This window comes from Microcebus murinus, chromosome 15 (assembly GCF_040939455.1).
Source record: "Microcebus murinus isolate Inina chromosome 15, M.murinus_Inina_mat1.0, whole genome shotgun sequence".
Lineage (NCBI taxonomy): Eukaryota > Metazoa > Chordata > Mammalia > Primates > Cheirogaleidae > Microcebus > Microcebus murinus.
Genome location: NC_134118.1, coordinates 27,116,249 through 28,269,681, shown reverse-complemented (window position 1 = coordinate 28,269,681; position 1,153,433 = coordinate 27,116,249). Strand labels below are relative to the sequence as shown.

Below are 1,153,433 nucleotides of genomic sequence, written 5' to 3'. Positions count from 1 at the left end.
AGGTCAGCACTCTGAATGGTATCTTCACGGGTAGAGTAGCATGGGTACAATCTTATTGGGTGATCAACATGGAGATCAGCTGAAAATCCCTCCGTAGATTTATCATCTTTAATAATTTGGTAGCCATATTTTGGTATCATCTAAAGTTGGATTTTTAAAGCAAATTTTACTATCCTGAGGGAGAAAAAAATAATAAATTTGCTGTTCTAAAATGCTGTGATTTCCAGATTGAGTTCAAGGGGTCCTCTCAAAACCACTTCCAAGAAAAAGTGGACCCATTTTCCATTTATCTTTCTGAGCCACTTGTGAGGAACGAGCGACCTGGAAATCTATGCTAAAACAGGTTTATGATACCCTGAGAAGTACTTTCAAGTCATTAAATAAAAAGAATCCCCACTTAGGTTTGTGGCAATAATCTGGAATCACCACATACTGTACTGTAGAAAAACCACTGTACTGTAGAAATACAAAGATGAATTCCAGGGGTGATGAATGGCATCTAGACACAAGATCTCTATTCCTGTTCATTAAATACCTTTTGTGTGTGAGGAGTAGAATGAATGTGATCAACAGTACTGGCCTTCAGGGAGAGTGCTGTAATAGGGAAGATTATGCCATCAGTGACAATAAAATGTCATAAGGATTATGACAATGGAAATAGAACACTGTATAAAAACTGGAGTCTATTCTTATATTGTGTTGCATTCATGGACAGAAATAAAATTTTTGAAAGGGGCATTTCTAAGGGGCACTGCTGCTTGTCCACATTGGGAGCAGCATGAAGTGTCTATCAAGTCCAAATAGCTATGTGTGAAAGTATCTGGACATATCCTTTTGACTGGAACTTTATGAAAACTAACAAAGTATAAACTAGTGTAATTGAATCCACTTTTATAAGGGCAGTCTATGTATTCTGATTTTCTATAACAAAAATAAATTATTCCACTGTACAAACTTCCAGGTCCTCTACCCTAAGGAAAGAGAGAGATGCCTTAGCCAGTTAGGCCTGAGAGAAAGTCTCATTCTGGCCCTCACCTCCATTTCTCTCCTTCCAGAAACTTTTCTGGATGATTTTCCATGTTTCATTCGGTCCTTTCCTTTTCAGTTGTGCACATGGGGATTTTTTACTAGTTGTAGAATGTCCTTAAACTTTATGCTCAAATTTCGCTCTTTATCACAACATGCCTGGAATGAGCTCTGTAAAATGGAGACAGACCACTAAGTTTGTTAAGCTGAAGATAGTGCTGTATCTATTAGTGTAAAAGTAAGTGATCTCCTGTTTAGAGTCTAAACCAGAAATGAATTCCATCTTGGGCAAAAATATACATGCTAGACATTTTCCAGATGTTGAAGACCATCAAATGTTTCCTTTACTACTGGTTACAACTGTACCGAAGTTTTTCCTCAGAGCCATTTGAAACCCAACATTGTTTAGGCCAGTGTTTCTTTAAATTGAGGTCCAAAGATACATTCTTACAGATATAAAAATTTATAAAAAATTGAAAAGACATTTTCATAGAATGAAATTTTAGTCTCTTAACTCAATGCTTTCCAGACTGTGATCTGTAGATACATCTTGGGGGTCCATAACAGTTAGTTTTAAAATAGAGTTGTGTGTTACCAAATTTAAGAAACATTTATATAAGTTACACCTGCTCCATAAAGGGAGCAAGCCTTGAGAGGGACTCTCTCTCTCTCTGTGCCACATTTCCTCTTTCTTTCTCTTCAGATACTACTTTGAAAACACGATGAAAGTCATGGACCCTGTCTCCCAGAAAAATGTACATCTCACAGATTTTCAGTGGGTTCTGGAATACCAGGAAGCAAAAAATCCTAGGTTAAGAACTACAGAGTCTATTCTAAAGAACAGCAGTTTCCTAACCTAATATAAAAGATTTAATATTTCTTCTGGGCCCCAGGATCTTCTAATAATTGTCACTTTAGCAAGACTAGAAGTATTGCTGAGTAATGTGTGCCATCATGAATTTCTTCCATCTATCCTCTGTGACAACATTTCCCAAAGTGTGTTGTGTGCAGTAATGGCACAGGGAGGTGTTCTATAAAGAAAAACAATTACGGGAAGTAATATATTCCATAGTCCATTTATTAGATTAAAACATATGAAATTGTCATCTTGTAGGCAATTTTATATGGTTCAAACTAATACGATTTGTATCCATGAATAAAATTAATGCCTACAGCTATTTTCTTCTGCCCTTAAATACTTTTCTGCTCACAATCTTGCTAACCAGAATTCATTTGAACTTATGTTGTTGCCAACAAATATACTAGCAATTATACTTGGTCAAAAACAAAACTGATACTAAAGAAAATTAATCCTTTGCTTTGATTCGGCTACTAAGACAGCTTACATAATTGAGTCTGACAGTGCCAAATAATGTCTGAGATAAAACACTGCATGATACATAATCAAACATATTTGCAAGAACTGTGGGTTGGAGGAGAGCAAATGCTTCCCAGCCTCCTGTATGTCATGGGAGCACACAACAAAAGGTTTGAAGAGCTGCAATAACAGATTGTACGCACTACAGTGGCTATTGACACTGTGAACAACTTAACAGTCAGTACATCTCTACCATCAAAACACTACAGACCACCATCATCTTTTTATTACATTTTAATAGGGATTCTATGCTAATAGATTCTATCCCTTTATATCCTCTCTAATTTATTAATAGAGAGGATATTCTATCCCTTTATATCCTCTCTAATTTATTAATTCCCTGACTGGGTGATATCTCTTGTTAGAAACAATGTTTAGTTCATCTATCCTCAATATAAACAGAAGGTTTCTATCATATATACAAAGTCAGTTTGTTCTGTTTAGGGCATGGAGTAATGGGACTAAATATAAGGTAATGCAATGTAAATTTATTACCATTTCATCAACCTTATATGAGTGAAATTAAAGGTACTAAACAACTAAAATGTGCATAACAATTAAGCTTTGTACAAGCCTTCAAATATATGAGTTGATACATATATATAATACATATAATAGCATAAATATATACTTTTTATTGCATGTATAAAAAAGAATATTTGATATTTTTCTTCATTGCCTATTTTCATTAAGTGCCTTAACATTTGATACACAAATTTGTACCTCATTTCTAGAGCATAAAGTATTGTACATATTTAATCCACCAAGGACAACAATTTATCATTGCAAATATAGTCAAAAATGAGATGTAATCTCTTTGCTGCTAGTAGCTCAAAATAAGCGATTTGGTCTGATATTAAGGAGATATTTCTCAACTTTAATTTCAGCCACACTATATAGTAAATGTTTCCTTGGTTTTCTGGAACACAATTGCACGTAATCCATTTCCATACAGAATATTATCCATATCCTCACTTAGATCCATATAAATTGAGGGTGAGAATAGGTCACAATGAGAAGCAGAATAAGACTTTTGGAATATTGGCAATTTATCTGCAGAAAAGGACACAAATGTGTGTTTCTCTTTTTTTCATTTTTACCCTGAATGTATTAGATAATAAATAGTGTAGCTGCAATACTACCTGAAAATGAATTCTTGTAAATGATACAAATTTTTTACTTTTCATATTTTCCAGCTTGCATTCCACCAAAAGTATATATATATATTTAATATTTCAACCTCAAAGCCTATTACCATTGGTGTCAAACATGCAATATTAGAACAAGCATTTTACGAATATTGTGTGAACATGAATTAATTTCCTCTACAAAATATTTAACTAGTTTTTAAATTCTTCTTCTTTTTAAGGATCTAGTATTTAACAACACTTTCCCTAGCATCTACTTATACAAGTACATGACTATTTATTTTAAAAAATTCTAAATACCCTGAGCATGTAATGATTTGAGTAAAGTGTTTTCTCTAGCTTACTTTAGGTACATAGCAAAACAGATTGGAAAAGAGTAAGAAATAGACACAGAAGGAATTTCTTTTTCGCTTATATTCCCTGACTTGACTCATCAAGAGATGAAACGGATTGCGTTTTCTGCTACAATAGAGTTTTTTGGGAGGATCAAGATGGCGGACGAGAAACACTGCCAGAAAGAGTGTCTCTGCAGAAAAGACAGATTCTAGCAGAAATTAGAAAAAAGAAGCAAGAAAGCGAGCATACAGCAGACGAGGGCCGGAAGGAGGGGTACCTGAGGCCCCGGGAGACTCCACGGGATGAGGCTGTGGAGGAGAACTGGAAGCTGAGACCGCCAGAGCAGCCCGGAGACCAGCGGGAAGGGTAGGTGTATAAATCACCTTTCCCTCCCCCCCTGCATTTGGGACTGCTGGTGGGCTCCCCAGCGGGTGGAGAGACCTGCGGACAGCAGCCCACAGACGCCCGCCGCCAGCTAGCGGTGAGCCTGTAGCGGACACGGCACCAGGCTCCCAAATCCCTCAGGGCACCTCCGTGTGCACATTCACGAGCCGCGCAGCAGGCGCCATATTGCCTCCTCCTCCCCTACGCCGACCCTACCCGCGGCTGCCCAGAGAGACAATACAGCCACCAGCCGGAGGCACCTCCAGGGAACGGGACCTTCCCTTTTGGGACCCTACAGCTGACTAAGGGGAACTCAGACTGTGAGCTCCCTACCCGCCAGCCCTCCCAGGTGCTGCTGGCACAGTGTTCCCAGGAGAACGGTGCCGACTCAGAGGCTGAGAGACACAGACACAGCTTGGGCTCCCTGTGGGTGAATTGGGACTGGAACTCCTCTCCCTGGTGGGGATACAGTTTGAACTCTGGGACCCAGAGGTTGGACCTGCAGACCAGATCCCGTGCACCAAGGTCTAGCATTGCCCGGGGCACAGAAGGGATATTTGTGAACAGCCTGCTGAGGTGTGTGTGCCTCCAGGGGCAGATCAGCGTCCTAGAGGGCAACACTCCCCCCAAAGGGAGGCTGTACGCCCAGCCCAGGTGGCGTTCCTGCCCAGGGAACCTCCCTGCCAGCATCACAATCCGGGGAGGCCTGGTGACCTGTGGTCTGGCCTGCTGGCAGAGGCCCAGGAGTAGCTGTGGAGTTGGGGAGGGTGGAAAGAAGCGAGGCCCGCTCCAGACTGCGGGTCTCAGACAGCCCCAGCCCCACAAGCAGACTTTCTGGCTGAGTGGGACCATTCCAGCCCCGCCCTGACAGCTTTTCCTGGAAGCAGAGAACAGAACTTTGACCCCTGCTAACGGCATTGGTGGTGCCTGAGGGCAGGCTTACCCAACCCAGTTCCACCCAGAACAAGAGCTGATAACAGGACACAAAAACAACAGCATAGCCTGTTCCTCCAAGCAAGCGCCACCTACTGACAGGAACAGCATCCTGCACAGCCTTTTCATGGCACCCACTGACTCATTATACAGGGAGTGGTCGAATCTCACCCACAGACACCACCTAACGGCTCAGAAACTAAACAAGGCGTGTGAATACCCAAACAAAAACCTAAAGGAAAGAAACAACAACTGATTGAAATGGGAAGAAATCAGTGAAGGAACTCAGGAAATATGAAGACCAAACAGAAAACACACCCCCAAAGAGGAGCACCAGCCCCCTAGAAACGGACACCAACCAAAATCAGGCAACCAATATGACAGAAGAGGAATTTCGTATGTGGATCATAAGAACACTCACCAACCTACAACAACAACTCACTAACCAACACAAAGAAACCACAAAAAGCCTCCAGGACCTAGAAGAAAAGTTCACTAAAGAAATAGACACAATGAAGAAAAGTTTAACCGAACTCCTGGAAATGAAGAATCAATTCAGGGAACTACAAAATACAGTGGAAAGTCTCAAGAACAAGGTAGATCAAACAGAAGAAAGAATCTCAGAGCTTGAAGATAACACCCTCCAAATAAATAAAACCGTCACAGAGATAGAGCAGAGAAACGAGAGAAAAGAGCAAAGCCTACAAGAGATGTGGGATTATGTGAAGAAACCTAATGTGAGGGTCATAGGGTTACCAGAAGGGGAAGAGGACAACACACAAGAGTTGGACAAGTTATTTGAAGATATAATAGAGGAAAATTTCCCAGGCCTTGCTCAAAATCTGGATATACAAGTTCAAGAAGCTCAGAGGACCCCTGGGAGATTCAATGCAAACAGGAAGACGTCACAACATGCAGTCATCAGACTGACCAAAATATCAACTAAAGAGGCCCTTCTAAGAGCTGTAAGAGAAAAGAAGCAAGTGACATACAAGGGAAAGCCAATTCGAATAACACCAGACTTCTCTAATGAGATTTTACAAGCAAGGAGAGACTGGGGCCCCATTCTCACTCTTCTGAAACAAAACAATGCCCACCCTAGAATCTTATTCCCTGCAAAACTAAGCTTCGTATATGAAGGAGAAATAAAGACATTCTCAGACAAGCAAAGTCTCAGAGAATTCACCAAGACAAGACCAGCCCTACAAGAAGTACTCAAAACAGTGTTACGCACAGAACACCATAATAAAAACTCACGAATATAAAAACAACCAAAACCCAAAGATTAAAGGCCAGATAATACAATGGCTCAAGAGAGAAATCAAAGCAATAATATCCAACCCACCAGAATGAACAGTAATCTACCTTACCTATCAGTTCTCTCAATAAATGTGAATGGCTTAAACTCTCCACTCAAGAGACATAGGCTGGCTGAATGGATAAGAAAATACAGGCCAAGTCTATGCTGTCTTCAGGAAACACATCTAACCTGCAAGGATGCATATAGACTAAAAGTAAAACGGTGGAGATCAGTATTCCAGGCAAGTAGAAGCCAAAAGAAGGCTGGCGTGGCAGTTCTAATTTCAGACGATTTAGTTTTTAAAGCAACAAAAATAGTGAAAGACAAAGAGGGTCATTATATAATGGTGAAGGGCACACTTCAACAAGAAGAGATAACAATTTTAAATATATATGCACCCAACTTAGGTGCACCCAGTTTCATAAAGCAAACCTTACTGGATCTAAGCAAATGGATTAATAGCAACTCCATAATCACCGGAGATTTCAACACCCCACTGACGGCACAAGACAGATCCTCCAAACAGAAAATTAATAAAGAAATAATGGACTGAAACATAACCTTGGAACAACTGGGTCTGACTGACATCTACAGGACATTCTACCCAAAATCCACTGAATATACGTTCTTCTCATCAGCTCATGGGACATTCTCTAAGATTGACCATATCCTAGGACACAAAGTAAATCTCAAGAAATTTAAAAAAATAGAAATCATAACGTGTACCTTCTCAGATCACAGTGGAATAAAAGTAGAAATCAACCCTAACAGAAACACACATTTCTACACAAAAACGTGGAAATTAAACAACCTCCTACTAAATGATTACTTCATAAATGAAGAAATCAAGATGGAAATAAAAAAATTCTATACTCCTACACTGCTGGTGGGACTGCAAATTAGTTCAACCTCTGTGGAAAGCAATATGGAGATACCTTAAAGCGATACAAGTGAATCTACCATTTGATCCAGCAATCCCATTGCTGGGCATCTACCCAAAAGATCCAATGACACTCTACAAAAAAGACACTGCTCTCGAATGTTTATAGCAGCACAATTCATAATTGCAAGGCTGTGGAAACAGCCCAAGTGCCCATCAATCGAAGAATGGATTAATAAAATGTGGTATATATATACCATGGAGTACTATTCAGGTCTAAGAAACAATGGTGATATAGCACAACTTATATTTTCCTGGTTAGAGCTGGAACCCATACTATTAAGTGAAGTTTCCCAAGAATGGAAAAACAAGCACCACATATACTCACCAGCAAATTGGTATTAACTGAACAGCACCTAAGTGGTCACATAGGTACTGCAGTAATAGGGTATTGGGCGGGGGGAGGGGGGCGGGTATATGCATATATAATGAGTGAGATGCGTACCATCTGGGGGATGGTCATGCTGGAGACTCAGACTTGTGGGGGGAGGGGGGAATGGGCATTTATTGAAACCTTAAAATCTGTACCCCCATAATATGCTGAAATAAAAAAAAATCCTAAAAAAAAAAAAAAAAACTCAATAATGGAAAGTTGTATAAAAAACCCATAGAAAGCATCGAAACTAAACATATTGTCTTAAAATTTATAATGTAAATTTATAAAATTAAATCCAAATACTAAACATTATTGGAAGAAAATACATATGAATGACACATTATATCTGAGAGTCTATGTATCCCAAAATCAGTCTGATTATTATCTTAAGAAAAGTATCCTTATGTTTATACACTAACCTGGGGATTTTAAATACCACTTCTTCATATTTATTAAATAGCTCAAAATTATAGTAAACTAGAATTCAGATTCTACTCAGTTTTATTCATCAAATTGCCTGAATTTCTTTTTAATGTACTTGGTTGGTGTTCACCAGCTCTAAGCAAGCAACAAAAAAGTAGCACAAAAAGGAGGGGCGGGTAGAGGAGAGTGACAAATCACAATGTATTTGGGAAAAGAGGAAGAGAATGAGAAAGCATTCTATATTCCTCATTGCCCCCAAATAATGGAGACTTTTATACACAGGCACTGTGCCAATGCTTGTTACTTTCATCTTCCCTATGTCTCATTAGTAAATATTGATATCATAATTTAAGGTCGACTACTAATCATTTATCTACATAGAGGCAATGGATACATTTTGGTATTTATATGTAGGACTTAACTACATAGCTTTTAAAAAATGTTCCGCTGTGGTTTGAATGTCTGTTCCTTCCAAAACTCACATTGAAATTAAATTGCCCTTGTATTAAGAGGCGGGACCTTAAGAGGTGATTAGACCATGAGGGCTCCACCCTCATGGGTGGGATTGGTACCATTATAAAAGGGCGAGTTTGGCTCCCCATAGTTCTCTCTCACCTTCTCACATTCACCATGTGATGATGCAGCAAGAAGGCCCTCACCAGATGCTACACCTTGATCTTGGACTTCCCCAGCCTCCAGAACTGTGAGCCAGTGTATTTCTATTCATTATAAATTACCTAGTCTGTACTATTCTGTTATAGTAGCACAAAATAAACGAAGACATGTCCTGTAATAAGTTCTGAAACTTCATTCTATTCCAGGTTCCAACTAGATGGTCTTAACCCAGTTCCTCCAATATCTATTTCTAATAAGTAAAGAAATCATCCAATTACCATAGACCTCACTATCTTTTCTAAAAAAAAGAAAGGAAGGAGAGAAACAGTTATTCATTTTAATAAAAGAAATATATTAGCTTAGGCAGTGATTTATTTGCATGCCACTGTAGACATGCAAAGGCATTATCCATATGCAATCATGTGAATGCCAACCTACATTAATTTATTATAGGAAAAGGCTAAAATAAAGAATTCTCTATTTGAAGTAAGGAACTATGTGAGTAGAATATTTTAAGTATTTACCTTTATACTGGCTAAGTATTTAAAGATCTAGGGCCACATGATTTTAAAAGAAGCAACATAAGATTAAGTTGGGAATGATGATAGGTGCAGTATTTCTTTCTTACAATAAAGAGCTAGTTAGTGACTTAGTCCATTTGTGTTGCCATAGCAAAATACAACAGATTGCATAATTTTTAAACAATGTAAATTTATGTCTCACAGTTCTGGAGGCTGGGAAGTCCAAGATCAAAGTAACAGGAGGTTTGGTGTCTGGCGAGGGCTAAATCTGCTTCCAAGATGGTGCCTCATTGTTGCATCCTCCCAAGGGGAGGAGCACTGGGTCCCCACATAGTCAAAGGATTGAAGAGCAAGAGACCTAAGCCAGTTCTCTAGCCCTTTCATAAGGTACTAATCCATTCTTGAGTACAGAGCTCCCATGACTTAAGTACCTCCCAAAAGGCCCGCCTCTTAATACCACCATAATGGAGATTAAATTTTAACACATACATTTTTGAAAAGACACATTCGAACCATAGCAGTTGGGTTCCTTCTTTTAAACTCCAAAGATAGATGTCATTGACAAAATACTCCACTGACAGCCAAGTGAGATGCTAAGGATACAATTTAAGTAGCTACATTTTTCTCTTCTCCTTGTCACCAAGACCTACAACTTCACTGCTGCCACAAACAGTACTCCCCAAGTTCCAGATGAACCGCCAAGAGGTTGGAGCCGTATATTGCCCCTTAAATACCTGCAGACTATCTCCTGAAATTAACCACCTGAAGTACCTTTTAAAAATAGTTTTCTAGATCTGTCTCATACCTATGGAATTCATAACTGGAGGTAAAGTCTAATAATGTGCACTTTTAATAAACTATCCAAGTGATTTCTAGGTAGCCCAAAGTCTCAAAAATACTGAATTAAGCACATTCATCTCTTGGTGTCTATGGAGATTGGTTCCAGGACTCCCACTGATATCGAAATCTACAGATGCTCAAGACCCTGATACAAAATGGTGTGGAATTTGCATATAACTAGTGTCTATCCTCCTGTATACTTTAAATCATCTCTAGATTACTTATAATACCTACTACAATGTAAATGTTATATGGTTTGTATTATTTAGGGAATAATGAAAAAAATGTGCATGTTCAGTACAGGCACAATCATCCATTTTCTATTTTTCCAAATATTTTCAGTCCACAGTTGGTTGAATCCACACATGCAGAACCCACAGATCCAGAGGGCCGACTCTATAGAAAGGCAGGCAAATTGGACTGAAGTGGTAAAGATATCAACTTAATTGAAATGAGGGATCAAATAGTATAATTTAATTCTATGTTTCTTTGGATATTAAATATCCACTGTCAAACAGCATTACAGGCATACATTGTTTTACTGTCCCTCACTTTATTATGATTTGCAGATGCTGCAGTTTTACAAATGGAAAATCTGTGGCAACCCTATGTCTAGAGCAAGTCCCATGTGCTCATTTCCTATATGTGTCACATTTTGCTAATTCATACTATATTTCAAACTTTTTCATTATTATCATATCTATTTTGGTGACCTGTGATCAGTAATCTTTGATGTTTCTCTTGTAATTGTGACAGAGTGCCACCAACCACAACCATACAAGACCACGAACTCCACTGATAAATGTGTGTATATTGATTTCTCCACCAATGGCCATTCCTGTCTCCCTCATTCTTCTCAAGCCTCCCTATTCCATGAAGAACAATATTGAAATTAGGCCAATGAATAACCCTGTAATGTCCTCTGAGTGCTCAAGTGAAAGAGTCAAACATCTCTGACTTTAAATCAAATGCTAGAAATGATTAAGCTTAGTAAGTGCACCATGTCGAAAGCTAAAATAGGCTGAGTGGTAGGCCTCTTGAGGCAGTTAGCCAAGTTGTGAAGGCAAAGGAAAAATTCTTGAAGGAAATTAAAAGTGCTACTCCAGTGAACACACAAATGAGAAGAAAGCGAAACAGCCTTCTTGCTGACATGGAGAAAATTTGAGTGGTCTGATAAAAGATCAAATCAGTCACAACACCCCCTCTTAAGCCAACATCTAATCCAGAACCAGGCTCTAACTCTCTTCAATTCCATAAAGGCTGAGAAAGACGAGGAAGCTGCAGAAGAAAAGTTGGAAGCTAGCAGAGGCATAAGGTTTAAGCAAAGAAGCTGTTTCCATAACATTAAAATGCAAGGTGAAACAGCAAGTGCTGATGCAGAAGCTGCAGTAAGTTATCCAGATTTAGCTAAGATCATTGATGAAGGTGGCTACACTAAAAAAAACAGATTTTCAGGGTAGAAAAAATAGCCTTCTATTTAAATGCCATCTTAGACTTTCACAGCTAGAGAAGAAAAGTCAATGCTAGCTTCAAAGTTTCAAAAGCCAGGCTGATTCTCTTGTAGCTAAGGTAGCTGGTGACTTTAAGCTGAAGCCAATCCTTATTTACCATTCCAAAAATCCTACAGCCTTTAGAATTATGCTAAATCAACTTTGTGCTCTATAAATGGAAGAAGAAAGCCTAGATGACAGCACATGTTTACAAAATGGTATACTAAATATTTTAAGTCCACTGTTCAGAAAAAAAAAAGATTCCTTTCAAAATATTACAGATCAATGACAATGTACCTGGTCACTTGAGAGCTCTGATGGAGGTGTACAGATTAATGTCGTTTTCATGCCTGGTAACAAAACATCCACTCTGCAGCTCATAGATCAAGGAGTTGTTTTGTTTTCAAGTTTTATTATTTAAGAACTATTAATACATTTCATAAGGATATAGCTACCACAGAGATTCCTCTGATGGATCTGGGCAAAGTAAATTGAACACCTGGAAAGAATTTACCATCCTAGATGTCATTAAGAACATTCATGATTCATAGGAGGTCAAAATATCAACATTAACAAGAGTTTGGAAAAAGCTGACTCCAACCATCATGGATGATTTTTGAGGGTTTCGAGAACTTCAGTGAAGTAACTGCAGGTGTAGAAGAAAAAACAAGAGAACTGTAAGTAGAAGTGGAGTCCAAAGATATGACTGAGTTGCTGCAATCTCATGATAAAACTTGAGCCCATGAGGAATAAAGAAAGGGATTTCTTGAAATGGAATCTACTCCTGGTGAAGATGCTGTGAACATTGTTGAAATGACAACAAAGGGTTTAGAATATTATGAGGATTGATTCCAATTCTGAAAGAAGTTCCACTGTGAAGTAAAATGCTATCTAATAGTATCACTCGCTGCAGAGAAATCTCTCATGAAAGGAAGAGTTCATCGATGTGACAAACTTCACTGTTGTCCCATTTTAAGAAATCGCCACAGCTGCCCCAACCTTCAGCAGCCACTATCTTGATCAATCAGCAGCCATCATCATTGAGCCAAGACCATCTATCAGCAAAAAGCTTACCACACACTGAAGGCTCAGATGATCATTAGCATTTTTTAGCAATAAAGACTTTTTAAGTAAAAGTATGTACTTTTTTTAGACACAATGCTATTTAACACTTAATAGACTACAGTAAAGTATAAAGATAACTTTTACATGCACTGGGAAACCAAAAAATTCATGTGACTCACTTTATTGTGATAATTGCTTTACTGTGGTAGTCTAGAACAAGATCTGCAGTATCTCTAAGGTATGCCTATATCTAAGGTACAGAAACTTGATTTTTTAAAAATGCCACGGTGATTAGAACAGTTTAATGACTTACCATAACATCTTATTCTTCCCATTCTTGTAGAAAAAGATTTAGGGTTTTTCTTTTAGTGGTTTTAGATATTATCTCATCTCTTACAATATTCTACCAATCAGAAAAAGACTGTGCCATACCCTATGAAGGTAATTCTTAAAGAGAGTTACAAAAACATTCCATAAAAGAATAATGAATCAAGTACTTACATGATAAATTCAAGGTATACCAAGGCAGAGCCTCTCAAATTGTGTACTAAGAATTCTGCAGACTCCTCAGCTCAAGGGGAGGTGAAGTGAGGCCTCAGTGCAACCAGAGTTCATGGCCTTGTGCTAAGTGGTCTCCAGATTACCCCAAGGTGCCATATAAACATTATTTTCTAAGTATGTCAAGGAATGAAAGACTGGGAAGGAAAGTACTAATCTGAGAATTAGGAGAACTAGGTTCAACTCCTCTCCATCTCACTACCTGAATAACCGTAGTTAAATTGCTTAACCATTTTGGAACCCTTAGTTAAGCTCCTCATTTATTAAATGAGAACTAGTTTAGAGTATTTTGAAGGCCTCTTCTAGTTCTAAAACTCCATTAATTTCCCTTACAGTGACACTTCATGGTGTAAATTAATAGTCACTATTCATTTAATTAAAAACTCTAAATTCATTCAGTCATTCAATATATTTATTAAGCTCCTAGTCTGTGCTGGGCATGTGAGAATCTGGGAAACAGATATGGAAGACATAATCACTATATACATCTTATTATGAATAAATCCTTGCATCCCTTTAAAGGGGTTAAATAGTAAAACCTTCTGAACAGTGCCCAAATAATGGAAATCTGCAAAAATAATAGAAATTTGCTTATGCATAATGAATAAACATTTACTTTAGTTAAGTCAGAGTTTCTGACAATATATAAAGATTTCATCCTCTACACTCTTCACCTGCTTTAAAAAATCAGGGTTATTTAAATTTACTGGTAATTGCATTTATAATCAAAATCAATTTCCAAAGTATAAATTTATAAAAATACTTTATTTTAAAGACTCTCAACAGGACTTCAACATCTTATTTCCAGATTTACCAAGAAAATCAATGTGTACAATATATTTTAATCCATGATGAAACTTGTTCCATATCCATCATTATACATATTGTTTAACTGGGTGGAAGAAGGCATGGAGGCAAAGTTTTAATTAAATATTACATAATTGAATTTTCTCCCAAGAATTTGATTGACAAAGACTACAAATACATATCAATTTAAACTGAAGGAATCATTTAATATTTTACAGTATTTCTAAAAATCTAGCTCCATAATCACTTTTTCTTTAAAAAAAAAATCCTTAGCATATAATGTGAAAGTCCACATTTTTCTAGAAGTACATACATTCACCTAATAGTAATGTCCAAAATGAGAAGAATTACTGTCTCCAGAGGAGGGTGGAGGAGGCAGTGGGGGAGGGGGTGGGGGTGGCGGTAGGGAGTATGGTAAGTTAAGCAATGGATGAGGTGCCATGGTTGCTGCACCCCAACCCATGTTTACAGATGGGGGTGGGGGTGGTGGGGGTGGGGGCAGTGAAAAATTGTGCATGTCAAACATCGGAGGAGGAAAGGGGTATTGTGGTATAATAGGATTATCTTGTCTCTGAGGCGGAAATCTTGAAGTCTCCTGAGATACCGTGTGTTCTGAGTTATAAAACTGCTGGGGTGGAGGCCTACCATGGCAAGATCGAGGGTATCTACCCCTGCAAAATCCTCGTGTGAATTCTCTGTTGCGATAGCCTTTGGAATGCTCTGAAGCAGAGCTATGAGCATTCCAATTCTGATGTACTTCAGCAAAATCTTCACCTTTGAGCGGGAGAAAGAAAAGCATAAAAACAAAAATAAGGTCAATATATTAAAAAGCACTGTTTGAAATTTCAATAATGCCTTTTAACTTCCAGTGTATCTTATGGCAAGTTAAAAAATAAGGCTTGAAACGGTCAATTTTAAATGAATTGAAAAGGCAAAACTTAAAGCCAAAGGATCAGGAAAGAAAAGGCCCAGTAAGAGAGAAAACAATAGACAGTAGACAATATCTGCTCTACTCCAGCCAAATACCACAAAAGTAACTGTGGCACCATCCTACCCACATTCTCAAAGGCTGAGTAGGGAACCCTACTCAGACTTCTACCCTTGACAGGCAGCAATGAAGGACTTGAGCCCAGGGTAGTGTCAAGAGCAGGTTGAGCAGAACACCATTAACAAGGCCTCCTACAATGTCAGTAGAGACCACATGGGGAGCCCGGACCTCCATCTCCACTGGCAGCAACACCACTGTACTTCCTCCTTGTGCACTGGCGTGATGCCAGAGAAGACTGAATGAAAACAGGATTTTCATCTCTGCCCAATGGTGAGAAGGCCATCATCCTCCATTGGTGGACTCCACATGGAAAGCAGTGACAAGATACTCCTGTCCCTGCCAGGCACAAGCAAAGACCTGGTGGGGAGTCAGAACTTCTACCCTCACTCAGCAGAAATGAGGCAGCCCTTGGCCTCAGGTATTAACAAGATCTAAGAAGAAAACCTGGACTTTAATCTACCCTCTTCCTTCCCCTGCCAGAGTGATATTTAACAAAAACAACCAAACAAAAAAGCTGAAACATAAGATTTACATAAGATCAACAGCCTTGTAACATAATTTCCAATATATCTAGGTTTCAATCAAAAACCACTCATCATAAAGAGAACCAGGAAGATTTCACACTCAATGAAAAAGGAAAATCAACAGAAGTCAACACAAATATGTTAGAAGTAAGAAAAGGAGATTAAAGCACTAATAAAAATGCATTGACAAGCAATTATGAACATGCTAAACAGATTAAAAATAGAAAAAGTCTCAGCCAAAAATTAGAAGGTATAAAACAAAGAAAAAAATAAAATGTTAGGACTAAATATTTTATAATAATCAAAATAAAAAACTCAATGGAATAATTACTGAAGGAGAAGAACAAAGTTGGAGAATTGAGACTACTTGACTGCAAGACTTATTATAAAGCTATAGTAATAAGTACAGTGTCATATTGGTAAAAGAGAGACAAATAGATCAGGGATAGAACAGAGAGCTCAAAAATAGACCTGCATAAATGTAATCAACTGATCTTTAAGAGTAAAGGCAATATCATGGAGCAAAAGTAGTCTTTCAAAAAAAATGGTGCTGGAACAACTTGTCAGCCACATGTAAAAAAATAAATCTAGATAGACACAGACCTTAATGCCCTTTACCAGAATGTGAAATGGATCACAGACATAAATGTAAAATGAAGAATTATAAAACTCCTAGAAGATGACATAGGAGAAAATTTAGATGACTATGAGTTGATGATGACTTCTTAGACAGGACACCAAAGGCATGATACATGCATAGAAGTACCAATAAACACCAAAGAGGATATAAAGATAGTAAATAAGCATAAGAAAAGATACTCTGCCTCATATATCATTAGGGTAATGCACATTAAAACAATGAGATATCACTACACACCTATTAGAATTGCCAAAATCCCAAACACTGACACCACCATATACTGCTAAGAATGTGACACAACAGGTACTCTTGCTGGCAGGAATGCAAAATGGTACAGCCACTTTGGAAGACAGTTTGGTAGTCTCCTCCAAAACTAAATTTACTCTTACCATGCAATAGAGCAATCCTGCTCCTTGCTATTTACCCAAATGAGTTGAAAACATGTTTACACAAACACTTGGATGTTTTTATCAACTTTACTCATAATTGCCAAAACTTGGAAGCTATCAGGATGTCCTTGAGTCAGTGAATGGATAAACTGTGGTACAACCAGACAATGGAATAACATTAAGTGCTAAAAAGGAATGAGCTATCAAGCCATGAAAAGACATGGAGGAACCTTAAATGCATATTACTAATGGTAATAATTAATATTGGAAGGTGAGTGGAAAGGACACGGAGCTGATTTTGGGGGCAGTGAAACTATTCTGTATGACAGCATGATGGTAGACACGTCACACACATTTGTCCAAACCCATAAAATGTACAATACAAAGAGTGAACTCTAATGTGAATAAAGGACTTTGGGTGATTATGATGTATCAGTGTAAGTTCATCAACTATAACAAATGTACCACTTTAGTGAATAATGTTGACAATGAGGGAGGCTATGCAACATTTATGGGGGGAGAGGGTGTGAGGGTGTAAGGTATATCTATATTTCACTTAGTTTTGTTGTAAACTTAAAACTGCTCTGAAAAAAGTCTAAAAAAAAAAAAACGTCAATGAAGAGCTCAAAAAAAGAATGAAGGGAACAGAGGAGAAAAATCAGATATAACAATGGAAAATACCCACAGAAAATAAATTGGAAAAAATGTACAGGATTTGTATTCTGACAACTACAAACTACTACTAAAAGAAATCAAAGATCTAAATAAATAAAGATGGATATGATGCTCATGAAATATATGACTAAAAACAGTTGTCAATTCTCTCCAAGTTAATACACAGGTCTATCATAATTCCTATCAAAACCCTAGCAAGACTTTTTGTTGATATAAAGAAGATTTTGAAATTTATATCAAAAGGCAAAGGATTATTTTGAAAAAGAGAAATAAAATAGGAGGTATCACTCTACCCAATTTCCAGACTTTATAGCTATAATAATCAAGACCGTTGATACAGACACATAGAGCAATGAAACAGAATAGAGAACACAGAAATAGATCAACACAAATACAGCCGGCTGATTTTTCTTAAAGGTTGAAAAGAAATTCATTGCAGGAACTACAGCTTTTCAAATTGTGTAGGAACAATTAGAAATTCATAAACAAAAGAATAAACACTGACCTAAACCTCACATTCTATACAAAATTTAACTTAAAATGAATCATGAACATAAAATATAAAACAGAAGACTATGAAATTTTTAGGGAAAAAAAATAGGGGAAAGTCTTCCTAGGGTGAAGCAAAAAGATCTCAGACTCCATAAAAGAAAAACCTTATAACTTGGTCTTCCTCAAAACTAAAAACTTTTGTCTGCAAAAATCCCTCTTAAGAGGATGAAGAGACAAGCTATAGACTAGAAGAAATTACAAACAAACCATACATCTGACAGAAAGCTAGTATCAAAAATACATTTTTTAAAATTCTCCTAACTCAACAGTAAAAAAAGAGAAATACAATTAAAAAATGAACACATATATAACTGAAGAGGATATATAAATGCACACCATGAAACACTACTCTGCAATAAAAAGGAACTATTGATACATACAACATTCTGGGTGGATCTCTAGAAAATTAGTCTCAGTGGCAAAAGCCAATCCCTAATGGTAACCTATTGTATGACTTCATTTTTTTAACATTCTTGATATGACAAAATATATTATAGAAATGGACAACAGAATAATGGTAGCCATGAATTAAGGAGGGGTGAGAGGTAGGTAAGTGGCTGTGACTATAAAAAGGTAACATGAGAGAGCTCTCTGGTGATGGAACTGTTGTATATCTTGATTGTACAATGTCGATAACCTAGTTAAGATAATATACTACAAAGTTTTTAAAGATGTTGCCACTAGGGGAAAATGGGTAAAGGACATACATCATCTCTCCTATTATTTCTTACAACTGTATATGAATTTACAATTATCTCAACAAGTTTTTAAAAAGAAAAAGGGAATGCATGTTAAAAAAAATAGTGATTTAGGTGTTAATTAAGTACCATATTATAAAATTCTAAAAATGGTAGCAAATAGGTTTCTTACGAAAAAAGTACTGACAAGCATAAGTGACTCTAACAAGGCTTAGTTTGTCTGTAACCACTGGAAGCCACTTTTACATCCTTAAGCTCATAAAAGTACTACTGAATATTCCTTGTGACTCTCTTCCACCACATCCCATGCTGCATAATCCTCTGATGCCAGGAGGTAAACGGAGAGAACACAGATGTTTCCTTCAGTTTTATTATTGATGAACTTACACAGATGTAAATGAAGATAAAGAATAATTTCATATATTTGCATGTACTCACTTGACTCATTAAATTCAGATCTGAGTTTTTTCCGGCCTTGAATCTGAGATTTTTTCTTCTGTTTGGCTTCTTTTTCTTTTTCATCATCACTGAAATCCAAGGCCTTGCAGAGGAAAGTTTACAGAATTATGTTACATAGATTTGCCAATTCAACAGTACATATAATACTTGCAGGTGAGGAGAATAAGCCTATTATTAAATCGCTGACCCTGAAAAAAAGTTTCCCTTTTGGATAGTTAATATTTTCTGCATCTGGATTAATTGGACATGGGATTGACAGAAAAATAATGTATTTTTGATAAATGCCTAAAGACATTTAATTAACACAGATCTGTAATCAAGATTAGTACTCAAGGTTTTGTTTTTTGTTTGTTTTTTAAATTCCTAGAAAGTCTCACACAGGTTAACTTTAAAATGCCAATCTTTAACAACCTTCAGATATGGGTATTCGCTAACTAGAAGTCTGACTTCCAACTTACACTTAAGATTTATCATAGTGTCAGCTGCCAAAGGAAGGAATAGTCAGGACTAAGCAAATTACATACATTATCAGATCAATATAAAAACAGAATGTTCTATGATTCATTCATTCAAACCGTACACATATCCATTTTATATGCCAGGCACTGTTCTAAACACTTCACAGAATTCACTTTTTATAGGTTTACAGTGGTAAGTATTTTAATATAATTTTGGGTACACAATAAGGACTATAAATAAACAATATAAACAAAGAAAGGGTTTAAAAAATCATGGGGATGCTATTTAGATAGAACCACAGGAAAAGGCTTGTATAAGCAGAGGCATGCATGACCTGACTTCTAAGAGGAAATTATTTAAAATTACGAGTGGTAAAATGCACCCATAATTAAGATTTAGGATTCACTGTTATAGTACACACACAAAAAAAACAAGACTGCCATGATTTCTTATAATTCAGGCATTTTATTAATATTCTATTAACACTATAAAACAGATACTATGTTTCATATGAAAGTATATGAAAGCAGGCTTACTATGTATGCATGGGTACAAATTTAAAGAGAAGACATAAAATGTATATGAAAGTCTTTGTAGAGAATTTTTAGTATGGCCTTGCTAAAAATACATTCTATCAAATCATCCATGAACCAGGAAACCATATACCTCAGAATCTATAATCAAATTTGAAAATCAACCAATTTTAGTACTTTCAAATGCATGACTCTTTAATTCTAATCTTAATGTCCTAAGATTTTAGGACATTAGGACGTTAAATCTAGTATCTGACAGACATTAGAAAGTATTGAAATCAGACATAAGACATTTCTTTCTTTGAATGAGTAAACAGATAAACCAACAATACAACAAACAAGTCCTACAACTTAGTGCTCTGGAAACACGGTGCTGGACAAAGAGAAAGAAAGTAAAGGAAGACTTTTGGGTATGGATAACCAAAGATAAACATCTAATGGTGAGTTAACTATGAAAATAAGGGAAAGAAAATTTTCAGGGAGTGGGAATGATATGTGAAGAGACATGAAAGAAAAGTTAATAAATAACCTTACTGTGCCATTTTAAATAACTGGACATCATCTTAAGAGCAGGAGGAAGGAACTAAAGGATTTTAATTGGGAATAGTTTAGAGAGATTAGTAATATTCTGCTATTACTTCCTAAAATCAGAGAAAAATTCACAATTTTCTTGTATACAAATTAATTCAAATTTGCATTCATTAAATACATTTATTCAACCATACATTGCCTACTGGTATGTTAAAAATGGATATAAAGATGAATAAGATGCATTCTTAATTACTTTTTAGGTTCTTTATACAAGCCTAATGTTTTTATAGCACATAATTTCTCCCATTGTCTTTATGTAAGCTTCCTATTTTCATAGTGCTTTTTCTTTCAGTTTTAACCCCACAAATTCCAAATTCTAACCTATTATGAATACTAGGTAATAATTTTAGACTACAAAAGTTTATCAAAAAGTATTACAAAATTAAATCCCAACATATGTCATGATCCAGTCAGCTACCTGGAAAAAACAAATATGATGAAGCGCACAATATTTAATTTTGTAACTAACCTAAGCAAACCAATTTTATAAATGATTAACATTATCATAATTATAACTAATACTTAGGTCTAAAACAACATTAATGTATTAGAATACTTAGTTGTTACAACAGCTATGTTACAACATCTTTATGACCTTCTAAACACATTAAAAATACATACTTTTATCAGTAAGATGCTCTAAACATAACTGAGAATGTTAAATGAGTATTTGGAGCCTTAATGGAAATCACATAGATATACGGCATCACTTAGAAAACATAATCTCACTTCAATGTGGATACTAAGTTATTATTATAGGCTCCATTCACTAGTTAAGTGACTCATACCTGCATAAAACCCTGTAAGTGGGCATAAACCTGATTCATGCTTCAGCAAAACAATTAGAAACTAACAGACGATGATCTTCAGCATTGCTTGAAACATCTAAAATGACCAAAGTTAAATTTGTAAATATCAAAAATCTATAATACTGAAAAACTTTTATCAGAATAGCTGAGCACACTTGAAAAACTCTTATGTATAATAATATTTTTCCTTTATACTATATAAATTTACACTATTTTCAAGAAATGAATATACTCATTGCTATGATTTTGTAAAACACACACACACACACACAAACCCAGAATATCTGCTTAAACATTTTCATGGAAAGTTAACCAAATAATCCTAACTACTGTCTTGGTGACATGGACATAAAAAGAAAATCAAGAGGTCTCTTTTAGGAAGGTAATTATGCTATAAAAAATGTAGAGGTAGGGAGCTTCTAGAAAGGCAGTTTTTTATTAAAAGCACCATAATACTGATAAATGTCTTCATGTCCCATATAAGTTTACCAAATTAAATAAAATTTTTAAAAATAAAGACATCTGCTTTTATCAGACATGAACACAGTTGATAAAAATAGCAAATTATAAGGTAAATGATAAGCTGATAAATTATTAAAATGTAGCAAAATATTTCCTAAAATGATCAATCAAAAATTTTCATTGAAAGTCATAAAACAGTCATCTGGGAGAATGGCAAAACACACAGGCTAGGATAGGAAAAAGCAGTATCACTGCTGAGCAATAGTAACAACCTCTTTAAGGTCGAGAATGATGAATTTATAAGATTGAGACCTGCCTTACTTTCTAAAATACTATATAAAAAGACTTATACTTACATCTGGTGGTGGTTCCTGATCATTCTTCCATGATGCATCTGATCCCCTATCCCTAGGGGGAAGAGTGGGGAAGTCCAAGAAGTATTTATTAAGATTCTGTTAAGTGCTAACAACTTAATAGTATGGAAAATAATACAGAAGAAGACGTAAGCTCAACTTTTAATTTTGCAATATATAATAGCAAAAAATTAAAGACCATTTATGAGTCCTTTACCTTATTTCAAAAGACATGGGAAAATTATAAGAAAAAGACAAAATTTGGACACACATAAATATTAGGATTAGGGAACTAGAGAGAAGCCACAGCCATGATGTCCAGAGGAAAGTGGTCTGGCAGTTCTTCAGATTTTTACTTTTGTGATATCTCAAGTTTTCATAAAACTCAGTTCAACAAAACCTTATGCAATACCAATATAGCTCAGAAGCTGTTCCAGGTGCTACAGATGTAAAAATGAATATGAGGCACTCCCTCTTTGAAGATTTTGCTTGACAATAGAGATAACAACATGAATCCCTTTTTCCTCAATTTATCCAAGAAATATCAACAATTCATGAGTAACCAAGGCTAATTTCAACAGTGATTCTCAAAGCAGGGAGGGTAAAATAAATGCTAACTAGTTTGCAGAGGAGATAGAGGAACTTCAAAGATTCTGAAGAACAGTGTAATGATAGGCATTATGTGAAATGAGTAATTTTTGCTGAAAATTACTTTCGGTGGAAAGTTTACATTCTATGACCAATAAAAGTGCATATATATCTATTATGAGTATGATTACAATTTCTGAAAACTCGTTTAATCTTATCAATTTTATAGTTTCAGATAATGTATTTTCAATTACATTGAAATATTACAAATATTAGGACTAGATGTCTTCACTGCTTTAAACTAGATCTAAAAAATACATGAGATTCTCAGGAATTAATGCCATTAAAATCAATGTACAGATGTCAGTGCATTGGCACAGCATGAAAATCATTAAGTTTGTTTTTTGAATCAGAACTTTAACATTATATATGAGGTATTATCAATGATTTTGCCATCACTTAAAAAAAAAGTGCATTTCCTCAACTGTCATTTTACACCTGTGCATTAAACATAGCTCTAGTACTGTTTGCATATGACATCTCATGACCTGCAGTGCCCTTAGCCTGGAATTAAAGACATAGATAGGGAAAAGCGCCCCAACTAGTGCATCTACCACAGAAAATCAAAATCTACTCAAGGAAAGATCAAGCTACATTTGAAATGGCACTTTCAAACTTTTAACAAGACAGCAAGTACATGGGAAGCTAAGATTAAATTGCCTTATTAGAGACCGGCAAGCTGGAAAGGAGCTGAATTTCTCTACCATAAAGGCACAGTACTCCAATGAATTCCCATGACAAACATCAAAATTCAGTCTAGAACAGAATAGTCTTTGCTAGGTGGGGCTTCTGCAGGATAGGCCTAAATTCCCAATCCTTTGGTTTATTGTTACTTTTTTCCAGGAGAAGTGCAAATCAAAACCTAAGACTGCACCTATTATTTAAAATCTATTTAATAAATACATTTGGAAAACCTTTTCAAGTTCATCTCTTTTAAGCTAAAATATTTTATTGGTTAAAAGCTAAACATACAGCATATCCACAGCACTATCCAAATATTCAAAGCATAATGAAATACTACATATTATTTTAAAACATATTAAAATCTTTATTGCTTCATATCTATTTAATTCATCTTGCTTGTCAGAGTTATTTTGGAAAATTAACCTTACACAGTCTGAAAAATAACTTGGGCAAAATGTTCCTTCAGATAATTAGGTGGAGTCTTAAACATGAGTCTAATCAATCATCAGGACCAAAATTTTCATCTCTGAAATAATAAATAAAATTCAGAGACTTGATTTAATATGTAAGTGGTATACAAAGACCTTCTTATGCCACGCAACTGGGACCGGTACTTCTGACATAGTACCATAGCTACTGCTTACTGAATGAAGTTCCTTTGTATTTCCTGCCAAAATGCATTCCACAAAAATGCATCACCTATGTTTCAAGTTTCCAATAAAAGGAGAGCGTGAACTAATAGGAATTTGCATGTCAAACTAAGCATAAAGTCCTTTTGGATTTAAGATTCCCTACTCCTTCGCCAATCTTCGGCAGTCTTTTCCTCCACTTCTAATTTGACAATATTTTTAGTGGCTCATATTCGTTACACTTTTCAAAGTAATCAACTTACTTTTATTAAAAAAAAAATCTATTCCACTTAAACTCATGTCATGTTTATATGAAAAACTAAATTACATAATTATAATAACAAGTTCAACAGATATGAACAGTTCTAGAGCTAACACTTGGCAATATAACTAACACTTGAAAAATACACAATTAACTAGTGGGAGCACAAATAAACAGAAATACTCTTAGCCACATGACACAGGCTGGTTTGTTGGTTAGGTCAACCTCATACACCATGGCTTTATACACAATTTCTGAGGGACACATTTTAATTGTCTCTTCTATAAATTTATAAGCTACCTGAGATGTACTCATTTTCTTTTTCTCTCAAAAATTATAAAATTTCATTGAAGAGTTAAGACTATGAATTTTATTCAACGAAATGAATTTTATTCAACGAAAATTTTATTTGAAACCAAAATTTTTTTTAAAGTGGTAATACTATTAATAATATTGAGGTAGCATATATATAAAAGAAAGTATATAAGGGAAGAAACAATGAACTAGAATTCAGAAAATTTACATGGCTCAAATATGCTCCCAATGACTGATCATGTCATTTGGGGCAAAAGATACACAAGATATAAATGAACTCTTTGGAAGACAGATACCATTTAACTACTTAAGAAACTACTATCTCTGAGAATTATTCCTAAAATATAAAGGTTAGATAAATGAAGAACAACATATCAATAAAGTACTTACTGTTGGAGTTTTTCTGTGAATATATATTGGGTGAAGTCTTTCATTGATGGAGCAAAATACATAGTCTCCTTTATTTTAATACCTTTATTCTCAATATGATCTGAAGAATTAAAACGTAGCACATAAAATGGATGTGCAACAGGTCCAAATATCTCAAATATCTATAAAATATAAGAAACATAAAAGCTTCTTTTAACATATAAAGTAATTATTTGAAAAGGTAGCAATATTGTCTTTTAAAAAAAAACCACTAATTGCTAAAACAAGGTAATTTTGTCAGTGTTAGAGCAATAAAATATATTTTTATTTATATCTAAATCACGTTTATATACTTGAAGTCTTCCTATTTTGATTATAATGCATCTATAATCTAGAAAGGACATTCCAGATATCCTTCCTATGAATTTAAAACAACTGTGCCAAGTTTTTCCTTGCCAAATTCAAATCATTTTGGTGATACCAACTAGATACAAATTATATTTTTTTAAAAAAATTATTGCTAATTTAAGTTGTGAGGTATAAGGAAAGAATTACAATTGGTAACTTTTGAGAAATAAGATGCTATCTCCATTTGGAATCTTATGATAGGAAACATAAAAGCAAGCTTCCGGCTTCAAAAAGTGTTAAATCACTTCTTTTGCTGTTTCTACAAAGTGTTAAGATTTTTGTAAAATTAAACTATTTAAAAAGTAGATTTGAACTTGAAGTTACTTATTTCTAAACAAGCAAAGATGCTACAGTCTTTAACTTTTAAGTGAAAGAACTGTTTTCAGCACAGCCACATATTATTTGTTCTGAAAACGTTTTATAAATCATGGAACCTCTTAGTTTCAAACTCTTCTCAAAATAAACACCTGAATTTTAAAAAGTATGTTTTTGGTAATAAATACAAATATATTATAGAGACTAGACAATGGCCAATGTCAATGTAATTTTTTTCTAATCTTTCTTCTATTAATACATATTAATACATGGGCAAGCAGCTTCCTTTACATCTTACAAAACAGTATATATTCTATAGAAATATGCCTTGTGGAGGTTAAAGCAACTTCATTTTGGATGCTACACTAATCCACCCTTGTTCAGGGATTGCATCTAAGATTTCTACTTTATCTACTGTTAACAGCATGTCCTGCCCATAGGCAGATTCACATAACATTCTTGCCTTTCCCTAAGGGGTCAACTTCACTTGTCCTACACATTCCTCCCCCATGGTATACAAGCCATGGGTTCCAGGTGAAATAGTGCAGGGTTCCACCTCAGGGTCTTGCAGCCACCAGGGACAAGGCTTCTGTTCATAAGACCCTACTAAAGGTTTCTTCCTGAGAAACTAGATATGACAGCCTCTTTCTTCAGCCCTCAGCTTCCTCGGACTTTGAGGGTAGGTTTGCACAGACCTGCTCACCACGGAATATGCATATAAAAATTTTATCCAACTAATGTTTTATACTTGTTCTGTCATTTAAGAGGTGGATGTTAAAGTGTCCTTTCACTTGGTTCTAGTTCGTAATATTTATCATCTCTTATTCAAAAGCATTATTTTTCTACTAAAAGATCTCAGATTCCCATCATACAAAGAGGTTAACATATACTACCACTATAACACCATACAGACAGAACATAGGGTCTGTTGGGAAAAAAAGTAACAAGCAGAGAGGTAATAGAGTACATGCAGTCCCCCAAATTCTCATTCTATAGCATACGCTGGACTTAGATGTTCTGTCTGCAACATGGCAAAAATTACAGCAGCCTGGGCCTGCCAGAACCAGCAGGTACAAACAGGACTCCTAAAGTGAAGTAAAAGGGAAATGAACCTAGGTGTGATTGTTCCATTTTAGCTTTGTGACTTTTTAGTAAGTTTTCTCAGCTTTAAAATGGAGATAGTTCAACTTCCCTTGCACGATTTCAGTGAAATTACAAAGGTAAGGGATATAAAACATCACTGTGGCTATTATTGTTATTGAAGAGAAGAGGGAAAACAAAAGATATGCAATGGCTTGCTATTGAAGGTAAAACTAATTTAGTATCTAGCTAAGACATGCTAATAATCTAAAAGAAATTCAATTTCACATTCTGGTCAGTGGTTTAGTTAACAGATTCTATTAACCATTTTGGAGAATCATTTCAAGGTGCTTAGATTTATAATCAATATTTTTGAAAGACTTGTCACCTCTCAAATTTACAAAGCATTCATTCTATGTAAAGTTTAGAAATAGATTTAATTTTTGCCAGTAGGCTTATGCCATATAACTAAAGTTAGAGGTGTAAATGTTAATGACAGACAGCTGAATATTAATATTATTAGTCATACATAAGGTCCAAAAATTCACATGTAGTGGGAGATATTAAAAATATATCAGTTTAGAGATTTAATTACCAAAATGTTGGTTATTTTGAAATTCAAATTGCCTAAATTAGCTACTAAGGGAAAAAAGGCAACTGTCATGAAAATCACAAATAAAAAGAATCAATCAGCTTTAATACCTTCACTTCATATTCAGAAAATCAAGATATATGTTTCCCTTGCCTCTTCACCCCTCCTCTCTTCCTGGTACTATTTTCTTAAGGACAGCAAGAAATGTTTTGTTTTTGCCAGAGCAGAAAATTAGTTTCTCCTAAAGTACACCAACGAGCACAGAGAGCTACTCACAGCATTGTCATCTACTACTCATTTCCCATTACTTTTCTCTCTCCAAGATGAAGTCCCCACTCTCCAAGATGAAGTCCCCAACCCCTTACAAAGGTACTGGCAATAAATAGAGTCTGTAGCCACACCACAGTACTACTTCTTCTGAATCAAAAGTACTGAGACGCACATTTGTACCAAAAATACTAAACCTAGATATTTGAAAGGAAAAAAAGTATACTATCCTTCAATCACTAACAAGTCTTTTTTCTCCTCACGAACTTTCTCAAGAATTGCCAAAAAATATTAGCTCTAGACTCCAGTTAATTCTGCCACTAACTACTCTGCAATCCTAAGTGACTTACCACTCTTTGGTAAGCTTGCCTATCAACCTAAAAAACAAATGTAGGCAGAAAAAGGTGACAGAACCTAGATAAAAACCTGATCCCTTTCTAATGTGTGTTAGAATGGAATAGCAGGAAAAGGCAAAAACAGGAAAGGTTATGAGTTGACCCAATATCACTTAAAAGACTTGCTTTTTTCTGACTTACAAATTAATTATATCTCCTACAACAACAATAACAACAACAAAAGAAGCCAACTGTTGCTCATCTTGGGAAAGCTAAGGGGAAAAGCCCTTAGCTGCTTATCTTGGGAAAGCCAGTAAGTTGTTTCTCCAAAGATAATAGCTGGTTTCTTATTTGTTTGTTTGTTGTCAATCAGTACACATTTACTTGGCACATATAATTTACAAAGGACTGTACTAGGTACAGTGGGGAACACTGAGGTGAATATAGCTCTGTCCCTGTTGTCAGGAAATGAACACTTAGTATTTATATTCTTTTTTTTTTTTTTTTTTGAGACAGAGTCTCACTTTGTTGCCCAGGCTAGAGTGAGTGCCATGGCGTCAGCCTAGCTCACAGCAACCTCAATCTCCTGGGCTCAGCGATCCTACTGCCTCAGCCTCCCGAGTAGCTGGGACTACAGGCATGCGCCACCATGCCCGGCTAATTTTTTGTATATATATTTTTAGTTGGTCAGTTAATTTATTTCTATTTTTGGTAGAGATGGGGTCTCGCTCAGGCTGGTTTCGAACTCCTGACCTTGAGCAATCCGCCCGCCTCGGCCTCCCAAAGTGCTAGGATTACAAGCGTGAGCCACCACGCCCAGCTATATTCTTGATCTTAGAAGGTTTTATGTCTTCTGCTAACTGCTCAAAATTGCCTACATGCTGGATAAAGTGTATAGTTCTCCATATTAGGGATGGTCATACAAGGATATTCCATTACTAAGACGTTAAAAGGGACCCAACCTTATAGCTATTTTGTATATATATCCATAATTCCACAGAATGTGCTTACAATGACACTTCACTGCTGTCACTAAAATCTTTTTCAACGTGAAAAAGATTTCACACTGAGCTTCCACCTGAGGAAATTAAAGTCTAAAAAAAAAAGTACAACATTAGGAAAGAATTCTATATATTCTGACAACCATTAGGAAAGAATTCTATACATGTGTATTTAATGACTCACACAGAAAATAGTAATAAGCAATATTAAACCAATTTGCAGATAGCGACAAAGTACTGAAGGAAATCAAGAATGTACTAATAAAACTTGAGAGCTCTAGATTGCTCATCTACTAAAATTAATCAATGCTTCTGTTGATTGATAAGTCAGAAAACCAATCAACAACAAAAAGAATAACTTATAAGATTTGAGTTTTTTTTACAAACCTTTCCTGCAGCTTGTCGATCACTTCTAAAAATTACTGTCTCCTCATTAACTGGAGGTAGGTTAGTCACTGATTCAATTATTACTGAAAAATAAAACAAAATAGATTGCTTCAGGATTTAATCAGAAGAGAATGACTTTCTAGGCTTTAATTCCACATAAAATAAAATTTAAGGTGGGATTATATACCTCATAAACTATTCTTCTTCAGTAAACATAGTCTACTGGTTATCAAATAGTACTGAAAGAAGAACTGTATATATTTGTGGTTAATATATAATAAAAAGCTACAATCCTAGGAAAAAATAGTAAAACATAAAATCTCACAGAAAATTTAAATCACCCATTAAAGAGTCAACAAGTGCAAGCTGTGTACATTTTCTCAAGAAATCTTTACCAAAAATAGTATAATTACATTTAGCCATAAATTTCCTGTTAGAATTCTTTTCTACGAAGCATTGATTACTTACTGACATATGAAAAAGTTAAATTAAAGGTTTCACAAAGCATCTTCCTTTGAATAGATGAAGTAAAAGTGATAGAGCTCACAGTAATTTTTATCATTACATCAAATTCCCTCCTCAAAAAACATAAGCATTATCCCACTGGTCTAGCATAATCTCCAGTTCTTGTAAGTGCCACGAATGTTGAACAACTGACCTTCCACAATCATACACACACACACACACACACTTCTTAGAAATTAGAGCAACAAGGAAAAATATTCTGTTGTACAAACCTTTCCTGCTGCTTGTGTTACCTTGCACAGATAATGCCATGCCCACTTAGGGAATATGTTTATATTAGCTCAGATTATTAAAATTAATTCAAAGAATCTTTTTTGTATCCCAATTAATTTCAACAGTTAGTATTTCTAAGTTCTAAACATACATGTAAATTAACAGATCAAGGGTCAAGAATTTTTGAGTTAAATCTGCTTCTGGTATAGATGATGAGTACGGATTGATCATTACAGTATAATTACAGTAAGTACTAACAATTCATTTGCAATCATCACCTCTCCATAATACTGTCCCAGAAGAGTCAAATTACATTAAAGCTGAAAATCACCTAATCTCATACTCTCATCTTTTAGAAAGGTAAGATAACAGGACCCAAGAGAGCCCTTCTTAACACTAGCAGTTGGTCAATTTCAGACAGTCATCACCAGAACCTGGAACCCTAGTTCCTATGCTCTTCCTATAACATAAGTGACTGTGTTTTCACAGACTCATTCTCTTTCGACAATTAATTCTTACATGTCAGGTAATTTCAGGTAGATGGGTATACATAAACTCAAGAGTTTGTACCATATATTGATAAAAATGTTCAAAGGCTCTCAAAGTAATACTCTGAAAGAATGAACTAGGACAAGATAATTAATTCCATGCCATATCTCCACTTCTATCTAGATGGGTATTATCTCATTAGCCCCTTTCATCTTTAGGTTCTTATTTGAATTCATAGATTATTTTTGCCTAATGGACTAGTACTTATGTTTTATTTTTTTATAACTTGGTCCAAATGTTAGATATTCTAGGCTTTCAAAACACACAGTATGCAATAGTAGCAAGTGTTGATTTTGATTCATTCACTTTTTCTTATCAGGTTGAGAATTCTGTTAGTCTATTACAATGTGTTAGTCAATCCAGTATCTTTAAAAATCACTATTCCATGTATATTATATAGTTTACATTTAATTCCTTGAGAATTAACATTATGGCCTAAAATTTTTCTGTATATATCAAGTCTAATAAATGCTCAATGCATACTACATAATCGAGAAATTAGTTACCTATTTGATTTATCTATGCATACTATTAAACAACATAAGAGAACTCAGAAACTAGTAAATTATTACTTGGGAATCATGTAAAGAATTTTAATAATATGATTTTTGAAAAAACAGCTTAATCTGAATTTTGATTAATTGAAAAATTATAAAATTATGTAAGTATTAATTTTAAAAAATATTGATATGGACACCGCTAGGAAAAAATGTCAAAAGATAAAGTCCCATTTCTACTACAGATTCATTATACAACTGATATAAGAGCAAATAACTTCAATTATTCTGTGTTCCATAGGTCCTATAAACTAAAGGGGTTGGTGGGCAATCTGGATCCTTTAACAGTTCTAAAATCCTATGACTTGGTCAGTGTTGAGTTCTGTTATTATTAGGTGTGTCTTGCTATGAATTCATGGTACCTACATTAACTTCAAGGCTTCTCATAAACCTACCTCATATGTGGGGGATAAAGAAATTTAAAACATCCAGTTCTCACATAATCCAACAGCTTCATATTTCATGTCATTAATAACAGTGTTAAATTACGGAACTTTCTTAATTTACATGTTTATAAGATAGAATCAAAGGTTGTAGGCAGAATAACCCCCCCCAAAGATATCTGCCATCTAATCCCTGAAATATGTAAATATGTTACTTTACATTTAAGAAAAAGCCTTTGCATATGTGAATAAGGTTAAAAACCATAAGACAGGGGAAATTATCTTAAATTATACAGATAAGCTCAATGTAAAAAGTTCTTAAAAGGCCGGGCGCCATGTTTCACGCCTGTAATCCTAGCACTCTGGGAGGCTGAGGCGAGCGGATCACTCGAGGTCAGGAGTTCGAGACCAGCCTGATCAAGAGCGAGACCCACCTCTACTAAAAATAAAAAGAAATTAATTGGCCAACTAAAATATATAGAAAAAATCAGCCGGGCATGGTGGTGCATGCCTGTAGTCCCAGCTATTCAGGAGGCTGAGGCAGGAGGATCACTTGAGCCCAGAAGTTTGAGGTGGCTGAGAGCTAGGCTGACACTACAATACTCTAGCCCGGGCAATAGAGTGAGACTCTGACTCAAAAAAAAAAAAAGTTCTTAAAAGCAGAGAACCTTTCCAGATATGGTCAGAGAGAGATGTGATAATGGAAGAAGGCTCAAAGAGAAATGCTACATCATTCGCTTTGAGGATGAAAAAAGAATGCCATAAGCCAAGGAACATGGGCAGACTCTAGAGGCCAAAGGAAATAAGGAAGTGGATTCTCCCCAAGAGCCTACAGAAAGAAACATAGCCCTGCTAGACACCCCGATTTTAGCCCACTGAGACCCATTTAAGACTTACAGCTTATAGAATTGTAAGAAAATAAATTTGTGCTGTTGTAAATTACCAACTTTGTGGTAATTTGTTATAGGAGTATTACAAAACTAATATACCAAATCAAAGACATACCTTCTGGAGAAAGTATGTCAGTAAAAAGCAAACTTTTAAATTTGTATAAATAAATTATGTATCATTTGTATAAGTGAAAACTGAATTCTGCTCCTTCAAACTTAATGGCCATAAAATAAAATGTTATTATACACTTAAAGAAAATTTACTACATAAAGTCCCTGTCCTTGTGCATGATTAGATATAGGTAATTTTTATTTAAAAATTTACATACCTAGTTGTTCAATAATGCTTGAAACCACCCCAAGAGGCTTTAATTCAATATCTTCAGGCAGAATAATGGTGAGTTCTTCAACAGAAGGTAGCTCCTATAATATAAAAAAAACATTAATCTTCCTCGAGCTTCAATAATTTACCTTTAAAAAATCAGATATAAACTTCCCATTTAAAATGCAATACACATCTCTGAAGACATAACATTAAGTGCTTAGCCAGAGCAATCAGACAAATGAAGGAAATCAAAGGTAACTCAAATAGAGAAAGAAGAACTCAAACTATCACTCTTTACTGATGATATGATCTTACATCTGGAAAACCCTGAAGATTCTGCCAAGAGACTACTAGATTGATAAAGAAATTCAGCAAAGTCTCAGGTTATAAAATCAATGTACACAAATCAGTAGTAGTATTCCTATATGCCAACAATAGTCAAACTGAAAATAAAATCAAAGAACTTTCACAATAGCAAAAAAGAAAGTAAAATACCTAGGAATATATTTAACTAAGGAGTTGAAAAAACTCTACAGGGAGAATTATAAAACACTGAGGAAGGAAATAGCAGAGGACATAAACAGGTGGAAAACCATACCATGTTCATGGGTTGGCAGAATCAACATTGTTAAAACATCTATACTACCCAAAGTGATCTACAGATTCAGTGCACTCCCCATTAAAATACCAACATCATTTTTTGCAGATCTAGAAAAAATAATTCTATGCTTCATATGGAACCAGAGAATATTCCATATAGCAAAAGGAATCTTAAGCAAAAGAACAAATTGGGAGGCATCAATTTACCAGACTTCAAGCTTTACTACAAGGCTATAGTAACTAAAATAGCATGGTATTGGCACAAGAACAGAGACATAGACCAATGAAACAGAACTGAAAACTCAGATAAAAAAACCATCCTCATATAGCCATCTACTCTTTGACAAAGCATACAGAAACACACACTGGGGGAAAGAACCCTTATTTCATAAACAGTGCTGGGAAAATTGGATAGATACATGTAGAAGACTGAAATAGCATCCGCATCTCTCACAATCAACTCACGGTGGATAACAGACTTAAACCTAATGCATAAAACTATAAAAATTCCAGGAGAAAATGATGGAAAAAATCTTACAGACATCAGCCTAGGGAAAGAATTTATGAAGAAGACCCCAAAGGCAATCACAGCAACAACAAAAATAAATAAATGGGACCTGATCAAATTAAAACACTTCTGCATAGTCAAGGAAACTATCACAAGAACAAACAGACAACCTACAGAATGGGAGAAAATATTTGCATGCTACACATCTGATGAAGGGCTGATAACTAGAATCTATACAGAACTCAGGAAAAGCAGCAAGAAAATCAAACAAACTCATTAAAAAGTAGGCAAAGGACATGAACAGAAACTTTTCAAAAGAAGACAAATGAGCAACAAACACATGAGAAAATGCTCAACATCTCTAATCATTAGAGGAATGCAAATCAAAACCACAATGAGATATCTCTTAACTCCCATGAGAATGGCTTTTATCAAAAAGCCCCCAAACAATAAATGTTGGCATGGATGCAGAGAGACAGGAACATTCCTACACTGCTGGTGGGACTGCTAACTAGTACAACTTCGTGGAAAGTAATATGGAGATACCTCAAAGAGCTAAAAGTAGAATTACCATTTGATCCAGCAATCCCATTACTGGCCATCTACCCAAAGGAAAAAAAAGACATTCTGTCCAAAAGACATCTGCACTCAAATGTTTATACCAACACAATTCACAATAGCAAAAATGTGGAAACAACCAAAGTGTCCATCAATACATGAGTGGATTAATAAAATGTGATATATGTATACCATGGAATACTACTCAGCCACAAAACACAATGGTGATCTAGCAACTCTTGTATTATCCTGGATACAGCTGGAGCTCATTCAACTAAGTGGAGTATCACAAGAATGGAAAAACAAGCACCACATGTACTCACCATCAAATTGGTATGCATTGAACAACACTTCTGTGCACATATAGTAGTAACATTCATTGGGTGTCTGGCAGAAGGGAAGAGGATGAAGAGAATGGGCATATTCCCACCTAATGGGTGTGGTGCACACTGCCTGAGGGATGCACACGCTTGAAGCTCTGACTCAGGGGGGCAAAGGCAATATATGAAACCTAAACATTTGTACTCCCATAATATGCTGAAATTAAAAAAAATCTCTTTAATATTATCCTTTTTCAATGGTTACATGGAATTCTGATAGCATTTCTCCCACCTCCAACATCTCCCCACCTAAGTGACTCAATGGGTCTAGAAATTATATACCCTAAATCTAATTAGACTAAGAATACAGACATAAATACTATTCTAGACTTTTCCAATCACACTTGAAAAAAAAAAATGCTCCCATCCCCAAAAAGCTATTATTAAGGAATCCAGAGACATTCCATTTGAGGAGAAATAATTCTACTGGTAAGTATAATTTCTCCACAGAAGTTCTCTCTCAGCTATCTTGTTAATTTTGCTAATTAATTAACTAGACTATGATTAAACGGTAGTACATAAAAGTAGCAATCTCTTTTGGGGCTATGTGAAGAAGAGGTGAATGCCTGGCCTCTTCAGGAAAAAAGGAAATGATACCTATCAGTCAAACACTGAATTCTTGGAAACAGGATACAGGCTTCAGCCTGTAAAGTAAAGGTGCTGCCTGGTCCTTTCTCTATCTAGGTTAAAAATAAATTTCTTTATACCTAAAGATTTCTCTCTTCTGGACCAGCTGCATACTGTATCTCAGTTGCTATAGAAACTAGATATTGAAGTAGAAAAGAAGCTGAAGAGGCATCTAAGAATAAAACTGACCTTAGTCTTTAGATTAAATAAACAGAGCCTTCTGTTTTTGACCTTTGCCAAGTGACATTAACTCTCAGAAGGAAAGTTTTCTTTAAGAAGGCTTGAAAATACAAAGACCCTATCAATGGCATGGTAGGATTTAATTTGGGAGAAGGATAACTTTTGGAGAAATGTTGGAAAAGGCAGGAAAACTTAAATATTATAAAGTACACTGCAGATGAATGTATCATGAGTAATCAAATTCACCTCAGGGGAATTTAGACTAGGTTTTTAACAAAATCACTGAACCAAAGTTGATAAGCAGACATCTAAAATATACTTTGCTTCTGGGACATGCCATATTCTGATAAATGATTACTGACGAAGAGTCACACTAGGGTCTCAATCAACTTGATGCAGAAGAAAGTCAGCCACTTGCCTCTGCATGATTACTCTGCCTGGTGTTGGAGGAAATGATGTGTTTTATCTCTCAGAATGCTTTCAAAGAGAGGACAGCTACTTGCTAGTTTAATATGTTAAACATGAGAATCTTCCTCTTCACAAGACCATAGTTTGAAAGTGGTCCATGTATGTATCAGAACAGAGAAGGGAGTTCAGTTGTTACAACAAAGTGTTAAAAGAACATGTGACATTGAATAGGCCTTTTAATAGAAGTTCTTGGTTAAAGAAACCTCACATCTTGTTAAACAGAAGACTGGAGAACTATAATGTTGGAGAATTGTAAAGAAGAGGGCTTTACTGATATTTTAGAGGGCAGCTATGAAATGAGTCACACACTGATTCTGGTTCTGGAAGAGGTGCCTCTTACAAGTGGTGAATGACATTTGCTAATGAAGAAGTCCAGTGACAAAATCTGCTCCAATACCTAGCCAAATTATGGTAAGATATAGAGTAAAAATTGTCATTATGCTTGGACTTCTAAAGCTGATTAGTTAAATAAAGTCAGGAGTAGAAGAAAAGGCAGGGATGTCTCCAAGAAATAAAATGCTGTTATATCTTTTGGAAAACCTCTGAACTGGGTGGAAGGGAAGATCATATGTCCAAAATCAATGTTATTCTCAAATAAGTGCTATTTAACCACAACAAAAGACTCCAAGTATTATATTTTCTGTTACTAGGAATAAAGGTTCATGTAATATAATCTTTATGCTTTGACATAAATCTAAACTCTTACTGTTTTGGGTTTTTTTGTTGTCATTTGTTTAAAATATTAAAGTAATACAGGTTCCTGTTTTAAAAAAGGAAAAATTCAAGTAGTACAGAAGGATACAAAGTAAAAAGCAGGCCGGGCGCGGTGGCTCACGCCTGTAATCCTAGCACTCTGGGAGGCCGAGGCGGGCGGATTGCTCAAGGTCAGGAGTTCAAAACCAGCCTGAGCGAGACCCCGTCTCTACCATAAAAATAGAAAGAAATTATTTGGCCAACTAATATATATAATATAAAAATCAGCCGGGCATGGTGGCGCATGCCTGTAGTCCCAGCTACTCGGGAGGCTGAGGCAGGAGGATTGCTTGAGCCCAGGAGTTTGAGGTTGCTGTGAGCTAGGCTGACGCCATGGCACTCACTCTAGCCTAGGCAAGAAAGCGAGACTCTGTCTCAAAAAAAAAAAAAAAAAAAAAAAAAAAAAAAAAAAGTAAAAAGCAAAAATTCCCCTATCCTATTCTTTTCAACCATTCAGTTCCAAGCCCCATAGATAGCTATTGTTAACAATCTGTATATCTTTCAAATATATTATGTACATATAAACTTTACATTTCTAACTTTAAAATATTTTACTTAAATATCCATATTGGAATGCAAGGTATCCTTTTTACCCATCATATCCTACACATCGTTCTATACCAAAACATAAATATATATCTAGCTTTATTTAAACACTTACAACATTCCACTATATAGGTGTACTGTAATTTAACACACTAGTTACCTGACAACATTTATCTGCCCTTTTAAAGTTTTTGCTATTACACACAATGATATAACAAACATTCTTTTACATATATCTTTGTGTAACTCCTGTGATAAATTATTTCAAGTGGTCCTGCTAGATGAAAAGGTCTGAGCATTTTAAATTTTGACAGATACTGCTAATTTATTTTCAAAAATGTTACATCAGTTCACATGTAACAAAGTAGGAAACAAAGTATGAACAAAGTATGAAAGATTTTCCCATACCCTTGCCATTACTGAGAAGTAATTTGTTTGTTTAATTTTTTTGAGGCGGAGCTCTTGCCATGTTGCCCAGGCCGAACTCCTGGGCTCAAGTAATCCTCCCACCTCAGCCTCCCGAGTAGCTGGGACTACAGGCACATGCCACAGGGTCCAGCTTGACAAGTAAACTTTAAATCTTTGCCAGTCTGATAGGTATAAAATAGTATCTTGCTTTAACTTAAATTTCTTCATTAAATAAGGAAGACTGAAAATCCTTGCAGGTGTCCTAGCCATTTTCATATGTTCATGAACTGTTTGTGCATGTTTACATATTTTTCGAAAGGCTTATCTTTTATTAATTTATAAGATAACTTTAGATTTTTAAGGACATTTACTCTTTATCGGATAAGTAGCAAATATTCAATCCCTTGCCCCCAGCAGGTTTTTTACCATTTAAAACCTATTTAATGAAATTAGCCTAGTGTGGTGGCTTGCACCTGTAGTCCCAGCAACTTGGGAGGCTGAGGCACATGGATTGCTTAAGTCCACAAGTTCAAGGCTGCAGTGAGCTATAATCATGCCATTGCACTCCAGCTTGGGTGGACAGAGGGGGACCCTTTCTCTATTGAGGAAACAAACAAACAAACTTTATGTCACATTTAGAAAGGCCTTTCCTATACCAAGATTGTTTTAAAAATTCACTGATGTTTTCTTCACTTCTAGTCATTTTTAATATTTGCCTATTTGGTTTACTCACAATTTTATTCTCATATAAAAGTGAGGCAAAGATTGGCTTTATCTTTATCCAAATTACCAACCAGTTATGCACTTATGTTGTAGAATAATCCACCTTTCCCCCCACTGACTTGAAAAACAAACTTTAACCTGTACTAAATGCACTTACATATTTGAGGTTTTCTTATTTGAAATCTCCACTTAATTTCACTGATCTATTTCAGTGTCATTATTTAACAACTGTGGCTTTCATAACAGACTGAAATATTTGGGAAGAAGGGCTAGTTCCCCTATCAGCTCCAACAATATTTTTTTCCTTTGACTTTTTCTAACTGTACTCACGTTTATTTCACTAGATAAACTTTAGAGTCATTTTGTCATATTATTGCTACTAGTATTGATTTAGATCACATTTAATTATAGTTGTCTTTGTATAGGTCCTACATAAATGCTTAGACTTACTCCAAGCTATTTTACACATTACTTGCTATTATAAATTCCTACTTAATACATTTTATTGTTATTATAAATGGATTCTTTATAGGGTATTATTTGAACATAAGAAAACATCATGGTGAAATTTATTTCTAGTGATTTTCTTATGTATTCACTATGTAACCATATCTTCAAAAAAAGAAGTTGCCCCCCCCTTTCAACATTAATCATCATATTTTTCACTTTTCAAATGATACTGGTTTTCAGAACCTCAAGTGTCAATTAATGCCATTATTTCTATTAGGAATGTTTCAAATGCTAAGTATATTGATGCACTCTGATTAAAATTTCTTATTAATAAGATTAAGAAAGTATCCATCTATTCCTATTTTATAAAATTTTTTAAATCAGAAATGACTGTTGAACTTTATCATGTCTTTTCATCATTTTGACAACATGATAACATAGGTTTCTATAAGTTGATTAGTTTAGTCTACAGGGTCTGAAGAGGTCCTGATGTTCTGCTCCAAGAAGTACTATGAGACACCCACATGAAGATTAGGGAAGATATACAAAGCCATAATATTCATAGTGAGGCAGGGAGTCACGTTTATAGTCAAGAACAGAGTCTGGCAGGCCCCTTTAATTCCTGTTGTTACCTTGCTTTTCACCTATATATTATTAAAAGAATGAAAAATTTTGCCTACAAATGTGGAGGATATCTGATTTCATGTGAAATCAAACTTAGAGAAAAAATATACATACTGCTATCTTTGATCACCACATTTCTAATTCCAATCCTAGTACCTTATAACACAGGAATGTATATACAGTTTCCTCAGCATTCCTAAAAAAGGCCAATGAAGGCATTCAGCTGCTTGATAGTAACAGATCTACCTACAAAAGTGATGTGCATGCAATCTCTATCCCAAATACTTCACAGAACATAAAAAGTATATAAAGAACCAAATATTGTCCATAAAACATGTGAGAGACAAGAGCAACCAAGCTTGTACAATATGTTGAGAGCCTGTTACAGTTTGCCTGTGATAGTCCAGTTAAGTAAGCAGTATATATTTGTTTTGAGAATGACACATATTTCCCTTGACTGACAGATATTTCCCTTGACTGACAGTATATATTTATTTTGAGAATGACAGATATTTCCCTTGACTGAATCAAGAGAAAACAGAACTATTTTAAATGAGCATACTAAGAGAAGAGGATAAAAAGGGGAAAATTTCCCAAACTCCATAAATAAGAATTCACCTAAGAGATATGTTTTACATAAAAATTTCTAGTAGGTTCAAAGACACAAACTTTACTAGGTTCAAAGGGACAGATCTCTAGAAGCTTCAAAGGGGAACTTCCTTGGATTGCCATCTCAGAAGGGGAAATATATTAATAAAATTTTGTCTTGATGTACGGATGCCAAACCGCACCAACTCTTCCCTAACTACTAAATCTAAAGTACTGCACCACTACCAAGACCCCTAGGCATTCTTTATCAAGTTATCTCACTGTTTTTCTTTCTTCTGAACACATTATCATCTAACATTTTGTTTACAGGATTAACATCTATTTCCCTAACAAGACAATAAATCCAACCATAACTAGGACCTGGTTAGCCTTGCTGATTGCTATAGTACCCAAGAAGATAGCTAGCATACAGTAGGTGTCTAGTATATATTTATTAAATGAACTGACCTACCTCATCAGGCCATGCTAAACAAAAATCTCAGAAGCCATAGTCTTTTTCAGTCAGAACAAATATCAGATAATGAAAATATAATTCAATATATAAACCTCAAGGAATGAAAAAGACCTAAATCCAATCTTCCCAAAAATAAAATAAAAAGGGCAGGTTTCTAAGCTTAACTGCCTAGGACTACATACAGCCTCTGGTTTGCAGCAGCAAACATTATTATGATTACTAGATTAACACTTAGCTTCCTGATAACACAGCAGTTGCCCTTAGCACAAAGTGAGTAAATCTCCTCAGGCACATAATCTTCAAGGAAATAAAAATCAACTACTTTGCTTTTCCATGTGTGGGGAAAGGGTATGTACATGATCCAAAGAAGAAAAACACATAGACACACTCCAACAAGGGGAAAAAATGGCCAGAACACATACTGAGAGACATTATCCTTTTGACAGTGCACACAGGATATAAAGAATCAGAAGTAAAAGACATACTGATAAACTGAAAACATAGAAGGTCAAGGTGAGGAGGGAGGCCTTGGCTAGAAAGACCTTGTTCATCATATAGTGAGGAAAAATCAAGTATACTGAAAATAAAAAACAAGGCGGCGATTTAATGCAGGTTAAGAAGATTAAAGTATGAGACTGGATTACCCTACAACCATTGTGGAAAGGATGAATGGATGGAAAAGACTCTTTTTATTTTACTTATCCAATACTAGATACAAATTTAAATTTAATAAAAATTAAATCAATTAAAAATTCGATCTTCAGTGACACTAGCCACATTTCAAGTGCTCAATGGTTACAGTATCAAGATGGCATTGATATAGACATTCCCATCACTGCAGCACTGCTTTATATTCACACACATCAAAGGAATCCTCCATTATAAAACAAATAGCCAGGTATTAACAGCATCAATGTATTTCTAGCCATTAATACAGGCATAATTTTAAGACCACATTATAATATCATGCACTATATTACTATGAAAACTTATGGCTAACCTGAATACTATACTTAGGACATAAAGATTTATGATAAATCTATATTTTCATCTTGTTGTTTCCCAAAATTAAAAAATGAAACTAAAAGCCTGTTTTGGATGTATATTATCTGCAATTAGAGATAAATATCTATGCTATCATGTGTATAAAATTAATATTATAAATTTTTACTGATTCAAAAAGAACAGTACAAATAGTTTTTCTGGACATATTTATTCAATATTTCTATACATAACAACAAAGAGTAGGCAAGGAAAGGAAGAAAAATATTTCATTCACATCACCAACAAATGAAAAGGCTGCATGGAAATAAAAACCCCCAGACACATCACAGCATTTGGCAAATGAACTAAAATTCAACATACTAAAGAAATGCAATCATTCATTTCCTACACACTCCACAGTTTCAAGTTAAAGGATTTATTAAACAGGTAATATGATCCAAACGAACACAATTTTAAAAGGCTTACATTGGATGATATAATTGCCCTTCACCCTGACAAAATATGCTAATTATTATTATTCAGAACTAAATAATCAAAAAGTTCAAAAGACCAGATTCCAATGTTGCTATGCACATTTCCACAAATACTAAAAACACAGCAGTCTGAAATGTACCTATTAACTAGTTCTGAATGTGCTCCATCCAACGTATGTGACCTCAGGCAAGTTACTTTCTTTCTGGTATCTATTTTTTATCTACAAAAAGTAAGGAAAATGGGCAAAATTTCTAAATAGTAATACAAATGGCTAACAACACAATTTTTAAAAATGTTCAACTGCATGTAGTCAACTGCACATTAATATATATCATTCTGTGATAAGAGAATCTCGTAACTATGGTATTAAAGAAATGCAAGAGCCTAACCACACTTCTGAAATATCCATGAAAGACCAATTACTGTCTGTGGTTTATGAATATTATTATATTCTGATTCTCTACCATTGGTATGGCCTACAACATTACTCAGTTAAACCAAATATTCAAATGAATAGCACATAACATTAAAAATCTATCCAAGTAAAATTAACTTATAGACTTATCAGTCAAAAAATAGCTGTCTAAAACTTCCAGTGCAAAAGTGGAAGGAGTTAATTTGTCAAAAGTAGCCATTTGCAACGATGACACTTCATAGTTTATGATAGCCTTGACTTCGCTAGTTCTTTCGAAGGCTTAGTATTGTGCAAGAAAAAAATCAGTAATTTGATGATCTTCTAAGGCAAAATTATGTAAAGAAACTTGAATTGGATTTTCACTCATAAATATGGAAAATGAGCAGCACAGGGTGGTAGGGGAAGAAATCAAACATTCCAAATGGAAATTAATTCCTTTTGGTATTAGTTTTGAGAGAATTGAGAAAAGTGAGGAAGGTGGAATGATATTACCTGACCACTTTTCTCAGATTACCCAAGAACAGAGGATGACATGCATGTGGTAGCCAATTACCTGATGCTATTAGGTGAGCCTTCACTTTTCAGATATGGTTGGAAAGTAGGATCCAGTCCCTGGAGTACTGAGAGCCATGACTGATTTTTTTTTTTTTTCCTATAGCTGGTAAAACATATTGGGGGAAAAAAGTGGATTAGGTCTGTACACCTGTATGCTTTGCATCAACTATGACCATATTTAACATTTAGTCTAATTCATCAACTTCTCCAAGGAAAGTAATTTTACAACTTTCCATGGAACTCAGATTATTTATCACCAATAAGCACTAATGCCTTCATTAATTTCCCTATTGTATATGACACTAAACTTAGACTAGCCCATTAAATATTTTCACCTAAAAAATGAAAATTTTTTTGACACTTCTTTGAAGTGTCTTTAATATTTCTTTTAAATGAATACATTCTCATCCCGTTTTTCTCTAAAATTACGGTCACAGAAATAAAATGCATAAAAACACCTTCAAAAATTGACTCATATAAATATAAAACTGAAATAAAATTATATTCCAACTCAATAAGGAAAAAATCTGCAACAGTGAATATAACTTTAAGCATACTTTTTATGTTGAGGATTCCATATCCCATCAACTCTAGGACATAGGTTTTATATTACCATTAAGAAAAAAGCACTGCCAAGTAAAATGCCATAGATTATTAGCTCAAATTTTTAAGAAATGTTAAAAGGTGAAAAAAGTGTTCATTTGAGAATTGACAATGTTAGCTGTATGGAATGAATTAACAAACACTGCTTGATCCCCTTCTACGTAACTAACACTTGGAATACAACTGTCATGTGACAGACTTGGTCCTTTCCTTGGGAAAGTTCACATGCTCTTCACTTGTCATCTTTCTATAGATGTCCCCTTTCCAATCCATCGTTCAGTCTCAGTTCAAGCCATGAGGCCTTCCTTGATGACTGCAGTGCAAGTGTGTATGCTCACTCTCTACCTACATTACTCTCTAACAGACATTTGTCTTTATCCTCAAAAGCAATCAGTAGAATTCACTTATTAAAATCTACTGGGGAATGGGGGAATACAAAAAATGGAATCTTTCTACGTAATAAAAATTTCATATGTATATACACAGGACATATATGGATACTCTGCTGGATGAAACAGTATTTATTTGAAATTTAAGGAACCATTCATGCCTCTTGTAAGCTTTATTGAAATAATTTTGCACAATGAAGTAAAAATTTTTAACTTTTTAAAAAACCTGAATATTATTTTTTTAAGAACATCAAATATTAATGAAAAACTATCTCCTTTGAAGTATATAAGCCAATACTTAAATACCAGGCATTTTGACAAGAATGTTAATAAATGCCATCAGTATTCTAAAATAGAATGTAATAATTCCAAATACACCTATAGTCATAAATGAATAAGTTGAAAGAGGCCTGCATTTAGGACAAAACTTATAAGCAAGTTAGGTCTTGAAAATGACACATTCAATCAGTATTTATTACATGTAGATCAATGTGTAATTTTTCATAAATGATGGGAGATCCAACAATCATGAAATATTACACTGCAATGTCTAACCACTTGGGTGGCCCAGATAGTTCTATTCTTTCATGTTAGAATATTTTAGAATGTGTCTGCAATGCCAGGATCAGAAAAAAATACAGTGTACTCAACCTAACTACAAACTACACTTCTTTTATAATATAAAATAAGCAGTCTTCAAATTACAAAGGCTAAATTTCCCCAAGAACTGCCTACAAGCATTAAATTTTCTTCTTGGTTATGCTACATTATATGCCAAAATACATGATATTATCCCTACTTAAGTATTATCCATTTCTGATCCCCACAAGCACTGTACTGCTAATACTAAAATGTAATGTTAAACCTTTCAGGTTTTCAGAAGAGAAAACAATGGGCACTAATTTACAAAACTCATTTCTGATTAAATCTTAGTGTTCTTATGACTCGATATTTTCAATTACATTTGAGGTATGTGAATGAAGAGTTCAGGACATAAACTGCTGTGAAAATTTTTCAAAAAGAACCTAGTTTTGCAATTCACTGAAACACTGAATAAATCTTATGTGGTTTAACATAGTTCCAAAGCTATAAAATGTATGCTACTTGACAGTTACTGTGTAGGCTGTATATGAATCTTCTCAGCATTAAATAAGGATTTATGTTTAAAAGAATAATTCTACTTGGTTAAATTTAATATATAATTGTGACATTATGAAGAGAGACAATTAAGACCCTCCTCTCTCAATGCCCCTTTCACTTACTAATGCTTTTTGCACCCCCCCTTCACCACACCCCAACTTAAAAAAAAAAAAAAAATTGGGTTACAACCAAATCTTCTTAGGATGATAAGATTTGGTTATAACCCAATTTTTAAAAACTTGCATCTTTCTAAGGTTTAATTTTAAAAGAGCAATCAAAAAGTTACCTCATTGTAGATCCAATATACCTATAACTAAAGATCTGCATAGTTAGTAGTTAGATCACCAGGATCTAACTTTCCATAATGGAAAAGATTTAAACACATAGGCTCAGAGAGGCAACATCTTGCTTGAGGAGCAGACTAAATGGAGGTGAAAATTAAGCTCAGCAAGCCTGAATGACAATAAAAAGCTGCCTAGAAGATGACACACTTTAGAAAGAGGCTGGACAAAAACTAGGTTACACTGGGCATGTCTGTGTCCTACAGATCCCTGCAGGTCCAGCACAAAATCTAAAATTGGTTTTAACTATTTGGTACATTTTAATTTATGTAAAACTTTTAGCAAAGACAAGATGGATAGAATAGTTCATTAATTTTCTTCCAAATTTCACTAGGTAATTAAATTATTAGAACACATTGAGCTCCATTGAGCTAAATATACAACCCTTGCTGCCTAAGAGTCCAAGTGATATATCAGAAGTCCTGAGTAAAATGGCCATACCACACCACTAGGACTAGTTTCAACAAAAGAAGGAACACTTCCCAGGAGTAGATTGTCATTTTCCCAGGGAAAAAAAAAATCTAAGCTACTTAGCTTAGACCTGTCCCAAAAGTGAGCAAAGAAATATAACACTAATTAGCCAGTTCATGAGGAAGCTGAAGGTAAAAAGATACATGATAACTATTTCCAATTATTTCCCTCTTTCCCTCTAGAGTACAATTATTGCTGTCTACACAGCATCCCCTTCTGGAATGTACAGAATCCTCCCTTTCCTGCGAACAAGAACCCAGTCCATGTGGTTTATACAGAGCTGATACCACACCCAACCCCCCAGCCTCCTCATGATAAACACACATTCACACTCCCTTTCTGCCAACTGTCTCTGATACATTCCCACCCTCTCACACTAGCCCATGTGCTCTTTTTAAGTGTTCACTTTCCTACACATGCTCTCCTCACACTCTCCTACACATGCCCACACAAAGAGGAGTGACTATGTGACTCATGCCCAAGCAATCCAAATACCCATTCCACTGGCATCAATGATTTGTTCAAGGCTGTGAACTAGGCCCCAGGTAAGCCAGTAAAAGTCAAAAGTCATGGGACTTTCATATAAGAGTATCAGTGGCCAAACTGCCAGCCCTACTGAGCAATGGAGAAAGAAGCAGAGTTCAAAAGACATTAAGTACTTGTGACTCTACTATCCTTGGTATTCAGGACCAAGCCTTTCTTTTCTCTTGAACTTCAGAGTTGAAACCCTGAAGAAGTCCTAACATTCAGAATCCTAAATCAGAGATTCAGGGCAGACCACGGAACTTACTATTCCCGTAACTATCTCTAGCAGCAGAGTGGTATGAAGGACTAAGAATCTCTAATGAGTTTCCTTCCTAATCTTATAAATATTAAGTGAACAGCTAATTAAGAATACAAAATAAAAAATAAAGACTATAATTGCCTCTTCCATGCTTCTCAAAGATCTCTTAAAACTGTTACAAAAAGAACAGACCAGCCCACAGTTCCAAGTTTTAAAGCTTGACAACATTATTTCCCAGTAAAGTGGAATTTTCTGATGAGCCAAACATACATTCACATAATTCAATAGCACTTTTAGCAATTAAATGTATTTGTCTGCTTTATTTACTGTCTGTCTCCCTTTACTAGACACTATGAGAGCAAACTGGATTGGTCTTCTTTATAGCACCTGGCATATGGCAGGTGTACTATAATTTCTTAAAAGAACCAATAAATAAAGATACCTAGTAACACACTTATTCTATAATCTCATATTACTTCCAACTCAGAACCCATTATCTGTAAAGCACTCTACTGAGCATTATGAGAGTTAAAAGGTCAGTTATAAACTTAGTCCTCAAAGAACATGGCTCCTGGCCTCTTTCTGCCATAGATCCTTTTGATCTATTTTTGCATTAAATTTTAAGATATTCCCAAAGTAAGAATTCCAGATCTAGTAAGATAAATAAGACAACAACGAATACATATTTTTAAAAGTATTGTGGTCTTTTTCTTTCTTGGTTTTTATACTCTAAGAGGCAACTTATGTAGAAAGGTGATCAAGATACAGGCAAACAAGAGCAAACAAGTCTACTAATCCTTTTAGAAAACAATTATAATTTGGGAGCTTTTGTGTAAAAAGACCACTAAGAGATACTGACACATCTGTAGCATGAAAACATGAACCACTGATGAAGTGGCACATAAATCCAATGGTTTTCAACACATAAAACATAAGTGAGACAGGAAATTTCTTACTATAAGTAGCATAGAAAAAAAGAGAAATAATTAAGATTGGTAGAATCAAAACAGTAATGGAAAGAAATGCTGATGACCTGTAAGCTTTTACATTTTTTTCAAATTGTGCATTAAACTATCTCATCATTTTAAGTTTTACAGAATAATTATGATTAGTGATCACTGAATTTTAAAATGTATTAATAATAATTAAAAGTACATGGGGGAGGTGGAGGGAAAAACATATGGCAATATAGATTTTCCTCCTGGGTCATAGGTTTCAACCAGACTACCATCATCCTCCTAGGGACAGTTTACAATTTAAGAGAAAATAGCACCACAGGAGTCACTGCAAACCAGATTTATAAAGTGCAAATAAATACCATTCTACAATAAAATTTTCTCCAACTACAACAAAAACACTCCAAAATTTCAAGTAAATAGAAATACTAAAAGGCTCAACCCTTTGAATTTCATTTTTTGCTTCTCTAAATTCAATCAATTGAAAAGAAAATTTTCAAATTGCTATTCAGAAAAATTTTCTGACTTACAGACCAAAAAAAAGCACAGATGCAATCTACATAAGAATATCTTCTAGGGAAGATAAAAAATGGAAATTTCCAAACTGAGGTTGCTACCCTAGCAAAACAATTATCAAATGTCAGAGTCAGAAGCAACCTTAGAAATTATCCAGATCACTCCTCTTTCACATAACACCAGGGCATAGCAAAAGTATGCCCAGTAAGTTGAGAATGGGCTACAAATTTACAGAGTAGATATGGGCCAAATGAGATCAATATTAGTACCATAATATATTTTAAAACATGCAAATTAAACTTAACAAATAAATATAAGTACTTACATTAAGAAGTAACTCATTTTTTGTTTTAAGAGGAAGACTCTTGTTTTCTTTCTCCACTTGCAAATCATCATCTCCATCTGACAGTACCGGAGGAAGTGATATACAAGAGGAAGATGATGAGGAAGATGACGACGAAGATGATGAGGAAGAGGATGAGCTTGAACTATCTGAATCTATTTCACTGTAGGGAAGAAAAAGTTAAAAACTTAGCCCAGAATTATAATGGCTTTAAAATAAGATTATTCCACTAGAAAATATCAACTTTAACATGTTTACTATTCCTGTTCTAATTTGAAGCTGACTGTGGTATTGAGAAAGTAATCTTTAATCCACCAATGGCATTTATAAAATTCCTGCTATAAGCCAGATCCTCTTAATACAATAGCCTCATATATCATACGTCTATCTGAGTATAACTAAGCATGTGACAAATCACTGACAAAAGGGAGATCAGGGCATGGCACCTCCCTTAGTCACCAATAACCAAATCACTTAATTGCCAATAAAGCATTTTTCTCCTGTCTTCAGACAACTTGCTAACTCCTCAAAGCTACTAAGCATGTTGACCACTCTACTCTCTGAAAATTCCTTTGAACCTTGGCTTTCACAGAAATTCCTGTTACTAGTAACCCTCAGCTCAGTTTAAGTTTTGTTTGCTGGCTCCTCCTTCCAAACCTTTTTATGTGATATTTTTGAAGGTTCCATTCTCAGTTACTTTCTCTCCTCTCTCTGTACTCTTTGCATGGATAACCTCATCCACTCAATGATTTCAATCATTACACATGTGCAGATAAATTCCTAAATCTTCAGGCTTGCCATCTCTAAACTCCACTTCCATCCCTGACTACATACTGGCCACTTTTATATGAATGACCTATACGCATCACACTGGCAACAAGTTAAAAACAAGAAGAAAAAAGTGCATTCTCCTAACTGAATCTGCTTCTTTCCTTGAGTTCCTATTTTATTTCATTGTTGTTGTTTTTTGTTTTTTTTTTTTCAATCCAGTCACTATAGGTTGAAATCCTGGAATCATTCTGAGCTATTCCATTTTCACAATAATGATAAAATCCTATTTTCAGGTTGGTAAATATCAGTCCTATTCCACCTCTTCATCTCATTTCCACCGCCACCTATTTCCACTATGACTCTATTTAGGCCCTCATTTCCTACCAGCTTTTCTATAACAGTTGCATAACTGTGATGCCTATACTAGCCTCTCCTCATAACAATAACGCCTTCATTCCACTGCTATTACTTTCATCTTCTCAGGACCTTCCATCCTAAATCAGTTCATGCTCTTGTTTTTTTATCTTTTTTTTCAAATTACGACTAGACATTAGATATAAGGAAATTAATAATTTTGTGTGTGATAATTGTATTGTTTATGTAAGAGAAGGTTCTTGTTGAAAATGCATGCTGAAATATTTAAAGATAAAGTATTATATCATGATGTCTATAACTTTAAAATGGTTCAATAACATACATATATATGAAATCATAGTTGTAAAATGTTAATAAATGTTAAATCAAGGCAGTAGCTATATGGGTTTATACTATTCTTTCTATTTTCTATATAGTACCTCCTCGGAAGCCACCCCCTATCCACCAAAAGTAGATTTTACTTTCTTCCCCAGTTCCCACAGCACTTTATTCAAACAGCCTACTAGAGTGGCTGCTACTAGACTTCCTTGAAAATCATGTCTTCCCAGCTGAACTGTCAACAGCTTGAAACCAAAGACCACATATATGTATCAAAACATTGCCTAGCTAATACAGGCAAAAAGTTGTAACTCTTTTCACTTTTTCAAATATTTGGTACTTTCTGCCATCACCCACAAAGGTTCAGAAGTAGTGTCCTGACACTAAGTTGCCCACATTATTCTGACGACATATCCTGTCTTCTTTCAAAAACTGCCCCAAATCATCCACCACTTACTTCACTTTCCTAGTGAAATGAACTCTGAAATCCCACAAGATGATTATGCTGTAATCTTAATAATGCCAAGAAATCCTACCTGTTTAGTTGGCTCACTCCCCGCCCCCAGTCTAATTCATACTTTCTCCCTCACTCTCATCCTTCTCCACTCCTACTCTCAGCTGATGACTTCCTGAAAAAACTCGCATCTCCTTCCAGTGTTGTCTTATCTTGTTCACCTGTTCAGTATTCCTCATAACACTCAAATATTTGGTAGACAATGTTCAGTGTGACTTAGTAACATTTCACATGCTGCCATCCTCTCCTGCCAGAGGTTTCAAATTTAAAAGACACAAGGGAAGAAAAGACTCTCATAAAACATATGCAGAGTATAAACAATACTACATAACACTGCTTACCTAAGTCCATGAACACGTGTTTTCCACGTGTTTACAAATTAACATAGTTGTCAAGAACCAACTTTGAAACACACAAAATAATTCTTTTCCTGATCCTCAATAGGTTCAAAAAACAAGACCACACACTAAACTTAATGAAAGAAATTCAAACCTGACACAAAACTCAGTTATAACCACAAAGGTACATACCAACAGTAACTATGGAAATAATCTAAGATCCTCGGGTTTTCTATAGTCTAACTAAAAATGATACGATGCATACATAGAACCCTTAAGAATACCAAATTTAAGAAAGCGAGAACTGATAATTAAGTTCATATTCACAAAGCGATCAGCAAAGAAGGGCAGCAAGTAATGGGCGGTCCCAACTACACGTCAACACGTGTGCCCTGACCATCAGCAACCTCCCCACCTTCCAGGACCCACGTGAGCAACCCTGGGCTCCTAGGCCCTGGTTCCCCCCGCTGCCCCGGGACCCGTAGGCACCCGACCTGTCTGAGTCGGAATCCGAGTCCGAGGTCTCCAACGAGTCCGGGGTAAGCGCTGGTTCTGCGGCGCCGGGGCCGGTGACGCAGTCCCCGCAGAGCAGCGGTTGTGTCTGCGGCTGCTGCGGCGCGGGGGTGCCGCCGGCGGTAGCGCTCAGAGCAGGCTGCGGCGGCAGCTCCCCGGCAGGGTTAGCCTCCACGACCTGCCCAGTGTCCGGGGACCCTTCACACAGCTGTAGCGGCGGCTGGGGCCCAAGCGCCGGAGCAGAGCCCGGACATGGCACCGCTGGATCTTCGCCAACCCCAAGGCCGGTGCCATTGAATTTCAGAGTTTCCAGCTGAGCGGCGGCGGCCTCCACTACCTCCATTGCGCCGCGCCAGAGACCGAGTCGGCCTCAGGGTCTAGGTCCTCGGACAAGCCCAGCTTTCTTGTCGGGGAATAAAACAACCTCCGCAGCCCTGGCAGCGGCACCACGGCCCAACTTCCCGCGTTTCTCAGGTAACTACACGAGGAGATGGATCCAGAGACACGCCCCCGTCGCTTTCTCGCCGGCGCTTCCGGGAGAGCGTGTGACGTATGTGGCGCGACGGCGCGACGGCGCTCACCGAGGACTGGGACGGACGCTCAGGACTTTTTGGAAATCAGGACAGAGGAGGCCCTAAGGCTGTTGTTTCCCCTGCGTGGTCTGAACCATGTCTGTATACGCAAGGCCAGAAGGCCAGACTTCCTTATCGCCGGATCTAAGCCAATTCTGCTCGAAGCGCCAATGTAAAGCAGGAGTTATAAAACGGGAGATGCCTGAAGAATGCGAGGTTCTGTACCTCAGAAACTTGAGCCAGGAAGTTCATTAAAGTTAGTAATTTTAGTAACGTCATTAAAGTTAAATGAAGTTAGATTTATCAATCTATAGATAAATAGAAAGCACATTGACCACTCATTTCAAAAAAAATAACCACAACTATTCCATTTTTCTTTCCCCAAAGTACTCCCAAAATAGGGTAGTAATGGTGGATGGAATTTCGCTGCTTGTTGATGTTATGATAATGTCTGTATCCTAGTTGACACTGCGTCATAGAAAGGGTGGAGTGAGACTAAAATGTACTAACTTAGCCTGACACAATTAGTCTGAATTTTAAAGAGGACAAGAAAAAGTTCTTAGGACGGAGGAAGAGATCAGAATTCTCTGGTTTCCTATTAGATCTTAAATTTGACAATCGTAGGTACCATTTATTTAACACGCGTATGTTCCAAAGACTGTTAAAGATTTCATAAATTACTCACTGAGATGTTATTGTTTACCATACATAGTAGTAGACCTTCATAGAAATTCAAGACAAGTGTAATACATTGTCTATGGTATTTTAGGGAGCTACAATCTACTTCAATTTTACAATTGAAGTAAAAACGGTCAATGCCCAGGAGATAACTAGAAAGATATTTGAAATATGGAGTAGAAAATCCAAGTGCAGCAGCAATGATAAGTTAATTAGGACTGGTGGGCTATAGCATGGAAATCCTCAAAATGAAGCAGGAATTTAAATGAGATATTACAAATTCAGTGATTAATCAGAGCTCAGAGCTTCCAGCTAAAGAAACCTTTGTTCAGATGTCAGCTCTACCATTTCATTGTTGGTATAACCATGACCTTGAGCAGGTAACCTAACATACCTAAATCTCAATTTCCTTATCTGTAAAATAAAGATAAAAATACTATCTCATTTAGTTATGTGATCATTAAGTAAGGTTTTACACAGGAGAATGGCATGTCATACAGTGTGCAAAAATACTTGAAAAATAAAACAATGCATGAATTCATGAATCAAATGATATTTCATTGACAATGATCTTGCAGAGATATGCAGTATGGATTTGATGAGGGATGAAATTTGGGCCAAACTGAGTCTCTAGCCAGCCAAAAGTTTGTTGCATTTTTCCAGAAATTAGATGATAAAGATCTGAACCAGAACTAGAATCAATGAAGGAGAGTATAGAAAATCCCCAGAATCAGGAGATAAATTAAAATGCTCTAAATTTCTGACCAAGAAAACTAAAAGTCGATATTAGTAATAAAAATGGAGAAGTTAGAGATAATAAGTATGTGAAGTTGAATTTTAAGAAAAACCAGATAGTCAAATGAAAATGCCAATAGGCATTTGAAAATAAGAGGCTGAAATTCCACAGAAAAGTTAAGACCAGCAGCATGAATTTAGGGATAATTCAAATTTCTCTTCATTCAGTAATCATTGTGTGGAATAACTAAAGAGAGAGACAGTACTAGCAAAGTTGAGGAAGGTGTAGTATACTACTGAGACATATTGTGGCCATAAGAGTAATGATTGCTGTAAGGCCCACTCAAGCTTCTGGAAAGACTGATAATACATGTCACTTAGCAACATGATAAAACCTGGCTCTGGGGATTTTCAACCCTGTCCCAGGGATTTCCAGGAAATAAGGCCACTTCAGCACAGATGCAACTTTCATGAACCTTTATAAGAAAGCTTACCCTTACACAAATAGTTTAAAATTCCCTTTATGAAAGGACACCTGGTAACTGAGCCTGAACTAATACAGGTATAAGAAAGGGGGAAGGATCTCCCAACTCTGACAGTGGTCTTTGGATGGAGACTTTCCCAGTCAGTTATCTGACTTCCTGACTATATCTGGCCCATGCCACCAGCTTCCTCTCAATATGTGTCTTATAAGAGCTCTGCCAGAATAAACTATTTGAGCATCAGAATGTGCCTAAGACTCATCTTTGACTTGATTGGAACCAAAGGGAAGAAGTCATCCCTAGAAAAGCTGGTTAAACAGTACCAACCAAATCCCTAAACATGACAGAAGGCTTTACAGTGAGTGTGACATTTGATCTGGACCTTTAAAGAGTACCATGAATTTGTTAATCTGAGAAAACAGGAAAACTTCACAAGGGAGAATAAGTAAGATCATCTAATTTGCTCCTTAAAACCCTAAATATTTGTAAGTATACTTAGAATAAAATCCAGATTCCCTGCTTTGATTTTCAAAGCTCTGCCTGGTCTGGCTGCTACTTACTTACCTCTCCAGTTTAAATCTATTGCCATTTTCCTCATCCTTGTGACACATGCTCACTGGTCTTCCTGATCTTCCTTCAACTCACCAAGTTTATTCTTCACTGTTTCAGGATAGAGATAGCAGTACCTGTGCCTAGCTCTGACGTAGGTCACTATTTCACAATGGGTACTTTTCCTAAGTGCTTAAATGTTTCAAAATGTCCTGAATCTACCCACTTCCAAAGTCTGCCTCAGTACCTCATTATCTCTAACAGCTGCTTAACTTAGCCTAAAGTCTTTAGCCTAAGGCTAAATCTGAAAACATTTCTTGAAAGACTGAGTAGCTTATAAGATCACTATTCAAATTAAGAGACAATTTGCCTTGAACTAAATTATGACTTAAAAGCCATATTACATTTCAAAGTGAATATGTAAAACCTAAAAATATCATTTAAAGTGCAAAAATAAAGATTATGAGAAGAAAAACAGAATTTTGCAAGTTCACTATTCTATTAATATATATAGTAAAGGTTGTGAAATGTTACCAAAAAAAAATGAAAAATAATGCTGCTACCTAACTCTTAAAGCCATTTTCACAGTTTTGTAGTGCCTTGCTACTCAAATTGTGGTGGTAGATGAGCAGCTTCAGAATCACACAAGAACTTGTTAAAAATGCAGAATTTCAGGGCTTACCCCAGAATCAGAATCTGAATTCTGAATCAGAATCTTTGTTTTGTCAAGATTTCCCACATTATTTGCATGTGTGTAAGGGAAAATGCATTTGTATAGGCAACAGGTTTCTTAAGCCAAACTAAGATGACTGCCTCAGTGTTTTTTGCCCTACCCCCCAATCCCTGGCTAGCTGGCCTTCTGGGGAAGCATGAGTCAGCATACTTATGTAACCAAGGTGTTACCTACTGTGTGAACCCATGTGATCACGCTTTCCCATGGCATGTTGCCACTATTGTTCAGAGCCATATATAAGCACTCGCCATGTTCTCTGCCATGCTTTATGCCACTGCGGTATCACCCCCACCCCCACAATAAAGAGCATGTCTCACTTGCCCACTGCCACTCACCTTTTCTTCCAATTTCCAAAGCCTGCACAGGAGCACACGCTAGCCAAAGAACTTCCTCCTGACAATATACATTAAAGTTTAAGAAACTGCCTTAGTGGCTATGTGAGCATGGGAAACATCTGTAGGCTAGACTAGTGCTTGAAAGGTAAATGAAACAAAACCTTGTGTAAAAGATCAGTGAAAGTGCTGAGTCATTGAGTCTATGCTGAATAGACTGTTTACCTCCTTGTCTGTTGATACCTGTATATGGATGCCCCACAAGGACTTCAGATTCCCATGTCCACAGCTGATTTCAGCATATTTTCCCTCATAACTCTTTTCCTTTATTCCCTATTCTGGTAATGACACCATCATCTACCCAGTCACTCACAGTATACAAGTCCCAGCCTCACCAATTTACGGAGTGACTTAATCCAAGTAACTTAGTTTTCTCTGTCTGATATTCATTCATTCAATAAATAAATATTCACCAGGCACCAACTTTGTGTCAGGCACTGTCCTAGGTATTAGGAATAAAGTGATAAAAGAGAAAAGTCCCTTGAGCTCATGGAACGCACAAAATAAAATTTCAGTTTTAAACGAGCATGGTCACCACAGCTAAGCTCAGTAGACTGTTGAGACTGCATCAGTGCCAATCAAGGTGAAGGTTAGGAAATGAGGAAATTGGCATTGCCAATCCCCTATACATGTCAGGTTTCTTTCTTTTCATTTAAAGAAAAAACTTAGTGGAGGAAAAAATGAACACTAATAAATTGAAACCTGAGGACTTTTCTAGAAATGTCATTTCATATAGTCTTTGGTTTTGGTTTCCAAAATTTTTGCATTTAGGAATATTGATAGTTGTCACAGATTGATCTTAGTTTATTTCAATGTTTAAGACATGACTAGACAGATGTATAGTTCAATTAGAAGTGTGCAATGCCCTTGTTAGATGGAAATGAGATTTTCTAATATGTGTCACCTAGTGATTAGAAGCAGGTTCTATGACTATTTAGGTGAAGTGCTATTCCTATTTTTATATAATGCAGCACTAGGCTGAGTTGAGGTCTGATTTTTGCATTGTAGACTAATGTAGTAAGAAAAAGAGAGAGTGTAAGTGCTATTTTGGTACAAAACTGCCTGACATTTTACTGGACTAGTTTGAAAGTGTGGACAGAGAGCATACAAAAAAAATACATATATATATATATATATATATATATATATATATATATATATACCAAAAATGAGCCAACTGTTAGATACCTATAACTATACATGCTTCAATAAAGAAGTGAAGGTTTTCACTCCATCATGACTGAATAGTATGAAAGTTATATACCTCGTGCTGCCTAGTCTTCACTCACACTCAGATACTAAAGAGAGTAACTTATCTGACTGGAGAACTTGAGGGGAAAAAAAACCTGATCACAGTTGGTCCAGTACCTCTGGTTGCTCTTTAAGATCTGCCTACCAGCAGATGGTACATTCTGAGCTATCTTTCATTGTGCAATAATAGTAATAAGTGCAAATACATAAATAGAATTTACCATATGCCAGGCACTGTTCTGAGCTCTATATAAATGAATTTACTTCTCTCCACAGAACTTTTAAGTTGATATGTTATTATTCCCATTTTACAGGTAAGGGAACTGAGGCTCAAAGAGGTGTAGTGAGTTGCCTAAGGTCACACCTTTGGTAGATTTTTCTATATATTCCTCTAGAGAAGGCCTGAAGATTCTAGCTAATACAGTGACTGGGTGGACAAGTCTGTCTACTCTTACAAGTCTCTTTTGCTATAGATCCAAAACTATGTTCTCTAATCATTTTTATCAGTAGTTAAGGTAATATTGTTTTTTCCATCCATCTTTCGAGTCTTATTTCTAAATTGCTGCCTTATACTCTGGAGGCGAAGAAAGGATGTTATTTACTGACCCAAAAGTCTAGCATTTAGAGACCAGAGTCCAGGAATAGCAACATACATAGAAAATAAGTCTTCGGTGCTGAGTACCAACAGCTCACCCCTCCAAAAACAAATGACCGCTACACATGTTGCATTCTCCAAAGAAGATATTCCAAACTAATTATGTCCTATTGAGGTCCCTGCAGTGATGGAAATGGTCTATATCTGTGCTGGCTAGTGCAGTAGCCACTAACTAGCCACATTTAGCTACTAAGCAGTAGAAATGTGTCTAAGGCAATTAAGAAACTAAATTTTAATTTTACTTAATGTGAATTAATTTAAATTTGAATGCTTCTCCAGAAGAAGCCTTTCTGCCAATGCAGTGACCAGATGGGTATGTCTCTCTAGACCCAAAAGTTCATTTTGCTGCAGTAACTACTATATTAGACAGTGCCACTTCACACCTTCATCATCCTTCTCAGACTCCTTTTTATACTCCTTTTACTTTCATAAAATACACATTAGATTATGAACTCTCTCACCTTTCTGCCTATAGACTTTGAAACCTCATGCATATCTATTTTTACTACTAGCTCTTTGATCTGAAAAAGCAAGGGGTCCCTCCTACTCTAAGTCTAATTCTACAGCTGTGCTATGAATTTCATTTTTTCCTGCCTCCTCAGAGTCCTTTCTTATATATTTTCTCCCTCCGTCACCTCCATGTTAGAAGTGATTTTAACCAAAAAATATTCAGGGAAATGTTGGGCTGATCTACTTTCTCTTATGCTGGAAATTTTGTGATTCTGCGTTCAACATACTGTTCTCAGATATGTCAAAATATACAATACGTAATTTTCTAATATTTGAGTGCTCTTGAGAGTCGAAACCATAAACTTTATCTTAAAATGCACTGAGGACTTCGTGTACATTGCTGTTGACCCTTAAAAATGATGATCTATCTATTGTGTTAGATCATCCTCTGCTCCAAACACTAGAACCCTGTTTTTATGGCAGGCATTTTAAAGAGCCCTAACCACATTGTACCTGACTAAAAATACCAGTTGGTGTCAGTCTTTCCGGGACTCTCCAAAGCTCTCCAGGGCAAATGTACATTCCCACTGTCCATTGTAACTTGAGTAAAATCAGGTAGATCCAGATCCTTGAAGAATATCTCCAGAAAAACAAATTCTCTAGGCAGGATCACAAAGATACCTCTTTCCCTGGGGCCAGTATTATATACAACCAAAACTTCAGGACATGGTTTTAAAAGGATATTAAATCAATGAAGCATGAGAATACATGAGGTGTACATTGGAGGAAGTTTTAGATCACATGCAGAATTTTAAAGAAAACAGCTGAAACTCATTTACAAAGACCTCAAACTCCCTCACTCACATCAGGGTTATGGAAAAGTAGAAGAATGGAGGGGCACAGGATTTTACAAAGAAGGTTTTGGGACAGAAAGTTGGTGGATTACTAAGATTCCTGCTCCCTGCCTCAATTGTCCTTACCTCTTCTCTCTGCCATATTCCGTCAGCTTAGGAAGGACTGAAAAACGTGGAATGATAACAAGCTGGAAAAGGAGGAGAGATAGCAGGAAAGGGTAAAAAGGAAAAGGAAGACTACATTCTTCTTACCTTGATCAGAAGCCAGCTCAAAGAAGCCTTCAGCTGGGAGGAGGTGAGAAGATTTTATGTTGAAATCAAATTTAGAACTTTGACTATTTTCTAGGACATATTGCATTTCTGGCTTGAGACTATGTTTGCCACTTTAAAGGAGCAGATAAATTTTTCTTATCAAAGAGTGACCAGACAGATGATGTCATCGGAGCTGGATTTCATCCAAACACTGTCAGATGCTTCTGTTAAGGCAAGTGTTCATCATAGTCGTGGACAGCACTGCCTTTCATAGTTAAGAGTGTCCCATGTTAGACAATAAATTTTGTAGTCAGTCTGTTTATGGTTTTATATCTTATGGAAGCAGGTCGATTTTCAAAATGGTCAATTCCTCAGAAACCAAATGGCCAAATCACAATTTATCTTTTGCTTTTAACATTTGACTGATTTTCATTTTATTTTCACAACAGCCATAAAATATAGTACACTCGCCAAAAAGAAAATAAGAAAGAGAATGAGCAAAAAAGTTAGAGGGATTGGGTTTTTACAGACAGGATGAGGATTCCTCCCACTGGGCAGATTTAACGGAACAGCGGAAGACCAAAGAAAGCTGTTTTTTAGATGACATGGCATGAGTCCTCCATACTCAAAGCACCAGTTCCATAGTCATAATCCCCAGACTTTCCCAGCCATCTGCCTGCCGAGACCTGGAAGAGCTCCCCGCTGCGGCATACTCTGTCATCGGCAAGGCCAAGCACCCCAGAAAGCCTCACGGGAAAACATGCTTCTCTGACATCGGAAGGTAATTCAGGCAAAGGCACAAACTCCTGCACAGTAGAAGACCAGGTTCTTGACACACACCAGAGATGCGCTCATCACATTCTTAACCTAAAATCGTCTACTTTGTATATTAATCTTGTTTTTCTTCACTCTTTATTATGCATAACTGTTCTGGACATTGACTCATACCTCTGTCTCAAAAGTTCTGTCCCAAACCCATCCGTCACTCAGCTCCAGCGCCTGGCATAGGCCTCTGAGGAGCACTGCCAGGCCCCTGGCGCCTCCCCAAGCGCACTCCTACCCGGACATGCAGTGCAGCAAGCAAGGGAGAAGGGTGAGGGAACCTGTCCTTCCTGGCCAGCCTCCCGTAGGCTCTAGATTCCAGGTCAAAAGGGATCTCTGAGACACGTTAAACTGCTAGATCCAAACCATTTTACAGCTGCCCTTGTTTAACTCATTGTTCTTCTGGTAACCTCTTTGTAATTTTTTTCCAATACCATCTCATTAGACTTTGCACTCATTGTTATACATCTGTTTACACTTTAGGCCCTATTAAATGTCATCTTTTCATCCCACCTACACATCTCAGAACTACCTCAACTAATGCTGCTTCAGAATGTCTACTTACTCTCAAATAACCTGCACCCCAGGAGCGGATGGCAGCGCTGCAGGCAGGGCAGGCAGAGAGACTTGAGAGCAGATGGCTGCAAGAAACTGCAAGCGGTTTTGCAACTGCTGTAACACAGGGTGGATGCAAAGGTGCCGCGTTCGATACATTTCTTTCCATTTTATTTTTGTTTATTTTCAGTTCTATCTGAAGCCAGGGTTTATAGTCCCTTTTTTTTCTAAATCTTACTTTACAGGCCAATTTTGACTATGTCTTTCTATTTGTTCCCTATAATTCAATCTTGAAGTTACTAAAGTTGATTTTACTTTTCCAAGAAAAACATTTTCTTTTTAATAAAGCAATATGAAAGTTAAACAGAGGTCAATCAATAGTGGAATGGTTTCATGAAATACCCGATTAGAATGTAGCAGCTGTCATCATTTCCAATTTGGGAAAGAAGCAATAAAAACAGATGTTTTGTGGTTTGTTTGTTGGCTAGATCAGAGAAAATTATGTCCACACTGCTTTGTTGAGATTTACTGATGATTGAGGGAAAGCTCTTACGGGAAACAGTTTATTTTCCTCTGGATTCCAAATTCAAAGATGTCAAGGTCATGTGTAGTTCAAGTTTCTGAATTAAATGATGATGGCAATCAGTGGATTATTTATTGAATATGTTGCTGGAAAGGTAATACTTTAATGATAGAGTGAAGAAGAGGTCCTTTGGCCTAATTGGCCCTGGAGTTTTTTGATCAAAGACAATCTGGTGTTCTGATGGAAAGAGATAAGAGCTTTTCAGTATTTTTCAGGAATCACATGATTTACATACTTCCCAGCACTCCTGAAGCATGCCTGCAGATAAAAGCAGTGACCCTGCTTCCTGTCTGTCTGTTTTTCACCTCTCACCTGGGTAATGTCAATTTGAAGAAATATTTGTGGGTTTGTTTATTGCAAGCAGCATGATTCAACTATGTCCCAGCTTCTTCATGAGGTGATGAGTTTAAAACCATACTAGAACATTTCGAGCAGAGGATGAGAGAATATTGAAGTAAGTCATATATTGGGTTAGAAGGTGGATTGATGACTTCTAGAGCAGTGATCCCCCAATTTTTTTTGATGTGTGTGAATCTCATTACAAAATGATTTGGAAGTATGTACTCCCAGAATATGCAAATTCATTTACTTATTAATGATATGGATGTACTACCTTAATACTATATTAGATGCATTAAAGTTCACAACAAAACAAAAATTATAACGTGGTTAATTTTAGATGAACCTTTAGAAAAAAATAAAACACTCTTAACATAACTCAGATTTTAAAACAATACAAACTTTTAAATGAATGGTCCAAAAAACAGTTTTGCTCTTATTAAATACAAATTAGGCTTTGTTTTAAAATTTTTAGTTAATTTGATAAATATTTTCCAAACATACTTCAAAAAAATAATTATTTTCATAGAAATTGGCTGCTAATGAACTCTGTCCTGAGATCTAAGTAATTGCATATATTTTACAATTTTTTTGGTAGAAGACTTTTTTTCTAATTTTTTAAATTGGCAAATAAAAATTGTATATATTTATTGTAGAACATGATGCTTTGAAGTGTGTATATATTGTGGAATGGCTAAATCAAACTAATTAACATAAAACATATCAGTTTTAATAATTTAGTAAGAAAAATGTTATTGGATGTGCTCTGTTACTTTGAAAATATCATATTACCACTATTTGGTGCAGTAAATTAAAGACTTACCAGGCTCTAAATTAAGATTTTTAACCTTATTATAATGGAAAACATTAATAGAAAAGTAGAGCAAATACTAGAATAAACTCCTCTGTACTCTTCATCACTTTAATCACTATTAGTTGACAGTAATCTTGATTTTTCTATACCCTTACATTCCTTGTGAACACTGCCCTGGATTATTTGAAACATATTCCAGATATCATATAATTTCATCTATAAATAATTCATTATATTTTTAAAGATACCTATTTCTTAAATAAACCACAAAAGTATTAACACAGAAAAAATTAACAAAAATGTTTTAACATTGTTACACATTCAGGTACTATTCACATTTCTCTGTTATACTTTTTCAGCCAATTAAGCTTATTTTAATGCTTGAATTTAATGACTATGATAGCTGAAAAAGAGATTCCACAAAAACCTAATATAAACAGTTTATATATACATTTAGAATAAGTTAAATTATGAATGATTGTGGATATAAATGCATATTTTGAAGAGTCCCCTTGATAATTTAGAACATTTTTGCCCAATTTTACAAAATCTAATTGGACTTCCATTATTTTCACCTGAAATACAGTTAACAAAAGAAACAGAGATGGGCATAGAGATGTTTAGCTCAGCTGTGTTCTTGTTGCCTGCTTGCTTACTAGTATCACTGTCAAACCCTTGTTTCTTTGGAATAATCTTTTAAGCTTCTTATACGTATTGTGAGAGCTACTTTAGTTAAAACCAGGTTATATGTGCCACAAATCCACTTCGGGAACAGTTAAACTTTAGAGTGTTGCAATTAAACTTGTGCCCTCTGTGTTGTATAACTATCATTCTTTCCCCAGAATACCTCTCTTACTATAGGGAATCCTTGACTAATCTGAAAATAGAATTCCCAAGGGTAAGCCCATATATGTTGGTAAGGCTTTTTCCTCACCTAAAAATTCTTCTAATTAAAAAATGAACATAAATGGAAATTTTAAAACTTTCTTCCTACTCAGTGGATTGTCACCCTTTCTTGTAGTCCCCAAACCCATTTTTTTTTGTCACTGGAACTTCATGAGTCTATAAAGTCTCCACTTAGCTTTACCCTCAGTAGTTACTTTGGAATTGGCAGATCCTGGGTTCACCTCTCTGAACTTCCATTCTCTCTGGGATCTTGGTCTCACGAATCTGCTGTTTGTAAGCTTTCCTTTGGCTTCAAATAGATGTTATTTTATTTTATTTTTGTCCAGGACTTCTAGTTCTAAGTTAGGATTAGAATTATGGAAAATACTTTTTTTTAATAGGACCATAGAGAGTAATAACATTTGTTTAGTCTCTGTATCTTAGTGATCTGAAATTTCAGTCCTGTAGCAATTAAGTAGCAAATAAGGATTGGCCCAGAAATAGGATACATGCCTATTTTTTGGCAGTATACTAGAGATCTGAATTAGCTATTTTTTAACAATATGTTCTTTCAATTTTCACCAGACATCTCTAGTTGATATTATATGTACGAAGTTTGTTTTTGTAATTTTTCTCATAAACACCCATTCTGGTTAAGGCAGCAAAATTTTATGACATGTAACTGCAAAGGAGCCTGTGAAGTTAACTATAGCTCTGTGGTTAAGAAAGATCTGTAGGTGACATTTTTCTCTTTTAATATTCTACAGCTAGTTTATTCAATTTCATGATTATAGAAACTTTGGAAATAACCTTAATAATTTTACTTATTTTAGATGTCATTCCAGGGGAAAATGAACAAGCTTTCCAAAGTTGCTTTAAATAGATTCCAAACTCCTACAAAGAATATCTCCCCACCTTATCTGTGCCTTTTATATTCCCTAGATTATGCAAATAAATGCTTAGTAAGTACCTGATATATGCATAAGTGAATGAATGAATGGAAACAAAAGGCATTCTTCAGATTTTCAATGTTCTTCTGAAAATATGAAACCTCAAATTGATCACAATAATCCATCTGTGTTCTTATCATCATCAAGTGGGCAAAGGAACTAACTCTGAAATTCTGGGACATTTTTAATCAGAGAAAACTATTAAAAAGGACAGTATTGAGAATGCAAGTAATACAGTAACTCAGGTTAAAACGAGCAGATTGCCTGTGGTTCAAGCAGATATTTGCCTTCAGGACTTCAGGGCTTAAAATACTTTCCAGAGGTTTGCATATCTTAAATCTTTGCCAAATTAAGTTTTTATATTTTCATAATAATTTATTCTTTCTCTGGAATAGGATATTGCAGCTAGCGTCTTCCTACATTGTATATATGGAAAATGCAAAGATATACTAATGAATCTGACTACATTGAGAAAAATAAAAATTTGGGAAGCATTTAACGACTTCCACATATATCTTTCTTGAACATGGCAGAGCTGTTCGTTAATCAACATTGTATTATTTCTATATCAATGTTATCTTTTATTTATTACATTCTACCTACTCTTTAAAACCATCTTAAAAGTGATGAAAAAATAATGGATAATTAAAGAAGAGTATGTATCTTGGATTCTTTGATAGATGATATTTAGAGTGGCTGATTGTTTCTGTTTATTTAAATTTAATAGTGTTTATTTTAAAGGAGTTTTTTTTGTTTACTGTATTCAATAGCAATACTATAAACTAATTAAATTAGACTAACTATAGAAAATACTATAAATACTCTCTTTTTATAACAACAAATGGTGGTTCTATCCCCAAAAGGAAATTCTCCAACTAGATATTTTCTGAACATACAGCATCTAATGTTTAAAAAAATGGTTTTATTTGAACAATAACATTAAAAGGACAATGTTTGACAATGTTTATGTGAGTTCTTTTAGTGTTTTCTCAGAAAGTTTCATATGTAGAAAAGAAACTTCAGAGGTTTACCTTGTGTATGATCAATCTATTAAATTTATAATTTATTTTTGAGACAAAGTCTCACTCTATTGCCCAGGCTAGAGTGCCATGGCATCAGACTAGGTTACAGCAACCTCAAACTCCTGGGCTCAAGCGATCTCTCTGCCTCAGCATCCCTAGTAGCTGGGACTACAGGCATGGGCCACCATGCCCAGCTAATTGTTTCTATATATTTTTAGTTGTCTGGCTAATTTCTTTCTATTATTTTTAGTAGAGATGGGGTTGTGCTCTTGCTCAGACTGGTTTCAAACTCCTGAGCTCAAAAGATCTGCCCACCTCGGCCTCCCAGAGTGTGAGGATTACAAGCATGAGCCACCACACCTGGCCATAAATTTATAATTTTAAAACCCTGATATTTTCTTAAGCAAAGTTCACAACATAATTGTATTATTCACTTGTAAGACTAGTAAATTTTAATAACCACTTTCAAGAGACCTTTGGATAATATTTGGAACTGTTTAAATAGTTAAACACCTCACCATTTCAAGTTGCATTGATAAGTTTAATGTACTTGATTTCCTTCTTAATTTCAATTGTCTTCGAATGGATCTTGCCTGATTACTTAAATACCTCTTATAAATCTGATACATTGAATTGTTAAACATGGTAGACATAAAGTTCTTTCAGATGTCCTAATTCTTGGCAAAAATAATTTGGTAGTATTTTAACTTAAAAACCACAAGTCTAAATGAATTATCCAATTTGACATATTAAATTGATGTAAGAAGACTTGCATTCTAATTAACCAAAGTATGTACTTTTCTTCCAAACAGAAAAATATTAATTCTACTCTTCTGCTTCTCCTAAACCCTTAAATTCTTAATCCATTATGTTCCTGTGGTTAAAAGATGCATACCTATAAAAAAATAAAATCTAAATCAATTGACTCACTCATTCTTTCAACAGTTACTTCCTGAACACTTATCCTATGCCGGGCACTGTTCCAGGCACTGTGTACAACACAGTGAACAAGGCAGGGAAAGAAACTTGCTGTCATGGAACTTAAATTCATCAGGGAGAGAACTAATAGTAAACAAGATGAACAAATATAACTTATAGCATGCTAAAACTTAACACATGCTTGGAGAAAACAAACTTCAAAGGGGCCTAAAGTAATTTTAAATAGTGTTGCCAGAGAACTGAGGTTACTTATGATTGTAGATTTGAGTCCAGCAGGAAATCTGGATTTGCAAACATTCATAAACTTTGACCTCATGTCATCTGGGCCTCCCCGTTTGGTCACTAGCTTAGTGACTACAAAACTCATATAGAGACTAGTCTCACTGCTCATCTGACCTAATTTTCCTTTCACTCACAACAGTCTTGAACTCTCATCCAGGTGGACACTTCAGAGAATTTTGCACGTCTTTAGGATATGTAAAGTTGCCTCTTCTTGTGCTAAAGAATTCTGTCCATATTTTCCAGGACCTCTAAACTCTTATGGGTAGTTTAAAATGTTACTTATTAGACTTTTGAATATTTCATAGGCTTTGTCTAATTTGTGGCTACATTTATGAGATTATTCTACCTTCGGAAACATACAATTTTCTTTTTGAGAATGCACAAAATATAAATATTGCTTGGAATTGTACTAATAGATGTTTTTCCTGAGAAAATCTGTTTATTGCATTTACAAAATGGTACTGGAATATATTTAAAATGCTAATAATTCCCAAGAGTAATTATATTAGATTTGTGTAAACAAAAGATTGAGAATGGTTGCTAATTTATTTCTAAAAATTACATTAACAGATTTTTAACTTGATCTGGCCAATTTCATTGAAATGAGCAATACCTGCTCCCACTAATGGAAATTGATATGAGAAACAGTAAAAATTTTCCATGCATTAATTCAACAAAAAGAGTAAATTGCCAATATTTTAAGTGTATTTTTAAAGCTTGACAATTGACTTCTGTGTGACTGTAAGAAAAATACTAGTCATGCTTGATTAAAATTTGCTGATCACATTTAAGGAAGACATGATACAGAAATTAAATTAATAAAAATCTATATCACACATTAAATTGCATGGCTCGTGTGTATACGAGTGATGTCATAAGTTGATAAACTTATTTGATTTAAAGTTTTAAATAAAGGCATATTTGTGTGGCAGATGGAATATTAACTGTCTAAAGTAGTATCACAGTTATTCCTCCTACTCCCACTCCAAGACCTAAATTGCTTCAAGTAGTCAGAAGGAGGAAGTTGCTGGAGCTGGAAAAAGTTTCCCTAAGGCTAGAAGGAGAAAAAGCATATATGTTTTGTGAGTAGCTGGAATGGGGAGGTGATAGGGCCTTCAGAAGGAATAGCTAACTGGTACACCAAGGAAGGTTTGATTTGAAGCACTGGGGAATCCATTAATGACCATGACATGATTGACGTTATCAAAATGCTTTTCAAATGAATGAGTAAATATGAAAATGATGAAGCTATGGATGGGTAGCATGAGAACACAAAAGGAAGGGATTTCAGGTAAGATTTGACAGAGATGATACCTGAAGAAGTGGGCAACAAGTTTGGCATTGCAGGAAAATAGATCTGCTTAGAAAATTCTGGTAGTGATTGGTTTGGGGTTATAGAGTATAACTTAAAATGTGGAGAGAAGAGCAAAATAAAGTTTAAGAAATAGAAATTCATCATATCATAAATGCATTTTTAAGCCACCTTAAGGTTTAGTCCACATACAATGAGGAAGCAGCAAAGAATTTCAGCAAGGAAGTGACGTGCTTAGGTGGATGTGATATGGCACTGATTTGGAGGGTAGGATTGATGTAGCTAACACCAGATTTAGGAAAATCAGTCATTCGCTGATTTAACAAACAAGTGGCAAAATGTTTTGTTATCCATTAATCTGGAGTTTTGGAGTATATGCAAATTAGAAAACAGACATAACGAGCTCCCCGATCACCTACTTCTTCTATTCCTTTTATACTTGCATAGGAGCTATTTGATTCCTACCTGCAGTCTTACCCTTGGTCCAGGCCTTGGAAGCAAATCTGTTCATATACAGAAGTAACCAAGAAGGGAAATCTGAGATCCCAAAGTATTTAAAAACCAGGTCAATTTTGCTGTTCCTCTCCTCTGACTTCATGCCCTAAATTTACTAATCTGGCCATTGCCTCCTTCCTATAATCAAGCTCAAAGCTCTACCCATGTGTCTACTAAGATTGGGGCCATGTCTCATTGTTGCTAACTGTCCTATATATACACTACTATATATAGTAGTGATAGCTCTGCTATATATAACCTTTTTTGTGAATTAGAAAAACATATCCTCTCTGGAAAGAAACAGCTAAGGCTTAAGACTCACAGGATTAGAATTTAACCCATATTTACACCCTTGCTGGACACCCCTGTGTTGTTCACAAACTGTACAGCTATACATGTTGACTGTCCCTGAATCCTGTCAATTATCCCTGAACCTCAGCCTCATAACTCTTGTGTTGTTACTAGACTTCTAACACTGGATTGACCACCTGCCTGGATTTCCAACCGATACCTTCCTGAAACCCAGTAGAGCTCCTCTTGGCTGCTGGGGCAGTTTAGGATTGTAGGGAAAAAATGGTCTCAGTTCAAATTTCATTTTAGAAAAATATTTAACTTTTTTCAATTAGTTTGAGAAACTAACCATACATTAAGAGTTCAAGCTATCTATTTTTCTTTTACAAATTATTTATACATATTGTTATTAGAAAATTAATATTTGGTTTTATCATATAGATAAATTTCATTTATACTTAGTCAAAGTTTATACTATTTAATTTTCTTTCTCAGGAGTGCCACCTAAATTATAAATAAGGTATTCATATATTTATGGATTTCTTTCTGTAATCTTTATTCTATTCCATTGTCTATATATATATATTGTCATACCAATATCATGTTATACTAATTACTGTAGTTTTATAAGAGTTATTGATACATATATATGTGATATTTGTTATACACACACACACACACACATACACACATATATATCTTCTCTTTATTTATACTAATGTTTTGTGGGTTTTTACCTGAAGGTCTACTAGTATGATTTTAATATAGCTACTCAAACTTCCTTGTAAGTAATGTTTACCTGTTATAACTTTTTAATTTTTTTCCTTAACTTTTCAGTATTCTTATATTTTATGTGGATCTCTGATAAGCAGTGGATAGTTGACTTTGTTGTTGCTGTTGCCCCATAAAATAATCTTTTGTCCTTTAATTGGAGAAATTAGTTCATTTTTATTTAATTACTGATTTGAGTTTAAATCTATCATTTTGTTATTTTTTTCAATATTCACTTTATTTTGTATTTTTTTTATCTCATTTAGGTTAGTCAGTTGTTTCAAAAATACATGATTTAAGTTATCGTAGTAGGATCCCATCACTGAAATACAAAGAAATAGAGAAACTTTATCCCCAGAAATAGAGAATGTTAGCAAATATAAAAATATAAAAATTTTCTCTCAGAATTGGAGAAGCAATGGGTGGATAGCTGTTAAGGAGAAAAATCTTAAGAAAAAGTTATCATCTGTTCACTTGCAGTATTGCAGGGAGCAGGGGTCCTCAAACTACAGCCTGCAGGCCACATGCAGCCCGCCGAGGACATTTATCCCGCCCGTCTGGTGTTTTTCCGGGCAGCTGCCTGTCCTGTTTAGCATCCGACTCATCCTGGGCCCACAGTGCGCATGTGTGGAATGTGCGCCGCACTCTCCAATGGCCCTCCAACAGTCTGAGGACAGTGAACTGGCCCCCTGTTTAAAAAGTTTGAGGCCCCCTGGACTATAGGGACTTCACTTATAGCTGAAGAAATGTCCAAGGATCAGGGGTGTGGGGATTAAGCACCAAGCATTCTCCTTGATTCCTATAGTCATCAGGTATTTGTAGTAGTCAATTTGGGCTAAAAATAAAACAATATTACAATCACTATATCATATAACAACACGTGTTTCAAAACCACATAGATCAGCTTCAGTGGCTCTGCTTCTGAGGGGGCTCCACACCATAAATGTTTATTCTAGGGCCCAGGAAGCAGGAGTTGTGGCGGCTTTGGGAGAGCTCCAAATAGCCCAGCAGAATAAATGTAAATCACAGTGACATTTAAGATCTGGAGTAAGATTCATACACTGTCACTTTCTCCCACATTCCAAGGACCAAAATCAGTCACAAAGAGAAGGTCAACATCAAAGGGAAGGGAGGTATCCTCCTCCTCAAGAGGTAGGGGGTTAAAGAATAAATATTTGTGGATCAATGTCTAATTGATCTCAGGGTCTAACAAGAAAATGATTTGAAAGCACCCATAATTCTCCTTTGTGCTTTTTGGTTGTGTAGCAAAAATGTCATCTTTGGGCTTCTGTACCTTCTTATTTTGATCTTAATGAATCCTTAAATGAAATCTGGAAAATAGCTGGGTCCTTTCTTTATAACTTGGCCTATCATATATTTTGTAACTTGAAAAATATTTATATATGATTTTTTACTCCTTCCTGCCTCCTCCCACAACAGGGAATTATGTAGTGCTCTTCAGATGCAGGAAATGACTATTTTAATAGAGCAGTTTCAGCTAGGTTTCATCAAATGTAGGAATCTGTTCTTGGGCTTCAGGATGTTTGTCATTTGTAGTCTGAAATTTTACTATTGTGAAGTTTAATAAGCATTAGAATAGTAGAAAATCAGAATGTAAGCATAAGGATACTGCTTTCAATAATTTTATTATTTTTGAAATTAGAGAAACAAATTTCATTTCTAATGTATTAGAAATATTATCAAAGATAATAAGATGAAGGCACTTCCAAGAATGTACTCACATAAATAATAATGTATAACATTTTCTGCTTGCTAACCATATAAATATAAAAACCTATGCATAGGTTTTATGTCTAAGACCTCAAAATCACAGGCAACTAAAACAAAAGTAGACAAATGGGACTATATTAACCTAAAAGATTTCTGCATAGCAAAAGAAACAATCAACAGAGGGAAGAGACAACCTGTTGAATGGGAGAAAATATTTGCAAATTATACATTCAACAAAAGACTAGCATCCATAATACACAAGGAACTTGAACAACTCAACAGTAAAAAAAAAACTCATTAAAAAGTAGGCAAAGAAAATGAATCGATATTTCTCAAAAGAAGACATACAGATGGCCAATAGGTAGATAAAAGATGCTCTACATCACTAATTATCAAGGAAATGCATATCAAAACCACAATGAGATAGCATCGCACCTCAGTTAGAATGGCTATTATCAAAAAGACAAAAAATAACAGATGCTGGTGAGGATGCAGAGAAAAGGGAATTCTTATACACCATTGGTGGGAATGTAAATTAGTGGTCACTATGGATAATAAGCATGGAGATTTCTCAAAAAACTAAAAATAGAACTACCATATGATCCAGTAGTCCTACAACTGTGTATTTATTTCCAAAAGAAATCAGTATATCAAAGTGATACCTGCACTCCCATGTTGATTGCAGCACTAATCATGATAGCTGAGATGTGGAATCAACCTAAGCATGTAATGGATAAAGAAAATGTGTTATACATACACAATGGAATACTATTTGGCTGTAAAAAAGAATGAAATCCTGTCATTTCTGGTAATGTGGAACTGGAGGTCATTATTTTAAACGAAGCCAGTCAAGCACAGAAAGACAAATATCATATGTTCTCATTCATGTGGAATCTGAAAGAATGGATCTCATAAAAGTAGAGAGTAGAATGATAAATATTAGAGGCTGAGAAGAATGGGTATGTGGGAGGAGGAGATGAAGAGGTTAATGGATACAAGCATACAATTAGATAAAAGGTATAATTCCTGCGGCAGAGTGGAGTTACTGTAATTGACAATAAATGTGCATTTCAAAGCAGTTAGTAGAGAGAAATTGAAATGTTCCTAACATATAGTAATGATAAATACTTAAAGTGATGGATACCTCAAATACCCTGACTTGATCATTACGCATTCTATGCATGTAACAAAACATCACACATATCCCATAAATATGTAATATAAAATAAAAAAATTTAAAAGGAAAAAAGGAAAAGAAACTGATGCATAAAAGAAACACTTGAATTAAAAATGAATACAGCAAGATGTGCCTCCAAAAGAACATGAATAAAACAAAAACCTCCAGTCCATTAAATATATGTAGCAAAACAAAAGCATGCCTAAGATAGCAGAATATTGAAACAGCTATTACCAATGGTGAAAATTCCATCATTACCTAATATCTTCAGATAAAAGGAGTTCAACATAGGCACTTCTAAAGAAGAACTGAAAAAATGGATTTATGACAATACTTAAAATGGCATTATATTTTTTTAAAAATATAAAAGAACAAAACAAATTCAATGGGAATTTTAATGGGTTTGCTTGACCCAAAATGGCAAAGCATCATTGATGCTGGCAAGTCACAAGCAGCAAAGACACAACACGAATTAACCCCCTAGACAGAATTTCTTCTGTACAAAAGAAACTGAGAGCTTCAGAAAAAGAAATAAGAGAAATCCAATCTGTAAAACTTAAAAGTTTTAGAAGAAATAGAACGACAAGAAGGAAAGAAGGAAGGAGCGTAGGAGGAAAGGAAAGGAGGGAGGAAATCGATCGATAGAGCCAAGTAATTGGCAGCTTTAACTCTTCTGTGCTCTCATGGATTTTTGCTTTGTTATTGTTTTTATTCTGTGAGAATTTTTCTTTCTTTTTCTCTAAAAATAATGTTTCAAAAATATATTCAGCAGTTTGTATGTGCTATACTGGAAAGGTTTCTCTGAACACTTAAACTCTTTATTGCCGGAAATAAAAGTCCCCACTCATAAAAAACCTTTACCAAGTCTAGGACAGAAATGAGACTCTTAGATCACAATACAATTTTCCAAATCTTGTTGTTGGTGGTGATGGTCTAAGATGCTCAGTTTTTTCAAACTGAAGTTGTTTTTCCAAGATAATTTACTTACATAAGTTTTTAAAATATATTGTAATGCAAAAATATTCCCATTTTCTGTTTCTATGGTAGCATCCATTTTTTGAGGTAAGATGTGCTCCACAGGCAGCCTAGACTGTGGGGAAGGGCCGCGGGGCACAATGCAAGGAATTTCTGGAGAATTATTTAGTCAGTATTCAAATTTTATCCCACCCTGTTTAATTTTGAACCCCAAATTTATGGAGGTCAATACTCAAAATGCAAAGCATGCCTCATTCCCCGTTTGGGTGTGCCTTAAGGTCAAGATATGGAGGTTAGTGAACTTTCTTCACTTTCTTCTTACTGCTACCCCTTTTTCAAAAACTATAGCTTCTTCGAAGCATGTCTACTTGGATATACCGCCCACTAGCTTTCTTCATTTCTATCATGAACCATTTTCTAGGTCATTCTCCTTCATTCGCAGAAGACTTGAAATCCTTTCACAGTGATCGTTCCCAGAATAAATGTATTGGCCTCTCAGTTCTTTGATTTCATTATCTTCAATTTTCTGCCACATCTTTGCCAGCCGTTTCCATAGTTCCACTCTGCCCCAGCCCCTATCATTACCAGTAACTGCACCGTCGCAGAAATTTCTCCTTTAGAATCTTACACTCTAGCTTGTTCATTTAGCTCTAGTGGCCTCAACCAGTTCAATCACTCTAATAGTCCAATGTGCCCCAATTATTTTATGTCAGCCAATATACCTTTTTAATATCACTACTCTCTCCTTTCTCCAGTTTCCTCTTTATTCATGGTCAATGATCATCATATCACTTTCATACAAACACCCTCAAAATATTTTGCTTTCTCTCTCTCACATATACACTAAAAAAAAAGAAAAAAAAATCCCATCCTTTGTTGAACTCAGCTATCTTTATTCCATTTGCACCAGATCATTACAGGAGAAAAAAATATACTCACATAACTTGTGATTGAATGATGTTATAAAATCATAATATGTTATAAAAATCATAACTAAAGCCCTCAAACTGGTGTTCAAAAGTGCCCAGAAATCCTTTTATGTTTGGCTAGAAGTTTTACTTTCACTCCTTCTGAGCTATTTCATAACTTCTTCAAACTTCCCATACTCCTTTCTTCACTCCCTATAGTGAAGACCTCTCTTCACATTTTATTGTAAAATACTCAAAACCAGACATAATCAATAAATTAATACAGCCACATGCATCCACATTCAGATTGTGTCTTCCTTCCTGCTACAAAGGAAATGTGTGTTTCTGCTCCCTCAAAGAGGCCAACGCTACATAATGTTCTGGACCCTGGCTCCTCTTCCTTTCCCTCCTTCTCTTGCAGCAACTGCTGCCTATCTACTGGGTCCTTCTTACTTCCGTTAGCACACGTGTGCTACTTCAACATCACCGTCCCTTGACTCCATGTCCTTCTTTACCTTCCATCCTATGTGTCTGCTCTTCCTTTATCTCTTTCATTTCCTCCCTTTCCATTTATTTTTGAATGTACTCAAACTAGGCTTCTGTTCCCAACAAATTTACTGATATTGTTTTTGTCAAGGTCTCAAACAGTTTTCAAAGTTATTAAATTCAATGGCCTACATTATTCCTATCTTGATTGGGCTCTCAGCAGTTTTGGACGTTGTTGAGCACTCTCTGCTTCTTGAAATAATTTATTCTCTGCTTCGAGGACACAACTGTCTTTTGTTTTTCTTTTGCTTTCTACTTCACATGCAGTCTCAGGATCCTTTACAGATTTCGACTTCTCTAACTAACGTCTAATATTGGTGTTCTCTAAGCTGAAACTTGATTGTAGTTTTCATCTCTAAATACCCACTTTTTGTAAGTGATAGCTAGTTGCATGCCTTTATAAATGTTTTAAAGGTTAACTCTCACATTTAGATCTCTTATCTTGCCCTCTCCTCTAAGCTCTTGATTCATATCTAACTCCTAACTATGAATCTCCTTTTGTGTAATGTATTAGTTGGGGTAATATTATTGTCTGTTACAAACTAACGTTCCAAATTTCAGTGGCTTGATGTAAGAATATAAGTCCATTTTTCAGTTACAGAAATGGTGTTTCTTGAGGTTCTAAAGGCATCCTTTCTCTTGTTGGTGAGCTGTGTCCCAGACTCCTCTTTTCTTATGTTTCCACACATAGCTGATGCCTGAGCATATTCTGTCTTCAGTTGATGAGAAATCAAGAGTGGATTAAGCATTTGCATATCTTGGTCCCCTCTGCTCAGAATGATACATGTGTTCTCCATTATGTCATTGATGAGAAATAGTCAAATGGCCCCACGTGGATGCGATACAAGCTGGGACATATTATCTCTGGCTGAAAAGCTGCTCACCAGCACCAACTATGCTATGCTAAGGGCAATATGAATTTTAATGGACAGCTGGCAGCTATCTTTGCCATATTCTGCCTTTCTTCCTATCAAATAGGCATCCGAATCCTTTCTTCTCCCACACAAAATACAATCACCTGCTTTTTGAGGGAGTTGCAATACAGCTACTGCATCCAGCAAAGAGTCCAAGATCTCTGGGTAATGAATGATTCTCTCCAGCAGCAGTGGATGTGGCTCCCTGTGCTCTGAAAATAGATGAACTAAAAGAAAAGTTGTCTGACTACATCACCCCCTCAATGCTGAGAGTGGTGCAGTAGGGACAAAAAGGGCAACAAAAGCTCACATTCTAAAAATGGAAGCATGGGAGACATGGCAGTCACTGTTCCACAGTAGTGACGAAACCTTGAAGGGCAGGACCTGTGAGGTCCTTAACCAGGTAAGAGGAGAAAGACTGTGACTCTGCCTTCCGCAAGAACTCATCTGTTCATTGTTCTCTGCAGCCACTGTCTCCATAGCCCAGAACTTTCTTCTGAGATATCCTACAGTGTCCATTATCTTGATGGCCACATCTGAGGTGGATTTGGGGATATAAATGCCTCTTCTTGGGAGTATGCTTCCTGTGCAACCATTTTCTTATTCATGCAGGTTTGAGGACCCAATGGTTGCTTGAAAGCTCAGTGAGTCAAAGGTAGGCTACTGGTTTCTTTAGCAATATGATTTCTCAAAACCACGTAGGTTTCTGATCTATTTGTTTCCAGTTTCATTTTCCGTAACCATATCAAAGCTTCTCTTTTAGGCAGTAGTTCTCAGGTCAGCTTTATTTATTTTTTCCTTATTCAGTGCTTCTCTCTTTTAAAGTTATTTCTTTGAGGCAATCTGAAGCAATATGCTTGAATAACAAATCCATATCTTTAATGAGCCTCCACTGCTCAAGGGTTTTCAATCATAAGCGTGTTTGGTGTCTGCTGCAGTAGCTTCCTTCCCTCAATCCCAAAAGATCCTCTCTGGAAGCTCTTGACTTTCAGTTTTGCTTGCAAATTGGCCAATTTTCATCTAAACATATCCTTTTCTTTTAATACCATGCAAAACACAGCGAATAACAACCAACTCGTGTTACTAGCATGACTTTCCAATTATTTTTCCCTAGAGCAGAAGCTCTTAACCTTTCTTTCTTATGGATCCCTGTGGCAGTCAGTATACAGAATTCTACCGACTTGTTCTCAGAATTGTTTTAAATATATAAAGTAAAATGCAGATCAAAAAGAAAATAAACTATAGAGAAATACATTTATTAAAATATTTTTTAAAACTTGTAATGTAGTAATATGTGTGTCACTTTATTAATGTATCTAACAATGAGATAATACATTTAAAATAAAGATAAAATAAATTTCTTTTAAATATATTAGTGTAAGCTGTTGTTACTTGGCTTAAATAAAAGTATTAAACAGAAGATTGGCTTCTGGTTCATCTCCTTCCACATGTAGGAAACAATTTGTGTTTCAGTGGAAAACTGTACATCACTTATATATATAAAACATGCTTATGGGTTATCTGATCTTAGCCTTTCATTGTCTTTGAGCTATTCTATAATCCTTAAGTGATAGTAACTGTTAAACATGTAAATTCTGTTCTCTCTGGTAGAGATTTCACTGACTTTTTCAGCCTTCCTCCTGTCCCCACAAAACAGCTTTGCCACAGTTTTTAATTCCTTTCAGCATTTCCTTTACTCCATATGCATTAGTGCTTTTTTGACTTTTCCTTTGGACTGATTATAATATCTGCATGATTCCCTTATTGAATGAGTAGAATAAAATCTTTACCATCTGTTCAATTTTATATCTGTGCAAGAGTCATCACTTTACTTTTTTCCTAAAAATTATCTTTTAACACACATAATGATCAACACACAATTATAGATAGCAAACACTGGAAAGCAACATGAATGTCTGTGTCACAAATGATCACACGCAATTTACAAGGTGAAAAGTTGCCTGATGGGGTCACATGGGGGCCCTAGTGAGGGAAAGACACTTTACACCATATCTCACCTTCCTTTGGTCAGAACTAATGGTACCCTTCACCCAGATGAAATAGGGGGTGGGAAATCAGATCTCTGAGTTGGCAGCTACTTACCAGCAACAACTCTCAATATATAATGAGAGGAAGAATACTTAGTGAGCAGTAAATGTCTTGAGCAAGAATATATAACAATTAGTGGTCTTTACTTCATGTCATTAGTAGACATCTCAAACTTAATGCATTCCACCTAAGAACTAATGATACTTGTATTTAGTAAAACAAATGTCATTTTAAAGTTGGCAAATATTTTTTAAAGGTCTTCTCTTTATTTTTTGCCTTTTTTAAAAAAATTAACTTTGTCCAACCTGAATCAGTACTGAAGCATTAAAAACCTTCTGTTACATTTTGGTATAAAGAGATTACAGAGAGAAAGGCATACAGGTATGTCAAATTCTTAATAAATTTATGAGTGCTATAATTGTAGAGTAACATGTGACTACATAGCCAACTGTGAAATACACATAATCTTTGCAGCTTTATTTTTAGAGAAATCTTCCAATCTATGAGAATAAGTAGCAATGAGTCCCAGGTTCCATTATTATTCAGAACCATAATAAAGAATCATGTAAGGACAATTTCCCTACCTATACTGATCTTTTGTTTGATTAATACCCTAGCTATCTGTTTCTCTAATTATATATGAGGTCTGTCTGGAAAGTATCCAGCCATTGTTAATATAATGAGACCGGTTGTGTGACATCTATATACCTGGTAGCCAAGGAGAGTAGACTGGAATGTGCTTGAGTGAACAATGACAATGTCACTACAGTCATATCATTCATTCATCACAATCAAGTGGAATTCATCCCAGGGATGCAAGGATATTTCTATACAGCTTATTTTCATTTCTTTTACAATTTAAAAGAGTGTATTTAGCATTCCATTTTAGACAATGTAATAATCATGAAGTCTTTGAAAACTTTAAGGGGAAGCTAATCTATAATGAAGATGAACCCCTGGACCCCTTTAGTTATTTATAAGATTTTGCTAAACAATGTAGGTAAGGAAAAAGGCTAGTCTATATTCAGAGAAACGAAAGTTACACCTGCTTGCTTTTGTGACTAAAGTCTCACAGTCGCATTCCCTTAAGGCTCAAAATATTTTAAAGTTCCAACAGTCTAGATTTTGAATGACTTATTTTCATACCATATATGACAAACTGTCAGCTAGTATCATACCGAACAGGCAAATACTTTCACCACATTTTTTCAGTATAGTACTGGAAGTTCTAGCCAAAGCAATTAGACAAGAGAAAGAAATAAAGGGCATCCACATTAGAAAGGAGGAAGTCAAATTATCCTTGTTTACAGACTATATGATCTTATATTTACAAAAAGCCTAAAGACTCCACCAAAAACTATTAGAACTAATAAACAAATTCAGTAAAGATCCAGTATACAATCAACATACAAAAATAAGTAGCATTTCTATACTTCAACAACAAACAATCTGAAAAATAAATCAAGAAAGCAATCCTATTTACAATATCTACAAAAAAAACCCTTAGGAATAAAATTAATCAAAGAAATGAAACATATCTCTACAATGAAAACTGTAAAATATCAATAAAAGAAGCTAGAGATATCTCTTGTCCAGATCATTCTTAATCAGTGTTGTACAATACTCACATGGAGACATGGATTCCAAAATTCATTTGTACACTATCTGAGAGAGCTATGTCTAGAAAGATCTTGTTATTTGGGTCAAAACTTTAGAAATTGTCATATTAATATACAAAAGTGGTTGAATAGTGACAATTTCATATGTTCAGGCTGATAGCAAAGAAGAGTAGTGAGATGCCAATGTCATTGAGTATTTATTGAGCGCAAACTACCTGTCAGTTGTTTTTTTTTTACACAAGTGAGCAAAATAGTTCTAGACCTTACTAAAAATATCAATTAAATTAGCAAAAAATTTAATGCCTAATTACCAACTGGGCTAAACACTAAGAGACAGGAAGAGCTGGTGCTCATTATACACAGGGACCTGATTTATTCTGGGGATAGATTAAGAAAATTTGCTTGAGGGGGAGAAACTTGAGTTGAAATCTGAAAGTTGAATAGGAATGAATAAAGCTGGTGGGAGAGGGAAAGGGAAGAGGAAAGAAAGGGAAGAGAAAGAAAACAAAACAAAGTATAGGTAAGATAAAGGAAAGGAGATAGAGAGATAGGAAGGAATAAAAAGGAGAATCGTAGGTGTTAGAGAAAGGCTTTCCAGACAGGACCAATAGCACATGCAAAGATTCTAGATTCAGGAATATACATGTTGTGTTTGAGAGTCTGAAAAAGACTAGCATTTCTAGAGTAGAAAACTATCAAAGAGGAATAGTAGGGCTGGTTAAGGACTTTGAGTTTGGTGAGAAGAGTAGTGGGAAATTACTAAAAATGTTAGGTAGCTAGTGAGGGACACTGGCCCTACTGGGGACATAAGCAGGCACCTGGAGCAATTGCTACATCTGGGGTAGGAGGGAATGCCCTATGAACCTGCCAATCAGAACTTAGCAGGCCAACTGCAAAAGAATGCAGAAGTACAACAGGGTCTGGAAAATGTCCTAGAGTAACCTAAGGCTGATTATCATGTTGTTAACTGTCCATAAAAGTGGTTTAGTGGTGATGGATGAACCACAAGGAGGGCCCAATCCAGACAGGATAAAACAGGACCCCAACAATAATCAGAGCCCTTTTGTTACAACAGAGGAGTCTATTCACAGTTTTGTGACCAACATTCCCGGAGACAGCCAGCGACGTGCAGCACCTGGAGTTAGGGGGCGAGACTGAGAAATGAAGAGACAACAAAAATATGGGGACGGGAGGACGGAGTCCTTGGTGACTGCCGTGCCTCGTTTATTTCAGTTGCTATATTTATACAGATAGGAACAAAGGAGAAGCGAAATGCAATGGAACAGGTGGTACATGTCTTCATTAAACCAGAAAACACAACAGTTCTTTTTTTCTCAACCATGCGTCACTTTGATAGCCCTTTCCCTTGCTTAAGAAGTTTTCTAATCTACAACTTAACTTTCTTCTGATATCAATAAAGCTACAAATACTCAACTATGATCACTCAGACAGTTCAAGGAAAAGAAAACCCAAGCATAATTAACAATTCTGGGAAAGGAGTGTGCAGGGCTTGGTTGGGGTGGGGGGGGGGCTATAAGCTACGAGGGCTGTGTGCACAGGATTACTTCAGTGACCTTCTATAACTGCTACTGCTATCTCCAGCACCCTCCGTGAGCTAGAAGAACGCTCAAGAATGTCAGAGCTCTGAGTCAAAGTGCCAGGTGCTATGTCTCAAGGACCCCAGTGTTCCGGGCGGCAACCGCACTTTAACTCTCCCGTGTTCGGGACAGCTCCCAACACAACATATTTTGCTCTCACTCTGTAAACCTGTATCTTGACCTTGCTCTGTAAATCTATCTCGTCCTTCCTCAATAAACTTCATGTCATGCTTGCCTTGCTTTTGGTGTGTCTGGTCATTCTTTGGTCAAGAGCACACCAAGAACTGAGAACAGACAAGATTACCATCCCAAACCTGAACAAAAAGAGTTAGGGAATCTCATGATACCACTAAATGTATATTTTTGCTGCATTATGGGTGGACCTTATAAAATGGATTCTACTGTCCATTGGAATAGTGACATAAGAGTCAATCATTCCAGACCAAGGATTCAGGGTCCAATAAATCATAGAAATGACTAAAATGCATCTTAAATCAAAAGTGGAATACCCATAAGTCTTTGAATCTATTTAAATAGTAAATTTGTTCTACTTTTGTAAAATAAGCATATATGTGATATATAATAATCAAAATATTACAAATTATGTTAAATAATAGATTTTTAAAGTAAAATTATGACTCATAAAAATATAAAATGAAGAGGTCAAAGATTTTTTTTTAAATTTATTAATTGATGAACAACCAATTTCCAAGGAAAATTCAAAGAACCTTACATATATAGGCAAATAAGAAATTTGCATTACAAATAGATGAACAATGGGTCTATACACAAGCAATAATCAAGTTCATGTTACCTAACATGATAAATTTATATTTCTATATGAAAGAATCTTTACACTGTTATCTGTTACCCCATTAGTTACAGGGTTGTAAAATAGCATAATGACAATGAAAATATGAGAAAACCTGGAAGGGTATGTTAGAGGAACATATTTTTGGTCAACTTGAAAGTTTCAGGATTTTTTTCTATATGTGTGTGTACCCACACACATGTGCACGCACACACACATATAAAATGGTTTATAAAAATGGCTGCTCTAATGCTGTTCTAAAAGCTGCTCTACCTAATAATAGATTTGACCTAAAATGAATTATCTTATTTCTGGCAAAGCTCTGTGTGTTCCTGGAGCAATTCTTTTATCTGGAGGTAGATCAACCTCAGAACCTGTGATTCTAGACACATCTCAGCCCTGAATGACCCTGAGCAGAGAATCCAGTCACTCTGTGCAGGACTCCTGACCCTACAGAAAATGCAAGATAATAAATCTGTGTTGTATCAAGCTCCTGGTTTTGTGGTGAATTTTTATCCAGAATACAAAAGTTATATCAATACACATTGTATGATTCCATTAACATAGAATTCGAATCTAGGCAACACTGAATTATGTTGTTAGATGAGATAGTGGCTACCTCTGGGAAGTAGGATGGGAGCGTTAATTGGGTGGGGAGATAAGGGGCTTCTGAAATCTGATAATGTTCTATTTTTTATCAGGTGTGCTCATTTTGTGGAAATTCATTAACTTGTTCACTTAGGATTTGAGTTCTTATATGCATGTATAGTTCAATTAAATACCATTGAAGAAAAATATGGTTTTGCTTTTCTATGAGTTGAGAAAAGAACTTTAATCTGAGGAATGAAAGTCCTTTTAAATTATCAGGCCCAGGGAGACATTAAAATGAGACAGCACTCACATCCCACTCCCCCTTTTTCATCTCTTAAAACTACTTACTATGCCACAAATAGTTTTAAACTAACCCAGTCATGCCACACCGGACCCTAACCCACACACTGCAGCTTAACAATATATAATCAGTGTTATTTTTGTAAAACAGTAGAGAATTTCTGACAAACAACGTTGTATCAGCCTGTCCTTCCCACGCTTTTTTTTTTTTTTTTTTTTGGTTTTTAAAAACCTGCTTGTAAAAAAATGCTAAATGGAGCTCATATCCAGAGTTTCTTGGGTCAGAGTCTTCTAGGCAGCTGTCCTTAATTAGCTCAAGTAAATCGTAAGTCATATTTTATGTTTCAGCCTCTTCCTTATAGGTTGACAGAGTTTGTGTCTCTGATTTCCCTGCCAAAAACCCCCACAAAAACCTAATAATATCAACAAATATTGAATCCTAATGATGCGCCAGGCAGGGTTCTAAGGGCTTTCTATGAATTGACATGCTTTTATGTTTTAATTTTTATTTTAGCACAGTTTTTAATATAGAAATGTATTAATTTGTTAAGTTAAATATAAAAATATTTTCCCTTTGGAATATACTTGTATCTTGCCTAAGAAATCTTTCTTTACCCTGTAATGTTGTTAGAGTTAAGTCAACACAGAATTGATTAGACTACTTCCAGGAGCAAATAAAGTGTTTCCTACACATGATAATTAATGTAATATACTCTATTTTTTAAAGATAAGTACAAAGTCTTTGATGTGTATGAAAAACAGTTTCCACTTACACACAGAAACCCATAATCAAAGAATATTTTATTAATTATATTGAACCTGAGTTTTCCATTCATTTTTAATAAGTGACACCAGTTCTCAGCCCTAATATATAAGGACTTTATAATAAGATTAATCTTGGTCATAATAATGACATATTTTCTTATTAGAATTGTTTTTCTAGGTCAAATAGAATTTATTTGTAAATATCTAACAAGCCTCAATTATAAACTCAAGTATAAAGTATATGCTTATAATGGAATATTACTCAATCCTAAGAGATGACAGTGAGCTAGCACCGTTTATGCTATCCTGGATTAAGCTTAAGCCTGTAATACAAAGCGAGACGACACAAGATCTGGAAAAGGGGCTACACATCTACTCGCCATCAAATTGGCGAGTAGATGTGTAGGCGAGTAGATTTAGTACTGACTAAAACTATGGTGCTCAAAAAACAGTAGTGTTCAACAGGGATTTGGGGGGGGAGACCCACATCTTAAGGAAGTGGCAAGCATCGTGGGGGGGAAGGGATTACCTCTATCCCTTTTTAGGGAGAGGTAAAGATGTACATTGTAACCAAAATGTCTGAAAAAAAATCTGTAATTGGGAAGTGGGCAGGTGGAAGGGGGGAGGAGGGGAAGGGTATGTACTTACACAATGGGTTCAGTGCGCACCACCTGGAGGCTGGACACGCTAGAAGGTCTGGCATAGCGGGGTGGGGGAGAGGGGGCAGGGGCAAGATATGTAACCCTAACAATATTTGTACCCCCATAATATGAAGTAATAAAAAAAGGAAAAAATTCTAAAGAAAAAAAAGTATAACATATAAATGCGTGGTTAAGCTATCCATTCTTCTTGTGTAGTTCCAAGTTTATACTATTCTTAAGTAAAATCAAAAGCCGATTTATCCTTTAAAATATCCACTAATATCCTCCTGAAATTATCTCTAAACAATCACTTGTAGGCATAATGTACATATTAGAGAAAGCATAAAGTGGTGATTTCTAAGTGGACTCTGACATTGGACTCCATAACAACTAATTCCATATTCATAAATGCTTTAAAAATTATATCATTCTTACTAATATGGTACAGAAAGAATGCAGATGTTTAAGGAAAAACTTCTTATTCAAGGGCAGTCTTTGTCAACTTTCACTAGGTAAATGTTAATGTCATTTAAATATAACAATAGATTATTTAAGAATAGTATAGTAATGAAGTATATGATCATTTCCAAAGATATTTATTACATGAAAATATGAAGACTATTCCTTCAGTAGAACAAGAAGGAAACAAAAAAACTATAAATATAAAAGGAAGACTTTTTTGTTTTATTTGTTTATTATATTTTCCACACAAATATGTTAAAAGTTTTAATTTTCTTATGAGACCATTCTACAATCTGAGTTTTTTTTACATGAATGACAAATAACTTTTCTTAGTAATTGTTATTTTCTTGTTATGGTCTTAGTTTAAATGCTCTCTCAGTTGTTATTTAAAAGAATTTTAATTACTTTTTTGTGTTTTGAGTAAATAATATATTCCTTTGTTTAAAAATTCAAAAGCTATAAAAATGAATACAGGGAAAAAAATCACCTTCCCACTTCTGTTTCCAAGACCTCAATTCTTCTCCCTCTGGGCAATACAGTTCATTTCCTTGTGTACCTTTACAGAAATATTTTATGTGTATACAAGCAAATACATACAAATTATGTATAAGTGTGTGCGTGTGTGCATATATATATATATATGCACACACACACACACATATACTGTTACTCAGAAATGATCAGGCTATTTTTAACACTAACAATAAGCTCCTTAAGATGAGAATGAATATCTGATTCATCTTTTGTAATCTCTCCAGCAAGTGTGTGTGTGTGTGTGTGTGTGTGTGTATTCTGTAGTATATTTCTATTTCAGTTTTTTATTTTGCTTTTTAGATAGTAGTATATAGAGAGTAGAATTTCTTGTAGTAAATCCCATATCAGTACATAAAGCACTTTCCCATCTTCTTTCATGGTGCCATAATATTCCTTTGTATGAAAAAATAAATATATATATATGGTGTAATTTTTAACCAATCTCCTCTAGATGCATATATTGGTTGTTTTTGATAGCTTGCAATTATAATGTGCATATGATCATCAAAAGTGTTTTATAATTTTTGTTTTATTTATTAATAGCTAACTTCAATTGAGTACTTAGCACAATGTGATTTTAGAACAATGTGAAGTACTTTATACATATTATCTCATTCATTTTTCAAACTATGACAGCTGTACTTTTTAAATTCCTATTTTATAGATTAAAAAAATGAGTTTGCCAAAATTAAGAAAATAAGTAAGTAGAAAATTTAGTATCTGATTTCTGGTCTGTATGTCTTTAAAGCTTATTAACAGAAAATAATTCCATAAATATTTATTGACAACCTATATGTACACAATGTGCTGGGGCGATCACACAGATGAATCAGAACACAGACTCTCACCTTAAAGAGTTTATTGTCTATAAGGGTTAGAAACAGCTTGATCATTTCTGAATAACAGTAAGTCAATTAATTACAGTAGATTTCAATAAAGTGACTGACAGGTCAGTAACAAAGATATTCTGTGTACACAGAACTTAAAATTTAAAACCAAATTTTCAATTTCCATTTTATAATTTAAAGAGTACCAGATTTATAAAGAAGTAATTACAGTATATAATAAAACAGTATATAAAAAACAATTATAGTAAATAGAAAACACAGTTTGTAGAAATCTACTTCTATCTGAAATGTAGTCTTGGCAATTAATTTACTTCCCTCACTTTAGTTTTGCAGCTGTCTTTGAGGTTACTCAAGACTTCAAAGTTTGGCCATCATATTCCTCAACTAATGACTCCTGTAATTTGTCTAAATAAAATGTAAAAAATAAGGTAGAATTAGCACACAGGAGTGGTTTTAGTTTTTGGCCTTTGCACTGGCAACTGAATCAACAGATTTGACTATTAACATGCAGATTCATTGGCCCCAATCCCAACTTTTTGAAACAGAAAACCCAGGAATCTGCATTTTGGTAATTCTTACATACACAAGTTTTAGAACCACTGCACTGAGAGGAAGCAAGCTATAGGGATTTCTCATGACTTCTCTGTTCCCTCAGGACTTTAGAGACAAGCCAATGTGACAGAAGGTGCATGGCTTAAGCCTCTGTAACAGTGTGTTCTACACCTGGGCCTGCTACTTTGTAGCAGACTGATCTGCAAACACCAGGTTCCTCCTGTGCCAATGTGTCATTATGGGGTTAAGATAACACACGCAGACATTTTATCTCCTGCCATAAAAATCTATGACATTAATAATGTTAACCCCCCACTCTCAGAGTAGGTTAAATAGTATTATATTAAAATAAAACATATCCATTTCTATTTCCAACAGAAAGAGGAATGAACAAAAACTGTTCCAGGAAAGGACCAGATAATGTATTTATTAACTATTTGTAAATCTATAGCAGTATTAAATTCCAAGTTTTTAAAATTATCATGATTCTTAATTTAATAGTTATTACTTGTGTTACTTTTTCACATGGAAACAAAAATCCCATTTGCTTTTGTTGTTTAAAAAGGCACAAATTTCACAATATAAATTATTGCCTACTTTTTGATGCAATTGAGTTTCTATCAAGTTTCTGAAAGTCTTTTTGTTGTTGTTGTTGTTATTGAAGTATGTGCCTTGGGGATTATAGTATCTCTTGCTTTTTGTTTTAGAAAAGAAGCATGACTTAGTCTGAGATGTGCAACTCACATGATCTCAACCCTTGGAAAATTAAATGATTTTCTAGAGACATCGTTAAAGAATACTGACTGAAACAATTCCCGTTGGACACATTAATTGCTCTAGACACCAAAGCTACAAACTGTCAGAGTGAACAAATAATAAGATGAATTCTTTGGCTAGTTGCTCAAACTGGTCAAATCTCTGATGACTGAGTAGACAAATTTACAAATTGCATAAGCCTCTTATTGTTTGGGGGTCTCAAGATCCTCATGAAAAATGAACAGGATCAGGTAATGAAGGCCTGTTCAGAATTAGGGTTCTGTGGTGTGTCTGTTATCAACACCACCCGAAAATAGACATGTGCCAGCCAACAACAAAGGTTGAGAGGAAAAATAAAAAGGAGAGGTCTAAAACTATTAAGAAATGAAAGAAAACTGTGTAGCCAAAGTACTGTGTATTGCTATAACTAGGGTGTTAGGGTAGGGGGAGAGAGAGAGAGAGACAGGAAAAAGCAGAAAGTTTCATTTAAAGGCAGAATAGCCCAGTGGTGAAGCATGAGGCTTCAGAATCAGGTGCCTCTATAGAATTCCAGCTTTGCATTTTTAAGTCTCCGGCCTTGGGCAAGTGACTTAGGCACTCTGTGTTTCAGTTTCATTACCTGTAAAATGAGAACAGCACTAGACAGTGCTAGCCTTGTAGAAACACTCAAATATGATTATCATCAATAATATTAAATGGATCATAGAGTTGATGTTCAAAGTCACTCATGAACAGTTATCTGGCATGTGAGACAGTTGACAAATGATGGTTGAATTTAATTAGTGAGTGATTGAATGAATCAGTTAACATGTTTTTAGTATTTGTTATGATTGATACAACAATGGATGGATTTCTGTGTTATTTTTCTATTATTTTAAATTTGGAGTCACAGGCTCTTTTAATCTTTGCTCCAAAGGTTAGTCTACTATAACATTTGAAAATAAATTTACATATGAATTTTTAATAAATCTAGAATGGGATAAAAATGAAATGTATTTCCTTTCTTGATCTGCTTTATTCTTACCCAGAATTAAATTATGCATATATGTCAATATGGTTACTCTTAACTTTATTCCAGGATTATATAAACAAAAAGAAGTTTTTTAAATTCTGGCAAGATGGTTGGATCTATTATTCCATTTGGTTTAGCTTTTTAAGGTTTAACTCATAATCCAAGGGCCTTTAGGTAAATACATGACATTTAAAAAGTAGCTAATTAAACTAACGTGGATTGGTTACTAGAGATTGGGGAGGTGGGAGGAGATGATGAGGGGAAGTTGATTAACAGGTACAAAGTTATAATAAGACAGGAAGAATAAGTTCTGATGTTCTATTGCACAGCAGGGTAACTATGGTTAACAATAAGGCATTGTTTATTACAAAATAGTTAGAAAAAAAACTTTTGAATTTTTTCATCACAGAGAAATGATAAATGCATGAGGTGATGAATTAACTAACTATCCTGATTTTATCATTATATAGCATATACATGTATGGAAATATTTAATTATATCCCACAAATATGTATGATTACAATATATCAATTAAAAATTTAAAAATAAAATAAATTAATTGATTAATTAATCAATGTTAGATAGGTAAACTTGAGATTAACCAGGCAGGTTTTTTTTTTTTAATGAGACTATATTGTAAATCCTACATTTTAGTCTGTATAATTTTGCAGCTGAAACACATTGGTATTAAAATATTTCAGCAATCTGTTTCATTTGGAAAATTTTTAGTGGAATCCTAGGAAAAGGAAGAGTATAATCACATTGCTGCTTGTGGCTTGATTATATAGCTCTGCTGTGCAATTCAGAAGAGAAACAAGGAAAAATGAGATTGCTGCCAACTGATTCACATTTTTATTGTACTGGTCGCAGTTTTGTTAACACAGCAGTAACTCTACCATTATATGTCAGTATTATTTAATGACTAAGGGCTGAATTCATAGGTATTAAGGGATGAGACTGACAGGAATTCAAAATATCTATTTGGCATCAAGAGAATACCAAAAGAACATTGGCATGGCACCTACTCCTCCTTTCCAAGGACATAATCAAGAGATGGTTAGAGAACCCACACCACCCACAGTTCCCAGGTGGCTACAAAATAAATGGATCATTCATTATTGGAGAGTCTAGCAGAGTTTCATGATGTTTCAAACAAACTGTCCATGACTGTTTTTCAAGTTGAGAAACATCTAGTAGCTCATTCTTTGACATTTAAAAAAGAGACTAGTTAGATTATGTTCAAAGGAAGAAAGTAATCTAATGTGAGGGGGAGACAAACCAATTTCTATTGTTTTTGCTGCTACTGCTGCTGTTGTTTTTCCCTAGCTCTTGGCAAAGCAAATGTTTTTATTTTGAAATTTAGAGTGACTGTATCCTTTTCTTATATAAAAGTTATATAATTTGATTAATATGAATACAAGTTTAAAAGAATTATGGTTCCAGTATTTAATAGAAATTTGTTACAATTTTTTTGCCAAAGGTAATGTATTTCAGTCTGTTTACACATTTATTTGGTCAAGGGTTGATATATATATATATATATTTTTTTTTTTTTTTGAGAAAAGAGTCTCACTCTGTTGCCCGGGCTAGAGTGCCATGGCATCAGCCTATCTCACAGCAACCTCAAACTCCTGGGCTCAAGCAATCCTCTTGCCTCAGCCTCCCAAGTAACTGGGACTACAGGCATGTGCCACCATGCCTGGCTAATATTTTCTATATATTTTTAGTTGACCAATTAATTTCTTTCTATTTTTAGTAGAGGCGGGGTCTTGCTCTTTCTCAGGCTGGTTTCGAACTCCTAACTTTGAGCGATCTTCCCGCCTTGGCCTCCAAGAATGCTAGGATTACAGGTGTGAGCCATCGCACCCGGCCCATGGTTTGATAATTTTGACAGGCATAACTGGTTGTGATATAACAGTAGTAAGAGAAGAAATGTATTTATTTTAAAGTCAGTTACAGATAATTATATGGGAAATGGGATTGTAATAATCTGCAATGAATAAATGTAAGATAGTTGAAAAGTTAAAAAACATACCACATTCAGCACAAAAAATTTTTGACACAATATAAAAGTTTCCCTCTCTCTTCAGATCTATTCTGTATTCTCCAGTTCAATTGTTTTTCAAACAATAGCTTTGAAAATTATATGTGAAATATAATTCACATACCATAACATTTATTCATTTAGCAGTTTATACTGTCTTAAAGGTTGTGCAATCACTGTCACTACTGTGTAACTTCAGAACATTTTCATCACTCCCCCAGAAAACACTTACCCATTAGCCATCACCCAATTCCCTCCCGCACTCACTAGGAATCACTAATCCATTTTCTGTTTCTAAATGTTTGTTTATTCTGATATGTTATATAAATGGATCATAGAATATGTGGCCGTTTGTAACTGGCTTCTTTCACTTAGCATAATGTTTTCAACTTTCATCCATGTTGTAGCATATATCAATAATTCATTCATTTTTTTCACCGGATAATTTCATTGATTGGCAAATAATAATTCTATATATAAATAGAGCACATTTTCCATGCATTAATTGATAGACATTTGTGTTGTTTCTACCTTTGGCTCTTATGAATAAGGCTGCTATGAACAGTATGCATAGGTTTTGTGTAGGAATAAGTTTCCATTCTCTTGGCATATATCTAGGAGTGGGTGTTTCTGGATCTTATGATAATTCTATGTTTAACATTTTGAGGAACCCATAAACTATTACAATGCACCATTTTACATTCCTGCCAGCATTTTATAAGGGTTCTATTCTCCCACATCCTTGTTAACACCTGTTATTGTCTGTCTTTTTTATTTTAGCCATCCTGGTGATGTGAAGTGGTATCTCATTGCTATTTTGATTTGTATTTCCCTAATGACTAATGTTTTATGTGCTCATTGGACATTTCTATATCTTATTTTGTAGAGACATCTATGCAATTCCTTAGCCAATTTTTAAATTGGGATATTCATCTTTTTATTGTCAAGTTGTAAGTGTTCTTTATACATTCTGAAGACAAGTCAGATACATGATTTGCAAATATTTTCTCTAATTCCATGTGTTGTCTTTACTTTCTTGATGATGTCTTTTGAAAAGTTTTTGATTTTGATGGGGTTCAATTTATCTATGCTTTCTTTTGCAGTTCGTACTTTTGGTGTTATATCTAGAACCATTGTCTAATCCTAGGTCACAAAGATTTACTCCTATGTTGTCTTCTAAAAGTGTCGTAGTTTTAGCTCTTATATTTGGATCTGTAGTTCATTTTGAGTTAATTTTCATACATAGAATAAGATAGTGGTGCAACTTCATCTTTTGTAAGTGGCCGTCCAGTTGTCCCAGAACAATTTGTTGAAAAGATTATTCTTTCCACTGCTGAATTATCTTAAGTCTTATAAAAATTAATTTACCCATTAATTTAAGAGTTTATTTATGGGTGCTTAATTCTATTCCATTGATTTATAGATCTAGCCTTATGTCAGTATCACACTGTCTTGATTACTGCCTTTTTGTATTAAGTTTTGAAATCTGGAAGTGCAAGTCCTCTAACTTTGTTTATTTTTAGTACATATATTTTTTTAAAGTTCTGGGTCCCTTGCATTTTCATATGTATTTTAAAATCAGTTTTTCAATTTCTGCAAAAGAGTAGCAGGGATTTTGATAGGGATTGCATTGAATCTATAGATCAGTTTGGGGAATACTGACATCTTATTAGTATTAAGTCTTTTGTTCCATGATCATGGAATGTCACTCCATTTATGTCATCATCTTTAATTTCTTCCAACAATGTTTTGCTGTTTTTTTTTTTTTTTTGAGACAGTCTCACTCTGTTGCCCCAGCTAGAGTGCCGTGGTGTCAGCCTAGCTCACAGCAACCTCAAACTCCTGAGTTCAAGCGATCCTACCTCCTCAGCCTCCCCAGTAGCTGGGACTACAGGCATGCACCACTATGCATGGCTAATCTTTTTATATATATATATATGTTTAGTTGGCTAATTAATTTCTTTCTATTTATAGTAGAGATAGGTCTTGCTCTTGCTCAGGCTGGTTTTTAACTCCTGACCTTGAGCAGTCCTCCCGCCTTGGCCTCCCAGAGTGCTAGGATTAAAGGCATGAGCCATGACGCCCGGCCCCTCCAACAGTGTTTTATATTAATACTTTTCAGTGTGCAAATCTTGCACTTTTTTTGTTAAATTTATTCCTGAGTATTTTATTCTTTGTTATTATAGTAGACTGTTTCTTTAGTTTTATTTTTGGATTGTTCTTTACCAGCGTATAGAAATACAATCAGGTGTCGGGCAGGTGGGAGTGGGGATGGGTATATACAAACATAATGAGTGAGATGTGCAACGTTTGGGCGATGGTCAGGCTTGAAGCTCTAACTTGAGGGGGAGGGGGGCGTGGGCAATATACGTAACCTTAACATTTGTACCCCTATAATATGCTGAAATTAAAAAAAATACAATTGATTTTTATATATTGATCTTATATATTGTGACTTTGTTGAAAATGTTTATTAGTTCTAACAGTTTTTTAGTGATTTCCTTAAAATTTTCTATTTAAAGATAAAATCATCTGCAAATAGAGATAGTTTTACTTCTTCCTTTCCAGTCGGGATGCTTTTTATTTTATTTGTTTGCCTAATTGACCTCCAATACGATGTTGAATAAAAGTCAGAGCCGACTTATTTGTCTTGTTCCAAAATTTGGGATGAATGGATTCATTCTCTCATTATAACATATAAAGATTTATTGGGGAGGGACTTGTGCCTGCAATCCTCAGGGAGGGTGAGGAGGAAGGATTGCTTGAGGCAAGGATTTCAACCAGCCTAGGCACCATAGCAAGACCCATCCTCTCAGGAAAAGAAAAATTAATTAACAGGACATGGTGGCACTCACCTACAGTCCTAGCTACTAGGGAGGCTGGGCTAGAGGATCCTTTGAGCCCAGGAGGTCAAGGCTACAGTCAGCTAAGATGGTGCCACTATAATCCACCCAAGGCAACAGAGTGAAACTTTGTCTCTATAATAAATAAACAAACAAATAAATAAATATTTTAGCTGTGGATTTTTCATAGAGGGTCTTTATTAGGTTGAGGACACTTCCTTCTATTTCTAGTTTACCATTAAATGTTGTCAGAATTTTGTTAAATGCTTTTTTTGCATCTACTGAAGTGGTAATGTGGTACTTGTCCTCTGTTCTATTAATATGATATATTACAATGATTGATTTTTGTATAGTAACCACCGTTGCACTACTGGGATAAAGCCTACTTACTCATGGTATATGATTATTTTTACATATTGCTGGACTTATTGGTGTGTAGCTTTCTTTTCTTAGGATGCCTTTGTCTAGCTTTGTTATTGATGTAGTACTGGCTTCATAGAATGAGATATAAATTATTTTCTATTTATTTGTTTAATTTAAGAAGTTGTAGAAAATTGATGTTAAGATCTTTAAATGTTTGGTAGAATTTACTTGTGAAGCCATCTAGTCCCAGGCTTTTCTTTGTGGAACATTTTTTTATTACTAATTCAACCTCTCACTATAAGTTTATTCAGTTTGATATTTCTCTTGGAGTTAGTTTCATTAGGTTCTGTCTTTCTAGGCAGGTGTCCATTTCACTAAAGATATCTAATTTATACTGTACTATTGTTCATACTATTCCACTTTTGATTTATGTAAGGTTGGTAGTGATGTTTATTCTTTTATTTCTGATTTTAGTAATTTGAGTATTCTTTTTAATTTTCTCAGTCTAGCTAGAGGTTTGTCAGATTTGTTGATCTTTTCAAAGAACCAAATTTTAGTTCTATTTATCTTCTCTTCTTTCCTTCATTTTATTTATCTTTAATCTTTATCATTTCCTTCTGGTTTGCTCTTGGTTTAGTTTGCTGTATTTTCTGTAGTCACTTAAGGTAGAAGTTTAGGTTATCAATTTTAAATCTTTCTTGTTTTTGCAATAGAGCTACTTACAGCTGTAAATTTCTTTCTAATCACTGCTTTAGCCACATTTGGTAGGATTTACTATGTTTGTTTTGTTTGCATTTGTTTCAAAGTGTTTTCTAATTTCCTTTGTGAGTTCTTTTCTCACATATTGGCTACTTAAGACTATTGTTTAATTTTACATATTTGTGAATTTCCCAAATTTTCTCTGTTATTGATTTTTAATTTCATTATATTGTGTTTAGAGAACATACTTTCTCTGATTTTAATCCTTGTAAGTTTATTGAAACTTGGTTTTGGCCTAACATATATTGTTTCATGGAGAATAATTCATATGCCCTTAGGAAAAGTGTACTTTCCTGTTGTGTGCAGTGTTCTATAACGTCTGCTAGATCTAGTTGGTTTATATTGTTATTTAAGTTTCATATTTCATTTTAAGTTAGACATCATGTGTTAGATGTAAATAACTAAAAATCTCTCTATAGATATAGTGACTATTGCTAAAGGCTATTTAAAATAAGATTCTTCTAAAATGAAAAATTACTATATTAATCAGCAGCTTGGGCATTTTCTATAATTATCTTTGCTATGAATTTGTTCACATTTTCAACGTAAGAGTTTGGGTAGCAATTTTGAAGATAGATAAGAAAGACAAAAAAAGATGCAAGATTCACTATAATCTTGGACTTTATGACCAAAAAATTACTTTTCCTATATTTTTCCTTTTATTTTGTGCATCTGGATTAAAACTGTGACAGATTGCCTCACCCTTATTTTGATGACTCTTCTTATAGAAAAAATGGAATTCTTACCTAGAGTGTCCTTCTTGAACTTATTAGAACATAATGGAAAGATTTATTTATTTTGTTTGTTTGACTGTAACTATGTTTCCCTAGGAGGTTTCTGCCAGATATAGTGATACTTTTCAGATAACCACACTACTTCTCTCAAGTTTTAGACAGTAGACACCTAACTTTACTTTCCTTCAATTCCTAAATCCTTTAAGAAATATATGCCCACTCTTTCTGCCTCTGTTTACTTCAAGTCTCTTTGCCTGTTTTCCAATAGAACAAATAATATCAGACACTTATATAAAGCTGAAAATTTTCTATCCTGTTTCCAAATATTTAAAAAGTTGTAATAATTTGACATGTAATCAAAACGAATATGGGTGGAAGGAGGGATCTACATAATCCAAAGATAATGTCCACTTAACTTTGCTATGTCTTTTTCACTTTGGAAAAATTACTTTAAAAAAAATACAAATTTGCTTCGACTCTTGATACTATGAATACATTTATTTTAACCTGTCTACACTGCACCATGTCACCATGAGGAGTGGCAAAGACAAGAATTACTTTTTAGGGGGTGGTGCAGAGTTTACAGTGGTTAGTATCAGAAACTGATATTTCCACTGTACCAATTTCAAGCAGCCAGAGAAAACTTTTAATTGCCTGATAGAAAAATAGTCATCTGCATTATACTCATTTTACTTCTATTCCAGCATATAGATTGAGATCTGTCTATTTATTTGTCTAGGGAGTGTGAAGGGGTCTTATTCTGTCACCTAGGCTAAAGTGAAATGGCATAATCATAGCTCAGTTGCAGTCTCAAAGTCCTGGGCTCAAGCAATCCTCCTGGCTTAACCCCTTGAGTAGCTGAGACTATAAGTGTATGCCACTATATCCAGCTATTTTTTTTTTTTTTTTACTTTTTATAGAGATAGAGTCTCGCTCTGTTGCACAGGCTATTTTGAATTCCTGGCCTCAATCAATCTTCCTACCTCAGCCCCCTGAGTAGTTGACATTACAGGTGTATGCTGTTGCACCTAGTCGAGATCTACTTTGTTTTTAAAGCTTTATTCAGATATAATTACCATAATATAAAATCCACCTTTTAAAATATAAAATTTAGTAGGTTCTAATACATTCAGAGTTATAACACAACTCTGCTTTAACCTTCACTTCCTGTTTGTATAGAGCTTCAAGATCAGCTAAAGGTGAGAAATTAGGGCTTTCTCACAATTTCTCTGGGCAAGCCAATGGCTCTGTATATTTTCAGAATCTTCTAGATTCCCAGGAATATAGAGTTTTTCACACTTCTATATGGACGTCTAATTGCCTAGATTTTTGTTTAAGCTTTTTGGTCAACCTCTTATTAGTTCTAACTGATAATACTACCTTAGGCAGCTATGAGTTTAAACAGTTGCTGATGATTGATTTTAGCAAGAGCTTCAGGGCAAGGGCTGTTTGCACTGAATAAATTCTGAATCAGGACAAATATTGATTAGTTCTGCAAGTGTAGGTTTTCATAAAACTTCCAGACGGAACAAATAATGACAACTATCTGCGAATGGGACTCTTTAGGGCACTCCAACCAAACTTTCCCCTCCAGTCACTACTAGGCTGCTGGTTTTCCCAGCGACTCTCATTACCAGGCTGTTTGTTTTTAAGGCTGCCACAAAGCTGGAAATAGGGAAATTGAAACAGGGTATGTTAAATCACCACAAAGCTTATTCTTCTGGTAGTCATCCATTTTTCTTGAATCAGCACTCCTTAGACTGTTGTGTTTGACTAATTTCCAGAGTTCTGAAAAGGTAATTTTGTCAATTTTTGCCTGTGTTCTCATTGCTTTTATTGAGTTAGAGTTCCTTAATCCACTATTCTGGAAATGTTTCCTCAAACACTTCCTTTTAAAATAAGAGTTCTAATGAGTAAATAGAGATTTATTATATCAATCTTTTATAGTATAACTATATGCTCACAAGCTCCATTATTTGGTTTATAATTGATTCCCTAGTATGTTAAAATCAGAAATATATTTTCTGCTCTGTGGGAATAATTTAGAAATAAATTAGCAATCTGTTTTCAATATAACATTAATTACTTTTATTCTTATATAAATAAAATTATCTACCATAAAGACAAGATTAAATCTATAATCTTTAAATTTCAAGGGCAATATTACATTAGAAATAAAGGATCTTGTGATCATGTTGAGAAATACTAGATTTAAAATAAATAAAATAAAATAGATAATTGTCATTTCTGACCTGGCATCCAAACTTCTTTCCTATTTAGGGGAGATCCAATAGATGAAAGTCAGGATCTCACATCCCAGCACTGAAGTGTAAGGAGACCATATAGCCCAAGCTTTGTCAATCGAATGTTATTGCCTTGGGTCCTGAATGTGAAGGTAATGAGGCAAAGACAAAGAAGCTGAGACAAGACTACTTGGGGAGTAGTTGAATGTGGAACTATAATAATAAAGAGAGAGGCTACCTAATGTTTCCAGACACTGAAGTACTGGGGAAAGTTGGGAAGTGTTCAGAAATGTGACTGGAAGGGACCATCTATTTTGCAGTTTTCCAAATAAACTTATTTTATTTATTTATGTTAAATTTTGATCCTGTTATAGGCTTTTCACCAAACTTGACAAGTTCTTTGGTTAGAGGAATGAAAGTTCAAATCTTCCAGTTTGTAAAGGGGTTTGAGTTGTTCAGTATCTCATAAGAACTTCATGAGGAAAGAGAATTTAGCAAATAAGTATTATGATCAGGAATAAAGTATCAGTCACATGAAACTACTTTTTGTAAATCTTACCTTTTCCTATGACATTTATGAGACTAGTTCCTTATATCTTATTCAACTTACTCTGGTTCCATGATTCTTTCTAATACTTTCTTTGGTTTACCTGATCAATATCAATATTTTTGACCAAAGTTTAATTTTGGCTTAATACAATGAATTTTTATTGAACTTATAGCCATTATAGTGATATGATCAAGAACAGAATCATTAACATCATATAATTTATTACCTGTAGGTAGAGACATACAAAAATATGAATAAAACATAGATAGTAATTTACCACTTCTATAAATGAAGTGCAGAATCATAGTGGAGAAGAAACAGACTTCAGACTATGAAGACTTAGAAATAAATCTTGGAAAATGTGGTGATATTTTAGTAGACCTTAATGGACAAGTAAGATTTTTCTAAATTAGATTTGAGAAAAGAGGCGAACATGAACGTAACTGTATAATCAAAGAAAGAAGGTCTGAGTATGACCCAAAATTTATGTTAAGTTCATGACACATGAACAATAATAAAAATAATTAATATTTATGGAAGATATACTAAATACAGGGCATGGTTTTATTATTTACATACATTTTAGTGGATTAGCTGATTTAATCTTCATGAATCTATGAGGTAGGTACTACTTTTGTTGTTAGTCTGTTTATTTTACATTGAAAACAAAGATACACAAATAAATAAAGGACTTATTTTGGCAAACAAACTCTTAGATGGTCTCTTGTTTTCCCCACCTCCTTTTATGAGCATGGTGGAACCTGTACTTGCTTCTTGTCATCCCAGAGTATGGTGAAGGTGATGGGATGTCATTTCTATGATTGTATTACATAAGATGATATCTTTCATCTTGCTAGCAGACTCTCTATTGATTCTTTCTTGTGCTAGCTTTGATGAAGTATGCTGCCGTATGGAGAGGTCCACATGGCAAGGAACTCAGAGAAGCCTCCACCTAACAGCTAGCAAGAAACTGATTCCCTCAATCTAGTAACCTGTAAGGAACATGCTAATAGCCATGTGATCTTGGAAATGGATCATTGGATAGTATAGCCTCAGATGAGCCCCCAGTCCTGGCTGACACCTTGATCACGGCCTTATGAAAAATCCTGAAGCAGAGAACCCAGTTAAGTCATGTCCAGATTTCTTTTTCTTTTTCTTTTTCTTTGTTTTGAGCCATAGTCCCTCTCTCTGTTACCCAGGCTAGAGTGCAGTGGCGTCATCATAGCTCACTGCAACTTCAAACTCCTGGGCTCCAGTGATCCTCCTGCCTCAGCCTCCCAAGTAGGACTACAGGCAAGCATCACCATAGCTGGTGATTTTTTTCTATTTTTAGTAGAGACAGGGTCTTGCTCTTGCTCAGGCTGGTCTCAAACTCCTGAGCTCAAGTGATCCTCTTCCCTCTTTGGCCTCCCAAAGTGCTAGGATCACAGATGTGAGCCACCGTGCCCCGCCATATCCAGATATCTGACCCAGATAAATTGTGAGATAATTAGTGTGTTGTTTTATGTGGCTAAAACTTTATGGTAATTTGAAAGATAGCAATAGATAACTAACACACTTGCTCCAGATCGTACAAGTAGTAAGTTGAGGAATAAGGATATAAAACATGCCAACAGATGCAATTTTAGCTTTTCAAATTAGCATGTTTTTATTTTTTATGTTTTAGTGATCATTCCTCTAATACCAGTTTTGATTATAAAATTTGTTATGATAAAAGCCAAAATTAATGGATTATTTGAGAGTAAGATGTTTCTAATGGAATTATTAGGTATCCATTTGCATCTGTTGATAAATAGAGATTTCGAAGAGTATTCTGGGCTGGAGCAAGACTTGGACTGTACCTATAACTGGTATTAAGACAAAGAGAAGTTTGACTGAGGCCTTGGCTGTAGTCATGTGCATGGGAGGTGATGGGGCTTCTGATAATGGACTTGCTGTGAGAGGACTGACTGCATTTAGGACAATCATTCAGACTTTAAACAAGGCTCCAGAGTTGAAGTAAGTCAGTAGCTCAGAGTATAGCTCGGTGGCAGGTTCTATTGGCTCATTGTGCCTTGTGCAGACAAGGACAGTGTGGGAGTTGAAAGAGCAGTTTCCTTTGACTCTGCCATGCTCTGGCGCATAAGCAAACTCACTGTGGGACTCAGCTGAGTGTAAGACAGAGGATAAAATTTTTCTCACTTGGCAAGTGTGGTGAGGGAGCCCCAGCTTCATAGCACCAAGGCTCAGATAATTCCATCACCAGTGACATCTTTCCTGGGCAGCAGGAGCAGAAGTCCCTCTGTCTGCGAACCTGTTGGTTGCTGAGGCAGGGAGTCCAGCCAAGTGTGTTGTGGCAAGGACCAGCAAGCAGGACTCATCCATGTTGGTGTGGAGATGAGGATGGGAAAATTTGCAGTCAGGCAGATGAGGGTTTGGAGATTGGAGTGTCAATGAAGGTGTCACAATATTTCATGCGTAGGCTGAGGAAGCTGGGATATTTAGGTTACATAAAGCTTAAAGAAAATAAATAAGCTACGAAATATCACAGCCTAGTCACTCACTTGCCTATACAAAATGTCTCTTGTGTATATTGGAGATTACTTTCTGGAGAAAATTGTTCCTGAATATTTTATGCTGCCATAGAGTTATTTGAAAATACCAAGTAAAACCATGTAAATTATTCTTGAGAATGAATGTGCTCATTAAGTCCATCTACAGTCACTACTAATTAAGTGCCTCTTTGCAGAGAGGAGAGAGAGACAGACAGACAGACTACCGAAGGCTGAATAGATATGGAAATACTTCCATTAAGAAGTTTCAAACACACTGAACCATTCTGAAACCGATGACTTGATCATCGTATTTGTCAAGTTAATGCCTAAAGACTTTAGTATATCAAAGCTAGTGAAACATTTATGCAAATTTATGCATAAAAATAAAAAGCCCATATGTGCTTAGAGGAAGAGGTTTCCAGCCAAAATGCTAATGATATAACATAACAATATTTAGCATTTCTACTGATTTTAATTCAAAGAGCTCAAAATGTACTACAAATATATTATCTGCTAAATGAGAGTAAGCAATATTATTTTCCTCTGTTATACATTTCATGAGTGGCTACACTTTAATTGAACAAAAAATATATATATACATATATATATATATATAAAATAATAAAATATTGAAAAAGAAAACTCCCCAAAACACTTTTTAGGATTTTAAAACATCTCACTGATCTTGTTGAATCAAATGTATGATCAAAGCTGCATATAATTTTGAACATTAGAAATATTTTATTTTATTTTATTTATTTATTTATTTATTTTTTGAGACAGAGTCTCACTTTGTTGCCCAGGCTAGCGTGAGTGTTGTGGCGTCAGCCTAGCTCACAGCAACCTCAAATTCCTGGGTTCAAGCAATCCTACTGCCTCAGCCTCCCAAGTAGCTGGGATTACAGGCATGCGCCACCATGCCCGGCTAATTTTTTCTATATATATTAGTTGGCCAATTAATTTATTTCTATTTATAGTAGAGACGGGATCTCGCTCTTGCTCAGGCTGGTTTTGAACTCCTGACCTCAAGCAATCCACCCGCCTCAGCCTCTCAGAGTGCTAGGATTACAGGCGTGAGCCACTACACCCGGCCTGAAATATTTAAAGATGATCTTATTCTATAAGCATTTAAGATTTTACTGTATACACTATAATAAAAAAATTTTAAATGATGTGAATTCTAGGTTGTGTGAATAAAATATGATTGCTGCCTTAAGAGTTTACAAACTAATGAGGGAAATAAAATAAGTGAACGGCTCTAACATTAACCAGATGCTATGTGCTAACGAACTGTAAAGAAGGTGCCCTGAAGAAACAGAAGAAGGAGTCAGTATCTGTGATTGGCAGTGGAAAGGGCAATTGAGCCAGATTTTGAAGTTATATAGAACTTCCCAGGACTACATTGGAGGAAGTAAATTTGAGGGAAAATAAAATAATATTAAGGAAGCTAAGAAGCTAATGAAGGGGATCAAAATGTGTCACCCCAAGACATGTCACTTTTATACAAGAGTTATTTTGGGCTTAAGGCATTTGAGTTCCTAAAACGTCACTTATCTGCCTAAAAGCAGATGCTCTCAAAAGAAGTGGAAAGAACTCCATTGTCATAAATCACACCCTCCCAGGAGCACTTCTAATCTTTTCTTCTCAGAGACAGAAGTTGAGAAGTTGGCACCACAACCAAATACACATTGTCACAAGACTCTCATATCTCACATCTGTTCTCCTAAGAGCCTATTGATCTTTCTAAAAATTTCTTTGCTTTTCCATGAGTGCTCTTTCTCCCCCTCTTTTTACCGTACTAAATTAGTTATATAGACCCCAATTCCAACCACCCTTTGAGTTGCTCATCATTGGGTACTTCCATTTCTATCCATGATGCACATATTAATAAACATCTGTTTGTTTGTCACCTGTCTTTTGTCAGTCTAATTTACAGAAGCCCAGCCCAGGAACCCTAGATGGATAGAAGAAACAGAAAACTCTTCCTCCCCTGCACTGACCACCAGCCAGAATGTGCAATGCAACAGGTGGACCGGCCTGAAAATGCAGCCTGGTATCAGACAGAAGAAGGACTGTTTTCTTCAGGTCATAAGAAACAACTGAAGTGCTTTGAGTGTGACGGTGACAATATGTTTGGTTTTTGAATCTGTTCTCATAGATATAATATGATAAATCTGAGAGAGGAAATGCAGGAATAGAAGCAGTTTGGAGTGGGGAATGGCCATTTTAGTTTTGGACATGGAATCACAAACTGTTAGTGCAAGGTCTTAGAAGTTATTTCCTTAACTCGCACCCCCAAATCCCCCACCCTGTTTTTTTTTTTAACTCAAGAAACTGAAAACCCCAGATATAACCTAGTTATTTAATGTGCACAAATTGACACATCAGTTGTGTTGTTAGGTGCTGATAGGTTCCAGTGGAGACATCTAGCAGGAGGCTAGAAATGTGAATATAGACTTCATAAAAGAGTTGAGAGTAAGACCTATAGATTTGGGATTCTTTCTCAGAGTCAGTTGGGGGTGAGCAGATAGGCAAGAATAAGGGATGAGAATGAAAGATAAATTCTTCAATGAAAGGTAGCCACACAAGGCAAATAAGAAGGCATGACTCTAATCAATGAAAGCTACTTTGGTATAAAAGCTCTGAGGCTAGATTGAACAGCTCAAATATGAGCCCAGATGCTTTTCATTTCCTATAGTTTATTACCTAGGTGTTGAGACTAATAAATTCTTATTTAGACTTTTTTGAATAACATTGCATACATATTCTCATTTAATTCTCATAACAATTCTACACGGTAGGCACTTTTATTATTCCCATTTTATAGGTAAGCAAATTGAGGGAGAGAAAGTTTGAGGAGCTTGCCTCAAATCATAAAGTTAGTGAATGGCAAAGCTGGGTTTGCAGCACATTAATTCTTATACCTGGGACCCATCTTTTTAAATACAAGTCCCCCTACCTGTCAGTGCCTCTGTTCTTCCATTTTTCTTCTGATGGGCATTATATCTATGCTTATACCAAGACAGGAATCTTTTATATGGGAAAGATATAAAAGGAAAAGAAAATAAATATCATTTAATAAAACATATTTCGGTATTTTTCTATAGAAGAAATACAAAACATTCAATTTATCTTTTTATGTAAGGAACAAAACCCAAAAAACTTTGGTTATATTTTTAAATTTACTAATATGTTTTATTTCTGTATTACGGGCAGAAAAATAAATAAGAATAAAATGAAGAATACAAATGTGAAAAAGAAAGAAGAAAAGAGATTTAGAAAAACATAAACAGAAGAAACACTTGAAAGAGAAAAAAACAGACATAAGAGGAAATTTGAAAACTAAAATTCATGGAGCCTCTCCTGTGTACTAACTACTGCATACTGCGGATGCACTGGCTGGTTTCCCATCTAGACCAACTCCTACTTCCCCTGCTGTCACAGTTCGCCTCCTTATATAGAGACTAAAATTGTCAGATACTAACATTTCCAGGTACCTTTACACTATAACATGGGCTAGAAGGCCAAGACATACAGAGATATATGAAAATAAGCCAACCTTCCTGCTTAGCTGCAGTGGTGTGGCAGATCATGCCTGGCATCTCAGCAGCCATCTTGCATGATGGTTCAAGTCTAAGGATGAATGCCATCTGAAGAGAGTTATGAAAAAGCTTCCATTCATGACACTATGGAGCCACTAAATTAACCAACCTGATAGTTATCCAACCCCCAGTGTTCTTATCTAATAAGACAAGACATATATTCATTGCTTTAGCCTCTTTTAATTAAGTATTCTGTTTTTTGCAGTGAAAGGATTTTAATGACTACACATATTCATAACAAATATGCAAGGTAAACATCATCATTACATTTTATATTTAGGAAAATTGAGATTCAGAAAGGTTAAGAGACGTGTCCAAAGACATATCACTAGTAAATGGCTGATGGTGATTGGGAGCCCATAAGTCAATGAATCCAGTGTGCATGTTCAATGATGGTATTGAGAAGCAGAAATGGAAGGAAGCTCCATGAGTCTGAAATAGGGATAACTCAAGAAGATATGGCTATATTGTGGGTTTCCAAACCCTAACAGCTATTGCAAATATTGTTTAACCATGTTGTTCAAAGCTCTACACTTTAATACTTAAATATCTAGTGCTTACTTAAAATAATATAAGTGAGGCAGTTTACCAGAAGAAATCATTCTTTGAGCTTTCCTGTTCACTATTTCAGAGGGACATTCCTCAGTCTGCATGAAATCAGGTGAAGAGAAAGACCTGGCCCTGCAGACAAGTTCTCCACTACAGCTATTAAAATACCCTCACTAATGTCCATGGTTTTGTAGCACTTAAGATGTCTAAAGTGTTTTTTACCTAAATTAGCTCTCTTAAGAATCACTGAATAATAAGAGTGAGATAAAAATGAGGCATTAAGAAGTTAAAGCCCAGGGGCGTGAGAAAAAGGCAGTATTCTCACGGGATGCCCAGTGCCCTTTCAACATGACAAGTGTTACAAATGTCAAGTCCAAAATGGAAAATATTTTCAGTTATAATAGCCAGTTATATAAAATGCTTTTAAAGAAAATGATATTAAAAATAAACAATGGCCAAAAAACAAAAAGAAAAAAAATGAGAAGGAGGAAAAGAAAGAAATTCAAGATTGCAGTGAAATTTAAACAGCAGTAAGGAAGAAACAGATACCGAGGTGTCATCTGCAGAGAAGCGTGGTGGGTGACGGTGGTAGGGAAAGGCACTCTGGGTTAAGGTCAGAAGGAGTTGAGGAGAGAAAACTCTGGATAGCCCTGGAAACATATTTTTCTTTCCCCTTTTGGCGGTTTACACAAGAGTTGGCTTAGCTGCCGTTTGCAGAGAGACGAGGATTGGGATGATGTCAGCATCCCTGGCAGACAAGGTTGTTCCCAGAGCTTTCGGTGGGCAGACCCTGACCCTTGGTACACGTATTGCCTTGTGCTATTTCTGGAGGTCCATTGATGTATTTCCTGTTACTTAGGGAAACTAGATGTTCCCTAGCCTCGATGTTGCCCAGCCCATCTTAGGTAATCTGTAAATATGCAACACAGTATCTGAGTTGGACTCACTCTTACTCATTAGAGAGTTTCCCATGGTGTGTCCAGCTTCCTGTCCACCCCTCTGACCCAAACAGGCCCCTGTATGCTTATACCTTGCCCATGGCTCATACAGCACATCTCACTCCAGTCTATGCTGTAAACAAGAAACATTTAGGGGATTGCATGCACTCTGCTACTTCTCTGCCTGTAAGTTTTGCCCCAGTGAACCCTATGTTACGCCTGCACCATGTGGTCCTACTGTGTGTGTCTGTGATCCCTTTGCATGACACAAATAGTGGCAAAGAATAGATGACAACCATAATACAGCATAAAAGAGAAACAGAAAAATCTGAAAGCTAGCAAAATGGTCAACATGAGGCTAGTGCCTATACTGACAAGTGAAGCTTGATACTTGAGAGGAAGACGGAAAAGGATATGAACACAAATGATTAGCTTAAAAACTAATCCACCTCATATAACTCTAATTGTATAGTCTAAGATAAAGTTAGTGCCTCTCTATTTTTGTAGTAAATTTGAGCAGCTTTACTTGGTCCTTAATAACCAACCTCCCTTGAAGGAAGACAAAACAACGCCACTGTGTTAGTGATCTCACTATTTCTCTGATCTGTACAAATCCATTTATTAAATTTTTTGTCATCTCTTTGGGTGAAAAATTTGGTGGCAATCTCTCTAGCATCAACCAGGTATGCTCTGGAGCAGGGATGAGCTCCTGTTTAAATCAATGAAGAGGAGAGTGATTCTTTATTTCTTTCCTCAGACTTTATTTCTTTCCTCAGTGAGACAGTCATTGTACTCAGGAGGCACACACTCCAGTGGAGAAGACAGATGTTCAAAATCAAACTATCTGTAAGCCCAAGAAGGACAAGCCTTTACCAGAAAGTTATGCCAATGGAACATTCTGGAAGTTTGAAATTCAGAATGGTGCAGGGTGCTGCCTTATTTCCCCCCCTGGCTTATTAAATGACACAGAATCCACCTTAGTGTGTACTGAGGAGTCTTTCCTCATTATTCTGCCTCATCTCCTTCCTGGGCCTTTCACCTCCCTGCCTCCCTCAGGACCCTGCACTGTAGCCAATTCCTTCTAGTCTGTCCTCCTCCAGCCGATCCTAGGGAGAGTTAGTGGACACCCGCAGGTCCCTCAAGTCTCTTAGAAGGAAACACTTAGAAGAAAAATAACATTCTTTCTCATGTGAACTGCCTCCTGTTGCATAACTCTCTTGTGTCTGTTAACATAATCTTCGTCTTTTTGCTTTTGTATCAGAGGCACTTCAGAAGAAGGGGTTTGCAGTAGGAGAGGGGAGATATCACCGACCGTTACATGCAAATGTTTCATTGCAATTGGGATGAGCATCACGAGAGCAAATACCGTGGGGACCTGACCCGGTGTAGTGCATACTGTGGTGTACCATCTATATCCACTTTCAGGATGGAAGGACAGGTTCCCACAGTGCAGAGAATGCAGCCTTATTTGGAGTTGTCGCTATTCCACCATGGCAGCAGGGAGGAATATGATCGGCACTGAGGTCACTCACTTAAGCCCCTCTTGTTATTCCTCTGCCCAGTTTTGATAGACAGTGCAACAGCCACAGCCTGAAAGGGGTACAGATGCCTACTCAGGGATGAGTATATGTGTCACAACAACAGACTACTCACTGCTGAGATAGCCTAGGGTGAGGGAATTGCCAATGAACTATGGAGGAGGCAGGAAACAAATACTAAATGTAATCCTGAGGCCTGCAGAGGCACTAGTAACTATAGATTGTCCCTCTGATGAACCTACTCCAGGAAAAGAGAACCAGAACTTATACTAATGAGTGGATAAGAGTGGACACAGTGATTGCTTCAGTGTGCTGTTCTAATCCCTCTTCAGTATTGCAGGACCTATTTCCCTGGGGTTTTTCTAGTGCTGCTGGAACACAGCCCCAGCTCACAGCCTTCTTAGCAAATGGCCTCCACTGAAGACATTTGCCAACCCCAGGGTCACGCTCCATCCCAGCACAGCCTGCAATCCGTGCCCACTCATCTTGGTTGTGAGAAGGCCCTGCTCTCTCTCTCAGGTACAGGGCAACTCAGAAGGGGCATCCCAGCTTCAGAAATGCCAGGAAGGTCAAATGAAATTGTTGAAATATCATTACTGCTCAGCCTTTCTTTCTAGCCAATTCTGCTTCCTTCCCTTCACTTATTCTTGATGAATAAGAATAAACCAAAAGAAGGGGCTGGAACAGGTAATTCTAAGCAATGGTTCTAGATAGGAGAAATCTCCCATTCCCAGGGGACATTTAGCAATGTCGACAGACTTTTTTTTTTTTTTTCCAGTTGTTACAACTTGGGTTTGGAACCGGAACCTAGTTGTGGCTAGGAATGTTGTTGAACACCTGGCAGTGCACAAAGCAGCCATCCACACAAAAGAACTGTCTAGTCCACTCCAAAATGTTAATAGTGTTAGGGCTGAAAAACCCTGCCCAAGGGAATGGTGTATGGATATGCTCTGAAGTGGGAAGGAGCCTGGAACATTTGAGCAATTAGAAGCAGTCCAATGTGTCTGGAATACAGAGAGTAATGGAGCAGAGGGAAGGGCAGGAAGGATGCAAGTAGGTAATGTAAGGGAAGTTGCCTTTATATTAATGGAAAGCTGTTGAAAGTTTCTACACTAGGAACCGATATTATCAGATTTATGTTTTTAAGAAAATTTAGTCTGGCCATGGGTAGTGGACTAGAGGGAGGAAGAGAAGATGTCTAAATATCATGTGAAACATGATGGTGCTTTGGATTAATGTGATGGCAAAGGGGATGGAGAGAAGCAGATGGATCTAAGAGATATCTATGAAGAAGAAGTAACAAAACTTATAGATTGGCAAGACATCACAGTATCGGGTTTCAGTGCACGAGCTCTAGAATCAGAGGACATGGGCTCAAGTTCCAGCTTTGCCATTTAATAATTCTAGAGCCTTGAACTATTATATTTGCTGTCTGTGTTTCCTGGATTTTAGCCTGTTATGACCATGACATGAATTTAATTTTGTAAAGTGTTTAGGAGTGCCCAGTACATGGTAAATGCTACAGAAGTCTTCTCAAATAAACCAAATAATACAAAGACACAAGGGTGTCTCCAGAGGTTCTGGCTTTTCTGATTTTTTGTTGCCAGTGGATAATTATGCCATTCATTGAGATGAAGAACCAGGATGAGAGTCATTTGGTTTTGTTTTTCTCTGGAGGCTTCGTGGAGGGTGCAGGGTCATAGACAGGAGAGGGCTCTGTTCCAGAAACATTAGAGAAATGGAGTCGTTAACATGGTCAGAGCTGCTGAGATGTCAAGTGAGATGGAAGCAGAATTACAGGACAATTTTTACTAATGCATCCTGAATATATTCTAAAAAACTGAGGACTATATTAACAAAAATTGAATCATTTTACTCTTGCATAAACCAGGAACTACCAGTAATATTGCCTCCCAGCCTTGCATTGCAACAAATAAGCTGCTCTAGGTTTGGTTCATCTTCTTCCCAGACATAATTAAGCACGGCCTTAATAGTGATACAATTATCTTTCACCAGTTTGTGATATTTATTGTTACATGTCTGGGTTATCAAACTAAAGAAATTATACCAACAACATATTGAGAATTACATGAATACTGAACATAGTTTTAAGTCTCCATGTTAATGGTCTTGTTCTTATTAAGAAGCAATTGTTTTAATTTTCCTTTTCCTTCAGATATATAATCACGTTAGACTCTGCAAAATAGGACTGTAATGCAAAAAATTTTTTAAAACTGTGAATATTTCACCTGGGTGCTTGGAAGCAAATTTAAATTTGCAAAGTTGTCTGTCCATATGGAGACATGAAAGAAAGATAAATTTGAGGAGCAATTATCCAAAATTATAATGCTAAGAACTACATAAGTAGCCTAATTTAGCCTGAAATCTCTTAGCACAAAGAATTAATAATCCTTGTGATTTCCAACTGTTTATTTGGAGCTTGGTTTTTCAAAGCAAGGGGAAAAATTTACAGGAGCATTGTCTCTGGCAACATGTCCTATTTCTCTACTTCAACAAACACATTTGGCTAATTGCATGGACTATTTGACATTAATTTATTTTTTAAGTCATAGAAGGCTTAGGGAGCTTGTTTTATGTACTGCAACCCTAGAATAGAAAGAAAGAAAACCAGTTGTAAATTTGAAGTGTTAATTGGGTAGAGAAAAATAGAAATTGTTGTACTTGTATAAGAAGTGTAATTATGGAATTTTGTAAATTTACAAAAGGTGAAAAAGAGAAAATTGCTTTCAATGTTCCCTTGAGCATAAAGAGGATAGTCATTGCACAGGTCACTTACATCCTGATTTTGCGTAGATTTTATAGTTTAACAAGTGTTTTCATAAGCATTATCTTCCTTGGCCCTCAAAAGAACCTAAAGCTGCATGTGCTACAGGCATTACAGCTAGTTACTGCTATAATAAAGAACACTCAGATGTGAAGGTCATATTGTGAATCATGATGATAGGACACGTTTGAATTCCTCTAAAGGTAAGTCCTCTGACTCCATAGCCAGAACTATTTCACTCCATCCCAATTCCCATTGTGTGTGTGTTTTCTTCATTTGATTCAAAAAGCCTGGACCTTCTAATACAAGCCCAAGGACTTCATCAGGTTACAACCACCAACTGTACTTATATTTTTGGAAACATCCCAGAACTAAATGTACTGGCTCAGGGACAGTTCAAATTAAAGTCATTGTCATTATATTTTCAGATAATCTTTGTTTTTTCAAGTAACAAAGAAATTGTTTACATTTTCATTCCCCTTCCAGAAAGAGGTATCTACATTATACATGGGTACTTTTAGCCTGTCATGCAGTTAGTGAGTCATGGTGGCAAAATACTTCCTTATCAGCTGCATGAATTGAAAAACCTGTGCCTCAGGGTGGCCAGGTTACAGGCCTGACACTTGTAGCCCAAAGTCCCAGGGGTGAGATAATGATTATGGGTGGCTGAAGCCACTCTTATTTTTAGGGTCATTCGAAAAGCTTTCTATAAAGGGAAGGGACCATATGTCTTTCAACACTGCATATCTAAGCTGAGTATAGTGCCTGGAACAAAATATGTGCTTAGTAAATATTTGTTGAACAAATGAATAAAAGGGTTTAATCATCCCCAACAGGACTCCAGCACTCATAAAAGACTACGTAGCCTTTAGCATACAATTCAGAAATCACCTATTTAGTCAGTCAATACATGCATATTGAGTACTTTGTGTGCCATACTACTTACTGTAGACGTTGGGATAAATAAATGTAAAAGGCTCATTGAGTTTATATTCTAGTGGCAAGATGCAGAAATAAACAGGACAAAAAATTAAAATTAAAACATATAAACTGTTAGTGATAATACAAGTTAAGGGAAAAAAAAAGTCAAAAGGTGGGGATAAAGAGTATCGGATAGGGTTACATATAATTGGCAGAGTAGCCAAGAACATCTTTAATCTATGGAAACTATTGTTATCTCCACTTCATGATTTCAGCCACTAAACTGGATATCTTGAAATTCATACCCTTTTATATTGCATATTGCAGGCTTATAATTGAATGATGATTTTTTTACTAGGCACCATATACATACATGTCATAGAATTTGTCATCTAAGAACTTTCCTTTAAGTGCTACTCCCTAACAAGGTGAAGGTTTCATAGGACACACAATAACCATTAAACAGTCCCCTGATATTGGTGTCCAGATTAAAGCTTTAGAAGCTCACAGTCCCAAACAGAGAAACCAAATCCTTTGACAATGAGTGGAAATGGTTTAAAGGCTTCACAGAGAATGTTTCCAACATAGGAAATCAAGTTGTATAATTTTTACTTATTTTTTTTTTTATTTTATTTTTGAGACAGAGTCTCTCGCTTTGTTGCCCAGGCTAGAGTGAGTGCAGTGGCGTCAGCCTAGCTCACAGCAACCTCAAACTCCTGGGCTCAAGCAATCCTCCTGCCTCAGCCTCCTGAGTAGCTGGGACTACAGGCATGCGCCACCATGCCGGGCTAATTTTTTCTATATATATTAGTTGGCCAATTAATTTCTTTCTATTTATAGTAGAGACAGGCTCTTGCTCTTGCTCAAGTTGGTTTTGAACTCCGGAGCTCAAACGATCCGCCAGCCTCGGCCTCCCAGAGTGCTAGGATTACAGGCGTGAGCCGCCGTGCCCGGCCAGTTGTATAATTTTATCAGACAAAAAATTATTCTCTCATTTGAAAACCTTGGGCTTAAAAACAACTACCAAAAGAAATGAGGTTATAATCCATAGTTTTTTAAAGCTTAGTAATAATTATGTGAATATTATTATAATATCACAAACTGCATGAACCCACTTGTTGAGTCATTGTAATCAGTAAGAATGCTTTTGTGAGGCAAAGTTAGAAAATAGGACCTGAAAGGGAAACTCACAGAACACAGAAAAGAGCTATATGAAAACACTAATTTGGATAATTAAGGAAATAATACTTATTAGAAACAGATTTTAGGATTTAATATAATCATGACTAAAAATGAGGATAAAAACAGAGATGTCTTTTGTCTTTAAGCATGTATTATATTTTTTAGGGAGATAATAGTTGGAGATGTTTATTTTATAAGTAGTCTAGACAAGGGTTCTCCAAAGGTTTCAACAGTGTAATTCATTGGCTAAGAAAAATAAAATAAAATTAATCCTTGATCCCTATATACAAATATTTATTGTACTTTTTAATTTATATGTTAGGTTAAATCATATGAAATAATTGATATATAATCTATAAAAATGGCTATTTTATATGTTTTTATCCCATACTAGTATATCAAAAACATTATAGCTATGATTTTGAAGAAATAGTAAAAAATAAGCATTATGGGCAGTTTATTTCTCTTATATTCCAATGAATAGTCCTACAAATTGCATGGGTTTCTATTTTACATGTTTCTATCCCATACTAGTTTATCAAGAACATTATATATATATTTTTGAAGAATGGAGTGAAAAATAAGCATTATGGGCAGTTTATTTCTCATGCATTCCAATATATAGTCCTCCAAATTGCATGGGTTGCTTTATAGTCCAATGTACCAGACTATAAAACTTTAAATACAGTACAGTATAGCAGAAAGAAATAGTTCAGGCAAGTGAAATTAAGCATATTGCCCTCCTGGGTTTTTACTCATCCTCTTTTATGTCTATGGATCCTTCACTATCCAGTTCATATATATTGTCTCTTATAAGATTTCTTTGCTAATTAAAATCACTTTCCTAAAATCACATCTGCACTTACCTCTCTACCCTCACCTTTTTGTTTTGAGGAAGGGAGAGAAGACGGTGTCTGTAACACCTTTCACCTTTATATCACACTTTTGAAAAAAAATTAAGATTTTAACTTTCAACAATTTGTTTAATAATTTTGAAGAATTAGAAGAGTTCAGAATTTAAAATTTTAAAGTTCCTTCCTCATCATTGTATTTGTGGTTATTATGCAGTTTATTGTTTCCCTTAATTCAAGCTGTTTGATAAATTCACTTTGATCAGCATTCATGAATAGTATATAAAATACAAAAATAAACCTTTTGCAAATTTGTAAGAAAAAATGTGATCATATTATTTTTTAAAAGAATGTATACAATTTATTCATCTAATATTTATTGAGTATCTCTTATATGCCAAACACTATTCTAAGCATCTGGGTTATATATGTGAGCAGAGCAAAAATCCCTGCCCTCATGGAATGTGCATTTTGACAGGTAATTATTTTCAAGTAGATTTTAGTAATCTGAATTATTTAATGCCAGATGATATTTTTCATATTTTTCACAGAAGACTTGCTTGATAATAAACAAATTTTTAAATGGAATAAAAGAGACAAATCAGACACCTTACCAAGAGTCAGACTTCACTAAAAGTAAAAAAGTATAGTAAAATCATGTCAATAAGACTTCAACAAAATAAACTGGGTTTATGGAGCCACGAGTTAAAAAATGAAAAAGTATTCTTTAGTGCGGAACTGAACAGTATTTTAGAACATTTTCCCAGCAATCACAAATAGTATTATGAAGTCTTGGTAGGGACAGGAAATAAATTAGCAATGAAATATTACACTTAAAAGTCAGTGGACCATTCTAAAAATAACAAGGAAGTAGCAAGGGAACCTTTAAAATATCATTTATTGGGGATTAAAAACACTTGACATGCTTATTTTATTATGTCACAATGACAATGATCAGGGATTTAACTTGAGAGGAGTAAAATCAGCAAGAACAATTTTTTTAAAGAAAGAAGCTATATCACTAATAATTGCATAGCTTTTCACAAACAATAATTGGCAACAACATATATTTAAATGCCATAATATTATTCCAAATTCATTTCTAAACATGGCTGATTAAACAACAGGGAAGTGACCAGTTTTGTCAAAAATGTGTTCTTTGATAGTAATGTGATTTAAAATTTTGCGAGTTGAACTGAGAGCCAGTTATCTCTCTCTACTGGAAGAGCCCCTTCCTTGAAGACCTGTTCTTGAGTGTCTGAAAATCTAACTTCTCTAAAGACCCATAGCATGGGTAAAATCTACTGGTTAAAAATGACAGAGAGAGAGAGAAAGAGAGAGAGAATGCAGCATCTAAATCATCTTTTTTGAGACTTTCCCTGATTCCCCACCTGCCATCAGCTTCAATATCATCAATGCTATCCAACGATACTTATATAGATACTTCTCTTTAAACTCATCGTAAGTGGAAAATATCAAGTTGAAAATGCATTTAATACACCTAACTTATTGAACATCATAGCTTAGTCTAGCCTACCTGAAATGTGCTCAGAACATGTACATTGGCCTACAATTGGGCAAAATCATCTAACACAAAGCCTATTTTACAGTAAAGTGTTGAATATCTCATGTAATTTATTGAATACTATATTGAAAGTGAAAAATAGAAAGATGGTATGGGTATACTAAAAGTACAGTTTCTACTGAATGTGTATTGCTTTTGCACCATCGTAAAGCCAAAAAATTGTAAGGCGAGCTATCCTAAGTTGGGACCATCTGCACTTGAGCAGCAGTATCACAAACTGTGAAATAAATGTTTTTGTGTTCTGATGCTTCCACGTTGCAAAGAACTGTAGGGATGGTGGAGTTTATCTCTTCCAGTTCCAGTTTATAATAAATGATTGTCTTATCTTATTTTGGAAGGTTATTAAAGTTTCCCCTTCTTTTCAGCATGCAGCATTTTGTTTTTAGAGCAACTACTACAGGGTCTATAACTTTTTATCACAAGAAAAAAATTTTAAGAAGTTTTACTTCACTGCCTCTTCTTTCCTCTTAAATCTCTATGCATCACTCACATTGCAGCCTATATTCTGAACAAAGTGTTAAATAAAAAGAGTAGAGCCTGCCATGTTTATTTGGTATTCATTCTATTATACGTTTTGAAGTAAAATTTAAATTACAGATCTAGAATGATTGGGGCTTTTTGTCCAATGGAATTTTACTTACTGCTGAATCCCCTTCTTTATTACAAATTTATTTTAAAAATATGAATTCAAATATAAAAATTATGTGGCACAAAAGTTAATTCAACTCTTATTTTGTTAAAAGCCCTCGTGAATTAAAAGAAAAATCCTAGCTTCTGATATATCTGTTAATCAGCCAGTCCATTTACTAGTGAATGAACATTTCAATCTTAGAAGATGAAAAACAGGCAGAAAATTATGAATGAATTAATGAAGAGAATGTTCTAAAGAAAAAGTTGTATTTAATAGCAATTAAAAATGGAATTCTTTATTAAAGCTTCAGCCAAGATGGTACTCAGACTGCTATTAGCATATTAGGTAACATTTGGTTCTACTAGAAGTGATGTGCCCTCTGATAGCGTTAGAACTAAGTCCAATAATGACTCGTTTGTTATGGTTCAAAATAAATAGCATGCTTCTGCGAATTTATCTTGGGTTTACTGTTTAATAGCACTGCCTTAACAAATTTTATTTATACCATCACAATTTATATATTTTAAATTGAGTTGTTTTTCTTATAAATATCACCCACACGCCTTTTCACTCCATAAGGTGTTATTAAACTGCAAACATAGCTGCTTAAGAGAAGTAGGTTGACTTGAGTTGATGCTATTGAGCTCTTGAGTCCTAAATCCCTTTTACATGTTTTCCTTAGTTTTTTGTTTTTTTATGCTTACAAATAATTCCTCTAGGTTCTAATTTGTAAAATTAATCCAGCTAATTCACAAACAGTAGAAATACTTGGGAGACTGATGAAGTTTAATGATACCAATGGAGCAAAAAATCAACTTAGAGTGACAGTAGGTGCTGGCTGGTGTGGAATGATGCTCGCCAGAGCACTCAGCAGTCCGGGGCACGCTGATTTGACGGTGTGGAAACAGCAGGCACACCACGCAGAGAGGGGCGCAGCTGCAGAAGCAGCAGTGCTCAGAGTCGATGGCTCCAGTGTGTGCTGTGCAGCGGGAAATTTGCTGACCTTCCAGGAGATCCTTATTCCCTGAAGTGGCAGCAACTCCAATTGTCAGGATTATTTCTGGAATAAAAAAAAAAAAATGAGATATACAATGTAACCAAAATGTAAAAAAAAAAAAAAAGCCAAACAAAAAAGAAAAAAACAAAACTTTTTATCGGGTGGTGGGCAGGCGGGAGGCGGGAGGGGCGAGGAGGAAAGGGGTGTATGCTTTCATAACGTGTGTGGTGCACACCACCAGGGCATTGGACACATCGGGGGAAGGGAGGGGGGACAGGGACAATATTTGTAACCTTAACAATATTTGTACCTCCATAATATGATGAAATAAAAGGAAAAAAAATAAGTATAAACAAAGAAAAGGTAGTATCATACTGTGTGATACTTTATGTATAAGTAATTATGCTCCGTGATATTTTACAGCTCATTTAAACATTTTATGTGTTAATATCATTTTTAAATGCTGACTTCTAAAAAGCTGGCTGCATAATATGTTGGCACTTTGCTACCTCTGCATCCATTCTGGATTTAATGTACTTCAGAAATGCATTTGGAAGACATGGCTGCATATTTATTTCTAACATTTTTAATTGGTTATAGCAATTAAAAGTAATAGAGGCCGGGCGCGGTGGCTCACGCCTATAATCCTAGCACTCTGGGGGCCGAGGCGGGCGGATTGCTCGAGGTCAGGAGTTCAAAACCAGCCTGAGCAAGAGCAAGACCCCGTCTCTACCATAAATAGAAAGAAATTAATTGGCCAACTAATATATATATATATATATATATATATATATATAAAATTAGCCGAGCATGGTGGTGCATGCCTGTAGTCCCAACTACTCTGGAGGCTGAGGCAGCAGGATTGCTTGAGCCCAGGAGTTTGAGGTTGCTGTGAGCTAGGCTGATGCCACTCTAGCCTGGGCAACAAAAGCGAGACTCTGTCTCAAAAAAAATAAAAAATAAAAATAAAAAGTAATAGATACCATCAAATATTTAAAAAAATGATCAATGAAAGTGATGAAATACAGGCACATTCATATTTATTCACTGCCTAGTCAATAACAGGTGTTTTATCCTAAGAAAATCAAAGCTGAGGATTTTTTGTTTTTCTGTTTTTTAAAAAAAAATGGGTAAAGTGAGCAATGTGTAACTTAGGTGGACTGCTGAACAGAGCCATGACCTTCTACCTTGACCTTTTTTCAGATTCACATTTTATGATATTTATCAATTTGCCCTCATCATAGCCTCTGCTGCTTTGTGGAAAGTTATAAATAGAGTAGTTGATTAGCCTTACAAATATTGCAGGCCATTCTAAGACAATCTTATCCTGCAAACTCATCTCTAGCATTTAACAAAACAGAACAATACCAGCAAAATATGGCCTCCAAAACAAAATTCCTCAACTTTTGACTACATTCCCTCTTCTCCATTCTTTCATATTTTCATATGCTTCTTCAAATACTCAACTCAAATGGTTCTTCCTCATTTGAGTTTACCCTAAACTAACAAGCCAGCATTACTCTTCTCTCCTCAGTGTTCCTGAAGCTTAGTTTGTATTTCTATTATCATATTTATTTGTTTTTTAACTCTTTTTTTTAAAAAAAAATTACTCTTACAAAAATAATCAATGATCTAGCTTTAATAATACTCAAGGTCATCTTCATACCCATCTAACTTAAGGATTTTCCCAGTAGTTGATCCTATTCATCACCTTTGCTCTATATTTTTTATTGTAATTTTCTTTGGTCTCCATCTAATTTACCTAATTATGGATGTAACAAGTACACATTTGTAATAAGTGGCTCTAGGGACAATTATGTGGTAATTTTACTCATATATATCATATTAAAAAATCAAAATGAGGCATAAAATTGCCCTTGGCTAAAAGAGGAATACTATATACAAAATAAAGCATTGACTATATACTGGAATTTCCCAGATGATCTCCTAAAATTGCAGCAACTATAAAATCAATATCAAATTCTTGAGAAGCTGAGGTGAAACTCAAATAATACCAAACAGAAAGCAATTATCTGGTCTATAATAAGAACAAAAGAAAAAGAAAGAAAAAGGAAAGAAAGAGAGAGAGAGAGAGAGAGATAGAGAAAGAAAGAAAGAACGAACGAGAGAGAGAGAGAAAGAAAGAAAGAAAGAAAGAAAGAAAGAAAGAAAGAAAGAAAGAAAGAAAGAAAGAAAGAAAGAAAGAAAAAGAAAGAAAGAAAGAAAGAAAGAAAGATGGATGAAGGCTATAAGAGAAGACAACATGCCTGGGTGTGGTGGCTCATGCCTGTTATCCTAGCACTCTGAGAGGCTGAGGCGGGTGGATCGTTTGAGCTCAGGAGTTTGAGACCAGCCTGAGCAAGAGTGAGACCCCATCTCTACTAAAAATAGGAAGGAATTAGCTGGGCAACTAAAAATATATAGAAAAAATTAGCTGGGCATAGTGGCACATGCCTATAGTCCCAGCTACTTGGGGGCTAAGGCAGAAGGATCGCTTGAGCCCAGAAGTTTGAGGTTGCTGTGAGCTAGGCTGACGCCACAGCACTCTAGCCTGGGTAAGAGAGTGAGACTCTGTGTCAAAAAAAAAAGAAAGAAAAGACAAAACTTCCAAATCTTCTCATCTGTGTATAATGTTAGTGAAACCATAGTAGCTGTTTGTTCATAGTATAAGCAGTAGTCCCTAACCCTGAGAGGCAGCACTGACCCAGAAATATGTAAATGGGAAAAAAAGAAGAAAATAAACCTTTTGATATTGTTCCAAGTGGCATAGATATTAACTAAAGAAAGTAATTCCATTTATTTTGGAAATATAATTTTGATTCTGCCTATCAGCATGAATATTATAGATAATGGTTTTCTATTTTGGCACCAATGGCACACCATAGTTGAATAGTTTGTATGTGATCACAACTCATGACTTACAGAAATATTGTGGCAACATCTGTCACATCCCTGTACACTTCTTTATTCTTTCTTCAAATATTGCATCTTTGTATCTAGGGATTGAGGGTACAAGATGCAAACAGGTAAATATATATACTCTCAAGTGACCAACTTTGCTTCTAGGGGTAGAGAAAAAGCTGGGAAAAGTAGAAATAGCCTGAACTAGTTTCCAGAATAATTACAGTTTGACAAGTAGGTGGAGATGGGAGGGGAAAAAGAGATATTCCAGACAGAGGGAATAAATATGAAAGCCCGGAGGTGTGAAAAAATAGATATGGTCAGGCAGCTTTAAGTAGGAAAATTTTCCATTTTGCTGGAAAACAAAGTTTAAGGGAGAGAACTGCAATTAAGATAAGTTTGAAGATGTAGGTAGGAGTTAAGTATGGAGGATCTTGTACGTGAAACTAAGGAGTTACACTTTATCCTGAATGGCTAGTGGTTCTTCTTAGTATGAGTAAGAATGGCCTGGGAAGCTTGTTAAAATGCCCAACCCTGAAAAACTCAAATACTCAAATACCTTTAGTAGGTCCAGGGTTAGGTCCAAAAAGTCATTTTTAGCAAACACACTGGATAACATTTTTGCAGGTAGTTCTTGTTCGTAACTTAAGGAAACAGTCATTGTGGGATTGAGGCATTCTAACCAGAAGCACGGCACTCGGCAGGATCACTTGGGGTGGGGAAAAGAAGGAAATTAGAAACACTTGATTTGATTTGAAAACACATTTTTTTTTTTTTTTTTTTTTTGGTAAAACCCGTGATCTGGGATTAAGGAGACCTGGATTCCTGTTTTGGCTCCATCACTGACTAGTTATGTTTCTTCAAAGTAGTTGTCTAACTTATCTGACTCTCAGTTGCACCTTCTAAGTAGATAGGTAATAAGGTTAAAAATGCTTTAAAAATGTTTAGGCTACTCCAATGCGAATTTTATAATTATAAACTACACAAATGTTATGGGCTGACTGGACCAAGGATGTGACCAAAATTAGAGAATATGAAGTATGAGTGGATGCCAGCTAGTACTTAAGTTTATGTTCTTGAAAAAATTCCATCATTCCTTCCTAATCTGTAAATATCAATGTAGAGTTTAAGAAAAAAAAGAGCATAATTGTTTGTTCTGGTTAAAAATCAAGATGAACTTCTTTTCTCATTTACTTTATTATCTACGATCCATTTTTAACTGTAAAAGACACTCCTTTTAATGATTTGTAACATTTTTTTAAATGTTAGTAGTTTTGGTGTAATAGCTCTGAATGATTTATCAAGAGGAATGGAAAGAATATGTTCACCTCATTATCAATATTGCTTATCTTGTCTGAACCTTTGGCTCCTTTCATAGCTAGGTTGGTTGCCTGCAAAATACTGTTTCATTCAGGCCTTATCTGAATATATATGAAAATATCAAGAGACTGCTTTTCTTATGCCTAAATTAAATCCAGTCTCTTTATTTAAACATTTTTTTAAGGCACTGATGAAGTAAAATTGATGACTGGATTTTATTTATTTTTTTCTTAGAACAAGTGTTTAATATCCAGGTACATCAGTTTCTTTTCTCAGTTGTAAATAAATAAATGTCCAGTAATATTTTTTTTTTCAGCTGGCTGATTTGGTTATTTGAAGATCACGTTCATGGAGTTTAAGCCACAGGTTCTTAGAGCATATGAAAGGTGGAGGGGTTTTTTTTATTGTTGTTGTTGTTTGTTTGCTTGCTTTCTGTTTGTTTCAAGGCCACAGATTATAACCTGATTAGCCATCTTGCAAATGCATCTATTGGTTATCAGAAGAATTAAAACAAAAACACTGGTGAAACTAGCAAAAAACTTTTGCCATAATTTTTGAAACAGCCACTGACAGTATCCTTAATGAAGCTTGATGTTTGAAATTTAAATATAGGTTCTCAGACTCAAAGAAGAAAGCTATAATTAGAACTTCTTGGTGTTTTCCTAATGACTTGCTTACCACTACAAATTCAAAGAGGTAGTGCACCTATGTGCTCTTTGCTAGGGACTGTTACAAGCATTTTACAAAAATTATCTCATTGAATTACCCCAGTAATCCTATAAATGTGAATATATCTCAATTGTTTAGTTGGGGGCACTGGCACACAGAGGCATCAGGCAACTTCCCCAAGTTAGCATTAGTAGTTGGAAAGTAGACTTGGGATTCAAACTGAAGCTGTCTGACTCTAAAACCAGCACTTTTAACAATGTCTCACTAAACTGGATGAGTTTCCCTTAATTTGGACATGAACAAAAAGTATATTTTGTCATTCATTGATAACATGCAATTGCTTAGATTTTTTACTGACATGTAGAATTATCAGTTTCAATAATCTCTACAAAGGTAATAGCAGTAGGTTGTGAATCACATTCACTGAAAATATCTCTTTATTTCTTACACAAAAAGAGTAAAAGCTTTTTCAAATCTATATTCATACATGTTAAAACAATTCATTCAGGAGCCCATTTTTAAAAGTGGGAATTTAAATGGGTCTGTGTGGAATAAAGACCAGACCAGTGTTCTTATACAAAAATTGCTGGAGTAACTGGACTAAAGTCAAGAAGCCCTATTTTTTACACTAGCTCTACTACTAACCACCTGTGTGTTCTGAGGAAAGTGAATTAACCTCTCTTTTCCTTAGCTTTTTTTGTTTTTTTCCCCTTTATAATATTATAGGACTAGGCTAGGCAGCCTCCAAAATCCCTTTCAGCTGTAAAACTTTATGATTCCATAATTATGAATAAAAGGTATTGCCCATCCCTTGAGTTAAGCATAAATAATGGATCATCTCAGGTCTGAAAAATATGCTTTAATCTCTTATAACACCTCAGGCTCACAGTATCGCAGGAGAGCTACACCAATCACCTGTGGCTGCTTTGCTTCGATAGTTTATGAACAGAACTGGTTTGCATTAGATAACACACTCTTGTGCCGTGCCACTGTTGCCAAGATACAGTTTTGTAAATAAATGTCATTTTAAATATACATCCTGGTGTGGGGAGAAAGAAATGTGGAAAGCAGTTAGCCAAACATTTAAGGTACATCTTTTGAGAGGACTGAGATAAAACTTTGGGTACATTTTTTTAAAAGCCCACATTTGAGTGCATCCTACATTTATTCTTCTTTATACCGAAACTGGATGAAGAGAAGTTAAGGGCCTGGGGAAAGAGTGACCAAGTCTGACGCTAATAACAACGATGGGTTGGTTGTTCTGCAATCTTAGTGATATGGCCAGTTTGGAATGACACTGATGTTGTTGCTACAGAGCTTTGTAAGGATATTTTTTTCCTTGACATTTTTTGTCTGTCTTTTCACTTAAAAAAAAAAAAATTGGAGAGAATTTGACTGTTGCCACCCACAATGGATCCGCAAAGGCCTCATCTTAGGAATCACTATCAAAGACTGACAGGACTCTGACCAGACGCCGCTGTTCCAGAGTGCGGCTGGCGGCAGGCTGCCTCATACGGCTGACTGGGAACCTCGGTTCCCTAGTGCAGGGCTCTAAGCAGGAAGGGAGGGGCGGAAAAGCCTGTTGCTCTGGACAATTCCTCCATCACTCCCTGAAAACCCACCATTAGACACTCATGCCGTAAAGCCCCAGTGACTCTCCCTCCTCAGGAACCCCCGTGGAAATGTGTCTCCAGGAAGGAGGGGGGACAGTCACTGTAGCTTCTGCTTTAGCAGGGGATTTCTGGGCAACCGGCTGTCCACAGGAGAAAAGGGTGGTGGGGGATGAGGGGTCTAGAGGGTACCTTGGTTGCCAGGCAAGGAAGAAAAGGAGCTGGAAGTGTACTATAGGGTTTTGAAGTCAGATTTTATCTGCCTCAACTACTTTGCCCAGAGCCAGCCCAGCTGGCCTAGCTCCTCTCTGGCTTTGTGAATGAGGCCTGACCCGTTAGCCTACTTCACGTTGCTTTTATGACTCCAGACACAATTCTTGTCAGCCGCATTCAAATGATCAGCCTCTGCCTATCTCTTTCCTTCATTCCAAGTCTAAGCCAACTTGCCTGTGTATATTCAGGAAATATAACTTAATTTTGTGCTTACTAATCATAAGTCCTTAAGTGTGTGATAAGCTTCCATGAGGGCATTTAAAGCATCACCCTCAGTGTGAGATCTTGTTAGGTCTTCGAAACATCGACTGATTCTCGGAAGGACCACATTGAGAAAATGCTCCATCATCCACTCCCTCTCTGGCAGCAGCACATCAATCGGGAACTCGTCCACAAACAGCTCTTTTCCTTCCTCTCCAGGGGATCGCTGCCTTCTGTTATTATCATTGGCTATTATTAGTATCACATGTCCAACTTCCTCACCAGACTCCGAGGCCTCTGCAGTCACAGGCTGGACGTCATATGTGTAGTGTGACCTCTCCCCTCATCCCCAGCCAGGCCTCCTGGTTTTGCCCCAGTCTGTCCTCTTTTTCTTCCTTCCCTTCCCCCTAACCCAGGACCACTTACCCTTTTGTCCTTCTGCTTATCGCCCTTCTCCAGCTTGTGAAAATAAATAAATACATAGGAGAGAACAGTAAAGAAGTCACCCTGCTAGCAAAATAAATAGTTAACCTGGAAATTGCTGACATTTGGACTGCCTGATTACTGTAAGGACACAAATCATGCTCTTCTCTTGTATGTGCCCTGGAGAAAATGTTGAAAGAGAGCGTGAGGCTATGGGATTCAGAGTGTCTCACAGAAATGGAACAAAAACCAAAATGAAACAAGTGGCCAAAGAAAAATGAGGAAGGTATAGCCTGCCAAAAAGGGACACTAAAAAAGCAGGCAAACATCATGATGACAAACTCAGGAGTTTTAAATTGAACCATCTTCAAATAATTCTAGGATTCTAAAGATTGGAATATGTTATATATAGCCATTTCTTAGATTTTTTTCAATAAACCAAACTTTTGGGCTATGCAACTTTGAAAGGCAAAATGTTTGCGGGCCCCCATACCTGTCGTTGAGATGCTGCTCCACAGTATACTGATTTTGTGATCTTGGGTTTTTGAGCTCTCTGAACTTTATTTTCCTCATCAGGAAAGTCAAAATCAACTTCAAATAGTTGTTGTGAAGAATGAAAGAAATGAGAATGCAGACATAGCACAGCGCCTGGCACCTAGTTAACATGAAGCAAAGGATCACTGTTTTGTGTGCAACGTAATTAAATACTTATGGAGCCCTGTATGTGCCAGGCACCCTCTTAGTCACTATGTTCACATTGCTTCATTTAATATTTATATCACCCTGTGAGATAGAGATAATCATTTGCACATTTTTTCAGATGAAATAGTTGAGATAAAGTTAAGTCACTCACCCAAGGTTACACAGATGGTAGGTAGGAGAATTGGGATTCCGGCCCAGGCAATGGGCTCAAGAACCCACACTCTTAACTACTATTCTTTAAATAAATATGATTTCAAAATCTTAGAAATGGAAGATACTTTAGAAATAGTCCAGTACAACCCATCGTATATAGGTAAGGAAGCTGGGCTTCAGAGACTGGGTCAGTGTCACCAGGGAGTGACACTCTCTGTGACTGTCTCTGTGTCTGTGCCTGCAGCCTTGCTCTGCACCAAGAGAGCCTTCCTTACACACCACAGACTCTCACTGGGTTGTCCAAGCATTTTCAAGAGTGCAAACCAAAAAGCATTTGTTTTAAGAAAAGGTTTCTATATGGTTTAGTTTTATATAAACTAATAAAGTAAATTAAACCTGAACTGTAAGAATTTCATCTCATCTATAGCATTAGAATGAGTCCAGAAAGCAGAAGGGAACAGAGAAGAAAGGAAGTGAACAGAATTAAAGCTAATTTTGATTATTCACCATGTCTCCAAGTATGGGAAGGTGTGGCCGTTGGATTTTCATCCTGTCTGTCACTTGCTAGCACTTCATCTATATAAAGAAACAAAAGAGAGAGGACAGAAGCATTTACATTTTTGGATTCAATTTGCCTATGTGCAATTCAGGGGATGAGTGTTCAGTTCCCTTTGTTATTAATGGTCTCCAATTGGATATGTCCTGACACTACCAGAGTCTCTTATGAAGAGTAGCCCAGAACTGTGCCCACCATACAATCTTCCCCACAACTATCCTGGGATAGATGCAGTAGAGATGCAATTAATTCCTTTTGTTGAAGAGGAAGCTGAGGCTCAGAGAAGGAAAATGGCATACATGCTAAGTCCCTGCATTGACTTTTTTTTTTTATTTCAGCATATTATGGGGGTAAAAACATTAAGGTTACACACATTGCCCTTGCCTCCCCTGCCCCCTCAAGTCAGAGTTTCAAGGGTGTCCAACCCCCAGACGGTGGGAGGCAAAGATATAAAATGTAACCAAAATGTTAAAAAAAAAAAAAAACCAAAAAAAAAACATTTATCAGGTGTTGGGCAGGTGGGGGGGGGGGAGGAGGGGATGGGTATTTGCATTTTTGCATTGATATTTTGATGCCTACAATCCCTTGAAGAATAGTTTCACTGACCTCAACCTTTTTTCCTTTCTCTTGAGTGCAGCGGCCCATGGCCCGGAAACGTACTTACTTTGTATCTGCATCTGTCTCTGTATGGGTAGTCGGAGATGTACATTGGAATATGATCTCTACAGTGTTTGTCTCCATCCTACTGATAATAAAGTTGGAAAAATAATAGAGATGAGAATCATGCCTCCTAAAAAGAGACTTTTGAAGTTACAGAGTTAGAATATGTACTGACTGCAGACCCTGTCACCCCACGGGTTCTCAGTTGTCCATATGTATTCAGAGACTCAAAGGCAAACCCAGAGGCAAGCAGTCAATTATGTAATGACAGTAGAACTATGCACCAGGCCAGAGGTAAAGGTTAACAGGGAAGTTTTCAATTGCAACTTTATTATGTAGGTATATACCACAAACTAGACTTAACTCAAATTTAATCCACCCTCAGACCAAGAGGTTTGAATAACATCAGTTCAGCAAACCAGACAAATTCTCCTGATCAGAGGATGAAATTTCAGAGTAGCCTTCTCCTCCCTTCAGAATTCTGAACAGTTTTTGACACAATAGTTGCTTAGATACAGGTAAACAGTTGCTATCTGAGACAGCTTGTTAACATTCAAGATTGTTTGAGGTCTTTAAAATAGTTTTGCTGCAGTTTGACACGTTAATTATTTAAATAGTTTTTATGACATTTGCAGTATTTAGTGTATAGGCAAAGTTGCTTTGACAAGGACACTGCAAAATATTTAAAGCATTTTATTAGTATTTTGCTGACAGGTACTATGTGTCAGGAATTCGGGTAGGAAAGTGAGGGGATGGCTTGCCTTGTTTTAAGATGTCTGGGGCCTCAGCAGGAAAGGCTTGAATGTCTGGAGGTGATTCGAATGGCAGGGGACGGTGTGTAGGGTTTTCAACTGACATGTCTGTACCTGGGGTGGGAGGGCTTGAAGGCTCGGCTCAGCTGGGGCTGTCGACCAAGCACCTATACATGGCCTCTCCACAGGCTTAGACCAAACACAGCAGGGTGGCTGGGTTCCCTTGGGGAGCATCCTCAGAGCATTCTGAGAGAACCAGGTGGAAGTCGCATGACCTCTTCTGGCCAAGCCATCAAAGTCACATTGCATCACTCTGTCATGTTCCATTGGTTAAAGAAGTCACAAAACCTTCAAATTAAGGGGACATAGACTCTACTTCTTGTTGCCATGATTTTAAAACTGTCACAAGGTGCTTAACTAAATACACACTTCAAAGGTGAGCATTTCAGGGCTGGGAGGGGCTCTTCTATCTCTAACTCATGACTTCTCTGATTGTCACCATTACTAAGGCAACAGAAAGAGGAGAGTGCACAGTAAGCATCTGTAAAGAGGAGACCGGGAAAATGTCTAGTTCAGATTCTTTCATCTGCCATTAGCTTGAACTTAGATGGCCTCACGTCACCATAAAGGAGCCTGGGAGAATAGCATGTAGCTTTCATGTTGTGAAGGGACACATGTGCCTAGATAAATTTAAGGGATTCCATTACTGAAAGTAGGAAGTAGAGAAGGTATACTGGGAAGGTATACAGAGAGTCTCCGTCTGCCCCTCTGACTTCCTTCCTCCCCTAAATTACACACACACCCTTCTTTCTATTAATACTACACATCCTCCTTCTCCCCCTAAAAAAGACAACTCAAAATGTTACCCAATTTCTTCATGTGGCACAAAGTCAGGATTTCTGGGTAATAGTCTGTCTTCTCCATCAGGTCTGGCTTTGGCTTCTCCTATCTTGCAAACTGCAAACAAAAATCACGCAAAACGTGTGGATGGTAGAGCCTCAGAGTTGACCCTGGAAAACTCACTCCTGGCAGTTTATTATGAAAGGTAAGTAAACTGCTTTTTCAAAGTCTACTATTGTATGTTTTTTGCTTTACAGCGTATATCACAAAAGCACCTGGATTTCCTATATTTATTTTAGTTTTATATTTAGAGATGACTTCTTAAACAAGACTATGTATTTTAGCAATTTAGAATTCAATGAAGTAGAGCCTATTTTGCTTATTCTTATTTATCTTGTTCAATGATCTCAACAGAAGCTATAATGTGGAGCACAAAGGGAAGAGCAGATGGCCTAGAAAAAGGATCAAAGCAAATTTAGTTTTCATTCTTACTGTAATTGCCACTTCTCTCACTTTGAGATGAAAAAAATCATTATAGTTAGTTTTTTGGAAATTTCCTTACAGATTCAATGAAACCCAAGAGTGTTCTGAGATAAGGATTAGAAGGAAATTCTCTCATCCTTGCCCATCCTTTGTCCCATTAATTAATAAGGCCACTTAATAATCACATGTGTAATAAGTAGGTGAAGACTACATATTCACAAATTAATATCCGCAACTCCCACTCAACCCCTGATTCTCTAGGAACAATTCAGACATTGGTGACACGTGGCACATTTGCCAACTTATGTTTATTTTTTGGAAGTATTTGAAGGTTTCTTGGTTCTTTCTTTCTAAAGTCCTCTTATGTTTATTCAGATTACTTGTGTAAGGGATAGTCCTGTAAACTGGAGTTTGGCAAAATAGAACAGATTATTTTCATTTCAAAAATTGTCATTGAAAACCGTTTAGAAATGTATTAGTGAATCAGTGTTCCCATATGAAACCAATTCCAGTAATAAACCTTCCCAGAGCAATAGGTGGGTCTGTCCAGAGTCTGGTTACATAAAACAAAGCACCAAGGTGCCCAACAAGAGTGACTTATCCTAAAGGGAAAAGACCATCAAGGAGTATAGGCCAAGATCTGAAGAGAAGGGTGTTTCTGAATACAGTTCTCAGAAAGCTTTTTAGAATAGTCTCCATGAACTCAAATGAGTCCATAGCAAGGCAGTTAAATAAAAAATAGGAAAAAAAATAAATAAAAAAGAGCTGGGAAGTGTGAAGCACAGGTTTGGGTTTCGAATGTAAGATGATGCCAGTAGCACAGACATCAGCACCCTTCACACTGAACACCTGCAGTTGCTGCCTGGCCATCAGTGAACGTTCAGTAAGGGCCACCTTATGAGTTTTAGAGGCCCTGAGACTGAAAAGGTTAGGAAGATTTTCCCACATGAAAATTCAAAATTAATAATTTCAAATTGCTAAATCAATGTAAGAAAATATATTGTTTTCCATTCTTCCCCTTGAGTCTGAATGAGTCTTTGTAGGTTCGGTTTCCTGGAGACAGCAGATACTTGGCTTGTTTTGTTTTTTAATCCATTCAGCCAGCCCAAAGTTTTTGTTTGTTGTTCTTATTTCTCTGTTCTTTCTCTTCAAATGACTTTTTTTAATTCAAAGGTGTTATCGTCTAGCTCTGAAATTTTTTCTACTGCCTGATCTAGCCTACTCTTAAGGCTTTCCACTGTGTTTTGTATTTCCTTGAATAAATTTTTTATTTCCAGAAGCTCTGTTTGATTTTTTTAAATAACTTTATTTCTTTAGTGATTTTTTTTTCATTCATTTACTATATTGTTTTTGTGGTTTCTTTGTGTTGGGGTTCTTTTTTCTCTTGTATTTCATTGTGCTTCCTTATAATCCATTTTGAAATTCTTTATCAGTTATTTCCCTATTCTCATTTTGGTCGGTTTCCACTGGTACGGAGTTATAGTTTTCATTTGGGGGTGTCCCTTCACTCTGATTTTTCATGTATCCCAAGATCTTTTGCTGATTCCCTCTTATCTGGAGCAGTCTTTGCTTTTTATTTTTGGATTTTCTTTTTGTTTAGATAATGACACGCCCAGTTTAATCTCCAGGGATAGTAGGTGGTGCTCGTGGGTGAGACTCAACCACACCCTGTATGATGAGTCAGTAAATGCTGTAAAGGGCATGCAAATTGACCAAATTGTCAGAAGGTGGTGCTTGCCAGAAGGAAAAGCCGCAGTGCTGTTTCTGGGTTCTGTGACCAGCTCTAGTCTCTCAGGAGAAGCACTTAGAGGCTCCAGGTTGTGGGTTGGGGAGTGAGGTTGGGCAGGGCAGGCTCCGCCAAATCTGACAAGATATTTGTTTTAGCAGCTTCTAGGCAAAGCCACCAGAGAGGGGCTGTAGTGGTCTCACCCAATCACGTTTCCCCTCCTTGCCCCTGAGCACTGTGATCGAGGGGGGGGCGTCTGGGTTCTGGCCTATGGGCCTATCCCTGGGTTCCCAAAGATCAATCCCTGGCCATGCCAAGGAGAAACATGCTGGTCCCAATTTGCCCACCATCAAGCAGGTTTGTTGTCTGTCCACCTCAGGGTGTGCCCCACATTGGTGGAGTTGCCAGGCAACTGACACCATGAAGGGCTGGTGGGCAGGGAGGTCACAGCCCGAGCACCCCTCAGTCTGCTGCAGGAACCTAGAGGAAAGGCCCGAGCCTCATTCTCTGTGGAAGCCACAGAGTGGGGGCTCCATTGTTTCTCTCAGCTGCTGCAGGTGGGGGAGGGGAAGGGTAAAAGACGACTCTGGAAAGGTTTTAACCCACATTCTCTGTGGAAAGCTCTATGTGGTGGATGTACCAACAGAGAGGAGAAGCAGTTTCTGTGAGCCCTGGCTCAATTATCTCCCAGCAGCCATGGGTGGCACAGGGGAAGAGGAGGAAAAGAGTTTGAGTGGGAGAAAAGTAGCACTCTGGTCACTTCTGTCCCTCTCTCCAGAAGGCAGCCCACCCTGAGTGTCCAGACGCTGGGATTACTGGCTCCCATAGTTTGGGCCAGAGTTGGGAAATGTTTGTGTAGGAAGGAGCAAGATGAAAACTAAGGGGCTGAGGACCCGTGGGGAGGACAAAGGTGCATGATGGATGAGAAGCAATATGGTGCCTGCTACCTTGGCTTGGGGTGGTGACAGGAAGTGACCCTGAGGGCACCAGTTGCCTGGTGCTTCATCCTCACAAAGCTCCCAGTTCACTGGTGGCAGCAGCTTTTGGGCTTGTGAGGGTGGAAGAGCTCTCCAACAGCTCAGGAGCCCACTGACTGCCAGACTAGGGAGGGAGAAATAAGCCTCTCCATCTGCCCTTTCCATTGGACTCCAAGCCTCTCAGGGGTTGATCTCTGCCAATGCCCTGCTCCTTCATATTCTGCTCCTAAATCCAGGGGCTAGAAGTCCAAGATCAAGGTGCCAGCAAAGTTGGTTTCTTCTAAACATCTCTCCTAGGCTTGCAGATCCCTCCGTCCTTTCTATTCCATTACGTGCTCCCAAGGTAAAAAAATATAAATAGAAATTCTAATTTTGCCATAAAAACTATATTAATGAATTTTTTGAATAACAAATATCAAACTATGTATAGAAAAATTTCTGATGCCTTTTCTTTTGTTTAGTGACCTAATTATGTGCTTATCCTACTTACTGGGGACTCCAGCCTGGATTTAGTAATGGTCCCTTGAGAGGGGAGGGAGGTGGGCATTAGTACTCTTGTCACAGATTATCATCTTGCTCAAAACAAAGACTCCTGTGCCACCAGAAGCATCAGCAGAGACAGAAAGCACAACCAGGGCAAGCTGCAGCAGGGAGGAGTGCAGCAGGTACCCCAGATCGTCAGGAGAACTAGTTTACACAGCACATTTGGGAACCTGCCTGCCGCCTGTAAGAACTGTTCAAGAGGAATTTGTGAGGAGCCTAGAGTTTCTACAGAGCAGTTTAGAGAAGAGAGGAAAATGAGTTTTTAATAATATTGTGGTTCTATTTTTACTTCCAGATTGGCATACTCTGGGTTGCATCTATATAAATATGCATAAAATATGTGTGTGTGAAAGAAAATAAAGTATATTGAAAATAATGGAGTCTTGGTGATTGCAAGTCTTGAGGTACCATAATCAGAAATCTTTGAACACTGTATCATCCAGCAATCCCATTACTGGGCATCTACCCAAAAGAACAAAAGACATTTTATAAAAAAGACATCTGCACTCGAATGTTTATAGCAGCACAATTCACAATTGCAAAGATGTGGAAACAACCCAAGTGCCCATCAATACAGGAGTGGATTAATAAAATGTGGTACATGTATACCATGGAGTACTACTCAGCTATAAGAAACAATGGTGATATAGCACCTCTTGTATTTTTCTGGGTAGAGCTGGAGCCCATTCTACTAAATAAAGTATCCCAAGAATGGAAAAATAAACACCACATGTACTCACCAGCAAATTGGTTTCACTGCCCAACACCTAAGTGCACATATAGGAATAACATTTATTGGGTGTCAGGTGGATGGGAGGAGGAAGGAGGTGACGGGTATATACATACAAAATGAGTGCAATGCGCACCATCTGGGGGATGGACACGCTTGAAACTCTGACTGGGGGGGGCAAGGGCAGTATATGTAACCTAAACATTTGTACCCCCATAATATGCTGAAATAAAAAAACAAATAAATATAAATATATAAAAAGAATATGGAGGCAATTGCATTTAATGTGCTAAGTGCAATAATGCCTTACAAGTTATTTTCTCTTACATTCAATTTTCCATCATTTTGCTATTCTTATTATTCAGGGCAGCCAACAATATTTCTGTTTATTGTTAATAAAAATTTGAAGACGTATTAACATTTCAGTTCAACAAGCATGTATTGAGCACATACAATGTGTCAGGCAAAATTAATTAATTAATCTGAATCAAAAGTTTCAAGTCAAAAACAGAGAAATAGTATTATTTACCTCCTCCTCTCACTGCCAAATCCCTATTTGTGTATCTTGTGTTAGACAAAAGAAATAAGAACTGTGAAAAGATAATTTAGGAGAAGTATTACTCCCACTATGTGATGCTCAATTTAGCTTCTGGACTATAAAAATGACCTAATTCTTTCTCTTAATTTTCTAGATATTTATATGTTTTCTTCTGAATAATCAACAATTCTTTCTTAAAGCTTTGCTTATGTCTCTGTTTTCTTGAAATAAGCACTGCATTGAATATTACATATATTAAAATGTAACAAAGCAGCCTCTCACATCACTTTCTTTTTTACTTACATATATAGTATGTATTTGGTAAATTTATTCCTAACTGAAGATTTACTAAAAAAAAAATATAAAAGGTAAAAGTGACAAGGTATAATTTGGACGGTATGCAAGGGAAAAAATATAAGAGGATACTAAAGGCATATTTCAATCTATTTAATATAACTTCCCATATAATGCAGAACAATTAGGTACATCTTTTGGAGAAAACAGCCTGCAAACAAAGGAAAAAACCACCATGTAGCACATTTTGCTCCCAGGAAACCGCCCACACTTCTCAAATTGGAAATATATCCTTAGGGCATTTTTGCCAGAAATAATTTATTTTTTTCCATGTTCACATGTTCAAAGAAATCTTTCTCTTTTTCCCTCTACTTTGGAGGACAATTTATACTTATGAGATCTACTCCTGGTTAGGCTATGTTCTAATGCATTTTTTGGTTGGCAAAATACAAACTCAGTATTTATTATCTTTGGTCTCACAGAAAATTGGTCTAAGTGGAGTCAGGGAGTGTTGGCTAAAGATAACTTCTGCACAGTGACAGCCTTGGCTGCCAGGTCGTTATGTCCTCAGGCTGACTAACATGTCCTAATTCAGATTCCAAACTCCTGGGGGAGACAATAGAATGGGAAGAGCTAAGGTCACGCATCCATCTCTGCTCCATCCACTTATAGTGAAGGCTGGAGTTGGAGTGGGAGGCCTACAGCAGCACCCTAGAAACATGGCAGGTGTTGGGGAGTGTGGCTCTGGGCAGATAGGACCCCTCCAAAATTGTCTACTACAAGCTCTAATCCGGCCTTATTCATCAACATAGTAGAAAAGGATTCAGGAAAAGAAATTGTTTGAAAGAGATATGCTTAGGATGCAATTCTAAAAAAAGTTGTGGAATTGCTGTCCAGTTGGAGGACATGGTATTGTCGAAATGACAAAACAGAAAATGCAAAGGTATCCTGTCTCAGCTGCAGGCTAGGTAGCTAATCCTTTACCCCAGATCAAGGGAAGGCAGACTAGTTTGGATAACACCAGACCTCTCACAAGGCTCCAGCAATCTGAAATTTAAAAAATGATAGTTTCAGATAACTATGTTCTTCTACCATATTTTGCTGTGTTTTCCTGTGCACGATATCGGCACAGGTGGCCACAAGATACCATTTTTTCTATATTCAATCTTTGTCAGATAAGAAACACTGGATATAAGATGCTACCAAAATTTTACATGTTCCCCAAATGCTTTATTACTAGTGACAGATCCATAGTAATAGTATCACAAATTTAGTTTTTAATAAAGGTGATCACTATATTCTTAGTGGCAATATTGTATTCTATTTAATAAAAATTATAGAAAAGAAGAAAGGAAATAATTTATGCTTAACTATTACTTTTTAATAAATATTTTCAGCATGTAAAAATCTATAATAATATAGACAAACTTATTCTAAAATTTATGTGGCAAAGTATTAGCCTGTATTGCTACAGTAATCAAGACAGTATGGTCTTGGTGAAAGAATAGACATCTAGATTAATGTAAAGAACCCATTGATGGACCCACACAATATACCCAACTTATTTTCTAAAAATATGCATAAGCAATTCTGTGGAGGAAGGATAGTCTTAAAAAAATTGTTTTGTAATAATTGTACCTTCATAAGCAAAACAAAAACAAACATTGACCACTTTATACAAAACTAACTAAAATAGATCACAGACACAAAACTTTTTTAAAAAATGAGGCCATGCCTGGTGGCTCACACTCGTAATCCTAGCAATCTGGGAGGTCAAGGTGGGAGGATCACTTGAGCTCAGAAGTTCAAGACCAGCCTGAGCAAGAGAGTGAGATCCGTCTCTACTAAAAATAAAAAAATTAGCCAGACATGGTGGTGCATGGCTGTAGTCCCAGCTACTCAGGAGGCTGAGGCAGGAGGCTCGCTCAAGCCCAGGAGTTCGTGATTGCTGTGAGCTAGGCTGATGTCACTGATGGTACTCTACCCAGGGCAACAGAGTGAGACTCAGTCTCAAATAAATAAATAAAAATTAGGCAAAAATTTTCAAATTCTAGGAAAAGATTTCTTGACACCAAAAGGCAGAATCCATTGGAGGAAAAATTGATATATTGGACTTCATCGATATTGAAAACTTGTACCATGCAAAGGCATTCTTAAGAAGATGAAAAGACAGGTTACAGGTATTTGCAGGTCACAGATCTGACAAAGGACTAGTATTCAGAATATATAATTAACTCTGAAAACTCAACAGTAAAAAAAAAAAATAATCCAATTAGAATGTAGGCAAAAGAGATGAATAGACAGTTCACTGAAGAAGATACACAGATGGCAAATAAGCATGTGAAAAGATGCTCAACTTTATTAATCATTAAAGAAATACAAACCAAAACCACTACAATGAGATATCACTATAAATGTATCAGAATGGCTAAAATAAAAAATAGTGACAACGCCAAATGCTAGCAAAAGTACAGAGAAAATGGATCATTCCTATAATGCTGGTATGAATATAATACAGTATAGCCAATATAGAAAATAGATTGGCAGTTTCTTAAAAAACTAAATACTCAATTACTGTACTACTCACCAATTGCACTTTCAGGCATTGACTCCAGAAAAATAGGAATTTATGTTCGCATGAAAAACCTACATACAAATGTCCATAGAAGCTTTATTTATAATAACCCCAAGCAAGAAACAACCCAGATATACTAAAATGAATGCATGGTTAAACAAACTGTGTTACAACCATGCTAAGGAATACTACTCAATAGTTTTAAAAAGTGAACTATTGATACACACAACTTCGTGAATGAATCATCAGGAAATTATGCTGAGCAAAAAAAAATTCCAAATGATTGTTCATGTACTGTATGCTTACATTTATTTAATATTCTTGTAGAGAAAGAATTATAGAAATTAAGAAAAGATTAGTGGTTGTCAGGGCTGGGTAGGGGTCAAGGGAGCATGGGAGGGAAGTGGGTGAAGTTATAAAAGGGTTACATGAGGTATCATTGTGTGATGGAACTGTTCCATATCTTGACAGTGGCAGTGGTCACATAGACCTACACATGTACCCTATAAATTGTATATAACTAAACACACATATGCATATACACACATGGACACAAATAAATGCATTTAAAACTGGTGGAATCTGAATAAAGTTGATGGGTTGTTTCAATGTCAATTTCCTGGATTTAATATTGTACTATAGTTATGGTAAATGTTACCATAGAGAGGAACTAGATAAAGGTTATCCGGCATATCTCTGTGTCATTTCTTACAGCTGCATGTGAATTTCAATTATCTCCAAAAAATGTAAAAAAAAAAAAGATAAAACCCATTTCCTCAGGAGGAAATCCATAGGAATGTTCTAGTAGAAGAACACAGAAAGGACTTAATTTACAGTTTGTGACCTAAGGCACATTTATATGATAATCAATTATACATTCATAAACTGTATATCTTGTACCTAAAGTGAAGAAAAACCATCTCTTTGAATATATGTACGTTTCATTTATATTCAATAATATTCCTGGCCAAACAGTGAATTCTGTCTCCATTATTCATTACCACTTATTTTTCACGATAAATGAACAGAAAGTTTGGATCCTGGTAGTCATGCCTGGAGTCTCAGAACCTCACATTGGAAAAGAGAATTGACAATGGAATTATTTGCTCATTGATGAGCCTGCTTCTTCTCGTGTCAAGGGTCTAACTGATGATGGGCCAGGTGGTTCGTAATTTTTATTTGTTCTTTTAGGTCCTGAAGCAGTTCATGAAAAGTCTCCTAAGTTGGTGCATCTCTCAAAGATCTTTCCTAATTATTAGTAAATCATTTTAGTCTAGGATGGGGTGGAGGGAGGAAATAGTCTTAAAACTTCAAATTTTTTGTTTCAAAAGTGAACCAAGAAAAAGAAATGGAGATTTCAAAGCTCCAGACAGAGATGAATGCATTTAATTATTCTGGATTAGAAATCGAGGAAACCGTGGGAATGAGCGCCGTGGAACTGGAGGATTCTGAGTTTGTGCAGTGGGAGTGGAAGAGACAGTGGATGGAGGTAGGAAAGGACCCGATTATGTTGAGCATGAGTTCACTCCAGAGCAATGGGATTTGACTGCAGGGCTTTGATAGGGAGTTTGACACTATTAAATATGCATTTTAAAAAGATCACTCTATGGGAAGTTTGGATAATGAATGAAAGAAGGCCAAGAGTAGATGTGGAGATTTTTGCAGTAATCCTAGGAACAAAATGATAAGACAAAAATAAAGTGTGCTAGACTTCTGTATTGTGTTTAAGAACTTAGAAATGCTTAAAGATAATATAACTTAACAATCTTGCTCGTAAATCTACTCCTTTATGGTTAAATACTCAACTAAAAACGAATCCTTTATTTCACTTCTTTTAAGATTTTTGCAGACTGATGTGGTGATCCTTTGGTTTGTCCTGCTTTTTATAGAACTGTGCTTACATGGTACATTTGGCTGCATTTTAAGGGCATTTAAAACAGGCAGTATTTTAGAACATCATGTTAAAAAGTAGTATTTGTGAGATATTTTTGAAGCACGTGCATTTCATTTGTTACTCTGGGTATTCTTTGTTTTATCCTTGCGTACCTGACCAACAAAGAGATGTGTGCCTGAACCCTAAAATTAAAAGCATTTGTAAAACTGCCCTCATTTTCCTGTGTTTTGCTAATGTTCTACACTGAGAAATACTGTAAGAAACAACCGTGTGAAGCTCATTGATAAATTTATTATAAGGATATTGTTACAATTGTTTCTTACAATATGAAATGTCCTCTTTAAGAGAATCTTAAGAGAAATTGCTCACTGGTCTCAGTACAACCAGTGAATTTCTCCTGAAAATGGGTTGCTTTTATTTTATGAGCCCTAAATCATAAACTGTTTTTCCTACTAGAGACTTTCATGCCCCTTCTAACAAATGTACAGAAACTTCAGGAATAATTGTAATATTTTCTATAAAGGAAGGGAGTTTGAGTCTGTTTGGGCAGGGATTCCAGAGTCCTGACTGCCTGGAAAGTGACACAGAAGGAGCGGCATGGACTCCATGTGGGCATGTCCCATTGGCCCATGAATTTGTTGCCCTGGGAGTGGAGCACAGCTGGAAGGGTTAGTTCGCTTTAGTCAGAGCAAGACCTGTCAGCAGCCTCTTTCCAGAAGCTGAGGGGAATGAGTGCTTGAGTCCTGCAGGAGAGATCATCTGACTGGCATACCAAAGCATGCACCTTAGAAACAGGTCTATGCCAACATTTCTAAAATATCTCTTCAGTGACTGAGAAAAGGGGCTTTCTGGGCTAATATCTACATCTCGGAAAACCATGGCAAGATACCATTACTGAGTCAAATTCCCTTAGTGGAAATAAACCATTCCTGAAAATCTACAAGAGTTAGATTTCCTAATAGAAATCTGAAGCATTTCACTTCTTTATTTATAAATGCATTATTTGAATCCACTGATCTAGGTATTAGGAAAGTAATCTGGGGAAAAGGCCAGAGTATATGCCTTTTAAGAGGTAATTTGGGTTTAAGGAACAAAATTTATAAATCTTATAATAAGGTCAAGTGGGTATTAGTTTAAAATAGACTTCATGGGTATATTTAATCTGCTGAATGTGAATGCTTAGCCTGAGGTTCATATGCTAAGTTCAATGAGAAGGAGAAAAATAGTCCCTTCTGAATGGACAAGGATGAATGTAAATGATATGGCATAGGTCTGTGTTCACTAAGTGTGCTTTGTAAGTGTAAACTAAATTGTGTGGAGTGTCCAGCTCTACCAAGTGATTCAGACAGAGCAGGAAAGGCTAAGGCCATGAATAAGGATTTCTAAATAGCTCCAAAAAAGAAAAGTAGGGTCAAGTAAACCAGCCTTCTTAAAATTTTGAGATTAGAGACTCCTTGGAATTTTCTAACAAAAGCTACAGACTCTCTCTTGAAAAATACAAATGTACTAAAATGTTTATGTACACATTCAGGGAGCTCTGTCTCTCTGGAGATATCTCCATGGACTCTAACACTCCAAGGAGCCCAGATCAAAGCCTCTAATCATCCATTATCTTCCATTTCCAGTGTCATCATCTTAATTCAAGCCAATTTAAACATTTTTTTCCCCCTGAGCTGTGGTCTTGCTATCTTACTCAGGCTGGTCTTGAACTCCTGAGCTCAAGTGATCCTCTCATCTCAGCCTTCTGAATAGCTGGGATTACAGGCAAACACCACTACACCTAGTTTACAGCCAATTTTATAATACTCCTGGTCAATATTATTCTCTCCTAATTTCTTCTGTTGTGTTCATACTTTTTAGTGAATATGTCACTATCTACCTTAGGATTTTAAATACTTTTCCCTTTACTACTGAACAAAATATAAACTCCTCAACTCATTATTCAGACCTCTCTATGATTTTATCATAGTTTATCTGATCTCCCTCAAAATCCTGCTTTATTTCTCAGACATACATAATACAACTTTTCTATCTCTGTCCTTTTACAGAGTTGTTTTTGCTTGTAATGCCTTCCTTTCTATGCTCATTGAACCGAAGGCTCAGTTTAAACACCATCTACCCTTTAAAGTTGCCCTCTTATCTTTCCATACTCTATGGCATTGAGTTTATGTCTTCATATAGTATTTGGCATTATGTTTATTTATATTGTAGTCATTTATATCTATGATTTATCTGTTTTCAAGACAGCAAATGATTTGGGTTTGGAATGTATTTTATATGTCTTTTTTATTCACACTTATTTATTCAATAATTTTTTTTGATACAATCATGTTTTTGGTTCATGGCATAAAATTATTAGCAAATTATACATGGTCCTTTCTATCATAGATCATATAGCTAAATAGACAAAACACAGCAAAAAATTAGCAAAGACATAAATAATTACAAAATGTGAAATGCCATGAAAGAAGAAAACAGAGAGATCATTCAAAAAATAACAGGAAGGGAACCCACTTAGAATGATCAGGAAAGGCCTCCCCAAGTAAGAGACATTGAACTGAGAGATGCAGAACAATAGGGAAGCTGCTATAAGGAAAGCCTGGGAAAGAATATTCCAGAAGGAACAGCAAGAGGAAAACCCCTAAGATGAGAAAAAAATTCTTGGAATGTTCTAGAAATTGATTTAGGATCCAAGTGACTGAAACATAGTGAGTAAAGGAATTACCCCCAACATTGTTGTAGAGAGAAGCAGGGGCCAGATTACTTACGGCTTTGCAGTCCATGATAAGAACTTTGGATTTTACATGAAGTGTGGGGGATGCAGAAGAGACATAATTCACTTTGTATGTAAAAGCTCAAGTAGGCTTTTGTGTGGAGAATGAACTGAAGATTCAGGACACAGCAAAGAATCAGGAGAATTAGTTAGAAGGCTGATGCTCCGTTGAAGTAGTAGAGAGATGGGAGCAGCAATGGAGAAAGTGCACAGTTTTGCTTTGAGGTAAAATTAACAGGGAGTGGGAATGGATTTGAAATGAGGATGAGAGAAGGAAAATAACCCAGGACAATTTCTAAGAAACTAAATGATTAGTGATTAATTCCCAGCTTGTGGAAGAGAAATAGGCTTGAAGAATTAATAATTTAGTGTCTGACTTTTTTTAAAAAGTCACTAGAATATCCTAGGAAGATGATGGCTTCAAGATGACTCTGTTGACGTTCTTTCTCCACTCCAGTCCCTCTGCTAACTCATGACCTGCCAGGGGCAGCTGCTGGGGCCTGAGGACGGAAGGGCTGGAATGTGACAGCCAAGTCCCCTGGGATCCTCCCAGAGAGTGTTAGGTCAGATTTGTTCCCCTCAGGGTTGGACAAAAAAGAACATTGAGACTGGGAATTCTTGGAGGAGATCAGGCAGCTCTGAACTGACCCCAGAGCAAGGGGAAGACTGCTTCTGAGAGGACCTGGGCCTCTGCCCAACCTGTGGGGATCAAGTATGGGAGAAGACAAGTAGATGTTAGATACACAAACTGCAGTGTCTACGGTGGCGATGAATCTTGCATACACATACTCAATTTTGAATTAATAATGTTCTGTTATAAATGATGGTTCTTAAAATAGAAAGGCATATAAGGAGCCAGGCAGGGCACGGTGTGCCTGTAGTCCCAGCTACTCAGGAGGCTGAGGAAGGAGGATAGCTCGATCCAGGGAGTTCCGGGCTGCAGTGCACTGTGCCAATAGGGTGTCTACAGTTAGTTCAGAATCAATATGGTAACCTTCTGGGATCGGGGAACCACCAGGTTGCCCAAGGAGGGGTGAATCAGCCCAGGTTGGAAACGGAGCAGGTGGAAACTCCCGTGCTGACCAGTAGTGTGATCGCACCTGTGAACAGCCCCTGCACTGTAGCCTGGGCAAAATAGCAAGACCCCATCTCTTAAAGTTAAAACAAAACAAAACAAAAGAAAAAGAAAATACATGTAAGGCAAAAACTGATAAAACCAAGAATATATAGAGGTGCAAGTATATTCTCAGCTAAAATCTAGGATATCTAGAATTGAAAGGATCAAATCACCTTAGCAAACCCTCCATAACTGCACCGCTACTATCCTGTTGCAGAAAGCGAGGCAGAGAAAAAGAGCAAATATTAATAACTTTCCCAAAGTCACGTAGTAACTATGTGGTGGAGCTGATTTTTAAACTCTGGCAAACAAAACCAGGGTACAATTTGTTTACAGCGATAAAGCGGCCCCAGGTTTTTCAGTTATAACTGGTGGCCTTAGAAAGCAAGTCATCTGGTCTTGCTAAACCTGAGATGCATCACCTGCAAAGTGTGGCATGTGGATTAGATTATCCTTAGGGTCTCTTCCTGCTGCAACATTCCATGAGAAGTACATGTTACCATCCTGAAATAAACAAACATTATGTATTTGACACAGGAATTATGATCCATTTAGCGTTGATTCAATAAAATTAAAATGTTCCTAAATTAGGCTTTTTACCTTCTCAATTAAAAATAAAATTTAGCCATAATGTATAGCATTAAAAGAATTCTATCAACACTGACAATCTCTAAATGAACCAACATATAGAGGCTTTTCTTTTGTGGTTTAAGACTAACCTACTTTTTTTTTTTTATTTCAGCATATTATGAGGGTACAAATTTTAAAGTTTCAATAAATGCCCTTTCTCCCCCTCCCCCCACAAGTCTGAGTTTCCAGCATGACCATCCCCCAGATGGTGCACATCTCACTCATTATGTATGTATATACTTGCCCCCCCTCCCACCTGCCCAATACCCTATTACTGTGGTATCTATGTGTCCACTTAGGTGCTGCTCAGTTAATACCAGTTTGCTGGTGAGTATATGTGGTGCTTGTTTTTCCATTCTTGGGATACTTCACTTAGTAGTATGGGGTCCAACTCTAACCAGGATAATATAAGATGTGCTATATCACCGTTGTTTCTTAGAGCTGAATAGTATGCCATGGTATACATATACCACATTTTATTAATCCATTCTTGGATTGATGGGCACTTGGGCTGTTTCCACAGCCTTGCTATTATGAATTGTGCTGCTATAAACATTCGAGTGCAGGTGTCTTTTTTGTAGCGTGTCATTGGATCTTTTGGGTAGATGCCCAGTAATGGGATTGCTGGATCAAATGGTAGATCCACTTGTATTGCTTTGACGTATCTCCATATTGCTTTCCACAGAGGTTGAACTAGTTTGCAGTCCCACCAGCAGTGTAGGAGTGTTCCTCTCTCTCCGCATCCACACCAGCATTTATTGTTTGGAGACTTTTTGATAAAGGCCATTCTCACTGGAGTTAAGTGATACTTTCACTGTTTGCTGATGATATGATATTATATTTAGAAAACCCCAAAGATTCAACCAAGAAACTCCTGGAACTGATAAATGAATTTAGTAAAGTCTCAGGATTCAAAATCAATACGCAGAAATCAGAGGCATTCATATACGCCAACAACAATCAAATTGAGAACCAAATCTAAGACTCAATTCCCTTCACAATAGCAACAAAGAAAGTAAAGTACCTAGGAATATACTTAACCACGGAGGTAAAAGACCTCTACAGGGAGAACTATGAAACACTGAGGAAGGAAATAGCAGAGGATGTAAACAGATGGAAATCCATACCATGCTCGTGGATCGGCAGACTCAACATCATTAAAATGTCTATACTACCCAAACTGATCTACAGATTCAATGCAATACCTATTAAAATCCCATCAGCATTCTTCACAGATATAGAAAAAATAATTTTATGCTTCGTATGGAACCAAAGAAGACCCTGAATATCAAAAGAAATTCTAGGCAACAAAAACAAAACAGGAGGTATTAATATGCCAGATATCAAACTATACTACAAAGCTGTAATAACTAAATCAATCTGGTATTGGCACAAAAATAGGAATATTGACCAGTGGAACAGATGTGAGAATCCTGATATAAAACCATCCTCATATAGCCATCTAATCTTTGACAAAGCAGACAGAAACATACGCTGGGGAAAAGAATCCCTTTTCAATAAATGGTGCTGGGAAAACTGGATAGCCACCTGTAGAAGGCTAAAGCAGGACCCACACCTTTCACCTCTCACAAAAATCAACTCACGCTGGATAACAGACTTAAACCTAAGGTATAAAACTATTAGAATTCTAGAGGAAAATGTTGGAAACACTCTCCTAGATATTGGCCTAGGCAAAGAGTTTATGACGAAGTCCCCAAAGGCAATCACAGCACCAACAAAAATAAATAAATGGGACACGATCAAACTAAAAAGCTTCTGCACAGCCAAAGAAACAGTCATAAAAGTAAACAGACAACCTACAGAATGGGAGAAAATTTTTGCATCCTACGCATCCGATAAGGGACTGATAACTAGAATCTACTTAGAACTCATGAAAATCAGCAAGAAAAAAATCAAATAACCCTATTAAAAAGTGGGCAAAGGATTTGAACAGAAACTTTTCTTAAGAAGACAGAATGGCCAACAAACACATGAAAAACTGCTCAACATCTCTAATCATCAGGGAAATGCAAATCAAAACCACAATGAGACTAACCTACTTTTAAAAAAGAGGAATAATATCAAGAAATGTAAAATATGAAGCAGTATGAGGGCTTAGGTACCTAAATTGTATGTAAAATGGCCTAAATTAAATAAAAATATATTTAGCATTTAGTGAATTTTTTGTGATGCTGATAATGGAAATGAATCTACCTTGGCTTTCTGACAGTGATTAACTTAGGCTAAAAAATAAGCAAGTAGCAACAGACGGGCAAGACTAATTGCACATTAAGAATAGCAATTGATCATGGTATTAATAGGTCATAAAATAATGTATAATGACCTACTTAATAAACTTAATAAACTTCAAGATTTAGTGCATTATGCCTACTTAATAAACTTCAAGATTTAGTTTTTAAAAATTTATAATTTGGAAATAATTATAGTTTTATCAAAATTTTCTTTAACAAGTTTTCTTCAATATTTACATCATACGTGATTATTACACTATTTCAAAATTAGAAATTTGACACTGTGTGTATGGTTCTATGTCTTGAGAGTTAGTCTTGCACCTTAGAAAAATATACCTTCAATTCTTTATAATTAAAATGCGTTTACACCTATTCTTTTGGCTGAAATTTTTACTTTGGGCTAAAATTTTAACAGGATAAAGCTTGTTCTTGAATAATGGGCTTACTTCATGCTCCATATTTAGCACTGCTTAAGATATTTTCAGCATTAGCTAAATTATATCCTCATTTGTTCAACAGCCAGAAATTTATTCTATTTTTATAGGTAAAATTGCTGCAAAGAAAAGAAGTATTCGAGAAGTCCCTTAAAACATTTAAAAAATACAGTACTTGAGAATGTACCTACTGAAATCAGAACAGGTGTTTCAAATACGAACTGTTTTAAATCTACAGTTTTCTTTTCTTCTAGCTGCTCTTTAATCTTGTGTGCTTTAGCATTGTTTTTAATACTTTCTGTGGACACCCTGGTCTCCTGACAAGTCTATTAAGCTTATTTTATCCTTGTTGTTGGTCTCTGGCTCTGATGGAAAAGGCAATGTCTGAGTTCCCTCCACCACACAGAGAGGTTACCGACCCTAAGTGCCACGGTGGGACGTAGAAGGACTATAGGCATACCTTGGGAATATAGCAAGTTCACTTACAGATCACCACAGTAAAGTGAATATCGAAAAGAAGCAAGACACACAATTTTTTTGGTTTCCTAGGACCTATATTTTATATATAACCATATATAAAAACTATAATCACATTTATAGTGATACTGTAGTCTATTAAGTGTGCAATAGCATTATGTCTAAAAAACACATACCTTAATTAAAAAATACATTATTGCTAAAAAACGCTAACAATTATCTTAGCCTTCAGTGAGTCGTAATCCTTTTGCTGGTGGAGAGTCTCGCCTCGATGTTGATTGCTGCTGACTGACCGGGGTTGTTGTTGGCGAAGGTTGGGGTGACTGTGGAAATTTCTTAAACACAAAAATAAAGTTTGCCACAACAATTGACTTTTCCTTTCATGAAAGATTTCTCTGTTGCATGTGATACTGTTTGATAGCATTTTACCCACAGTAGAATTTCTTTTAAAAATTAGAGTCAAGTCTTTCAAACTCTGCTGCTTTATCAACTAAGTTAATATTAATATAATATTATAAATAATTTGTTGTCATTTCAAAAATGTTCGCAGAACCTTCACCCGTAGATTCCATCTTAAGAAGCCACTTTCTTTGCTCATCCATAAGAAGCAACTAATTACAGCAATTCAGTCACATCTTCAGGCTCCACTTCTAGTTCTCTTGCTATTTCTCCCACATCTGAAATTTCTTCCTCCACTGAAGTCTTGAGCTCCTCAAAGTCATCCATGAGGGTTTGAATCAACTTCTTCCAGACTCCTCTTAATGTTGATATTTTGACCTCCTCACAGGAATCACGAATGTTCTCAATGGCATCCAGAATGGTGAATCCTTTTCAGAAGGTTTTCAATTTACTTTTGCCAAATCTATTAGAGGAATCACTACCTATGACAGCTATAGCTTTACAAAATGTATTTCTTAAATAAGAAGACTTGAATGTCAAAATTATTCTTGATCCATGAGCTGCAGAGTGGATGTTGTGTTATCATGCGTGAAAACAACATTCATCTCCTTGTACATCTCCACCAGAGCTCATGGGTGAGCAGGTGCATTGTCGATTTTCAGTAATATTTTGAAAAGAATCTTTTTTCTTAGCAGTGTCTCAACAGTGGGCTTAAAATATTCAGTAAACCAGGCTGCAAATAGATGTGCTGTCATCCAGGCTTTGTTGTTCCATTTATAGAGCACAGGCAGAGTTGCATCATCCTAGGCCCTGGGATTTGGGGGATGGTAAATGAACATTAGCTTTAACTTAATGTCACCAGTTGCATTAGCCTCTAAGGAAAGAGTCAACCTGTTATTTGAAACTTTGAAGCCAGGCATCAACTTCTTGCTAGCTATGTCTAAGTCCTAGATAGCATCTTCTTCCAATAGAAGGCTTTCTCTTCTACCTTGAAAATCTGTTGCTTAGTGTAGCCACCTTCGTCAATATTAGCCAGATTTTCTGGACAACTTGCTGTAGCTTCTACGTCAACACTTGTTGCTTCACCTTGCACATTTACATTATGGAGATGTTTCTTTTTTCCTTAAACCTCATAAACCAAACTCTTCTAGCTTCAAAATTTTCTTCTGCAGCTACCTCACTTTTCTCCGCCTTCATAGAACTGAAGAGAGTTAGGGCCTGGCTCTGGATTAGGGAAATGTTGTGGCTGGTTTTCTCTTCTATGCAGACCATTCAAACTTTTTTCAAATCAGCAGTAAGGATGTTTTGCTTTCTTAGGATTCACGTATTCACTGGAGTAGCACCTTTCATTTTCTTCAAGAACTTTTCCTTTGCATTCACAACTTGGCCAGCTGTTTGGCATCAGAGGCCTAGTTGTGGCCTAGCTTAGCCTTTGACATGGCTTCCTCACTAAGCTTAATGATTTCTGCTTTTGATTTAAACTAAAATGTGTGACTCCTCTTTCCATTTCAACACTTAGAGGCTATTGTAGGGTTATTATTTGGCCTAATTTCAACATTGTTGTGCCTCAAGGAATAGAGGAGCCTGAAGAGAGGGAGAGAGATGGAGAAAAGGTGGAGCAGTGAGAGGAGACACAGCATTTATCAATTAAGTTCACAGTCTTACATGGGCGTGGTTTGTAGTGCCCCAAAACAATTACAATAGTAATGTCAAAGATCACTGATCCCAGATCACCACAGTAGGTATAATAATAATACTTAATAGTGTAATTTGAAATATTGTGAAAATTAGCAAAATGTGACAAGAGTGAGCACGTGTTGTTGGAAAAATGGACCCAATAGATTTGATAGACTCAGTGTTACCACAAACCTTCAATTTGTAAAAAACGTAATGTTTGTGAGGTGTCATAAAGTTAAATGCAATAAAACAAGGTATGCCTGTATGTTGCATTATAGAAAGGGCTCAGAAAGGGCTCTAAGTCCAATATTAGCACCAGTTCATATTGTGCTACTTAGATTTTGCTGAGTCTTTGTTTCCTTATCTAATAATGTAAGTTACAAATTCAAGGACTTCCAAGGCATTTTCTATTTTCAATTCAATAATTTCATGATTTTCCAATTCAGCCAGGGCATGCAAATGCCATCTTGTAGCCAGTGTTCTATAGTGTAGGATGTTAGCAGCAGCAACATAGTTCCATTTCTTTGAAAAGATGCAACTGAATGGTTGAATCATTAATGCTGACCTGGATGATGGACAAAAGAATCTTTTCAGCTATGACCATCTGGCTTAACCATGTCCCCAACCTTTGCACGCTCCAGGCTAGGCAGCCTTTGCCAGGCTGTGAGCTATGCCAGGACATGAACAGTAACAAATTGAAATTCCGCTGCTCAACTGCCAAAAATCTAAGATAAAGGATGACATGAGGCACAATGGAAAATGAGATTTGGTGTCAAACTTTGGTTTAAATCCTAAATTTTAATCCATTTCTTATCTTATTAGCTTGTATTTATAGATAGATAGGTGGATCAGAACTGAAAAATGAACAGGGTGGGTAAAATCTGGACAGAATTCTGAGAACAAGTACAGAGATAGTTTTCTCTATGCCTCATTTTGATCTACCTTGGTCATGGATTGGTAGAATCAACATTGTTAATATGTCCATACTACCTAAAGTGATCTACAGAATTAATGCAATCCCTATCAAAGTATCATCATCATTCTTTACAGATCTAGAAAAAATAATTCTATGCTTTGTATGGAATGAGAGAAGACATCTTATAGCCAAAGCAATCTTAACTAAAAAGAATACACTGGGAGGTATCAGTCAACCAGACTTCAATCTGTACTACAAGGCTATAGTAACTGAAGCAGCATTTGACTGGCACAAGTACAGAGACATAGACCTTTGGAACAGGACTGAGATTCCAGAGATGAAACCATCTACATATGGTAATCTAATCTTTGACAAAGTAGACAAAAATATACACTGGGGAAAAGAATCTCTTTTCAATAAGTGGTGCTGGGAAAACTGGATAGCTACATGCAGAAGATTGAAACTGGATCCCCACCTCACACCTCTCACAAAAATTAATTCAAGATGGATAACAGATTTAAACCTAAGGCATGAACCACCTTCTGGACAAAGGTGCTCATGACCCAGAAGTGTGATTTTCAGCCAGAGAGAAGTCAGAGGCCTGAGAGTGAACCCTGCCCTTAAAAAGTGAAATGAAGTGAGGATGACCTCAGAACAGGTGAGTATAAACAATGAGCACAAATAAACATCAGAATCACAGAACCTCAGATTTGGAGAAAGACTAAATGTGATGTGGTCCTCAATATCCTACAATATCCTGATCAGTGCTTGTCTACTCTCTAATTCAGTATGCCCAGTGGTGGGCAATTAATCATCTCCCCGAACAAACTTCTTAATTTTCCATCTTTCTAATGCATTGTTTTCTGTGGACTGTCATTATTATTTTTACATTTTTCTTGTGCAGTGGTTTGGGTGGGAAGTAAAAAAGAAAGAATGTAAGAAAAAACAATAGCAGCTCTTGCTGAAACATGGCCTAATGGTTTGACATTATCACAGTCTCATAAGTTTTATTTTCAAGAATAACCCCAGAAGCCATGAATTGCTATGGATAAGCAATTCGTTATGAACATTTCCTTTGGCCTTAATTTGAATTTTATCACTTTAGAAATAACTAATTTATATTCCTCAAAATTTCACATTATTGTGACCAAGTTCTGGAGAAATGCTAGAACAAGTGGTTTCTTTTTTATGTCTACTTCAAATACATAGTTTGATGTTTTCTCCAAACTCTTGCTTAAAGTGTGAAATTGTACTCACAGCTCTGGTAATGCTTCTTAAATTTCTTATTAAAAACAAAGTGCAGAAATATACTGTGTGGAAAAAACTAACTTTAATAAAAACAGCTGATCTTAGATAGAACCAGATTAGATAGAACCAGACAGTGTCTGTATATTTACAGCCTTTCAGCATAGTTAACGGGAATCATTTTTCTTTTTCCTTAAACTGGAGTGTTCTTTAGGATCACTCTCTCTTGCCTTAAATATGTAGGGCTTATATTTGAGGACAATCAGAACTATTTAAAACACAGTTACTGTATTCCATAAAAATAATTTGTGTTGTCTGCAACCCTACTGCTGTTATATCATTATATATATACATACATATATATATATATATATATATATATATATGATCATCTCTTTATTCACTCCAACTTCCTTTCTCTTTATCATGGTGTGTGCTTGGTCATGAATGATACCATTACATTTCTTTTTGTTTGCTAACAAAATGCCAACTAAGTACTATGCAGTGTTCCAGGAAAAACTTATACTTTCGTTTTTTTAAATATACATCCCCTTCTCTCCCCCCTACCTGCTTGATTTCCATTGAATTTTACTACCATATGTTCACATGAGTATTGATCAATTAATTTCAATTTAATAGTAAGTACATGTGGCATTTGTTTTTCCATTCTTGCAATACTTCATTGGGAAGGATGGTCACCAGTTCCATCTAGGTTGTTACAAAAGGTACTAGTTCACCATTTTTTAAAATAGCTGAATAGTATTCTATGGTATACATACACCACATTTGATTAATCCACTCCTGCATTGATGGGCACATGGGTTGTTTCCACATCTTTGCAATTGTGAATTGTACTGCTGTAAACATTGGAGCGCAAGTGTCCTTTTTATAAAATGTCTTTTTTTTTCCCTTTAGATAAATACCCACTACCATTTGCTGGATCAAATGGTAGTTCTACTTTTAGTTCTTTGAGGTAGCTCCATATCTCAAAGAGGTATGGAGGTTATACTAGTTGGCAGTCCCACCAGCATTGTATAAGTGTCCCCATCTCTTTGTGTCCATGCCAGCATCTGTTGTTTGGAGATGTTTGGATAGCAGCCATTTCCACTGGAGTTAAGTGATATCTCATTGTGGTTTTTATTTGCATTTCTTTGATGATTAGAGACAGTGAGCGTTTTTTCATATGTTTATTGGCCATTCATTCATCTATCTTCCTTTGAAAAGCTTCTGTGCATGTCTTTTGCCCACTTTTTAATGGATTGTTTGATTTATTGCTAATTTGCTTGAGTTCTTTGTAGATTCTGGCTATTAGCTCTTTATTGGATGTATAGCATGCAAACATTTTCTCCTATTCTGTAAGTTATCTATTTGCTCTATTGATTGTTTTCTTGCCTGCGCAGAGGTGTTTTAATTTAATTGGGCCCCATTTATTTATTTTAATATCTAATATAGTCAGTAGGAACTTTTTTCCATTATTCAGCTATTCAGTCTTTATACCCCAGAAATAACAAGCATTATTAATTTCTCCATATATGCAATTATGAAAGAGGGTTATAATGAGGTTGAAGGGTCTGTTAAGGAATCGTCCATTTAGGAAGTTAAACATATTTCAAGAGGAATATTTATATGTATTAGCCTAAATAGTGCAGATTACTCACAAAGTCATATAAAAAGACAGCCTACTAGTTGAATATGACTATTTTTTTCTAATTAAAAATTACTAAGTTTAAAATATGAAAATAGGGCAGTACAGAATTTGAGAGGGCAGGCTCTGGAGTCAGACAGTCTTAAGTTTGGATTTTGTCTTCATCATTACTACCTCTGCGACCATGAGCAAGGTGTTTGTATTTAAACCTAAGCATATAATTGTAAGCTTAAAGATAAGGCTAACAAGAATTTTAACCTCATTAAATTCTTGTGAGGAATACATGAGATAATACACACAAAATATTTCCTGTAGTATCTAACATATAGTAGAAACAAATATTGAGCACTATTACGTTATTGTTTAATCCTGCAGTCTAGAACTATTAATATATTAATATATTATGTCTGCTATATTTCAGACCAGGTGCACAGTACTAGAGATATGAGAATTTGAAGTTTCTGGCTGTATTGGTTCTTAAAATCTAGCAGAGAGGAGATAAACTTAAACAAACATCAGTATAATGTGAAAAGTGTCATGACAGAAGGACATGTGTACACAGCTTGGGGGAATCAAGGGGACACTGCAGATAAGCACAACATGGAGCTTTTAAATGACTGTACCATTGAAAGTCCTTCCATTGATGCAGAATTTTAGAAACGTGTCAGATCCTTTTTTTAGTTATACCAGACTCCCCACGGATAATATTTCTGGGAAAAAATCATGTGCTTCTAAAATCTACTACAATTTCTTCAGGCTGATAAGGATGCTATCTAGGCATTATTCTAGTGATTATCATTCAAAGCATTTCCAGAAGTGTCAGGAAATTCTATGGTGTCTCTTGAGACCCTTAGCTGATAGGAAGGAATATGTCATCACGTACAATATAGAGGTTTAAGTGTGGCCTCTGGAATCAGGATATGGGATTCAATTCTGACTCTTCCACAAGCACCAGTTTGCTGTGTGAAAAATACTCAGCTTCTCTACTCTTCAATTTCTCCCCCTATAAAATAAGGAGCAGAATGGGGCTTGTTTCATGAAATTTTGCGAGGATTATAGAAAATAACATATAAGGCCTTTTTAGATTTAAATGATAAATGCACGTTAGCTATTATCATACTTGATTGAAGAGCTAAAACCTGTCCTCATTACAGGAAAGTAATCATTTTTTATTTGGTTCGGTAGGACCATGACTCACTAATCAGAATAAGTCTCTTAGTGAAAAGGAACAATCTAGAAGTGTGGGAAAGAACACCTGTATTTGTTACATAGTTATTTTTTATATCCCTGGATGTGAAGGGTGAAGGATTCTGTAAGTGTCAAATAAGATAAGAGGATGGTTTCCATTTACATTGTTGTGATGGCTCTATCTTCTATGTGTTCATTCATAACATTCTTATTTAATGTGTAAATATTTTTTAGCCCTGACATAGTGTGTTCCTGGTTTTATGACCCAAATCTGTTGCCATGCTGCCCAGTTTTATATTTTATGTGTTAATAAGAATCCATTGCCTTACCCTTTTATTAGATTTTTCTTGTGAAAAGATTCATGTGGAAATCAGCCAGAGCCATAACAAGCTCCTTTCCTAATTACCCAAGACAACAAAGAAAGGAAGGAGCAGGGTCTTGCAAAGAAAGACATGTCATCCGCAGAAATATTAATAACAGACTCTGAACACAGGAAGTGGTGGGAGTGTAATTCATACGAAAATAAACACGCTGATTGATTAAAATCTCACTCACCATGCCTTGCTGCGGGCTCTTCACGGGTAGTTTCAGTAGAAGCAAAGCTGTGTTGTTATTCCCTGATTTCTAGAGATTACCATGTGCAGTGTTTTATTATAACCGAAAAAGCAGCTCCAGAATCACCAACCACCCCCCCCAACAAAAAAACCCATATTTGATGGTTATCAATACTTATACATATATTTACCATTTCAGCAGTAAACCAAACTTACATCATTTATCCTTTTCAATTCCTAACTCTGAATTATTACCATATTCAAATTTGATAGTAATAAACATTTTAGAAGAGGTTTGCTGCTTAAGCAGGCTTTTTAAAGCCTCTTCAATATTGTGAAATATAACACATACAAAAAAGTAAAAAGCATGATTGGAGAATATAAAGAATAATTATAAAGATAATACCAGTGGGAGAAATAAAATATTGTTACACTCCTAGAAGTCCTCTAAACCACTTTCTCTTCCACTCTCACTCCCTCCTTTCCTAGTTGGAGTAATGATTGCCTTGACTTCACAATAACCACTTTCTCTATTGTTTCCCAACTGTATACACAGCCCTAAAAATGTAGTTGAGTTTTGCATTTTTTTGAAATTCATATGAGTGGAATAATATAAAATGTCTTATTACTTGTTCTGGTTTCATTTATTCAATATCATCAGTGGAAGATGATTAGCTATTACTAGCTAATTCCAAACTGTTTTCCAAAGTATTTGTACCAATTTACTCTCCTACTAGCAGTGTATACAGTTCACACTATTGCTGTTTTGCTCAATCTTATAGGTCTGTAATAATATTTTATTATAGTTTAATTTACTTTTCCTGAATATTAATAATGTTAAACACCACTTATACATTAAGCAAAAATTTAAATTTTCTTTTTTTGTGAAGTTTCTGCTCAAATATTTTGCCCATTTTTTAACTGGGTTTTCTTTTTTCTCATTAGCATTTGTTCTAAAATCTGCATGCTAGCACTTCGTTATCTATTTTACAACATTTTTTTTCAATTCTGTTACTTATACTTTATTAATGGTGTCTTTTGATGAATAAGAGTTTTATTTTAATGTAGTCAAATTTACTAATTTGTTCTTAAATGTGCTTTTTTATGTATCATTTAAGAATTATTTTCCTAAACTCAAGGTCATGAAGATAGTCTTTTACAGTATCTCCTAAAAGGATTATAATTTTATCTTTTACATTTAAATCTATAACCCACCTGGAGCTGTTCTTTTTGTATGAGCTTAGGTAAGAGTACAATTTCTTTCTTTTTCTTTTCTTAAATCCAGGCATCATTTTTTCATATAAATAGCTATGTTGAAAAGACCACTCATTTTTGAGTAAAGACTCCTATTAGAAAAGACTCACTCATTTCTCTGGAGAGTAACCTCTGTCAATAGTAATAACTATGTATACCATGGAGTTCTACTCAGCCACAAAAAAAATGGTGATATAGCACCTCTTGTATTATCCCGGATAGAGCTAGAACCCATTCTACTAAGTGAAGTATCCCAAGAATGGAAAAACAAGCACCATATGTACTTACCATCAAATTGGTATTAACTGATCAACACTTAAGTGCATATATAGTAGTAACATTGATCGGATATCAGGCAGATGGGAGGGGGAAGGAAGAGATGGGTATATTCACACCTAATGGGTGTGGTGCACACCATCTGGGGCATGAACACGCTTGAAGCTCTGATTTGGGTAGGGCATGGGCAACAATATACGTAACCTAAACATTTGTACCTCCAGAATATGCTGAAATTAAAAAAATTTAAAAATAGTAGTAGTGACCATATAAACAGTGATGATAATGGTAGCAAATTTGGTGCTCATTTTATATCATCATTTGTTAAAATTTTTTATTGAGGTAAAATATACATATGTAAATCACTCTATTTACCATTTTTAAGTGTACAAATCAGTGGTAATAAATACCTTTATATTCTTTTTTCTCTTTCCTCTCTATGCCCCCTCCCCTTCCTCAGCCTGTAGTAACCACAAGTCTAGTCTCTATTTTCATGAAGTTCACGTTTTTTAGCTCCTGCATATGAGTGAGAACATGTGATATTTTCCTTTTGTGTCTAGCTTATTTCACTTAACATAATGGCCTCAAGTTCCATCCATGCTGCTGAAAATGACAGGATTTCATTCTTTTTTTTATAGCTGAATAATGTTCCATTGTGTATATATATCACATTTTCATTATCCATTCATCTGCTGATGGGCTATAAGCTCATTTTATATACTGAAATATACTCATTTAAGAGAAACTTAGATCTGTGTTTCTGTGTTCTCCTTTTCATTCCGTTGGTGTATTTGTCTATGTGTTTATTTATTTATTTCTGTATCAGTATTGTCTTCATTATTATAATTTTATATGTGCTTAAGATGTTTAAAGTGATTATAATATTAAAACATATTGAAATTATTATAGGACAGTAAGAAACTAGACATCCTTTTATGAAATTCCATAATTATTACTGGTCACTTGATGATCAGAATCATCATGTAATCTGTAAGCCGTTTAAATGTAGTTAAATTAAGAAGTTATTTTAAAAAGATGATGAGTAATTCTTGATGATCTAAGTCTAGTTTGAGAAGATAATTTATAATAATAAATCAGATGGGGAAGCAGTGGGGGCACATCAGCATAAATTGTGGAAGCTTTCAAAATTCACATATGACTGGTTAGTCCCAAGGAAGTCTTACAGGCTACATGTGTATTTTAAGAAAGCTCCATATATGATTCTGATCACCAGACATTTTGATAATTACTCCAAAGAGTCAAAAAATTGATTTTAAGTGCCAGATGCACCACTCATTTGCTTATGACTTTGAATATGTTACAGAAACTTTCAGTTCCTCAACTGTAAAATGGGGACAGATGACACCTACCTAAAAGGGTTTTTAAAGACTGGCAGGCATCAATAAATCTTACTTCTCATCCTCTTTTAGTCTTGGTTTTCTGATCTGTAAAATGGAGCTAATACTTATCTAGTATAAAGAGTTGTTAAAAGTACCTAAATAAAGAAAACTATATGAAAGTTGTTCCTTAACTGCAAAACTTTATTTATATATAAAGCATTTTTATCTAAAGACCTATGAGGTCAAGGAGGAGCTAGGGAACAAGGGATTTTACTTAGTACAAGGGATGACTCTAAACCTAAGGTATCTAGAGTCAGTTTCTAAGTGACAGTGAAAATGGCCTCTATGTTCCTTCTGAAGCACCATCCTCTTGTTGGTGTGGCTATTTGGCAGGCAACACAAATGGCAGTGGGAGAGGTGGACAATGATATTTCTTTACCCCCAATATCAAGTCAACCATGCCATGGGTCCCCCCAGTAAAACTCACTAGTAGTCTCTGCCTGCTTATTCTTCACCTGGTATACGTGGTTATTATTTGGAAGCCAAAGTGACTTAGACAGCAATTTGGAATGAAATAGCCTTTTTAAGCAACATTAGATGCAAGTCAAGATAGTGAAAAATAATAACTAGCTGTAAACCCACACAGATCTCCAAGAGAGCCTCTTCATCCTAACTAACAAACTAGCTTCTGTGCCCCAAGCTGATGGTTTGGATAAAAAAAAATTTTTGCTTCAAGCAAATGAAAGTGTATTGGGTAACACACATACCTATCACCTGCAAATTTCTAACTTACACAATAGACATCCTTAATAAAAATATCTTCCTCAATCAACCTAAATACATTTAACAAATTGCAGAGTCCCCAGCACTGTCCTAGGTGTTGTTCATGTACCAATAGCTGTGCTCAAGGAAGAGGCATTCCATAACTGATTGGACTTGGTATCAATAAGCTAAAAAGAAGCATGATTCTCAGATATGTTAATTATTTTTCTAGCACTGTGAGCATTAGCCAACATTTTGTTTACACTTATCTTTGATTACCGTTAGTTCCTTTCTTAACTAAAATGTTTCTAGTTCTTAGTGTTTAAAAATAACTTTTACATACGTAATGAGTGTGATGAGCACCGTCTGGGGGATGGTCACCCTTGAAGCTCTGACTAGTGGGAGGGGGGAAGGCAAGGGCAATATACATAACCTTAACATTTGTACCCCCATAATATGCTGAAATAAAAAAATTAATTAATTAATTAAATAACCTTTGAGTGGAATGCATAAATTATGTATAACATAGGCAAAGAAAAAACAAGCAAAAAACTGTAATAATTTTGTTGCATATGACATGGACAGATTAAGATTCTCCGTAATTCTTCCTGTCATGTAATAATAGTAACTCTAACTCACTTTTGAGGTTTAGTACAAGTGTCTTCTAGAACTTTCCTTCAGTCCTGTCTAAGCTAAGTATCTCGAAGAACACTGTGAATGTACATTTAAGATTACATTCCCCATATGCTACATGTTAAATGATATATTTCTGTATCTGTCTCCCCATTGAACTTAATGTCTGTTAAAAGTAAGGACAGTCTCATTTTACTGCTAGCGTCTTCCACAGAATATGGCACCGGCTGGGTTATTCATTAAATGTCAGTTGACTGAAACTCAACTGCTACTACTTTGTGGTGTAATCCATTCTTCCACTACTCAAGCTCTGAGCTGGATGAGCATATTCTGCTGAATAAAGACAGGATATTAATTTTTAACTTCATAGTCTGCCGTTTCTCTCTTATTGACCCTCCAGCCAAGAATACTGTATTAAACTGCTCAGAAACCCAACAAAGCTGGCTGGAAAGGGAACATTATCTCCAAACTACAGGAAGCATGAAAAAGAAATAAAAGAATCTCTTTAGAGGTATAAAGTCAGAAGTGTGAAGATGGCTTGGAAACCAGGAACAATTGAAATATTTTCAAAGCACTGAGTTTCAAAGTTCTGATTTACTCAAAAGGAAAATATCTGAATGAGACTATTTACTGTATACTAGCTTCTAATACATCAGCTTGCTTTATTTTTATCTTATATTTGGGTGACTTATTTGAAGACACTCTAGTAATGATGGGATATTTAGGGCATTATCATGGTTATTTAATTCTAAATTATATTTTCTCTCAGGATGTGATTTTTAAAGTTTTAGTACATTGTTTAATTATATTCACATTCATTTTCCCTAACGAAATACATTAATGGGTAAAAATATTGCCTTGAAAAACTTGCACCTTTTTTTCAAAATTATTTGTGTCCTTATTTAGCATTAAATATAGGCTAACCACAGTATCTTGAGACTGATTTTTTTTTAAAATAGATTACTTGTATGGATGTGCTCAAGCTGAAATCCATGTATGCAATTTTTAAAACTTCCATTTGGCTGTTAGTGGGAAGTGTAATATTTCAGTATTTAAGAAGACATGCTTTGGAGTCAACCTAGATGTGGGATTAAATTCACCTTCTGCAAACTACTGAGACTTTGGGGGTTGCTATGTACATTATGTCTTGTTATGAGGTGTTAAGTGCTCAATTGGTAGCTATTAGAATACTCTCTATGAATTAGTTTTTATTACTATTCACTTGATGACAAGGGATTTTTTTTATCTATAGGATTTCTTTGTCCACTTCCTAATTGGATATTTTCCAATTTAAACCTTTTATAGGAAAGACAGATCTCTGTCTTCCTTTTAATATTTACTAACTAGCAATTATTTCTATTTCCTTTAACCTCATCATAATTTTCTGGCCTTCTGTTGTTGTACAGTCCTCACTGAATGTGAATTTCATCCTGCATATAGAGTTTATTAGTTTGGCCAATTTGCTTTCTTCTCCTCTACTTCATTGATACCAATACACATTTATGAACATCTTCTGTTTCCAATTGCAAAATGTCTTTTATATGTCATTTAAATGTATTGTCCTTTTTGAAAATTAGGTGCATTCTCCTTGGCAGCTCCTCCATGCTAGCTGCTCCTGGCAACCTACCTCAGTCTTACATCTGTTGCAGCCAAATTTGCTTCCCATTGGTCACATTTTCAGCTTCTGCCCCAAGCTGGCCTTTCGTATGGCACAGGTTCTCTTTTATTTTGCTATATACATCTCTCCTTATTTTTTAGGATCATTATAGTATTTGTTGTAGGTAGAACATTTTATCTGCAAACAGTTCCTGGACCAGGTCTCCCCTTTCTACTAACTCATTCCTGGATTTACTTAAATAGAATCACAAAATTTCAGGGCTGATTATCTATCTTAGATGTTATTTAGTCTGATTTCCTTATTTTGCAAATGAGGTTGAGGAGGTCTACAGCCATTTGTATATAACAAACAACAAACGTTGCCTGTCCTTTCCTTCCAATCGCAATCATTCCTTGAAGGTGACAATTACATTTTATGCACAACCTCATGTATCTACAAAATCTTAATATGCTTTGGTGCTAAGAAAATAATTAATGCTATTAAAATTTTGATATAATTTCAGAGGCTAAATATCAAAACACTTTACGTGTAATAGGTGATTCTTCTTGTCAGTGCTTAAGACCAATGGCAGAGGGTGGCCTGGAACTTTTGCCTCTGCCATATTTCTATGTTTGTCCTCTGCCATCTGTTAGGCCTTTGGATAAACTTAATGTCTAAAAATGACAGTGTGTGTTCTATATAGCAAAGAGATCATGGATTTTGAGGTTGGACAGATCTGGTTTGAAATCTACCATTTTACTAGCTCATAGCTGTGGAAAACTCACTTAACCTCTCTAGGCTTTAACAAGGATGATAACACCAACCTGAAGTGAGAATTAGATACAAATTATAAGCACTTACCACATATATGCTCTGTAATTATCATCTTTTATTATTAAAGTTCATTGGATATAACTGGGAGAAATACTTGCATAGAGTGGATACAACAGTCTCCTAAATTGCCTTTCAGAGGAAAATAAGAAATAAAATGAAACTAATAGAACTAGAGGAAGTGTTTGATATTGATGCCCACTTATTATATTAATTTTTAAAAGATCCATAAAATATTAAAGCTCAAAATAAAAAAATAAAAGAGGTGGTGGTGGGGAGAACAAAGATGATGTTATGCCAAAGCAATAGTGAAGTTCAGCTTTTAAAGTCACACCTTACCTTTCCTTTCCTTTCCCTCCCTCCCCCCCTCCCTCCCTCCCTTCCTTTTCCTTTCTTTCTTTCCTTCTCTCTCTCTCTCTCTCTCTCTCTTTTTTTTTTTGTAATTTGGCAAAAGCATAATATTTTGCTTGATTACCTTTACTTACTTTTCCCACGAGTAGTTTTGTTTATGTGGAACATAGACAAGAATAGGAGAACGGTATGGTGCCATTTAATTACTCATTTCTGTTAGAGGCATAGGAAAAAAAAATCTATGGAAATTATAGTCAGATATATGTTTGAATCTTTTTTATTTAAATAGATTTAGTATGTACAAGTAATTTTGTGATAGATGGATGAATTGATAGTGGCATAGTTGGGGCTTTCAGTGTACTCATCACCCAAATAGTGTGCATTGTAGCTGATAGATAGGTTTTGATCCTCACCCCCTTCTCTTTCTCCTTTCTTCTGAGTACCCAAGTCTATTATACCCCTCTGTATGACCATTTATTCCCACCGCTTAGCTGCTTAGCTCCCGCTTATAAGTGAATACATGCGATGTTTGTGTTTCTGTTCCTGAGATAGTTCACTTAAAATAATGGCTTCCAGTGCCATCCAAGTTTCTGTGAAAGACATTATTTCATTATTTTTTATGGTTGAGTACTATGTTTTAATTTTATCACCTCTTGTTTAGAATATCATGAGATAATGGAGAAATAAAAGCATCTGGCAAAAGACCTTGAGTCAAATACACATTTTATGGTAAGGTTTCCAAGAGATGATTTTAATCAACAAATGTTTCTCTTCTATCTCCATTAGGAGTATAAGATGCAAATACGAAGTCTATCATGGATACAAGTCTGTTGATCTACGACATTAGCTCTAGGGGATATTTAGTGCATATGCAGTGACTGCATATAAGGAATTAATAGAGCAGTTTTCAACTTAGAAGAAGTTGAAGCATTGCACATAATTTCTCATTAATGGCAAACAGTAATTATCTGAATAATTTTGTTCTGACAAAGTTTAGGAGTGTTTAGAAAATGGGGGAGGAAATCTGTGCCACTACCAGTGGCACAAACCTTAGAGTCAGACACATGCAATTAAATTACTGTTTTGCCTTTTATGGAGTCAGTGAATTTGGAATGCTATTTAACATGTCTGGGCCTCAGTTTCCTTATCTGAAAATGAGAGTAGAGAGAGGACTTTGCAGACTTTTTTTGAGGGTCAAATGAGATATATGAAATTTCTGGTACATAGTAAGTGCTAAAATATTAGCTCCCTTCTGGTCTTCTGTAGATTTTTCTTCCCTGTAAAAATCACTGTGAAAATGAAGTTCAAAATTTTGATGGTAATTCAAATGTCTTTTATTCAATTTTCTCCTAAGAACTTACGTTTTAAAATTAAATTATGAAAAAAACCCACAGAATGAGACAAAATATATCTAATAAAAGACTAGTATTCAGAATATATAAAGAATTCTTACAACTTTAAAATAAAAAGATAAATAACCCAATTTAAAAAATGGGCAAAGGATTTGAATAGACATTTCTCCAAAGAAGATACATAAATGTCCATTAAACACATGACACTATGCTCAATGACATTAGTCATTAGAGAGATGCAAATCAAAATGACAATGAGGTGCCACTTCACACCCACTAGGATGAGCATAATCAAAATGACAGACAATAGTGGAGAAATTGGAACCCTCATACTGCTGGGAGGGAAGTAAAATGTGCAGCTGCTTTGGGAAACAGTTTGGCAGCTCCTCAAAAAGCTAAACATAGAGTTAGCAGACGACCTGGCAATTTAACTTCTAGGTATATATCCAAGAAAAAAGGAAAACATATGTCCACAAAAACTTATACATGAATGTTCATAGCAGCATTGTTCATAATAGTTGAAAAAGTAGAAACAACCAAAATGTCCATCAACATATGAATGGATAAACAAAAAATGGTGTATCTATACATTGGAAAATTATTTGCAATAAAAAAGAAATGAAACATTGATGCACATTACAACATGGATGAATCTTGTGAACATTATGCTAAGTGAAGTGAGGCAAGTCACAAAAGATCACATATTGCATTATTTTGTCTATGAAAATGTCCAGAATAGGCAAATTCATAGAGACAGAAAATGGACTAGTAGTAGTTGCCAGAGGGTGGAGAGAGGAAGGAATGAAAAGCGACTGCCCATGGGTATGGGGTTTCTTTTTTTCTTTTTCATTTTGTAAATAGACTATTTTTTAGAGCGAGTTTAAGTTCTCAGAAAAGGTACAGAGATTTCCCATTTGCCACTCCTATATGCACAACTTACCCACTATCAAATTCCCCACCAGAGTGGTACATTTGTAACATTTGATGAATCTACACTGACAAATTATTAGCTCCTGAAGTCCATAGTTTACATCAGTGTTCACACTTAGTGTTGTACATTTGATAGGTTTGGACAAATAAATAATGACATGTATCATACTGCTCTAAAAATACTCTGTGCTCTGCCTATTCATTTCTCATCTTCCTTACCACTGGAAAACACTGAATTTTTTTCCTGTCTCCATAGTTTTGCTTTCTCCAGAATATCATATAGTTGGAATCATATAGTATGTATCCTTTTCAGACTGGCTTTTTTCACTTAGCTGTACACTTTTACATTTTCTCCAAGTCTTCTCATAGTTTGATAGCTCATTTCTTTTAGCACCAAATAGTATTCCATTGCCTGGATGTACTACTGTTTATCTATTCACCTTCTGAAGGACTTCATGGTTGCTTCTAAGTTTTGACAAATATGAGTAAAGCTGCTATAAACATCCATGTGCGGGTTTTGTATAGACATAAGTTTTTAACTCATTTGGGTAAATATCAAGGAGTGTGATCGTTGGATCATATGGTACGAATATGCTTAGTATTGTAAGAACTTCCAAACTATCTTTCAATGTGAGTGTATTTTTCTAATTCCCACCAGCAATGAATGAGACTTCCTATTGTTTCCCATCCTTGCCAGCATTTGGTGGTGTTAGTCTTTTAGATTTTGGCTATTCAAATGGTATGTGACAGTACAATTTTGTTGTTTTAATTTTTAGTTCCCTAATGACATATGATGTTGCACAACCTTTCATATGATATTTGACATCTGTATAACTTCTTTGGTGAGGTGTCTGCTCAGGTCTTTTTCTATTTTTTTTAAATTGAATTGTACTTTTTCTTATTGTTGAGTTTTAAAAATTGCTTGTATGTTTTTGATAGCAGTCCGTTACTAATTATGCCTTTTAAAAATATTTTCTACAGGTCTGCAGCTTGTCTTCTCATTCTCTTGATTATGTCTTTCACAGAGCAGAAGTTTTTAATTGTAATGAAGTCCAGGTTATCAATTAATTCTTTCATGGACCATGCTTTGGATATTATATTTGAAAATTCATCACCACACCCAAAGTCATCTAGATTTTCTCCTATTTTATCCTCTAGGATTTTCATAGTTTCATGTTTTACATTTAGGTCTGTAATTGATTTTGAGTTAATTTTTGTGAAGAGTGTAAGATGTGTGGGTAGATTCATTTTGTTGCTTGTGGATGTCCTGTTGTTTAAGCCCCATTTGATGAATAGACTCTTTGTTCCATTTTGTTGCCTTAGTTCCTTTATCAAAGAGTGGTTGCCTATATTTATGTAGGTGTATATATGAAGTCTATTCTGTTCCACTGATCGGTTTGTGTATTCTTTGACCAATGTCACATTGTCTTGATTGCTATAGCTTTATAGAAGTCTTGAAATAGAGTAGTGTCAGTCCCCTGTCTTTATTCTTTTCCTTTAATTTTGTGGTTTTTATTCTGGGTCTTTTGCCTTTCTGTATAAACTTTAGAATTGGTTTGCCAATATCCACAAAATCACTTTCTGTGATTTTGATTAAAGTTGCATTGAATCTACAGATCAAGTTGGGAAGAAATGACATCTTCACAATATTGAGTATGCCCATCCATGAACAGAGAGTATCTCTCCATTTATTAGTTCTTCTTCAATAGCTTTTATGGAATTTTAGTTCTCTTTATATAGATCATTTTTAGAAAATTTACTTATTTTTATTTCAGTAGACTTAGGGAGTACAAATGTTTTTTGTCACATGGATGAACTGTATAATGCTGAAGTCAGGGCTGTGAGTGTATCCATCACCAGAAAAGTGTACATTGTAATACAATACAATGTAATACAATTGTACATTGTAATACAATAGGTATTGTAATACAGTAGGATAGGTAATTTTTTTATCCCTCACTCTTTTCTGTCCCTCCCTCCTTCTTAGTTTCCAATGTCTATTACACCACTTTGTGACCATATATACTTGCGGTCCCCAACCCTGGGTCACAGACCAGTACTGGTCCATGGCATATTAGGAATCAGGCCTCACAGCAGGAGGTGAGCCGCTGGTGAGCAAGAAGGGTCATCTGTATTTCCAACTGCTTCCCTTGGCTCACATCACCGCATAAGCTCTGCCTCCTGTCTGATCTGCTGGGGCATTAGATTTATATAGGAGCACGAACCCTACTGTAAACTGCGCATGCCAGGGATCTGGGTTGCGTGCTCCTTAAGAGAATCTAATGCCTGATGATCTGAGGTGGAGCTGAGGCTAGCGCTGGGAAGCGACTCTAAATAAAGATTATCATTAGAGGGAGGTTTGACTGCACAATAAATGTAATGAACTTGAACCATCCTGAAACCATCCCCCAAACCCCTAGTCCCTCGAAAAATTGTCTTCCATAAAACCGGCCACTGGTGCCAAAAAGGTTGGGAACCGCTGACATATACCAATTGTTTAGCTCCCACTTGTAAGTGAGAACATGCTGCATTTGTTTCTCTGTTCCTAAGATACTTAGAATAATGGTCTCCACTTCCATCCAAGTTACTACAAAAGATATTATTTTATTCCTTTTCATGGCTGAATAGTGCTCTGTGTGTGTGTGTGTGTATTTTCTTTATCTACTCATCAGTTGATGGGCACTTATGTTGGTTTCGTATCTTTGAAATTGTGAATTGTGCTGTGATAAACATACAAGTGCAAATGGTTTTATGTATTTACTTATTTATTTAATTAATTTTTTTCTTAGACCTTTTAAGGATGAATGCAGATGTCTTTCTGATATGATGACTTCTTTTTCTTTGGGTGGATACCCAGTAGTGGGATTGTTGAATTGAACAATAGATCTACTTTTAGTCCTTTGAGGAATCTCCATACTGTATTCCATAGAGGTTGTACTAATGTATGTTCCCACCAACAATGTGTCTTATCCGTATTTTGTTAGATTCATACCTAAGTATTTCAGTTTTGGTGGTGCTTTCATAAATGGTGTATTTAATTTCAAATACCACTTGTTCATTGCTGGTATATAGGAAAGTGACTGACTTTTCTTTTTTTTTTTTTTTGACACAGGGTCTCACCCTGTCACCCCAGCTAGAGTACAGTGGTGTCATCATAGCTCACTGCAACCTCAAACTCTGAGGTTCAAGCGATCCTACTGCCTAAGCCTCCCAAGCAGCTGTGACTACAGGTGCATGCCACCGTGCCTGGCTAATTTTTCTATTTTTTATAGAGACAGGGTCTCGCTTTTGCTCAGCCTGATCTTGAATTCTTGACATCATCTTTGCCTCCAAAGTGGAAGATTTATAGTCATGAGCCACCACGCCTAGCATGAGTGAATTTTGAATATTATCCTTATATCCCACAACCATGTCATAATTACTTATGATTACTGAAATATTTTTTTGTTGATTCTTTTATATTTTCTACATAGATGATCATGTCATCTGTCATCATTCTAATCAGTATATACTTTCTTTTCTTTTCCTTTTCTTGTTGCATTTGCTAGATGTCCAGTGTGATGTTAAAAAGGATTGGTGAGAGGAGAGATCCTTGCCTCGTTCTCTAACTTAGCGAGAAAGCTTTAAGTTTCTCGCCATAAAGTATGATATTAGCTGTGGGTTTTTTTGTAAAGGTTCTTTATCAAGTTGAGGAATCTCCTTTCTATTTATAGTTTGCTGGAACATTTTTGTCATAAATAAGTGTTGGATTTTGTCAAATGCTTTTTTTTGCATCTATTGATATGATTGTGTGATTTTTCTTTTTGGCTTGTTGATGTGATAAATTACATTAATTCATTTTCAAATGTTGAATCAGCCTTGCACATCTAGAATAAATTCCATGTCTTAGTCCATTTGTGTTGTTATTAAAAAAAAACACCTGAGGCTGGGTAATTTATTGTTAAAAGAGTTTTATTGGCTCATGGTTCTGCAAGCTGTACAAAAAGCACGGTGCCAGCATCTGCTTCTGTTGAGCTTCCACCGATGTTAAAAGGCTCAGGAGAGCAGGCATCACATGGCAAGAGGAGGGAAGCAAGACAGAGAGGGGAGGAACGTGTCAGGCTCTTGTGGGAACTAATAGAGCAAAAATTCACTTACTACATCCCAGCACCAGCTGTTCATGAGGGATCCACTCCCAGGATGTGAACACCTCCCACTAGGCCCCACCTCCAGCTTTGGGCATCAGATTTCATCATGAGGTTTAGAAGGGACAGATACTCAAACTATATCATCCCACTTGTCATGGTTTATAATTATTTTTATATTTTATCTGATTCAATTTGATAATATCTTATTGAGGATTTTTTGCATCTATGTTCATGAGCAATATTGTGTTCTTTTCTTATAATGTCTTTGGGTTTTGGCACTGGGGTAATGCTGGCCTCATAAAACGAGTTATGGAGTATTCCCTCTGCTTCTGTCTTCTGAAAGATATTGTGGAGAATTGGTATAATTTCTTCAACAAATATTTAGTAGAATTCACCATTGAACCCATCTGGACCTCCTCTATGACTGGGTCCCTCTGAAGTTTTTAACTCTGAAACTTGTCACAGATTTTCCTATCCAGGCACTGACGATTCCTGTGGAGATTCCTGCCTAGGGGTCCTTGCTCTGGTGAATTGTGATTCTTTGCATTGGGCCATTTCTCCCCAATTTTGGGGAAAGTCGTTTTTTCCCTCAGATGTCACTTCTCTGAAAGATCTAATAAGAGTTGTTGATTTTCAGTTGTTTAGCTTTTTACTTGTTAGGATAAAGTAACAATTTTCAAGCTCCTTACATGCCAAACCAGAAACCAGAATCTGGAGTTTCTTGTTGGAATAAGGAAAATGCCCTGGAATTAGATAGGGATGATGGCTGAACACCTCTGTGAATATTCTAAAAACCACTGAATTGTATACTATTAAAAAGTGAATTTTACAGTCTGTTAATTATATCATAATTATAAGAGAATATTAATAGAAAAAACTGGCCAGAAATCAAAATGACCCTCAAATTTTTCCTTCCTGATACCAAAACAAACAGAAGCTTAGGCAATGCTATTTTTACGAAAAGTAGCCCTGTAATAAAATATAGCTGTTTTAACTTTTAAAGGCTATGCCAAAAAACACAGACCATGATATAATGCTGCTAGGTGACAAGGGAATTGTGTGAGTCCCTCAGTTACTTTGCTTCAGTTTGATTTTGGACTTGAAGAAAAAGTTTTCACCTTTAACCCTTTTTGTTCTCTCCTAGACAGAATTCAAAATTTAGAAGTCAGGTAGATAGCAATTCTTGTTCTAAAACTCTACTCACAAATGGTGGGTTCGCAGCCTGTGAACTAGAATATGAAACATGTAAGGTAAAAAGAAGAAGAAGGTTCTTCTTCTCCAAAGAAGAAGGTTGATAGTAACTAGCCAGGTTTCAAAGCTCCAGTCACTTATTGGAAAAATGTTCCCAGAAGATGACTCAGGCATTGGCTGGGAAACTAGAAAAATTAGGGTTTGTGTAAACCTAAAGGTTAGAGGAAATAAAGACCTACGGGAAATGAAAAACAGCTTTACAGTGATAATCTTGGGTGGAACAAATTTGTGTCTCAATTCTGTGATTGTTCCCAAACCACCATGATTAGGAGTTTGCCTTAGACCTCAGAGGATAGCCTTGAAAATATCTATTTTTTAAAAATCTTTCTGAGATTGTTTACAATTGGAGCAGACGTGGACTACAGACAGAGTTATGAATGCCTCCATTAACAGGAAGATAGGAGAGGAAGAGGTTGGAGAATTCAGGCAGAGGCTGACATGTTGGAAAGGTTTTCAGAGTATGTTGGTTAAAAACTCATTATCATATTAAGACTCAGGAACCAAACTACCTGGATTTGAATACTTGTCCTGTCATTTACTGAGTGACATTGGGCAAATTAGTTTTCTTTTATGTGAAACAAGAAAAACAATACTTTACATGGTATTTTGTGGTAAGTGTACATATGTGATAGCTTTTATAAGAAGTTTAAAAATGAATAGCAATGAAGATAAACTCATTGGAGAATTATATAAGATATATATGTATGTGTGTGTGTGTGTGTGTGTGTGTTCGTATCCACTCAATGTATGCATGCAGGTGCACACATACAGTTACACCCACATATATTAATGAAAGAATCATAAAATGAAAGAAATTTGAGAAATCATATTAATTTGCTTAGGTAAGTCATGCCATCATTCTTCCAAGTTCAGATACTTAAGTCCAACATGTTTGGTGGGCCATGGAGATAAATAAAATATGGAGACTCTGAAAAAACTCAAGTCTTACTGAAAAACCACCTTAATTCCAGCATAATCCTTGACTGCCAAAGAAAGCAACCCTGGTTGTGAGAAAGCACCTAGCAGTGCCATGAACTCTGAATTGCAACGATGGCACAAGGCCAGACATTCTTGAACCCCAGCCTAAACCTGTCTCTTTCCACCACTTTTACCGTGTGTGTATATTTTCATTGTCAAAATAACTAAATTATTTGGCTATCAAGTTTTGAAATTACAGTATTATATATATTTCCTTGGGAATTGGTGGAATAAAATACAGTATAATATGTATTTGTATTTTCTTGAGAATTTGTAAAAATAAAGTGGGATGAGAATATCCAATTAACAGTAAAGAAATAAAACTAATGTGAATAATTAAATTATATTTTTAAGCTGAATTCTCTAATTCAGAAGGGGTATTATGGATACCCCTTCTAAATATAATGTTCATTTTCTCTCAGCTCCTCTACTTCATCCTGTTCTGCAGCTAAAATCAGAAAGAAGGTGAATGATACTGTTATGCCCTGATGTTGCAATTTGTAAAGAGACAAAAAAAATATTTTCTAAAACTGTATCCTAGATACAGTTCAGTGATTAGTTTAGTAGTTGGTTCTGTCTCTACTTCTTAGTTCATGGTTCATACAAATATTTCAACTTGAGCTTCACTTTCCTCTCCTGTGAAGTGGCAATAATACTAGTCACTATGTACTTAAGTACCTGGCATAGTATTTGGCACATATTTAGCTTAAAAATTCTAGTTAGTACCAATTTATTCCAAATTCATATAAACTACATTATAATTATACACTTGTATGAAACTATTCGTTGATTTTTGCTCTTGGGTTTAATAAATCCAATGGGCCAAGCATGGTGGCTCACACCTGTAATCCTAGCAATCTGGGAGGCCAAGGCAGAGGATTGCTTGAGCTCAGGAGTTCAAGACCAGCCTGAGCAAGAGCAAGACCACGCCTCTACCAAAAATAGAAAAAAAAAAATTAGCTATCTTTAGTGGCACTTTCCTGTAGTCCCAGCTACTGGGGGTTGGAGGGCTGAGGAAAGAGGATAGCTGGAGCCCAGGAGTTTGAGGTTGCAGTGATTTATGAAGACACCCCCACACATACTCTACCAGGGGCGACCAGCAAGGCCCTGTCTCAAATAAATAAATAAATAAGTAAACCCAATGGTTCCATAGTTCATGATTAATATGGTCATTTATTTCTTTTTGAACTCCAATGCATTTGTTGCTAATCCTAGACTTTACTATAGCTCACCAACATATTCGGATAAAATAGAAGAATTTGATACTCAGCTCATTATCTATGTGAAGTTGAAGAATCAGCAGCCTACACAGCTGAATGTAATTCTAGAAATGGTCTTCTCAGCAAATGTGCTGACAAAGAGGCACCTACGTATTAAGACTGCTCCCAAATAGCAATTTGTTTCCATAGTACCTAAGTGGAAAAAGACAGAATTTCCCAGTTGTTACCTAAAGCAGAAAAATATCAAATAGTTAAGAATTTCAGGTTTGGGTAAAGAAAAATAATTTTAAACATTAAAAGTTTTAAAATAGTTTTTCTTTATTCTGTTAACTAAAGGACATTCTTGGGCTATAATTTGATGTCATATTAACCTTCAATGTTAAAAGTTTTATATTTATTTGACTTACAAGACTGCTGATGCCAGTTCCTAAAATCCAAAATGTCATTTTTGCTTAGTTTAGGGATGAAAATATTATAATAAAAGAAGAAAACACCTTCTTAATAAAGGTTAACTCAGGAGAAAGAATCCAAGGAAACTTTATGATGTGAATTCTATATGATTATGAAAAGGAAATTAGGTCATTATTTATTCATTCTATTTGTTTTACACATTTTTTTGAAAAATGTCTAAATACCTGGCATTGTGCTGTATGTGAGACTGTCATGTGAGACAGTTGTTGCCTCCAAGAAGCTTACAATCTACTGAGGGAAAGAAACTGAGCCATCTGTGGTTGTACCACAAGATAGAAAATGTTTCCTTAGCAGGCACATACAGGATGCTGTGGGAACATCATGAAAGGGAAGTCACGGGACAAGAAAAAGCTAAAGAGAGAGACAAAAGAGACTCCTCAGCAAAAGCAAAAACAATTTTAATTTTAATAAAGTATCTGCCCCTCTGAAATCAAACACATTTAATACTCTGTATAATACACTGAAGGTATGTCTTGTTCTTTAAAATACCATTTCTCCAAATAATTCTGAGGCTCACTCATGATTGCAAGATACATGAAGTTAGGCATATTAACATGACACAACTATTCCATACTCTATACAGTGCGTTATTAAAAGGACACCACAAGTCACACAGATTATACAAGTTAACATGGGCTAGATGAAGTGTTCTCAGTTTTTAGGTATTTTTTCTTGCTAGCTGATGTGAGCATTCTTTTAACATTGTACCTTGGTGTCATCTGCTTTGAAAGACAGACACTGAAAGTTAAAAATGAATTACTGTATAGGCACTGCTGTATGGAAAATACAGGGTGTGATTCTATATACTGTAAGCTGATAAAGCTGGAAATGCCTTTTGAGTTACATGTTTATGCCAGAAAGCTGGATGAACACTGAACAGTCTGTAAAGAATAGAAAATCTCTTGACCACCAATTCAAAGGAATATAATTCAACAATGTGCCACAATACTAATTTACCTATTAAATTAACTACTTTGAGAAGCTTTGGTTGTCAGGTACCAAAATAATTTCGAAGTTAGAGGCCTTTCCCTCTTAAGTCCTGTCGGTGGCCCAATTCCTCATGATATGCATAGCTGAGAAACATTATTTATGCATGTTTACCTCAATTTTAGTGATAATCAATTAGGAGCAAAGTAAATCCTCTCTTAAAACTAAAAAAAAAAAAAAAGTAAATAATTTTTTAATGTCCTTTGGCCTCATATCCTGATCCTGAAAGCTGCTTTCGCATGCTGCCACCTTTGTAACAGACTAAAATGATGCCTATCATAAAATGGGGATGGCCCAATCTATTGATAATCTAATGAGGATGGCCCAATCTAATGAGAGTGTCAAGTGGCTAGTGCTTCTGAAGTCAGTTAATAGCAATACTTTAAAGACATTTCATTCCAATAAATATGGTATAAAAGTCTTTATATTGTATGTATGTATAAGTTCACAAAAAGCACTTTGAGGATGTCTGGTCAAAACTATTGCCAGACGATTCCACAACTCACACCTTTTTGTTCCAAATGCAATTATTACACCTATAACAAAAGCAGTATAAAGCAAGACAAGAAAATCTTGACATTTCTCAAATGCCTTCAACCCCATTCCATGGGAGAACAGGTTTTGAAAGTATGTTGCAGACTGTGCTTATTTTTAAACAGGTGTCTTCTGGGACCGTATTCTACAAACGGTTTCAGATTTTTTCATTATCGTCGTTGTTGATTTTTTTAAATGCAACTGGGCTTGCTTGCTTCAAAGAAGTCTTAGAAACATCCGTGTGCATGGTGGACATGGCTATTGTCTCATAGTCATCATCCCGAGACCGGAAATCACAAAAGTTAAAGAAAAACTGCAAGTCCCTCTGGAAATTTTTGTTTAGGAATCCATAAAATATGGGGTTGACACAGGTGGATATCATTGCTGTGAGGTGGCAGAGCAGGAACAACAGATTGTGGTTGCACGTAGCGATTATCTGATGGTTCCAGTCAAATACAGTGTTAAAGATGGTCAGAGGCAGCCAGCACACTGCGAACGCGACCACAATGGACAGCAGCATGATGTTGATTCTTTTGGTTTCACTAGACCTGTACTTATTGTCTCTCATCTTGTCCATCATGTTGTTTCTCCTTTTTAGGCGTATATATATCTACGGAGGGAAGAAAAATAAACGAGTTCAAATGGAACCACTCAATTAATGAGGAACTCTGTGGAAAGAAGAGAAAATAGAAATGATAGGGGAAAGAAGTTTTCTTACCTTGAAGTAACAAATAAATATAAAACAGAGTGGACCGAAATACTGCAGCACCAAAAGGAGAGTGGTGTAAGATAACCTATGAGAGTCCGACGGGAATCTATCAAAGCACACGTACTTGTCCTTGAAGGCATCGAGTGTTACATTCTGGAAGGGCTCATCAGTCAGTACTTGGTAGATCAGGAAAGGCAGAGAAGAAGCCACAGCAAGGACCCAAATCACACCAATACCTGCATAAGCATGTCTGTTATTTGGCCGCCACCCTCGTGGGTTGATTATCAACTGATGTCGTTCCACAGCAATGAGGACCAGAGAGAAAATGGACACAGTGATTGAAACACATTGCACAAAAGGATTCAACTTGCACATTGCCTCACCAAAGACCCAGTGGTCCATTAATGTGTAGACAAATGTGAAGGGGAGACACATGATGGCAACAAGCAAGTCTGAGAAGGAAAGGTTCACAATCAGGATGTTGGTGACATTTCTCATCTCCTTTTGTTTCAAGATGATTATGATCAAGGCCAGGTTTCCAGAGACCCCAAGAATGATCACAGCTCCATAAGCAAGAGCTAATGTAAATATCATGGCCAAGGGCAGATGACAATCATCATTTTCAAAAGCCAAAAACTGGGAATTCTTCTCTGAAAAATTATAGTGGACTGAATGATTTTCAACCTGGGAAAATAATGTTGAATTCATTTTGATTGGTTTGGTTGTTATAGATTATTTTAGAAAAATGGACAGTATGTTTCTTCAAAGCAGGTCAACAGTTCAGCTTATTCTTATTCCCCATATTGGAATCCATTTACCAAAATTATTCTGAATTCTTCATTCCCTTGAACTGAACAATCTGTGAAGAGAAAATGACCAATTGCATTACTAATTTTATTGAGGGCAGTCAAAATGAATTCTGACTCATAGAATTCTTTAAAGTGAAAACACTGAAATAAACAAAATGTGATCTCATAAACATCTTTCTAAAATAGCAGAAACAGTGCAAATATTCTGAATAAAGAAAAATTCTATAAAATTTTTAATTGGACTGGCTTACACATTGAATTTTAGAAGAACATGATAAGGAATATGGAAATCTCATGACCCAAGTCTTACATAAACAGTACTACCAGCACATTCCTAAACATTTGTAAGAATGTGAATGTATAACAAACCACTTAAAGCATATATTAAAACATAAGAAAATGTATGAAAGAAACAAAGTAAAACAAAAATACCTAATTCTTCCTTATATTACAGAAATGGAAGAATTAGTGTAGAGGTCAAGCTGTAGTGATAGGTCCACTGTACACAGGACTTTGTAAGGCAGACACCGAGCACAAGCATATTCAAAGGGAGATGATCGATACAGTGAAACATCAAAAAAAATTGCCATATGATTGCTGAAAGATCAAACAACATTTAATTTAAAAAATACTTAGTATAGATGTCTTTGTATGTCTTAATGGGTAGCATGTAGAATGTAGAGTACTAAGCTTAGAATTTACTTTGTCTAACTATACGAGCAAGTTACAAGTAGGACCAAGGGGTGCACGTTATGTTTTTTTTAACCACATTATTACGAGGAACAAAAGTTTAATCAAGTGGAATGAACTGCCTGCAAATCTAGCAAGTTCTCCCCACACAAAAAAGGTTATAGCCACTATATGAAAGACCACTTTAGAGAGTTCTTACATTGTGCAGAAGATTCTAACTTTAAGATTCTTTGATTGTATTAATATGTCAGAAACTTTCAAAGAATTTCTCAGGTTTTATTCATGTAAATATCCTCCCCCCCCCAGACTATATATGTATCCAATACAAAGTTCTAATTTTACTTATAATTTTGATTTTTCACAAAATTTTGTGTTATAAATATTCTTCTCTTGCTAATAAGACAAATCACAGACAACAGGCTTGTAGAGATTTAAAAAACCTTTTTTAAAAAAATGTCTCTAATTTCCCTAGATTACTAAGTAAATATATGATACGAGATTTCTTATGTTGTGCCTATGTTAAGAAACCAAATTGCATTTCTTTATTTCTTTTGTGAGAACAGAAAAAAAAAAAAATCCATGCAGATTTACTTGCATTGAAAGGAAGATAATAAATTTAATGAACAAAAAAATGCATTTGCCTTTTAAGTAATGCTTTTATGAACCTTTCCTGTAGTGTTTTTGCTTTCTAGAACAAGGGATATTTTTTATTTTGAAAACAGGATTTGGCTTTATAAAATTAAAGAGGAATAAAATTAAAGGTTGCTATCATGAAGTCAGAATAGTATTAAGGAATTGGTAATGGAATGATTTCAGGTGTGAATGTTATCAGAAATATGGCTCTCTCTCTATGCAACAACCTGTAATGACTCCCTCAAAGTTATGTGATAATCACACGTTTTCTCTCAAGAATTTCAAAGGCAGAGAGAATGATCAGTGACTGTCACTTAGGGTTTGAGAACAAATCTTAAAGAAGCAGATAATAATCTAAAATTCTTTGGAAATCTCTTACTTTCTTAAGAATTCAAGAACATTTAGCATCATACTTCAGATTCAAGTTACTGTAGAGATATTTAACATTACTTATCAGTTAATTATGAGTTTTTCTTCGTTATTGAAAGTAAAACTAGCAAAGCAGGAAAGTGTATCCTCTTTATCCTACGGCTTCTCATGGTTCCCTGTCACCAGGTACCACCAGGTGAATGACGATCCTGGTATGACATTCATGAGGGATGGATTACCGAGTACATTTCCCAGCCTGACTCTTGAAGAACTCTATATTAGGCCTCCCTTCCACTCTTTGCTCTAATAACTCCAACGTGAATACTCTGTTCTGGGCAAGCCAGTCTATTCCGATGCTACCAAATAGAGCCCTCTGCAAATCCACCCCTGCCATTCCTCTTGCTGGGTGTTCTGGTTTTCTCACCACCAATGCAAATTCTACCCAACTTTCAATGCGCCATTTACCCTTTTGGATCCTTAATTGGCACCTCTCAATTTTAAGATAATGTTTTTAACATTGTGTATCCTTGGACAAGTATACACATTGTGTATACCTGGTGGACATTGTGTATATTTCACAGTACCTTGAAAAGATTAGATTTAAAATAAAAATGTGTTGACTGATATAGTAGATATATGGGTGGAATAGTAGGTTCTTATGTAAATTAGTCCTAATATCAATAGTTCAATTCTATCATAGTCCTTTTACATGCAAAATATATGTTAATCACAAGTATCAATTCTATTACGCCAGGTATAGTGCAGAAAATGTGTGTAAAAAAAGGAATTGTTCCTGAAAGAACATTCATTCATCCAACAAATATTTATTTAACAATTATTTTGTGTTAGGAATGATTTTACTGGACAGAATGTGACCTTTTCACTGAGTTGCTAGTTCTAGAAAGAGAAGAAAAAATAAATTAGTAAAAGATATAGTATGCTAGATGATAATAAGGGGTATGGAGAAAAATAAAGCTCAGAATAGGGACTGGGATTGTTGGGAGCTGCAATTTATGACAGGCTGGTGAAAGAAAGCCTCTGGCTGCCTGGGAAGATGGCATGTGAATTAAGACCTCAGAGTAGTGAATAGAAAAGCCACACAAGTATCTCAGGGATTGCCTCCCATACGGAAAGAGCAAATTTAAAAGCTCTAAGGCTGGACTGTGCCTGTTGTGCTAAACAGCAATGAGAAGTAGTATAAATAAGCAAGAGACTAGTAGAAAATTAATTGGGAAAGCTAAGAAGAGCAGACAGTGACTGTGTAGAGCCTTGTTCTAATGGGACAATTTTTGCTTTTTACTGAGAGAGACAGGAAGTCGCTGGACAGTCTTTGGCAAAGGTATGAAGATATACATGACTTTTGTTTTAAAATTACTACTCTAGCTGCTGTTTTCAACATATTTAAGGGAAAGGGAAGTAGTAGGGAGATGCATTAGAAGGCTAGCACAATAATCCAGGTGAAAGATTATGGGGGCAGAGATCAAGGTGTTTGCCATGGAAAGGAAAAAAATATAAAATTTTATGTCCATTGAATGAATTTGGCAAAAATTGATACATACAGGAATTCGTGCAAACACTTATTAAATTATTGCAATGTATGGGCTACAAAGACAGCTTTCTTGCAGATGAGTTTAGTTAAACAAACTGAAACTCTATCCTGATACCTTTGAAGTTATAGTTGATAGACATGCCCTATGAGGAACAGCATTTTGCCTACTAAATAGAAGTTAACTTAGCTATACGGAAAATGTAAATTTCATTTTTTTTAAGTGTTTACAAGTCCCTTTTTCCAACTACACATTCAGTAGTCATTCCAGCTGAGTAAAACAGTTTTACATTGGATAAAATGTGTATTTTCGGTTTACCTTAGTATAATTTGAAGAAATAACTGTCAGAAAATAACAGTACTAAGCATTTACATACCTTATCTTGCAAAAGAAAACAATTTGATACCTACTATTCACATAGAGATTTGTAAAATAAACTATGCAACTATAGATACTATAAAAGCTAAAAACTGTTAAATCTCAGGATAGCTGTGATGTACATTTACAGCCAAAATAGAGACACCACAGAAACTCTTATTACCAGTTGGTAAATTAGCCTCCTTGCAGGAGGAAATTTCCTTTTCTTCCTTTCCAATTAGAATGGTTTAGCTTTTCACTGCTTGATGTTCTCAGTGCTGTTAGTACCTGAAAATACAGCTCTCTGGTTATAAACTGCTGCAGATAGTTTTTTACAAATACTCAAGACTGGCTGTTCACCTCATTTGTTTTGGAAAAGAAATGTCAGCCTTGTTACATACAGCCTCACGAAGTTCCTGCTAGCTTATCTAAATGAGTTACATAATTCCCTGTTACTTCCCATGGGGGAGGGCTTGCTCAACAGACAGCTGCCTTAGACAATGAGGAAAGACTCATAAAGCATTAACTGCTGAGAAGCATTCAGTCTTGAGTCAAGGGTGGGGAACTGAGCCAGACAGCTTTCTGCTTCTCTCTTGCTTTCTCAGGGAACCAGCCTAGGGGTCTTGGGACTGACAGCTACTGTTTTTCTATTTCAGTTCTGACGGAGACAAGCAAACTCTGCACTTGCGCGTCTGTCTGTGTCATCCTGCAAGTTAAGCTTTCTCACAGCATCCAGGCGGGCATGACAAATCAGTGAGTGCTCCAACTCCAACGTACATAGGTGTGTGTGTGTGTGTGTGTGTGTGTGTGTGTATAGTGAAACGTCGAAACACACTCTTTTTTTCTCCCCCCCTAGGTTTTTCCTGTGCTCAAGGACTTACCAAAGAATGAAACTGGAAGTGTTCAAATTCCCGCTGACACGCTTACCCACCCACCTATTACATATTGTATAACTAGGTGAACTGCTGGAAATTTCCCCTATTCCTGACCCGCTACTACACACACACACACACCTATCAAGGAACATCTCTACCGATGGCAAAACACATCCAAACCAACCAAAAGCAAACAAGCAGGGCCCAAACCCAAAGTCAGTTCTCTCTCCTTGGCCCAACATCGGACCTTAAAACATTCTCATCTCTCCAGTCTACCTGGGGACCAAAGGGACACCCTACTAAGCCACCTCCACCTCCTGTCGATCCCCAATCTCCAAACCCAGCCTTGCTCCATCATCACCGTTCTAAAAGACGGAGCTAAGGAGTTCCAAGACTGAAACTCCGAAAGAGAAAGGGCCCAGTGTGTCTACCTGGGCGCAGCGACAGACTGGAAGGGCCCAGCACAGGGGGAGCGGCTCGTCCGCACCGGGATGCGCGGAACCCACAGGTGTGAGGGGTGGGGAGCGTGGCTGGGGTCCACGGCCCCCGGGGCCCGCCCGCACCTCCTCCTGCTCCCAGCCCCGCACGTGCCGCGGGACACGGGCGGCAACGGACGACTCGCCGAACCCACCCTTCTCCGGCTCCTGCCAGCCGGTTACTCCGCGGAAACTCCGGCGCGGCCGCTGCTCCAGCCTGTTCCAGAAAAACGCGGAAGATGCGCGAGGTGCTGCTTAGACCAACAAGGGCACCTTCCCGACCCCTGGTCCCTTTTAAGCGAATGAGAGGAGAGGAAAACTTGGGTCCCCACCCAGGAACCCCCCAGGAGCAGGGCGTGGGGGAGCGCGCACTCCGGGTGGGGTGCCCCCTCCCTGCACAGCCGGCCCCCACTCCGGGCAGGGCCAGGAGGTGTCCGCTCGCTCGGCTGGGGCAACTCGCCACCTGCGCGCTGGGGACCGAACCGAGGGTGGCCGCGCGCCCCGCTCCGCTCCCGGAGCCAGCGTGGGCGCTTGCATCCTTTCCCTCCCCGTAGCCTCCTGCACCTCATCCCTGACAGATTTCTCAAAAGTCTCTTAAGAGGCATAAACTTGAAACTTACCCTCTTTTGCATTCGTCTTTTTCGCTCCGGGTTATTAAGGAGGGAAGGGTGGGAATGGAAAGGAGCAGAGAGGGGAAGCAAGACCTGCTGGTATTCCTCCTGCTCAAATCTTAAAGATTGATGAAGCTGGGAAGAGACGCCCCCTTAAAGCCGAACTCCACCTCAGCCAGGGACCACGTGACGGCGCCCCGCGAGCAGCGCCCGCGGCTCCCCCGCCCCCGACACCTCGCCTAGGTGTGCGCCCGGGGAGCGGCGCCCGGCGAGGCTGCAGGGAAAAGCGGCTGAACCGCGCATCTGCAGACGCACAGGCACCGCGCAGGGGAAAGAAGCGCTCGTCCCCCCAGTCCTCGACTCGGGAAGGCGACGCGGTCTCAGCAGGCTTCGCGAAGTCGGTGCCACCGGTTTCCTTTGTTTGCAGGTCAGCGCCCCCTCGTGGCCGCAGTCGTGCCCGCGAAAATGCGAGCGCCAGCCCGACCGAGAGTGGTCAGTTACTTACGTAGGAGAAGGGGCAGCATGAAATTCACCCCAGTAACGTCCCTGATACGGTTTTTGCTGTCTTTTGTGACTCTCAAGTATTTCTCAGGCCGGTGCCGAGAAGTTGTTTTCCTCAGTTTCCTTTGTTTATAGGCGAAAAAGAGAAGACCTTAAAAAAGTTAAAGTAGTGAATCTCAGAGGAGATTATCTGGCCTTTTAGCCCTCCTTAATTTCCCCAGAGAAAAAAATGCACTGAGTCAGATTTGTTCCCAGAGCCTGAGCTGCTTTTCAAGTCTTTTTAGAGGAGTGCGACGAACGGAACATTTCCCTGGTAGTAGAAAAGGGTCAATGCAATTTCCTCGGTGCTTAATCTACTGAATATTATGAAGAAAAGAATCGAATGTACACAGAGTACAGAGATGGTGGCAAACCATCGTGGTGCCCGATGATGATTCAGGCTGATTACTGGCACACCGATCTCAGGTGTTTTACATGCTTCTATTCTAGTTTGAAAAGTCAAAATTGTGTACATACGCACACCAGTGATTTATTTACTGGTGCAGAAAATGAGAACTTCTTTCAAAGCAAAGTGTTGAAAAATGAAAAGATTTTCTATTAAAAATAGAGAGCACTGCCTAGAGTATGCATAAAGGTTTCATTAGAAAACAATTCTGATCACATCCTGTCTTCAAACTGAAAACAAGATAATAGTCAGGAGCAGTGGCAGGTGCCTGTAGTTCCAGCTATTAAGGGAGGCTGAGGCAAGAGGATTGCTTAAGGTCAGGGGTTCCAGACCAGCCTGGGTAACATAGTGAGATCCCATATTAAAAAAAAAAAAAATTAAAAACATTAAAAATCCAAGATATACAGTAATTGCCTTCCACTGTTAAAACAATGTGTTCTTTTTCTGATTGTTAGGCTGAATAAACATATTTAAAGCTCAATATAAGATCATTTATTTATATGGATAGTGATGTATACAATCTCTCTTTTTTCCAGAAAAAATTTCTATAATATGTCAGTAGACATTTTGTATATAGTTTGAAAATGATTATAATCAAGAATTAAAATATCATGATCAGGTAATAAATGTACTGTGAGTGCATAATGGATACAAATATACATATAAAAATTCCACTATGGTTAAACAGAGTAAAATGACAGAACCTAACTGATATCATCCATATATATAAATATATTTATATTTTAACCAAAATTGAAAATATAAGTCACAATTTAGGAATTTCAACTCTTTTAAAGAGCAATAATTCACACTCATTTAGGTTTATCCTCCTCCTCTGTCTACTCATTCCCTAGTTTACTCATTCCCTAAGTCACATTCTGTTCTTAGGAGGAAGTTTTCCCCCATGGTTTTGATCATCAAATTGGCCATTTTTAGCCTGCTGCAAGAATTACAATTTAAATAATTTCTCTAATAAGAATATAGTTTTAAGTAAAAACATTTGCTATATCAGCAAATATTTTGGACTTGAGAATATAACTTAGACTCAGGTACTTTGCTTTCTGTATTTTCCAAGAATGCTAATAAAGGCCCATCTCCAAGGAGGCCTGAACTATTATGACCATTATGTTTAATCATTTTATTAACTTAATTTTTATGAAGTGTTCCCCCTAAGGCAAATCTTTAAAGCTGCATTCTTGAGTTATTAGTATCAAATACCACTCATTGCTCTCAAAGACTTTTTTCTATGTCAAATTTTGGACACAGAGAAGTTTTGAAATGCCTGGTAGCAAAATTATATAATTTTCTAGGAATATCATTTTCTAAGGATTCTTTTCAATGTGTAAACTAGAGAAATTAAGCATGGTGCAATGACCAAATACAACATAAGATTGTACTATTAATATAATGTGATCTTATGGGAGATTTGAGATAATTAATCTGAATTCCTCAGAAAATATGTGTTAAAAAGTTTTCTCATTTTCAAGATCATTTAGTTTTCTACTCTTAAGTGACCAGTCAGTTGCATATTCTCTTATTTGGGATTCAAACTAGATAAAATCTCACCTTTGCTATGGAGATAGAAATTTTTTGAATTCTGTATATTACTTTCTGAAGTTTCATAACAGACTGATCTATAAACCATGGAGAATTAAATTAATGACTTATTCTCATGTTCTCACAGGCAACAGTCTTTCTCTGTCTTTTAAACTGAGGGATAGGATCTACCCATTAAATCTTTGTAGATCTTAGTTTTATAGTCTAAAAAATGGAACATCTTTATGGTCTGTCTAGCCCAGCCTTTAAGTTCCATGATTCAATAATTGTCTAGATAAAAGTCTGTCACTATGCTTGCTGCTAGAATTTAAACACTGTAATTACTTCATTGGTTTCCTGATGAATTTCTGCTGCAAGGGTAAAAGTTTCTGAAATGCCACTAGACTCTGACACAGGTAAATTATCATAAATTATCATTCAGAAGAATCTTGATAGACATTAATACTACATGTGAAAACTAAAATGTAGATGATATTCATAAGGGGCAAATTCCACAAGGGTAGAACTTACAATAAAGCACGTTGATGAATCAGTTCATATTCTATGAATTGATTGTATAACATTTTTCCTTCTGTGACTCACCTACTTCATTTGTTTTTATCTATGATGCCCATGAATGTAAAATGCAACATTATTTTATGGACTACCAAGAAAGAAAAAATGCTTTCAGTAAAATAATGGCATATCATCAATTATAAATGAATCTTAGAGTATTCCAAAAATTTTTTTAAAAGTCCACACCTTAGAACCAATAAAATATAGTAGGTAAAGAGTTTTGATTAAATTAGTCAGTACAATCAAATAATCAATACAACCATTTTATTCAGTTGTCCTTTTGAGAGACTTAACTAGCAGAAAGCAGTGACAATTAATTTAGTTAAAATGTTAGTATACAAGTACACAAACAATTCAATGATCTCCCTTCTGTAGAAGATGCCAGATAAAATTTGTGGATTTGTTCTTGATTTAAAATAGGAATGCCCTTCAATAAAGTTCTCATTTGGTTACATAGGCTACATATTTCAGCACATTTTAAAAACCCTGTCAGAATAAGACTCTAGACAATTGAGATCTTAAAAATATTTAGTAAATATCCAAACATTTTCTCAGGACTCATATTGTCAGATACCCACTAGGTATTCAACAAAAGTATAATGTTATATTGAAAAATTTAACAAGTATTTATTACACAGTATCATGAATAGAGCTTTTCCATTGTCACTATTATTGTTTTTAATAATCATTATTACTATCCCTTCATGTCTCCTTTCAAACAGACAGGGTAGAAAGAGTGGGTGAGAAGGACAAGTATGAATATCACCCCACTGGACTTTTCATCATCTGTGACAAACATCTCTAACTGTTCACTTTGCCCCAATTCCCACTCCCTGCAATCTCAGGCTTGGTGTTAGATCCCTTTGCAACACAGCATTCCAGGTAGTCAGTATCAATAGATCAGACTTGGCTTAGGACATAAAGCTAAGATAGTATAATTTCCCCCCAAAAAAGGAGAAAGATTCCTTCTGTATATCTAAATAGTATCACAAACAGGCACAGGCAGAGGTGGTATGAATTGTTCCCAAGTATCACTTTGCCACGGTAAGTGTCCTCTCTCTTCATTCCTTTGTTTAAGATCTAGCCATTGCTTTTCTTTCCCAGATACAAATAGATCTAGAAGAAGGACAAATATCCAAGGATGGGCTATGGTATAAAATGACTCCCCTGAGCTCATGAGATTGTTTAGCTACCATTCTCTACTAGCAAGTATGTAGGTGAAAACTCAACTGTGCACATTACTGCAACTACAAATTCAAAACATTAGTCGAGCCTTATATATTAACGCAGAAATTCTTGGGCTTGGGTGACTTCCAATTTCTCTCCACTTAGAACCTATTTTGAAATTTCATCCCTTTCTCCCAGCCTCCTACCTCACACCCTCAGTCTCAGTGTATTCCTTTTCGAGAGGAGAAAAGGCCATCGGGTATTTACTCCCTAATTTTCATGTCCTTCATTTTGGCAGTGGATCCTCCAATCCAGCTCTTTCAACCCTGAGCTTTGAGTCAACCTAGCCCACTGAGTTTTCTCAGCTGAGGCCCTAAACACTATGGGACAGAGATGAGCCATCCCACTGTGCTCTTTCGAGGTACGGACTCACTCAATCCATGAGCGTAAAACCTATGAGTTGTTGTATTCCTTGAAGTGTGGGGGAGGTTTGTTACACAATAATAAAATAACTATCACTTCTCTTGGCTCATCACTAAAATAAAAACCAAAACAAAATTGCTCATCTCTTTCTCACAGTAACTCCCTTACCCGAGTAACATCTTCTCTAGCTTCTTCTCTTTCCTGGCTAGCTTCTCCTAATGAAGAATAAGGTACATTTACTGTCCTCTCATTTGTTCCTCAAGTATGGCCCACCCAAAACTGCTTCTTCCCAGGACACCAATGACCACAGCCAGTGCACACAATCCCGACTTGCTTATATTAGTATTTATTCTTTGTGTTGCACTGCACTCTCTTGAACCTCCACTCTTCTGGAATCTCTTTGTCCTTTGACTTCACTAACTCCACACTTCAGGTTTTTCTTCACTGGCTGACCGTCAGCAAGCTTCCCCAAGATCTATTATCTTCATCCATTTCTTAGGTATTTTTCTCCCTAGGATCCTGTTACATCAATGGGCCAGAGATGGCCCTATGTATTAGCCTAAAATGATTCCCATACTATTTACTTCTTCACAGCAGGGTAGGGACCTTAGCCCAAAGCCTGGTAGCACCAACTCAAATTCTCATACATCTAATCTCTTTAAATATAGTCAAAATAAATGTTATTTTTAACCATTTAGAGCCTACTTTTTTTACATGACCTGTGAAAATCCACCCAACATCTGCTAACCGTAGAGGAAACAAATCCAACAGCTGTAGAAGGGCCCAAACCACTGTTGCCTTTTCCAGTCCTCTGACCCAGAGGCTCCCCACTTTGCACTGAGTGGTGTCACCTGGACAGGTAAGTCCCCTTTCTATTTTCCCTTCCTGTCCAGAGTCCCCTAATTGTATCCCCTTCTGTGTGGCAGCTCCTAACTGCCATCTCTGGACAGCCTCTTGCTGTCATGCAACCCCTGTCATCCAACCCTGTGCAAGAGGCACCCAAACAAACCAGCCTTTTGTGGTGCTGTTTCTTCCCTGATCAACCCCCAAATCACCGAATTGACTAGAACAACTCAATCTCAATCTTTTCTTTTTCATTTTTAATGCATAATCATACCCTCTGCCATAGATTAAATCCTTGTATGCTCATAACCCCCAATCTCTATTCGAAGTGCAAATCCCTCTCAGGGTTTTTTCGCAAGCGTGCTTCTCCGCTCATGGACCTGGTCTCCATCATCAGCATCAGCCTTCTCCCTCAAGCCAGAACCTAGGAACTGTCCCAAGTATTCCCCTCTCTCATGTTCTCAAATCCAACTGGCCCCAGATTCCCACTGATTTTATCTCCTAAATATTTCTCACATGTGTTCTTTCACTTTTAGCAAGCTTTACTTATTTCTTTGCTAAATGGTCTCTGCCACCAGCTGCTTCTGCAACCATCAAGTCATGCCCCAGCTTAAATCATCTAATTGCTCCCCCTCCTGATCCCTAAGTAAAGTGCCAACATTGTCCTTTTTAACCAACATTTTCAGTATCATCCTCTACCTTACACGCTGCGGTAATACTGAGCCATTTGTACTTCTGTGAACATCAGACACTCAACTTCATGCTCCCGACCCACTTCTCATGCCCATGTCCTCTCCATCTGCCTGTTTAAAACTCACCAACCCTTCATATTTCAGCTCAAGTATCTTCTCAACTATAAAGCCCTCTCTTATATCCCTGTCTCTCCAACTCCCCTCACAGCCTGAGTTTGCATTCTTATTTCTATTCCTATAGCAAACTAGGTTTATTTCTAACATAGAACGTAACCCATTGTATTTCCATCAATTATCTATATGCCCAGATCTACTACACTGTGAGCTCTTGAAGATAGTGACTGTTTTTTATCACTTCTTTAAACTTGGTGTCTAGAATGATAGCTGGTGTATCATAAGATACTGAAGAAGTTTGTTGAAAGAGTGAAAAAATAGAAATGGGATAAGACTACCAAAATTTTGAATGTCCTACATCATGCCCATTTGTTCATCTCAAACATTAAAAAGTCCTCAGCATTTGTAGTTATAATGAGTTATTTCTATTTGTATGCATGTACATTTTATGTGGTTTGCTTATTAATACAATATACTTCTCTTGAAGATCTTTCTCATATTTTTAGACTTTCTTATGTGTTGGTTCTGCTTCCTTCATTAAGTATAAACTTGAATAATGGCCTCCTGCCTTTAAAAAGGTTTATAATATCTAGTAGAGGAGATCTGTCATATTATTTTCTACTTGCTGAAGAACATACTTTTAAAAGCTGAATTACCTGTGGGAATGATGAGAGTAAGAATATAGTAACAAGCATTTTTGAAGAGCACATTATTCAGCCATGACAACTTTTGATTCGGGCTTATACTTTGAACAGTTCTCTAAACATTCTTCTTTTTAAAAAGAACTATTTGAAACAAACCAACACACCAAAATAAATAAACTCTTTCCCTTTCATTTCCACTTAAATATAGTAAAGCTATGTTTAGACTTATAACTAGATTTAAAATATTAACCACAAAAAATCAGATAGGAAATGGAAACTTATTTTTTAAAAATATGAGAGGATATTTATCAAAACCATTTTTCAGAGGAGTTTTGATCTACAAAAGGAAAGGATTATGTTGCCTATGTAACAGATTTACATGTAAAATATTATGTGGCCAAAGGAATACATGTTCTCTCTCTCTCTCTCTCTCTCTCTCTCTCTCTCTCTCTCTCTCTATATATATATATATATATATATATATATATAGTGTTGCAAAACTTAAAAATAATATAATTAGATAATCAATGAATTGTTGGTATATTTTTTGACACCTACTTTTCGAAAAGAATGAAATATAATTATGTAGTTATTACCAGCTGCAGGGAAAAGAATTTGCCAGTAACAATGGGAAACTTTATCAATAGTGTTTATTTCTTTTTTTTTTAATATGGAGGGTACACAATGTCTATGATTATCAAATTTTTCTGATGATCCAAAAAGATTATTTTTATGCATAAGTTTGTAATCCATGCTCGTTAATGACACAAAGTCATAGGTATTCAGACCTCTAAGAGGGTTCCAGATCTGAGAGTCAAACATTTATTTTACAAAGAAAGTAAAGACTAAAATATTGAGTGAATTGTCTAAAGCCACACTATTAATTTGACATAAAGCCTGACTGCACAACAGGTGTTCTGATAGCGTCTATTATACAAATATGTGTGTGATGTGTGCTCATACAACTATACACATATGTATCACATATATGTGTATTTTTAACATAGGAATTTACTTTTAAAGAAGAATTGTACATTCTCTCTAGATATCAATCACTATATATTCAATGGTCTAATGGTTAAGGCATCAACAGAAGTGGTGATGATTAAGGAGCACAGTGTTTACCAGAAGAAGCCAATGAAATGTTTATGGTATCCCTGTAGGTTCTCAAAATTATCCTTCAGTTGCTTAGGAAATTGACTCTATGCATACAATACTTTGGGTTAACTTTTAAAAAAATAGCTTTTGTTTCATTAAAAAAATTGCATGCATGTCACAATAATAAAGTAGTTTCTCATTTTAAGTCCTAGATATTGGTATATATATATTAATAACAATTACTATTCCAGAGAAATCAATGCATCAGAGAATATCATAAAAATATTTTTGATAATGTACAGAAATGGTCCTTTCCACATCTTTTAAGTATTTAGCACTTAAATTTACTATGATAGAAAAAAATGGATAAAGAAACATTACTTTCAGCGAATACAATAAAAGTTTTCAGAGAAAAAAATACATAAAGTAACATAATACTATTTTCTCTAGTTTATTTACCCCACTGGTCTTATAACCTAATATAGCAAAATCACATATCATTTGAGATTATTTCCAAGCACTTCAGTAACTGTCCTCCACCAATGGTAGCTGTTATTAAAATGCAACAATAACTTTGACAAGACAACAATCATGTTCCTCAGCAAAATGTTACCCCAGGCATTTTTATGAGAGTGGTTTATTACTCAATTATTTGTCTTAGCAGTCCCAAGTGATCTTTAACTTTCACCTATACAAATAAGCTTTATTTCATAACTGACAACAAACCATGAAAACTGGGAAATAGCGAGTTTAATTTTGTAACATGCATAAAATCCAACTTAATTTCCCAAATGAGCATTTTACAAATAATGAGTAGGAAAAATACATAAAACAGAGGTGGACATTACTATTTCTGTTCCCAAAGATAGTACTACCCCTGCTTGAATGTTACTCCATAAAAGAAAAACAAAATTACTCTCTTATGGTCTACAAAGAGTGGTGATGATCAGTCTTAGAATCCTTCCTAGGAAGTTGAAGGGAAAAGCACTTTTATCTTTATATATTCTCTTTATGGAGCACATTGTTGAAATTTTCAAATGAAACTTCTTTCAAAACAAAGAACTCTTAATAATGAGATCACTCTATGTAGCCTTAATCCTTTATATTGTCATGTGTACTTAAAGAAAAAATTCTGACCTCCTATTTTGAGGCTTATATGTTTGTGGATTCAGAAGAAGGAAAAATGGGTAGGATAATCAGAATCTTCATTTCAGTATCCCCTTGACCTTTTATTTTCAATATTCTAATAACAGTTACTTCAACCTAAAGGTTCATATCATCAAAAGAAAAAAAAATTCATAGAAAAGAAAAAATAAAATTCATTTTGCATTTTTAATATGCAAAAGCCTGTAGCATAGACTAAATTTTAAAAGATAGTCCCAGTAGAGTTCATTTGAAAGTAGTTTTAAAGACAATGCCTATTTGAAGAAAACAGGTTAAGACCTCTGCCAGGGATGGAAGGATAGAAATTTATGTGGCAATGGTAATGTGTTAACTGTAGGGATCATGGAGTTAAGAAAGTCTACCAACTAGGCCTTGTTTTCTCAAGGTCATCCCTTCTTGACATTTCCACCTCTCCTTTCCTTCACTGTGGAATCCTATGGGCCTGCTCAGACTACCAACTGTGCCAAGCTGTTGGGGAGAATATGTTAGTATTTCAGAAATAAAACACAGAAAAATAAAATAAGAATTGTACTTACCTAAAAAGTATTTAAAATCTCTTGGATGACTTTCTAGCTGATGAAATGACACTCTAAACAGATCCCCTGAGTACTGAATGCTGAAATTCAGCAGAAAAGAGGCACAAGAATTTTTCTCTGACCTCTGGGGTAATAGCTGGTGATCCTTACCCCAGAAGTTAGATTTACAAGTCTCCCTGCTCCCAAGGGATACAGTCCTCTTGAGCTCACAGAGCGCCAATCCCACAAGACTGCACTCTTCAGAGGATGTTGTGACTACCACATAATATTTCTCAGTTTTGAAGTGTACCATAAATGCACCCTTTCTCATGGCACAGCTATGTCCAAAAACAATTTCACTCTCTCTCTCCCTCTCTCTTTCTCTCTCTTTCTCTCAGACACTCCTAAAGTACCTGCCACGCAATGATTAGCTAAAAATAAGGCAAACTTGTGCAATATAGATTTGGAAACATTAGGGCTCAAATTATGTTGAGGAACAAGAGGCCAGGTTTTTTCGTATTTGGGGCGTGGGACCTTTTATTTTTGCCTTTTATTTATTTATTACCTATGACAACTCTTTTTAGCCCCTAGTCATCTTTTAGTTGTTGAGTAGAGTTTCCTTTCAACCACACTCCTCAGCCCACGCCCCTTGCCCACACTGTCAGCTACTGCTTCTCACAGTGGGAATCAATCCCTTGTCCTATTCTGCAGGGCGCAACCCCACAGACTCCGTCGCGCCCCCTGAACGCCCAGGTCAACCTCCCCACCTAGAGTTCTTCTTACCTCAAAACGGTGCAAGAAAGAGCAGTGTCCTGTTTGTTTTTTTTATTTTGGGGGGAACAAAGAGAGCTTTGAGGCTTTTTGTCAGGAAGCCTAAGCACTTAGAGAGAAGCCCACCCAACACCCCTTCAAAACTTCCAGTCGCCACACAGGGCTGGGGGCGGGATCAAGTTTTGCCCGTTGAGGTAACTTGGTCACCCTGGAACCAGAGGCCAGGGTGATGGGAAGACACCCTAGGGCCCTGCGGCTTCTCCCTAGGGTCCCCAAACTGCAGCGTAGGTCCTGGGATGCTTCCGGCCGGGGCTCTGGGAGAGGCTGGCGCGGAGCACGCGCTCTGGAGCAGGGTCTCGGGGGTCCCCGGAGCAGTCACGTGTTCCCCGCAAGCGTCTAAAGCCCCCGCGGCTCCCCGCCCGCTCCTCCCCGCCGCCACCTCCTCCCCGCCGCCACCTCCAGGTCGGGCTTCTGCCGCCGCAGCCGCCTCGGGAGCAGGAGCGACCGCGGACGCGTGCCTGGGAGCCGAGGGCCTGCAGCGGCCGGGACGCCCCGAGGTACGGGCGTCGGCCCCTCCCCGCCGCCCCCGTCCGCGCCGGGCGGGCAGACCGAGGGGCCGTGGCGGCGCCCGCGCGGGCTGCGAGCAGCGCGGGGCTCCAGGAGCCCGCACCCTGTCTCGGGTCCCGGCGGGTTGTCGGGGCTCCCGGGAGGGCAGGGTGGGGAGGCCGGAGGAGGCGCGGCTGGAAAAATGGGGGTTAGGTTGGCGGAACCGGCGATCGTCAGGCGTGCAGGGAAAGCGGGAAGGGACTGGCTGAATTCTTCCGTGCCGCGCAGGTCCCTCCAGTCCCCAACTCACCCGGGGGGACAGGGGCGCGGCCGAAACCCCAAGGGATCCGCGCTGGAGCCTCGTCGGGAGCGGGGAGAGGGGGTGGACAAAGCGCCGCGCGCGGCCAGACGAGCCCTGGTGCAGCCCGGCCGGCGTCCGAGCCTGGGGACCCGGGGAGCGCGGAGGCCGGTCCGGGCCAGACCTAGGGGTCTCCGGCGAGCCCCGGGGCGCAGCTCGCGGGCGCCAGCCAGGCGTCCGGAGTCGCGCGGTCCCGCCGCGGACCCGAGGCCGGAGGCGGCTGCGCCCCTAGGTTTGCGCTCCTGTTGGCAAGGTGGCCTCAAGTGACAAATGGGAGCAATAACATACATCCGTAGAACTCGAATTCCAGAAACTGGAATTCTTGTTCTCAAGTTTACAAACCTTTTATCTTCTAAAGGAACTAAGGCATTTTGTTGGACCAAAGCTGAAAAGATTTTGCCACATAGACCATGGAAACAGCCTAAGGCTCTTTCAGCAGAATTTTGCAGCCCGAATGCAATTTAGATTTCAGATTTCTGAAAGGGAAGAGAAACTCTCGCTTAGAACTGGGAAGGGAGGGTGGTGCATCTTGTGTGTTTGTCAGCTAAACAGAGCTTTGTTTATCTTTCAAATACAGGTTTTACCGGATTCTGGCTTTAAGTATAAATGGTGGGAATATTTGGGAACATGAAATCTCGCCTGTGTTCCAGTATCATTATAATTGATAATTTATCATTGCTAGAGAAAAGAATTACACGTATTTTATTCTTTTGTGTGATTGGCATCTTTTGTGAGAAGAGTGATGTACATTTTCATGAGCTAGGAAATTATCCTAACAAAGAAACCTTGTTTAAATATATGTATCAGTATCTCAGTACCCTTTGAGTTCCCTGCATTGCCTCCTATTATTATTTTTAAGAATTATTTACTTTCTTAAAATACTTAAATTCTATCCAGAAGATTTCATTTGTCTAGGTGTCAGATATACACCTAATATAAGAAAATTCCAATAAATATTTACAGACACATTGCTTTATTAGAGTGGCCACAATTTAATGAAGAACTTTTCTTTTTCCACTTTTTTCTCAGAGAATTAAAGTTCATTGTCTCAGCCTGGAAATCAGGTGTTGGGAGATACAATTACATACAAAATAAAAGAAAAAAATATAGTAATTAGGTACAACAAAGTTTCACACAGTCCAGATCAGATTTCTTGTCAAATAGTATTCCATTTTTAAAACATTCTTTCTTTGGCTATATTTCATAATTTCTTAGTAATCTGAGTTGAAATAAGCTTCATGTGTCATTACTTTTATTATGTATAAACTACATAATAAATACATTACATAAAATGGTACAGTGTTCATAGTAGCACCTGTTGAATAGCAGAGAATTATTGAGCATTTACATTTCCAGCGTAGGTTTGCTTATTGTGTTTTTCAGGAAAAAGGAAGTGAAGGGGTAAGTTTAAAAAAATAAATTTTTCATTTTTTTTTTTTTCATTTCAGAGTTGTTACTCTACCTTAAATTTTCAAATTTAAAACAGAAGACCTAAATCTTTTTGGACAAGATTCTCCTAATATTTAAACTATTCCCTGGCTGCAAGGAGGCACTTTTACAAAAACTGCTTAACATGTCCACACCCCCTTTTCCATTTGCAATAGCTACTATTTAGTTGTGAGAAGAAACTATTCATTGGAGCAAAGATTGACAGAATGCTCATTTTGTGCAGAGTACCATATTAGGTCATGTGTGTGTGTGTTTGTGTGGTGGGGCTAGAGGGAGAGCAGGAGAAAGTTGACTACAGTCACAGCAAAATAAAATGAATAAATGAATGTTGAATGAATGAATAAATGCTAGGTGAGAGAATAAAAAGATAGTTTACTAATCGATGTATGAAGAGCTACATAAGTATTCATTATATTCAGCAACAGTGCAAGTGTCCATGCTGTAGTGAAAGAGTGTATCACTGGCAGTTAGGAGAATGCCATTCATTCATTCATTCATTATCCATTTAAGGCCTTTTATATCTCAATCTGTAGTTACTCACTGTATGACTTCGAATTAATCCCTCATAGGTATTCCTTGCATAGTACCTTGTATTATATTAGTCATCTTTATGTCATCAGAGTAGAACAGAGCACCTAGCATATTATATGTTCAATAAATGCTTATTGAATGAATAAAGGAACAACTACTTTTCTCAGCTATTTATTAATGAAAGGGTTCTGTCTTTTAAAATTATTTGTAAATTATTTGCTTTCTTAAAATACTCACATGATTTAGGGAATGAAAGAAATGTTCTCAGTTTTTCTCCTGTGTCCAATGAATACTCAGGATGGAATTTCCTTCATCTACTTGCTAAGGAGACAGTGGTTTTCATAATTTAATGAAGTCAATATTTATGTGCACATATTTAAAATAGAAATGTTTTAGTAACAAACTGCAGACCTACTTTTCATTTAAATAAAAACATATGTTGTAAATATTTTTGCAATTTTAATTTCATGTTTCTTATGTGATAGCCTTTATCAATGAAGATTAAATTAAAATTTTTAAGTGCTACGCTATCATTGTCTATGTGAGCGTCTTCTCCTCATTTAATTTTAGGGCCATTTAAAGCTTCTCTAATTTCAGTGATTCACTATATATGTGTATATAAACATGCATATGCACATATATGTGTGTACAAACACACATATAGTCATACTCTATCCTGAATTTGCTCATATTCCCAGTATGATTCATTTCTGTTATTCTGAAGCTGTGGAAATTAAACTATTTTTCTATAATGATTAGCAACAAATATTAACTTAGCATCCACTATGTATAATATACTCTATTAAGTATCATCACTACCATGAAAATAATTAAGACTTTCCCCTTAACTCCACTAGAATCTAATAGAGAGGTATGGACATATATGTTTTAGAAAATCTGAATGTTAGACTAAAAACCACATTTTTTCTATCACTACAAATTGTGCTGCATTTCCTCTTTCTTCAAGTTTTGGATAGCAATTTTACTCTTAGATAAGTGTCATCCACAGTTACATAACCTAAGAAAGCACAGAGCATTGTAGAAGGAGCTAATTTCTTTCTTGTCCTTGCCTTGGTAGTAGAATAAAAGGCAACATCTGACTTACCACAAAGTTAGGAGTAAAGGATTGATTTGAGAAAGTGAATCAAAAGAACAACTAAGCAGGATTATAGTGACAAATGGCCTATACATGTTATAGATATAAACAGGGCCATGAACAAGCTAGATCCAGCCAGGGGGTTATCAGAACTCAGGAAATTAGGCAGAAACATCAGTCAAAGCTGCTTTGATTAGAAGCTCACTGACCTATACAGGGTAGTTCCTGGGAAGCTATTTACTGGTAATATGATGAATAAGATGATTCAGTACGCCATGTGAGTCACTTTTGTACCAGTTATTCTTTTTCACTTGAGGCAATATCAAGATAAATTGGTTTTTTTGTTGTTGTTCTTTTGTGTGTGTTTTTTTTGAGACAGAGTCTTGCTCTGTTGCCAAGGCTAGAGTGCTGTGGCATCAGTCCTAGCACACAACAACCTTAAACTCCTGGGCTCAGGTGATCCTCCTGTCTCAGCCTCTTGAGTAGCTGGGACTACAAGAGCTCACCATCATGAGCAGCTAATTTTTTATTTCTATTTTTAATTGGCTGGCTAATTTTTTCTATTTTTAGTAGAGATGGGGTCTCACTCTTACTCTGGCTGGTCTCAAACTCCTGACCTCAAGCTATCCTCCTGCCTCGGCCTCCCAGAGTGCTAGGATTACAGGCGTGAGCCACCACGCCTGCCAAGGTAAATTGTTGGTTAGGATCTAAGAATGAATGAATATGATCCTGAGCTTTTGAAATAATTTATGTTTAAAAGGATTTAATTAGCTTCCAGAAAGTAATTCAGTCTACATAGAATCAATTGTAGAAATTGTGAGAAACTTTCAACGTTCCTCATAGCACAGTGATGATTACATCATCCTTTTTGAAACTTGCTCTATATAAAACTGAAGTTAAACTTATATATAATGAATGTGTGTACACAATAGGATTTCCTATTTGGAAATTTATTGGACCAGGACCTGTAAGTTCCTCATATATTGAAGATAGTAGTGTTTTCTATTAATTTAAATACTTATGTATTTTACAGCTTTGAGTATAATTATTTAACTATATGTCTAGAATAAGTAGAAAATGTATATCGATATATAGTAAAAGTGTTTTTTTAGCTACATATATATCAAGATCTCTCTAACAATGTATATTCATCAGAATTAATTAACTATTACTGTCTTGAGTTTTCCGTAGGAAATTCTTGTTAAAAAAAATAAAAGTGCTTATTTTTTCTAAGAGGAGGAGGGGTTCCTTTGTCTCCTCTTCTTGATATGTTATAAGCCAGCTGTCCTCAACCTTTTTGGCACCAGGGACTGATTTCATGGAAGACAATTTTCCCATGGACTGGTGGGGGGGTGATCTCTGTATGATTCAAGTGCGTTACATTTATTGTATAGTCAAACTTCTCTGCTAATTGGAATCTGTATTTGCAGCTGCTCCCCAGCACTAGCATCACCGCCTCAGCTCCACCTCAGATCATCAGGCATTAGATTCTCATAAGGATCACGCAACCTAGATCCCTCGCATGTGCAGTTTACAGCAGGCTTCATGCTCCTATGATAATCTAACGCTGCCGCTGATCTGACCAGAGGCGGAGCTCAGGTGGTGATGCAAGTCTTGGGGAGTAGATATAAATACAGATGACGCTTGGCTTGCTAGCCCACTGCTCACCTCCTGCTGTGCAGCCCAGTTCCTTACAGGCCATGGACTGATACCTGTCTGTGGTCCGGAGGTTTGGGACTGCAGTTGTAGGCACTTTAGTGCTTCATCTGGCAGTACCATCAAATCTCTAATATGTAGAGGCAAATAAGTAGTGGTATTGTGGTGTGGCATTAATTTAATTTGAAATGAAAAAAACTTATTTTGAGGAATTATATTAGTATCACTTCTACATTTAATTTTGAGATGCAATGTTTTCAAATTCATTAACTCTTTTTTTAGCTGAAGCATATATACAACTTATGAATTGAAAAATAAACAGGTGAATTTTATCTTTAAAAACACCAACAGCAAGCACTGCTGGCCATTCAGTGGTTGTCCTAATCCATGATAATCTGGCACATCTCACAAGACGGAGAACTGATCATGGAATGATTTTGTCATCCAGCATATGTCTATATAATCAACGATACAGCTTGATAAACATTTATTGAGTGCCTAGTACATACACCTATGTCCTGGTGTAGTGTTCTACACTTGAGGAGCTTAGATTTTGAACACTATCTAAACTAGATTATATTTAGTTCTCTAAGTTTTTGTTCAAATTTTGTATTCTCTCATAAATATTTATTTAACAGCTGTAGTGAAGTTACTATGTCATGTATAGTGATGGATACCACTGTGAGTAAGAGACAGTTTCTCCTTTTCCATTGCTAATAAATAAGGTACATAGGTAGACATTATAATTGCAATAAAAGCAGATTGTGACTTGTAGCGTCAGGCAACTATAAACAAAGCATTATGGGAGTTCTGGAAAGGGGATCACATCCAATTGAGTTGACCAGGGAACCCTTGAGGACAGATGACTTTTAAATTTGCCTTGTTTCAGGTAGAAATGGAAGGAATTCTTAAGGTAAGTTTACGTGACTACACTATGTACCAGGTATCTTGACTAGAAAATAATATTAATGAGCTATTATAAATTATGTATCTTGATGTTCTTATCGACATTTGCCTTTTCCTTTCTTCACATTATTTACCCACCCCAGAAATTTAAAAAATAAGATCAGCTACTTTAACACAAGTTAATTCAACACAGAAGTTATAGAATTAAACCGACTATAATTGTCATTGGCTGATATTTGCACTGCATTTGGAACCAACTAAAGACCTCACAAACTTTCTTAGATGATTAAAAAGGTGATGGGAACTAATTATAAGATTTAGTTTCCCTCTGAATAGATTAAAATGGTAGTGCAATTTTTTTCACATTGCTAACAAATGTCTTTTTATCTCAAGCAGGACTATAATATGGATTTAGAGCTCAAGGAGTATTATAACAAGACACTTTCTGCAGAGAATGATACTACTGCCACTCGGAATTCTGATTTTCCAGTCTGGGATGACTATAAAAGCAGTGTAGATGACTTACAGTATTTTCTGATTGGACTCTATACATTTGTAAGTCTTCTTGGTTTTATGGGGAATCTACTTATTTTAATGGCTCTCATGAAAAAGCGTAATCAGAAGACTACAGTAAATTTCCTCATAGGAAATCTGGCTTTTTCTGATATCTTGGTTGTGCTATTTTGCTCACCTTTCACACTGACTTCTGTCTTGCTGGATCAGTGGATGTTTGGCAAAGTCATGTGCCATATTATGCCTTTCCTTCAATGTGTGTCAGTTTTGGTTTCAACTTTAATTTTAATATCAATTGCCATTGTCAGGTATCATATGATAAAACATCCTATATCTAATAATTTAACAGCAAATCATGGCTACTTTCTGATAGCTACTGTCTGGACACTAGGTTTTGCAATTTGTTCTCCACTTCCTGTGTTTCACAGTCTTGTAGAACTTCAGGAAACATTTGGTTCAGCGTTGCTGAGCAGCAGGTATTTATGTGTTGAATCATGGCCATCTGATTCATACAGAATTGCCTTTACTATCTCTTTGTTGCTGGTTCAGTATATTTTGCCCTTAGTTTGTCTAACTGTAAGTCATACCAGTGTCTGCAGGAGTGTAAGCTGCGGATTGTCCAACAAAGAAAACAAACTTGAAGAAAAGGAGATGATCAACTTAACTCTGCATCCCTCCAAAAAAAGTGGACCTCAGGTGAAACTCTCCAGCAGCCATAAATGGAGTTATTCATTCATCAGAAAGCACAGAAGAAGATACAGCAAGAAGACGGCATGTGTATTACCTGCTCCAGTAAGACCTGCTCAAGAGAACCATTTGAGAACACTTCCAGAAAACTTTGGCTCTGGGAAAAGTCAACCCTCTTCATCCAGTAAGTTCATACCAGGGGTCCCCATTTGCTTTGAGATGAAACCTGAAGAAAACTCAGATGCTCATGAAATGAGAGTAAAACGTTCTGTCACAAGAATAAAAAAGAGATCTCGAAGTGTTTTCTATAGGCTCACCATATTGATATTAGTGTTTGCTGTTAGTTGGATGCCACTACACCTTTTCCATGTGGTAACTGACTTTAATGATAACCTTATTTCAAATAGGCATTTCAAGTTGGTGTACTGCATTTGTCATTTGTTGGGCATGATGTCCTGTTGTCTTAATCCAATTCTGTATGGATTTCTTAATAATGGAATTAAAGCTGACTTAATGTCCCTTATACACTGTATTCATATGTCATAGTTCTCACTGTTTACCAAGAAAAGAAAAAATATTGGAGTCATCTAAGATATATTCGTGATAACTATGTCTGTATAATAAATAGAAATTTTGTTAATATATGGAATTCAATTTATGTGAAAGAGTTCAGGATTTGAATGTCAGTTCATAATATATGGAAGATAATTTTAATATGATTAATTTATTTAATTGTAGAATCAGTGTCAATCTAATCTCTAGCTTTATTTTTAAAGATAGTATTATCTTCTATTTCATGTTGTCTTGTAACAAATGAATTGTATTTTTTGCTTAAAATAAAAGTTATATTTAACCAACTCAGTATTTTTGTCCAAGAATATAACAATAAGAAAAAATATTTTCTTTGAGAATATTTAATTTCAAATTTAAGAAATTTCTATTATCTATCTGTCTTCGTTTCTACTCCACAGGAGCTTCTTAATTTTTCTATTTTGAAAATACAGAAAACATTTAGTATGCCCAGAAAATCATAACTAAATGACAGAGGTATGCCCAAATTATGATTATAATTTAACATTGAGTACAGTTTTGAAATTCCTACAGGAAAATGCCCATCTCCTATTATTGGGAATTGGTCAAATTGTCATTGTAACTCCACTCTCCTAGTAATACACAATTAAATTAATTATTCTTAACCAAATAAGAATAGGTCTTAAATAATTTCTACACTTACACCACAATATTAAACTGTAACGCCTACAGTGCCTGCAGGAGTATAAGCTGCCTCCAACAAAGAATACCAACTGGAAGAAAATGAGATGATCAAGTTAACACTTCATCCAGCCAAAAAGAGTGTGCCTCACATGAAACTTTCCAGCAGCCATAAATGGAATTAATTAAACACTACCAAATGAAGGTTATTTTCATATACACTTTTTATAAAACATGAAGTGTAAATGGTATCCGTATTTCCAGTTATTAAATAATTTCACAGAATATTAAAATGTGCACACATAATAAAGTTAATTTTTTTGGTCGCAATGTAGAATGATTAATATACTTTATGCTATTTCAATACTGAAGTCTCATATGCTATCTTACTAAATTGTGATCAATTTTTCTCAATTATTAGAACTTTTTGTTTGTTTTAGCCAGTTTTTTAAAGAACTAATAAGTCTCTGAAAACAATTGAGCGTTTGCACTTAAGGCTCAGATATGCAAAATATCATTCCTATAACTGATTTAAACATTCCCCTGCATTGATTCCTGTTCATAATAAGGGAAAACAACAAAACAAACGAAAAGCCTTTAAGTTTGCAAGTATTAAACCTGGTAAATATTTAATCCATAAAAGTATAAAATTTATGGGGGCTTGCTTTCTGCCCTCTCCCTTTTCCTACACAAAGGAAATGGTTGTGATCTCATGCCCTAAGGAAAATATGTACACAAAGTGCCCCTGCTGGCTCCTACTGAACTCCCACTGAGAAGTAATGATCTTTCCTGGTCTCCATGTTATATCTGCGTCTGCCTCTGCTGTATAATGTATAGTTTGTTCTTAGCAAGGTTAAGACCAAAGGGTCCAGCCCCAGAATCCCCCACCTCTGCTGACAGCAGGACTTACCCTCTCATTGACTTAAAGTCTCATTGATTGGTTCTCAGCCACGTCCTCAGACCTCCCATTTGTTCCAAGCTTAGGCTGTCTAACTCTGTGGAGTCTTGCTATGCAGTGAGCAGCATTGCCCTTTGCCAACTCTGGGAACTACTGGGGAACTTTGCATTCATCACAGCAGGAGCTTATGAAACTCTACTCCACACATAGGGAACAAAGAATTGAGACAGGCAGCTTGGGTTTACTCAAGCCTTCTCTCTGCCCAGTATCTACACTATCTACTCTGTTGTGTCTACCTCATGTTGATACAATAGCACTCTCTTTCTCTGTTCTTTTTTATTGTTTTTGAATCAGGGTCTCACTCTGTTGCCCAGGCTGGAGTGCAGTAGCATGATCATAACTTCCTGCTACTTCTAACTCTTGGGCTAAAGTGATCCTCCTGCCTCAGCCTCCCAAGTAGCTGGGACTACAGGTGTGCACCACCATACCCAGCTATATTTTTAAAATATTTTTCACAGAGACAGGATTTCACTTGCCCAGACTGGTCTCAAACTACTGGCCTCAAGCAATCCTCCCGTCTTGGCCCCCTAAACTGCTGATATTATAGGTGTCAGCCACTGTGCCCAGTGTCAATCCTGTTTTAGACCTTTAGATTAAGTCTGGTCACAAGCCCCCTTAGTTTTTAGCTCCCCTCTAATCTATCTGGTGCTATATGAGTGTCTTTCCCAAGTTTTTATGTTATAGCAGATAGAAAAAGTAAAAAAAAAAACAACAAAAACTTGGGTAATTTTGCTTTTCTCTCTTTTTTTTCCCCCTCTCCTTTTTATTCTAAGGCTTCTCCTTCTACCTGTGCTCTGCACTGTGGCTTATATAGTAAAACTATCTTCACAACATCAAGGTTTGCTTTTGGAAAGGGAAGCTTTTGGGGATTTTTTGTTATTAAAACCTTTTCCCTCTTTCTCTTCCTCTTTGTCTCACCATGGACAAAATAAAAATTATAAAAAGAAAGAAAAATAAGTGTAAGCTGAAGACTGACCTCTCATTTAAAAGCAATAGGCATTTGCACTTTCACTAGGGCCATCAATTTTAAGGTTCAATGTTAGTGGCTGGAGGGGGAGAAAACTCATTGATAAGGGGCAATATAAATGCATAAGGAGATATTTTATCCTGTCAGAGTAACTTACAATTGCACATGTGCAATAACTGTCCAACTTCACAGATTTTATGGTTGTTGATAGATGAGTTTAGTTAACCTGGATAAACTAATTTGGGGCTCTTAAACTATTGAACTCAAAGGAAGCAATTTATCTTTCCTAACCAGAAATGAGTGAATGTTCTTAATAATAGGAAGTTGAGAGGTTTGGATGGGTTGGTGGATAGAAGTCATTAAGATTGGGATTATTGGTTTTAGAAGATTATTATAAATAATAATTTCTTCCATGGAGATTTGCTTAGTGACATAAACAATTTATGTTCATTCAACTATCCATTGCTCAAGGGCTGATTATCCAACTTTTTGTATTCTTTTCTGGCGTCTGACTTGATTACTTGTTCAATACCACCTCCAGAAAAGCATGGCTAGGGGAAATAAATAGAGATGAAATTATAAACAGTCAATCTCATTCCTTTTTCACAATTATTTTAAAATATTTAATTCAGGAAGAGATGTTAAATTGAGTTTTAATGATTATTTAAATTATTCTGCTAGCTATGTTGACTATTACTTTGAATAATAAAATACTAGATGGAAAAAAATTAAAAAAGAAAGCCTAGGAAAGCACAAAGAGCAACTAAAATAATTAAATGATAAATAAATGCATATAAGGATTATTTTATTTTATTTTATTTAGGATTATTTTAGTCCACAGATATTTGTTGAATATCTACTGTGTACCAGGAACTCTTCTGGGTGATTGGGATATATTAGCGAACAAAATAAGCTGAAAAGATCCCTGCTCATTTGGTGTTTGCTTTCTGGGAGGTGGGAGATCAGTGGCACGAGGTGAACGAGCAATAATCAATAAGAACAATGAAAAGTGAGCTATGTAGTAATGATGGAGTGTACAGATATATATGTAATGTCTCCTAAGGCTACTATTAGAAAGTACCGCAAGCTGGATGGCTTGAAACAACATAAATTTATTGTCTCACAGTTCTAAAGGCTAGAAGTCTGAAATCAATGTGTCTGCGGGGTCACACTCCTTCTGAAACCTGCAGGGGAACCTTCCTTGTCTATCCCTCGCCTCTGTGGTTGACCAGCAGTCTCTGGTGTTCCTTTCAGCTGTATCACTCCAATCACGTGCCTTTGCTGTCACATGATGTTCTTCTTGTGTCTCCGTGTTCAAATGTCCATCTTCTTATAGGGACACCAGGCATATTGCCCACCTCTACACCCATACTCCAATAGAACCTCATCTTAATTAACCTAGTTATATCTTCCATGACCCTACTTTCAAATTAAGTGACATTCTGAGTTCCTGGGCATTAAGATTTCAATTTTTTTTTTTGCAGGGAATACAATTCAATGCATAACAATATAATAATGCTTATTAGTAGTAGCTAGAGCTTCAAAACCATATACAGCAGGGTCAGAGCAGGTGTGCTGATGCAGGATGGGGAGAAGGGAGGGACGTATTTTCCAATGGGATGGTTTCAGAGCCCTCGTTCGTAAATTTTGTGCAAACACTTGAGAGAGGTGAGGAAATTAGCGGGGAAGAGAGCACTCAAGCAGAAGGAATAGACAATGCAAAGGCCCTGAAGTGACACTTTGAGTGTCAGAAGAACAGGAAGGAAATCACTGTAACAGAAGCGCATTCAACAAAGGGAAATGAGATAAGGAGCTGATTCAATAACAGTTCTCACAGGTCCTTGTAGGCATTTGTAAGGTTGTTGAATTTCACTCTTAGTAAAACGGGGAGCTATTGTGGATATTTACAAGAGATAGGACATGATCTGACTTACACTAAAGGGATCATTCTAGTTAGGAGAATAGACTGTGTTTCTCCGTCATATGATGTTAGCAACCATGGATGCTTAATAATGCATATATATATATATGTGTGTGTGTATGTGTATGTGTGTGTATGTGTATATTCACCAGGGTTGAAAAATGATGATGTCTTATTTTTCTTTTTCTTTTCTGTTTATCAGGTTAAATACATTAATAAAAAGATTCTCTCCTTTATCTATTTGGTTGCTCAATGGAACAATTCTTTTAGGAAAGATAGAATGAAGGTTTGATACTATGTCTTTATTTACTACTTATCACTTTATTTATACTTAAATCCATGAGTGATCAACTCATGGATTTAAACACATGTGATGGGTTTTGATTCATTGTCTTATGTCATTATTGTAGAGACTCAAATAGTTCCATCTTTGACCAGTGGGAGCACCTTCAAGCTGTCTCCAGATTATTTTAATTTTTTGGTTATTATCTACGAGAGGGTAAGGTCCAGTAGAAGCTACTTAATCACAATAAGAGAGCTCCATTATATACATTCTAAATCATAAATGATAATGAAAAAATTTGGAAGAATGAGAGTTTCTAAACCCTGGAATTTTAAGTTTCTCTTTTTGATGATAGTGATACAAGGATGTCAAGATATTACAATTATACTCTGTACATTATTTATGAAAATTCTTGTCCCTAGTATTCCATCCTAAATACAGGTCTACAATCCCTTATCTGTCATTACTGACCTGATCTGATCTAAACTTGCCGGAGCCAGCCGGCGACGTGCGGCACCTGGAGTTAGGGGGCGAGGCTGAGAAATGAAGAGACAACAAAAAGATGGGGACGGGAGGACGGAGTCCTTGCTGACTGCCGCACCTCGTTTATTTCCGTTGCTGTATTTATATAGATAAGAACAAAGGAGAAGCAAAATGCATTGGAACAGGTGGTGCATGTCTTCATTAAACCAGAAAACAAAACAGTTCTTGTTTCTTTTAACCTTACATCACTTTGATAGCCCTTTCCCTCGCTTAAGCAGTTTTCTAATCTACAACTTAACTTTTTTCTGATATCAAAAAAGCTACAAATACTCAACTATGATCACTCAGACAGTTCAAGGAAAGAGCACCCAAGCGTAATTAACAATTCTGAGAAAGGAGTGTGCAGGGCCTAGGGGGGCTATAAGCTACGAGGGCTGTGTGCACAGGATTACTTCAGTGACCTTCTATAACTGCTACTGTTATCTCCAGCACCCTCTGTGAGCTAGAAGAAAGGCCAAGGATGTCAGAGCTATGAGTTAAGGCGCCAGGTGCTGTGTCTCAAGGACCCCAGTGTTCCGGGCAGCAACCGCACTTTAACTCTCCCGTGTTCGGGACAGCTCCCAACATAAACTCACATGAGGCTAATTACAGTCTTTACATATACCACTTAGTAGGTATATTTATGCATTTTGCAGCAAAAATATTAATATTTATGATTATAGAAAGATATCCTAGACCATATTGAATGCTAAATAATATATAGCATAGATATCCATATAAAGATATATCAATATTTTTCTAAACACATCTGATCTCAGGGTTTTAGATAAAGGCTTGCGCATATAAAGTATATATATCTACCACTTACTTATCCTCATCAACCATGTTTCAGTAATTAATGTCTTTGACTATTCTTTTATCCTGTATGTATGTATGCATGTATGTATGTATGTATGTATGTAGGTGTGTCTTTAAAAGAAGTCACAGTAGATCTGTCACTCAATTATAAATTTTCTAGTTTTCACCTAGATCCAAAATTCATAGCCTTTTCTCAGATTTTAGTTTGGGAAACATAGTATCATTTAAACTTCCTAATCTTTGAGATAAGAGCTCTCAAATAGCAATAGTTTTTGTCTGGTGTGGCAACTCTGATTAGTCTTAGGTGCTTAGATACCATGTAGTAGGGGTTGTAAAGGCTCCTTTGGTCTCTGGAGGGAGGGGTTGGTATGAATGATGATTAGAGTCCTCTCTGGAGGGAGAGAAGCAAAATCAGAGTGGCACTGGTGTGGATCATGCTTCAGTTCATTCTCTTTTGACTAATCCAGATGCAATCTCTAGCCTCTCCCTCTTTAAACAATTGAATAGAAACTTAACAATTATAAAGCATTATATTAGTGATTAACATCATAAAAGTATGGAGTATTATTTTATCATCATCATTGTCATCATCAACAATGGAGGTTTATCATTTGCCCAACACACTGAAGACACTTCACGTGGATGATCTGGTTTGCATTCCTGTCTTCATGGACAGGCTACTTGGTATTGCCGTGGGCCAATGTTTCCCTAGTGTGTCCTCTAGAACTTCAGGTAGCTCATGGAAGTGTTCTGGACCACTGAAATCACTAAAGGCACTGATAGGTGCTGTTTAAATGTCTATTAAAATAGTATTTATTGCCTTGTCTCCCTTCTTTTAACAGAACAGTTTTGAGAGTTCTCATGAGCACATTGAGCCAAAGGTAGGGTGATTAGTGTAGGCCAGAGAGCCGGCTGGTGACACAACAAATTAGTTGCTAAAGCATTTAGCAGAACACTGTAAACAGGAGTGGTATTTTTGACCATTATGAAGTTCGTAATTATGTTAATACTTAGTCTTAGATTGTTTAATATGTACCACTGTTTCATAGGAATCATAAGGAGCACTGTGTTAAGCTACAAGTTAATGAAGAGGAAGAACATGGTGATATATCTGCAAATTGGTCTCAAGATGCTATTTGACAGCTTTAGAAATTACATTATCTAAATTAAAGTTTTATGTAGCATATTAACATATCTCTATACCTAATAAAAAGATTGTTTAAATGAGAAAATAATTGGGTCTCTTTAGTGTTTGATTTATTGGGAATAAAGATTATCCAAATCTCCAATAAAAATTAAGCTTTGGAGAGAAGTGCTCTACAAACAGAAGCCTACACATCATTTAGAATCAAAATGCAAAAACATTTTTTAAAGTTGAATTTATGCAGTCCAAAATGAAACAATTCCAAAAAGGTTATAAAAGCAAGTTTTGGGGTTTCTTTGGTATATTATTGACTTTATAAACATTTAGTTGCATATAAATCTATAGTTTAAAATGTACCTGCTATCAAAAACTACAATTTTTACTTGTGAATTTGTGAAATGATTCCAAGTTATTTTAAAGTAAGTTAAGGCCAAGTACAGTGGCTCACGCCTATAATCCTAGCACTCTGGGAGGCCAAGGCCAGTGGATCGCTCAAGGTCAGGAGTTCGAAACCGTCCTGAGCAAGAGTGAGACCCCGTCTCTACTAAAAATACAAAGAAATCAATTAGCCAACTAAGAATACATAGAAAAAATTAGCCGGGCATGGTGGCACATGCCTGTAGTCCCAGCTACTCGGGAGGCTGAGGCAGAAGGATTGCTTGAGCCCAGGAGTTTGAGGTTGCTGTGAGCTAGGCTGACACCATGGTCCTCTAGCCCAGGCAACAAAGCAAGACTCTGTCTCAAAAAACAAAAAAACAAACAAACTTAAGTATCATTTGCAAATGTAAAAAAAAAAAAAAAAAGAAAATCAAAATCTCTTTAGAGATATAGTGAATATTATTAAAGGTCATTTACCATCCCTCTTTCCCTAAATTTAAAAACAAAGACTATATTAAGCAGCAGCTTGGGAAGTCTCAATAGATACCTTTGTTGTGTATGCATACATTGTGCTGAGCTAAGAGTTTGGGCGGCAATTTAGGAGATAGGAAAGAGACAGGCAAAAGAGGTTCACTATAGTCTTGGACTTTAGTGACCGTTTATTCTTGGTCTTTGTTCAGGTCTGCTGACTTAGGCTTCCCACACTCAATACCGACCAGTTTGATATCCTCTTCCCTAGTTAGCCTGTCTCACCTCCCTTTTCTCCTAGAATTATCCAAGCATCTTTCAATGCATTTTTTCCTATCATTTTCCTATATCTTTACTTTTTTTTCTATTGTACATCCTGATTAAAACTACAATGTATTATCTTCTACCTTTACTTTAATGATTTTTTTAAAAAGGAGAGTGGGATTCTTATCAGAAAGAATGTCCTTTTTTGATTTATAAGAACATGGTAGTGGAAAGATTTGTCTTTTGTTTGAACCTAGCTCTGTTTTCCTAAGAGGTCTCTTGTCAGAAGTAGTGACACTTTTCAGATAACCATATTGGTCCTCTCAGGAATTATGCAGCAGACACCTGAATTCAGATTCTTTTTTCAATTCCCAAGTCCGTTAAGGAATGTATGTCCATTTATTTCTGCCTCTATTTTACCAAAACCTAAATTTCTTTGCTTCTTATATCCTATAATAAGACAGATCATTTCAGATACTTATACATAACTGAACTTTTTCCATCCTGTTTCTAACTACTTTAAAAGCTGTAGTAATTTGGCATGTAATCAAAAGGTATAGAGATGGGGGAGAGAGAAATGACATGGATAATCTAAACGAAATGTTTAGTTGACTTTAAGGAGGCCATGGGGTTTTCCCTAAGCCCCTGGGTAACGGTGGAAACCTTGGAATAATTGACTGCCTTTTGCCTGGTGGCCTTGAGGCCAGCCTGGATACATACTAGAAAATATCCTCTCTGCCACCTCTCTTTTGGGGAATATTATTCCATCCTGGATCAGTCAACCTGGAAACTACTGTTTCACCCACAGGATATCTAAGATCTGAAAGGTGTAGTCTGGTGGCAAACTTTTGTGCCTTCATTAACACTCTGCATTTCTCAAAATCATTTAAAGTCTGGCTTAGAATAACATGGACATCTTTCCAAGCCAAGTCATAGGCTACATACGAATGCTGGAATGTCCCTACATACTTATTAAGGTGATCAGTGTAGATTCCCAGATCCTGCTTTATTTGTTTTAGATCTACTAATCTAAAAGGCTTATGGACCAGGAGTGGTCCGAACTCCCCTGCTGCTTCCACCAAGGGCAGGAGCTGAGTTGCCTTTCCCCCTGGTGGAGGTACACACGGCACCACCATTTTTTTGTAGGGCCCCCTTTAGATCTCTCTGGGTGTGGGGGCAGCTCAGAACAGGTGAGAACCTGAGGAGGATCTCCTAATAGTCTTACTTGGCTCCAAGCATCCCTTGCACCACTAAGGATTTTCCCATAAATAAAAGAAAATTTGTATATATTGTATTTTGGCCTATTTTTCTTCCCTTTTGCAAAAGAGGTCCACTGTAAGATGATGAGGTGATTTAGAGTTCCATGTGGTGGCTGCTGATCTCTGCTGTCCAACCAGTACTGTGGCCAGGCGGTTGTGCAGAAGAAGATTAAACATTTTTTCTTCAGAGTGTCTGGATCAAACTTGTCCTGCTTTGAGGGAAAAAGGTAGGGGGAAAGGAAAGGGAGAGCCACTGGGATCTGTTAGAGCTAGGTGTCCCCAGGTAACAACCCAGGCCCTGCCGCCAAGGAACAAAGAGGGAAAGGGGAGAGGTTAGAGCTGGGTGTCCCCAGGTAACAGTCTGAACCATGTGGCCAAAGTACTGGTCCAGATGTCTCTTTTCTGATTCATAGGAAGAGAGGCTATGCCTGACCCCTGAAACCTAAGAGCCTCTCATTTTTTAAGTACCAGGACAGGATGTCTGTTTGTATAACGACCTGGTTCATCTGTACAAGCACCAGTGATTGGGTGGTCAACCACAATAAGGAAGGCACTTCCTGGGACAGAGTGAAAGAAACAGCTTGAAGGTGAAGGAGAAAGGCCTGATAAAACCAGGGGCATTGGTATTTAACTGAGCCCCACGAGAGAGAGATATGCTGGGGATAAACGCAGAAGTGATGTCTAAAGGCAACTGAGATCTGTTCGTGTACTGGCATGTCCACATGCTATATAAACCCTCAGTTCCTAAAAGGACGCTAACAAAGTAGACACTGACTGAGTCCCACTTTGCTTATTACTAGGCCTTCAAGTTCACTCTGAGCAAGTGAGCCAGGCACTAGATGGCTTAGTGCTGACAAAACCAGGGGAGGAAACATTGTTTAGCCTTGACCTGGGAAGGGGCCACAAGCATCCCATCATATCAGAAAGAAAAGTACACTGCCAAAACCAACATGAAGCCCAGAAATACAAAAGTCATAGCACAGAGCTCTCTTCCCTAAAGTGAAACAAAATGAAAGACTTGTCCCCTACCATGAGGGATACATGCCCAAACTTCTTATCACACACTCGGGTTTAGCCTCACGAACCCAACCATGCAGTCTGAGAAATAGCAAGGGTGGAAAAGCAAAAGCAAGTGCCAGCGCTCCTTCAAATGCTGACTGCAAGGCGGAAACATCCAAAGCAAGAGTGTTTTTATGGAGAAAGGTGAGCTGGCTGGCCTAGACGGAAACATCCCAGCCACAGCACTGAATATGTCGGGTTGCAATCTGAAATGTTGGTTTTTGGTGTGTTCATGGCCAAAGAAAGACCAGACACACCAAAGTAAGGCAAGCATGAAAATGAGGTTTATTGAGGAGAGAAAGATAGGATTATAGAGCCCGAGCAAGATATAGGTTTACAGAGTGTGATACATATGCCACAGATAATGACTGGACCTATTGTCGTAGCAAAAGAGAGAGAATGCTTGGTTACAGTCTGGGACTTGTTCTATAGTGTCCCGATAGGGACCTCCCTGTGGCTCAGATGTCATCATGGAACAATTTTGATAGGACAGTTGGGAGTTGTCTGACCCGAGTCTTAGTTCCCATGCAAATCTCCCATGAGCCTCTCTGGGAACCCATTTGGTTGGGTGGGGAAGGGTGATGAACCACAACGGCACCCACTTTTGTCCCTAGGAGACCTGGAATCCTTCGCTATCTACCTAACAAATCAATCAGCAAATGTTTATAGGGAAAAAGGCTTTGTTCATTACATTTTAAAGCTGTTCTGTTCATTTGAAAAACTGCAGTAGAGAATAAACCTGATCAGCTGGCAAAAAGAGGGTAAAAAAATTTTTTTTCTCTTACTAGCCAGGGATCCTGTCTTCCCTCTCTGTACAAGTCTGATTGATAAAAGTCACTGTTTGTCTGTTTTGATTGATGAGAGAAAAGGAATTTATATGATTAGTCTTAATGCAGCAACTTTTGGTACTTTGTGATACTGATTCTCATTTTTTTAAATCTTTTTTTTGTTTCCTCCCAGAGATAGGGTTTTCCCCTCTTGATCTATCTTTCTGCATTGTTTGTCATTAAAAGTCCCATTTGTAAGGTGCTTTTATCATCTCTATCTCAGCCTATTTCTGGGAGAATAAGGGGAGCTTTGTAATTGTTTGTTCTCTGAAGAAACTATTAATATGAGATTAAGTCACTTTAGAATAAATGCATCATTAGAAAGTTAATGGCCAAAAGATCCTTTAAATTAAAAGATGGATTTTAGAGATCTGTTAATCTAAACAATTGCCTTTTTGTATTAGTAGTAGAATTGGATTTAAAAAGGACACATAATAGGGTTATGGCTAGCTTTAAAATCTTTTTTGACAAATTAAAGAGCAAAGTCTGACTTTTCTAAAAGATAAAATTCCTTCATACGCTGTCCCTGTGGTAATGATACGGAAGCCAATTTACTTTGTAACCTAATAGTCAAAATGCTACACTTTCACTCTAACAGCCTGGGTTCAGTTCAGGGGATAAGTCAGCTTTGATTTGATGTAACTTTTGCCATTTAGTCTATGGACAACCTTTAATTTCCTGTTTTCTTCCACCTGCAAGACACACACAAGGCTTTTAGACTTTTATATGTCAATGGTCAGCTAAGAAACTGAGACCCTAGAAAATATGGCTGGATAAAAATGTGTGTTATACCTGGTTTATGGCTAGCTAGACTTCTCCTTTCTTTAAGCTGTTTTTGTGGCTTTTCTGGACCACATAAAAACTGTTTTCCACCTCTTTAGAGACATCTCTTGCTTCCTTGATTAAAATATAACCTTAGTTAATGTCCATTGGTTTCACTTAGAAAGGCATCTTTAGGTAAAAATTTCAAAAGCAAAAATATCGACTGTTTGTCCCAGCTAAAATCTGCTGTTTCTGATGGCTCAGACTCCTTAAGAAACTCAGGGGAGGGAGGAAAAAAAAATCACCACTCACCCCTCTTTCGGGGATCTTATGTTTTCCCTATTTTCCTTATGGAGTCTAAAAGGTTATAAGCAGGTTCCTTTCAGATATATAATATGCTCTTTTCTGTATCATTTTACCAGAAATTACTTTGTATTATAAAAAAAAAAATTAGGCTTAGTGTGTGTCATGGCTAGACAGAAATGACTGTGTTGAGGGAAACTAAATATACTATAAGAGACTTCTCCATTTCTTAGATCTTAGATTTAAAAAAAAAAAGTGTGGTTTAAACACTTAAAATATATACATATCTTTGTAAGAACAAGAAATATATTATAAAGATATTGCATAGCTCAGTCCCACTGCATATCTCTTTCCTTTTAGGGGGCCCAAGATTCAGCGCTACCTATTTAAATAAAGTTGGTCTCCTTATCAAGTCCCATGGTAAATTCCTGTGATTTTATATTGCCTTGGCATCCATTTTTGTCTTCCTCTAGCTTACTCAAACTCCTTCTTAAAGGGGCTTAGATTTCCTCTCTCTGTGCTTGAAAATGTTAATTAACGCCTTTTTCTTTTGAGACTTAATGAGGGCTTAGGCTATGTGTGACACAAGAGAAATTTTAGCTGTTCCACTCAATGCATGGTTTAAACCCAATTGTTCTTTTGAACTGATGAGTTTTGCCAGTCTCACAGCTAGAGTTTTAAAATTAAGACTGTAGGATCCTTGTATGCATATCGGTGTACCATAAATTAAGGAAATAAGCTCTAATGATTTTCAAGTTCATGTGACTTTAGTAATCTTTAATGAATAAAGACTAAAATAAAATAAAAGCATGCTCAAAATATGATTTAGATATTTTCTCCTGAATCTGTTGGGTTAAAACCTATCTTTGCTAGATGTTTTAAGGTCATAAAACTGCTGTTTCTATAATATTTTTAATATTTGTCTAGATTTGACTACAAGCTTATGGATGGTACTTGTGTAGTTTCAGAATTCTTTTCAATAATGTAAAATCTTAAAGTCATACTCTCTTAAAAAGGATAATCATAAAATGTCTGAGTCATTTATAAGTAAGTTAAAGTACTAAAACATTGAATATTAAACATAAGTTTATGTTTATATACTTTGACATCTTATTTTTATATAATATAGAAAGCTAAATATATTTAGATGTACTAATAAAAATTGGGAACTAATAATAGTTCAAAGTTACTTTAACTTTCTAGGTTTTTATTAAAAATAAGTGTTACTAAAAATTGACATTGTAATTAATAAATATAATAAACCACCAGATATTAAGAGAAGCAATTCTCTATATGAAATATGAAGAAAAACAATTGGACTTTTTTTTTTGGTAAAGAAAAGAGTTATAAGAAGCCATGGAAATGTGGTTTTAGAAAAATAATTTTACCTAATTCAAAGGTTTTAAAAATAATTTTAAATTAAATAAATAAATTTTATTTTATGTAAAAGTTTTTTAAAAATGGTAAAATTTTAAAAAAGGTTTATAGAAATCTTACCTTATGGTCAAATCAATTAAGATTAAATAGATCTGTTTATGAAGTTTTATTAAAATTAGCCTTAACATTTAATACACTAATGCAAAAATAAAAATTGATTTCCATTTTTAAATAAGATTTTCATATAATGTTAGTAAACATAATAAAAGATTTTGGTTCACCTTTTAAGTAAATGGGGGGGGAGAAAGAGAAGAGAGGACAGACATTTTTTATTTTTCAGATTGTCTTTATTAGGTCTTATTGTTTGGAAAACTGACTCTCCTCTCTATCACAAGGTAAATTTTTGCTTTTTAAAATCTTTGAATTATCACTTTAACTAAATAAATGACTGTTTTATAGTAACCTATAATTCTGTGTTACGACAATGTTTTATTACAACAAATATTTTAAATCTTTGATATTTGACAAACTTTGCAAAATCAAAATTCTAAATTCTGTCTTTTTGACCAAAAACTAGTTTTTTTAAATATTAGGACCACTGAAAGTCTAAGAGAAATGTATTAAGCTTATTTGGTATGTTAAAAACATACAGAAAGTTGTCAAATATAAAATGAAGTTTAACTTTCTTTGCGTTACATTTATATAAACATATTATTAAAAGGTGTTCAAAAATTATATGAGATTCCTTAAATTCTGATATGCTATGATATATGCTATCAAGAATTATGGTTATTATATTAAATTATTATATGCCACAAAAATAACCAAATTTCTTGTCAATTGTCTTTTAACCATGGCTATTCTAAGACTTTTTGTCATCCAAACACAATTATTATTTTACTTTAATTCTTCTGAAAAGGCAATTTTTAGCTTAATACAGTCCAAAATTTGCTTCTTTAAGACAATTTATAAGAAAGACTCTGACGAGTACTCTTAAATATGGGTTTCTACTAACTTTAGAAATCATACAATGTGAACTGAGTCCTGAATTCTTTCCTGGCTACAAGTCTCCAATGATGTTTTTCAACTCTTCTTCCATTTTTCTGACTTGAGCTCAGTGAAATTGCTACCGTCTTGTTCCCGGAGGCCGTACAAGCACAACTTGTGACATATAAACTCCAGGACAAACTGTTCCAAATGGTAACATTTGTTTTTCTGTTTAAAAGCTACTTCCACTTTAACTGAAGATGCTTCAAGTTTAACATCTAGAAACATCAGCCAGATGCTCTCTGGACTCTATAAAAACTGGTTTACTTTAATTAAAAAAAAAAAATTGATATGTTCGTGAGGATTGCCAACCCAACCTCAAACAGAACAAGAAAATTACATGAGATTGAACTAATTTTTTTGACCATTTGTTTCTGTTTTATAATGGAACAGAATTAGAGATGCTGGTTATTTTACCAAGGCTTTGACCGGAATGGCATATTTTCAGATAGACCCAGACCACTTTGAGGAAATAGGTTGACATTATAAGGCCAATAAAAGCCCTCTGGTAAAAAAAAAAAAAAAAAAAAAAAAAATACTGACCTAATACTACATCTATAACATTTCCTGATCTTTGGTAAGTAAAGAATGTCACTTTCTGACAGGTCTGGAAACCTCAAGCTACTTTTGACACCTGGAGAAAAGAGGAATTTACCCAATTTTTATAGGTATCTACAGGCAGTTAAATCCTTGGCTTGGCTTCCAAAACATTTAAGTAACCTAAAATTCCTTATGAGAAAAAAATTCCATCAAAGGCAAAGTGGCATTCTATCTGTGCTAGCTAATCCTCTTTATTTAAAATAAAACACCTGATATTTCTAGGACACCTAGATTAAACTCCCATCAAGACAGGAAGATAAAGGTGCCCTGTCTGCAAGAAGCTCTCCACTCACTGGTGGCAGCAGTCTCTGGGCTGGTGTCAGCAGGTTTCTCCAGCAGCTCAGGGGCCCACCAGCAGTCCGAGATGCAAGGGAGGGGAATTTTAACCACTCCACCTGCCCTTCTGGCTGGCCTCCCAGTCTCCTGCGGCTTTATCCCTCCTCCCAATACCTTTCTCCTTCCAGTTCTGCTCCACAACCTCTTCCCATGGAGTCTTCTATAGGTTCAGTCACCCTTCCTTCTGACCCTTATCCAATATATTTTTTTCTGTCGGTTTTGTTTTTTTCTCTTTCATCTAAAATTTCTCCTTCTTGCAGAGGTGCTCTGGCTGGTGGTGTCTCTCGACTGCCATCTTGCCTCTAGTCCCCTCTAAAATTTATTTCATGATATAACTAGAAATAAGAATTCACTTCTGAGCTCTTAGGGTATGTAAAATAAATACAAAGGGAGAGTTTTGCCTTTGTTCTTTTTCTCAAACCAAGCACGAGGCTATCCCAATCCTTGGAAAGAGGAGCATTCACTAATCTAATTGTTCAGAGCTCAGATTTTTGTTGAACCCTACTCTCTCAGTGAGAAAGTTTCCCTCGAAAGCTGAAATTTAGACTCCATATTGCCTCTGTTGCATCTTGCCTGTGTGGGCAAGTAGAACTGAACATGATCTAGCCTCTTGGTTTATGGCCTTTAAGTTCTCTTGAACATCCTCTTTCACTCCAGCAGGTGCAAACAAGAGGACAGGTTACACTGTGACCCACTGCCAGCATATATGAGCTTGCTAATTTTCAAGACACAGATTGGGCTAAGGCACAGAAGCACAGATGTCCATGTAGACCACGACCTAAGGGGCATGTCCAATTCAACTCAGACTTTACATGGAGAAACTTGTAGTGCCTACGGTAGGACTCAGATGATAGAACATCAGTCTTAATTCCTGCTAAGTCTGCTATTTTAGAGATATTTATAGTAGCACCCAGCTATTAAAGCAATTGGCCTTTTCAATCTTCTAGGGCTCAAAATCATAGGAATATCAGTCAGTTAAGAATGTAACTTTAAAAGCATCTCCATCCCAATAGCATTGTTTTCCTTTCCACCTCTCCCTTCATGCTGGTTAACTTTAATCTGAAGTTCTTTCTTTCATTAGTTTTTTAATAGCAGCTGGAAGAAGCTGGAAAACACTGGAGTTGTGGTGTTTCTTCACCATCATTTCCTTCATTGCTACAGTCCCAGCTGACACATGATCTCCTTTCCAAAGTGGGCAGAAGACGATGTCACCAAATAATTTACCATTGCGTAAGATGGGTTACTAACTTTCCCACTTGTAATATCTGATTCCTCATCACCCATTTATTTCTACCAAGACAATGTCACATTCTGGTTTTGTTACCTGTAGAAAACTTTTGAATACCAGTTTTTGTGTTGTTTAGAAGTGAATTTGGTTATGAGTAGAAAAAAACTAAATAACAGTAGGTAAAGTAAAATAAGTGTATATTTCTCTTTCATTTAAAGTTCAGAAGGTTGGAAAACAACTGTGAGTGGCTCTATTGTTTGATGATCTCAGGACCCGTTTTCTACTTCATTGTCCTGCTACCTCCTGGTATGGCATGGAGCCCTCATGTCATGTCCAAAGAAGGCAGCTAGAACTCCAGTCATCACGGGAACAAAAATCATAAGCCAGACTGCTTTCAGAAAAGACTGACACATGACTCTTCTGTTAATATCCGTGGTAGATTAGATTGCTGTGATGGTAGACTAGATTCACTACCCACCCCTCTTCCTGGGAGGAGTATATTTCCTTTCCCACTGATGTTGGACTTGGCCATGTGACTTGCTTTGGCTTCATAGTGGACAGAGAATATTCCTCTGCTCCTTGACTTTACTTTGACTATATGATTTTCTTTGGGCAGTGGAATATTAGTGGATGTGATATGAACAGAGGCTTCAACAGAGCCTATGTAGTTGGGCCTGTTCTCTAGAAACATGCCTTGGAGAACTGCTGGTCCAAGGAGAATGGGAGACACATGAAGCTGATCTAGACCTTGCCCACAGCTTATAGCCAAACCTAGTAAAATCTAGATCAGTCCCATATTAGTTGAACTCCAGGTTGCTTCACATATATGTGAGTAAGAAATGAACACATTGTAATAACCACTGAATTTTTGAGTGGCTTATTATACAACATTGTTTTGGCAATCCTATTAGCCAGAATTCAGTCTAATTATTAGTCCCTAAAGAGGCAAGTGAAAATTTTTTCAGCCATATACTCTTAATGGATAATCAGAGGTTTTTTTTCTTTTTTATTTATTTCAAGAAAATATGAGAGTACAAACATTTTGGTTGCATTTTATATCTTTGCCTCTCCCTAGAAAGAGTTAGAGGTATGCCCTTCCCCTCCACAATGCTCACCACATCCCTCAGATGTGGGTCTAACCCCACAACCCCCAAGGTAGAAGAGGATAATGGATACTGGCAATAACTAACAGTGTCTATTATAATTACCGTGTTTCTATAAGCATGTATCTTCCTTATTATTTAGATTTGAAACAGTGGTTGCAGTTGAGTGTTTTATAGGGGTAAGTGTGCCTGTCTTCTTTGGTGTTTTGAGGTCCAGTGGGACTGCTTTACTGTCATATGTTGAACATTGAGATACAGTCACCCTTGGTATCGATGTATTATATACACAATTTATTAAATATGATCATTATTATCTGAAATGCTCAATTTAACCAATAATATAACTAACAACATAAAAATGTTAAGCTGTGTCTTAATGGGAAGCTATTCATAAAAACCTGGATATATTTATATGTGAAATCATGTTTGAAACATCTCTTAAAACTGCTAGTTCCTGAAGTATTCATTTAGTCAAGTGATTTAAGTAAAAAACATTGAATTTAACATCGTTTTAAGAAGTGACCTATTAAATCTGCTGGCTTAGAGTCCGGAAGAGGCTCTAAATAGGAGTGACACAAAAGCCAATATTTGACTCATGATGCCTGGTTTTATCATAAGTGTATATGTAACAGCTGGAGAACACAATAAAGCCATAATATACTTTGATTGGGGCTCTCGATTAAAGCACAGAATTAGAGAAATCTAGTTTAGAGAAGAGAACTTAAATATAACTGTACAGCCCACCGCCTTGTTCCAGCAAAGCCCTGTGTGGTTTGAAATAAACTCCATACTTTTACAACCTGTCTTGGACAGACTCCCCTAGTGACAATCCTATTGATGAATGGACTAAAAAGAAAAAAGTGAAATGAAAAATTTGGAATTCAAAAGTATAGTTAGAGAAAGGGAGTTGAGAAACCTGTGGATCTTTAGTCTAATTAAGTCAGCTAGAAGGCTAACGACACCTGATTAGACTGAGACTACAAAATACATTAAGAATTGCAGCTGCCCAAAAAAGCTAAGCCCTCTTACTCCAAGAGACCTAGAATCTGCCAGAACCAAAATCATTTTATCTAGCTACATAGGCATTTTTAAATTTAGTAAGTATGTTTCCCTAATTATTCTTAATTATCAAAGGTTCCTATCCATCCTCATACATTTGACTTTCCAGATGAATTTTATAATTGATTTATAAAATAAAAAATATTGGGATTTTCACAGAAATTGCATCAAATTTAAAATAATTTAAAATAACAAATAGTTTGGGTAAAAATTGAGTCTCTCCTGCCAAGAATATGATATTTTCCTATATTGACACAATCTTCTGCAATCTCTGTCACTCCAAATAGGAACATCACCCAAGTGAAGATGCAGCGTGACTCTCGAAGAAGCCTCCTGGCTCACATGTTTTTGTTTGGTGATGGGGTGTATATTTACCTCTGCTGAGCTAATGCTGGTCAGTTGCAAAGTTGGTTGGGGTTTGCCATCTCCCCTTCACCTCCATTTAGTTTTGTGGGTTAAGAGTCTGGTAAAAAAGATGATGGTATATTTATGGGGCATTTTCCACCCTTGCCCCACATCACTACTCTTTGCTGTAGTGCAATTAAAATGTGTTTGCTTTACCTTGGTACGTCAGTGTAGCTTGGTGATGTCACAATTAGTATGATAATATTATTAATCTTAGAGATATAGCTAACACTTACTTTGACTATGGTAGTAAATGTCAGTACACCTAAAAATGATGCAGTCACCTTTATTTTGGGTTTTTTCCTGGGTTGATTCAGCCTGTAAAGTTTAATGGAAAGACCACAGGCTTTGGAGCAGCACAGGCCTGGATTGTGTTCTCACCACAGTCGTTCAAAAGATGTAACTTTGGCCCAAGGGACTTATTTCTCTGAACCTCAGTATCTTCATCTATTTAATAGGGATAAAAGCAACAATATAGGTACATAAGCATTGATCAAGATAAGACAAAAAATGGCTAGTATAATGTCCGATATGATGAGCTGGCCCCAAATAAAAGTTGTTTATTATTAATGGCAACAGCAATAATAAGATGTACCTAATAATGTAGTATGAGAAAATGACAAATCCTGGCTCAGGCTATGTAATCACACAGATGTGTATTTAAATCTTAGCTGCACCAATTACAAACTATGTAAATATACAGAATACATTCACACCTCTGCTAAGTTACTTAACACCTCTGAAAATAAGTCCCCACATCTACAAAGTAGAAAATAATACCAACTCATAGAGTTACAATGGAAATTAAATGAGATTCTGCATATAAGGAACTTAGCACAGTTTCTGGCACATAAGAAGCCTGCAGTCAAAGGTAGAAACTACTGTGTTATCACTGTTGTGAAACATTGTGAAGATTAAGTCAGCTGGGTATAGGAAGTTGTTAACAGGGCTCCACAGCTAGCAAGTACTAAAATTGTAGCAATTACCACCACTACTACCTCCACAACCAATGCAGCTAAAGATTGACTCAGCAATTTCAAACTTCTAAAGGTCAAAATTGACCAGATGATGACAATGAGTAAAGGATGTGTATATGATAAAAGAATTTCTGAACATTTCCTCAATCTCTGCACACTCACCTTCATCCTGTGGATTAACTCCCCATCGATAAACGTACCTTCTCAAAATGCTTTTGTTTTGTTCTGTTTTTTAAGTCCAGATGTAGAAACAAGATTTCATATGTTTATCATTTAAAAAATAGTACTTGGACATTTCTACAAACAAAATTGGCTAAGCAGGTGCTCTCCTCAAAGCCCAGCAAGACCATGACTATTACTACTTGGAAATTTGAAATATCTTTTCTCTTCAGCATCTTTAACCTGCGGGTGATTATATTGTCTGGGCTCCAGTAAGACTCCCTGCCTCTTATTTAATAATCTTGGACTTTCATTTTCTGAACAAGAGTGGACACACATCAATGAATTTCACCCATTAGGACACATTGAATTATTTCCCTTAGGAACAGCTAGATTCAGTATTTGAGAGACTCACAAAAGGCTTCTTCCTCTTTCCTGCTGTGAAACTAAATGTAGTCTCTATTAGCAGGAAGTTAGGAAAGGACTTACTCTTAGAATGATTGAAGGAAAGTGCATTGGTCCTTAAAAGAAACAACATGTCCCAGAGGACACAGAAATGCACAGTGAAAAGCGGGAGTTGTAGTTTATTTTTCTAGATCCTACCTGATAATCTGATTTATATTCCTTACTCATGATATGTCATATTATTTTCTTACCAGTATTTACTGGAATTAATCAGAAATATGGAGAAAAAGAGAAAGATTAAGATGAACTAGGTAATTGAACATTTGTTGCTCTATTTAATTATTGCAACAACTTAATGTAGTGGTATTTTTACTTTATTTATTTAGTTATTTTTTGAGACAGAGTTTTGCTTTGTTGCCCAGGCTAGAGTGAGTGCCGTGGCATCAGCATAGCTCACAGCAACCTCAAACTCCTGGGCTCAAGCAGTATCAGGATTTGAGACTCAGTTATCTAATGTTAAGGCCAGTGTTCTTTTTTTGTTCCATGCTATACTATCTTTTTTAAAAAACAAAACAAATGAACATACCAAACCTTCTATCTCCTTGCCCTAAATAAAATAACTTATTTTACTCACCTCTGCTTCTATAAGTATAATCAAATTCCCTGTCTGTCTAGATTCTTCTTGGTCCCTCTGAGCTTGCATTTCTTCCTTCTGGGTGTGGGGCAGGACCCTCTCTGGAATGGGGGTCTTACGGCCTACAGCCAAACAAGGTAGGTCAGAGAATTACTTTATGGCCAGTTTTTACACAGAATAATTTCAGGCTTTATGGCTGGCTTTTGGAAAAAGGGGTTCTGGCTTTTATGCCCTGCCTTGGGGCGGAGGGATTCTAGTTTCTAAGGCTAGCCTCGGGGAAGAATGAGACTGAGAGGCAGGAAGACAGGAGAAGAACTTTTGCTTCTGAGGCGTTCATTTGGGGGTACTGTTTTCTGAGCCTCACCACCAGTTTAAAATTCAACACAAATAAAATACTTTTTCTGATATTAGTAATAAACTTGGTTGAAAAGAGAAGTGGTGACAGGATGAGTAGTGTATAACTAGGAAATCTCCCAATTCTGGTTTCCTTTGGATCCTCTTATTTATTCATCTACTTTGCTAATATTCTATGATAACTGCAATTGTCCATCAGAACAGTCGCTTTCTTTTATTAGGATTTTTGGCTAATTCCAAAGGCTATTTGGAAATTCTCTATTCATCTCTTATAGTGGAGAATATTTATCAACTGTCCTTCTGGAGCCCTGCTTATTGTTCATAAGTGGCTGCTGCAATGATCCCTTTAAGAAGACCAGAAACCTGGATTGACAGTGGCAGTGAATACCAGCCAGGACTAAAAAGCACTGCAGCATCCCAGCATGATGCTGGTCCTCGCATCGGGGCAGGGGTGCCAGAAGAAGGCTTCTTTAACGATTTTCACTGAAAACAGAAATAAATCATTTACTTAATGATCTTTTTTAATTGCTCTTAATGCTGTGTTTCTCTATAGTCATGAACTTTTCTCCCCAATAGATTTCTACATAATATAGATGGCGATGTGGACATCTTTAACTAAAAATTTGCATTTGGTTTTGGACTTTGTCAATTTTTAAAATAGGATAAGGTACACAGAACCATTTTCATAATTGATTCTTTCTATAAGAAATATATATGATACAGATGTTTTGAGTGCCACTATTCTTCACTTGGAGAATATGTACTTTTCACGAAAGAAGAAAAATAAATTCCTCAGCTCCTTTACCAATGTTTTCAGGTGATTTTCCTCAGCAATAAACTTTATTTTAATGTCTCACAAAATAAATATTGAATCACACTTATTGCATAATTTTCATGATTTTTCTTTTTTGGCAAATCAGTTACCAACAGAGTTTTGAAAGTGTGTACCCACAGCATTTCAATTACATGCATCATGGCTGAAAATTAAGTATCTAGTTCAAAAGTTCAACAAGACCTAGATAAATCAGTTGGTTAGCATGAGGCCTATTGTTCAGTGTGGATGTTTTGTCTATTTGAAAAAAGAAAGCATCGACTATTATTCTATTAGAGTTTTCTTGTTTTTCTAGTACCTTTCATCTCAAATTGTTCTTGTGCTTTCACTTTTTAAAAAATAGTCCTGCTGGCTCTAGTTCACCTCTTTGGCTTCACAGCTTAAAGGAACTTTTTAAAGAAAGAGGTCACATATCACCCTAATAACCTGGTAGGAGAAAAGTGATGCATCCTAAGATATAATAAAGCAAAACAATCATCTGGCTGATTTATTAGATAGAGCTAGCCACCTCTTCTTAACTGGTCATGTTGTCCTGGTAAAACTTGAATAATGCCAGGTCTTAAAGGTGTTGGGAGTATTTCCTAAAAGCCTTATGTGCAATGGTAAGATCAGCTAATTATTCTTGGAAGAGTACAAGCTATTTTTTGTGTGTAAGTGGTGTTTGGCAAAAATTGAGTAACTATCAAAATACTCAGGCTGAATATGGATAGATACTGTTTGACAATTTATAAAACCATAGATATAATCTGGAAAAGGTTGCAAGTTGAATGATCATATTGCTATCTCAATATACACATGTCGATTCTTTTTGTTCATTATTGAAGAAAACACAAGAGGTCAGTTAGCTACACAAAGACATACTCACAAATAATACAAACATATCAGGTTTTCTTCTCTCTCGTCTCATTTGTGATACTGTGTCCCAGACATGTGTGGGTTTTCCCTCCAGGGAAGCCTTCTAGTCATGGATTAAAATTTTTTTGCTTTATCTTTTTTTCTGCAATTTCCAAATCAAGACTGGAGCCAAGAATTTTTGTACGCATCTATGCCAAAAGTACCAAAAAATGAGAAAGATTAAACAGAGCTATTAATTAAAAAGTAGAAACATTTATTAACATGGTATATGATATCTATTCCTATTTTCTTTTCTCTTTATTGTAAGATTTCAGCCTGGTCCAGAAAAAAAAAAGCAAACAAAGAAAATTCCAGGTAGATGAAAAAGGCATTTTAGATTTTTGACAACCATATTATTGCAAAGGTAGCAGGTACCAGCTCTCTCGTTGCTCTCTACCTAAATCATCCCAAAGTCATAATTGTCCAATTTTCTTCACACTATGAGTAAGATTATGTTATAGCAGAATCTCTGCTAAATTCCACCAGCAAATCACTTTGGCCAAAAGCTAAATGTACTCTTAACCACCATCTTATCTAAATAGCTTCATTACTGATGGAATACATTAGAAAAGGGGACAATGGGAGACTCTCAGAATTTGGTTTATTGAGAGTAAAATTTAAGAGTGAATGCCCATGTCCTTGCTTCTACAGTAATTACGTTCTGATTATCATGATGTGACAAGATGGAAATGCTAGGAGAAAAGATATTCACAAGAATTCAAGAACATAATAAATTTGAAATCAGCATGTAGAGTCTATGGTCTCTACAGTGTGAAGACTAATTGCATGAGCTGTCAGCATAAGGCATAGTACTCATTTTCTGCCTCTACTCACCTTCCCCAAGCCAATTTTCTTTTCTCTCCTATATTGGTGTCTTTTCTGTGTCTGATTCTAAAATATCCATAAAAAATATTAAATGATGGCTTAAATATTTTTCTGATAACTCTTATTATCAGGTTTCAATCTGAAATGTTCTTAGCACACTCATAGCTGAAGAATGACAGACATGCCAAAGTGAGGCAAGCAGGAAAATGAAGTTTATTGAGGAGAGAAGGATAGGATTATAGAGCAAGAGCAACATACAGGTTTACAGAGTGTGATAGATATGCCATGGGTGACTGGACCCATCGTGACAGCAAAGGGAGAGCAAAAGGAAGGGTGCAAAAGAAAAGGGCCTGCTTATTTTCTGTGTCTTGTTTTATAGTCCCTGGATTGGGACCTCCCTCATGGCTCAGATGTCATCATGGAACCACTTTGATTGGACAGTTGGGAGTTGAATTACTATGCATGCGGGTTGTTCTAGGTCAATTTCTGGACCTTATGTTTCCTATGCTGCTTAGCCCGTGAGCTAGAGAGTCCTCCGCATTCTGTTGCAGCTGGCATGCTAAGTTGATTGGCAGATTAGTAGGGTCTTCCCTCCTCCCTTAAATATGGCAGTAGCTCAGGGCAGTATTAGGGTGGAGCAGGGCCAAGATGGAGGCCTGGGGCCCATCCTTGTCCTTCTTCCCGGGTAGGGCAATAGTACCAAGGCAACAGCGCTCACTTTCATTCTTAGGAGACCTAGAATCTTTTGCTATCTACCTAACAATCCTATGCACTCTTTGCTTCAGGAAATAAAAAAAATTGTGGAGACAGGAACACTCTTACACTGCTGGTGGTACTGCAAATTAGTGCAACCTCTGTGGAAAAGAATTTGGAGATACCTCAAACAGCTAGATATAGAAATACCATTCAACCCAGCAATAGCATTGTTGGGCATCTACCCAAAAGAGCATAAGGCATTCTATGACAAAGACATCCACACGCTAATGTTTATGGCAGCACAATTCACTATTGCAAGATCATAGAAACAACCCAAGCATCCGTCAATTCAGGAGTGGATAATTAAAATTTGGTATATGCTCACAATAGAATACTACTCAATTCTAAGAAATGACAGTGAGCTAGCACCGTTTATACTATCCTGGATTAAGCTTAAGCCCATTATCCAAAGTGAGGTGACACAAGATCAAGAAAATGGGCTCCACATCTACTCGCCATCAAATTGGTACTGACTGATTAAAACTATGGTGCTCAAATGGCGGTAGTGTTCACCAGGGAATGGGGGAGGGGGAGATACACACATCTTAGGGTTGTGGAGAGCATTGTGGGGGTGGGGAGGAAGGGAATACCTCTAACCCTTCCTAGGGAAAGCCAAAGATATACAATGTAACCAAAAGATCAAAAAGGAAAAAAGAAAAAGAAAACTTTTATCAGGTGGTGCCAGATTGGGGGGGGGGAGAGGATATATACTTACAAAATAGATGTGATGAGCACCACCTGGGAGTTGGACACACTTGATGTTTTGACAAGGTGGGGGGCAGGGGGGGAATGGCAGGGGCAATATATGTAACTCTAACAATATTTGTACCCCTGTAATATGATAAAATAAAAGGAAAAAAAGGAGAGAAATAAGATTTACCAGACTACTTAGGAAAAGTTGCCAGATCTTATTATGGGACATGTAAAAATGGGACATGTTGCAGGCTTATCTAAGGACAATATTTGTTACATCCATGTCAATTTACTAGTGTCAGAGTATATACATACACATGTAATTTCAGGCTGAGAGAGTTGTACCTGGAGAGAAAAAATAAAACCCAGATAGAAAAAGAGAGGAAAAAAATATAGGTCAAACTGGAGCAATCACACTTGATTTGTTCCTAGGAGGCAAACACAGAATGCCAGGAAATCAAATGATAAAAATATAAGGAGTGATACCACTACACACCCATTAGAATGACCAAAATCCAGAACACTGACAACACCAAATGCTGGTGAATATGTGGAGCAACAGGAACTGTCATTCATTGCTGTTGGGAATGAAAAGTAGTATGGCAACTTCGGAAGACAGTTTGGTATTTTCTTACAAAACTAAACACATTCTTAACACGTGATCCAGCAATTGCACCCCTTGGTATTTACCTAAATGAGTTGAAAACTTATGTCCATGAAAAACCTGCACATAAATGTACCTAGATGTCCTTCAGTAGGTAAATGGAAATAAATTGTGGTACATCCAGACCATAAAATATTATTTAGCATTAAGAAGAAATGGGCTATCAAGTCATGAAAAGACATGGAAGAAACTTGAATGCATGTAATTAAGTGAAAGAAGGTAGTCTGAAAAGGTTACCTACTGTATGATTCCAACTATATGACACCAGAAAAGGCAAAACTACAGAGAAAGTAAAAGGATCAGTGGTTGCCAGAGGTTAGAAGGAAGAGAGGAGTGAATAAGCAGAGCACAGAGTGTATTTAGGTCATATGTAGGGTATATTTAGGACAGTGAAACTACTCTGTGTGATACTGTAATGGTGGACACATGTCATTATGTATTTTTCAACACCCATTGAATGTACAACACCAAGAGTGAACCCTAATGCAACAATGGACATTAAGTAATGATGATGTGTTATTGTAGGTTCATCATTATAACATATGTACCACTGTGGTGTGGGATTTTGACAGTGGGACAACTGTGCATATGTGGGAACAGGGACTTTATGGGAATCACTGTACCTTCCGCTCAATTTTGCTGTCAAGTAAAAACTGTTCTAAAAAAAAAAAGTCTGGCCGGGCGCGGTGGCTCACGCCTGTAATCCTAGCTCTCTGGGAGGCCAAGGCGGGTGGATTGCTCAAGGTCAGGAGTTCAAAACCAGCCTGAGCAAGAGCGAGACGCCGTCTCTACTATAAATAGAAAGAAATTAATTGGCCAACTAATATATATAGAAAAAAATTAACCGGGCATGGTGGCGCATGCCTGTAGTCCCAGCTACTCGGGAGGCTGAGGCAGGAGGATTGCTTGAGCCCAGGAGTTTGAGGTTGCTATGAGCTAGGCTGATGCCACAATACTCACTCTAGCCTGGGCAACAAAGTGAGACTCTGTCTCAAAAAAAAAAAAAAAAAAAAAGTCTGTTTAAAAGGAAATATATGTATATATATATATATAGAGAGAGAGAGAGAGAAAGAGAGAGAGAGAGTTATACAATGCTGAGAATGCAATTTTAAATCTTCAAATTTAAAAGAAACAACATAATCAGAAAGAGGGAATGGCTTTAGACACAGAGATGGGAGAGAAAGGAGTAGGAATTTTCCCCCTAAAGATAGATGCTTTCATAACTGATTGTTATCAAATATTTATTTGTTCTCTAAGGCCATGTGCATATCTGTCCTCAGTGCATTTTATTATATGTTACTGGATTGCTTCTTGTTCATTGCCTCATCTTCTTTCATGTTCTCTTGTAGTTTTCCATGTATTCACCCTGCTTTTAGCTTGGCTTGTCTGATTTCTATGTTCTTTCATTACGCCTATTCTCCAGCATAAAAGAAATGGTAAATACAAACTCTGAGACCTGAAGACTTGAGGCATGTGGCTTCCTGGAATAAATGTCTCATTACAAAACATTCATAAAAAGTCTTCAGTCCCAAATCAATTATAGCTTTAGGTTTCCAAGCACACAGACAAATATAGGAAACCACATTACATTTAAAGACAAAACTACAAATATAATTAATAGTTATTCTAGCATGAGAATATTTGTTGCTGCCTACTGTATTTGTCTCAGTGGAAAGACCAATTCATTTAATAGGTTATTCTTTTTAGAAAGCACTAAAATGTCAGCTGAACAGAGACCATGATAGGACATTATTCATTACATATATAGGAATAACTGACATTTCTTCTTTGCCCTCCCCCCACACACAAGAAAATGGAGATTTGACAGACTATTTTTGAAGAGTTGCCTATTTATTATAAGATCCTATTATAAGATACGTAGATGGGATATAATATCAGCTTGGCTAGGGATGATATTTGTTACATCTGCCAACGTGCTCCCTATGTGGTTGGTATGTGTAGAATATTCCATGTAACGTCACATCCTCCCTTCTCACTGGCTGCCGTGACTGCCTTGAGACGGCATTTGCAGGAAGGCAGCGGCATGGCAAAGCAGCGAATGATATCCACACGGGATGGAGTGAGAGTTGCTATAGGATTTTTCTAACACTTTACAGGCCAACAGAATAACTAAACAAACGCCTGTGCCAGGTGGTTAATCCTAGACGAAGGGAAGAATTGGAGACAGTCGGTAAAAACTACTCTAATGAGAAGCTTTAGTCTAAAGGACAGCATAGAAATGAGGCATGCCTAAGGGGGTTTATGGGATTGGAAGATGATTGATTTCAAAAATGAGAGAAATTACAGCAAAGTGGTGTGATGATGAGTACGATTGAGTGCGAGGGGAGAGATCACACAGGAGGAAGTTGAACGAGTTGTTGAAGCAATATCCTTGAGCAGATGAGAGTAAATGGGTTATAGCACATAAACGGAGGAGTCAGCCTTAGATAAAGTTGTATCTGTCAGAACAACAGGAAGACAGAGCATATATGGGCCAGACCCGGGCTGGCTACATACTTTGTGGTCAAAATGCAAAAGGAAAATGCAGGGCCCTGGCCAGGGGCAAGGAAGTCAGTATCTCCTTCCCAGGAGTTGGCTGCCCACCCATGGAGGATGGGTCCCTTAGTAAGGGTTCTCAGAGAAACAGAACCAATAGGATTCGCATGTGTGAGTGTATGTGTTTGTGTGTGTGTGCACGCAAGTGCACATAGTTATAGAAAGAGATTTATTTTAAGAAATTGGCTCATGCAATTATGGAGGCTGGCAAGTCCAAAATCTGCAGAGCAGCCACAGTCTGGCAATTCAGGAAGAGCCGATGTCATAGTTCACGTCCAAAGGCCATCTGCTGGCAGAATTCCCTCTTACTCATGGTAGGTCAGTTTTTTGTTCTGTTCAGGCCTTCAACTGATTGGAAGAGGCCCAGCCACATTATGTAGGGCAAGCTGCTTTAAAAGACTAATTTAAATGCTAATCACATCCAAAACACCTTCATGGAAGCATCCAGAATAATGTTTGGCCACATATTTGGGCACCTTGGCCCCACCAAGTTGACACATAAAACTAACCCTCACAATGAGTAACCCCTCCAGGAGGTTATAACCTTCTCCCTGAGATGTGCTCGGGACTGGGATTAGAAATGGGCAGAGGGGCTGGCCTAGTTGTCTGTTGGGTAAACTGAGCAGCTGCCAGACCAGCCATTGCCTTGCTTTATTTACCTCAAGATGTCACAGGGCGTGTGCCTGACCCTGACCCACCCTTCACCGGTGCCCAGGTCTTCCTGGCCTGGAGGGGGACAGCAGAATGCAGACCACCAGCCCAACACAACTTGCCACCCTAGGTGAAGGATGACAGCAGTGGGGGGGGGGTTGTAGGAATGGGGAGAGGAGAATAGGGAGGGGGAGGGGAAGGCTGGGACAGGGATTGAGTGGCAAAAAACCCATTTAGGGGAGGCAGAGAGGCACTGCCAGGCAGGCAAGACCTGTGAGCTAAATTTCCAAGCCCCTGAAAGCTGCTCCATTGTCTTATTGGACTTCACTTACAATGCAAATTCAGAAATAAAAGTACTAAGAATTATATTTTAAGATGGGGACCATAAGCATTAAACCCCAAGTGCAGGGCCCTTCTGAGTGTGGGTCCCTATGTGACTAACTGGCCCCACAGTCATGAAGTATCATCCAAATGAAGATAGATGTTTTATGGACCTTGTGGAATTCTGTTGATTACTTTTATTTTCTCAGTAGAATAAGGTTACCAACTGAGGAAGAAAGAGCTAGTGGTGGTTTCAGGGGACAGAAGAAAAAATGAAATCATTTAGAAAAAGAGAGAAGAAATGAACTAGATAAATGTATTTGGATTTCTGGGCAGCTCAAGAACCCCACTTGCATTTAAGTCACGAATTTATAAAAAGACCAAGCAGCAAGATGGTGTGATTTTCCTCAGCCATATTCAGATGTGTAGGTGCAACAGGATTATGTGACGAATTGGATTTAACCAGAATTGGAAATTTTTCCAAGCAAACATGATGAAGCAAAAGGGGGGCTAATGAGTTGAGCTTGTATGCAAAGAGGTGGTGAGAACGTTGGAACATGGCAAAAAAAAAAAGTCATAAATTTCTTAGTAAATTCCAGACACTTTGTGCCAAATAGATTACTTTTATTATCTCATTTAACCTTCAAATCATTATTTGATACTATATTTATTCATTTCATAGAACAATATTTGTGGATCACCTATTTTGTGCCAGACACTTTTCTGTAGCTATGGCCCATTCACAGAGAAGGTTGTATTTTAATGGAGCAGGAAAATAAAAATAGCCACAAATAAATGTACAAGAAAATTTTAAGTGGTAGAAAGTGCTTCGAGGACAACATAATTGAGTAAGAAAGTGGAAATTGACTGAGGTTGGAGAGGATATTAAATCAAATGGTTAGAAAAAGGTTTTCTGAGATGACAACTGAACTGCAAGGAGGACAAGACACACGCCAACACATAAAACTAATATGAACAGAAGATAAAGAGATAAGTCTTACATTCACAAGAGCAGCTGAAACACAGTTAAGCAGATGGGTGTCATTCACTATTTATACTGTGCCTACCATGTTCGTGTGAATGGCGCCCCCTAGAGATGTGCAGTGCACAACCTGCGCATACAATCCTAAATTAAAGGAATTTAACACAATGTAATAGTTTATATCCTAAGTAACATCTTTTCATGCATCTCCCTAACTCTTTAATGACCATTGTATTACAAAGTGGAAATAACATAAAACTGAGAATCAGAAAGTCCTGGCTCTAGTATTGTTGCTGATACTAATTATCAAGCTACTGAACATTTTTTTTTTTTTTTTTGAGACAGAGTCTTTCTATATTATAGTCCCTAGTAGAGTGCGGTGGCAACATCTTAGCTCACTGCAACCTCCAACTCCTGGACCAAGCAATCCTTCTGCCTCAGCTTCCCAAGTAGCTGGGATTGTAGACATGCAATTAGCCATTGCGACTGGCTAATTTTTCTATTTTTAGTAGAGACAGGGTCTTGCTCTTACCCAGGCAGGTTTTGAACTCCTGAGCTCAAGCAATACTCCTGCCTTAGCCTCTGAGAGTGCTAGGATTACAGGCATGAGCCACCATGCCCACCTAAACATTGTTGATTCTTTTTTTTTTTTTTCTCTAAACACCTGTGGTGATTTATGTCTAGCCTACAATTTCTTCCAAAGACCAAAGAGAAAACGTAGGTATTAATGGTTTATATACTAGAAACATACTTTCTAGACCTAAGGCATCATTATACAGATAATTTTTCTTGCTGCTTTTCTGTAATACATTTATTTTCAGATTATAATTAAGAAAAGTCAGTAAAGGATACAAGGGAAATGTTATCTCTGGCTGAAGATAGTATTGTGGAATATTGAAACAAGCACCATCATACACCAGCAAAAAGATTTTGCCCTGGAAAACTTTGCCCTAACTGTCTATGGGATGAGGTTAAAGATATTCACAGTAATTGATCTTTTTGTGAATGTGAGTCATGAGAAATGGAACTGCCCTAATGTACTAATGACTTAAAAGCCCATGAACTGACCAAAATACATACTTACACATGGGAAAGAACATTGTGGCCTTGCAGAGAACTGAGGTCATGGTGCCTACCTTGAAAAACACCAAAGTGGAACAAGTCTTATGGTCCTTTTTTTTTCTGTTTGTTTGAGGAAGGAAGTTTCATTAAATTAAATTGCTACTAAAATAAAAAAAAACTTCAATGAAAAATTGATATGAAGAAAGGGATTTAAAAGGATCGTGGAGGGGACAAGAATTCAAGAAAAGTAAAGAAAAAGAAGAGTTGATTTTAGAAGTAAAATGGTCACTCTAAATAAATCTCAGAACTTCCAGTAGTTGGCAATGACTGGAGAATCATCAGATATAATGGGGTAGCTGAAACCAGGGTTTTTTCCCTTCTGTTCCCTTAGTTTTTACCTCCTCCCTTGGGTTCTGTATTATTCCTACTGCCATCGTATGCTGGTCCCCAGAAACTCACCTTAGCACACCAACATCCTAGCCTTGATCTTTTAGCCTGGATCTAAACCCATGGAGCTTTAGTCTAAACTGGCACCTGTGTTAAATTTGGAATCTCAGAAGTGTTACTCCCACCAGGAAGGTATCACACTTGACATCACTGATGCTCATAATCCAAGCACGAGCTCCTAATTTCTCCCCTGACCCATCTATCATTTCTACTCTGCTTAACAGATCTTTCATTTACATCCTAAACCTCTTCACAGGATACTTCCTTTCCTGTTAAATTTAGGAGAAAACATCCTTCTCCAAAAAAATCTCATTTCCCATATCCATCTCAAGTGGAGGCTGTTCATCCCTCCAGAGTCCATATACCAAATATACCGATATCCCAAAGAGTGGAGGACTTTTAGCCTGAGTAAGATTAGAAGCCAGAGGATTTAGGACAGTGACATGACATAACCTGTTAAACATTTGGGAAGAGACACTCTGGATGACATAAGGGAGCAAGAATGAAAGCAAAAAGGAAGCTATTCCAATGATCTGGTTGATCAATAACAGATTCTTGGACTGAATGTTAGTGATAGAGATGGTGGAAGTTGGTGAGACCCTGAATATTTTTCAAAAGCAGAGCTGTCAGTTCTTGATGTTGAATTGGATAGAGATGTGTGAGAAGACTCCAGTATACTGTCAGTGTGTGTGTATGTGTGTATGTGGGGGCAAGTTCCCTAATTAGCTGGGTAAACTTATTGAGATGCAGAAGATTAGGAAGGGAAGAGGATTGCTTAACAGCAGTGGCGGGTAGAAATTCAAAAGTTCTGCTTTCCACATGTAAGTTTGAAATGCTAATTAGACATTTATGTAGAGACTGTCAAAACAAACAAAGAGAACACCTTGAATTTTCAAGTCTGGATTTAAGGGGAGAGGTGTGAGCTGGATAGATAAATTTAGCAGTTTCCTGCACAGGGGTATTTAAACCCATGAAACTGGAGGCTATCCAGAGAATGAATACAGCTAGAGAAAATTAGCAACGCAAATACGACACACACAAATGTAGAGGGCATGTGATAGAATGACAAAGGAGACTGAGAAGGAGTCACAGTGAGGCAGAGAGAACCAGGAGAGAATGGTATTTTGAGAACAAATGAAAACAATCTTCTCAAGCAGGAGGAAATGGTCAATTAATGCTGACAGGTCAAAATGAAGATAAAGTGACAGATATCTCCAGGAAATATTTCTTTGGATTTGAGGAGTTTCCAGTGTGGACAGTTCATTTCCTGCACTTAATTGAGAATTTTTAGGGAGCCCTGTCATTAGGAAAGTCAATATTTTCCCAGTTACCAAAGAACTCGTGTTAGATGAGAATCTATATAATAAGAACAATAACCAGCAATAGTAACAACAACAAAAGGATACATAATTAGGAATAAACAAAATAAGAAAAATATAGGTTTTGAATGAAAACAAAAACTTTATGGAGGGGTTGCTAAGGCAGGTAGAACAAGGGACTTCCAAAGATGTCTATATCCTAATTCCTGACATCTTTGAACAGATTACTTTCCATGGCAAAAGGGACTTTGCATGTGATTATGATAAGGATTTTGAGATAAAGAGGTAATTCTGGATTATTTGGGTAGTTCCAAAGTAATCACCAGGGTCTCATAAGAGGGAGGCAAGGATGTGGGAATCAGAGAAGGACATGCGACAATATAGGCGGAGGTCACAGGGGCATGGGTCTATGAGGCAAGGAATGCAGGCGGCCTCTGGAAGCTGGACAACATAAGCAATGGTCTCTCCCCTAAAGCCCTGTCAACTCATTTTAGCTCTCTGACTTTAAGAACTAGGTGATAATAAACTCTTAAATACTTTAAGCCATTATACTTGTGGTGATTTGTTGCAACAACGATAGGAAACTATTGTAGATTTTAGAAGACTTGAACTAATGGTAAGAAGTCCCTTATCATTCATAGAGATATATCTGTATATGCCTGGAAAGGTTTTGGGAAGGACTCCCAATTGAGTAGTAAAACTTGGAACAGCCTTAGGGAAAAACAGTTTACTTCATCTTTTATCCTCCTGTGCTGTTGGAATCTTTTTTTTTTTTTAAATTCAACATCTGCATGTATTACTTTTTATAAATTTTTTTAACATGCCCCCTGAGGGATGAAACTTGAACTGATTCGTTTCCAGTCATTGCACAAGGTGGTTTCACCCACCGTGAGTGAGGCAGAGTGCTTCTGCTCCTGCGGAGGACAAGAAACTTTGAGCAAAAAAGTAAAAAGTTGGTTTGTACTGATGCCCTTGAAGATAAGCAGTTATGCCTTACACTTTAGCATAGAAACATGCAAAACACAGACCCCGAGAGAAAACACGGCTAAGGTTTTCAAGATTTACCAGATACCCTGCAGTTCAAATAATAAGAAATCATCAAACGAGTATTTTCTTACATTTAGAAATTATAATAACTTTGAGGCAAATTTCATGTGTCTACTCATCAATGTTCATTTCCTCCTAGAAAAGGGATTGAAATCAGGGGTGGGGGAAAGAATGCCATCCAAGTTCATGAATAATTGCTTAGATAGAATTAGGATTTGGGTAGAGAACTGCTATTATTTAGTGTATGGCATTTTACTTGAATGACAAGTAGATGATGTGTGAAAAGGCATAAATGTGCTTGTTTAGCAAGCAGCGTGTTTTGTTTAATGCAAATCACTAAGACGTAAATCCTTTACGCAAACCTTCAGCATGTCCATTTCATTATAAAATGACACCACTGACAAAGAACAAAGCAATAACTGCGTGTATGACTAAGAAAAACAAGATGCAATCAACAGAGCTTTCCTATTTTGAAACAATAAAATAATTTTCAAAACTAATATTTGCTTATTCTGATAGACAGTTGTTTCCTGCTTTTCAGCTACAAACTATTCTGATTGCTGTCTATTCACTATTAGTCTAAATATTACTGTTCTTTCTCAGAAGGCCACACATATATGATAGCCTTTGCTTTTGTACTCTCATGTCTCCTCTGATTACTTCACTTTGGTTCCACATAACAAATTATATAGGATGGCACAAGACCTTGGTCTTTTTTTTTTTCTTTCAGGAAATGGGAGTACAAACATTTTGGTTACAGGTAATGACTTTACCTGACCCAAGCCAGGGCTAGAGGTGTGCCCTTCCCCCATACAGTGCATACCGCATAATTAGTTGTGAATGTACCCACCCTCAACCCTACATGTGCCTGACACCCAGAGAATATTACTACCATGTGAGCACCTTAGTGTTTGTCAGTTAGCACCAATTTGATGGTGAGTACATGTGGTGCTTATTCTTCCATTCTTGTGATATCTCACTTTGAAGGATGGGCTCAAGCTCTATCCAAGATAATATAAGAGGTGCTAGATCACCATTGTTTTTTGTAATTGAGTAGTATTCCATAGTATACATACATATACCACATTTTATTAATCCACTCATGGATTGAAGGGCACTTGGGTTGTTTCCACATCCTTGCAATAGTGAATTATGCTGCCATAAACATTCAAGAGAAGATACCTTTATTATAGAATGTCTTTTGTTCCTTTGGGTAGATGCTATCATTAGAGCAAATACACAACCTACAGAATGGGAGACAATATTTGCTTTCTACACATCCAATAAGAGGCTGATAACAAGAATCTATATAGAACTTAAAAAAACAATAAGAAAAAATCAAACAACCCCATCAATAAATGGACAAAGGAGATGAACAGAAACTTTTCAAAAGAAGACAGACTAATGGCCAGCAAATATATTTTAAAAAGCTCAGCATCTCTAATCATTAGGGAAATGCAAATCTAAACCACAATGAGATACCACCTAACTCCAGTGAGAATGGCCTGTATCAAAAAGCCCCCAAACAACAAATGCCTGCGTGGGGATGTGGAGAGAAGGAACACTCTTATGCTGCTGGTGGTACTACAAACTAGTACAACCCCTGTATAAAATAATTTGTAGATACCTCAAAGAGCTAAAAATAGAAATACCATTTGATCCAGCAATCCCACTACTAGGCATTTACCCAAAGGAAGACTTCAGTCTTATTCGAGAATATTGTTAATATAAATTTAAGCCAATTCATCAACTACTTCCTGTGTTCTCTAATTACCATTATTTTTAAATTCCAAAGCTTAACAATATTTCTAATACTTAAACATAATTTTGTCATTTTATCCTTATGCATTAAAATAAACCTTTCTTTCTACATAAAGAGTTTTAGAATATTTTAAAAAGTTGACCTAAAAGACTAGACATGCTTATTTTTAACACATAAACTGCCATGTGAGTTGTATTTAACCCATGCTCATTTAGAGCCTGGGGCCTTGTGAAGCAAAACCTGAGCAAAACCCTGCAGTTGGTTCATGAAAATCTTACTTGTTGATGTTCTTAACTTTCAAACTATTTATATGTATCCCATAATTTTTAAACAAATATGGTTTCAAGTTTAGTATTTTTCTTAATAGTATCATTCACTGCTAGTGTGATATTTAATTCTTCTAGGCAGAAATAAATCTTGTTAATGCAGCATTTATAAATTGTGCTATCTTCTTGTTCTGCCCACTAGAAACAATAGAATGTTGATAGCAATAGCCATTTGTGCTTCTTCCCATCTATGTATATATGGAATAAGTATCCTGTGTATAGTATAAGTCACTAAGCATAAATATTAAACAATTTAGAGTAGGGTTGACAGTTTAGAGTCCTCCACCCTAAGGAAACAGTGAAAACTCTAAGCTAGAAGTTATGGCTTCCACTCCAGCCAGCTTCATCTTCCATGTGTCTTCAGTTTTGCTTGTATCTGGTGTTGGAGCAGGGGATGGGGTATTATCTGTTCTTTTTACTCCATAGTCATTAGGCAACTCACAATCTATGGAGAGAGTAGGCGTTACTGTGTCTGAGGCCCATCAAATCAGCTTTCTGGGACTGTGAGCTCGGTCCTTCAAAGTGAAAAAGAGAAAAATAAGTCTTAGGTTAAGGCTCCTGATATGTGATCTTGAGTGAAGCGTATCATTGCCTTTCTTCAATCAGAGAGAAGTTTTGAAGCTACTTGACCATTCATTGTAACCTTAGATCTTTGTCTTTGAAGCTTTTGAAAAATGTAGTTTCTAATCTGTGATATATTCCCCATTTTATTAAGCACACAATTTTGTTATACTTCAGTCTTATCGAAATTTTAATCATAGTGATATTTGTTAATTTATTCATTCATGCATTCTATCAACAAACATTTATTTAATGTCTACCACATGGAAAACATTGTAATAGGCACTATGAATACAGAGTATATAGAGATAGACCAGGTTCCTGCTCTTATGAACTTTTTATTCTAATCAATTACAGACATAAAACAACTCTGCTTTGTTGGCCATAGTGATTCTCTCTGCTGGAGACTGCCTTGAACACTTGAGATGTTGAATATTTATGACTAGAGAGTAAAAGAAACTTCCTTCTGTTTACATTTCTTTTTGTTGGAAGCATCCCAAAGCAGGTTTGCTTGGTCCATGATGTGCTATGTAATTGAGTTAAGCAAATACTTCAGTACAGGCAATCTCCTCTTTGCATGCTTCTGATATGCATGAATTTCAGTTATCAAAGTTTAATTAAACACTACTAGTTTCCCAACAATACAATTCACATTTTGGTTACCATGGTATATTAACTGTGCATAATTACAGAAAGTACAAACTTCACTGCTAGCCCTTCAGTCCACATATTACTACTGAAATAACAGATATGCATCATGATCAATGACCAATCACACCACTGCCAAAGTCAGCTGGCGATTTGTCACTGCACATTTGTTATTTGGTTCATGCTCTGACAGCAAGGCAAGTAGGTGCATTGTCTCTTTGTCTCCCAGCAATAAACACAAATGATAGTTTACAAAAAATGGATAATCAAGAAAGGGATCTGTCCAATAAAGATGCAAGTACAGCAAAGAAACAAAAAGTGGTAATGCTAGGAGTGAAATTTAAATCAGCCATAAATGGAGTTAAAGAAGAAATAGCTAATTATAGAAATGTTGACACTGTCATGGTTTCAGAGAGTCTAGCTATGTAGCCAGAGAAACTTAGTACAGTGACCTATCAACACACATGAGGAAAGAAGTGTGGTGAAACATCCCAGTGGAAGTAATTCTAGCAACAAATTTCACATGAAAGAAACTCTCAGAGATATTTTACGACATTGAAAACACAAAGCGTAAAATGTCAAAAGTTGATCTGAATTTGGAAGGAAGTATAACAGTTTACAAAGGCATTAAAAAGATGCTGTCTTTGTATTTGTATCATTATACAATAAGAAGTTATTATATATTACAAAGAAGGCAAACACATTTTAAGCCACTCCTGATAAGTTTTTCCAAAGAAACAAAAGTCATTACTTCTTAATGTTTCTAATGTTTTAAATTACAGTGTATTACATAAATAAATATTAGTTTTACTAATTTTTCCATTTCTCTACATACTTATAACTGACAGTAAAAAATCATTTTATTGTTTTGATAAAAATTTATAAAGATCTCAGAACAATGGTAATTTTTCCCATTAATTAGTAAGACTGTCTTGCTTTGTTTCAGCTTAAAGTTATTTTCATGCCATGTACTGCAGGTATTTTCATGCCTGCACTGCCATGTAAAGTGGAGATGCCTGTAGTGTGTATATTACATCCCACTCTCTTCAAAGGGCCCATAATGCACTGGGGGGGGTGCAGGGGGGGGTTGGTCCAGGAATGGTTTAAGCACCGGCCATTGAACTCAGAGCTCATATTCCTCTTCAAGGACTAATGCACTGATGATGCTTCTCAGTCCTTCTGCAAAAACCATTTCATTGAGCAACCTCACCATTTTGGTAAGCATGACAAAATATGTCTTATCTGCAGGAAAAAAACATAGTGTTAAATGATTTTCCAGGCAATTCCTCAGCTCCTGTGCACATATAATTTTCAGAGGACCCATCTCAGCAGCTCTCTCAACATTTCCAGTTATAACTAAATACAGACGTGGACACTGCCTCAGCTAAGATCTTTGTTCTATAAGACAAACTAACATAAAAGAAAAGGTATTCAAATAACATGAAAATGAGCTAGAATCCCAGCTACCATTGCAGAAAAATTCTAGTAATATTTATTTTGAGAATAGCAGAAAAATATATGCATTTCTAGGTCCTAAGGCAAATGATCTTGATTTTTAAAATGCAGTAAAATTAAATAAAAAATATTGCCTCTTAGAAGAGATAGTCTATTCCTAATTTATCATGATTTGTATGTACATGTTGGGGCTCAGAAAATGACACCCTGAAGCATAGTGCTTTCATATACTGAGCACTTCAACTGAAGGACATTTGAAGGCTTCAGAGGCAGCTTCAGAACCAAGGTCTCTCTGATCTTCTCCCATCCTCCCATCTCTCATTCCTCATTCTCCCTGAAATGAGTCATAGAAACCAGAATTTCTCTTCCTCAAGATGGGTCATAGAAACTAGAACCCCTTTTCCCTAAAACATGCCATAAAACCTAGAAATGTTACTTTAATCTTTCCCTGCCTTTCTGTTTAGGAGCTGGCCATAAAGAAATTCTCTGACCTACCCTCATCTTAGCGTAGGTCATAAGGCCCTCATTCCAGATGGGTCCTGCCCATGCCTAGGAGGAATAAATGCTACAACAGAGACGCTGAGAAGAATCCCAATAGACGGGCTTGCTGGGTTCCCCTGCTCAGACTATAAGCATTGGATCATTCCTTTTTGTCCAATCACATTTCTGCGTGATTCTCCATGCTTCGTGGAACCAAATAATAAAAATAGACAGTTTTCCCTCAGTCTTTGTGTCTTCATTTATGAAGGCTCCTTGTCACATACAACTTTGATTATTTAACTTTGATTATTTAAATCTGTTATGCCTTTCTCTTGTTATCCTGTCTTTTGCTATATAAGTGTCAGCCATGACCTTTATAATGCGGAGGAAAGGTATCACATCCTTTGTTCCCTTACACACATTTGTATCACATTCTGAAATTTTTTTTTATCTTCCTGGTCACCACTTGGATACAGTTTATTTCTCATTTTCCAAAGTCAAAGCACTAAAGATAAAAGCATAAAATAAAAATAGAAAGAGAAAAACTATAATGTCTTTTTAATAACAATTTTTTGGTTTATTCTTTATACAATGAAGCAAAAGCAAAGTATTTGTTTTTTCTAGATAAAAGATAGTCACATAGTTCAACTTCTGACATTTTCAGAGGTATATCACAAGTCACTGCTTTGTTGAAACAGTCACATTTATTTGCTTGATTTTGAATCTGTATTTGGATGCGCAGCCTTGAAAAAGATTACGTACAAAACAATTTCCAAATGTGATTTGATGGCGGAGGTCACATATTTTAGCTTATGAGTCCTTGTGTCTCGCTGCTGTAGTTTGAGAGGCCTAGAAACAAACTGTGCCAAATGATGGTTGCATAAGTAAATAAACAAGGTCAGATCAGTTCAACAAAGCACCCAATTAACAGTGTAAGGATATTGAACACAGGTTCAATTATTCAGCTCCCATTTTTCAAAAGCAGAAGCTAGAAAAAACACAAGGCCTCAGGTTCACTCTCATTTAATATGGAGTCAAGAAATCCTTTTGTTAAATAGTAAATATTGTTATCCTGCGTCACAAGTAATAAAACATAAATCCAAATAAATGAGCTGTGCTTTAGATAATTCTTTTTTTTTTTTTTTTTTTTTTTTTTTTTTTTTGAGGCAGAGTCTTGTTCTGTTGCCTTGGATAGAGTATAGTGGTGCAATCATAGCTCATTGTAACCTCAAACTCCTGCGTTCAAGAGATACTCCTTCCTAGCCTCCTGAGTAGCCGTGACTACAGGCGCCAGAATACCTGGCTAATTTTTCTATTTTTAGTAGAGATGGGTCTCTGTCTTGCTCAGGCTGGTCTCAGACTCCTGAGCTCAAGCGATCCTCCCGCCTTGGCCTCCAGAGTGCTAGAATTACAAATGTGAGCCACCGTGCTCAGTCTGGGTGATTCTTTTAATGCTAATAATCTTCTGGAACTAGAGTAAAGAAGTATTTTGGATTAAATTATTAAATATCAGTAGAAGCACAAAAAATGTTAAAAGAAAAAAATCTGCCTAAAATTTGTGGGCAGTATGTATATTAAATAACTTCTCTGATTTTCAAATCAAAATTAAATTAAAATAAATGAAAACCTTTGTTTACTATAGCCAAATTCATTAAAATTTGGAACTTCCTTTGTTAACAACAGAATGTAGCTTAAACTAGAAGGACTCTGGGACACAGGGGTATTGAGAAGATCTAAACTCTTATCCCACCTTTGCCACTAATTAGCATTCTTGAAAAAACAAACAAAAAAAGGTAATATTCTTCACTGAGGACTTACTCCCTGGCATGCACTCTCAAGCTCTTTGTTCACACATCTCATTTAGTGCCTACAATAAACCTGTGAGATAGGAATCTTTATCTTTATATTTTAACCAGCAAGCAAAACTCAGGGCTTCCCAAAGCATGCAGACAGGTAGTTAGGGGTCAACCCCTAATTAAAGCCCAGATGCATTGGGTCAAAGAAAAACCAGAGTTGAACAATAGTTAAAACAGTAAAAACAGATGTTATTCAAGACTGTTACCACAGAGGCAAAGTGACCTCAGTATAACACTGGGCTCAATTCTGAATCCAGCATAGGCATGTGGGAATTTATAGCCAAGAAGTAGAGTGTGCGGCCACTGGATAGAAAACTACTGAGAGATGACATTAAGAATGAGGGAGGTTCTGTCCAAAATGTTCTTGCAGGATTCTTGCAGGAGACTGGCCTAGGTGATGAATTGTCACCTGGACAATGGTGAAACGTGAGGAACCTGATCAGGTATCAGGGGTGAGAGGTCCTTGCTAAACTGACTTAGCAGGGGTCTTGCTAAAACCGGATTTTATAAGGAAGTGCACAGATAAGCCTGGGAGAAGGTTCAGGAGCCTAACTGAAGTTTGGTCAAGCAAATAATCTTTGTCAGTGGCACTCTACAATCTGTGCTATTTCCCACATGCTAAACTTTGTTCCTACTCAAATAATCTAAAACACAGTGGGTTCCTTTTTCCTGTCAAATCAATTCTCTTTTAGCATTGAGGAATATCTCATTTCTCCCCCATGTTCTTTCCCCTGCATCATGTTGTCATCAATATTTTATGATCTTAGTTCAACATAGTTATCAGTGACTTTTTATAGTTTTATTTTACCCTAAAGATATTTTATAATCTGCTTCTGAGTATTAATAAGAAGGTCAATTGAGATAATCAGGGTATAAGTGTTTTGAAAATTTAAAAGTGATGGAAACACTGAGGTCATAATTATGCTTCCATCATAGAACACCAAAAAATTTGCTTTCCATACTTAGAATCTACTTCAGAAGAGTGTGTAGCCATAGTCTTCATTCCATACCAAGAAAATCCATGTTATAAAGACTATCTATACTGTGAGAAGCAGGAGGTCATCTGCTGAGAGTGTAAGGGCAAATGTAAATTAAAAATAGGAGGCTTAATTCTCTTGGTACAAAACAAAGGAAGATACCTCCCCTCTCCCTTTTCTTCAAGCATTTGCTTTAGAAAACTTGTAATTGTGACTGTATGTAAATCTTTTTAAAGCTAAGAAAGGCTCTTGCCAACTTTATGACCCAGAAATATCCTTTCTCAAGGACCTGGAAACCATCGTTTTGAAATGCAACCGTGAAGGGAGATACGTGCCCCATCTCCCAGTCTCTGTGGAGGGTAGGAGCTTAACGTCTGCTCTGAGTCGCAAAACTACCTCCTGTCATAAAGATATGAGACTTTATTTTCCCTTTGGATAAAGTCAATTAGCTGACACAGATGGTCACCTTAATTGCCAAGTGAATTTAGGATGAACCGTGTATGACAAATGGTGCTGTCAAGTCTTCTTGCTTGAGAAGTGGTTATGTTTATTCTAAGAACAGGTATATAATGGGTTGTAAGTGTTTCACTATGTAAAAGTGAGATTTCTTCTTATTTTGGCAATCTCTTTGCTGATCGCCGGGATACGCATCACATTCTGGTTTCATGTTTATTCAATAACACAATTCTATTCCTTCTTTTCTACTGTTACATAGAGGTTTCCAGAATTAGGAGGAGATTTTGTTTTTAATTCTATTTCCCCAACAAGAAAAAAATATATCTTCAAAGAATTAGAAGTGCTTATGAAATCTGAGTCTTGAGCACAATCAGAAAATGAGAAGTAGAAGGACAATAAGCAATGAACATTTTTACCAGTGGAAATTTGAAAAGATGTCTGTGACTCACTCATAAGAAGAATCCATTCTGAATTATTCTTTTTGGTATTAAAAAGGTGTGCTTTGTGCCCTTTCAGAAGAATATTAGTTCAACTTTTCTATAAAAGAATAGAATCACATGAATGGATGTATTGAGCATGGGAATATGAGGAATTACATACTTAAATGTTTAAAAGTGGTGATTGGCAGGATATATTAAGCTTGTATATCCTGCCAACCACCACTTTGATGTCATTGGTTCATGAATAAATAAACCAATGTTCATTGTCTAGCATCACAACCCACAGGATTTCTATTAAAATAAATGGGGAGGAGGCAAAGAAGTTTTGGAGACTGCGTACCATACCCTGGTTTAAAGGCTCATAGCATCTATCAGCATATTAAAAGGTATGAGATATCTTATAGTCAAGAAATTTGTTTCACTCGGTTTGATCTAAATTTTCCTAAAATTTGCAAACATTTTATAATCATTTCTTAATATCCCCAACAAAGCTAGGGTTCCACAGAAAACAGCAGTAGACTGAGGAGTCACTGAAGTTTTTTTTAAATATTAAAGCACACTCTATCAATGGAACATATTTTAGAAGTGCTGATTTAAGGCCAGCACTGAAAATTTAGATTTTCCCAATCCTTTTTTAAGAGTTTGGAGAAAAAAAAAGACATATTTGATCTGTTTGCGTTAGGGTTTAGCATGTGGCAACAGTGCAATTCAAGGTTTTTGTTAATGGGGATTAATGAGCACAGCTGGAAGTCTCTGTTAATCATTCGGAAAGAGTAATCTGTAGAAGTAGCTTTAAAAGTGCTTTTCTTTTTTCTGAATTTTTGGATTGTGCCTATTCTTAGGGAAATGAATTTTATGTTAATCCTTGGGAAGTAAAATTGACATAAGCCTTCTTTATAATTAAATGAATTATTTTTAATCAAATCTACAGCTTATGCAAGCATTTTCCCAACCCAAATAGTTAAAAAAATAAATTCCCTGTCTGCTGAGGTAAGTTGTTTCCCTGAAAGTCTAGTCTTCAGAGTGAGAACTGAAAGCGTCCACCCCTGTGTTCAACCTGGACGCAGAGAACTGAAACTACTATCCCACAAACACCTCTAATGACACAACGTTGCTATCCCATTGTCTTCATTAGAATTACCTTATTTTTTCTGGAGTCTCTTGCCCAAGCAAAGGGTTTAATTGTTCACTACAGAAACTTCCTGAAAGACCCATCAGCTCTTCAATGGAAAGCATCAAGACTTAGTTGAGCCTCACCTCAGAATTCTTGCCTTGCTCTTTCCTCCAATCCTGGGCTGTTGTATGATCATCCATACCTGATCCCAATCCCTGCTTTGAAAGACTCCTTAAACAAAACTTTCAAATTCGTGACAAATTTTAACTGTCTTTTTCATTATGGATTGAATTATGTCCCCCTTCCAAAATATATAGGTTAAAGTCCTAACTCCTAGTACATCATAAGTTAATCTCATTTAGGATTAGGGTCTTTACAGCAGTAATTAAGTTAAAATGAAATCATTCGGGTAAACTCTAGTCCAATATGACAGGTGTCCTTATAAAAATAGGAGATTTAAGAGGCAGACACACACAAGAACGCCCTGTGAACATGAAGGCAGAGATGGAGGTGATACATCTATGAGCTAAGGATGCCCAAAAATTGTCAGCAAATCATCAGAAACTAGGAGAAAGGAAGAGATCAGATTCCTCCTCACAGCCCTCAGAAAAAAAACAATCCTGTCTACACTTTGATCTTGGACCTCTAGTCCAGAGCTGTGAGGCAATAGACTTCTGCTGTTTTAGCCTCCCAGTTTGTGGTACTTTGCCACAGCAGTAGCCTTCTCAAACTAACACATCTTCCGCACTCCAAGACACTGCCAAGCTCTGAGGAGACAGGACTCCTACTGCAGTAAGCAGTAGACTCAGCCTTGCCATTCCAATCGGTTGTGCTGATTACATCTAAGGTGCCAGCATTCAGCCAGAGCCCACCAGATTTGCTGCTCATTTAAAGTTCTCAAGAAGAACTTTTGACTCAGATATCACGTTGTGAGTGATTAGTAATAGGAGGAATGTGCATGATTCTTGGGAATGCCCACAAGTTACAACAGCACTAAGGCAAGCGATGAGGCCAGAGGAATGGCCAGTCGCCAAGTATCTGGTGGGCTTGAGGCATGTTATGGAGTTTGGAATTTATCCTAGGAGCAATGAGAAATAATTAAAGGATTTAAATCAGAAGGGTAAAAAACAAAAAACAAAACCCTTCAACTCTGGGATAGTTACTATTAACTTCATTTTCTTATAATGTACCCTATGCCTGCATATATAAAGAAAAAGTTTTGCCTGAACTTAGAAAAACTGAATTATCATTATCTCTCTGTCTATCATCAACCATCTAACAACTCAGGCAAAAGTAAAAACCAGTCCCAGGTATATCAGATGACTCTAACTATGGCTCCAGTGAAAATGAGGACACCAAAGTCAGAGATGCATGTGAGCTGCATGAAAAAATTGTTTTGCACAAAATAATGCTGACAAAAGGGCTATATAAAAATTAATATTATTTTATATAAAAGTGTTTAACCATGTAAATTAATAAATTATATTAAATGATAATAAATTAGAGTATTTCATCTATATCTGGAAAAGATTACATATTAAGGTTAGCTAGAATATTAATATAGAGGGATCTTATCTTTGGGAAAATTGGGGATCAAAGGATCACCTTACATATAGGCATAAGCTATTGAAGAGTAGATAGATAAATAGAGAGACAGAGATATTAATAACAAATTCTAGCTGATTCACAAATTTACTCACCCTACTGTTTTGGTCCTTTATTTCTTTATATCAAATGGGACCTTCCTCTTCTAAATATAGAGTAGCAGGGAAAAAATTAAATTTAATCCAATCTGGCTGAAGATTTGTCTATTTAGATTTAACTTTGTTTCTTCCTGTAACTGCCAAGCCTTCCTGATTTTCCTACCCTTGCTCCTCCCAGAAATGTAGTGTCATGTTTGTTTGGGGCAGGGATGTACACAGCACCATGACACTGAGGGAGAGGAGAACCCAGCTTTCTGCCAACCCTCTAGGTACAGACACCCTGGTTGGTGTCTCTAGAAGTACAAGTGGCCCAGTCGTGTCCTTGAGTGTTCTGCTAGAATCTTCTATTAGCAGAACTAATGGTCTACACTTCCTCAGTTTGGTCATTTCTCTTATTCCTCTTTAATATTTGGCCTCACTTTGGATTTTGCTAACACTGAAGACCCATGGTGAACATGCTTTGGCCCTGGTGTATCACCAAATGAAAAATCAAGAATTACTGTTTCTCTAGTAAGCAATGAAACAGCCAAAAGATGGGCATGAAGAGGCAGGGGCCCAGGCCTAAAAATAAACCATGTTTAAATTATATCTTTAATTTCATAATAAACAAAAATTTGCTCTCAATACATTTAACAAAGGATACCTTTAGTAAATGGAATACTGGTTATGGAATAGCCGGCATGAACCTTTTCATGAAGGGAAATTCACATTACCAGGAGGCCAGCAAGGCCCACGGGGTGGAAAGGGGGCAGCATTAGAGAACAGTAGAACTGTGACGTCTATATTCGGAATAAAATTTGTTTTCAAAGTTCTGCTAAAGTGCCACTTCCCAGCCTCAGAACATGGAGTGACTCTAATCTCATCTACTTAGCATGCAAGTCTAGTTGCAAAGAGGTTCACTGAGGAATAAGAGTGCATCCGCTTGACCACTGATAAGTTTGCGTCGGTTGACCCAGAGGTGGTTGTTTGAGACTCCTTTTCAGAGTTGTACATTTTCAAACTAAAGAGTTGTTCAGTCTCATTAAAAGACTACAATTACATGCAAATCAAAAAGATTTGATCACATATTATGTAAAATAGTACCCTCACAGACATGCTTTGAAGGAGCATAATAAGGGTCTTTGCTCTCACTCCAGGAGGTTTAAGAACATTTTCATATTCTATGACCACACCTATTTCTAAAATAGTATATTTCAATAGATAACTTTCTTAGATAATCTGTTTTGACTTCCCCAATATTCTCAGTATTTAAACACATGAAAAACTATTATATTTATATCTAAGAAAGCTTTCAAAATTCTTTCATAAAACATGTTTAATAATTTTTAACGTGACTGAATGTTATTTCCTGATGACAGAAAATTTCCTGATGACTTTGTGTTGGGAAAGCACATAATTAGTGGCCGCTTTGAATCTGATACTCTCAAAGTAGATGGGAGCCTGGTTTTAGGAGGGGCCTGAATTGAGGCATGAAACGTTGCAGATGACGTGCAACATCACTCTGTCCTGGCTCATATCTCCAGTTCAAGCTTCTTTAAAATACGGCCTTTCTGAATTTTCTCCAAATCCCTTTGTATGTTTCTTTACTTTCAAATGATGTAAGAATAAAGTAAGGAGAAAAGGATGTCTTGAGTTAATGTAATTACCTTTACCCAAAAACCGTTTTCCAAATTCTGGTATTTCAGAACCTAAAATTCACAAGTGAACACCTGGAATGAAAACAGTGACAACATATACTTCCTACTCAAATATGTGCCTTGCTATAATATAGTAGGTGCTCAATAAATATTTGTTGAATGAATGAATGAAAACATTGTCTATGTAGGCTTATTCTAACTTATGGAACGCATATACTAATGAATTCTACTCTTCCTTGGCATATTTATAGCTCTGACTATGATCTTAGGATCTGATTCTTTAAGTGGATTGCTCTTCTAAATCTAGCACAGTTATAACATCACATAATCAAAAATGAGATCTTTTCTTGGTTTTTATTCCTTGCCAATATAATATTTACTTGGTGAGGAAACATTACTGATACTTAATTAAAAAGAAAGAAAAATCTGATTTTGTGAGTTTCCAATTAAGTGTACTAAAAATTTTAATGGAAATATCAAGTTGATGAAAGCTAAGAATTGAAATCCACAGTTTGTTTCCAAACAGCTTGTTAGATCTCCTCAATTCAGTGGAATAAATAAGCTGGCAAAGAAAATTTAAGCTTGTTATAAAGTCCAAAAATTACTGTATAGTGTGTGTGAGGGGACTATAGCAATGCTTCTAGACTAAAACTGCTCTTACATCAAATTTCACTGAAGACAGATTCAGCCTAATTCATAAGTATTTGAATTAGTATGATTGCAAGCTTTATTCAGGTCACTGAGGAGACTGAACTTATCTGTTTAGTGGGAAGGTCAACTGGAAGTTAATTAATTAAGGTGTGTTGAAAATGGGTTACATTGTAAGCTTCCATTTAGAATGTAATAGAAAAGAAAGATCCATAAGGTAAATATCAATGGGTAAGAGAAAGGATGCATCAGGATAGCATTGATTAAAGGTACATTTTTGTGAAGTGGGGAACAAATACATTTTCTGAGATAGATATATGCAGGATAGTAGGTGAGGAGATTTACTGGGACACAGCTTCAGGGGAAAAATGTCAATAGAGCAACAGCTGGTGCCCCCAAAGAACTGTAGTTGTAAATCTGACCATTGTTCTTCTTGTGTTTTTCCATTCACAACAGTCAAATGATGGTAAACTACCCACTTCCTCATAAGAGACAAAAGAATGTGGAAGTAAACTAAAACATTTATGAACTTGGCTAATCATAAGCAAGACAGACTCTTATCTAACATTTCACTCCATCAGTCTTAGCAACTGCCTGAAAGATGAAACTTCGCAAAAAAATTTTCCATTGCCTGATTTTGAGAAATTAACTGTTATAAATTTGAACAACTTTGTTATGAGCCTAGTATTTTACAATCATTCTTTTTATAATCTTTATGCCTCTAAGATCAACAATTAATAAATAATTATCACAAACTAAAACAGCTATTTATGCCTCTAAAAGAGTTTGTAGTATCATTCCAAATTAAAGTATTTAAATAATAAAGCCTGAGCGATAAAGCATAAGGAACTAATTGAATACTAATAGTTTGTGGCTATAATCATAACATTTAACTGTCTTACCCTGTTTTTCCTATTAAATATGGCATATTATTCCCACATTTTAGTAAAAAAAGTAAATTAGTAAAATGGGGGTGGATTTTGAGATAATACAAATTTATGAAGAACTGGAATATTTGAAATAGTTTGGAGTTAATTCCACATTCAGAAAGGAAATTCAAAGGATTGTTCTTAAAATTGAAACCACATTACAGCATAGGCTTTAGAATCAAAATAGAAATAGATTTGAATTCTTGCTCCACTATTTAATCACTGGGCAAATTTGCACATTTTATTTATTCTCATTGAGCTCCAGTCTAAAATGGGATATCTTATTGCGTTATGTAGATTAATATGGAGAAGATGTATTTAATATCATCATTATAAAGCTAGCCCCTAGTAAGCACTATATGGTAGCTATTATGTTTCTGCATTTAAAAGAGAGAAAGTTTTAGTTATTTTTAACACAACTAAACTCCAACAAACTTACTAAAATAACCAAACAAGGGGGAAATATTGTACATCTCATATATCTTAGCAAATTATTTACAGTCCTCTTGTAAAAATTATTTTTCAGTGTGTTAATAGCCTTTTGTAAAATATTAATATCTCCAAAAAGAATTTATCATTTTAAAATAACACTTATTAGCATCTTATGGAACTTAGGAGTACAAATAAAACAAATTTAAGAAAAGCTAATTCACGCCAGGCGTGGTGGCTCACACCTGTAATCCTAGCAGTCTGGGAGGCTGAGGTGAGTGAATTGCTCGAGGTCAGGAGTTTGAAGCCAGCCTGAGCGAGACCCTATCTCTACTAACAATAGAAAGAAATTAATTGACCAACTAAAAATATGTATACAAAAAAATTAGCTGGGCATGGTGGCACGTGCCTGCAGTCCCAGCTACTTGGGAGGCTGAGGCAGGAGGATTGCTTGAGCCCAGGAGGTTGAGTTGCTGTGAGCTAGGCTGATGCCATGGCACTCACTCTAGCCAGGGCAACAAAGTGAGATTCTGTCTCAAAAAAAAATAAAAAGAAAAGAAAAGATAATTCACAATATTTGGAACTCTATTTGCCAAGTATCACAAAAATGCTTTAATATATACGTAAATTATATAATATATACGTAATTATATATGTAAAATATATACATAATTTATATATGTAAATTATATACATAAGTATATATTATATATTATACTTTTATATATGTAAATCAATATATATGTAAATTATATACATAAATATATACATATATAATTACTTCATTATTGTTTTCAGTGACACTCTTGGAAGGAAAAAGATGATGGATTAAATGAGGTACATGAGAATGTTTGAAGTTATTAAAGTTTGGGTACATCCAAATAAGTCCAGTGAATGGATGTTCTACAAACGTATGAGCAAGATTTAGAGAACTCAGTTAGGGATGGTGTAATACCCCATGGCTGGCAAAACCAAAGAGCTGTTAGCATGGCTAGGCTTGAAGGTGCAAACAGACAGAGTAGAAATGGGAGAGTACAATTATGAACAGAACTACCCAAGGGAAGAGCACAACCAACCCAGAGTAGTCTTAAAAGAGCTGCAGGAATAAGTACCCAAACTTTAATAACGTCAAACCCTCCAGTATCCAGGTGGCACTGAAATCTATCAATGCAATTCATAATAGTCTTTTAAATATATCTCTTCCTAACTTTTTGAACTTCTAGAATATGGCTATAGTAACAATTTTTTTAATGTCTTTGATCGCTAATTCTAATATCACTGCCAGTTTTCATTGGTTAGTTTTTTACTCATTAAGGGTTCTAGTTTCCTTTTTTACATGCCTGGTAATCTTTGGATACCAGAAATTGTATGTGGGCTGAACAGTTCCTGTATTATTGATCATTAGTCAGGGATGCAGCAAAATTACTTGGAAATATATTGATCTTCTGAGTCTTGTTTTTATAATTCATTAGGCAGAACCAGAGCAGTATTTACTCAAGTATTTATTATTCTCCACTGTTGAGGCATTGAGGCAAGACCTTTATGAATAGTCTACTCAATGCTCCATGAATTATAAAGTTCCCATGCTGACTGGGAGGAGCAGGTGCTGTTTTCAGCTCTATGTGAGTGCCAAGCACTGTTCCCTCCAGTCCTCTGATGGTTCTTTCCCCAGACAAGGATAGTTTCCTCACATGCATACACAGGTCAGTACTACGCTGAATATGTAAAGAGGGGAAAATATGCAGAGCTCTATAGTTTGCTATCTGTGCAGCTTTCTCTCTCCCATACTCTGTCCTGCAATCCTGCAAACTCTATCCTCCTTGGTATGCCTGGATTCTCAGCTCTGTCTCTTCAATTCAGGGATTCTGCCTCATTCTCCTTGGATTTCCCTCCCTGGGACTCAGCCAGGAAACTCAGTATGGTAAGCTAGCACAATTATTGGGCTCACTCATTTGTTTGCTGTCTCCTAGAGCCACTATCCTTCTTTGACTGATATCCATTATCATGAAAGCCATTGCTTCCACGTAATTTGTCTAATTTTTTTTACTTGTTTCAAGTAGTAAGGTAAATTCAGTCACTGTTACTCCATTATGGTCAAAAGATAAGGTCTCTAGTGGGTATTTTAAAACTATGATTTTGTCCCTTGATTGTGTCTTATACCCTCCTCATCCCAAATGACAGAGGAACTGAAACATCTTTGTTTTTTTCTTTATTGTTTTCGGTTCCACTTTCCTATTAAATCTCAACATTTTAACCCGTTCTTTTTTCTCTCTTTCCCATTTACCTGGTGATGAGCTACAAATGAGGTACAAATATCGCTGATTTTTATTTTCTAGCAGCTAATGACCTTATATGAGTAGTTAATATTTTTTAACTACTCATTTTAACTACTCATATAAGGTAGCTAATGATTTTTATAATTTAGGTAAAGCACTGAATTATAAAAATTTATGTTCTCACTTAGTAGTGAAAGCTAAATAATGTGTACACATGGATGTAGAGAGTGGAATGGTAGACAATAGAGACGCAGAAGGGTGAGGGGGTGGCAGTGGGGTGAACAAAGAAAAATTACTTAATGGGTACAATGTACATTATCTGGGTGATGGATACCCTAAAAACCCTGACTTTACCACTATACAATCTATGCATGCAGCAAAATTGCACTTGTACTCGATAAATTTACACAGATAAAAATAAATTAATTAATAATATAAAAATTGAGCAAAGATAAATATTTTTAACATTGTGATATGATAAAGATAAAATTTAGCAAAGTTAATATGGCACATACACAGATAGATAGATAGATAACCATAATGTTATCGTGCTATGTGGCCATACCTCTGAAATGGAAAGGCACTCACATAAGTCAAATTGATATTACTTTTATTTGGTCAAATATAGTTTATCAAATTTGCTGTATTTTTTCTTCAATACTTCTGAATAGTGTTGTTGTGTGCAATTTGCTCTAATGCCACAGTCAACATAGTTCCCATTGTAGATATTGTGCATATATAGATCCTTGTCACAACACCAGAGTTTTCTATAGTCACCCATTTGCCCCCTGGCCTGAAGTACTCCCTTCCCTATTATATGATCTTCCCTGATTATCTTCAGCTGTGCATAAGAAAATAAAATTGGGTAGCATATTTAAAATCATATAGCTCTTAGGAAAAAATTTACATATATGTTACTACATTACTGATAAACATTTATGTTCTATATTTTTAAATAAACAGTAACTAACTATTCAATATTTCTGTTTAGAAAAACCTAATCAACATTAGGAACAATGATTTTTACATGTGGCTGAACGCTTGGCCAACTAATTTTATGGGTTTTAGCCTATGAAAGGGGAAAAAAAAAAACCTAAGAATACTTTCTGTTCTCTGTAATAAGCTAATTTTCCTTCAAATCACACTCTATAGGGGAGGGATGATTCATGTTTAACTTGACACTATCGTATGGCATCATTCTACTTGTACTATACAAAGCCGTTGTAAGTCCTGCTGTGGAGTGCTCACACCTTAGAGTAGGCTCTGCGTGAGGAGCATTGCTGCAGGCCTGCAACACCGAAGAGGTTCGTTGAATCAGAGCACACTTCCTCACACCCATTCACATTTGATTCTGCCGATGGAAACCCTTCCTGTCAGTTTTCCAGTCATCTTCTTCCTAAACCAGCCAGTAAGTGGGAGTCAGGAGGATCTCCGTCTTAACGTTAACAAGAAGCTGGGGAACCGGTATCCAAGAGAGAAGAATAAAATTAATTCTTTAATGCTCTGAAAATAGTTTCTCACTGTGAGATTCCTCCAACATAAGGCGCAGTCTGGGGGTGAGGCTGAAGGAAAAATGCTCCAAGGTTGGACAGGGAAATGAGTATCAATAAGTATGTGTAAATTATTTTTTCAGAGAAAGAATTTCCTATTTAGAAAATGTTAATTCTACTTTGTAGCAACCGGAAAACTAGATTTAGTAGGTATTAGGATTCATATCTGAGGTAATTCTAAAGCACATTTTTAAGATTCAAGCTAAGTGTTTTACCTAAGCTTCCTGCTTTATTGATTTCGACTCTAAGTAGCTGATGGTTATATATAGTTAGTGATTAGTTTGCAACACTGAGAGCTATATTCTTTTGATGGTATTCCTCGATTTATAATTGCCATCATCAGAATCATCAGGAAATAATTATTTTAAAAATGTATTTTCCTGGATTGCAATCCATACGCTGGGAGGGATGAAGAGGGACTTAGACATTCATATTTTTGAAAAGCACCACCTTTTTTTCTATTCAGTTTAAATTTTGAGAATTTATCCCCGAGGTTTCAACATAGCACATTAATTTTCTAAGAGAAACATAAGTTTTAGATCATTTTAAAAATCAGAAATCAAGCATTATTTCTTATGGCAAAATAAATAATAGTAAATTCAACATGAATGTTTGCTCAACTCAGATAACTGTTTCTACTTTTGAAATCTACTCTCATAAAGCAGCTTATTAGGTCTCTAATGCCCCCAAATCAGCACTGGATATATTCACCCATAAGGATTTGTTTCCCCAGTCAATCCCTAATTGTCTAGACTAACATAGCCATTCCCTAAATTTGTCTACTGCACGTATTTCTTCCTCTTAGAAACCATTACTCTCAGCCCAAGGCTCTCTCTGTAACTCTCATCAAACTCACCTACTTTGGCTAATAAAATAGGTTAAATAAATATTCTCTCAAAAGGCTGTGCATACATATGTTTCCCATTAAAATACAAAGCTTAACACAGCTTAATTGGTAGCACAGATTTTCATTTAAGAAATAAAATAAATTAGTTCTGTCAAGCATGAATCACTTTGCTAGGAGTAAAAAGAGTGATTTTGAAAAGTTAACTTGATAAATTTTCATCATACTAATTTGAAAGCCTCTCTCAACCTAAAATAAGTTTCTTCTCACCAAACCTTTCGAAAATGAGCCCTGCTGCCATCTCCACCACAAGTAAGATTTGTGTTTCTAGGCAACCTACTCTGGCTGTCGGGCTCACTTGGTTCACTTTTGGGAGCAAAAAATTGGGGGAGCAAAGAATTTGACACCGTGGTGGGATGTGTGGTACATGCTCTCTCCTTCCTTCAAGATGTCCCCTCTTAAGGTCCCAGGCACTCACCTCCAAGCGTCTGGGGAGATTGACTGCGGAGACTCCCGTGGCTGAGTTTCTCTACAGGAATTGTCCTTTCCTCATCCAAAGTTACACCCCTTTCCGAGGTCAGCCTTCATTCAATGACTGGGTGATGTGGGGTGCAAAGTCCCCACCCCCTTTGCATAACTGGAGACAAAACTGAAAGACCATGACTGTCTGTGGGATGTGTTGAGACTTTTATGGGGATTGCACTGCAGATTAATTCATTTCTCCTCTGCCCCACCTCCTGCCATCACTCACAGGTATTGATTCTGAGAGTACGTCTCAATAAACCTGCTGCACACAGATTATCTGTTTTTAGGGAAACCGGACCTAAAAGAGATATCATGTAATATCTGTAATTTTCAAAATAATTGCCCCTTTTGATAGTTGATAATTTTAAACATTAAAATGTCATATTAATAACCAAAATTGGATCATAGATCTAAATTTAAAGTCTAAACTTCTAGAACTTTTAGAAGAAAATCTTTGTAATTATGGGTTTTGCAAATATTTCCTATATGCAATACCAAAAATATAATCCATAAAAGAACAAATTAATAAATTACACATCAACAAATTTTAAAACTTCCCTTTAAAAGACACTGTTAAAGAAATGAAAAGATAAGCCCCAGACTAAAAAATAATCTTTTGTAAAGCACATATCTGATAAAAGTCTTTTATCCAGAATAAATAAAGAATTCTAAAAACTCAATAATAAGAAAATAAAGGACTCAATTAAAAAATGGGCAGAAGGTTTGAACAGACACTTCACCAAAGAAGCTATACAGATGGCAGACAAGCACTTAAAAAGATGTTCCACATCATTAGCACTAAGGAAATAAAAGTTAAAACTTCAATGAAGTATCACTACACACTTATTAAAATGGTTAAAATTAAAACGATTGGCTATACCAAGTGTTGGTGAGAATTTGGAGAAACTGGAACTCTCATACACAACAGGTGTGAATGTTAAATGGTGCAAACATTTTGGAAAACAGTTTGGTATTTTCTTGAAAGGTTAAACATACACTTACCATATAATCCATTCCACTCTAGGTACTTAAGAGAAAAAAATATATGTCTGTAAAAATACTTGTACATGTGTATTTACAGCATTTTTGTTTGTAATAGCCAAAAGCTGAAAACAACTCAAAGGTCCAGCAACAGATAAGCAGTTAAACAAATGGTGATATGCCCATAAAATGAAATGCTACTCAGCAATAAAAGGAATTAATTATTGATATGTATGACATGTATGAATATCAAATTAATTATATTGAGTGAAAGAGGGCAGACAAAAAGTTATATGGTATGATATACACTTATCATTTATATAAAATTATAGAAAATGCAAACAAATTTATAGTGTTACCAAACATCAGTTTTTGGCCTGGCGCAGTGGCTCATGCCTGTAATCCTAGCACTCTGGGAGACTGAGGCGGGAGGATCGCTCAAGGTCAGGAGTTCGAAACAAGCCTGAGCAAGAGCAAGACCCCATCTCTACTAAAAATAGAAAGGAATTCGTTGGCCAACTAAAAATATATAGAAAAAATTAGCCATGCATGATGGCACATGCCTGTAGTCCCAGCCACTTGGGAGGCTGAGGTAGGAGAATTGCTTAAGCCCAGGAGTTTGAGGTTGCTGTGAGCTAGGCTGACGCCATGGCACACTAGCCCGGGCAAGAGAGTGAGAGTCTGTCTCCCAGAAAAAAAAAGAAAACATCAGTTTTTGACTGGCAATTAAAGGGCAGCTACAAGAGAGGAATCACAAAGGGCCACAAGAAAATTTTTTTGGCTAATGGATATATTTATTCTTTTGATTGTGGTGATAGTTTCATGGGTATACACGTATGCCAAAACTTAACAAATCGTACAATACAAATACATGCAGCTTTTTGTATGTCAATTTTACCTCTGTAAAACTGTTCTTTTAAAGGCCATATTTAGCCCTACTTTCTGCTTCATAAAATGCATAATGATACTGAAAAAACATGAAGGAAAAATCCTGCCACTCTTGTGTTATGTATTGTTATGCTGGAAGAAGGTGAGAGATGTAATTTAGGGAGATAGATTGATCAAATATTGGAATAGCATGAAATGAAAAATTATGAGGTAGGCAAAAAATGGGTTTAATAACATATTGCATAAAGAATGGTGAAGATTCTGTAGCCTGGAAAAATATTCACAGATAAAATAAGCTATGAAATAAAATGTTCCTGCAAAAGGTGATCTGAATCCTCTGTAAAGGATCACTGAAACTAGAAGCACATTAATTCAGAGTCTCTTATGCAAATCAACCCTGAAAAATCTTACCCTTAACCAAATCAACCCTGAAAAATCTTATCATTCCTTTCTCAGAACATGATAGCTAGCTGAAGTAAGTGAGTATGGTGGACCTGGCTTCAAAGCTTCATTCTGGCCATTGTTAGCTAAATAAACATGAACCAATCTGAACCTCTCTAAACCATAGTTTTCTCATCTGTATAAAAAATGAGATTAAGAATACCTAACTCAACCCTGCTAACTGCCTGAGGGCAGGCTTACCCAACCCAGCTCCGCCCAGAACAAGAGCTGATAACAGGACACAAAATCAACAGCATAGCCTGTTCCTCCAAGCAAATGCCACCTACTGACAGGGACGGCATCTTGCACAGCCTTTCCACGGCACCCACTGACTCAATATACAGGGAGTGGTCCAATTTCAGCCACAGACACCACCTAACGCCTCAGAAACTAAACAAGGTTTGTGAATACCCAAACAATAACTTAAGGAAAGACACAACAACTGATCGATATGGGAAGAAATCAGCGAAAGAACTCAGGAAATATGAAGAACCAAACAGAAAACACACCCCCAAAGAGGAGTACCAGCCCCCTAGAAAAGGACACCAACCAAAATCAGGCAACCAATATGACAGAAGAGGAATTTTGTATGTGGATCATAAGAACACTCACCCAGCTGCAACAACAACTCAATAACCAACACAAAGAAACCACAAAAAGCCTCCAGGATATGGGAAAAGAAATAGACACATTGAAGACAAGTGTAACCGAACTCCTGGAAATGAAGAATCAATTCAAGGAACTACAAAATACAGTGGAAAGTCTCAACAACAGGGTAGATCAAACAGAAGAAAGAATCTCAGAGCTTGAAGATAACACCCTCCAATTAAATAAATCAGTCACAGAAATAGAGCAGAGAAACAAGAGAAAAGAGCAAAGCCTACAAGAGCTGTGGGATTATGTGAAGAAACCTAATGTGAGGGTCATAGGGTTACAAGAAGGGGAAGAAGACAACACTCAAGGGTTGGACAAGCTGTTTAAAGATATAATAGAGGAAAATTTCCCAGGCCTTGCTCAAAATCTTGATATACAAGTTCAAGAAGCTCAGAGGACCCCTGTGAGATTCAACGCAAACAGGAAGACGTCACGACATGCAGTCATCAGACTGACCAAAGTATCAACTAAAGAGGCCCTTCTAAGAGCTGTAAGACAAAAGAAGCAAGTAACATACAAGGGAAAGCCAATTCAAATAACATCAGACTTTTCTAATGAGACTTTACAAGCAAGGAGGGACTGGGGACCCATTCTCACTCTTTTGAAACAAAACAATGCCCAGCCTAGAATATTATTCCCTGCAAAACTAAGCTTCTTATATGAAGGAGAAATAAAAACATTCTCAGACAAGCAAAGGCTCAGAGAATTCACCAAGACAAGACCAGCCCTACAAGAAGTACTTAAAACAGCATTATGCATGGAACATCATAATAATAACCCACGAATATAAAAACAACGAAAACCCAAAGATATTAAAGGCCAGATATTACAATGGCTCAAGACAGAAATCATAGCAACAACATCCAACCCAACAGAATGATCAGTAATCTACCTTACCTATCAGTTCTCTCAATAAATGTGAATGGCTTAAACTCTCCACTCAAGAGACATAGGCTGGCTGAATGGATAAGAAAATACAGGCCAAGTATATGCTGTCTTCAGGAAACACATCTAACCTGCAAGGATGCATATAGACTAAAAATAAAAGGGTGGAGATTCAATATTCCAAGCAAATAGAAGCCAAAAGAAGGCTGGTGTGGCAGTTCTAATTTCAGACGATTTAGTTTTTAAACCAACAAAAGTAGTGAAAGACAAAGAGGGTCATTATATAATGGTGAAGGGCACAGTCCAACAAGAAGAGATAACAATTTTAAATATATATGCACCCAACTTAGGTGCACCCAGATTCATAAAGCAAACCTTACTGGAGCTAAGCAAATGGATTAATAGCAACTCCATAATCGCCAGAGATTTCAACACCCCACTGACGGCACGAGACAGATTCTCCAAACAGAAAATTAATAAAGAAATAATGGACTTAAACAAAACCTTGGAACAACTGGGTCTGACTGACATTTACAGAACATTCTACCCAAAATCCACTGAATATACGTTCTTCTCATCAGCTCCTGGGACATTCTCTAAGATTGACCATATCCTAGGACACAAAGAAAATCTCAAGAAATTTAAAATAATAGAAATCATACCATGTACCTTCTCAGATCACAATGGAATAAAACTGGAAATCAACCCTAACAGAAACTCACATTTCTATACAAAAACGTGGAAATTAAACAACCTCCTACTAAATGATTACTTTGTAAATGAAGAAATCAAGACGGAAATAAAAAAATTCTATGAAGAAAACGACAATGGAGAGACAAGTTATCAACTCCTCTGGGACACAGCTAAAGCAGTTCTGAGAGGAAAGTTTATCTCCATAAATGCCTATAACCAAAAGACAAGAAGATCACAAATAGACAATCTAATGAAACGACTCAAAGAGCTGGAAAAAGAAGAACAGACCAACCCCAAACCCAGCAGAAGAAGTGAAATTAACAAGATCAAATCAGAACTAAATGAAATTGAAAACAGGGAAGCTATTCAGGAGATTGATAAAACAAAAAGTTGGTTCTTTGAAAAAATAAACAAAATTGACACACCATTGGCTAAGCTAACGAAAAGCAGAAAAGAGAAATCTCTAATAAGCTCCATCAGGAACAAAAAAGGAGATATCACAACTGATCCCAAAGATATACAAGATACAATTTATGAATACTACAAAAATCTTTATGCACACAAACTAGAAAATGTGGAGGAAATGGACAAATTTCTAGAAACACACAGCCTCCCTAGGCTCAACCAGGAAGAAATAGATTCCCTGAACAGACCAATCTCAACAGCTGAAATAGAAACAGCAATTAAAAATCTCCCTAAAAAGAAAAGTCCCGGTCCAGATGGCTTCACACCCGAATTTTACCACACTTACAAAGAAGAACTAGTATCTATCTTGCAGAAACTATTCCACAACATCGAGAAGAACGGAAACCTCCCTGACACCTTTTATGAAGCGAATATTACTCTGATACCCAAACCAGGAAAGGATGCAACAAAACAAGAAAACTACAGACCAATATCCCTAATGAATATGGATGCAAAAATTTTCAACAAAATCTTAGCTAACCGAATCCAGACACTTATCAAAAAAATAATCCACCACGACCAAGTGGGCTTCATCCCAGGGATACAGGGATGGTTCAACATACGTAAATCTATAAATGCAATTCACCACATAAACAGAAGCAAAAACAAAGACCACATGATTCTTTCAATAGATGCAGAAAAAGCTTTTGACAAAATTCAACACCCTTTCATGATAGGAACACTTAAGAAAATAGGCATAGAAGGGACATACCTAAAAATGATACAAGCCATATATGACAGACCCATAGCCAACATCATACTGAATGGGGAAAAATTGAAATCATTCCCACTTAGAACTGGAACCAGACAAGGCTGCCCACTATCTCCACTTCTGTTCAACATAGTGCTGGAAGTCTTGGCTACAGCAATCAGAGAGGAAAATGGAATCAAAAGTATCCAAATAGGGGCAGAAGAGATCAAACTTTCACTGTTTGCTGATGATATGATATTGTATCTAGAAAACCCCAAAGATTCAACCAAGAAACTCCTGGAACTGACCAATGAATTTAGTAAAGTCTCAGGATACAAAATCAATACACAGAAATCAGAGGCATTCATATACGCCAACAACAATCTAATTGAGAACCAAATCAAAGACTCAATTCCCTTCACAATAGCAACAAAGAAATTAAAGTACCTAGGAATATACTTAACCACGGAGGTAAAAGACCTCTACAGGGAGAACTATGAAACACTGAGGAAGGAATTAGCAGAGGATGTAAACAGATGGAAATCCATACCATGCTTGTGGATCGGCAGACTCAATATCATCAAAATGTCTATACTACCCAAACTGATCTACAGATTCAATGCAATACCTATTAAAATCCCATCAGCATTCTTCACAGATATAGAAAAAATAATTTTACGCTTCGTATGGAACCAAAGAAGACCCTGAATATCAAGAGCAATTCTAGGCAACAAAAACAAAATGGTAGGCATTAACATGCCAGATATCAAACTATACTACAAAGCTGTAGTAATTAAATCAATATGGTATTGGCACAAAAATAGGAATATTGACCAGTGGAACAGATGTGAGAATCCTGATATAAAACCATCCTCATATAGCCATCTAATCTTTGACAAAGCAGACAAAAACATACACTGGGGAAAAGAATCCCTTTTCAATAAATGGTGCTGGGAAAACTGGATAGCCACCTGTAGAAGGCTAAAACAGGACCCACACCTTTCACCTCTCACAAAAACCAACTCACGCTGGATAACAGACTTAAACCTAAGGCATGAAACTATTAGAACTCTAGAGGAAAAAGTTGGAAACACTCTCCTAGACATCGGCCTGGGCAAAGAGTTTATGAAGAAGTCCCCAAAGGCAATCACAGCAGCAATAAAAATAAATAAATGGGACATGATCAAACTACAAAGCTTCTGCACAGCCAAAGAAACAGTCATGAAAGTAAATATCCTACAGAATGGGAGAAAATTTTTGCATCCTATGCATCCGATAAGGGACTGATAACTAGAATATACTTAGAACTCACGAAAATCAGGAAGAAAAAATCAAATAACCCCATTAAAAAGTGGGCAAAGGACTTGAACAGAAACTTTTCTAAGGAAGACAGAAGAATGGCCAACAAACATATGAAAAAATGCTCAACATCTCTAATCATCAGGGAAATGCAAATCAAAACCACAATGAGAGGCCGGGCGCGGTGGCTCACGCCTGTAATCCTAGCACTCTGGGAGGCCGAGGCGGGCGGATTGCTTGAGGTCAGGAGTTCGAAACCACCCTGAGCAAGAGCGAGACCCCGTCTCTACTATAAATAGAAATAAAATTAATTGGCCAACTAACATATATAGAAAAAATTAGCCGGGCATGGTGGCACATGCCTGTAGTCCCAGCTACTCGGGAGGCTGAGGCAGAAGGATCGCTTGAACCCAGGAGTTTGAGGTTGCTGTGAGCTAGGCTGACACCACGGCACTCACTCTAGCCTGGGCAACAAAGCGAGAGTCTGTCTCAAAAAAAAAAAAAAAAAAAAAAAAACACAATGAGATATCACTTAACCCCAGTGAGAATGGCCTTTATCAAAAAATCTCCAAACAACAAATGCTGGCATGGTTGCGGAGAGAGAGGAACACTCCTGCACTGCTGGTGGGACTGCAAACTAGTTCAACCTCTGTGGAAAGCAATATGGAGATACCTTAAAGTGATACAAGTGAATTTACCATTTGATCCAGCAATCCCATTGCTGGGCATCTACCCAAATGATCCAATGACACTCTACAAAAAAGACACCTGCACTCGAATGTTTATAGCAGCACAATTCATAATTGCAAGGCTGTGGAAACAGCCCAAGTGCCCATCAATCCAAGAATGGATTAATAAAATGTGGTATATGTATACCATGGAGTACTATTCAGCTCTAAGAAACAATGGTGATATAGCACATCTTATATTTTTCCTGGTTAGAGCTGGAACCCATACTACTAAGTGAAGTATCCCAAGAATGGAAAAACAAGCACCAGATATATTCTCCAGCAAACTGGTATTAACTGAGTAGCACCTAAGTGGACACATAGGTACTACAGTAATAGAGTATTGGGTAGGTGGGAGGGGGGAGGGGGGCGGGTATATACATACATAATGAGTGAGATGTGCACCATCTGGATGGTCATGATGGAGACTCAGACTTTTGGGGGGAGGGGGGAAATGGGCATTTATTGAAACCTTAAAATATGTACCCCCATAATATGCCGAAATTAAAAAAAAAAAGAATACCTAACTCAAGGTTTGTTGTGAATATGTATCTTTATGCATATGAAGGTTCTGTTTCATAGTGGGCATAAAACAAATGAAATAATCCCAGTGCAACTTTTTACCCTGGATAGTCAATACAGTGCATGATTTTTATATAACGTTGATTTTTTTCTCACCATAAGTGATCTGGCTGGGTGCTGTGGCTCACACCTGTAATCCTACCATTCTAAGGGGCCAGGGCAGGAGGATCACTTGAGTTCAAGAGTTAGAGACCAACCTGAGCAAGAGATAGATCCTGTCTCTACAAAAAATAAAAAAATTAGCCAGGCATGGTGGCACACTCCTGTAGTCCCAGCTATTAGGGAGGCTGAAGCAGAAAGATTGCAGGAGACTGAGGTTAGAGTGAGCTATGATGATACCACTACACTCTACATGGGGTGACAGAGTGAGATTGTGTCTCTAAAACAAAAACAAAAATAAAAACAAAAGCAAAAAACAAGTCATCTGAGGTCTCTCCAAATGGGGAAGACAGAAGGTAACAGTAGAGACTACAACTACTACTACTAAATATTCAACTTGAAAGTAATTCACATTAGTTTCTCTCACATTTCACTGGACAGAATTAGTCACGTGTCCTGACCAACTGCAAGAGACTGAGATATGTTCTCCTTCTGTGTGCTCAGGAGGGAGAGAACTGGGTTGGCTGAGCACTAATAATCACAGTATAGCACTGGGTTTATTTTTAAATGTCTGGAATGCCACTTAAAATGCATTATTTAGTACCATGCTTATTGTCCTGAACCAAAATGTACATAGCTTGTGTTCTCTAGCTCTTAATGAATCTGGATACTTGAAAAGAAAACGGTTGCTTTATTAAAATATACATTTAATCTATGCCTGGTAGAAAGAGATGCTGCTTTACTTTGCCCTGCTATATTTGCAGAGAACACATGGATCCACCTGCTTCTTACTGTCTCCATTGCTAACACTCAGGTGCATGGCCTCTGCATCACGTCTCATTAGAAAGTTTGTAACTGTAATCTAACTGATCATCCCACTTACACTTTTGTCCCCTAAAGTCCTCTATGCACAGTAGCCATGGTGACCTTTTAAAAATCTAAATCAGATCATGTCACTTCTCTGCTCAAAACCCTCCAGTTTCATTACACTTAGATTCAAATTTAAATTCTGTACTCTGGCCTATAGAATCCTGTGTATGTTTCAACCATGACATCATCGTCTCACAGCTGTCTACCTGATACACATGTGCAGGCATATGCACACACAGATGCACACACACACACACATACACACACACAAATATATGCCTCTCAGTCAACTCTTAGCCACAGTTGAAGGTACAGAAACTAGAAAATTAAATAAACAATTAGATATCTAGAATAGTTTTGTGGTCTTGGAAATTTTACTTACACTAAATTTTTAACACAGGGAAAAGGCTTATGTGTACATAAGTAATTAATTCATTAAGCTAAAATGTGTTGGTAAAGGATTGACAATATAGCTTTCCTATTGTTACTTACAAAACCCAAAAAAGTCATGTCACTGTAGCGGCATATTGGGGCATTTATTGCCATATGCCTCCCTGGAGCCACTATGGATACATTATAACCAGAATGGTGATGGTTTTAGTTGTGTATCTTATCTCATCTTATAAAGTAGGATATTGTATTTGTAAATTCTAAAGAGTTTCTTAGTGCTTGTCACTCGTAAAACTTCTGGGTAAAATACATCTGTTTTGTTTGGTGCCTGTTGTTTTATTTGTTATAATTTGAAGCATATTTCCTTGCTGGCAAATTTACTGGGCATTGTTAGAAAGAATTTTCAAGAGGACTCTTTGATGCATTTGAAAGTCTTTCCCAAAATATTCCAAATATTCCAAATAAAGTTTGCCTTGGCATAATCAGCTATCTTTTTAGACTAGAATAAATAGAATAAAAAACCACAGTTTATCTAAATCAGATCTACTTCAATAATAATAGGATATAAATACCTTTTAGTTCTCAGTAAACTCACTTCCCCTCCATAAAGCTTTCCTTCACTCCCCAAATGAAATGCTGCAATTTTCACATCATAACACTTGCCACACTTGTACTTGCATATTTAGTTTCTCTCTTCCAATGGACTAAAAGCTTCCAGAGATTAAGAACTTTGTCTTATTTGGGGCTGTATAGTTCTTAGCTAAAAACTTAAATGTAGTAGGTGGTCAAATTGAATGACTTAACAATTAAAAGGATATACATAACAAAACTGCCATTTTTACATGCTGTTAATAAAGATGACATCAACAGTATAAACTCTAAGTCTTTTCTATCACATATCTCAGTGATCTTTCTTTCCTTCAAAATCTTATTAGCAACTTCTATCTATACATTTAGTAATTTGTTTTTATTTAAATTTTTATGTTCTGGACTCCTCAATAGACTATAAATTCTTTGGGAACAAGAATCTTGTTTTATCTTGTGTTTGTTTGTATCCCCCAAAGCACCTATCTCTAATAAACATTATATATAATAGCTTTTCATATTAATAAATACTAGGCAATTGCTAGGTTGAGAGAGCAGTAACCATGGATAACAGATTTGGTTCAATCTATCGTCTAAGATAGAGTTTAGAGAGCAAAAAGAAAGCAAATTGGCCAGTTATCAGAGCTTTTGTTTAAAACATCACCTAAAAATATAGAACTAAGGCCATTTTCTACAACATGGGGTTCAAACCCCATGGCCACTGAATTAGCTAGAAAATTTTGGCCTAAATTAATTTATATTTTTCTTTCATGTATCAATTTATTTTGTTTATAGTCCTAGATTTATCCAGGAAAAAGGAGTTTCTTTTGTATAAATTTTTAGTAAAGAGAAGTGAAAACAGTAAAATGTCTTGATCTACCATCTATTTCACATAATTGCAACACCATTCACTAAAAACACACAGTGCCAATACTGCAGAAAAGGGATTAACATGAGGAGAACATTCACTTTTGAAAAAATGAACACGAAAATTAAAGAAAATTATGGTCAATATGAATCACATTTTTGAAATACAAATTTTGCCCCATGAAAAGCTGATTCATTTCAATTACCACAGTGAGCTAAGGAGAACATGAAATTGCCATGGATTGATGGTTTCACTTAGGGGTCAATTTTCAAACCAATAGACATATGTTCCCTTTTGTCCCTGTTCTTGTTAACATTTACGAATGGATTTACATCAAGTTTTAGGATATATAATCTCATTTTTTATCAGGAAGTGACATGTCCAGAAAACTAAAAGCAAATTGTACACCTCTGACGTATCTCCCCAAAGTAACTAGTTAATATAGAAACCACTTCAACTAAATGCATTTGTCTTGAGGTTGAGAAATGTGGCAGAGGCTGCTGGAAGTTCCTTAAAATTTATTGTCCTGGAGGGAGGAAAAAAATGGCAGATGAGTGGTGGCCTCCTGGCTCAGCGCTCCCAGAAAAGGAGGTGAAGAACTCGGATGGCTACACAAGAGTGGATCACTCCCCCACCCAGAATAGCATTGTGAAACTGCAGAGAAATAGTGTGGGCCACTCAGTACAGAAAAAAATTAAGGTGAAAGGGAGAAATGTTCACAAAGACTGAAGAGTGCAAAATATATAATAGGGAATAGAGTGTGGGAGGGCCATGCCCACTGGGCCAGCTGGGGCAGTGCAATCTGACCCACAGGAGGATGCCCAGCTCTTCCAGAGACCTGCACACACACTCAGACAAGGAGGTGCCTGAAGTGGTGCCAAGTCATGGCACGGGACGACAGGCTCTGTGAGAGGAGACAGTAGCAGGAATCACTTTGAACTTTCCGGCGCTCTTTACTGGGACAGCACCCCTAGCATCTGGGGCTTTTGCACTGAATGCGGTGGCAGCTGCCTGTTGACTTGGCCCACTGGATCAGCTGAGGTCATCTTATAAGAACATAACTCCAGGGCTTGCTCTCTGGGTCTGGGTGGCCACCAGCATTGGAGTTTGTGGACAGGGAAGGAAAAAACTATCTCTAGATAGATTCTGGCCAGAGACCTCAGCAATTGTACCAATTGACCCCTCCCATCAAAAGTAGCCTTCCAAGTGTGGTAAAAGAGCCCTGAATGACATATTAGCAGCTCCCCCTAGTGACAGATCAAGCAAACACAGATGCACACACACCCAGCTGCCATCTATGTTACCCTTACCATGCCTTAAGAAGGAACAGGATCCAAATAACCCCCAGAATGGCAAGGCCCCTCCCAAAGATCGGGCATTCATATGCCCCATCTGGGGAACGAGAGCCTACCACAGAGACATCAGATAACTAGCTCCTCCATGCAAACTACAATCAACAACAGGGAGGGTAACCCATAGCTTAACACAGTGCTTTTCAGCTCAAGCTATTAGAGGGCAGTGGAGTGATACCCACAAAAGTGATCTACCAGCTTAGAGCTTAAGCTGGGGGACCAAACTCACTAGTCTCAATTGGCAAGAAGTGAAGACAACAGGTGAGAGGTAACCCAACTTGCTAAAATACCCTTAAGGCAATATAGGACCAGAGTGAATCTCCCCAGCACTGTCAAGGAATGACCCTTTGGGATTTGGAGATAGGGCCATAAACCAGTCATAGCACCCCCAGTTCTCTACCAAGTAGCCTGATGAGAAAGAATCAGTGAAAGAATATTGGAAACATGAAGGATCAGAGATAAAAGTCAAAAGAAACCATAAGATCCCCACAATGGACAAGAACTTAAACTAAATGATTAAAATGACAGAGGAAGAATTCAAAATATGGATTGTAAGAAAACTCAATGAAATGGAAGAGAAAATGTAAACCCAACATAAAGAAGCCACAAGAAAAATATAGGAAATGAATGAAAAATTCTCTAAAGAAATTGAAGTTTTACAAAAGAACCAAACAGAAATACTGGAACTGAGACATTCAAGGAACTACAAAACACAGTGGAAAATCTTAAGAATAGGGTGGATCACATCAAGAAAAGAATCCCAGAGCTTGAAGACAATGCCTATGTGCTAAACAAATCAGATGAAGAAAAAGAACACAGATGTAAAAGACATAAACAAAACATACAAGAAATGTGGGATTATGTAAAGAAACCAAATATAATAATCATAGGCATCCTGAAGAGAGAAGAAGAAAATACAAAAGGGCTGGAAAATCTATTTCTTAGAATACTGAGGAAGACTTACCTGGTCTGGCCAGAAATCTAGATATCCAGGCACAGAAGCACACAAAAACTGGGAGACTCACTGTAAAAAGGCAATCACCACGTCACATAGTTATTACACTGGCCAAAGTAAATAGAAAGAGGCAAACCTTCAAGCAGTAAGACAAAAAACAGCAGATAACCTACAAATGAAAACCTATCAGGCTAACTGCAGACTTCTCAACTGAAACCTTACAAGCCAGAAAGAACTGGGAACCCATCCTCAACCTTCTAAAACAGAATAATGGCCAATCAAGAATTTTTTACCTGAGAAAACTAAGCTTAATTTATGAGGGAGACATAAAGACTTTCCCAGACAAGCAATCACTAATGGAATTTGCAAAGACCAGACCTGCACTGCAGGAAGTACTCAGACCTACATTATATACTGAACAACACAATAGACATCCACCAAAGTAAAATCACTCAGAAGTTAAAGTCCAGAACCTTGATTCCACAATGACTCAAGAGATAAAACAAAACAAAAAGAATTTATCAACAGTATGAACAGAAATCTAACCCATATACCAATTCTCTCAATAAATGTGAATGGCTTGAATTGGCCACTGAAGAGCCATGAACTGGCTGAGTGGATAATAAAACACAAGCCAAGTATCTACTATCTACAGGAAATGCATCTTATCCAGAAAGATGCTTTCAGGTGAAGGGGTAGAAAACAACCTTCCATGCAAATGGAAACCAAAAGAAAGTTGGGGTAGCTATTCTTATATCATATAACATAAGCTTTAAAACAGCAAAAGTAAAGAAAGACAAAGATGGTCCACTAAGATGTGGAAACAAACCAAGTGCCCACCAATACATGAGTGGATTGATAAAATATGGTACATGTATACTATGGAATGCTACTCAGCTACAAAAAACAATGGTGATCTAGCACCTATTATATTATCCTATAAAAGAGCTTGAGCCCATGCTTTGAAGTAAGCAATTACAAGGATGGAAAAACCAGCACCACATGTACTCACCATCAAATTGTGGCAATTCACCAATATTTCATTACCATACCTGTACCTTACAAGGTTTAAATAACACCATTTTGATACACTAACAATCCCAAATAAGCAAATTTGACATTAGGTAATAATAATGATAATGTTAAAAGTAGCTATCATACCACTTGTTACTTTTATACAATATAAATTTAATTTAATCTTCATATCAAGTTTGAGGTTGATATTATTAGATACATTTTACAGATGAGAAACTAAAGCTCAGAAAGAGTTACGTAACTTGCCCAAAACCCTACAAAAAGTAAGTGGTGGAACAAGGATTTGGACTCCAATGTTTAAGCTTTTATTTTTCTACTTTACCATTTCACGGCACAGGATATTGAGCACAATCACTCTGTCAATTTTCCTTGGGTGTTACTGTTTTATAAAAAATTACACATACTATCAGGATGCTAAGAAAATTTTGTATTGCTAAGGCATAACTGGACCCTTAAGTTTTTAACTTTGTATAAAATTTCTCTTCTAACTCAAGAAGAGAATAGAATAACATAATTTTTAATGATGGAAAATTGCCTTCAAAACTAAAATAATTACACCTTTCAAAATGTTAGAATTGTAAGGTAAAAATCCTTGGTTCTTCTACATCTACTGTGAAAACCACATCTGATATCATATCTATTTTTGTTGATAGATCAATAATCTGAATCTTTATCTTCAACTCTTACTTTTTACCTGGGTTTGATAATTCTAAGTATTTACAAGACAATTCCTCCTGGACATCATATTGAAATTGTTTACAGCTCTTAAAACACAAAATTTCCCCCCAAAATCGAGTGCCTGTCCTGATGTTACTATTTATGTCTCAAATGAAGGAATTGATTCCTCACTGTTCTGTGCCTTCCTGTTACTTACTTTGCACTTTATGTATACTACTTACCAAAAATTCATGAATTGTAGCTATTTTTATACACGATCCAACTCCCCTACTTGCTTGAAAAGTCTTTTTTGCATGTGTCCTTTGTTTAGAAGAAATTGATTTTAAAAATTCAAAGTTCAGTGATTTATTTAACCACAAATTTACTTTAAGAGATAGTGTCTTTTGAACTTGGTAGGAACCATAGCTTCATAGTCATCTTTACATTTCAAAAAATATCTAGTGTAGTGACCTGGATTTAAATAAGTCATGACAAAGGTCTGTTGAGTAATGAACCACAAATAAATACATTTACAAAGAACTCTAGCACTAATAAAAAAAACTCTAGTACTAATAGTACAAATTCTGAGACAAGAAATGGCAATTATCTGAAAGTAAAGTGCACATGTATCTAGCCCACTGGCAAGGAGTAGACAAAATCCATCTTACATTATGATTTGGGGAAATTTTTACTTATAATGTTCAGGTGATGACTAAGCATCCACCCAAACTATAGCTAATGTACAAAATGATCCAGACTGTAACACTTTACAAACATGGTATTTTATAATGACAGGAATTTGGGGAGACGAACAAAGAATAGTGAAAATGAGAACAATTGAATAAGTATTCTTCAGTGTTTATCCAGAAGTATGCAGATGACAGACACTCTTGCTTGTTTGACAGACATGAGTATTCAAATCATTTTTAGAAAAATGTTCTCAAAAGAGATGCAAAAGCAATTCTCCAGGCTTAATCAGGTAAAATTATTCATATCCCCTTGCTCAACCTTTTGATATTTTCTTTCATTTATTATTAGGTACCTTATTGCTGAGAATTAGGTAATGTAACTATTGGATTTGAATATTAGAATCACTGGAAGAAGTACAAGTATCATCCTCCATTGTAACAAATTTATTAGTATGCAAAGAGGCAGCTTGGTGTGGTATGTGCTGTAGGGTCAAAATTTATGTAAAATTCTGATTTTATTATTAAGAAACTATGTAATCCTTAAATAATTCATTTAATCTCTCTGGTTTTCATTTCCCTATCCGCAAAATGAAGAAATGGAACTAACATCCTTTATTGGTTTAAAAAAAATTGTGATTGAAAAGACTACATTGTTAAGTAGGACTCTTACCACAGCCAGGCAAGATCTTTTCTGGCAGGCCACATCTTTATTGTGATGAGGACATTCAAAGGGAAAACTAAAAGTTTCTTAAGAGGAATATGTTCTTAAAAGGTTTGAACCCATTTATTTCTTGCTTAAATGTATTTAATTTGAGTTTATGGTCATGGAAAAAATTTCTTCAGATAAAGTTTTTATTCAAAACAGTAAACTATCTCATGCTTACTGGACTGATACTGCTTCTAACAACGGCAATGTCCATCTGGTTTTCAAGCACAAATGACAACTGGAAGGAGCTGTGACAGCTGCCAAAATTGTGGTCTGTTTTCCTTCCCACATACTTCTTTTGGAAAAAAATAAGGAGTATCCCATTCATTTTAAGTAGAGAAAAGAAATCTGGTTCTGGATTTGACTTAGTATAAATCTCTGTTCTATTTTAGTATTTTCCTTGAGTTTTGATATATTCCAGGGTCATTATTAGAAATTTAATTCCATCATACTCTAGAATAAACTGAAATTTCTAGGTATTCTCAAACTAAGAACCAGAAGAAATTGAGTACATTGTATGAATTTTCTCTACTTTAAATAACTTTTCAACTCAGTTTGGATGATATAGATATCATACCTGAACAGCTCATTTTACTAGGCTATAGCATCAATTATTGGGGTAAAATAAGGACTATTAATAGAAGAAGATAGAAAGTTGAAATATGAATAAAAGGGAAGCCCAGAACATTTATAAACAATCCTTCCAGAAAGTATTTTCAAGAGGAAACTTCCTAATCAAATGATTTCTTTTTGATGGGCAAAAGCAATATGACTATATTCAGAAAAATTATAACTAGCAAACAGACTATTAATTCTTCATCTATTTTTGGCTGAGATCAATTTACCCCTAAATAAAATAACATTATAAAACTAGTAGGTCTTAGCCCCAATGTTATAAGCCAAATATGTCTCAACTGAAACCCAACAGCCAGTTAGCTACATACAGATAGGTTTTCATATAGATGCAAATGACATACATGAGTAACTTTATAAGTACAGCCATCAAAGAAGATTAAAAATTAACACCATTAAATTATTCATTTTTTTTTAGTGAAGACCCATTAGGAAATATTTGATTTAGAATTTTGTGTAGTGAGTAATAGGGAGTATTTAAACAAAAATGTCTATATTTTAATATACATTAATTGCAACTTAAAAACTATCTAATGAATATATATGTGTAACTACTTTGTCGATATCTGATTTAAACCAATACCAGCAAATGCTGTTAGAGGACATTTAATCAAAATCAAAATAGAATCATTGCTTCTCTTCCTTCAGTCATAGTGTTTTTAAATACTTCAATTATGAAACCAGTGAAATGCTAATAAATGTCTATGTATATATTTAGGAAAAAAATGTAATGTATATTTGCCCCAAACTTTATTAAGAAAGAAAGAATTTAAAACAACTTCTCTAGAAAAATGTCAGCAGAAAAGTTTGAGGTTTTTGACTTCTATGACAACTCAAGTATCCACCTTCATTATTAAGAAAATTGAAAACCAAATAAAACCATTTTGATTGATTTCAGTAACTGAAGATGTCCACCTGCTTGTAATTTCACATTCTTACATGTGTGGGTGGTACCATTATGGTACCAACATCAATGAGAATAGATAATGACATTGGCAAAATAAATAAAGACAGAGCAGTCTTTCAGCTAAAAGGATGAATAGAAGTTAGGGAAGAGATATGAACAAAGAAAAGCCAGAGAAGAAAAGAAGCTTGTGACCATGTACATCTAACACTTGCAGCTCGTGGATAATGTTTAGGGCTGTTCATTGATTCACTGATTCAACACTTTCCCATTCTGTAGGTTCTCAATAATTAGCCAGAGGGCTGCTTTTGTGACTTCTACATATTTTGTTTAAATTTCCAAAAAGTGTGTGCTCATCCTTGTGATTGCATTCCTTACTTCTTTAAATATTTCACACAAAGCTATTCTGTATCTGACAATCTCAATATCTGTATCCTACATCTGAAAATTTCAACATCATTGGTTTAAATCTATTGTTTCTGGGTTTTGTTGACTCACACTCGGTAGCTTGCCTTCTTCTCTGACTAGTGATGATTTATTTTAACCTGAAGCAATCTGACTGACCATTTTTCCTTCAAAAGCGAATTTAATCCCTTACTTTTGCCTCTAGGGAAACTGTAATATGCCTTTTCTCAGTGACTATAATTTTGTCTCCTTTTTTGTAAAACTTTTTCAATAAACATAAGTGTCTCAAATCAATTTCATTAATGCTGCCTCTCTCTCATTGTTGTCCCCTTGCTTGTCTCACAAAATACCACCTTCACAAGTGCCATCTGTGTGCACTTTATGTCTTCATCTCTTACCACAGCAACTCAAAGGCAAAGAATAAAAATCTGGTCACTTGAAGGAATGGAGTCCCTTTGAACATGTTCTGTTCCTAGTGAGATGGTTGCTCATATATTATTACTTTTTCAATTTCACCCAGAATCTTCAGTTTCTAAAAATATCCCATTTCTACAATCTAAACTAAACATTTAACCAAAAGTAGAAATAACATAAACAGAATTATTCCTATCAAGGATTAATCTAGATGATCTCAGGGTAAGGAGGGAAGAGAGCATTGGTTCTCTTGTTCAGGGCCTCACTGCGATTGGCCTCCCAAACAAGAGAAAATGGAGGATTGAAAGATGTTTTTCAAATTTGCAACAAAGTTTCTATGTATCATAAAAGATTTGCAAATTTTGTTCCTTCCATTTTTCACCTCTAGCACAGCAGAGATTCATTTAAAATTGATCACATATTTTAAACTTGTGTCAAATATCAAAAACATCATGGTAATATAGTTCCAATTAATATAGAAATTGAAGTTATAGTGATATTTGATTTATTTTCCTATTGCTAAGCATGTAGAATTGTACATTTGTGTTTTATTAATATATTTTTATCAATGCTTTTAAAAAATCATTGTTTTTATTCTATTTTTGTGCATTGATATCACCTACTCTCATCTTACTGACTGTATTTGCCCATCGAAACTGAGAAAGTTAGGGTCATGAATTTTGGAGATTTCTTCAAATTGTCACAAAATCTAAAGGATAAAATTTGTAGTCTTTTTCTGGGTCTTAAAAGAAACATGCAAGCAAAATCTTAGTTTATTTAAAATTATTCGAAAGTGTTCTTTGATGTTTAGTTTGAGATGATAGAAATTATACTCAAAAGTTATTGTACGCTGATTTAAAATTAGTTTAATTTTTTTAAATTTCAAAATATTAAGGGGTAAAAATATTTTTATTACATGGATACCTTTTATATTATTTAAGTCAGGGCTTTTACTATCCCCATCACCTAAATAGTGTTCATTGTACTCATTAGGTAGGTTTTTACTCCTCTCCTCCATCCTCTTCCTTGATTTCCTAGTACCTTTGCATCTCTTTGTGCCTGCGTGTGCCCTGCGATTAGCTCCCAATTACTAAAAAGTACATGTGGTGCTTGTTTTTCCATTCCTGAGATACCTCATTTAGGAAAATGGTCTCCAATTCAATGCTTTTTTGAGCAACATGAAATACACACTTAAGTGGGAACTCGGAAATTTTAATAGCAAAGATGTCTTGGGATAAAGGATGTTAACTATGTTGAACATACTTGCTTTGATTTGAAGTCCTTTAAAAAGTCTGAGAAAATGAACATCACTAGTAAACACCTCACACATATTTTCAAAAGAACTTTAACCCTAACAAAGCCTGTCAAAATTAGCATGCACATAAAGTGCCTGATAATCCCACGCTGCTCCATGGTCTTCAGAGGCTGCAGCAGGAATTTCTCCCACTTAGTCATGACTGCTAGCAAGAGAGCTGTGTAATGATTGTGGCTTGAAACATCTGTCAGGACTTTGGCCTGTTCTCCACCCCCACTTCCCATCTGGCTCTTCGTCTTTTACAAAGACACTTTGAAGTGTCTTTTTTAAGGTAGTGCTTTTTCTTCCTGAGTAAACTTAAATTGGTGGTTAACAATCTTTATTATGCATAGAGATCACCCTGTGACGGAGGCCCCTAGTACAGTAAAAGGGAGGGGGACAAGGAAACAAACAACAAAGAAGAGAAAAATAGGAAACTTTTAGGGCACTTGGGATCATCACTCTTACTTCTGTTTTCCATCAGAAACCAAGCCACGTACTTCCTTACTCTGCTACCGGATTCCCACACATTCCTGATGAAATCAACGTGCTCTTCAAGGCAGTCAGATTGCACACCTTTAGGACTCTGCTTCCTGTTGTCTTCATAAAACGAAGGAAAGTAAAGATGCATAAGATTTTCCTTTACAGTCAAACCATTTTCCAGGTCACAGATATGATGAGCACACTCAAAATCCACTCTTCTGGACTCAATTCTTTAACATGCACCTGAGTTTTAGTGTAGAGGTGAGAGTAGGAGCTTCTTCAGGTGGGACATCATGGTCTGGTCTGCTGCTCGTGCCACCATTTTCCAAAACTCAATTTGAAGTGCTCACTCCGAGATTCCGAATCACATTACTGAACAGATCCTCTGCTGACAGCATGATTTATAAACCTGAATTCCAATTGATTTATTTTGAATGGAGGAGAGACTAATATAATCCTGGCCTAATAGTTGGAGCCAACTATCTGAACAGGCTAGTCCTTTCCTGATAGTTATGGAAAACTTACAGAAAAATGTTGCTTCTTGAGCTAACTGTCATAACCTACTAGGTAGGATGTTCCAAAGGTGCATCTGTCAAGCTTAATACTTTCAGAAATTGTTTTTCTTTATATTAGAGATAGTTATGTCTAAACAACTGGTATCAACTGTTTAAAATCACAGCATTTCTCTGTTGTCACAGACCAATTTCCACTCTCCACACTACATTTTTTATATTTCTTATCAGTTAATAACATTTCTGTAATTACATCACTATCTTATGAACAGGGTAGAAGTTCAAAGGTTATACTTTAATCTTCTTTAGTTTCCAGAATCTGTGGCTTCCTGATCTTTTAATTTAATCAGTGAACGATTCACAAACATAATCCAGAACGAGTTATTTCTGGGAATCTATCTATAGTTTGTTGGTTCTTTTACTTTTTACTGAGAGTACAACTTATTTTCTCAATTTTTATTCACTTAATACAGACTTTATCTATGTGTCTAATCAATTCTTTGGGCATTTTCAACAAAATACAAAAATGGATAAGCTCATAAATGTGAACATACAGAATGAAGAAACCATTTGATTATTCACCATTTTAGGGATTTTGACATTAGCATCTGATATAAAAGAATGCAAAGGTTTTTCTACATTGCTAGGAAACTAATTATTTTTAGTAATAAAATAATCTTTGCAGGCCAGTATTATTTGAATGAAAGATAAACAAGGTTTTCTTTGAAAGTTTCTATACTAAATTCTACCATAGCCCATTTTTTCCCCAATTTAAAACATCATCAAAAAGTTTAACAGGAAGAGTATAAAAAATACAGGAAAAGAGGCAAGATACTTTACCTAAAATACTGATACCCTCTATACTACATCAGGAAGAAAGTACCTCTTGACTGTGTTACACTAACATGGTTTTTAAATTGTATAATATCAAGAATAAGGAATTATGATATGTAGGAAAGATCAGTGGCTTTGAAATAAGAACCTACTGTCTTCCAATAATTTTTGCTGTTATTGGGGTGGACTTGAGCTATTCACTATCTCTTTAATTCTTGGCTTGTGTGGCTATTACAAGTAGATGTTTTGATAAGTTGTCTAGAGATTGTAGATGATATGCATAAAATGATGAAATATTAATAATTTCCATGTATTTAGGGATTTATGAGGTTTTTATCACATTATTATAAGAATGTCTAACATATTATGGGTATTGAATGGGCATTATTTGTCATTATTTTCGAGAGCACCTTACTCTGAACAGGTATAGACATATAGACTCTTATTATATGCCTACAGTCACCAATAAAGACTATGATTGCATGCTTTTGGAAATATAATTAAAAGCTAACAAATAATTAAACAAAATTCCATTGGATAAAGTTAGATTGAGACTGGAATTTGAAAATAATGATGACTTATACTTGTGTCATGTTTCTAACTTTTCAAATAATTTTCAGATTAATTTAAAAAGAAATTTAGCCAGTAGGAATTGAGCTTTTGTTTCATGTCTAGCACCAAAATAATAGATGGATAGGGTAAAAAGACATATATAGTATAAGTCTTCCCAATAAATTACTTACAAGTGTGCTGAGAGATAATGGAGACATTTTAAACTCTAAGGGGAAAATGTAAGAAAGAAAATCAAAGAAAGTATGGAGAGTGATGGGGCCTGAAGATGGGTGAGATATGCAAGGGGGATGAGGATAAATAGGGCAGAGAAAGGAAAATCATGAGTGAAACCACGGAAGCAGGAAAGAGCACTGTAGATGTGGGGAAGGTGAGAAGACTGAGGTAGAAATGAGAGGATGGTTGGAGACCATCAGGAGCAGAGTTACAGTCATCATGGGGCCAGATGGTGGAGTGCTGCAGTGTTAAAATGACATGTCTGGTTTAGATCTGACAACAGAAACAACTAGGATGCTGGGTCTGACACTTCTTGGCTGTGTGACTTCTGGAATGCAGGCTGATCTCTTGGGCCTTCTGTTTCCTCATCTGTAATATGTGGAAAAGAATTCTTAAGTCAGAATGTTGCTGTGTATGCAGTATGGTCCTCAGAAGACTGTTGTTCACAAAAACAGTTCTTACAAGGAAGCGAAGGATCAGAAAGTTCTGATGCCTAGAGTGATGACTATAAGAGTTTTTCCAACATTTTCTTCTAAAATTCTTAAGGTTTCATACTTTAGGTTTAAGTCTGTTATCTACTGAGTTGACTTTTGTTGAGAGGTGTGGATCCTGTTTTAGTGTTCTACATGTAGCTATCCAATTTTCACAGCACCATTTATTGAATAGGGATTCTTTTCCCCAGGGTGTGTTTTTGTCTGCTTTGTCAAAGATTAGATGACAATATGAGGATGGTTTTATATCTGGATTTGCAGTCCTGTTCCATTGGTCTATGTCTGTTCTTGTGTGAGTACCATGCTATTTTAGTTACTATAGCCTTGTAGTACAGGTTGAATTCCTGTAAATTGATGCCTTCTGATTTATACTTTTTTGCTTAAGGTTGCTTTTGGTATATGGGATCTTCCCTGGTTCCATAAGAAGTGTAAAATTATTTTTTCTAGATCTGCAAAAAAATGATGCTGGTATTTTAATAAGAATTGCACTGAATCTGTAGATCACTTTGGGTAGTATAGACATTTTAACAATATTGATTCTATTGGGATCCATGAGCATAGTATGGTTTTCCATATGTTAATATCCTCTGCAATATCTTTTCTCTGTGTTTTGTAGTTCTCCCTATATAGGTCTCTCACTCCTTAGTTTAATATATTCCCAAATATTTTATTTTCTTTGATGTAATTGTGAAATATATTGCATCTTCCATTTGATTCTTGGTTTGACTGTTATTGGCATATATGAAAGCTACAAGTTTGTGTGCATTGATTTTGTATTATGAGATGTTGCTGAATTCATTTATCAGTTCCAGGAGTCTCTTGGTTGAATCTTTGAGTTTTCTAGCAAAGAATTTATGAAGATGACCCCAAAAGCAATCATAGAAACACAAAAATAAAGAAATGGAACCTGATCAAATTAAAAAGCTTCTGCACAACCAAGGAAACTATCACTAGAGTGAACAGATAACCTACAGAATGGGAAAAAATATTTGCGTGCTACACATCTGATAGAAGGATGATAACTATAATTTGTATAGAACTCAGGAAAATTCGCAAGAAAAAAATCAAACAACCCCATTAAAGAGTTGGCAAAGGACATGAACAGAAACTTTTCAAAAGAAGACAAATAGCCAACAAATATATGAAAAATGTTCAACATCTCTAATCATCAAGGAAATGCTAATCAAAACCACAATGAGATATCACTTATCTCCAGTGAGAATGACCTTTATCAAAAGTCCCAAAACAATAAATGTTGGTGTGGATGTGAAGAGATAGGAACACTCATACATTGCTGGTGGAACTGCAGACTAGTACAACCACTGTGGAAAGTAATATGGAGATACCTCAAGGAACTACAAGTAGAACTACCATTTGATCCAGCAATCCCACCATTGGGTATTTCCCAAAGGAAAAAAAGACATTCTATAAAAAAGACATCTACACTCAAGTATTTACAGCACCACAATTCACAATTGCAAAGATGTGGAAACAACCCAAGTGCCCATCAAACATGAGTGGATTAATAAAATGTGGTATATGCATACCATGGAGTACTACTCAGCCATAAAACAATGGTAAACTAATACCTCTTGTATTATCCTGGATGGAGCTGGAGCCTATTCTTCAAAGTGAAGTATCACAAGAATGGAAAAACAAGAACCCCACGTACTCACAATTAAATTGGCACTAACTGATCAACACTTATGTGCACATATGGAAGTAACATTCATTGAGTGTCAAGCAGGAGGGAGGAGGAGATGTGTAAATTCATACCAAATGGGCATGCTATGCACTCTCTAGTTGATGGACATGTGTGTAACTCTGACTTGGATGGTGCAAAGTCAATATATATAACCAAAGTGTTTGTACCCCCATAATATTCTGAAATGAAATTTTTAAATATCCAATGTTGTCATTTAAAAGCAGACTTGAGGCCAGGCGTGGTGGCTCACGCCTGTAATCCTAGCACTTTGGGAGGCCGAGGCAGGCGGATTGCTCAAGGTCAGGAGTTCGAAACCAGCCTGAGCGAGACCCCGTCTCTACCAAAAATAGAAAGAAATTAATTGACCAACTAAAAATATATATACAAAAAATTAGCTGGGCATGGTGGTGCATGCCTGTAGTCCCAGCTACTCGGGAGGCTGAGGCAGGAGGATCGCTGAGCCCCGGAGATTGAGGTTGCTGTGAGCCAGGCTGACGCCATGGCACTCACTCTAGCCTGGGCAACAAAGTGAGACTCTGTCTCAAAAAAAAAAAAAAAAAGCAGACTTGAAAATCAAATAAACAAATGACTTTGAAGAAAATCCTTAAAGTTGATTACCAAAAACTCTCTTGACTCTCAGCACTATGTCTCTTCCCTTAAAACACATTTATTTGCCAATTTTGCAAAATCCCAAATGCATATGGAGTAATTAGAAATCACTGAGCTAGTAAGAAATTGCAGAAAAAATAATTAAAACTTTCTATTATATTATTTTATATACTAAGATTATATTATATATTATTAATAACATATAAAGAATCACAAACCAAAATAAAGATTTAGGTGGGGAAAAACGATGTTAACTTTGCCTTTAACCTTGTTCAAATCATAGAATGATATATAAGCAATATGCTTAAAAAGATGAGGCAATTTATGTAAGATAATTGAATATTTGAGAGAGAACTTTCAAGCCATTTGAGCTGTAATAAGATTTCAAGGTTAAGGGTTATATTTATCATGTTAGAGGTCTGGCAAAGTCTAAGGGAACAGAGGAACTAATTTGCTTCACAAGGGTGAAATCAAGGACTTTCAAAGATTCTTTTTTACCATGTTGAGACTTATACTGTTCAGAGAAAAATATCTTTCAGGAGTTAAATGCTTTTCGTGTTCATGTGATTATCAAATTTTAAAAATCAAAATATTCATTCACCAGCAGGCACAGAATGATTATCATATGCAAAGAACTATACTAGGAGATGTGGGGAATTAATAAACACAAAAACAGCATGATTTCTACCTTCAGAAACCTACACTATGGAAGACAGAAGTCATCAGCAGAAATAACTGCATTATGAGGTAGAGCATGAAATATCATAAAAGAATAAGGCATGAGGGACAACTTAAGAGGAAGAAGTATTTTGGGGCCATGGTCAGTGGATCAGGAAAGGAGCACGACGAAAGTTGCTTGTGAGTAGACCTTGCAGTTTGGGTAGGATTGGAGCAGGTACATATTATTGCAAGAAGCATAGGAAGAAATTCACACCAGGGAGTAAAGTCAGTGTGAGAAAGACAACATTAACCATCACTGGTACCAGGCATTGTCCAGACTGATAATGAAGTGTATTGCCTGGGGAGTTAGGACAGCTATGGGAGTCTGAAGACAAGGCTGGAAAGGAAAGTTAAAGCTGGTTTGTGCCAGCGATTGCTAGCAGGTTGAGTAAGAAATATTTCCCAATCATGGTTAGTACCTACTCCAACCGAACATGCAAAAACCTTAACTATGCTATGTCAAGTGCTCCCCTGTCTGACCTGAATCGCACCTGCTCTGTGGTGAAGAAACAGACTCCACATACATAGCTGAGCCACACTCACGACTCCAGGTCCTTCAGGTATGAGCTGTAGGTAGGGTCTTTGTGAGCTTCTCCATTTTTAGCACATTGCCCTGCATGTGGTTTTAGAGATCTGTATCAAATCTTGAAGTTGTCTTTCAATTTGATCCTGTTTTCTATGAAGCAGACATTATTTGCAATATTTTTTATAAAATTGTAGCTGTTCCCTAATTCCAATGTAGAAAAGGCTTCACTTCCAGTTTTTAAGTTTTTTTTGGGGGGGGGAGGGTGTTTGTTTTATTTTGTTTATTTTTATTTTTATTGTATTTATTTGCACATGGAGTTTTTTCTTCCTTAAAAGTTCAGATAGGGGACTTAAACAAGTGTGCTCTACTTTGCCATTTTACCTGGAAGTCACATATCTTCTTCTTTGATTAAACTCCATAAGAAGTTGGGAAACAGTAAGCCTGTGGCTGAAATTTTATTTTATCAGCTCCAAAGCATAAAAGAGAATTTCTTTCTCAGTGTTACTGGTTATGGAATGAAGCACTCTCTGAATTTCTAAATTAAATTATATCAAACTTTCTTTACTCCCTCTACATCAGGTTAAGAGTTTTTAATATATTGCCTAATTAGCCCAGGAAGGAATTACTCCAACAATTGCAAAATTCAGTCCAACAACCTCAAGCTATCCAGTTCTTACCATTTCACAGTCAACCTATGCTATACCCTAATTTCCTTAAGAAGTACAGGTCTTAACACAATTTCTCACCTCAGGGAAGCACTCTGTCCTGTAAAGAAAAAGAAGTGCTGTTTCATTAGACCTGGTAGCATTTTCCAAGATTTTTATGATCTTCCCAGTGTGAAACTTCTTGGTAGCAACGTTAGCAACTGGAAAAAGAGAAAATATTTGGACTAATCCGAGACCCTTAAAGTAAACTCGTGGGAGCAAACTCCTGGCACCATTACTAAAACAGTGTGGAGTTATACAAGAAACCTAAAATGGTACAGCTAAGAGAGACTTTACAGATGATCATCCCTTTAAACTTTTTTATTGTGTAGCTTAAATCAGAGAAATTGAATAAACTGGCCAAGCTTGGCTGGAGCTAATTATTGAGGAGGCAAGACTAACACCCAGGCTACTGTGCTTATTTTAATGTCATCATTCACAACTCATGAGAGTAAAGGAATGAATGCATCCACCATTTGAACCGCCTCTTCCCTGGTGAATTCCCTACCAAAAAAAAAAAAATCAAACATCAGTTTTCTTAAAAGCCAAACATTTAAAAATGTTTGAAATATCTCTAAAAACCGTGTAAGCAATATAAAACTGGTAACAGTGGTTGCTTCTAGATAAGGGAACAGTTTGGCCAGGGTAGGAAGGGTGAGGAAAGAAATTGATTTTTGCTGTTTACAGTCAGCCTTGCTTAGCCACAGGCTCCAAACTCTTGGACGCCAGCAACTGCAGATCACAAAAACTAACAAACAAACAAAAACAATTGAAAATAACCATGTAACAATAAGAAATAATATAAATTTAAAAACAATACAGTATAGCAACTATTTACATAGCTTTCACATTGTATTAGGTATTATAAGTAATCTAGAGATGATTTAAAGTGTATGGGAAGAGCTGGAACCCATACTACTAAGTGAAGTATCCCAACAATGGAAAAACAAGCACCACATATACTCACCAGCAAACTGGTATTAACTGAGTAGCACCTAAGTGGACACATAGGTACTACAGTAATAAGGTATTGGGGAGGGGGGAGGGGAAAGGGGGTGGGTATATACATACATAATGAGTGACATGGGCACCATCTGGGGGATGGTCATGCTGGAAACTCAGACTTGTGGGGGGAGGGGGAGAAATGGGCATTTATTGAAACCTTAAAATCTGTACCCCCATAATATGCCAAAATAAAAAAATAAAAAAATAAAGTGTACGGGAGTAGCAGATCCCTATATTTGTAAACTCAAACCTCTACCAGGACTATAGACAGCAAGGAAGTTTGTGTGTGAAGACAGTGGTTTTATGCATTTTATGCATATAAACTAAAAATAACTTAAAAACTGTGATCATGCTACAAGGAAGACTGATTTTTTTTGTTATTTTCTCTACAGGAAATAACTGTAAAAAATAATTGTAATATGAAGAGCTGATCAAAAAGCATGCAGCCCAATAATGTAGGGATAAAAGTATTATGGAGGTATATCACACAGTTAAATAATTTAAAATATTGTGGAATCTGTGGATGCTACCTTATATAACTATTTTGAAAAGCAGGTGGAGTCTTTGCAGATATAATTAAATTATGGATGTTGAGATGAGATTAGCCTGGAATATCCAGGTGGGATCCAAATACAATGACATGTATCTTTATAAGAGGGGACAGAGGGAGAAGTGATTCACACAGAGGAGAAGGGGAGGGTGGTGCAGAGAGATCTGAAGATGCTGGCCTTGAAGAGTGGAGTGATGCAGCCACAAGTCAAAGAAAGCCGGCAGCCACCGGTTGCTGCAAGAGGCAAGGAACAGATTCTCCCCTAAGCCTCTGGAGGGTGCACAGCTTTGCTGACATCTAAAGTTTGGCCCAGTGATACCAATTTTGGACTTCTAGCCTCAGAACTGTAAGAGAATAAATTTCTATTGCTTTAAGCAAAATAAAGTATAAGGGAAGATGTGTAGTTATGTGCAAATACTACACTATTTCATGTACAGGACTTGAGCATCTTCAGAGTTGGCGGGGTGTGTTCTGAAACCAATATCCTGAGGACACTGATGGATGACTATCCTCATTTTATATCTTTTCAATTTTGTACTATATGACCAATTTTTTTCTTAAGCAGTTTTTCACTAACATGTTGATAGGTTAAAACTGCTAGAGAAAATGCATGTGTGTGTATGTGTGTGTGTGTGTGTATATATATACACATACATATATATGGAGAGAAAGAGTAAAATCATACCTGTGTACTTATTATGTGTCAGACATATTCTATGCATTATCTTTCGGTCTTCACATAGCACTGGAAGATTTATATGTGTTATGAGGTGGAAGATGTTAGAACACTGGTCTGTGATCCTTTCCTTTTTTCCCTTAATTAACTGGGGTACACCCCTGGGGAAATGTAAAAGGGCAAATGATCCAGTGTAATCTCCTTGTCAACATATTAACTGAAACTCCGAGTAAATAAACTCTGAGTTAATAATATTTGCCAGGAGGAGGATGTTTATCTATGCAATGTTTTTAAAAGGATGTTTCTGGTTAAGTATAATAAATTCCAAATCTATAGTTTTATAAGGCCTGGCTCTATGAAAAGTTCCCATAAACTGGACTATAAAAATGGGACATGCTGTGTGTAGTAAACCCACAATACCTTACTTTGAAACCTCATATATTATTAGGGATCATAAAGTATGTTTTTGATGCAGGAAGCAAGAACTTGGGGAGCCAACGTTAACATCCCTGAACTCCACCTGGGTTGTCAACAAACCCAATGTCCTCTTTTAAGTCTCTTCTTGCTTCAAGCTTTCTCAGAGGAAACTTACTAACGGGCAAACAGCTCTCTTCTTTTATGATGTTTTGCAAGTAGAAATTTTATTAGAGAGACCTATCTGCAAATGCGCACTCTTCTAATTATTTGTGAAAGAGAGAGAAAGGTAGTAGATAGAGGTGAGAAAAGACAGGAAGAAACTACGTAAGTGAGCACCTAGTGAAAGCTGACCATTCACGTCATCAAAAGACACTATTTGGTCTCCCAAAATACAAAAGGAGTAATATTTATTTGTGCATGGCTGGCAAAATCCAAATATTGAATTAAGACAGATAGATCATCACCGTAATTGCTATAGCTTATTAAATTCTTGTTTGAGAGGCTGTAGTGTTAATACATAAAAGTTTAGCCTTTGGAACCAGACTGAAGAGATTTGAGTGCCTGCTGTGCTGCTTATTAGCTGTGAACTTGGTCAGGCTAGTTAATTAGCTGTGCCTTATTTTTCTCATCTGAAACTGGAACAATATTATTAATACTTAGCACATAGAGTTGCTATGAGGATAAATGAGACAATACATATGAAGGACTTAGAAGCAATGCCTGGCACATAGTAAGTCCTTCATAAGTATTAGCTATTATTATTCTCAGTGTTACATTTGAGGTTCAAAAAGACAAACATCTTGCAAGACCTCTTGTGACAGAGTCAGCAATTCCAAGCCTGCTTTTCCCAAAACAATACGCTGCAGTAAAATATAGTTCTAATGGAAAGATTTTATAAATTTTTAAAATTAAAACTATGCTTTACATTCTCAGCAAGTGAATATTATACATGTATCTTTGTACCACTTTATGGAATATATCGTGGTTTCATTTTGTTTGTTGTTTTGCAGTTTGCTCTACCAAATTGTGATTTCAGAGCAGAACTGTGGTTCATTCATCTTCCCATCACCAGTGCCCGGCATAGTGAAGCAGTGATTTGTAATAATCTGGTAAATAGACACTAAGCACAGCAAGTAGTAATAAAAATACACTGTTAGGTTTATAATTTGTCTAATGCTTCAAATTATATTACTTGAATTTCTATATAATATGCAGTCACATTTGAGCATATCTTTGGTATAACATTGCCAAAAATTTTGATACTATTTAGTGTCAAATAAAAAGATATTTCTCAAATTGTACTTTCTTCATTCTGGCCATAACATTCTACTTAGCAAATGTCACTTATGACTCCCAGGAAAGTAACTTAGATATATCCTATTACTTTATCAAAGGAACATGTTATCTAGTGTCCAATAAGCATATCTTCCCAGGAATTGAGATCATGAATGCCTTAGCTATGTTATGATAATTTAACCAAGTCTGTGACTCTCCTCAGAAATAAAGAAATGAAAATAAACATGAAGATTCCTTTCTTTATAGTAAATGGTCTCAGTAAAAGAGAAAAACAGAACAGTAATGCAGCTGGTCTTATTAACATTATTCAGATATTCTAAAACTTGTTGAGGGCAACTTTGTTTTATGTAAATTATACAGGCACACACAGAAGACAGTTCTCCTAAATACTATAACATTTCAAACTACTAAACATGTTAGAGTGTTGACTTGTTGATTAATACAGGAAAACTCTGAGGAATGAGATGGCCACAATGTCAGTAAGGACAAGCTAACATGAAGTGTTTTGGGGCTGTAGTTCAGTATTCATATCACTATCACAGAACATTTTTTCCCCACAAATTACTCACTTATAATTAATATAATCATTAAGCTCTAATAGTGCTTAGGGGCTTTGACATGCAAAATCCATTCGTATGTGCCCTTTATGCCCATGAATCTACTTTCTTGCTTACACTATTGCACTTAGCCTCCAATTTCCTATTAACCAGAAAGATGTGCTTATTGAGTAATCAAAATATAAGTGGAATCTATGATTAGAAAGTTTAAGCAAACTGTGACTAAGTGGAACACACTGATTATTTTAAAGTGAGGCTAAAAAGAACTTTTAAAAGCTCTGCAAATCTCATCCTCAAATGACCTAATATTAGGGCGGGTGCGGTGGCTCATGCCTGTAATCCTAGGACTCTGGGATGCCGAGGCGGGTGGATTGCTTGAGGTCAGGAGTTCGAAACCAGTCTGAGCAAGAGCGAGATCCCGTCTCTACCATAAATAGAAAGAAATTAATTGGCCAACTGATATATAGAGAAAAAATTAGCTGGGCATGGTGGCTCATGCCTGTAGTCCCCGTTACTCGGGAGGCTGAGGCAAGGAGGATCGCTTGAGCCCAGGAGTTTGAGGTTGCTGTGAGCTAGGCTGACATCACGGCACTCACTCTAGCCTGGGCAACAAAGTGAGACTCTGTCTCAAAAAAAAAAAAAAAAAAAAAAAAAGGTCTAATATTAAGCATTCACTTGAGCATCAACATAGAATATTTTGGCCTACATTTTTGAGTTTTCAGTTACTGGAAGTATTAATCTTTCTCTAGTTAGCCAGTCATGTATATTTAGTATATGTATCTAGTTGTGTAGTTAATTATATTATTCCTGCTTATTTATTGAAGATGTACTATCAAAGAATAAAGTCCAGTAAATCTATGAAGGGTTTCTACTTTATTAGGTCAATTCTTTGGGTATAAAAATATTTTTGGAAGGTAAACTTTCAGCCTCCTATAAGCCTTTATAGCATATAACTCTTTTATTTTGGTTTGGATTGCAAGGACATAAGCTTGCTTACTATATGAAAATGTAAAGAAAATGTTATCGAATAAAACCCACAAATGATTAAACCATAACATATCCAAAATACATTTAGATAGTTCTTGTGCAGTAGGATATGCATATCTTATTATGCTAAATCAAATGCAGGCACTTAGACAACAGGTGTTACAAATCTATAGAAATCCTACTGCTTAAAAAATATTAAAATTAACAGGCAGGAAGGACAACATATCTTAATTTCAATAGCACAGAAGAATTTGTCACATGTCTATGAATATCTTAGCATCTAATGGTGAGAAAAATGAGCATTTCATAATACCTGCATAGACTTCTGATAAACAATGTCCACAGTCTATTTCACTTTTCAGTTAGCTGAATGATAGGAAAATGCAAATGCAATTGAAGAATTGTTGACTAATAGGTTGTACTGGTCAATGGGAATTATACAGACACACACACACACATACTCACAGACATACAAGTCATAAATCTTTTCTTTCTGCCATGTGTATATAGCAAGGGTTCTTAGGGTGTGGTTCAAGATCATGGGTAGAAAGAAAAATTATATTTTATTTTATGTTAACTTCTAACTGGAGTTTAGCACTCCTTCCAATTATTAATGTATAGAAAAACAAAACGAAACACCACACCATTAGCAGTACAATAGAAATCAGATATTTTCATTTCACTAAACAGCTGTTACAAATATTGCTGATGCCCCTAATTGCTTTGATGTTATTGTAGTTATTATTGGCCACTGCAATTATTATTTAATGCAGTAATTTGAAAAGCACATATATTACTAAAGCACATATTTGTTTTAAAATATTTTGATAATTATATTTCAGTATGATTTGCTTCCATCGTAACCTTATATATTTTACGAGTTGAGTTGGAAAACATTATTTTGAGAAGGAAACACTAGGCTTCACCAGATTGCAAAGGGGTCCCTGTGTGGAAGGTGGAAAAATAGCCCCTCAAAAACATCCATGCCCTGATTCCTAGAACCTGTGAATATCTTACCTCACATGGCAAAAGGGAATTTGCACATGTGATTGAGTTAAAGGTAGTGAGATGGGGAGTTTATTGTGGATTAGTTATCCAAGTGAGGTCAACGTAATCACAGGATCTTCATAAAAGGGGGCAAGATTGTCAGGAAAAGGAGATGTGACCGTGGAAGCCAAGGCTGGAGTGATGCCTTTTGAAGATGGAGGAAGGGGCTCTGAGCTGAGGAATTTAGGCAGCCGCTAGGAGCTGGAAAAGTCCAGGAGACAGACACTACACTGGAGCCTCCAGAAGATATGCAGCACCTTGACTTTGGCTCCTTGATACGCATTTCAGACTTCTGACCTTAAGAACAGATAATAAATTTGTGTTGTCTTAAGCCACTAAGTACATGATAATTGGCAACAGCTGTAGTAGGAAGCTAACCTACAATGGTATTAAAAAGTTGAGAACACCTGAAGGTGATGCTGACCACTTGTGATTACACTAGTAATATCCATTCTTCTATGACATACGAGAAATGATACAATATTTCCATAGAGGAACATGGTCTTGGTTAAATGGACTGTTATTAAGAACAAAATGCTTTGTTTCCTGGAAACATTTCAGTACCAAAACATTTTTAAGGTTTTAGTGCATTTATAATTGGCCTCACACCAAAAATAAGAGATGTGTTTGTTTTCTGCTATTTGGGAAAATGTTAACCTTTAAAATCTCATACTGTATATATATAATGCCCAGCATTTACACAAATGACATTCTTTACTCAAAGGCAATTGTTTCTTTCAGAAAGGAATTTTAAAGCCTTGATAATCATTTGAATATAATTATAGCGATTTTTTTCAGCTGGGAAAATTCCACAGAGCACTGATGCTGTATCTATATTCAGAATTGGAATAATTTATTGTAGGTAAACACTATGACCTGAGCTGCCCTCGTCACTCTTCCGAGTACAGAGGCCAATACTGATGAGGCTATATAATTAACATAAACCTGCACACACTACTTTGGAATGACATATTCCTTGTCCTCACCATATTGGTGTACTCATTATAAACCTATATTGGTTGATAAAATTGAAATATTGTTAAGAATATTATTTTAGGTTACTTTGCATAAAAATATACTGCTATTTTATCCATCTGCTGGTATAAAATAAAATCACCATTCTATAAAAACCCCTTGAAGAAATAGCATAATTTTGATAATGGGAAGGTCCTTGTTTTATGAGCTGGTGTCTTTGTGGAAACAGTTAGAAAACAATTCACTGATTTGTAAACATCATCTTCATAATGCTAGAGCTACCGTTGCAACGGAACTCATCTGAAATCACACTGTTCTGATAACTGGTTCCTGGCAGCCAAAGATTTTTTTTTTAATACAAAACATGGAAAGGAAATTACTCTTTAATGACATGGGTTAACTGTATGTGCATAAGCTTTGAAATCATTTCAATAAATCACAGGTTCCAATTGGTCTAGTGATGTAAGCCTTTTTGTATTCAAGGTAATTCAATAGACCCAAAGTGCACTGTATGAATTTTACTCAGATAAAAGCTTGATAATTTATATTCTTGTTTGTTTTTATGTCAGTGTGAGAAATCTGGTAGCCTTGGGAAATGTTTGTGTTCATGGCCGAATTTTCTAGTTTGTCTTTAAGGCTTGAGCAAAAAACCATATTATCAATGTTTATAAGACCATATTTGATCTTCTGTGCATAAGAATGCATCATTGCTCTTCATACAAATTATGAAAATTAAGCTCGCAAGGTCAAGCATGAGCTGTATCAGTCTGAACTATGAAGTACTGATGTCAAAAGTGATGTTAGTGATCAACCAATATCTTTGTTTTTACGGATTAGAAAACTGAAATGCACAGAGGTTAAGAGACTTCTTTGAAAAAGTTAGCATAGGCAAAATTAGACAGCACAGTTGTGATCACACATTCATTCCATTAGATAACATTGGTTTATTTTCAAATTAATTCAGTCCAATTGATTTCATTCAGCATAATCAAACATTATTTGTATTGCTATATTAATCATCACTCAAATATTGATAGAAACAAAAAATAAAAGGTATTATATACTTTGAGGAGAAATAAATATGTAAATAAATAAATTATATCAATTTGAGATTGGTGTCATGATATAAATAGTGGGGATTCAAAGACAAAGAAGCCAACTCAATTCAAGAGAATCAGTGAAGGCTTAACGGAAGAGTTAATTCCAGAATAGATACTGGTAAATTACACTATGCTGCCATGAAATTTTGAAAGGTACTCCTGTCTCCCAGTGTGACAGCTCCAAGTCAAGGATCACAGGTTGGCTACTGGGGTTCAGAATGGATTTTAGCCTCTCCACTGCCTCTGCATAACACTTTTTGGAAGAACACAACCTACTCAACTCCAAGTGTTGGTGTGGCTCTGCAGTCATTTTTCTGAATGTTTTATCTTCTTACAATAAATGAAACCTAATACCCTGGGGATAGTGCTGCTTTTGCATTTCTTTTAAAAAAGCCTATTTCACTTTCCTATCATTTGTGTATCCATTGAACTAGCACTTTTAACTCCCTTTAAGAACTTTTACTTTGCATTTACAACTTGGCTAACTGGCACAAAAGGCCTAGTTTTCAACCTGTGTTAGCTTTCAACATGCCTTCCTCAGTAAGCTTAATCCTTTTACTAGCTTTTCATTCAAATTGAGTGACATGCTACTGTTTCTTTCACTTGAATACTTAGAGGTCTTCGTAGGGTTATTAATTGGCATCATGTCAATATTGTTGAGTCACAAGGAATAGGGAGTCCTGAAGAGAAGAAGAGAAGTGGGGAAATGGTTGGTCAGTGGAGAGTCAGAATACGTACTACATATATTGATTAAGTTTGCCGTCTTATATGGGTGTGGTTTGTGGCATCCTGAAACAATTGCAATAGTAACATCAAAGATCACTGATCCCAAATGACCATAAAAAATATAATAATAATGAGAAATAAAAAACTGTGAAATATTGTGAAAAATACCAAAATGTGACACAGAGACATGAAATTATAACATGATGTTAGAAAAATGGTGTTGATAGACTTGCTTACTGCAGGGTTGCCACAAACCTTCCATTTATAAAAATGGCCATATCTGCAAAGTGCAATAAACCAAAGTGCAATAAAATGAAGTATGCCTGAGTATATATTTTTATATATAAATAAAACATGTAATATATAGTCTTAATATAGTCTTAATAATAGCCTTAATAGTCTTACAGCTAGTAAGTAGTGAAGTTTAAACCCGGACAGTGTGGCTACTTAAGATCTCTCAGCAGTAACATGCTACTTATACTTCCTAGCATATGTTAAGTTAATTGATACATTCAAGTCTAAAAGGTTTTCACATGTATGAAATATACTCTTCCCCTCATCTAAAATTACAATTCCCTTTCCTAATCTTTTTACTGCCTGCCTAACATCCAATTCCTGATATTTTTCACAATACCTTAAGCCATACTTCCAAAATACTACATAAACATATTATGTCATATATTAGATTAAACCACATGAAACTGCTAATATTTGACTGATTTTAACCTCCAAAAAGGCAATGTTATATGTATTAATTTAATATCTCTGTTTTGTGTATATTACTATAAATATATTATTCTCACTGAAGAAAGGCCTTAGTGTCCAAATCTTTTTTTATTTTAAATCTTTGTATCTCTAAAGCCTAGCAGAGTAACTTGTAGATATCCATTGGATAATTGCAGAATGTAGAAATAAATGAAGATACAGAGAAATTCCAAAGTTGAGAGCCAGATGAGGTGATTTAAAAAAGATAATAAACCAAAACACTTTATTTGAGGGTATGAAATTGAAGGTACAACTATCAGTAAATGATTTAGCTAAATTCTGAAAAACAGACATCAACATTGCTCATAAAATGTATCCTCCTATCGCTCTTTTAGGATTAAAGGTGCCCCCAAGTCTGGTGATTAATTGCTAAGTGATATATTTTCTATTTCAATTCCACAATATATAGTCATGCTCAATGATACAAGTCCAGAGGCAGCAGCAACTCTAAATGATTTGGAAATACGTTATCATACAACCTGGTTCAAGTCATTTTTAAAAAATGGGAAGTGATCTGAGGTTTAGTCTTATGAGTGCTTAGAAAGTGCACTTAAGATCAAAGAAGGACGATAATGAAAGGAAAGCTTTCAGCAGAAGGCTTTTAGAATGAAGAAAGTACCAGAGCTGTGTTGTGCCTTCCGCTGAGTGCACGCAGGGCTGAGGAGCAGTCTTTAAAAACATTGAATGTGTTGAACCTAAGGAAGGGTTATAAAGGTAAATGTAAGCCAGCACCAGCAGCTATATGCCATTCATTTTATGAAGGAGGAAATAAGATATAAGCTATAAAATGTTTACGATATAAGTGCAAAACTGGAAAGAGTCAACAATAGAAATAACTGATATCGTGGGTGTAAGTGACATTCTTAGACATGTAATTTGTAAACGGCATAGCTCACAAAAAAACCTCTGCAGTATCTCACGGACTGTCAGTGGATGACCTGGAACTTTACTCACCTGGGATCGATACTACCTTATCCCTTCTGATTCAGCTTTCCTCTATAAACTCAAATAGCATTATTATTTCTCACTACCTCAAAGCTTCTATGAAGTTCATTCTTTTCTTTCTTCTTAATTCAAACTACTCTTTCCTTTAATGCTTTTGACATAATTTTTCTGCCTTCATCTCTAAAAATTTTATAGCATTTGTTTTCCATTGATTTCTAAGCCTGAACCATGCCTCTGTCTCCACTAATTCTCAAAAGCCATTTGCAAAACCTATTATTCCTTTTTAAAATACAGTCTTTGTAGCAGCGAAAACTCTCAAAAGTCTTGTCATATATTACTGGCTTAATTTTCTCCCCACTGAGTCCATTCTTAACTATTGCAATCTGGCTTCTACCCTTCTCTTGCTATTTATTGCATCAGTTCTCTTGAAGGTTCTAGAGAAAAGAAGGGATAGTTAATGGAGCATGGTCTCAGAGAATACAAAAACTAATGGAAGCAAAGGAACTAGGTAAAATTAAGCCTTGAAAAGGGGAAAGCACTGTTGAAATTATGGAGCATCATGTGGAGAACAGAATGAAGAGAAAATCTTGGCCGAGCCATGTTCAGGTCAGAGTATTGCCTGTCACTATATAATGATGCTATATTGGGAAATAGTGCCATAGTATCTGATCTCTGTGGGACCCAGAAAAGAGAAGACCAAAGAGCCTTCATTGGAAATTCATGAACTACTTTATATTATACAACAAAGAGAAGTTACTATCACAGTAACTGCAAGTATGATATCTTATATGCATGTGGTAGAGGCTAAGCCTTTACTGTATAACTTCAGATATTTTGGTTGTGGTGAGTGTGCAGAAAGAAGTAAAAGAAAGAGATGGATATGAGCTATGTGAAGTATATAAACTGTGGATGAGAGACTTTAGTCTAAAGCAGGGGTCCTCAAATTTTTTAAACAGGCGGCCAGTTTACTGTCCCTCAGACCATTGGAGGGCCGGACTATAGTTTAAAAAAAACTATGAACAAATTCCTATGCACACTGCACATATTTAATTTGAAGTAAAAAAACAAACGGGCAAAAACACCCGCATGTGGCCTGGGGCCCATAGTTTGATGATGCCTGGTCTAAAGGCTCCATGTGTTTTAAAGCCTCTATTATTTGCTATCCTGAAGCTACATTGTAAATCATACAATGACAGGATAATTATTTCTAAGAGTTTTGATAAGTATTTCTCCTGAGGTTAAAACATATTATGGACAGTGAGGGCATTGACAATCCTCTAGAAACTTCCATAAAGCATGTAATTTCTTAAACATTGATATTAATAACATTTTACCTACACAAATTTAGGCTAGTGAAGGCTCAGTATCAACAACTATTCCCATGCAACTCTTATCAAAGTAATATATTAAATAAACTGAATTATTTATAGTATTTCTTTTTATAAGGTGAAAAACATTATTTTATTTTCCAGGAATCTTTTGGGATATATCAAATATTTTTAAGTGTAAAAGATATCCTTACATTTTAATTTTTTTATGTATTTAGAATCTGATTTTGGGAAGACAAAAATAAAGTACGTTAGAAGAGGACATTTGGATACTTGATTAAGATGGTGACGGATAAATAATACTTAGTTACCTATTTAATAAAAGTGATAATAAAATACTTTAAAAAATAGATTCCAAAATTGAAAAGAATATTAGCTTTTTTATTAATGAGAACATTTCTTATTGTGGGCAAAGGTATTAATATATAACCCAAGGAATAAGCAATTCTATTATAATTGAACAAATTTTTCTAGGATTTTATACATTTCATAGCTTTTTTTTCAGTGTTAGGTATAATAAATCAAGGCAAATAAAAATTTAATTTCCAAGTTGTATTCTTTATTATGCTTCTCTAACAATGCTATTTTGCTTAAAAATTATCTATATATCCAATGCTAATCTATTAATTACCTCAAATTTATATCAGTCCAGGTCTTTTAAGTTACCTAAAGATTTTGGAAATTATCTTTACACTGAAATATCACAAAATATGATTAGCCTTGAAACAACATTTATCAGAATAATTTTTCAATTAAGGTGAATAAAAATTTAGTTTTTCATTATCATAAACTTTATGTTAAAGTTAACTTTTGTGATCAGCAAATCTACTTAAGTTTAGGAAAAACAGACTAAAGTAGAATAAAATGTAAGCTTGTTTTGTAATTAACACGGACAAATCAGAAGACATAGCTTTTTTTACTAAACCAAAATTATTAAACTAGTCTTGTTTGTTTACAGATTTATCTTAATTAAGTTAGCTTGAAACCTTAGAACATCTATGAGTTAATTTTTGTAAGACATAAATTTTAGATCTAAAATATTTTTAAAAATATAATGTCTCTATTTCTTAAAAAATTAGGAATATTTGATATATATAAGCACTTATTTATTGCTGTATGTCCATCAAAATAAAATTCCTTTAATTTAAATGATCTATAATCTAATTTATTAAATCCCTCCTAGATAGGAGGATACTTTATACAATGAGAAATAAAAGATTTCTAAGCAAGAGATATGCAGACATAAATACACATGGATAGTTTATAGGTTCAGTTGTATAGTTTGGGCCACAGGTCAAGAGACACAACAGACAAGAGAAACAAAGAAGCTCACTTGTCCACATATCAAAAAGCTGTTCTTTTTCCTAGTTGGCCCCAACTTCTTAATTGATTTGAGATCAAGCTAGGCAAATAAGAACCACACAAAAGACTAGCAAAGCAGATTCCTCATAGTCTCTGTTATGATTTCTATATCCATTAATTCATTTATAGACATCACCCAGTGGTCACATCCGTGATCTCATCTGCTTCATCCACATGCATACTGTGCAGTAGTACTGAATTCTGCACTTGGTTTAATTCTCTGCTGCTGATGATGTGAAATTCTTAGTAGTTTTTTTCTTTTTCATTTTTATTTTTTGAGATGGAGTCTCACTCTGTTGCCTGGGTTAGAGTGCCAAGGCGTCAGCCTAGCTCACAGCAATCTCAAACTCCTGGGCTCAAGTGATCCTCCTGCCTCAGCCTCCCAAGTAGCTGGGACTACAGGCATGTGCCACCATGCCCGGCTAATATATATATATATATATATATATATATATATATATATAGTTAGTTAGTTAGTTTTCCAGCCAATTTCTTTCTATTTTTTAGTAGAGATGGGTCTCACTCTTGCTCAGGCTGGTCTTGAACTCCTGAGCTCAAAGTGTCCACCCACCTCAGCCTCCTGGAGTGCTAGGATTACAGCCGTGAGCCCTTAGTAGTTTTTAACAAAGGGTTTTGCACTTTTATTTTTGCATTCGGCCCTCATTATGTAGTCAGTCCTAGTTAATTTTTGTTTTCAAAATATCTTGTCAATGTTCAAACATCTATTTTATTGTAGAAACTTTAGAACAAGCTGTTTTCTCCTCACCACCCTATCCCTCCTTAGGCACCCTGCACATACACTTTTGGCATTCTGACTCATTCTATTTTAATTTGAGAAGAATTGACATTTTTATAACTTTTGAGCTTTTTCATCCTAGAACTTGGTGTGTTTTGATATCTATTGAGGTCTTGCTTTTTGTGCTTCAGCAAACTCTTATACTTTCTGACAAATACAGCTTATACTTTTGTTGTAAAAGAAGCTATTTATTCAATATCCATATGACGTCTTTACAAATTGCCACTTGAATAGCAAATTAAAATGTTTTCATGAGCCTGGCACACAAAAAATGTTTGTAAAAGAGATTTAAGAAAGTAGGCAGGGACATTGGAAAGGACACAGAGAAAAATGCAATTGTCTACAGGTGTTCTAATTCAAATTCAGTGTTAGAAAAAAAGAAATAAAAACTTTGTTGCTAGAATAGGATGAACTTTATGGGCTGGATTCATTCCTCAAGGCAGCAATTCACCATCTCTCCCTAGTACACATAGGCCCCCAATAAACTCAACCAGTGATCTTGAAAATATTTTTTTTTACATATTCCCATAAAATTTAAAGTTCTATACAATTTTAAGTTATTATTTTAAGGCTGTAGCTTCTGTCATATTATGGATATTGTCTTTTACAATAAAATTGTTATATGCTTTTTTAATATATCCAATTCCATTGGATATGGAACATGACATACCAAAAAAGCATATGACATACCAAATCTGAGAGGAATGAATTCATTCTGACTAAAAGAAGTGGGTTTTCTAAAGTTCGGGACACCATGCCCTACACTGGCCTCGATTGCAATACTGGTACATTTTGCCCTGCACCCGCACTTAAGAATTCTGCTATTAAGAGAGCAGTTTTTATCTAATTTTTGGAAATTATCATCAAAAAGAAGAGAAATTATTGAGTCAAAAGTAAATGTAAGGTTTACAATAGAAATACTAATTATTGTCTTTTAAATGCACTATTTATGTTGTAGAACCCTGAATATACCGAAGTCAGGTTAATCTAAATTTAGTAAGGACATGGTAGAAATGTGCACCATTAGAGATAATCAGGAATATCAGTGACAAGCAAACAGAGAAACAGTGTATCAGTGAGAACATATGGGAATCTTACATCCAAATGAAAAAAATGCACATACTTGTGTATTACACAGGAATTTTGTCACACATCAAAAAGACATGTCTCCTGTGAATCTAAAAAAATAGTAGGAAAAAAAATAAAACAATCTATTGGTCTTTTAGAAATAAATATGGAACTTTTAACTTCCTCTGTCTTGTCATGCAAAGTTTAATTTCATACTATGGGCAAAAGTGAATGAGAGTCTTTGCCAGCTTACTTTCCCTTAATGAGGAGACCAAAAGTGTTTTTAGTAATAATAAGTCTTGAACATTCCATTTCTAAAATTCATAAATGTGTGGGACATAGAGACTTGTCAGAACTTGTAGAATGGATAAGTAAGGTGCTGCTAACTTCAATATTTCTAACTGCTGTTCTTGGCTTTGCTTTCCCGAGACTCTCAGCAACAATGCTTTGACAATAGTTGAGGTATAGGATGAAAGAGTCTGTTAAACAAAAATTTTCATCATGCCACTATTCCAATCTATAATTATATCTTGAATTCAGAACCTATTTATATGGATTAAAGTAACTTTCTAATTGCAGGCTTTATCTTTACCAAACTTAGGAGGAGTAAGATAAGAAAGTCACAATAATTTACTGCTGGTTTACTGTTGTTTCATTAAAAGATGCTTTTTAGAGCCAATATTTTGAAATGTTCCTGTGCTTGGCACTGTGATGACATCACAACTGGCAATGACTAATATAATAACATTAAGAATGAGTGAGAAGTATGCCTTTCTTTTGAAAAGTAGAAGAGGGTCAATTATGAAAGAGCATATTGGAAAGGATCACAGGGTGTTCCCAGGCAGATCAATTTTAGATACAAAAACATGGGCTTAAAGATCTGGAAACAGATTCACTTAAAATCTTCCATGTCTACTTACCACTTGGAAAGTCTCCATTAAAAGAAAATATTAAGGGAGTAGTACACAGAGTAAGAGAAAATATTTGAAATACCTATATTCTAACAAAAGCATGTGTATCCAGTACTCATAAAAATCAATAATGTAAAACTATATGTGGTGGCTTATATCTGTAATCCCAACACTCTGGGAGGCCAAGACAGGAGGATCACTTAAGAACAGGAGTTCTAGACCAGCAAAACATGATGAATCTCTAAGAAAATTTTTTTTTAAAATTAGCAGGCCATGGCAGTATTTACCTATAGTCATAGCTACTGGGGAGGCTGAGGCAGGAGGATTGCTTGAACCCAGGAGTTTGAGGCTGCAGTGAGCTATGATTGTATAACCCCAACTTGGAAGACAGAGTGAGATCCTATCTCTTAAAAAAACAAAAACAACAAATAATAAAAAAAAAAAAATCTAAAGGCAAACAGCCTATAGACAAAAGACAAAACCAAATATTTATGAGACAGGAGTGCAATGTGAACTTTTATATTCTGATGTGAGAGTATAAATTAGTAGAATCACTATGGGGAAGACTGCAAGATTTAGCAAATGAAAATACAGAATACCTATATATGTAAACATATTGGACAATATATTCTAAATATGAAGATATGTATAGCCAACAACAAAGTAATCCTCTTTAATTTATGTAACCAATAAAAATGACTTAAGAGGTTTACCAAAATACTCGTGCAATAATTAACCCCCCAAATGAAGACAACCACATGTTCATCAATAATTTAAGTGGATACATTGTGATGTATTTATGATCCAAAATACTATACTTTCACCATACTATATTTTCACTTCATATTCTGTGGAGTCTGAGGTGAAAATAGTGGTTAACTTTGAGGAGGAAGGAGGAAGCAATCCATGGAAGGGGGCAAGAAAGTGGCTTATGGAGTGCCATAATGTCATAATTATTTCGTCAGCTATACGTAAGATGAATGAATTCACTTGGTGAAAATTAATTGAGCAGTGCAGTAATGATTTGTGTATTTTTGTTTGAATGCTAAACATCAAAACAGTTTATTAGTATTTTATTTTATTTTATTAGAGATGGGGTCTTGCTATGTTGCCCAGTTTGGTTTCAAACTCCTGGGCCCAAGTGATCCTCCTGCCTCAGCCTCCTTAGTAGCTGGGATTACAGGCATGAGCCACCACACACAGCTGAGGTTTTTAAAATTAAAAAATATATAGAAGGATTTGACATACATGAAAACAATACTATTCCATTCCTGTGAGGGTGAGTTGGTAGAAATAGATTTAGAGTATTCTAACATCCTTGCAGTGTCCAGAAAGAGGGTAAAAGTACCAATTAACCAAACCTGCAAATTTCTAATAAATAAATTTGACTTATATAGCAGACTGAATAGGATGGTTTTTTAATGTAATTAACATATATCATGTATTTGGTATTAATTCCTTAACTAAAAAGTAGATGCTATCAGAATAGTTCAGGAAGGGATGTTTAGTGCAGGTGAAAAGATGAAATAAAAATATACCTTTTAGAAGTTTAGGAATAGGTTACTACATATCTCAGTAATTTTCAGAAAATAGCTAACTTGGTCTAAAGGCAATTTCCCCATTCCATTGTCAGTCATTCTGTGTATAAATGGGAGCTTTGACACCTCAGTGGTGCTATAGAAACAGAGCAGGAGCTGACCATGAGGAGTCAAATATCCATAAGACTGAAAGACAAAAATCAAACCTGAGACACTAACTTAGCAGCATCTAGTACTCAGGGAAGTTTACATTATTGTTTCTTAGATGTACAGATAACATTGCCTCCTGAACTGATAAAAGGAGGTCAGGTACATATGCATTGGCTTGACTCACACAGAGGTGGCAGAACAAACCTGTGCTTGCTTCCATCTGTTCCTTATTTTCCCAGAAAGTGGTCACACTGGTAAAGCTGGGACTACAGTTTTGCTATTTTGCTGTATTTTATCCATATAAAGTTAGTATTTATACTTAATAAAAAAATCTATTGAAATGGGAAACATAATTTGGGGGAAATCAAATATAAGTGAGGTAAAGAGGTATAATGGAATTTAGGAATGTGTTTTAGAAACAAATAGACAAGTAATGTTTTCTTCCTTAGAGTAAGTTTCCTCATATGTAAAGATGGGGATAATAATAAAACATACATTTTAAGATTATTTTTAGAATTGTATTAGATAAATAACTTTAAATTCAGGCTCTACAACATACTGGCTACATGACCTTGGCTACTTAGGAATATAATAGCCTCTCTTCACTTTAGTTAGCTTCTTCATCTGTAAAATGAGAATAGAGTAGTATTTATCATTCATGTAGCAATATTCTTTAAAATACATAAGTAGTATCATATACACAGGTGTGTATATAAGCATGTACATCAGTTTTCATCCTCATCCTTAGTACACTTAGCTCACTTTTGAAATTGTTAATCTGTAATCCATAATACAGAGAATTTGTTAATCAACATTCATCAGAATAATTTTTCATTGGGGAAATACATTGTGTCCACGATATGAGTTTGACTAGAAATTATGTGCATATTGCTCTCCCTTTGAAGGCATAAAATAAAAGAATATGGAAAACCCAGAGTCTATTCTTTTAGAGCAGTGGTCTCCAGTCTTTCTGGAACCAGGGACCAGTTTCATGGAAGACAAATTTTCCATGGATTGGGGACCTGGGGGGATGGAGGTGGAGCTCAGATGGTGATGCGAGTGATGGGGAGCAGCTGTAAATACAGATTAAGCTTCCTTGTCAGCCAGCACTCACCTCCTGCTGTGCAGCCTCGTTCCTAAAAGGCCACTGACTGGTACCAGTCCAAGGCCAGGAGATGGGTTGAGGCGAGGCTTGGGAACCACATTTTAAAGGATCAACACCTCCAGGTCTGAAACTCTCTGTAGTCCTGTGTCTTCCACTTTATGGAATAATCCTGACCCAGCTAAATGGTTGGCTGTTTCTCCCTTCAGAATATCACTGATTCTAGAACTGATAATCAGTGGGTACATTATAGTACAGTCCTCTTGGTTCTTTACAGGCAGGGAAACTTCTGATTAGGTCATCATTCATTCTTAGTGGTAGATACCCATGCCATACTGGCTGTTGCTTAATTTTGAATTGTATGAATTCTGCTCAGGCCTATCTTGGAGCAAATGTTTTATTGTGTTTGTCAAAATGCCTGACAATAGAGAGTGGGGATTTACCTGAGTTTATAACACATTGCATAGTTGCTTTTTTGCCCTATCTTACAAATAAATGTTTGTATTTATATATTTTTCAGATTTTGGTCTAACAGCTTGCATTTATTCTAATGTATGCATTGTAATGAAGTTCTCTAAATTTCAGAAATACTTGCACATGTGAAAGAAAGATATAAATACAGAGATGAATCAACTTAAACTACCTTCCAAACTCTGGGAACATACAGCATCCCAGTTAAATAAAAGTGGCTTCTCTTCTGTCCCCCCACTCTCACCCCTTTTTTGTCTAAAACTCCAGCTAGCAAGTTAGGCTTGGAGAAAGGAAAAAGGATGGGAAACTGAAGGCAACAAGACACCATTTCCTGAGGGCACGCAGCTGCCAACTACAGTCCCTTACTTGAGTAAAGTAAAACGAAGTCTGAATTTTAGTGAACACTGAAGTACTACTTAATATATCAAGCTGAACACAATTTCATCACTGTATCCAGAGCAGATTTTTGTGACTTTAAGTATCTATAGACTCTCTGTTACCTAAGGGAGAATGGGAAAATCATGGGATCTGTCCAACTTTCCATTGAGAGCCACATTAATTTTACTCATTGAATACTTTTTAAAGGGAAAGAGGGAAACAAAAATAAAATTTTGTTTTAATCTTATCATGAATCATTTTTATTCAATGTGCTAGTTATAAAAATATTTCCATATTATAAATATTGAGTTTATCATAGATAAAAATATTGTACCAAGATTATGTTTCTTCTTCTTAGCATTAATATAAGCAGTGTGATTGCAGTGACTCAACTCTGGTATATATAATCACAAAATGGTTTTATTTTCCCACTAACTGCTATCATCTGTATTCTGTTAAAACCCCCTCTATTCCATCCATTATATATAAAGAATCCTTAATGTCGTCTCTAAATCTATAACACTTTCAGTCATTTCCAGTTATTAAAACAACTTCATTATACTAAAACTTAGCCACACATTTTTTAAAGCTACAATCTCCAAGTTCTCCCTCTCTCATAGATGCTTCAGTGAGAGTTGAGAAGGGCAGTCATTTGTCTCACAGATTTTCTCCATCCTTCTTCCCCATAGTTTCTCTAAATAGACTACTATTCCCTCTCTGTTGAACATCACTGCTGATCTATAAACTGAGCAAGGGTTAGGGCCAGCTGACCTTGACTGAGTGATTTAATAGCAAGTAGCTATTATAACAGTTGGTGGTCCCTTTCTGGGGGAGATTACATCTTTCTATTGTTCCCAAATTGCAGACATCCACAGAATTTCTGAGGCAAGGACCTCTTTACTGCTCAGTGTGATGGCCTCTGGCAAGCCTGCAACCTCCAATCTTGTTAACACTTTGTAGTCAAATATAGAGGTGGTCTTGAGGCCTGGACCTCAAAGGTTCAGTCCTTACAGTCTTCACATGGTTATACCATCACCCTCACCTCTCGCCAATGCTTTACCCCAGAGTTTGCAAACTTTTACTGTTAAAAAGTCAGATAGTAAATATCTTAGGCTTTGCAAATGCATACTATATGGTGTCCGTCAACTACTCACCTCTACTATTGTGGCTCCAGAGCAGCCACAGATGACAGACAACTGAATGTGCATGAGTGTTCCATAAACTTTATTCATGGACACTGAAATCTGAATTTCATATTATTTCAAGTCACAAAAATAGAACTCTTCTTCTACTTTTTCCAATCATTTAAAAATGTAAAAATCATTCTTAGCCTACAGTCATACCAAAACAGGTCGGAGGGTGGGGGATGGTGGTGCAGATTTTGCCTGCTACTTTTGTTTGCCAGTCTTCTCTATTTCAACCTTGTAACTCCATGGTCAAGGAAGCAAGCCCATGTCTAAATCAACATCCAACCTTGCAGTGAAATACCTACCTCCCCTTCCAGCAGTTAACCCCAAACCTTATGAGTGACTCTCCTTAGAGAACCCCTCCTCACCAATGTCAGTGAAGAGACTTAGTTCAGTGCCTCCTCCCCTCTCCTATGGGAAAGATGGAGGAGATGGTTTCTAAGAACAGTACACTCTTCCCTACTATCACAATGTCCCAGGACCGCTCTTACATATCACAATAGTAAAAGCCACAAAAACAGCGCAATACTTCTCAAACTCCAAAGGCAGGCCCTTTTTGATTGGGCCCTGGAGAATTTAACAATTCCTGTATAATTCAATAAACTTCAGGATAACTAAAACTGAATCAGTACTTCATATTACTGTTACATAATTTTAAAATCAGAAACATTGAGGCTTTTACTTTTTCTTTAAAAATATTAATTTTTTTCCCCCAAGCAGAGCCCTCAATTGAACTTTTCAGGTAGCTTAACATTGATGTTTTAAATAAGGTAAGATAATAAAACACCAGTGTCCTGATTCCTTTACTATCTCTGAGAGTCACAGAAATCAAATGACCTGGGAACCATTTACCACCTGAATGGCTGGTGTCCTTCTCAGATGATTGCCTGCAAGCATTTACTGCTGCAACCAGTAGGGCAGCTGCTGGTGGTCCATGGAATATCATTGGGTTCTCTCGATAATCTATTAATAATATACTTTCTTCAAGGCAAAACAAGGAACAGAACTCCTAAGTTAAAACACTGATCGTGTTGTTCATCAAACTACATCTCCACAAGCTTCAGCAGCATCAGTTAGCAACAGGATAATTTTTTCCCCAAGATTTTCATGGACACTTAAAGGATCTCAGCATAGTTTCAAGGGTAAAGAATATTCAGTATATCAAAATTTGGTATGAGTCCATTTTACTTGAAGAACTGTAGACATAAATCTCACCTGCTATTTCTTCTCTCTGAAGCTGATAGCCACTGGTTGTTAACTTGGGGAACAGAAACTTTGCAGGATTCTAAAGGCTTCCTCACCTTCCTACAAAAAATATAATTTCTGGTGGTCTTGGAGATTCCGTTAAACATTAAAAAAAAACAAACAAACAAAAATTCTCTGATCTACTATCATTATTAAGGTGTGTTTATGCATATTTGGTTGGAAACTGACTTTTGTACTCCCACATTCATGTAATAAAAGCTGAAAACTTTTATGCATACCCAGTAATGCACACCCAAATTATGACAAACAATTTTGTGTATTTTATCTATTTTACTGTGTTTCTGAATCAGTGTTATCTCTCTGTAAGGTATGAAAGATGTAAGGATGGAGACTCATTATTTATCAGATAAAATAATTGACTGATGTCACTAGATTTGAATGACTGTATTAGGAGATCCACAGTTACAGAAGACATAGTAGTAAATACAGCTGAATTGATTTTTGTTGTTGCCCAATGTGAGATAAATTTTTTTGCTTATTTGCATTTTCTAAATTTCACAATGATCCTATATGAACTGTCTTTATTTTTACAAATAACTTTTAAATCTTATGAAAAACATCAATTAATATGATCATTTTCCAAAAGAGGAAAACAGCTCAGAGGAAGACAAAAAAAAAAAAAAAAAGTAGCAAAATGAGTAGGCCTTGGTTTCTCTGATTCCCACACTGGTATTTTTGGGTCTCTATCACACCTTCTAAGATGACAATTGACAAGACAAATTGGTTATGCCTCCAAAGAATTTAATGAGGACACTTAATGAGGGTCATAAAAATAAGGAACTAATTACCTGACACAGACACAATCTGAGTGATTTTTATTTAGTTTGGAACCTTGAGTCCATTTGTAACTTACCTGACTGGTACTTCTTCCTCATACTCCAAGCATACAGTTTATGCTCTCAGCTAAAAGTTAAGGTGTGTGTGCTTAAGGAATGGCTTTCTAGTTCACATGTCATTCTCTAGTGATTTACTTCCAGCCCCAGCCTTTTTCCAGGTTTGCTGTTGGGGAACTTGCCTCTCTCTGCTTCTATTTAGATATAAGCTTCTTCCTTATCGAGGCTTTTATCAGGGAGAAACCAAATCCCGCATACATGGCATAAACTAAGCAAAGCAGCTGGTTTTTAAATACTTTATTACTCTGACTTTAGTATCCTTAGTAGATGAATACAATCAGGTTAGCAATCTGGTTTGGCCACCAAAATATATATATATATAGATAGATAGATAGATAGATAGATAGATAGATAAACATTTCTGAATCTTCACAAAAACAGTGTGCACAGTGTGCAAACTAGAATGTTATGTTTTCACGTAAGAGTTACTACAAGCAGTGTAGTACATGTGGTAAGGGTTTATCACTGCTGCCCTACAGGCTCTAAACTGTAGAGGGGAGATGAAAGGAAACTTCAGAGGAAATTCCAAGGCAACTGCAGTCAAATATTATCCTGAAAACTGGTGGTGCAGAATAGCATTATATGAGAACTCAATTTTGCTTTAAAACTCAGGGTATTGAAGTCTACAATTTAATCTACACTTTCTTAACTTACAAGGAAATCATACCCATTTAATAACATTACCTCTATATTGATCCCCAGCTCAGCCTATTATTTGTAGCCTTATCAGAAAGCTTCGTATGAAGTGGTTGTTTTATTTCCTATTATGTTACTTAAAATCATACAACCCACTTTAATGATTGAGAGTGACATTTGTATATACAGTCACAGATTAATAGAAAGGTAAACTTGAATTTCTGAATTAAGAATGAAGCAAGGAGTTAAATGGCTTTGCTTTAAAGGGAAAAAAGCACAACCACATAATTATAAAAGGATGGTTTTTGTAACAAGCATGAACTTAATATAAACATACTAGTGCTTTAAGACCAAAGCCAACAGGCTTGACTTTTTAAGAAATGAGCGTATTTTAGTTCATTAAAGTATACTTTACAGTCTCTATGATGTGTCTGGCACTGATTCCAAACATATCCAGCAGTTCACTAGGCTTCCCACTTCGAGGCAATCCTGACACTGCCAGCTGATGAACAACGATGTCGGGCTCCGTGGAGACAGCTGCGCATACAGCTTCTCCAATGCCACCTTCTCTGTAGTGGTCCTCCACTGTGATAACCCGGCCGCCTGTGGCTTTTGCACTGGAGATGATAGTGGCAACATCCAGGGGTTTAATAGTAAATGGGTCAATGACACAAATAGAAATACCTTGCTGAGAAAGGTATTCAGCAGCTGCTAAGGCTTCGTGTAGAGTAACTCCAGCTCCAATAACTGTGACCTTGTCATTGTCACTGTGGCGGACCACTTTGGCCTGTCCAATCTCAAAATTTTCTTGTGGGGTATAAATAACTTCAGTTTCTGGTCGGCTGGTCCTAATGAAACACATTCCTTTAGTATTGGCAGCTAGATAAACAGCATGCTCGGTCGAGACAGCGTCACTTGGATAGAAAATAGTGCAATTGGGAATGCTTCGGAATATGGCTAGATCCTCTAGGGCCATCTGGGAGGGTCCATCTTCACCAATGGATACTCCACAGTGGGAACCAATAAGGTTGATATTGGTTTGAGAGATGGCTCCCATTCGGATCTGATCAAATGCTCGGGTGAAAAAGGCAGCGAAAGTACTAGCAAAAACAATGGTTCGACCACGTGTGGCACAGCCCACTGCCACACTTACCATGTTTTGCTCAGCAATGAAACACTCTATGAAACGCTCAGGGTGTTCTTTCTTGAATATCTCAGAAAAGGTGGAGTTCTTTGTATCACTATCCAGAACAATAACTCTTTCATTTTCACGGCCCAGTTTAGCCAGAGCCAAACCATATGCTTTCCGAGTAGCTATCTTGTTGCCAACTTTATAAGCAGGTGGAGAGTTCATTTTTATATTCGTGATGCTGATTTGAGGTGAGTCCTCCACAGGGGGTTTCCAAATGGGATCCCCACTGGTCTGTATCTGACTTTCAATTAATTTGATAATTGCATCTGCTCTTTCTTTTGGCAGTGGCTTTCCATGCCAATTTTCAGCATCCTCGATATTTGGAATACCTCGACCCTTGAAGGTCTTGGCAACTATAGCAGTAGGCTTGTTCTTCACTTGTGTTGCCTGCCAAAAGGCTTGGCACAATGCTTCCACATCATGGCCATCCACTAAGTAAGTGTTCCACCCAAAGGCTTCACAGCGATTCTGATAGATGTCTGTGCAGTGCTCAAGGGGCGCGGTACCACTCTGTCCCAAGCGGTTCACGTCGAAGACTGCCACGAGATTGTCCAACTTGTAGTGGGACGCAAAGGCCAACGCCTCCCAGACAGAGCCTTCCGAGGCCTCGCCGTCGCCCATGAGGCAGAACACGCGGTAGCTGGCCTTGTCGAAGTACTTGCCGGTATAAGCCATTCCACACGCTGCACCTAACCCCTGCCCAAGGGATCCTGTTGCCACGTCAACAAACCGCAGCCGAGGGGTGGGATGTCCCTCCAAGTCGCAGTGAATTGTCCTCAAGTTCAGCAAGTCGGACTCACTGATGCCACCCACCTCTGCCCAGGCAGCATAGAGCACCGGGGCAGCGTGGCCCTTGGAGAGCACAAATCGGTCGTTGTCAGGGTGTTGTGGGTCGGTCTGTTTATACCTCATCGTGTGGAAGAAGAGGACGGACACGATCTCCGCGGCGCTGCAGCACGACGTGGGGTGCCCGGAGCTGGAGGCACACGTGGCCCTGATAGAATGGACCCGCAGGCGGTTGGCTGCATCTCGCAGCGCCTGCACGGTTTTCGCGTCTGGCTTGGCGTTGTCGGCCATGGCTGCGCCCTAGTCGGTTCCGCTGGACAAAGCCGCTGGGACGCCCCTCAGTGGCTCCGTCACGTGACCACCGCGCGCTTGCCCAGTCGGGAGAAAAGAGATCAGCAACACGAGGGTCGAGTGCGCATGCGCCATGGCCTTCATCACCAGACTCTGGAGCCAAAAGACGGGCAGGGGGCGGGGCCACTTGCGTGTGTCACGCGCTCTGTTTCCCTCTGCGAGTGAACGGTCCGTCCTTCCTCTCTCCACCACCAACTGAGTGGATTTTTAGTATTTACTTTTGCACTTGCATATTTAGTGTTGTTAAAAAATAATTAAATTGTTATACTTTTCCTTGTTATAAATTCAAAAAAGGACATTTTTATATTCTTGTATTATAGGAAACTATTTCTGAGATTGCATTTTTTGTGCATTAACACTATATTTGGGGGGAAAAAAACTTATCTGAGGCGTCTTCACTCTTTTATATCAGAATGTTAATAAAAAAGATCCAAAGTCACTTTCATTCTACCCAATATGGTGACACTGATCTCCACAAAGACTTCCTCAGAGCAACTAAAAATTCGGAACCTTAGACTTATAAACAGAAATACAATAATTTGACCAAACTTTACAGGAAGAATAAATCTAAAACCATTCAATGGCAGAATATCCAGAACTGCAAATTTTGTAAGTGTATTCTGAAGTATTGTGTTAAAATAATTAGAGGCCATTGGGCTCAGGCAACTCCAGCTCCCTAGGTTCCTACCTAAGCAAAGGGAAACCCAACACAATGGAAATCATAAAATGAAAACTTAAGCTTAACCAATCATCAACCACCAACTAACTAGGGACTTTCCATTGAAGTAACCCAAATAAGGCTACTGTTCCACTTTAACCTTGGAAGCAAGGCAAAGAAAATAATTAAGCCACCTTCTCAGGCCCCTTCAATGGGAGCTGTCAATTCATGAATCACCCAAATAAACTCTTTAAGATTTTAATGTGCTTCACGTTATTTTCTGACAACTGTCATTGCAAATAACTTTTCAAACAAAATTAATTTACTTACTTTAGTTACAAAACTAAATTTGTGCCACTGAACAACTCTAGCAGGCAAAGGTTATAGCTTGTCATTAACTAAAATAAAAATACAATGAGAGTACATCATACTCTCCCATGCCGAAATGTTCAACATCTTGGTTCTTGAGTAATAATTCTTAATCTTGGCTTTACATTAAAATACAGACGCTTAAAAAAAAAAATCAATGGCTGGGTTCCACCCCAGACAGATTGAATTTTAATTTCTGAAACTATAGTCTTGGAAACTATTTTTAAAGTGCATCCAATCCATTGATTCTAATGTATGTTAAGGTTAAGAACAGATAATCTGAAGATAGACCAGTGGTTTGTAACGTTAGTTGTACTTTAGAATCATCTGGGGAATTTTTTAAAAATCTCATGTTTTTTCTGCACTCTAAACTGATTAAATCAGAATTTATGGGCAATGAGTCTAGGCATTAGTAATTTTTAAGTCTCCCCCATATGATTTCAATGTTCAGTCAGGGTTATAAACAACTAACCCAGGGAATGTTGCTACTCTTTATGTTTATTGTCTCTTGCATTATATCTTAGAAAAATGTTTTAAATATTATTTGCTATTTCAACTAGTTCTAGCATTTTAATTTTTAAGGACATATATTAAAATAAATGGTAATTGTATGACACTAACGAGATTTTAGGACTTGCTGAAGGAATGTTGGAGTTGGACAGGTCCTTAAGAGGTTAGCTTGTATTCATCACTCCCTTTGCATATTAACGTTTGCTTTTTTTTTAGACAAATAAAAGGAGAGAAAATACAACCAGGTTAGATTAGGAATGGGGATAAAAAAGATGGGAATTAGAGAAAAAAAATGATAGTGTCATAATGGCAAACTACTAGGGACTAACAGGAAAGTAGTTAATATAACCACAGATAGTTGACTATTATTTTGACTAAAGAGAGCTCTAATAAATCCACCGGTGAACATGATAGTATAAAAATGATCTGTGAGTCAGAGTTCACATGAAAAAAAGATGGGAAAAATAGGAACTACTTAACATTTCTTTCCAAGTTCCCAAATTCTTCATTTCATTTAAAGTATTGCACCATTATTTCCTAAAGGATTAAATAGAAAATTTTTAACACTAGTAAAGATCAATTTTGTTAAGAAAAGAATGTGATCTTAAGATATTTAATACCCTAGATCATGAGTGTGAATTTCCCTCTGTCATTCTGTAAGATTGTGTGGATTTTTTATACTATATAGAAAATATTTGATAAATTATTTGTAAAATATTTATAAAGTGCTCTGAATTTTTTAAGGTATGTCTGGAAAGTTATCAATTATTAATTCAATATCAATATCAATTATTAATAATTATTTTCTTTAAGCACTTTAATCCTCTAAAATATATTTTTATTTTATATACAATCGAAACTATATAAATACAGGTTGAGCATCCCAAATCTGAAAATTTGAAACTCAAAAAGCTCCAAAATCTGAAACTTGTTGAGTGCTAACATGTTGCACAAAGGAAATGCTCATTGGAGCATTTCAGATTTTTGGATTTGGGATGCTCAACTGGCAAGTATAATGCCAATATTCCAAAATCCAAAATATGAAATATTTCTGGTCCCAAACACTTCAAATAAGAAATATTCACCTTCTATAAAGTATGCATAACTTGTTAATGCAAAATCAACCATTGTGGCTATGTACACAATTTACTCAGATAAATCAAGCAAAGACATGATACCACCTCTATCTTCCATATATAAAAGAGGCTATTATTAACAAAAGGCCAGCCAAAAATTTTAAGTCAGCATACCAGAAATGTAGTTGTCTTGGAAAAGTTCATTATTCATTTACAGGTTATTTTAGAAGTCAAGAAAGTTTTCTGCAAATAGGAAAAAATTATTTGTTTATTAATTTTGGTTTATCCACATGAAGTAAGGATTGGCAAATTCAAGTGCCTACTGGAGGTATTATGAGTGCATAAATGTCAAGTATAATAAAAGAGGGCTGCAGACTCGAGAATATAAGCTCACCTAAAGGCATTCAAAATTCAAAAACTTGTAAACGTTTTGTTGGACAAATAAAACTTACCATCAGTCTGCCAATTTTCACCTCTGATTTAAAGTGTATTTAAAAAACAACAATTTTTTGTTTTGTTTTTGTTTAGATTCTTTCACTCTAATTGTTTTCTGATAGAAAAATATTTATTGTAATGTGTACTATAAATGGAAATAACACCTAGCAAGTTCACTAATACAAGTAGCTATGGAGGGAACAATATAAACAGCAGGAATTGATAAGTGCAATTTCTGCTGGGCTACAGGGAAGGAAAAGCTCACAGTTACTGATTACTGCAACAATTTGGAAAAAATATGCATTTCACTATGTGAGGGTGAATAACATTTAGAAGTTGGGAACACTGAAGTTTTACTTATATTAATATCTTATCTAAACTTCTGAGTTTTGTGAAAATGGAATTATATAAAAGACACAAATGCTGCATTCATTTCTTGCTTCCATTGTTTAAATTTGGTTGGCTTTGTGGGTAAAGTATGGAGCAAGTGAGAATAAGACTCTTGTGTAAGGCAATTAATTTCCTGGAAAAAAAATGTGTTTTACCTTCCTGGATAATTGTTTTGAAAATTATGGGAGATGTGATAGCCTATCCTACTTTGTCTATAGTCCTTATTTTGAGGTGAGGGGTGGAGGGGGAAAAGACAAAGGCAGCAACATATATAGGAAATTTGGTCTACCTCCCAGTCCCAGGGGATAATCATAATTGATCTAAGACCAGTATCAGAATACCATTCCTCTTTGCTAGGAACCGAGGTCAGCATGTATTCCAGTTCTGGTTAATAAGATGTAAGCGGAATTCTGCTTCGGGTGGGACTAATTCTTATAAATGATTTTCTTCCTGGTAAACAGGAGTAGGTACAAAGAGAACTGTGGTGTCTCCTTTTTGTCCTCCTATCACTGCCACCACCACCAGAGCATGTGATGTTGGAGCCACTGCAGCCATCTTGTTACTATAATGCAACAAGCCTTAGAATGAAAGTTAACATGCTTAGTATGGTGGCATAGAAGGATAGAGCATTTGAATCCTTCATAACTTTGTAGATCCACAACCAGCCTTGGATCCAGATTCTTACAGACTTCTTGTTAAGAAAACACTGAATGCCCTGAGTGTTCAGCCAGGCCCCACTACTCTGGCTGGTTAGGATTCAAATGTTTCTCAACCCTGTGTGAGCTCTGGGAACTGTTTGGGTATTATCAGTCCCAAGGTGTCATTTGCCTGGCCTTGTAGAGGTTTACCTTAAGCAAGAGTATCCCTTTAAAGGTTTCTGGAGATCTTTGTCCAGGTTGTTTTCTGCTTGTGATTATTCTGCCTTCAAAATGCTAGCCAACATAGTCTTCCTGAGCTCCAATCTCTGTTCTCTCATCTACACAAGACTACCATGGGTTGTATCAGATGCTCTTCCCTGTAGCGCCGTAGGGGAAGTGTCTCCAGGGAGAAAGCCAGAAAAATGACATGTTTTCCCTCTTTCAGAGATCATAGTCCTGTGCCGCCTTTTTCTTGCTTATGCAAACCGTTGCCTTTGTATAGTTTTCTAGTTGGAGGGTAAATCTCATTCCAGCTACTCTACCATAACCTCATAACAGTATTTAGAAAGTTTTGTTACCGGGCATGGTGGTTCATGCCTGTAATCACATTTCTTGGGAGGCTTGAGCCCAGCAGTTTGAGATCATCCTGAGCAACATAGATGTTGTCTAAAAACAAAAAGAAAAATTTTGAATGTTTATACCTTATATTGAGCATATATTCTTCAGATAATTACAGCACAACCAGCACTACTTCTTATGTCTAAGACCCCTCTGACTCAAACATTTTCATTACCACTCTGACTTTAGAAAACTTTGGAGATTGGAATTCCTAACTACACCAATTATTATCTTTCTGTTATCATTTTTAAAAGATAGCACCCATGGTCTATTGAATTTTTACTTGTTAAGAACTATCAAAAATTCCACTGTTATGTTTAAATTTTGCAGAGAGATTTACTAGGGCCCTGATAAACACAAAAACCTTTTGCATTTGAATGATCTTATATTAAACTCTCCAAAACATATCAAATAACTACCTTTCTTCTTATAAAAGGTATATGGAACATTAACCTTTGCTTTGATGACTAATAGTCATATTATAAACACTAGCTACTGTGCTCTATTGAAATTCAATCAAATAAATCAAAGTAACTATTGAGAATGATGCCTGGAGAAGGTCATTTCAGCATCTTTGTTCAGAATGAATCTGTAATTTTTATTCTGTACTGTAGTGTATGTTTGAGGCTATGTGGCTGCCATAACGAAATGACAAAAATAAATAAAATAAAACAAAATAAAGGAAGTGGCTTAAACAAGATTTAGCTTATTTCTCCTTCATGTTTATTTCTCCTATTTCCCCTAAATGTTCAGAGAATGGTAGGAGGTCCTGGCTTGTCAGGCAACTCTGCTCAACAGGGTTTTATAGGGTCCCAGAATCTTTCTATCTTGTTGTTCAGTCATTGGCTCAGGTATTGCCTTCATCTGCAAAGCTGAAGCCAGAAACTGTCTTTTCCACTTGCCTCACCACAGAAAAAACAAAATTAGAAGGCAAGGAGCAATCCATTTCTTTTTTAGGAAGTGACCCAGAAATTGTAAACTTCACTTCTCATTTTCCATTGCTGAGAACTCATTTGCCTAGCCACATTCAACATTAAGAGAGATTGGGAAATGTAGCAGTATGTCCATTGCTCTGTTAAAACTTCATGTAGAAGGTTGTAATACTAAGACAAAAGGAAGAACCAATGTTGGTGGACAAGTCATAATTTGCATGTTAATCTCCATTAATCTGCATGTTAATTTGATATTTAACTTTTGGCTGTGCTGTGTAGACAAATAATCAAGGAACATTGTTTATTTATAGTTTTTTTTAAGTCCCAAACAGTTTATCTGCAAAGCAATGCTTTAAAGCCAAGGCAGATTTTTTTCATTAAATAGTAATGAATTACTCATTTCTTTATTGCATACTTGATACATAACAATCTTATGTAACACTCTACAGAGGAGTCAAAGATGATTCTTGCCCTCCAGACTGGACTTAAATCTAATACGGAAGACAAAGTAGATACACATATGATTATAGTCAGTGCTGATGGCTGCCAAGGATACTAGCAGAGCAGAGAAGAAGTGCTTACTCTCAGCTAGTATCTGCACTAGTGACCGGGAAGGTGTCAGTGAAGAGGTGATTTTGACCAAAGCTTTGTAGAATGGGTAGAATTTTGGCTGGAGTAAATATGAGAAGAAGTCAATGAACAAAGTTATAAGAGTGGGAAAAGAGAATTTCTAATCTGAAAGGAAGGAAAGATTAATTCTGAGAAACAGTGAGGGAGAAAGCAGGAAGACAGATTTTGAAAGTCCTTGAAACAGAGCCAAGTGGCTTGTTTTAGTGTTTCGTTTTGTTTTGTTTCATTGCTTTTGGGTTGATGGTGCAGTACAGTGGAAAATTTTTCATCATCTGAGTGTCTTGATTCCAGTACTGTTTTGGAAAATTTTTTTGGTAGTGTCAAGAAAGATAGATGGAGTTGTATAAAAAAAAATAATAATAATAAAGGTAGGGAAGATGAGGCTCTTGCAATAGTGTGGAAGTCAGATAATAAAAGACTGAACTAGAGAGTCCTTTATCTTGTTAGCTCCATAAAATTTTAAAAATGATAGTATTAAGCATCAAATTTAATGCAAGTAGGTGGAATTATTTGACAAGATTGAAAACAAGGAGTGAAGAAAAGCGAATATGCTTTTGTGAGTGTATTAGCTTGGCAGGTCTGTTGTAACAAAGTGCCACAGACTGGATGACTGAAACAATAGAAATGTATTGGCTCACGGATCTGAAAGTTAGAAGTCAAAATTCAACATATCAACAGGTTGGTTTCTTCTGAGGGTTTTGAGGAAAGGATTTGTTCCTCACCTCTCTCCTCCTTGACTAGTGGATAGCTGTCTTCTCCCTGTGTCTCCTCATCATTTTTGCTCTCTGCATATCTCTGTGTCTAAATTTCCCCATTTCATAAGGATACCAGTCATATGGGATGAGGGTGTGCCCAAATAACCTCATTGTGACTTGATTACCTCTGTAAAGACCCTATAAAGACTTCTGTAAAGACCTCCAGATAAGGTCACATTCTAAGGTACTAGAGGGTGAGACTCCAACATATCTTTTGGTAGGGATACAATTCAATTCATAACACTTGGCTTGTGGCAGCATAATTACAATCTTAATTGTTCTCCCAGTGTACATTTTTGTGTCCAAATTTCTTTTTTTAAGGGCATGAGTCATATTGGATTAGGGGCCCACCCTTCTCCAGTATAACTTCATCTTAGCTAATTATATCTGCAATGACCCTATAGGATCATTGGGTCCTTGACCCAAATAAAGTCACATTCTGAGGTAATGGGGTTAGGGCTTCAACATATGAATTAGGGTGGGGGGACACACTCCAACTCATAACAGTGAAGATTTACCTGAAGTATGCATTGCTCTCAAAAACTCAATACATTTTATAAGATCATATCACCTATTCATAAAGTCATGAAACTACCTAGGATATGAGGCTGAAAACTCCTTTTAAATATAGCAATGAGGAAACAAAAACATTGGCAAACTCCATTTTTATTGATTCTTCCTGCTGCTATGTATACACATGGTTAGGACAGGCTATCCTGAAACAAAATTTTAAGAAAGGTCTTAAGAATAACCAAAATTTCCCCTTTACTACTTCAAAGCTTCCCTTTATTGCCATCTTTCTTAAAAAGGAAATAAACAATTGCAGCCTAATCTCAATCATCACCCCTATCTTTTTGTTTGCATTAACATATCTCTAATACACAATAATCTTTGTCTACCTCATCCATCAAATTCAGCTTTTCTCAATCTTCCTTTTTTTTTTTTTTTTTTTTGAGACAGAGTCTCGCTTTGTTGCCCAGGCTAGAGTGAGTGCCGTGGCGTCAGCCTAGCTCACAGCAACCTCAAACTCCTGGGCTCGAGTGATCCTTCTGCCTCAGCCTCCCGGGTAGCTGGGACTACAGGCATGAGCCACCATGCCCGGCTAATTTTTTATATATATATCAGTTGGCCAATTAATTTCTTTCTATTTATAGTAGAGACGGGGTCTCGCTCTTGCTCAGGCTGGTTTTGAACTCCTGACCTTGAGCAATCCGCCCGCCTCGGCCTCCCAAAAGCTAGGATTACAGGCGTGAGCCACAGCGCCCGGCCAATCTTCCTTTTTTTAATTGGGATAAAAAGTTCAATATATTGTTTCGAAACGTTCAAACATTATGGAAGACTAGAGTAAAAAGTCCTTTCCTGAGTTTACCCACCTCAATCCTAATCTTGTAAACTATAAACAGTATGTTGTGAGTTCTTTCAGATCTTTTCTATGCATGAATGAGCATATACATGTCTTTATTCCATATTTTATTGTAAATAGGATTTATTTTGCACACTGTTTTATGACTCACTCTTTCCACTTAACACATCTACAGCATTTTTCCACATAGGTATATTAATACATTTTTAATAACTGTAGCAAATACTTTTCTATAACATTATTTAACTAATGTAGTGAGTTCGAGCGATTTAGGGGCTGAGCAAGGAAAAATATATGACCACGAGATGGCACTACTAGCACACAATTTATTTGGAGGAGCTTTGACAGATTTGCACGTGTGGAGGGGCAATCCTTCACAACGTGATGCTTTCCCCAGGGTAGGGTGCAGAGGCCACTACCTAGAAGGTGGGGAGAAGGGGATCTGAGGCGGAGTTTGGAGATGGGGCTTATGTGCCCAGGTGATGTCACTCAGCTGCATGGCAGGAGTCTTAGGAAGAGAACTCTTGGGGCAGTAGTGGCCCCAGCATCTACCTTATCTATGGTGTCTATGGCTAGCCTACGTTGGGTGCAGTTTCTCAGGGTATGAAAGGCAGGCAGGCTGTAAATGGGTAACAATCTGCCCTTTGGGGCTTTATTTAAAACAACTGGATGTGTAGAAAGTCGAGTTTGCCACCAGCAGGCTTTTGAGTTAACAAGCCCCAACCTTCTGTGAAGAACTACAGCCATCTCTAACTCATTTATGTGACGAGTATTAATAGCTCCCTATTGAAAGACATTTTACAATTCGTCTACAGAAAAGCCACAAACAGGTTAAAATAAAAATTACTAACTGACTTATACCATATACGACAAAAGTCTAATTTTATTAATATAACCAGGTCTCCTAAAAGTAAGAAATAAATAAATGAGCACAGCACTCCAAAATCAACCTTGAAAAACTACAGAAACAGGAAGAACTTGGCTATTGAAGTAAAATTACAATCGTGAGAAATCCCTGAGGAAAACGGAACCCGGTGAGCGATGAGGGTGGGAGGGGAGGTGGGGAACACAGCAGAGGCCTGAAGGGGAGACGTCTCTGGCAGCTTGGGAAGATCTGGAGACATTGTGGTTTTAGCTCTCGTCTCTTGTGCTTCTTAGAAAGGAAAAGTTTGTTGGCTTTCTAGTGTTGTGAGGCACTACCACAGGAGCACAAGGTTGGGCTAAAGTAGGAGCTGAAAGAAACAGGATCAGGATGAACAGGCCCTGGCGTATTCATGCCTCCACCTCTCCTGTCAGCAGGGGTTCTGTAATCTCTAGGACTCCCCTCTGAGACTTAATCCTTCCCTTTCTGCAAATTCTCCAAAAGAATGAAAAGGTGAGGATGCGCCTTTCACACTTCCCCAATACATATTGCAGAACAAGATAGCTGATTCCATCAGTGAAATAAATGTGATGCTACAGGTCCAAAGAAACTATATACCAGAGAAGAACAACTACTATAAAAGAAAGCGTTAAAAAATTAAATAACACTTGCCACATGAAGCAGATTTATTGGAACAGATGGACCATAAATAAGCACAATATATATTCAAAAGAATTAAGGAAGAATACTGATTATAAAGCAAAAGATAAGACATTGCTTTTAAAAACAACCATAAATACTATATTTTAAAAATAAAATAGTTGAAATGAAGACCACATTAGGTGGAATATGTAGCAGCATGATTACATCAAAGAACTAAATAGTAAACCAGAAGATCCAATTAAGAGCCCTCCCAGGGGGGAAGAAATGAATAAAGAGATGGAAAATACAAAAGAAGGACTATAACATAGGAAGGACAGAATTATGAATATCTGGATAATACAAACTCCAGAACGAAACTGAAAGGGGACACAGAGTACCAAAGAGATATATATGTATAATATATATATAGGGAAATACCAATACCTAGACACATATAGTGAAATTGAAGAAGAGCAAAGACAATAGCATTATTAAATAATTCTTTGAACGAAATTATAGCACCCACAAAGGAACAAAAATTAAATAAACATGAGTCTTCACCATAGTAATACTAGATTCAAAAGACAATGAAGTAATATATTCACGGCTTAAAAAAGTTAATGTATTTTACTGTAAGGTATAGCATATAAACATAAAATGCATAAAATGTAAATGTGAAGCATAAAGAGTAATTATGAAGCAAACACCAAGATAATCACCACACAGCTTAAAAACTATTTCTGGCCACCTATGAAATGTATCTTTAGAATGTGGTGTAATGGATTTTGCCTTATTTTTGAATTTTATATATTAATAAATGGATTTATACTGTAATTTTTGTTCATTGCTGCTTTTACATTACATTATAATTAGAAATTAATCCATGTTATTTAGCATAGTTATACTTTGTTAATTTCATTGTTACATAAAATTTAGCACAGTTTATTTTTCTATTCTTCTGTCAATGAAAAATTAGGGTTTTTTCCCCCTAATTTGGGCTATTATGAGCAACATTGCTATGAATAGCACTGCTATTGTGAACAACACTGCTATTCTTATATATGTATCCTGAGAGACACATGCTGGAGTTCTTCTAGGGCATAAACCTGGGAATGATACTACTGTCTAGATGTACACAGTTCGATATTATCTATAAAATAATATATTTTATAGATAATATCAAACTGTTTCCCAAAGTGGTTTAAAAAATTTGCTCTTTGAGATCAACAATAAGACAAAGATGTCCACTATCACTATTTCTAACCCACATTTTTATCATATTAAGGAATTACTCTTCTATTCTTATTTATGTGTATTAATAAAATATAAGAAATTTGGTAATTTTAACATGGGAAGATATTTGGATAAGAATTTAAAAAAAATGATTATGGGACTATTCAGGTTTTTCTATTCCTCAGTGTCAGTTTTGATAGTTTTTTTTTATTATTATTCCTAAGAATGTGTCCATTTTCTCTACATTTAAAAATTAAATAGCACACATCTGGTTATAATATCCTCTTATGTGTGCATAATTGGAACTAATATAACTTGTGTTAATTCTCATATTGATTAATTGGGTCTTCTCTTGATCTCCTTTAATGAATAATAAAATTTATCAATTTTATTATTCATTAAAAATACCCAACTTTTGGCTTTCCTGGTCTCCTCAATTGTAAATGTTTTTTCTATTTCAATAATTCCTGCTCTTTATTCTATTCTACCTTCTTTTTGAATTTATTTTATTGTTCTATTTTCTAACCTTTTGACATGTGGATGCTTAGTTTGTTAATTTTCAGTCTTTCTTCTTTTCTAATATTTATATTTAAGCCTCTAATATTTACACTAAAGGATGTCTAATAGTTGCACTAGAGGAATATAGACATTTTAGATGCATCCTGTAAGTCTGGATATTTAATATTTTTGTTACTGTTTATCTCAAACTATTTTCTTATTTCCATTTTGATTTCTTCTTTAATCCATGACTTATTTGGAAGCATAATTATTAATTTCTCAATATATGGAAAGTATCTAGATATTTTATTTGTTATTGATTTCTAATTTAATTACATGGTGGTCAAAGAACATTTTTATGTGCCTTCAATCCTTTCAGCTTTGTTTACACTTTCTTTCTGACCCAATGTATGATCAATTTTGTTAACTATCCTGTACATGTTTGAAAACACATGTATTCTTGTAAGCACTAGCAGCAGTATTCTGTATAGATTTGTTAAGTCAAATTGTGTTCTGGTCAAGTCTTCTAAGTCACTGGTGACATCTTATCTGATTGTACCACTAATTATGGAAAAAGGCACGTTGAAATTACTAGATGCATATGAATTTAAAATGGAAACCTTTTATCATTACAAAGTGGTATTTTCTATCTAGTATAATACTTTTTGACCTAAAGTATATTTTGTATAACATTAATATATCTATACCAGCATTCTTTCAGTTGGTATTTGCTTAGCATATCTCCTTCCATTTTTTATTTAAATTTTTCTATTCCCTTATATTTTAGAAAATATAAGCAGGATATAGTTGGATGTTTTCAATCTAATCTGACATACATATTTTTTAGTTTGGGGCAGTTAGTCCATAACTACTGTTTTATGGATTTAAATTTATTACCACTTAAAAAAATTTCCTTACTATTGAATCTTTCATCTTTTTCCTCCTTTATTTTCTTAATTTGAATTATCCATTTTTTAAATCATTCCAATTATCTTATTTTCTTGACTTGTGTGTAGCCTGTACAAACTTAAGTATCCTGTTTCTTTTAGTGGTTACCCTAGAAATTACGAATGTATTTTTATTGTATCAATACCTAATGTTAATCAATACTTAACGCTTATACACACAACACACAAATATATACACACATCTTAGTATATTTGTTAAAGTACAGAAAAATATCTTTAAGATGTCTCCAAATCATCTACATAGTTATGAGAGGGGGATGTCATATTGAAGAGGAAAAGCAGGGAGATTCATTCTGCTATCTCAGTGGTGGATGTCCACATTAAATTATTATGGAATATTAGCCATCATTATTGCTATTTTACTCTTATTCTGTACAATTCATTTTTGCATTCGATAGTGTATCAAACGAACATATACGGTGTATTTTGAATGTGTCCATAATCAATATTACTTAGGGATTGAATTTGAATGAGGAAAAAATGAAGTCTTTTATTTTTAAAACCCAACTAAAATTAAAAAATAAAAGTCTCAGGATAGATGGTATGTTGACTTGGTAATTTGAAATTTAGGAAAGGGGTAGGAACAGGTAAGAATTTTGTGATCAATAGAACAATTAGGAACTGCTAAAACAGCCAGAATGAGGGTTTAATGGTTAATAGATTTGCAGTAATATAGAACTCAGGAGGCTGATTTGCACTAGGCCAGACTTAGGGAATGGGATAGAGTGGGTCAAAGACGGCTTCACAGCAAGTGGTTAGAGAATGTAGCTAGGGTGTATGGTTTTTGTACCTTAGAAGCAATAGGTTATATCATACAGTTGTAGGCTATACCATGTAGGTTTGTGTAAGTACTCTATGATTTTAGCAAATACAATTGCCTAAGGATGCATTTTTAAGAAAGTATCCCTATCCTGAGACTACACTGTCGTCTGTCCACAGTATGTATTCCAGGGTAACCCTCAATGAGTGTGTTCACACAAAATATATTAATACTTTCACCCACTTAAAAGGCATGTGACAATACCTTGCTCCGCACACTCTTGATTACAATTTAAACTATTTTAAACAATGGATATATTCGTTGATTAAATGCATTTACTAGAACACACACATCTAGGCACACTCAAGTTCACTCTGCCTGGTACTTTTTCCCATGCCTAGTTTTCTCTCATAATTCAAGTCTCTGCTAAGTTATCGCTTTTAAAAAAGGATTTTAGAGACCACTACGTGTCGTGTATAACAACTTTCCGGCCCACCCCCTTCGCTTTATTTTCTTTAGAGTACTTATATTATTTGAAATGATATTTATTGATTTGTTTTTATATCTAACTTCCCAACCCCGAATATGAGCTGAGGGCAGTGATACTGTCAGAGTAGCCCCAAGGCCTGGCACATAACAGCATTCAGTAAATGTTTGTTGAATGAATACATTGTGTATGGGATTTTCACACGTACAGGTGAAACAAAGACTCTCATACCGTAAGAGAAGAACAGAAAAACTGGGTTGGAAGGGCCCTTGAAAATGAGCAAGGGGACTTTTCAGATGAAGAATCTAAGACCCAGTGGGGGAAAGGACGTGCCCAAGGTAAAGCAGTAAGGGGAGGAGCAGGGGTCGGGACCACCCGCCGCTCTAGCGCGCGGGCCATCTCAGCGCAGCCCTCCAGGCGGGGACCAGTTAGTTCCCCAGATGCGGGAGCCCCCAGAGGGAACCTCTTGTCTGAAGAGGCTGCTGTCTCTGGAGTCCTGCTCAAGAGACAGATGCCCAAGCTTTCTCTCTTCTCTGGAGGCCAGAACGCGAGTAGCCAGGAACGAGGAACACCTGCAAGCCGGGTTCAAAACCCCACCCTGCACTCAGCCCCCGGCCACGTTCAGCGGCCCGCAGCAGGCTCCCCACTGCGCCCCGCCAGCAAGCAAGGATGGTACGCCCTCCGCCGAGCGCTTGAAATCCGACGCGGCCAAAAAAACACGAGGTTTCAGTTTCCCGGGACGTTTAACAGATACGGACTCGCTCCTCCCTTTCCGGTAGAGTTTGTGCCGGCTGCTCGGGCCCCACGTGTGTTCTTCAGGGGTGCTCGCGGGAGTTGCTGGCGCGGCGGTTGGTGACCCTGCCCGGGTCCAGAGCGCGGAGGTGTTCCGTGGCCACGAGGACGTCACCATGGTGGGCCCCCTCCTGCTTCCCTGAACCCGCTCGGTTGATTAATTGGAAGGCTCCTGTCGCGGAGGCAGGCAGGGAGGGAAGTGTCTGGGGAACCGGGGCGAGGAGAGGATGCAAAGTGAATATTATTGGGCGGTGGAGCTGGGGTTGGAGTGCAGGGCGAAGCCAAGAGAGAGGCCCAGGTCCAGGGTCCGGACCTTAGACCCTTAGAGTTCTGTGTCTGAGTTAGTGCTCACTTGCTGCTCTGCCACTCTGCCTCGTGCCTAACTTCTTAGTAACTGCCCCCTTGGGTAGGAGTGGGAGTGGGCAACTCGCATCTTTGCGTCGCAGATGCTCACTGGTAAATGTATGTGGGAGTTCGGCAAAACTTTTGAGAGCGTTGGCCCCGCACTCCTGTGCCACTTCTGGCCTGTGTGTCCTCTGAATGAACTCAGTCACTTCTTCCTCTGCGTCCGTTCATAGCCCATTAGTGACCCATTCCTGCTCCCGATCCTGCCTCTTTGGTCACCCCACCCCCATTCCCGCCAGGTTAGTGAAGATTGTTTTTATTAAAAGTTGAGTAGTTACAAAAGTATTTATAAAGCACGTTTAAGTGTAAAGATAGGTAGTATAAGGACTCGCCTTTATCTGTAATGTAGTTTAAGAAATAAAGCAGCCTTTGAAAGCCTCTTTGTTCTCCTCTTTGAACCTGTGACTTTCAGGAATCCCTCAGAGGCAAACAGTATCTAAAATTTGTGTTTTATAGTTCCATTATTTTTCTTTATGGTTACTATATATGTTTGTATATATTCCAAAACACTATGTTGTTTCTTCACGATTTTTTTTCGGTTAATCATTATGTTCTTGAGACTCATTCTTGAATTGGAGCGTGTTTTAAATATTCATTATTCATTATGATCTCAAATATGATATCCTGGTCTTTGATGGAAGTATCATTTAATCACATTAATTTCATATTACTGTTCCAGGTATATCTAAATGGTGTTGCATGTGAAGGGAGTTCAAACTACACTACTACTCTTTTACTAGACTTATTGTCTACTTTTAAAGACAATATGTTTCTATAATTTACAAAAACAATTATAATGACAAATATCTTACTCTAACCTGTTACCTTTAAACTTTTCTTCCAAACTTTGGTTGGAACATTCTGACTGAAGTTAAAAGAATTAAAACCAATCGTGTTTTTCCTATAACTTATTTTTTAATGCTTTGCTTTTCATTTTCTATTTAGGTTTACTATTTTTTGCCATTAAAAAATAATGGTATGGAAGATAATTGTTATTCAACTCATGTGGGTTTTTGATTTTCAGTGTCTTGTTGCAAAGAGCGTTTGATTAATGGTATCCAGAAATATAGTGCAGTGGTGCAAGTATTTCTTGATGTTGGATCAAAATCATTACTGAACTATATTATTTCATACTAGTTTTCTTGTTTGGGGAACAAGGAGGATATTTTTATTTGATTCTCAAATTTAAACATTAACTTCCATATTATTTAGGTCGTAGGTTTATTTTGTAGCTTGGAAATTGAGAAATGTTTGGTAAATTCCTTGTCTTTTAGGTCTTAAATTATTTCCTCAGGGAGGCATTTTCCTATTTCTCAAAGTTAGTCAGAATGCTGAGCTTTCTGGCCATTTTCTGGCCAGCACTTACTAAATGAGTTATTCATGAGTTGACTAGATTGTAAACTCCATGAGGGCAAGTTCATGTCTGTTTTTGATCCTCGAGTTTCAGTACTTATTCTTGTACATGATATATATAGTGTGTGCTCAGTAAATTATTTTTTTCAATTAACAAATATTAGCATAAGGTTGGAGTGTGAAGAGTGGTAGCAGAATATGTGGGAGAAGAGGTTAATTGTTACTAGATATTACTGGGTGAGTCTGGAATAACAAAACAAGTTGAGCTAGATGTTAGAATCTCACGTGAGAGATAAGTCTGCATTAAAGAATTATCAAGATGTTTTCTTAATGTTACGAAGAGTATTGTTCATGAGCTATTTAAAAAATTATTTTTATATCAGATAGTTCATGCTGTTTTTTGAACATGCTTAATATTTTTAATAATAGCTCAGTGTACAGTACACAGTGGATGCTCAGTAAAATGCTTACTCAGGGCAGCATCCCACTTTATTTTGACATCTTTTAAATTATGATTTTCAGCCACATAGGACATATTTTCAGTCTTGAGCTGATATTGAGAGAACACACAGTGTACAATTAAATGACTGGGCAAGGCAGTATATTGGTAGGTGGTAAATGCTACCAAGAGATAAAGGTTACTAGAATCTGAAATGGTTAGTCTTGGATCCCTTCAAGGAGCAGTTGAACTTCACCTTTTAAGTGCTCCTTGAAGATTGTGTGGGGTTTAGAAAGGCTTACATCTGGAAATACTGGATCCCTTTTAGAAGCCCTAATTATTTGTCATTGACACCTGTCATTGGAGTCATATTTATCTGTTAAGCAAGGAATATGCACTAGGGTTCTTTACTAAAGAGTCAATGCAAAAAAATGTTCATATTCTCTTAATTAGTACATTCTATTCCATCATTGTCACTGGAGTTAAATGGCTTCATGCATGTGGTGCAATTTATAGTCGTGCCCCACCTAATGACATTTCTGTCAATGGGGCAGACCACGTATATGAAGGTGGCCTCATAAGATTATAACACTGTATTTTTGCTGTATCTTTTCTATGTTTAGACATGTTTAGATACACAGATGTGGTATAGTTGCCTACAGTAGATAACATGCTGGATGGTAACACGCTGTACAGGTTTGTAGCCTAGGAGCAATAAGCTATACCATATGGTCTAGATGTGTAATAGGCCTGCCATCCCCGACACCCAGGCTGCAGACCAGTACTGGTCCATGGCTCGTTAGGGACTGAGCCTGCAGAGGAAAAATTGTCTTCCATGAAACAAGCTGGAGTTGGGGTGGGGGAAATGGGGCAACAGCAGAAGGTGAGTTTAAGTTGCTCCCCTTTCCCATTGCTGACATCATTGCCCTAGCTCCACCTCTCCCCCTCCCTCACCCCCCAATCCCCATGGAAAAATTGGTCCCTGGTGCCAAAAGGTTGGGGACAGCTGGGTTACACCATCTAGGTTTGTGCAAGTACACTCTGATGTTTGCTCAACACACGGACTCACCTAATGATGCATTTCTCAGAAAGTATCCCTGTCTTTAAGTGACGCACAACTGTGTTTTGGTGTTTAAGTTATACTGTAAGCTTTCTCGTGATATGTATGGCTTTAGTTTTATACTTTTTAAAAGTATTCATATACCTTTATGTACCTTAAGTGTTTGATGGAATGATTGCTCCTTTAGGTTTCTCATTATACTTGATAGTCTAAATGTCATTGCTATCTCTAGTTGAGCCTAGACTCTGATCTTTTAGGAAAAGATCTTGTTATTTATGATTTTAACAGGAATATTTGAAACATATTAGCCCTGAAATAACTCTCTGTTGCTGTTTTTTGAAGGAACTATTTATGTGTTTTCTTCTGTTACTCTCAATTACGAATCCAAAGAATAGATTTTTAGACTGGATTTTTTAAAGTACTCACCAAAGATTGTAGGAAAGAGATACTTTTAATACAGGTTTTCTGATTGGAATATTTCTGTGGTGCCAGAGATTTTTCAGACTAGGCATAGCTATTCAAAACAGTTTGTTAGTTATTTTATTGGTAGGGTTTTACTTCAATTTTTCCCTGTTGAAGCATTTTTTAAAATTTTAATGTATTGAAAAATATGAAAATTTTGAAATATAGTAAATTGTATTGTGCATATTTCTGTGTCTCACATATTCATATCCTGCCTTGAGGCAACCTTTTCATGAATAAATTATTATAAGGAATCATAAACATCAGTTGAGTCAGAATGTAGGTTCAGTTTCTTTGTACCTTCTTTATACTAAGTCCAAAGGTTCTTTATTCCAGCTCTTCTAATGCCACGAGGACACTGTTGCACTCAAAAACTATCTAACAATTTCTTTTTCTAACAAAAGTTTTTAAGCCTTTAAAGGAAATTTTTTTTAGTCGTGTTCATAGTGCTGAAATGTCACAGCTACATATCATCAGTTTTTAAATTTTAGCAGCCTCAGAGAGTTTATCTTTTTTCCTCATGATTTTTGTGACCTTTTTTCGTTTTTTTAAAGCATTTTACTTGGTATACTATGAGGGATCAAGATATCTTTTTAAAAAGTGCACCTTTGCTTTATTTATTTATTTTTTTGTCTTGTATCAGTTATTGTCTATTTCTTTGTAATAAGTTAGCCTAAAATTCGGTGGCTTAAAACAACATTTATTATTTCACAGTTTCTTTGGGTGGGGAATCAGACATAGCTTACCTGGTTCCTTTGCCTCAAGGTTTCTCACAAGGTTGCACTGAAGTGGGGCTGTGGTTTCAAGGTACAGTTGGGATGGATCCACTTCTAAGCTCACTCACATGGTTCTTGGTGGGATTTAGTTTCTGGTGGACTGTTGGACTGAAGGCCTCAGTTCTTTGCGAGCTACTGTCTCATGGGCCTGTCCATAGGGCAGCTCACTACATAACAGCTGGTTTCCATCAGGGTGAGCCAAGTGAGAGCAAAAGAGAGAATGAGCAAGATGGAAGCCAGAGTCCTTTCTTTACCTAACCTTGCAATTGACATCTCATTGCTTTTGCCAAATGCTCTTCATTAGAAATGAGTCACTAGGTCCAGCCCACACTCAAAGGGAGAGGATTACATAAGGGCATGAATATCAGGAAGTAGACTTCATTGGGAGCCATCTTAGAGGCAGCCTGCCACATATTCTCAAAGTTTTAATTTGATTCATGTTTGCTGGGTAGAGTTTAAGCTCAGAACATCCTTTTCACTCCTCCCTTTCTCCACTCCATCCCCATTGTGTGCATAGAAACACACAGAAGAAATACATACACTTTGTTTTAGGATGGATTTACTTCTTATTCCCCTATACCTGTAACTAACCTCCAGTGACACTGTGTTTCAGACTGGGACATGTCTTCTCTGGGCAGGTTTATCAAAAAGTAAGCAGATGGGTGAGGCAACCAAAATATTTGTGCTCCCATAATATTCTGAAATAAATAGAAATGGATGAAATTCAGCTTCAATTAAATTAATGAGCAAATAAAAAAAGTAAGCAGAGGCACTCAATATTTGTTGAAAGAATGAAAACGTGTGAATGAGGAATTGGTGGTCATTTAAATTAATTCAGCCTATAAAGTCTTACAAAGGAAATGATTTGGAGCTATATCTTATCAAAGGACAAGTAAGGGAAAGGATTTTTGCAGGCAGTGAGTGGTAACAATGTAATCTAGAGAACTTATAAAACAGCATGGTGTGTTGTGGAATGGTGAGAAGTCATTAAGAATGGGGTGAAGGATCTTTTGTGGAGGGGCATGGGAAATATCGCTGGGGATAGATTGTTTTCCATGTTAAGACTTAAGGTCTAATTGTGAGACAGTGGAGCTCTTTAAGAAGGGGAAAGGGACTTTACTAAACGAGTGTTGTAGGAAGAGAAGCTCTGTGACTTTGTTGAAAAAAGGATTAGCAGGAAGAACCTAAAGGCCATTCTAATCATGAAAGATCACAAGAACTGAATTAAGGCATTTGACAGTAGTTTTCAAAAGAAGATTCTAGAGATACTTGGCCTTTTTGAAGATTAGGTATGTTAAGAGACTTCCAGCTGTCCCCTAATATATATTTTTTCTCTTATAGGTATTTTTTTTTAACTAATGAATAAAGATTATATTTACTAGTCTCCTTTATGTAACACTGACTAAATTTTGGTCAATGGATGTGAGCGGAAGAATCTGCAACTTCCTATATGGTACTCTAAAAGCAAAAGGCTATATATACTTTCTGATTTTTTTCCCTATTTCTCACTGGCTGGATTGTAGACCTGGTATTAAGCCATCTTGGACTACATAAGTTACAGCTAAGGATGGTACACAACATGATGGAAGGAGCCTGGATCCCTGAGTGCTTTAGTGGAGCAGAGCCTTCAGCTCCTACTTTTAAGAGGAGAGAACTGAACTTTGTCTGGATTAAGCCATTATTATTTTGGGTTTTTGTTGCAGAGCACCAAACCTGATTTCTAAATAATATAGGTGAGATAATTTAGGTAAGATATAGGATTATATAGGAATAAAAAATTACTGAAATGTCTAGTTTGGAGGACTGAATGAATTATGACCTAGTTAACTGGCATAAAGCTTGAGTGAGAAAGTAATTTGTTCCCTGTTGGATGTGCTAGTTTTGAGATGGCTTCTATTATTTTCTCTGTTTCTAATTTGCACAGGCCATGAGCCCAACTTTTATTTTGTTTGATTCACTGATCACTCTGTTCCACATGCAACCTCTACAGTCCAACTCCCACTAATGACCTGTGTTCCTTCTGTCCCCTTAATCTTCTAAACTGTGACACAGATTTCTGGCCCTGAGTCTCTTTGCTACTTTGAAGATGGAAGAGTTGAAGAGCTGAGTTTATTGATCTCTTCTGTGCCTTTTTGTACTCTCTTATATCATGGGAGAGTAGTTCCAAATATATCATTTCTATTATGACCATGGAAACAAAGACTTAAAATTATTTAACAAGTCTGGTTTATCTCCTGATTTCTTATGCAGTATTTCTGGCTCAGTGCATTTTTGTTATAGTAATGTTTTTAAAATTCATTTTTAAAGAAAATTTTATGACTGGAGTCACTTATATATCCTACTATGTGTTTTTGTATTTTTTAGCCTAAAGTACCAAAAGGAAAAAGTGCAGGACGGGAAAAAAAAGTCATCCATCCATATAGTAGAAAAGCAGCTCAAATTACAAGAGAGGCCCACAAACAAGAAAAGAAGGAAAGGTAAGTATCTTTTCATTGTTTGTATTACACATTGGTAAAAAGCCTTTTATACATTTATCCTTCAAACATACATCCTTCCTCAATATTCTTTTCCTCTCGTTAATAAATGTTTGCATGTGTTCTATGTGCTAAGAGTAAAACTAAACAAGATCTCTACTCTTACAGAGCTTACCTAAAACAGATAAATAAATTTAAATAGCAGTTTGTAATCAGTGTAATGAAAAATTAAAAAGGGTTATAGGATTGAGAGTGAAAAAGAGGTTTGTTTTACATAGCATAGTTATGGAATGCTTCTCTATAGAAGTTACATTTGAGCAAAGAGTTGAAAAATATGAGGGAGTGAGCTATCCTGATATATGTATTGGGCATATAGGTTAAAGTACCTATTAGATATATAATAGGAGATGTAGCCTAGGCAGTTGGATATGTTGGGTCTAGTATTCAGAGAATAGGTTAGGGATGTAGACACAAATTTGGGAGCCATCAGTATCCATATGGGATTTCAAACTGTGAGACTGGGTAAGATCACCTATGATTAACTGTATAGAGGAGAGAGAAGGAAGGCAGCAGTTGAGTCCAGAGACCCTCCACTGTTTAGATGTTGGGTGGGACAAGGAGGATTCCACAAATGAGACTGAGAAGGAGGAAAAAGAAGATGGTATTTCAAAGATTCCTGAAAATCAAGTGAAGACCAAATAAAAATTGTCATTTTGACTATTTTAGAATAATTCTGCCATTTTAATGAATGTTAAATGCATTTACACGCTAGCTAATGGAAACTGGCACTTTCATTGTTACATGATGACTCCTTGCTTAAGACAAACCATATTTAGTAAAGGTTAGCTGTTTCACAATGATGTGGCTAGAAGCTTTCTGGAAGAGAATAATCAAGTGTTGTGATAGCATAGTCCTATTTTCTTTCTTTTTGGGGGAGGTATCTTTTTTTTTTTTTTTTTACATAAAGGTTGATTATGATGATATAGCAGTGTTGCTTTAAAATGGTAATTTTTCAAACTTCAGGTATTTGTGTATCATTTTCATGATTTTGTTATCTTTTTAACATGATTTACTACTACTATGATTGTGCAATTTCTTTTATCACCTACACCAGTATTTCATAAACTTTACAGGAGACACACCTGTAGGGCTCATTAAAACTGTTCCAAGCCCTAGAGTTTTATATTCTCTACATTTTTGAGGTAATGCTGATTTTTTTTTTTTTTTGCTTGTGTTTTAGGGACTACGCTATGAGAACCACTGACCTGTACTATTATTTAGTTTCCTTTAAATACCATTTTTTAAAGAGGAGACATTATATCTCTGTTAAAATCAAGTAGATACTATTACCTGCCCTGAATGGTCTGAGCCTGAGAAGTCCTTTTGTGTTATTCTTGGTGAACAGATTTGGCAAAGGTTGGAAGATTTGCAAGATAAACTAAATTTTATCCTTACTATAATGTGAAAGAATCAAAGGAAAGTGGAGTAAGGGGAAGCAACTTCTTACCACTTGATTAAAGATTGTTTAATTCTGTGCCTATGAACTACTTAATGACCTTAATTGGTTTCCTAAGGCACAGTGGTAGCTAGTTTATACTTTTCCACAGAACTGAGGATTCTTTGTACCATTTCCTGGGGTTTCTTTTTAGGGAGAAGGGGGGGTATTTGTTAGGGCACTGTGCCTTTTGACAAGTGGTGGAGGATATAAATCCAGACTTTCTGAGTTGATCAGGTTGATGCTTACTGATGGCCTCAGTTTAGTTAAAGATACTGCAGAAGTGAATAACAAAGTTAGAGTAAAAGTTCAAACATGTTCTTCATCTTAGGACTCATTCATAGAAACTATGAATGGAAACTGGGACGGGCATGTTGCAAACAGTGAACAATTTACAGGCAGTGAATGGCTATTCTGTATGATATGATTTTAGCTTTATTTTATGATTTCTCAGCATAGCAACATTTTGGCAAAGAATTCTAGATACCAAATGAAAACGACACAGTCTGGAAAATTGACAAAGGAAACTAAGCTAGATGGATAAGAATCTAGAAAACAACTGCTTTTGAGAATTAATGTTGATGTCACTTCACTTAAAGAATTGATTCTCTTTAAAAATCAAATTCACACATTGTCTGCTTTAATAAGAATTTTTCCATACAGTGGCTACCACTGTAGTTGAGGCTCCCATTGAGTCCGTTGAGAACTATGGCAACTTCTAACTAGATTCTTCCCTCCAGGCTTACTTGAAAGGAATGAATTCCTTTCCAACCATTCTCCACCTTATTATGAAGTGTTGTTTTTTTTTTTTTTTTTTTTTTTTTGAATCAACTTTGAGGTATAAGTAACATACAATATAATGGACACATTTTAAGTGTGCATTTTTTGGGTTTTGACAATTGCATACATCGGTATAACCACCATGATCAATAGGTAGTACAATGTCATCTTTTAAAAAAATTCCCTTGTGTGTCTTCCCAGTCAATCAATCCTTATCATTTGCCCCTGGCCTCAGGCAGTCACTAATTTGCTCTTTTATTTGATAGGTGGCATTTATCTTTCTTACTGTTTCATATAAATGGAATCATTCTGTATGTAGTCTTTTGTGCCAGCTTCTTTCATTTATCATAATGTTTGTGAGATTTATCCATGTCATTTTATGTATTAGTTGTCCATTCCTTTTATTATGAGTATTCTGTGTATGGATATGTGGTTTGTTTATTCACTGTTGATGATCATTTGTATTCTTTACAGTTTTTGGCTGTTATCAGGGGTCTCCAACCTAAGGGACTAGCTACCTATTATTATGAAAAATTTTATTGGAAAACATTTATGCCTGTTCTTTTTGTGTTTGCCATGACTGCTTTCAGACTGTAATGGCAGAGTTGAGTAATTGTGAAAGATTACATAGCCCCCAAAGCCCAAAATGTTACTATGTGACCACTTAAGAAAATATTTACCAACCCCTACTATTATGAATAGTATACGTGAACATTCATGTACAGATGTTTGTGTGGACATATATTTTCATTTTTCTTTCATTTCCTAGAACTGGAATTGCTGGGTCATATGATAGATTTTTGTTTGAGTGTATAAGGAATTAAGTTTATAAGAATTGCTGGTTCAAAAGTGGTAGTACCATTTTATATTTTCATCAGAATGTAAGTTATATTTACTACATACCCACTCGAACATGTTTTGTTAGGTTTGTTTTTTTTTTAACTTTAATTTCAGCCTATCTAGGAGATATATAGTGGTATCTTAGGGTGGTTTAAATTTTCATTTCTTGATGACTAATGTGTTGAGCATCTTGTTATGTGCTTATTGGTCATTTATATATGTCTTTGATGAAGAATCTATTCAAATCTTTTTGCCCTTTTTAGCACTGGGTTCTTTGTCTATTAGGTAATAAAAACTGTATAGGTAATAAAAACTGTATATTCTAGATATAAGTTATTAGTTATTTGTATTATGAGTGTTTTTTCCCATTCTGTGGCTAAAAAGGTTTTTTGTAAAAAAAAAAAAAAAAAAAAAAAAAGGCTTCATTTTATTTCTCCAGTTTTCTAGTTGTGTAAAATGGGAGGGTGGTTTGCTTATTACTCCTTTATGAATAAAAGCCATGTGTACTTTCCCTTTATACAAAGCCTTCTCCTTTAGCCAAGAGTTTTTTTTTTTTTTTCCCATTCCCATGTTCCCCATCCTCTTTTTTTTTTTTTTTAATCCTGAATAACTTCTCTGAATATTCAGATCTCACCTCAAAGGTTACTTGCTCTGGAACACCTTCCCAAATCCTAAAAAGTCCTAGAGGTGCTTTCTAAATATGCTTTTGTGGCTTTCTATGCATCTCCATGTTTGCCCTCTAGATTTTAAGCTTTGTTGGGACGGGACAGTAGCTTATTATGTTCATTGCTAGAGGCTAATGTGAAGTCTGGCAAAGACTAGGTATCCAAAGAGCTCTTCAATGAATAATTATTTTAGACTATCAATAATAGGAGGCATATATTACCTACAGTCTTTCTGAGAACAAATAGGTTTTTAATTTTATTATCAAATTTATGAAAAGTAATCATCCTATGTTATTAAAGTTTAAGAGATGACAGTAATGCATTTTAGTCTTAGTGGCAATCTTCTAGAAGATATGCATTATTCTTGTGCACTGTATTTTGCATATTATACAAAACCCATCTGAACATTCATAATCCTATTAAGCTTTTGGTTTTGTTTTTGAAACTAGCTTGTTCTATAAACTTCCTTTAATTATTGAAGAACTAAAAAAATTTCTGGTAACATTTTGTTCTGATCATTTAAAAGAGAAGCATTGTATTATGTATAAAAGATTGAACCTTGAATTAAAGGTTTTGGGGTAGTTTTTCTTGTTTTGACAGATTTTTAAAGCTTGCTTTGGAAATTTTCTAATATGTACATGCCTTTTCTTCCAAGATTGAAGAATGACAAGGCCTTGCGTCTCAACGTTATTGGTAAGTGGGTTTCACTTATTGAAATTCTGGCTAGAGTATATGAATTTCTGCCCTATACCAATTTTTATGTTTATTTGCCTAGCGAAATACTATGTTTATCAAAGTGAATTTTCTTTACCAGACTAGATTAAGATGAAACAAATCAATCATTAAACTTTTGGAATAAACAATGTTAATGATTTCTAGCTTGGGTTTTCAGAAATTGTTTATATTTAAACTACCTACCTGTCTACACAAGTATGTATCCATCCATACATCTATCTATACAGTTTAATTCTAACTCCCTAGCTTTTAGGATTATGTAATATTATAGCTTAAGTATTATGGAAAAAACAATTCATATTTACTGATATGAATACATACATCCTCAATGTCTATCTCAGTGTCACAGTCTCTTTTTGGGGGGTCAGATTTATTGTTAGTAAATTTTTACTGACAAGTCTAAGATTTTAAAATACTATTAGGCTTTATTGCTAAAATTAAAGATATTTGAACCCTCATCTCTAATGCTTCATTAGGTAATAGAAAAATATTTCTAAACAGGATATTGGTATGCTGTAATATTGAGATATCTAACTGAAAGTGACCCTGATCATTAGATTTATTTGTAAGAATGAATTCTCTTGGTTCTTGGATAATATTTCTCAATCCCTCTTTGCACATTATCTAGCAGCTCTTGTGTGCTTAATGTACTTACTAACTTTGGGGACCTGGATAGTTTACTTAACCTCTCTCATCTGTAGATGGGGATAATAATAGTGCAAATTTTCATAGGAGTGTAAAGCTATTTATATCGTGTTTGCAGCTTATTAAATGTTCAGCAAATATCATTTTTCATCATTAATCATTTATGTTTTTTTTTTTTAGACAAATTCTGTCCTTTGCTTTTTAAATACTTAGAACTTCATGTTCTGTTACAGTATTCTTTTTTCTTTTTCTGCATCCATATTGGATAAGAAATACATACAAAAGAGCATCCCTCCCACCTCTGTCTTTCCCCTAAATTAAAATGTGACAGTTTAATTTCTGACAGACTGGTTTAATTAGCTTTGAGCCCACACAAGATTTTATATTTAACATTGAAATAAATTTTAGTTCTGTTTTAAACACATCAATGTTGAGAATTATAATAAATACCTCTTTGCTCAAGTGATGGCTTGTGGTGCTAAACTATCTTGGTACTTCTTATTCATAGGTGAAAAACTTCAGTGGTTTCAAAATCATCTCGATCCCCAAAAAGTGAGATATTCAAAGAAAGATGCTTGTGAATTGATTGAAAGGTAAACCCTGGGCAATATTATGAGCAAAGAGTCAGGAAAGGTAATTCTCCAACCTGGTTCCTTAAGAGACAGAGCTCTGTCCTGCATTTGCAGAAGAGCAAATGGGCTTTGTTAGCAGAAGGACTGGATTTATATAATGGCTTAGCTACTTTAGTAGGTTTGTAACCTTACTGGGCCTTAGAGTGGTAGTTAACCCAGTTTCTTGGAATCAGGAAGGCATTCCTGGAGAAATACCTAAACTGGCACCTGAAAGGTAGGGATTAGCAGATCCAGGTAAGGTAATTTGAAGAGTATCTAGTCAGAACAATATCTAAAAGGCCCCAAGGTGAGAGCAAAGAGAACATATTTAATGATCTGCCCAACATCTAATATGACTGAAATAACAAGTTTAAGAAAGAAAGTATAGCAGGTACAGTAAGTGACAACCAGCTCATGTAAGACCTTAGGTGTCAGTGTCAGAGTTTGGACCTTCTCTGAGGACATTAGGAGCCATGGGAGGCTTTTACAGCAAGCACTTGAGATGATCTTGTTTAAACTTTGGAAAGGTTAACATTTGTGAAAATGAGGAAGATGTACCAGGGAAACATGGCTCTGGCTGGGGGACTGTTGAGAGGCCAATGTAGACATCTAGACAAGAGATGATGGTGGCCTCTGTTTGGTTAGTAGTAGTGTGATGAAGAAAAAGGAACCATTGTAGAGATGTTGAGAAGATAGAAGTCTGAGTCTTTAGTGGAAACTTAAATACAGGATGAAGGAGAGAGAGGCGTCCAGGAGTATGCCTGCATTCCTCACTTGGTAACTGGATGAATGGTCCCACTATTTCCTGAGATAAGGAGCCCGCAAGATGGAGTAGTTTGATGGGGGAGGTTGGGATAGGGTGATGACAAGTTCGGTTTTGATGTGCTAAGGGTGAAGCCGCTAGGGGACGTCTCAATGGAGATATCCAGTCAGTGGTTGAATATGAGGGTCTGCAGTTCAACAGATACTTTGATAGCAGGCTGTGATTTGGCCCATGAAGTTAAGGAAATGGTAGTTATTCAGGGAAGGGGTACAGAGGGTTGAGAACCTGAGGGACTCAGAGAAACATAAACATTTAAAGGATAGCTGGGGACTAAGATTTCCATGAATTAATGTAAGCCAAATATATAAGACTTTGTAACTGATCATTTTCTTATTTTTCAGGTATTTGAATCGATTCAGCAGTGAGCTGGAGCAGATTGAGTTACATAACAGCATCAAAGACAGGCAGGGAAGGCGGCACTGTTCCCGGGAGACAGTCATCAAGCAGACGATGGAGCGGGAGCGGCAGCAGTATGAAGGTTACGGCCTCGGTGTGTTCACTGTCATTATTTTTTCTTTTAAAAATACATAGCAGTATCAGATTTATAATTCATTTCAAAGGGTTTATCTATTCTGTTTATTTGGTTTGATTTTCTTCCTTTTCTTTGTGAGTGTTTAGAATACTGTTGGATTCTTTTTTTCCCTCTGCATTCCCGACTAAACTATTAATTTTCTGATAGTGACATTATATCTTTCTACTGTGATAGTAATAATGCTGATAACTTCCAAATTTATATTGTCAACACTGACTTGTCCCTGGACCTTCAGATTTGCAGTAGCAAACTTGGGTTTCTCAAACTTTCTGTTCAGATGTTTTATGGGCATCTCAAACTTGACATGTCACAAAGCAAGGTCTTGTTTTTCTCCTAAAACTTGCTCCTCCTGCGAGTTTCCAGTTTCGGTAAGTAGCATCACCACTTTACTGGTTGCTCAGATCAGAAACCCTGGAGTCACTTTCACAGTTCACATCCAGCTCATCAGCAAAATATATTTAGAATCTGATGACTTTACCACTGCTACTACCACCTCCCTAGTTCAGGCCACCATCATCTCAACTGTACCATTGTGACAGTCTCTCAACTGGTGTCTGTGCTCACACTCTTTCCCCCTAAAGTCTCTGTTCAACATCTAGTGGTCAGATTAATTGGCAGTAATTAACAGAGCACGTCTAGGGTGAACATTTATTGGCAACAGAGCCAATACTAGAACTCAGATGTGCTGTTCTTCGGACTCTGCCACAGTGCTTTTCCCTGAATCAGGGATGTGTCTGGTGGGCAGACTCCGACTAGTTTACAGGTATGTAGGATCCTGTGGGGAAGGTGTCACCAAATTCTGTTTTGATACGATTCTGAGAAGACTGGATATGACCACCTCTGCCCCCTATTTCTTGGTGGTATAACTATTTCTTACTCATTTTATTAAAATTCCTTTGAAAAGACTTTTGTATTTAATTTACGTCTTTTAATACCTAGTCCCTCACATTCTTGCTTTCTGAAACTATTCTAAAAGTCAGTGTGCAGTGTATCAAACATGTTTTTTTTATCTTCTTCTCATTACTTGATACTAAATTTTAGTTAATATTGTATTGCATTGGCCAGAGTTTTTGCCGCAGTGTTTCAGTGTTTGTTGTACATGCCTACCTCCTGTGTTTCACCAATTTAAGTATGATCATGCATATTAGTTTATAATGAATTTTCTAATCATGGTAAGGAACTGTCATACACATAGTTTTTATTAAAGATGGGTTTAAGTTTTATTGACCTTCATCGAGTACCTATTGATTATATTATTTTAAAATTTGTTTTTCATGTTTTGATAACATGATTTTTTAATTTTAAATAATTCTTGCATTCCTCAGATAAATTCTACTTGCCAAAGTAAAGTATATGCTTGAAAAAATTGTATTTTTTCACCAAGAAAAAAACATAACATGATCTGGCATGTTATTTTAGGGTATTGATAGGTTTTGCTGGATACCTTTTATAGTTAAAAAGGATAGGGTTTATTTTGTTAATAGGTTTTATTTCATAGATTCTGTGCGAGAATTTGTTATTTAATACCCTTTTTCTTAAATCATCTTCTTAAACTAAGCCCTTTATACTTGCCAAACTTATTTTTTTCATGTTAATGATAGTGCTTTGAAATCCTGTTTTCTTTTGGATGTTCTTGCTGTCTATCAGTTATTATTTGTTCTATCTGAAATAATAAATTGAGGAAACTGTAAAATGATAAAAATATTGCCTAATGCATATAAATTATTTTCTTTTCCAGAAATTCCAGACATTGTGAATGCGAGTAATCTGAAAACTTTTAGGTGAGGCTGTCTGTTTTCTTGTTCCCTTGAAACTGCGTGTAAAATATATGAGGCATGAACTTTCTTATGTTTTCAGTCTAGATAATAAAGCTAAAAGAAAATCAGGGGTTTCTTTTAACCTATTCTCTTTTATCAGACCAAGTAAGAATTTTCTGAAGTTGTGTTTATTTGAAACACCTGATATACACTGAAATGATAATGACATTGTGTACCTTTTGTTTTTCAGTGTAGTCTAAAATACTTTAAAACTGCAAAGAACTTGGCTCAGAGTCACATCCCCAGACTGTTGTGCAGCAGCCTCTTTTGAAAAGAAGATGGTTAATGGGGAGTGATATCAGGGAAAGGAGCTGCGTGGTCCAGTGGTCCTTCTAATTGTCCTCCTGTGTGTTACCAGGGAGACCATTGAGGAGGATTTCAATATTTTAGCTTTCAAACATAAGTTCTGTTTTATCAGTCATTTTGGTCTTAACTAGACCATGTTGATGGGTCTAAAATTTTAACATTAATTGAAATTAGATAAATTTAAATACAGTCATCTTTTATACTTCTGAATTTATAGAAACTAAATTAGCTCTAATAGAATTCATCTATCATATTTAAGAAGAAGTTTGTTTATTAGGTCATGTACAGCAGATACTTACAACTTAAATACATGGAGTTTAAGATTCTGTTTATACCCTAAATATTTTTTTGCTAGTAATCTTAATCAAATAAACAAATATGCTTGTTATTTCTAAAACAATATATGTTCTGCCACCTTCAAAGTAAGCCAGAAACGAGAGAATAGATGAGCATAGCCTGCTAGTATTGCTGGTTAGAGTTCTCAAAACAATTCACTTTGCTCCTACAGTAATTAATTGTCATGGAAAATAGTGGGGTTGAAAAGCTGAAAATTTTCCATTATAAGAATAACAGTGGTCTGATTGCTGAAACTTAATTTTGATGTAGCATTATGTGTGCAAAGGAAAACCTTTGTGCATTTTGGAGATTTGCTCAGTATGACATAGTTCATACTTTTGAGATTCTTGATTGGTATAGCCTGAAGGAGGGAGATAGGTGGGGAGAATAAAAGAATGGAACAAAGTTTCATTGTAACTCCTACCTAACGTTTTCCTCTGTTGCTTTTGAAGTTTTAAATATATGGGATTCTCTGTGCAGTTATTACCACTGTATATTAATGAGAAAATGCAATAGGTTTGGAAAAAGAAGCCTCAGTTCTTAGGATGTTGTTTTTTTTTTCATAGTGAACTTATATTGGTTCTTTCTAGTGTATTTGAATCTGCTATAAATATGTAAACTTTCTTCTACTTTCATAGTTTTGAAATTGACTCTTCTGCTTCAGCTCCTACCAACACTATCTCTTTCTTTGTCTAGGGAATGGAATTTAGATTTGAAGAAATTGCCAAACATTAAAATGAAAAAAATTTGTGCTAATGATGTAGTTCCCAGGAAGTGCAAGAGGAAAACTATTATAACTGTGGACGAAGACTTTGGGGGTTTGGAACTAAAAGATGAATCAAGTGACTCAGATGAGGAAATGACTGCAGTGGACTAATTGTCTTTACTTGAATTTAAAATAAATAATTTGAGACCTTCAAGTTATACTAATTGATTATGGAACATAATTGTCGAGATACAAGAATTTGCTATTTAACTCATTTTCTTACATCATGAGAATTCCACTTGTAGTTTCAAAAATGGTGTTAGGATTTTTATTTAAAAATGAAGAATTGCTTTTTATGTACATTAAATTGCTAAAATAGAAGTGATCTGTAAAAATTATTTAATATGAATTTTGGGGGTGGGAGAAATATGAGTGAGGGCAAAAAGTGTTTTAATTTTTTTCCTCACGTGTTTCTAGGATTATGTAATCTCACATTTTGGGAAATGGACAGTAACCTGTTTTCTGAAAGGTTCTTGTGGATACTTCTGGAGCTGTGACCATAGCAAAATTGTCTTTCAGCAGTTATGTCACACTAATTCTCCTCTTAAACATTAAGCCTATTTTCTTTTATTATAAGATAGGGAAAAATGTGATATGGAATTTGTATACACTGATGGATTATACATTATTATTTTATGAGCCAGAGTTAAATGGTAAAAACAATTTAAAAGTGATTATTGATCTCCCACACTTAATCTGTTATCTTTTGCAAAGGGGATAGATAATATCAAGTTTTAGTTCCTTTTGAATGTATATTATTTTCTGCTTTCTTATTGTGAAAAGTCTTAAGTTTTATTTGTGGAGACAGAACTAAAGATTAGAGAATCAATGATTTTAATTATGTTATTTTTTCTTCGAAGAGATAGGATGACATTTAACTCAATATTTCAAGTATCATGAAAAACATGAGTGTTGTAGAATTGTGTTCTTCACAGAACTTGTTAAATGAAAATATCCTATTTTCCAAAGGATGCAATGCAAATGTGTGAGTATTTTCAAGAAAAGAAAGCAATGCTGTATGAGGTTAACAGGTATCAGCTACATCTTGTTTACAGTTTAAACTTCAACTGTAACTATTTTACTTTCGAAAGTTAAAAATAAAATTATTTCCATAATTTTACTTGTTATGGTTCTAATTATTTCACTTTCAGTAATGTGCCTGATGCTGATTAGCTTTAGTAATCCATGTAAAAGTGTGGTTTAATGATTACATAATAAGTTAATATCTCTTTAGTCATTGAAAAGTTTCCTTCTCTCTCTCTTGTTCATATTTAGTCTTAAAGTGGCTGTAAAAACTGAGTCACAAGTTACAGTGAAGAGAATAGGAACTGTTTTATCTGGACTGATACTTTAAAGCCCATACTGTTAGATGAATAACTTGTGAAATTGGCAGATTGTCCTCCCCCTCAAACATTTGTTCCTAGTTTCCCCTGTGCTGTCAAAGCAAAAAATTTAACTTAACAAGATACACTGCTGAGAACTAGAACAGATAGATAAATATTTGTTTAAGAATGGATTTACTTTATCCTTTACGACTATGGCAATCAATGTCATGTTACTCCTAGCTGGACCAAAGTAGCCGAAGAGATAACTTGTCTGGAGAGTGAAATTTATAATTATACCCTTTAAAATTATACCCTTCATCCTTGTCTGTAGAACATGTTTTTTCTGTGGTAATAAGTTGTACTCCCTTCATCTAGACCACTTTCAAATCAGTAGCATATTTTTGTAAGACAGCTTCTACAGCCCATGGCCATGGAACAAAGTAAAGGGAACTTTTTTGGCACTTCTGTGTAAGCTATAGTAACTTATTAGGTGTTGCAGGCCAAATGTAGTTCCTGTTGCATATTTGTGTCTGTGTGCGTGTGCCGTGCGTGTGTGTGTCTGTGTGTTTTACCACCCTTTAAAAATGTAAAAACCATTCTTAGTCTGTAACCATACAAACTAGTCCACAGAGGGCAGGATTGACTTGCTTGTCATAGTTTGAATACTCCTGGTATAAACCAATGAGCTGAACTTGAGACATAGGTTAATGATACATTTCTAACTTCAGAGCAGCTCATGTCTGGTCTTTTTTCCTAATATTCTAGTTGTTTCCTTGCCTTTCTGACAGAAGTATCCCTTTAGGACCCTGTTCACCTCAATAGAAGCTTTTTCTTTCTTTGGAGACAGAGTTTTGCTCTGTTGCCCAGGCAGTCTAGCTTGTGGCATCAGCCTAGCTCACAGCAACCTTAAACTCCTGGGCTTACACAATCCTGCTTCAGCTTCCCGAGTAGCTGGGACTACAGTCATGTGCCATCATGCCCAGCTAAGTTTTTCTATATATATTTCTTAGTATCCTGATAATTTCTTTCTATTTTTAGTAGAGAGACGGGGTCTCGCTCTTGCTCAGGCTAGTCTAGAACTCCTGATCTTTAGCGATCCCCCAGCCTCGGCCTCCCAGAGTGCTAGGCAGGCATGAGCCACCAGGCCCGGCCAGAAACTTTTTCTATTCTTCTATCCCATATGCTTCAGGGGCAGGAGATTGTGGTAGGGTGTCCTCTTTGTTCTACTGCCACTTCAAAATAACTTCTCCTGTAGGTATTGGAAGTTCTGTCATTTTCTCCTTTTCCTTATTATCTTCCCTCCCAGAAGGACATTTTGCTCACTGGTTAAATACTGTAGCTGTAGCTCCTGGCTTAGTTTTCTTCTCCATAGCAGTCATTTTAGTGATTCCTTATGGATAACAAATGCAACACCATGACCTTTAAGTTTCCTAAACTTTTCCTACATCCCATCACAGGCTTCTCAATGGTCACACCTGGATCCTTAGCAGCTGAAACTTTCTGTAGATTTGATTGTGAGAATTCCACTCTCCATTCACTATCTCCTAACCCTCTCCTTTACTAAAGTTCTGTACTTTGACTTCACTCTCATTACACCTCATTGTTTCCTGTCTTCGGGTTGTGTTTTGTTCAGCTCAGCTTCAGGTTCCTAGTTGCTTCCTTGCAACATCCTCAATTCCTTTGCCTGTGACTCTGCAAAGTTTTCTTTTAAAGCCCACACTCAGTAACACTCAGCTATTACCTGTTTCCTTCATGCCTGTTCCCATGCCCACACAGGCCATCTTCACATTCATGCCAACAAATCTAAAGTGGATTCTCTATACTGTTTAGCAGTCTTACCATGTTTCTCTAGTAGTTCTGTTTCTAACTTTGAGATAATTACTACTTTTTCATATTTTCTAGCTCATCTTGAATACTACCCTCCTCAATATTTAACTGCTGGCTTTTTATACATCTTTGAGAAAATAAAAACTATCATTTTTCTTCTCTTTTAATGGATATAGTATCTTTTTCTCCTTTCACAGGCAAATACTCCAACTTATGTTCTGGTCCCCATTCCCTATTGTCAGTAACCTTGATTCTCCCCCAAGTTTTTCACCTAATTTCTCAAGCCAGAAATCTGCCTATAAACTGTTTTTGATCCTCCACATTCTCTCTCCCATGCTGTCTCCTAATCTAATTTAATTAACAAGTATTTCTGGATCCACTTCCAAAATGAAAGTCAAATCACTCCATGTCAAGCTGTCTCTGCTTTTCAGCCTTACCTAAGCACCATGTCTTGCCTGTCCTAGGTGCAGTGGCTTCCTAACTGGCCGTCCTGCCACCTTTCTTGCTCCTCTTGCCAGCACTCTGATGACCTTGTGTTTGTCCACTTAGTCCACTTAGGCAAGGTTTTGCGGCAGCTGACCTGAGCCTTGGAACAATGTCCTGTGATCTCCCTGGAACATGAAGATAAGAAGGATACCAGGTGCCTCCCTGTCTTTCAGGGAGGGTACAGTGAGTTTGTCATTACCTCCTGGGTTCTGATGAATTATGAGACTCCACTCAAGTGCCCTTAGGGTATAGCTGCAGGCTATAAAACTACTGTACGTAGACACAACGTGGAATTGGCATCCCAGCAGCAGGGTGCCCTACCCCTCTGTGGCATTATCATGTCCTCTGGCCCCTTTTCCATTTGTGTTGCTGTGGAACAAGACATACGGGGAGGTGGCACCTTTATGTTTGTATTTTACTGTCTATGTAAGTATCGTTGGCCCTACATATCCGAGGGTTCCACATCCTTGGATTCAACCATCCACAGATAGAAAATATTCAGAAAAAAAGCTGTACCTGTACTGAACGTGTACTGACTTTTTCTTGTCCTTATTCTCTAAACAATACAGTATAACAATTTCCATAGCATTTACATTGTATTAGGTATTATAAACAATCTAGAGGTGACTTTAAGTGTACGGGAGGTTGTGCCTTGGTTATATGCAAATACTACCCTATTTTTATATCAGGGACTTGAGCATCCTTGTATTTGGGTATCCATAGGGGTCCTGGAACCAAGCCCCTAAAGGACATGGAAGGATGACTAATAACTGATTCTGATGGTGGCTTGTTTCTTTACTGGCTGAATCTGTCAGCCTTGCCTGGCATTTACCATTCAGGCTTTTGGTACCTACTGTTCACTCTGCCTGCATTGCCATTCCCCTGAATTTTCACAAGCCCTACTGATTGTTCTCTCAACTTTAGCTCTGAGCTTAAAAGTTACTTCTCTATCTAAAGTATCTCTATGCCCACACCCTTGCTACTCTTGATAATCTCTATTACAGCACCTATTAATAGTAATTGTTCAATGTCATTAGTTGAACGCACAATGACAGTGATTAGTGATCTAGGAGTGTTTACTTTTGGGTGATGGGGAAAGGTAATAAGGTCAGATATCCAATTTGAGCAGAAAAAGGAGCTCATGTTATTAGCAAACTAGTGGAAAGACCTGTCGGTGCCCTGGGCCAGGCAGTCCTACCCTAAATTTAGACTTAGATGTTGGGCATCTGGAAAGGGACATTTTCTTTGCTATTGCCAAACCCCTTAGAAATAGATTTCAATGTCTTTCTCTTAATGTTGATTATCCATGCGATTGTCTGAATCCACTCTTAGCTCTGAGCAGAAAAACGCTGTTATATTATTACTTTTCTATATTCAAGCCTTATTCTTGAGAAAATCCTTTTTAAGATTACATTGTGATTTTTCTTAAACGTTTTAAACAGTTTTTGAAATTCTGTATAGATTATTTTCATTGGTTTTCCTCTGTAATGCACCTATTTATTCCTTTTTACAATGTTATAGGTTAGTCAATGGATGTTTGTTTTAAAATAATTACAAATACAGTCAGACCCTTGTAAAATCTTAAATCAAAAATATCCCAGTGTTTGAATGATTCAGATAAAAATCTGCAGGAATCCCAGTATGTTAGGCAAAAAGTATAGAAACCACAACCAAGGTTTGGGTCACTTATTTAATATACAAAGTCTTTCACACATAATTTTTTCTTAATTTGTCTTAGCACACATTATTCACAAAACAGTAAATTGTTAATGCAAGAGAATTAGGTAAAACCAAAGATGTACAAATGTCCAATTTCAAAAATTGCACACAGTTAAAATAATTTTTCTTCTTAGTTTTAATGCAATATCCAATTTCAAAATGGGCTTTCTTCAATGTGGAGGAAACACTGCAGCCCAAAATAACAGTACTTCCTTTCAACTGTATCGACATGTAAAATAGCACCATTGGGCTGATTTAAGGAAAGAAAAAAGGTTTTCATCTTTCTTAATTAAAGTATTATATAACAACTGTAATAATAATGATGACAATAACTTTTAAAAGCTCTACTTTGTTCCAAAATACTCATTTTCAAAGCAAAGAAGGGTAAATTATGTGGGGCAGATGGAATAATCTTCCCACCTCAGCCCCAAGACCCTTATAATTTCTCTTAATGACGTCTTAAACTTTTTTTTTTAACAGGTTTTGAAAGTCTGTATAGATTACTTTCATTGGTTTCCCTCTGTGACGCAGCTACCTTTCCAGCAAAGGAATAGATATTTTAAAGGGTACCGAATGACCTTTTGTAAAACAAGATAAGATACAACTATGAGGCCATTTCTGTGGGACTGTAGTCACATATAACAGCAGCTCAATGTGCGATTTAATGCTGGGGCATTTTGAAAGACTTCTTCAATATATACCTTCCTTCCTTCCTTTATGCATTGCTTTATCCCAGGTTCTTGGGATCACTTTGTTTTGTTTTTTCATTTCAAGGTGGAATTTCATTCTTTTACAATTTAATCTTTCATCCTGTACAATAAAAGTCACAGTTCTTTAGTTAAAAAATTAATAGCATTAATATCTGTGGTTTATGGTATTGATAATATCACAGATTCATGATGATAAAAAGCCAAGATTTTGAATAGAACTGTAAGTTCATTCTTCAATTTTAGTCCTTTGTTTCAATTCCATTTTATTTCTTACATGAGCAGATAAACATGCCTCAAAAAATTGGCACTTTACAGTGCAGTTTCCCTTCTGAGGAGTGTATCAGTTCACATAAAGCACTACCACAAAGCTAAATCTTTCATTGTTTGAAATGGCAAATATTCCATTGCCACCCAGAATGTAAAAAGAAAATAATCAACATTGGGTTTTAAATGCATGTAGTTATTTGATGTTTGAACCATAAACAGCCATTGCAGGAAAGCTTTTTAAAGATTGAAATTTAGAACTTCAGGGTTTTAAAAGGTCAGAAGAATAGCAAAATGAAATATTGACTTTTAATCTACTAGGGAGCTATATTGTTTTCTCATTTCAATAAAATCAAAGCCCACAAAAGTTAATTTCAACAATTTAGGTGTAGTTTTAAAACCCCATGTCATCTTTTGTCGTTAATGCAGTAATGCTTATCTTTGCTCTTCATTTTAGAAATGTTTTCTTGGTGTTAAGTGTAGCTCTTAATAAACGAGGCTTTATTTTAGCCAATCATCTCCCACTATGAACTGAGCTCTGCACTTATCTATCTTGCTTAGGTTTGTATAGAATTTAAACAGTATTTTCCATGGTTATTAAAGTAAACAGTCCTTTTACTTCTAGAGCAAACAAAAGAGAAATCAACATTTCTTTGTTTGCTGGTGACTAGATTTTCCCCCCAGGAATATTTGTAAACAGCATGTTGTCATTGCTGAACCACAGGAAAAATGGATTAGTAAAAAACTTAGAAAAATTAACAGGAAAATTGTATCAAGCTTAATCTCTTGGGTGTGGTGTCACGGTTAAATCACCCAAAGCTTTATTATTCATAAATGTATTTATCTTAAATCTTTAAAACAGAAATTTAAAAGGACTTTAATACAAAGTGTAGTTTATTTAAGGTTCGTATATTTTTTTAAAAACACCATGTATGTCTTTATTTGTACAAATTTTTGGTTCGATTCAGTTGCCTCAACTTTGTTTTCCCTATGCGTTTAACAAGTTTTAAGAAAGATGAGTTTTAAACCTTTTGTTTCCTGACTGAATACCTTAACATTTTTCTTGTGTATATACATGAATACACACACACCACACACACACACAAAATTGACTTTGTTTACCTTTTCTTTATTTCTAGGATTGGGACTATTTGGACTCAGTGCCAGCCACTACTAATATTCATACCATCTTTCTCCTCATAAAAAGGTTATTTTTTTTTCCTTTTTCCTATGATAATCTGTGAACAACAAACACACTGATAATTACAAAGTGCATCGATGTGTTACCCAGATCTGTGCAATGCAATACCCATGCTTTGGTTCCTATGGCCATCGTTGCCTTTCACATTAATAAATATGACAGCTAACAAAAATAAGTCACCTTTTTTATGTAGGACATCTTTCTTTGACAGGCTACTATATCTGTAATCAATCTAGCTCACTGTAATATCATTCACACTTTAGTTTTACATGAATATGCAAGAAACATAATAATTGTCAAACCTAAACAATTTATTACTTATCACAGAATCTGTTGAATATTTTTGCTTCTCAACTGAGCAAGGGAAATCCTGTCAGCTTTTAACAATAACGTCTAGATTCTTGGTCATAATTACTTATCTGTCAAGTTGACAACTTGTGTGGGTAAAAAAAACAAAAACAAAAACAAAACAATAACCTTACACATTTGATTTAATAACAAAAAATATTTAATTTTTATTCCCCTACCTTAAGTGCTTCATTGTAGCAAACAGAAGTTAATTTCACAACTTTGCTACAGGTAGATTGCTTTATCGTTCTATACCTAACCCTTTATAGAAATGTGAACTACATCTTTAAACCAGGATACTTAATTTGATTTAGTGCTTTGTAAAATCTTTAAACTCTTTAAACTTTGTAAAATACTAAACTCTTTAAACCAGGATACTTAATTACAAAGCACTACTTAGTGCTTTGTAAAATCATACCATTTGTGGGGCTTGAAATAAAAGAATGAATTAAGCTGCTGTTTTGAAATATTCAACTGTTAAATAGAGCAGAGGCCTAGTCTCTAATTTTGAGGCTGTGCTACCCAATATAGTTAATTCAAATTGAGGTGTGCTGTAAAATACAAAGTGAATTTTGGATTTCGAAAACTTGTTCAAAAACGAGATGTAAACTATCCTATCGCAATAACTTTTTATATTGATGACTGTTGAAATAAGTTATATATATATAGTGTTAAATAAAAATATTATCAAAATTAATTTCACCACTTATTTTGGCTTTTTCTAATGGGACTACTAGGAAATTAAAAATTTACATTATGTGGCCTGCATTTGTAGCTAATGTTCTATTTCTATTGGACAGAACTGTGTTAGAGGGGCCAGACAAAATAGAGGACCTGATAGCTGATTCCTGTGGGTATTTAACAGAGCTACTTAAACACAAAAATTCTCTGAAAATCTTCCGTTCATAATTTAAACAATTCTGAGCATTAATATCCTCAAATGTATATTGCACCTGTTTTAAAAACATGCATCTGTCAAAATAACTGGACTCCACCATAACCATAAAAATCTGTTAGCTGTCCAAGTATATCAAAATATGCATCCTCCTAGTTTGCTTCCAATGTGACTCAGGGATAATGCAGACAATTTCAGGCTTAAAACCAAATATGTTTGTTATTTCCAAATGGGATAGTTAACATTACAAGGCCCTAGAAGAAATACACATTGCGATTCAAGTTTGCAATCTTCAACTTCTCCCCTGCTACTATGAAGAGCATCACGGTCCATTTAATCATTACCATTGCCTAAAAGCATCCATTGCTCCAGTGGTTCTTAATTGTCACATTTCCATATCACACTTCAGGCTATACCTCATGGGATCCTGGTCATTTGGTGCGTTCTCCTTTCCTTTTTGAGCAAAGTAAGGACAAATGCGTCAGTAGGAGAAAGGAGGAGCTGAAGGAAGTGAATAATTCAGGATCACTTCTGTCACTTGTAGTGGCCGAGGGCTAGAAAGATAGTCTTCGGTGAAGAAACTCCAGACTGGTTCCATCAAACTGACACAACTTCAGGGGGGCCGCCCTCTGCAGATGGCAGTGAATTTGTACCTGTCTGTGACACAGGCACTACCACGGCGTCCTTGATGTCTGTGTTTACATTGCAGGAGAAGTTCTTCTCCAGTTTTTTGGCAGTGTCTGGGCAATTCTGTACAAAGATCACACGGTTGTAGGCCTTCAGCCTACGCCACAACTGAACGTAGACTTTACACTGCACGTACATGAAGACGAGACCTCCTGTGAAGCCAATGGCCACCACAACCAGTTTTGTCCAAAATGGCCATTCAAGGACACCTTTGAAATAAGAAAGAGAGAATGTTATCAATAAATTGTTAAGAGTGGATTTGGTCATTTTTTTCCTCTGGCACCTTCAAAATACCATACTTGTCTGCTAAATTATGTTGATAAGGAGTATATTGTTAATAACTAGTAAGAATTACAACCTGAATGGGCGTAATGCCTTTCAAATATCCTAAATGTATTGTTAAAATTCTATGCGAGGAAATTTTCTTTCCTGCCACTGTAATGATCTCTGTTTCTCCTAGCATCAAGTACCTCTCATAATTATCAGATACTGTGTCAGACTTGGAGATTTGGAAACTTTGACATTTATCTCTTATAGCTGAATCTTTAAGGAAGGACAGTGAACCTACTAAGTGTAAGAATCAGAATTTAAAATCTTTTTAAGAAGATGAAGTAGTGGGTACATGTATGGGCTTGTATGTATAGGTTTTCCCCTTTCCCCTCATTCCTTTTTGAAATTAAAAAAAAGAAAGAAAGGAATAATTAAGGAAGGAAGAAGAAAGGAAAGAAGGAAGGAAGGAAAAGGAAAGGGAAAAGAAGAAGCTACAACAGTAACCAGAGAGAGAAATAGAGAAATCCTGAACCTGGACACACAAAAGATTCAGGATTTTAGTCATTTGTTTCATAAATCATATTTGTCACTGAGAATCGTCACTTTCTTAAACATCTATATTTTCTCTTAATTTCCATCATTATTAGTAACAGGCTTTCTTTTACAAGAAACAACTTAAAAATTATTTCACAGGAGTTTCTGTAACTACCACAGTGAGTATTTAGGCCACACATTATTAATATTATGAATGTTAGATATATGATGGTCAAGAATCCACCATTTGCCAACATCAGGATGGTGTGGAGAATATAATAGCTGTCTTCATTTATGTGAAAAGTTGTCAAGTAAAAGAATATAGCTCAGAATAGTACACCAGGAAAGACTGATGAAAATGCATAGAAATCACAGTAGATGAGAGTCAAGGATTCTACTTTGGGTTTTTATTTGCTTATAACAATGAAAGAGTTATATCCTACCTATATCTTGTAGTAATGGCATGTGCTTTATGCTTCTGGAAACAAAGCAGATGCTATGCCCTGTTTACATCATGATGAAACACTTTGTATTTGAAGATTAACCAAATATAACAGGGTCACCCTGTCCATTTTTGGTCCCCAAATAATGAAGCATTGAGCATTTCTTATATCCCCAGACTTCCAGAAAGCATAATTTTATTCTTGACTTCTAAATAGCTGATGTTGCTAGTTATGTCACACCTTTCTGGATATAATAATCATGTGATAAGATTTTATTTTTTTTCACCATGAACAAACTAATGCAAACTTAGTAATTATGGCAATTTTATTTATATTTTTCTTTAAATGTCTGTTATATTTTTCATTTGGTGAGCCAGTCTTTCTGAAGTCTGACTCTCTTGAGCCTTTGCAAATAAACTGTTTTAGTTTTTAAAATGCTTTCACTTTAACACTTCCTTTGAAATATTGAGAAAAAATGCTCTCTGATTCCAAAAAGAAATTGTCAAATATGAAAAGCATTTAACTGCTGTTGATGTTTTGTTCATTTGTTGCTGTTTGGCATTGTCAGTCTAAAATGAATTCTATGCTTTTTTCAGTAATCAAATCTACAATTTAGTTTTGCAGTGGAATTTATTAGAACCTTTACCAGTAACAAAAATAATTTTTTTCTAACTCCTAAATTGCAAGGACTTCTTTATGATTTTATTAACTCATAGTAATCATCATCTTGAATCTATACTTGATCCCAATGAAAATAACACTTCAAAATATCTTTGGCCAAAGTTCACATAAGGAAAAAATATATAATCTGATAGGCCTATATTTATTAAAAATTAAATAAAAAATTAATAACTTTCCAAAGCAGAAAACTCCAGGCCCAGATAGTTTTACTAGTAAATTCTGTCAAATATACAAAGAAGATATGACATCATTCTCTACAGTCTTTTCCAGAAAATAGAAGCATAGGGAACACTTCCTAACTCATTCTATGAGGCCAGCATTACCTAATACTAAATCAGGTAAAAATATAACTCTGAAGGAAAGTTAGAGACCAATATCTCTCATGAACACAGGTGCAAAAATCCTCAACAAAAAATTAGCAAATTGAATCCAACAAATGCATAAAAATAATTATACCCCACAACCAAGAGAAATTTATTCCAGGTATGCAAAGCTGGTTTAATATTCCAAAATCAGTTAATATAATTCATAGTATCAATAGTCTAAAGAAAAATATGAACATGTCAATAAATGCAGAAAAAGCATTTGACAAAATTCAACACTGATTCATGATAAAAAGTAGAAATAGAGGGGAATTTCCTCTAATAAATAACATCTATAGGGGTAAATAACATCTATAAAAAAGCCTATGGTAATATCATATTTAATGGTGAGAAACTAAATGCTTTCTCCCTCAGATCAGGAACAAAACAAGGATGTCCCTTCTTACCATTCCTATTCAATATCACAATGGAAGTCCTAGATAACGCAATAGACATGAATAAGAAATAAAAGGTATGTATATTGGGAAGGAATAAATAAAACTATCTTTGTTCACAAATGGTATGACTGTCTATGTATAAAATCTCAAAAAATTGACAAAAACACTTCTGGTTTTTTAAAATAAGTGATTATAGCAAGGTTTCAGGAAAAAAGATTAGTACACAAAAATCAATAGCTTTCCTGTATGCTAGCAATGAACAGTCATAATTTGAAATCAAAAACACAAGACTATTTACATTAGTGCTAATAAAACAAAATAAAAACAATCACCATCACAATAAAATCCTTAGGTATAAACCTAACAAAGAAAAGGGAAAATTGATAAAGTTGACTTAATTAAAACAAAAATCTTTTCCTCTGAGAAAGACACTATTAGGAGAATTAAAAGACAAGCCACAGGTCAGAAAAAATGTATTTGCAAGACACATGCCTGATAAAGGACTTGTACCCAAAATATACTAAGAACTCTTAACATCCAAAATAATAAAATAAACAACCCAACTACAAAATAGGCAAAATATCTTAACAGATAACCTTATTAAAGAAGATAACATCTGGAGAAGATATTCAATATCTTGAAATATTGTAATATATTTGCAATAGAGAATTGCAAATTAAAACAATAAGATATCTCTATATATACTTATTAGAATGGCTAAAATAAAAAATACTAACAACAAACGCTGGAGAGAACGTAAAACAATGAACAGAAACTCTCATTCATTGCAGGTGGGAATGCAAAATGGTATAGCCACTTTGGAAGACAGTCTGGCAGTTTCTTACAAAGGTAACCACGGGCTTATCAAATGATACAGCAATGCACTTCTAGGTATTTACTCAAATGAATAAAGACTTATGTCCACAGAAAAACCTGCACACTAATGTTTATATTAGCTTTATTCTTAATTTCCCCTAATTGGAACAACCAAGGTGTCCTTTAATAGGTGAATGAATAAACAAACTGTGGTACATCCATACAATGGAGTACTATTCAGTGATGAAAAAAATGAGCTATCAAGCTACAAAAGGACATAGAGGAACCCTAAATGCATATTGCTAAATGAAAGAAACCAATCTGAAAGAGCCACATACTATATGATTCCAACAAATGACATTCTGGAAAAGGCAAAACTAGAGACAGTAAGAAGATCAGCGGTTGCCAACAGTTCAGAGAGAGAAAAGGAGGGATGGATAGATGGGAGATGGGATTTTTAAGGCAGTGAAACTATTCTGTATGATTTCGTAATGGTAGACACAGGGCGTTATGCATTTGTCAAAACCCATAGTGCAAGACAAAGAGTGAGCCCTAATGAAAACCATGGACTTTAATAATAATGTGTGAATATTGACTCATCAATCCTAACAGGTGTACCACAGTGAGGCAAGATGTTAATAATAGGGGAAATGGTGTGTGGGAGAGAGTGTATGGTAACTGGCTCAACTTCCTGTGCAATTTTTCTGTAAACCTAAAACTTCTCTAAAAAGTAAAGTCTATTATATATATGAAAAAATTGAGATTAGTTCCATGAATTCACATCTGTGTCTAGGTCAGATTATAGAATTTCTTACAGTAGTAAGAGATGGGTTTGTGAGCATTTAAGTGTTTAGAAATTGGTAATGCATGTGTGATGTATTTATGGAAATGTTACTTCACCAAAGTATCCATTTCTTTTTAACCATGCCCAAGAGAGTTTATCGTGCCTAAAATTTGCTGTAGTCGTGCCCAATAAATACTCATGACCTTTATTGACTTTACAGTTATGCTCAGCATCCTGACTTTTCTCATCCAAGGCCTTTCCTAGTAAACTTTATTCAAAGTCCTATCTGCGTAGCTATTTTCCAAACAGCCCACACCCCAGTACAGGTTCCAGCTTTAGCACACGCTGTTTCCCCTGCCTAGAGTGCCCACATTCTTCACTGTCTAATAGACTCCCACTAACATTTCATAACCCACCCCGGGGAGAGAAGGCTGCAGTCTCTGTCATGAGGTTGGCAAACACAGAATTCTTGCCTGAATTATTGACAATAGTCTTGCCTGCTAATCCCTGAGACAACTTCATGATTCCTAACACGTCAGTCAATCTCTGGAGCTGGCACATGAGATAAAATCTTTTTGCCACCTGGACCTAGAGGAAGGAGGTGCTTTTTCAAAATCTTGCAAATTGGCTACATAGTAGTCCAGAAATCCTATTAATGTTAACTAATTAAAACACTGTTGTTTGGAATGAAATGGAATTAACTCCGAATGTAATAAAATTAGGAGAGATACTGGAGGTTTCATGTCTCTCCCTACCTATGTCACTACTTTGGAACATTAGTTAGTGTATTATAGAGTTAAACTCTTTAAAGGAACAGAGTACAAATATATTTACTTAACAGAAGATGCTAGATCTCTGTCTGGATTTTGCTTCCCTACTTCTACATGTCTACCTGTCCCACAAAACCCAACTGAGAAGTAATTTTCAGCTAGAAATAAACTTTTCCACTGTTCCAGTTCCATATTATTTCTCCATTTGTGGCATGAGCCCACTTTCTAACATAAGTGTTTTTACTTTGTCATGCTGTCATCTTGACAAGCCCAGAATTTGTCTGGTTGGTCTTTGTTTTCCATAGTGCCTTGCGCAGTAGGTATTTCAAGGATGCGGGACAGCTTTTATAGCCTCTCTCCTCTTGTCAGTAAAGCGCTGCTTTTGTTTGTTGACAATCTGAAGGAAACACCACTCAAGCCCCACCTCTCTCTCCAGAAATGGTGACCAAAACCCATAATATACCTGGGAATCGGCCACACAAGTCACCTTTGCCAACGGGACAATAGCAAGCATGACACAATCAGAAACTTTAAAAGTGTTCACACAAAGGAGTTTTGCTCTCTTGATACTTTTTCAACCACCACAACTGCCCTATGAAGAAGCCGCCATGTAGCATGATGCTGAAATCCCCAGCTGAGACGCACCTGTCCTCCCGGCCGGTAGCACTCCCACCGCCAAACACACAGAGCAGCCTGTCCTTGATGGCACAGCTGTGGCTGGCATGCCAGCTGTCTGCAGACACACGAGTGAACTTTGCAGAGATCCACCTGCCTGGCCAGGGCCAGAGGAAATGCCCAACCCACTTACAGAATCAGGAGTGAAATAAATGGTTGTAGTTTTAAGTCTCTAAGTTTGGAATGGTTTGTTATACAGCAAAAGCCAACTGATACATCATTTAAAGTTGGAAAAAATAGAAGTATCTACCTCACGGGGTCGTTAGTGCAGATTAGATGAATTAACAGTGTCTGATGCATAGGAAATGCTATACAAATGTAAGTTGTTATTGTCTGTGTGATTTGAATGCTACACATCTTTGGCTGATTCAGCTTTAGATTAAGGGCAGAGCTTTCACTGGTGTCTGCCAGTAAGATCTTTCTAACTTCACTGTGCTTTGTCCTTAGGGTGTCCCACCCTGATTCCAGGTCATGGAAACCTCCAGAGTCCCAGAGGGGAGGAGTCTGGCTAGTTGCCAGCCAGGCTGCCAGCACAGGGTTGGCACCACGGCTCCTCATCACGTGCCCCGGGGGATAAAGTCTTGCCATTGTAATTCCCTCCATCGGGAGAAAAGCTCAGAAATCCCACCAAAAATAAACTAAAAGGTCCTTAAATGCTTGAGTAGTGACTATATATATATATATATATATATATATATATATATTGCATTTGTTAGGACATGCTTGTGCCAAGCTTTCAGACCACAATGACAATGGCTTGTAAGATGGAGTGTGTCCACTGGTCCCTTTCAGGCTCATTTACTTTCCAGAAAAATTGTTTCTCTGAAAATACACTTCCCTTGATAACACAATAGGGTCCTCATTCCTCGCCACTGGAGGCACATGGGCTAGGTCACCTGTCACATCTCACTTTTCCGTTTTCTTCTGAAGTCAGATTAGGTAAACCAGAGGATCCCAGGTGTGTGTTTAAAATACAGCTGGAAATCAGCAAATGACTTATTTCCTCTTCTTTAAATCAATGATCTCTAAGGTCTCTTCTAACTTTTAAATTAGATTTCAGAGTATTCTGCATTTCTTATGTAGTACATAGTAAGACTGGAGACCCCTGCAGTGTGTCTAAAAGCCCTTTAAAATCACCAAATACCAGAGGAGAACCTGCCTCATTTAACAGCTACGGTGGCCGGTGGCCGTGTATATTTAGAAAACGCACCTCACTGGTGAGTCGGAATGTTTTTGGCTGGAGGCTTTTGCAGAGTTACAAAGTGTGTCTGTATAAGGAAGGTTATGTGGGCTGGTGGTGGGGGCTGCTTTTTTTCTTTGCTTTTATCCTGGTTGTTTCACTCCAGTTGGATAAATTATTAAACAACAACAGCCACACTGTTTCACATATTTATAACCTTCTTCTTAACTTGTTTTAATGGTAATATTCACCGTGAGTAAATATGTATAAAATATGTTCATTATCTATACAAACACATTTCACTTTATTTGATGCAAGGTCAAGTGCTTGATGTCCGAAAGATGAATCACAGAAAAAACCTTTAGAGGATATCCAGTCCAATTTTCTTAGCTTTATAAATGAGGACACTGAGGTCCAGAGTGATTAATTATTATATTCAAGATAACTAGCCAGTGGCCAAGGCGGAGCTAGAACCCTGGCCTTATGACAATTAGCTCAAGCCAGTGCTTAGTAATACATTTGGGTTGTTCTTATCTGCTGGAGTCAGCTCAGCCAACAAAGTTTTTTGGGCCTCTACTAACAGGTGCTCTCCGAAAAATGAGGCAAGGCCCCTGCCCTGGCGGAGTTCAGAGGCTCACAAGCAAGTCAATCAGAAAAACAAAATCGATTTGTTATGTTTGTCCCTTGTGGTACATACATTGAAACACTTCTGGGGCAACTTTAATGTCTACACCTACAGTGTCTTGAATAAAATAAATCGTTGTTTTTTGCTGGGGCCTATATTTTTGTTTTTTTCATTTTTAACAGATAATTAGTATGCTAGAGCATTCTTTTAGACTATGTAAATATAAGGCAGGAACAATAATTGTTGCCCAAACTGGAGTTGGTAACAAGGGGAATTTAGGATATAAAAGCTTCTGGTACCAAATATTTGTTTTTAATTTTTAATTTTAAATTTTTTTGTCATTACAGGATAAAAAAAAAGAGAGTAAGGTGAAAGAGCTATCTGGGGCATCATGAATATTTAAGCTAAAATAACAATCATTTAAAAATATATAGAGAATTTTTTTTCCTTTCAATATTGTCATTATAGTTCAAACAATTTTGCTATTTTATATTCAACCTCAATTCTGGTTGAAAAGGGACAATTTTTCTTCAAATATTTTCTGAAGATTTTCAAGATGGATTTAAAAATAGGTTGACTTTTGAGTTATGCAATTTTTTTCAACTACTTTAAAAGTACATTCAAGATCAGCACTCACAGTCCCCTTGCCAAAGGAAGATTAAAATAATAGCAATTCATACAGATTTCCACATTCCCCTCAAATGTGTACATAGGAAAGTAAGGTTTTAATACAAATTTGAACACAAGAAAAGATGATGTCCCTTATGAACGTCACTATGGTTTTCATTTGAAATTACTCGAGTTCTAGGAGCCGTCCACTGCAAGTGGCCCTGTGGGAATAGCCACGGATACTGACACTGCTCCTGGATAAATATCTTGCTTCCTAATTCAAAAGCTCTGAAAGCCAAAGGTAAAAATGATCTCATGTTCAGCTGTCTTTAAGAAACTGAAAACAATTTTTATATAAATAACATGTATATGTACCTATATACATGAAAGCTGACCCTTGATTACCATTTGAGCTTTTCTGGCAGGAAATCTGGCTGGCCTGAGTGACGGTCCATTGGGAGACTGTGGTCTGGAATCCTGCACCCACCCAGAACTGAGAAAGAAACAAATATTTTGTAAAAATTCTAAAAGAAAAATAAAAAGTGGGAAAGCTTGGGTATCAGGCATTTCTACTCCATCATTCCTTGTACAGCATTGATGGGGCCACTTGCTAGACCTCAGACCAGTGCCCAGCACCAGGGATGTTTGGGTTCAAGGACAGACAATTAAATGAGCCATGGCAATGGCACATGGCAAGCTAGGATAGGGCTTCTCACCATGGCTGCTCACAGCATCGCCTAAGAGATTAGGCTAAGCCTCTGGGATAAAGCGCAGGATTTGCAGAAACTCCACAGTATTCTCACGTGCAATCGAGGTGAAGAAGCACAATGGAGGGTGAGTTTGGGATGCTGCAGGAGCCTGGGGCTCTCAAACCTTAGCGGGCACCAGAATCACTTGGAGAATTTTTCAGCACAAATTCTTGGGCTCCACCCTCAGAGTTTCTGATTCCCAGATCTAGGGAGGTGGGAGGTTAGAATTTGCATTTCTAACAAATGCTGCTAATGCCGATGGTCCTGGGACCACACTCGGAGAACCACCGTGATAGGAAAAATGATCCCAGAGTGACGTTTAAGTAAACTGCAAAGGCTCAGTCGGGGTTAGGGAGGTGTGTGAGAATATATGAGAATGTAAGTGTGTGTGTGTGTGTGTGTGGTGGTGCAGACAGGAGAAGCTGGGAGGAAACATTTTACATAGAAGAGCTGAGCAAGCGTTGGGAATTAGATTTGAAGAGCTGGGTTCAGCCTCATTGGCTGTGGCTAGGTCATGGGGACAGCCCAGTCCCATCACGGAGTTTGGGTTACATTTTAATGGCTGAGTGGGAATAGAATGTCATAAGATTTGTGTTTTTGTAAATTTGCTGTGATTTCATTACTGAGCATGGGTTGAAGGTGGGTAAAACTGGAAAAAGTCTAGTTAATAAGTTTTTGCAGTTTTGTTTGTTTTTGAGACAGTCTCACTCTGTCGCCCCAGCCTGGAGCACAATGGCGTCAGCCTAGCTCACAGCAACCTCAAACTCTTGGGCTCAAGCGATCCTCCTGCCTCAGCTTCCCGAGTAGCTGGGACTACAAGCATGTGCCCACCACACCTGGCCAATTTTTTCTACTTTTGGTAGAGACAGGGTCTCACTCTCTAGTTTAGGCTGGTCTCGAACTCCTGAGCTCAAGTGATCCTCCCTCCGTCCTGTCTGCCGGCTCAGCCGGGTTCTGCTTCCAGACGGCGCGGAGCGCGCGCACACTGCTGTGCACTGCTGCCACCTGGTGGGCGAACATCACAATGGACCGTCCTCCCTTCTGCATGTATGAGTCCACACGAAGAAATACAGAAGTATTATAATAAACCTTTCTGTGTTTTAATAGCAGTGGTCCCCAGCTCTTTTGGCACCAGGGACTGTTCTCATGGAAGACAACTTTTCCGCCGATGAAGGGGGATTGTTTCGGGGTGATTAAAGCGCATTACATTTATTGTGCATTTTATTTCTATTACTATTACATTGTAATATATAATGAAATAATTATACGACTCATCATAGATTGGGGACCCCTGTCTTAATTATTTTCCTTCTTTATTTTTGTCTCATTTCATCCCATCTTTTCTTAATTTTCTTTTTTTGTGTGAGTGGGCCGTGGGGGGATGTGCAAACATTTTTCATAACATTACAAACTTAAAAAAATGTTACCATCCGAACAATTTTTCTTTTCAGTGGCCTCAGTGGCTTAACATTGTTTCCTGGGGGTGTGTGGGGATGTTTCTCACTGTTTTACCAGCTATGATTTACAGCATGCTAAAGCCCACAGAGCCGGATGAGAAACAGAACCCCGGGAACCTTTAGATGTGAAAATAATATTTTATAGCTATTGTGCTTCCTATTTTTGCTTCTGTTTTAAATGACATATCCACTTTAAATGTCAGGATATGCCTTACTGATTTTGAAACATCTTTCTTTGCAGACTTGACACCATCCTTCACGATCAAACGTCGCATGACTAAAATTTCAAAGCACGGTGCCAGCCCATTCTGTCACATTATATAGTATTAAGAAGCTATAACACATTCTCCACTAGAATGTCATCTTATTCATGCTTCACTTATTTTTTTATTTCTTTGACTTAATCCCCAATGTGGTAGTATTATTTATGCTGTAAAGGAAGAAATGACTAGGGTGAATTAAATAAAATGAAACCCCCTTCCACTTTTATAACTGTTTGACTTATCACAGTAGGCATAACCTGATCCTTACTCAGCTCCTGAAAAGCCTGAAGTGTTGTACACCACCTGTGTACTACTCCCTGCCAAGTTTTATATGGATTTGATAAATAAATCTCAGTTCCGGACCCCATATAGTCAATTCCTTATAGTCAGAGTATTAATCAGTAACATAATTGGGGAAGACTCAACAGCAAGTACTGGTTTTTGCTAGTGCATCACACTGGAAGACTTAAATTGGGGAAATGGTGTCCTTATCCACCTCTGGGTATTGTCATTAGAATCCAAGAGAAGAACAAAGGAGAAAGACATGCTCTTACCGTTGTCATTGCCTTGCTTGATTTCTTCTGCTGTCCGATCTATCAATACGTACAAGGACCAAACCACACAGGTGATGGCGATGACATGGAATGTGACAGAGCAGAATATTTTCCTCCTTTCACTCGTGGTCATCTGTAGTTTCTCCCACTGCAATCAGAAAGGAACCACACAAAACCGAATTTCTAACTAGGAAATTTCACTCCCCTTTTATTTCCCAGACATAGATCATGAGTGGAAGGAAAACATTAAACATCTGCAATTTCATATGTCAGCATTAAATTCAAACAAGTCTTCAGGTTTGGAGAGAAATGAAGTCATAACTGGAAGAGTTATATATAACAAATATAGATTAAAATAAAAACAAAAATGATTTTCTATACTCCTCATGAATTAAATCAAGTGATTTCTGTTTCGCAGGTCTGTAGTTTCCTCACCTGTAACATGAATGAGACACTTTTAATACTGCACAGTTTTTCGAAAACATTTCTTTTTGGGTTCCTGCCTATCACTTCTTTGTAGTACTAGGTTAGAAGTAGTAGTAGCTGATATTGTCTTCTTGGATTATTATATAACTGGGCATAGTTTTGCATTCTTGAATGTACACCTTTAGCAAACATTTGAATGGCTAAATGATATCTGCGAAAGAAAGCCAACATTTTCTGTTCCCAACCCTTCTCCTAGAAAAACAAATTTTACCATTTGAGCAATGGGAGAAAATCTATGAAGCCCCTGTTAGGGCAGCCTGTATTTTCTGCTGCCATGTGGGTTGTAACTGCTATGACGACCATTGCCCCTTAATCACACGCCTTGGAAAGTTGAGGGCTCCCTCAGTCTGGGAGAGGAACAGGACCACAAGTTTTACAGAATTAAGTGAACATTTGTGTTGGGAAAAGGTTCCTATATTCACTTTGAAGAAATAGTCTCCAAAATAAATTTTAATATTTTAATAGTTGCAGTATCACTTCATTTCTATGTTGGAAATTGTGTCTTTATTTTCTTTGCATTATTTCCATAAGAAAATCAAATCACTATGATTTTATTAGAGGTGAACTGGGGGTGTGCCAAGCTTTTAATAATCCATGATTCTTTACAACATTATGCCCTCGCTGAAGTAAAATTTTTAGAAATTCAGAAGACCTCACTCCTTCCCCACTCCACGAGTATACATGCAGAATTCAATACGCAACTTGACCAAAACCAAGAAGGTGTACGTTGTTTTACATAAAGTCCTGGCTCTGCTTTGAGACGTGGGTGAAGTCGCTTACTCTCAGTGGGCCCTGGTTGCCGCATCTTCATGAGGAGCAGATTGCAGTGGAGGATGTGACTGAGAGGTGGAAGAAGAGAATAACCATTCTCACTTCTTCCTTTATGGGCATTCCCTATTTTCCACCAATGAGATAGGAGTGGATATCTACTTGGATATTGAGCTTTCGCCTTCCTGATACAGGAATTGTCCCTTTCCTCCCTTTTCTCTCTCTGCTGCCTGGAACTTATAAGTAACAGGAATAGTGTCAACAGCCACCTTGCACAGTTGAGGCAAAGTCTGGAGAATTGGAGCGACCTCAGCCCAGTCAGCAAGAGCTCACCTTTGGATGCCCTGTTACATGTGAGGAAAATGAAGGCCTCTGCAATTAAGCCATTATTTCCCAGGTTTCTGCTACTTGTTTCCCAATGCAATTCTTGATGAAAAAATTAAATAGGCAATTCCTAAATTCTCTTCCAGGCTAAAGATTAAGATTCTCTAATTTCCTTTGTAAGACAGCAAAATACTTAAAGTATGATCTTGATGCTCCAGAGAGCTGTTTAAACATTTTAGAGAAAAAAAAAGTTTTCCTCACAAACACCATCCACCCGCCTCTGGCTGGCCAGTCATCACGGAGGGCTCTGTTGGAGTTAATCCACAAGTCATAATTCATCTTGCACTTTGTTTTGCATCAAATTATATTTATATATTATTCCAAGTAAAATAACAGAGAAATATTAATAATGTGGCTAAGGAATAACAGATGCCTCAATTTAGACTCTTTTAAATTAATCAACCTTGAGAAGATTTTAGTGTTACTATGACTTTTATCAAAATTTCACATCATATCTGTGAAAGACTGATGTTTAAAACCATGTTTTGGTATTGATTTATTGTAATATTAATGTGAATAACTTGTATAGTCATAGAATATAATAATTTGGCAATAGCACTTTGTGGTTTAATACATATTCCTTGAATTATCCCAGTCAGTATTTAATATAGCCAAATAAAAAATGTAGGATGGTGCAGAAAAGTAGCTTCATGTGTTTAAATTTCCGAAGTGTTCTAAGTGGATGAGAATAATTTCAGTAACAAAATATTCATACCAAGTCAACCCTCAATTGTGTAAGTGGCTTAAAAACACCACACTTTAAAATTGGGGCTTCTTATATCTATGGAGCAATTTGATGAAATGGCTGGAATACACTATTCAAAACAACGAGCCTCAAAAATATCAGTGGATCTGACAAGAACAGGCCAAATCATTTGTAAAGACTCATCTAGTTCCAGACAATAGAAGCTCTGAGGTTGTCACTTGTAAATCTCATCAATGTTTCAAGGAGAAGTGAAGTATAAGGGGACGTGAAGTATAAGGGGACCGTCAACCGTTTCCACTTTACAAATCCCTCCAGGAACCATTCCGAAACTCACTAGACAGCACACAAGCAAATGTAATGCCACAGCGCCCTCTTCCTAACGATTACATTACTGCATGCAATACTCACTGCATGGCACCTACAGAAATCAATGCGTTTTATAAAACACCTCTCATAATATTGTCTTTTCGGATTTGTAAACAAAGTTCCAATAGGTTTTGCAAAACTTCACAGTGAGGAATGGATAGAGAATATAAGAATAAAAATCTTACTTGAACAAAGCTGTCATGAAAGTGTTTTCGTTTAATAATTGTGATGCTGAAATTCAATAGCAGTTCACAAAAGATTTTGTGATAGGAAAGGTTTTAACAAGGCTTCAGGTGATTCTAATGTAAGCTAAAGTTTCAGAACCACCTGTCTAATGAATGACACAGCAGAGTTGCATCGTGACCTCACTGGAGTCTATATTAGAGGTAAGCACCTGTCCCTCCCTGTCACAAGCTAATTAGTAGTCCAGGGATGGGAAATCAATGAACAATTTTGGTTTTCTGGCTGTGATGTAAATATTTCAGGTTGAGTGAAAAAATTTACAAAAGCAGTGAATTTGTTTGAGATAAAATATGGTGGTTTAGAGTTAGCTCATTAATCACTAAAACAAACTGTTTCATTTTTTAATTTTAAAATTAGTGAAGGGTAACAGGAATGCCTATTCAAATCTAATTATATTAGCTACAACTTCCAATACTTTGAAAGAGAACTAAACAACAGACAATTATGAGAAGTAACTCTTGAGACCTTAATGAATGTTCAAATTCACAGACATGCCTTGTGGTAAATAATTTCCCTTTTAAAAATGTATCTACAAATATCAGAACTATCTGACCTCTTTAGACCTTTAATGAAATCTGCTACAAACCTGATGATAGGGAGGAAATAAGAAAGCCATGTAGGTGGTGGGCAGTCGAGTAAGCTCACTGATTAGCTAAGGGTGCTAACTATTGGACACTCATCAGAAAGTGTGCACGGCGCAAACTTGTCCCCCCATAGAATTACAAACAAGAATGCACATGGGTTCCCTGGCTTTCTTACTGACAGTCAAAACCTCAGATGTAACATCCACAAATGCTCTATGAGTCTACTGTAATTTCTAGAAAATCTTTTTCCTCCTACTTCTCTTCCACCTTGGGTCCACTCATGATAATTATTCAGTGTTTTCTGTGCTTGGCCCAATGTGAAGGGATATTATATATAATTTCTAATTGAATGCAGCTCTTCTATTTCTCTTGATAACATGACAGGAGGAAAATGATCTTATACTGCACCAGGGGTTAGGATCTACATCCAAAGAAATTGCAAGTGGAAACAGCGAGTTATGGGCCATGTGTCCAGATGAACTTGGGAAGTCTCCAATCCAAATATAAAAACTGTGTTTCCCCAAAAATAAGACAGGGTCTTATATTTATTTTTCCTCAAGAAGACACCCTAGGGCTTATTTTCAGGGAATGTGTTATTTTTTTTTAAGTACGGTACAACAATCTACATTTATTCAAATATAGTTAAGTCGTCTTCTTCTGGAACATCATCATAACTCTCCAAACCCCTAATTCCATCCTGAATTTCTTGCAACTCTATTTCCTTTAGAACCATTGGCCCCAATCTCTCATGTTGAGCAATAGAGCTCTCATGGGGCAGATGAGAAGGGCTGCTCGTCTTCTATACCACTCCACGACGAAATGCATGAGTTGTGCAGATACGCTACATCGCCATGCCTATCATTAGGTCTTCTTTTCGAGGTAGGGCTTATATTGCACAAATGCTTAGAAATCCTGCTAGGGCTTATTTTATGAGTAGGTCTTATTTTTGGGGAAACACGGTAGCAGATTGATGACTACCATCTTGGGATAGTTTGAACGTATATTTATTTAGAATTGTCAGAAGTAGTTATTGATACGCAGGGTAGAATAAAGATATCTCTGATACTCAGGTTAGGATAAAGATAACACTGCAAGAAATTGGCAGTCTTGTTGAAAATTGATTTATAAACTGTCCCACAAAGAAGAGAAACACCTGAAAACCTGACATCAATGGCTTCATTTTGCTACCACTCAGTTTGAGTCTCCTTTTGCATTCTCAATTACTGAGTAATGGGCCCTTCCTGAACATGGCAGGGAATAATAATAACAATTATTCAGTTCTAGAAGTCCTTTATAATTAGGAGTAGTTTTCAGTGTTAACTGCTTAACAGATTCATCTGGGAAAGCTAGTTCCCAATATACACACCCAGGCCTTGTTGAATTCATCACTGAGGAGTGAATCATGAAATTTTGCAGTGTATTCTGCTTGTGATCCAAAGTGTACTTGTTAAGAATGAGGGCACTATCCAATAAAGGGCTCATTACTAGAATCTACAAAGAACTCAAGGAAATCAGCAAGAAAAATATCAACCCTGTTAAAAAAGTGGGCAAAAGACATGAACAGAAACTTCTCAAATGAAGAGAGACTAATGGCCAACAAGCATATGAAAAAATGCTCAACATTTCTAATCATCAGGGAAATGCAAACCAAAATCATAATGAGATATCATCTAATTCCAATGAGAATGGCTTTTATCACAAAGTCCCAAAACAACAGATGCTGGCGTGGATATGGAGAGAAAGGAACACTTATATACTATGGGTGGGATTGCAAACTAGTACAATCTCTATGGAAAATAGTATGGAGACACCTCAAAGAATCAAAAGTAGGCCTACCATTTGATCCAGCAATCCTACTACTAGGTATTTACCCAAAGGAAAAAAGCCATTTTATAAAAAAGACACTTGCACTTGAATGTTTATAGCAGCACAGTTCACAATCACAAAGTTGTGGTAACAACCCAAGTGTCCACCAATACATGAGTGGATTAGTCAAATGTGGTATATGTATACCATGGAATACTACTCAGCCATGAAAAGGTGATCTAGTATCATTTGTAACAACCCAGATGGAACTGGAGACCATTGTTCTAATTGAAGTATCACAAGAATGTAAAAACAAATACACATGTACTCAACACTAAATTGGAACTAAGCTATCAACACTTATGTGCACATATGGAAGCAAAACTCAATGGAAATCAAGGAGGTGGCAAGGGGGAGAAGGGGATGGGTAAATTCACATCTAATGGGTACAATGCACACTATCTGGGTGAAAGGCACACTTATAACTTTGACTCAAACTGTATAAATGCAAATTACATAACCAAAAAGGGTATACCCTCATAATATTTTGAAATAAAATATGAAATAAATATGAAAATGAAATATGAAAATATTTTGAAATAAATAAAAAATTTCATAATATATGAAATATAATAAAAGAAAAGAAAAGAATGAGGGCACCATGTTCAAATTCTAGCTCTGCCACTAAGTGCTATGTCACCTTGGGTGAGTTATTTCTTTTTTCTTCCATTTCCTCATCTGAAAAATGGTGATAAGAATAGCAACGACTTTACATGGTAAAGTCTAAGTGACTTAATGCATGTAAATGCAGAACAATTTCAGGCACAAAGGATTCAATAAATTTTGGTGATTGTCATAACTTAGAACTTGCAGCACCATATCCAATTAGACTTCAATTGTCTTTACCATCTAGATTAATGCAGCATGTTGACAACATCTCATTAATGAAGGCATGAAGATGGGATCTGCTCATGCAGAATGAAGTCAGCCAAAGCCCTCCATCTATTTTTCAAGTACAAATAGAATTGTGTGAATATTGAATCTCATAGCAGGGAAATACAGTCTATTTTTGTTAACTCTGTGAAAAAGATGAGAAGGGTAAGTGGATGAGTTACTTTGCATATGCTAGACAGAGTCATCCAAAAGGCAACAATGCCACCTTCTTTTCTGCTAAGAATGAAACAAATATCACGAGTTATAATACATGCTCTAGTAACTTCTCATTCTTTTTGTCTAATACAAAATGTTATGTTAAGGTTTCATGTCTTCCCTCAAAATACTGTTCTGGGTGACAGATTTCACACACACACACAAAAAAAATTAAAGGGACTCAAACATTCCAAATAAACTGAAAGCATTAACGTGTGTGTGTGGGTTAGAATTACGCCTTCCATGATTAATGTAGGACATAAAAAGCAGCTGACGGGAAGGTCCCAACACAGCCCTAGGGCTGCTAATCTGACCACTTTAGTGATTGCAACATCCGAGAAACCACCCGAGAATGGATAAGTGAAAGAAATGGCTATTTTCCTCAAAAGATAATTCACTTGGATTTCTACACAAGGACTTACTTTTCAAAAAAAAAAAATTGAGACTGATATAATAGTACTTTAGCCCAGAAGAACTCACACTACTTTACAGTGTTTACAATAGTACTTGGATCTGCTCAGTCGAGTAGAAAAGTAGAGGGGTGGTAGCAGGGAAAATGCAACTTATAACAGAAACCCAAGTATTGTTGAAATACCATTTTAAAGCTCTAAGAAAAGGTGCACTTATTTAAAGCAATAGTAGTAAACGCACATTGTATTGCCATGCTTGTCATGTTAGTTTACACTGTGAGGAATATGTTACTAAGAGTTGTGACCCAGTGGTGCTGTAGGAGACACGATGCACAGCGCTGCTGCAGAGAGAGGTGTCAACTGCTCGATGAGAAACTGTCCAACTGCAAAGATAGTAGTAGAGTCAGAGGCCAAGAGGACATGGAAGATATTGGAAAGAGCCAGGTGGAGCAGAGACCTGTGAGAAGAGCAGAGGGTCTGGGATGGTGGGTGAGGAGAAGGGCGCAATGTGAGAGTGAGTGGAACAGGCAAAAAGCCACATGGTCAGAGAAGCATTAGAGTGAAGACACTGAGAGCTTAGACTCCTGGGTTAGGCAAACCTGGATTAGAGGCCCCTGTCTGACTTGGGGTAAGTAACGGGACCTCCTAACATCTGAGTTTTGTCACTGGTAAAATTGGGATAACAATACTCTCTTGTACAGGGTTTGCTAGAATTGTATGAGATAATATACATAGATAATTTGTACACTGTAAGCTGGCATCTAAATCAGGTTTATGAAACAAGCTTCATATGGTTCAGAGATGGTTTATTAGGTCCATAGTGGGCTTTACAAAATTCTACCTTTTTGCATTTCTTTAAATATAGCAAACTCAGTTTGGCTGAGTCCTCACCACTCTGTTTGGTTTACATCCAGCTAACTTGACTCATATATGTTACCTGTGTGGCAACTGTGGACAACTGAGTCTGTGACCCTTGAAGTCATTGATAGTCTTTGTTAGCAAACTTTGTCAGAGAGATAGAATCCACAAAGTGTAAAATAGACATCCAAGATTTTTGTGATCTTGTAGAGAGCTATGGATCTTAGGAGCCAACAGGAAGAGGTGTCAGAAGGACCACCCAGGACCAAAAAGATGCTCAGATGGGATAAGTTAGGAAGAGTCAAGTCGTGTTGTCATGCTGATGTGCTGGAAGTTTACTAGAAAAATAGGGTGTGAGAATATCAATCCTATGGGTATAAATATCCTAAAAATATTGTGGCCAGTAAATTAAATGTTATTGAATTATTTTTATGAAATCAATTAGCTACATTATATTCAATCAACTGTATCAGGATTAAAAATTTCTCTATTAAATATATGTATATTACATATTGATTATATGTGTAAATATATAGGAGTTTGATGTTAGGTTACTGAAATAATTTTTATTATAAACCGTGTTCTGACCTCTTATTGTTTCCTTTCAAGGTTTTTGTTACAGATGGAATTTCTTAAAAGTTTTGAGCAAGGTATGTGTAAGATAGGAAAAAATTTTGCTGAGTGAAATCATCCACTAGAGGGAGCAATAGTATCACACATGAAGACATTTGAGCGGAAAAAAGAGAAATGGAAAACTGGTTATTTTATAGATCTGCCCTGAGGGGAGATACAATATGTTGTACTTGGGCACGTTTGCATTAGAACAGTCTGGGTAACAGGTACAATTACAAACTTCTAGATCTATAGATCCATATCTGTGGGTGGAGACCTAGGAATCTGCATTCTTACCAAGCACTCTGAGTGATTTTTTTGTATGCTGCAGTTTGAGAATTACTTCCCTAAGGAAAGAAAAGTTGAAGGAAATATTTTAGAGAGGCACTGTAATCTCTGATACTTTTTCACAAGAACGAACATAGTTCCACCTCCCTCTCCACCACCCCCCCCCCGAAGAAAACCCACCTAAATCTGAGTTGATTTAATACTGTCATGGAAGAACACAAAGCACTCAAACATTTAATTCATTCATTCATTGAAACAAAATTTCTTTAAAAATATTTAACCAATATTTGATTGTTTTCTCTTGGAGGTTATGGTGAAAAAATATTATATCATATGCTCTGGAGGGGAAGTCAGTATACTACTGCTTCAGACATGTTGAACCAGCAGAAAACCTACGGTCCTGTGTCTATGAGGATATTTAAAATTATAGATTGTGGCTTCATAAAACAGGGAAAAAAAGCAATAATTGGGTTACAGTTAACAAGGCGGCATATTCCCCCTTCCCCGTAGATTCAAGCCCTTGCCTAGGACTTTTAGAGCTGACGCTGCCATGGATATTGCTCTTCCCCAAACCCATCCCTGCTGTGTGGCTTCCGCCTTTTCTCTCCAGTGAGCATCCACAGCACGAGGGGCCCGCACAGCCAGTGGTCACTCTTTGTGCCTAAAATGAGCACAGCCTTGCAGTTTAGGAGAAAATGTCCATGCACTCAGCACAATCACAGAGAAACTGGGGAAATTAGAAGAGAGAAAGACTTTAAAAAAGACCCAATGTTACCCCGTAATTTTCTAGGTGAAGAAACTTGAGGCCAAGAACATGGAATCAGTTTGCCCAGCGTAATGCAGGAAGTTATTATTAGGTTTTTCATTCAGGAGCTAATTATTAAAAGCATCATAATGTGTCAGACATTGTTCTAGGTGCTAGGCAACAGGAAATGTCTGCTTTCATGGAGTTTATATTAGGGTCACAGTTGTGAAATATTGTGTATTTTTTAGCATGGGGGACTATATAATTGTCCATCAATAAGACATAAAAAGCTTTGGCCTCATAAGTGGTTCTATTCCTTTCTCAATTATATTTTATTATTTGTGTGTGTGCAGAGATATCTTTCCCTAGCATTCCTTTGGGTGGCAGCAAAGAAGAAGGGAAGTTTCTCCTTGGTACCCCTGTTGCACACAGCCCCAGCAAGCTCGTCTACGGACAGCCTGATGCCAATGCTTATTTTCATGGGTCAAAAAATCCTTGCATCCCATTTCCACCCTGTTTTAACAGCAGTGTCACATCTGAACATTGTGTGTAATGTGATTGGGCTGATTTTTTTTTTACTCTCAGAGTCTTTTAGCCACATAAAAATGTAAAATACATCTGAGAAATATATATTCTGCTTCAGTTAAAATGGCATCATAGCAGCCAATGAAACTTTAATTTCTCTAAACACCAATTCCAGTTTGGGATATAATAATACTTTGAAGCAAATATATTTGGATATCACAATATTTTAAAACATTTTTAAAAAGTGTTTCAGTTAATATATCTCAAAATCAGCACTTTGATATCAAGCATAATTAATGGACTCAATAGATCACATTTAAACTTGTTTTTGGCATTAAATAGACTCGACCTTTGTTAAAAATTTTGCCCTAAAACTGAAGACATTTGTTTTTTAAAGAGAAGATTCCTTAGAGGTTTCTAGGGGTATATACATTTTTTAATCATATGCAAAATATTGTGTGCATTTACTTTTTCTGGGAAGAGGTCTATGATTTTCATTGGATTTGTGAAGAGATCTGAGATTCTTTCTAGATTAAAGCTCTTGCTTTAAACTGCTCTCTCTTGAATTGATTTAATAGTGGCATATTCACTTAAAAACAAGGAAGCACTGGGCCAGGGAAGGGCTCGAGGCATTAATATACATAATCTCCACAGGCTGGAAATGAAACTTGTGGTTCAGGAACTCAATGTGTTTGGAAATCAAAGAATGACTGTGCAACCACAGCTGGCCAGATTTCTTCATTTGCAGCATTTACCATGGATTCCAACTCCCAAACACTGATTCTTAGCCCACTGGATGGGGGGAGAGAATGTGAAATGCTCATTCATGTTTACATGGGAACACTGAATTTTGTTCCAGTATTCTGCTGTGTAAGAAAGGCAACTCTGACCTATCCTACCATCCCCAAATCTAGTTTTCCTCCAATTAGAGAGAAGTTGGTTTGAACCCGAGCAAGCATTCAGGGATGGGAGTGGTGAGGGGGTGCTAGGAATCTCATTTCTGTTCCAAGGACATCTGAATAGTTTGTTCTGGGCCTTTGGGAGTCCATGCCAAGGGAGTCTGTGTCTTGTAATGATCCCTGAGGCCTGCATGCTCTGTGTGTGGAATTTCTTGAAACATAGGTGATAATTTTTCACATTCTAGAACAGATTCCATTGTTCTTCCTAAAGCTTAAAAGAAGTGAATATGAAAGAAATTCTATTCAAAAGTTCTTAGTTAATAATGTGTCATTTTTCTTTCTTTTCCCTTTGGAAAACTATTAGAAATGGATTAGTTTTGCTTTTTTCTCTATGTCCTTCATTCCTGGTTATTTACTATTATGATTATTATTTATTAATCCTGATAATGAACACTTTTCTACACTGCAGATCAGTTGTCAGTTTCTCTAGCATCATTGGATGCCAGCAAGGGGAGAGAAATTAAATGCTACACCAATCTAATATTATTCCAATTATCTGTTCTTATAAAAAGCAAAGGGGGAAGGATCAGTATCCACACTGAAAATGAAGCAGAAAGGTTTAGTATTCCCATTTAAACATCTCCTTTCTATTGAAGAACATAAAAGGCTTCCAGTGCTGGAGCTGAGGATGACAAAGGGGGAGAGAGGAGGAGGTGAACTTTGGTTGTGTGAAAATACATGGGGAGTCGTGTGGAGTAGATTTGTCTGAGGAAACTGTGAAGAGTGAGTGTCCGAGCATGAGGCAAAGGGCACAGGTGAGGGAGAAGAGTGGGCAGGACTGGATGGTGAAGACCGCTGGTTACGATCCAAAGCCAGGAAACGGGCGTGGAGTAACTACAGAGGGGTTAACATGTCGGGAGCAGGAGAGAGTGCTCTTCTCAGGTTTCCTTCATGAAATGTGTTCAAAAGAAATTTCTTTATGATGACTTGGGGTGGAAAGAAAGACCACGAGGGACATGAATATCAGCTGACCTCTTCCGAATGAGAAATAGGAAGAGTTTTTCTGTCTTTCTGAGGAGAAGGTTGAGTGAGCTGGAGAAAACTGGGGAGAAGGAGGGAAGCCGTGGGCTTCCTGAGGGACCTTTGGCTGCTGCTGAACTCAGCATGTGCTGAGGTGAGTGGACTTGGGGACAAAATCTATGAAGTGACTGATCTTTGAACCCAGATTGACACTGCCCAAGCACGGACAGCCCACATGGACCAAGTGAGCAGACACAGAGAAGATAAGCTGCAGGCACTTGCAGAAAGCAGATGAGGGATGTACACTGTCCCAGGGCACAGTTTTGAACTTTGGGCTAAGTTTAAGCAAATCTCTAAGGAGTGAGGTAGGAAGGCCTTGGGGTTCCCAGGATTTTAGAAAGGCTATTTTTGTAGCTGAGTGGAGGATGAACTAGAGAGAGGTGACTACCTCGAAACCCCTACAAGTAGTCCAGAGAATGAAAAGAAAGACCCAGGGAATGGTGTGTTGACGGTGGATGTTACTAAATATGATTTCCACTTCAGTCAACATTGCTACCCTCATGAGGTAAACTCCCTTAACTTCCTGTCCTCAGACTAAACCCATATTTATAACAGCATCACACCCTTCTCACTTCCTTTCCTCTTATTTACAAGGACTGAATGTCCCTCTACAGTCCAAATTAATCATTCCCCATGACCCTTTGATTATATTTTTTTATTTTTAACTTCTCTCTCTAAATATATTGCCTTTTTCCCTCCAACATGAAAACCTGCTTCTCTGTCTCTCTCAACATTTATTTTACAATAGCTTACTAGTTTTATTAAAATATAGAAAAGTAAAACAAATAAAATCATTCATAATCCCATTTACAAGATATATCTTCAGTCTTTTATTCTTTATGTATACATACAAAGGCATAAAATGTAAACATTCAGACCATTTTAAAATGGAATTTGAGTTACTGTATATCTTCATGTCTTTGGAGCACTAGCAGAATGTGGTGGGAGATATGGGGAGTAGTTGGCAATTAGGAAAGTAGAAAGGCAGGTTCCTTTGAACTTAGAAGAGGTCAAATAATGGAAGAAGAAAAACCCACCCCTGTTGGGAGCCTGGATGACAGCAACGAGAAACAGCCTCACAGACAGAGATCTTGTTGCTCAGGAAGAACTTTGAGAATAGGTCTAACAAAGGACCACTTTGAGAGACATTGTTTCAATGACAGGAGCCGCACAACATTTATTTCTTTTATTGCTGATAGTATCCATTATATGGCTATATCACAATTTGTTTATTCATTCACCTATTAACGAGCATTTGGGTCTTTTTTTCAGTTTAGGGCTATTAAAAATAAAGCTCATATGAACATTCATGTGCAAGTCTTTGTACGAACATACATTTCTATTTCTTTTGGATAAATAACCTAGGGTGGAATAGCTAGATTGTATGCGACGTATGTGTTTAACTTTTTAAAAAACTGTCAAATGGTTTTCTGAAGTGGTTATACTATTTTATCTTCCCATCAGCAGTTTGTGAGGGTTCTAGTTCCTTCACTCTGCCCCAACCCTTGGTATGATCAAGTCTTTTTAATGTTAGCCATTCCATTAGGTGTGTAGTGGTAGGTCATTATGACTCTAATTTGCATTTTTCTAATGACAATGTTGAACCTCATTTTAAGTGATTATTTGCCATCTATATATCTTCTTTGGTAACATATCTGTTAAAATTTCCTGCCTACTTTAAAATTTATTGGGTTATTTTCTTATTTTTGAGTTTTCAGATTTATTTCTTTATGTAGGATACAAGTCTTTTATCAGATATATGATTTGGAAATATTATTTCCCAACATGTGACTTGTCAATTCATTTTTAACAATAACTTTTGAAGGGCAGATGTTTTTAATTTTGACAAAGTCCAATATATAAATTTGTTACTTTATGGTTCTTGCTTTTGGTGTAATATCTAAATATCTTTGCCTAACCCAAAGTTATAAAAGTTTTCTTCTATGTTTTCTTGTAGAAGTGGTACAATTTTGGGTTTTTATACTAGTAGGATACATTTTGAGTTAATTTTTATATATGGTGTGAGCTAAAGATATGGATAATAATTTTTTTATATGTTTATTAAAAACACTTATCCAGGCACAGTGACTTACTCCTGAAATTCCAAACTCGGGAAGCTGAAGTGGGAGGATTGTTTCAGCCTAGGAGTTCAAGACTGCAGGCTGCAGTGGGCTATGATCGGACTATTGCACTCCAGCTCGGTGACAGAGGAGAACCCCAGCTCTTAAAAAAAAAAAAAAAAAAGACTATCCTTTCCCTACTGACTTGCTTTCACACCTTTGTCAAAAATCAAAAATCAGTTGACTGTATATGAGTGGGTCTATTTCTGGACTCTCTATTCTGGTCCATTGATTTATTTGTCAGTCTTGACAACTATGCAACATTGTCCTTTTTCCTGTAGCTTTATAATATGTCTTTAAATCAGGCTTCAATTTTATCCTTCTTTATCAAAGTTTATTTGGCTATTCTAGTTCCTTTGTATTTCATATGAATTTTATAATTAGCTTGACAATTTATTTTAAACTGCCTGCTGAAAATTTTATTGGTATTAGTTGAATCTGTAAGTCAATTTGGGGGAAGAATTTGACCTCTTCACAATATTGAGTCTTCCAATAAATTGATACAGTAGAACTCTCCATTTATTTAGGTTTTTAATTTCTCTCAGCAGTGTTGGGCTTCAATGTACAGATCTTGTGTACTTTTTTGTCACATTTATTCCTGAGCATTTATTTAATAATTTAAATGCTAATGCAAATAATTTTTTTAAAGATTCCAATTTACAATAGTTTCTTTTTAATATACAGAAATACATTTTATTTTTATATATTGAGCTTATATCCTGCAAATTTGCTAAATTCACTTACTAGTCTCAGTAGCTTTTTGGTAGATTCCATCAAATTTTCTACATTTATAATCATATCATCTGTGAATAAATATCATTTTACTTATTCCTTTCCAAACTCTGTTTTTATTTTTATTTTTGCTTTATTGCACTGGGTGAACCTTTAGTAAAATGTTGAATAACAGTTTTATTTTTAAATAAAAAAAGATTATACTAACATACTTCAATGATATCTATTTTTTAAACTTAATATATGATAATTTATTTCTGATAGTTGCATAGATGTCATAATATGGCTCTACTGAAATCTTTATCATCACCCAACTATTAGAAATTTTGCTTGATTTGGATGTCATATATATGTTTTGCCTATCTCAAAGTCATACAGGTTTTCTCCTATATTTTCTTCTGGAAGTGTTACTGTTTTAGGTTTTATATTTTGCTTTCTCTGTTACACATAATTCTATGACAAAACTTTATGCAGAAAAATATTGTGCACATTTATGATATTTCATTAAGGAAAATTCTTAGAAATAAAATTTATGAGAGAAGTTGTATGACATATTTAAGACTTCTGATATATATAAATTGCCCTCCAGGAAATTATACCAAACTATTTCACCACTAGTATGTTTTGAATGTCAATTTAAGAGGTTAACATTGGTAGTAGACCATTGTTTAAGTTTTCATTTTTTTACATTTCTTATAAGGTAGAATTTGGGGCATGGTTATTGACTGTTTGCATCATATTATGAATTTTTTTCTATTTCCTATTATATGTTTTTCTACTGGTTGCTCATCTTACTGATTCTTAAGAACTCTTTTATGTTTATCTTCAGTAAAAAAATCTATCTCTTGGTCTTGTGCTCCCCCCATAGTGGCTGACTTGCTTATTGCTCCGTAGGTAACATTTTGGAAAGCACATCCTACCTATCTCCAAATGTCAACTCCTTCTTACCTTCTCTTTATTCTTCAATCCTACGAAATCCAGTTGTCAAAAACATTACTCCACTGAATCTGCTTTGCCAAAATTACTGATGGTGTCCTAAATTCGTATTTAGTCTTAGCCCCGTCTGCAGTGCCTGACACTATCGGCTCTTCCAGTGTATTTTAAACCTTTGGCTTCAAGAGCGTTACTCTCTGTTGGTCCTCTGCACCTCGCCGCCAGCTGCAGCTGTTCATTGTTCTTTAATGGCTACTCTCTCCCTTTTATTGTGATTCCCAGACCTTCACCTTCATCTGCTCTCTCCCCACATTTTCTCACTGTTTCTCATCACTCTCTTGTGATTGCATCTGAGCCTGAGGCGTCCTGATGACCTCTGCCCACCCTGGTCCCTCAGTCCTGGCTCAGCACCTTTCACATTTACCTGCTATCCCTGATTCCCTCACAGGCATCTCAAACCCATGTGTCCTGACTGGACTTCTTATACTATTTCCCCAGATTTGCTCAACTGCATGTATATTCTTCCCCAGTTAGCAATTAAATGCTTCAGCACATCCCTCAAGTCAGAAAGCCAACAGCTGTCATGAACCACTTCCTCCAGTTCACCCCCGTCTTTAACACTGGCAATAGCTCAGTAACTCCACTCTGTCACATGCTTTCCTCTCTGTCCTTTCAGCTGCCACCCTGAGTCCACCTTCTTTTTTGGCTTTGGTGTTGTGCCTGGCTTACTGTCCTGGACAATGCATTCTCTTCAAAAAATACAAATTTATTAATTCCTTATGTAATACCCTTAACTGTCTTCCCATTGCCTTCAGGATAAAGTTGAAATTCTTTAGCAAAGCATCCTGTATAATCTGGTACTTGCTACCTATTTAACCTCATCTATTATCTCTCTTAATAACAATATTAATATTAATGGATTTATATTATTAGTTTAATTCTCACAACCTTCCAAAATATGGACATCCTAGTATTATGTCTACTTTAGATGAGGGACCAGGGGCTAAGAAACTTGCCTGTGGACATCCTTCTACCTGGCAAAGCCAACTATTTTCAATATGTGAATTGTTCATCCTCTGAACATTTATTTGTAGGTACTATTTTCTTGCCTAGAATGTCCTCAACTCTTTCTATTCACCGGGAAACGTCTAGTCACCATTCATAACAAGTTTCAACTACCTCCTCCCCTTAGAAGCATTCTCTAACCTGCCTGGGAGGACACGATCACCGTTTACTCTGAGCCACAGGGGCAATGCAGGACAGCACTTACAACCACAGACTTGGGCATAGCACTGATTTATGAGTCCAGCTCCACCATGGAAAAACTGAGACCTTAGATGATTTATTTAACCTGTCTAAGCCTCAGTTTTCTCATTTGTGATACCATTATAAGAATACCTATTTTCATATTTCTTGGGAGGATTAAATGGGGCTACATATGTAACAAAGCTTATAGCACAGTGCTTGGCCTTAGTAAACAACAAGCAAATTGTGTCTGATTATTGTGGTTATTAACATAGTGCATCTTTGTGCATGGTTGTTACTGTACATGATCTGTACCTCTACTGAATTTATCTTAATGATAACCCAGGAGGAAAATTTCCCCAGGATCCCAGTGATCTGGTATTAGGTGTATTTGCCAAAATATTTACATTTATGTAGTATAAATCATCTAATTGACTACGATTCTCTTTTTGTTTTAGCCACTAAAGGCTTTGGAAGCAAATTACTATTCCCACCTGACTACATACCAGGCCCACAGTACACATCTTCCTAATATTTACCTTATGATTTTACTTTACTCACTCTCTTTTAGCACAACTTCCTTAATCTTTTGCCTTACTGTTGATATGCATTTCTGTAAACAGGCTCAAATCCTTTGTGTATTTTGCTGGAGTGCTAATAATTTTTGAAGGATCTAACAGGAGAGGGCTGAGCTAGGCAACCTAAAAGCCTTTATAGACTGACGTTTGAATGCTCAATCTGTCAAATCACAATAATGGAAAGAAAATAATGCCAATTTTTCAATAGTGGATATGATAATTTGTACTATTTTATATGGATAAAATTCTTTGGTTTATTGAAATAAGAATGGTGGCCAAAAGGAGCTAAAGTATATTTCATCTAATAAACATTCAATATGAAAATGCTTTGAACCATTAAGACTCATACAGAAACTTCATTTAAGCCACATATTTGTGTTCTCAAACCTTTGGGAATCATGAAATGAAACCTGGCTACCTTTTATGGAATCAACTTCTGAACAAAAATGGAAGGGGAAAAAAAGTCTTATAAATATTTAAAAAACTGACTGGAAACCCAGACCAACAGTACTGGGTGAGTGACTAAGAATTATTTCAAACTACTATATAAGTTAAATGTAGCCTGAGAAGTGAGGTGCATTTCCACTTGTAGGTTCTAAATCTTCAAACCTCAGTAAGAATCTTGCCTAAACCCAGTTTTCTTGATAACTTAAGCTTATAAAAAGAGTAAAACATTCCTTACTATCCTCCCATTGGCATTTTCCTTTAAACTAACCATTCAGCAGCCCAGATCTCTGGGGAAACACACTTTTCTCCATGATGTCAATCTCTGCATGCAAGTGTGATCCTGTCATAGCGTCTCAGAGAATTGCAAAGTGACCCCACTTACATAGAAAGAACTCTGAAAACTGGGCATTGATTCTTAAAAAGGGGGAAAATAGACAACAGGTTGGTGATATTAATCCCAGAAAATACTTTGTCTTTTCAGTGATTTAATCTCACAGACCATGAGAAAGCCATTGATTGCAATGAATTTACATAGAAATTAGTCAAAATATGCCAACATTGCTACTACAGCTTCAAAAAATGTAACTGCCTGTAGTATAAACAGCCTTGCATCTCCTGAGAATGCAGAGGCAGGGCATAAATGCTATGAGATTATTTTAACTTTAATGCTTTAATATAAACACTATCCCTCAAGTCAAATTTTTTCACAGTAATGACACGATATCTTATACAAAAGTAACAGCTTTGTGCATACAGGGACATATTTGCCCCTGTGTATTTTAAGACATGATTGCAATTTAAGGTTTGCGACAGTGGAAATGGTTTTCTACAGGGCAGAAAATAGTGAAGTGGGTTGCCTTGACAACATGGGTTGCTTGCATCAAGAAATCCATGGCAATACAGGACCTTCTTCTGGTATGTCAAGATTGCAAACAATCTACCAAATTAGGTTAAAAGAAAATTAATCCCATAGCAAGACAGTGTTATATGACCAACAAAATATTAGTTTTCACTTTTTATCATGAACCTTGTAAGAAAAGAGATGAAAAATCTAGGTGGGCAAGACACTTAGGAGAGTGGGAGGAAAGCGAGTTTTACTCAAAGTCAGCACCCCCTCTTCTAAACCACCATGGCCCCAGCAGGACTCCCAGCTTCCTAAACATTCTCCAACAGTCAATTCTGCTAAGAAAAAAAAAATGTATCTTGCCCCGATTCTGTTGATTTCCTCAGCAGTCTCCACAAAGCTTCTCTCCTGGGAATAGCTTTTGCTCCTTTTGCATATTCATAAATAATGAGCATAAATAAGGATTACCACAACAAAGCTAGTTTATTAGTTAAATAGAAAATGAAACCTGTTAACATATATGCCCTGTAGCCCAATTATCCCGGCAGGGCTGAGGAGAGATTTATCTGTAAAATATCAAGCCTCAAAGACAAAGCCTGTTACTGAAAAACCTACATTATTGAACAAGCTTGTGTCTTAACCCCAGCAAGAGCCCCTTCGTGGCACTGCTCAAAGTTCACAATTTTGAAACTCCGCTTCTAAAAGTCTCTTTAAAGGGACTTTGAATGATAACTTGAATTTTCCTTTCATAAGTGACGATTTTTTTTTTTAAGGTAAGCAGAGCCGATGCTTTTCTTTGGCTTAAACTGCAGTATGAGTTTCCTTTTCAACATAGTCTCATGCTGTGAGTCATCTGATATTATCAGAGGTGGCCCTGAGTGGAGGAGACACACTGTGTGGTTGCTCTGTCCTTCTCTTTTGTGTTTCCTGGCTTTAAGATTGTGGAATTGAATTGGGACTGGAGGGACACACATTAGGAGCAAAGGAGCTGCCCCTGTAACAACAAGGTTTAGAGGTACCCGGGCAAGCTCCTGAGTTCAGATAGCATAAATTGGCACACAACGACAGCTCCAACATACGCAGGGCCAAGGGAACCCAGCAGACTGTGCCATTGACTACGAAGGCTAAGAACAAAGAAAGTTTTTGTTCCAAGGGGCATTTATTTTTCTGCTGGGTAATAGACAGGATGCCTAAAAGATGGACCCGCTACCTATAATAAAGGCCAGTATTACGCATCGTGCTTTATGTCTGGTGGAGGCACACACCTTCACTCCAAGACTATGAATAGTTTAAAGGGTGCCAGTGGATGAATAGAAACATTTTTTTGTTAGAAATATCTTTAGAATTAACAAGTGGACATACATAACATCAACAATGACTCACAGACTGTATACCAGGCAGAAAAATAAGCATTTTATTTGGGAAGTAGTCATGCGCAGCTTCTAATTCAATCCTAACAATTAGAATTTCTCATTTCATCAATATAAGGATGTAGAAAAGCTAAACATATAAAGCCATAATTTGTACTTAGCTAAATCCTTTCATCTTGTAAGTCGTTAGGCTTACCAACACTCCTTCCATGCAAACACTCTTACAGTATCACAGGAAACAGGTATTTAATCTAAGAAGATACAACTAACTCATCTTTATGCCAATGACTTCTAGCACTTAGTTGAGGTTCTCTTTTTGAAATCATCAGAATGACTGAAAGATCTGAGTTGGGAATTATTCTCTCCTTGAGTCAATGCTACACAAAGCGTGGTCCTACATGGGCATCGCCCGGGAGCATATTAGCAATGCAAAATTTCATGCCCCACCTCACACCTGCCTTGTTAGTCTGTTTTGTGTTGTTATAAAGGAATATAAGAGGCTAGGTGATTCATAAAGAAAAGAGGTTTATTTGGCTCATGGTTCTGTGGCTGTACAAGAAGTATGGCGCTGGCCTCCACTTCTGAAGAGGGCTTCAGGGAGCTTCCGATCAAGGTGGAAGAGGAAAGGGGAGCAGGTGTCACATGGGGAGAGACGGAGCAAGGGGAGGGGGAAGGTGGTGCCAGGCTCCTTACAACAACCAGCTCTTATGAGAACTCATAAAGCAAGAACTCACTTATTGAAGTATCCCAAGAATGGAAAAACAAGCACCAGATATATTCTCCAGCAAACTGGTATTAACTGAGTAGCACCTAAGTGGACACATAGGTACTACAGTAATAGGGTATTGGGCAGGTGGGAGGGGGGCGGGGGGCCGGTATATACATACATAATGAGTGAGATGTGCACCATCTGGGGGATGGTCATGATGGAGACTCAGACTTTTGGGGGGAGGGGGGAAATGGGCATTTATTGAAACCTTAAAATCTGTACCCCCATAATATGCCAGAAAAAAACAAAAACAAAAAAAAGAACTCACTTATTATCACCGGGAGGGCATAGAGCCATGCATGAGGTTCCGTCCTCATAACCCAAACACCTCCCACTAGGCCTCCAACACTGGGGTCAAATTTCAACGTAAGATTTGGATCAGCCAAACATCCAAATCATGTCATCTACTAAACCAAAACTTGATTCATTCTGTCCAGATGTAGAGCTGTATACTTAGGAGCAAAGTTCATTTTAATGACTACATAGAATTTCACCGTGTGACAATCTCTTGCTCTACTCCTCTACACGCTTCTCTACTGCTCCCTAGAGGCAATCCCTTTCAAATATGCTAGATAATGCTTCTGATACCTACCTCCACCTTTCAACATAATAGTATTCTACTGCTACTTGTAATATTACACATCACCCATTGATCTCATAGTTGACAATTTAATGCTTAGCCACACCATTTCTCATTCACATTCCCTTGTAAGCTCCCGATACAAATGTGTGGCTAGTTTGGTCATACCAATATAACCAAATATAAATATCAATATAAATTATATTGTAACTTTATAAAATGCTATTCATTAAAGAAATCAACTATTACTCTAGAGCAGTGCTTTTCAAAGTATCTTCTGGGGGCCCTTAGGGGTCCCTGAGACCCTTTCAAGAGATGGGTGCAGTGAAAACTAATAATAATTCCTTAATTGTAATACATTTGTTTGGAGTGTTTCATTAAACTAAACTTAAGGGGCAAGCTAGGAGCTTAGTTTTTACTATTTCCCTAAAGTCATTTGATAATCAGTTTTGATTTAGAAGTTTGGATGAGGGAAAAGAGAAGATGTGGGTTATGAGGAAAGTGGGGAGATTATTTTTCTTACAGAAATCAATAAATTCCTGAGCTTGGTCTTTTTAGACTCAAGCCTGTCTCTTAAAGGTGTTTGGAAATATCTTCATGACATTGAGGCTTTGGAGCACACACCTGCCTCAGGTGCCGTGTGGCTGGGTCAGAAGTCGTAAGGAAGGGCAGTGCCAGGCAGCCCTCTCGCCAGGGCACCTCGGGGATCATCTTCCCAGATAAGGCGTACAGTTGTACAAGTCGGCCTGGGGATGTCACGGGGATCAGTGGTCCAAGGAGGACCAGAGACTCCCAGGCATGTCTGTTGGGCGTTTTGAGGCTGAGAATCCCAAGATGAACTCCCAACAAAGGCTTGAGCCTGCTCAGTACCGGAAAGCTTGAGTGAACCAGGTGCATTAGGCATCAATTCTAGGATTCACCAGATAGTGTTTGCAGCAGTTGTGGCTAAGTATGACTTCTCCTCCTTCACAGAAATGGTACGGTTTGGTGCTTCTGGTGTTGGCCATCACTGAGTTTTTCCACTTCTGCTTCTTCCATTTGGCACTTTAGTTCTTGAAAGAAATAGTTACTACTGGATCGTCAAGTTTGAGCATCGAAGCCACCAAGCAATCTGTGTACATGGTCTTTTGGAGCTGTTCCAGGGTCCAGGGTGAAGACCGAGTGGCTCTTATGAGCACTCCTTGGCTCTGCTCACATGTGAGCCATTGGGAATGCAATAGTTCAATCACTGGTCACTCCTGAGCTGCATTATAGTGTTTCTGTTTTGCCTTCTTTGTATTTTTGACTTCTAAATAAAATTGCATTGCATTAAAAGGGAGATGGGGTAGGGGAGTTCTACCACTTTAAACAGCTTTGGAAACCAGCGGTAATCTCAAAGACACTTCTAACTTAAAAATTCTAGGACCATTAAAAATGCTAAACAGTTAAAACTAAAATCATCTAAAATTTAAACATACCAATAGTTAATGTTTACTCTTACCATGTTCCAGATGTGATGCTAAGTGTTTTGCAATGCATTATCTTACTGAGTTCTCCTAGCAACCCTATTAGGGGGTACTTATTTCTTATTATCCCCATTTTACACATGAGGAAATAGAGGCATGGAGAAATTAAGTAGCTTACCCAGGGCCATACAGCTACGATGACTACTTTTAAGAACCTAAACCCCGCTAGCTGACTCTAGAGCTCAAGATCTTAATCATTACACTAGACAAATATGCTAGATAAAAATCATGGATTATTTAATTACTTTGTATAAGAAGTCCTTAAGAGAAATATTTAATGCATCTACAAAATGATTTATTACTCTATCAGGTATTCATATGCAAATTACTGCTTGGTACACTTAGCACAATTCTCTAGAAAGTAAGAACAGAATGAATTTTGTTCAGATATGCTAGATAAGGCCCAGATAAGGCTAATTGGTTTTTTTGTTTTTAGCATTTTTTGTTTTATTTTAAATGAACTCCCAAAGAGGTTTTGGTAGGTTAACAGTTGTGTTGTCTTAATATTGCTTACTTTATTAATTTGCTCAGCAATTTCCTTATAGATAATCTAGGTTGTAAACTTAAACCAGCATAACCTTATCTGGACGACCATGCATTCTAAATGACTGATCTACAAATTACTCAATGCATTGCACACCTGTGATCACCCAGGGCTCTAGAAATAACTCTTTTTTTTTTTTTTTTAATTATTTTTTTTTATTTTGGCATATTATGGGGGTACAGATTTTAAGGTTTCAATAAATGCCCATTTCCCCCCCTCCCCCCAAAAGTCTGAGTCTCCATCATGACCATCCCCCAGATGGTGCACATCTCACTCACTATGTATGTATATACCCGCCCCCCTCCCCCCTCCCACCTGCCCAATACCCTATTACTGTAGTACCTATGTGTCCACTTAGGTGCTACTCAGTTAATACCAGTTTGCTGGAGAATATATCTGGTGCTTGTTTTTCCATTCTTGGGATACTTCACTTAGTAGTATGGGTTCCAGCTCTAACCAGGAAAATATAAGGTGTGCTATATCACCATTGTTTCTTAGAGCTGAATAGTACTCCATGGTGTACATATACCACATTTTATTAATCCATTCTTTGATTGATGGGCACTTGGGCTGTTTCCACAGCCTTGCAATTATGAATTGTGCTGCTATAAACATTCGAGTGCAGGTGTCTTTTTTGTAGAGTGTCACTGGATCATTTGGGTAGATGCCCAGCAATGGGATTGCTGGATCAAATGGTAGATTCACTTGTATCGCTTTAAGGTATCTCCATATTGCTTTCCACAGAGGTTGAACTAGTTTGCAGTCCCACCAGCAGTGTAGGAGTGTTCCTCTCTCTCCGCAACCACGCCAGCATTTATTGTTTGGAGATTTTTTGATAAAGGCCATTCTCACTGGGGTTAAGTGATATCTCATTGTGGTTTTGATTTGCATTTCCCTGATGATTAGAGATGTTGAGCATTTCTTCATATGTTTGTTGGCCATTCTTCTGTCTTCTTTAGAAAAATTTCTGTTCAAGTCCTTTGCCCACTTTTTAATGGGGTTATTTGATTTTTTCTTCCTAATTTTCGTGAGTTCTAAGTATATTCTAGTTATCAGTCCCTTATCGGATGCATAGGATGCAAAAATTTTCTCCCATTCTGTAGGTTGTCTGTTTACTTTCATGACTATTTCTTTGGCTGTGCAGAAGCTTTGTAGTTTGATCATGTCCCATTTATTTATTTTTGTTGCTGCTGTGATTGCCTTTGGGGACTTCTTCATAAACTCTTTGCCCAGGCCGATGTCTAGGAGAGTGTTTCCAACTTTTTCCTCTAGAGTTCTAATAGTTTCATATCTTAGGTTTAAGTCTGTTATCCAGCGTGAGTTGGTTTTTGTGAGAGGTGAAAGGTGTGGGTCCTGTTTTAGCCTTCTACAGGTGGCTATCCAGTTTTCCCAGCACCATTTATTGAAGAGGGATTCTTTTCCCCAGCGTATGTTTTTGTCTGCTTTGTCAAAGATTAGATGGCTATATGAGGATGGTTTTATATCAGGATTCTCACATCTGTTCCACTGGTCAATATTCCTGTTTTTGTGCCAATACCATATTGTTTTAATTACTACAGCTTTGTAGTATAGTTTAATATCTGGCATATTAATGCCTCCCATTTTGTTTTTGTTGCCTAGAATTGCTCTTGATATTCGGGGTCTTCTTTGGTTCCATACGAAGCGTAAAATTATTTTTTCTATATCTGTGAAGAATGCTGATGGGATTTTAATAGGTATTGCATTGAATCTGTAGATCAGTTTGGGTAGTATAGACATTTTGACGATATTGAGTCTGCCGATCCACGAGCATGGTATGGATTTCCATCTGTTTACATCCTCTGCTATTTCCTTCCTCAGTGTTTCATAGTTCTCCCTGTAGAGGTCTTTTACCTCTTTGGTTAAATATATTCCTAGGTACTTTAATTTCTTTGTTGCTATTGTGAAGGGAATTGAGTCTTTGATTTGGTTCTCAATTAGATTGTTGTTGGCGTATATGAATGCCTCTGATTTCTGTGTATTAATTTTGTATCCTGAGACTTTACTAAATTCATTGATCAGTTCCAGGAGTTTCTTGGTTGAATCCTTGGGGTTTTCTAGATACAATATCATATCATCAGCAAACAGTGAAAGTTTGATCTCTTCTGCCCCTATTTGGATACCTTTGATTCCATTTTCCTGTCTGATTGCTGTAGCCAAGACTTCCAGCACTATGTTGAATAGAAGTGGAGATAGTGGGCAGCCTTGTCTGGTTCCAGTTCTAAGTGGGAATGATTTCAGTCTTTCCCCATTCAGTATGATGTTGGCTACGGGTCTGTCATATATGGCTTGTATCATTTTTAGGTATGTCCCTTCTATGCCTATTTTCTTAAGTGTTCGTATCATGAAAGGGTGTTGAATTTTGTCAAAAGCTTTTTCTGCGTCTATTGAAAGAATCATGTGGTCTTTGTTTTTGCTTCTGTTGATGTGGTGAATTGCATTTATAGATTTACGTATGTTGAACCATCCCTGCATCCCTGGGATGAAGCCCACTTGGTCGTGGTGGATTATTTTTTTGATAAGTGTCTGGATTCGGTTAGCTAAGATTTTGTTGAAAATTTTTGCATCTATATTCATTAGGGATATTGGTCTGTAGTTTTCTTTTTTTGTTGCATCCTTTCCTGGTTTTGGTATCAGAGTAATATTCGCTTCATAAAAGGTGTCGGGGAGGTTTCCGTTCTTCTCGATGTTGTGGAATAGTTTCTGCAAGATAGGTACTAGTTCTTCTTTGTAAGTATGGTAAAATTCAGGTGTGAAGCCATCTGGACCGGGACTTTTCTTTTTAGGGAGATTTTTAATTGCTGTTTCTATTTCAGCTGTTGAGATTGGTCTGTTCAGGGAATCTATTTCTTCCTGGTTGAGCCTAGGGAGGCTGTGTGTTTCTAGAAATTTGTCCATTTCCTCCACATTTTCCAGTTTGTGTGCATAAAGATTTTTGTAGTATTCATAAATTGTATCTTGTATCTCTTTGGGATCAGTTGTGATATCTCCTTTTTCATTCCTGATGGAGCTTATTAGAGATTTCTCTTTTCTGCTTTTCGTTAGCTTAGCCAATGGCGTGTCAATTTTGTTTATTTTTTCAAAGAACCAACTTTTTGTTTTATTAATCTCCTGAATAGCTTTCCTGTTTTCAATTTCGTTTAGTTCTGATTTGATCTTGTTGATTTCACTTCTTCTGCTGGGTTTGGGGTTGGTCTGTTCTTCTTTTTCCAGCTCTTTGAGTCGTTTCATTAGATTGTCTATTTGTGATCTTCTTGCCTTTTGGTTATAGGCATTTATGGAGATAAACTTTCCTCTCAGAACTGCTTTAGCTGTGTCCCAGAGGAGTTGATAACTTGTCTCTCCATTGTCGTTTTCTTCATAGAAGTTTTTTATTTCCGTCTTGATTTCTTCATTTACGAAGTAATCATTTAGTAGGAGGTTGTTTAATTTCCACGTTTTTGTGTAGAAATGTGAGTTTCTGTTAGGGTTGATTTCTAGTTTTATTCCACTGTGATCTGAGAAAGTACATGGTATGATTTCTATTTTTTTAAATTTCTTGAGATTTTCTTTGTGTCCTAGGATATGGTCAATCTTAGAGAATGTCCCGTGAGCTGATGAGAAGAACGTATATTCAGTGGATTTGGGGTAGAATGTTCTGTAGATGTCTGTCAGACCCAATTGTTCTAGAGTTTTGTTTAAGTCCATTATTTCTTTATTAATTTTCTGTTTGGAGGATCTGTCTCGTGCCGTCAGTGGGGTGTTGAAATCTCCGGCGATTATGGAGTTGCTATTAATCCATTTGCTTAGCTCCAGTAAGGTTTGCTTTATGAATCTGGGTGCACCTAAGTTGGGTGCATATATATTTAAAATTGTTATCTCCTCTTGTTGGACTGTGCCCTTCACCATTATATAATGACCCTCTTTGTCTTTTACTACTTTTGTTGGTTTAAAAACTAAATCGTCTGAAATTAGAACTGCCACACCAGCCTTCTTTTGGTTTCTATTTGCTTGGAATATTGATCTCCACTCTTTTATTTTTAGTCTATGTGCATCCTTGCAGGTTAAATGTGTTTCCTGAAGACAGCATATACTTGGCCTGTATTTTCTTATCCATTCAGCCAGCCTATGTCTCTTGAGTGGAGAGTTTAAGCCATTCACATTTATTGAGAGAACTGATAGGTAAGGTAGATTACTGATCATTCTGTTGGGTTGGATGTTGTTGCTATGATTTCTGTCTTGAGCCATTGTAATATCTGGCCTTTAATATCTTTGGGTTTTGGTTGTTTTTATATCCGTGGATTATTATTATGATGTTCCGTGTGTAACGCTGTTTTAAGTACTTCTTGTAGGGCTGGTCTTGTCTTGGTGAATTCTCTGAGCCTTTGCTTGTCTGAGAATGTTTTTATTTCTCCTTCATATATGAAGCTTAGTTTTGCAGGGAATAATATTCTAGGCTGGGCATTGTTTTGTTTCAAAAGAGTGAGAATGGGGCCCCAGTCTCTCCTTGCTTGTAAAGTCTCATTAGAGAAGTCTGATGTTATTCGAATTGGCTTTCCCTTGTATGTCACTTGCTTCTTTTGTCTTACAGCTCTTAGAAGGGCCTCTTTAGTTGATACTTTGGTCAGTCTGATGACTGCATGACGTGACGTCTTCCTGTTTGCATTGAATCTCCCAGGGGTCCTCTGGGCTTCTTGAACTTGTATATCGAGATTTTGAGCAATAACTCTTCAGTAAGGTCCAGATGATTCTCTTGTTGGCCTTAAAGTGGATTCAATGCTAAATATTGGTTTAGTAAGAAAGAAAAGTAAACTTGCTTCAGTGTTGATAATGGAGGGATGGGAGAGACAATAATATCACCATTTTGTAGGACTTTACTGTTTGCAAGGTAATTTTACTTACATCATTTTGTTCAATACAACTTACAAAAATTGGCCAATGAGGTAACATTGCCAGCTCTCCACCTCTTTCCCCTTTTTTTGATAGAAAAGGAAACTGTCTTAGGTCACAGGACTCAGTCAAAGCCACAAGAAAACTGCATGGAGGGTTTGAATCTAGCTCTTTCACATGCTAAATCTAGGTTTTTTCCACTACATTATACTGTAGTCCATTAGGTAAATATTTGCAGAGATACGTGGAGAGATTTCTACCCTGAAGAGATTTCTACCCTAGAGAGATTATATATCCTTGGCCTATGGGCTGAAGTTAGCCTTCAGACCTGTTTGTGTTGCCTGAATAGCTTTCAAGTATAAATTTGTTACTATTATTTAAAAAATGGAAAAAGATTAAATTAAATCTAGAATTCTGGCTTCATTTATAAAATAGGCGATTTGGTAATAATCAACTAGAACTGAGTAGCCACTACTTCCTTTAGAGTAGGCACGCTTATTTCAGAATTCCATAGACCCCACCACTCCTTATCATACCCCTAGTACTGTGTTATTTGCTATTTATTATCATGAAATCTGACTGCCCCATTCATTTCTATCACCTGCCTGGTTCGTGATATAAAGGAAGTTTCCTGGGAGACTGAGCAGATCTCCACAGATACTGTAGTCATTTTTCTTGGCCAATTTATATAGGGTTATCTTTGTGCATCTTTCTAGCCCTAGCTCCCTACACTCATTCAATGTCCTTTTCATCTTAATTTTCTTCATTACATTATTCCCCTAATGGAACAAAGAGGCATAAAAATTTGCACAGATTTCCCTTGAGTTAAAACATAATAGTTGGAATTGTATTAGTCCTGTCTAGAATTACTAGAATTATTCCCTATATAATTTTCAAGTCTTTTTCAAAATATTGTGACTTATTTTCAAACTCCCTACCTCCATTCATACCTATCAGAATGTAAATTCTCTGAGGTCAGAAGATTTCTGTCCACCACTAAAATCTTAGTGCTGATTACAATGACTGGCACATAATAGGTGCTCAGTAAACATTTGTTGATAAGGTGGGAGTGATGAATTGTAATTGGGTGTTATCGGAGCCCTCCCTCTCAGTGTGGTCTTTCAGACACAGCTGGCTGTTGTGTAGACTTATATAAGAATAGAGTCTGCTAGAAGCTCAGCAGTTTCTTAGGAAATAAGCCATTTCCTTGACACAGAAAAGGATCTAGCTCCAAAACCTGTTAACTTTGTTTATTGATAAAAATACTTCATGAAAATATCAACCTTTGTATTTAACTGACTCTACATTGATAGAAACCTTAGCTTTCAAGAAAACAGAATATCTTTCTTAGACTCAACTAAACTAATTTACTTAGACTTTAAATCTATACTTTTTGTTGTTGTTGTCATTGTTGTTTTTCACTGTGCTAAGTAGAAAATGGCTTTCAGCCCTTCTTGCCTCTTCTCTTGGGTCAGAAGTCTTTCATGTATATGCCTCAGGGCTGCAGAAGAGCTTTGCTGTCAAGAACCACTTGAATTTTCTGTACTTCAGCCTTTAACTACCAGCTTACAACTTATAAGAAAAAAGAAAGTGCAGCCTGGACTCTTAATACTTAGCTTCCAGCCACCTTTTCAGATGCATGCTCAATACTAACTGCCCTCAAACACTTTCCTTCCATCTCTTTGCGTCTTTCTTCTCTTTCTCTTCTTTCTTCTTCTCCCCTGTCCTTTCTTCTTCCCTGCTATGACTTTAATATTTTAACTGTACCTTTTGACTTATTTAAAAAAATGTAGAGAGGGTACTTCTTGCTTTTCTCACCACGGTTCACTTTAAAGAGTAATGAGAAAGATTAAGAAAGAACACAGGTCATTTCTTTAGTACTTGGACCCTGGGCTCCTTCCTTATCCAGCACCTTGTCCTGTGAAACTTAAGCTACTACAGACATGAAGGATTCCCTCTATACGCCTGATTTAATTTTTCTTCTGAACATTTAAAATACATCTGAAAGTGAAGTCTCTTTCTTTATTCCTTCTATTTTTTTTAAATAAGTTGATACCTCACTTTGATTTTCATGAAATCACAGCATTTTAATTTGGAAGAAACTCTAAAGATACACTACCCAGTCTCCTCGTCTTACAGATGAAGAAACTGAGATGATGCTCAAAAGGATTAAGGGTCAGAACCAGGATTAAAGCCTCATCTTCTGACTCTAGCCCAGTACTCTTCCCTTCCCTGTTGGAATGCATTATTTCCTTTTATTAAGTTACACTCTTAGGGGTGTACAGGGTGCCCAGGAGGGAGGTGCTGGCGATGGAAAGGCTGTTGTGCTCTAGGTGAACATCTCTTCCCTCTGTTCATGTTCCCGGTGTAGCGACCCCAATCAGAGTAACACAGCTAACCTCTCTCCCATCATCGCTCACTTTCCTCTGGTGCCCCTTTCCCCACACACGTTATAATCTTCCACACTGTGGTGAAGTGTGTAAATCAGTTTAATTGGGGTAAATATTCAAGATATTTTCAAGATAACAGCATTGGTATGATTAGGCTACAGGTCATATATCCATGTAGGAAACAAGAGCAGAGGAGCCACTTGATACAATTTAGAGAAAAATAGGGAATTGGAAAGAAATGTACTTATGAGAGATACATTCTATTTTGGAGTGAAAGCTTTCTGCCATCTATCTTATTAAAGTGTTGGTAATATTGCACTTGCATGTTGAGGTATGTACAATGGGGCTAGACACTATCAGTCCAAATAGATCATATCAAAGTGTCCTTCATTTCTCTCTTACTTATCAACCCAATAGGAATTTGATTTGATATAAAAGATTTGTTTTAAGAAAAGCCATGTTGATTTACAGTGCCTTATGTTTCAAAAAATTAAACCAAAAATTCAGGGCAAATTTCTTCTTATATTTGATGCCAAGATTTGAGAAATTATAATAATGGATTATGAAAAATATCCCTGCAGCTGAGAAAGAAATCTCTTTAACTGAAGAAAAATTTAAATATGAAAGTAATTTAAAAATCATAAAATGATGCTTTCAGGAAATCTCTATTTGTAAGTCTGTGTGTGATTATGTGTATGTGTGTGCTTCTGCACATTCTAATTTGATGTTTTTATGCTTTCCATGTGGATCATTGGAATATTAATTCCATAATTTCAACCTAGATTATGTTTCCAAAATCAGAGTATACAATATATAAAAGGAGTTCCATTTTGTGTGTCCCTAGTCCTTCTTATAATAAAAATGGGCTTTCTCAAGGGTGGAACCATATCTTGTTACAAACTTCAATAGCAAGTCTAATGTATGTTAAGTATTTCTTTTCACATCTGGAATGGTAATGCAAGGTGACATTCTTACCAAGCCAGTGAGGGTATGTTCTTTAAGTAATATCTTCAAATAGAAAAATAGAGCTAAAGAATGTATAACTGGATCTACTAATAAGGAAGCACTGAAGAGAAATGTTCCGCTTAATCTATTCCAACCAACACTGATTATTCGGGGATTGTTTGCTTTCGGCTACTTTGGGACATACTCTAATCCTGTGCCACATTCCCGATTCTCTCCCCATAGTGTCCTGGGTATCCAACTGCTAAATGATCCCTACTCGATCAGCCTAGGCTCTCTAAAGCACGGGCAACAAAAGGGGAAAACAGTAATTTTGCTATGTGTTTATAGGTTTTTGTTTTGTTTTACATATGTTTAGATATGGATGATTGCATGAAGACCATTCACATCATGGTCATGACAGTCACATCAGGACCAAACACTATCTCTTTGAGTCACCTGCACCAGTGCCTCTGCAGTTACAGGACATTCTCATGTCCTTTTTCACCCTTCCGTAGTACACTACACGCTCTCTGAGGGCAGGGGTTTTATTCTATCTTGTTTAATACTGAACATGGCTGGCACTTGGTAGATACTTAGCACAGTAAGTTGAGTGAATGAATAAACTGTGTGCCATCAGAGCCCTCTCAGAATAAGCAGTCAGAATATAGTGTGCTTGGGATGTGGACTCAAATCTACCTACAGGGGAGGGCAATATTTATGGATGTATCCTTCACAGAAGAATAAGCAATTTTGCTGCCCCGAGAATGATATTTTTATTTAGAACAAGCTATCCTATAATATTGATCCCAGGTGAACAAACATTTATTTGGAATTTCAAAAGATGAATTAACCTACTAGTGTTTTATTTGAAACCCAAAGGATAAAAGCCATGTGATAAATCCCAAATATCCGTTAGAATGAACCATTAGACACTGATATTTTCCACCGCACAATTATTTGATACCAGACATGTTGCCACTGTTGTCTATTCACAGTGGAATATTATTTTAATACAAATATTTGTAGTTATTAGAGCATGAATGTGTTAAGGCAATAAAACAAACAAAAAAGGACAACAACAAAATTTTAGTGGAAGGGTTAATGCTCCAATCAAGCTTTGAAATATTTTTCTTTTGATCTTCTATTTTGTTATTTTGTAATCTACTCATTTTGTCTCTTCCTACAGTAAGAAGCTAAGTAGACTGGTGGGCTCCTCCTTCTCAATGAATGAAGCAGTGAGAGTAAAGGGAAGAGTATTCAACTGTAGACAAATACCACCATTGGACAGTAAGAAATTTGTTGTGGAAAACTTACCTGGCTCATCTGGAGAGTGTAAGTTTCCAAAAAAAAAAAAATCATTCCCTAAGAGTGTCCAAATCACTTAGATTTTCCGTAGGGTTCATATAATAGTAGAACTGAAACTGAGTGCAAGAAGATAAGGGAAAACGTATGAATTGAGGATTATGAGTATGTATTATTTTTTTTTTGCAAGAATTATAGGAAAGTTTTTTTCTGAGCTCTACTAGGGTAGAGACTTTCATTGCTTGCAGGCTTATGTATTTGTGAAGAAATGGAACAGTAAGCCTTTTCCCCAGAACTGGGCTCTGATGACAGGGGGACAGCATGGAGACATCAAAACTTCATTTGTTGAGGGTTTTCTTAACACGTAATCTCAAGTACTTTGAGTAAAATCGAGAATTTAAAAGGACGCCAAAAAGAACTCCAAGAACCCTAGAATGATTTCAGAATGTCCATGCCCACTAAAACTCTTGGCAACAGTCGAAAAAGACAGACAATCACCCAAAACTGATTTCAGCATTTTGTAGACTCCATTCTATGAACCCTGATTTTTTGTTGTTGTTGGCATTGTTTAAAGCAGAAAAGGAGTAGCTATGGCAAATGTTGAACAAGGACCATTGCAGAAACAGAAGTGAAGGCTGATGCTCTAAGATCAGGAAAGAAAGAGAAACAACAAAAGGCAGATGGAATGGCTTTCAAAACACAGCAGGCTGGGAATATAGAATGAAGATAAACAGGCATACATGTGTTTCAAGCAATTGAAGTTGTTAATGTTTTTCAGCCTGCAAAATAATTGATGTGCATATAATGATGTAAATGAGTTATTTGGAAAAAATATTAGGTCAAACATTCTTGTTTAAGAAGGAAGATGTTAGAAAAATTTTTATTTTAGAGAGGTTTATCTTGGAAGATTTCCATCAGAAATCGTTTAAGTAAAAGCCAAAGCTTCAATGCTTAAAGAGGGAGTCTCTCAGCTATTTAGTGGTAGTGTGTGACACAGTGCAATGAGCACAACTTTAGAATCAGAGAGCTTCGGGGTAGGTGATACTGAGTAAATCTGTTATTGTATCTCATTTTTTTTCATCTGCAAAATGGGCTTGATATGCCTATAAAAATGGGGTTGTAATGGGGATTGAATTAATGAAGTTATATATCCTAAATATCTGGCACATAGGTGGCGATCATATTAAGGAGATAGCAAATTCCCCATAATGATAAGTAAATGATGCATTTTGAATTTCTTTTATGTGTCATTGGGTAACATTATTCAATAAGGAACAAAAAAGATACTAGCTAGGAGTTTGGCCTTATCTCCTTCCATGGTCAATTTTAAGGCTATTAATTATAAGACATCCATGTCAACAGAGTATTAATAATAATCTTTGGGCAGTTAATCTGCTATGGTAACTTGCACTGGCTCACACTCTTCTGAAAAATGAATTCTTACACCAAATTAAGGAAAGGAAGGAATTAACAGTTTGTCAAATATAGCTTTTTTGGGAAAATAGGTATTTCAATGTAAGTCATTATGGTGGAAATATAGAAATACCAAGATGATTATTCTTTTTTATTTGGCATAATTAATTCATACAGAACTTATATTTTCTGGGCTTTCCAGTATTCAACTGTTTTTGAACTACAAAAATGACATGTGCATATAGTTCAACCTAACCATTACCAAAACAAAGATAATTTACTCATTGGCTCATTTTATTTGTAAGAATGAAACAAATTAAAGGATATATGAGTTGAATATTTTGTATTATATTTTGTCAAATAGTTTCCATATGGGAAATTATATTAAGAAATACATTAAGGGAGAAATAAAGTTGTCAGTAGCATTTGCTGTCCTCATAAAGTTGGTTTCATATTCAACAGCTTGTTTCTTCTATTCTGGAGTGATTCAAACCCGAATCCCATGTAATTTTTCAGTTTTAGAATAGGAGATGAGTTTATGCTTCTTAATACTGAATGTAGTTCCAAATTGCACTGAGTAGTCACTGAGCTTTCTTTTTTTGTGACTTTGTGACTTTTCTGGACCCTGAAAATTATTCCTGACCCTGGATAACTCAGCAGATTAATAGGTCTTTTATTGAGTGTTACAAAGTAGCTAAGCTACTGATTTAAAGATGATGAACATTGTTTTTCCTTGAATAAGCCCTTGATTTTCTTTTTACTTTAAATATTTTCTTCTGGAAACATTGGGATACTTTAATGAACTTAATAACTGTAGATTTTGGTGGAGTAATAGTTACAATTAATGAAGTAATATTTTACTGATATCTATAGAGACTATTAAGCTCCAAGGTTTGTCTATGAAGCTTTGCACCTTTCTATGCATATTTGCGCCTTTCTATTCTATAAAGTCATTTCACCCAAACAGAATCTCCTGTCTCCATTGGCTAATGATAGAAATTCAGAAACATTAGCTAAATTAATTGTTTCATGTGGTTGGTCTTTAGAATGTTATAAACTATAATGGAATTACTGAGTTGAGAGTGTTTAATTGGTTGTGCTTCAAATATATTCTAACCAAATGGTATACTTGGCATTCATTATGACCATTTAAAAACTACTGAAGAAAACCATTGATGGATCTTAGTGCTATCAAAACGAACTAACTAGAACAGTATAAAAATGCCTCATATCTGTATAGTTCGTATCATCTCAGAATCTAAAAAGTCATTACAAATACTGACTCTTAAGTATGCTTCCAGTGCCCCACATTTTTAAAGGGAAAAGCGAGAATTTGGAATACTTTCCCTGGGCTGTTAAAGCCTACATAAATCATGGAGGCAGAAATAGAATGTATGCTCCTCATGTTTAGGACTCCTATGTTAGAAGAGGAGTTGAAAATTTGGATCCCTACTCCAGGGCCACAGAGATACTCAGATGAGTGGAGATGGCATGAGGTCTCAGGATCAGAGATTAAGGCCAAGGAAGGTGGAGAACTTGAATCAAATAGCCTTCCTTGTAAAGGTGCCAGCCTCTCTTAGCTCTGCTGACTGTTGTCATATGGGAATGTGGCTCCAGTAACGCCAGATACTGTGGTTTTCAAACAAATTCATATGTGTGGAATTTCACATAAAATAATCACATATCTAATTTGTTGGTAACTAAAATTCCAATTTTAAGTTCTGTGGGTGAAATAAAACACGTTTGTGGAGTGTCAGGAAGCAACCTCTGGATTAGATTCTCACAGCCCGGTACATGGATAAGTGCCATAAAGATGAAGGATGTTGAAATGCTATCCTTCAGTGATATTTATAATCAAACAATGGAAACGTTTTTTAAAAAGAAACGAAGGTATTTCATTAATCAACAGATAGTAGGTGCCCACTAGGTTGTAGCAACATATTCATTATCAATATTTAAAAAGATAGATGTATTTGCTCCCTTTTTCTTGTTTATAAGCAGGTTTGTTGAGGGAAAAATAAAGAATTCCTGATAGGATTTTAAATTGTTGGGAATAAAATATCAAGAAAGGAGTAAAGTTGTGCTTAAGGGGTGATTCTACAAAACTGCAGGTAGAAGAAGGGGGCTTTTCAAGTTTATTCACAGCATTATGTTTGTCATATTAATACAAAAAAGTGGGCAGTGGTGGTAGATATTGTAAAGAAGGGGGAATATGCATATGTTACTGTCCTAGATTGTTGCTCTCAAATTGAAATATTATGTTTGACAAAGTTGAAATGAAAACTTTATATAGATGTAGGGTGGGAAAAATGGAGACGTATACAGATGCCATGAAATAATTTGTAGTTCCCCGAGGGGTAAGAAGACAAATTTAGAGACTCATGGAGCACAATGTGTCATTGAACTACTGCAGACAGCACACAGCATCTGCTCACGGAGAAAGCAAGGGGCCAGGAATTTCTGGTGCTGGCAGTGGTTGCTGTGGGCCCTACAGGAACTGAGTGTTACCTTTTGGCACTCACGTCACTCCGTATGTTAAAAGAAGATAACGCATATCCCCAAATCATTTTGCGCATCATTTTTGACGTCTATAAGCCATTTGCAGATTTTTAAAATCAAGGCTATCATAAAAGCAGGGAATGTTATTATCCCTTTCCATAATTTACAGAATTAATGAAGAATTGCAATGGCCAATCGTCAATCAGATGCCTACCGGAATATACTTGTTTGCTCTTCACTGCTGCTCACTATGGAACCCATCATATTTATATCCAAGCAATGCTCTTTCTATTACTTTTGCTTTGCATTTAATTTAAATGAAAAAGCATCTTTAGGCTGATTCATTATTTAAATTGTGGTCTCCATACTCTTCCTTCCAAAATTAAAGCATCCATATATGTAAGGTTGCATTTAGGCAAAAAGATGAATGAGTTACAATCTAAAATCCAGGAGTCCAGCCATCGAGCATGAATTATATAAAGTTCATTGTCCTTGTTTGTATGTATCCTTTATGAGTTGTCCTTTGGTGGCTTTGAGTGAGATGCTAACTTTATATTTGACTCACAATCTTACCTTCATTCTTCAGAAAAAAATATAACATATAAATGAGAAATTCGAAGATAAACTTTTAGATGAAAATATACTTACCTCTTCTCATAGCTTGATGCATAATATGGAAAATATTTTTCTTTTTACCTATTCTACTTATACGTGAACCATCAAACCAATCCCCAAATAAAAGCAAACATAAAAAATAGTCTACACCTTACAGAAAGTACTTAATGCCTTTCAGGAAATTAGATGAGTTCATATTAACCAATGTAATCTAGCATCTAACCTTGGGAATTGGCCTCAGTAAATACAATTCACAATTGTCATCAATTCGATTACATTTTTTACAAGTATATTTTGCATATATGTGTCTATATGTTTCTATATATGTATTTACATGCACACATACACTTTTTTTTAAATTGTGGAGAGTGATATATAAATCAGAGACCCTAGAATACAAAACGGAAAGAAAAGGAAGGCTCATCTGTAAAGACGTGGCTGCATTTTGTGCATTGTGCCCAACACAGGGTTGTACCCTTTTGGATATTGGCATGAAGAATATGATTGCAGAAGAATCTGATTGCAGAATAAAATGGATTTTTAAAACAAGCCTGTTTTGCGAGTTCTCCCTCCCCAAACCGTACCTTCCGCAGGGGCTTGAGCTTGGTCTCCATTATGAAGTCATACTTGCAGAGCTCGCAGCAGCGCGTGTCTGAGCTCTTGATCCACTGGTGGAGGCAGGACTGGTGGACGAAGCGCAGGGTCCCTGTGCAGCGACAGGGTGTGATGAGGGGGCTCTCTTCATCCCCTTCGCAGTGACAGATTCTGAGGACGGATACAGAAGCCGGTATAAGATCTCCCAGAGAAAACTTCTCACCAGCGTATTTCTACACTTGCTTATGCCAGGCTCTGTTACCAATAGAATTTGCAACCTAAGATTTAGAACACTTGGACATTTCACTCTATTTAATGCTAGAACTGAATCTATGATCTATACAGGTAGTGCATCCCTAATCGGAAAATCTAAATTCCAAACGTTTTTGAGCACCAGTATGACGCCACAAGTGGAGCAATTCCACACAGTCAAAATGCAGCCCCACGACACACAGTCTATTCAATGTCCCCAAGGGAAAAATAAAATTACCTCAGGCTATGTGTATAAGGTATATACGAAACATAAATATTATAAATTTTGTGTTTAGACTTGGGTCCACTCCCAAGATATCTCATTATGTATCTGCAAATATTCCCAAATCTGCAAAATTCAAAATCCAAAACACTTCTGATCCCAAGTATATGAAATAAAGGATACTCAACCTGTACTAATTTATTTTTACTTGTATAGTCACAGGCACATCAAAAATACACTGTCATTTTATTTCTACACTGAAGCCAGGTTTAACAGTACAACTATCAAGCTATGCCCCGGCTTAATCTATTCATAGGTCATTGTCTATGGGTTTTCATATATAAAAGTTATGAACTTATAATTGTTTTAAGGAATGTTGATGTCTCATAACTTCATTGTTTTATTTTTGATGATAGTGTTATAGGGCCATAGTGTATAATTTAGTAAATATGGTATCTTACCAATGTGAATAAATTTGGAAAAAATTTTAAGGTGTAAGCAAAGAATGACGTTTCCACAGAAAGTCTTAAACTGAAAATATTACAAAGATTTTCTTAGGAAGATGCATACCTATTTGGTCATATTGAATGGTCTAAAATGCCGATAATCATCATTGTTTAAAAGTCACAGAAATTTCTGGTCACATGAAACTCAAGTACAGTAAATCCTATTGTTTGAAAATGTTAATTACTATATCTGCCAAAAAATTTACTTCAACTAGTTTCTGAATTACTATGAATTCTAGTTTCATAGATTTGCAGTCTATGAAATCATTATATCTCATATTCAGATTTTTAAAAATAATTTACTTTCCTCTTTAGATAAGATAAGCCTTTCATAACTCTAGGCGGTAAATTCAAATCTTAGCCATTCAATAATTCTAATGATTTAACCAGCTCTTAGAAGTTGCTAATAAATTTAATCAGAAACATTGCTTTAAATTGGTTACATTTAAAAAGTTTTTTAAAATCTACGGAATTACTTTTTAAAATCTGAGTCACAGTGACAGGCTGGAAGAATGCACGAACTGCTGCTACAGCTTTCTTTTTAGGTAGGGACACCCTTTCTTCAGAAGCATGCTTTTTAAAGAGTGGATCTAAAATATGTGTGTGTGTGTGTGTGTATGTATATATGTGTGTATATGTGTGTGTATATATATGTGTATATGTGTGTGTATATGTGTATACATGTACGTGTGTGTGTGTGTGTGTGTGTGTGTATATATATATATATATATATATATATATATATATATATATATACATATCTTAGCTATCTCCCCAGGGGAAATGAAAGGGCTACTCAGATTGTTAGTGCTGAAAAATACAGGAATTGAAACTCAACACTCCCCCAACCTCAAAATAAAGAAGTAGGGCAGAGTAGAGTAGTATTTCGCACCATTTCTTAAGAAAAGTAAAGTAAGCAAAAAGGAATACTGACATCTAAAGTCCTACGTGGGAGTGATGGAACGAGAACAAAGGGAAATTCAAAATCAATGTCCTCTCGCCCTGAGCTGATTTAGAAAGTAGCAGTGTTGGATGTAGCATCACATATAAAAGGCCAGCATGGTGGGGAGAAACTGAAAATTATCTGAGCGCCTGTTCTTTAATATCAAAACCCGAAATATCTCCTCTTCAAACCTATTCCTAAGGAACTGGGCTTATTACATTTTGTATCATGCTTGTTGCCAATCAGTGTCGCAACGCAAGTGCTCAGCAGGTCCTAGTAGAAGAGAGTTGAATTCAGTCAGCAAAATATGACTTATTATAATAGTCATGAAAGTAAATATGAACTTTTATGGCACTTAACTTAGCTGCAATATTTATTTTTTGGAGCCACTAAAATCCAATGAATTATAGAAAATAAGAGGTTGATATTTCTTAAGTCTCTGGCCCTCCCTCTCCTGCTTACCTACGGAGATACTCCCTTCAACCAGGGTCAGCAAACTATAGCCCAATTCTGTCCACTGTGTGTTTTTAACCAATAAAGTTTAATTGGAACCAGCCACATCCACTGGTTTGTGTGTTGGTTAGAGCTGTGTTTGCAGAACAACGGCAGAGTTGAGTAGTTGCTGCAGCGACCATCTGGCTGTAAAGACTGAAATATTTACTATCTGGCCCTTTCCAGAAAATGTTTGCAGACCCCTGGCTTATATACATGTGATTTCTAGTTAAAGACAAAGTATGATTATTATCTACAATAACGAAAACAAATTTTACAAAATAAATCACCTGACTTCTGTAAATAACAATGCAGAGAAGTGAAGGTTACATAGAGAAGCACACATTAAAAATAAAAGCCCCTCTTGGCCTGACGTTAATGACTGTTGCTTCCATGAACAAAATTTCTCATTTGAAAAAAAAAAAAATATTTGCAGTTAATGCCATCGGATAATTCATCACCAAAAAAAGATTGTGTCAAATACTCTACAGCTGCTGAAAAGATTCTGTGGCTCTAAGTTTTTTACAAACATGAAAAGTAACTTATTCATTAGCAGCTTTAAACAAAGACCTAACTGATTATTGAGTTCAAACTGACCTTACCAGCATACTGATTGTAGTCTAGCTTCCTATGTCTTATAAAATCCTTTTAAAAATCTCTGCTAAAAGTGTTACCTGAAGCACCACTAGCAATATCATTTTCTCATAAAATTAAGGTTATTTCCCATAGGGAAAATCAAAAGCTAGGTTCATTTTCATTCCCGTTTCACACGATTTATTTTTTCATGTTTTTAGCATTCTGAACTTTTTCTAAATTATTCAGTTCAAGTTGGACCCCAAGAGTCTTTTCAAGCCATGTTGAGATTGTTCTAAATGATTTTAAGAGCTAAACATCAACTTCAAATATCTACTAGAAATAAAAAATAATGTGATAGTGCTATTAAAGAAAGAATTAAACAATTCCTAAATTGATATACTTCACACAAATCACAATTGCTGAATTATAAATGAAAATGCAGTAATGAAAACATAAACATGCTTTCTCCAACAGAATTGTGTAGAGAATATGATTTTAATAATGCAATAACATTACATCGTAAAATATTCATAATTTTGATATCTTTTTACCTGATGGAAAGTTGAGGCCTGGGAATTGAGTGATTCTATAAAATTGTTGATGATCCACTTTGGTGTCTGTCACTTAGTGACAGAAACAAGCTGAATTCACAGATTTTATTGGCATTTTAGTATTTTAACAATCTGCTTGCATCTCATCAGCATGTGCTGAGGCCTTCACCATTTATGACTTGAATGAGCCTGTATTTCCCCATGATTTCTAGCTATCTGTGAACAGCAGACCATAAAATTCTGTGTAACAAATTCAGTTTTAGAATTATTTATTTTGTACGTGTGTGGTGCTTAAAATCCCTTGCTCTAATGTTTGAGTTTTAATAAAAGCAAGTTTTTTTTGCTGGGGCAGGGCGTCTTATATATCTTAAAATGAGCTTTACCAGTCCCCATCTCCTCTCTTACCAAGGCTTCTTGGCTCCTGTAGACTAATATTTTTTTTCCCTGTATAAGTTTTCTTTTTTTAAAATGCACCACTGAAAAAGTCATCTTTGTGAGGGCTGCAGTGGTTATATAACTTTGGAATTATTTTATTAATTCATTCATTAATCACTTCGTTTATTCACATTTGCTTAGTTCTTGTTCTATGTAAAAGAAATCAGACAACAGCAGTATCAGTAGGTAGGGCTAATTGAGAGGGAGGGGAGAGGACCAGGAGGCAGGGACCCTATTTGGGCAACTATTGCGATTATGGAGATAATAAGAATCTGGACCAATATGTTGACATTGGGGTGGAAGAAAGAAACTCTCAGCTTGAAGGGTCTGCAGAGATCTCCAAGGACCCTGCTTTTTTTCTGAGACTAGTTGTGGTGGCAAAACATATTTACAGTAACATTCAACTCCTAATGGCAGTCATCCCTGCCATCTTCATACAGCATCTCATGGACGGCTTCACAACCCTCCTGTCCCATATTCCATGCCATTTTTGCCCCTTCCCTTTTGAGAAGCCTGTGTTTCTAATGATCCTTGCTTCCCTGCCTGCCTTTTCCTACATATTCTTCTCTAAGTAATCTTTAAGTGCAGTAATCATGGTTACTGCCAAGTTTGTATTGGTTTAATTTGGGTGTTAATCCTTATTCAAAGCTAATCATCATGCTTTAGAGTTGGGCACTCATTCTTAACACTCATTTCACTAAGCTAAAAAATTATTAGAAATATTTTGGGCAGAAGCCATATTGAAAAGTATTAAGCAGTGGGTGAGAAATTAGTGCTCAAGTACATGAGTGAAGAGACATAATCTCTCTCTCTCTGTCTCTCTCTCTCTCAGCATAGCAGTGAAAGGATAGGAGACTAGAGAAAGTTTTATTTTTAATTTAATTTCATTTTATTTTTAACAGGGAAAACATGAACTTGTCGATGAACAGAAGTAAAGGTGCCATGGAGAGGTAGACATTTGGAAAATACAGGCAAGAAAATACCTAGTTGTTAGATGAAGGTTCTTGAGAATCCACGAAAGTATGGGGAAAGAAGTATGGTAGAGGAATATCTTTGGATAAGTGGAAGAAGACACAGAGGGACGCAGGTGCCTTTTCCTGAGCGTGAGAGGTAGTTGGAAACTGATAGGTGAAGATGAGAAGGAGGTGGAATTAGAGGAAACTGCAGGAGCTGGGGCTGGGTGGTCTCGTCATTTCTGTGATACAGGAGACAACACGCATGCTAAACAGAAGGGAGGGAGGTGTGGGGTTAAGGTCTTACAGAGGCTGTAAAGAAGCAGAAATAGCCCACTTGGAGAATGTGATAGAAAATTAACCAAGCATGAATATAAGAATTGTGGAGCATCCCTGAGGTCCCTGGTGAGATTAGACAGCACGAATTTATAGCAGACACTGTTAACATTGCGGTGCGACTCGGCAGTGTGCAGCAGTCAGAAGGCAGTCCCACAGCTGGCAGTGCACTCTAACAGTCCTCAGAGCACCAGGCCAGAAACTGGAAGGACAAAGAAAGGGAAGATTCTGGCACATCACAGAATGCCTCATTAAAACAACGGGTCATGGGGTCTAGACTGAGCAGGGAGGCAAGCGAAACCAGCTTGTGGTTTATGTATTATGAGAAATGGGTGGGTTTGAGAGACTGGAAGTTACGTTGATTGTGAAAAACTGATGTAGAAAGTGGGAGGAAGTGGGACAAAGAAAGTGTAATATAGAATATTTATATCCCTCACAGATGAATTCATATCTATTTTGCTGTGCTTTCTCCCCATTGTCATGGAGAAAAAAATTTTGAATATTATGTAGAATTATTTGGTGCTTGATATTCAGAAGCAAATCAAATACTGACTTACATCCTTGCTCTCTGCTTCCAGTTAACTGGAAAGGTTCTCAGTTTACTCATTAGTAAAATAAGGTTAACAATACCACTTAGGGTGTCATGAAGATTAAATGAGACAAGTGCAATACCTAAGATATACCAGGTAATAAAATCTTTTTAAATTTTATTTTATTCATTTATTTGAAGCATACACATTTTTAATTGACTTTGAATTATTAATTTCATTACTGCTAGTCATGGGATCATGGGGTCATTACTACTACAACTACTGATTTGGTTTACCTATGGCATTGCTATCAGTGCATTGAGATTGGATAGTTTTAGCAGCTAGTTTGTTGGTTAAAGCAAATGTCTGTAAGGCCAAGATCGTAAATGCTGACTCCACACAAGTTAGCTACCGACACATTTGAACCCCAAGATCAGTCACATCACAGACATGTCCCAAAGAAAACTTGACAAGGGTGCATATTTGGATTTGTGTAGAATAAATCTGGGGTTGAATTCAGTTTTGCTCTTCTCTATGCTGGGTGGCCTCAAACAATTTTTCACGATTGGTTTTCTCATCTGCAAAGTCTCACATGACTATGGAGTGAAATACTTATAATTTTATATTGCCTGGGCATCCACTTTGAATACAGGTTTAACTTTCTCATACCAGAAGAAGGGCTCAGTCACCCCGGACAGAGTTTCCATTTCTATACCACACTCTAATAGCTCAAGCCAGTGGCCAGCGATGAGAACTGAGAGGTATCTCTCCTGCTTGGAGACCGGGCTCCCTTCTCTCTGACTGCTTCTTTTGGGCATTAGACCTTCCAGCAGATGAAAGAAGCATCTCATGGAAGGCACACTATACACATCTACATTCAGCTCCCCTTCCTTTCCAGCGAGGAAAGGGTTGCTACTAGCTATGCTGGTACTGGAACCCCAGTTTAACTGGGGACTCTTAAAACAGGCCATTAGGGGCCTCAAATAAGATCTCTGAGAAAATAGTACAAAGCATAAACACTATCTCAAAGTACAACGTTATTGCCAATATGTAAGTGAACAATAAAATTCACAGAAATCACTGCTAGGTACTGTAAATGCGAGGTGTTGCATATTTTTATAAAAGTAACTCAGTGTTTCTTATCTGCATTTCAGTTTACAGGACTCTGTCATGTTTCACCTCAAAGGTCTGTGATATAAGCAAGGGAACGATTTCCTCTATCTCCCCTCTGGTTGAGATTACTTTTCTGCTAAGCTACCAATACCCTCCTCATAGTCAAGTCAAAGGACCTTTTCTAGTTCTTCATCTTTCCTGATCATTTTTGGATTGTTGATTAATCCCTCTCTCAAAACTTCCTCTTTTTTTGACTTATTGACACAGTTCTTGTATTATCACCCTTAAAATTGGGAACAGTGAAAGTAGCAGGGCATATAAAATGATTGTAGGCATTGGGATAGTGACTACTTACAGAGGATGACCAAAAATGTTAGGATTCTGATGCCTGGGAAGGTGGGAGAGGATAGGGAATAATATAGAATTCAATATATCTAAATTCATGGCTAAGAACTCTTCTGCCATATTTCAAAATGGTAGGTCAAAGGGGCCACCTTTTAAAGTATGCATGTAATAATTTTAGGACAAACTAAAAGAAAGCCATCCGAATTCCCACACTGAACATCTCAGAGGAGAAAAAGGCAGCTGTCTTCAGATGTGGGAAAGTATATTGTACAGAAGAGCAATCGGTCTTGTTTGTCCCACCACTAGATCCAATGAGTAGAAGCTAAAGGAAATACATTCCCATGAAATATAAAGAAAAAAAAAATAAACAGAGCTTTCCAAAGGTGGAATGAACTGGGACTGTGACTTTCCCGTCATTGAAAGTGCTCAAGCAGAGGTGGGGTGATTACTTGGCAGTCATAGTGTAAAAGGAACCCAAGCAAAAACAAACTATATGACCTCAAATTTCTTTTCCAGTGCTGCAATTCCATGTTTTCCCTTTCCTACAGACTTTCTCCCCACCCTCCTTTCTAATTTCCTTGTCAGCATTTCCCATCTGCTTATCTTAGGAGTTACATACTGAACACTTTGGTTTTCCTCTCTGCACTCACTGCTCACAGGTAATGCTCCTCTACTAATGATGTTAAAACATTCATCTCCAAGACTTATGCCTCTCCAATGGCAGAAACCTTCAGCAGCTCTCTAACTCCAACAATGGGGTACCCCCAAGGGGACACATACTGCTTCTACATCTCACCATCTTCAGGAGAGCTTTTCTTCAGAAAGATCCCATTCCTTAAGTATTCCATTCTCTCAGGGTAAATAATTTGCTTCTATCTTTGAGTCTGTCCTGTACTTCAGATCCTATATTCAAATTGCTATCGATATAGCAGTATTTTTTCCCTCACTATTTTTTGTATTTTCTTCCTTTTCGTCTCCATATTCATCTCTCCAGTAGGTTTTTTCTTTTTTTTCTTTTTTCTTTCTTTCTTTCTTTTTTTTTTTTTTTGTGATAGAGTCTCACTCTGTTGCCCAGGCTAGAGTGCTGTGGCATCAGCCTGGCTCACAGCAACCTCAAACTCCTGGGCTCAAGCAATCCTCCTGCCTCAGCCTCCCAAGTAGCTTGGATTACAGGCATGTGCCACCATGCTCAGCTAATTTTTTCTGTATATTTTTAGTGTTTGGCTAATTTCTTTCTATTTATAGTAGAGATGGGGTCTCGCTCTTGCTCAGGCTAGTCTCGAACTCCTGAGCTCAAATGATCCGCCCATCTGGGCCTTCCAAGAGTGCTAGGATTACAGGCATGAGCCACCGTGCCCGGCCTCTCCAGTAGTTTTGAGTTGTCAACAGATACACAAATTGTCTTTAAGACTTTGTTCTTTCCATTAAGAAATCATTTTTAAGACATACAGTTACTTAGATCCTCTTAATATACTGCCACTCTTTAAGAATCCTATCACCAATCAAATAAAAATCCCAATTGCTTTACCTGGTGTTCATATGACCTTCTGTAATTTGGGTTTACCTTACTATTCTGCCATCTTTTCCACTACCTTGACATGAAAGCATAGTAGCATGGTGCAGAGTTTAAGAGCTAACAAGCTGTGGTTTTTGCCATAGTTAAATTACTGCTGTGCCAAGATCTTGTCCTCTCAGCCTAGAAGTCAGTTTAGAGGTCATGGGTGTGTTGTCCACTCACCCCAGTTGACTCACAAATGTCATATTGTGCACGTGACTTGATGTGAAAAATGTTGGGGAACACTTTTATTAAAAGTACAATCAACATTAGATTTATGGTTTTGCCTATCAATGGGTATTAAATTACTTCATCTCTGTGTTTCAAGTTCCTCATCAGTAAAATGGGAGACTAGCAATGTCTACTTAACAGACTGTTAATAAGGATTAAATTAATTAAGTGATCAATAAAGGTTAAATAATATATTTTCAATTAATGGTAAGATGGCTATTTCCTGAGTCTATTGCATTCATTATATTAAAGTCTGTCTCTGGGAATTTCTTCTGATATGATCCCATAGCCTGGATATCCTCCCTGTCTTGAAAACACCTCACCTAAATTAACACTCATCTAAATTTAAAACTCACCCCCTTTAATGAAAGTTTTTCCTTCCCTACAATGCTCTCTCCATTTCTTGAGCTGTCTTTGCTCTTAAAGCGTATACCACACAGATCTGGTCTTTGCTGTTTATTAACAGTTTCATTTACACAAGTTCTTGTATCACGAGCTGAATAAATTTGTGTTTAATAATTTTGGGGGTGGCAGGATTTTTGTGTGTATGTATATGAATATTAAGAGTAATTTAAGTAATGAAAGTGTGGAAAAGTCAGGGTAAAGATGGCTAAGGACTGGACCATAAATGGACTGGAAATGCTATACTTTAAGCTCTTATTTAAACATGTGCAGAGTATAGATCAAAAGAGCTCACTTAGTGAGATGATTTAGCAATTCTCAGAAATTGTTACCAACTACAGATGTTTTATTTGTGTTTTGGGAAAATTCACTTATAGTGAAAGTGAAAAATGTGTAATCCTTTTATATAACACTCTTTAATTTGCATTTGAGGAACTAAACTGAGGTGTGCCAATTTTATAAACTATCTGAGGAGCAGAGGAAGTCAAGCAAACTTATATGCAGTAGAAAGGAGAAGTAACTCTTACTAAACAAAGAAGATGGGCAGTATTTAATATTGTTCTTATTAACAACTGTTTCAAGCTACTCTGATTGCCATGGAACCCATACTCAGTTTCAGAATTAAAATGAAAGACCTTATAAGTCAGATTTCCAAGATTTCATTAACAGAGATAAAGATAACTATTCTAAACTATCATCCAGCCTGAGAGTTAAAAAAAATATCCTGAAAAATCTAATTAAATCCCAATTATGGCATAGAAATCCAAATATTTTATAAACAGCTAATACAGTTTTTAATCATCATGAGCTTGGTGATTCTGAATCTAAAATCTTTTCAACGCCTATAGGTGACTGGCAGTTATTCATACCTATGTGATTTTTTAAAAAGTGTTTCATTTTCTCAAAAGAGTATGTTCAACTCAAAAGAGTGCTACATAGGATGACTTCCTGAGCTTAATTTCATGCCCTAATTTGTCATCACTGACTTGGTCAAAACCTCAGACCATCTGCACAGAGCTGTAGGGAGTGATCAACAACAAAGACAATGACATAGCAACGTCCCTGCCTCCTAACTCTATTCCTGGAGCTGATCCAAAATTATCAACTAATCAGCCTCATTTCCTTCCCATCAGATACCACACCAATGGAAAACAGTGGAGAAGAAGATAATGATCACCTTGCTGTGCCAATAATGGAAGCAGACGAGGCCAAGACTTATTTGAATTCCTAGGCATTTAATTCTGTAATGGATTGGGAAGCTGCCAATTGGAATTGCTCCTCTTGGGTCTTTCCTCACATCTAGAGATGGTTCCACGCCATTGATGCTAGGAGTTTAAATCCTGCTTGGGACAGAGGATTCTTACTGATACTCCTCTATTCTCACCTAGCCTAGTGGTTCAGTCTTAGAGGGGGCTGGGCCCTTTTCCTGAGAAGCCTCCATGAGCTTGTGGAGCACACTGGATACCCCCGTGGCTGCCCCACTCACCACGTGGCATGTGTAGCCACGGGAGTCCCAAATCCCAAGTGTGCTTAGGGATAGTATAGATCTTTCTCATTAATTTTAGGATTGGCTCTAATTGGCCAAATCCTCCCAGTCAGGAGAGATCCAAAGCTGCATTGTGCTTTCCGGGATAATCCTTCTCTGTTAACCATCGCTCCGCTGCCCTATCCATACTTTCTTGGTGTGCTGGGAGCACAGTCTACTTCTGGGCAAGGAAAATGGTTTTCCCCTGTGGCATCTACCTTTCCAGATCCTATCTTATAATTTTGGTGACACATAGATAATGGTGACACATGGATAATAAATATTGAATGAATATCCCTAAATAATGATTTTCTCTACATTTTCATGCATTTCATAAACATTAATTTTATATCAGCTTTGAGATATTTTGGTGTATGTCTGTAAAACTGACAAAATTAAATGAAATATTTTTAAACAGCCACTTTAAAGTTATTAGGCTAAATTTTTATTACCCTCATGCATTAAGATGAAAAGGAAAAACAAAAGTGCGTATAATATAAACTCATTTGGCTTTACTGTGTAGACATAACCAAGGAAATATATGAGGTCAGACATGGAATAAGCCTTTTGTACGTAATAATAACCGAGCTATCAGAAAAATTATCCAGTTATAACTTTTTAATCTTTTTTTCTGCATGTGGCAGAAATTCTTAATTCAGACTGGTTTTGTGATAGCTTTTTGTGATTGCAAAGTGTTTGAATCTTTATAAGCTCATCCTTAACCATGACTTCCTTGCAATTTTGTCCATTCATTAATCTTATCTGGCTGAGCAGTACATCAAAGAAAGTCTCAAGTTGCTATGGATAATTGACAAAGCAGGTACTTTATTTACAGATAACCAAAATGCATTCAGTTAGAAATGTGCCTCTGCATATGAATTCTTCTACACAGGCAAGTAACTGTCTTAGCAAAATATTGAGGTTTTATAGTCGTCTAGCCACTTTGAGTAAAGAATGTTCAGTTTTTCTTCATTTATTCACTAACTCATTCATTCATTTATTTAGTCATTCTCTCAAAAATTTGTTGCATATTTAGCATAATGCAAGGTTTTATTAGGTGCTATGACAAATACAAAGATGAATAAATCCTAGTCTTTGCTCTTCAGGGAGTTAATACTAGGACAGTTTATATTGGACAATTGCACAACTGATCAGAACCCAAGTTAAAATGTGATGTGTGTCATAGAGAGTACTGTTGTTGCAAGGGAGGGAAAGAGCATGCACAGGTTGGGGAGGGAGTGATTAAGACCTAATGGAAGATGTGGTATATGAACTGAAATTGAAGTAGAATATTGGCAGATGGAGAAGTATGTTGGTAAAATACTTCAGGCATAGAAGATCTTTTCAGTCAAGGCTTAGAAATAGGATGGACTCGGTAATTTGGTAACAGCATGTGTTCAAGTTTGAAAGGAGCATGAAAGTTTGGGTCAGATTGTAGTGGGATGTCATGCTAAAAAATAAAGTAAGATTATGGAGGGCCTTGTATTTCCCTTACCCACTGTCAACACACATGCGTGCACACACGCATTCATACACACATAAAGGGCTTTAATTGTATTTAGTTGGAATGGGAACCCACTATAGAATTTGAGTAAGAAATTAAGATAACATTAAAAAAGGGGCAAAGAAGCTAAATAGACTCTTCTCCAAAGAATGTATATAAAAAGGCACTCAACATCATTAATCATCAGGGAAATGCAAATCAAAACCACAATGAAATGTCACCTCAAACCCATTAGGATGGCTACCATTGAAAAAAAAATAAGATAATAAGCGTTCTCCAGGATGTTTAGAAATTGGAACCATTGTCTACATTTGGAAATGTAAACTGGTACACCACTATGAAAAACAGTGTGGAGCTTTCTCAAATAATTAAAAATAGAAGTATCATATGATCTAACAATCTCACTTCTGAGTATTTATCTAGAAGAATCGAAATCAGGACCTCAAATAGATACCTGAACACTTTATATTCATTGCAGCATTACTGACAAGAGTCAAGATGTGGAAACAACCTAAATGTCCATTAACTTATGAATGAATTTTAAAAAGTGGTATATACATATGATGAAATATTATTCAGCCTCAGAAAAGAAAGAAATCTTGCCATTTGCTACAGGATTGGGTGTTCACTGGATGAACCTTGAGGAAACCATGCTAAGTGAAATATATCAGTCACAGAAGGATAAATATTGCATGATACCACTTACTTGAGGTATATGGAAAGTCAAACACAAAGAAGCCAACAATAGAATGGTGATTGCCAGGGGCCAGGGAGGGAATGCAGGGGAGTTGTTATTTAGCAAGGATAAATTTCAGTTATGCAAAATGATTAGGTTTTAGAGATCTGCTGTGCAACCTTGTGCCTATAATTAACCATAAATACTATACTGCACACTTAAAAATTTATTAAGAAGGTAGCTCTCATGTTATATGTTCTTACCACAATAAAAAGCAAACAAATAATTTGTTTAAAATAGTAATTAGAAACATTAATCTAGTGGTGTTAGATTAGAAAGAAAAAAGAGAATATTATAATAGTCAAAGTTGATGGTAATGAGAAAAAAACTAGTGTAACAGTGTGAGAATGGGAAAAGAGAACAGAAGTTTTGCAAAATTAATGTTAGTAAAACTTAGGCATCAATTTGGAAAAAAGAAGGGGATGAGCTGTGGAAGAAGAGGGGGTAAAGGACAGACTAAGCTGACTTTAAGCTTTTAATTAAGCTCCTCGGGACAGTTGCTTAAGACTAATCTATTGACAAGGCCTCTGAGCATTTGTTTATCCCACAGTTACTACTTGAAAACCATAATGCCTATAATTTGATTTTTAACATAGTTACATGGTATGAGGACATTGATCCTCATAGGAAGTAGTTTCAAACTATTTCAGAGCTGCTACTATCTTACATTTGAGATACTTCAATAAATAATATTTTAAAAACATTTTTTCAAAAAACAGTAGAATTACAAATGTATGATTAAAAATGTGGTTCCTTACTTCCTCTTTCTAATTCACATTTCCTAGTGTGTAGGGAATCCAGAATGATTCTTAAATCATTTAATTATCCCAATAATTCATCTCTCAAATAAGACACAGTATAATTTTGTGGCAACAAATGAAAATGCCTTTAAAAATAAAATTACAAAAGTTTATTCAGAATTCTGACAGATTTTCCACTTAGGCAAAACCACTAAGATATTTTTCTGACAGGTTCATGCTTCAAAAGCTATGTGCATGAACTTTGTATCTTGTCATTGAGAGACATAACTGAAAATACAATATAATCCTAATTAAAAAGTTGAAATTATAAGAAAAGAGTAGACAGAAACATATCAAAATCTAAATAGTGATTATTTATTCAGTTAATTAAGTTTATATTAAAATAGTAGTTTTTCTATTTTTGATTTTCTTTACAATAACCATAAACTACTGTAATCATAAAAATACATAAATTTAAAAATATTTTATAATTCTACTTCACATTTCTCTTCTCATTCTCTAGTGAATTAATAAATTAATAAATAAATTTGATAGATTTATATATTTGAGCAATTTGGAAAAGTGCCATGTGTTATTATCAGTAAATGTTGCATTGCTGTTCTGTTCCCTTCCTGCCCAGCTTCAGGAGAAACCTTTGTAATAGTTTGGTTACAAAATAACCAAAGGATTTCTACATACTGTCATTTATATTTTAATAGAAATATAAACCTGTAGGTGTTAACTCTGAGGGAGAGTTTCCCTTTTATATCCCAATATACTTAGTCATGGCAAAGACAGAGAAATACTATCGGCTCCTCTCCTCCTGCACATACACCAATATGCCAGGAATACCTTGCATTATCTGAATTTTAAGCATATAAAACATATTTTATGTCAGCTATGGTATACATCTCTACCCTAGGCAAGCAAGTGTGTGTATTCAGACATTGCATTTAGGTATATGAGATTCTGTTGCAGTTTCTTATAAGGTAAAACACCTTATCCTGCTATTTGCTCCTGAAAGGGGTGTCTTCAATTGTATCTTTACCATTTTCAACTGCCTGGATTTGTGGGTTTATTTGAACTTTCTCAGACTGTTTGCAACGCCTGTCCTTCATTCTGCCTCCCTGTCTTTTCATCACCTTTTGATCGTTCTCTTTCTTGGTCAAAACCTGTCCCTATTAAATACAGTCATGCATCACTTAATGACAGGGATGTGTTCTAAGGTGATTTTGTCATTGTGTGAACATCACGGAGTACTTACTCAAATCTAGATGGTACGGCCTATCCCACCCCTAGGCTGTATGGAATAATCTGCTGCTCCTAGGCTGCAAGCCTGCACAGCACGTTACTGTCCTGAGCACTGCTGGCAATTGTAACACAAGGTGAAGTATTTGTGTATCAAAGCATATCTAAACATAGAAAAGGTAAGGTAAAAATATGGTATAAAAGATAAAAAATGTTATACCTGTATACAGCGCTTGCCATGGAATGGGGCTTGTGGGACTGGAAGTTGCCCTGGTGAGTCAGTGAGTGAGTGGTGAGTGAATGTGAAAGTCTGGAACATTCCTGTGCACTACTGTAGACTTTATAAACACTGCACATTTAGGCTACAATAAATTTATGGAAAAAGTTTTTCTTTCTTCAATAATAAGTTAACCTTACTGTAGCTTTTATATTTTATAAACTTAAACCTTTTTAAAAACTTTTTGTCGTGTAATAACACTTAGCTTAAAACACACATTGTACAGCTGTACAAAAGATTTGATTTCTTTGTATTCCTATTTTATAAGATTGTTATGTTTTATAAATTATTTATTTATTTACATTATAAACTTATTTGTTAAAGACTAATACACAAATACACACATCAGCCAAAGCCTACACAGGGTCAGGACCAAGATGTCACTAGGTGGTAGAAATTTTTAAGCTCCATTATAATCTCATGGGACCACTGTCATACATGCAGGCTGTCCTTGACTGAAATGTCATTATGAGGCACATGACTATATATATATGTGTACATATATACATAGCACACAATATGCATTTACACACATGCATCCATATATGCATGTACTTTTTACAAAAAGGAACCAGAAAATCAGCAAATACAAACATGTCATTTCCTTTATTTTGTTTGAGTTTTTCTGTCTCTCTTGCACAGACTTGTGTTAGGTTCCTTTTTCTTATGCTTTAAGGCACCCCAGTTACCCCCATTGTAGCATGAACACATTCTATGAAAACTAATTATCTTATTATCTATATTATCTACTTCGGTGGTTCTCAAACTTTATTATGCATCAGATGCACATAGAAGGCTAGTTAGAACCTAGATGGCTGAATTTCATTCTCACAGTTTCTAATTCAATAAGTCTGGGCTGGGGCCTAATAATTTGCATATTTACAAATTCCCAGGTGATTTTGATCCTACTGGTACAGGGAATTTACTTTTAGAACTATAAATTTAGGGCTTTCCCCACCCCCCATGGTAAGTATCATTTGAAAATGAACTGTAATTCTCTATACCAATTAGATGAGAAATTTGAGGTTTATTCTAAAATGAAGCTTCTAAGAGCAATTATATTTTCTATTTCCATCAATAAATTTGTCTAGTTTGAGAATCACTGTTCTAAATTTTAGATGGCTTCGGGAGCTGAGAGCAAATAAATTGCACCAGTTGCTCACCCCCTGGCTTCATTCTAGTGTATTCAGATTATAAAAGTGTTGCCAAGTGGACCTCCTGCCCAGAATACGGATTTTGTAATATATGTATCTTCTGGGCATCAATTTGTTCACCTGGGATTGGACTAAAAATCAGTGGTTCTCAGCCCTGGTTTCTCATTAAAATCATGTGGGGTGCTTTTAAAAATGTACCCATGCTGAAACTTCACTTCCAAAGTGATCTGGATGGGGTCCTGGCAGCATTTTTGTCCTTTTAACTTTCCAGGTGAGTCTAACATGCAGCCCAGCCTCAGAACCACTAGGTGAGATGATCTCTCAGGGCCTTTCCAGCTCTAACTGGTAGAATTTTGAGGCTTTGGAATGCTCATTAGAGCCAGGATTCCTCTGATGCTTGGGGCATGTTGACAGTACATATGGCTTCTATTTCATTCTGGTTATTTTTTTGCTTTCCTTGTTTCCCCTTTATTTTCTCCACTGTCACCATCCTATAATATGGCAAAACATTTTAATTTGGTTACACCCTCAGTGTCTTGATCTAACTTAGATCAAAGAGTTGCAAAAATAAAGGCAACAGAATTTGTTAAGGTGAGGCTCAGGAGGGCCACATGGGAATAAGGTAGTACAAATCAGGAAGAACATACAGAGGTTTTGATTATCACTTGTTGGGCAGCCTTGAGGAAAGGAAGCAAGTTCCCAGTATAATGTCTGCAGTGACATTCATCTTCAAACACAGGACCTTCTGTATTTTGGGATCTTCTGTTTTGCATAAACCTGGAAGTGAATGAAGGGAACTAATGTACTCCTGGAGTCTTCCTTGCATCTGACAGAGGTGGGAAGGAGAACATTGTGCTGTGTTTAAGATTGTCAGAGTGCTCTGAACAAAAGTCAACTCACTGAGGCTGTTGAAGGGCATTTTAATTTCTGAACCAAATTAGATACTGGTATTTAAATTTACCTGTGCCTGAGGATGACTGCAGAAGATTTGAAATAAAAACATAACTACTCTGTAACTGTTATAAGGAAGATGAGGTAAGAACCTAAATGTGGTAGTGGGAAATAGAGAAAATGGTCAAGCTATTACATAAGTAGATTCTCAGATATAAAAATGATTTGCTACCAAAAAGCACTGTACCCAAACAATATTCATCAGTTTACATGTAGTGTTCACTTTCTGTTGCATAAATATATATGGGATCTAAATTTAATACACACAATAGTTTTAAGAATGAATTTGTGTGACAAAAAGAAGAAAGAGGTGGGGTTTTTTTTCTTTTTCTTTTTTTTTTTTTTGAGACAGTGGAGAAATGTCATATTGCCAAACAGATATCAATTCATTAAAGGAGCCCTGACTTAAGTAAGCATTATAAAAGATGCCCATGTGACAAAACACTTGTACTTCCTTAATATTTTGAAATTAAAAAAATTCATTAAAGGAAGCACAAGTTTAATATAACTGAATTCTTGAACACACATTATTCTTAAATTAAGAAGTAGATAAGCTTTGTCTAATTAATAATACTTCTTATTCAATATTTTTCACTTTGGTATGATTGGATATTTCACAAAGGTAGAAATTATCAAAAAAGTCAAATGTAGCATAACATAAATAGCTTCATAACATGTAAATACTGACTTATATGTCTGAGTGAGCATTATACTTCTATCTACTTTTTCCTAAAATTTTGAGAGATTGGAAAATTCATGGTTGATATTCAAATCTACTTTAATATAATTTTGTAAGTGGGGAAATGTCCATTTTTCTCTGTTACTTTCTCAAAGCACAACTTGTTTAACAATTGGCCTTCAGAATATATGTTATTTCCAAAAATCAGGGTGACCTGTTTAGCTAAATTAGAAGGTAATTAATCAATCCACTTGGTTTGGTCATGTAAGATAATTTACCAGTCAAGATAATCAGTATTATTGATGATACTGTCATTTCATTCCAGGAAAGATTATCTTCCAAATTGAGAGCAATTAAAAAAAAAAAACCCTGCTAAGAGCAAGGCATACCTTTAAAATATATAAAGAAAAGATATAAAATGCTATTTCTATACATTTTTTTTTTTTTGAGACAGAGTCTCACTTTGTTGTCCAGGCTAGAGTGAGTGCCGTGGCGTCAGCCTAGCTCACAGCAACCTCAAACTCCTGGGCTTGAGTGATCCTTCTGCCTCAGCCTCCCAAGTAGCTGGGATTACAGGCATGCGCCACCATGCCCGGCTAATTTTTTATATATATATCAGTTGGCCAATTAATTTCTTTCTATTTATAGTAGAGACGGGGTCTCGCTCTTGCTCAGGCTGGTTTTGAACTCCTGACCTTGAGCAATCCGCCCGCCTCGGCCTCCCAAGAGCTAGGATTACAGGCGTGAGCCACAGCGCCCGGCCCTATTTCTATACATTTTTAAGATTTTTAAAATAAGTTTTATGTGTGTATCAGTGTCTTAATTCTTTTTTTTTTCTCATTCAAAATACAAATTTTACTGAGATAAATGCTGATAGACTGTGGGAAATAATATTAAATATTTGTAACATTAAAATGTGGTGTTATAAACATTTTTCTTTGTTGAAGAAATCTTCACTCTGTAAAATAAAGTTAGCATATGGTATATCTAAATTTTTACTGATGACTGCAATAATTAAAATTATTTATTTCAAGTAAAGAAATTAGTTGTAAAATATCATACTAGTAATACATTCATTTGCAATGAACATCTCATTTTTCTCCTTTTATGATCCCATAAATGAAGAGAGGGCCATTTTACCTTTTCCAAGTCTGACCACTTCAAGTAGAGAGAAACAAGACCTTCTCTCTACTTTTGACTTTATGTTGAATGATCCCAAGTAACTCACATCTGGCACGGTACCAATAATATTTGTACCTGTATTTCCCATTAACTTAGCTACAAAGAAATGATAAATGCCTGAGGTGTTGGACACCCCAATTACCCTGACTTGACTAATTCACATTGTATGCCTGTATCAAAACATCACATGTACCCTGTAAAGATATACAACTATTATGTACCCATAATAATCCTCAATACGTGAGTGGATTAATAAAATGTGGTATATGTATACCAGGGAGTACTATTCAGCCACAAAAAACAATGGTGATCTAGTGCCTCTTGTATTATCCTGGATGAAGCTGGAGCCCATTCTAGTAAGTATCACAAGAATGGAAAAACAAGCACCACATCACTCATCATCAAATTGGTATTAATTGATCAACACTTGTGTGCACATACGGTAGTAACATTCATCGAGTGTTGGGCTTGTGGCAGAGGGAAGGAGGAGATGGATATACTCACACCTAATGGGTATGGTAAGCCCCATATGGGGGATAGCCATGCTTGTAGCTCTGACTCAGGTGGGACAAAGGCAATATATGTAACCTAAACATTTGTGCCCCAGTAATATTCTGAAATAATAATAATTTAAAATAAAAAAGAAAAAGGAAATGAACAGAGTAAAGGTTGCTAATAGTTTCCATAAGACTCAGCAAAACAAAAGCATAAGGAAGAGAATAAAATTGTGAACTTTCTTAAGAAAAGGAATGCTTTCTTAGAAATGAATGCTTTACATTAGGTCACAGAGGGTAGCCTTTTTCACTTGAATATCGAAGACTGAATAGCTTATCTTTTACATATAGAATGGACTTTGACAATAGAATGTTAGTTTTATTTTTTCACAAACAAAGCAATAGGGAGAAGTAACAGGATAAGTAATGAAAGCAGAAAAAAAAATCTATTCCGGAATGAATGTAAATCTAGGACAAACAGATTGAAAATATAAGGAGTCAGATTAATTAAAAATTAGCCTGTGGACACTTTCTGCTTGTTATTAGAAAAAGTCCAAACTCCTAACCATAGTTGGTAAGGAACTCCATGTGACTGGCTCTCCAGTAGGCTACACTGAAATCTGAAATCCAATTCTTTTTTGTTTTTTTTTTGAGACAGAGTCTCACTTTGTTGCCCAGGCTAGAGTGAGTGCGTGGTGTCAGCCTAGCTCACAGCAACCTCAAACTTCTGGGATCAAGCAATCCTCCTGCCTCAGCCTCCCAAGTAGCTGGGACTACAGGCATGTGCCACCATGCCTGGCTAATTTTTTCTATATATATTAGTTGGCCAATTAATTTCTTTCTATTTATAGTAGAGACAGGGTCTCGCTCTTGCTCAGGCTGGTTTCGAACTCCTGACCTCGAGCAATCCGCCCGCCTCGGCCTCTCAGAGTCCTAGGATTACAGGTGTGAGCCACTGTGCCTGGCCCTGAAATCCTTTTATACCCCATCTCATTTATCTCACAGTGTTCACACAGGCCATATCCTTCTCCTGGTACAAGTTATCCCTTCTCTTTGCTTGGCTTACTTTTACTTCTTTAAAAAATTTCTCCCTTATTTTTATTTCCTCAGGAAACTTACTTTGTTCTACTAAAGGTAACGTGTTTCTTCAGTTTCATTCATGATTTTTTTTTTTTTATATTTGCCTGTTTAATTATTTTTCTTACCAACTGGAGTGTAAGTTCATAAAGGATGGGACCATTACTGTGTATTTCTAGCTCATTTGAATTGTTTTTTTTTTTCAATTTTAACCTGGTGGGAAAGTCCTGAACAAGACAGGCTGAGTGTGAGTAAGGAGAGATGGTAAGTATAGAGATGGACCAGAATGGTATAATAGGAATGAGAAAGAAGGCACAGTTCAGAAACAAATACCTGGAGGAAGAAATGACAATGCTTTGTTGGAGACTAGGCACATCCAGTGTAGAAGGAACAAGAGTCAAAACTGAAAATTCAGGAAATATGTGGACTCATGATAGAAACGGAGGTAGTTGGGATGAGGAAGTGGGTTTGAATGGCAGCCACAGGCAAACCGTGACATCTGAGTTCCTGGTAGAGGTGGGACTTTGTCAGACTATAGTTTTAGTGACATGAGCCCTTGTACTGGTGTGACAGTATGAAGTACAGGAAAGTAATCTGGTTATGCTTTGTGTCAGCATTCCAGAGAATATGATAGGAAATTATGGGTGTCCATAGTTGGCTTCCCAAACTAATCTTTCAGTTCTTTTTTCTCCTTTCTCTGCCCAGCTAAAGCATGAGGAGAATTGGTAGCATAGAACGGTGGTACTTAAAGTGTGGTCCCTGAATCACAAGCATCAGTATCACCTGGGAACATTTTAGAAATACAAATTCATGGGCCCAACCCCAGAGTAAGGGAATGAGAAACTGTAGGGGTGAGTCCTCTGACCTGTATTGGAACAAGTCCTCCAATTCCTGCTGGTGTCCACTAAAGGTGTAGGACTATAGAGTGTTTACATGTTATTTCTAGAGCAGGTAAGGCAATCCAACACCTAGTGCTGTTCTTTCACATAGTACAAATCATTCCTTAGAAAAGTACATTTTCCCTTAAGCTATTCATTCAAAAACTATGTGCTGAGCATGTACTATCTGCCAGGCATTGTTCTAGGTACTTTGGATACAGCAGTGAACAAATTTGACAGTTAATCACAATAATTCATAACATAATATTTTAGCAATTAAAAATTATGCTATAGAAGTGATTGCCAGAGGGCCTGAGTGTTGGTTAGGAGGTCAGGAAGATGTTCCTAAAGAAATGACATTTAAATCAAGAAAGAATGACTAGGAATTAGTCTGGTGAAGGACTGAGAGGTAATATGAAGCCATTCTAGGCCCTGAGAGGGAAAGGCCTGGACACTTCAGGAAATTGGAAAGAGACCAGCAGGGGTAGGTCACGGTTAATGGTGGGAGTTGAAGGTGGAGAGGCAGATCTGATAGTGAGATCATGCATGCACTTGTAAAGGCTAAAGATTTTGCATTTTCCACTGTATGGCAACCTAGAGGCCATTGAGAAATTTAAAAGGACTAACATAATCTGATTCATGCTCTTTTGTTAAATGTAATTCTTCTATAAAAAAGGCAAAGACTTTCCCACTGTACATAACTGTGAGTGTAATAATGGGATGATTTAAGTTTCCTCTAAGTTATAATTGGCTAATAGAGACACTTCGTCTGAATAAGGCTGCAATAAGGGTGGGAAAAAAGGGTAGAGTGTCCATGTGGGCACCGAATGCCAGGAACAGAAAAGGAAGAAGGACTTGAGAGCTGCTTCCGCTTTGTGGTCGTGGCTGAGACTGGCTCTGCCTGTGCATGTTTGAAGCAGCCGAGTGCAAGTTCATAGGAATTGCTGCTTTTCTCAGGGCTCATCTTCCTCCCTACATAGAGGACTCTGGTGCTCAGGCTGTATCCATTTGGGGCTTTTCTCGTACATATATGTGATCTCTCAGAGAGATTTAATTCACTTTCTGGGCATCACTGTCATCTCCTTGAGAACGATTCTCAAATCTCTATGTCCTCCCTGGCCTTGAGAGGATTTTTCAAGTTTAATCCATTAGTTTGTGTTTTTGCCCTGTGCTAATCCATTGTGTTAACAAGAACTGCACATATGCCATTGTTTAGTGTCAGGCTGTGTATAGTTCACTAATGATTGAAAAATTAAACACACCCAGCTCTGACTGCTCTCCTGCATGTCAGTAGCATGCCTCATACTGTCTGCTGGAGAGTGACCCTGCAATGTCATTGTAACCACAAATAGCCTGCCTGTAATTGAACTCATTATGTCTTTCCCAAATCAACTTGCCTCTGATCTCTCCTGACTTTGTTCATTAACGCCCATGTTTCCTGCTGTTCCTGGCTCCAAGATTTTGAGTCATCCTTCATCATTCCATGTTATGCTCTTGCCAAATCCAAGCACTAAGATTGTCCCTATTCACCTGGTGGAGCACCAATTTGCCATTTGTTTCATTGCCCAATATCTTAGTATCCTAGTTATCTCACAGTAGGATACTTCCACCCACAACGCCTCCTAAATCTAGGTTCCTTTCTCAATATACCTTCAGGGCCACTGGTGACTACCCTGTATATGTGACTCTTCATCCAGCCTATTTCACTTAGCAGAGGATTTTCTGTATTATATTTTGCAGTGTAATCTTCATTTTCATGAAAGGAATATTATGTAGAAGGCTGCTGTGTAACAGAGAGAATCATGAAGATTCTCTGGTTGCAGATGGGCTATGGGTGCACAATCCCCTTGACCTGTCTCAGCTTTCCTGGCAGCATCCTTGGAGCTCAAGAGAGGTGCACTGAGGCAGTTTGAAAACATGAATTTATAGAATAAACAACTGGAATGGCATGTATGTTTTCTCCAAAATGTATTTTCTTAAAACAATATTTGTTATCAATTTATGCAAACCTTCTAACCCATGTAAAATTCTTAAATGTACAGTGTCCCCATCCCTGCCTGGGATAATAATATTTCCCTCACCTTGAGTGTCTGGAATGCCATCCATGCATCTCTGATAATCTAAACTCTACTTTTCTCAGCCCAGTCCCACCTCTCCTTAAGGGGTTTCTGGATCATTCCCTATCTCAGCAATTTTTCTTTCTTCAAATCTCTCAGTATTTCTTTCCTTACATCCACCCTGCATTATCTTAGACTTTTGTCATTTCAGGTGTATATTCAATCCCTCCCACTTAGATAATAGGGCACTTAAGGGAAGAATCAAGTGTTTTGCTGCCTTTCATCCTCGGCACCTAATATAACACGCCGGTCCTAGCCTTCGCTTACTTGGTATGTTTAGATGATAACCCACAGCAGGAAGTAATACCTATAGGCCCATCGATCTCACTTTCATTAATAGAAGTCTAAGTTAAATCTCCTGTCTTTGAAAATGTATCTCCAGAGTAGTGCTTTTAAGAGAACCAGTCACTATGACTTTAATTACCAACATTACTTTTTTCTCCAATTGCCATTAAGCCTACAGCTAGCTTCTTTGCCTGCCTTTCATTAAATCATGTTGAAAGTTAGATTTGGGAAATGACAACAGATGGTTTCAAGTGCAGAGTTCTTAGTCCAGACCAGAAGTAGTGTTTTAGCCCATCCCCCAACTCTTCAGCAAAGAGACATATAAATCACATTCTAAAGATTATAAGAAGCTTACATTAAGATGCAAATCAAACAGTGTCACTTCCTTTTAAATACCCTCTAAATCCCTTAGCATATTTTGCATGGCTCTGTATAGTGTAGCCCTCTCCACCTCTTCATCCTGTGGCTTCCACTCACCCACCACTTACCACACCCTGGCCGCAGGAGCAAGCTTTCAGTTCCTGGACTGCCACTTTTCTTCCCTCCTCCTGCTTCCTGCTAGTAGGATGGTCTTCCCTGCTTCTTTCCTGATCAATTCTTGTCATCCTTTGAACCTCAGTCTGGTTGTCACTTCCTTAATAGGGTTCTTCTCTGATCTCCCATGTTATTTGCTTTCATATTCCTTGTCATGATTTCAATCATATATTGTCAATTCATTTGTTTTGTGTCTGTGTTACTCATTAGACTATAAGCTCTAAGATGTCAGAGACTATACAAATCCTATGCACTATGATATTTTCACTGCTTAGAATAAAGCCCAATGTATAATAGATGCTTGAGTGCATAAATTAATGAGCATTTTATGAATGACTATCCTAAAAGACTTTCAGAGAAACAAATAATTCTAATATTATTAACATCCAGAGCTTACTTTTCCTTTTGCTTCTGCCCTGAATGGACATGGGTAGCCTTCTCTGGGTCATGTAATTCACATGAAACATGCTTACATGTTTTATAAAGTAACTTCCACTTTTATAAAAACAAACCAAAACCACCAAGCATTGAGCAATGAAAATCTTCACTTGCTTCCAAACAACTTAAGTTATTGGGTACAAAACGAAAATTTAAAAGTATTTGTTTCATTTAAAATTGTCTCGTTTATACATATTAGCATGGGTTTTCCTGTAATTCTTTTTTAACATGAAGTTGTTTTGAAAATGTATGCCATTGGGTAAAAAGTACAAGAAAGTATTCTCATAGCTATGAAATATCCACATGTTGAAAGATTTTAATATATGATTATCAGTACATTTAATGTGGTCCCTTTCCTTTAAGGTGCCAACAACCCCACCAATATGTCTATGACTTGTTTCTGTATCCTTTCAGTCTTGAATTACCCTGCTGACTCAAACAATTGGAGAACAAATTAAAGCCAACTTCAGAGTTTTTTTCTGATAGAAAAATCTGACCTTAAAGAACTCAAATCTTGAATATCTTTCTGTCAGGGTGCTCACAGTTCACCAAATTTGCATTGAAGATTTCACAGGTTCTCACTTTTAATGTTTGCACTATTACTGTCTTAACTGGAATGGGTACAATACTCAACTGGTTAGTTATTCCCTTTCTCAGCATAAATCATTATTCAACTAAAAGGAAGGGAAGGAGAAATATTATTTTAGTCCACAACAGATTTCAAACCCATGGATACTTCTGCATTATTCTTCTCGTACTCACCTTTTCTCCTTTTATCACCTTATATCCAATCATAAAAGTAACAGTGTAAATAAATGATAAGTTTTGAGGGTGGGTATAAAACACATACCTAACTTATAGCAAGAAGAAACCTAGTTAGATGACATCAAGCCTTTCTCTGTAGTGACTGACCTGCATGTTTCTAAATTATCAGACCCATCATCATCGCAGGTGGCAGGAGGCTTCTGAACAGGGTCATTCACCGGGAGCCCTGCATCTTCCATGTACTTGTTGCCTTCTTTAATTGCCAGCATTTCAGTGCTGGAATCTGTTTCTGAAAATCTCTTCTTTATTATTTCAGTTTGCCTAAGACTTTGCAAGAGTTGAGAATCTCTGTGGTGGTATCTACCTTGGCTAGTCTCTTGGTTCCTTGGCGATCTCTTAATCTCAAAAGATCCTCTAGTCCGGGAAGGGCTGCATTCTTGGTACCTTGTGCCTTTTCCTCTGCAGAGGTTTAAAGAGCAACTCTCACATTCCATCGTCTCTTGTTGATTTTTACCTTTGGATCCCAATTCAACAAGCTCAATTCCATTAGGAGTAGAAGACCCATCTAAGTTTTCACATGGCTTATTATTATTTCTCCTTCTTCTTTTTGACAGTCTGAATTTAACCTGGGCTCTTCTTTTTGCCTGAATCCAGTGACTGTCATCTGTGGAAGATGAATCTGAAGAATCTGTAGAAAGCTCCCTCCATCTGGGGCTTGAGATTTGGAGGTGAAAATCATTTCTTCTCCCTTTTCTTTGATCTTCTTCATGCTCATATCTCTCAGAGGCCCTTCTCCTCCTTCTAGGTCTCTGTTTTACTGGTTTCTTACCAGACTCCTTCCTAGCAGGGCTCAGCACCATGACAGGGGTGCAATACTCAAATGCCTCTTCTGACATGTCATGCAAGATGGCAGATCTAGACAAAGCAGCAGGCAAAGGATGGGAAATGGGAATGGAGAGGAAAGCCATGGAGAAACAGAGAGAGAGAGAGAATGATGAAAATGACAGCAAGGATCAGAAGTTGATAAATAAAGGTCAACTGAAGAAAATGAACTAAATGAAACAAAATTAAGCCAGTATAAATTGTCCATGGACAATGTAAGGCAGAAGCATGAGCCACACATTCTCAGAATAAAAAACAAAAACACAAAATACTGATCTAAAAAATATTGAATAAGATCATTTGCTCAGCACTTACCTGCAGATGTCCTGAGTGGATGGGCAGACAGACAACCTTGATTGGCTCCTGGGAGCTGTCCCTGTTGTTGGGCTGCTTGCCTGGAGAAACAAGTTAGATAATTTGGCATCTTGGTTAAGATAATACATGGTTGATATCTTGCTTTTTTTCCACATATTTAAAAAATTACAACAAACGTGGCTGCCGGTCATGTTGCTCATAACGCAGTACACAGAATATAGGAAGTTGGAGGGCTCGTTTTGCAAAAGTAAAACTTATTTGAGGAACTTGGGACAGCTGAGGTGCTGTACTATTTTGCTGTTACTTCATTTGTGAGAGAGGAAGATGATTCCACAAGTTTCTATTCTATTTACTGTAATCCTTTGAGTGGAATAGCTCAATTTGCTTGGGAAACAAGGGAGTAACACTTGAAGATCCTGTGATATAAAGGACTAAAGTACTATTACGTGACACGGATGATAATAATTTGGGAAGCCAAAATAATCAAATAGCCATTAGATTGTTAGATACTGCTTGTAGCTAACAGCAAGACACCATGAGATAATATATTTGAAAACACTTTTTAATATTTAAAGGCCTGCAGTTATTGCTATTGTTACTTTATTGTTGAGACTAATAAAACCTATCCATTGCTACACTTTTGACCCTTTGTATCTTTTAACCCTTTAACCATACCAAGCCTGAGAATAAGAAAGCCTGAAATAATTCAGATGATTAGCACAAAGTTGAGTACATTTCAGTAAATTCCTACCATTGAAATCCATTTCCTTTAGTGTATTTGACTTTAACTTTTGTATTTAATATAGATGATGATGATGATAATGATAAAGGTGAAATGTAGGGATTATTTACTGTGTGCCAGGCCTTGTGCTGTGGCTTTATCTACTGTCTCTTTAACTTTTCAATGATCTTAGAAGTGGGAAATGATAATAACTAGCAGTTTTGAGGGTATATTATATGCTAGTTACTGTTCTAAGCCATTTTACTATATTTATTTATTAATAAAATAAATGTATGTGGTAAATACTATAATTATTTCCCTGTTGAAGCTGAGGGAACAGAGAGATTGGGGCTGCTTCTCACTAATAGGTGATAGAGCAGAGATTTGGACCAGGAATCTGGCTTCACCATCTGTTCTCTTGTCCACCAGAAATACAGCTTCTCCACTGCAAGGCAGGAAACCAAAGAAGTCCTGGGTCCATATTCAGGCCTGTCTTACTGTATAGATGAAATGCACAATTTTTCCACCAAGAAAATAACAGTTAAGTATAAAGATTATTCCAAATTTCAAAGTCATTCTAAAAATTCCTATATTAGAGATACATATTGATGATTATGGGATCCAGAGAAGGAGAAACTAATCCTACCTAACTCAAGAAGTCAGGAAAAATTTGAAGAGAAGGTATAATAAGCTGAATAATGGTCCCCCAAAGATATCCACATCCTAATCCTTGGAAATTGTGAATATGTTTTCTTACATAGCCAAAGGGACTTTATAGATGGGATTAAGTTAAGGATCGTGAGATGGGAAGATTATCCTGAATTATCCTGGTAGGCCCAATGTTATCATGAGTATCCTTATAAGAGGGAGACAGTAGAGGTAGGGTCAAAGAGAGAAGATGAAGAAGAGTAGAGGTAAGAAAGGCGGTAAGATACTATATTGGTGGCTTTGAAGGTAAAAATAGGGGTTCTTGAGCCAAGGAAGGCAGGTAGCCTGTAGAAACTGGAAAAGTCTAGAAAATGGGCTCTCTCCTAGAGCTTCCAGTAGAAGTGCAGCCCTGCTGGCACCTTAATTTTAGCCCAGTGGGATCCATGTCTGGCTTCTGGTCTTTAGAACTGTAAGATAATTCATCTGTGTTGTTTTAAGTCAACAAATTTGTGGTAACCTGTTACACCAGTCATAGAAAACAGGAGGAGAAACTTTAGCTAACATTAAAACGCAAATAGGAGTTTACAGATGAAGAGATAAATATATTTTGGGCAGAGTAAACAGTGTGCTAAGAGAAGGATGGCACTCTGAACTTGTTCCACTAGACTGGTAGATATCTGCACACTTCTGATTTATACTTTCCTCAGTCTGTTTTTTTATCAGCCTATGAATACTGTGTGCATTTTTAAATGTTTGTACATCATCTTTGATCACCAGTCCATTTACAAGAAGCTCCTTTAACATCTGTATCAAAACTTACTTCTCGAGATGGCAGTAGAGAGAGGGACTTAAAGTAGCTGGCTTGGATTGGCTCAGAGCCAAGGGGACTCCTCACTGTGGAGACAAGGTAAGTGAGAGATTTCTAGCAGTCCACATTCCCACCACAGATGCCTGCAATCCTGGCTAGAGGAGAGTCCCTCAGCCTTCAAGGCCCTGAGCCTAGTACAGGGAGCTTCCTGGAGTCCATATGATTGCACTGTACCAAAGAGCAAATCCACACTGGGTCCTCTCCACCTCCTGGGGCCCAAACTTCTGCAATGTGGCAACATTTTGAAAGCATAACCAGCTCTAGAATACATCTTGACCTGAGGCCCAATAGTACTTGCATCTTCTCATCCTTGGGGGCTTCACTGACATTACCCCATATCCACCCAGTGGGCTGTAGCCTCCCTATATCATAGCCTCCCCACACTGCTAGCTGGACCTAGCAGTGTACCTGTATTACTGTCACATGAGTACACAGAGCTCCTACATCCTGGAAAATAGGCTGTCCAGTGAATCAGGGAAGCTTCCCCAGGATACAGGAAACCAAAGTGTGTGATACTTAGAACTGAAAATCACCTGTTTGGAGCCACCACCAATGTAGCCATCCTGCCCCCTCTAGTGGCAAGGCCACTGCTTGTCCACATGCATGCTATCAAGGAACTTGAGAACTGGCTTGCTTGGGGCACACTGCTGCCATCAACAAAGTCTGCTGCCAGCAACAATGGCGCTCATATGTGTGGCCTTGTGGCCTAAGATCAGCCCACCTGGCATCATTGACCCCCAGAAAACTGCCACACAGCCTCCATGAAAAACCATGGCCTGCGTCACTGAGGAACTTCAAAACACTGATGACATTGATTACAGCCAAAGAAATAGTACAAGAAAACAAAACCAAAGCATCCTACCCAACTAACATGATAGATCTACATCTACAACTACAGAATAATGTCTTTCCTTACAAAAATCTACAAAATCTTTTCCCTACAAAAGCTACTCCATAAAATTGGAAGAAGTGATCATTACACCAAATGCACATATACCAATGTAAGGAAACAAGAAATATAAAAAAGCAAGGAAACATGACACCTCCAAAGGAATTCAATAATTTTCTAGTAACAGACCTCAAAGGAAAAAAAAAACTATTAAAAAGAATTCAAAACAATGCTCTTAAGGAAAGTTAGTGAGATACAAAAGAATACAAATAGACAACACAAAGAAATCAGGAAAACAATTCATGATCTGAATGAGAAATTCAACAAATAGATAAATATCATAAAAAAGAACAAAGCAGAAATTTTAGAACTGAATAATTCAATGAATAAAATAAAAAATACAATTAAGCCCTTCAACAATAGTCTAGAGCAATCAGAAAAAAGAATTTTTGAACTTGAAGACAGACCTTTTGAAATAACCCAGTAAGACAAAATAAAAGGAAAGGAATAAAAAAGAACAAAGAAATCCTACATGACATATGGGACACCATTAAGCAAACAAATATTTGCACTTGGGAGTTCCAGAATGTGACAATATGGTAAAAGGAATAGAAAATCTGTTTAATGAAACATAATGAAACAGCTGAAAACATCTGAAGTCCTGGGAGAGATATAGACATCCAGATATAGGAAACTCAAAGAATCCCAATAACATTCAACCACAAAATTTTTTCTCCAAGGCACATTAGAGTTTAACTGTCAAAAGCTAAAGATAAAGAGAGAATTCTATTAATAAAAGCAGCAAGAGAAAAGTGTCAAGTCACATATAGTGGAATCTCCATCAGACTAACAGCATAATTCTCAGCAGAAACCTCATGGGCTAGAAAAGAATGGGATGATATACTCAAAGTGATGAAAGAAAAAAATTTCTAGCAAAGAATACTATACCTAGTAAATATATCCTTCAGAAATAGAAGAAACCATAGGGGAATTGCTTCAGAACATTGGTCTAGAAAAGATTTGATGATAATGCTTCAAAAGCACAGACGATAAAAACAAAAATAGACAATTAAGACTATATCAAACTGAAAAGCTTCTGCACAGCAAAGGAAGCAATAAAGAGAGTGAAGAGACAACCTTTAGAATGGGAGAAAATACTTGCAAACAATACATCTAATGAAGTATTAACATCTAGCATATACAGGGAACCCAAACAACTCAACAACAAAAAACTAATAATCTGATTGAAAAATAGGCAAAGAATCTGAATAGGCATTTCTCAAAAGAAGACATATGAATGGCCAAAAAGATTGTGAAAATGTTCAACATCACTAATCATAAGGAAATGCAAGTCAAAACCACAGTGGTATACTATCTCACCCCAGTTAGAATGGTTATTGCCAAAAAAGATAAAAAATAGACATGGTGATGTGTGCCTGTAGTCCTAGATACTTGGAGTACTAGGAGTTTGAGGCTGCCGTGAGATATGATTGTGCCACTGCATTCTAGCCCAGGTGACAGAACGAGACTGCATCTCTTTAAAAAATCCCTCACTTCTTTTAAGTTTCTATTTTTAGATTGACTTCATTTCCACATCTTTTAAACAGCTAGCTATACACCTAATTTTTGTAAAACATGAATTTCTCTTCTCTAAGCAGTATGTAATGTTTCATTATATTGTACACCTCTTATTCTATGTCCATGTTCTTATGTCCATAGAGACTAGTAGGGAACTCTGCATGTAGTAGGTACTAGGTAAAAGTCATCAGTGAAGTTTCTACTTAACCTCTTTAAAAAAATCAAGGCAGCCTCAAAATCTCCTAAAATCACTGCTGATGTTATTATGAATGTGAATCATATTATGATGAGCATCAATAATGAATATCTATGGCTATGAAGCTGGAGAGGCAAAGATGTTGAAATACACATAATAATAATAAAACAAATTTTATAATCTCACAGGTCTGAACAAATATAGGTTTTACCAGGGGAAAATGATTTATCACTGAATAGTAACAGAATATTAGAAACACACAGCTTTCGTTGCAGAGTTTTTCAATCTACCAAGACACTGAATCAAGTAGCATTTATGTCTGTAGCCCTTAAGTATTTTGAAGGAAACAGAAAATATTCTTTGTTGCTCTTAATGAATATTCAAATATTTCATATGCAATATTTGTTTGTGCACATTCAGTTTGCTGGTGGGCTACTGTATCAGACACTGTACCTGTACCCTTAGCCCCCTTCTAGGTTCATCTGAAGGCTGACTGCTTCCCACTTCGGTGCCTGTGCCTATCTGCTTCTCTGCCCTATGTCTTTTCAAGTTCCACATGCCTCTGCTTGGCTGCACACAGGCATAACCCATTAGTGTAGCATAAGTTAACACCCCGGGGGGAACAACCCTTGGGCAGGAGTCAGTGCATAAGTGCTCTCACTTCTCCACTCTTTGGAGGGGCAGTTCTGGGCTGTTCTGCCATAACTTCCAGAGTTTCTCAAAAGGTCCCAAGCTGGATGGAGGTCCAGTTTCCCTCAGCTTATTAGACCTTTATTAAGATTTCCCCTTTGCATGGTTGTTTCTGTGCATAGTTATTCTTCTTGGGATCACTTCTTAGAAAAACTACCTGTACCAACTAAGACAGCATCTAAATTAAAACTAGGATTTATTTGACCATCTGACTCTTGTTAGGGGACCCAACTGAAATAAAATTAACCCTAGCTTGTTTTACTTTCAATTCACTTGCTCAGCGAACAGAAATTAAATGTCTATCACATAATAGATACTATGTAGAGTTCTGGGAATGAAGAAACAAATAGCAACCTAAATAGGTTTCTTATTTAGTGGATGAGAGATATGAATAGACAGGCAATTTAAAACAGTTTGTATATCCTGCCAGACCCCCGTAATGTGAGTTCTCATGAACAAAGGGCACCAAGCACAGAGTAGAGCAGGGATTGAATGTAAGTGTCCCAGAAAAGGTGACACCTGACCTAGGCAGGGTAAGTGTGCGTAAAGTGAGGGATGGCAGTCCAGACGGGGACGAGAGAGTGCAAGAGCACAAAGTGGAGTGTCCTGGTATGAGAAATGCAGAAAGTTTTGTAATGACTGAGGGGGAGATGGTGAAAGACATAATAAATGATACAAAGTTAGGATGAAGAAATAGATGGAAATTTTGACTGTTACATTGACATGTTTGAATTGCATCCTCAAAACAATGGAAAGTTACTGCAAATATTTAGCAGCAAATGGAAACAATTAAATTTGGACACTTGAAAGCTCATTTTGGCAGCTGAGAATTGGAAGGTCTGTGGCTATAAGCAGAGAGTAAAATTAGGACTCAATATATCCAGAATGCAGTGAGGATGGAGAAAACAAATAATGTGAATGATATAATCCCAACTGGTTGTTTTGTTTTTAAAAACAATAAAAATTATTGGAAGATCAACTGAAAAAAACTGAAATAGAGAAGAATCCAGGAAAATTCTTTAATAAAGCTAAGTAGTATCAGAAGTTTGAGTACTTTTAGCAGATATCAAAACATAGTATGACTTTAGAAATTAATAGAATATGTGAGTGGTACAGAGAGACACATCAATAGAATAGAATTGAGAATCTAAAAATCTATCTTCCTATCCTTTAGTACATACAAAGTTGCATTTCAAATCAGTGGGAAAATGTAGGTTATTAAATAAATGGTGTTAGAAAAAATGACTAGTCATTCAGAAGAATGTGAAGCTGATTCCCTAACTGACTGCTTCTCGTAAAGTTTAAGTAGATGAAAGATTTAAATATATTAGTAGTAAAACAAACCACAAAAGTATGAGAAAAAAACATAATTGAATATATTTATAATATTATGGAAGGGAATCCCTTTCTTATGATGACTTAAAACAAAAATTAATATAGGAAAAGGCAGATGAACATGATTTAAAAATAAAAACTTATAATTTATAAAAAAGAAACATAAACTTACACGCCAACACTGTCTCAGACAAAACTCAAAATATGGCCATAAATAATGTCATATTTCATAATACCTATGATAGACAAATAGCTCATTTCTCTAGTATCCAGAGATCTTTCACAGATCAAGAAAGAAAGTTAACCAATCATACAGAAAAATGAGTAAAACACACAAACAGGTAGTTCACAGAAGGGGAATTACACAGGACCAAAAGTCATTTGTAAACAGGTGTTCAATTTCAATAAGTAAATAAATGCAAATTCAGTTGACAATGGTATCCACTTTTACTTATCAGACCATCACATCTTTTAAAAATATCACACCCTTGATCACTTCTGATTTTATTTTATTTTATTCATTTATTTATTTTTACTAGGATCAGCACATTTTATAAAGATTGGTAATATTCAGTGTAGCTAAGGTGGGGAAACCAAGCATTGCCCTATATTGTTGTAGCAATAATAATTGTAAATTGGTACACTTAGAGGGAAATTTGATAAACTATTAAAATATTAAAAATCTATGCTATTAAAGTCAGAAATCCTATTCACAGGAATTAATTTTGTTAACATACTTGCACAATTGCACAAAGATATGTTTACAAAATGTTCATTATAGCATTGTTTGTTAAAGCAAGAAATTGAAAACAACAGAAATGTTTGTTAATTATTTACAATGAAATATATAAGCCATTAAAAAGAAGGAGTACATCACACACATACACACACATATGCTCTCACACATATATATATTTGTAGGATTTTCTTTTTTTTATTTTTTATTTTGGCATATTATGGGGATACAGATTTTAAGGTTTCAATAAATGCCCATTTCCCCCCCCTCCCCCCACAAGTCTGAGTCTCCAGCATGACCATCCCTCAGATGGTGCGCATATTACTCGTTATGTATGTATACACCCGCCCCCCCTCCCCAATACCCTATTACTGTAGTACCTATGTGTCCACTTAGGTGCTACTCAGTTAATACCAGTTTGCTGTGTAGGATATATTTTTAAGAGAAAAATCACACACCAATTAGTCATAGTTTTCCCTGTACATGGACTCCACAGTAATCCCTTGTTCAGAGGGAAGACACATAACAGCCTTAGGCCAGTGACTTTCAGTCTAGGCTAAAAATTAGAATTGCTGGGGAAGTTTTTAAAAAATACCTTTGCCTGGTCTTGGTTCTGGAATCTCTGAGAGATGGGACCTGGACATCAGAATTCTTAAAATGATTTAAAATGACTAGAATGTGCATCCAGAGTTAAGAACCACTGGCTTAGATCAAAGAAGGCACTCTCTCACTTTGAAATTCATATTATAGAGACTCCAGTGAGATAATATTCTTGAAAGTTTATTTATTTATTTATTTATTGAGAGAGAGAGAGAGAGAGAAAGAGAAAGTGTTTTCTAAATTCCCAAACCTTGCTTTACATATCTAGAGGAGACCTTGGAGTTCTAGTTTTATTGCAACCTATAGTGCAAGGAGGGATGGTATGACTTAAGGGAATTCACAGTGTACAGGACAGAGAATCACTCTGCTCACTCTACTTACTCTAGAGCAGGACAGGGAGAGAACCAAGGGTGAAATTTCACTGTCTTTACTCCCCATGAATCCGTGGGCTGAACATGGTTTGGGAGAAGGTGTGGAGGTAGGGCAGGTGATGCGGAAGACTCACCAGGGTATTCCTGAGGGGAAACCAAGAGCACGATGCCTGTTCTTCCCTTCCCTGGAAAGACTGTGCTCTTTCAGTGGGCTGCTCAGCCAGCATGGGCAGTGCTTATGTGGAACCTGCATGGTAAGGTAGAACAGACCGGAGCAGATGGACCTGAGCTAGTTCCTCCATTTCCCAACCCTGATGTGGGGATGAGAGGATCTGGACATCTTGTGTTTTCCTGAGTGTGTGAAAGATAGTCAAGATTGCTCACCTAAGGAAGAACCAGGGATCATCAGAGTTAATATGACTTTATAACAGAGGCCCACAGAAAAGACTACCCAGCCAAGAAGCCTGGCATTGCCAGTGAAAGGTGACATGAGTTGGAAGACCAGAGCCTTGCTGACTGTGACAAGAGAGTTGGCCATCAGCCCACCAACTAGTAGGACTTTAATAGGTCTGAGAAAAACCCAGATGGCAGAGCTCTAAACAGAGGTTCCTGCCCCAGTGTATTCAGAAAATTGAAGGGAAATGACAGCAAACCCTGAAAGACTGAATGTGATCAAGTTCTGAACAGGTAGAAACTGACAGATCTTCTTATTCTTCTGGTTTTTTTTTTTTGTTTGTTTTTGTTTTTAATCAAACATTTCCCACATACAGGGAGCTCAAGAAGAAGATAAAAACTGAGATCGCTTTTAGAAAATCACATGCTTTTCCCCCACTATATTGTGCAAAATTTACCCGACTACACACTGAGGGTTATGTGGGATTCCTAAGCAACTCTATGTAGCAAATATCTGCACCACGGGCTGATTACAAAATCTAGATGTCAGAGAAAGTGATCTTGATGCTGAGTCCAGTGTCACAAAGGAAGATGCAGACTAGACAACAAAAAGAAGAAAACAATGGTATCGCAAATCGTCTTGGCACACAAAAGTTTGGAAGGAACTGAATATCTTTTCAAAAAAGGAAAGTCAAGTCTGCCTTCAGCAATTCACATGATTAGAGGAGTGGCTTAGAGCAAGACTAGGCTCTTTTAGAAGGTTAAAAGGGGAAGATGCAACTAATCATGCAGAATCCGGCCCATCTTGGGAGAAGTTAGCCAGTAAGTGAAGCTGTTCTCGTACACGGAGCCCACACACAGCCAGGGTACATTTCCTGTCTACAACAGAGATGGAATAATGACTGTCAGTAGGGAGGGCATGGCAGGAAATTTGGTTTGAATCAATAGCCTATTTTCGAACAGAAATGGCTATTCAGTCCTATTAATATAGACCAGATCCAAGAGAAGATTTGCAGGCAGTTCATGTTGAACCACTGGGACCAGATGATAAGGCAAATTCTGAGAACAAGGACCGACTCCCCAAGTAATGACTAGGGACCATTCTGGGAAGGAGTTGAGGACCCATTCTAGCACCCAGGCTACATGGCAAAATGTAAGAATTCTGGAAACTAATTAGACAGAGAAAGAGATTCAGGTGCTTCTCTCTGGTACCCTGTGTCACATGTCCTCAGTCCAATTCTCATGTCAGCTGCAGCTCTGGTGAACAGTTCCTCATAAGTGCGGACTAACCTCATGGTGACAATCTCCCACCTCAAGTGAAAGCCACTTAGTTTCTACTTTCTGCTGCTAATTCTATGAGAATCCACTTGGCCTTGCCCGAGCCTGGATGGGAAGGAGTTAACACCTCCAGAAGCAACTCTCAATAAAAACAGGGACTGGGAGCGTGGCTAAGTGATCCATCTTACTGTTCCTCAGGTGGAAAATTCTGAGAGACATTTTGGATATTTTTCAGGAATCCCTTCAGAATCGACAAACTTCATTAATTACTACTGAAGTAGCTAATTACTAAATTCATTAGTAACTTCAAAATGCACCCTTAAATTAACTTTTTCTCCATCCTTGTGTCATTCTTCCTACTCCCTCAACTATGATTGCTGAGAGCTTCTTTGCACCAGCATTTTTGTCACAAGCACTGCTCTGAGTAGAACCCAAACTGAGGGACAGGTGGTACCAGAAAGAGTCCTAGAAACAGATCCATGAGGTAGAATTTTGGAGCTGGATCACTCATAGTCGGACATAGCCAGGAACCCTCTGCTATAGGTGAATGGGGTGGTGATAATGGCTACTGAGACGTGGCACCACAGTTACTGGGTTCAAGGAAGTACAGGTGGATGGGGAAGCCTGCAGTAGCTCTAGTGTGTATAGTGAGGGCCAATGGCAATTATAAGGCTATGTAGTTTTTAATTGTTCCAAGGCTTTGAGTACTGCATTGGAAACTTCCAAGAAAGAGAATAAATAGCAAGGTCAGCTGAGCCGACTATCAGTCAAGGCTACTCTGTGAAAGTCTGCGTACAAGCATAGCCCATGGTGTAGAGATATTATTCCCATGCAATCCTCAATAAAAAGAGGGCAGGAGCCAGAGTATAAATGAATCAACTTCAAGTGGTTAATTCTTGGAGACATTCTTTACATTTCTGAGCAGGTCCTGCTAAATGAAGCCCTCTTGCCACATCAGTGACTTCTATACTACATCCTTGTGTTGGTTTCTCCTCCTTCTCTCTCTCACACTCCTTCTTTTACTTCTGCTGCCTAGGGAACACCTCCCAAACAAAGTGCCTGCACAACTCCTTGTTCCAGGTTCTTCTTTTGTGAGAACATAAACTCAGGCAGTAGAAGATGAGGGTGAGATGTACGAACTAACAGATAGTGTGTCCTTAGGCACACAGAGCAGGGCTTGAACTGCACATTGGAGGATAAATTGGTTGACTATTGCCACTGCACCTGCTGGCCTGCACTGTCCTCCATACTCTTATAGTTTTGTGTGGTCCTTATCACCTGCACGCCGCACTTGTAGGTCTGATCTCATTGCAGGCAGATCAAGTTCCAGATCCTGGCCCTTCCTTCAATTGAACTCAGTTAGTTGTTGAGAAATAGACAAATATTCTTCTCACAGTTTTCACTACCTTCCATTTTCCTCCTTTTTGATCTGTATTACACAGAGTTTTGAGATTTATCTTTCAAAAGTACAACCCCAGTCGTTTCCTTTCCTGTAACAAAAGGCTCCAACCTTTTGATGGGTTTCTCACTATCTAACAAATTAAATACAAAGAGACCAGCCTGGGATTTTAGAGCCTTTATGTTCTTGATGCCATCGACTTTTCTGGTATTAATTTCAGCCACTTTCCTTAATTCCTGGGTTCCAGTTAAACCTAGCACATGTGCTATTCCCAGCATGGCCATGGGTTTGTTTCTGTGCTTTTACTCCAGAGGGAAAACAGTAAGAGCATAGTCTTGGAGTTTCCCTCAAGGCCAATTTCATTTCCCTAGCTTTACATACACCCATTTTCCCATTTTTCTTAGACTCCCAGAACCCTTTTAAACTTCTCTTTTGGTGATAATCTAACATTTATTTTATCATCCGTGTTCCTGTCTAACCATTTCCAAACAGCCACAATGTTCTATAGTTAATCTTCTTTTTTGCTTCACTAACAAATTGAGAAAAGAGGCCATGGGTTACTCATTTTGGAAATCTTCATAGTGTCTTGTATGTAGCAGGTAGCTAATAAAGAGTTGTGGGGTTGAACTGAGCTTTGTAATAGTTGAACCAAGTTGAATTGACCTTGGTAAACACTGTCCTGATTGCAGTACAGATAGAGATGACAAGCATATTGTAGTGAACACAGGAGAAACGGCTCTGTAGAGGTGGCGATCCTACTCTGTAACAAGATAAATGAATAGAGGCCAAGGTTTTATACAGGCCTTAAGGCCCTTTTCTTGGACTTTGGAATCAAAAAGCATAACAAACGACAGTTGTATCTTCTGTTTTCTTTCTAAAATACAAATTTTTGTTTAGAAAATGACAATTATATTATGTAGAGAAGAGTATGCCTTTTAACAATTTTGAAGCTAGCAGGGTCTGTTTAAAAAGAAAACATGATAATTGAGGATAAAAATGAATTAAAGTCTTTCAAATGCATAGCCCTATTCAGGAGCAATGTATTGTTTTAATTTGCTAGTTGGTACATTACAAAAGCTTGGTAATTTGTTCATCCCTTTAATAGGTGCAAGATTGAAATGGGGCTGGGGAGAGAAAAATAACAATTGGCTGGATGAGCAGAATAATATGTTCTTTGAAATGAAGCATTCTTTGTAATGGATGTTTATTTCAGATGATTACATTGTACAGTGCATTCAAACGGGAAAAACAAACAGGAGGCCAGCTGCACTAATTTTATCAAAGTTATTTATATCAGCAGTATAATTAAAGGCAGTAATTTCAAATTAGGTTTTCTGAGAATCCATTTATAGGCGACACAAGGCAACTTGTCTCTGTGGCATCTAGGCCGTGATTGTGCTCTGGGGGTAATGTTAACTATTGCCAATTGGCCTTGGCATTTTGAAAATTAATTGTTGTTTCAAAAGATTCTAAAGCTTTTGCCTCGCACTGCCCTGAACAGCTTAGATCTGCTCTACTAGGAGAGCCCAATATATAATTTATGTATGTGACAAAGAATAATCATGCCTAATCATTTACAAATGACTTCTCTTATTTCATAATACATTAATAATACTTTGTGAAAAATGATTCTAGAACTTCAGATGGGAAATGCTGTTGAGGAAGCTTCTTTTTTTTAAAAGCCTCCATTAAATCCAGCTATAGTTCCTGAGTAACTGTTGAAGAATTAAGTTTTAAATGAAATATTAAACTGGTTCTATGGAACAGAAATAGGCCAAAAATGGTCTGAAAGGCTCTTTTTGGTTATAAAAAAAGATATTTAATGACTAAAAAAGAAATTTTGAGAATGTATGTATGCAGTCTGAGGGATAGAGAGAACATCATAAAAACGAACCGTTCTAACTCACATGTGACATGATTTTCCCATTTATGGTATTCTCAATAATGTGGTCATCTGGCCCCTGTTTGGTCAGTAACAGGAATTTCACTATCTCCTGAGAATGTCCTTGTACTTTTAGAGTGCTCTAACTGTATCATCCCAGTATTATATTGAAGTCTGTTTCTCTGTGGTTTCTAGTAACAGTTCTAGTTTTATTCTCCAAAGCCACATTTGCTTAACGTCTTAGTCTTTCTTCTGTATCATAGCCCTTTACTGCTTATTGATACTCATACATACCTTATTCTTGCACCCCACACTTTATCTCCGTCCCACTTTACATAAGTTTGGAGCATACATTTGCAGTAATGAGTAATTAATTTTATCAGAAACATACAATGCAGGTGACAAACCTATAACTGTCAAGTTAAGTCATGTTCAACCTTATTTGATATGTAATCAGTAAAGTGCTCTGATTAGGAGATAAGGATGATGACAAGTGTCCTTTAAAAAGAGTAGTCTATTGAAAAATGAAATTAAAGAAAATTCAATTTACAATAGCACCTAACCTACCCTAGAGATATATTTAACTAAGGAGGTGAAAGACCTCTACAGGAAGAACTACCAAACACTGAAGAAGGAAATAGCAGAGGACGTAAACAGGTGAAAAATCGTAGCATGCTCATGGGTTGGCAGAATCAACATTCTAAAATGTCGCTACTACCCAAAGTGATCTACAGATTCAATGCAATCCCTATTAAAAGCCAACAACATTTTTCACAAATATAGAAAAAATAATTCTACACTTTGTATGGAACCAGAGAAGTCCCCATATAGCAAAAGCAATCTTAAACAAAAAGAACAAATTGGGAGGTATCAATTTACCAGACTTCAGGCTATACTACAAGGCTATATAAATATTTTGTATATTGATTATAGCAGGGCTTTAGCACTCATTGAATTGAATAATTTCAGGAGATGCAGTCGATTCTGTTCTATTTAAAATAATCTAAATTTCTTCTAAATAAATTTGATAAGAATAAAAAGTAATAAAAAATAATTTGGCAACAGTGTACAAGCTGGATTGTGGTGATAAAAGACAGACTGGAGGCAGTAGAAGTAAACAACAGTTCTATGTTCAAGGTGAGAGGTTATTGTTGTCTGCTATAGAGTGTGATAAAGGAAATATGGTTAAAAGTATAAAGGATCAAATGGTAGGTCTACTTGTAGTTCTTTGAGGTAAGTGCCCATCAATAAATGAGTGGAATGATAAAATGTGGTATATGTATATCATGGAGTACTACTCAGCCATAAAAAATGGGAAACTAATATCTTTTGTAGCAATCTGGATGGAACTGGAGATTATTCTTCTAAGTGAAGTATCACAAGAATAGAAAGAAAAAACACCACATGTACTCACTATTAGACTATAACTAATCAATCAACACTTATATGCACATATGGAAGTAAAACTCAATGGAAATCAAGCAGGTGGGAGGGAGATGAGGGGATGGATAAATCCACACCTAACGGGTACAACGCACACTATATGGATGATGGACACACTTATAACTTTGACTCAGACTGTACAATAGTAATTCATATAACCAAAACATTTGTACCTCTGTAATATTCTGAAATAAAAAAAAAGTTGGAAGGACAAAAGAGAGAGGGAAAGGAGAGAGAAATGAGGAGAAAGATAAATATGAAGTGCAAAATTGGTAATGGAAAAAAAAAGTTAAGGAAAAAGCTGAGTGAAGTCCAGAGAAAAAGCAAGGGAAGAGGAAAAGCTGGGTGCAGTATACGCTATTTGGGAGATGGATACATTAAAAACCCAGACATCATCACTATACAATTCATTCATGTAACCCCCAAACCACTTGTACACCCAAATCTATCAAAATGAAAAGAAAGAAAGAAAATTGAAAAATAGAAAAGAGAGAAGGAAAGTGAAGAAGAAAAGAAAAGATATGTATGTTCATATATACCATATGTTGTGGAGAGGAGTCTAGGTGCCTACGGTTTTGCAAACATTATGCGCTGTAATAGTGATGCTCACAGTTTTTTAAAAAATAAAATGATTTAACTTAGTTAATTTGCTAAGATATTATTCTAAGCTGGATCTTCTGAGACATGAAACATATTGGTAATATCTTGAACTAAAAATGGATGTATAGTTCCATATCCATAAGGGGATATGCATGAAGATTCAAATATATAACATAAAATCAGTTGCAGGACATTCTTATAATGTGGCAAGACTGCCTATCAGTTTAAAGAGCATTTAAAGAATGGTGTAAAAAAAGTTGGATAATTTTAAAAACCTATTTGTATATCTTTCCTGCATCTTGCCCAAAAGTAAATTTCAGGGAATTTATATAGCTTATGTAAATACAAACAATACTCAGATACAGATAATACAAGATAAAATACGATTAAAAATAAATGTAAGAAACTCCTAGAAGAAAACATAGATGAAAAACTTTATGACAATTAGTTTCAGCAATGATTAAGAAATCATTTGCATATTATACCAAATGCACAGGCAGCAAAGGTAAAAATAAATTTGACTACATCAAAATTAAAAACTGCATCAAAGGACACAATCAACAGAGCGAAAAGGTAACTCACAAAATAGGAGGAAATATTTGCAAATCATGTTATAAAAATTATGTAATGAGTGACATGTCCACCATCTGAGGGATGGTCATGCTGGAAAATCAGACTTGTGGGGGGAGGAGGGAAAGGGCATTTATTGAAACCTTAAAATCTGTACCCCCATAATATGCCGAAATAAAAAAAAATATGTAAGTAGTTATTATCCAGAATATTTATAGAACTTCTATAACTTAATAACAAAAAAACAAAAAGCCTGATTAAAAATGTTCAATCTTAAAAAGAAAGAAAATCTTGTCACATGCCATAACCTGAATGAAACTTCAAGACATTATATTAAATAAAATAAACAAGTTACAAAGATTACATGAAAGTGTATGATTCCAGTTATATGAGGTACCTAGAGTAGTCAGATTCATAGAGACAGAAAGTAGAATGGTGGCTACCAGGGTCTGCGGTGGGGAGAATGGGAAGTTGGTGTTTAATGGATATAGAATTTTGGTTTTGCAAGATCAAAAGAGTTCTGAAGATTGCTTGTACAACAACATGAATATATGTAACACTACTTCACTACAAAATTAAAGACAATGAATTTTATGTTATGTATATTTTATCACAATTAGAAACAATAAATATAAGAAGAAAATGGGACAAAGAGAAAATGAGAGTGGAATTCATCCCTTTGAGTAAGTACTCTGGTCAGAGCAGTAACCTACATTTAGTTCTAAGTTTTCTAGTCCTTGGTACAAAGAATTGCATGACTGTGCACCATCCATAAGATAAAAACAAGCTGAGTAATTAGAACAGCACAATGCTGGTACTGAGACCAAAGAAAACTTTCATCTTTGGGTGATCCTTTAAGAGAAACCATGATAAGCATTTAAGCTCAACATGATTTTTATAATGAATACAGCAATGAGTCTCAAACACATATCCATTATTATTTTCTGATGGCATAATGTCAAAGTAAAATTCAATGTAACAGGAAAATTTTTACTTTGACATTATGCCTTCAGAAAATAAAAATGGACATGTTTTGGGAATTTGTTGCTATGTTTATGATAAAATATGATTAGCTTCTTCCCCATTTCCCTTTACCGCTTGTTTACAAGGTCTTTGTCATGCTACTTGGATTGGCAGATAAAGTGACACTTAAGGGAGAAAGAGAGGTGGGATAGATTTCTCTATAAAGAAAAAGTTTGAAATGAAAATAAATAAGACTTAATAAGGAAGAGAAATATGGACAGAGTGACAGACTGGTAGCTGTTCAACAGTTTTAAGAGTTTTGCGGATGAGACAAAGATGAGCAGCTATTTTATAAGTGAGGATGTAGGGGATGGAAATAAGAAAAGGGTATTTTTAGGATCCTTATTGTGTGTTCTTTGACCTGATTTAAACTTCATCTTCACCCCTGTCCCCAATCCATAGACCACTCAATAAAACCTTCATGAAAAAATTCACCAGTGCTTAGAAAAGTGGAATCAGAATTGCATTTTTTAACGAGATTTTACGTTGAGATAGAACTTTAATTGGGAGCAAAAAGGCCTAGATTTATTTAGGTTATACGATTAAAAAGCAGCCTTGCAGGAAAATGCACCATGGGATCTAGAATACTCTTTGCCTTTTGGGTTAATTAAGGAACCATCTTTAGAGTAGAGCAGGAAAAGCCCGACATCAGGTAATACTTTATGAATACTGAATCTCTCAGCAGGGTTGTTAATAAGGAGTTAAAATGAATTTAGAGTTATACATTCCCAGTCACGTGCTTCCATTAAGACATTCAATGTTTCTTGTTGAGCATGGAGTTAGAGGAGGTTAGACAAACACATGCATCTTCTGCTTACTGAGGATCCGATCAAGAATGAGTGACTTATAAAAAGCAGGCAAACATCTCACGGGGGGTGGTTACAGATGTACACAGGTGGGGACATGAGCTATTGGAACAAATGTTTGAGGTCCACTGAAGTGTACAGATAAAAGGACAGTTAAGATCTCAAGTTTCAACAGTATGAACCGTAGCAATAAATAATTTTAGCCTGGAAAAAATTTAAAGCACATACAATTATATTTCTATGATGTTCATACAAAAAAAAATTCAGCAAGCCACTTACAGTATATTTAACAGCCTGTTCTATTTTATCTACCAAGTTAAACAGATTGCCAGCTTTATGCCTAAGTGACTATATTAAGTCAGATGCTCATGCAGGATTTTTAACACTTTACTCAAAATTATATTTAATTTTAGAATAGTTAATTTATAGATATTTCGAATAATAATGTAATAAGTGGGTCAATTATTGGTTAAGGCCACCTTTTGTCCATTAAAATATTATCTATATCAAAGAGAATGCTTATTTTTCCATTTCAAATGCCAAAGGGATACAAATGGGCAATAAGACAAAATAACGTAAAAAAGACTTCATGATATTAGTCTCCGTTTTCATACTTCCTTCATTTATAATTCGTGCTTTTGTGGTTTCAACAGAAAATTTTATCCTGTCAACCTGTAAGTGCAATATCTGTTGTCCTTAAAGTCATTTTTAGCATCTAGCAAATACAATATATTTACTTAAGTTTAGAATATATCATTCTTGCATTTCCTACATGTTAATTTCTAAATAGCACCACCTATAAGAATCTAAAGAACACTTAATACTTAAGTTATTAATAAAATCTGTCACTTTTCAAAACTAAAATGATAGTTTATCTTTGATTGGGAATGCATAGGGAAATCAAATAAGAACACTATTTAGGTAAAGAAAGAGAAGAACTAAAATTAAGATGATTCCTATAGTTTAGTTATTATGACTATTCACAGTATAAGAAAATTATGCTATTTTCAGAGAAAATTATGGCAATTTGTAGGAAAAGGAAGTTTTTTAAAGGAAATGAACTCTTGTGATATTAATAAATTTAGGGTTTATTGAATATCTTGGGATGAGTTCCTCCTGAAAATCGAGGATCTACTCTATGTCATTACCACACATGAGGTCAGAAGTAGGAAGCTACAAGGAAGATATTAATTACTGAATATATGCAGGAGTTAATGAATATCTTTAAGTTTACTTCAGTGCAAAGCAAATATTTATATGCTAGAAACAGGGTGTTCTCTTCTTGAGTCCCAAGAGGAGTAGAACTTTTGTTGAGAAACAAATCTGATGGATATGTTTAGGAGTCCCAAAGAATTCAAAAAGATAATTTTCTCATCTAGTCTTCCTCTCTTTGATTCCCATTTATCTTTTTTTTTAATTTTTTTTCTGTTAGGTTTGTCTTCTCAGGAATGGTGCTGGAGATTAGTGAGGCCAGGAAGAAAGATGGTTTATCTACATTGGAGTTAAATATTATCAAGACTTCCCTAATTTCATTGGCTTGCTTGGCACTGTGTACAACTTCTAAAATCTGCTGAATTGAAGATCAATATAAAACTTATGTGTTGAGTTCTTGTTCTTAAGGATGTCTCACTGCCCTTTACCTCTGCTTACACAATGCTTACAGTACTTCATTTTCATTGGTTGTATTGTCCAGGCCAAATTTCTGATCTGTTAGACCAGATTACAAAGAATTAGTTAGTAAATGGACTGCATATCTGATCCATCACTCAACAAATTTATCTGAGCTTAAGTACACAAATGCTCATAAATGAATATGTGGCAGTACTAGTGATTGTACTCAGTTTTGCCGTTCTCTGGAGGGTAATTTTAAGAGCTGGCTTTAGGTATCTATTGTCCTCCAGGGGGGGAAAAAAGACTCACCTATTCATTCTTTTTCTTTTTTAAATACATAAAGAGTTGGTTCTCTTTTACTAACATTAATTGCTTAAAGTACCTTCCCCCATTTTAATAGACAGTGTTGAAATTTCCTGCAGAGTACTAGATCACCTGGATTTATTTTCCCATTAATATGTATAGTTGTCATGTTTGCTTAAAAATATGTGCTTAAAAGTCACTACAGTCTGGGTGAATCATTCTCATTGGGTTTATAAATCATTGCCTTGCATTCTGGTTGACTTGATTACATGTTTGTCTTTTGATTAAGAAGACAAGTTTACTAGATCTCTTTGTAAAGTTCCTTCCATTGCAACTGTTATAATTAGATTGTTTTATAAGTTCTAAAGTAAATGGATGGGTGACTAATGGAAGCTTAGGGGATATACTGTTTATCTCTCTCATTTGCTCCTCCAGAATTCAAGATTTGCTAAACTTATTTTGGAGAGCTAGGGTACTATGTTTCCATGAATCTGTCAAAATAATCTTCCCAAACACCTATATCTATGGAATGCTACAATAAAAATTATTTGACTATGAATGGAATTACTTACTACATTATATAGATAATAGAAAGGATTTTGATGAAAAATAAGAAAAAAATCTCCTCAGTTTAAGTTAAATATTAATTGAAATACTGTATCATTCCCACATTTTAAAATATATTTCTTAGGCCAAGGCAGGAGGATGGCTTGAGGTCAGGAGTTCAAGACCAGCCTGAAGAAGAGTGAGACCTGAAAATAGAAAGAAATTAGCTGGACAACTAAAAGCATACAGAAAAAATTAGCCGAGCATGGTGGTGCATGCCTGTAGTGCCAGCTATTCAGGAGGCTGAGGCAGAAGGATTGCTTGAGCCCAGGAGTTTGAGGTTGCTGGGAACTGGGCTGATACCATAGTACTCCAGCCTGGGCAACAGAGTGAGACTCTATCTAAAAAAAAAAAAAAAAAAAAAAATATATATATATATATATATATATATATATATACACACACACATACATGTATATATATTTCTTAAAAGATGATTTATTGTTAAAAATGGGTGTCAGGGTACAAAAAAGAAATACATTTATATGAGCAAATAATTCCCAAATATTAACTTTGAAATAGTTAAAGGGAAAATGGCTCTAGTTCTTCTTTTAACTCCCCAGAGGGTGTTCTGTGTAATTATCAATTATTTCAATGATTTACATTTCTTTAAACATTCTTTCTTATATTTGGAGGGGAAGAATAAGCAAAGTCTTTGATTTTTCAAAATAAGCTTTTAGTTTGTTTTTTGTTATTGTTTTGTTACAACAGAAATAAAATGGCCAGAGGGAAAACACATGGAAGAAAATTGTATATATTTTTAATAAATCAGATGGAAGGAAGATGGGACTAATAAAGAGAAGAATGTAAGAGTAAAAATGACAATGTTATTATGCAATGTTTTTCCTGTGCTCTTTTAAAATTTGAATGTGTTTTTCTTACTTCAATAGTGCTCTTGTAAGTGATACTATCTGTTTCCTCAAAATTTGTTTTTATTATAAAATTTATATTATTTACATAAATTTAATATTTCTATATATTCTTTCATACCATGTTGTATTAAGCATGTTTTAACCATATTGTTAAATATAATAATAAGATATTGTTTTCTCAGAAATGTCCTTCATATTTATGTTCTTTGGGCAAGATGGTGGAAAAGGAGATCTCCCACTCATATACTTTCACTGCAGCAATAATTTCCCAGCCATCCATGGACAAAAAAGCTTTTTGTAGGAGCCTTGGTTTCTAATAGGAGTTTATAAGACCCCAGTGGAGTCTACGATCTAGGAGGGTCAGATTGAGAGGGCAGATTCACACCTAGGTAGCAGATTCACTGACCATGGTCTCTACTCCAGACCCAGAAATTGCTCCATCCCTGTGCAGGCTCAGCCATAGCCCAGTTTGGCCTAGCTCCTGTTACCAAAACCACCTGCCAAAGAAGACAGGCTTGCCCACCTTGGTCTTGACTGTGGACCCTTTAATGTCCCTCTAACCCAGCCCCACCAGCCCTCAGCTGTGGTCTAAGATCAGTTCTGTGTACATAAGGACCCAGAGGGAGATGCACCCATGTGAGTTCTTGGGGCAGAATTGCCAGCTTCAGTCCCACAAAAGATCCTGAAACCGTCCTGAATCTTAGTCACAGCCCCTCTCAGCTATAGTCGGAGAATAGTTCTGCTTGCCCAGGGACTTGGAAGGAAACATGACTATTAACTCTCTCACGGGCAGGCCAGCCAACTTAGGTTCCACAGCAGATCCTAAAATGGCTCTAAAATTGAGCTCCAGTTGCTCTCAACTATGGCTTGAGAGCAGACTTATTCATATAGGGACCTGGAGGGAAATATGGCCAGAGCCCTGTAGGCTAACCTGCTGAACTTGGTCTCACTGTGGATCTTAAAAAACCTTATAATGTGGCTCCAGTCCCTGTTAACTGTGTTGTGGAAGTAAGCTTTCCTGGCCACCAGTGACCTCTTAAAAGACATATCCATCGATGAACCCCAGAGATAGGCCTGAAGACTTTGGTCTCAACTAGAGTCCCTGAAGCGGCTCTGAGACTTGGTTCCAGCTCCCCTCGTCACAACTGAGGTAGTACTGCTTGCCCAGTGACCCACCCAGTGATCTAGAAGGAGCCCTCTCAGGGATCTGGAGGAAGTCACACTTACCCAGGAACCTAGTGACAGGCCTACAATCTTCAACTCTGAAGTGGACTCTCATATCAGTGATGGTCCTACAGACCAAGGTCATGGAGACACTCCAGACCATCCAGGGATCAGACAGGATACCCACTGGAGCCCCTCATAACAGTCTTTCCAGCTACAGACCCAACTACAAACCCAGCAACAGCCATATGACCTGGCTCCCATACAACCATGATCCTGAAGGAAATAATATCAGACAAGGCTTTGACCTGCCAAAACCAATCTATAAAGACTGGAAGAGGTGCTTGGTCCTTCAAATGCACAAACACTAGCACAAGTTTGCGTGTGGATAATAAAGAATCAGGCAAAATGACACTACCAAAGAAAACTAGTAAATCTCTAGCAACAAACACCAGATAAATGAAGATTTATAAATTGCCTGAATGAGAATTCAAAATAATTATCTTAATGAACCTTAATGACATGCAAAAAACCAAAGATAGATGACTAAATGAAATTATAAAAACAATGCATGAACAAAACAAGAAGTTTGGTAATGAAATAGAAACCATAAAAAAGAATCAAACAGAAATTTTGGAGCTGAAGAATACAATGACAACTAAAAATTCAATAAAAAGCTTCAGCAGCAGCCTCAATCATTCAGAAGAAAGAATTAGAAAACTTGAAGACAGGTCACTTGAAATTTTCCAATTAGAGGAATAAAAAGGAAAAATAAAGAATGAAAAAGAATGAAGAAAACATAAGGGACTTCTGGGACACCATTAAACATACTAAATATACCAATTTTAGAATTTCCATGAGGAGAGAGTGAGAAAGGGGCAGAAAGATTATTTAAAGAAATACTGTTTCAAAAACTCCAAAATCTTGGAAGGGATATGGACATCTAGATTCATGACCTGAAAGAACCCAAACAGGATCAACCCAAAGAATAATATTCTGAGGCACATTATAATCAAACTGTCAAAAGTTGTCAGAGAGAATCTTGAAACCAGCAACAGATAAGAGACTAGTCACATCAATGGAAACCTCCATTAGGTTATCAGAGGACTTCTCAATGAAAATTTTAAACCAGGGGGGAGAGAGAGGATGTATTCAAAGGACTGAAAGAAAAACAACTGTCAAGTAAGAATTCTATACCCAACAAATCTGTCCTTCAGAAAAGAAGGAGAAATACTTTCCTAGACAAACAAAAGCTGAAGAAGTTCATCATAACTAGACTAGACCTGCCTCACAAAAAATGCTAAAAAAGAGTTCTTTAAGTTGTCGAAACAAAAAGATGCTAATTAATAACATGAAAACATATGAAAGTAAAAAAAAAACTCAGTAAAGACAAATATGTAGTCAAATTTAGATACCTTAATACTGTAGTGGTGGTGTGTAAATTATATATATTTCTAGTATAATGGTTAGAAAACTATTAAACTATTAAAAATATCTATAGCTACAATAATTTGTTAGGAAATATACAATATAAAAAAATGCAAAATGTGACATCAAGCAAAATGTGTGTGTGTGGGGGAATGAAATGTAGAGATTTTGTATGTGATTAAAGTTAAGTTGTTGTCAGCTTAAAATAACCTGTTATAACTATAAAGTGTTTTATGTAAGCCTCATGGTAACCACAAAACAAAAGCTATAGTGGACACACAAAAGATAAAAGTTAAGAAACCAAAGCATAACACTGAGGTAAATCATCATATTACAAAGAAGACAGCAGTGAGAAAGGAAGAAAAGAACAAAGATGTACAACACAAAGAAAAAACAATTATTAAAATGGCAATAGTAAGTCCTTATTTATCAATAATTACCTTAAATGTAAATGTATAAATTCATCAAAAGACATAAAGTAGTTGAATGGATTAAAAAAATAAGACCCTCCTCTATGCTGCCTATAAGAGACTCATTTTAGCTTTAAGGGCACATATGGACTGAACATGAAAAGATGGGAAAAGATATTCCATGCAAATGGAAATATAAAGGCAGCAGGTATCTCTATATTTATATCATAAAAATATAATTTAAGCCAAAAATGTAAAAATAGACAAAGATGGTTTCCATATAATGATAAAGGGGTTAATTCATCAAGAAGATATAACAGTTGTAAATATATAATATATACACCCAATATCTAAGCACCTAAATATATAAAGCAAATATTAATGGATGTGAAGGGAGAGATAGACAGCAATACGATAATAGTAGGGAACTTTAATACCCCACTTTCAACAAAAGATAGATCATCTAGACAGAAAATCAATAAGAAACATCAGACTTGAACTACACTTTAGGCCAAATGGACCCAACAGGACATTCTATGCAATAGCAACAGAATACATATTCTTTTCAAGTACACACAGAATATTCTTTAGGACAGTTCATACAGTAGGCCACAAAACAAGTCTTAACAAATTTAAGATGACTGAAATCATACCATGTATCTTTTCTAACCACAATGGGATGAAACTAGAAATCCATAATAGGAGGAAATCTGGAAAATTCACAATTTTGTGAAAATTAAACATGCCCCCTAACAACCAATGAGTGAAGAAATCAAAAGGGAAATAAGAAAAATCTTGAGAAAAATGAAAATGGAAGCACTACATACCAAAAGTTATAGGATACAGCAAAAGCAGTTCTAAGACAGAAGCTTAGAGCAATAAATGCCTACATTATAAAAGAAGAAAGATCTCAAATAATCTAATGTTAGACCTAGCTAGTAAAAGAAGAACCAACTAAGCTCAAAGTTAATAACAGGAAGAAAATAACCAAGATCAGAGCAAAAATAAATGAAATAAATAATGGAAAACAATAGAAAAGACCAATGAAACTAAGAGTTGGTTTTTAAAAAGATAAAATTGACGAACATCTAGCAAGACTAAGAAAAAAAGAGAATACTCAAACTTATCTTTGCCAGAAACTCTGAAGCAAATTCAGAAAGTTGGTTAATAAGTTTTGATGTGGAAGAAAGAGCATTACCTAATGAAGCTTTTCTGTTAATGTGAAATAAAACTTGGGATTTTTTTCCTCTTTACATTAGGGGTCCATTTTATAAAAATTAATCATTTAGTAAATAAAAATGTTTCCCAACTGACTTTAAAGAAAAATTGTTTTTCTTGCGCAAAATATACAAAATTGACATTCTGTAAAGACTTGTCTTCATATAAATCCTAGTTTCTAGATTTTAGGCTTGATTATTAGACAGTTAGTGAGACCAATATTAGACCCTGAATATATTTCCCACTATATGGAATACTATCTAAGACGTAGGAGTACTGTGTTCAATTTGTTCATATTATGAACATTGGCCAACCAGCATTTTTAAGGCAGATCTACTGTTTCCAAAACTGTTGAAGTTTAGTGCATGAAAGTAGGCAGGTTAGGCATTTTTGCATCTCTTCTAGTTAACTGTGGAGATTTTATTTGCTTTGTTATTCAGTAGTCTATAGCAGAGGTTAGTAAATTATGGCCCATGAGCTAAATTCATCCTGAGGCCTGTTTTTAAAATAACATTTTATTGGAACATGATCATGCTATATTGTCTATTGTTGCTTTCATACCATAATACCACAACGGCAGAATTAAGTAGTTTTGGCACATTGTATGGCCTACATAGTTGAAAATATTTACTATTTTGCCCTCAACAGAAAAAGTCCTTGGTCTACAGTAAAGGTCAAAAACAACAACAACAACAACAACAACAACAAAACAGAGAAAAGAAAAGAAAAAGCTGGAGAGGAAAAAATGTTTTAGAAGAAATAAAAGGAACAAAGGAGCTGAGATCATCATGGAGAAGAAGAAAGAGAAGAAATATATAAAATAACAATCAGAGTACATATTAAAAGTACAACTCTAGATTAGATAGCAAGTCAAAGAACGAACATGAGAGGAAAAAAGAATATAGAAATTCAGATGTTTGAAAAAAGTAAAGGTAAAAATGCAAACACACAATTACAACAATTTTCTTTCTTGCCTTCCCTGTTATGTCTTCAAAGTGTTGTTACCGACACCATGTTTGGGGGGAAAAACATAAAGGCACAAGGAGTTCACTACAGCCCAATTTCCCAATGTGACCATATTTTTGGCTTTTCTCAAATCTTCATGGTTGTTGAAAGCAAACAGTACAATTTAAGTTGAATGCTTAGCATAAGATAACAAGCCTCCTATGATTCACTTTCTAAAAAGAATATGTTGAACTTAACTTCATTTCTGGTAAATTATGTACCTGGTTCAGCACCTTCCTGAAAATTAGTTTTTCTTTGAACACAATATCCTCCATTAGACCAGATATTCCATTAAAATGAACGGATTCTCTGAACTGAAATAGGCTACTAAAGCACTCATGTTGACTTACTTCATGTAAAAAGAACATTTTCCTGGAGCATTTTTGGAATTTAAGTACTCTAAATTTACTTTCTTTTAAACCCATGAGAATGCCTAAAGCTACAATGAAAGAGAAATTTATAGGCAGAGGGTTATAAATCAAAACACATTGCGCAAAAGAAAATGCCACTGGGAAAAATAATTGGTGATATCCATGTTTTTTGTTTCCAAATCTATCCATCAGAGAGATTGATCAATCTGGTGAAATTTTAGTGTTTTTTGTTCATTAGTTTGTTTGTTTTTTAGGACATAAATAGTATCTGCAACATAGGGTGTAAGCCTTGTTGGTCTCCAGTAGCTGGGGCTGTAGAGTGAATCCACAGAAGGCCCCAGAAGGAATTCATCACTTCTTAGTCTGATTGTTTTAGTGCATGAGGATAGATAAATAAACATCACAAAACACACACAAAAACCCCACACAGTAGTTTTCCTCAAATACAGCTAACTGAAACATCCCTTATAAATACACTGTGGAGTCTCTCCTTGTTTATACTTGCTTCTGTCTGTCACTGTGTCCTTCATACAATAGCTTAATGGGCATACTCTAGTTCCCAAACTCAAGAAAACAGAGAGGACCAACATGAGGATAAGGGCGAAACGAGTGTCTGAATAAACACAACCCCCTTCCTGACTACCAGAGACTAGAGACATAGGATGCACACCACTGCCCCTCCCCCACACCCCACCTTTCTGAGAAGGTGTGAGCAAAGATTCGGCAAGCCAGGGGGCCTTTCCTAAGGAAGAGAAATAAACAGTCCTCGGCAGATCTTGAGGATATAAGGGCTCATTAATGGCAAAGTGTGGGCAGGGATTAAAGTTAACATGTTAGAGTAAAAAGAGCGAGTACCCATGGAAGATCTTATAAAAGGCCACGGTACATGCTTTTTATTAAAATAAACATATGTGACATCACTTTTTGAGAAGTGTGAAGTTGGCATTTAAAAAGCTGTTCGGAAATTTCTATGATAACTAAACATAAGCATTTACATCTTTTAAAAGCAGCTGTTAAACTATTAAAAACTAATACAATGAATAAAAAGGACAAAAGGGAAAGCAAAGCCAACTTGTAAGTTTAATGTTAGAAAAAAAAATATTTATACAATGAAAAAGATTAAAATATCCAGAAAATAAGAGACTATGTAGCATGGACTTTGGTGTCAGATAAACCTTTGTTTGAATTCCTGCTCTGCCACTCACTAGTGCCTGTGGCTTGCAAGCCCCTGAAATTTAGTGAATTTTACTGAGGCTTAGGTTCTTTGTTTATAAAATAATGATAATGCTGCCTGTATCCCATGTGGCTATAAGGCTAATAATAAACCAGGTATAAAGTAATTAGCACATGCACTGTGTCAGTTCCATTATTTCTTAAATTTGTTTATAAAAATTAAATTCCACAGATAAATAAAAAAATGCCAATTAAAATCTTTTCATTCACTTCATTTATTTAATCTGAAAACAGATATTACATGAAAAATTTCACAATGGACAATCCATTTTCTTCATAGCATTAATCACTCTCTGAGATTACCTTGTGTATTTATTAGTCTTTGGTCAACCTGTCTTTGACCTTAGAATGTACTTGAGACTCTCTTTTCCTGATTCCAATCCTAGGGTCTGGAACAATTGGACAAATAGAAGTAGAATAGAAGCAAACACTTACATTGTGCTTATTATATGCTAGGAGTTTAAAATCTTAATTTTTATCTTCATAACAACGACATGAGGTAGATACTTCCATAGCCCTATTTTACAAAAAGGACCGAAGCAAAAAGGGAAGACATATCAGACCTGGGAATTCAACACAGGAAGTATAATTGGAGGCCAAGGATTTAATCATCATATTATACTGTGATACATATGTTGGACGAATGGATAAAAGAATGAATAGCTTATTTTGAGTGCCATTGAAATTAGCTGGGAGTGGTCCTTGGAGTTAATTGCTGTTTTGGAGTTGTCTGATAGTGTGTACTTATGAAATCTCCCTCACTACATTCCATATATTTGTCGACTTTTCTCTGAGTACATTCAAACACAGTATTTTCTGATGGTTTAACTGCTTACAAAACAAACTTTCAACCAGTCCTAGTACTTTTGGCCCCACCTTTGTCCCTACTTCTAAAGGTCGATAGTTCACCTGTTGGGGATCCTTGGCCACTGAGTGGTTTCTTAGCTTTGCCATCACAACCTTAGTTGTCAGCTTTCTTGATTCTGCATCTTCAATTCCCGCAGCCCTATATGCTTTTCACATACCATACATTTTTTGTTTTTTGTTTGAGATACAGTCTTGGTCTGTTGCCTGGGCTAGTGTGCAGTGGTATCATCATAGCTCATTGCAACCTCAAACTCCTGGGCTCAAGCGCTCCTCCTGCCTCAGCCTCCCAGAGTGCTGGGATTACAGGTCTGAGGGGGGGTTTTTTTAGTTTTTGGTTTTTTTACTGAAATATTCTTTCCTATTATATTTTTAAAAAGTGGTTTTATACCCCAAAAATTCCTTTAGTCATACTTGAGCAGCATTTTAAGAGAAAGTAGAGGTAAGTAGATGGGGTCTGCCTACCATCTTTTTACAAAAAAAAAAATCTAGGTTTCCTCTTTGAATCTTTCCCTTTACACTATATTCACACCCAAGCCATAGTTTTACAAGTTTTACTACTTTTCTTCCCTAATATCTTGAATTTAGTCACATTTCTGCAATCCCACTTTTTTTTTTTTAAACTTAGTTCAAGACATTATTTCTTGACCACATGACATCAGCAGTCTCCTATTTGCATTTTCTTTAAATGATACTCCATTTCCCTAAAGATAAAGTCAGAGCTTTTAATTCTGGCTAACGAGGCTTTATGATCTGGCTCCTGGTCATCTGAGGAGCCTCCTCCCTTTCTTTCTTGTACCCAATGTTCTGCTCATTCTGCAATACTGTTTGTAATCTCATGATTTCTTACTTCTGGGCTTTGTTCTTCCCTCTTTTTGAATATTCCACAGTCATCTTCAGATGGATAATGCCTATTTATTCTTCAGACACCATCTTATTTAACAAGATTTCTCTGATTCCTATGGACTTTTGTAGATGGCCTCTCAAGTTTCTCTTATAATACTCTGCATTTACTCCTAACACAGTACTTTTCATACCAAACAGACATTTTCTGAACTGATGTTGTCTTCCCTAATTAAATATGTCCATGGCTCACCATTTCCTTTAGAATAACATCCAAACTCTTTACATAGTTGGTGAAGACACACATGAGGCATATCTTTATGACACAGTCTCCTGCAATTCTCCCATTACTCACTGTGTGCCAGCCCCACTCACTTCCTTTGTGTTTCTTCAACACACAGAGTTCTTTCCTGGCTAAGTGACTTTGCACTTACTCTTCCTTCTCACTGTGGTGCCTCTCCTCCAACTCTTGCCAGTATAGCTTTCTTCTGCTCATCAATTCATTTTACTACAAGTCCCTGCTATTTGTTTTATCTAAAAATCCATTTTCCAGTGACATCTAACCTTGCTTATTTTCTCTATAGTACTTATCCCAGATTCCATACATGAGGGAGGACAGAAACCATGTCTGTATCTTTCACCACATCTTTCATTTCTTCTAAATATTCCAGAAGAGTCTAGAGATGGTTTCCTCTTTCATTTAATGGGAGGAAACTAGGTAATCACATTTGTATGCATATTTTTAAGTAATATTTTCTTATGCAATTTTTAATGTGTACCTGTAGCTTATCTAAAGTCCAAATGTGTTAATTCAGCAAACATTAAACAACTATTTATTGAGCTCCAATTATGTTCCAGGTGCTATTTTAGTCATTATTACGGATAATAACAGTAAGTAAAAACAGAGTTCCTTCCCTTAAGGAGTTCATGTATTATTAGGGGAAGAGAGGTTGGAGAAAGGACATTAAAAAAATAAAAACAAGAAAATGCATCAGATAGTGCTAAGTACTATTGAGGTACATTAATCAGGACAATGGGACGGTGAGTCATTGGTGAGAGGGTTTGCTGTTAAACAGAGTGGTTAGGGAAGTCCTCTCTGAAGAAGTGACTACAGTGAGGGTGATTTCCATGCATTGGGAAAGAGCGGTCTAGCCAGAGAGAACAGCAAATGCTGTTGCAAAGGGACATGAACCAGCTAAGAGGGCAATATGACTACAGCAGAGCAAGTGAGAAGCAGAGTGATAAGAAAAATGGTCAGAGAAATAGCCAGCAGTCAGATTATATACATTTTGTAGGTGCGGTAAGATCATTGGATTTTTTTCCCTTGAGTTTGATGGGGACCCATTGAAGAGTTTGAACATGCTAATGACATGATCAGATTTATATTCCAAAGTTTTACTCTGTTGGGTAGAGAATAGAGTTTAGGGAGGTAGAAGTGGAAGTGGGGAAACTAGTTATATGATTATTGCAACAGTGGAAAGAGATATGGAAGCTGTGTCTAGGCTGGTAGTGGCAGAGGAAGTGAAATGTGGCTGGCTTTGGGATACATGTTTAGGGTGAAGATGATTCATGTAATTTACTGACAAATTGATTATGGGCTAGGTTGAATGTTGGATAAAAGGAAAAGGAAGGAGGGAAGATAGACATCAAGGTTTTGGCCCGAGAAACTAGAAGAATGGATTTAAAGATGAGGACTATGCAGAGCTGCATGAGGGTTGTCTCTGGGTAAGTGAGAGTGAATTTTAGAGTATGGTCTTGGAAATATTAAGTTTGAGATGCCTATTAGATATCCAAGTAAAGATGACAAGTAGTTGAATATATAAAATTGGAGTTAAAAAATTTGGACTCACAGTATATAAGTGGTTTTAAAACCATGGAACGGGTATGATAACCTAGGAATTGAGCATAGATAAAGAAACTAGGTAGAGATACAGCCCTGAGGTGCTCTGATATTTGAGTTCAGAAAGATGAAGAGGAATCACTAAGGACCAGGAAGGAATCAGTTGAGTTGGAGGAAAGCCAGCAGGGTGTGGGGCCTTGGAAATCAAGTGACAAAGAGAAGGCACTTTGAAAAGGACAGAGAGAACCACTGTGTTAAATATCCTGAGAAGCCTGGTAAGATAAACACTGAGAACTGTCTGGCAATGTGGAAGTCATTGTTGGTGTTAACCAGAGCAATGGTATGGCAGAAAGCCTGACTAGAACATGTTCAGGAAATAATTGATGTAGAAGTGAAGTCAGCAGCTGCAGAGTTCTTCCAAGGGAACACAGGATAAAAAGTGCAAGAGAAAAGGAAACTTTGAGGCAGATGAAGTTTGTGTGATGTGTTGAAGTTCTGCCTTTTGAAGTGGATCAGAGATTTTGTAAAAACCTACTCAGGAAGACTTAAATTCTCCCATTTTTCAATTATATAATATCTTAGGTATATAAAACAAGACAGAAACCATTATTGTGATTGCCTGTGTACCCCACATCTTTTCTGTCGGATCTTAACTAAGTCAGTACTTCCCAAGGGGCTTGCTGATGGGATCAGCTGGCTGAAGGACAGTGACAACCTAAGGCCCTTCTGGACAGGGGAGAATTGGTAAGTTTGGCCTATTCCTCTAGCTTTCGAGTTGAGAAATGGTGCGTTATTAATACATAAACTTTGATGATTGCATTGTTTGTATATTGTTTATGTTTTCAAAATGTTGTTTGCATGATCCAGCAATTACTGAGATATATTAAATTTTATTATTATGTAAATTTATTATTTTTTCATGAAATTTTGATAATTTTTACTCTATATTTTCAAGACTGTGTTATTGGTGCATACAACTTTAGACTTAAGACATTGTTCTGGTGTGTTCTGTACTTAATTTTCCTCTTGAATAAGTAAATGTTTTAGTATTCATAGTGAAAATATATGTGGTAAACACCTCAGAATTTATTTTATTTTTTCTCTTGAAAAATAATTTAGCTGGATATATAATTTTAGATTAATGATTTTTATTTTTTAATCTTTACATAATAGTATGTCATTATCCTCTTGTTGAAAAATATAGTATTGGTTTAGGTGGAGATACCCACCTTTTTCTGTTTTGTTCTTCCTTGTTGTCTTTGGTGTCCTGTATTTACTACATTTCTCTAGTCTGGATACTGCTCAGGAAGTAGAGACTTTCTTAAATCTAATGATTCATAGTTTTCATGAATTCTGTAAAATTTGCAGTTGTTTTCTGACTACTGTTTCCCTGTTCTTTCTTACCTATTATTAAAAAATTTCAAGCAGACATATGTTATACTTTTTCACTATGGCTCCTTCTCTATAGATGCATTACCTTCAGCACATTGAGGTATTTCTTTTGGTATTTATCCTTTGTATTTCTAAACATATGATAATATTGATTTTATTATTATTATTTTAAAAACTTGATGTTGTTTATTGACTTGTTACTGCTATTAGGGAATTTTAATTTTCTTTAGAATTTCCCCCTAATTATTCCCTTACCCCTATATCCTCCTCCTCTATTCTCCAAATATGACTGTATAATATTTTTGGCTATGCAAATATTGAGTCATCTACTACACTAACTTTTTGCTATTAGATGCTTTTTCCTTTTTACTTAATTTTCTATGATCTTCCCCCAAATTCATCCCTAATCTTGCTAGAAGTTATATCTCCTCTCCACATTCAAACATAGGAAAATCTACTGATTTTATTATTTTTTCCTAATGCTGTCTTCTGGAGCTTTTTGTTCTGCTGTGATCTGAAATTTTGGCTCTCTGGGGCTGATTTAAAGCCATTTCAGTGTCCTGGAAACTTTTGTTGCTGTCATTCTGGGGATTTCCTTTATGTCTTTCCTGTTTCAGAAGCCCTTTTTTCTGAATCCAGTGTCTTCATTTTTCTAGATGCTTTTCTTTGTTTTCAAATACAGAGTTCAGATTTCAGTAAGTATCATAGAATAGGATGTACATTTTTGAGACTTTAACTGTTGAAAATATTAATATTCTACCCTGCCATTCATTCAATTGATAGCATGACTGGATGTAGAATTCTAGATTAGAAATAATTTTATTTACTTCAAAAACTTGAAGTAATTGCTCCTTTCCCCCCCCCTAGATTCTAGAATTATAGTTGAGAAGTTAGAGGCCATCCTAATTCTTGGTCATTTGAACAACATTTTTTTTTTGGTAGGTGTAGAATGTAATATTTGTTTCCAGTGTTTACAACTTTTTTAAAAAATAGTTTATTTAAAAATATTAAAGTGGTACAAATATTTTTGGTTATATGGATTGTTTTTGTAATGCTTGAATCACGGCTATAAGTATGCCCATCACCCATTTTACTAGGTACACATTTGGTCCCTTCAATTTGAAAACTATGTCTTTCAGTTTGGGAATGTTTTCTTGAATTATTTCCTTGATAATTTCAACTCATGTATTTTCTTTGTTCTCTCTTCTTGAAACTCTTATTAGGATGTTAAAACTCTTGAACTGATTCTCAAATTTTCTAATCTTTTCTATTTTCTTTCTGTCTTTTTTGTCATCTTTTTTGGAAGTTTTCCCTATCTTTTTTCTTCTAAACTTTTAAACTACTTTTTATTTTTTTTCATGTTTGTAATATCCTCACACACTCCTTTCTTCCCTTTCCAAAGAATATTATATTTTTAAAAAAATTCTTCTGTTCCTTTCATTGTCTCTATTTTCTTTAAGTCCATCTGTTTTGGTCTCTCTTTCTCTTTCATAATTCCTTTTCTCTGTTGGAAGTTTTCCTCAAATATCTAGTGATCTCTAAATATTGGTTCCTACTATCAGTGAGTCACTAACAAGCCTATTAGAAGATCTATATGTGTGTTTGGGGTTGGTTAACAGGTGGGTATCATTCTAGAATACTCAGATTGGACTGTTAGACTGAAAATTCTCTCAAATCTTCATCGCTATAGCTATTTATTTTTCTGTTCTATCAATTACCTGAAATTTAAAAAAAAAATCCTACAATCCTTTGCCCTGGGGCACATAGTTAATGTCAATGTTCTGGTACCAAGATGGAAAAGTGGAGGCAGGGACTCATTACCACTCAGCATGCAGACTGTTTGCACTGCAGAAATCCCACCCCTTCAGAGAGATCGTGCTTACTTGACATGGCCTGGGGAACAAAAAATGGTTCTTTGGGATTCCCAGATCATGCAGACAATACAAATTTGAGCTCCTAACTGGAATGTAGTGCAACTCTGTGATTAAATTTCTCAGAGAATTTTTTTTTTGTACATACGGAATTCAGGCTAAAATAAAAGACAAGCTTCCTTTTTAACTCTCTGTGTGGGTGATTGGATTTTTTTTTTTCTAGTGGATACTTTTACCAAGACCATACTAATTTAAAGAGCTTTTTTAAAATTTTTAATTTTTAAAAAATCCTGAAGTGTTTGTGCATCCCATGCAGCTCCATTGCTTTGTCTTCTCTTTCTGATTGGGCATTGGCAGCTATGCCACCAGATGATCCCAAATGACCAGCCCCCCAGGGCAGCCATACTGCCAATTCTCAGGCCAATTTCTCTGGTTTATGGTGCCTTCTTTCTTTATGATTCCTGGATTTTTCTCTTCCTTTCTTGTAAGTACAGCTAAACATAGATAAGAATATTTGTTATATTTTTATCTAGCATTTTTAAGTTTTTATATTAAGAGTTATTTCAGATCATCTCGTCTGCAAAATTGCTAGTCCCTAATTGTCTTATTTTCATCTTTGCAATCATTGACTTTACTGGAAAGGAAACTGAAGCTTGTGGAGGCCAAATGACTAATAAGCAATAAGTGGCAGAGCCAGGACTACCTCTCTCCTGGCCCAGTGCTGTCTCCAACACAACATATCCCCAACCCCTTCTACTTCTAAAACTTTCTGATTTTAACATAAATTAACATGTATAAGCTCATGTCATCTATGATTGTATACTCAGAAATGAAAACCAACTATATAAAACTTAATAGAAGCTAAAAATCTTTAGTCTTTAATATTTAGTGACATCTTTCATTCTGCATCTCTCTCTTCTAATAACCTCTTGCTATTAGATTGTTCATCAGAACTTTGAGCTATTAGCTCAGCTAGGTCAAGGCTTCAATATACTTTACAAAATAAGGTAGTTTAAAAAAAATGACAAAAACACCAAACAGCTGACAAATGCAATCAGCTGTGATACATGAATTTGCATGGTCTAACTGAACATTGAACACTGAAAAATAAATCAACAAAATAGTCTCACTACCTTATTTTTCATAGAGAATGAAATCCATAGGCACTTACAATGCTGAAAAAGTCTGATTTTTTTTTTAATAAACCAAAGAATAAGGAGTTTAAAGCAATGAACTTATGTAATGCCTTCTCCGATTTGCCTTTTCCTGGGAAATAATAAATGTACTCCTGCATTTAATTTTCACAGCATATGTAAAGATTTTACTGAGTGTATATTTCTTAGTAAATTTCCAGATGTATACAGATGATCAAGTTAATTAAAAGATATTTCGAAGTGCAATAATCAGCTTCTATTTTTAAACAATGTATGGATTCCATATCAATGATTTTCAAAAATTTTTAAAGCAGTGAGGCCCCTCTTTCCAAATTAAATATTACAAAGGACACAAATATAAATCAGATTAAAGTAAAAATGTTCCCTCTGAAGAAGTGGAGGGGACTTCCCCATTATCCTAGCTGGTCTGTTCACCATCTCCAGGGGACCCAGGTATCCTAAGACATTTTTGTGAACCAAGGAATTTCTGTATGAAGGTAATTTAAATCTAAAAATCATGTTTTAAATTCCTGACATGATGAAAGAAAGATATATTCCATCTTCAGGGTCAATTTACTTATTAGACATAGTAGACACAAGGCCTAGGCCCTCTGCTATTTCCGCTATTTTAAAAGGCTTATGAAAATATTTTGATTTTAATTTTTTTAAATCAGAAAAATTTATAATGGAAACGAACATATAATAATGAATCTAGACCAGATTATATTATTACCTATGTTAAAATGCTCATAAAATGTAATTTTAATATTGATGTTTAGAGGAAATGATCTACCAAGGTAACAGTGTCCAAAGCCCACAAAAGTCATAGTCCAGCTGTGTCTATCCTGTTACTGGACATGATGTGATCGCCCTGATCCCAGCAATTTCAGAACATTTCACGGAATTAAGGCAAATTGATCCGTCTCTGAGTAAGTATACAGGAAAATTCCCATGTCATTCTTGATGCCATAATATTTAATAATACAGACTAAAATAACCACACAAATTCAAATTACAATGCTCTTCAATTGCTTAAAAACTTCTTCTTAAGGAGTTCAGATGTTCCTATGTTAGATGACTTGAACTGTCTAGTCCTGCTATTTCAAAAAAGATCCTCTTCAATGTGCATTTTCAGGCATTAAAAATGAATGATAATGTTCTTCCATTAACACCATAATTTACTTTCATTATGATAATTTTTATATATGTGATAAAAATATTCAATGCTCCCTCAAAGATATTGTGGGAGAGCATATAGCATTAAAGAAAAAAAAATCCTGCAAAATAACCCAGCTTTATGTTTAAAGATTATTGAGGTCAAGTGTGAAATCATTCCCTTTATCGATTCTTTTTTCCTTTTTTGCAACAATTTTCTTCTTTCATGAAAAAGGATATTGCAACCCTTAGTAGAAAACTGACCACTGTTCCACCTGCCTGAGAAGAATAAATCTGTGTTATAGAATAAACTCTCAAAGAGATTTCCTGTTACATTATAAATTTGTGTAAAAACATATTAAACTTTTTTCTAATAACTAAAAGTTACCAATGTTACTACTTCATTGGGCATACCAAGATAATCTCTCAGTAGGTAGAATTTTTTGTGAACACTGAGGAGGACACCGCCCAATGGGTTTAACATAAGCAATACTCCCACACTCCTTTGGGCAAACACTAATGCTCATGCTGCATGCAAACATGCTCACTAAAATCTCACTAAAAGATGTTAAAAATGTCTTCTTTTATTTAATTCACTGTTGAGCACTTTATACATGTCATCATTCTAAATATGGAGAACAAACAAGTAGCAATAAAAGGCCCAAGTCATTAATATCTCTGCTGTCTAGTTTTCAAGTGAAGAACTAGGTTAATCAGAGTATCTGAGCCCTTTGCTCATGTGTCTTCTGAAAGTCATGCCATATGTCATTTGATATTGTCACATGGCTTGATAAAGTTTTGGCCATGCTTTGTGATGATTTTTTTTATTACACAAGCTTCATCTTGTAGGTGATTTTAAAGAAATATTTATTTTCATTTGCTTGCTCCTAACCAACTCTTCCTCTTTTTAGGCTCCACCCTCACCCCCCACCAAAAGCTCTCAGAAGTTGTGTCAGTGCTATTTAAATATTATGGCAAGAGTAATTATTTCATGCATTTATCATAAAGAATTTTTTAAGGAAGTACATGTTCAGGCATAGACCATTTGCAACTCCATAAATATAAAACACTCTCTTCTACATAGTGACAGCCCATTCCTCCTGAGTGCACTGTTGTGTTTACTCTCAATGAATGGATTCAGCATTTATCATGGTCTTCACTGTCAAGTCTATTTGTGGGGAGAAGCAGGATCAGATGGAACATGTCACGTCACCAGACAGAATTTTTAGAAAAAAATATTTTGGCTTGTTTTCATAGACTTTAAGGTTCTGCTTTATACTTCCTGTTTCTAACCACTGTTATATGTTCCCATTTTAAAATGTAATTGAAAAACAATTTAAAACTACTTTTAAAATGGTAAATAGAAATGCCATTAAAATCTATAAAATCCTGAATTTTGGGGTTCTTGCATTATACCTGGACTCTAAGGACTCTAAACTTTTTGAGAGAAGGGACAATTTTTACCTTGTTTCTGTACACTGCCATCCTGTTTAATTAATATGTGTTGACCGAGATAATATGGGGGAAATTTTGTTAACAAAAAAAATTGTTCAATATTATTTTTAAAAGAAGCCATTAACATGTATAATGGCTTCTCTTTTTCTGCATGAACTCTGATTTGGCTATGGTTTTATTGTCTTGTCTCATTGGGTGCCTAGTTATCTTTTATTTTTGGACATTGTATTGGTAAGAGCACTTCTTAGAAATAATTTTGGGCAAAGTGAGAATTTAGGCTTGCTAATGCCAGGCAACTAATGTCACTAGTAATCCAGAATCTCACTAATTCTGTTCCAGAGATCAAAGTAATTTGAAGAGATCTGCAGGTGATATGAGTCAGTAGTTAATTAGGTACCAAATACTTTTTTAAAAAATCTAGCAGTGTGAATATCTGCAGACATTCTGACAAAGCACATGGTGACAGTCTTAAACTCCAGGGGCCACACTGGAGGTGTGCTGGAAAGTGGCATCATCACAAACTGCTCAAGCTGTATACTTGGCTTGGACCTTGCAGGGTTAGGACCACAGGACTCACCAACAAGAGAAAAGTATTACATTTTTCCAACCACTAACTACATTTGATTTTTCCCACTTACACTGATGGCTTTTACAACAACAACAAAAATGCCTCATAAATTAGAAGATGTTGAAAATAGTGTTCTACTGATTGAGCATGTGAGTCATAAAACCTTTTAGCAATATCAAAATGCACACATTTATTTTCCTTAATCTTCAATTAATATTGGATGTATGTGAGAAGGCCCTGGAATAATGAAGTATTCCTGAGATCTCTGTCATTTTTATAGGATTATATAGCTGCATGATGTCTACTATTATTTTTTAAAAAGCCTTCCAAATTTGATTTTAAAAAGTATAATTTTATATGGTCTTGATTTTTAAAAAGCTTATTTGGAAAGGTCTATATTAGAAGGAATATTACACAGTCCCTATCAAATCTGCCAAATATTCCTAGTTAGAAAGAATATTGGTACTTACAGATTAAACTATGCCATGTATTTGACATAAATGTATGACCAACTCATTCTGTATGGTGTAAACAAAAATAATTTCGGAAAACTGGACTTTAGTTTTGTGGGTATATTCCAAATATCCAGATTTTATAAACTTCACTGTCAAACTGGCTATGAACCAGTGAATTTCATTCACCAGAACTGCTAAGATCCTAACCTCAGTGAGGTAGAGAGCTAAGTGTTAGTAACAGAAAATGAGTAAGGAAGATGTAACAAATACCTGCCTTCATGAATGGTCATAGACTTACAGGTGAGGTAGATATGCAAACAATTAAGGAAAAATAGTGTTTAATAAGAAATCAATAGAATCATGCTTCTGTGTCATAGAGAATAATAGCACAGAGGAATAACTAATTCTAAGAAGAAAGAAGAAGAGGTGAAGGTAGATGGGCAAAGAAGGGTGGTATGTAACAGGTGAAGTAGTCTTTAGAGAAGACCAGGACGTCACCAGCTACTTAGGGGAAGATAGCTATATTGGAGGCAGATAAGCAGCAGAGTATGTTTATTAATGTGGTGTCAGCAAAGGGCTAGGTGGTGAGACAAGAGCAGGTTAAATCACATACGAAGGTAAATTGAAGGAATAATGTTGCTTAGGGTGCTATCTCTGACAGGCAAAATCAAATGTGTTAGAAGCCAAGAAAAGAAACCAAAACTCATGATTGTCAAAATCCCCTTCCCTCCATACTGCTATATGAAAGACCCTTGGGATTATTCGGAAGGTAGAAGAGGAAAAGAAGCCACTATTCTCCAGAGGCATTTGCAGCTAGATGTGTGGGCTAACCTGAAATTTACAGTGGCCTTCTGGTGAGCCCTTGGTATCCACCCATTTCACTTCTACAGACTGTGGTAGTTTGCAGGAACTTCTGAGAATTTCTGGAAAAATACTACAGTTATTAGGAAGCCTTTGAGAAGGTCTACTTTGGTGCTTCAGACTGAGTGCAGTAATTTTCAATGGAAGCTTCTCAGATCTTCTAGGGTTGGTATAAGCCTACAGTACTTATATTAAATGATTTATACCTGTAACATGTATCATGGCTTCTCTTTTCCTGCATGAACCCTGATTTGGCTATGGTTTTATTGTCTTGTCTCATTGGGTGCCTGGTTATCTTTTATTCTTGGACATTGTATTGGGGAGAGTACTTCTTAGAAATAATTTTGGGCAAAGTGAGAATTTAGGCTTGCTAATGCTAGACAACTAGTGTCACTAGTAATCCAGATGATATGAGATACCCAGATAGCCAGGTGATGTGAGATACCCCTATTTCCTGCTCACACTTAATTCTTGGGTTCCGCCTTGAAGAAACACTGTAAGCAGGGTACATTTTCAAGGTTTTTGATGAGGCAGGTTCTGGACTACTGTTTTTGAAATTGCTAAACATCCCTAGGGAAAAGTAGCCCCACATGCTAAGGTCTTCTTTTGAGATGTTTATCTTCTTACAGATCTTTGCCCATTATTTCATCACTGTCATATTAATTCTCCAAAAGCTTCAAAGAGATGACTTTTATAATTTTTCAGCTTTAAAAATTGTCTTTGGTGGGAGTAATGATGCTAATTACTAAGTCTGTGATTATAAGTCACCAAAGAAGTCACTTCTTTTAAAGCTCATTTCTTTAATATTCATTAAACACAAATTGCTCATCATGCATAATAGTAAATTTCAGTTGGGTCAAAGAGATTAAGATTAAAAATATAAAAGAAATAGAAATTTTAAAGAATAATTTTATTTTGATAAGGACTTTTTAAAGTCAAACATAAAAACTGGAAACCAGAAATAAAAAGGGAAAGATTTTAATGAAGTCATATTTATTTATTTTTGTTCCTGCTATATTTCCCTTTTAAGATTTACTAATAAATTCTTTGCATAGGCCAATTTCTAGAAGGGATTTTTCCTACATTTTCTTCTAGAATTTTCATCGCTTCAGACCTTACACTGAAGTCTTTATCTTGAGTTGATGTCCGTATATGGTGAGAGATAGAGACCTAGGTTCATCTTTCTGCATGTGGCTATTCAGTTTTCCCAGCACCATTTATTGAAGAGGGGGTCCTTTCCTGAGTTTTTTGTTTTTTTATGCTTTGTTGAAAATCAGTTGATTGTAGCTATATTGTTTTATTTCTCGGTTCTCTATTCTGTTCTATTGGTCTATGTGTCTACCTTTATATCAGTCCCAGGCTGTTTTGGTTACTACAACGTTGTAGTATAATTTGAAGTCAGGTAATATGATGATGCTTCCAGATTTGTTCTTTTTGTTTAGGATTGTTTTGGCTATTTGGGGTTCTTTTTGGTTCCATATGAAGTTTAGGATTACTTTTTTTGGATCTGTGAAAAATGACATTGGTATTTTGATGGGAAATGTTGAATTTGTAAATCACTTTGGTCAGTATGGACATTTTAACAGTGTTGATTCTTCCAGTTCATCAACATGGAATGTTTTTCCATTTGTTTGTGTCATCTATGATTTCTTTCATCAATGTTTTGTACTTCTCCTCCTACAGATCTTTCACCTCCTTAGTTAAGTTTATACCTAGGTATTTTATTTTCTTTGCAGTTGTTATAAATGGTATTGACTTCTTGATTTAAATCTTAGCTTGATTGCTATTAGTGTAGAGAAATGCTACTGGTTTGTGTGCCTTGATTTTGTAACCTGAGTCTGTACTGAATTTATTTGTCAATTCTAGGAATCTTTTGGTGGAGTCTATAGGGTTTTCTGGATATAAGATCATATTGTTGGCAAACAAGTATAGTTTGACCTACTCTTTCCTAATTGGGATGCCCTTTGTTTCTTTCTCTTGCCTGAATTGCTCTGGCTAAGACATCCAGTACTATGTGGAATAGAAGCAGTGAAAGTGGGCACCCTTGTCTTGTTTCATTTCTTAGTGGGAATGCTTTCAACTTTTCCCCATTCAGTATGATGCTGGCTGTGGGTTTGTTGTATGTAGTTTTTGTTATTTTTGAGGTACGTTCCTTTTATGCCTAATTTGTTAAGGGTTTTTATTATGAAAGGGTGATGATTTTATTGACTGCTCTTTCTACATCTATTAAGATGATTATATGGTCTTTGTTTTTACATCTGTTTATCACATTTATTGATTTGTGTATACTGAACCCTCCTTGCATCCCTAAGATGAAACCAACTTGATTGTGGTGAATTATCTTTTTGGTGTGCTATTGAATTCGGTTTGCTAGTATTTTGTTGAGGATTTTTACATCTACATTGATAAGGGATGTTGGTCTGTAGTTTTCATTTTTTGTTGCATCCTTTCCTGGCTTTGGTGTTAAGGTGATACTGACTTCATAGATTGAGCTAAGGAGGATTCCTTCCTCGATGTTATGGAACAGTTTCAGTCGAATAGGAGCCAGTTCTTTCTTATAGGTCTGGTAGAATTTGGCTGTGAATCCATCTGGTCTGGGTCTTTTTTTTGGTTGAAGATTTTTTATTATTGTTGCAATCTTGCTACTTGTTATTGGTCTATTCAGGATTTCTATTAATTCCTGATTCAGTCATGGGAGGTTGTATGTTTCCAAACATTTATTCATTTCTTCTAGGTTTTCTAGTTTGTGTTGGTAGAAGTTTTCATAGTAGTCATGAATGATATTTTGTATGTCTGTGGTACCATTTATAATGTCTCCTTTTTCATTTCCTGATTGAGCTTACTTGAGTCCTTTTTTTTCTATTTCTGGTTAATCTATCTAGAGGTAGATTATCTTTTATTATCTTTTCAAAGATGATAAACTAGGCCGGGCGCTGTGGCTCACGCCTGTAATCCTAGCTCTTGGGAGGCCGAGGCGGGCGGATTGCTCAAGGTCAGGAGTTCAAAACCAGCCTGAGCAAGAGCGAGACCCCGTCTCTACTATAAATAGAAAGAAATTAATTGGCCAACTGATATATATATAAAAAAATTAGCCGGGCATGGTGGCGCATGCCTGTAGTCCCAGCTACCCGGGAGGCTGAGGCAGAAGGATCACTTGAGCCCAGGAGTTTGAGGTTGCTGTGAGCTAGGCTGACGCCACGGCACTCACTCTAGCCTGGGCAACAAAGCAAGAATCTGTCTCCAAAAAAAAAAATAAAAATAAAAATAAAAAATAAAAAATAAAGATGATAAACTTTGTTTTCTTGATCCTTTTTGTTTGTTTGTTTGTTTCCATTTAGTTTCGTTTTGCTCCAAGCTTTGTTATTTCTTTTCTTCTGGTATCTTTGGGTTTACTTTGTTCTTCTTCTACTAGATTCTTGAGTTGTGACATTAGTTTGTTAATTTGTGATATTTTGTTCATTTTTATGTAAGCATTTAAAGCTGTGAACTTCCCCCTTAGCATTGCTTTCTCTGCATTCCATAGATTTTTGATACTTGAGTCTTCTTTGTCCTTCAGTTCAAAAATCTTTTGATTTTCTTCTTAATTTCATCATTGACCCAAGGATCATTCAGCAGAAGGTTGTTTAGTTTCTATGACTTTTTGTAGATTTGAGAGTTCCTCCTGGAGTTATTTCTAGTTTTATTCACCTGTGATCTGAGAAGATACATGGGAGGATTTCAATTTTTATGAATTTCCTGAGACTTTTTTTGTGGTCTCAAATATGATCTATCTTGTAAAATATCCCATGTGATAATGGGTAGAGTGTTTTGTGAATGTCTATTAAGTTAATTTGTTCTAATGTCCCATTTTTCTCCCTTGTGTTACTGTTTTGTAAGAGCTGTGAGCTTTAACTTCCAGGTGTTTTTACACTGGTAAGTATCAATTATTCTGTTCCATGTATAGAGAACTTTTAATGAACTTAAGTAAACTAAAATGTTTCTGCACAGCAAAGGAAATAATCAACAGAGCTTATACAACTTACAGAATGAGAGAAAATATTTGAAAACTATACATTCAATAAAGAGCTAATATCCAGAATCAACAAAGAGCTCAAACAAATCAGCAAGAAGGAAAATAAATAATCCCATCAAGAGGTGGGAAAAAGACATGAAATGGCCAGAAAACATCTGAAAAATATGTTCAACATCACTAATCATTAGGAAAATCCAAATTAAAACCACAATGAAATACCACCTTACCTCTGTCAGAATTGCCGTTATTAAAAAGTCAAAAACAATAGAGATTTTTCAGTGAAAAGGTAATGCATATACACTTTTGTTGGGAATGTAAACTAATACAATCATTAGTTTATAGCTTTTCAACCATGGAAAGCAGTATGAAGATTCCTCAGAGGACTAAATGTAGATCTACCATCTGACCCAGCAATCCCACTACTTGGTATGTACCCAAAGGAAAATAAGCTATTATATCAAAAAGACACCTGCACCCAAATGTTTGTTGCAACACAATTCACAATTGCAAATATACGTAACCAATCTAAGTGCCCATCAACTAATGAGTGAATAAAGAAAATGTAGTGTGTGTGTGTGTGTGTGTGTGTGTGTGTACACATAAATGCATTTTGCAGCAACTTGGGTGTAACTGGAGACCATTTTCCTAAGTGAAGTATTTCAGGAATGGAAAAACAAATACCACATGTTCTTATTAATAAGTGAGAGCTAAATGAGAGAGATCTGTGGTCATAAAGTGATGTTATGAACATTGAAAACTGAGAAGGGAGAGAATGGCAGTAGGGGTAAACAATAAAAATCTACCTGTCAGGTATAATGCACACTATTCTGGTGATGGGTATACTGAAAGCCCTGATTTCAGCATGATACAATTCATCCATGTAAAAAAAAAACATGTTTGTAATGTTTTTGAAATTAAAAAAAAGGAGAGAGAAATACTAGTATATGAAAATTAAATATTTTTGTACATTTAAAAAACATTACACTAACAAATTATAGACTGAGCGTATTCAAGAAATATATGTATGTATATATATAAAAATTTATTTATAGACATGTATTACTCCATTAATTGCACTCTTATTTTCTTTTACATTTTCTTACTTTGTACTTTTTTCCATTTCTTTCTTTCTTCTATTTTGTTTTGGTATTAGCTTATTCTCTCTATAGCTTTACATTCATGCTTTATGGATTCAAAGACCTCTTGCTACTCACTGAGGCTGTGGAATGATTTTCTAAAAGTTTTATTCATTAATTAAATACATATTTATTGAATGCTCACTGTCATACAAATGTTTTAGGAGCTGGGATACAATGGTTAATGAGAAAAACAAATATTCTCATTCTGGTATTATATCACTGTAGAGGTTCTATTTTTCTTCTGAATCTTCAAGTATTTCCTTTTAAGCATCCCATGGTACCTAGCAATTATGAGTTTATTATCATTCCTGTTAATTAATCTTTGAACATAAGGAGAGCTAGGCTGACCTAGTAAATGCTAATGGAAAAATCATGACATTATCTTTGACTTGAACTCTTCTGGGTTCAGTTGCATGCTGGTTCAGTCCTTTCCCTTGCATTTAACTGGATAGTTAATGGAGGATGTAGCTCCCTTCCCATTTCCCTGTTTTAGCAGTTGGATGCACAGGGAATATTCTCCTAGACCTACCCCCTATTTTATAAATGAATGTGATAAAATGAAAAAACAAAATCATCACTCCTTGTGTTTACAAACGCTTGTCTTTTTCTAAGACTAGTCATTTCTCTGTAAATTTGCCTTTTTATGTCGTAGGAAGTACAATTACCAATAAGATGTGCAACAGCTGAGATTGATTGAGGGTGTGTGAAGCAGCACTCTGTCCACTTCAAAAACAGAACACTCACAGTGGAGGGACAGCTGCCAAGAATTTGCTTTAGCAGACTTCATATTTTGAACAAGGGATCTGGCGGAAGCAGAATTGAATAGTTATCTTACTTTAAATAAGGGCACAATGCTCTTTTACCAATTTACTTTTTTATTCATATGATGCCTTTCTGATAGTCTTTTGTGTCTTTTTTGGTACTTTACGTGTAAGTGGTGATGGAGTGGGTCATGTAAAATGATTAACCAGATGCCATTTTTCCCTTAGGGTTAATTTTTAGTTCACTTTCTTATGCTACATCTTCTCATAAGTATTTTTACTGGTATTTATAAGTAAATGTATTGGTATTTAATTATGCATATGTTAGATTTGCAAAACTCTGAATGGTATGTAATCAAGTAGGTCATGACATAATTTCATTCTCTAGACAATTACATATTTATATAAAATCCTCACAGCAATTTAGTTTGAAAGATGAAAGGTACTATTTTTTGTCTAAAAATAAAATGAGAACAGGAAGTATTTTTCTAAAGATTATCTCGACCGTTTTTTTAAACTTTTATTTTCTGTTATTTTTAAGTTTATTTTTTCCGTACTTCAAAAGTAATTAAAGTTTATTGTTCAGATAAAGAAAAGAAGAAAATAAAACTCACCTATTTTTTATTGTGTAATGTTGTGGAATGGCTATAATCTGTTTGACATTTTTTTTCCCCCTAGGGTTGTTTATACAATCAGGATTAGGAGTAAAGGCTCAAGGGTCTGATATTCTAGTTTCAGATCTGTAGCTTCCTTACTCTGTGATATTGGGCAAGTATTTTAACCTCTTGGTACCATAGTTACATTATCTGTAAAATGGGGATATCTACCTTATAGGGACAATAATTGAGATAATACAAATAAAGTTCTTTAAAAGGTGTTGGTATACAACAAGAAGCACTTAATAAATGCTAGCTATTGTTATTTATAATTTCCTTATTACAAATAAGTTTAATGTTTTGTTTCAGAAAACATTTTTTACTTAATAATATAGTATGGGCATCTTATAAAATATTGTTCTACAACATAATTTTAATGGCAGCATAATAGACATTGTTTTCATATACCATTGTTTAATTAACTTCTATAATTGACTTGTTTTTAACTTTTTACTAGTAAACACTATATTAGCTTCCTATTGACACTTTGACAAATTACCACAAATTTGTGGCTTAAAATAACACATATTTATTGTCTTAAAGTTCTGGAGGTCAGAAGTCTAAAATCAAGGTATCAACAGAGTTGTTTTGTTGCTGAAGGTTTCAGGATGAATCCATTTCCTTGCCTATTCCAGCTTCTAAATATTTCCTGCATTCCTTGACTCATGAGTCTTCCTCTTCAATAGTGCATCACTACAACCTTTGGTTCTTTTGTTGCATGTTCTTTTCCTGACTTTGACCCTCTGACCTCCCTCTTATATTAACCCCATGTGATTACATTGAGCCCATCCAGAAAATTCAGAATTATCTTCCCAGCTCAAGATCCTTAACTTAATCACATCTGCAAAATCTCTTTTGTCATGGAAGACAATCTATTCACAGATTCCAGGGGTTAGAAAGTAGGTATTTTGGGAGGGTCATTATTTAGCCAACCACATACATCAAACTGAGATAAACATCTTTAGAGAAATGAATTTGTGTGTACCCCTTTTCTATTTCCAAGAGTACATTTCAAAACATAAAGTTACTGATCAGATAACATGTCGATTTAAGATTTTTACTCAATATTGGCCTGTTTAACATGTAGCAAAAGCCTAATTGAATGAATATTATCTAATTTAATCTAAGGATATTGACCAGGATTTTATGACAGCTGTATTTTAACTTAATGTGACTTATTTTGGAAACTCCAAACCTTTTAATCATCTTAACACTAGGCTTTTGGTTTTTTTTTTTTTCTCCTTATTTGTTTTGTCAGTTTCCAGTAACAAAAGCAGAGAACTCCCTTAGTTTTTATACCCAAACAAAATGCTAACAGAACAAAGACATTCTATTAAATAAGATTTGCTCTTCTATCAACCCTAAAATAGATACCCCATAAAATTCAAGTGACAAAAATAGATGAGATTTTGTAACATCTAAAGAAAAAAGAGGAAGAAAGAAAGCTGTGATTTACTAGAGAAATTCATAAGCAGGGTACCATAGGAAGCAAGAGTTTTCTTAAAGTACTTGTCACATGCTACAGACTTGATATATTGAGTCAAGTTTTGGAATTTGTCATGAATATAATTCATGAGTTGGAGTTGGAAAATAAGGTTATTATTATTTCAAATCAAAGCAATGTGAGGAAAATAAACCAAAACACAAAACTCCCACTGCTTTCATGATGATAAACTAGCATGGGTTCCTAGCCACCTACTCTAAGATCAAAATTGGAAAAAACCAAAGAACCAAAGAAGGAAGTAGGAAATTTGAATTCCAGGATTTAACATAAATAAAGAACCTGATTTGATCCATCCTAGGCACCTCCCCTGGCTTTGAACTGGTGCATGTGATGCGGGGGGGGGGGGGGGGGGGGGGTAGAGGAGGAAGGCCCTTGGGAATTGTTACCTTCCCCTAGGCTTCTTCGGTTTGTTACCTTCAGACAATCATTGCTTTCCCTTTCACCACCTAAATCTAAATCATCACCAACACTCAGAAGACATTGATTTATGGAACAATCAAGGCTCTGAAAACATAAGGAAGTAAAACACAAACAACAGGGAAATAAAAAATGATGGGCTGAAGAGCTGATAAAGACAGGTGGGCTGACCAATTGCCTTTGGCAGGTGGGCTGACCAATTGCCTCTGGCATGACAGTGCCTCCAGCCTCACCCCTTCCAAACACTCTGGGCCATTATATTGAAATCTAAGAAGACAGTTTCTTTCTCTTGGCAGCTGCATCTCAAAAGCTGAGGTGAAAAGGACAAAGGAGTTTACCTGGAGGAGTGCAAGCAAAGGGGAATTATCAACAGTGGTTGGGTGTTTGGAATTTTCTACCTTGCTTCTCATCCCTACTCCTGGCCTTTAGTCTTTCCCCAGGGCCCCTGGCCAGACAGAGTGACTGATACCTCCAGGGAAACAGACACTCACAGATCAGATGCAAGACACCTGAGTAACACAACTACTGCAAAAGAAAGGTTTAAATTGAACAATAATTGAGCAATCAAAGCACAATAATTATAGTCATAATTTAAAATAAGTGTTGTATGTATATTTATGCTTAGGTAGGAAAGTTAATATATCTGCAACATGAAACTAGAAAAATAAATCACAGAATTGGAAATATTAGATATTAAAATACCATGGATAAAATAAAGAATATACTAGAAGGCATGAATACCCCACTGGATATGCATGAAGAATGAATTAGTGATTTGCAAGATAATGTTGAAGAACTTTTCTAGATGACAGCTCTGAAGAATACAGATATAAGAAAGATATATAAATTATAATAATAAAAATAAACTTAAAAAATGGATGATCCAGCTGGATGATTCTTCGAATGTGAAAACATAAAAATATCTTTAGGTATTTAAGATTTCAGAACTTTTGCTAAGGTCACACAATAAAATCATTCTTTAACTAGGCTTTCAAATAATTGAATTAAAAACAAACAAACTCCAGAGGAGTCATAAGTGTCAGGGGAAAAAGGAGTACTTAAATTCCTCAATAACTTTGATTATGGATGAGAGAGAAACAGAGAAAAAGGGAAGAACAAACACAGAACTGCTAGAACCTAGTTAAAATAAATCAGAAGCTCATCACTAACAGTGGAAAATTAAGTTCTTGAGTTTTAGAAAATATTAATAAAATGAGGGTTGAGGAATAACAAAGGAATATAAGTCTATGTTTAAAGTAGTGCTTTTATTATGAGGAACACATAGATAGTGGTAAATTTAAGAAATCAGAAGATTAAATAAACATACTATAGTTCTTCAGCTGAGATCAACCCCCATAAAAACAAAAAATAACATATAGCTTTAAAATTAGAAGAACTAGATATATCAAAAGACAGAAAGAGAGACAAATAACAAGAGGAAAATAATTAAGTTCACATATAATTAAAAATAAACCAGATGCAAATACTCAGATTGGATTAAAAATAAGACTGATCATATGTTTTCTTCAAGTGACATTCCTAAAACAAGACATACAGACATATAAAAAGGAAATGTTAACATCAAAAAAGCCAGGGTTGCAGTTTTAAAATCTAACAAAATAGAATTTGAGGCAAAAATATCACATAAGAAAACAGTGATGCTATATACTGGAAAAGAAAAAATACAAAAAGAAGGCATGATATCATAAACATTTATATGCCTATAACACAGGCTAAAACATATAAATCAAAACCTTTCAGGAAGAAATAGGTAAATTAAAAATGATCATTTGAGCTTTCCCATACCACTCTCAAAAATTGTGCTAAGGTAGACAAAATAAGCAAACTATTCTCCACACAGAACCTAGAGCACTTTTAAAGATGTAAATTAGATCATGTCATTTTTCCTACCAAAATTCTTCTATAGCTTTCCATTGTTCTTAGAATAGAATCCAGAAGGTTCTGCAAGTCTCTGCATGATTTGCTCATGATTTGTTTTTATCTTACTTCGTTCTTTTCTCTCCCTTTATATATTATATTTTCACCAAACTGGCCTTGGACTGGTCCCTGCTTGGAAGACACTAAGCTCCTCTTGCCTGGTAATCTTGGACTTCACTACTCCCTGCTACAACAGCTTTCACTTATGTTTATTGCTTTCGTATTGTTCACATCTCTCCTTAAAATATCTCTTTCCCAGAGAGGTAACATCAATCCATGGTATATTTAAAATGATCAAATAAACAAAAAATATCTGTTTTCTCCTTATTTCTCAATACCAACACTTTATTTCTTCGGCAATGCAATCTTGCTTATATATTTACTTGTCTACTGCCAGTCTTTCCCACTAGTGTCAAAGCCCTGCCAGGAACTATGACTTTTTGTCCTCTTTACACTCACACTCCAGCAGAGTGCTGAACACACACTGTGTGCCCCTGTATTACTGAATGGGGCAGGGTGGTAGACAGAAAAAAACAAGGCTTTGGAATCCAAAATTTCCAACTTGACAGTTGTGTAACTTTGAAAACTCTTCTGGTCTCAGTTTCAACCTCTGTAAAAAGTATAGAGTTTTAACAACCTAGCTAGGTTGAGAGGATGAACTCACTCATGAGTTAATTCATGTAAAAATTTCCAAGAATGGGCCGAGCATTTAGCAGATCAATTGGTGATGGCAATGAAGAAGACTGGATTCCGAACCCTCCTTTCTTAGCTCAATTGCCCTTGATACAGAATTATCAGTATAACTATAAGCTAAAACCGCCACTGATGAAATTCCTTAGTTCCCTGCTTTTCCTTATTTCTTACAGTAAAACATGAGTGTTAGATTCAGGTCAGAAAATCACTTGAACTTCATTTTGATTATTATGACAATGTTATCAGGCTTGCCAGATTAAAGCAATCGCCACCTCGGTATTGTTTCTGTGGGCAGGCAAGTGGACGGTGTGCATTATGATTAAATAACACAGAGTCTGTTCTGCCTCTTGCATAGAATTAATTTTGGTATAGCTTCCATTTCATTAAAGGAGCACTTTAAAACAGGTCAAGTGTAACCAAGACTAAATTGAAAATGCATTATTCTATTTTGGTAGGCCCTCTAAGCTGATACATATTTAATGTAATTTTATAAGGAAGTTCAAATGTCAGGCAGACTACTTTAAGGAAACAAATGCCTTAAGTCTCACACTAGGTAATTTTAGAATAAACACTCAGTATATCTCCTCTACTATCCTGGAGCATTTTCTGGACAGAAGATAAGCCATTTGTTTGAGTTATGTGGCATAAAGCTGACAGTAGTACATTGAACACTCTTCTCTTTATTGTCTGTGTTTCATTGGGATTTCTGTTTTGCTTTCAAGAACACCTTGTGTTTTTCTATGTTTTCTTTCTCAGTATTGCATTCTTGGAATTATGGAAGTTTAATGAAATTTAGTTTCCTTCTTTACTGTTTATCCACAGTATATACAATTTTACTTATCAGATTGTTCAATCAGCTGGACAACCACAGTAACTTTTAACTTTTCACCAGGTGTAAAGCAGCTCCTTGTAGATAAAACCACTTTCTGTGGTAGTAAAAACCACTCAAAAAAAAGAACATTTCATTTCCATGATTGTCGTGATTTTTCAAAAACAAGTGATTGGACTAATGAGTCATGTACTTTGTTTGTTTGTTTGTTTTTTGAGACAAAGTCTCACTTTGTTGCCCAGGCTACAGTGAGTGCCATGGCATCAGCCTAGCTCACAGCAACCTCAAACTCCTGGGCTCAAGCAATCCTGCTGCCTCAGCCTCCCGAGTAGCTGGGACTACAGGAATGTGCCACCATGCCCAGCTAATTTTTTCTATATATATTAGTTGGCCAATTAATTTCTTTCTATTTATAGTAGAGACAGGGTCTCGCTCTTGCTCAGGCTGGTTTCAAACTCCTGACCTTGAGCAATCTGCCTGTCTCAGCCTCCCAGAGTGCTAGGATTACAGGCGTGAGCCACCGTGTCCAGCCAGGGTCATGTACTTTGGGCATTTGCATTTGTCACAGTGGTTTGGGATGCGGGCAAGAGGGATGAAGTGTACTGTGTTGTGCCCATAAATAATTAAATGTAGTGTTTGGCTCTCAAAATATCCAAATCAACTGAAAGAAGAGAGGGTTGAAATTACTTTCCTTCCTGCAGAGTGCTTTGGAGGAATCCAAAATGAGAATTTCTGAGTCTCATGTTTAAATTTGTGCCATGGATTTTAAAAGATCACTGGATTTTTCAGGAATATTTTACCAAATATGAAGACACTCCAGTTTGATACTCTTCCGAAGGAAAAAAAATCTATGAACATTTATGCTATCATGTCCAATTTCTTTCTTTCTTTTAAAAAATTTTATTTGTATATATTCTTAGGGCACAAGTGCAATTTTGTTACATTGATATATTGCATTGTGGTGAAATCACGGTGTTCAGTGCATCCATCATGCACATTGTACCCAACAAGCAACCTCCCATCATCCATCCTCTACTACTCCCACCCCTCCCCTAATCCCATCCCTCTGAGTCACCATTGTCCATCATGCCCCACTCTGCATCTATGTGTGCATGATATTTAGTTTCCACTTATATGTAAGAACATGTAGCATTTGTCATTCTGTGTCTTGAGTTGTTTCACTTAAGATAATGGCCTCTAGTTCCACCCATGTTACTGCAAAAGACATTATTTCATTCTTTTTTATAGCTGAATAGCATTCTGCTTGTATATACATGACATTTTCTTTATCCAGTCTTCCATGGATGGACATTTAGGTTGACCCATATCTTTACTATTGCAAATGGTTCTGCAATAAACATGAGTGCAGGTATGTTTTTGGTGTAATGATTTCTTTTACTTTGGGTAGATACCCAGTAGTGGGATTACTAGATTGAATGGTAGTTTTATTTTTAGTTCTTTGAGACATCTCCATATTGTTTTCCTTAGACGTTGTACTAATTTACATCCCCACCAACAGTTTATAAGAGTTTTTAGGTTTTAATTTGCATTTAACTGATGATTAGTGATGTTAAACATTTTTTTTAATGCTTTTTGGCCATTTGTCTTCTTTTGAGAAATGTCTATTCATATCCTTAGCTTACTTTTTGGTGAAATTATTTGTTTTTTGTTGTTGTTGAGTTATTTGACCTCCTTGTATTCTAGATATGACTCCACCGTGAGACGTAGAGTTTGCAGATATTTTCTCCCATTCCAGAGGTCATCTGTTCACTCTGTTATGTCTTTTGCTGTGAAAAAGCCTTTTGATTTAATTAAGTCCAATTTGTCTGCTTTTTGTTTTATTACCTGTGTTTTTGAGGTCTTCGTTATAAATTCTTTGCCTAGACCAATGTCAAGAAGAGTTTTCCCTAGGTTTTTTTCTAGTATTTTTTAGTTTCAGGTTTTATTGTCCTAGGTATGTGTAGGAGAGCCTGGTTCCCCTGTCTCTTCTCAGCCAAGCCATAGCTACAGCCATATCAGCTCAAACTTGGCCTGAGGGCAGGGCATGGCCCAGTGTCAAATTCTCAACGTGATGCTTTGGGTCAGTGACCAGAGAGGTTATAGTTATTTGAAAAGAGGTGCTCCTTCTCCAAACTAGTTTTGTGACTTTTCTGCAACATTAACCATCTTCTGGCTATATAAAGAAGGAAAAATTGATAGAAAAGTGGTGCTATTAAGTGTGGTTGAGAGAATGCTTCTATCCATCTCTGGCCATATAAGGGAAGCTTTAGGAAAACTGTGAAAAGAGGGTTTAGAATTCACATGAACAGCTATTCAGGTTGTACTTTGCACCCTAGGGGTGCCATTCACATTGCAGACATTATAGTTTAGTATAGTAAAATATTTCAGTCAAGTGGCAGTAAAATATTTTGTTCTAATAAAATCAGTATAATAATTTTAAGACAGATAGAAGTACAATATCTTCAGTAGGTAGTACTTTTTTCTTCTTTGCACAAATGTACCATAAGGATTCATGACAGACTTAAGTTTGATATTTGCCACCTACTAATACATATTGGAAGCTATAGAGATTACTATCTAGAAAAATTTAAAGATAAAAGACTAAATGTATTTGGGTACTAATGCAGAATGAGGAGAAAAAACTATTTGGAACAAAATGTACTTCTACTGATAAAAAACAAGGGTTTTCTGTGAACTTAAATAGTCATAAAAGCAATCAGGTCTTCCTCCTGGGGTAAAGTGACCTTATTGGAAAAAGTCAATATGTATGTGTTCTCCTTATGATGGTTGAATAACAAATTATCCTAAAACCTAATGGCTTAAAGCAATGACATTATTTTGCTCACAAATATGCAATCTGAACAGGGCTCAGCAAGGACAATGCTCTTAGCTCTACTTGGTATCAGCTGAAAGCCTTTAAGGCTTGGAGCAAAAATCATGTTAATGCTCATTGACCCTAATGTCTGCCAGCTGGGGGCTGAAACAGCTGAGGTTCCCTGAGCATCTCTCTCTATGGAAACTCTCTCTGTGATCTCTTCAGCACATGGCTCCAGGGAAGCTAGCATTCCTAGAAAGCTTCTCAGAGTTTTCAAGGTGTGTGTCGTGAAAGAAAACCAGACAAGAGTTGTATCACCTTTTATGACCTATCCTTGGAGTCACATAGTATCATATTCAGCTGATCAAAGAAGTTACAAAGGTCCAGCTAGTTTCAAAGGGGAGGGAAGACAGGGATCTCCACTTGATAGAGGAGTGTCAATGTCACGTTATGGGAAGAACATGTGGCAGGGAATATATTCTCATAAAGCCATTAAAAGGAACTCTAGAAGGGTCATGAGATATCAACTGGAAAGTATGTTGCCCATGTCAGAGAGAATTTCAGTTTGGAGAGTTTCCAAAAACAACCTGCTACAGAAGTACCTCAAAAGAAAGCCAGCTTTTGGGCACCTGCCATACCAGGACCTCAACATCAGATTATGAGAGTACTACCATTTGTTCTTTTTACAAGGATATAACTCTCTCCATAAGGTTCCATAAAATCTCTATTTCATTCTTTATTTCTAATTTTTAACCAATAATTTTTATTTCTTCATTTTAAGTATCAATCATGATTAATATTTCCTCTCTTTTGTCACCAACATTGCCCAAATACTCAACAGCTCCTACTTTCTTTTTGTTCCCCCAACCTATCCCACATATTGCTACCTATGCACCTATTTGTTTCTAGCATCTTAAGCAATTTTCAAATAAACTGCAAAAGTTGAAAGAATTTCACTAGTATATACAGCACCAGAGTTTCTGAATTTTTTCTAATTTTACTTTATAACATATTTATTCATCTATCCATCCCTCTATCCATTCATAAATTTATATTGTTTTTATGATGCATGTCAAAGTAAGCTGCATACAAAAGTATATTTCATTCCTAAGTAATTCAGAACGCATATCATTAGCTAGCATTCAATATTTGTGTATGGTTCTTTTGTTAGGTAAAATTTACATATATAATAATTCTTTACTTAATGGTGTGGATAGGATCTTGGAAACTGTGACTTTAAGCAAAAGAGTATACAACAGGTTCTTGAATAATGTCATGTTCAATTCCATTTCATTATAATGTTGATAAAGGAAAAATGATTTCATTGTACATTGCTTTGCTTAAAGATGCAGTTTCTAAGAACCTATGGATGATAATTAAGTGATGACTTAATGTACTGAAATGTATAAATCTTAGATGCATCACATGACAGTTGACAATGCATTATTTTTGAAGCCCCATTTTTATTATGCCATTCCCCTTTTCAAGAAACACAAATGGTTCCCTATTGTCTACCAAAATAAGCTCCCCAAATCTTTTCTGAACACAACCATATTAATTCTCCAATTACTTTTTAAACTGTTCCTCTTTCTTTCTATGGTATAAATCCTACATAATCTGTGATGCTTATTTATACTCTGTGTGTCACTCTGAAAAAACGTCAGAGGACTGTGGAGGTGCTTTGGCACATTGGGCTGTGAACAAATAACTCTTGAGTACAGCACCAAGGTTGAATAGTCAGGCTCTGCCACTGAAGGTAAACTAAGTGAAGTCTTAGTTTTCTAATCTTTTAATTGTAAGTCTGTCTAAAACGTTTCTTGTCAGGATTAGTGATAATGTGTACAGTACCTGGTGGGATGGTTAACACAAAGTAGGTGCTCATTAAGTATTTTTATTAATGCTAATAAAACATAGTAAAGTTCCAACTTCAAGAAACTTGAAACCCAAGCCCATACTATGCTAATAACAAAATAATTTTCAATATAAAATAATGTTTTGATCTCAGATATAATAAAATATATAAAATATAATTTTATTATTTATTAAGCAGCAAGCAAAACTTCTCCTTATAGTTGGACAGAAAGAGGCTATCTACAAATTATATGTTGTTATGTTCTTCATTTGTGTTCATATGAGAGTGAATGGACATAGTGAGGAAAAAGGTATATGAAAGAACCATATTTCTATTAGTATGTTTCTTAAATCTCCTTCAACTACCCTGAATATATACTCTCCAAACTATCTTCATCATAAGGTCTGATTTTCTGAATGCCTACATTGAAAAATTTTGATCTCCTGGGTAAGATGTTGAGCTCAAGTTCAATGTAAGTTCTAAGAGGTAAGAAGCCATATTCTTTTCGCACAGCACAGACCAAATACTGAAGATCTTTGCTAATAAATAAATGAATAACTAGTTGATTATAGTTTGGCAGCAAAATATTTTCTTCTGGTACATTGAACGCCTGGGATGAGTCAATAAATAATTATTAGATTTTCGTTTTCTGAAGGTAAAAATTAAGAGTTAACAAATCTGAAAATTTTGGCATGTTGTGAGAAGTGCTATGCTTATGGGTTTAGGTATAAAGTTCCCCTAGTTCATCCTCTCCCTGTGGCAGCGAGAAAGATATAATCTCATAATTTTCTCTTTGTCTCACTTCGGTAGAAAGAAGAGATGGGAAACAATTCACATGGTTATTGAATTTCACCTTAAATTGGTCCACTGATATGTCACCATTTCTTTATATAGCTTTGATTGCAAATTTTAATGAAATGAGAATCAAATGAGGGAATACATGATGTGTCTCTGCAGTAATTAGTGCAATAGAGATTTGACAATTAGCCAGTTAATCTGATCAACAAAGACAGCCAATTTGGGTAGTTTATGTCTCAAACTGAATTTATTTGGCCTAGTCAATCCAAATTGACTATGCACATTAATTACATTAACAACACAGCTGCCAACATTCTCTTCACTGTAGGATACAGTGAAGATCGAAAATAGGGGGTTATGAAGTACACAGAAAGGAAACAAATATTAGATGATAGCAAATAGCCAAGTAAATGTAACTTGAGGGAAGAAAAAAAGCAGTATTCAATTATAACATGCAAAAAAATAAAAAAGAAGCCGTTATAAAAAATTTTAAATAGACATCTAATATCTAATAACATAAGAAATAAAATAGGAGAGAGAGAGAGGAGGTGGAAACCATGTCAACTCATTATCTTTTGTTTAAATGGATTAAAGATAATAACAAATTCTGACTTCTTTAATTTTTAATAACTCAAAGAATTCCTCTTTAATTTACTTGAAGGATCTCAACTAACATATGTCCAAGTCTTTGACTTATCAGTCTTTACAGATGATAGATCTAAATGTAGCCCATTTTCATGAATTGGGAAATCCACAAAATACAATTATTTCTTAAAATAAAATCATAGGTGAAAAATTTAATGATACAGTTATTAAAGTGCATTAGACAATATGCATTTAAAGAAAACTTGTACAGTTTATTGTCCTCAAAGATATTTAGAAAAAAGAAATACAAACTTGGCTTCAGATCAGTTTTTCTGGCATTGACTTTTTAATTGAGGATATCCAGAGGAGAAAGTTATAATTGTTCAGAGTATCAACAGATAGCATCCATTCCTTTTGCTGTGAGTTCCACCTCCTATCCTTACCCTCCAAAAATCCCAGAAAACTATTAATTGATGGATAGGTACACTCTGAACGTGTATGCTCGCATTTCATCAATGATTCATTATACTGAAATACATAAGTATCTGCAAAAATTAGAAATAAATTGAATGGATTCTGTCACATTTCAAATAAATCCTTTGTATTGGAAAAGAAACTACAATTGCAAGGTTGTTTTTGTTTCTGCTCAGTATAATATGACAGATGGTCAGTAATGAGGCATGATTTCCATCCCTGGCACCACAAAACTATGTTACTCATTTGCTTTCAGAGTTATAATGGGAACCAAATACTGCCCACTTTAGCTTTATTATCTGCCTGGAAAAACAATTTCCAACATTATCACAGTATTATAGTCACAAAAATTAGAGCTGCATCATTAATTCCCTGGGGCCCATTTGTGAGCAATAGTTTTTAATCTTCAGTATTTCTTGTTAAGAGAAATGGACCTTAAGTCAAGCAAGGCTGAATGTCAGGAATGAGGATGTAAAAACTTGCAAATATTATCATATGTTGGCAAGATTAGGCTTATTTTTCTAACTGCATTGAAAATATCTAGGCACTATTCACTTCTTCCTATAAAGGAGTTCAACATATATTTTCCAGAGCAGCATCGTCTGTCTGACAGAACTTTCTGTAATGATGGAAATATTCTGTAGCTATGTTGTCCAATATAGGAATCACTAAGCACTTTTAGTTATTGAATACTTGCAATGTGGCCAGAGCAAGTGAAGAACTGATTTTTAAACTTTATATAATTGCAATTATTTAAATTTAAATAGCAGCATGGCTAAGAATACTATACTAGACAGTAGAATTCTAGAGTCAATACCCAGAAATAGAGGTAGTGACATATAAATAGACCAATTTAAGATGAAATTCAATAACCATGTGAATTAATTCCCATCTCTTCTATCTACTGAAATGAGACAAGGAGAAAATTATGAGAATATACATTTACTTGTTACTGTAAATTCACCCAGATGGAATATAATTTTTTTATTCATCTTTCAGAGCAATTTTTTTTTATCTTCCCTTGAAGGGCCCATACTATGGGGAAAGACTTCTCTGACCACCTGTGGGATGGCTAAGGGACACTTGCATCATTAGGCTGGTTTAAAAGACATGAGATCTTAAGCTCATCTCACAAGTCTACTAATTTGTGTTATACTAAGAAAGATGAAATTACAAAAATATGGAAGTATAATCTTGAAGAGTTTAAATTAAATTAAATGGTCTATTTTATAAATGTCAAGATTTCGTCTGCCAGTATTATTTGATATCTTGGCTCTATTCTCCTGCTCTGCGTGTCCTCTTCCAACAGTTGGTTGGCATGACTTCTTTTCTGAGTTCTTTAGGAGCCTGTGTTTGGCTGGGCATTCCATCAAGAGATCTGAGCTATTTACTCTCCTGGTGATAGGCCAGAGTTCTTCAGCTAAGAAGACCCAAGACATAAAGACTAAATACCAACAGTAATCCCATTGTCCCACTGTGCTTGATTTGTGAGCCAACCTGCTGCCTGATTTTAAATTTCAGTTCTACAAACATAGTCTTTCTTACCAACTAACTCTGTATTCAACTAAAATTGTTTTCACCCTGGACTTCCCTGAAAGAGAGTCCTCCTCTTCTTAAAGGATGTTCAGGGTATCAGTAGAATGCAAACTGATTAAACATTTAAAAAAGACTATGCTCATTTACTATAGTGTTCAAGGAGATAAAATGTTATTGATCCCAGTGAATGTTTTGTTCAGGGATTTAGTCACTGACAATAGTTAAAAGTGGAATTAGAAGCAGTCCTTAGAAACGCTGAAGTCAAATTTCCTTGTTTGACAGGTGTAGCCCTTTCCCCACTAACAATCCATGTGTGTTCATATGAAAGTACATTAAAAATTTCTTTCAGAAATAGAAAACCTGAGAAGACCAATAACAGGTAGTGAGATTGAATTAGTGATAAAAAAAATCTCCCAACAAAGAAAAGCCTGGGACTAGATGAATTCACAACCAAATTCTACCAAATGTACAAAGAAGAATATATACAAATCCTCCTGAAATTGTTCCAAAAAAATCAAGAACACTAAAGTGAAATGAGAATGAGAGAAAATATTTTCAAGGTATGCATCTGACAGGGGATAAATTCCAGAATTTACAAGGAACTCAACATCATCAACAACAAAAAATCCCAAATAATTACATTAAAAAGTAGACAAAGGGCATGAGTAGAGATTTTTCAAAAGAAGACATATAAATAGCCAATGAGTATATGAAAAAATGGCCAAAATCACTAATCATTAGAGCTAGAGAAAAATGGCAGAGTAAAGGTGACCTCCTGGCTCTCTACTCTCAGAGAAAGAAGTGAAGAACTTGGACTGCTACACACGAGTGGATTGCTCCCCTGCAAGAACAGTGTTGTGAAACTTCAGAGAAACAGTGTGGGGCACACAACACAGGGCGGGAAAAGGTGAATAGGACATGGGATCAAGAAGTCTGGAGAGTGCAAGATAAACAATAGAGAATAGAGCATGGAACAGCTGCATCCACCTGGCCAGTAAGTGCAGTGGGGTTTGACCCACAGGAGAACGTCCTGCTCCCCACTGACCTCCACACCCACTCAGACAGAGACCTGCCTGAAGTCAGTGCAAAGTCATGGCAGGAGATGTCGCATTCTGTGGAGAGGAGACAATAGTGGGAAGTATCTTGAACTCCCCGGAGCTCTGGTTGGGGAAGGGACTGATCTGAGCTACTGCTTGAGGGAGTTAGGAGACAAGCACCTTGACCCTAGTGGTCAACAAGACCAGAACAACAGAGGTGAACACTGAAAAGGGGGCTCTATACTGGAAACCGGTGCAATTAGGCCAGCTCAGGATGGGTCAGAAAGTACAAGACCTCCTGCCAGACAGGCAAGAGATTGTGGGGCGATGGCACACAAGCAACAATTGGTGTCCTGTTGATTCAGCTCTCACATCCGGCATCTGCCAACTCCTGAACAAGAGTCAGTGATTCAGCCTGTCAGACCAGCTTGGGTCATCCAGTAGGATCATAACACTGGGGCCTGCTCTCTGTGTCCTGGTGGCTGCCAACAGTGGGGTACCCTGTCTGGGAAGGGAAATTCTGGCCAGAGGCCGTAGCAGCCACACCGAATAACCCCTCCCATCAGGAGCAGCCTCCCAAGCCTGGTGGACAAACACTGAATATTAGTGGCTCCCCCTAGTGGCAGATCAAGCAACCATAGAAGCACACACATCTAGACTGGTAGGCAGCAGCTACTATCTGCCTTGTTCCTACCACCACTTTAAGGGGGAACAGGGTACAAGTAACCACTGGGAGTGGCAAAATCCTTCCTAAAGATTAGGGCATTAGTATTACTTACCCAGGGACCAGAAAGCAACAGAGAGGCATCAGATTACCTCAATAACTGGCTCCTCCATGTAATCTACAATGAATGACAGAGAGGGAAATCCCACAACTCAACACAGTGCCCTCCATCTCAAGCTATTAGAGGGCAGGTGAATTATACACACAGGTGTGATTCACCACATGGGAGCTTGAGTTGGGGAAGCAAAATCACTAATCTCCACTGGCAAGAGGTGAAGACAACAGGTCAGAGGTAACTCAACTTGCCAAAATACCTCTAAGGCAATACAAGACCAGCATGCCTCCTCCCACCACTGCTAAGGAATGTCCCTTGGGGACCTGAAGTTAAGGGCACAAACCAGTTCTAGCACTCCCAGTTCTCAATCAATTACCCTGAAGAGAAAGATCCAGAGAAAGAACATAGGGAACATGAAAGAGCAGAGAGAAAAGTCACCCCAAAATAAATCATGAGACTCTTAAACAAATACTAATTTAAATGAAATGATTAAATTGATGGAGTCAGAATTCCAAATATGGATTATAAGGAAACTCAATGGAATTGAAGAGAAATAAAAACCCAACACAAAGAAATCACAAGAACAATATTGGAAATGAATGAAAAATTCTCTAAAGAAATTGATATATTACAAAAAAACCCAAAAAACAGAAATCCTGGAAATGAAGGAGGCATCCAAGGAACATCAAAACACAGTGGAAAGCCTTAAAAATAGAATGGATCTAGCAGAGAATCTCAAAGATTGAAGGTAATGCCTATGTGCTACACAAATTAGATGAAGAAAAAGAGCACAGAAGCAAGAGACAAGAGCCGAATGTACAAGAAATGTGAGATTATGTAAAGAAACCAAATATAAGAATTATAGGCATCCAAGAGAGAAGAAGAAAATACACAAGTGCTGGAAAATCTATTTCTTGGAATACTGGAGGAAAATATTTTCTAGGCCAGGCCAGAAACCTAGATATTCTGATACAAGAAGCACACAGAACTCCTGAGAGACTCAACGTGAAGAGGCAAACACGACGTCATATAATTATCAGACTGGCTAAAGTAAACTGAAAGAGGAAATCCTTTGCACAGTAAGACGAAAACAACAGATAACCTACAAAGGAAAACCTATCAGACTAACTGCAGACTTCTCAAATGAAACTCTACAAGCCAGAAGGGACTGGGGACCCATCCTCAATTTTCTTAAACAGAATAATGGGCAATCTAGAATTCTTTAACAGCAAAACTGAGCTTCATCTATGAGAAAGAAATAAAGATTGTCCCAGACAAGCAATCACTGATGGAATTTGCAAACACCACACCTGCTCTGCAAGAAGTACTCAGACCTGCATTTTACACTGAACAGTGCAATATATGCCCACCAAGTTAAAAACACTCAAGAGTTAAAGTCCAGAACCCAGATTCCACAACGGTTCAAGTGGTAAAACAAAACAATAAGAACTTATTCAACAATATGAACAGAAATCTACTCCAAATATCAATCCTCTTAATAAATGTGAATGGCTTGAATTTTCCTTCGAAGAAACTTAGATTGGCTGAGTGGATAAAACACTATAATCCAGGTATCTACTGTCTCCAGAAACACATAACCCACAAAGATGCTTTCAGACTCAAGGTCAGGAGTTGGAAAACAAATTTTCAGGCAAATGGAACCAAAAGAGAGTGGGGGTGTCTAATTTCAGACAGCATAAATTTTAAAATAGTAAAAGTAAAGGAAGACAAAGATGGTCACTATATAATGCTGAAAGAAAAAATTCAACAAGAAGATTGAACAATTCTTATTATCTATGCACCCAACATAAGAGCATCCAGATATATATAAATCAAATCATTTATGATCTAAATAGCATGATAAACAATAACGCCATAGTAGCAGAGGATTTCAACACCCCACTGTCTGAAATGGATAGATCCTCCAAACAAAAATTAAGCAAAGAAATAATGGACTTAAACAGAGCTCTAGAACAAATAGGTCTAACAGACATCTACAGAACATTCCACACAAATAAAGCCAAATATACATTCTTCTCATCAGCTAATGGAACTTTCTCCAAAATCAATCACATCCTAGGCCACAAATTAGAACTCAACAAATTAAAAAAAAATAGAAATTATACCATGTATTTTCTCAGACCATAGTGGTAAAAAACAAGAGATCAATTCCAACAGAAACACTCACCACTTCACAAAGTCATGGAAATTAAACAATCGATTGCTGAATGACTGCTGGGTAAAAGAAGAGATTCAGATGGAGATCAAAAAATTCTTTGAGTTAAATGATAATGGAGACACAAGCTATCAAAACTTGTGGGATGCAGCAAAAGCATTCTTGAGAGGAAAACTAATAGCATTAAATGCTCACATCCAAAAGACAGAAAGGTCACAAATCAACAAACCAATAAACAATCTCAAGGAACTGGAAAAGGAAGATCAGATTAATTCTAAACCTAGCAGAAGAAAGAAAATAAATAAGATTAGAGCAGAACTAAATGAAATTGAGAAAAAAAGAACTATACAGAAGATCAATAAAACCAAAAGCTGATTTTTCAAAAAGATAAACAAAATTGATAGCCTTCTTGCTAGATTGACAAGAGCTAGAAAGGAAAGGACTTTAATAAACTCAATCAGAAATGAAAAAGGAAAGAAAAAGGAAAGGTCAGTACAGACATCATGGAAATACAAAACATTATCTTTGAATACTATAAAACTCTATATGCCCAAAAGCTACAGAATATGGAGGAAATTGACAAATTCTTGGAAACACACAACCTCCCTAAGCTCAATCTGGAGGAAATAGAACTCCTGAACAGATCAATATCAAGTGCAGAAATTGGAGCAGCAATAAAAAATCTTCCAAAAAAGAAAGAAAGAAAGAAGAAAAGTCCCAGACCAGATGGATTCACACCTGAATTTTACAAAACATACAACGAAGAACTCATACCTATTCTGCAGAAATTATTCCAAAACATTGAGAAGGATAGTATCCTCCCCAACTCATTCTATAAAACCAATATCATCTTGATGCCAAAGCCAGGAAAGGATGTAGCAAAAAAAGAAAACTACAAACCAATATCTCTCATGAATATAAATGCAAAAATTCTCAACAAAATTTTAGCAAACCGAATCCAATAGCACATCAAAAAAATAATTCACCATGACCAGGTGGGCTTTATCTCAGGAATACAAGTCTAGTGCAACATACGCAAATCTATAATTGTAATTCACCACATAAATAAAAGCAAGAACAAAGACCATATGATTCTCTCAATAGATGCAGAAAACACATTTGATAAAATCCAGCACACTTTTATGATAAACACCCTTAACAATATAGGCATAGATAGGACATTCCTTAAAATTATTAAGTCCATATATGATAAACCCACAGCCAATATCATATTGAATAGGGAAAAATTGAAAGCATTCCTGCTTAGAACCGTAACCAGACAAGGTTGCCCCATATCTCCACTTCTATTCAACATAGTGCTGGAAGTCCTTGCCAGAGCAATCAGACAAGAGAAGGGAATTAAGGGTGTCCGAATGGGGGCAGAAGAGGTCATTTGATGATGATATGCTCTTATACCTAGAAAATTCCAAGGATTCAGCCAAGAGACTCCTGGAATTGATAAACAAATTCAGTGAAGTCTCAGGATACAAAATTAATGTACACGAATCAGTGGCATTCATACATGCCAATAATAGTCAAGCTGAAAATCCAATCAAAGATGCAACACTTTTCACAATAGCATCAAAGAAATTTAAATATTTAGGAATATATTTAATGAAGGAGGTAAGAGATATGTATAGGGAAAACTACAAAACACTGAGAACAGAAATTGTAACAACGTGCACAGATGGAAATACCTAACATGTTCATGGATTGGTAGAATCAATACTGTTAAAATGTCCATTCTACCTAAAGTGATCTACACAATTAATGCAATCCCTATCAAAATTCCACCATCATTCTTTATAAATTTAGAAAAAATAATTCTTTGCTTCATTTGGAACCAGAGAAGACTTCATATAGCCAAAGCAATTTTAAGCAAAAAGAAAAAATTGTGAGGCATCAGTCTGCAGGCTTCAATCTTTACTATAAGGCTGTAGTAACCAAAACAGCATGGAATTAGCACAAGAATAGAGATACAGACCTTTGGAACAGGATAGAAATCCCAGATATAAAGCCATCCTCATCTTGTCATCCAATTTTCAACAAAGCAGACAAAAGTATACATTGGCGAAACAAATCTCTATTCAATTAGTGGTGCTTGGAAAAATGGATACCCATAGGCAGAAGATGGAAAATGGATCCCCACCTCTCACCTCTCACAAAAATCAACTCACACTGGATAATGGACTTAAACCTAAGGCATGAAACCTTTAGAATTCTGGAAGAAAATGTGAGGAAGACTCTTTTAGATATAGGCCTAGGTAAAGAAATTATGAAGAAGACTCCCAAAGCAATCACAGCAGCACCAAAAATAAACAAATGGGACTGATCAAATTAAAAAGCTCCTGCACAGCCAAGGAAATTGTCCTTAGAGTGAACAGACAACATACAGAATGGGAGAAAATATTTGCTTTCTATATATCCAATATAGGGCTAATAAGAAGAATCTATATAGAACTCAAGAAAATCAAAAGAAAACATCAAATGACCCCGTCAATAAATGGGCAAAGGACATGAACAGAAACTTTTCAAACGAAGACAGAATAATGGCCAGAAACATATAAAAAAGTGCTCTAACATCTCTAATGATTAGCAGAATGCAAATCAAAACTACAATGAGATATGCCTGTATCAAAACATCACATATATCCCATAAATATGTACAACTATGTATCCTTAATAATTAAAAATTAAAAACAGCTTGCATTCACCTGGCATCAGTATACCATGGATATGTCACAATATGAATTAGAGGTTATCTCAATTGTCTGGCAATTGTCAAATGGCAGAATATTCCATTGTATTGATGACATCATCATGTGTAATTAGATCCAATGAACAGGAAGGGCCAATACTCTGAATGCCTTATTATGATATGAATGCTTCAGAGGGTAGGAGAAAAAAAAATCTACACATAGTGAGGGTCTTGCCAAATTGGTGAATTTTTCTTGAATCTTGTACTCTGATGCATACTAGTACCTTCTTTCTAGAGTGAAGGACAAATTACCTTAGTACTAAAGATAAAGAGTGCTTGGTAGGACTCTGAATTTTAGAGGCAGCATAAACACCACTTTGGAATAAAGCTCAAGCCTCTTTATCAGATGACTCCGAAGGCTGCAGTTCTGAGTGGGACCTAGAATGAGAGAAGCTCTGCAACAGCTTCAGCTGTGATACAAGCAGTCTTGATGACAGAGAAATAGTAAATGGGAAACTCCATACTACTAGAGGTACCATGATAAATACAAAGGCAATGTAGGTTCTCTCTCAAGTTCCAAATGGAGAATTCCAGTTGAAAACCCTAGGGTCTGTGATCAAGGCCATACTATTGCAGCAGAGTTCTCTTCACCATTTAGAAAGCAGCTTCTGGCATTTTACTTGGCCCTAGAAAGACTAAACCCCTGACCATGGACATCAGTTGACCACTTGAGAAGCTTTACTTGATGAGCTTTGTAACACATGTGACATTGCCCAGTAGGCAGAGCAGCAATTCACTGAGCAATGGAACTTGTCCATTATGAAAAGGTAGGGTTGGTGCTATATAATGGGGAAGCAAGGAATATTTTGAAATTTGGAGGATCCACTGCAACATTTTTTTTCATTTACCCACATCCAAGTTTAACTTCAAATGGATTATTACAGCAACTATAACTTGTCAAGAACATAATAATTGGGATTGGAGGTCAGAGACACCTCACCAGCAAGCCACTCAGACTAACAGAAGTGATAATGAAGAGTGAGGGATACTTGGAATGAGTGTTAGAAGAAAAAGATGGTGAATCAGTTACAGCTTGGCAGCTGCAGTAGAAAGAGCTCATTCTACTAATCCATGTCTTTTATATTTTTCCTCAGAAATTGTGGCTAACAATCATCTATAAGAATCTATGATGAGAAGGAATGTGTCCCTATGTTCCTGGGTGGTGCAAAGGAAGGATGATAGCAGGTACTGTCAGTGTTCCACCAAGATCCTTTCTGGTCCCACTCACTGTTTCAGTACATGCCTCCTTCAGCTTTTGGATGTTTTTGTTTCCAAAGTCCTACAGCTGTGGTTCTGTTTCCAAAACTGTCCTTTGGAGTGTTGGACAGTTTGCCTGCATGAAAAGAGAGTCACAATGCCAGGAAGTATTTCTCTGCCTGAACTCAGCTGAGGCAATGAATGGCAAGCACTGGAGTGAAAGCCTTGCTCCCTTGCCCTAAGAGGGGACTAAGGGAAGTGCATTTTATACTCCAGCATCCCCATGCAGGTGCAGGGGACTCTCTTGATTTCTTCCTCTTCCCTATGCTGCTTCTTTCTCTTCTTTGATGGCGTGTCCTAGGAATATTCCCACCGTAATTCATCAAAGAAAATTCTCAATTTGGGATGTGCTCTGAGCAACCTGACCCAAGACAAATTCCTATTACATATTTATGTGGAAAATTTTAGTAGGATATTTGAATCTGGATGTCATGGCAGAGATTTGAGTTAAAAATATCTGAGAGTTATTGGCCCATTGATTATATATAAAGTCATGAGGTTAGATGAGATCACTCAAGGAGTAAATTTATATAAAGAAAAATCTTCAGAACATAAGAAGGTCTCAGACTTTCTTAATCTTCCCCTACCACATTTACTAATTCAACTAAATTTATACCCATTTCCTTAGCTTTGGTTTCAGGATAGACCTTGTCTCAGACTCTATGAAAGTGCTCAAATTAGTCCACCTCATTTCCAGTTATTTCCTAATTATTCATCTTACTCCATCAACCTATCAAACTTATTCTCTAAAGGTATGTAGTCTGAGGCTGATTTGTAGGTCCCTTGTATAAGCAAGCCAAGATGGATCTCTCAGTAAATCAGAACATTAAACACCTGTTATGAGGTGCAAGTGCTTGGCTCAGGTTCAGCCAAAAGAATTCCCAGTACATTTTACATATGGGCAACATTTTCACCTTGACCTTGCTGGAAGACAGCTTGGAATTTTATAGGCAAATCTGGAAAAATACGGAGAAAGAAGGATATACAGAAGTAAAATTAAAGTATGTATTTGATCAAAAGAAATACCTATTTAAAATACTATTATCTGAGAATGCCTTGTACACAGTACACCCTCAAAAATATTTGTTGAGTAAATTGTGTTGACTATACCATGTGTCTTTATTTATTGCAGAATGAACTAGGATACACAGACAAAGGAAAGCTTTAGGAATAATATTTTATAAACTATATACGATCTTTACCTTAACATTATATATTTCTAGGTAGAGACCAGCTGAACAATTTAAATGAACCTTTGTCAAGTAAATGGGGTCTAGAAAATATAATAGGAAATGACAGATACTAACTGGAATATCATTTTGTTAAGGTTGTAGCTTTTGAATTTCTTTTTGAAGATAGATCAGGTTTTGTGAGCTGCTTCCTACACACACCAAAAAGCAAAGTATTTTATTTAAAAGGAAATTCTCTTGACTTGAATTGGAAGCACAGGCTTTTCTTCCTTTTGATGGTTTGCTTTTGAAAGGTTTTTCTTGTGAGATACATAATACACTGTTGCAAGTTAAGTGTAATGATCCTTCACCTTAGAAGAAATAAAAGAAAGGCCAAATTTGGCTAATTTTTTATCTTGAGGAACCTATTTGTGAACAATATGTGTGTTAAAAAGCAGCAACAAGAACTAATATCAAAAAAAGTTTTTTAAAGAAAAGTAAGTGATGGATAAATAAATGCTGCTTTGTTCACACTCAAGATATTTTGACAATGTCACACACATTGCACGAAACCTGTATAGCTTCTCCATATCTTTTGGATCAACTTTAATATATCCATGGCACACCAACCTTACTAGAATAAAAAAAAATATAGGTATAACCATCTTATATTTATTAAAACAAACTAGGAATATAAACTAATTTAAAAAGTAAACATTGGAGTGACCAGAAAATTCAAAGTATAATTGCTATTAACTAAGATTTGGTACAAACCTTCAGAGGTAAAAAATAAGGAGATTATTTCTGATGTTCACCAACAATTCAACATTTATTATTTATATTGGAATTTTCATTTTTACAACAGCAAGATTATGTTTGTATAATAATGTATAATACTGAAGGGTAAAAACAATAATGTTCCATTTTATATATATTTACTAAAAATGTCTCAAGGACCTTGATAGGTTCTAGATCCATTTCTCTATTTCCAAACCTATGACTAAAGAGAATGCATTCTATTATTCAAAGTCCCATCTCAAAGCTCCTTAAAACTATTTCTGTACCTTCTTCCTTATAATTTATGTTTTCTAGCTTTCGTGCCTTGCACTTATATCTCTTTAAACACCTTTTCCTGACAGTTGATCAAGGCACACCCATTCTTCAAGTCCCTATTTATATACCATTCTTCTAAGAAACCTTTTCTAGTGCTATTCTGTTCTAAGCAAATGGAAGTGATCACTCTCGGAACTCCTTGTTCATCCCAGCGGAGTCACCCAGGATGTCCTTAATTCCTGCAGGAATGAGTTGTGCCAACATGTGTGGAGCATTGCCTACCAGAGATGCTCATTAGGACTCAGTGCTCAAAGATTTTCTTGGGGGCTGGTTGTGTAGGCACCCATGTGTACCAAAATTGCTGACTCCAGAAGGAAAGCAGGTGTCTAGGATGGCTGTATTGTTTGAAGTTCAGACATACTGAATTATTCTTACCAGGTAGGGTGGTGCTCCACTTCCCAAATCTAAGATCCCAGATGCCAGACAAGGACTAATCTTGCCAGAATGCTTTTCTAAGAAAAGGAGTCCCAATCTGTTATGTTAACTCTTTTGTACACAGGTAGTTTCGCCGTTCTGCTATCTCTATCTATATCTATGCCTATGTCTATGTCTATATCTATATCTTATCTTGACTCTCTCAGTACAAGCTTGCTGAGAACTGGTTAAGGATTTTTTTTTTACTCCATCATTCCCAGTAAAGACTAAGATTCCTGATATGACACTCACAAATAGTGATGAGTAGAAGGTCTGCTGATTCAGTAAGAAACTGCGAGAAATAGGCAGGGCAGCAGACTTAACAATAGGAAGGACAGGTCTGCCATCCCAGCCTGGATGGAGTCCTCTGTCTCAAAGGATAGGGGATGGCACAAACGGACAAAAGATGAGGAAGACACCCATTATGAGTAATACTATTACTGACACAAAATAATTTATCATTGGTAAAAATAAGTATACTTTTTAAGGAAACAGGAATATGCAGTATTTTTACAATAAAATAACATCAGATCACTGAAATACTTCATAATTCTGTCAATTTTGTAATTTATTCTTATTCTTAGAAAACAAAGTATATATTATAGGTCGTGTCTCAAAATTCACTCGCTTGAAAAGAGATTTACTGAACACTTACTTGATGCTGTCACTGAGATATAAATATTAAGAACTCCATAATAAAAATAGCTAATATTTACACAGGGCCAAACACTGTTCTAAGCACCACTCCAAGAGGTAGACACTGTGGTATGTTCTCCCTTTACAGATAAGGTTAATTAAGGAAGTCAAATAACCTTCCCAAGAAGTTTGCTGGTATACATGCTCTTAATCACCCTGTTATACTGACTCTCACATTCTTGAAAAGCTCATAGTCTTTTTTTGACATAAAAATTATTTTGATAAAATTAGAGAAAAAACCCATCTGTTCTACTTTTTATATTTTCTTCTCCAACACTTTAAAAATTAAAGAACTCAAGTATTTCTAGATTTTACCATTTCATACTTGGTAAGTTATGTGGTCTTAATGAATAGTTTACCACTTAGTAATTCATGAAAAAGTAGTGAGAACTCAATGTGTACATCATTTACAACTCTCATCTGAACATAAATAAAAGGAAAGTTATACTGGCTTAAATAAATAAATTTATGTGCACTGAAATTTGTTTATTTCTACCACTGTCTGAGAGTTGAGTTTTTTTTTTTTTATGGTACAATTAAAGTGATGTTTAAGAAGACAACTTTTCATTTCTCTCTGCATAAGATGCATTTTTATAATTAATTGTCTCTCACACAGGAATATAATTAATACATCTCAGAACCTGGAAGAAGAACTCATAGAAGGGAAACCACACTCTTGAATTTTTTATTTCTTATGTGGAAATTAAACAACCTCCTACTAAATAATTACTTCATAAATGAAGAAATCAAGATGGAAATAAAAAAATTCTATACTCCTACACTGCTGGTGGGACTGCAAATTAGTTCAACCTCTGTGGAAAGCAATATGGAGATACCTTAAAGCAATACAAGTGAATCTACCATTTGATCCAGCAATCCCATTGCTGGGCATCTACCCAAAAGATCCAATGACACTCTACAAAAAAGACACCTGCACTCGAATGTTTATAGCAGCACAATTCATAATTGCAAGGCTGTGGAAACAGCCCAAGTGTCCATCAATCCAAGAATGGATTAATAAAATGTGGTATATGTATACCATGGAGTACTATTCAGCTCTAAGAAACAATGATGATATAGTACATCTTATATTTTCCTGGTTAGAGCTGGAACCCATACTATTAAGTGAAGTTTCCCAAGAATGGAAAAACAAGCACCACATATACTCACCAGCAAATTGGTATTAACTGAACAGCACCTAAGTGGTCACATAGGTACTGCAGTAATAGGGTATTGGGCAGGGGGGAGGGGGGCGGGTATATACATATATCATGAGTGAGATGTGCACCATCTGGGAGATGGTCATGATGGAGACTCAGACTTGTGGGGGGAGGGGAGGAAATGGGCATTTATTGAAACCTTAAAATCTGTACCCCCATAATATGCCGAAATAAAAAATAAAAATAAAAAAAATAAATTAAAAGGCTAAAAGTTATAAATAAGCTGCATTATGTCAAACTCAAAGAGCAGTTTGGAAATGCAGATGTAATTTTACCCCTAGATGGTGAAACAATATTTGATATGACAAAGAAGTTATCAGTATTGTTTACAAGTTTTTAGGTTGTTACTTATTCAATATTAATATTTAAGTTCAGGAAGATGACAATGTTCTGGGGCTGTTGTGGGCAAGGCTCTTCATTAGGAGAGTAGGGTGATAGACATTTGAAAGGCATTGTTTCAATTTGCAAGTACTTAAGAAAACCTCCTTCAGGTGACTGGTATTATCATCCTCCTCCTGTGATAGACCTGGCAATTATTTTTCAGGGAGGTTAAGTGAATGTTTCTGCCAGGCCTGGCGCCTCACTCCTGTAATCCTAGCACTCTGGTAGGCTGAGGTGAGAGGATCACTTGAGGTCAGGAGTTCAAGACCAGCCTGAGCAAAAGTGAGATCCCCTTCCCCCACCTGTCTCTACTAAAAATAAAAAAAATTAGCCAGGCTTGGTGGCGTGTGAGGCAGGAGGATCACTTGACCCTAGGCATTTTAGGTTGCTGTGAGCCATCATGAAGCCACAGCATTCTCCTAGCTTGGATGACAGAGTGAGATTGTCTCAAAACAAACAAAAAGATGTGTATCTCTGGGTCACATAAGTAGGAAGTGACAGAGCAGTGACTTAAACTCAAATCCTCGCTCTTCAGAGTTAGCACTCTCAACTGGTAGGCCAGATTGCCTCTCAAATATCTCTGAAGGGAACCAAATTTGAATGTAATTAGAAATGTTCAGTACCACATACAGAGATACAATTCTTCATGCATCTCTTGCGTCTCTGTATATCTAACAAGCAGAAGTAGTGACTGCCTTTGCTCTGGACTTCTGAAGGATGTTTGTATGGTGGATGATGTTTGCAAGACAGAGACATGGTCTCTCTATCGAGGAATAGGCAGGCATGCTTACTGTCTATTAAAAATGTTAGTTTCCACAATGCCTAACATTTATTACTATTTTGGGGATCCTCTTCAAGGAAAATGTAAAACTACCAATACAAAGTTAAGTTCAGGAACATGGAAGGGCCCTGGTAAGTGAGAAGCCTTGAAATGGAAGTTCCATCCTTGGCAAATCCTTCTTGATCCTAATTATATTTTTGAAAGTCATAATTTTCCATTTTGACAAATGGCTCTAAATTACTTTTCATTTCCCAAGCACCATGTCCATATGTCACACAGAGCCCCATTTTGGAGAATAGCTCTTACACTTTTGCATCTCTCAAGCCATAATCTTTTCAACACTCTGGTGTCTTGCTTAGATTTATAGACAGTCTAGAGAATATTTTGTTTTTTCATCACTGATTCGATAGCCTAAATATGACCAACCTAATATTTTATATTAAATTTATTTCTAAAACTTGCCCTGGTGACAAGAATAGTTAAATTCTAGCAGAGATGAGCTCAAACTCCTGAAAAGTTAAATTCGTGGGAATTGTACCACGAATGTTTATATAGTTTCAACTTGGGTATGTGGCAGCTCTATGGTATTTGAAATGAAAGAAAAAACACACTTTATATTAGATTCTAAAAGTAGCAAATTATCTCCTGCACGTAGCACTGAAGGGAAAAATAGCTTAACTTACTTTGTTATGTGAGATCATGTCTTTTTATGACAGTAGATGCTTGAAACAGTTAAAACCATTAACAAATCACATTTGTGTGCTACACAGATAATAATTATAGGTTAAACATTATAAATATTTATTTGAACCCATGAAATAAATAAATAAATAAATAAGAAAATGAATATATTTCACCTACTTTTGAAATGTTACTTGATCGACTTGCAGATCGCCCTGGGGATTTGTCATTCTAAAAAATAAAATTAGAAATATTGATTAAAAGAAAGTATTGCAATACTCTTTACCACTGAGAAAGGAAAGCAAAGCACAGGCAAACTTGTGAATGCTTTCTATATTATTTGAAAGTATAGACATACTAATTGGTTATACAGAATGACTTTTTCTCTTATCAAATTGTATACTTTCGAAAATGTTTCAATTAACATCTGAGTGTTTATCAGGTTAGAAGTATTTGTTTCCAGAAAATAATTATTTCTACAGAAAAATTTGCACAGTTCCTTTGAAAATAAAATTATATAATGAAAATATAGTCCACTATTTCCCCTTTTTGTTCCTGCCACCAGGATATTCTGAGTAAATTCTGGTCCTCAATGTCAGTACATTTTTCTTGCTGGCTACATGGTATATACATCTAACTTGTGTTCTTCTAAAATGCACTTTCTTGGTCTTTTCTGTTATCTTACATACTTTGAAATGTAAAACATTTACTTTCTAAAATTTAAAATGCTTGCTAACTTACACATTTTCAAATCTAAAACATAAAAATGTTTTCAAAATTTATACCCTTAATTCTTACTTCTTAAGGAATTTTTAATTTAGTAGAAAAGCAGCATGAAATAAAGCATTTGAATAGATATTTTTTAAAAGGATGCAGATACGGACCTTAAGAGGTGGAGCCCTCATCTTTGAAACCCAGAAACATTCTGTTCCTGGATATAGAGTTGGTCTCTAAATCAGGGCCAGCCCTGAGGCCTTTGACTAGTCCAGTCTGGTTCCTCTCTCTACTCTGCCAAAATTATCTGCCAGTGGATAATCAACTGGAAAATCAAAGTTTATGGGCATTATTCATTTTACATGTAGAAAGAGATCACAATATACCTCTTCTGTAGAGCTAATGCTGTTGGAAGAATCGATTCTGAATATGAAAAGTTTGTCAAGAAGGATCTGAATTAACATTGTCACTAAAATAATTCACCAGTGTAAGAATCCTTTTTCCTTTCTTTGTATAACATCTGGACTCGGCCCTAAAGTGGACTTGAATAGACAATTGCAGTGCATCTTGGCAGAGGTCATTTTCGAGAAGTAAGTTCTTGTTACAACCTGTGGGTCTGGAATTGCCCCCTGATGACTGCTTGAGACAGTTTTCAGAAACAGTGATGACAGGATATGGTGGATGTGTTATTGTGGAAAAACAGTAGCTGCATCACTAAAAACTGTCACTGTGTCACACACAGGCTTGCAGATATTTGCTGAACAGTACTTTTTTCTTTACATGCAACATCCGTCTCATACAACTCTGATGTCACTGTGGAGCGTCCTGTTACCGACCAAGATGAATCACAACAATACGATTAGTTACACCTCACAACAGCCTCGTGACCCAGCTGGGGATTAATGCCTATGCTATGGCAGACGTTTTCCCTGATTAGCTTCCTCTGGAGATGGAGAGAGGCATTTTCTACCGACATCTGAAATCCTCTTCTAGAAACTAGAAAACAAAATCCATCTTACCTTCTCAGTGAAATTTGGGATTGTGACATATTATTGTGAAGAGCAGAGGTAAATAAGCTACATAATGTAATATGCTTTGGGTGAGATTTGTTTTAGGGGTTCCTTTGTTATATTTTCTATATTTACATGATACTTAAGAGAACATGATTAAGGAACTAGAATTGAAAGCTGCTGCAGCAGGAACCAACAAACAAAATAAGAAACTTAATTTGACATCACATTAGTTAATTTTTCAAACTAAATAGGACCTGTTTTGAGATAAAACAATGAGGGTCAGATTCATTCTTGAATTGTGTATGAATTCAGTGTAGGGTTAAAATAAGCAGGTAATTCCCACACTCTTTGCCAGCACCCCCAATCTAATGGGGGAGAAAACATCTACTTGATTATTTAGAACGTCAAGAGATCGTTTAACTTGAAATCAATTGGCTCTGTTTTTTCCTACTCCAAGATCAGGCATTGAAAGAAATAAAAAAAAGTAGGCAAAAGTTAACATTTTTGCCATGTCTAAGTTCTGTATTGTTTCTACACCAGCACGTGGAAAAGGCAAGTCGATCAGATAAGTTACCACAGGGGAGCAGAGAGGCGGACACTATTGCTCTGCTCGCAGTAATACAAAGTGAGAGACGGGTTATCCAAAGTGAGGTGACCCAAGACGGGAAGAGTGGGCTCCACATCTACTCGCCATCAAACTGGTACTGACTGATTAACACTATGGTGCTCAAAGGGTGGTGGTGTTCAGCAGGGATTCGGGGGTTGGGGGAAAGATCCGCATCTAAGGGATGGGGTGAGCATTGTTGAGGGGAAGGGCATACCTCTAACCCTAGCTCGGGAGAGGCAAAGATATAAAGTGCAACCAAAATGTTTGTACTCTCATATTTTCTTGAAATAAAAAAAAAAAAACCCCAACCAAATAAACAAACAAAAAAAACAAAGTGAGATATGGACTTGCAAGAAGACCTCTGGTGGTGCATTCACTCTGGGAGGAGTACATTATTTGACATTCCGAGACTTCAATCTCCTCACTACAATACGGGGGAGATAGTATCTTGGGGATTGTTGGTTGTCAGGCTCAAATGAATTATAAATGAAAATATTTTATAAATTGTAAAGTTATAGTATTTCCATTATAATTTACAGGTAGAAGACACACTGAAAGAGCTTCCTCAAAAATCACGACGATCATCGGAGATACTAGACTCCGATGAGATACTAGACTACTAGATACTAGTCTAGTAGACTAGTATCTACTAGATACTAGACTCATAGTTTTCACATAAACATCTTAGTTTCTGTATCTTGCAATTCTGCCTCTACTGTAGACTAGAAACTGGCATATAAAATTTAAAAATGTAAAATCAAATTTTTCCAACCAAAGGTGATTAAAAAATTTGGTCTGCCACGCTTTTGAAGCAAAGCACCAGAAGCGCTTTCTCTCTTGGAAGACTTCCAAAGCAATCAGTCCAATTTGCTGTGAATTAATTGGGTGGCTTGTCCCATTACTATTGCAATGACATATTCTTCTTTGTAGATTAGTCAATATGGTTGTCATACCTCATTACAATCAGTTTAAATACTTTACCTTAGATTAAATATAAGCTGTCTCAGAATCTTACTGAAGCCCAAATTATAGTGACCTCGTATGTAGGTCAACAAAAGTTGGAACCAACTAAAGTTCCTGAGAAGTCTACATGAAAGGCATGGAATCATTAAGCAGTAATGCTGGATCTTAGCATATTGTTCATAATATGCAGAGAGAGAGTTCTAGTTTCATAAGTGCATTTTAATATTTTAAAGAAGTTTTAATTTTTGTGTGAGATTAATGTATCTGATATTATTACTGTTGTTTTGTGATTATTATTATTATTAATTGTTTCTCAAATTTGATCTTACTAAACAGGGTTGGAATTTTATTACTAGCAAATAAAAGTGATTACCAAATGGATAAAATCATTACTGAATTCTGCTTTAATGTATTTTTAATGTTACACTGTAAGGAAAGTGACACAGTTCCCTTAAAGCAAAATGGTCTGTGTTGAAGAATACACAATATGGCTGCATATATCTGTATCTACGTATGAATTCTTCTGTATGCTACACCATTGACTAGACAAGGGAAATAAGACAGTTTAAAGGATTTTTTAAAAATGTAAACTGAAGAAAAAACTAAAAATTCCTGCATGAAGAAACCAGACTAAGACATTCTTAAAGACACCACTGATATGATACTATTCTGTAGGGTCCCCCCCCTTTTTTATAGGCTACAAATCAAGAGTATTTGAAAGGAGGAAAAAAATAAGGTAATTTGGAGGGTCATTTGAAAAATTTTAAGTAGATAGAACTATTTTCTATAATTAAAACTTGAAATATCAGGGGTAATTAAAACCCGAAATGGAAGAAAATTCTTTTAAAGCAATGTGGCTTATAAACAAAAAATAAGCAAGGACATAGAGAAATTGAATAATGTACTTCAATTTGATTAATAGCTATATGAAAACATCTAATGTCCATTAAATAAAAAACATTTACTGTCTATGAAAGATTTAAACATTATTTGGCCTCAAATCATACTGGAACAAAAATTTTCAAGTAGAAAATTGAAAGGGCTGTTTTTTAAAAAACTGAACCAACAGAGTTAGAAATACAATTTTGAAAAGTGACTAATAAGTCTTAATTACCTGAAAATTAATTAGCATACTTTTAGATAATGCTAGGTTTAAAGAAATGCGAACTGTCTGGAATAAAGCCAAAAACTCTAGAAAATATGATACTAAAACCCATAAGAACAGAGCAAAGGCAGAATCCATATGAGAACAGAGTATAATTTTCTTTCCTTTTCTTTTTTCTTCATTTTTCTTTTTGGATACTACCTTGACATGCTTGAAGTTTCATTTATACTGGAATAATAAAATGAGTTAGGGAAATTTATTACTATGAAAAGAATAGTGTAAATAAAATTGGATTTACGTTTTCTTTAAAAGTAAGATAGAGCTGGGTTGTGAAATCACCATGCTCCTAACCTTTTTAGGGGCATATAGGCCTTTATTTACTTTCCCAATTTCTCCTCTATCCTAATTTTTCTCTTCTTCTGGAACAAATTCTGAAAACTTTTATTTTACTAGGATATGATTCATTTCCTCTAGGTTTTTAAATTTGTTGCAAAATAGTGTGACACATAGCATTCTTTTATAATTTTTCTTATCTTTCTGTGTCTATGTTTATGTCTCACTTCTCATTTTTATCACGTTTGTATGTATACATACATGTATATATATGTGAATATATGTATATGTGTATGTATGTGTGTATATGTGTGTATGTATGTGTATTTATACGTGTGTGTGTGTGTATTATTTATTTTAGAGACTGAGGTCTCAATCTGTTGTCCTGGCTGGATGCAAACTCCTGGACTCAAATGCTCTCACTGCCTTAGCTTCTCTAGTAGCCAGGACCACAGGCACGGGACACTGCACCTGGCTTTTTTGTGTCTTTAAATGCCTTCGTTATTAAAGAATACAATAACAAAATAATATAATTTAATAAATAGAACATAATAAATCATAAAAGCTAAAATTAATAAATAGATTTAAATGAGAGGATGAATAAAGAATTGTTTTCTTAAAGAAAGCATTTTAAAAATGATTGTAAAATAGATAAACTTCCTATAAGACTTAAGGGTAAGAGAGAGCAAAAATATATAACAAAAAGCCAGACATAGTGGCACGGACGTATCTATAGTCCCAGGTACTAGGGAAGCTAAGGCAGGAGGATTGTTTGAGTGGAGGAATTCAAGTCCAGCCTGGGTAACGTAGTGAGACCCCATCTCTAAAATATACATGAGGTCTTTCTGGAAAGTATCCAAACATATAAATCATTCTTGTTATGTTACAATGGCTGGATACTTTCTGGACAGACCTTGTATGTATATGTGTGTGTGTGTGTGTGTATATATGTATATATATATATACATATATATATGTCTATATATATGAGTGTGTCTGTGTGTATGCATGATAATATAATAAAAAATGAGAAATGAGACATAACTATAGACACAGAAAAGATTAGAAAAATTGTAAAAGAATGCTACCTGTAACACTACTGGAATGAAAACCTGGAGGAAATGAATCATATTCTAATAAAATAAAAATTCTCCAGAATTTGGCCGGGCGCGGTGGCTCACGCCTGTAATCCTAGCTCTTGGGAGGCCGAGGCGGGCGGATTGCTCAAGGTCAGGAGTTCAAAACCAGCCTGAGCAAGAGCGAGACCCCGTCTCTACTATAAATAGAAAGAAATTAATTGGCCAACTGATATATATATAAAAAATTAGCCGGGCATGGTGGCGCATGCCTGTAGTCCCAGCTACTTGGGAGGCTGAGGCAGAAGGATCGCTCGAGCCCAGGAGTTTGAGGTTGCTGTGAGCTAGGCTGACGCCACGGCACTCACTCTAGCCTGGACAACAAACCGAGACTCTGTCTCAAAAAAAAAAAAAAAAAAAAAAAAAAAAAATTCTCCAGAATTTGTTTGAGAAGAAGAAAAAATCTTGAAAAAACAATCAAAGAGAGATTTAAAAAATAAATAAAGGTCTATATGCCCCTAAGAAGAATAAAAACATGATGATTTCACATCTGAGCTGTGTCTTTTAAAGAACACATACTTCTAATTTTGTTTAGACAAGTCTTGTCACAGAAACATAAATTTCCCTAATTCATATTATTCATCTAGCATAAGTGAAACTTCAAGCATGCTAAGGTAGTATCCAATAAGCAAAAATGAAGGAAAAAAGAAAATAAAATTATACTCTGGTCTCATTTGGGACTATAGATGTAAACATTCTTTTAAAGATATTAGCATATATCTAAATAGTAGCATATATCTTTGTTACATGACCAGTGTATCAAAAAAAATTTCCCAAGAATACTATAAATAGAATTTATTCCAGGTAGTTCCTTTTCAGAAAATCTATCAACATAATAATTAGATTAATACATGGAAAGAGACAAATATTATGATTTTATAATTAAATTCTGCAAAAATAGTTGACAAACTTTGGCAGTCTTATTTTAACCTAAGCTCTAAGTAAAATAAGAATTGAAAGAAACACCTTAAAGTGAAAAAAGATAATACTATAAAAACCAATGCCAAATATTATTCTAAATGGTTTAATACTGGAACTAGGTAAATTAAATAAATTCTATTAGTGATGCTTACTATTGTCTTAGAGTTTCTGGCAAATATAGTAACAAGAAAATGAAATATTTGGTAGGAAAAATATTTTAAAAAGAACCAATAAAACAATCTTTTGTTATTGATGATATTATAAAAATCCCATGTCCATGGTTTCAGTATGGTGGCTAGATAAAGGGTAATTATACCATGGCAGAATCTACTAGTTTTCCTAAAATCCATTCTCCCCTTCTGTATTAACAGAATAGTAACTAGATACATATTTTCACAGTAGCATCATATCTCCCAGCACTCATTCTGTTACAGGTCGCCTAAGACTAAATTCCCTCCAAATACTACTGCTCTATGCTGTGATGCTAACTCTCAGAGCAAGTGAGGGACCAAAATATCAAAAATAGTAGAATTGAATTCTCTTGGGTCTTTGAATGACTGTGTGATGGAAAATTCTCTGCCAACTTGGAACATACACCCTAAACTGTCATCAGAGAGAAATAAACTTATATTTCTTTTGAATTTATTTAATAATTTTGCCCATCCCAATAGAAACACTGAAAAAATCAATAGTTTTCTCTTAGCAATAAATATCCAGAAATGTAATAATAAAAACAAAAACTATAAAACACTTAGGACTAAATTTAATAAGGAAAACATAAAATCTTATTTAAAAATGTAAACTACAAAATCTTACTAAGGAGTATAAATCATGCTCTGCACAAATGAAAGTACCATTCTCTTATGGGGAAGATAATTTCACAAGATATAAATCCTCTACAAATCAACATATAAGTAGAATGTAGTTTCAATTAAGTCTCCAATGGGATTTCTTTTTTTTTTTTCTGAAGAAGAAAGGAGATAGATAAAATGATCCTAAAAAACATACACAGAAAATGCCTGAGAATAGCCAAAAAAAAAAAAAAGAAAAAAAAGGAGGCCTTTTTATGCTAGCTATTGCACATATTAAAGTCACTGTGATTAAATCAATGTGGTATTAGCATAGAAATTAACCAAAGATCAGTGTATTCCAAAATTGAAAATCCAGAAATAGACATAAAAATCCCACACATAAAAAATTGGGATTTCAAGTCCATATTGAAAGGAAAATTCATACAATAAATGCTACTGGGCAACTGGCTATCCATTTGGAAGAAAAACTTAGAGCCCCATCGCTTAGCAAATATAATCATAGACTCCAGATGGAACAAAGTCTTAAATGTTAAAAATAAAAAACTTTGAAATAAGACTAACTTACAAATTCAGTCTTGGAGTGGGCAAGATTTACATAACTAAGACAAGAACCAGAAACTATAAGTCATTGGTATATTTGATTATATTATGTCTGGAAAAATACAGAAAAATTAAAGTGAATAAATAAACAATAATTGAGTTAGAAAACAACATATTAATAACACAGAACACTGACAAAGGTCAATTTCTATAATATATTATACAATGAAGTTTTGTCTATTCACAAAAAAGGCATCAAACCCAATAGAAAAGTATTAAGCAAAAGATAGAAATGAAAATTCACAAAAAAAAGGAACTACAGCTTGCCAGTAAATATATAGCAAGATACTTAAAATCGTAAGCAGTCAGGAAAATGTAAATTAAAGTAACAACAAGACATTGCTTTATTCTGATCATGCTGGAAAAATTTAAGAGTGAAGGCCTCTGTTGCTAGTGGGGATAGGAAGAAAAAGTACTCTCAAAAATTTCTAGTAGAAGTGTGATTTTTTTCTGCAGTATTACTTGAGAAAACATCTGGCAGCATCGGTTAAAATTGAAAATGTCATTTTATGCAGTAATCTCACTGTTGGGAATCTCTCCCAGAGAAATCAAAGCACTGGTACACACGAATGTACGAGTAAGGGCACTTAATAAAACTCTGTTCTTAACTGAGAGAAAAAATCCTGGCAATAAAAATGGGCTAATTGTTAAGTTTATGTCTCAAAGCTTCAAACCCATTTTTCTAGATTCTGCTTTGTGGCTGGGCCCCTGCAAACCACATTTCTGTTTTGTCATCTGGCTCCCTACTATAAACTCTGCTGGCACGAGGACTACAGAGAAACTGAAGGCTAGAAAAGGAAAACAGGATTTGCTCCATGCTATTAATAATTGCTTCCTATTAGTTTCTTATCTGCCTCTGTGCTTGTAAGTATCATACTAGAAATATGTCTTCGCCCCTGGAGTTGCAGTTCCCTCCTGTAGCAGCATCTGAATATAGTTGAATATAGTGTGCAGGTTTTCTACCACCCCTAAAAGTGCAAAGATCCATTGCACTTTTTGGAGACACCAGACCAACTGGCTGGTTCCTTCCTGATTTCCAGTTCCATGGGGCTCCTCCTCCAAACTTTGAATAATTCCAATTTCTTTCCTTTGTTCAACTAGACCTAGGGAGGATGATTGTTTCCTGCAGTTCCTATCTTTGTATTATCTTTATGTTCTTTATTTTACTTTTTTCTGTTATCTAATTAATGATGTTATATAGACAGAGAATAAATCTTTACATTAAATTCTCTGTGTTAAAAAAGGTGTAACTTTTGTCTCCTGACTAATAGGGCAAATAATATTCATCAATAAAGAAACAGTTAAATAATTTATAGTGCGGCCACACCTTGGAATATTATGCAGCTATGAAAAAGAATGAACTGAATCTCTGCCATTTGACCTAAAGGAATTTCCACAAGACGTTAAGTGTGGAAAATAAAATGAGAAGTGGCATGATATGAATCTTTGTAAAATATACAATGACAGACCTCTATAAGTATATATGTATGCACATATTTGTGTATAGACATGCATTTGTATATGACTATATGAGCATATAAAAGTCACGGATAGATATAGAAAATGTACATTAACATAAGATTTGGGTTGCATTCATGGGGAGAGGGAAGAGGAAGAATTCAGCAGAAGGGGAAAAAAAGAGAGGAGATAAAGGGGAAAAATTCTTAAAAAGCAAAAGAGCACCTTGGATCCCTGTTTATGTAAAATTAAACATGGATATGATGTACATATAGAAATTATAATGTAAATATTAAGTTTATATTTCTCTGTTGGCAAATGGTAATGTTCATAATACATTACTAAGGTGAAAAAAGACAATTATAGAACAATCTGTAGAAATGCTCCATCCAATGTTGGCTCTTAACACACCAACCTATGCACAATGGTTACCTTCAGTCTCAGCATGGTGGGATTGAAGGGGAGCTGGTAGCGCCATGGGGATCTGGCTCTTTCTTTAAACATCTTACTGAGTACAGTTTTACTTGTTTTTTTTTTTTTTGGTAGTCATAAAATATCTAATTAAGAAAATTAAAACAATGGCAAAAATTAGCCTTACTCATCAAAGAGTATATATAACAAAATTGTGTATGTGTATGTGTGTGCATGTGTGTGTGTAATTCAGAAGAGTTGCAGGAAACATTTAATGTTTATATTTCCCAAGACAGTACAGGACTTGGAATATAAATGCACTGAATTATTTATTTAGTCAAGTAGAATTGGTAAAGAAAAATCACAAGATTTCTGGTTAGAATGCTTAGATTAGAATTGCTGTTTCATAACTCACCATACAATCATAAGAAAATCATGTACCTTCTCTAGCCCTGGCTTGTTGAGTTTGCAAAACAGGCATAAGGACATTTGCACGGTTACCTTACAGAATTGCTATTTAAGCAAATGTGATGAACTTTGCAAAAGTGTATTCCAAATTGTAAAACATTATATATACATAAAGTAGGATTATTGGGACTATTACATTTAGATTGGCTACAGTTAGTAAGAAAGATTATTAAGAAGGACACTTGTTTTTAAGTGGTCACATTTATTATTAAATTTTGCACTATATAGAATTTTCTGAAAACACTCCCAATTTTCTTAAAAACAAACATATCATCTCCTAAAAACAAAATTTAACAGAAAAACTTGTCAACCTCTTTCTCTAACTTTACCATCATGGTGAAAAGTCCAGTAGTTGGGACTAGGGACTATTTTAAAGTTACTTCTATACAACTCTTGGTACTTTCCCTAAACATAAGTCCAATACCTTGAAAAGTGCCAGCCATACAAAGACTATCCTGTAAAGTGAAGACAAACATCACAACACGCCAGTTTTGGTACAGAAATATTATATATTTACCCATCTACTAATTGTAGTAATGAATATATGTTTTATTTGTATTCAAATAGCCCAAATACAATTGTATAGGAAATAATATAAAAATTGTATAGGAAATAATATAAAAATAATCTGTTGGAGATCACCCCTTCCTCCCTAAAAAAACATGCAAAACATGCTCTTGCTCTGCACACTTCTAAAAGAAAGACTCTTTTCTGATAAATGCAAGTTAGTAATGGTAATTTCTAGCATGAGAACAAAAGGAAATTTTAAAAAAAATTTGCACACCCCAGTACTGAAAATGTTTCAAACTGAGTATGATTTGGGTGAAAAGAAAAAGAATATAGTAAAGTGATCATTGACTAAATTGCCAAAACACCAGAGAAAAAGCCTCATGGGTTGAATTCACACATCTTTATAGCTATGAAAGGATAGAAAATAAGGGCATTCAGTGATTGCTAAAATGCACAAGGCAATGATTTCACCTCAAATGCTGTGTGAAAAAGTGATTACTGTTTTTTTTTAACAGTATATAAAGTAAGGTCAGCATAAGCTTTTAGGGTACAACTTGTTGAAGCTTTATAAAGAATAGTATACATTTTTTAAATTTTTCCCACAATTTTGTTTTATATGTCTATGTTCACATAAAAACAGAAAAGTTTGCCATGCCTCTGGTATTCTAAGAATATGCATGTAATTTATGAAAATCTTGTTTGTCTTATTGATCCATGTTTAAAATTTCTTTTGGGTTATATACTCTTTCTGACAATAGTCTTCTTACTTAAGAGAAATATACCAGCAGTTTCCTTTTTGTAATTTTTTCCCCCAAAATTATAAGGACCTATTGCCTATTAATTAATTGACTTTTTGCTATAGATGTTTAATATTTCAGTAAGTTTTAAGCTCTTTAATTTTTCTGTCTGAGAATCCCAGAGTTTCAGAAATAAAGTATTATCGGCTCATTTGAGTTTCAAATGTTATTTTCAGAGGTGTGCTAGACATCTTGCACTCATCCTTTCAGATCCATGTTCCACTCTTCTCCACTCTGCTCTGTGTGTGAGAGGCACACCTGGACGGATCCATCACAGGCTTCTTCGCTCCTGGCTTCCAGTTTGGTTCTATTATACCAAGGAGAAGTAAAGCAGGGCCCAGTAGGAGATTATAGGAGTGGAAGATAGTAAGACTAATTTTCTCTTCATTCAAGCATCACCACAAGCTGACTTTGTACCTCAATTGGAGGTCTTGGCAAATGCCTCTTTGTCTCTGAGTTCTGAAAAAAAATGCTCCTTTTCCTGCCTTTTTAAGATTGTGGGTGGTAACCACCCACTGCTGTGTCTCCCCATGGGGTACGGAGCTATTCATTGTATTTCCTATATTTTCTGCTCACACCCATTGTAAATTGACTATTAACTCTCCCCAAATTATCCAATTTGGAAGTAGCATCTGTTTCTTTCTGGTCCCTGGTGGATAAAAGTCATCTTTAGTATTTTTTTATGTAGCCTTATTATTATTAATATTAATTTTTGCTATTTTATTATGTTAATATCATAGAAGTTTACTCTGGAGGTATGGTCATATTTATCAATCACAGTTTGCAGCTACTTGAAAATCTATCAAGTAGCTTTGAAACCACCTTTTGTATGAGAGTTATATTGTTTTCTTCTACAGGTTTAATTTAAGATTGGAGATGTGTTTGTAAAACAGTCCATACATCAGAGACCGACCATTTAAAATCTGCTGCACGGTGGGTAGTTTTCATTAGTGTTTTTCATCTTCCATGCTATTAAAAACACTTTAATGACCACATATTTCTTAAGATTGTCAAGGAAATTTTAGGCTAGTCTTTTTTTTTTTTTAAATAACTTCTGGAATAGGATTAAAAATTCTAAAACCTTTATGGCACACACACAATATTTGTGCGTGTGCATGTTTGTGCATGTGTGTACAATGCCTTTGGTATGAGAAATAGAAAGCTGTGTGTCAGTGGCAACTAGGCAATATATCTTTTCCCTGGGAACATAAAATTTAAAAATATTAAATGTTTTGTGATTCAAACAAAATTTATGTTTAGGCAAATTTATGATTCAAGGAAAAGTTGGTAATTCTTCCTTTTGTATTTATAGAAGAGCTTCCCTTATATGTGAGGTGGCTACTTCAAGTCTTTTTGTTCCATTCTTGTGCTTGACTTCTATTCTCATCCTTCACTCTATTATTCAACTTTCTCCTTTATCTCTCCTGCCAGTGATACGTAAAGAAATGAGATGAAATTTTATCTTTGGGTATATACATTCTGGTTCTCTTATCTATCCGATGATAGATAAGAGATTTTCCTGGATGAACAAATAGATACGAGGACTTATGGATCAGAGCATAGTCTCAGGAAAGCTGATATCACCCATGTTTCAGGCCTTTCCCTCACTGTCATTTACTTATTGTCAATTTTGGACAATCCCTTGTTATATAATGATATTGAATCACCAAGGAATCTGGAATCACAAATTTTAAGGCAATATTTCATGGAGCTATTTTAGAAAGATAGCCTGAAAACTAATCTTATTTTGCATGCATGCAAATTCCATGCATGTGTAATAAAAATACAGATGGATTATTTCTAAATGATTAATCCTGTTTCTACAGTAGCTTTGATATATCATCTCTCTTTCTCTCTCCATTCTTCAGAATATTCCCTTCCAAGATATTTTTAAAGACAATTAAATTTAACTCACACTTTAGAAAAGAATTTCAAAAATCTTGTACATTACCTTTAGATTAATTATTGGACAAATGATAGGGTAAAGAAACAAGTGACCTCTTAAGGGCCCCTAGCAACATCAAATTTATTTATTTTTTTCACATATCCACTTTCTTAGGGCCGGGAAGAAATAAATAGGAAACACACTGGGATATTATTATTTAATACAGTATTATAACTAAGAAATAACAAATTTTCCAGAATGCCTGGGTTCAAATCCTAACTATGCTACCTGTGATGTGACATTGGTAACTTACTTATCCACTTGCAACTTCTGTTTGTACATCTGTGTTGCTGATAATAATACAGCTCTCTCAACATTGTTGCATTAATTAACTAAAACAATGGGGATAAAGTGTTTAGCAAAGAGCATAATGTGCTAAATAAATGGTAGTATAACTAATCTTATATTTTATGTGACCTTTACATTTTATCTATATACAGCCCATGTGTGTTTATATAGAAGGCATATTAATAGTTTTTTTTAGAAATAGAAGTCCTAAGTGCATTTCTTAAAAATGTGAAAAAAATTAGTTTCAGAAATATGTTATGAAGCATTTTCATAAAATTAAAACTACCCCTTTGTATCTCACCTACGAAGAGTGGGAGAGCTTGAGACCCTCATAAGGACAAGGGCAGTGTGGAACAGGATGTCGGGTTCACACTGGCAGCAGTGGGCAACACTCATAACCGACAGTCTCAGTGGGCCTTGGGCACGTCTAGAAAAGTCTTAGGTTGGTAGTACGTAATGGAAATATGTGTACTCTGTAAAGAGGTGGGAGGACATGGTTTTGTGGGCTACCAAATGTGACATTAAATAGCAAATGTGTAATGAGCCTTGTTATAACAATGAATAAGCATAAGAAAGAATTTGCAGTCAGATGTACCTGGTTCAAATTATAAATCAGGAACCGCTCCTTAGTATGTAACCTTGGGGCCAGTTGCTTTTCTTTTCAGTGTCTCATGTTATTCTTTTGCAGGGTTTTTAATGGTTAGAAATATTATAAGTACAGAGTTTAGTAGGATTTCTGGCACATGTTTCAATGTAGAGCGACAGTTACAAGAAGTGGCTTGAAAATGGAAGGTTCTAGTGACTTGATCTCCATCAGTTCTGTCAGTCTCCACCATACACATAGAGGCCATCCCAAATAAATATACAATGTAAGTAAAAACACTTGCTTGCTATGAAAACTCAATTTTTAGAGAAACCCTCTAGGTCCCAATTCCAACTATATTACTGCCCTCAAATATCTTTTAGATAGAAATTCTGGAGAATCACTGTCCACAAATGGCTATTACTACTAATAAAATCAATTTGGGGTAAGTTTATATGTATTATTCTCCCACCACTACTTAATAAAGTGTTTTTCCAGGTAAGGAACTATATGTCAGTTACATTTTTATTCTCTTTAATATCAATGCAATGCCTGCTTAGAATGTCATATATGTTTAATAAATAGTACTATTTTATAATTCTACATGTTTCAGAGAAATATTAGTTACTCTTGAGAATAATAGAGAGCAAGTATAGATAGTAATTTATGTGGTATTTCATACATGAATAATTTATTTGCCTTTATTTTTATGAGATTTATAATAGAAAAATAAAAAGCCACATCTGTTTTTAAAATGTGGCTAAATTATAAAGTCATAAATATAAAACAACATTGGATTGATTTTGGTCATCGTATACGCTAATTTGGATTTCACATATAATATTATCAACTTTTCAATGTAGTAGTACTATTTATAAATGTTTAGCAGTAATATTGGATTAATCAGAACCAACCATACTTTGACCTAAAATGATGAGCTGAAATTTTCAAAAGAGTTAGCAAGAACAGTGGCCTGATATCCTCTAAAAGTGCTACTTGGAATTCCTGTATAAGTATAAGCTATACTGCATCTATATTAGTTGAATCCCCCATAGGAAAGTATTGTATTTTATATATTTGTGCTTCTTTGGGTTTATAAGGTGTTTCCATGATTTCTATCACCCAGATGCAAAAGTCTGGTGCTGAACTTTAATCTCAGTGGAAATCACTGAGGTCGTAGATATGTACAAATAACAACAAAGAACAAGAATTAATGACTATTTATTAAAGACATTCAATTTCTTATAATAAAAATACTCTCTAAGGATTAAAATATAATAAATTAAGGGCTAATAAATCTGTTGAAAATGTGCTACTTCAAGATCAGAAGTTCAAAAGGCATTAAGACTTTTGACCACAGCAGATTTAAAAAAAAAGAAAATAATGAATTTTCAACCAACACTCTATGGGATGAATAAAAATCAACACTTCCTAGATCTCCAGTCATAATAAGATAGTTCAGGAAATAATTTAATTTCTAAAATTTTTGACAAAAATAAAAAATATAAAGTACAGAATTTTCATCAAAACATACAAGAAGATAGATATACACTGTCAAAATATTAGTGGTTTAAAATAAAGCAGTGTTATAAATTATTATCACCAGCATGTTTGGAAGATTTATGTGGTTATGTAACTAGTTTTCTAAAAGTCTTTATGGAAGAACAAAATAGAACTTTTATGATGGTTCTTTACTTGGTAGCAGGTTCTAGGAGGCATCTCAAATCTTGTAAATGTGATTCAATTTATGTAAAAACAAAACAAAACCCTAAGCATCCAATATATACAATTACTTGGATTTAGTCCTGATTTTTAAATTTGTTTCAGAGTACAAGATGCACAATTTTATGCTTATATGTACAGAGTAACTTGAAAATTGTAATAGGCAAGGGTCATTTCATGGCTTTCCAGATAACACTATAATATTGATTGTTCTAAGATGTGGATGCAAGACAAAATTAAATTATAGTTAAGCTAAAATTAGGCAACCTGTAAACCCTATAAATCCATTATTCCTAGATGAACATAAGTAGAAGCTCAACTTATAAACATGTGTAGAGAATTAATCATGTTAAAGGATTATTAATATCATCCTTTTGCAAAAGATGGCTCTTACAACTACCTGGTATTATTTAAAATAATTATTTATTACTTATTGCTCATTTCCCCATTAGAAGGTGAGAGCTATTGTAGTGGAGAATTTGTCTGTTTTGTTCGGTGCCACAACTCATCACCTGGAACTGCGTGTAATATATTACACACTCAGTCAAGATTTATTGATATGATCATCTGGACAAGTGCTGTCTTAGCTGGTTTGTGCTACTGTAGCAGAGTACCTGTGACTGGGTAATTTATAAAGAGCAGAAATTTATTTCTCATAATTTTGGGGGCTAGGAAGTCCAAGCTCAAGGTGCCAGCAGTTGGCGAGGGCCTTCTTTTGTTTTCACATGTGTGAAGCTTCTTTTGAAAGTGCCTTAATGTCATTAATGAGGGATGATCCTTTTAGTCCTAATCACCTCTTAAAGGCCCACCTCATTATACTATTAGATTGGCAACCCCTGAATTTTGGAGGAGACACATTCACACCAGAGCAAGTACTAAATCCTTACTTCTCTGTATGCTGTTGCACTAGAACAGTCCTTGTTACCTCTTAAAAATTTTCCTTCCATTTTTTCCTTCTTGAGATATGCTGCTGTGATATGTGTGGTAGGATTGGAATTTTTCTATTTTAAATCCTTGAACTTATGTATATTTATTTGTTTATTTTATTTCAGGAAATTATGAGAGTACAAACATTTTGGTTACATTTTATATCTTTGGGGGGTAGACTCACAACTGAGGGATGTGGTGAGCATTGTGGAGGAGAGGGGCATATCTCTAGAATTGGAACTTTTTTATTTCAGAATATTATGGGGGTACAATCCTTTAGGATTGGAATTTTAAAAAACAAAATTATACATACAGTAGTCTCCTCTTATCCATGGGGAATACATTCCAAGACCCCAGTGGATGCCTGGAACTGCAATAGTACTGAAGCCTATATGTGTTTTCCTATCCATACATAACTCTGATAAAGTTCAATTTATAATTAGGCACAGTAATATATTAACAATGATAACTAATAATAAAATAGACCAATTATAACAATATACTGTTCACAATTTCATAGATAGAAGATTCATTCATACAATAGATCTTAGCAACCTCAGCATATTAGTTTTTTTTCTTTCCTTAGTGAGTAGAGAACTTTCACATTTTCAGTTAAAGGTAGGTCTTTATGGATTCTTTTTGGCATATCCAAATTGCCAGCATTGCTACTCTTGCACTTTGGTGGCATTATTAAGTAAATAAGGGTAACTTGCACATAAGCATCATTGAACTGATAACTGAGACAGCTACTAAGTGACTAATAGGTAGGGAACATTTACTGCGTGGATATGCTGGACAAAAACATGATTCACATCTAAAGCAAGACACAGCAGAACAGTGTGAGATTTCATCACGCTACTTAGAATGGTGTGCAATTTAAAACTTATGAATGGTTTACTTCTGGAACTTTCCATTTACTATTTTTGGACTAAGATTTACTGCTGGTGATTGAAACCACATGAAGTGAAATCACAGATAAGGGACACTACTATATAACTCCCAACTCAATCTTTCTCAGAGTGCAAAGAACCATGCTGAAATGTGTAGTGATACCTAGAACAGAGGGTATTGATGATGCCTAAGGCATATAGGGTTAAAATCATAAGATATTTTAAACAAACTAAGAGCTGTAAGAAAATCAATAGCAGATGATACTCAATTATATCACATCTAAGAAATATAATAAAGAATTCCAATTTACTCACCAAGCATGCTTTTATTCTGTTACATTCAATAAATAGTTTTTGCACCTATGAGCCAGAAATTCTTTGTCATAAAAAATAAAATCTTGCATAAAATATAATTTACTTCATACATACTTTTCTGACCCACATCCTTTCATAGTTTTCTCCCTTAATTTATGATGGCCCTAACACATTTAAGTTCTCTGGTGGAAATTTCTACCATCAACTGAGATTGATTGAGCAAAGACAGAAATGTGCAAGGGAAAATTCATTTGTCTGCCAGGCTCCAAAGTAGAGACCTGGTGTCTAAGTGCCCTTTAATCATATGATTCCTGTGGCTATGCTCATTCATTTAAGTCACCTCTCAGCACTCACAGCTTTCTTCAATTGCTTCTGGAAGCAGTTTAGCCTTCCTGGTGGTCTGGGTGTTGGATGCTGAAAAAGCTGTGGTAGGGTCACATGCTTCTCTGAAATCAGCAGGCTGTTCTGCCTGTAGGTCTGATGCTGGCGAACGTGTTTCAGTTCTGATTCTTGTTGCTTCAGAAAGGGGTAGCAGAGAAAAATCTGTCTTCACATTGGTCTGAATTGGTATAGCCAACAGAAAACTGCGAGGATACATTTTAATCGGATTTCAGACACTTGAAGCAAATATTAAAATCTTTCTCAGGTTATGGTAGAAGTTTCCACCAGAGAACCCAAACATTCTTTGGGCCCATTTAAACTACTTGGCAGGACAAAGCTGAGTGTCTGTGGACTTGGGGTTTTGTTTCCCTCAAGTCTTATCAAATCCTGAAATATACTTAGCATCAGAGAGTTTTTGCATATTTTTGTAAGAATATTTTCATCAACTGTTATTGACTCTTAGGTGATACAACATGTGAGAATTTACATTTTTATGTAATAAAAATGCTTCAAATTGAGGAGTAATGGATTATCAGCCACCTGGTACGTGCATATCAGATACCAAAACATGCTCAGAATGTCTTTATATGCCTACTAAAGGGCCATTTTCCTTATTTAGAATGATGTTTTATGAAATAACTTTATGCTGGGTGATTAACACACTTCCAAATAGCATCACAAATGCAAAGCAGAACAGAATTTCATTCCTCTGTTCAGGCTTTAGATTGAATAAAAATATTTCACTATCACAAAGACAAAAGTCACAGCTAGATAGATGGTAAAACAAAATTTAATTTTTAATTTTTTTGGAGACAGAGACTCACTCTGATGCCCGGGCTAGAGGGCTGTGGTGTCAGCCTAGCTCACAGCAACCTCAAACTCCTGGGCTCAGGTGATCCTCCTGCCTCAGCCTCCCGAGTAGCTGGGACTACAGGCATGTGCCACCATGCCCGGCTAATTTTTTCTATATATATATTAGTTGGCCAATTAATTTCTTTCTATTTACAGTAGAGACGGGATCTCGCTCTTGCTCAGCCTGGTTTTGAACTCCTGACCTTGAGCGATCCTCCCGCCTCGGCTTCTCAGAGTGCTAGGAATACAGGTGTGAGCCACCACACCCGGCTGAGCACATATTTTAAACTAAAAATTACTTGAAACATCATAAATATCCCAAATTCTCAGGCTCAGTAATTAACCTCTACCTCTTTCCTACCTTGTTTCTAAGTGAAGTGGCAGTAGCTGCCCATAAAACCATGGATGAAAAAAAGGGAAAAAGTCAAGTCCATGGTTGAAGTTTCAGAGATTTTATTCTTTCTGTCAAATTCTCTTTAGGTTAATAATATTTTCCCTATGGAAGAAAATGCTAGTCTGACATAGAAATCAAACCCTTTAATACTTCACAAAATATAATTTTATAGCATTTTGATTTTCATTTCTTTAGAAAAAATTTACATGTGGAGTAAATATTCATTCATATCTCTGAAATATCTCATGACCCTTTACAACACATTGAATGATAATTAGATTTTATACTCTTCCTCCATGTGAAGCATTTCAGAGACCTCCTTGCAGAGTTGCCAGTGAATCAGACCATCCCACTGAAACAAGGATTGACCAGACAAATCACAAGAGAACACCACAGACTAGCCTGGTTCATCACTGGACAAATTACTCACAAACCATGGAGGCTGATATATATGAGGAAATTCAGTATCATGAAAAGGACATCCCTACTCTCGACATTTATGTCAGGTAAAATGGCAAAATTACATGTGTGGTAAGGGTTACAGAATGGTAATTTCAAAGTATGCCATATCTTTAATAAAAGAACACTAAACTGAAATGTCATGAACTCAGAAGTCCCCTCATCTCAAAAGTTTTAAAGAACACTATTCAGTATTTAGCAACTAAAATAGTGTAAGAGACAATCATGTAAAATTCGCTAGCATGACATTAGAAATAAATTCTCAGGAGGAAATAATTTTCTCTTAGGAAAAGTTCTCAGTTATATTTAATCACTTTAACTTCTTTTATGTGCTAATTTTAAGAGATAATCTTTGCTTCACACTTTCATGTTAATATTAAGGTACATTTAATTTAAATGGTGGCAATAATCATCACATTAGAATTTCACAAAATCTCGTCCAATGGTACAAAACTTACTTTTCTCATTATGCACTTAAAGTGGAGTCTAATTCTCTCTGATAGGGCATTCTGCTATAAGTCAAAATACCTGAATGATGGTTAAAAAAAAAGTCATACATTTTGACTTATTTCTTCCTTGAAGGCTATAAGAAAACTAACCTTGGTTTATAGTCATTCAAAATGAGAGACTTGGTGATGATTATGTACCAGCTGAGAGAATTCTAACAGTTTTAGATCTTGGTGACACAGAAGGTATTGTAAAAACCACCTGTCTCCACCCCCTCCCATCCTAATCCCTCTACTTCCCACCAACTTACTGCTCTCGCCTGACCTCCCTCAGTGCAGGGCACCTGCGTTATTCATTATCATATGCTTTGGTCCCAGCACAGGTCCTGGGTCATATCATCCTTTCAACCCTTATTAATTGTCAAGAATTGAGAAGGTTGTGAGATTTTTCCTTACCTTCATGCTATCAAGTTAGCCTGCCACAGTTTCACTGATTCAAGCATAAGACACAAGACTCACGGTTCAGAGGCAAGGAGAGTTTGTCACTTATGCCAATAGCAGTAGCCAGAGTGTCAGCATTCTGCTGGCTATTCAAGACCTAATTTTCCCTGGGAGGTGGGAAGAGAGCCAGGTGATGTCTGTGCACTCAGTGGGTAGTGTAATGGTAGAGAAACCCTTAGTTTAGGAAACCGAAATCAATTTTAATGTCCAATAAGTATGCTTGCTCTTTGCTATAGAAAGAGACTGTCTTTCTTCTAAGGCTCTTCATTATATAAGTATTATTAAAAATTATGTGGACTACAAACAGATAGTACTCTGTTAGCAAGAAATTCCTAAATAACTGTGTTTCCACATAATTCCCCTTTAATGTAATGTATTTCATTTGTCTTCACTGAATAGTTGATTAGTGGAATAAAGAAACTCTGTAGCAGGCAGTTCACAAAAAGCCATCCATCTTGCTACTCAAGAACTACCAGAGAACACAGATTGGCAAACAAAGAAAAGGAGATTTTCATGTCACCTGTTACAAAGAAGAGCCTTTGCCATTTCTAAGAAATAGCATTTTTCGGTATGTACCTCTCTTCTCTTCCACTTAGATCCTTTGGTTTGCATGTTGTCCTTCTGTGGACCATCTTCTCTACTGTCTCTTTCTTGTTTATGTGGCTCTTTTATCTATTTGATTTTCATAGGAGAGAGTGTGATGTAAAACACACTGCTGTGGGCATCAAGAAATTGAATTCTTTTTTTTAACTGTTTATGTCTTTTATTTATTTATTTATTTTTAAATTTCAGAATATTGCAAAGGCAATATAGAAAACAGAATTCTAAACTCAATTTTTCTCACACTAGTTATGTGACCTTGGGTAGGGCATTTAAAATACATGACTCTAAGGGTTTTTTATATGTAAAATTAAGGGACTAAACTTGGAGCATTGTACTGTTACCCTAAATTTTCTTTCACTTGTGCTTTCATGACGTAATTGCTTAGAATTTTTATTGAGGTGTATCTGTGTGATTGTGTGTGTACATGCCTATGTGCGTGTATGAGGGAGTAGACAATGAGAGAGAGAGAGAGGAAAGGAGGGAGGGAGAGAAAGGAGGAGACTGGAAGATTAACTGTCTTTAATGTTGCTCATTATTTGTGCATTAAGGAAAATACTAAATCCTCATTTATTTACTATTGATTATATAGTGTATATGGAAGAAAATGTCCAGTAGAAAGTTTTCAAAGGAAATGAGGGATCTTTTCTGCCCAGTAATTGTGCATAATACATTACCTTGATAATTTTGCTTAATCTTCACAAAAACCCTTGTGGATTGGTATACCTTCTGTTGCCTCTATGAGGTGGTAATGGAATTTGCACTGGAGGTAGAGAGAGACTCAGATCCCAAATCTACCACTTTGCAAAATATGATCTTAGACAAGTGACTGAGATTTTTTAATCTTAGTTTTTACATTAATAAAATTGAAATAATAATCTATACTATGAAGCTATGCTGAACATTGTGAAATGTTGTAAAGGGTTGATGTAAAGGATCCTGGTATATATTTGATATAAACAAATATAATTTTTTAAAAATTTAACTTTCCATTAAAAAATTAGGAAACCCAACCTCCGGGTGTTTAAGTGACTCACCTAAGGTCACAAAGGTGGTAATATGTATCGGTTTCCTTCCAATGTCATAGATGTTTTCCTGTGGAATTCTATCTCACAGGAGATCTGGCCCTTGATAGTGAGGATAAGAGGCGTGTTAGCATCCTATGTTATTTGAGTTCACCCTTTCTTTAAGCTTCTCTGATCTCTCCAGCCAAGTCACAGTGTCCATCATCCGTTGTGATCTAATGTAATATTATTTCTATTTATTTTTAACATACTTTCTATTTTTCTATTATGGTAAAATATACATAAAATAAAATTTATCATTTTCACCATTTTAAGTGTATAGTTCAGTGGCATTAAGTACCTTTGCAGAGCTGTGCAACCACTACTTATTTTTTTTATGTCACCCTTTCAAATTTCTATTAATACTTTTGTGTGTGCCTTACAAAGTATATAATAAAATAGTACAATAGTATATGGATTTTAAAACTGTTTTAAAAACATAAGCTTATCAAGGGTGTGTTTGGGAATTTTTTATGATAGGTACATGACTAAAAATCATGAAGACCACTAGCTCAGTGGTGAGCTTTTTATAATCCTCTATCAAATCCAGAAGTTGAGCTGTGTTCTTCAACTGTTTTCACCTCCTTCTCATTCCTCCTCTTTAGGCTTGCTAGGAACATGAATTGAAGTCAAACAAATATGGCAGGCAATTCGCCAATACAAAAAAGGGCTTAATTTCTACATGGGAAAAATTAGGAACTGTCACCTTACATAGGAAAGACTGGGACAGAGAAAAGAAGCGCTGCAATCTCAGCTACTGTCCAACTGCACCAATTTCTGCCTTGCGTATAAACTACGTCAGTCTTTTCAGATGGAATAAGAAGAGAAAGGAAGGCAATGAACTATGGGAAGGAGAATCCATGTGCTATTTATAACCCCTTCTATTTGTACAGATTGTACAGCTCACCAGTTCACTTACATTATTTCATTCCATCCTCAAAAATTCCTATTTTAAAAATGAGTATCTTCAAGTCAAGAAGGATAAATAATTAACTGATATCCATACAATTATTGAGGGCAAGAGGAAGGATTGGAATCATGGTGCTGTATCACTTTTCTGCCTGAAATCATCTTCTCTATATATGACAGCTGCATCTAAGGAGAGATACTTGAAGACGCCATGGGAGGCAAGGTGGTTGTTCAGGGACTGGTCTGTTCTGGCAGACAATGAAGTTGATTCTTAAACTTCACTCATAATCATAGTCATCTGGAGATATTTATTAAAAGTACAAATTCCCAATACTATAATGCCAAAGATTCTGAATCCATAGATCTAAGATAAAACCTACAAATCTGAATTTTTAAACATTTCCCAGGAGATTTTGTTAGTGGCCAGCTATGGACTGGATTTTAGATAAAGAATACACAGATAGGACAAAATACAACTGCAAGGCTGATGATATTTTTTTCATATCGGCTGAAATTATATTCTCCAAATGGTTGAAACTTGAAAATTGGCATTCTAAGAGTTGAAAGATTTTCGGAATTTTAACATGACACTTGAATTTTTTGAGTGGAGTTAATATAAGAAAAGCATATATTCATTAAAAATGAACAATTTCTGGATTTGCAAAGTAATATAATGCCACATCCTTTATATTTTTGCTCTGTATAATTTTATAAATATAAATTAAATATTTTTATAGTCCAGAATGGGTCACCAAATAATTAGAGCTATGTTTAGTCTAAATATAGGTTCTTACTAGAGTCTAATGACCCACTTTTTTAGATTGAATTGTCTGAACATTAAGACATGCATTGTTTGCTCTAGTGACTGTCTTTCAGGGATTTAGAGAAAATCAGACCACCTCATGAATTTGGGAATGAGGGCTGGGTAGGTGTGGGGTTTTTCCCTGAGGGGAATGAATGCCCCTCCATCTAGCATGCTGGGGCAGGAGTGACTGGGCCTTGTTCTGGTAAGAAGAACCCTCCCTGCAGTCTGGTATTAAGGAGGAATTTGGCCTTTGGATCCTGAGAATAGAAAACATGGTCAAGAAAGGTTCCAATTAATGGGAAAGAAATCGGCCCTTGAAACATGGCAGCAGGCTATGGGCAATGGAGAGAGATGGCCTCACCTCTGGGAACACTTATGGCCAATGGTCTCTAGGAAAAATATGCAATCTTCATTTTAAAGTTGTATTTTTTTTCTCCCCTGATAATAACTATTGCCAAGCTCTCAGTAATAAGTGCAATAGGTTGGTGTTTGCTGTGCTTTGTGGAAATAGAAGAAGGACCCTTTTGTTCTTTTGAAGAACAAAAGCAAGCTCAGGAGAACTGAAGCCTAATCATGAGTCAGCAAATGATCCCCATTCCCATGCCTCCCCAGTCACTGCATTCCACTACCACATTATCCTACTGACATTTCTAGGACCGTCTCTGGGAATGTTCATGTAGGCATGAGCTCCATGGGGTCCCTTAGGAGAAATTCTCATTCATTCCATTATTCCTGGTGAGCAATTGCACTGTACTAAAAGAAGCAGATGGTAATAGTTTGGATTGGATAGCTCAGCTGGTAAAAATTCAGGGCTAACAAAGTCAAGGTCAGGAGATTGTTTTCTATGGTAATCAGGGAACAATTAACTTAGAAAGAGAAATAATTTTCCAAAGGCAGTGATCAAAGCTGTACCTCAGCCAATGACCCAATGACCCCTGTGGTCATGCAGCCCAGGTAAGAGAACTGGGATGCTTAATCCTTCCATCTGCAGACTCATTAGTCCTCCATGACTTGTTAATGCCTGTGGGTGCCTAGACAGGGAAAAAGGAACTAAGGGCAGGGGCAAGAGAAGGAGAAACAGAAGAGGATGTTTTGGGGAGTGCAAAACTCCAGCTGACAAGATGTGCAGAGTGGTAACCACTGAAAGGAGAGTACTTTTGGAATTCCTCAATGCTGTCAGTGCGGAGGTGACCTGTTATTACTCAGAACGGAGCACAGACGCAATGATCGCCAGATGATGGTGTGTTGGTAATGACATCGTCACTCCTGGCCAGCTCCAGTTAAAAGGGGATTTCTGAAGGAGAAATCTGAGCAGTATTTAGAGAGGAAAGTTAAATATGTGAACCAAAGATAAAATTACCTCTGTGTGTGGAATTACTTACAGATTACATACAGGTTTTTAATGAAGAAAGAATGTGACAGGATACAATTATTTGAATCTAGTGTTTAGATCATTAGTGTGTAGAGTCAGAAGGATTGTGTCAACCACCCGACCTGCATGGGGCAACAAGAGCTATTCCTGGAAGATGAATCAGAAGGGTGAGACCCTGTTCTCACTTAAAGATTCCTTATTTACATATCTCTAGTTCATCTATTTTTAGTAGTACTCCCTTTGGTAAGATTTCAGTGTGAAGAAAACTAGCCCCATGAGACTGGTGCTACGGGTGATAAAATAGTATTTTCATTTGGTTATATCCTATGACTCTTACTCTTTTACATAAACATTTGCACTCCTGACACACAAATACCTGGTCAGTTAAACATACGTGACTTAAGCAGATATTACATTAAAGTATTAATGATTCTGGTACTTTAACCCAAAGAAGAAAGGTATATTGTAAGAAACAACCATCTTATTATGCTCACCTATTGCTATTTCAAGTGTAGCTTTATAGCACATGTTTGTGCAAAGCTTATCTGCTCTTAATTATGAAAAAATTGAGCATTTGTTTTACACAACATCCTTGACTCCCATGTTAGAAGAATTACTGGGGAAAGAGGCCAGAGGTGAAGGATAATCTTGAATCTGGAAGGAATAAACATCAGAAATAAACTCAGGAATGCTGTCTAACACTGAATATTCACTAGTGGTTTGAAACAAAGATTAGGAACTTATCTGATGTGGCACCCACTGAAGCTGCCAGGACTCATTTCCCAGTTCTCACACTCTAGCTACAGATAGGCAGATGAGAAGAGGGGTGTGCAGAGGAATTTCCAAGCATCTAAAGATTGTTGTCTGGCTAAACCAAATGAAGAAGGCAAGTAAATAAGATAGTGTGTGAGAGAAATGTAGCAATGAGGATCTTTCCACCATAGCTGACTCTGGTAAAATTAATGTATACAGTGGACAGTAATTACCTAAACCTAATTTACTTCTCTGTTTAAACAGATTCAATTACAGTAACAGAGAGCAGAAAGATGAGACCCACCTTTCACAGAATAGGGAAATAACTTGCTGAAATTGGTAATACCTCTTAGACTTTATAAAATTATAACAAGAAAATACCCAGAAGTAGGTACTGAAATATGCACTTTGTATCACAATTTAGAGTTTCAATTGAGTGACAATACATTTTGGGTATAGCAGCAGCTTTGGTTAAGTGTATGCAGTAAATCACCTTAGTTTTAGAGAGAAGTACTTCAAATTTAATTTTTCCAAAAAATATCAATCTAAATTTGGAACTGACCCCTATTTTCAAATTAATTTCTATTTTATGAGCAGGTGCTTGAGCAGTTTTCAAAGTGACTGTACTTACTCACAGGAACAGTGACTGATTTATTACTATGTGCTTTTTTTTGTCAAGACAAGAAGACTCCAAGGACCTACTGGATGATTTTCACAGCATTTTGTTTTTATTATCAAACCAATGTCTTTTAATTTTTCTTTACCTTAGGGTAAGGCTTTTCATATTTTATTTTCATATTTTAGGTGTAGTATTATAATAGAAGTCCATACATCCCAGGAATGATGTGGGGAGATAGCATGATATTCATCAGATTGCAATGGATTTTCTGTCTAATAAATATTTTCTCAAGTTTCTGTTTAGGTAACGGAGACAGTATCATGTATTGAAATAACCTTGTATTACGGAGTCAATAGAATTTGCAGTTACTTAAGCTCTCTGATCTTCAGTTTCTTGTCTTTAAAATGGAGAGAAAATAGTTAATTTGTTGGCAAATAGTGTGCAAGGGTCAAATGAATAAAAGTGTACAGGATAATACCAGACAAATACGGAATCAGTGTTTATAGCACACTTTTTTCTTGATTATGCATCGTTTACATTACAGTTGAAAGAAGAAAGCTGAGTCAGAAATTGGCCCTAAAAATAATAATTACCCTTTTTATGTATTTTTTAGCCTAAAAATAAGTAATAATTATCCTTTTATGTATGTGTATCATTTCACAAAGGCTTGAGACAACTTATGAAAAAAAGAAGAAAAAAACCAATAACATTGAAAATAATAAAGAGCCAGAAAATATGTTGATTTACTAAAGATATAAAATGAGAAAAAAAGTTAATATACATATTATGAAAAATAAACCTTAAGTTCCTATGCTTTCTTTTCTACTAAATAGGGCTGAAAATGAGGCTCTGGGCTCTCAAGAGACCAGGTTAAAAAGAAAACCAAAACCAGTTCCAAACAACAGCTTACTTATTTAAAAAAACTTAGCAATTTTACATCAGAAATAAAATTTTTCATAATACTTAGTGCCAAAAAGTGTTGCATGGCTTGCTTTTCAAGGGACATGTAGTAGGTAATGTGATCAACCACAAAGTCCCAAAAACACAAGGGGAGATTTCTTTCTTTCTCCAAAGAATTACGGGGGTACAAATGATTTTAGTTACGTGTATCAATCTTGTTATACTTGGGTCAGGATTAGAAATGTGCTCATCACTCAGATAGTGTTCATTGTACCCGTTAGGTAGATTTTCACCCTTCCCCTCCCTCCTCTTTCCTCCTGCTTGATTTCCCTTGAGATTTACTCCCTCTATGCACATGTGTTCTCATCAGTAGCTCCAGTTTCATGCAGAGTACATGTGGTATTTTTTTTTTTTTTTCATTGTTTAGATACTTTACTTAGGGCAATGGTCTCCAGTTCCATCTGAATTGTTGCAAAGGCCATTACGTCATCCTTGTTCATAGCTGAGTTGTACTCCACGGCATACATATACCACATTTTGTTAATCTACTCATGAACTGATGGGCACTTGGGTTGATTCCACATCTTTGCAATTGTGAATCGTGCTGCAGTAAAGATTTGAGTGCAGGTGTCTTTTTGATAAAATGACTTCCTTTGCTTTGGCTAAATATCCAGTAGGGGGAGATCTCTTAATAAGACTATGAGGCTGGAGCAGCACCATGAACACGCTTCAGCTGGCAGACGGACAAGCGGCTCCTAAAAGGCAGCTCTCAAATAGCTCGATACTGATTCTTCTTATCCCCTCACCTTTTCCTCTCAAGCAGTACAACATCTAAGCAAAATTTACATTCTTAAATTGTTCATCCCAGCAACATGGCATGGGAAGACTCCCAGTAGCCAGTAATGTAAAAGCAGGTGAGCATCCTGCCTGGATGACACTCTCTTTTCTTCTAAGGAATTTAGGGATTTCTTTCCCCCTTGGAAAAACTGGCTTGTTGCAAAGCTGGGCAGGTTCAGCAATGCACAATCTTGACTTTTTAAAGTAAACTTTATTTTTTAGAGCTGTTTTAGATTTGTAGAGACTTACCATATACCTCTCAGCTCCATAGCCCATTACCAACATCCCCCACCAGAACGGTTCATTTGTTACAATCAGTGAGCCTACATGCACACATTGCAATAACCCAAAGTCCATAGTTTACATTAGGGTTCTCTCTTGGTGTCTTACATTCTATGGGTTTGGACAAATGTATAAAGGCATGTATCTATCACAATATTAATAGTGTCATGCAGAATAGTCACTTTCCTAAAAATTCTCCGTACTTCACCTGTTCTTTCTTTCTTTCTTTCCTCTTAATCCCTGGCACCCACTAATCTTTTCACTCTCTTATGGTTTTGCCTTTCCCAGAATGTCATATAATTGAAATTATAGAAGACGTAGGCTTTCAGACTGTCTTTTTTCACTTAGTAATATGCATTTAAATTTTCTCCATGTCTTTTTATAGCTTGACAGCTCATTCTTTTTAGCACTAAATAATATTTCATTATCTGAATATACCACAGTTTATCCATTCACTTACTAAAGGACATTTTGGTTGCTTCCAAGTTTTGACAATTGTGGATAAAATTTATGATAAGCATCTGTGTGCAAATTTTTGTTGTTGTTGTTGTTGTTTTTGAGAAAATGTTTCAGCTCATGTGGGTAAATACCAAGGAGATGGATGACTAGATGGTGTGATAATAGTTGTGTTTAGTTTTGTAACAAACTGCCAAACTATCTTCCCTAGTGGTTGTACATTTTGCATTTTCACTGTATTCCTGGACTCATACTCTTATTTTTTGCTCTCCCTTTTTCCACACCTCGACTTCCTCTTTTCCTGACTTTTCTTTTTTTGAATTCTAGCACATAATATTTTGACTGAAGCTCCGATTTCTTAGAAACATGGACTAATGCGACTGCTACCTGTTTCATATTACCCATAAGCTGGTGAAGTCACTTCGTCTCTGAGCCCTCAAGGTCATCATTGAATGTCAGCAGTGGGGGAGTTTGGTGGACTGAGGCTCCTTACTCAGAGAGCAAAAACTAAATAAAAGCACAAATCCAGAGAGATAAGTGGACCACCGAAACTGGTTTTTGACATTGGGCACAATTTCAAAGCTGGGTGAACTTGATCAACACTTTCTAATATCACACCTCACAGAGGTAAAGGAAACAAAGTTTGGGGTCTGACAAATAGTACAGTTGAATAGGAGAACAATACATAATCTGCAACATGAAAGGATTGCACTGTCAGTGTCATGAAGAAAAAAGAAATATTTCATATCTTTTCAGGGGACTATAAAGAAAATTGTCTTCCATGAATTGTGGCACTTAGATGAGGAGAAAATATTCTCCCCTGAGAATTAGGAGCTATCACCAGCCTGAACCTACATTATCTGGCTGGGCCAAAATACCTCTAGCTGAGGATTTATTGTAAAGTGATCTCAAGCTGGTAGTGTCCGGAGGTACCGGCAGAAGCAAATACAAATTTTCTCTGATGGACTTACTTTTAGGTCTCAAAACAATTCCCACAGGTAATAGTCCATGATATACAAGCTCACAGCCAAAGCCCAAAATTTATAAGAAAACAAGCTATCACATACGAGAACCAGCAAATTAGTTGACAGCTAAATTTCACATGCAAAGTTTTCAAATTGTTAGTGTGAGACAAGCCATAGATCAAAGTGTTTAATAAAATAAATGAGAAGGCTGAATATATGAGTCAAGAAGGAAAGACTATTAAAAATTATCAAGCAAATTCTAAGACAAATTGAACAAAGGTACCAAATTGAACTTTTAGAGCTAAAATGACATAATAATATAATAATTGAAACTAAAAATTCAATAGGTTTAACAACAAAATTAATGCTATTGATAAGAGAATTAATGAGCTGAAAGATATAAAGTAGAAGAATTTACACAATATACAGAAAACTGTAGAAAATGTAACCAAGACATTTTAAGACTTGGATGATTGAATGAGCAGGTCTAACATCTAACCAGAGGGAATTAGGTAAAGACTTATATTTGACTATTTAGGCCTTTTCATATACATTTTAGAATCACCTTATTAATTTTCACCCCCCCCCCAAAAATCTTGCTGAGATAATTAATGGTATTGCATTGAAACTATAGGTCATACTGGGGAGAACTGGTATTGTTTCACTGTTCCACTAGGCTGTCAGGCTGTGTACCACCAGGGAAGAAATCAGTGCATGATTGCAGGTTACTGAAAACAGACAATTTTCCCCCCAGGCTCAAATAGTATAGCCTTTACTTACAGCAAGAGGAGAGAGAGTGCACTAGATCCAGCCCCTTGAGATACATTGTACCCCACTGCCAGCGGGTCTTCACAGATCACGGGACCAGTGTGGCTGTACACATCCCACTCTGTGCTTCCTTAGAAGGACCTGCTAACCTCCCTGGCAGGAACAGATACAGCTGTGGGGTGACCCAGGTGCCATATGATGCACATGCTTAATTAAGCAGAACAAAGAAGTACACATTACGCCTGAAACAAGGAAAGACATTGTCAAATAAAGAGATATGCCCAGCATAGGCCATGAGGGCTCGTTCCCTTTTTGCAAGGAAATGTTCCAACCTCAAGGCCACTCATGCAACTATGGAAAGGGTTAGAAGGGAAATACCTTTCCCAGAAGGTATTTTTTATGATTTTTTGTTGTTGTTAGTCTATGTATGTGGTATACTTCTTTACATTTATTTAATGTTTTCCATATAGATGCTCATAGTTTTCAGTACACAGGTCTTATACATTATTTAGTTAAACTTATTCCTTTCTCTAAACTTATATAGAGAAGAAAGTCCAACGTGGATGATATTATTTCAATAATTTCTGTTGAACAAAAGATACCATAAAGACCCCATAGGAAAGTAATATAGTATAGAATCTAAGACCATAGAGCCTGAAGCCAGACTACTTGGGTTTGATTTTTGATTCCACTGTTCAGTAGCTGAGTGACCTTGGGCCTCAGTTTCTTCATCTTCAGGCATTTTTTAGATCATGATAAGTGCTATGTGTTAAGCATTTTTGTAATAAAAGGGAGAGAATAAAAATCACAAATGGATACAATATTTGCAGAAGATATAACTGACATAGAATTAATATACAGCCTATACATAGCTCTCCTAAAAATTTATGAAAGAGAAAAGCACTAAAGCACTATCTGGACAAATTGGCAAAATAGCCTAAATAGGTACTTCAAAGCGGAAAAATCACAAATGTTCAATGAACATGTGAAAAGCTGTTCAACCTCATTTATTATCATAAAATATGAGCCAAATCCATAAATAACATTTCACTCCCACTAAATTGGTGAAAACTAAAAAGTTTGACAATATCAAATCTTGGCAAGAATGCATTGCTATCACTACTACCCTGATAGTGGAAATTTAAATTGCAACAACTACTTTGCAAAATAATTTTTCATTACCAGTAAAGTTGAAGGCATGTACACTTAATGGAAATGTTCTTTGACAGAATAGTATGTGAGGCTTTGTTTCTATGCATTCTTTTAAAACACACACATGAATATTCTTTTGCATCTACTTGTTACTTAATAAAAAGCAAAATAAAATAAAATGACTCCTTTGAACTAGATGATCTCTCAGATTTCTTTCTGGGCTAGGATACTGTGTTTTTTAAATTTCTAATTTAGCATTTTAGTTATTTAATGATCAAAGAAATGCCTTTTCTCTGAACCTAATATTGCTGTTTTCTTCTTTGCTTTTTAATCACCACAGTTCCATTTTCTTGGAAGATTGTTCTCTGTAGGAGAGAAGATGTCATAAATGCCCTGAAAAACCAGGGACAGAGGATGACAGGAAGTCTCGATTGGATCTGACCCTTGAACTCTGAGCCTTACTACTAGCTCATGCTTAAATCCCAGGCCTGCAAGGCTTCCAGACAGGAGCTACGAGAAATATTTTTATTAAGGTCTCTGTGAAAACAAGTGACACATGCTTTTATACTCAGAAGACTATTTGAGACAAAGACAACAAGCAAGCAATACAGTTTTCTCCTTACTCTATTATGGTTATAATACAATATATATATTTTTAAGAGTTCTGTGTAAGTCTGTTATCAGTGTGAGTTGATTTTAGTGAGAGGTGAAAGGTGTGGGTCCTGCTTTAGCCTTCTACAAGTGGCTATCCAGTTTACCCAGCACCATTTATTGAATAGAGATTCTTTTCCCCAGCGTATGTTTTTGTCTGCTTTGTCAAAGATTAGATGGGTATATGAGGATAGTTTTATATCAGGGTTCTCAGCCCAAGAGCCCATCAATCCATGAGTGGATTAATAAAATGTGGTATATGCATAACATGGAGTACTATTCAGCTCTAAGAAACAATGGCGATATAGCACATCTTGTATTTTCCTGGATAGAGCTGGAACCCATTCTACTAAGTGAAGTATCTCAAGAATAAAAAAATAAGCACCACATGTACTCACCAGCAAATTGGTATTAACTGATCAGCACCTAAGTGGACACATAGGAATTATACTAATTGGGTATTGGGCAGGTGGGGGGGGTGGAGGGGGCAGGTATATACATACATAATGAGTGAGATGTGCACTGTCTGGGGTATGATCACACTTGAAGCTCAGACTTGTGGGGGGAGGGAGCAAGGGCATCATTTGAAACCTTAAAATTTGTACCCCCAAAATATGCTGAAATAAAAAAAAATAATAAAGGGGATTAAAAATAAAAAGAGTTCTGTTGACCAATAAGATCATAGACGTTTTAGAGTGTATTTTGCATTTGTTTGATTAACTGACCTTTGAACTAAATGGTCATTTTGGCCTCCTGGCAAAAGAATGGCTGAACAGTTATTACACCAAGGAGTGAAGCATTAGCATGCCTCATCATGTCCACTAAGATATCACTGGTTCACAGAGAAAGAGTTTTAGTCCAGCCTATTAATAGAATCAAAGTGATACTTTGGATCAATCATGTCTGCACAGAAATCGATTTATGTAGTTCATGACTTAATTTTCCTGTTTAGTTATAATAAAAATATGCATGCTGAGATTCTAGGGACAGAGATGAAAAAATATGAATTATTATGGGTAGAAGAGTTGTATGCATTTTCATGGCCATTTTCATCACTTATTTGTTTTATTTTTTCATTAGTTTTCTCTTTCTAGAACATTTTTATTTAAAAAATAATATTTTCAGGGCCAGATTTCCTTGGCCAGACACTTGACTGAGGGATGAGGGAGTTTGGAAGGTAGAGGGCCCAGCTGGGGGTACCATTGCTGCTGTCTTGATAACTCCAAAAAGTTACAGTCAGGCAGGACGAGGTGGGCTGGGCTGGGCTGGTCTGGGGGGCTGCAGTTGTGTTCAACCTGGGCTCTGGGGCACCTCAGTGGGCTGCATGTAGGGGAATGGGACAATGTGAGTGGGGTTTAGGCTTTCCATCCCAGCTCCAGTTCAGTCAAGGACATTCTACAATTATCAGATTTAAGAACTGGATTTCATAAGGGGTATTTGTCAAAAAAAGGGGGGAATTTAGGTACTAATTACACTTTGGAAATTACTAGTTTCTGTGATGACTAAACTGAGATCCAAAATGCTTGAGTGTCTTTTTCCATGGTTATCCAAGGAGCTGGAAGAAGAATTCCAATTTCCCTTGGTAGATGAATTATTACACTTGAAGGACAGAAGCCTACACTACAAGTTCAATTCATTTAGTGAACATTTTATACCTAGGTTAATAGACATGCTGTGACTTTTATGAGTGAAGATGGAGTGGATAATGAAATGCTGTCCACCTTGACACCTTAAAAGATACACCAAATAATCTGGGCTTGGTTCTGACCTCCTGAAACACCTGCCTTGTATCTTCACACAGCCTGAAACTTTTCCAAAATAGATGCCTCTTGCTTTTTTTTCTTTCATGCTGAATATATTATAATAACTCAATAACTGATAACAACAGAAATATTTTACATGTTGACTTTCACTTATAAAGTTTGGAATATGCAAATAAAATGTATTTAAATATTAGGAAAAATTTCTTTTTATTACTAGTGTTATTAATTACTAGAGTCCTAGTTACTACAGTTAGTAGTTATACCCTGAAAAGAACCACGGTAAACATTAAAGCAAGTAAATGTTATGTAAGTTGTTTCATCCTTTCTAGATGATTTTAATTAGCTTTTATGTCTTGTTTATATTCACTTAATTTTGTTTTTACTTAAGGATAAATTATTCATGCTAGTTTCTTTTTCAAAGTGTAAAAGTTTGGGAAGTTGGAACCTTATTTATTATTCTTAAATCATCAAATATGAATTTGAGTTATTTGATGGTGATGAAGAATAAAAAGTGGTAGTAGGGTAAGTTCTTTTTATGTAATGGCATATGCTTTTACTAATGTATGGAAGACTAAATTCAGAAGGCATGTGATGTTTTTGGAAGTTAATAATATAATATACACATATAGATCATTATTTTATCATGTAAACTTTTTAAAGATTTAGTCTTCCAAAAGATACATAATAATGTGCTGTAGATACAGTCAATATTGGTTTATAAACTTTTCCTTTGTTTGGTCAATAAATGATTAAAGCATTTTAAGGTTAATGGTCTCATGATGTGATCAATCATCCTAAGTTACAATCTGTCACCAGGGCTTCTCATTTTGCTGAAAGCAAATGATTTCTTGATAATGATCACAAGAAGCACATCTGTATTCTGGTTGAAAAGTTAATTAAAATGTGATTCCATCTGGTGGTCCAGTTGGGAATGTCACTATTTGATTTAATCTACATTGAGCTGAAATGAACTTCACATAATCAAAGGATATAGTGCAGTGGGGGACATGGAGATGGAAGTTAGTGTTGCACATGTTAATTTAAATCTCTTTTTTTTTTCATTAAAACATTTTTTTCTTTTTATTTTATAAAAACGAGAAACCTGGGAATATACAATTTCCTTGTGATTTTCTCAATATGGGAACATTTGCCCTTATGTGAGTTTAATTCAACTGCATATTTCTCCTATTTTCTCTCTTCACATTCAGTAGGATTGATAAGGCTGATGTGAGCACAAATATATTGTTTGGAAGCCACCGACTTCACTCACTCATTTTATTCTGATATCATGTATATTAGGTTCCTATTACTGTTGGAAAAATTACTACTAAGTTAGTGGCTTAAAACAACACAAATTTATTATACTACAATTCTGTAGGTCACAAGTCGGAAATGGGTCTCACTGGCTAAAATCAACATACCAGCAAGATTCTGTTGCTTAGGGAGGCTCTAGCAGAGAATCCATTTCCTTGCCTATTGTAGCTTCTAGATGGTGACTACATTCCTTGGCCGGTGGACCCTTTCACCAGCACTGGCTGGTCTATTCCTTCTCATGATGCTCTCTTTGGTTCTGATTCTCCTTCCCTCTTCCCATTTAAGGACCCTCATGATTACATTGTGCCCACTCACATTATCCATGACAGTCTCCTCATTTTAAAATCAGCTAATTAACAATCTTAATTCTATCTGCAACCTTGATTCTCTTTTCTCATGTAACATAACATATTCACAGATTTGGGAGATGAGAATGTGGACATTTTGGGAGCCAATATTCTGTCTTCCTCTCATTATAACTAGTTTATTCTAGTTCTTATGCTCAAGTAGGGAGTGATATCTTTACCTTCCTCTAAGAACAATTGGAAGGATTTTTCCTTTTTGGTTTAACTAATATTTATCAGTTTGCCCACATGCTGACAACTATTTCTAGTTATAGCATGATAATATTATGAGAGTTTTCCCTAAGGGATAAAGAACTAGAGATAAAACTTACATTAAAAGGTGCTTACTTTGAGTATTATTGCAATGTACAATTGAGTACATAAAAACTTCAATTTCTTTGCATAGAAAAGAAAAAGCCTTTTAAAAAAAAACTAACTCAGAAATTCCATGTGGTCTTATTTTTATGATGTACCCAAGTTTTCAAACTTTTAATTTAGTTATTATGAGTTAGCCAAAATTTCATCTTATAAATTTACTTTCCTTCTTATTTTTCTTTGGAAAGTGAAACTGTTTATTTTTCATTAGTTAAATATATTTCTCCTAAACTTAAATCGGTTGAAACTTACATTTTGCTTGTTGAGACTGTAATGTGACAATTACTAACCCAACTCTAAATTCCAGACTCCATAGAAAATATTTAACAATGTGAGTTCATACTTTTGCAAACAAGAATATACCCAATGAGATAACCATAAAGTATTACTATTAGGATAGTGACAATGCAAACAAAAATTATTTATGTTTATGAAAAAATTTAAAAATTGGAAAAATATAAGAAGTTCTCATGCTGATGTTTAGTCTATCAGTCAGGTTTGAACCATACAAGCAGAACAGCTAGAATATATATTTACATATGAAGGAATTTTTATATAGATTTGACATTATCCTATTATGAGAGCTGGTTAAGTGGTTTCTGTTGTCTGTCTTTATGCTCTGCTTGGGCTTAAAGTCTGTAGGGCAGGAAGTGGAGAGGGGAAGATGGATGTAAAATAGGAGAGAGCAAGAATAAGTTCACAAGTGTGGGTTTGAGCCTATGAGAACTGACTGGAAGCTATATCAGCTCTTGCTGGCTCAGACCTTGAAGATACTGGTGTCCTACAGAAACTGAAGTCCATTGTCATTGAATCTAGGAGTCAGAGAAGCTAACGGAGCATCCAAGGGAAGAAAGAATTGTAGGGCTGGATGCAGCCTCACTCCAATGAGGTGAGCCTACAGATAACTGACAAGAGGTCTCAATGATAAAATAGTTGCTACTTCACATGGTCATCCTCCTTCTTGCCCACCTTGTCTGGAAACATAGTGAGGGGAATTCTAGGAAATGTTGTTCTGCTTAGTGAAGTTGACACATAGCAAAGCGACCACATGTAGGCTGAGAACATTTATGATCTAATAAAATATTTATCTGCAGTAATTCTCAAACCATCAAATGCAGCTCATAACCTTGCCCTTCCCCTTTCCTTTTCCACACTCCATTTGGGTACTTGGTTTGTTTATAGAAATATAAATCACAGAATCTTTTTCTTTGAGAAAAAAAAAACACTAATTGCTAAAGACTTTAGGTCTCTCATTTTTGTTTCTCAATATATTGTCAAATGTTATTGGTCTTCTCAAGCCAAAGAATAATTTATTCTATTTCATAAATGGAAAATAAAGCAATAGGACAAAATTAAGACACCTCTTTTTATAGAATGCTATACTCTCAACCAGTTAAATGAACTAAATAATTTATTGAGGTGATTATCTGTATAATTACAAGGGTTTTTTTTATTTGTTTGTTTTCTTTATTGCAAAGCCTCTCTCCTCTGAATTTTGTTCCTCACAAAAGGCTTTCTTACTTTGCATTATTCAGATGTCTCCATGTATTCATTATTTTATTTCACATTTGCACGTCTGATACCTACAATTAACACACAGCCATTTTATGAACCAACTTTCATAAAATTCTTTTCTAACAATTGGTGAAGTATTACTTATACTATAGTTTAGAAATTGGCAGAAGTAATTATAAGTATATCTATACATAATCAAGAGAGGAAGTGCAGCATTTACTGGAACTGCATATAAAGAAAATATATCTTTTCTTAATTGGATATTTAAGGCAAAAATTACATTATTGGGGCTATTTTACCTTCAAAGTGTTCTTAATTCTCCAAATTCCAAGTTGAACAGAAATATATATGTATATAAAATATATACGTATATGTATATATGTCAAAGTCAATCTTAATGTAAATATGAAGGTTTTTATATTCCAGAATTTTTTAGAGGAAATTGCATCCTTAGTATCACTTCCTTGACAATTGTAAACATATAATGACTTAAAATTATTATTTTTTTGAGACTTTTTAAAAAATTTTCAGCATATTATGGGGGTACAAATGTTTAGGTGATTTGTGTTGCCTTCACCCCTCCCCCCCCAGTCAGAGCTTCAAGTGTGTCCATCCCCCAGATGGTGCGTATTGCACTCATTATGTATGTATATACCCACGCCCTCCGCCCCTCTCCCATCTGCCCGATGCCTGATAAATGTTGTTCCTGTATGTCCACTTAAGTGTGGATCAGTTAATACCAATTTGCTGGTGAGTACATGTGGTGCTTATTTTTCCATTCTTGGGATACTTCACTTAGTAGAGTGGATTCCAACTGGAAAATACAGAGATGCTGTATCACCAATGTTTCTTATAGCTAAATAGCACTCCATGGTATACATATAACACACTTTCCTTAATAATTCAAAAATTTAAATAATGTTTCTAAGATGTATTTGCTGAACATGTGAAATCTTAGTGCACTGTTTGACTATTTTGGAGTTTAGTTTCTTATTATACATTTCCCTGATGTTCATTGTGAATATGATAACAGTAGGGATATAATAAGAACATAAATGGCCATTTTATAAGCTTCCACTAGCTTTCTGTTCATTATAAAGTAATTATGCATCTTCCTGCTGCACATAACAAGGCTCTAATTATATTGAAATGTTCAGGGGACAATATAAACCACAGAGGCAAATGCAAGTGATATGCTCATGTCCTTGGGATGCTAAATGTGCTTATAGTATTCTGAGCACAATTCAAACATTTATTTTTTATACATGTAGTAAAAGAGAAATCTTAAGTAAGGAGACTTTATAGTTCCTTTTTCACTGTAAATCAGTAATGATGCAGCTCTTTTCTGAGATCTGCACTGGAGATCTTTATAGTTCATTCTACCCTTAATGAAATCTGAGACCTGCAATCAAGGAAGGCCCTAGGAAAGCTCCTGGTGAAGCAAATGTGCTCATGACCTGAACTCTGTCCTGACTTCTGTACCTGTCCAGGTGTTATTCTTGTTCACTGAGCAGGAACATGTTTCTTCTCAGGTCTGGGATATTCTTGTCCAAGGATTGAATTAACCTTCCCTGACTTAATGTCAATTCATTTTATTTACTAAGTTTCTCTGGAGCATTGATTTTTTTTTTTTTAATCTGTAGACTTCCTGAAATCTCATGCAAAATTGTGTGTTATATGTGTGTACTCATTTTTCTAGGGAGAGAGATCTAGACCTTTGTAAGATTTTCACTGGGGACTGTGACAAACAAAAATGTATGAATCACTGCTTTAGAGAGTTTTTGAATGACTTTCCCTCCTTAAACTCCTCTTACAAAATAAAAATTCAGTAAAAATAGAAATATTTCAGCACATAGTGCATGGCATTTGACAGAAGTACATTGTTTGGGGATGTTATGTGCTGTATAGCAATGAAGGCTGTGATGGTGAGGAAGTTAATCGTTTTGGTCTTAAATTAATGAGTCATACTGTCACACTGGCAGTAAATTATTTAGTCCCAAACATCACTCATTCTATTCTGGTGTATATTAAATAAGCAAATAAATTAAATCAAAGAAAAAAAGCCATTAAAATCTATTTCAAAATGTTTTTTGATGATTAACACATACAAGGCCAAAAGCATCAGTCATGAAACACTCATTCTCTCCACCTTTTTTTGAGATTTCTCTTTTAAAATATTTCCTGAAGAACTAGGTCTATACCACTGTAGGAAGTTAAGACCAAAAATATGAGCTTATGAAGTAAAAAAAAAAAAAAAAAACATGTTTGGTTTTTCTGCCTGTGCCTAAGTCAACTCACTAAATCATTGGTCCCCGGCCTTTTTGGCACCAAGGACTGGCTTCATGGAAGACAATTTTTCCACGGACAATTGGTTGGGGGAGCAGAGGAGTTCTGAGGCCCAGTGTCTAACAGCCCGCTCACTGGTATTGGGCTGCAGCTGGGGGTTGGGGATCCCCTGGGGGTTGGGGATCTTTTAATGACACAATCATTAAAAGAGTTATTGATGGCTTCATAGATCTGGGCATTGTTTCAGCACTTTAGATACAATGAGGTTTAAGAGGAAGAAACACTAGGTCTTGGTAACTTATAAATTGTGAATAGTGAAGAAAAAAGGGAAACCTAGTATGACCTAGTTTCTTGTTTTGCTAACTGATAGGTAGAAGTGCAATTTAATAAAATAAATTACAGAAAGAAGAATATGTATGGATGTAGAAAGCGTATCCAGAAGCCTCTTAGAATATTTTTAGCATATAAAATAATTATTTCATTGCACCAAGAGTTGAGATTATCTAGTACAAAAGAAAAATCTCTAATGTTCCTATATTTGCTAATTCTTTGGAGAAACATGAATGTCTGTAAAAGAACATAATAAATCTTCATAGCTAGCAATTTTTTACTTTAAGAAAATCTGTCTTTGTAATGAAAATTATTCATCCACTGAGATTAGAGAAATTCCTGAGAAATACCCTTCTCTGAATATTGTGTGGCCTTAGGGTCCCAAGTTTCCTGGTAAAAACCATCATGACTGTGTAAAGGTATTAATAGAAAAGGGATTATTAGGTTAACTCTATTAGATATAGAGGTGGGTGGCAAGTGAGTATTACTAGTTTCAACCATTTTTTACTTTATTTATTGTTGGTTTTCATATGGTACCATAACCTGGGACTGATGGTATGAAGGAGCTGGTTTGTACTAGCTTATGAGAGCCAATTTGGAAATCTTCTGGAATATTCTGACTAGTTGTTTGTTAACCACAGCCATTATTAAGAAATTAAACTATATAAACTTATACTTAAATTATATTAAAAACAAATATAATAAATATTCAAACACATTACTTAAATATTTAATACATTCTATTGTTATCTAAGCTCTTGAGATTATTTAGTTTATCTGTTTGGTGGAAATATTATATAATAGTGTGCTATAATTCATCTTTACATAACTGCATTTAATGAGATCACATGAGTGCCTTGATGTCAGTCATGGTGAGAGTCTTACACCATTGAAACTGGCAGATGCTACAAATCTAGGCTTGGTTTGTTGTTTCATTGGTTGTTAGAATTAAGATAGAGAAAATGTTAATAAGGGAGATTAAATTTAAAATTACAAAAGTGTTTTTTGTCTATAGTCATTATGTTGTAAGCAGTATAAAAATTGAGGAAATATTCTTCTAGTATTCTAAGACTATTACCAACTTACCAGAGAAAATAGTCATCACTAACCACTAGTGACCAAATGACATTCCAACATACATGTTGATGTTTTGCTTTCATCTTATTGTTAACTAAAAAGAAATCAACTAACATTCTTGTCATAACAAAACTCATCAATCAATTATAGCCATAGGTTGACTACAGATATATTACACAAATCAAAACATTCTGTTAAAATCAATTGGTCATATATAATTTATAATAAAGATGATTGTTATTTTGTTATTAGTTATAAATTATATGCTATACATTTTTGATATCAGTAGTTTATAACAAATGTATATATGAATATGCATGCTGACTTTTTTTCAGTGAGCACTTGTTAAACACCATTTGCCTCAGACATGGAATCACTGCTTTACCACTTTTATGGTGTCCAAGTAGTAACATTTTGGGGCTAAGTAGCTGCATCCAGAAATAACATAATCAATATTCATGGAATATTCCTTAGCCTACAATCATAATCTTATTATAAATTGATATACTGGAAGCAAATGAGATGGGTAATTAAAATTGAGACAATATTATTTACAAGGCATTTTATTGATTTTGTTTGTTCTATTGTGTTGTATAGTTTTCTCAAGTGTGATTTACTTTTTAGAACAGGGCTAGAGGATTTCATATGTATATGGAATATTCAGTTTTCATATATTTTCACATATTATCTCATTGATCTGCATAACACTGATGAACAAATAGGAAAGGGATTATCTTAGAGACACAGCTGAGGACACTGAGGCTTGCAGGGATGACTTTTGTCCAATTTTGCTCATTATTCCCCGTCAGAGTTGAGAACAGAATGTATGACTTTCAGTGGACCTGCCATTAATGACAGTCACCCTTCTCCAAATAAATCCTCCTTTTTACTGTACCTACTGACCGTGTGCTTGAGGACTCATTTCACTCTCCCAAGTCAGAGAAATACAATGGACTAAAACAGTATTAGTAAATGACATCGGTGAAGGGAGATCTGCAATGTATCTCAGGGAAGGACTTTTTTGTCTCCTCTGTGTTCTGAATCCTGAACGACAGGTTTAAGATTGCTTTTTGCCTTAATTTATGTTGTGAGTTTCTTTCTATGATTATCAATGAGTTCTCACATGAGCATGCAATCATAATAAGAGTCAAACTCCAGCAATTTCCTGACAAGTTATAAAATAATAAAATAGACCTAAATGGTATATCACAGAAGACAATATTTTTACACCAGAGGTGTGGTGACACTTATAAATCATCTCAACATTCCTTTTGAGATTTCTATTCTCACTTGGAGAAACTAAAGGAAAAATGCCTAAGGAAAGTGTTATTCTGGGAAAACCTATGTAACGTTGCAGAAAATAAAAACACCAGAAGTCTTGCAAAGCTTATGTAAAATAGAGAAGAGAGTGCTTATCTTCCTCATTTCTTCTCCTCCTATATTTATCTTTTATCTATATTTCTAAAAGTCTGAGAGCTTAGCACATGATATTAAAAATAAAATATAACTGGCTAATTATCACTTTCAAAAATATCTTTATTCATATATACAATCTTATTGCAGATCTACTCTATTTCCTATCATGTTGTAAAATAAGCCCCTGGGGGTAGGGACTGGGTCTAAAATTTAGAACTGAATGTGATCAGGCAATTCATGTTTTAAGGAGGATAAGGAGGTGGAGTGGAAACTTTTATCCTTCCAGTAGTCCTTACACATTGGAACTCTACTGTACTTTTGAGCAGTTGGACATTACTTATAGGTCCCTTCTCAGAATAGGCTTATTAGAGATATTTTTCTATCAAAAATCATATTTGAGGCTGAGCGTGGTGGCTCACACCTGTATCGTAGCACTCGGGGAAGCCATGGCGGGTGGATTGCTCTAGGTCAGGAGTTCGAAACCAGCCTGAGCAAGAGCAAGACCCCGTCTCTACTATAAATAGAAAGAAATTAATTGGCCAACTAATATATATGTAGAAAAAAAATTAGCCGGGCATTGTGTTGTATGCCTGTAGTCCCAGCTACTCGGGAGGCTGAGGCAGGATTGCTTGAGCCCAGGAGTTTGAGGTTGCTGTGAGGTAGGCTGACTCCACGGCACTCACTCTAGCCTGGGCAACAAAGCGAGACTCTGTCTCCAAAAAAAAAAAAAAAAATCATATTTGAGAAGGGACGTAGGGGAAATTTCTCCATTGTTAAAAACAACAACACAATTCAAGCAAACAAGAATAGAATAACAAAATAAATAAATTAGTTCCCAAAGATTTTTTGCTTGGTTCTTCTTAGCAAAGATGGAACAAAACAGATTTTCAAAACCACTTTTCTTGACCTCAGAAGGCAAAGAAAAATAAACTACAAATGTATTGGTTTCCTAACACACATTTTTGATCTCTAATAACCAACCTTATACTAAAGGGTAGGTTCAAATTCAGTAGACTCTGGGGTTCCTTTTAACTTCTCTATATCCCTGTGTGTCAATGCACCAGAAAAAAACTGGCTTATTTGTGACCATATCATATGCCTTGAAGAAGCTGGCTTCCCAGGGCTCATCAACTTAGTTCTACTCTGAAGGCTGACAACCACATTTCATTGGCAGACAACCTACGACACACTGTTGCCCTGGCTGCAGATGAAAATGCCTCTTTCGTGAATAAGGGAGGAGCATGTTTCCTTACAGGTTAAGAGAACAATTCTTCAATCAGATGAAACACAACACAAATTGCACACTTAATAATAGGAAATTGCCTCAAAGAGAAAAACATTTGCCTCAATTTTCAGAGCTAGTGGATTATTTATCTTTTATTAACAAAAAAGAAGCCCTATAGTATTATGGAATGTTTCTAAGCCATGATTTTATGAAACATCAGAGCTTTATCTTTTGCAGCTAGTATAACAATGTTGCAATTTTTACCTATATGTAAAAAAAAATTTCCCCAGTTATTTTCTAACATTATATAGCTTCAATCAATACATATATTGTTACTATTGATGGTAAAAATAATAATTACTATATGCAAGGCATTAGGACATATATTTTTTTATTATCTCCTTTAATCCCCATAAAAATCTTCAAGGTACATGCTGTTGTGTTTTAATAGATAAGGGGACTGAGAGGTGGAAAAGATAAATATCTTACCCCAGGGTGTTAGAAGTCTGCCTGATCTTACTATCTCCTTAGAAATTTCCCTCTTCCTCCTCAAAGGAAGGAAAGGCAATCCAGACAGAGCAAATCTTTTTTTACAACCAATGAAAATCTGATTAACTCCGTTCTGCCTAGTTACTAACAGAGAACACACGTTGCACTGTCTTCAGCCCTGATATTGCCATTTGCAACCCAGCAGTGACACCAAAGTGATTCTGATCGTTTTTTTCCTCATGTTCTGACCTACTGTCATTTATTAAGAGATTTTGTTTCCTCAAGTTAACATTATAAAATTTTCTTTTACTTCTTTTATTGCATTCTGAACTACTATATCTGAAAAGTCTTTTCTTTTATAAAATGTAAAAAAATAAACTAAAAGAACTTAACATTTTGCAATTTATAAATGTTACCAATAATGACCATAGCTGTATATTACCATTATTTCCATTTATGAAGTAAGAAATTTAGGTCTTTCTCCTGTTTGGTTTAAAGTTTCAGCTTGGGGCTCTGTAGATGGATGGCCAGATCTACCTAGAAAGAATGCATTTATTTAAGAATAAAAACATTTATTTAAGAAAAAATTTTTAAGAAAATAAAATTATTTAAGAAAATAAAAAACATTTATTTAAGAAAAAAAAAACATTTTCAACAGTAAGGCTTAAAATGACCTGTCATATTTATTAAATGATTTAAAAGAAATTTTTAAAATCTATATTCTAAGCCTAAGGTTTGATTTCCTTAGTAGGTCCAAGTTGAACTAAATGTTCTCTAAAATGTTTGGGAGCTTGCACAATCTGTGATAATTCTGCTTTGAAGCATTTCGGATTATATTTTTCTTAATTTCACTATTTTTATTATTTTATATCTGTTGCTTTCAATTTAAGTTCTTCTCCCCAGTTGTAGAACCTTACTCTGACTCTTAAATCACAACTACCTACCAAATGCTCAAATATGCCTCTCTTCCAAAGAGAACAGCATTGTCTTTTAAAAAAATAACAGTAAGCTATTCAATTTTAATCCCGTTTTAATGACAAAAAAGTTCCTGGGGCTATTTCTATGTTCAAAATAGTATTCATACATACAAAATGTTGTTGAATTTGTCACAAAACTTACTAATATGACAAAATAAGTAATAATTACATTAATAAGGTCTAATCGATGTAGCAAAATATAAATATTGAACATCTACTTTGTGTTCTTTAACGGTAACAAAAAACCCTCTAATAGACTCTTTGGTACTTCACTGAATTGCATCCTCATTTAGAGGTCCTGAATTTATCTCTGACCTGCCTCTATCATTCTCTATGTCAGCTCTAAACAAAAATTCAGGCATCATAGATTCACAGTACACAGAAAAAAATCCCAGGAATAAGTCACTCTACAGTGGGATGTGCAAAACATACTGTTGATGAATTTCAGGTTCTGGAATTGCTATATGAAATCAGTCTATATACAACAGAGTCAATGTAAAAGAATCAATAACTTTAGGAATTGTAGCATGTCATAAACACACTGTAAAATGAAGAGTCATAGAACGTCAGGGTAAGTGGAATGCTACAGAGCAACTATTTCAATTTCATCTTTTACAGAATGGAAGATCTTACAACCAGGTAGTGACATAATCACAGATAGAACTCAGATTTCTTAGCTCTCAATTCAGTGCTTAGTCCATTTACCAGAATCAGTTACACATTCTGAATAATTTATTTTCTATTCCAATCACAAGAGTATCCTTATATACCAAGTCACTAATTCATCTGCCAAGATAACCAACACCTGGTTTGAAATAGATATATGACACTAATCAAATTTATGTGTCAGGAATTTAGAATCAGGACAATGAGGGATTAAGTCACTGCAAAGTGCTTGACCTGAGAAGTCATGATAAATAGCAGAGTTAATGTGGGGTGCCAAGTTGGATCTATGCAGTAAGGTCTATAAGTAACCACATGGAAGCTCCAAGAAATAGAGAGCAGCCTGAGTATCACGTCCCCAGATCAGTTCTTCTAAGGCCTACTGATATTTAGAGTACTTCAAGCTTATTTGTAATTTTTAAAAATTTTATGGGCACATAATAGTTGCATATCTTTATAAGGTACACATGATGTTTTGGTGCAGGCATAAAATGTAAATTAATCAATTCAGGGTAATTGAGATCTCCATCACTTCAGATGTTTATAATTCCAATTCCAGTCTTTTAATTATATTGAAGTATACCCTAATGGAGTGTTGATTATAGTCACTCTGTTGTGCTGTCAAATATTGTTCACCTTATCTAACAATCTAACTATATCTTCGTGTCCATTAACCAATGCCATCTTCATTATTTTAAAAGGACTGATCATCTCCCTCTTTAAAATAGCCCAGATGTTACCAATAAGCAACACATGATTTAGATACCTAAGTTTCATTAACTGGTTTCCAGAAGCTCTGATTCTTTCTCCACATAGAACAAAAGAAGAGTAATTTTATACAGGGGCTCTCGCCGCTGGGAAATGAAGCCCTCCTGACTTGTCTAATTTTCTCCTTCCACTGGATTATAAACTGGGAACTCTTTTAAGAAATTTACAGGCAAAAGGTGGAATAATATTTAATTTGATTAAATTTAGAAAATGCCTTAACATTGTTTCAACTGCAACATATTCTCAGAGTTAAAAGAAATAAGAATTGTCATTAAAAGTGTTTATTTCCTCTATTGTTGAAAAGAACACTAAGAAAAACAATTTCAATGAGTTATCTACAGAGACACTCTGAACTGGCTTTATTATAAGGTTGTGAGCACATGATAAATATAATTTAATTAGAAGTACAGATAGTTTTACTCCCATTTTAGGGTGGGGAGGAACAAAACAAGAAAAATTCTGTCAAACAGGAAGGTTATTCAATTGCCCTAAATTTAAAAAGTCATGAAAAACGTTTGAAATATTTTATTAACTCAATGCTACAGCAATTCTTGACTTTTTTCTTTAGGAAATGCATAGGTAATTATTGTTTTGCAAGAACTTGAATAGATTTGAAAGTCTGAAAGAGTCACCTACAATACTGTGCTTATTAGAACTTCATTGAGTATAACCTTTTGCACTTTGCAGTGAGTTTCTGAAAACTAATCTCTTTAAAGACCAAATTGAGTCTCATTTCTTTGGTCTGAGTTCTGGCAGATAGGTTGCAAAGTAAGAACTGTAAGTCAGTAAACATTCTACCTACAGGACTAGGATTAAATATCTTATACTTTCTCTTTTTCTATGCCATTAGCTCTTTACTCGACATTAAATCATTATATGTCAAATTTCTGGACTTCTTGGTGGCTACAATAATGCTGAAAATATTTAGTGTGAATTTGTACCTTAAACTCTACACCATGTGAATATAGCTAGTTAATAATTAGGCCTGTTTTTCCTTAGTTAGCAAAGGGCCATTTCAGAGACAGGTCTCCATTGTGCTTTATAAAAAGCAGAAAAAATATTTTAAAAAGTGACTTAGAGATAAATGTAAATTTATGTTATCTATATGTTAATGTAAAGAAGCAAACTTCTGATCTAGACATGCCTTTATGTTTACCTAAGATTAAGAAAAACAAATAGCCAGACAATGGATAAACTATCTCATAGATTAAAAGAAGTAAAACAATAGTACACTAGATAATATAAATTGAATGTTTTCCATGGACCTACTCCTGTGCTACACACTTTACATATCTTATTAATATTTAGTCTTCACAAGAAGTCTGTAAGATTGGCTCATATTCTTTTATGAATGAAAAAACTTAGAGAATTTGATTTACTTGGCAAAGTGGTGTCACATAGCTAGAATCAAATCCATGCTGTCCCATTCTAAAGATTAGGTTCTTATGCCACTTTGTGATATTGCCTCCTTGAACAAAAGCTAAGTGACTACCATGAGAATGAATTAGCAGTGTTCTGGCCAGCTTTAGCGGAACTACTACAGCCCTGTTTAGTAAATCATTCCTTCCAGAATGGTCTCTGGATCTAAGATATTAGCAGTAGCTGGGGAGACTTAATTACAAATGAGTAAATATACCATAATCACCTAGAATAGCATATATGACACAGACTAGATTACCAATTACCAGAGATTGATGGCCAGGAGGCCAATGTGTATATAGCTGAACTTTGCACAACGCAGGTTTGAACTACATAGGTTCACTTATATGTGGATTTTCTTCTGCCTGTGCCACCCCTGAGACAGCAAGACCAACCTCTCCTCTCCCTCCTCCTCCTCAGCCTCTTCAATGTGAAGACAATGAAGATGGAGACCTTTATGATGATCCACTTCCACTTAATTAACAGTAGATATATTTTCTTTCTTATAATTTTTGTGATAACCTTTTCTTTTCTCTAGGTTATGTTGTTGTAATAATACAGTACATGATACATATAACATACAAAATACATGCTAATCAATTATGTTATCAGCAAGGCTGCTGGCCAACAATGGCCTATTAGTAGCGAAGTCTTTTGGAAGTCAAAAGTTACACAGTGATTTTTTACTAGTGAGGGTCAGCTCCTCAACCCCTGCATTGTTCAAGAGTCAATTATATATTTAAAATTCTTCTGTAAGTGACTTTAAACTTAAAATTGTGCTAAAAATGCTCAGATGGAAAAGAAAGGATGGTGTCTGGTAAGAATGGCAAAATGACTAGTTGAAGTTATACATAGACACAGACACACATCTGCTTAGTTGCTAGACTGCCTTAAGAATAAATTTCTGTATAAATTATAAGTTCAAAGGAGGATTAGTATTGGTACATAATATAGAAGTATGGTTGTCAGAATAAATTTTCCCTCACTGAAACACACATGCAGACATGCTCGCATAATAGCGATAGGGATTTACACAGACTCTTAGAAAGTTTCAGAATCAGATCTTTTTTTAACTGTCTTACTTATGGAGAAAAAGGATAACATGCTATTCAGCAGAGATATTTCCCAGAAGCAAGGAACTAATAAACTGGGTGGGAGAAAAATGGAGACGGGTTGGGAAGACAAAGTACTGCAATGCTCAGGAGATGAGAAATATTGGGAAGACAAAAAAATTCTTTTTCATTATAATTTCTATCAGACAGTCATAGAGTTTTGAAAAGACAGAGAACTACCCAGCCTTATAAAGCATGGGAATTAACCAGAACATAACAATTTAAACAGTAAATCATTGCAAAATTAAAATTTAATTAAGGGGATATTGAAAAAAGTTGCCCTTAAAAATAAAATAATTAGTCTCTACTTATATATTTTTAATTAAATGAGTTAAATCATGCTATAACTTTCATAACTTTTTCATGGATATACATTTATTCTGTTGTATTTTTTATAGAAAAAGAGTGGCTAAATCCTGTGTCAATCTATGCACTTTTAGTTATTCTTTTCCCAATTGAAGCCTAATTCAGTATCTTTGAACCTTAGAGCAGTGGTTCTCAATTAGGGGAGATTTTGCTCCCCAGGGGGCATTTGACAATGTCTGGAGCCATTTTGAGTTGTCACAACTAGGAAAGGGGGTGCTATTGGCATCTAGTGAGTAGAAGCCAGGGATATTATTAAACATTCTACAACAGACATGGCACAGCCCCCCTCATAAAGAGTTATTCTGTCAATAGTATCAATAGTAGTGCGGTAGAGAAAGTGGCTTTTGAGTAGCGTAAGATTCATCAGGGGAACTGTCTTAGTCTATTCAGGTTGCTATAATAAAATGCTATAAACTGGGTAGCTTATAAACAGCAGATATGTATTTCTCACAGTCCTGAAGCTATATAGTCCAAGATTGGTGTCTGCTGCTACAGTCCAAGATCGGACCCACTTCCTAGTTCATAGATGGCACCATCGTTTTGCTGTGTCTTCACATGGGAGGGTGAATGAGCTCCCTTGAGCCTCTTTAATAAAGGGGCACTAATCCCGCTCACAAAGGCCCTGCCCTCATGACCTAATCCCCTGCCCAAAGGCCCCCACCTCTTAATTCTATCACCTTGGGAGACAGAATTTCAGCACATAAATTTTAGAGGGGCATAAACATTTAGACTACACCGGAGCTTATTAAAAATACAAGTTCTTGAGTACAGCCTTCAGCAATTCTGTTCCAACGGTGGGTATGGAATTCAGAATTCAGCGCCCTGGTGGTTTTCCTAGGTTATATGTTCCCTTCTCAGGTTATATTTTGAGAAACACCAAAGTAAGTACTCAAGATACTTCAAGTATCTTCAAGTCAGTACCAACTGATGACTATTATATAACTTATAAAAATGGTGACTAAGAAGAATTACTTAGTTCATAGGGTTAGTCATGCAACTACAAATTTTAGTTGAATTTCATGAATTATATCCACGAATACAGCTTTAAATCAGCAGCAGAGATGTTACCTAGGAGTGTGTTAAAAATCTCAGGCCCCAATTCAGATCTACAGACCCACAATCTGCATTTTTCAGAAGATTCTTGGCTTCTATGATTGTACAGCTATAAATGAACCAATCAATGATAAGTATCGCATATAATGTCCAGCACATTCCATCACTGTTAGAAGTGGTGGTGATGGTGATAATAATGATGACAGACCCAATAGGGCAGTAAGGAGAGACTGAAGATAGGAAATAATTTAATGAAAAAGATTCCCCAAAAGAGATAAGAATGGACCTAGATTATGTGAGTTTTCTTATGGGTAACAAATTGTCACAAACTTAGTAGCTTCAAACACTCATTCATTATGTCACTGTAGGTATGACTGGGTTTCTGCTCAGGGGATGACCTAGCTGGAGCAGGGTGTCAGCCAACTTGTCTGGAGGCTCTAGGAAAAAAATCCACTTCCAGTCTCATTCTTCATGTGGGCAGAGTTCAGTTCATTGTGGTTATAGGACTGAGGTTCTAGTTCTTTGAAGCCTGTCAGCAGGGAAACAGTCTCAGTTTCTAGAGGTCACCAAAATTTCTTGCCATGTGGCCCCCTCCATCTTCAAGTCAGCAATAGTTCACTGAATCCTTCTCATGTCTGAATCTTTGATTTTTTTCTCTTATGCCACTAGCCAAAGAAAAGTCCCTGCTTTAAAGGGTTCATTTTATTAGGTTAAACCATCTAGATAATCCCCCTTTCTTAAAGTCAACTGTCCCATAAGATAACATCATCATGCAAGCAAAATCTATCATATTCACATCCCTAGGGATTGCAGGGTTGGAGCAGAAAATATTGTTGAGCATCTTAAAATTCTGCCTCCACACAGAGACACTGGACTGATGAGCCCAAGGGTAAGGGAAGTCTCTGTGGTATAAAATAAGGAAGGAGGTGAGGAGGCATGTTGGTAAATTTATATCTAAATCTGGCTGTGGAGGATGTCTAAGGACTTCTTTAATATTTCATTTGTCAAGTAAGTGTTTAATTTGCTGAAAATAAATGGGAAGGTTTCAGTCTCAAAGCTTTAAGGCAAGTGAAATCATTTTGAAACAACCGCTAGAGGCAATGGGAGAGAGAGTTTAAGAGAAAAGTAACGAAAGTGCTGAGTCCAGCAGGAGACTGGAGATGCCTCAGAAGAGTTTGGCAGATGTTTTATGTGAGGCAGAACACTCACAGATGGAACGTTACCTGCGGGAAATGGAGAGAGGAGGAAGAGCAGCCCCTATGTCTGAGGCCTGCCCAAGAATCAGTCTCCTCAAAAGGGAGCCAGGTTACCGCCAAGCTCAGGCAAATACCTGGGGGAGAAATTTGCTAAATTATTGTTTCTTTTTCACTGTAAAATGAATATGAAGTAAAGAGGATCGCATATCCTTTGAGCTTCAGGATTTTAAATAGGTAGATGAGACTACTAAATTAATTTCTTTCAGGGATTTTTATAAGCCACAGGAAGACACAGTTAAATCATTTTCCATGGGCTATAAGGCAAATGCCATGGTTACCTTGCTAATAGTGAAGGCTCTCTTGAGATATTCTTGATAATGATGTTCAAACAATATAGAATAGAGAGACAGTTATATTATCTTCCCTCACACTTTATTACAGAGAAGAGATTGTGAAGTATGAGACTGACAAAAGCAATGGGTGACACCTCATTTGTCATACACCTCACAGGGACAATAGCCTTGGGAGGACAGTCTTTGTCCTTCACACTTTTCACTCTGGCACACACGGCATCACAGCAAAAGTGAGAAGGAAAGCTTTATGTCTTGCCCACGTGGCCCTCCTTAATATCAGAGAATCTACGTTGATGGTGAGCTGTTTCAGTCTAGGTTTAGGTTGATGTTCTGCTTTTGTTTACTAAATAATAATTGTAAAAAATGTTAAATAGCTTCTCACCATATAAATGAATCCCTTTAATGTCATTTCAAAACTACATGCTTGAGAGTTTCAGTAAAAAAAAAAAATTAGGTGGATTTAAAGTGTGCAGGTTTATAATGGTTTTATATACAATGTTCTCCTTTTTCTTTAGGTACAAATTTCTTCTAAGCTGTTTTTAAGAGTGGTTTTAAAAAATTATACATAATGTTTTGAATAAAAGGCTATCATTTGAGAACTAATTAATGAGGAAGGCAAAGATTCTACATATCTGTTTTCCTTAAATATGTTCATGAATGCATTTACAATAAAATAAAATACATAATGCCATGCTTGAGGTGACTATCAATCCACATAAAACTGGTCAAGTCATCATTCACAAGAAGCAAGAATCGTATCCAGTTCTTCTGCTTTGCCTTAAATGTAAACATTTTTTGAGTTCTGCTTAAGATTGGGATTGGTTCCAGGACTCCTTGCAGATACTAAATTCCATGGATTCTCAAGTCCCTTATATAAAATGGAGCAGCACTTACCTATGACCTATGCACATCCTCCTGTATATTTTAAATCATCTCTAGATTATTTATAATACCAAATACAACGTAAATGCTATATAAGTAGCTGTTATGCTATATTATTTAGGAAATGTTGACAAGAAAAAACGACTGCATATGTCCAATGAGGATGATTTTTTTTTCTTGAATATCTTCAATCCATAGTTGGTTGAATCCACTGATGGGGAACCCATGGCTATGGAGGGCCTACTGTATACAGCATAATGAAGTGGATATCTCTGGGATCCATCCAAAGTTTCCATTGTTGTTTAGATGTGAGCCCAAGAAAAATATTATTATAGAGAAAGATAAAGCTGATATTAACAAATGCAAAGGAAATAATGTTTAGCACTTTTAAGTGTTCGCCACATGTTAGGTATTCTGGTAAGTCTTCATTTCATTTTCCCAAGTTGACGCAAAATTTATTATTATCCCTATTTCCAAAGGAAGAAATTGGCCTCAAAAATGTTGGACTACTTCAGCAGAGTCCATTAGGAGATTCAGAATTCGTATCCAACATCTGCTTCAATTTTTTCCCATAAAGACAACTCATGTGTAACTTCTCTGTTCAAATGCCTCTAATGGATGTCTCCTCTCTCAAGAACACCCCAGATTATCACTATTTCTCACCAGGTAGGTCCTGAGCTAGCTCTTGCTTTATCTCTACATTTTCTTTCCCCTGACTCACTCGAGTCTAGCCATTCTCAAGCAAACACCTGCTTTTCATCTTTTGTATTGCTGTTCTCTCTTCCTGAATTCTCTTCCCACAAATGTCAGAATGTCTTGCTTACTTACTTCTTTTATATTTTTACTCATGTGTCTCCTTATCGGACAAGTCTTTAATCATTCTTCCCTTCTCTTGCTTTATATTTGCTCATAGTACTTATTTATATATTTCTTTACTCTGCTGTTTCTTTGTCTCTCCTCTCTCAGCATGAGGATAGGACTTTTTGCTCAGCACTATGTCTCCTATGCTTAGAACAAAGCCTGTCATGTAGCAGTCATTGTAAAATCATTGAATGAATATATGAATTCTTAACGTTTTATACATCAAGGGAGAGCATGCATTATGTGACTAGGTCCTGATCGTCTCAAATTCAGTTCAGGAAGATTCAGAAGGAATTTGTTGCCAACTCTAATTTCAGGGGGTGCTGTACAGGGCAGATATAATTTTGGGGGAGATATTAAAGGGCTTGATTCCCTACTTTTAAAAAAATAATAATAGTAAGAGCAGGAGTAAGACAAATATTAGGAAAATTACTTAGTTTTGGATTAAGGAGAATGCTGCCAAGGGAAAAAATTTATCTGAGTGAGTAGAGAAGAATAGAGAACAGAAACGTGGGGTCATTTAGATCAGCATGTGATGGGCAGTCAAGAGGGAAAGAATTTCTGTATATGGACTAAAGTGTTGTGAGAATCTACAGGTGATCAAGTTAGAAGATGCAGTGATCCAGTGAGAATGGCAGGTGAGGAACTGTGTTGGCCACGGTCCTCACAATTTCCTGGCAAGGGGGCTGCATTAGGCTACATTTCTGGCAAAAGAGTCTGATAGGTCATGGATTTGAAACGCTCTGGGGAAAGGGAAAGAAAAATAGAAATCAGCAATTTGTTTAGATCCTAGTACTTGTCAGACAGTTTTCTGAACCCTTGCATAGATTCTCTTTAAATTAACATACCCAAGATGATATTATTTCATATCATGAAAACTTTATAAATAAGGAAATTAAAGCTCAGAAGAAAGCAACTTGCTCAAGGTCAATTAGTTAATAATAAGGTTCAGACTTCGTGTTCAAATTCAGATCTGCCACTTTCCAGAATCCTCTCTCAATTTTTTGTTGTTTAAATAATTGGGATTTACCAAATTAACATATGGTGAAAGAAGAAAATTTGTAAAATGTGCATCAAAAAAGCACAGATGTTCCAATAGTATTTAGATTTCACTTCCATTCAAGTATCTAGTGCATTTGCCTTTTGTAGTCTACTTGATTGCTCTCATGTCTTGATTGAGACATGAAATGAGGTGGTAATATTTAATTGTTCTCATGTTATCACTATCTATTCACTGGGGGCTGACACTGTTTCTCACACATCTTCACAGCTCCAACATTTAGCATGTTGTTTTTATACACAGAAAATAGTCAAATTATTTTCTGTAAAAAGTAGTATATATAAGAAAGACAATATAGGGTAATATCTCATAAGTAACATCACTGATGTAAAGAAGATTAGTCTTGGGCATGGGATGTAGAATACCTAAAAAAATTGGAATCAAAAGTATATACCTTCTGTTAACATATATATATATATATATATATATATATATATAATAGGTAATTTGGAGAGTATAGAAAAATTTGTGAGTTTTTTTAACCTTCGAGATACAATGCCTTTGTATTCTATTTATAAACTTTTCCTCTAACCTCTTTTGGTTTTTAATTCAACCCTTTCACAAAGGAAATAATTTGTAATTCATATTTAAAGAGAAAAGAGAAAAGACATAGACTTTCAATCCATGTGATTTGAGTCAGAAAACGTTTTATGATTATTTGTGTCTGGGTCAAGACGCTGCCTTCTCAGAAGCGTTTGTCAATGAATCATGTTTAAGTTGCATGCTAATCTCTATGACGATAAGGTGGTGCCTTCTCTAAAGATGGATGGGCCTTTCAAACGGTAGCTCTGCAGTTGAAATTTACCTAGAGTAAAAACTCCACAAAAATATATTTTCTTTTGCTAACAATGGACCATTTCATTCTTCTTCTGTTTTTTTTTTTGTTTTTTTTTTTTTGATGAATGGCTGTATCCATAAATTTAAAACATAGCATGAAGTTACATATCCATTTTTCTCTCAGATGTCTGCATCGGAACATTTTAAAGTTCCTTGTAGCTTTTGCAGAGGTTTTGGGTTATGTGTGAGAACTTCTACTATAAGGTATTTCATGTCCATTGAGAAAAACATTATATGGGAAATAATCAACTTATTATTTAAAAAATTAAATTCTTAATACCATAGTGATAATTGCTGAAAAACCAAGAACTTGGGATCACCAGACACAATGCCAACTTTATTTGGAAATTATGTGTTTATTTGTTTTGGCAGATTTATATTTTCATTTTCTAAAAAAATTTTCAGAAGTATAAAGATATCAGGTACAAGAGGCAAGCCTACCCAAACAAATGGTGATACTTTTACTTAATGCTTTCCTTAATATTTTGTGTTATTTTTCTGTAAGTTTTATTAAGGTATAATTTGCATATAATAAAATTAAGGAATTTGAAACATACAATTTGGTGAGTTTTGACAAAGGTATACAGTTGAGTAATCACCAATACAATAATGACTCAGAATAATTTCTTCATTCCCAAAAGTTCTCTGGAGTCTTTTTTCAATGAATCCCCTCTCTCCACCCCAAATCAGTGGCCACTGGCAACCACTGAACTTCTATCACCATGGTTTTGCCTTTGCTACAATGTGACATAAAGTATGTACTCTTATTCTTTCACTTAGCATCTCTTTTTGAGATTCATCCATGTTGTTGCATGTATCAGTAGTTCACACCTATTTCTTGGTAAGCAGGATTCTATTATATAGATATACTACAATTTCCTTACCTATGTACCAGTTGGTGGACATTTTGCTTTTTTCACAATTTGGGTGTTATAAATAAATAAAGTTGTTACAAATATTTGAATATACACTTCATATGCACATATATTTTTATTTCACTTGGGCAAATAGGAGTGGGATTTCTGGGTCCTATGGCAAATGTATAGCTGATGTCATAGGAAACTGCCAAATTGTTGCTTCATATGTTTACTAATGTCTGGCATTGTCAGTCTTTTGAATTTTAGTCATCCTTATGGTATGCAGTACTTTCCTCATTGTGGTTTTAATTTGTATTGCTATAACAAGAAAGAATGTTGAGCGAGTATCTTTTCACATGCTATCATACCATCTATATATTTTCTTTGGGGGAGTGTCTGTTCCAATCTTTTTCCCATTCGTGGGTTCTATTTGTCTTCTTATATTATTTACTTTAAATGCATACAGTAAAGCAAAGAAAGTGACATATGTTTGGTTTCAAAAGATTGACTTTTTACTCCCCAGGTCTAGGATCTAAGCAATAAGATTCGATTGCTGATCTCCCAAGGACTATAGACTAAACTCTTTTTTTGGGTGTTGGCCGATGATTTTTTTAATAAACAGTTACTTTAGAATAATTTCAGGTTTGCAGAAAAGTTTCAAACATAGTACAAAGAGTTCTAATACACCCTTTCCAACCTATTGTTAATTTCATATTCCCATGGTACATTGCCAAAACTAAGAAACTTCTTTCATATCCTACTATGTAATAACTCCAGCCTTATCTAGTATGGACTAAACTCTTGAATATAATTTTGAGAATGAGAGATATATACAATGATATACTCCGTCAAGGCCTTTTAAAATACACATTTCATTTTCTCTTTAAGCCTTAAACTCTATCTAAGAGCCTTCAGAAATAGTTTCTTTTTTCTTCTTTATGTTTTCTTTTCCTGTGCCATGTCATGTCTGGCAGTGAAGAATACCTCTGTACAAGATGCTGTTCATTAGTTTACTGAGCATACTTCAGTGGCTTATGGCTTAGTTCTTAAAGTTTTGTATACCTCAGATTAGTGTGACTTCTGGATAGTAATGATTTCTTATAAAGAAAGCCTCAAATCATATACTGTCAGAAGAATAGGGCAACCAAATCAACAACCGATAGCCATTTCTTGAGTATCTAGCTCAGTAACAACTATAAAGCAATCTGTTAAAAATAAGAGCTTCTTTTCAACAGGAGAATCAACCAACAGCTGGGTGGTTCTTGCATGCAGTCTTCACATGATTGCAGTTACAGAGTGGCTGAGGCTGGAGTCTTCAGATGGCTCAACTGGACTGGGTGTCCTAGAGGGCTCACCACATGGCTAACAGTTAAAAAATGCCGTCTGTTGGCTGGGAGTCAGTTGGGGCTGCCAATCAGAGTGCTGACACATGGCCTATGTGTCATACCATAGCAACCACCAGGCTTTGAGATGGCAAAGGAAGAGTTGGGCCTGGAATTGACAAAGATCATTTCCACCATATTCTTTTGGTCATTATAAGTTGTTTGGGTTGGTGAAAAATTTACTACATCTGGCAGCAACTTCTCAGAGCTTGTAGTATGTAGTTGATCATTCTAAATTTCAGTAGTTTTTATTTTTCCTCATGTTTTCTTTTTGAATAATTGGTCAATTTTTGATATAGACCTTTATAACACTTCTCTTTTACTCTTATCCTTCCACAAAGCCTTACTCTTTCCATTTATTTAACCATCTGCATTCAATTATATTTTTCTCCTTACCTGAGTTTTGGTTACTTTTTATATTTGTTCTATTGTATGTATTCTTACAAACTATATATCAAATCCTTTGTAAAATGAGGCAAGAAATGAGTGAATAAGGAAATGAACATGAATGGATGGATGGTTTCTGGTTCCTAAGAAATATTGTGGAAACAGAATTCAGTGTAATTCACTTGCTAATATGCATTCACCTTACTCTCTGAAGGATTCTTTCTGTAATGAGGTTCATCAGTAAAACATTTACTTGGTAATTTTACCTATAGCCATAGTCTTTCTCATGAAATAAATAGAATTTGAGTGCTCTACGGATTCCACTTTTACCTTCTTAGAATGTGATTTAGTGTGGAAAATACTGGAATATTACATATATCACACAATAACTTTTGTCTGCCTTGTTCATTGATGACTTCTAAGAGTCTAGAATATTGCAGTATACTCAATAATTTAATTTTCTGCAAAATGAGCATGATTCTAAATTACTAAGTGGGACAATATGTAAAAAGCAGTGAGACAAATTCTTGGCGCCTTATTGATAATGAATATTCCTAGTAACAGCAGTTGTTACAATACTTGTGAAAGCCTTTTACAGATTTCCTAGAGATCTATAAGTGATCTTTAAATCATGAATTGGTTGCATTTTAGGGGTTTGCAACTAAGAATACTCTTCTTCTCCCTTAAAAGTGTATTTGTAAATTAGTAGTAGGTTTATATACTGGCAAACTATAGTAAGTTTAATCCATAATGAAACTGAAAACCAATTAGATGCTAGAAAATATTATAAAGTCACTTTCTTTTTTAAATCATTTTAAGAATTAATTTTAATCAGACATATAGCCCATTTTACTCTCTTGACTGACTCTGGCACTTTCATTGGATCATGAGTGTTTTTCATGCCTTGGAGCTTTACTATGAGTGGTTCTCCCTGTTCTTCATTCTCAAAAAAGAGGGGTGATACTGATAGAGAAAAATGGGAAAGAACCCTTAGTGTTAGGAGGACATCTCTTGCCTTCGGAGACTCACGTGCCATCTTCTTCCCTAACCTTCAAGGACAACAATTAAAAGATGGGAAAATAAGAGTGTAGCTAGCAACTGTGGGTTTTTACTTGAGCACTCTTTGTTTCCAGTTCTTTTTCCTACAGGGAACATGTTTCACTTGTATTTTAGAGGCACTGACTGCATGTTGTCATCCCCAACGTGGGAACCCATAACCCTAGCTTGGCCAACTCAATCCCCCTCTCCGTTGGGTATACTGATCGGTTTAGGGATGGGCACAATATCTCAAGTTGGACCAGACAGAGCATTTCTGTGTATCTTATCTGTCACCTCTCTTCAAAAACGCATTTTGTTTCTATTAGATTTGGTTGACTACCATTATGTAAGTTTTTATCCACCGGCATATAAAGTGAGATATGTAGAGAGATGTGAATTCAGTCAGGCCTGCACTCTTTAGTAACATGAGTAAATAAAATATCTTCTCCTGTTTTCATCTTTAATCTAGTATTTTGGCTTAAGCTAATTTGAGCTATATGTTAGCCAATAAGAATCACACAATGGTATCAGGAATTGGAGTGCTACAAATGATAAATAAAAAAATATGGAAGACAATTCAAGATGGAGTAGAGGCATGGAAAAGCTTCATCCTAGCTGGGAAATCAGCAGCCTTTTTTTTACTTGGTAGCAAAGTCATGGGTTTAATTATTGCCTATTGTACTTAATGATTTAGAATGTATACCTAAAGAAGTTTGAAGTTTTGGAATTTCATTAAAAAATATCAGCATTTCAGAGTAAATTGGTTGTTTCTTGTAGTTTTCCAAAAATACCGGACAAAAAGGGCAATCTTAAACTCCAAGCTAGCTGGACTTTAAATGAATAAGGGATGAGACATTGCCTGAGGGAGGAGGTTTGTACTTAGGACCCACAATTCCCAAGAATTGTGAGTAAAAAAAAGAAATCACGGGCTTCACAGAACTTAGAAGGTCAATTTATTTGCCCTAAATTAAAGTTATTGTGAAACGGGGCAAAGTGGGAGATACTCTGGGGATGTAGAAGAAACCAAAGAACTAAAAGGAGAGATCAATTTCCTAAAATCCACCCTAATGTCCTATGTCATCCACTCCCTACTTTAAAAAGAGAAAAGAACTTATCCTATTATACAGATTCATCCCCTGAGCAAAACCTCTGATTGAGAGGTAATTAATTTTGCATAATTAACACAGCCCTTTGTATTATTGGCATAAGCTACCATGAAAGCAGTTGAGGGTTAGCTACTTGGGCACAGCATCAAGGACATTGCTAAGTGGTACAAACACTCGTCTGCATTTGGAATCAAGGATTATATTTGGACAATGTGAATTTGTTTATAAGCCCCCAAAGTAGACAGAATTGAGAATCACCAAAAATTGACTAATTATTTTTGCCCAAAGACACACAAAGAAGGGCCTATAGTGTTTAACACTTAAGGCAAACCTCAGAATTCCAAAGCCACATCTGGAGAAACTGGAATGCGTAGCACCAAGAAGGGGGGAATCTTCCCTAATATCTCTATCATATGTGGTCATGACAAAAGAAAAGAAAGCTGTTTCTGAAGTTCAGCGTGGAAAGCTGTCTAATTAGCTTATCAAGGGATCTCTTTGCCAGTAAAACAATGCTTATCTCTGTCCAAAATGTTACATTTGGTTTCCCCTATTTCTGTTTTCTAAAGTAGAATGTTATTTTTATTTTATTTTTTATTTCAAAATGCTAAGGGAGTACAAATGTTTTGGTTATGTGGATCACTTTTGTTTTATAATACTTGAGTCACAGCTATAGGTGTGTCCATCACCCAAATGGTGTTCATTGTATCCATTAGGTAGGTTTTTGCTCTTCCCTTCCTCCTTCTTCCCCCTGTTTCATTGCCACTGAGTTTTACTTCCGTCTGTGTACATGTGTACTCATCTGTTAGTTCCAATTTAATAGTAAGTATATGTGGTATTTGTTTTTCTAATCTTGAGATACTTCACTTAGAAGAATGGTCTCTAATCCCATCCAAACTGTTGCAAATAGCATTAATTCCTTCTTTTATATGGCTGAGTAGTACTCCATGATATACATATGCCACATTTTATTAATCCACTCATGTATTGATAGGCACTTGGGGTTGATTTCACATCTTTGCAATTGTGAATTCTACTGAAATAAACATTTGAGTGCAGGTATCTTTTTGATGAAATGACTTCTTTTCTTTGGGTAGATACCCAGTTGTTCTTTGAGAAATATTCACACTGTTTTCCATTGTATAACTTTGCAGTCCCACTAACAATGTGTAAGTCTTCCATTCTCTCTGCATCCATACCAGCAATTATTGTTTTTGAACTTTTTAATAAAAGCCATTGTAGCAGGGATAAATTGATAGCTCATTGTGGTTTTATTAGGTCATTAAATATGAAATGTCCAATTTCCTTAAGTACTAAGTTTGACAGTTGATATTGCTGACATTTCACTTTGATACTTTTTCTTTCCTATTGTGAAGGTACATCCTCAGTCTTTCAAATGCACATTTTGGCTTGTGATTATCTTTCACATTTTTTAGAGCAATTTTTGTGAAACCATGGATAGGTCAAAAATTCATGTTATTTTGGAATATGAATTCCATCATGCAACCAATGCAGTGCAGACTATGCAAAAGATCATTACAGTGTTTGGGAAGGATGTGGCTAATGAATGCACAGTATGTCGAAGGCTTGAGAAGTTCTATTCTGGTGATTTTGATCTTGAAAATGAGCCATATGGTTGACCTGAGTTCAAGGTAGACAATGATAAGCTAAAAGCTGTAGTAGAAGCGAATCCACTTCAACCTATGTGTGAATTGGCAGCAAGGTTTGCTGTTACTATTCCAACAATGTTGGACCATTTAAAATAAATTGGCAAGGTAAAGAAGCTGGCTAGATGGGTTTCACATGAATTAAATGAGCATCAGAAGAGAAATTGTCTCAAAGCTTGCCTATCTTTTCTGTCATGACATAAAGGCGAACCATTTCTATACTGTCTTATTTCATGTGATGAAAAATAGATTCTTTTTGACAACTGCAAGCATTCAGCACAATGGTTGAATAGAGATGAAGTGCTAAAACATAGTCCAAAGCCAAATATGCATCAAAAAAGCTAATGATGTCTATTTGGTGGTCCAGCACTGGTATTATCCCCTAAAACTTCATGAAACCTGGTCAATTGATTACAGCAGATATCTACTGCAACTAGTAGGACAAAATGAGGACAATGCTTGCCATTAAGCAGCTAAGATTGGTCAATAGAGACAGGCTAATCCTCTTGCAAGATCACATGTCACAAAAAACAATGCTGCACAAACTACAGAGGCTGGACTTGGAAACTCTCTGTCATGCACCATATTCACCAGACCTTGTATCAACTGACTAACACTCTTCCAGGCTTTGAACCACCTCTTGCAAGGAAAAATATTCAATTCTCAACAAGCTGTCTGAAAAGCCTTTGTGATTTCATTGCAACTCACTCTTCAGGCTTCTTCCTTGCTGGCATAAACTAGCTATCCTTAAGAGGCAAAACTGTGTCAATAGTTTAGGCACATACTTTGACTAATTGTACTGCTTCTTGTTTGAGTTATAATAAACTAAACTTTTGATTAGATATCGGACATTTCATGTTTAATGAGCTAATAATTTTCCCCAATGAGCATTTTATCCTATGTTTATTGGCCTTTTTCTTAAAAAAATTCTTCTGAGAAGCTTCTGTTCATGTCTTTTGCACACTTTTTAATGGTATTTTTTTTTCCTTGCTGATTTGCTTGAGTTCTTTGTAGATTCTGGTTATTAACCCTTTATAGGATATAAGGCTTGTGAATATTTTCTCTCATTCTGTATGTTGCCTATTTGCCCTGTCGATTGTTTCCTTAGCTGTGCAGGAACTTTTTAATTTAATCAAATCCCATTTGTTTATTTTTATTGTTGTTATGATTGTCATTGGGGTCTTTTTAATAAACTCTTTGCTTAGGCTAATATCTAGAAGAGTTTTTCCTACATTTTCCTCTAGAATTCTTATGGTTTCATGTGTTACCTTTAAGTCTATTATCCATCTTGAATTAATTTTTGTGGGTGGTGAGAGATAAGAGTCCTGTTTCATTCTTCTGCATGTGGTTATCCAATTTTCCCAGCACCATTTATTGAATAGGGCTTCTTTTCCACAGTATACATTGTTGTTTGCTTTGTCAAAGATCAGATAGCTGTAGGCAGGTGGTTTTAAGTCTGGGTCTTCTATTTTTCTTCCTTGGTGTAAGTCTCTATTTTTGTACCAATACCATGCAGTTTTGGTTAATACAGCCTTATAGTGTAGTTTGAAGACTGGTAATGTGATGCCTCCAGATTTGTTCTTTTTGATGAAAAAGAACTCAGACTCTTTTCTGGTTCCAAATAAAGTGTAAAATTACTTTTTCTGGGTCTGTGAAATATGACATTTATATCTTGATGGAGATTGTATTGAATCTGTAAATCACTTTGGGAAGTATGGACATTTTAACAATGTTGATTCTGCCAATCCATGAGCATGAAGTTTTTCCATTTGTTTGTGTGCTCTGAAATTTCTTTCCTCAGTTCTTCATAGTTCTCTTTATAGAGATATTTCATCTCTTTGGTTAAGTATATTCCTAGGTATTTTATTTTCTTTGTAGTTATTGTGAATATTATTGAGTCTTTTATTTGACTTCAGCTTGACTGTTATTGTTATATAGTAATGCTATTGATTTATGTATATTGATTTTGTATCCTTAGACTTTGTTGAGTTTATTTATCAATTCAGGAATCTCTTCATGGAGTCTTTGGGGCTTTCTAGGTACAAGATTATGTTATCAGCAAAAAGCAATTGTTTGCCCTCCTCTTTCTTAATTTGGATAACTTTTGATTCTTTCCCTTGCCTGATTGATCTAGCTAGGACTTCCAGCACTATGATGAATAGAAGTGGTGATAGTGGGCACCCTTGTCTTGTTCTTCTGGTTCTTAGGGGAAATGTTTTCAACTTTTCCCCATTCAGCATGATGTTGGCTGTGGTTTATCATATATGGGTTTTATAATTTTGAGATATGTTCCTTCTGTGCCTATTTTATTGGGCATTTTCATCATGAAAGGGTGGTGAATTTTCTCAAATACTTTTTCTGCATCTATTGAGATCTTATGGTCTTTGTTTTTGCTTCTATTTGTGTGGTGAATCACATTTATTGATTTACATATGTTAAACCATCTTTGCATCCCTGGGATGAAGTCCATTTGGTTATAGCATATTATTTTTTGATTTGCTATTGAATTAGGTTTACTAGTATTTTATTGAGGATCTTTGGATCTGTATTCATAAAGGATGTTCTTTTTTTGTTGTTGTTCTTGTGTCCTTTCTCTGCTTTGGTATCAAGGTTGTACTGGCTTCATAGAAAGAGTTGGGAGAATTCCCTCCTTCTCTGAGTTATGTAATAGTATAGGTACTAGCTTTTCTTTATAGATCTGGTAGAATTTACTTGTGAATTCATCTGGTCCAGAGCTTATTTTTGCTGAAATATTTTTTATGGCTGTTTGGATTTTGTTTTTTGTTATTGGTCTGTTCAGGATTTCTATTTCTTCCTGATTGAGTCTTAGGAGGTTCTATGTTTCCAGGAATTTGTCCATTTCCTCTACATTTTCTAATTTATGTGCATAGAGATTTTCATAGTATTCATGGATGATGTTTTATATTCCTGTGGTATCAGTTGCAATGCCTCCTTTTTCATTTCTGATTGAGGTGATTTGGGTCCTTTCTCTTCTATTCCTGGTTAATCTAGCAAGAAGTCTGTCGATTTTGTTTATCGTATCAAAGAACCAACTTTTTGTTTCATTGATACTCTGTAGTTTTTTTTTTTTATTATTTCATTTAGTTCTGCTCTAAGCTTTGTTATTTCTTTTCTTCTGTTGGCTTTTGGTTTGGTTTGGTTTTCCTTTTCTAGTTCTTTGAGTTGTGACATTACATTGGTAGTTTTTGAACTTCCTGTCTTTTTGATGTAGGCATTTAAGGCTATGCATTTTCCCCTGAGGAATGCTTTCGCTTAGTCCCATAGATTTTGATAGCTCATGTCCCCTTTGTCACAGGAGTAATGTCTTCTCAGGGCTGGGGGGGCCCTGGGTGAAGCCTTAGACCTTAAAGAGGTTCTGCCAGCCTAGCAGCAGTGGTAGAGATTTAGGGGTAGTGTCTTGGGGTGTAGGCTGAACTCTAGAAACTTGGGTGTGGTATTGCAGGCCTGGCAGAGGTCCTGGAGGTCCAGGGGCAGAGCCTTGGGCACAGCAAGAGCCTTAGAGCTGTCTCTGTGGCTTATAGGGGCAGAGCTACACAGATGGAGGGCTGTTCTACTCTCATGGTGACTGCTGATGCCCAGGCAGGGGTTTGTGTCAGTGACCCAAGGACTGTGTAGGTGGACCAGAGCTGCTGGTCAGTCAAGGTTTTCCCCCTGTGCCTAGGACCCACTGAGGCTATTGCCCAAGGCTTCCAAGATGGTGCCTGTAGCATCTGATTTCCAAGCAAACTTTCCTTTTTTGGTAACAGAATCATCTTTTCTGTGAGGAAATCATTCTATGTGAGTTTGGTAGAGCTGTCTGCATGTTCTTATAACAGTATCCAAGTGACCCAAGACTGGTCAGTAAGAAGACTGCACCTCACACCTCATAGACTGTTGCAGATACTTGAGAAAAGAGCTACTGATTGAAGTAGGGTAAGTAAGATTCCTCCTTGATCATTTTCTGCCAGGGCACAATGGGAAGATATCCTTTTACTAATGGGATCAACATGCTGGTAGAATATGAGTCCTGACTGTTGGGAGACACAAGGAAAGGTCGATTTAAAAGAACAGAGATAAAAGTGTTCACCTAGATTCTGTCAGACTTGGATCCAGATTTGGACTTGGTATTTCCTGTATGTGCATCCCATTTGGTGGTGGAGGGGGAGCCTTTCATATGAATCATTTGGGATCTTGAGTAATAAAGTGGGGGAAAAGATAGGATAAGAACTAGCGGCCAAGGAGTTAAGCTGGAAAGTAGGATTTAAAGTTGGCAAGTCACTTGTGTTTGTTAAAACAGTAGGGAAAGGAAATACTGAGGAGGAATTGTGTTGGGTGTAGTGAATACCTACAGGTCATCTTACAAATATTCAGCATTTTCTGCAGCAGGAGTAAAGGAGGAAAAATGGGAAGGAGGAAGGATAATATAAAAAAGGAAAACATTTCTTGTAATAGAATCAGAGGTAAAATGACTTCAAGTTTGGAGAAGTCATAAGTGAATCATACCTATCTATGACTGAAGTCAAGTCAGAGACTGACTTTACAAAGGTAAGATTTAATATCGTCATTAATCTAAGAAAACCGAAACTGCCCAAGGCATTCCAGAGGATTTTTTTTTCTTTCTTTCAGTTCTTATACAGGTGAAGTCAGATAAGGTCAATACTTTGTTCAGACTTACATCTGATACATCTTTTCCTCTGAGCTACTCTATGTGATAGTCATCTTAAGATCAAACCACTATCAGTAACAGCTTTCTTCATATCAAAGTACCATTTCTTGATACATATGTTTAACTATTTAATACTATCTAGACTATATGTATGTGTATTTTTTTTTCCTAAATCAGGATGAAATAGCTTTAGTATTGTAACCATTCTTGAAAAAAAAATAGGAATTGTGCAGGAAGAAGCACAGGCACTTTGATTCAAACATATGATAAACTCTCTGGGAGGAGGCAGGTATTCAGGGTATGTCTACCTGTAAGCAACGAAAAAAGTCTTTAGGTAGGTTGACATCATCTGGCAATAGGACAATAGGCAGCATGTGGTGATCAAGACAGAGTTATCACTGGAAGGTCCTGCAAGAAGTCACAGGCAGGCAGGCACATGTTCGTGGGGTGGGGAGTAGGAATTTGAGGGTATGCTGCAAAGACAAGCAAGTATGCAGTGGCATCAAGAAGAAAGAATAGCAAGCATAGAACTGAGATTTAGGGTTCCAGTCTCTAATGGGCTGGCAAGGGAAGTATAGAACTTGACTCTCATTAGAACGAAGGTGTACAGTAGACTATCAATATAAAAAAGTTGGTCTAGGAAATAATGGTAGAACAGAGACTTAGATTATTAAAATAATAGTACAAGGCAAAATCAAGGGACAAAAGAACAAGGAAAATTACACTAGTCACTTCAATATAGAGATAAAGAAGATCAGAAACATGGATGATTTAAATTCCCAAATTGATGAATAATATTAGCAAAATGTTGCTAATATCTATCAATTATTTGCCATATTACTTGCATTGTGTTATTATATAGACAATGTTGAATTTTCAAAATAATCCCACATATTATTATTATCATTTTACAGATGATAAAGTTGAAGGTCAGGGTAAAGTAACTTTGAAGATCACACACCTAGGAAATGACATAGTCAAAATGTTTGACCATTAGAGTTCCAAGTTTTAGACAGCAGAACCTATTCTATCACTTCACTTAAACAGGAGGCCATTCAATGTGAGATATTATGTAGCCCACAAGGTCCTTGGAAGTTTAGAGTCCTTGGCTGTCGGGCAAGTTTATAAGACAGCTTCAAGAACCACACCAGAAACTGGCCTGAGAAGTGAGCTGGAGATTCCCCTGAACCAGTAATACATTTGCCTCGTTGTGACGTCTGTCTTATTGCTATGCCCTGAAAATACACTATAGCTGCCACCAGCTCAACAAACCTTATGTCCCACTTACCTCCCAGTCCATTTTTTAAACATAGTCTTAGGAGGCATCTCTATGGAGAGAGCCAAAGTAGAGACTGGGGTGAGGGAGGAGCTGCAGGTGTAAAATTAAAGGAACCGTCACTCCAGGGGTCAGTACATGCAGGGTCACCACCTGAGTGAGGGCCTCCTTCAACTTTGTACCCTGGGTACCTCACTTTCCTTACATCACCCCTGGACCTCAGACATCTGTCTTCACACTAGCTGCAAGAAATATTGGAAAATGTTGATTTTTTTCCTTTTGTTTCTTTGTCTTGAAAAGTTAGGAATCTTATCATAGGAAAATGTCAAATTGTGAAGAAGGCACTTAAAAGATTTTCGTATGACAACTTCTCTTATTGTTTGAGGTACAGGAACTATTGGCTTTTCTAAAACCTCTCTCTGATCTTTCTTCTCGCCTGCAAACCAGGCAAAGTTGATCTCTTTCTTGTATTATCTTTCTGAAAGCAGATAGTAGCAGTCAACACACAATAATAATCAGAGTCTTTCTGGCTATTTCTCCTAGAACTATGAGCTTAGTTGGCACTTTGTATGCCTTTCAAAATGCCAGAGATCATAGTTACATCAAATATTTTACCCTGAAGAAATACAGGTTTATAACTTTTCAGTTTGCAGTGTCTGCTTGCAGCCTGAAGCCCACTTCATGATCACTAAACCAATGCTAAACATTTAAAGTTTTTAAAAAGCAGCACCCTAATTCAAGATACTAATTTGTATATTATGGTTGCTAAAAATATAATGGCTCCAACCAGCAGATTGTTTCTCACTCTCTAGGGTGGATAATCTCAACTGAGAGAGTTTTGAGTGCTGACATGATGCCACAAGCAGAAAATTCCACAAGTAGAAAATATACTTAACACAAACTTTGTTCCACACACAAAATTGTTAAAAATATTGTATAAAATTACCTTCAGACTACGCATATAAAGCATACATGAACCACAAATAAATTTTTTGTTTAGTCTTGGGTCTCATGTCCAAGATATCTCATTATGTATTATATATATGCAAATATTCCAAAATCTAAAAAAAAATCCCAAATCCAAAACACTCCTAGGCTCAAGTGTTTTGGATAAGTGATAGTCAACCTGTATGGTTTTTAGAATAATATTTTTTGTTTTGTCTTTATAAATGTCTTTACATTCTTGATTCAGTTCATGAATTCTCTTTAATCTTTTTCCTTGCCTCCAAATGAGGTAGTCTTTAAATTCTGGAACCAACTTAAAGAAATTAAAAGTATAAACTTACAAATCATAAGTGTTCTAAGAAAGATGGCCAAGACCTCCAACTGGAGAATTCCTATTCAAAGGAAATGTGTGTCATTAAAACTTAGTAAATGAACATACATTGCTATAATTTTGTTTTTTTAAAGAATATAGATACACATAGATAATTTTTGTGGTTACATCTTTAGCCAACTTTTGCAACGAATTCGCCACTTGACTGTGTTGATAAAGAGGAGTGTATTTAACATGCATTAATGCATTAATGTCATTTTGTAAAATGAATGATTATGGCCAAAATTTCAAATGTTCTGAAATGTTTTGTCCTGTTTTAACTGATGAAAGAGCATAATAAAATTTTGCTTTTGATAAGTATCATAATATTGGCTAATCCATAAAGGATTAAATTCCTTCCAACGGGGTAATCCTTTCATCTGAGGTATAGTTTGATACTCTTGCTAGGCAGAATAAATGATCTGATGGATAGATAGGTGAATATTTGTATGCCTTGAGGAATCCTGTGTGTATTGAACTTTTCTGAAGCACTAGGACAAGTTTGTCATGGAGCATCAGGGCAGTTCACTCAAGCCATAGACTGAAAATTCAATGGTGGATCTGTTTCCCTTTTGCCATTGACATGTACGATGTTTGATAAGTCATTTAATTTAGGACAGTAACATTTCATAAAAAGTACCCAAATTAGTAATCATTAGATAGTGTAATGCTTAGCCAACAAAAATGTAATAAGCAATGAATACATATGTTCTCCTAATGACCAGTTTTAAAATGAAGTTTTTTTCCCTTAAACTATAAGTTTTCATAGAGAATCTGTGATTCCCACAAAAATATATTTCACTTTAGATATTTTTGATTTATAGGTCTACCAAGCACTCTCTGAGAAATTTAAATTCCACGTGTAAGGATTTCTATCTGATTTGTAGGCCTCTCAACCTCTGTCTTATAAAACACTGCCTGTTCTAAATCAATATCCTTTTGTACCAGCCAAGATATTGACTATAGAATGGAGAAATGTGTTCATAGCCACATTGAGTCAAGAGAAATGCTAGAGAAATAATTAGTCTTAAATAAAGCACTAAAATATTTACCTTTAATTTCATTGAGTATGTAGATCTAGTGCTGCTAGAAATTATAATCACAGATTTTAGAACTTAATGTGGTTAAAACTGAAGTACTCAACTTGAAGTTCTCAACAATCACATAGGAAAGATGACATAAATAGCATTAGTCCCCCAACTGTATCAATTTATAATTTGAATTTTTTCCCTCAGTTTCCCATTACAATGTCCATAGTTTATGTGTCCTTTTATATAGCTTTCTGTGATTCAAAATGTGTCACAAACCCAAAGGAGTTGGTATTTTTATAATCTGACACTCCATCACAGTTAAGGAGCTTTTCCTAATACAGGTGCTGTCAAATATTCCTCTAAAATTCTGGGTCTATTATTCCCACTTAGACAGAATCCAAGCAAAATTAAGGCTATGGCTTTTTTTCTTCACTCTCAAAAAAATTTACTTATGAAACACAGTGTAAGAATATGTGGGAGAACAATCCCATTGTTATTAGTGGCTATTAATTGAAGAATAAAAGTAAGGTTCTGCTTTAGTACACATTGTTAGAAAAAGCAAATTATAGCTAATATATCCCCACAGCATCTGTCAAATGATTAAAAGTAAGAAATTTATCCCAAATTTAATGAATGGCAAAGAAAACAAAGTCACTGTGATAGACAGAATCACGGCTCCCTAAAGATGTCCGCATCTAAATCCCCAGCACCTGTGACTATGTCACCATATATGGCAAAGAGGACGTTGCACGTTTTTTGATTATGTTAAGGATTCTGGGATGCTGAGAATATTATGGATTATCTTGGTGGGCCTAATATAATTAAGAAGAGGGAGACAGGTGGGTCAGAGTCAGGGAAGATGTGATGAGGAAAGCAGAGATCAGAGGGAGAAAATGAGGGATTTGCCCATGCTGTGCCGCTGCCTCTGAAGACGGAGGAGGAGTCTGGACCCAAGGAAGGCAGGCAGCCTCAAAAGCTGGAGAGGACAAAGAAATGGGCTTTCCCCCAGAACCTCTAGGAGGAATTCAGTCCTGCCGACACCCTGATTTTAGGACTCCTGACCTCCAGAAATGTAAGATAATAAACTTATGTTATTTTAAACCACTACATTTGTGTTAATTTGTTATAGCACCAATAGGAAATGGATGCATTCACTGTATTGCTCTACTATTTTTTCAAATTTGATATTTTGATATATATTAATTGAATTAAATTGTTTAAGCATGTTAAAATTCAGATTAGATTTGGTATAAATAAATTAGAGATTATATGGGCACTGAAAATTATTTCTGGAAGGGCATCCCCAAACTGGTAAGAGCAAATAAATAATCTTTCCTCCTCTCTCTCTACTTCTCTCTCAATAATGTAGAATAAGTAATGAGGAAATAAAGAAGAATAAAAAAATAATGGGTATTAATACATTTGATTTTTAAGCATTGACAGTAATAAGATATTATAGTAAACATATACTAATAAAATAAAAATAATAAATACATATTTAATGTTCATAAAATCATGAGCAATATTCCTAGAAAACTAAATGTTAAACTTATATATGAAAATACTTGTGAGTTTGCTGCCACAGTACCCTAGAAATCTTCAGATTCAATGAAATCCCTATCAAAACCAAATACTTTTTTTTGCCAAATTAGAAAAAAAGTCTAAAATTTATATGTGATCCCAAGGGACCCTGAATAGTCAAAGTAATCTTGAAAAAGAGGACAAAGCTGGTGGTCTCACACTTCCTGATTTCAAAATATAGTAATTAAGACAGTGTGAAGACTACAAAACAATAGTAATTAAGACAGTGTGAAACTGGCATAAAGACAAATGTAAACACCAGTGGAACAGAATAGAAAGTCCAGAAATGAGCCCTTGAGTTTATGGACAATTGATTTTTGACAAGGATGCCAAGATTACATGCAGAGAAGGACAGTATCCTCGACAAATGGTGATGGGAAAACTGGATAACCACACACACACAAAAATAAAGTTGGATGCTTACCTTACAGTATATAAAAAAATTATCTCAAATTGGTTTAAAGACCTAAACTTAAGGCCTAAAACCATAAAATTACTAGAAGAAAATAAATAAAGGGGAAAAGCTTTAGGACATTTTGTTTGGCTAATGTCTTAGATGTGACATCAAAGCAAAGACAAAAAAACCCCAAAGGTAGACAAACAGACTACATCAAACTTAAACCTTGAGCATCAAAGGAGGCAATAAACAAAGTGAAAAGGCAACCTAAAAAATGGGACAAAATATTTGGAAATCATATGTCATATAAGGAGTTAATATTCAGAGCATATAAAGAAATTCTACAACTCAACCATGAAAAAATGAATAACTTGATTAAAAAATGGACAAAGAACTTGAATAGATATTTCTTCAAGGAAGACTTACAAATGGACAGCAACCTCTGAAAAGATCCTCGACATCACCAATTATTAGGAATATGCAAATCAAAACTGCAATGAGATATCTCACACTCTTTAGGATGGTTACTAGTAAAAATAAAAATAAACAGAAAATAATAAATCCTAGAAAGGATGTAGAAAAATTGAAACCTTTGTGCACTATTGGTAATAATGTAAAATGGTACACTCACTATGGAAAACAGAATGAGAGTTCCTTAAAGAAAGATTAAAAATAGAATTACCATAATATCTAGCATTCTCACTTGTACGTATACATCCAAAAGAATTCAAAGCATGATCTTGAAGAGATATCTGCACACCTGTGTTCACTGCAATATTAACCACAATTGCCAATAGGTATAAGCCACCCAACTGTCCATGGACAGATGAATAAATAAGTAAAATGTGATATATATATATATGTATTATGCAGCCTTATAAAATAAGGAAATCCTGTCACACACTACAACATGAATGAAATTTGAGGACATTAAGCAAAATAAGCCAGTCACAAAAGAACAAATACTGTATGCTTCTCCACATATGAAGTATCTAAAGTAGTCAAAACATACAAACAGAAAGTAAAAAGGTTCATTGCTTAATATGTGGGAAAAGATGCTATTTGAGCTTCTCATTTTTAAAATTTGTGAACAAATGAATTTGTAGAAACTTGATTGGAGAACCTTAAGGAAAAATGTTTAAGACTACTCATGTATTAAGTAAAATTACAGAATGTCATAGTTCACTGTTACATATGCTATTATTTAATGTCATATTACATAATTAAAAGAGTAAAAATCATATCTATTAAATTTGAAAATGATATAACAGTGAAGTGTTTTAGGAGGACCAGTGCAGTAAGAATAGTTGCACAAAAAATAAGGTTCCTGATAAATTGCTAGAATAAAGAGAATTTTTATCTTTTCAAATATTTCATTGATTGCCCTCCATTTTATTGATACACTTGGTAGGTATAATCAAGGGATGGTTGCAAGGGGCAGTCTTATGAGAAAGAAATGCACAGTAATGATTTATTAACTGTATTTAATAGGAACATTTAAAAAGAAGCACTCAGTTTAATAGTGCTTTATTTTCCTACTGTTTTAACCTTTCCAAAAAGGTCCCATGAGCCTTTATTGTTCTTATTCATGAAACCAAATCCCCTTAGTCCTCCTGAAAAGACAGATGGCATTGGATCTTTTAAATTTCTCAGTTATGTAGACAGAAACTAACTACTTGATAGAAGAAAGATGCTGAAGTGACAAAAATCCATGACATCCATGGAATATAGCTATTAATAGGGCAGATTTTCATAAGGTCTCAGAAGCAGAATATTTCATCTATCTATGCAAATTTCACTTAGGTGCTAATAATGTCTCTTAAGCTATGCAAAGACTTGAAATAAAAGCCACCTGCATTTTGGAGAAAATCAGATTCATTTTATCTTAGAAACTAATAGGTTGAAAGAAGAGTTCTTAGAAAACAGACCCAGAGAAATTATGCATTTGGACCTTATTACTGCTGTGTTAGCATAGATTTTTTTTCCCCTTTCATAGCCCAGATGAACTCAAACTAAATCAGAAGTGCTGAGGTCTGGGGGTGAAGTTAGAAAAGTGTCTTCCTAGGCAGCAGTAGAATAAAAAATAAGAGAATAAAAATATAGAGCTACATTCTCAGCAGTGGCATGAAGGATGAAAATGGAGTTCTTGTAGCTGCTAGGTGACCTGGCTGAAGGGGTTATTCACATGCAATGAATGTAATTAAGGGAAAAGTGTTTATGTAGGAAGAGGTTTCTCATTAAACACCTTCCAGAAATGAATGCACTTACCATGTTTTCAGTGTCCCTTAATATATTCTCGAAAAAGAAGTGAGAAAATTACTCATTTATTGATTCTCCTTTGGCTTAGCATGGAGGCTATTCCAACAACAAGTTTGGGGATAAGAATATAAAACCTTAAGCATTCCAAGAATCAGAAATTCAGATACTGCATATTGTCACTTATAAATGGGAGCAAACAACGGGTACACATAGACACACAGAGTGGAATAGTCGGGATTGGACACTCCAAAAGGTGGGAGAGGAGAAAGTGGATGAGGGATGAAGGATTACCTCTTGGATCCAATGTACACTATTTGGTGGTAAGTACACTAAAACCTCAGACTTCATCACTACGTAATATATCCATGTAACAAATCTGCATTCGCACCCCCTATCTATATTTTTTAAAAAAGAGTTCTAAGACATAATAAAGAAAATAATACGGTAGGGGCATATTTGCTCAGTACCTGAACTAAAGCATATAAGAATGTGTTTTCTTCTAGCTGAAAGTGTACCACATCTGATTAGAGACTTATGATAGGTATGCAGATATATAGCCAACATTATATATTTTATAAGCTACTATTACATTTATTCCATTACAGATAAGTTTCTATCATAACATATCCCATGTACAAGCCACACAACATAGTATTACTGAAATCTAAAAGAAAATGACAGTGAAATTATTTTGAGGACTATAGTTTCATTTAAAGATAATCATGTATAAGACTCATAACAGTTTAGTATTTTTTGTGTTCTGGATATTATACATATTCATATTAACTATTCAGAATAATTTGTCAATCAAAAATGTTTTCATGCTAGATTATGGCATCATTCCAATTTAAAACCGCCTGTGATTGACAAGGGTGGTTATTACAGGACTGCAGAATGAGAGTTGAGGCCCTGGCTCCTAAAGAAAGCACTTGTCCTCTTTACAAAAGCAAATCTTCTCACCCAGGCATCTCACGCTCTGCCTCCTTTGAACCAACATAACTTTTCCAACTTAATCTCACATGTTCAATTTGTTTCCTTCCCCTAATTTCTTTCTGATTACCTATTAGGTTCTAGTGTCTCAACAATTCCTCCGCATTCCAGTCTGCCACACTTTTCTGTCTCATCAGTTCTAAACTTGTAGTCAGCATTCCCTGTATTGGGTTCATAGCCCACTAGTCCATAATAGTTTCCTGGCCACCTGTTTGCCCCTATTACTCCAGTAGAAATTGTCTTGCTTTCAAGTGGCAATGTCTCTCAAACTGCCTAAACAATAACTGTGTCTGAGACTTTTTCTCGCTGGAATCAAGAGGGAAAAAGAAATGAATGTGCTGCTTAAACCATGATGTCACCTTTTTTCTAATATCAAAATACTTCTTTTCACTTGTCGCTTCACAAAGATACAGCGAAGGAACAGAATTTTTACTATTTCATTCCTGCAATTGCCACCACCAATGCCTTTAGATTAACAGCATAGCATTATGATTGAACTACTTAAATATCTCATAAAATCCATTACAAAGGAATTTTCTCACTACAATTGTCTTCACATTCTTTTATTTGAGAAAAAAAATCTCTGTAACAAAATGTAAAGGAAAAAATATCTAATTTCAATGAACCGAATATTTAACATCTGCTAGGAATCGAATGGCCAGCTTAATTGTGATTCCATGACCTGTAAATATAATTCATGTTTGTCCCCTTGCTTTTCTGGGTGATATATCCAAAATATCATCCATACAGATCTCTCCTTTTGTGCAACAAATACTTGTTGATCTTTAATATCTGTAATGCATATTTCACATTCTGTATCTATAAATTTGTATTAAAAATATATATAATTCTTTCATAGTGACATAACTAAATCTCCTTCATATGTATAGCGAAATACTAACTACTTAATTGGCATCATCTTCTAAAGCACATGGTATGCAATTAAAGCATTTGAATAACTATTTTAACTGAACAGTAAAACATAATCAGTCAATCCTGATTTAGATGCAATTTCTCTATATATGGAAATGAGAATTAAACATTAAACACCACAACACTTAAAAATACATATTGCAATGTACTTACTGGTATTTCACAAAGTGGTTGTCAATTTTAGGGGAGAGTTAGGCCCAGGAAAACAAAGAAGGAATAAAACCTACGGGAGGATGTGTGGAGCAGTGGAAAAGCACCAGCCTGGGAACTAGGATCCCTGAGCTCTGACAGACCCCGGTTCTTTTACTGTGTTTCCCCGAAAGTAAGATCTACCCATAAAATAAGCCCTAGCAGGATTTCTAAGTATTTGCACAATATAAGCCCTACCTGGAATATAAGACCTTGTGATGGGCATGGCTACGCAGCATATCTGCACAACCCATGCATTTCGTTGCTGGGTGGTAAAGAAGACGAGCAGCCCTTCTCATCTGCCCCATGACAGCTCTATTGCTCGACAGGAGAGATTGGGGCCAATGGTTCTAAAGGAAATAGAGTGGCAAGAAATTCTGGATGGAATTTGAGGTTTGGAGAGTTATGATGATGTTCCAGAAGAAGACGACTTAACTATATTTGAATAAATGTAGATTGTTGTACTGCACTTAAAAAAAAATAATACATCCCCTGAAAATAAGCCCTAGGGTGTCTTCTTGACGAAAAATACATATAAGATCCTGTCTTATTTTCAGGGAAACGCGGTACTTTGTAACGTTGTGACCTTAAGCACAGAAAAGTACTAAAATTTCTCTGCTCCTCTCTAAAATGAGACCTCCTTCCCAGAGTCCTTGGAAAACTGAATGCAAAGATATACATAAACAATGCAGTAATTGACATATAGCAGATATTAAGTAAATTTCAGTTTTTCTCCCTTTCTATGCATACTCAGCTTACTTTTTTAATTAAAAGGCAATAAAAATGTTATCCTTGAATGAAAAGTAGAAATAAACAGGCAAAAATGTCATCTCACTCTAGAGATGCAAGTTGCCATGGCAATGCAAATGCATTCTACTATTCACTCCAGTTAGGTAGTAACAGGAATATATTTCCCCTATGGAAAACAGCATTTAGAAAGGTATCGGGAGTTACTGGCACTGGTGGATTTATAAAATTACTTGCAGGGGATGAGATCCAGCCCAAGGCCTATAATCTTCTTCTGCTGGAAAAACAAACAAACAAACAAAAAAACCCCCACAAAACAGATATGAACCTCAAAGGAAGAATACCTCAACCTGCAAGAGATGTCCCCTTCCTCTCCCTTGAAATAATATTCAGGGTATTCCCTGGCTTCAAAGATAAATCTGATTTTTAGTGATAGATTGACAGAACATTATAGAAAGTGTTTGAACATACTGTTAAGTTTGATATTATATTTTCTTTCCCAGCAATTGTTGAAATAAACGTGTCATTTATGCAAACTATTGGGAGCAGCCTCTCTGAGGGAACTGCTTAAAGACAATTCTTTGTACTACATTTTTTAAATCACTAACAAATTGAAAAGCAACTGTGGTGCAAAATACTACGATTCAGACTGACATCAGTGAGTGAGATTTTTTTTCCCCTGTTTTCCCCTTTTGGGGAGATTCCTGAAAATATATATTCCTTACACATTGTATTAATACATTTTCCTGGCTTTATAATCTCTCCTGAATTTTCAAGTTTTTTTCTAAAATATGGCTATTTTCTGAAAGATTGGCTTGAGCAAGTATATCAATTTCAGTTGTACCTTTTCATAATAAAAATCTGGTGGTTTTGCAAAGTTCCTAACACATCAAATAATACATTTGTAATGGCAAATAAAAAAGTATAACACAAACTGAATACATAATAGGACAGTAATTCTGTAAAAATGTACAAATATACAAGCACATAGAAATATGAGCATAGATTAAAAAACTAGAAGATGCATAATAACATTCACAGTGGTTAAACTGAATGGCAAGGGTCATACAGATTTTAATTCATTTATGCATATTTCCCATATTTTCCAAATTTCCTGAATTATACATGTATTACATTTTATATTAAACTGTATTTTATTATTGACGGTAAATAACTATTAGTAAGAATTCTATACATATAATTGCAAAACATCTTAATTTTTAGCTGTTGGTTTTGCAAAAACATGTGCCTTAGATTTATAGTATGTTTTTTACAAAAATTATTGTAAAATAGAGCACATGAAGATAAAATATATATAAAATACATTTTAGGATTAAAAATAATTTAGAAAGTAGTTTTAAAATCCTCTACCAAGATTGAAAAATAGAAGTCTATTGGTAAATCGAATGTGGCCTACGCATCTTATTCTTTTTCTGATCTGTCTAGACTATTCTTTACCTATTTTCTTTTCATATACATTTTAATCCAGTTTATAAATTTTCAAGAAGATCTCTATTGATTGGAATTTAATTATATCTATAAATCAAATTACAAAAATGCCAATTTGTGAAATTGATTTTTTCTATCTAATCATATTCAGTCTTCTTTCAGTATCTTTCAATAAAATCTTACAATATGCTGCATAGATACTGAACATCTTTGGTTGGATTAATTACTAGACATTTTAATGATATTTTCTAACTAATTTTTACTTGTATAGAAATGCAATCTTGTTAAAGTGTTCACATTATGTTGCTTAGATCTTTTATAACTTACTCTTTCTTGATTTGTCATTACTGGTAGAAATATGTTAAATATTTTCCATAATGATGAGGACGTATCAATTGGTCCATGTAATTTTGTCTAATTTTGAAAGTTATTTAATGTACAGTAAACCCTTGAACAATGCAGGGATTAGGAGCACCAGCCTATCACAAAAAGTCAAAAATTCTCACGTAACTTTTGACTCCCCTAAAACTTAACAACCCATAGCCTACTGCTGACCAGAAACCTTACCCACAACATAGTTGATAAACATGTATTTTATATGTTATATGTATTATATACGGTATTCTTTTAACAAAGTAAGCAAGAGAAAAAATCTGATTAAGAAAATCGTAAGGAAGAGAAAATGCATTTAATATTCATTAAGTGGAAGTGGATCCTCATAGAGATCTTCATCCTCCTCACGTTCATACTGAGTAAGCTAAGGAAGAGGAAAAAGAGGAGGGGCCAGTCTTGTGTCTCAGTAGTGGCAAAGGTGTAAGAAAATCCACATATAAGTGGATCTGTGCAGTTCAAACTTGTGTTGTTCAAGGATCAACTGTACATAAATGTTTAATTATCATATTCTCCTAGGAAATTGAAACTTTTATAAATATTTAGTCAGGCTTTATCTCTAGCAACAAATTTTGACGTGCATTCTAATTTGTCTGTTACTATTATAGACACATCAGTTTGTTTTGTTCTTTTTTTTCCCCCAGAAGCAGAGGAAGGACAGACAGGTTGTATGTGCTTTCCATGCTTCTTTCTATCCTTTGTCTTTTGACTTCTCTGTATCCTTAAGTTTTAGATGCAGCTCTTAAAGATAGCACAGCATCGTATTTATTTTTTTCATACAGACTGGCAATCTTTCTCTTTTAATTCGTGAATATATTTCATTTATATCTTTTGTGATAGTTTGGATTTATTCTCATTATTTTTCTGGGCTTATTTTGTATTGTTCCTTTCCTCACCATTTTTCATCACTATTTTGGTCGTTACATTGGTTGTGTTTATTTATAGTAATAATTATATGACCTTCAACCTTCATACTTAGTAAAGCATGCAGTATATCAGTAGACTTACTCCTCTCCTGAGTAATAAGTGGCCTGAGAGTGCTTTAGTCTGATTGCATCTCACAATTTTTAAGCTGGTTTTGTCTAATATGTTGGTTCTAATTATTTTTAGCCCCATGAACTAGGTATTGATATCATTATTTTAATTTTAATTCACTTCTTGTATCTTAGACCTTCTACATAGAATTATTTACTAATTGTCAAAGGCATATGTTAGGATTTTCTTCTGTAAGGGTCTGTTGGTAGTGAATTCCAGTAAATCCCCAGTCTTTTATTACACTTTGTCTTTATTTCACTTTATTCTTAAAATGTATTTCATATTTGCTGAGTTGTATTTTTTTCCTTTCTGATACATGAGGATGTTTTTATACTGCCCATAGGCTTCCGTTCTTGCTATCAAGGGCATGTGTTTAATCTATAGAAGACCACTTGGGCTTCCTGATGTGAGATTGGTGTTGTTTTTTTTTTAACAATTCTTGAAGTTGCCAAATATTATCTCTTCAAATATTGCCACATTCTCTTTCTTTCTATTATTACCTTCTAGATTAATATATGTTAGATACTTTCACAATATTCTCACTTTTAATTAACATGTCTCATAATTTATATTTCTTTTTCTCTGTGATACATTTTTGATATTTGGTTTGGTATTCCAGTTCACTAACTTTCTTGAGCTACATTTAATTCATTCCTTAACTTGCCAATTGTGCTTTTAATTTAATTTCTTGTTATTATTTATTTCTAGGGGTTTCATTTGATTTTTTTTCAAACTCTGTTGTTCTTTTAAAAAAATTCATTCTCATTTACTCATAATTTCAATTTTCTCTTATTTTTAACATATGATACATAGTTATTCAATATTTTATGTGCAATAATATCAACATCTATCTAAAGTGTTTTGGGGTCTAAGACACTGTCTCTTTTATCTTGTTTCTTGCTTGTATTCATGTGAGAGCTTGTGTATTAGTCTTTATGTGTTTTTAATTTTCAACTCTGAGCTCATTTTTCTTGGAACTTTAATTTTGAAGTTCTTAGAGGCCTTGTTTGAAGGGATAGTCTTCAGGAGAGGTTATGTATTAGCATTTAGGGAATGTGAAGGACTGAATTATGTCCTCTCAAACTTTACATATTGAAATCCTGATCCCCAATGTGACTGTATTTGGAAGATATGGCTTTTATGGAGATAATTAAGGTTAAATGAGTTCATAAGCATGAGGTCTTATTCCAATAGGATCAGTGGCCTTATAAGAAGAGGAAGAGGCTGGGTGCAGTGGCTCACCCCTGTAATCCTACAGGCAGATGGTTTGAGCTCAGGAGTTCGACACCAGCCTGAGCAAGAGAAAGACCCCGTCTCTAGCAAAAATAGAAAAAATTAGCCAGGCATGATGGTGCATGACTGTAGTCCCAGCTACTAGGGAGGCTGAGGCAAAAGGATTGCTTGAACCCAGGAGTTTGAGGTTGCTGTGAGCTAGGCTGACAGGGCACTCTAGCCCAGACAACAGAGTGAGACTCTGTCTAAAAAAAAAGAGGAAGAGAAAGAAATGTCTCAATGTCTCTCTCTCTCTTCCAATGTGCAGAGGAAAGGCCATGTGAAGACACAGCAGGAAGACAGCCACCAATAAACCAGAAAGAAAGCCCTCACCAGAAACCAACCATGTCAGCACCCTGATCTTAGATTTCTTAGCCTTTAGAAAAGAAAAATATATTTCTGTTGTTTAAGCCCCCAAACTATGGTATTTTGTTGTGGAAGCCCTAGCAGGCTAAGACAGGAAGCATTACTAACAAAATATCGCTTCAAATTTGATTCATTCTGAGTGGGTTTTTGGACCATTAAGCTACATGGGATCTGGATTATAGTTATAAGTTGTGAGGGCAATTCATTCCCTCTCCACTCGGTGCCAAATTCTAATCATTCAAGTTCATTCCCAAGTCATATTTACATTTAGAATAGAGCATTTTGGGAAAGAGAAGTAATTGCCGAATAGCCTTTCCTATAATGAAGGAAAGGAGAAAACAAAAGAATGAAAAAACAGAAATGAAAGTAAGATAATACAGTGCAGTGGATGGAATATGTAGCCAAAGAAGGAGAGAGTGAGAACAAAGGAAGGGAGGAGGAGGGAGACAGAGAGAGAGATCTAGAAAGAGGACATAAAGAAAGAACAGAAAAAAAAACTATAAAATGTAGTACAAAGAGTCAGCAAATCCTAGGAGCAGCAGTAATGAGTTTGTATTGAGTTACATGAAGAAAAGAAAAGAAAGTTAGTTTGTACAATTCCTGCTACACACCAGGCACTGTCTATGTATACTGTCAATGAATCTTCTCATTGAATCTCAGTGAATCTCATTGAATATTCTCAATGGTGCTGTCAGGCAGGTATTACTGTCTTCATAGTAGTCCACTACTTGATTTTTTAATGAATCAAAAGGTTCACTCTCCAATATAATGATGAATACCCACATGTGGCTATTTACACTTAAATTAATAAAAATTAAATAAAATTAAAAATTGAGTACCTTGTTAGTGCCAGCTACATTTCAAGTGCTCAATAGCTACATGTGGTTAGCAGTTATCTTTTTGGATAGTGCAGATAGAGAGCACTTCCATAACCCCAGAAATTCTATAGGACAGCATTAATATCAGTGGCCTTTCAAAGAAATTCTTAATAGATAATTTCTGATGATTCTAGCAAAGCATTGTCTTTGGATATTCCTCAATTTCCAAACTTTATTCATATAAGATTGTACATTTTATGACATGTTTGCAAAAGTGTTTAGCATACCACTGTAAAAGTGGATGCTATGTCTGAGAATACTTGGAAGGGCATGAATAATTTCAATAGATTTAATACTTTGCCAAATCAGGCAAGTGTGAACTAGCATGTAAAAAGGTATATAAGCTTATGTGAACTGAGGTGAATAAAAAAATGCACATACCTACAAATGTTTGATATTTCTCAACCAGGATTCTGGGAAAGAAATTTTTAAAAAATATGTAACATTTTATAGATTTTAAAAATAAAGACACTAAACATTATTTGCTTCTTTAATGATGAAAAATTAGATAAAGTTAATAGCTTAATATGAATTTTGATTATTTAATTCTAAATTTTGAATTATATATTATTATTAATTATAAACTATTAATAGTATTTCCCTCATTTTATTGTCATATATGCTATCTTTTCAACATCTTTTTTTGCCACTCTATGTTATTAAAACATATAATGTATAATTCCTAAAGGTCTTTTCTCCTTACTGTAATATCTTAAATAAAACTTAATAGCCTTTAACATCATATAAAGCAGCTCCCTTCCATCTCCTCCTATATTCTTATACACAGAAAATTCTGATGATAATAAAAAGATACATAAACATGATTCTAGACTATATTCTATTATGAAATATATTTGACTTCCTTTTCACTACATTTAAGAAAGAAACAACTAAAAAGTATCATCTGGCATAGAGGCTTTAGAAAATTATGTCATTTTTTTTACTTTTTAAAGTGATTTTTCAAAGAGAAAGTATTCAGACTCTACAGAACATCAAGAATCACCACCAGAGGAAATTGCAAACCTTTTAAATAAAAATACCATTATAGATGTTCCATCAGGGGAAAGATATTGGGCAAGATGTTGTGAGCCTCTCTAAGCTCCAGGGAACTAGGCAAGCTCTCACATCAATGAATAAACAGATCATAACTGAGAAGTTCAAGGAGTCTCTGAAATCAATTATTTTCCTCTTAAATCCTGTAGACTACCTCTGTACCAGGAAGTGAAATACTCATGGGGAAGAACACCAGGTACTTAAACTGCTTATGTCTCTAACTGGCATTCAAAGAAGACTGTCTTGGACTTCTCCATTCTTTCGCTGGCAATTCTTAAAGCATTTGTAATACCATCACCATGGCACTTGGGAATTGGAGAGAAAACAAAGATTGTGCTTTGTTGCTTAAGGAAACCATCCCTCCCCACAAAGTAACCCCAAACTATATATTTCAGCTAGTTCTTTAAAAACTCAGAATTTATAAAGAATAAATCCTAAATTTTCTGTTTACAATCACAGACAATCCATGAATTTATGATCATAGGACGATTTTAGATAGATTGTTAGGAATCACTGAAAAGCCAACATAAAGACAGACTGAATGTAATATTTTATGTGCCAGTTGCTGAAAAAAAATCTTCCCTGTATATTTATCTACAAGTATTCTAAAATTCTTTAAGTAAATTATAATTTTTGTTCTTCTTAGAAGATGCTATGTCTAAATATTTTGAGTTGTGCTGTGGAAATAACTTGAATTATTTACAGTTATTGTTTTTTTTTAAGGAATAACATAAATCAGTGATATGTATTGACCTTAAAGTATAGAACACAATGAAATTTTGCATTTCTAAGCACCATGGATACATGGTGATCAAAATATTTTTGCACCATAATAGATGTGGTATTTCCCCTTCCCAGTCAATTCATCTTCCTAACAAATAGCCACTAGTCAGACTTCTATCACTTTCCATTAATTTTGCTTGCTTTTTGATTTCACACAAATAGAATAACAAAAAAATATTTTTGTGTTTGACTTCTTACACTCAACATTAGGTTTCAAGATTCATCTATACTGTTGCATATATAAGTCCTTCATTTGTTTTTTATTGCTGCTAAGTATTGAGTACATAGTTTATCAGTTGGGCTATTATTTTAATCCAAGAGAGAATTTTTTTTTTAATTTCAGTTGTTGGGGACCTAAATATTTGTGGTTAGACTGTCTATTCAGGAAATCTCATAGACTTAACAGATAGACATTCCCATATCAAGTGATTATTAAAACATAAATGATAGCAGTTGTTTGTAGAGTTTTGATAGAGCGCTGTCAATTCAATATGTTACCTTTAGGTTTCTCTGAACTTTCCCCCTATTTCATCCCTCAGAAAGTTAAGAATATCACCATGCTCTTATACTATTAAATGGAAATGCATCCTCAACATCCATGTCTATCCTGTATCAAAGCTACAAAGCTATGACACATTGTTGCTCTATCTGTGATTTTCCCCCCTAAACCAAAGGGCAAGACTATATATTTTTTACTTTAAATTGCTCATATGAAGCTTTCTGCTAGTTACAAAGTAGGCAGTCATGAATATCAAAAGTGATATGGTAATAAAAGTCAAATACGTTTGAAAAGACTATAATTTACTTCATGTCTTATGATATCAAATATTCATTAACATGTAAATGGTTGTATTTTTAGATAACTATGGCTATTTTTGTATTTTACAAAAATAATCATTTCCTTTTGAATCCCCCAACAGTTTTTGTTGCAAGTACAGTGTTTTCTATGGGAGGATTCTTAAGAGTTGTGTGTGTATGTGTGTGTGTGCATGGTTGTTTGGTTTTGGTTTTGGTTTTTTTTTCTTTTTGGATCAGAAAATATTTGAAATTGGAAAGGAAAAGTAATTTTGAACATACATTAGATATATTCAATTCTTGATAAAAAACTATTAACCAAAATTTCGCTTGATTTTCCCAGGGCCTCTTCTCTGTAATTTTACACATATTGTTACCAGGGTCTTATTGTATTCATTAAAAAAAGATAAATAACAAAATGTACTCCTTTCCTGTGGTGAGAACACTAAACGTAGATCAGTGAAAGATATCTAGGTGCTTTGCTTCAATCACAGTTAACGTAATGTTACAGAAAGTCATTATCTTGACTATTCTAACAGTGAATTAGAATTTCTCTTTTGCATGGCTTCGGGTAGAATTCAAGTAATGAATGAGTTTCTCACTTACTATGTGATTCACCCTTATTAAGCCTCATAATAAAATGTTCCCTCTGATTTCCAATACCTGTAAGTCTGCTGAATTCTTGCTAAAATTCCACAGTTGGAATTTCTGGAAGGAGGGGTCCACATGGTTATACATTATTGGGAAGTGGCATGATCATGGATCACGGCAGCTTTGAACCCCTGGGCTCAAGCCATCCTTCTGCCTCAGCCTCCCAAGCAGCAAGGACAATAGCTAGCTAATTTTTCTATTTTTTTGTAGAGACAGGGTTTTCTTATGTTGCCCAGGCTGGTCTTGAACTCTCAGTCTCAAGGGATCCTCCCACTTTGGCCTCCCAGAGCACTGGGGTTATAGGCATGAGCCACCTCACCTAGCAAACTTCTGAATATTTTAAAATAATAGTGTCTCAGTGTCAAACATGTTATTACAGAGTATACACATTTCTTACTCTGAATCTGTAGGTATCTTTAAACTTTGTATTTCAGTGATATCCAATTAGTGTTAAACAGCCTATAGCTTGGCAATTACACTTTCCTTCGTGTAATATTGTGTACATAGCTCAAGTACAGTGCCTACTTGACATTATTATATTGTTAATAAAAGGTGGTAAGCATTTTTACTTGATGCTGAAGTCGGTTTGTTTTTCTCAATGTAATGGTATCTTTGCATTTCAATTTCATGTGAGTTCTGAGGGGGAGAAAACAAAATCCAGTGTTTGATCTCAATAGCAAAGTCAAGACCGTTTTTTGGCAAAAGATCTTTATATAGATATATTCTGAAAACTTACACAAGTACAAGACCATCTTAGAATAATCATTCAAAATCACTTATAAACCAAGCATTTCATTTTTTATTCTTGTAGCTGAAATAATAGCTACTTAAAACAAAGTATGCTTCTTAAGACATGGGACATAGCAGGCATACTTTCATTTATTTATTTCTCTGAGTATACTCATTCTTTTCTAGACAAGTTAATGTTTAAGGTGCACTCTTGACCAGAAAAAAATAATCCTCAAGAAGTATAGTGAAATGATCTGTTTGAATAACTGTCATTATAGAACTACAATAGGAACACTAGTAGATGTCTTTCACTCACTAATAAAACCATATTCCTGCAGGCTGTACACTTTTTCATAGTAAGAAGCCATTTTCTAGAGATTTGAGAACCAAAACCTGAAACTTCTAAAAAGCAAGAACATCAAGTACCTCCAGTTTTGAGTCATAGCAGTAAGAAAAAGATGAAGTCTTAAATGTTACATTTTAATTAGATTTTCTTGAATGAAAGTATATATGAGAACATCAGTCTCTAGAGACAAAGTCATTAGGCTTCAAATTTTCTTTATGCTGCAGAGCAACAGTCCCTAACCTTTTTGGCACAGGGACCAGTTTCATGAAAGACAATTTTTCCTCAGATTAGGTGGGGGAGGGGGGCAGGTTCAGGATGATTCAAGTGCATTACATTTATTGTGCACTTTATTTCTATTATTATGACATTGTAGTATATAATGAAATAATCATACAACTCACCATAATGCAGAATCAGTGGGAGCCCTGAGCATGTTTTCCTGCAACTAGACGGTCCCACCTGGGGGTGATGGGAGACAGTGACTGATCTGACAGGAGGCAGAGCTCAGGCAGTGCTGTGAGTGACGGGGAGCGGCTGTAAACACAGATGAAGCTTTGCTTGCTTGTCGGCTACTTACCTCCTTCTGTGTGGCCTGGTTACTAACAGGCCATGGACCGATAGCACACCCAGCCCAGGGGTTGGGGACCCGAGCTATAGAGGACACAGATTTAAAGTCATTGGACCATGTTGGCCCATTAAAGATTTAGGCATTGTTGTATTCCATGCCACCGCTTCAGTTGGTGTGGTGGGATAGAGTAATAATGACCAGTGGTGTAGATTTAAATGGTCACAATATCTATACAAATACAAGGCTCAACTGTGAAGTCTCTCTCCCTTTGTTCTTCTCTTATCTTGCCAAAATGCATTACCCAGGTTTTTCTTTTTTTTTCTTTTCTTTTTTATCAAGGATTCTTTGAGGATTCTTCTTCTTTCATCAACTCACACATTTTGATTCTTCAGAGATCCTAATTCTAGTTTCACTCAACTCACTATCTCAAGAAAGATGCCCTCTATACTTGAATCTACCTATCCTTGGAAAGATACTTAGATATTCTGTTCATCTGTATACTAAGCTTACCAAAGAAGACTCTGCTCTCATAGGCACAGGCCTGAATCATGAAGATATAGGTTCAATTTGGAAGTTTCACACTAAGAACCCAGTTGTTGGGAAATAAACATGCTGTTTTCTCCAAATGGCATTCTAAGCAATACAATCAATGTGCTAATCACCATCTGTTTGATGTCCTCCTTTTATTATAGTTCTCAGTTGGCTCCACATTCTGGGGAAGAGGGAAGAATGGGAGGGCTGAGAGCATGATTAGCAACCCCCAGAAGCCCAAAACAAGGAAACAAGTCCAAGTAGAATGCTGAAGAGAGGTCTCATCCCACCTCAGATCCCCAATCCCTTTTTGTCCACCTAGCTCCTCTTCCTTTCCTGTTGATTGGTGGAAACCCATTCTTTTGGGGAGAAACTACTCCCCTCCCACCCAGCCATGTGGCTCAAGTGGGGGCTGCTAATACTGGCACCCTGACACACCTTGGCCCCTGGGTTAGACACATAACCTATGCTGTGACAACTGACATTCTTCCTTAAGAATGTTTCAGCAAGGGAGGGACTTATTCTCTGGTGGCAGAGCTGTGAGGACATGAATAGCTGGTCACCTTCTCCTGAATTCAGGGGGAAAATGAGAGTAGTGTTTGAGTAGGAGAGATGAGAGAAAGCACCCTGGCAGCATTCAGTCCCAGCTACTCTCACCTCCAGGTACCAGATTTCCCTTCCAATTTTATGGATAAATAAACCTCCACCTTAGTCCAAAACAATGTAAAATATTGTAATGTAAAATATAAAAATATTCCTGATTAATGAAACATTGCTCAACCAACTAAATTCCAGACAGATTAAGGAGACAAATGTGTGTGTGTGTGTGTGTGTGTGTGTGTGTGTGTGTGTGTGTGTATACACACACACTATGAGATGTAGAAGAAAGTGAAAATCTCAGGATCAAAGGAAATTTTCTAAGCTTAAAATGGAACATGTTGGGCTGGACACAGCCTGTAATCCTAGCACCTTGGGAGGCTGAAGCGGGAGGATCGTTATAAGCCAGGAGTTTGAGACCAGCCTGAGCAACAAAGTGAGACACCTTCTCCAAAAAAATTAGCAGGCGTGGTGGCACGCACCTATAGTCCCAGCTACTCGGGAGGCTGAGGCAGGAGGATGGCTTAAGCCCAGGAGTTTGAGGTTGCTGTGAGCTAGGCTGACACCACCGCCCTCTAGCCTGGGTGACAGAATGAGATCTTTTCTCAAAAGAAAAAAAAAAGGAAGATGCCATAAAAGAATATCAGATAAAGTGGAGAAAATAAATGGCAAGAACTTGAGTTTCTCAAAAATCATAGACAAAACTATAATTCAGTAAAACATAGCACAGTGTTTGCTGAATTTTCCCAAATGGTCTGCTCTGCAAAATGCTTATATAAATTGGTAAAGACTAGCACTAAGGTCCCCACAGTAAAATAGGTTGATGTATAAATAGACAACTTACTAAAAGAAAAAATAAATCTCTAAAAAACATTTAAAAAGTTATCACTGTTAAAAAGAAATGAAAACTGAATTATATAGCTTTTGGTCAAATGTTTATATACTGTGTATACAAGGGCTATCTAGAAAGTATCCAGACAAATAGAGACATTTATTATATTAGCAATGGTTGGATACTTTCTGCACAGCCCTCCTATATACATACATGTGAAATGGGTGTTTATACACTTTTTATGGGTATGTAAAATGCTATTTTGGAAGCAATTTAATGCTTTTCCCAAGAGGCCTTTATTATCTTAATCCCATTTATTGATTTATATGTTCACTTTTAGAAATGTATTCCAAGAAAATCATTCAGAATTACCAAAAGAATTATTATGCCTAAAGATGTTTGTAGAAGTGGCAACCTAGAAGTAATTCAAATGCATTACAATAAGGGTATTGCTAAGTAAGATTATACAAATCCATTTAATAAATATTATTTAGCTATTAAAATAATGCTAATGAAAAATCTATAATGAATTTATGAAAATGCTTCTGTTTCATTGTGAAGAACAAAAGTGTCGTATTTTAACATGGAATTATTTCAGCTAAATAAAATAGATACAGAACAAATAGTGGAGATAAATATACTCAAAATTTAATAGCACTTAATTAACTTTGGGTAGTAAAATCATAGGTAATTTTTTTTTGGCTTCTTGTGCTTTTCTGTACTATTTACAATAAGTATTTATTACTTTTATTATAAAAGTGTTATATGCAAAGGTTTAACACATTTCTAATAGTATTTTTTTAAACCTTTCCTCCTGAATTTCAGGATTGGCTCTCTAGTGATTTTGTCATTGGCTATCTGGTTAATCATAATACAAATCAGGCTCTTTCCTTATATTCTCTTGCCTCACTCCCACACACATTTTCTGCACTGCCACCTTTCTGTTGTGGCATTTTGTGACATAATATTTTCAGAGGAAAAAAAAATTACTTATGGGCAAATACTAAGCAATGTTAGTTTATCTCCAACGAGGCAACGTCATTGCAACAAAAACCACCACTAACCTAAACCCAATGATAAGATCAGCTCACATAAAATAACATGTCTGTTTCACTAATCACATGTTTCTCCATGGTAACTACTTGGCCTTCCAGGGTAAGCATGTGTGATTCAAGCACACAATTGGCAGTCCTGCCCCTGCTTGATTGACCTAGTTTACCGGAAGTTCTGCAGCCTGAATTTGAAATGCTCCTGGCAAAATAAAACTTCAAATGTATCAATTAAAATGCCTTTTCAATGTGTGTACTTTAATATTGGTGAACAAAAGTGTTTTTTGGAGTCAGAAATAGCACTGGTGAAATGACTATAAATGAAATAGCAATGTGAGGGGAAGAGCACATGGGCACACATTTTAAATTCACTTTCTCACTTGAAGAGAATTTGAGATCTGTAGCTTAGGTGGAGGTCTGATTAGAGTATCTCATCTACCTCGTTCAGAGTTAAGGTTTCAAAACCCAGCACCAGCTCTACTGCCTCATCTCAAACACAGAAAGCCTTCTATGTCCTCCTTTTGCTTCTTTCTTCCCTACTAGCATCTTTGCAACTGATTCCCAGCTTTCATTCTACCTTCCCTTTCTTATTTAATCTAATCCTGCCCTGTAAATGACAATTAACAACACATTATTTAAAAATTTCAATTTAAAACTGCTTTGATATGGTAAGTCAGCTAATCAATATTCTCCAGAAAACTTTAAACAAGGGTCATGATTTTTGTCAGACTAGCATAGCTGTTGGTTATGCAAAATGACTCACTGATACTAAGAAAAAACTTTTTTACCAGCATTGACCTTTATAAAGCAATAGGTTCAAGAAAACTCCAGCTGAGACCTCAACTTCTAATCCACTCTGCTGTGACATTTGCATTTTATAATGGCATCTATAATATTTCACACTTTTTCTATTTATTTCAAAATAGCATTTTAGTTATAAATACCATTTCTGTCCATCTCTTTGGTATGAGAAAATTTCCACAAGAATTGAAAATATTAAATTGCTGTTTGGCACATTCACTTCTATTATGAAGTCCTCCAGGATTTCAGAATAAGCCTGAGAAAAATATCACAATATGTATTGAATTCCAGAACTACATGAAGTAAACAGTATCTGCTGAGGATATTATTTATGTGCAAAGATATCACTTCTTTTGTTTCCTTTTATGTATTAATAATATATATAATAATATATGTATTACATACATATATACATATTCACATACATATAAAATTCAAGTAAACACATATATGTGGTCAGTTTTTAATCAAACTAAAAATATTTCAAAATAAAAAAATTAAAATGTTAAGGACTGATTCATATTCTATAAATAATGAAACAATAAAAAGAAGAAATGCTATAGATTTTCAATGAGATTTATCCACCCATACTATAATCTTTCAGGTTCAGGAACTTTTAGAAAACCTCACCCTTTTCTGTCATGGGAATTTCTTTGCTATTGTTTGTTGTGAATGGTATCATTTGAAAAGTTCTAAGCAAAGCTTGTCAGACTGGAAGACACTGCCAGTCTGAATGCCTAACCACAAAGGTACAACTAGGAAAGGCTGACATAAGGCTCCTGGCCATAAACAAACCTTCCCGTGTCAGCCTCTAGATCTGCCCTTGTACATTTGGACTCTATCCTTGATGTAGACAACTGAGTTTGCTGAAGTTGTATAAAATAAAGAGAAAGAGGAGGAAAGTTGGGAAACTTCAATGTGTAAGTCTGAGGATGACTCTACTTTGGGCTGATTTACGATCTTTAGCAATATTAAGCTCAGAATGATAATGGTGCTTTCCACAATTTGTAATTTAGTGATATTTTAAAAACTTATCAATCATAGATAAATTTAAAAATGCCCCCAAATATTTTCACTCTTCCCGTGATGTCTATTTTTGCCTTCTTTTTATAAAGTAGCAAATACAAACTTATATCCAAAAATAATCAGGTTCTACTGCTTCTCTGAGACCTAAGCAAGAAAGTCTGTGGCTGAATCCACCTCTGCCTCTCTGGCCAGCACTTTCTTGGGTTTACAGTGGCTAGCTGTTTCCTAAAACTCTTCAGCATATTATTCAAAAGATAATAATTTCTGCGATGGTATGGATAATTTTCTAAGTTAAAATTCAAATTGAAGTTCTTCTCCTAAAAAAATTCAAAAAGTACTGTTAATTAAAAATAACTAAGTAAAATTTTGATTGTTTTCATTATTTTTATCAGTCTGAGATGTTAGTGTTTTAACAGAATGTATTTGATACTTTCCACTATTTTAGCAGAATATAAATATATACCATACCGACAACTAATTTCACCAATGGTTAAGATGTCCCTTTGAAGCCATCTTCCTTCTGTCCCTTTGAAGCCATCCCCTTTCCAAAAACCAGACAAACCAGCCATTGAATTTGCTTGAGTAAAACTTTACACAATAGTGACTCAGGAGAGGCTGTCCATGCCATGAAGTCATAGTAGATAACTCTGTTCTTGAAGGTTTGGTGGTGGTGTTATTATATTTGGGTTAACTTAAAGAAGTTTCACTGCAGTAAAGGGTGAACTTATTGAAAATCTGTCCATTTTTGCCTGTTTTTCTTCTATAGGACATAATAGAGGAGATATTAAGCTTTTCATCTGGTCATATCTAGAGCTGTTCCTTTCTTGACTTTTTCAAATTCTCAGGTTATATTTTGTCTCATTGTATGGACTCTGTTCATTTGCCAAAATAATATTATCAGTTATATTTCAGACAGGGCCAAGTTTTAAGATCTCAATACCACTAAATATGCTGTTGTGGAGATGCTTTAATTGCCCCCCAAAAAGTTCCTAAATATTTTCATTTTTAAGAAAACCAATATGGGGGGAATGGCAAAATTACATTTCTGATGCTTTGAGTGAAAGTATATATTGGGAGGAAGAGGGAATTCAATCCAATTACAGATAAAGGGAAAGCTCAGAAAAATTTATTACAAAAGAGTGTGCAGTCCTAGGCATCAAAAAACTTTACTATAAGAATAATCATTCACATTCATTTGGTACTTATCATTTAGTAGACACTGTGCTCTACATCAATTATGACATTTTATCTTCATAACAATGTAGTAACTCAGTGTGATGGTTAATTTCTTATATCTACTTGAATGGGCCATGGGATGCCTAGATAATCAGTCAAGCATTATATCTAGGTATGTCAGTGAGGGGGGTTCCAGAAGAGATCAGCATTTGAATTGGTGGACTGAGTAAACCAGATGGCTCTCCCCAGTGAGAGTGGGTATCATGAATGCTGACAGTCTGCGTACAGCAAAAAGATGGAGGAAAGTTAAACAAACTCTGCCTGAATGCTTGAGCTGGAGCATCCATCTGCCCTTGGTGCTTCTGGTTCTCAGGCCTTAAGACTCTGATGGGAAATCTATAACACCTATATTGGCTTTCCTGTGTCTCCATCTTGCAATGGGAGATCATGTGAGTTCCGAGCCTCCATAATAGCATAATAACATGAACCAGTACATTAAAATAAATTACACACACACACACACACACACACACACACACACACACACACACACACACACACACACACTATGGCTTCTATTTCTCTGGAGAACCTTGACTAATACACTCATATGTAGTTTGATTCTCATTTTGTAGATGAGGAACCTGAGGCTTAGAAATATGAGGCATAGGTCCACAGCGTCTCATTCAAAACTTTTGGAACTAAATGAGCTTTGGAACTCAGAATTTTTATAATTTTACTTTAGAAAGTAATCTGAACATGAGGTATAGACTGTATAACATCACAACAGGGACTAGAACAATACCAGCAACAAAACATCCTCTTCACACTAAGTAGGATAAGTAAAGATTTATAAAGCTCATGTCAGCTCGGGAGAGGTAGGGTATTGTAGCCAAATAAATTACAAAGCCACTGGGATTTTAGAGCTCTGTGGATTGAGGAATTATGAATTTATCACTGCTTGAAGTTATATGCCTGGTCATTGGCTGATTTGAGTCTTGAACACTGTCACACTGATTTCTCAGCCCATGTACTTGCCACTACACCACTTTCAGCAGTTTCAAAGAAGAATACAAGGACCAAAGTGTAGCAACGCTCACAGCGCCCATCACAGAGGACTTGGAATTCAAACACATATTTACCCAACCCCGAAATATTGTCTCTACTCCCAGACTTTTATTTCCATTTCTTTGTATGTTAGTTGATACTTTGCCTCAGTTCTGAGAAACTACGTTATTATCCTGGTTGGTTGTCTGTAAATAAGAATTATTATTCATGGCACTATCCTTCTGCCCACAGATTTCCTCCGGACAATGCACAGCATGCAGTTTTGCTAACACAATCAGAATGTTATATTAGAGTATTATATGCATGTGACATCTACAAAACGTCCTGTAGTCAATTGTATTTTTAGAAAGAAACTAAAGAACAAAATTTGAAATTGTGTTATATTCACTTATATTTGAATACATAAATTACTTTCATTCACTTAATTTTGTTATATACAAGATTCTATTAAGCAGTATCAATCAAAAATAAGCCTATAAAGTGACTAGATTAAACTAATACCACACATCCTACAAGTCAGCAAGTAACATTAAAAAAACTTTTTCTAGCATGACTACAAAATTATTTGCTGTAGTGACATATCACTTAGGGTGAAGAAACTTTGCCATATAATACAATAGAAATTGAGATGGACTAAAAGTTAGAAAACTTATAATCTATTTGTGGTTCCAAAGCTTATATATCATGTGACTTTGTGCAAATCATTTATTTTCACTGTAGTTTTCCTGGCTATAGAGAACAAACTATAGTGTCAACAGACAGTATAGGATTGTGAGGTGTTTACATAACATACAAAAGCTAAAATTATTTTAAAATTTTATAATACCATAAAACATAAGTATATATTTTTTGGAATTTTATTGCTAATCATAAGAAATATAGTAAATATATACAAGGTGAAAATTTTTTCTACTGCTTTTGAAATTAGAATAAGTGTATCTGCACTGGAAAATGGTCAGCATCATTTAAAAAACATTAGGATAGGGCCGGGCGCGGTGGCTCACGCCTGTAATCCTAGCACTCTGGGAGGCTGAGGTGGGCGGATTGCTCGAGGTCAGGAGTTTGAGACCAGCCTGAGCAAGAGCGAGACACTGTCTCTACTATAAATAGAAGGAAATGAATTGGCCAACTAATATATATATATATAGAAAAAATTAGTCGGGCATGGTGGCACATGCCTGTAGTCCCAGCTACTCGGGAGGCAGAGGCAGAAGGATCGCTTGAGCCCAGGAGATTGAGGTTGCTGTGAGCTAGGCTGACGCCATGGCACTCACTCTAGCCTGGGCAACAGAGTGAGACTCTGTCTCAAACAAAAAATAAAAATAAATAAATAATAAAAATAAAAAAAAAACATTAGGATAGAATGAAAAGGCCACAATTACCAAATTCAGGCATATTTATAAGTAAAGAAATATATTTGGCTTGTTCGCCTGGAAAGTAAAATGGTGATGGCAACATTAGTATGGTAACATACAAGTTTGCATTCTAGCTTAAATCTTGCATGAATACATTTTAAGCCTTTTTCTTCAAAACCAGAATAAGAAAAAGTTTGGGTATTTCACTTTTATCATAACATGTCCCCACAATGGGTTTTCCATTCAAACTGAGACTTAAAAGCTCCCAAAGAGCCTAGTAATAATCAATGTCATGTCTATAAATAAAATGCAGTTTTATTAAAACTACCATACTGTAATTTTGAAAGAAACTTCTTTTGTGGCAGATCAAGAAAATTGCCAAGTAAAGAAAGCTATGTGCTATATTCTTATTAATAACAAATGGAAGAAATGTTTCCAGAACATATACATCTATTATGGGTAGTGCGTTGCACAGGTTGCATAATCCACATGATTACATTAAATCCTCGTGACACATTTCATGAGTATTATTAGCGCCACTTTATAGAGGCTTAAAGAGAAGAAATGCCCCAATGAGATTACATAGCCATTCTGAGGAGGGGCTGAGACTCCAACTCTGATAGACCAGGCTCCAAATCTCAATTTCTTTGCATTCTGCTACAGTTTATATTTTTGTGTTTTTCTTGTTCCTTACAATAAGATCCTTTCCTTCAAAGGTGTTGAAAGATTTAGGGATATCTAAATCTTCCAAGAGTTTTGATAATTTTAATGCCTGGTCTATGCAGATTATATAAAATATCAAAATATTGTAAGAGATATCCAGGAAAATATATATTTCTTTCCTCATAGAAAAATTGTGGGAACAATCTGCTTAACAATTAATATAGAAACATGGGAAAATGAACCAACCAAATGAAAATAAAAGCAGCATACATCTTTTTCAATAATCTTAACTTCCTTCATTTCTCCTTTTTGTAGCTGGAAAAAAGTAAATACTATCTCCAAGTAATATGTTCAAGGGAAATGCACATGTATTTACCAAGAACAAAGTAGTAAACATTGTCTCCATGGGTTGCCAGAAATTACTTATTTCACAGCAACCGTATTGCACTCAGAGTTGCCTCATTTCTACTAAATGAACAATAAAATGGTACTTCTAAAAAGAATGTCTGGAGCTTGAGCAATAACTGTAAAATTAAGGAGACGTCAGTGGGACCAGATGTTTGTAATTACATCTAAACTGCTGTGAAGGCATTGAAAAATTGGCTGAGAAAAGGAAATAAAACCCGAAGCTGATCAATAGGGAGGAGATTACTTCTCACATGGTCCTAGGTGAACTTTTTTGGCAGATCATTACCATAAATTACATTGATCTTCAAAAAAGCATTTAGAACATATTAGATGGGTGAAATAATACCTTAGTGTGACTTTTTTTTTAAATCTACCCAAGAAAGTGCTTCATATCTTAGTGTGATTTTTAAAAATAGCACGTGGTTCAACTAAAATATTCTACCTTCACACATTTTCCCCTCTTGAATGGACACTCCGATAAAACATCCATAACGATAATATTAATAATAATTTCTTATTGGTTAATACTATTTTAAAATAAATTCATAATTTTAATAGAATTTTTACAAATAAATATTTATTCTATATCTACTATGCATCAGGCTGTGTTTTAAAGAGCACATGTTATCTAATTCTGACAATATCACTTTGAGATAAATAGTGCTATTATCTTTATTTACAGAGGAGAACACTGAATCTCAGGAGGGCTGAGCAACTTGCACAAAGTTGCACAGCATTAAGCAGCCGAGCTGGGATCTGAACTCCAGGTCTGGTTTCAAAGCCCACAGTTGGTGATCACACAGCACAACCTACATGGAAGGTTACTGGGCAGCTTCTGCATGTCAGGCACTTTGCTATACGCTATCTACATAGTTTCACTTCATCCTCCCAGCAATCCTCCCAATATCTATGATGATCTTTGCTTCACAGATGAGGAAACTGAGGTTCAGAGGACTTAACCAACCTAGCCAAGGACCACAGCTACTAAGTGATGAATATAGACTCTGAGCCAGATATTTCTGATCTCAGTCTTATTCACTGTCTACTCTACCGTGCTTTGATTTTGTCAATTACTTTCTCAGCAATTTGACATGAGTTGTATGATATCAAATGCAAGAATATTTTGGAAACACCCATAACATGAAAAATAATGCTAGACGTGTCCTCCATAATTACAGCTCACTCAAAATTACCACAAAATGGTGTCTCCCCAATTTTGCCACTATTCACTTTGCCACCCTTCAGCTCTGGATGCTCTCCTGACCACACAATTTAATACGCACCCATAGTGTTTCAGAAAGCACATCATCTTTCTTTGTTGTACAATTGTTTCTATACTACATCTCTGCTCTTACACAAATGTGAGCCACATCTGTGATCTGTAGTGTTCAAGAATGTTTAATAGGACAGCAGCCAAATAGTATGTACACTCAATTAAATTAAAAATAATATTTACCCATGAATTAGGATTTGGCAGCATTTCTGTTAAGGTATATCTATTGAAAGTATATTTGTATAATATACATTTTTGTCCCTGCTTCATGAATCCTGACAGATAAAAAGGATTTGTGCCATAACATTCATTTTTAAAACCAAAGTGAATGAATGTTTAGTTGTGGTTCGATGACTCTTTTCTGATCTCTCTTGGTATGACTGAAACATATCAAAGTAAGCATATCATTCCCATATTGCTCTGGCCACCCTTGTCCCCAACCCATCTCTAATCCCTCCCCCACATCCCAAACACTTCAGTGTCACCCTCTGGAACTGCCACCCCCAAACCTGCAAAGCCTCCATGTCCTCTACTTCTCAAAACATTTCTTTCCCCCAGATTTTCATTGAATTCTACTTTGTCTCTCAGGACACCAGACTCTCACGTGTTCTCACCAGTCCACGAACTTCCTGGTTGACAATGGAAATAGCCATTCTGCTGCTCTCCATTAACGCTCCCGCACTGTTACTTTTCTTTTTTGAAGCAGACACCATCACGTTTACCACCCTCTCATTGCAAACAGCTGAAACTCTGGTGACTTCTCTTTCATTGAAGACTCTGGCACCAGGCTCACAGTCTTCTTTTCTGACCCAAACAGTGCTATTTATCTGTCTGATGACAATATTCATCTTAATGATCCATATTCAGGATGACCTCTTTATCCTCGAGGCTCTTCTCTCTTGTTCCACTTCAACCATCCACTGCACAGGCACAGCTGGGACCTGCCATCATGTCTGAAGACCACACTTCCAAATCCACCTTTATTATTCGACTACATCCACTACAACCATTTTTAAAACACACTCAGACTTTCCAATCCTTTGTTCTTTCTACTGTGTCCTGATGCATCAGCCTTCTGCTTTCTTTACTTCCCTTATTATCAAGCTGATAATCTACAGTATTTATTTTTCTGATGTTCCTTCATGTTTTTTCATTGCACTTGGATGGTTGAACCACAAGCCTGAATGAAGCCACTGCGTATATGAATTCTCTGTGCCTTACAGAGCAGCAGAACCCTGCTTGAGAAAGTGTCACATCAGATAAGATTTGTTCGATCATAAACTAATGATTACCAAATCAAAAATGTCCTGAAATATCTCCTTTATACCTTACTATGTCTCTCTAAAAACACTCTCCAATTCACCACAACCACTTGAACCTTTAGAATCTCATCAAACCTGTGACACCTTCCAACCTCTCCAAATCCCTCATATTTGGCAGATGACCTTGCCTCCTGCTTTACAAAGAAAATAGAAGCTTTAAGGTAGGAATTTCTTCATCTTCTCTCTCCCCCCACCATATTCATATGAATCATCTTACAAGCCAACTTAAATATGTACCTACACTTTCTGCCATTGCTCCTGTTACAATAGAGTGCCCCTGTGCCTAGATAAAGCCAGCCCTGCAGCCTGGGCTATAGCCTTCATCTCAACTTACACTCTGAAAATCATAAACTAGATGATTCCTTTCCTGAACTGTATGGTTCTTCCTTTCACCTGATTCCTTCCATCATGTTTCAAACAAGCAAAAATCTGTACAGTGGAAAAATGAAAACAAACCTAAGTCAATAAATTTTAAAAATTACTGATTCTAGGTTCCCCTCCAGCTAATGCTCTCTCTCCTCATAGTCGAGCTTCTAAAAGAGTTATCTGTATTCATTGTCTCCATTTCCCCACTGCTAAACTATGCCAATCTGGTTTCAATTCATAACTCTCTACTGAAACAGTTCTTTGTAAGGTCAATGCTGACATTTGCATCACCAAATCCAAAAGATATTTTTTATTCTTCTTACGTGACCTCTCAGCACATTCTATAATGCTGACTCAGTTGCCCTTTTGAAGCACTCTCTTTCATAAACTTCTATGCCACAGCCTCTCCTATAGCTCTTGCTCTCCAGCTGCTCCTTCTCTGCTGATCTTAGAGGCCCATCCTTTGGAATTCCCCAGACTTTATTGCAGATTTTCTTATTTTATCCTCTGTCACTGGGAAAATCATTCATGTTCTCAGATTCAATGGCATAAAAATATGTATCCCCAACTTTACACTTAAAGCTGTAGATCATCTATTCAAACTCCAGTAGACATCTTATTTTGGGTATTCAAAAGACCTAAAACTCATAATGGCTAAAATGAATTTTACTGTTTTTCTTACATTCTCCCCAAATTCTCTTCCATATCACTATCCTTTACATCTAGTAATAGGAACTCATTCATCAGAGTCTGTGAGTTGGAAAGTTAGGGATGTTTTACAGCCTTATCTCCCTCATCCCACATTCAAACCATCCATCACTAAATCTTGTAAGTTGACTTTATTAATTTTGTGTACAAACACTTCTTTCTGTACTCAAACACCATGCCCATGAATTCTAGTCCTTGCTATTTATCATCGTCTTTTTCCCAGGATACTGAAATAGCCTGTTATACCCACATCTATTCTTGTTCCATTTCATTCTCTATACTTCAGGTTGAGCTCTGGAAAAAAAAAAAGAAAATATAATGTAATCACACTACCTACACCTTTAAAATTCATTACTACTCTTAGGATGAAAAGCAAGCTTTTTAACCTAGTCTACATTGCCCCTACCTCTCCAGCTTCATCTTGCCCCACACTTGACCAGCTCACTCTGCTTCCATCTTCCTGGCCCTCTAGGTTTTTACACACACTATAATCTTTGCTTACAGTATGCATGCCCTGCACACAGAGTCCTCATTCTGGGGCACCGTTCTCTCTGTTCTTTGTTCTTAAGACTCTTATCCTTCAGATCCAACATAAGTGGTCACTTCTTCAAGACAGTCTTATTTTCTAATTATATACACTTTTAATACAATTACCACTCCCCTGTAGCATCCACTCCAATTTCAATTTTACACTTTGAGTGTGTTTGGTTATTGAATGAATTGCTATATCTCCAACTAGACCATGAGGTCAAGGACCACATATGTAATGTATGGCTACTGCCCACTATAGGGTTGGCAATAGTAGGCATTTAATATTCTATAGTAAATATTTATCAAATATTAAAGATAAGTATAAATAATTACAATCATTCAAGCTGATAAATTTGTGGAAAGTTAAATCACTGACAAGATGAAGCAAATAAAAAAATGCTATGGGACAAAAACTTAAAAGGTTCAAAGAATTTAAACTAAAAATTAATCATGAAAATTTTGTTAGCAGGATACAAAGTGATCGCCTTAATTAGTTTTTAGGTTCCCTGTAATTTTTCATTTCTTTCCCAATTTCATTTAGAAATGACTAATTCCACAAATCAAGGAAAAGCTCTTCTTCATAGAACAAAAGACCCAGAAAGTAGAAAATTGCAGCTTCAAATTCTAAATCTCTTACTTATTGCCAAGGCCTTGGAAAAAGAGTTTCTCTTTTACTAGCTCAGAAAAGAGAACTACTCAGGTACGATGGCACTTACATGGGAAAACACCATCTATCTGTAGCTCTGGAACAGGGGTCCTCAAATTTTTTAAACAGGGGGCCAATTCACTGTCCCTCAGACCATTGGAGGGCTGTTGGAGAGTGCGGCGCACATTCCACACATGTGCTCTGTGAGCCCCGGACAAGTCGGCTGCTAAGCAGGACAGGCAGCGGTGGCAAAAACACCTGGCGGGCCAGATAAATGTCCTCAGCGGGCCACATGTGGCCTGAGGGCCGTAGTTTGAGGACGCCTACTCTGGAGTCACAAAACATAAGCTCCATTGGCAAAATTAAGCACAGAGCAAGTTTCCCTCTATAACTTCTCCTCTGCCACTGGTAGCAGACATGCAAAGATATCTATGGGTTTATGAGACAGTATAATCAGATAAAATTAATAAAAGCATAACTTTGCCTTATTTTTAATGCTTTGCCAAGGCTTTTAATTACTTTTCATTTATCCTATCTTTTTAACCATGACCTTCACTTTGAATTTCTTAGACACACATCATTTGTCATTTGCTCTATAAGTTGGGAACATAAAGAAAGATGTAACTAAAGAGACAAATAGATTGCATTCCTTTTAATGAACACTCACTGTGTACGTTAGATCACAAGATTCATTTATTACAAGGAAGGCTCAACCCCTCTCCTTGTTGAGCTTCCATTCTAAAAGTTGCCTGCTCCATAATTATTTCTACTCTCTACAACATGCATGAACAACTGGGAAAAATGCAAAAGTAATTATTAAAAACACCACTGCCAATTATATGAATGGTAAAGCAAAAACAAAAATAAAAAAGAAAGTTACTAATTTTAAGGCATTTGTTTGAGGTATCAAGGTCACAGATGTCATTGAGAATATGATTAAAACTCTGACCCCTTCCTCCAGAAAAGTATATTACATATAGAATTTGACATAAAAAGTCAGGTGATTTTTAGTGCCCTGAATTCTATGCATGGAGGAGAAACATTATTATAAACTGTGGACAACACAAAATGTCTTACTTTATTTTGTTTAGTCTTGTACCACCTGTACCTACACTATGTTACTTACAGAGCTGACAGAATTTTGGCCTACCACAATTTAAAGGAGTAAGGGATGGATGAAGAATTTTCTTTACATTTTCATATAAATTTCAATCTTCAGAAGTATTTTCATGTCTGAAGTTTGTGCCAGAAAAACAACAATAACATTTTAATTGCTCTGTCAGGTGTTTTGTATAGACTACCTAACAGCTATCCAGCAAGGAAGGCATTATTGCCCTCGTGTTATAGATGAAAACAATTTGAGTTCATCAGAGTTTAAAACAACTTGGCCTGGATCAGCTGATATGCGGCAGAATCAAAATCTACACCCAAATCTAATCAAATCTAAACACTCTGTCCACTGCTTGCACTTTATCTAATGAAAGATAGAAAGTATGCATTAGGTTATTAGAGATTTAAGAGAGCTCTTACTTTTTTAATTTTACAGCTAAAAGTTTCCTAACGAAACCCAGATTATTAGCACATACAAACCATCATCATTAAAAGTCATATCAGCGGTCATTAAATTAGTCTTACATTAACTGATTTGATAATGTTCCATCTGGTTTGTCCATTTTATCATTATCACTACTACAGCTTAAATATTAATATATAATAAGCCGAATGATCAAAAGAAGTAATATTAAAGTAAGCTAAAATAAAGTAACCCAAAGGAAACTAATGATGAGTATAATCAGATATTGTAGCGCCTCCAGTAAAATTACATTTTGTTTTTTTAAATTTAATAAAACCATAATTAATGTATTTTGAGACAAAAATACATTTGAGATTATGTTAATTTTAAGATTCAGCAAAAGAAATTGAGAAAAATAAATTATAGCCAGTTTAGAGAATATATGACCTTTTTTATAGAAATTTAGAAATTATAAAATCACTTGTACAATTCAAGTCTTTATTTAAAAGATGAAGGTCCAATATCACAATATCTGGAAGAGGAGGAATAAAACCAAAAAAACAACTTGAAAGGATGGATCTACAAAAAAAAAAGCATATAAACAAATGATCGAACTAGACTTAATTAGTGCATATAATCTGTTTTTGATAATTCAAATACATAATTTAATGCCATTATTCAAAGCTCATATTTATGTCTACTTATTTTAAATTAAGTTTTTAAAATAGCTCCTCCCAGTCCGTGACAACAACCTTTCTGTTTTCTGCTCCTATGTGTTTGACTATTTTTGATTCCTCATATAAGGGAGATCACACAGTATTTGTCCTTCTGTGACTAGTTTATTTCATTTAGCATAATGTCCTTCATGTTCATCCATGTTGTTTCATGTGGCAAGATTTCCTTCTTTTCTTATAAGGATGAATAATAGTCATTGTATGTATATATCACACTTTACACCGCTTCATCCCGATGTACAACATTGTGCCCACAGATAATACTATGTTGTATTCTTAAAAATCTGTTAAAAGGATAGATCTCATATTATGTGTTCTTAACACAATAACATTTTAAAATACATTTCATTTATATTTATATGTGTTTTTTTTGGAGGAAAAAGTTATTTTTCCACTGAGACTAGTCTTTCCCTTTGATCTATGGCATTGTGTATTTTTTTTCTACACTTCTTTGACCTCCTACTTTTCCTGCCCAGGAACTCTCTCACCAAGGTCTCTGCTGTATGGATCTAGCACTTTTTCCTTTTCAATCATCCCATCAGGGCCTCATGTGGAGTCAGTATTGAATCATAAATACGTTCACATTAGGGACTAAAGACTGCATGGTTGCTAAAATGAGCAACTGTGCTAAGTTAGGTGTCAAGTGGCTAAACTTTCATTTCTCATAGAGAGCAGTTGTTAATTTAACCTGGAGGTTTACCTCTCAAGACAGTGCTGTATTGCTCATTTATGATACACTTCTCACTTGTAAAGAATTTTACTGTTAAATAATAATGAATTATCTTTGAACACAATTTATCCTTTCCCAACTTACAAAGTATTCAACCAAAAAATCTTGAACCAATATACTTGTAACTGCCTACATAGCTTTCCATATTTACACAATTATTGATCATTTTAATTAATTATTTCTCACTGAAATTTTTTTTCTTAAGATATATTTATTCCATTTGGGAATTTCAGCGAAATGATAACATGGAACAGCTATTAGCAATTCATCTTTTCCCTGTTCCTACATGAATGAGGGCTTGATCAAAGCTAATTTTATGGCCATCCAGATATTGAATGTGCTCTTCCATAACCCCACATTCCTCACTGCAGAACATGGGAGTGGAGCAAATTGGCTACTCTCATACAACACATAAGTAAACTGTTTTTCATTAAGTGAATGAGGATAGGAAATATGCTTTGAGACCATCCAATGTATCAAACACCGTTAGGCCTTTGATTTGTCATGAAACTTATAGACATCAAATACTGATAAATAGACTAGGTGACAAATAACATTATTTTTAAAGTTGTTAAAAATAACTAATAAAATATCTTATTATCTATTTAATTTATATATATTAATTTACCCAGGTTTAATCTATTTCAATTATTATCTAGTGATTTAACAATTTTTATAGTGTACATTGTAATTTTTAGTATAATCTGACATTAGCAATTTACTTGCCCATTAAAAATCCAATAGTTATAAAGATATCTTTGGAAAGTTTAAGTGGCCAGCAAGCATGAATGAAACATTTCTTTTCTCTTTAGTTTAGGAAGAAAATGCACAAAACATAACCACAATTAATTCTTTTAAAATTTGCTTTTAAAATTTTACTTTTTATAGTGACTCCTGAATTCATACAGAATGCCCTAAAACTGTACATGTACATAGGTTTTATTTCACTTCAGAATATTCAATTTGTATTTATTAACTTAATAAATATTTATATAGGTTCTAAACATATGATGTAATAGGCCCTAGTTACAATGTTTAGCAAAAGCAACATGCATCCTGCTTACTAGAGTTCATAGGAGAAACAGACAAAATAAAAGTAAATACATATATTAATTAAATAATTAGAAAATATGATAAATGCTGTAAGGAAACAACAGGTGTTGAAGTACAGAAAATAAGGAAGGACTTACTTTAAAAGGATAGAAGGCTGTTATAAAGATAAAACATTTATGCTTAGCTCTGTATATCCATGGATAATTCTGAGAGGGGTCAGGAAGTATATAGGGTTGTCCCCAGAAAAAATAACAATATGATCAAAGGAGGTACAACAGAGAAATAATATTAATAAAGCTGACTTCAGAATGACAATATTGAGATATTTTTCACAATTTACACAAAGAAAAACTGTTAAGTTTTTGGTTTTCTTAAACTTATCTCTATATAATTAATGACTATATAATATTGTTCCACAATCTAAGATTATATAAACTATGTTCCCTATGTCTATAGAAGATATGAAATCAGTAATAAAAACATCTCAAAATGCCTCCTTTTATCTTAGGCTGAAAATAAGATTTGTAGTGGCTCAGAACTATTTACTTATAAACTTCTCATATTGATGCTTTATGAATGTTTCGTTGTCTTTCAATCACTAGATTTTTGACCAACATACTGATTTTTTCTCCATTGGATTAGGAGAGTCTTAGGGAAAGAGAACCAGCCATTTCAGGGACTACAGCACATGCCACAATTTTCTAGGAGATTATTCTAATCAGTTAAATTACAAAAATAAAATCCTAGGTCAAATAATTTCTTTGAATAGCTAAATTAAATTTCTATTTCAATAAACATGATATATAAAAATTTGATGAATAGATAAATTCATCAAAATAGCAGCAAATTATTTCTGACATTGAGTGGACTGTTTCCTGTTTGACTGAAGGTGTGTTAAGGCAGGCGGCTTCATACTAACACAAGCAGACTGCCCCCCTGCTCAGCCCAGTGGCTGCCACATAGTTAGCATTTCAGTAAGACGCGGGCTGAATGGAAAAAAAATCCTTTCCACTCGTAATGGCCAATGAAGTTAATCCTGGATATACTCCAAGGACACTTTGCATGTTACAGATAATATTGTTAATTCTTTGTACATTATGTCTAAAAACTGAAACTTATTTTGTAATTTTTCAAAATTGGAGTTGAAAAGACCATGCAATTAGACATGCTGCCAATGAAAATAAGAATTTTCTTTTTCTTGACTTTTTCTCAACTTTTAAACCCATACAGCTAAGAAAGCACAAATCTAAACAAAAATGAGTTTCCAGTGTTAGACTCCATGCTACAGATGCTGAATCAGTGGATTTAAGATGAGGCACAAATATGGGTATCCCACCTCACAGCAAACACACACACACATCATTATCATCATCGCCATTGTCATCGTTACCATCTCCTTGGTGATTCTGATGTCCATCTCAAAAGAAAACTTATGTTTTTGGTTTACTTTTAAAATGTTCCTTGTTTCCTTAATATTAATACTTGCTCTCATTGCAATAGAAGCTTCTTGAATGATACTAGGAGGGTGAAATGAAGCATAAGAAACAACTGAATCTTCATATTCAACTGATTTTCATAATCTGTTTTTATCATTATGACTTCTTTTCTCATTTTTCAATAAAACCTAATGCTTCAGTCATTATGGGCTTTTGTTCTGGGGTTATCTTTCTTCTGGGCACATGACTTCAAAATAATGTAGCTGAATAGAGGAACATTCAAGGGACTAAAATTTATACTTTTGAGAAATTACAGTAAAAACACATTCATTGATGTGCTTAGAATTCTCTTTTGGAAGGCAAGTAACAATGATGTCAAAAGAGGAAGAAATAACGATGTATTCATATTAAAAAATAGGAAAAATATGTATTCAAGTTTTATACTCACAATACACACAGAGCCTCAAAACAACTTATAAAGGAACTGTTGGTTGATAAAGTAACTCATTGTGGACAACAAAATACCATTTAAATGTCTTCCTTAACCCTGAACATTGGATATTCTGGCCATTTAAGTCTGTATTGTATGTTAGGAGAAAATCATTAAAACAATCAAGTGGTGTGGGTTCTAGATATCTTTTGATGATAAATTAATTAGAAACACTTAGAACTTTCACAATTTGATTTTCCTGTTACAGGAAAGCAGAGACAGTCTTAGTAGGTTCTCGACAGCGTCTAGATGTGCCTGTACCTGGACTGAAGGACAGAAGCCCAGGTCTCTAGCCCTGCAGAGGTGGCTCTCTTCAAGTGAACGTGCAGGCACAGGAGGGGCGCGCGAGGGGCGAGGAGTTAGGGAAGGGCACCAGGCCGGCCAGGCTGAGCTGCTGAACCAACCCTGTCAGGTCAGGGGTGACGGGACATCGCAGCCAGGGCTCCTTATACCCAAAGGGCAAGAGGAAGGAGCGCTCGAAATAAAGACATGCCTTTACTCAGTATGTCTGTGACCAATAGATGCAGACTTTGCCACTCAGTGCTTATATGCTGTGCATTTTCTAAGAACTTATTTTACTCGCAGAAGCTCAAAATACCTTGTGGAACATCACCATATCTTGAAATTGATTGGATGATAAGAACGTTCCCATCCCTATTCTGCAATATAGAGACATAGAAAGACTAGAGGACTTGTTTTAGTTAATGTAAAAACCCACATAAAAGGTGCTTGACTATCATTCATAGAACCTATTAAAGACACCTTGTACCAACAGCATATTAGTGACTCTCTTTTTTTTTTTTTTTACTTACAAACATTCATATATGCCAATTTAAGTCACTCACAGAGTAAGGAACTTCAAAATTCAGCAGTTGCTAAACTTCATTACTGCTCTTGCAGCACCACAGAGTGGCCCGTTCTCTGGCTTTCTGGGAAGTGCATGAGGCCCAAAGTAAAGAGGAGACAGTCGTGGAGACTGCCCTTCCCTGGACTGGATCACATGTGCACCCGCATTAAAATAGCAAACTTCCATTGGTAGACACTGCTTCTCCCGGCACTACTTTTGGCAGTGCAAATGTGTATTATGAATTTACTTTTTCTCTGATAGGTCTGTAGTGAAGGGAATGCGAACAGTTATGTTTGTGCGTAAACAATTGGGCACGTGGCCCCACTGTACCCAGGAGATACGCCTCTCACTTTTCCCAGTAAATAGGTTGATAACTTGGCCTTGCCTGACTTCCCCAGTTTCTGAAACTAATTTTTCAAATAGCAGATAGATTGTTAACGGGCCAGTCTAGTTTTGGAGTTAGTTTCTAAAACACACTGTGCATAGCCTGGAACAATGCTGAAATGTTGGGATTTTGTGGGTAAATTGTTTCAAACAATTTAATTAGAGCTTCCAAAAGCTTAACTCAAAATGTTTCAGTATTCCTGGAATGGGATTCATCTATTTGAGCTTTAGCTTTTTATCTGCTTTACTGTTTGGAGGATAAATGCAGACTAGATCAAACAACACTTAGTAAACTTAAAATTTTTATAGGTTATCTATGGATATTTAATCTCATTTTGCTTTCCTTTAGATACATATTATCATATAAGTATATAAATTGCATTTATTTATAAATTTTATATATAATTTTATAAATATACATTTATATATAAATTAATTAGTATAATCATGGTATATTGATATACCAAGCTGCATTAAAGGAAGAAACTCTCTACTTGAAAAAAAAGAAAACTCAGAGAGGAGAAAGGAAAAGTGTGTGGCTGTCAGAGGAGCAGCGCAGGAGTGGAGTTAGAAAAACGCTGAGGGTGCCGAGGTGGCTACTCAACTTCTATTCCTTCCTCCTTCTAGATGCGGAAAGCTAACAGCTGCTTTTCACAGATTTCCTTGTAGCTGGGGTCCTAGATGCAAATTACACCCCATTAATTACATGCTGTCCTCAGAGAGCAAAGTCGAGATGAGGCCATCTTTTTGTTGCTTGTATGGCAGTTGCTGCTGGGAATCAGGCTGTAAAAATGTAATATTCCACAGGAGCAGCACTAAAGCATCTGCTGTCTAGTCTTGTGGACATTGAGAGGCAGTAGAGATGGTGTAGGTGGGGGCTCTTGCTCCAAGCATGGTCCCAGGAATGAGCTCAGACTTAGTACTTTCCTTGGTGGGTTAATGTGTATAGTTCTGGGTATCTTTCTTCTAAGAAGCTCAGTCCTTAAACTTCTACCGCCCTTCCAATTACTAAATTCCCTTCTTGACTGACTTCCTAGAAGAATTTCTATTTCCTGCATGGAATCCTGACTGATAAAAAGAAAGAGGGCTAGTTGCTTCTCAACTGAATTTCTCCTTCTTAGAACTAAGAATTTTCCAGGCATTACACTCGAAGGAATTGTCAGGTTTAAAACAAGTCTAAAGTCTAAGGTTGGGCTATTTACTACATCCAGATCTAAGCAGTACTAAAGGAAAAATAAAAGAGCCACATTACCAAATCAAAAGTTTCAGGGAAAAGAAAAAGTAATTTATGAAAACATTCGGAGATGACAGAAAACGGTCCAGAGGAACTAGCCAGCCAGTATTCAGCATTTCCATGGTCATTTTTGCAGTGTAAGTGGCAATTCTTTGGTGTGGCAGAGCTTAAAATACTTAAGGGATTTCCTAACTAATGGATATAGGTCTTGACCGTGAAGGTCCTCATTCACACACCACACTAGCAAGCGTAGGGTTGGTGTCACAGACAGGGCTGAGCCACTAATGATTTTAGAGCACTGGGTTCCATTTACACGTTTGAAAGAAAGCTTTCAAGCAAAGTTCAAAACAGATTAGAATCAGTAAAACTTGGAAAGACAAATTAGGAGGCTATTATGATAAAGACATGAACTGAACTGAGGACAAATTGAAAAGACATCTGAAGCATATTTGATAAGAATGGCTAAGGGATTGGAGGTACATAACAGAAAAAGATGTAGTTTCTAATTTGGGGAAGAAGATCAATTGTGGTGCTTTGCATAGAGATATCAAACGGGTACAGATTCATAGGTGTAAAGAGCAACTTAGGACTCAGCCATCTAAACAGCTGGGCTTACGTGATTTCAGTGGTGGTCTTTTCCCTGTGAGTTGTCTAACCCTGAAAAAAATCTCTTAAATTGTTATAAACAATTTAATTAAAGCTTTCAAAAGCTTAACTCAAAATGTTTCAGTATTCCTGGTATGGGATTCATCTATTGAGCTTTAGCTTTTTATCTGCTTTACTGTTTGGAGGATAAATGCAGACTAGATCAAACAACACTTAGTAAACTTAAAATTTTTACAGGTTACCTATGAAGACTCAAGATTCTACTGTTTATATAATGGAGGTAATAATATCTGTCCTCCACAATACATGTAATTGACATGAGTATAAAGTGATCTAATGTGAGAGGGGCATGACAAAGTTGGTTTTGATTATTATTGTAACTCATTTGGCAAAACTAGACAGGCCTAGTAAAAACTCCTAAAACTTGAAAAATTAGATTTAGTTTCTTTCATGTAGCTCAGTGCAAAGTTGGATCCAAGATATTATTTATTGGTTTTGTCTCAGAGTGGGTGCATTGGGCTACTTTTGTATAAAAAAAAATAGGAATAACATGGTGTGGAGCATGCCATTTTATTTAGGAAGACAAGTGAATAAAGTGGATGTAATTCAGAGATTACAATGGAAATGGGAACAATTACTGTGGAATAATGAGTTTCAGAGTATTGTGCATACCCTTGTGTAACATCAATCAAAGCTTTTCTGAGGCAATTAGAAGAAAGGAGAACACAGTGAACTAAAATTTCATCAGCAGGTCCATATCCACAAATGAGCAACAGGGACAATTGAAAATCCTGTCTTCATTTCCAGCCATCTGACAAGCAAAAAGGCCATAAACATAAGCCATTTTATATGTTGCCTTGTTATATTTTTTTTAAATGCGGTTGCAACATGGTTTTGCACTTCACTTCTTTGTTTTCAAGGAGAAAGAGACAATATGTTCTTTACCAAGAATAAAACAAAACAAAAAAATTGTGCTTGCAAATCAGCACCTGAGCTAATTTCACGTTTGACACAGAAATAAAAGCATGTAAACAATAACCTTGTTTTAGGTACTTCAAAGTTGTAACTTTATGAGAACAGTAGCAGGAATTGGGTGCCTGATAAAAACCTGCCAGATAACCTTACTAATTAAGAAATTACACAGAATGCTCGTTGTCCTTCCAAATACTTTTGATGATATTTATAACTAAAATAAAACATGCATAATTTATTGTGTTTACAAAGTCTATAAAGCGTCAAAATAAAACTGTTTTTTAAGTATTAGATCTTAAGTCAATCCCTCTATAGTTATACCTTGTCCTTATAGGCATATATTCAGAATAGCACAGCTTTTTGGATATGTTGACCTAATAACATAGGTTACTAGGTCACCTATGATATTAGGTTAACATATTATTGTTATTATATGTTACTATAGATGCCTATAAATATTTATATTAATTATATTCCTAGAAAATAAATTCTATTCTAATCACTGGGATAGCAATATTATATATTTATAATAAATATATAGGAACAAGTAAGACCACATTTGGGGTTCTTAAAATCCCAAAGTCAGAAATATTTCTAGACAGAGAGGCAGATGAGTAATGTAACTCATATACAGAGTTTGGCCATGTATATCTATATAGAGGTGCATGTGTATGTGTGTGTGTATAAGACTTGAGAATTTGACATGTATTTTACAAAAGTATATATATAATTTATTTATACTAAGATTTAATATATTATAATTAGAAAAATATTATTTTTCTTTATTATTACCTGGTTAAGGACAAAGAGAAATTTACTTGAAATGTCTTGAATTCAGTTCTCCATCTGCAAAAGGGGAAAATAATATAACAAAGGGTCCCTGGGAAGTAAAGTAAAAGTGAACTGGACTTAGCTTAGCACATTTCCTCCTGGTCTAGGCTAGTGATGGGCAACATCTGGTCTCAGACAAGATAGAACAAAATATGTATTTCTTTTTCTATGCCAGGGATTAGTGTGAAGCCCTCTCGAATGTTTCCAGTGATAAGTTTCTGTGTAATTGGAAGGAGCTGCCTTTATAAGGACCTATCTTCAGATCCATCTCTACATGGTAGATGTAGTTTATTTTCTGATACAAATTTACTCTTTACCATGTACTTCAGGGCTTGTTAAAACATGCATCCTGGTCTCTGCTATGAACAATGAAGTTTCACCTTTGATAAAATAGAAAAAGACAAGAAAAGAGAAGGGTTCCCTTGGCCAAAACTGACAAAGTAGTAGAAGCTGTAGTCTTTAGCAGAGGAAAGCATGCCCCCAGTAAACAGCAAGTGGGCCATCGGCAGCAAAAGGCACTGAGGCTGCTTGACCATGGGGCTATAAGCAGAAGACTCTGAGAGAATTATTTCTGAGTTCATGTGAATTAGCCCCCTGGCAACCTCACAGAGTAAAATTTGGAGAATTTTACTCACAGGAGAAAAATTTGAGGAGGTCTAGTTTTAGGTGACTAAGTTGAAGCAAAAGCCATTCTAATGTAGATTTTAATCATTGTTCTGTTTATACCATAGGACTGTATTGAAGTAATGAGAATATATTTTATTGTATTATTTTTGGAAAATTAAAAGCACCATAAATATAAATATAAGACAATTATCATATGCTTACATTCACAGGGAAGTTAAATGCCTAACTTAAAGATACACCACTAGGTGGTGGTATTAATAGATTCAGAATTAAAAATACCATTTTCATGGATCCAATAAAAAATAGCATTAGGAAGCAGAAGGGCTGCATTCTACACATAGTGCTATTAGAGTTAGTAAAGTCATTTATACATGTGGAGCCTAACTCGTCCATGGTCACACAAGTAGAAAGTGGCACAGCTATGTTCAAATGGAGGTAATCAGACCAAAGAAGCAATTGGCATATTTAAAAAAGTAAGATAGTAGACTTAAACACCAGTATCAAAAGTGATCATATTAAAGTCAAATTAAACTCAATTAAAAAGCAAATTTTTGAGTGTAAATTTTAAAAGTATAACTAACCATAAGCTGCATATAAGAGATAGAGCTTAAATATAATGACTGAGAAAAATGAAGGTATTAACAATGTGAAAAATATGTTACAAACAAAAATTAACAAAAAGAAAGCTGATGTAGCCAAATTAATATCAAAGTAGATTTTAAGGAAAGAAGCATAATTATTCATAAAGAAAAACATTTTATAATAATAAAATAGTACATACAAAAGATATAAATAAAATGTTATACGAGTAATAACATAGCTTCACAATATAAAAAACAAATTGACAAAATTAAAAAGATAAATTTACAATTACAGTGAAAGATCTTAATAAACCTCTCTACAACTGCTAGAACAAAAACAAACAAACCAACCTAGTAAGGACACATGATTTCAAAAACATGATTAAAATAATTTGAACTAATCGATTTGTATAAAACACTATACCTGAAAACTGCAAAATGCACATTGTTTTCAGGTATACATGGAAAATTTACCAAAATTACCATTTTGTGAGACATACAGCAATCTTAAATTTTAAAGGATTAAAGTCAATAAAAATGATAATTAGAAAAATTCTTCAAAGTTTGAAAGCTACGAAATATACTTCTAATATGGGTTTTAAAAGGCTCCATGGGTCTCCTCCACTCTTGAGGTTGACCCATTCCTTCTCTGGAATGTACTATAACAAAAATTGAAAAATAAATTAAAAAGTCTCCATGGAAGTGCTAAACTACTTGGAATCAAATGATAATTAAAAACAGTAGATTATATATTCTTATGTAGGTGATATATATAAAGCTATACTTAGACGGACATTTACAGTCCTAAAATGTATAGACAGTCAACCCTCGGTATCCAAGAGGGATTGGTTCCAGGACCTCCTGCAGATACCAAAATCTGCAGATGTTCAAGTCTCTGCTATAAAATGTCATAGTATTTGCATATAACTTATGTATATCCTCCTGTATACTTTAAATCATCTTTAGATTACTTATTATAACTAATACAAAGCAAATATTACATAAATAGTTGTTCTACTGTATTGTTTAGGAAAAAATGACAAGAAAAAAAGGCTGTATATGTTCAATGTAGACAAAATATTTTTCTACTATTTTAGATTTGTGGTTTATTAAACCCATAGATATAGAACCCATGGACATAGAGGGAAGACGATATTAGAAAACAAGTGATCTAAGTCTCTTTCTCAAGAAATTATATAATGAACATCAAATTGAACCCAAGGGGACTAAAAGGAAAATAATGAAAAACAAATGTACCAGGGCCAAGACAACTGAATTGAATATTTCTAGTTAGTGACAAATGGTGCTAGAACAACTGGATTGTGTGGAAAAGAATGAATTTGGATCCCTACTTCAAACCATGCACAAAAATTAACTCCAAGTGCATCACAGACCTAAATGTGAGAATTAAAACCATAAACCTCTCGGAAGAAAACACAGGAGTAAATCTCTGTGATGTTTGGTAAGTCAGTAATTTCATAGATCCAACACTAACAGCACCAGCTATTAAATATAAAAGAGAAGACTGATACATTGGATATCATCAAAGTGAAAAAACTTCTGTTCCTTAAATGGCGCCACCAATAAAGTGAAAAGACAACCCATAAACTGGGATAAAATACTTGTGAATCTTATATCTAATAGGGGATTTGTATCAAGAATACAAAAAGTGCTCTGACAACTCAGTAATCAAAAGACAGTTGAATAGACAGTTTTCAAAAGACTGTATAGGAATGGCTAATAAACACATGATAAGATGCTCACAATTATTAGTCAGTAGGAGAATCAAAATCAAAATCATAATGAGATACCACATTATTTCATAAGGATGGCTCTAATAAGAAAAGATAGACAATAACAAGTGTTGGAAAGAATGTAGATAAATTGAAACTCTTATAAATTCCTAATGGGAATTTAAAATGGTATAGCCGCTATGGAAAACACTTTGGCAGTTCCATAAATTGTTAAACATAGTTACCATAAAATGAATCAATTCTACTCAATAATTATCTAACCAAGAAAATTAAAACATATGTCATATAAAAATTGTATTTGAATATTCATAGCAGCATTATTCATAATAAGAAGTGAAAACAGCCCAAAATAACTGATGAACAGATAATAGAATGTAGATTATTCATACAATGAAATATTATTAGCAATAAAATGAAGTACAGGTACATGCTACAATGTGGATGAACCTCAGAACATTCTGAGTAAAAGGAGTCATTCACAAAAGACTATGTATTGTATTATTTCATGTATATAAGATGTTCAGAATAGAGAAATCTATAGAGGCAAAGTAGATTAGTAGTTGCCTCACTGGAGGAGGCCACTAATGGGTGGGAGTGGAAGAAGGGCTGGTGAGTAACTGCTAATGGATACAAGCTTCTTTTGGGCAATCCTAAAAATGTCCTAAAATTAGATTATACTGATGGTTACACAACTCTGAAAATATATTAAAACTGTTGAATTGTACACTTTAAATGGATAGACTTAATGGTATGTAAAATATATCTCAATTGAGCAGTAAAGAAAAAAGTCAAATGTACAATAGAGAAAACTGCAAAAGCTTGATGTTTGTTCTTTGGAAAATATTGGTCATAACTAGCAAGAAATATCACAAAAAAAGAGACTAGGCAAAAACATCCATATCTGAAAGGAAAAGATACCATCTAGGCATTAAAAGAATAATATGACAAATTTATGCTAATAAATTTGACAATCTAATCATTTTGATGACACAGAGATAGTTTTATAAAAATATCAAAACTGTTATGGAAATGAAATCAATTCCCTTTCCACATTTTTAACATTTGTTGAAATCTTTATACCTTTTTGTATTTTCATATAATCCTTTCTTTGGGATCTCAAGAAGGAAAAGGGGGATGTCTTCAATCCATCATTATGAAAAGGAGACAGACATTTGTGTAGAAAGAAAAGTGTCAAGAGAATGGCAGATAATTTGAGAGAAATATTAATACTTCTAATCTAATTAGAAGAAAATATTTCTTTGTCTGTTTTAAAAGAGAAGGTAGAATAAAAGTATAATCTTACTTATATGGAAACTAAGATGTTACACTAATAAAAGCAGGGAGTAGAATAGTAGTTGCCAGGGACTGGGAGGTGAAGGAGATGGGGAGATGTTGGTCAAAGGTTCAAAGATTCAGTTTTGCTGGGTGAATAATTGGGAAATTTCATGTATAACATGATGGCGATAGTGAATAAGGAATGCTGCAATGTATACTTTCACCACACACACACATACACACACACAGAGTTATAACTATGTGAGTGATGGGTATGTTAATTAATTAATAATTATTAATTAATACTTAATGATATGATAATCATTTTACAACATATATGTGTATCAAAACATCACATTGTACACCATAAATACATATATACAATTTTTAATTGTCAAATATACCTCAATAAATCTGTGAAGAAAGCATTTGTTTATGGATAAGGAGTGTGGCTTTTTTAAAAAAACTTTGCATTGCATTTATTTTGTGTAGCAAATTCAATGTATTATAGTAATCTAAAGATTAGAAAACATTGCATTAACACTAGGTAAAAGAATGTCTTTTATTAAATGTCTTTCAATTTAAATATGTCTCTGTGAAAGAATTAATACACAGGGGCTGGGGAGAGGGAGGAATGAATAGAGTAGAGGAAAAAGCATGTAACTACTCTGTATGATACTATCATGATGGAAACATGTCATTAGACACTTATCCAAACCCATAAAATGTACACCACTAACAGTTAACCCTGATTTAAACTACAAGATTTGGAGTGATAATGATATGACAACGTAGGTTTATCAACTATAACAAATATACCACTCTGGTGGGGGATGTTGATAGTTGGGGAGACTATGCCTGTGAGTGGGCCAGGGATATGAAATTTCTGTACCTTCTGCTCAATATTGCTATGAGCCTAAAAAAACTGATCTAAAAATAAATTCTGTTTATTTTTAAAAAGGAATTAATATAATCCAGTGGCAGTAGAGCCTAATCATAAGAAATTATAGAATATATAGTTAATGATATGGTTCCGGGCTTTGATAATATAGTTATGCACATAGCTCTGCTAATTTTTAAATTTCTTCCCACATAGTGAGAGGCAATAAGAACATCAGCAATGTTATGCCCATTGAATAGTGCTAGTTGGTCTAATTTCCGCAGGTAAAATTACTCAACCCATGAAAACAAGACAACCAATTTTTGTTTGCAGCCTCATTGCAATATGTGTAATAAAATTTGGTTGGTATGACAATGTGTCTGTGGAAATTGACAACTTGGTAACCGCAGTGTGAAAGCTATTTCATTTTTTATCTTTAAAGAATTACTGGAATGTTAAATTAAATTTTATTCCTGTAGGCTGCATCAAACACATAGAAACCAGGTGTCTAAGTTCCCATATCAGCATTTGAGTTGCTGGTTTCTGAATGTGGAATTATAAAGCTGTACTCACGGACTATTTTGCCTAATAATTACAGTTGACAATTACTATGGTGTTATAAAAATAATTTAACGGGCCATCAACTAACGGGTGGATTTTAGCATTTAAACTAAGGAATTTGCTTTAAATGTTGAACATTGTGCTGGATGATATTTTGCTAAAAAGTTAAAACAAATTAAGCCTCGATAAGAGAATTAAACAACCTTTCCCCATCCTCCAAAAATGTAGTAGATAATTATTAGTATCCATGGGAATATTCAGCCAGCCATATCAGATGTATCTATCTACCAGATCCTGATGAGTAAGCTTGAGCAAGATATTTAACCAAATCTAAGTTTCCTATCTGTGAAATGAGGAATATAGTATCTAAATTAGAGGTCTATCTTGAGAATTATATATCTCTAAAACACACACATGCACATTAGAGAATATTATGTGTTGATAGTGTTTTTAACCAGAATTAAATATGAATATGAATTAAACTTATTGTTAATAAAGTCAATATTTTTATCTTTTCCTGAGCATATTCTTTGCAACATAGAAGAGTATCTTGGAGCACTCTTACTAGCAGAGTAAACTTTGAGAAATTATTTACTTCTTTACTACAAAATGAATACTTTTTATATTTCTTATAATGTAGTGAGAATTAAACAAGTTGTTAACATGCCAGGTGCTCATGGCACATAGCATGCATTCAACAAATGTTAGTATATTAGCTTTTATTGCATTATTTTTCCACTCTGTGTTTTGTCAAGTGAGCAAATACAAAGACACTGAGATGTACTTGTTTCATTCCTGAAGAATGCATTTTGTCACATGCATCCTCCTTGCTGCTCACGGGGAAGACACATTGTTTGCTCAGTGGAATCCACCTCCACATGGCCACTAAGTAATTGCAAGTGCTGGTACAGGCTACTTATATGAGACTACTTATTGAATATTAAAACTGAATAAATGATGCAAAATATCTGGTTAATTCTACTGCCTGCAGAAAATGAAATCTTGTACTAGGTAAGTGTATTTCTCTAACACAATTCCTGAAGATGGTTCTGTTTACTTAATTCTACCAAAGGGATAATATTTAAAATAAACAGAATAAGTACAGATGTTTAATGCTTACATGATAGTTTATGTAAAATCAAAGACTATCACTTCCTTTTCTCTCCTTCCCACCCCACCTTATATCACCAACTTCACTGGTCTCTAGGGAACACTTGGACACCCCTACACCCCCACAGCTAGGTTAGGTCCCCACTTAACTCTTCTAACACCCTCTGTTTACTTCCCATCTTACTCAACCTATTGATTTATTTGTTTTCTTCACCAGATTGGTGAGGATAAGGATTGTGTCTCTTCAATACTGCATATTCGTTGCATCGTGTAGTGTTTGGCACATAACTAACTCTCAATAAAGAGTAGTTAGGGAATAATTAAAGATATTTTCTTCAAAGTGGGTGATGACTGTGATTCAAATATTTCTGAATGAGAATATATTCAGTAATTTATTTTCTCTGTGATTCATTTACTCCTACACTGTTCCATGATCACAGACAGTTCTGGAGCCTCAGAATGCAAGTTAATGACGCACAAAACTGGATACCAAACAATTTGCTCACTGGGCTGTGCAACCTGTAGTGGTGGTGAATAAGGGACTTACGGAGAATCAGTAGAGTCGATGTGCCAGGTTAAAAACCGTCATGCTTTATCATGTAACTGTCAGATATTTACATGAACAAAATATTCTCTATGAAGCAGCATAGGGGACTGGAAAGATTTAGGGCTCTTTTTCCTATCTACCACTTTTCTAATATTTTTGGACATTTGTTTTCCTGTCCATATAGGAACAGCAATACCTACTTTTATAGTTATCATGTAGTTTTGAGATATATGTCTAAATTCTTTGGCATACAATAAGCATTAAAATACTATTATATTATCACTTGTTATTCTTTGAGATATAAATTTATATGAAAACTCCAGTTTATTTATCCCATTTGTCTTTTGAATAAGAAGGTTGTTGCACAGAAATGCCTCTGGATTCTTCGGTTCTATCCTGACAGGTTTCACTTATTTCCAGGTACAATTTTTATTCTGAGGCAAAAACCAAGCTGACTCAACAAATACCAGGTCAATTTGTCCTGCCTGCTCCTTTTTTTTATAAAGTATAACGACATTCCTACAAAACCAAGAACATAAAAGAAATCTGCCATCTGTGTCATCTATGTGAATGGGGAGAAAAATGCACCTGAATTCCACACACACACACACACACACGGGGCCTCTCTGATTTGGATGTACGTACACAACTCTGCCCATCGGTCCTAATTGGATAATGGAATTAGGATATTTAAAAACCAATGTGTTCTAAACACCATACAGATAGCAGAATTAAACAACTACTAAGAATTAAACATCTTTCTGAGGAGCTCACTATTTAATTTATATCTAAATTAAGCAGATAGACATGACACATTTTGATAAACAACAGCTGTGAACATGATTGAATGACTTTATTCCTTAGAGGAAAAGATTTCTTCGTGTAAGGAGCATTTTAGATCAATTATTACTATTGTGAATAATCATGTTTTGACATTGTTCAGTAACTATACAATTAAAGTTAATACAATACTTTTAAGCTTCACCCACTGCTAATGTAATTTTTCCTCATGGTGTGATGCTTGAGTCATCCGTCTCCCCTTTGTATTCTTCAATCTGTTTCCATAACAACCATTGGGGTACATTTTTAATGATTTTACTGTCTTACAAAAAGCAAAGCTCTTAAAAGCCATCATGTCTTTTGCTTACTTTCCCTCATGTTTTTTTGATAGTTATTCTAATAAAAATTTAGATTTCATTCATTGCTTCTGGCAATACTTACTAAAGGCTTTACTCTAGTGATTAGAAACCGTAATTGATATGCGATCAAATAAGAAAAAACTAAAAGGAGGAAAAAATGATGAAGAAAACCCCTGAAAACTCTATTGCCCTGATCTGAATTATTTCCAGAATGCATAAAGCATAAAGACCATTGAAAAATAAACAACTGGCCCACTTACCTGCTCAGAGACCAAAAGAAATAAGAGGAAGCCTATGGAAAACAAGTCAATAGGCTTACTGAGAAATTTAATATACTCAGTCTCCTCTTTCTATTTATATTTTATTTGTTTTACAAGAGAGGCTATGTTTGTGGGTCAATATTGGTCCATTTGGTATAGGTGGTTGTATGATTTCCTTTAGCATTCTAATAGACTAAGAGTAGAAGATGGGAATAATTGGAAAAAGTGAGGAAGATGTTTCTGGTAAATATTAACTGGTAAATGTGATTTCTTTACATTTCATTGTCACAGGACAATGAAAGGACAACTTATGTTTCATTGTCATACACATTAGGAAAACCATCTGCAATATTCTAGATTCTTACTGAAGGCAGATCTTATTACAACACAATATAATTTTTAAAGTGATTATTCTAGTTTCTAAAACTTTTACTACATATTTTGGTCATAGAAATTGATCTTTAAGATTAGTTCTTCCATATTCCAAGGCATATGGCATTTCTAATAGTCAGAAGGGATTTAATATATGAGCTATTGCACTTAATAGAGCTTTATAAACAACAAAAAAAATCTCACTTTCGCTCACTTCAAGCTCTCTGCTGAAGGAACATAATAAGAACTTAATAAAATTTGTGGAATGCGTAAATAGCTTGAGCAAAGAGCATGGACCGAGTGAAAGCCAGATTGTTTTTTGCACGATATCCAGGGAATGGCAGTGTTCATTAAATCATGAAGAATGGGATTTAGAAAAAAAAAAATCTCAAGTTTATGGGCTGCTTTCTTCCATATTACACAAATACCTAATGGGCTGGTTTAGCATAAAACAAACAAAAGATTAGCCTATGAGTAACAAGAAGAAGAACAATAAGAAAGCTGACAATCATAAGATTCCTCAATTAAAATGTAAAATGTACTTACATACTTTTAAATATCAAAATAAAAGCACATAAATTTCATTCCTAATTTTTCATAAGTTTAGTAAGTATGGAACTTTAATTTTCAATCCAGCTGTTCTATTATGAAAAAAAGATTATGACAAAATTAAACATGAATATTTTTAGCTGCTTGTTTTATTAATAAATAATTATGAGACTGTGTAAGAAGGTATTTGGTACAGTAGTTGAAAATTTGACTTATAAAACATGTATTATCAGTAAATTATGCCTTTTTTTTTTTTTTTTTTTTGAGACAGAGTCTCACTTTGTTGCCCAGGCTAGAGTGAGTGCCCTGGCGTCAGCCTAGCTCACAGCAACCTCAAACTCCTGGGCTCAAGCAATCCTCCTGCCTCAGCCTCCCGCGAGTAGCTGGGACTACAGGCATGCACCACCATGCCCGGCTGATTTTTTCCATATATTTTTAGTTGGCCAATTAATTTCTTTCTAATTTTAGTAGAAATGGGGTTTTGCTCTTGCTCAGGCTTGTCTCGAACTCCTGAGCTCAAACGATCCTCCTGCCTCAGCCTCCTAGATTGCAGGATTACAGGTGTGAGCCACCGTGCCCGGCCTAAGTTATGTCTTATTTCTAGAGATAGTTTATACAAATTGGAAAAATCTTAGGATTTGAAATTAAACAGAACCCAGGTTCATCAATGTTCTCTTTGCTTGTTACTGGAGTAGTTACTAATATTTGACTTTTTTTAGTTATTTTCATTTGTATCATGCAAACAACAGTACCAATTTCTCACAATGGGTATGGTGTATATATAACTTAGAAACTAGGACACCTGAATCTTTGTGATTTGGAGGGAATTACCAAAACTCTTAATAATCCCTCTATTTCTTTACCTACTTGGCTAGTTAATCAAATCTGCACTGTGTGCACCTCAGTAGGTTTGTGAGTCACAAAGAAACGATGAAAATAAAGACTGCTTTGAAGTTATATATATATATATACATATATATATGTATATATATATATAGATTACACATTTTTATTTGAGTTTCATGTATATGTATTACATTCTTTTCCTAGAGGGCTTTCTTATCTACTTTTCCTCTTTAGTCTTTTCTAGAGCAGCAAGTACCTCCTCCTGGACCATTATACAGAAGGATAGAAAATGTGCTCTGAGCTGATGAAGATATGTTTGGAAGAGGCAAGTTATCTCTACCAAACACATGGAGTGACACTTTTTCTTCTTCTCTACCTAACTATAGTTTATTTATAACCTCAAAAAAAAAATCATTGATTACAGGAGAGTAATTTTCTCTGGAGTCACTAAAATGACATTTTTTAATCTGCCTGTTTTGACTTCCATAGATTTTTTCCACTGTAAGCCTCATAAAATCTTTCACCTTCTTATTTCTGATTCTTATAATGTCCTTTGCTCCCATTTTAAATTTCATATGAAACTCAGATTTGATTTAGTAAATTGCTTAAGGGTATAGTTGGTATAAGATGTTTTTGTTTTTGCTTTTAACAAGTAAAATTGTGTTACAGTAAGTTTAAAAGAGAGGTTTCTCCTCTGCTGTCATACCAGATGTCATCCCCCTCTCTTAGGGTACAGTGGCAAGGAAATTTGCTTAATAAGCATAATGTTCCAAACCCTTCAAGGTTCTCATTCATTTTGAAAGATTGTTAAGTCAATAAGTATTTTCTGACTTTAAAAAGCAGGTAGTGTGAATTGCCTTATAGATCAAAAAGGAAAATCTATTCCTTTCCATCAGTCAGGTTATTGAGAATGTGATGGTGAAAATAGTTATGAAACTGGTCATATTTATGTCAGTCAATGTACAGCAGAGAATAATCTAGCAGACACATGTAATGTTGGATTATAAAGGAAAGATCCTATTTGTTTTTATGCCATACCATAATGAATTATTATCTTATTTACAATCTTTGTGTTTAGCCAAATGTGTACAATTCAAATAATGATTATATTCTTCCTCCAAACATGAGCCATAATAGAGTGGCCCTCTGGATTTAGACTGCTTGAACTGTTGAAATCCCAACTTCACCAGTTATTACTTAAGTCACTTTGTGTGGGTTTATAAATTTCACTATACCTCAGTTTCTTTATCTATAAAATGGGTGGTAATGATCACACCTACCTGACTGAATTATTATAGTATTAAAAATGAAAGTATGTGTAAAATACTTGGACAATGTCCTGGAATGCAATAATCAGCTATCACCATTACCCTCATTATCTTTGCATGGGGTATAAATGCCCTGGATGGCAGAAAAAGAGTAATAATAATAGCCAGAGTATATGAAATGGAAATATGAGACAAATAGGTTACTTCAAAAGAAGGCATGAACTTGTGATAGAAGCTGGCTAAATAGTCTCAATTTCCCTATTCAGGTTTGATTGGAAGACTATATTTCTCATCATTCCTATAGAAACATTAGTTTGTGTCATTAGATTTCCAGCCAGTGATATCAGGGTCAAAGTGATGCATATCACTTCTAAACCCAACCATATATTTCCATGATAACCTACTCACACTCTTTCTCTTCTCTGATAAACTTAGAGGCCATGTTTTTAAACATAATAGCAGCATGGGATCCCTGTATTCTTTTTTGGAGAGTCAAATTATTTATATCAGACAGACTCATGAGCAAAAGCAAACCTTTATCATATGAAGTTGATATTCTGAGTTTGAAATTTCTGAATTTATTTGTTCAGGCTTTTATCCTTAATTTTCTATACTAATTATTAAGCTATTACCTCTCCACACTAAACCCATTCCTTCTACGTTCTACCTCAAGATGCTGGGGCTGGGAGCCTTCAAACCAGATTTCTTCTTCGCCATTAACCTCTTGGTTAAGTTCTGAAAATGTTAGTGTTAAAGGCAATTAGAAATCAGGAGGAGAGAGAAAGCCCTCTCCTTGTTTATCCTCTGTTTCTCTTAGTGTCATTCTAGCATTGCTTCTTTATGTCAGCAGTGGACGTTGGGCACAGTTTCTAAGTTATTTTTTTCCACACTCTCTGAACTATCTTTATTGCACCATCCCCTCCACCCCCACTGAACATACAAAAACTGGGGTGTGCATCCCCTTCAGAAGTGTGGGCCCCAAATCCACAGGGTCCCTCCCTTGAGCTCCTGAGGTACCACATCAGCTGAGCAGCACTCCTCCTGGGAGGCCGCAACACAGTCCTGAGGGCCCTCTGCTCCAACCGCTTAGGTTCTAGCATCTTCGGCCTCCTCCCTTTGCTACTCTTCTGTATGAGTGGTTGTTACTTATTGCAGCTATTAAACTTGTACACTGTTATGACTTTTTAGTCTTCCAATACCAGATTATTCTTTCACATTATATTCTTCCTGCTAAAATTGCCCGATGTGGTTTCTGTTTTCCTGACTGCACCCCAAATTACATACTATCCAAATATAGAAATTTGTAGGCAAAGCCTGTGCTATTATAACAAAAGTCTAAAATACACAGCATTTCTTTAATAGTTGGGCAATGGGTAGCAAGAAAACTGATTTCAAAGATACTATAGAAAGCTATTTATCTGCATAGTGTTCTTGCAAAACTCTTGGCAAAATTCTTGAATGAACTTGAAAGGCAGACAGTAGGTCTGTTGGGCTGGAAACACTTGAAATAGATGGGAAAACAAAACATTCATAAAGTATGTTGACTATTATTGGCTACATTTGGCAAAGTATTAAAAGAGAAACGTGACTGGCTAGTGTGAAGGCAGATATGTAGAGAAATAAAGAGAATACAGAAGTTTTCAGGGCTTATTGAGCAAAACTGCTGGCTTTTTCTAAAGCCCAAATGGTGGGATATGGCATTGATGAAGGCACTGAACAGCAAAGGCCCAGTAAAAATTTTCAATTGAGCAAACAAACTCAGGGAAAATATAAAATGATTGAGAGCCAGCACCAAATAAGATTTCTCTGAACAACATATCTCTGGACAAAGATCAAGTAAGTTAAGGATATGGTCCTTGTACCTATTTTTCAAGACAGTACCAAAATGAGAGAGACATGGGAGAAGAGAAAGTTAAAGGCACCCCAGAAAGAACATTCTCAGATACATGGACTGTTAGGAAGCCAATAGATTTGAACCCTATTAAGATCTCAGAGAATTATAGTACTAAAATACCATGATTTCAGAAATATGACCCTTAAATATTTAAGACTTAAAATAACCTTTGGTCCCTTAATCTTTCTCAAACAGGAAAAAAAATTTTAATATTTATTTACTTATTTAATGACAGGATTTTGCTCTGTCACCCAGGCTGGAGGGCAGTGGTGCAATTATAGCTCACTGTAACTTCAAACTCCTGGCCCAAGTGATCCTCCTGCCTCAGCCTCCTGAGAAGCTGGGACTATAGGTGGGTGCCAACCTGCCTGGCTATTTTTTTTTTTTAATTATTTTTTGTAGAGATGGGGTCTCACTATATTGCCCAGGCTAGTCTTGAACTCCTGGGCTCAAGCAATCCTTTTGCTTGGGCCTCCCAAAGAGCTGATATTACAGGTGTGAGACATCATGCCTGGCCTCAAATAGGAAAACAGTATCTTAAGGCTATACAGCCCTAAATGGGCACTTCAAATGTAGACAAGGAGAATAATGGAAAGGTTAAAACTTCTAAGATGGGATAGCTAGAAGCTAGAGATAACTTCAGACAAGGAAGATATCTCAGGGAGCTGGTCAGAGCATATTCAAGGATCTTCTCTGATCTATAGATTGGGCAGAATTTATAATGTCTGTCCAGTAGGATTTCACCTGTGTTGGCCACGTGTAATAGATTCTTTCTCTTTCCAAGCTGTTTATTGTGGTTTCTATCTTCCCATTCTTCTCTTGCATATTAGGTATATGTTGGAAATAGGTTGCAAAATGAAGATAATTTGTTCATGAGTGACTCATTATTATCATGATCATTTAATGAGGAAAATGGCTAACTAGAGGTCACTGACTTGAGCTGAATCCAGTGACTAAAAGAATTATTTTGAGCTGTCACTCTTGAAGAGTAGTAATACCTTTTCATGAGTAAATAAAGCATGACATGAATATTTGGTGACCAGAAAGGTGGATTGTGGCAGAGATGGGCTAGATGGCACACCGATTCCATCTCCTTTTCCTGGCTACATAGGAAGGCAACATTTACAAGCCTCCCTTGCAGTTCAGTTGGGGCCATAAGATTAGGTTTTGGTCAATGGAAGAATGTCTATCAATTAAAGCTGTTCCATAATGATCCAGGCGTGAGGTTCCACATAGTCTTTTATGTTTCCTCGGTGACCTAAGAGGTCATGTTCTCATGAAGGCAGCATCAAAAGATGGAAGGAGTCTAAATCTTTAAATCATCACTTGGCAGTGAACTTACAGAAAGAACTGGCCAACACACATTAGATCATAACATGAGAAAGAGATATTTTGTTTTCTATGTTAAGAAACTGAGATTTGGGGGTTTTATGTGATAGTGTCTAGAGGTTATCCCCATAATACAGCATTAGATTTAATTAATGGACTTAATTAAATTGGTAAATTGTCTTTTTCTTTCTACAAAAACTTGAATAGGAAAAAAATAACATTAAGCAAATGAGACAATGAAGTGTAATAGAAAAAGTTTTGCTTTGAGAAGCCTGATTACTAGTAACCCTTGTATTATTTACTAGGTAAGTGACACTGGGAAAGTTAATTTTTCTGAGTCACTGTACACATCTGCAAAATGAAGCTATTATTAAGTTATTCAATTATAGGCAGAAACTCAGGACAAAAGTTTGCTGAAGGTCTTTTGTGTTTTCTGATCGATGATTCTATGAAATAGTAGTTAAACACTAAAACCACTCTAATGAAAGTACAAAGTAATTTTTTTTATTTAAAAATAGTTGGCTGTTGCCTGATACCTGAAAAAGTCCAGCCGTATGTATAAAAAATGTGTAACACATGTTTAAGTGGTGTTAATCCATGCCAAACAGTTTTATTGCAAATGATAACTTATAAAAGATCATTTGAGGGTGAGATGAGACAATGCAGATGGTAATTTCAAAAGGAATCTATTTCCTAGAACTTTGAATAGCTAATAGTGTCACATACATCTCTCCATACTCTCAGCTCTCCCCCTACAATCTAAGATGATGGAATTTAAGCAGTATTCCCACTCTCATTATTTTGTCAACTTGAAACCTATTCTTTTAGATAATCTCTCTAGAAATCCACTCACTAATGTTTATTTAGGGTCATTATTTTTGTGTAAATACTGTGGTCTGAATATTTGTGTCCTCCCAAAATTCAGATGTTGAAATCCTAACCCCTAAGGTGATGGTATTAAGAGGTAGGGCCTTTGGGGAGTGATTAGGTCATGAGGGTGGAGATCTCATGAATGGATTAGTTCTCTGATAGAAGAGGCCCAAGGGAGCTTGATTTCTCCTTCAACCATGTGAGGGCACAGTGAGGAGGCACCCTCTGTGATCCAGAAAAGTGGGCCCTCATAGAAACCAAATCTGCCAGCATCTGGTTCTTGGACTCCCAGCCTCCAGAACTGTGAGAAATAAATTTCTGTTGTTTATAAGCCACCAGTTTATGGTACTTTGTTATAGCAGCCTAAACAGGCTAAGACAGTCAATGGATAAAAATTGTCAAATAAACCAAAAGTAAAAAACCTAAATGATTCTTTGCTTGTATTTAATTATATGTCCATAGCTAATAAATAAGGCTAAAAAATTTGTATACTTATAAAATGACAAAATAATAATTATTAATAAAATATATCTAACAACAATTTAAAAGTTAGAGGTTAAATGGAATTTTTCTTCTTTAAATCAAAATGAAGAATGTTGCAGCCAAATCTAAGCAAAGAACATTTAAAACTCCCTTTGCTAATGTATTCTTAATCACTGGAAAATAATGGGTATCTAAATCCAGGCATTGAAACTTCAAGCCGAAAACAAAACATGAAAGGATATATTATTGATTTGTTATTCAAATGACTTTTGTAATTGTTTAATTCATAATTTGTTGTGAAAATTATGATTTTAATCCTATTACTCAGACATTTTTAGAAAAAAATGGAAACAAACAGAAGGTATGTTTCTGATTATTTTTAATCTTCTTTAGATAACTCTTGTTTTTCCTCTACTGATTCCATTATACAGTATAGAATTCAAGAATACAAATTTTAATTTAAATATTCATTTAAAGTCACTAACATAAGAAAAGAACAATGACCAAAGTGACAGAAAGAAGAAGAAATAGTTGTAATTTGAATTAAATTCTAATATCCTATGACATTAAGATTTTTAATGTCTATTAATTAAACTGAATCTATACGAACAATACAGTACAAATGCAAATACTATTGTAAACAAAACTAACATTTACTTAGAGGGTCATCCCTCTCACTATTTCCTTAGGGCTCTATTTACATGCAAGACATTTTGAGATAAAATAACTTTCCACTCACCAATGTGGAGGTTTGTGAGGCATCAGCCAAATCCCCTGAGATCTCGGGTGTTCGTGTGTTGTTTGGAATTCTGTGAGGGTTACGGGCTATCGCTTCACACCAGCCCAGCATTTTCTCCTTCCTCTTATCCCTTTTCAATTTCTGAAATTCTGAAAATAATTTACATTCCCTGAAACAGGTCGCTTATTTTAGTTGTGTTTTGGAAAATATACACAATTAAAATCAAATCAACAATATAATGTAATACCAGTGAATATTTTTTTAACTAAGGATTATTAAGAATGAAAAGAAGAATGTGCTGATTATTAATAATATCCTAAAGTAACAGGGTCACAGGACAATGGAAATAGTATACATTTTTTCAAAGGCCCTGACATCTTTTGTACCCTTGTTTGTGACATTTGTAGACAATGGGCATTCCTTGTGCCAGGTTCTAAGTGTTATTTGCAGATATCAGTTTATAACAATAAGTTCTTATCCTGAGAGCTAACAACAGAGCCAGTTCCTGATAATATCTACATATTTTAATAACATCCAAAATTTGGCATAGCTTTTCAGTTGAATATCCTACAAAAGCAGAATAAAATGGAAACAGGGCAGTGACAAAGGTTATTCATTCTAGCAGTGCAACGATTCTCTCTCTCATAAAGTTCTGCCAACTAAACAAGGAAAAATTTTATTGTATGTATGATAAATTTAGTATATGACATCTATCACCAGTATAATCTATTCAAAAGTAATAATTAAAAAAAGAAACCCTCCTCCCTATGACATGAGTAGAAATAGTCCCACAGCTCTTTCTAGCTTTCTAAAACTTTCCATTTGGGGGAATGTTTTATCTCTGAAAAAGTCATATCAACAATGACTTTTAACATAATGGAGAAACATGGTTTCCTTTGTAAAGTTTTACAGCCTACTTTTCCACTCCACCACCCTCAGTAATTAGAAATAGTTTATTGCAGGTCTTTAGTTAAATGCATTACACTGTCAATTAAATATCAAAAATAATGTGGAGTAATTATTTTTCACAGCATCCAAAGCAATTAGCAATCTGGTGGTTTATAACATTTCAGGGATTCAGAATTGCACATTTCATAGCACGAAGAAAAGTAACATAAAGAACGGTTGCACTAACAGATTGATGAGTTATTACTCTAAATGACAAAATACTCAAGTGGATCTGAGCAATGTAAATAGGGAAGTGATTAAAAAAAATCTTTTATAAAAATAAGTCTAAATACTCAATGGAATGGATTTCTTAATAAGACCAGCATTCTAATATAAGTGACTTATTGATTGGAGATACAGAGAAACAATAAGGGGAACTTGAAAACAACTATTTGAATAAGCAACAAATTATTAGTGCTTGTTCTTTCAAACACATTGCTTGTGATTTTATGGAAAATTCTTATCTACTTAATATGAAATCTGCATATCCAACTAATTTGTACTCCATAAAAAGTAAATATTTCCACATTCCCAGTATATATTATCTTGGTTACTCAACAGCTTTTAATTGCATTTCTTGAAGTGTGCTAAGAGTGAGTGAAAATGAGTATCTTTATTCAAAGGCAAGGAGAGAAATGATACATAATGACCAAAACAGTGAATCAAGTATAAACAAATGTTGTACTTCTAAGTCATTTACCACTTACTTTTTACAATTTTAATTCTATAATTAAATATCACTTTAGTACTTAAATGTTCAATTCATGCATGGATAAAAAGTGTAATGGTGTGGCCCACAAAATTATGATGCCAACAGTATCAGTTCTGAGATATTTTTATAAAGGCCGATAACTTCTAATTTCCATCCAGACTCTTTTTGATATGGTGGTGGCAGTAGCTGTGTCACTCCTTCTTCAGGAAACATTAATGCATACATATTTATTAAGCCCCTACTATTTGCAGTATTGAAGTAGGCATGGAAGAGCCATAAGATGAGGATTACTTTCATTTTTTATATGAGTTGAGTTCAGTGCAATAATCTACTCTGGAGAATTTTAAAGGACAAGAACTACTGGGATCTTTCTGATCTCTAATTTTTGGAAATATAAACTTATTTGGCCAACTCCAAGATGACTGACTGTTTCTCCTGATCTTAGATATCTTCCCTGAAGCTGGCTTGTATAAATCATCGTTTTGAACCATTTTGTTGAACTGTTATTGACAAATTATCATGACAAAAGCTATTTTGGCTATACCTGGTGAAGTATTATAATAAAATGTCAACTGAATTTTAGTTTTCTAGTGAGTGTAGTAGTTACTACCTTAACTTTAGAATGATTAGCTAGACTAAATAATTCAAAAAGTTAAAATACATACTTTTTATATAAACAACGTGTTACTAATAATCACTGTACTGACTGTTATAGGAAAAAAAGAAACGTGATACATGGCTATGGACTGGAAAGCTTATAATTTAACTTGGACATATAGAAATATTTACAAAGGAAGTTGAATGTGTGACATGAGAGAGAGCAATCCAGCTACACAGCTTCGCTTCAGCTTTTTATTACATTAATGAAAAATATATGAGAACATTAAGAAGGCCTATGATGGTTGCATTACTACATCTGGACATTCATATCACACTGTAAGAGAGTAATTTTGTTTAATGACTTGCTCTGTATATTACGCATCTGCTGACTTTGTTGGATGCTTTAGAATCAGAGCATCAACCCCTGGAAAAGTCAATATTTAAATGGCTTTGAAGGAAGTGGAGTAGGTATTGGTGAAAATTGGAAGGAAACGAGAGGGGATAAAAAAAGGAGAGATCCACCGCCTACCCCCTAAAGTCCCTGTGGGTAAGGGACCATTATAATTGCATAATAATAATATTTTCTTTTCTGTTATCACAAAACACTTAATTTTGGATCGCATTTCAAATAATTTTTTTTTTGCGTCATTGATGCTAAAGTAGATATTCCAGAAATAGTTTAGGTGAGTTGAGAGAACTGAAGGGTTAAAAATGTTGATTGCTGAGCCTCTGAAGACCAGCCTTCTTCCCACACAGGTCTGAAGTACTCATCATACTCTTAGGTATAAGAATGTACTGTCAGCCAGAAGGACAGGCAAATTATGAGCATTTATAATTAACCCTAAAGCACTTTAAACTGTAAGTATCATCAGCAATATATCAAAATGGGAAAGTGGTCATTAAGCATTCATGTTAATTGCTATCTAACCACTGAACCAAGCTAATATGAGAAGCAGCAATGAGCAACTTATATAATGATCACAGGAAATTGAGATTTAACTAAGCTTAATTTTTAATATGCTATTTCAAGCAGATATTTAATTTAATAAATAGGAGCATAGTGCATTCTCTGTGAACTAAATTGACAACAAATTAAAATTAGGGAAAAAATGCAAGGCAATTGGGTGTATCTTATGGAGAATAATTTACTTTTAATTCACGAACATTTCCTTTGTGCCAGACACTGTGCTAGAAACCATAGGTACAGAGGAGGAAAGAGAGTCAGAGCTTAGTGTTAGAAGGGGAAACAGACAAGTAAGGTAACTTTTACAGGATAGTGTGATAAGAGCTATGTATGCGAGCAGTACATGAGTACGGTAAAAACTGAAAAAAGACATTTAACTTAGCATCAGGTGCAGGGGAAGATTGATTTTTGGAAGAGGTAAAATTACAAGTAATTCACATGAAAGTTAAAAAATGTTGCAGTTTCAAAGGCCTCTGCCACTACAAGCTGTGTTGCACAACCCCAGGGGGGATCATTCACACTGCAATCCACATAAATGACTCTGCACTCTGAGGGATGCTCCTCATATTAAACACCATGTACATTGTGCACCTGGAGTTGTGCAACCAGGAAAAATCAGCACTGATATGCTGATTTCTCCAACTGAATCTTTTTACCCTCACCCTATTTTACCCCAAGTCTAATGTGATTGAATTTTCAAAGCAGAAATTTGTTTGCCACAGAAAAAATACAGTTTCTTGCCTATACTTTTCTCTCTACCTCCTCAACCATTTCTTCCCTCAAATTTGTCCATTCCGTACCATATCCAGGAAAGTGTACTTAAGGTCAAGCTAAATAATCCCTTTTTTCACCACATACATACAAATGTGAAAGTGCCCCTTCATCCTCAAATCTGAGACTTCAGAATGGCCATTGTCTAAGAATTAGAAGAAATTTTTCAATTGAAAAAATTTCAGAGATTTGACTATGTATTTGTGTAACTAACATGTGGTTAAGAAATTGATGTCTAAACTACTGGACACCCCATCACCAGAATAGTAATAAAGTTCAATTTCAATTATAAAAAAGCAACTTACAAAAAAGAAAAGGAAGGCATCATTAGAAATATTCTTCCTTTCCCCATTAGAGTGTATATTTCTGAGAATTAATATTTGTTCCTTGGTGGGGTGTGTGTGTGTGTGTGTGTTTGTGTGTGTGTATGTTCCATGAGTTACTCCCTAGATACTCAGAAAACTTTAACATACATGCCTACCACTCTCAGCATCTGCTGCTGTACACCTCTGAAGTACTTAGACACAGCTATGAATTGTTCTTGAAGACTCATAGATCACTGAGTACTTTTGGTTGGGGATGAATGTTGCAAGTCTTTAGACCAGATAACCAAATTGGTTAAATGTCCTGCTATGTAATGGAAATGTGTCCTGGGGCCTTCCTGATTGCTCTGAGTAGGATGTTGGATTTCTCAAATGGACGGAAAGATTCATATTTGTATTCTAGGAGGTAGAACAGTAACTGACATAGAGCCCAGTAAATACTCATTGATAATACAATGAATGAGAAGATAAAGAAGTGTTCTAATTTTTCAAACAACCATAATGTGAGTCATAGTGAAGGTTTAAAATTTTTGGTGCTTTTTCTTAGACTGTCCTGAAAGATATATTTAGTACATAGTTTCCTTTAAAAAATTATCCATCTACCTTGGAATTTCTTTTTAAAGCACCAATCTTTCTGTGAAGTCTGACAAACTACTTTCACCTTGTGAGGTGGCATAGTAGTGAATTAAGAAATGACACAATGAAAGGGAAATGAGGCTCTTGTTCCCTCCTCTGCTGAGACAGTGCAGACAGAAGCTTTTTGAGGAAACAGTCCTAGCCACAATATAAACTGTAACACTGGAGACCCCCAGAAACAGGAAGAAGGAGTGTCTTACAGGTGGACAACTTTGGAAAAATTATAACAATATTGACTCCTCCAATCTTAATATGTTAATGAAAATGACCCAGCAGAGGGAATGAAAGTTATACATAAATACCTACACAGAAGATTGGGAAATTGGTAATCTTTAGTGATGAGTAGAAAGCTTCCTTATGGGATGGACTATTTTAGCTTAACATCCAGCACATATGTCGGGCCAATCTGCCAGACATAAAAAATATAGAGATCCAAGTTCAAGCTCTGACATACAAACAATTTAGAAGTCATCACTCCCATCCTTGCAAAACGATAAATCTGAACAAACTGAAAAATCAACATTTTTTTCTTGGACGCATTAGAGAACTGAAGTTGCAGAACAAACCACCATCCCAAAATATGCAGAGATGGGAATACAGAGAATTATGGTCAATTTCATGATAGATGGAGAGAAGTTGCTATGATCATAGACTGGTGGTAACAATTATACAGTGTAGTACCAGTGTATTACTAGAGGCACAATGTGGATTAGCTTGGGAGTGAGAACTTCCAAGAGGCTGAATTCTTACTGGGGATCCACACTTTCCTTGTTTTTACTGCCAGGTAATTTACCTATATCTCATGAGAATAGCTGAGAAAGATCTCATGGTGGTATTAGCATGGGGAGGGGAAGAGTGACCATCGTGAAATGCCTCCAGAACACTCCTATAACAGAGACCTAACGGTCCAAGGGAAAATATCTTAGCAAAGTTTTATTAACCCACATGAATGAAGAGCATTTCACCCACTCCAGGCCTTTCTAGCCTTCCTGCCTTGCCCAAGGTAGGGAGGGAAGCTAAGAAACGCTTATAAAAGCCACATCCCAGGGACACAGGCTCACTAAAAGATTTAGAGTTGGTCATAAAATTACAGAATACCTTCCTTCTACTGTACCTTACTACCATACCAACAAGGCTTCAGGATAACAGTGAATTAGGCAGGGTGCAGTGGCTCATGCCTGTAATCCTAGCACTCTGGGAGGCCGAAGTGGGAGGATTGTTTGAGCTCATGAGTTTGAGACCAGCCTGAGCAAGAGTGAGACCCCATCTCTACTAAAAATAGAAAAAAAATAGCTGGGCATGGTGGCACATGCCTGCAGTCCCAGCTAGCCAGGAGGCTGAGGCAGGAGGATCACTTGAGTCCAGGAGTTTGAGGTTGCTGTGAGCTAGGCTGATGCCATGGCACTCTAGCCTGGGCAAGAGAATGAGACTCTATCTCAAAAAATAATAATAACAAGGAATTATACATGAAAGAACTATAGATGGCACTCTCTTTCAGGAGGAGTACTTAGAGAGCCCAATGTCAACAAGATGAACAAATGCAGGGCACTAGAAGAATTCTATAGTAACAGCAAACATTAAACACAGCCCAATTTTTAGCTATAATAACACAAAAACTCCCATTAAATATGTATTTATCTCATTTTCTATTGCCTCATGCATCACATTGGGCTTTTAACAACAACAACAACAAAAATTACAAGACCTGTTAAAAATCAGAAAAAAATGTAGTCTGAAGATATAAAAAATCTTCAGAACCAGACTCAAATATGACACAAATAATAGAATTATCAGTCAGGGAGTTTAAAATATCTACGATTAACATGGAAAGGGCTATTATAGAAAAAAAGAGACAACATACAAGAATAAATTGGTAATGTCAGCAGAGAGAAGGGATCTCAAGCAAGTATCAAAAATAATGCTAGAAATCAAAACCCTCTAACAAAAATGAAGAATTTCTCTGATGAAAGAACCTAGACCCCCATCAAAGTACCCACAAGCAAAACCAAAGGTCCTTACCAAACATACGCGACAGACACAACCTTAAGAGTGAGAGGGAAGAGAAAAGCCCCATTTAAACAAAAGAAAATCCCCAAACAAGAAGCAACAGTCGATCCAGATGAGAAGAAGTCAGTGCAAGAACTACAGAAGTATGAAAAGTCAGAGTGAAAGGGCACACTCAAAGCCCCAAAGGAGCACACCAGCTCTCTACTAATGGATCCCAAACAAAATGAAAATGCTGAAATGACAAAGAATTATAAATATGGATTGTAATGAAGCTCAATGAGATCCAAAAGAAAATGGAAGAATAACTCAAAGAAACCAGAGAAATAATTCAAGATATGAATGAAAATTTTACTAAAGACAAATATATATTAAAAAGAAACAAATAGAACTTCTGGAAATGAAAAATTCATGTAAGGAAATACAAATTATTGGAAAGCTGTAAAAATAGACTAAACCAAGCAGAAGAAAAAATTTCAGACCTTGAAGACAACTCTTTCAAATTAACATTGTCAGTCACAAATAAAGAAAAAAGAATCAAGAGGAATGAACTAAGGTCTATGAGAAATAATGGACTATATAAAATGACCAAATGTAAAAATCATAGTTATCCCTGAGCATGAAGAAAAAAAAAGAAGCACAAGACTTAGAAAGCCTATTTGAAAAAATAAGGGAGGAAAATTTCCCTGGTCTTATTAGAGATTTGGACATCCAGATACAAGAAGCTCTATGAACACCTGAGAGATTCATTGCAAAAAAGTGATCACCAAGGCATATAGTCGACTGGCCAAAGTCAACATGAAGGAGGAACTCCTATGAGACATAAAGTGAAAACATCAAGTAACTTACATTGGAAAAGCCATCACACTAACATCAGATTTCTCAAGAGAAAATTTACAAGCCAGAAAGGAAAGGGGCCTTATCTTTAGTCTCCTTAAACAGACTAACTGCCAACCAATAATTTTTGCATCTTGCTAAACTATGTTTCATAAATGAAGGAGAAATAAGGTTTTTCCCAAATAAGCAAATACTAAGGGAACTTTTCACTACTAGACCTACCCTATAGGAAATGAACAAAAGTACATTATGTATGCAATAGCACAATAAATACCAATCAATGTAAAAATACCCCAAACTTATAGATCACAGCTCTTATAAAACAATAGTACAAGAGGGTAAACAAAACAGTAAGTTATCATCCAACATGGTGAACAGAATAACATCCAACATATCAATTCTAACACTCAACATGAGCAGTCTGAATGCTCCTCTTAAAAGATATAAACTGGCTGAATGGACAAAAAAACAAAACCCAAGTATTTACTGTCTCTAAGAAATATATCTAAACCATATCACTAAAATATATCCTTGGGACTCACATGGAATCGAGGTAATGTGATAGAAAAAAATATTCCACACAAATGGAAACAAAAAATGAGCAAGTGTAGCCCTTCTCATATCAGATAAAATAGACTTTAAATCAAAAATGGTAAAGAAAGACAAAGATGATAGTTATATAATAGTAAAAAGAACAATTCAACAAGAAGGCAAAGTAATCCTAAATATATAAGCATCTAAAACAGGAGCTCCCAGCTTCATACAGCAAACTCTTCTAGGTCTAAGCAAAAAAATAAATAGCAGCATCTTAATAATGGGAGACTTCAACACTGCTCTAACAGAACTGGTCATTGAAACAGAAAATTTAAATAAGGAAACACTGAAATTAAACAGGACCTGGAACAAATGGATCTTCACATAATATTTCTACCCCAAAACTACTGAATATATATATTTGTCATTAACACATGAGATATTTTCTGCAAAACAAGTCTCAGCAAAATAAAAAAAAAAAATAGCATGTATCTTCTCAGACCATAGTGGAATAAAACTAGAAATCAATTCCAAGACAAAAATTCAAACCTATACAAATTCATAGAAAGTAAACATTGCTGCTGAATGATCCTTGGGTCAATGATGAAGTGAAGATGGAACTCAAAAGATTCCTCAAACTGAACAACAAAAGGGACACAAGCTTTCTAAATCTATAGGATATAATAAAAGCAGCCTTAAAGAGAACATCCACAACCTTAAACGCCTGCATCAAAAAGACATAAAGATCACAAATTAACAACCTAATGTCATATCTCACATCTCAAGGAACTAGAAAAAAAAGAGCAAACCAAACCCAAAGTCAGCATAAAAGAGAAAATAACAAAGCTCAGAGCAGAATTAAATGAAATGGAAACCAAAAAACAATATAAAAAATCAATAAAACAAAAAGTTGATTCTCTGAAAAGATAAACAAAATTCATAGACTACCAGCCAGATTAACCAGAAATAGAAGACAAACGATGCAAATAATCTCAACCAGGAATGAAAAAGATGTTATAACTGATACTGCAGAAATACAAAATATTAACCATGAATACTATGAAAACCTCCACAGAAACAACCTAGGAAACCTAGAGAAAATGGATAAATTCATTTTGAATAAAACAGATGAATTCAACCTCCCAAGTCTGAATCAGGAAGAAATAGAAACCTTAAGCACACCAATAATAAGCAGTGAGATAGAAGTAGTAATTAAATGTCTCCTAACAAAAAAGATCCCCAGACAAGATGGACTCACAACTGAATTCTACCAGACCTACAAAGAAGAACTGGATATGTATTCTACAGAAACTATGTCATAATTTCAAGAGGAAGTTAATCCTCCCTAACTGATTCTAGGAAGGCAATATCACCCTGATACCAAAGCCAGGAAAGGACACAGCAAAGAAAGAAAACTACAGACCAATAGCCCTTATGAAGATAGATGCAAAAATATTCAAGAAAATACTAGCAAACAGAATTCAACAGCATATCAAAAAATAATCCAACATGATCAAGTGGGTTTCATCATAGGGATGCAAGAGTGGTTTAGCATATGCAAATCAATAAACATGACTCACGACATAAACAGAAACAAAAACAAGGACCCCATGATCATCTCAATAAGTGCAGAAAAAGCATTTGATAAAATCTAGCACCCTTTCATAATAAAAAACCCACAATAAACTAGCACAGAAGGAACATATCTCAAAATTATAAAAACCATATATAAAAATACCACAGACAACACTGTGCAGAATAGGAAAAACTTGAAAGCATTCTCCCAAGAACTAGAAGAAAACAAGGGTGCCCACTGTCACCACTTCTATTCGACATAGTATTAGAAGTCCCAGACAGAGCAATCACACAAGAGAAAGAAATGAAGGGCATCAAAATTAGGAAAGAGGAGTTGAAACTATCCTTGTTTGCTGATGGTATGATCTTGTATCTAGAAAACTCAAAAGACTCCACCAAAAGACTCCTGGAATTGATAAATTCGGACTCAGATTACAAAATCAGCCTACACAAATCAGTAGCAGTTCAATATACTAATAACAGTCAAGAAGAAAGTCAAATGAAGTACTCAATATCATTTTAAATATCTACAAACAAAATAAAATATCTAGGAATATATTTAACAAAGGAGATTAAAGACCTCTACAAGGAGAACTACAAAACACTGATGCAGGAAACTGCAGATGACTCAAACAAATGGAGAAACATCCACCACTCATGAATGGGTAGAATCAATATCATTAAAATATCTATACTAGGCGGCGCGGTGGCTCACGCCTGTAATTCTAGCACTCTGGGAGGCCGAGGCGGGCGGATTGCTCAAGGTCAGGAGTTCAAAACCAGCCTGAGCGAGACCCCGTCTCTACCATAAAAATAGAAAGAAATTAATTGGCCAACTAATATATATAATATAAAAATCAGCCGGGCATGGTGGCTCGTGTCTGTAGTCCCAGCTACTCGGGAGGGTGAGGCAGGAGGATCGCTTGAGCCCAGGAGTTTGAGGTTGCTGTGAGCTAGGCTGACGCCACGGCACTCACTCTAGCCTAGGCAAGAAAGCGAGACTCTGTCTCAAAAAAAAAAAAAAAAAAAAAAATCTATACTAACCAAAGTGATTTACTGATTCAATGCAATCCCCATCAAGATACTAGTGCCATATATCATAGATCTTGGTAAAATAATCATAAATTTTGGAACCAAAAAAGAGTCTGAATAGCCAAAGTAATCTTAAGCAAAAAGAATAAATCTGGAGGCATCACATTGCCTGATTTCAAATTAGACTACAAGACTATAGTAAATAAAATGATACTGGAATAAAAGTAGAGACACAGATCAATGGAACAGAATAGAGAAGTCAGAAATAAAACCATCTACTTACAACCAACTGATCTTTGACAAAGTAGACAACAATGTACACTGGGGAGAGGAAACCCTACTCAATAAATGGTGCTGGAAAAATTGGACAGCCACATGAAGAACAATGAAACAGTATTTATATCTCTCACCACTCACAAAAATTAATTCAAGATGGATAAAAGACTTAGATGTAAGGCATGAAACCATAAAAATTCTAGAAGAAAACACAGGAAAAACTTTTAGACATTGGTCTAGGCAAAGAATTTATGATTAAGACTCCAAAGGAAAATATGGCAACAATAAAAATAAATAAATGGACTCAATTAATTTAAAAAAGGTTCTAGACAGCAAGGAAATAATCAACAGAGTGAATAGACCACCTACAGAATGGGATAAAATGTTCAAAAACTATACATCTGACAAACGACTGATATCCAGAATTTACAAAGAACTTAAAACAGCAAGGGAAAAAACAAAAACAGAAAACAACTCTATCAAAAATGGGCAAATGACATGAACAGAAGATTTTTGAAAGAAGATAGACAAAAGGCTAACAAACATATGAAAAAATGCTAAACATCACTAATCATCAGGAAAGTACAAATTATAAGTACAATGAGATGCCATCTTACTCCTATTGGAATGGCCATTATTATAATAAAAAGTCGAAAAATAATAGATGCTGGCATGGATGCAGTGGGAAAGAAATGCTTATACACTGTCGGTGGGACTACAAATTAGTATGACCTGTATGAAAAACAGTATGGAGATGTCTCAAAGAAATAAATCTAGACCTAAAATTTGATCCAGGAATTCCATTGTTGGATATTTGCCCAATGAAAATGAAGTCATTTTATCAAAAAGACACCTGCATTTGAATGTTTATCACAGTGAAATTCACAATTGCAAAGATGTAGAATCAACCAAAGTGCTCTTCAATTCATGAATGGATTAAAAAAAATGTGGTACAAATATACCATGGAGTACTACTTAGCCATAAAAGGATGAATTAATGTCTTTTGCAACAATTTGGATAGAACTGGACGCCATTATCCTAAGTGAAGTAGCTAAGGAATGGAAAAATGAACCCCATATAGTCTCATGAATAAGTATGAGCTAATAGATGAATACACACAGGCAGAAAACAGTATGAAGAACAGGAGAAACCAAGAAGGGGATGGTAGATGTGGGATAAAAACTTACCTATTAGTTCCAGTGAACACTATTCTGGTGATGGGCACATCAAAAGCCCCAACTTAAACGTGATACTGTATATCCATGTAACAAAAACATTTATGCCTCCTTTATTAATATTTTGAAATTAAATAAAATAACATGAAAAGAAAAAAAAAACATACAATCCAGCTATGACACTCATAGTTATTTATCCAACTGATTTTAAAATTTATGTCTTACAGAAAACTGCACAGAGATGTTCATAGCAGCTTTATTCATAATCACCCAAAACTAGAAGCAATAAAGGTGTCCTTCCACAGGTGAATAAACAAACAAATTGTGATACATCCATGGAATGGCATATTATTCAGAAATTTTAAAAAATGAGCTATCAAGCCATAACATGTCATGGATGAATATTAAATGCATATTGGTATATTAAGGAATACAGACTGAAAAGGACTATTTTCTGTATTATTCCAATTATATAACATCTGGAAAAAGCAATTCTATAGCAATAGTAAATGATCAGTGGTAAAACAGTGAGACTATTCTGTATGATGCTTTTTTTTTTTGCATTTATCAAATGAATTTTTATTCTGTGTCATCTCTTATTTTACGTCATCATGGTAATTATCTGCTCTTGTAGATTAATCTGTCAAGGACTTTAGTCATAACAGTTCTAAAGGGTAGTTACTGGGTGGAAATTCTGATTTTTACAGACATTGGTGCTAGATGGCACATTTTATGTGTTATTAATAAAGTATGATGCTTTAATGGTAGATGCATTACACTGTGTGTTTGTGAGAATCTATGGAACCTCATGGCACAAAGTGTAAACCTTAATGTATGAAAACTAAAACATATCATTTAGGAGGTTGAGGATCCCAAGACAAAATGCAGACTATGAGAAATACAATATAATTATATACAAATGTATGGGATGACCTCACTGAAAAGGGTGAGGGAAAGCATGCTGACCTAAGTACCTTTAGAAATAAGTGGAGTCTATAAAGTTAAAGGCAAAAGATATTGTACATACACAGTGCTGTGCTCTAGTTCATAAAATTGATTCCCATGGAAATAGGGGTTAGCCATTCTGGTACTGCTATAAATGTATACTGGAATTGAACAATTATGTCAGTGGTTGGCAGACAGCAAGGGCCATGTTTTTCAATGTTGGAGTGGGAGGTTACAGATAAGTAAGTAGAGAGGCATATGCTGTGTGGTAATGAATCAGAGTTGGAGACATCAGCATGAACTCATATTTAGCTTAATACAGATAGATGTGATTACATACAGAAATGTTTATGAGTATGTGCATATACATGGGTTAGTATATATAAGTGTATCTCCGTGCTCTGTCAAGTGACAGGGCCTAGTAGCAATCAATATACCTACTGCACAGCTCTTGATTACTAGCACTATTCTTCAATAAAAGGAACCAGGGCTACTTGGATATATGGTTGATTCCAGGTTTAGCACAGGAAAAATATAAGATGAGCCTGGAAAAGCATGTAGTGCTAGAAAGTAAGGAAAAGCAAAAATTCAAAACAAACAAACAAAAAACACAAACCAAACATGATTTGGGGTATATATCAAAGGGACACAGGAGCCAAACCAAATAGTGTCCAATGGCCATAGCTGGTACAATTTAAGCAACAAAAGAAAGTAGCAGCAAGATGATAACCCAAAGTATAAGATAAATACCCATGAGTTTATACTGTTATAATGAATTATTGAATAAAAAAATAAATAAAAAAGAATAGACAATATTTCGTGCAGAATTACAAATAAGTTATGTAGATACTGCACCCTTACAAGCAGAAGGGGAACATAACTTCCCACTCCATTGTAGACTGTTCATAGTAACTTCCTTCCAAAGAGTACAATATTGAAAGATGGAAAAGTAACTTTACAGTGGAGAAACCTGACAAAACATGCCTTAGCCAGGTGACAAAAAGTGATGTCATAAAGACTTAAGATGTGATAAAAATGATAATTTACCTCTAGGGTCTCCTTCCAAAAAATCCATAACTCCAGTCTAATTCTCAGAAAAAAAAAACATAACAAAACAGAAAAATCTCAACTTAGGAGCATTCTACAAAAACCTGACCAATATTCTCAAAACTGCCAATGTCATCAAAAATAAGGAAAATCTAAGAAACTATCATAGCAAAATATAACCTAAAGAGACATGAAGACTAACATATCCTAGAAGGGATGCTATAAAAGAAAGACATTAGGCAAAAATGAAGAGAATCTTAATAAAGTATAGACTTTAGTTAATAATAATGCATTAGTTTTGGTTCACTAATTATAACAAACGTACCATACCAACATAGCATGTTAATAACAGGGAAGACTGGGTGTAGGGTATATGGGAACTCCTTGTATTGGGTTTACATTTTTTTTATAAATATAAAACTGTTCTAAAAGTTTAAAAAATATTTTAAAACATGCTATATAGGTTCTACATTTCAGGTCTGTGGAAATTACATTTTTTGAAGCAATAACCAGTAGAAAAGGATGCATAGCCAAAGGCTAATTAATGATTTAATAACTGTAGCAATTGGTCTAAATTATATGGTTCAGGCATTTATTATAGAGAAAGGTTGCAGATAAAGTTAGATATTTTGAGTGGAGTTTTTTACCTTCTTGAGAGAAATCAATAAATAACTACAGGAGACTAGCAGAAGAGTATATATTACTGATTTAGGATTTTAAAAAGGGACCAAGTTGATTTTATTCAAACTTCTTACCAAAATAATCACCTCTGGACTTAAAATAAGCCAGCTTCCATTCTCATCTCTCTTAGAAAAGAAGAATTTGGTGAGAGAATAAAATTCATAGAACTTAATGCAATGCCTTTGAAGGATACATTTTGCTATGTGCACAAGACATATACACTTTCTTAAGATTCTATTTATGAAAGGTATGAAACTGTGAGTGTATAAGAAAGTAAAAAAAAAGAAAAAGAAATCTTAGGTTTTTAGAGTAGCTCTTTATGAACGTACTTAAAGTGGTTTGAATAATATATGAGTTTCCAAATTTTTCCAGTGTGAAACATCGTTTTATCATAACAAGTTTAGCAAGGTCTTGACTCAACATTAAGTGCATTTTTAATACAGATTTATTGAGAAAATGTATTCCATATGGATTTAAGTTCTTGATTTTAATAATTTTGTAATCCATTCCAGAGATAAATTAGCCTGCATTTTCAAAGCCACTGACATAACCGAATATTTTGCATAAAAATTTCTAATATACAGTTTTTACAAGCCATGTGGAGCCTTAAAATACAGTTTCCAGGAAGACTGGTTTCCTTTCTAACTCTTGTGCTCATTAAGTTGATTTCAAGATGATTGTATCACTCATTACCCATTGAAAATTTATGGAAGACCTATGCCTTTATAACAGATAGGTATGACAGAACATTTAATATAAAATATTTTACATACCTCTTTCTGTTCCACATAAAACCATAACAGCTGTTATTTCATTAGTTAATATAAATATGAAATCTACATAGTTAACATATGAAAATGTATGAGAATATACATACACACTTTCCTGAATTTCTCAGTTTATTTTAGTACTTTTATTATTTATATAAGTATAGTTATTTTTCATAAGTTTTGCAAAACTCCAAAGATTCAAAAATGTTGTGTGCAGTTTTCTCTCTGTTCTGCCCATGTTAAGGTACCACAATACTTCTGTTTCTTACTTTTCCCATATTATCAGCTTAAATTTCAACTAAATTTCTAACAATGAAAGAGATATTTTTAATCTTTTGACACTGTAACTCTACTAAAAGAGATATATTTTCCTCTTTACTTTGTCCTCTAGGAAATCCAGAGATCAATTAACAATATACCTTAATGTTTTCTAATGTTCCTAGTATATATTTTCACATAATCAGTATAACCCTGATCATCTGTTAATGTCTGAACATCAACCATTGGTATTCATCTGTTATTGCCCATTTTTAACCTAATGTTCCAAATATGTCTTTGTAGTTTCCTTAAACTTCTTTTTCAAATTATAAAAACTACATTCAGATAAATATATTTCTAAGGCGTAATTATATACCAAGAGTCAGTAAATTCTTCATACTCTATCTAATTTCCAACTCTGATACTTACACAGAATGAAGAAAAAAAAGAGGTATGGTTCTAATGTTTCATCATGTAGTCTTGCCATTTGATTTCTTTGTTAGACAACTACCGATAATCATGGCAAGTATAAATTTCTTAAACAGAATGTAAAACTAAGCATATGGAGGCCTATTTGTGGATTTCCTTCTACTAATATATATGAGGTTTATCAAACACACAATCATATCTATAATAGAATTTAATTATTTTAACATTAAAATTATTGTGTATGACCTAATCAGAATTAATTCCAATGATAGAAATATAATGGATATGCCACCGTATACTCAATCTCCTTTCATAATACTTACTGGAATTCAGATATCTACTCTCAATTTTTTTTTCAGTAGGCTTATTTGCCACATACTACTCTTTGCCATTCACAAAAATTACTTTGTCAAAATTCCAAAAATACCGACAGATATTCATTAGTATCTAGGTTTGAAATATCACCGTTTAATTGATTATAAACAAATATCACAGTTTAATTGATTATAAACAAACATCCAAAATTCAAAGTGATAAAAGCTATATCAATCTTCATTAACTTCCTTTATTTTCCTGAGAAGTTGATCCTTCTAATAAGTCTTCATGTAGTCTCCTTTTCTATACTCATCTCCCTGTGATTCTCTTCCCAGCTCTCATATTCTTGTCATGCTGGCTATACTATAATATTTCATGAATAGTTCTGCAAAACTTGCCTGATGGCTTACCTGCTTCTCTGTCTATGTGAACTTGGTAGTTTATTTATTTCTACATCAGAGTGCCTTTTTGTATTGCGTTATTATTATTTAACAACTGTTCATCATCATCTTAGTACTCTAAGAAAGGGGTGGGTGTGTGTTTAAATGGGTCTTTTACAGCCTCAGGACCAAGAACATATCATAGCACTCAATAATGCTAAAATTAAAATAGCAAATCATAATAGGAAGATGTAAAGAAAAGTATCAAAATAAGGATAATATTTTTCCATATATTAATGAAAAACAAAAACTTATGACCCAAGGGTGAATACTCTTTTAACACTGTTTATGTACAAAATGTATAATAATGCTATAAAATGTAAATTAAAATGAAAATCTTACAAAAACAAGACATTTTGTGAAGATATGACAAAGAACTTCAAACTACTTTAAATACAAATAGAATGTTGCCACCAGACCAATGAATACAAGATATGTTGTGGAAAACTATTCAGCAGTAAATGTCAAAAGAGAAAAACAAACATAATTTGAATGTATCAAAAATTAGAAGCTCATAATATTTTGAAATGAAAAAATAAAAAAATAAGATGGGATAAAAAAGTATAAAAAAATAGAAGCTTTTAAAGCTAATTTCACTACAAAAGAGAAAAGATCATATACACACATATAAATGTATACTTTGGATTTGATCCCATGAGATAAATTTGGATATGTGAATAGTAACTTTTAAAACAGCATCTGTGAAGATCTATCTGAAGATAGGTTTGACATTTAAAATGTATTCTGTTTCATTGCAGAGAAAAAAGTTGAACTGGTGATAAAAGAAGAAAAAAAAACTTTGTTTTTTGACACAATAAAATAAAAAGGGACTTTGCTGGACTTTACATCACTCCAAGATTGCTTGTGTGGTGACAAGCATTCAACCTCAGGAATTCTCCCCCCGCCCCCGGTAATGATAAAGCCGTGAAATAAGCAAGAAGCTCTAATATGACACTATGCTCTCCTGCCATATTCCTGATGGCTTAATTTTCAGTAACATTTAATTGACCATTTACAGTGTGCTAAAGAGCTTAAAGTTTAATTCATAATGCACAAAAAGAAACGTCTCAAACTTTGAACAATAGCCTAGAAGGAACAAGGTTATGTTAGTTAAAGACTAATGATTTCCAGAGAAACAGAAGAAACCCAGGAATAAACGGTGTAGCTCAGGGATTGTATGAGTGAAGTCAGTAATATTTAGGTGTCATACTTTATCTTCCCCGACACAATCTAGATCTGTGATAACCTGGAGATGTATGCAAGCTTAACTGAGGTTGCTGAGCAGCCAGGTATAAACACCAGGCTATTCCTTCGGAAATTTGTTACAAAGATGCTCCATGACCTTTGGCAATGGTAAATTCCACTAACAAGAGCAACCCAACGAATTTGCTCAGATGATGAGCAGACTCAATTTTGCACATTCAGTAGGTTGCAGAAATGAAGCCCTGACCTGAGAAACTGCAATTCCAGAACAGGTATAAAATCTGCCTCAGGACCATTAATGTCTTGCTTTCTTTGACCCCCGAATTCACCATCAAATCAAAATACAAATTACATATTATTCGTGACTACTATTGAAAATTCCTCCCATATACTGTCTGTCAGACAACCCAAAGGAGACAGAAATTCTGAAGTAATAGAGCCTTTGCAAGCAGTTTACGTATTTAAGGACATTATAAAAGTCTACTTTTTAAAGAAAAGAAAACACTAAGGCTATTAAATAATGTTAAAACAATGACTATTTTAGGTTACATTTTTGTAGCTGTATTTATTAGTCACCTCTTGATTTAGGTTAAGTTTATATAATGCCTTCTCTTCATTTCATACAGTTACAAATTAAAGCTCTTTTTCCAATAATATGTTGTCTATAACCCCATGTACACCAAAATCTCAAGCTTATATCTTAGTCAACATGTAAATAAATTGTTTCCACAACATGAAAACAATTTTGGAGATTGGCATCTTCCAAAATAGTGAACTTTCCCAAGACTTTCCTTGAATATGAGAGAAATATAAAGCCTAAGAAATATACATACTTAAATGTTGGTCTTGTTCTAGGAATTTGAAAATCAATTTAATTACAGAGTCAAAAGGTCCAATACATAATACTTCCCATTGTTTAACAGTCAATTTTCCAGCTAACCAGAATTTCCCTGTATTCAAGTACAAAAATGTAAGGGAAAAAATAATGAATCATAATAGAAAGAATTATTTTTAAATTCTCTATATTGAATTGTTTCTACATTTCTGAATTATATTCAAAGTATCTTGTTGCTCTGATGACTATTGTCATTAGGATATGTGTGAAAACTTTTCCATTTGAAAAGCTTTATCATTCAAACCCACTCATTTTTCATTACTCCTACCTTTGTCCAGAAATATTTAGGATATAGACAAAATAGAGCAGAGAAATGGCATTTCTGCTGAGCATCCAAGTTTTTTGTTTGGCTTGCTTTTGTTTTTTGGCATATTATGAATAGTGTTTTACACATTGAAGAAGAATACATTATTTAAAATTAATTAACTCATATGAAAAAATATGAAGTGCATATTTCTCTCTTGATTGCTGTTACATTTACCTGATGTGATAGTGAAGCAAATGAAATGAATTAAGAGAAATTGTCACTCTAGAAATGTTGCCTTTTCTGCTGTAGCTCAGAGAAAGATTTAAGATGACTTTAAAAAGAATGAAATCCTGTCATTCTTGGCAACATGGATGAGCTCGAAGGACATTATGTTAAGTGAAATAAGCCAGGCACAGAAGGACAAATATCGCATGTTCTCACTCATATGTGGAAGCTAAAAAAGTTGATCTTATAGAAGTAAAGAGTAAAATAGTGATTATTGGAGGGTGGGAGGGTTGCGAAGGGATTACCATAGGTTGGTTGACGAATACTAAATTACAGCTAGATAGAATAAGTTCTAATGTTCTATAGCACTGTAGTGTGAATATAATTAACAATAATCTATTGTGTATTTTCAATAGAGTGGATGTTGAATGTTCCCAACACAAAGAAATGCTAAATGCTTGAGGTGATGGATATGCTAGTTACCATGATTTGATCATTACACATTTCATACATGTATCAAAATATCACACTGTACCCTATTAATATGTTCAAGCATTATGTCAATTAAAATTACTTTAAAAGCAAAAAATAAGATGAAGATGGTTAGAAATAAATAAAATATAATTATATAAAATATTTTATATAAAATATAATAATAAATAAAACAAATCATGGGCTTTCATATATGAGAGATAAAGTGCTTTTATTATCTTTGGTATTACTATGATTTTCTCATTCACAATAATATTGTAAGAGTCAGTATAAAGCATTGCTTTTTCCATGTTCTAGCACAATTAGGGTGTTTAAAGAAAAGTCTAATTAGGGGGAAATGGTCTCAATAGTATAGTAGTGCGATTAATATTTAGCTTGTATTATGTCTAACACCATCTATTCCAATATCAAAACTGTACTTATTTAGTACCTTCTTATTCATGGTGTTTTGTGGGGCTCTCGCAGAAAATGTTACATCCAAGTCTTTGCTCTCTAGAGAACTTCATAGTAAAAAGGATGGAAAAGTGAAAGACATAATAGCACAGTGAATTGACTTGCAGAAAGACATAAAAACTTTAAAATAAATAAATCACATTTGGTTCATTATGTTAAAATATATGTATGTGGCTTTATGAAACCAAACATAAAAACTAATGGCTACAGTATATGCATTTGATATCTGCATTTACATTATATAAAAATTATATGCTTATTTCTTTATTATGTCATTGTGTCATTTGTTTCTATTTAATCCCAAGGATTCCTGTTAATAAGTAATCCAAAATGCCAAGAAAATTTGTTTTAGACACTTTATTATAATTACTAATTTGATGATCTGTAATGTCCAAAACAACTGAGTTTTATTAGTCAATAAGGAATATTGTATATTGGAGTTTGTTATTAATTAATTTAGTCAAGAAGCAGCTTAAAGTATTTCAATTGAAGAAGCTTAAAAAATTAAGAGCTTTAATAAAAATTTATTTGAATACAATTAGATCAACCATTAGATAGAGTTGGCTATTTTATTGGACACAGTGGAACTAAATTCTAAATATGTCAGCATAAGTGACATTTAATTCTAATTCAATACAATCCTAGGTATCCCTGCATTGCCTTGACCAATCCTTTAGTCTATGTAAAGTGAATGTTTTCTGTGTGAATGAGCTGTATGAGCTTGTGAATTTACTTTGAAGTGAAACTAAGTAGATTGCCTGCCCAGAGGGAAAATGAAGACGCTATTTGATTTAAACAAAATGACAAAGAATGCTTAATTTTTCATTTAAATCTACACAAGTGGATCCTTGAAAACTGGTTCATCTATATCCATAATAGAATATCAAAGCAGATACCTTGGAGAGTTAAAGCTAAAATCTCTCAACCTAGAATTATTTGATGTGAAGAATTTGGAAATCATGCCTATCTTTTCTACAATAAATAGATGGTGTTGCAGGTAACTTCTTTTGCTTCAGAAGAGATTATTTTCTAGAGATGTTACATCTTTAAGTAAAAAATAGTCAACTATGAGTTACTTGCAGTCAAGAAGTGTTCTTGCCAAAGCAATAATTCATATTTTACTTTCAAGACACTTTCAAGATATTCTGTCAGAACATCAGTATCTTTGACAGAGAGAGTAAGAGAGAGAGAGAGAGAGAGAGAGATGTTGTGATATTTCTCAGCATTTACTTAAAAATAGTAGAAATGATAAAGTCATACCGGGAAGACCAGACTCATAGAAATCGAAAAAAAAATAATCAAGTTCTTCCTCAGCTAGTGGACAATCTCTTTCCTTCTATCAGACTGATAAAAATTGGAACCTAAGTAAAGTTTCCCTTTAAGCTTCCTCTCTAGATAGTTCACAACTCACTGTATTGGTAGTGCTGTTTAGGCTGTGGTTTAAGTTTAAGTGTTCAAAATGAAAACCTCGTAGAAACTGTACTGGTCATCGTTTCCATGCTACTCCAGATACTTCCTTAGCCCCTGAACCTCGGTGATTTGGTCCCATCAGAGCCACCTGGCCTCTCCTGCTGTTGCCTTATTTCCTAATGGCTCTGGTTATCTCAGAGTCCTTTGAAGAGCTGGGCTTTGATGGAGCTGGACTTTGGCATCCTGTCCATCAGGCTCTGCATGGTGAAGCTGTACCTGCTCTGACAGCCCAGTATTACCTGATTACTATACAGGAGCTCTGGTTTCCCCAGAGTCTGCTGTTGGTAGTAACACAATCTAGATGTGTGTGGGAATTAATGCCCAGTGGGGAAAACTACGATCAGTGAGAGACAAAAAGAGGAAAAAAACTGATGAGAAATTCTTGCCCTTCCTCCTTGTTCATGGACTATTCTGAGGACTATTCTCTCTGGTCACATCCTCTTTGTTAAAGTGAACTAGTCATGTTTTCTTGTGAAGCTGTGAGTTGAAAGGTAAGGTAGCGTCTTCTATGCATTTCACTCGTGTGTGCTACTCTGGAACTTCACCTCTAATAACCATTGGCAAGTGGGCTTCACATCAGCCTCATTTTTTTTCTAGGCTCTCTGAGCTAAGACAGTAATTAGAATCTAAATATTAATCCAACTCTTATTTTAAAGAGTTTAAAAGAATTTAATTTAACAAGCATTATCTTCTAAGTCTGAGACTCTGGAAGGTTGTAAACATGAATATAGTATAGGCTGAGTTCTTATAAAGATCTTAGTTAGCAAAAGAGATACACAGAATCATTGAAGCAATAGCTACCAACCAGAATGATATTCAAAATATTTAACCACCAGTATGGCATGGGCACTAACCAATTGCAATAGAAATTACACGTTTGGTTGTTGGATTATTTCAGAGATGCTAAGGAAGCCAGGCGGCTCAGAAGGTAAGGTCTGCATTCTTTGCCAACTGGAGTAAAAGCACTATGACATATTACCTGTAATAGCTGCTGTGGTGCTTCTGGTGTGTAGCAGTTGCATATCAGCTCTGCATGCCAAACAATGTAAGTCCCAAAGTGGCATGAACAAAGGGATATCCAAGAGACAGATTTTTATTAGTGGGTCACAAAGTCAGAATATTGTATTATGAGTTCCTCCAACAGTTGGCTTTTTGTGAGGTATAGCGTGTCAGCTATTAGAGTGCACATTCTTGGGTAGCAACAGACAAATCAAGTTTAAAAATTAAATTGACACTATTTACATAAAATTTTGTAGGTACAGGCTTATACCAGACATGGGCTGATGTTGAGAAAATATTCAGTGACAAATGTGTTACTTAATAATCATTGGAAATTGTATTCATTAAGAGCTCAGCTATATTTTCAGTACAATTTTATATTTCTGAGACACTTAAGCTTAGTTTGCAAAGTTTATGAAAGCAGATATATTTTTAGTCAAAAAGAAGTACTGGATTATTAAAATGCTCAGAACACTTCTGGACTCTATATACTTGCTTTTGGGATATTTTGTCCTCTTTTTCTTCTTAAATGAATCCAAATGTATAAGAAAAAAAGCACATGTTGTACATACTCTCACTCTGAGGTGTGCACCTGAACCACAGATATTAGAAAGGCTTTTTATATACAATGAAATGCATGAATCTGTTTAGAAATTTTGACTTTACATTTATATAGTATCTATAATTTTCTACTTTCTGTGATTCTGGTCAGTTTGGGACAATTTATTATCATAGAATTAGCTCAATTTTAGTTGCCTTAGCTCAATACACATTTTGAATTTTAGTTTGAATGCCTGCATTTCTTTTAACACATCAGTGATGCTTAATGCTCTTTTTGAAAAATTTTCTCCACTTTGTCTTCAGTTAATGTGTTCAGTTAACTTTGTGACATAAGCAAGTAATTCCCTCAGAGGTCCACAATTTTGAGTTTTATAGAACTCTTTAATTCTAAAGGTCATTGATTGAAAAAGCAGCTCAGCAAGTCTTAGCAATAAAATGTACAAAATCTCAATAATCGGTCACAAGTTCTTCCAAAACAACCTCAAATTGGTGATGATTAAAATCACAACATGAAAGAAAATTCACTCCCCCATTCCCCATCACAACATGCCATGAGAATGACTCACAAATCTCACAGCATGCCCTGCCCCACTCAATGACAGACCAAATGGAAACTGGGCTCATGAACTTTATATGCTGCTCTGAATAAATTGTTGAAATCTCCATTTGTCCCCTCTATCACAGGTACTTATACATAAAAAGTAAACTCAGTTTTTCCATATTTAAACCAAACTATACAAAACCTTTACTGATGTGAATTACCTAGTTAGTATTAATATTTTGTAAATTAAGACTCTAATGCAACAATACTACGGGGTTAGGTTAATTCCATTTGTTCAATAGGCTGTTCGAGGAATATTGCCCTAGATACAGAGGAATGATTGATTATGATCAGGGGTATGAAACAGAGCCAATTTAGCAAATTTTTAAAGGCTGAGTAATAAGTTGATATTTTTAAAAGGGAAGAGAAAAGATTTCAGATAGAGAGAATGGTTATATTAGAGAACACAAAACAATAAGGGCACTTGTATGTTGAGTAAAGAAAAGTAAAAAAAAAAATAATTGAAATTTTAAAAAAACCTTATTAGATTATCAGATATAATCTCCTCATTTTACAGATAAATTTCTAGAGAAACTGTCTTGACAATCCTTAGACAGCAAAAATTGATATTTAAATGCCACATTTAAAAATGTACCTTTAACCTGTTTCCCTAAATTCAGATTCATATTTTTAATAGCCAATTGTAATTATAGCTACCTGAATGTACTGTACAAATTGCAGAATTACTATGTCTAAAATGGAACTTCCCTTCAGAACTTGTTCTATCACCTAAAACTTCCATTTTTCTTTTGTTAAGACTTCCCCTCAAGTTCCTAAACTAGAAACTTGTATGTCATCCATGATTATTTACTTCCTCATATTTCTACTCATCTAAATTTTAAAGATTGACTCCAGAATATATCTCAAATCAAGTCTTTTCTTTCCATTTCCTTCTACCATTGACTTAATTCATATTCTTCAAGTCTCTTTGGATCATTAAAAACAACTTCCAAATTGTTCTCCCTATATAACATGTGGAATGTGAAATACCAGTAAGTATTCCTTACAAATATACTCAGCTGGCAGTTTAAAGTGTCCTTGTAAAACAGGATCAAGGTTAGGGCTAGAGTTACAGATAACTTCCATATCACCACAGAAGTAGTATTAGAAATCATGGAAATAGATGGCATTGTCCCCCTAAAATGAGGATAATAAAGGGAAAGGAGTATTGACATAACAAAGTAATGTCTTTGCTTTTTAAGAGTCTACTGCTAATAATTTTCTACAATCTTGCATATGCACATAGAATATTTTTAAATTAATTTATTATCTAAGTCAGAAAATTAGCTACATTTACCAAATAATTACACGAAGAAATATTGGTAGTTGAGAAGGCTATGTATAGCAAAATGCTATGCAACTAATGTTTGATGATTAATAGATCATGACAAAACAAATAACATTATGAATTCAATTATAATTTAATTGTATAAAACCATTACTTAATTAGTCTTAATTTTTGGAAGTTTTAGAAAGCAGAAAATAGTCCAAAATATGTTTTAAAAATTCCACAGGTTTCTGAATAATAGCTATTAATATTATTCATGCTTAACTATATGGAAACTGTATTAAGGCTTGTACTGTATAAATAATGATGACAGCCTTATATTATAAGCTCTTTTGATCTGTCATCACTTGTGATCTCAAGATCAGTTACTTTCATCACTACAGAAATGCTCTTGATTAAATGTCTAAGTGATGAAGGCATCAGTGATTTAATCTCAGTATGTTCACCATTTATTTTTCCTTTGTACATGTCCAGGCTTTAGTCCTCTTCTCTCTCTTCAGCCGTGTTTCCCAACCTTCACTGTACATCAGAATCAACTAAGAGCTTTGAAAAAAATCACCATTGCCTAGTTCCGTCCCTGGTATTTTTATTCAATTAGTTTGCACTTGAGTGTGGACACTCTTGTTATTTTTTTCCTACAGGTACAGCAGGATTGAAAAGCGCTGACCTACACTTTCTTCCATTGCCAGGAAAATCACCTATATACATAAAATTCTATCACTGCAACCTATTACTTTCCTTATCTGTAGATTAATACATCCAAAGCCCTATTGAACATCTCAACTTAACATGTCCAAAGTTAAACTCATGACCATTCTCCTTGCAACGTGGCTTCTCCCCAATTCACCACTCGCCACAATTCATCTGTTTGCATGCAAAATATAATAAAAAAATCTAACACATCTTACTTTCACTGCTACCATCCTAATATACTTTGGCCCTCTTGTAGTATATTCTTCACAAAGAAGTCAGAGTGACCTTTTAAAAATGCAAATTGTATCATGTCTTCTTACAACCCTCCAATGATTCGGTGACACTTAGAATGAAGTTGAATATCTTTGTATTTGCATGTGCAAGCATGTGTGCACATATATGTCTGCATATGTGCATAGGCATGAAGGCAGGGGATAGGGGCAGGAGAAAATGAACATGCACTTTCAGATGTGGATTTGTGGAAAGGTTTTCAAGCTTTCTGAAGACTTACTTTTCTATGTTTCTCACTTTTCTCTTCAAGCCACTTTGTCAGGGAACATGACCTCATTTGGTAAGTATTTGTGGGAGTTCTTCCAAATACCTTGCAGTCATACATCCTTTTGTCACTTTTGACACTTACCAGATACCAGTTTACTTTCTGCGTAACACTAGCTTCTTGATTTTGGTAAGCATCAAAGAAGCAAAGGGAAGTCGCAGCAAAGGTAGTAACAGGGGAACAAGGTCTTGCTGAAGGGGGTAGGGTGGATGGTGAGAAATTAATGTGTAAAATATATGTAATTCAGGTGATGAATACCGTAAAAGCCCTGATTTGACCACTACTCAATGTATACATGTAATAAAATTGCATTTGTACTTCATAAAAAAAGGATACCTGTTCTTGCACATGAATCTGTAATTGTTCTCAGACAGTGAGTAGGTGGCATCTGTGCTCTGCTAATCAAGGAAGCATTGCTTTTGGGTTGCTTGGGTTTTAGAGATTTGAAAGAGTATTGGGGCTTTTAATGCAACATCTTGCACTGCCAAAAAGGCTTTCTTTACTCAGAATCTGGGAGGCAATCACTCCTTCTACAGATTTAATCCCACTTTATATCTTTGTTCCTCTGAAGTTTAGGCTAAAACGAGTGCATGACCTTGAATCCATTAGCATTAGTGTATGTGAGTCCATTTCTCTCCTAGGTGGTGAGAAGAAATGTAAGAGGTTTTCCTTAACATAGCAGAAGGACTCTTTATCTAAGCCATAAAACAGTTTATAGTAGATTGTGGCTTGTGTAGATTTAAAAAAATAAATTATGGGTACCATTATCTGTGTACCATCTAAAGTCAGCTTTTGTACCAGCAATTGCAGGGTAATTAGGTGAATTGATTGTGAGTGCTACCTGGATGCCCCTTTTCCATGCAAGAAATGTCCAGGACTAGACCTGACTACGAATGTGAGAGGCTTCATCTGTGTGGCACAGCATCACACAGAGATATCCAAGATATCTGTTCTCTCAGAAATTACAACTAGCAAAGGGCAACTGGCTCCCACAGTAAAACAATATTAAGCACTGAATCATTAACAGTAAAGAATGTTAGATTTTTTTAAATTTTAGAATTCCAAGAAGAATTTTAGAAGGAAAAGTCAACTTTCAGGTAATCTTGAAAGAGGTATTATGAAGACAAAGGCTTCTTAAGATTTTGTGTAACTTGTGCACATTGGAAGAGTCCTGGAGACTGCCTACTGGGGATACATGTACAGGGTCCTGGGGTGCAGACTAAGGCAACTGAGGCAATGAGAGGAGATCCCTGGGTAGAGGGGTGCTCAGAACATAGGCATAGATGTCAACTAGTACAATTGTCACTGTCTATACCAGTTGATTTTATATAACATTTATATAAAGTAAATATAACTTTCATGACATTATTCATTATAAGAATTCATTATTCATCATAAGAATGAAAACAACCTAAATGTCCTTCAGGGGATACAGCTAAATTAATTTTACTCTCTAAACAAAGGAGGCCTGCATATACTAACCTGGAGCAATGGCCATGATGCGTTCTACAATGAGCAAAGCAAGTTGCAAAGCAAGTATACTTAGTATCATCTCCTCCAAGTAAAAGACAGTTTGTGTTCCTGTGCACATTGCTTTATATCAAACTGCTAACACTAATTATCATAAAAGTGAACTCTGAAAGCAAGTAGAATTACTGAAAGGAACTACATGTTTTACTTTATATATTACATGTTGTTGGAATTTATACAATGTGTATGTTTTTTGATAATTCAAAAATCATTAGAGAAAATATTTGGAGGAGTATGTGCGTGTGCATTGAGTTTTTAAAATCAAAAGGTGAGAGCGAAAGACAATGAATATGGGGATTATTGAAAATTTTGCTTTTTTTCAGTGCCAATTACTAGAACTAATTACTAGTTCCAATTACTAATACCCAAAGTAATGCCTAATTAGTAAGGCATTTGTAACACTTGCCCATAATGGCTAAAGAAACTTTTGCCATATTAATCAATTTATCAGTTATACAAATATATAGTATTTATAAATTTAATAAATTTATTACAAATTTTTAATATTTGTATATTTGTATATTTAGATTTGTAATAAATCTGCATCATATATAAATTTACTATGTAAAAATTTTATAAATTAAACAATTTATAATTATTAAATTTATATATGTGAATAAGTATTTATGTATATATATAGAGAGAGGTTGAGTTATAAAATACATGAAATCTAATACCGATCAATACATTAGTAATCAGATGAAAATAAAATTGAAAATATTTTATTTTAATAGAATTATTTAATAATATATAAGTAACTTTTCAGAAAATAATTTAAAAATGACATACTTAAAATAATTTTGCTTTCAATTTTTGGTATTCACTAACTATAACTTATAATTTGCCTATTAATTATAATTGAAAACTTTGAATGTTTAAAAAATAATTTTAATAAGTTATACAAAAATTTTCCTTCTTATCATTTTATACTTACCTTAGTGAACATTCTTATGATAATATATTTGAATATTCCATATTTTCAATGCAATTACATTTTATCCTTTTCATCTTTTAAACTATTACTATCACTAAAATCCAAATTGTATAAAAATTATTGATTATAACAAAATATTATTTTGCTAAGTGAAAGCAAGAAAATAGTTTTTCTTGAATAAACATATAATAATATATGAATTAGGAAGGCTTTATTGCATTATTCTACTAAACATTGCTGGTTTGTTATTAAGACATATACATAAGCAAAGGTAACTAATTTTTCTGTGAATTTTCATCAATTTGTATTTACATAAAAACAGCTTTATATTTTCTAAAAACAATTTATTGCATGACGTTATATTTTTTCAATGAAATTAGAGCATATTTATTTAAGATATATGAGCTTGATTTAAAATTTAAATATTTGACATAAAGCCCATGAGTCACGGCTTTCCATTTGAACTCCTGCCCTAGGCATTATGTTCAATCCATGTCAGTGAGTGTCCATCATTCCACACTGACAGAATCACCTGAGGAGTCCAAAAGTATTTTCACCTAGACTGAATTAGGAGTAGTGATAAAGAAAGTTTTAAGGTGATTAGTGAGCCAACATCATTACAGGCAGCAGTACAGAGCAGACACAGGGGAGCTGGAAATTAATGCGGGCTTACCCCCTCACGGTCTCAGCACATCCACGTGTATTTAAACACACAGAAGGTGTCCAAGTCACATAGTCAAGCGCAGGGAACAATACTGTTCAACAAACTTATATCTGGCATGCAGTCTGTGCCAGGCCCCTTGCTAAGTACTGGGGGAGAAATAAATATGACCTATTTCCTGCCCTTAGAGTAGTACATCTACAAAATAATTGAATATGCACTAATGGAAAGGGGAAGAGAAGCAATAAACCAAACAGAACCATCATGGTTAGAATCAAGGTAAAGAAAAAATAAAGAATATCTGGCATATAGGAAATACTACCCAGGAATCCGTGGACAGATTTAAAAACAAAAACACATCTATGAACTTTCCTTGGGCCCACAACCCCAGTAATAACCGTTGGAGGCATGTGGATGGGCTCTATTTATCAATCTGACAGCAGACTGAACACTACCTCTGTACATGAGCAGACAAGGTAGACTAATGTTTCTTGACTGTCATCCTCACAAGAAGAAGATGTCATGAAAATAAAAATATCTTGATCATGAGGCTACCCCAGTGAAACTTTTGTAAATAAAATAATACTTTGTCACTTCATGAAGAAAGCTACATAAATAGTGAATTGTGGTTACTGTCTACACCATCAGCTTCTATTTACTGATTTATTTTAGTTTTCTACAGGGCAGGAGACTTGCTTCTCATTTTAATTTGCAGAGATACAGTACTTCACTGCAGAGATGAAATGGGAAATTTTTCGATGTCTCGTTTTGAAAGTGCTTTTTAAAAAGTCCACGGTCATGGGAAGCACTAGTCATAGAAATAAACACAGGATTGTGTCTCTGGGACTTGGTGGTAATAATTGAGCCAGTGAGTTAACTTAACCTCTTTTTGCCAAAGCAAAGATGGTACAATCGTCTTTGTGTAGTAATGCTAACCTACACTTTGGGAAGCTATCATAAAGTCCTCAGCCTGAAAGCTCCAGGTCCCAGGAAAGAGGGAACCTTAGAAACTATTTAATCCAGGCTTCTGTCTTTAGGCAGAGGTGTGCCATTAAGTCAACTAAGCAGCTATGATATTATTAAAAGGATTGTATAAATAATTTAAAAAAAAAATAGAGTCTCGCTCTGTTGCCTGGCCTAGAGTTCCGTGGCATCAGCTTAGCTCACAGCAACACCAAACTCCTGGGCTCATGAGATCCTCCCACCTCAGCCTCCCAAGTAGCTGGGACCATAGGCACATACCACCCGGCTAATTTTTCCTGTTTTTAGTGGAAACGGGTCTTGCTCTTGCTCAGGCTGGTCTCGAAGTCCTGACCTCAAGTGATTCTCTCACCTTAGCCTCCCAGAGTGCTAAGATTACAGGTTTGAGCCAAGGTGTCTCCCAAGAAGAATATGCAATGCTGGCATTTGACTTGAATATAGTTATATGGTGCCACTATATTCTAGCCTAATGGAAACCTACTATGACATCTGGAACTTGGCTACTTTTCTACCTTATCTATTGCTCTGCATGAGAAATTAATGCCTGGTGAAATCTGGTGAGTCAGATCTACTGCTTTTCTCCAAATGACCCATTTTCCTATATTTCAGGATGTGCCATGGCATGCTTATATTATCTAATCACCTCAGGAATGCATTTTGATACTTATACTTGAACATGGATAAGGTCTGACCTTATAAGAATTCAAAGTTTTGCAAATATAACAAAAGTCAAAAGTAAAGCCTATTCACGAAGCTTTGGAAAGATATCTAGTGGGAAATGTGTGATTGACGTATCACAGATAATATGATCAAAGGTAGAACAGTCTAGTGAACATTTCATTCTGTAGTTTTGAATCTTGGGCCTTGTTTGTGAATTGAGATAGGGAAAGGGAAGTAGACGTTAACATCCTTTCCTTCTGTCTCCTATCAGGGTATGAACAATGATAACACCTTCCATTACACACATATATACATATATATTTTTTTCATTTAACTAAATTTATTATTTATCCTTATTAAATAGGCAAGAATTACATGGAGAGGTATTTTTTGCCCTTTACAGATGAAGAAACAAAGACTCATAATCACCCAGTCATTCAGGAAATTATTTCTTCTTAACTTGTTGAAAAGTTCCAATAGGACAGACACCCTACAGTTAATTAAGGAATCTTAAGATTTGCTATAAAACTAATCAGATATTTACAATGTGGTAACAGAGTATTGAGTGCCGATACTAGAGATTTTAGAAGGACGTTATAGTTACAATATATTTTTCCTGAAGCTTACAGATAGGGTTGTAAGAAGAAATAAAAGAGCCTAGTTAAATATGAATTTCAAAGAAACAAAGAATTTTTTTTAGTGTTAGTATATCCCAAATGTTGCATTGGACATACTTGTTTTAAAACATTATTTAATTTTTATCTGATATGAATATTTAACTGGATATCTTGTATTTTTATTCCTAAATCTAACAACCCGATCACAGAATACTGACAGTAAATAGTCAGACTGTATACCACCATATTGAACCCCTTGCTTGCCCTAGCCTGCCTTAAATAAATCTATCACAAAATAGAAAATTGATGTTCATAGATCTTCGTTGGGTGGATAAAGTTATAAATATGTCTTTGAATCACATGTACTGAGACTACTGACCATCTGTTCTGACTACTACAATAGTAGGATGAGAAAATAGCTCCTCATAATTCTATGATAAAGAAATCCCTGAATTTCTAGGCTTTATAAATAGTGTCTGAAAACTGATTTCTGAGTAAAGGGATTGATGGCCAATTGTCAGATGTGCCCAAATCATTTAGTGGAGTAGTTCAGGGAACTGTAACTTTGTAGAATGGTCCAGCTTAAGTGTCCTTCAGAGATACCCTGCTAAGGGTAACTCATTCCCTGGGACCTGCCAGCTAAATCCATGCTTAAATTATTTTCAGAAAGAAAAGAGAAAGGGAGTCTTATATTAAGCAAACATAATAATTATAAAATAAACATATATCTGATGTCACCTGCCTATAAGCTGTTTCCTATTCTGTCTTAAAATGTACTATAATTTCTGACTATATTTGGTCATTTCTTTATTTTTCTTAATATTCTAAATAAATAATTTGTCAGTGGAGTATCCCCAGCCTCTCTCACCTCTGAGAGGCCCTGGGAACGAAGGCAATAAAATAGCACTGTCACTAGTCCTCCATTCCCCTCATTTTCAGTAACATATAATGAGAAGCCCCAAGTCTCCAGTTCAAAGATCTCTTGGGACCCAGGAAGGTTGCAGGTTTTGTTGGGTTCACCATGGCTTCAAAAAGATGGTCACAGAGCTGATTAGTTTCAAAATATCCTAAACACATTCAATGAGATCTCTTTTATCTTGGGTCCAAATTGGAATCTTTAAACTTGGTTCTCTCAAGCTTATGTAAAGCATGGTGAAATACCAGCAAGTATCCCAAGCCATAGGATAGACATGGCATCCATCTTAGCAAATGATTAGTAACTGAAAAGAGTACTTTATCTAAAAACTTACATGTCTAAATTAATACTAAAGCTGTTTTACTTTTAAAGTTATAAGAAGAAAATGTCAAAAAAAATCTAGCGACTAAAGAGGGAAATTTAAAGCTAATAGTCCACTCTCCAGGAATATGAATTCCTTTCTGCTGCAGTTGGTAACATTTTAGGATAAATTGTGAAAAATATTCCATTTAAATCAGTAGTCTCCAAAGGAGAGTAGGCAAATGAGACAGTGTGTGGGACATAGGAGGACAAAAATATATTTACATCCGTGCAGACATAAAGAAAACTAAGCTCAGCTAAGCTCTAATAGGCAGTGGCTGGCACCAGCATCCTCAGGCTGCCACACAGCAGGGGCCCTTTCTTGGAATGTTCCAGGGAGAGGGAATGGACAGAGATTGCCTCACTCAATCATTCACCTTCATCGTGTTTCAACCTCCCTTCATTAGGACACGTTCTATAAAATGGATTTTAAGATTATATATAATCTAGCCCTCATACATTAGATAAGTGGCTTATAGTTGCCTTAAAAGGAACCATAGACTGAAGATAAAAAACAAAGTAACACAGACACAATTAATAGGAAAAAGGAATGGCAATGCGTCATCATGCATACTGCAGATGCAAAATAGTGATACTTTAATCAGATCTTAAAAGGAATCACAAATAATTATAAAATTCTCAAGATTACTATTTGAGAGATGCCTCCTGCCCTCTATTGCCAGCAGTGGACCTTGCAATCTGTATGCTTTGGGTCTTATATGTTATTAGCTAAAAATTGCAAAAAGTCATCACCATAGGCAACATTTCAAGAGATATGTTTTTTTAAAGCTTTATCTCACTTTTTATGACATTCTATTTTTATGAATGTTTTATAGTCTATGCACTATAGTAATCTAGCATATGGCTTGTTATATTAAGCTCATTAATAAATGTAACAAAATAAAATCTATTGGGAAAAGTATAATAATTTTCTTAAACTAATAAAGTAACTCAGCCAAAAAATAGTGGCACCCTGGTTTAAACTAGTATGAGGCAGCTTGTAAAGAAAATAAATACTGAAGTGGTATTAACAAAAAAAAATCACTGAAATCCTAGGATTAGATAAGTGTAATACAGTAAGTAGAGAAGAGGAGGGGATGGAGATTCTTCTGTTTATGTAGAAAAAAATGCAGAAAGTGCAAATACAATTGAAAGAGAAAAGAAAGACATATTTGTGTGTTTGGAGAGTACTTGAATAGGATTTCTTGCTTCCAAAGTGAAATGGCATATTGCATTTTCCTTGCTGAGCGATCAGAAAAGAAGGGGCTTTGGGCAGAAGAATACCTGAAAGATCTTTTATAATAACAAGGTCAAAGCCAAATTTCAGGTACGAGGAATCCTCTTTCTACACGAAGAAGAGGCATTTTTGAAAAATAGTATAAAAAAAGTCAGATGTTCCCTAAGCTTTTGTCTTTCATCTTCTTATCCTCCTATCCAAATTCTCATGCTCGGACTTTTCCATGTCAACATCTTCAAATACCATTCATTCCGATGCAAGACTCTCCTTTGAGTTCTGGCTCCCTATTTCCAACTGTCATCTGTGTATTTCTATGTTGATTCATTATTTATTCAACATATATTTACTGGATAGAATGAACAAACACAATGTGTTCTGTGCCTTTACAAACATTTTAGTAGGAAAGACAGACAAATACATAATCACATACATAAAAATATTACAGATTGTGATAATGACTGTGAGAAAAGATAAAGAGCTAGATATGACCAAGAGTAACGGGGGCGTGGTTGTGAGGAGAATGGGTATTTTAGATGAGATAGAGAGGAAGGCTTCCACTGGGAATTTTCAATTGAAACCTAGAAGAAAATTGAGCCAATCATTCACAGAAATTGGGAAAAAGTACTCCAGACATACAGAATTGAGAGTAAATGCTCTTAACTGGCAAAGATTTTTGTTTCCAAAGAACAGAAATGAGGCAAGTGGCCTAGATTTGTTACTCAGAGTGCATTCATGGACTAGCCACAGCAGCCTGACATCACCTAGAGCCTGTTAGAGATGCGGACGGTTGGGTCCCACTCCTGTCCCACTACTGAATCCAAGTTTGCATTTTAACTAGATACCCTAGTGATATGTATACACAGTAAAGTTTGGGAAGCATTGTCCTAAGACATGTGCTTAAAGAGAAAGTGTATGCTATGAGGCTGGGGGATTTTATTCCAAGGGCAATAGAAACCCTCATATACACTAATAAAAGCAATCTTGCTATTTCACCAACACAGGGATTTAAACACAATTTTGAAGTCAACATCTTTCCTCCTTAATATTTTCTTCTTCTACACTGTGCTTTGTCTTAAGGAGACTTCAAACTTTACAACTCTTTCCTCTTTTGGTCCCACACCCAAATAGCTATGGATTCCTGCCAAGTCAGTCTTTTCAGGGGCAATACTTAAGTATCTATCCTTTCTTCTTTTTCCAATTAATACCTCTTTGCCTGATTGGTCTCTCATCTCAAAAAGACATTAAAATATGTTTTGTTCATTCTGTAAGAATCAGTGCTTATTCTGGGATATTGCTACATAAGGATTATAGGGAAGTACTGACTTAAACTTTAAAATTGTGAAAACAAAGTGTGGTTTATTTTATTTTATTTTTTTACCACTTTTCACACTTGTGGAAATATTTGTGCTTTAAAACTCTTAACCTACACACAATAGAGAGGAAATAGCTCTCAGAGCCATAGAATTAAAGGTAACCTGATTAAATAAATGAATATAATAAAGAAAGTATGAAACAGGTATAGAATAGGGAAGGAATAAAGGCTTATCAGGCACAGAAATAAAATAGAAAGAAAATATGAAAGGCAAACCTGACAGAATTCTAGTGTAATTAGCAAATCTATCACTACTTTGAGGAAAATGTAATCTCAACACATTTTACACTACTTAATACCCCTTCTTTGATCTCCATACTCCCAAAGCAATGTTCCGATACTTTTTTACTCATTCTGTAGATCTGTCTTTAGCAAGAGAACATACTGATCATTTGCATTTTGAGCATTCTTGTCTGCATGAGAGTCATTTCTCACTGCTAACTGATAAATTGCAGTGTGGTTTCACATATCTGTTTAATGAGGTTGGAGTCTACTCCTGAGAAATGAATCAGCTGTTGGTGTGCCAACTAAATCATTTTCTAAGCCTATAAGGCTAAAGATCAGACAGGCAGTTGGAAATTTACCAAGACACAAGACCCCTGAAGGTTTCTTGTGAGGTAGCCTGAGGCCCTTCTTGGAGAACATAACATCCCTCCCATGCCCCCATTGTGTTGTGTGCAACTAGCACTGTTTCATTGTTGTTTAATTTCTCCACTAGGTGCCAGACACTGCCAGATGCTGACAATGCAAAAGTGTTCAGTATTGTCCCTGTGAGTGGTAAGCATGTATTTAAGTAAATCAACATACATAATAAATGATATCAATTATTATAGTATGGTATAATAAGTGCTATTTGAGCTCTGAGTTAATCTTTGGACTGAATTTAAACAGCAAACTGGAGTTAAATGAGGAATCAGGGAATAACATGTAAGAGGAAGGGAAAAATGAGCTAATGAAATGCTATGTTTTAAGAACCACAGTCATTTATCATATATGTTATATTAAAATAAGAAGCTACATTTACAGAATCGTTACTATGTGCCAGGTACTGTTTTAAGTACTTTATAAATATCCAACCATTTAATATTTTAATATTCCTACAGGGAGATGTCCTTTTCATCTCCACTCCTGGGATGAGGAAACTGAAGTACCAAAGGTATAAATATCTTATTCATGGTCACACGAATAACCAGGACTTAAACCCAGGCAGGGGGAATCCAGAGGCCCCATCCTTAACAACTACTAAACTATGTAATATGGTAATTTTAAAGCCTTTTTCCTAAATCATAAATGTAATTGGAGTAGGGACTATGTGGTATTCTTTGATATAGTCCCATCATCATGTAGTACAGCCAAACATATTCAATAAAATCTAGGTTACATAGTGGAAGAGAAGAGGTAAAGATATTAATAATAGATAAAATATTGATAAAGGTATCCTGATTAAATTTCTCAGATCATAGTTTTAGGATTGCCTGAGCATCTCCTGAGTAACTGGTTTGCTCATCTCTCATGAACAATGAGAATCATGACCTGGTTCTGTTTCACATTTTTAATATATTTTATGGATCAGAAGCAATAGCTGGTGACTCTGACCAATGCATCACCCTCTTATTGCACTTCTGCATATATCTTCCTAATAAATCTTGCTAAGTGATTATTGCCAAATCACTGTCTGCAGATAAAAAAAACTAGTTCTCAATAATAAATACATATTTTTGTTACATTTTAAATGTAGTTATGTATGCTGTAGTTTCTGATGTTTTTCTGCTAGAATTAATAAGTAAAATGCATTTTCTGTGTTTATATCACACAATACTCAGGCTGTTTTGAAATTTTTAAATGAGCTTTCCCTTTTCCCTCCCATTTTATTATTTTTGCTTCTTTCTTTTTCCTCTCTTTGTCGAGGGGCAATAAAATGCCAGTCGAAAGCATGGACGTTAGAGCCAGAGCGACTTAGATCAACCCCTGGCTTTGCCATCCATTAACCGTGTGACTCTGGGCAAATGACTTGATCTATCTATGCCTCAGTTTCCTCACCTACAAAATGAGTGACACCTGCTTCATTGTGCTGCTAGGAAGAGCAAATGGGTTAATACAGGTGGAGTATCCCTTATCTGAAATGTTTGGGACCAGAAATGTTTCAGATTCAGGATTTTCTTTTTTTTATTTTGGAATATTTGCATTATATACTTTGATTTTGCTAATAGTTGTGTATTTTTGGATTTACAATATTTAAATTCTGGAAATTACTAAGCTGGTACATGCCAGGTTCACTGGTAAAATTTCTGCTAGATCTCAAACCTCAGCTTTATTTTATTGCTTCCCTGTTACATCACTGAGAAGAGACTGGTGCCTAATAAATGCATAAATATTCAGAGAATTGTGTCAAATGAGTTTGAAATATATTACAGTTATTCATATTCATTTTATTTTTCTGAGTTCACACTACTTAGCATAATTAACCTATATTTCAAACACCAGAGACAAAAGCAAGCTTTAAAGCTCAGGGGACACCAGCTGAGGAAAGAAAAGGTCACCGCGACCTTGTCAGGTCACAAATTTGAGAGCTATATTGTATATGTTTTAGTAATAACTATTTCTGTGCTTTTATCTTGGCAGCATACAAACAGTAATTAAATTTTCACCCTGAGAAGGTGAGTAATTGTCTTCCTGATTTCTTACTTAGATCCTGTGGAGATAAATGACTTTACTAGCTCATATGGTGAATAATTTTAACACCTAAATTTCTAAGAGGAAAAACCAGAGTAAAAGGTGTGAACTAATGAACAGGAAACAGATATTTCCAATTAAATTATTTACACATTGCTTTGTGTTCTTCTTTCTCATTTTTAAAGGTTATCATAAATTTCCAGTGGCTATAGATCCACAGCATTTTTTTCTGAATATGTTTCACAAAGGAGCATTATTGCCTGTGGAAATTTATGAACTCTCTCAACTCACAAAAACGAAAGAAACAGAAAGCTAAAAAAGCTGTCATCACTGCACACGACAAGAGGGGCTTTGCAGTGAATTCCCATCATATATTTCACTGTGCCCTAAGGATCTGCAGCTCTTTCTCCCTGACTTGAGCACTACTGTGAAGTAGTGGAACATTGATTCCTTTTATCATCTAAGGCTAATCCAAATAGAGCCAAGGCAGGTTACTGCAGAAAGCACAACAAAAACAATAACAAATTGACCAGGACTTTTATTTTTCCTCCTCTAATATATATTCCTTGATACTCACCATCCTATAGGCAATTAATAATATACATGATAGGTCTTTCTTTTATTAGTAAGTCATTTGGATAGCAGATTGTGGCCTGCTTTGTATTCCAGAATCATCAAATAATACTACACAGCATTAACTTGTTCCTTTTTAATGAGCTACTAATGGCTTTCAATAGATTTTGCAAAAAAAATAAATAAATAAAACACAGAACAAAGAATAAATTTAAAACTTCAGCTCATTGACATTGTAAAAATTTAATTTTAAATATGTAGAAAATAAAAAAAATAAGAATGTCAAAATAGTTAAATCTACTCCACTAGGTTCACATTTTCAGTTACCAAAGGTGAAGGAAGATAAAGCATGAACACCTAACCATTCTCTACTAGTCTAGATCTTTTAAATGCATAATCTAAAGTAGTGCTTTAAACATTATATTTATGTATTATTTTATTAATTCATTTGTGTCTTCACTCTTACTTATTACTTAAAACTTTAGGCAGACCTGTAATATTCAGAACATCTAAGAGTGGAGCTGCTATGTCTGAAATGAAAGAAGCAAACCCTTTAAGCTTGTCAGACTCCCACCTGATGGCCCACTCCGTATAGCTTAGATTAAAATCACTCCTTAGGAAATTTGCTGCTTGAGTTGGGGAGCAACAGCTTCTACTGTTGTCATCATATAGTTGATAATCTGTCATAAAGAATATGGATATAAGGAAAAATAACTTTATTACATGAGTTTATTTTTAAAGTTATTAATTTTTGTATTTAATTTTTACCATAAGAAAGAAGATGATAGAAGAGAAGCTATTTGAAAGGACATTATGTCAAGAACTGGGACAGGTCTGAGAGTTTTTCCGATTTGAAATCTAGTAGGAAACTGCCACAGTTATGGATGCTGATATAAGACAGACTCCAGAGTTAAAGGAAAATAGCTTCATTGCTCACAAAAATAGCAGAAGCCAAAGGATTAAAATTTATGTCAGTCCCTTGAATCCAAACTTCCACAGGGAATGCAAAGAGGGCCAGGGGATGCCTGCACGCACAATAGGTGGCATTATAGAAAGAAACCCTGAGCTTAGGAAACCAGATCTTTTATAAAGAACAGTAAGCCTTTTTGACCTTTGCTCTGAAAGAAAACTTTGTTATTATTATTATTGTCTGGATAGTAAACAAACCTCCTTCTGCTCCAGAGGGAGCTACAACCTACATCTTCCAAGGCTGTTTGCCATACAACATCCCTGAAAAGATAGTTTGGAACAAAGGCAGTCGATGATGCATTCATAAGATGTGAGGAGATGCAGGATGCCCATGGAGAATTATCTTCCAGAACGTGAAGCATACAAATGGAAAGGGGAACTGAGTAAATGATTATTAAACATTCAAATATTCCCACTATTTTTTGAAAAGCTAATTACTGTTTCTAAAATGTATGTGAGAAAACATTAAGGAAATGTATTGAGCGTTCCATACATACTTGAAGTTTAATAAGGATCTTTTGAATAAATGTATGAATTAATAGTAATGATTTTTTTAAAGTCAACATGAAGAGACATTTAGTAGATTCCCTAAAACATTCACTGAAGCTTCCCCACAGCATGTTAAGATTGAGCCCCAGAGCCACTCTGTGTCTGGCAGCCAGAAACCAACACCATCAAAGAAGTGTTCACAGGCGGCATGAAGGACGCAGGCACACAAGAAACCGGCGCCTGCTCAAAATCTGATCACTGGTGACATTGCATAGGAACACTCATGATGTTCCCCGAGAAATTGGATTAAAGCTAGGTTTATGACACCTCAATTAAATTGTTTATCCGTTTCCTCATTTTCCTTGTGTAATTCCAAAAAATGAAGCGACATAAAATGGTGATTCAGAATTACAAGGCCACTGAAATCTCTGGTACAAAGTAATATTATTTCCTATTAGATGTGCAGTGAGCTAACTTCTGTCATCTTTCAGGACTCAGCTAACTGTGAGAAGAAATCTTCTCCCAGGCTGAATTGGCCTGGCAATTTTCCTCTGTGTTATTATAGCATCCTAATTTTAACATTTAGCCCTTTATATTGTAGTTGTCTATTTACTTGTCTAAATCGCCACATAGAGATATAAGAAAATAGAAAGTAAGAATCAAGCTGTAATCATGGCTACATACCCAACATATTTAGTACAAAGCTATACAGATTTATAGTAATTATATGTATAATCAATGAATCAATTATTAATTAATGAATATAGATAAACTTTAACACTTGCCTCTGTAAAAATGAAGATGACACATTTATATATTGAAGTCACTGTAAAATCATCTTGCTGTAAGATAAGAAATATACTCATGCACACATACACTTACATATAAATTTCTACCTATATGCAAGCATGCATATACACATCTATATAAGACATAGGTGTGCTTAACAATGCATTTGCATGGCTATAAAGTTTGCAACACTATGGTTTTCAGCGCGTCAAATGATTAGTATATCTACTTATGCAATTAGGATAATAGTTACTTGGAATTGTTTAGCTTTATTATTGCCCTCACTACTTTACCTCTTTCTAAATGCCAATTAAACCCTCCTATGAACAGGAATAAATCATGTTAGCTGCTTTCTTGAGATAGCTACACTTCCTGGGTGCTTGATGAACTGGCTCAAACAGTGATGCCTGGCAGGTGATAAGCACTGTATTTGCTATGGGAAAACAACTATCTACACTGCAAGACTCTGCCACCTGAACCGGAAGTAAGGCTGAATGTATTTCTCCACAGTTAATTATTCACGTGGTTAGCTACTGCTCTTCCAAAGTCTGAGGTGCATAATGCAAGTGGAGACAGAAAAGACAGATAAGGTATGTGAGGGCTTCCTTCTCTAAGGCTGTCATCCCACAAACTTAGCGAAGCCTGATATATGCTGTAACAGAGATGTTCTATTATGATCAGGTTACATGTGGGGGGTTGGGGTAGCTAACATTTGCTCCTTATCTTCTGAGATTACTGATTTATCAGTAGAGGCTTTAATTGCCTCCATTACTACTGGGTGTGCTCAGTGAGTGCCTGAGCTGTCACTTTCACATAGGTAATGTACAGACAGTGCCCCTTGCCACCCTTGGGACTTACCCATGGCTCTCTTGTTTTCCATCACTGCTTAGTCATGCAGTAAGCATGACCCCACTGCCCCAAAATAAATACACGCACAGCTAAAAAATGAGACATAAAAGATCCCAGCAAAAGTGAGTCAATTACTTCACTGTTAGAAGCATTGATGGACACTTTTAAATCACCATTTTGTGAAATAAAGATGATGTTCTAAAACCAATTATAAAATATAATGTGTAAACATTTTCCTCTGATTACATTTTAATATTCTCTTTTGATTGTGTCCTCTTGACTTCTGTTTAATTTATGTTAAATATATAGTGTGCTAAAAAAGAATAAAAATAATTTCCTGTTCTATTCAAGTTAGGGTTTAATAGCATACAATTAATTATAAAAACAATAGTAGGGATGACAAATCAAAGAACAGAAACTATGGATTCCATTGGGATTTGGGTTGTTTTGTTTGACCTCTGTAGCCCTGCCTAGAAGTCAGGAAGGCTGAACTTCGATTCCAGCTCTATCAGGTTGTACTAAGTCATGTAATTTGAACTAATCGTTTTATTTATTTGTGCTTTAATTATCGGGTATGTAAATGGTCAAAATAAGGCATTCTATCCTTACTATTTTTAGGGATTTCTGAGAATCTAAGGATATATACTTCCTTCCTGGACTTCCTTCTTTACACGGTATTTTTCTTGGTTTTCCTCCAACTGTTTCTCTATGACACACCTTCTTTCCAAATTCTTATAATTTCTCATCTGGACTTTTATAATACAATTATTCTTGATCTCTTTCTCCCTTCTCTCTTCTTCTCTGAATTATTAGTAAGTCTATTTGACCAACAGTTGACATACCAGTTTTCCTAACACCGACCTCTGATCTTGGCATTATTCTGATAGTTACTTCCTTCAAGTACATGAAAAAGAGTATTGAACACAATGAGAAATAATCTATTTTACATATGCAATGATGACTCTTCTCCCCTAAAGCCCTTGTAACATAGAATTTGGACGTGGGAGTCATCCATGCTCCTCAAAGCTGTTTCTAGACAATTCTCACTTCCACTTCCCTCCTCCCTAAAACTCCTCAGTTTTGAAATGCATGTCCTCAAACCACACCCATCTATATTAATTCACACATTCACTCCTGTTCTCCTCTTCTTCTCTTGAATATTTGAGCTCTTATCTCATTGCTCACTCTTTCCACTATTCCTGAATAATTCTTGATAATTTCAATATCCTCGTGGATAACCATTCCAACATAGTGGCTTGTAAATCCCTTAATCTCGTTTTCTTCACTGAGTTATGACTAATTTTCATTGAGCCATACTATAGACCTCATCATTACCAGCAACTGGGTTACATCCTTAATCTCAAATAACTTACTCATTGTCCAGTTCTTCATAACTTTCCAGCTTATTACCTCAAGTATTTGACTCCAACAATTTTCAACCCCACTGGGATATATAATTTACAGAACCCACTATCTTTTTCTGTTCCTTTCCTAACTTATATTCTTATCTCTATCCTTACCTAACTTAAATTCCATAGCTCAGTATTATAATCACTTCCTTCCACTCACCCTCACATTCCTCGTATTCTCATGATTTTGCATGCCTGGAAAAATTCCAACATTGGTTAATTTAATCTTGATGTCTACTCAGTATCCACTGACCTGAACATGCCGGAAAATAAATACACAATCATGCTAATTGGTCTCCATTTAAATTAAGACCACTTAATTCAAGTGGACCCAGCAAATCCACGGCATTTGTAATGTCCTCACACATGTAGCACCTTCCCCTCATCTTTGTGCTTAGTTCATGACTTGGCTTTCAATTACACTGAGAAAATATAAGTGATAAGAAAAACAGTTATAAATATTCCCACTATCCCACATACCCAACAAATTGCATCTGTGTCCATATTGTCTATCTTCCTGCTTTACTACGGACAAATCCTCCCTGCTCCTATGTAAACCCATCCCCTCTAGTTCTCTGCATAGGTGCTAGCAACCACCAATATTCTCATGCCTAGAATATCATTCTAACAAGTCTTGGCTTCCTGCTGCACCATCACTGACTTCCTATATACTTTGATTTTTCGTCAGCAAAGAAATATGCTTTAATTTCTCCTGCATTAAATGAATACACTATTTGTCTGCTAGCTGTCACTCTATTTCTTTGATTCCCATGCTTCAAAAATTGTACATGCTTGCTTTTTTTCAAATTAATTTCCCCTCCTCTCATTTCATTATCCAATTCCAATTAGACTTTTACTTCTACCATATCACTAAAACTTCTCTTCTTAAGGTCCCTAATGACTCCACATTGTTAAATTTAATGGTTGATTGTCACTTTTCACTGAATCAGCACTATACAAGATTGATCACTCCATCTCTCTTAGAAGCACTTTCTTCACTTGGCTAGTAGGACACAGTACTCTCCTCATTTCTCTCCTACTTTCTTCTCCTCTAATTCGATTCCCCTTACAAATTCTACTTTCTTTTTCTTTCTAAACAGAAGAATAGCCCAAGGCTCTCTCCTCATACCTCTTCTCTTCTTTATGTAGCCTTAGTTCTTGGCTGATATTAACAGTCTCGTTGCTTTAAATATCGTGTAAATGTTGTTGACTCTCAAATCCATATCCTGGGCCTCTCTCCCAACCTCTAGATTTATATTTACTCCCGAATCTTGACATCTCCATTGAAATGTCTAATAAATAGCTCGATCATAACATATTCAAAAACAGACTCCCAGTCTCACCTACTGCACACTCACTCTCTCTCTCTCTCTCTCTCTCTCTCTCTCTCTCCCCCTTTTTCTGGCAGTTTCCCCCTCCTTAGTAAATGACAACAGGGTGGGTTTTGCAGTAATCCAAGCTATGCTATTTTTTTTTTTTTTGTAACACGCTAGGCATGTTGCCAAGTCAAGCCTTTGCAATGATCTTTCCATGGCCTTAAAGTCTGTTTTCCAACATCAACATAGCTTGCTCTCTCGTGTTCTTTGTCTTTGCTTGAATGTCACTTTCTCAGGAGACCTTTGCTAGTCCCTTCCCTGGGAATCGTTCCTACTTCCTTGCTTTATTGTTATTCATTGCCAAGATTTGATGTACAAGTTTTTGATACTAATATTTATTGCTTATCTACTTCCACTAGAATATGAACTTGATGAAAAGATTTTGTTCCCTGCAAAACCCCATGCTCAGAATAGTGACAAGTATACAGCAGTCTCTCAATATCTATTTGTTAAATGAATAAATTTTGATTGCTATTCTATGTTAATAAAAATTATTTAGGGAGAATTAGCAAGCAGACATGATTATGTTCCTACCTATAGAGTATATTTCCTTATTTAAAAAAATTTTTTTTCAATGTTGCCACATGGTGACCTTTCTTATCTTATAATTGATCCTGCTCTGTAACCTCTGTCCCAGGAAATGCCATACCTAAATAAAGTTTCAGACCTAAAAATCAGTACCTAGGAACTTGTCCTATAGTTGGCTACTAGATAATAAGTCTAAAAAAGTAAATAACAAAGAGATCTAGTAAAGATCTTTCTTCAACCCAGTCTAATTACTACTGATCGAAATATATTAAGTAAACATATTTTTGATATCATGATTATCATCTCTTGTTTACAAAGAGTTAACCAAGGATTGCTGTGTGATACAAAAATCAACTTTGCTGCTGCTGATGGCATGGATTAAAGGGTCTCATTTTAGGTAGTTTGTCTTCAATTCAGTTCAGTCTAAGAGCATATATTAGAAAGTTTCCTGTGCTCAGTATTGCATTAGGCACTGAGGGAATATAGACAAGCAATTTCTCAGGGCACTTTCAATAGCAAAGCTAGACATATCATAAGCATATGTATTAAGAGATCAATTACATCATAAATATCAACATAGTATTTAACACTTAACATTTAATATTAAGAATGATTCTGGAATGACACTAATAAAACTGTTTAAGTAATGCCAGATATTTATGGCAGGTCCTGGTCTGTCTACAGTAAATCAAACTATATACTACTTTGCCATCCTTTAGTTCACCATATAATTTTATGCCAAATTGGTGAGAAACTTCCTAATATATATTTTATATTTATTTATTGATTATAAATGATGCTTACTATAGAAGCATGTTAGAGTAGTAAAGAGACAACCTGGTCATCTTTGTTAAGTAAAACTGCTCTTAAAATCTTATCTTTCTTTTTTTTTTTTTTTTCTTTTAGCGTATTATGTGGGTATAAGTGTTAAGGTATAACACTTATAGGTGTTATACCTATAAGTATAACATAGTATACTTATACCTAAGGTATAAGTATATATTGCCCATGCCCCCCTCCCCCCTCGAGTAAAATCTTATCTTTCTTCTCTGCCAACTGACGATTATACTATCTCATGGGGCAATAATAAAGATTTAATAGAATAAGGTAAATTAATTGCCTAGTACACAGAGGATTTCAGCAGTAATAATTTTATTAGATTTTAATAGAAGAGCTAGCATATGCTAGCATATGTCTTGTTCTTGGTATAATATAACTCACTAACCTGATGGCAAGGTTTCCATTCAGCCTATTTTATGAATGCAGGTGTCTTTATTAATATTTGGTCACCTGTCTTATATACACGGTCCTTTTCATTTGCCCGCAGCTCTCATTACATTTACTGCCCCTAGGGGTAGGACCGGCTTTCTCTCTTTTTGCAGCTCTGTAGAGTACACTAGGCAGTATACTTGCTGCACACAGAGAGTTTTAATAAGTTTTCAGCCCTGGAGATATTTTTCAGAGTTAAAATTGTTATAGAAAAGCATAGACTGACAAATGGGTTGCGAAGGCCTGGGCAGTAAAGATTTACAGCAGGAATGGCATTTCTCTTCCCAGTAGAGCAATTGTTGGATTCTATTTCACATATTCAGAGCTTTTGCAAAATTTATGGGAACAACCAAAGCATCTGTAATCTCCCTTTCATCCCATCTACTAAAGCACTCATTTCAGGAACTTCAGAATCAACAACAGTGCAAATGCAACTCTGCCTCAAGTGTTCAGCTTCCTTTGTCTTTCTATCTAAAAGCTCTGACTCTTTAAAATTAATATCAAATAAACTCCAAGTCTTGTGAAAAATGGAATTATACCATATCACTTATGTGAGAGATTCTGCTGTAAAACTGTTGAATATGAAAATGGTGCCTGTGAGGAACAGACTCTGTTTATTAGTATTTTCGTAGCCCCAAACATCTCTTCAAAACAGGGGCAATGAAAAAATCTAGGGTGTGGGGGTAACACGTGTCAAAAGCAGGGTTTGATATACTTGATAATATTCTGCAACAAGACATTAGTGAAGAGACATCAAAACAGATCACCACGGCTAATGTCAGGCATACCTGTAGACCCCACAGGGTTCTCTCAATTAGCTGCAATGTGCAGCTGTAATGTGCCTACATTACCATCAGAGAATGCTAATTTTAAAAATCTAATTAAATATTAAGAAGGCAATACACATCCTTTCTAGTGATTTGATACCATAATTAGAGACAGTTGATCACACAGACCAAAAAAAATGCTATCACTGGCTCACAGAGTTCCTCAAGTGGCATTAATACAGTGAACACATCAAACTGCAGACATGAAGTGTTTTATACTTACTAATGTTGGCCCTTCTCTTAATGAGAAAATCTTTGAGACACAATTTCCATCAAAATGCAATTTGCATACATTTGTTAAAACCACCTATTGCATCTTTAATGCCTTTTCCCTCCCCTAAACAAAGAGCTTCAGGTGGGAAATTCTCAGAGTACTATTCTAGAAAAGCTAAAACTGTTACATCCCAGATTCCCACACAGGGAGAGAGTAACAGTAGCTTTGTCTTTCTATCAAAAGGAAATAATTATGATTGACTTTTTGTTTCTAGAAAGCTTCTAATTGCCAATCGCAATAAACAGATACATATCATTATTACCTCTGCAAATAAATGTTCAGTTCAGCTTCCAAATGTTGTGGATCTATGCTTACAGCTAAATTCTCCCAAACTATCGCTGACTCACTGGCTCCATCATTCCTGCTTTATGGATCCATGACCTATCGCCCCATGCGGTTGCGCCTTTCGTTTCAGCTGAGAGGCAAGTCAACTTTTCTCAATCACTCCCTTCAAACTCATACTTCCAAAAGCACCTCCTCCCTTTTCACTCTACAGACTGTTCCAATGACCTCCATTTCTAAAATGGTTCCCAATAACTACCAGTTCTTCAAGATAGCCTGAAGAGCCAGAAGATTCAGATTCTTGTCAATTCAGAAAAGTCACATAATCTTGTGAATTTACTTGATATCTCTGAAGAAAAAAAGTCCCAAATATTTAACTTTTGTGTAGGAAGGGTAATTTCTGCTTTTCAATTTATCCCTTATATATCTACCTTCCCTTCTCTGGTGTGTGTATGTGTTCACACACCAACTCTGCTTCTCGAAGTTCTAGTTCAGTGTTGGAAATTCTAATGCAGTTTATCTTAAGATATTCCTATTTAATCTGTGAATTAGAGATGGTTTAGTTGGTGATGATTTCAGAAATGCCTGTTTAACTCATTCAAATAAAAGGAGATAAACGCAGAATTTTGCTGTGGTGGTTAACAAAAAGCATCACTATTTTAAATAGATGAACTATACCTTTTTAAACCTAAAACTTCCAAATACTAGTAAGAAATATAAAGTTTATGTAGAATAGCAAACTTCTAATCAGCATAAACCTCTATTTTACATTAACTTTTAAAATGTGTTCTAACTATATAAAGATTTTAATAAAATCTTCCTAACTACTGGTTGAAATTATTGCAGTTAAATCAAATACGTCTCATTTTAAAAGTGCAAGTATAGATAATCTGAATGGCATAATCTCAGATACGCTTATTCTTCATTTAGTATTTGTCACGTTTATAAGGATCACTTAACTATTTTCCATTTAGCTAATACTATTTTCTGTTCTAAAATCATATGAATAATAACAGCTTTGAAGGAAGTCCCTATAGATGTAACCAATTTAGAATTCATCCCTGAAATCTTATAAAATAAACTGCTTTGAATCACAGGATCCCCCGCAAAGACTTGCTGAACAATTCCAAGTTAACCTGCAATTAACTAATTGCTTGAAGGTTCAGTTAAATTAGAATGCTCCCTGCATCTCAGCTTTTAAGAATCACCATTTTATCTAGGTTCTATATTAGGGCAGTGCTAGACTTTAAAGTTTAAGATCCTTGGAAGGAGAGTAGATAGAGGAATCTTAAAATGAGAAACTTCTACACTAAAGTGTCTAGTGCTGAGTGTTAGAGGAAACTCAGCCAAAAGGGAAGAATAAATTAGGCAGTGGGTGTGTTCAATAGACAATCTGTGGGCATCAGGAAGCTCTAACCAGAGAAATGGAGAGTTTTCTGGGGAGACTGAGCACACTCGGAGGAAATCCACACTTAGGGATTCAGCCCTTGGCACAGTAGGTATCATGGAAAGCCTGACATCAGGCAAAAAGTCTGTATTCCAAAGTAGCAAATATTTATTTAGTGTTTATATAAATAGGTTCCACTGTCTAGATTTCTTCCCTGAGGAGTTTGTATTTTATTTTCTCAGTATGGTTTCTAGTAGTGTGTGTATATATGTGTGTGCAGGCATTTTTAAAATCATTTTGAATTTTCCAATTCTGTTATTTTGCCTTGATGTTAACAGATTCATGAAGTTATTCAGTGAATCATCACATATGATTCTAAATTGTATTTCATATTGCTTATGGAAAACAATAAGCAAAACATTGTTTCTATTATGCTCACAATAGTCTTTCTATTTTATGTAAGAGATATCATTAATAAAAATTATGTTTCATGTTTTAGAGAAAATATGTCAAAATATGTTGGATAATGATTCCTAAATGCCTTAAATTGATACTTTGACAGAGTTACAGTCACTCATTAGAGGAGGCAGGTGTTTCTAATACTACAGATGAAGAAACTAGGGCAAATGAACATTGTTGTACTTTAATTTTGAACCAAAAAATGAAGAAAATCATAAAATAACCCTAAATGGCAACTTATTATAATTTCCAATTCCATTAAACAAATATTTATTGAGTGTCCAATATGAACATTCACTAACATAGCCAAAAGTAATCTTGTGAGCATCTTCCCACCACCATACTAAATACTAGAAGTTAAGACTGGATCATCATCCAGAAATGTTTGCGTTACACCCAGGTGTATTTAACACAATGATTCTCTAGTGTAAATTGCCAAGACTGGATACATGGATAATAAAGGATCTGTCTCAATAGTATCTACTAGTGACCAAAGGGGTTATCAGAATATAGGACACTCAGTAATAAAATCATGATCCCAAGCAAATAAAAAGGCAATTTTTATTATTATTATGAATAATCTATGATGGTCATCCTTCTATAGAATCTTTGTATTTATATTTCTAAAAGTAAAATTAATAGATTTAAAGGCTATATACTTATTTTTTCTTAAATAGCTTTATTAACAAATGCTAAGTAAAGATGGAACTACCTATAGGGAAAATAGGTAATATAAAACCAGTGGATCAAAAACGTTTATCTCATTCTTCTAGGATATGATATTAGACAAAGATAATTAATAACACACTTCATTATTTTCTCTTTTGCAACATTAAAATTTTTCCCAGTAATATTGTTTCTTATGGATTTCTCAGCTTAAAAATTATTTTTAGTAAGTGTTAATTGGTATACTGCAGTATAATATTCTTTAAACAGGTCATCTTGGATAAACTTAATTTAATTTAAATTCCTGAATAATGTAATTAAATTGTGTTCAGGTAGTGGTTACTATGGAAAACCACTAGCAATAATAGAAAGAGTAAGCATTTGAATATGAGATGATAATAAACTCTTATGGCACTCCAGGATTCTGATTTCAGAGGCTTAACATTATCTTTTATATGCAAAAACATAAGCATTTGTGTCATTGCAAGCCCATAAGTTGTATCCTACTGTGGTAAATATAAATGACACAATCATGTTTAATCCATACTCATATTATAATTACCATGTAATGCTACAAAATATTTTCAAGGGAAAGAGAAAGTCTTCCATGTCTGTAATTAAAAATGTTTCCCTCTATAAGGGGTTCAATAGTCTTTTGGGAGAAATATGCTTTATAGCATAACATTAAATCTCATTTTTCTTTCATTAAGCAGCAATCAGAAGTTTTCTTCATATTTCTGAGCTAAAAATAAAAGCTTACCTTCCATAATCTAATACATTATACTATTAACTGAACTCTAAATAGATTTGAGGAATTAAAGAACTTTAATTTCATATAAAATAATGTTGGATAATCCAGAAAAAAGTTACTTCAGAGTGTTTTTATCCCACACTAGAAAATAATCAGGTTATATGCATAAGTATATTTAAAAGACAGATATCTGAGAGTTAGCTTATATGTGATATGCATGAAACTGAGATATATTAGTGAATAATTATCCTAAACAATCAGTACACTGAGAAAATATTTCATTAGCTATCTTGATAAATTATTTTTTTAAAAAATCAACATATTTTCTCATTAGAGTGCATAAGAAACAAAATTATCTAATTGTATCTCAACTAGAACACTGATTCTTAGCCTACATGAGGGGATAGCTTACAATTTTCTAAGCATAGCAAAACATTTTATGCATAAAGACCAAACCTTTAGTTTGTGAGTAAATGTGGAATTCACTAGTTTATATATGAACTAAGCCATCCCAATTTTCCATGAATAACTAAATTATATATGACTATAGCATAAACATTTTAGGCCTTGTGGGAAACATAATTTCTTTCATAATGACTCAACTTTGTTTTAGAAAAAAACAGCAATAGACATTACATAAACAATGTATTACACTAAAACTATTTGCAAAAAATGGCAGAAAGCTAGCTTAGGCACATAGGCCATAGTTTGCCAAGCAAAGATCGATGGCAACAAATAAACAATCCTGAGAGCACATCATTTTCAAGAGGCTTTCACATCTTCTCAAAGGTATGTTCTCCTCCCCATGCATTGTGACTTACTCCTATAATATAACATCTCAGATGTTCCAACTTTTACTAAGTTTCCCAAAGTGCCTGGTGAAAAGTCTCTCCTACAGAGACCATTTGAGTACTAAATAATAACTTTGGTAAATTTATATGCTATGTACTCAAGCCTTCTGACTTACAATAAGTCATCAGTTTTTAAAAGAAAACTAAATGCACAATAACATGAACAAATATCAGTAATAACAGGTTCAGGAAAAGTAGTTTTTTTTTCAGTGTTAGTACAGAGGAGAATATCATTTTCCCCTGCTTTACAGTTCCATGTAGAGAATTTTTAAGTAGACTTATACTTGTTTTTCCATCTCTCTTTATCACTCATCTTCAGAGAATGTGGTGACTAAGTAACTTGATTGGTGGGTTTGAGAGAAGAAACTGCACCCATATGGTTTAGCACCTGCCAGTTTTGATCTCATTCTTGGAACACAGAAAGCATACTTTCTGTTCTGTTCTCTGCCCTGCAATAATAACCTTAGTAGAACAATTTTTTCGTATCACAGGGGAGATTTGTACCCAAGTCTAGGTGGAAAGTTGGCATTACTGAAGAGAAAGAAAAGTTCTAGGAAGCCTAAGGTATCCACATATCTTGGCTGGGTCATCTAATGATCCACCTTTTACCAGTAATTGCAGCAGTTGAGTATCCCCTAGTTTGCATCAGTTAGGAATATGTTTGGTTACAAATAAAAACTAAATGTATTTGACTGAATTGCATCATTCCAAAATTCTTACGATGAAGTTCTAACACCTAATACTTCAGAATATGACTGTATTTGGAGATGGGGTCTTTAAAAAGATAGTAAAGGTAAAAAATGAGGTCATATGAGTGGGCCTTAATACAATAATGACAGGTATCCTTATAAGAGGAAGAGGTTTGGACACAGGCATGCACAGGAAAGACCATGTGAAGACAGAAAGAAAAGACAAGCCACAGAGAGAGGCCTCAGAAGAAATTAACTCTGCTGATAGTGAGACCTGGATCTCAGACTTGTAGCCTCTAGAACTGTGAGAAAATAAAGTCACATTGTTTAAGTCAATGGGTCCATGGTGCTGTTTTATGGCAGCCCTACCAAACTAATACAGAGTGGTTGAATTAAGAGAGCTATTTCTTTACTCAGAAGAAAAGAAATCCTTAGTCTACAGCAGGTAGACCAGCACCTGAGAGTTCTCAGGAAGGTAAGTGGTTCTTTTTGTGTTTCAGCTCTAGTTGTAACATCTGTATTCCAGCCAGCAGGAAGAAAAAGTGGGAGAGAAATGAAGGCTCCCTTCTTATGTGAGCATATCTGCTTACACAGCCATTGGCAGAATTTAGACACTAACCACACTTACTTTCTGAGAAGAACCTGGACAATGTAATCATTATCTTGTGCCCAGCTAAGATTTTAAGCTTCTCTTACTGAAGGACAAGGGAAGAATAGACACTGGCAGACAAAGAAGTGCCTACCATTTGGATCTGAACCAAGGAAATGAAGAAAGAAGTGTTATATAATTACTCCTTGAAGAGCCAACAGTTTTTAAATATAGATTTATTCAGAGTACTCTAGTTAACTCCTTGGAAAGAGGACATAAATGACATTTGGGATTGCCTTTAAAGACAGATATGAGTGGGAAAAGATATTTGCATATAAGAAATTATCCTTGAATTCCACAAGAGCTGGCTTTTGAGTTGGATTTAAGCATGGCTGATTTGATTGTTTTTACTATTTTCCTGCCTGTTAACCATTTGCTGGCTTCCACTCTATTATATCCTGATCCACATTGATCATTAAGACAGTTAACATTCATTCTTCTTGTTTATTATAGTGGAATAAGCAAAGCAGAACAAACAAAACAATCAAATAGGCTGGCAACATAAGAGTGGCATTTTCAAGATTGTTTAGTGGCACTAATGAGTCTAAAAGCCATGGAAACCAAAATGCAATGCTGTAAGGATAAGAGAAAATTATTTAGGAAGTTACTATGCATAATTTCACACAAAAGAAAGCTACTTTGACAAATATGAAGAACTTTGTAAATTGAAGGATACATTCTTATAAAGCAAGTCACATATTAATTTAAAACAAGTCACAGAAAAGCCTGTCCTAGATAAATAATACATTTTGAAACTTAAAATGTTCTATTAGGATTTGAAATCAAATGCAAGTTTTCTTTGTAGAAATCAACCTGATAATAAATAGTATGTAAAGAGATTTTTGACATATTTAGAGAGTAAGGCTTTTAAAATTATTTTTAAAAGTATAGAAAAACAGCAGGTCTTGTTACTTATTTCATTCTAATTAGTCAAAGTGCATCACAGGGCTAAAAGCCCCTTTATGATTCTATATTTTGTGTGAACACACACAAATATGATCTTCAACATTCGCTTGAGGGCTTGATGTTCAATTCTTTATTTTTTATGATTATAGAGATTTTGATTAATGTTCTGTGCCCTCAAAGAAGGATTTACTTCTGTTTTAATTTGTAACAAAATGCACTGAGCCTTAATATTATACTCAGAATAGCCTTCTCTATTGTAAAAATGAGACCCTATCGTAAAAATGCTAACAATCTTTGTTGGTGCTATATTTTAATGTCTAGAGCCCTCTTCCTTTATCAAAGAGACATTCTATTTTTATGTACAGGGCTTGAAATCCACTACCTCTGTGGAATCTTACATTACTAAATGGTAAAGTGTCAGGAAATTCCTTGCCTTCATCCACAAGTCGCAATAAAAACTAAGGTATTTAAGCCTGTGCTACTTGCTGACCTATGTCCAATATGTTTTTGATAAAGAGGAAGGTAACTGGGGAGAGACTGGGTTTTACCCTGGATGGCCATGCTTGTCATCGGACACTGGAATCCAACATATCACCAGTTCTACTGCTTTCCAGACACCAGTGCTCTGGTGTCCTTCATTCTGACATTAATTACTGTCACTCATTGTAACTGTTGTCACAGACTATGTGGACAAACCCAGCATATCTTAGACATTAATAAATGCTAATTGATTAGACTTTTGGCTTTCATTCTGTCCTGACTTATATGCGTCATTACCATCGGCACAGCAAGGGGGGCAGGCTACAATGCAGATGTGAGGTTGAATCACACAGGGATATCAGTGAGCTGGCAGCAGAGGGATCTCCATTCTTTGATTTGTTCTTTGTGCACGCATAGACATAAATGATCTTTTTTGACAGTTATTATTCAAGCTTTGCAAAATTTAGACAGCATGTGGAAAAGTTTTGCTTCTTTTTCCATTTAGAAGAGAAGAGTATCACAATTTATGAAAAAGTCAATTTATAATTTGACTTTTTACAGCCTCCTTAAAGACCATCTAAATTGTTCCTTAAATATGGGCTAATTTTCTTTCTTTTATAGACATTCTAATAAAATTCTTATTAAAATACCATTTCATGAAAGTAAAAATCACTTTTTAAAGATAATTATAATCATGATAAACCTGTGAAAAAATAGACTTTTCCCATGAACTTTGCTTTACTATAAGCAAAGAATTTTAAAAATGAGAAGGAAATTGCTTGACTTTTACAAATGTTTTCAGAAAACAATGTATGTGAGAAAAGATGCTTGTAAATAGTCATAAAACTAGTCCTGTTCCTATCTACTATTAAATATATATGTGCAGTAAAACTGTAGGTAATAAAAGGAGATATTTACAAATACATAATTTTTTTTTTTTTTTTGAGACAGAGTCTCACTTTATTGCCCAGGCTAGAGTGAGTGCCGTGGCGTCAGCCTAGCTCACAGCAACCCCAAACTCCTGGGCTCAAGCGATCCTCCTGCCTCAGCCTCCCAAGTAGCTGGGACTACAGGCATTCGCCACCATGCCCGGCTAATTTTTTGTGTATATATATTAGTTGGCCAATTAATTTCTTTCTATTTATAGTAGAGACGGGGTCTCGCTCTTGCTCAGGCCAGTTTCGAACTCCTGACCTCGAGCAATCCGCCCGCCTCGGCCTCCCAGAGAGCTAGGATTACAGGTGTGAGCCACCGCGCCCGGCTACAAATACATAATTGTTAGTGGATGAAATGTAAAACATGACTGTTTTTTAAACATTGGAAAAACTAAAAACAGAAAGTGAAAATAATACAGTTAATGAATATTATAATGACTAAATTAATATAAATAATGTAAATATAATAATATATAAATAAAATAAAATAAAAATTATAAATATATAATATAAATGATTAAATTAATATAAAATTGAGCTTTACACCTCATAAATAATACATTTCAAGCATATTCCAAATGTTTACAAAAATAACTCAGATATTAAATGAGTAAAAATGTCTTAAAATATTGTCTAAATCAGAAATTATACAGGTATGATATTTTTTACAATAAAATAAAAAGTAGAAGTTTATATTGAATTTAAAATACTTTTTGTTGAAAAATTTTTGGTTAAAAAGAAAGCAAAACATAAATATACATTATTTAGAAAATTATGACATTGAAAAACTACAAATAAAACTTAAGGGATGTTATCAAGCTATATTTAAAGGCAAATTCATCTTCTTAAAAGTTTTTCATTTTAAAATATATAAGAATAAACATCATTAAATATCCATTTAAAGAAACTAGGAATAAGCCTAACAAAGAAATGAGAAAGGAAAGATTAAAGAGCGAGAGCAAAATTAATAAATTAAAAAGAGAAACTTTTTGTTTTTTAAAAAACAATAAAACTAAAATAGATAAATCACACTGCTGGGTTTTTGAGTAGGAAAATTAAATAGACAACATTCTGGCAAGTACAGTGAAAAATGTCAAATATCTCCAAATGATTTTACAAGTATGGTGTAGTTGCAATCAAAATACTAGTAGTGTTTGTCTGTTTCTTTGAGAAACTGATAAATGTCTAAAGCTTATGTAGAAAACTGGTAGATACAAACATCTCAAAACTTTGGGAGGAATAGAAGATTAACAAGGTGAAGTTAATGGGTAATAAATGTACTAATAAACAGATCTCAATATGTTTTGTTCAGTCTCCTGTTCTGCTTCACAGCTTCTTTCATATTCGTTCTCGAGTAGGTTTTTATATTTTTTGGAGATCAAATGTACACTAGCTATTATTAGTGATTCCTTCCCCTATTGTTGCATAATAACTATAATGATTATCCTGAGCTGGTGTGTTTTGGGACCAGCAGGGCTGGGGCATAGTGGGGCAGGCATTGTAAGCAAAATAAGGCTGGAGAGATAGGCAGGGGATGGGGGCATCATAAACCAAGGTGAAGTCTTTGGATATTTTATTGTGAAAGCAGTGGAATGCATTTGTGGGGGGGGGGGGGTTAAACAGGAACATATTTTGTTTTATTTAAAGAAAAGAAGTACATTGTGGTCTTATGCAGAGATTAGAATGTGAGAGAGCAAGATTAGAAGGGGATGGATAAGAAAAATAGAGATCCATTCTTCAGATACTTCACTTAGTAGAATGGGTTCCAGCTCTATGCAGGAAAATACAAGAGGCACTATATCACCATTGTTTTTTATAGCTGAATAATACTCCATGGTATACATATACTGCATTTTATTAATCCACTCATGTATTGATGGGCACTTGGGTTGTTCCACAGCTTTGCAATTATTAACTGTGCTGCTATAAACATTCAAGTACAGGTGTCTTTTTCATAAAGTGACTTTTGATCTTTTGGGTATATGCCCAGTAGTGGAATTGCTGGATCAAATGGTAGATCTACTTGTATCATTTTAAGGTATCTCCACATTGCTTTCCACAGAGGTTGAACTAGTTTGCAGTCCCACCAGCAGTGTAGGAATGTTCCTCTCTCTCCACATCCACATCAACATTTATTGTTTGGGGACTTTTTGATAAAAGCCATTCTTACTGGATATAAGTGATATCTCATTGCAACTTTGATTTGCATTTCCCTGATGATTAGAGATGTTGAGCATTTTTTTCATATGTTTGCTGGCCATTATTCTGTCTTCTTTTGAAAAATTTCTGTTCATGTCCTTTGCCCACTTTTTGATAGGGTTGTTTGATTTTTCCTTGCTGATTTTCCTGAGTTCTAAATAAATTCTAGTTATCAGCCCTTTATGGGATGTGTAGCTTGCGAAAATATTCTCCCAAGAAAATTCTTGGGTTGTTTTGAAATCCAAAAATAGAAAGAAAGAGAGACATAGATGCTCCCTTGATATGATCTCATGAAGGGCTTTACCTTGCCTCTGTGATCTTCCTCCCAATTTAATCATGAGAAAAAGATTGAAAACTCCAATAGAGAGATAATCCTCCCAGTATGCTTAAAAATTGTCAAGATCATGAAAGACTGAGAAACCCTGAGAAATTATCACAATCAAGAGAAGCGAAAGGAGATGTAACAACTAAATGTAATATTACCATCTTACCCCAACATGGATAGGGTCCTGAAACAGAAAAAGGACTTTAGGTAAAAACTAAAAAAATATGAATAAACCATGGACTTAAAAGTAATATATCAATATAGTCTTCATTACTTGTCCCAAATGTATCATATTAATGTTAGATTTTAATAGTGGGGAAAGCTATGTGTGTGTAGGGGGGTGTTACATAGCCATCCTCTGTACTATCTGATCAATTCTATACATCTGAAACTATTCTAATGGAGTCTATTAATAAAGAATGAATCAGTGTTTTATTGAACCATATTTATGGAAATGGGGATTGTTGTTAGAACACTTGTGGGATCCCTAAATAGTCAGGTAGGTAGGATAGGTCAATGTTGGTCTGGCTCTGAGAACTCACTGTCCTCTAGCACTGCAGTCCACAACACCTGGGCCATGGCCCTTTAGGAACTGGCCACACAGCAGGAGGTGAGCCGCAGGCAAACACAGTGAAGCTTCATCTGTATTTACAGCCGCTCCCCATTGCTTGCATCACTGCATAAGCTCCACCTCCTGTCAGATCAGCAGTGGCATTAGATTCTCATAGGAACACGAACTCCACTGTAAACTGCATGTGTGAGGGATCTAGCTTGCATGCTCCTTGTGGGAATCTAATGCCTGATGATCTAGGGTGGAGCTGAGACAGTGATGCTCAGCTGGGGAGTGGCTGCAAATTCAGATTATCATTAGCAGAGAAGTTTGACAGCACAATAAAAGTAATGTGCTTGAATAATCACCCCCAAACCCGGTCCGTGGAAAAATTGTCTTCCATGATACTGGTCCCTGGTGCCAGCAGGGTTGGCGACCGCTTCTCTAGCATATAAGACATTTACTTGATTTCCCACCTGCCTAGTGGCTTGACCCCAAAGCCTTCCCTTTTAAAAATATGAATATTGAGAATTTAATTCTGGTACCAAATTGGCTGGTTTATGAAGGATGGAAATTAATTTACCCTGCCACTGGGACAGCTAGGTCTTCCCATTGAAATCAGTAAGAATCTGAGTTGAATCTGTTGCAAACTGCCTTAGGAAGGCCAGTGCATGGATCCTGGAGCCTGACTGAATGCCAGGGGTCAGGCAGGGTGACTCATGTCTCTAGAAAATGCATGTATCAGGACATGGACCTGCGAGCTAGACCAATGAAGGCAAAAAGCAGAAATCATTTTTGTGATTTGGTGTGGGTTTCCTTCAGTCTTTCAAAACAGAGATCACCACAATTTGTTCCAGACTGTAGTGTGTTTGTCCTAAAGTCATGAATCTTTTCTATCCCACCCCTAGATATCAGGGTGATAGAAACTGGCACCAAAATTGGCAGTTATCCCATTCTAGCACTATAGAGTACATTCTAAGAACCATGGTAGGCCAGAATCTAAAGATGAGACAGGTAGTAGGTGCACAGGTATATGAGGACATGAGAGAAGAGTGAAAGCAGAAAGGAATAAAAGAAAAAGCAGTTATGAAGATGTACCTCCAAATAGCTAGAGATATAATCCCTGTTTTCCTGATGGTCTCGTGATTCACAAAAAGTATCTTACTAGGCTCTGAGGAACAAACATTTAGTAAGCTACTTCCCTATGGGACTATCAGACAAATGGCATTACGTGTAATTTCCCTGTTTTTAATATGCATTTTTTTTTGAGACAGAGCCTCATTCTGTTGCCCAGGCTAGAGTGTCATGGACTCAGCCTAGCTCACAGCAACCTTAAACTCCTGGGCCCAAGCTCCTCTTGCCTCAGCCTCTCAAGTAGCTGGGACTACAAGCATGCACCACAATGCCCGGCTAATATTATATATTTTTTTAGTTGTCCAGCTAATTTTTTTCTATTTTCTTAGTAGAGATGGGATCTCACTCTTGCTCAGGCTGGTCTCGAACTCCTGAGCTCAAATGATCCTCCCGCCTCGGCCTCCCAGAGTGCTAGGATTACATGCGTGAACCACCACGCCTGGCCTTAATATGCATTTTAACAGACTTTATACAGTAGTTTTAGATTCATAGCAAAATCAAATGGAAGGTACAGAAATTTCCCAAATGCCCCTTGCCCTCAAACATGCATAGCCTTCTCCACTACCCAAATCTCACATTAGAGTGATACATTTGTTACAACTGATGAACAAACACCAACACATCATTATCACCCAAAGTCCATAGATTACATTAGGGCTGACTCTTGGTGTTGTGCCATCTATGGGTTTTGACAAATGTGTAATGGCATATATCTACCATTATAGTATCATATAGAGTGGTTTCACTGTCCTAAAAGTCTTCTATTCTCCATCTATTCATCCCCTCCCCCTCAACCCCTGGCAACTACTGATCTTTTTACCATCTCCATAGTTCTGCTTTTTCCAGAATCTCATATAGTTGGAATCACACAGCCTTTTCAGATTGCCTTCTTTCATCAAGTAATATGCATTTAAGGTTCTTCCATGTCTTTTCTTGCCTTGATAGCTCATTTATATTTAGCAATTATGAATAAAGCTACCATAAACATCTGTGTGCAAGTTTTTGTTTGGATATAAGTTTTCAACTCCTTTGGGCAAATACCAAGAAGCTTAATTACTGGTTGTATGGTCGAGTATATTTACTTTTGTAAGAAACTGTCAAACTGTCTTCCAACACATTACCATTTTGTCTTCCAACAATGTATCATTTTGCATTCCAACAGCAATGAATGAGAGTTTCTGTTGCTATACATCCTCTCCAGCATTTGGTGTTATTAGCATTCCAGATTTTGGCCATTCTAATAGATATGTAGTAGGATCTTATTGTTGTTTTAATTTGCAAGTCCCTAATGACATAAAATGTTAAGCATCTTTTCATTTGGCTCATTTGCCATCTTCTTTGGTGAGATGTCTGTCTGTTCAGGTCTTTAGCTCATTCTTTTTAATCATGTTGTCCATTTTCTTATTGTTAAGTTTTAAGAGTTCTCTGAGTTTTTTGAATATAAGTCCTTTATTTAACATGTGTTTTGCAAATGTTCTCTCCCAGCTTGTGATTTGTGTCCTCATTCTCTTGACTATGTTTATTTTTTATGGTCTACTTTAAGGGTACACAAAGTTAGATGGAGAATTATATGACTGCATTTCTACTGGATTCAAAAGATATTAAGAAGTGGGGCCAAAATGTGAAAAGAAGCATTGATCATAGAAATCTAGGCTGTCTGATTTTATAGTAGATATGACAGTAAAGATTAAGTGATGGAAAAAATGTGTATTTTGGCAACATACAACTTTTCTTCATAATTATGGGTATTTTTGTCCATTTAAACACCTCCCATGTTTTCTTCTTTCAGGTAATGTTATTAAGATGTTTATACCTGGAGTCATTTTACTTACTATTCATGTATTTATTTATTTATTTATTTTTTTGTTGTGTGTTCATTTTTACTAATGTGTGGATTAGTTGAAAATTAATTGGTTAGAAATCAGCAGTAAGGAGCAAAAAATAAATGCATTATTTTTTCAAGATACATTTTGTGAGAGAAATTAAAATGTTTCTGTGTCAATTTATGTATGTTTTCCCATTTGTGTGGAATTTATGTATGGATATATATAACTGTTTGATCTTAATACATACTCTTTTTCTTCTATAAAATGAATTCATGAGAAATTAAGTTGTTTCTGATATGAGTTTACATCATTTTCTATTAAACTTTGACATACTTTGGCAAGGTCATAAACATTTACAAAGCAAAAGACCGTTTCATTTTTACTTGAGAAACTATGTTGAAACACAAGCCATGAAATGATATTGATACCTTCTTAAGATTGTGAGCAAGAATCTAGAGAGGTACTACAAATACTATTGTGAGTTGGATTTCATTTGAACAGCAAATGTTAAAACATTTTTTGTTTGCTTAAAATCTTCTGTGAAAATACTGGAGAAGGATGTTAGAGTTGTTGGGAAAAGAGAAAAGGTCCTTAATGGAGGGTAAAAGTAACTATTCTCATTAAGGAAAAGGTTAATACACAATAGGAAAATGGGCACAAATAAATAATTCACACAAGGAAGTGAAATATGAAACACTTGAAATACTGTACTGAAAATTACAAATTAACCAAAAAAGTTACCTATATAATTAATAAAGATAAAAATTACAATGCCTTTAATTATAGAGTTTATATATATTATCTCCTTATATTTTACTATATTTTTCCCTTTTTTTGTAAAATGAATATATATTATTTATAATTGCAAATAGGGTAATTTAATTTAAAAAAGGTTAAAGGATGCATTTCAAAGGATTTCCATTTCTTCTATCACTGACCCCAAGTATGAAGTGCACATTAATGAATTGTATGCAATAGGGACATGAACTCTGTTATCTCTATGTATTACTTTTCAAAAGAGCTTACTAAAATGTTTTAATTATTCAAAATATCCAGAGATATTTTAACAGTCCCTTGGGCTAGCAAACAGATTACACAGCACTAATGTCTTAAGGACACTTCTATTTTAGTGGCATTTTTCCATTTTAATAGCAAGTAGATGATATTAGATCTAGCCGTCTACAGGAAAGCATATGTCCTATGTCCTATTCATGAATAAAAAGAGCACAACCCAACTTGAAGCCAGCTCCTCCCCATCACTAGAGTGCGATCTTGATAAGTAATTAAATGTTGATTGCATGTCTTTGCATTAAAATGAGTATAATAAGTAATATTTTATGGACTTCCTAGAAAGAGTATTAGAAGAATTCATTCAAAATAAGATAACCACATGTAAAATGCCTCATGTAGGATCTGCCATAGAGATGGTATTCAAAAGACAGAAGTACTTTGTGGCTCACTGATCAATTATGAAATGGTAAATGGTATAGTTAGAGATGGAAAAAAAAAAAAAAAGAAATGGTCTGAGGCCAAGATCTCAGACCATTTAACCAAAAACACCCTATTCCAGCTAGAAACATGAATTTAACATCATCTATGTTTAAGTACCAACGTACCCATGAGTTTGTTCACCTTCTTGCAAGAATTAACTATATAAAAACTCTCCTGGTTGGTAAGGGATACTAGGCTTGGTATTGCCATTCATTAGTGCTAGTTTCTTGGTCATTTTCCTTATTGGTTCTACTCTGCCCTTTCATCTCTAATGACATATCTCCCCTTAGCCTTATAAAGCATCTTACTTTGCCATCATTACTCTAGACTTTGCGGATTCCTGAAGAGTGGGGTTGTGCCCAATAAAGCATGAGCTCTCTTCTGGAGCTAGCCTGCCAGTCTAGGCTTCCATGGCTCCAGTGTACTGCTCTCTGTGTAGTCCCAGAGGGCCTGTGCACTGTGCTTCAGTATTCTCGTGATCCTTCACTCTGAGCTCCATCTGCACTGCCTGTGGTCCTGGTGCCACAGATGGGCTCTTGGAGATAGAAGGGCCAGGAGCTGGGAGGCATTTTTGCTTGTAATTCCATATTTTAATTGAAATTTTGGAGTATGTTAAGTGAAATCAGTTATTGAATCTCCTTGCTAAAATAAATCTTAAGGATTAACCATGTCCCTATGTTTTATAGTTAAATTTCCAAGATATAACAGACTCTTAATCTGAACAATGTTAAAAACTCCTCACAAACAGAAAATTATAAAAAGTAGAAAAAGATTCAACCAAAAAATTGTAGCCAAACTAGCTACAATTTACAAAATAAAACTTATAAAGTTTCCATAATATAAAATTTGAAAAGAAATATAACTTGAAAGATTTAGCATATTCAAATTGAATGATATTTAAGCACTTTTCTCCAAAGAAACTGGTATCGAATGTCTTTGTTTTAAAAGGGAGCAAACTAAGGCTAAATTAGTTTAAAATGCCAGATAAGAAACTTAAATGAGATGTAAACATAGCCTGATGGGAATGTTCATAAACAATGCATAATACTATCAGTTGTCGGAAAGCTATCTAATTCCCCTGTAAGTGTTTGGAAATGGAGAGATCCCTATTCATTTGGAGTTGTTTGAGTTTAATCTTGCCTACAAATAAAACTAAAAACCCTCTCAGGATGTCATACTTTTTATAAGCCTATGTTAGGACTGATTTAAGTAATCACCTCAAAAAAAAGTAGGTCAAATAGAAGCTTATATTTATATTATATTTTTGTCTTCAATCCAAAGTCAATGTGTGGTAGATTTTAAGAAAAAGGAGAACCATTACGGACTTTGATGTTCATAAACAATTTGACGATTACTAGAACGCTTCTATGATTACTCAGAACTGCAAGAGACCAAAGTAATACACTGAAATAATTTTTAGTAAGGTAAGAAATAATACAAACATATTTTAGGGATTCTTTAGGGGTTGCATATTTTTCTCTCAGACTACTACAGCTGTGCTGGATGAAAAATGACATAAAGGTGATACTGTAATAAAGAAAAAAATAAACACATCTAATTTATGATGTATTAGAACTGTTTAGTTCACAGGAAAACTAAGATTAAATTTTTGGAAAAAAGTGATTGTTGTTTCTTTTATTAATCTAAGTTAGCTAATATATTTTAAAGTTGGGAAAAATTCTCAGGAATTCTGAAAATTTGCTAAGGTATTTTGTACCCCTACACCTTAAAAAAAAGAACAACAACACTGGGTTTTTCATTTTAGATCAATTTTCTGTACTAAACAGAAAATAAGTTTCTTTGCCTGTTGTACTTTACCAAAACATTTCTGGCAATCAGGCTTCCCATAACACTCAGAAAGATTGTTGAGCACATTTAATTCATCCATCTGTTACTCACATGCAGCTATTGTAATTTACAATTCTGTGAGCAATTTGATTACTTAGGTGTTGAATTAGTGATGTTTGTTTTATATCATTTGAATTTCAAATGTGTCTCTCTAATGTATTTTCATAGCTATATTAGTTAGATATTTCAGTTAAATAAAGCAAGTTCACAAAGAGCAATTAATTCTCCCTTAAATGCCAAATGACACACATCAATAGATATTCCTCACTGAGCAAACAACTCCCTTATTTCTGTTTTATTACTATGGTGTTATTTTTTTCAATAGATATATAAGAAATTGAATACATTTTTCTTCAACAAACTTTTAAGAGCTATTTTAGAGAAAACCCAGTTATCAAAAAAGTCAAATTCAACTAAACAAAGTAAATCATAAGAAAATTTTAACCTAAGAAAAAATACAAAGATAGAAGAAACTATATCAAAAAATTAAAGTGTTCTTTAAGTAAACAAATGTCAGGCATGTGTACTTCTCACAGGGCTTGAAGAAAGTCTTACTGAGAAAAGTGTTAAAATATGTATTTGAAGAGTACACTAATGGTGAGCCAGGGTTGCTTAACCTCACATGATGATTGTACCTAATGTAATCCCTTGGAAATAAATTTTGGAAGATCAAGCGAACTCACTTCTAATTGCTTTCTTGAAATGACAAGTACTTTCCCTTCAAATCATCAAAATATTTATTCATTATTCCTTTATGTGTGCAATGCTATGAAATCCACTTTCAAAATGAGTCATTTAAAAAACATTCTAAAGATAAATATCACCACTTTCTCCAGTCCCTAAAAGTATTTCTTAATTTCTCTCTATATGCTCTTTGCTTTCTACATGCTGAGAACAAGTTAAAAATAGACTTTGTTTCCTATAATTAAAAGTTCTGTATGGGAAATAGGTAGTAATTCTTTTACGATTTCTTATTGAAAATTACAAACTGAGCATTCCAGGTTTTATTACAAACTAATTATTATGCTTAGAATAATCAAGGGAGAAAGACACTATCTTATATGCTATCTCACCCCACTAAGCCTAAGATAATCATGGTGAAAGCCAGAAAATAAATTTATTAAATCAATTTAATCTATTTAATCTAAAGTGAAACTTTTCAAAGATGATAGTGAATTTCTTATATTTCCAGGCTAAGCTAATTTTATTTTAGTTTAAGCATTTATGCTACAATATTAAGCTTTTATTATTATAAAGGTAATAGACTAGAGTTGTAAGCATTTTATCAAAAAAGTAAAAAACAAACAAAAAAAAACCAAATTAAATCACCTGCACCTACAATGCAGACATAAATACTGTCAACCTCTAGGAAGTTTCCTTCTCGCCTTTTTGCTACAGATACATATAGATAGATAATTGATAAACAGATGGATAGATATTTTACTTTATTACATTTGAATCATATTGCTCATAGTTTAATGTCATTTAACATTATATCATGAATATTTTGTCCTGTCAATAAATATTTGTAGAATATCTGATTTTTCAAAGCAATGTGTTTTGTGTTAAAGTGTATTTAAATTGAAGATTCATTAATCTATGCAAAGAATTGTGCTTGATGCATGGAGTATAGCTAGGTTTGCACAATAGCTATTTAACTTACAGTGTAGGAGATGAAGTCCTATATTTAAGAAGCTATAATACAAGATGGAAAGTGTTTCGTGCTGTAAAAGCATAGCATGCTGTACAATTTCAGAAAAGGAAGAAGTTAAGATCCTCTATTATGAGTAATCAAAGGAGTCAACACATTTGAGCTAAGCCTTCAAGGCTGGCCATACTTTCGACATGTGAGGATGAGAAGAACAAGCTTTACAAGGGAGAGAAAGCATGAACTAAGGAAAAGAGGCATATATATATACAATGTGGGCAAAATATTTCAAGTGTAGCATAATATATTCAGATTCGTGGGCATGGAAGTTGTATAGAATAAGGAAAAGTGATAGAAAAGGATATAGCAACAAAGGTAAAATCTGTGTCAGTGATGAGTCAGTGGGCAATTTTCCCTTTTACGTGGCTAATTTCTTTCCAGATTTAGTGTATTTATTTTATTTAACAAAGAGTGTACAATGCCAACAATTTTTCTTATGACCTTGCAAACATAAACTCATTTGATCATTTTGACAATACCATGAGGCAGGTATAAATATTCCAGATGAGGAAACTGAGGGCAGGGAGGATCAGCAACCCAATCTAGGATACATACCTAGTAGGTACGGAAGCTAGATATCAAACCTAGAATGGTTCACTCCAAAGTCCATGCTCTTAACCACTTTGCTCTACTGCCTCTGTTTCTTTCTAGTACAAAAGAAAAAAAGATTACAAAATCTAGTACACCCAGTTAATATCCTTTCCACCAATAAAGGTAACCATTATTCTGATTTCAGATAGCTATTGGCTAGTTTTATCTGTTTTTTAAATTCAGAGAAATGGATTCAAATCATATGTTATATTCATTTTAGTGCATAGCTGCTTTCACTTAACATTTTATGAGATTCATTTACATTTTTGTAAGCAGTTATAGTTTTTTTTATTTCTATATTGTATGACTATATTATATTATCTATCAACTATTAATGAATATTTGAGTTATTTCAAGTTAAGGAATGTGATTAATCAAGCTTCTAGGAGCATTCATATACATGTTTTTAAATGAACATCTGTGCCTTTTTCTGTTGGGGACATACAAAAAAAAGAAATTTCTGGGAAAGAATATATGTGTATATTAAGCTTTAGTACTTTTATCTCACCATGTTCTGGAAATGGGTTTATCAATTTACTCTCCAATATTGCCTCATGAGAATTCCAGTTGATCTACACCTTCATCAATATTTATACCAGTATTCTTTTTTTTTTTTTTTTTTTTTTTTTGAGACAGAGTCTCGCTTGTTGCCCAGGCTAGAGTGAGTGCCATGGCGTCAGCCTAGCTCACAGCAACCTCAAACTCCTGGGCTCAAGCAATCCTGCTGGCTCAGCCTCCCGAGTAGCTGGGACTACAGGCATGCGCCACCATGCCCGGCTAATTTTATATATATATTAGTTGGCCAATTAATTTCTTTCTATTTATAGTAGAGACGGGGTCTCGCTCTTGCTCAGGCTGGTTTCGAACTCCTGACCTCGAGCAATCCGCCCGCCTCAGCCTCCCAGAGTGCTAGGATTACAGGCGTGAGTCACCGCGCCCGGCTTCAGTATTCTTTTAATTTTATATATTTTGCTGTATGTAGTAGTAGTAGAATTGCATGTGAGATTTAATTTGCATTTGTCTGAGATTAATACATTTGTATGTTAAGGAGTTTTAAAAGAAAAAATATTTGCAATTTAGATATCAAAACTTGGGCAGGTATCAGGATAAACTTCTGACATTCTATAAATATGTCTCCCAAAAGAGATGACTAACTTTAGTTTCATTCAGAAAGTTCTAGCAAAATTAAAATGGACAAAACTCTAGAATAGAATGTATATGGCATAGAACAGCCGAATACTACTAAAAATGGTCGTTTTTACTATTTTGGGGCATAATCAATGCTATTTTAATCTATCAAAATGTTACATTGCCAATCACCCCTAAATTTGGATAAAAATCTTGGACTGTGAAAAAGATTTCAAATATTATCACAATTTTGTTTTATTTAAGACAGACTTAAATGCTTGACTTTCCTTTCTTTTTTATAATGAGGCTTCATACTTTTGACATGTAAAATGGGACAATGAAACTTGGTGTGATTAGTGTTCCCTTCTTAGACTATTTCAGTTCCAACTGCCAGCTAAATTTCATATTTCAGATGACTACAAATAAGACAGACCTCACCATATTCATAATTCAGGTCTTGTAGCTGAAGGAATTTCAGTTATAAATAAACTATTGGCACTATCATTGCAAAGAACTGGCAAAAACAGTTACATTCATTGAAACTAAAGTTTAGTGTGGGAATTTGCATATAATATTCAGCCAATAAACACGTGCATGAGAGAATAAAAGAGGAAAGAATTTATTTTATACCAATGAAGTCATGCAAATTTTAAGTCATAGAGACTCTTCCTTTTTATTTTCAAAATGAATAGGAGATTTTTATATATGATTTCATAATGCTGATACTTCATTTTAAATGATCCTAACAAGTTCAAGAAATAACTTTTCCAGCACTAAAATGAAACACATTGGCTGATTAGCTTGCAAAGTAATTTTAGAGTGGACTATATTCACAGTTAAAACAAATGCTATAGAAATTGCCCTCAAGAAAGAAAGAAGAATGCCTATGGACTATTGGTAAAATCTAAAATGTATCCATCAGTTAACATGTATCCATTTTATAAGGATTCTAAGGTGAAAGATGAGATAAAGCCTATTTTTATATTAGCATTCTGTTTGAATATTGAATGTGTGCACTCATGCAACCAGAGACACATGAGCAAAGAGTTTCTGTACAATACCAAGATTGAAAATGTTTTCCCTTCCAAATGAAAAATAATAAATGAGGAATGAAGGTTATCATTTTCTTTCTCTTATATGTTGTCTAAGTTCTCCTCTTTCTTTTCATAATTGCCCACTTCTGAATTAGGTTTATGATGTTGAATTAAGTACATATAATTTACTCATGTTAGAAAAGCCTCAATTAAATGTTCAAGCCCTTGAGGAACTTTTATGTATTTCTATTATATAATCCTCATTAGGTAAAAAAAAATAAAAATAGAAAGTGCCTTTATTAGCTTCATTCATTCATTCTTTTATCATAGATTTGCTCTTTACCTCCATAAGTATTTAGTGTTATCTATATGCCAACCATTTTAGTGAATTTTTTAAAAAAACTAAAAATGCACTATGTTAGCATAGTGCCTTTGCTTTAAGATGCTAACCACCCAGTGGCTAGGATAAAACAAAATATAAGATAAAACAGTATGACAAGTGCAGGAGGACAGGCAATGAGGCATTTGAGAGTGAAGAGGAGCTAGGTATGGTAACGGGGGTCTTTTTAGCATTTAGGTGAACTTCACAATTTGTATAATTCTATGGTAGTTGGTATTATCATTTGGATTTTATAGATGATGAATGTAGGACAGAGAGAACTTAATTGACTTAAAGGAATCTAACTTGCATTCTCACAACTTCAGAAAGGTGAGTTGCTATATTCTTTTTTGACTGAAAACTCTGGATATAAATGGCATTTCAATAGAGTTTGCAGCAGCTTTTGAACAAAAACATTAACTTCCGATTTAATCTATAGGTCAATATTATAAAGACTGAATACAAAAAGCAATACATAAAGTAACAAAATCAAGGAAAATTGCACATGTGGAAAGTGATAAAATCTAATGTAAGCATTTCAATTTTTTAATTTCCTTTTATGGATTTTTAATTTTCAACTGTAACACAATTATATTATTGCCTTAATATAACTTTTGAAATTGCATTCTCCTAATATTTTATATACTATAGTAATTGTTCTCAAGTTACCAGTGAGACAAAGGGAAAAACATAATAGTAGTATATGCGCTTCTATTTAAGAAGCTTTATAAACTTTAAATAGGAAGACCACATAATTTATTGTCCTAACTAGAACACATGTAAGATTGAAAACACACTCTAATCATTCTGAAAAATAACAATCCAAATATTTTTGAAATAGCTTAAGTAGAAGATTTTTTTAATAAAACTTGTATTATAAATTTATTTCTTTTAAATGTAGCTATCTTGATATTTAAAATCATAATATAGAAATTCTGAAATTTGACTACTAGGTACAGTCCTCAGTGTCACCATTTCCTTGCTGTGCATATTCAAACAAATTAATTAACCTTCTAAGTCTTTCATTTACAAAATGGAAATAATAATAACAATAATTATTACCTGCCTTACAGAATTACTGTAAAGGTTAAATGAATTATTATATGCAAAACACTTAAAGTAGTGCCTGTACAAATAAAAAAATCAATGAATGTTAGCTACTAATTTTTATATATAGTTGTATGTATATTAAAATTATCATATATATTTATCCTTTTATGCTGCAATAATTTTGGTGTTACAGTGATTAGATCGACTTAACCATCTTTTGCAGTGAATTTCATCCAGATTATTTTTTGCCAATAAACCTTTTTTCTCTTCTTCAGAACACTGCTCAAAATTCATGTCATCTCTGGTACCTTCTAATACTACCCAGATATATGTCATTATCTCAGTGGTAACACATTTAAGTATATGTGGGGAAACTGTATGACAGCATCACAGATGATAAAAAAATAAATCTCTTTCTGTATATAATAACATATCTTGGAGAGACCATGATAATACAAAGCTAATATCACAATAAAGTGAGCAAAAAATTTGGGGTTTCCCAATCCATTTAAAAGTGTTTTTTATACTATACTGTAGTCTATTAAGTACAATACATTATATATGCATATATACAAATAAATGTGCATACCTTAATTTAAAATTACCTTACTGCTACAAAATGCTAATAATCAGCTCAACTTTCAATGAGTTATAATCTTCTTGCCATTAGAGGCATGTGCCTACATGTTGATGGGTGCTGACTGAAGATTGGAGTGGCTGTGGCAATTTCTTAAAATAAGACAACAATGAGGTTTGCCACATCAATTGAATCTTCCTTTCACAAAAGATTTCTCTAGAGCATGATATGCCATTTGATAGCATTTTACCCACAACAGAGCATTTTTCAAAATTGGAGTCAGTCCTCTCAAATCCTGCCTCTGGTTTATCAACTAAATTAATATAATATTCTAAATCCTTTGTTTTTGTTTAAATAGTATTCACAGCATCCTCACCAGTAGATTCGATCTTGATTCTTATGCTCATCCATAAGAAACAACTTTTTATCTTTATAAGTTTTATCATGAAAAGCATCAATTCAATCACATCCTTAGGTTCCACTTCTAATCCTATTTCTCTTCCTACTTCCACCACATCTGCAATTATATCCTCAAATGAACTTTTGAACCCTTCAAAGTTATCTATGAGGGTTGGAATCAACCTCTTACAAACTCCTATTAATGTTGATATTTTGATCTCTTCCCATGAATCACAAATGTTCGTCATGGTATCTAGAATGGTGAACCCTTTCCAGAAGGATTTCAATTCACTTTCCCCAGATCCATCAGAGGAATTACTATCTATGGCAGTTATTGCCTTACAAAATGTATTTCTTAATAATAAGACTTGAAAGTTGAAATTACTCCTTGATCCATGGCTGCAGAATGGATGTTGTGTTAGCATGCATAAAAACAACAGTAATCTTGTGTATCTCCATCGCCAGCCCTTGGGTGATCTGGGTTTTGTTGATTCATTTAAAGTATTCGTAGTAGATTTAGTACAATTCCTAAGGGCCCTAAGATTTTCTATTGGCCTTCAACTTAAAGTCATCAGCTGCATCAGCACCTAACAAGATAGTCAGCCTGTCCTTTGAAGCTCTGAAGCCAGACATTGACTTCTCCTCTCTAGCTTTGAAAGTCTTACATGACATCTTCTTCCAACACAAGGCTGTTTTGCCTACATTGAAAATCAGTTATTTGGTGTAACCACCTTCAATCATTTTAGATAGATCTTCAGGATAACCTGCTACAGCTTCTACATCAGCACTTGCTGCTTCACCTTTCTCTTTTAAGTTATAAAGATGGCTTCTTTCCTTCACCCTCATGAACCAACCTCTGCTAGCTTCCAACGTTTCTCCTGCAGCTTCTTCATCTCTCTCAGCCTTCATAGAGTTAAAGAGAGTTAGGGCCTTGTTCTGGATTAGGCTTTGGCTTAAGAAAATGTTGTGGCTGGTTGGTCTTTTAACCAGACCATTAAAACTTTTTGCCTATCAGGACAAGGCTGTTTCACTTTCTTATCATTCATGTGTTCACTGGAGTAGCACTTTTCATTTCCTTCAAGTACTTTTCCTTTGCATTCCCAATTTGGCCTACTGTTTGGCACAAGAGGCCTAGCTTTCAGTCTATCTTGCCTTTTGATGTGCCTCCTTCACTAAGCCAAATCATTTCTAGCTTTTGATTTAAAGTGAGAGATGTGTAACTTTTCCTTCCACTTGAACACTTAGAGGTTATTGTAGGGTTATTAATTTACCTAATTGCAGTACTTTTATATCTTATGGAATAGGAAAGCCAGAGGAGAGGGAGACAGAGGGGAAGGGTCGGTTGGTGGAAAAGTCAGAACACACACAACGTTTATTAAATTTGTTGTCTTATATGGCTGTGGTTCATGGCACCCCAAAACAGTGACAATAGGAACAGAAAAGATCACTAATCATAGATCACCATAAGAGATATAATAATAATGAAACAGTTTGAGATATTGTGAGAATTATCCAAATGTGATACAGAGACATGAAGCGAGCACATGTTGTTGGAAAAATGATGCTGATAGAGTTGCTCAACACAGGGTTGCCACAAATCTTCAATTTGTGAAAAACACAATATTTGTGAAACACGATAAAATGAAGTGCAATAAAATAAGGAGTGCCTGTGTACCTGTCCTAGTGGGTCTATTTCTCTGTAGAACCCCGAGTAATACATCAGATAATGTTGGTATCTTCAAAATTCAGAGAGGGGCATTAGGTGCTGAGGCTCTGATCACTGTGGAATTGGGCTGAGGTATCTAGAGAACACACACTACTATATATATATAGCTATAGAGAGAGAGAGCATGCTGAAATTTTCCATTAACTTTTACAGTTGGACTTGGAGGCAACCTATATAAGCTTTTGGGTTTGCTGACATATTCCTACAGCTTCGAATGATAGTAGTAACCCAATTTCTCCTTGTAATCAGGATAGATCAGGCCAGTGCAATAACCTGCCTGTTGGTTCATTGGCAAGAGAAGCACAAAATGGCCAAATGGCAGTTTTAACTTATAATTCACTAACACCATTATTGTATCTTCTGATGAAAGCATTTTTCCCTTAGTAAGTAAGAAATTGAAACCAGCTGAGTCTAAGTTGTGGGAAAGAAAGCAAAAATTCTTCAAATTAATTATTAAGTAAAATAGTGAAGGATGCTACTCCATCTTCTGCCCCTTAATTTCCAGACCCATATATTCTGGCTATAGGAAAAATGACATAATATATTGGTCACTGATTCAAAATATATTCTCTATTATATAGGATAAAATCTCACTTTCAAAAAAGACATAATCTCTAAACTGTACCATAATTAAGTTTTCAATAAACCATTCCACCATCCTACGAGACCAACTACTTTCCAATGATTGAGCACATGAAAAAGGCTAGTGAGTATGACTATGAGTCCATTGACACTCTTCTCTTGGTGTGAAATAAGTTGCCCTAGGCAATATTATGTGAAATAAGATGAAGGAAAATAAAACCAAAAATACTGGTACTAGTAGAAGCATTTGGGGCACAAAAAGCAAATGTATAATCAGAAAACAATCATGTTCCAATGAGGGCAAATCCTTGTCTCCTCCCTGTTGAAAGTGTCCAGTGTAATCACTGGGCAACGAGGTGACTGGCTGCACCCCCCTTGGAAAAGGTGCCATTTAAGGGTTTTGCATTGATTTTCACTGTAAAAAGCATCAGACATTCAGTAGCAATGGTAGGCAGATCAGTCTTGATAAGGGAAAGTGCACACAGTAGAGCCAAAAAACATAACTGCCAGCTCTGCCACCATGGCCCCACTGTACCTCAACACACTGAGTAAGTACCTAGATGGTTGGGTGAAAAGACAGAAGGATCTACTTACTCCTTTTACCTGGGAGATTCACGTAAGGTAATAAAGGAAGGCAGATGACTTGGTCTAATTTTCTCTCTGACTAAATCTCTAGTAAATTAGACTAATGAAATTTGCTAGTAGGTAGGGACTTTATATTTGAAATGCCCTGAGGAAGTTCTTGGCTAAAGGTAACCTGGAGTAAACAGAACTCACAGTCCCTGTGGCATAGTTCCCTAGATGCCAGGCCATTCTCTGGGATATGAAAAAGAGAAGTTGTATAATTTAAATGTGCCCACTGTTTTAGGTGATCTCACAAACCTCATGTAAAGACCTCATCTGTTGTTCTGGGCAAAGGTGCATATCTAATGTAGGAAGGCAAAACTTACTATCTTTCTTTGGTATCTCCCTTTGCTTTTTCTGAGCCTTTTGACTGCCTATATCCTTGGAATTATTTAATAAAGTTTGATAATGGTGAAGATCTCTTATCGAGATGACTAATTTGGCAGTTCAGTCTTGCATGGTAGTTCCCTGGGGAAAAGTCTGACTGGCATCCACAGAACACATTTCCTTGTTTGTGTTATTGGTCTCCTGTAGAGATGGTCTTTGATAATCATTCTTCACACTCTACGCTCATGTTGAGAGGTGCATCCACATAGCTCTTCTCCATTTCTCCTTGTCAGTAATTTACCAATCCTGCTTTTACTACATCCCTGGTCACCAAACCAAACTGTTAGCAACTATTGATGAATATGTATATCTCATTGTTTTGTGGTATCTCTTAAGCCCGAGAGAGTAGCCAATAAAATATACTACTCCAAGTTCTGCCCAATTGGAGGATGGCCTTTTGCCACTGATTTTCAGGGACATTTGTGGTTAAAATTCTAAGTATGTAACAGTCCATTTTCAGTTGATATCAGAATAACATGCAGAATCATCAATCCTAAGGAACTTCTTATGATGCCGTATGTTTGCACTGAAGAGAAAATTCAATGCAGAACAAAAATGTGTGCAAGTGTATGGGCTGAATGAGTTATGGGCTGAATTTGTTTCCTCCAAACTTATAGGTTGAAGTCCTAACCCACATTGTGATGGTATTTGGGAGTAGGCCTTTGGAGGTAGTTAGGTCATGATGGTGGAGCCCTCCTAAATGAGATTAGTGTCTTTATAAGAAACAATGGAGAGCTTTCTTCCTCTCTTTGCTCTGTACCATGTGAAGATGAAATGAGAAGATAGCCACATGCATATGAGGAAAAGTGCCCCTGCCAAACACTAAATCTGTTGCTGTCTTGATCTTGGACTTCCCAGATTCCAAAACTGTGAGAAATAATTTCCTGTTATTTAGCTATTCAGTTTATGGTATTCTGTTATAGCAGCGTAAACTGACTAACACAAGGAGTCCACGCCACCTGTTCATGCAAATTATTTGTGCCCCTGTCTTATTTATTTAAATTTTCTATTTTTACTGCTCTGGTGTTGGTATATGTTGTTTATTTCTGTAAATATCTCCAAATATACTAGAGAGAGACAGGAGAGATACTTGCTTATATATAAATATGTATGTATATTCTATTTAAATACATGTATACTCTAATAAGTCATGCATATATACATGTCTCATATGTGTTCCCTCTATGTTCACCAGTGGATCTTTAGGCAGTATAGAAATAGCATCGGGTATAACATCAAAAGTTAAAAAAAGTGCTCCAGTCACAGAGGACAGAAATCATACAGTTGTTTGTTGAGATCCTTTTTAATATTATAAAATACTTGTGTGTCTTACTTAATAAAAATCTAAAAAATAAATATTGAACTTTTAAAAATATACATTAAAAATGAATCTGCATTGCAAAAATAAATTAAAAATTAAAAATCATACATTATATTTCCATTTGTTGATGATATCTTGAATAAAGTTTTCTCATTTGAAAAACAGAGGTGATAGTATTGCTTATAGTATTGCTAAAGGAATTACATGAAATAAAAATATAAAGTTTGGCACAGAGTAAATTTTTAATAAGTACTTGTTTTCATAATATATTTTATTTATTATGTCAAGCATTATAGTAGGAAATTTGGGGAGACATAGAAGTATAAGGTCTCATATTTTCTTCCTTAAGTTTCCAATCTATCTAAATACAAAATAATACAACGGTTAAAGAGAACTCCATTTAAATTTAGAATTTTGGTGCTTGAATTCTACTCTGCCTAATCAGCTATGAAACCTTGAGAAGGCAACTTAATATGTCTTAATGTCTTTTATTTCATCTAAAATAGGAATAATAATGGGTATTTCAAATATTTTCTTTAAGTGGTAAATTGTGTGATACAAACGTTGTGAGCTTTAAGAGTGAAAAGAAGAGCAAACTCAGTCTTAGCTAGAGTTGTCAAAAAAAGCTCTGTGAAGGAGTTAGGATTGAGCTGGGCACTGAATGGAGGTAAATAAGTAAAAGGGAGAAAAAGAATGTTCCAATAAACCATCCAACTGAAGGAATATGAGAAAAAGTTTAGGCTGGAATAAACATGGCGGATGGGGCACCAGTGAGGAAGCAGCTATCTGGCTAGAATTACCGTGTTTCCCTGAAAATAAGATCTACCCATAAAATAAGCCCTAGCAGGATTTCTAAGCATTTGCACAATATAAGCCCTACCCCGAAAATAAGACGTAGTGATGGGCATGGCTACGCAGCCTATCTGCACAACCCATGCATTTCGTCCAGGAGGTGGTAAAGAAAAGGAGCAGCCCTTCTCATCCGCCCCATCATGACAGCTACTATCCCAGAGGTGACCGGAAAAGTGCGGGCAGCCCCACCAACAAGGTCTGCTCCCCCTGTCAGGTCCCAGCCATCCTGTGCCATGCTGCAAGCTGAAACTTTGAGGGGAAAGTCTCTTCAGTGAGGAGCGGGATGCTCCACTTTAGGTATTGTGTGTCTCCAGGGGCAAGAAGGAAAGCTGTGGCTGCCATTTTACTCAGCACTGTGGGCCTCTCTCATCCCCCACAAACACCAGGGGATAGGGGAAAAGCTTCAGCAAACAGTCTTCTACTGAGCCCAGAGAGATCATTTCTGCTCCACTGTGCAGATTGGATCCAGTGCTCACTGGATCTCTGATAAATAAGCCAGCCCTGCTCATTTAATGAGAGCTTTATTGCTCTACATGAGAGATTGAGGCCAATGGTTCTAAAGGAAATAGAGTCACAAGAAATTCAGGATGGAATTCGGGGTTTGGAGAGTTATGATGATGTTCCAAAAGACGACCTAACTATATTTGAATAAATGTAGATTGTTGTACCGTACTTAAAAAAAAATAACACATTCCTTGAAAATAAGCCCTAGGGTATCTTCTTGAGAAAAAATACATATAAGACCCTGTCTTATTTTGGAGAAAACACGTTAGCTATGCATGTTAAATAGCAGTAAAGGATAAATGCTTGGGTTTTGGATGACCCTTCCTGCTTTCAAATCCTGGTCCTGCTATTTACTTTTGGTGTGATCTTTTTAGGTCTTTCTCTGTCCATCTAAAACAGATAGCAAAATACACTATTCCCAGGTCTGTCCAATGGATGGATTTCCCTTTATCACTGGTTCTTCAGAGAAATTCGTTTTCTGGTTTGTCCAAGAAGAACAGTGTACCTAGGTCCCTCAGTTTTCTCCTCTGTGAAGAGAAGATATTACTGTCTATATCACAGAGCTGATGTGGTGATTAAGGGATTCAATATACGTAAAGTACTTAAAATGGTCCCTGGCATACAGTAAGTGCTAACAAATGTTTTAAAATTACTATTTAAATTTATGTTTCAATTTTTAAAAGTGTTAGCTTATACTCAGAAATAAGTCCTTTTAATATAATAAAGTAAATTTGTCTGCTTCTTTCTATACTGTATTTCTTAAGCCAAGAAACCTTCCTTCTCTGTGTCTACTTTTAGTCAAAGTCAAATATATATGAAATTTAGTGTGAAAGGGGTGGTTAAACTTGAAACACGTTCTCAATAAAAAACTGTCGTATTTGGTTTCATGAACAATAAATTAGCACATTAAAATATTTCTTTGCTCTTGCTGTATATCTCATTTTACGTAAGTCACAGTCTGATTTTGTAAAAAATCTGTGAAGCTATAAGGTTCTACATCATCATTCCCCTAGAAAAGTGACCAAATCCACCATGGCCAATTTGGAAGTCATTCTTAAAGTGCAGTAGCACTTTAAGTAGTAAAGCAAAGAAATTAGTCGCAGATTTCAACTCTCTCTTTCATACCTAGGAGTTCTTCTAGAAACATACTTTTCTGGATAAGAAGACGGTATTTTTCTGTCTAGCTGTAGGTCTTGTTAAGACTGACATCAAGATGATAAAGAACATTGTCTTATGAGGCCTTGGACAGCATCTTGACTTTATGCCACATATATTGACAACCCAGTGCTCCTAATCACCCGAGCTGATAGAAAAGGTGAATTATTATAAGGTCACAGACAATCATAAACATTCATCTTTGAAAGGATATTAACGGTCTTTACTTTAAATATACTTCCAAATAAAATGTCCCTGCCAAGTAATTGCACACTGATGATGGAATATATTGTGATGGGAGAATTAAAGGGAGATCTATCCTCACTATATATTGTGCAAGGCATTGTTTTCCTCCATTTTTCCCAATAGGGACTAAAGAGAAGAACTAATTACCTCCCTAGATCCTTTTTTTGCAGTTCTTTTTGATAAAAAAATTATCTCTTATAATGATTTGAAACCATTTCCTCTCAATTTAGCTTTCTCCTTTCTCTTATTTATTAATTTCTTTGGATTTCATACCACCAACCATTACCCCCTTTTCAATGTGAAATTGTACATATTTGGAGAAGATCTTTCCTCCACAAAAAGAATAAAATGGATACACTAGTTTTATTCAGCATCCTCATCTAAGAAATCAACTCATGGTACATTATTGCTATTTTGTTATTGTTATTTTAGATTAGTTTGGGTAATATATGTAGAGGTAAAAGGTTAAAGTTCTTTGTCTGTAAGCAACCCAAACCTACTTTGGGTTTCAACTTTTCCTCTCTTCAATCTCACTTCCTCCCACTTTTTTTCCCCCAATATCAATATCTAAGAAATATTGTGAATCCCAAACTCATCTTAACACCTGCTCCAGAAAACCCAACTTCTAATACTTTAAAAGTAAGTCAGTAGCAGGAATGTAACTTGCTCAAAGTCACATTAATTTCAGGCAGAGATTTAATTAGAACATGTATCTCTTAACCAGAAATCCAGTGCTATTTCTACCCTGTCCATTTAGCCTCATGTCCACAGACATCCATGAGAATTCAGTTGATTTGAATCATGCAAGATTAGTGTTCAATCTAAAGTGATTAAATACAACCACTGTATGAAAATCACAAAGTCACCTATATCCAGTGACTGTATATTCCTAGGGCCTAAGAAATCCAAGTACAGATTGCTAGCTCACCCTTCCATTTCCATAAGCCAACAGACTGATGAAATAGCCCTAAGGGTACAGGAAAGACACAAGGTGATATTGTCTTGCACCCATGAGTAACACCCACCAAAGCTGAATCTCAAGGATATGAGATGCCCTATGATTCCTATACTAGCCTCTACCCAAAGATTTCAAGAAAATAACAAGTCGCACCTGTTACCTATATATCTTTACAGAAATATCTGGTTTTCTCCTAATTTTCTCTGAAAACCTGGTTGTAGGCCAGACACAGTTCCCCCATACCCCGGGGTTCTTTGTCATGAAACTTTACAGGTTGTTTCAGGTCTCTAGTTGGAGACTGGAAGAGTAGACACTACAAGTAGAAAATAAGGTAACCCAAAATTTCTGCTGTCCTATAAAATGAAATTTATTTTATAATAAGCATAATATCTGTAGTTGTCAATCTGTTTGGGGTTGATTATGGTGGGTTGGTAAAAGTAGGATAATTTTCAAATGATATAAAAAATCACCACTAACAATCTTTATAAATCAGTGTGTCTAACAATTAAGTTAGAAAATAAAAAGAGAAAAAACCTAGGCCTTTCTGAGTTATTGAACTCAGTTCCAGCAATGCTATACTACAGATCTTTATATCAGTTGCATATCTCTTTAGCTCTGTAAACTAGCTTATTGTTAGCAACTCAATATTTGGGATACAAATTTAATTGAAAATCGCATTGTCCCTGTGCTAACTTGGTTCATTTATTGAGAAACCTTGACATTTCGAAGCATAAAATACTATAAATACAAAAGGGATATACTCATGAGTACATCACAGAAAATAGTTACGATACTCTGCTTCTTAGTTTAAGAAATAGGCTTTCATCCATAAAGGGTTTTGTCTGCCTGGAGGGTCTAAGAATGGACAGTCTCTTTTCCAGTATTGAGTGGAGGGTTTACTACCTCACAGCTTCCCTATTTCATAAGTCCCTGTTATGGAAAAAACACAACTCAGCTCCTCAATCTGTATTTTTAGTACATTTAGAAAAAAAGGGGAAAAAAACTCCAACTAATTCCACATAGCATCAAATTGATGTTGTACTGTGTATGAGAAAACATCCATTTTAAAATTGATTCATTACAAAAAGTTTATATTTAAAATGAATTAAAATCATGCATTCAATAAATATATATCTGGCATTGCTCTGGGCACTTGGTATATCAATAAAAAGAAAAAAAGACAAAATCCATTTTCTCTCAAAACCGAAAGTATATTTTCTAGTGTGTGCATGGTGGGGGCAGGCATTAGATTCTAAGTTTTTGTTTGTTTGTTTGTTTGATTGATTTTAAATTTTCCTTTGTATTACCAGGCCCAAACTCCTCTACTTGTCCTTATGGGAACTTTTAATCTGAGCCTACTATATTTATGCAAAAATAGACCTCATAATATCATTCTACTCTAGCCCTGATTTTCTCTTCACAAACTATTCATTTTTATCAATCTGATATCTTGGTCCACAGTGTTTTTTTCTTACCTACTCATTGTGCCTGGACTTAAGAATAATAGGCCCCAGGAAAGTGTCCTTGACTCTTCTAATCCAAGACAACCATGCTCAGCTCTCAACTTCTAATGAAGTTTAGTTTACATGAATATTTACCTAATCTCCCCAAATAGATTACTAGAATTGATAGTGCTTACATTCATTTTTTGTTTTCAGATTATGCTGAACACAAGTGAACAATCAATGTTGATTAATTTATTTTTTGGCAATTTGCCAATTTTACTTGATTGTGGCCATGTTTTCCCAGGTACAGTGGAATCTCAATAGTCCCTCTCAGCTACTAAAAAATAATTCAATTTTTCATCGTCTATTTTCCATGGGATGAATTTGCATTATTTATAAAAATTTCCCTTAGATATCACTGAAATATTTTGTTGAGATATTATCTCTATACCATTAGAAAATCCTATCAAATTTGATAAGTAAAAAGACAATACAGATCCATATTTAAATAAAGAATTCTCATGTTTAGAATTTTTAAAATTTAGGTAGCATTTGCCTTTTATATAAGCTTGTGAGATATGAATGAAAATATCATATTAAACACATAATGAATAATTATTTGAATATTTTTGACTCACCAATGCACAAAGAAATGGTTTAAATAAGGAAATATACATTAGACAATTGTGCTTTGTGGAAATTCTCAATCTAAGTTCACTTAGAGGAAGATTTTTTACTTTATATAATAACTTAGTTATAAATGATATGATCTAAATATACCAGATTTTTAATTTTTTGTTCCAGATACTTAGAGTAGGAAGATGATGAGTGATGGTCCTAAATACTCTTAGTAGCTGTGGTAGCCAGGATAAAGTTTCCCCACAAATGGCCATGTCCTAATCTCTGAAACCTGTGAATATGTTACCTTACATGGCAAAAGGGATCTTGGAAATATCATTGTTAAGAATCTTGTGATGGGGAGATTATCTTGGATTATTCAGGTGGACCCAGTCTAATCACAGGGTGCATATAAGAGGGAGGCAGAAGAGTCAGAGTCAGAGGAGGCCAGTGACAACCAAAGCAGAGGTCAAAGTGAGGTGGAGACAAGCCAAGGAATGCACACAACATATAGAAGCTAGAAAAGTTAAGGAAATGGGTTCTTTCCAAGAGCCTCCTGAAAGAACACATCTCTGTCAACCAATTATAGATATCTGACCTTCAGAACTATATAATAATAAATTTGTGGTGTCTTAAGTTACTAAATTTGTGGTGATTTTTTATAGCAGAAGCAAGAAACCAGTAGAGTAGCTTATATTGTCTACAGGCCATATGCCTTTTAGGTAATTTATTATAGTTTTCTCTTGTGTAAGCTCTGAGTTATCTTTAGTTTATAATTATTTATGCTATTTTTCTATTCTATGTCTGAGTACTTAAAACCATTCTGTAGTTATAACAGTGTCTCAGAAGGAAAAAAACCCCAAACATATGACTTATGTTTCCATTTCTATTTACTATTATCAAAATTCTAAGGTATGCAGTAATGTTCCCCACTGTAGGTTTCTCTGTTATTCACTTCTAGCCCCCACTACATGCCGTGTACATGCTTGACTACATGCTGTGCCTTCTATCCATTATACTGGTTTACATATGAAATGTCTGATTTCCTTAAGTACTAAGTTTGACAGTTGATATCTCTGATATTTCACTTTTTCAAATGTATGTTTTGGCTTATGATTATCTTTCAAATTGTTTTAGAGAAAATTTTATGAAACCATGGATAAGTCAAAAATTCATGTTATTTTGAAATATGAGTTCCATCATGGAACCAATATAGCACAGACAGCTTTAAATATCAACAAAGTGTTTGGGAAGGGCATGGCTAATGAATGCACAGTAGGACAATGGTTTGAGAAGTTCCCTTCTGACACTTTTAATCTTGAAAATGAGCCACATGGATGACCTGAGACCAAGGTGGATGATGAAGAGATGAAAACTGTCGTGGAAGTGAATCCATCTCAACCTACAAGTGAATTAGCCACAAGAGTTGACATTACTATTCCAACAGTATTGGACTATATGAAACAAATTGGCAAGGTAAAGAAGCTGGATAGATGGATTCCACATGAATTAAATGAGTAGCAGAAGAGAAACTGTCTCGAAGCTTGCCTTTCCTGGTTGTCATGACATAAAAGCAAACCATTTCTATATCATATTTTTATGTGTGATGAAAAATGGACTCTTTTTGACAATTGCAAGTGTTTGACACAATGGTTGAACAAAGATGAAATGCCAAAACACAGTCCAAAACCAAATATTCAACAGAAAAACTAATGGTGTCTATTTGGTGGTGCAGCACTGGTATTATCCACTACAGCTTCATGAAACCTGGTCAATTGATTAGGGAGGGTGTCTCCCAACCAATTGGATGAAATGATGAGGTTGCTTGCTGTTAAGTAGCTGAGATTGGCCAATAGAGACAGGTCAATCCTCTTGGAAGACAACACTTGACCACATGTCACACAAATAATGCTGCTCAAACTGTAGAGGCTGGACTTGGAAACTCACTGTCACCCACTGTCACCAGATCAACCAACTGACTACCACTTCTTCCAGGCTTTGGACCACTTCTTGCAAGGAAAACTATTCAATTCTAAATAAGCTGTGAAAAACACCTTTTACAATTTCATTGCCACTTGCTCTTCAGGCGTCTTTGCTGCTGGCACAAACAAGCTACCATTAAGATGGCAAACCTGTGTTGATAGTTTAGGCACATACTATGATTAATTGTACTGCTTCTTGCTTGAAATATAATAAACTAAACTTTTGATTTGACATTGGATATTTCATATTTAATGACCTAATATTTTGTTTCTTTGCATTGTTGTTTCTTCTACTATAGCACATTACAAATTTAGGTACAAAACCAGGATTTAGCCAATAATATTAAAGGCATAAAACATACAGTAGCATTTTAAACTAAATAGTCAATGTCTTAGAATGCCATTACATGGTACACTTTCTGTTTTAATGGTTCATTAACAATATCATTGTCAAATCAGACAATATCATTAGCCACATTTTTTTCTATACTGAAGATCAAATACTTAGAGGTTAAGCTAATTGTAGATATCCTAATATAGTACAGAGAGCACATTTATTTTCATTAGGAAGAGCAGTCTTCTAAGAATTTACTGCATGTCTAGTATTTTAAGGTTTTGTAGTACAAAACTTTTTAATTCCTTACCTAAGTGAAATTTACAATCAAGTTGTAGAAGCAGCACAAATTACTGAAAAAGTAGTATATGATTAATTGCCAGGTACTCCATTTAAGATGGTACGTACAAAGAAAATTAAAGACTGATCAAGGAGAGCTTGTTTCTTGGGAAAGCCAATATGTAGACAGGGCATGAATTAGGCTTACAATTATGTGCAGAGTGAAGTTAAATACAGAAGAGGAGAGAAGCCACTTCTACAATTGGAACTAACAATAAGAGTAAAGACAAGAAGAATATTTTAAGTAGAATACTGCAATGATTGCATATTATGGAGGAATAGTGCAAAATAAGAATAAACAAGAAGAAAAGTCTACATAATAGAACAATCAGTGATGACTTGGAGATGTGGAAATTTGAGCAAGAAAGTGAAGTGATAAAAGCTTTAAAAAGGCAATGATTAACGTAATGATCTGAAGATTGAGAATGGTGTAAATCAAAAATACCAAGTCCAGGGGATTGGGAGTAGAGAGCAAGACTTTAACCCAGGAGCCACTTGTACTATAACATGTGATACTATAAAGTTCCCAGAGTCCACATTATAATGTTTAAACATTACAAATGTTATCTTAGGGTGATTAAATTTACTAATTTATATAGTAATTTGTATTATTTATGTAAATGTATTAAAAGTACATTTTTAAGAAATTGATCTAAAGAAATCCATTTTTACTTGGCAATAGAATGAACTTCACCTTGACATCAGCTCCATAGAACATTGTACAGGGAGATAATGAGTCCAGAGACTTTTAATAATTTAGAGACCACTACAGTTATTGCAAAAGCATGAAATGCCATAGTCATAGACAGAGTCAAGTCATGTAGACTGAACAGAGTTACTATCAAAAATTGAAAGCACACAAAAATATCACTTCACTCCCTTTGATGTTAGACTGAAAAAATGAGTAAAACTTCAAACTAAACAACATTAGATGAAATGAGAAAAACTGATGTTAACAGAGGCAATAAAAAAAGGTGGGGGGTATGGGAGGGAAAAAAGTTTATCACTTCTGGAAATAGTCAATTGTATTTTCACTTGTCCTTAACCACATCTGTAATTTTATCTTTAAATTTATTTATCAAATAGCCCCACTCTTCCTCTGCCACCTTTAACCCTGTCCTAAACACTCACCTATGAAGTAGATTTGCTATCTATATGCAAATAACCATGAACACAGGTGTAAGACTGCAGTAAAGTTTGGGACAGGAGAGTTTGAGGAAAATATACCTATTTAAGTGAACAGGATTTTTCCTGGTTGAGAGTACACAGGCAAAACTAAAAACAAAGCTACAACCGAGAAGAATAGTTAAGTCCAGGCAATCCATAGAGAAAAAGAGAGTAAAGATCTGAGTGGTTGACTAAAGACAGCCCTGAAACAAAGGCTCCAAGAAAGCAAGGACTGTTATCTGAAAACCAAGGAAGAGAAAAACAAAGACCAGAAAAGAAAAGCAGAAGGGACCAGAGTAGTGGTCAAAAGCATACTGTATTGCAGTTCACAGCTTGCTTTCAGTGGCCTCGGAATGTCATACGGGTAGGTTTTTGACTTTAAAGACCTAGGGATAGCTTAGATCAGCCAAAATTATACTTTAGGAAGTACATAAGTTGCATTTATGGCTGTAGCTCCTCATATATTTGCGATTTAAATAAGCTATAGCTGAAGGTACCTTACAATGATATTTTCAGAAGCAGATAGTCCCGAGGTTACCATTTCAAATATGCTACATATTGCTTGTTTTTCATTTTGTGATATAATTTAATGTTGTGAAGAACAGAACATTTCTTAAATCTTGGGAAATAGTTATTAGTAGCAACACAGGTTCTATTGATTTCTTACCTCTTTAAGATACCAAAAGAATTGCTTGTTTTTTTCTTAATAAGCATTAGGCTATGAGAAACATATACTTGAGTTTAAGTTTTCAAACATAAAGTCATATTTTCCATCTCCTAAATCAAAGTTGAACACTGTTTAATATTTTAGATTTCATCGAGTTCTTTCACACATTATTTTATTTTTTCTTTTTCCTTTATAATTATGCACACTGTAAAAATACTAACCCAAGGATATGTGAAATCTCTATTAGGGCATAACTTCTTTCATATCATTTTACTCTATAACATTATACTCTATAACATTTACTTTATAACATTTACTCTAGACTCTAGTGCAAAGATTCTGTACTAACATCCTCATTGTCCTATCTCAGCTCTTTGAGCTATGTGGAATTCCTGAACAAAGAGTTATCAAAATCCCTGAAAATTAAACACATAATAAAATATGAGACTGGGTCATTAAGAGGAAAATGTGACTTGTGTTTCTTAATATGCTCACTACACAACAAAAAGAGAGTATGCATAAGGTGCATATTTGTATTAATGAAACATTCACCACTCCTCCTATGTAGTAATTATTATCTAGCTCAAATACTGTGACCAGATATAATTTGCATATCATATAAAATAGCTATGTGGCTGTAATCTGCTTTGAGAAACTACAAAAGGCAATGGTGTATGAAAGACGCAACCCCTACCAGCTACCTCTTTTGTCTTTTATTACTGCACACTGCCAAGTACAATCAGTCAAAGGCTTCCATGATAACCACCAAAGAAAAGGAGGCTCCTTCTGAAATTTTTCTTTGGGCGTCAGAAGTTCCAGGTGAGCAGCACTGAGCTTATTTTTTTGAAAATTTAAGCCAAGAACAGAAACAGATAAGTAAAAAGAAAAATATGAGCTAATATATTTTAATAAGGCTAGAAGGCTAAAAATTACAGAGAAGGAAGATATATGCAAGGGGGGTGAAACGAAGGGCAATACCACATCCACGGGTATTTAAAAGTGGCATCTGTCTGCCTGTTTTTCAGACTCCAGCTATGATCTTTTCAGCTTTGCAACCCTATGTTTGGATGCCTCCCTCCACCCTCCAGCTACCTGCCAGAATTTCACCTCAATGTTCTAAACAAATACAGCAATCTCTGTGACTATCTCTGCATCTTCCTCTGCAAGGAAATTGTGGTAATACATAGCATGCATTCCTATTGGGTGAGTCACTGTGGCCAGTGTGTTATAGTGCAAATATCTAAGGATTTGGAGTCAGATTTGGATTAATCCTACCACTTCCTTGCTGTATGACTTTGAAAAGTTATTTAAGACTCAATTGTTCACATGTGTAATATAGAACCTATTTCATAGGGCTTTCATGAAGTTTAAACAAGATGAAATATGTAAAATGCTGAACACATAGTAGTGGTCAGTACATAGTAGATGCACAATGATTCTCTTTGCTTCTATATCTTTCTTTTTTAAACTCTTTGTTTCTTAAATCAATAATTTAAAAAAAATCCATAATGCCAATGTTATAGTTTAGATACCATAAATTCAATAGGTTTCTATGAACAGACATTTTTAAATATTTAAGAAAATATGAGGTAAAGGACGTAAGTCCTGTAGAAGGTAAATCATTTCTTTCACTTACTAAAAATTCACTTAAAATAAGGTAGGAAATTATAGTTATAGAAATCACATAGAATATTAAGATATCATCCTTAAATTACCAATAATTCAATGTTTTTAAAACATGTCATGTTTTGATTTAACATAAATCCAAATATTTAAGTGTTAGGCTAAAAAACTCAGCATTTAAAGTTCCATATCTAAAACTTTCTTGGAAGACTGATATAACAAATTTCATTCAGTCATTACAAATATATAATCAGTAGGAGTGAAATATAATGAGGTGACATTTAGAGAAGCGTAAAGACAATTTTCCCATTTGTCCCTTGCATACTCTTAGGTAAAAATGAAATGCATATTTTAAAAGCATATACAACATATATGTAATGTTCTTTCCTTTCATGCAGGTGTTGTCTTGACATGATTTCGTCTTTTAAAAATAAACTATAACCATGATTTTATGTATGGCTATCTCATACTTCTTCATAAAAATTTTACAAAATCTAATAAACAAGGCCTTAAATTAGTGTTTCTAAAACTTGAATGTGTATGTGAATCACCTGGGGATCTTTTTACAAATGCAAATACTGATTCAGTAGCTCCCACGTGATGCTAATCACACACTGAATAACAAGGTCTAAATAATACTGGTTTCTCACACAGAGACAGAAAACAATATGGCCATGCATTAAGATTTATAATTTTTCCCCTTATTCTTTGTAAAAATTCAGAATAAAATTGCTATATTTGATGTTTGTCTTATTGCTTTCAACAAACTATTAGACTGTTTGGAATTTTAAAATGTTAATCTTATAAAAATAACATTTTTTCTGCATTCAGAAAAATCCAGATTTTAGCTACATTCTTTGTGTTCCTCTACAGTACTTGGTTCTAACCACGCTCATCATATTTCTTATTTATAGGAAGTACAGGAACTTGGACAATGGAGGTGGAATATATGTATTCATTCGTTATACTAAAATTTACTTTTGGGGAGAGATAACTTCTAAAAATGTTTATAAATCATAGCTTTAGTTCTAAAGACTTTCCTAATCCTTATTAAACATTAAGAAAAGAGAGAAACAGTGCTGTGAATAAAAGCCTAATAGTCAGGAGTAACTGTAGAATGATCTTATGATCTTATAACAAGCTTTGTCACATAATATAGGGCAAGAGTTTGAGGAAAAAAACTCTTAGAGTGGAGCTTTCCTCAAAGCTCCACTTTGAGGGAAAAAAAAATCAATGGCTCTTACTGCCTGTGAAATTAAGCCCACACTTTTTAGCACAACATACAAGGCTTTAAGAATCTATAGCACCTCTTGTATTATCCTGGATAGAGCTGGGACCCATTCTACTAAGTGAAGTATCACAAGAATGGAAAAACAAGTACCACATGTACTCACCAGTAAATTGGTACTAACTGATCAACACTTATGTGCACATATAGTAGTAACATTCATCGGGTGTCGGGCAGATGGGAAGGGGGAGGAGGGTATGGGTATATACATACCTAATGGGTGCAGTGCGCACCATCTGGGGGATGGACACCCTTGAAGCTCTGACTCGGGTGGGGCAAAGGCAACAATATATGTAACCTAAACATTTATACCCTAGTAATAGGCTGAAATAAAAAAAAAAATAACAGCAAAAAGAATCCAGTGCTCCTTGTCCATTGTATTCTCTCATGACTCACTCAGCCCACACACTCGCCCTGATGGGGATTTTGCTTCTCCCTCTGTACCTTTACATGTATTGTTTCCCCATCTCAATTGCCCAAATTTGTCTGTGAGAAGTCTCACTCTCCCTGAAGACCTTGTCTAATGTTTTTATTCGGAGTCAGTGGCTTTCCTTCTCCTTCCCATTCCTCAGCTACAGTACTGTGTCATGGCTGGAAATCTTTGCTTACAATAGATGGTGAGCCTCTCTATGGTAAGCTTATTCCAGTCACATCTATCTTCCAGTGGCAAGTACAATATATTATGATAGACACTTAGTAAAATGTTCAGTAAGTTGATAGGTAAGTGAAACAACTTTTATTTCCATATAAAATATATTAGGAACTATAAATAAATATAAATATAACTATAAATATAACTATTTTGAACAAAACTTCCCAAAAACTATCACAAATAGAAGGATACAGGGAGCTATGGCAAGTAAACGCAATGTGGTGCCCTGGATTGGATCCTGGAATAGAATATGGACATGAATTAAAAAACTAGTGGAATCCAAGAAGAAAGGTCTGTAGTTAATAGCATTGTACCAATGTTAATTTCTTAGTTTTAACAGAAGTAATATGCAAAAATTATAGTTATGTAAGAAGTTAACATTAGTTGGAGCTGGGTGATGGAGTTATAATACTCTGTACTATCTTCATAATTTTTCTGTAAATCCAAAATTATTCCAAAATAAAAAGTTAAAAAAAAAGTCTGCTCAAATTGCAGTCTCAAGCTAGATTTCCTAAACTCATTTAGTCATTCAATAAATATTTACTGAAAATGTCTAACATACAGCGAGAGTTCAAAAATATTTGTTGAATGAACCACTGCTATATGAACAACAGGATACAGTATGACTTCCTCTCTTAGACATCTCATCGTTAAAGTCACTTCCTTCATTAAATGAAGACAGCACTGTTGCCAGAATGTCACAGTTTCAGTGTGCAGACTACATAGTAGCTCTTTGGCCCATTGGTAAATTAATGCTAAAATTTATAAAGTTGTGTCTTCGTCAAAGGACTACAAAACTGTATGTACCATGATGGTTATATATTTAACCAAAAGAAACTAAGTCTTCAACCAACAAGAATTCCTGCTGCTAACTCACTTAACCAAAAGATTTATTCACATTACATGTATATTATTAGAAACTTCAGAAAATTATTTTTACTTTTCTCTAAGTATAGAAACTCTACATGGCTTTTATTATTTTAATAACTATTTTAACTGTTAAAAATTATATAAAGGTAACTAATAGAATCTGCATGTTTTAACACATTTTTATTTAAATTTCCCAACAGAAATGTCAATTACAGCTGACAATAACTTTTTTCTTTCAAAAAAGTGATAGCTGCTTAAATTCTGTTACTAAATTCTAAATCATTTATTAAATTCTACAATCATCAATGTAATGTGACAAATTTCTTTTCAAAATTCTATGTACACATGTAGTAACTATAATGAAAAATTAAGCTTGACAATGTTTTTAGGGTTATTTATGCTTAAGTTTATGCAGCAGAAACCAAACTAGTTTAAAACTTAGTGAATGGCAGTGTGTTGCCCAGGAAACTATACCATCCACTGATTCCAAATGTGCTTTGAATATGTGAAAATTCCTAGCCAGAATGCTCTGTTTTGCTGTCAACAGTTTAGCTTTTTTCCTGTTTTCTAAAAGGATACTCTGTATGTGTTTTAGGAAAAAAAAAAAAAAAGTGATGAAGGAGGTAAGGGAGATAGCAAATTGAGTGAGCATCGACTTAAATCTGTGCCATATGCATACACACAAACTGAACTCTGGGTTTCCTTTAGTTACTGTTTCCTGTTAGGGAAATAGCTCTACTTGGCGGTTATTGAATTGCTCAGGCCAAAAAAAAAAGAAGTCAGTTTTGACTATTTATATTCTTTACACCCAAATTTCAACCTGTAAATTGATCTATTCTGCTTTCATTGTATATTATAAACCCGACCAGCTCTCTGCACATCTACAACTACCATCTACATACTGATCTGTACTGTCTCTTTTCTCAGATTCCTACAATAGCCTCTTAATGAACTCCTTGTTCAATTCATGGTTTCTCCACAGTTTATTCTCCATGCTGCATTTAGAGAGCCTTTTAAAAACTCAGATGATTTCCAATCACACAGAATAGAAAGCAGAGCCATACAAATAGCCTGACAGACTGCATGTATGCCTCTGGGTGTTTCTCAATTCCATCTTTTCCCTCACTATGCTTCAGTCATTCTTGCTAGAACATCTAAGAACATTCCTGTCTTCAGTCCTTTGAACAGGAGGCTCTTTCTCAAGATCTTTGCATGTCTAACTCCCTCATTATCTTTAGATGTTCAAATTTTAACTTATTTTACAGCTTTAGCCTGACCACTTTAAAATAGCAGCCTTTCCTTTTCTCATTTGTCTTGTAATCAAATCACTCTATCCCTTTCTCTTCCTCTCTCTCTCTCTCCCTCTCTCTCTTTCTATCATGTGTTTGGTCATTGCACTTACCACTTGATACATAATCATTTGTTTATTACCTATCACCACTAGAAAATGAAAGATATGATGACTTTGTTGGGCATAACAAAGTTATGGACTTTATTAGTTTCCTACTATATATCTAGTGCCCAAAAACTTATCACACAGAAGGTAGAGAGGCAATAGGTATTTAATAGATAATTATTAATTTTATAAATGAATGAATCAATGAATTGTTGATATGTTCTCTTTTGATTCTCACAACATACTTATAAGTTAGTTCCTTATACATGTTAAGATGTTGACTATTTTACATATTGAGAAAAACCTGGGATCATACAACATGTGACATAAAATTTCACCTGAATTAAGAGTAAGATTCAGTCAATTTTAAGGATTTTATTTTATTACTTGATGTTATTTATATTGCTTAGTTACTTTGGCTGATATTTCAAAATCTACTGTTATCTACAATATATCTGAAATTATTGCAAAAACAGAAAAATCATTCTTGATAATGTTCTATTTCATTGTTCTATGCACAAAATCTCACAGTAGTTTCAGACTATTTGGGATGAATTGTTTTAAGCAATAGAAAATAGAGAAAATGACATTTTGGGACTTCCTAATCTAGGCTTTAAAAGGATTTACAGCTTCTACTTTCACAGAAAGGAACTCATCTACCATATAAAGAAGTCTAGGCTATCCCCTCTCCCTGGAGAATTAAGAACATGTGGAAAAAGACCACACACAAAAAAACTGAGGCTCCCCAGGCAAAAGCCAGCACCAAGGCCCAGACATGTGAGCCAGGACACCTGGGAGTCTCCCCTGCAGATGATCTGTCCTACACAATCCCACATGCAGCCTACACAATCCCAAATGGAGCCCACACGATCCCGCATGCAGCCCACACAATCCCACATGGAGCCCACATGATCCCACATGGATCCCACATGATCCTACATGTAGCCTACAAGATCCCACATGAAGTGGTGAAGAGCTATCCCTGCTGAACCATACACAAACACTTGACTCAGAATTGTGAGAAAATACAATCATGGTTGTTTCAAGTTAAAAAATTCTGTGTTGTTCATTAAGCAGCTGTTCTAGACTGCACAGGCTGTCATAAAAAATACCACAGACTGGGTATGTTGAACAGAAGAAATGTATTTTCTCATAATTCTGAGGACTGGAAGTTTAAGACTGAGGTGCTGTCAGGGCTGGTTCCTGGTGAGGTCTCTCTTTCTGGCCTTCTCACTGTGTCTTCACATGGCCTTTCCTCTGTGAGCATGTGGAGAGACCTCAGGGTCTCTTTCTCTTGTTATATGGACACCAGCCCTACAGGATTAGGGTCCCTCCCTTATTTAATCTTAATTATTTACCTAAAGAACCTATCTCCAAATACAGTTGCTTTACGAGTTAGGGCCTCAGCCTACGAACAGGGGAGTGCAGTAGGAGGGTGGGCAGGGGGCCATAATTCAGTCCACAATAGCAGCAATAAATAATTTATATACTCATCTATAGAATAGTCATCAAATAACCATTACTGAATCCAACATAGACCTTCCATGTAATAAAGACGTCTGTCCTCTCTACTGAGCATTAATAGTCCTAGAGAGAACAAACGTATGTGACATTGTTACTTCTTATATTTAAAATGAGTACCAGTGCTTTAATATAAAATGATAGAAGTCAAATATGTTTCATTCAATGTTAATCTGTGAGAGTGGCTGAGTATCACTGATTTTCTTTAATCACTAGTTTACTTACATGGTAGCAAAAAATAATATAGAAAAGTGATATGAGTTGGCATCACTATGCTGTTCATTTAAAATCTCTCATGCACTACCCACCTCCACAATGAATCTCTTGTTCCGTAGCAGTTCGCCACTAGCTGAAGCAGCGTGTATGATCAAAGGGACACTCAACTGTCTTGGCCGACAGATGTGCTTATTATTCTTTCTAGCAAATGCCTTTGATATTCTCTGATCTAAAATTTTATGTCACTTCTCTTTGACTTCTTTTCCCCAATGTTAAAAATAAGATTAAAAATACTTTCCTCAGTGAGACTAAAGCCGCTGATGCTCAGAGGATAACTGTACTAATTTTCATTAGTATGCTTGGAACTCCATGAAGAAAGGCTGTAACTAGCAGAATACATTATTATTTTGTAAAAGAGTTTCACTGTGCTCTAACGATTTCCATTTGTTTCACTCATTTTACTGTATAATGGCTCAGGTTTTGGGGGTAAAACTGAAAAATTGTAATGTTCCTTTTTACTTTAAAATTAAGAACCAGTTGTCTGTTAAAATGTTGAAAATATGGCTCTAACCTGCCAGACTGCATTTTAAGAGTTAATGCTAAACATAAGTTGCTAGTACTTCTGTTAAATCTTATTTCTAAAAATGTGTTCTAATATTCTTCCCCCCACCAAAAAAAAAACAACAAAAAAAACCAATAGCCTATGCCTTGAGAATTTTTCAATGGGAGCAGCTGCAATTAAAAACTGACACATCCACAATCCAGGTGTTCTTAGAAACTCAAGGTCCAAGCTGACATCATTTGGGACCAGGAATTCTATCTACTTAATAAAGGAGACAAAGTTTTGTTTCATTCACCAAATATTCATTACACATCTTCATTAGCTCAGGCCCTGTGCTAAGTGCCTGAAAGCAACAAGATGCCTTGAGGAAGGGGTAGAGTGTGGAATTGGGGGTGGGGGCCCATGGCTGACTACTTACAGTGGTCCAAGAAGGTTTTAAGGTGGAGGTAGCTGGATAAGAAAGTCAGAAAAATATTCTTCAGTGGGAATTTACAGGTCCACAAGCCTTATTTAACTTGTGTAGGGGATGATTTAAAAAATATGCTATGATTATGATCTAAATTTGAACAGTAGGTAGTTTCTTGTACACACATTGTGTACTACAACCATGAAGAAAAAAGCATTCCGCTTAGGCATTTAAATCTGAATAGTGTAAATAAAGAAATTGTTTAAGGCATAAATATAAGATTTCCATTGTCTTTAATTTTAAAACTTTAGATACTATAGTAATATATGTAGGAAAAGATGTTTTGGGCTTTCTAGTCAATAGTTTTATGAGGATTTTAGTATAAATTAAAATCTTCTAAGGTCAAGGACCACACTTTGAGAACCCCAGGGTGTGGGTTAATGTCAAAATGCTTTTTGCTAGGACTATTGTTCAAAATAGTTGTAAATCAGATCAAGCAAGTTTGTCTGTACTGCTTTTCACTTTCTCATTTTCTGCTTCTCTATTTTGTGATTCTCTGTCTCTATTATCCTTTCTATAAACAGCCTTCAGTTTCATTTCTGCCTTCTGCCTTCCCAGAGCCACTCCATCAAAAGTCTCCCATAGCTACAACTTCCTCCAAGCACAAAGAACTTGCTAAAATTTCCCATTGCTGCCATTGGGATTCATAAACATTGCACAAATGACCAGCTCAAAGATCATTCTTGATTGAGAATATGCTGATATTATTCTTAAAATAGCAGTGTCCAACACAGTGCTTGACATATGTAGTCAGTGCTCAACTTTTTAAAAGTAAAATTAAAGTCAATCTAAAGTGTAAACTATTGATAGTTTTGTTATGGTGTTATATGGCAATCATTCTATACAAGTTAAAAATTATGTCTGTGAACTGAAAATAAATGCCAATGTTAGATTTTTAAGTGGCTCAAAAACCACAGAGATCTCTCAGGAGACATTTATTAAGCTCCTATATTAACTGGAACTGGGAATAATGGTGAATGGGTTATAATCATGGTACTCCAAGTACTCACAAATAAGTGGAAGACAAGTGGGAAGAATGATATTTTGTTTCAAACTATAGAGATTCTATGTACTCCATCCAAATGTGGAAAGGGTCTCTCTTTTTAGGGAATGAGATATCCAGAAATAGGTGTCCCTGTGTAAGATGAACACTATTCTGAGCACTTTACATATATCAACTCTTTCGATCCTCACAATTATCTACACAGTCAACACTATTATTTTAAGCTGCCCCACTTTACAGATGAGAAAACTGATATCACACAAAGGATAAGTATGCCAGCAAAATTGAACTTGGGCAGTCCAGAGTCTGGGCTCCTTTTGACTAGGCATATATCTTATTTCTCTCTTTTAAGGCAATGAGATAGTAAAATTCAAAAAGAGCTGCTAAAAGAAGCATCAAGAACTCAGACTTAGCTCTCTCTTATCTGTAGCTATACTATATATGACATTTTTATCAGAATAGTTGATGTGCTCACTTCTTAAATGGCAGTGAATTTACATCTGCATTTAGTCTGAAAATACCATAACACTGTACAGTTAAACCAAGTTGATCCATGTCAATTCTCCTAAAATGGACAGATTCTAGCATCTGAAAATACAAAACTGAAGCACATAATGAGCATGCTTCATTATTAAAGCTGCATATATAACACAGGTTGTGTTATATACCTAGTAGGTCTTATGTTTGATATCTAAGAATATCGGCATTATCTCTGTCTGGGAAAGCACATACTTCCATTTGTTTCTCACAATTTTGAGTGAAATGTATACTGGAGACTAAGAGATGATAGACACAATAATATAAAAATTCTAAAATTTAAGTATATTTGGCATTTGATGCTCTGGTCTCTTACCAATAGCTAATCTTATAGATGTAGCTCCTGAAAAGTAATACTGATTTTGTTTCAAAGAATTGAGATTATTAATATTTCAAAGGTTGAATTTATATCTAGTTATACTAAAATTTGCTATATTACACTAAGGCAAAAATAGATAAACTCACCATTTATAAATAAGTGATTCCAACGTAATTTCATAATGTGTTGTCTTTATAAACATAGTTACTTTGCATATAAGGGAGATATTATTTCATTTTAATTAGGTTATTTAAATTCTCTACCATTAAGAAAAACAGATGTAGGGTATAAAACATGTTTTTCATAGCTATCGGCTATAAATTTTTACCTAATAAATAGAATGAAAAGTGAGCATCCAATTTCACAGTGTTTAAGCCTAATGACCAAAGCAATTCTTACATCAGTAAACATATAATGAACATCTATGTAACATTTATTGGGCTAGATGCTCACATTCAGAAATGAATGGGAATTCAATAATAGTAAGGGTGATGATAATAAACAAGGCCTGGCATATAGCAGGCACTCCATAAGTATTTCTTGAAGAGCCAACATATAAATTAATTGAAGCTAATATTTTAGGGCTTTTATACCAGGCACTGTTCTAAACATTTTGATATATTACAAGATTTAACTTTCCTCATATTCCTATTAGTTTCACAGTTTAACAGATAAAGAAATTGGGCTTTAGTGAGGGAATAACGTGCCCAGCGCCACACAGCTATTTAGTAGCACAGTTGAGTTTCTAAAGCAGGTTTATTCTCTTTAGAGCTCTAGTCAGTGTTGCATGCAGCAAAGTTTACTGAAAACGAGTGTGAGTGTGTGATTGCAGACATGTAAAATAAGTGCTCTAACTGCACAAAAGAAGGGATTGTTCTGATCCTATAAAATGGAAAATATTTCATAACTGAGTTCCCTTTTTAGTTGGCCCTTGAAAAAATCAAATACCAGAGAACAGGAAAAGAATATTTCAAGAAGAGGGAAAATATGCCAGCATAGTTGAATATTTAGCTAGTAATGAATAAATCAATGAGTCTATAGCAAACGAGAATAAAAGGACCCTCCCCAGACGTGGAAGAAGAAATGTTTTTTGGAATCAGATCATTAAGAGACCTTGTATGCCATGACAAAGAAATTAAATTTACCAATAAGGCAGTGGGAAGTCTTCAAAGTCACTTAAGCAGGGAGTGACAGTGTCAAATTGTCTTTTACTAAGTTAACCTGTCGACAGAATTAAGGTTGGTTCTTGATAGAGAGTAGTCAGGAGCAGTCAGGAGTTGAAATGAAGGAAAGAGTAAATAAGTGATCAGAGACTGGGGCTTGATCTCACTGTGCTGCTGCACTCCTTGAGTTCCATTTATTTTTAACTTTGAAGATATGTTTTAAGAAAGGCAAATCACTTTGGCAATTTGCATAATGAGCCCAGTCAAAACATTACAGGAGCAGTGTTTTAATCCACAGCTGTCAATGCCTTTCTTGCTCTCTTATTTTCTCCTCTGTCATCCAGCCAGTGCCTAGGGTCCCCATCACTTCTGCACATGCAATAAGAGGCAGCATTCGCAGGCAGTTGCCATTTTTGTTAGGGTTTCTCAGGGTTCTCCAGAGAAACAGAGCTAATAGGAGCTCTATCTATCTACCTATATATCTACATCTATACATAAAGAGAGAGGGATTTATTATAAGAAATTGGCTTATGCAATTATGGAAGCTGAAAAGTTTAAAATCTGCAGTACAGGTTAGCGGGCTTGAGAGCCAGGAGAGCTGATGGTGTAGATGAACTCTAAAGTCAATCTGCTGGCAAATTCCCTCCTGCTCTGGGAAGCCAATCTTTTCATTGAGTTCAGGCCTACAACTGATTTAATGAGGCCCAGTCACATTATGAGAGCAGTCTGCTTACTTACTCAAAGTTCACTGATTTAAATGTTAATCTCATCCAAAAACACACTCCAAATTGCCAGATAAAATTAGCTATCACTGCAGTAGTCTGGATAGGTCTCAGTATAAGTTTCAACCTGATGGGATATCAATTAAGCATTCATAAGAATTCACTCTGCATGGTTGGCAATGTCTTTCATCCAATGGCAAGAAAATCCCTCTCAGTGTCTGCAGGTATTTCCCTAGTCACAAGTCAAGTTCAGGACTCCACGTCTCCACATACATGAGAACCTTTATTTGCAGATAACCTCATGTGTGCTCATTGGGTCATATTCTCTATACTTTATGTACTCAAGAAAAATGAAAGTATTTTTTTCTTTTTTTGAGAAAGAGTGTACCCTGTCATCATAGCTTACTGCAATCTCAAATTCCTGGGCTCAAGCAATCCTCCTGCCTCAGCCTCCTGAGTAGCTATAACTACAGGCATGAACTACCATGTCTGATTAATTTTTCTAATTTCTGTAATGATGAGGTCTCACTTTTGCGCACGCTGTTCTCAAACTCCTGTCCTCAAGGAATCCTCCCACCTAGGCCTCGCAAAGTGCTAGGATCACAGGTATAAGCCACTGTGCCTGACTACGCCGAGCTAAAATGAAAGTCTTGATTTGGTTTTTTGCAAGGCAATTTTAAGACTCACTTAAAGACACTCCTGTTACATAGGCAGGGCAAAATAAATAGAGTCAGAAGAAAATTTAGACAAATTTCTACATGGGCAATTTCTAAATACAACATTTGGAGATACATTTACTACTTGCTGCAAAGACAATAATTACTATCATGTATCTTTCCCTATCAGAAAAATCTCAATTATTTTCCATGTATCACTGTTATCAAATATTTATAGCATTTAATACATACAAAAAGCATTTGTCAAAACACCATTATACTTCAGTATTTGCTGAGCTCTCTATGCTTTCTGCCTTCCTGCAGTTCAGGGATTCTTTCCTAGTTGTATACACCTATACTATGTACACATTAAGAGAAGCATGGCATTGTAGAAGCAGACACACATATCCTAATACTTGGCAACCACTTCCTCCCTCACTCAGCACCACTCCTCTGCCATCTGCCCCTCATCCAACAAGCAGCTCTGAAGTGCAATAAGCTCTGAAAAAAAAAATGCAACAAAATAAGGAGTAGACTTCCTGGCTCTGAAATTGTCTGAACTCACTGTGTCTAGACAAAGTGCATTAATTAGGAGGGCTAAGCCTCATTGCTCCCATGGCATGTGTAAAGCCGGGAGAAAATGATGCCATAGTAGCGTAGGTCCATTGGATTTAGAGGTCCTATCCTGGATTGCAGAGTTCACAAAGAAGTAGCTAGGCATTGCAGCTGGCCATAGGCATATGGCTAGGAGTCTTCTCAGCACTCACACAGTGGGATGGGATTGGGCAGGTGCTCTGTAGAGTGGCCAACTGCTTCTCTTGACAAGAAAGAGGTGGAAAAGCATTCCTAGGAGAGAAATGCAGCTCATGCACTGCCAGAGGATCCCATTTCCCCTTTTCATAAGCACAGCTGGTAAACTCTATTTGCATTTTCCTATTTGTGCTAAGCTCAATATTTAAGAGTACCATTTCAAGTAAGAAAAATGTAAAAGCAACATCGTGAAATTCTGTATGTTCCCTATGGTATTTTCTACAAGTTAAAGCAAATTTTTGCTGGAATGAGGATGCCTTAAAATATGTTCAGAGAAATCCCTGTAAGTGTGATGATGTCTTTCAGGGAAGAAATAATGTGCTTGGGGCTATTGATTCTTGCCAATAAAATTGGGACATGATAAGACAATAGGAATATTTATTTTAGAACAGTTTCCTGCTTTTACAGAAAACTACATTAGATTTAATGTAAAAGTAAAAAATGACTTTCCTCAGACTGTAGGTTCATCCCTCCTATATTCAATCTCTAGTGATAAACATAGCATATGTTGTAGCCCATCTGGATGGGCAACTGAGTAAAATAAATGACATGAAACAGAAATATATGCTACATGCAACATGTTTCTATGATTCACTTTTTCTTAAACTTGATGTAATGTGGGTTATTAATCGATGCATTTATCATTCAATAAAAATATATAGATCAGAATAAAGATATATAGATCAGAAATATGGAGTGGTATAAGAAATGATGCTATTCAATATAGCAAAATTATTCAGTACATAACATATGTTTTGGGAGAAGACTTAAGGGGAATAGCAGCAAACACAGTCTCAAAATTATGTGAAATGTGGAAGGAAACCATTATTTAATTAAGTAGGATTTATATTCAAAAAAACCTACTTTTTTCTTAAATTATTCACCAAAGTGACACTTGGCAAAAAGGAAGGTAGGAGGATAATAATTGGTACTGAGCAGGGACTGAAGCCAATAGATCTCATGCACTCAAAGGGCCTGAGAGAGACCACCTCTGACACGAGGCACTTCCTGAATGACACCTTTCAAGGATCTATTTACAACATTTCTTCATAGTGGTAGGCACATGGTAGATGTTTTAAAATATTTGTTATGGAGGTAGCCTACTAATTTGAAAAGTAGAGTATGTTGTGAACCTCTAGTTTTACTATTTTGAAAATAATCTGACTTACTGCAACTTAACCAAGAAATCTGCAATTACCTTGGCCTTCCATGGATCTTAGAGAATCCTGGGGCCAATTGGGCCACCTGGGAAATACACTGAATAGTCCATCAACTCTTTTGAAACAGATTAGTCATCCACACAGATGGTCAGAACTCAATAAATGTTTGTTGGATGAATGGATGGATGGATGGATGAATGGATGGATGAATGGATGAATAAACCTTCAAATGTTTGAGAAAACAATAATGTTAAGTGGAAAGGAAGAAAATTACAACATAAAGAATAAGGCATTGGTACTTAGGAAGTCTAGATTCTGGTTTAACCTTTACATCTCAAGATCTATAACATTTGGGGGCATATTAATCTAACATAATTAAACTGACAAGCAATATTATTTTAAGTCTAGGTTGTGTATTCAGTGCTATAATGAATATATTTAATCTCTCTTCCTCAGCTTAACTCTCCAAATACTTGAAAAAGATTGTCATTTTATGCATAATCTTTATTTCCTAAGACATACCAATATATGCTCCTAAAACATATTTTTATGGAAAAATTGTTTCAAGCCTTTTCACCTAGGTTGTCTATTTCTCAGAACATTTTAGTTTGTGAATAGTGTTCTTAAAATGCAACAATCAATTGGAACTAAACACAATATTCCTGGCAAGATCTGAACAGTACAGATTAGAGTGAGACTATCATCTGACTGGTCCTGAATAAGATTTCCTCAATCCAGGAATATTTGCTGCAGGGCTGCAATGTGCCAATATGGCTCTAGACACTGTGGCTTTAACCAAGGAGAGAGACAAAGCACTTCCCTTTCATGTGCCTTATTTTCAGTAGGAGTAGACAAAGTAGGTAATTTCAGATACTGATCCATATTAACAAAGCAAGTAAAGCTGAGTAGTGAGATAGAGACTGAGGCAGGGTGCCACAGTATTATTTCAGGCAAATTTAGACAAATGGATAGAGCCATTCACAGGAAGACTCAGGAGAAAAGCCTTACAGGTAAATGAAAACTGTAATTTTTAATCCCTGAGGCAGAAATGAGATTACTGTTCCCCAAACCGAATAAAAGCCATGGTTACTGGCCATAGAAAACCCATAGAACACCAAGGGAACAGCTGTATTACACATAACTTAATTATAGTATTTTACAGTAGACTAGGTCAAGTTTATCATATTGGATTTGCCAGTCAGGTTAGCTCTATCACTGAAGGTTCCACAAAACCAAAGCTAAGGGAGATTGTCCCTCTATAAGAAACTGTAAACGGCAATGAAACTAAGAAAGTTTGCAGAGGTGAGAATGGAGCAACTATTTGAGGCTGATACATCAGGGAAATGAGGCCAAATGGGTTGTCAAACATGGAAGCTGGACCAGGGTAGAGCTGCAGAAACTAAAGCTAAAGAAAGGCAATTAGAAAGCCAGGGAGTGAGAGAATGGACCAAGTGAACACATAAAACAGAATCTTGGCTGATGCATTTTAAATAAACATGTCTCTATGGTGAGATATATTAGAAGGCTACCATATTTAAAGGCCTAGGGGGTAGATGAGAAGATCCCATCTCTTAAGTTATCATCTAATATTATTGAGCCTTCCAAATATAATATTATGTATTTAAGAAATAAGTATGCCTTTTTTATTGTCATTCAAAACACTGGTAAAAAATTGTGAAATATGAATTAGTCAGGGGAAAGAATTCTGCCAAAAGGATTTTGCAGTTTACATTTTATTTTGTTCAATTTTAAGAAGTTAAAGTACACTGTACTTTTAAGTACTAGATTTATTTATATTAGAAGGTATATTTGTACTAAAAGATGTCTTAAATGTAAATGTTTTAAGAGCTCTATTAGGTATAGAAATCTAAGGGGCTCAATTTAGGAGAATCAGAATTAGTCACTATCAGTGTAATTGTTATGGTTGTAAAGTTAATTTAGCAGCTGAAATTAACCAATCTAGTAATGGCAAGGATGATTTCTATATGTAAATGTGGTATTAAAATAGATTGTTGTATCTTTTCAAAAAAAACAGCATGGCAAGCATAAAATCTGCATTTAACTTCTTCAGGGAGTATCAGAACCAGCTGAACAAATTTATCAGTGTAAAGTCAGGCTCTATAACAGAAAACATGAGCATATATTTTAAAGAAGACCGCTGTATCAATTTCCCATTGCTGCATAACAAAGTACTGCAAAACTCAATGACTTTAGACAACATCCATGTATTTACCTCATGATGATGCCAGGTTGTCAATTAGGTCAGACACAAATAGTCTCGGCTAGGTTTGTTCATATAACTGCCATCAACTGGCCTCAGTCTCACTCTGTGATCTGACAATAGGACAACTAGGCTGCATGTCTCCTATCAACTAAAAGCTACTCTGCCTTTATTCACTTTGCAAGAAAAGCAAGAGGGAAAATGCTAATTCACAAGTATTTTTCAAGGCTCAGCTTGCATCATTTTTTCTACTCTTCCACTGGCCAAAGCAAGTCACATAGCCAACCTCAAAAACAATGTTGGAGGGCACTAGGAAAGGTCTCGAATACAGAGAGATAACAAATAGGGGACCATTATTGCAATTAATCCAACATAGCCACGGAGAATAAATCCACGGCAAAAAGAAATCTTCATATTAAAAAATAATGAGGACCTATTACAAGAAATAATAAATAAGGATTCTGAGAAAGATAATGAGAAACTAGATGCTATGCTGCATTAAGATAGAGACTATGTCCCTCTTGTTCACAGCATATCCTTAATATCCAGCCAAGTGTTTGGCTCTCGTTGGCACAAATAAGTGTTTGTTGAAAAAATGAATAATTTGATGGAAGTGAATTTTCCTCTTTAAAGTCTAGGATGCTAAAATCTACTTTTTATATATCACAGTGGGGACAAGAAAGGTAATATAGTGGTTTTGTACATGGCTTCTGGAATCAGAGTGCCAGGGTTTGCATCCTTGCTTTGCCTCTTATTAAGTAAGTGTGTATCATTAAAAAAAAAAAAAAAAGTGCTCTACTTTTCTGGGCCCCAAGTTCCTGAGTTCTAAAATGAAGATAAAAAGAGGACCCATTTGTGGTGGTTTTAAACATGGATCTCAAATTATTTTACATCACTCACTTTAAGAGATAGGGTCTGTGACCCCCTCCTTTTGAATAGGGTGGACTTGTAAATGTTTCAACCAATAAGTTCTGGTCAAAATAATGCTGCATGAATTCCAAGACTTGGCCACAAAAGGTAATTCAGCTTAGCCTTGATTGTTGGAATACTTCACTCTGTGGCCCTGAGCCTCCACTTGAGAAATCTGACTACTCTGAAATCACCATGCTGTGAGGAAGCCAAGTGACATAAAACAGCCATGTGTAGGTGCTCCACTTGGCAGTCCTATTCTTGGATTGTTCCTAACACACATACTAGAAACGTGACTGAACAAAACATAAGATGATTCCAACTGTTTAGTTAATCTCCATTCTTCAACTCTTTCCAGCTAAGGCCCCAGGCATCACAGAATAGTGAAAAACTATCCCTGTTATGCTCTCTCTGAATATCCAATGCACAGAATTTATAAGCATAGAAGTGTTTGTTTTAAACCACTCAGTTTTGAGGTCATTTGTTATGTAGCAGTAGTAATTATGACAGAAATATGGTACCTGGAAGAGGGGTGCTGCCATAAAAATGCTATACAAATACCTTGGCTTTGGAAGCAGGTGGCAGGCAGAAGCCAGAAGCACCCTGTGGTGGTTAATTTTATGCATCAACTTGACTGGGTCATGGGGTGCCCAGACATTTGGCCAAATAATATCCTGGGTGTGTCTGTGAGGGTGTTTCTGGTGAGATTAACAATTGAAATGGTGAACTGAGTAAAGCAGATTGCCTTCCCTAATGTGGGTGGCCCTCATCCAATTAATTGAAGACCTGAATGAAACAAAAAGGCTAAGACAGAACTCCTCCTGGCTGACTACTTGAGCTGGAACATAGATCTTTTCTTGCCTTTGCGCTCAAACTGAAAATTTGGCTCTTTTGGGGTCTCAAGCTTGGCACTTTTGGATTGAATTTATATCATCATCTTTCCTTGTTTTCCAGCTTGCCAATTACAGATCTTGGGACTTTTCAGCTTCCATAATTGAATAAGTCAATTCTTCATGATAAATCATACACACACACACACACACACATGTATATAAACCATAAACCATATTATATATATTTCCTATTATTTCTATTTTTCTGGAGAACCCTGACTAATATAGACCTTAAGGAGACTATTAGAGTTTGAAAGACCTCAAGGAGATTGTTGATGAAGAATAAAAAAATTGGGAAGAAATTATTATCAGAGGCTGAACAAAACAGTGACTATTGTTAATGACGGACAGTTTGACAACACCCTCACACATAATGGGAAATAGCTGAGGGGATTTCTAGGCTGCATATGATAAGACACAAATGGAGAGACAAACTGAAAGAAAACTTTGATTTTAACAAAACTTAGAGAAAATATAAAGGAGCCTTGGCTTGCTGGATTTAAAGATAAAACTATTTCACTTTCCCCAGTCTTTCCCAGCAGAAGAATCTATAGTTAGGAAAGTGCCTCAAGGGAAATATCAAAGTTTCTTTCAAGTAAACATCTCAAGGTTAAGATGAAGTCAAGGGATTGGTTACAGTGCTTTAATAAGAGCTTAGAAAGATGCTCTGCCTCATGAAGCAATGCCTCATGAACCTATTCAAAGAGATAAAAGCCTTCTAAGAATCCTAGGCAGGCCCCTTTTGGTAAACAACATGGATTCTAAGAATTATAAGGACCTTAAGTCCAGCAGCTTTACAGGAAGCCAAAGTAAAAAAGAGTTTAGCTCAAAAAGACTTGTGGGTATGACTTTTGTCTAACGAAGTGGATTACAAATTCATACATAGGAAGAACATAATATGTTTAAAGAAATCAGAGCTTGGATTGAAAGGGACAGAGTCATTCCAAAGCCTGCCACCATCTTGAGCAGAAAGTAAGCTTGAGAGGGCTTCTTATTTGAAGTACAGGCCATATCTTATAAAAAAAAAAAAGAAAGAAAGAAAGAAAGAAAGAAGGAAGGAAGGAAGGAAGGAAGGAAGGAAGGAAGGAAGGAAGGAAGGAAGGAAGGAAGGAAGAAAGAAAGAAAGAAAGAAAGAAAGAAAGAAAGAAAGAAAGAAAGAAAGAAAGAAAGAAAGAAAGAAAGAATAAATTAAAAGGAAGAACCAAGAGCCTCAGAAAACTACTTTTGGGAAGTAGGAATAAACCCTAGTCGAAGCACTTGCAACAAGTGCCCAGCTGGATTTCAGAATTGCTATGGCCCAGGGATTGCTATCTGTCTCTTATTCCTTCTTTTTGAATAGGAGCAGCTATGGGGGTTATCCAACATGTTAAGTGTGTAGTGGATACACTTGTAATAAACTTGTATCTTTATTTTAGAAGTCTTTAGATTGAAAGGAACTATATAAGAACTGTACCCAAGAGGCCTCACCTACAACTGAAAAGCTTAGATGACAAGGTACTGGACTTGTAGTTGAGGACAAAGTGGGGTGAGAATTCAGAGGTTTTTGGGAAGGGAATAATTGTATTTTGCACCCTGGAATGCAAAGGAAGAAATATAAGTAATAGTGACTATGGGGTGGTGGTTTTAAAGCAAGAATCCAAAATTATTTGACACAACTTCCATCAAAAGGTGGGATCTATATCTATTCCTTTTGCATCTGGTTGGGTATATGAATGATTGCTTTGATTAATATACTACTGCGTAAGTGATGCTGAGCAATTTCTAAGGCTAGATTATAAAAAAGCAAAGTTTCTTCTCATTCGTTTGCTGTAAAAGTCACACTTAGAACCTTGAGTTCTGTGAAAGAAGTCTGACTACACTGAAGCACTGTGAGGATGCAAAGACACGTGAAGAAGTGGCATGCAAGTTTTCTGGTTGGCAGTCTCAGTCTTCTAATCATCACAATTCAGGTGTCCAATATCTGAGTGAGTGAGCCTCCTGTAATTCCATTCCCCACATCTGAGTAACTCCCAGAATCAAGGATCTGAAGTTGCAGCCACATACGGTTAAGCACCCTACTGTGCACTGTTCAAAGTTCTGACCCAATGAATTCATGGACGTTATAAAATAGTTGTTTTAACTCATTAAGTTTTGGGGCAATGCATTATTCAGAAACAGCAACTGAAAGACAATTTCATAGACCAGTTGTAAGTTATCATGAAAAGTATGTGAAACAATTCCTATTGTATTCAATCATTTTAGCTAGAATAACAATGATTATAAATATATAAGACACATTATTATTACTAGTGTCAGGATTAGAGAAAAGCTACTTTTACCTATATAGCACATTTATTTAGCTACTTAGGGAAATTATCTGTTAATGCTGTTTGCCAGGAAAGTAAAAATTACAAATTCAAAGAGAGAAGAAAACCTGTTAGTAGTCGATATTTAGCCATCCATATTCAGGGCTATTAAACCCAGAATTCTGATAATGTGAGGAAACTCAGGGGAAATGTTCACCTCCATTATTGACATCAAACAAAGGTAGGGTGACTATTCCCTAGCACGCATCACCCATAGTGTTAACCAGGCCATATAAATAAGCCCACAACTATTTCATATTCTGTTATCTCAATTCAAATTCAGAGCAGTGGCTTTTTCTTAGGCATTTCTACTCTCCAAAAGTAAATTCACTGATATGACAATAATCAATATCCCCAAAGAATATCAAAAGAAAAAAAAAACTGTTGCGGAGTAATTCATGTAGAATCGAACCAGGCTAGTATCTTAGGTAAATGTTGTAGGTTCAACAGTATAATAAATAAATCATCATTGCACACATGATAATCATTTTAAATGTTGTTCAGTACAATATTATTTTAAGAAAAGTTTTATTGTGATTTAGAAAAATGAAAAAAAGTTACCATTTCCATAAGTACTCAAATATTCACAAAACAATCCTATGCATATAAACTCTCAACCAACTTTTGCATTTAATATCATTGATTATTTTAGTTTTTCATAACATGGCCTGTTCTTTATAAACCTAAAGAACTGGTAAAATAAAAGGCAATCTAGAATACTACTACCATAAAGGTGAAGAAGTGTAAATATATATATATGTATCAAAATAACAATTATTTAAAATACTCAAAAGCTTATGAAATGTTGAAAAATATTAGCATAAGTAAGGAACACTTGACAACATGTGCATGCAACAGAATTAAATGATAGCATGTACTACTCTTCAAATTCTTGACTCTAGAGAATTCTTGGTTCAGCAATTGTAAGATTGAAGTCAGCAAAGAAAAGACACAAAGTTAGATTCTACTCATCCAAGGCAAACAAACAAGGTAGAGGCCAGAGTGCTGGCAAAATTATTCTTAATTTTATCATCATTATTATAAAAGGCCCAACCTATGGGGCTATGCAACTTTAAATATGTTTTCATCACAATGTAAGGTATTAATTAATGAGTCATATTCACTGAGAATAATAAAATATGTTGACGAAAAACATAGTCAACATAGAGACTTGATTCCTTTAGCACTTTTATTATCAAACACTTAACAGTGTTTATTTTGTCCCAGTGAATCTTCTTAGATCTTTGAGATACTCACTCATTTGAATTCTCATAACTTTATGAGATAGTCCTCATATTTGTCACTGTCTTTACATATGAGAAAACTGAAGCACAGAGTTGTTAAGTAAACTCTGAAATCCCACAGCTAGAAAGTAGCAAAATCCAGGTTTGAGCTCAGTCTTCCTCCAGATACATGCCCTTAACCACCTTACTCTGTTGCCTCTCAACACAGGCAGTTACATAGCACGTAGAGATTCCTTTCAATTCTAGAGTATGAAGTTTCTTTTATACTCTCATGGAACCACAAAAAATGCCTGGGTCAGATGGTAATATGACTGTCAAAGATGAATCCTTCACTGTGTAATTGGCTAAGTTTATGCAGAAATTACTCCTTCCAAAGCTTAAATAAACTATAGTAGTAATTTCATAGTAAATGGTCATATAGAAAGTAGTTCTAGGTTAAAATAAAATATGTGGCCGTATTTGAATTTTTAAAATTCTATAAAATTTACCATAATGAATTCCTAACATATTTTATGAGTTTATAATAATTAATTTTGAATAAAACTGGAGAGTAAAACTGTGTTGTACAGATCTAAGCCTGTAAAACCATACAACTTTCAGCCACTAAACATTGAGAGCCATATACCACTATATGGAGCTTGTTTAGAAACAAACCTGTTCAGGTTTACAGGTAGGAATAATTACTATCTGTATACAGCTAGATAGGAGGAATAAGTTCTAGTGTTCTATACCATAGTAGGATGACTACAGTTAACAATAATATGTCATGTATTAATAGTTTCAGCTGGAAGGAGGAAAATGAATGTTCCCAACACAAAGAAATAATACATGTTTGAGATGGATATATAATTAACCTGATCTGATAACTGCTTTGTATATATCAAAACATCACTGTGTACTCTATAAATATGTACAATTATTATGCATCAATTAAAAATTAATTATTTTTAAAAAAATAATCTGACTGTATGTGAAGCCATGTAGCTGGTGTCTCACTTAACAAACTGTGTTTCTAACACATGAGCTTCGTTTTCCCTGCCCTGCAGTATTGCGTGCTCAATGGTTTCCCACATGCCAGAATTTTTTCCTAAGCAACTCTCTTTTATTCATGTTAACATCAAAAGTACAAATCCTAAATAATGTAACATGTTGCTTTGTATCAGAAAATGTACATTCTTTGGTAGTGGTGGGGTGAAGAGACCCCACTGAACTTGCCTGCTTCGCTTTTGCTCTCCAGATTTGCACAATTTGATGAATGGGATAATCAAGGCGAAACATGACAGGCTGAAAGCCAAAAGTCAGGCACCCAGCACCCAGGAGCACTTTGTCCTTTTTGCCACTCTCCTTTCCACTCTTTTAAAAGTCCTATCACCAGTTCTACCCTCGTATCATGCCTCTTTCAATTATTTAACAGGGTCGCAGAGACAAGGAAGAGAATGAGTATCGAATAGATGTCATTTCTCATCCTCACCTGGAGGTTATGAAGCCTGCTGCAAGTGGCTCAGGGTGATATTCCTGAGAATGAGCTGGGGGAAAGCAATGCTCAGGCTGCGATCCTCCCCCTTCAGCCATCCTTCAAATTGAGGGATTCTAAATCCATGTTGGCATTGTCAGTACTCCCTTTGTGCTGCAAAGAATTGAGTTAAATGTTGGCTAATCAGTGAGTTCTAAAAATCCTGATTAATAAAACATGCATAGCTACACCTGCTCCTCCCATGCTCCAAGACTCATCCACATCAAGATTTTTGTTCCACAGTCTTTCAAACACAATGACCACATGGAGTCTCATTAAATCAGCCATGAATCCATAATGAAATTTCTTAAAGTTCCATACCAGGAGGAGTTTTAATAACCTACCTGCCTAATTGAAGCCACAATTTTAAAAATACTGACCAGGGTGTGTCAGCAATTACTAATTGTTTTCATTTAATAGTCAATAAAATGTGTTATTTAGTCTTACTTATTAATGCAATTACCCACAACATCTGTTTTAAACAAGAAAAATGAATGTGAATTATGCTAATTTCATTGCTGAAAGCAAATAATAATATGGAAATTTCCTGGTTTTCATTACATGAAAGTATTTTAACACTATTAGCATACTCAGTAGAATTCTCTCTAAACACATGGGACTCTAATACTCAATTTAGACTCAGGAGAGTAGTTGGAAAGTGCTTTTCTGAAGAGATGAAAAAGAGAATTAGCCTTTCTACCCCCTGGCATTCTCCCTGTAGTGTCAGACTCACACCTGCTAAAGATGCATTTCATTTAGTTAATATAGAGCATTAACCTGTGTGCTCTGGGTAAATGTGCTCTCTGCACAGGTTATTCATAAATTAATGTTTGTGGCTGCTTTAAGTGGATCCCAGCTACTGCCAGTCTCAGAAGTCAGTTGCTGCACGGGTAACAAAGCGGCAAACTATTGTTAACGGCACTTTGGCAAAACATCATTTAGGGTCCTTTGCATGTAAGTCATAAAACACCCCACCAAAAACATAGCTTAAACAGTAAAGGACATATATTGAATCACTTCATTGGAAAGTCATTTGTTTTTGAACAAGGGTTGGTTTTAAAGCATATTTGATCCACTAGCCTAACCCATATTACCCAGAACCTATTTTTCTCTCTCTGTTCTGCCTGTTTCCATGTCGGTTTCAGCATGGGAGCATCCACGGTACCCTTGGAGTTCCAACCTCCAATATTCCTCATGTCTTTATGTAAACAATCCAAAGAGAGAGAGAGTCTATTCCAGAAGTTTTTAGGAGCAAAAAGACTTCTCTTCCCAAAAAGCTCCTTAAACGCTTGCTGTGTGCCATGGATTCTGATAGAGTGATGTATCTATCCATTCCTGAACCAATTACCTTGGCAGGGTATTGTATAATATGTGCTTAAAGTCAATCAGTGCCCATCCCAAATCATATGGCTAAGAATGGAAAGCGTTGGTTCTCTGAACACTGTTAACCAGAAGGAAGAATGGATGATGCACAGTGAACACAGTAGATGTGCACTAGAGGTGAGTCCTTGCTACTCGAGCCTACTCTGTCTGGGACAAATATGCCTTTGAAGACAAACATGACCTTCGTGTGTCCAGAGTGGAGAATGACAACATAATTATGTTAAAGGAGTAATAGAAGAAAATAAAATTTTTTATTTTTGAAATGAGATCTAGTTTAAGTGTACTTTTTTTCTTAAGGGGGCAAGCTTGAAAAGTTCCATGAATTATTTGCTCAAGGTTAAAAGGCTTTAGTGAAGACAGGACTACATTTCAAGCACTCTGAATCTCAGCCCAATATCCTCCTACTAAACTATTTTTCCCATTGTTATTTAATTTTACTATATTTTTTTAAATTTTAATAAAATAAATTCTAGTTATATTCTATAAATTCTTGTATTTTATAATCCATCTGGCCTTAAGAGTCATGGGCAGACACTGTAACAATAAGAAACCAAAACTCCCCTGCTCAGGGGTTAACAGCTTTTGGGTTATATTAACTCTTTAGGTTAATATAATTTGATGGCTTGAAAAAAAGATTATTAAATGTAGTAATAATAGAAATAGCAATAGACCAACAGTCAAAAGCCCTGTGTTTTTTCCCCAAATTCACCACTAACTAGTGTAACATTGATAAATTCTTTATTCTCTATGGACTTCAGTTGTGGAATTAAGGTAAAGAATTTTTAAGAGAATTTCTGGTTTGGGATCCTTTTTTCCTGCCAATTTTGCTTAATGAATGTGAAAAGATTAAGGTAACTTAACTGTAAAAATGAAAGAAAGAAAGAAAGAAAGAAAGAAAGAAAGAAAGAAAGAAAGAAAGAAAGAAAGAAAGAAAGACAGACAGACACAGGATTTGAAATCAGAATGGCATGAAGACTAATCTCAGTTCTGATCCTGAGATTAAATATGTTCATTTAACCTTTTAAATTTTTAACTAAAAAACAAAGACTGATAAATGTGTAATTTATCCCTTATGTTCAAAATGAAGAATATACATAAAGAAGCCATATTGTTTCAGTTCACTGGAATGCATGAGGGGATACTCCAGTAACAGATCTGCAGCTACTTTGAGAAAAGAAAAATGGCTGATGGGCTGTCATTGAAAAGGAATAGCCCAAGAAAAAGGAAGGGAAGCTAAACATCCGTTTGAGAAGAAAAATTGAAGTAAAGAAATACCACAAAATAATAAAGGGAGTAAAGAAAAATGTACATATAAAAAAAGTTGTTTTTGATTTTTTCCCCTCAAATCCTTCTAAAGTACATTAGCTGTGTGGTCAGTCTGAGAGTGAAGAAAGTTAGAAGAAAGGAAGCATGGGGTGTTTTCTCCTTTCATCATCTAAGACATGCACTGAATGTGCTGATGGAGAAATCACAGCATGCAATGCAGGTAGCAGTAGCAACCTCAGGCCATTCCTGGTGTATCTTTACTTTTGAAACACAGTGAGCTTTAGAGACATTTGCTTACAAATCCCAGAGAATTAAAAGGAATATGTGCTAGAGGTTGACTAAATACTTAAATTAGTATAATTATTTTAATTTCCAAATATATTGTAGGAAATTAAGTTGCTCCAAGGGGGCCAAGAATTTGATTAATAAAATTCACTACCCTTGTAAGAGACAGATGTCTTTTAGGCCCAAATCTCTAATATGAATTAATTACAGCCTAATAAGTTGTGTTAACGTGTATAAAAAAGAAGGAAAGAATGGATTAATGGAAGCAAAGTGTCCCACTTAAAAAAGTAGGTAAATGAGATTTAAAGAGGCTAAACTGTCAGTCTCTGACATCTCAGCCAGAGAAAAAGAAATTTGGAACTATGAACTTCTTTAGAGAGGTATCTTTTCTCATGGTTTTCCCAAGGGCGTGATTTTCCAAGGTGGTGTAGGTGAATTATCCCCCAACCCAAACCATTTTATTTCCCTTGTCAATTCCATGCTGCTAAGAAAAGTCTGATTACTAATTTACTAATTTCCTTTCCAGAACTCTTCTGGTTTCCAGGAGCTTCCACTGAAGCATGTCTTACACAACTCTCTCTGTCTCTGTCTCTCTCTCTCTCTCTCTATATATATATATATGTATGTATATATATAATTGCCAGGTGTAAATTAATAAATTTGACCAACTGCATTATTTTAAGTCTTCTATGTCTTCATTATGGATTACTAATGTCTATCTACTTCATGAGAGATGGAAGTGTTCGTGGTAACCACGCTGGTTGTGCTAATAAAATCTGTGCTTGGAATGTAAGTCCAAGGCATTATCCTTTAACTACCCAAGCCTTCCAACCTCCAAAGCTGGTGCCTTTCGAAGATAAACCTGCATCCCTTCCTTAACCATTAATATAAACTATTCCGAAACTGGGCATAATATGTTATATTGTTTTTTGTGATTCAATATATGATTATTTATCTATAACCAAATAGATAAATAATTATAATATTATTTGATACAAAATATGTCAAAATGTATATTCTATATAAAGCTTATAGTTAGAATTATTATTTTTTTTTAAATCTTAATCTGTTAATTATTTCTTACAGACTAGCTTCTGGATTGTAACGATAGTTAACAAATAGATTTTCCAATGTTTTTCTTTATATGACTTAAAAAATAACCAGAAAATCTGATATGAAGTTAATACATTCATTTATCCTAGAGTTTCTAAGTTCTCATGGAACAGAAATTAATTGGCTTACATTTAAAGTAGCAAATTCTTAATTCTGAAATTAGATCATTTGCCCAATATGCATATACATTTTTTTGGATAACTTAAAGACAAGCAAAAAAACATTCAGGAAACTTCAAAGGAGAAGGTTTTTCACTTGTTCAACAGTCAGGACATGCCCATATGTGTGCAAGATGTTTTACCTTCCTTTAGAATGTATCACCACTTGGAATTACAGAAATCATGTACTGAATAGATTTTTCTTGCTTTCTAACACACAGGATGGATGCTGTTTAATTTATCACTTTAAATGGCATTTACAACTCGTTTAGACTATTTTCTTAGTTCATCAAAACAAGCAGCTTAATGGCCTATAAGATTTAATAATATGTTTTAAACATACTTTTAAAAAGAAATGTTTAATTCCATCCTACAGAAAAGCAAGAAGTATTTGAAACCTTAAAAGAGCTTCCATTTCTGATCTCTTTTCAAAAATATGTAGGCACAGAGTTTCCTTTCTTTTTTCTCAATTAACCCAATTTTTCTTTAAGAATGCCGACTAACACCCACCATGCTGTATTAAAGTGTTTTTTCCCCTGAAAGAAATACAGCTGTTCATGTACAAATACTTCAAAAGATTTGTGAAGATGTTTAAAGATGTGAATTAATACCAATATGTGAATAAAAATTGTGGCTATTTTTACTTAAGGTAGAATAATTTCATTATTATTTCTAACATGGAAAAAAATCCACATTTTTTTGTTTGTTTTCAAAGATCACATAGGCCATCCCAGTCTATCTAGTGCATTACAATTATTTATAGAAACCAACAGCAGAAGATTTCTGGTGAAGATCTGGAATTGAAGCAATGTTTTCTTTTTCCAATATTGTTCAAATGATGACCATTTCAGATACCAAACCAAATTGCTACCCAATATCTTCAAATAAAGTTTTCTTCAAAATTATCTTAAATTTATCCAAAGATCTAGATGATGAATAAGCAACATTTAACTTTTAGGAATATTGCTTTTGCATTTCCTTATCTATTTTCAGAACTGATCAGTATCTCAAACCCTCCCCACCCCACACCAATAAACTTAAGAGATAGATCTTTGCTATCCTAATAATGACATCTCCAAGGGAAGGGAGACACATTATAGAGAATCTTTCCAATAATACTGAGCTGAGAAGTTTCCTTACGAAGATGTTTCATTCTCAGAAATTACAGAAATACCGGATGTGTTTATGATGAAGGCAATTACATAAGTAAAAGTACTTCTTGTACTAAATTAGTCAGAAAAGTCTCCTCAAGATTTTTATAAGGTCAAACCACATTAAGAACTCATTGCTCTTAAATGACATTTTCTGAATCAGTATAGTGGAAAGAGACTGTAAATGTCCTTTTTTTTCCTTTTCTTTTATATCATAATATTACAGGGGTACAAACGTCTTGGTTACATGAATTACTTTTGTACAGTTTGAGTCCAAGTTATAAGTGTGTCCATCATGCAGATAGTGTGCATTGTACCTGTTAGGTGTGAATTTACCAATCTCTGACTTCCCCTTCCCACCTGCTTGATTTCCATTGAACATATGTACATATGAGTGTTGATCATATGCCATATGTACATATGAGTGTTGATCATTTAATTCCAATTTAATAGTGAGTACATGTGGTGTTTGTTTTTCCATTCTTGTGATTCTTCACTTAGGAGGATGATCTCCAATTCCAAACAGGTTGTTACAAAGGTATTAGTTCACCACCGTTTTTTTTTATGGTGAGTAATACTCCACTGTGTGTGTGTGTGTGTGTGTGTGTGTGTGTGTGTGTGTGTGTATACTATATAACTAGCATCTACAAAGAACTTAAGCAACTCAGCAAGAAAACATCAAACAGCCCCATTAAAAGTGGGAAAAAGACATTATATATATATATATATATATATATATATATATCTCACATTTTATTAATCTACTCATGTATTGATGGCCACTTGGGTTGTTTCCACATCTTTGTAATTATGAATTGTGCTGCTATAGACATTTGAGTGTAGCGTCTTTTTTATAACATGTCCTTTTTTCCTTTGGGTAAATACCCAGTAGTGGGATTGCTGCATCAAATGGTAAGTCTACTTTTGGTTCTTTGAGGTATCTCTATACTAATTTCCATAGAGGCTGAATAGTTTGCAGTCCTACCAACAGTATATAAGTGTTCCTTTCTCTCTGCATCCATGCCAGTGTCAGTTGTTTTGGGACTTTTTGTTAAAACCATTCTCACTGGAGTTAGGAATATTTTAACTAAAGAGGGAAAAACCTCTAAAGAGAGAACTACAAAACACTGAGGAAAGAAACCATAGAGGATGTAAAAAAAGGAAAAAACATATCATGTTTATGGATTGGCAGAATCAACTTTGTTAAAATGTCTACACTACCCAAAGTGATTACAGATTTAAGCAATCCCCATGAAAATACCACTGTCAATTTTTGAAGATCTAGAAAAAATAATTCTACACTTCATACGGAACCAGAAAAGACCCTAATAGCCAAAGCAACCTTAAGCAAAAAGAACAAATCAGAAGGCATCACTTTACCAGACTTCAAGCTACACTACAAGGCTACAGTAACCAAAACAGCATGGTATTGGCACAAGAACAGAGACATAGAACAATGGAATAGAACTGAGATAAATAAAAAACTATGCTCATATTACCATCTGATTTTTGACAAAGCAGACAAAAACAAACAATGGGGAAAAGAATCCCTATTCAATAAATGGTACTGGGAAAATTGGATAGCCACATGTAGAAGACTGAAACAGTATCCACACCTCTCACCACTAACAAAAATTAATTCAAGATGGGTAACAGACTTAAATCTAAGTCATGAAACCACACAAATTCTAGAAGGAGAGGTTCGAAAAACTTTTATAGATACCATCCTAGGCAAAGAATTTATGAAGAAGACCCCAAAGGCAATCAGAGCAACAACTAAAATAAATAAATGGGACCTGATTAAATTTAAAAGCTTCTGCACAGCCAGGGAAATAATCAATAGAGCAAATAGAAAACCTACGGAATGGAAGAAAATATGCATATGCTATATACATCTGATAAAGGGCTGATAACTAGCATCTACAAAGAACTTAAGCAACTCAGCAAGAAAACATCAAACAACCCCATTAAAAGTGAGAAAAAGACATGAACAGAAGCTTTTCAAAAAAAGACAGACTAATGGCCAATAAGTAAATGAATAAAATGCTCAACATCTCTAATCTTCAGGGAAATGAAAATCAAAACCACAATAAGAAACATGTCCTTTTACATTTGACAATATATTTGAGTTTATTATTCTCTTTGTCTCAGACTCTCCTTGCCACTCTACTCCCATTTCCTTTATTTGTTTTGTTTTGTTTGTGTTCGCTGCTCCCTCTGTCCCTAGCACCTATTCTTGAGAGAAAAATATTAGCATATAGAAGTGGAAGTGGGAAAGCTCATCTCCTACAAGGCTAAGGAGACCTGAGGACTAGACAATAGTTCTGTTAAAGAGATAAGAGGATTTCAGTTCTTGGCATTCTATCTCAAACTTCCTTTTAGGGCAATACAACAGCATTTATGATATTTTTACCCAATAGCCTTGACTCTGCTCAGTTCCTTTCTTAAAAATCTGTGAAATATGTTCCCAGCATTTGATGTTTCAAGCACTTTAACTTAGAACAAGAGCTGCTAAATTTCACTGCAAAATAAAGGCTACACGTAATAAGTTGAATATTATAGCCCATTTCAAGTTTCAAATGATTTGTTTTTCATGAAGAATAAGATACACATGGACAGATAACGAACAAAAGTCATACACATGCATGTGTTACCAGTGAATGGAAAGCAATAGAGCCTGTATGGCACTAATTCATGTTATGTATTCAGGGTCACAGCTTTCATATCCCTGGCTGCTCTGTCGCTTTGTTAAGAAAGTTATTTGCGAACATTCTAGCTTAATGGGCAGTCAGCAAAATTAGCAAGTCTCAATAGTTCCATTGTCTGAAAATGGACAGCAGCAATGTCTATGGTCAATCTGGGACAGCTGGATTGTACCCCAAAAGCCATAAACATCAAAAGTGACTCTGTAGGTTGTTTAGAAAAACAGGCAAAAGTTTTACTTGTCAAGTAACAAGTGTCCTTATGGATTTGATTCCTTTTGTCATTCAGAAAATAGAGGGTTAGTTTAATATGCCTCTGTTAATTACAAATGATTCTCTTCCATCTATTACCAGAGAGCTGGAATCTAGCTGCTCTAAGAATTTGCCACTCCTGTGGCACAGAGCAGTGTGGCGATAGTGGCTTGGCTCTCTGATTTTATTAAATCAAACCTCCTCTTACCTCGACTTCCTTGTTCTTCTCTTTGTTTCTGCCCATTGAACTTCTCCCATTGCTGGCCGTCTCCCGTGCCGGGATTACGGGAATCTGGTGGAGGGGCATATTGGCAGGGCTGCAGGTGGCCAGTCCCTGATTGGACGCCTTATCTCTTCACTCGCCCTGAGTAACCCACCTGCACAATTGTTCATATCCTTGCTTTGCCAAGCTCAGGTCTAAACAAAAAGGGGAAAAATAGTGTTTGAGACACTGTGCAGCAGAGGCCAGGATCTACTGGCCAAATGTCAAACACACTGAAAGGGGAGTTTAAAAGAAACGTAAGAGCAAATAATCCAGAGAGTATTGCATTCTTAAAAGGACGATTTACTGCAAGTCATAACTGCGCTGCTTTGTCACTGGAGCACCCCCTCTCCCCTAAGAGCATTGTGGGAGACAATTCAATTTCTATGGTACCTAATAACTGTCATGGAAACCAAGGAAACCCAGGTCTCACAGGCCCTTATTAGCAACTGCTTCCTTTAATGGCACAGACTCCCACATTTGCAGCGGCTGCCACTTCTGCTTTTGTTTCTCCTCTGATTCCCCAGGAGTCCACTAAGCACCCAGAGATACTGCATCTTGCTGACGAGGTAAATAAGCAGAAGGCTAAAAAGCTTAGTGTCCTATTTGGAGCCAAATCTCTTCCTTGAAAAGCGTGGCTAGCTGGCTGTGTCCTTCACGCGTCTATAATAATCTGCTTAGGTCAAAGGATCTGCCTTGAAGTGAAGGGTCTCAGATAAGGCGTTGAGACAGACAGACAGACTGGGAGCAATTGCAAATGTTTTTCTTTGGCTGGTTGTAAAGAGGGTTAAGTATTCACTGGGTTAACTGTGCACCTTCCTTACTAAAGACATAAGCAACAGGAGTCAGAAGGCATCACGCACAGAGCTCACATTGCTCGCTAGAGCTTTACTGTAACTCTTGTGCTTCCTGAGTTACATTCTAGAATCAGTAGTAGCTTCTCCTTGCTTTTCTGGGAAGGAAACAGACTCTGCTAAGGACTTTACTGTCCTCTCAATAGCTATATGATTTGGAGAAAATAAATGACTAATCAGAATTTCTGCTTTTAATTTGAAAGAATTTTTTTTAAAAAAATCCATTTTAAAACAGTTTAATCTCTCAATGAAGTGAATTCCTAAAATACATTAACTTTTGTCAAAAACTACTTTCCCCCTGTAATCATTTCTTCTTTGTTAGAGTATTTGGCATTCTATCTTTAAAAAGACAGAAGTTTATTTTCTCATTTCGATACATGCATTTCTATTTTCTGGACACTGTGACTAGATCAGATCTCCCACTGTCTTTGGTGTTTGTTCACCCCAAAAGAAGCAAAATTTAGACTATCGCTTGTTTTTATACATCCGCAGGCACTTATTTGTAAATTAGAATTTGTTCTCAATCACAAATGAAATCCTCAAAGTGGTTTCCAATTGCAGTTTATCTCTAAATAAATTTGTATTCAACAGCAATAATGCCATTTCCAATATGGCATTACAGTTTGGATGGATACTCTTATTGGCAATAAAGCCATATAAAATCAATGCAAAGACTGATGAAAATATCTGTAAATACTTGCCCTGAAACAGGCACTTAAATTATTTTCACGTTTGGTTTGTGTGTCCCTTTTAATCTAAATTAGCCACCTTCATATGGTTCTTACCCTTTACTATCCATTGGGCTCACTGGTGAATTTTATACTGCATAGATACCTGAGATACACCTCACTGGAGATTCAGATTCAGTAAGGCTGCAGTGGGGACCTGAATGGACAGGTGGTTTTTTTTTTTTTTTTGGTTTTGTTTTGTTTTTAATCACTGATGATTCTGATACAAACCAATTTTGAGAACCACTGTATTATATTAGTAAAATAACCTCAGCACAATAAGATAGTTAAAGTTTGTATACACACAAATCTCTTGCTTTAGAATAACAAAAAAGCAATTAGGTGGCCCTAAACCTGGCATTTGTTCATCATCATTCTTAGCTTACAAAAGGTATTCGTGACATACAGAAGCTGGAATAAAGAGAGTAAACATACAATCTTTTCCAAAAATGTCGCATCCACAGTTACATTGGTAATGCTTAATATTTGCTGTAGCTTAAGGATCACATCTGTGACCTGTAAACATGAGGGGGAATTTCCCTACTTTATAAATAATTGTTAATCCTTTTATCTACAAGGGCTGTCTTAATTAAGAGAATATTGGAAATAGACGTCTGCAAATCTAATAGTGTGTGACAAATACTAAAATGTAAATTATGAACCTCTTTAGAAAAGTAATATTGTCAGTGTCTACATCCTTGCAAAGTTCCCTGAAAAGCCAAGGCAACTTTCCAGATAAATTTAGACTTCAGTACTTCTGCCTAAAATATTCATTAAAGTTATAGGAAAGGAGACTTTTAGCTTGAATTAACTAAATGGCTGTCTTAATCCTTTCCCTCATTATGCATGTGAGGTTATCCTTTGTTTACTGTGAGATTTTTCAAAAATTAGATTTGAATTTTAAGTTAATTTGATTTATGTGGTTGAGTTATTTCAATTAGCTTTCTTTTATCCTGAAATTTGAAATATAAATTCAATTTTGGGAAAGGGTGTTTATTTCTTAGAGTATTTTACACACTAAACAAGAGGAAGTTTGTAATATCTTTTTAAGTAAATGTTTTAGAAATAACAAGAACAATTAATAACCAGTATGTTTAATAAACATTTATCTAGCATTGCATGAGGTATTGCCAGAAATTGAGTTTTATAAAATTTTCAAACTGTATTGGGGGAAAAGCATAATTTTAACACTTTATGTGTTCTAACACTTCACTGCCTTGGAGCACTGGAATACTCACATCAGACAATGTAAATGGCATGTACTTGTCTACTACCTTTCCTCAAGCTGCTTCCACAGTGCTCTGCCAACTAGAAGCCCCTAGAAGTGTCTGGGGTGACTCATTACGCAACAAACCAAAGCTAAGAAAACTGCTGTGGAATGCAGTTCTCCTATGGGAGTGCAGTCTATCTTGTGCAGTGATTAAACCCTATGGAGTATTGAAGAGTAATGCGTTCAGCAACTGAGCACTAACTGGTCCTGGGCACGCCACCAGAGACTAGCCGTAGATTCCGGAGTAGTTCAGCTAATTTGTAGCGACATACACAATCACATGACGTGATCCAGATTTCTCCTTTTGTGGAAACTGCAGACGACAATTATTATTGAAATCATCCTGGAATATTCACTCTCCACTGAATACTATTCCATATACATGTCTGTCTACATTACATTGATTTTGCTTCCATGTTCTGGCTTCAAACCCTGTGTTTCTGGGATCAGTATCTCAATTCATTCCTCTGCCTCTTAAATTTGGCATTTGCAGTTAAGTCTAATTTTAAGGCTTCAGCTTTCCCCCAAGAGATTTTGATTTGGTGCTACTCCTTATTCTCAGTGGCCTAGGTTCTCTCTAGTTTAAAAAGAAAACAAAACAAAATATGCATCTGATCTGGTATCATAAGGCCCATCTCAATCTTTGCCAACCTCAATAAAAATATAGCACACCAAGGGGTTTATTTTGATTGTGATTAATCAAAGGAAACACAAGAAGCGAGTAAACATCTGCTAACACATTAAATGGACAGACTGATAATTCAATTTGAGGAACATTCACTGATTATCTTCTGTGTTTTCTGAACCATGCAGGCAGGAGGTAATGTGCATAATTACGTGGTGTAATATCTGAAGCCAAGGAGTTTCTTGTATCATTAGGGAGATAGGACTTACATAGGTATATCAATTTGAAAATTATACAGCATATCACAATTAATATTTGAAAGACAGTATAGAATACTGAATGTAAGTGTCAAAGATATTATATTAGGTCTAAATACATAAAGTCTTAAGGAGGAATTGGGCCTAGGTTGAGCTTGGTAGAGACAAAGTGACTAAGTAATTTCAAAGCATAGAGTTGAGCATGATATTGGCATGTGGGAGTGCAGGACACTATTTTAAATAGAAAATTTGTTTAACATTATTAATTGGTTTAGGCCATGTATGGTTATTAGGATGTAACACTGATCGACACCTGGGAGGAGAGAGGGAAGAAAGTAGGTTCAGGACCTTGAAGAAAGGAAAAGTCTATGCAAAGCAACATAAAATTATAAATGGATTGATACGAGACAGAGAAGTAATTAAGATAAGAACTTTAAGTGATTTCTGAAAATAGAAACAAGGCACTCGGAGTTGGGAAAAAGATATTTCATTGCAAATCCCTGGTGGAAGGGAGGAAACCTGGATTGAATGGCTTCTCAATGTGTCATTGGACAGGGTATTGAATGGCCACCGTCAGAGGTTACTGGGAAGGACAAGATGTCATGGCACAAAGACTTGATGATATCTTGTAAGGGAGAAGGAGGAAGGAACTTGGATTTAAAAGTATTTTTACGAAGGAAACGCTGAAGCATATACTTATATAGAAGAGTTAGGGAACACCTCAAACTAGCAAAAGAAGTTCAGTAGGAATGAAAGAAAAACAGAAAACAGAAAAATAATTAAAATTTCTGGTTCTGGGTTTATAAAAGAAAATCTGCAATGTAATGAAGCATTCCTAAAATGGTATGTTTTTCTGGGTTTTGTCTGATTGTTGGAATCCAACTACGATTATACATAGTATGTGCAAGTATCTTTGGTAATTAGAAGGACATCCTTTTAATGTGGCTATTCTGTCCCTGAAAACCTCTCAAGCAATTGGATGATCAACCTTCAATACTGAAGAAAGGACGATAGATCTGATGCACTCCCAAGATCTTTGATTCTATTCTCTGGAAAGCATTGTTCCAATTTTGGCTACATCTATTTTCTGAGGTTGAAGCAGATTACAACCTAGCTAAGAAATTCATTTCAGTTTTTTGAGGAATCAATAGCAATCACCACAGCCACATAAAATATGTGATAATTACAGCAGGCACTCAAATAGTCCATTTTTCTAGTTTGTATTATTTGTATTATGCTCATGACAAAAGAAAAACATCAAAAACAGAATCTTTAACATCATGAGGACTGATCTTTGCTCCTTTCTATAATATTTGTTGAGAGAATGAAAAAAAATAGTTCTATACAATTCTCTTACAAAAAAGGGACATGTTAGAAGTAATCAAAGATCTATGGAAGATAAGCAGGTATTAATAATTAATTAGCTTTGTGAAAACAGTTTAGGATTAAATAAAGTCAAATTTCTATGGAATTAAAATCTTGTTTAAATATAAAATTTATTTTCACAAGTTAAATTCAGTCTTGCTCTCCAAGTATATAAATGTACAAGTTAATCTTTGTTAATGTTCTCTACAGCTTTCAAGATATGCTTATGTCCAGCTGAACAAGGAACAAATAGATAAAAACAATCTCAGAGGTAGATGTTTATTTCTTTACTTATCTTCAGAAAATGTAAAGCAGTCATCCCAAAAGGCTGGCTTGGGATCTATGAAGGAATTGTAATCATGGTAGAAGGCCGTCAGTCACTGGTTGCTTCAGAACCTGTCCATCCTTATCTCTGAAGAATGAGTGTATCTGTGTGTATGTGTGCGTGTGTGCAGTGGTGATGATGGTGGGCAGGGGTGGAGGGGAAGGTATTTTCACACATGTCCTGAGACTCCTTCCCCTTCCATATTCTGGAACTTCACTGTCAGTATATCCAAGGGCTTCATAAATCCCCAGTATTCCCAGAGCCTAATAGCACAGTTTTTGTTAGCCATTCAATGACTTAAGAAAGAAACTAGTTTCCCCTCATACATGGAAAATCTCTGACTTAATGTATCAGAAAATTAAAGAGTAAATTTAATAAAGTGCTCCCTGTATGGCTTAAGGTTTAAGAAAAGGAGGATTGGCCCCAACATCCCTAATCAAATACTGTGCTTTTCTTTTCTTTTCTAATTTCAGAATATTACAGAGGTACACATGTTTTGATTACATAATTTTTTTTGTGCAGCTTGAGTCAAAGTTATAAGTAATGCCCATCACCAAGGTAGTGTGCATTGTATCTGTTATGCGTAAAGTTACCTGTTCCCTCCTTCCTCCTCCCACCTACTTGGTTTCTGTTGAGTTTTACTACCATATGTGCACATGGATGTTGATTGATTAGTTTCAATTTAATAGTGAGTACATGTGGTGTTTGTTTTTACATTCTTGTGATACTTCCCTTAAAAGAATGGTCTCTAGTTCCATCCAGGTTGTTACAAATGTATTAGCTCACCATTGTTTATGGCTGCATGTTACTCCGTAGTATACATATACCACATTTTATTAATCTGCTCATGTATTGATGAGCATTTAGGTTGTTTCCACATCTTTGCAATTGTGAATTGTGCGGCAATAAACATTCAAGTGCAGGTGTCTATTTTGGTAAAATGACTTTATTTTTTCCTTTGGTAGATAGCCAATAGTGTGCTTTTCTAGTCTCTCATTCAACAACAATCAATACAGAAAAATTCTGTGATCAGATGCATGGGTTTTTTCCCCACACATCAAGCACACAAGCAATTCTGTATCAGACACCAGCTGGGTGTCCTCCAATTCAATTCTGACACAATCTACCTATTTGAAGATGGCGTCAGATCCCAAAGGTTGAGGGCTCCATCCCACAAGACTGACCCCCCCTTCAGACAGCAGTTGCAAGTTCAGGCCTCTGGAGCTTACAAATGACTGGCTTCAACTTAGGGTTCCCTGACCCCCTCTTTGGGTTATTAATTTGTACGAGTGGCTCATAGAACTTAAGGAAACACTTATGTTTACTGGTTTATTATAAAGTATATTACAAAGGATACAGATAAAGAGATGCATATGGCAGGGTTTAGGGAAGGGAAACAGAGCTTTCATGCCTTCCCCTGGCATGCCAGCCTCCAGGAACCTCCATGAGTTCCAGGAACCTCCACATGTTTGGCTATTCAGAAGCTCTCAGAACCCATCTCTTTGGGTTTTTTTGGATGAAGGTTTCATTACATAGGCATGATTGATTAACTCATAGGCCTTTGGTGATCAATTTAACCTTCAGCTTCTCTCTCCTTTCTGGAGGTTGGGGGTTGGGCTGAAAGCACCAATCCACTCATTCTGCTTGGTCTTGCTGGTGACCAGCCCCCATCCTGAAGTTACCAGCCACCAGTCAACTCATTATCATACCAAAAGACATCATTTAGGAGATCCTAAGAATGTTAGGATCTTCTACTCCAAGAAAAGGGGTAGAAGACCAAATATATATTTCACTGTATCACAAGTCTTTATTCACTTTAATTGGAAAATAGGATCACAAAATTTTATATTTGGAAGGCAAATTAGAAAGCACCCTACCATTTTACAAATGACCAGAGTAAGCCTGGGAAACTGAATGTTTTGACATCATTGAAGGAGAATAGATGATAAATATAGTGAAGAACAATGTTCTGATTCGTTCACCAAGCCCTGACCCAACCTGATGAGCATAAAGCTTAGTTATGTTTTAAATAACATCCAACTGTGTAATAAATATATTTATTTATGCATTTTATTTATACATTTATTTATCACTGATAGAAGTCCTGACAGAAATATATTTTATGTAATTGTGAATTACATGTATCTCCTCTTTGAAAACTGCATTTTACTAAATTTTTAAAAAATATCTAAAAGATCCAATTTTTTATTATTCTAGTAATAATTATTAAGTTTGAAGACTATCTAGTTGGTTGATTTTCTTTGTTTTTAACTCTCATGGTCCACTGATTATGAAAAATGTCATGTATCATTAACCTAACATTATTATTATACTTATTTTCAAAATAAGTGATATTTATGATAATTTTAAAGACATAATATAATCAGTACTTTCAAAAGTGCTATAAGAAATAATGGGTCGAAATTGAGAAAGTCAATCTATAATGCTCTTCTTCTAATATCTGGCATATTTTCCTAATGACAGAATTATTGCTATAATAATTTGTATTTTCTGCTGCTGAATAAGCTGTATTTCTAAAGTTCCAAAACAATGAGCAGACTTAGGAAATTTGTTTAAAATAATTGCCTGGGCAACCATGGACAAGCATAGCCAAAATGTCATTTCTAATATTGCTGAGAGAATGAAGATATAATTGACTATAGGAATATTGGTTTTCATGAGTTGTTTATAGATATGTATTCATATATTTTTAGTCAAACCTGATCTAACCTAAAAATAACATCAACATTTCCCACCAATGTCTATTGAGAATATCTTCAATTAAGAATGATCTTTTCAGATGTACATATATCTATTTTATTTCTCCAAAAACTCTTCTCAGCCAAATGTAAGACCTACTAGAGTATTTTTTAAATTAGAAAATAGAACTTGGAAATTGACATCCTTTGACAAGATTAATCCATAATTTATTTTTTAACTTTTAAACATGAAAATCATATTTTCTCACTTTACTAAAAAAGTTTTATACACTAAATATTTTACAACATGAAAAATAAACTAAATTCAAGAATAATTGATCATTGATTTCCCAGTTTTTACAGCTTAAGGTTTGCTATTCTATCCAGAATAATAAAATGTGAGAATCTGGCTGTAATCCCAATTGAACAATGTATATAAGAGACCATTGAGTATATAAAACTATCTTTTGATTCTTTGGAGAACAAATTTGTGTGTTCCATTTTCCTTTTTAACCAGCAAGCATATTTCTTGTAGGCTTTTAGGAATAGGACAAGGAATCCCATTAGAACTTAATAATTAATATTTACAAAGAGCCATAATACTCACTGTAATGAGCTCGGTTGTTTCCCTCAAAAAATACATGTTGGAGTCCTAGCCCTCAGCACCACAGAATATAACCTTATTTAGGGACAGCACTTTTACAGGTGTAATTAATTTAATTTAAAATGAGGTAATTAGTGAGGGCCCTAATTCAATATGACCGGTGTCCTCAAAAAGCCGAAAATTTGGACACAGAGCAGCATGCACATGGGAAAACACCATGTGAAGACTGGAGTTGTACTGCCAAAGCCAAGTAACTGCCTGAAGCTGGGGCCAGAAGTTGTTCTGCTAGTGCCTTCAGAGTGAACAAGGCCCTGCCAACACTTTGACCTCTTGAGCTCGACTTCTAGCCTCCAAAGCTGTGAGACAATACATTTCTGTTTTTTAAGCCAATCAGTTTTTGGTACTTTGTAATATCATCTTCCATAGACAGGTCCATTGATTCATTGTTGCTGTTAATCCTCTCCTCAAAACTGTATGAAACTTAATTTTGAGTAGCAAATATAATATTCTCATTGAAAACAGTGTTCTAAGTTCACAAAATGTTCTCTTTTTGTATATCATTATTTTAAAATTAATGTCACACTCTCACTTATTTTCTGATATGGATGAAAATATTTTATCAACATAATTTTCCAATATAAATAACAATATCACTAATAGAGAGTAAGGAACAACTTGAACCTTAACTCCTTCATTTGGTGCTTCTACATTTTAATTTTTTGATGAACTAAGGCAATTTTGGTTAAACCTCCTTAACTTCATATTCAGACAGCTAAGATACATATGATCTCTTTCTAGAAAGGAGGAAGGTAATGTTCTGAAGGATGCATTTACATTTCCACATTTCAAATACTAAGAGAATTATTAATAGTAAAAGCACTCAGATAGGATATCCTTGTTTTTAGCCCTGTAACAGACTAGTCTGCATCAAACCTAGTGCAGGGTTTGTTTTTTTTTTTTTTCCTTTTTCCAGATTAAAAACACTTGCTGGTGAGAGGCAAGGGACACATGTACAAAAATTATTATAGAAGACAATCCTCTGAAAACTAAGCATCAAGAAAGTCATGTTACATGGATAGCCAGGAAATGGCATTCCATGGTGTCTTGGCTACCATAAGTAGGCAGGTATGTCCAATCAGAAAATGACACACACTCGAAGCACAAATAGGAAATCCTATGAGGACCCACACACAGAATGTGAGAAGTTACAAAGGACCAGGCGAAGACAGAGGGTCCTGACAATAGACTTAGCAAGAAGAGTAGTCTATTCTATTAGGTCCCAACAGGAGATAATTTTTAGAAAATGAGACTAACCATCAACAACAGCCAAGACATCAGTCAGATGGTAATGATGGGCATCAAAACCAAGTGAAATAGCTGAGGATGGAAAGAGAAGACCATGGATGATGTAGTGTAAGACAAGAACAGAGGAAAGCAAAGTTTAAAAGTGATCTGAGGATGAGGAATATGAGTCAGAGTGTGCATTCTGTGTATTACACTATGTGGTGTAGTTATAAGGGCTGGAAGGAGTCATATGAAGATAAAGGAGAGAATTTGAGGGGGTGGCAAATAATCAAACTCAAGTGGCAAGCCAGGTGTATTTTGAAATACTGAACATGTATTCCCTGTCATGAACATACTCCAACAGTTAGAGGTCTACCTGAGTCAGTGTAAGAAATAAATTTATGACAATTTGAGCTCAATGAAAATGAAAATGGACTACCCTTTTAGACTCAGACTTTAATGTTAAAGTAGGGGATATACAGCAACTTGCTGAGACAATTAATAAATGAATTTAACAAGTTTTAAAGTCTGTGTTAAGTAAACTCTGAACTAACCTTTAATCAGGGGCTTCTGTGACATTGTATATTGTTTATTCTTTGTACATAAGATTGTTTCTTGTAAAAAAGATGGTTGTTTGTACAGAGAAACATTGTGAGATAATACACTTTAGTAAAGTGTGGCTCAAATGAATAGACAGTATGATGCTGTTGATTTACTATAAAGAAGAACAGAAAAATTAAAGAGAAAAGTACAGGGGATTATAGATGTTTGATATTATGACAGAAGAAGATTAAAATCATCAGCTTGTGACAACAAATGTAAAAAATATACTTGGCTAGTTGTTGACCATATTGCTTGACAATTACACATTTGTTATCTATTACATAATGTGATTGCCTTAAAAACACAAATGCACATGGATTCTACATGTCAAATGTCTATAAGGAGGCATAAGTAACAGAAGACAGTCTTAATATATGTACTAAAGATTTTTTATGACCATAAGAAAATTTCATAGAGAAAAGATATTCAACAAAAAGATGAGAGGGTAGAAAATGAATTATGAAATTCAATAAAATATTTGAAAACAAGCTATTAAGTATATAAAAGTATCATTATGGCTTTATTCTAAAAAGAATAAATCAAAAGATTTATCAGATATTTATTATGTGATTTTTAATAGGATACTCTATATTCATTTTAGGCCTCTAATGTATAATGAATTAGATCACTATAGTAATTATTCAGATGTTTTCTTTATTTTGAACAATATTAATTATGTAGATTTTTCAACTCTTAAGACAGTAAGGTCCTGATATTATTATTTTCTTTTATATAAATAGCACTCATTATTAACACAAGAGTACTGTATTAATGATTAAATAAATGAGATAATGGCTATTGAGCTAACTAACATGTGCATTACCTCACATATTTATTATTTTTGTGGTAAGAACACTTAAAATCAACTCTTAACAATTTTCAAGAATATAATATATTGTTACTACCTATAGTTACCATGCTGTACAATAGATCACTTTAAATTATTTCTTCTAACTAAAATTTTGTATCCTTTGATCAACATGTCCACAACGCTACCCCAGGCCCCCACCATTGATAACCACCATTGTACTCTCTGCTTCTGTGAGCTCGACATTTTTAGATTCCACAAATAAGTGAGACAGTGCAGTATTTTTCTAATTGTGCCTGCCATTTCATTTCATGTCTTTCAGGTTCATGTAGATGGTTGCAAATGAAAGAATTTCCTTCTTTTTTTAAAGGCTTAATTGTATTCCATTACGTATATATGTATATTTACCACATTTTCCTTATTCATGAATTGATGGACACTTAGGTTGATTCTATATCTTGGCTATTGTCAATAGTGTTGTAATGAACATGGAAGTACAAATATGTCTTTGACATCCTGAATTCATTTCCTTTGGATATACAGCAGTAGTGGAATTGCTGGATCATATGATAGTTCTATTTTTAATTTTTTGAGGAATCTCCATGCTGTTTTCCATAATAGGCGAACTAATTTACCTTCACACCAAGGTAAATTACAGGGTACCAAGGTTCCCTTTTCTCCATATCCTAACACTTGTTATTTCTTGTCTATCTGATAATAGCTATTCTAACAAGTTTAAGATGATATCTCACTAGCCATTCCACAATGTATACATATTTCAAACCAACATGCTATATATGTTAAATATATACTGTTTTTATTTATCAATTTAAAAACTACATTTTAAAAAAATAGAAAAAAGTGAGATTATTCATGTCAACTTCTTGGCATATTGTCTGTCATAGAGTAAGTGCTAATTAATTAATAGTTAACCACTTATAGTTGAAGTTTAAAATTACTTAATAAATGCTTTAATCCTAAAAAACCTATATTTACAAAAGGCAGAGATTAAATATTGACAAAATAATAATTGGGTATACTTCTTAAAGCTCTACTTAAGAAAATATTGAAACAGAGTAAAACCTAATATCTTTTACGTAAAGGGAATTACTTCCACTTATTGATTAAATATAAAGACACAAACTATATCAAATAGCACTTTTCAAATAATAAGAATTGTAAGAAAATAGCATATATCTGGCACCAAAACTATAATTCATCCAATGCAATTTTTCATAATTAGAGGGTTGTAGTTACTTGATATCATTATTATAAATTTGAATTATTTTATTATAGAAAAGAATAATGATGACAATAATAATTACTATTTGTTCAGCCATCTTCTATCTGCTAAAAAATGTATTAGGCACTCTCTCTATATACATATTACTTAATTTGGCCCTTACCATAATCTTTCTAGGCAGGATTATTACTTCCATTTAACAAATAAGGGAACTGGGGCTCTGAGAGTTACATGACTTGCCCAGGGGCTCACATGTAGTCAATGAGATTAAATTTAAGAGATTAAATTTAACTCTGTCTGATACCTTCATAACAACAAGTTAATAGAGAGTTCTTATTACTAGAATGCAGAATAATGCAGGGTTGATTGTGTGATTCATCATGGCTCCCTGATTATACTGTCCTTGAGGTCCCTGACACAAAGACAAGTAGTCAATGAATGTGATATTATTAGAATCTTCTTGCAGTTTTAGTAACAATAAACCCAGATCAATGCACTCTATAACAACATTAATGCTTTCATAGTAGTGGGCAAAATGAGTATACCTACCACAAGTTCCTATACTGTTCGTCCATTTCCCCCAAAATGAGGAGTCAATAGAGTACGAATAGGTCAAAAATCTAAAATCTTAACTTTAAAATGGTTGAAAATAATTGAAACAAAGGGTTTCTAAACAATTTATTTTAGGCCAGATTATGATTTATTGAATTAAAAAGATAAGTAAAAAATTATTTCCTGAAAGTTTTCGCAGATGGCAGTCACCAGGGATGCTAAATGATCATAAGAAGTACCTCAATTCTAGAAAATAGAACTAATTCGCTACCCTAAAATCTTTGCAGGCATTGGATGGCAAACTCAATAAAGCATTCAATGAACATAAACATATAAGGAAAAAGGAGACAGAGACAGAAAAAGAGAGAGAGAAAAACACTGAACTAATTTAAGGTATTTAAGGATTAATTGAATTATTTGGGTTGGAATATTTGCTGATACAAGTATTGAGTTAGATAGAAATTTAATAAATTGTTTTAGTCCCTGTGAAGGTTACATGTAAGAAGAAAGAACACATAAGCAAAGTATTAAGAGGTATTTATTCCACACAATGGACAAATATCTATACTTGGTTTGAAAACAAAATTTTATATAATTTTAAATTTAATATATTTTCCTTCATAGAATAACAACCACCTAATAAAATTTTTGCTATTATATGGAGAATAGACTAAATATAATAAAACAATAAAAAAAATCTCTTTTTAGAATTTTATAATTATCTGGTGATTTTTCACCAGTCATTAAAAGAGGCTGCCATTACCCAAGGATGATTTTTCTAAAAACATCTACAATCATCTAATGAATAAGACATGCAACAAAAGTGACAGACATTTATGTCATATTAAAATTACCATGTACAGCTTCCTACTTCAGAACAGAGAGTTTGATGCAGCCACAATCATACTGTCCAATATTCTACTTTTCCTCTTATAAAAGAGGCTAATGCATAATTCATCCTTTAAATTATTTTCCAATAAAAACAACTGTTTGTTGTTAGATAGCATCTATATGAGAATAATAATTATCATGTGTAGACTATATATCAAGAATTAAAAAGCATTTAGTTGGATTAGGCAGTATGTGTAAACCACACAGATAGATCATAACGCATCCTAGGCACTGAGAATGTGAGGTTACAAATAGGAAGAGAATGGAAATCATAAAATCAGGTAGTGATATAAGAAACAAGGTAAAAAGCACAGGGAAGGAAGCAACATAAGGTTAAAAATGAAGGTGAGGAGACTTCTATTTTGAGGCTTTCTTTCCTGTTATATATAACTATAACCAACTCTAGGCAATTATACTACTTGACAAAATATATAAACACATGTTTTTAGGCATTGGGCAACAGGCAGCATAGACTCATGATTCCTGGAAGAGACATAATTTTCTTCTGGAAAAGAGGTAATTTCTATAATTTTCTGGCTTTCTGCCTGGAGGCAATATTTTGACCCTGTGCAGAGAAGCAGCACAAAAGTGGAAGCTGCTTGTCTGTCTGAGTTGAGGAGATAGAGATTGAAGTAGAGGATAATGGACACGCTTAGAATTTATATAGAAAATAACCAGAGAGAAAGGAGCTATAGAGAGAGAGCTCCAGAAATCTGTACAAGGGTCCTCTTGAGTCTTTGGCTATACACTAATTTACATGTTTATGAGGTAAAACTTCACAAAATGATGGATGTAAAGAACAACTACTTGAAAGCTATAAACAGAACAAATCTCACAGTTGACATAACCTTCCAGTTCTAGCAAGTGAGAGAGGAGAGAACTTGTGAAGTCATGGGATATTCAGCTGAGCTCCCAGAACAATCATAAATTAGAGAAAATTCTATTCTATACCCTCCCTAAATAAAGCTTAAAAGCCATCCTCTAAAGGAATACACTAAACCTCAAGTAAATTGACTATTTGCCAAAACAGCTTACACTTTTTAAAGGAAGATAACAAAATCCAGATTCTCAACAACAGATTCAGAGTATCTGAGACTGAATAAAATATATGACCAAGTATATAAAGAAAAAGAAAAATGTGGTCCATAATCACGATTGAAGTCAGTGATGTGGTACATCCCAAAATAACAGAAATGATGGAATTAGCAGACAAGCTATTGTAACAGCTATTATAAATTAGCTCAAAGGACACAAACATAAGGAGGAAAGAAATGCAAAATATAAAAAAAGGACCAAAGAGAACTTTTAGATATTAAAAGATATAGTATCTAAAATGAAAATTCACTAGATTTAAAATAAAATTAGATATTACAGAAAAAAAACATAATTAAACTTGAAAACATAGCAAAGTATCCAAACTGTAGCACAGAGAAAAAAATCCTAAAAACCAATAGACAGAGAATGAGTGACATGTGGTGCAAAATCAAGCAGTTAAACACACATATAACTGAGTACCAGAAGAAGATGAAACAAAAGGGACAGAAAAATAACTGGGGGAAAAATTGTTAAAAATTTCCCAAAATTTATAATTAAAGCCACAGATCTGAGAAGCTCAACAAAACATAAACTGTAGGAACATAAAGAAAAATAAGATCCAGGCATACCAAATTCAAATTTCTAAAAACCTTAACTGAAAGAAAATCTTAAATAATGCTTGGGAAAAAAAGATAAATGGGTATTATCCTAGGTAAGCAAAGTTAGTTTAATAATTAAAAATTAATGTAATGTTCCATACTAAAGACAAAAAACAAACAATGATTTACTCAATAAATAGAGAAAGCATTTGATAAAATTCAACACTGTCCACAATAAAATTTTAGCAAACGAGGCAGAAAAGGAAAGACATTTTCTCAACTTGTTAAAAAATATTTATGAAAAACTTGTAGCTAACAGCACACTTAATGTTTATCAAGCAAACTGAGTGCTTTCTCTGTGCAATCAGAAACAAGAAAAGGATGTTCAGTCTCATCATTCTAGTCAATATTAAATTGGGCTCTTACTTCAGTAGGCAAGAACAGAAAGTAAAAGGCATTTCAAGTGTAAAAAAAAATAAAAAAAAACTCACAATAAAATTGCCTTTATTTTCAAAAAACATGATCAGGTTTATAGAAAAGCCTGAGGAATCTCACAAAAAGCAATTAGAACTAAATGAATCTAAGTGAATTAAGACAAATTACAGAATTGAAAGTCAATATACAAAACATTAATCGTATTTGTATATACTGACCACAAACTGATAAATTGTGTCTTTCAAAAACACAATTTACAATAGCATCCAAAATTCAAGAACATTTACAGATAAAAAGTGTATGTAAGATCTGTACACTGACAACTCTAAAACAGTGTTTAAATAAAGAAGATTTAAATAATGAAGAAATATATTACTATATGTTTATTAAAGTATCGATATAATTATGTCAATTCTCACTAAATATATTTATAGATTTAATGCAATAACAACCAAAATCCCAGAGGCTTTGTATAAAAATATATTAATATAACCTAATTATAAAGATTATATGGAAATGCAAAGATGAGGAATTTGCATTACTGGATTTCAGGACATAATATAAAGCTATAGTAATCAAAATTGTCTGGTGTTGGCATATGGACAGACAAATGATTTAAAGGAGAGAGTTTTCAAGTATTCTTCAGGTATGCTCAAACCTATATGTTCAATTGATTTTCTACAAATATGCCAGGTTAATTCACCAAACAGAATTATATTATTTTCAACAAGTGGTGTTATAATACCTGTATATATACTTGGAAATAAATTAATATTCAAACCAAAAGCAAAATTTCACTCAAATCAGAACAAAGATCAAAATATAAAATCTAAGAGTATAAAAATTCTAAAAGGAAACACAGGAGAAAACCTTTAGGCTAACTAAATAGTTTTTGCTAGAAGAAGGCCGTGATTCATAAAAGAAAACAATGTGATAAATTTTATGTAAATAAAACCACCATGTCTTTGAAAGACACTGTTAAATAAATGAAAAGGCAAGTCACAGAGTGGGAGAAAATATCTGAGATATATATATATATACATATATATATATATGCAAACATATGTGATTATAAATATTTATATTTATACCTTAACCTCTATCTACTTATCTATTTAGATATAGTTGTATTTTAGAAATATGAAAAAGAGCTCTTATCACTCAATAATAGGAAAACAAACAACCCAATTTAAAATCGGCAAATGATCTTAATGGATATCTCATCACAGAAGATATATCATTGATAAATAAGCATATGAAAAAAGTGTTCAATATAATTAGTAATCTGGGAAATGAAGATGAAACTATGATTAGATACTACTGTATGCTCACAAATAAAACATATTCAAAGAAAGAGAATAATTTTTATTGTTATGCTTATGTTTATTATTATTTACATACAATTGTATAATTAATATAATTTCCTGATGAGCTGAACCTTCTGCATTTTACAGTTAATTTCACTTACCATAATAATGCACTGGCCTCATCACAGAACAAGGTGCTCTTGGATGGCATTTAGGTTACTTTGTAATACCCATTTGTTAAGTTAGTTCCTCAAAATTTTACCTTTAAAATCCATAGTCACAAGAGAAGTTAACATATTGGTCCTTCAGAAATTGCTTGTGAGTCTCTGAAAGTGTTTATATTTATTATTTCCTATTATCCTCTCTCTCCCCTACTCTGCCCTGCTTTGTAAGTCTCTGAAAGTGTTTATATATTTATTATTTCGTGTTGTCCTCTCTCTCTTCTCTACTCTGCCCTGCTTTGATCTATATCCTGAGGCTGACCGCCATTGACCACAAACTGCAGCAACAGGACTGCTTGGTCTTTTGGCTCTGGCTGGGTTTGGTGAATGGCAGGCACCAGCAAGGAAATAGAGGAGGCAGGGTGAGTGAGGTCAGGGTATTGAGTCTTCCCCAGTAGCTGCTTTCTTTCGCTATAGCACCTGTTGAGTGGTTCTTCTCCAACTGCTCTAGGTCTCTCTAGATGTACTGCATTGTCTCTGCTCTATCCTCCAGGATTTCCCTATAATTACTCACTAGGTACCTCACCATCTCTTATTGGTTCATTTAACTTTGCCTTCTTTAAATTATTTTTAGCAAAGCCATTCTGAGTATGCCATCTGTTTTCTGCCACAACCCTAACTGATACAGTAACTGGTATCCTGAGTGGGATCCTGGTTTCTCTCGTATTTGTGAGCAGATGGATAACCTCATTGTTGGGGTAAATGGAACATTGCAATCTGTGATAGAGTGGCATCACAGTTCTCAATGTCTCACTAGGATGATGAGAAATGAATGGAGCACAAGCATTGAGTGATTAATTGTCTTTGGCACTTAATGGTAATTGCAAAGGTTATGGAATGGGACAAAACTGTTTCTGACTATTGTAGATAGTTTCCACAAAGATAAATATATGTTTAAAATTTTGGACTCCCAATTCTTGTCACAAGTGGAGATCCGGAAAATCTTAACAGCAGTCTTAAAACAATCCCTTATTTGGGGTAGCCTAGGGCAGACAAAGCCTGAGGACAAAGCCTGAGTCCTAAATGTAGGGGCACAGAATTGCAATGTTAGTAAAATGTGCAACTTGCTAAATTGCTTTCGCTAAGGAAAGAAAACTTGGGGGAAGGAGTGAAACCATATTAAGGCAAAAATAGACAAAGCTGAAATTTCTAATCCGGAAGTCCTGAATTGTTCTTGCCAGTGGAAGCAGCTCCTCTCTTTTATTTCAAGGAATCAATCTTCCTTGCAATAAAATGTTTCAATGACTTCACTTTGGGCAGTTGCCTCAGAAATAGTATGCTGATTTTTCTCAGGATCCATCTTCATCATCCTTCATTACCTCCAGTCTAGTCATGCATGAGAGTTAGATCTGAGTATTAACCGGAGAGAAAAGAAGCAACTGTATACACTGAGATAGTTGCAGGACTTTTGCCAATTTTATTTGGCAAGAGCTGAAGGAGAATGTTGGGAAATGGTCTAAAGATGTTATACCAAGAAGAAGGAATATGACACCAGACTAGGCCAAAGTTATCAACGTAAGAATATTTACCAAGAATTCTGGATAAAATCTGAGATAAAGCACCTATGCATGATAAGGATACATCTTAATCAAGTCACCAGTGGGGTTTCACAGCCCCTTAACCTAGCCCTAGACCTAAGAAAGTTTACAGACCTACAACATATTAACTGAAAAGGGGTCTAGCTACTTTGAAAAACTGTAATAAGACAATAAGTATACACAATATATCTTCCCCAACCCTTCTCCAGAGGGTGTTTTGGCCATTTATCAGGGCGAATGAGCTCTGGAAAAGAGTGCCATATTTAGACTTTCTGTATAGTCTAAGATCCAGGTAGGATGATGACTGAATTGACATTACCTTGCAAAGATATAGTGTCTATAGCCATGACTTTGTATTTCTTCTGTGTTGCGAATGCATTTTTTTAAATTAAAGAAAGGACAAAATATAAGCTAAGTGGTAAAGAGAGTAGAGTCTGAGGGATATTTCCTCCAATCCATTTGCTATCCTTCTTTTTAAAAAATTATTTTGATAGATATAGGGGGTACAAATGTTTTTGTTACATGGATGAATTGTCTAGGGCTGTCCTTTTTCCTGTTGTGTGCCCTGAGAGTCTGACTCTATGAACTATATCACCCAAGCTCCCTCACCCTTTGGGTTCCAGCTGGGCACAAATGCATGTTAGTTGAGGCAGGTGGTTAAAGGAAGATAATTTCCTTCCTGGGCTAACTTCTGCCTTATAGTGGTTTAGCCAGTGGCTACTTTCCCTATCAAATGAAGTTTCTCTTTGGGCAATCTTCTTTATCTCTCCACTGTTTGTGGGAATATCATTTATTAATAATTTTCTTGCCCCATCACCTCTAGGTAATATGGCACTCTACTGTTGCTAGTCTCAAAATACTTCACCATCCCATTTTTAGTTTCTTAATTCCATATATACATTTATATATGAGTCTTGCTTTGAGTCTTTTTAGTTAGATCTTTTTTGAATAAAAAAATTTAATTTTACCAATTGTTTTTCTTTTCTAAGCTGTGCTTTTTATATCAAATCCAAAACCTCTTTGCCTAACAAAAAGACAAAAAGATTTTTTCCTGTGGTTTTTAATAGAAGTTGTATAGTTTGGGTTTTTTTTTTTCTGAATTTCAAAAGGTTTTATTTGTTTTTTCTTTCATTTATTTCAAGATTGTGTAGTTTTAAATTTTATAATTAGAAATATGATCTATTTTGAGTTAATTTTATATATAGTGTGAGGTCAAAGGCAACTTTACATCAAGGTCAACTTTATTGTCTATGAGCATCCAATTGTTCCGCAACATTTGTTGAAAGACTATCTTTTATACTACTTTTTGTAGAGTAAAAGCCTTACAAAAATTCCCATTATTCCCTCCTATCCTTTTTGCTATATTGTCATATATTTTACTTTTCCATATTCTATAAAAACACAATATATTGTCATTAGTTTTTCCTTTAGTAAAACCCTGTGGATTGTGCAATCTGTTGTTTCCTGTCAGGAACCTGACTGATAATTTGTCCAAAGATCTCCTTTTCTCTAAGACTAAGCTATCCATACATTCGCCACTAGTTAAATATGACTGATAAGATAAAATTAAAATTCAATTTCTCAGTTATACTAGCTAGCCATGTTTCAATTGTTTAATAGTCACCTGTGGCTAGGGTCACCTCATCATACACTGCAGAATAGAAAATTTCCACTGTTTCAGAAAGTGCTGTTGGGCAGCCCTGCTCTAAAAAACATTTGTGCTCATATAGTCTTTAGTTTATTAAACCTTATTAAATTTCATTATCTTTGCACTGATTTTTAGTAACTTCACAAAGTGATAAATTTAGGGTTTTTAGTTTATTTCAGGGTTTGTAGATAGCAGCCATTAAATTCTAAGATAAACACACCAGGCATTTCACAGTTGCAAATGCTATTCTAAAATTAATTGATATTCTTAAAATGTTTTATATTTCTCATGTCTGTGAGGGTTTTTTTTAATTATGTCTTTTTAACTTTATTCTTTGGAGAAAATAATTTTTGAAAGCATCTTTTGCCTTTTGGAGCTTCTATACTTCATAGTGAATTCACATGTGACCAATTGACAACAAACAAAAACATAGCAAAGGGAAAAAAACAACTAAGGGAAAGCTGTATTTCTTGAAAAGCAATATAAATAATACGTATCTATTAGTGTTTCCTCTATTTATAAATAATATTTACAATACTTTTCATCATCATTTACAAAGAGTCAATTTGGGCAAGAATATCATTTTAATATAATATAATAATAAATAAAAACATTTCATAAAACAATAGGAAGAAAAGAACTCAAAAAGATGGGGTCGGGGGGAGAAAAATGAAAATCTAGCTTATTGTTTAAAAAATTTTGAACAGGAGCTTATATACCTTTTTTATCCTTTTAACCTTCAAAATGAAACAAAATATTTTTAATATTTTTCCTAAAAATAAACTGTATTATTGTCATAAACTCTGTCAGCAAAGATGAAAAGATGCTTTATAATAACTTTGTATAATAATCTTCTATCTACTTTTACATCCTTCTTCACAATCAAATGCATTGTTTATAGAAACCTTTTCTGTGCAAGAATTACCTCAACACAAGAGATTCACCTTAATAATAAACACCATGTGTGAATGTGATCATTTTTAATTATAATAAAACAACTTTGTAGTATGTTTACTGAGTGTCCAGAATGTTATTAGGCATTGTCAGTTATGCAAGGAAGCACGAAGAAATAGCTTTCTGGAGGAGTTAAGAATTATAAAACAGGCTCTATTTAGTGATTAGGGTAATACAATATCCCACAGAAACCTGTGTGGCATAAATAATAACTGCAACATAATTTTCAGCATGAATGGATCAGTATATTGTTGTGAGAAAAATTTTCCTTAGGAGATTAGAGTAGTGGATTGAAAATGCCCAGAAGAGGATATAAGTGGAAGGAAGAGAAGGAAATGATAACAAAGATAATGTTGAGGGTATGAGGGTGGTATGCTATGCTTTGGTCTACAAGAAAAAAATAGAGGAAAGATCAACAACCCCTGACCGTATTGTTCATTTTTGTTCCCCATTTATTTGATTTTATTTTGGGGGGTTATCTATTTTTAAGTTTGTTTTTTTTTATTTCAGAATATTACAGGGTACAAATGTTTTAGTTACATGTATTGCTTTTGTACAGTTTGAGTCAATGTTATAAATGTGCCCACCACTGAAATAGTGTGCATTGTATCAGTTAGAGTGAATTTACCCATTACTTCTTCCTCACTTCCACCTGCTTGACTTCCATTGAGTTTTACTTCCATATGTGGATATAAGTGTTGATCAATTAGTTCCAGTTTAATAGTGAGTACATGTGGTGTTTGTTTTTCCATTCTTGTGATATTTCTGTTAGAAAAATGGTCTCCAGTTCCACTCAGGTTGTTACAAAACTTATTAGTTCCCCATTTTCTTTTATGACTGAGAAGCACTCCATGGTATACATATACCACATTTTATTTATCTACTCATGTATTGATGGGCACTTGAGTTGGTTCCACATTTTTGTGATTGTGAATTTTTAATATATTAAAATGTGACTTGTTATACACCAACTTCAAAAAATGACTTTGGAAAATATTCAAAGTATGAAGTACTATAGAAAATCTTTTTGAAGTTAAAATACCCACCCAGAATATATATAATATTTTTTTAAATTTTTGATTTCAGATTATTACTAATGTTACATAAGAGGCTACCAGTACAATAAAAAAGAGTAATAATATTAAACCTTTATTGAGTCCTTAATATGTACCAAACTCCACGCTAAGATCCTGACTTCCAATATTTTTTTTTTTTTAAGAAAAAGTCTCACTCTGTCGCCCGTGCTGGAGTGCCATGGCATCAGCCTAGCTCACAGCAACCTCAAGCTCCTGGACTCAAGCGATCCTCTGGCCGCAGCCTCCCAAGTAGCCAAGACTACAGGTGCACACCACAATGCCCAGCTAATTTTTTAGTAGAACAGAGTCTCAGTCTTGCTCAGGCTGGTCTCAAACCCCTGACCTCAAGTGATCCTCCTGCCTCGGCCTCCCAAAGTGCTAGGATTACAGACATGAGCCACCATGCCTGGCTATAACCAATCTTTTAAAAATCTAGTTATGAATCAAAGTCTGTGGATATGAATTTATTTCACTAATTCAAAATATTTATTGAGTACTTATTCCATATTGGTGCTAGGCCAGTTAATAAACAAAAATAACACTTGGTTCTTGCTCTAGAAAGTGTACATCTCAAATGACAAACCATAGAGCTGGGTTTCATCTGCAGTTCTATTTCCAAATCCAGAGAATTTATCAAAGACAGGTAATAAAAAATTGACTTCCACACACATATCCCTAAATACATGTAATATATCACATTATTAAGGAGATGTCAAAGAGATGATGTCACTAATCTACATTAATTTTATGCAAGTGAATATATTTTTATATTTTAATTAATGCTTTTGACTAATAAAAGACTACTGATATAATTATTATATAAAATATTACTGGAACACATAACATTCCTATATCTAATCAAAGAGTCTTAATTATCTTAGTGAAATTAGATATTTAAAAGCTTCACTAGTGATCACTTAAATATCTTCAGAAACATAATGGATGTAAAGAGAGAGTAGTAGTCATTTCTTTGTGCTCATAGTAAAGAAATAATTCAGCAACATGATAACTATGATTTAAATCTACAGCATCTATGTAGATTAGTTCTTTTTTCATGAATAAAATGTAAGGAGTTCTCTATAGATTTAGAAGAATAACAGTCCCTACCCAAACCCTGTGAAATATAAAAGCAAATTCTTTGGACTTTCTTAGGGAATTGACAACCCTTATAGCTTTTAGAAAAAAATAACTAAACATACTTTACAGTGCAAAGCATACACATATTCAGTGTGAAGCATGTCCCCTCTTTTGTTGTCTCTTGATTAGAAACTCATGCTTAAACCTTTTAGGGAAGCAAAATATTCATGTACCCAAGCATTTCCATGCAAGCAAACTGCCAGAGGTAAAACAAAAGCAAAAACAAGACAAAACAACAACAAAAAAAATAGAAACATCGACACTGGCAAAAAATATTAAATGTTTTTAATGAGGGTATTGAATCAAACATTGTGGATTCCTTGGTTCTAAGTAAACTGCATGTATAAAAAATTTTAACCAGATCTAATTAAAAGGATTTTTCTTTTTTAATTAACAAAAAAGAAAGTGTTAAAAATGGGTTAGTGAAATGCTGTATGTTTCAGTTTGGATTAACAGTAATGAAGTTCTGAGAGAGTAGTGATCTACCTCACCCATAATAATCCCCCTTAATTATGTGGTTTCTAAACAATTTGACAGTTACCCAATGGCTTGCTGACATTTTTTCTATACTACAATTGGAAAGGAGGATTGAAAGACTGAAACAAGCTGCCTGAGTGTCTGTGCTTTATGATACAAACAGCTGAAGAAAAGTGACTATTATAATTGAATTGGGAAGCTATAAAATTAACCTATAGAATTATGCCCCAGTGATTCAAATGCTGTCTGAAAATATGTGCAATATAAATAAGTGGAATGCATAAATTGATATTTAACTAAGAATAAAAATTCAAGGTCTGCGGGAATGAAAATGTATAGAACCTGTTTTTGTTATATAGTCAAATGTTAAAAAAAATAAAAGAACAAACAAGATACTTATTTTTACTTCATCATTCTTAACAAGTGATATAATTACAGGCAATTCATAAAAAGGTTAGACAAATGGTAATTAAAAGATGAAAAAGATAGCCTCAATAATCAGAGAACACAAAACCATAATTTGATGATATCACCTACTCACCAGGAAGGCTAAACTTTAATAGGCCCTCTGTGAGACTATGGAGTAAAGGAGACATTCACAGGTTTCTGGTGAATGCGAGGGATGTAGGTTTGGAAAACAGTTTGGTATTATCCAATAGTGCATATATGCGTGCCAAATGACCCAGTAATTTCACCTCTAGGTAAGAGATATTTCAGACCAGAGTGTTAGCAATGGAGTTGTTTGAAGGTGATTAGATTTTGGATATTTTAAATATTTAAAGGTAGAGACAGCAGGATTTCATGATTAGTTTAATACAGGGGAAAGAGAAAAGAGCAAAACATCTTTCTAAGATTTGTGGCTTTAACAGATAGATAGATTGTGTGTTCACCTGAGATAGTGAAGACTACAGGTTGAGCAGGACTTTCTGACAGTGGGGAAGAGATGTTGAATTTGAGATGTCTGATAGATATTCAAGCAGAGAGGCTCAGTAGGCCATTGGATATGCAAGTATGAAATTCAGAAGAGAGGGCTGGGCTGAAGATGGAATTTGTAGTTGTTGGCACATAGATCATATTTAAAGTCATGACACTAGCTTAAGTCATCAAGAAAGCAAATGCAATTAGAGACAAAGAGTAATGAAAACCAATGCCTTATTACAATTATAGTTAATGTTACAAACTGTGAATATATTACAAAAATGAAAAAGTAAACTGATATGCAATACATCTCAGTTACTTTTCAACTACTATTTTGGGTCCCTTTCCCAGCACCCATAAGATTTCTTTCTCCAGTCTTCCATTTGCTGGACACTATCATAATGCTCTTTGGTATTTAAATTTCTCTATTTTTCTTCCTCATTCTTCAGTCTTTCCTTATGCCTGTCTTACCAGAAATGCTCAAATTTTTCTGCCTAAATTACTCTCAAACCCTCACAAAATCTTTAACTTTTTAACAGATATTAGTTCAAGGTGCTTAAATTGAGCCCCATCTTTTTCTCATATGTGTACAGTTGTGTTTTCATACATCAGTCTATAATTTATATAATGAGAAACAAATGAACCAACGTAAAAATAGACCATAATATTTTGTTACAGAAGAACATAAACTTAAGATCCATAGCTTTCATGAGATTGTGATGCTTAAGAACAGTATTATTCTGTCTAAATCAGTATAGTCACATAAAATTGTGAATAACAAGTAGAAACACATTCTTAATGCATAATTATAGTAGAAAAAGAGCTCTAAACATAAACACATTGTGTGGGAAGAAGGCACTCTTCCATTTCTCTCTTCTCAATTTTCTATTCTTTATCAACAAATTTAATACAATTGTTGTACTTTCCTGTGTAGTTTTTGAAGCTCAGGGCAAAGAGGCTAGTGGGAGCCAGAAGGTAGGCATACAGAAGGGGGGCTAGACAAAGGACAGAGATGTCTTTCATTAGTATAAAAGACACCTTATTTCACCAAGCTGAGACTGGCAGGGCTGAGGCCAATTAGGAAAAGTGTGTAGTAATTAGGATCCCAGCAGGAAAAGATGATGGTGCATTCCAACTTTAATTGAAAACAGTTCATTGAAGGTGTTAGGTAGATACAGAGGGATTCCAGGTCCTAGGGATGAAAGTGGGTGTCTTGTCCTGGTGCAATTGCTCCACCTGGAAGAAGGACAGCATGGGCCTCGGGCCCCCATCTTGGTCTTGTCCCACCTAACTGCCATACCTGGGGTAGAAGGAAGCACCCTACAAATCTGCCAATCAGAACTTAGTGTGCCAACTGCAAAAGAATGCGGAGGACTCTAGCCCATGGGCCAAGCAGCATAGGTATAATAGAGTCTGGAAAGTGACACAGAACAACCAGCATAGGTAGTAAAGCTCAGGTCATGCAATTCCCAATTGCACAATCAAAGTGGCTCCATCTTTACATTTGAACTATGGGGAGGTCCCTATCCGTACGCCATAAAACAAGACCTAGACCATAACCAAACTCTCTTTTTTTGCTACAATGAGGGTTCCAGTCATCATCTGTGGTTTATGTATCTTGCTCTATAACTCTATATCTTTGTCTTGCTCTATAATTCTATCTTACTCCCCCTCAATAAATGTCACCTTATGCTTGCCTTACACTGGTGTGTCTGTTCATTCTTTGGCCATGAGCGTGCTAAGAACCGGAACACAGAATGAGACTAAACCTGACAAAGAGACTTTTTACATAAGTATGGACAGCATGCAGAAACCCAACAAGGATGGTGAAACATCCCGGGATAGAAATGATGGCAATTGGTAACAATCCCTAAGTGTAAAGGAACAGAGTGAGTGTTACAAGATACTGGTAAAAGCTGGAGTGGTGGCCATAGGGCTACCTGATGGGAATTGTAATCACAGGTAGGACATTGTAGGGAGGGAGCAGGAATAACATAAATAACCAGACCTGTTCTTCCTCTCACTTTCCAATCTCTGGCAGTCTTGCCTCCTGTGTGGGTATAACTGCAAACCAGAGTGGATTAGAGCTGGAGTGAGCCGTACATGAAGGGAAGCCTCTCAGGGCCCAGAGCAGGGGCAGAGAAAGGTAGAAAATGGGTCTGCAGAGCAAAATGGTGTAATTAGCATGCAATACATCTTCCCTATTCATCTAATGTATTAACCATGTCTCTAGCTTCTATAAACTTGATGTTTTAATATCTGCTCTATGCTGGACACACCTTATTCTGAATGGTCCAATAAATGCCTGAGTCACCTTGCCTTGACTTCCTGTCTTTCTCATCTCCCCTCCTCCCATGCTACCTTCCCTAAGCCCAGCCAAGAGGAGTCCTCCTGTTTACAAATTCAAACCAAATAATCCAAAATCCGTTATCTCAACCCCCTCCTTTATTAGGCTTTCTACGCCACCATTCATCTGCCCTATGTAGTCACTTTAGGACCAGGTACCAGATAACTAGAAACAGCCTCTATGCGCCAGAGCCTGTTGAAATTATTCAAAGTAGACAATCCTAAACCCACTTATGCTGCCTTATCTGTTTCTTCTTTTGGAAATCACAATAAAGGTTCTTGCCCACAGTTGGCCCTTTCCTTCTGCCTTTGTTTCCCCATGTGGCTACTCTGTAAGTAAGGTATGGCAAAATTCTCTGCTCTGGAGAAGTGTCAATAATAAATTATCTATTTAATGACAATCATCTTCTTATCTGTTAACCTTACTACAATCTTTCAATTAATATATTTCAAAAATCAACTCAAAATGGATCACAAACATAAATGTAAATACTAAAACTATAAAACTTTTAGAAAAAAAATGTAGGAGAAAATCTTCAACATATAGGGCTAACTAAGCAAAGAGTTCTTAGATTTGACATCAAAAGTATAATCCATAAGACAGAGAAGATACTTTTGCTCTCAAAGACTCTGAGGGAAATTAGAAATATTTTACCCCAAAATATGGCTTTTTAACATACTGGACTGATTGAAGAAGACTCAAGTTCTCTCTGATTTCTGCCCCCCAACCATCACCAAGATCAGCTCTCCCAAAATCTCCGAAGTTTCTTTATCAGCCTGAGATTCTGACCCATCTAAGAGAATAGTTTTCTTTTCTTCCCTTCCCTGTAAGGCCCGGAATGTGACCATGTAACCAACCACACCTGAACAGACTCTTTAAGATGATAATGAATGTCCCTTCTTTCAGATTCATTTCAATTCCAAAGAGAACTATTTACTAGTTCATCTCTATTTCCCATCCATTCATCCTTAGTAATCCTTTATCACACTTAAAGAGAATTCCTCTTTTCCCTCCCTCCCATAACCCATTTTACCAGAAAGACATATAAACCTCTGTACCTCACTGAGAAGTTAAATGTTCATGTTCTAAGGGTTCACGTTTATACACATTAAAGTACATTTGTATAGTTTTTCTCTTACTAATCTGCTTTATTGTGAGTTGATTTTCAGGGAACCTTCCACAGGCAAAGTGGAAGTTTCCCTTCACCTCAACAACTCTCTTAAGAGAATGAAAAGACAAGCTATAGGCTGGGAGAATATATTTTCAAACCATATATTTGACAAAGGACCAGTACCTAGACTATATAAAGAGCTCTCAAAACTCAATAATAAACAAACAAACAAATGATACAATTAGAAAATGGGCAAAAGATATAAAGAAATATTTCACTGAAGAAGCTACACATGGCAAATGAGCACATGAAAAGATGTTGAACGTCATTAGGCAAATGAAAATTAAAACCACAATGAGATATTCCTACCTATTAAAATGGCTAAAATTTTAAAAGAAAAAAAAGGTGACAACACCAAATGGTGTCAAGGATATAGAGAAACTGGATCACTACACATTGCTAGTGGGAATGTTCAGTCATTCTGGAAAACAATTTGACAGTTCTTTTTTTTTAACAATATGAAAAAATAAAGTAGTATTGTATAATTACCCAATGTATAAAATAAATATTTATGAATCCATACTCATATAAATAAATGATTAAATAAATAAACAAATGAGAGAGAAGAAGCAAATATCCCATGCAGAATTCCGAGTAATTTTTGTAGAAACTCCACTTTTAAGAAGTGGGAACATCACTATTTTCTTCTTAAGTAAGAACTGTGCATAGTGACTTCCTTTCAAAGAGTACAGTATGGAAAGGGGGATAAAAAAGAGTAACCTTACAGTGAAGAAGCCTGACAAACACTATCTCCTGCCAGGTGACTGAGACCAACATCAACAGTGATATGCCATGTTGATAGTATGTACCTGCAGTATGACATGATGGCAATAACTCATACTTGCAACAACTTGAATGACTCTCCATACCATTATGCTGAATGAGAAAAAGCCTATCCCAAAAAATTACATACTATATGAGTTCATGTATATAACATTCTTGAAATGACAAAATTATAGAAATGGAAGAAAAAAACTAGTGGTCGTCATGGTTTAAGGAGGAGATGAGAATGGGAAAGGAATGACTCTGGTTTTAAAAGCACTATAAGAGATCTCTGTGGTGATGGAAATTTCCAGTGTATTGACACTGTCAATATCATTATCCTGGTTGTGATATATTGTACTATAGTTGGCAAGATGTTACTATTGGAGGAATCTGGGTAAAGGGTACACTGGATCACTCTGTACCTTTTCTTACGACTGCATATGAATTCACAATTATCTCAAAATTAAAAGCTTAAGTTTTGACAAATAAATAAAATATAAACAAAAACCTAACCTCATGGCCATCTTATTAAAATTCATACAGGTGCTGTACAGGCTCAAGGTATACATGCCATGAGTGGTCCCTTTTTTCTTCCTTGACTTTCTTGTTGATTTAATAGCCTACTATATCTTTACCCTAAATTAAAGCAGGAGGAGAGATCATAAAAGCATAGCCCATCCCTTGGAATATTGTGGGGTAGACGTATCTCAGTCTTTGGAAAACTCCAGTGCTGCTCTGTACATCTTTCTTATGTCCACTGGTCTCAACTCCATCATACATCAAGCAACTGTTTGCTAATTCACAGGTAGTACATTTATTATTGGCCTGGTATTACTTTATGCCAAAAATAATTTGTAAATTAAGATTACTAAACCTTATCTATACTACCATATTTATTATCTTCAGTTGTATACTTTTATGTGATACCATCAATAATTTATATCATTGATGAATAAACTAATATAAAATAAAAGAATAATAAAACATGATTACAGGAGATCATAAAACTGAAGTAAAATAATACTTAAGGAAAAGTCATTAATTTAATATATATTTGCAAGTGTGTAGTCAATATGAACTTCTAAGATATGGAATTTGAACATATAGAACAAATGCATACATAAATATGTATGCATTAGATTAGGGAGTAAAATAATCTCTTCATTCCTAGTGGTTAATTTGGAGAAATAGAAAAAAGCTCTCTATATTTGTTTCACTTTTTAAATTCAACATGCAGCAACATTTGCTAACCCACTTTTTAAGATATTTCAAAAAACAGTAATAGAACCCACATGCTTACTATAGAACTTGACTCTCCTTATGCAACTTCTTGCCTCAGAGTAGCAACATGTATTAATTCTGACATGCCAATAAAGTTACACAGAAAGAAACTGGGTTGAAATTGCATTTTCTATGTAATAGTAAAAACCTATGCAACAAAACTAGGTGAAGAGTGGAAACGTCCTTAATTCAAGGAGCCCTTTCTATGTGCTATTACCACCAAGGACACAAGGCTCATCTAAGCATATTTAAAAACAAAGTATGTCTCACCTTTTCCCAATTTATGCCATCAGAGACACCTACTTGGTGGAAGTTGCATTATCAGAAAGAAGTGTGAAGAGAAGGCACTCTGAAATATGAACTTTCATCCATTATTCACTACAGCTCAAGTTAACCTTTTTCTTAAGACATTGTATCTTTCCACATACTCACACTTTAAACACATTAAAAAAAAATAAAAGCATGTCAGTTTTCTATTGTAGTATAATGCCCCTTGACAATAGAGTTTCAAGAAATATTAAATAAGCACTTCAAGAATTCTTGACATATGGTTTGAGAAATGGATGTATGGAAGTGGTCCTTACTAGGAAGAATTTAAAGGCAGACTCTCACCAAGCTGGGTACTTATAAACATCAGTTCTAACTTACAATATTTAATACAGAAACAACTAAGTAAAACACGCTAGGAGTTTGTATATTCACCTTAGATAAAATAAATTCTAATATTGACCTCATGAAATTTTATATATATATATGTTCATACATATATATAAAATTATAGATATGAAAATATTTTAAGTATATTTATATTATTGAAAAAAATTCAAGCTACTTTTGAATTTTGAATTTTTATTTAAGATATAGGCTTCCAAAGGAAGGATGAAAGTGTGTTGGTGGTTGAAAATTAGATTTTTGGAAGTAATGTATATTAAATATCTTTTAAACATCAACACAGCTTTGCATTTTACACTAAATATGTACATATCAATATTTTCCTGTTTCCTCCTTAATACTCAAAGTAAGATTTTGTTCAACACCAGCAAATATATTTGTTGTTACTTACCCTGTTTTTTACTGTATTTACAGGAATGACTTTATTTTATGCTCAGAGACCTTCTAGTGTAAAAAAAAAAAATCAGATTTAGAAAGTAACCTTGACCATTTTCAAAGCTAAAGATTCTAGAATATAACCTGAAACTTGGAATTGTTTAATCTAATATAAATCCAATGAGTTATGGTGCATGATTACCTAGCTAAAATTTTAGTAGTGGAATATATGTTCACTACTACTGCCTTTCCTGAAGTATGCAATTTTTTTTAGCTCTCAGATAATAAACTCTATTTAAAATATCATATGTAATTATAATGACAATATTATTAATAATAGGATCATAATATAATGATACTGTTACCACATATTATATTATGAAACTAACCAAGCCAACCTGCTCCACCTCTCACTATGTGGCCAACATATCTGGGATATTTGTCATTTAAGTACACTGAGAATTGCATGGCAGCATCTAAATGTGCAAACAACATATTTTTTATGTGGTAACATGAATATTTAGGTATTAAGCTGTGAAGCCTATCCTACTCACCATAGTCTCTATACCCTATCACTCTCTGTCAGAAATATCTCCCTCCTGCCAGGATAGCACTATATCTACACTTTTTGTTATGGTATTTAGCCTCTCTAGCAGAAATAACTGTCTTTTACATGCCTTCTCTCTTCTTTTAGCCTAGAAGTTCTTTGTGGATAAAATTCATGCCTACCTCATTAATGCATCTACTACACCTAGTAGCATAGTAATTCCTTGGTCACAATGTGCCCTTAGCAATTATTTGTTGAGAATAAAGTCATTAATTACAGAGCCAATTTAGTACAAAGTCTTATAACAAAGATCATTACATTTTAGATTAGAATATTTACATGTGTTTTCCCTTCCATTCTCCCCATAAGCTAGAGCTGTGGTTCTTAAAGTGAGATCCCAGCGCCAGTAGCATCAGCATCACCTAAAAGTTTATTATAAATGCTGCCCATGGTGCCCCTCCACAGACATGCTGAATTAGAAGTTCTGCAGGTGGGGCCCAGCAATCTATTTTTATAAGCTTTCCTCATGACTCTGATGCAGGCTCAAATTTGAGAAGCATTGGTTTAAAGGTACATGGTGGGATTAGAGTCTTTTGTTTTCTTTTCTCTTTGTAGCTCTCATAGAACACTAAGTAATCTTACTTCTTAAAATTACCACGGATATTTTGTAGGAGAAAAAAATGGCCCCATCCTAGATTTAAAACTCTCTCCTCCCTAATTACATGATTTGTAACATCACTTATTGCCACTGCTCACTAGAGATAACAATACTGCAAAATACCATCACTAACAGTCCTCAATTTATTTCTCTTAATTAATATTATTTTCTAAAGGAGTGAATATGTTTATCATTGTCTTCTATCTTTTGTCCTCAGAAGCTGTTCATCCTGGGCCAGGATGCAATAATGAGACCCCTGAGCTCTTCCAGCTTGAGTCTCTCCAGGCTGACCAAGTAGGGATTCATGTCCTAATTAAAATAAATCATTCTATGAGAACAGAGGGTAGACTCTGAGGGAATAGATGATGGATGACTGGAATTAGGCCTAGAAACCCCTCTAATAGCTTTTTAGCCCTCTCTTCCTCAAAGCATCCTATCACTTCCTTATTTTATGTAATATTTCCTTCCCCCAATCCCAAAATTACTCCCATGGGGTCATCTGTAGGAAGATAGGTGATGAAACTGAGGCTACAATGCACAATAAATATAAGAAAAATCTTTCCAGTAACTCAGGAAGATAGGAATTAATGTAGGGACCTTCTAGAAGTTTTTGGGGTGATGGAACTGATGTGGCTGTGGGGAGATGTATCAAAAAAACCCTAATATTACTGTATGATAATCAAAGAAAATAATAAGGTATCCCTAAAATCTCAAAAAGAAGCCTAGCAATCAACTAAACAAACAAACAAAAAAATAAGCAAGGACCCTCTAATCATTTTAAATTTTCTAAATGAGTACAGCTTTGATTAATTTCAAATTAATATTCTCCAAGCAAATTTTATGTGTTATGTGATTCAGGTTTAGTTTAGTTTTTGGTTTTTTGTTTAATTAAAAAATAATGGCATTACACTGATGAAAGTATTGTGGCTTATTAAAAATAAATAACAAAATATACTGGTCTAATAGAAAAAAAATACTAGTCATGTAATATGCTTCCTTTTCCTGATATTCTTGTGTCATACTTTCATCAAACAAAAGCATCTCAAGATATTTAACTAGTTACATGAGGACATGGATATAGCTTACTTTGCTTTATAGGCAAGGTACCTAAAACACACTGTTGACCACTGTGAAAGACCTGAGAGTTTACCTTATTCAAGCCAACAAGCTAGACTGCCACAGTTTCATGGATGCTGGCAGAAGACATGAGCTTTCTAAGTCCGAGACAAAAGAAATGTGTTACTCATAGCAAGAGAAGAAGCCTGAGTATGATCATTTTCTTACATTGGTTCCCTAAATTCCAATTTCCACAGGTTAATGTGATAAGAGACAGGTGACACCTGCATATGCAGTGGAATGCAATAGAGGAGAGGAACCGCAAGCTTAATCCCATGATTTTTAATGGGCCTTTGCTCCAGAGGGACATGTTGTCTTAATTATACCCGACAGCGAACAAATCTGCCTTCTGCCCCACAGAAAGGCTCTATTTCTATATTCTGAGGCTGTTTGCTCTATAGATATTCTTGAAGAGATAGTCCAGAGCAAAAGTTGGCAGTGCTTCTGCTTTCAAGATGTACAGAAACACAAAAGGCACATGGAAAATTGCCTCTCATCATGTAATAGGTGCTTACATCTAGTTTTTGATTAATTGATGAAAGTAAGGAAAATCATTCCAATTATAAGCACTATGTCATAGTATTGTCTGACACTAATTATTGGTATATTCTTAAATGTGAATATAACAATCATCTTTCCTAGTGAAATAAATCATTAAATGCTTCATGTGTCTTTGCTCTATACTAAGAATTATAGCTTATTATCTTTATCCTGTAACAAGTTTATAATTCAAGATAAGAAATATTAATTAAAAGAGACAAATATATTGGACTGACTATACATGAGTGAACATAAAGAACGTTATTTTCAGGACACCAAACCATTTTACAAATGAGAAAATTATGAAATTACATAATTAGAGGGAAGCTTAGTGAAAGCAACTATAGAAATATGATCATTTAGGACAGAGTGAAGGAAAATAGTCAGTTATTTGATCAGAACTCATGGAAAAAGTCTCATGGGAAAGAAAACACTTCCAGATCTGTTTAAGAGAAAGGAATATCTTGATGGAAAGTAAGGACATGCATATTAAAGATAGATTAATATTTTTATTAAGAGATTTAAGAAAATGTTAATGTTGAAACCAGAAAACAAACATCACTGCCATAAACTTAATTACATCAAATAAATAAACATTCCTCAAAGAAATATAAGCTTTCATAAGTTATTAAATATAAACATATACTTTTGAAATAAAGGAAATTTGTTAAGGACATTCAAATAAATTTTTCTAAAGCATCGATTTGATTAATCTGCTCCGGACCCTAAAGACATCCGCAGAAATAAAGCTCTAGCCTAGGGAATGTCTCCAAAACTTGGGCATGACCTTCAGCTGACAGATAGCCAATACACAGAGACCTCTGTCCTACAACCACATGGAAATGAGAATTCCTGCAAAATGTCAATGCGCCTTGGAATGGGCTTTCCTGTAGACCTCCAGATAAGGGCCCAGGTCGGCCAACACATTGATTTGAGTCATGTGGGACCAGAGTCAGAGAAACAGTCAAGTTCACATGGCCTTCTGACCTAGTGAACTGTGGGAAAATAGATAGATGTTATTTTAAGCTACTAAATTTGTGGTAATTTGTAATGGCAATAGAAAACCAACATAGTGACTTTCTGCAAACATATCCCAACTTAATTTTGCAGGTTTCCCCACTACCTCCCGTATTTGACCATGTAGATATCTAATATGTTATCACTTTTATGTTTTTGAAACTTACATGTGTTTTGTTACCACTATTAATTTTGCTCTTAACTCCTCCAGAAAGATCCTGTGGATCATTTTTGCTGAATAAGATCATATCCATGCATTAACACTCAGCCTAAATCCCAAGTAAAATAATTTATTCCTTGACCATCGTGGCCTAAACAAATATCTAATTTGATAAATTCCAGTGCTCATATGATGCAAATTCATTTGTGGGAAAATAATTAGTGTCTTGGATTGTAGTTATATATATATTTCATTTATTTACCTCATTTCCCTATTTAAATGTGTAGCTTCTTAAGGAAAAAATTATTTCATCCTTCTTTGTAATCATCTTTTTTCCCAAGACAGTGTCTGGCACACCTAAAATTCTCTGAAAAGTTTATGATGGTGAATATATTTTGGTTTTATCTGTAGAAAAATCCAAAGCAAAAGACAAAATAAAACAAAAGCTCAAAATATATGGACTATGTCATCATGTTAATAAAATTAAATTATAAGTACTACGGTTTCGGATATTCTGCCAGACATCACATTCCCTAGTCACCTGAAAAATATATTGCTTTTCAGTTCCAATGTTATAAATAGAAATGAAAAAAAAATCAGTGTAAACACATTTAAACTTTTATTTCTGAATTACCCTTTAAATCTACTAGGCAGACTCTCCCTTTGAATTTAGCACATAATTTCATAAATTTTGATGTTGAATATTATTAATCATTTTAAACTAACCCATGAAGCACATCACTGCACATGACAGAATTAAAATTGAAGGTTTTATTTATTAATAAAATAATTTTCATAGAGAAAAAGCTAAAACTAATAAGGAGAGATTCTAATAAATGATGGCTGGTAGCTTTAGAGAGGATTTAAATTCAAAAACAAAAAAAGATTACTCCAACTATCTAAACCATAATATTTGTATTATCTGCCAGGTACTTTTTGGAGCACCTTCCATAAAAATGCATGAGTTAAAAGGAAGCCAGTGGTCAAACAACCACTGGCCTTTGTGGCATATCTTTTTCACTAGCATGCCCTAGGCATATTACGTTTTTTCAGGAAAAAACATGGTACACAACTAATGTGTATTTTTTTAAATTCCCCACAATTCTAGTTTTCTCTTGAAATATATTATCACTACATTTAGGGACCATCAAAGTTTCATTTCCCTTTTTACTTCAGTTTTTCTTACCTCATTCCTACCTTAGTGGTTTTGCCTTTTACTTTAAACATTTTTTAAGATCTCAATTTATCTAACTTAGCATCTTGCCCTGATTGTGTCGCAAATTAAAAACTTTCAATTTCCTCAAAACTTTTGTTCTCAGTTATTTTTCCCACTGGACTTTTTTAAATTTCAAAATATTAAGGAGATACAGATTTTTTTGATACATGGCTTGAGTCAGGGCTATAAATGTGCCCATCACCAGAATAGTGTTCACTGTACCAGTTAGGCGGGTTTTGGCCCTTCCCCTCCATCCTCCTCCCACTTGATTTCCAATGACTTTTACTTTCCTCTCTATACTTGTGTTCCCATAGGTTAGTTCTAACTTATTAGAGAGTACGTGTGGTGTTTTTCTATTCTTGATATACTTCACTTAGGATAATGGAACATTTCAATCAATAACAAAAAGCTATTGAAAACTCCTTCCTAGAATTAATTTTTAGGGTACATTTTTTCATCTTTTCCTTAAATCTGTTAAATCCTATTGTGTTTTAACTGTCTTCATAACAGATTTTATACAGCTCTACTTCTTATCTAATATTTCCTTACATGTGAGTAGAAAAAAGCACCCCAAATCATCTTTACATAATTCTCTTACCCCAAAATTTGTTTTACTTATCTAGATAATAATTATGCTTATTATTAGAAGTCAACATTTATTTAACATTAATTAATTGATGGCAAGAGTCTAATATATAAAATATTAGCTATGAGTTTGAAAATACTTGCTGATTTATTCTTCCCCCAAATCTTGTGGGATGGGTATTATTCATCCATGGGTATTTCAAAAATTATGATCCTGTGGATCAGAGAGATTAATTAACTTGACTAAATTTATACAGCTATTAAAGATTAGAGCAGGTGCTAAACCCATGATGTTTGATACAAAACATAATTTTTTGACCTCTATAATATACCATACTCATTTCCTTATGACACCCTGAAAGCATATCCTTTGCCACATGTGTTAATCCCTATTCCTAATAAAAGCTGACAGAAAAGTATCTCACTTAATTTTTTCTTATAACTGCGGACTTAAAATGTAGCATCAAAGGAAACTTTACCACCTAATTCTCGTCATATATACTGCACACATGCACACACACAAATATTTGAGAAGCCTAATGAAATTATGTTTTATTTATAGTTTCATTATTTTCTTGAATTTTTCAGAAAAGCACATATTTATAGCATGATAAAATCCTAAATGTCCTGTCCAGATATGTCCAGATATGTCCTGTCCAGGACATTTTATATTTTCAAATGCTACTCAGAATTTCCACTTGGTTTCCTAATATTAGACATTTCAAGTTTGATATAAAAAAAGAAACCCTGGCTTTTATCCCCTAGCTCATCCTCCCACTGTGTTCTCTACCCCCATTAACAGCACTTCCATTCCTCTGAAAGCTCATATCAAAGACCTCAGTGATATCATTCAGTTTTCTTTCAGTCTGAGACCAAATCTTATGGGCTTTACTTTCAAAATACATCAAACATCCACACTTTCATTGAAATGTTCTGATCTAAGCCACCATGATCTCTCTTCTCCATTACTGGAATGGTCCTCTAACTTCTTGCTACTCAATCATGGTTCACATACCAGCAACATCAGCATTGTCTGGGAGATTGTTGGACACACAGTGTTGCAGGCCCACTATAGATCTACAGTATTAAAATTACAATTTTAATGATATCCATGTGATCACAGATGAAAAGTACTATTCTCACATTTCTCCTTCCTTCCTTGCTCACCCATTTCTGTACAGAAACTTGAATAATTCTTTTAAAATGGTACCATTTGGTACCATGTTTCAAAAGATTTTAAGATGCTTATTCCCTTTAACCTTCCATTTCAACTCTCAGATTTTTATCTTACATGTAATGATAGTCATCTCAGAGGTTTATATAAAATGTATACAAATTAATGTACAGAATCAGACTAAACATCTTTCAGCTGAATTATAATATAGCTATATGATATAATAATGTATAGCCACTGATATACGTGTCTTTTATAGAATATTTAGCCAACTTGAGAAATGCATATAACATACTTCTAAGAACAGTTAAGAATACAGCACATGCAATATACTCTGTATCTGTGTGTATATTTATATGTTCATGTATCAGATAAAACAAAATGTTAATAGTGCCTTTACCTCATTTAAGAACTTTTTTTATGATTTCATTCATATTTTTGTATATTTCCTAAATTTGTATGCTTATGATAATAGGTAACATTTTGCATGTTGACAATGTGCTAGACACTCTACTAAATTTCAAAATTTGATGGGATAGGTATTAATATTTTCTTCCTTATTAGAAAAGGTACCAATGACTTGCAGAGGTTAGGCAACTTTCCATAGGTCTCTTTGATTTTATTGTGCAGACAACTACCATGTTATTCTATAATTGCAAGAGAAACAAAGAAGACAATGCATTAGCATTATAGAAAGTCGTTAGAGTTTGTGCAGAATTTATGGAGAGTTAACATGATTCCTTTAAAATAATGGAGAATTTTAGGATTCTATAGTTTAGAAGACATCTCTGCTCTCAAAATGCAAAAGAATTTTCATTTCAAATTTTCATTTGAATCCAAGGTTAATATTGCAACAATGCTACAATGATATTTCACACATTAAATGCAACTATCTATCTGACCTCCAGATAATAAATAGCAGATGTCAAAGGACAATATTTGTTATCTTGTTTTACTAACAAAAGAAATTAGTACCAATGTTCTGAGACAATTCTCTGAGGTGTTTCTACACATCTTGTAACAGCTATTTGTTTTGTAATATCTTTTCAAGGATGTTTGTATAGCAAACAGTCCTAAAAATTAGAGATTATGTCTCTCTCAAATCAAGATAATAAAGATCATGCCTTCTTTGTAGAGACCTTTTACTTCCTTGGTTAAACATATTCATTCCTAGGTATTTTATTTTCTTTGTAGCTACTGTGAAAGGTATTGAGTCTTTGATTTGGTTCTCAGCTTAATTGTTGCTGGTGTATAGGAATGCTACTGATTTGTGTACATTGATTTTGTAACCTGAGACTTTGCTGAATTTATGTATCAATTTCAAGATTTCTTTGGGATATCTTTGGGGGTTTTTAGATAGAAGATCATATCATCTGCAAACAGCAAAAGTTTGATCTCCTCTTTCCCCATTTGGATACTCTTAGTTTCTTTCTCTTGCCTGACTACTCTGGCAGGACTTCCAACACTGTAGAATAGAAGTGGTAACAGTGGGCATCCTTGTCTTGTTCCAGTTCTGAGTGGGAATGCTTTCAATTACCCCCATTCAGTATGATGTGGCTGCGGGTTTGTTGTGTATGGATTTTATAATTTTTAGATCCATTCCATCTATGCCTATTTTGTTGAGTATTTTTAATCATAAAAGGGTGCTGAACTTTGTCAAAGGCTTTTTCTGCATCTGTTGGGATGATCATATGATCTTTGTTTTTGCTTCTGTTTATGTTGTGAATAATATTTATGGATTTACATATGTTGTTGTAAATGTTGAAGCATGCTTGCATCCCTGGGATGAAGCCCACTTGTTCCTGGTGGATTATTATTATTTTTTTATATGCTGCTGAATTCGGTTTGCTAGAATTTTATTGAGTATTTTTGCATCTGTATTCATAAGGGATACTGGTCTATAATTTTCTTTTACTTGTTGTTGTTGTGTCCTTTCTTGGCTTTGGTATCAAGGTGATACTGGCTTCATAGAATAAGTTGGAGAGGATTCCTTTCTTCTTAAAGTTATGAAATAATTTCTGTAGTATGGATACCAATTCTTCTTTGTAGGTCTGATAAGATTTGACTATGAAACCATCTGGCATGAGACTTTTTTTTTTGCTGGAAGATTTTTTATTGCTGCTTCAATTTCATTGCTCAAAATTGGTTTGTTCAGGAGTTCTATTTTGTCTGGATTGAGCCTTGGGAGGTAAAAAATCTCTATAAGAGAACTATGAATCACTGAGGAAGAAAATTGCGGAGGATGTAAACAAGTAAAAAACATATTCTGCTCATGGATCAGCAGAATCAACATTGTTGAAACATCCATTCTACCCAAAGCAATTTACAGACTCAAAGCAATACCCATTAAAATACCAATGTCATTTTTCTCAGATCTAGGAAAAATAATTCTATGCTTCATTTGCAACCAGAAAATAACCCCAATAGCCACCACAGCCTTAAGCAAAAGGAACTAATCTGGAGGCTTCACTTTACCAGACTTCAAGCTATACTATGAGGTTATAGTAACCAAAACAGCATAGCACTGGCAGAAAAACAGAGACATAGACCAATGGAACAGAATGGAGAACCCAGATATAAAATCATCCACAAATTGCCACCTGATCTTTGACAAAGTAGACAGCAATATACACTGGGTAAAAGAATCCCTATTCAATAAATGGTACTGAGAAAATTGGATAGCCACATGTAGAAGATTGAAACAGTTTATACCTCTTACCACTCACAAAAACTAACTCAAGATGGATAACAGACTTAAATCTAAAACACAAAACCACAAGAATTCTAGAAGAAAATGTGGGGAAAACTCTTCTGGATATCAGGCTAGGCAAAAGATTTATGAAGAAGACCTTAAGGGCAATCATAATAAAAACAAAAATAAATAAATGGAACTTGATTAATTTTAAAAGCTTCTGCACAGCAAAGGAAACAAGACAGCAAACAGAAACCTACAGAATGGAAGGAAATATATGTATGCTATACATGTGATAAAGGGCTAATGACAATAATCCATATAATCATCAGGGAAATGCAAATCAAAACCTCAATGAGATATCACTTATCTCCAGTGAGAATGGCCTTTATATAAAAAGTCCCAAAACAACAAATGTTGGTGTGGATGCGGAGAGATAGGAACCCTCCTACATTGCTGGTGGTACTGCAAACTAGTTCAACATCTGTGGAAAGCAATATGGAGATATCTTAAAGCAATACAAGTAAATCTACCATTTGATCCAGCAATCCCATTACTGGCATCTACCCAAAAGACACTCTTTAAAAAGACACCTCCACTCGAATGTTTATAGCACCGCAATTCACAATTGCAAAGATGTGAAAGCAACCCAAGTGCCCATCAATACATGAGTGGATTAATAAAATGCGGTATATGTATACCATGGAGTACTATTCAGCTATAAGAAACAATGGTGGTATAGCACCCCTTGTATTTTCCTGGTTAGAGCTGGAATCCATTCTACTAAGTGAAGTATCACAAGAATGGAAAAATAAGCAACACATGTACTCGCCAGCAAATTGGTATTAACTGAACAACACCTAAGTGGACATATAGGAAAAACATTTATGGAGAGTTGAGCAGATGAGAGGGGGGAGGAGGAGAAAGGTACATACATACATAATGAGTGCAATGCGCACCATGTGGGGGATAGACACGCTTGAAGCTCTGACTCTGGGAGGGAAGGGGGGGAGGCAATGCAACGTAACCTAAACATTTGTACCCCCATAATATGCTGAAATTAAGAAAAGAAAAAAAATAACCATAATCCACAAAGAACTCAAATTATAAAGTAAAAATAAAACAAGCCCATTAAAAAGTGGGCAAAAGATATGAACAGAAGCTTTTCAAAAGAAGATAGACTAATGGCCAATAAACATACGAAAAAATGTTCAACATCGCTATTCATTAGAGAAATGCAATTCAAAGCCACAATGACACATCATCTAAATCTAGTGAGAATGGTTTTTATCAAAAATCCCAAAACAATAGATGCTGAGGTAGATGCAGAGAGAAAGGAACACTTATAGTCTGTTGGTGGGACTGCAAACTAGTGCAACCCCTATGGAAAATAGTATTAGAGTTTCCTCAAAGAACTAAAAATAGACCTATCATTTGATCCAGCAATCCCACTACTGGGTATTTACCCAAAGGAAAGAAAGTCATTTATCAAAAAGATACTTGCACTCAAATGTTTATGGTAGCACAATTCACAATTGCAAAGATGTGGAATTAACACAAGTTCTATCAATTCATGAATGGATTCATAAAATGTGGTATATGTATACCATGGAGTTACTCAGCCATAAAAATAATGAGTTAATACCTTTTGAAATAATCTGGATGGAACTGCAGACCATTCTCCCAAGTAAAGTATGGCAAGAATGGAAAAACAAACACCACAAATACTATTAAATTGGAACTAACTGATCAGCACTCATGTGCACAGATAGAAGTAAAACTCAACAGAAACAAGCAGATGGGAGAGAAGTTGGGGATGAATGAAATAATACCTCTTGGGTACAATATTCATTATCTGGGTGATGGGCATACTTGTAACTTTGACTCAAGCAGCACAAAAGCAATCCATGTATATAACCAAAACATTTGTACCCCAGTAATATACTGAAATTAAAAAAAATAGAATTGTAAATGGAAAAAAGAAAGAGATAATACCTTCTGCTTGGGTAAAGATGAAATTGTTCTGCTAGAAGTCCCATATAAGGGTAAGGGTTTCCTAAACTAAGAGTTCCTTGGCTGTGCCACAGACCTACTGTGTGTACAACACTTACCTAGGCTGCTCTTCATTACCCCATGAGACTTGGGGAGGAAGGTGAACTCATACAGCTGAAGCTCATTAACTTGCTGGACTATAAATGATAAAGTCCTTTGTCTCTGACTCAGAGGCCTTGAGTTGTCTGCCAACATCAACGAAACTGTCAGGCTAATTTGTTGCTTATAAGCAAGGTAAAAACTCAGACCCATACCGGTTCCTGACACCAGGATTGGAAATCATAGGGATCACTCACAATGAGTAAAAAGTAATTATGACACCTGGAATCAGGTATTTATAATTATCCTGAAGTAGAACTATAAAAGGAGTCAACTCATTGTAGAACTATCCTACCAAATAAATCATGATTTTTTTCATCCAGATGGCTTCTTTTCTTTCAGTGACTGTCTCATATAATTTCTTTATCTTTCCTACTTTTAGTGGCCTTCCAAAATAGTATATAATTAAATCTTATTTGAGAGTCAAAAAGAATACAGTTATCAAATTCTTCAAAATATTTAGTTAATTATCAGGAGAGGAGTATATTTATTTAGAGAATATTTTGTGATTTATAAGACATGGAGTACAGTTAAAAGCCTTTTAAAAGTCTGGTGAGAAGAGTTCATTTGAATGCACTAAAAAGACTAGTTCTTTTGATACTTCTTTCAAGGTTATCAATGACCATTTCTCACAGATTTATTAATATATTAAACACCTAATATTATTGACATTTGAGCATTTTTGACCTACAATACTATTTCCTATGGATCGACCCCAAACGTAAGAATTGGGAAAGAATATTAGGAGTCTAGTATTTCTCACTCAGTGATCCCATGTTTGAATATAGTAAAAGTCCTCGCACCGTTGGAAATGCTGGCACACATGGTGGTGACAATGATGCATGGCTGAGCAACATTTGCATGTGATTGAATAGATGCAAGTCTAATCAATCTCCTAGTTTTCTAGTTTGTCTGTAGTAAATTTTTATTTGAATAGGAATATCTGAATCTCAGTTTTTTTTTTTTAGACCCAAGCCACTTTCATTCTGAAAAAGACATCTTTTCTAACTGTGCTTTGCCATCAGTATTTAAAGTAGTGCTTTTACTGTATTTTTCACATGCATTTTCCATTAACCTGAAATAGCCTTGTTTCAGCTCATACAGAGATAGTTCAAGTACCTCATCATGCTTCTTTCTTCTATTTTTTATTTCTCATTCTTGTTTTACTATTTTTTGCTTTATATTCCCAAAGATGAAAATAATTTTTAAGGATTTTTTATACACCCTCCTTTTCTAATACAGGAATCATCTCTTCAACATCTGAAATAGGCCATTATTCAGGCTCTGCTTGAAAAAGTGCAATAATAAAGAACTCACTATGTCGTGAATAAGGCCATCTTGATTTGAAACAGCTCTAATTGTTAGAAAATTATTCTTTATACTATCATGGGATATGTAAATGGCAAGTGACTTTGTATGCTATTTAATTCACTCTTCTATTTAATCTATTGGGGGCTCTATAACCAGGAGGGATAAAAAATAACTAAGCAAGCAACTGAAAAATGTAGTAAATTAATGAAAATTACAATGAAGATGAACCTGAATAATGTGATAAGGAATTAGGAATAGGAAAATCTCTTTGGATTGGATGGTCAAGGGCATCTGGACTGCACCTTTCTCTCCCAGAACATAGGCACTAGGTGCTAAATAAATATTTCTTAAATGGATTAATAAATAAAATAAAAAATGAAAGCAGTCATAAATAATCGTAGATTTATATTGAACTTTCAGTCAATTGAAGCATTTCTCTTTTTGGTTTAAAATATATTAAGTACATGAATTAGAAAAAAGAATACCCATAGTAATGGCCCTCCAGTGACCACTGCTTGATTAAATTTATAGAAAAAGGCTCTATAGAAAAAGGCCCACATATATATGCATATAACACTTTCCATCCTCTTTATTTTATATCTGCATTATCAACTCTGCCAGATGTGGCTTATAACAAGAAGCACCTGATTTCTTAAAAACCTTTGAAAGTTAAATCATAGCTTTTTGTGCATTCTTCTTTAGTCAAGTTTGAACTATTGATACTGCTTATTCTTGTCACCAAGGAAAGGTGCCAACATCTACCTTGCAGAAATAACTTTCAAAGAACTTTGCAATGTGTCCAGTGTTTATAAATATTTACAGTAGGAAAAAAGTCCAACTGTAGCTTGCAGAAGGAGCCCTTTAGCTTTGGATAGTTAATGTAGCACAAGTTAATTGGTACCTTGGCCACATCCCCTCAACTCCTTTCACCACTATCTACTGCAATGATACTCTGGCTCTTTGTGCCTTGTCTTCCAGAACCAGCACTTGCATCTGTTTATCAAAAAGCTCCCTTCTGGCTTCCCAAATCAACTTTGTCTGTCTGCAACTGTGGGAACAGAAAGCACCTGGAAATTTAAGTGCCCAGAATCCATCCCTTAACTGAAAACTGACAGGTGTGGAGGTATAAATATTCCAGCACTCCTGCTGTCTTATCAGGACAGCTCAGAGGTGTCACCTACACTGTCTCAATTAGGGTGTGAAAAAATCTGGTCTAGGACTTTTTTTGTTGGAAGATTTTTTATTGCCATTTCAATTTTGTTACTTGATATTGGTCTGTTCAGGAATTCTATTTCTTCCTGATTAAACCTAGGGAGACTATGTATTTCTAAGAATTTGTCCATTTCCTCCACATTTTCAGGAATATCTGTATAAAGATTTTTATAGTATTCACAGATGATATTTTGTATTTCTGTGGTATCAATTTCTACATTTTCATTCCTGATTGAGTTTAATTAGAACCCTTTTCTGCTTCTGGTTAATCTAGTGAGAGGCCCATCAATTTTGTTTATCTTTTGCAAGAAGCAAATTTTTGTTTCATTAATCTTCTATATGGTTATTTTGTTATCAATTTCATTTAGTTTTGCTCTGATCTTGGTTATTTATTTTCTTCTGCTGGGTTTGGGATTGGTTTGCTCATCCTTTTCCAGTTCCTTGAGACGATCAATTAATTAGATTGTTGATTTGTGATCTTTCTGTCTTTTGAATGTAGGTATTTATGGCTATGAATTTTCCTCTCAGGACTGCTTTAGCTATGTCCCACAGATAACTTGTGAACGCTTTATCATTTAGTTCAAGGAATTTTTTTATTTCCATCTTAATTTCCTCCTTGACTCAACTATCATTCAGCAGTAGGTTGTTTAGTTTCCATGACTTTGTCTAGAGATGAGTGTTTCCATTCGAGTTAATTTCTAATTTTATTTCACTATGGTCTGAGAAATGCATGGTATAATTTCTATTTTTTTAAATTTGTTGAGACATATTTCATGGCCTAGAATGTGATCAATCTTAAGGAATGTTCCATGAGCTGATGAGAAGAATGTATATTCAGTGGTTTTGGGGTAGAAGGTTCTGTAAATGTCTGTTAGGCCCATTTGTTCTAGAGTTCTGTTTAAGTCCACTGTTTCTTATTCTATTTTCTGTTTGGAGGATCTGTCTTGTTCTGTCTTGTTCTCAAGTGTGGAAGTCCCCAGCTATGAAGGTGCTATTATTTATCTTTTTTTTTTTTTTTCCATTAGAGACATGGTGTCCTAAGAATTTTTAGATTTTCACTTGGGTTCCTTTACTTCCCACCCCACTTCTCTATTCTCCTCCCATGCTTTTCTGGGAAGACTTCCTAATGACTCACTTTCACAGGAACATTCATGGCAAAGTCTGTCTCTGGGAAATCCAAGCTAAAATGTTATTAGTGTTATCAATTTTCAACATGTTCATTTAGAGTAATAGATTGGGTAGAAGAACTCATACCCAGGGCTGGCTTTAAGGCTTGTGACTAGCATAGTCACTCATGGTTCCATGCAGAGATGGAGGCCCCACCTATGGCACTTATGGGTTTATTTTCTATGGTTGACATCTTGAAATTCTTAATTTTATCTTTGAATTTTTCTTTTGTTAGTGAAGACGTATGGGACAATAGAGCAAGTACCAAGGGATTAGAGCCTTAGTTCATGGATGATCCTGCAAACTGCCATCTCCTCACCCTCCTAGGATAGACAAATTCTCAGCCTCTCACTCCCACACTGAACCAGCAACTTCAGCCACTAGAAGTGAACCCAAAAGGGGCTGGAGTGTGGGCTCTGAGAGGGTTACATGGAGTTACAAAGCAGAAACATGCATTTCTGTACTTCCCCAGGAACATCATGCTAAGGGAATATAGCATTAAATAGCAAATAAAAAAACACAACATAACAGGTCAAGAGAGACTGCAAAAGAAGTCAAGAAAGCCTTTTTTCTTGCTTTCAGAGTAAGGACCCCCATATTTTCATACTGCAGAGGGCCCCACAAATAGCTGGAGCTGTTTATACTTTTTCTTTCTACTAATCAAAACAAAGACTGCAGAACGTTGAATGAAAAATATTACCATATTCATATCACAAGAATAGACATCAAGTAAGCCAAGTTAAGAAGAAATATATCCAACTAAATTGTTCTGAGCCAATGTGGTAGACACCGCCAGTTGTTTAACCCAACTTCTATTTCCTCCTTTTATTCTTAGTAACAGACACCTAATTATTTTTCTAGACACATTATTTCATATAATTCAGGTTAGATTTTCCAATCTTCTTTATGTCTGGATATGGTCATATAACTAAGTTCTGGCCAATGACATATAAGGATATAAGTTTTATGAGACTTGCATGAAAGCTACTTAAAAATAGCTGAAAATTTTTTTTTTCTTTTCTTTTTCTTCTTTTTTTATTCCTCATTTGTCTCCCATTCTTCTAAGAGGATGCAACTCAGACACAAAAAACCATCTTGGCTCATAAGTTAACTTTTCAGGATAGAAACCATGGGCTATGGTTTTAAAGCAGAAAAACAGAAGCCAAGATCCCCAACAGAGAAACCATACCTCTCCCCTGGATTGCCTATAGACCTGGAATCCTTTTATGTAACAGGAAAATATAAACTCCTATGTGAATAAGGCACTGTGGGTTTTTTTGTGTGTGTAGACAAACATACCCTTAGCTTATTTAAAAAGGCAATTATTTCATCTTAAAGAAATGTCTAAAACCTAATCAGTCTTTTTAAGATGCATCCTCTAAAAGCCAATGTCCACTGATGTGGTAAAAATGTTCTTCAAATTTTATTGCATTCCTTGACTAAAAAATATACCTTTTTAAAAGTTAATTATTCAAAACTCTGTCCCTGATGAAATTGACAACTTTCTCTCAGGGGAAGAGATTTTATGGAAAAGCACAGTAGAAAAGGACAGTGGAAAATATTTTTTGGGTATGGCTGGCAAAGTCTCTGATGCAAATCTTCACAGATATAGAAACCAATGAGTCACAATGATGCCTGTTGAACTTCTTTGTTCCCTAAAATGGCATATTCAGATATGTTGCCAAAAACTGCAGGTGTTCTCTCTATGCAGAGTAACAAGATTTTTTTCCAGTTGAGTGTGGCTTGGCATAAAAATTTTTCACCATCTGAAGATACCGATGGCCTTAACAGCTTGGAAAAAGGGCTCATAGAATAAGAATTCGTTGTTGATGTTTGCTGCATGCACATAAGAGCTGGTTGTACTGAAAGAACAACAGCAAATTCATCTAGTTATGTGAGGAAGGGAAATAACAGCTGCCAATTCCTCAGTGATCTGCTTCAAAATATTAAAAGAAATATCAGTGATTCCGGAGTAAGTGATGTCCTATGATAAAGGCATTGATTCAGTTTGCTTCCTCACAGACCATCTTGACATTTCCATGGCATATGGCTTCAACGAGAGCTTCCCAATGTGTATGGATTCTTTCTCACAGCAACGTGACAAGCAATTCTGTAGAATGCTCCAAGACAAGGCTTTTTCTGTTGAGAGAATCCAAGTTTTGATAACGTTCTAGCCTTTTTAAACCAAAACTTTTCATAAAAAATTCCACATGATTGCTACATTTTCAGGATGGGTAAATAAAACATGCTCCTTTAGCTTTCTTGGTATTCTACAAATTTATTGGTAAAAATCTCCTAGCCATATAAGATGCATCGCAGTTTTTGTATAATACCATCAAGCTTAGAAATGAAAATAAATTAAACAACATGTCAGCTTTGTTATAGTATTTTTGTTTTCCATAAAAATTAATCTGAAGTTAATGAATACAGATGTCCATAACCATGATGGCAGTATATTTTTGTTAATTCCTACCAGAAGAATCTGTTCTGAATATCATGCTATGTGAAACTCATAACTTTACATTATCTGATGATTTACAATATTCCACAACATTGTATACTTTCTAAAATTAATGAAAATATAATAATAAAATTTGACCTTAACATTTTTCATAAAGATGGATAAAATTGAGGAAACAAAATATTTTTGCAAACGGTTTATAGAATGGAGGTCAGTAAATAACCCACTTTTTGATTCTCAGGCCTTCCACTTACTATTGACATAAAGATGGTCAAGCTGTTTATCCTCTTTGCATCTCAATTTTCTCATTTGTAGAATAAGTATTTTTGTCTCAGCTAAATTAAGTAATTTAGCATACAAATCAATTTGCAAATCCAAATGATTTTAGCTTTGTTTCTGTGTTACATTCTGCCTATATTGTGGTTTTTCCACAAACAAATTATAAGCTTTTAAAATTAAAGTATGGGTCTTTTTTATCTAAACTATTCATATTTTCTTAAACATTTACACTAGATTGTTAAATAAAATGTAAAATTATAATATAAGGATTTAGCTGAGAACTGGCACTTTAATCTGAGTTTAGGTTACAGAAATAGTGATTTAGAATAAATATGTTAAGAGATGTACTGGAGAATTTAATAGATATTGGTCTCATTGGAGAACAGTTTTCTATGTGGTCTCAAGCTATATTAATAGAAAATAGTACCGCAATGAGGGAGATTATAATCACACACTATTCTTCTTTTATCAGATAATTTTCTTATTTTATTTGTAGTCCTATAATGAAGTGTATAAAATAGTTTATGACCAATAGGTAATAAAAATATTGCGTAAAAATGCAGAACCATGTCATTTGATAAATAATTGAAAAAATAAGGATGTTTTTCAGAACAAAATGGGAATAATCATGATGATTTTCCAATAATTGTATGGCTTTCATTTAGAAAAAGGTCCAACATTCTTTACAGTCACCAAGTAATAGAACCAGGAAAAATAACTAAAAGTTACAGGGAGACACATTTCCACTCAATATAAATAATAACTTTCTAATAGTGGTTATTAATCAAAAATGAAACAGATTTTTATTACTTACACCCTTGAAGATGTTCCTCTTTGTTTCTCCTAAACCATGTATTATTATGCTTTTCATACATGCATCACATTCTGATTTGATAAATGTATAAAAATAATTTCCCCATACTATCACTAACAAAAATGTTGAAGAGGCAAGTTATATACTGCTAGAGGATAATCTTCAAAATGACATCAATTTATTAATCAATATTCTTTGACAATAGTTGTTAGATCACTTAAACATTTATCCAACTAACCTATCGTTTTGCTCTCCTACAGTCATTTGGTTTGTAGGTCATAATACAAGACTATTGTACAGTCTACATCTACAAAAGTACACGAAGTTATGAGTTAAATATACATACAAAAGACAAAGAGAAGCTATCATAAGTTATTCATATCAGAAACTTGTTGGTTCCCTCTCACAATGTCGTTATTACTATTTGTTCACAAATTATTTTTAAAATTACTTCTTTTATAAGTCATCATATTATTTGGGTACTTTGCTTCTGAATCTTAAATTTCCCCACTTTGATCATCTTTGCCTTTTATCATTTCTTTGATTTATCATGTTTTCCCAAATACAGGCATATCTTGGAGATATTGCAGAATCCATTCCAGGCCACTGCAATAAAGTGAATATTTCAATAAAGAGAGTCACACAATTTTTTTGTTTCCTATTACATGTAAAAGTTATGTTTGTACTATAGTGTAGTCTATCAAGTATGTAATAGCACATGCCTAAAATATGTACATGTCTTAGTAAAAGAAATACTTTATTGGCTAAAAAAAATACTAGCAATCATCTGAGCCTCTAGTAAGTCATAATCTTTTTTGCTGGTGGAAGGTCTTGCCCCAATACTGAGAGCTGCTGACTGATCAGAGTGGTGATTTTTGAACATTATGGTGGCTGTGGCAATTTCTTCAAATAAGACAACAGTGAAGTTTTCTGCATTCATTGACTCTTCCTTTCACAAAAGATTTCTCTATAGCATGCTGTGCTATTTGATAGTATTTTACCTGTAGTAGAATTCCTTTCAAAATTTGAGTTAATCCCCTCAAACCCCGCCATCACTTTATCAAATACGTTTATGGAATATTCTAAATCCTTTGTTGTCATTTCAACAATTCATAGCATCTTCAGAGGAGTATACTCAATCTCAAGAAGCCACTTTCTTTACTTATCTATAAGAAACTACTCCTCATCTGTTTAAGTTTATCATGAGCTTGCAGCAATTCAGTCAAATCTACAGGATCCACATCTAACTCTAGTTCTCTTACTATTTCCATAACATTTGCAGTTACTTCCTGCACTGAAGTCTTGAACCTTTCAAAGTCATCCATGAGAGTTGGAATCAGTTTTTTCTAAACTCCTGTTAATGTTGGTATTTTGACCTCCTCCCATGAGCCACATATGTTCTTAATGGCATCTGGGATGGTAAATCCTTTCCAGAAGGTTTCAATTTACTTTGCTCAGATCCATCAGAGGACTCTCTAACTATGGTAGATATAATAAGATTTAAAAGTCAAAATTACTCTTTGACCCATGGGCTTCAGAATGAATGTTGTCTTAGCAGTTATGAAAACATTAATCTCTTGCATATATCCTTGTACATCTCACCAGAGCTCCTGGGTGACTAGAATCATTGTCAATGAGCTGTGATATTTTGAAAAGAATTATTTTTCTGAAGAGTATATCTCAATATTGGGCTTAAAACAGTAAACAATGCTGTAAAGAGATGCGCTATAATCTAGGCTTGGTTGTTCCATTTATAGAGCGCAGGTAGAGTAGATTTAACAGAATTCTTAAGGGCTCTAGGATTTTTGGAATGGTAAATGAGCAGTGGCTTCAACTTAAAGTCACTATCTGCATTAGCTCTAGTTAAAGAATCAGCATGTCTTTTGAATCTTTGAAGCCAGGCATTGCCTTCTTTCTAGCCATGAAAGTCTTAGATGGCATTTCCAATAGAAATGGGAAAAGGAAGCCCTATTCAATGAATGGTGCTGGAAAAATTGGAAAGATTGGATAGCCACATGCAAAGGGATGAAATGGAACCTCTATCTTTCATCATATATAAAAAATAATGCAAATTGGATAAAAGACTTAAATGTAAGGCATGAAAACATAAAAATTCTAGAAGAAAACATAGGAAAAACTCTTCTAGACATCAGCCTAGGCAAAGAATTTATGACTAAGACCCCAAAGGCAATTATAACAACAGTAAAAATAAATAAATGGGACTTAATTAAATTAAAAAGCTTCTGCACAGCAAAGGAAATAATCAATAGAGTTAATAGACAAACTACAGAATGGAAGAAAATATTTGCAAACTATATATCTGACAAAGGACTATTACCCAGAATCTACAAAGAATCCAAACAAATTAGCAAGAAAAAAACCAAAGAATCCCAAGAACAAGTAGGCAAAAGACATGAACAGAAGTTTTTCAAAAGAAGATAGAGAAAAGGCCTACAAACATGAAAAAATTCTCAACATCACTTATCCTCAGGGAAATGCAAATTAAAACTACAATCAGTTACCACCTTCTCCTAATCAGAATGGCCATTATTAAAAAGTCAAAAAACAATAGATGCTGGCATGGATGCAGAGAGAAAGGAGTGCTTATACACTGTTGATGGGACTGCAAATTAGTACAACTCATATGGAAAAAAGTATGGATATTCCTTAAAGAAACAAATGTAGGCCGGGCGCGGTGGCTCACGCCTGTAATCCTAGCTCTCTGGGAGGCCGAGGCGGGCGGATTGCTCAAGGTCAGGAGTTCAAAACCAGCCTGAGCAAGAGCGAGACCCCGTCTCTACTATAAATAGAAAGAAATTAATTGGCCAACTGATATATATATATAAAATTAGCCGGGCATGGTGGCGCATGCCTATAGTCCCAGCTACTCGGGAGGCTGAGGCAGAAGGATCGCTTGAGCCCAGGAGTTTGAGGTTGCTGTGAGCTAGGCTGACGCCACGGTACTCACTCTAGCCTGGGCAACAAAGTGAGACTCTGTCTCAAAAAAAAAAAAAAAAAAAAGAAACAAATGTAAATCTACCATTTGATCCAGCAATCCCACTACTGGGTATTTACCTAAAGGTAAACAAGTCATTTTATCAAAAAGACACCTGAACTTGATTGTTTATTGCAGCACGGTTCACAATTGCAAAGATGTGGAACCAGCCTAAGTGCCCATCAATTCATGAATGAATAAAGAAAATGTGGTATACATATACCATGGAGTAAAACTCAGCCATAAGAAAGAATGAAATACTGTTGTTTACAGCAACTTGGCTGGAACAGGAGACCATTATCCTTAGTGAAGTATGTGAGGAATGGAAAACCATATGGTCTACACTAATAAGTGACAGCTAAATGATGGGTACCACAAAGAGATATAAAAGACATTGGAAACCAAGAAGGGAGAAGGTTGGGAGGGGAGGGGTGGGATAAAAGCTTATCTATTGGGTACAATGAGCACTATTCTGGTAACAAGCACACCAAAGCCCCTGACTTAAGCATTATACAAGGCATCCAAGTAACAAAAACATTTGTACGGCCTTAACATTTTTTATAGGAGTTGGCAAGACTGAGCTGGGAAGGGCCAGGAACTCCTCTTAATATTTTTAAATAAAAGAAAATACCAAAAACATCATTAACCATTCTCTGCTAGTTTCCAAATTTTCTTCTGTAGCTTCCTCACCTCTCTCAGCCTTCATAGAATTGAAGAGAGTTAAGTTCTTACTCTTCATTAGGCTTTGGCTTAAGAGAATGTTGTGGCTAGTTTGATCTTTTATCCCAACCACTAAAACTATCTCCATATCATCAATAGTGTTGTTTCACTTTCTTATCATTCATGTGCTCATTGGAGTAGCACTTTTAATTTCCTTAAAGAACTTTTCCTTTGCATTCCCAACTTAGCTAAATGTTTGGCAGAAGAGGCCTAGCTTTTGGCCTATCTCAGCTTTCAATATGCCTTCCTCACTAAGCTTAATCATTTCGAGCTTGTGATTTAAAGTGAGAGATGCAAAACTGTTCCTTTTTGAATACTTACAGGCCATTGTAGAGTTATTAACTGGCCTAATATCAGCACTGTTGTGTCTCAGATAATAGGGAGGGCCAACAAGAGGAAGAGAGACCAGGGAATGGCCAGTCAGTGGAGCAACCAGAACACAAAGAACACTTATCAATTAAGTTCACTGCCTGACTTGGGCACAGTTCATGGTGCCTCAAAACAATGACAATAGTAACATCAAAGATCACTGATCATAGATCACCCTAACAGATATAATAATAACTAAAAAGTTTGAAATATTGTGAGAACTACAAAAATATGGCACAGAGACACAAAGTGAGCACATGATGTTAGAAAAATGACACCAAGAGATCTGTTGAATGAAGGGTTGCCACAAACCTCCAATTTGTAAATAATACAGTATCCGTGAAGCACAAAAAATGAAGCATAATAAAACTAAGCATGCTTACATGAATGACAGATTCATCTTTGAAATTTGTTTCAATACCTTAAGATAAAATTTTCCCCCTAGAACTTGAATTCACTTAGAAATATTTCTATTGAAATAGTCTAAATATGAAAAATATATAAGTTAATCTAGACTTAAGAAGCTCAATTTGCCCTCTGCAGACATTGTACTATTTAGCTCTGTGGAATAGGGCTTTCCCCTTATCATTTCTCTCAACCTCAACAAAAAGAAAAGAGACCTTGTGTTTAAATTTTCCAGCCTTTTTGAACTATTACATTCAGATACTATACTTAAAAGTTCAAATGGTACTTTTGCATTCTTTAGAAGCAGTCTAGCCAGAGAAACTGTGTTTATAGCAACACATTACTTCAAAACATGTAAAATAGCTGTTTTAAAAGAAGTTTGTGTCATGACATTTAATATTAAATGTGATACATATTTGTAGAGGCCTTCAACAAAATCAGTATAAATGTACCCTATGAAAACTATGTAGGGCATTTTCCAATCAGAGATTTTAGATGATATTTGTGAATTTAAAAGGGTCCTTATCTAGAATTTTACTAGAATGTATATATGTATATATAACCAAGATTGAGATCCTTTTGAAAACTGGCTAGTTAGGGATTCAGAAAAAGATTGAATGTGCATTTTTTATAGAGTGACCACATATTCTGAGTGGCCTAGAATGTTCTATATTCACACCAGTTAGCACCCTGTCAAATCTGGTTAGTGTTCCTTTTCTCCAAAAATGTATCCTACTTTACCTGATAAATTCCATGTTCATCCTGACTCTATATCATGGATTATTCATTTGGAAGGATTTTTAAGGGGTGCAAAGTGAACTCTGCTGCTACGTATAATATTAATAAACAAATACCTGCAAGGCAGGCAACAGACAACCTGTTTATCCCAGGCTAAACGTCTCAATGCATTCTGTTAACATGTTCAAAAAAATAATATATGAATTTAGTTTCACCTTGATCTTTGAGCTATAAGTTAAGCATCAGTTTTCAAATTTTAAAAGCAATAATAAATAAGCAGCATTTTATCTCCTTTTCTAAAAACTCTTAGTTTTTTGTATGCATAATATTGGTTTATAGAAATAATAACTATCAATCAGTATTAAGTGTTGGCATTGTTTTTTAAATTTAAAAAAATAGGAAAAAAAGAAAGCGATTGAGGTTTTTGGTGTGGACTATATTAGTTTTCACAAATAAAAACCATAAGTGAAAAATGTATATATTCTCTAATTAATTTAAAAAAATTAATATTGATTAAAAATATAATAGCATTAAACATTAAGAATGTTTTACAAAGTATTTTTGTTATCAAGAACTATAACTATATTTATTGATCTTGCATCTAATCAAAAGTTTTATTTTACTTAATATGTATTTTTAATTAATATTTATAAGAAAACACACTGGCATTTTCTCAAATTAACTTGTTATAATGAATATTTAAAGTGTTGTTTTGTTCCTTTGTTTGAGATGCTTTGTTGCTCTTATTTCTTCCTATAAGATATCTCATTGGGTTGTTACTGACAACCCAGAGCTTCCTAGTGGTAAACTTTGCTTTTAAAATTTCTCACCCTGCTGTGTGTTTCTGGCTCCTACTGTAAGTATACACAATATGAACTAAAAATTTATACCTCCTCTTCCCAACTGCTGCACTCCATTCTGGAAAAGAAATGTTTTATTGTATTTTTATGAATTTTTCAGTGCATCAAGAAAGTAGAATTCATATCGAATAGATAAATCCAATGCCAATAATATAACCATGCATCTGTAGGTTTTTTTAACATATGAAAACCAAAAAGAGAAGTAATAAAGGCATTTGTGCTCTGCCCTTTGAGCTAGTCAAAATCTAGAAAAGAAAGTCATTTTTTGACAGGCAAAAATCCATGACTTCTTCCTCATTTGATATCTTATAGGAAATATGCAGTTAGTAACACAGAAACTGCTGATTTTAGGTCATAATTATTTATCCTATGACAAAGCATTATCCTTTTCCAATGTTTATTCATGTTTCCTTACCAGCATTATTATTCACTACAGAATGCCTCATCTAGAAACAGATAAACTTTAAGTGTTCTCATTAGTTTCATCTCTCTGAAAGGAAACTTGAAGCATTATCTCCTTTTCAAAAATGGAAACACTAAAACCCTGAAGTTAAGCAATTTTCTCTGGTAAAAACTTTATCAGTGTCCTAGATTCTTGGTTTCATAGGAAAATGTTGATTGATAGAGAAATGCACATTGACTACCTATTATAATAATACAGGATATTATATTAGACAATAAAGAAGATTTAAAAATGTGTGAGAAATACTTGCATCTGCATATAATTGAACTGATCAAATAAGACAAACAGGAAAACAATTACTATATACTAGTGATAACAAGTACAATAAAAGTTCAGAAGAGAAAGCCTGATTCAAGGTGGTTTCCACATAGAAGATAGAAGTGAGTTTTGAAGAATGGTAGAATTCACATGCTTAAAAAGGAAGAAGAAATTCTGGAAGAGGAAAAAAATTATGTAAACAAAGTCAGGAACAAAGTTTTTCTGAAATACAGTGACTTGTGCAGACGTTAGAAGTAAGTTATAATGTATGAGTTGACTTGATGAATAAACTTTTAAGTGTACATTAGAAACAGATATAAAGGCCTTTGAATATCATCTGAAGACTTTCAAATCACCTTGTAGGGAATTAAGCATCACTGAATTTTGATAAAGGATAATATGTCAAATACACTATTTTAGAAAGGTAAACATAAAAAATAGTTGATATTTTCTGAGAGCTTGCTCTGGATCAATTATTTTGCTAAGAACCTTCCATAAATATTTCATTTTAAAAGTAATTTTTTTGAAATAAGCTGCAAAGTAAGCATTTAGTTCTTATATGCTTCTTTCAGTGTGGAGACTGCATATATAGGTGAGAAATGGCCAAACAATATACAGCAGTAGAATTCTGTTCACCGTAAGAAATCCATGAAGCCAAACCACACTTCTGCAGCAAACAGCCCAGAAAACCAAACCTCTGTAGCAATAGGCCCAGAAGAGTCAGGACTTTATCAACAACTGCCAAATTCTCTATTTCTTTTTCACCCCTGCTCTTAGCCAGGACCAATTAGAGACAGCTGAATATGATCTCCAGACACGATGCACCACTTCTAGTTAGCCTACCCCCAACTCGCCCATGCCAATACCCTCCTATCATGGCATGCCTGATGCCATCCCTTACTTTCACTATAAAGCTTTTCCACTCCTTTAACTGCCTGTGAGTCTGCCAAAAGCAAGTGAGGGTGGCTGCTCCTCTTGCTATAGCAGGCTCTGAGTAAATGTGCTGTCTTCTCATTCAAGCAGTTCTTTGTCCATTTCCAGCATATGTAACAGTTAAACAACCTTTATGGAGGAAAAAATAAATAAATATGCCTCACATCCTTGAAAATGGGCATAAACTTTAATTGATTCACTTTAATTCAGGTGATTTCTCCTCGGGAAATAATACAGAGAACATAAAAATCTACCTGAATATTTTTGCTACATTGTTTAGAATATTGAAAAATTAGAGTCAAACTTCCTAAAAATAGGTATTTGGTTGAATAAATTAGGGTAAATAATAAAGTGAAATACCATGTAATCACTGAAAAGTGTACAGTAGAGGATTATTTGCAGACATAAAAATATTTTCCTTGTTATGCTTTGAAGAGAAGTAATAATAGGTTATGCATAGTATGAATGGCACTATTGTACTATTATTTTTTTAAAAAAATCTATAGACAGTGGTAGCTCCTAAATGGTTTTGGTTAGGTAAAATGTATATTTTCTTCATTGTACAAATCTATATATTACATATATATATATATATATGCATGAAAAAATAAACTCTTTAATTATAAGAACAAAACAAATACCACCCCAGACTATATTAATGTTTGCTACAACCAACTCACCCATTTGTAATGGTAATATGTGTGCATTATATGTGAGGACATCTGACTCAAAATATTAAAATAGATCACTAATTATAGACATTTTAAAATAAAAAGTAAATCAATGAAAAGAGCCTTTCTTCTCTTACACTATTCTATTTGAATTATCTATAGCAAAAAAATATTAAGTAAATATAAACAATAAACTTCTTATTTTGTACCACAGAACTGAGAAGATAGTAAGAAATTACTGAGCCATATTAAATTGAAAAAAAGACCTCCATTCTTCAACCCAGATTGTATGCACATCCTTTGCCATGCAGTGACCTTGCATTCTAGCTCCGGTTTCACCACATGGCTTGCTTCTGGCCAATGGGATGTTGGCAGACATGTTGCAAACAGTAGTTTGAAATGTGCTTGCATGATTGGGTATGCTCACTCACATCCTCCGTGATCACCATGGAACCCAGGCTAGCACAGTACAGTCCCAGGGAGAAGAGAGGAGCCATGGGGAGCTGAGCCAAATAGCAGTCTTGCCAGCTGAAGCCGTCCTCAACTGACAGCTGACACCCACCGGCTACACAAGCCCTACCAAGATCGTCAGAGCTGCCCTGTTGACCACCCCAGACACATGAGCCATATATGCTTGTTGTATAGCACTGAAGTTTGTTTGTCTGGTTGTTTGTTACATAGCATTGTTATAATAATAGATAAATAATACCTAAGTCAAAGTCTAAATGATAACTGGAATTCTGATGATTAATTGGAACCCTGAGCTTCATTTGGTCCTGAGGGCATTTGCCAAATTGAATGAATTCACACTTTTGTTTTGATATATTTACAGGGAATGAGGGAAGAGAAGTAAATCCCAGAGCATGCCCCACCCTGAGATAGAAGGCCCCAAAAACCATGCACTAAGACTGAAATGAACCCCTTTTTCCTTAAATGAATCTACCTCCCTCTAGACACATATGAGTATAGGAGCCTACAGGGAAAGTTACGTAAGCATAGAATACACCACTGCACACAGTTTCTCACTTAGATTTAGACACAAATTCATATCAACTGGATGACTGAACTTCTGGCCATGTATTTAGTTGAAAGTATTTCCTGCAAGTAGTGTTACAGGTGCTAGATAGAGGACGATCAAAATTCTTCTTTGAAAAAAGGCTGCTTTCATTCTAGGAATCAAAGAATGAAAATAAATAATTTTCTAATAATAATTACAACAACAACAACAACGACAGATATCTCGAAGAAAAAAACAAACCAGAGTCAGGTACATTAGGAAATAAGAAACCATGAGCAAAAGATAAAAGAAACAAAGAACACAAAGTCTTGGAGGTGAGAATTCAAAGAAACAGATTATACAAACAACTGTGCTTACTGTGTTCAAAGAAATTAAAGGCAAAATTTAAAATGATATCAGTTTACAGGAAACCATAAGAAATAATCTAAGGGTTTGAAAAAGAACTACATAAAACTTCTAGAAAAACTGTAACAAATTAAAAACTCAAGAGCTGGTTTAACAGATTACACATAACTATTTTACCCTACTTATTTAAAAATGTTTTTTATATATTTCTGGGTATAGAATCCTATATTGATTTTTAGAAATCACATTTACAATTCCACCAAAAATATATGGGCCTACTTTCTTAAAACGCTTTGCCAATCTGACGGATGGTAAATTGTATGCCATTGTTACTTTATTTGCATTTTTTGAGGAGGTTGAGGATATTTTTATACATTTCTTCCTCTGTAAATTGCTTGTTGGTATTTTTCTTCTATGTTCCTATTGAATTATGTATTTACTTCTTATTATACTGTGAAGTAGATATTATGCCATGATATTAATATTAGCACTGTGTATACTACATATGCTAAATATTTTCTTCTTGTGTATCCTTTGTCCAAAAAATATGGTTATACTATTTCTGGAAGACCAATATTTTAAGAAACATAGAGAAATAGTCACTGAACTAAAGAAAAAAAGATTTCAGCAAAGCTGGAAGTTTAAAATGGAAATCAGGCCGGGCGCTGTGGCTCACGCCTGTAATCCTAGCTCTTGGGAGGCCGAGGCGGGCGGATTGCTCAAGGTCAGGAGTTCAAAACCAGCCTGAGCAAGAGTGAGACCCCGTCTCTACTATAAATACAAAGAAATTAATTGGCCAACTGATATATATATAAAAAATTAGCCGGGCATGGTGGCGCATGCCTGTAGTCCCAGCTACCCGGGAGGCTGAGGCAGAAGGATCGCTCGAGCCCAGGAGTTTGAGGTTGCTGTGAGCTAGGCTGACGCCACGGCACTCACTCTAGCCTGGGCAACAAAGTGAGACTCTGTCTCAAAAAAAAAAAAAACAAAACAAAAAAAAAAAAAAAAAAAAAAAAAAAATGTATTAAAAATATTAAAATGGAAATCAGATGATCACAATGATTAGGTTTCTTTAACATAAAGCAATCAACAATTATAGAGATTGCTTGAGTATTTTTATAGAAACCCTATTCTTACAATGTTAACAAATACATGCATTTTTTATTATTGTAATATATTTTTCTAGATATCTCTTCTTATTTTCAATAGCATTAATTACAAAATAGATACCTAAGAAAATATTACCAGAGAATAAACTTAAAAATTCTCACAACTTCTAATTGAATAATTGAATAAAACAGTTCAATGAATCTTCTAGTCTAGAAGCTTTCCTACTTATATACATCCAATTATAAAATAATTAGTCTGTCATCTATTTTTGGCCAATTTTATTTAATTTTCTATTTCTATTTATATACTTTTTAGTAGTAGTAATTTGACCATTAACAAAGTAAAATGAAATTTCACAACATACATAGTCTAAAGACATGGTTATTTTATTTTCCATAATCCTAATATTATAAATTTATTAAAGAAAAAATAACATGTCATAAACAAAATATATTAATATCAGTATGGTAGCCTATTACATTGGTGGCTCACAATAAACTATACCTTAGTATTCATGCCTTTATGTAATCTAATTCCCTTGATTCTGGCTGTCCTGTGGCTCACTTTAATTAATGGAATGCAATTAAATCAACACTCTCCTAATTGTGGATCTAAGGATTAAAAAGGCCTGGAAGCTTCTGCGTTTGTGCTTTGGGGAACCCTGTCTAGGTAAGCACTCCAGCTACCTGGATGAAGAGACCACACAGGTGGGTCACACGAAAAGCAGGTCCTGAGACCACATAGAATAGGACAGATTCCCACCCATTCCTACATCAGAACTGACCCCAGGCCTTAGCTAACCTGTCAACTGACTTCAGTCACCTGGGTGACAGCTGGCAAGACCAGAAGAAGAACCACCTAGCTGAGTACTGCCCAGGTTGCAAAATTATAAACAAATACAAAAGTGAATTTATGGAAGCCACTAAAATTTTAGGGTGGTTATTTATGTGTCGATAGACAAATCTTTATTATGTTTCCAAATATTTAAATATCTAGCTATACATCTTTATTGTATTTCCATTATTACATAGATGAGGGTGAGCAGGATTAAGGAAGAAAATGGAGCATCAATTTATACTAGAAAACATGGATGAGTCATAGATTAAACATATTCATAGAATCTCATTTTTCATTTTCCTTTAGGGCACCACAAACTTCTATTAAATACTTCTTTATTATCTTTTCTAAATTTCAAAGAAATGCACTTAATAGTATCTCATCATATATATTATTATATTCTATAATATACTAGACTCTGTATATATATTAAATATATATATTCTTGCAAGAAATTGGCTAAAAAATCAAAGTTAAAAGATATAAACATTTTAAACATTTAGAAAAAGCATACAAGTCCCTAAATCCTCAGAGAATTATATATAAAATTTTCAAGTTACTTTCAAGGAAAAAAAACTCAAAAAATGGCTGGACAAAGTTCAAACCAATTATTATTGGCAAATTTTGTACAGAATGATTTAAGAATGCTAAACTACATAAATATTTGGAGATTAACAAATATTATTTACATATTAAATTACCCAAGACAGGAATGTTTCTGATTCAAAATAACATACAAATATAATTATTCTAGCAGCCCTTGTTCATTGGTTTTACTTAAATTTGCTATGGGAAATAATACTGTTTTTATAAATAAGCACTTTTTAAAGTAACAGCAAAAAGGTGTTTGTAAAACAAGAACTCTTCTGACAATGTCCCTAATAAAAAATAAAACTGATTGCTCTTCCTTGCTCAAAGGCACAAACTAAGCCTGCCAAAGAAGAGAACATTCTCAGAAGCTTGGGAGCTCTAAGGGAACATAGGAATAAAAACATATTTTGTGAGTGATCCTGTACCCTCACATAAGAGCGTACCACAGGGTTTTTCCTTAGCTTTGTGGCAAAAGAAAAAAAATAAAAAAGAGCTTTCATGTAGCCATCTTCTATGTTGGTTTACGAGTTATGGGGAAAACATGAACACACACATACACACACACACACACACATGCACACACACGCACACACACACACACACATACTCACACTCCACAATGGCAGAAACAAGATCATAGGTCCTTGTGAGCTATTAGGAAATTTGGTCACTAGACCTTTAGCTATTTGAATGTTTTGTCTTTGCTTTCTCCCAATATAGGTGTCTTTGTCCATGGCTCCACTAGAGCCATACTACACTAATAGTCATCATGACTAAGAAGACTAATGAAGACATCCTCTAAGGACATGGTGCTAATAAACTGTCTCACACCATCTGGCTGGCAAATGCACATAGGCCTGTTCTGTGCTTGTAATCTTGTCTACCTTGCCAACTGAGCCGGGCAACTTATTCATGTATTTGTATTTTCCAGTTTGTGAAAACTGCCTCAGGAGGCTGCTTTCCCCAAAGCTTTATCTTGACCATACATGCATATGCATATTCACTGTAAATATCAATTCTCTAAAGAACACACGTTTGTTTTTCTCCAGTGAAACCTGTCTTCTCATTTCACCTTCAGTAATCAACAGTTTCTCTCTTTTTAACAAGGCATAAAATTATGTATTAGTGAAGTAAATTATCCTTAAAAATAAGAGGGACAGATGCTCCATTTCTTAGTGCCATCAGCTTAGATTTATCAACTTATAGGCCCATCATATCTTTTTGCAAAAAAAAAAAAAAATCTGCATAATAAGAAATGAAGCAACATATGAAAGAACTTGACAGTAATTCTCATCCATCCCCACCTTAGGTCTCCATCCTGGCTTTGAGTTAGCTTAGGATCTAGAATATGCCAACTTTACAAGAAATAAAAAAGAAAAAGAAAGAGATAGTAAACATTTCAATTCATGAAAAAGAATCACATACTTCCTAGAAAGCATACATATAAATATTATCTGCATTTCAACTTAGCAAATTATTTTGAGGCCACTCCACAAAAGACATCAAGTAATAGGGCATCGTATTTTGCTCAGAGCAATGGCAAAGAAATGTATGTGCTTAAAATAGACCAATTCATAAATTGTGTCTCACTTTCAAACCCATGAAGCAAGCAATGTGATCATTCCTGAAATTAGCCATATTTGGTGCCTTCATCCTGACTTGCAATCCATTTTAAGCAGAGGGGAAACAGGATTTTAATGAAGCACATCTTCACAAATCACTGCTACAAATCAGCACCATCCATGTGGAATACTTAAATTAGAATCGACATTAAAAACTCATGTTGCCATTATTCAGCCCTGGATCTCAAATCTCAAAGCCCTTCTCACATATCAGGATGCTTTTTCCTAAATTATTTTTTAAAATCTGTAGCACCCAATTTTGCTACAAAAGATATGTAAATGGTGATTCTCACAGGGAAAGTCTACCCACTTAGCACTATCTTCTTTTTTCTTCCCTCACTTAGAGCACAAGGCATTTTAGCTACATCATAAGTGGACAAAAGAAGTTGCCAAGGTGATGCTTCCACTGCCTATTCTCAGAAAATTAGGAGGAGCTCAGAGGGGTAAGAGATGAGAAAGTATTGGCTGCAGTCTCTATGGGGTGATAAAATAAAGTTAGATGAGACTGGATGTAGACAAAATTTTAAAGTTGCTGAAAGATGTTTTTTTTTCTTTCTTTATAATTTTTTTAATAATCAGGTAGCTTTCTCTCAGACCAAGTATCACACAAAATTAAATAAATATATGGATGACTCATCTTGTCACATGCTATCTATGGAAGCATTTTAGAGTCTGTGAAAGCTCCATTCCTGGCTCATAAAAAGTCAATGTAGAATTAGTCCCAAGGGCATGAGGAAAGGGACAATAGCCAGACAAAGAAAATGCCTTACTTTTATGCAGAAAACAATGTAGATGCAGTAGCTGGAAGGACTACTCCAAAAAGAATATACTTTTAAAAAATGAAGTAGAATAGTGTATTTTATAGCATCCCTCCAAATCTATGCTGCACCTTGGTCAGACCTTTGAGGACACAACCAGTGTTAGTAAATGTTTTTCATGGCCTTAATCCTGAATCCTAGCACCACCCAATTCTGCTTCAGTCACATTTTAAGAAATCTGATTTCACACTTTCACAGAAGGATAGGCATAAAATGACACTTAATAGTAACTTCCAGCACTACAATCAATATTAAACCTGAAGGCACAAAAATAGAGCCAAAAATAGAAATCATTTGTAGCACATGCACTTCCTATTTCCCTTAGCCATACTTCTGCTAAATTATTGTAACCTGGAGATGTGATTTTTGTTTTTGTTTTCAACCTATTTTAGTTTCTATGATATATTCCTTATTAGGCTTACATAGTAAAAGTTCTTTAACTTCGTGGAGAGCCCTCTAAACATCACAGAGCATATGATTCGGTGTGCTTAACTCATTTCATCATCAATGCTTTCCCAGGGAGGTGTGATTTATCCCATTTCACAGGTGAAGAAACTGAGGATCATAAAAATTAAGATATTAACTTAGGTTATACAACTATTCAGAGAAGTTGTGATTATGTTTTTTCTTCTATCACATTTTCCAAAATAAAAGATTTTTCTTTTAAAAATGTTGAATTTGGAGTAGTATCTAAGCTATTATAATTCATTTGAGTAATGAGACCATGAATTACTATATATTATTTTCCCCAGCCATACTAATTCATTTCTTAGATATAAAGGTTCATAATAATATTTGGTGAATTAAATCGAATTGTATTTTCATATTTTATATAAGGTATTTTTAGATACCTTATTTTTACATTTAGATAAGATATTTAAATAAAGAAAAGATATAAATTTTCATATTTTCAGTACTTTAGATAAAAACACCATTTTTGTATAATAATTTAATTATATAAATGTAATTAAGGTTGCATAAACTCAGTAAAGTAAGCAATTATAATTTACTATTCTAAGCTAGCAATTTATATAAATTCTAAATTTGCCAACTTCCAAAGTGAAGTAAATGTTTATAATTTGCTATTCTAGTGTCTCTCATGAATCATAAATTTGCAGACTTCCAAAACTCAATACTGCAAAGTAAGCAGCATTTTATCAATGTTTGGTTAGGAGACATATGTTTCTATTTTATGACTCTTTATAGTAAGATTCAGCTTCTTTAGCCATATTGCTTGAACCACTTTTATTTTCAAAATATCAAAGGAATAAACCACAGTGATGATTTCATTAGAGCATGTAAAATAAAATAGTGCTGTTGTGCAAGCTGAAAAGCTGATGATTTTTTTAAAGTAATGAAATCAAATAAAGTAATATTCATCTATTTATATTTTACTAAAAGACTTCACTTACTAGTCCATAAAGCCCAGAGATCTTTCTTTATTCTGTCACTTCCTATATTGTATAGCTTGTATAGCTTGTAAATCCACTTCCCCTTTTCATATATTTCTTTCATCTACATAATCTAAATTGACATATCCAAAAGTACAGGATTGAATTTCCAGCAGTTGAAAGTCTTTCCGTGTAGTGGATCTATTATTTGAATTACAGAAAAATTTGTATTTAGCAAATCTATTTATAGGTCTTCATATCAATTTAAGATATACTTTGATTTATAACATTTAAAATCCCTAGATAAACCAAAATTATTAGTTTTATGGGGCTATGTGAGTCAATAGATTGCAAAGAGTTAGCCCAAGTTAAATTTGCTCTTACCTAAAATGAGATTTTCAGCACTTCCAAAAACATGTACTTTAAGCAAATGTCTTATTTTTCTCACTATGCACAGTGCCATAATGGAACTAAAGATAAAAATTAAGGTTCTGCATACTCAGAAGAAGATTATATTCTTCAACCCAACACCACAAAATAGTAATAATATCATGTCATATTATGTTCTCAACAATAGCACATTCCCTTAATGGCATTTCATTTGCCAAATTTCCATTGACATTAAGGCACAGATTAAAGGAAGAATATTGTAATTAAAGAGTTTTTGTGCATTAAAATTAATACATAGTTATCAAGAGCGAAACCTTTAGGCACATAAAGGGAAGTATAGTTATTACAGATTTCTCAAAGGAAAATGTCAATTGAGTTTTTTCCCAATATATCTGCAACAATTCTCTAGTACAATTCTAAACATTGTCTTGGTGCATAAAAATCATCTTTGCTATGCCTGTGTATTCCTTGCTACTTTTCTGGATAGGAATGAGCTAAAAGAGGATACTATTGGAGCAAGGTAAAAACTAAATTATGAAAAATAAATATTGTAAAACTTCCTGTTTCTATGAATTATAAAAATATTTTTATATGGTAATGAGGTATTTAATGATTACAAGAATTGATTACTTGTGTTAATAAAAATAATTAAAAACAAGGAAAAATTAATTAAAAATAAATGATATGCATTCTGGAAACAGTATCTTCCCAAATAATGTTTTGTTGGCTGATTTATAGTATTACTAAAGGCTAAACAGCATTGACACCAAAAGGGAAAAATGAGTTTTCTTTTCTTCTAAATGGACTTCTTTTTTTAATTGTTGGCTCAGTTCAGTATGCCAGGGAACATTTTTATTTCTTATATCTAAATTCACTATACAAAGTTTATGAATACTGGCTAAAAATATATATTTTCATAGAGGCATATCGTGGATCTTATTAAATGATTCTTATTGGAAAAACACACTATGACTTCTCTGAACTAAACTTTTGTTTCAAAATATTAAGCCATTTTCTTTAATAAATATATAAATATCCAACAATAACCTAAGATCCTTCATTAATATAATAAATTTCACATTTTGTCATGAAGAGTTCATGTTGCACTACTGTAAACATCAGTTAGTAAGAGTGATATTTATTAAATATTAATTATTTATTATGCATTATCTCACTGAACTTTGTTCTACCCATCTTATGTATTAAGAACCCCTATGTTCAGATTAGCAACAACACATAGATAAAAGTGACAGAGTTGATATTTGAGCCCAGAAAAATTCACATATTGTGTTTTTAATCAGTAAACCATTCTCCACTTAATTTTAAGAAATTAACAGATATTAAGTGAGAATTCTAATTAAGTATGTCATTTATCCCAAAGAACTCACAAATGATCTCTGTTAATGGTCTCCTATTATGAATATGGATGGAAATTATTTTTTATAATTTTTAGAAGATGAATGATGTCTTAAGGAATAAGAAATATCTGTGAAGTGAATGACAGTAAATATTATAATAATAATTACAATATGAAAGATATTTAAATCAAATAAAAAACTAATTTTAAAAACATCTTTAAGAAGTTTTGTTTAATGAAGTATCTAGTTTAATGCCTGGAGAATGATATGTGTTTAATAAATATTTATTTAATGCAAGCAAGAGTAAGTGAGTATGTCATAGTAAACTTATATAAACAGACCAGATCTCTGAGGGAGCTGGTATGTAACTTTGCCTCAGAAATGAAGCAAAGTTAATTTAGCCATCTGGACTTTGATGGCTTGGACAACTCACTGACCTTTTCCCTATCTTGTTAAAGACTTAAGGATGCTGAAAAGGGAACATAATCACACAAACAACTCATTTCTATGATTAGAGAAAACATTTCTTCATCCATTTCTAATAGTGTTGGCTAGAACTATTCCTTACTATGTGTAAAATATATTTCATAAATATTTCAAAGTGATATTGCATAAATCAATGAACATAATTCAATACTTAATAAGAAAAGGAGGTTTCAGTTTCTCAAAAAGCTGTTATAAGTGTTATGAGCAAGAAAAGATATAAAAACACAAAGTATAATATGCAAAAGACAAAATACATAATGGGGTAAAGGGATTCATATAGACTCTCAGAGTAGCTATAAATTTGGCTGCACCCATGAATTAATGTCAGATAAACACACTGAATAGATTAAAATCATATAAGATAAATAAGCTCTGCTCACAATTTACTTTTTTGCCAATTCTGTCTTCATCCCAGGTTCCCAGCTAGATGCACATTAGCTTGGAATAATTTAATTGTCTAATATAGCACAAATCCAAGGGATTTGAGACAAAACATCTCTTTGGTCTCATCAAGGATCTGAACAAATTCTCATTACATTCCCTGACTGATAGTTTTCTTAGGCCTTCTAAGATAAAAGACACAAAACACAACTGGGATCTGGAAAAAATATGAGAGTCCTGTTTTGCTACCATCATGTCAGTAATTCCAGAATTGGTATTATATTTGAAGGAGAGGATGACTGACATTGGAATGTGGCAGAAATTTAAATAGAGATGTTAAATTGAAACATTACCTAGAAATGGTCTTCAAATACTTGCAGGAACATTATAGACAAGTGTTTCCCCTCCCTGAGAACCATAAACAGGGAATAAGAAGTAGGATTAGTTTAGATGTAGAAAAATAACAATATATTAATAGTTAATTAACTTTGTTAAAAATGTGTTTATATGTTTCTCCCCATGGATTTAATCTTTAAGATATATACAAGAGGTCTTTCAAAATGAATTATCAGCACACTGATCACAAATATGGAAGTATTACTCTATTTTGAGATAAGAGGATAGATTAATTGTCATGCAAAGGTTACTAAGAATAAAGCTTGATAATTCTACAGTTAGGTTGAGAAGCTAAAATTGATTTCAATGGTTAGATATTTTCTTAATATACTTACAAGTGTTTAAATAAAATATTATTTATAATCTGAAAATGTGAGGGCTCAGAGGGTATCTGTTCAAAATCTACAAATCCAAAAGACAACTTGGTAAGATAATCATAAAACTAAAGTGACAGGGTTTTAGGGCAAAGAAGCATGTTTTATGCATTCTTTGTATCTTTAATTACAAAATTCTATATATTTTTAATTACACACAAGAAGAGATGTATGCTAAAATGGAAACCTATTTGACTTAAGAACATATGGATAATTCTTTTTTTAGAGTCAATGTCAAAGACAGAGTTTTAAGCTGCATGCAAACATGTATCTGACCTAGAATGATCCTTCACATACTTCTAAGATTTAGCTGAAAGTGTGATTAATATATTCCTTATAGTCATTTAAATTGTACTTAATTACAAATATGTTCTCTAAAGCAGTATTGTCCTTTTCTTCTAAAGAGCAAATAGCATTCAGTACAAAGTTTTTGTTTTCTTTCTTTTCTTGAGAAAGAAAAAACTAAATAACAGAACATGACATTGAATATTGTCCATGAAGATAAATATTTTTAATAATTTTCTGTATATACATATTAAACAATATGAAAGAGTTTTAGAAGTAAAATATAAATTAGATTTATCTTCATATCTGTATTCAAGGATGATGAACACACTGATTATATATAAATTCTGCTAAAAATTGAACACTTTAAAATTTGTTGACAGATTAGATCTCATGTTAGCATTCTTACCTCAAAACTAAAACAAAGAAACACAGGAAAACTTTGGAAGGTGTTGGATATGTCTATTGCCTTAATTGGAGTGATGGAAGAAAGAATATTCTATAGTTGATCCTACAGTAACTTAAAGAAACTTGGTATCTACTAGCATTTCATTTACAAATATAACTTCATTAGATGAGAAACTTACATAAAAACCATGTTGTTCAAGATCCAAAAAAAGCTATTTTGACTCAAGGAGTCACATACTCTGTAAAATAATTCGGCCTCAGAGTTATCAAGAAAGATAGTAAGTAGTTATTGCCTCTGAAGGTTTGGAGGAATTTACCTGTGAAACCAACTCAGCAGGCCTGCTGCATTTTGAAGGATATCTCTTTCTCAACATTTTGTATTTTTTTAATGGAAATAAGTTTAGAGTGTCTCTGTGATCCGGAGTAAATTTTAATAAATTATATTTTCTTAGAAAATTTAGTATATGTATATATTTCTGTACAAATGTAATAAAATGATGTCTGGGAATTCATCTGAATGTTTATTGATAAGAATTATTCCAAAAAGGCAATAGGTAAATAGGAAAAGCACATTATCACATAATTCATCAAGTAGAAACACAATGAACTAACACAATATGAAGGAAGTACAACAATCACTAACCAATTAAATACAAATTAAATTAAATCTGCCATGTGATTCAGGATAAGAATGATTTAAATAAAAATTTCAATACAGCTGAGAACTGTTGAAACAAAATCTCTCAAGTGGTGTTGATATAAGCATAAAGTGATTCAAATTATTTGGAAAGAAATTAGTCACTATATAGCAAAGGTTTAAAAATGTTCATACCAAGTTAGTCATTCTACTTCTGTGAATTTAATCCAAGTAAATTTAAAATAGAGAAGGGTTCTACAAATTTTTTATTCTATGTATGATTAAATTTTGAAACATCAGGATTCAAACAGTAGACCAAGAATATATGCATATAAGACTGAGGAGGCAAAAGTTCATAGGGGTCACTTGGTCAGGTAAGACATGCCTCAACCCAGGTGCTATCTAACAAAATATGATATTCCATGCCTAAAACAGTTAAACAGTTACAAAGTTTCCTAGATCTTTTGGGATATTGATTGTCTTTTATTTCACATTTAGATCAATGTTTGCATCTCTTATACCAAAAATTAAATAATGGATTTAGCTGGTGCTGGGATAGAACAAGAGGAAGCATTTAAGGAGGCTGAAATACTATGGGCTCAGGCACAAGATTTAGGTCCCCCTCCCTTCTGGGTATACTAATGTCTTTGGATATGATCATAAGCCCTGAGGGGGACCAGTTGGGTCCTCTGGCAAGTCCAGCATAGGAAAGCAGTTCCTCTAGGATTCTGGACACATCTACGGAAGGGTCCTGAAACCTGCTATTCCTCAACTGAACAACAGGTCATGGGGTATACAAGGCCTTGCATCAAGTTGAACCCATAACTACTGTTTTGCTGGAACCTACAAAGGCTGGATAGAAAGTGTTTGTCAGGCCTCTCTAGGGTATTACAAAAGTGATGTGCATACCTGCAACAATGCAGTGCCCTCTGCACAAGTCCCTCGGGGCATGAACTATCTTAGGGCCAGTACACTATAAGACCAGAGACGCCCCTGTTGTGAAGGCCACATAGAGATGCCTCCAACAGTAGTTGCAGGCACAGCCTCCATTCTTGAATGTGTTTGTTACTCAGCTGGGTCGAGCCAGGGTAACTGTTGCGTGTGGACAGCATAGCTGTACAAACATAGACAGACAATCTATTATGTGAGATGGGAATGCAAGAGACCAGTCGATGGGCAGAACTCCATGCCGTATGGTTGCCCTGCACCCATGAGTTATGGCCTATACTCACAGCCACGCGGTATTTAAGGGCCTTACAACTTAACTTGCCCAATGGGCCCGAGATGACTGTATGTACTTAAAAAACCCTTATGGGGAGCTGTCATGTGGAAAGACATTATTTGGGAGATATTACAGAACCCACTGCGAGCCCAACTATGTATCATGTTTCAGCACACCAATCAGGTTCACCTCCGGTGACATGGAGGCTGATACCCTAGCAAGAATTAGAACACCAGCTCCCTCAAAGTCACCTGAGCTAGATGACTGGGTATGTAAACACAGTGGGCCTCCCAGGGCACAGTGGGCTGGCAAATCTCAAAGGGAACAGGATTGCCTCTGTAATGAGGCAGTGACTCAGCAGTGGCGGTAACAGACTGCTTAGTTTGCTCCCACCTGTGCCCTGTCGCATTCACATACACCAGGCACATACAGATGACAGCCACCCCAGTGAGACTGGCAATAGACTTCATCAGACTCCTGCCAGTAAGCTTAGGACAAAAGCATACACTAACCTGTATGGATACTGCCATAGGCTTGTTGCAGGCCTTCCCTTGCATAAGGGCAAACCTAACAAGGGCAAACCTAACAGCCATGATAAAAGGCTAAGAACACATTCCACACATTGATGGAGACAGAGGCACGGATATAGCTGGGAGATTCCACTTACCATATAATCCCAAAGTGGCAGGATTGATTGGAAGAGTAAATGGCATTTTGAAGGCACAACAGCTAGCACTTTCATAATCCAATAAGTTGCATGGGAAAGCAAAGATTTTTCCTAGAGTCATTGGAAACCTTAATTTGGTTGAAACAAATGTGGGATTTGGCATTATACCAACAACTCAGGACCACCATAGAGGGGGGTCCATTAACCACAGTTGTAAAGAAAGTCCAACCAGACACATTTCTACCAAAGCTGCTAAAAGGCCAACTGCACATGTTATTTGGGACTCCCAAAGAAGAGGGGACACTTGAGTGGGTGTTGGGCTGGGAACTTCCCAACAGGTTGGATAAGGTATTTCTTGCCAGAGAGCAAAGAATTCCATGGCCAACTAAAGTGGTCTCTTGATTCTGTTGGAGTCCAGGCCACAACGCTCCACATCCCCATTCACTAGAACACAGCCCCCTTTGAAGGGCACTCTGGTTGGCCATTTGACGTGGTCCTTTGCTGCCCCTGTAACTTTATAGATAATATCAGCACTTTTGCTGATATTTTAGAAGGTGATTTGACTGGTATCCAAATGGACTATGAAAGAAATAAGTTCACACCAAGTTATCAGTCTGGCGGCAAATGTCAGCTCTTGATAGAATGGTAAATTCTAAAATTTCTCTCTCGATCATTGACAGATCCTACAAATTAAAGATAAAAAATAAAATACAGAGAATATTGAATGATATCTACTTGATTTAATAATTATGCATCTAGTTATATTAATATATTCTATAACATAAATACACATCATTTTTAATATTGTCGAATTAAATATTCTAAAAATTTTTGAGGTCATTAAAAAACCTTTTTTTTCTCATTTTAGCGTATTATAGGGGTACAAGTGTTAAGGTTACGGATATTGCCCATGCCACCCCTCCCCGCTCAAGTCAGAGCCTCAAGCGTGACCATCCCCCAAATATTGCATATCTCACTCATTGTGTTTGTATATACCCATCCCTCTCCTATTCCACCCACCTAACACCTGATAAATGTTATTCCTATATGTCCACTGAGGTGTTGAACCATTAATACCAATTTGCTGATGAGTACATGTGGTGCTTCTTATTGTGAAAAATTACAAACATATGTAAAAGAAGCAGAAAATAGGAGCAACAGTGGAATAATTAATTATAGCTCAGTTTTTTAAAAAATACAAAGAATTGCAAATATTTAATGTATACAATCTGGTGAGTTTAAAAACACCTGTGATATCAGCATCACAAAGTAACAGTCATATTTAATACTCCCAATTTTTCAAAACCAAATCCTTTAATAAACCATAAAGAAAATCTCAGTAAATTTCAAAATGAAAATATGTGATATGTCTTATTCTAAGAATATAGCTTAATGAAAATAGCTAGTAATAACAAGTTTAAATAGGCACTCAGAACTGTACAATCATTCATAATTTTCTAAATAACTTGTGAGTCAAATGAAATTGCAAAAGTCAGGTAAGAACTACTTGCAATTATTGTCAAAAATATTGGCATTAAGTACTATATCACAAACACAGACTATAAATTGGAGATTCAAAAATAAACAAAAGATGGCCTGTCTACAAGTAGTTTGCAGTCAAATTGGGAATAATTTCCAAGAGGAAATTATAACATAGTGTTAGAAATCTTGTAAAGTGACCAGATACTGGATATGAGACATAAAAGTAGGATCTAACTAATTCTTGGGATTCAGAGAAACTTGGCTAGAGGAATTATCTAAGTGAGCCATGAAGTACTAGTAAAGTGAGTGGTGTGTGTGTGTCTGTGTGTGTGTGTGTGTGTGTGTGTAAGATCCCAATAATTAGGTAGAAAAAATAAAAACATGACCCCAAATGTGCATGTTTGCCATCATTGTTTTCCACCTACCCCAAGACACAATGGGTACACAGCAGCCATATCGGCAGGGATACGTGCTGTACATAAGCACAACGTGATTTTCCTTTAGTGAGGTGTATCTGGCTATTGCTATTGCAGGGTGCCTAGCCTGCCCACAACAAAGGCAAGTCATGGGCCCTCAGTGACTGTACTAGTAGTTAGCTCAGGGAAGCAGCCAGCCACTTGTTAGTAAGTTGGTTATCTTGAATCCCTTCCATCGTAATGTGAACAAAGAGTCATATTCTGTTGCACAAATATGATTTATATGCATCTGTCTTCCCTAACCAAAATGTCTCTGCAAGCCTTAACATCTGCAGACCCAGGTAAGGCTGTATTCATCATCATGCATCCAACATAACACACGTTTCTACCAAAGAACAAAAAAAGAGGCTTACGCCGAGGAATTCCCTGTTCTTACTATATGCTCCATTACTTGGTGGCAGCTGACTGGGAAGAATGGTGGAAGAGCTTATTGAAGGCTCAGGTAAAGCATTCTGTGAAGTTGTAGTGTAGTCTAACAGGATGTGGTATATAGATTAAACAGGTTTATCATGCTGTCTCTCTCATACTCAAAACACTTGGGTCCAGAAATCAAGGGTGCAGTGGAAGTTGTTCTCTCTGTTAGACTCAATAACCTACTTATAGATTTTACTTCCACTTCCCAAAGCTTTTTTCTTTGGTGGTTCATAGTTCTTAGTTCCCATGGTTGCTATGCTTCCCCCTTGGGATAAAAATACTGTTTTAATTGGACATTGGAGGTGCTACCAGTCACTATTGACTTCTTGTCCTACTGAAACAATTATTAAAGAAGAAAGTTACTTTACTGGTTAGGTAGATTCATCCTAATTATCAGAAAGAATTCAGTTTCCTGACATACACTGTGGTAAAGAAGATTATGTTTGAAACACTGAGGATTTTCTAGAGCATCTCTTATTATTCCACATCCTATGGTAAGATTTAATGGAAAATTAGATCAACCTTATGAATAGAATTTAAGATAACTCTGCAAATGAGGTTAGGATCACTCTACAAGTAAAAAGCCCTGGCAGTTTGAGGTACTAGCCAATAACAGGGTAAGATACAATGCATGCTGGAAAAAGGAAGTTATACTTACAGAGGTAGGCCATTAGCAAATTTGTATGATTTCTTCTTTATTTATTTGCATATATTACTTAGTTTGTCTTCTTCCTTTATCCCATTGTGTAAGTACTAGATGTAGTATACTTTAAAATATGTTTTTAAGTTACAGTAGATTCAATGGGAATATTACTAAATCACATGAGAAATTACCATCCCTACAGATGGATATGGGTACTGAAAAAACATTGTTTCTTCATTTTGGAGAAGAGGGGAAGAGCCTCTTTAAAATCCATCAATAAAAATGGATTTAGCATAGTAGTTAGAAGGATGAAACTAATGTTATTATTGTGCAGAAGTTATATATGAACAAAAGGTTATGACAGACACTGAGAAATTGAAATAAGGACTGGGTTGATCTTTTGTCCCTTTGCTCTCTGCCTCCATTCCCACTCTTCTGTGCTCTGTTGTACTATAAAGAGTCTGTGACACCACAAACTGTATTTTCAAAGTTCTCTTGTCTAAGATTCCAATTAGGATCTTCTAATAGGAGCACAGGTTGGAGATTATAACCCAGGAGAAATGAAAACATGAGCCCTCATTTCAAGTTTACTGCAGCATCTCCCGCAGGACAAAGCAGCAAGTATTTCAGCACTGAGGGGAGGACAGCGGCACTGAGGAATCCTGGCGGTCCCTTTAAGGCCAGGCTCATTTTCAGCACAGTACCTTGAGTGTGTTGGTAGTTTTTGTACCTTTAGCCCAGAAGAGAAAAACCGGTAACTAATTCTTGAGCTGCTTTATCTTTTTTCCTCTTTTGCTGGAATAAGTTTATCTTCCCCTTTTTGGTTCCTCCAGCTCTTCTGACACAGTTATAACTAGTATTAATTTAATAACAATTTAAAATATTAATTTAATATTAATTATTAAATAAATTATTAGATTGAATTTTAATTTAATTTAATAATAATTTTAAAATAATTTAATATTTTTGTTTGAAATAACTATAATGTCATGTTTTTTGTTATCTGATTGACACATGTCCCAATTTCATCTTTCTAGGTTTCAGTACAAACAAGGGATCCCCTGATAGGTTGAGAGGAATCCTAAAACTCCAGAAGTTCTTTTTGGATAAGCATTTGAGACTTTCTTATGTCTGCTGTGTAGGACAGGACTAGAAAAAAAGGAAGCGTGACCCCAGCACGCTAGAAAGGCTGACCTTTGTGGTCAGATAAAGGATAGGAAGTAATTTGCACTTCTAAGCCTTTCTCAGTTATTAAAGGTGTGTGCACCGATTTTGAAGCCAGGTACATGTCAACAGAATAAAGACTTAAAGATAGAGAATTAGATAAGACCCTCCAGTCCAAGGTGCACCCAAGTCGGCTCAAAGAGGTATCATTAGGTTCTAACAAAGTCTAGAATCACACAGTAAATTTGACTAGTGCATGCCAGTAATCACATCTGAGTAGTCATCAATATAAGGCCACAGAACTGCCTTCATCGCCATAGGGTTATATAAGCCTTTCTTTCTTGCAACTGATTCTTAGCTAAGAAAGCAAGGGTATTGGAACAAAAGAGCATGTATAAGTATCCCCAGGACTGAGAATTATCTTGTAAGATCTTGATAAAAAGAACCTGACAAATATTATACAAATATGAAGATACCTGAAGGATATGAATGTGAATATTCAAAGCAAACTTCAGGAAAACTGAATGTGGAACCATGACTAAGTGTTACTTACCACTCGATTGCAAAATACAAAAAACGATTAAGCTATTGGAATTTTACCAATAAAATGTATCCTCAATTCAAATGCATTGATTGTCTTGCTGCCAAAAGTCATTTAATAGTATTTAAACATTTCTGAGAAGTACTCAGAAGTAAATAAAAGTATAAGAACACATCTTTACATTATGAAAGATATCTTTATCATAAAAATAATAACACCACCAAAAGAAAAGCTTTAATAGTGAACAAACCAAAAGAAATCCCATTCAAGCCTGAAGCTGCACATTATTATCATCAGTACTTCACAGTGGTCTAAAAGTTTTAGTTGATACGACAAAACACTAACCAGAAATAATATCTATATATGTTGGAAAGGAGAAAATTAAATTATGAGAAGTCTCCTAGAGTAGAAATTAAAAGCTCAAACTCCAAGGCCAGACATCCTGGATTATACTCCAGGGCCTATTCCTCACTAGATGCCACTCACTAGCTTCGTGAACTTTAGGCAGTTGCTTAACCTTAATACCTCAGTTAACTCATCTGTAAAATAAACATAATAAGAGCACATATCACATAGAGTGTTTGTGAGGAAAAATGAGATAATATAGGGGAAGTGTTTTTAAAATGCCTGGAAAGTGGTAAACGTGCTTGCTATATTTTACACACACACACAAACACACACAACCTTACTCAAGTCATTTTTGTTTACTTGTTAGGGGTTCTTTATCCATAAATTGAGAATAAAAATTGGCTTCTTAGCATTCTGGTGTCAATATTATTAAAGGAAACAATATATATTAAATTGATTTTTAGAGACTATTGCATAATACAATTATAACAGACTATAATTATTAATTATTTATTATTAATAATAAATATAATTATAATTAATTATTTATTGTTTATTATTAATTATGAGCCGTATTTGTTACTATAAACAAGTCACCAAATTTTCATCTCTATCTCTGAAATTATTTTAAAAATGGAGGAATAAAAAAAGTTCAGTGAAAATACTTAAACATATTTTTTATTTAAAAATTGTGCCTCTTGGCCGGGCGCTGTGGCTCACGCCTGTAATCCTAGCTCTTGGGAGGCCGAGGCGGGCGGATTGCTCAAGGTCAGGAGTTCAAAACCAGCCTGAGCGAGACCCCGTCTCTACTATAAATAGAAACAAATTAATTGGCCAACTGATATATATATATATATAAAATTAGCCGGGCATGGTGGTGCATGCCTGTAGTCCCAGCTACCCGGGAGGCTGAGGCAGAAGGATCACTCGAGCCCAGGAGTTTGAGGTTGCTGTGAGCTAGGCTGACGCCACGGCACTCACTCTAGCCCGGGCAACAAAGCGAGACTCTGTCTCAAAAAAAAAAAAAAAAATACAAAAATTGTGCCTCTTGAAAGGCACATGAACACATAGTGAATTCTCACTATGAACTGTAACAAGACAAGGATGCCCACTGTCATGACTTCTATTCCACACAGTGCTGGAAGTCCTAGCTAGAACAATCAGGCAAGAAAAAGAAATATAGGGTATCCAAACCAGGAAGGAAGAGATTGTACTATTGCTTTTTGCTGATGATATGATCTTACATCTAGAAAACCCCAAACACTCCACCAAGAGACTCCTAGAATTGATAAATAAATTCAGCAAAGTCTCAGGCTACAAAATCAGTAGCATTATACACCAATAGCAGTCAAGCTGAGAGTCAAATCAGACTCAATACCATTCACATAGCCACAAAGAAAATAAAATACCTAGGAATATACTTAATCAAGGAGGTTAAAGATCTCTACAAAGAGAATAAGGAAACACTGAGGAAAGAAATTGCAGATGAGGCCGGGCGCGGTGGCTCACGCCTGTAATCCTAGCTCTCTGGGAGGCCGAGGCGGGCGGATTGCTCGAGGTCAGGAGTTCGAAACCAGCCTGAGCAAGAGCCAGACCCCGTCTCTACTATAAATAGAAAGAAATTAATTGGCCAACTAATATATATAGAAAAAATTAGCCGGGCATGGTGGCGCATGCCTGTAGTCCCAGCCACTTGGGAGGCTGAGGCAGAAGGATTGCTTGAGCCCAGGAGTTTGAGGTTGCTGTGAGCTAGGCTGATGCCACGGCACTCATTCTAGCCTAGGCAACAAAGCGAGACTCTGTCTCAAAAAAAAAAAAAAAAAAAAAGAAATTGCAGATGACACAGACAAATGGAAAAATATATCATGCTTATGAATTGGTAGAATCAACATTGTTAAAATGTCCATTCTTCCCAAAGTGATTTATAGATTCAATATGATCCCCATCAAAATACCAACATCGTATCTCACAGAGCTAGAAAAAATAATTCTATGCTTCATTTGAAACCAGAAAATAACTCCAATAGCCAAAGCAATCTTAAGCAAAAAGAACAAATCTGGAGGCATCACATTACCAGACTTCAAACTTTACTACAAGGTTAGAGTGACCAAAACATCATAGTACTCATGCAAAAATAGAGACACAGATCAATGGAACAGAACAGAGAACCCAGATATAAAACCATCCACATATGGCCAACTGCTCTTTGACAAAGCAGACAACAATATTCACTGGGGGGAAAAAAACCTATTCAATAAATGATGCTGGGAAAAACTGTACAGCCACATGCAGAAGACTGAAACAGGATAGTAATATAATGCCTGAAACCATAAGAATTCTAGAAGAAGAGGCTGGAAAATCTCTTCTAGACATGGGCCTCATCAAAGAATTTATGAAGAAGACACCAATAGCAATCACAGCAACAATAAAAATAAATAAATGAGATTTGATGAACTAAAAAGTTCTGCCTAGCTAAGGAAATAATCAGCAGAGCAAATAGACAACCTACAGAATGGGAGAAAATATTTTCAAACTTTATATCTGATAAAGGGCTAATTAACAGAATCTACAAAGAACTTGAGCAAATCATCAAGAAGAAAACAGCTCTATTAAAACGTGGGTAAAAGACATGAATAGAAGCTTTTCAAAAGAAGATAGACAAATGACCAATAAACATGAAAAAATGCTCAGCTTCACTAATCACCAGGGAAATGCAAATTAAAACCACAATGAGGTATCACCTTACCCCAGTTAGAATGGCTTTTCTTAAAAAGTCCAGAAACAACGATACTGGCATGGATGCAGAGAGAAAGGAATGCTTCTACACTGTTGGTGGGAGTGCAAATAAGTATAACCCCTATGGAAAACAGTGTGGAGATTCCTCAAAGCACTAAAAGTAGACCTACCATTGATCCAACAATTCCACTACTGGGTAGTTACCTAAAGGAAAAAAAGTCATTTTATCAAGAAGACACCTGCACTGGAATGTTTATTACAGCACAATTCACAATTGCAAAGAAGTGGAATCAATCCAAGTATCCATCAATTCATGAGTGGATTAAGAAAATGTGATATGAGTATACTATGGAATAAATCTCAGCCATGAATAAGGATTAATTAAGTCTTTTTGAAACAATTTGTATGGAAGTGTAGACCATTATCCAAAGTGAAGTATCTAAAGATGGTAAAACAAGCACCACATGTGCTTGCTATTAAATTGGAACTAAACGATGAGCACATATGTGCATGAACGGAAGTAAAGCTTAGTGGAAATCAAGCAGGGAGGAGAACAGAGGAAGAGAGGGGCAAAAACCTACCTAACAGGTATAATGAACACTGTCTGGATGATGGGCACACTTATAACCCTGATTTAAGCATAACAAAAGCAATCCATGTAACCAAAAACATTTGTACCCCTATAATATTTTGAAATAATAATAATAATAATTGTGCCTCTAGAACCCTTCTTCTTCCAAGGAATATGTAAGAATAGATATGCTTGAACAAAAATCATAAAAGAACCATAGTTAGAGAAAACACAACTAAAAAAAGGAATGTAATAAAGATTTGGTATTCTATACTAATATTTAATATTTTACTTTATACTCACATGACAATATTCATTTAATAAACTGTGCATTATTCTGAACCTCACTGCATGCAAAAAGAATCATTTTTATCCATAATACAAATGGAAATAAATTTATTTGAAAACACTTACTAATACTCAGAAGCCTAAATGGTGCTATTTTACTGTGCCTAAAGTGTGAGAAATCAGTGAGCCTTGATAGCAAGAAGGAAAACCCCAGGGAGCCTACTGACAATTTAGCGTTGCCAATTCTTGTCGTAATGTTAATTTTACTTTTCATAGAGAAGTACAGAAAGGCTGTTCATTATGATTAAGTCTTTAAAAAACTGTAGACATGTTAAAAAAATGTGAGGCTTATTATACTACAGACATCATTTAGTATGCAATACTAATCTCATAGCAGAGCATCTAGACCTCAGAAGTATTTCTTTGAACTTATTACCTTAAAAATAAGTATATTTTATTTTTACATTTTTTTTCTTTTTTTTTCTTTCAGCATATTATGGAGGTACAAATGTTAAGGTTATGTATATTGCCCATGCCCCTTCTCTCCCTCGAGTCAGAGCTTCAAGCGTGACCATCCCCCAAACGTTGAACATCTCACTCATTATGTTTGTATATACCCATCCTCTTCTCCCCACTCCCACCTGCCCCTGACACCTGATAAATGTTATTCCTATATATCCACTTAGGTGTTGATCAGTGAAACCAATTTGCTGGTGAGTACATGTGGTGCTTGTTTTTCCATTCTTGAGATACTTCACTTAGTAGAATGGGCTCCACCTCTATCCAGGAAAATACAAGGGGTGCTATATCACCGTTGTTTCTTAAAGCTGAATAGTACTCCATGGTATACATATACCACATTTTATTAATCCACTCATGTATTGATGGGCACTTGGGTTGTTTCCACAACTTTGCAATTGTGAATTGTGCTGCTATAAACATTTGAGTGCAGGTGTCTTTTTTGTAGTGTCATTTGATCTTTTGGGTAGATGCCCTGTAGCAGAACCACTGGATCAAATGGTAGATTCAGTTGTATCGCTTTAAGGTATCTCCATATTGCTTTCCACAGAGATTGAACTAATTTGCAGTCCCACCAGCAGCATAGGAGTATTCCTATCTCTCCGCATCCATGCCAACAAAAAATAAGTATATTTTAAAGATCCTGGTATAGATCTTTCACCAAGAAAGTTTGTGACTCCAAAGGAGAGCTTCTATCTTAGGATTTACAGATCAAATCTTCTTGTATCTATGAGGTCCATAAAGAGATTCAGATGTTTTGTGCATGTGAATGGGGAAAAATTTATGTCTTTATTTTAAATAGCCTCTAACAAAAAATTTATCATTTCTTGAATTCCTGAATTATGACCTAAGTCAACAAACCATAGTAGCATTAGCAATATCTATGACTTTTTTATCACATAAATTATTTTATATCATATCTTGGTTATCATTAATACCATAAACTATGATTTATACTCATTATAATTTCAAAATTATTATTATTCAGCAATGCCTAGGTCTTATTAATTATTGTAGTACCCCCATAATATGCTGAAATTTAAAAAAAATGTAAAAGTCTATTACATTGTCACATACAAAATTTCTCATGTTTTTGATAACTGCATTTCAGTGCAACTGATTATTTGTGTAATACCCTGTATTCGATTATATGTATTTAAACCATTAACAAGCATTCCAAGGAAGGATGCACATACTTCACCAGGATTCAAAATGGATTCATGGGGCAATGTGGTGACTCTGTAATGTGTCAACTGGGCTAGGATAAACTACATTTTCTAGAATCATCTTCCCTGGACGATTCTAATTAGGGTGGACCAAAAAGACATTTTTGTGAGATTTGAAATAACCTTGTTCTAAAACAAAATTTCAGATTATCATAAGATAATGATAATCATAAGGCCATTAAATTAGCTGACATTTATTCTAATTTAAAAGTAATCATTGGCTGAATTATGTAATCATTGCCTGAATTATGTAGTAATCATTATGTAGTATTTTATGGTTATGAGAATGTATTCAGATCAGCTTCACTATAAAGCAATTTAATCATATATTTTTATTTAGCACATCACAAATCTAAATGATTCCAGGCCAAGTATATTAGGAAGACAATCCTGAAAGAAAGAGCAGAAAAGATTACCAGGAAGTGTTTATTCCAAATGGTGAGAAAAAATTATTGAAGACAAGCTCTAAAATGTCATGACTCAATTCAAGGAGATAGTTTAATTCTGCTTTTCTTAAGTTCATGCTACACTTCAGCCTCATTCTGTGGTGTGATATTCAGCCTTATACTTCAGTGATTTGTTATGCCATCACACAAGTGAGAAAATAATATCACCAATAAATGGGGATGTATTTCCAGCCATTGTAAGAAAAAAAATGGAGATCTTTGCTTGATCTATTTAATCATAGAAGAATGATGTGCTCAGATCAGATCAAGGACCCTTGAATGTGACATGAAAATTCTCTTGATTGACTTTGTGCAAGGATTGTGCCTGACCATTTATGTGTCTAACTCTTGTCTGACAAAGAATATGACTAGTAATGCAGTTAGGCACATGACCATTTTTAGTTTCAGACTAAAAAAACTAAGGAACTGCTTAAATTAACCAAAGGAAAAGCCCAAGTAAGTGGCTCGATTTTCCCTCTTTGGCTTCAAAGAATTTTCTTCACCATTGCAAAGCAGAGAAGATTACCTAATGTAGATATATCATTTGAAATATGACCAATTTTGCATTTGTGGGAAGAGGCATCAAACCACAGTCCTGCATTTGCCATCATCAATAATGCTTTAATTCACAATGTCTTCAAGATAGAGCAGGAAGATTGAAATTCTCAACAGTGTAAATAAAAGTTCTGACTTTTAGAAGGTGCTCAATCAACAGGAGACCCAGAGAATAGCAAAGGTGGAATACAAACTGAAGTTAGAATATTTCAGCATAGTTGAGACTATATGGAAAAATACCATATCTGTCTACCTGATACTTTTTCATTTTCTGTAATTTTATAGATTTTTTTTGTCAAAACATCTTCCATGTTGATAATGACCTCACTGAAATAAAACCAGTCGGAGATAAACTCTATTTCTTGGAAAAGTCTCTCTCATTGTCTCAGATAAGTTTTACATAAGCTACTCTAACAGGACTGATTACCTGAGGCATATCAAGAAGCAATGATGTATAAAAGCTTTTTCAATATCAAATTCAAGGCCGGGCGCTGTGGCTCACGCCTGTAATCCTAGCTCTTGGGAGGCCGAGGCGGGCGGATTGCTCAAGGTCAGGAGTTCAAAACCAGCCTGAGCAAGAGCGAGACCCCGTCTCTACTATAAATAGAAAGAAATTAATTGGCCAACTGATATATATATATATAAAATTAGCCGGGCATGGTGGCGCATGCCTGTAGTCCCAGCTACCCGGGAGGCTGAGGCAGAAGGATCACTCGAGCCCAGGAGTTTGAGGTTGCTGTGAGCTAGGCTGACGCCATGGCACTCACTCTAGCCTGGGCAACAAAGCGAGACTCTGTCTCAAAAAAAAAAAAAAATATCAAATTCAGAGCAGGACAAAGGTGAATTCATTAATATGAATGCTAAGACAAATTAAATAAAAAGTCACAGTTGTTAATTATGCTGGAAAAACAAATTAGAGTTTGCCATACTTAAAATCTTTTTTCAATAAAAAAATTATTCAAAAGGAAGTTTTGTTAATATCCTCCAAAGTCATTATATATATAATTTTTTAAAAAGCTATAAAAATGGAGAACATAATGCTTTTTAATTTTGTTATATTTTCTATCATGGATGCTCAAGGAAGCAATTAATAGTAATTATGAACAAAGAAGAAGAAATAAGTATATCTCTTTTAATCAGCAAAGGATATTTCTGCAGTTCATGAAATGAAATAATGGATAAACTTATTTTTATTTTGGTAACTGATACTATATTGATCTCTATTCTATACATGAATTTCTAATTGAAGAGAAACTGTGATTTTTCTTTAGCGACTTCTAATGTTTACACCTGTTAATTCATACTTATGTTACATAACAATTTTTTTGCCCATTCAGAGGTGGTAGGAGCTTTACTTTAAATAACAAAACTGCCATAACTCCCTAGTGTAGAACACAGGGTTACAAAAAAAGAAGGAAAAAAAAAGAACAGGGGAAATGTGCAAATTTTCCATGAATCTACTTGGAAACAATGTTCAGGTGGCAGATTCATCACAATATAGTTGCAAGCAAATTAAACCCGTTAAGAGAGTCAACATAAGGTTTTACTGTGTTGGTGATATGTAGTATATCTCCAAGATCTATCAAGATCTTTTAGACAAAGATATACAAAACTTTTAGGTATTCTTTTAGCATTCCCTTAAGCATTTAGAGTTCCCTCTAGACAAAAAGTTTTCATCCTACATACAGGTACTTCTGGTGATGGCCACCAACATATGCTATAAAATGTGTTGCCTAAATAAATAAAATCATAGCCTTCATCTTTCACAATAAAATGTCTTTAATTTCAATATAGCTGATATCTATAGCATAGAGGTGCTCCTTCAGTCATGAATGAAAAATTCCTGCTTTTCCCATACTCATTAAAGCTCATTTATGAGTCATCTGCCATAAAACTCTTATCTTAAGCCTGCTGGAGACAGTTGATATTCAAGATAATTATCTAAGAAATAAGCTGCCAACCATTTACTCTTCAAGACTCTTCAGACTTTTTCCCTATGCCTCCAGATAATCAGAAAGCTGTCATAATCACTTTGTTTCTTGGAGTAATTTCATTTAAATTTCATTCAGGGTGTCTATCAATGGCTGACACAAGAAACAACCATATTCAGAAGATCTTTGCCATCGTTTACAGGTTGCTATTGAGAATACAGGCCGTTCCGTTGCTTGAAGGTAGCATCTTCATAGCATGAGAGGGAGAAAAGTGCTTCTCTTGATGAACTGCTATCTTTTCTTTTAGACAAGATGAATCTAACAAACTCAAAGCTATATACTGAAATGCTATAGCTTTCTCCTACACATTTGTTTGTTTTATTTCAGTATAAACAATCCCCTATCCAATTTTGTACTTTGCTTCGTTAGCACATATCAGTGGGTTTTAGCTCACAGTATGCATTTTCTTGTCAAGCACCACAAATGACGTTTGGATTAGACGATATTTAACAACATTTAAACAACATGGTGACATATGGAAAAGACATAATGGTAAAATAGATGTAAAATAAATTATAAGATATTATGCTCTATTGCTGAAATCATTGCTATTAATTCTAGTCTATTACAACTACCTGCTGGGGCCCCAAAAGTGTGCATATGCACAAATATCGCTGATCTTCATAACCATTACTAATAAATATTTTTATTCTAAATTATTCTTCACTGACACTTAAAAAAGGATTAAATTATTTTTCTTTTTTTACTTCAACTTCTCTGTACTGTATAGTAACGGTACAGAATGAAAACAAAAACAAATGAACCATTGATTTACTATCAAAACGTCAATAATATAAAAAACAAAAAGAATGGGTTTTATATAAAAATGTGAGTCGAGATAAGGGAACCCTTACAAAATAAATTCAGGATGTTTCAAAAATTGGAAAATCCCATCATTTATACAAGTTGGCCCTTCCACCCTTTTCATCCTCTTAATATTTATATTTCTAGCCATCATGTATTTTTCCAGTTGTTCAGAGTCAGAAATTTGGCATGGTCTTTGATTTCTTTTGCCTTTCTCCCCCATGTCAATTATTCGGGAATTGATAGGATAGCATTTTGTGGAGATATCTCTTGTGACTGTCTCTCACACTGAATAAAGTATAGGCTGCCCAGAGTGGAAACTTTATTTCCTTAGCTCTGTTTCCCACTATTAATTTGATAAAATTCTCTCTTCAATATCTTTAAAGTTGGTATGTATCATATACTAAGTAAATTCCTAACCTGCTGTTCTCATTTTATTCCATCTGTAATAATATTCCCTTACTATCCAAGTTTTACTTATATTTCATGTTCAAAATTTAATTACACTGATTCTCTGAATAATTGTAGCACTTTAGTAATTAATTGATGATTTTTAATACACCTGTTTGAATATACATATGACATACAAAAGATAGACTTAAGTTGTGGGACATGAGAGAGTTTTAATATATTCTGCCATTTTTTATTACTTTGATCCTATATTTAATTTTTATATAAATGATTTTCCTCCACAATGAGATTGTAGGAATATAGAAGCAGTGATCATATTTTGTCCCTTGCCCTTTTTTTATTCCACACAGTTCTTGGCTTATATATTCATTTGATTGAATTTCTTAAATTAAAAAAAAAGCTTAAAAAATATATAATTTTGATTTTATCTTTACTGTTTTTCTGGAAAAAGGAAGTATATTTAAAAATTGGCATAAGCCAGAAGATAGAGCTATTTCTAAGGTAAAATTATTTGTTGTCTAAAATACTAGAAAAAATAGACTCATGATGGGCATTACTTTTTGAAGTATAATTTTCTCTTAAGAGAATGACAATAATGAACAGCAAAAGGATAGCTCTGACTTTTTTTAATGCTCATTAAAACATTTGTTTAGATAAAATTAGCGTAGCTCCCAGAGCAGGTCTATTTTGATCACCCCTTAAACCTTTAGAGAAAACTATACTAATTCTCCATTAGGAACTGGACAATTATTCATCTGGGACCATTGCTGAGCAGGAGATGTTTTGCTAAACAGATTACTTCCCCCTCTGTGTGGTTTCAAAACAGCGAAACCAATGTTAATTAAAACAATGAAGTTAATAAACTATTTACAGAATGTAAAACAGTAACTATTTTGTGATCATATAATCCTACGTTTGGAAGATTTCATGTTAGATTCATCAGCACTTCCCCCCCCCAGATAGTCCCTTTAAGAGTAGATCTGTTTTACTTTTAAAAAGGTCTTTCAAAAGAAGGGATTTTCAAGTTTCTATCTTCAGTCACTCCTGTGCTTAAAGACTCTCACAGCTTGGAAATATATGGTGATAACAGTTCACGTTTACTATATATATTTTTTAATCAATACAAAATAAAGAATAGGCCACCTTGTCTATAAGATCTCTGCATATTCTGCTATTCTACAATATCTCTGCATATACAGTACCTGAAGAATAATATTTAGTTATTATGTTTTCTTTTTTCAAATGGAATCATTCTATTTCCCTAATTTTTTTTTTATCAGAGATACTGTTACTGGAAATTTTTAATCACAATTGTTATTTCTCTCTGCACAGTTTGTACATATTCCAGGTTCTTCACTAGCTGACCTGACCACAAGTAATCAAAAAGATTATGACCAAAGCCACAAAAACATTTATTCCTAACCCTTAAAAATCTTTCTTGGATTTTACTAAACTCTAACACACCTCCATGGTACCCAATTTGTGTTTCTTAGACCTATAGAGCCTGGATGTAGTAAAGAGGAAGCAGGAGATTGTTGTGAAATCCTAATAGAAAATGTATATTCACCACTGATAAAACTACACAGGTCAAATGTAACACTGTATTTCCATGCCATTTTCATACACAAAGCTTAATACATTGAACATTCAACAAATGCTTCCTATTAAGGTAAAACTATAAAATCATTTTAATGTTGCTGCTATTCTACAATCAAAAAAGCTTATTAGAGTTTAAGAAATATATGTATACATGGGAGATAAATAATTATTTAATAAAAAGTAGAGAATTTATTTTTTTATTACTAAGTGTAATTTTTTAGGGGAAAAATTCCATGGTTTCTTTGGAAAAAATAATAATTTAAATGGAAAGCCCTTGAAAAAAAATGAAACCATTGGGCTATAGTTTAAATTTAAGATGAAGATTTTTTTTTAAATCTTCTACATAATCCTAATTGTTCTCCAGGACATACGCTCATATTTGTCTTTACAAAATTCCCCCTCTTTATGCAATTTTCCATTAATTTCAAGATCTTTTTGAACTGATTTATGCCTTCTAAACCACTGGATATGTTTGTAAAATCTGTTCTAAGATTTAAGTGTGCTCTTTGTGTTACCATACTGATCACTTAAGTTGTTCAAAAATACTAGGGTAACAAAAATACCCCAATGATGAGCACTTGGAATGACTATCGTGCCACTGAAATCAGATCTTTAGATATATCTTTTCATCTAGTTGACTCCCCCATCCATTTATTATGAGGGAATGTAGCATAAATTTTTCTCTTGTTTAGTGGAAATAGTCTGCCTGAATGAAAAGCAAAAACAAAAAATTGTTGGAAATGTCAAAATAAATGACATGCATCACATTCTTTCAAGCTACAGAGTCTGTCATAGAAAACTAATCAGGGGCAAAGGGACTATTTAATCTCAATATCAGAAGGCAAACTGTAAAAGAGGGGAAATCTATTTGCTTTGCATATGTTTCAGAAACTGTGAAACAGCAAAATCTCAACTTTGAGATAATCAGAAGGGTTGTAAATTTGAAGATTCAGGAAACATTTGCTTTAATGTCATTCACCACTCTCTACATAATAGTATTTGCTTTGTGTCATGTGAAATAAAAGAGTGTTAGAGTCTAATGCATCAGAGTCACATAGTGCATATCTCATCATGATGAATATTATAATCCTTCAGTGTAAAATCTATATATTAATAATAAGATAAACTCACTCTGTATCATAAAGATGGTCAGAATTTAGCTACCTTCATGAGGCCACATGGGCAGTTTCTACAGATAATATCAAATGGATTTGTTCACTGGAACATGGAACATTATAATTACCAATATATTTGCCCAGGCCAAGTTGGTATTACTGACTCACTGACTCTTTAAACTATCTCACCAACTGATAAGGTTCTTATCACAAGTCATTAAAATTATTGGCTAATAGATACAAAGAAACAGTTAATCTAAAAAAGAAATGCCTTTTCATTATTCATTGAAACTGAATAAAATTAAGGTAAAACAAAGTTTGAAAAAAATAAAATCAATTAAATCTTCCATTAATACAAAATTAAACTCTAATTCCAAATGAAAAAGGCAGTTCTCTGTGGCAGAAAGTCCTTTTTATCTAAGATAGAAATAGATGAACTTACGAAATATGGCAGTGTCTTGTTTAATCACAGCAGGATAACTGAGTATATTCTCTCAGAATTCTTCCTTGGTACATTTCCTGAAAAAGAAAATTAAAATAAATAAACTTAGTGGCTGAGTTTTAAAAAAATGCCCATAAGAAAAATATGGTTTGTATAATGGAAAGACCACACAAATATTGTACAAAGTGTTGTAAATAGTCTTTAAAATATAACATAAAGTGTTTCTAAATTCATTTCTGCCAATATTCAAATCATAGGAAAGAATTTACACCAATTTCTATATGGTTCCAAAATGTCAACACTCTTCAGTAAATTAAGAAGGAGTCAACTGAACTTTTACTTTCTAATGAAGAATTGAAAGAGGATCTCTTCTGGTGTAAGTTAGGGAGGGCTGTGTGTGCTGCTGAACAATACTAGACTCTCTGGGACAGCTCCAAAGACAAAGAACAAACCCCCAAAACCAAACTAAAATATCTGGCTTCAGTGTGATGCAGTTGTCTCATAAAGATATGGTCTGCATATGATGGAATGTTTTTAATATAATGAGGATGAGTAAAAAGATGAAGTGCTCAAAGGATAAGAAAAAGAACATTTGTGTGAAGCTAAGCAACAGCTTCACTTTGGGATCCTTACATATTTTAAGGAGCATATCAAAAGGAAATATTCACAAGCTATGTTCTTCACTACTTCTATTATCTCTATGTATATTAAAAATTCACTATTCTACCTTTTATTTGTTTTAGGATTCACTCCAATAAAAGGCATTCATGGCTGCAATATTGAATTTCCTATGTTTAGTTGAAAGGGCTAAGAATACCAGTTGTCTCTGCAATGAATTAGCATCAATATCTTAGAATCTCTTCCTATTCTTTTTCACATGTAGAACAATCACAAGGAGGTATTTTAACAAACTGAACTATAGAGGATACAATTGATCATTTTTTAAAAAGAATATACAGTAGCTTTGTAGTGGCAAAGAAAATATGAAATTTTTATATCAGAGTTATATCTGTTTATGGAATCAATGTGCATGGAGGTAAAGCAGAGATTGTATAATAATTAGTTAAAATGAGCTTGCCTATAGAATTAATAAGTTGATTTATAAAAGTCAACTGTTAACATTGTGAGTTAACATTGTAACATTGTAACTGTTAACATTGTAACAGTTCCCATATGGGAACACATTGTAACCATATGGGGAGGAAAAACTAAATTCAATTTATATAGAACAAATTAAAAATCACACAAATCAGAGAAACAACAAAAACAAGAATAAAAAATACTTCCACAAGAAGAGAATACATTGCATAGAGCTATGAGAATTTCTATTAATTCTTAAAGGATTAGCATACAATTTTAAAAATAGGTTATTGTTATTTTTATTTTGGCTAAATAATTTTTAATAAATTGTGTTTTCAAAATACTGAAATAAATTAAATATTAGCAATCAAATACCCATTAAATAATTGCAAATGGGTTCTTTTACAAATTAAAGAATAATACCCTTCCTTGGCTCAGGCCAGTTAAGCCACTATTATCCAACTTTAACTATAACCACCTTCAGTTTTGCTTAAATTCAATTGAATAACTTGATAATTTTCTATGTTTCAAAAGATCTCACTTTTACAGATTATATAATTTAAGTGAAATTTAGATATTAAAATCTGAGTTCCAAATGCAAAATATTGTGAAATATCAATGGGTTTATTAGCGTTATGAAAACAAACAGAGACAACAAATTGTGCAAACCTGATATTGTCATCAGTTGAGTGAGAAATACAAGGATTGCACATTTTATTGCTTCATCATTTTAGGTTCTTCAATTGGCCTTTTGAAGCTTAATAAACTTGATGCTTTCTCTCTACATGTGTAGCTGTCCAATATTAACTTCCTCTTATGTAATTATGGCATGACAGACTACACAGGAAAGAAGGGAGAAATAAAAGGAAGGAGAGAGGGAGAGAGGAAGAAAGGGAAAAAGAAGATGCTTGCTTACATAAGGAGCTATGTATCTGGGGAAAGGATGATGTTTGAGACTAAACCGTGGTCACCACCAGTGTTCTTATACATTTGGGGATTTAGTGACGTAGGTGCCAAAAATCTCCCTCTATGAATGACTGAGGAGAATCCTGAGAGATAGTTAAGTTAATAGAGAATTGTATAGATAAATTTATCCCAGAAAGAAATTATTCAGGCAGGAGTAGGGAGCATGTCAAAATTTAAGCAACAGATGGTACTTAATGGTTAGATTATGAGATTTATCTTTCAGCCCAATTTCCCATGATTCTGCAGATTCTTTTGGAAAGTGCAAGAATGTAAATAAAAAGTGAAGTTCTTTCACCGAAAACGCTGGACAGCTTTGAATATTTGGATTGGGCACAACACATCTAAGGGTGCCTTACTCAATTTTAAAGAATTTTTTTATTTTTATATTTTTAATACAACTATTGAATCCAAAAATAGGTAACTTGCATATTTATTATGACAAACTTCTACTAGAAGGGATAAAGTGTTCCATTATAGTAGGGCCCATATACATCATTCCACTTGGGCTTACAAAGAAAGAACAAGCTTAATAAACTAAAGATTTGATAATCAAAAAACAGTATTGATTTAATAATATATATGATCATCTGTGCTTCTGAACAAGTAGCTAAGTTTCAAACTGATCTTTCTATCTATTGATAAATCAGTTGATCAACCTATCTAATCTATTGTTGTATGTATATACACATATATGTATATATATCCATAAAAACTAAAAACAGCTCTCAGTATTGATGCACTGGCTATATTTAATATAATTTTATTACAATCCACATTGTCTATTTTTTGTTTACTGTAACAAAAAGTTTGCTGAGTTTCCTATTTAAGTTAAAGATGTTTCCAGTATAATACAAATCATTATGTAAATGCTATTATTAATTATCCATTAATAATCAAAAAATAAGTATTAATATAGATGTAAATTAGAGATTACTATATAATGATATACTCATTATATCACAGGAATTGCCAATTTTTAATGTGGAAATTTGGTCAGTAGAAAATTAAATGATGTCCTTAAAATGTACTGTTTTCCCCAGTACATGCATTGTATTCTATCATATTATGTTATATTTTGTTATTTTTCCTAAGTATTAGAAATATAATAAAATTTACAATAAAATTATCATAAGACAATTATTGAAACAGGCTTATTTTATTATAATAAATATTATTAATATACGAAAACAAAAAGTGGGAAATTTTATACATATATACAGGAATAAAATTTTTGGAACATTGAAAAAATGTTGGAGAATGCAGATTAAATAAATAAAAGTGAAGGCAGAGGAAAAGACCTCAGAGCTATTAGTTCCAGCAGAATATAACACAAATCATCACAGATGAACAGGATATAAAATTATCTCCTACCTCCCTGTAAACGACTACTGACTTTCAAGAAAATCTAACAGAGAAAAAAATTCCCCAAGAATCCATCAAACCAAATATGTTTCCTCACAATCCCAGAATGTGTACATGTTTTTAAATATTCAGCAATGAGCCAGTCTTGCTAATATTACTCATCTTATATAAGAAAATTTAACTTAACAAAAGAGAGAAAGAAGGAAGTTTTGGGGTACTTATTATATTCTAACTTTTTTTCCAAATGAAAAAACCATACATTCTGGTTACTCCATGCAAAGGATCTTGTATTTAATCTGAATTTATTCAAGGTTGAAAAACATCAACCAATATTTGAGAATGGGCAATAGTCAATCATGAGCAGTAAGTAAACGTGAATAAAGTGAACTAGACAGAAATCACAATGTTAGGTATTTAAATTTAAAATCTAATTTGGAAAAATCAATTACTATTTTTGTTAAAGAACAAAGACTAAATGAAAAGAAGAGATGACATTCTGTTGTTGAGCATATGATATACATAATTTTGGTTTTGGCAAGGCAAATGTGTTCAGAAGATCATCCAAGAAAGTTTATGAAAGTGATAATGGAAATTTTCTGCATTTGGCAGAGACCATAGTAAAACTTGATAATATTGTGAAAGAATATTTATTCAGGCTGTAAACATTGGCATCAAGTAATATTACACATCACTTAAGAAATTATATACAAAACTGAATAGATTTATTGCAGAAACAAGTCAAGTAATTTTGAAGAAAAAATGCTAAATGTTACACAATTATTTTAGGTACAGCTCATAATGTAAGTTTGGTATAACAAATTATAATTATTGTGAATCTGATAATTCAAACTTTTTAATATTTTATACAAACACTTCTGAGGAAATTTTCCAAGAGATAACACAATGAGAAATAATTTTATATAGATTATTAAAATTCAGAATCTAAGAAAAAATGATTCAGGGCTTCAAAGATTTCATAGCTCCCACAGATATATACAGAAAACATAATAAATTGCAATAGAAGGTACTTAAAAGGAAATTCTAAGAAATTCTAAACATTTAATTTTTCTATCCAGATCATGAATACTTAATAGGAGAGCAAAAATTTATTTGGACATCACTGATTTTGTTTTTTGGTGATTAAAATCCATATAAATTATCTTGGCTTCATTAAACTTCAGATAATAATGATACCATAGCAGCCATAAACATTAAAACATTAAAAGAAGAAAGTTAAATTGATATCTTCATATCACTAAAAACTCAAAACTGTCATGCAAATTTTAAAATAATTTTATTAATATATCATAATAAATATATAAATTTCAGAATGCTAAAAAGTAGCACACTTTCCAAAGTATCTGCTTTTAAATTGATTTCCTAATTATGCATACTGTACTAAATAAAGTTAGTATTTTAGGGCAGGAGTCTGCAAACATTTTCTACAAAGGGCCAGGCAATAAATATTTCAGGCTATACAGACCACAGTACAGTTTCTGTTACATTGCATAGTTTTCTTTGTGTGTGTGTGTGTCTATGTATTTGTACAAGTGTGTGCTTCTATATGTGTTGTGTCTGTGTTTACAATCTTTTAAAAACAAAAATCATTCTTAGCTGGCCACATGTAAATTTAAATTTAAGTAATTAAAATTCAATTAAATTAAAATTTTATTTTCTCAGATGTACTAGCCACATCCTAAGTTCTCAGCAGACAAATGTAAATTTAAATTTAAGTAGTTACAATTAAATTCAATTAAAAATTCTCAAGTTCTTAGTAGCCACATGCAGCAGTAGCTACTGTATTGAACAATATAGTGTGTGTTTGTGTGTGTTTGTGTTTGTATGTCCATGCACCCGCATGTATCCATTAAATGCATTAGGAAAAAGCAAGAATGGCCAGATCACTCAACATTGATGCCAACTTATGCCACGTAGAAAATGCCAGAAATAAGATGACTCAATCAACTATGAATTCCATTTTTAGTCCATCTTTTATACAAAATGAAAATGCATATGAATATGCTAGAGTAATGTATCTTTTAAATAAGAATAATTTCTGTTTTAATAGTATATTTTAGAATACCAAAAAGAAATACTTTCTTGTTAGGTCAATGCTTATTCTATTTTAATCAGCATACATGCTGTCTAGGGGCATTCTAAAATAAAGATTCTGCTTCATTAGATCTGAATTGGGCTGTAAATTCTGCATGTGTAATAAGATGCTAGGTGATGCCGAAACTGCTGGTCCATGAACACACTATGCATAGTAAGTGGAAGCTATAGAAGCTATGGAACACTGCCAATTAATATGGACTAAACCTAATAATAACATGTATTTATGAGAAACCGACCTATCAGGAACTAAAAAAACATTAAGCTATTCTTTAAAATCTAGTTTTTAGACATTTATTGAGGTACCATAAAATATTCACGGTAGTAATTTACCAAATACTTTGAAAATGTTTCTAAAAATATATTTGTTTTCAATATTATTTGCCAAATGTAATGTAACTTTTGAAAATGTAAATTATTAGAATCAGCTTGCTTATAAAAATACTATATAATGTATCAACCTTTAGTATATAAAATTTAGTCTTCACGTATATAAGCATTGAATCTGTCATAAATGATTGAGTTATAGATTTCTGATTTCCATAAAAAATTTCAGTTACCCAAATCTGAATCTCTGTATGCCTCCTCCAATAAACACAGATCAACAGGGATATAAAATAAAATTGCCCATATTCTACAGTGTAAGTGTGAGACAGTCATTACAAAAACCTTCAATAACATGTAACTGAACATGTAAATAAATATTTGAAATCAGTACTGATAACTCTAAGTCTATTCAGAAGTAGATCAAATGTACAGAAGTGGGATCAGTGAAGTGGGGTCCACAAAATGACAGAACACAGAAAACAGCAATTAGAGTTCATAAGTGTAAGCAGAAAAAAAAGTTTACACAAAATAATAAGCAGGCCCAAATAATCCAAAACACATTGGGGTCACTAAAGAAGAAAAGCTAAATAATAGAACAGAAGTAATATTTTTAAATATACTTCAGGAAAATATTCCAGATATAAAAGAAAATATTTTATATTGAAAATGTCAACCTATACTTTGGAAAATAGTCAACTCCAGGACATATCCTGATACAATTATTAGATTTTTGAGAAAATGAAAAAAAAAAATCTTGGCACAGAGAAACCACACACACAAAAAAAGATTCACTAAAAGACAAGATTGATCATAGACTTCTTGACAGAAACATATGAAGCAGAAAAGTTTAAAAATTGGAGAAATAATATAGAAATATTTTATATTTATAAATAAAAGTATTATTTGTATAAATATTATATAAATATAAAAATGTAAATAAATTCAGTGTAAGGTATGATTCTACAGAAATGTAAATTGTGTTTAAACATCTAAGCCTAGGAAAACAATATTAAACTTGCAAGAATTCAGGGAATACTATACATGTGAGCCTTTCATGAGATAGAGTATGATTCAACTACTTAAAAGATGATTAGAGAAATTTTGAGAAAATAGCTAGTAATGAGCATTGTATATATTTATTTCTGAATATAAGACAAAAAAAATTTGGTTGGATAATTTGTGGAAGAGTAGTAAGTAAAGGTTTTGAATTTGGACAAAGTAGAAATAACTTAAAAATATGAAGAGAAGGCTAATTGATTGCTGCATGGGAGGAAATATATAATGGATATTATTTAATAACTAATACTAAAGCTAACAAGTCACATAATAGAAGGATAAGGTAAAGTAGTGATATCAATGTAACAAGCATTGTTACATTGTATTATAACAACATTACTAAACACTGTAAAAAATATAATTGCCAGGACAAAAATGCAGAATTTGCTATATAATAAAAGAAATACAAAATAGTAGAGTAAGGAAAAAAATCTAATGAACAAAATAGTAATATATAACACCATATACACCCATTTGATCTTATGATAAGAGAACTGAGATCAAATATATCAGACAAATAAATTTCTGAAAGTTTAATTTATTTTATTTTTAAAAATAAAATTCAATTATCTTCTGAATACAGGAGCCATAGCTAAACAAAATTGATTCAGAAAAGCAAAATATAAATATGTACAAAACTATTACAGCAAGCACAAATCAAATTAAATTCTAGACAAATGCAGTAGCTTCCAATTCTGATACGAGAAAGTAAAATGCAGGTTCAAAAACTCTAAAACAAGTAATAAAGGACATTTTATAATGCTAAAAGCCAAAAATCACAATAAAGATATGAGTTATAAGTGCTTGAATAAAGTAATACCACAACTACCTTCGAAAATTACAAACTTGGGTAGATGCAAGGGGAAATTAACAGAAAAATGCTAATAATACAAGACTCTCAGACGAAGGTACAAGTGGGGAAAACATAAAAATACATAAGGGCTGGGCGTGGTGGCTCACGCCTATAATCCTAGCTCTCTGGGAGGCCGAGGCGGGAGGATTGCTCAAGGTCAGGAGTTCGAAACTAGCCTGAGCAAGAGCGAGATCCCGTCTCTACTATAAATAGAAAGAAATTACTTGGCCAACTAATATATAGAGAAAAAAAAAAAATTAGCCAGGTATGGTGGTGCATGCCTATAGTCTCAGCTACTTGGGAGGCTGAGGCAGGAGTATTGCTTGAGCCCAGGAGTTTGAGGTTGCTGTGAGCTAGGCTGACGCCATAGCACTCACTCTAGCCTGGGCAACAAAGTGAGACTCTGTCTCAAAAAAATAAAAAATATATAAGGATAAAGATAACCTAAACAACATAATTAATAAGGGTTTTTGCAACCCCAAAATAGAAGGTATTCCTTGTTCTGATCAGTAAGAGTTGAGTATATACTAGGTCCTAAAAAAACCTTGGTCAGTTTCATATAGTAGAAATAATACACACAATATTCTATAGGCAAAATGCAATGAAACTGCAAGTTAAGGGCATAATTTTTAAAGTCCCTTTCTCCCCCCAATTTTAAAAATATTATATGTTTAATTCTAGATTTGAAAGAATAATCCACAAGAAAATGGAATATTCCTAACACAAAGAACTGATAAATGCCTGAGCTTATGGATACTCCAAATAATCTGATTTGATTAATTCACATTGTATACCATATCAAAACATCACATGTGCCCTATAAATATATACAATTATTATATATCCACAATTAATTAAAATTTTAAAAAATTGAAATATCTCAAAAATAATGATAATAACTTAGGGTGTCAATAGTACTATAGTAAATGCAATAATCAAAGGAAATTCATATTTTTAAATACAAAGGTCAATATAAATAAAAAATAAAAATAAATGAGTCAAACACTACACGTAAAACTTGGAGTAAACTAAAAGAAAGCGAAAGGAAGAAAAAATGAAGGCAATGAAAAAATTGAAGTTAAAAATTTTAAAGAACAATAATAATAAAGTATGTTTTGTAAAAAAATTTAATAAAAACATCAAAACCATGAAATAGGCCGGGCGCGGTGGCTCACGCCTGTAATCCTAGCTCTTGGGAGGCCGAGACGGGCGGATTGCTCAAGGTCAGGAGTTCAAAACCAGCCTGAGCAAGAGCAAGACCCCGTCTCTACTATAAATAGAAAGAAATTAATTGGCCAACTGATATATATATAAAAAATTAGCCGGGCATGGTGGCGCATGCCTGTAGTCCCAGCTACTCGGGAGGCTGAGGCAGAAGGATCGCTCGAGCCCAGGAGTTTGAGGTTGCTGTGAGCGAGGCTAACGCCACGGCACTCACTCTAGCCTGGGCAACAAAGTGAGACTCTGTCTCAAAAAAAAAAAAAAAAAAAAAACATGAAATAAACTACTGAATAGAAGAAACAAATTATAATGATACCAACTGAGAAGTAACAACAGGGGAATAACCTTTGAAATGTTAAAAAAAATCCTAAGGCTTTTTGCACAAGTTAATGCAAATAAATTTGAAGCTCTAGCTGAAGTGGGTAATTTCATAGAAAAATGCATTTTACAAAAATTGACCACAACTTAAATGGGCCCACTTCAAAAAAAAAAAAAAAAAAAAGGAAGGAAGGAAGGAAGGAAGGAAGGCAGGCAGGCAAGCAAGCAGGCAGGGAAGGGAGAAATAGAGGAAGTTTTAAAATAAATACCACATATACACACACACACACACACACACAAAACAGCCCCACATTTTTTAACAAATGTAATCAATCAAATGTTCACAAATCTAATCTTATAATATCAATAGTATTTAAATTGTTCCTGCTAATACATAAAGAATCATTTCATCTTTTCATTCCAGGCAAAACCTTAGTTGATGGTGCTACAGTGTGAATGCTTGTGTCCTTCCAAAATTCCTGCTTTGAAAGAGAACCACAAATGTGAGGTATTAGGGAGTGAGACTTTTGGGGAGTGATTAGATCATGAGGGCAGAGCCCTCATTCATGGGATTGCGTCCTTGTAAAAGAGGCTCCAGCGTGCTGCCTTATTTCTTCCACCATGTGAGGATATAGCAGAAGGAGCCATCTATGAACCATAAATCAGGTCCTCACCAGGTAATGAAAGTGGTAGTGCTTAATATTAAACTTCCCAGCCTTCAGAACTGTGAGAAATAAATTCCCATTGATTATAAATCATTCAGTTTATGGTATTTAGTTATACCAGCCCAAGTGGACAAAAACAGAAAAACTGGCACTGAGAAGTGGGTGATGATATAACAAATACCTGATAATGTGGAAGTGGCTTTAGAACTGATTAATGGGTAGAGAATGGAAGAGTTTTGGGGTGCATGGTACAAAAAAACCTACATGGCTATGAATCGATTGTTAAGGGTCATTCTGGTAAGAGCTCAAGAGTAGAAGAGGACATCTGTGGAGAAGGATTCAATCTTCTTGGAGATTACTTGAGCAATTCTGAAAAGAATGTTGGTAGAAATATGGATGATAAATGCCATTCTAATAAAGTCTCAGAAAAAAAATAAGGAACACATTATGGAAAACTGGAGGAAAGGTGCATCTTGTTATAAAATGGCAAAGCATTTGGCTGAATTGTTTTCTGTCCTGAGTTTTTGTGGAAGGTAAAACTTGGGAGTGATCAAATTGTCATTTAGTTGATATTTAGCTGAAGCTATTTCTAAGCAAAGTGTTGAAGGTGTGGCTTGGCTTCTCTTAAATGCTTATAGTAAAATGTAAGAAGAGAGAAACAATTTAAAGACAGAGTTTTTAATCAAAACAGAAACAAAATATAAAAATTTGGAAAATTCTCAGCCTATCCATATCTAAGGGAATAAGAACAAGATAGTGGTTCTCATTATGCTCATGGCTACTTGATTTATTAGTCAAAGCAATCAGATAAAACAATTAGGTAAGCATTGAAAACAAAGAGGTAAATAATATCTATTTGTAGAGGATAGAATTATTTGCATGGAATATGCAAGAGCTAAAACAATGCTAAAACCAAATATTAAAACAACAAATTTAGTAATACAGAAAAATATAAAATTGACATTCAAAATCAATAACTTTCATGTTCCAGATAGAATAAAAAACAAAATGGAAAGGGAATACCTCAATTATTATAGAAGCAACAACAACCAAAAGATCAAATGTTTAGGAATAAATTTATTAAGAAAGGAAGCATAAAATACTCACGAGAGATACAAAGTAAACACACAACAATCATTTTTATCCAAGATAATATACACATGTTAAATTATCCTCAAAAAATGCTAGGATTTTTTTTCCTCCTTCTAAATTCAGACAGGTTGATATTAAAGTAAAAGTGGAAAAATTTGCAATGGAGAATAGTGAGCACACTCTAAAAACGTAAAGAAATGAGGGAGGTTTAGTCCTAGCAGACAGTAAAACATATCGAAAGCCTCTGTAATTGAGATAGTATAGTGCCTGCCCATGAAAAGACATAGAGTAGAAATTCAAGAATTAGACCCATCAATATAATTCTGAAAAAAAAATAGATGTTTTAAATAAAAATTTATGGATAAATGTGTAGCTATTTGGATATTAATAAAATTGGATCTACATCTAACACTACAGACCAGAATTACTTTAAGTACATCAGACATACAAATCTAAAAGAGAGAAAATACATGCATAAGAAGAAAACATGAATTATTAATAATTCCTTATAATCTGGAGGTAAAATTTTCTAACAATGATACAAAATCCAGCAGCAATAAAGGAAAATGCAGATATAATCACCTACATTTTTAAAATACAGATGTTATTACATATTTTCAAAATAGCAAAATATAGCAAATTCAAAAGATAAATTATAAGGTCTCAGAAAAATTCATATTGCTAATGCTCTTACTAATTAAGAAGAAACTTGAAACCTCATAGAAATGGCCAAATATATGAACAGAGAATATATAACAAAAGATATACAAATGCCTTGAACATATGAAAAAATGCTCATGTACTCATAATTTTTAAAAATACAATTGAACAATACTTTGAGATACCATTTCTCATCTATCAAGTTGGCAAACATTTAAAAATATTGAAAACACACTTGGGCAAAGCTGTAGGAAAACAATGTTTATACACATATAAATTGCTGGTGAGAATCTACAAAATTATCAATGCATTACCCGTTGATCCAGCAATCCCACTCTATACCAAATATATTCCTGTGTAAACATGAAATAACATGTGCAACCTCCTATGATCCACCTGCCCTTGTGGCCTTGTTGCTCTTTGGGGTTCCAAAACCCACTGTTGGATTCCTCCCTTCATGTAGCCTCCCTAGTCACCTTGTTTAGATTCCAATACCTCCTACTAGGCCAGCAGTCCAACATGTGGGCACCCTCTTTACCCTTTTGAGCTCCAATTAACACCTGTTCAATTGTCCCACAGCTCAGATTCCCCCATCCCACTCCCATACAAGCACCTACCTTGCTTGTCCCACCTAATGGCTTTTGAACCAAATTGTTTATAAAGGAAAGTGAAGTCAAGAAAGGGGAAGATAAACAGTGCAGATCTTGATTTATAAATACTTCTCCTAGGAGAAACAGTTGCGCAAAAAAGCTGAAAGTGTCATTTTTGCAAAATATTAGTCTATCTGGAATTGTGGGGGTTTTTGTGTGTTTTTCTCTTTCCATTATAGAATAATGATTAAGATGAGAGAAGAAGGAACTTTCATCACCTCAAATGAAATTTGTCATTTAGAAATACAATCTCATAATTGTAAATTTATTTTAAAATGATTAGAGCAGTTTTATAATGGCTTGACAATACTTTTTAAACATATAATTTGAAAAATTGATTACAAAAATTGAATTAACATAGTATTTTACCAGAAAGAATTTGTATTTTCCTATTTTGTATGGTTATACAAATGGTTAAGCAAAAATAAAAAAAACATTAAGACCCTCTTTATATTGTAAATCTAGAATAAATTATCAAAAAGAATGATAGAGTTAAAGAGAATTGGTCATCGGAAGTACATTGATAAGTATTTTTAACTACTTACATTAAATTTTCTTTGAATTAGCTGATTATACAGTTTTATTATATACATCAATTCAATAGTAAGTATTGTCTCAGTTTAGATGTTCTTTCTTCCATATCAGTGAGTATAACCAAGTGTTGAATGTTTTTTAATAACATTGTTTTAAATACATTTCTACTATGAAAATTGTTCTAAAACCATTAAATTTACTTTTAAAAAGTAAATCTTATGTTCTGAATTTTTATTAAATATATTTGTAATATATGACCCACATTTTGCAAAAATATGTGCAATAAATTAAAATAATGGTTTGAATAAAATTCTTTAGATGGAAAAAATCATACATTACTTTTATAAACATTATTATTCTAAATTTAAGGAACAATGATAACATCTAGAAGGAGAAATGGAATAAAATATTTTAAAAATAGACATAAGAACATATGGATTTTATAACAGTTTCTTCATAGTGGTTTATCATAATAGAATATTAGCATATTTTTTCAAAATAATTATGCTTTTTAAATGGTTATTAAAATGTGGATGTACATTAAAAGGCGGAAAGGCAATTTTAAATTCAGATACTGAATGTTAATGGAGTCCAGTGCTTTGGTTTCTATAGCAAAAACAAATTATGCAGAAAGCAGTGTACCATTCTTTTCTCACTCCTCAAGACTCCAAATAGTAACCATGATTTAATTTAGCATTTCATTTCATTGTTTTGAATAAATGTACTTAAAGCTACAATATCATCATGCTTTCATTGTGCATAGATGACACTCACAATAATAAAATGCCAAGTTAAAATGCATAATAATAAACCCTGCATTAAATAGTGCTTTTTCATCAACACATAGTTTTTATAAGAATCTCATATTATCTTCACAAAATCCCGGGAAGTTCCACCCATCTTCTGAACTGGAAAACTGAGGCTTCTCTAAATATCATGGCTGTCAGTGGCTCCCTTGGGGACAGACCCCAGGTCTGCTAGTTTTAGCTCACTGTACATCACAATTCCCTCAGCACAAATTAATAAGTTGATTGATGTTAGTTGTGTGTTATAAATATGAAGGAAAAAAACTTTAATATTTCTCCTTCCACTAAAATTCTAAATTGCTTGAGCTTTTATTTCAAATAACTTTCTGGACAGAAGACACCTTTTACATTGATGAAAATGATTATCTGCCATTTCTTTGTCTGCAGACAGGAGGGCAGTGATTTTGTGAAATCACCTGACTTATTCTCCTCTTTGAGAGTTAAACATGATTTCACGAACCATGTGAAAATCAAAGTATTTTCTCAGCAGTATAAAAGAATGGATATGTAACATCTATATCCTATAATGGAAACTGTGGAGGGGAGTCTACCAAACTAACCCCACTCCATATTAATGAAAAAAGCTTTACTTGAGGTGCTAAGGTGGTTTCCCTGGGAGAGATGAGCTCAGTTGGGAGACATGGAGCTAAAATGCCATTTGGGGTTGCCATGGGATACAGTTTTATAAAAGCATTTGCAGAGCAGATGGAAGGAAGCTAAATAAAGTATGTGCAGGTAGGAAATGAGAAGTTTTCTATTTAATTTGCCATAAACAATAGAAGAACATGAACGTTTGTCTATGAGAAAAATTTCCTCCTGTCAGAGCAAATTACATTGGCATTTGGAAAAACAATCCTTTAATTGTACACCTAATTTGTTTTAAAACTTGAGAGAGCAGTTTTTATAATGGCATTGTAATGTACTTCAAGGAATTGGTTTTTAAGAAGTGATTGAGAAAAACAAATTAATATCATATTTTACGAATAAGAATTTATACTTTCCTCTTTTGTATGATTATAAGTAAACAGAAATAGGAAGATATTTGTGACTGCCCTAAGATCTGAAGCTGGAAACTCTTACAAGGAATTATCAAAGCGAATAGCAAATCTTTTTAAAATTCCACTGCTGATGGCCCTGTTTGCAAACATGTTTCCTGAGCCTGCTACTTTGAGTAGCTTATAGACAAGCTATAAAACAGTCACCATTTTAATTAGCATAACTCCTGAGAGGTCTTCAGTGAATTAACTAGCTTTACATAAATTACATAAAAATGTAATTTCTTACATGAAGTTTGTATATTGAATATATGCAATATATGCCATGTAAATTTTTATTTAAAAAAGCAAATGCATTTTACAGGAATGCATTGACTCACTAGTCCTCACCAGAAAAATTATGAGAGAATATTCACTTATAAATCCTATGTATAAATAGAGACTTTTGAATTACTAGAAAAGTACTGACTTCTAACAGTAAGAAATTCTTCATGTAACAGCTAATGGAACAAAATAAAACCTGTTGCTCACTGTGGGCTAGAAATATAAATGCTTCACACTTCAAGAGAGACAAATTGTTGTAAAGAATAGAATGATAGGGGGGAGGGGGGCGGGTATATACATACATAGTGAGTGAGATGTGCACCATCTGGGGGATGGTCATGATGGAGACTCAGACTTTTGGGGGGAGGGGGGGAATGGGCATTTATTGAAACCTTAAAATCTGTACCCCCATAATATGCCAAAATAAAAAAAAAAAAAAAAAAAAAAAAGAATAGAATGATAAAATAATCCTTCCTTCCCTCCCTCCTCCCCTTCCTTCCCTCCTTCCTGTTTCTTCCTTTCATTAGGATGGTCTTTTGGCTGTTTTAAATTAGAAGAAGTCACTCCAATTTTCTTAAACAATCAATTCTTTTTTAAGAGAGTCCTGTCTTATTTTCTTGTAGAATGTCTCCCATTCAAATTTGTCTGACTTTAACACATAAGATTATTTAAATTTTCCTCCATCTTCTATATTGTATAATATAGGCATATATTCTATTTGTATAATTAGGCATAGATGCTTTATTAGATTATGGTTAACATTGTTAGTGAAAACACATTATAGGTGATTTTTTTCACATTACATCATATTAAAAAATAAAAAATAAATCACCTTGCCCTGCCATTAGTGATAATGAAGTATAAATGCAGTCATTTGGTTAAGATGGTGACTGCCAGTTCTGGCTGTTATAAGTGCACATTTTCCCCTTTGCAATCTGGCTGGATTTCTTTGCCACATTTAAATATCCTTGTTCCCGCAGTGACCATTGACATAATGGGTTTAGCCTTCACCGATGACTTTATCTTAATCAGTTATAAATGTTGAATTTCCAGTTTTATTAACCCATCTGTCTTTATAATCCAGTGCATTTTTCATAAGTATTTTTCTCCTTTCCTACTTTCGTATTTTATATGTACATATGTATGTGTATATTTATGTATGTTTTTATTATCATTAAGGTTCATGAATTTTTATAGCATATACTATTCTAGATATTATTTGTATGTTTATGCTCAATATGTCATAAATTTATTCAGTAAGAACATCTTAAAACTGGGTTTTCTTTCTTTCCTTTTTTTTTTTTTTTGACATCATCCCTTTAGTCCTTAAGCTTCCTTGCTTTCTAACAGAATAAAGTATTTAGGCACAAATTGTACTATAGTTGCCCCAGATCTGAAATCAACTCCCTAGAGAGGAATAAGAATAAATTACCTAATTGCTACATTTGGGAGAAGGAACAGAGAAAATATGTCTCAGTTTCTTCAGAGTTCTGTCTCTCTCTAAGAAGATCTTGGCAGAATGCACACATTCTAGAGTGCTCTCATCCAGGCAGTAAAGCATCTGCCCTTGTGGGGAAAGGTTGTGGTTTGCCCAGCCGCTCCAATGACTGGGTGGGGAAATCTACCTAGTTCAAGATTGGCAGACAAGCCCATGATTGCTGCGGATTTAAAATCTAGCTTTTATCAACAATGAAACCAGCATTTTGATCATCATCGTGATTCCTCTTTGCTTCTTAATTGGTTGTGAACTTGAACAAGGAAGATAGGTTATCATTTTACTGGATTCAAAACCATTATAGAATTTATTTGAAAAAAAGTCTCATCACATTAAAATATAAACACAAAGACAAAAAAAAAAACACAGACTTGCAACAGAGAATGAAATTTTGCCTGAAGAGAAATGATATATTTGTAACCTACATGAATTCTAATGCCCAAAGACTAATCACTTATTGATAACTTTACCAAAAATAAATTGCCTCTGCTGTTTGTAAGGGCTAGCAAAAGCACAGTCCAAATGAGAAGCAAAATCTTTGACAAGTGCTATCAGAGCATCTGGTTCATGCCAGCAGTGGGCATCACCCTTCCACCTGCTAGCTGCTAGTGGTTCTCTCATTAACCTGGGTGACCTACTATACTTTGCAAAAAGGACAGAGTAGCTTATGTCTGAGGAGAATCTGATTTACATAGTCCACTTAACACTGTCTCACTTTCTAAATAAAACTGTATTAGATAAAGATTATACTTTTCACATATATGTGAAAATTTCCCAAAGTTATTTATTTAGTTAGTTATTTTATTTATTTGTTTTATTTCAGAATATTACAGGGGTACAAACGTTTGGGTTACACACATTGCCTTCGCACTGCCGAATCAGAGCTACATGCATGCCAATCCTCCAGACTGTGCACAGCACCCATTAGGTGTGAATATACCCATCCTCTCCACGTCCCTCCCACCTGCCCAACACCCGAAGTTATTTATTAATCCTAGCATAATGTCTCATAAGAGAAGGCATTCAAGTTTTGTCTTCAAAATCATTCTTATTCAATAATCAGTTATAACTTTTGCCCTGAGTGGGTCATTACAGATATCTTTTATCTCTCTCAAACCTTTTAGTTAGATACTATATAGAAATTTCAGGAATGGGTCAAAGAAAGCAATTTCTCCATTTACTTCTGAATTGTTTTCCAAAAACCTTATTACAACAAAGTATTCATTGATTTTACTCTGCCAGAACAATTGATTAGTTGCCAGTGTTTCTGCAATCTCTAGGGTTATCTTAAGACTCAGGTAATTTTCATTATGCTAAAATGCATTCACATTTAAATTTCTGTTGGCTGCTGAAAGCAGTACTTGCTAGAAAAAAAAATCATTTATTTTTCCTGAGAGAATACATGCTTACTTGAAGAATATATTCTATTTCTCTGGTATCTAAGTTATTTTCTGTCAGTAAACATGCTGCTTAGTGACATTAACATGTTTAGGCTACTCAGTCATTCTTTAGTGTATGCCTCCTGCTAATTTGAAATCAGGGGAATCTCCTGGCCTGATTTTATTTATATTTCTCCTCACCCCCTCACACACACCACAATATGCACTATACTCTGAAAACACACATTAAAAAATAGAAATGCCTAAGAGCATTTGCCTCTAAGGAGAAGCTGCAGAAACTGTGTACTGTGGTAAAAGAGAGAATTACTCGTGTCTCTATTTTTTTTTTGACTCTTTGAGCTTCTTTTAGCATAGGGATGTGTTATCAATTGAAAAAAAAAATAGAAGATTTAAGGCACAAAAGCAAGAATTATGGGATCTCATAGAAACTCAGTCTTAGAAAAAAACTAATTTCCCCAAGTTTAGTTGAGCAATTATTTCCCCAAGAGAGTAAAGTGTGGAGCAAGTTGACCTACATCTACATAACATCTGTCAAGTTTAGGTAGGGTAATGGATGCCCTTGATACTTCCTCTACATTTTCTGATGTCCTTTGAAGAATTTGCTTTGATCATTGTCTTCAAGATCCTCTTATTCAAATAAAAGGACAGAGCCCTCCTGGTTGGTTACTAGTACACCTGTGTCTTCTTTCTTCCCTGTGGAATCCCCTCAGCTCCATGTAAATAAGAAATACTGGAGCAGAACTGAGCTTCGGTTAGAACCATAGAGTTCTTCCATTTGGAAACACAACCCACAGCAATGAAGTACAATACATATGGAAATATAGAACACTACATTTTTTAAAAATTTTGAAAATTTTATAATTTTATAATAATAGATTAGTAATGTTATATCTGCCTATAAAAAAAGTAAGCATTACAGGAATCAATATGTAATATATGTTTATGTTCCCATACATCTTTGGGCCATAAAACTATTTTATCTCATTATAAACTAAAATAATATTTTTCATTTTTTTCAATACTTTACTTGACTCTCTTTCTTCCCCCCGTCTCTTTCAGGTTTTTAATTTTTTTCTACTAATAAAATAAATCAAAACTGTTTCTAAACATAAAATTGGAAAACACAGTATCTATTTTTTCCTAAAAGAATTCTTTTCCATTTTGAAATTAAACTAATACGATAAACTCAGGTATAACTAGTGCTCCTAAGACTGGTTCTTCGCAGCTTTCATAGGTTCTCGTTTTGTGTGTAGAGCCCTTGGATAATGGGTTGCATGTGCTTCAAGTGAGAGTCTGGTTTTTCCTCTGTTCTCAATAGAACACTATTCCCAAGAGATGAAACTCTATCATGTCTTTAGAGATTCGTTCTAGAGGAATTACTGGCCATTCTTGGTAATAGAAGAAATATTTAAGAGACTTAATTTAATTTCAGAAAATTCTCCTCTTGCTTAACTGAATCCCTCTAAAAGTAGCCTAAAAGTATTTCCTCTTGTTTTCGGTGGAAAATGTTGACATGGTACTAAATATAAGTATATATACACACATATATATATATGTATGTATGTCAATCCACAACTTGGGAACACAAATGCAGACTTTGAACACATCACTTTACCAATTGTTCATATATATATATATATATATATATATATATATATCTGGGAAAGAGAATTAATAGAAAGACTTATATTAATATTTTGTTAGGCCCCAAGGAATGAAAGAAACATTGTCAAAACAGTTTGTTCATTTCTAAAGGAAAAAAGAAACTATATATTGAAATTTAAACTCCATGACAAATTTCAGCTTAGCTAAAGATACTATTTTAATTTTGTATTTCCATTCAATTCAAATTTCACAGTTCTCATTATTTGCCTAATTATTATTGTAATTTTTGGCATTGACCTCTACTTTATATCAATTTTGGTACATTTTCTAACTTTAAACTGTCAGCACTTCCCTTAAGACTGTTCTTCTTCTTAATAGACAGCCTTGTTACTTACTAGACTGAAACTCCAGAATCTGTCAAAAAGAAGACTAATCTGAGTAAAATAATTATGTTAATATATTTCCATGATGGTATGATAATAGAACATGACAGACAAAACTTTGTGATAAAATACATGGTAATATATTTCATGCAACATCAATAGAGTGATTATTTTTTAATAGCAGCAAGGAAAATTCAGCTATCAACATGCTTTAACATTATTAATGGGAAATAAGTTTCAGATTTTTCAGCCAAACCTATGGATTAGGTTCACTGGGTCAATATCTAATAATAATAGCTCTTTTCGCTTTTTCATAATAGATCAGAATATGTGTTTCCAGTAAAACATGTCACAAGAAAAAGAAACAAACTCAATATCTTAATTTTGGGAATTGCATTTTAATAAATACACTATTAATAATGAAACGGTAACTTCTAATGTTGCATCTAATCATTTGTACTACTTCTAGATTTCCGGGGTATATTTTCCCTTATTATGACAAAACTAAAATCTTTAAGCCATGAAAACAACAACAACAACATACTAAAGAGTTGGGAAGAAGCACTGCTAGCCCAGACTTGTCCTTCTTTTAAGGAAGTTGATGTGAAACAAGCACAGGATAAAGGACCCAGAAGCACATTCATTGCTGCTGGTAATTTCAGAAATTCACAGTTTTTCTTTACTTCTTCTACTAGCACTACTTCTGAGTGCTTCTTTCTTCCAGGTATTTCTCATGCAGCAATGACAAAGCCAACTAACACTGTTTAGGTTCAAATTACTTCAGTGGCTGCAAAAAGCCAGGAAGTTATGGGGAAGAGTGAGGGTGTTTGATGTTTATTACAGGGCTTACTGACCAAGTAAGGAATTTTGTTTTATTAAATTATTTTTCATCTAGTTAATTTTTTTTACTGATCCCTGGCCTGATCTTGTTTTTTTGTTTTGTTTTTTTTTTCTTTTCCAATTGCAACTTTTATTACTTTTTTAAGCCTAGATAATAGAACCCCCCCACCCCAAATACAAACTAAGCCTGTGTCAACTTACATTGGGAGCTGCTTAAGTTTTTACATACCACAAAACTGTAAATTTTCACTAGGGTTGGCTAAATATTATACATTTCTAGTATATTTAGTTCTCCTTTGACTTCACTTAAACAGATATTGATCTTTCAGATCAAGGCAATGTTAATAATAATAGCTAGCATTTCCTGAGTATGAACTATGTGCCATACACTGTTCTAAAAGCTTTACATAAATTAATTTCAACTAATCTTCACAAGACACTATTAGGAAGGTCCCATTAGCAACCTCATTTCATGGATGAGAAAACTGTAGAGGGAGTGAAGTAACTTACTCAACATCTGATTCTAACTTCTTACACATATGACAACATTGCCTCAGTCCTTCTACATCAGTGATCATGGGCATTAGAGGTAATATTACAGTATCTTTAAGAGTCTATGACTATTTTTCCTATAGCAGCCATACAAATTAAATTATCATCCATAATGTAAGACTTTTACTCTTAAGAAACAATTACACAAAATTACATGTGTTTATTGAAACCAGTGGTGCATTTACTACGTGCAGGATACAGTAGTGTGGAGAGGGTCACAGAGATAAAAATGACCTTTGTCCTCACAGAGTTTCCAATATAGTATAAAAACAAAGTTACCCAAATTTTAAAAAAAGCCAGAGACACAAGAGAGGGTCAAAGTGCTATTCACAATGTCCGAAAAAGAAGGTATTATTTCTGGCTAAAGAGATCAGAAAAGTCTATACCCCTTATAAAATGATAATAGCTAAATTAATAAGCACAACCAAAAGAGTGTAAAAGACTACTTGATGGTTTTGTTTGTATGGTTGGTTACTTACTAACCTTAAGGGGCAGAACTTGTAGAGGAACTATCATTTTTAATTGTTACTAGTTTGGGCTGCACTTGTGGTTGGCTTTATGGGCTGAGTATCTTCTTTAGATGTGAAAAAAAAAGAAGGTTCTTTATTATCTAAATATAAAAAGAATCAACTCCCATTATTCCTGGAGAAAGCATTAATCTGAATAACTTCAGTACTTCTTTGGGAGAAGTCCTTCATAGTTCTCTCTTAATATAATAATGACAATTACTTCTTCACATGTATGTCTCTATTAAGAAATTACTCTGAAAAACCTAAGCTGAGGCCCCTAAGATGTTAGACTAAATCTTTAGAAAGGTATTTGTTGAAAGGCTTTTTTTAAAATAAATAGTCTGGGCTCAGGTAAGATCAATCAGCACTTTATTTTAAATCAGTGCTATTTAAGGCCAGCCAAACTATTAAAATATTAATACATTTTTTTAGAAAAATGTACAGATGTGATTTTCCTACAAGAGACACAACACAATAATACATTTTTATAGGAGGGATAAAGGGTTTAAAGTGTCAGTGAGCCAAAGAAAATTAGATCCTGTGACCAGAAGTAGGAGTAAGGAATCAAGGCCAGACCCTGAAGATTGGAAGGGATAGACTTCCAAGAAGTAGATCTTACACTTGGAGATATAGATACTCTTGGAGGACTGGAAGCAATGGTGGGTTTGAGGCACTTACCAAATGGTAAGTGAGCCAGGAGCCAAACACAGAAGAACCTTTAAAACCGACCACATAGGTAGAAGATCTGTGTTTTCTGTGGGAACCAACTCTACTACAGCTACACATTATCATTGCATTGTACTTCTTTTTCTTTTTATTTTTTGAGACAGTGTCTCACTCTGTTGCCCGGGCTAGAGTGCCAGGGCATCAGCCTAGCTCACAGCAACCTCAAACTCCTGGGCTCAAGTGATCCTCCTGCCGCAACCTCCCGAGTAGCTGGGACTACAGGCATGCGCCACCACGCCCGGCTAATATATATATATGTGTGTGTATATATATATATATATGTGTGTGTGTGTGTGTGTGTATATATATATATATTTATATATTTTAGTTGTTCAGCTAATTTCTTTCTATTTTTAGTAGAGATGAGGTCTTGCTCTTGCTCAGACTGGTCTCGAACTCATGAGCTCAAAGGATCCACCCTTCTCGGCCTCCCAGAGTACTAGGATTACAGGTGTGAGCCACCATGCCCTTCTTTTTCTAATTATACTAATTATGCCTAAACTTTTAGAAAAGGCTTACCAAAAATCTGCAGTTGTATCCTCCTCGTACTTGGGAAATGAGGAATGGGGATGGCCACACACCAGATGAAGTGCTATGGGCAGAACAGTGCAGAGTGCTAGTGCCAGAGGAGAAGAGTAGCAGGAGTTGGTCATCAGCACTGCTCAGCTTGCCTTGGGGCTCTCCTGGGGTCTGGGAACTGAGGAGGTAATAGTGCTAACACCTTGTTTCCAGGCTCCTTTGGAGGTTGTGAGTGATAGCTACTCCTGGAGACAGACCATCTTAGATGGACTTATTTTTTGTATAGGCAAGTAGAGATTCAAAAGCTATTATTGCTGAACAATTCAATTTTATAAAATGAATGTAGAAATTTTTAGGTGAGCAGAGTTGCTTCTATATTGCTTCTACGTAAGCCATTGACTGAAGCTGGAGTTCCTACAGCATAAAAGTCCTCAAAAAGAAACAGAATTTGTCATTATAACAAAAATGCTATTTACCAAGCTGTTGCTAAGCATATGTCAAGCCCTTTAGAAAATACTGGCTAACTGGCCACTGTGCCATTGTGAATACTGTGAATGACACTTTTTTATAAGATTAATTTCTATATGTAGTTCTAGAAGATTCTAGCAAGTGAATTGTTTTTTCTGCCTTCAGACCATCCATAATAATTAACATGGACTAAGACACTAATTGCATTTGTCTTTCATATACACATATATACATGAATATATATATATGTATGAAAAGATATACACACACACAAGTGTTATCTCCTAACATGATACTTAATTTCCTGTAGGCAAGGATTATGCATAGGATATGTTCAGTATGGCCTATGGACTCTAGACTCTAAGATCTCTGCATTTGAAAATTGAATTCTTATTAAATCCAACAGACAACATTTCAGGAAGCATCAGAAAAGAGACTATCTGGTTCAAAGAGGAGAGTTAGAAGATATTTATATAGCACAACAACAAGGAATGGACTAGACCTGAAAAATTTATCACTACAGATCAGCTTTCCTGAGAAATGGCTGCTTTCCAGGGCTTTTCCCCTTTTAGCCAATAGATTTGTATTATATTTTGTCTTTGTTTTCCAAAGCTGGTTCCTTAGCAACAGCTTCAAGGACTCCTTTGGTAAAAACAGCTATTTTCAGATTTGGGTCAGTAGTAAAAATTCATGGTTTTGGTCAGGAATACCATGAGTTTACGTAGTTTTAGACATTCTTAATGATAAACCAGAAGATTCTCTACTGTAGTAGATGGATGAGTGATGAGAAATTCAAACTACTTGTCTGAAGTGTGGATTATCTTATGGATTTCTGTATATTTAATAAATGTATATCAAGTTTTCAACATTCAAATATCATTAATCATGGCTTGTATTACAGTCATAAGTGTCTCACCCAGGGCTGGCCCACATGAAAAGTAATTTGATTTCCTGATTTATTGATAAAAATCTCTTTGTTATTCAATAGGATAAATTTTTGTGCCCTGAATTTTTCTATTTAGACACTGTATTATTGTCTCATAAAACAATGTGATGGAACAGTTACTGCCAAAAACAGTAAAAAATGAGCAACTGTTGGTTTTATGTGCACACAATTAGAAAGTAAAATTCCATTACAAGTTAATTACAGAGATTAATTCTTGTTTAGAATCTGTCACAGAGGTCAACTATAATAAATTTTATTATTCAACTTTAAATGGAGAGATGATAATGAATTTCAAGTGGTTTGTTATTAACTTGATTTTCTAAAAACTTTGGAAGTGCCTCAAGTTTTGTGTGCTTTGCAAATGTAGAACATTGGTTTCAAGTCTTCCCCAGGGCTCAAGTGCTTCCCTAACCACAGGGAGTATAACCAAAAGGCACTGCATGTAAACCCGTATCTGAGATTTGTGTGTTTGCAAATGGGTAGTTACATATAGCAAGGAATGTCATATCTTCCTTCACATTGAGAACAGGCATTTCTTTAAAAGAGCAGCAAAGTCTAACCGGGAAAAATAAGCTGCAGCTGTGACTGCTCTGACCTCTCCCTGCTCTGGTGATCTTGAGTTCGGTCCTCTTTGAGGTTGGCTCTGCTCTGGAAATACTTTGACCTTGGTTCTTATTGAGGAGTGAACTGACAAGGAGTGAACAAAATTATTCTCTATTCTAATTTAAGCTATTCCAAGCAGACACGCAAACAGAATTGTTCCTTTCTTGAAATGCATTCATTTTTGGAAAAGCCAAAATTTTCTTAAATAAAAGATATTTGCTAGGCAGATAACTGTCTCCCAAAAATGTTCACTTCCTAATCCCCGGAATCTAGAAACGTTACATAGCAAAGGAGAATTAAGGTAGCAGATAGAATTGAGTCTTTACAATTTCACTGTATTCTGTTGTACTAGTTAGCAATCTCATGCCAGTTCGTTATAAATAATTCAGACAATCTTTTTTTAACACATTAACTGATATATGTTATATTTAACCCACCCTAAGTTTTGACTACAGAGCCTCTTGCAGCATATATAACTCACAAGTCTCTACCTTGGGAGCCATGAGAACTATTTTTCAAGTTGCATATAACTCACACATAGAAAACAATAAAAAATAACAAATTTTTTCATTAAATTAGAAAGGATCATTTTGTTTTTGAAGTATTTATTCTATTTTTATAATAAAACACTGTGGCCCCAATGAAAAAAATTTTTTTCTAGTGTGAGATTCAATGTGTTAAAAATAAAAAAATAAAAAATCATATCTCTTCATTTGTATAGAATTAACATTACTCAACATTTCAAGAATACCAGTAACTCATTAAAATTCTACTAATCTTACTATATTGCTATTAACATCATTGAATTTTTTCAGGTTCAAAGAATGATTTCCATGTAGAAAAATATAAGTTCTTTAGCCTCAGTTATATATACACAGTTCTCTAAAAGTTCTTTCTTGGGCTGTGGATTTAGGAATTTCTATTGAAAGAGTATATTAGCGTTAATGTATTGGAGCGGTAATAAATCATAATTTGGGAGAGGAGATGTCTATTCTGTTAATAAAAAACTATCGGAAGACTTAATGGACTGTTTCAATCAGTTTTCCATCTTTAAGACCAGAGGTTTTTTCCCAAAGGTGTTTTCTAGACTATTTGTTATAGAATTACCTGGGGCACTTATTGAAATGCAGAATATGGGTTCTCCTCCATTCCTAAGGAACTTAATTGCTAGTCACTGAGGCCCCCAATTCTACATTTTTGCCATGAATACCAAATGAAATTTACTTAAGCCATACTTTCATTGAAGTTCTTGAAGGCAGTGATGGCTTCATGTTTGTCTTTAGATCTTTATGTCTGATACCTAGTCTCAAACTACTGTTTAATTAATTAAAGAAAATTAGCTCTGGCTTCAGTAAGAAAATGGGGGGAGAGTCGTTTCCATAGAGAAATGGGGAAGAGAAAACTCAAATTCTTGTTATTTTATAGGAGGCAAAGAATGTCACATATATCCCATCCTAATTCAGAAGTCCTCCAGACTATATGCATATAGCTGCTTATGGGACAGTTCTGAGTATCTATGCTATATTAGGTCATTAAACATGAAATGTCCAATTTTGAATCAAAACTTTGGTCTCAAACAAGAAGCAGTACAATTAATCAAAGCATGTGCCTAAATTATCGACACAGGTTTGCCATCATAATGGTAGCTTGTTTATGCCAGCAGCAAAGAAGCCTGGAGAGCGAGTGGCCTTGAAAATAGCAAAAGGCATTTTCCACAGCTTGTTGAGAATTGAATATTTTTCCTTGCAAGAAGTGGTCCAAAGCCTGGAAGAGGTGGTGGTCAGTTGCTGCCAGGTCTGGTGAATACGGTGGATGACAGTTTCCAAGTCCAGCCTCTATAGTTAGAGCAGCGTTGTTTGTGCAACATGTGGTCTTGCAAGAGGATGCGCCTGTCTCTATTGTCCAATTTCAGCTGCTTAATCACAAGCATCCTCATCATTTCATCCAATTGGTTGCAGTAGACATCCACTGTAATAGATTGACTAGGTTTCAGGAAACTGTAGTGGATAATACCAGTGCTGCACCACCAAACAGACACCATTAGCTTTTTATGATGAATATTTGGTCTTGGACTGTGTTTTGGCACTTCGTCTTTATACAACCATTGTGCTAGATATTTGCAATTGTCAAAAAGAATCTATTTTTCATCACACGTAACAGCACAGTATAGAAATGGTTCACCTTTATGTCATGACAGCAAAGAAAGGCAAGCTTTGAGAGTAATTCTCTTCTGATTCTTGTTTAATTCATGCAGTACCCATCCATCCAGCTTCTTTACCTTGCCTATTTGTTTCAAATGGTCCAATACTGTTGAAATAGTAACAGCAAACCTTGCTGCTAATTCATGCATAGGTTGAGATGTAGTTGCCTCCACTACAGCTTTTAGCTCATCATTATCCACCTTGGTCTCAGGTCACCCACATGGCTCATTTTCAAAATTAAAATCACCAGAATGGAACTTCTCAAACCACTCACCTACTGTGTGTTCATTAGCCACATCCTTCCCAAACCCTTCGATGATATTTTGAGCTGTCTGCTCTGCATTGGTTCCATGATGGAACTCATCTTCAAAAATAACATGAATTTTTTACTTATCCATAGTTTCACAAAAATTGCTCTTAAAAAATGTGAAAAATACTTCCAAGCCAAAGCATGTATTTGAAAGACTGAGGATATACCTTCACAATATGAAGAAAAGAAGAAGAAGAGGCACAGTGAAATGTCAGAGATATCAACTGTCAAACTTAGTCCTTAAGGAAATGGGACATTTCATACTTAATGGCCCAATACAAAACTGTTGGTTAAAGAGACATATTCTAATTTGCTCTTCAAGGTAACTCAGTATTATACCAGTTTTATAGAGGAAATAACTGAGATTTGTTCAGAGATTAAATGACTCAAAGATGTTGTATCTGAATAATGATGCTGAAATTAGAAGTCAGCTATTTTGAATTTCAGTTTGTTTTTTCCCTTCTAATTTTACTGCTTTTCTCACCCTTATAAGCTGCTTTTTATTTCCCTGATGCATACCCAAATGTAAATTTATTCATTTTTGCATAGATGGAAAATCTTCAGAACTCAAATACAATGTACAATGTTAAAATATTACAGTAAATATTTATATATTATCTTATTTAATTTATATTTATATTTCAGTACATCTAAAATGAGCACATTGGAAAGTAACAATATTAAGACAATTATATTAATATTTATATAAGACAACTTCTGGGCATAACATTATTCAGGATAAACCAAAATATTTCTCCTTAAAAAATTCAAGGAGGCATCATACTTTGTGAAAATAACGCATATTGCTCTACGTTGAAAAACTGCTCCATACATCTTATTTTTTCCTTTGCACACTGTGTTAGTTTCCTAGGGCTATGATTACAAAATACCACAAACTGGGTGGGTTAAAATAGCCAGAAGCATCTTGTTTCACATTTCTAGAAGCTTGAAATCAAGGTGTCAGCAGGGCCACACTCCCTCTGAAACCTAGAGGAGGATCCTTCTTTGCCTCTTTCTAGCTTTTGGTTTGTCAGTAATCTTTGGCATTTCTTGACTTACAGCTGCATAACTCCATTCTCTGCCTTCACCCTGGCATGGTGCTCTCCCTGTGTATGTGTCTCTTCCCTCAACCATCTTTTCATAAGGACACCAGTCACACTGGATTAGGAGTCCACCCGACTCCAGTATGGCTTCAACTTACCTGCTTCCATTGGCAGTGATCCATTTCCAAATAAAGTCACATTCTCAGGTACTGGGAATTATAACCACTACATATAATTATAATTCAACCCAAAATTTGGGTTATAATTTGGGTTATATTTGGGTTATAATTCAACCCAAAACAAACATTGAAAAACAGTAACAACAATAACTTCAATGACAATTCCAGCAATAGTTTTCTAATGCTGTTATTGATTCTTCAGAAGTATGTTTTAGTCATTCCTATTCTTAGTTATTGCTTCTACTTTCACTTGGCTAAATCCATCAGCAGCGCACAGGGAAAGTATTTCCATGTACTTGGAGCTATATTTGAAATCCAACAGCAATGACAAGTTCTTGTACTTTTTAAAACTTATGTGTAATCAGTGGTATGCTTAGAAATAAGTCTGTGTTTTAATTAGCTAGAAAAGACTTGTTCCTACTATATTTCAACACCTAATCAAATAAGTGCGGCACTTTATGGCCAAGAAATATAAGTACAGTTTTGATGAGGACAAATTCATTTTTACAGATAATGCCTATATATTTTGTGCTTGCATTTTATAAAGGAAATTTGAACCAAATAGGTGGAATGTAAAAAGTGAAAGAAGGCTCTAATTCCAATTATCACATCTGACTGTCCCACATGCATCTTCCCTCCAGCCAACCTGACCTATTTATTTCCATATCTGCTATTCCTATCCTCACATTCGTTCCCAGCCATCCCCCACCAGGAATGTGCTTCCCCATCCCCACGCTCTGTTCTTCCTTTTTCTCCACTGCCCAGTTTCAATGACATCTTCTCTGTAAACATTTCTGCTTCTGAGAATCACTTTCCTCCCATACCTGCATCTCACTAATAATCACGGTACTCAGGAATGTTACATGTAGATTTCTGGAAATATCTGTGCTTATTCATACCAAGCTTTAGTGTGCCTGGTTCCAATACAGCATTGTGGGTAAGAACATAAGCTCTGCAATCAGACAAACTTAGGATCAATTTCATGACTGACTTGTGTGACAATGGACAAATTACTTAATTCCTTCAAGGCTCAGTCTGCTCTTATACAAAACAGAGATAATAAAGTAATTAACTTCATAGGGCTAATGTAAGGATTAAATACTATACATGTGCTTAATGATAAAAAATTATTAACTTGAAACTTTTGGGAATTCGAAATTATATGCAGTAGTACAAATATTTATTATATCACTGTTAAATACCTACATAAACTGTCATAGATGTTTTTCTTTACCATAAAATTTTTATGTAAAAAATCATTATACATTTAATTTGTTTCCATTTGTTCTTTGAATAGAAGAAATGTTTCTCTGCTTTTTGATAGACAATATGGGTAAAAGTCACAGATGAGGAAGCATTGAAAAATGAATAAATTCATTAGGATTTTTTTGTTGTACTTTACTTGGAACAATGGATTTTTTAAAAAATGTTGGAAATGATGTGGAAAGTTTATAGCTAAAACAGACTTTCCTCACTTTGGACAATCAAGAGAGCTTCCTTCTATTGCAGGTCATTACAGCATGGTCTCAATATTGGCTCGTGCATTAGTCCAGGTGATATTTACAAAGCTGTGCAGAAAAGTTTGTGATATTGGTGTGGAGGAGCTATAAAAGAAAAACTTATTAAAACATTTCTGGAGGAAATTATTAGGGATGGAAAAAATGTAAGCTAGCAGGAAATACAATATAGTGTAAATACAATTGAATTTAGCTTCAGCATTGGATTTCAAACTCATGTCTGCTACTTAGAAGATGCCTGACTCCAGTAAATTATGTCTCTTCTCTGGAACTCATTCTTCATTTATATCGTGAGCACACTGAATTTCATCACTGTGGGTAAGTACATAGCATTCAGTGTTTTGACCTGCAAAATGTCTTGTAAAATCACTAGTTATACTTCAAGACACCCTTCCTAATGTGCCAGGATCTAGTCTTATCATCTTTCTTATTATTATACTTAAGGCAACCTCTATTATTTTTTTTATTGTTGTTAGGTAGTACAAATTATAAATTTTATTAGCTACCCTAAGTATAGATGAATTCTAAAGACTTTATTACTTTTAAAATTCCATGTTTTTTTTTTTTTGTTTTGTTTTGTTTTTTTGAGACAGAGTCTCGCTTTGTTGCCCAGGCTAGAGTGAATGCCGTGGCGTCAGCCTAGCTCACAGCAACCTCAAACTCCTGGCTCAAGCAATCCTCCTGCCTCAGACTCCCAAGTAGCTGGGACTACAGGCATTCGCCACCATGCCCGGCTAATTTTTTATATATATTAGTTGGCCAATTAATTTCTTTCTATTTATAGTAGAGACGGGGTCTCACTCTTGCTCAGGCTGGTTTCGAACTCCTGACCTCGAGCAATCCGCCCGCCTCGGCCTCCCAGAGAGCTAGGATTACAGGCGTGAGCCACCACACCCGGCCTAAAATTCCATATTTTTATAAGAAACATACGACATATATTGCTTAATGGTGGAGATATGTTCTGAGAAATGCATTCTTAGGCAATTTACTTGTCTCACTAACATGGAAGCTACAGCCTCAAGGCCACATGTGTCCCTCCAGATGCCCAGGTACAGACCCTTGACTGAACCCAAACCTCACAGAATAAATCCCTTTATTCTGGAAATTTTAGATTCAGTCAAAAGGCTGCACTCAAGGATGCAGAAGGCCACATGTGGCCCCAGGGCTGCAGGTTCCCCACTCCTAGTTGCTCCTAGGTTACAAATCTGTACATCATGTTACTATACTGAGTACTGTAGGGAATTGTAACACACAGTGATAAGTATTTGTGTACATAAACATATCTAAACATAGAAAAGGTAGAATAAAAATATGATATTATAATTTTATGGGACCACCCTTGAATATGCAATACATTGTTGACTGAAGATCATTATGTATTACATGACTACTATATATTAAAATTGCACTATTATAATCTAACTTTAGATTTCTGATGTGAATACTGAAATTATAAAATTGTTTTACATTAAAAGATCTGTTAAATATTCATTACAAGAAAAAACCTTTGCATATAATTTTTATATACTACCTTAAAAATAAGAAATACACTATGATACAACATGAACATCTGAATTCTAACACTGACAGCTAGGGCTCCCTCCTTTGCTCTTTACAAATTCCAGCTGACAGGTACACTTTCATCACAATTCAGCCTACAACATAACTTCTCCATGAAACTTTAAAAGATTAAGCCAAGTAAAGAATTTTAAAGATCAGAAAGTATGTAATAAGATAACAGAAGACAGATCACACAATTAAAAGACATGATATCTCAGGTTCAATAAAAGTAAAATCAACTCTATGCTTTTTACAAAAAACATACTTGATAAAAATTGGCAAAAAGATAAGAATAACATGATGGTTTTTGATTCCTGCACTTTGGCTGACAAGGTACACTAAGTGATCATCTAACTGAAACCATTTACCAATGTTGTATAAAATTTAGGAAAAGTCTATTTTTAAATTTATCCACATGATGTTAAAATCATCATCATCATTATCATCAGGCCAAAACCTAAGTGAAGGTCCAAACCAAGAAGAAAGCACTGATGATAACTTTCATAGTTAGGGTAATTGTTAGACTTTTCAGACTTCAATTTAGGTCTTCCTAGGCTTGTGTAACTTAAAAGATAAGAGACAAGGCTAGGAGTCTTCTTCCAGAAGAAATCGACTCTCTAGATCCAGGCCACAAAAAGGCTATTAACACAGTATAAAGATTAATTAGATACACATGCCTTGCTGCTAAGAAAGAGTAATAATCATAAGCCATCCCTCAAATGGTTTTTATTTGTAGTGGTCCCTGACACACCATTCACTTAGGGACCTGGCAGGGGAAGACACAACCTTTGGAGGAAGCCATGTCCATTTCAGGACTCAGAAAATTGCCATAAATGAAACTCAAAAAAATCTCACGTTAAAAAAACAAAACAAAGCAAAACAAAAAACCAGAACACTAAAAGAAGTGAAAGGTAGAAAAGAGCCAATGAAAACAACTGTCAGCAGATCAGACCCACGAAGACTTCAGATATAGGAATTATCAGATAGCATATAAACGAAGTATGTTTTGTACTTTTAAAGACAAAACAAGGAGACAAAATAGAAATAAAAACCACAGACAATAATACATTACCAAACAGATCTGATAAGGAAAAACTGAATTTCTAGAATTTAAAAATGCAAAACCCATCATTAGAACAACTATAGAAAGAAGTTCTGAACTGAAAGAAATTATATATAATGTAACACAGATTGACATGAAGGCACCAGGTATGAAAGGCAGGTTGAGTGTCACGGAGGACACAGTGAGAATCCATCTATATTTTCTAGATATCCATAGACGCCTGAGTCTGATTAGGAAACATAAGTACAATCAATGACAACATATACATTTTTGACCATGGTGAAAGGAGACAACATGATGTATTTTAGTATCCCAGGGTTAGTATTAATGACTATGGGGAGCATGTCCAACCTAGGCCTAGAAAGTACAGGAAGGGAAGGGTTACAGAACCCAGAGAGGACAGCCACGAGGAAAAGGCTGCCTGACAGGAGCCAGGACCTTTAGGAACTGACAATCAGCCTGGCAATGAGGGAGCTATGGCAGTAAGAGCCCAAAGTCACTCTCCTCCCTCCCTTCGATCTGCTATCTGTGCCTTTTTTTATGGAAAGAAAAAATGATGAGGGCTCAGCAAAAGATATCCAATACAATATAAAACAGAGAATCCAGAAGAAACTAAAAAAGACAATAAAGCAGAGATGAAATGTAAAGAGATAATGTCTGAGAATTTTCCAAAACAGATGAAAGACCAAATTATCCAATACAAGAGCCCAGAAAATTCAAATAAGGCTAATTAAGAAGAAAACAATATTTGGCAAAGTTATGAAGAAAGAGCAGAAAACTCAATGAAAGGAATATAATTCAAGTACAACTAGACAGGAAAAAATAATCATCTTTAAAGGAGCAATGATTTTACTGATAGCTAACTTCTCAAGTGCAAGAGTAGAGGCTGGAATATGGTAGAGCACTATTTTCTCTGCACTGCAATAAAATAAAGGTCAACTTGGAGTCATATACTCAGTGAAAATATCATACATGAATGAGAATAAATTAAGAAAATTGCAGAAAAAGACTGAAAGATTTTTCTATCAGCAGAATTAATCAAAATTGTATAGAATGCACTTTAGGCAAAAAGTAAAATTACACTACAGAGAAGATCCTAGATATAGGAAGAAATAAAAAGCAATCAAACAATTATATATATGGAAATGTTTGGAAAAAAAAGTTTTTTTATAAATTATCATAAAAATTTTATGGGAATTATAAACTAATTTTAAACTAAAATACAAAACCAAAATAGCATACAAGTGAAAGACAAAGTAATTGGAGACAAAGTGATTAAAATTTTCCTGCAGTATTTGGAAGAAAAGTTGAGATCTTGAAGATCCAGATTAATGTTTGAGTCTAAAGTTTGCATATTAAAAGTTTATAGTAAATGCTGAAAAAATAGTACTATGGTATATAACCTTCAAGCTATTAGAGGAAAATGCTGGAAAAGAAAATCAATCAACCAGAAAATGTCAAGAAAAAAGAGAAAATAAAAATATAAAATACAGAACACATTGAAAGTTTCAAAATGCATGAAGCAAAACTTATATAACTGGAAGGATAAACAGACAAATTAAGAGTTACAATTGAAGATTTTAATACTTTCTTTGAATAAATGATGGAACAAACAATCAGAAAATCAATGGACACTTAAAGAACAGTATCAACCAACTTCATCTAATTGGCATTTATTGGATATTCCACTAAATAATACCAAACTATACTTTTTAAGAGAACATGGAACATTACCAAGATATTCCATATTCTAGGTTACAAAATGAATTTCAATATAAAATATTAACCATAATACAAAGTATATTCTCAGACTATGATAAAATAAAATTAAAAATTAATAGTACTAAGATATCTGGAAATTACAAGCATTTGGAAACCAAATAACAGATTCCTAAATAACTCATAAGTGAAAGAAGAAATCAAAATGAAAATGAGAGATATATTCAACTGAAAAAAATTAATACAAAATATAACAAAATTTGGGAGAATATTCCTAAAGCAGTTCTTACCAAAAATTTTATAGCACTAAATACCTGTATTAGCAAATGGGAAAAAAAATCTCAATTCAAAGACATCAGCTTTTTCTTTAAGAAATGAGAAAAACAAGAGCAAATTAAACCTGAAGTAAGCAGAATAAAGGAAATAATAAATATTAAAGGAGAAATCAATGAAATAGAAAATATATTTAAAAACTCAAGAAAATGTATGAATCAAAAGCTGGTACTTTGAAAATATCAATAATATAGGTAAATCTCTAACCAGATTATTCAGAAAAAATAGAAAGAAAACACAAGTTACCAATGTCAGGATTGACAAATTCCTATAAGTGTAGACACCGCATATATTAAAAAGATGATAAGATAATTTTATGAAGATTATGAAATATAGTAAGACATAAATAAACATTCAAACCCAGCAAGTAAAGAGAATTCCTGATAAATTTTAGCCACATTCAGAGATTATATGAATAAGTCATGTACACAAAAATAAATGCTCAATGTTTATAATTTGATGACTAAATAAGTGAGTTGCACAAGTTAAAATACACACACAAATAATTTTTCAAATGTGTGCCATTATGGAGATGTAAGAAAATAGTGTTTCAATGACCCTTTAATTTGGTAGTAAAGTGGAGAACCTCTGTCAATCATGAGAACAATCAAGGTTTGAATATATGTGAACATGTGTTTGGTTCATGACTCCACTAATTTCTAACAATTATCCAGAAATTATTAACCCATATATAGATAACTCTTACATAGTGCTTCTATAAAATAAAATGAAGTGATATATGTGATGATGGATAGCATTATTCTTTACGTAAAATTTCTCTTAGTTTAATAAGAAATAATAGTGGGGTAAATAGGACCTCCCCAATTCCATCTCTCTTTGACCCACTCAACCAATAGAGGAAAACATCTAGAGTCAACCAATGGAGGAAAACATCAACATGTGAAAAAGCTTGGCTTCAGCCAGAATTGAATTCATCAATATCAGAACCGTGTAGAGAAGGCAGAAAATAACCAACAGAAGAGCATCAGACACTATAAATGGAAAGAGCGCATGTAAGGCAGACAGAAGCTTTGAGCTGTAGCTCTACCAAGTTTTCTAGTAAAGACTTATGTAATTGACTATTTGTTTGTGAGCTGACTATTTGTGTCATATGTTGAAGTATCAACCCCCAATGTGACTACATTTGGAGATAGAGCCTTTACAGAGGTAATTAAGATTAAATGAGGCCATAAGGAAGGGGCCCTGATCCAATCAGATTAGTGTCCTTTCTTTTTTTTTTTTTTTTTTTTTTTGAGACAGAGTCTCACTTTGTTGCCCAGGCTAGAGTGAGTGCCGTGGCATCAGTCTAGCTCACAGCAACCTCAAACTCCTGGGCTAAAGCAATCCTTCTGCCTCAGCCTCCTGAGTAGCTGGGACTACAGGCATGTGCCACCATGCCCGGCTAATTTTTTTTTTCTATATTAGTTGGCCAATTAATTTCTTTCTATTTATAGTAGAGACGGGGTCTCGGTCTTGCTCAGGCTGGTCTCGAACTCCTGACCTCGAGCCTCCCAGAGAGCTAGGATTACAGGCTTGAGCCACCGCGCCCGTCCTAGTGTCCTTTCTTATAAGACAAACCATGAGAGCACCATGTCCCTCTCTGCTACATGAAAACGCAGGGAGAAGACAGTCTTCAGCAAGACATGAACAGAGCCCTCACTAAAACTGGACCATGCTGACACCTGATCTTGGAATTCTACCCTCTAAAACTGTGAGAAAATAAATTTCTGTTGCTTAAGCCATCCAGTCTATGGTATTTTGTTATGGCAGCTCAACCTAAGACATCTGTAGTTTTTATTTTCACTCCATTAAGCAGTGCCTGGTGAATGTTGGTTACATATTAAAGAACCTTTTACAGAACAAAAACACAAAATGTGCATGAGCTGATAGGCCCTAAAGTTTGGATTAACACATGGGTTGGCATGCAGGGGAGGTGAGTTGGACTTGTGTGTGATTTGCCTAATGACCTTAAATTCTGCTTCTTTCTTCATCTTTTAAGATTATTGATTAAGCTGGAGTTGTCCTTTCTTTCAATTCCCTTCATTTTCTTGCCTATCCTATTCCAATACAACAAGTAGCCAGTGTGTCACCAGAGTCACTGTGGGTGGTGGAGAGCAAAACCATAGAGGAATGAAACACCGTTTCAGTGGCTCTTTTCCTTCCATGTTTGCTTGGATATAATATGAAAGTATAGAGGCTGAATATTCTCATCAAATGATGCAGCAACTCATTTTCATAGAATTTTTAAAAATTTATACAAGGAATAAAAACTGATAGGCTCAGCTTTTATTAACAAGATACATGCTCACTGGAATTTGGGATAAGAAATTCAAATAACTTTATGCCTATCAAAAATCAACCTGGGGATAAAATTCTGTCAGCCTAATCAGTATTCTTGCCTTTGAAGTGCTCCTTTTGTTTCTTCATGCCTATTCCTATCACATCCCTATTTCATGCACAAGATAATAAATATATAGCCATGTTGAGTGAGCTTGTTCAGTCTAATAAAATGTTATCACAGTCCAAATGAAGTGTGAATCAGGCGTCTTCTTATTTCCTCACATATATAAATTATCAAAAAAATCTTACATCAAAATGCTTAGTGTTTTAAAAAGATCTTGTGTTTGATGAAGTTCAGCATTCTTTCTTGATAAAAATTCTTAGCGGTTTTGGTATAGAAGGAAAGTTCTTCAACATAATAAAGGTCATTCATGAAAATCTCAAGTTAACGTCATCATCATCAAGAACAACTAAAGGCTTTTCCACTAAAATCTGATACAAGTCAGAAATGCCTACTCTCACCACTTCTATTCAACATAGTACTGGAACTGCTAGCAAGAGCAATCAGACAAGAAAAAGAAACAGAAGACACTCAAGTTGGAAAAGAAGAAGTAAAATTCTATTTGCAGATAACATAATCCTACATGTAGAAAAACCCAATGATTCCATAAAAAAAAACTATTAACACTAATAAAAGAAAGCAGTAAAATTTGCCAGGATACAGAATCAACAAACAAAAATTATTAGCATTCCTATGCACAAATAATGAACTACCTGAAAAAGAAATTTTAAAAAATCCAATTTATTATTTCATCAAAAAATACCAAGGAATAAATTTAACCAATAATGTTAAGATTTGTATGCTATAAACTGTAAAACATTGATGAAAGAAATGGAAGAGACAAATAAATGGAAAATATTTTGTGTTCATGAATGGCAAGAATTAATATTGTTAAAATTGATACTCACAGAAATATACATATTTAATACAATTGTTATCAAAATTTCAATGGCATTCTTCACAAAATAGAAGAAAATCCTAAAATCTGCATGTAACCACAAGCCTAAATAGCCAAAGCAACAGTGAAAAAGAAAAACAAAATTAGAGACATTACATTTCCTGATCCCAAATTATATTTCAAAGCTATAGTATCAAAGCAGTATGGTACTGACATAAAAAACAGACACATAGACCAATGGGACAGAATAAAGAGCCAGGAAATAAATTTAAACATATATGGTCAACTAATTTTTGACAACAGCACCAAGAGGACTCAATGGAGAAAGGATATTCTCTGTAATAAATATTGCTGTGAAAAACTGGATTTGCATATACAAAAGTATATAATTGTCTCCTTATCTTACACAATAAACAAAAATAAACTCAAATTTGATAACAGACATAAATATAAGACATGGAAACATAAAATCCCTAGGAGAGAACATAAGAGAAGTGCTCCTTGACATTGGCTTTGGCAATGATCTTTTGGATACCATCAAAAGCTCAGGCTACAAAAGCAAAAATAAATAAATAGGACTACATCAAACTAAAAAGCTTTTGCACAACAAAGGAAAAATCAACAAAATGAAAAGGCAACCTATAAACTGACAAAAATATTTGCATATCACATATCTAATGAGGGGTTATATCCAGAATTTATAAAGAATATCTACAATTCAGTAGCAGAAAAACAAATAGCTCAATTAAAAAATGGGTAAGGAATCTGAACAGACCTTTCAAAGAAGGCAAAAAATGTTCAAAATATATTAAAAAGTGCTCAACATCAATAATCATCAGAGAAATGCAAATTAAAACCACTATGATAACAAATGTTGGTAAAAGTATGGAGAAGAGGGACCCCTAGTACATTGTTCTTGGGAATATAGATGGAAAATACTATGGAAGTCCCTAAGGAAATTAAAACTAGAACTACTATATAACACAGCAATCCTCTTTTGGGGTACATGCCAAAAGGAGATAAAATCACCACCTTATAAAGATATCTGCATTCTGATGTTCACTGAAGCACACACAATTCATTGTAGCCAAGATACGAAAACAATCTAAAGGTCCATTGATGAATGAATAGGTAAAATGTCGTATAGATACACGTGGAATTTTATTCAGCCTTAAAAAGGACATCTTCCCATTTGCTACATCATGGATGGAACTGGAGGACATTATGATAAGTAAAATAAGCCAGACAGAGAAAACAATATTGCATGATCTCACTTATATGAAAATATATATATATTTATTTTACATATATGCAGTTTATATATAAAATACAGTTGACCCATGAACAATGCAGGGGTTAGGGGTGCCATTCCATGCATAGTCAAAAATCCACACATAACTTTTGACACCCCACAAACTTAACTACCAAAAGCCTACCATTGACCAAAAGCCTTAAAATAATATAAATAGTTGATTAACACATATTTTTGTATGTTATACATATTATACAAATAACTCAAATATACAGGGGTAGAGAATTTTTAGCTGTTCTTGTAAATCTATTCAATCTCTATGTCAAAATGCTTTACTATAATAATTTTACTATTGATATTTATCCCATAACATACTATAAACCTCAAATATACACAATAAGATGTATTTAAAAAATAAAAATAACTTTTAAAAATAAGCCTGGAGATAGAATTTTATCAGTTTAATCAGTATTCTTGCCGTTGAAGGGCTCCTTTTGTCTCCTCATGCTTTCCCTCTGGCACCTTTATTTCATGCACAACATGACAAATAGATAGGCATGGTAGGTGAGCTTGTTCAATCTAATAAAATTCCATCACAGTCCAAATGAAGTGTGAAGGCAGTTAAAGGCTTTTCATCATTTCCTCACTTATATAATCAAGTTATCAAAAAAAATCTTACATTAAAGTGCTGAGTATTTTTAAAAGACAATCCCTGGATTACCAAGAAAATAACCAGCTTCTAAAGTTGTTCTTAATTTTAGAATGTGTTCTTTTGGAATACTGTCAATTTATAAACCCCCAAAAGAGAAAGATAAGTTATGTTTTTTAATATATGTAACACTTAATAGTTAGAGAAGCAAAGAGCTTTCAACATATTTAAAAGTCAATATTTATTGAAAAGATAAAAGTTATACAAAACTATGACCACACAGACTGTTGGACATTGCTTCTGTGTTGAACTGTGGGTAACTTGGTTCAGATAGCCAACCTTTTTCCCACTTACCAACTTCACTTTAAGAGTGGCTCACTCATTTAACACCCTATACATCATTTTTAGCCAGAGAATACAGCCAAGTGATTTAAAACCACTTGGCGAATTAAATATCTATCACCTCCACAAAATACCCATTTACCCTTCATTTAACCACAGAGACTCGTGTCATTTTCTGGCCGGTTTTTCTTACTCTTACTGCTTTCTGTATTTCCAACCTGGTTAATTGGACTCAGGTGCATTTCGAAAGCCAAAATTCTCAGCTATCTTCCTATGAAGGCATATGTCCAGGAAAATCACAAAAAGGGAAAAATGAAAGGATGGCACTTTAGGTCCTATGAATATGAGCCAGCTCTTAGTGTGAAAATTTAAATTTTCATATTTTGATGGAAATGCTATGCACATTTTGAAGAAAAATTTAGTGTGCCATTCTAAGAGCATCATGAATTAACTTACTTCCTGATGACCACAAAAAGCTTTAGTATATTTTGCTAAAGTATACTTCCTTATGAAGCTTAACAAGAATTAATTGCCTTTGATAAAAGTGCCTTTAGAGTTTATGATAAAAGGGTCTTGGAGTTTGTTTCGGGTTTTTTGTTTGTTTGTTTGTTTTTGTTAGCCTATCTACTCTCAGGCCTACCAAGGGCATTATTATCATCATTATTAATATTATCCACAAGCGTCTTTCGAGCCTGCAGCAAGGATAGCATGATCTTTCACAATCACTAAGGTTGTGAAGATCAAAAGAGACAATGTTCGTGACCATGCCAGGCACCTAATTAGTGTTTTATAAAAATTAGCTTATTTATGGGCCCTTCTCTCAAAAAGCAAAGAGTTTGTTAAGGTTGTCCAATCAATCCTTGACCACAGTCAGATACTTTTTGATTGTGGGGAAAGATGGATTCCCAATGGCACTAGGGGAATACAGCAGAGTCATTTAAGTCTGATTAGAAGAAGTTACACTTAAAATAAATTTTGAAGGACATGTAAAAGTTAGTTAAATGGCAGGAAAAAAAATTATTCAAAACTGATGGAACAAATCCCTGTGGAGGTGAGAGGAAATGTGATCCAGAACACTGGGGAAGCCATTAGGATGTGCTGGTTGGCGTGAAAAACTTATTCATGTGCACAGACCACAAATGTTCCTGAGTAATTATGGTGGCTCCTATGTATGTTAATAAAAGTGTCAAGGAAAATATGATGAAATTAATTCAAAATCAACATAACTAATTATTGTTGGTTACTAATAGAGACCCTGAATTGGAAAAAAAATTATCTTTTTATACATTTTATAGTAACCAATGTCTTTGAATGTTTATTTTTTCATTCAACAAATATAGCAATTAAGTGAATGCTAAGTATAGGTAGACTCCCAGGGGAAAAAAATTCTTATATATATTTATTTCCACTCCATAGTACTCTTGTTTTTATTGTAAACATTTGTTCTTTTACTATTTACTTCAATAGTTCCTTTCTGATGTGAATACTGAAAAGCTTGTAAATTTCATCACCACAAATAATAAAAAGAGTATGTGATTATTTATAAATTTGAGTGTTTCCATCACTATAATTTACTGTTAGGAAAATGACTTTATAATGAAGCAACATTAATGATAATATACCAGAGTAATAATATATAAAAAAATGTATCTCTGTCTACCCACTTGCTTGTCAAGCATATTTCTCAGTGCCCATAAATTATCACGATGCTTATTATATGTGTAATAGCAAGTGAATTAAGTGATTAGAAGATTCTAGGAATGATTATTTCTCAAATAATAGTTTAAAATTTTTAAAAATCAAAGGTATACTATTACACCATTAAAAGGAAAAGGTAAAAGCACATTATTTTTTCCAAAGCTTAATAAGGAAAGAAGGAAAAGGCAAATTGCTAGAATCCAAAGACTCACAGGAATTTAAGTACATTTTTGTTTTTGAAGAGATGGAGTCTCATCATGTTGCCCAGGCTAGACTAATGGACTCAAACTCTTGATCTCAAGTAATCCTTCCATGTCAGCCTTCCAAGTAGCTGGGACTACATAAGTATACTCTTAAAGAATAAAAAATTTAAAAAATAAAATTTATCATTAAGTAATTTTGGCTAAGAGAGCTTTCTTCCTAAAAATTGACTGTAACAAACAGTGCTTGTAAAGACAAAAACTGTAGAGACTCCCACTTTGAATATGTTATAAACTGTGATGACAGCAGAAAATCCTTAACACATGTTGAAATTATCACAGTTCTCCTTTTCACTATCTTTGTCACCTTGCACAAATCTCAATCTATTTTGAGCATTAATTTTCTCATCTTTATAGTAGAGATAATATTAGTGTCTACTAATATTGCAAATGAAATATGATAACAAGTGTTGATCACTTAATATAGTGGCTAGTAATTAATATCTTTGTAATTATGATGTTTTATTATAAAATTCTCCACACTTAATTTATGTGTATAAAAACTAAGAAAATTTAAGCCTTTGAAATATAAATCTAGATGGACAGAGCACCTATTTTCCCATAGATGCTCATATTAGTAGTTCAAATGGTATAATTTAGGTCTTCTCAATACTATTTATTGTACCACTTATTTTCCCTAAGGCAACATGAATTCTAGAGTAGAATCCATTTTCAATAAGATTCCACTATGATGGTTAACTTAATGCAACAGCTTGGCTAGGTTTGGTCAAATATCAGTCAATTGTGGCTGTGAAGGTACTTTTTTAGATGTGATTGACAAATGTTTAGTATCATTCAGCACTACCTGAAGGTATCAAAACCAGGAGACTGGCCGGGCGCGGTGGCTCACGCCTGTAATCCTAGCTCTTGGGAGGCCGAGGCGGGCGGATTGCTCAAGGTCAGGAGTTCAAAACCAGCCTGAGCAAGAGCGAGACCCCGTCTCTACTATAAATAGAAAGAAACTAATTGGCCAACTGATATATATAGAAAAATTTAGCCGGGCATGGTGGCGCATGCCTGTAGTCCCAGCTACTCGGGAGGCTGAGACAGAAGGATCGCTCGAGCCCAGGAGTTTGAGGTTGCTGTGAGCTAGGCTGACGCCACGGCACTCACTCTAGCCTGGGCAACAAATCGAGACTCTGTCTCAAAAAAAAAAAAAAAAAAAAAAAAAACCAGGAGACTTTTAAGTAAAGCAGATTACCCTCCATAATGTGAGTGGCCTCATCCAATCAGTGGAGGGCCTTAGGAGAAAAGACTGGGTTCCTGAGAAGAGAAAGAAGTTTTGTCTATGGACTGTCTTCAGACTCAAGACTGCATCACTGCCTCCTGCCAGAGCTTCCAGCCCCGTATCCTGCTCTGTGGATTCCGGACTTAACAGCCCCCATAATCGTGTGAGCTAATCCCTTAAACTCACACACACACTCTCTCTGTCTCTCTCTCTCTCTCTGTCCATAGATAGACAGATGATAGATAGATAGATAGATAGATAGATAGATAGATAGATAGATAGATAGATAGACACACACACACACACACTCTATTGGTCCTGTTTCTCTGGAGAACTATGATTATTAACACACATAAAATCTTCTCTAAATTGTTTTCACTTGTAGCTCAATAACCTAGCAATATTCCTAAAATTATCCATCAACCCTGTTCAAACCAATCATCAAAAAAAAAAAAAAAAAGAATATACATTTTCTGGAACATAGGGATAAAAATTATTTTAAATACCAATCTGTTGATAAAAAATAAACTCAAGACCAAGTTTCAAAAGACCTTTTAATACACAGGGATATTAGTATGACCTGAAAATCCCTGATAATACCTCACTTACCTCAAACCTCTAAAAGTCACCAAGGCAACATGAATAACTACATTCACTGGGACAGCAATGCCAAGGGTTGGATGAGAATGACATAATCATTTGATAACTGGTCTTAACTAATCAAAAGTGTTAACCATAATATAGTCATTGGTGCTTGCCACATGCACAGGCATAGAAGCAAAATAGTCTCAAATGTTTAGTATTATTCAGCACTACCTGAAAGTCTCAGTATATTTGCTACAGATTATTTTTTTTTGTTCAGACTGATGCATAGCACAAGGGAAAAAAGTAATCTCATTTTTAAATGACTTCAGGTAATGGCAACCCTCTTAGCAATCCTAATATTTAACTGGTCTAAAGTAATTAACTCCCTAGTGTCAAAAAACTCACAAGAGTACAGGATCATGAAATCAAAGAATCAAATTATTCACCAGAATTAATATATTCCTACCATAAGAATTTGGGTATTCAAGAGATAGCCTTTCTGAAAAGGATAGAAATCAAAGAGATGGTCCATTTTTATGTTGCTAATTTTATTTTTTCACACAGCTGCCTCAGAGAAATATCTTCATTAGATCCACTAATAATGACTTTAATTTCATAGCCCTTCTATGATGCTAAATTAAAAAATGACAGGATTTTCAGAAAAGGCACTGACTGAGTTTCTGAAACTTAACTTTCTTTGTGGCTGGTCCTTAAGTCCTCCTGACTGCTTAACTTGATTCTTGAATTTTTCTTTATTTTTTTCTTAACTTCTCTTTGATATATATCTGGGTACCTTGCTATATATATATTTTGCAAAAGATATAACAGAAATAGGCATACTTCTTATCACCATGGAAACAACTACTTAATTAAGTGGACTGCATAAATATACATATAAATAATATGTAATCGAGTTAGTTTTTTTCTGATACTTCCCTTCATATAGCACTTAACAGTTTCAAGTGTACTGCAGTGAAACTAGACAGAGTAGGACCTTTGTCTTCTTTCATGCTGTATGGCTGGTGTCTGGAACAATACCCACCCGCACATAGAAGCAGCTCATAAATCCTGATCAAATGATTCAATCAATGAATAATTTCACATGCACTATTTCACACAAGTAACTGCCTGTGGCCAAAAGAGAGATCATTTTGTAGATAATAAAACCCAGACTTAAAAAAGGACAGTTCTTTTCCACAATCACACAATAAGTAAGGGTCAAAACTGAACATAGAACCTACGGTCTTTGAATTCCCATCTAGTGCAATTACTATGGCTTATAAATACCAAAGGAAATTATTGTGGAAAGAAGTCAACATCGTACAATGTTTCAGAGACTCAATACCAAAATAATTTCTGGTTTTAAAGTAAAATTAAGGACAATTCTTTTCCTCAAACAGGGTGGGTTTTTAATGGAGAACATAGACTCATCAGATGTGAATTAAACAAAAGTAAGCTGGAATGTAATGTTGAAACCTAGTAACTGCCTTATGTAAGAAGAAAAATGGATGGTCTCAAACTCACAGAAACTAAGAGTAACAATCTTCATAATTTCAGGTAAAATGCCATGCTAATATGCATGGATATTTCTGTGTGTGAGGATGAGCAAAGACAGAGAAAGAAAGAAACAGAGAGAAATGTGGGGGAGGAAGAGAGAATGTGGCTAGAAGTGCAATCTTGCTCCCCTCAGATCAGAAATAAGCACTGCACCCACATTGGTGGGAGAGGAACAGTAATTCCATCATCACAGTCCCTCTGATATAACAATCTGCCCTGGAGAGAACGTCAAAGAACACTCAGCTATGATCTAGAACAGAGTACTGATGTAAAGTGATGTAAAGTACTGATGTAAAGTTTTCACAAATAAGCCCTCAGTTTTCTGAAAATACATCCTTGAACCCAACTGCATTCACAGTCCAAAAAACAGTATATGTGCCAAAATTCAAATAAGTCCACTATAATAAAGTTACATCATCTTGCTTGTAACCTTGGGCCTGCCTAAATGTTTTAGCTATTTTGAATAGTCTTATGAGTAAAGGGTCAAGTCTTTGTACAAGGTAATTTTAGTTTAGAGATGCAGAACTCTCCACCGCAACCCCTGATACAGGCAGGGTAGGCAGAAAAGCCTGTGGACAAGAGGAGATACTTAAACAGAGGCCTGGCTGAGGGGTAGATAAAAGACAGGAGGAAGCCCTGGAACACAACTATGGGTCCAGTAAAGATCTAGATTCTCTGGAGAAATGTAGGAAAGTCATCCTGGTTATGGTAAAGAATACAAGATGGGTATAATGTGACTGAGGTTTCCTATTCTTTGGCTCAATCATTTTAATTAATGAGATAACAGAGAAATAATTATAATTAGTTATGTACTTCCCGTCAAACCCAAGGAGTTCAAGCAATAGTACTCTGTGCTCTTTGCCTCCCACAATAAACAAAGTATTAATGGTGCTGTTTTGTATAGGAATATTTAAGTATCACTACAATGTTAATTACTATGCCATATTTGGAGGGGTTAGGGTTTTCCCTTTTAAAATGCACTTTGGTTGTGGCCACGGTGGCTCACACTTGTAATCCCAGCACTTTAGGAGGCCAAAATGGGAGGATTTCTTGAGGCCAGGAGTTGGAAACCAGCCTTAGCAACATAGCGAGACCTCATCTCTACAAAAAACTTAACAAATTAGCTGGGCATTGTGGCATACACCTGTAGTCCCAGGTACTCAGGAGGCTGAAGCGAGAGGATCACTCAAGCCCAGGAATTTGAGGCTACAGTGAGCTATGATCATACCACTGCACTCCAACCTGAGTGATAGACCAAGACCTAGTATATATATATATTAAGAAAAGAAGCTTTATGTATAATAATAATAAAATTTTGACTTTTTTCAATAATGGTGGTACATTCTAAGAAATAGGAATATAGCGAAAAAGTAATTACAATGTGATGAGATGATAACCATGCTATAGGTCTAGGGAAAAGGAAAATTACAAAAAAAGTGAAGACTTTCTCCTGTGAACTGAAAAACTCTGCATCGTAGTTTCATGCTGATTGGCTGGCAGTGCAGTTTTGGGAAGAGACAACTGTGCTGCTGCTGAGGGTCTTTGGTCTTCACAAGTGGTTTCTCAGCCACTGAGCTGCAGGTGCATGACCCAGGGAGCAGAAAAGGTGGTGATGGGGTTAAGAGAAAGGCATAGCCTCTTCTTTATAGAATTCCATAAAAAGATATTTTTAAGAAAATCACTTAGCACAGGGCTCTGTACATAGTACTTGCATTAAATCTAAGCTACATAGGAGGGGATGGGTATATACATACATAATGAGTGGGATGAACACCGTCTGGGGGATGGACACGCTTGAAGCTCTGACTCGGCAGGGTAAGGCAATATACGTAACCTAAACATTTGTACCCCTATAATAGGCTGGAATAAAAAATAAATAAATAAATATAATCTTCTCAAAAAAAAAAAAAAACCTAGTATATAGCCTGCCATGCTTTTCTCTATGCTTGTATAATTTACATATAGACCTATATATTTTTTCTAGGTCATTGTTTTATAAAATAGAATATTATATACTTATTTAGCATATTAATTTCCTTTTTGGAAAAAAATTGTGAAATATAAAATAAATGCAAAAGAGTTTTAAAATATTAATATAGTCATACAGTTTAAAGAATAATGAAACAAACACTCATGATGTATCTATCTACCCCCTAGATTAAAAAATAGAAAATTTTTTAAAAATCTAAGCTACAATCACTAAAAATTAATAAGCACCACTTGTCACGAGTTATGTATTATAACTTCATTTGGTATCAATTTTTCATAGCCATAGTCTTATGGCAAGTTATATAATACTTGAACAAATAAAAGAAAAAAGCAGCAGGTTCATATAGATTAGTAAATAATATACTAATTTAATAATATTGAATAGTTTCAAAGTCACACTACATCCCCAAAGTGTTACAGAAACTATTGAAAAATATAATTTTCCTAATTAATGTTAGGTAATGTCATAAAAGTCAATTCAAAACATTAATTATCTAGAATTAAAACACAAATACACACACACAATGTAAAGGGCACTTTAAAGAAAAAACTTGGCACATTGATTCTTTCTTATAGGCTAATATGACAAATGTACTTTTTATAAGATTCTGTTAATATGTCTTCTCATTTGTAGTTAATTACTCTCCATCTGGCAACATTTTTAAGTTTTTTTTTTCTCAAAAGAAACTTGATTTGCATAAAAACAATTAGATGGTCTATAACCTCTAATAGTACTAAACAGGTCAGGAAAAATACTGAGAAGATAGTTTTACTTCATCTAATAATACTTTAATAATATCCAGACTCCAGAGGGAAGAGAATTTGAATACTGGCTGTTCACAGCAATGATATTCTGGGGAAAAAATAACTCCATACAAGATAGTAAAACTCCTGATATTGGCCATTTGGCTTCATTTACCACTGAATCTTCAACAATGACTTATATTTTTAATTTGCAGATGCCAATGAACTGTTTCTTGATGAAGTCACAGAACTTTAATAAAGATCACATCCTTTAGTGAGAACACTGAATTAGAAAGATAAGTGGAATTTTTTCAATGTTTATTTGTCCAAAATTGTATGATTAGGCATACAGTCATATATTTTTAAAGTTAAGAATTTATATTGAATTATGGCTTCTACTCTGGCAAGAATTTTACTAGATGTAATAAATATAGATTTATTAGATAAATCTAGCATGTGCTAAATTTGAAGAAAATATGAAGAATTATTTGTCACTTGAACTTTCACATAGTGTTTGTAAAATACTCTTGCCTAAAACGAAAGATACATTAGTACAACTAGCCTTTCAGGAAGATCAATTATATGAAATTACAATCTAATAGTATTCTAGGTGACCATATAATGTCCATCAAATAATTTTTAAATTATAATTCAGAGGTGCATTGGTTGAAAATTATACAGAACTGATAACAGTAAAATGCTTCAAGGCTTTAGTTTTATTAAAATATGATGACTGGCATGTTGCTCCTTTGTTTTTCATAAAGGGAGGATTTATACAAGATAAAAGATAGTGGTATATCATCGTTAAGTAGATACCTAACATTTTATTTACGTTAAGACAGCAATATATGAATTCAGGCATCCTAAATTCACTCTTAGGGACAAGTTATGTTAATAAATCTCTTGCATGCCACTCTAAATATTACTATTTCATAAGTAATTAAATAATAAAATTTAGACCAATATAGACAGAATTTAATGTTTAAGGAACAAATGCCATTAGAACTGCCATGTCCACTTGCCATCTCTATACCCACTTCTCTAGTCCATCCAGCCATCTCTCCCCTGAATCATTCAATAGCTTTCTCACTAGGCTACTTGTTTCCATTCTAGACACCACTTACCTTTCTAAAACTTGTTTTGAATCCAGCAGCTGGAGAAATACTCTTAAAGTAAAACACTCACTATATCATTTCCTTACTTAAAATCCCATTTTACTGAAGTCCCATTGCTCTTAAGAATTAAAGCAAAGTCTTCGTATGGGTGACTTGCAAGCTCCCACAAGGATGGGTCACCATCACCACTCCCACATTAGCCACCTGCGCCTTCCTTAGCTCCTCACACCCACCAACATATTCCCTCCACACAACATTTGCTTGGACACTTCCTCTGTCTAGAATACATTAGTTTTTTTCTTTGACTAATTAATTCTTACTTCCCTTTCAATTTTAGCTCCCAAATTAGAGACAATTTTCCTTTGGAAGGTTCTCATGGTCTTATGTATCTCTTTTGTATCATTTTTGGATATCTTTTGTGTACACTTATGTGCATATCACATATACATGTGTATTACATGTACACACAGCAACACAATCACATATGTATGTATACACGAATCATACCTATACATCTACTTTATATATGTGTGTGTGCATATATATATATGTGTGTATATATATATATCTCTTCAATTTTTGGCATTTACTAGGACGTAATAAATATACGTTATATAAACTATGTGCAAGAACTACAACTAATTCCATGGTAGGGAACAAATAAATGAAAGGACTCCAATTTGAGAACACACAGAGGCATCATAAGATAATTATAAAATCTTACAAAATAAACTCCCCCCCAAAAAATCGCATTCCAAGTTACTTATTTCCAAGACAGTTTTTTGATGACTTTTCTAGAATGAATAGTGCTAAATTATGATGTTTCTTTGGGAAGGTGATTGTATTTTTAGTACCATCAAATAGATGTGCTAAGTGCTGCTTAGAACATGACAACATGGTCCTAACTCAAACATTTTCTATAAATATTATAGATTGTTCTTCCTTAGATTTGTGAACTTCTTTTTACTTTGCTACAACACGATTTGTGAACTAATGTTATTTTTAAATTCAGCATCAGGTTAATGTTTTTTAGCTAAGGACTATGCCACAGTTTCTTGAAATTCTATTTTTAGTCTCGCATTACAAATTCCGTGAAAGTAAACAAAATTAAATCATTTTCCAGCATCAGCTTTTTCTCTTGGGACACAATCATGCATACAACCCACAGTAGACAATACATGTTGTATAATTAGGACTTCAGGTAAAAGGTATTTTTTCTCTGAAATTTATTAAAATGAGCTAAAGAATGAAATCTACAGATAAGTGTTACATTGACAATGAAATGATTAATAGCTACAAAACACTAATAAGTTTTTCATAAAGACGTTAACAATTTACACCTAATCAGGCTCCCTCAGGCTCTGTTTCCCCAGAGCTCTTTGTCCCATGGGAACCTGCTGCAGATAAATGAGGTGAATATAGAATAATTTAAAGAAGATTAAAAATAAAATCAATAAATTTGACTAATAAATATATAGCCTTTTTATTTTCATAATATTCCTATAGAATATTTTCAAAACTAAAATTGACAACATTAAGCTCAAAAAGCAATACAAGTACAGAATGTATTTTCTGAGGTAGATGTATATGTATCAGGGAAATTAAAGAAGCCATATTTGCAAGTTAAAAAAAGCAATTTGCAGAAAAATATATAAAAGTTCATTTATTTTGCAAAGAATATCTTTCTTTCTTCATTCTTTCTACCTATATGCCCATCCATAACATACAATATGTGCACATATTTAAATTGTACATTTATAAAAATGTCTGATATATGTGCAAGAAAAACCATTTCAATACCAAAATTACTTTTTTTTTTTTTTGAGACAGAGTCTTACTCTGTTGCCTGGGCTAGAGCGCTGTGGCATCAACCGAGCTCACAGCAACATCAAGCGATCCTACTGCCTCAACTTCCTGAATAGCTAGGACTATAGGCATGCACCACCATGCCCAGCTAATTTTTTCTATATAGTTTTAGTTGGCCAACTAATTTATTTCTATTTTTAGTATAGACAGGGTCTTGCTTTTGCTCAGGCTGGTTTTGAACTCCTGATCTTGAGCGATCCACCCACTTCGGCTTCCCAAGGGCTAGGATTACAGGCATGAGCCAACGCACCCAGCCCATAATTACTTTTTGAGTGTAGAACTGAAGAAGTTGGAGTCACTTTTCTTAACTTCATATACTTTTATACTACTAGAGATTTTATAAATTTCATTTAAAAATAAACAAGTTAATTTTAAATTAAACAAAGAGGATTCTCCCAAAATTATGTGCAAGTCAAGACTGTTGTTATTCAGAAATAGATTATTTGAAATTCTCCCAAATCTAACTTTATATTTTTCCTTTAAAAACGTAAGCTCCAATTGCTTCATGCTATTCTTAATAGAGATAGAAAATATCTGGATATAACACTTCTTGTAAAAACCCCTCATGTCAAATGATAATAACACTCTCAGACTTTGAAGTGACTAAGAGATCAATGTCTAAATCCCTCATTTTTTGAGCTGAAGCATTTAAACTTAAAAACCATTACCAATTTAGCTTTAACTTCCCTCTGCCTGGTATAAATAAGTCCCACTTCATATATTTTCCTTATATTTTATATTTTTTAAACTTTTAACGTTTTCTTTTCTCTAACTGTTTGATTATTGAATTTTAACAGGTAATATGACATCAAGTTTCAAAAATTCAAATGTTTGAAAACAATATACATTAACAAAAACCTCAAATCCCTGTTCCCATCCATCTAGTCCTCCTCCATTCACTCTACATAATCACATTTATTATTTCTGTATATTCTTCTAGAGATGCTGCATGCAAAAAAAAATCAGATATGAATGTATAATTACCCTGTTTTAATACCTAAAATAACATATTATAATTTACATATAATTTTCAAACATTTTTAAGCAACAAGTCATGGAAGCCTTTTTAAAACACAGAGAGTGTCTTTATCTCTAATATACAGTATTTCATTGTAGGTATGCACCATAATTTATTTAACCAGTGCCTTATTGATGAGTATTTAATTTAATCTAATCTCTTGCTCTTAAAAAAATGTTGAGATAAATAATTTTATGCATATGTCATTTTTTAATTGTGTAATTTATCTCTATGTTAAATTCTCCAAGGTAAAATTACTAAGTCAATTTACAATTTTAAAAGTTATTCTAAAGTTATCCTTTGTATGGAATGTTTGAATATACACTCATATCATGAAGATACATGATAGCCTGTTTCCTCGCAGTTTTAACAAATGGATGTATCATCAACCTTAGAACCTTCTCAATCCTGTGCATAAAAAATGGTATCTAAGAACTATTTGTTTAAATACTTTACTGTTAGATCCACTGAGTAGTTGGTCTATTTCTTTCTAACCATTTGTGATGAGTAGAAAACATTTTCCTCAGTTTGTCATTTGCCTTCTGGCTTTGTTTATGGGATTTGTTGCTCTATAGAATTTACTAATTCTTATGTACTCAAAAGAATCAATCTTTTCTTTTAATTTCAATTTTGAATTACAAAAAAAGTCTTCTCACTCCATGGCTTTAAAAATATATCCTATGTTTTCTTCCAGCATTTTTATTGTTGCATTTATATGTGCTTCTTTAACTTTTGGAGACAAAAATATTGCAGGCCGGTGCCATATGTCAGGCCTAGTGCTGGGTGATGCAGCATTGACAAGATAAGCAGGTAGCTGCTGTCATGGCATATAATGAATATAAAATATAGCAGAGACGGAAGCCAATCATAACCCTGATTTAAATAAAGTGCAATGAAATTCATGAGAAATAAAGGTCAGGATTTTATGGGAACATATAACCAGAGGGATTTAATCAAGTCTAAATGAGAGAAAGAAGAAAGAAAGATAGAGAGGAAGGAAGGAAGGAAGGAAGGAAGGAAGGAAGGAAGGAAGGAAGGAAGGAAGGAAGGAAGGAAGGAAGGAAGGAAGGAAGGAAGGAAGGAAGAGAGAGAAAGAATAAATGAAAATGTTCATGAGAAAGTGACATTTAAGCAGAGATAAGAAAGCAAATGACTGGTTATTAGCCAGTCGAAGGAGATAGAAGGAGAAGGAAAGCAGGAAGAATGAGAGTACTCCAGGAAGAGGTCCCTTTGTAGAAGTAGAATCTTGTAAGTCAAGTATGAAATCTGGCCCCTTTTTTTGCGAATGAGAAACTATCATAAATAAATAAAAACCAAACTGAGGTTCAGATATAGATATTTGTTGAGTAAGTCTGGGGCAGAGAGTCACTGAAGTATAAAGCTGGTTTGCTCAGCAGCACAATAGTCTCCCTAGAAACAAATTTGTGTGACACTTCTGGCAAAACTCTTGGATTGTACATTTTTTTTCTAAACCATTTTTGAGTTTTCCATTTAAAGTTTTTATGTCTTCTCACACCGCATTGGTTGTAGGTATAAACTTACAAGATTTGATTTGAAGTAAACTGAGAAAATAGTATCTCCAGCGAATATTTTCTATATGCTTTTGCCACACACCTCATTTCAGCCTTCCCCATATTACCTATTTGGTGAACAAGGATCCACTTTTAGCTTCCATGCTGAAAAGAAAGTAATTCTTTATGCATACTATAGGTAAAGAGTTACACATGCATTGTTACATACACAAAAGGATACAATCTGCACTGAAGGACACAGATTATGCCAAATAAAAAGTGTTATACCAATGCTAAATAGCAGTCGGAAGTGTGCCTAGCTTACTGACAGAAAACAAACCTTTGCACAGAAATTACTTGATAAAAACTCAGTACAGAATAATATGCTTACACCAGGACATAATCAAACATGAATGCCTTTGGCAGTACGGCCCCTGGAGCAATGATGGAATTCCAATGTTGACCTGACCAGTTGAGATACATAGGAGAGAACCAAGCCTCATCAGATTTGTCCCCTTAGTCTAGCCATATTGCCTGAGCTATCCCAAGTCCTGGTGATTATGAATTGGATACCGTTACTGAAACCTACATAGAGTGTGTTATATAAAAATACTGGTATAGGAAGATGCAAAAGAGTTCTGTGGATGACCAGTGGTGATAGTATTAATAGTACAACAAACTGAATGTACTTAATGCCACTGAACTATACACTTAAAAATGGTTAAAATGATAAATTTTCACATTATGCATATTTTACCATAATTTTCAATTAAAAATAGAAAAGCAAAACAAAATTTAAAAATTGTATTAAACAGAATAAAGTAGGTCATTCTAAACAAATCATTTTATTGTCCTCATAAAACTCTTTAAGAATTATATTTAGATACCCAGGATAAGTGTTGAGAATGGACAAAAATACCAATAAAACCTCTACTATGAAGCATATTTCTGTTTTTATTTGCTTTATTTTGTGTTAGAGTACTACTTTAGTTTGGGCTAAGGCTCTAATACTGATATTTGATGATAAATATAGTGTCACATATAAGGCATCTTGACTGAATGAGTTTTTCTAATTGAATTTAGCTTTTATTCAAATGACAAAAGTATCACAGTTGTTAATACTATATCCAGTAACTCCATTAGGAAAATTTCTTTCCACAGATAACTCATCTTGAGTTCTGAACATGGCAAAGAAGTTTTATCTAATATGTTACCATGTACTGGCACAACAGCTTTTATTATAGAGTCATCTGTACTTCAAAAAACACATTAAGTACTTAGAGACATAAGTATTGTTGAAAAGCAATGTATTTCAGCAATTACAGCTCATGTTTGTTTTCATATCATCTGAGACTCAGTTCATCTAAAGGAAGAGCTGTTAACTCAAATATTTGCTGCGAACTCTGGAGGGTTCAAAATTAAACTTTTTCTCCCCGCTGAGATAAGAATATATCCAGATGATTTATAAAAAATAAGTCACTTATTTTCAGAATAAACACTAAAATTCCTTCTATATTATAGAAGAGATTAAAACTATTTACACTCACAAAAAACATTTCAAGCCAATATCTAAAATTCTTTGCCACAGTCTATGACATTATTGAGGGTTTAATAGGAAAACGCTGATTCTTAGTTTTAATAGTCTTTGAAAACATGCTGTAATCCCAAAGCCCACACCACCAAGATGAACAATGACATGCTGAATTCCGGGCCTCCTTAAGGAAAGGAAATTGCCTCTATTGATTATTCCACTGGTCTCTGGCTCTCCCTTTAAAAAAACATGTCATCCCAAATGAATTTATATCATTTAGCCATGCTCTATATGACCCAGTTTTGTGAAATATTGAGAACTGATACTTTTCTGATTCCTAACTTCCTGCCACCTATTTTCATTCAAGCAGTGACACACTCTGTGGGCCCATTCAATCTCTTGGGCCCTGTTTGGGAGGCAGCCTTTTGTGTTATCCATCCCTACTGTCACATCCTTCTTGAAAGAGGAAACAATGTGATCTGAGATGAAGAGGAAAAGCTTTGCCACTTCCACTTAAAAACTAAAATTTACTCAGATCTGTCTTTTTGTACTTTCTTAATGGTGATGGCTCACATAAGTAAAAGCCTCAGGGTCATGTTGGGCTATTTAAGGACTCGTAAGTTTTTAGCTAAATTAAAAGTCTATGAATGGAAACAACCCAAATGCCCATCAATTCATGAGTGGATTAATAAAATGTTGTATATGTATACCATGGAGTACTACTCAGCTTTAAGAAACAATGGTGATATAGCACATCTTGTATATTCCTGGATTCAGCTGGAACCCATTCTACTAAGTGAAGTATCTAAAGAATGGAAAAACCAGCACCACATGTACTCACCAGCAAATTGGTATTAACGGATCAACACCTAAGTGGACATATAGGAGTTACATTTATCGGGTGTCGGGAATGGGGAGGAAGAGAAGGGTATATACAACCAAACGAGTAAGATGTGCAACGTTTGGGGGATGGACACGCTTGAAGCTCTTACTCGAGGGGGGAGGGGGGGCATGGGCAATATATGTAACCTTAACACTTATACCCCCATAATACGCAAAAATAAAAAAAGTCTATGAAGAGTTCATTCTTATATCATACCATTTAATTAATTAGATGTTATCAGTTTGTTCATAATATAAGGGATATCCTCAAATATATTACCCATGGACAAGGCCTTGAAGGTATGTGACTAAATCTCAGTACTAGAGAAGAGAATTTCCAAAGGCTTTAGGCTACTGAGGATGTCTTAATGCATCAAAGTAATTTCCATGCTTGTAAATAGATATTTTACATATATATATAAATTTTATTAAAAATAATACGATAAGATGGTATCAATTGCCTTCAACTATGACTGAAGCAATCATTTTCTGAATGCAAATACATTTAATCCGATCTTCCTCAACTCTCACATCTGCTCACCATTTAGGGGCACCACATACACGTGTGTGCTGGGAGGCATTCTCGAGGGATTAGGTATTGCTGTTCATCTTCTAAGCAAAAGGCATCCACAGCTGTCTTCAAGGATGTTTGCAAAGCTGTTCTGGCAGGAAGCAGATGTGCTTATGTATCAGAGAAAAAAAGCTAGGTCTCCTTCCTCTCCTGGAGATATTCTAAGGCAGGTGTCCTCAAACTACGGCCCGTGGGCCACATGCGGGTGTTTTTGCCTGTTTGTTTTTTTACTTCAAAATAAGATATGTGCAGTGTGCATAGGAATTTGTTCATAGTTTTTTTTTAAACTATAGTCCAGCCCTCCAACGGTCTGAGGGACAGTGAACTGGCCCCCTGTTTAAAAAGTTTGAGGACCCCTGTTCTAGGGAGAAGTAGAAAGTATCTCCCTCTGGAACAGAGGGCAGATTGGCTTCCTCGCCAGGATAATATACATAATGTCTCTTTTTGAAGTGGAGAAGGAGCAAGTTTGTTTTGAAGGCCCCTTATAAGTCAGGGATTTTCAAGAGTTCCTCAGTGGTGACACAGACCCACAATGTGTATACTATCTACCTGGGCCCTCCGCAGCACTCCTGCAGAGCCTGGGGGAAGAACTGATGTGAACATGAAGTTCAAACTACCTGCTGTGCTGTGAGTAATAAAGAGCCTAAATCATTTGGGCTTGTCTCCTCACTGGCTAAGTCTACAGAAGCCGGGCAAGAGCACCCAGCAGCTGCAACACTTGCTGCTTAGGACTTGCATGAGCGCTTGATAATGCAGACTTCAGCTGTAGCGAAATGAAGAGAAATCAATGCAATGTTTAGCTACAAAAACTAAAACCTAGCCTGTAAAAATTACTGGTCACAATTATTTCATATCAGGATAGGAATAAGTATTTTATTTATAACTATTTTAACCAACGAAGGTCTATTCAGGATTCATGGTGAAAGCCTCCTGTTTTGCATGTCAGTTCCCACATCTTTTTTTACTGTTGATTTCTCAAAGTAGAAATTTAATTTCCCAATATAAATTACTGTAAGTGGAAATTATTTCTGATACTGTGAAGGCCTTGAGAATATTCAGATTGAACATGGGCTCAAAAATTCTGGGTGTTTTCTCAGAATTTCTCTTTGAGGGCCATTTCTGGCACTCCTTCAAAAGCAGTCGGTGAGCAAGGCACATTTAAAACTAGAAAGCTGAAAGTTTTTATTTTAGGAGAAAGGGCAATATATGGAATCCAAATCTGATTTTGACTGCCAACAGCCCTGGAAATTATTTCTCCTTGCTTTTGCTATATTTAGCTGTGGTAAAAATATTTTTTCAAAAGAAGAATTTTTGTAAGAGTATCAGGAGAGTATCAAATTTTTGACCACTGACTTTCGCCTTTATAGGAAATCCTGGTACCATATTGACATGATAAAAAAATCTTTCTCCTTCATTCTCCAGTATGTTCAGGCTTCTTAGGATAATACATTACTGAGATAGTTACTTGCACATGTCCCTTGAAATCATAGAACTATTAATATTTTTTGTGTTTTTAATATCAATAAACAATTGTTTTTATTGTTTTCATTTCAAACACTTGGGAAATTATCTTTCCCCTCAATGATCAGCCAACCTCAGGATAGATAAGCAGAGTTGGATAGGTTCTATTTGTGTAATGAAAAGAATGACATTGGCTGGTAGTGACTGGATCATAATAATAATTTTCACTATTTCCTTTTATATGCAATGTAATCAAGATGTAGACTGTGGATTGAAATTCAGTGCAAAATCCTTTGAATTAAAATAAATATGTCCTTTCTTAATCTTCATATAGCTAGGGCTAAATCGCTATTGTATACTTGTCCCTCATGCCGTGTTTGCCCAAATGCCAAGAGTAGATTCATACTCTGCACATTAATTGATTAATCCAGCTATAAAATTAAGTATCTGTTAGAACACATATTAGTAATTGCTTTTCCATAACATATGTCATTAATTTAGTGTGGCATTGAGCATTGTTATTTAACAAAGAAATGTTGCCAATAACTTATTCTGCTTTGTCTTTGAGTATAATAGATATAATTATCTTTGTAATTGTTTCTACAAACTTCTTGGAAATCGTATTATTTATTCTTCTTTTTGCTTTGAGAAATGCAGTTTTGAATGATGACTCTAAATTTTGTCCCTTATCTGCATACAATTATAGAATTAATCAAGTTTGTATTAGGAAATATGATTTTGCACTTGTTCTGAAAATTACTATTTGGCAAAGTTTTATAATAGATAATATGTTACATATTTGAGGCAAATGGAGTGGAATCCAACATAGTCTACTTTTCTGATAGTCATTACTATACTTCTTATTTGCCCCAGTTTTAAATAGGTTTATTTGAAATCACTATAATCACACTTGCTGATAGATACACATTCACATTCCATATTTTTACTAAAATCCTGTTCCAAATGAATATTTAGCATATCGTTGGAACATTGTGTTTCTATTATTATCATTTTTTTCTTTTTTAATTTCAAAATATTAAGGGAGTATAAATGTTTTAGGTTATATGGATCATTTTTATAATGCTTGAGTCCTGGCTATAGGTGTGCCCATCACCCAAATTGTGTTCATAGTGCCTATTAGTTTGGTTTATTCCCCTCCCCTCCTCCCCTGATCCCCCTCCCCCCAGTTGATTTCTACTGAGTTTTATTTCCCTCTGTGTACATGTGTGCTCATTGGTTAGTTCCAATTTAATAGTGAGTACATGTGGTATTTATTTTTCTATTCTTGCAATACTTCATTTAGGAGAATGGTCTCCAGTTCCATCCACATTGTTACAAAAGGTATTAATTCATCTTTTTAATGGCTGAGTAGTACTCTATGGTTTACATATACCTCATTTTAGTAATCCATTCATGAATTGATGGGTGCTTGGGTTGATTCCACATCTTTGTAACTGTGAGGTGTGCTGCAGGGATCTCTTTGATAAAATTATTTCTTTTCCTTTGAGTAAATACCCAGTAGTGGAATTACTGTCGAATGGTATGTCTACTTTTAGTCCTTTGAGAAATCTCCATGATGTTTTTCATAGAGGTTGTACTAACTTGCTGTCCCGCCAACAATAAATAAGTGTTCCTTTCTATCTGTATTCACTATTCTTATCATTATAATTATGATCTAGGAATTTCTTTGGTGACCTTAATTTATTTGGAGAAAATGGTAATAGGGCACAACCCAATGGTAAAACATTAAAAATAAAAATTTAATAATCCTAAATAAAAATAAGCCAATGATGAGAAAACTCTCAAGAACTATTTTACCCCATTAAGTAAATATCAGGGAGAAAACTGATATACATAGTTATTACTAAAAACATAACAGAATTTCTATAAAGTTTATCTTAATTTTTGAATTGCTAAGTATAGGATATTTATTCATATATTTCTCTAAGAGTATCTAATGCCTATAAACAGTGATTTGTGGACTATATTTTAAAACATACTCTTTTTGATTCATAATTGCCTTATTTTTACCTTAGGATTTGTTATTAACTTATATAAATTTAGTGAAATTTAACTTTGAAAGCCAGTGGCCAAATAATTAATTACATTCAGCTTCAAAGTAAATATTATCATGGAAATCCTGATATCATGAGTTCTCATGAAAAAGTCAATCATTCATGTAGCCAATAGCAGCAAAATAAGGAATTAGCTACCTATGACCTACTTATTTACATCATTCAACAAATATTAATTGAGCCCTTTTGGGTAGAGCAGAATAAAGTGGGTTCCACTTATTCAAATGTTTCAAGTGGCAAGTTACATGTTATAATCCTGGAAATTACAAGAAGGAACTAAAACCATTTCAGTTACTCTCAAAATAGTTGGGGTCACTTCTGTAGTAATACTAGATTCCTTTCCCTGAAAAAGCATAAAAGAAAATAAAATAATAAATTATGAAATTTAAAATATGAAACATTTAATAAATTTGTTAGACATAGATTCAAGGTAGGCATATTGAAAGCTCCTCTTCCCCTCAAGAAATTACTCAGAACACTAGCCCATACTAGAGACATGTAGCTGCTGTGGCAATGATCTTTATCTTCCAGTAGGCACTTTTGAGAAGAAGTATTCCTTATGAAAATTTCTAGACAAAATTTAGTTTCTGAGAATGGTAGAGGGCAATGCCTCTTTCACTTGATTTTCGCTCAATAGAGTAAATGGAATTCACTTCATGTATCAAGGTGTCTCCTGGTCACCTAAACGTTGGCAATCAAATGGATGTTCTATGAGGGCAGTTACCTTGTCTGCTTACTATTTCATGTTTGGTGATAATAATTATTGTCAGGTAATAAACATTTAAAAATTAGTTGGTTAAATGAACAAATACTGTTGGAAATCATCCATCAGCTGTCAAGTATAATCCTACAAAGATCTGTAACATTCAGGCCATTCGTCCAATTTTTGTCAGATAATCTGCATAGAGTCTTGTAATAAACAAGCTGTCTCCAAGAAGCAACTGGCTTTTGTTCATTTACCCTGAGGAATTTCATTTCTATGGTTGGCAGTTCTTAATAAGTGGCTTTAGTTGTCTAAGGCTTTTAGCACGCACTAGACTAAAACCCATTTTAAAAGGTCCTGATGACGATGGTTCATGATTAGCAAGGATGAGCTGGATATCTCACAAATGGGTTAGGAATCATCACCAGATTAAAAATATCAGGAAAATGAGGTAGAGACACAGTAAGGTATAACTATCATAGTGCATTATAGTGAGTGATAAATTGTTTGTCTTCATAACCATGTCACACACAAGTCTGCTTCTTCCTTTGTGCAAAGAGAAAAGGGTAACCATAATTTTAGTTTCAATTGTGTGCATTTTATAGCTGTTTCTGCCTATATTGCCAAAAAAGTATTAAACTTTAATGCCACAGCAGTATTCTAATTTCTAAAATTACTTTCAGAAACAGATTAAGGGCACTGCAGGTGGGAAGTGCATACGACTTCACAGGGAGCACAGTGTGAGAAGGAATGGCCACGATGGACGAACAAATTTAGCTGATGGAAAACATCCCCTTCACATTTCTTAGCATCGTAGTATGAAATAAAAAGTAATTAAATTTTTTAAAAAACTATTTTCATTTCAATGTTTAATTACCTCATGTCTGTCAAAATCTTGCAGTTAATTAACTTTTCACACTCTCAGTCTACATCACTTAATTATATGTTGTCATTCTACAATAAAATTTAGTAGGATAGTTCTAATATCAAAATGCTAAGGTCAAGTTCTCTGATGCACTTAATGGATTTTCAAAAGAAGGGAGAAAAGCATGGTTCTAGCCATTTGATAGCAAAGGAAAAAATCAAAAATTTAATATTTCAGAATTCTTAAATAAAAGATATTATACTAATCTCTAATGAACCATTATACACCCTTGGAAACTGAGTAATATGAAAAGTAAAAGTATCTTTTTTATAGGCACTCATTCACTCTAAGTTTTTTGAGGCATAATTTGTTCTTTACTAATCTTTGTATTCTCTGTACAATACTTAGTGAAGTGCTTTTATGTATATATAACAAGCACTCAAGTTTATCGGATAAAGAAGAAAATGATTTTCCAAACATAATTTTAAATGGAAAGTCTCAGCATTCTTATGCTACTATAAAGAAAACAATGAAGAATTAAAAAGTGAACTGGACATTTTTATGTTAATGAAAAGTATGATATATTTGGATATTAGAAATACTTTAAACAAAGTTTTAGGATAAAATATAGTAAAACTAAGCAAGATATACACTTCAAGATCTCTAACATCTTTTTATCCCAATAACCTCCCTTACAAATGGAAAGAAAAAAGTCATTCTCCTGTTGTACATTATAAGGGACACTGGATTACAATCTCTAGCCTCATTCTGGTGCTGTAAGTCTCTGGCCTGGGATATAGAATTAAATCCCTCGTGGTCTCATTTTCATAATTTATAAAATGAGATAATTTCAGAACTAACACATATGTGAAAGATTAGTCAGACAAACAATACAGTTCTACAAATATAAGCCAGTGACACTTCAAATATGGCCCCTAGCTCATTGATTACCTCATCAGAATTAATCTAAAATTATGAATTTTTTTTGAGTTTTTATTGAAATTCTACAGACTTTAATTTTTACACATGGTATAAGTTAAGTGAGTTATTAGGGACTACTAAAATCCAGTAATGATAACTAAAACTAGTTTATTACTAGAATGTATTAAATCTCCAAACTCATGTCAAAAACAAAAACATCAATTGATGCTGAAAATTCAACATAAATATGGTTGAAATGCTGCAATTTTCCAGCAATCAATGCATTAATGAATGCCATGACTGATAAAAATATCATTCATGATGTTTGAGTTAGAACATGGTGTTCAATTACTGGTATTTATCATTTTTAATTATAAATTACTATTCGTTTTGCTATGATCATTTGACTTGATGGTCTGGTTGTACCTTTTAGTGTACAATGGTGGTTATTTGTCCAAATGCATATTTGCTTATTTTTTAAATTAAAAAATCTTATAGTCTCTGAGATTCACATATGTATTTTCCACAGTGTTTTTAAAAAAACAGATACATTGTGTATGTCGAACCATCCCTGCATCTCTGAGATGAAGCCCACTTGGTCATGATGGATTACTTTCTTGATAAGGACCTGAATGCCGTTGGCTAGAATTTTGTTGAGAATTTTTTTGCATCTGTATTCATAAAGGATATTGGTGTGTAGTTTTCTTTTTTGTTGCATCCTTTCCTGGTTTTGGTATCAGGGTGATGTTCATAAAATGTGTTGCGGAAGATTCCTTCCTTCTCGATGTGGAATAATTTCTGCAGGATAGGCAGTTCTTCTCTGTAGGTCTGGTATAATTTTGCTGTGAAACCATCTGGTCTGGGACTTTTCTTTTTAGGAAGGATTTTTATTGCTGCTTCAATTTTGGTACTTGATACTGGTCTGTTCAGGAATTCTATTTTTTCCTTGATCTTAGGTAGGCTGTGTTCTATTTTTTCCTTGATCCTAGGACAAATTCCTAAGAATTTGTCCATTTCCTCCAAGTTTTCAAGTTTATGTGCATAGAGGTCTTATAGTACTCACAGATGATATTTCCATGGTATCAGTTGTAATTTCTCCTTTTCATTCCTGATGGAGTTTATCAGACTCCTTACTTTTCTGCTTCTCATTAATCTAGCAAGAGGCGTGTCAATTTTGTTTATTTTTTCAAAGAACCAACTTTTTGTTTTATTAATCTCCCATATAGTTTTTTGTTTCACTATCAATTTCATTTAGTTCCACTCTGATCTTTGTTATTTCTTTCCTTCTGCTGAGTTTGGGGTTATTTTGCTTATCTTTTTCTAGTTCTTTGAGATGATTCATTAGATTGTTGATTTGTGATCTTTCTGTCTTTTGATGTACACATTTATGGATACAAATTTTTCTCTCAGGACTGCTTTAGCTGTGTCCCACAGATTTTCATAACTTGTGTCCCCTTTATCATTTAGTTCAAAGAATCTCTTGATTTCCATTTTAATTTCCTCCTTAACACAGTAATTGTTCAGCAGAAGGTTGTTTAGTTTCTATGACTTTGTGTAGAGATGAGAGTTTCTGTTGAAGTTGATTTTTAATTTTATTCCACTATGGTCTGAGAAGATACATGGTATAATTTCTATTTTTTTAAATTTGTTGAGACATGTTTTGTGGCCTAGGATGTAATCAGTCTTACAGAATGTTCCATGAGCTGATGAGAAGAAGGTATATTCAGTGTTTTTTGGGTAGAATGTTCTATAAATATCAGTCAGGCCCATTTGTTCTAGAGTTCTATTTAAGTCTATTTTTTCTCTGTTTATTTTATGTTTGGAAGATCTGTCCTGTTCTGTCAGAGGGGTGTTGAAATCCCTGGCTATTACGGTGCTACTGTATATCATATTGTTTTTTGGGTTTTTTTTAATCTTTAAAATGATATTTTTATTTCAAGAACTGGCATTAATAGATGAATTTATTTAAATTTAAAGATATTTTTGATGTTATAATTTCATAGATTTTCCTATAACAGAGAAATAAGTAATCTAGTATTGTCTGTTCTTTTCATGATTATTTTTTTTTAATCAAGTAAGAGTTGCTTTACGAATCTGGGTGCACCTGAGTTAGGTGCATAGATATTACTATATTTTGCATAAATTGCTATGTCTTCTTGTTGAATTGTACCCTTCACCATCATGAAGAAGACCCCAAAAGGAATCACAGCAACAACAAAAATAAATAAATAGCATCTGATCAAATTTAAAACCTTCTGCACAGCCAAAGAAACTATCACAAGAGCAAACAGACAACCTACAGAATGGGAGAAAATATCTGTATGCTACACATCTGATAAAGGGCTGATAACTAGAATCTATATAGAACTCAGCAAAATTAGCAAGAAAAAAATCAAACAACCCCATTAAAAAGTGAGCAAAAGACATGAACAGAAACTTTTCAAAAGAAGACAGACTAATGGCTAAGAAACATGAAAAAATGCTCAACTTCTCTAATCATCAGGGAAATGCAAATCAAAATCACAATGAGATATCACTTAACTCCAGTGAGAATAGCCTTTATCAAAAAGTCCCCAAAACAATAAATGTTGGCATGAATGCAGAAAGATAGGAACACTCATACACTGCTGGTGGGACTGCAAACTAGTACAGGTAATATGTGGAAAGTAGTATGAAGATACCTCAAAGAGCTCCAAGTAGAACTACCATTTGATCCAGCAATCCCATTACTGGGCATCTACCCAAAGGAAGAAAAGACATTTTATAAAGAAGACACCTGCACTCGAATGTTTATAGCAGTACAATTCACAATTGTAAAGATGTGGAAACAATCCAAGTGCCTATCAATCTATGAGTGGATTAATAATAAAACGTGGTATATACCATGGAGTACTACTTAGCCACAGAAAACAATGGTAATATAGCACCTCTGGTATTATCCTGAATAGAGGTAGAGCCCATTTTATAAGTGAAATATCACAAGAATAGGAAAACAAGCATCACATGTATTCACCATCAAGTTGTTATTAACTGATCAACACTTATGTGCACATATAGTAGTAACATTCACTGATGTCAGGCAGGTGAGAGGGAGAAGGAGAGGATAGGTATATTCACACCTAATGGGTGCAGTGTGCATCGTCTGGGGGATGAACATGCTTGTAGCTCTGATGCAGATGGGGCAAAGGCAATATATCTAACCTAAACATTTGTACCCCCGTAATATGCTGAAATAAAAAAATAAACAAAATAAAATAAAAAACAGATATATTCATAATGTCTCCAGATATGCTTCACTGTTTCTTTGCAATGATTTTGTGTGATGTGAATAATTTGCAACATACAATTAAAATTAAAAATTACTGAGTTTTTTAAGCTTATAAATCATCGTTTTAAAATATAAAATCAAGTATAAAGCACAATATTATTTACCCAAAAATTACATAAAATTTTCTTTAGCAATAAATTCACTGTAATTCAAGTTTTCAGCAACATTTTCATTGTAATGTTTTTCCACTTTTTCTTTTTCAATCACAGAGCTTATTTCACATCAAAATAAGAGTAGTATTATTAACTGGGTCATAGTGCCTTTTCTTTGGTTTAAGAGGACTATACCTAAAAAAAGAAGAGAATGAGTGGTGAAAAAAGAGGATAGTTGATAGAGAACTGTTCTAGAAAGCTACTGTCCTAGTTAATATTCACCAATATTATGATGAAGGAATTGACAGGCAAATGAGTGAAGTCAAACCATTATTCAAGTATATAGATCTTCCTAGTAGGAAGCTATGTATGTCTGGACATGAGAAGAAAGCTTATCTGATGCTCACATTGATGATGTGTGAATGCACAAGGCCTTCTTCCCCACACGACTGTAAATGAATCAGTCTTTACAAGCACCCATTTGATCCTTAAGTTTTAGAGACCTAAACCAGCATATCCCTGAATATATACACTAGGTTTAAAGTAAGCTGAGAATATTCATTACAGCCAGTAAACAACATAATGAACACAAAAAGATATGTTTCAGTGAGATTTCTCCTCAAATGAAAGAATAAATAAAATGCAAAAACAGCCTGTAAAAAGCTAAATCTATCTTTTATTGGTATTATAAAATATTATGAATTTTCCATTTTTGGCTTACAATGTGATCTCAATTTGATCTGTTCTGTCAAATTATAACTAGAACCAAAGCACCTACCAACTCTAGATACAGCAAATAGTAGAGGAATAAAATTTAAATGCCACATATATTTGTTTAGAAAGAAATAATTTTCTACTTTCTGAGACATTTTTTTTTTAGTGAGAAAAAATAATATTACTGGTTTTAATCACCTCTTACACAAGAGATCTTTTCAGCAGATACTAGACACGTGTCCTATATTCACTAAATAAGCTATATTAAAAATAATGTTTCCCTAAAAGAATTTTTCACAGGCACTTGGGGTTTGGGAGAAAATAGGAAGAAGATAAATTAATACAGTGGTCTATCGAGGATAGTTAGTAGCATAAGAAACAAATAACTGAGCCATATTTTCAATAGTAAACACCTCAGAAGCCTCAAATAAGTAACATTTTTTTTAAATTTCATTTTTCCCATCATTAAATTAAGAATAGAAATATCAACCAGGAAGCTCATGCCTATAATCCTAACACTTTGGGAGCCCAAGATGGAAGGATTGCATGAGGTCAGGAGTTTGAGACCAGACTGAGCAGGCTGACCTGGTGTGGTGGCACATGCCTATAGTCCCAGCTATGCAGGAGGCTAAGTCAGGTGGATCACTGGCACCCAGGAGTTTGAGGTTGATGTGAGCTATTATATATCATTTCACCCCATCTCATAAGATATACCAAAAGCAAAAGAGGGAGGCACAAAATCAAAAAGCTAAAATTCTAGGCAAATAGAAATACTATCAATACATGAGTGGATTAATAAAATGTGGTATATGTATATCATGGAATACTATTCAGCTCTAAGAAACAATAGTGATATAGCACATCTTGTATTTTCCTGGATAGAGCTGGAATCATTCTACTAAGTATCAAAAGAATGGAAAAACAAGCACCACGTGTACTCACCAGCAAATTGGTATTAACTGATCAGCACCTAAGTGGACATATAGGAATAACATTTATCCAGTGTTGGGCAAGTGGGAGGGGGGAGAAGGGGATAGGTATATACTAACATAAAGAGTGAGATGTGCACTCTCTGGGGGATGGTCACGCTTGAAACTCTGACTCAAGGGAGGGGGGGACAAGGGCAATATATATAACCTTAACATTTGTAACCCCTAATATGCTGAAATAAAAAAATAAAAAATAAAACCACAATGAGATACCATCTTAAAACACACACACACACATTTCTTGAAACCTTTACTCTAAGGATATGAACAATAGATTCAAATAAAATGAGAAAGTGATTAGAAAATATCCCAGATCCCAGCAGTAAAATATTTCTGTACTTTAGCAATCCTATTGAGGTTACTGACTCATGTGTGCTTAGATTGTTCATATGTTCCAAATCCTATAACCCACACATAGCAAGAGAACACTGAAACAATTTAATGAGCTTAAATAAAACTGTCTCAAAAGTAAACAACTCTGAAATTTGCCTAGTTTACTTCTCAAATAATTCCATTTTGTACATCCCCGCTGCCACTCCTAGATGTCAGACTTTCAACATTTTCTTTCACACAGCTTCTACAATAAACTTCTAACTGGCATTGGTCTCTATTTGCCTGCTTTGTTTCTCACAAATTCATCTACTACACTAAAACCAAAATGAAACGTTTAAAGTGTAGATATGACCATCTTAATTTCCTGTTTTAAGTTTCAGTGGCTTCCCAATGTCTTCCCAATAATCTTATCATGATACGAATGATCCTTGGTGACCTTGTACCTGTGTATGTCTTAGTTTTTCCCCCATCCCATTACACAGTACCCCAAACTGTGTGCTCCAGCAGAAGCAAACTGTCAAAAGCTCCCGTGAGGACACTATACTTCTGCAACTACTGTGTTTCCCTGAAAATAAGACAGGGTCTTATATTTATTTTTCCTCAAGAAGACACCCTAGAGCTTATTTTCAGGGGATGTGTTATTTTCCCCTCAAAGCCTTAGCTTGGAGCACGCACAGGATGGCCAGGACCTGACAGGGAGAGCCAACTTTGTTGGTGGGGCTGCCCTCACCTTTCCAGTCACCTCTGGGGTAGTAGCTGTCACGATGGGGCAGATGAGAAGGGCTGCTCCTCTTCTTTACCACTCCGAGACAAAATGCATGGGTTGTGCAGATACACTGTGTAGCCATGCCTACCACTAGGTCTTATTTTTCAGGGTAGGGCTTATATTGAGCAAATGCTTAGAAATCCTGCTAGGGCTTATTTTATGGGTAAGTCTTTTTTCAGGGAAACATATTATGTGCCTTTGCTCTTGTGCTTTTTGGCTGGGACTTCCTTGCAATCTTCAGTTGCCTTTGGTTACTTTGTCCTTTCAGAAGCAGTTACCACTTTCTATATGAGTCCTTTCTGGGTGACTACATTCAGACAAACATACCTTCTCTATGATTGTATGTGTAATATGTATGTCTATCACTGAATTTACCATATTGTGTTATTTACTGTGTATCTGGCTCTCCCTCTGTAATGACATTCATCTTGTTATTTTTGGATTCCTAGTATCTGTCATATTATTTACTGACAAGATTTCTGTAAGATATCACTATAAACGTTAAATATCATTTTTAGATGTTTTCTAAAAGAAGTATCAATGATGGCATCAGTCTTAATCTGATTAAAATAACTAAAAAAATAAGGTGCATTTTATCTCTCCATCCTCTAACATGCTGTGTTCCAAGTTATGCTCAGATGATGACTCACCATTTCTAAATATATCTTGTACCTGTTTCCTGTACACGTAAGTCTTGCAGAACTAGTTCAATTTATCAATCTTTCAAGGCAAAGTTTTATAAATTATTTCTTTGTTCATGTTTCCTTTTTCTACCATGACCTTTTGTCAGACACACAAACAATGTCAACAAATGTTTGTAAACTAAATTGCTCCTGCAATTACCTTTCTACAAAAATGGTATACATTTTGGCTAGGCATGGTGGCTCTCACCTATAGTGCCAGCATTTTAGAAGGCTGTGGCAGGAGAATATCTTGAAGCTGGGAGTTCAAGACCAGCTTTGGCAACATAGTGAGATCTCATGTCTAAAAAAAGTTTTTTTAAATAACCAGGTATGGCGAGTGCCTGCAGGCCCAGCTATTTAGGGGGCTGATGAGGGAGGATCACTTGAGCCCAGGAGCCAGACGCTGCAGTGGGCTGTGACTGCACCACTGCACTCCAGCCTGGGCAACAGAGCAAGATCTTATCTCAAAAAAAAAAAAAGTATACATTTATTTAATAATTTATTCTTCAAAAGTTGTATGTCTTCTACAACCCAATCACTGAGTTTATAAAAGTAAATAAGCCAGAAATATCCCTGTTTTAACAGACCTTTTATCCTAATAAGGGCAAAGAAAAATAAACAAGCAACCAAAACAGATCATTTCAGAAAGCATAAGTGCTAGGAAGAGAAGAAAATAAAATGATGTTCTAGAGAGTATCGAGAGGTTTACTTAGGTGGATGATTGGAAGAGTTTCCTGTGAGGATGACAATTGAGCATTACAGGTAGAGTTAACACCAGTGCAAAGGCCATAGGCAGAGAGAGATTAGAACAGAAAGAAAGCAGGTCAGTTGGCTAAAAAGAGTGAATCAGAGGAAAGCATGGTGGGAGGAATAAGGTTGCTAAAACCAACTCATATTGGCCTTACAAGCCAAGAAAAAGCATATGGATTTTATCTTATAACTGTGAGAGACATGAAAGACTTCTCAGTATGAAATCTGATTTATGTTTTAAAAGACTGCTTTGAGAAAATGAATTTTTCAGTAGGCTAAGAGTTGGGAGGCTATTGTATTATAGTAGACCAGTCCAGACATGTGAGTGGTCTGGAAAAGGAAAATAATGGTGGATCAGGAGATAGAGTCAAGAGCATTTGTTAATGGATTGCCTATGAGAAGCAAGAGGAAGAGATAATTAAAAATCACATCTTGGTACTTGGTTTGAGCAACTAGATAGATAGTGGTGTCATCTCAATGGGAAAGAATAGGGAAGGAACAAATTTGAGGACCGACATTCAGAATTTTGTCCGTGGAAAAACTAGTTTGAATGTAATGTCCAAATTCCTTAGTATAATGTAGAAGGCTTTAATATGTTTTATTATAAACGTGATATATAAGGTAATTCCACAAATATTAAGGAAGTAAAGAAAAATATAACAGGATTATTTCATTCACTGAACTAGGTGCTTTATATTTCTACTCAATTAAATAAATATTTATTGAGCATTCATAGTCAGGGACTATGTAAGGCTCTAGAGATATAATGGAGAACAAAACCAAAACATAGATCAGCTGTACTGGAGTTTGCAACGCATAGGGAAGAGAAGCATGCAACAAACAATTCTATGTGTTATGAGGGTTACAAAAGAACAAGTTTCAGTATGGGAGCAAATAGCTTGGATGTGACCTTGATTGGGAAGCCTGCCAAAGGACATTTTATTACATTTGGAGGGTTTGAAGGATGAATAGGAGTTATCGAAGCTAAGGTCATGGTTGAAGGAGAGTTTCAGGCAGAGGACACAATCTATGCCAAACCCCAAATGTGAAAGAATGCAGTAGACTGTATTATCCAAACAGGTTCCACATGGCTGTATCATAGAGTATAAAGGTTAAAGGTGGGTGAAATATGGCTATGAGGCAGAAAGGGCTCATAGAGTAATTTGTTAAGGAAATTAATTAAAGCAGAAGAGTAGTATAATTTTCCAAAAACCCTTATCAAGCAGATATTTGTTATTTTCTCCATTATATATGTGAGAAAATCAAAGCTTAGCTTATTTAAGAAACCTATCCAAAGCACATAGCTAGTACGCAAACCAGGATTTAATCCAATTTGGTTTGACTCAAGTCCATGCTTTGCCATGACGCCTTCTTCTGCCTTGTGCCCTGTTCATTTTTTCTGCTGCACCTACACAATCAGTAATCATAGTTTCCAAATACTCCCAAGTGTTTGCTTATGGCATTTTGCAAAACACAAAAGCATTCTTCAATCTACTGAAAACTAAATCGCACATTTCTTTTTTTGAATTTTCTCTGTCAACTTACAATAACTACAGTGGGACAATATGTAGTCAATGTAATTTTTATTCTCTTAGTTCTTTTCACCCTGTACCCATCCACCATTAAACCAAAACAGTGAAACACATGCAAAGACATGTGTGTGAACACACACACACACACACACACACAACAAAGGACGAGATTGAGTTACTGATTTTTGTTTTTTTGCTTTCTCTTCACCTCCATCCTTTAATCTGGACCATAGTTATGAAAACCCCAGATTTCAATGCCTAAAATAAAGCCCTAATTAGGGCTTTATGGCATTTATATAATTATAAAAGCTTTGATGTAAAAGTCACATAGCATTTGCAAACTCCAGCAAAAAGTTTGTGAAATTAATCACAGGGAACGGAGAATACATAAAAATGGAGTAGTTTTTCTAGATATTCAGGAAAAAGAAAGAGTGAAGGATAGAGGGAAGGAAGGAAAGAACAAAAAAAAGTAGAACACATATTAGAAATCAACATAAAATAGTAATCAAATCAAAAAAATACTGTTATTCACTTACAAAAATGGTTTGGGATTAGTGTTCTCTTTCAGAGTTTAGACATGTACTACCACAAAGGGACTCATTTTTTAAAATCACAATTTTACTTTTTGCTCTGTGAGACAGCCAGGCAAAGGGAAAATTAGATGAGCTTTTCCCGTTGTGTGAGTCACATTTTACTGTAAGTACAGAGCAGATTTCGCCAGTGAAAAATGACATTAAATGTGTCATTCACTGTTCAGTAGCAATGACCCAGTTATATCTAACCATCCTGTGTTAAAAACTTTGCGCCTAATGAAATATGCAAGAAGTGTGTCTGATTCTAAAATTCTGGAATCTTGAAAATGCATCCTGTGACAGGCATCAGAAAGCTGGTAATGGTTGAGGCTGGGAAAAGAATGTCAGAGGTAATGTTGAAAGTGTCAAGAGACAGTTCAGAGCAGAGTACTACGGATCTTTTCTGCAGTGACACTTCCAGCCTCATTCAGTTTCACCAGAAGGTAATTTCCTCAAGTCCTTGTAAACTTAAATGGGAACATTAAATATTTAATTTTACATTCACAACATGGAATTCTCTCTTGCCTTTTCAGTATTTTGATGTCTCTGTACAATCAAGGAACCTAATTTCTTTTAGTATAAGCAAAGTTAAATAAAATAATATTCAATTATTTTTAAACTAAACTGGTCAAAATGCAGTGACTATTTCCTTTAAGGAAATGTTTTAAGTTGTATTTGATGCTTTTTGGATTTGGTGTATTCCTTTCTTTGATGTAATGATTTAAAATCCCATATACCTATTGTAATCCTGTGTATACGCTTTATTCTTAATCCTGTATAGAAAACTGTTTCCTAAGAATTAATTTTATTGTTAGTGCTTGACAGGAAGTAAAACAATCTATGTATAAAACCTGGCTACATTTTGCCACTTAGAAATGACAGCTTATATTTGTTTTTATTTATTTGTTTTTTATATTTATATTTGAACAGTCAGTATGTCCCCATATTGTGCAAAGATCTTTACTTCATTATTTTATTGACTATTTATAAAACTCAGTTATATGGGCACTATTGTCATCTTTGTTTGAAAAACTAAAATAAGGCTCACGTAAGGTAGGTGGCCCAGAATCACACGGCCTAAGCTTGAACCCTGAAATCCCCAGCAGCAAAGTCCCTGTTCTAAATTGTTCCGCAGGGAAATAAACTCTCATGAAACAAACAGGCACATCCACCTTCCTCAACTGATTATGTAATAAGAATAAAGGTCTTAAGTATCCCATTTAATTTAAAAATAACCAAAATTGTCCTAAATGAGACATAACATGAATTCTATCCTATCTGCTATGCCCATTGTGGATTTGCTGAGAGTATAAAGAAATGATTCTTATTTGTTTGTTTTCTTTGAAATACTTACTAGGAATTTGAAATGGTTCTGTGATGTCTCTGCTCTTACTATTCAATGGTGAGCCAGAATTCTCTACTTGAAAAAAAAGCAAACACAAAAATTCTCCCGTTGTTCTTGAAATCATTCAATCTAGCGTACTAGAAGATAACTCGACAAAAGTAAAAAGGTAGTGAAAAATAGTCAGGTAGCCAAACAAAACTCAAATTGTAAACTATACAGTTTGATAAAATTGTTCAGAATGATATATTTCACAGGAATGCCTACTGACTAGAGTATAATATAACTAAATTCAAACTTCATTAGCAATAACCATTAGTAATAGGTTCAGCTTTAATAATATTAAATATAAAATTAGGTTCAATATTTAAAACTTTAAATGACCTATTCTATTGTAGTCTATATTTTTAGACATCTACTTTTGAAGACTAAAAGCAACATGACACCCTTGTTCCCACTTATTTTGGCAAGAAGTAAAAGTGAAAAATCATTTTTTTATTTCATAATGTACAGACCAAGCTAAACTTTTTTACCATTTGCTGTTTTTCTATGGAATAGGCCAGAGTTGCCCCAGAAAAAAATATTCATTAAAGAAAATGAAAAGAAACTTCTATTTCTAAAATTTGTAAAACATAGTAAAAAGGTAAAAGAAGGAAAAATTTCTATTGACTTTGTACATTCACCTTTGTTTCAAATAAAAAAGGAAGAATATTTAATTTTCAAAGATCATGAAACTAACTGTGAATTGGGGCCTCATTGCTTTTAAAAATATTTGTTATTAACAATTAAGCTAAACTTATTTTATATAAGTAATCATAGGATATTTACATATTTAATTGGAATTTAGTCAATATATGTAATAATTATGCATAATAACTGCTCAAGGTAAGAGTATAAATGAATAACAAAGTAAAAAAAACCTCTGTAAACCAAGGTAGAAAAAAAGAGTTTAAAATTATGATATATAAATAATACCAATTAAAATTTTTAATGATTTATCATTAAAATGTTCCATATATACTAAATAAAAAATAATGATATAATAGTAATAGCTGACATTTATGAGAATTTACTATATGCGGGCATTGTTCTAAGTATTTATTGTATAAACATTTAAAGATGGAAAGGTCTCCTCCTTGATTTTTCTGAAAGAGAAGAATGAGAAATAGAAGCCATTGTTAAGAAAGCTGAAGAGCACTAATATACGCCAAGACAAGTCATTATTTGTGTGTTAGAATGTATAAAAATGTTACTTACAAATAAGTCTGTATAACGGGATTACACTGGTTACAGCAATGCCTAGAAATATCTAGTCAATTATGGCCAATACATTTAATAGACTTCAATTTTCCATTTTAAACTCATTCATTTATCCATCTGACAAGTATCTCTTGGCGTCCTACTGTGTTACAGACAGTGGGAATGAATCCAGATGGGAAAAAAGCAGGCAATATCAAACAAATCACAACAAAAGTAAGTTGGCAAATACGAATTGTGATAGCTTCCATAAAAGGAAAGCATATTTTGAGAAAACATTAAGAAGAAACCAACTTTAACTGAGACCAAACAGATAAAAAGCTCACTGACAAAAAGGATATTTAAGCAGCTTGAAAATAGGAGCTGCCAGGCAAAGGTTTCAGGGAGGAACTTTCTAGGCAGAGCGATTATGTGTGTGAATCTCTGATGTCAGATAGCTCCATATCTTCAATGAATGAACTCATCAGTGTGGCTGGAACAAAATAAAGGAAGCCAGAGAAGAGGCTGGAGAGGCAGGTAGGCAGGAACCAGGCCTGGTGGGTCACATCAAGACCATGGAATCTGACTTAAGTGCAATGCAAAGGTATTTGATGGGTTTTATGAAGGAGACTGACAGGATTTAAATTACATCCATAAAAGATTCTTTCTTCTGACACCTGGAGCTGGGTTCTTTCTTTCTGCCTTCCCTACTTCCATTGCAACCTGGCCAGTGCAAGCTTTACTTAATGCCCAGCCCTAAGCATCTACAAGGGGGTCTAACCTATAGCTGAACATTCATGGACAAACTGCATAAGTTTAATTTTAAGTTTAATTTAATTTTAAGTTTAATTTAATTTTAACTTTAAGTTTAATTTTCCTGAGTCTTCTTAGATATCTTCTAAAGATATTACCCAAGAAGATGCAGTGGCCTTTGCTTTCTCACTTGAATTTGCGTACATAAATAACTTTAGTCTGGGGATGACTGCCCTCCCTCTCAAGGGGGACAAATGATCAAGGAAGAGAGAAAAGACAAGAGTCTTTACAGGCGGTGTCAGATAAGAGTAGTGCTATTTTAGCAGAGGAAAGTGAGTGAGAGCTCTGGGTAATCAAACTTGGGCATTTAAAAGCTGCCTTATATTCTAAACTTTAATTGAAAAAACAAGAGAATCTGTTTGCCGTTTTATTGCATTAACATTAGTTAAGATAATGCTCTTTTGACAGATAAAGAGCCCCAAATCTCAGAGGCTTAAGTTATTAGCTACTCTGCTCAAGTCAAAGACAAAATGTGCTTCCTAATGAGATGACTCTCCTCCAAATTCTAGAATAATTCCCTTCCAATATACAGCTCTGCGGCCTTGAAAATGTGGCTTGCAAGATCTCAATGTTCATCTCAATTATATCAAACTTCAGGAGGAGCATGAGCATCATGCAAGAAAATTTACATGGCCCAGGGCTAGACTATTCTCACAGTCCACTGTCTAGAACTCAGTCACACTTAACTGCAAGTCTGGGACATGAGGCTAGCTGTATACTTGGGAAGAAGAAGAGATAGATTGACTAGAGGCTAGGCAGTCTCTGACATTGCAGGGTGCTATAGGACACAGATTTCTAAAAAATTTGCAATGCAAAGCAACCAACATTAGGGCAAAAAGATCCAGTTTTACAGAGAATAAGGAATGATCAAAAAGCAAAACAAAATGAGAGAAAAAATTATCATATCAATGCTTTTAATTGTCCCCATTGTATAAATATAATGTTACATATTGCTTTTTCCCTTCCTTGACTCATTGCCTTTTCTCTTACAATCAATCTTTTTCATTTAACATGCATTTGTATAATTGGAATATTTTACTGATATGAAAAATCTCTTAATTTTTCTGAGTGTCCTCTAGAAGACAATTTAGATTTCCTGAAAAGCATGTGTAATTTAGAATTAATTATGAAAGGAACTATATTAAAAAAACACAATGAAAAGGGATAAATAATTAGGCTTTATTGGCTCTGAAATGAGTTATTTGAATAAACATCTTGGTTAGGCAAATTACATATAATTAAATATTTTCTACTTTTTTTGAAAATTCTTCTTGAATAGTGAAAAAGAAAGTTCTGCTAAACTATTTCAATTTTCACTTATAAATAAAAGAGTATTTTTAAAAAACTGAAGAATCACTCTGATTACTGTATAGAGTATTGATTGGAAAGAGGCAAGAGTATACAGAGAGTGGTTGATAAGAAAACTATGAAATTTTCCTAAGTGTAAGAAAGGTTGGATCATCTATCAGCATCTACAAAGATAAAGAGAAATTGATGTCTTAAAGCTGCAGAACACTTTAGAAGTAGAATTAATAGATCTTCATAGTAGGTTACACAGGGAACATGACGGAGAGAGATATATAAAAGACAATCCTTAGTTTCTAGCAAGAGCACTTTGATGAATGAAAATTCCATTAATTGAAATAGAAAAAAAATAGATAAATACATATAGGAGAAAGGTTAAGAGTTCAGTTTTGGGCATTTTGGGTTTGAAATACCTATTTGTTATTAAACTGAGGAAGTCAAGAAGACAGTTGTAGGTACTGACTAGAGCTTTGAAGATTTGAGTCTTCTGGAGGTATAAATAGTAGCATTCCTAGGCATATAGATAGTGTTTAATGTTATGAAATTGGATGAATAAAGCTAAGAAATGAGTGATAAGTCCAGTACTGAAAGTTAAGGACCCTAATATTTAGGAGCTAAGAAGCAGGTGCCAGCAAATTTGACAGAGATGTAGTCAGAAAGGCAGGGGAATCCATGCTCTCATGTTCATTTTAGTATGATTTGAATTGTTAAGGAAGCAAAGCTACTCATTATTCAGATAGCTAAGACACTTAGGTGTCCACTAACAAATAGTGGATAAATAAAATATGGTGGGTGTATGTGTGTGTGCATGTGTGTATTCCACAGGTGTGTGGAATACTATACAGCCTTTAAAAGGAAGGAAATCCTGTCATTTATGGCAGCACAGATAAACCTGGAAGACATTATGCTAAGTGAAATAAGCCATGTACAGAAAGGCAAATGCCACATGACCTCATTTATATGTGGAATTTTAAAAAAGTCAAACTCACAGAAGCTGAGAAAAGTATAGTGATCACCATAGGCTAGGGACAGGGGAGGAATGGTAAAAGGGCACAGATTGGTCAACAGGTACAAAGTTCCAGTTAGAAGAAATAAGTTTTAGTGATCTATTGCACAGCATGGTGGTCACAGTTAATAATTATGTATCGCATAATTCAAAGTTGCTAAAGGAATAGATTTCAAACATTCTTACCTCCAAAATAATGACTAGTAAGTGAGGTGGTAGATATGTTAATTAGCTTGATTTAATCTTTCTACAATGTATAAATATATCATAATCACATTGTCATCCATAAATATATGCAATGATCATTTGTCAATTAAAAAGAAAAAATAAAATAAAAAGAATATTTAGCAAATGTCAAAGGCCAAATTAAGAGACCAGATCCAGCTGGGCATGGTGGCTCATGCCTGTAATCCCAGACACACGTGTTTGTTTTAACATCTCATTTCATACTCTATGCATCACTTTTTGCTCAGGAAAAAACACCTACACATATATGTATTAGACACACACATACATACACACAAACATGTACACAGTTGGCCCTTGGTACCCATGGGGGACTGGTCCCAGGGCCCTGGATGATAGCAAAACCCATGGATGCTCAAATCTCTTAAGTCAGTCCTCCATAACCCTGGGTTCTACATCTATAGAAATTCTATCTGAGAGGTTGAATCTACAAATGCTTAGGAATCCCCAGTTATGGAGGACTGACTGTATATACATATTTTTATATCAATATTTTAGAAGAAAGTATGAATAGCAAAGGGCAAAAATGCAACTGAAAGCAAATGGGTAAATGACAAACCTTCATATATGATATATATGTGTGCTTATTTTATGTGTGTGTTTTTATTTCACATAAAAATTGCTATCATAAGTAATTCATTTCCTAACTCAGATAAATTTTTAATATTGCCCTTAATTACTTTTCTCTGGCCTTTTACTTGAAAACTTCTAAATAACACATTGACTATAGGCAACAAAAAAGAGATATCAACAACATAAGTATATGCTAATAAAATTATGAATATTTTAAAAATATTTAAACTAGAAGCTAATTTCAAAAAAGATTAAAAGATATATATCATATGTGAGATTCCCTTTGAGTCAAATAAGTTATATTCTCAAAATGTTATATTTTATTCTGTTATATAAATGAAATTACATTTCAAAATTTTAACATATTAATATAAATGATGAACAATAAAAATCTTATTTGTTACAATGTAATTTAGGGTTTTGGTATTTGAATCTTCAAGTAAAACATACATAATATTAATTGTATTAAGAAATTGTACATTTTATATTACCAGTACTAATAAATGTATTCTAAAGATAATATTCACATAAAATATGTGACTAAACTTGAGAATAATATTTATTGGTTATCATAATTTCATGATGTTCTATTACATTAAAAATATGTGAATTAAAACTAAATTAAAAGTATAGCACAACTAAAAGAATGGTGACATATATAATAAGAAAAAATGTGATGTGTATATTAAAAATCAATCCATTAACAGAAATATTGAGCCCTAATAGGGCTTTAAGCAATACTGAATGACTCCTTATGGCAGACTTAGCACCCTACGGTTCATTTCTCTGTATGTCTTGTGAGAGAGTTAGCTGTAGGTAATAGCCAGCATTCTGGAGAGTTAGGAAAGTTAAGTACAGTTGGAAAGATCTCTTAACATTTTGGCACTAACAATGGCTACAGTTTTAAATATCTGACATAACTTTCTAGATTTATTTCTGTGATCACTGAAACTTGATAAAAACTAAAGTGAAGCTTTAGTGTCACTTACTGTGACATGTTATTTTTCCTACTTAATAGATATATTGTGGGATTACAAAGGTTCAACTAGACAGACCTTAGACAGAGCTCTTTGAGAGAATTTTACAAGCTAAGGGTAAGGTCATTCTTATTCAGAAGCAAAGATATCATTCGTACTGGTAAGATTTGCTTTGAACACTATTTGATTTTCCATGGCTGGTAAACAGAAAACAGAAGCAGACAGTTTTTAAATGCTTATTAAAAATTGCAAGCATAAAAATAAAGCTAAACATAACAAAAAAGAGTAAAAATAAAAAGTGGAATATTTCAAGTATCATAATAATTGGGGAAAAGAATGTTTTTCCAATAAATAGTGCTGTAACAACAGAAATATATATGGAAAAAAGTGAACCTTGACCCCATACCCAAAAATTATTTTGAGGTTGATCACAGACATAAATGTAAGTAAAGGTTAAAAATAAAAAGTTTCTAGAGAAAATGTAGCAGAATATATTTATAACAATGTTTTCATGTTCAAAATTTCAGTAAGTCCTGAGTTTAAGGAGAAAAAAACCCTAATCTCACAAATGTACTGTTCTTCCCTCCCAAATTAAAAACAATGTAGTATGGGGATAGAACTATTACCATCAGCGGATCAGAAATTGTGATCGGCCTGTATTGTGAAGCAGGAAGCAATTGCAAATGGCATTGAAATTCAATATAGGTCAAGGAAAGGACCCTTGGAAAATAAATAAACATTTCTTTCCATTAAAACCTCCATAACAGTGGAACAGGGTCCAGGGATGGTGGAGAAGACTGGTGGATGAGTATAAAGTTGAAACAATTAAAGAACTTAAGCAGAACTTTAAGAATTATAACAACTTCCCATTAGCATTTGTCCCCCATATGCTGGTCATTTGCCTGTCTGCTTGTAGCTATGTTCTTGCCCTTTCTGTTTTGCTTTATATCTCAAGGCACTGAGAAACCCACAAATTAAATTCCCTAGACTCTCCTTCGTTCTAGCTTAGTTCAGGTTCTACTACTAAGAAGCACTAGAAGAAAACAGACGTGGGAGGGAGAAACTGCTCTTCTTTTTCCTGCTTCCCATGGTATTTCTGTTGGCAAAGTTGTCAGCAGTGTGAGTGGCTTCAATGGCCTTTGATGTTTCTGTATAAAGTATCAGTGACTTAGGATAACAGAAAGTCCCCAAAGCAGAATTGCTCTTGGTCTCTGGCTTCACCACTCTCTCTTTTTATCCCAACACAATAAGAAGAGTTTGTGAGAGTTATTAATAAGGGGATACATCAACTTCCTTCTTCCTCCAACCCTTCCAAAACTTTTAAAACAGATTCTCTATGTTTGCTTGAAATACTTAAAATTGTTATTCTCTTTCTGCATGGATAATGATTGATGCACTGAGAAATTTTTCATGAAAGGTTACTCTTGGGAATTTGAGAGAGGGAAAAAGGACAGTTGTATTTAGCTAAATTAAAGTGACATCATTAATAAACCAGAATGGCCAAGAGGGGATACTTCATCACCACAATGACAGTGTCTATTAGGTTGGTGCAAAAGTAATTGCAGTTTCAGACCATGAATTTTAAATCATTATAACTAGGCTAAAACACATCTTTATTAATCAAAATAGTAACCATTACAATCAATATATTTTTGCAGAGAAATAAGTTTGTTTATTCCTGTAGCATAAATCCTGCTTTGGGATTTGACGAACTCTTAGAAAGCATTTTCTGCATCCTGCTGGTTGTGGAAGTGTTTTCCCTACAAAAAGTTGTCGAGATTCTCGAAGAAGTGGTGGTTGGTTGTCAAGAGGTGAGGTGAATATGGCAGATGAGGCAAAATGTCATAGCCCAATTGGTTCAACTTTTGAAGTGGTGTTTGTGCGACAGGCAGTCAGGTGTCGTCATGGAGAAGAATTGGACCCTTTCTGTTGACCAACGCCAGCTGCAGGCATTACAGTTTTCAGCGCATCCCATCGATTTGCTGAGCAGACTTCCCTGATGGAATGGTTTTTTCTGGAATCAGAAAGCTATAGTGGATCAGACTAGCAGCAGACCACCAAAGAGGGACAATGGCCCTCTTCTGATACAAGTTCGGCTTTGGAAAATGCTCTGGAGCTTCTTCTTGGTCCAACCACTGACTTTGTCATCCCCAGTTGTCATATGAAATCCACTTTTCATCATATATAACAATCAAATCAAGAAGTGGTCTGTTGTTGTTGCATACAAGAAGACAAAACTACTCTTTTAAATGTCAATTTTTTTGATTTTCAGTCAGTTCATGAGGTGCCCACTTATCGAGCTTTTTCACCTTTCCAATTTGCTTCACATTTCATCATTCCAATTTGCTTCAAATGCTGAATCACTGTAGAATGGTCGACGTTGAGTTATTCAGCAACGTCTCCTGTAGTTTTAAAGGATCAACTTCAATGATTGCTCTCAGTTCATCCTTGTCAACTTCTGATGGCTGCCACTGTGCTTCTCATCTTCAAGGCTCAAGTCCTTTGCAAACTTCTTTAACCACCACTGTTCATTAGCAGTTCCTGGGCCAAATGCGTTGTTTTTGTTTTGTTTTGTTTTGTTTGTTTGTTTGTTTGTTTGAGACAGAGTCTCATTTTGTTTCCCAGGCTAGAGTGAGTGCCATGGTGTCAGCCTAGCTCACAGCAACCTCAAACTCCTGGGCTCAAGCAATCCTACTGCCTCAGCCTCCCGAGTAGCTGGGACTACAGGCATGTGCCACCATGCTCGGCTGATTTTTTCTATATATATTAGTTGGCTAATTAATTCTTTCTATTTATAGTAGAGACCAGGGTCTTGCTCTTGCTCAGGCTGGTTTCAAACTCCTGACCTTCAGCAATCCACCCACCTCGGCCTCCCAGAGTGCTATGATTACAGGTGTAAGCCACCGTGCCCTGCCCAAATGTGTTGTTGATGTTGCCATTTATCTCCACTGCTTTATGACTCATTTGAACTTGAATAAGAAAAACACTCGATTTGCTTTTTGTCTAACATCGTTTCCACAGTCTAAAATAAATATCAAATAAACAGCAAATAATAAGTCACTAACAAAAAAGCATAAAGCAAGAAATGTGCATTAAAATGATGTATAACATAACCACATTTATTTAAGACTGTATTCCAATATCAAATGGCAAATTTCAGCAATGCTAAAACTGCAATTACTTTTGCAACAATCTAATACTTTATTCTTCATCTTTGGGGACCTTCTTTACTTTTGACTTTGAGGTAAGTTGGGAAAAGAAACACATTGGGAGAAATACTCAGTTGTTGAATCACTTTCAATAACCATCACTGTTTAGGTTTTTCATCTTTAAAATAGTACTAGTATCATACAGAGTTGTTAGATTTAATGAGCTAATGCTAATGAGGTACTTAGTACAGGCTCTAAAATACAGAAAGACATGGTGGAATTAGGAGAAGTGATATAATAAATGGATATCGTTTTAAACTACTACTTATGATAATTTTTACACAAATTCCTAGCAGCTTACTATCTGGTTAACATGCAACCATGTTGCATTTGTAAGTCTACAATCCACTTTTCAGTATAAGTGAAGATTCCTTCTAAAACATACCTTAGTTTATATTAACATAACTTCACCTCTTTAAATCTCCATTATCCTCAGGAAAAATGCCCCCATTTTTTAAATGTCTAATAAAACATGCTAATATAATATCAGGCTAAGATCGAAGATTTTGTACATGACATTCCTAGATCCAAGTCATTGCTTACCATAGTACTGTGTTGTTGGACATGATAAATAAAATTCTGATCTTCAGATTCATTGTCAGTTTAGAAAACAGGTTATAAACTGGTGGACTGTTGGGCAATTTCTTGTCTAGGGTGTTTTCTTTGGTTAGCAAGAAGCTTTGAAATATTAAAAAAATTATAATGCCTTTTATAATGCACTTTAGATTATAATGATTAATGCCTATAATGTGTAGCACACATTTTATGGTTCACCACAAAACCCATTTGCTCTTATTTTAATTTCCTATCACGTTTCCCCAACATTATCTGACTCTAGAAATTATTTGATTGTACTAAATCTGATCAACAACTTCAAACAACAACATTAAGTGATATTGAGAAAGAATTTAAAATTTAAAAGACCTGAGGAGGAAGAGATGAGGTTGAGCATGAAAAGCCAGAGCACTAGGACAGAAATCAAGCATGTTGACCACAGTCCTAAAGAATTGTCTAGGCCAGGTGTGGTGGCTCATACCTGTAATCCTAGCACTCTGGGAGGCCAAGGTTGGAGGATTGCTTGAGCTCAGGAGTTTGAGACCAGCCTTAGCAAGAATGAGACCCCATCTCTACTAAAAATAGATAAATTAGCGTGGCATGGTAGTGCACATCTATAGTCTTAGCTACTCGGGAGGCTGTGTCAGGAGGACAGTTTGAACCCAGGAATTTGAGGTTGCAGTGAGCTATGATTATGCCACTGCACTCTAGCCAGCATGATGGAGCAAGACTCTGTCCCACAAAAAAAAAAATTGTCTAACGTTACCAGTGATGAATTGTGTAGTTGGAATATACTTTTCTATCATAACAATAGCAACAATAATTTTCAATCAACAATGCAAGAGGAAATTCTCATCTATCTTTCTATAAGAAAGATACAATAAAATTGTTGAAATATAATAAGAAGTGATCAAACACTATATGATGAAAAATGTAGGAAAAACTATCTCTGTACTGATGTTGGTTCCATATAATGCCTATGTAATTGAATAGTACACTGGAGCTCAATTTTGCTTGGAAACAGTGACATAGAAAATGTTTCCTAAGGATAGAGCAAACCTAAACTGCACTGAAAGTCTGTGGAAAATAAAAAAATATGTTTACAATGACATTAACATTTGAACTCATGAACATATTCCCCTTTATGGTTTAGCCATTTCTTTACTTTTGACCTTTATCCAAGAAAACACCATGAGTAATAACGCTGGCAGTCGACTCATTTGTGTGGAAATGAAAATGTCATTTAGGAGAAACTGTCAGGTAGCTGTAGAAAAAATAATGTGCAGTTACAGCCCTTTATTCTAAATGTCTTGGAAAATAATATTGTTAAACATTATTTTGAATCTGAAAGTCTAATTAGTACTTCATTAAATCTCCCAATTTAAGGTGAAAGGGTATGTGTGCTAATAAGGAAAAAGAATTTAAAAATATGCTTTAGAAGGAATGGCAGCAGATTGAAAAAATAATTATGTGAAAATTTAATTAGTTGGAAACCAATTGCTAACAAAGGAATGATTAAGTTCGGCTAATTTTTCTATTAATAAAGCAAAGTCATTTCTTGGATTAGATTAATTACTGATGAAGAAAAATATTTAAATTTTCATTATCCTGAACTTCATGATAGAATACAGAGCTCATACTCTATGTTTTTACCAATTTGAAAAATAAAGGAGTTATCTGTGGCCTACAGGTGTCTCATTACTTGAGAAAACCATGTGAAAGCAGGGCTCTTCAAAGGTCTTTGTTGCTTCAGGGAAAGTTTCTGACTCTAAAAAGATGATAGCATTTCCATTTTTCTCTGCATCTACAAATGTCAATAACTATTGTATCCCAAGAATATTTCGACTATTACATTTTAAACACATATGATTACAAATTACCAAATTTAGTGAGGTAAATACTCCAGGAAAGTATTTTAGGATATTTTTTACCTTAATTGATAGCATGGAAACAAATATAGTTGCAATACAAATGTAGAATTAGAACTATTAGAAATAAATGAAAACCTGTATAGTAAGCACCTTCACTCTCATTTCTTAAAGATTACAATTTATCAATGTTTCAATTGCTTGCTAATAATTCTATTTTGTTGTTGAGAAAAATTTAGCTATCCCAGACTAAATATTATTACTAAATTATAATTCATTTATGATTACTATTTTCTTGTTATCTTCATTTAATCAGAGCAGAGAGTGTCCAAACACAATTTTTGAATAAGTATCACTTGCTTATATCCAACTAGCTGAGATTCTTATGTAGGCTTTCATTGATTTGGCTTGGAGTAAAATAAGATTTCAACTAAAGGTAAAAGTTTTGAGATATGGTTAAACAAACAAACAAAAATTGGATCTGTGTATTTATTCATTCATCCATTCATCAAAAGCTAAACGTTTTATATAAGACTTGGGGGAAAGCACCAGGTAGTATTATTAAGGATTGAGGATAGTCTATTAGAAGAGGAAAATGATTTTTTTTTAAAAAGAGTGATTTTTAAAGAATCACACTCACATAAATAAAGATGGTGCTCCATGAATGACTTACAGCATTTTCAGCGATAAAGACTGCCAGATGCCAGCAGTGATGTGCTGTTTTTGACCCAGGAGCACATTATGTCTGTCCCCGGCCATTTACAAGGTCTATTGAAATAGTTGCCATCCAAGAGTGAAGAGCAGATTTCTGAGCACCATAATACATCCATGTCTGAGAAGCCAAACTGAAACCTGAAAGATGGGCTCACTCATAGTGCTCCTGTTCTTTTTGCATACATGATGAGAAAACTTCCACAGAATAGCCTGGGGAATTGCCCTCACCCTAAGAGCGTTAAGAAGGGTTTTTAGTGGAGGTATACTTTTATAAAAGGAAAACTATAACCTTATTATTTAAAAAGAAAAAAAGATGCCTACCTAGCTTTTGCTAGCTAGTGAAGGGGAACTATTTCTAAATATTTCATCTGAAATGTTTTTCTTTAAGAATATATTTTAAGGAGTTTTATGTTGTTTTGCTTTGTTTGCTGAAAAAGGCAAAGCTCACTGGACAATCAAAAATTTTATGAAAAAAAATTTAAACAATGTATTAAACTTCCCTGAATAATAAGGCAAATAAAATTATAACTTTTGGGATGGGAGGTTGGGAAGGGGGAAATAAGTACTTGGTATTCAAATAAGAGTAAAACCACAGAGAAGTTTCTGGAGATAATGGAGAGATCTTCCTGGAAATATATAGTAAAAAATTATTTTTGTACATTGAGGAAGGGCCATAAAAGTCTAAGAATTGTAGTGTTGAATATTCAAATTTAAGCAATGTTTTTGCTATTTTCTGTGCTGTCATTTCTGTATTACCCTCAATCAATGAGGATGGAGAATAAAGGAAGAGGGGGGTGAAAGGGTAGTAGGCACATGAAGTGAAACAGTGAGCCATAACGAGGCTTTGGTAGAGGAAGTGACGACAGACAACCTGTAGGGAATCCTTGCAAGAAATTGGGCCTGGGCCATTTTGCGTAGCTAGTAATGTAAAAGAGCCCCTGGGAGCCTGCAATACTTAGGATTATGTACACAGTACTGATTTGGGTTACCAAAGCCATTACTTCATTCCATAATTTTCTACCACTTAGTTCTTTCTTGAGAAGTACAAACTTAGCTTTGTTTCACAAGAGATGTGCATTTTTGTGAAGAAACCTGTATGTGAGTGTTCCTAGCAGCTTTATCAGTTTGGGCATTCATTGAGAAGGTTATGATGGTGTTGAAGTATATGGTCACTCTTAGTCCTGCAGAAGACCAATATTACAATTAAATATTTAGTCATATAGTTATTACTATTAGTGGCTAAAGAACAATAAGATGGCTCAAAAATAAAAGCTTCATTAATAAGCAAAATGATACCTGTCTTTCTGCACTTACCGGGTGTTTCTTCTCTCATTTTCAAAATCAGTTTTAAAATTCAAATGTACTTTTTACCTGTAGTCCAAAACCTATGACATTCCAATGAATTTTTATTCAATGCAGTAATATATGACAGAAAAAATGTATATCATTTAAATTATAGCAATGAAGAATCAATTATAATATAAAACTTGATTCCAACATTTATGTTGATCCAGTTTCTCATTTTATGAAATTCTGAGAGATGGATCATTCAATATTTCAACCCAATCTCACTTATGAAATGTTAACACAAAGTAAGGGGTGGTCTCTGCCTTCGTAACACTAAAATGATACTGAAAGCAACAGCTGCCAGCCTGGAAGGGAGCTATTTAAAAATTCAGTACCTCTATACATTTTTAAAGGTATTAACTGTAGAGTGACTCTGATTAACCCTCTTAAAATTTAATTAAAATTTATAAAAAGAACCAAAAAATTGTGGGTAATATGTTCTTTCAATGTTACACCAGGATATACTTTAAAAACCCACTCAAGACTTACTCAAGACTATCTCTAAGAGAATATGCCTGTGTTTGACTTTGCCATGTGCTACATAACTACAGCCCTTACCCAGACACTGTGAACTTACATGTTAAGCTACCTTCCGTCCAGTAGAGAAGATATTCCCAAATGGTTTTATTGCCTTGTAAAACAATAATCCACTTTGTATGTACCTAACCTAGACATTTTAATACAACATTTTTAATGCCTTTCCAAATAAACTATTTAAATCCCTGTTTCCCAAATGCACTTGAAATCAGGTTTATAATCTTATCTATCCCTACCTAATTAAAGATTTGAATAAAATAGCCATCATCTTGTATTTCCATGAGATTTTTTTCACTTTTTTGGAAATTATACTTTCTGCAAAATGTTAAAAACTTTTTTGAAAATTATACTTTCTCATTCCTATATGTCAGTTATTAAAAATAAAGTCTATTTGTCTAACAAAACTAAAACAGAAGTGGACATTGAATATTATACTTTAGGGTCATGTTAGGCAATTTTCTTTCCCTGCCTCAAAACATTTTTATTTGTTTGTTCTGCTCTTCATTCTAGTGAAGTCTTAGTGAAAAGAAAGAAAGGAGGATAGAACCTCTCATTCCTTTCAGAATTGGTTTTAACTTTTAAAATATGTATTTCATAATTTTAGACACACACCAATGGGCACTAACACATTTTGTGCACTAAATTTAGGGTGTATTAAACTAGTCTATGAAGTTGTTGAAGAATTGTTGACAATAAGAACATCACCTCTACACTGAAACCATTCCTGAGAATGTGTGGGAATGAATCTGTATATTATTATGTTAAATTTATAAGTTAGAGCAAACATAATGAAATAGCTTGTGTTCCAATATTCAAAACATTAGAGGTGGCAGATACCTAATGGAAAAACCAGACATTAAATGAGAAATTATACAAATAACATTAAAATTACAACTCTGATAAGGAGAAATGCCTACTACAATAGTGGAAGAGCTAAAATAATCAGAGAGGACAACTGAGATCTGAAAGAAGAGTAGAAAACAAAATTCATAAAAACATAATTAACTTAATTTTCAGAGTCCCTTACATTCATGTAAAAGATAAATATTTAAAAAAAAATAACATCAAAAGTGAATCCATCAGAAATGATTTTAGTTGACAACAAAAGAAAAACAATCTGTCTATAGTGACTTAAACAAATAATGGTTTGTTTTTCTTACACAAACAGACATTTGGAGGTAGAAATGCAGGGATGGTACAGATGCTTAGTGATACTTTCAGAAATATAGGCTCTTTTTCTCTTTTTCCTTCACCATCAATATTTTGTTGATTTTTATACTCTCACATGCTGCCTGGGTCATAAGACTGCTGCTTACTGCACTTTGAAACATCAGTGTTCCAAGTGGAAAGAAGAAAGAAAGGGTGAAGGGTCAAAAATTGGTCCCATGTCCACTCCAGACTACTTGCTGGCTCAGGAGAATGAGCTTAACATCCTGGTTTGGATCAATTATAGTTATGCCCTGAACTACATTTCTTGAGCTCAAGGGATGCCTGCCAGTACCTAAAGAAATTAGCATTGAGGTAGTGAAGAAAAAATGGACCTGGTGTGCCAAGATGATGAGAAGACCACAGTTGGTGCCTGTTATAAACATCCTCCAGAAATTGGCTCTATAATTGAATAAGCTAGAAGAATTGAAATTTTATGAAAGTACCTTTCAAATTAATTCAATATATTAGGCAGATATACTTTATTGTTATATTTTCTTTAGAAGAGTAAATGTGAATTTAGTCGTCATTTTAGTAAAAAAAAAAATGTACTTGAATACCACCTGTCAACACCTTTATTTTATTAGAATAGCAGTTGATATTTTTAGCATTTTAGATTTTTAAATCAACGTGTCTTTTTATTTCCTTCTGCCTTCCTGTTCATTTTGATAATGTTTCTTATGTTTTATGTGCATGCAGAAATTAATTTACAGGAAATATTTTAAAAAGGCATCACAAATAAAGGTGACTTCAGGTGTATGAAAGAAATATGTGTTTTGTGTATAGCAAGAAGGCAGGCAGACTGGATCTAAGAAAAATAATTTTGTAAAGAGAGTAAGGGCTTACTAGGGTAAACTTGTAGTGATAACAGAAATGATAAGTTCTTTTTGCTAACAAGATGTATTTTGCCCAAATTTTCATAAGTAATCTTTTTATAGGCAGTTCTACAGAGTCTGCCAAATAGTAAAAACAGAGAGAGAAAGGGAAGGGGAGAGAAAAATAAAAGGAGGGAGGAAGGGAATAAGAAAGAAAGAAACAGAGTAAGGGGAGAGAGAAAAGGACTTCATTTATAACAAATGTCTAAGACTAATCAAAAACAGTGAGGATAGATTTTCATGGTAGTTTTACAAATGATGAATGATGATTGTTTGGTGTTTATGAATGTGTTACACTACTTCAAGGGCAGAAGTTGATGGAAGGTATAAACTACGCATTAGTTAACACAAGGAATAATAAAGTATGTGAGGATATTTGAGGGAAGACCTCAAAGGAAATGTTGTGGAATTGAACTAATAATAAAGTTTTAGAAACACCAAATGACAGCAGCTTCATTCTGAATTCACCAGAAGAGTGAAGAGAGAAGCTATCATGCAAATATAAATATATGGTGACAATTGTGCCTGTTATTAGCAAATTTTGAAGACGTCAGCCTTTCTTCAAAAGGCGCCAGGAAGTTCAAAGGTTGAATAATGAGCGCAATAACAAACTCACTGGAGAAGCAAGTAAAAAATATAGATTGCCTTCATTCTTTAACCAATATATTTATGTGTTCTAGGTCCAATGTTTTAGGCCTGGTCTCCTGGGTGATTTTCATGCCTATCAAACTGAGTTCAAATTCTGAGTTCAAAATCAAATCCTTGCTACTATTTTCCAAAGTGTGTTTCATGAAATACTAACCCTGTGCTTTCAAAAAGGGTTCCTTAGTAAAATATGTCTAGGAAACCCTATATAGTATAGTTTCCTTTTAGAGAATAGTCATTCTCATTAACATATTAAAAAGCTTTGCAAATTCTCATTAAAACCTATTTAAATTTGATTAATGTGTTCACTTGTTAAATTTTTAAATTTATTTGCACCCAGAGCACTCATACCTACTAACATACAAAGAAACTATTATTCCAGTCCAGGAAATTTTAGTCTTGCCTCAGGACGTTCCTAGTATTGTGTTTTATAGCATCTTTCCATATACACTATCCTATAATCAAAATGAAGAACTAGATACTCTCTACATATATGTGCTAGATTTAGTTTTATGCTCTTCTCATTTTTTTTAAATAACTCTACCCCCACTTCTACCATCTACCTGTGTATCACTAGCATGAAAAACATTTACAAATTTTACTTGGGTACCTCTTCCCTAATAACCTATTCTAAGAAAATCTGAAATATAGAAAAGGGCTTTGTATGAAAGGGTGTTCAATATGTAACTTACAATAGCAAAACCTAAGACATTACTTAAGTGTCCTATAAAATAGGGCTACAGTGATTTAGAACCGTGGACAGACAACCATTAACATTAGGGTTATAAAGAATGTTTTAAATATGGTATAATTCTAAGTCATGTATTTTTTAAGTAATATGATATTAACTTTAAAAAGTTGCCTATAAAATTATATGCAAACTAGTTTCTCAAATATATAAAGCAATACAAAGAAAGGTTGAAATGAAAGATATCCAGTGTTAATTATGGTATTTTCGGGTATTGGAAGTTTAGGTAATTTTTTAAATCTTTTGTAAGCATCTGAATTTTCAAAACTTATTAATTTTATAATTAAAAATAAAAATAAAACAAACAAACAGACAGACTCTAATGCATTCTTTAGTACCGAACTGGTTTCTTTGTTGTCACTAAGACTTCCCTAATTCCCCCTAACAGATGTTTTTACTCTGCTTCCCAGCTCCAGGGCTCTACAGTGTATGTCTCTCACAGTACATTCCACAATCTACTTTGGACCAGAGATAATTGTGTAATTACCTTACCCTGCCTGTACCAAATTACATTCTATTTTGTGTCTGTAGCAGCACTCAAGAAATGTCTTTTATAAAGTAGACATTTAAGAAATATTTGTTCACTGAATAGATTATTTTTTGTCCTAAATGTATTCTCTTTTGTCAATATGTTTCTGAGAGAAATTTTGTAAAATCAAATGGCATATAATTATAAAAATCCAGGTAAGATCACCCACTGCCTATTTCTATTTGCCCATGATATCCAAATTACCTGATGTCTTATGACAACATTGATATATATTGATATCTTCTTAAGAAGGGTTTTGGTTTTTTTGGTTTTTTGGTTTTGTTTTGCATAACTGAAATTGAAAGTGGTAAACATGGAAAAGCCATGGAAAAATGCACTGTGACTAGTAACTTTGACTTAATTTTTCCCTCTAGGTCATCCTACTGTGTATTAAAGATCAAATGACAGAGTGTGCCTTGTATAACTAGGAAGAAATGCTACCATGCTTCCTGTGAGTTATACAAGTTTTTGTATTTTCCACTACATTTATACTAGAATGGCTGAAATTTAATATATAATATATTATATTTTTAATATATAAATATATTTATGTATATTTAGTTATCTCACCTGCACTTGGTTTTGTCAGCATACAAAACCAAGTACAGGTGAGGTGAAGCACCTAGAACTGTCATTCATTACTAGTGGGAATGCAAAGTGGTACAGCCATATTGAAAAATAGTTTGACAGTATAAATTAAACATACCTCTAATTCTTCACCAAGTTTATCAGGCCTGAACACTTGAAATATTTGTTAATGGTTTTAATGCATTTCACAATTTAAGCATAACTATTATTTTGTGTTTTCAATGTTTCCTTAGCCTGAGTAAATTTCAAAGTCATTCCACCTAGTAGGGGGAGGTAACTGATGGCAATATGGTTAGTATATCAAGAAATTGCAGCTTCAGCAGGAATTTTACACAATTAATGGTTAGGTACACAATCAACTATTACATAATGCATTTTATGCACTCAACTCACCTTCACCATTTATGATCTTGTATTTATTGTCTTTCTTTTTCATTATATTCTCCCTATTTTTTCTTTCCCTTTTGCCCTTCTCTTCTGCTTAGGCCAGTGATTCTCAAGTTAAGGTGTCCATCAAAATCATAAGTAGACATTTTCAAAATGACAGACCACCACCACTCATCTGAACCAGAAATTGTGACATGTGGACCACGCATCTGTACGTTTGGGAAACTCCACATATGAAGTTGGAGAGCACCATTCTTTGAGAGATTTTGACTTAGATTTGCCCAGGCAAGCGAAGGTTAACACTAGTACTATTCAATGCTGTCGATGTCGACATGGACTCAGTGGAATTACCAGCCTGTTGTGAGTATGACAGGTATATGATTTACAGTATATGCTTTTAAGTAAACTTGAATATATCTTTAAAAAGTAAAACTATTGCCAGAATATATGAAAATGAGAAATAGTAACTTTTCCATTTACTACAACTTACTATCTCCTTGTATACATTTTTATCTACTCCCTAGAATCCATTCCTGTCTTCCCTTTTAACTAGCCTTTTATCTGTTTAGAACATTATCTGGAACATAGCAGATGACCAGTAATTCTTTTGTTTGTGTTTATATCAATGCATTTATACTTATTTTATACATATTTTATATGTTTTTAACTACTTGCATATAGACCCATATAATTCTTTTTAGGCTTCCCCCAAGATATGTATGTACAATTAAAGCTGCAAGTATAATACTGGCTTGAGCACTCTAAAATGGGTTCTGGAATAAAGCCATGTTCCCAACTTACTACAGCCAACAGAAGAGGCAGTGATGCCGTTGCCCAGCACTGGGAAAACATAAAGAGGGGGAAAGAAGACAGAGTAATACACAAAAGAAGATCACATTATAGGTTATAATGAGATCAATAGATTAAAAATGATATTTACATCAGGACAGTAAGAGAAACAAAGGGAAAGAAGGATCCCACAGCTTTATAAGTATATCCTAAGGTGAGGGCATCCATGTGCATCCAGGAAAATTTGAAGTAAAAAGAAAAGTTACATAGACCCAGCCTTGTGCTTAAAGAGAACAGTCACTAAGGTGTCACTGTGTGGTAGCTATTATCCACAGTGGTGCTATCTGGCAGTTTTAAAATGTCCACACATTTTTTGATACATCTCCCTTCAAGGGGCAAAGCCTGAGTACCCTACCTTGAGTGTGGACTAAACTTGGGGTATTGCTTTTAATGATGAAGAGGAAAAGGTGGAAAAGGCTGGTTGTAATTTCAGAGACCAGATTATAAAAGGCAGATTTGTGGCTTCCTTTGTATGCTCTCTCTTTGAATCACTCATTCCAGGGAGAGTTAATTACCATGTTATAAGCAGCACTGTGGAAAAGCCACAGGACTAGGAACTGAGGTCTTGGGCCAACAGCCACATGAGTGGTCTTTTTTGAAATGGGAGCTCTCAGCTCCCGTTAAGCCTCCAGATGGTTGCAGTCCATGGCTAACATCTTCTTTTATTGATATATCAAAGTTGTACATATTTATGGAGTACATGTAATATTTTCATGTGTGTATACAATGTGTAATGATCAAATCTGGATAACAGGGATATCCATCACCTCAAACATTTATCTTTTATTTGGGAACATTTCAATTCTTCTCTTGTAGCTTTTTGAAATAAATACACAATAAATTATTATTAACTGTGGTCACCCTACTGTCGTATCAAACACTAAAACTCATTCCTTCTAACTGTATTTTTGCACCCATTAACCAACCTCTCCTCATGTCCTCCTCCTCCAAAATTTCCCAGCCTCAGGTAACCACCATCCTACTATCTATCTCCAGGCTGACAACCTGACTACAGTTGCAGCAAAGGCCTTAACAGTCACTCCTGAGTTGTATTAAGTTGCTAAATTTGGAAGTAATCTGTTAAGCCCCAATGAATAACTAACACATACAACTATTATTATTATTTTTGGTAAAGTTAAAATGTGTATTTGCTTTTATTGTGCAATGTACTGATTTGGGAGACAATAATGAAGTGTTAATTCAAACAAACTTAGTATTGAAATTTCTTAATCCTCAGAATATCAAAATGATCCTATTCCTAAAAGCCTGGCTACTTAGGAACAAAGAAATCTAGGAACAATAGATATGCAAAAACATAACACAAATGCTCAAGTAATCCTACTTTGTCCTTACAACTCCCAGAATTCTCTGAGTGACTTAAAGTCAGGCACAAAAAGAACTGATGTCTTTTCTTCAGTTGTCAAATTCTGTTTAAATTTTGTCTCTATCACTTATTCTATATTGTTCTGGTGAACAAAGAAAAGCATAAGCATATTTTTTTTAAAAAAAAGAGAAAAAATAGTAAAATGTTTTGAGGTGGAAGAATAGTACAAGTCACCCCATCTGACTTCCCACAGAAATCTCTCCCACAGTATTCCTGACATAGCATAATATGGTTTCTTTTTTAATAACTCCATAGATGGAGAAATGACCAATTTATTTTTTAATAGCATGCTAAAATTTAGAAACTCCAATTGTTAGATTTTTGGTAGATTTTTTTTTGAAGGTAAAAAAGTAACTTTATTTATTTATTTTTACTGTACAGCATTTTATTTTATGTGTGTTCTCATGTTTTTTTTAATTTCCAAATATTACAGGGGCACAAATATTTTGGTTCCATAAATTGCTTTTGTACCATTTGAGACAAAGTTACAAGTGTGCCCATCCCCCAGATAATGTGCATTGTACCCGTTAGGTGTGATTTTACCCATCCCCTCCTCTCCACTCCCTCCTGCTTGATTTCTGATTTAATCTCCATTTCCCCTTGGACATACTTCCACAATCTGGATCAAAATAGAACAAATCTAGCATATGAATTGTTCAAATTTTGGAACAGTTAACATGTCATCTTTTAATTTTAGCAGAGATGTGTGAAAAGGACACTTGGAAGTACTTGACACACACAATCCTAAGTGGGAGAACAGAATTAAAGCGTTATAAATGAATATAGATATTTCGTTATGCAGTGGAGAACTAAGAGCTGGAAATCAAAATTCATGGCTTTAGACCATACTGTCCTTTTACTCCTGGCTCTCAGCCCAAATTACATATAAATACCTAACATTAAACTATCCACAGAATGTGTTTCTTCTATTATATACTTTTCCCAAAATCTCTAATGTTAAAAGTCAGGCTCATAATGGTAAGTAATAAATTCTGACAAAAAAAATAAGTTCTTAAATCTATAAGCAATTCTACTTTCAGGCCCTTATGACTAATTATGGACAACTTATATGCTATAATTGCAGTGAAAACGACTGAATTACCCCTAGTCATATCATCAATAGATGTCTTGAGTTGAATCATATAAAGATATTATAAAATGTTTAATAGGATGATTGACCAGTGAGAAATTTTGGAATTAAGCCATCATGTTATTTCATTTGCATACAAACTATTCTAAAGAAAAGAAAGCAACCACTCACATGGCAAGCCTGATTAGTTCACAAAGAGCAAGTCAGTACTAATTTTAGTGAAACCTAATTTTAATCAAGCAACATTATTTTCATTCATCATTTTTTAGTTCTAATCACTGTCTTCACTGGAATGCCAGACAAAAATGATTTCTAATTTTTGAAGGCTAATATAAAGAGTCATCATACTACATTTATGCCCATTGCTATAAAACAGCAAAGATTCCTTATAATACTTAAATATTAATATTATTACTGGGACTCTAGCTGGATCTACTTAGGTATTTTTGTGTTTATAAAGCTATATCATATACACACAGACACATAATGACAAAATAATATATGAATATAACATCTTATATGATGACAATGAAGTATATAAGACAATGACAGGCACAGGAACATTAAAAGCAAAGAATAATAACCACTAATCAAAAACACAATTTCCTGTCTCTCATATCTTGAAGGTTAAAGGTACTATTTCTAAAACATAAACTCACCCTTGGCCTATATGCGGCCACTAAACTGATTTACAGTTTCTTTAATAATAATGTATTTTACATGTGGGTTATTCCTTTAAGCCATGAATAATATGTTTAATGTATCAAATTAAAAATCTAAACCTTGGGTGGTATCATATCAAAAATAGTTTCCATATGTTATATTGAATTGTGACAGTAACATAGATTATCCTTTGCTTGGCTGGTCAAAGAATATTTAGGTTTAAGAAAACTTACATACATACAACTCTACCTGTGTCTTCAATTTCAGCATAAGATGTAATAATAGCTACATAAGCACATATGCACACACACAGAAACACATGTATGTTTGTGCTGTATTACTGCCCATTTTTCAAATCTTCAATTGTTAACCTGAATTTCTTTCAGCACTGTGAGTGTCAATCTTTTCCAGGCTCTTGTTATCCATACCTGTGCAAAACTCTCCCTGGAAGCCCATTTACAAGCTCAGCTCTATTTTAGAAGTAATCCTAGAATTACATAAGAGGGTTTTTAAGCATCTAAAAAGTAATACTTTTGGACTCAGAATCATAACACAGTATTTGATACTTAATATTATCGCTGCGAGTATTTGTTGAATAAATGAATAAATTATATCAGCAGGTCTACTCTCTCAACTCTTAGTTTGGGGTATAACTCTCATAACTGGATTTCTCTTTATGTCATAAACATCATCCCTACTGTTCAAAAGTACTTATAACCCGATATTAGTCTTGCTCACTATTCTGGAATTGCTGTCTTATTAACCTGCCCACTGACATAATTGCTTTGAGTATAAGGCCCTGCCATTTTTTTCTCAATACCCCATATCCCCAGAACTTGTCTTTAGTTACAAGGTAGGGTGAAGGATATTGCCACCAAATAAAATTCGTCTGCATGGCTAATGGCTTGACTTTTCTATTCCTCTCCCTTCTTACATCATCAGAGCCTAGCTTTGTTTATCTCTCATGACTGAACTCATGAGATAGGCTTGGTGGCTATGGATGACGTTCATGCCTTTAAGCAGATTCTCTCCATACTAGGCTAGAAATTGTAGGTCCTGTCTCTCCAAGATGGCCCTTTTTCTCTGTCATTAGCCCAGCAAAGATCCTGAGATATTACCTCCATGGTCAGTTTAATCTGTAGAAAAATAGAGGTCTCCTTCATGTTTGGAAATTAAATCAGGTAAATAATTTGGTGAAAGAAGGACATACCAAGAAGGTCATCACAACCAAAAGAGAAAATAATAACATAAAATCTAAATGTATCTCTATAAAGTCAATCTAAAATATTTTAATTTATAAGAAAGTGAAGTGTTGGGCAGGGCACAGTGGCTCAAGCCTGTAATCCTAGCACTCCAGGAGGTTGAGGCGGATCACTCCAGTCAGGAGTTTGAAACCAGGCTGAGCAAGAACTAGACCCCGTCTCTACTAAAAAATAGAAAGACATTAATTGGCCAACTAAAAATATATTAAAAAATTAGCCACGCATGGTGGTGCATGCCTGCAGTTCTAGCTACTTGGCAGGCTGAGGCAATAAGATCACTTGAGCCCAGGAGTTTGAGGTTGCTGTGAGCTAGGTTGACACCACGGCAACAGAGTGAGACACTGACTCAAAAAAAAAAAAAAAAAGAAAGTGAAGTTTTTCTTATAACTTTGATGTCACCATCAATATTATAAATTGAAGTTCAAATCAAATGGTAAATTATTCCTGAAATATGTTTTAAAATGAGAATTTATGCTTATCCATAATTTATTTCTGGATTAGCTATACCAATTGAGTTCTATTTTGACATTTTGAATAAGATGAACTAGAGAACCTCTGGGAAAATCACACTGGAGTTGCCACCTACCTAAAATTACTACAAAGAACAATAATAACCTTCTGGATGCTATAGAATGGTTTAACAAGCACAAGTTATTAATATCTAGATAAACAAGAGAAAAATATTTAATTTGACAATCTTCTGAAACCTCTTTCTAAAGTCATACAGACTTATATATGTACATGATAAATAATTGCTATTCAATGACTATTTATGGTCATGCCTACAAAGATATAATACAATACATATGTATCTTTTCTACCATTTATTTTGCCAGAAATTCCAAACATTATTGAAGAAGATATGGTCATAAAACAACCAGAAAACCTTTAATCTATTACCTTATTTTATCCAGTGAAATTAATTTATTGACACTTCTATGATAGAATAAATGACCAATGCAGGTTTCAGCCTACTTGTCCATCTTTACTTCACAAAATGCATTACTTTAATGCACTTCTAAGGGGACCAGTCAAAGATAAAGATGATGAAATTTTATAACGGATTTACTAGGGATAAGCTTTTTCAAGTTATACCCTGGTATCAGAACTAATTCTCCTTAATCTCTTAAATCCACAGAAATATACAATGAAAATGATGTGATTTTGAGGCACCATAAGATCTTAAATCAAAGACAGATACAAAACTTTTAAAAAGATTTTGGGCATAAGCAGATAAAATGAAAAAGGTTTCCAGTTAAACTACCCTTACCACAATCCACATTTACTTTAGCAACTGAATTTCTACTCAGCAGTGTTATTGAGTTAAACAGATTCAGATAGTCTTTGCTGGGACCTGATAAAGAGGAAAAAAGTGATTTCATACCAAATAAGTTTATTACAGCTTAAATCAAGCTGAAGTATCCATACTTTTGTAACACTTTATTCTCCATTTTTCCTGCTACAATTTGGTTCTGATTTCTCTTCTTTTACAGCTTTCTCCTCACATGCATTAAATGGTAAGATTGTTCCCTAAAAATTTTGCCCTGGGCCTGTGCTTTCTCTCTCCCAAAGCACTTTCTCCTGACAGGCAATTGTAAACTTTCCAAGGAAATATTTTTTCAATATATCCAACTTATTATTTCCAAGAAAATATTCTTGATTATATCGAACTTATTTCCTGTCTTTACACAAAAGGACACTATGGGGATAGTCTCTATTTCCCTGTATCTCATATTCCAAATCCTTGATGGTGCTATGTAACAAAAGTATATAAAATTTTCTACTATTCTTTAGAAAATTGCATTTTTACTTCATATTAGTTCTAAAGCATTTGATCCATTACAAAAGTACATACATTTAATGAAAATTATTAAAGCTAAACTAATATTGATATTTAGTTATATTATTTTTCTCCTTTCATTATAAGTGCTAAGGATTCATACCTTCTCCGATAAATTTAATATCTTTTCTGCTCTTCTTTCTTCAATAAAACTATAGAAACTATTAGGGAAGAGGCCCAATTATATGCAAAATTTGGCATAAAGAAGACTCACAAGTTCTTTTTGCCTCCAGTTCATATCCTGACCCTTTACATGAGGGGAAGCAGCATTGCATAAGTGTGTGTGTTCTATTTTTATGTATTTATTGTTCCCTGATAAGTAGGAAGCAATGCCCACAGGAGTAGGATCTTCCTGATGTTTTGAGCATTCTGAAATTTCAGTACTAAGCTTATTTTAATTGCAAATCATAACAAGCAATGCAAGCAAAGACACAATTCTTGCCATTTGCAGTAGTTTATGCTCTATAAAGTCACTGTGAACACTGAATTAGCAAATATTGAGCCATTGCTTCTAGGAGAAATACTAGGTTAAGTCCCACAAGCATCAGGTTGCAACATTTCCATCAGTCAATATATAACTTTGTTTTATGTGTGTTTTTGTTAAAATACGTGTTATATAATATATATTATTGATTCATTAGCATTAACATTAAATTCACAGCCAAGAGCACTATAGTTCATGCCTGAACAAAGCTTACCTAGCCTAGGTATTTTTTTCTGTAAGACAAATCACAGCCTTCTTGTGCTTAGGAACAGCAGACAGCACTTCAGTGCTACACTTGGGGGCCATTTTAAACAGCAAATTCGCCAACAAAAAGCACAAAAATGTGAAAAACATGGCATTAAATAGATTGCCAAGAAAACACACTTGTTCACAGCATGAGCGCTGAAACAAGAAGGCAGAGCATTATCTTGTTCAACCTCAGCCAGGAATGTGTACACCAGACAAAAATTTTTGCCACTTTGCCATGTCTCTGAATGACGACAGGAGTACCAACAGTATTAATTTTGGAATTATAAACAAATTTTAGCAAGTAAATTTGGAAATATAAAATCTGAAAATAATGAGAAATCATTATACATAATCCAAATGAATGATATGCCCTATTTGGAACACATTGCAAATTGTAGTTTTGAAATCTAAAGAGTATAATTTTTCTCTGACCGCTAAAAACTGTTAATTTGATCTATTCCTAACAACACATTCTCTGATCTGAGTCTTCTTCCCCTTCACTGGTCATTGTCTATCTCTGTTAACTGCATGACAGTAAAATCCACCTTGGTATTCAGCAATATATAACTCTGCTCCTTTTATTGATTGTTTGGTTCTTCAAATTTCCAAATCCTCTTTCAAATAGACTCAACTTTTTACTATTTTGAACAAATTTTTCCTTGACCATGCCATGTCTTTAGCTATTATTCATTTTCTTTCTGTTTTATTTTGAAATACTGGAATAAATCACTTACACGTGATGACATGACTTCATTTCCCTAATTCTTTAAAAAATCTGGTTATTCCCTCTAATACCCAATTGTTATAAAATTACATTCTTCACTGACACCAAAAACTTCTGTTTTCTCAAACCTGATGGTTTTTGCTCTAGATCTCAATTAAACATGAAGCACTTATTGCCAGTTTTTGATACTTTTGACCACTCCATAAATCTTGCTTTTCTTGCTTGACGTTGCTTTGTGTTGCTGCTTCTCTCTCTCTGGTAATAGTTTCCCTTTTTTCTCCTTTCCCACTATCTGTAGGCATTTATAAAGACCAGGGAGGTTTGGACCAAAACCCACTATAGGAATGCATTTTATATCATGACTTGGTACATGCACACACACACACACTCAGAAACATGAACATGCCTGAAACATAAAATTTCAAAATAATTCTTCTGCTTATTAACTGAAAAACACTCTGATATTGCTTTTTTATTCTATTAAATTATTTTTCTCTTTTTAAACAATAAGGCTGCTCAGAAAAGGCTTCTTTTGCTTTTACACCTCCCAAATGCAGCTCAACGCTTCTTTCTGCTTAATCTACAGAGAGGCTTTAAAGTTGCCAACCACAACATGAAAATTATAAATTTCAGGCATGGAGTTTTTATTAGCATTAAAAACACAGAATTAACTGAAGAAGATGTATTTTTTTTTAAGACAGAGTCTCACTCTGTTGCCCAGGCTAAAGTACCATGGCATTAGCCTAGCTCACAACAACCTCAAACTCCTGGGCTCAAGCAATCTTCCTGCCTCAGCCTCCTGATTAGATGGGACTACAGGCATGCACCACCATGCCCGGCTAATTTTATATACATATATATATATATATATAGAGAGAGAGAGAGAGAGAGAGAGAGAGAGACAGACAGAGACAGAGAAAGAGAGAGAGATGTCCAACTAATTTCTTTCTCTCTTTTTTTTTAAGTAGAAACAGTCTCACTCTTGCTCAGGCTGGTCTCGAACTCCAGAGCTCAAACGATCCACCTGCCTCAGCCTCCCAGAGTGCTGGGATTACAGGCGTGAGCCACCACACTCGGTCGAGAAGATGTATTCTTAAAAAGACTAAAATACAACCTAGTATTAACAAAGTACTAAAAGAAAGTTGGAAAAAATCAATTAATAATTGATTCATGTAACATATTTTAAGGTATATTCAAAAAATTTTAAAACTGTTGATTTATAGATAGGAAGTTATTTTTACTTTAAAATTTTTTAAAAATTGAACAAAAATAATTTGGTGATTCTGCAATACTACTAAAAGATCCCTATTGTAAGCTTTAAGTAGAAGCTCATATGGAACCTATTTAAGATTTTAAACTATTTTAAAACTATTTTACCATATAAACACTGGTAATTTACAATATTTAGACTAGAGATTTCATAGCCTTTTCTTGAAAGTTATTTCCATTGAATGCATAACTCTTGAGTTTAATTCAAAAGCAAATTCAGAAAACCTGTACATTTGGGACCCTATTCCTCTCTACCCCAGTGGTAAAGTAAATATTGAAATAGAAAAGGACTGCCTACAGAGAAAAACAAATGTAAATCTATTAGAAAATCAAATCAACAATTGATTGGGCTTATTCATACTGACATTTTCTACATCTTACATACCAAATATTATGCAAAATTCTATTTGCATGACTTTACAGGAAAGAACCGAATCCTCAATGAGAATAAATGTAAACCCTTGATGGCTTTACATTTTGATCACTAATATAGTACATTTATATTTATTTATGTGTTTAATCTTTCATTAGGGGGGTAGATATGAAGTTAAATATCACCTAAAAAGTAAGAAGTAAAAAATAAAATTTTTCCATTATCCCATTTTATGGCTTTAACAAAATATGGCTAAGAAAGATATTTTTATAGTACCAACATTACGATTGAATCTAGAAAAGAGTTACCAAGTGAATTTTCTACAACAAAGGAAATTATGTCTTTAAGGAATAGTGTATACTTACAAAGATATAAAATAAGCCTTAATCAACAAATTCTAGTAGAATTTGCTAACTTATTTTTCTGGGTAAATGGATTTGCTGTTAGTGTCAAAACTTTTTTTTTTTAAAGTAAGCCATTTTGGATGAAAATATTTCTAAAATGTCTGATGCATATATTTCTATAATTTCTTATGAATGCAGAGAATATATTTGACCTTGTCTGGAAATTTCGGACACCCTGATGAGGAAACTTCTTACATTGTTTTACTAGAGTCCAGGTCTCAAGGCTGATGGCTTCTTTGCACTTTTCACCTGTATAGTGAACAGCTCTGGACTACCATTGTTTTTCAGCTTATGCATTTGTTGATTATGGGGATGTTTTTTCTCCTTTTCTCCTCAGCTTCCTCAGGGCTTACACTTTCATCTAGCATATATGACTAAAGCTCTCCTGCATCCTTCATAATTTGTGGCCTGAGGTTCTATTTAAATCATGTACCAAAGAAAAGTGAATCATCTCTGAGGGAGGGACAAACTGGATGTGTCATGATTGAAGTGCAGCACATTGGCTTTTGCTACAAGAACTCTGGAGCATCTCTTATGGTTGGGTGAAGGTCTAATTTTATTTATTCAATAGTTCCTGCCTCTATGCTAGATACTTGAGCTATTACTATACTTTAAACAAAAATGTTTTTCACACTTTATCTATAGACAGAGGGGCATGGGGACTCTAGGGAGGAGACAGCAGTGGCGTTGGCGGCCAGGTATAAGACTCCCTTCTCTTCCCCACTGTTGCCTTCGCAGCCCTGGGGTCGCTGGGACCCTCCAGTCTGCGTGTGTGAGTTGTAAGCACCCTGCTCCCTGTCAGTCCCCTGCTCCACCTGCCCTACTTCCTTTTGCCACCACTGCCTGCTGAGGGTCCAGGGTCTGGTCTGCCAGACAACACCCTCCCAGCCCATCCACCAGCCAGTGGGCCGGGACCACAGAGAAAATGAAGCTGGAGTTCTCTTCCCCTCCACAGTGCAAAGACACTGCTGAGGAGTGGACCTGCTATATGACAGGAGAGATGCAGGAAATTTTACCTGGATTGTTCTTAGGCCCATCTTCTTCTGCTATGAAAAGCAAGCTACCTATACTACAGAAATATGGACTAACCCATATAATATGCATATGACAAAATACTGAAGCAAACTTTGTTAAACCAAACTTTCAACAATTATTTGGATATTGAGTCTTGGAATTTCAGATAATCCAGTTGAAAATATAATACTTTTTCCCCTATAACTAAAGAATTTATTGATGAAAGCTTACAAACTGGAGGAAAAGTTCTTGTGCATGGAAATGCAGAGATCTCCAGGAGCACTGCCTTTGTTACTGCATACATTATGGAAACATTTGGAGTGAAGTACAGAGATGCATTTACTTCTGTTCAAGAAAGAAGATTTTGTATTAATTCTAATGTTGGATTTGTCCATCAGCTTCAGGAATATGAAGCCATCTACCTAGCAAAATTAACAATATAGATGATGTCACCACTCCAGACAGAAAGGTCATTATCTGTTCATTCTGGAACCACAGGCAGTTTGAAAGGAACAAATGAAGAAGATGATGATATTGGAAACACGCAAAAGTGGTGACTGCAAGAATGTCTGACTGAAGAGCAAAATTATGGAGTGTGAATTTCTATTTGGGAAGGAGGAAATACTGGAGACAATAATAATGTAAAATGGTAAAAACACAAGTCGTTTCTTTTCAATTATATGTTGCTTCCAGACATGATTCTCTGCAACTTGTTGAGCAACATTTTAAGATGTTGGGCTTCTACAACAGATGCAAGAGATAGCACTGATGGTTTTACTCCTTAAAAAAAAAAATACACTTTACAAGTTCTATTATTAACCAAGAATTTTGGACTTGCAAAGAGGTATTATTGCAATAGTGCACTTTTCATACTTGAAATTTATTTGTATAACATAAAGTTATGACTTTAGACAAAATGCGAGTTGGGGGGATTTGTTTTATAAAGTTTGGGTGATTTATAACAAGAATTTCCTGAGGTTTACTAAAAAATTCTTTTTTTGTTGTTCTATACATTACATTTAAAAATAATTTTACAGTTAAATTTTATGATGTACCCTCTTACAGAAACATTAACAAAATGTAGGAATCTTCCATATTTCTTTTTTGTAATAGTATAAGTAAATAGCTTAATTATCATTTTGTTTTTTAAACTTCTTGATGCCTTATTGATTTTTGAATCATGACACTAAACAACTATCTCTACTTAAAGATGGTCTAATTAATGCTTTCTTTCCTATTAAGTTCCTAATTTGTTTATTCTATAGAAAAAAACTCACAAAGTTTTAATGATAAAAGGGACATGTTTTGCTTTATAGTTCTAAGTGCTTAAAAACAAGAATAGTGTTAGATTTTCAAGTGACTTCCTTTTTGCTTTGTGTGTGTTTTTGTGTTGAAAAGCCAAATGTTGTATTTGTTCCTTTCAGAGTTACCCAGCTCTTTTCTTTTGTCCAAAATTGGTCCAAATAGAACATAATAAACCAATGTAGCAATAATTTTTTTGAAATGAAGCCCAAAAAAGAAAAGTGCCTTGTGTCATTAAAAAAATAATAATAATCAAAAAAAAAAATAATAATAATAATAATAATCAAATCCTCATGACCTCTCAATTAATATGTAGAATGGTGAAAAGATCTTAATATTTTTCTGTAATTTCTTTTTAAACCATAAATTAGTTTAAACTGAAAGTATGAGGCTTGAAGAAACTTCAGTAAATTATTTGGAATATGGAACACATTTACTTCATTTTTTGTTGTTGTTGTCTTAATGATTCTGTGAGATTGTTCTGGCTCAGACAGAAGCTTTTCTTTGAAAAATGCATTTATTGGAAGAGAGAATTGTGGGAGACTATATGTACTCTAAGTTAGCATTTTAATCAGTTCTTTGCATTCAGTTAATCCAAACTTTCCCCATAATTTTCTTTAGTGACATCACTTTATGGATCTTTGGTTCTCCATGTTTTTATTTATATGTATAAAAATTGTTCTAAGAAAAAACATTTTTGTTATTTTAAGTGTAATATGAGGGAAGAGACGAGTGTTTTTAACTTTTTATAGTTGATGACTTTAGGGTAGCACAAACAAAACTCCTTTGTTCCTCACTTTTCTCAGTCCTGTCTTGACGTACTTCACTGATGGGCATGATTTCTATACACTCCCTTGGTACCAAGAAGAACTATGCAAAGTAACCTATTACACCAGATTACTTGCTTTGCTTTCCTCCCTATGATAGAGTAATACAGTAAAAGCTTTTTTTAATTAAAAAATTTATCTGTAGACTATTTTTTATTTGGACACTTTAAGTACTTGATAACTTTTTTAAAACTATATTATGTAGAAAAAGTACATCCCTAGAGATCTTACCAGTCATGTGTTTTGACACGACTGTAGTTAGGCAATCCTTGACATCTTTGATTTTCTGCTGGGTTACACAGTGTGTAGGGAGCAGCACATTACTGGTAATTCAAATATGCTTTGAGAAAGAGTAATGGTTTTGACAAAATTTGAAAATGTCTTGTGCCTACTTACTTTGATTACCCACCTTATGATGAGCCCATGAGCATTTCTAATAATGAAACCATGACATCTTAAGTAAGCATTGATGCTAAAATAGACCATCTCTTGAAAACTTGAATCCTCACAGATTTTTTTAAAGGATGTGTGCATATGTCATGTTCTTTCTTCCATTTCTTTGACCTCCTTAGCAATTTTGCAGACGTTAATGTTAATTTTATAATGATGAAAACCTTTCTGATAGCAAGAAAGCATTCTTAATTGAATACTATGATTATCTTGTAGAAAGCATTTTCTTCCTCTATTTCTTGCATTGATAAGTACATGTTTAAATATAGAAATTTTTCCACACTGACTGCATAATTTCAGAAAAACAATTATCCAAAAAATGGAAAATATTAGTGACAATATGTCATGCTTAAATGAATAATTTCTTATTGCTTTATATTTATTTTTTCCTGTAAACAGCAGGATTAAAAGCAGAAAAGATAAAAAATACTATACTGTTTTCTATATAAGGACTAGGAAATTTTTAATTTATAATAAATTTACTATAATATGTAAATAAACCAAACATAGATCTTTAAAGGGATGCTTTATATTTTTCACAGACAAAAGTATTTATCAAGTGCTGCTGCTGGCATTTTATTCAGAAATTACATATGAGATTGGCAAAAGAGCAAATGAACATTAACCTTAATAGTGCCAAACACAAGGTTTATTCTTTCACATAAAGTTAAACACATTTCCCCCCTCATTATGCCCAGTTTACTAGAAACAATATTAACAACAAAAAACCCAAAAACTATAAATTTAATCACAAAGCTTTTTGTTTGTTTCAAGTACATGGGTGTTTCGTATCAGTAATCAACTTCTATATTCCATGACTATGATGTTGTTCTTTCACATTTTACAAAAGACTCTGGAACAGTTTATACTATACTACTATAAGGGCTGTCAGAGAACAAGCTAATATTATCAGAATTTTAAGTGCCTTACTTAGAGGAAAAGATAACGGCTTTATAAAACCCACCACTATACCATGATGGTATCTTACAATTTTATGACATCACTCTTCAAAAGAACCTAAAATACTTTCAATTACATGATCTCATCTTACCCTAGCATATTTTTCTGGGTAGGAAAGATGAGAATCTCTCCTTCATTTAACATAGGAAAGGGACAAGACACAAGAAACATGATGACTACAGGGCAACAGGTCATGGCACAAGGAGAGCTGGATCTGTCAGTGTTCTAGTGTGGGTTCTGCTGCTTTTAGGTAAGTAATAAGCTCTGGAAGTCTTACTTTTCAAAGTATGTATAAAATACCTTCATACCTATTAATATTCTCATGAAACTTAAGTGAGAACATGAATGTAAAGGGCGTTCCCTGCCTAGTTCAATAAATAAGTTCTCTGTTTTGTGTAGTATCCTTCTCCCTCTTGATTCTAACTTAGAAGTAGGGTATAGCTTTAGTGTCTGAGGTCTCTGAGTAGCCTTACTTCTTCTCTAGGGCCTAAAATTCAGTAAGTGTTTGCTGAATATATGGGTGGGTGAATTAATAAATGAGTAAGTAGGTTAAATCACTGAGACTAAAATTCAATTTTATTTGCTTTCAGGCCTTTTCAATGTTTCTTAGCATTTTTAAATATAAAAAGTTTACAAAGTAAATTTTAAGAAGTAGCTATATATTATTAATAGCATTACAAAAACCAGTGGTAATTAAAATTAGAGTATTAAATGATGATTTCACGGAAATTAAAGAGGAATTACCAGTTACATTTAAGAATTACATACACACCCGCACACACAAACACACACACACACACGGCTAACTGTAGGTCTTGGGAACTGAAAAACCAAGGATGTGCAATATGTATGTTGTGCAAGAGCCTAATGCAAAGCTACTAATTAGAAGCTTAAATTACATCATATTTGGAGGATCGACAGAGATGTTCCCTTTTAAAGAGCAGAATATATTTTGACTTAATGAATCACTGAAAAGTATATTTTAAAAAATATTGTCAAATACTTTCATAAGTATTCATAAGTTCATCTGTTAGACAACAAATGCTAAGTATATTGGCTATTATAACCTTTTCTGTATCTCATAAAAATGCCTTAAGAACAGCTAATTCTGAACAGTTTGTTGTCTCTTTAAAAAAAAAATCACATAGCCTACTTTGTTTAAAAATGTTAGGAATCTTTCAGGAAAGTTGTCAAGAATTTAAGTGACTTTTAAAATATCATTGAATATGTATAGCACTAAAATCAGGAAAGTTCCAGTCAAAATACCATTAAATATGTATAGCACTAAAATCAGGGAAATCCCAGTTCCATAATATATTTGCTCAGAAATAAATACTGTCCATGAATCAAATTATCAGCAATTAAAATCTTTCCTCTCCTGTGATGTGCTTTTTTCTGAGTGGAAAATACCATTGCATTTATGTTGCTTAATAAGTCACATTTTAAAAAATATTTTGCAAAAGGAACAAAATGAATGTTTCTAAAATCTTTGATTTGAATCCAAAGTTTACAAGATGCAACTGACTTAGTACTTTTGAACATAAATTCAAAACAACAATAAAAATGAATTCACTTGGAATCTCAAAGCATTTTATAAGCAATGCACGACAAATGTTGAGTCTGTTCTCATTTTACAGAATATATACTACATTATAATCTATTCTCATAAGTTTTCTGAATTCTCTTGAGAACTACTTCAGTAATAATTAAATCAATACATATCTATTTATTTATTCAACAAATAATTAATTATGAAGTTCTCATTGAAATGTTTTATTTATAACCATTGGATAGATACCAAGATGAAGATGATACAGATTATTCCATCAAGGCTCTTAAAGACTAATGGGGAAAGAAGACATGTAACTAGTATAAGGCGAAAAGTAGTGAAACATAAAGGCAAAGTGGGGATTTAGGTGAAGAAATGATTGTATTACTTGAGGTCACTGGGAAAAGGAAGGGTCTGAGCTGTATCTTTAAAATATGGGTTTGATTTTGGTTGTGTGGGCACAAAGAGAAAGATATTCTGAGCCCCTGAGGCAGGCAGGAGCGTAAACAAAGACTAAGATAGGAAAATGTGTGGTGTATATGTGCAATTGGAGCAGCTTAGTATGAGGGGAGGGAAAGATTTGCAAAAGGAATAGTAAAGAGACAAGGAGATACCTAGACACCCTGGTATTGAGGGTCCTAAATCTAAAGCAACTTTGTAGGTATTAGGGAATCCCTTGAAAATTAGGGGAAGGACACAACAGAACTATATTTCAGGAAGCTCTTCCTAGCAATGCATAACAACTAATTAAAGATGAGCTGGGGACTGGGAGAACAGTAAAAGTCAGCTATGAAATGACCCAGGCAATTAGATCTTAACCTAGACACAGGGGTCTTCAAACTTTTTAAACTGGGGGCCAGTTTACTGTCCCTCAGACAGTTGGAGGGCTAGACTATAGTTTAAAAAAAACCTATGAACAAATTCCTATGCACACTGCACATATCTTATTTTGAAGTAAAAAAAACAAATGGGCAAAAACACCCGCATGTGGTCCACAGGCCGCAGTTTGAGGACGCTTGAGAGCATAAAAAGTTAGGATAAAAAGGACAAAAGATTGATGGGAGTTCACGGATTTGATGTGGGAAGCTAGGAAAAGAACAAATTGCAAAATAATGATTTGATGACTGGATGGAGATTCCATTGACAGAAATGGAAAGCAAAAATGGAAAATTTGGAAGGAGGGACTCAGGGAAAAAAGAGTCAGCCATAAAAGCAAACAATTACTAAGCATATTAATTGTCTTATCTCATCTAACCTCAGAATAGATGGAGAAACTGAGATAGTTTATTTTCCTTTTATTGAGACAGTCTCACTCTGTTGCCCAGGCTGGAGTGCTGTGGTGTTAGCAACCTCAAACTCCTGGGCTCAAGCGATCCTCCTGCCTCAGCCTTGCGAGTAGCTGGGACTACAGACGTGCCACCATGCCCGGCTAATATATATATATATATATATATATATATATATATATATATGTGTGTGTGTGTGTGTGTGTGTGTGTGTGTGTGTGTGTGTGTATGCATCTATATAGAGAGATATTTTTTTTTAGTTGTCCAGTTAATTTTTTTTCTATTTTTAGTAGAGAGGGGTCTCGCTCTTGCTCAGGCTGGTTTTGAACTCCTGAGCTCAAAGAATCTACCAGCCTCGGCCTCCCAGAGTGCTAGGATTACAGGCTTGCACCACCATGCCCAGCCTGAGACAGTTTAAATAATCTACCCAAGATCACAGTTAGTAGCAAGTCAAGGGAAGACAATCAGATCAGCTAGTGTCATGCTACATTTGAGGAAGAGAGGTGAAATTTAGATGATGGGATTTAATACAAAGTTTGGAACTTCAGAGAAAGGGCAGATCCAAGACAGATTTTAGGTGAGGCATTTGCATGATTAAAATCATTAAGTTTCAGAACATTGATGGAGAGAAAATAGCACTAAAATGAGGAGGAAGAGATGGTCAAAGAAAACAGAAGGCAACAATTTTTAAGAGTAGATATTCAGATAAACGATTACATCTTATGGATCTCCATTTGTTATCAGATTTTGTGATTTTTTTTCCCTCCCAAAGCCAAGATAGAAGCTACTCTGAATGTGGAAATTATAAAAGATAAACCCTGAAATTGCATGATGTAAGCCAAAGAGTGTCAGTATTATTTTGATCTCATCATGTAAACCATGAGATAAATCTTGGGGAAAATTATAACTCTTTTAATTTTCCACTTCAAGATTTCTTAATTAATAAAGCTAACATCACATGCATTATATTAATAAATTATGTGGCATTTTTAATTATATTTTGAGAACTTATTTCTCATCCCAGAATCATCCCAGGTTGATTAAATAAATAATTGAATAATTTATCATAAATCTCATAAAATATGATAAATTACAGTTTGGGAGTTTTTAATTTCTTAATAACCTAGACCATTATCCATTTTAAAAATAAGATGATAAAGTATTTTAACAATATTGACTAGAACAAAGAAAGGAATAAAATATAATGTAAAGGAAAAATGAAGAAGACGACTCCATGAAACTCTTTATATCTATCAACCGGGAGTATCTCAATGTTATTTCCTTCTTTTTGAATTGAGCTAATTCATTATTCTCCACCTGCTGTTAGGTTTTGGTTTTCATTTGGGAAGGGAAACATTGAAAAGACTTGAGTGATGTCCTTTCTTACTGACATTTAATAGACCCACAATAATCAAGAAACACATTACCATGAACAATTATTACTAGCATAATGGCTTAACATATGTATTGATCATCAACGTGCTAGTCATTAAATAAAATTAAATATTTATTAAGCCTGTGTTCTTCTTTTCTTTGAGTTATTTATGAAATGTATTTCCCTAGCAAAAATTTAATATTTGAATTTGCTGTTGCTTAACATGGCATAAAAAGTCATCCTTGCTAGAGTTCCAAGGCATAATATCATTTCAAACACAAAACATATATTTCCAGATTCAAATTCACAATGTTTTCCTTTTATTTTATGAGATAATTAGAGAAAAAATGGTATAAGCCATGAGGTTGAGAAGATGTGAGAATTCTTGTGTGTAATGAAATATAACGTTTGCCCTGGCAGACTTTCTTTCTTGGCCCTTCTCCTAGTCAAATCTTGCACATCCCACTGAGGCCAAATTTTAGCCTCAAGCCAAAAGGAAACTCACATGGAAACAATGATCACTTTAATACTATAAATTTTGTTTTACATAGTGTGTAAACGGATATTGTCTTATATTCTAGGTACTGGGATGATGGCAAAGGCAAATTGCTCCATGTGGTATTGATAAAACACAACTTTTTATTGCTGCCTCCTGTATTTTTTAATTTTTTTTCACCATTAAAACCAAAAAACATTTTTTTCATTTAAAAAAGTATTTAGAACACATAAAACAAGGCAACATGTATTCTTTTTTCTCATCTTCTGGTATGGGATCTGTGGGTGGCTCCTCCACTGTGGCACTGTTGCTCTCCGAGCAGGTGTTGCTATCACTGACTGGTTCCTTCCTCTGCCATGCTGTCTACCCCCTCCTGCCCACACGCCTTGTCCTCAAGACTTGACGTTCCTTCTTCATCATTCTGTTGGCTTTCTCTGATTTCTACAAGGTGTCTCCTCAGTCTCCATTGGAATGTTCTTGTGGTCCTTCCTTTCCTCAGCTTTATTTGCTGCTCTTCCTCAGGAACAATTGTGCTCTAACTGCATTCCATTTGCTCTGCTGCTTCCTTTTCCCTTTCATCCTGTCTTTTGCTGGCTTGCTCCTCTGCCTATGCAATCTCAGCTGCAATTTTCTCCATATCCACTTCCACCTTCAGACCGCACAGCCTTTTAAGTTGATGTTAAACGAATCTGTGCTTTCCAGGAATTTACTCTTCTTTTCCTGTCATTCCTCTATTTGAAGAAGTTCAGCTTCTAATCTGCACTGATGAACCATTAAAGATTGGAACTGTTGTTTGAGGACCAGCATTCTAGCTGTCATGACAGCTGAGGGAACATCTGGCACCACCCTCTCACTAAGGATTTCACTGATGAGGTGGTGGTTTCTCTGCAAACGGGCGGTGGCTGTATGCTTCATTGAAAAGCCATCATCATAATCATCTGTATCCTCAGCAGGCTGAATGCTCATGTACGGTTCTCCTTTCTCCATGGGAGACTGTCCCTATCGACTTTCTTCCTCTAAAGCAGCTTCTGCATGACTTTTTTGCATTTATGTAAGCAAGATATGCAGGGGAATTATGATAGGCCTCCATAGATTCATTGCGTTCTATCTTTTCTCTTTCGTGTTCATTTAAATATTCTTGTTTCCCTTCATCATGAGATCTTGCCACATGCCACCAATAATTTTGCCAATCTCCCACAACTTCAGGTCAGGGTTAGTAGCCTCTACTTGGTCCCATACCTTTCTGCTGTACATCATGTAGGGCACCAGGGGCTTATCTTGTGGCTTTGGGGGTTTGGGAATCATAATACCAAAGAATGTTGTGACCTGGCTGTTGATGCTTGTGTTTTCTCCCAGCCTGCAGTTGTTGTAAGTGAGATGACTGTATGGATTGTATTCCACAAACCCTGGTGTGCTGGGCATTTGTGTTGCAGGAGCTGGGATGGGAAAAGGGGCACAAAATGGTCTTTTTGACACTTTGGAAGATTAAGTTCTCAGTTCCTTAAGAATGAATCTGAGACACCGCAGGCAGAAAAAGCCTACTGCTGCCTCTTTTATGATTAACAATGACTTTGACAATTTAAGACCTGGCCTAAGTGGAACCACTTCCATGTTGCCTTACTAACCCTTCCAACAGAATTGTCCACACAGACGACACAACACATCATAGCTGTGTGCTAATACATAAAATCTCAAAGGGGATCAAATCAACCTAGAAACAAAAGGATACACTTCAAAACTGACAAAATAATAAATTGATAACTCAGTTTTAAAGGAGTTTAAGAAAAAAGTGTAAAAAAATAAATAATCTTACTCAATAAAAGCACACAGCACCAACGGATTCTTATAATTATTTTGATTGATTACGAAATCAATGATTTTCATCTTAGGTAAATCATCTTAGGTAAATCACAAAAAAAGGGATAGAGGGGGAAATTCTGAAGTTACTTTCAGACATAATGTGATTACTAAACCTGAAATGCATTAGAATTTTTAAAAATCTGCCTACATATAGTTACAAAATAAAAATCTTGGCCAGGCGCGGTGGTTCATGCCTGTAATCCTAGCACTCTGAGAGGATGAGGCAGGTGGATTGCTGGAGGTCAGGAGTTCGAAACCAGCCTGAACAAGTGCGAGACCCCGTCTCTACTATAAATAGAAAGAAATTAATTGACCAACTAATATATATAGAAAAAATTAGCTGGGCATGGTGGCACATGCCTGTAGTCCCAGCTTCTCGGGAGGCTGAGGCAGCAGGATTACTTGAGCCCAGGAGTTTGAGGTTGCTGTGTGTTAGGCTGATTCCACGGCACTCACTCTAACCTGGGCAGCAAAGCGAGACTCTGTCTCCAAAAAAAAAAAAAAATCTTAGAAGAGATGATTAGCCTGTATCTTAAGTGAAACCATAAAACAGACGATTTATTATATAATGAAGTATGGTTTAAGCCAATGTTACTATGACTATATCTATTTGGCTTATATAATAAAGGAGCATATGCTGAATCCTTCCCCTCCTGCATCAAACCTATAGAAAAGGCAGAAGTTAATAACTATATGTGTGTGTATACATACACACACACACACATCTTCAAGAAAGAAAAAGATAATCACTAGAGGTAATCCCAGGGAAAGGAAGGAGACACAGGGCCCCAGCAGTGTGCTTCAGACAAGGCAGGAATGCCAAGAAGCTGATTCCCAGGACAGGCTTATCCTGCAGGCACCTCACTCCCCACAGCTGTGCCTCATGCCCAGCACCCTTGTCAGTACCAAAGAGCAGCCTCAGCTCATGGGCTCAGGCCATGTGCCATTTGGAAAGCCACAACCTGAGAAAGACCAACACCATCAAAAAGACTCAACAAATTTTACATATTGCAAAGCTTAGACATGATAAGGTAAATCAATCAATAGATGTATATTAACTTATTAAGATAAAATAAATATGATTATATCCTCAGAGAAAGGAGAATATTATTTACCAGAAATAAGTATAGAAGTCATGCAACAAAAATCCAATAGTAATAAAAATGATTAAAAATAAAATTATTAAAAGACATACTCAGTAAGTGGCTGAAGAGAGTGATGAGGAATTATAGATCCAGAAGCTCTAAAATCTATCTGTTAGGAGTTCCAGAGGGGAGAAAAAGAGATAATGTAGGTGAGAATTAGTGTAAATTAATCTATATTTGGAGGAATAATACCTGAGAATTTTCTAAAGCCAAGAGTGGGGAAGGAAGGCAAGGGAAATTCTCCAATTGAAAAAGCCCACTGTATAATAAAAGGGATTAAAACAAAATAAAAGGAACATGATAATGAGTTCAAAATGAAACTTGAGGCCGGGCGCGGTGGCTCACGCCTGTAATCCTAGCACTTTGGGAGGCCGAGGCAGGCGGATTGCTCAAGGTCAGGAGTTCGAAACCAGCCTGAGCGAGACCCTGTCTCTACCAAAAATAGAAAGAAATTAATTGACCAACTAAAAATATATATACAAAAAATTAGCCGGGCATGGTGGTGCATGCCTGTAGTCCCAGCTACTCGGGAGGCTGAGGCAGGAGGATCGCTGAGCCCAGGAGATTGAGGTTGCTGTGAGCCAGGCTGACACCATGGCATTCATTCTAGCCTGGGCAACAAGTGAGACTCTGTCTCAAAAAAAAAAAAAAAAATGAAACTTGAAAATAATGAAGATAAGAAAAAAATGTAAAAGCATTCAGAGAGAAATGATAGATTACCAAAAAAATGAATAAAATATAATACTTCAGTCTTATGATTTGCAACATTAAATATAACAATAAATAATATCTTGAAAATATTATGGGAAAAATATTTCAATCTAGAAATCTGTAATAGTCCAACTTTCATTCAAAAGAGATGGGCTCAATAAAGGCCTTTTCAGCCATTTAAAGACTTGAGAGGATAGACCAGTTAACCTTTCCAAAATAAACCTATATTCCACCAAGAAGAAAAAATTCAGAAGGAAATAATAAGGTGCAAAATAAAGTGAAGCAAATGAATTAATAAAATCTATTGCAACATTTAAATAAGTACTGATTTTCAAAATGTTTTTAATAATAAGTCAGAACCAAAATTCAAGACAATAGGAGGGTGGTAGTGGGTTACAGCAAAAATACAGTCTAGTATATTCAGTATATTAATTCATTTGAGGGAAAAAAAGAAATATTAAATAAAACTAGGCCTTGTATGCATGTCTATATATTACATATATGTTGGATTTTGTGTTAAAACTTTAATCATATTCTAGGACATTTATTCTAGAGAAATGAAAACTTATGTTCACACAAAAATCTATAGACAAATTTTTTTTTTGTAATAGCCCCAAACTGGAAACAACCCAAATGTCCTCCAAAGGATGATTACATAAACAAAATCAGGGACAACCATATAATGAAATATTTACTACTCAGTATTAAAATGAGCCAAACTATAGAAACACACAGAGTTTAGATGTTGAAAGGGGAAAAAAAATCTCAAAAGCTTATATATCACATAATTTGATTTATATAACATTCTTGTAATAACACAACTGCAGAGGTAGAAATCAGATTAGTGGTTGTCATGGGTGGGATGGGAGGTGGTGCCACTAAAAAGAGATAGTGTAAATGACTTTCTTTGTGCACAGAGAAGTTCTGCATCTCAATTGCAATGCTGTTTATACAAATCTATACATGTGATAAATGTCACAGAAGTATATACATACACATATATAAAATGAGTCCTACAAAAACTGGTGTAATTTTTAGTCTATTTAATTATATATAACAATGCCAATTGGGGGGTAGCTAATGTGCATAGTTATGTAAATGTTGCCACTAGGGAAAGCTGGGTGATAGATACATGAACACCTACGTACTATTTTTGCAACTTCCAGGAGTCTATAATTATTTCAAGTTTTTAAAAAATTTATAAGTTTTTAAAAAATTTAAGAATAGCCCTTAAAATAATAGAAATTACAGCTGCCAAACCAGTGAAAGGCAAAATAAAATGATCCAATAAAAGGCAAGAAAAATGAAAAAAAAAATCAAAAAACAAGCAAATAAAGTGGAAAAATAAATATGGTAGAAATAGATCCAAATTCTTCAATAACACCATGCAGGAAAATGAAATATACTCACCAATTTAAAACATACGCAATATGAAGATAACAAAATCCAATGTATGTTTCTTATAATAATAGATCCATCTAAAATCAAATGGCACAGGAATATTGAAAAGCTGGAAAAAGTAATATCACACAATATAAAATAGTTGTTGAATTTTTAAAATCAAAGATAAAAAGTTTCCAAATGGACAAAGAGAAATATCACATGATATGTCAGAAGTTTTTATGTACATTATAGAATATCCTTAAATATATAAAGAAACACTGATATAATTTCAGAAAAAATCAACAAATTATAAATCATAGTTGACAATTTGATGTAATAATTATTTAAGAAACTAACAGACCAAATACCTAAAAAATGAGAAATGCATTGAGGTTATGAATGACATAATTAACAAACATGACCCAATTGCTTTATGCCTCTAATAAATAAAGAATAAATCTTCTAATTAAATATTAAAGGAATATTTATAAAATTTGACTAGCTAGTAGAGTAGGCATATCCAAAGGAAAAAATGTTTAAATTATATCATAAAAGTCTTTACCTAAACACTGATCACAATACAATAAAATACGAAAATGAGCCAAAATTCCAAGAACATGAAAATTTTATAACTCAGATGTTAAATAAAGAAAATTACAAACCACTTAGAATTGAATGGAAATGATATCACTATTTTCCAAAACCTTAGCATATATCCAAAGTGGTGCTCAAAATAAAATTTATAGTCCTGAATGCATTAGGTAAAAACAAAAAGGCTGAAAAATGTGAACTTGTAACACAAGAAGCTAGAAAAAAAGAAAAAGGAGAAAGATTATAATGATGATAAAAGCAAGTTAACTAGCAAAATAAAAAGCAATGGTCCTTGCAAAAAACTAAATGAATAGATAAGAATAATCAGAACACAAAAAGGAAAAAAAAGACAAAATATTACCAATGGAAAAAAGTAGACATAACTATAGACTGAGAGAATTTTTGAGCATTTTAAGAAAATATCATGAAAAATACTATAAAGATAATTTGAAGGCATAATTTATATGAAGACTTTTAAGAATATGTCCACGAATAAGTTGAAAATGTGGCAAAGTACTATAAAATAAATTAAAAGAGTATTTCAACAGCTATGCCCAAAAGGCATACTTAAAGCCAGGAATATAAATTGTTATAGCCAATTTGGTTGATATTTTATTTAATTTTATTTTGTAAAAATATAAATACCCTATCACACATTAAAGAGTTCTTTATTTAAAAAATAATACTCTGAGAGGGTGAGGCCGTGGGGAAGCTGCTATATTCATAAATTGATTGTAGCAGTATAATTGTCACAACTCTGTGGACAGTAATTTGAAAGGGCATTTCAGGAATCAAAGATTCCCATAACAGTGGGAATTTATTCTTATGAAGTAGCCTAAAAGAAGGAAAAGCTAAACATAAACTGTTCTTCATATAATATATACAAAAATTGGAAACTGCACAAATACCAATCAGACTGTGAATTAATTCTTCAAATTACAACGCAGTTACTCAGTGAAACAATGTGATACAGAGATGAGAGGTTGCCTATTCAGAATGTACACACAAGTATGTCGATCCCTAAGCTGATTCATGTTTCTGTTTATACTTTTTAATTTTATCTTAATATTTAAAAAAAAAAGAGTGGAAGATTTTTCTTGTTTTTCTTATGGACACAGTATATTTTTGGGGGGGGAGACTTTTTTATTTCAGAATATTACAAGGGTACAAATGTTTTGGTTACATGAAATGGACACGATGCATTTTATAGGTTAGGTCTTCATTTTGGTGTGACTATTAAAAATCTTAGAGCTATACTGGAGGCAAAACTATATAAAATATTAGCTTACATGTTATGATAAATTACCAGTTTGTTTTATGCTTTTCTTTCTTTCTAATACATTTGTTTTACATTTAATAAGGCTAAATTTTATTGTGACCTATTAACTAGTTGTAAGGTAATGTAAATATTTTTGGAAAAATATAGGACAGTGATAAATAAAATATGTGTATGAAAATACATAATATATGCTATATAAATATTTAATGTATAAAATATTTTTAAATGTTTAATAAAATACAGAAATAAAAACTAAGAAAAATGGTATACATGGACAGGTGCTGAAGGGAAATAAAGAAAAATAAAAATTCTTTACTTTTTAATGTATAAATACATTTTTTAAATTTTTATAATGTTATTTTTTTAAAAGAAAACAACCTGGATTCAGAGAAAGAAACTCCATTTCACTAAGAATTCAGATATCTGGGTTCTGGTTTCTGCTTCACACTTAATTAAGAGTGTGGCATTCTCTTCCTTATTCTGACCTGTAATCATTTTCTATCCTAGGGGTTGTAGTTCATTTTACCTTTGGGTCTTGAAGTCCTTTTCACTGAATGCAACTATTAAAATGAGTTTCTGCCATGTGTAAAGAATTACAATATCAAAGAAATATACTTCAAGGCTCATGTTTTGATCATTTTATGCAGACATTTTATAATACATTTCCATTTTAAGCATCAAAATAAAGTATATCTCTTTGATTATAAATATGTATTCAAAGAATACTTGAATTTATTTTTCATCATTCTTATTGCTCATTTTAGTAGCTCTGGTTTGATAATTCTAGGGAATTGTTATCTTTAGTCTGAGAGTTTATTAATGATGAAAAAATTATAATTCATGTCAGAATTATAGAGGCAAATACTTTTGGGACCTGAGTTCAGTGTTCATGTGCCAACACAAATAAGATTATAAAATCAAGTATATGGTTACTGAAAGTCTGTCCACCATTTATGTCAATTAGTTAATTCATTTTTAAAAAACAAACAAAAACCTACTGAGCATCTATCATATAATAGGCACCATGTTGATAATACTTAAACATGAAACCTAGGTATTTTTGCAGCAAAATATTTAACAGTAAACAGTATATCTGTATTAAATTGAATTCACTGAACCTAGTCTTCTATGCTGAAGAGGCTGATCACACTCCTCCCAATTTCATATCATCCCAGGGCACCACCTGCCCATCAACATTGGTTGTTCTGTTATGATTAATTCAGATACATGCCTGCAACAAATATTAGGCAGATGGCATTTTGGCAATCTGCACTATTAAGCTTTCAATTGTCTTAAGGAATGGTGAACCTACGTCATGCTTGAGAGAGGTGTATATACCTACCTCAAGCTAAATTCTAGGATTCCCTTGAAATAGGTGCATGGACACAAACTTCTAAAATTTACATGGATTTGGTCACTCTAAAGTAGCCATCAGGTTTAAGACATTAAGCCCTTTGGAAATAGATAAATCATTTTCAGTTCTCTTTCTGTATTTTACATATTCTACAGCTATCAACACCATAACTGACTTACACAAAGAAACATTCTGGTCTATCAGTGGTTCTCAAACCTGGCTGTGGGAGGGCCACCCCCAGCAATGATTTAATCTGTACAAGGGCTGAGTATTGATAATTTTTATATACTCTAGGTGATTCTAATATATAACCAGGAACGAGAATCACTAACCTAGTTGTAAGAAGATAATATGCAAGAAATATGGAGTTAAATTCTTTTCTTCCTGAAAAGAAAATTAAAAAAAAAAAACTTTTATCTTCTCTTCTAATTCAGTGTCATCAGACCTCAAGCTTCAGTCTCTGTGTTCATAGGTGCTGTAAACACACACATCACTGTTAATATCCCACTTCAATGCTACTGCTGCTCTCAAAACTCCGAGTGTTTTTAACCTTATAAACCTCCAAAATAATGAGACCACTGGGTTCAGTAAATTGTTTTGTTTTGAAGCAGTGTTAGACAAAGTAAGAGACTATAAGATAAATCTGTCAATGGCATGTCCTTTAAGACTACTTAAATTTTGTGGAATTTGTGGATCATTTTTCACTTGAGCAAATGGTAAATTATCTCTCTATCCTTTTTCTCTATTTGGCAAACTTTTTCTAGCAACCATTCCACTTGGTAAGCTTACTTACCATACATGTTCCAGAGGCCTCCCATTAGACATTTCTCTTGACTAACCAACCCTGCCACACAACTGAAGTCAGAAAAACCAGCTTGATAATTTCACTCACACCATCTTTCCTCATTCCAAAGACTTACTAGTATAGACACATGTGACTTCTTTAGCCATAGATACCCACAGAAATACCAATCTTATTAGACCTACAGAATCTGATTGTGTAACAGTTTATGTAGGACTACAAAGCATTTATAAAATACTCAGTACCTGGGGTTTGCAAAAGCTCCTCACCATCAGCTGTGAAAGGAAATACAAAGATGAGTAGCTATATCTTTAGAGAGCCTACAGATATACCAATAATACAAAGATGTGAATAAGTAATAATGGAATGAAATAGATTGTTTTCTATTTGGAATCTACATTGTTAAATACTTTACATATATAATTTCATGCAATCTTCATTTATTGGTTGAATTGTGTCCCCGGAAAAGTCATATATTAGAGTCCTAATATATTAGACCTGAAAATGTAGCCTTATGTGGAAACTGAAGATGTAATGAGGGGTGATCTAATCCAAAATGATTATATCCTTATAAAAAATGAAAAATTTGGGCACACAGATAGGCACACAGGGAGAATGCCATGTAAAAATTGGCATTATGCTGCCACAAGCTAAGGAACTACCAGAAGCAAAGAGAGAGAGGCCTGGAACAATACCTTTGCAGCATCCACTCAGGGAAAATAGCACTGCCAACATCTTGATCTTGGACTTTGTACCTCCAAGACTATGAGATAATACTATTGTTAAAGTTGCCCAGTTTGTTATACTTTTTTCTAGCAGCCCTAGAAAATGAATATATTTCATAATCTCACAAGGTAGATACTATGATTATCTCCATTTTGCATATGAAGAAAGCATTCCTCAGAGATTGTGTGATTTGTCCAAAATCAAACATTCTTGACCCAGTCCAATGAATTCTCCATTAAGCAATTGCAAAAAAAAAAAAAAAAAAAATGTATTGCAAGTCCAGGCATAGTAGCTCACACATTTAATCCTAGCACTTTGAGTGGATTAATAAAACATGCTATATGTATACCACGGAGTTCTACTCAGCCACAAAAAACAATGGTAACCTAGCACCTCTTGTATTATCTTGGATAGAGATGGAGCCCATTCTATTAAGTCACAAGAATGGAAAAACAAGTACCACATGTGCTCATCATCAAACTGATATTAACTAATCAACAATTATGTGCGCATACAGTAATAACATTCATCAGGTGTCGGGCAGATGGGAGAGGGGAGGAAAAGATGGGTATATTCACACCTAATGGGTGTGGTGTGCACCATCTGGGAGATAGACATGCTTGAAGTTCTGACTTGGGTGGGGCAAAGGCAATATATGTAACCTAAACATTCGTACCCTGTAATAGGCTGAAATTTTAAAAAGGGGAAAAAAAATAATATGAAGCAGAAGACAAAATAATCCTAACATTTTGCGAAACTGACACAAGAGGATCACTTGATGCCAGGAGTTTGAGGTCAGCCTGGCAACACAGTGAGACCCCATCTCTATAAAAAATTAGCCAGGTATGGTGGTACATATCTGTAGTTCTAGCTAGATGAGAAAAGGAGGGGATAGGATCACTTGAGCCCAGGAGTTTGGAGTCACAGTGAGCTGTGATTGTGCCACATCACTCCAGCCTAGGTGACAGAGTGAGACCTGTCTCTTAAAAAAAATAAAAGTATTGCAAATTGTGTTAGGCTCTTGCTTAAAATCTTCAAAGGGCTTGGTTAAAATATTCAAAGGGCTTTTCACAGAATAAAATCCCAATTTTTAATCATAGCTCCAAATGATTTCTTTTCTAGTTATCTTTCTGACATCCTTTTGTTTCATTCTCCTCCTTAATCATCCTTAGGTTAGCAGCTTAGGTTCTCTGCTCTTGCTATTTCCACTTGCAGTGTTTTCTCATTAACTCTTCAAAGTACTGGCTCCTTCAAGGATTTGGTCTCAGTTCACATATCTCTTCCACAGTAAAGGTTTCCTGACCCCTACACCTTTTTTTATATACTCTGATTTATTTCTTTCATAGTTCTTATAACAACCTAATATTATGTTTTTAACTGATTAATCTTTTTGTTGACTATTCCTTTCCATTAAAGTGGGAAGAATGCCACAGAGAGAAAGAGTCCTATTATCTTGTTCACCTCTCCAGAGATGAACATATCCTCAGAGCCTGGTAGACAGAAGATATTTGTTGATATTTAATGCATGACTACATGCAAGCTTGGGAGAAAAACATGTCTTGGTCTATCAAGATTAAATCCCCAACATGGGAGAGTGTTGCCCTGTTTCCCCCTAACCCCTTGCTGTCTTGGTTCACTTTGGATATTTAACCAAATGAATTGTTTTTCCAATTGTATCCCTGGTTGAGATGAAGTCACTGTTATTAATGGGAACCCAGTCTGCTTTCATTTCAAGAACCCAGCACGGGTGGACAACTCGGTGACTGCCAGGGACTTTTTGGAACCTTGGGCTTTGGGGATGTCAGCACTTGTTTGGGATTTAAAACAGGGACATCTAGTGCTCAATTACATTCAGAAATACTGAGGTCTGTGAAGCACGACTTATCTTTCTGCAGGGGAAGGACACGCTCAAGTAATGGACTGAAGTTGGGGGAGGGAGTCATTTCCTCAAAATGTTTCCCTCACGCTGTGGATCCAAACAGCTCTGGACTCCGACCCTACCCGGAGGGTGGGAAATGCAGCTGAGACTTCAAAGCCCTCTGTTCTCTCCATTCACTGTCCTCCCCATTCACTTTGGATCCTGATGCTAAGTGTCCCAGTGACAGTTATAAACTCTCAACACCATGGGAGAAGCAAGGATAAGTGGGTATATTGTAAGGGAGCTAAATTTTAGAGTGAATCAAGAAAATGTTGTGCCCGCCATCCACAGAAACCACAAAGATCTAGTAATGCTAAGGCTATAACAGGAAAATAAAAGGTATTCATTTCCTCTTCCTAGTGTATAGTTAAAAATGCTGGCAGAAGGGGAGGGAGGAAGAAGAGTGGATGTGATAGGTAAAAGTTCCCAAGGGCTGATTTTATGTAAGACTTTTAGGAAGTTTTAAGAAAAAGCAAAGAGGGTACCTTTCAAGATGCATATGTGTGTGTGTGTGTGTGTGTGTGTGTGTGTGTGTGTGTGTGTGTGTGTCTTAGTGAGTGATAGCAGAGAGCAGAGATCTAACAGGACTATGAGAGACCGAGGGACAGAGAAAAATTAAGGTAGAAGAGACACACACACTTAGAAAACACAGAAAGCAATGGGCACAAGAGGGAAATTAGGAAGTTTTACTGTATGTTGTGAATGGAAACCACAAAACCATATTTAATATATGCAAATATATATACACATATATATTTAAAGATTTAAATTATTTTTATTTTTTTCATACTCAATAAAATGAAAAAATCTTGCCAAGATTAAAATGAAGTCACTCGACTTTATAATAAAAACATTTATTGAAAATTAAAATCTCCCTATCATCTACCACATAATAACTTATTGTTATTGATTCCTTTCTATTGATGGAAACTGAGGCATGGAAAGTTACTAAGTGTCAGAATTGAGATATAAGAACCACCACCACCATTTTGTAAATTTTACCATTGTTGTAGAGTTCAGAATCGCTCTTAAATCCAGTGCTAATATTGTAGAAAATTTCTAATTTTGATTTATTTTATAGCTTTGCACTTGATAAATTATCAATACTTTATAAGTTATTTTGTACACAACCACAACAAAATATATCATCATTCCCCTTCTGCAAATCGCATTCATAACATAGAGAATAAGACTGTGATTTTGTTTTAATTTTAAATTTTAATTTGAAATATGTTATTTAGAATTTGATAAAACTACAGAAGATAAACCTATATATTAAGTAATGTCCTAGAAAGTAATTGGAATTTTTGAAAATAGTAAATCAGAGGATTGTTATCATTATCTATTTTAAAGCAAATTAAAATTCTACAAAGTAGTATAAAATAAAAATCATTCCAAGGAATTTACAAAATATTCAGATTACAGTGTTATAGACATTTTCTTGGATTCTTTGTTGAAGAAATTCTGCTAATTTAGAATATATATTTCAGTCAAAGTAGCTAAAGAACCGTACCTAGATAATAACAAGCACTTAATATTTGTTGAAAATTAACATTGCATATGCTTAAGTTGTATTTTAAAAATTACTAACTAGAGATAGATAACTGATGGAATCACACTTTTCCTCCCTGCTTATAACTCTTCAATTATTTGTATTTACATTGACATCTCAAATCTTTAGCACGGCCTACAGGGCCCTGGGCAATGTGCACCTGCTGAAGTCTCCTGTTTGTTCTCATTTAATAGCTCTTTCTCCCCTCACTTGATTCAGCCAATCTGACATTATTTAGCTCCTGGACCAAGACAAGCTCTTCCCAGATTCATACCTTTGTGATTTCTCTTCTTTATGCCTGGAGTATTTTTCCCCTGACAAATTACTTATCATCTATCATAATTCAGCTTAAATGGCACTGACTCAGGGAAATTTTCCTTAACTGTCTCCTCCCTCCAACCAAATTGGAACAACTGTGTTGCAATGTATCTAATCACAGTTATAGTGTAAAATAATTGGGAAATAGTGTTGTTTAACATGTGTCTCCACTATGAGATTGTAATTCCATGGACGTAGGAATTGTGCCTGTTTATTCTCTCCTCCATACAGTCAGAATAGTACCTGGATTATACATTAAGTGCAGAACAAATACTAAATAAACAAACAAGTGAATTAATAAATGTTGTCTTATTTTTAGAATGGAGTACCAAATAAATCATGAAAGCTACATAGTATGTCATGCAGGTCATTTGTGAGAGATTCAATTTCAGCCCTGGTCTATTTTTTCCTGGATACATGGCATTAATAAGTTTTTTGACCTCATTTAACTTCAGATTCCCCATTAGAAATCTTGCATAATACCATTAACTGTCTTGCCCAACTCAAATTGTCACTAAGGATCAAGTGAGATGTCTGATGAAATTTATTAATAATTAAAAGTGGTCTCAGACTGATAACAGTCCAAAATGCCTGGTAGAAATAAAATATATCCTCTCTGGGAGAATAATAACTCATCAAACCAGGCCCACAGAGCATATTTCAAGGATCATGAGCCTCCAAGACAAAAATCACAAAATACATGATAAAACAAGGCCCTGCAAGCTAGCAAAAAGGTGAGCAGCATATTCAAATTTGAGAAAACTTTAAATGTTTATGCTATTAGCTACAGATTATAGAATACATATTTTAATATGTTTACATATGAATACATATTTTACATTTACATTTACATTATGTATTCATATGTTTACATATGAATACATATTTAATATGTTTACATATGAATACATATTTACATATGTTTACAAAATATGTATTTTGTAAATTTAAAAATTTACAAAAGGAATCAAAAGTATGAATAAAGAACAAGAAAACTGTGCTGGCTGATCAAATTCTACCACCACACCCACTCTCATGTGAGTCTGAGAACTGTGTTGCCCAAAGTCTCCTTCCAAGTCCATTGCTCCAGGTTGAGTTTGCCAATGAAAAAAACTCATGAGACTTGGAAAGGAGAGGTGAAGAGGAGGTCTTTAGTTTCAGCAGGTTTGGGGATTAGACAAGGCAGGTTTGGCAGATGCGATGGCTTGCAAACTGCTTCATAAGCCCCCACTGTCAGCCTGGATGGGATTTACAGACTCTACAGAAATCCCCATATGCTCTGGTTTTGTGCCCATGCCTTGGACTTCCAGGCTGAGATCTCTGTTATAGAACAGAACTCCTCTGACCTTCTCTCACTGCTTTCCTGATGTCACCTAGCTCTTCCAATAACAGTGGAAGCCCCTAATTAATATTAAACCTTTATTATTGAAATATGTAGAATAGCTTCCATATTTCTGCTCAAATCCTGACTGATAACTAAAATATAAAAAATTGTCCAGAAAGATATGAAAAATAACCACACACTGATATTCTTAAAATGAAAATATAACAAATTGTTTAGACTAGGATAATTATAATGGTCATGGTCTAATTCTGAATGTTATTTGAAGAAAGAGGCAATATGAAGTCTCAACAACTTGATAGAAGGAGCTGCCACTGACTAGGAGAAAAGATTGGGAGTGAGGGAGTGTGGTGAAAGTCAGAATCTCTGTTGTATTTGAGATGTCTATAACAATACAGCTGTCTTTTTTACTCATTACCATTTTCTAGTGATATGGGGTTCATGTTCTTGAAAGTAATATGTCTTTAATTTTCCTTTCCTGTGCTATTCTTATGTAACTTTAATGTATAGATGATACTACTGTGAAAGTTGCCATTGCCAAGCTGAAGTCACATCAGACTCAAAGTAAAGTGGAGTGGGGAGCTTATAGAAGAGGGTATTATACTATCACAAAGACTTTCTAAAAACCCACAAGAAATTTCTGCATACACTGTTCATCCTGCACGTAACAGGACTTATCCCCCCAAAATTCCTCAAGACTGCAGCATTTCAGATAAGACGCCCTCACAAAAACACCTGCCCAGCAACAACTGTTTCCACCAATGAGTTAACACCAGATCCTGCAGCAGGGCCTTGTGACCAACGGCATTGGTTTTGAAACAGATTACACAGACTTCTCCTTTTTGCCTTTAAAAGTTTCCACTTAGCCCAGCCTCTCAGGACGCATCTCTGATTTATCACAGTATGTGTATCCCAGATTATAATCCCCTGTTTATTCTCAAATAAATTCATTTCTTTGGGGAGCCACTCTGTTGTTATTTTAGGTTGACACTACTATTATAAAATTAGGTAGGCAGTGTGCCTCATTTTTTGGTCTCTGGAAGAGTTTCTGTAAGAATAAAATTAAATGTTCTTTGCACATTTGCTATAGAACTTGCCTGCAAAATTATCTGAGATGTCTGGGCTTGGTTTTTGGCTTCAGGTTTCCTTTATGTGTATATCTTCTTACTCAGAGGAATTCATATGAATCAGCCAGGAAAAAAAATATTAAAAGCAAAATCGCATTGAAAGTTATTCTAGATGTAAGGAGATCATTTCCAAATCCCCCAGTGTTCACATTTCTTTGTGCAAGTAAAGAACTCTAGTGCTGGTTAGGTTTGAAATATCACCATTTATTCAGAATTTAACTCTCTACAGGGTGCTCAATGTGTGCTTCAGGGCCTACTCTTAAGCAGAGATACTATTCTGAAAGTTGTAAAATTATAATAGGAGATAAGGCCAATTTGCCTTAATATAAATATGGTAACTACATACAAACAAAAATTCCAAGGAAAGAAATGGAGAGCAAAGAAGGATGGTTCATTATGTCAAAAATGTTAAATTATAAGAGAGGAATTGGGCATGATTTTCCTAGATACTTTGTTCCTCTTCTGCTGCCATTGCGCTACCGCTGCACAGACTAGCCAGCAGCCCTTCACGCCCTGCTCCCAGCACAGAGCTAATTGACTTATGAGAAATGTTAAGCATGAACAGTAAGTATCACTGCAGGTATTTTTCATTCTATTCTGACATTAGAATAATCCTTGAGAGAGGGGAAAGGTTAAAAACCCCTCTGGATAAGTGTTACTAATTAATGATGATTGTTCTAAACAATGCTTGGATAATTTTTCCTTGTCCCTTGACAGAACTTGATAAATAACTGAGAGGTGAGAGAGATTAATGGGTGATTAAATTCCACTCAGGTATTTAAAATTAGCTCCAAAAATTTAGCTGTGTATAAATCGCTACGCAATGTAAAAATATGTGATATGTATATTTCATTTACCTTTGATGATGTAAGATTGGGGAAATGAATCACTGAAGTTGAATTCTAAACTAAGAGAAAGAAAAAGGCATTTTCTCTTTCCTTAAAAAGCACAGTCGGCCATGCGCGGTGGCTCACGCCTTTAATCCTAGCACTCTGGGAGGCTGAGGCGGGTGGATTGCTCGAGGTCAGGAGTTCAAAACCAGCCTGAGCAAGAGCACGACCTTGTCTCTACTATAAATAGAAAGAAATTAATTTGGCCAACTAATATATATAGAAAAAATTATCCAGGCATGGTAGCGCATGCCTGTAGTCCCAGCTACTCAGGAAACTGAGGCAGAAGGATTGCTTGAGGCTAGGAATTTGAGATTGCTGTGAGCTAGGCTGACGCCATGGCACTCACTCTAGCCTGGGCAACAAAGCGAGACTCTTGTCTCAAAAAAAAAAAGAAAAGAAAAAAGAAGCAATGTCATTAGTTAAACAGAAAGAGATTTGGTGATATTAGAGAACTGAATTTAAAGTGATTAAAAAATATATTACTCTGATGATTATTAGAGAGACATTGCCTCTGGATTGTGTCTCCACAAAAATTCACAGTATTTGCCAAGGCCCAGTTAACAATCACACTATTACTAATTTTTCCTTCTTTCATTTGTATGGTCAACATCTCCATCCCAATTGAATGAATTTCATCAGCTTCTGAACACACCACAGTCTCTCCCATTAAAAATATATATACACACACACCACATATATATACACACACACATACATATACACACACACACATATATATATATACACACAATTCAACAATCTCTTTCAGGTATTAATCTCTTCTTTTCATATTTTTGAAAAGTCTTTAAAAAGTTGCCTATTCCCCTACTCCATTTCTTATTTATTCCATTCTAATGAACTTGGTTTCTGTTACTCTTCCAAAACAGGATTTAGTAACCCTGAAGTCACTAAACCCAAAATAATATGTTGAAGTTCTTATCTTTACTTCTCAATAGTATTTAACAGATAAAACTACTACTTTCTTTTCATACACACTTTTTCCTTGAATTCTGCCAAACAACATACTTTTTTAAAATCCCATCTGAGGAGCCACTTCATCTTTCAGCATCCAGCCATAAAATTGTGCCTATCCACAAAGTTTAATCTGCTTCTTTCACTCTATATTATCTCTGTAGCTAATTTTATTTGTGTTAATTCCTTAAATTAAATTACTATATGAGAGAGAGAGGATATGAATATGGCAGATGCCGGGGAGAATCTTTCAATCTCCTCTGAGTTCCAGAGGATTACAAGTCGAGACAACAATTGCTTCATCTGTCTGTTTCTATTCATGAGGCTTTGGCATCATTCATTCCCTCCCTGGATGTCCTCGCTTTCTTCAGATTCTTTCTTAAAAGAAAAAAGGTCTCTATGAGACCTTCTCTGATCTATCAAATATGGCGATCCATTATCAACTACAAGAGGACAGGATTTTTCACCTGTTTTATTTCCTGCTATATCTTCAGGAGCTAGATCAATATCTGATAAATAGTGAACACTCAATGGATATTTGTTAAGCAATGTAAATTCAATCAAATCACATCACCTGTTTAAAGCACTTCATTGACCTCACAAGGCACTTAGAATAGAAAACAGGTCTTTTCATATAATATAAGGCCCTGCAGAATGCAGATAACTTTTCCCTCTCCAGCCTCTTTTAAACTCCTCTTCTACTGACTTTTATATCTAAGCCACATTGAACTTTTCTTCAGTTCTTTATATACTTTGTTGCATCACATCTCAGGGCCTCTGTACATGTTTCTCCTCGGCCTAGAAAGATTGTTCCTCTGTATTTCCCAGCTAATTTTTAATCTCAGTATGAGATCCATTCCCTCTAGCAATCTTTCTCTGCCCTCCAGCTCATTTATTTTATGTTCACATAACAATGTGTACTACTTACAACACGTAATACGGTTACACTTTTACATTTTAACAAATTATATTTCCTGTATTGGATGGTAAGTCTCCTGAAAGCAGGAATTCTGTTCTTGCTCACTATTGTTTTTCCAATGACCAGCACAGTACTTAGCACTTAGATGTAGTCAATAAGGGTTTGTGGAATGACTGAGGAAAAGAAAGAATCCATGTGCCTTTAAACCAGGATGACAAAGATCATATATGGAAAATTGGCCAAGTTGGGGCACATTCACATTTGTTCCCAATTAAAGGTAACAACCATGAAAAGGAAGACTCCAAATTAATAAGCAAAAATTTTTTTTAAAAGGCAAAGAAAACTAAGCAAAATAAGGCATGTGAAGGATTTTGTCAAAAGTACAAAAAATTAGGGGAACATTTTTATTAAAATTTTCTTCCAAGCCACTAAATCAACTTGGCTGGTAAAAACTACAATTTGATTTAGCAGTCACAAAATTATATTACATATCAGACATATACTCATTAACCAAATACTAAAATAAGTCCTAAATTGAATACTATAATGTTAACCTCTACCAGAGTTGAGCTTGAAAAATCTTTTAAATATTTCTCAGTGTGATTATAAATTACATATGAATATGTCTTCCTGAGGTTCTAACAGCAAATGGCTCAATGTATATTTTTGAAGTAAAATGTATCTGAGTAGCAGTTTTCTATTTAAACTAAGGATTAGAGTACATTTTAAATGGTTAACCAAAATTTGTATGAAATGTTACATGTGATCTACATACCTTTTAGGTTGGGGGCGGGGGTGAAAGCCAAAAGTTAGAATATGTAGAAATTAAGAGATGCCCCAAATTTCCAACCTAGCCAAAATTCATACAAGATTTAAAATATTTTAATAGTAAAAAATAACTGAACTATCATTAAAGTTATACAGAGAAAATAAAGAGATTATAATGAAACATTCTAAAAGATAAGTACATGAATTAATATGTTAGAAAAAAGCAGGGCAACAGTAGAATTAATAAATAAATATGAGTAGACCTACCATTTGATCCAGCAATCCCCCTACTGGGTATTTACCCAAAAGAAAAAAAAGTCATTTTATCAAAAAGACACTTGCACTAGAATGTTTATTGCAGCACGATTCACAATTGCAAAGATGTGAGATCAGCCCAAGTGCCCACCAATTCATGAGTGGATTAACAAATGTGGTATATGTATACCATGGAATACTATTCAGCCATAAAAAGATGAATTAAGGCCTTTGCAACAATTTAGATGGAACTGGAAACCATTAGCCTAAGTGAAGTATTTAACGAAAGTGAAAAAAACACCACATGTACTCACTATTAAATTGGAACTAACTGATGAGCACACATTTGCACAGAGGGAAGAAAAACTCAGTGAAAATCAACCAGGGGAAAGGGGGAAGAGGGAATGGATGAAAACCCACCCAACACATACAATGAACACTATCTGGGTGATAGGCACACTTATAGCCCTAACTCAAGCATAACCTAAGCAATCCATGTAACCCAAAAATATTTGTACACCTGTAATATTTAAATTAAAAAAATGATATTGAAAAATAAAGAAAAAACAAAACAGAATTTAATGAAGAAAGACTTTCCCATTTCATATTGAAATAGATTATGAGATTTATGGCTTATTGAATATTTAATGTGTCATGCATGATACTAAGTATTTTATATAAATGATCTTGCTTAATCCTCTCAATAATCCTATGAGAAAGATATTATTGTTATCCTCAATTTGTTGTTATCCTCATTTTAGTAATGAGTAAACTGAGGTTTAGAGAGATATTTCCTCAGTCATGAATATGGCATGAAGCACAAGTGAAATGTGAACCTAGGACTATATGTCTTCAAACGCTGAACTCTTAACAACAATAACAAATTACATAGTCAGCACAAGAATAGAAAGATCAGTGAAATGCATAAAAAGAGTAGCAATATACCTAATTAAGCCAACTTTGTTAGTACAACACAAAGGTAGCATTTTAAACTAGTAGAAAGAAATGAATTATTCAAGAAAAGGTGTTGAAACAACTGGCTAACCATTTGGAAAAAGAATAACATTGATTCCTACCTTGTGACATAAACCAAAATAAACTCCAGATGGATTATAGATTTATGTTCAAATATTGAAACCAAATTTATTCCACATGTCAACTTAGCCCAGAAAATAGAAGGCTGGATGGTTTTCACAAATACAGGTACATTTCAGGAACAAATGCGAGGCACTTAAAGGTATAAATTGAGGCTTCTGTTTTCCACTTCAAATTTCTTGAAATTTATTTTTTTCTAACATTATTAGACACTTTATATTAAGTGGATAGATAGCAGGAACACCACTGGGTAAAACTAGAACATATATTGTGAGACTACTCTATCTAGATATGGTGATACTGGTTGTAATTTTGCAGCCCTGAAAATTTGCCTGATTCTATTAGAACAAAAAAATGGTGGCTTCAAAAAGAATCACTGAGCCATTATACAATACTTTGGAGAATGAAAAGAGGAGTGAATGGAGTGTCTTCTGAAAGACACTTTATGTCAAAAAAACATGGAAAAAATGCATTGTTTATAATCGACCTGAATACACAGGAAATATCTTGATTCAGATGTTTCTCAATGTTTCAGTTATATTGTTATATCTATTGGAGTGCATAATCTTCATAAGCATCATTTACTATGTAGCAAACATAGATGAATGACTTAGAGTAGTGAGATCAATCACCTGAAACAGTCAAGCAGAAGCCTTATTGTGTCATGACTGTTTTTAATTTGTTCCATTCATTCAAGACACAAATATATATTGAATAACTATCACAAGCCTCTTTTCTTAAGGGCTGGATACACAAGTGAAACTGTCGTGCATCAAAGAGCGTATATTAAAAGTCATAGATGCTGCAGTGTATTAAGTACTCTGGTAGGAATAAAAAATGTGGAAACACCTGGGGACAGAGATTATTAATCCAGTGCTAGCAGGTAAAAAGGCTTTCCTGAGGGGGTGATGTCACAGCTGAATCAAGAGTGATAACTAGGACTGTTAACCAAAAACAGAGGTGGCTAGAGTGAGAGCAAAAGGCATTATCAAGTAGAAGAAAAATGTGCATAGAGATCAGAGGCAAGAGAGAATATGGAGTATGCAGGGGAATTGAAAGTGGTTCTGTAGGGCTGGACATTAATATGCAACGTGGAGAAGTGACAAGAAAGGAGGTTAAAAGTCTGGATCTTGAAGAACCTGAATACCATGTTAAACTTATAACTTTATCATTAGGGCAACATGAAGCAGTTGACTTGAGACCACTGTGCAGCCATCTCCTATTAAAGAGATCACCAGTGTCTACCATCCAGGCTGCACATCACACACACACAATACTGCAGGCTGCAGAGCAGTCAGTTTGTCATCTTCTTCTAACAGACAATTTGAACTAATCACAAAATGTACCTTGCTTCTGCAAACCTCAGTCACACCTATAAGTTTAGGATTCTCTGACTTTCAATTATTAAGGTTCTGATCCCCACACCAGTCACACACGTCCCTCATCTCGCCCAATGTCTTCCTTCTGCTTCATTACATTCACCCTTTCACTAGGCTCCTCTAGGAGCCTCTAGTGTCTAACTTATAAACTCTTCCATAAATCAATATTTTCTCTGAATGTGACTCGCATTTTCTTTCATTAACGGAATCCCATTTACATGGCATTTTTTTCTTCTCCCTCACATCATATTATCTCATGGAAAGATCTTCTTTGCTCCCAGCTACCACTTCCATATCATTTCGATGCTTTGCTCCTATAATCCCTATTATCACCAACATTCAGAACATCTAGTTGTACCTTTTTCTTCACTAATATTCTCTCCATATTTCTAATTCACCCACGACTGTGATTCTGCTCAGAACCTTCCTCAACTTGGTAATCCTACATCTGGGCCCCTCAGTTCCTTGAACTCCTCACCTTTATTCACCTCAGCCACCCTCCAGTATGATCATACCTATAACCTTATCGTCACCATAACTGCACCATTTCTGATATCTCAATTTCAACAAGTTTGCTCATAGACTGCCAGCAATCAACCCCCCCCCCATCTAGGGGCAGCATTTCTACCCCATCAACCATTCCCAGATATTTACCTTTGCTGCTTCCTCACAATCATCACCACTGTCTTTCTTCCCTTCCCAAATAGTTCTTCATTATAAACACTCACTTGCAACACACCCCCAACTCCCCTCTTTCCCTCAAAAACACTCCACTAGTCTTTTAGTCAGAATGCTTTTTGTTGCAGGTGGAAAGACCATAATTTAAATCATGTGAGCATAAAGGAAACTTTTTTGTTTCTCATAATTTGGAAATCTGAGAGTCCAGAACAGCCAGATCCAGAGGTTAAATCATTATAAACAAACTCTGTCTATCCATCTCTTTGCTTTATTTTCTTCCGTATGATCATTATTCCTAGGCGGTTAACAATGACTTCCTAATAACAACAGACTTAAATAATCTTTAAAACCAATGACTTTAGAAGAAAGGAGATCCAGTATCTCTATCTATCCTTTATAAACAAATCTGCCCTTACGTGCATTGTGTGCCCATCTCTGCATTCATCACTATGAACAAGGAAGTGGCGTCAACTCATTGCCCTTCTAAGTTTCAAGGCTTTTCCTTTAATAAAATAAAAGGGGCAAAAGTACTGACATGATAGCTCCACCTAATTCACATGGTAGGGTAGTATTCAATAAGCAAAATACCAATCCGGACTCAATCACCACTGAATACAAATCTTACCTGTGTTTGTACATAAGTCTGATATTAGAGTAAACAAATCACTTAACCTAGCTAAGTAATTTCTATTTAAAATCAGGAACACAGAAATTCAAATGGATATTCAACTGTTTCCCAACAAGTCCACTTCTTTTCTTTGGTAATTTCATTTGCCCACTCTCTGGCTTCAGTATTATTTTTGTGAAACTTGTATTTTATCTGGTAACCTTACACATGAAATCAGTATACAGAATTACATTTTTTAAAAAGTCAAGTGTTTCCCCCTCTGTATAAGCATTACTGTATTAAAAAATTGAATACAACAATGAACTGCATCGTATTTTTTTCTTTTATCAATTCTCAGCATTCTTGAAACTACTATCTAAAAATCCATTGACATATTTGGGCAATGTTTAGTGCCAATTAATTTATAACCATTGGCTCATTCATTCCAAACATTTTCCCAGAATAATGTATTCTTTAGAAAAAATATAGGGGCACACAGAAGTGATGCCGTTTTCCTGATACCATTAATGATATGACAATTCTCCTTAAAGAGCATGGACATATGTGCTAGAACACTGTATGTAGATATCATATATATATATATATATATGATATAAAATGAATAAAATCTATATTACAGGTTGTTTCTCAGGTCAAGGGTTCTACAAAGTCCACTGTCATTAATAGTCAAGTATATGGCAGGGTTTTCATGGGAGTGCAAAGAAGGAGAAGACAACTCATCATCATAGAAAATAAATTCATTTTAAAGCCAAGTCATCAAGGACCACCTGTCATTGTTTTTGCTCAGGTTCCTTGCCTGTCACTCGGAAGGACAGCCTCCAGCATAGGCTAAATGACAATGCGGGTTGCGGCGGAGTTGTCATGTTGTAACAGATCTCTCAGTTTCAAAATATCGAAGAGGCCACGGGACATCTTGATTAAGGAAGCTAAATTTTTAAAAAGTTCCTGTGACTACACCAGTCTTCCTGGTTATTTCTCAGAGAGGAAATAGTGACGTATTTCTCAGAGAAGCTGAAAATCAGAACTTACTGAAATGAATTCTACAACTGTTAATATAAACTGGCCCAGAAACAAAGATATGATTTAAACTTAAAGCTGCTATGGGAAGCTTATGAGTCTAAATAAAGGTGTGGGAAGAAAACAGAAATGTCACAGGCAAAGATGACATTCACAATCCGTATGGTTGAAATCTGAGGTTGCAATTCTCAAGGTAAGAGACTCAATGTTGAGGTTTCAGTATCCGTGGAGTTCAGGAATAGCCAATATTAACATGTAAAGGAGTCAGAAAAATGAAGTAAAACATTTTGCCACAAACGCTAGAAGTACTTGGAATACTTTAAAGTACACTAAAATTCAGAATTGTGATTTTAAATGGAGTATTTTCAGTAAGGCTTGGAAAGAGAGTCCATTGGAATCAATTTTAAGAAATGAAATAAAAAAAGAAAAGGAAGTGGTGATTAGGGCTATTAGTGAAAAACACATGTATCAAAAGCATTTGTCTGAATTATGGAGGCTCAGTTCTATTATTGTGCAGTATTTGGAAAAGACTAGTTATATGAACAAAAACTAAAATATGAAATCAGTAGGATGAAAATTTTCTAGGTGTGAAAGCTGAATTAATGAAAACTAATTGTGAGAGAAGATGAAAAAAAAGAGAAAGTCATCAAGCTAGATGAAATGTCATAGTAAAAGATAATATAATAAATAAAAATGAGATTTCCTTTCATATCCAACAATTATAATAATTCTTTCCCCATGGTTATATATCATGGAATAACAGCCAAATTTTCATTTTTCACCATATTGCTGGAGTCCTACTGGACTTACGAATGAGACTTTTAAAATCCTTATTAAAAACTCAACATAAAGATAAGGATTTTCCAACTTTAATCACTCCGAAATCATTTAACAATTATATTTGACTGTCAGTGAAGTATATACATGTTTAGTTTCTCAATCAATAAAGAAAACTTATAAACAAATCCTATTACTATCAGTACAAATTCTCTTTCATTACTTGCCTATCCAAATTGGTTTTTTGCACTTGCTAGAATTGGCTGTGTAAAATATCCTTAAACCTTGAACACTTGACATTTATAATGTGTCAGATCAAATATTTTCTGGCTATTTTGGTATTTGTTATACTCCTTTTCCCCCCAACAAAGTAGGTAAATTTCAAATTATCCTATTTAAACTTATATTCTCATCTGTTTACCATAGATATTTTCTGGCTGGATATGTTAATATAAATGCTCCTTATAAAATAAACATTAGTATCTGTAGCCATATATATTAGAGTCTAATGTTGAATGAACAATAAGTGACACCCACTTTTAATGCTGTTTGATATCAGTCCAAGAAGGTCTGTGAACATCTAAATGTGGCCTTGATCACAGTCTGAGCAGGAATTTCTGGTGTAGCTTAATATTCTTTGATTTTATAGATGGTTTTAGATTTTTTTGATATCTGAATTTTAAAGATTATTGAAAATGAACCCAAAATACAATCATTATATGGACTTTTATAATCATTATCAAACAGATTTTTTAAAGTAGAATTTCACTTGCAAATATATTTTTGTTGATGTGGCTACTTTTGTGTGAATGGCAAGAGGCAAGTTGTCTCCAGAAGGTAGGTAGTAAATGAGCTTCAGGAAGTGGTTAGAGAAAAAAGACGTTCTTATTCAAACCATCGTTACTGGAATTTAAGGAACAACGGGGTCATCCTGGCTAATTCATCTCCTTTACCTCACATCTAATCAGACTCTCACAGGCCGAGAGTCTTCAAATCTCCAGCCCACCATGCCATCTTCAATCTGCTCTTATAAGGGCCTTTCAAAAATCTGATCATAGCATACCATGCGTGATCCTTCAGTGGCTTATCACAGTGGCTCATTGGCTTTGATCAAAGATCAAAATACTCAACTCTTTATGCTCTAATTCCAGCCTTTCTTTCTAGCCTCATTTCTACCACTTTAGCATTTCTTAATTCTCCTATGCCTTCATGTATTCCCTCAAGCTTCTCTTACTTCACCTCTCTCTCTCTGAAATTGTAAGGTTTACTGATTGTTTTGCAAAAGGCAGGTACTTACTTGTATTCATAAGCATTAATAAAAATCAAAAATTATCCCCTCCATTTTACAACTCTTGTGATATCAATAAATTAGAATTATGATTAGAGGAAAAGAAAAAGATTGCTTCAGAAATTAAGAACACAAGAACTTCACCTCCCAAATGTTCTTAATTAGTTCCCCTTTTTGCTAATAATATTTTAAGTGGGACTTACACATATAGTTTAAAGATAAAATGTATAAACACATGAATATTTCATATAAAAAGGAAAATGCTCATTAAGTAATGAAAATAATTTGAAAAGTATTCATATTTCATTTTGATGAAAGCTAAGAATTTTTTTATGCTAAATACTTCCAAGTGTCATATAAGTAGCCCATGAAAGAAAAATCATGAAAAATTATCCTTAAAATATATTTGTATTTAACATCTAGGAATAGACACATTTTTTTTCAAGCAAGGACAAAGAAAACCCAATAACTTCAGTAACAAATATACTACTAGTACCTTATTTTAAATCTTTGCATCTTTTAATCTTTCCTAATTTATTCATTTTTAAGTACAGATTTTTAATTTGATGATTACCTATAGTATTAATTTTTTCTTGTCTTTATTTTTAACTTTAAATTTTAAAAAGTACTCAATAGCCCAGAGAATATAATTAAGGGTCAGAGAGCTTAAAGCATTTCATCAGATTACAACTTTTAAATGCTTGAGAATTTGTGAAAAATTGTCTATAATTTTTCCATTCTGATTATATAATTCAAATCTATAATATGGCATTTTTGATCACTCAAATAAATCTTGATTGAGTAATAGAAGAAAATGTCTTTTTTTAAAATATCTGTTGTAATAGATTTTCACTTACATATAATTAAAACTATTTATTGACTGTCATTTCTAATGCTATGAATTTAAACACAATAAGCTTTCCTTAACCTACCAGTTTGCCTAATGGTTGTTTCAATAACAAAATTATTTGATTTGTAGGGAGTGATGATTAACATTTTAAATGCAATGAAATACAATTATCATTTATTTAACTTAATTCAGTACTGTCATATGTTGCTCAACAATGAAGATATATTCAGAGAAATCTGTCATTTGGCAATTTTGTCATTGTGCAAACATCATAGAGTTTGTGTACTTACCCAAACCTAGATGGTATAGCCTCCTACACACCTAGGCTATCTGGTTATAGTCCAGTGCTTCTAGCCTACAAAACTGTATAATGCAGAGCATGTTACTATACTGAATACTGTAGGCAACTGTAGCACAATGGCAAGTGTTTGTTTATCTAAACAGATCTAAATATACAAAAAGTACAGTAAAAATGTTATTAAGCTGTTTCCATATGGCACTTCCTTTTTCTGTCTATCAATACTGCCTTCCCATGTTGCTAGGTGGAGCTCTTGGAACCTCTCGTGTTTCTGAGTGCTGACCAGTTCATGAATCATTCCTTGCCCAAAAAAACTCTGCTAAATTTAATTTGTCTAAGGCTTTTCTTTTAGCATAGTGATAGTTTAGTGTTCAGTGACCAAGAAAACCTTTTATAACAAGAAGCTACTAAGCATTTAATAAGTTAATTAGATAAATATCATTATTATTAAAAATTATGATAGCTACTATATACACTTTAAAAAACTAGTACATACAATCAGGTGACTTTTTAAAAAAACTAAAGACTATATTTGTTGTGCCTATAGGCATAAAGGCCCCTTGTGTTAGCTCCTCTGCCCTTCAGCAATCTTAGGCTCACTGATTGGGAATCACTGCTGAAGATCAGAAATTCTCAACCTGGTTGCCATGATCAATTATAAAAATCTGGGATACAGGAAATTGAGTAGCCTAAAAAAAATCTTGTTTATTCTTCAACCCAAACAATAAATACATATTGAGCAATGACATAGCCTGAGATCTATTGCTCCGGACTTAAGTCAGATACAAGTCAGATAGGAAGTCCCTATCCTTTCTCCTCGGCCCATAGGAGCATTACAAATCAATTATAGCTCTCTTTCCTTCTGACTCCTGCCATAGGCTTAAAATCTTTCTCATACATAGTTCCAGCCATACCAACTGACTGGAGTTGATACTACAAGTAAAATCTATTTATGTTCAAACCTTAGACTATATTTTTTCTACATGTTACATAAACCACCTGGTTCTTAAAGTTTTCTAAATTTCTTTCTTCCTGTCCTTTGCAATCATTTTCTTTTTCATTCTCCTCTATGAAATCTTCTCAAATTAACAATATTTTTATAAGATTCACATATCAACTTATATGTAACCTTTGCACATATTATACATTTCAATTTAATATTTATTAGAATTCTTAACATGCACAGCACTGTCATAGATACTATGGAAACAAATAAAATATCTCATGATTCTTGGCCTCAAAAAAATTTACAGACATGTAGGGAAGGTATAAATATCTACAAATAATTGTAATTGTAACAGCTTAAATACACCCCACTGTGATCACATAGAGGACATTAAACTTCAGTTGGGTTAAAAGAATGAATATGGTTCTCCAAACCCACTCATATTGTAGGCGATGCAAAATTTTACCTCTACTCTCCTAGGGTCTCTGGCTGGGGCCTGAGAATTAATTTGGCACAACATGGATTAAAAGGAGAAAAGCATACAAATTTATGTAAGTTTTATGAGATATGGTAGCCCTTATAAGGAAATAAAGACCTAAAGAATTAGCAAAACCTAAATGCTTTTATATTAGGTTGAACATGAGAGGCAATTGTGGAAGAGTAACTAAACTATGGAGAGAGACTAAAGGAAGATAAGAATCATTTTAACAAACATTTAACATTTAATAAAGTCTGTTGGTACAGAATTCTCTCAGCTGTAACTCCCTGCTAAAGAAGTTTTCTTTTCTTTAGTATAGGAAGTGCATCTTTCACAAGAGTTTTTATCTCCTGTTTTCAGGAAGAAAAAACAGATTAGAAGGCCCTTTCTTGCATCTGCTGTTTTTCAAGTGTCCTTAACTCAAAATAATTCCAATGCCAAAGTGGTATATTTTGGGGTGGTCTGTTCTGAACTCCTTTAGTGTGTATTGTATGTGAAAAGTCACAGGATAATAAAACCACGGATTTTATTTGATCTAAAGTAGATTTAATGTTGTAGGAGTATAATATTCAAGAGGGCAATGGCTGTGATTAATGTAGAACCATTGGATAGGTTTCAAAATTTTAAGTAACTTGTGCATACATCTTTGAGTATCAATTCTGCATATGGTGATGGAAGCAGTAGAATTTTTAAGCATAAATATCACATGATGAAAATATTTCCCATACGAGAAAAGAGAAGGGAAGTATAAGTAGGAAGACCAGGTGATAAACTGGTGCATTTGTTAAAGAAATAGAAGATGAGCTAAGCTGAGGCAAAAAGAATGAAGGGAGGGTATATTAGAGAGTTAGTTACATCAATGAGAATTGATAATTGATTAGATAAATAGTATTGTAGAATGAAGAGGAAATAAGAGTGAATCTAAAAACAGAAAGAACTATCACACACACATCATCATCATCAATTAAAGAAGAGAGATCTGCCTGGCATTTCAAAACAAAATAGAAATCCCTTAAGCAGAAATTCCCAGCCTTGTTTCTATATTATTAGATTATCTATAATAACCTCAAAGATCATTCTGGACATCTCAAATAAAAAACAATTTCACCTTAAATTAAAAATGAATTACTAATAGCACCAGTTTTTTTTTTTTCATGACTCAAAATCCATATCACCACATCAATCAAACAGTCACATGTTAGCTCATACCACAAATCATTGGCTTTGTAAAGATGGGTCACATTTCTTCTACACTTGTCATTGCTGTGGACTTTTTATAATCCAAGCATAAATATCCCACTGATGGTCAAAGAAGTTTTAATTACCAGAAGAGCTCAACCTCTTTAATTTAACATTCATGTGCTTGCACATAGTCTGTCACCCTCAGATTCCCTATCTACCTTATAAATGAATGCATATCATTTGTCATGGAAATACTAATACAGTATCTAGAAAAGGTGAATTTTCAAGGTACATTTATTTTTTAATATAGAAATACTTGCCCCAAACATGTACATTTTAATTTAGATGGAACCATCTTTTAGGAAGACAGGACAAAGGACATATGAAAAATTTCTCACCACCAAATTTGGGAAAGTTTAGGATGTCTATCAATGAGGCAGTACAGCCCAGTGATTAAAAGCAAGTGCTTTAGCACCCAACAGATCTGGTTTCATACCCTTGCTCTGTGTGACCTTAGTCAAGTTGTTTAATTTCTGACTCATTTTCCACATCTGTAAAATGAAAAATAACCTCTATCTCATAGGTGTGTAGTTTTAAAAAAAACTATTGCTATATCATGTTTATCACAGCAGATTAAATATACAAAGCACATGAGAAATGGTAGATACTATTAAAATTATCTTCATTGAGAACAATAAGGAAATAGTCTCCATATATTTCCTGAGTTATTAAAAATGGAGAGGGAGCCTTGAGTATAGGCAGGACTTAATGACTTATTTCCAAAGAACAGAATGTGGGAAGGGCTGGGAAAAGCAACTTCATAGCGTAGAAAATCTGATGAACACTATCCTGTCCAGGTGATCAAGATTAGTATTCTTCCTAGTATAATCATGAGGAAAATATCAGACAAACCCAAATTGAGCAACATACAACAAATAGCTGATCTGTGCTCTTCAAAACCATTAAGGTTGTGAAAAACGAGGAAGGAGCAAGAGACTGACCAAAAAACAGAGGAAACTGAGGAGACACAACTAAACAAAGCATGATATTCTGCATGGGATTGTAGAACAGAAAAAATGAAATCAGTATAAGAAATAGTAAAATCTGAATGAAGTCTGGGGTTTAATTAATCATAAGAATATAGTAAGAATTAATGGTTTCTTAGTTTTGATAAATATACTATAGTTATTGCTGAGGGGTATACAGGAATTGTACTATCTTTGCAACTTTTCTGTAAATCTAAATCTAAATTTAAAACTATTCCAAAATAAAAAACATTTAAAAAGTTGGGGGTGGGGAAGAGGAAAGCCAAAAAAATGTAAAAACCATGTGAATCAATTTACCAAAGATATACTTACTTAAACATTATAAAAATACCATGACTCTCCTCAATTTGAAACCTTAAAATTTTGTATTCTGATACAATCTTCACAAATTGAGTCTCAATCTATACCTATCTAATCTAGTAAAATATGTTAACAATTACAAATGATCAGAATAAAAAACATAAAACCCAAATAAAGTTTTAAAAGATCCCAACCATAAGAACATTTTTTTACTCTTATAAGTAAAAGCACTTAGATATGTCAGTAGAAATGCACTTTTCTTTACTCACCACCCACTACCAAATGGTATTTTTATAACAAATACAGATATGGAACAAGTACATAAAAATAATTTGAAATACTACATTAAAATAGATTAAAAATAAAAGGCCCTTCCCAGAGTTCTTTTAAATTGCTAAAAAGGGAATGAATATGCTGAACAAATTCATAAACCTGATTCAGCATTTCTCTTCCCAGGTGCAGATTACAACAAAAAATCCTATGTCCCTAAAATCTTTCCATGACAGATACCTTCTTCAAAGTCTGAGCACAAAGTACTCATTGGAAGTAATCTATTGTGACCTCACTTATATCCCAGAATGTGGACAATTCCCTTTTGTATATTTTACACAATTTTCATATTTTGCTTCACCTAAGATGTGGTGCAATACCTTTGCATGGATTTACAGTTATCTTTAAGACATTAGGAGCTGGTGTCTCTAAAGCCCTTTCAGAGTTGTTTTCTACAAAGCTACACTTAACTCCCACTAGAGCTTAAAATGGCTTTTCTTTTAGGATTCATACAAAGATGTTAACTCTCTAAGGTTATAGGCGATACATTATTGCTTCCATGGACAATGGCACTCTAGTTACTAAAAAGAATTGCTCTTCTGAGGGTATCTCCAGAAAGAAGGTTATATTTTATAATCTCACAAGTTAAACCAATACAAAGATTGAAGCAAAGCAAGGTACTCTGCTCTGGTGAGAGAGAGTTAAATGATAGATGGAAGATAATTCACTTCCCTTTCAGGTGTGCTCTATAGAGTAAAATGATAGCTTATTTTTTCAGGACAAAAAAGTCTAAGTAAAATACAGGTGTATAAAAAGTATATTTCAAGTGTATTTTCTTTAAAAGTGATTTTTAAACAAAATACATCTTAAGGTGTACACTCATACTAAATCTCATAATATATTCCTCCTGACATGTACATACTAATCAAACATCTGCTCAAAATTACCATAAAAAACACATATTAAGCTCACATTCATCCTAGTATTTATCAAGTGTCCACTATGTGCTAGGCTTTGTGCAAAAAGGTAGCATTATGTTCATTCCATTAGGATCATGTTCTTTTTCTAAAAATAGCCTTGCAGATCTAATCCCTTAACTATCCACAATAATTTATCATTCTAAAATCTATGTTTTAATGGAGGGGAAAAAAAGCTAGCACTGACAACTTTGACATGTTAAATAGAAATCTTAGAAATATTGTAATAGAAGGAAATCACTGCATCAGAAATCAGCAGGCCTTAAATAATAAGATAGAAATTGAGAAATTGCCTTTATATTGAAATGGAGCATTTGATTCATTTAAGGAAAATGAATCAAGTCATCAAAAGCACATAATGCACACTTTTTTGAAGGTTAAGGAAGTTGAATTTTTGCCCACTATATTAAATCTGACAAGTTCAGTCAAAGCATTCTAGTTGACGCTGCACAGAACTTAGATGTACAGAGGAAAGTTTTCCATTTTTGGTGCAACTGAAATGACCTATACCAGAAATACTGTTTCAACCTACTTCCATGATATTCTAAAGTTGGTCAATAGTTCAGCTGTTTGGGCTCCAACGAGGCTATGTCTCTAAGCAATGTAATACTGAAATCTTACAGAGGAATAGAACCTAGAGAAGTGGCACTAATATAAAAACAGATGGTTTTGCTTTTTATAGCATTCAGTTTTCTAAAACAAAAATAAGTGTGACTACAGATTCTTTCCTATAAATTAAATCACATTAAAAAATAAACTCTAATGTGTACTCACTCAAAATGAAATATTTCAGTTTTCAGTATAATTCACTAATAATCTAGCAAAATTCTATTAGCAAATGTGTTCAGTAGAAGAAAATGATATGAATCAAACAAACAAAAATGTAATCCTAGAACAAGTAAATAACAGATACACAAGTCAAAACTTAAGACACCTAAACCTACTCTCCTAGGACCAGGGCACTTCTAGAAGAACAGGCACTTAATTTAATCCCAAATGGTTTCCTTCTTTTTCCTCCTCCCTTTCCCCACTGTAAAATATCATTATCATTATTATCATAATCATTATTGCTAAGAGTCTACTTTAATGATCACTCTTAGCTTTCCTTCTCAATAAATATCCTTGCTGAAGCAATATCTCACATAAGGAATTATACACCTGGCTGACTGGAGCCAACTGGTATATACTTATAGAAGTTTATTGCTGGCCATAATGAGCTTTTAAGATACCTATAGATCCAAAAAACTTTGCCTAGCCTTCTGATCTATCCATGACAGCCTCAATATAACCTGAAATTCCAAAGTTGTATTATTCCTTCAAGACCTTCAAATCTCCTCTCTAGGGATTTCCCAGTCTCTTGAACAATTTATACTCCTTGAACTAATATTTTTACAATTGGTGAAAGAAAACATGTATAAAATTAACAGTGATACAAGTTCGAATGCAGTAAGTACAGCAGTGCATCAGATACTTAAATGCAAAATGATAAAAGGGGGAGAATTTGCTCATTTGCTCAGTCTGATTCAGAATGGTGACAAGAAGGAGATGGCATCTGACCTGAGCATTACAGGGTAGGGAAGATCTGAGTAAATGGGAGAAGAGAAGAAAAATGTTAAATCCCATAAGCACAAACACACAGCATGTTTAAGTCACCTAGTATAGAGTCTTTGGAAAAATGTTATTTAAAAAGTTACTATAAATTAAGTTGAGACCAGATCTTAAAATGCCATTATATATAATTAAGCATTTAATATGTTGAAAATGGGAAACACTTAAGTTTTTATAGAGTAGTAATAACTATCATGACCAAGTGAGAAAGTGTTAAAAGAGAAAATGCATTAGGGATTGGAGAACCAGATATGTTAGTCCATAGCAATGGCGGTAGAAAGTGAAAGATAGAGATGAAGAAAAGAAATATTTTGTATATATAATTGCCAAGAATTGAGAAATGAGGAAAAGAAAGTAGAGTCCTAACTATTTTTTCTAGCCTAGGTGAAAACAAGCCATCAACACAAGAAATACAAATTAATCATAAAGCTCTCTTAAGGCAGGTTTAGATCTAATCACACTGAATTTTACAGAACAGAGAGGTGGAAAAGTCCTCTCCAATAGAAAGGGAATTCACTTTGGAGCTCAGGAGAATAGATAGGACTGGATTTGTATATTAGGGCACCATGAGCCCAAAGCTGATAGTAAACTCTTGAAAGTGGGCAAAATTACCCAAGGAGTCAATGCTGAGCCAATAAAGAAGGCCAAGGTCAGAAATTTAATGAAGTCATATATTTAATGAATGAATACATAAAGTGTAAAAAAAGAAAACTGACAGAAATATAAAATAAGGATGTCAATGGTTCAACATCATAGATAGCAAAAGGAATGAGAATGTTCCAAAGTGGGTGGAAATTCCATTCTATTATAGAAGGATTGAATGTTGGCAGTGGTCATAAACTTGACTGACTTTGACAGAGGAGTCAAAGTGAACTATGAAAGAGAAAACTTAATTGCCAGAGCAATGGAATGAAGGAGGGGAAAAGACAGAGGATGTTCTAAGAGAGAAGATAAATGACAGGCTGGGATTGTGGAGGGGACAAAAGAAGAGGGGATCATGGACAGGTTAGTCTAGGAGAGGAGTATGGATGTATATTCTCTGGATTAGGATATGGGTACCACTGATACATGCAGGAATATGTCATATTTGACTGACGAGGCATTCGGTACTTATACTGCTCTTTGGGAAAGTGGTGATGGCAAAGACAGTCTTAAGTCACCTATACAATTGTGACTGGTGATGCTTCCAACTAAGCACTGCAAAATAGAAACATCTTCTCCTTTCTAAAGAGCTTATAAAAGACTCTATGGGTGTTAGGCAGGTGGGAGGGTGAGAAGGAAATGGGTATATTCAAACCTAATGGGTGCAGTGCATACCATCTGGGGGAATAGACATGCTTGAAGCTCTGACTTGAGTGGGGCAAAGGCAATATATGTACCTAAACATTTGTACCCCTATAATATGCTGAAAAATAAAATTAAAATAAAAGAGAAATAAAAGACTATGGGAAATGTCTATTCATGATCTTTCCCACTTTTTAGTGGAATCATTTGTTTTCTTATTGTTAAGCTGTTTGAGTTCCTTGTATAGTCTGGTAATAGTCCTTTTTCAGGTGAATAGTTTGCAAATATTTTCTCCCATTTAACAGGTTGTCTCTTTACTCTGTTGATTGTTTCCCTTGCTTTGCAGAAGATTTTTATTTTATAGAGCCCCATTTGTCTATTTATGTTATAGATGTCTGTGCTTTTCAGGTCTTAGCCATGAAATCTTTGCCTAGACCAGTGTCTTAAAGTAGTCTCTCTGTTTTGTTTTGTTTTGTTTCTAGTAGTTTTATAGTTTAGAGTCTTAATGTTAAGTTTTTAATCCATTTGAGTTGATTTTTATATATGGGGAGAGATACAGGTCCAATGTTATTCTTCTGCATATCTATTTCTAATTTTCCCAGCACCCTTTATTGAAGAAGGTGTCCTTTCCCCAGCATGTTTTTGGCACCTTTATCAAAAATCAGTTGGCTATAAATACGTGGATTTACTTTCGGACTCTCTATTCTGTTCCATTGGTCTATGTGTCTGTTTTTCTACCAATGTCATTTTGCAGCAAAATGGATAGAACTGGAGGTCATTATTTAAGTGAAATAAGCCAGGCACAGAAAGACAGATACTGCATGTTCTCACTCATATGTGGGAGCTAAAAAGGCTGATCTCATGGAGATAGAGAGCAGGATAATAGATAACAGAGGGTGGGAAGGGTGTGGGGGTGGGAGGAGGATATAGAGAAGTTGGTTAGTAAGTACAAACATATAATTAGATAGAAGAAATGAGCTCCAATATTCGATAACAAAGTAGAGAGATTATAGTTAGCAACAAAGTGTCGTATATTCCAAAGTAGCTAGAAGACAGGACTTAAAATGTTCCCAAAACATATAAATGACAAATACTCAAGGTTATGGATACCTCAAATACACTGACTTGATCGTTACACATTCTCTGCATGTAATAAATATTCACATATACTCTATAAATATGTAACATATTTTGTATCCAAGAAAAGATTCTCTGGAGACCCACAAAAATTGGGCTTCTTATGGGCTGTCTTTTGTACCTGATTCATTAAACACTTCTACACAAGTATATTGTTCCACTGTTCCAAAAGATTACAAGAAAAAATTTTAAATGACATACTTGAACTTTAACATGTTTTTAATTAAAATTATTGTATAATTTTGTAGTTTAAAATTGTAGTACAAATTTAAAATTTTCAAATCTCATTTTTGAGAAAACTCAATCTTTACTAACCCTAGAATTGTGACTCAACACACTGACTGCCACACTAGAAAAAAAGAAAATTTTCCTTGGAGCCATGGTGTTTTATTATGAAAATAGAATAAAAATTTTGAAAACAAAATGATTCTTTCTAATTTAATGAAAAATTTTTTAGTTTGTATTATTTTCTGTTTTTTCCCAATAAAAAAAGTACTATAAAACTTGAAAATTAGTAATATAAAAAGTAATGTGGAAACTTGAAAACTAGGTTCATAAGGATAAAGAGGTTTCTTTTTGACCTGTCAGGCTTAAGTGTAATTTAAACTTAAACATAAAGAGAAAAACAAAATTTACTGACTTCTATTAATTTAATCCACAGTTTTAGAATTAAATTATCAGTATTAATTTTAACAATAAGAACATCAACAAGTAAGATTTTCATGAACCAACAGCAAGGTTTTGCACAGATTTTGCTTCATAAGGCCCTGGGCTCAAAACTAGCATGAGTTAAATGCAACTCACATGGCAGTTAATGTGTGAAAGCTTGAAAATTTCAGTTAAACAAAGGCTGAGAGAAACCCTAACAACATATTTTTAAAAAAATGTTTATAAGTTCTATTATGAAGAATATTCTAATTAACACACTATTAAAGCCCAGAGAAAGAACAGAATCTATCTGCAGAGCAAGGGAGTTCAGTTAGACATAATTACAGGTAAATTTTCATGTTTGCAATTATAAGGCTTCCAAAAGAGACCTTTAAAATCACTAATGGATATTTATCTTTCCACAGTGGTTGGAAACTATTATTTCCACAGGCCCATACTGGGGTCTATAATTTTTTTTCTGCCCCTTAGATTGGTTCATGTTCTCCCTCCAGTTTGGAATAAGTCATGCCAATGTGTGAACATACATACTTTCAGCTCACCTTTGTTTTAATACTGGGGTCCATGGAACTCGGCCAGGCCTCTCTCTCTGCTTTATGATTTGTGACCAACTTTATGATCTGTTTCTGTGCAATACACTTAAGAAACTTGATCTTTCACATAAGAATACACATTTCCTTTTTATGAAATGAAAAATGCATTTGTGGTGAGGAAGAAGAACACTTAGCAGAAGCACCCAGAGGAAAAGCAGCTAAAACATTGGGCCAGCTTAGACAAGTAATTTAACTTTTCTGAGCTTTGTGTCCTCCTCCTCATCTTTGATACCTCACAAGGTTAAACGAAGAATAAATGAGATTGTGTGTATAGACTATCTTTCATTGTGCCTGGCACTGAGTAGGTGCTAAACAAATTACCATCCTTCGTTCCTACATAGAATTGTAGTCATGTGTAGCCTTTATGTGTTTCTGTTACCACCTTGGAAGGAGTAATATTAACAAATCATACAGCTCATGGGGCTTGAGTTAGTTCACCACACCCTCCACACCACAACCACTGCACCTGCATGTTTCAACCCCCACTACCAACACACACATATACACACACATACACATGCACATGGGAACACACACACATACACACACCTTTCAGCTCTGAGATCTTAAGTGAAACCTCATGAGAGACAAAGTAAAGAGACATTTTATTTTCTTAGTTGCTATCAGGAAAGAAAAAAGTTACAGAGCCTATGGGTATTACTGGGATAATCAACACCTTGAGTGACTGACAAATCTAAGTAAAAGCTTCTCTATCCCTGTTCACCGCTGGCATTTAAGATATCAAGCAGATACTCTATTCAATTCCTTCCAAATGGACTACTGCAAGCTATTTCATTTTAAAATACATTCTTGAAAACAATCAAATTATGAATTAATCCTTAAAGATTGGAAAATTGCAAGCCATGAAACAGTGCAGAAGCTTGCAATTAGGATCATAAGGAGAAGATTGCAGAAGAGATGCCAGAAATTGTTATAAGAGTAGCTATAGCGAAAGGGAGAAAAACAAGTATAGATATCCCTGAAGATAATACATGTGCACACTACTGGTTACAGGGGGGAAATGCAAACTGGGAGGCATCTAGCCACAGTCTATTAAATTCTAAAGAAGCAAATCAAGCCATTAGTGTAAAGTGGGTATTAGAACCAGTAAGCTTAGAGCTTTTACATTTATTACAAGTTCATTTTGCAATAAGTGAGAAGTCGTGTACAGCCCCTGGTGTATCTCCCTTCCACTCCTCATGTCTTCACTCATTTTGAAACTATTAAGAGTCAGAATACAACACTACAGCAATGGTCAGCTATGAACCAGAATTCTTTAATGATAATTTCCCAGAAAGTACTGTATATAAATTCTTTGAGTTACCTAGCTTGGATTTTAAGTGTTGAGTTGCTCTGACAGAAATACCTTATTTTTAAATAGGTTGTGGTAGGACACAAGACAAGAAATAAGTTATTTCCCCAAATTGCACTTTGATCCTATAGCCTCTCAATGCTTCCTGGTAATTTAAGTATTTCCATCAAAATTTTACATTACTGATATATCCATTATGTTCACACACTGTGCTTTTATAAACATCCATGAACACCAAGGCTGTACCTTTGACTATAGGGTTTGTTTTTTGTTTATTTTGTCTCATTTTGTTTGTGAGAAGAAGGAAGCTAAATATATTAACAGTAAATAAACCACTCAACCATTCAATTTTATTTATTTTTTAGAACAGTTGCTTTTAGATTTTCAGATGTTTAATGAGGCTAAATGTTTTCATCAAATGAATCTGTGACTGTCAAAAAAGTCTAAATTTCCAACATTATTAGTAAAACCCCAAAACACTTTGCTTTTAGTCTAGTGACCCCACACATTCATCCATTCACACCTTAATTTATTCATTGCAGATTTATTGTGTGCCATGTGCCAGACACTGTACTAGGCACTGGGAAATAATAGTGATGCCCTCCCACCAAAAAAGACAAAATCTCTACCTTCAAACAAAGCGCACTTCAGTTTGGAAGATGGATAATAACCCAACTGGCTGTGTGGCAGCGTTGTGGCTAAGCTCATGGAGTAGCGGCAGTGTTGGTGGCGGCTGCCCGGAAGAGAATTCGCAGGACATCTCACACCATTGTGCTGATACAGCCTACCAGGAGGCCAGAAGGCAGAACTTACGCTATGAATCTGTGAATGAGTGCATGGAAGGTGTCTGGAAAGTGTATGAAAAACATCCAAAGAGAATGAATCCCAACAGTCCCTCCAGCACATGTGGTATCAGCCAGTTGTTTGATTTTACAGAAGATCGGACAGACCTCAGCTGCCTGGTTTACGGAGCTGCTACCCAGACATAACAGCCTTATAACAAAGACTGGATTAAAGAGAAGATCTACATGCTTCTTCGTGGGCAGGCACAACAGACGGGGAAATAATCGAGTTGGAAGCATCAGGGAGGTGGGAGTGGGCTTGGAGCACAGGTGTGTGCAGTCTGCCTTAATGGAAGTTTTGTATTATAGTAATCCTGTTTCCATTTGGTTACACTCCAGAATTATAGAATTCTATAAAATCCTTAAAATTTATCTACTAAAATCAACCAATCTCATTTCTGGAACTGAGTTCCAGAAAGAAAAAGGTCACACTCCAAGTTAGAAACAACTCAAGGCTTGTTTTTGTTGTTGTTACTAAGCTTACTCCCTATTTCTTTGCCATTTCATAGTTATCAACTTCTTACACAAAATTCAACTTCAAATCATTCTCTTCTCATTGCAATAAAACTATTTGTTTTAGGAAGTCATTAGTAACCACCTGGGTTCAGGCTACCTTCTCAGCCCTCCTCTGATATTCCTTGATCTTAGATGACAATCTATGTCTGCTGTAAGAAAAAGCAAGATATTCCTTCTAAACCTGAGATAAACAAATAGGATGATGAAAAGATGAGTATCCTAATGTAATTTAGTACACATGCAGAAAGTTTATAAGTTAAAACAATTAGTCCTTTTGTGCCCATTTATCATCCATCTGGAAAAGAGAGCCCATATTTAATGAAACAAAAAGTGAATATTAATTTAGCCTCTTAAACAAAAGATATTGATTAAAAGTTAGGTACCAACATGCCAAAAATTAATGACCATCAATGACATCTACTCCTTGTGTATTTCATTTTAAATGCTGAGGGAGGGTAATATTTGGAGATGTTACAAACATAGTCTCTGTATTTTCTTTTACTGTAGCCCTCTAATCTGTAATGATTTTCTTCTGGCTTTTTTATTTTAAGCCATTAGGCCTGGAGAAATAGGAAGAACTCTTGCTTGAACAAAATATCTAAAAGATTTGGGGGAACACAAGAGGAGCAGAAGTTAGATTTCTCCATTACACACACCTCAATTTGTGCCAAATTAAATACAGATTTCCTGCACTGAAAACAGGACTCCCAGATGAGTTTATAAATCTAGGGAATCGGGGAAAAAACAACCTGTGCTTCTCAGGGATTTGGAAAGCCCCAGTACTCACATACAAAACCTCATAGAGATTGTTACAGCCCAGCAGAGTAAGGGAGTAGCCAAATTATCTCTGATGCATTAAAGAGAGTGGACCTGATGGAGCTTTGAGCACAGGAATGAAGCACCAAACAGCAGCAACTTGTTTACTCTTCCAAGGCTGATATAAAACAATGGATATGTCAATAGTTGATAGGTAAACATGTGGCCAGTAAAGACCAATGCTCCTGTCTTCTCAATCCCACGTGATCATTATCCTCACTCTTAATTCCCATTCCCTGGTTCCCTGGGCAAAATGAAAAGAAAGCCTATATTCAATTCATTTCCTTTTTGCCACACCAAGGAAGGGAGACCTCAATTACAAATTAAATTCAACAACAAAAATTTTCTGCTTGTAGATTGAGATGGTCCCTTTCACATAAGAGACAGTGCTAAGTGCTAAAGGTAGAGATGAATTTGAGGACAGTGCTCTTAAATTAGCATTATAGTTAGTAGATAGAATGCAAGAATAACAAAGTAAACAAAAATATAAGTAACTTGTGCAATGTAACAAGACAAAAAAACTATAAATGGCTATACCCCCCTAATATGTCTCCTTTCAATAAGAATATATGAGCTTAATGTTTAAGTCTTCAAAACTATGGTGCTACTGTAAATACTTTCAAATCATGTGTCTTCATTTGCATTATTGGCCCCGTGAGCCTACTAAATATGTCAAATCTTAAAGTTGTCTTGTAGCTACACTGAGTCTTTTATATCTGCCAGATGGAGTAACTATACACTAATAAATATAGAACAATGTACAGGAAATGCTGGAATGACAAAACTAGAAAATTTGCTTTTCTACCTAGAGTACTGGGATCAAGCATCCTTTCAAAAACCACTAACCTTAATCTATATTTAATTCTAAGTAAGAAAAAAAAATCATCATAATGATTATAATTTGCACATGATTCACAGAGGATTGTGACATTTCCTTAAAACCTAGCATTGAATGTGAGACACAACAGCAAACATCAACTTAGAAATTATAATTATATTGAACTAAAAACATGTATGTGGGGAATAACCTATCTACCATTTTTTCTCTGGATTTCAGGAAAAATAAATCAATAAATGATAATAACGGTATCACTGGTGGGATCTATTGATTTTTGAATCACACTTACTGGAGATATTGATCTGTGAGCATGACCATTTTCTTTTAAAATCAGCTCACTTTGCACTCCTTGAAGCTCTCTGCTTACCCAAAAGCTCCAGACACCTTGACTAAGTATATGAGATGATTAAAAATGCTGTTGTTTAAGAAAAAGCAAAGTAACAAAATGAAAAACTTACAAAATTAAAAACTTAAGAAATTAAAACTTGAAAACTTCATAAAATGATCATACAGGGTAAGAAATACTGTTAGAGAAAAAGGAGGGTGTAGCTCAGGGTTACATAAAACTTTACGTCAGTAACAACCAATAAATAAAGGCTGATAAATCTATATTGTACAAAGAGAGTGCCAGGCAAAAAGAAAAATTAAGCTGTAAGAATAAGTAAACATAAAACAAGATTAAAATAATTATAGAATCATTTGCCCTGGATATTTTTAAATAAAGTCTATTTTACTATTTGTGTATGTGGCCAGAAAATTTGTAATCCTTTTCAGCTCTATAATTCTAGGGAATTCCCAAGTGGTGGTTGATTTATAACCAGTATTCCGTGTGTCTGTGTGCATGTATGTGCCTATGTGTTGTGGCCTCTGCTTTTCCCTAAACGTCTACCATATCCTCCCCTCCACCTTTCAGAAGGAGGCAATGATAACAAAGCCTTATTGACAGAACCCTTCCTGTGAATACCTTGAAAGTTGCTGGCAAAACCACAGGCAGGATCCTGCTGGTCAAATGCTCCCCTCTGGATCTACAATGCCCAGCACAGCATTCCCAGGCAGGAGGCTGAGAACAAGGCAGCATTATTTAGAAGAGACTGTGGTGGCATTATGACTGTTACAAATCAATAAAGGATGACTTGCATGTTTAACATAATTATAAATGCCTTAAGGACAGGGGTGACTCATGTCTTTCTGTTTGCTTCTATTTCTATATTCTATGCTTAGCACAGTTCAAGAATATATGAATCAAACAATAATTAGTTGTGGCATTTAATCAAGTACAACAGAATATGATATATTTTATCCAAAGATATTAAGGGAACAAAAAAAAACAAACCCTAAACTAGACAATTGGATATGTATGAGGAATTGCTGAGCAAGCCAGGTAGTGGTAACCCTGTATTTCATTTAATAACTTAATGGTATGTCTGAAATAGCAATTATATTACTTGTTCTTTTTTTGATGCCTTGTAGCTCTCTTATGGAGAATGATGTGTGAACCATACTTATGTAATGCAGGAATTCTCTTTCACAACACATCATGTTTTCTTTTCAAAGAAAAAAAACACATAAAATGTTGTTCCTTTTAAATCACTTTCCAAAACACTAGGAAAATTAGAATTTGAGTTTTATTGAACTAGTAGGAAAAAAAACTATTTTTATAAAGGACATGTTGATTCAAGAAATTATTGAAACCATTCTGCTTATGAAAATATGTTGAAAACATTCAACAGAAAGTTGAAATTTATTTCCAATAGCGAATAATATATTTATTATTTTACATCATTTACTGTAATAATTTGCTCTGGAAGAAATTATGTAGCTGCTTAAAGGAACTACTTATAGATCCTTAATTTTAAATAATTAAATAAAACAGCAAAAATATGGTTTCAAAAGGAAACTAAAAGAACAAATCAAATGAGATAATTGGAAAAATATACAAATCCAATTATCACACACAGTTTAGAATTTTTCCTAATAATGACAGTGGAGGATAAATATTGATTTTTTTCTCCATTTAGTAATTTGTAGGTCTACATTAAAATCTGAAACAGACTCAATTTTGAAGACTTAGAAAACCTAGTTCTAAGATTGTGTGCTCCAACTTTCCACTAAAAACACTTTTCTTCTTAAAATGATCTGTCTTAGAATTCATCTTAAAGAAGTCTGGGGAAAATAAAAGTAGAACCATTCTAAAAGCATTCTAAATGTTGCATTTGCCTCCAGAGACAAAGTAGTTCTTCCTTATCATTTATTTAGTACGCCAACAGGTGAATGTCCTTAAAACAGTTATTATTTTCAGTTAACTGTGCTTTATACTGAATTGCAGACAGACATGTACTGAGCTATTATTATCAGGATTATTAATCATAACACCCAAGATTTTTTTTAAATAAGCTTTCTGTCATCCTCCAGAGTAATCCTGGGCAGAAAAAGAAAAGAAAAAAAAAAATTATGAAGCTCAGTTACAGCAACATCTTCTTTAGTTTTATGACTTAAGAAAATAACTAAAGTTAACCATGTTGAGTTCAGTTCCAAAATGAAATATATACAATTAACTGACACCTTTGTGATGCGTATTTTAAGGAAATATACATTTTCTCAAAGGTTGTTATTCACTAAACAATTCTGTAAAAAATCTTTCAATTGACCATCTATCCAAACTGTGTTTAAGTTCTGAGAAGCAATACGACATTTAAAATGAAATCTTTTTAATGGGGTTATTTGATTTTTTCTTCCTAATTTTCGTGAGTTCTAAGTATATTCTAGTTATCAGTCCCTTATCGGATGCATAGGATGCAAAAATTTTCTCCCATTCTGTAGGTTGTCTGTTTACTTTCATGACTATTTCTTTGGCTGTGCAGAAGCTTTGTAGTTTGATCATGTCCCATTTATTTATTTTTGTTGCTGCTGTGATTGCCTTTGGGGACTTCTTCATAAACTCTTTGCCCAGGCCGATGTCTAGGAGAGTGTTTCCAAGTTTTTCCTCTAGAGTTCTAATAGTTTCATATCTTAGGTTTAAGTCTGTTATCCAGCGTGAGTTGGTTTTTGTGAGAGGTGAAAGGTGTGGGTCCTGTTTTAGCCTTCTACAGGTGGCTATCCAGTTTTCCCAGCACCATTTATTGAAGAGAGATGACTTGAACAGAAATTTTTCTAAGGAAGACAGAAGAATGGCCAACAAACATATGAAGAAATGCTCAACATCTCTAATCATCAGGTAAATGCAAATCAAAACCACAATGAGATATCACTTAACCCCAGTGAGAATGGCCTTTATCAAAAAATCTCCAAACAATAAATGCTGGCGTGGTTGCAGAGAGAGAGGAACACTCCTACACTGCTGGTGGGACTGCAAACTAGTTCAACCTCTGTGGAAAGCAATATGGAGATACCTTAAAGCGATACAAGTGAATCTACCATTTGATCCAGCAATCCCATTGCTGGGCATCTACCCAAATGATCCAGTGACACTCTACAAAAAAGACACCTGCACTCGAATGTTTATAGCAGCACAATTCATAATTGCAAGGCTGTGGAAACAGCCCAAGTGCCCATCAATCCAAGAATGGATTAATAAAATGTGGTATATGTATACCATGGAGTACTATTCAGCTCTAAGAAACAATGGTGATATAGCACATCTTATATTTTCCTGGTTAGAGCTGGAACCCATACTACTAAGTGAAGTATCCCAAGAATGGAAAAACAAGCACCAGATATATTCTCCAGCAAACTGGTATTAACTGAGTAGCACCTAAGTGGACACATATGTGCTATAGTAATAGGGTATTGGGGAGGTGGGAGGGGGCAGGGGGGCGGGTATATACATACATAATGAGTGAGATGTGCACCATCTGGGGGATGGTCATGATGGAGACTCAGACTTTTGGGGGGGGGAAATGGGCATTTATTGAAACCTTAAAATCTGTACCCCCATAATATGCCAAAATAAAAAAAAATTTAAAAAAAAATGAAATCTGTGTAGTTAGTTCCTAGTTATTATGAAATTAAGGGGAAAAAATTATGGTTCCAGATATCATCTTAAATCACATTAATCCCGGTGATTATCTTTTTGTGTGAACTTTTTTTCATAATCAGAATTAATAGAATTTATGAAGAATTTGCAATCCCATTGAATTATTCTACTCACACACCCATTGGAGTCACATGTGTTTCACAAAGGATGCGTTTATTTGCATAGAGAACAGGTTGTACTGATGTATATGCATCAAATAATGAAGATACTACATAATCTGATTATTTATGTCATAAAGTTCTTCCTGGGATGCAGATGAGCTTCATGCCTCCCTAATTAATGTTTTGAACAATGATTCACTCTGTTATCTTTTATTTTGGACTAATTTTCTTTTCCATTTTGCTTCCCTTTGATCTCCAAATTTCAAAGAAGACTCAAAATGGTCATATATTATTCATTTCTCTCTATGCTAGTTAAAACATCCATTTTTATCTGTGGCATTACCTTTGCCAGAATAGAAGATGGATAGTATTAATTTTCTTGTTACCCCAGACACAGGTTAATCAACTCTCATATCTTCCAGAATTCCAAAGACCTCTCAATTAAATTTCTAGAAATAGTAAATTCAATGTATGGGATACAGATACCCCAGAAGGTACATGGCAATGAATAGGCCACATTTGGGATATTATGCTAGAACTGTACATAAAGCAATTCTCTCAAGCAACTATCCTTTGGATACTAAAAACAAATAAAGCACCTGTAAATTATTGTCTTTATACTGACAGTAACTACCGAGGTTTGAGGGGAAAAAATCTGTTATTTACATAAAAACCATAGAAGCTCTTAGTCTCATACTGCTCACAGCGCTCACAGTGCTTTAAGAAAAAGCAACATATCAAAACATTTTAATATTCTTTTTCATAATGAGCTCAAGATAGGTGTATCACAAAGAGGAAGATATTTTATACCAGAAAAGTAGCTATGTTGAAATATAGGGTCAGCCCTGCATGAGCTCTGTGGCCTCATTTCAGATCTTCAAGCTCCATAAGTATACATTAGAACAATAGAACAAGCCAGGACTTCTCTGAAGATGAGTTCTTACACCCTCAATGCTAAGGATGTCTTAAGAATGCCTTGTCTTTATCTGACAAAGTCAAAAATACTAGCAAATTGTAGATTTCTTTAAAAACCATGTGTGGCTTTTCAGTGACCCTCATTCAATCATCTGACTCCCTAAATAGACTACAGAGCCTGTCCATAATGCACTCTAATATCTAAGCTCAGAAAGAGCTAGGCCACAGTCTAAATCATCCCCAGGGTGAAGACACACGTCCCAGATACATGTCAGAAATACAGGAACAGGATGAACCATGCTAGGCAGAGCAGGGAAGTGGGCATGGCCTCTGCCAGGGCTCCACCTTCCTCTATCTCTGTTTCTTTCTCCCTAAGTAACAATATCACCAGTTTTAAATAGTTACTGAAAGCTTAATGAATTTCCTCTCTAAAATCATGTGCACTTTAAAAGAAAACAAAATCCCTCAATAACCAAATGCATCATCTTCCCAAAATATCCTTCTCCCTAGATTTCCTAACTCAGTGAATGAAAATTAAATCTACCCAATCACCCATACCGGCAACCTGAGATTCAGTCTGAACCTTCTTCCTCACCCATATTCAATCAATTACCAAGCCCTAACGGATTTTTCTCATGAATAATTGTCACATCTGTGACTTCTTCTATATCCCAACTAATTTGCACTAGCTCCAATCTTCGTTATATGCCTAAAAGAAAACAGCCTCCCAGCTTCAGCTGCATCTCTTTTAATCTATGTCTACCCAGATGTGAGAGAGAGTGCTCCAATAAATAAACCAGATCCTGATGCTTTCCTTGCTTAAAATCTTTCACCGCTTCCAAGATAAAGTTAAACTCCCTCAGCTTCTACAGAGCGTCCTGCATTCGTGCTCATTCAGCTCATTCTGCTGATTGTTTTCTCTGTCCCAAATCACTCCATGGCGTTCTCTGGCTTGTATCCAAATGGATCATTTCTTTCAACATGACTTCAGTAAAGACTAGAGAAAATACACTTTCTGTAATTACCCAAGTTCAGACTTTAAGATGAAATGTTCATCACCACTTGTTACTTATCTTTGATCTTAATTGCTAGCATGATAGATCCATACAATGCTGGAACCAGTTAAATTAATGTGCACCACACTTCTCTAGAGAAAGTTCAGTTGGAATTGCTTCTCTCTCCCCATACCACCCAAGGGCCAGACTGAAGGGCTTTGCCGTTTATTTCACCTAAAAAGTTTTCTCAACTGTTAATAAGACATTGACTCTTCATTGGCAAGAGGAGTTTTGCCAGTCAGTCTTTACATATGCATATACTTGAGGTGAACCAGATTTTAACCCCATGGAAATCCAACCAAACTGAAATACATTAATAATAAGATATGCAAGAAAATGTAACATATTCTACGAATACACAGTTTTTATGCCATGCCATCTCTATGCCATGCAAAATTTTAAATGAATATTTGTTAGTAATTTATTAACACGGCTCTTGCCTTTCATTTATACCATCTCCTATTACTTTATTCAGACTTTTAACATGTATCAAATCCCTCTGTATGTCAGATGCTATGTTCACTAAGTTTATAATGCAATGACTTTTATTCTACTATATTAAGTAAAATGAAGTCTCCCAGGTTTGTTTCTCTTTGTTCAACCAAGAAAATGTCATAAAAATGTGTTTCTTTTGATTATTCTCACTAAAAACTCTTGTCTATAATAGTGACAATTCAACAACTCTCAGGAATGATTTTAAAAGTCACTTGCCAAGTAAATATCAAATAGGATACATGAATAAAACAGAAAAAAGCTATGCAACAGTTTACTGGAGTATAGCAGAATGCTAAGGGAGATGGCCAAGCTACATTTTATGCATGAACTACCAAACTTGTCTATGCTCCATAAAACACTTCAGATCTCATTAAAACCACGTGAACAATGCCAATAAGAGCAGCCAACACCAACTTTTGCTTTCTTCTGTATTGGGTTAATTTAACAAAAAAAAAAAAAAAAAAGAATTCCACAGACCTTTAACTTTCAATTACAATGTCATCTTGTGGAAAATGTAGAGGCAATGAAAAAGACTCATTAGCATCTTGATATAATAGTTAGCAAACCACTGTGAAAACATGGCAGATATGTGAGAACTTAATACACCAATGAGCAATGTTTATACCAAAGTTTTCTAATTCTGCAAGATAAAAATCACTTCAAGATGCAGACCTATGTTCCATACCATTAAGATCCAGCCAACTATATTATCATAAGGAAAGGAGGTAGAGATATCAACACGCCATTTTCAGATTGAAGCAAGAAAGAAAACATATGGAGACAAATTTATCTAGTGTCTAAGTTAATAGTCCCTTTTTTGGATGATTTACAGCTTCCACAGGCCTGTCACTGACCTCTATCAGGAAGCTGAAGGCTTTCCAGTGGCCTAAGAAAATCCTCTTTCACATATCTGGCCAGAGCATTGGAAGACTATTAGTTATATGACATCCCTATGGGTCATACTATGTTAATTACATCTTCTTTGAAATATAAGATATAAAAGTGATTGGCTAAGCATCATTCTTCTTTTAGAGATAAATAAATGGTATTATAATGTTGAGGCGCAGAGTGAGTTTTAAATCTAGTTCCTTTACTTTCTAACTATAAGAACTTGAACAAATTATTTAATCTCTGTCTCAAATTCCTAATTTATAAACTGGAAGTGATAATAAGAATACTCATCTCAATAAATTGCTATGTAGACTAAATGCACTAATATATGCAAGTGATCAGACTTCAGTCTGATATATAGTGAGTGCTCGAAAAATATTGGTGATTGTTATCACTCAGGTTATTCAACTCATCAGCGGCAGAATCAGAACTGGAAGTCAGCTCTACCTACTCCTAGGGCAACTAACCTCCCAGTCCTAGCATGCCATGCAAAAGGTAGCAGTGACTTCAATGTTCTGTGGAGGAGAATTTTGTAAAAATAAGCATGACTAGGTCACACCAGCAACTACTTTTTAGAGCAATGAAAGACTTTTGCTCACTAACTACTTATTATTCAGATCTCAGTTGACTAATTTTTAGGGGACAACAAATCCATTAAGGGTTTACGAGCATAGGAGATGGGAAAATGTAGAAAGTCAGGAAAATTTATTTAAATATTAATACTAACATATAGTGTTAAAAAAAAAAAAGGAGTAAGAAGACACAATAGCAAAAGACTGCCTAAAATATTTTTAAATATCCAAATGCTATACTTATCTGTTAAAGCAACAATAGCAACACATTTTGCTTAAAAAGTGAAAGATATCAATCTATAAGAGGACAAAAGAGAATCTTCTTTGTGAAAAAATGTTTTTAGGCTAAGAGTTTTGTATTACTGCCTTGATCATTGTACTTTCTTTTTAGTGGATAATGTTCTGAAGACATTTTTCTGATAAATACTATTTCTATGAAAAGCAATATAACTAAATACATTTTTATTCCAAGATAAGTAACTAACTCTAAAGGGTATCATGTGTAAACTTTTAATCTGTTTACTGACTTTGGTATTGTCCTTTTGTTCAGTTGTTCAAACTCTTAACTTCTATTTAGAGAATGTATCTGTTAAGTGCAGCTGTATAATGCAACAAAATCTAAAGAAACAGTTGCTTAAATAACACAGAAGTTTATTTCTCTCATATTTAAAAGAAGCCTGAAAATGAGGTGGCAGAGTAGCTCCTCAAAGTTGTACTCAGGCCCAGGCTCCCTCCAGCTCACTTGACAGCCATTCTTGGAGGGTGACTCTCTTCACGTTCAGGATGGCTGCTAGACCTCTAGATGTAACATCATATCCACTTACTAGGCAAGAAGGTGAAAAAGAAGTCTAGCCCCCTTTTTAAAAGAGACTCCCTAAATGGCCCGTACACATCTGCCCTCGTCTCACTGAAAGGAACCTAGTCACAGGGTCACTCCTAAGAATGAGACAGGCTGAAAACTATGGTCTTGGTTGAGTAGCACTTTTATTCCAGAAGGAAGAGTGAATGCTGAAAGACAACCGGCAGTCTCTGCCTCAAAAATAAGTCAAAGTAGAATAGATCAGAGCAGAACAGAGGAATAGAAGAGCCTGTTGCAGGTGGGCAAGTCTTTGGTTGTGTTGACTGTGACTACTGGATAAATTGTGGATCAAGGGAAGAATGCTCTGTACAGGCTGTGAGCTGGTGGGAGACACCAGAGCACATATTTGTCATACTCAATCTGAATTAAGTGGACTGTGTTTTGATCTTCTGTTTATATGTACCTTCCTGGTGAGGTACTTTTATTCTGGCTAAAGACAATTTTCAGGGATTTGGTAATCAGCCATAACACTCAGGTGATAGCACATCCAGACTTAGATGTGCACAACTTGGGATTGTTTTCCCCTAGAATCAGTGATTCCAACCAGATCCCATATTCTAAGTTTACCTATATGGTTATCATTGACAAGACACAATGCACTATACTTTTAACTCCAGGTGTAAAAATTGGTCTTGAGAGGCAGCATAGTATAATGGTTACAAGTAAAGACTTGAGAGGTTGACTGCCTGAATTTCAATCCTGGTACCTCTTTTTACTAAAAGTACAAGTTGGACAAGTTGTTTAGTTTCTCTCTACCCCAAGTTCATCACCTATAAAAATGGAGATAATAAAGTCTATTTCATAGAGTTAGTGTAAGGATTAAATGAGGTGATAGATGTAAAGTCTTTACAACAGGTCCTTGAACATGATAGTTGTTCCAAAAATGTTAGCTGTTATCAACTGCAGATCTGTATTCTGGAAAAGGACAGTGGACTATAACCTGAAATCATGAACAAAAAGCAAAATCCACAGCCTGAGGAAGTGTTTGATGTTAATGTAGGGGGTAGAGGTTGGTTTTGTCATACTGGAACTGGAATATTTTCTCCCTTCTGAAGAGCAAGGTACTATAAAAATCTTCATACTGCCACAACATAATTTAGAAGATTAAGTGAAAATGATTGATTATTAAGTAGAAGGACACAGACATAGATGTCAAAGAGTAATACCACTCCACAAAGAAAGAGAAGACATTATAGAACAAAAGAGGTGGCAGGCATTTTAAGAATGTGATAAATACATAAGGAATTACCTCAAGTTTCATACAATGAAAAACAAGGATAGCTGAACTACAGAAGTGCATTTGAATGATGACTGCCTAAAGTATAACCCTTGAATACTTTCACTGACTGTGGATGCCAGGCAGCTATTATTAAATGCCTTGAAGCAGCATGACATGTGTGTAATATAGGACAAAGACAAGTTCCATTGACCCTGCCCGACCTAAATTACAAAGGAATAGCCTTATATTTCACTTAGCCACAAAAGTACTTTTATAGAAGAAATTGAAATTTAATATCAGAATCCTAATGTATGTCATTTATAATATATTTACATATAAAAACACACATATCTCTATTTAAATTAATTATGTAGTTTTCAGTTCTTTGTGTGACTCGATAATATTCAACTAATCTGGTTGGCGTTATAAGATATCTGAATTATGTAAGCTTCAAAAGACAATTACGATTGGCCCTCTGTATCTGTGTGTTCCATATCCGTGGATTCAATCAACTGTGGATCAAAATGTTTAAAAAAAAATGGATGGTTGTGTCTGTAAAAAACATATACAGACTTTATTCTTTGCCATTATTCCCTAAACAATACAGTATAACAAATATTTGCATCGCATTTAAATTGTATTAGGTATTACAATTAGTGTAAAAATAATTTAAAGTATATAGGAGAATGTACTTAGGTTATATGCAAATAGTATACCAATTGGTACGAGGAACTTCAGCAACTATGGTCATTGGTATCCGTGGGGTTCATGAAACCAGCCCCTCGTGGATACTGAGGGTAACTGCACACTCTCCTGGTATCCACAGCAAACAAGATAAGCAGCACCCCAGAGTGCCACCTTCACCTGGCTAATTCACCTTTTAACTATGCTACATGTACTATTTCTTTCATGAAAAGGCAAAAAAAAGTTATTTTAATAAAATATTTATATTTTAACAAATGCATGTGATATAGAAATGTCTTTAAAATTGTCGTTGATGAGGTTCTTTGATATGACTGTAAAAAGTCATATCCCTAATACTTTAACTCATTTTTTAAATAGTTTTCTTCTTTAGTTCAGATAATTATTTAGTTAGTTCAGATTAATTTAGTTCAGATAATCAAATAGATCCTTTATTTTGAAGAGGAAAGCATAGATACACATAAGGTAGTAGTCTTTGTGAATGATTTCTATAGGCCCTGCTGGTCATATTTATTTTCTAGAATGAGAATAGCAAAGCAATATGCCAAAATGTATGCATATTTTAGAAATAATCACTGACAATAAACTAATATAAGATGAGCAATATAATAATCTCTAAAGCCAAAATAGTTTATGCCACATTTCTCTAGAAATTTTAAGTTTAAAATATGTGCAATTTCTGATACTATAAGAGGGACAGTATAAACACAACTTTATGCTTTCTGCAGGTCAGGATAATCTCTATCATGTTTTTCACACATTCATGTGTCTAACTGGGAACTACTGAATCCATTTTTTTATTTAACATATATTCACTGGCATCTACTATGTGCCAGGTACTATTTTTGATGCTGGAGAAATGATGGAAATCAAAATTATATTTCTATCATCATGGAGTTAAGCATCCCATTTAACTTGTCTGGTATTCATGAAAATGTTCTAATCAGTGAAAATTCATTCATTAGGGAATTAAGTCCAGAATCCTCTGCCAGATGATATTTCCCAAGGCAAATATTACTATCCAAAATTTCTAATGAGAAGAAAGTCCTTGCAGAACACTAGGAGTAGGAGCACTAAGGAATCACTGCTCCTCAAACGATGAAAGATAGTGGCAAGATGGCTGAAGTCACAAAAGTGACAGATCTGAAAGGAAAGGGATGAGGCTGTCTCTCACTTCCCCGTCTACACCCACAAGCTGAGTGTCACCAATAAGCAAATACTGGCTTCTCCTTCATGCATTCCTTTCATCAAACCTACAAATTTATAGCCTTTACCATCCCAGGTATACATGCACATTATATGAATAAGCAAATACAAAGAGAAGACTAAAAATGGAAAATCAGTCAACAACTATAGCAAGAGGAAGACCTAAGAATTTAGATCTTTAAAAGAAATCCAGGTGCTTGGAACTGGCAATCCCTCGGAAACAAAAGCTTTCTTAGGTAAAACTATATGCATCACTTAAAATGTGATTAGGGACGTGTATGGGGACAAGAGTGTTCATAGGATGGGAGTTGTTAAGTTCTGGGTGGGGAGATGGCCACCTGACATGGCTTACTACCCCTCTATTCCCAGCTCTGGTCTTTCTGCCTTTCCTAAGCCACAGGACAGAGCAGTGTCACTGAGGTGTTGGCTAGTCTCAGGATGGAGATCCAGTGCAGGTTTTCTCAATTACGGCTTAAGTGAGAGCCTGCAGACCAGCATCAGAAAGTGATCTAGTAAACACTGGGGATTTGATACATGTGAGACAATTGCCACTTGAGCTGCCTCAGCAGAGATGATTCTAAAATAACATAAGGGTATATCAAAAGGGGCTGAATGACCAAAAGAAAAAAAGGTAGGACAAAACAAATAAACACATCCTGGTGACAGAAAACCACTGGAGAAGACAGCTGATGACTTAAACAAAAACATACAATCAGAATACCCAAGGAGATAAAACGTCCAGTACAAAGAAAGGACTTTTTGGAGAAAACAATATTAAACAAAATAATTTTAAAACTTAGGATTTGCAAAGTAAATGATTCAGTAGATGAATTTAGGGCTAAGATTGAAAAATCAAGTAGAATAAAGAAATATTTTAATAATGGAGAAAAGATACAAGATAATAAAAATCATAACACAGACTGATAAAATGCCTTAACACCAAATATAGAAAGAGAACTGTTACACCATTCCATATACAAAGAATAAGTCATATGCAAGGGAAAAAATGATCAGAGTTGCATGTGACCTCTTGCTTGCAACACCAGATGCAAGAATTCAGTGAAAAAACAACTAGAGAACACCAAATTCAAGGACTACAGCCAAAGAATCTTGAACCAAGACAAAGTGTCATCCATCTTTTAGTGTTAAAGGAAAACTTTTGAGCATATGCAAAGAGTCTGAAAGTATATTATATTATCCACATACCCCAACTGAAATAAGGACTGAAAAGAGGGCAAAGAAGACCCAAAGGCAGGCAAGATTAAGGTGGAGAGTAAATAACGGTGATCAATGACTTGTAATGCATTTAGTAATAGGTAAGACCAAGTGGAACATAATATAATTAATGGTAACAGTTATGAAAATAATACTTACTGACTGCTTACATATCAAAAAATATGCTCTAAACACTTTTTCATTTAATCTTTACAAGAAACCCATAACTATTATTAGAGTAACTTCAAAATACTCAAGAGTTGTGGGTGAAAGTAATATAGAGTGAAATGTCACAGCCTAGCAAGAGTAGGAAAAGAAGTAATTTTTTTAAGGTGTGTGTGCGTGTGTGTGTGTGTGTGTGTGTGTGTGTGTGCAGGGGAAAGAAATAGTTAAGGAAGTACAATTTCTTTTGAGGGAAAATAGTTGTCATCTATGAAAGAAATAAAATTGTGTATATTATTTATATACTGAATTCTCCCATTTAAAGACAGAAACTTTCTGAGTTAAAACGAAACAAGCTATAGGCTATTTAAGAGACTAAAATCAAAGTGAGAAAGAATGACTTACTATAAAAGGATTAGCAAAGCAAACATGAATAAATGCAAACAAAAAGAATGCAAGAATGTCAATAATATTATCAGATCAGGTGGAACTTTAAGTTTAAATAACTACATAGGTAAAATAAAATGATATGTAATTACAATTTATGAATATACATGACGCCCATAAACTTGAAGATACTTAAATATAGTTGCTAAATATGTAAAGCAAAAACTAGAAGAAATGAAAGGAGAAACTGATAATAAAAACAGGATAAATTATAAACAGTAATCATAGAGATATAGAAGAATTTAATTTTGGAAATCAAGAAAATTAATTTAACAGCTATATTTAAAACCTCACATTTCTAAATTAGAAAATTTATATTTTATAATATATTCATGGAACATCAACAAAAATAAATCATATACTTGGCCTCGAAGCACATTTTTTTAATGATGATATAGGTTAGATATTCCAGTCATATTCTTAAACATTTAGAAAATGTTTAATAATCTTAACCTATATCAAAATAAGTATATTCCTAAACTAACCTCTAGGTCAAAGAGGAAAGCAAAACTGAAGTATAAAGTATATGAAAAGCATATATAAAAAAACACTGTCTGAGAATACATGGGACATAGCAAAAGCTATACTTAGGAAAACATACAGTCTATAGTGATGTTAGTATTAAAGATACAAGTGCATAAATAAACACATTACTCATAAAAAACAGAAATAATTTCAATAAAAATTATGTAAAAAGTCTGAAGATGCAATTAAGGTAAAACTAAAGCAGAAATTATATAAAATTAGAGAGAATAAATACGTTCAAAACTTCTAAAAAGATAGCAAAGAAGAAAATAAACCACTGATTAAGGAGGGGATGGATGAATAGCAAAAACTATATGGGATTAATATTGAGAAAAAGGACATAATCAGTTATAAAAGTCATTACATAAATGAAAAAATTATACTTGAAAGAATTGCAATAAATTTCAAAATGACAGGAAATAAAATACTTCATAGCAAAAGCGGAAAATTTAGAATATTTCAATTAACAAATGCAATCTAGCCTCTAAAGAATAAATATTAATATTTTCAAAGTTACATAAAATATTCAACAATGTAAGAGTACACAGAAAATTCTTCAGTTGATTATAGGGTGACAGCTTAAGTTTCATGCCAAAACCTAAGAAAGATAAAACCATAAAATACCGATTTTAATTAGGTCAATGAAAAATCTTAAATAAAATATTAATAAATAGGACTTAGCCCTGTGTAAAAAAGATTAATATCCCATGGCCCAAGCAGGGTCTATGCAGAGAATATAAATTATTAAAGAAATATGTATATGAATGATTCCATTTCAGGAAATGTGATAACATAATCAATTGTACCAATAAATAGAGAGACAAAATCATAATATTTGAGATAGAAAAGGCACTTGACACATTTCGTATATTCCTAAAAGAAATTCTAAGTAAAATAAAAAAATAAAAACTGCTGATGTATAACAACAATTTCTATTGTCATAATAAATCAACAGCCAATACTATCCCAAATATTGAAATGCTAAAGCAATTGCAGTTAGAATTGGAAATTGCATAGAGAATCACCATATGATTCAACATAGACTTAAAGATTCTATTAAATATGAGAAGAAAATAAAATTATCTGTATAAATAATGAAAAAGATCATATGAAACTGTATGTGATGAACTGATAGTATGATTTTATACTTTGAAACCCCAAGATATTCTAAGTTTAAAAATTTCTGTCCTTAACATGATAATTTGATAAAGTTCCGCATGTAAAGTTGGAAGAAATCAATATTTATTCTCTTTAGCAATAAGTAATTTGAAAAGGAAATGAGAAAAAATATTTGCAAAAGCAACAGAAACATAAAATCTTTACAAACAAACTTAACAAGGAAGTCATAGGATCTACGTAAAAAAAAAAAAAAAATGATAAAAAATGAGGGCATCCTCCCTAACATATTCTACAAAGCCAGTATCACCTTGATACCAAAACCAGAAAAGGACACAATAAAAAACACAACTATAAACCAATATCCCTGATGAACACAGATGCAAAATCCCCAACAATCTTTAATATGTGGTTTCCAATGTAGAAATTTGGGGAAACAAAGATATCAACAGTGACTTTCCAGCTCAATGCAGTTTCCAGCTCCTGCAGCTGGGAAGCTGGTGCAGTCATTCTTTAAGACAAGAGCAAGAACAGCCTGGGGAGCAAGTCCAGCGTGAGGCATGTTGAGGGTGAGTCATCTGTGGGATATGCAAGGAAACATGTTTGGTACGCAGTGAGGCATCAGACCTGAGACTCAGGAAAGATGTTTAGCTAGAGACACAAAACTGTGTGCCACACAACCTGGGATATACCCTCAGAGGCAGCACAGAGACTCAGAGGAGCAGAGGGCTAAACTGTGGATCGTGGATATTTTTGGAGACTTCAAAAATATCTGTGGAGAAATTCTGAAGTTAGATTCAAACCAATTTTTTTTTAAAAAAGACATATTTTCTTATATCTGGATAAGTAAAGGGAAAAATTAGCCCAAACAAATTTGGTGTGTTCTGAAAGACACTGAAATGTTAACACCAATGCAAATATTTATTTTTGATTCTGAAAACAACAGAAAGTAACCTTTAGATTTATGATTTAGATTTAGTTACATAGTTCTACAACTGTATATAAAAAACAAGGAGATATTTTAAAACAATTAAAGGAAAAATGTATTATTCACCAAGTCAGACATGAAATTTATTTCAGTGTCAGCATTTATTTTTTTAATTTTTTTTATTTTTAATAATTATGGGTACATAATGTGCACCGTCAAATGCTAAAGATAATATGGCAACTCGAGAGCAAAGAACAAGTATATAGTATCAAGTCAAATGAAATATTTTTAAACAAATTAAATGTGAATTTATATATTTCACATGGTAAAACCCAGGTGGAGGTACAGAAAATGACAAAAGACCTCTAGTTTAAGCATTCTTGCTACAGAATAAACTTCCAGCTACAAACTTTTTTGTCAGGATCTCTAATATATTTTAAATATATTACCAACTTAGGTATACATGTAATGCATGTGTTAATATATAAATATATCCCATAATGCTTCCCTCAACATTCTACATCTTTGCCTCATTGTTGGAGAAGGGACTTTCCACTCAAAAGGAAGTTCTGTCATTCGATCCCTTATAGAAGATTAAAACCTGCCAGAGATGTTGAGCACTTTTTATGTTTGCTAGCCATTATTCTATCTTCTTTTGAAAAGTATGCCCCCATAATATCCTTAATTAAAAAATAAATTAAAAAATAATAAAATAAAAAGAAGAAATATTTTTAAAAAGTCCTGTCAGAAACAAATGAAATCCTTGTTATCATGAGAAACTAACAGAGGTACTTTGGCAAAAGTAAACTGTCTTTTACCTCTGTGACAACTTTTACTTATGGGAACTATAACATCTGTTTCTTTTATAATTTATAACCCTCTTCTGGCCAAAGTGTTAAAATAATATATATTTAAGTTAAAATATAACAAAGTAGTTGATGTGTTCCAGGTTTCACTAGCATGTGATTTAAAAATGAAAAGAAAAGAGGAAGGAAGGAAGGAAGGAAGGAAGGAAGGAAGGAAGGAAGGAAGGAAGGAAGGAAGGAAGGAAGGAAGGAGGGAAGGAGGGAAGGAGGGAAGGAGGGAAGGAGGGAAGGAGGGAAGGAGGGAAGGAGGGAAGGAGGGAAGGAGGGAAGGAGGGAAGGAGGGAAGGAGGGAAGGAGGGAAGGAGGGAAGGAGGGAAGGAGGGAAGGAGGGAAGGGGGGAAGGAAGGGAGGGAGGGAGGGAGGGAGGGAGGGAGGGAGGAAGGGAGGAAGGGGGGGAGAGAGGAAGGGAGGAAGGGAGGGAGGGAGGGGTCATACTTACATTGATGCCCAAATTACAAGGGCTCTGAGCCCTCTTCTACTTATATAATATTTCCACCACTACAGAGAGTACCCCAGTGTTTCTTGGAGTCTTAACAGGGAAACAGGGATGTCTCACTCTGCTCACAAACCAATCTGCCAGCTACAATTTACAAGACAGCATCTGTTCAATTTTCCTCTTTTGCTCTATCTCCACTCGGGTGACCAGAGCAAAATCCTCTTTGTAAGAATGCCAAGTCCATGCCAAGGGCACTCTCACCTTCTGCTTCTAATGTCACATGATTGCCTTCAGGTTCTGTGAAAGAAGGTTAAAAAAAAATGGCCTTTTCACCTACAAACCTTATTTTGTCACCTGGACAACACAGCAGTGCTTTGTCTGCTGAGAGATTACAAAGGCTTTACAAAAAAACAGCTTGTTGGGTTGCAGTCTCATTCCCCTACCACAAGCAACCAAACCCAGTTTACAGGACAAGAATAGGAAGAATTGTCTTGTTTTCCCCTCCATCTCTTGATTTCTCACTTGAAGCTGCTACTGTTGCAAAGAGCACTGTGCGCACACACAGATATAGTGCATAAACCCCACCATTAACCACAAAATAAAAGCTCCATATGTTTCAAACTGCACAAATTGCAAACTTTAGGATTATTAAGTCTGTCATGTAGAAATAAAGCAGATTGTTAGAATTTCCTTTACAAATATATGGAAACATGCAAATTTGAAAATGTATTAAAACTACTACAAGAACATGTTGTGGAACATACACACTGTTGTTCCTCTGCATGGAGGCATTAAGGGTGCCTCCTAAAACGCAAGATTAACTGATACAAATTAGGAATACAGTGAGCAAAATACCACAATCCTACTCAGCAACAAAGTTCTTATTTAAGGGCTATACAGCAGCACTTGGATTTTTACCACATTTTGGAAAATGAAGCAGTTATCAACCATTTACGCCATACCTATATTTAATGAAAAATACAAATCACAGTTTTGCCAGGCGTAGCCCTAGATATAATGATGATCCTGTACTATAAAAGCAATTTTAAATGTTACTTACAATACACAAAAGCACATCCATTCCTGAATTAAAGCTTTACATTTTTTTCTGTGTGTCAGAAAAAATTAAGATGCTTGAAAGCCTGAAATATTTAACTCTTAGCACCTTTCTGATGAAAAGATTTTTCAAGTAATTTCGTTAGTCCCTTTTACATGATTAGTTAATATTTCTCTTATCCCATTTTATTTTAAATAATAATATTAATAATAAGACGTTCTCTCCTAAGTGACTATCACTACCTTTTATTATAATCTTAGACATTTTATCAGAGGCAAAGAAATAGGAAACAGAAAAGTAAGCAGTGGCTCATTCATAAAAAATAAGTATGAAATGCAAGAATTAATTACAATGGTGATTGCAAAAGGTCCTGTGAAAGCAAGAAAAGGAAAATGGATGAGTTAAAGCATTTTTTTCAAATGCTTTATGAAGAAAACTGTTAAAACACAAGATTTTGAAGAAAAGAATGAAAGCATACCCCTTTGATTCTAGACTACTCATGTATAAATGTATAAAATTGGATTTTGGTATGTTGATTTTGTTTGTTCAGCCTTTCATATTTTACACACTTATATGCATGTATTTTTAAGGTATTAATATGAGGCTATTAAAATGCCGGTGGAATGTGTACTTTTGTTCTTTCTCTTTAAATGTGTGGGTCTTAACAGGCTGTTTTGTGAAGCATTTGAAAGAATGTGTTAATTCACACCATTTTATTTCTCTTTTTGTTACATTTATGTATAGTGGTGTGTGTGTATACATATATGTACATATAAATTTATAATTCTCAAGACAAATTTTATGCATGCTAGTGAAAAGAAAATCTCTGAATACTCCCTTCAATCTTTTTAATCTTCATCTTTATTACATAAAATTTCCAATATATACAATAATAGAGAAGATGATAAAGGAACTACCATGTTTCTATCATTAAGAAATTATTTTAATCCCACCAGCAGTGTAAGAGTGTTCCTGTCTCTCCACATCCTCACCAGCATTTGTTGTTTGGGGATTGGCCTTTTTTGATAAAGGCCAATCTCACAAAAAGAACAAAAGACATTCTATAATAAAGACATCTGCAACCAAATGTTTATGGCAGCACAACTCACTACAACAATGTGGAAACAACCCAAGTGCCTGTCAATTCATGAGTGGATTATTAAAATTTGGTATTTGTATACAATGGGTTATTACTCAATTATAAGAAACAACAGTGATCTAGCACTTTTTATATTTTCCTGGATAGTACTTGAGCCCATCCTCTGAAGTTATGTATCACAAGAATGGAAGAATAGGCTCCACTTGTACTCGCCATCAAATTGGCACTAACTGATCAACACTATGGTGCTCACGCAGGAGTAATGTTCTTCAGGGATTAGCGGGTTGGGGGTGGGTGAATTCACAGCTAATGGATGCAGTGATCATTGTGGGGGGAAAGGCACACCGCAAATCATGGTTTGGATGTGGCAAAGTCATAGCATGTAACCAAAATGTTTGTACCCCCATAATATCCTGAAATAAATAAATAAATGAAATTATTTTAATAACTACATGGGTGATTCTAGTCCCAATATTTTTGTTCATTAGAAACACACCAGGACGCTACCTAGTTCAATGCCCCACAGAGCATTTGTCTCCCTTCTGGGTCTTCCTCTTACCTCCGTCTTTCTCTTCCACCTTATGTCCTTCCCCTTACAACTTATTCTTTCTCTTATTCTGTCTATATCTATTGAGGTTATGACAAAGGAAAATGATAGATATGTAAACAGAGAAAAAGGCAGAATAGCAGACTGGCACATGCCTCAGTGATGCCTTGTTATTTCTCACTCTTCACTCTCAGAGCACTCAGAGCTTACATATACTCAGAAACATAAATGACTATTGTTCCAGCTTCCAACTCCTCTGACATTCCTGCTTTACCTGCCAAAGACTATTACTAAAAATAATAATGAAATGGTCACTTTTACAAAAATGAGTATTTCTGATTCCACTTCTTGGTGTAAATTAGTATAGGTTGCCTTTCTTCTAAAATTTAGCTCAGGAAATGGGGTTCTGAGAGAATAGAACATTGTACTGAGGATGGTAATGGGGGTGACAGCTGGGTGGCGTACTGGTGGCAGCACTGTGGGACCATGGATGAGGCTGGTTCTGTGTCCTATTGGGCGCTCTAGGAGATAATGTGCATGAGACAGCTGCATTCCTGGGACCAGGATGCAGAAAAGAAGATCATCTTTATTGCATTTGAAATTTACTTTAGGGCTGGCTTTGAGCACAGAAAAGAAGAGCCCTGATTTCAGCACCTAGAAGTCAATGAGATTGGTGCTACACATTAACTGCATCTTGATTAACTGGGCATCTGCGATATAGTCTAAATCCCAAATCAGTATCCTAAGTTTGTAATTTTGGGTGAAAAGTTCTGCAAGATGACTTAGGAAGGAAACACTTTAACATAATCAGTTGCTTAGAAGCTGCCTATATTAAATAAACTTCTATTTTTGCTAACTTTTAGGGAGGAGTGTGATATTGTAGATATGGTTTTTTAATAGTTCTTGTATTTAAAAATATATATTGAAAGATTTATGAATGATATTAAATGTCTGGGATTTAATTCTGTATAATCTGGGAAAATAAACAGAGTAGGGAAAAAAGAAGAAACAGGTTGTCATGAGTTGATCATCATCAAAACTGGGCAACAGAAACAAGGGAATTCATTTGAGTGTCTGCTCTGCTCTTATATGTGTTTCAGATTTCACATAATAAAGATATAGATAAAATGATAAAATTGTGTATATGTATATATTTAATACATATGCATATATAGTGTGTATATACATACAGAGAGACACATGTCATTTTATTGCACTTCACTTTATTGCACTTTGCAGATATAGCTTTTTTTTTTACAAATTAAACATTTTTGGCAACCTTGCATCTAGCAAGTCTATCAGCACCATATTTCCAACAGCATGTGCTTACTTCATGTCTCTGTGTGCCATTTTGGTAATTCTCACTATATTTCAAATGATTTCACTATTATATCTGTTACGGTGATTTGTAATCGGTGATCTTTGATGTTACTATTATCATTTGGGAGTACCCTGATAGCACTCACTCATATAGGACAGCAAACTTAATGTGTAAATATTGTGTTCTTACTGCCTCACCAACTGGCCATTCTCCTGTCTCTCTCTCTCCTTGGGCATCCTTATTTCCTGAGACAAAACAGTACTGAAATTAGGCCAGTTAATAACCCCACAGTGGCCTCTAAAGGTTTGAGTGAAAGGATGAGTTGCGTATCTCTCACTTTAAATCAAAAGCTAGAAATGATTAAGCTTAGGGAGGAAGACATGTTCAAAGTTGAGACAGACTGAAAGCTAGGCTTCTTGTGTCAAAGAGTTAGCCAAGTTGGGAATGCAAAGGAAAAGTTCTTAGGGAAAATTAATAATGCTACTCCAGGGAACACACAAGTCATAAGAGGGTGAAACAGACTTATTGCTGATATGAGAAAGTTTTAGTGTCTAGATAGAAGATCAAACCAGTAACACCATTCCTTTAAGCTACAGCCTAACTTAGAGTATGGTCACAGTTCTCTTCAATCTATGAAGGCTGAGAGAAGTGAGGAAGCTACAGAAGAAAATTTGGAAGCTAGAAGAGGTTGGTTCATGAAGTTGAAGAAAAAAGCTGTCTCCATAACTTAGTGCAAGATGAAGCAACAAGTGCTGATGGAGAAGCTGCAGCAAGTTATTCAGAAGATCTAGCTAAAATAATTGATGAAGTTGGCTACACTAACCACCAGATTTTCAATATAGATGAGCCACGCTTATATTGGAAAAAGATGCCATCTAGGACTGTCTTAGCTAGAAAGGATAAGTCAGTGTCTGGCTTCAAAGCTCCAAGGGACAGGCTGACTGTTTTGTTAGGGACTATTACAATTAGCAACGTGACTTTTAGTAGAAATCAATGCTTATTCACCATTCCAAAAATTGTAGGGCCCTTAAGAAATATGCTATTCTATTCTGCCTGTGCGCTATAAATGGAACAACAAAGCCTGGATGGCAGCACATCTGTTTACAGCATGGTTTACTGAATATTTTAAGCCCATTGTTGAAACATACTGCTCAGAAAAAAAGATTATTTTCAAAATATTACTACTCATTGACAACTTACCTGGTCACCCAAGAAATCTGATGGTGTTATACAAAGAAATTAATGTTGTTTTCCTGTCTGCTAACACATCTATTCTACAGCCCATGGATCAAGGAGTAATTTTTACTTTCAAATAATAATATTTAAGAAATATATTTTGTAAGGCTATACTTGCCAAAGATAGTGATTCCTGGTCAAAGTAAATTGAAAATCTTCCGAAAATGATTCATCATTCAGTAAGCCATTAAGAACATTAACAAATCTTCGGAGGAAGTTAAACTATCAACATTAACAGGAGTTGGAAGAAGTTGATTTCAACCATCATGGATGACTTTGAAAGGTTCAAGATTTCAGTGGAGGAAGTTAATGAAGTTGTGGTGGAAATAGCAGGAGAACTAGAATTAGAAGTGGAGCCTGACGAGGTGACTAAATTGCTACAATCTGATGATAAAACTTTAACAAATGATGAGTTGTTTCTTATCAATGAGCAAAAAAAGTGATTTCTTAAGATACACTCTACTTCTGTTGAAGATGCTGTGAACACTGTTGAAATTACAACAAAGGATTTAGAACATTACATAAATTTAGTTGATAAAGCAATGGCAAGGTTTGAGAGGATTTACTCTAATTCTGAATGTTCTACTCTAGGTAAAATGCTATCAAAAAACATCACATTCTACAGAGAAATCTTTTGTGAAAGGAACAGTCATTTGATGGGGCAAACTTCATTGTTATCTTAGTATAAAAAATTGCCACAGTCACCCCCACCTTTAGCAATCATCACCCTGACCAGTCGGCAGCCATCAACACTGAGGTAAGACCCTCCCCTAGCAAAAAGATTATGACTTGCTGAAGGCACCAAGGATCATTGGCATTTTTAACAATAAAGTATTTTTTTAATTAAGGTATGTACATTGTTCTTTTACACATAATGCTATAACACACTTAATAGACTACAGAATAGTATAAACATAACTTTTATGTGTACTGGGAAACTAAAAATTTGTGTGGTTTGCTTTATTGAACTATTTGCTTTATTGCAGTAGTCTAGAACCAAACTTGCAGTATCTGAGGTATGACTGTATCACTTTTTCCAATAATCAATCAGGCATTCTTAGTATAGCCATATAGTATTTTCAGCAGAAACCTTTTCCTTTCTTTCACCTAAAATAAGTAGTTTTGAAAAGAGCACATTTACTTATTTGATAGGAATTAATGAACTCTCATTTACTGTACTGAGAGACAACATTAGTATCAAACTCATGAATACAAAATGCTGAGGTAGAAGGTTCACAGCTGTGAGGAGGAAACTTTTTTAACCAGACCACCAAAGGGGGAAAAAATTGCTGTTTTCTTAATAGATGAGAGCCTAAACAACCAAATTGACTATTCTGAACATTGCCAACATGCCTGAGGGAGAGCTTATGTCAGGTAAAAGTGCTTCATAAACATCAGAAAGTGTTTTTATAGTGGTAAAGTATTAATAATATTAATATTTAGTTAAAGCAAAAAAAAAAGGAAGGAAAGAACTACTAACCTGATAGAATTTTGCCTTTTGGGCTATATACAAAATATGTAATATCCTTTGGGAAAAAAAATTACCAGCATCAAAGAACTCAGAGGTCCCTACCATCATTTGTATGCAAATAAGTTTCTTTGATCCATTTACTTTATAATACATAACAAGGGTCATATTACAGTTTTTTTCCTTTTAAAGCAAATATTCAAATTCCAAAATAAAGCATCTTGGAAGCAGTAACCAATCTATTGAAAGAATACTTTCTTTCACAGTAGAAGTTGCTTATTTTATTTGTGCTAAGTATAAATTTACTTAAGGGTAAAAATTGTGAATGTTATCAGTATGAGGACTTCTTTCTTCTCACCCTTTTTTGTAGGTATGGGAGGCAATCTTTCCAGAGTTGCTGTCAGGCTGAAATCCTTAAGTTATTCAATTGTTGTTGGTATTAAAGGCAAAGGATATGTCTCATCCTCACACATGAAAGGGTAGATGAATAGGGCTAGTGTATATAAAAATCTTTCCCTCCTACAAGTTAGCAATGTATTTATATTGGCTGGCTTTTTAATGGCTCTGGAAAATCTTATTCAACATAGTGAGAATAAAATAATCTAACTCTCAATAGGAATTAGCTATAACTAAAAGGAAGGGAAGAAGAAAGGGAGGACAGGAGGGAAGGAGGGAATATGGAAGGAAGGGAGAAAGAAAGACAAAAAGCATAGAATCTTAATCTTGCTCCCCTCAAGGAAGGAACAAGAGGAGTGGAGTAGGCACATTCATAGGATGCATCTCAGTGCCTCAGGATCCCTGGCCTGGCTGACTGATGAAGGTGTTTCTCTCACAAAGTTAACCAGTAAAAACTGGAGAAAATAACTGTTTCTTCAAATGCAAAGACAACAACATAAGACTTCAAGGAACACAAAATACAAACAAAAAACCCAAAGAAATAGAGATCTATGAGTTGCCTGAGAAACAATTCAAAATAATTGTTTTAAGGAAGTTCAGCAAACAACAAGAAAACACAAATAGACAACTCAATGAAATCAGAAAACCAATACTTAAAATAAGTAGTTTGATAAAAAATAAAATAAAAATCATAGAAAACAACCAAACATAAATACTGAAGATGAGGAATACAACAAATGAAATGAAAACTGTAATTAAGAATGTCAACAACAGCCTTGATCAAACAGAATAAAGAATCTGTGTACTCCAGGACAGTTCATTTGAAAATGAACAAAGAAAGCTTATGACAATTATAGGACAGAATCAAGAGAGTTAAATCAATATGATAGGAGTTAAAGAAGAAGAAGATAAAGATAAAAAAGTAGACTGTTTAAAGAAAAATATGGCTGAAAATTTCTCAAATCTGGAGAGAGTTATGGGTATCAAATGAGTGAAGTTCAAAGCTTTCCAAACAGGCTCAAGCCACAGAAGACTTTATCAAGACATGTTATACTTAAATTATCAAAAATCAAAGACAAAGAGAGACTTTGGGAATGGTGAATAAGCATTGACTTCAACTAAAAGTCACTAGTTGTATAATACCAGCCCCTAACAAGACAATCAGCTTGTCTTTTGAAGCTTCGAAGCCAGGCATTGACTTCTCCTCTCTAGCTATCAAAGTCCTGCATGCCATCTTCTTCCAATATAAGAAAACATCAAAACATGACATCAAAAACATAACATGGGGGGGCAGTAAAAGTATAGACTTTTGTATGTGATTGAAATTATGCTATAACCTAAAACTATAAGACTCTTAAAACTTATAGACTGTTATAACTATAGGATGTTTTATGAAATCCTCACAAGAACTATAATGCAAAAACTATAGTAGATATATAAAAGAGAAAGGAATCAAAGCACATCATTAGAGATAATAAATCAGAAATTAAGACAAGAGAGAATAAAAGGAACAAAAGTTATAAAACACAGACATAAAACAATGAATAAAATGGCAAGTTTCTATCTACAAATAATTACTATAGATGTATTTGGATCAAATTCTCAAGTCAAAAGATAAAGAGTGGTAGATTAAGTAGTAGATTAAGAAAAGAAACAGATAATGACTAATGCTGTCTATAAGAGACTCACTTTAGCTTTAAAGAAACATATGGACTAAAAGTGAACAGATAGAAAAAGCTATTTTATGCAAATGGAAATTAAAAAAGAGCACGGGTAGTTAGACAAAATATACTTTAAATGAAAAACTGTAACAAGTGATAAAGCAGGTCATTTTATAAGGATAAAGAGGTAAATTTGTCAAAAGGATACAATACTTGTAAATACATATATGCCAAATATGAGAACACCTAAATATATAAATCAGATATTACCAGATCTAAAGGGAGAAATGGACAGCAATACAATACTTTCAACAACAGATAGACCAGCCAGATATAAAATCAGTAAGTAAACAATAGACTTTAACTCCAGACCAATTGGACCTCATAGCACATACAGAATATTCCATCCAACAGCAGCAAATGCAAATTCTTTTCAAGCACACACAAAACATTCCCCAGGATCTTATATTGGGCCACAAAACAAGTCTTTACACACTCAAGAAGACTGAAATGTTAATTTTCTTTTCCAACCACAATATTATGCAAGTAGAAGTCAATAACAAGAAGAAAACAGAAAAAATCACAAATGCATGCTCACAAATGAAAAATCACAAATCAAACAGCATGCTCCTGAGTAACCAATGGCTCAAAAGATAAATAAAAAGAGAAATTTACAAAATATCTTGAGACAAAAGAAAAGGGAAACACAACATAGCAAAACTTATGAGATGTAGAAAAAGAAGTTAAGAGGAAAGTTTATAGGGATAAATGCCTACATAAAGAAAAAAGAAAGCTATCAAATAAACAACATAATGTTACACCACCAGGAAGAAGAAAAAGAAAAACAAAGCCTAAAGTTTGTAGAAAGAAAAAATAATACAGATCAGAAATAAATTAACAGACATCACAAAACAATAGAAAAGATCAATGACACTAAAAGTTGGCTTTCTAAAAAGATAAACAAAATCAATAAACCTTTAGCCAGACTAAATAAGAAAATAAGAGAGAAGACTGAAAATAATAGAATCACAAACCAAAGAGGAGACATTACAACCAGTACCACAAAAATACAAAGAATTATACGAGACTACTATGAACAATTATATGCCAACACATTAGATAGGCAAGAAGAAATGGGTAAATTCCTGAAAATATACATCAATCTTACTTCTGGGTATATATCCAAAGGAAATAAAGTCACTACCTCAATGAGCTATCTAAACTCCTATGTTCATTGCAGCATTATTTGTAATAGTCAATATGGAAACTAACTAAATATCTGTCAATGGATGAATAAAGAAAACATGGAATGTGTATGTATGTATATACACAATGAAGCATTATTTAGCCTTAAAATAGAGGATCTCCTGTAGTTTATGATGACATGGATGAAACTGGAGGATATTATGCTAAGTGAAATAAGCCAGACACAGAAATACAAATACTGCATGATATCGCTTATATGTGTAATCTAAAATAGTCAAACTCACAGAAATAGAGAACAGAAGGATAGTTACCAGGGGTTAGAGATTGAGGGAAATGGGAGAGGTTGGTCAAAGTATATGAACTTTCCACTATAAAATAAATAAGTCCTGGAAATTTAATATACAGCATGATGTCTACAGTTAATAATAATGTATTGTACAGTTTAAATTTGCTAAGAGAGTAAACTTTAAATATTCTCACTACACACATTCAAAAAAATGGTAACTATGTGAGATGGTGGATATGTTATTTCATTTGATTATGGCCATGATTTTGCAATGCATACATATATCAAAACATCACGTTGTCTACCTTAAATATATACAATTTTTACTTAGTCATACCTCCATCCACTTAAAAGTCTGCTTATTGATCAATATTTCCTGTGGAAGACAAGAATGTGTGTGTGTGTGTTTGTGTGGTTTGTTGCTCAGCACTTTTGAAAACTAAAGTGAAAACTTTATCTTCAGTGATAAAATTTGATTATTTGTATATTCATTTTTCTAGGCCAACAGGCTCCTGCTTTACTTGGGTGAGTGAAACCAATTGATAAAACAGGCTTACTGAAGATCCAGAAAGGCAACTAGATTTAAAGGACTAGCATTCAGAAATAAATTTGGAGCTTATGAACAATTTTTTGTCCTGTTCTGCTACTTAATCATTCATTCTAGCAAAACCTAACCTCTCTGTTCATCCATTAACACACATACAAAAATAGAACTGAAAACAGCAAACAATGTGGCCATCCTGAACCAATCTACCCAGGCATTACAAATTAAAGAAACTGAAGATTAAACTAAAGAAGTCTTTTGCTATCTATATTTGAAAAGTTTGGGTCTTCATAATCAATTCATGAGCTCATTAATTAAGTTTTCCCCTTGGAAAATAGTAATTAAACAGTTCATATACTAAGCATTATGCTACTTATTAAATCTATAACCAATCAAACCTTTGAATTGTTTCTGTAATCTATACATCATGCAGATTTGACTTTGCTACAACTTTACTGTGAATTGTTGCCAAATGAAAATATTATAGTTAGGCCTTGGCTTTCCTACTAAATACAGTTTTGTTATGTTATTATCTGTTACTATTTTTCCAAGTTATTTATTTTTTCTCATTTTTGCCAACACTAGAGTATTCCTAAATTCCAGAGTCTGACAATGTATTGCAAATATTGAAAGCTATCAAAGAATTTAGTGAGAGATATACTAAAATCTCTATTAATAATTCTCACAATAAAATCATTCATCATGCCTTTATTAGTGATTAAATAAATAAATAAAATCATGTAATTATATAAAGTACATTTTTAACATTAAAATGAATTTCATCAGGGCAATGGTATGATTGCTGCTAAGACAAATTCACCATTATGGCTAAGAGCTGAGATGGCAAATGTGCAGTCCATAACCACATATTCCTTTGGGTATCAGAGCTAAAACTTTGTTCTCATTAGCTCTGAATAAATGAGCTAAGCAGACCTAAACAGATAATACCCTAGATATATCAGGATATAGAAAATGAGTCTCTTAAGAGTTGAGCTCAAGTAATAAAGAGAGAAAAGAAGTATTGGAATAACTAAAATTTTATATTCTATAAATGTACAGAAGCCAAATGTTATTCATCACTGGCATAGTGGAAACAAAAATCCCTGTACTTTTAAAAAGCAAATATGATTTTATAATCCTCTACAATCCATTATTTCTTGAAGAGCAGATATATCCAAGTTTCATTGTTTGCATATGTTCAGTCTTTAAAGAATACATCTAATGGTTAGTCCAAAAAAGCCTGGGGACCTGATCCTCATCCTTTGTCTCTTGGTATCTGTAGGACCAAGCCCAGTAATGAACAGTCCTGACAAATTATATTCTCGAACCTATATGTAAAAATACTTAAACACTAAAACACACAATAAAGTCTTATTCTTTTTATTTCAGAGATGCTGCCAAATCATTTTAAAAGATGGTTTCATTCATCCATGGCCTACTACCAGGCACTAGGATTATAAACTGTTGAATGAATGAATAAATGCAGGTTTACAAAGAACCATATACATTATAAGGATTTTCATAATGCTTAAATGAGTCAGGACTATCACTCTATAATTTTTCTTAGGAAAAAGAGAAAATGTAAACATAAATCGAAAATAATTTAATTCTTTAATTTTAAAAAATCCCTTATTTCTGTAGATTCATATACCAGCATTCCCATTTCCATACTAGATTCTTTTAATTCATTCTGTCCTAGCATTCACAACTGGGACTACTCTCCAAGTAGTGTATATTAGGAAGGAATGGACCTTTGTTTACATGTTTCCAAAGCTCATTGAACTGCACCTAGCACATAGTAGATGTTAACCACCTACCAATACATAAATGAAAAACATGTAAAAAAAAAATGGCAACATTCATAACCTTAACATTTGTACCTCCATAATATGCTGAAAAAAAATGCCAATTAGATATAAAAAAAAAAACATGTAAAAAAAATAGTGAGAAACAGCTTGATTTTGAACTAAGCTCAATAAAGAAGTGGCATGCTAGTGACACGCTATTCTAAAAAAAATTTCAAATGTCCATTTTTTTAATTTAATCCATCATTTTTCACTGTCAGAGTTTCCAGGTTTTATTTCTATGTGTCCCTCCACATGCTGCTGAACTAGGACTGCCTTGGTAACTTATACAGCTGCTAAATGGCCTGAAGAGCAGGAATTATACAGAATCAGGTAAGTTTTTGTTGTTGTTTTGCCAAAAGCAAGTGTGTCTTTTAACCAAAGGATCCAGTTCTCCTCTATCATTTCACTTTTTCAAGGGGTTTTCTGTATCTCCTATGTCATGTTGAATCTGATGTTTATTTCCTTTGCCTGTTCTTAGCTATTTTTATTGATTTTCCTTTAATTTGTAATATTGATAAAAAGCAACTTGTCCCATTTCCCAAAATGAGTTCATTATTTTCATTATTTAGTTCTTTGATTTCCACTGTGCTGCCATGTTTTCTCAGAACAATCAAAACATATTCCTAATCTTAGTCCCCAAAATGAAACATCAGTTGAACTCTTAATAGCTTTTTAGTGGAGAGTGGTACTAAGGAAAACTGTTATTTATGAATTCTGTAATCACTAAGAAGCTTTTGTAATTCATGGACATTAATTTAGAGATAGCAGAGGGAAGGGAAGATGGCTAACCAGCTGCCAAAGCATCTCAGTAAGAAGGAGAAGTTTTAGATGAAAGACAAAAAATGAACAGACAGACAAACAGAGACTGGGTGTGGATCTTAGGGAAGGGTGCTCGAACCATTAGGAGATTGCGTGAGAAGAAGCTGCAGAGCAGAAGAGGAAGGAGCAAAGTATCAGCAGAGATCAACCCCCAAGAGGCTTCGAGTCCGGTGAGAAGGGCAGGTGGAGTGGTTTCTTTCTGCCTTCCTCCCCTCGCATCTCTGATAGTCAGCAGGTCCCTGAGCTTCTGGGGAGACTTTCTGCACACATGAGCACAAAGGCTGTTGCCACCAGTGAACTGGGAGCCTCTTGTGGACAAGGCACCAGGCTCCCAGTCCCCCCTGGGGAGCCTCCTATCTCCACAGACCCAAGCCAGGATGGCAGGCGCCATATTGCTGTAAGGCTGGTGGCGGCCCCCTCCTTTACCCAGATCAAAAAAGAAAAGGCTCACGAGACCAGACTTGCCAAAGACAAAACTGCCAGGCCCCACTGAGAGGAACCACACCCAGATGGCCCCCTGGATAAGAACGTTTCAGCTCCTGGGTTCCGCAAATACCACTAGCCCCTCCTATTTCTCAATGACCACCCAAGATCACAATGGAAAATCCCCAGCTCTTCCTGCCAAAAGTCCCTAGCCAGGCCCAAGGGGTATAAAAGGCCTCCGTCCCTTCAAACGGAGGTGAATTCTGGGCCTCCCCCCCTTGGGACCCCAGAACCTCGTCCAGGAGCATATGATAAAGCTACATGTTTTGACCCCCACTCTTTCTCTCTCTGTGTCTGTCTTTTCTTTTTGCTGCCATGGAAAAACATTACAATTACTTCTCTATCCACTGTACATACATCTTTATCCTCCCCTGGGGGCTCCAATTCTTCAGGTTTCGTCTTACTGGTTTCCACACAGACATTTCCCAACTCTGGCCCAGATTGCAGGAGCCACAGGGGTCCAGTGAGTCCCAGGTCATTTGCATGACCCCAGTGCCTGAGCATTCTGGGTGGGTGGCCTCCTGGAGTGAGGGATGGACATGACCAGGGTGCTAGCTTTCCTCCATTCAGACTCTTTTTCTCCCCTTTCCCTCTCTTTCCTTCCATGGCTGCAGAGAGAGACAATTGAGCCACCACACAGAGGGTTCCAGAGAGAGTGGAGATCAAATGTTTCCTCTCAGGGTCCTGCAGCAGACCAAGGGGTCCTCGGACTGCGAGCTCCCTGCCTACCTGCCCTCCATGGTGCTACCTGCCTAGTGACTCCACTAGAGCAGGGCACACCCAGAGACAAAGACATTGAATCTGGTTGGGCACCCTGTGGGAAACTCAGGGCCAGTACACTTCTCCCTCGCATGGTTAGGGATTGATATTTCGGGACCCAGAGACAGGCCTGCAGGCAAGATCCCATATCCCCAGGTCTCGATCACAATGCTCTAAGGAACAGAGGGGAGATTTGTGAATTAGTCTCTTGGGAGGCAAAGGAGCTCACATGGGCAGATCAGTGGGTAGAGCACAGTGTGGGTTCTAGGTGCAGCACGCTGGTGGGGCACCCCTCCCCTGACAAAAGAACCATGCTCTCAACTCAGGACAGGATCTTGGGCAGGGAACCTCTTGGCCAGCACCACAATCATGAGGGAGCTCACTGAGCTCCTGCCTGCCAGCAGACACAGGGAGAAAACCACAAAGCAAGGGAGTGTGGAGAGGAGCAAGGTCCATGCCAGACTGCAAGATTGTGAATCTCAGATACCCTGCCTCCATAAACACACTTGCTAGTTGGGTGGGGCCATGTCAGCCCCTTCCTGGAGGCTTTGCCCTGAAGCTGGGAGCAGACCTTTGACCCCTGCTGAAACAGATACCTTCCAGCTTTGATGGAGTTTGAGTGTAAGATCATTCAACCCAGCCCCACCCAGCCCCACTACCCCACCCACCTCTGGTGTGGCAGAGAATAAGGACACACCTAAAGTTGCAGGTCCCCACCCTCCATTTGAGGCATTTGAGTGCTTCTCCTGAGGGATTAGAGTTGGCTACAGGATACAAAACAACATTGCAGCTTGTTCCTTCTAGCAAGCACCACCTACTGACAATTTGGTCAATTTGCATGCCCTTTACAGCATTTACTGACTCAGACAGGGTATGGTTGATTCTCACACACAAGCACAAAATACTGGCTCATAGATTAAACTGGGCATGCTATTACAACTCAAATGGTTAAAAAGACCACAGGGCCAGTAAAAGGGAAAGGATTTCAAAGACCTCCATCCTCCCTGATCAAAGAGAGACAGGGAATCTGCCCTCTCACATAGTTCACCATTCCTACAGCCTATGAACAAACAGCAATTGAAAAAAGCACCACACCAAGGATATCTATAACCAAGGCATCCATCCAGGAGCTAGATCACCATCAAAGCACCCACAAATGTTCTTACCCAACATATGCTACAAATATACCCAAGAGAGTGAAGTAAGAGGAAAAAGCCCTATCTCAACAAAAGAAAATCCAAAAATAAGAAGCAACAGCTGCTCCAAATGAGAAGGAATCAGCTAAAGAACTCCAGAAATACAAAGAATCAGAGCAAAAGGTCACCCCCAAAAGGGAACACCAGCTCTCTAGCAATGGATATCAACCAAAATCAGAATATTGAAATGACAGATAAAGAATTCCAAATATGGATTATAAATAAGCTCAACAAAATGTAAGAGAAAATGGAAAACCAACACAAAGAAACCACAAAAATAATTCAGGAAATGAATGAAAAATTCACTAAAGAAATTGAATTATTAAAAAAAAATCAAACAGAACTTCTAGAAATGAAAAATTCATTCAAGGAAATTAAAAAAATAATGAAAAGTCTTAAGAATAAACCAGACCAGGCCAAAGAAAGAATCTCAGAACTTGAAACAATTTTGAATTAAACAAGTCAGTCAAAGATAACAGAGAATTAAGAAGAAGGAACAAAGCCTATAAGAAACATAGGATTATGTAAAGGCCCAAACATAATTATAAGTTATAAGCATCCCTGAGGGTGAAGAAGAAAATGCACAAGGATAGGAAAACCTACTGGAGGGAATAATTGAGGAAAACTTTCCTGTTCTTGCTAGAAATTTAGATATCCAGGTAAAAGAAACTCAACGAACAGGTTGGAGACTCATTGCAAAGAGGCAATCACCACGACACACAGTAATCAGAGTAGCCAAAGTTAAAACAGAGGAGGAACTCCTATGCAAAAACATCAGGTAACTTACAAAGGAAAACCCATCAGGCTAACAGCGGACTTGTCAACTGCGTGAGACCTTAGAGCCAGAAGGGATTGGAGACCCATATTCAGAGTTCTTAAACAGAATAATGGCCAGGCTAGAATTTTGTATCCTGCAAAACTAAGTTTCTTACAGGAGAAATAAAGACTTTTCTAGAAAAGCAAACATTGAGGGAATTTGGAAAGACCATACCTGCCTTGTATGAAGTACTCAAATCAGAATTATACATCAATCAGCACAGTAAAAACCCAACAGTGTAAAATTACCCAAACCTAAAGCTCAGAGCCCATATAAAATAATGGCCCAAGAGGTATAAAAAAAAAAAACCACAATAAGTTTCTACCCAATAGGAAGAATAGAAATGCATCCCACATATCAATTATTTCAATAAACATGTATGGCTTGAATTCCTCACTCAAGAGACATAACCTGGCTGAATGGATTAAAAAAATACAAGCCAATTATCTCCTGTCTCCAGGAAACATGTCTAACCCACAAGGACTCGTTTAGACTCAAGGTGAAGGAATGGAAAATAATATTCCATGAAAATAGAAATAAAAAAACACAGTTATAGCCATTCTCATATCAGATAACATAGACTTAAAATAAAAAAAATACTAAAGAAAGACAAACATGATCATTATATAACAGTAAAGGGAGCAATTTGTCAAGAAGACATAACAATCCTAAATATGCACCTAACACAGGAGCACCCAGATTCATAAAGTAAACCCTACTAGATCTAAACAAAGTGATAAACAGCAGCATCATAATTGCTGGGGACTTCAACACCCCATTGAGAGAACTAGACAGATCCTCCAAGCCGAAAATAAAGAAAGAAACACTGGACTTGAATGGGACTCTAGAGCAAATGAGACTGACAGACATTTATAGAACATTCTACCTAAAAATTACTGAATATACATTCTTCTCATCAACATATGGAACATTCTCTAAGATTAATCACATCTTAGGACAAAAAACATGTCTCAAGAAATTTTTAAAAAATAGAAATTATACTATGTATCTTCTCAGACCATAGTGGAATAAAATTAGAAGTCAATTCCAACAGAAACACTCAATTCTACACAAAGTCTAAGAAATTAAACAATCTACTACTGGACAATTATTGCTTCAAGGAGAAAATTAAGGTGGAAATCAAAAGAGTCCTCAAATTAAATGATAAAGGGGACAGAAGTTATCAAAATATGGGGAATTTGGCAAAAGCAAACTAAAGAGAAAATTCATAGCCTTAAAAATGACAGAAAAATCACAAATTAACAATCTAACGAATCATCTTAAGGACCCAGAAAAAGAAGAGCAAACCAAACCCAAACCCAGCAAAAGAAAAGAAATAATTAAGGTCAGAGCAGAATTAAATGAAATTGAATACAAAAAAATAATAAAGAAGATTACTAAAACAAAAAGTTGGTTCTTTTAAAAGATATACAAAATTGACAGACCTCTTGCTAGATTAACCAGAAATAGAAAAGGACCCAAATAAGCTCAAGCATAAATGAAAAAGGAGATATTACAATGATACAAAAGAAATACAAAATAACATCTATGAATACTCTAAAAATCTCTATGCACATATAAACATTGAGGAAATGGACAAATTCCTGGAAGTACACAACCTCCCAAGACTCAGTAAGAAAGAAATAGAACTCCTTAACAGATCAATTACAAGCAATGAAATTGATGCAGCAATTTAAAAATCTTCTGATAAAAAATGTCTCGGACCAGATGATTTCACAGTCAAATGTTATCAGACCTACAAATAATTGTTACCTATACTGCAGAAATTATTTAATATCATCAAGAAGGAGGGAATCCTCCCCAACTCATTCTACAAAGCCAGTGTCCCCTGCTACCAAATCCAGAAAAGGATACAAGAAAAAAAGAAAACTATAGACCAATATCGCATATGAAAATATATGCAAAAATCTTCAGTAAAATTCTAGCAATCCGAATCCAGCAGCATATCAAAAATATAGTCCACCATGACCAAATGGATTTTATCCATGGATGGGTCAACATATGTAAATGAATAAATGTGATTCACCACATAAACAGAAGAAAAAACAGGATCGTATGACCTCAATACATGCAGAAAATGCATTCAACAAAATTCAGTACCCTTTTATGATAAAAAAAAACAAACTCTTAACAGAATAGGCACAGATGGAACATATCTAAAAATTATAAAAACCATATATGACAAACCCACAGTCAACATCATACTGCATAGGGAAAGTTGAAAGCATTCCCACTCAGAACTGGAACAAGACAAGGATGTCCCTATCACCACTTCTATTCAACATAGTGCTGGAAGTCATAGCCAGAGCAATCAGGCAAGAGAAGGAAACTAAGAATATTCAAATGGGGAAAGAGGAGGTCAAATTATCACTCTTTGCTGATCATATGATCTTATATCTAGAAAACCTCAAAGATTCCACCAGGAGACTCCTGGTATTGATAAATTCAGCAAAGTCTCAGGCTACAAAATCAATATACAAAAATCAATAGCATTCCTATACCAGCAACATTCAAGCTGAGAATCAAATCAAAGGCTCAATATCTTTCACAGTAGCCACAAAGAAAATATATTTAACCAAACACTGAGGAAGGAAATTCCAGACAATATAAAAAAAATGGGAAAACATATCATGTTCACGGATTGGCAGAATCAACATTGTTAACATGTCCATACTACCTAAAGTGATTTACAGATTCAATGCAATCCCCATCAACATACCAATGTCATTTTTTGCAAATTGAGAAGAAATAATTCTATGCTTCATTTGGAACCATAAAAAAGCCCGAATAGCCAAAGCAACCTTAAGTAAAAGGAACAAATCTGGAGGCATCACTTTATCAGACTTTAAGCTATATTATAAGGCTATAGTAACCAAAACAGTATGGGACTGGCACAAAAATAGAGACATAGACCAATGGAACAGAACAGAGAACTCAAATATAAAACCATCCACCAAAAGCCAACTGATCTTTGAAAAGTAGACAGCAATATACAATGGGGAACAGAAGTCCTAGTCAATAAATGATTCTGGAAAAATTGGATAGCCACAAGTAGAAGATTGAAACAGGATCCATATCTCTCACCACTCACAAAAATTAACTCAAGATGGATAACAGACTTAAATCTAAGACATGAAACTATAAGAATTTTAGAATAAAATGTTGGAAAAACTCTTCTAGATATCAGCCTAGGCAAAGAATTTATGAAGAAGACCCCAAGGGCAATCATAGCAACAACAAAAATAAATAAATCAGACTTTATTAAATTAAAAAGCTTCTGCAAAGCCAAGTAAACAATCAATAGAGCAAATAGACAACCTACAACAGGGGTCCTCAAACTTTTTAAACAGGGATCCAGTTCACTGTCCCTCAGACGGTTGGAGAGTGCGCACTGTGGGCCTGGGACAAGTCGGCTGCTAAGCAGGCCAGGCAGCAGCGGCAAAAACACCTGACAGGCGGGATAAATGTCTTAGGTGGGTGGCATTTGGCCCATGGGTCATAGTTTGAGGACACCTGACCTACAGAATGGTAGAAAATACTCACATGCTATACATCCAATAAAGGGTGAATAACCAGAATCTATAAAGAACTCAAGCAAATCAGCAAGAAAAAAAATCAAATCCCATTAAAAATTGCACAAAAGACATGAACAAAACTTTTTTTAAAAAAGATAGACTAATTGCCAATAAATATATGAAAAAATGCTCAATGTCACTAATCATCAGAGAAATGAAAATCAAAACCACAATGAGATATCACCTCACCCCAGTGAGAATGGCTTTTAGCAAAAAGTCACAAAACAATAGTGCTAGTGTGGATGCAGATAGAAAGGAAAACTTATACATTGTTGGTAGAACTGCAAACTAGTGCAAACTCTATGGAAAATAGTATGGAGATTCCTCAAAGAACTAAAAGTAGGCCTACTCATTGATCTAGCAATCCATTACTGGGTATTTACCCAGTAGGAAAGGAAAAAAAGTGATTTTATCAAAAAGACACTTGCACTACAATGTTTATTACAGCACAATTCACAATTGCAAAGATATGGCATCAACCGAAGTGCCCATTAGTTCATGAGTGCTATAATAAAATGTGCCATGACGGAAATGAAAAGAAACTTCTCCAAAGAAGACAGAATATTGGCATGCAAACATATAAAGAAATGCTTAACCTCTCTAAACATTAGAGAAATGCAAATCAAAACCACAATGAGATACCACCTAACCCCAGTAAGAATGGCCTATATCAAGAAATTCCAAACCAACAAATGCTGGCGAGGATGCGGAGAGACAGGAACACTCCTACACTGCTGGTGGGACTGCAAATTAGTGCAGCCTTTGTGGAAAAGAATTTGGAGATACCTCAAACAGCTATAAATAGAAATACCATTTGACCCTGCAATAGCATTGTTGGGCATCTACCCAAAAGAGCATAAGACATTCTATTATAAAGACATCTGCACACGAATGTTTATAGCAGCACAATTCACTATTGCACGATCATGGAAACAGCCCAAGTGCCTATCAATTCATGAGTGGATAATTAAAATGTGGTATATGCTCACAATGGAATATTACTCAATTCTAAGAAATGACAGTGAGCTAGCACTATTTATGCTATTCTGGATTAAGCTTAAGCCTGTTATCCAAAGTGAGGCAACACAAGACTTGGAAAATGGGCTTCACATATACTCGCCATCAAATTGGTACTGACTGATTTAAACTTCGATTTTCAAATGGTGGCAATACCCACCAGAGATTCGGTGGTGGTGGGGGGGTACCCAATCTTAGGGATGGGACGAGCATTCTGGAGGGGGAGGGCATAACTGTAACCCTTCTTAGGGAGAGGCAAAGATATACAATGTAACCGAAATGGTAAACAAAACAAAACAAAAAACAAAAAACTTTCTAACTGGTGGTGGGCAGGCAGGTGTGGGGAGGAGGAAAGGGATGTATGTTTCCATAACATGTACGATGCACATCACCAGGGGATTGGACATTTCGGGTGGAGAGAGGGGGCAGGAGCAATGTTTGTAACCCTAACAATATTTGTACCTCCATAATATGATGAAATAAAAATCATGTTCTAATAAAAAATGAAAAAATAAAAAATAAATAAAATGTGCCATAAGAATAACATGGAGTACTATTCAGCCATAAAAAATGAATTAAATTGGAACTAACCAATCAGCACTTATGTGTACAGTTGGAAGTAAAATTCAACAGAAATTCTTCAGGGGTAGGGGGAAGGGAAGATGGGTGAAATCATACCTAACAGGTACAACGCACACTGTCTGGGTGATATGCACACTTATAATTTTGACTCAGGCAGTACAAAAGCAATCCATGTAACCAAAACATTTGTACCCCTGTAATATTCTGAAATAAAAATAATAATTTATAGACAGTAGTGTAAACTGGAACCAAAATTTAAGATGCTCAAAGAATCAAAATTAAAAGTATCAATTTAGACATAAAGTGAACAGAAGGTGTGCTCATGAGATTTAATACAAGTTATTGTATACTTTCGTCAAGTACATATCATTTTAGTATTTAAGAAGTTAGCCTTTTCTTAATACTGTTAGACTTTTAAAAATGTATTTTGTGAAGGGAGGACAGGTAGAATTAAATAATAAGCATAAATTAAATAAAAAATAATTGAACATTTCCCTATGTGTGGGAGTGTGTGCTATTCTGATATTTCTGCCACTTTCTAGAAGCAGGTAGAAAAGGGAGAGATAAAATCTGGATAAGTTTCTCAATAACTGGCATTAAGAAAATCTTAAATTTTTTTGTAGAAGATCAGTTTTACTTAAAAGAATAGAGCTTGCTGTGCAACCCACAGTGCATTTCAGTCAGTTTTGATTTATAAATTACCTTTTTTGGGAGCAGGAAGGGGTATATTTTGATTTCTTGTAATATGAAATGAGGAATAGAGGAATAATCTTTATTTTCTTAAAATATTGACTTATATGAACAAGATTCTTTCAATTCCTACATAAATATTGGGATCTGTCTAATCTCAACTTTTTTTGAGTTTCATGGTTTATTCCTCTAACCTCTGGGACCCAAAACACAGATATATCATAGCATTTTTTATAACAGATGTCACTCTCCTTGGTTCCACATGAAGGATGCAAATGACAGAGAAGATAGTGGTACTCTTTCTGAGATGACTTACAGCCTGATGTTGAGAACCACAGAACTCTAAACTCCATGGTGTGGGGTGTGTGGGGGTTAATACCAATATCATTTCTAGATAGAAACGAAACTATGGACAGAGAATGAATTAACAATGATAACAAGCATTATGAATCAAAGCAAAGGAAACAGGAGACATGATTCTTGTCTAAAAATATGATCAGTCATATGTGATGGTGGCAGAGGATGTTTGGTCAATTCATTCACACAAAGATTATTTATGGACACACTACTATATTGTGTGCACTCTTCTAGGTACTGGCGATACTACAATGAATAAGCCAGATAAGCTCCCTAACTTAGAGTGTCTTACATTCTAGTGAGGACAGCTAGTTCATAATCAACAAAACCTGTTTTGAGGTTCTAAGGGTAAGCAAAGCTTTTGTATACCTGAAGGTTCTCTTCTGTCTGGGAAGGTTTTACTCTCCCCATCACAGAGACAGAACTGGTGCACACAGAACAGAGTGGAGAAATGGTTGAAAAGAAAAAGAAAACCTCTCTTCTCTACCAGATCTGTTGAATCAATTCTAACAATCAATCTGCTTTCAGTTACCAACATAGATCTGCTCCCCATTCACAAGTTCATGTTTAACTTCATGGTATAAAATGCATGTCTTCTAAAAACTACACTAATGACTTGAAAGTTAATTATACTTCTCAAAACTGCTAGACAAGCTATGAACTCTAAGAATATGTTCTGCTATAACTCCTAAATAAAAGTGAAGTCCAGAGAAAGTTACAACATCTCTGCATTTTCATTTCTTTCATCACCAATAATAGTATTAAAGCCTAAAGTTAATAATAGCAAACAATCATCTACTCAACATCTCCCAATTTTGAAGTATTCTTTTTCTATTCAGGAAAAATTCTTTTTCCATTGATAGGTCTGAAAAATCACATTCAGACCTATCAATCTTTATGTAAGAAATGTTGGTGGTATTTTTTCTAGCATATCCTTTTGTAGATTATAGTAATTATTTTCTAGTATTTGTCCAATACAGTAGTTTTCATGTCCTTTTATGAGAATGCTTATGGATTGATAAAATTTTAGAGAGTAAGAGTTTTCATAAGATTTTAAATACACTGTAATTTATAGGACTTGAGTGTCATAATTAGAATCATTATACCTAAAAAGATATTCTATGAGTTCATAGCAGTTACCTATGAGAGAATATAACGGAAGAAGACGGAAAAATATTTCTTTAGCACTTGAGGTAAAACAAGAAAGTCACATGTAATGATGGTATTTAAACTTATCATCTCAGATTGTTCAAAAGGTTTTAAGAAATTTCAAACATATAAAAAATAATATATTATAGCAGTTATACAAATATTTGACTTTTAGAATCAGAAACACCGACACTGGAATTTTAACTCTATCACTTGTGATTGATTTTGGTCAACTAAGCCTTAGTTTCCCTATTATAAAACTGGTTCATAACATATATTTCACAGACCTGTGAGGATTAATTTGTAATGTTCACAATACGTTTAAAACAAATTCATGTATATAAGCACATAAATATTTAAATAAACACACATAAACATTTTCAATAATCCTAGAAAAGAAAAAGTTACTATTATTTTCAATATCATGGTAGTGTAGATACACACACTGAGTCACTGCAAAATGTTTATATTTAAAGTCATGTTTGCCATCAAAAAGATAAATATTGCATGTCCTCACTCATGAGTGGGGACCAAAAAAATTTGAGCTCATACAAGTAGAGAGAAGAACTGTGGTTATTTGAGACTAGGAAGAGAAGAGAGGACAAGGGAATAGAGAGAAACTGGTTAATGGATACAAAATTATAGCTAGATAAGAGGAATAATTTCCAGTGTTCTACAGCATTGTAGAGTGAATAAAGTTAACAATAATTTATTGTACATTTTCAAAAGGCTGGAAGAAAGAATTTTGAATGTTACCAACACAAAGAAATGATAAATATTTGAGGTGAAGAATATGCTAATTACCTTGATTTGATCATTATATATTGGATACATGTATCAAAATATCCCACTCTATATCCCAGAAATATAAACAATTATTCCATGTCAACTAAAAAGAAAAAAAATCATGTATGCCAATCTAGCTTTATATACCAAAGTTTAGTAAAATATTATTTATCATCATTAAGGAGAGGCCAGTCTAATACTACTACTCTGAATAATACCTATACCCATTGTATTAGTTTCCTATTGCTTCCATAACAAATTGATGCATATTTAATGGCTTAAAACAACACAAATTTGTTATCTTACAGTTCTAGAGGCCAGAAGTTCAAAAATCTGTTTTACTGAGTTACGTAAGGTATCAGCAAGGCTCATTCATTTTGGAGACTCTGAGGGGAAACTCTGTATCCTTCCCCTTTTTAGTGGCCACTTCTATTCCTTGGGTTGTGGTCCCCTTCCTCCACCTTCAAAGCTTATCACTTCATTGTCTGTTTCTGTCATCACATCTCTTTCTCTGAGTTTTATTCCTCCTGATTCCTTCTTATAAGGATCTTTGTAGTTTCAGCTGGCCAACCCAGATAATCCAGGGTAATCCCGCCTTCTCAAGATTCTTAATTTAATCACATCTGCAATGTCACTTTTGCCAGATAAAGTAACATTCACAGGTTCTGGGATTCAGGAAACGGAGGTCTTGGAGACAAAGGGTCATTATTCATTCTACCACACTCATAAATGACATAAGAAAAGCAATTTTTTAAAATTATAATGCAACAGAATATACTTAGAATAATTTTGAGCATACGTCAATCAATTTTTAATGTAGAAGGAGTTAAGAATTCCATAGAGACTATGGCATTGTAAAAATGAATGAGTTATTCATTCATTTATTTATTCATCAGTTATTATTTTATCATGAGTACTGAAGTGTCAATCGGCAAAAATTTGTGATTAATAAAAATCAAAACGGCTTTTTTCTGTCCTCCCCAATATTGACAAAATAAAACCTTCATCTAGGTATTGAGTTTGTACAAAATAGATTTTTGAGAAATAACTTTTCCTAAAAAACTCAGAAGAAAAGGGAAACTTCCATTTTCTAGAACGGAACATCATTGGGAAGAGTTTCAGATTCTCCTATACAGCTATTTATCCTCAGTGCTCAGGTGACAAGTGGCAAGGTGACAAACAGAAAAGTGGGAAAGACTGAGGAAATTTTATACTGTGACTATTTTTTTTCTAATAAAGACAGTATGAATCACTCTCCAGGAAAGTGAGAAAATTTCCCCTACAAAACCTTTGAGCTTACAATAGTCAGTCCACAATATGCCACTAGCTGGAGTCCACAGTGTGCTCAGAGCAGACCTTGTTGAACTTTCTCTGCGACATAAGGTCTACTCCTCTGACTGAGCCCAGAAGGCAGTGAAAGCTGGATGTGTGCCAGGCTAGAAAGAGGTCATAAGGGGACACCTCGAGCTACCGACATGTCTGGGGGACATAAACGCTAAAATGAAAGTCAATAGTCTACTAACTTGGAATGTGAGGCATCTGGGAAGTTTTCTTTGCACCAGAGAAAGAATTAGACGATGGAGATGCCTTGCTTCAGTTTAAGAAAACACCTGAGGTTTTTGGTGGCAAGGTCTGAGGAAGTGGCGGCAGTGCCATGTCTGGCCACAAAGGTAGCAAAAAAAAAAGCCTCTGAAAGAGCCCAAGAAGCAGGCCAAGGAGATTAACGAGGACGATAAAGTGTTCTAGCAAAAACAAAAAGAGGAGAAGAAACTTAAGGAGCTAAAAGGGAAGGCAGTGAGGAAGAATCCCCTGGCTACAGGTGAAATTAAGAAATCTGGCAAAAAGTAAGGGGTTCCTTGTGCCTGAGGTGATGGTGACCCTTGATTCCTATTTAAACATTTGTATTCCCTGCCATAACATCTTTTGCCATATATAGCTAAAATGAAGTGTTGTCTTGGAGTCTATTGTGCACGTAAGGATAAACTTCTGTAAAGAAAAAAAAAAAAAAGTTGTACAGTAGCCATCATCTCTTTAACTGTTTTTAATTAAAACCAGCCCAGAATCCTGTCAGAGTCTGCTCTTTTGTCTCTATTCTGCCCTAAATTCTGTATCACCTGGAATAAAACCAAAAGAAAGAAAGAGAAAGAGAAAGAGAGAGAGAGAGAGAGAGAGAGAGAGAGAGAGAGAGAGAGAAAGAGAGAGAGAGAGAGAGAGAGAGAGAGAGAGAGAGAGAGAGAAAGAGAGAAAGAGAGAAAGAGAGAAAGAGAGAAAGAGAGAAAGAAAGAAAGAAAGAAAGAAAGAAAGAAAGAAAGAAAGAAAGAAAGAAAGAAAGAAAGAAAGAAAGAAAGAACGAACGAACGAACCTGAGATAAGAAACAGAATAGCAAGATTTTAAAACAAGACTTACTAAACAGGATATCTGAAATTAGTTTTATAGAAATAAATGACATTTCCAACATGATTTTTTGCTTTGGGGACATAAACAGGATAAAAAGGAAATGAAAGATGATATTACTTAAGAAAGGACGAAAAAACAAAAGATACCACTAATAATACAAAAACGACTCTAAGAAAGTAAGTTACAACTTCCTGCACTGGACTCATGTAATTTCATAGGTGAATTTATTTAAAACTTTATGAACTAATAGCTGAATTGCAACTTAAACTATTTTAGAACATTGAAATAAGAAAAGCTTTCTAATTTTTATGAAGCATGCATGATGTAGATACAAAAGTCTTAGAAAAATAGATCAGAAAATAAAAGGAGGAAAAAGGAAGGAGAAAGAGAGGACATTACATGCAAGGCATTCCTACCAAATGAATACTGCTGCCAAATTCAGAAGACAATATCAAGAAAATAATATAGAGATGTATTAAAATGATAATGTATAAAAAAGGGGTTATTTCTAGGAATATAATGGAGGCTTAACTTTAGCAGATCTATTAATATAATTTATCTAATTAACATTTTGGGAATAAAAATTATCATATACTCTCAATAGATGCTCAAATTATTTTTGATAATATATAAATACATTTGTTATTAAAAATCACTAGTAAAGCAATAGAAGGAAATTATCTTAGCATTGATAAATACATATTTAACCTCATGCTTAGTGTTATAATTTCAAAATGCAAGATTAAGAATAATTAAAGAATCCATTTTCATCATTATTATTTAGTATTTTTCTGGAAGTGCCAGTCACAAGCCAAGAAAATGTAATAAGCAGAAATTTAGACAGGAGTAGGCAAATTTGTCATTATTTGAAATGTGACTGTAATAGTATGGTAGTGATTTCTGGGAAAAAATCACCCTCTCTGTGGTGCTTGGGACTTCTAAACACATGTCACTTTGTAACAAGATTTTTTTCCCCTGTTGATAACTAGACTATATGTAAAAGAACTGAGAAAATTTAGGCCTTGTGTTATGAGAGAAATGATACAACTTTGCTATATTGCAGGTGTTTGAATTTAGATACAAATGCTATGTGGTTGATACTTGGTAATGACATAAGTGATTAGCAAATTATTTTGAATTAAACTGTTCTAGAACACTTAGAAATAAAATCATCCTAATTTTTATTATAGATGTAAGTAACATGAAAATGTAAATAAACATGGAAAATGTTTATTTTATAAAAGGTATAACAAAAATTTAGTAAAACGTTTATACTATACAAGGTATAGCAAAAATTTTGCATACTAAAATGTGTATACTATGAATAAAGTTGCTACTGAGGCAAAAATGCAATTGTTTTGTTAAAGTAATAAGATTATAATTAATTTTTTTTCTTTTCCAAAAAATATGATTCATATTGTTAAATCACCTTTTTAATAAAATGCTTTCAAAATCATAGTATTTGTTATACAGCTATATAGAAGGGTCAGGACCTTATACTGTTGATAAAAGACAAGCCCCTGCCTCCTAGGAACTTGATCATATGCAACACAGGAAAAAGAAAAACAGTAATACAATATTAACTTACATTTATATTATTATTTAATTTTCTAAAAGATTATATGCACATGCATTATTCAATTTAGTTACTCCTGCAGTCTTTTTTATACTGGCCCTTCAGTAGTATAAACTTTATAAGAGCCAGGATTGTGTTTATATCTGTAAAGCCCATCACATAGCCTGGCCCCAATCATCATTATGCAATGTCCTTTGGACTCTTCACTGGAGTGGGCAAGCCCTATAAAGTATGCAAACGAAATATTACTCATATTTCCATGCATGAGAAACTTGTACCAAAAGACTAATGATCTTGCCCTAGTAAGTGTTGTTAGGACTTGAACACAAGTTTTCTAATTTTATATCCCCAGTTCTATTTATTGCATCATCCTTTTTTTCTTGTAAAAGTTAACTAAATGATTATGACAATAAAAAATTTACAAAGAAGCTTGCAACCACTTGTCCAAAGCAAGCATATGCGATGGATGCCTTTTAGAGAGGAGAGAGATCATCTGGGGTCTGTGATGGCTTCCTGATGGGGGAAGGGTAGAAGCAGGAGACATTAAGATTATATGCCAAGTATTTTCCTTCTCAAACTCTTTAGCAGTGACCATACTATGTAACAAAATAGTATCTACTTGTTATAGTTATTCCCTAGTTAATGATACCAGTAAAAAATGATACCAGTTATTCCTTAGTTAATGATACCAGATAATGATGGCTCCTTGTGAAAACTCTAAAATCAACAAACGAGTTCAAATCTAGCTCAGTCTTTCATTAGCTCACTGACCTTGGGCAAATAGCTTAATTTCTCTAATCTCAAATTTCTCATTAATAAAATGTGAATGATGCTATCCAAGAATTGGCATTGTTATATTAAATAAAATAATGTTTTAAAAGACCTCACACATAAGTGCTTTAGTCACTGTTAACTGCTGTTGTAATAATAATTATCATTTACTTTCTTTTACATCTGTGTTGAATTTGGTCTTTCAGAGATTAAAAGTTTGATTTTTCATAACACAATTTACATTGTTTATTTTCTGCTACTTTATGATTTTTGTCTTATTAAACAAACAAAAAAATCTAGCCAATACATGTTAATTTCTAGTTAATACAGAGGAAAAGTCTTGTCAATGCCAAATAAAATTTAAAATAGGCATAGTGTTTTATGCCTGTAGCATAGTGGCAGAATGAAAACGATGCATTGTGAAAACCAACCTGAATCAAGCTTTTCTCCTGAAATATTTACATTTTGCTCTAACTCACTTTTTTGAATCTGGATATTTCTCATATGGGTATTGCTAAGGCATTTATTTCTCTTTCTGAAAAGTGCATTTATTTTATACATTTAAAAAGTATCACTAATTACCTTCTAAGAATCTGTTACAGTACTGGCAGCAGGAAGTGACTAAGACATAGCAAGCGACCTTGTTTACTAGATGTGAGTTCTACTTCATTTTTAAAAATTCCCTAATTACCAATTTTGAGGGATAAAAAACTACCTTTCATATTTTCTAAATTTTATGGCATTCATCTTCAGCTTTATTGGGTTACATTAACAGAATGACTTTATTGAACATTTTTGTGTTACTCTATACTGAGGAATAGCTGTGAAGAGATGAATAGATCAGAGAGTCTAAAGGTCAAAGAATTACAAAAATGAAAAATGGCTAGAAAAGATAAAGAAGAGAATGGTGAGGGAAACATTTGAAAGAAACACTAAAATGGGTTGAACTACCTACATCAAATGGTGAGTAAAAGGATTAAAAGGAAAGAGGGAATCACCCTTTCTTTAAAAAAGGAAAATTGTTCAAGAAAAGGTTACAGAGGTATTAAAAAAATTGGAGATTGAAAAAGAGTTTTAAAAACTTAACTCTAAGAATAAATGGGAAAACCTCTCAAGGAAACATTAAAATAAAGAAAATCAGAACAAGAGGTGGCAAATTGAATATGGGTAGTTGTAAAAAGTATGTGCAAAGTTAAATATAAATGCATAAGTAAATGAGTAAATTTGTACATTAAAAATGTAAAATAAACAAATATTGTTCTTTGTGATACATAATGTTTTTTAAAAATATTTTGGTTCAAGCACTTACGTTATTTACCATTGCAACTCACAAAATGAATGTATTGTTAAGATTTGCCAAATTCAAAAGTGATGTCTACATTTCAGAAAGAAAACAGATACTTCAGGGTGCTTGAGTAGAGCCTTTCATGCTTTACCCATGTTTACTGATGACATGAATTTGTACTTAGTCCATCTGTAACCCAAATGGAATGATTTTTATAGATCAGTGTATCATTTTCAATAAATGCCAGAATTTTTCTCTGACTAAAGATTATTAAAAGGAATTGCTCTAAAATCAAATTTATAATTGATTTAAGCTGTCTAGCCACTCCCTTCCTCCTTTTATAAATAAGCTGCTACATTTCCTTATTTTTCTAAATGTTTCTGCAATATAAGAATAATAACATCTAAACAAAAGACTACAGGAAATTGATACTACAAAAAGAAAATATTCATTATTTTTGTATGTTTTAATGATGACTAATTGGCAGAAAGCATTCTTTGTCTTTGGAACCCTGTTACCGTGCTTGCAGAGTTGCACTAATATATCGCTGATAACAACCGAAGGGCCCTTCGTGCGCTACTCAACAGGAGAATCGATTGGTATGTGCTGCGGAGTATGTAAGGAAACACACACACGCCTCTTGATAATAATGTACTTGCTAAATAATAAAATATAGGACAATTGCATCAAATGCCAGTTTTGTTTACAGCAGATTGGCTGGTTCAGAAGTGAACAACTGAAATACTAAACTCTTTTACTTTTGGAATAGCTCTGACTCTGCTTTTATCCTTTATTTTCCCACAGTCTTATGTCCAGGAGCTCTCAGAATGAACTTTGCTGGCTTCTCCACTAGTGGGGTCCTGTGGCTCTTTTTTAGCCATTGACATCCACATCTCTATGTTCCTCTGTTCTATTTCCAGTTACTCAGAGAAATTTGCTAGTCATAGTTTTGGCGCCCCTGGAATCCTCTCTCCAAGATAAGAAGTAGTTTATAGTTTGGCTTAAACTGTTTGTCAAATATTTAAATATTCACATGTTATTCTTAAGAGAAAGAAAGTTGGTCTGTCTCAATATACCTGGTTTTTGCCCTTATTTCTCCTCAGTTCCAGTGTATATTTATACGATTATTGTATTTTACATCATTTGGAAATGTCTTTTCTTGTACCATTTGTTGTTTCTGTAAAACTTTGTCACATATAAGTTTGAAAGAGAATAGAACATGTGCATGTTTTATGTACAATAAATTCGTTTTCTTGTGTAAACCAGAGTAGACCTTTTGTCTTTGAATTATTGGATTGTTAGAGACTATGGCAATTGGGTATGCAACAAGAATCTATCTATTCTAATCAGTAATTTTTTTTTTGGACTTGTGAGACATGATCTTAACAATAATATATTACAGAGAAACAGTTTTCCAGAAAAACAATTGGAACAAAAATAAGGCAGTCTCAGAGAATCGTAATGAAAATAAAATAAAATATCAAAATGAAAACTTGAAATAGAGGAGCAACAATTTGTATATGAAACCATTTGCAGATGAGTTTCTACTAAAAGCCAATTTTATGCTTCTGCTACTCCCTAAACTATGTTAAATATTGTTGTATAAATTCCTTCTGATTTTGTATCTCTGTTATTTTCCTCACCTGTCTTAGCTGACAAGTTTTTGATTAATTACAGATCACTATTTAAGTTTTAACTAGTGACAAAAGTAACTATGGAACTTCGGTTGTATTGGTTATTATTTTGTCTTTATAAAAGAAAATTTCAGACTACTTCTGGGTAGTAAAATGTGGCTGGTTTTCAATGCAGTTAGTCCTGGGTATCTGTGTGTCAATAAACTTTGGTCCAAGGGCCACTGATGGAGGCAGAGCTTCCTGTAGCTCCCTGGATGGCCTCGACCCTCATCTACATAAATCATGTGCCCCCTGGACTCATGACTCTCAGACATCAGCACTAATGAACATGATTGTTGATCATCTAGATTTTTCTGTGGTGGCATACATCACTGTTTTCCTTCAATAGTTCAGATAATAGAGAGTTAAACCACTTGAAAACAGAATGGAATTATCCACATATGTTTGAAGGATTACATTTTTTAAAGTATGTATGTCTCTGTCTTAGAGATAATCACACATAAATGCCCATATGTTTTAGATATTATTCATTTTCTATATAAGCCAGTTTGTTTATTTGTTCACCAACTGTGCCTTTTAATTCTATAACCTACTCATACTTAAACTACATTTTTGGTGATAAAGCCATTTGGTATCCACCAAAAATGGGGGGAAAAATGAAATCAACCTTAGAATGCTACAAATGCATTATTATCAACCCATGAGTTTTAATATGTTCCAAACTCTGATCTGTGTGAATAGTTTTGGGCTAACTGGGTAGGAATATGTGATTAAAATTGTTAGCATCCATTTCTATAAATGAAATTAAAGTATGTGCTCTATGGTCATTACAGTACAGTGTTATGTATGTAATTTTAAAATCCATTTCAAAAGTGTGTATGCATTAAAGGCAAAGTCCTGCCTTCGTAAGTTATCTTTTAAAATTGTACATGTTTAAAAGGACAGCTTCAGAAAGGCACATGGAAAATTTTTTATGCTACAATACATTATCATGGTGAAGGAGTCTTTTCAGTATACTCAACTACTCCTCCCCAAAATAGCTTCCTACAGTTGTAGTAAAATACAGGCAAAGCTCAGAGTTACATGACTGTATACAAAAATTAGAGAAAAACACGATAGAGGCAGAGTGTTAGGACAGGGAAAGAGGAGAGTAAGAGAGGAAGGGGAGGAGGAAAAAGAGGAAGGAAGAGAGACTTTTCTGTTCCCAGATAAATGGCAGTTGCAGTAGCTGTTCCAGATATGCTGTGATGTCCACAACAGAGGGACACGAAATTTCCTCATAGATTTACACTGTACTGATTCATATATTAGCAAATTAGGAAGTGTGACAACAGCTGCAGTTATAGGAGAATGGTGATTGATGAAGGATCTAATTTAATTTGAACTTTGAATAACTTTGTAGGCAAAAGGAATAAGAATTCTTATAATGAATATAAAGCATTGATATAAGGAAACACCTATTTTAAAATGCAGGTGTAGAACTTAAAACATAGCAGGACAAAGAAGAAAACTGGCTAATAAGAAAAGAAAGAAAGGGCACAGTCAGGATTAAAGTGGATATTGCTTTAGCCACATTTAGCCAAGTGCTTTACTAATCCTTTTTTTTTTTTTTGTAATTTGAAGGTTATACAATAGTTGAAAATCTATATTTTCACATGGATTTCAAATTCAAATGCAAGTGATGTATAACATTTCCTTCCTTCTCTTAAAGGTACCATCTTAATTTTCTGTTCAGTGTACAATCAAACAGCAAGCAAAATTCCATATTTTTAAATAAAATGGAAGTTAAGATTTCAGACTTAGATAGATATAAAAAATTTCATTTCTATTTTTAGTCAAGAGTTAAATGAGCTTTTTGTGGAAAATTTTTCTCTACTTTTGTAAGATTAGAAAGTTAACTAATTTGCAAATATTATATATGGTCTACTACCAATTGTGGGTTCATGTATTCCCCACTAATTACTTCTGTTTCCATGAAATTCAGAGTTAAAAAATCCTTTTAGCTACAACTATAAATTGATATATGAAAATGACAATTGAACTTTTGGTGCCTAGAGCAGGGAGGACAGTGACAGGCTATTTACAGCAGTGTTTCTCCAAGCACATCCATGGACTGCCTGGGTCAGAATCTTCTAGAAGGGTTATTAAAATACAGAGCCCATCCCAAACCAACTCTTCAGGTGGGGCTGAGAAATCCACACTTAACCAAGTCTCTGGGTGATGCACATGCACACTAAGCCACAACTTCATAAAATGCTGTTGGAATAATGCCTATTTCTGCTTGTGTATGAACACATACGATGGCCATACAGCAGGAATGCCTGTTATAGATCTTTTGGAGACTGAGAATTTCCCCATCTTCACTCAACAGGGAGTCAGATGCCTAAGAGACCACCCTTCCCAGGAAACATCAAACATCATAAGGTAGCCACCTTCTGCATCAAACATTTTGAAACATCTGAAAAACAGTGGATAGAGCTGGAAGCTTTTATCTTGCAGATAAAGCTGTGGTAGGAAAGCCAGTGGCTCCACTTGGTCACAAAATCTTCATTATGATCCTCTTGTTAATGATTACACAAGGACAATTAATGAGATAAGCTAGGGCAAGTCTTGCTGTAATAGGTGCCCAATATCTGCCTGGCATGCTGACTGCATGGAATGTTCTTGGGGGTGATGCTCACATTGGCTACTAAAATATGACACTCTCTGATATAATGCCACTTTTAATTTTAAAAATCTATATCTGTGGTTCTCAGCTTTTGGTGTGGATCACAATCACCTTTAGAACTGCTAAAAACCCAGGTTTCTGGGCCCTACTCCCAGAGGTTCTGATGGTTTAAATGAGAAGAACAGTCTTTCATTTTCCTAGTGCCCTTTGTCTACCAGAAAGATGGACTTGCAAGTGGTAACTAAACTGTAAGCACATATGTTATAGCAATGTCCACATTTAAGAGGATATTTTTTTAAATAATCATTGTTGTACCAGAGAACTCACTATAAAAAAAATCAAGCTCTAGAGGATGTTTTAATTATTTTATATCATAGCTAGGTCATTGAAATGGCAGCATACAAATAATTTGAATATTATGTTGCAGTGATTAAATGGTATATTCACATTTTTATATATAGAATATGGCCTATGCACTTCCATGATTTACATATCAAGAGTAAGGACTTTTATATATCAGGAGTAAGGACTTCAGATGAGCTTAACTAGGCATCATATGCCTTAGAAAATGTCTGTTTCTTCTCAATAGAGAAATCAGCTGAGAGATCCATCCTAAAGTATAGCAGAAGTAGTAGTTTGATTGAAGGGTCTCACTTCAGACAGATCTGCTGAAGTTTTTGTTCAGAGGTTTTGAATGCATCAGACAACAATGCTGAAAATAGTGGCAAATGGAAAAAGTATGAATTCCTCCCAAAACATCACTTCATGAATAGAGTACTCTCTCTCAGAAGCACAGCACATGTGCTATGACACACACCACTGGAGTTAATAGAGTGCTTATGATGTGAATGTCCACATCTTCCAAACATTTTCTAACAGCTGGGTGCAGAGGAACAGAGCTGCTTTCCTATTAAATACACCTATTGCACTAGAGATGTTTACTCGTGATCCCCAGAAGAAAACAAAAATCCTCAGTTTTGTGATGTGTTAGGTTTTCCAGAATAATAAAAGAAATTCCTTTCTTAAATGGATTGAGATATCACAATATATTTTCATATTTTCCTCCAAATATTTTAAATAAAAATTATATTGCTATAAAAATACATGGGAAAACTAAATATCCTTTGGAGCTTCCTTTTATATTTTTATGTTTTTTAACATCTAGTTGATCAATGTTTAATGATATCAGTAGTCAGAAAAAGCCCATTCTTAAAATAACAAACAGTCTGCAGCATTTCCTATTTTATAAACTATTCTGAACTTGGTCTAATAGCCAGAAACCATATTTCATTTTCTTGGGATACTGTTATTAATAATAATATTAATCTAAATTACAACATGTTTTATAACATGATGATCTTGTTCGCTGAGTTCCTTCTTTAGTGATGTCTACTTAAATGATAAACTACTTCAGTTAACCAAGTCTACTAATTACCATTTACCCAGAGTAATATCATCTGCATAATAGAATTTTGTAACTTAGCTAAAGTAGTATTTAGTGTGAAGATATAGCCTTAGAAGTATATGTTGGAAAAGGTAAAACTGTTAATGAGCTAAGGATTCAATACAAAAAGAATTTTTAAAAGGAGATTAAAAGATTAAACCCAAGAAATAAAAAAGAGAAAGTAAAAAAAGAAAGGGAAAATGAATTAATAGACTAGGAAATGGAAAAATACAGAGAAATAATTTTCTTTAAAAACTGATTTTTCTTACATACCTAAAAAAATAGACATCATAGAAGGTTGGCCAATGAAAAGATTATCTTTGGAAATAAAAAATATAATATAATTTTAGATGGAATAGAAACTTTCATCATAAAGATATATATTTTCTTGAATAATTTAAAAAGAAATAAAAAATGGAGGAGAAAATTTTCTAGAAAAACATAATTTATAAAAATATGACTTAAAACTAGAAAACATAAAAAGACTTATAATTATTTAATAACTTGAATTAGTAAATTAAAAGGCACTAATACTAGAGAGTTTTATAAGCAAGTATTGCTGAACATGGAGAAAAAGATAACTCTAATCAAAACTCTTCCATAGAAAAAGAGGAGAAGGGAGGAATTTTCCCAAATTCACTCTTATGATTGAAAACATTAATACCAAAGCTAGATAAGAATAACAAATGAAAAACAATATGGGATTTCATTTCTAGATATAGCTGCAACAATCCTAAATAATACATTTAAAACAAAATTCAGCGATTTGTGCATATAATGACTAAGCAAGATTTATCTCAAATAAGGAAGGATTGTTTATCATTAGAAACTCACCATATGAACAGATTAGAAGCCAAGAAGTTATATTTGTAAAACTTCAACATCAATTCATAAGAAAACAATTATGAGTCTCACGTTAAGAATAAAAAGAAACTTCTTTAAATTAATTAAGTGAAATATTAAAAGTGTTACTTTAAACCAACGAAGAGACCATGATACCAGCTTTCAACCCTGTTGCAGGCGGGGGTCTCTACAAGCAGATGCTGTGAGAAATCACAGTGTAAGACATTTACATTAGAGATGAACACTTTAGAAAGAAAGAGGAGGTCTGATTGGACAGAGGGAGAAGCTGAACTGTGCTATGGACCAGGGAAGGCTCAAGTCAACTCCCTCTCTGAGTTAAAGGGGCTGCTCCACAAGGGAGGCACCCTGGGACCAGCAGACCCTACTTAATTCTTTAATCCTTTTAACATCATGAGCCAACTTTATTAGGATGAATTCTATCCCTCATTCTTATTCTTTAAAATTGTCTTAGCTGTTCTCATAAACTTTGCCATATTATCTGACTGTCTGCTTGTTAAATTCCATGAAACATTCTGTGTGATAGATATTATTTGGTTGCTTCTTTAGACCCATTCTCCGTGGAGCTGCAGCCCCTGTGGCTTCTGACTTCTAGCCGGGTTTGGCCAATGGGAGACACCAGCAGGAGATTGTAGTGGGGAGAAGAAAGAGAAGGGTAAAGGTATTCATTCCTCTGGTCCCTCTCTGTCTCTCAGCAGGTGTGGCAGTGGATGTGTACATTTCAAGATTCCAGTTCTATCTGGATTTCTTTGCCCCTATTCTCTCATTTCCCCCATTAGGCTGAGAGTTAGTGGTGGTTATAATAGGTATCATAGAGAGACCTCTATTATACCTGCAGCAGACCCTAAGGGGCTGACATATATTCTCTGCAGCGGAGCCTGAAGGGGCTGACAGCTAAAGGCTGTCCACTGCCCACATTCCTCCACCTGGGCAGCAAGTCCTCCCTTGAAGGAGGATTTGGGTGGCTCTTCTCTGTGTCTACACCAATCCCTTTGCTATGACTTTGTATAAGAGTTCTTACTAATATGCTATTTCCAGAAAAATAAATTAGAGAGATACAGATTGAAAAAAAAAAAAAGATGTGAACACTTCAAAATTGTATGCCATGGTTTTAAGAGCATCAAGGTGAATGCATGAGCTCAAATCCTGGCCCTGCCATTTACTAGCTGTGTGGTTTCAGTCAGATTAGTTATTTCTGTGCTTAGGTTTTCTTACGTGGAAAATGAGGACAGTATTAACTACCAGTTACAAGCTGCATTGCCTTAGTCAAGTTACTATAACCACTAACCTCTGGGAACATCTTTCTTTAAAAAAGATATACATATATACAACAATAATAGTACCTGTATCACAGGATTGAATTGAAGATTAAATAAACTACTCCATCTAAAGTATGCTTTTCAAGAAAGTGAGTTATAGATAAATTTTAGAGATAATGATGATTATTTTTTATTATACACAGACAACATGGTTATCTAGCTAGCCTATACAATAGAAAGAACTTCAAAAAAAATATTACAAGAGATAAAAGCTTAGAAAGGTTGCTGGATGAAAAATCAACGTGTAAAAATCAATTTACATCACCAATAAACATGCAGAACATGTATCTTTTTAAACATCTCATTTATAATTACAAAAAAAAAAACAATAACAATCCTGGGAGTAAATCTCAGAAAGCTAAGTAAGATGTTTATAGAAAAAAATATAATATCATTGAAGCACATAAAAGAAAAGCTAGATAAATGGAGTTATGTAACTTATATATGAATAGAAAGGTTCTATCATAAAACTGATAATTGTCTTAAACTATAAAACTAATGTACTTCCAATTCAAACAGATATGTCAGAGACTTTGGAGGAAAGGGATATCATATCCAAAAGGACCAGAACAGAAATGTGGTTAGAGTTAAAAAAAGGAAGTTTTCCCTCTATTATACCTATTATAACCACCACTAACTCTCAGCCTAATGGGGGAAATGAGAGAATAGGGGCAAAGAAATCCAGATAGAACTGGAATCTTGAAATGTACACATCCACTGCCACACCGGCTGAGAGACAGAGAGGGACCAGAGGAATGAATACCTTTACCATTCTCTTTCTTCTCCCCACTACAATCTCCTGCTGGCGTCTCCCATTGGCCAAACCCAGCTAGAAGTCAGAAGCCACAGGGGCTGCAGCTCCACGGAGAATGGGTCTAAAGAAGCAACCAAATAATATCTATCACACAGAATGTTTCATGGAATTTAACAAGCAGACAGTCAGATAATATGGTAAAGTTTATGAGAACAGCTAAGACAATTTTAAAGAATAAGAATGAGGGATAGAATTCATCCTAATAAAGTTGGCTCATGATGTTAAAAGGATTAAAGAATTAAGTATTAAATTGGCAAGGGATTAGACAAATAAACCAATGGAACAGAACAGAGAAACAAAAACAGATGTGTGTGTGTGTGTGTGTGTGTGTGTGTGAGTGTGTGTGCGTGTGTATGACTTGAATATTACAGAGTTAACCTTACAAATCAATGGGAAAAATTAAACTGAAACAGTTGGCTATGAATTTGGGGATAAGGGAAGACTGATCCTTATTTCAGAAGCAACTATAAAAATAAATTCCAACTGGGCCAAGGACCTTAATGCAAAACATAGTTAAAGCTTTAATAGGAAACTAAGTGAAGATTTTTATAATCTCTAAGAAAATGCTACTCAAATAAGAAATACTATATTTATAAGGGCAAAGTAATTAAAATCAGAAGACTAAAATTTTATAATCTCTATACATAAAAGACATTATAATGAACTTTAAAAACAAACGGCAGTATACAAGAAAATATTTCAATGCATATAAATGACAAAAAGTTAGTACTCAGAATATATAAAAATTCTTAAAATCCATTTTAAAAATTCAAACTGAAGGGAAAACTACAAAATATTTAAATGATATTTTGCAAAAGGGAAGACAAATAAAAAGAGAAGTCCTTATATACATGAAAAGATGCTCAACAGTACAAGGAGGGAAAAATATTAAACATCAAGAAGATATTTAAACACAAATGTACAAAAAACAAATTTTGATAATGCATTGCTGATGGGCATGTAAATTGGTATGACTATTATGGAGATCAATATCACAATACCTGCCTGTCAAGATAGATCTGTAAAAACCTGCTGAAGATAGAAACAGCTCTTTAAACACCACTATCACATTTTCACAGTTTTCCTACATATTTAAGTACCTACAACTAATATAGAGACTTTTTGTTTATGAAGTTTGTAAAAGTAATGTATCATATATACATTATAACTATCATTTGTGACTTTATTCACTCAAATCATATATTTTTTAAGTATCAAGTAGTATTTATTCTGAATAGTCTCTCAATGGCAAGAACCAGAAGATAAAACCAAACAAAATTATTATTTCGGTTCCTACTTTTCTGTTGCCCACTAAAGGTATAGCTTGATTGTTTTTTATTTCAAAGTATAATATTATGGGGGTACAAATATTTTTGGTTACATACATCACTTTCATAATGATTGAGGCTTGGTTATAAGTGTGCCTGTCACTCAGATAGTGTTCACTGTACCCGTTGGGTAGGTTTTCACCTATCCCTACTTCCTCCCTGCTTGATTTCTATTAAACTTTACTTCCCTCTATACATATATATCCTCATATGGCAAAATGCTCAACATCACTAATCATCAAGGAAAAGCAAATTAAAATCCCAATGAGATATTACCTTACCCCAGTTAAAATGGCTTTTATTAAAAAGTCCAAAAAGATGCTGGCAGAGAGAAAGGAATGCTTATACACTGTTGGTAAGACTGAAAATTAGTACAACCTCTGTGGAAAATAGTATGGAGATTCCTCAAATAACTAAAAGTGGACCTACCATTTGATCAAGAAATCCTACTACTAGGTATTTACCCAAAGGAAGAGAAGTCATTTTATCAAAAAGATACCTGCACTTGAATGTTTACTGCAGCATAATTCCCAACTGCAAAAATGTGGGATCAACACAAGTGCCTATTAATTCATGAATAGATTAACAAAATGTGGTATATGTATATGATGGAGTACTACTGAGCCATGAATAAGGATGACTTAATGCCTTTTGCAACAATTTGTAGCTGGAAACCATTATCCTATCAAAAAAATGGAAAAACAAATACTACATATACTCATTATGAAAGTAAATTATATTTTAAATATTAATCTATGTTGACAAGTGAATATTAGTTCATTCATTTTAACTTCTGTATAGTATGCAGTTGCATGAAAATAAGCTAATTAATGATAGTTTAGAATTTTTAAATCAATAGAAGTGGCATTGCCATAAATATATCTTTTTGTGCCCACATACAAAGAGTTTTTTAGAAGTGAAATAGCCAAACACCTCTAGAAATGTGATACTGTACCGCAAGTAGACTATATTGACATGAAAAAGATATCCAAGAAAGATTGTAAAAAGATAAGGCATAGCACAATACATATTCATTGAAATGTTATATTTTAATATATGAACATAAATATATATGTGACATGTATGATCATATGATCTACATTTTAGATGCATCTCAGAAAGGAAGTCAATGTTGTGGAGTTGGGAGGGAATTGAAGGGGAATAATAACTTTCACTCTTAATATTTCTATATTGTTTAATTTTTTATAACAAACATAATTTTCCCTGATAGTTTTATAGCTATAAAATATAAAACATTGAAAAAGTTCACCTTTATCATTTTATTTTGTATTGTGCTTATTATCCTACTATAATGTGGTAAAAACACCCTTGGATATCAGATTGAATGTTTACATTATACATGATTCACAAACTAATAATTATACAGCTAACTGATTTTTCAGATGTTGTTTCCTTCTACGACAAAACTTTTTCTAAGTAATTTTCTGGCATCGAGGAAGATCCAACACAAAAATATCTCGCTCTTAAAGCATGGATCCCAGCACCCACATGGTGAAGTACACATCATCAAAGTCACATTCAGGACTGCTGAGTAAATAGGAACCCATGAGGGACTGGAGGGCAGGTGAGTTCAGAGTCCATGATCTATTGAACTGTTACCACCATGAAAAAACGGGAGTCAGACTTGTGGGGGGAGGGGGGGAAATGGGCATTTATTGAAACCTTAAAATCTGTACCCCCATAATATGCCGAAATAAAAAAATAAATAAATAAAGTAAAATAAAAGCAAAAAAAAAAACTGTTTACTATTCTTTCCTCATCAAAAAACACACATATGTAATACTTGGCGACATGAAATTGTTCTCTTTTTGTTTATTAGGACAAGTTGGTTCCCTATAATTAATAATCAATAATTAGGCCGGGCGCTGTGTCTCACGCCTGTAATCCTAGCTCTTGGGAGGCCGAGGCGGGCGGATTGCTCAAGGTCAGGAGTTCAAAACCAGCCTGAGCAAGAGCGAGACCCCGTCTCTACTATAAATAGAAAGAAATCAATTGGCCAACTGATATATATATAAAAAATTAGCCGGGCATGGTGGCACATGCCTGTAGTCCCAGCTACCAGGGAGGCTGAGGCAGAAGGATCGCTCGAGCCCAGGAGTGTGAGGTTGCTGTGAGCTAGGCTGACGCCACGGCACTCACTCTAGCCTGGGCAACAAAGCGAGACTCTGTCTCAAAAAAAAAAAAAAAAAAAAAAAATAATCAATAATTTCTTTAAAGCAATGTATTAGCACGTGTTCTCTCTTACACTGTTGAGAGGAAAATTTTTCTAAGAAATTTTCACATTAGATGTGTCATCTAACTTAGCATGAAACAGAGGACTGCTTTTCACACTATTTTTTCTATATATAATTTTTATCACCAATATATTTACACACAGGAAAATGTTTTAAAACCCACAATAAAACTAATGAGATTTAACAGAAGTCAACAGTTTGAAGTTTTGCCTCAATATTCATTTTTGCATTCAAGAAGTATTTATATACATTTTTATTATGGAAATGACTCACACATTAAAGACTATTTGGGAAATAAAAGTATAAAACTAATCATAGTCCTATGACCACTATTAACATTTTTAAATACTTCTTTTTATTTATACAATGAATATTTGGGGCATTTGGGGGTCACATATGATTTAAAAATTTTAACACCTTCTGTGTCATATTTAACAATTTCTGAAAATTGACAACTAGGGTTCATCCTCATAACAAAAGCCCTCAGAAATAGTGTCTATTACCACTTCTTTTTTCTTAGGGCTCATTTTCTTTACCATGAATGCCATAACGAACATATCACAAAGTCTCAGACTCAGCCTTTTATACTTGTCACTCAAAATCTTGGTAATCTGTCAGATTAATTCCCCCACTTCTTTCTAATTCTCTGTGATTATTCATGGCACAGAATTGTTTTTTCATAAGGTAGTTATGAATAAATACTTGATTTATTTATTAAAGATTTTTAAAAGAAAATATACTTGTGAGGTTAAGAGATTTCAGAAAAGATTAAGTCTAAAAGTAAGCCATAAATAAACCAAATTACTTCATTAAAAAGGAAAGGTAGCTGGCAGGAACTATTATATATATTATGCTAAATATTAAAGGGTCATCTCACACTGTGCCTAGGACATGACTTTGGGTTCTTTTAAAGCAAAATTGCTAAGAAATATCAAAGGAAATATAGTTCTAAAAGGAAAATAATTTGTCTCTAATTGATCGAATTTCAAATTTTGGAGAAATTAGCAGAACCAGAATCCAAACTTGTAAGCATATGGGCAATTTAACTTTATTAAACCCTAAATACAAAAACTTATTGAAGACTGAATAATTACATGCTGTGTACCATGCTTCAGTAACATCTATATAGACCTTTTAGTATTACACTATTAAAATAAATCACAAGTAAAATTTTTGTTGAAATACTGCACTTTTAAACAGAAAAAAAACTACCCACAATTAATCACCCTAAAAATTAATAGATAACCAGTAAAACTAAATAAATTTTATAGCTAAGTAAACCTACTTAAACTTATAGAACTTAAAAAGCCTTGTAGGCAGTTCTTAAGGTGTCATTATCATGAGCTAGGACAAATAAATTGAGCAATAAATGAATACCTACTTCCTTCCCTTTTCTTTCAACTCTATTCCTTTAGAATTTCACTAACTTAAAATTATCGATTTCTACAAAGTTCATTTGTTTCAAATGTTCATAACTCAATATTTGTTAGTCTGCATATTTTATACAACATTCTCCCTTGATTCTTCACATAATTATTTTTTATTAATAGATGATCTTGTTTATTTGTTAGATCCTTCTTTACTGCCCCCCCACACCCACACCTGCACAGGCACACAGACACACATACACACACAATTCATCATTTAATGTGCCAAACATTTTGTGACAGTACTCTTATATTTGGTACATCTCCTCAATCCACATCACACTGCCTCCAACTATCTAGGAATCTTTCAGGCTTGTCCCAACAATAGGACATTGAGTACACTCATTTGTCCTGCTGTTAGAAAACTCTTCCATTCTCTCCCCACCTAATGAATTTTTTCCTTCTTCCACTGTCAGCTCAAACATCACTTCCTCAAGGAGGCTTGCCCAGCCCTGTCTTGGCTAAGTCAAACTCCCTTGTTATAGGCTTTCCCATTAGTGTGCATTTGTCCTTCACTGTACTCACTCTTGCAAATATGCATTGGTTTGTGTGCTTAATTAATTAATTTCATGGAAATAAAAAGCTTCAAAGAGGCAGAAATCATGCCACATTTTTTACACATCATTTTATTACAAAGACCTAGCTGAGTACTGGGCATAGACTAGACTACCAACAAATAAATACTGAAAGACAACAAAAAAGAAAGAAGGAATAGAGGGAAATTAATCACATGTCAGCAGATGACCTCATAGTTACCAGAAGAATTATTTAAATGGCCTCATTTGGTGATCTAAAAGATGATAAATTTGTAAATTAAATACATTGGAGAAATACACTGTTTTAGTTTCTTCTTTATTATTTTTCTTTCATTGTAAATGGATGTGGCATATTGCTTTAGTCTTGATCTTCCCTTCCTTCCTTCCTTCCTCCCTCCCCTCCCCTCCCCTCCCCTTCCCTTTTTTTCCCTGCCACCCAGAAAAGAAAAGAGCAGAGTCTAGACTAAGAAATTATGTGCAAGTAGTGAAGGTGACTGCAGGGAGTGAGAGTGAGGCACTGGGTAAAATGAAACAGGAAGAGTAAAAGCCAATACAAGTGTGTGGAACTGGGAGACAACCATGCCAGCTGCGACTCTGTCCCACCTGGCCCTCCTGTGGAACCACAGAGCATCTCTCAGAACTGCCCACCCATTCCCACGGATTGAGAGGTTGCCTGGGTGGGATTAGCAGTATGGACCTCCGTCAAGGGCAAAGGGAGAAATAAGACGTGCCAGTAAAGTCACAGGGCAGAAAGTGAAAGATACGCAGCACAGCTTGAGGTGGGAAAGTCAGCACAACTGAGTTAAAGCCTGCCTACAATGTCTGCCAGAGCCATAGTCCAAACCGGAAGTGAGGCTGAGAGGACAAGAGGCCCAAGACCCAGAGAGCATGTGATATACCTTGTGAAAATCAACTAGTGTCAGCCCCAAACAATGAGCCGGCAAGACCATACTACCTAATTTATCATTTCCACCGAGTTTCAATGAATCTCCTAATATGCCTTAGGACACTGAATGGATGGCAAGTAAAAAACCTATTCCAGACATTCTCCAATTTCCAGTTGATTGTGTCCCCAAAAGTCAGTGATTCCTAACATGTTATCTGGAATATATAATCACTTAAAAATAACATTATAAGCCGGGCGCGGTGGCTCACGCCTGTAATCCTAGCACTCTGGGAGGCCAACGCGGGCGGATTGCTCGAGGTCAGGAGTTCGAAACCAGCCTGAGCGAGAGCAAGACCCCGTCTCTACTATAAATAGAAAGGAATTAATTGGCCAACTAATATAAATATATATAAAATTAGCCGGGCATGGTGGCGCATGCCTGTAGTCCCAGCTACTCGGGAGGCTAAGGCAGAAGGATTACTTGAGTCCAGGAGTTTGAGGTTGCTGTGAGCTAGGCTGACGCCACGGCACTCACTCTAGCCTGGGCAACAAGCGAGACTCTGTCTCAAAAAAAATAAAATAAAATAAAATAACATTATATATGATAGTTGATCCTCAGTACCAATCCATAACTAGGCAGATTTAACAAAAATTCTAGGCCAAGCCACAGAAGTATAGTTAATTCAGATCATACGTCCCTAACAATATACTTCAGGCATGATCTGAATTAACTATACTTCTGTGGATTGGTCAAGAAATATATTCTAAGTTTTATCCATATACCAATAAGAAAAGGGATCAATATACTACTAGCTTGTTAACACTATTATATGCAAATGACAATAAGTCAGTTGCTTTTCAGAGCAAGAGTCTAAAAAATAAAAGACAGTTGTTTCTAAAAAGAGGGAGATTCTAAATTTCCCAGATTTTTCACTCCATATTTATAGCATTTATTTGTAAGTTAGGATGGTTCATAAATCATGGAGCTCTTGTGTACAGAAAAGAGCCTCACTTTTCCATACACACACATGTGTGTGTGTCTGTGCTACTGTGTGGGTATCACTTCCAAAAGAATTAAAAGTTTTGTCAATTTATAATGTTTAGATACCAAGAACTTGAATGTACTGGCTGTTGGAATCATCGGTCTTCACTGTAGCTAACATCTACCTCAAAAGGATAACAAACTATCTCAATGTAGATGGTACAAAATGTAACTGCTTAGTAGAATCTGGCCTGTTTTTACAAAAATACTTTTTTTAATGGGTGTAGAGTTACCTGTATTGCCTAGGAGCCTGGAGGCTGGGACTACTAACTCCAGTTTTATCATAAGTAATGATCTTGGATCCCTGTACATCTATGTATGTAATCAGCGAAAAATAATGACCCACTTCAGCTGACAGTTTGGTGAAATACCCCACAGCAGACCAACACTACCACAACAACTAGAAGAGCCAAATATAAGGGGAAAAAATCTAATAAAAACTATGAGAGCTTCTGAAGAAGTCAAGATTAGAGGCTTTGAGATTCCAAGTGGAGGAAGTATCAAAGGGGTAGGCTGATTTTTAAGGTTGTGTCTCCCCCACCACCACACCCTGGAATGAAGGGTGGGTGCAATTGCCGGTCTGGAAACACGAAAGAGATTCAGAATATGGTCTTTGCCTGAGCAGAGGACTGCTGCTCAGAGAAACCAGCAGAGAGGTTGGCAGTATTAAGGAGCTGGAGAGACAAAATGGGAGACCTGAGGGGCCAAGATCCCAGTGAGAAATAAAAGGTAGAGCAGCCAGCTGACATGTACATAATGTTACTCAAATGACATTTGCTAAAGCCTGAAGTTGCACATAGGATTGGAAGCTAAGACACTAAGAAGGAAGCGTCTGAAAAGAAGAGCAGGATTCTCAGGAGTCTTGTGCTGGTCTGTGTTCAGGACCTATGCATGCACTGTTGGTGCCTTTAGATACCTATGTCTTGGCAGCTGATTGCCCCAGAAGGGGATGAAGTCTAACACTTGACTCAGCTCAGTCATTAACTGGATTACAATGATTGGCCACCTGCCCATTGCATCTGTGTAGCAGAGGAAATGTTGACACCCTTGTGGAGATGGATAAATCATCTAGAGCTTCTATGAATCTTCTACACAATGACTAAATTCAGGAGTAAAGAGAGATGCCAAAAAGATGCTCACAGCAGTGCAGTTATTGACATTAGCAGGCAAAACTTTGAAGTAATCTTGATTAATATGGTCAAAGCAATAAAGGAAAAAATGGAGAAAGCAGATAAATTTGGATGTATAAAAAAGACCTAAAGGCACATTTAAAAAAAGAAAAAAAATACAACAATTACAATAATAATCCATGGATGAGCTTGACAGCATAATAAGCATAGGGTAGAAGGTGGTTAATAAACTGAAGAAAGGTCAAAAAAATATTCAAACAAACAAAGAGAGAAAAAAGAGTATAAAGCAGTGAAACAAGTATAAGAGACATGTTGGGTATAGTAAAACCAGATATTACACATGTAATTGAGATCTCAGAAAAAGAACAGCTATATACGAAGTAGATATAGAGCTATATATGAGTAGAGCTATATATGAAGAGATAATAGTTAATAGCAGAGATAATATGCAGACATAATTCACCAACAAATTTCCCCTGATGAAAGATACCAATCCACAAATTCAAGAAACTCTGCAAACTCTAAGGAAGATAAATACAAAGCAAACTACACCTAGGAACATCATAGTAAAACTAAACAAAATAAAGACAAATGAAAAAAAATCATAAAATCAGCCAGAAACAAAGACACATTAACTTCAAAGAAACAATAAGACTGACAAGTTTGATGGAAGCCAGAAATCAAAAGAACAAAGTGTTGAAATCAAAAGAACAAGTGTTGAAAATAATAACTGCCAAATAAAAATTCTATACTTAGATTAAATATTCTTTTTAAATTACGGCTGTATAAAAATATTTCCAGACACACAAAAATGTATGAATTTGTTGCCAGCAAAATTTCAATAAAACATATATAAGCCATCTATTTCACAATATTTATGAATAAATTATGAGAAATGAATTGGCAAGAATGTCACTAATTAAAATTACCAGATATTTCAAATGGAAATCACAAACTAGATTCACCTCTATCAACTTACTTGTTTAACCAAAACTAATTATTATAAGTTTAATTATTATAAATTATTATAATTATATAAATATATAAATATAAAAATATAAATATGAATTATAAATTATTATAAGTTTAAAAGTTAAGTTTACTAATACATAATTGTCAGGAAGTTCTTCCTATATTTTCCAATTCATTTTTGTAGATTAGCCCATTTGCTATGCACTATTGCCTTCCAGAAAGGCAAGGCAGATATTATCATCCTTATTTTATGTAAAATAAAACTAATGTTCAGAAACTTTTCCTAGATGACAGAGTCAAAACAAGAACACATAATTCCTAGGCAGTATTCATCATTTAGACACTAGGAAATAGAAAATGAATTAATAATATCATACATGAGTCCATTAAGTTGCAAAAATTCCCAATATAAAGCAAAGGGATAGTTGTGGCTTCTAGAGAATTTGTCTTAAAATTTCTTTCATTTTTTAAAAAATTCCATTAACATTATTTTAACCCTCTAAATAAGATATCATCACACTCCTAAATATTTTCAACAATCCTGTAACTGTTGGCTTTCATGCTTAACTTGCAATTTCAGAAGCTAAGATGACAAAACCTTTCAGCTAAAGTTTTTACTGGTCAGTTTCTATATCAAAGACCTGCACAAAAGTTAAAACTACAATGTTTTGTGATCCATAAAGCATCCTTAAACTAGAATTTGAATTGCACCATGAAAAAGCCTGTAAAACAACCTTCTGATTGAGTTCAAGATATAATTTTGCCTCAAGAAAAGAAAGTTTCAGTGGATCATAGTGGTCCTAAAGTATCTGTTAAATCACACAACTGGAACAGGGAAAGCCAGAGACTATCAAATAGTGCAAACTTATTCCTCATACATAATCTTTTCATGGAAATTTTCCAGTGTCTTGATATAATACACTTTTCTACAACCTTGGAATACCACTTTTGCCTACTCTGGGCATTGTGCTATGGCTTTGCTTTTGTGCTATAATGCAACTTCCTCCTTTTCCTCATCTTTCCCAGTTAAGAGTCCTTGTGCCAAAGAAGTTGTGAAACATATTAAAGAACATTATGAGAATAATCTCTAGCTCAAGGACATTATTTTACTCTATATGCTTAAAAAAATACTATTGTACTGCCTACCACATATATCAAATCATATCTATCTATAAGATGCTTATGCTTTTTGAGGACTTTCCTCACATATTCTAGTCCATGTGTAGTGAAGTAATGAAGTAGTTTTTACCTTTTTGGATAAAATATTTTTAAAATAAAATTATAGATTTCAGATATAAAATATCATCTGTTCTCCTTAATGTGCATTTTTATTTACCATATAAAGAAGGCAAAACATCTCATTTCTGAAAGCAATATCATTTGCCAAAAACTGTGAGCCAAATGCCACAGTACATCTTGCTGATTACTGCTAGCTATCTGATCGGAATTATAAACATATTTTATGTAAGTGCATATTTTTATGTTGGGTACGCTCCATCACATGAGCACGTCAGCAGACTTACGTTCACTGGACTATTTTCAAAAAGAGATTTTGCTATTTCAATATTTGACGAAAGGAGTCAACATGAGCAACAGGTTCTCTCAGAACCTTAATGTAAAGCCTCAAATAGCTTTACTATAAAGAGATGAGTACAATAAAGTTAGAATGAAATAAAACTTGTGAAAAAACAGGTGGATCCTTTTGTGCCAAGAAGTTAAGAAACAAATAATGAAACAAAAATTTCTGAATCACAGGAGAAAATGTTGGTGCTAATCTCAGAAGTCCTAGATAAAAATGGTGCGCTCTCTGCTCATACCATTGCTCTCTCAACATAGCATAACATAATCAAACATTTAATTATGCACTTCCCAGGAGAGACAAATATGTAAAAACTACAATGAGCTTTTCCAAAATCAAACTGATGCAGCACCCTTTGATTATCCTACCATTCATATTTAATAAAACCTTCCTGTATTGTCCCACCCAGTTCCTTTTTTATTTCCACCACAGTTATTATTCCAATAATTTTCTATCATGTCTGCTCTGAAAAGACCTCAAACTTTATCAAAAAAGCAATCACTGATCAAGAAATTTATTTTGATCCTCTTAGAAAAGCTTCCTCAGGATCACCTACCTTTAAAGAAAAAAAATATATATATATATATATATATACATACACACAGTAAGCTTCGTTTAATTAGAATAAAATGAGTCTTTGAATTATAACCATGATTTTTACTTTCTTATACTCTGGTATTAATGCTGGAATATCAAATTTGTATACCAAGAATCTCCTTAACGTTCAGGGATTATTTATTATACTCTAAACTCATGAATATGAAATAGCTCTTAAAATGTTAAATATTTTAGATCGTACTAGATAAAAACTCAACAAAAAGTAACTGGACCCCAAAGTAGCAAACTTTCACTTCTTTCCATCTTTTTCACAAAACATTTCTTTTGGAAATAAATTGACATTAAAAACAAATGTTCCAACAGATAACACCACTTCCTTGGGATCTGAAAATTGGACTCTACTCAAACAGAAGAAATCCATCAATAAAACGTGTGTCCAACCGGCAGGAAGCCTGGAGACGTGGAGACTGATGAGTTGACTGTATAGCACGCATACGCGATACAACTCTAAACTAAGGTACCTGAGCAGGTTTGGAATCTTTTTAAGTCCCCAGTGCTCTGTAATGGAAAAGATACTGATCTCAAAAATGTTTAGCAAGCAAACCTTTTCCGGAACTACTGAATAACAAAAGGAATTGCCAGGGAAACACGGGGCTCTCTAATTACGTATTGGACATGCCTGTGACTCCATTCACCTGCCACAAATAATCCCCAAGATAAACGCTTCAGAAACCGGGGTGAGAGGGACGCGAGAGTGAATCTCCCCAAGTTTCCCTTTTCCCTCACACCGCTTGGGGATAGAACTTGGGTGTCTCTCTGCCTCGACTGGCCACCTCACTTCCTGAAGCTCCAGAAGCTCGCTCTGCACCTGGATAACTGCGACACTCACCCATGAGCGCAGGACCCCTCTGGCGTCGTAAGTCCCAGCTCTCAGTCCAGCCTGCTGCAGGAACACAATGACATATCTCACCCGGGAGGGCGGTTGCAGGGACCCAGAATTGGACCCAACAGTTGTAGTGAGCCTGACTTAGGTTTGAGCGCATGAGCGCTAAACCCAAGACAAAGGCTGCCTGCGGTCTTCCAGGGAGCGCGCTCTCCCTGGGTAATCGCTGCCGGTCCCCCTCAAGCCCACACAAGGAGCGCGTGAGCCCGTGAAGTAGCTGTCATAGATTCCGCGCTTTCTGAGGGGTGCGGCTGGGTGACGAGTACGACGCTGGTGTAAACGGCGCGCGGCGCGCTGGGGACCCAACAGAAGCAACGTGCGCGCAGGGCGGCGCGAGGGGCCGAGAGGTAACCCGGGACCGACGGCGGAGCAGCGTCGCTCACCACAGCGCGCCGACTGGGCGAGCACGCCGCCTAGGGGTTGGGTCGCCGCGCCCGCCGCGAACCCCAGCCGCGAGTATTGGCTCTCCAGCCGACCCGCTGGGCAAAGGCACCTGCTGCCCACGCTCAGGGGCTGGTGCTGTGCCAAGCCCCGCTCAGGGTCAGGAACAAGCCGCCCAGGACAGCGAACCGTGGAGAGTGCGGATTCACAGAGAGGCTGATCGAATGATCTTTGCAGTCACTTACCGGTGGAGGGTGAAGTGGCTCAGGCGGCCGCCAGGCTGCGCGCGGCTGGCGCCCCGGAGCGCGGGCATCCTCCCATCCTTTGTCAGAGCGGGCGGAGCGCTCCTCCTCAGCTAGCGCACCAGCCGCCGGGTGGCAGGCAGCCCAGCCCGGCTCTGGCTCCGCTCGCCAGCCCTCTCCCTTTCTCTGCTCCCCCTCCCCTTCTCCGTCCCCCTCTCTGAGCCGGCATTCATTCTCCCATGATGTCATCCGGTGGAAATCTGCCATGCTCAAAGACTGGAATAATCCAGCGCTCACGCGGGGAACGCAGAGCGGGCGGAGGCGGCAGTAGAGCCTCTAGGAGTTCCCAGAACCTGGCATCGCAGGGTTACCTGGAGTCAAGGACAGAACAGAGGAGGGGTCTGCGGAAAGGTGGCACCGATGGTGTGTGTGGCCTGGGTGGGTGAGGTGGGGTTGAGTCCGGGAACTGTTGTAAATATTCCTAAATCAGTATTTAAACTGATGGCAGATGCCAACGATAAGGAGAAAGTTTTTTTACTGGCTTCTCAGCACCTCAGGCGCCAAATCACGGCGATGGAAACCTATGCTGCAGCCAGAAGAATGACTAGAACCCCTGAACCCTCGGAGCCCCAGTCTCAGTGAGAAAGTTTAGGATGTCTGGGCCAGTGACAGCCCCAATGATGAGCAGCTAAAGTGATGAAGAAATGCATGTACTGTTTATGGGTGAAAGAGTCTGAGGCAAAATATTAGGAAACAAGGGGGCCGTGATGATCTGTGACACGAAAACCAAAAAGACTGCTGCTTGGGGTGAGAAGTCACCAGCAGAAATTCACCCATAGCCTTAGCGTCGTCCTCCTGTCCTCCCATCAAATACTATTGCAGTCTAAAGTGACTCCCTCATGGCTTCACCAGGGATTGCCATCGCAGAGGAACTATTCAAATCACAGGAGGTTTATTGGAAGTCATAAAATGTGTGCTGCCAATTCTTTTTGCTCAAGAGTATAATATCAATAAAAGTTTTCATAAGAGGAATAGGGGCAAACAGCCTCAATATTTTTGAAGAACCCCCCAGTATTAATGGAAACACACAGGCATATCAGAGCTGAGATCCAGCCCTGCATCAATCTAAACAGCTTCATCTCAAAAAGTCTCCTGTTCAGAGACCAGATTCTAACAGCTGCTTGTGCTTTAATCAGTCTGTGCTCTAAGGAGTCTTTTGACTTCCCAGAAGCACCTACCACCTATGACCCCTGGAGGAAACTAAGGCTGCAGAGGGGGCACCACCATCAATGCTGGTTAGTCAGGCTTAGCTGAGAGTGCCTGGGTGACAACATGCAGGCGGCCGCTGCATTTATCCACCATTATCCTTTAGAAGTATAGAGACTAGGAATAACTTTTATTACAAATGTGGGCACAGCTAGAAATTCCTTAATCTTTGTGAACAAATACAAAGAGAAGAACTCAATTAATAATAACAACAACGATTTGAAGGCAGTACACTCTAGACAGGCTTGTTAACGTGTTATGAAATTTGTGAGACCCAGTGAGAGTTTTCTGAGGAAAAAGTAATAAATTAAGTGTGAAAAAACAGAAACAGAAATTATTTTAAACAACAAAATGTCAAAAAAGTTCTGCTGCATATAGTTTAGAAATAATGTGGGAAATATAGATTTGTTCACTTGCATTTATTTATTTTCAAATTAAAATATTTTAGTTATCACTAGTAATATAGCATATATTGTTTATATATTAGAAATCTATGTCTATATATTTGGCATTCTTACTGTTTTCCTTACCTTTAATTAAAGATTTTTTAAATTTAAAGAATAGTAGCATTTTTCCTCCAAAGTACAAAAAGAGTATATAAAATGAATAAACAACTTTTAGAAACAAGTATTTTTAAATACCAAAATAATGAAGATTCTTTAAAATCAGACCAAGTGGTAAATAAAGTAGGTGAAAACACTAAGAGAGGTAAGAATTGCGGAATGTAAGTAATGACAGTCTTTGAGAATAGGAAAACGATCTAATTGCTTGGAAAAAAGTAATTACAACTGCTGTTCTAAGTATCTCAGAAGGTCAAGTTGTAAACCTTCCCTCCTAGATTGGTTCTGTGATACCTCATCTATCTTCATTGCCTTTGCTTACCTTGTTGTTCTTCAGCATTCTCTGGACTGATTCTTAAGAATGGAGACAAGAAGAAGGTCATCATTAGCAGGTCTGGGGAATTTAGTAACTGTAATGATTAGAAAATTTACCCCCAGCCAGGCGCAGTGGCTCACGCCTGTAATCCTAGCACTCTGGGAGACCTAAGCAGGTGGATTGCTTGAGGTCAGGAGTTCGAAACCAGCCTAAGCAAGAGCAAGATCCTGTCGCTACTATAAATAGAAAGAAATTAATTGGCCAACTAATATATAGAGAGAGAAAAAATTAGCCGGGCATGGTGGCACATGCCTTGTAGTCCCAGCTACTTGAGAGGCTGAGGCAGGAGGATTGCTTGAGCTCAGGAGTTTGAGGTTGCTGTGAGCTAGGCTGATGCCACGACACTCACTCTAGCCTGGGCAACAAAGTGAGACTCTGTCTCAGAAAAAAAAAAAATGTATCCTTCAGATTTTTGCTGTTGTTGTTTCTCATCATCACTGCTTTAAAGGATTTAAGTGAAACATGAACCTCTAAAGAAAAAAAATACATTTACATTTGATAATTTATTTGGTCCTATGGAAATGTCTTCAGTATGTGAGTCTGGACTTTTCTGAGACTTACACAGAAGTCTGCTGTGGCAATCTCTGTGGCCTTTGATCTTAACAAAGTGAACTTACTACACCTCTACAAGAACTTCCTTCCCAGTGTGTGTTAGCCTATAAAGATCCTTGCCTGTGTCAATGACATTTCCCACTTCTAATGCACTATTTTTATTTATTTGTAATTTTTAAGTCATGCACTTTGAATATGTTAAGATATTTTTATCAAGATGGATGACTATAAATAACTAAAATAAAATATCCAATTGTTACATGTAAAAATGTAGAAATATCATAATCCTTAGAGAAAATGTAGATCTGAGATCATATTTTACAAAGCCTAACTTACATTCTCATCTTGTTTAAGTGGTGAGTGTATTAAACTTTGAAATTGAAGATTTAGAGTAGATATATTATTTCTGCCTCAATTATTGATGCTCTGCCACACTATTTTCATATTGACACATTATTTTCTTCACAAAAGCAATGAATGCTTTGGTTAGGAAAAAAATAAATACATCTTAATATTTTTCCTTATGAATTCCACCAAATATAAACTTTTTATACTCTGGTTTTATTTGAATTAATGAGTCATTTATAGCTAGTGACTTTTTAAAAACAATTTTTCCTAGATATGAATTGTTAACTGTTGATAAATAATAAATAATCAGAGCTAATATTATTAATACCATATTATATGCCAAATACTATATGCTAAGTGAACACATGTATTAGTCCATTTGATCTCCAAATTACCCCATGACATGAACGTTTTATTAATCTCTCTTGAGTATGAGGAAATAGGCATACAGAGATTACAAAAATTATCCAGACAACTAAACTAGTAATAAATCATATGTAAGATTTGATTCTATCAGCCTAAGCATGAAAAGTCTGTCCTCATAACAACATACTTGCAGCTTTTAGAGAATATTTCTTCTGAAAAAAATGGAAGCATAGTGATCTATATACATACATAGATATATATATTCTATAATATAATTCAGTGGTCCCCAATCTTCAGGGCACCAAGGACCAGTTTCGTGGAAGAAAATTTTTCCATGGCTGGTGGGAGGGGTAAGGGAGGCAGAGCTGGAGGGGGTGATGTGAGGGACAAGGAGTGGCTGTAAATACAGATGAAGCTTTGCTCCTCGCCCATTGCTCACCTCCTGCTGTGAGGCTCGCCTAGGATTCCTAAGTTTCATAAAAGACAATTTACAATTTTTCCACCTTTAGGGAGTAAGAGGGTGGGAGAGCCGGCCAGAGCTCAGGCGGTGATGCTCAGCCTGGTTCCTAATGGGCCACAGACGGGTACCAGGCTTGGGGACCATAGTTCTATATGATTTGTGAACTTTTCCATCAGTTATTAAATTCATCACTGATTTTACTTCCATTATTCCTGGCAACGAAATGCTTTCAGAGTTATTTATGAAGAAAAAGAATCTCAGGCTACCAAATAAATTTTGGTTCTGAGTCTGCCCTTAAACAGTTTCAGACATAAAGCAAGATACAGTGATTTTGTACTTGGAGAGAGATCATTTGTAAAATGAAATAAAAAGAAAAAGAGCCATAAACTATTAATTTAAATAAAGACTACCTCAGCAACTATCTTCTCTGTACGGTTAATCTATTAGTGGATCTGGGAAGGAAAACTACATCACCATCCAAATGAGAACTTCCTTCTATACTGTGAATATTAACAAGAAAAATAGATCATTTTACATATTCTATCTCAAAGGCCCCATATGTTTTTATCATAGAAAGTAATATTCCCTGGGCATAGATGTATAACCAATCTTCTTTAAACAGAAAGGTTTAGTATAGATTTTTTCAAAAATTTTTTTCATCTTACCTTTTTGATAATTGGCTGATGTTCAGCATCTCTGTTAACAAGGGTAATTTAAATAAATTTGCTGAAAGGTTAAAAGGTGCACATAACAAATTATCATTTTTTCAAGGCATCTGCTAACTTAGCTTTTACGTTAATTCATTATTTGTGAAATAAACAATTTAAACAAATAATGAGAATTCTTATAATCATAAGGTATATTAGCAGGTTCAAATTTATTTATTACATGCCTGTGATCTAAATATTAATGTTATTTTGACATTTGGTTGCAGTACATTCTTCTGTCATTAAACTTCATTTTTTTGCAGGACAGGGGACCAATCCCAGGGCCTTTACCTCATTTTCTAACCCCTTTGTCAGTAGTGCTGATGTTTGGCACTAAGAGGTCATGTATGAATTGCTTTTGTTTAAAGGTATGGGAAAGGATGAGGAAAGGTTCTTTTTCAGAAAGAAAAATTCATACTGCAAAATGGATACATTCCTTGTGGAAAGGAAAAGAAAGCTCTATGTGTATGTAGCATTAGCAAGCTATGAAGGAATGTATATATACAGTTTTCCTCTAAAATAATTGTATTTGAAAAGAAGAGATGCTGATTTGTCTAAGCATATGTCAGTCCCTCATAATCTTAGGTTGAGATTTTTCTTAATCAAATGCTCATGACATTCTGCTGTAACAGTAATATCAGTGATCTGCCTTAATATTTCCACCCAGATCCTGTAGTCATGTACATTTCCTCAAATTACTTCAATTACCTTGGTTGACCCCATTTATAAGCATGGAATTAAAGATGACACAGAATCAAATACTTATAATAGAAAGGTAATTTTCTGATTTTTGAGTCATAGTTCTTAATCTATGCAGCATATTTCTTTCCTACAGCTATATCTTCTTAACTATCATGGGGTGAAACCCTGGCAAATGTATTTGCCAAGGAAAGACCCTAATAGACATTTGTGATTTTCCAAGTCAACTTTAATTCATGAAGTACACTGAGAGTCATGTGGAAGAGCTTAGAGTACTACAACCTTGCTTCTGGACCTAATCTCCTAATGATGTCTTCTATGACTTATGTAATTCTTTTAACCCAGCCACCTTACCTTCCTCATTTGGAAAAGGAAGTTAATGATAATCTGCATTACATACTTCTCACTTTACCAGATTTTATGAGAAAAGAAAGTAGAGTGGAAATATGATATAAAGGTAGTAGAATAGTTCTAGGAGATCTAAATGGGGCCTCCTGAGCTACATCTTGTATAATCATAGTGGCACTCATTTATGTGTAGCTGGTTATGGTGACTAGAACAGGAAAAGGGCAGAGAAGAGGAAAAGGGTAGAACAAGAAAGATCTATTCTGATGGGGTTCTTTCTCTTTCCTTTAGATATAAAATTGGAGCAGTGGAAAGAGTGGCCTGTGAAAAGTTTCTAAACCCAGTTTTATCATTTACCATACCTTGATTAATATGTCTTAATCTCTCTAAACCTCACTTTCTCCTGTAAAATACAATTAAAGTTAATTTTCCTCAGTTTATTTTGATGTTTTTTAAATCAAGACGTGTGCAATTATGGTGTACTTTTAAGGTAGTACTTCATCTCACACACTGCAAAAGTTATTTTATTAATTATTACAAGTGGGGATGTTGTGGTCTCAAAGAAATATGATGCCATCTCAAAGAAGGAAGGAGAAATTAATATTTTTTAATGATATATCCCAAACATCCTGAATGGGACTTGGAAAATACTGGTTGAAGGAATGAATGTATGATTGGATCATTGTGAGGACTAAGTAAAATAACAGAGTCAAGACAACATCTAGTACTATTATTCCAATGTTTGTTTTCCAAAAAAAATTTATATGTTGAATCATAATAATGAAGCTGGGTACAGTGGCTAACACCTGTAATACCAGTGACTCAGGAGGATGAGAACCACTTGAAGCCAGGAGTTTAAGATACCTAATAATGAATATGATGGTATTAGGAGATGGGGCCCTTGGAAAGTGATGAGATCATGAGGGCAGAGTCTTCATGAATGCAATTCATGCCCTTTTAAAAGAAGTCTGAGGAAGTATCCTTGCTCCTTCCACCATGTGAGGACATGGTAAGAAGGTGCTATCTAGGAACCGGTAAGTGGGCCCTTACCAAACTCTAAATATGCCAGCACCTTAGCCTTGTACTTTGCAGGCTCCAAAAGTTCGAGAAATAAATTTTTGTTGTTTATAAGCCACCCAGTTTAGGATGTTTTGTTATAGCAGCCCAAACAGACTGAGACACCTAGGATTTGCCCAGCATTTAGCAGCTGATGAATAACTTATAAACTCAAAATCCTGGATTCAGGGGCTAATTGTATTCCAATTTTTTTTTATTCATTGGCTTTTAGAAAGAAAATATAGAGATATACTATATTTTGTATAATATCCCCAATGGGGTCTGGGTTAGCACTGTACAAATAAACACAACAATATATCTGCAGTGAAATATATGAAGTTTCACGCCAAGTGTGATAAAAACAAGCCTCACATCATTTCAGGTCATATTTTCTGCCAAATTAATTGTGAAAAAATTTTCAACGTTTAGAGATTTCTAGATTTTAGAATTGTGGACAAGTGGTTGTGAATAATAATTAATATTTAGCAAGTATCTACTATGTGTCAGGCACTGTTCTGAGTACTTTATGTGCATTACCTTAAACCTCACAACAACCTTCTGAGATAGGAACCCTTATTTCCATTTTATATTTTATTTGAGAGGTTAAATAACTTGCTTTATTTGGTTTATAACATAAACCAAAATAAGTCTAGAACAATTTGTGTTAAACATTAGAAAAATAAAAATAAATTTAAAATAAAATTAAGAATATATGGATATACATTTATCTCAATAAGAAAAAATTTTATGTTATAAGCAATGAAAGAAATCACAAATAAAAATAATATTTTTAATTAAATAAAATTTCTTAAACTAAAAATTTCATATATTAATTTAATGTTTAAGAAATGAATAAGTTTTGGCAACAGATATAGTTGGCATATTCCATATATAAAGAGTTCATACAAATCAATAAAAGTACTAAGACCTCAGTAGATAAGATAAAAAAGATATAAAGAAATCACAAAAAGAGAACTATCAGTGGCAAAAAAGTGTGAAAATTGAAGTTTAAAATTCAAATTTATAAAAAGGAAGATACAATTTTTCAAGTGTCAAGTAAAGAATTTTATAACTTGTAATACTTTCTTTAGGCAAGGGAACAGTTTTATATATTGTGAGTGTAAACATATGTTTGTTCAAAATTTCTAGAAAGTGTCAGTAGCATAGGCCAAATGCTTTAACCACTCCGGTACCTGCGTCAACTATAGCTGATAGCCACAGATGAATGCACACAGCAACTTTAGACAATAGCTGTGATATAACTTTTTAAATTTTTCATTTATCAAAATAAAATTGAGAACATTTAAAAATAATGTAATGAAAACATGTATGTATATGTTACCTATTCTGATTTCCATTACAAGTAAACCTGCCTGTAAAGTAAAACAAGCTTTCAGTGCTTTAAAGCTTTCCTCATCACACAAGAGCAAAACAGATTCATCGTCAACGCACAGCACAAACTATCATATGGACTATGAGTGCCAGCAGTGGGCAAGGTTTCATGGCCGGTGAGTGCCATACTGAAGTGGTTAAGAACCCCCTAGCCTTTGAAGCAGTGATTTAATTGTTTAGGATCTATCACAGATAAATAACAGAGATACAGAAAAAAATACTTATCTATAAAAATGTTCATTAAAGAATAATTTCTAATATTATTTAGAAAAGGAAACCAGTGCTTTTAAGGACATATGTCAATAAACAACCTCAAACAAATGAAGCAGAAAAAATTGTTTGAACTGACCAATATTCTACTTTCAATACATTGCTACGCCTGATGGAGCAGGCAATGTTAGAAGTTCGTAGTTTAGTTTCCTAACATCACACTAGCAAGCTCTCTAGAGTTGTTGCCAAAGAATCTGAGCCCCTGAAGCCTATGTTTAGGCAGGAGAGTTTCTCTACAGTTTTCCTAATGCAGGAGGGAGGGTAATTTTCAGTGCAGAGATATTTTTCCACAGTAAGTGATGACTAATTATGAAATTATTATGTTCTACTGTGGACCTATATGCTGTCTCTTTCTCCAAATAAGTTGTTAATACATAATTTTGGGGCAGGATTAACTTCTAAGCCTCTGGGAAACAGATTAACCCAAATAGAGTATAATAAAATATAACTACAACTTTAATCATTCAAAATAAAGCTCATACAACTTAGCGACTTCATTTTCTTAACTCCAGCTCTTCTTCTTTCCTACTCTCTCTGTTGTAATCCTTTTCTTGGTAAATAGTTGCCCCATTCATTTAAGTTTTCAAACAAGAAATCTAAATATCACTGCAAGACCATTCCGTTCAATTGCATCCCATTGGAATAATCAATATCTTGTATATACACATACTATTTCTAAATTATTTTAATTAATTACCAGTTTTAAAAAACCATGACTAACATTATAGTGACTCTGTAATTATGTGCTTTTTAATCAAATATTCCATCATGTGTATTGTGAGATGTGACATAGTCACCAAGTGCTTTGAGTTCTACATCATAAAAATCTCTTGAGTTTCTCCCCCTTTTCCATGTCTCTTGCCATCATCCTCATTTAGACTCTTTTCGTCTTGTGCTGGTGATTCTCTGTTAACCCCCTTAAATATATTGTGTATTATTCTTTGTCTTTTTCAGTGCCCTGAACAGCTGTCCTTTTTGGAGTTTTCCTTGCCCTTTGGTTTCTAGTTGGGTTTAGTTTAGAGACACCAGAAGGATTAGGGGAGGGGAAGAGAGAGAACTGGGTTTATCCTCCCTGCTTCATTGTGTTCTACAGGTGCTAATTTGCCTCATGATTACAGCTTCTCCCATGATGCCAGCCCTCAGCCAGGCCTTTGCCATACCTTAAGATTAGTAAGGCTTGAAGATAATAATGATAGTTATAACCTGTTGGTTACTTTAATTCTGCTCATATCTCAGTAAATATTTTCTGTACTAAAATGTCCTTTAATAAATCCTAGCAGATTGTGCCTTGTCTTTTCTATTAAGACACAGAATATATACATCACTTTTCTCAAACATTGTAATGGCCTGTAAGTGATTGCATACCTACAGCCTTATCCCCACCACACCTTCTTTGCGAAACATTCTTCAACCTTGGACAGAGTATCCTTTCTCAAATGCAAACATAAAAATACCATTCTCCTGAGCAATATCTTCAGTGTTCCCCATCATAATTGGCAATAGTTTCCAACCAGAGACCTGTTGCTACAAATACTTAGGCACCCAAGGATTTTCTATGAATCAAAAGTCTCATATGTGCGTATACTACCATTTTAAAAAACTTAGCTATTGTGATTAAATAAATGCCTGCTAATTTAAAACATGACTGACTTCATACTGTGTTATTTTGTGTTTTCCCAGGAAATTAAATCTTCAATTGTGTATATTAAGAAATTCTTCATATTCAAAACATAATATCTAGACTCTCTCTAATTTTCCAGTTTATTATTCTATTGCTCACCCACATGCACTTACACTTTACTTAAGTGCCAAATTCTTTCTGCATCTTCTCTGTAGGTAATCTCTTTTATAATTTCTGAAAGGCATCCACCCACACTCAATAACCATTTCATGGCAAATTCTCTCTCATCTTTTATGACATAAATGTTATACCGAATATAAATAGGCTAGAGTTTGAGTTAATTCCTTTATGTGCATTATCTCAATTAATACTCATTGCTGAGGTGAAGTTTAAGTGGTTTGTGCAAGTTTACATATCATAAAGTATAAAATTAAGACTTGAAATTAGACCTGATTTCAAACCTACACCTTAAAAGCTAAACTATATTTTCTAATAAAATGCTAGTGAAGAAGATCAAAAAATCACATGCTCTTTGAAAACTCCCTCGCATGCCCTCCATTTTTATTCTATGCCACTTTATACTTACCTGCTTATACTATACTGCCATGAGTTGTTTGCTTTTTTATCACTCACATTAGGCTATGAGATCTTTAAAGATGGAGACTTTATCTTGCATTTCCTTGGTTTATCTTTCCTTTTTTTCTACCAGGACCTAACAGGCTACCTGAATGAATATCAAGCATAGAATAATTTATCAATAATATTAATGCTTTAGAAAGGAATAATACTACTCTTAATATTAAAATGAAGCAATATCTAATAGGAATTTTTATATTGCAGCATTTCTAAAAATGCCCTTTTTGTGTATATTCCTAATTCACTACTAGCACTAGCTACATATTTATATAGTGTATCATCTGACCATCTCATTGACAAAATTTTACACTTTTTTCTGGTGTCTTTATTGTCTTAATTACCCAATAATGATTAACTGACCATATGGGATAAGAAATATCAATTTCCTGTTAACTTTAATGCACTTGGTACATATATGAATTCTGACAGTACTTACTTTTTATTACCAATATTATATATTATAAATAGTGAAAAATACTGTTTACCTGGATGTCTTCATTTATAATTTATGTTGTTTCTAATTGACCCAACTACAGAGATCAAATTTAGAAGATACATATGAAAAATGGAAAAGTAGCTAAATATATATATTTTAGCCATAAAATCAATGCATAAGAAAGAAATATTTAAATAAGGTTCTTTGGCCACAAAATATTTTGTGAACAAGAATATGATTTATGAAAAATCTAATTGCAATCAATTAATGCCATGAAAACATGCAATATTGATAACTAATGCTTATTAAAGTCTTTTAAATTCCAGGCATTGTTCTGAGTATTTTGTATGCATTAACTAATTTAATCTTTATGACAACTTTGTGCAATAGGCATTATTATTTTCCTCATTTTATAGATAAGATAACTGAAGTTAATAAAAAAAGAAAGCACTTTCTAAGGTTATGCACCTACTTAGATGTCTTAGTGGTATTGAGAACCCAGGTAGTCTAAACTCTCAGCCTTCTTTATCACTATTCAATATGCCTTTATTAAATAAATAGCAAATGGAATTGATTATTGTTGAAGAATACAAGAAAATACCATTGAGAATAAGGGAGTAACCTAGCCCATATTCCTGCCCTGAGTAGTTCTTGGGACAGGTGTACTTGCAGTATATGAAAATTGGCAAGGGACCATCATAATCAATTACTGTTAAGCATAAAATCATATCAATAATTTTTCTTTTTTCTATCCTTACATAGTAGCCTCTATGTATAATTTGATTTTCCATAGAGAAGCAGTATATTATAGTAATTAAAAGCACACTTACTAGAGCCAATTTGCCTCAGTTTGAATTTTCATTCCATCAATTTCTATATGTGTATTTCAATGTCCTCATCTATAAAATGAGCATAAGAAGTATATTGATTTTATAGGGTTTGTTGTGATGATTGTGTTACTTAATATATATGAAGCACTCTGAACAATGTCTGGCACAAACTAAGTGCTAGTTATTACTATTTTATCACTGAAAGGAAACTATTCTTTTGGTAAACATTTATTAGGCCCTGTTATGTGGAAATGAATAAGCTATTATTCCAATTTATAGATCGGTCTTTATTAACATGAGTTCTGTTTCATGTGTTCTGAAGTCCATGTAAAGCTGAGACATGGCATTAGACACGGGCTGACTATAGGTTTTAATTTAAGAGTCATCTGTAAGAAATTGATAGTGGTTGCTTGGATAAGCACTTTTGATTCCTGTGTTCATGTAAGTGCTCAGTAGGAAAGAGTGTTTTTGCTAGGTCGGCGGTTACGCTGTGGACTTAGGTCAGTAAACTTGGGTTCAGCACCCTGGACAGCACTTTACACAGCGTGGTGATGCTGATGCTACCTGATATTAGGGATTTCTTGGGCAAAGAGGCATGTTGGAACCTTTTATTTTTCAGAAATTTGAGCAAATATATACACATGTGTATATAATTCCATTAATGTCTTATATACATGGAAGTGCTTATTTTTCTATTCAAAAGAAATTATAACATCAGCTAAATCTGTCTAGCAAAGAAGAGAAAAAGAATAGCTAGAATTTCAGCAATGCTATATCATTCCTATATTTCTACCTGCACCCAAAATAATTCATGTCTATATTTTTATAAGTTTTCTAAAGACATCAATTAATTTATTTTTATTGCACTGGCGCTTATAAGATCTAAAAGTAGCAGAATTCATGAGATTAAGTGTTGGCATCGTGTTTATAAGTCCTGTTTTAATAGCAATTTATACACTGTAAAAGGTTTATATTTAAAAGATATTTTAAGAATAGATATGTGATCTTATTCTCTAGAGCATAATTTCATTGTCAACATATACTTTCTGCCTCAAAGATGTTTACACTTATGTTTTTAAATATTTTACCATAGAATTATAAGTTCTCAGTGTGCTTCTACTGTACTAGCAGAATTAAGTTTACTTTTGTTTCCTTGCATTTAAAAATAGGGTGAATTAAATTCTGAAATGACCTTAACACTTGGTAAAGTCTCTCCAAAGTAGAGGCATTGAGGAAGTTCCCATAACAGGCAGTTGGTTTTCCTTAGCAAAATTTTTATCTTTGCACATGCCTACCATTCCTAAATTCACAAAATTTCAAAATTCTTTTTTATTTTCTTTTTTTCCAGTAGTTGTCTTCTGCAAAACTTTATTTTATTTTTTAGCTTTAAAAATCACAGTTTATTTTCAAATTACTTGATAGGGCAAGTATTTTTCAGATATTTTAGGAATGCATTTTATTGGAAAATATGTAGAGTTTCAAGAAAATAAAAATATTGTGAAGAGGTTGGCTAGACAAAAGAGAGAAGGAAGTGTATCCTCCTGGAATTATACAAAGATGCATCCTTTCCACTGAAGGTAACTCAGACCTTCTGAAGGACCATTGATTGCTCTATGATTAATGGAATGAAGAAGAATGAGGCCTCTTTTCAAGCCCAAAATTTTAGCTTCTCCCACTAGGAGAAATTACCACCTGGAAGAAATTCCAAATTTTTCCCAAATACTTATCATTTATTTCTCCTGTCTAACTAAAACATTGTACCTGGTAACCAAAATGTCTCCATTCTCCCCACCCCCAGCCTCTGGTAATCACCATTCTTTTGTTTGCTTCTACGAGTTCAACTGTTTTAAATTTCACTTATAAGTGAGAACATGAGATATATCTGTGCCTGGCTTATTGCACTTGGCATAATGTCCTCTAGGATCACCCATGTTGTCACAAATAACAGATTTTCCATCTTTTTGAGGCTGAATATTATTTTATTGTGTATATATACCACATTTTCTTTATCTACTCATCTGTCTGTGGACACTTAGGTTGATTCCTTGGCTATTGTGAATAAGGCTGCAACAAATATGGGAATGCAAACATTTTTTTTGACATACTGATTCATGTCCTTTGGATGTATACCCAGAGGTGGAATTGCTAAATTATGTGGTAGTCCTATTTCTAGTAATAGTTTCTTGAGGAACCTCCATACAGTTTTCCATCATGGCTATACTAGTTTACATTCTCACCAACAGTGTGCCAAGTCAATGTAAGCAATAGATCTTTTAACCATAAAAATTCTAATTAGAATCAATCCACTGATGATTACAGTTATACCTATTTTCTTGATACCTTGCAAAATCCACAATTTAGCTAGATAAAATCCTAATAGAAAGGAAAACAGATAAAAAGTCCTTTTGTTCTGGCTCTTCAGCTTTTTGCAAATTGTTTAAAGAAGCACATATTTATTTCATTTTTCTGAAAAGTTACCAAAAGAAGAATGTTCTGCATACCACAAAGCCCCCTTCAGTCCATGCTCCTTCAAATAACCTGATATCTAAAATAATTGAGGGTTCTTTCACAAACTTTCTTTAAGGGTCTACCATCTGTAAAAATTATTCTAGAATAATTAACTTTTTTCCGTATATATTTACCCATTTTTTGTTTATACTTAAAGGTGAAATTGTTTCCATCAAATTAGGCTGAGAGATGTGAACATTCATTTCTTGAACCAGTATCAAAATACCTCTGGAAAAAAATAGAAAAAAATATAGACACTGCTGTTCCAGGTATCATTTTAACACAAAAAAGTACCAATCAATGACAAATCTCTAAAACTTGTACAAGTCAGCATTTTCTTGTTTGCAAGTTTCACAGGCTGTGTAGCAGGATTTAATAATCATCAGAGAGCAACCTAACTAGTTTTTTTATGTCTGTTAGCCCTGCTTTAAAGTATTGCCCACTATGCAGAAACCTGTCTTGAGGTAAATTATCACAATACAATGATACATTGACAATCAGGGTACCAAAGATCACAAAACAAAAAGGCTCACACAACAAATTAAAATACTCAAATAACATGATTTATTAATTAATTAAAATATGCAGTGAGTCACAAAGAGGAAAAGATGGCATAGTTAACACATTTGAGATAGTGCACAAGCAGAGTGGAAAACCACACTACCTAACTTCTGGGTTATGCAGTGCTCATATATTCATATCTTCTCTCTCTCAATCCTCTTTCTCTCCTCTCTCTCTCTCTCCTCTCTCTCTCTCTCTCTCTCTCTCTCTCTCTCTCTCTCTCTCTCTCTCTCTCTCTCTCTCCTCTGTCTCTCCATCATTCTCTTTCTCTTCTGAACCACACTATCCTACTAATAGTATGGTTACAAGCACCAAAATTGAGGTTTGAGTAAATAAGCCCAACAGACAGAAGATGCCTGGGACAGCACACACACTTTCTTCACCAGAAAGATGCAGGGCAAATAGAACCAACCACTGCACTCAGCAATTAGGCTCATGAGAAACTATGGGTTTTATTTGTGATTCTTAAGTAAGGGGACCAGAATGAGTGTTACCAATGAATGACAAAATTAAGACTTTGTAAGACTTTACAAACACCTAATTGCTCACAGGTATTTAGTGCCTCATGAATACTGTGTCTCCTACATATTTAGTGTATCGTGAATACCAGGTACTTTTTGATGTTTATATCTTTTTATATCTATATTCAACTTAAAGATGCTCTACCTTAAAGATGTTTACTACCTTACTTATCTTTACTTAGCTCATCTTATAAATTTTGCCTATGTCTCTTAAGTTATTTGGCTATGCCATGTTTGTCTATCTATACCTAACACATCTTATGAGTTTTGCTTATGTATTCTTCTTCTATTGTACACTGAAATATTTTCAATAATTTATAACAAAACCTTCATAGAAATGCTGAAAATTGTGCCATTAAGTTCAAAATGTATTATGCATTTAAAACATTCAGAGGAAAGTAAATAGACAACAAGTTGGCATAAGATTTGTGGCAGCACAATGCATACTGGGGAATGGGCACACTTACAACTTCGACTCAAATGGTATGTAACCGAAACGTTTGTACTTCCATATATTCTGAAATTTTAAAAGATTTGTGGCAGAATTTGTATGTATAAAAACAAACACATATGGCTTCCAGGAAGCCATATTAGTAAAATATAAAAATTTTTTCAATAGAATAGAATAGCAATAGAAGGGATTGAGGTTATAAACACAAGAAAGTAAGTTTTAGGGATCTACAAATTGAAAGATATAATTTGTTTGCCATAATGATCAGAATCAGCTAGGTTATATTGTGTTTACAAGTACCCTCAAAATATCATCCTTAAAATTATAAAGGATTATTTTTCACTCACTCTTTATGTCCTACACAGGTTCAGCAAGTGGCAGAAGTCTGCCATCTTATAATGCCACGATCGCAGTACAATGCTTTCTGGTTTATCCTGACAGGAAATAAGATAATTTAAAAAATGAACTAGCTTTTGTGTGCTTCATTTACATTTTATTGCCCAAAGCAAGTCGCTTTGACATGCCTAGTTTCAAGGAGATATGAGGCAAGCAAAGAAGGAAAGCTGGAACCTTTGGAAAGCACTGGTAGAGTCTTCCACAGTAGCTATTAACATGTAAGCAACAGAGAGCCACCAAATTCAGAAACAATATAAAAAAGTGAAAACTACTATTTACATATGTATATTCACACAAATGCATATATGTGCACACATTTGTGTGTACATATATTTATGCATGCATACATATATACATAAATCATCAGGACGAACTGAATACAACCTCATCTCCAGTCCACAGAAAGTTTGGAATCAAAAGAATCTACATTGGGTGGTTCCTCCCCTATGTGATGGTTCAGACTCATGCACAGCTAATGAAGTGGTCCTTGCAGAATAAGCTGGCCCTGTAATTTGTCAAATGCTCCTTATAACAAAGAGGTCAGGATTATTTATTCCAGGATAGGACAGTCTAAATTACATTAATAACCTTTCCTCATACAATACTATACTGTGTAGACTTTGAAAGAAAATTAGCATTCACCTTGGCAAGATGTAGTGATTTCAGGAAACTTGAGAGGAACACAGGAAGCCACACTTGCTTTAGGAGTGGGGGAGACTGAACCAGAATGGGAATGCCCACTGAAAATTGAGAAAAGAACCAACCCTGCTCCATTCAGTATCAGGAAGGAGTGAGCAGAAAAGCTCCATTCAGCCTCTTGGCTGAATCCGAAATGCTGAGTTAATAAGACCTGGAAAGGGTACATTTTTTCCCTGCGAAGAAACAGAGAGGTGAGAGGGGCACTCTGAACAGCAACTTAAAGAGGCCTCTTGGAAGAAGATGAGGGAGACGGAGAAATAGGAGTTGTGGGTGAGAGGGGGTGTCTTCTTTTTAATTATGAGGACTCCTCCCTCGGTAGCAAACAAGGAAAATATTAATAGTAAAGTCAATACACTTAGTTATGTTTTTCTGTGTAATATAAACCAGACTATTCAAGGAGAGAAAAAAAAAAAAAAGCCTGTGTGTTTTATTCTGGAGAAAGCTGTCTTGAAAGAAGGTGGTGGTTGATCTATGATCCTCTCACGGGTTTTCTTCCAAGTGCTCCAGCGTTGACCAGCAACTGCGGAGACCACAGTAGACCTACACGTGACTCTCCTGGGTTCAGAGACCCTAAGACTGAATTTTCTGTTCTGAAGCCTTCCCCCTCTCACACACACAGCGCCTTGGACACAGGGAAGGACTAGGGCAAAGGATGGGGAGCTGATTCATCCGCCTTACTTGTAGATTCTTAAAAAATGCACTTCACCTCTCTCCCTCTCATATTCTTCATCTGTAAAATAGAAATCTGCACTGTTTCTCTCATTCTTACATTGTGAGGATCAAATGGGTGAGAGCATATGAAAGTCCCTGAAAGCGTCAAGAACTCGTTTTGTCATTACTAATCTGTTTATATTGAATATTTAAATTAGGTAGTCTTTATATATACACTGTTCTTTGTAAAACACATCAATTTTTAGAAGAAAAATGTAATCTGATATCTGGATTATGTATTATATTTGGGCAGTAAACATATAAGCACATTCTTTCATGTCTCATGTAAGCACATTCTTTCACATCTCCCTTTATAGCAAGCTATCCCATCTGTGGATTTAAGAGAGACGAGAACGTTTATTTTAGAAATTAAATCCTCTTAAGGAGAAAAATGTAATATTAACTTTTTAGTGATCAGCACACCAGTCATTGAACAAATGTCAGCTGATAAATGTTTATGCTTTATTTTTACAGCTATTCATAACACAACTGGTATAGTACTGTAATAACCTTGTTGTCTGTTTTTAATAAAAATTTTAGGCATGGTTTGATAATTTTATAGATTTTTAGAAATACTAAATTCAAAAGGATCTCAGAAATCATCTACACCAAAATTAGATAAAGAAACTAAGGCCCAGGAAAGTTAAGTGCCTTTTTTGTATGTTTGTTTGTTTTTGAAACATGGTCTCACTCTGTCACTAAGGCTAGAATGCAGTGGTGTGATCATAATTCATTACAGTCTCAAACTGCAGGCTCAAGCGATCCTCCTGGCTCAGCCTCCCAAGTACCTAGGACTACAGGCAAGTGCCACCACCCAGATAGTGCACATAGTACCTATCAGGTGTGAATTTGCTCATCCACCACACCCCTTCCCATGTGCTTGATATAGATTGAGCACATATGTGCACATAAGTGTTGATCAATTAGTTCCAATTTAATAGTGAGTGCATGTGGTGTTTGCTTTCCCATTCTTATAATACTTCACTTAGAAGAACTGTCTCCAGTTCCATCCAGATTGTTACAAAGGTACTAGTTGACCACTTTTTTATGGCTGAGTAATACTCCATGGTATACCTACACCACTCATTTTATTAATCCACTCATGTATTGAGGGGCACTTGGGTTGTTTCCACAACTTTGCAATTTTGTGAATTGTGCTGCTATAAACATTAGAGTGAAAGTCTCTTTTTGATAAAATGACTTTTTTTTTCCCTTGGGTAAATACCCAATAGTGGGATTGCTCAATCAAATGATGGGCCTACTTTCAGTTCTCCAGGACCAAATTCTTTATTTCTTAACTTACCTCTCTCTATATCTGTTAAATACATTTGATAAATAATATTTTTCTTATTTTAGATAGTAGTCATCATTAATCTGCCACAAAATCATGGTGGAAAAAAGAATAGTGGAAGATTTTATAAAAGTAGTCTTAATCTTAGGATTATTTGAGTTTAATGACACCAAAATAGGAATTGGGCATTCTATGAAGTAAATTATACAAATTAAAGCCTGAGTAATATATTTGTGGGGAAAGATAATTTTTTTTTCAATTTTTATTCCTTGGCATAGAATACTTGGGAAAACCTCTCTTAGTAGAAATTCACAATATGTGAATCAATTCTATGATATTGATCTGAAAACTCATAAAATGCTGACTTGAACATCATCAAATTCAACTACATAAGCAACTCATCATTCAGCACTACATTTATTGATAAAGAAATGGAAAATTAATGCCCATATTAAACAATACCATTAAAAAGTGGGCAAAAGACATGAACAGAAACTTTTCAAAAGAACATAGACTAATGGCCAAGAAACATATAAAAAAATGCTCAATATCTCTAATCATCGGGGGAATACAAATCAAAACCAAAATGAGATATTACCTAACTCCAGTGAGAATGGCTTTTATCAAAAAGTTCCCAAAACTACAGATGCTGGCATGGATGCAGAGAGAAAGGGACATTCATACACTGTTGGTGGGACTTCAAACTAATACAATCTCTATAGAAAATGGTATAGGGATTCGTCAAAGAACTAAAAGTAGACCTACCATTTGATCCAGCAATCCCACTACTGGGTATTTACCCAAAGGAAAAAAAAAGGCCACTTTACCAAAAAGACACTTGTACTCCCATGTTTATAGCAGCCCAATTCACAATCACAAAGATGTGGAATCAACCCCAAGTACCAATTAATTCATGGATGGATTAATAAAATGTGGTATATGTATACCATGGAGTACTACTCAGCCATAAAAAAGATGAATTAATACCTTTTGTAACAACTTGGATGAAACCATTCTCCTAAGTGAAGTATTGCAAGGATGTGCAAACAAACACCACATGTACTCGCTATTAAATTGCAGCTAACTGATAAGCACCCATGAGCACATATGGAAGTAAAATTCAACAGAAATCAAGCAGGTTGGGGTGAGGGGTGAAATCACACCTAACAAGTACAATGTACACTATTTTGGTGATGGGCACACTTATAACTTCAACTCAAACTTGGTCAGTGTACCAAATATTTGTACCCCCATAATATTCTGAAATTTTAAAAAATGGAAAATTATATGAGTGCTATCATCCCCTTTGAGGAACTGATGTGAGTGACATCAGTGAGACCTCAAACTCTTAGATTAAATAGAGGCATAGTATTATATAAAGCCATGGCAATGCCCAACACCTCACATGGCTGAGCAGTGTGACACCATGTCTAATATAGCATTGGTCTTCCCTCCTGTTAGGCATCTAAAACACCAGACTTTGCTGTAATCAAGAGTGTAAAATATCTGTACTCTTAGTAGCTCCCATGGGATTTGAACACAAATTGAATGATCTCCAACATCTGTACAAAACTCATTTAAGATACTTGATATTTGAGAGCTGTTTCATAATGAATGTGTTAATTACCCACTTAATAGAAAGGTGCCATATTCTGACATTGCTTTGAGCTTGACCATCAGGAACAAAGTTTCTGCATAACTTTATCTCCACTCCTCATGGAATTGCCTTTATGTAGTTAAAATTCAGTATCAAACCATTTTTATAGAGGGTTGATTAAAAAGAGAAACAAATTGTACAGGCTTTCCTTACTGATTGTAAACCTGTGCTTAAAGATGCTGGACTTTCTGTTGCTTAAAGTCCTCTGTTCAAGGACACACATTATCAATTTTTGCTTTAGTTTAGTTCAACAAAATAATATCATCTTTGTAGGTGGATATGCATGCTTTCAGTTGTCAGAAGACGAAGGCCATGTTTCTTTCTTTCTTTTTAAATCTTAGCTGAATGAAAGCCTAGCACCAAATTACTCACCAAACACTGTAATTCAATTCTTGTCCTGAAAACATTTCACTTTTTCTGCTAACTTTAGAGGAACCATGCAGCTTTATACTTTAAATAGATAGTTCTGAACTCTTATTAAATCTGTAAACTTCCTCAAAACTCTCTTTTCAATCCTGATTTCTTCTGCTCCATTTATCTGCTGCTATCTTTGCCATTTGTTGGGAAGCCCAGTCCTGTTTGAATATTAAGCCTAACCTGACCAGGAGAAGTGATATATGGGGAAGCCTCACCTAGTCCTAATTCCCGGTCTAAGACAAGAAATGCTACATTAAGTTCAGTATCCCCGTAAGATGGATGGACCTGGATACCCATTAACAGCAGACTTCTCTCTTTCTTCTTTCTTCTTATTGTGGATCCAGTCTGGAAGACTGAGCTTTTGCCTTTTTTTTTTTTTTCTAGAATTGCACTCCATGTTCCTTGCTTGGAATGGAGGCCTACTCTAAACACCAGTTGACTTTATTAGAATCCTGACAAGTACTATATTAGATAGCTTTGTTCATGAAAGAAAAATTCTGTGGTCTGTATTTTCATGTGAGGGCTAATGTCCTTCCACAAATCATAAAATTACTTGAGAAACTAATATAATCATTTACCAAAGCTTTAATGTGACTGCTACTAAAATAGCAGAGCTGCTAGACTCTTTACCTGCTATACTGGATATGTTTGTGTATTGATGTTTGCCAAATCCAGCTCAAGTTTATGATTTGTCTTTTTTATTCCAGGCCATTCCAATCTCAGTGAACTCTCATTACTGCCTACAACCTTACTACATTCCCTTAGTCAATTTATTCTCTGACTTTCTCAGTCAGTTATTTCCTACCTTATATTCTCTCCTGAAACACTCAATACCCCTCATTTTTTCCATGCACAGGAAAACCTTCTCATTAGATAGCTTCCTCAACGTCACATACTATATCATCTGTACAATAGACAAAAACAACTGTTTCTACTAAGATATCACCTCCACTTATACCGTGGATCCTACCTGTTCCAGTCTGCTTATTAATTTTCAAGTAAGCTAACTCTGTTCTGCATTATTAATTTTTCTCTCTTTACTGGATCTTGTCAGCATACAAATGTACCATTGCTTATTCAATCTTAAAAAAATATTCTCTTGAGACTATTACCTTATTTTTCTGCTCTTCTTTAAAGAAAAACTTCAGTTGTCCACACTCCCTGATTCTATTTTCACACTCACTGGTTCTGTGTAGAACTCACTTGAATCAGGATTTCATCCCAGCCACTTTACTAAACGAGCTCTTGTCATGGTAATCAATGACCTCCACATTACTTCTTCCAGTGTCTCATTTTCAGTCTTCATCTTATTTGACTCCTTGGGGATATTTGAAACATTCACTTAATTTTTTCTTGAAATGCCTCAGTTGATCATTTGGTGTCTGGAATACCATAGTTCCCTAGTTTTCTCTTATCTGACCATTCTGTAGCTCCTGTGCTGGATGTCTTTCCTTCCATAACTTCTAAATACTGAAATGTCCTAGGGGCTTATTCTCTGTACCTTGTCTCTGTCTATATTAACTCCCTGAGGATCCCACCCACTTTCATTGGCATTAAATATAATATAATATAATCTGTATGCTAAGGATTTAAAAATTTTACTTCAGACTCTACTTCTTTCATGAACCTTAGATTAATACATTCAGAGGTATCCACTTGAATAAACTTCTCAAACCAAATTCAGCACCATTTCTCCCTTAGACTTCCTGTTTCAGTAAATAGCACCATTATTTATGTACATCGTTCTTAGTGTCTCACTATGTATATCACACCCCATGTCAAGTCTATCAAGAAATTTTGTCAAAGCATAATGTAATATGTCTCTTCATCTCTTATCATCCCATTCCAAGCCATCATGATTATCAACTAAAACGTCAAAGCATCCTAAATATTTTCCTGCTTTTACTCTAGTTTTTTCTCCACAGAGCAGCCATACTAATCCTTTTAAGGCATTAAAGATAACCATTCCTTGCTTAATACCTTTCTGGTGCTTCATGTAACATTTAGAAAGAAATGCAAAATCTTTTCCCTAAATTTATAAAGATCTTCAATTACTTGGCCTGGTCTTGGCTGACTACCTCTATCTCTTGTCACCCTCATACTGATTCACTCATTCCAGCCACATTGGTCTCTGGCTATTTTCCCATCCACCAAGCATGTCTTTGTCGCCGATGCTTTGCCCTGGACGCTTCCTCTTCCTGGAATGTACTTTCCTCAGGTATCTTCTCCTCGACATTATTCAGGCCTCAGTTCAAATGTCATTTTCTTCAAGATGGCTTCAGCCATACAATATATTCAACATCACCTCAAAACTCTGTAAAATAAAATACATTATGTGAAAATGTTCTAAAGTATATTATGTAAAATGCATAGTGATATTATTGAGGAAACTCTGGGATATAATTGTCAGAGAAAACAAGAACTCACCTCTCACAAATATAAAAACATAACAGACAGTATTCTCAGATGCTAAATATGCCTATGCTGTGTGCTGAATATCTCATTTCCAACACACGCATCCCACTGACATTATCTGGAGAGAATTTGTCAGAAATTCTTGCATTTTATGGTGGAATTCACAAACAACTTAGACAGTATATTGAAACGTTCATATCCTCTTGCTCTTAAGATGAGGATTACAGAGAAATATGGGGGATGCAAACACCAGAGCCTGTGTCTTGGTTCCACCATTTACTGTGCCTGTGATTTTGAGTGAGTTTTTCAATGCTATATCTTCAGTTACTTCATTGTTTAAAAAAGAAAACGTATATACAATGAGTTGTCCAAAAACTAGGAATTTATTAGTAATATAAAATGAATGTTGAAAAATTTTATACTATGTTTGTTGAGTACAAATAGTGGCATACAACTGGCAACAACTATGTAGACATAAGGTCATATACCACTTTACCACAATATAATAAATACTGTACGATTCTAGAGGAGTTAATATAGTCATCAAATTCTGACATTACTACCATATAGGAAAAAACTATTTTTAAAAAGAATCTATTTCATATTCAAAGAATATAAGCTTTTATAATAAAATAAATCTATATAGTTATTTATTGACATTAGGCTTTCCTTAGGGTAGCTTAAAAATCCTGATATTAATGTAGCAGTTACACCAGGCAAATTCCAAACTAGTAAGAGAATTATACTATTCATGAATTTCATCATTAATAGTCCAGTTAATGCTGTCAACATGTATAAATTACATGATAAATCAATGATAGATTAAAAATAAAAGAAAGAAAACAATTGTAACTCAAACATAAGTCTCAAGACAAATTTAATCTCTCAACCACTTTTAATACTAATTGTCTCTAAAATTGTCTTTATGAAATGAGTATATATGTGTTCTTTTAATCTTGAATTATTGGAAAAAGGTCTTAAATGACCCCAGTGAGTACATTCTGTTTAATTACCTGACAACTAGCAAAATCATCTTATCCCTGAAAGAAAATGGGTAAAATTTTAAGGCCTACTAAAAACATAATATTAATTCTTGGAGTCACTCATCACAAAGCCAGCATAAATGTGATATGCAAGAGAAATTCTCACCTTCTAGAATGGCCCTTTCCAGTGCCAGTAGCATAAGTTGCCTATCTTACCACCTGTAAGATGATACCCAAAGATTTCCAGACCTTGGAGAAACCCTTTCCTGGTTTTCTCTCAAGAGCTTTCCTTATCCTGTTTAATTCTTCACCCAACATGGCCTTCGTAGGTTCTGGTTTAGACTTTTGGAAAGATCCCAATTTGACCATAGAAACTTCCTTTTTTTGTTCCTTCCTTTCTTTCTCCTTCTTCCTTCCTTCTTTCCTTCCTTCTAGCTTTCTGCTAAGCGACCATTATTCTAAACCCTCACTTTCACCTTTTCTTAAAATTCTCATCTTCTAAAATTCCTACACTTTTACCTTTCCGGTTTTCCTGCATTCCTGACTTCAACATCATGAGTTTTTATTGGGCTGTTCCCTAAGTTTGTGTATTTACCCTGGGGTTATTTATTTCCATGTCATTTGCACAGTGGAGATGGTTGACATTTCCTCAAATCAAGTACAGTTAAGCTTTTTCTTTGATTGGGTTCCAATTTGTCTGGAGTCCTTAAATGCTTCAGGTGCCATGCTGAGGGAAATAGCCCTTCAAGAATTCTAATTATTAAAATTTATTGCATGTTCTACTTTACTTTTAGAATATCAATATAAGGTATTTTTTCATTGGATTTTAGGAAGAAATCTACAAAAAATATAACCTTGTTTTGTTCTTTCTTAGATCATATTGTTTACTGTCTGTATGCTGCCACTTCCCTGCTTTCCAAAAGAAAATCTTTCCATTTGAATGTTAATTTAGCAAGCATAAGATGAAATGTCTAGTCCCAGGATCCCATCTATGTCATTGAAGAAATGTGCACAAGCACAACTCTAGGCCTTCAAATTGTTTAAGAGAATGAAGTTTATAGAGGATAATCATATACAAAATTGGATCAGTTAACTACTGCCTACTACATAATAAACCACTCCAAAACTTAGTACCTTGAACCATTTACTTGTTTATGAGCAATTTGGGTTCTACTCAGCTGGATGGCTTCTCTGCTAGTTTCTCTTGAGATCACTCATGTGGCTGCAGTAATCTGATAACTCAGGTGGGGTTGGATGAGCCAAGATGTCCTCACTCATGTATCTGGCAGTTGGCACTGAATATTGCCTGAATGTTTTAGTTCTCTTCCATGTGGTCCCTTATCCTCCAGGGAGCTAGAAAGATATCTTCACTTAATTGCAGAGTTGTTCTAAGAGAGTGAAAGTTGAAGAAGCAAGAAGTCCTAAGGCCTAGCTTTGCAAGTCATACAATATCATTTTGCCAAAACAAGTTTCAAAGCCACACAGTCTCAAGGACTATGCGAATAGATACCGACTATTATGGGAAAAAATGGCAGCATCACATTGCAAAGGGGCATAGATCAGGGCAGTGTAATTCATTGAAGACAATTGTAAGAAAAACAAAATGATTTCTATCTTAACAAGAACATCATACTTTTATCCATCAAACATGATCATGACTGGTTAAATGTATTCTCCCAAACTAAACTGTGAGTATATTAAGGGTTAACATCTAACCCTATATCCCTTGGATTCCACAGAGTTTAGATTAGCATATTCACATAGTAGGAATGCAAATATTAATAGTAATAATAAAATATAATAATAGTAATACTAGTAGTAGTAATAGCTAATATTTATTGTTTCACTATGGTCTAAAATCTTTTCTTAAATTATCTCATTTAATGCTTACAACAACACTACCAGGAAAGTGTTGTTATTATACTCAGTCAAAAGATAAGAAAACTGAGCTTTAGCAGAAAGAAATAATGTAGCTAAGACTGTGATGGTAAAGGTAAGAATATATACAAGGTCTGCTTAACTACTGAAATTATCATCTTCACCACTGTGCATTATCCTGCATTAGCTGGGAATAATAGTCACATATCATAAGAATAATTGAGTCTTTTATCTACTGTTTCAGACATCTTTTCCTTAGTTATTAGTTTAGATTTTGCAAGTCCTTAAGATGTCCAAAGGTGATTTATTTTCATTCCAATTCAAATACATTTTGAGCCATTGTATCCATCTATGGGGAAAACAGATTGTTTTAGTTTTTATTTGGTTTGGTTAAAAAAAGAAAATCAAAAAACTTAGTTTACTAGGTAAAAATATTATAAGTTTTGCCTAGGGACATCTCCTTTGGCCAACAACCTGTTTATAGAGTTCAATTCCCATCAGCTCAGTAGTTGAGATTAATGATGTGGGAAGGGTTTGTACACTCTAGGTAGCAGAGCAGGTGATTTAACAGCAAAACTGTGAAAATCAATCTACCCACATCTCACAGTCATCTTGTAAGCTTACAGGAAAAGAAAAAGGGGGGGGAGGAGAAGGAAAGGAAGGAGGAAGAAAAAAAATAATACTCAATTCTACAGGTGGTTTGTGGTAAAAAAAAAAGAAAAAAAAAATAATACTCATTTCAACATAGGGAGTGATATATGATTGCAATTTCTTTTTATATTTATCTTTTTGCTTCCTTTTGGTACAGCATGTATTTATTACAAAAAAAAAAAAACAAAACTATGCTATAATGTACCTACCATTGATAGGAATTTGTGCTTAACACAGATAATAACCTTCTTTCTCAGAGACCCAGTTCTAAATGAAGGATGAGCTAAAGTTTCACCTTTGGGCAAGGGACATATGGAAAAAAGAATGATGCTGGGCAGGGAACTAACTACAAGCAACCAAGACTTTAGGAGCAGGAGAGGATAAGGATAGGTTCTTCTATTCCTAGGATTTTGACAGCCTGATCTTGTCTGATGGAATCAACAAAAGGGCGGCCATTTGACCCAATTCTTTAAATTGTCTCAGACATCCTGGAAAACCCAACAAGACACAGAATCCAGAACTGTCCCCTTGGTAGCACCAAGGTGAATTTGAATCATATGGCTGATGCTAGAACTCTGTTAATTGTCACACAAGCTCACCTTGGTCATTTTATTAACTGCACAATGACAAGATCCTACATTTTTGGACACCAGGTATCAAGTTATAAAAGAATTGTACTCTATTTGCATAATGATAAGAAAAGGTATGGGAGAAAAATATGTGTGAAAATGTGTTTTTAATAGCAACAAAAACTAAAAAGGACCTACTGTGGTAGAGACTGCTAGTTGTGCCCTACTGTTCATTTCCCTCTTCTTCCATACTAATAGAATGCTAGTCTTTTTCCTGACTCATGGCCTTCCTGAATAAAGGCAATATTTCATAGGTTCTCTTGCCACTAGGTATGGCTATGTGACACCTTATTCTGGTCAATGGGATATAAAAGGGATATAAGTGGAATATTCTATATCAGTTCCCAAACACCTTCCTTGTAATATACTGGGATGTTCTCCTTGCCTCCTTCTTATTTATCTTTTCCTCAGTCTTGCTCCCTGAATATAGATATGAGAGCTGCTACTCTTACACTATCTCAAATCTTAAGAACCAGAACTGACATCTTAATATATGACAGGACAATATGGAGGGAATCTAGGCCCTGAAGACTGTGGGACAGAACCATCCTACCAGCTCTTTGTGAGATACTTTCACATGACAGGGAAATAAATGCCTTCCATGTTTAAGCTACTGTTATTTTGAGTCTATCTTATTTTCAGCCAACCTAGTTCTAGATGATATATCTAGAAATAAAATTAATAAGAAATGTAGAACACCTACATTATTTAATTATGAACATAAATGAATACTTGAATAGGTAGAGAATCATGTTAATTTTCTGGTTGAGAAAACTCAGTATTATAAAGAAATGCATTCTTCCAAATTGACCTATAAATTCAATGCAAACAAAGTCTCAATTGGATTTTTAAATGGATTTTAACAAGATCCGTTAAAATCTTGTGATTCTGAAGATCATCTGGAAAATTAAATGTATGAAAATGTTAGAAAAGGGATCATAAATAGGAAAGTATCTTATATTATATTGAAATATATCATAAAATACACTAATTAAAATAATATGGTATTATTATAAAAATAATATGGTATTATAAAAAGTACACTATAAATCAATGAAACAAAAATACACATATGTGTGTATAAATATATACATACACTACACAGGTAAGCATGTGTGTGTACATATTTGTTTAATGTATATATACACATATAAAAATATGGTACATGCATATAAAGATAAATAAATATATGCTAAGTATTTTTTAAAAGCAAAACATTAAATGAGTGATGTTGGGGACAGTTAGATGTATTGGGGAGAAATTAAGTTATATGTTATTTTATATAATTTTCAAAAGTAAAGTCCAGATAGAATAAATATCTAAATGTGAAGAAGATCAGCTCAATTTAATTTGCTAGGATTTTATTGAGAAATTTTGCATCTATAATTGCAAGGGATATTGGTCTGTAGCTTCCTTTTTTTGTTTAGTCCTTTCCTGGCTGTGGTATCAAGATGATGTTGGCTTCATGAAACATGTTGGGGAGGCCTTCCTTTTAGTTACTCTAAGAAAATTCTTCATAGAAAAAAATTTTGAACAAAGGGAAAACCATAATTTTTAGTCATTGGAGTTTCATGAAAAAGAGCCAAATGAGTAACTCCTTCCTTTGCATATGATGCCATAAATGGTAAGACTATCTCACTCACCTAACACCTGATGTGAAAAAATAAATAATTTTGAAGAAGAACAAACATAAAAAATAATTAGAATATGAGGAAGGAAATAGCGGAGCACGTAAACAGGTGGAAAACCATACCATGCTCGTGGGTCAGCAGAATCAACATTGTTAAAATGTCTATACTACCCAAAGTGATCTACATAGTCAATGCAATCCCTATTAAAATACCATCATCATTTTTCACAGATATAGAAAAAATAATTTTACGCTTTGTATGGAACCAGAGAAGACCCCATATAGCAAAAGCCATCCAGACTTTAAACTATACTACAAGGCTATAGTAATTAAAACATTTCGGGATTGGCACAAGAGCAGGGACATTGACCAGTGGAACAGAACAGAGAACCCAGATATAATATCACCCTCATATAGCCATCTAATCTTTGACAAAGCAGACAAAAACATACACTGGGGAAAAGAATCTTTATTCAATAAATGGTGCTGGGAAAACTGGATAGTCACATGTAGAAGACTGAAACAGGATCCACATCTTTCACCTCTCACAAAAATCAACTCACACTGGGTAACAATCTTAAACCTAAAGTGTGAAACTATTAGAATTCTAGAGGAAAACATTAGAAATACTCTTTTAGACATTGACCTAGGCAAAGAATTTACTCATGTAATTTACTCATGTATGTTAATGCAAATTTTAAAATTGTTTGAACTTAAACAATGAAAGTTCATTAGGCCATGGAGATTAAAGGAAAATCTACAATTTTATAAAGAAAAGATGTTTCACATCAAAAATGGATTCCAAAGCTGCAAGACAAAGTTTGGAATTTACTATTATAGATATGCTGCTCATGTGAGCAGTCTTGGAAGCATTACATTGGTAAGAAATTCCAGGCCCCACATTGGCTATTTTCTGAATGCCTAAAACCCATTTTCTTTCAAATCCAACATTTCTTTATTTATATCCTCCTAGAGGATGTCATCTTAACAAGAAAAATAGTCCCAGCTCTAATAAGTTTTTCATTTAAAGAATAAGCTTGGGTAAGACTGTGAAAAGATGTCTTAAGATTAAAATAAATTCAAATGACATATTATAATCAAATTCTCAAAAGTCAAAGACAAAGAAAGGATCCTAAAGCAGGAAAGAAGGAGGAAAGAAGCAAATAATGCATAATAATAACTACAATAATTTGTTAGGAGATAGGCAATATAAAAAATGAAATTCATGATATTAAAAATTCAAAATGTGTGGGAAGTAAAAAAAATAATGTGTACAGGTTTTTTGTTTCTTTTTTTGCAATCAAAGTTAAATTGGAATAATTTTTAATTAATTTGTTATAATTATAAAATGTTTTTTGTAAGCCATATGGTAACCACAAAGCAAAAAACTATAAAACATACATTAAAAAAAAGGAATGAATGGCTGGGCAGAGTGGCTCACGCCTGTAATCCTAGCACTCTGGGAGGCCGAGGCTGGTGGATCGCTCAAGGTCAGGAGTTTGAAACCAGTCTGAGCAAGAGCAAGACCCAGTCTCTACTAAAAATAGAAAGAAATTAATTGACCAACTAAACATATATAGAAAAAATTAACTGGGCAGGGTGGCACATGCCTGTAGTCCCAGCTACTCAGGAAGCTGACTCAGCAGGATTGCTTGAGCACAGTAGTTGGAGGTTGCTGTGAGCTAGGCTGAAGCCACAGCATTCTAGCCCAGGCAACAGAGTGAGACTTGGTCTCAAAAAACAAAAAAAAAGGAATGAATTAAAACATACAACCAGAGAAAATGACTTAGCCACAAATGAAATCAAGACAAAAGAAAGAAAGAAGTTACACAACAACTGGGAAACAAGAAAATGGAAAAAATAAAATAAAATTAAAAAATTAAAAAAAAAGAAAATGGGAGTAACAAGGTTTTACTTATCAATAATAACATTGAATATAAATGGACTAAATTCTTCAATTAAAAGACACAAAGTTAGAGATACCTCAAAGAATTAAATGTAGAATATATAAGAAATTTAAATGTATCAATAGCAAAAAAATAACTAAATAATTATCAAATTAACAAATGGGCAGAAGACCTTGAATCGACACTTCTCAAAAGAAGACATACAAATGGCCAGCAGGTATATGAAAAAAATGTTCAACATCACCAATCATCAGAGAAACACAAATTAAAACCACAGTGAGATGCCATCTCCCCCCAGTTAGATTGGCTATTATCAAAAAGACAAAAATTAACAAATGCTGGCAAGGATATGGAGAAAGGGGAATGCTCTTACACTGTTGGTGAGAATGTAAAGTAGTATAGCCACTATGGAAAATGTTATGGAGTTTCCTCAAAACACTAAAAATAGAACTAACATGTGATCCAGAAATCTAACTCCTGGGTATATATGTAAAAGAAAGAAAATCAATATATCAAAAAAATAATTGCTCTTCCATGTTTATTGAAGCACTATTTACAATAACCAAGTTATGGAATCAATCTAAGTGTGCATCAACAGATACAAGAATAAAGAAAATGTTGTATGTGCATGTAGAATATTATTTAGCCATAAAAAATAATAAAATTCTGTCATTTGCAACAACATTGATGGAACTGGCAGTCATTATGTTAAGTGAATAATTCAGGCACAGAACAACAAATATATTGCATGTTCTCACTCATATGTGGGAGCTAAAATAGTAGATCTCATGGAGGCAGAGTAAAATGGTTGTTACCAAAGAATGGGAGGGAAAAAGAGGGAATAAAGAGAAGTTGGTTAAAGGGTACAAAAACATAGTTAGTTAAAGAATAAGTTCTAGTATTTGATAGTACAGTAGGAAAGTTATAGGTTAAAAATAATTTATTGTACATTTCAAAATAGCTGAAAGAAACACATTGTAATGTTCCCAACACAAACAAAAGATACATGTTGGCGGTGATGATATCCCAATTACCCTCATTTTATCATTATACATGGTATACATGTATCAAATTATCATATGTACTCCAAAATATGTACAATTATGATATAGCAATAAAAATAAAATCACATGAGAGCTAAAAAATACATTTTGTGACTCTATAAATGCCAGAGATAGCTATTCCTCTAATACTGCAGTCCCCAACTCCCAGGGCTGCAAGCTAGTGTTGCCTATTAGGAACTGGGCCACTCAGCACTGTCCGAGCTCTGCCTACACCCCCATGCTCACCCCCACCTTCAACTCCTGCCCATGGAAAAATTGTCTTCCGTGAAACCTAGGAACTGGACCACACACCAGGAAGTGAGCGGCAGGCAATCAAACGAAGCTTCATCTGCGTTTAGGACCACTATAGCCACTCTCCATTGCTCACATCACCACCTGAGCTCGGCTTCCTGCTATCTCACACCTGGTTGGTGGAAAAATTGTCTTCCGTGAAACTGCTCCTTAGTACCACAAAGGTTGAGGACCACTGCTCTAATAGATCTGAACAGAGTAAATTGAAAACCCTTTGGAAATAATTCACCATTCTAGATGCCAGTAAGAATATTCACAGTGGGAGTAGGCAAAAATGCCAATATTAACAGGAGTTTGGAAGAAGTTGATTCCAACCCTCATGGATGACTTTGAGGGGTTCAAGCTTTCAGTGGAGTAAGTAACTACAAATGTGGTGGAGATAGCAAGAGAACTAGAATTAGAAGTAAAGCCTAAAGATGTGACTGAATTGTACAATCTCATGATAAACCTTGAATGGGTGACAAGTTGCTTCTAATCAATAAGCAAAGAAAGTGATTTCTTGAGATGGAAACTTCTCTTGGTGAAGATGCTGTGAACATTGTTGAAATGACAATAAAGGATTTAGAATATTACATAAATTTAGTTGATATAGCAGTGGCAGAGTTTGAGAGGATTGACTCAAATTTTGAAAAAAGTTCTACCTTGTGCAAAACGCTATCAAACAGCATTGCATGGCAAAGAAAAATCTCTCATGAAAGGAAGAGTCAATAGATGTGGCAAAGTTTATTTTTGTCTTGTTTTGAGAAGTTGCTACAGCCACGCCAGCCTTCAGTAACCATGATCAGTCGGCAGCCATCAACATTGAGGCCAGACCTTCCAGCAGCAAAAAGATTACAACTCTCTGAAGGCTCAGCTGATCATTAGCATATTTTAGCTATAAGGTACTTTTAAATTAAGACATGTACATTGTTTTTTCAGACATAATGCTATTTCATAATTAATAGACTATAATATAGTGTAAACATAACTTTTATATACACTAGAAAACCAAAAAATTATTCATGCGACTCACTTTACTGTGGTTGGCTGGAACCAAATCTGCCATATCTCTGAGATATGCTTCAGTTGTTACCTTTCTATGAATCTAAAATAAGTGCTTTAAAGGAGAAGGAAGACATAATAGAAAGGGTCTGAATCTACCAGCTGTGTGGACATATGCTGTTTACTTAACCTCTTTGACCACTAGTTATACTTTAAAAATGTGAGTGAATTGGTTGGCTCATAGTTGACCCTTGCTAAATATTATACTTGCCTCCTAGTAAGTGTACCAATGGGCTTTGAGAAGATAGAGCTCAAATCACAGTTTATGGAACTCTTTTTTGAACATTTACAGAAGAAATGATCTAGAAATTATATTGGATTTAATGATCACAAAATAATCTAGGATCAGATTACTAGGCCCCAATATGAAGCTACTGGCTTATAACGGATATGTTCCAAAATTCTATACAAAGATCTTTCCAAGTAATTCTGATGATCAGCTGTCAAGAGGTAACACTATCCTAGACCTTTTAGTAAATACAAAATGGCATATGTAAAATAACTGGCAATAAAATTCTACAGAATTAAAATGTTAAGAATAAACTGTGAGAAATGTACATTTATTTGCATCTTCTAAAGTCTGAAATCTGTTCATTTTAGCCATATGCCTAGGTTCTAAATTTTTATAGTGTATACTAATATGTGTATAGCAAAGAGTAAATAAATGTCATTCTTGGCAAATATTGACAGTATCTTACTTTTTATTCAAATAGACAATAGTTGCAATGTAGTATCAACGTTATACATACCTAAGGATCTATCATCATTTCTATCTGTTCAAAAGTATCTCATGCTGAGAAATCTACATCTTGCATTATAAATTGCTTTGCTATTTGTTTCATCTTGCATAGAACTCCCTGTATCATTCATGGCATATGACATTGTGATGGAAAGACGCACACATAGAGACACACACTGTGCTCCATTAATTTTATTTGTTTACTTAGTGAAAGCTCCAGCCACTGCATCTAAATAGCTTCTCCTTCTTTCTGGGTCAAGAACATGAAATGACAAATGGAGGGTGATGTTGCTGGAAATTATTCAGAGTTAGCTCTCCTCCCTACCTCAGTTGCTATATAATCTAAGAACTAGAGTTCTGGAAAGGTCCTCATGTGTCTAGTTCATGCTCTTATATGTATGCTAGATCTTTTATCCAGCTAAGCAGAAAGATGCAAAGCCAACTTTTGCAAAGATGCAAACCCAACTATATGGAAAAGTGGGTATGTGTATATGTGAATGAGAATATGTAAAACATGATAGGACCAAAAAATTCATGTTTTTTTAAACCAAGTGTAATACACTAAAGAGACTTAATAGTATAGAGAAATAATGATATCTTAGATATTACTAATTTTGTAACTATATACATTTGACTCAATGGTTTGGGTCATCAGACTGGTTGGCCCATTCTGTTTCCTAGCTTATCAAAACCAGGACTTTGCTTATCCAGGGAAAGAGTAGAAAACAGCCTAAATGGTATGGTTTTAAAGGCACTAAAGTGCTGTGCGTTTTAAAACATCTTCCTATGCTATGTAATTGTATTTCTTCCTCCTATTAATGAATTAAATTCAATGAAAGCTCTAAGCTTGGCTTCATGTATTCAAATCCTGTCTCCATCAGTTTTTAGCAAGTTCTTTAACCTCCCTATGCCTCTCAATTATCTATTTAAAAAATAAAACCATCTTTTAGGGCTATTGAGATAAAGTGAGATTATCTGTTTACATAAAGCACCAAAAAAAGTCTGTGTTAACTGTTATTTTTAATAGCATTATTATTAAAAATCACTATGAAAATGCTTAGCAGCAATGATTCACTAACTCTCTCCCATCATTATGAATTGATCATAGCTGTTAATAGTTTTTACCTGGAATTCTGATTTAATGAAACACAGAAGAGACAAATTCATTTCAGCATTACAATTAATAGACACCAGGCACTTTTTCATACACAGTGTTCTGGTCTCTTGATTCAAGAAGTTCCTTCCATTTAAACCCCAACAGTTTATGAAAATGCAGTTCAAGTGGTTCCCTTTTTCATGGCAGCTCCCTTGAGGTTGCCCCTCCTTCTGGAAACAATAATGGTAGCTAACACATTGTTCTGTTTTGTCAGGAAGTGTTCTACGCATTTTAGGTGTATTAATTTATTTGGTCTTCATAATATCTTATGAGATGCGTAAGAAAACTAAAGCCTGCAATCACATATGTAGCACGTCATGCAACCAGGATTGAAATCTAGGTCTTGAGCTCCAGGGGCTGGTTCTTGACCTTGGCTTCTCTTGTGAATGCTTCTGGAATTCATACTGTCTTTATGATATCTCTTCTTTTTTTTCCAGTAAACACTTTATTACTATTTACTTTTTCCCAAGTTCATAAAATTATTCTTCAATTAGATGGTAAGCTCATCCAGGGAAAAGACCATACTCTATAAAGCCTGGGTACTCCCAAATACCCACCGCAGGAGTGGTAGTTCCAAAATTTCTGTATAGAGAGCATTAGCAACACCTTCTGTTGAGGAGGAAGGCAGAGGTAGCCCAGAATATCTGTCTAGAAGCTTTATTTTCAAAGCAACTGTTTTTATTTAGATTATATGCTTATTTTGGTCATTTATGGTGGTGAAAAGGCTGACAGAATTACAGGTTGATACAGACCCCCTAGCCCTAATAGTGTGCAATAGTGCTATGTACATAGGAGGCACTTAATGAATATTTGGTGTATTATTTTATTTTATTAATTTGATAAGCCTCAAGTGACAAAGAAATATCATGGCACTTTCATAGACAGTAAGGAGAACAACATTTCTAGGGGGGAAAAAAAGGACAATCTGACCCACCCATGAACAAGGTAACAGTTACTTCCTCTGCTCCAGTTCCCATTCCAGAATATACAAAAAGAATGATCTATGGCCACTCTCAAGAAGTACCAGGCAGATGGTAACCTTAAAAAAGGAAATCTATTCTTAGGAATTAGAATCAAGATTTTATAGCACAATAAAGTCCAAGACCATATCTTTTCCCTCTATAAAACTTGCAGAAAAGAGCCAGAATTTAATTAAACTGTCATTACTTCTGAATTACATATTCTGTTTCTACAGGTTTCCAAAGTTCTTCATTATCTTTTATTTTTCAACCAAAAACAAAGGAGGATGAGAAGGAAGAGAAGGAAGTGGAAGAAGTGGAGAAAAGGAAGGGAGGGGTGAGGAGGGAGAGGGACAGGGGGAGGAGGAGAGGAATGAGGAGAGGAAGACCACCAGAGAAAAACACACCTTTAAGGGAATGTTTCCAATAATTTAAATCTATTTTCCATCTCAATAGAAGGAAACATCTCAACAAGAGAGTATTACCTAGAGGACAGGAATTTGGAGAACAGTATTTGACAGCGGGCAGACCTGCTTCACTTCCTGGTTCTACTACTTAACTAGCTGTGTTAATTAAGTTACTTAAATGTTTTAGTTCAGGCTGCCATAACAGAATAAGATAGATTGGGTGGCTTAAACAAAGGGATTTATTTCTCACAGTTCTGGAGGCAGGAAGTTCAAGATCAGGGTATCAGTGTGGTTGATTTCTGGTGAGGGCCCTCTTCCTGGTTTGTAGATGGCCAACTTCTTGTTGTATCCTTGTATGATGAAAAGAGAACAAAAAAGTTCTCTGGGGCCTCTTTTATAAGAGGACTAATCCATCCATGAGAGCTCAACCCGCATACCCTAATTACCTCCCAAAGGTACCATTTCCAAATACCATCACACTGGGTATTAGGCTTCAACATAGAAATTTTGGAGAAACACACACATTTAATCCAAAGCATTAATTATTCTCAGCTTCAGTTTTCTCATCTGTAAAATGGAGACACTAGCACCTAAATATCTTAGTAAATTAAATGAAATGATGAATATAAAATGCTCAGCTCAGGGCCTGGCATATTAGAGCCCAGTAGCTATTAATAGTAGCTGTGGTCACCATTAGGGTCCCCAGGGCTAAAGCTGCACACTGGTGGCAAAGGGGAAGGTACAAAGTGCATTCCTCCTGAGAGCTGCTGCTCAAAGACAAAAAGCCTGACATGCTGGTAATTATTGCAATGAATTAAACAATATTCTTTTTAAAAGCTTTATTGAAATATAATTCACATATCACATAATTTACCCATTTAAAGTATACAGTTCAATGATTTTTAGTATATTTACAGAGTTGGACAACCAGTACTATGTCAATTTTAGAACACCTTAAGAAGAAACTATAAACATGCACATCTCTTCTATATTTTCTTCCAATTCTTTAAGTTTATAAGTGATCAAATTTACATTAAGGATTTTAGGTTTTGTAAATCTTTATAGAATAGATTATCATGCAGAAATAGTGATCAGAAGTTCAAAAATTTCAAGAAACCTCAAGAAATAGAAAAATTTCTCATTTTTCAAATTTATTTTTAATTGAGATATAAAATTGTATATATTTATGATGTACATGATGTTTTTAAGTATACACACATTGTGGAATAGTTAAATTTAGCAAATTAACATATTTATTACCTCACATAGCTACCATTTTTGTGGTGAACACACAACATTCACTTTCTTAGCATTTTTTAAGAATACAATATATTGTCATTAACTATAGTCACTATGCTGTACAATAGCCATATTGAACCCATTCTGCCTATCTAACTGCAAATATATATCCTTTGACCAATATCTCTCCATCCTCCCTTCCCTCCAGTCACTCTGGCCTCTGGTAACTACCATTCTACTCTCTACTTCTGAGAGATTATCTTTTTGATTCCACATATGGGTGCAATATTTGTCTTTCTGTGCCAGGTTTATTTCACTTAGCATAATAACCTCCAGGTTAATTCATGTTATTGCAAATGACAGAATTTTCTTCTTTTTATGGCTGAATAATATATTCAACTGAGTACATACATGACATTTTTTTCCAATGATGGTATTGAATGAGGAACTTCTATGGACTGAATGCTTGTGTCCCACCAAAATTCATATGTTGAAAGCTAATCACCAATGTTACAGTATTAGGAGGTAGGGACTTTGGGAGATGATTATGTCATGAGAGTGGATCCCTCATGAATTGGATTAGTGCCCTTATAAGGAGCTGAAGAAACCAGAGTTCTCCCTTTCCATTATGTAAAGACACAATGAAGATGTATCAGAAATTGGGTCTTCATTGGACACTGAATCTTCAGGTGCCTTGATCTTGGACTTTCCAGTCTCTATACCCATGAGATATGGATTTCTGCAGTTAATAAGCCACCCAGTTAATGGCATTTTGTTATAGCTCCCTGAATGAACTAACCTGGGAACCATAAGTCTACACTCTTTCTTTATCAATTGGTTGTCCAAGTTGTTTGTGTTAAAAAAGCTCTACCGGGAACAGTAGTAGCAGTAGTGGTTAATAGAATACCTTGTGTAGCCAGATGCTCTGTATCAAATCCAGCTAACTAACCTTGAGAAAGTTATGTGTTACCTCTCTATGTCTCAGTTTTTTCATCTGTAAATTCAAGATGATGATAGCAGGACACATAGCCCATAGAGTTGTAATAAGGATTAAATATATAATGTGCATAAAGCATTTTAAAATGTGCCCTCAAAACTCACATGCTGATAAGTAGTGAGAGTGTGCCTGTGAATAGCCACTGCACACTAACCTGGGAACACAGACCCCAAATCTTAAAAAAATTAAAATAATAATAACCTTTAAAAAGCAGTGCCCGAATAATTCTAAATAATATATATAAATAACACCCTCTGGGAAGTAGAACTTAAATTTCCCTCCCTTTGAATGTGACCTGGACTTAGTGACCCACTTACGAAGACTTGTGCATAGAAAAGGGGAAAATAGTAACTTTACAGTAGAGAAAGCTGGCAAACAATCTTCCCTATTTTAACACCATCTTCCTCTAAAAGAGTGATCTTTTAGTAATGTTATTCAGACTGTCACACTGCTGCTCACCAATAGCTTCCCTCCATACTTAGAATAGAACCTAGACTCCTTGTCATGCTATCAGGCTCCATGGTCTCATTCACAGCTACTTCATCATGGACCCGTCCTCCACCTCTCACCAAGGTCTGACCTTAAGAGCCTTCTCAATACAACTGAACTGATCCAAATTTTCCTGCCTTAATTCCTTTATCTGTGGTGTTGCTCTGATCTTGCTGTGACTGATTATCATTCATGCCTCTGCTCCATAGTTGCCCCTTCACAGATGCCTGCCCCAACCATCCTACCCAAAGTGCCCTCCACCTGCTCTCACTTTTCCTTCACAGAGTCTATCATATCATCAAAATTTCTACATTTTTTATATTCACTTGCTTGTTGTCTCTATCCAATCATTCAAATAGTTGCTTGGTGAGGGCAGAGATTCTGCATGTTTTGTTAAGCCTCATGTCCCCAGGGACTATAACTTTGTAGAAGCCCAATAATCATTTGTTGAATAAACACATTGCTGAGAATATAGGAGAGATGTGCAGCATGGCTTTCATGCACTTTAGGAATGACAAATAAGATCAACATTTCTGGATAAGAACTATGTGAAGTTGAAGAATGTCTATATTTTAAACATCTAATCTTAGTCTCTGATTTTCACTAGTCTTTCTCAGCTGTAGGCATTTATATCTTCAACCTGCATGGTTAGGCCCATTTATTCCTAATCCAGCACTGACCATAGACACATGCCAACAGGTGGAGTGTAGAGTCAGTCATTCTACCAAGACTGGGAGCACACTATGGGAGTGTGTCCTAATCACTTCCTTCTCCAAAGCCACAGCTTTTCTTTAATCCAGAGCAGATTATCTCAGCTCTAGTGAAAACTACTAGCAAATTTCCTTGTCCCTGCTAGGACTGTAGTTTTTTCTGACCCTAATGTAACTGATCAGGAGTTTATCTCATGTCTAGCAGTGAATAATCCTCTCCTAAGACGTAGAATCCCATACTTTATGATTACTTTTCTCTTATTTCCCACAACCTTGATCTGTCCACCTTATTTCAGATGTGGCCCACCCTGTACTATTGCAGAACCTAGTGCACCAAGTGAAAACCCCTTGATCCATGCAGAATTGAGTTCTTATGCCTCTTTGGATATAGGAAATGTAAGGCTTTTTTTCCCAACAGCCCTGCAGCTGATATCTGAGTTTCCTCAGGAAAAAGCCCACTTGCACCATAAACTCTATTTAATGTATATTGTAAAAAAATTTAGATAGTTAGCCACAGCAGGACCCATTTCAATTTCTGAGATATTTTAAAATAATAAGTATAATTATATGCAAGCACAGAATATAGTGATAGAAATTAGTAGACTGTAAAATATTCAGCTCAAAGTTAAGAGCCATTGGCATGGTTTGATAATTGCATTTGATCATGACACTGCCCCCAAATAACTTGGATTGTGTGATTACTTTGAAGGTAATATTGTAATAAGGACTCACACTCCCAAAGAAAAAGTTGATAAAGTTCTGTATTTTTTAAAGATTTACAACTACTTTTCATAGCATCCAAAGCCTTAACATTTTAGGTGGTAGAATCTATAGAATCTTGTTTTATTTTTATTACTGAGATTCAACTCTCAGAAAAGTCTGAGAAGATGAAGGAATTCAGTTTCTTTTAGTAGAAACTCTCAAGATATAAATATACCAATATGATATTATAATAGCTAAGACATAAAAATATTAAATCAATGTATTTCCCCTTCCTATTAACCTAGTTTCTTCTCCTATAACCATTTCTGCCACTATTAAGGTTATGACCTAGAAAAAGCAGGAGAGGAGTTTGCCTAAACTCCAATATATAGTGTAGGTAAAAAGGAAATTAAAATAATGTAAAAGAGAAGTTCTCAACAGAGTGGGTGAAAAATCTAAAAGAAAGAAGTATTTGTAAGTGGACTAAAACAAAAATGTTCAGCATCCCCTCACATCTGGCTTATGTTGAGAAGATAAGCACCTCAGTGAATGAGTAATGCAGAGGACTTCTACATCCTGCTCCAACCTGATGGAAGTCACCTCTTTGAATGATACTCCACACAAACATGAGGTGATAATATAAAAGGAGTGGTATTGCATAGTTAGGCAGAGGATGTGCTTGAGGTAGCATTCCAAATTTCTCTAGTTTCACATGTAGCATGAAAATATGCAGAATCTAATGTGCTATAGGTGGTACTTCAGAAGATGGTGAAAGGTATTTGGCTATCAAGGTTGTTAATGGGTAGGTGAGAGTAGTGGTAGCCAGGAAAATGCTCCTGTACCAAAATCTATTGGGTGAACCATCACTTCCTGAGCTAAATGGAGGTCATACCCAGAACTAAAAGGATCTTTAGTGCCAATCAGAATCAAAATGTATCTTACTCAGTAAAGGGCAAGGTCCAAACGTCCCAAGACATTTGCCAAATCAGAAAGGACAGGTCATGATTGTTATTAGAGATTACATCTACAGCAGATACCAACAGTATGTCTAGTGAACAAGATGGACCAGGATATTTCCACGGAAGCCTGGAAGGAGTGCACAAAGACCAGCACACACACAAACTAGCCACTAAGGTGTCCTTTAATTCATCACTATGAGTTTTCTCCCACTTTTAAATATCATCTCTCGTAAAAGGAGGAGAAAGGATAAAATTTTTAGAGAGGAAAATTGACTGGTTGTTGAAACTTGAATTTTATTAAATGATCATCTAAATCAAACTGAAGCAGCCCTAAAGGGACTATTCTAAACTTAAAGAGTTTGGTTAAATTTAATTGGCTAGTTTTAGCTTTTCTTCCCCCAACCCCAAAAGTGAAGTAATGGCTCATTAACAAGAAGACATTTATAGACAAAACAGAAAACTATTTTTTTTTGCACACCTGAGTGTAGTATATAGCATATTTTACTCCATACACCAATATCTTTTAAAATAGTTAACAAATGATATTAAACAGAAATTAAGTGAAGTAAGACAAAGTGTAAATTATTGCTAATTGGTAATAGAGCAATCTAATGGCTGAGGTTCCAGTAAAACTCACTTATATTAGTTGTGGTTCTTCAGAGTAAAAGAACCAACAAAATGTTGGTTAAGAGCTAGAGAAAGAGATTTATTTTAAGGAATTAGCTCATGGGATTATGGAGGTTGGTTGGTCCAAAACTCACAGGGTGGGCTGGAAGGCTGAAGACCCAAGAGAACCATTGTTCCAGTTCCAGAACAGAGGCTATCTGCAGTAGAGACAGGAAGAACCAATGTTGCAGATGAAATCCCATCTGGAGAAGTCTGCTGGAGAATTCTCTCTTGCTTTGGGAAGGACCGTCTTTTTGTGTTATTTAGGCCTTCAACTGACTGGATGAGCCCCCCTCCCACACATTATGGAGGGCAATCTGCTTTACTAAAAGTCCACAAATTTAAATGTTAATCTCATCCAAAAACATCTTCATAGAAACATTCAGAATAATGTTTAACCAATTTTCTGGGCACCTTATGGCTTAGCCAAATTGACAAATAAAATTAATTATCACACTATTCTAGAACATTTTGCTGATAGAGCTACTATATTGGAAGGAAAAAGTTACCAAGGAATTTAAGAAGGAAATAGTCAAGTATCTGTTATGCATATTTTGAACCTACTTAGTTATGGGTTAGTCCTATAGGAGATCACAGAATAGGTGGAGTTAAGTGACCAGTTTATGGCCTGGCACAGAATAAGAATTTTTTTGAGTAAGTAACAAGAAGTTGCTCCTGAAAACTTTTTGTGTCTATTCAATCAAGATAATTTTGTAACCATATACTCTCTTCAGTCTTTACTATTCTTTTCAAATCCAATAGAAGTTTTATTTATTTATTTTTAGAATTCATAGTCCCATTTCTTTATTAATATTGATCCATTACAATGACATTCCAGTGTGATAATTCCTTTTATTTATTTTTTAAATTTATTATTATTTTTTATTTCAGCATATTACGGGGGTACAAATGTAAACATTTTTATGTAGGTTATATATTGCCTTTGCCCCACCCAAGTAAGGGCTTCAAGCATGGCCATCCCCCAGACAGCGTACATCACACCCATTAGGTGTGAATATACCCATCCCTTCCTCCCCTCTCCCACCTGCTTGACACCCAATGAATGTTACTACTTTATGTGCATGTAAGTGTTGATTGGTTAATACCAATTTGATGGGGAGTACATGTGGTGCTTGTTTTTCCATTCTTGTGATATTTCTCTTAATAGAATGGGCTCCAGCTCCTTCAGGATAATACAAGAGGTGCCAGATCATCATTGTTTTTTATGGCTGAGTAGAACTCCATGGTATACATATACCACATTTTATTAATCCAGTCATGTATTGATGGGCACTCGAGTTGCTTCTACATCTTTGCAATTGTGAATTGTGCTGCTATAAACATTCTAGTGCAGATGTCTTTTTATAGAATGTCTTTTTTTCCTTTGGGTAGATGCCCAGTAATGGGATTGCTGGATCAAATGGTAGTTCTACTTTTAGCTCTTTGAGGTATCTACATATTACTTTCCAATATAAGTTTTAAATTAGGGAAAGATAGTGTTATAAAATAATAAAGCTTAGAAGGAACATTTTAATATTATTTTTGTAATTGATGCAGGCAGTCTTTCCTTTCTTCAACTTCTCGTTATTGCTGCTCTTAAATTGGTTGTCTCACACCACAGGACTTTGTTAATATCCAGTGGTCAATCAGGTAGCTCATTTGGTACAGGTTTTAGAAAAAGAAATATTTTTTTCTACTTGCTATAGCCAATTTTATATCACCAACAGGCACACTCATTAAAATTCCCTTATTTTAAAGAAGTCAGATCACAGAAGGTGTTAGGTTAGTGAAGCTCTGATTATTATCTAAAGTTGTGTCATTAATAAAAAAGTTCAGGCAAAAATAGTTTGCCCAAACTATGAGTAGAATAGAAGAGTAAGAGGGGGAAGGAAAACTGGAACAGCCATGATGAACAAAAGAGGAAATGATTAGGACAGAAGGAAGACTAGAAAGAAGAATCACTCCCTAAAATGATAGCAAATTTAGTGCCCTCATTAATATATACTTTATTTTTAACATTCTATTTGAGTAATTCACAATAAAAACTGGTTCAATCTAAAAGTGGCAAATTTCTCACACTAAACTAATTGATGATACATTGAAGTAAAGTTGCAGAATAGAAAAAAAGATAAAATGTTCCCAGGGTCAGATTGACAGGGCCAGTCTGCAAGTGTGGTCTGTGCCATTCATAAGCGAGTCTTCACTGTCTGTGGAAATCCACACCCACATACTTAGGATAACATCTGATTGTGCTATGATCATGCAGACCCACTATTTAGTACAGAAATGTATGTGTCTTTCTATAGTCCTATATTTAGGTCAAAATTTGCAAATTAAAAAGTGAATTGCTCCACTGTGAGAATTATAGGCATGGGAACAATTGAAAATCAACTTGCTTCTGCATATTTCATTATTTGTCATAAAAAATAAATTATGACAGGGAAAACTGAAAATGACTGGTCAAATAAAAATAAGTCATTCTTAGTCAACTTGTTTTTAGTCCTATATAATTGATAAGCATCATATTATCAGGATGTCCTGGGTGGCTGTTTCTCTTTCAGAAGAAGGTATAATCTTCCTAGAAGACTAAACTTAAAGTTGACAGTGTAAATGTCATTTTTATAGATACTGAGTTTGTCTCCTTCCCCCCCTGCATCTAAACACTAATAATCTTAAGTCGCACTGAATATATGTGTGTGTGTGTGTGTGTGTATACACATACACACATACACATATATCTCAATCTTCAAAAAGTCTGAGTTAATGTAAAAGAGAAGGAGGTAGGTTTGGATATTTTATAAAGCCTGGGATGACAGGTAAAGAGCTGTATTATGTATTCAAGTGGGAGTATCCAAGTAAGTAAAGGCCTGAAAAGAAAGTAGGGGCTATTTGCAAATAATAGCCTTCATCTCAAATGTCATTAACATAGCCAGTGATATTGTCTTCTGAAATAGCAATCATTATGTATGCAAGTCATAGCTTATTTAACCACAAAATCACTGTTTTAAGATGTCGATCATAAATCTTCACATCTAGAAAATAGCAACATTCCACTCATTTGAATATTGGATCCAGTAATCTTATGGATTGAGCTCAGTTGTAACATCCTTAGGTAAGCCCTCTTGCTATTTAGAAAGGTGTGGCAAAAAAATGACAAGAAATCCCACCAACTATGCAAAAAAAGAAGAAAAAAATGATCCTCTTCATGCCATTGTTACCACAGCAACGGCCCTTCAAGTGGTCCCAAATTTTTCTTTATCACAGGAATCCCCCTCTTGCTCTTTATCCACTGTTGCCATACGAGGTCTAAGATATTCACAATTAAGGCCTGATGGTCACCAGGAATCTCAACTATAGGGAGTGAGGGCTAGTGTCACTGTCAGGCCGAATTCCCCATACACCAGTGCTGTGTGAGAAAGAGCTCCCAGCCACAGGCCTGTGGTGGTGTGGTATCTGCAGAGCTCTTGCACAGTCATAGCGAGCTCCCAGCACAGGAGAAGTGAAGGGAGCAAAGCAGGCCCCTCAGGAACGTACTGTACCCACTAGAGTGACTGGCAAAAGATGCTGATCTTGGAAAGATGAATTACAAATATCTGGATCCAGGTTCATTTTTAAAAATGAACTGCAGAACACTAAAGGTGGCTGAAAATTCTGACAGTCTTTTTATAACAGGTGGGGTCTATGTCCCCTCTTCTTGAATCTGGGAGGGCTCTGTGACTTCTTGATCAATAGAATATGGGAGAAATTATGGTTTGTTATTATAATTTCTGGGTCCATGCATTAAGTGATCAATAGCTTCCATTCCTGGCTCTTGGAATGCTATCCCTTGGAACCCAACTGTAAAGAAGCCCAAGAACCCTACAGAGAGGTCAACATGTGAAGTAAAGTAGGCCCCTGGCCAGCAGACCAGCTAAACTGCAGCCACAAGCCAGCACCCAATGCAGCAGCCATGTGAGGGGCTGTCATGGTAGCAGATCCACCAGCCCTGGTCAAGCTTGCCCAAGCAGAAATGCAGTATTAAGTAACCAAATCAACGATACAGTGAGTTGGCTACTTGGAAAGAGGAGCAGGGTAAATTATAGCTACTAAAAGAGGTTCAAAAATCAATGTACACAATAAGTATTGTCCAAATTTAGAATAAATAAAAATTTAATATTTATTATGTGGAGAGGGAACTTAAAATTATTTAATAGCAAAAATTTATCCTCATTCTCAAAAAGGCTAAGAACTACTACTCTTTGGGAATATATTTTAATTTATATAGCTAATCAAGTATAATTTAAAGCACTATAACTGCTATTAGGTTATTTTTTAAGTATAAAATGTCAGATTTCCTTAAGTCCTAAGTTTGACAGTTAATATCTGTGACATTTCACTTTAACTCTCTTGTTTTATTTTTATTGTAAAGATACATCCTTATTCTCTCAAATCACATTTTGACTTATGATTATCTTTCAAATTTTTTAGAACAATTTTTGTACAACCACAGCTAAATCAAAAATTCATATTATTTTTAAATATGAATTCCATTGTAAAACCAATATGACACAGACAGCTCAAAATATCAATGAAGTGTTTCGAAATGATGTGGCTGATGAACACAGTACATTAATGTTTTAAAAAGTTCCATTCTGCTGATTTTAATCTTAAAGATGAGCCATGTGGACGACCTGAGACCAAAGTGGATAATAATAAACAAAAACTCTAGTGGAAATGATTTCATCTCAACCTATTCATAAATTAACAACAAGGTTTGACGTTAATATTCCAACAATATTAGACCATTTAAAACAAATCGACAAGGTAAAGAAATTGGATATGGGCACTACATATATTAAACAAACATTCAAAGAAAAATCTTCTGGAAGCCTTCCTTTCTTTGCTGTCATGACATAAAAGCAAACCATTTCTACAACTTATTGTTATGCATGATAAAAAAATAGTTTCTCATTGACAATCACAAGTGTTCAGCACAATGGTTGGATAAAGATGAAATGCTGAAACACAGTCCAAAACTGAATATTCATCAAAAAAAAAAAAAAAGCTAATGGTGTTTGTTTGGTGGTCCAGCGCTGGTATCATCCACTACAACTTCATAAGACCTGGTCAGTTGATTACAGCAGATGTCTACTGCAACCAACTGGATGAAATGATGGGGATGTTTGTGATTCAATAGCTGAGATTTGTCAATAAAGACAGGACTCCTCTTGCAAGACAATGCTCGACCACATGTTGCACAAACAAAGCTGCTTAAACTACAGAGCCTAGACTTACAAACTCTCTGCCATGTACCTTATTCACCAGACCTTGCACCAACTGACTACAACTTCTTCCAGTCTTTAGACCACTTCTTGCAAGAAAAAATAATCAATGCTCAACAAATTGTGAAAAATGCTTTTCGTGATTTCATCCTCACTCGCTCTCCAGGCTTATTCGCTTATAAACAAGCTACTGTTAAGGTGACAAAACTATGTCAATAGTGTAGACACATACTTTGATTAATTGTACTGCTTCTTGTTTGAGATATAATAAACTAAACTTTTGATTTGAAATTGGACATTTCCTATTTAATGGCATACATACATATATATATATACAAACACACACACACACATACATAGTATTATGATTATCATTATCATCATCATCTTATGGTCTTCAAATACAAAAAACGTTTGCAAACTAAACTCTGAGAGACAACAATTATGTTTAGATTTCCCTTAGTCCTTTTGAGAAAAAAAATTGCTGAGAACCTGAGGTCTCATAGAAAGTCACTGCATAGGGTTTTGAAGATCAAAGTAACATATGCAGATTCCACTGACTTCAGAAGTTAAATCAAAACATGAAAGCCTTTTTTAGTTTTGAAAACCTCTATTGGGTTTTTTAAGAGAATTTGTATACAACTTTCTTATTTCTCTGTTTTAATTATTAGATGTATTTGCATAAAAACAGAATCTTTCTTTTTAAGAGTTCATCTGTTCCTGCTGTTTATGCCTCACTTGAAGTCATAATCCAGTATAAGATATATAGCAGCAGGAAGAGATAAACTCTTAAAAGACAAAGATCTTGTTTTCATGCAAATGCTTCAAATGTTTTTAAAGTCAAGCATAAGATTGATGGTATGCAAATAACATTGTCTGCAACATATTTTTCTGTATATTCTAGTATTTTTTTCTAAGTGTTTGCTACAAAGTGCTCAGAAGAATGATGAACATTTTTTCTAGCAAATGTCAAGATACATTATCAAGAAAATCAGATATAATGGGAATGTGGCAAAGTAGGTCATGTGTCACCTTGAAAAACGTTCACTTCATGTTTAGCCAATAGTTGTGAAGGACAAATAATTCAATTGTGTCCCTGGAACAGTCCCAGACTGGACGTGGGGTCCCTTACAATAATGTGCCATTGCATCATGCTTCTTTTCCAAAAGTAATTTTAGATTTTTGGTTTCCTTCACAATAATATCCTTTCAAATACATTGAGAAACTAAAATGGTTATTTCTTAGTTTATATCCATAGGACAATTTCAAGTGTACAGTCTCAAAAATTTATGATGCACAAATTTTAAAGATGAACCTTTCAGTTATAATTTGAAATATTTTCTTATTTACTTTAAATAGTAAGGTGTTATTAATACCAATTAATACTTTCACATACATGATTTTGCTTGACTTTTCAAAAATCTTGTGAGGAAAACAGAGAATATATTACTAACCCTATGTTTGAAAGTGAAAACTAATTAAGAGAAGTTAAGTTACTTGCTTATAAGTCATGTAACTGAACAATGTTGTACCTGGGTCTAGATTTCAGGTATGCTGGCTTTTAGGCTCAGTATTTACCCACTATATTATGTATGTAAAAAAGATCCTTGGAATACCCATAAGAAAAATAAATTAACCAAGTAACAAAATTACAATAAAAATACACTTTACTATATAAAAGTGTTGTAGTCATTAGCCTCAATCAAAAGGAGAGACGTTCACTAGGAGTAATTTCATTTGTTCTGAAGACGGTAACAGTTCATAGCTGGGATGGGTATTTTAAAATTATGGAACTAATACCACTTAAATATGTAATATTTATATTTTGCTTTTAGATGATCTAAAAGATACTTAAAGATAAAACATTTAGAAAACATTAGTCTAGAAAGCAAATTATCATAATAAAAAAGCAAATGGGGAACCTGACTCTGACTGGTTTGCAAATTGATCCCATCTGCTGGAAACATCTACTTGCCTCCAACTACGGTCTCTCACTAATAGAATAAACATACATAAGGAACTCTTAGGAAACAGGCAAGTAGCCTGGTGGGTTGTATGATTGGTTCCCCAGTTATTTGAGTCTTAAAAGATAGCCACAGTGATAATCTCATTTCTCTTTCTTCTCTCTCTTTCTCTGTCTCTCTCCTTCTCTCCCTCCCATCTTGAATTTTAGCTTCCTCTAAAGTCTGCAATTTAAATACAAATGCTTAGAATTTATCATGGTACATTTCTACATAATTTTTAAAATATTGTGTGAATAGGCTCCTAATGTAGCTAACCAGTGTCAGCCTTTGGTCAGAGTGTGCACAGAGCACAAATTTAATAATCGATAGTTTCCTTTAATTTTTAGCTGTCAAACACATAAAAAATGTGTTGGTTTGCTATGGTTATGCAAAGTATAAGAAGAAAAGTAAAAGTTTGCTAAGTTATCTTTGTATTCTATCCCTTACTATGAAAAAAATATGTATACATCACACAAATAAAAGAAGTTTGAGTGTGTGAATATATCTGTTATCTATAGCTGAGTACCTAATCATCATCCCAAAACGTACTGGTGTAAAACAGTAAGGATTTATTAGTTCTCATATCTCTGGGTAGTTCTTTTACTGATCTCATCTGGACTCGCTTTTACAGCTGTCTTCAACTAGAAGGTTGACTAGGAGCTGAGCTCAGCTGGGGCAATTATGTGATCTCTCTATGTGACCTTCCAGTCTTAAGGCAGCTAGCCCAAGCCTCCTCAAAGGGTGGCAGTAGCATTCCAAAAGGGCCAGCTTCAATATGTAAGCATATATTAAGTTTCTGCTTGCGACAGGTTTGCTAAGGCCTTATTGAACAAATCAAGTCACATAATCAAAGCTAGCATCAATGTGTGAGGGGACCACCACTGCCCAATGGCACGGCTACCGGGAGACATGGTTCACTGAGAGTCACTAGTGTAACCATGTGCCACAGTGGGAGCAAATTGCTACCTTGAAATAAAACAATTCCTGTGTTTAGACAAAATTATTTGAGAGACATGTAATCAGTTGATGAGTGCTTTTACAGGACATTTTTAGGTCAGAGAAAATTTCCATTATGCCACTTTGTAACAATATTTACAATCAAAATGAATAGAAAAAGCTTTATAAAGGAAATACAGTGCCTTTATATATTTAAAAGGAGAACATAATTATTCAACACTAACTATGTGTCTGTTACTTAATCAGGTAAACTATATGTGTTCTCATTTAATTTAATCTAATGGACAGCATTGAATGATTATTTGTTAAATTTAGTTAATGTAAAAAATAATTCTGAATGCTCACTTTTTAAGTACTATGCTCAACAATTTCCATTGTTTTGACTAATACTCTGAAGACATAAGTTCTAAATGAAACCAACTATAGTTTATTGAGACATCCACGCTCTTTGCCTTATAAATGAGTTAGGATTGGTTCACTGAAGAGAAACAAAGATCCAGCATAATAGTGGCTTAAATAAGACAGGAGTTAACTCCTTCCTCCTGGAAAAGTCTGGAGATGGGCAGTGCAGGGTTGGGCTGTCCTGCTCGGGGCTTCAAGAACCCAAGGTCCTTCGGGCTTATCACCCCCCATCCCTGCAGGATAGTTTGGACACACAACCACACCTTGCACAGGGGAAGCTGGGAAGCATAGTTCCAGGCTTTTCCCTGTGTTTATTCACATAATCCATTGCCTCTTACTGTGGAGGAAATGGAGGATGGGTATCAAGGGATAATTGGCACCTTTTGCCTCGCCTTATGTGCAGTGGCATGCTGGACCCCTGGGGTCAGAGATACCATCCCTAATGGTAGCTTAGAATGGACAGTTGCTCCGAGTGATCCTTAATGACCTATGAGAGGATGAGCATACCTGGCCTTATTAATGCCACATTCTAGCCACTATGTTCCTGAAATGGAGAAAATTAGTGCCTTTATACCTATGGAACTGGCTGCATCTTGAACTGTTATAACAGGCACCATCACTGTGACTCATTGAAATTCATATGAAATGGCAAAAAGACATCACATGAAAACTTAGTCAGTCAAGCACTATCTCAGAGGAAGAGAATGCGTTAGGGAAGCCAGGTAAGGGTGAGTAATCAGTTTGGGGGGGGTGGAGGGAGGCTTAAAAAGGAGAGGGATGCTTTAGATTTACACATTATAAAGTAGAAATTTTTTAAAAGAAACAAAGGAGGACATTTTCTAGTAAATTAAAACCAAGGAAAAACATTATTATTCTACCTTTGAGGTAAATGTGGTTCATTGGTGTTTAACTATTCAATTTACATTGACTCCATTACCACATGATTTATTAACTTTTCTCACCACTTTCCTATACAACATTTCTGCAGAAATCCCTGAAAACACACACACACACACACACACACACACACATTTGGTCCTCGGGACTGTAAGCAGGTCTGGCTCAGTGCCAGCATTCTTGGCATCCAGGACACCCCAATGCCACCAAAAGAGCAGCTAGCACTGACCCATGTGCTTCCAGGGCCTACCTCAGCAAGGGAAACCAAAAAAAATCCTAAAAAGTTAAGGTATACTACCTCTTTGAGAAGTATCTGCCACAAATTACAGTCATAGTATTTCCCTAGTTGATTGTAGCCACTTTCAAACATTTTCAGGGAAATTCGATTTATGCAATATGCTTTATTGGACCCAACTGGTTTTACCACGGACACTATTTTATTTACTCAAATTTCTCCATACCTCTAGGAATACTGAATAGTGGTCTCTGCTAAATAACATCATTTAGCCAGTTAGTGACATAACCAGGCCCTGAATAAAAGAAATTTAACTGCTGACTCTAGATCCATGCAATGACTGATTCTAAAGAAAATGCTTAGTCTTCACAATAAATCTTAGTTCTTCAGTCAACTACAATGACTGAAACTCTTGTCTATTCCTTCAAAACAGCCCTGCCACACTCACTGCTGTGCTGATTGTTCCAAATTAGAGATCTGCTGCTTCCCTGCAGGCATTACGCTGGAACATATAGATTTTCTATTGAGCTGCTGGGGCTTTGCTTCAGTTTCGCACAGTAGCCAATTTGAGCAGATTGGAGCAATATATGCAATCCTGCTGCATAGTCAGCATTGGAATTGTCTTACCAGGATGAATATGATGGGGGAGAAGTTATAACCCCAGTCACACAGAGTGAGCCAGTATGACCTTCCAGAAAGAGTCTGGGCTGGAGAGCAGGTAGACCTTGCTACTTACCTGGCCATTCTAACTCTCACTTTCCTCATCTGTAAAACTGGGAGGATAACATCTAACTTTCAAGATTAAATGATGAGAGATGATGCATGTAAAGCTATCATAGTAACTGACATATAATAATGTTTGGTAATTATTTTTGTTATAAAAATAAAAGAGCACTGGTTTAGAAAATTTGGAATATTATACATCTTTAACAGTAATATTCAAAACTGGGTCCTGTTAAGACCTTTAGTGATCCTAATATTATCATGCTTCTAGCATGATTAAAAGTAAAATCAATAACAAACATCAACATGAGTTTTAGGGAGTTAAACAAATTTCTGACGTTTTTCCATCAGTATTACTTTTGTTCTTTTGGGGAAATGTCAATATTCAACATCTTTTGCCTGAAGCACATTTTTAACTTCCCTTTGGATAATCCAGCACTATTTAAAATGTGCTTTAATCACTTTCACTCAAAAATGTCCATTTCTCTCTGATCTTTTTACTAAGTATTTCAAAAAGAGCCTGAAAAATTTATTACTAAGAAACACTGAGATATTGCCTAAATAGGAAACAAAATGTAAATGTCTATATTGAATATATTAGGTATTCCCATTGGGACCCTGAGGCAAAGATTGAATGTTTATGAAAGGAAAATTAAATCAGATGTGTCTAAAAGCAGAATAGCATAGTGTAAAGATCCAGGGCTTGGAACAGAAGTACCCATGTAGGTTTTATCCAATCTTTCGTTTAAAAAGAATTTATGTAGTACCTGTGCTATGCTAGACAATGTAAATATTATGCAGAACATGACTAATGTACTTCCTGCCTTCATGTAGTCTATGTGTAGTGAGGAAGACAGTCCATATGCACATAATTTTTAGGAGCTACAAAAGAAAAGAAAATGCACTGTGGACTATAATAGACCTACCAAAATTAGTGAAAGGAATCAAGGAAGCCCTCTTTGAGGAAGTGTCTTCTAAACTAAGATCTGAATGTTCAGAAAGCCTAAAGTATGGGGACAAGGATGACAGCAGTTGAGGCAGAACAGGAAAGTAGATTTTATTCTATAGAAGAGTATTTTATAAGGAAATGACAAGATCATTCATGTTGAGATCCATTAACAGCCTCTTGTAGTGGAAGAGGTGAGGTATACACCACATGACAGCCATGGAGAAGAAGGGTGGAACACTGTGCAGGCTATTTGTAGGCTACAATTGACAGGCCAATAAATTAGGGCTTGTTGCTTGATTGACCAGGATAGAGAGAACATCAGGTCAAGTGTGATGCCCAGATCCAAGACTGAGGAGATGAGTGGATGGTGTGTTTGCTAACCTAGAAATACAGAAGAATAGACAGGTTGAGTCTGAGGATAAGTAAGATGCCTTCAAAACACCCAAAAGGAGATGTTTGGTAGGCAGTTAGATATGTAGGTTTGGGCCTCTGTTTAGGAGCCTATGCTGAGAAAAAGACTTAAAAAGGGCTTAGCAGAATTCCTGGCATATAGTCAGCTACATTTATTAGTCATAGCATTATGATTGATATTATTACCAATGTATAGAAATGTAACCATTATCATCACAAAAAAAGGCTGAGAGAACTAAAGCCCTTCAGTCACACAGAAAAGGTTATACCCAATGAAAATATAAACATAGTCCACTTTTCTTTTTCTCTCTTGTTTTTTAGTAAAGCAAACTCTTACACCCTTCTGCCTCAGGAGAAGCATCGGTGCTGACCAGCCCATGCTCACATGGCACAGTGGATTCTAAGTCAAGGCTCACATTCATTGTTTAGCCTCTAATAATTACTTTTCCAAGTTTGCCAGACCAAGCTTTAGTTTAAATCTCTTTCAGTGATGACAACCATAGAATGGCAAAGCTAAACAAAACAAATATAAAACCCTAATTGCCTGAAGAAGACAAAAATCAAGTACAATATAATGTAAACACTTCAAAAGGTTGGTTAATATGAAAATGAATTACTACAGCCAGGGTTAAGTCATGCATACCTTTCTCAGATCAGTGGCATAGTAGGACCAAAAAACCTCTCCGACTCTTAAGATGCTGAAGGTAAGATGAAAGACATCTAAACCATGGCCATGAGGTGGCATGACAGATTGCAGCTTCTATGTGCATTTTGTAATTTGACCAAATGCTAAAAGTAATTCATCCTGTGTTATAACAAATTCAAATATTTAAGATCATATATATAGCTATATGAGGACTAGAATATACAGCAGTCCCACTACTGGATATCTACCCGAAGGAAAAAAAGACATTCTATTAAAAAGACACCTGCACTTGAACGTTTGTGGCAGCACAATTCACAATTGCAAAGATGTGGAAACAATCTAAGTGCCCATCAAAACATAAATGGATGTGAATTTATAGTAAAATTTATGGTATTTATTTTAGTATTTTCCTACTAATGAAACTTCTTTTCAAAAATATTCTTAAGAGTACTAACAAGAGAGTTGAATCGGCCACACACATCCCATATTTCAGACACTATCCACCTGCCAATAGAAAAGATACTGACCAGCAAAGGCAATATTCCTGGAATAATGACCCAGGGAACTTGTGATTGATATGGGAGTTACATTGTTATAAGATCATTTAGAAAAAAATGATGCTCTTGGTAGCAATCATTTGGCCTCTCCACAAAATAAGACCCTTAGCATTAACTGACAGAGGGAAAACTCTGGACTGAAGCATAAACCAGATCCTTAGTTCAATGTTGAATTCCTTATCCTCATATATTGTAGGTCCCAGTATTTATATTTATAGTTAACAATTATAATTATTCTTATTTTTGTCAATCATCAAGTTTATAATGTTAACTCACAAAAATTGTATCCTAGCATTTGGTGAATAAAAAGCAGCAGTTTTAAATGCTTTCCCATAAAATTCAATATTTGACGTGCATTTTTTCCCACTGGTTCTGCCTTAAAACCACTAATTTCCTATGTAAAAATATTGGAACTATTAGAAGAATTGTCATATAACTTTGGTTTTTTACCATAGAGTATCCATTCCTACTACTTATGAAAATAATTTGCTGAATTTTATTTGAAGATCTAGTAATACTCATCATTAGTCCACATGGATTGCACAGAACTGTCTACCCCCTCAACCCTGCACAGGAGTGGACATATACAGCTCTATACAAGACTTGGACAAATAAAGCATAGCATTTCCTTAGTCACAATGATTACCTTAAACCACATGAAAAAATCAGATCCAAGAGAATTAATTCTGGGACGTGGGTGGATTTGCAGTAACTCTTGGAGCTGAGACAACTCTAGCTGATATTATGTTATGTAATCTTAATAAAAAACATAAAAATACCTCAGAATTCTAAACAAATTCAACAACATGTTTCTTTGCCATTAAAAAACAAAACAAAACAAAATGTAGCCTCCAGTTCTTAGGTAGAAGAGCACAAACATCTGTTTACAGCAAATATACTAATAATTTTGGTACACATTTCTTTGAGAATTTTATATATATTTTATATATATATATATAGAGAGAGAGAGAGAGGGAGAGAGAGAGAGAGAGAAAGAGAGAAAGATAGCTATCTTAATTATTCACTGGTTATCTGCCCGGTTTGGTTTCTTCTAGGTTTAAAAACCCAATTTCAAACCTTAGCTCTATTACTACTAAGACTAAGTTTCCTTTTATGCGAAATAAATATGATAAAAATATAACTGACCTCATAAGCTTGCATGAGTTTAAATAATACAGTGCTTATAAAACTATATATAAAGTGAGTGCTCAGAAATCGTTAACTGTGAGGTATATTAAAGTAAGGATACATTTATTTTCACTGGAGCTAAAGAAAAACAGAAAGTTAAGTTATATGTAAGCAAATTTAGTTATCTTTCTGAACTAGTATCATTCTGATTGAACAAGCAGCCAAATTTTACTTCATGAATATAATTTTAAATAAATTTTCAGTTAAAAAATATAAACTGAGTAATAGTCCACTAATATTCTTTCTTTTTTTATTTCAGAATATTACTGGGGTAAAAACATGTTGATACATAAATTGCTTTTGTATTCTTTGAGTCAAAGTTGTAAGTGTGCCTATCACCCAGATAGTGTGCATTGTACCTATTAGCTGTAAATTTACCCATTCCCTCCTCCCCCCTCTCATCTGCTTGATTTCTGATGAATGTTATTTCCATATGTGCACATAAGTGTTGATCAATTAGTTCCAATTTAATGATAAGTACATGTGGTGCTTGTTTTTCCATTCTTGTGATACTTCACTTAGAATAATGGTTTCCAGTTCCAACCAGGTTAATACAAGAGGTATTATTAGTTCACCATTTTTTTATGGCTGAGCAGGACTCCATGCTATACATATACCATATTTTCTTAATCCATTCATGTGCTGATGGGCACTTGGATTGTTTCCACATCTTTGCAATTGTCTTTTTAATAGAATGTCTTTTTTTCCTTTGGGTAGATATCCAGTACTGGGACTGCTGTACATTCTAGTCCTCATATAGCTATATATGATCTTAAATATTTGAATTTGTTATAACACAGGATGAATTACTTTTAGCATTTGGTCAAATTACAAATGACTAGCAACATTTGGGGAGTTCTGGGTTGTTTCCATATACTCTGATTTAATTTATTTTATGTATTAAACAGAAAACTTCTATCTCCAGCAAGACTATTTTTTTCTTTCTGATAAGGGAAAGAAAACAAGGATAAGAGCATTTGCCAGTTGGCCTGGAGCTAGTATTTGGGGATAGGCAAAGGGGAGATGGTTTAGAATGTGGTCTTCTTGCTGTTGTCCTGAGAAGTTTCACTAGCACACCCACCAGTGCCCATAATAAAGAAGCCAGCTCTGTATGACCTCCTCATCTAATATATGAGCCACTATTAATCACAGCTAACCCCACATAAGACTCACTTAGATCTAGGAGAAAGCTAATTAATATCGTTAAAGACATATATACAATATAATATCCAAATTTCATTCTGTCATTTTAAACATGAGTAATTTGTTATTAAAATTCTGAGATTTTAACAAATTCAATAAAATTATCCTGTAATGCAAAAGTATTCTCAACTCTCATCAGGTTGATTTCTACTTTAAAGTAGAATTTGTTAATGAGGGAACATTTAAATCCAAATGATACGAATAAAGAAGATTCCCCTTTGACACATTAGCATGGATGGAGGGTTAATGTTTTGGTCATTGGACTCCAAACTAATAAAATAATAATTATAAGATCTATAGTAGAAATGAAAACTAACCTAAAAGCTAAAAAATGCAGAAGCATTTTACTAAAATGAAAGAAAATAAGAGCTTCTTGTTGGATTTAGTTTCATTCTTCCTGCACCTATAATTTACATCTCTCCATATTTCCAATTCTTTTCAGGAGCAAGTGAAAATCTTAAATATGTAGCTTTATGAAGAAATCTGATCAGTTAGATGAGAATGTTCTGCCTGCTTTTCTTGGGGGGCGTGGTGGGGAGTGTACAACTCATTTTTAGTCCTTATTTCTCCAAGGAGAATGAAAATAGGAGTTTCTTCATTTCATCCTTAGCTGAAATCTCATGTCTGATACTGTCAATATTTCTGCAATGAAGTTTCTTAACAAAGATGAATTAACTCCAACACTGCTTTCCTTGATTTTTTTCCTCTCATTATCTGCTTCTTCACTAAACCTGGAATCTTTCTTTCCATTAATCTGAATGACAATCTATGATTCACAAAGTGCTATATATTTGCCTTTAAGTCTACATAATGAGAATTAGATCCTGGAGCAGCTAGTGACAGGGCAGCAGGATGAAAACCTCTCTGGCTCATCTGATCTGCTCAATACACAGTCACCGAAGCACTGACTTAAATTTGTGCACTTTCTTGTGCATTAGGCTGTCAGGCCTGGTGTAGTGTCCATTCTGTTATTAGGAGGGAGAAAGAAGAGAGGGAAAGGGAGAGAAAGAAAGGATAAAAGCATAATGTAAATAGGGTTTATCTTAGTCCATTTTCTGTTGCTAATAGAAGAATACTTGCAGCTGGTGAATTTATTTAAAAAATAATTTATTTCTTACAGTTATATAGAAGTCTAAGGTCAAAGGGCCACATCTCATGATAATCCTCTTGATAGAAACTCTGTGCAGAGTCCAGAGGTAGCCTAGTGCATTATATAATAAGGGGGCTGACTGTGCTTATATGCTAGCTCAGGTCTCTCTTCCTCTTTTTATAAAGCCACCAGTTCCCCTATCATGATAACCCATTAATCTATTAACCTATTAATTCACCAATCCACAAATGGATTAATCCATTCATGAGGGAAGAGCCTTCCATGATCGGTTCACCTCTTAAAGGCCCCACCTCTCAACACTATCTCATTGGGGATTAAGTTTCAAAATGAGTTTAGGAGGGAGCATTCAAACTATAGCAAGGTAAAAGCAAAATAATGAGTTTTTTCAGTACCAATATCCTGTGGACAAGACCACCATAGAAAGGAACAGAAGATTTACCCTTTTAATAGTATTTGAATTAGACTTTCAATTCATTATTAAAAGTGTTATAATAATAAACGCCATTAAGTATTATAAGATTTATCTGTGCTTAACATACATGGATATCACCTTTATGTAAAACAAAAAGCAATGACAAGGCCGGGCGCTGTGGCTCACGCCTGTAATCCTAGCTCTTGGGAGGCCGAGGCGGGCGGATTGCTCAAGGTCAGGAGTTCAAAACCAGCCTGAGCAAGAGCGAGACCCCGTCTCTACTATAAATAGAAAGAAATTAATTGGCCAACTGATATATATATAAAAAATTAGCCGGGCATGGTGGCGCATGCCTGTAGTCCCAGCTACTCGGGAGGCTGAGGCAGAAGGATCACTCAAGCCCAGGAGTTTGAGGTTGCTGTGAGCTAGGCTGACGCCACGGCACTCACTCTAGCCTGGACAACAAAGTGAGACTCTGTCTCAAAAAAAAAAAAAAAAAAAAGCAATGACAACATTTTACATTTGTGCTTCACTTTTTAAAAATATTTCATATGTACTATTACCAGAAAAACACATGATGCTCATTCTACTCTCTTTGATGAATGATCAGATCTATATCTGTAAGGGTTCTGGGTAAAACCAAAACCACTGAAAAATCTTGGGCCTGAAACGAACACAAATTTTGGGTTTGCATTGGCATGTGGTCCAAAAAGCAGAGATTTAACATAAAATGGACTCCAGACCAATGATATACAAAAGACACCAAACCGATGCAAACTCTAAACATCTGTGGAGGAATATTGTCTTGTCATGAGGAATTATCACAGAAAAAAATCCTCACTAAAGATGAATGTATGATCTATACTTACTAAACAAATAAAATTATAAGTGAGAGTGAACAGGCAACAAACAGTAATGCTATAAAAAACCTGATAATAATGGAAGATGATCTGAAAGAGAATATAAGTATTTAAAGACATAAAAAGTAAACACAATCTTAGGAATAGAATAATACTTCAAAGTAACTTCAAAACAAAAATTTAATATTCAGGGAATGCCTTATTAATAGCAACAAATTAAATATGTCATAGAGAGAAATAATAAGCTGGAAAACAAATCTGAGAATACAATCCAGAATGCTCCATGGAGAAATAGAGAGAGTATGAAATGAGAGGATCCAACATACAATTAATAAGGGTTTCAGGAAACTTGAATAGAGGGAAATTAAATCAGTATTGTATTGACACACGAATAAACAAATGGACCAAAGAAATAGAATAGAAAGTCTTGAAATATTTCCATACATGGACACATGATTTATTGCAAAAGTGAATTAGATACAACATCAAAGATGTAACAATAAATCAATTAAACAATAACATGGGAGAATATTCAAGACCCTGAGAGTAAGCAAATATTTTTATACTAGAGCACATAAAGGAAAACATTGATAAATTGTACTACATGAAAATTAGGAACTTCTATTCATCAAAACACACAATTAAGACAGAAAAAAGGCAAGCCACAGTTTAGAACATATTTATAATATAATTAGCTGGCAAATAATTTATCCAGAATTCATAAAGAACTCTTACCAATTGCTATCATCTGATTATTTATGTATCCCCCAAATTGATGTTGAAATCCTCACCCCAACAGTGATGATATTAGGAGGTTGGCCCAGTGGGAGGTGATTAGATGATGAATGCCATTACAGAAGAGACCCTGGAGAAATTTTTCACTCCATCTACCATGTGAGGAGACAGAAACAAGGTGCCACTTATAAGCCAGAAAGTGAGCCCTCCCCAGACACTAAATATGCTGGTGCCTTAATCACGAACCCACGAGCTTCCAGAACTATGAGAAATAAGCTCTGTTGTTTATAGTCTACTCAGTCTATGATATTTTGTTATAACAGCCAGAACAAAATAAGATGCTAATCAATAAAGAAAGGGTAGACAAACAAAGAGAAAATTGTGCAAAAGACTTCAAAAAGTGAAAATACAGGCCAGACATGGTGGCTCACGCCTGTAATCCTAGCACTCTGGGAGGCTGAGGCTAGTAGATCATTTGAGCTCAGGAGTTCGAGTCCAGCCTGAGCAAGAGCAAGACCCCGTCTGTGCTGAAAAAAAAAAAAAAACAAATAGAAAGAAATTAGCTGGACAACTAAAAATATATACATATAAAATTATCCATGCATGGTGGTGCATGCCTGTAGTCCCCGCTACTCAGGAGGCTGAGGCAGGAGGATTGCTTGAGGACAAGAGTTTGAGGTTGCTGTGAGCTAAGCTGACACCACGGCACTCTAACCCAGGCAACAGAGTGAGACTTTGTCTCAAAAAAAAAAAAAGTGAAAATATAAAAAGGCCAATAAGCAATATTTTAAGAGTATTCAATCTGATTTTACCTCAGAAAAATGCAAATCATAACCACAATGAGAGCCACTACACGTAACCAGAATAGATAACAGTAAAAATTCTGAGAGCCGTAAAGCAGCCATAATTAAGGTGGCTAACTAGAAGTACACAGAATTCACCACCTCCAAAAAGAAGGACCAATGACATAGATAACTGCATGTCAAAGAGTGTCCAGGAGAGAATACTGTAATACCACAAGAAAGTGACAAAGACACGCTGAGGCATGGAAACTGAGAGTAGTAACAGAAAAAGAAATGAAGCACCAAGCAGAGATTGGTTCAGAGCCAAGAGAGACATCACATGCAGTGAAAGGTAAGCAAGAGGTCCCCAGAAGCCTGCATTCTCACCACAAACACCTACAATTCTATCTTGAAGAGAGCCCCACAGTCCTCACAGGCCCTGAGCCCAGTGTAGGGAGCTCCCTGAAGTCCACACGACTGTATGTGTTACTCTGGAGAGGTAACTCATGCTAGGTTCCCCCCACACTCCCTAGGATCCAAGCTGCTGCATCACAGTGCTATTTTGAGGTCCAAATGACTGCCAGAATATGTCCTGCCCAGAGATCAAATAGCCCCTGTGTCTCCATGGCCCTGGGGCACTGCAGTCATCCCATGACACTCCCATAGAAGGCTGCAGGACCATGACTCCAGCTGGACTCAGTGATGCAGCTGTGAACCTGACACCTGAGCCCATGCAGCATCAGGTACCCTGGGGAACAAGTGGTATAGTACAGTGAGGAGGCCAACCCAAATACAGAGACAGCCAATGTGTGAGTTTCCTAGACCCTGAGAGCTAACTAGGGCCTGGTAAGGCCACCATGCACCCACAGTTACCCACCGGGGGCCCAAACACTGGCTCTCCTTGGGCCTGCTATTGTCAGTGGCCACTCCCACTTCACCAGCGGAATCACCATGTCCTTGTTCAACCCCCTCAGAAGACTCAGGACTGGCCCACCTGATGCCTAGCACCACAGCGGATCCCACCTAGTCCAGCTGCAGAGCTGCCAGGTGCCATCCCCAGGAGACCAAAGACAGGTCTGCCTGGGTGCACTTGAGCTTACTGCTGCCAGCAACATTTCCCACTCTAGTAGTAGAGCCACCAAATGCCCACAAATCCTCCAAGGGCCTGAACACTGCCCATTTAGAGCCCACTGTCACAGGTGACCCCACCCACTCCAGTGGTGGAGATGCCACACACCCACATGGTACCCAATGTCCTGAGAACAAACCTACCCAAGGATCACTGCCACCAGCAATCACATTCACTCCAGCAACAGAACTGCCATGTGCTCCACCCAAGTGCTCAAGAACCTGCCCACACAGCATCATCCACCACTGGCAACCTTGCCCTTCCAAAGATAAAACTGGCACACATCTGCATGTGCCCCTCTGGAGTTCAAAGACTGGCCCATCTAGGACCTATCTCTTACAGTGACCCCACTCTCTGACCATCAGAGCTGCCATACATCCCTCCCAGGACCAAGAACAGACCCAAATGATGGAATCCACCTCCAGCAAATCCATGCCACAGCCTCCACAAATACATGCAGCCTAGGTCACTGAGGCACTCACAGACACTGCTGATGAATACCACCAAATATATAATATGGAAACTCACTCTTGCACTCAACCAAAACCAAAGCCAAAGCACCATACCTAACCAACACTATGGAACACATCTAAAGAAAAATGTCTTTCCCTACAAAGGCTGCTCCATAAAATTAGAAGAAGCAACTATTCTATCAGATGCACAGATATTAATGTAGGGGCACAAGAAATATTTCAAAAGCAAGTAAATGTGACACCTCAAAAGGAGGTATTATAATTTGTCTCCAGTAATAGTGTTCAGAGGATAGAAAATATATGAAATGCCTGAAAAAATTTCCAAAATAATGAACCTCTGGAAACTCAGTGAGATACAAGAGAACACAGATAGACAATACAAAGAAATCAGGAAAATAATTCATGATCTGAATGAAAAATTTAGAAAAGAGATATATATCATAGACAAGAACCAAACAGAAATATTGGAATCGAAAAATTTAATGAATAATATAAAAATACAACTGAGAGATTTAATAATAGACTAGCTCAAGCAGAAGAAAGAACGTTTGAACTTGAAGACAGGTGTTTTGAAATAAATCAGTGAGACAAAAATAAATAAAGAATGAAAAACACTATGAGAATTATGGGACACTATTAAGCAAACAAATTTTTGGATTTTGGAAGTTTTAGAAGAAGAAAGGGGAAAAGGCTTAGAAAACCTATTTAATACTATAATAGCTGAAAACATCCCAAATCTTTGGAGAAATATGGATATCTAGATCCAGAAAGGTCAAAAATTGCTAAACAGATTCACCCCAAAAGCTATCTTCTTCAAGATACATTATATTCAAACTGTCAAAAGTTAAATACAAAAAGAGAATTCTAAAGGCAGCAAGAGAAAAGTACCAAGTCACAAATAAAGGAATACTAATCAGACTTACAGATTTCTCAATAGAAATCTTACAGGCCAGGAAAAAACGAGATGACATAATAAAAGTGCTGAAAGAAACTAAGTGCCAGTGAAGACTACTATACCTAGCAAACCTATCCTTCAAAAATGAAAGAGAGATGAGGTATTTCCCAGATAAACAAAAGCTAAAGAAATTTATCATCACTAGATTGGTCCTACAAGAAATACTTAAGAGAGTCCTACACTGCAAGCAAAAGGATGATAACTGCCATCATGATAAAACAGGAAAGAATAAAACTAACTGGTACAGCAGAATCATAAATGAGAAACATAAAGGAATCTTTTATTATTAATACTTCCAAACCACAAAGTAAACAATAAGAGAGGAAGAAAAAACAAAGAAATGCAAGACAATCCAAAAACTATTTACAAAATGGTAGGAGTAAGTCCATATCTATCAATAAAACCTTGAATACAGTTTAAATTCCCCACTTAAAAGATAAAGACTGGCTTAATTAGTTAAAAATAAGAACCAACTAATCCCATTACTGGGCATCTACCCAAAAGAACAAAGACATTCTATAAAAAAGACATCTGCACTAGAATATTTATAGCAGCACAATTCACAATTGCAAAGATATGGAAACAACCCAAGTGCCCATCAATACATGAGTGGATTAATAACATGTGGTATATGTATACCATGGAGTTCTACACATCCACACACACACACACACACACACACACACACACACACACACACACAAATGGTGATCCAGCATCCCTTGTATTATCCTGGATAGAGCTGGAACCCATTCTACTAAGTGAAGTATCCCAAAAATGGAAAAACAAGTACTACATGTACTCATCATCATATTGGTATTAACTGATCAACACTTAAATGCATATATAGTAATAACATTCATTGGGTGTCGGGCAGATGGGAGGATGGAGGAGGAGATGGGTATATATACACCTAATGGGTGTGGTGTGCACTGTCTCAGGGATGTACACACTGGAAGCTCTGACTCAGATGGGGCAAGGGCAGTATACATAACCCCTGTAATATGCTAAAATAAAAAAAAAATAAGAACTAACTGTATGCTGCATACAAGAAACTCACTTCACCTATAAAGACACACAGAGACTGAAAGAGAAAGGATGAAAAAAGATATTCAACATAAATAAAAACAAAAAACAAGTTGGAATAGCCATACATCAGATAAAATAGACTCTAAGTCAAAAAAATATAAAGAGACAAAAAATGTTATTATGTAATAATAAAGGGATCAATTCTGTAAGACAATAGAACAATTTTAAATGTGTATCTACCCAACATTGGGCACCCAGATGTATAAGCAAATATTATTAGAGCTAAGCGAGTGGTAAGCTACAATACAATAATAGTTGGGGATTTCAACACCCTGCTCTCAGCATAGGACAGATCATTAAGACAGAAAATCAACAAACAAACATTGGACTTCAACTGGGCTATAGACCGAATGGACCTGACAAACATTTTTAGAACATTACATGGAACAGCTGTAGAATATACATTCTTCTCATCAGCACATGGCACATTGCCCAGGATAATCATATATTAGGCCACAAAATCAGTCTCAACAATTTTTAAAAAATTTAAATCATATCAGTATCTTTTTAGACCAGAACATAATAAAACTAGAAATCAATAACAAAAAAATTTTTGAAAACTATACAAATACATGGAATTAAACATGTTCCTAAATGACCAATGGGTCAATAAAGAAATTAAAAGAGAAATAAAAAAGGTTTTGTGAAACAATGGAAAATAGAAGCACAATATAAGAAAACCTATGGGATAGAGGAAAAGCAGTACTAAGAGGAAAGTTTATAGCAATAAACGTCTACATCAAAAAGGTAGAGGCCGAGCGCGGTGGCTCACGCCTGTAATCCTAGCACTCTGGGAGGCCGAGGCGGGTATTGCTCAAGGTCAGGAGTTCAAAACCAGCCTGAGCAAGAGCGAGACCCCGTCTCTACTATAAATAGAAATTAATTAATTGGCCAATTAATATATATATATATATATATATAATTAGCTGGGCATGGTAGTGCATGGCTGTAGTCCCAGCTACTCAGGAGGCTGAGGCAGGAGGATCGCTTGAGCCCAGGAGTTTGAGGTTGCTGTGAGCTAGGCTGATGCCACGGCACTTGCTCTAGCCTGGGCAACAAAGTGAGACTCTGTCTCAAAAAAAAAAAAAAAAAGGTAGAAAGATTTCATATAAACACCTAATGTTGCACCTCAAGAAATTAGATAAGAAGAAACCAAACCCAAAATTAGTAGAAAGGAATAAAGAAGAAAGATCAGAACAGAACTAAATAAATAGAGACTAAAAAACATATTAATAATTCAAAAGATCAATGAAATGAAAAATTGGCATTTTGAAAAGATAAATAAAATTAACAAAGTAATAGCTAGACTAAGAAATAAAGAGAAAAGACCCAAATAAATAAAATCAGAAATAAAAAAGAAGACATCATAATTGATACCACAGCAGTACAAAGGATAATTGGAGACTACTATGAACAACTATACGCTAACAAGTTGGAAAACATGGAGGAAATAGATAAATTCCTGATGTATACAATCCACCACGATTGAGAAATGAAGAAATAAGAAACTGGAAACACTCAAGAATAAGTAATGAGATTGAATCCATAATAAAAAAAAGTCTCCCAACAAAGATGTCAGGACTGGAAGGATTCATTGCTGAATTCTACCAAATTTTAAAATATTTTTTAAATTTCAAAATATTAAGGTAGTACAAATGTTTTTGTTACATGGATACCTTATATAATGCTTAAGTTGGGGCTTTTTGTGTGCCCATCACAAGAATAGTGTTCATTGCACCCAATAGGTAAGTTTAACCCCCTCATCCCTTCCTACCGTCTACCCTTCTTGGTTTCTAATGACCTTTACATCTCTTTGTACCCATGTGTGCCCATCATTTAACTCCCAGTTATTACAGGGTACATGTAGTGAGTTTTATTCCCACTCCTCTGTGGAAAGTAATATGGAGATACCTCAAAGAGCTAAAAGTAGAATTATCATTTGACCCAGCAATCCCATTACTGGGCATCTACCCAAAGGAGCAAAATACATTCTATAAAAAATACATCTGCACTAGAATGTTTATAGTAGCACAATTCACAATTGCAAAGATGTGGAAATAACCCAAGTACCTATCAATACATGACAGGATTAATAAAATGTGGTATTGTATACCATGAAGTGCTATTCAGTTATAAGAAACAATGGTCATATAGCACCTCTTGTATTTTCCTTGATAGAGCTGGAACCCATTCTACTAAGTGAAGTGTCCCAAGAATGGAAAAATAAGCACCACATGTACTCACCATCATATTGGTATTAACTGATCAACACTCATATGCACATATAGTAGTAACATTCATCGGGTGTTGGGCAGGTGGGAGGGGGAGGAGGAGATGCTTATATTCACACGTAATGGGTGCAATGCGCACCATTGGGGATGTGGAGACACTTGAAAGCTCTGACTCTGGTGGGGCAAAGGCAATATATGTAACCTAAACATTTGTACTCCTGTGTGCTGAAATTCAAAAAATAAAAAGATAACACATGCAAATCAATAAATTTGATACATCACACCAAAAGAATAAAGAACAAAAACCATGTGATCATTTTAATAGGTGCAAAAGAATTTTGATAAAATGTCACATCCCTTCATGATACTATATTTCAACAAATTAGGTATAAAGGGAATGTATCTCAACACAATAAAAGCCATATATGACAAGCCTGCAGTTAATATCATACTGGAACATAGGAAAGTAAAAAATTTTTTCTAAAAACTGTAGCAAGACAAGGATATCCACTTTCTACACACTTATTCAACATAGTACTGGAAGTAATAGCCAGAGCAATTAGGCAAAAGAAAGAAAGGACATCTAAATTATAAAAGAGGAAGTCAAATTGTCACTGTTTGGAGATGACCTTATCTTTTATTTAGAAAAACCTAGAGGCTTCATCAAAAACCTTTCACAACTGATACATGAATTCAGTGAAGTTACAGAATACAAAATCAATATAAAAATTAGTAGCATTTCTATATACCAATAACAATCTAGCTGAAAAAGAAATTAAGAAAGTAACCTCACTTAAAATAGCTATAAAAAGTAAAATATCTAGGAAATAATTTAACCAAGGAAGTGAAAATTCTCCACAATGAAACCTAAAAAACACTGTTGAAAGAAATTGAAGAGGACATGAAAAAATCGAAAGACATCTCATGGTCATGGATTGGAAAAATTAATATTTTCAAATTGACTATACAACTCAAAGCAATCTATAACAACCTATTATTCACAGGAATAGAAAAGAAATCCTAAAATTCACATAAAACCACAAAAGACTCTGAGTAGTCAAAGCAATCTTGAATAAAAAGAACAAATCTGGAAGCATCACAATACCTGACATCAAAATATACTACAGATCTGTAGTAACCAAACATCATGGTACTAATATAAAAAAAGACATACAGACAAATGGAACAGAATAGAGAACCCAGAAACAAATCCACATATTTACTGACAACTGATTTTTTAAAAAAATAACAAGAACATACACTGTGGATACAACAGTCTCTTTAATAAATGGTGCTGGGAAAATTCAATATTCATGTCCAGAAAAATAAAACTAGACCCATTTCTCTCACCATATAAACTATTAACTCATAATAGATTAAAGACTTAAATATAAGATCTGAAATTATAAAACTACTAGAAGAAAACATAAAAATGCTATGGGAAACATAGAGAACTCTTACACATTTTTGGTGGAAATGTAAATTCATATAGCCATTATGGAAAACAGTATGAAGGCTCTTCAAAAAACTAAAAATAGAACTACCATATGATCTATCAATTCCACTTCTGGGTATTTACACAAAGGAAAGGAAATCGGTATATCATTGAGATATCTGCACCCCTATGTTTACAGCAGCATTATTCACAATAGCCAGAATACGAAATCAACCTTAGTGTCCATCAGCAGATAAATGAATAAAGAATATATGTTATGTATACACAATAGAATAATGTCCAGTCATAAGAATAATTATGTGGCAACAAAAATGAACCTGGAGGACATTATGTTAAGTGAAATAAATCAAGCACAGAAAGATAAATATCACATGTTCTCACTCACATGTTGATGCTAAAAATGTTGAACTGTGATTCCTAGAGACCGGGAAGTGTTTTGGGGGGTTGAGAGGATAGGAAGAGGTTGGTTAACAGTCATAAAATCACAGCTAGATAGCAGGAATAAGTTCTAGTGTTCTCTGGCACTATAGGGTGGCTTTGGTCAAAAATAATTTATTGTATGTATTCCAATAGCTAGAAGAGAGGATATTGAATGCTCTAACATAAAGAAATGGTAAATGTTTGAGGTGATGAATATGCTAATTACCCCGATTTAATTATTATACATTGTATACATGTATGAAAATATCACTTTGTACTTCACAAATATGTACAATTATTATATGTTATTTAAAAATAAAATGTAAAAGATGTCTGGTGATATCAAGCTTTGGTCTGGATGTGGAGCAAGTTATACGCAGCTGTTGAGAGTGCAAGGCGGCACAGCCACTTTGGAAAGCTACCCACGTCTATCAAATATACCCATGCCTTGTTACCTTATTTCACTTCCAGGAATTTCCTGAGTTATCATGTATATGTGCATCCAAAGACATGAACAAGAATGTTCATGGAAATATGGTTTGTAATACAGATTGAGCATCCCTAACCCAAAAACCTGAAAACTGAAAGGCTCCCAAATCCAAAACTCTTTGAGCCACAATTTGAAAATTCCACACCTGACCTCATGTGATGAGTGGCAGTTAAAACTTTGTTTCATGCAAAGTATCTATTTAAAATAGTGTATAAAATTACCTTCATGCTATGTGCGTAAGGTGTTTATGAAACACAAATGAATTTCATGTTTAGACTTGGGTCCCATTCCCAAGATATCTCATATGTATATGCAAATATTTCAAAATCTGAAAAAATTGAGATCCTAACCACTTTTGGTTCCAAGCATTTCAGATAAGGAATACTCAACCTGTAGTTCCAAAGTAGGAGCAACTCATTTGTTCATCAATATTGGAACACATATATAAATGGTGCACATTCGTACATAGGAAGACCATACATCAACGAAAAGGAATAAATTATACAAAATAACACTGATAAATTTTACAAACAAAATTTTGAGTGAAAAGAAGCCATATGTAGAAGAATTATATTTATATATAAAGTTCAAAAAGAGAAAAAAAAATCCATATATGTGATAGAACTCAAGATTATAATTGTTTGGAAGAAAAGGTAAGGATAGTAACCAGAAAAGGACCCAGAAAGGGGTTTCTGAGGCTTGAGCAATATTGTATTCATTTCTTTGTTTATTAGCTCCATGAGTGTTTACTTTGTGATAATTCATCAAGCTATACATGTATTATTTGACAGCTTTCTGTACTTGTTTTTATTTTTATAAATAAAATTAACTCATATTTTAGTTGAAATAAACCTTTACAAAACCTAAAATAAACCTTTATTTTAACAAAAATACGAATATAATAAAACTCTGATTAAGACTGTTTTTGAGAGTAAGCTTTGTAAAGACCTTCCATCTAAAAGAAGTGTGTCTGATAGCACTTTGATATTACACCACTGAAGAGCACAGAATTGGGAATCAAAGTACCTGAGTCCTAAGTGCATTCTGACATAACTAGTTTTCCTACCAAAACAAGTCATATGACATTCTTGGTCTTCATATCTCCTTTAATGAAAGAAAGCATTTGAGCTAATCTTTAGCATTTCTCTCTACTTTAAAAGTCTCTTGATCCCAACAATTTCTCTAATCAGATGCATATTAATTGCTGAGCCATGGGAAGCATACTGTTTCCTTCTAACCCAGTTACAGTAAAATCCACATTAAAGAGGGGGAAATGTCAGTGTTAAGAAGAGCATATTACATGGTATGTTGGCAAAGGACTCATTTACAAAAGCACATGATGTCTATGAGACAAATGCAGTACAAAGATGAATTTTTTCCTTTCCATGTGACCTTTTGAAATTAGAAATATTATTTATAGAATCCCCCCACGCCATTTATGTGCAAAACATTCCTGACCTTTGCAAATGCAAGGCATGGAACTCTGAATGTGACTTTAACAATCAATTAATAAGACTACAAAGATATTTACTCATGTAGTTAAAAAGAAAAGTTTCTGAAAAAAAACTTTTTAAAGCAGCCAGATAAATAGCCTAATAAATGAAAAAGGTCATGTTGACTAGAGAGCACACTCCCTTTCTAACTCTTCAAAATAATCATTATGGTCTGGCTCTTGTCTGATAAGAGAGTTAATTTCCCCAGATTTCATTTTTAGAAGCAACCTAAGATCTCAATTTAATGTTCAAGATGAAAAAAAGTACCCATTTTTTTTGTTTGTTTTCATCCATTTTCTTTGTGACATGAACATGAAAATTTGGTAATAGGAAAGTACTTCTCTTCCTTATACCCCTCTGAAGCCCATGCCCCCTGCCTGGGTACCCCTTTGCATTCTGACTCTTACTATAACCTCACACAGTTGGAGGAAAGTTAATTAATTTTGCTATTGTCATAAGTTTTCACAACAGAATTATTGTCCACCCTCATAACATCCGGAAGACCAGGTCATTACTCCTCAAACATATGGTGACTTTCCCTTTCAAATCTTTGAGCCAATTTCTTGAAACCCAATAAAGGGTGTGAAATGAATTTTATGCTACGCCAACCTGCCTCATACATTTCCTGTTCAGTCTAACTCCTTTAAAAATAACAACAATAATAATAATAAAGAGGTATTCAAAGATCAGACTTGTTGCAACTGGCTTACCACTCTCTCATACTTCAGGACATGGAGCATATTCAAAGCCACACTAAACTTAGGAAACTACAGCTCCATTGTTTCTTACTTTTCACCTAAATTCCCCATTTGTTTTATTTTCCTCCCTTTTCTTCCTAGCATCATTTTTCTTTGCCTCATCACCATGTTGTGTGATAAAAGTTTTCAATCAAACTACTGAAAAAATAAGCTTAGCCAATAAAGACTTCACCATGGTTTCTCTATCGAGCTTAACTTTTTCTTAGTAGAGTCATTTCAAAATTTAGATGGAATTTGCAGCAATTTTAGCCAATGGAGGGTGGGGGATATTCTAGTACTTAATATTGCAGTTTTCAGATAGACTTTTTTTGGAACCTGAATAAGATTTGCAAACTGGAATAAACAATATTAAGCCAAAAACAGACAACTGAAATATCCAATAAGTGTTTGACTAGGAGTTTTTCATGGCTTCTTTCTATTCTGTTTCTGTGAGGGAAAAGACTCACTCAGAGACACTGAATTAAAAGAAACATTTAATAGACCAGTGTTTCAATAGCATTGGGAAAGCACCCTGGCCAAGAGTTTAGTGCTGCTTCTAAACAATAACTGATTTATACACATTCTGCCAACCATATGCCATTCTTAATTCTCATGCTAAAGAGAATTTAAAGCAGAATTATTTGAAATCCACAGGCATCCACAGTTCCAAAACCAAATCTGTGAATAAAAGGTGTTAACAAAATATAACAGCAAGCTAACTGTAGATGGTGTAACTGGTTGTAATAAGCTGAATTTTGATGTTTTGAAAAGCATATCAATATTTTTGTCAAGGTTATATTTTGGGCAAGGACTAACTAATGACATTTATATTTAAAAAATCCTCCCAGAAAAAAAATTGAAAACTACTAATGGTCAAGCCTTAGACAGAACAGATCATTCAATAACATAAACCAATCTTACCTTCATTCCAGCTGAAAAAGTGCATGGAGTCACATCTTCCTATGTCCTTGAAGTTACTAGCTATATTGGCTCTTAGGATATCAGTGTATCTGATAGATTTCCACCAAATTTGAAGTTGCTGGGAGATACCGAGGCATAATAGGCAGATGAGGAATGAGAATAGGTAAGTGAATCAGCTTACAGAACAAGATGATGCTGAAAGCTATGTGAGGACATCTTGGCCACCTGTCAAAGAGGAAGACAGTCACTCAGCATGCTTGATGTCCTGAGCAGCTGACAGATATCACCTTAGTAATGAGTACTCATCATCCATTTCAAGAAGAAAATTGAGTTTAAGAAGCTGACAAGCACTGTGTGGATAGCGGTCTGAAATCAAATAGTGAGTATAATTCCATCATTAAGATCCCCACAGCCAACCAGATGAATTTTCTTTCATCCCCGAAGGTCCATTTTATGTTGTAGAGGTACTGTCTGAATTTGAGCTTCATCTTCTTTTATTTCCGTTTCCTATCCTCTGATGGAGGCACTAATGAGCTGTAAAAATAGCCAAGAGGCAGACAAAATAGGGAGGAGAAATAAAGGACAAAGATAATCTACGAACTAAAAAATTATTCTCAGAAAAATCAAGAGTGGGTTAGTGATGCCCTAAAATGATAAAAATTATCTCCTTAAATACTTTTTTTAAAGTCCATTGGAGAATATAAAAAGTTTCTTTTAAGTTCCTTGTCACAAAAAAGCTCTAATATTTCATATAACTTTGATTTTAGCTGCTCTTACAGAAGAAAAGTATCCATTGAAGAATGGCTGAGTCTAGTGTGGTTAAGGCATCTAAGCATTGGAGGGCTAGATTTTCTGAAGGATCTAAATCACCTAAGAATTAAGATGTGAAAGAAATTATATAAAAGGTCGGAGACAAAAACATTGCAAAGACCTTAACTAAATGTCAGCTACAATATGGGAAATCAGGACAGGAAGAGTAAAAATTAGACTGGAAAAGAAATTGCATTCTCAAGACTGTATTGTATCCTTAGCAGAACGTTGGGCACTGGCACATGTGTTGTCTTATTTAGTACTCGCAACCACTCAGTGAGTTCACTGTTGTCATCTTTATATAGGTGACAGATCAAGACTGAGAAATCACCTAACTTGCTCAGGATCACAATTAGGAAATGTTAGAAAGAGACTTTCTGATTGCAGAAAGTCAGAAAGGCCCTTGCTGTCTTAAACTTCAGATGATTCTCTCAGAGATAAGAGAAAACAAAGGGGAGTTTTGGGGGTTGAGCAGATGATATGGGTAAAATGAGTTTTCCTGTATATTTTAGTTATTCTGCCTAACAAAGCAAGTTGGGGGAATCCATTGCATAGTCCATAAGGTTTTATTAAAATGAATTTACAAAAACTTTCTGAAAAGCAATTATTTTAAATTTTTGTAATACATAAAGATTTGTCATTTGTATATGTTATTAATAATATTATGGCCGGGCGCTGTGGCTCACGCCTGTAATCCTAGCTCTTAGGAGGCCGAGGCGGGCGGATTGCTCAAGGTCAGGAGTTCAAAACCAGCCTGAGCAAGAGCGAGACCCCGTCTCTACTATAAATAGAAAGAAATTAATTGGCCAACTGATATATATATAAAAAATTAGCCGGGCACGGTGGCGCATGCCTGTAGTCCCAGCTACTCGGGAGGCTGAGGCAGCAGGATCACTCGAGCCCAGGAGTCTGAGGTTGCTGTGAGCTAGGCTGACGCCACGGCACTCACTCTAGCCTGGGCAACAAAGCGAGACTCTGTCTCAAAAAAAAAAAAATAATAATAATATTATTCCCAGACTGCCTTGTAGGCTATCTGCACAACATATGTATTTGCTGAGTAATGAGGAGACTGAAACTAGATAATGTCCATAAGAAAAGATCTTTTTTACAATCCCCTGAGGACTTGCAGGATTACTCCTTTGTGTCCTGATACTCTATCATGGTTAGAACTTCCACAAAATTCTGCTGATTTGCATTTTGAATAGGGCACTGTGCTACACTCTTGTACTTTGGAAGTTCAAATTATTCTCTTAAAAAAGAAGCTTAGCATATAACTATATTAAATATGATAATACCATTTAGTGTGATTTTATTTAATGACAAAAATTTTATATTAATGCACTAGCACACACAAGTTCATCTGTTTTAATGTGGAAATGAATTTTCACTTATTCTTACTTGTACACATACAAATTTCTCACTTGTCAATTTGGTTATGTGGATAACATAATTAAGTTAATTTAATTGTCCATTTAATGTAATATGCAAGGCCAGTTAATTTGCTATCATACAAGCCAAAGCCTAATTATACAATCATTTCCATTCTTTAACTAGATACATTGTTGTAAAAAATGAGCTCCAAAATCTCTTTTGATTATGTATTCTTTTTTTTTTTTTTTTTTTTTTTTTTTTTGAGACAGAGTCTCTCTTTGTTGCCCAGGCTAGAGTGAGTGCCATGGCGTCAGCCTAGCTCACAGCAACCTCAAACTCCTGGGCTCAAGCAATCCTCCTGCCTCAGCCTCCCGAGTAGCTGGGACTACAGGCACGTGCCACCATGCCCGGCTAATTTTATATATATATATTAGTTGGCCAATTAATTTCTTTCTATTTTTATAGTAGAGACAGGGTCTCGCTCAGGCTGGTTTTGAACTCCTGACCTTGAGCAATCCGCCCGCCTCTGCCTCCCAGAGTGCTAGGATTACAAGCGTGAGCCACCACGCCCGGCCTGATTATGTATTCTTATCAATAAAAATATTTTAAGTATATACACATATATGTATATTTATAACACACATACACAAACACTCCTTTCCCAATGGCTTCCAAAATTGCTAAGCACCTGTCCCAAACCAAGAAATCAAAGCACAAACATCTGACAGGTTTTTTTCTAAATGAACAAGAATTGAATGACTCTGTATTCTGGGAGTCTGATCTGGGCAACATGGTCCCAACATTGTCAATTGGAAGAAGATATCTCATCACATCAATTTAGCAACCAAACATCTTTAAAGTGATGATGCCTAACCATCAGAAAACCAGCCCAATACGTCAGCCCCAAATCAGCATTGGTTTCGTCTCAGGCTTTTATAGACAAACAAGAACTATCCAACATTCAAGAAATGCCTTGAACATAAAAGAAAAATTTCAAAATTAAAACAAAAAAGATCAAACAGGAATAATTCAGGGGACAGAAGAGAACTTAAAAAAATTAGTACCTCAGAGTCACTTAATAATATAATACATAGAACGAAAACAGCATGTTTGTTCAGTGACCAAGAAAAAAAATTGTGAAATTAAAATAAATCCAATAGAAAGATTCAAAATAAAGAAAAAATACAGTACACAGTGGCTAAAATAACTATGCCTGTATATTTTTTGATTTATCAAAATTCAAAAAATATATGAAGATAAAATACACACATAAATGATGCAGTCTGCCTTCTGATTCTAGAAATTCTGGAGAGAAACAATACAAAAAAAATGTGGATGAGAAAATTATAGAAAAGATAGTATGAGTCTTTACTAGAATTAAAAGACCCAAGCCTTTATATTTAAAGGCCTACCAAATATTAAACAAACATACAAATAAATAACCAAGTGGAAAATACATGATTGTGAAATTTCAGAACACCAATAATGAAGAGAAGATTTGATATACTTCCACAGAGGAAATAAAACAGTTTATTTATAAAGGGACAAGAACCAAACTGATGTAAGACTTTTTATCAACAATAATGAATGTTGAAAGTGAAGCCAATGCTCTGAGAAAAGATGATTTTAAATTTATTTGATCTCAAAATTATGATGCAATGTAAAAGCATAAAAAAATTTTTCAAACATGCTAAGACTTAAGTTTATTTCCCATGAATCATTTCTTAGTGTCTTACCTCTGGATAAGGAATTTACTAAAGAAAAAGATAAGCTTGTAATATAAGAAACAGTAGATCTAATCCAGGAAACAATAAAGGGAATCCCCCAACACACACTCTTACACACACACATGCATATCTGTGCAGCAAGTCCATAGAATCAAAGTCTACAATGGAGTGCTTACCCCCAGTGGAAGAGATAAATTGCAAAAACAAACAAATGGAATTGTTTCAAACTAAAAATCTTCTGTGTAGCAAATGTAACCATCAACAGAGTGATGAGACAATCTATGGAATGGGAGAAATATTCATGCACCTATACCTGATAAAAGATTGATATCCATAATATATAAGAAACTCAAAAAACAAAACAATGGCAAGAAAACAAATAATTTGATTTTTAAAATGGGCAAATGGCCTAAAATACATTTCTCAAAAGAAGACATACAAATTGCCAACAGGTATATGAAAAAAACATTTAAAACCACTAATCATTAGGGAAATGCAAATTAAAACCACAATAAAATATTACCTCATATCTGTTAGGATGGCTATTATCAAAAAGACAAGAGATAATAAATGTTGGCAAGGATATGGAAAAAAGGGAACATTTATACTTTGTTGGTGGGAATATAAATTGGAACAGCCATTATAGAAAACTGTACAAAAACATTAAAAGTAGAACTACCATATGATTCAGCTTCTGGGTGAATTAAAGGAATTAAAATAAGTATGCCAAAGAGATATCTGTGTTCTCATGTTCACTGTAACATTATTCACAAGCCAGGATGTGGAATCAATCTAAGTGTCCATCAATGAATGCATGAATAAAGGTTTATATATATGCAATAGAATGTTATTCAATCTTAGAAAATAAGGAATCTTGTCATTTGCTACAACATGAGCGAAACTGAAAGATGTTACATTAAGAGAATTAAGCCAGGCACAGAAAGACAAATACTTCATCATCTCACTTATATGTGGAATCTAGAAGTCAAACTCACAGCAGCAGAGAATAAAATGTTGGTTACCAGAAGCTGGGGATGAAAGGAGGAATTGGGATGATGGTCAAAGAACACAAAATTTCAGTTGGACAGGAAGAATAAGTTTAGAAAACAGTACTTCAGAAAGAGGAGTATATGCTTTGGATAATTTTGGATCACTGAGCCATGACGATGTGAATGATTGAATGTTGAGAGCAAACAATGTTGATAACTAATGGGAGGGTAGTGTCTGCAGTATGACTATGCTGTACAAAGGGATGATTCAGTCCCAGGTAGGACAAAGCAAGATGACAAGAGATTTTTATCACACTGCTTAGAACATCACACAATTTAAAGCTTATAAAAACCCTCAATAAAGTACCAGCAAACTAAATTCAACAGCACATCAAAACCATAATCCACCAAGACCAAGTGGGCTTCATCCCAGGGATGCAAGGATGTTTCAATATACATAAACAATAAATATGATTCACAATATAACTAAAACAAAAACAAAGAACATATGATCATCTCACTACATGCAGAAAAAGCATTAAATGAAATCCAGCACCGTTTCATGATAAAGACCCTCAACAAACTAGGTGTAGAAGAAACATATCTAAAAATTATGAAATCCATATATGGCAAGCCCACAGCCAACTTCATACTGAACGGGGAAAAGTTGAAAGCATTCTACATAAGAGCCGGAACAAAACAAGGCTGCTCATTGTTACCACTCCTGTTCAACATAGTGCTGGAATTCCTAGCCAGAGCTTCTATGTAGAATTAAAACACCCAGGCAAAAGAAAAATATTAAGGGTGTCCAAAATGGGAAAGAGGAGGTCAAACTATCCCTCTTTGCTGAAGACATGATCTTGTATCTAGGAAAATCCAAATACTCCACCTAGAGTATCCTGAAATTGATAAATAAATTCATCAAAGTTGCAGGATACAAAATCAATGCACATAAATCAGTAGTATTTTTATATACTAATAACAGCCAATCTGAGACTCAAATCAAAAACTCAATACCATTCACAAATAGTTACAAAGAAAATAAAATACTTGGGAATATACTTAACCCAGAAGGTGGAAGATCTGTACAAGGATAACTACAAAATTCTGAGGAAAGAAATCACAGAGGATACAAACACATGGAAAAACATATCATGTTCATGGATAGGTAGAAGCAACATTATTAAAACGTACATACAACCCAAAGTTATTTACAAATTTAGAGCAATCCCCATCAAGTTAACAATATCATACTTCATAGATCTAGAAAAAAATAATTCTATACTTCATTTGGAACCAGAAAAGAGCCCAAATAGCCAAAGCAATTTTATGCAAAAAGAACAAAACTGGAGGCATCCCAACACAAGACTTCAAGCTATACTACAAAGCTATACTAACCAAAACAGCATGTTATTGGTACAAAAATAGAGACATAGACCAATGGAACAGAACATAGAATCCAGACATAAAAACATGTACCCACAACCAACTGATCTTTGACAAAGCAGACAACAATGTACACTGGGGAAAAGAAGCCCATTCAATAAATTGTACTGGGAAAATTGGATAGCCACATGTAGAATAATGAAACAAGAACCCTACCTTTCACCACTCACAAAAATTTATTAAAAATGGATAAAAGACTTAAATCTAAAGCATGAAAACATAAGAATTCTAGAGTAAAATGTAGGAAAAACTCTTCTAGTTACTGACCTAGATAAAGAATGTATGAATAAGAACCCAATGACAATCATGACAACAACAAAAATTAATACATGAGATTTGATTAAAGTAAAAAGCTTCTTCCAGCTAAGGAAACAATAAATAGAGAAAATACACAACATACAGAATGGGAGAAAATATTCACAAGCTACACATCTTACTAAAGGGCTAATAACCAGAATCTACAAAGAACTCAAGCTAATCAGCAAGGAAAAAACCAAAAAACCCTTAAAAAGTGGACAAAAGACATGAACAGATGCATCTCAAAATAAAGACAAATGGCCAACAAACACATGAAAAAGTGCTCAACATCACTAATCATCAGGTAAATGCAAATGAAAGCCACAATGAGACATTACATTATACCAGTTCAAATGGCCTTTATTAAAAAGTCCAAACAACAGAAGATGCCAGGGTGGATTCAGAGAGAAAGAAATGCTTGAACACTGTTGGTGGGCCTGCAAATTAGTACAACTTCTATGGAAAACAGTATGGAGTTTTCTCAAAGAACTAAAAGTAGACCTATCATTAGATATAGCAATTTCACCACTGGTTATTTACCCAAAGAAAAAGAAATCATTTTATCAAAAAGACACCTGAACTCAAATGTTTATTTCAGCACAATTCACAATCACAAACATGTGGAACCAACTCAAATGCTCATCAACTCATGAGTGGATTAATAAAATGTGGTATCTGTACACCATGGAGTACTACTCAGCCATAAAGAAAGATGAATTAATACCTTTCGCAGCAGTCTGGGTGGAACTGGAATCTATTTTCCTAAGTGAAGTATCACAAGAATGGAAAAATAAACACCACATGTACTCACTATTAAACTGGAACTAACTGATGAGCACACAAGTGCACAGAGGAAGTAAAACTCAATGGAAAGCAACTGGGGGGAGGAGGAGGAGAGGAGGGGAATAAACCTACCTAATGGGTAATGTGAACACTATTTGGGTGAGAGACACACCTGTAGCCAGGACTCAAGCATTACAGAACTGATCCATGTAACCTAAAAGATTTCTACCTCCTTAACATTTTGAAATTCTGAAAAAACTTATAAGTTGTTTATTTGGGGAATTTTCCATTGAATATTTTTGAAATATGGTTGACTGTGAATAACTAAAACCTAAGAAAGTGAAACCATAGATAAGGGAGACTATTATATGCTTCAAAATCACTAACAGTAAAATTTTAAATGTTCTCACCACTAAAAAATGCTAAATATGTGAGGGAGCAGATATGTTAATTAGCTTGATTTAGCTATTCCACAATGTATTCCACAATTGTATTCCACAATGTATACGATGTTTTGCACCATAAATATATATAATTTTTATTTGTAAATTAAAAGCAAATAAATAAATAAAGATGAATAAAAATAAACTTATTTGGGGAAAAAAAATAAGTGAAGAATGGATAGTGTAGGACCAAAGGAAAACTTCCCCTTCATCCTCTGAATTTTGCTAAAATTTAAATGACAAAAGGCAGATTAATAGGAGAAATGGCATATGAATTTATTAACATGCACAGGGGGAAAATCCCAGAATGGTTACCCTGCCATACAATAAGGTACAGGTGGTTATACACTCTTCTTCCTAGAGGAAAAGGAGATGGGGAAGCACAGATGATTTTAGGGGCTAGTAAATTGTTTTTAGGGGAATTCAATGGCCTGAAGAACATACACTGGGCTGGGACAGAGTCTGTTCGGCCCACAGAGCAGACAATGATCTGAGACAAAAGTCTGTCCAGCTTTGTTGACAGGCTTCTGTCTTTCTTCTTAACATATGAGTTCAGTTAATGAAAACTCAGAGAAGAGACCAGAGGTAATTGTTTTTTTCTTCTGTGGGTCAGGACTCTGGGCAGATAAGAGAACTTTAAAGAACAACTTCATTCTGTGCTTTGGGGAAAACAGAGTATAGAGAGATAGGGAGGAAGGAGAATTTGAAGCTTCTTTGGTTTAGCATATCCAAGTGCCATATTTTGGAGTTATCAGTTTCTGAGTCCCAACAATAAAATAGGTAATGTAATTGAGAACTTAGAAAACCTTTAGCACAGTATAAAAGTAACTGATGGAGTGCAGTCAAGGAAAATGCTTTTAAAGTACAGTAGATACTAGGAGGATTCTTCTTTGAGAGGCATAGGGCCTTGGACCCAAAGGGAAAGAAACATAAAGATTGTGCATGGCTTGGCTCTAATGGTGATGAATATGCAAATGATGTTTACTGGTTTCCACTTTTATAATCAAATCACAGAAGACAATTTATGCAGGATGGAATATAATGATCTATGTTCTCAGTATAAATATACAGGTTCAGCTGCCAAAGATTGAGTAGTAGAAAGGAAGATGAGAGATTCCTAGAACTGATGTGACAAGGAGCAGAGGTTTAGTTAGTTTGGGTTTGCAGGAGTGGCCAGCAAAGTCCCTGAGGGCAGTGATCCAGCTATTGGCAGGAGAGTTGAAGGGTTGTATACGTGAACAAATCCTCATCTGTTATTTTAGGAAGTCAACACAGAGTATGGAAATTAAAGTATAAACATAAGTTATTTAGAGCTGCCTGGCAACCATGACAAAAACAAACCATGGTTGATTTGGGGAAGTGGAATCAGAAAGGTTGGAGCTAAAACATCATCAACATGCCTGCTCATTATTACCTTTTCTCTGCTGGATTTTTAAACATGAGTAGGTTTTACATTTCTATTATTTTTTTAAGGTAAATTCTTTCATTAGTGCGGTAATTGTGTATAATTTTCCCTACAGTTTAAATATTGTCATTTATTTTCTTAACTGTTAATCAACAAATTATGATTTTTGAGACTAGACAGGTATAAAACATGTAAAAGCAGTCTTCAATTCTCGGCATTGCGTACAAATGGATTCTCTTCCAACAGAAACAATTAACACAGTTTTCTCTCCCTTAACAGGTATCCCACACTCTTCAACACCAAAAGTTAATGAAGAATTTTCAAAATGGCTTTTGATAAATTCTACTTCCAGGATATGTTAATTAATAGGTGATCCTTGAAAAAGGGAAACTGTGATCAAATGTCTTGAAAATATGGATAATACGTACCTTTCTTGGAATGCACATTAACATGTCAAAATTCTTGATGTTTCACCCCAAATTTCCCTTATTTATTTTGTGTGTAAACTTTATGAAAGAACATTTCATGAAATGTA

The 1,153,433-nt window shown here is 35.2% G+C and overlaps 7 protein-coding genes, 1 long non-coding RNA gene and 4 pseudogenes across 15 annotated transcripts; 6 read left to right on the top strand and 6 right to left on the bottom strand.

Annotated features, from left to right (window-relative positions):
- Positions 1-14,325: 14,325 nt before the first annotated feature.
- NAF1 (nuclear assembly factor 1 ribonucleoprotein) lies at positions 14,326-52,305 on the bottom strand. The gene is made up of 8 exons (XM_012735598.3): positions 51,757-52,305; positions 48,929-49,109; positions 33,071-33,164; positions 29,625-29,707; positions 25,261-25,421; positions 22,336-22,387; positions 19,105-19,207; positions 14,326-14,914 (listed from the first exon to the last, which is right to left on the bottom strand). Exons 1-8 carry the CDS (start codon positions 52,116-52,118, stop codon positions 14,460-14,462), a joined length of 1,491 nt encoding a protein of 496 aa, XP_012591052.1. The 5' UTR covers positions 52,119-52,305; the 3' UTR covers positions 14,326-14,459.
- Positions 52,306-169,759: 117,454 nt separating this feature from the next.
- NPY1R (neuropeptide Y receptor Y1) lies at positions 169,760-178,787 on the bottom strand. The gene is made up of 3 exons (XM_012735592.2): positions 177,984-178,787; positions 171,617-172,466; positions 169,760-171,508 (listed from the first exon to the last, which is right to left on the bottom strand). The coding sequence occupies exons 2-3, from the start codon at positions 172,313-172,315 to the stop codon at positions 171,056-171,058; spliced, it is 1,152 nt and encodes a 383-aa protein (XP_012591046.1). The 5' UTR covers positions 172,316-172,466; positions 177,984-178,787; the 3' UTR covers positions 169,760-171,055.
- Positions 178,788-188,901: 10,114 nt separating this feature from the next.
- Positions 188,902-197,009, top strand: NPY5R (neuropeptide Y receptor Y5). Its single transcript, XM_012735591.3, has 2 exons — positions 188,902-189,020; positions 195,402-197,009. Exon 2 carries the CDS (start codon positions 195,411-195,413, stop codon positions 196,749-196,751), a length of 1,341 nt encoding a protein of 446 aa, XP_012591045.3. The 5' UTR covers positions 188,902-189,020; positions 195,402-195,410; the 3' UTR covers positions 196,752-197,009.
- On the top strand, positions 189,123-190,554 carry LOC105854958 (uncharacterized). Its single transcript, XM_012735597.2, has one exon. It carries the CDS (start codon positions 189,212-189,214, stop codon positions 189,632-189,634), a length of 423 nt encoding a protein of 140 aa, XP_012591051.1. The 5' UTR covers positions 189,123-189,211; the 3' UTR covers positions 189,635-190,554.
- A 106,961-nt stretch (positions 197,010-303,970) lies between the features above and the next one.
- On the bottom strand, positions 303,971-306,702 carry TKTL2 (transketolase like 2). The gene has a single exon (XM_012735586.3). It carries the CDS (start codon positions 306,632-306,634, stop codon positions 304,757-304,759), a length of 1,878 nt encoding a protein of 625 aa, XP_012591040.1. The 5' UTR covers positions 306,635-306,702; the 3' UTR covers positions 303,971-304,756.
- Positions 306,703-321,287: 14,585 nt separating this feature from the next.
- On the top strand, positions 321,288-339,745 carry TMA16 (translation machinery associated 16 homolog). Its single transcript, XM_012735584.2, has 7 exons — positions 321,288-321,429; positions 328,170-328,282; positions 332,715-332,752; positions 333,948-334,032; positions 335,215-335,363; positions 337,144-337,186; positions 338,561-339,745. The coding sequence occupies exons 1-7, from the start codon at positions 321,427-321,429 to the stop codon at positions 338,739-338,741; spliced, it is 612 nt and encodes a 203-aa protein (XP_012591038.1). The 5' UTR covers positions 321,288-321,426; the 3' UTR covers positions 338,742-339,745.
- A 4,199-nt stretch (positions 339,746-343,944) lies between these two features.
- Positions 343,945-1,070,423, bottom strand: MARCHF1 (membrane associated ring-CH-type finger 1). Of its 7 annotated transcripts, none has more exons than XM_076010552.1 (10): positions 1,070,261-1,070,423; positions 843,442-843,518; positions 751,705-751,913; positions 631,648-631,796; positions 500,064-500,114; positions 424,708-424,787; positions 423,658-424,425; positions 397,474-397,654; positions 359,263-359,410; positions 343,945-348,301 (listed from the first exon to the last, which is right to left on the bottom strand). In XM_076010552.1, the coding sequence occupies exons 4-10, from the start codon at positions 631,756-631,758 to the stop codon at positions 348,003-348,005; spliced, it is 1,638 nt and encodes a 545-aa protein (XP_075866667.1). In that variant the 5' UTR covers positions 631,759-631,796; positions 751,705-751,913; positions 843,442-843,518; positions 1,070,261-1,070,423; the 3' UTR covers positions 343,945-348,002. The 7 variants fall into 7 exon arrangements, with proteins under 7 accessions (XP_075866667.1, XP_075866666.1, XP_075866668.1 ...); XM_076010551.1 differs by lacking the exon at positions 1,070,261-1,070,423 and adding an exon at positions 1,069,581-1,070,193; XM_076010553.1 differs by lacking the exons at positions 631,648-631,796; positions 1,070,261-1,070,423 and adding exons at positions 570,911-570,961; positions 1,069,581-1,070,192.
- On the bottom strand, positions 783,629-826,406 carry LOC142876344 (uncharacterized). Of its 2 annotated transcripts, XR_012923233.1 has the most exons (4): positions 825,671-826,406; positions 822,035-822,089; positions 818,098-818,230; positions 783,629-789,875 (listed from the first exon to the last, which is right to left on the bottom strand). It is a non-coding gene; the product is annotated as an uncharacterized LOC142876344 (long non-coding RNA). The 2 variants fall into 2 exon arrangements; XR_012923232.1 differs by lacking the exon at positions 783,629-789,875 and having other exon boundaries at positions 815,181-818,230.
- LOC142876384 (serine/threonine/tyrosine-interacting protein pseudogene) lies at positions 948,477-949,122 on the top strand (annotated as a pseudogene).
- Positions 955,194-960,564, bottom strand: LOC105854951 (SWI/SNF-related matrix-associated actin-dependent regulator of chromatin subfamily E member 1 pseudogene; annotated as a pseudogene).
- LOC105854940 (enhancer of rudimentary homolog pseudogene) lies at positions 996,474-997,601 on the top strand (annotated as a pseudogene).
- Positions 1,043,863-1,044,056, top strand: LOC142876343 (translation machinery-associated protein 7-like; annotated as a pseudogene).
- Positions 1,070,424-1,153,433: the final 83,010 nt, after the last annotated feature.

What these genes read in the sequence shown, in the direction of transcription:
- MARCHF1 (XM_076010552.1), bottom strand. Translation starts at nt 631,758, where the DNA reads ATGCTGGGCTGGTGTGAAGCGATAGCCCGTAACCCTCACAGAATTCCA. An exon ending in CCTCACAAACCTCCACATTG is followed by an intron (nt 500,115 to 631,647) that starts GTGAGTGGAAAG and finishes TTTATTTTTTAG; the next exon opens with AATGACAAATCCCCAGGGCG. An exon ending in TCCACTCAGGACATCTGCAG is followed by an intron (nt 424,426 to 424,707) that starts GTAAGTGCTGAG and finishes TGCTTTGTCTAG; the next exon opens with ATCTGCCATCTTGCATGACA.
- NPY1R (XM_012735592.2), bottom strand. Translation starts at nt 172,315, where the DNA reads ATGAATTCAACATTATTTTCCCAGGTTGAAAATCATTCAGTCCACTAT. An exon ending in TATTTATTTGTTACTTCAAG is followed by an intron (nt 171,509 to 171,616) that starts GTAAGAAAACTT and finishes TTCCCTCCGTAG; the next exon opens with ATATATATACGCCTAAAAAG.
- LOC105854958 (XM_012735597.2), top strand. Translation starts at nt 189,212, where the DNA reads ATGGGGGTTAGGTTGGCGGAACCGGCGATCGTCAGGCGTGCAGGGAAA.
- TMA16 (XM_012735584.2), top strand. An exon ending in CTTGCGTCTCAACGTTATTG is followed by an intron (nt 332,753 to 333,947) that starts GTAAGTGGGTTT and finishes TCTTATTCATAG; the next exon opens with GTGAAAAACTTCAGTGGTTT. An exon ending in GCTTGTGAATTGATTGAAAG is followed by an intron (nt 334,033 to 335,214) that starts GTAAACCCTGGG and finishes CTTATTTTTCAG; the next exon opens with GTATTTGAATCGATTCAGCA.
- NPY5R (XM_012735591.3), top strand. Translation starts at nt 195,411, where the DNA reads ATGGATTTAGAGCTCAAGGAGTATTATAACAAGACACTTTCTGCAGAG.
- TKTL2 (XM_012735586.3), bottom strand. Translation starts at nt 306,634, where the DNA reads ATGGCCGACAACGCCAAGCCAGACGCGAAAACCGTGCAGGCGCTGCGA.
- NAF1 (XM_012735598.3), bottom strand. Translation starts at nt 52,118, where the DNA reads ATGGAGGTAGTGGAGGCCGCCGCCGCTCAGCTGGAAACTCTGAAATTC. An exon ending in AAAATGAGTTACTTCTTAAT is followed by an intron (nt 33,165 to 48,928) that starts GTAAGTACTTAT and finishes TTTATATTATAG; the next exon opens with GAGCTACCTTCTGTTGAAGA. An exon ending in ATCTGAATTTAATGAGTCAA is followed by an intron (nt 14,915 to 19,104) that starts GTGAGTACATGC and finishes TCCCGCTCAAAG; the next exon opens with GTGAAGATTTTGCTGAAGTA.